The sequence below is a fragment of the Ptiloglossa arizonensis genome, chromosome 11, assembly GCF_051014685.1.
Source record: "Ptiloglossa arizonensis isolate GNS036 chromosome 11, iyPtiAriz1_principal, whole genome shotgun sequence".
Taxonomy (NCBI): domain Eukaryota; kingdom Metazoa; phylum Arthropoda; class Insecta; order Hymenoptera; family Colletidae; genus Ptiloglossa; species Ptiloglossa arizonensis.
This window is the reverse complement of record NC_135058.1, coordinates 6,468,631-7,481,577: the sequence shown is the minus strand read 5'-3', so window position 1 is coordinate 7,481,577 and position 1,012,947 is coordinate 6,468,631. Positions and strand designations below refer to the sequence as shown.

At 43.3% G+C, this 1,012,947-nt stretch overlaps 15 protein-coding genes and 1 non-coding gene across 37 annotated transcripts; 10 read left to right on the top strand and 6 right to left on the bottom strand.

Annotated features, from left to right (window-relative positions):
* Nucleotides 1–77,692: 77,692 nt before the first annotated feature.
* Nucleotides 77,693–81,404, top strand: LOC143152734 (trypsin-1-like). Its single transcript, XM_076323160.1, has 5 exons — nt 77,693–77,754; nt 78,198–78,369; nt 79,283–79,418; nt 79,886–79,993; nt 80,548–81,404. The coding sequence occupies exons 1-5, from the start codon at nt 77,700–77,702 to the stop codon at nt 80,845–80,847; spliced, it is 771 nt and encodes a 256-aa protein (XP_076179275.1). The 5' UTR covers nt 77,693–77,699; the 3' UTR covers nt 80,848–81,404.
* Nucleotides 81,405–82,956: 1,552 nt separating this feature from the next.
* LOC143152570 (trypsin-1-like) lies at nt 82,957–91,400 on the top strand. The gene is made up of 7 exons (XM_076322869.1): nt 82,957–83,002; nt 83,083–83,135; nt 84,857–84,945; nt 85,018–85,156; nt 85,804–85,920; nt 87,799–87,945; nt 91,245–91,400. The coding sequence occupies exons 1-7, from the start codon at nt 82,957–82,959 to the stop codon at nt 91,398–91,400; spliced, it is 747 nt and encodes a 248-aa protein (XP_076178984.1).
* Nucleotides 91,401–121,047: 29,647 nt separating this feature from the next.
* Nucleotides 121,048–124,003, top strand: LOC143152569 (trypsin 5G1). Its single transcript, XM_076322868.1, has 7 exons — nt 121,048–121,069; nt 121,172–121,278; nt 121,351–121,460; nt 121,559–121,697; nt 122,796–122,909; nt 122,979–123,162; nt 123,702–124,003. The coding sequence occupies exons 1-7, from the start codon at nt 121,048–121,050 to the stop codon at nt 123,803–123,805; spliced, it is 780 nt and encodes a 259-aa protein (XP_076178983.1). The 3' UTR covers nt 123,806–124,003.
* A 37,132-nt stretch (nt 124,004–161,135) lies between these two features.
* Nucleotides 161,136–276,632, bottom strand: LOC143152548 (beta-1,4-glucuronyltransferase 1). Of its 7 annotated transcripts, XM_076322828.1 has the most exons (5): nt 276,561–276,629; nt 275,926–276,124; nt 257,284–258,290; nt 256,399–256,579; nt 161,136–167,016 (listed from the first exon to the last, which is right to left on the bottom strand). In XM_076322828.1, the coding sequence occupies exons 2-5, from the start codon at nt 276,034–276,036 to the stop codon at nt 166,810–166,812; spliced, it is 1,506 nt and encodes a 501-aa protein (XP_076178943.1). In that variant the 5' UTR covers nt 276,037–276,124; nt 276,561–276,629; the 3' UTR covers nt 161,136–166,809. The 7 variants fall into 7 exon arrangements, with proteins under 7 accessions (XP_076178943.1, XP_076178945.1, XP_076178949.1 ...); XM_076322830.1 differs by lacking the exon at nt 275,926–276,124 and having other exon boundaries at nt 257,284–258,534; nt 276,561–276,632; XM_076322834.1 differs by lacking the exon at nt 275,926–276,124 and having other exon boundaries at nt 276,561–276,627.
* A 264-nt stretch (nt 276,633–276,896) lies between these two features.
* On the bottom strand, nt 276,897–295,671 carry LOC143152568 (uncharacterized). Its single transcript, XM_076322866.1, has 15 exons — nt 295,512–295,671; nt 294,974–295,043; nt 294,566–294,777; nt 294,247–294,419; nt 292,933–293,155; nt 289,948–290,336; nt 283,985–284,074; nt 280,385–280,450; nt 279,650–279,918; nt 278,387–278,837; nt 278,184–278,338; nt 278,018–278,086; nt 277,429–277,531; nt 277,064–277,079; nt 276,897–276,940 (listed from the first exon to the last, which is right to left on the bottom strand). The coding sequence occupies exons 1-15, from the start codon at nt 295,669–295,671 to the stop codon at nt 276,897–276,899; spliced, it is 2,490 nt and encodes an 829-aa protein (XP_076178981.1).
* Nucleotides 295,672–298,379: 2,708 nt separating this feature from the next.
* Nucleotides 298,380–300,522, top strand: LOC143152935 (uncharacterized). The gene is made up of 4 exons (XM_076323581.1): nt 298,380–298,538; nt 298,685–299,538; nt 299,618–299,854; nt 299,949–300,522. Exons 1-4 carry the CDS (start codon nt 298,476–298,478, stop codon nt 300,160–300,162), a joined length of 1,368 nt encoding a protein of 455 aa, XP_076179696.1. The 5' UTR covers nt 298,380–298,475; the 3' UTR covers nt 300,163–300,522.
* Nucleotides 300,260–304,995, bottom strand: Mus301 (mutagen-sensitive 301). Of its 2 annotated transcripts, none has more exons than XM_076323580.1 (16): nt 304,539–304,995; nt 304,091–304,382; nt 303,815–303,993; nt 303,535–303,711; nt 303,346–303,445; nt 303,074–303,270; nt 302,846–302,991; nt 302,530–302,764; nt 302,316–302,456; nt 301,819–302,236; nt 301,580–301,737; nt 301,409–301,504; nt 301,167–301,340; nt 300,990–301,103; nt 300,772–300,906; nt 300,260–300,690 (listed from the first exon to the last, which is right to left on the bottom strand). In XM_076323580.1, exons 1-16 carry the CDS (start codon nt 304,968–304,970, stop codon nt 300,592–300,594), a joined length of 3,093 nt encoding a protein of 1,030 aa, XP_076179695.1. In that variant the 5' UTR covers nt 304,971–304,995; the 3' UTR covers nt 300,260–300,591. The 2 variants fall into 2 exon arrangements, 1 of the variants encoding a protein (XP_076179695.1); XR_012993675.1 differs by having other exon boundaries at nt 300,549–300,690; nt 300,772–300,901.
* Nucleotides 304,996–305,318: 323 nt separating this feature from the next.
* Nucleotides 305,319–306,356, top strand: LOC143152940 (succinate dehydrogenase assembly factor 2, mitochondrial). Its single transcript, XM_076323592.1, has 3 exons — nt 305,319–305,566; nt 305,663–305,814; nt 305,876–306,356. The coding sequence occupies exons 1-3, from the start codon at nt 305,534–305,536 to the stop codon at nt 306,144–306,146; spliced, it is 456 nt and encodes a 151-aa protein (XP_076179707.1). The 5' UTR covers nt 305,319–305,533; the 3' UTR covers nt 306,147–306,356.
* A 57-nt stretch (nt 306,357–306,413) lies between these two features.
* On the bottom strand, nt 306,414–319,164 carry Blm (Bloom syndrome helicase). 8 transcript variants are annotated; one of them, XM_076323572.1, is made up of 18 exons: nt 317,649–317,756; nt 317,373–317,540; nt 316,816–317,278; nt 311,976–312,123; nt 311,658–311,778; nt 310,975–311,586; nt 310,039–310,888; nt 309,848–309,955; nt 309,591–309,754; nt 309,267–309,488; nt 308,830–309,191; nt 308,514–308,772; nt 308,049–308,432; nt 307,820–307,970; nt 307,554–307,741; nt 307,149–307,473; nt 306,859–307,033; nt 306,414–306,784 (listed from the first exon to the last, which is right to left on the bottom strand). In XM_076323572.1, the coding sequence occupies exons 4-18, from the start codon at nt 312,068–312,070 to the stop codon at nt 306,658–306,660; spliced, it is 4,143 nt and encodes a 1,380-aa protein (XP_076179687.1). In that variant the 5' UTR covers nt 312,071–312,123; nt 316,816–317,278; nt 317,373–317,540; nt 317,649–317,756; the 3' UTR covers nt 306,414–306,657. The 8 variants fall into 8 exon arrangements, with proteins under 8 accessions (XP_076179687.1, XP_076179688.1, XP_076179686.1 ...); XM_076323573.1 differs by having other exon boundaries at nt 317,373–317,745; XM_076323571.1 differs by lacking the exon at nt 317,373–317,540 and having other exon boundaries at nt 317,568–317,745.
* On the top strand, nt 313,310–316,753 carry Eas (ethanolamine kinase 1). 6 transcript variants are annotated; one of them, XM_076323587.1, is made up of 8 exons: nt 313,357–313,426; nt 313,936–314,059; nt 314,257–314,395; nt 315,059–315,196; nt 315,272–315,537; nt 315,610–315,836; nt 315,922–316,144; nt 316,321–316,750. In XM_076323587.1, the coding sequence occupies exons 3-8, from the start codon at nt 314,270–314,272 to the stop codon at nt 316,385–316,387; spliced, it is 1,047 nt and encodes a 348-aa protein (XP_076179702.1). In that variant the 5' UTR covers nt 313,357–313,426; nt 313,936–314,059; nt 314,257–314,269; the 3' UTR covers nt 316,388–316,750. The 6 variants fall into 6 exon arrangements, with proteins under 6 accessions (XP_076179705.1, XP_076179702.1, XP_076179703.1 ...); XM_076323588.1 differs by lacking the exon at nt 313,357–313,426 and adding an exon at nt 313,520–313,537; XM_076323589.1 differs by lacking the exon at nt 313,357–313,426 and adding an exon at nt 313,847–313,864.
* Nucleotides 317,220–321,167, top strand: Pras40 (Proline-rich Akt substrate 40 kDa). The gene is made up of 8 exons (XM_076323582.1): nt 317,220–318,112; nt 318,399–318,572; nt 318,846–318,969; nt 319,109–319,289; nt 319,373–319,583; nt 319,666–319,816; nt 319,894–320,033; nt 320,184–321,167. The coding sequence occupies exons 1-8, from the start codon at nt 317,990–317,992 to the stop codon at nt 320,304–320,306; spliced, it is 1,227 nt and encodes a 408-aa protein (XP_076179697.1). The 5' UTR covers nt 317,220–317,989; the 3' UTR covers nt 320,307–321,167.
* A 667-nt stretch (nt 321,168–321,834) lies between these two features.
* Nucleotides 321,835–324,277, bottom strand: Eif3m (eukaryotic translation initiation factor 3 subunit M). Of its 2 annotated transcripts, none has more exons than XM_076323583.1 (7): nt 324,123–324,277; nt 323,782–323,961; nt 323,601–323,695; nt 323,312–323,530; nt 322,970–323,253; nt 322,749–322,892; nt 321,835–322,476 (listed from the first exon to the last, which is right to left on the bottom strand). In XM_076323583.1, the coding sequence occupies exons 1-7, from the start codon at nt 324,165–324,167 to the stop codon at nt 322,253–322,255; spliced, it is 1,191 nt and encodes a 396-aa protein (XP_076179698.1). In that variant the 5' UTR covers nt 324,168–324,277; the 3' UTR covers nt 321,835–322,252. The 2 variants fall into 2 exon arrangements, with proteins under 2 accessions (XP_076179698.1, XP_076179699.1); XM_076323584.1 differs by having other exon boundaries at nt 322,970–323,238.
* A 435-nt stretch (nt 324,278–324,712) lies between these two features.
* Nucleotides 324,713–326,817, top strand: LOC143152700 (putative neutral sphingomyelinase). The gene is made up of 6 exons (XM_076323090.1): nt 324,713–325,002; nt 325,178–325,351; nt 325,466–325,649; nt 325,734–326,060; nt 326,157–326,262; nt 326,335–326,817. Exons 1-6 carry the CDS (start codon nt 324,938–324,940, stop codon nt 326,679–326,681), a joined length of 1,203 nt encoding a protein of 400 aa, XP_076179205.1. The 5' UTR covers nt 324,713–324,937; the 3' UTR covers nt 326,682–326,817.
* A 61,663-nt stretch (nt 326,818–388,480) lies between these two features.
* LOC143152738 (zwei Ig domain protein zig-8) lies at nt 388,481–948,960 on the bottom strand. Of its 2 annotated transcripts, none has more exons than XM_076323170.1 (7): nt 948,716–948,960; nt 941,358–941,484; nt 614,857–615,044; nt 525,155–525,377; nt 404,024–404,151; nt 391,347–391,515; nt 388,481–389,268 (listed from the first exon to the last, which is right to left on the bottom strand). In XM_076323170.1, the coding sequence occupies exons 2-7, from the start codon at nt 941,419–941,421 to the stop codon at nt 389,177–389,179; spliced, it is 864 nt and encodes a 287-aa protein (XP_076179285.1). In that variant the 5' UTR covers nt 941,422–941,484; nt 948,716–948,960; the 3' UTR covers nt 388,481–389,176. The 2 variants fall into 2 exon arrangements, with proteins under 2 accessions (XP_076179285.1, XP_076179287.1); XM_076323172.1 differs by having other exon boundaries at nt 388,481–389,265.
* Nucleotides 638,775–642,014, top strand: LOC143152785 (uncharacterized). Its single transcript, XM_076323274.1, has one exon. The coding sequence runs from the start codon at nt 638,876–638,878 to the stop codon at nt 640,124–640,126; it is 1,251 nt and encodes a 416-aa protein (XP_076179389.1). The 5' UTR covers nt 638,775–638,875; the 3' UTR covers nt 640,127–642,014.
* Nucleotides 681,878–681,948, top strand: Trnag-gcc (transfer RNA glycine (anticodon GCC)). Its single transcript has one exon. It is a non-coding gene; the product is annotated as a tRNA-Gly (tRNA).
* Nucleotides 948,961–1,012,947: the final 63,987 nt, after the last annotated feature.

The following is a 1,012,947-nucleotide window of genomic DNA, read 5'->3' as shown; positions in this document are numbered from 1 at the left end:
TTCGGAAACGGTGAAACGGCAAGGTGTAGGGGCACAGTAAGTGATAATTTCATTTTTGTACCGTATGGTCCAGATATTAAGCCGCCCGCCAGGTGCCGCGGGACAAATGTTTCCACTAAAAGTCCGTTTCGACCATAGATCGGAAAGTGTACAGGGAATCCCGGGAGTTTCCGAGCAAACGGTGCCAATGAGTTCCACGAAGTCGAAAAAAAAAAAACAATATTACTTACGTGTACGAATTGCCACAAACACGCTCTGCGGTGATCGTTGCTTTGTTAAAATAGCATTTCGGGACGAGACTCACCGTGGCTGGAGAACAGTTTGGGAAATACTCCGAGTTCGTTTTCGACGTAGAAATTAAAAATCGTCGAAACGTTTGAAACATTTCACTCGGAATATTTTACGCGAAAGGATATCTTTCGTTGGTCGAAATACACGGCGAAGTTTGCGGTGGGTAACAGCCCCGTCGTGTAATTATTCTTCGTTATTGCCTTCCTAAACGCGCATCGAGGATTACGGAGGGATCGAACGGTGAAGCGAATCGCGGCACTCGAATCGGCGAACGTAATGACGATACGAGCTCGTTATGACGACGATGATGCGATAACGAGCTCGTAGCGGTGGCACGGTAAAGCGTTACAATGCAGCTCGGAGGTTCTCCGTGCCGGCGCCGATACACTCGTTCGATTCCGTTCCTTGTTCGTCGTCGAGATTCGTCCACGGCGAGCGTTCGGGACGCGAGAGGCCACGCAACGAAAGGTAAAAGTGAAATTACGATTACGTTAAACGGGCGGACGGGATCGTTACCGCGGTCGAACCCCGTAAAAACGATACTCGTTTGCACCGCTTCGAGGAAAGAACGTGCGAACGCTCGAAGAAGAAAGGGCACGCGAAAACGAATCGATATCTCTTTCTCGATGCCGCACCGCTCGACAACCTGGAAAAATAAGCTCCGATCGATCATGGAATTTCAGCCTGTCGAATCGACGTCGCTTTATCATCGAAACGATTTGCCGAACCGAACATCACCGTCGATTCCAGCCGATATTGAACGCATCGACAGCCAATCTTTTAATCTTGCTTACGTACACACATCCCGTGTAACTAAATAACCGTGCAACTCCTGGTGCGAAAAATTGACAGAATTAATATAGCGATGCAACTTCCACCGCGCTTCGATCGAACGGACGATGGTAGCTGCTGACGCGGCGTGACGGGATTCTTCGAACCTCCATCGAATTCGCAGATGTTACAACTTTCGGCAAACGATCAACGCGCGGATTAACGAGGAAAAATGGTAGCGTTTCGATACGCGATCTTGCGCGTATCTCGATTCCTCGACAACCGGTTGTCCGTTGTCGCGAGGACGACAACGAGGATCTCGATCAGGGTCCTCGTATCGACTTCTTCGTTTCCTGGATATTCAACGACACGAGACCGCTGCATCTTTATCTTGTATCTTTATTGCGCCGATTATCATTTTTTTACTGCGTAATAAAGATACGAGATACCGAAACAAGTGACGAAACGATCGTACAGTTCGCGAGCGTATCAACGTATTTTGTCCGTCGCAACGGGCAGAATATTCCAAACGATTCTTGAAACAATACGTGCGACCGCGGTGTGCATAAATTTACCACGAGAACTTGTATTCTTGATCTCGATCGTGTACACGTATACCGAGGAACGTGGTCCACGACGGGGATCCGTTTATTCGCGCGAAAACGGAGCCTCGAAGAAAAATATTTTATTCTATTTCAACTCGTATACAATAGTTTCGATTATAATGGAGGACAGAAATATCGATGTCTCCGAGGTAAAGCGATTCTAGCGAGTGGAAATAGGGGTAGGGGAGAGGGCTGGGAGAGGATACCACCTTGGAGACACCGATAGATCCATTCCCTAGCATATTACACTTCCGATTTATTTTTGGAAGAGATCACCTCCTTTTGGTTCCTACTGAATTACCGAACCTTCTATACATTAACGAAATACCAAATCTTCGACGTATTTCTAACCTAAAATCAAACCTGTATATATATCTATAGAGAGAGAACTTTAGATTCGAGAGCAGTATTGCAGAGTCGCGTTATATTCGAAATACGCTTCGCCCTTCGGCGCAGATTTTCTCCGTACAATACCCGGCAATAATTGTAAAACTGTCCAAACACACGGTACATCGCGTGCACGTTACGTTAATAATTAATTGAACGAATACGTACGTGACAATCGCATTACGGCGATACCATTGCAACTTATTATCGCGAATAAAGTTGCACCTGCGAAACGATTGTCGCGATCGTTGAAATGTTTAAATCGCGAACCTTCGCGAAGGAATCAAAGCTTAGGAAGTAAATTTGGAATCACCAACGATCGATCACCTGATCGATGACGAAGTAACGTCCCCGACGTACCCGTAGGTTACTCCGACCTTCTCGAATTTCGATATTCGACGATGCGCGATGAACGAAGCTCGTCGTCGTTCGATGCGAAAACAAAACGATCGATATTTTCGTAGGTTGTCGGTGGGGTACGGGTATTCAATAATGTATCCAACGGGTATCGATGCACGCGTCCCGGCGGGGACGAAGGTCCTCCAACGACCGTGAAAAGGTGTCGGTGTCTAGTATCGCAAATGCAATTCCAGCGTGTCCCTCGGAAGCCAGACAGCGAGAAAAAGACTCGGTGGCAATTTCAGCAAGAATGCGGGCCGCGATAGGAGACAGGGGGCGACTCGGCTGTCTCGTTCGCAGACGGTTGCTCGCCTACGGAACCGCACTGCGGTTCAAACTTTTCGCTCGCGCGGAACGTCCGGGGTAGATCCGATTAGGAAGCAGATGGACAAGGAATTAGCATTACAAGTAGCCACCGTCATTTCGGAAGCCCGATTACCCAGACCACGTGAAAGGATTATTAATGGAAATCCAGATTTCCTGTTGCGTCCCGCTTTTTCCATCATTTCTACCACCGTTGCTCGTCGTTACGCACGCGTGTTATCGTTTCGCGTTATCGATCGATGTTAAATTAATCGTGACGTTAAAACAGCCCCGTACGAGTCCACCGAAGCGAATACTCACCCTCGTGGAACTCGTTTTCAGTCATCTACGTCGCACTTTTTTAGTTACGTAACGATACGACCGCTTCTGTGCTCGCTCATCACGGGACTGTTCGACTTGTGCCTTCCTCGCAAGGTTCTTTGGTTTCGGAACTGTGGATAAGGTTCTAGATCGACTAATGGGTCTGGGAAAAAAACGAAAGAAAAATATGAAGGTGAACGCAGGTCCGTGGATCGATCGTTCGAAGACGTTCGATCTTCTCGTTTTCTAACCTGTGTTTAATACCACTTTGTGGAGCGTGTTTAAACGATTTTACAGTTCCCGAAGGGTCGATGGAACGTCGAACATTCGTGACAAAGACCTTATCCTTTTTCGTCTCCCTTCGATCGTCTCTGTACTCTCTACCAAACTTTCATCCTCGATGTAGAATCGACGCGTTCGTAGAGACAACGATTCCCCGTATAGAATCACGTTTACCATAAAAATCACGGTATTTCGATCCGTTCGCTCCGAGTGACCAAGCGTCGAGCAACGATCACGGTTACAGAGTGTCCGACGAAACGGAGCGTAAAACGAGTCGTTGATCGATGCAACACGCGCAAGATCAAAGTATGATCCCGTTGATGAATACGGGCCGCGGGCACGGCCAACGAGCGGAGAGGTTTCATCAAAACATCGGACTCGAGGGCAGTCACGAGGTCTCCGGTGTCGGAGACAGCTTGGTCCGCCACAATGGGAACTTCATGGACAATCAAAGGCGGAGAACGTTCGCTCGGTTAGTGGGGAAGCGCCGTAGCGTGAGAGCGAGCGAGAAACAGGGAACGAGCAACGGAGAGAAAGAGGTAAAGGGAATGTATTTAATTAATGTAGTCGCGGAACCGGGCGCGCAGTGTACACAAACCCCCACCCAACGATCCCCCTCCCCACCGACCTATTCTTGCGTCCATTGTGTAAGTTGCACGGACACCCCCGCGTATGCATACAAGCTGTCGAATTCGCCGCAAAACTCATGCATTTCGTGCCGCAACTGGACGACCGAGCGACTCGGGAAAGGCAGTGTCCGCAATTTCCGGTAATGTCGCGCGAGAACGCTTTGACGATGTCCGACCGACACCGAAACTCGTGTCCGCGAGATCCGACGAAAATTCCCGTCAAACGTCCGTTCTCCGTACCCCCCCGAGACTTCTTGTTATCGCAACGGGCCCGCTTCACGCTCGGTTCCCTCGTCTCCTTGCCAGTCATTCCGGGGGCGGAGTCACGGGGCTTACCAGAGAAAGGCGTAGACCGAGCTGCAATTCGAATTTCAACGAGACCGATCGCTACGACGACGAATTCGAGGGACCTGGGGCCCTCGAAACGCGTACCCCGTCGAACAAACGTCCGCGGTCACCCCGTTGGCGAGTTCAGCTTGTTCCTAGGGATCATCGGAATCGTCGGTGATCCCAACGGTGTGTCTCGATTCTTACGGGCACACGGTTTCCGGAGATTTCTAATTTCTTTTACTCGATCGAAACGAGAGAACGTTTAACCCTACGGGGGCGGAGGACGATCGCTTGGCCCTCGAGAGAACGCGTTCGTACTCGTAACGCGAGAAGACTCGGGACAGTCACGATTTAGAGTCTTTTTTCTAGTTAGGAGTAAATATTCTGCTTTGTTTTTTATCAAAATTTGTGAAATGAGTTACCCAGAGATGAACGTATATAGAAGATAGAGTGCTCGGAAGTTTAACCCTTTCCATCCTCGATCGCTATTTAATTCGGTGTACTTTTTCCAATTGGGAAAACCATCGTGGTTTGGAATTGAAATTAAAATTCAATTAGTACTTTCTTGTAGGATGTAAATATATGTATATGAAATGTTGAAACGAAAATGTTCGGTTTTAAATGAATTACACGATTTCAAGGATTTCATCGAGGGGCTAATTTCTGATAGCAGAAAAGCTTCGAGTGCAAAGGGTTAAGGAGAACAATAACTGTATGTTTATTGTACAAGTATACGAATTTTCCACGTCTTTATTTCGTAGTGTATTCAAAAAGTGTCTAATCTATTACACGTGACACCAACGCGTAATTTCTGGTAAATTTCGTTTTGATCCGACCTAGAAGGAACTAGGTACGCATGTTCCAGATCATTGTTCTCGTATAAACAGTAAAACGTTTAGTATCCGATGTTACGTTCTCCGTATTCGCACCAAGTATCGTTCTTTGTATTCTGTGTCCGAGAGTCGAAGAAACGTATCGATTGCGCATCTTGTGGCAATTTTTTCCAATATACCGGGTATAGGAAAATAATTAAAGAATAAATCGACGGGAAGGCCAGACGCGACAATGAACTTTATACGAGCCACATGCAGGTACTCCATCTTCGACCGCATCGATCAACAACCCGCTCTCGATGAATTGGATTACACGCGAAAGGCGTAGACGTAAGTTTGATAGCGGAAAGTTTCACCGGGGGAGCAGGATTCACTAACACCAGGGAAAGACACGTCTCTGCGTCAGCAGTGATTACCGATAACAATCTTTCAACGTCAACGAAAGAAAGTACGTGTAAGCTACGGGAAATCGCGTTACCGCAAATTTCAGTTTTAATCGCTATTAACCTATCTTCCCCGGTCGACGATACACGGGCAACCGTGCAGCCATTTTACGCGAATTCGCTAATGAAAAACATTGAAATTAATTTTGAGAGTATCGTAATACAACGTAACAATACGGTACGAAACACGGTAGTAAATCTCCGTTAGTAATGCACACGATAACGCAGTTGGACACCGCTGTAAATATCCGAGTTAAATTGTTGGTAATTACCCTTTCGGAATACGCTTCCAACGTGATCACACCGCGACAAGTTCTCTGTTCCTTTAAAATCCACCGTACCGAACGAAACTCACCTGTCGATGAAACACGATGCTCCGAAAATTTCAAAGTGTCTTGTTACATGGACACTCCACAAGCGTTCTCTTTAGACATTGAACGCACGATGTTTGCTTCATCCCGGATACTTTTCCCAATTTCTCCCAAGAACACGGTCTCTCGATTATTTCAGACGTGCACAAGATACGGCTATTCAGAAACTTTTATCACTACCTTACATCCTGACGAAAGAATCTCTCATAAATTCGTAATCGATCGTCACGAGCCTACGTACGATCGATTCATCGTTCCGAATTCACGGTCGAACGAAACGAGTATCCCCGATCGAACGATTCGTTACAGAGCTTGTCCGTGTAATAGTCAGCGCCCTCACTTTCGCGAGTCCTCGTGTTCGAGGCGACGGAACATTTCCCGGCGCAATTATTCCCGAGAGGGAGATAATTCGACGAATTCGCGTAAGGCTATTCTTAATCCGGCTTATCCGGTGTATCTTTGTCCCCGTCCAGAAACTTCTCGGGGAACGGTTCCTTCCACTCCCGCCAATTTCCCCCTGCGCCTCGACGGCTGGGAAATCTTCTCAGGCGCTAAGCCGCTGATCAGAGATTGCAGCGGTCGCAGGGTAGAGCCCGTAACGGCAAGTCAATCACAAGAAACGCGGGAATTTATTACATCGAATTCGGGGTATCAATGTTTGGCCAGCTACCGAGAACTTGGAATCGCCTGCGTCAACTCGGCCGTCCCGTCGCGTTTAAGCCACTTCGCCGTGGACCCGTGCGCCACGGCAAAGCCTCGGAACGGCTTCGAACGAGATCCCCGAGTCGATTGTATCGGACGATTACGTCGCCGATATCGCGACGGTAGACGTAAATTCGGTGTTTAGATTAACCCGTGTCACCTTACTCCGCTACTTAATGTCACCGAGCGTGGATCAGTACACCCGAGGTCTTGGCGATCCTCCGCATCGTCTTCGAGCCGAGATATACACCGAGCCGACATTATACGCGCCTCGGAAGCCGCAAAATCCCGTCTTAGAAAAGACGCGGTAACGAGCGAGCGATCGGTACCACGATTCACCCGCAATAACTTTGTCTTTCGGTTCGATTCGAGAAACGATCGAAATCACAAAACGATTTTGTATATTAAAATATGACAGCAAAAGCGATCAAATTGGCGATTTTATCGGCGATGTATCCGTTTCTTGCAATGTTTTTCCAGAGTAGTTTCCATATCGCGAGTTTCTTTGCACGATCGAGGAATGATTCCAGGGTTCTCAAGAATCAACTTTAGATCGTTTGGAAATAAAGATGGACCGTACGAAGATCGCGAGTTACGCGACAAGTGCGCGAAAACCGCAATACTTGTTATTACGTACGATCATTGCGTAGAATTAATCGGGATTGTACTACGAAAGGTACAAGAATTTTTCTGTTACGGAGATAGTTAATATTCCGAGCCTACCTTTACGCAAATGCGTTTTAGTAGTCGTTCGTTGCGAACGCTCCGTTTCGATAGCTTCCATTCGCGATAGACTCGCGCGTGCGATCGTCTTGACCAGTAACGAAAATGCGTGTAATTCGAGGTGAAACGATCGATCCGATTCGCTGGCAAGCTACGATCTCTGCACGGTACAACCAGCCACGAATACCGCTTTGTATTATCCCGTAACGACATAATTTTCCACCTGCCAAGGCATTTGTATCCCCTCCTGAGTTCCACGTGCGCTCGAACGTATGTACGTTGCTCGACGAACGAAGTTGCACGGAAACGCGCGTCAAGAACACCCGCGGTGACGGGCCTAATTACACGGAAACCGTCTAGTCGACGATCAAAGTAGCTCGTAAAGAGTGGAACGACATTTTGCAACGAATCGTTCGTTTCCAATTCGAACGAACCATCGAACGACCAACAGGAAGCGTTTCGCGAACGATCGAACGGAATGGCGTCCGGTTCGCGAAAAATGTTTACGAGACGCACCGCAGGCGCGAATACTTACTGTTCGTCCGCGAGAAGAAGGTCAACGAGTGTTTACGTCTTCGCTTTAATTTAGAATCCATTAATTCCTCTGCTTTCATTTGTTTTGTCGCTATTGGCTGATCTCGAGCTTCGTCACCAAGAGCGACAGTGCGTGGGAGGATAGAGGAACAAGTGTAAACTAGAGCGGGGATGTAGACACTCGTTAGTCTTCTTCTTATGGATGAACAGTACTCCCTACTGATCGAGGATGATGACTAAAATCGGTAGCAACCAATGTGACAATATATGTATATATATGCTATGACACAATATATATATTGTCAGATATATATCCTAGGTTGTTCGACAAGTTTTGTCGTTTCTTCCATTGTAAAAAAATGCTACGACACTTCAACTTAAATAGAAAATAGAGGCACTAATGTAAACTAAAGCGGGGTCGTAAAACACTCGTTAGCCTTTTTCTCGCGGACGGACAGTACTTTGGCGACGATCGAAATATTCCCCGCGCTTTACATTATTTAAACGTCGCGCCCACCAGTGGCCATCCGTCTGCCCGTCTGCCCAGCTGCCCGTGCCCCGTCGGGAACATCGGTCGAACGACGTAGAATATTTTCGAGCGACGTTTCGAGCAACGCGTCGATAAATCAAGCAGGTTAAAATGCAAACGAAACGGGAAGACGCGAACGAAGCGATTCGACCGAAGCGAATCGCGTCGGTCCACTTCCGCTGTCTCCTTGTCCGACCGTTTTACCGCTGATTATTTACTGCTCGCAATTTGGGTCGAATACCGCCCGCCCCGTTGGCATCCGCGTTCATTCATCATGCGGGGAAATTATTCCTAATTTAATGGGACGCGGTCACACCGAAAACTCGTCCTCTCGAGCAAAACGACGCGATCCCGATTGCGAGGAGAGATCTTATCGATCCGTCTTCGAATAGATGGCACCCGGGGAACGTCGGTTCCAATTGTACCAAATTCGCACGAAAATCCCCGTTCGGATAATTGCTCGAGCATTTTGTTTAAAAATATTCGCTGACCCGATTTTCGTCGACCCAGTGCGCGCCACAAGATCGTAGATAATTCCTTAACGGGCACCGGTTAATTCTGTGATCTATTTATAGGATTTTAGCGAGCGAAAGGGGCGAACGAAGAACCGAGAGAGTAAACGAAGAAGGAGTCCTAGGTTTCATCTCGGGTCTACTTAAGTCGGATCAAAATCAACCGATCGCTCGAGGCTATCGAGAGATTCGATCCCCGGCATTTCGTTTGATCACCCCCTTCGTGCTGTTTCTCGTTCATTCGCGCAAACTTGCGGGTTCCGTGCTTCTGTCCCTGGGACACGAAGGGGAGCCAATACGATGCTAACGGTCGTGCGTGGCTCGGTTTACAGCCGAGGACGTGGCCTTGAGCGGTCAATTGATTTTGCGTCGACTATATTTGCGAAGCTGTCGGGAAATGTATCGACTGGAAGCGCGGAATTGTCACCTCTCGATCTGCTTAATCGCCATCCAAACCCACCGGTGAATACTTTAGACGATAACAACACTCTCGGAAGACTCAAGGGGAAACACCCGCATCGCCTGGCAATCCAATCGTTGATCTACCAGCGCGTCATCTACGCTGTACCTATCTTTCGTGCTACAGCAACTTTCACCTCTGTTCGGACAATTTCTAAGGATCACTTCGGTTCAATTTTAATATCAACTTTCGTTCTTCTACGTACGAACAATTTTCTTCCATATAAAAAAAGGAAATGTAATCGCAGGAATGAAAAGGTCCGCGATGACTCCACGAGAAAAGAATGAACAATAATCGCTTCTAGATCGTACAATTCTTCGCCATCAGAGATTTTCGTACGAATCGGTTCCAACTGTTCGAAAAGGTTCCGAAAACGAAACGGAAAACCCCTAGAAACGAGAATCACGCTTCCCGCGAGTTACAGAGTTCCAACGTCGCGCTTTCGTTTCAATAGCGTAAATCGAAGAAGCAAAGTAGCAAATAATAAGGCGGCCGGGCAATTATGCAAACGAGAGGTTGAAATTACCGTGGAAACGCGATCCGTGCAGTGACGCGTGAGCATGCGCGTTGTAAAAATTTAACCGGCCGTCCCATTCAACGTTGCACTCCGCGCGCTTTATCCGACAAAAACCAATGGTTGCCAGAATCCCGTATGCGGTGAATGCACGCGCATTCAAAATTCAGTTTCTCATCTCTAAAGGACACGCCAGGATGCGGATGGCACACCGGAGTCGCCGCGGTGCATTGTCTACGACCCGGAGCTTGCGCTACGTCCATAAGTGAGGAACCAAATCTTCCGCGCGATGATGAATATGCCGCGCACGCGAGATTATCCTGCACCTAGACGCGGGAATCGCGAAAGGTGGGTTAATTACGATTGCACGCTGCGCTACGTCGACACTCGGCCCTTCGAGGTGTTCCCTGGACCGTAAAATCCACTTTTGGTTAACCCACGTGTACACATAGACCAATGAGTTTTCTTTTCGAGGACGATGATCCTACCCTGAAAGAGAAGGAACAATTTCTGCGTTCAAAATCTATCGATAACGAATCTTTCTCGGTACATTTGTCTCGATCGATTCGTAATCAGTTTTTCATCGATTTCGATCGAATTTTTTGCTCGGTGTTTCACGTTTCTCTGAATAAAAAATGATCATTCGCGAATCGTAAAGCCTACCTTGAGGATAGTACTTTTTATTTAGAAAAATACTACTCGAGACGATTGGATCGCGATGTCCGATTAGAGTATTATCGACGACTTGCATCCGCGTATCCATGGCTATGAAAATAAAAAAGAACACACAGAATACCGTGAGTTGGTAGAATCCTTATTTTTCGTACCGGTCGATGAACGATTTCACCGCCTACGAAACAATCGAAAAATTGAAGTACCGTTTCCGCGATCACGAGAATTATATCGGCTCTGTATCAACTGTCGCTGACCCCCTGTACCGCGCGATACGCACGCGCGAACATAATGCTCGAAAAGCATTCCGCGCCGATAGAAATTTGATTCCCCGAAACAGAATTTTCAGTCTATTACCGTTCCGCTCGGCGAGGCTCCATAAAATTTTCAGCGCGACAAATGCCATCGATTTCGTATAAACAAATGCTCTTCAATTCGCTCGGCTCGGTCGCGCGGGAACGTTTTTATCGGTGTGTTCGGGCACGAATGAAAGTCGCGCAACGGGTAATAATATAACGTATATTTATCGCGTAAAATATTTCTTTGGAATATATTCGCCGTTCCATTTTCCGGGCTGGATACTCGTAGCAGTTCCGCGTCGACTTTACGCGATACGAATAAAAAAGTTAACTACGATGCGCCCGTAAAACCGGGATATATTTTCTCCGAGCTTCACTGTCGCGTCCAATCGGTAGTTAATACTTCAAGTAAATGCGTCTCCGTCTATATATGCCGAGTAGATTCGCGTATTTCGCGCGATATCCTGCCTCTAACGAGCAGCCGCCGACAAATCAACGATATCCAATGGGAGGGAAAACCGTCGATGCACCCGACTTCCACCGAAACTTTTCCAATTTTCCTTGGCTTCGTATTTATAACTCGCCTTCCCTCTTCGTTTATTCTTCTCTATCTTTCTCTATCTTTTCTCCCGTCTCCTGGCACTCGCGACACTGATACGCGATTTTTCGAACGACCAAGTTCCCGCGCTTCGATCGCGAATTACCGAGTTCTCGTTGCACGCGCTACAATTCGCCTTCGGCTTTTCTTTTTTTTTTTAATTTTACTCCCCGATGACCAACGACTTCGGTAATTTCGAGAATCGGTGCGTTTACTCGTTCGACGAAACGTTCGTTGCTCTTTCTCTCAATATCGCGGCGAGAACGCGCGAAACGGTTTCGAATGCACTTGCAAACGAAATGGCGAAGATGCATTCGCTGACGTTAGTCGAATAATCGAGGGACCCTCGATGGATAAAATGTATCTCCAACGAGAATTTTTTCACGATCGGTGCAATTATTGTCTTTCCACGTGGAAAGTACGTTGCATCGACTTTCGACCGAATTGCCCGATGTTCGACCCAGATAAGAAATATCGTTTGCGCGCAGAAATTGTCTTAGCGCTTTCCTATGTAAGATTTTTCTCGAGGAAAATTCGTTTCTCCGAGGTACCAATCGATAGGGTTCCTACCGTTACTCTCCTCGTAGGGTCTTCGAGTCGATATCTCCGTTACCATGGTTTCTATCGAATAATTGCATACCATGCAACAATTTCGAAATTTCAGTTTCAGCAACTTTTATTGCGTACGTTTCTGCGTTAAAAACAATACTATCAAACGCCAATTTCAACGCCACCGATTCTTTAACTCAGTGTCTCCGAACAAAGGCACGTCGTGGAAGTATTTTATACTTTTGGAGTCTTATTATACTTCTAAATAAACGAACCACTTTTTTTCAACTGTACTTGGCTCCGTTCGATACAATTATTCATTTCACACCTATTTAACCGATGAAGATCAAAGAAATGTTTCCATACCGTTCGATCGATTGATTTATTCGATAACTTCGACGTAAACGAGAGAAACGAAATACAAGGGCACACGTTCCGTAGAAGCAAAGCGAAAGGGCAGATTTCGACGACCGTGGTCATTCTGCGCTCGAATCCGTCTTCAGCTCGAACTTACGAACCACACTCGAACGTAAGAGGACACGATGCAGTTACAGGGACAGAGAGAGACGAAAAGGAGTTCTCGTCGAGAACGAAAGACGCGATTAGGTGTCGCGTACCTCGCGTGAAAAACGGTCGGGTACGCGGCAACGATGCAATTTCGTTTACGTCGAAGAAAAGAAAAAGTTCCCCGTCGCTCCGGGCGTCTAAATTTTCGGAATTTCGACGCGAATTTAAAGGCTCGCGCGAAGTTTCGGTCTCTGGGCCACGATCGACGCCCCATTCCGGGCAATCGAAGACCACGGTGAAATATTTTCGGCGAGTCGAGCGGAATTCGTGACGAAAGGTGAACGTAAGTGTGTTTACGTGTCGAAACATTCCGGCAGCATGCAGAAACTTCTTGAAAGCTTCTTGCCGCCGTCCAATTCTGTATTAAACTTATGTCGTACATATCCACTGGCCACGTCCCGACGTATCCTGGAACTTAACGCGAGTTCACGATCCGGTAGCCGGACTTTGGCTTTGCGGCACTTTCAGGACCGAGCGTGGCCAGCTTGTCCGAACTTCCATTACGAGGAAATACCGCTTAAGTTTCGATCCGTTCGAATCATAAGCGTTACCGATAAACGTTCCCGAGCTGCACGTAACGTAACGACAATAACACCGTCGTTATAATTCCACGACAAACTTGCCGCCGCTTGTTTCGATCGTTTATCGTTCTCCTTGGAACACCGTTTCACCGAATTCGCGACCGTGACACGGTCTGATCGATGTTTGACCTTTTTCGATCCGATTGGACGGAAACACGAATTTTTGGAGTCGATTCTGGTAGAATAATAAATCGTTCGATGAGAAATGGAGCTATTAGGTTCGTCGTTTTATTTTTTTAAAATTGTCGCACGTCTTCGCGCATCTTACGCTGAAGGCATTGGAGCGGGAGATTTAATCGTATTACAAATAACGAACTTCGATTAATTAAATTCGTATAAGCGGTAGAGCGTTTATCGATGACACTCCAATGCCTTCAGCGTAAAATGCGCGAAGAAATGTGACGGTCTGTGTCGTGCTACCCTCTTCCACTTCTCGCAGTGAACGATTTATAGAATCTGACCACCGTGCACGAAAGTGAAATAATTAACAACCTCGCGAGAAAAAAACAATACGCAAGTATTCACGACGAATTCGAGAAAAGAGGTCCAGGTAAACGGTGCCCGGATGAAATCCAAGAAACGCAACGGACAAAGTTGCACGACGAAGAGTACATTTCAAAGTTACGCGCGCAGTCTCCTCGAAGGAGCTACGTACTCCGAATTTTCGAACGTTACGACCAGGTGCACAAGATCTTTGCTCTTGGATCGAATACACGCGTGTGTGTACCGCGCTGCTGTGAAAGATTCGAACGAAATCGAATCAGTCGATTCTCTCAAGGAAACCGTCCTTAAACGCGGCAGTTCCTTCCGCGATCTGCATACTCTTCTCGAGTGGATTCGAACGCAACGATCGCAGTTCTTCGTCGCGGACTCGAATTGTGCATTCAAGGGACGCGAGTACCTTCCAGCACGGTAGAATATCCTTTCGTTGCCTCGTAAACCGTGATTTTTTAACAGGTTTGCGCCAGATTCGACGAAGAGTCAGTTTTCGCGCCGTTCGATGGTTTATCGTCGAAGACACCGGTACAATTCTCGCCTTCGAATCGGTAATTTTCCCCGTCGGTGAAAAATTTGCATCCCGCGAATTCACCAACGACGGTAGAACCATGACCGTAAAATCAATGAAACACGACCGTTAACTTGGCACTAAAGATTCGTCCTGGGTTCGAATTGAAACGTATTCACCGGAATATAAAATTTTATCGCTTCCTTATTATTATTCCTATCCGTGGCATTATCTGTTTGCGCGAAACGACGCGTCGTTGATTTCTCTAGATCACCGTGACAAACTCGATCTCCCTCCTTCGGTCTATTGTAAAACGAACTTGTTCCAACGTAAACGCGAAACAATATTCCCGACACGTAAAGAGGTACGTTCGCGCGTATCTGTTATTCATTCGCGTTGGCTGCGATCAATATCGACGACGCTTGCTCGATGTTGCGCGGCAAGATCTCGAACAACCTTGAACAAACAATCCGTTCGTCGTTCGAATCGGTCTCGTGGAACGAAACGGCAACGAACAAACAACGATTCGGTTCGCAAGAAACACGTATCGTGTGTTTAATAAAGAGAAGACGCGTTAATTGGACGCGATACGGAACTCTCGTCTGCTCGGTTTCGCCGGGAGACAATCGCTCCGTCGTTGAATCGCGCGATGCGAAGGAGTTTCCAAGGTACGGTAGCTTCCTTCGATCTCTGTCGCGCGTATCCACGGTGTCGCGTCGTTAATTCGATCGAGTCAACAGATTCGTGAATCGTCGCGACCGTGCGAGATTTACGAGCTCGCGAAATCCGAACGGAATTACGGTACGGGGATCCGGAGTTTCAACGATACGACTACGGTCCGTTGTCGGAAGCTACGAGGAAACTCTCGTGGCAAATTACGAGTGGGCGAGGTGTGGTCGTCAAGGTCGAAAAATTATTATCGCGAGAGCGGAGCGGTAAACGGTAACGATCGAACGAGTAAAAGTCCTGGTAACGAGCGAGCACGGTTGGTACGAGGTTGGAGCCGATCCAACGCGAACGAACGAACGAACTCTCGGATCATCGACAGGCGACCGGCATAGTAATACGATTGTCCCTCGTCAGAATCCGCGCAATTTAACGCGCGCGGCCAGGAATCCGTCCTTCGAGAGGGCAACTAGAAGGGTCGAGTTCACGGCGAATGGGCCGGAATTTAAGGTATAAAACTTTCGCAATTACCGAATGTTCGGTATCCTTGAAAAGTTCGCGAGGGCAAGTGCCGCGAATGGCGAACGTCTACCTCGACCGGGTTCCCCTCCTTCCAGCTCTTGATCCTTATCCTTCCACCTCTCCACGAACCCGTTGACCGTCCTTCGTCCTTTTTCCGTCTCTTTGTTTCACCTTAACCCCTCGCCGTACCCCTCGTCCCTTTGTTTCTCACCCTTTCGCAACGCGCGAGAGCCACGAAAATCGAACAGCGTCGGAATGCGCAATAATGCCGAAACCCGCGTACAATGGCGACTGAGACACAAAGGTTTTTCTATAAATCTCGCCCGTGACGTGACGAGCGTTCGCGATCCGATTATCCTGTTTCGCGAGCCGTCCGTTCCTTTGTCGCGGATACCGACACCGGATATTTGGAATTCCGATTGAACGTAGGTGTTTCGGTTTTAATGGACGCGGGCTCGCGAGCTCGTCAAAGTGACGCACGGATTTAATCGTTCGACATTTGCGCGTATTAGGGTTCCGGAAACCGGCAACAGGTACTCGATTCTGAACCCGCCGAGAACAGTTTCTTTCTAATGTACGCGAAAATCGTTCGTCGACGGAGTTACGACCGACGTGGTCGGACGAACGAGTCGAATCTCACGAGAAAGGAGTGAGGGGAAAGATAGCACGAGCGAAGTGCAAGAAGTAAGTGTTTGTATCGTATCGTGATTAGGTACTCCGTTACACCTTACGCTTAGTACACCAATAGAATAGGTACAAGTGTTACTCAGGGATGTTTGAGTTATAGTTAAATAACAAGTGTCCTTATTGTAGTGTAGTACCATTATACTTTACACTTGGTATACCAGGTACAATTGTAAAAATTGGTGTTAGGTACTGGTACACCGATGCGATACATTCTACCTTCTTTTCTATTTTATCTTTCCATCGATTTCTTAATCGATTCTGAAATAAATTCTGATATGAGTTACTCGTTGGGACGGAGCATTGGGTCGAACTAGACCCTAGCTCGGTCGACCGAGGATCAATTTGACGCAAAGAAACCAGAGCCGACTCGAAAAATCGTCCAATTTGAAACGAACGGACGGATGCGAAATTTGTTCGAAAAGGACGAAATCTTGTTAAAAACTGTTTGGATTTATTAATTTCTACGCAAACTGTTCTCCGGCGAACCTGACCTTGGTTTCGTCGATCCGGAGTTTCGAAATTTCGAAACAACGTACGACGTAACGGGTAAAGACGGGAGTTGAGAAGTTTACTCCGAATGGGCGGATCTTTTCCACGACGCCTTATTGGTCGAAGCTTTTGACACCGCCTCCGTAACGTCTGTGACCGAACGAAATTCGTAAACAGCGTCAGCTATTGGCCGCTGCACCGTCTTGCGTCTCACAGACACGCCCTTGCTTCGACTTCTTCCTGAAACGCAACTACCGAGCCAGGAATTTCAACGAAGTTATTTCCGTACAAATTTATACAGCGTAACGGTATAAACTAATGGAAATTTCGTTCCGCGATTCTCGTCGCGCCGGTTGTATCGCAACAATGATTTTTTAACGCAGCCAAGAGTAGTCGACTGGAAACAGATAAGAGGAGAAAAGAAAATATCGAGTCTTTGATATTATGCATTAGGAAAATTAAAAAATTTACATTCGGTCTTATTTGCACGGAATCCATTTGCATGGAAATATTGTGATAACTGTTAAACGAACCTAATTCCAGCGAAATTAATGCATTCAATTGTGAACATCTATGAAATTGCAAATCTTTTTTAATTATATTGAAAGCCATTCGCCGCGCTTCAACGAGGAAAATTAAAGGGACGAAAGATGAAACGCGTGAACAAAGGGTGAAAGAATCTCGTCGCGAATGTTTGCTGCACGCTGATGAAAATTGAAAATTCGTTTAAAGAATGTCATGGGCGTGGGATTACGAAAACACAGGAAATTACTCAGTCTATTAGGCGTACGAAGCATCCACTTTGAAATTAATTTGTTACTTTTCGAAACTTCGAACACTTTAAACCGAGATTCTTGATCGGTGAAACGTTACACGTGCCTGGACGTAATGTTCGCGGAATGTTTCAAGTTCTTACCTACTTTTGCACTTTGCGTTTCGTTTGTATATTTTCCTCGTTTATGCATCTGTTGCGTTACACTTGCGTAACGATGTCGTTGAATAAAAATTCGATCGAAAAAAGAGAAACCTTGCAGTTACGTACAGAATTCGTTACGATGTTTGTTCTTCGATCGTTTACAGTTGCATTCGACTTTCTCGGTAGAAAACTGCAAGAATGCCAACGTTAACGGAAAGAAAGCAGTCACGCTTTGCGATAAGAACTCGAAACAAACGATAGAAGTAAGACAAACAATAGAAGTCATCGAAGTGGACAGGTAAGGACACGATCGAACGTCAGGCACTGGCAAGTTTCGAAACATGCCAATGTGATCAACTTCGTTACAGTTCCCAGTTTACACCCTGTTCTTCGTCGCCTTGCACAAAACACACCTATTTCGTCTAGCCATGACGATATCAATTTATCATAAAACCAACGACGTGTAATAATAATTGTCTCTAAGATAGTTGCCTACGAACGTACAAGAACTACAAAAGTAATTGATGTAAAGCTACAAATGCACGTGTAATAACAGTTGAGTCGTTGGAACTTAACCGAAAGTAAAGTCGCGAGCAAAGGGAAGTGCTATAAGTAACAGGTAAGTTGGCGAGTCTAAAGAATTCTGTTACATTCATTTATACCGGGACAAACTTCGAATAATTACAATTTTCACAAAGTATAATTTTTATGTTTTCTTACACTACTTTAATCTCTGTTCTTTCATCGAAAACCAACGTACTAAAACCCTTTCTGCCCTTGTGACCTGCTCGTCAACTTATCAATTCCCCATAGTAGATGCGTCGGATCGGAGAATTTTATTAATGCGTGAATCTCGACTAAGATCGTTCGTTATGCAAATCCAACATTACGGAACTCTGGAAGCAGAGGAGTTCACGGTGGATCGAACATCGAAAGAAGTAAAATTCTGTATCAAGGAACGCTGTTACGTTCCCGTATCGTTCTACCCACGAGCAAGTTCTCGTTTTATCACGTTCGCCGGTAATTCGTGAATAATGCGCGGCGAACAGTGTATTTTGATTTAATGCGACGGGCCGTGCGTTGGTTCGTCGTCGACATTTGTCTCATTGATTCGTCGGGGCAACTGAATCGAGGGAACAACGTGTCTCCCGTTGGTCGACAATTAGTCTGGGTGCAAAATCGTTCGACGAGAGCTCTGTTACGAAATTTCTGCTAATTTCGCGGCCTCTCGAATATCGTCGGCCACCCTTCGGGCTTATTTCACGCGGTCATTGACCCGTAATTGTTTCCCTGATAGTTCTACCTCCGATCGAGCGCGAATATTTCACGATTATCATCGTACAAAGACATTGGCACCGATACTTCAGACATCCGTTACGTTGGTTGCTCTCGTCTCGCTTTTGTCTTCACTGACGGTACCGTGTCTCGAAGAACTCGTTTTTCTTGCTACGGTTAGGTACTCCGATGCAATTGTTCCGACTATGACGTTGGTCGGATGCAGAAGATCGAGTACACGTGCAAGGCACGAATCAAATAAGTATGAATTATTTTATTCGCGATACAAAACTAACCAATCGAACGACCGATCGGTATTGAAGGACAATGTTTCATCCCCTAAGAATTACATTTTCGTTTTCCCGAATTATTAATCGTTATTATTAAATGTCCAGAAAGAAATTTCCCTCTCTTTCATCGAGTATCATTCACGCTACAAATCACGTGTCGAATAGTAGCATTTCACCGACACTGATCCAAGTTACGATGAAAGAGAATTTGGAAACGGTACCAGGTTACTTTTCTCCACGTTCATCGACCAACTCTTTATTTCATCTTCTCGGATAGACAATACAATCTTAAAGTCACTCGTAATAACTTATCGTCGCTTCGATTCTACGATCAACCCGTTCACCGCCATAAACACCGTCTCTAACTATTCTCGACGCACTCGTTTCCAGTCGAGACAGCGTCGCGCCCATGGAAATTAATCATCTCTGTTCGACCACGATCCACTTCGTAAGAAAAAAGAAGCATCGCAAACGAAAAGATATCTGGTTCCGCATCAGCGTGACGGGAGTTAAATTCCGTAACTTAATTAAAAGATTAACAAGCCGTGGAATACCTACGACTCTCTCTCTCTCTCTGTATCTTTCTCTCTCAAGAGAGAGTGGCCTCGGGTAACCGTTCCCACTGAAGATTAAGACGGACTCGTGGCTCCGTGTTCGAGTGCATAGTTTTCGAAACGTCTTCGATAAATGCAATTACTTCCCGGAGGTGCTCGCTCGGATTCCGGAAATAATTAAATGGCCGAATCGGTTCCACGGGACGTCGAAACATCCGAGGACAACGCCCCCAGCCATCTACCACGTCCTCTATCCGAGGAGATAAACCGCGAATGGCTTCGTCCACGGAACGCAACGAAATTCCACGGAATTCCAGTGTCTCTCTTCGGACAGTTTCGCCGCGGGCCACCGCAACGCGTACGCACCCCGACGCTTCGGAGTCAAAGAGGTTTTCCACCGAGTAGACGGAACCAGAACAGGATGGAAGGATCGAGGGACGTCGGAGCACTTACCGCCGCCTCGACGTCCCCCGTTCTACTACCACCCCAACCCCCGAACCATCCCCCTCACCGCGGGCATTCTTTTTATTGAAATTTTAATGGGACACCGACGAGTGTTGCCGCACGAACGATCTCGACGCGACCACGCGGGAACGCGAAAGTATAGAATCGGCCGGGAGGAGGGGATGCAGAGAAGAAAGAGTGGGGAGAGGCGAGCAACATCGCAAAGTAGTACTTTTCTGTCGATGTCTCATCGACGTCGAGAACAGTAGCGAGAAGATAAGTCTCCTTCCCGCGTTGAAACGTGCGCCGTTTCGCGCGAATCATCCCGGTCCCGATCCCGCGCGATTTACGCGAAGAGAGCACGATAATGGGAAAATTTCGCGAGAATGCGCGGTAGGGGGAACTGTTCGAGATAATCAACAGTTCCGTCGCGAATATTTTTCTACTTTCTTTTTTTTTTACCATTCTGTTAATCTTCTACGAGCTGGATCGAGTTTACGACGTAGATCCACCCGTATCTCGACGATTCTTTTCGGAAACTCACGGTCGCGAATTGTCAAAAATTTGTCAACTTTGTCGCGAATTTACCGGGATTTTTTTATTCTGGTATGTAACGCCTTTTTATTAACTTTTTGCGCGAGTTCTGTAATCAAATTCACCTCGTCGAACGAAAATATCTTTGACCGTTTCCCTGGATACTTTCTCCCTTGCGAAGCGTCTTCCACGGAAGTGAACATTTTTTTTTATGCAAATCGTTTTTTCATTCGGCCTCGAACTTTGCAGGCGATGCACGTAAAATTGTATTCGTTCGCGGAAGTAAATTACGTCTTCCAATGCGAAGCGGCGAATCTGGAAAAAGAAACGGTGACTTCGTTACCAACAAGTATTTCGCATCAACGCCTCGCGGTGTCTTCTCAAAAGGAGGAAAAAAGTGTCCCGCTGAGGTAGGTATATGCAAAAACGCTGCAACTTGGTGCAGACCGCGCGTTCACGTCGTTCACTTAAGAAAGAGACACTTGTTAGAAATCACGGGCCCGTTTCAACGTAGTATAGAAACGAAGCAATCTTCTTGAGCGAGAATCTGCAGAAATGTGGCGCTCGGTACTCGGGCCGGAAGTTGCAGCAAGCTGCAACACTCGCAGTGAAAGTAAACGCGCCTTTCACACGACCGGTTGAAAATTTCGTTTCACCTTCGAGAATATATATACATTTCTTATAACATGTGTAACTTTAACGACAAAGTATTTACGATACGTTACGTCGAGAGTATCGTGCAAACTCCAAGGTGGTATCGAACAATGTTATCCATCGTCGCGTCGTGTACAATGTATGCTGGATCGTTCAATAAGTTTTGTCATTTTTTCTATTGTAAAAGAATACTATGACACTTGAACTTTGAACAACTGTAAATATACGAACGAGTCGACAGATCTACACGAAACTTCAAAATAGAACGATGAACTTATCTATTGTATTCACCGTCCAGTCAACGTTTCTCTCTAAAGAACGAATTGAATTACTTGCAAGAGCGATTCGTTTGGTTCAGATTCTCTTCTTTCGAAGCAGCTACGACTCGTTGCGTGTAAAATTTAATCTCCGGTAACGCTCTATCGTTCGGTGGGTAGTCGAGAGAAAGGAACAGGTAACGTTTCGAGCCCGAAAACGACAAACCTTGCGAACCGATGTCAATCGAGCAAAAAGCTAACAACGAGAAGCAGCGATAACTGATATCAACGCGACCGTACATCGCACTTAAGTCGCTACCGCACCCCCTTCCTTTATCAGATGACCCAGTTTACTAACTTGCTTCCTGGCACTGCTAGACGTATCTCCGTAATAGATTTACCCGGACTGAGCTTGTAGAGATAGCAGCCAGGGATCGCAATACCGGTTCGCCGGTAAACGACGAAAAATACCTTTTAAATTTTTATCGGTAACCCGCCGCGTTACCTATCATTTTCTTCCCAGCGAATGATACACTCTGCGAATACATTTCTCACGAGGAGCTCGCGATTCTGACCAAATTTGCACGTTGAGGCTCTGTGTCGACCAATCGCTCGTTGGATTATTTTCTTCGAATAATCAAATGGAAGAATGTATTCGAAAAAAGTATACCGTACAAAACTCGACTCTGATGCAACAAAGTACCAATTGTCGAACGTTCGAGAAGAAAAATTTAGAATAAAATATACCCAAGTAATAGCTGCGGGTTCTTTTGGCGACGAGGTGACCAAATGTAGAACCCGAGGATGAAAGTTACTCGACGTAATTGGAAATTTTAAATCGCGCGCGACACGTCCGATTCGAGTTAAATTCTTCCCTCGGTGCAGAGAGAGAGTAACGAGTAAACATTTGCCACGATAATCGTAATCCAACCCAGAAGGGCCATCTTGATAATCTTCGTAGAAGGTTAGGTACTCGAAACGCACAAAGAGTGTTTGGTCACCTCAGAGGCGTAGGCGTGGAACGTAATACGGATACCTCGAGAGCTCAGAAGACGAGACTTTGATTACGAGGGACGTTTTGCGGACGATGTTGACTCCTTGGGAGAAGATAGACTTTAGATCCGTTGGACGTCAACTAACAACTCTAGATCCGATATAGACAATACCGTTGGACAAAATCTAAACGACCTTGGATTCTCGAGACGTTGAAGCAAGTTCTCCGGTTCGCGAGATCGGTCGAGCGCAACCCAAAGGATCCCGGAGTCTCAGAATTCTCAGGGCCCTTATGATCTCCAGGATCTCTGCGATTCTTCAAACATCCGGTATCTCGGAGTTAGCGAGATTCTTGAGGCTTCCTAGGACCCTGGAGTCTCAGATTTCACGGAGTCCGTGCGATCCCTGGAGTCTCAAAGTTCGAGGGTCCTAAAAGCACCCCTTCGAGGATCGCTGAAGTAATTTTATTCCCCGTTCGGTGTATTCTCTCGGTGGGTGGTATCGGGACTCGAGTACGGAAACTTAATCCCGTCAACTAACGAAGTCCTGGCACCTTGCCTGACTTTTTCGTAAAAAATTACGAAAATGCGCGTGGAATCCCTGAAAGCAGCGAAACGGCTGCTAAGATGGTTTCTAGTTTCTCGTTTCCAAGTAAAATTCTCGATCTCCGTTGATTTCGTTACGTTCCGTTGAATAATTACCGACGAGACGAATTAACGGACACAAATTTTCATCGTTCGAAAGGTTCGAGTTCGGTGAAGTATTCAGTGCTCGATGCACGTTTATTTTTCAACGTGTACGAGATAACGCGTAATTGAATGTTCCAAAAGCGTGACGTTTCAACAGAGACGCGAGCACGATGGTTGTCACGGATCGGTTAAACGTCTAATAAGGATATCACCGTATCGTACGCCCGGTACTTATTCCATCCTCGACGTTTGATTCGTACCCTTTAATTATACAGAAAGGTGATCCGTTAATTACGGTGGCTGGCGCAAGATGGATCGCAAATTTCCTAACGGTGGTAATTCGTTCGTTCGTTTATCGCTTGTCGTGTCGTAGAATTAAATCGCGAAATCATGCGGAGTGTAGGTTCACGTGTACGTTGTCGGATTATCTCACGACAGGAACGGGCAACACCGATCGACCGGAACCGCGCGTTTTACACGCTACTTGCGTTTATAAGCGGAACGGCTGCGAGTGATAGGTAAGTCTACGGTACCCGGGCAACGCACAAAACGCGAGACGGTATTAAACTGTTTCCGGTGTCCATTAATTTCGTTCTGTCTCGTGCACGCGTTCGATTTCGTACGACGATGCGAGGTGCGAGCGTCGAACGCTTTCACGCGCCGAGATAATTCCCGTTCAATTACTACTTTCTGCTCGTCCGATTTAATCGTTTGAACACGCTCTGGGCGAAACACAACTGCAAAGAATTCAATCGAAGTTGCCGATAGAAACACGTGTAAAATTGGAAAAAGTTTCTTTTTTTTCTCATCGATTAACGGCCGCGCCACGAGTACGGTAAAATAAACTTTAACTGCGACGAATCCAGCGACGAAACGATCGTCTTGAGATCAAACAATCGTCACGTTGTCCTTTTCTTTTCCGTACGAAACCCGTCTATTCGGAGACTCGTGGTAAACACGAGCAACGATCCGTAGAGAGACCTCTTTGTTCATTTTATAATTTCTTTACACGTGCAAGACGTGTAACATAATTACTATTATTGCCTCCATATCGTCGTGTATCTCACGATTCGTAAGAACAGACGCGTTAAAAGTATGTTTCTCCCGTTCGTACTCTATCATTATCATTGTCCAGATAGTACGCGACAGTAACACGGATAACGACGATAATCGGGAATATTCGTTGATACTGTCCGGTTAACCGTTCCGCTCGGGTCCATCGAGCGTGTAAGGGCCATCGGGCGTTCGGTCGGGAATCAGTGATTTTCCGGGCACGAGCCATAAAACTCGGTGTACACCCCATAAAAATATCCGAAGCACGCGTATAAAGAGGCGCGGGAACGGTGGATCCGTGCACGCTCGCGTTTTATTTTCAACGATCGCGCGTCGCGCGGTTCGCGAGACATTATTCCGGATTAATTCCGTGTGTACGAAAACGCGGGCTGCATCGGCCACGCGCCCCTCGTAATTCATCGATCCACCCTCTTGTCCCCGTTTACGATACGAAAACACGCGCGAATGTCGGCGATGCGATTTTCGACAATCGCGAATCGTTCGTTGTTTCGTTATTGGGGTGTTTGGTCGGGGATTCGGGGTAGAAGAAAGTTCGTCGTTGTTACCATTCGATCGCCCTGTTGCGACCTCCCCAGCTAACTTTGAGAGGCTCTCGGGTTGTATCTGTGCCCGTGAGAAATTGTTGTTTGGAAAATGTGACTTCATAACGGTCGGCAGGTGTTACGGGAAAACTTGTGCGCTCGCCTCGGCACGAAATTCAACGGATTTGTCGCTCCGGAACAGGTGTTGTTAGACCCTTTGCGCGCCATCGACCCTTTGAGAACCGTTCGGGAATTTTTACGATCGAAATTACGTATCGGGGAAAGCGACAATCGTGGTACAGCTATGCCGCAAGCTCCATCAAAAGTCGTGGTTGAACACCGCGAGGATAATTGGGAGTTTTAACACAGATGTTGTGTTACAAAAATATATATATAATAAAGTAGTGTAACGATCTCAATCGTTTATTGAGAAATGTACACTACAGTACGATGTACTCGTTTTACGTTTCTATTCCCCCTATCGCAATTTTCTTCGATATCGAACGATTCCTATCGTTCTGGTACCGTCCTTCTTCTCTCTTTCTCGAAACCAAGGTTTCCTTCGAACCGAGATCTTTATCACAGTTCTTAACCACTACTCGATCCGGTCATTGTCCCAATTTGTAACCCTTCGTCTTTCGCGCGATTACGTCCTCCGTCTCCGTTTCATTACCTAGATTGTGAATCTATTTTCGCTCCCACCGGGCCAACTGTCGTTCGTTTCAACCTCTTCGAAGATACTGGCGCATCTACACGTGCACGTTCCATTTTTCGAGTTATTTCGAGCGTCGTAACGCGCGAACGAACCGCTGCAATTCCGAAGAAATCTTCGTAATTAAATTTCCCGTTCACGCAACGCGGCAACGTAATACGAGGTAACGGTCCGTGGAGCAAAAATGGCAAACATCGCGTACGGTTGTTGGTTGCGCGTGGATTACCGTGCTCGTGTTACGTATACGTCGTTCGACGCGATTGTATCGCATCGATCGAGAATCGTACGCGTTTTTCATCGTTATTATCAGCGATCGTTCCCGAGCTCGCGGTACGCGCGAAACAATTTCGCGGGCTCGCGCGATACGCGACGAATTTCATCTTACTGTAAAATTCATCGCGCGAACGCGATCACCGTAAGTGCCATTGAAATAAAAAAAAGTGTTCCGTAACGATACGAACGATAGGAACGCGGAGAGGAAAGCGAAGGTACGCTTCGCTTTTTACGGATAAACGAGTCGCGTCCCGCTGCGCAAATTCCTCTCTCTGTACACGTATGACTTATTAATCCCTTTGCGGCACCGCAAACAAGAGCTATCGCGATGCATTTTAATTAAACGCAATCTCCGTGCCGCGAAATCGACCGTGGCATGGATGAGCGATCGCGAAAGCTCCCGAACAAATGAAGCAAAAACATTTCCTCGGTGAAATAGTCACTCCGGAACCGTCATTGATGGCTCTTCGATTATTATATCGAGCGTTAACTCGAAAAACTTTCCCCGCGCGGGTCACCCGTTATTAAAACTCCGGAAATACGTGGACATTTATGTTGCCAAAAAATACCGGAAACGCGGGTGTAATATCGATTCGATCCTGTTTGAGACAAGTTTGCGGTACCATGTTCGCGCTACCATCGTGCAGAGACGTGCTGGTTGATACGCATAACGGCCTGCAGAGGGTAGCAGAGACGCGCAAGAGACTCCTCGAGAGAACATTATTCCGATTAACCCCCTCGATGACGAGGATAGAGTCCATTCGAACCCCTACACGGAGTATACAATCGGTGTGTAATTTATTAATAGTTCTTGAGCCCTGAACAGTTACAAATTAACGTCAAAAATTAAAAAAGCGTAGCTTTGTAAGTTCTCCTCGTTACTTTTGTACGTTTACGAAAACACTACCCCCCTTGATAGTGAGCAACTTACTATAGATTTCGAGCAGACCGAGAAAATATTCGTCGACTATGCGTAACCAACGCCAATGGGGTTCAATGGGGTAAATAATGTGTAAATAATGTTTGACTTTTTCTCAATACTTCAGAGTTCTGCCCTTTTCTCTCGTACAATTCTATGTATACCGATCGCCAAACTATGATGTACTCCCTGATCAATTTAAATCGACAAAAATTTCATCGACATTCTAAATTCGCAGCCAATTAGCACGGTACCACCGGCGACCTTCCGCTCGATCGTTCCACGAGCGCTAAAAGATTCCGGAAGCAGACTCGTTGTTACCGGGCGGAGCTTGCACGCAACAACGTGTCTACGTAGACACTTTCGAAACATAAATTTTCTAGCTCCGCTCGGTAAATCTCGTGCTCCTCGTTAACGTTGTTTCGCGCGGTGAACACCGTCCGAAAGATAACATTCCTTCGAAACACAGATCGGAAAAATCGACGATCGGAACATCGTGTATTCGATCAGTTAGGACGTTCCAGCGTGTTTCGAATACAAACATCCGACGTAGAAAACTAACCGTCTGGCAGAGTAAACGTAGATTGTGATTTTTTTAAAATTATTCCACTGAACGATCGTACGCGCAACTCGTCGTCCGATTTACCAGCTTCGTAACGAAGCGGCGCTCGGCGAGGATCGTATCGGTAACATCGTGTAGAAAGTTACAGGGACGTTTCGCGAGATGTCGATTAATACTCGTCGCGGGACGCGTTCAATTTGCGACTAGGTGATGCCGGCATAATTCACTTAAGAAGCTCACACGCAACGTTTCCGGCAAACGAACAAGCGGGGATAAGGGAAGCGGGAGAAGCTGGATGACGGGTGCTGGCGGCAGGTGGCGAGACTAATAGGACCTTTCTTAAGGTCGAGTTGAACCGGATTGGAATATGGAGCGGCAGCTATTTGAATGAGGAACTCGAGCTGCTAATGGAGGAGGCACTTACGGTTATTACATCGGTTCGAACGTTCCAGTTGCAGTAACTGCGATCCCGTCGGGCAATTAAGACGCAAGGTTTTTGCAAGTCGACGGTAAATCACAATACGAGTTACTCGTCCGGCAATAACACTTTTCGTCGGACCGAACTTCACGAACGATTGCATCCATTTCGCGTCGTAATTATCGTCCGTTTCGATATTACGTCTCACGGACGAGACATTTCCCTATGGTGGGAAAAATGTGATTCGACGCAACGGAATTTCGTTCAACGAGCTTTCCTCTCGAGCCTAACCGAATCGACCTTGCGCCTAAGAATTTCAACGAATTAACGGAATTAACAATACGGAGAAAGAAACTCGACCGAAATACTCTTCGTTGTACGTACGCGAGAAACTTCTTATCGTTGGATATATTTTTCGCCGTTCTATGTTCACTTTTACGAGCACGTACGCGGGAATAGATATCGCGATAACGTACGGTTGACGATACATTTCGAACCGGAGGAAAGAAAAATTGACAGCTATTCGCCCAACTCTGTGCTACCAGGTCCCACGATTTCTCGATCGATGGTCCAGTTTCGTCGAAACAACCAAACGACGAGTCACGAATAATTGCGACCGTCTTCCCGATCGCCAATGATTCTCACTGTTCATTTTTTCACGACCGTCCTCCCGCGTTCTCAATTTCGAATTCAATGTTTTCTTTCAACGCGGTTATCGTCGTCTCGAAATTCTCGTTTCCTTGTTCTTCTCGTCGCGTCAACGAGTAAGAAGAACAGACCGGACGTGAATGTGCTCGTCGCTTTATTGCACGCGTTTAAACGTAATTTCAGCCTCGATTCGCTTCGATTAAGGAACCGCCCATCGAGTCGAAATTTACACACCGTGCAGTTTAACCAGCCCGGCGTACAAAGCTTTTACACAGTACGGTTTTGAAGGGTGAAAGGAAGTTCGTGGAGTGGTGTCTCGTAAAAACGGTCCATAAAAGTGCTGCTATCGTTGCGGAGTGCGTCTGTAACTGACGTGGAGGTCCAGTCTGCTGCAAAAATATATTTTATCCACGCCAGCGCAACGTGCCTCCGCGATACATTATATCGCGTTACGTTTCCTCGGACATCAAAGTGACATTTTTATTTACATTTGTCCGATCCACGGATGAAAAACGAGGCACGAGGTGTAACGCGCTACTACTCTCGTTACGATATTAAAGGATACCTAAATCGCGTACCGCGCGTATATAATTCCCATCGGGGAATTCTTTCGTTAAAGGACCCATTTCTTTTTTTTCTTTTTTTCTTTTTTCAACGAGGTAACGACCAGTCGTAAACGCGAACGTTCGTTACGGTCTCGCGTTATTAAAATCACGCGATATCGCGTAGATGGTAAACGACGATGCAACGCGGAGTGCAGCGAGCGGGTAACCCGTTCCTGCAACTTTGATCGAACGTTGCAACGGTTGCCCCACCGAATCGCTCTACCGACCATGGTCCGTGAAAACATTCGCTTCGGTTTGTTCAACCGAATCGATAATCGACGGAAACGCTTGTTTCGGTTATAGAAGCGGGCGTACAGGTTACAGTGTTAACAAGAATCCTTCAGCTTACCGGTTCAAAGCTGATCAATGATACATATGTTAATTACCGCGACAAAAGCCGTTTTAGCTACGTTGGATCGGCCGGGAATCGCGACGGTCGTAGGTTTGCGAATCCACATTGAATACCAAAGTGACCAAAGATAATAACGAGCCAAGGTACCACCGTCGATCGTGAATTATACGCCCGAATCGAGTAACGGAATACCGAATAACCGGCGAGTAATTCGCTTACGTTTGCAGAGAAATATCGGTGACAAGCTCGCGTACGCGCTCCGTTCGTCGGGCAGGAATTTTAGAAACGCGACGATGACTATTTCGCGTCGACGAGATTAACGGGGGAGCGTGAAAAATGACAAAATAAACTCGTACGAACGTATTTGACAAATTATTCGACGTATCGTTAAAGTTCCCGTTATGGATCGGGTTTTCGATAAGACGCGACCCGTTCGATGATGCATGCTCCTCTGGCTCGTCGCTCGTCAATTTAGTCACGTTCCAGGAGGGGAACTTTGACTCCCAATTAGAACTCTTCTTGGGTCTCGGTTGCGATTGACGTATCGTAAACTCGCGGGAAGACAGAAATATCGGACGAACGGTCGATTTCTCCAATTAAGGCCGCGCTCAGCTTTCGTGCATTACGTATCCGCGTGTCACATGCAGCGAGCATCCGCAGACCGTGTTAAAGTTCGGAAAACTCTGCGAAAGAATCAAGGTCGGTGTACTTGGACTCGTGCGAACGTATTTCATCCCAGCCGGAAAGAAACGATTAGAAACGAGGTAATAAGAGAAAGATCCTCCGAATTTCGAACTGTTCCAATTTTTTGAGCCAAAAATCGATGACCGGGGTGCCAAAAAAAAAACAAAATAGTTAAAAATATTGACAGAGACGCGTGTGCCGAAGACACCCTCCAAATTTCGTCGTAAGCTACCAATTGGAACTCGAGATATCGTGGCAACCATTTAGAAAAATATAATTTCGAGAAAATCGTGTTCAAAACTTTCGGTACCGGTATCTCGATCTTCTCGTTTGCATTTCTCTTCTCCCGACGTTTCCGGACAGTGTTTCCACAATTCACCGACAACGAGATACGTTCGATTCGAACCACGAAATTTTCACGAAATGTACCTGCTGTCGCGGTCTCCTTTCTTAACACCGTTTTCCTTAAACGCTCGTAACCCTGTCATTTTTCCGAATCCGACAATTTCCATCGGCAGAGATATTCTCGAGGGCGCGTACTTTTATCGTGCTTTCGATAAATGCGATAAAAAAAGGAATCGAATCTTTCAAAATTCCGGAGTAGAACATCCCCTCGGGTCGTTCCGCGTAAATCGATCGCGGTAATTTAAACGGTCGCGCGCTCACGTGACGACCGTTTAATACGCGTAGGTGAAACGTATTCGTTTCCAATTTCGTCGAACGTATTCGAACGCGTGGTCGTCGAAACCGTCGTCGCCGGATACGCGCGTACACTCGGACTATAAATCGGAATCTACCCGATGCATCGATAACGCAAAAATCCTTTCACGGTACGCGAATCTTGCCCCGCCGATGCGACGAAACGATACGCGAATAATTCATGAAACGGGAAGACGAATCCCGGCGAATCGAACGCTATCTGTCGTATACAAAGGCGGGACGATATCAACGACGATTCGAGGGTGCGGTGGTTTTTCACGAAAACGAGAAAAACGTCGCGTGTTGTACCCGGCGTGAAAAAGAACGCGTCGCGGGAAATAGAGAAGGCGAATCTTCGTCCGAAAGTAGGATCGGGCGTGTGTACGAAGACGGGAGGAATTCTACCGGTATCGCCATCGGTTTCGTTCGCCACGGAGAAACTGCGAAATTTCCCTCGATGCTTTTAACGATAAACGCGACGCGCCCTATCCCCCCCCCCCCCCCCCTACCGTGAATGTTATCTCGCCACCTGTCAACCCTCGTACCCACCGCGAGCACCACCTTACATTCAGCCTTAACGTTGCACTTACCGGGGCTATCAGATGTTACACCCGAGACGTTAAGGCGCCGCACCGTCGCGCGCAGATAATTTGCGCGCAGAAACGCCAACTGAAATTCACGCCTCTTCGTCGTGTGCCCCACACACCTTCCCTCTGCGCGTACTATATACGGAGAATAATTTTTAACTGCGCCTCGATACCAACGATCGGTGTTACGAAGCATCGACTGTGCAATATGCGCGCGATATGGATTGAAAGGAACGAAAGAGGGAACGCGTAACCGTTATTATTGCGAGGAAGGTATCGAGAGGGAACAGACGCGAGTAGAGCGAGAGAATGTTAAAGCAGAGATTAAGAGCATCAGCTCGCGTTGTACCTTATTTTTCGACAAATTATTTACCAATCGATCCACGAAAGAACAGTATTCTCCAACGAAAGACAAATATTCCAATCGCGGTATTCGACCGAATAGTATCGTTGTAACACGCGTAACACGGTCAACGATTCAACGCAGCCATCGCGTTATCGAAGCTTACGCTTGTTCCTCTCGCGCGACGCGTCTTGCTGCGAGGATCGTTAACGACACTTCCGGTCCTCCGCGAAGAATTTTCGAATTCAGTGAACTCCCCCTGTGCGCGCGTCCAGCTAATAAAAGATCATCGTAAAATTATCCTCGTTAAAAATGAGATTTTACGAGAGGACGGTGTGGCCACGGCCGCCATAAATCACCCGGGTTACTCGGCGTCGAAAGAGTCTCGTAATGGGAATTCCTGAAAATCGTATCTCTCGGAAGCAGCGTAATCCGCGAGCGAAAAGAGCGGTTACACCTTTCGCGAGTCCGTTGGTTTTCTCGTGCGCGGCGCTGCGCGCGCTAGGTATCAACGCCCGGGTGAAAATAGCTTCGGTGAAATAACGGGCGCGCATTTTTTCGCCCGGACGCAATTAATTAATTCCACGTTCTTTTGATGTGCCCATATAAATTACGGGTCCACTCTGCGGGCCTTCGGGCGAGCGGAAAGGCCGACAGCTCTTTTAATGCGTCAAAATCTAATGCGCCACGAACCAGAAACATAATGACAGCGCGATGGATGGAGAGAAAGAGAGCGAGAGAGAGTGTGTAAGAGAGAGAGAGAGAGAGAAGGAAAAAGAACGAAGAAGGTTATTATTAACATTAACCCGAGTTCGTTACTCGCGAGCAATCTGAACCGCCCTACGGCCAACGGAACAAATTGTTTGCGTCGCGTAAAAGCGTCACGGTGGAACATTACGGCGAGAACGAGCACCGTGATTAACATTCCGCCTTTCGAACGTCGCCTGATGTACGTATCGAATAGAAAAAAAAGGCTCTTACGAGTTTTTCCTCCTCGTGACAGAGCCACCAGTTTCAGCCTCCAAAGCGACCAATTTCACGCGATAAGGCTCGCGTCTTCGTCCCTCGAAAGAATACTCGATTTCGCGCGATCACGGTTAATTGTACGCGGTCGAGACCCGGGCCTTCGAGCGGGACACTTTTTGAATGTAAATCGAGAGGAAATGGAAGCTACCCTCCATTTTGTGCCCGAATCCTTACTCTTTCGTCTTATCCGGCATTAATTTTCTCCACCATCGGCCAGAGAAAATAAGATCCACGAGCATCGCGAATTTACTTGACGCGAAACGTTCGAAGGATACCTTACGTATAACGCTGATAAGTCGGAATCTGAAAGGAATGCAAAGTTGGTCCACTCGGTAGTTATTTTTTCTGCTTTTGTACAAAATCTATATTTCAATTTTAAGGTATTCCTGTTTTTTTTAAATCTAAAGATTCTTTTCTTTTTAGTTCCAATCACAATTGTGCTCTTACTGAACAGAATGTTTCTCAATTTGTCCGTTTTATATACGCGGCAGGCATAGTTTTCGAAACACCTTGTACACGTGTTTCGGTTTCGCGATTGTTGGTATCTTCGATTGAACAAAATTGCGCGTACTGTTGAAACATGTATCAGAAGTGGTGATAGACAAGTTGATCGTGCTGTACTGAGTTTTAACTAAACAGCGTAACACAGTACGTACCAAGAAGCCAAGTCGCGCTTCGAATCCCTGGATTCGTATACAAGATCCACCGAAAGTCGTAGTACAACCGAACAGGAGATAATTTCATGTGTAATAACAAATAAAGCGTATGAAAATTGTCCGTTCGAGGCTCCGTCTTCTAAAAAAACCGACCAGAGAGAACAAAAGCTGTAATTAAGTGGCTCCCAAAGTGATCTCGAACTATCGTCGACGTCTTCATTTATTTTCCAAGACAAATTCATTTATAGATCGAGACACGTTACCCTACATTATTAATCACCGTTGTTCGGTAGACATGGTACCGAAGAACACGATCCTAATCTAAATAACTTTATACCGTACGTATTAAAATTAATGAACGCGACGTGGCAAAATGAGCGATGAACCGAGTACTCTAGTTTTTTTCTATCTTTTTTTTTTGGACGATAATAAATTGAACCCGAAACAAGGAATTTGTACAGAGTGGCTCGCGAAATTCGTGGAAGTAAACCGTTGGAGCATTCGCGCGTCGAACGCTCCTCACCGTTCGTAGTTTGTAATCGAACGGCGGTGTACTTTGCTATGTCTACCTGGGTTACGGATAACCTATTAATTTCGTCGAGTTTTCGTTTTTCCGTTCGATTTTATCGAAGCGCCGCGCCGGGGAACCGAATAAAGAACCCGAACGCGATACAACGAAAATTGAATGCAAATATCGTTGACCCAAAACGAAGGGGAGCAATCAGTATCTCGATGAAAGGGACAAATGGAATTATGAGTATCCACAAAAGGAATCTAGCGAAATGTAAACGGGTTATGGAAGACGGACACGAAAATCACTGGCTTCGTCCCAATAAAACTATTGCACAATCCGTCTAACGGCACGTATACTCGTGTTTGCGGTATCGTTCCCCAACGTCCGCGACAAAACTCTGATTACGATATTGTAAATCCGTTCGTCCGGTTTCCTCGTTCGGTATTTCCCATTTACGCGAGATATTCGTTGAAAATCTTTCGTTTCGTCGAACGTTGTTTACCAAACTTCTCGAAAAATTCCTCCGCAAATACGAGCCGCACGGTCGTATCGATGTTTACATCGATAATTCGACGCGTCATCGTTTGCGGTGCTGAAACCCTATCGAGAGATTTACGACGACAAAAACTCGAACGATGAAAGTTATCATTCGTCCCGATTGATATCTGTTATTACGCAAAATTATTTTCCTATTCGATTCTCGTTCTTTCTTTTATTTTCGCAACGAGTTTCGCTCGTCGAATCGCCCGATTACTATCGCGTTGATAGAATTCTCGTTAACGCGGATAATTCGTGCGAATTTTTCAACTTTTTCAAAATTTCTATCGTTCTACGATTCTACACGATTGTGGACTCGACTCCTAAATGAATTCCAGCGCGATACTTAAACCGAACGTTAGGTTATTAAATGTATCCCCGTCTTCGTTGTTCTCGATCTAAAGACGAATATAAGATCGCAGGGGAAGAAATCGCACGTCTGCGATCGTACTTCTTCGATTGGAACAAGTTAATTTTCCAATTGAAATCAACGTCCCTGTACCAAACCTTAAGGAATAAATGAACAATAATAAACACGATACGATTTTCAAACCATTTCCTAATAAGATTCTCTTAGAAGCTCGTGCAGTCGAAAAAAAATTTTAAATGAAGCAACGTTAGATTTATCGCGCGATAAAACTTACCACAGCGTCTCGATGAACAAGCTGAGCGACTTCCGATTCTCTCAAGCTCGCGATTATTACCATGGACAACGTAATACCGGCGTGCCAGGACGACGAATACTCGAGGGCAGGTACGGAAACGAATGCACACACCAGAGACGAGGGGGGTTGAACCCGCTGAACCGAGGGGTTAACAGGACCCCGTTCTCCCTCCATGCCAAGAATCCGGGACACGAAGGATGCTCCATGGGTTTCACCGACAATTTATTTGGATCGTGCGCCGAGAAGAGTAACCCGGATTACCCGGAACGATGGCATCTTAGCAAGAAACTACTAGCCATCCTGCCTCCGACCCTTTTTACCCGCGTCCCATCGTTCGGCCTCTGAACACTCGGGTACCGTACACCGCCTCTTAATGATTTTATAAGCCGGTGTATAATTCTTATTAACCGTGTCTCCCTTTCGTGGCGCGTGGAACCAGCTCGGATACGTGCGTACACGCTTCGGAGAAACAGACGCTGAAGAGGGAAGGGCACTGGGTTTCGCTAAATTTTAATCATCGCGGGACAAACGAGTCCCGCACCTCCGAGACCACCCTTCAAGGGGCTACGTACCCTTACGAAGGTACCACTCTTCTCTCGAGGGAACACGAAGCACGGAAAGGTACCAGCTGTCCCCCAGGAACGCAATAGTTAAACGTAAGTTCGCGTTCGGAGATCTTCGAACAATAAATTCGACGCGCGTGACTTGAAACGTGTTGGGAACTCACTTTCCGGGAAGACTGCGGGATCTCTCAATTTGCAATATCTTTGTACGTAACTCGGTGCACATACACCCGATAAGTTTATCGTTTCGTCCATTGAGTCACTTTTTCCGACTTTTTAATTCCTGGGGGATTCTATTTGACAACGAAGGAGCAAATTTTTTGGTAAAATATCACTTTCTAGTTTTGGTAAGAGATGACAAGTGTTGTAAAAGTTATCGAAACTCGTGTTCGAAGTGTTTGAAAAATATATAATAACGTTGACAAGATTGCAGCTCTCCTATGAAAAACCATTCTGCTGTATAAGGATACGGTTATAGTCACAGGTGGAGAAAGTAAAAAATCTTGAGATTTAAAGAAAAAAAGATCTGGCACAGGGTACGTGACAGATACGTGCGTACACGGTCGAGAAAGAGGCAAAGGTGAATCGAGAGGACCGGTTTCGGTAAATTTTAATCGTCGTGCTGCGAACAACGGGCTCGTAGGGCAACCTTTAAAGTAACTTCTGTCTTTGGATTTATAAGTATCCAGGGTGCCCCTCTACGACGAGAACCACCCACGACCGAATCTGGCTCATTCGCGCAGACGTTAATTATAGTTTAGGAGTTTCACCGCCTATTTACCGAGACCGCGCGGCAAAAACGAGAGGCGCGTAAATGCCTTTCGAAGTTTGATTACGTATGTCGACGCTTCCGAGGGGTAGCGAATTTTCGACCGGGCATTTGCCTGATCCACCATCACCGCGAACGACCACCGCGTCACTGTAGTTTTATGCAATCAACCGGCCCGAATTTTCCGCGTTTCCCCGCTGAAAGTGTAATTCGAACTTTGCGCTTTTCGCGCGGGAAAAACGGCGCGCCGTGTCCGCGTCTCGACGCGGAAAGAAACTAATTAAATTCGAAATTATCTTGCGAACTCGGTTGTACCGTTTCCGGTCGGGGGTAGGGGGGAGAATGCGGTTACAGGGCCCGGACGATGAAACGGAAATCGAGTTAATTGAGCGTTCCCATTGTTCCGCAGTACGTTAATTTATTAAAGTCCACGGTGGTTCGCGTTCGCTCGTCGACGAATTACCGGAAATTTACATCGAAAAGACGTTCGACGACCGGAGATAGTTCGGGGGTGAAATTTTGTTCTTGGTAAAGGGGAAATAAAGAAAAACCGATGAGAACGCTTTGTATTGCTTCAACCGCACGACGAACAACGGGGAAGAAACTTCCAAGTCGATTTCCTCGGAATCGGAGACCTACATAGAAAAATAATGTAGCAAATTCTTTTTCTCACTTTCAGAGTTCTTTTCACCCAAAGTCACCCCTTCCTTGGTCGTACGACAAATTTCGGTCCTGCGTATTGAAGATTCGAGCGACTTCGTCCTCGTACAGTGTTTGACCGCGAATTCTTCGATTCGATTTTTCGCGGTATCGAGGAACGCGAAGACGCTGCATCGCGACGAGGAAAAGTATGCGATGATACAGTGACAGAACCGCGGGCAAGAAAAACTACGGTAACTGGGTTACGGGCAACGTTCCGGGATCTGGCAGGACTTTTTCCGCCGAAGAATGCATTTCAAGCTCGACAACTCGCCTGACCGTAAAAACATTTGGCAGCGAGTCGTGCGGGTTCACCGTTCGCGAAACGACACCGCGGAAACTTCACCGACGAAGTAACGCGCCGACCTGTACGCTCGCCGCGCGAAAATTCCGCGTATACGGGACGCGGTAATCGAAACGCAAAACGAGCACGAGCGTAACGTCGACGTAACGCGACCGTGAATCTCAATTTGGTCGCGTCGACGCGACGGTGACCGGTGTTCCCGCGACTCTGATAATTCTCGAATAATTTACCTGTCACGGAGCGGAGTGGGGGACGTTTGTGGGCGGCGACCCGTGGAAAAGATACGGAGAGGGGGTGGAGCTCTCCGAAAAACCGTGGAGAATGTAAGTTGCGTAAATCTTATCCCCAACACCCCACCACCCACCCGTTTCTCTCACCGTCTGCTCGTTCGGCCCGGAAAAAGCTTTATCGCCCGATACCCTCGGGATTTAGAAAACGGTTTCCCCTGTTTTACGTCACGTTTGCTATCGATCGCCTCGATATACGCGCGACGCCGCCTCTAACGAGGTGTTATCAAACTCGCGACGAGTCACCGCGAGCACGCACCACCGAGACGCTTCGATTCGCGATACGTCGTATCCAGGAGCTCCTTTATTGTCTCTCAGAGTGGGCCTCGAATCACCACCGGGATCCGAATCCGTGAAAAATATTTTTCCGCACGATTCTCCAGCCGAACTTCGGAACAACGAATAAGAGTTGCTCCGATGTATCCGTGACGCAGGTGGTGACCGAGAAACGATACTTCCGTTTAATACGTGCCCATTATTTGTCTCTCGTTACCGTTCGATCGGTTATGAAATCGTTCTTCCTCGAGAAACGAGGGAAAGATACGAGTACGGTTTATAGAATCTTCGAGCATTCTCGACGAGGTTCTCCCACCTATTGTCGAATATTCTCTCGGGTTTCCAACACCTTCGATATTTTTCAACGAAACGGAATTATCGGTTTCGGATACGGAAATTTTCTCCGACGAATAAATTGAACGGAATCGGTAGCTCGTATTAGCGAGAAGCTCGAGGGATTCGGTAGTGGGACTTAATCGAGCGGTTAAGTCTTTCGATGGATGATTTCGAAACCAGGGAGGAGCAACGTGCTCTTAATCTACGCCGTGTAACAAAAGCAAAAGGAAATAATAAACAGCAGAAACGGTTCACTCGTGGAACTTTAACCGGCGTAATTCTTGTTCTTTCTTTTTTTGTCCGGTTCGGGGAAAAGGTAAAGGGAAGAGCGTAGAGCGTGTCAAAGAGTCCTTTCGTGTAGAACTCCCTCCCCGCGGCCTGCTCTCCATTCAAATAAAGCGCGTATTTTTCTAAGAGGTACGTCAGACGTAAGCGTAATACGAGTTTTTCACCGGTTTCCCTTCGACGATTCTTCCCGGGCGTCGACGATTCGACAGGATTTTCCTTTCATCTGCGCTTCTGTCGCGACTACGTGCGGTGTTTTCTTTGCAACTCGCTCTATTCCAGCATGGGCAAACAGACTTACGCGCGGCCTAAAAGGAAGCCCTGCTCATTTGTGCGAGAGCCGGTACGCGGAAAAATTTCCCTCGGTAGGGAAACACCTTTACGTTCTACATTTTGTATCGGTGTTTCCCCGGGACGTTGCCACGGGGAGTTCGTAGCGACGTTGTCTCGAGGGCGTAAAAATTTTACGCTTTCTAAGAGCACTCGAGTACGGCGGCGTAAATATAAAATTATCTATACGGGTAATCGGCGCGTATTCTCGCTACGACAGCTTCCCCTTTGTTCCTTTCCCGAGACGACCATCTCTTTCGATTTAAATCGCGTCAAGGGCGATCCGTTAATGGATTTCGACCTAGGTCGCAGTTGGATTTAACGCGGATATTTCGGCTCGCTCGTTCGCGAGCTTTCCTCTTTCTTTTTACCCTTCCCTTTTTTTTCCACGGCGTTCGGGATTAAGATAATCGCGCGCACGACAGGGGACAGCTCTTTTTTGTCGGCGGACAAATTGTAAAATGTTTCTTGCACCGCAATCGCGAGATAGGGATAAAAATATACCCAACCCGAGTTCCTCGGGACACCGGTCACGCGCACCGCGCTTTATTGGGCAAAAAAGAAACCACCGCGCGCGTGCGCGTGCTTGTCTCCTTTTTTCTTTTTTTTTTTTTCTTTTCCGCCAGCGCGGTGACTTATTGCGCCGCCCGAAGCTTTTAAAGTCCCCTCTAATCGCCGGTCCGATGTACGAGTTTCCTCGTTTCTCTTGCTTACCCTACATCCGATAGCCTTGTGCTCGATTTTTCGAAAAGTCGAAGATTCGATGCCGCTTTTCTCACCTCGGTTATCGACGCGTCTTCGCCGTATCGTCGCAACGTCTTCCCGATTAATTCGCCTTTCTTTTCGAAATTCGAACCATTCGCGCGGGGAATATCGTCACTGCGGTGTACACAGAGCCGATGCAGACGTGCCATTTTTTCCATCGCGATTCTACGTCCGTCTTCGATCGTTTCCAACCGGAAGAACAAGAAAAATCTTGAAAAATCGAAGCATCGATCCTTGATAAAGGCGAAAACGTGTCGCGAAAATATAATACAAATTACGTAGACCGTAGAAAGTGCGAGAATTCTATTTTCCATTGCCTTCCTGCAATATCTTTCGTTCTAAATTCGTCCTGTCGCGATCACAGTTAACAAGGGCGTTTCTAGAGGGTATAGAGTACCTTTCCGTAAGTCACTGACGAATTCCTCAGGTACCGATCTCGTTGTTTATCCCAGTATCTTTCACCGCCTTGTTTCCAAAGAAAGACCAACTTCGACGGGTTAGATCGCGCGTAAAGTCGTTCGCGGTCGAATCTTCCCGCACACGTTCGTATATCGTTAATTTGGAGCATTAGAGCCGAATACACACGTAAACGCCGCTCTCAAGATGAAAGTTGCCGTTCAGTTTTGGACCGGAGCCACGAACGCGTCGCGTGGACCCAGTCTACCCGTTAAACGATAAGATTTAGCGTCCCTGCGCGACGAACGAACGATAATTTCGGCATTGGCCGACCGCTAATCGACGGAAAGAAATAAGGGTAGTTTTTAAAGCGTACCTTAACCCACATCCGATCCGATCAAAGGCGGAGAAGCGAGCCTTAAGTCAATGGGGCCCCACTGAGAACCGAATGAGTAATTAATCTCTCCTGATCCTCTTATCTGCATAAGCCCAGATTACCGACTGCCTGGTAAACGAGACATCGATGAAGCTTAGTCGAACTAAGCTACTGGGTAGAAACAAGACTATACTTACCCACCTATCCGTGTTTTCCAAGTGCGTATATTAAGAGATTAAATTGCTCGTACACGGACGATTAAAACAACGAACGATCGGGACCGGTAGAGCGAAATAATTTATAAATCGAAGCGTTTACGAGCAACCGAAGCTCGAGCGATTAAAAGTTTCGTCCTTTCGTAAATGTTAAGATTCAACGTTTCCCGCGGATTCTTTGATTCGAAGCGACCCGTGTCGGTGTTCTTTTTTTTTCTTTTTTTTTTACAGACGGATCGAAGCACACGGTTTCGGTCTCGGGAACGAAATCTTCTCGACGTTGTTATTTTCGTAAACGTACACAGAAACGCGCAACTGTTGCCGATAGACGAGATATCGCTTCCTGATCCGAGAACTCGGGACAAGACCGCCGTTTCGAGTTTTCACCGTTTTTAACTTCGAGGCAACTTTTCAGCGGACCATCGTTAAACATCGCGCCAACAGTTTCCCCGGTGAGATCGCAGTTCGGATATAACGACGATGAAACCACGGGACCTAGGAGCCCTTGCGTTCGCGACTACCGGCTTTAAGTAGCAGTGATTACGATTATTGCAATCTTACGTCGAAAGTTCGGCGCGAAAAGAAAAAAGGGAGAAGAAAAAAAATAGACCGTATGCAAATGTAACGTTGCCCCGGAACTCGAAACTTTGCACATTCCGGTCCGCAATCTGGAATATTCCTGCCAGTTCTGGAAAATCTTGTACAAACAAATGCCAACGTTCTGAAATTTTCGCGGATTATGTGGCAAACACCTCCCGTACGAAAATTCTTGGGAATCGAGTGCACCCTCTTATCGTTAGCTATCAAATTTGCGTTAATATCGTTCCGTACTTTGTTCTCTCCAACACGATGAACACTTTGGAGTAAATTATTATCGTACCGCGATTCGTGGTTCGTTTAAACGACTCTTTAACCAGAGATAAATATAATTCGTACTATTACACGATACGCGAACCGAAAAGGATTCGATGTAACTAAAATATTGCAAAAAAATATTTTTTTACACCTTTGAACATAAAGAACTTTAGAAAGTACAGAAGAAGGTCTCCCAGTATCGTTTGATTATTCCATTAGTAGATTTTTAGTACACTTTTAAGCGTTACGACAATCACCCGTAGAATACAGGACAATGGAACGTTACTGTTAAACAATTTACAAAATTTGATCCAGTTCCATATTCAAAACACAATGTTTCGTTGAAATTGTACGAATTCGGATATAAATTTCGTCAAATTACTTGAAAATACAATTTGAACGTTATTAATTAACCGAGAACAAGCCCAACGATGGGTGACCGCAGTCACCGGTAAAACAATGACCGACAACGGTCATCCGTACACCGAGCGTGCGGTGTAACGAGCAATTATAGTCACCGTTAACCTGGAAAGGGTTAACGAGTCTTGTCGAGCCAAACTAAATTCGCGAATCGATTCCAAAAATCACGATCTCGACTCGTAAGATCGAGACGAGACATCGCAAGATCGAAAGCCAGAGAAGTGGCCGTGTGGTGGTGGTCGGGTAAAAAGTTGTCGAGCGTTCGCGCGGGAATAAAGGCCACGATGCGCGTCTATTTTCGCCGCGATGGAAAAACATCGAAGCATCGCGACGTAGAGAAACGCGTTTCGTTCGATTCAGGGAGAAACAGATCGGAATCGTTGCAACGTTTCACGCGTCCGACTGCTTTCATCCGTACACGCGCACACGCGACGCGATGTGGTACACGCGGTCTCGCGGGACAGGCGTACACTTTTTTCTATTTTTTTTCCCCCGTTTATTTTTCTTTTTTTTTATTTTTCTTTTCTTTTTTCGTTGTTTTTTGCACGCGCGGCGCTCATTGTTTCCCGTCCATAAATGTCACCGATGACAGGGGACGTTTCGTTCGCGTTCCGCGCCCGTCCCGCGGTCGCACGGTTTAAACTCTCATTTATTTTTCGCGCGTTTTCGAACAGCGCGAACGTCTCCCGTTTGCCAATAAATTGTCGCCCACGAATCGCACGCCATAAAGCACCGACACTCGCTGGTCCGTGTACCACGTGCCAAGTCCCCGGCGATCATCGCGGTAGATTCGTCGCGCGGAGATTAATAACGGGCAAGCGATACCGCGGACGTTCAACGAATCCTAATTCGATCTGGAACGAGGGACGTGTTTCCCTCTTAATATCACGGCCCGCGATAGAGACGAACGACACCACCGATCTCGTATCGAACGTCAACGTTACGCTCGTCATCGGCTCGGTGCAATATGGACGCGTCTCGTTTGCTGCCGAGCGTTTCGCACGAACGAGACGAGTTCACCGCACGGGATTGTTCCAAGTCATCGATACTCGCCTCGAAACACTTGGAGAACATCCTTCGGTTGGACGGTGCATTTTTCGAAAGAAGAAACTCACTACGCGGCGCGATGGATGCGTCCCTCCGGAGCGTTTCGGTTATACTTTCGAAAGGAAGATCGCGATAATCTGAAAGTGATAATCTTTTCGATCACGCGTTAGAATTCTCTCGATCGCCAATTAATCGAAAATCTGTAATTAAGTCCAATGTCCCTAACGTGCTCGAATGGAATTCTTACATATTAGTGATCCAGTTTGCGCGATAGATGAAAGACGAATGGTAAAATTATTGCCTTTACCACGTTAAATGCGCAAGCAATTACACTAGTAATGTCTATGCGTTATGAGGTAAAAGCAAAATCCAAATTTGTACTAAAATTGTTTTATTCGCAATTCGTCGTACATTGCTCCGTTATCGAGTAGAATAATCCACATGACAGCTATAGAGACACTGATAGTTATTCGAATATCTATCGGTCGCAATTGGAACGATTCAGTGTGTATCGTAACTTCGTTTCGCGCGATTAAGAAGGAAAAGGTTCTCGAAAATTCGAAAAAGTTCGAAACTTTGCGAAATGTAGATCACGCGCGAAGATCCCGGATCGAAGATACCCTCGCGAAGAAATTGCGAGTTCTCGTATCGTCGCGAACGCATCGAGGAAATATTTCTTTCCAGCGGGTTACGAGGAACTGTGAATCATCGTTTGGTAAGGGATGGAAGAGATTTGATTTCGGTCGCGCGATCTTTCCGCCCGTATCCTCGAAGATCGTCGTTTTCCGGAGTGGTCCGCGCGGAAAACAGGCGAGGTTCGATAACACAGGGAGACTATTAATTTGCCGGGAACGATTCCGTGGGCGTGCGTGCGTCGAACGTGGCCCGCCATGCGTGAAATTGCGACAGCCGCTGGCTATCGAGCAACAGACGCAACCTCGAAAATTTTAATTTGGCATTTCCACTTGGCGTGCCACCGGCGAAATTTAGTTGCGCGTAAAAACCCCGATCGTCGTTTGATCGTTTGAAGTCCGAGGATCGCAACCAAGACGGGAGAGGAATTTAATTTGTTCGAGAACCCGAACGATTCGCCCTGTGTTTCCTGTCCCCGGTTGAAATATCTTCGAACCACCGCCGCGATAAAACCATATCCACGATCACGGTTACGATTGATACACGCGAGTATTAGCGTACGTACGACAACGTTAATTATACATTACGGAAACCGTATTATTCGAAAAATGTATCGGCCGATACACACCCTTCGAGTAATCGACTTAACGGCGTTCCTCGAAACCGGGTCGAAGCGTAGCTCGCTAAAATTTTACTTTATCCGGAAAAGTTTGCCGCTTATCCGATTACAGAATTCGAAGAGAAACCTTACCGCTCGTGCAAATATACGACCTAGATACAAACACCGCCCTAAGGGCTCGGGATCGTTCAAGAAACGCGATAAACTACCCCGAGGATAAATAAACGTGTTTTGGAGTATAGAATACGTTCGGACGAGTAGTTAATTGTCGAACGTCGTTTCGGTTAAGGGGTTGCAAAATTGTTAAAAATTTTGTAATATACGTTTTTCGTGGGTTTTTCGTTCCATAGAAAAAATTTCTTTAGTCGATATATTTCCCCTTTGATCCTAGAAATCGAGATTACCGACGAAACACACAGAAAAATCGCAAGCCGCGTATTTCCAACGGTTATAGAGTGTCGTTGAAGAAACCTATATATCGAGGTTCTCTCGGTACGATAAGAGTTAATCGAGACTCGCGAGAAATTCTGATTTCGATACGGAATGCGCCCGTGGAAACGTGTTTACGCGGGAAAAAGGGAAAAGAATGTACGTATTCGCGACACGATTCCATCGAGCGTGCATCTCGTACGAAGACAAAAAAAAAAACAAAACCTTTTGCGAACGGTGCGGCCAGAAACGTTTGGAAAGATTCGATTGGAACTCCGTGGAAACGCGCGGGGGGCGCGCAGGACCACGCGAACGAGCAAACGAACGAGGGAAATCATTGAATATTCAGGTGGACAGATGAACCGAACAGATCTGTCCCTGAATATTCAAAGGTCTGCGGCGACGATAAAAGTTATTCCCGATTCCGTGGAAGCATCATACCTCGGAGATCTCCATCGCCAAGATCACCGATTCGGTGTGGCATTGATCGCGCGATGAATCCGAGAAAGCCGTGCTCCGGCCGCCACGGTTCACCGTCTCCTCGAACGAGAATGATTCATAAGCCCCCGGCGCACGAAACGTGAGACAAAAACGCTTCGTTTAACGCCTCGTCTCGCCCACAGCCTCGTTCCATATTCGAGTATCCGAGTTCGATTTTATTCCCATTGAAAATCATTCCCCATTGAAACCGGTGTTTGCCAAACCAGCCATCGAGCCGCGCACTCGCCTTTACGCTGTTACGCGATCACATCGGCCTTGCTGGCTACGTATCCACCGCTGCATACGTGCGCGTAACGACCATCCTCTGATCCGCGTTAACGAAGAACCTTGCAACGTTAACCGTATCGAGACCTCGTTCGGTGTTCTCGAAGCGCGAGCTCGATCCTTTTGCACCGAGATACACCGCACCGATTAAAATGGTAATCGAACGTCGCGACGTTACGTAGAAAAAGCCTGGAGAGTCGAGCGCGTCGGACGTTTACCTGGCGATTAATTTACCGACGTGGAACCGTGACAAGTATGCGCGTGTCGGGGCGCGAGTTACGCGCGTTTATCCGCGCGACGATTAATCGACTCCGTATCCCCGTACCGGTCGTTAATGCGTCCCGCCAAGTGGAAAGTAACGTTGCAATTTTCGAGAACGGAACACGGATCTCGCGACGAAACCCGAAAGAAAACTAACTCGAAAAAGCGGTCGTAGATTCGCCATCGGGAACGCTCGATTTCCCGCTCGATTCATTTGCGCGCAGAAATTTTCATCGTTCGACGAACGTAGGAACGAAGAATTGAAAAAACGTAAAGAATCGCGCGGTGGGCCGAAACCGATCGATCGGCGAGGGGTTCCGACCGAGCGATCGAACGAGAGGGAACGAACAAAGCCGAGAAGATTTTTTATGTTAACCGCGCGTGATCGATGGGGGAAGACTTACGAAGCCCCGAGCATGGCCCAAGTGGCACGGGAGGTTCGTGCAAACACCTTAAGGGCATTTCGCCTTTGGCAATGGTAGGATTAGGGCGTTCGAGCCGTAAGGGGGAACCGTACTCGTGGGTCGACGTAATCAACTGAATGAGCAAGTGACTCTAGAGAACCGCGTAAGCCCGTCGGTAGCTACGGTCTCGGTCCTCTCCCAGTGTGGTCATCTGAATAAACCATGAGTGCTGCCTTAATGACGGAATCGAAGCTACAAACGGTCGTACCGTGCTCGAATCACCGGACCTGGACGACATAGGTGGCAGAGATAAATTGCGGTACGTTCTACGACGTGTTACCCCGAGAAAGCTGAGCTTACATCGGCCTGACTCGATGCAACGCGTAAGCGTGACTGCTTCGATTCGCGTGACACGACGAGAATTATCGTCCGTACCGCCGCGGCGATCGCTCCCGACGGGGTCCCCGTCGCGAGACTTTCGCGATTTTCCTTGCGTATTTAAGTGCGTGTTAAATAACCGATCATTAGGGATCGTTAAAGTTAACCAACGACGGGCCACCTCGCCCTCCTATGAAACTTTTTCAAAGCCGGTGGCTATTTTACAGCTCGACCGAAAGAAAAACGATTGCGTGTTACTACGCGCTGACCGTAAGTTTCCGACCACCGGCTTTCGAACCTCGATTTTTTCACCGGGAGGAAAATTGCCGCTGTAATATCGGCGATAATATTATGCAAATAAACGGTCCGAGACTTTGGAGCAGAACGCGTTGAAAAAGTATCGGATCGATGCGATCTACGTAAAGATCAAAGGATTCCCCGGTTCCCGGTGACCGTTCGCCAACGATTCTTCCGAAACTCGAAACGTCTCGGTTTATCGAACATCGCGCGAGTAACGAAGCGTATTCGAGCGCGCGAAACAAAGCTCTTGGATCCACGCTCGCATCTTTGTCCCGTGGAAACACGAAAGCTTCTACGAGCGTAACTTGGACATTGACCGAACATTTCACCGTGTTGAACGACGAGCCGTATTTATTTTCGTTCGCGAGATTTTGTTCGTTCTCCGGGATTCGATATCGTACGGTACTCGACGAGGACGTAAAACGATATTTCCGCATCGTTGAACAATTGTGGGAAGATTAACGAATTATGCGCCCGTGTTTTATTCCGGACAGTACGAAATCGGGTGCGAAGTGTTTGGAACTGTGCAGAAAAGAGCGCGCAGGTATTTCTAAGGAGTACGCGTGGCCCTTTACAATCTACCAGGAGAGTGTCTGTGTGTGTACACGTGTGGAAGATTCGGAACGGACAGAGGCGAGTGAAAAATCGAAACCGAAACCGAAACCGAAACTCTAAAGCGTAGAATACGATGAAGAGCGTTAACGTAGTCGTTGTTCGTCTTTTTTGTTTCATCCGTTTGAAATTGATCGTCGACCGCGCGTTTCGATCTCGCGATATCTACTCATGTGTGATTATTCTGCGTGAAAGTTGAACGGAGATTGCGATCGGCGAATAAATTGAAATTTTCGTTCCGGATCGGTGTATCTTCGAAATGTGAGCAACACGGATAAATCTTAAATTACGGACCGGTACGGTGTACGTTCTTACGATCAATTTTGTACCGTAGGGAGGAAAACAATCAGCCGATCGGATTGTCGTCCGGAAATTGAACCCGGATCTTTCGTTCGTCGGACGACTGTTTCCTGCACCGAATCGAGCGTCCAGTCCATCGGCGAATTCTTTCTTTCTAAATTTAATATTCGACGACGCCCACGGTACGTACCGAGAATATTTTCGATACGAGCTGAATTCCAAGCGGACGATTAAAACGTTCGTTTCGCAATCCCTTTCGAACCGCCCACTCGAGTCGTCTCATTATCAATCCCTTCGATGAAGCGAAAGAACCATTTAGTTGGCCCGTTTCCGATCGGTTTTCCGAAGCTCGTAAGCACGAATCGCGCGACGAACAAAAGCAATCGTAAATCCCACGTCCGATGGATCGCATCCCCGTAACGGATAAACAGGTTTACGAGACAAAAGATACCGGTTTAAATAGATTTCTTTCGCGATGCACTCGCGATCCTGTTTACCCTGTTGCAATTTATCGCCCGTGCAGTTCCCATTAACTGCGAAAGTTCATATTGTTTAAATTACCGGCTTAATTGTCTTACACCGGTTCCGCTTTGAAACATCGACGCGGAGTTCACCAAAGCGCGGACTTGCGAGGAACTTCGAACCCGACTACGAAATAATTAAAATACTTCGATTAGCTCGGTCTTCCGGGCACGCCCCGTCGAAGTTTCTTTCCTTCGAATCCGTGCTCTTCCGCCGACGAAAAAGTTGCGTCGTATCGACTTTTCGTATCGAGAGCTCCCAGTCGATCGCGGTGGACCCTCTCCAAGTGTCCCTGGCGCGAGACCCGAACTGCGACGCTACGAGAGTCGACCGTGTGTGTACAACGCGCGAACCACGGAATTGGAGAATTTGCGAAGAAACGAGAAACAAATATCGAGTCATTTTTTAACCGTGCACTCTTTTACCGCGAACATAAATTTTACAACGAGCAACGAATACTAATTGCAATTGCCTCGCCAGAAATATTTTATAGGAAAATTGTCTTCCATTCGATGAACATCCCTTCGCCAGTTTCATCGGTTTCTCTTTGACGGAAGAAAGTGACGAAAGACGAAGAATCGTCGCTTTATTTTTTCCTAATGTTGAACAAGATTGTAGAGGAAACTTAAGGAACACTTAGATTTTGGAGGATAATCTTAATTCGATCAATTTTGTAGCACAAAAGTGTCTTACGCGACGCAACGAAAGCGCCGAATATTTCATCGCGATGCGACCACATTGTTCCGTAATAAGTAGCAGGAATATTTCGAGCGATAAAGTTAGGCGGGACAGCTTGTATGTTACTTAAGAGTTATAGGGAATTTAATGGAGTTTGGTAAGGCCAGTGACCATAACATTCAACATGTTCCGGTAACAAACTACCTTTAAACTCTACACATTCGTCTTCCCTCTGTTTCTTATCAACTATGTTGGAAACAACGGCAACCGCTAATTTGGAAACACCTTCCAAACGCACGAAACTTCGTTCGGTAGAAATGAATGAACTTCTCGTGTGTTGGAAGCGAACGACAAATACGCTCGACCACCCATTATCCGTACAGTGTACGCGTACTTTCTCCGAAAACCTCGTAATTCGTTTTCCATCGAAACACGCTCGCGTTTGGAATACTCACCGACGATATTTTACGTTTACGTTTACTCCAAGTATTTCGAGAAAGAATGTTCCGTTATGGAAACTAGGTACCAGGCCAAACATTTGAATAAATCATTAACCAACGTCTAAACAAAACTTACTCGAGTGCTGTGCACATTCTACTCAACCCAGGATCCCTGTTTCTTATTTTTAAGCACTTCGAAAGAATAGTTCGCACGATTTGAGGTGCAAAAGAAAATACATCGTTAAATGCAAAGTTAACCGCGTTACTCTTGAATCCACCAGCTTCGATTTCGTTTACTCGCATCCACGTGATAAAAAATTCAATTTTTTCGCTTTTCCAGGTGCTTCCACATTAGCACAGATTACCGAGATTCTCCGGTGCTTGTACCTGTTCGGTCGTGGATCTTTTTTCGACAAAAAACACGCGACAAGAGATTACTCGAGTCGCGAGTTACTCACGGTGACGTTTAACTATGTATCGACGAGGGATCCAGCGAAGATCGGATAAACGTGGCCACTCACCGAACCGCAAAAGGGAAGCATTTCGCTCGACGGTTAATACCCCGCTTAGCTTTTTCATTGGGTGTCATCCCGGTCCAGTGTTCCGAGCTAGGCAACTGTTCCCGTATCGTCGGTGTCCGAAAAAGGAGAACACCTGAAAACGGGGCAGAAATAATAGGTAATCTTCGCGAGAGGAGATTCAACGTTACCTTCGTCTCTTGGCAGGTGCACTGATTTCTGTCCCGAGGCTCTGCTTCCGCTACTCCCGTTCTTAGACCGTACTCGGTTGGCTCCGTTCAGAGAGTAAAAAGCAGATTCTGAACGACAACGACTCGAAGTTGAGAGTGCAAGAGATTTAAAGAGAAACGTTAAAAGTTCAGTACCTCTCGTACTCGCCAGAGGACTCTGCGACCCTCTTTCCTCGAGTTCTCGATTCGTCAAAGGCTCGTACGTACCGTTCGTCCGCGAGAAGAAGGCCGACGAACGTTTAAATCCCTACTCCGCTTTACACAGTCAACTCCTTCGTTGCTCGCTATTGGCCGAAAACAGTGACGAAGATCTATACGGTCAACAATATTACATTGTACACGTAATCGACAGTAACCAATAGCGAGCACTAATAGACTGCAAGTAGAGTGGGGATGCAGAGAGCGGGAAAGACTCGTCTGCCTTCTTCTCAGTCGCGAACAGTACACTTCGACCACCTCCGTCAACAAAACCAACAACGAAACTCCTTCGTCTTAGACCTTCCCTGAAAATAATTCAATCGACCTCGAAATACACCATTGTTATTAAACGAAACTTATTCCACCGAATCCCCGTAGGTGCTCGAGATTCCCACGTTTCGCGTAGAGTTATCCTCTCGCTGGACGTTCCGTAATGGCGGCGCGCGTTCCGCGATCGCTCGAGTGGGTCCGACACCGGTTTTTTGCAACCGAATTGCGGCGGAGTACACTTTTTTCCAAGCTCGGTACAATTAACCGGCGGCGAGGGGCGTGGGCGTCCATCGTTCGGCCTCGAGTGCGGCGTACCTCCAACTCTTGCGGCGCGAGCGTATATTACGGGCCAACTCAAACATAATATCCCAAAAAGCGCGCGTAACTCCATTTCGCAACAAGGCTCGCCACCGTGAGCTGCTCGTACCGACGCGAGCTCTATCCGCGACTCGACCTAAACTTCACCGACCCACCCCCGCTGCACCGTTCCCGGCGCATAGTTTGACAGGTGTTTAATATCACTTGAAAGTTTCGCGTTGCCTCCGTAACAACGGGCGATACTCGTCCGTGACGAATGTGCCCGGCCACGCGAACAGCTCGCCCCTAAACGAAGGAAAAGAGACCAACGACACCCCCGTCACCTCGCCCCTTCTGGCGTTGTTTGACCGCGAGACCGACAAACACCCTACCGGTGAATATTTTCAGGCCACGTGTCATCTCAGTTACCTGAGATTTTCGTACGATCGATTTCAGTATTGCTTCTCCTCCACGGTACCAGTCTCGTTATGGTTTTTGTACTCGAGATTCTTTCGGTAGATAATGGTATTCCATCGGTAAATACCGATAGGTTACTCGTGACATAATGGTGTTACAAATTAGCTCCGCGAACCCGCGAAAACTCTTTTTCTTGAAAACTTTACCCGTTGTAAACTCGACGGACCGAAGTAAATGACTAATTAGGAATCGGGAAACGTAAAACGCGTTCAAAGCACGGGACTGATACAAGTCCACGGTAACGTACGTTTATCGTACGTGGACAAATTTGTCGTATAGTTCTCGTGTTACAATACATCTCTATCGTCTCTACAATACGCGTAACCTATTCATCGTAACATCGCTTTTCACTTCAACCGATCCGCGCGATATTCAGTTACCGTCATAACGGCAATTCATCGCTAGGGAGCAATGACCGACATTCGTTCTTCGATTTGCCGAAAAACGTTTCAAAAATCGCTATACGTTCGTAAACCTTGTTACTTCCGGTGTCTACGAACAATACGGAGCCAAGGTATGGATCCTACGATACCTAAAACGCATATTTGCGTTAACGTTTCGTTCGTGAGAAGAGAGATAAGATTACAACACAATCGCGCAACATAAAGAGAAACTTTCTTTGCGTATTACGTTGGACGATTGCAATTTTGGTTCACGCAGAAACGCGTTTAAAGAGGATCAAATGCAAATGACCGAAACGTAGAGAAACAGACCAGTATAATTATTGCTTTACGAAAGAATGCTGTCTCAATATCGAAGAATCTACATTTTAACGTAGAAAGTAAGTTAACGAATTTGTAGTATCGTAATTTCAGCTTAACGTAAAAAACGTAGCTTTGAGACGACATTTGGTGAGTAACGAGCGAGAGTGATAAAAGAGAAAGTCGAGATCCGGAGCAGGCCCAACGAAAAAGCGAACGAGAGCTTTTCCTTTTTCAAAAGGAAAGGCAGTGTTGAACCGAGGAGCGTGGAGTGGAGAAGTGTCGAATGGACAAGTGTGGAGTCGAGAAGTGTCGAACCGAGCAGAGTTGAACAAAGAATCGTGAAGAGTTGTAAATAGTTGCGTTATAATCGCGCTGTTCATTCTTATCCGACTATCGTCAAAGAATTATTTATAACTCGATAAATTATACCGCGTATTGCCGCGAGAGGAATGAACATTCGAGGTCTTTCGCGATCGAGTTATTACCGGTGTAAAATATCGGGGTGATTATTTTCCGAAATTGATATTCGGAATATTAACGACAAGAGAGGCGGCAATTCGAAGTAACGCGATCGCTCACCGGGCAATCGTCTGCGAAGTTCGACTTACGTCGCCACCGTTGGATTTAATCTCCGTCGAAGCTAGCACCGATCCTCGACAAACGTAATTGGCAAACAACTGCGATACGACTCTGCGCGAACGAAGTTCGGCGACTTCGGGTCTCCGGTCCGCCTGCATAAATAACGCGTCGGGACTCGCAACTTTTCAAATCATGACGCCAAGGCACGGGGTGGGGAGTGGAAACCGGAACTAATGCGTAATTTATGAAAATGCATGGCGTCTTCGGGCTGATACGGAAATAAGAGACAGAGGAACGACCGACCGGGAAACTCGCCCCCGACTGGCAAACGTTGCACCTTTAAATGCCGGGAGGATTTATGCGCTCGCGAATTTACGACCTGTACACGCGTTCACTTTTCGCGATCTTGAATACGAAACACCGCCTTCGGAGTCATCGACGTGGAAACAACAAAAAAAAGAAGAAAAAAAACGAGCGACAGCGCGAAACGTCGACACCTTCGAACCGGAATTAATACGACGAAAAGATTCAACGTCCACGCTCGCGGGACATTTTTCCCGTTCGATATTTTTTAAAGGTAATCGAACACTTTCAGCGGACTTTGAACCGCGCGCGCGTTCACTCGTAGGTGTTTTAATATATTTCAAACTATTTTCGTTCGCGATCGAACGCGTAGCGAAATTCTCGTGAAAATTTCGAACGTTCTACGCGCGCGTAGACAACCGCCACTCGTGTATCCAAATTGAAAAATCGTGTTCTACGGTCTGCGTATGCTTTTCGGTAATAATTGGAGCGTTCGCGTCGCAGTACTCGCGCGTACGATTTTAACGAATCGCTTGGATTCGATGCGCGTGAACGTTCGCGAGTATTGCCGAGTGAGAAACTTCGGATCCGCGGAAGAAAGCCAAGAATGCCCGTATTGTTCGATCGAACGTAACGTCGCGAAACTTGTGTCGTTACGGGTCGATGGGAGTCTTGATTTTACCAAAATCAACGACGAAACGTTCCACGGGGCAATCTCCGATGTGCTTAACAACAAAAGGTAGTTCCAACCACGTTAAGCGTATTAATAATTACACGGTAAATTGATAAAGTTGTCCCGGGGTTTGCTTCGACCCCGGTGCCGCGTGCCTTTCAAAGTTTGCATTGTGTTACAGGTTACACGGGTCCAAGTTACTCGGTCACAAGTATGCATATACAATTTGTTTCGTTTACGACGCTACACCGTTCGGTAAATACGGTGGAATCGATGCCGAGAAAACGGGACCGAACATTCTTGCGTGTATCGAGACGCATGCAATTATCGGGGTAACCGATCGGAACAAACAACGAACGATGTATCCACGTTAATTTCACGAACGATGGTCGATCTTTTACCAACGAGCAGCTTTTATCTCGACTCGTCCGTTCCCCAGCTATCATTGTTTACGCGTATTAACGCGATCCATTGACACGGTAGCATCACCTGGACGAGAAGAAATCGAGATAACCTCAAAATAGATGTAATTTTCATTCCCTCGAATGTTGCGCGAACGATAGATAAAATCTTGTATAGTTATTTCGTAAGCCTCGAACGTTATTTCACGGGGTACTTACTTCGCGACGATCCGCGTTGTAGCAAAGGTATCGAAAGCTTTCGCTACTTTGCTCCAAAATCGACCGATGCAACGGTTACCGGCAATACCTACTACACCGCCTACGTTCTTTTTCGGATCAGCCTGCAAGGATAACAATATCGAGGCACCTGTCGCGATTGGACCGATCGAGATACAATATCAAAGGTATCTAAAGCCTTCGATATTTTGCTCCAAAACCGACGACTACAATGGTTACCAAGAACACCTTCTACAGCGTTCACGTTATCTTTCGAATCATTCTGTACGGATAACGATAACAAAGGTGTACAAAGCTTTCGTTACTTGGCTCTAGAACCGATAAACATTGTACGAAGGTTACCACGAACACTTTGCGCAGCATCTACATTTTTTTTGAATATCGAAACCGATCGAGACTCGATACCAAAAGTATCCGAAACTTTCTCTTACGGTATTTTACTCAGAGTTCGATAAATACGAAGATCGCGAAGAATCATTTTCACAGCAATGCCTTTCGCGAGATCTACGTTTCTTAATCGGCCTAAAGCTCCATGTCACGATCGAACTCATCGCGATGCAATACCAAAGGTATCTAAAAGTCAACACTGTTCAAAATTCAATAAACTACGAAAATCACGAGGAGTAACTTTCACAGCAATGCCTTTGCGCATCGATCTACGTTTTTCACTCGGCCTGTAGGGAAAACGATATCGATTCGTCCAATCGAACCGATCGAAAGACATTCGAACTCGGCGAGAAGCGTAGCTCGAGGAATACGCGATGTCGAGAACGCGTTACCTCTCGCTAACCCTACCCATGGGAGTAGGGTTAGCCCGAGTACTTCGGATTCATCAGCCGTGGTAACACCGAGGCTTACCCCTGCGCAGCCGACTTAACCCGAACCCGATGGAACTTTCGCGAAGTAGATTATCTTGGCCGCTATCCACCGAGGCGCGCGTACCGCCCCGTAGACAAGACGATCTTCAAAGCGGGGAAACAGGAATTCGGTATTAACGCGACGCGGTTGGTCTGCGAAGTTTTGCATTCCGCGAACGACGAAACGACGCGACGCGACGCGCCGGGTTTCGAATCCTCCCGACGAATAAATCCTCCGTTCCGACCGTTTAACGCGCGATTCGAATCACCAGGACATCGAAGTTTATTTTCATAGGCGTACGTCGTACGAAAAGAAAGAAATCTCGTCGGGTAAACATTCCCTGCGATTAATTCTGCGAAAACGCCATTCGATGCCTGGAAATTAAAGCAACGACAATATTGTCGCGGCGGAACGAAATCGAGCTGATCGCGGGTGCGTTCGTCGGTTCGAACGAAAGTGTGCGAATTTTTTACGCGGCACGAGAAGAATAATAAACGCGTCGTTGTACCGGTTTCGAGTCGACGGAGAGATCCGAATTTTAAGCTCTTGCATTCTTCTTCGTTTTCCAAGGTCCCCCGAAACCATGTTTCGAAGTTCGCGTGACTCCGGTAATTGGAAGAATTCGACTCGACCCTTTCCAGAATCGTAGCCCTACGAGAACTCTCGATCTCGTTTCGAACCACCGCGTTATCAACGGGATCGAGTTAAAGAGATTTCGAACGTCCACGGATCGATGAACTCGAACCGATCAACATAATTTTTCGCAACTTCGAACGAACGGAATCACGAACGTGGAAATCGTTCGAAGAAACTGTAACCACGAGGATGTGGATAACTTGCCAATATTATAATTAGAGATCCGTCGCGAGGGGTCGCGGACTGATTAATCTACATGCAAGAATTCCGTGGAAGACAAAGACCGAGGAAGAGGAGTCTCGTTCCCCCCGTCTAATATAACCTGTCTCGAAGATTCGGCAACTCGAAAATCAGGGATTCCTGTTTGATCTCGGGGCCCCCCCGACACTTGGAATCATTATGCATACCTCCGTCGATTCCGAGCACGGAGCGGTGAAACAACTTTCTCCGTGGAGAGAGAGAGAGAGAGAACGGTTCAACGATTGCCCGGAGGACGAGGACGCCGCGACGAGTAGACGAAGGGAACGACGAAGACTTCACCGTTGTTTCTCCTTCTCTCGGGGTCTTGCCACCCTGCATAATGCATCGCGCAACGCCGTTAAGGCAAAGACGAAACTTCCCTGACGTGGAACGCCAGAGGCACACACATCGCTCCGCCACTTGTCTCCTCTTGCCCTCCTCTTGAACCCTTTCTTGCTCTTTCCCGGCTGGATCCACCCTCTCGTCCCGCTTTTGTCGAATTATTTGTTTCTTTCCCCGCTTTGTTGGAGATGCGGTACAGCGCGATCGTAGCGAGCGACGTTTGTAATCGCTTCGAGTGGGAATACAAAGTTCCGGGATTTACGTCGAACCACCGAACGAAACCGTGCGTTCTTACGGTAACTAACTCGTGACCCAGTGCGCTCTTCTACGGTTACGAGTCGTCTCGCTTACGAATCGCAACCCTTGTCTCGAACATCGGGAGAACGATTAGTCAGAATTGCGCAGTAAGCGCGTAGTAGTTCGTGACTGTGAATTTTTTACGAGGAGTACACCGAAAAGTCTCCGACTCTGTAATTTTAATTCGAGTAGAAATATTTCGTTAAGTTAGAGAGGGAAGTAGTCCTCGAAAGAGGTCTCTCGATATTATCTGGTCGACGATTGGTAGTCTCTTGTAACGTTCGCTTTAAATTTGTTACCCGAATTCGGATACATCTGTTGTATAATATCTCCAAATTCGAATTAGAAAATTTCGAAATACGATTCTTAATAATTCCAACTGTGAAACTTCGAAATGTAATTTTACAGACTCGAGGAATTGTATTTTAAAATTAATTCCACGATCGACGAAGAAAGAAATGATTTCCCAGGCACACGTGATATTTTACGTTCGCTGGATTCTTCTAACGAATCGTAATACCGTAGAGTACACCTCGCGAGGATATCTCGATCTCGACGCGTCTCTATCGCGTTAATTCGTAACAGAGATAACACGTTCGTGTCGTCGCCGTTAATCGAAAACCGCGTTCGACAATTACGAAACAACGGGGAGGATTGGTGAAACGGCGGAGAAGTTTTCTTCGATAACGCGTACCGTGCCGTTAGGTAGAATGAGAAACATTCGCGCCATTAGGTAGAGCAATGTTCGCGCTCCAGTTATAGCACCGAGGACTAATTTCTCGGGGAAACATGCCTCGTCGAGGGTGTCCATGCACGATAAAGCGAGCTGCAGGGCCTTGTACTCGGACGTCCAATCAAAAATGCATACTGGCACACGTTGCTCGTCGCGCCGATCGCGTCGCACACAATGCAGCTGGCTGCATCGAATGCCTCCGAGCTGTGCAGTACGCGTGACACGCGTGACACGCGGCACGTGTCTCGATCGCCCGATCACTCGCACATCCCGAGTTTCTACACGTACGAGCGTATCCGCGTTATCGTGTCAAAGTTATTCCGCGGGAGCATCGAGCGCGTTCCAAGACGACATTACCGCAACGCTGATCCAGATTTCGATGATTCCGGGTGTTAACAGCGCGTTGTCAACGCGTCCAGCGATTAATATCTACCCTACGCCGTCTCGTACGATTTCTAGATTCGTGGACGTTGATACGTTCAACGCGGATCAACGGATTCCTCGAACGCTTACGAAGATACTCTTTCGAGCTTCGATCGACGAGGTCGACATCGATACGATATCATCGAGGCGGGATAGAGCGACACGATGAAAAATGGGAGCAAAGAATTACCAATGTGCGTTCAGGGACTGCGTACACCTAGGTGGTAGGAAAAGTTGGGTTTTCACTATTTTTTTTTTTTATGAAAAAAATATTTTACGAAGAGAGCTGTAAATACATCTTATAGTGTACAGTTTAGCGTATATTTCCTGTAAGTTTTATTTATAAATCTTCGATAATAAGTTACGTCGAAATTGTTTTGTAGAGGCTGCTCGGTGACGAAAACTTCTACGGTACCTATAATATTATATCTCTTGTAGTTTTCGTTCGAAACAAAGCACTACGATGCGTCCGATATAGCCGAGAGAGGGGATGAAATAAAAATTTCTTCAGAATTTACGATGCTCCAAGGGAATCGTTGATGTTGTTCCGTTGGAATTTTTTCAAAAGGAACCTTTTTCGTTCGCGGACACCGTGAAACTTTCGTTCCATATTAACAAAGAGTTTTCGATGAATTGTTAACTCGTTGTTTCGTCGTAGGGACGCCAAGTGGTCGCAGTATTCCGCAAAGAGAGAAGAATATAGTGAATTACGACGCAGACCTTGGTAAACTGTCGTCGTTGGAACGAACTCGAACATTAAAGTCGCATTACGCGGCTTTCGACGAATGATTAACAATTGTCAACGCTAATGCGGTATCTGCTTTCGATCGAGGGCCAGACCCTCGCACTCCGCGCGAACTAAATGTATTTCCAACAAATTGGATCGTCACGTTTGTTTATGAGGGAGCAAATGTTTTACCGTAACCGCGGTAAATTGTTTACTCGTCGAAACAGTCGATGGTGCGCGCTTTTAATTTACGGTGGTCCCATTGTCGTTCGAAACGAGCTTTCGCGAAAAGCACACGCACCGCGAGCACGAGGAAATTGGAACGATTACGCGCCACCTAAACGAAAGACGAAACTCGCGACGAACGGTGCATCGTGAAAACTATCTTCCTTCGTTGATATTTATTACTGGAATCGCGATTTCATCGTATACCGTAAAACACACCGAACGATAAAAGATGACCAATAAATAAACCGATGCGATTAATTACTTTATCGATTTCGAGATAAACGAACCTCACCTGTTGCAATTTTTACTTTAATTCGATGCACGAGCTGGAATAAATAAATTCACCGATAAAATATCGCAAATAAGAAAACGATCCACGTTCCTTTCGTGTATGTCCAAGTTGATACAAGATTCGGTGTGCATTGAGTCGCGTAACCACGTGACACGTTTTAACTCTTTTAAAATAAAATATTTCAATGGAAACGCGTGTTATTTAAAAGTCGGTTGTATCGTTGCCGCGATGTTTGCAGCGCGGAGAACCATCGCGGTGGTTGAGAGGAGAACGCAAAAAGGAGTCGGTAATAAAAAAAGAGGAAGTAAAGTTAATTTATAAACACGCGGAGCTTGCGAAAAACCACAGCGCTACGCGTTCGCGACACAACAGAGTTTTCATAAGCCTGTAAACAGTACCTGCAGATATTCCAAAGTTTCTCGCGGACCTTTTAATATTCTTAGCACACGCACGGTCAAAGAACTCCGGTTTGTTGGAAAGCGTTACTTTCCGTTTACGACTTCGGGGTGAATAGACTCGCGAGTTTATGTCGGATTATAAACGCTTTGGGAACCGTTTCGCCGAGCTGTTGGAAAAGTATCGACCAGCCACCCTTCGTATTAATAATAAGAATAATAACGGAACGTCTCCAGAGCACCGGAATTACATGCAATATGAAACGAGATATCGCGGAGGCATTTTAAATACAGAGAAACGAGATACAATTATACGTTGTTATCGGCCTAATCTCTAAATGTACGAAGAAGGGACTACGACCGTTCGATAAATTAATATCTGCGATCGATCGATTTATTGTTTCCGTTACATTTTCTACGCGCTTCGCTCAATGACTCCGTAAACGGTACTTGGCGAAGATCGATTCGAATACGATTTCAATGACTCGTATTACGTGTAATTAATATTAATCTGAATATTCACGGTCATGTAGCCATGAAAAATCGAGGAGTTCAGTTGTGAGGAGCGGCCTCGAGCGGCCAAAATATTTGGCGCGAACCTTCTTAATCTTCGTCCGATCCTAACAGCGAAAAGAATTTCTCGTTACGGTAGAATATCAATTGCGTAGACACACATTGGTCGAACGTTCTATTCTATAAACAATCTGCTACTATAAACAGTACATTTCCTATTACAATATTCTATGAAAGCGCACAAATTTTTTATTCCCTTCCGAAGGAATCTATCCACAATTATTCGGTGTAAAATATACATAGCACTTTGAATAACGTATCGTAATATCGTCAGTAGTTTAAACAACGGCCAAGAAACGAACAGTCGATACAAAACCAACGATATCAATAACGAAGTTGCACCAACTCTTTTCGAGGCATTTACAGCTTTGTAAAAAGGGCTCGAATGACCACGAAACTGGTTGCAACGTTTCGCGATTTAACCGCCAAAAAGTTTGCAATCCACGTACGTTCGCTTTCCTTAATTTCATTGAAACGAAGGAGAACGGAACAGTATCGTTTCTTCTTGATTTTTGATTCCACGCATCGAATTATCTACGAACAAATTGTATTCGTATTATTCCGTTCCGGCTCGAGTGCTAAATTAAACTCGAGCGTTAACCACTTGTTGTTCCATTGTATGAAAATTCTCTGGTGCGAACACTTTTGTCTCTCAATTAGTTCGTACGACGGAGATCCCACTGTGTTCACCTTTACCGCGGAACAATAATATTTACGCGTTTCTTTCTCGTTATCAACGGTCGTTTCAGCCTTTAAGCCGCGATACGCGTACTCGTAGCCCGCGTAACATCGTTTAAAAATAATCACGAGCAACGATCCGGCCGCGATTACTCCTAAGGAAAAGATTACCGAATACCGGGACATACGTAGAAAAAAATTGAACCGCGAGCGTTTGTTCGTCACGTAAGTCGTAGTTACCTACGTGCTGTCACGAACGAGCCGATGTACTTTTTAACGTGTGACCCACACGTGGTAAAAAAAGTGTACGCGTATACGGAGGAGAAAGGAAGAGGAGGGTTGCACACGAACCGACGATGGTGGTACATAAAACCGCCTACGAAATTGTTGCTCCCTTGACGGAAATAGTGTACGCCTCGCTTACGGAATTTCGGACGTTTTGCGACGTTCATTATTCAGTAGCAGTCGCACTTAAACGAGACCACGTAGTCGCTGTGATGTATACGCCGCAAAGGAAAAGCTCGTTCTTTTTCTTTTTCCTTTTTTTTTTTTTTTGTCTCGTTTGTTCCGCGCACAGCCGCGTGTAATATTTCTAATAACCCCGGGCCCGTAAAATCCATTTTTTACTCCTGATTGCCGAAACACCGAGGGAATTGAAGCCGATACGCGTAACATTTCCCCGCGGTTTCGATCGAAATTTCAACGTCGGTCGTTCAAAAAAAGAAAAAAAGAAAAAACAACCAGCCGGGTTGTGGGGGCAGGGATGACGAAGAAGAAACATTTGCATCCTTTTTGCATAACGAATACCCAACAAGAAAAGAGCGAACAAATTTTTTAAATTGTAGCGCTCGTAAACTGGACGAGAGACTCGCGGACGTTATAAAAGGAAAAAGGAGTAGAAAGAAAATGCGAAACGTTCGCGGAAACTCGCTCGCCTAATGAATAAGTCATTTTCTCTCGTGCGGTGGGATTTTTACGCAACGCGAGTCATTCGAGAAAGAAACGTCACGGTCTCGATGGGTTCGTTCGGTGCATCGTAAAATTCATCGAAAGTTTCACATTCGGGAAAAGTGATCTTTCAATCGACCTTTTAACGGCTCGCTTCGATGGCCTCTTAACGTTAATAAATACTGCGTGATTAATATCGCCGGTACGAAACGCTCCGTTTTCATTATTCGCAAATATCGACCTATACAGATTCGTGTGCTCCGTTCGCAGAGCATTCCTCCGATATCAACCGTGCAATGAAACTTTGAAAGTATTAACGTAAATACGTGTTTGTAATATGCCACCTACGGAGCGACGATATCGAAACCAAATGCAAATTTGAAATGGTTCCGCCTCGGATAAATTGTGTTCGCTATCGCGGTATTAATTTTACAGCGGGGGAGATCCGTGAAAAATACAAACGTTGGATTGATATTAAACCGTGTGCACGAAGTGGAACACCGGTTCGAGAACGAAATTCGGTGGAACGCGTACGATGATCTCTCAGAGAAACAAGTAAGGATACTTTTGCCAAATTTTCGTGGAAAACGTATCCCCGCCAAAGGTGCGCCCCGATATTTATTTATTCCGATCGAAATTAAATCGATTTAAATATTCATTTATTCTCGTCGGCGTTTCGCTTAAAATCGATACACAAAATTCTAAATAATTCAAGAAAGCTGGTACTGTACCCTCGTTTCGTTACTACTGATAAAGTGTACGGTGTTTAAGCACGGGACAGAATGGAGAGAATTTATACAGGAAATCTCGAAACGGAAACGCGAAATCCGACGCAATTTAGGAAGGGGACGGTAAAATAATTTAGGAAGCTTCCACCGCGGTGTTTGTCGCTGGCTTCCACTTTCAAATAGCATAAGCCACGATGTACAGATTTACACCGTTTGCAATGAAAACATGTGGGCCGAAAGTCACGCCGGAACTGGCACTCCGTTGGCGACGGATCACGGTAAAGTTCGCGGGAGTCGTTGTCAACGAGATAAAACCTAAGAGATTACCGTCTTCATGAAAACGAATGTCCAGGACACGAGGAAATTCGAAAGAAAGAACGATTTAAATCGGTCGTTGTTTCGAGGACCGAGCTACCGTATTACACACGCGCCGAACGTTCTTTATCGTTTCGGTAAACGTTTCGTCGCCGGAATACCCTCATCGAGGATAAACGTTTCGCCGTTTCGTTCGGAGAGGTTTCGAACGTTTTACGCGTACCGATAATTGCCTAGTGAAACGCGACAGGTGTATAAAAAGAATCCGTACAAATTTCAAGCTTAGAACTTGAGTTATAAGTTGAATCGAATTTCGTTCGAATGACTTTCACGCGTTTTGGTACGGGAAATTAAATAACGCGTATCTCGCGAGATTTTTTGCAAAGTTTCGATACATAAAATGCCTTAAAGCTTGTTTCGATGCAGTTTTAACGCAAACTGTAGCGACTTTTAATACTTAGAGAGCCATTTAACGTCTCGTCGGTTTCGTACAAGTGATACGTATGGTATGGAGTGTACTCCTAATGAGAGTCTGATTTCAGAAATGTATTTTACACCATAGAAAACGGAATAAAAGTATTTATAACAAACGCGTGTAATCTATGTGGTTCCATTTCCAAGTTACAATTATTTTCGGGAAAATTTAAATACTTCTTTGGCTCGTCGAACGAGATCGCCGGCGGTCGACAATACCTGGAATTCTTTAACGCTGTATGGAAAATCAAAAAAGATTCCCAAGTAGGCGTGAATTGCTCGAACAATTAGAAAGTAAATTACTCGTAATTTGTACCGTTTTATTTTTTCTTTCTTTGGTATCGAATCTGTTTCGGTGTACACCCGCGTGGTGTATAAATTAACAAATTCACTGAGCGTGTAATAGGATTGACAAATAAAAGCTAAGCGGCTGTCTCGCGCAGCATCCAGTTACACGTTCACCCTTTAAATAATTTCGTAAACTCACTGACCCGATTTGACTGGTACCGATAATGTACGAACTTTCAAGAGGTCAGAGCGTATTGTTTCACCGAATCTGTTAATTAAATAGCATTTCCGGGACCGAAGAGCTAACTTTCGGATAGAATACGCCGGTGAAACATTATCGAGATGGTCCCATTGAAGCAAAGTGCACCCTTCGTTCCGTACGACCTGGGAACCGAAATAAATTACCGCTTGAACGCCGAACGTGCTCGATTCGTTCTGCGGGACGAGATCCTCGCCGATTCCAATTAACCCTGACCTACCCTGACAAACCGAACGAAACGTCACGAGTGAGCAGCCCAATTCGAGTCCCTGTTCGCGGCACACCACTCCGTTCGAGACGGAAGTAATAAAATGTGAAAGAAAATAAGAAACATTTACGCAAGTATCTCTATTACTTCTCCTTGTTCTCGTACGAATCTTTCGTACAATCGAATTTACGCTTCGGTTGAATACCTCGTTCGAATAACAGCCGATTAAATTTCACGAAAGCGTAGATCGATTTTAAAAAAGAAATACTCGATCCACGTTACTCGATAACGATGGTAATCGTCCAATCTTCCTCGAAACTTTATCCTCCTGTTCCGTTTCGTTCGATGTACATCGAAATAATATAATGGCAAAAAGAAAAGAAACAAAAAAATAGCAAATAATATTTTAAACGATGAAAGACTCTCCGACGAGGAGGGACGATAGTTTACGTAGATTAGCGATACTTGTTCGAACAAAAATTGTACCTTTTCTCGAGCGATGTCGCTGGTTCTCGTGTTCAGAAGCAGAAATATGTTCCGATTACTGATGATTCCCAGCGCGATATTTTCGCGTATCGATCGTAACGAAACTCGCCGAACGAAAGAACAATCGTAGACAGTGGGGAAAAAATGTTCGAATCGTGCAGAAAGACACCAGAGGATACGCGAAATCGTGTAATTTCCAGCTTGAAAAACAGTTGTATTTTCAACGAACGATGTTTATTATTGGATCAGAGATGTAATCCTCTTAACACGCTCGAACGTTCGTGTAAGCAGCTTTTACGGGCACGAGCTAATGCATCGCCCTGAATATCTCTTCGCGTAGAAATGAAATTGGCTGGTTAATAGACGGATAAGGTAGCCCCGGCGTTTCCTACAAATCGAGCACCGCTCATCGCCGCCCCTTGCTTTCAATCCACACTCGCCAAGTTACACGCTGACGGCAGCGAATGTCTATGACAGCGGTCGAACGATCGGGAACCGACGTACGGAGCGCGAACGTTGAATATACCGGCGGTTTCTCCGTGAAGTTTCCCAATCACTTACGAAGCCGGATTACTCGTGTCTGCTACACGGCCGAAGAAACCTCGGTGATATTGTAGTAACGCGTACGCCCAGAGAACCGTGGTAAATACGATAGCGATCGAATTGATTCTCGTTCGCGGAGAAAACCGTAGACGGTGTTAAAACGGGCTTTCCACTCCGTCGAGTCGAACCGATCGAATTTTTTCCTCGTTCGTGGTTCGCGCGAGTATCGTAAAACGCACGGTTCGCGCGCCGATTTAAAAATTTGCGCCAAGCCTCGAAAATTACGTAGACGTGGTTCCCGGCCGGCCTTCGAGCCGTATCCGTTCGCGAGCTCGTCGCTGCGAATACTTTCAACGCGTCGCATCGTCGAGGACGCATCGGAAATTCGAATCATCGTGGAATCGCGATATCGGAATATTTATAAAAATATTTCCTATCGTTCTCGCGTTCCATTCTGCAATCGTTCCCTGCCATACGGGAACAATTCGTCTCGTATGGATCGGTTCGTATCGATCACCGCGTTAGGACGAGTACACCGATCGATAACGACGCATCGGTTCGATAATCGTCGTACAACGATCGCCGAGAACAACCTCTTGAAAATTACGTACGTAGTTTCTTATCGGCCCTGTTTCTACTCGTACATTAATTTCGTTCTCTCTGAATTGTATCGAATCTATCGAACGGATATAAAAACCGATAAAACACTCCACTTGAAACGGTAAATAGGTTTTTTTCTCGAAACGCGAGAACAAGAAATATGTACTCTTGTACTCGATCGTTGAAACTACGGGTGATCGATATCGCGAGCTAATCGCGCAGTTTTTTTTAATTAATCCCCCCGAGATTGCAAAGCCCCGGAATTGAACATCGCTAATTAAGTATCGGGGCAGAAAAAAAAAAAGAAAAATGAGCAAAAGAATAATCGAGGTACGTTCTTTAAATTTTTCCCACTTTAACCGCTCCGCAGTGTATTTAACGTTATCCGACGCGAACCTTTCCATTTTGTAACTCTTTGCGAGTCGACGGTTTCTATGGTAACAATTACCGCCAACGGAATCGCAAATGGGCATTCGTCCGTTACAAATGTGAATTTTACTCCGAAGTCTTTCGAGATAAATTATCGAGAAGACACTGTCGCGATAATACTTCCGTGCATAGTGATCCCGATGGATTCCTCTTCCCCGGTGTGACTCTTTAACTCGCAGAACAGCGGCCAAATTCTCGTACATCAACCGTAGTGTAAAACCCTGATTACTTATCAATCCAGAACCAATCTTTGCGGACCGTACGAGTATCGTCGTGTTTGTCCCGTGGAACGTTTTCTCTCTTTAGATTCTCCAACGACGAATTTCGTCGGCGATTTCGCGACGGTGGTATAAAATTTTTTTTATCGTTCCGTTTCCACCCCGGTATTTACGAGAAACGACAGTTTTAACCGATCGATTCGGCCCGACATTGACAGCCATGGGAAATAACCGTTCGCCGAGCAACGAGATCCGTGCAGAACAGTTTTCGATCCGCGTGCTCGGATTCGAACTCGATATCGATCTCGGTGGAGGGGGTAAGCGCGCGTGCGCAATGCTAGAGTGGGAATTAAACGCGGGCGGGAAAGTTTGGAAAAATATGAGACACGAGTGGCTTTAACGAGGCGAAATGCTAATCGTCGATGGCGCCACCGTGTCCAATTCTAGGTGTAATAAGTGTAGGCCGAAACGGGCGTCGCAGGGCGCTACATCAAATGTAATTTACCATCGTATATTATGTAGAAGCCGTGACGTTAATGGTCGTCGCAGCGGTAGAGTTAATTAAATTTTATTAGAAATAATATTACGCAATATTACGGGGATATACGACGGATATTTAGGGCAGGACGGGACCACCAGGAATTCCGTCCCGACCACCGTCGACGTGAAATATAAAATCGGCCGCGCGAAATCCTCTCGCGGTTCTATCCAGCAGACCGAACGACTATCTGGTGTAATTAATTCGCCGCTCAGCCGTTACAGTTTACGTGCCTTCGGTGCGCGCCATTGCGATTCGGACTGTGCGCGTACGGGGGAGCTAACGGGGATGACTTCGAGGGGGAATTATTTTCGAACAATCTTCTCAATATCGTATTTTCGATACCTTCGGTTCTACGCGAGATATCAGGTTGTATCGGGGCGAAGCGGACAACTCGTACCGAGCGTCGATGCAAGGACCACTAGCGGAAAGAACGCGGATACGATTGGTCGTGACACATCGGCTGTATCTGTACGCACGGATTGTATTATTGGCCGAAACGATACATAGAGGAACGCGTGAATAAATAAACGTGGAAAATTTTTAATCGGTACGTCCAATAGTTTTATTCGGAAAAAAAATCTCAAATACCTCCCAATTTTTGGAGCTTCGAACCGATCGGACCTGTTCAACAGTTGCGTGTAATTTCTTTGAAACACTTCAAACCGTTTTCCTCGTCGTTCGCGGCATTTTCCAATGCGTCACTTCGTTACGTCCGTTGCACCGATTTTCCTCGATCAACGTTCGATTTCCACGGGAAAACATTAACGACGACAAGATTCGTCGCGCGGAGCTCTCCACAGCTAGAACAAATTCAAGAAGCGGCGTCAGCGTGCTAGCAACGTGAAAATGAAACGCTTGTGTGTACGATTTAGGGAAAGCACGGGTGGCCATTCTTTCGGTAGAATAAGCCGGCAGATTCGTCCGACCGTTCATTCATAATGCACGGCCATTTGTAATGCACGCAGGAACGATGCATGTAGGTATAATTACAACTAGACCCTTGCTCCCTTCCCCGCCGGTCTCTCATTTAGAAGGTGCCGTGGTCCGTGTAGAGAGGTTATCTTCCATCCACCCACCCTTGTCGACGTTTCCACCGGTACCACCCTCCCCTCCCCCGCGTTCTCTTCAATTTTACGCCGACTCGGCGCAACCAACGCCCATTGCCACTCATCAGCGGACAATGCCTAAAATAAAATATTAACAAGGTTTAAGATACAATATTCATGCACCGGGGCGTTGCGCAGCGCTGCTCGACCGCTGTACGCGAAATTTGCTACGTCTACACGGTTTTAAGCATTTAGGATACCGAAATGCACGGCTGAGCTCTACCGAATTGTATTCACCGGAAAAGAATCATTTTCCTTCCGTGGGAGCGATGAAATTTTTCGTCCGTGTCCGGTAATCTCCGCGCGCGCGCGCGCGCGCACGATTCGTATCGCGGCGTTCTCTCGTCGAGATTTCGAAACAGTCCAAGCTGGAAACAGGCGAATCGAACGTTCCGGTAGCGCGCGAATATTGAATCTCCGCGATTCTCCGTTTCACCCGTCGTTCGAGGAAACGCGTTACTTACGAACCGGATAGGACGAATCGATTACTTTATTCGACGTCGAGTTCCAACGTATTTTATCCGTCGATCCGTAGAACGGGTTGCTTACGAATTAGTATCGTAAATTGATCGCTTTATTCCGTAACGAAGTCGAATTTCCGAGCATTGCGCATTTTCTACGTCGATCGAGAGAATCGAAGCGTCCCGTGAAATTGCCCGGTTATCGTCTGTTCGCGCGGCGCTTCATTATTCAATTTATCGGACAGTTTAATAAGGAAGGAAGTTCGGTCTGTACGATGCTTCAGAAGTATCGCGCCGCCTCGCAGAATCAAGGAGAATCCAGCGAGAGAGGAAAATCCAAATTGCGGCACAAAGCTCCGGCGCAATCAGGTCCACGGTAATCCTCGCACCTTCAAGGACTTCGGTACAATCCCGGAAGCCAATTATGTATCTCCGTTGTGTCTCGTGTTTCTCGTGGTGCAGCTGCGACGGTGTTTACGAAAGAACGGTGAACAGGTCAGGGGAATTTCTGAACCGTGTTGCGCGAGATGGTCTACGATCGCGTACGCGTACGATTCTTCGTGAAAGAAGTAAATAAAATATGTGGAGTAACGTTTCCTCTCACGAGGCTTCGTTCGCGTGAAAATCGATTTCGAAAGATTTGCTGGCCGCGCGTGCGATCGACGCGTCTGACCATTGCTGGGTTCTTTCTACTCGAGTCTGGCTTCGTAAATATCGATGTCGGTGTGTAACGATACTCTGGAAGATCACGGGATTTCCGTTACGATACAATTAAAATGTATTCAGGTGTCGAGCGCTGCAGTGTACAATGCACTTTAAAAATCTTTGTTTTTCAGAAAAATACGTGTTACTAACGCGTATCGTCGATACGGTTTCTCGAGGTAAATTTATCGCAAAGATAGATTTACTGTTCCAAAGATACGTTTAAAAAATTAAACGCCTCGGATGGTGGAATTACACTCGTATGTTTTTTATTAAGTAGAAGATTACCACTACGGATAAATAAAAAAAATTATGTACAGTATCGTCGTTGATATTTATATACGTCAACGCGTATAAAAGACACTTAAGACAGGGTACCGATGAATGTTACAAACTGATAGCGATAAAAATGGTCGTTATTTTCGACCGATCGGAATTACACGGATCTCCTCCGATCTCTCGATGATTTTCGAGCGAAAGGAACCTAAACCCTCGGGTTCGACGACTGCTCGTTGAATTCGGTTCGATCTCGCTTGGCGTGTACGCCGGGCGGTCGATCGACTTTCCGCGTGCAACTTCGGAAAGTTTCCCACCGCAAAATTACACGCTCGCGCGCCTCGGACGAATAAAAGAGGAGAAAAAAAAAATTGCAAAACGCGAGCTCCTTCGATGTTCCGTTAGCTCGACTCGCCCCCGGTGATTTTCGCGACGCGACTTCCATCCACTGATAAATTTCGTGTCGACGAAGGGGGTGGTTGGCGGGTAGAAATTGCATAGGACGTCTCGGCGCGTGTGTGTGTCCCGGCGTACGGTAATCACGGTCGAAATCTCGGACGATCGGCGGGCAGCGGAAGGGTTGCTCGATAAATGAAAATGGGTCGGAAGGAGCGGATCAAAGATAACGAAGGACGAAACGAGAGAAAGTACGACGAATCGCGATGGGCGAACCGAGAGCAACCAAGGAAACGAGATACGCGAGAGAGCAAGGGTCTCTGCCTAGAGAGGAGGGAAGGTGAGACGGAGAAACAGGAAACGAAGGACGCAGGGGACAGATACAAGGGGACGGAAAACGAAAGAGTGGAGAGGGGGTTCAGAGTCGGTGGAAGTAACGCCGGCTCGAAACCTCGGTCCAGGAATTCTCTCAGGATGGGACTCGTTAGTCGTTTCGGGACAGAGTTGCAGGCTCTACCACCTCGATCGCACATCATGTGCTCGAAAACGAAACGAACCGCCGACGAGAACGTTCCCTTCCTTCCGTTCGAATTGCACCGGCAATCCCTTTGTCGACCGTCTCCCGCTTACGAGGTATTGGAAAATACGAAGGACACCGCGACACCTACGCGAGACCTGCGACCGATCATGGGGGCCACCATCCACGCACACTGAGACGAAAGATAAAATTACAATATTTAAAAATTTCTCAATCTTCGAATACACTCGACTTTGTTCAAATTTGGCCAATCAGTTGACGAAATCAAAGAATTTTAAGATATAGACGTTTCGAAGAACAGACTTCTCTTTAACACTATAAAAACGACTAACTTTGGTAAAAGTATAATCCGTTACGAGTGTACGAACGTGTTATGAAACATCGACGCATTGTTCCTTGCATGTTTCGCTAGCTTGCCCAGCGAAAATTGTATTCGAAGAATTTTTTCTTTTCAAATTTTAATTTTCTACGTATTCGAAGAATTTTTCCTTTTCGATACTTTCCTCCAAGGTAGACGAATAGATTATTCTACAGCGAGAAGTCCCGCAAAAATCTAATCGTACTTCTGTTGAAATTGAACACGCGTTGCGCCTCCGTGACGCGGAAGAACGTCGAGACTGCGAAAACGTAAGAAACTGTGTAAATAGGTCGATCTTGACCGATACGGACGTGTCCACGATTGGCCAAAATTCTTCGAAAACGGTACGGTGAAATGTTTAATAGAATATTTTTGATTCGACGCGCGAATTTGTCGACGCTCGGCGAAACGCGAACGAAAACGCGGCCAGAGATTCCGTAAAAGGAATTTAAGCTGCTCAACGACGCGTGGTGAACGGCGGAGATAAATCGAACGTTTCGTTGGATGCAATTTTTGGGCATCCCGGTTACGAAATTTCATGTCTTTTCGGGTTTTACAACCACCGCGTCTCGCTGTTCTTTTCGGTATAAAAATTGTGCGGGATACGAAGAGTTGTAAACAGTTGTGCTGGTTGTCTCGTAACTCGGTGTACGAGCGAGGAAATCGACCGATCGATAAATCGAGAACGTGGAATAAAATTATTCGTACCGAGCCGGTGTATCGGAATAAATCGCTCGAAAAGTTCCGACGTTTACGAATAACCCGTGGCAAGAAGAGTTTTTTCGCCCCGCGTTTTCGGTTCTCGCTCCGACGAGAAAATGCCTCGTTCCTCGGCCGTATCAATTTTCATAGGTACGTTGTACACCGATATTCTTTACGTATGTACATATTTAAGGGATATTGTACCGACTCGATAAACATCCATCGTCGTACGCCCACGTTGGCTCAGCCACGAAAATACACATCGAATGTTCCTTCCCAACGACAATTGCTCGATAAAGTTACGACCGTTGGAAAATAATTCCCCCTACCGAACAACGAACAACGTTCGTGAGAAGATTTTTTTCAATGGCGTCTTCCGACGAGATGTTCCGTCGCGTCGAGACCGTACGAACGCCCCCGTATAAACGAAGAAGATATGCGTAATCGCGAAAATATGCTAATCGGGGCCCGTCTCTTCGTTCCTTCTCTCGTCCCTTCGCGATTGAACCGCTCCCTCGAGAATCCGATTAAACTGTACCATACTTTCGAACCCCTTGGGGAAGTCGCGCGGTCGAAACGCTCCTCGAAAAAAGTTCACCGGAAACGCGAATCGAAGGGATCGTTTTCGACGCGTGGGTACGAGAAGCGTTCAAAATTAGCTGTCACCTCGAGTCACGGGCGCAAGGGAGTGCACGAAGGGCGACATTGGATTCTTGCCCTTCGAGTTGCCCCGATCGAGCTCTCGAAGAATCAAATCGCTCAAAGACGACGACGACGACGGCCGCGGGAAACTAAATCGTACTTCGTGGCTCCGGTACTTTTACAAATCTACGATCTTCCTACCTCTGAGTGTATGTGTGTGTGTGTGTGTGTGTGGACGCGGTAAGTTGCACGGAACAACTCTGCGCGAACATCACCTCGGTTCCCGAGAACCCCAACGATTCCCTTCGCGTGACGCATTCAATCAGGATATCGAGGTCTCTCGAGTTCTCACCGTACGACTCGTAGCTTGTAACCGGACGTGCTTCGGGTTCTCAACGGGGAAATGGTAATGTTTCGTGGAGAACGGTCCCGTGAATGAGCGTAGCTCTAGATTTTATTCCCCAAATCGCCGAATGAAAGAAGCGGGAGAAGGTGGCTCGGTGGAGACTGTACCATCGCTTCCCGCAACGTGCGTTGAAAGCATTCGAATGGGAGAAGGTCGCGAATCCAGTGAAAATAGAAATAAGAAACAAGACAATTTTCTTTTTTTTTTTTAAACGTCAAATTTCCTTTGGAAGATTCCGATTTGTCGAACGTATGTCGATTGAATTTGAATTTTTTACTCCGAATCAAATTTTTTAACTCGTGAATTTATCAAATGCTCATAATATTTTTAAATTTTTGTCGATTACTCGCCGTAGTCGCGTTACGATGCGAATGGACGATTCCTCTTTCGTCTGTCGACTTTTTAACTGGTGGAACAGCGGTCAAGTTTTCGCGCGTGAATAATACACGTATCGAAACAGCGGAAAATGGGAATAAAGTAGTAGACGGTGGTTCGAACCGGGGTTCGTGCGGGGTTACGGGGAGAAGACAGTCCGCCTGCGGAGGAGATTTGATTTATATGTTAATCGGCAGCCGGCAGCCCGCGACCTACGCCCGGAAACGCGGTATCCACACACTTTCGTCTCGGTCGTAACGGTCCTCGAAATACGCCGTATAAGTAGACATCTCGTCCTGGGCTCGAGATTATTGACAGCCGAAACATCCGAACCGCGACCATTTTACGCAACCTCGAACCTTTAGGAACGATGCGGACGAGCGTGATTCTTGCCCCGTGAGATCGTACCGTTACACGTGAGACTCGATCGTTAATTGAAGATAAACGCAACGAAGATTCGAACAATCGAGAATTTCAAAATGCCCAAAGATATTACGCGTTTCGAATACGTGGAAACTTAAAGAACCGGTGAATTTCGATGAAAAATCAGCCGGAAAGTTGTCGATCTTCGAACACCTGTAACTCGGTTAAAAATGATCGCAGAATCGTGATTAGTGTTTTCAATCGAAGCTTCGAGTTTCTATTTTACCGTACATTTAATTCCGAATATCGTTTATATACAGTACCGTATATAAGTATAAGTATTTGAAACGGGAGGGAATGTTCGCGACAGCGAAAAATTGGGAAAGTCTGTGCCGTCGATGGAATAGCAACAATTTTTTTTCATAGATATCGTTTACACCTTAGTAAAGTTCAAACCTTCCCCTTTAATTGGAGAGAAGATTCAATACGCTGCGATTTTTTCTCGCAAAGTTACAGCATTTCAAAGTAACCCCATTTTTGCAATAATGGCAAGTTCGTGGGCGATCATCGTTGCCGTGGAGAACACTTCTTCGTGGTGTATCTTGGAACATTCCGCATATTTTTCGCTCAAAGTGTAACTCTGCGAAAAGAATCGCGATTTCTTATTCCTTCATCGTCCATGTTTACCATTTCGACGATTTCTTCGTCGCTCGTTTCGGTATCGATATCCGTGACTCGATCTCTCGCGTCGTTTTTCTCGTAAGTTTCTAACGTTTTCGAGAACCCCGAGCTTCGTGTTGTCCATTTCACTGTACGATATCGAACGAACGGATAATCGGGCTTCCGGCGCATCGGAGCGTCCTCGTATTGAAATCAAAGTGCGCGTCGGTCTCTACGGACGAACTTTCGACGCGGACGCTCAAAAGTACATTTTCAACGAGTCCGCTTCCTTTTGCAGCTGTTCCTGGAAGGCAGCAGCGAACGGAACGGTCGTTTGGCCTTTGATTCGTTTCTCGTTAAATAATTGCCGAAAGAATTTCTATTAGAGACGATCCCGTGAAAATAGAGGTTCGCGAACGTAGAAAAAAAGTGGAGCACCTCCGTTTGACGAGCCGGGGTTCCGTCGAAAACTAATTAATTAGCAACGAACCGGCGATGTCGATGGAATTTCCGCTACTAAAACTATGAAACTCGCACGACTTCTCTCGAACCGTCGTTTTCGGTTATCCTCCTCGGGCCGCGGCGGATTAAAAGTTTTACGCGGTGCGAAACGTCGACCGGTGGAAATTGGTCGACTCGCGAGACGGAATGTCGAACAGAGTACGGACACGGTGTTTCGAAGTGCCATCGATCGCTCGAAGACGAATTTACTTCTCGCGAACGACCATCGGGATGATAACGCGTCCGCTCGTTCGATGCCCAGATTAGAAAAGCCCTAAACATCCGACTTTCGTCTTATCGACGATAAGTTGAATCACGAGATAGAAAACTCTCTATCTATTCGCGATCGATGAAATCGCGCGATGTATCGGGTGATTCGGAAAGTCATTTCGTTGTTTCTTTTTTTTGGGGGAAAAAGAAACACGATTTTTTTAAAGTGTATAAACATTTTATTACATTATGTGTTCTTCAATTTGGAAAATGAAACGACTTTTGGAACAACCCGATAGTTGCGAATCGAAGGTAGCTGCCAACCGCGACGAAAGAAAATGGAGACGATCTTGGGACGAGATACATCATCGATGATCTATTCGACGAGTAATCGATTCGAGGGATTAATAGAGCAGGTTAATTTTGTCGATGACTTGGCGAACGCGATCTCCACGTACGTAAGCGAGATTAAAATCTCGAAAAGACGAACCACGCCGCCGATAAGTCTTCGATGCTCGATAGCGAACGCAATGAACGCAACGAAAGGAAAATCCGAACGAAGTTTACCGAGATACATCGATGATCAATCGATGAGTAATCGATTGGATTATTAATAAGACAGGTTGATCCGAGAACCGGTTTTCTCAAATTGTAACCAAAAGGGAAAAATGGCCGTGAATCTTCGCCAGCCGATAACGATCGTGATAAACGAAACGAAAAGAACCGATATCGACGAGATTTATCGATAATTAATTGCCAAGTAATTGGTTCAGGGGGATTAACAATCTTATAAGTTTTAACTTATTAATCGTACATAAGATAAGTAATTGACAAATACGCTCGAATCCGGCGATAGCGGATTGGGTGGAAGAACGATACACGTGTGCAACAAGTCACGTAATGAATCTTCGTTGCTCGATAGCGATCGCGATAAGCGAAACAAAGTGAAATCGACGAGATCGATCGATGATTAATCGTCGAGAAATCGGTCCGAGGATTAGAAATATACAATGCATCGTTCCCGTTGGGAACAGCTGCGATGAAATCGATATCTCTTCCGGGGCCATCGTAAACGAAGTTTACGACACCTGAGAGCACACTCTTCGAGAAAAAGGATACGGAATAACGCGTTTCGAGAAGTTGTTCGCTTTGCGCGCGACATTGGATACCGTTGGAGCAATTAAATCTCGTTGATTGGAACGAACAGATCCACCGTGGAAATGAAATGAACGATCTTGCACGGTGTCTCGACGAACGAAAAAATGAAAGAACATTGTAAAAGCAGATCTGGAAAAGTATGTAGAAATGAAACAAGAAGTCCAACCTACGGTAAAAGTAAGCTTTTCTATACACATATCCGGTTCAGTTTCGGAATTTTGTAAACAGCAATGTAAATAAGAGAAGAAAGTACGATGTCCACACGAGTGATTCACTTCCTGTTTGTACTTGTTTGCAGCGAACGACGAAGAAAGTCGCGCGAACAACAACAACGATAATAACGCTAATATATTTAAATGCTATTTATAAAACGATATCGGTCGATATTTTTCCCACGAAACGGAACTCAACGTTCGATTGCCAAGCGGATGAATCCGATTGATAAAAAGCGTGACTAATTCCCATCGGACGCAATCGGCAGGGATTCGTTGACAGTGAACAAAACCCGGTAGACGGATTACACAATTGACTTTCAGAACTGTCGCAAACTAATGCACGTAGCGAGCGTTACGCTTTATTTCATTGTATTCTACCGCGATACGGGACGATGGCCAGCAATCCATATATTTGCTGACAAAATGTGTAAATCAGCGCGGGCAATTAGCCCTCAAATTCTAACGACCGATTGTGAACGGGCAAGTGGTCCCTGGTCGCTAATAATGCGGCGTGCGAACAACGCGCGACCGGTTACAATGTAAACTGTAAATTCGGTTAAATCGGATCGTTATTCGTGAAAGAACGAAAAAGACGGTATTGAAATTACGCCAGAGATCGTACTCTTGCCGTGCGAATCGTTTCTCGAACGTAACCGAATTCATTCGGTAAAAAGAAATAGAAAAAGAAACACTGCACGAGCGCGCAACGAGACAAACGCTTCGAAGATAATTTCTCCCTTTCGAAGTTCAGATTTTCAACGATCATAGTTCACGATGCGCGTACACGGAACGCTATCGAAATTGGATCGCGAATTTACGACGAGAAATAAAACTGCACGATTAGTCTACACGGAACCAGTGATACAGAATTTCTGTGCTCGACTAAACGTAAATGCTCACGTGTACTGGCCTAACTGTTCCGAATTCGTTCAACGGAAGACCAGATGTTGGTCCACGTTTCTACACAACTTTCCTTCCCGTTTTTATCTCGGTTCCGGCCACGTCGATATCGGTACATAATTTCCAACCATCGTACTCGGAATTTTGCGATACATGCAAATTCGCAGTCATTTTCCTACGGAGCGCGATATTTGCGTATTAATTATTCCTTACGCTGTTGCATCGTACACGGAACGAAAATAATTGTAAAAGACAGTTACGTAAAAATAATAGCCGCTTGCTTGGTAACTCGAAACACTCTAATCTTCGAGAAGCACAAAAGTAGAAAATCCTCCAATTCGCTTACAGTCCACGTGTTGCCGGAGTTACCGTTTAATGTAATCGTTGTAAAATTTCCAATGAAGTTTCTTACGCGTCTGCGGAATATGTTCCAAAATTTATACAAGTGATACACGCGTACGTGTATAAATTTTCTTTGGAAGTCAAAGAAGAATGGAAGAAGCTCGCATCTACTTCTCGAACTGAGGAATCGAATCGACGAAACTTTAATTATAAATTTTCTTTGGAAGTTAAAGGATGGAAGAATCTCGGAGGATAAAACCGGCGAAAAATCGCATCTCCTTCCCGAACTGCGGAATCGAATTGACGAAACTTTAATTTTGAATAGCGTCCACGGAAGAAGATCCGTCGATAAACCGGTCGTGTCTCCTCTTTGTGCTTCGCGGGACAAGAATCCCGAATCTCGGTGGTAAGATCTGGTCGCCGGACCGGTCCCCTTTGTGATCGCAAAGTGCACCGAGACGAACAACGTCATTGAGAATCCCTTATCGTGCAGAAGTGCTCGCTTATTCAAAATCGCGTCGCCCCGGTGCGGTGGCTCGCCGCGCGATCCGATTTTTATCTCGCGATATCGTTGCAATCGCGGCTGCAGAAGAAAAAAAAAAGAAACGCGTCTATTCCGTTGCTACCCGAGACACCCCACCGCCGCTCGCCCCCCTCGCCCCTCCGCTTCCCCTAACTACAATATTACGAATGCCTGCACCACGTGCCACTCGTGTGGAGTGCGGTACATTGTCGTCTGATAAGAAATTTTTGCAGAATCGGAGGAAACGTATAAAAGGCGTTCTATGCCTGATCGCTAGATATGAGAATCAAAATGTTACAACCGGTGATCTTGTTGTTCATCGGGAGTACCTTGGGTGAGTGCGAGAAAACGGAACGCGGAAGCCTTCGTTCCTTAATTCGTTCGTGGATATCGGGTATATTGAAAATCGCGAATCGGTCGTTTGGTTTCCGATTTCTACGGATAAAGTGAAACGCGTTTACAGTGCACGGTATTACGCAAAAGAAGCAAATGGTGGACAATTTTGTGAACGTCCGTTACCGAATCGGATTTCCGGAAGTGTTCTTTTTTTTTCCATACGAATTTCTTATCGTTCAACCGCGTAGAATCTCGACGGTGGTTTTTCTTTTCTTTTTCTTTTCTTTTACGATACGAGAGAGTCGCAAGATGACTAACCCCCCAACGAGACCTCTCGATCTCGATACGAAACGTAAATCATCGTTGAACGCACATCGGGTCGAATCGCTCGATGATTCTCGCGCGAGGAAGCAATCTTAATGTAACGATTTAATATTGCAGCTTTCGATTTCGAGAGTAGTCAACCTTTCGCTCTGGACAGCCGAATTGTCGGTGGGAATGCGGTCGATATATTTCAACATCCCTATCAACTCTCACTCCAAACTAGCAGTCACATATGCGGTGGTGCGATCATCAGTAGCAAATGGGTCATCACAGCGGCCCATTGTGTCGGGTAATAACGCAAATGCGTAAAGTTAACAGTCCCGTGTGCGTTAAGCGGACATAAGTGTCACGGGACAATCCGATTCGTACGCGTAGAACGACTTTTACACCGAAACGTCGCGATTTCAATTCTATACGTCGAGAACGAATCGTCGTCGTATCGATTCTACCGATGCTTCCAGCTCTCGTTGTTACGCGACAATGGTGCGCGGAAAATTTATGAAAATTCCACGTGCGTAAATAAAACTATTTTAACATTTTTGAACTTTCAACGAAATTACACGCGAACGGTACTAAACGATCTTAAGTGACGAAAACTATTCGTTTCTTTAAAAATTGACACTTCGAGACGATCTAATCCAAACCTCGTCTTTCGACTCGATCGGGTGTTCGAGGTGAGATTCCTATATGTAGAAATACGTTTCAATGGTTATAGTTATTTTTTCGTCTTCGAGCTCGACGTTACGATAAATTTACCAAGCTTTAATATACATTGGCCAGTGTAGGTTAACGTCGATGGTCGAGTCGCTTGGATCCTCCCAAGCGTTTTCGCTCAACGGAACGTACAACGGCCGATCGCGATAATAATTGTGGAAGCCATCGCGATATTAAATCGGCTTTGCCGGTCGCGTTCCATCCTAATCGACTATCATTATGCGATAACAATAAGGCCGTTAAATACCTTGCGCCTATTTTCGGAAGCGATCGGTGGTCGTTTCGTGGAAACGGTTAGCACACGAACTTACTATAGAGGGTACGGTATAGACTTCGAATCGAGGTGACAAAGACACGGTTCTATAGTCGAGAAACGATGAACCACGTATGTACGCCCCCGTGCGTACTACCCTGTCTCTTAAAAATCGATAATATATTTCTATCTTCGAACGCGAATCGTTGACATTTTCGTGTTTCATCGATTACAGGATGTCCCCCAGCCGATACACTTTAAAAATCGGTAACAGCAACAAGGACAAAGGCACTAGTTACACCGTGAAGAAAGTAATCAGACATAACCAATACAGCACGAGCAACAATGACTACGATGTAGCGCTCCTCGAGGTACGTGGAACTCGGCAGTAGGTTACTCTTTGATCCTTTAACAAGGATCGAGTTAACGATTCACTTGTTTTGTATTTAACAAGATGGTAATTCGACGTCGAAATTTTTCAATCAACGATAAACGTGACGCAATTTCGCCGATGAAACGAACAACGGTTCTCGAATTATAAAGATTAAATTAAAGATTAAAAATTAAAACGTGTTTCAACGAAATTGCAAACGTTCGGGAAATGATCGTAGCGATCGCGTATCGACGAGTAGACGATCGAGATACTTTCGAAAGTTTCGTTACGAACGTACAAATCAAATGCGCGATAAAGTCGCGTAGCTGTTCGAGAAACGAGTGGAAATAGCTACTCGATGTTCTTGAAGGGTCGGTTGATTTCATTCTGACCGTATCAGAGCCGCGAGGATTAATGACCGACTACGGGATCACGGAGGATAATGCAATGGAAACTCTATTACAGATTAATGGCGAATTTAAATTCAGCAATACGGTGAAAGCAGTGCGTTTGGCATCCGCTGAACTTTCCACCGGTACCATGGTAAACGTCACCGGCTGGGGAGTACTCAAGGTAAATCGTTGAAATTTGTATGCTTTACGCGTGACAGAAGTAAAAATAGTTTCGGGCGCATGGAACGTCGAACTTCGATGACAGTTTCAGAGCGCCGAGTACGATTTTCCATCGATACGTTCGCGGTGAATATCGTTCGCGATAACAAATTTTTTTCTTCCCCTCTTCGATGAAGAATTCTCCGACACGGGTCGGTGTAAGTTATTTCCCGTTAACGTTTATCGTTACTCGGTCAGCGATCGGATCGTTCGCGAGCGTGAAATCGTATCCGGAAATAAATCAAATACCGAGAACATCGCGAAATAACGAAACGAAAGAAATTATTCGCGAAAGAATAATTACGTTGGCCGGTGTCCGAGACGTACCGGTCGGTGAAGCGTTAACGGATGTTACCGGTACCTTAATCGCGACGAAAAGACGTACGACCATTTGCAACCTTGCTCCGGGATCATATTTCAACGCCAAGTGCACCTAAACGACACCGAGATCGTCGTATAATCTGTTTTACATAAAGGATCCATTTCTCAAAACTTTCTCCTCTACCTACGTTCCAGGAAGGAGGTTGGTCGACTCCGTCGCAACTCATGAGAGTATCGGTACCCATAGTCGACAGACAGAAATGCCAACAAATTTACTCCAATTTCAACAGCGTCACCGATAGAATGATCTGCGCTGGATACACCGAAGGCGGAAAGGACTCTTGCCAAGGAGACTCGGGCGGTCCACTGACAGTGGACGGTACCCTCTACGGTGTAGTGTCATGGGGTAAAGGTTGCGCTCAGCCGATATATCCCGGCGTTTACGCCAACGTGGCCAATCTTCGAGCTTGGATCAAGAAGAACAGCGGAGTGTAAATTAAACGATCGGTCGACTAACAGTGCGATCGAAGATATCGACTTCAAACACCGAAAAGGAATTCTTCCGTTTGCTCACAATTGGCTGACAACTAACGAAAGTTAATCGACCAACTTCTTTAACTGGTAGTTCGTCAACACTACAAGTCGATTCTTCCTTCGCATATTTATTATATTTCTTTTTTTTTTTCTTTTGGGCATCGAAGATATCGACTTCAAACACCTTCAACAGATAATCTTGACAAAGGGAATTCTTCCCTTTGCTCTCGATTGGCTGACAACTAACGAAAGTTAATCGACCAACTTCTTTAACCGGTAGTTCGTCAACACTACAAGTCGATTCTTCGTTTGCATAATTATTATATTTCTTTTTTCTTTCTTTCTTTTGGGCATCAAATGCAAAAAAAATCCGAAAAATTCGATGAAAATGATAATTGTTCGCATTTTAGATATACGTATACGTTCTATGTGCACCAGATGTATCAGCTGATTAGTTTCGACACGATCGTTGACCGTTGTACGTTAAAATTATTTCTAGTAAAATATTTTCTAAACGATATCGAGGCTTAGTTTACAAAAATGGCGCAAACGTTCGATCGAACAACAGTTTCATACCGTTTCTTGCGACTGCGTCGAGATATTGTATTTTTACTTTGAAAATTTTTAAATATATTGGCTTGTTCGGAAAGTGATTTCGTTTTCCAAAATGGAGAATATATAATTTAATAAAATGTTTATACATTCTAAAAGAATCGTGTTCCATTCTCACCAAAAAAAAAAACGAAATCATTTTCCGAACAACCCAATAATAAAATAGCATCGACGCGTTACGTCCTTGACGGATAGTTCGAGAGATACAGGTCTGATCCAACTCTCTCTGAATTACCCTATCGGTGAAACAACGTTTAACGAGAGATTGACAGTTACAACAGCTTGTTTAACCGCCTTAACTTAAATGCTTTCTTCGTTCACGTTTCCCGATACCCAGAACAGCTCAAACTTTCTCCGATAGTTTACCCAGTTGGACAGTTCGATCAAGATCGTCGTTCCATCGAAACTTTCTCTCTTTTCGAATTGTCGTTCCGCCTTCACCGTTCAAAAACACACTTCGATCATCTTTTTTAAGAAACGATTAAATCGTGTACAATGTTTCGTTGATACTTCCGTCTCTTACAATGAAAACATTATATGGAAAGCATCGGTGCTCACGACATTGTTACCATCTTGTGTTTAAAAAGCGAACAGTGCTTTGTATCAAACGTTAATCTTTTCGCTCGACTTGTTTTTCTTTATTTTGCACCAATAGATCTCAAGAGGTGAAACAATAGCGAGCAAGGTCTACCGGCTAATAGATTAACAAAGCTTACCGCTTATCGGCGCAAATACGTATAGAAGTTAATAAAGTGCGATTCGATTGTCGAAAAATGTTCCAGGTATTAATTATACAAACTTTCCAAGAAACAATCCGTTCCGACGATCCGATACTTCCCTCCCGATTGGAACCGTTCAAGCGAATAAAGACGATAGCACCAATTACCGTTGCATTACCAGTATCGTTGTATTTTTTACAACGTGCGTCCTCCGGAGCCATCGTTCGATGCAACGTTTATCGATAAGATAGCGCATCGAATACTTTTACAAAAGCGATCGATCAATTGTCGCGCGTGACGCGAGTAACGCACACTTGGAAACGTGCACAACACCCCCCACCAATGTACACAAGGAATACGTTTCACCGAGTGGAACACATAGATTAATTTTAAATCGCCCCAATTCGAATACGCGGCTAATCTTGACACGATTCTTCCATTATCTTCTTCTCGATAGGATATCGGTAATCGCGATTTGTCTCGAACACCCTGACACGTCCACGGAAAAAGTGTTCACGGGAGGTCGAACTTTTTCGACGTTTGTATCGGGACACACGAAACGGATTAACGGTATCCTTTTGAAGTTCACGCGACAAGACACTTTCGACAACGGTTAATGATCGATAACGACGTTTATCGCCGAAAAATTTCACCCCCACGCGTATCGACATGTCCCGACCCAGTTCCAGTCCCAATAATTCGACAGGCCGATCGTTATTCCCTGTCAATTTACGTCGAAATGTCTAAGAAAATACTGTTCCTGTTCTGCATCCTCCTCGAGGACGGTAAGTTGGATAATGGTGCACCGTACGGGAATCCAATTTCGCGCGCAATTTCATGCAAATATTCTTCACTCTCTGCACAGTACTCGCATCGGAAAATACCAAGTACGCGAACATCACGGACTATCCGTACCACGTAAGTCGAAATATATTTTTCTGTTCAACAACAACGATCGTCCGGCTTACCTATAACGTTGAGTCACCGGAACGCAGAGCAACGTCTGCTTTTACGTTCAGTTAACTGAGCAGTTTTTTCTTTTATGCTTTTTTTCTTCTCTCATTCCAAGGTCGAAATTCTTTTTATCGCGGAAAGGAGTAAGTTACGATACTTCGGTGAAAGAATTAATTCCATGGGATACATCTTTCGATTGGTAATCAAATAACGATGGTGGCAAATCCGGATAACACACCTTCAAACAGTGAAACGAAAATAACTAGATACGATCACCGGAAGAGACATATTCGATCGAATTCAATGCTTCGTGCTTCCAACAATTAGCAAACTTCTCATATTTTTACAAAGACTTACCAACCGGTGAATAAAATACTAATAATATGTAATTTAAATCTTCTATCGTGCCTAACCGTAAGTGATGCTCAGTTACGTGTAATACGAAAGAATAAAATTATCGATCGAAACGAGTGTGTACGAAAGAAAAGTTTCGTTTCCATCGAAACCGTAGGTAGCTCCGAATTCTTTGAACGACGGTTCATTTGGAAACATGTACACGAATTTATGGACCGACCCGATAGTACCCACAAATTGTTTTTTTTTTTTTTTTCTTTCTTTCTCGAAGTGAACGTAACCGCTCCGAAAGCATCGACACGATCGAGAAACGTTTACAAGTGTCCGGACGTGCGACGCCGTGTAAACTCGGGCGAAACAACGAATTGAAATTAGACTCGTTATCGCGCGGGTCCAGGCGTTCAACTCGCCCGGTGTCTGTAACGCGGGATGGCTCGTATCCCTGATGGAATTGTGTCGAACTCCGAGAGCAAAAATGACCCGAGAGTAAACTTCTTTGCAACACGGACGAAGACTGGAATCCGTGGTTACCTCTGTACCTCGTACCCGATGATTCGATAAAAATGGGAGAGGTAACCGATGGTCGAATTATTCCGGTTCGATCCCCTTCGTTCGCGATGGAAACTAGCGAGTGGACGCCCGAGCATGATGCAGCAACGCCGATATGGACCGCAAGTCCGAGGAGCACAATGGTCCGACTCGTCGATCCAACGGGACGGAACCTCGTTTTTCTCGCTCGTGTATTTTACGATATTGGAAATAGATTACCGTAACCGGATGTCTATCCGTCTCGAAACACACGAGTGCTTTTGTTGTCCACAGATCCGGGTAATAATGTCTTGAACTTGGACCACTGTGACGATACACTTGGACAGTTTCTTTTTCTCTTAAACGAGATGAAAGCGTACATTTCGGGCGCGTGAGCTCCGATAAGCCTTAAAGTTCAGATACTCTAAAGTTAGTGTCCGAATATGACGTAAACCACTACGTATATTTATAGTTTAATAGAAGTATTCGAAACACTTTCTTTATATCTCGTATTCAAAAATCGCAAGGAGTGAACTTTTCGCGATCCTTTCTAAGTTACTTAATCGATAGAGATCTTAGAATCTGACCTAACACGGATCCAACTTACACCGAAAGCTTTCAAAACCGTGTATTATGTTCTCGAGAATCAAATTTCCGAAAAACGAAGTGTCCCACCTGACGAAGAAAAATCTTTGCTACTGGTCCCGGGTAAATCAAACCAAATGGCTCGAATCGAGCCGAATTTAACGCGAAACGTGTTACAAAACTAAATCAATAACATTGCGCGTTTGTTTGTAACGCAGGTGTCCATCGAGACGCAAGGAGAACACGTTTGCAGTGGTGCTTTGGTGCACGAATCGTGGATCATAACCGCGGCATCCTGCGTTTTCGGGCGAGTATTCGAAGTATTCGCGTAGAATTCGCGAACCAAGACAACAAATAACAAAATCGTAATTGTTTACAGCGTGAACCCTTCAACGGTTTCCGTGCGAGTCCGAACCGGCGTGCTCTCGAACGGCGGAGACGAACTGGAAGTGCGCAACGTCGTTGTACACGAGGATTTTGACAAATACGTTCTGCTGAACGACATCGCGTTAATAAAGGTGGGCTCGCTTTTAAAGGGCTAAAAGCACATTTATTCCGGAGCACTTTAATCCAGGCCCTAACCCCGAGAACGAACGTTTGTCACGCGAGTAACAACGCAACCTGGGAATTTTATTAGACTTTTTTTTCGGTTCGATACGCCGCCTCGTGTTACGATACACAATCGTTACGGACAGAAATTCCACCGATAAGCTCGTACGTCTTTCAAAGGGACGTACTAATGGGAAGTAGCATCGAAATATTAATAATTTTGTTATACAAAGGGAACGCGAGCGTTTCCACCGGCGAAAAGAATTTAATAAATGCCGGCCGGTGATGTATCGCCGTTGGATTAAACGTAACCGTGTATCGGTGCGCGACATTCATTTTCCGGATAATTGTAACGCGGGAAACGAACGCGAAACAGAACTTTTTGCGACGATTGTTTCTCGCGTAACAAGCAAAAGCCACCGATACGAAATCTAGTAAAATTCTCAAGACCGTGACGTTCCGGTAACGTGACACTTTTTGCGATCGTTTATTCGGTTTTACGACATTATCACCGATCGATGACGTTCGATTCGCTCGTTGAATTCGCGTTACATCGTGACAATGTTCACCGGAGGAATATAATCGTCTAACGTCGATGCAATTTCTTCGAGTTCAGTTGAAAATACCTGTCCAATTCGGAGAGAAGTTGCTACCTATTGGAATACCCGGAAACGAGGACTACAACCTCGACGATGGAACGATGTGTTTCGTGACAGGCTGGAAATACAACATGGTGAGTGTTGTTTCTAACGTCGTTGATACGGGAAACCCTCGGAGTCGATTTAAATATTCGTAACGATCGTCGACGTTGTTTCAAAAGCGTTCGAGGGACTGCGAACAAATTTTCGGCTCAATTTGTCGTCGCGTGTTCGTCGAATGTTTCCGTGTACATTGAAACGGTAGAATTATAAAGCACACGCGCGAACGCGCATCGTCGAAACGTTTCGCGTATCCGGTGTCGTATCTCGATAAAAAATTATTTCCGAACTGTCCGTTTTATACCGTGCGTTAATTATCTTTCTGTGTCATCGCGCGGTCATTAAAGCCGCAAGCTCGTTCGCTAAATATTCACTTTTATCGCGATATCTGATTCAATTTCGGTACACATACATAGATAATCCTCTATACGGGAAACCGAAAAATAAATTCCCTCGGCTTTTATTGGGGGCAATTTTCAATCGGCGAAAGAGTCGAACGTAAATTCCGCTCGCGTTGAAACCACCCTGCGGAACCGATACGAACGATCTTCGCCAATTTTTTGGTAAACGATCGAACGAAGCGTTAAACACTCGCGCCGATGGACGAACGGTTCGACGAGCGGGACGAAGTTAACGCGTGTTTCCACGAAAGATAAAAGGTTTCGCTTTTCGGAATATCGTTCCGAGTTACTCGAGAAGTCGACACGAAACGCTCGACTCGACTGGACGCGTATTCTATCGGCCGTTCAAGGTCGATTCCTCGATCGAGACCCTCCACCACCTGTCTCGGATCGAGAGACACGAACGACGTACGACTACGAGTGCAGAATGGGAACGATACGCGGAACGAACGATAATAAAACCGTAGAGTGCCGTGTGTTAAGGCGAACGCTTCTCGTTCTCCACCTGTAGACCGTGCAATAAAAAATTTGACCGATGGTCCGCCCGTTCCGGCCAGTTCTCGTAAACTCCTAACCGTACACGATACGGTGAGGTTAACTTCTCGATAACCTTGAGCGACCGACTAAATTTACGTTCAACGAAAGCACGTACGGGAACCAGGTGGCCGAGTACCTCGTTTCAAAATAATACCGTGGCGTCTGACGCGCGACAATCTTCCTTATCTTCGCCCGCTTAACCCTTTCGACGCTCCACGAAAGGTTATCGTCTGGGTGCAACGGGTACACCATTCACAAAACGCGACAACTGAATTTCCACTTACGACACGCGTTTACCGTGCCCTAATCGCTGTTTATTCTCAGTTTCTCATTACAAAAGAGACTCTACTCCGTTAGTTTTCTCCGCGTTTTTTTTTTCAAGTACAGTCGATTCTTTCGAATCTATGCGTCTTCAAATTGAAACTCCTCCAGGGAGAAAAGTCGCGTTCTTTGTTCTTTTACAGTCCTTGCCTACTTCTAGGCAAATACGCGTCTAAGAAGAGAGGCGATATGTCACCAGTCAAAGAGAAACGTACAATATTCCCTTTCGTTCTATCGGAAGCTCGGTGAGTGGAGACAGATGGTCGCATCGCGCCTCTTAGACTTTGACGAATTCGAAAAATCGACAGTAGAACCAAAGTTACGAAGAATTCACCGTAATTCTTTGCATAAGCGATCTCCATGGTGGTATACAGTCGAGTCAGTAAAACAGATATTGCAATTGTAAAGAATAGTGATAAAAAGTAAGTGGATGATCCGATGTATCGGATGATCGATATAGGTCTTTAGCGTGAATATTACATAAATCGGTAAATTCGTACGATGGAGAACGACAAATATACAAAAATACAAAAATACAAGAAACTCTGCAAAAATTGCCTTCGGTCGTTATTAATGCAAAAGTAACCGAATCGATCGAGACTGTAACACAATCTTCGTTGGAAGAATCTCACGTGTGAACGCGACGATTTTCAGGGTGGCTCGATCGAGTCTCAGCTCACGGTGACAGCCGTACCGATCGTGAATCAGGATATCTGCAGCTCGACGATGCCCTGCTACGAGCCGGTGCTCCGGAAAATGCTTTGTGCCGGTAACATGACCCTCGGGGTGGAGACGTGTCAGGTAAGACGAAGACAAGGGTAGGTTGTAAAGGGGGAGAGGGTCGTGGAACGAAGGCCGTGTGCCTTCGCGACCCGCGACAACCCTCCGCGACACCGAAGATCCTGAAGCGTCTGTTAAGGAGATCCCTCGACCTCGTCTCGCGCGTGACGCCACTCGGGGGCCGCACGTGTGTGCACTCCGTGAGGCTGACTCTCGAGCTCGCGTGACACCGTTGCCCGTGAGCTCCGGTGTCAGAAGCAACCGTTTCGAAAACAATGCGCGACTCGACACCCAAAAACGCCCCGCTAATGTATCCGACGTGCGGATAGAGACACGAGCCGCGCGAACGAGAACCCACCGACCCGATCTACCGACAGCTCGACGACCAAGAAGACAGATGGCTGCTCGATGGCTGTTTATCCCGTAACGCGGATACCAAACGATGAAAATTGATCGTTCGAGGGGTGATGTAGCAGCGTTTCACGCCGACTCGAACCGAATCGGAACTAATTGCTCGGTGCCAGGGATTGAATTTAAATCGAAAACCGTCGGTTTCGAGAGCAGCCGGTAGACGCTACGTTAAAGGGATCGAGTTCTACCGACCGGTTTTATCCCGAACCCGAACGGAAAACCAGAACCCTTGAGTTTCGAGAAATCTACTCGTGGACTCGTTGACCAACTTCCACGGATTTCTCGATCGCGTTCGACCCGTGACCCGTATCTTTGCCTCGCAGATGTTGAACTCTTCGTTCGTTTTGCATTCTTCTCTATAATACCGATTCAATGGATACATTCGGTGTTTCCCGAAGAGTTCAACCGTTCTTTCACGCGAGCACCGATACTCGTGCCATTGCTTCCTTTCGTAAATTTGGAGAAAATCGAGAAACGACTTCGCGCCTGTGAAAATTCGGATCAACTAGATTTTAAATCTCGTCGAGTTTCCCTCGTGTTCCGTTACTTTATTTTTCTTGTATTTATTAACGCGCGCTGGTTCGTCGTGGACAATTCGATGCGATTCTACTCGCGAGGAATCGTCTTTGTCTCTTCGCCCTTTGGTAACGCGTTCGCGGCGATAATGAAACGCGTTGAAATTTCGAGCACGGCGGACTCGGGGCGCGCGGGAAAAAGAAGAAAGAAAAAAATGAACGAAACGAATGAATCACTGGGCTCGTTAACTCGACGATACCGATTGTCTTTTGTGCGCATGCGCGAGCTCGCGTTCGCTGACCGTTCGTGGAATTCATCGTTAATTCGACGTCCCCGAAACGCGAGCGCTAATTTCGGTTGTCGATTGCGCTCAACGAGCGAACAATGCAACACGCTCGACTCGAGGATATCGGACCTGGCCTAACGTCGAACGATGTAAATTAACGGATCCCTTTCGGACGAATTTTATCGTCTACCGTCAATCCCCGTGTAACCCGTACTCGAAAACGCCACTCGGACGTACCGGGACAACGCGGCGCGGAAAATTTATACCGACGATAATTAACGCGCGAAACGAACGACAAAACGGTTCCCCGCGGTTTCGATCGAGGTACGGACACTCGTGATTTAAATCCTCCTAATTTCCCCGGAATTGAAACAGAGCCGATCACCGCCACCGTTCAACGCGCGAAAAGCGTTCCGAACGCATCGCGTGCATAGAAACGCAGTTTAAGACCCTACAGTGCGTCCAACGAGTGAAATTTTCGATTGAAAATTTGAGAAACGTATTTATTATTGTTTCGTGCTTCGCGTTCACCTCGTCGAATCGGCGCAAAAAATACATCGCGAAGAATATTAACGCGGACGAAACGGTCGAATTCGATAAAAGTGACTCTCTTTTCCGATAGTTTCTCACCCTAGGGAGACTGTATTTTTGGGAATTTTAACGAAGTCGCGTGGTCCGTCGCAGAGACAGCACGATGCACTCGTGATACCGATATATTCGTCTTCGCGTCGTTTCTGACTCGAACGTCGTGCAAACAGTTCGCCGAGAGACGGCACAAAAGATGCGGCGCGTTATAAGCAACATTTGAATACGGCCGACTGAATAGAAACTGAACATTATTCACCGAGTATAATAGAAAATTGTCACAAAGCGCGGAGATTTCAACACGTTCCATCGTTATAATAATAACAATAAATTCGCCGGGACGATACAAAAAGCGATATTTTTCGGTCGGTTGGTTCTCCGCTGGCAATAGATTTCAATGTTACTTTTCTTTCGTTCTTTTACAATTTCCACCCAGAGAGAATACAATCCCGCGAAAGTTACACGGCCCCGCTCGACTTTCGAGAGCTGATGAACGCGGAGCGGGACCCGGACACGGGCGACGGGTTCGTGCGTTCGATTTTCGAACGCGATCGGAAAATTAAAAGCGGAAAACTAATTGGAACTTTCGGTGGTGTTCTTCGACGATCGCGACACCGTTTCGAAAATAATTGTCAGTTTCCGAAGCGCGAGCGAACACGGGACCGGGTGTTTTTCGATTAAAAAACACGATTTTCGCTCCGTTCGCCGTATCGGTGGGAATGTTTCCTCTTCGAGAAATTAATTCTGAAAAAAAAGGACGATAAAGAGTATTTCCGTTTCAAGCGTCGTTCTTGGCCAACGACTCTTCCCTACCGATAAACGGATTTACGGATATCTGTTTAACTCGTTCTTCTATCACGCGCGAAGTATCGGTGGAAACCGCGCGAGGATCGGGAGTTCTTTTTTCATAGGGAGAGGACGAGAACAAGAAAAACGGTACGTTCGATTTGTTTCGACTTACAGGATTGCAAATTCCACGCGAAAGTGAAAACGCCGTAACTGCATCGTGCAGAGACCGTGTGGTCTTCTTCCACGTTTTCCATAAAACAACGTCGCGCGTTTCGCTCTCGTTAAAATATTCCGTGCCGCGTGGAACGTATACGCTTGAACTTTCCGTTCGAGTCGAGTATTATACAAAATTCACCATAATATGCTTTTCTGACTGGAAACAAATATGTAACCTTGCAAATTAAATTCATCGCGCCGTTGTCCAATGAATCTTCAACTCTACGCCTTTTTCTTACGAATTATATTTTCTTCATTCTTGTAAATATTGCAAGTCGTGCAACAGTTAGTCAGAAACGAAACTATTAATCGCAGGAGCGTAGACACTGTACTTTCCACGGGGCTCGAACGAGAAGTAACCGAACGTCTGTCCGTCGCGAAACGTTTTAATTAGTTCCCGCCTTTTTGGGAACGATCGGTGCATCCTGCACTCCGAGTGCAACGACGCATTAGCAAATCAGCGCGAGAGCGCCGCACGGAGTAATCACTGAAACTGTCAACCCTCGTCTACTTGCAGGGTGATCCAGGTGCTCCGCTGACGGAAGGCCAGACGCTGATTGGTGTTCTATCCTATGGATTAGGGTGTAAAACTATGATACATCCGGGCGTATACACTCGCGTCAGCAGTTACCTAGCGTGGATCTCGGCGAATTCCGGTATCCGCTGTACATGAGACGATATTCGCGGAACTACCTACAATGTCAACGTTAGCAACATTTGCCAGGAACGGGTCGCGCCAAACTAAATCACGCCGGTAGGAACCGAGCCGGGAAGTTTCCCGTGCAACGTTCCTTGTAACTTTATAAATTTCTCGAACGTATAACGGTTTTATGAAAATACACAACGAAGCCAGCAAAGAGAAGTCTCGCTCGCAAATCATTTCCAACGGCATATTGCGGCCCCTGTTTCGTTTTTTCCCGATGCAATTCGCCCTTTATCCTCGGTTCCTTTCCCGCGCGAGCTTGAATTTTCAAAGATTTCCAACCGTTTTCCTTCCTCGACCCATTCACTCTTCTGCGCGTTCCACGTTTCGAGCCGGTGAACCGACTCGCCGGTTTTTCGACCTTCCATTTCGATGTTTGCCAGACGAGATTAATATTACAATTAGAACTGTGATATTTTTCGTTCGATAGGTACAAATACAACGATCCAACATTGCCCGATGTTAAACTCTGAGCAATTCACCGCTGAGAGCGTTCGCGCTGATCTACATTCGTAATCGGTGCTGAATATCGTTGCACGATGGATTGCACATATGGTAATGGAAAGAAAAAAATGTCCAAGATCGATAACTACGTGTTTGACTCGCAGTTAGGACTAAATGGGTCAAGTCGAGTGTACAGAGTATATCCTTTAAGTTCTATCAGTATTTTTCGGGCAATTCCCGTGTTCTACCGGAGAAACGTCATCGGAAATGCACTTGGATATTGGAAATATCTGTCGGTTGTGCACTTGGATATTGAACATTGCCAAAAAATGTTTCTTTCGCGATAAAATGTCCTCGACTATCTTGACTCTTGCTAAAATTATCAACAGATTTCGAAGTATTAAGATATGTGTCGTATGTATCTAAAAGAAAAACTATCGACCAGGAATTTATAAAATTGATCACACGTGTAGAATAGAAAAGTCACAACGTCTTCGGCAAACGTGCTATGGTATTTAAAGTAAATTTCATTACGAAAACAGTTGAAACCAGTTATTTTTACTGGTGAATCGAGTATTCCACGTACAGCTGCGGTACCATCTCGAGAAGTTTCACGATTCTGCCGCGCAAAATGGTGTTAGTTGTCATCGATGTCATCAAACATTCGGTAAACATACTTACCCTGTTCTTGGTTAGATTTCGAATACCTAATTCGAAAAAATAATTTTCCTAATTAACGTTTCCATTGATCGAACTTAAATGTCAAAACTCAAGGTCATCTTAAGGTTATAGTATGTAAGATCGTCGAATAGGTCTCGACGTGGAGAATATTGAAAAAAGTCGAGACGATCTTGACTCTTAACGAATTACCAATACACTTTGAATGTCCGAGCGTGTAGTCGACCGAGAGACTACAAACTTTCGTTGAAAATATTTCTTTCGGGAATTTTAAGAGAGACAATGACCAAACTTAAAAAATACACCCCGTATAAATCGGTAACGATATCGCCAATGTACGGTAATCTCTCGTCAACCGTGGAGCTTACGTTCTTGTAAAGTACCACGGTTGGTGAAAGATTACCGTACCATTGCTGTTCGCTGTCCGAGGATTAAGAGAGGATCAAGTAAATATATTTTGTAATGTGTAATGCGGTCTCCGGAGCGTTACGAAGATAAACGAAAACGATTTCGAGAAACGGTGAAATTCAAAGGAAAGGTGTAGATCGTTCCGGGGAAACGAAGCACCGTTAAACGGAAGTCGATCGAGGCGAGAAATTTTTCGAACGTTTCGCTTTTGACGCCGCAGTGCCCATGGAATCGAGAAAGCGCGCTGAACGTACGACCGGTTTATTTTTTTCTTTTTTTTTACCACGATTCCCGCCAATTTTGCTTTCAGGGTAAAATAAAACCGTCATCGACGAGAAACGAAAGCCAAAAGCTCTTAGAACGAGGACTACGAAGTTAGGACTCGCAGTTTCTTTAATAACGAAGAAATAAATTTAAAGAATGTCGGAGGTATTCCAAGTAGCATTGATGTTACTTTAGTATTTCCGATTAGTTCTCTCGATGCTTTGCCATCTCTGTTGCTACAGTTTCTTCGAACAACAGTTCCCGTTGCACGACCTTTTAACTATTAATTTTTGCAACGACTTCTCGTAACCGAATTACTCGAGCAAAGAGTAATACACCTTGGTCCACACGATCGGTAAATGAAAACGTTCGATCGAGGAAACAATGCGTGGACTTCTTTCGCGGATCCTTCGAGATACCGGTTCATCGGTGAAGGAAGCACGTAGCGAATGTTGGCGATTGTCGGTAAAAATAAATAAGCACGTCAACGGAAACCATTTCGAGGATTACTGTCCCGGTTCGTTTATTCGAGCGATTCCATTAACCCAGAGTCGCGCACGACGCAGACTATCGTTGGACTATAGTGCCATAATGCACACCCAGACGTAGCTAACAATTTTAACCGAGAGAAAGACCGTGAACGACTCCGAGATCGTTTTATTTTTTACACCAATTTCGATGAAACAATGACGAATTACCTTCCAAGTGACATACTTTCGCGAAAACCTTTCCACGATCTCTGTCGAATTTAAAAGTTACGAATCGAAGCTCCACATCGATCATCGATCGGGTTAATTAACAATTCGGTTTCTCTCGCGGACGCAAACTCGTGCAACGTTGTAAATAATTTCCAGTCGGTTCCGCGGCCGATTTTTCGTCAGAAAACTAACACGTTGTATTTTTGCCAGCGAAACGCTCAGGCTAGGTATCCGTTACCTTCGATGAGAAACAACTTGCTCAATTATGGGGACCACTTGTTACGTTTGCACATCAAGACCCACGCCGCGAGCGACTCGTTTATCGATCTGCCTACTTTGCCGCGTTTAAATAAACGAGCAACGCTGAAAACCCAGCCCTGTCGCGCGCTGACATTTATTCCGCTCCAAAGCGTAACGATAATGTCGAGCCTTATTAACGATCGCGCCGGTTCTAAAACATTAAAACGGAATTCCCCGACGAAACAGAGGTAAACGCTTCCCGGAGCGGCGTACGCAACAATCGATCCAATTACGACGCGGTGGAAGTTACGAAAAAAAAAAGAAGGAAAAAAAAAACAACACGGAACGATATTTATCATCGCGCATTGACCATTCTCGCGGACGTTCGCGGTGTGTTCTCCGAGAGACCCGAGTGTTCGTTATCGAATTCCTCGGTGATCTCGAAAACTTGAGATTTCCCGTAGATGAAATTCAATTCGCAGAACTCGAAGGAATTCGTTAATTCCGTGTTAATTTCGACGAATTTCCCGATCAACTCGAAGACGCAGAAACTCGAGATTTCCCGCGGATGAAATTCAATTCGCAGAACTCGAAGGAATTCGTGAATTCCGCGTTAATTTCGACGAATTTCCCGACCAATTCGATAAAGCGAAAACTGAAGATTTTCCGCGGATAAAATTAAATTTGCAGGACTTGAAGAAATTCGCGGAAAATTCGTTCTTGGCGCGATACGTTCAAGGTGTTTAAGTGAGAAATGCCTCGAATGTGTAGAATTCGTTTAATTCGATACAACGGGAGAATCAGGTCTCGTCTATTGTAACAGCTTTAATCGTAGAAATACTGTATCACGTGAAGTCGAAAATGATCCAAGGAGCGCACCGAGGTTAAAAAATACAGTGTCCAAGTATACGTGGGGGGTTAACAGCGATAATAGGGTTGTGGCGCGAAAGAAACGATCGTACGAAATTCCTTCGAAGAAGATGGCCGCGAAGTGGAATGATCGTTCGAAAAAATGTCGGTGTTTCGTCCAGTAACGTTTCGTTCTCGTGTTCGAGGTGCACGCGAAACGCTCACAAACCGGTCTTCTCTGTAATCCAACTTCGAAAAGCCGTCACGCGCGAATAAACGCCTGGGAAAGACGGTTGAGCGCAACCGAAACCCCAGGACACTATTCCGATTAGCGTACTGTCCTGCACCAACGGTCCACCGCTGTCACCCTGCGGAGAAAAGATACAACTATGTCAGTTGCGTGTCGAAAACATTTTCATTAATTCGTAATCGCGAGAAATATTAAATAGATCCACGAATCTAGTCGTACGTTCGCGATCTTATTGAATCCGTAACCACGAATCAGTAGTTCTCGAAGGTACTCGAGAAGAAATTCTTTAATTGTTGCGTACGTAAATATTCAATGGTATAAAATCGAGTAAAATCGAGCACGGTGTTCTTTACAACGCGATCGAGTATTTCAGTTTACACGATTAAGTACAGTCTACGATCGTCATCGTTTATTCTCGTTCTACGACCCTAAAATCGAATCGCCTACCGCACTCGTTAAAAGTCTCCCAGCGGAGCCGATTTTGCGACCTTTATCGAGGAGTTCCGCGTAGTTTCTCGGAGACTTCGTGTCCGTGTTTTAAAATATAAAAGCGATACGTCGACCCTTGTGCTCCGACGGGTTAAAATATTGTATCGCCTTTTAATAATAAATATTCGGAAGGTAACGGTGAAACCGTGGAACACGATGATATCGAACGAAAAAAAGCGGGAGAAGTATCGTCGAATTACACCGAGCCGACGAATACGGTGGAGCAACAAATAATTGGACTGTAACGGGTTAACGACGCTCTTTCGCGACAAGATATTTGCCATATATCCAACGAAAATCGATACAGCTGGCCGCCGTTTATTATCCTTTTCTTCCGTTGTACGGGGAGAGGAGGGTATCGTTGCTGGTAACGCTCGGCAATTCTCACGTTGTTGCAAAAATCGAAGAACGAGTGTACGAAAGCGAGGACGGTGGACGAAGCTCTTTTCTGTTTAACGATCTCGAGACTCTGCAATGTCGATTTTCTAATATCCTACACCTGTAAAACAATGCTCGACCGCTACAGTTTGCGATAACTTTTACTCGTTTCTTTTCTCTGGTATATACACCGAAGATTCTAGAGTCAGAAGAGTATATCTTTCAACGCGATGCTCTGAAAAAGATACTAATACGGTCGGAAAAAATAAATCGCTCCGATTCGTGCATTCTGACTCTGTCGAGAGGCTACAAGAAACTCGTGAAAATTCAATAGAAGTATGAAAATCGAGAAGAAAAGCGTACACGGTCTTCGTTATTGACGAACCAAAGAATTCCCTTCTCGCATAAATACGTTTACATTCTCCCGACTCAAGTTTCGCCATTCCGAAGATCATATGAAGATCACGATTACCCGCAACACCTTACCAACGAAAACGTACAGTTCCATAATAAAAAGACCTAGACGATCTTGAAATGGCCGTGAAAATTCCATCCGGAGCCATTTCTCGCAATCGTCGACGAATGTTCGCGAACGATAAAAGAAAATATCACCGAACATTCTTGGGAAGATCCCGACAATCAAAATCGGGTAAACGCAATTACCGTACGATCCGATCTATACTCCTCTCCGAAAGAAAACGCGGAACAACGCGTTACACTGAGGAATGAAAAATTCACGATCGTTTACCCGTGACCTCGTTAAAAGTGCGCACAGGACGCGGAGAGCCCGTAAAACTCTACGATTAAAAAGATATTAGTTCCGTGGAAACCGATCCAGGTTTGGTTCGCGCGTGTCCGCGCGTGCTCGCCGCTTCTAAACGACAATTAATGGTAGCAATTACCTGACACGCATCCTTGCCGCCGACGTTTACGTAACCGGCGCAAATCATCCTCGGTGTGATGTCGCGACTCTCGTACAACTCGGAACAGTTCGCGTTCGATACGAGGGGCACCTCCACTTTGCGCAACCGATCGGTCGACGGGCCCCGGCTCCTCAAAACGCCCCAACCTGTGACCAACGCCTTCGTACCGGGGGCGTAACGATCGTCGATCGGTGCCAACGAGATCGGTCTCACACCGACACCGTACACGAGCGGCTTCTCCAACTGAAAATCGTAATTGGTTTGAACGTTGCCAAACGTACAGGCTGTAGATCGCGGAATTGATCGTGAAACGGTAATTGAATTCTTCGGCTTTATTCGAGAAGTGGGCGTGGACGCGAGCACCGGGGCCAGACGCGTGTCCCGTTAATAAATAAACTTCATCGATCGTGGCCAGTCGGTTTTACTACGGGACCAGGCGCGGTTTTTTCGTTACGACGCGATTTTTCGAGCGTTCCCCGATTCCCACCAGCCCCGCTTTATTTCTTTGTTATTTACTCGACTGACCGTGGCCGGAAATGCACCGCGCGCGATATTGTCGGCGCAATATCGGAGATCGTATATTTTCTTTGCGATTTTATAAATACACCGCGGTTGTCCACGGTCTCGGATAGAGTACCGGCGCATCGCGTAAAAGACGATTGGAACTTGGAAAGGGAGAATTTTTCAGCGCGAAATATATATATATATATATGTATATGTGTACGTATACGAAATCCGGTATAAAGTAAATCGAGAAAGCCAAACGCAGAATTTTTATTCGATTCGCGGCTCTGCTTTCGCGGCGAGTTTGAAAACACTCCCGGTATATCATTTTTTCTAAAGGTATACTTCACGCGCGCAAGCGCAAACGCAAACGTTTCCAATTTCTCCGTAATGCACAAGGGGTACGCGTCTTCGACGTTTTTCGTTAAATTGACGACGAGCACTGTCCGCGTATTTTTCAAACGTTTTCTCGCGAATATGGAGCCTCTAGGAGAGCAAAAATTCGATTTCCTAGTCGGTTTCGAAATCCAGGTATCCGAGCGTGCCTCACCGAAGCACTTCTTCCTCGCAAATGGCATTATGGTCGATCGATAATGTACACGAACTTCAATGCGAAACATGGAAAGCCACTCACCCGAATTAAAGCGATGTCGTAATCGGCATTCCTTGGATCGTACATCTCGTGGCTAATGATCTGCTTGGCGACCACGACGGTGCCTCGCTTCGTGAGATCGGAAGTGCCGGCCTTTATCGAAACGAAGCGAGCGAAGTCGCTGGAAGAAAAAAAGAGAAAAAAACAAAATGGAAGAACGTCAACGTGCGCGTCACAGTGGAGAACGAAAGGATGGACGTATGCGATGTCGAGCGGTTGGATTAGCGATTCTAATTTCGATTTTCGATATATTCCAAAAAGGAAGCTTCTTCACTTCGAAATTGCGATCGACGTTTTCAAACGTGTTTACTCGATTGTTCGTTGGTTCTTGTTTGAAAGAAAAAAATCGTTTCCATTCCGTTCGAGATTTGTATCGCATTACCGAGCGTAGACGTCCCGAGGAAATGCTCTTATAATGCCGAACAAACGTTTCAACGTGTTCCTAGAAATGGTAGCGAAGCGAAGTGAAATATTTGACCTCCGAACGACTACAATTCTGCTCTCTATTATAAACCCGCGATACGTATTGTCGGAAGCTCGAGAGATCCAGCCTGCAGGTTACCACGAGACGAGAGGAATGTTTCTCGAGTTTACACGCGGTTTGCTCTTCAATATACTTTGTCGGTTCTGCGTTAAAGAGCCTATATTCAACGCGCACCAAAATGTTGGCGCTCTTCGTAGGCATTGTACAGTGATTTGCTTCGTCAAGGTGGGCTGAACAATTCTGACCAACGAGACTCGTAATAGCTTTCGGTACGCGTCTCTCGAGCTTTCGAGAATACGTACGACTCGTGACTGAAATAATCGAGGACAAATTCCTCGAATACGCTACGTATCACCTTCCATACCAGTCGAGTATGTTTCTCACATCTTGCTGTGCTTCTCCCACCGAATGTACACTGTGTTTCTTAATACGAGAGACGTCTCGAGAATACGTATAGATCGTGGAAGAAGTACTCGAGGACAAATTCTACACACATTTCGAATGTATATACTGTGGAAGAAACATTCCAGATGAAATCTCGTACACTTCTTAACGTTAAGTGTATACTTGCTCGGTTGTTGTTCAAATTTTCCATTCGAGCTGGAACTGGTCGCTTTGAACACTGTTCCCTTAAAGGTTCAGCGAGAAGAACGTCGATAGAACGATAAAAGATTGTACGACACGGGAACAAGAGTACGTGGTCATTTTTGAACCCGTTTTGCAAGAGTAGCCATTGTGCATTACCAACCACCGAGACAAGAGACACGATAACTCGATAGTTTACCAAAGATCGATCGGTTAACGTTCTTACGGTTCGGTACTTTCGATGTATGAAATGAAAAAAGGAAAAAAATACTTTGCATCGAGCATCGAAATCCATAACGGTTATCGATGCAGATTTATCGAAAGAGTTTGCGTACCTCTGGACACAATGCGCGGCCGTGACGATCCATTCCTCGCTAATGATAGCGCCACCGCATACGTGACGATTGTTAAACCGGAGGGACACCTACAAATTTCAACGACGTATCAATTTTACGGGTATCAGGCCCGAGAACCGTGAAATTCGCAATATTTTATCGGAAAATCGCGGCAATCCCGCGTAACACCGGTCCGTATTTTTTCAGGTTGGTCGATAAAGTCATTTTCGAAAAGCAAACGGATTATCGTTACCCGAATCGCGACGAGAAATTATTTCCACGGGATAAACCGCGTAACTTGCTCGTTCTAATTACTTTCAGTATCAACGGAACGATTTGAATTTCTCTTGTCCTGTATCGCGTTGTACGCAAGAGTAATCGGTGACACTTTTTGTACCTTGAATAGAATAAATATTAGAATTGTAAATAAATCGATTCTAATTTCCTATTTCGTCGAACCTCGACGAATCGATCTTAACACACGTGAGCTTAATTTTTTACAATTGATTGCAAAGTACGGTTAAGAATATTCTTTTTACTTACATATGTATTTCTGTTTCGATCGAGAAACTACACGGAAACTTTTTCACGGGGAATTTATTCGTTTTAACGTCTAGGCATAAATTTATATAATAACTAAAACGTTTCCATCCGAATGATTCGCATCGATCGATCGTTGCCAGTAGTATCAGCGATCGTTTAGAATACTTACCTGGTAGGGATGTTCAACGATACTCGCTGGCTGGCCTCCAACAATACGACCCTCGTCAACTAGAAGAATCAATAGTTGAATTAACGTTTCCACTTGCACGATTATCGAAAAACTGCTAATTAAAGCGCAACGTTTCCCCGCAATTTAACGGTCCTCCTTAAATCGTTGAATAATTGAACAATCTAAAAATGAATGCTTTTACTCTCGAAATCGTGAAATGTTTAATTACCTGGGCTTAAAACGAAACAATAGGTTTCTCCCACCGGACGAAAGTTACGTAGAAATTAAGTCAACAAATCGAGTACAATGTGTACCCATGCAAGATATATATCATTTTATTCGAAACAACAAGAGAATAACAAGAGGAACGTAAAAGTTGGTACAACGATTGGGAATTGAACGAAAAGGTGGTACATGCTTACAGAAATCGATCGTCGAACGATTAGATTGGAATTTCACCGAGTGATAATTGTAAAAGATGAGAAATAAAAATTACACCTGTCTCGATTCGCGTTGAAAAGAAATTGAAGGGCAAGGGACGTAGTTTTCGACAGAAATACCACAGAAACGAGCATTCCGTGTATTTACGTCGATAGCGAACGAAGTTAATAAACTTGGAGTTGAAATGTCTTTCTTGAATTACAGTGGTCGATAAAGATCTGGTATACGTACGGTGTAGTAAAAAAATGTGCGACAAAGCGACCGGTAGCAGCTGCAACCACAGAAACGGTGCCCACGTATACATGGCGGGAACTGGACGACGAAACTACCTGTTCGCCACGAGGCTCGCCCTTCTTTTATTTCGATATTCGGGTTAATTGTCGTTCGTATCAATTTGCCTGGACACGAGAAAAATATCCGATCCACGAGACTCTCGTGCCGTCGACCTACATTCCGCGTCGATTACGTAAAAAGGAGCAAGACTGAAATAAAATTTCAGCGCCGCCAGCGCGCGATAACATCGGCCCTTCTGTACGAACCAATTGAGCGAATCTTTGGAAAAAACGCCGCTGCCACCATTTTCGGAAACAAAACTACCAACGAGTGAGATATCGAAGGAAGAGGTTTGAAATTGTACGAAATTATATTCAATTCGATTAATCTCGGTGCAAAAATACGGTAAACATTTGCAACGTATCGGAAGAAATATCGTAGACAATCGACGATCGTTTTCAAAAAATAAATTTTCTTCTCTGAACGTAGTTCTTTCACTAATCGCATCTAACGCGTTTCTGAATGTTTCGTACTCAAAATGGCACAAAAGAGCTGCTACGGCTGATCGTGAATCGATTTTCATCGAAAAGATTGTCTTTCATGACTTATTGTATTCTATACGTAGAATCAATTTCAAAAGTTCCTCCTTTTCTCAATCATCGATCTTCCTCGGACACACGCTACTCTTAACATATTTAAGATGTTCTTAAACAAGATTATATATATAATTATACTTCTTAAACTTAGAAAAGTTCGACGAACCGAGGTTATCGTCGTTCAAATCGCATCGGTATGCCGCGTCCATGATTCTTACGAACGCCGCGGGGGCAAAGCGATCTCGCAATCGGAATCGACGTTCAACGAAGACTACGATCGACGTCTGCGCGTACAATAGCGATGCTAGATTTTTCTTTTATTTTTTTCTTCTTTTTTCTTTTCGTTCACTCTTTACGAGTCAGCCACCTGTGCGATACCGTGGAGTCGTTCGTGGAAACGTTCTCGTACACGTCCAAGTCGGATATAAAAATAATAATTCGATGACGAGCGACCGCGTTCAGACGAGAGGAGGCGAGAACGATGGGAACATCGGTCGAGGAGCTCCCACTGTGCTGTGCACTCCGGTGTGCATGTGTACCAGCGTCAAGAGGACGCCTTTTCATTAGCGAGCTTCACGGCGAACAGGTAGTTCTTTCATCGAGCTCGCGCCGTGTATACGCCGGCTCTCTCCACTGTTCGTGCTGTTGCGTCGATCGCGATGTCGCCAACTTTTTCTTCTTTTCCTTCTTTTTTCTCGTTTCTTCAGACACGCGGTACACTCGGACTCCGCGAAGAACGACCGCTTCGACAGCCCCGTGTCCAATCGCGAAACTCTCCCACGCCACCGGACAATACGTAATTAATTCGGACTTTTCGACATCTTTGCTTCGACCAGATCCCGATCCACCGTACCTCGATTATCCGTGGCGAGGTTCGAATGTTTATTAACCGAAGAACTCATTATCCGAGTGTCGATTATCGTCCGAACGACCGATCGATCGAGTCAGAAAGAACCGAGTGATTAAATTACGTGCGCAACGTTACATTTTAAAAAATTGTGTAGTACTAATGATATTCGGAAACGGTTAAACGCGGATGAAAGTAATCCAAGAATGAAAACTACGAGTGTTATTTAATACATTATTTCTTAGAAAAAGGACGACAAAAATGAAGACACTTTGGAATGTATCTACCCGTGTGCTAATATCGACAAACCGCCAAGTGCATTGGATATTATCTAATTCGGAAAATAACGGAAATAAATGCATCCTCTACAGATGTTTGTTTCAACGAGTGTTCGAAATTTAACGTTATTTAGAAACGATTGACGATTTGTTTTGTGATACATTTATTAGGCGTGAATCTTGACAAAAATTTCTCACCTTTTTTATCGTTGCCGATCGATAGAGATTCTTCGAGAGATAACGTTAAGTATCCAATACTGTAAACACTTTTCGTCCTCGTTGTCGCGATACAGATTGTGTACGGTTGATTCTGAAACGGATTACTTAGATGCATCCTGTGTTCTTGGACTGTCATCAACAGACGTAGAAATTTCCAACAGCTCGCGTTTACGCCTCGAGGCACGAGCACTCGGATCTTGAACACGTCGTTGTAACGAAAGCTTGCACCACGGTATTGGTTACCTCGTAATTATATTTTCGGTAAATAAATACAACGGGATGGTACCGCGTGCGAGGATCATTAAATTCGGTCGTTCTTACCGTTCTCAAAAATCGAATCTCGTGGTTGTAAACGATTCCGTTGCAACGATAACGTTGAAGAACGATCGTCGATACAATGCTTGGACAGCATCGAACGTTGCTCAGCCTTTCCAGGTAAACGAACAATCCTCGGCCAGATGGAAAGTAGATTGCTCGATCGTGGTGTTTCGCGGTGCAAGAAATATTAATTGTTCCAGTACGCTTACGAAAGAGTTTCTCCGGCGACGAACCGACGGAGGGGAAAATAAAAATTCCCACTTTCGGACGAATCTCCATTTTACGCCCCGCGTAAAATTTTTCACCCGCGATAGTTGCACCGAATTATTCTCCGGTTAACAGCGATAGGGGTGGCCGTGAACGCCACGGTCGCAGGGTCTCGTGTTTAAAATTCGTTTACGTTTTAAAATACGCGCTAAATGACATTTGAATTTTGGCACTCGCGTTTTAAAATCCGGCTTGATTCGCGCCAGTGATTATATTTTTTTACACGAGGCTCCCGTTCGAACGAGAAGCGATCCTCTTAAATAATTGTTCGCGAACCTCGTGCAAATGTACCGCCGGAATAGAATTCGGATTTTAATGCTTCCTTTTAAACCAATTTTTTTGCTTTTTTTTTTCTTTGTTTTTCGAAAAATTATTTCACCCCTGCGATAAAATTGTCGACCACGCGGGACTTTTCCAACGTTGTCCCATTTATCTTCGAGCTCTCGCAACCGACGGTTTATAATACACCGGCTCTTCCGCGTTTCAAAATATCCGCACTTTTAGCCGGCAACGAGTAACCCAAGGTTATTCGAATTAACTTTCGATTCGTCATCTTCGACTTTATCTTTCTCATCTGTTTCCCGACCGTGATCAACCTCGAGCGTCGTTCGACGTCTTCGATAACGTCCAGGGAAATCTTTTTAATTTCCCCTTATCTACAACCTCCGATTCGATAATGCTTCCTTCCATTATACAATTAACTACGTTGCACCAACATCGTGCAACTGTTTATCTTCGATGTCCACTTCGCTCGTATTATCAATTTACTCGCAATTTTCAGAGACTCCAGCCCCGCGTAACTGCTACGGCACAATTTGACGATGTGATTCGCGTCCTGACTCGAGACTCCTAAAATTAATCGTTGCAAAATATAGGATACGAAAATTTAAAGATATGACTTCAATCGTTTCGTGATTTCCGATCAGAGTCGCGTGGAACGTATTTCGAGGTAAAATAGGTATCACAGTTTCATTTTCTTTTGAAAGTTTACTTTTGAACAACTTTCGTTTCACGGTTTCGGCAACTTTTGGGCTAGAACGTACCGTCTCGAATTAAATCGCGAGGAGTTAAAGGGTTAACACTACCATCTCGTATATATGCAATCGATTCTTGTATTCGAGCCCATCGGTACAGATGCGCGGTACGTGTTGTTTATCGATTTATGATATCGTATTGCGATAAATTTGAAAATGAACAGTATCGTTGAGCCAAAATGCAATAAAGATGTTCTTGATTCGAAGATAATTACGAGACGTAAAAACAAGACGTGTATATATAATATTTCAACGAAAAACATCTTGAACTATGGTGCAAGATTTTCTCCTCGGTCGCTTGTTAGCGAATTTGTTAAGAAACTTTTCGTTCCACGCGAGACTCTACGTCTATTTTCTCATACCTTCGAAAACAGAGTAAACCGATTACAATTCCCGTATAAACAAAACACCCTGCACGACTGGAGTAATCGATGCACGGAAAAATGAACCATTACGTAAACCAAATAATCTGTATACACAACATGGCCGATGTCCAGATAATTTACATGCCGCTGCTAACAAATTTGCACCCGTTTATCGCGTACGTTACACGCTGTGGTTGGCATAAATTTCGCTGACACGTTCCGTTTCGAAGAAAATTTATTTACGAAACGATTACACATACGCAAAGTCTGTTATTTTTTTGTTTGTTTTCTTTTTTTCATACAAAAGGAATATATTAATCTCTCCATCTCCGCAACTCTACACGTTCGCCCATTCCTTTATCCAAGGTCGTATGGTGGACACTCGCGTGTAGACTCCAGGGTATTTCGGTTTCGCGCAGTCGAAGCCCCATGACACGATACCAATTTGAACGCCATTGTACACCAGCGGACCACCGGAATCACCCTGTATCGTGTCAGAAAAAAATCTTTTCTTAATTCGAACGATCGTCGTCGTCGCGTGTCGCGAGAATCAATAACGCGGTATTAAAAGTACATCTGGGACCGAGGACGAAAAAGCGCCGCGGCTACGGTTGAATAATTTCGTTTCGCAAACAACGAAACGAGCCGAACGAGAAGAATTTGACCGGAACCGTGTCCCGTTCCATCGTATCGAAACGAAAGTACTCTGTTGGCTCGGTTGCTCAATTTCCACGTGCAAATCGAGCACAGAAACCGAGACTAATGGAAAAATTACCGAATCGATCTCGTTTCCGTTTTAACCGAGATATACAGAGGAACGATACGAGCGTTGAAAAAGTGACACGATTTCTCGCGATAAAAGGTTCCACGTAAACAATTAACGGGGGAGGGGGGAAAAAAAAATTATTTCTTTTCTTTTCGAATATCGAATCCGTTGACGATGCGTTACGTTCCACCGATCGATCACGATTCGACGCGTATACGTCGCGAGTGTACCGTGTTACGTGTAAATCTAAATCCGTGTATTATCTAATTGTATTTGATTGAACACACGTATTTAGATTTCGATTTAATCCGATACGTCCCGATGGCTGTATCGCGTTTGCGTTCCACCGCGCGGTACAATACCGTATCTGTACACACGTGAGCGTCAAATATTATCGTATATTTCCATGAAAACATCCGCACCTTAAATTCGATGCGTCGAAATTGTTGAACGATGCTCCGCGAACGGGAATAAGTACGAACGTTAAACGGTAAACGAGTTTCGCGACCGTGACGAAAAGACAAATATATTTGAAAAATGTTGTCCATTTTGTACTCGGTGTCCGATGAAACGGATATCGCATTTTTCCTTCTTAAGGTGGTTTCAAGACGGGATAGATTTTGCTTGAACAAAGTACTTTCACGCGAGTGAGATTTTAAATTAAAAAGTAAAACGGTATCGACGTTGCGCGATACGAGAGTGTTCAAGGTCGCGCAAAGTCGGTAATGAAATTTATAACGAGCTTCTATGTTTGTTGGAGGGATGAAAGACGACTACCAAGATCCCTGAACTTCTTTCGAAGCCCGCTTTCGAGATACCGGCTACGCGTCTTATCTCTGATCTCTCGCTTTAATTATTTTTACGTCGTACGCATCGTTGAACTTATCCCGCCTTTTTGCCGTAGAAATATTAATTAAAAGTACAGTATTCCAACGAAGAAAGTCACACTGGACTTAAAACAACCTTCTGAAACTGATACCTCGATCGATGAGTTTCGTCGTTCGATGAAACTTGGCACTACACTGTTCGATAAGTTTTATCGAGACGCAAAACTTATCGATCGACCTAGTACCGTACAATAAGTTTCATCGAACGACAAAACTTATGGACCGAGCTGTTAAATGTGCAATTTTCGATCCACCGTAATCTAAGCGAGAAACGAAATAAAACGTTGTTTCGTGAAACGAGCAATTATCGGGGAACCCTGTACCGCGTCTCGTACGTTACATGTTTACGACAGGAAACGTGCAGCAAGATACGATGCTCGTTATTATCGTAGATGCGAACCTGCGCAACACTTTCGGTATCAACGTTCGACTCTCGTGGCGAATCGATATTTATTCCGTATAATTTGATCATTCGCGACGAACGAAACATCGAGTCGAATCTGTAACGCGATCGTATCGATATTTATTCCGAAGAAATTGAAAATTTCGCGACGAACGAAACATCGAGTCGAATCTGTAACGCGATCGTATCGATACAATGTACTTGACCCACGAACATGACAAAGTTTCCCGAAGCTTTCGACGAAGAAACAATAAACGAATAACAGCCGCGATAAAACAGCGAAATTCATACCTGACAAGTATCCTTGCCACCGGTTAAGGTCCCAGCGCATAGCATCTCGTTGGTCACCGGGTTCCTGGAAGCGTAGATCCTCTTGCAAGTGTTCTGATCGACGATCGGCACCTCTAGGGCGCGCAACGTGTTCGACATAGATCCACCGGGCTGCAAGTGACCGCGTATTGTACAAGTGGCGTGGCGATTTCGAACAGCAACAACGATCACTGGCTCGCGCAACGATCGGGCAACGCACAGCAAACGCTCGCTGCGCGCCTACGTACGCGTCGCGACGAATGTTTGCCGTGACCACCGAACATTATCGACCGATCGACAAACAAACCTTAATGTTTGCGCGAGTTCGCAGTGGGTAATCAGTCTCGACGAACGTCACCGTTGACAGAGGCATCGAGCCACCGTCGAACACGGTTTACCTATGCAACAGCTGTCAAAACGATACCCACGGTCACCCGGCTAGAGAAAAAATACACACAAACACACGCAAACACGCGCAGACACGCGCTCTTACCGACGTCATGCCCCATCCTGTCACCAATGCGATTCTTCCGACCGCCACGTTGTTCGTTGGCTGCGCCAGGGCGATCGACCTCGCGAACCTGTTTTCCTTTATCGGTGTCGGCAACTGCGAAAAAGACATTGCTGTAACGAGAGTCGAATAACAATCGATCGGGAATCCGTACGATCGATGTGTACTCTAAATTCGGAAACTTGTTTATCAGAAATGAAAATTCGAACACGACTTCGCAAGAGTCCGGAGGAATTTAAAATGTAAACTCAGTTGCATTGTACGCTCGAGGAACGCGATTTCGAAAGAGAAAAGGAAACGAGTACACCGTGTACGGGATAGACTCTGTTTTACAAGCGTTTCGACACGGTGCCACCGATCTACGGACAGCTTTTTCTGTTTGTACGCTCGCGGTAGTGCACTTGAAAAGCAAAAACTGCTGGTAAGAGTTCACGCACTTTGACGGAGTTCGTTTTTCTACACACGCGCGCGACCTTGCAATTGACGAAGCGATCTCAACGCGATGAGAACACACGGATAATGTTTTTCGAGATTGAACACTCGAGGCGAAGCAAAGTGTCGACGAAGTCGATTGACGCTGACGCGAGAATTTGAATTCGATAATATTTATCTTATCCGCTTTTTCTAGCTGCGTTTACTAATTGAATTCCTGTTAAACAATAGCTTGAAATTGAACAATCGATGTTCAATTTTTTCGTACCGACGAGTATCTCGTTTCTTGAGATTACTCGCGAGGGACGAACCTTCGCGTTACATTCGATGTTGTTCCGGTTGGTTCGAAGTCGCGAAAGTAAGCGGAACTATTATTTTTCAATATCGATTGCGATCAGAATTGATTCGGGGTCGTATATTACGTTGTTCCTTGAAACGGAAACAATCGAACGAGCTTTCTGCGATTTATTATACGTGGAATTTAAAACGCGAGAGTGCAATTCGTCAATTTTCTCTCGTAAATAACAAATCACTCATCATCGACCTTCAATCCAAATAACGATCTAAATAGCGATATATAATTGTTATTCTTACGAAATAATAAATCACTCATGATCGACCTTTAATCCAAATAACGATCTAAATAGCGATATATAATTGTTATTCTTACGAAATAATAAATCACTCACCATCGACCTTTGATCCAAATAACGATCTAAATAGCGATATATAATTGTTATTGTTACGATAGTACAATAACAACGATAGTTCGTTGACACTCACTTGGATATGGTATACGTACCTTCATCAGAGCTGCGTCGTATTCGTAAATGCTGTCGTCGTAACTGTTGTGCCAAATCACCGTCTGGATACCGGTAATCAGTACACCGCCACGGTTGTTGTAAGTGCTCTGGATTCGAATTTGGAAAAGCTTTGGCGCCAGCCTGTAAGATAATCGCGATTAAACGTGCGCGCGTCATCGGTGCGCGGGATGGCTACGAACCACCGATTCCGCGTCTCGTTAATTAATAAATCATCTACTCGGTCCCGCGTCGTTTCGTAACTCAATCAACACGAACCCATAGACACAATGCGCCGCCGTTAACACCCAGTTTGCGCTGATTATGGAACCACCGCACACGAGCACCCCGTTGTAGTGGATAGACACCTATCGCAGAAACGTTTACTTCGCTCGTTGCTGCGTTATCGTCGGCTTACGTCGCGACAAGCGTTGCTCGCGATAAAATCGTCCGATCCGCGGTGTAATTTACCTGGTACGGATACTTCTCGATCACCGTGTCGTGTCCACCGATTATTTTCGGCTGGTAGCCGTTCGAGAAGGCAATCGCCATCAGGAAGATCACCGGCGTCAACATGATGCCACGTAGACGATCCACCGACCGACTGTTCACTTTTGCTTCAAATTTGCGACAAGATCGAACGCAGAACTGATAACCGAGCAACGATATCGATTTTACAATAGATTGTGCTCCGTTACGTCCGAAGATTCGTCACGTGACGGCCAATCACGGTCAGAAATAACCGTGATTCCGGTATCCGATCGAAACGTCGATTTTAACACGATTCCGTCTGTACGCGAATTTTTCTTTCCACGGATCCGCTTGGAAAATATTACAAACGTACGAGGTACAAGTACAAATTAGATCTATGCATTCCGTTTTCAAGCTACTTTTAAAAAACGCGAAAGATCGCCGATTTTTTCGGCACTTTCGAGGATTGTTTATCGAAGCTTTAGAAGTTTCATTTTTAAACTGTATATTTTGCACGATTGCTCGTTTCTGTTACGATTTCCTGGCGTCTAGTCTTCTTTAACGAGTTCTGGACTCGTCGATGCGGACCTTGCTCTTCGAGGAACCCCGAGGAGAGAAATCTGTATCGGTCGCCATTTTTTGGGTATCGAACGGGCCGAAAACGCGTCTCTTTCGGAACTTGAATGGTATCGCGTGCCGTACGAGACGCAACATCGATTCTATTGAAATCACGTGTTTCGTAAGACTCGAGTATTCCGATACGATAAGAAATTTCACGGTATTGCGATAACGTAACACCGGTAACCGTTAACGAGTTTCCATTATCGTCTTCGAAAAATGACACGAGCCAAGGACAACTCACGGTCGTCGACTGTGCATGGATCTCAACATCCTGGTAAACGTCCACTCGTTGACAAACAGGGAAACTATTAATTGTTTCGTTCGTAATATTTGTAAGAATGAATGTCAAACGCTACTATTCCACGCATAAATATCTCTCGTCAACATTTCCTAACATTACCAACCTAAACATCTACCAATCAAATAACCGGGCGATACTATTGGGCAATTTTTCGTCCACTACGAATCACATTCTCATTCTTGCAAATTCGTGATCTTTATTGTTAAATTTCCAAAAATCTTTCCTCCTTACATCGAGTATCGTTTACGCGCCAAATCGTTTTCTTTTTAAGTTACATTTCACTCTGAACCGAGTGATCGGTACTTCGGGTGACCATCCTCTATTCGTCTCGAAACGTCTCTAACATCGAACTGGTCAGTTTTTTTAGAATTTCGAAGCCACCATCGTCCCGCAAGAATTTCCAACCACCCTTTCGCTTTTCCGCTCGTGTCGCGAGTTCTTCGCTCGCGAATAGAAGTTCTCGAGCTCGTGGCCGCGACGTCTCCGCATTGATCGATGGGGGCGAAAGAAAATCTCTCGTTGAATCTCGATCGTGTTCCAGCGTCTCTTTCTCCCCTATCGTGGCGGCTGGAACACTCGAGTTCCACTTTGCGAACCGTGGAAACTCTTGCGAAACAAGGTAGGGAGTGGCGGTGCGAACCGACGCGAAGAATCGAGAGTTTGGAACGCGTATTACGGTGAAAAGGAAGCGGACAAACGCGCGAGAGTAAAAAAAAGAAAGGAGGAAAAAAAGGAAACCGGCGAAGAAAGAGGAGAATTAATGCTCCAACGGAAGTGGATATTGGTTTTCGCGGAAGTCTTAATCGCGCGATACGACGTCGGTAGATTACACGGCGGCGTCTTGCACGACGAACTGAGCTGCTATCCGAGCGAGGATCGATGCACTCGCAACGATGCGTCCAATTCGATGGTATGCGCCCTCTCGACGCCCGTTTCCGGCCAGGATGTGATAAATAATTCATAACGAATTAAACGCACCGACCGTCCAGGCGGAATGAATATTTTCCGCGTTCGATTAAGCGATATGCACACTTTCTTCCCTTTCAGTCGCCTTTTATTTACGTACCTATACGTAAATAAGAAAACGACCGAAAACGTCCTCGTAGTAAGTGCTTCGAAGATGGCTGCTCGACTTTCGATACTGTACACTCGACGATCGTTCGATCTCGTCCGTGTACATTTCTAAAGTAATCATTTTTCATCGGTAAATGATTAACGAAAATTCCAAAATTTTACCGCGATCTGTGGTCCCTTTAAGAATGTTCGATACACGGGACAGACAGCACGTGACAATTTTTCAGTCTTGTCGATCGATTTCGAAACATCGATATCGGTTCTTCCGAGCGTTTCTAACCGATCGAGACGCTCGACTTCCGAAAATATTTTCGTGAAATTTCTCGCGGTGTTCGTGCAATTAATATTCACACAATGCACCCGAAAATTATGGAACCGATCTAGGGGTAGATACAAAAACGGAACACCGGATCGAGAATCATGGACGCGTTGGTTCTCCTTCGTTTTCTGTATTAGATCCGTTCGCGGGCGTGGACTTGGTTCCGGATCGATGGGACGACGACGAAACAAAAAATAGAAAAAACAAATCGTAGAAGCAACAATACGCGCGCACGGGGCATTTATAACATTCAATGTTCGCGCGGCGACGTTCTGTATAATTTTTACCGGCCGACGACCGCAATTTCGATTACACAGCGATAAATTAGAGCCAGACCGGACGTAAAACAATCGAAACGGCGACTAACGGGTGTTTCGTTCGCGAGTCGTAAAGCGTGTTTTTTTTCTTTTTTTTTTTTTTTTTTCATCTCCCCCTACCAGTCGTCATCGTGCGCGCTTGCAAATCTTCGCGCCGCGCGATAAAGCCGGCGGAACAAAAAACACGAATGAAAATAAAAAAAAAATAAAAAAAAAAAGGAAGAAAAAAAAAACAAAAGCAAGTCGGTGACAATTTATTCGATGATCGTGCTTTACGGACGCGTGGTTTGTCGCGATACACCGCTATCGATCGGTCGTTCCACGCGCGAGCGAATTGCGCGTAGAAACGGGACACGTGTTTCGGAGCGCAGCGCGCGGGAATTAATGCTAGGCCAAACGACTACTCGTAAACGTAAAAGGCCACGTTGTACCGTTAAAATTATATGATAGCGTACCGCCGGATATACGAGGCGCATACCTATCTCAAGTGTATTATGAATATGATGCATACGGCTCGCAAAACAAGCAACGCGCATTATTTATGGTGTACTCGACCGAACGCAATGAAAATAAGGCGGGCATTAGAGGCGACCGGCTGAAAGCGAGCCACCGAGTAGCCCCATAATGTGTAATCCGCCGAAAATTACCATTTAAAAGCCCACCTATCCGGTGGGTACATTCCGCGCGGGCAACCTGGACCGGAGCACTCGATTAACCGCTTCGAAGTACTCGGATTCGAGAACAATTTCGCGCGTCCTTTTCCAAGCCTTCGTCGTGACAGAAATTTAAATACCGCGGTATCCGTCCTGGATTCAAATTATTATCGTGGATGGTTCTCGAGACGATTTCGTACGGGGTACGGTTACGGATTGGAAACTTGGTTCTGGTAAGAAGAAACTTTCGAAAATTGCGCTTCGTTCGAACCGGGAATCAAATTTGTCTTAAAAAGCGACGTATCGAGTTTCTATCGAGAATATCGGAAGGAACGTGTACACGTTACGAAATCGAACGAATTCCTACCCGAAATGATGTATAAAATGCATATACAAAATCGAACGAGAGATTAGGTATAAGTTTTTTTTCTTTTAGAATTATTATTCTTTTCTTGGTACACTTTCCTCGAGTACTGTATTTTCTTCCCGTAACGTCAACCGAGCTTTCAAGCTTCGAAAAGTCTATCGTCTGCAAACTTTCCACATTTCGTATTCAAAGACGCTCTTCGTTCTTCAAAATTTGGAAAAAAATCGTTGCCGAAGGTTTCTCGGAGAAAGAAATAGAGATCGAATAGAAAAAGTTCTGCTATATATATTTAACAATATATTTATAAATAAATATACGAAACTCGCGACACGGTTGGTAATTTAACTGAACTCGATCGACACCATACGCACGAACTATTTTCACGAAATAACTGTCTCGGATGTTTCTTCGCGAACACTACTGGCTGCAACCTTCTCGCGCGCGAACTTCCCCCGGGCTTAATTCGTTGTAATCTCTTCGAAATTTCCAACTCCTAATACTTAGTTTCTACCGAGACGCACTATACGAAGGGCTTAACACGTACACAGACACATACACGCGCGTGCACTCACGCCCGCCGTTCCCTGAATGTAAAAGAGTTTACAAAATTCGGGCTCGTTATAATACGTCGTGTTCGTCGGAAGTTGTTTTTGCACGCGTTTTTAGCGCGAACGTAAACGAACCGTGTATTGTTCGTACGAGAATACGATCCGAGAAATTTTAAACGAAATCAATGCGTCTTCCTTGCGCGCGCGGCCAATTAACAAAAATGTAGCCATTCGTGAACATTTGAGGGGTTAATTGAACGCAGAATTTCGTACACATCCCGAGTAGTTTAATCGTCGAGTTGTTCTCGTTGTTGCGTCGCTGCTCGTTGATTTCTTCTTCAATTTCGAGAAACTATCGTTACCGAACGCCATCGTTCGCTGAATTGGCAAAAATAGTTCGATCAGTTCGATACACGAGAAACTGATAAACTCAAGGATAAGGTAATCGAGGAAGCTTATATATTTTAGCAACTGTATTTCACCGAAATGATTCGATCAACGAAATTATCTTTCATACAAAACTACAATTTTGATTCGTCGAAGAACGAAGAACGAGCTTCCTCGGAACAATACTTCCGAAATGATTTCTCATTCTTCGAAATGTTTCCACAAATGGAAAGAATCAAACGATCGATCGAATCCAGACCTGATTGTTCTCACAATATTTGGATACTCGACAAGGATACTGTTATTTTGTTTTCACTTTTACCTCGTTTCTAATACTTTACTTTATTTTCGTCAGATTTCACGTTTTTCGTATTCACTTTTTACTTCGATTGTTCTCATTGTGTTTCATTTTATTTTCACGAATTATAATATCGTTTACACGAGTTTACAGGTAAGTCAGCTTACCCATTGATACGCGCGTGAAGCGCGTTTAAGCACCCGCGGAGAAGTTTAATTTTCGTATCAAGTGCACCGGTTCAATTATCGATCCGATGATCGATTCGGATTCGATTGTGTTCGGAAATAAAGTGTACGAGTTTAAAATCTGGGAAACGTCAACAATTTCAGATCGAAGCGATTAAATTGATCCCCGCGAGAAACGACGGACGTTCGATCGATTCGGTGACTATTTTTACGCAAAAATTGTTGAATATTTGTCTTCGTTTAGAAAGTATTAATCTCGAGTTACGTGGATCGTAATCGTGATCGATCAGTATCGTGACGTTATTCGACGATCGTGCGATCTAACAATATGCGTCGTATTACTTGCCAGTAATACGCGTAACGTGCGATTACGTGTACAGACGATGACTATGAATCCAGGACACGAATAAGAAAGGAACAAGGATTTTCAAATTCGATAACAAGCGAGCTGAGAGAATGGTTATTAAACGCACACACGATTTTTCTTCGCCTTTGACGTAAAACAAAGAAATGTTCAGTCAGATATCCATTACGAATACACGAAAATCGAGAATAAAATATCGATGCCATTAGGCGAGGCATACGTCCTGAGAATAATCCGATCTTGGATGCTATTGATCGTTTCGAGTAGTAATTCTACAAAATTACAAGTGAAATAACAAACCAACGCGTATCGAGTAGTAATTCTATAAAACTACAATTAAAATAACAAACATCTGCGTCGTGTATCCCAATTATGGTAACTCGTTTTGGAATAAATTTAACCTCGGATCAATAATCATTGTCGTTGCAACAGCGAGTATCTCGCCTGTCTCGAAGAAATTGACGAGTCAAAAGTGACTCCAGCACGGTACTCGAAGGCCTCGACAAGACTCGATCGTGTTCACTTTCATGGTTGCAGTTTCCCCCTCCCTGCTCCGATTAAAACCATGCCAGGAGCAATTCTCGCCGACGAAGCGGTCGTGAAAAACGCTTCCAATCGAGCGAATTAACGCAGAGACACACGTAGGATATCCATTGCGCAAACAAAAATAATAATAATAATAACAACAACGCGATTCTCCTTATCGTCGGAAGAGAGCGTTTAATCGTGACGCGATCGCTGATAAAAAGAGAGAAAAAAAAAAGAAGGAAAAAACCGCGTCAAGGCCGAGCGTCGTCGTATCGCCGCGTCGCTTAGAGCCGATACGATTATTGAAATTACGGGGGTGAATGGGGGACGACGTTCATCCAAATTTATCGCGGATTGTCGTCTACGCCGGATTACGAATGCACATTTTACGGGGCGAGGGGGGAATTCGAGCTCTCGCGAGCGTCCCGTGAAATATTCTCGCGATGGCCGGATGAATAGGGACCACCGAGCGGTGGAAACAACCGAATGAAATACGCCGGCGAGTTACGAAAATTGTTGCGATAATTTTTGCTCATCGAGGTACCGAGAGGTAGCGGGGGTAGGAGGAGGGCACCGTTGGCGATAAAGCGCGCGCAAAATTACTGTCCGCGCTGGTACGCGCGCACGCGCACGCGCTGCTTAGCGTTTCGTTCCGCGGGCCAACGCTATTACGCGGACCGTGTAATTGCAAATTACACCGCGTTCTCCTCGCCGATCTTTTTAACGAGGAAACGCGTTGTCGGTGTTTGCACGGGCGGAGAGAAAGAGAGAAAGAGAGAAAGAGAGAGAGAGAGAGAGAGAGAGAGAGAGAGTGTCTGTTTTTAATCCCCCGGGTGTTTGCTAGTGACTCATTATTACAGACGTTGTTGACACGGAGAGGAATTCCGTAGGGAAGTTATCTCCGCGATGACTGTTCGCGCGATTCGTCATCGGAGAGATTTCACCGTCTTGAAATTTCTTCGTTGCAATATCCCCCGTCCTATGTGCGAGAGGAATTTCCCGCGGGTTCCACGGTGGTCCGTTACGAGACCCCTCGCGACTCCTAAATTTCTGCAAACTTCCCTCTGACCGTGCAAGATGCGTCGCGCGATCGAAATCGGTCACTCGTTTCGTCGAAGATCAATAACCGAGGTACAGAGAGAACTATAAACTCGAAGAGATCGATCCTTCCGCGATTCGATCTTTCACCGTGTAAAGTGCGTCGCGCGATCGAAATCGGTCACCCGTTTCGTCGAAGATCAATAACCGAGGTACAGAGGGAACTATAAATTCGTTGAGACCGATCCTTTCGCGATCCGATTCTTTCTCCGTAAGCGAAGCGATGTGCCCGCAAGGTGTAATCGCACTTTGCGCAGTTATTCTCCGATGTATCGACGCTACGCGTCGTTCCGTGCGTAAAAGTATCGTGGAGAAGCGAGAGATATTTCAAATTTCTTTTTTATCGGAACGAACGCTGCTCTTCGGAACGATATCCCGCGCGAATCGATCAGCGTTCTCCGAAACGTTTCTCTACGCTCTCCATGTTCGTTTCTCGATCACCTCTGTCAATTTTGTACGCACAGTAACAAGAAGAATCGATTAAACCGGAATAAGGTACGGTGCTGGTTTTTTGATAATGATGAATAAACGAATAAAGCGAAATTTCTGTTCGATACGATGTACGATCGAGTGACCTTGAACGGTCAAAAGCTCCGGTCTCGACCGTAGTTGCAACGAATACAAGGTACAGCGCCCGTTTCGTGTCTCTTTATATAGAATCTGGCGCTTTAGTCGATTGCCACATATTTTCGATCACATGGAACTGTTCGCCTGTTTGTCGATAAACTTGCATCATAAAAGAAAGTAATCCAATTAAATGCGTGGATCTCTCCGAAGTATTGTGTAACTCGTAATATTTACCGCGCACGCGAAGATACCGCGAATAAGCTTCGATCTCGCGATAGCGTTTCGTGTTATTAGGTGTCGTACGAACTGTCGTTTCTTCGATCGTTCGTCAAGGATGCGTAACTTAAAATATTTAATAGGAACAGTTTCGTAACAATGTCACGTAGTTTCCTATCTTTCCAAACAATTCACTAGTTTCATTACTTCGGCTCGATAAAAGCCCGAAGATCTAGACTTTCTTCGTTTCTCCTCTCGATTCGATTTTGAATAATGTATCTCCAATTCGTGAACCAATATTGTACACTCATCGAACTTCGAATCGATCGTTTCCATCGTTTCTCAAATATCGTACGTTCCTGCTACAGGATGGAAGGTATTTTTATCGTTGTTTCTTATTTTCAGTTACAAGTATAGAAGGTACAAAGTATAACGATAATTGAGCAAAATATGCAAGGTACAACCGCGATGCAGTTTCCAACTAACCGATCGAACTACGTTGCGATGAATCGTGATGGAATTGTATCGATAGACACCGCCGAAAGCGTTAAATACCTCGTTCGCTCGAAAACTCGCGTCAACGATTCGGTAAATTTCCAAAGAGTAGATATTCGATGCGGAACGAGGAATAAGAACATTATCGGACTAGTCCGAAAATTATACGGGGCCGGTGCATTGAATAAAATGGAGAGGCGCGCGACACCGGGTCGGGATCCCGGTTATTGCGTCCATTTATTAATCGCGATAGAGTGCAGAAAACGAGTAATAAGAACATCCGGGGGAATATCGCGCGACCGATTTATATTTTAATGCCCCCCATCGGCCAAAAATCAGCGAGCAATATCCAACGGGGCGCCGATATATGTTAATTTAATAATAAATATCGCGTTACTTCGTCCCGCTGAAGCGACGCCGCGCCGCGCCGATGGCGTGTACGCGTACACGCGCGAGTACCGTCGCTAACAGACGGAATATTTATCACCGATTCTCGTTTCGTGACAGAGCGATCCTATGCGACGAGTAATTGAAATTATTTTTCAAGATAATACGTTCGCGCGCTTCCGGCTAATAAATTCGATACTTGGATAGAAATGAAGCTACGAGCGGGCACAACGAAATTGCGAGCATTTTACGCGGTGACCGGTACACGCGTTAAACCCGATATCCGTATAGGTCGATTAGTTTCGTAATAATCCACGGTATCGAGGAAAAACGATTTTCACCGCGAAATTGATATTTCCAACTATTTTTTTTTTTATCCCCGGACTATTGTGCGAGCAACTCGATCGTTCGTTCCGCGTATTCCCACCGTTGACTCGCGTCGCGAGTTTAGTTACAGTCACAGAGAGAGAAACGATGCATTTTGTAATGTTTCGTTGAACACGAGCCACGAGCTGGAAAATTTCGACGCGGGCTGCATCCCGAACCGACACTCGCGGAACACTCGAGACACTGGATCCGTTTTTTCGAAATTTCCCAATTCCGACGACCATCCCCCCACCTTCGACCATTCCTTACCCCCAACCATTTTCACTTGTTCGCGGAATTAAAAAATCAGTTGCGCTCCAGCCTTCGAACCGATACGACCATCCTCTCCACGGATACGCTCGGGTATACAGCTTAAACATTGTCAAATTCGTGTTCGTTATACAGTAGAAGCTTTCATTATACCAACCCTTCGTTCTGTAAAAGTTCCATTACACGAACAGTATGTTTCCTATTACAATATTCTACGAAAACAAAGTGTTCATTCTATTCTGTAGAAATCTATTCGCAATTACTCGATACGAAATTGACGCAGTGTTCGTTTTAATTTACTTCCTCCCGAGTGCTAACCGCTTGTTATTTTACTATGTGAAAATTCTCTTGCGCGAACACTTTTCCTCTCCCAATTAGTCCGTACAACGGAGAAGATTCTACCGTACTATTCCAGTAAACCGTAGTACCGCGGTATTGAGTATTCCTCTCAACGTAGCTCTATTGCGTTGATAGGTACGCGATGCACTGCGGTGCATCGAACAACCGACAGCGTTCGCTTTCTTCGTCACTCGCTCCAGTTTGGACTACTCCTTCGGTGAAGGTAGTACGCCAGTTATTACAAATGGCTACAAATAGTAAACCAATTTACTATTAAACTTCCATTCCGTGCACGATACGTAATTATTATCGTTCGACAGACACGGTGTCAAAGATGTCATCAAGGTTCGAAAGATGCAAAGTACAGTAACGTCTCGTTTTTAGATCGAGAAGTCTCCCTTTTCGTAAATATTCCTTTTATTCAAGGACACTCGATGGGAAACGAGACCCACTCGCTGTTGTTTATCTCGTTCGGCCTGGTTGTTGCGTCTCGTTTACCGACCATTTCGAGCGCCCCGAGTTCGATCGTTTCCGAGAACCGATTCTCGACCGACCCTCGGTTCGCGATAAGTCACGGTCCCGATTTGTTCCCAGGTAAAGAGACAACACAGTTTGTCGACAGGTAGCGCATCGCGCGAGATAATTCTACGAACGCAACGTTAACAAATCCTGTAGTTTACGACCCGTTGCGACACGAGCCACTGTTTTTCGGTGTTATCTTAACAAGCTGAATCATTTTCTAAACGCGCACGGAAAACAGGTCGCGCGACACGGGCGACGGTTTAGCCCTTAATGTCGACCGTATTAGTGGCATTAGCAGTTTCCAGATAAACGGACGAAAGAGACAGTAATCGCGGGGTTATGTTGTTTACGCGTAAATTACGTTCCCGCGACTTTATAAAGGATACACTTCCCCCGTGTGACCTCAAACGTAGTTAAAATGTACGCCTTACCGCTGATCGTGGTACTCGGTTGTTCGGTCCTCTGCACGGCTCACATACGGAATTCAAGTGAAGTATATTTCTAATTAACGCGTCAGAAATTTCCCGTTACGAGGTATTACAGTTTCTTCTCGACGGAACCGTTCGAATTTTATAATAATTGAAACGATACAGTAACTATATAGATACTTGTAAGGGTACAAGAAGTTACAATTCGGTTTGGTCCTTTAACTTTTCCAGCTAGAATTTCGCACCTCTCAGTAAATAAAGATTCACAGTAACGATACAAATGTATCGTCCGATCAAGATTTCCTCTGATTTTTCTTTACCACGGAAGATTTGTTCGCGAAACGTTAAACCGATCCCGTGCTTCCGGTGATATCGCAACCACCGAGAAATAAAGTATATTCTTCAACGTGCGGTACTTAACCGAAAACAAGGAAATTTGTACAATTTTTAAACAATCGTAGATTCGTGTTACAGTTAAAGTCTAAATCGTTCGTTCTGAATCGAACATTGAACTAAACGTAAACGTATTATCAGCGAATCAGATACAAGGTAACGCAGTGTCGCGCTTGCAAATTCGTCGAGACTTGCACGTAATTTCGCTACTCGTTGAGCTTATATTCACGAACGCGTGAATATAATAAAATTCGTCACCGAATTCGAATTCCACGGTGAATTCAACTCGAGAAACTTACACGTTCCTCGATTCTTCGCGAATACCGAGTCGATCGTGTTCGAATAATACGGAATAACGTTGATAATTAACGGATAATAACGGAAAATTCTGCCGCGGTTTCGCGTAAAATTTCCCAACCGTGAGACCGAGATGGGAAAACTGTTTCCCTTGTAATCGGCGGAAAATGCTCCCCAAACGATACCGAGGTTCGCGAACAAACGAGAAAGAAACGTAGCAATCACACGCGCCAGTGGCCTCGGCAGCGCGCGAACGCATTAAACATTCCGTCTGATTTGAATGTTGTACAGACGATTATCGGGAAAGAATCGGTTCGAAGTCAGCACGATCTCCGGGCACGCTGGAATCCCGGATTATCGGAGGAGAGAAAGCCACCATAGAGAAATATCCATTTGCGGTTAGTACAACGTGCGATCGATCGATCTTCACGGTCGATTTGGCATTTAGAAAATCGTTGCCTCTCCCGCAGGTCTCGTTGCAGAACAATGGTACGTTTTTCGGCCACCAAGTCGAGCATTTCTGCGGCGGTGGTATCGTCGGGGAAAAGTGGATAATAACGTCAGCGCAGTGTGCTCTCAGGCAAGATTAATATATCGCATTGTCAGCCGGGTGCCGGTTCGCGTGTACGATTGCACGCGGTTCGATACGTTTTTCTTCTCTGTCCCGCGCTTTTACAGGGTACGCGTCAAGAGCTTCCACGTGAGGGCCGGCACGACCTATTATTACAAGGGCGGTGAGATTTACGCGATTAAAAGCGTTGCGATCCATCCCGCCTTCAGGGAATCTAATTACGACTACGATATCGGTCTGATCGAGGTAAAACAGATTTGTTTTATTTTTTTTCTTTCGTTTTTTCAAGAATACATCGAATACTGGAAAAAGTTCGCGCGAATTTATAGTTGGACATTCGAATTTCAACTTGACTCGAACTTGTTTCGAATGTAAGTTCATCGAACTGTTTATCGAATCTTTCGAAAATATCGCTATTGTTATGTTATTTCTAAAAGGTATTAGATACTGGAAATTCGATTTATATCCGACGAAGAAACGAACTTTTTCCTCCACCTAATATTTAGCCTCTGTTAGAACTGTTCGCGAAACGATTTTGAAAAAAGAAACATCGATCGCGAGCGTATCACTTTTTCTTGCCGTTGTAATCATTTTTCCCGATACGAAACTCCAGGGGGGTGGATTTCGTTCGAGTGTTTCGAGATCTTTTCCTTTTAAGCGATTTTGAGCAAATTGAAAGTACACGGTATGAAATCTATACGAACGACTTTGAAACGTCACGCGAACGTAGACTACCGACTCCGAAACAGAGTTAACGGAGGATAATTTCGAATACCAAGAGCAGAGCTCTTTCCAAGTAGAGTTTTATCGAATGAACTAGATACTGAGAGCTACTGCTTCTTATTAATACCGCGAAAGAGGAACAATTCCTATATGAACAGTGTACGCGGTAAAGAAACGTTGCACGTGCATCGGTCGTTACACGTACTCCATAAAATTCTGCAGCTGTAAAGAAAATGTTACCACGGAAACAAAGCTTCGTAATATTCAATTATCCGTGGCACGGGTGAGTGAACGTCCAACAAAGTAACGAATGCTATTAGTTCGGATTTAGTATGTTCGTAAATTGTTATTTCGCGTACAATGGTGACTCGCGACCAAGAACGAGGAAGAAATTCAAACAATGGACGTCGGTGAAAAAATGTGATCAATTATCGAAACGATTTATATTTTACCAGAGGTCTTGACGAGACGTGTTTCTAGAAACTCTTTCATATAACGATTATTTTAATTTCATCGAGATTACAAATGTGTGCTTCAACGAGCCACAGGCTACGCGAAATTGCATCGGTAATTAACGATACGTATACATATATAAATATTTTTCGTTCTCACGACAACCAGCTTTACGAAAACATCGAATACGATAATGGCAAGCAACCGATCAAATTGCCGCGAATCCATTCGACGATCGGGGATGGTTCTGAGGTTCGAATCGTCGGTTGGGGTGCATCCGTGGTAAGAGCGATGTCGAAACCCTCGAGAACGTTGTACCAAGCGGTGAAATATTGCAACCGAGCTGTTTAGTTCTTAGGTCCCGTCTCGGAGGAACTTTTGTGCAGCACGATGCAGAAAATTAATAACGAGGACTGCCAGCAGGCCAGCGGGGGTGACTTATTAACGCAGAGAATGTTTTGCGCCTTATCGAACACCACTAGCGCCTGCGTCGGTGATTCGGGTTCGCCTCTCATTTTTAACGGCTCGTTGTTCGGTAAGTTTCAATTACCTTGTTCGAGGTTTTCCCAACTGGAGGATGTCCACGACATTCGTTCAAACTGTAACGTAAAAGGTAGAAATATTCAATAATTTCTTACTTCGTATCCAGCGCGTATCACTAATTTTTTACATCGCTTTATACTACTTGTTACGACAGTGGAATACGTACTCTGCTCGCTGTTGCCTGTTTCTTCGTTTCGAAGAAGAGAAAGCGTTGTTTCTCGAGATACTCTGAAAAACTGACTCTTCTAGCACTCTTAACGATTACCGGCCATTCTCAACGATTCTTCGCGTACGTGCACACACGCACGGCCGTCATATATTATTATTTCGACGCGCGCGTACATTTTAATTTGCATCTCGAAGGGTCTTGCAACCTCTCGTAAAATTATTCTACGAGGAAAATCGACAATCGTAACGCGTATCTAATTTCGCTCCACTTGGTCGTTTTAATCCCGCGAATCGTACACCGTCTCGGTACTTGTTACAATACTCGCTATTAGCGACTAATAACCGAATCGTACGATTCCATAGGCGTAGCATCGTGGAGTCGATCCTGCCAGTTGGAATATCCGACCGTTTACACGGCAATATCCGAAGTGAGCAACTGGATCACCACAGTCACCGGTATAGCTTGATCCATCGGTGCACCATGACGCAACACGTTCCAGAACACGTGGAATATTTTACGAATCATTTAACGCATTTGCCACGTCTCGACTCAACGTTCGCCAACACGACCCTCTTTGTTACGAGCATTCGGAACTTTCATCGAGCGGTAACCAGACGCCATCTGTATCGTCTCGAACCTCGAAACGACTCCTCGAAGAATAAAGAAATTTAACACACAGCTTGTCACGCGTTGAAATCATTGCACGAATCGTTCCACGACAAAGTCTACGTGAGTTTACGGACAGTCTCTCGCACCGCCTCGAAGCTGGCAAAGCGAAATAAATTCTTCAAAAGAATTACGGTGCAACAACAGAGAGAATACAACGCGTAGAGCCGTGTCGGGACACATTGATTTTATTTTTAAGGGATATTTTTATCCATCCACTGTATAGAAGAACCACAGGGAAGTAATTTCCAGAAACTTTCGGTAAGGAGCTGTTCGATGCTCCGTCGTAAAATTCGCTCCATTTTGACACGGCTATTTGATGAGAATCGCGACGAATATTAAACGTTTACAGACATCGTCGACGAACGACGGTTGTTGTATTTACAAAAGGGGAACGACGCGGAAGATAAAACGTCGCGACGTGGAAACTCTACTCGCAGGGCGGTGTAGGGAAGTGCGCGCAACGAAAAATATCGATGAACCCCGACGATACCTTCACGACGAGGGGAAACTGATAGAAAATCCGTACAAGCCATGGGGGAAATACTTGGGCGAGGCACGTTGGAAAGACGCGGAGAGAAAATGTTTAATTTCGAGGCTCCTCCAGACGTCGCGCGGTGAGCTGATAGCTTTCGACTCGGCCATTGCAATAATCCTATTAAACCACAGACGCGATCCAATAACTTTTCTGTCACTGGCCGCTCACGGCGTAGCTCCGTTCGACCGTTACTTTTATCCCGTTGCGTCGCGGTTTATATTCGTTCGAGAAACAGACACACGTATAACTGAAACGAATTAACGCGCGATTGTCGCGTTTCCTTCGTTTTTTCGCCACGACGAGAGCGACATTTCAATTAACGGTCCCCGTTAAAGGGACGAACGACAAACACGAGGAATTAAGTTAGGTCCGAGGCGGAAGGGGACGGGAGGGGGCTTTCCAGCGAAAACAATTTACGAAGATGTTAAAACGGTTGAGCGGTGGATTACGAGGGTGTCCGATAAAGCGTGAACATAATTTCCAGCCGTGAATTCAGCACGCGTTTACAAACGTTTATACCGTTCGATCTCGTTCACCGACAACGAACTAGTTCTTCTACTCGTATTCGCTGTTATCGTTACAACCGACTGAAATTATGGATCCAACGTTACGAAAACGTTTACGATCGGTCGTCGATAAATTACACAAATCGTACCGAGCAAAGTGCAAAGCATCGATTGTAAACGTTCAAGGGAACGAATTACATGGTGGTTCGTCTCGAGATCAGAATCATCGAGACACCGTCGCGCGAACGATTCGTAAATTCGAAACCAGATCGAATAACAAAAAAAAAACAAATATATTCCCCTTAATATTTTTACGAAACACCAATGTATCGTCGAGCGAAACCGTGCATCGGACTTCTCGCTACGTATATATTAATCGGATTTATTTGGACGAATAAACAGAATTATTCCCTTTTACACGAATTTACCGTTGAATGCTCCGTTTCGTTGGCGACGATTATTAAAAAAAATTCCAATTACGGAACGAAGACACGTTCGTTGAAGATTTTGTAAAATCGTTGGAGCACTTACGGTTTCTTTGACGACGTCGAAACGTTCGACGAGCTTTTAAAACTTCCTTTCGAAGTCGAATGGAGAACACACCGAACTCTTCGCTGTTTCGTTGACACGTAACCGGTAACGTAGACTTTGACGAATCGATTTGTTCGAGTTCTCGACAAATTAATAAAATTCGCAACATCGGATCTTCGTTTTCTCAAAATTGTCCTCAAATATTTGCAGTATCGTAATTCCAGCTTAGCGTAGATTTAGGAAAACGTAGTTTCAAGGGAGCATTTGGCGAGCAACGAGCAAGGGTAATCGAGGAGGAAGTAGGGGTCGGAGCAGACCCAACGAAAAAACGGGTAAGGATCTTTCTTTTTTCGGAAGGAAAAGTGTTGAACCGAGAAGTGTCAAACCGAGAAGTATCGAATCGAACAAAGTCGAACCGAGAAGTATTGAGCGAAGAGTCTGATAATTGTATCATAGTCACGTTACTTACTGTCATCCAGCTATTGTCAAAGTATGAATTACCAACTTAATAAATCATACCACATATTTTAACAATTATCCTACAGACCACGCCACACCTTTTAACAAAATAACCACCGTACCGATTAAAAGTTGAATCGGAAGAACAAGGCGATGAATCATTTTTCTACACGCGGAAAGTACTTCGATATCCTATTTACTTTTTTAATCGAGCCAATGCGTCGAGGGTTTCGAAGAAATGCAACTGTAGATTTGCAACACCGAGTTCCGGATACGAGCAAGTAAGAAGCGTAACGTTGAGGCAATGATTTAAGAATTGCTCGTCGCGACAATCTCGAATCCATCGAGATATGCCTCGAAACGAGTCTCGTCTTCCGTGGGGCCTTAAAGGCCCCAAAGATCGCGTCAGAGCATCTCGTTCGAATCTTCATCGACGCCACGACGCCGTTACGCGACGCTACCATTCGTCGGATCAATCGAAAAACCATGGTTCCTACTCGATAAACTCTCCGACACTGACACTCGTTTACAACCGTCGTTCGCGGACCTCGTTCCGCTGTTTCCGCCATTTCCACGGGAAAGTAACGGCACAAAGGAGACGGTCCAATATCTCCGCGAAGCGCAGAGGCGCAAAGATGTCAAAGATGAGTAACTCTCGATATCGAGTTAACCTTAATGCACCGGTAATGTCGTTCCGACTACTGCGACGCAGTCATTACGTTCTAATGTCGTAATACGTATTACGCAGACGTTAGCACGGGGAACGAATGCACCGAAACGCGTTGCCATCCGTGAGCTCGAAAAACGCATTAAGCTGGAAAACATTATCCGTTAAAGTGTGACAATTCGGTAATGCACGACGGTGTAGAAGTAGAAACGTTGAACAATACGTAAACGCGTTACGATTCGAAACATCGTTTAACGAATTCGACGACAGATAATCCAGCGGCATTGTCACTGTTCACGGCCATCGGCGTAAGTCGAAACAACGAGTAAACAATCAATGGAACGGTACGCATTGCGCGAATCGCGTTTCTTGACAAATTTTCAAAATCGATTATCCGGCGAAGAAAGTCCTTTGCGAAACAGTATCTCAGTTTTGCTTATGCGATCTTATTTTGTATCAGTGTACTTGGACACATCGACGAAGATCTTACGAAGATCTTACGAAGATCTTACAACCTTATCTTACGACCTTATCTCACGACCAACCTTCCGTACACATCAGAATTTGGCAAGATTCAATCTATACCGGAAGCTTTTCAACTCCATCGTTATATTTCAAGTTAACGCGTTTTTCGAACATATTAGAACAAAACGTTCGACTCTGTTCGTAAAATCAACATTTTCAATTCTTGTCATCGGCAACGATTCAACCACCCAACATCTACCGGACACTTTTCAAAATTACTACGCATTGTATTCTTGATAGCGAAATTATCGGGCGAACCAGAGCAAAATGCTCGAATCGTCCATTGAATCGATATTTTCGATAGGTTACATCGTGGACGCGTTTGAAAACACTTTAAATGTTACAATCAGCTTCGCGCCGTGACACGAGCATCGAGGATTCGAGAGTCTTTACGCAAGGGGACTCGATTCGACCACTCGCAAACATTGCTTTCCTTCCAGTACTTTATTTCTTTCTTCTCGATCTTCTCGTTCGCGTTTCCCTTCTTTGACCTCTCTTTGGACTCTGTATATGTTTCTGAACATCAATTCTCTACCAGAATTTAACCAAAAATCGAAATCGCTTTTATTTCTCGAACGGTTCGCCGTCTTTAACGATTTTTGTAATCAATTAGCTCGCTCGAAGTTCATCTGCTTTCGTTTCTCCATTTGCAAGTTTTATTCAGAGCGTGTCGCGTATAAGTTTTAATAAACCGACTTACTGTACATTGCGTGAAACTTCGTATCTGCTCGTTCATCGGTCACGCGAGACGAATTTGGCACACGACACGTGTCAATTTTTACATTGGACAAGAAACATTCGATCGAGCCGAATACGACCAAGATACATTTCAACGAATGGAAACTGTCGCGAAACGCGATACTTGTCATCGTTGATACGAGAAGATTAATAAATTATGTGCGCGTTTAAATTATTCCGGACGGTCGAAATCGGGTGTTAAGTGTTCAGAAACGTGCCAAAGATGGTGCATATTTATTTCAAAGTACGACGAGCGTGTGTCTGTGTGTGTGGACACGTGCAGGAATGTAGAACGAGCACGAATAAGGTTAAAATACTCGTTACTAATTCCTTTCGTTCGATCCGCTTGAAATACAAAAGATGATACATTCCGTACGTGTCCATATTTCAGGAAATGAATCTACTTGCCAATACGAGTGAAAAATAACCTATAAAACGTACGTCCGATATACCTTAGTTTTCGAATTTTGGACGATCAAAGAAAATATTCGGTGTCCACCTTGTCCTTCGACGCAAATAATTCCAAGTAACTCGAATCGACTCGAATTTAACGGAAAACACGATACTCGTCGATCGGTAGAGATCTTCCGACCCGATCGAACTCGAATCCGACTTAACCGAGGCGTTCTCGAGAGGGAAATTTCTCGAGTAAACGAAAACAAAATATCCGATCTAGGAAGTAAAGATTTTCACGACTCGTCGACTCGTACAAGTCCGAATGGATGACTCGAAACGAACCGAATTCGACAAGAAACACGATACTCGTTGATCGGTAGAGATCCTCGGACCTGGTCGAACTCGAATCCGACTTAACCGGGAGCTTTTAAAACCGCGAATTGCGTTCTCGAGAGGGAAATTTTCCTGTGCATATAAAAACGTAATGTCCGACGGAAGTGAACAAAGATTTCCACGAACTCGTCGTGTATAAATCTAAATAGATCCGGCGGTTACCGTGTCGCAAACAATAAAAGTTTGCACACCGTATAAAAGAGAGCCGCCACGGAAATACCGTGCGCGCCACGAACCACGGAAGAAAATACCATGGAAGCCGGCTTTATCGCGAGTCTACGACAGAGGGAAAGAAGTTTCTCGGGCGGGCAATGAAGCCAAAATTTCTTCTCGCGGCGGCTCGATTAACCCCCAGGGCGGAGGAGGGTTGATAATCACCCCGAGGAAACAGGTTGCGCGCCACCATCCCCGGTCGGCTAGAACATATCAGAATGCGGTGTCGCAAGAAGCCACCGACATTGGGATGCTTATTGCGACTATTTGGCAAGACCCTCGGCAATATTAGCGTTGCTCCGAGCTCACGGTTATCCCGGGGCCCGGGACACATTCCACCGACTCTTTTCAGTACGTTAGAAACTTAATAATATGAAACGAATGAACGAGCGTGGCACAACACGCGCGAGCGCGCACACACAGGGAGGAAACTGGTCCGCCACGATGGCGTTGTTTCAAACGAAGAAATAAAAGACTCCGGTGGACCTCCGATACAAGCTCGAAATTGCCCCGGTATTTTCTCGACCGTGTCCAAGACTCCTTCGGACTTCGTAATTACCGTTTGCCCGCGGATAGTGCGCAAAATGGATTCCGATAACTTTTAACCAGGCTTCAGAATAAACGAGAAACGGTGAAATTATTAACGATTTTAATGTACTTGCTACGTACACGTGTTCGTTGTTCCGAGTAGTCTTACGGACGAAAGATTCATTCTTACACATATACGATCATACTTCCGTGCACGATACGTAAATATTAAAGACAAGGATGTGCTTTATCGTTCTCGAGTCGAGTCAAATCTCTTTCCTCTTTGACGAGGCTCCAGTTCTCGTCTACAGATACAGAGTACCCAGAAATGGATCGATAAATGGGTAGAGATAAAACAGCGCGAACTTTGCAACCTGCCTTTTCGTCTTACTGGAAATAGTTCGAGAATATCAAATAAATTAATAGTTCGAGCTCTTTACCCTGCCATTAAATTCTTCGTTAAGGAACCTCGAGCGAGGAATGTTTAATTATTTCCCGTCCACGGGATGTATACAATTACGGTAAATATTACGTAACGTCTATTCGTTTAACTTTATCCAGGTCGAATAATATCCATTACGCAATTCCTCTTTTGATATTCTCAGCAGCAGTCGGCCAATATAAAAATATACATCAACTGTTCTCCGAAACACCGTTGGTTGATTGGTAAATTTTATACGTTGCAGAGAAATGGTATTTATTATTGCGTTACGGTTGCAGGTTGGGTAAATGTAAAGTTCGAGTTTTAAAATAGAATTTTAATTATTCGAATTATGAAAATTACGACGGTTCGAGGATCGAACACGTTTCAGATACTCGAAGCAATTATGTTCGATTACGCGTTTGGAAAGCGTAATCGTCGCGGCGGTACACGTGTCCGCGATGATCAACCGGAAGCACGATTCCCGCGGTCTATTCGAGATTTGCGAAGAACTCTGTCGGAATGACCAATATAAATGTACCGAGTTGCTGAATATAGCGTGAGATGTCTACTGTGTTCCCCCGTCGTGTGACCGTTTCTCTTACTTTACGTCGTTTAAGGGACGCGGGCGTCGCGCTAACGAAAATTTAAAAGCGTTATCAGACGAAATGCCCCGCGAGTTCCGAAAGCGGGTACACTCGTTTAAAAGAACGGCCCGCGCGGTGACAAATTCCTGATTTGCAACTCCATCCCGGCGGCCATTTGTCCGCGTTCCGGTGTGTAAAATTTAACAACTGACGAATGGGACGCATTACTTAAGATTACGTCTCCCTCGTTTCTTTCTAAGGACTCTAAGACCGTTCGCTGCTCGCGGTGGCTTCCAGAATCGTTTCGCTCGCTCGTACCCGCGACCCAACGACGATTAATGTGAACGGAGACGAGAACGATCCCGACAGCCGGAAGCGGAAGCAATCGAGTGACGAGACCGTCCGGTCGAGCGTGAATATTTATAGAAGTACGATTAAGTATTTAACTACGTAACTACTCCGAAGGAAGTTGGCTTCTGTAATACCGTAAGTGGATAGAATTATCCAGGGGTGTCTATTTCCTACCGCCGCGACGAGTTTCACTGTTGGAGCAAGCTTCTCCGTTTCGAACGCTCCCTAATAGTTTCGCATACTCGTCACGGGATTTATACAGTGCGTACAAAGTAACAATTTCTATGTGCCGACTCTTTCCCTGGTAATCGATTTCATCAATTTCAACCTGGTAACATTTTATCAAAAGTTTTTAGATATACTTCTCTCTCTCTCTTGTATTTTATTCCGTCGCCTTCTTCTTGCATTGTCCTCGAAGTTGAATCGATAACCATGAAGGTTCCTTCCTGTTGTCAACTTCTCTCTTTAAAGTTACCAAAATATTCTCATCGATTGTAAATACGTGTAATCGTGTCACGGAAGAATTTTCCTGTACATTCGTACGCGTATTATTTACAAACACACGATTCTGTATTTCGTACATTCGTTTCTATCCACTGTATTCTTCTCAGTTTTTCGTTACAAGTACAAAGCGACCTCGTTCTTCGCCTCGTCCGTGGGCAAAGAAGATCACGGATATTTAGCGAGCGTTTTCAAACGCTCGAGTGTATCGTTGTTTCTACGGGTGCTGGGTATTTTTAAAATCTGCCTGGGCCCGTTCGCGCGAGTCCTCGCCGTTGGAAATCGAGAAACGTTCCGTCCCTGGGAATCAGTGTCAACATTAATGCGACGGAGGGAGCCGATATGCAATATGTATTTTGATACATAAATCATAAGCACGGTATTAAAACCGAGTGGGAGGACGCGTGGCGGATACGTCGACGAATTTCCTCGTATCGGGTCGCGTTTCGAATCCATCGAGAAAAGGTTGAATCCTAATGTAGTATGAAAAGCAGGTAGGCAACAGCCAGACCGGGCGATATTTTCAATCCGGCGACCTTGCGAGTAATGTTTCAGCCATCGATTCTTAATATCCGTACCGGAGAGCGGAAAACACGATATCGGAGCCACGGATGGAAATTTTCGCGAAACGGTCACCTCCCCGCCGCCCCCGCTCCGACCAACCCCCCGTGAAGGAAGATCACCGAAACGTTTCCCTTTGTAAGTGCACACGACCGGAATAATTGGGTGAAATATCGTGGCTTCGCGTAAGGGAACACGCGCGAACCGTGCGAACGCGCGACAAAGCCGAGTTTCGACTACGTGTCCGCTTTCTCGACCGTGTAGCGTGATTTTGCAATCGGTTGTTTGCAAACGAACCACGAGTAGCGTGTTTCGGGCAAACGAGAAGACGAACAGTTACCGCGTACGACGAACCAGCGTTGATCGTTCCCTCTTCCTGGGAATTATTTTTTCTCGTAGGCGACCATCTGGAAATCTCGGACAAAGTCGATTCTTTCGTTCGTGATTTTCTCCGGAGCTACAATCCGGTAATTTCGAACGGACAAAGTCCATTTTCTTTCATTCGTATTCCAGCCGAGATTCGAGTCTCGAAAGAACCCTCGCTTTCGGGGACAGAGTACAAGACTATCCTCTCGACTAAACAATAAGCTACGTAGATACATCTTTTGTAGTCTGTATCGAGTTCGTTCGTACATTTTAAGTATCATTTTAACATCGTATCGGTTTGCTAAAATTTCGAGTTCCTTGCGAATATTTACTGGGACATCTTTTTGAGAGTGAGAACTCTATCGAACGTACAAGACGCAATTAAATTACGATTGCAATTTTCGTCGAATTAAAGAATGGGAGAAAGTATCTTTGAATATACATACTACGTTTTCTTTGGTGAAAATGAAACACGACTTTTTCAGAGTATATAAACGTTTTATTAAATTATATATTCTCCATTTTGGAGAACGAAATGACTTTCCAAACAACCCAGTACGTAACAATCTATCACGTTTATAGTCCACTCGATAACTTTCTCTGAGCGTTCGTAGCACCCGAAAGATTCGTTATTCTATCATATAGTAATTTCGTTAATTACTTCTAGCACCGTCCGATCACCGTTCTCGATTCTCTTCGCTCAGCCGTACGAACGAGAATAAAAGAACGTGGCGAACCAAACGCAGGGATTCGTCTCGTTCGATCGTGCCTCGATCGATATCCGTGTACCTACCAAACGGTGTACAAACAGTGGATATGCAACGACACTCTGTGCGACGTTAAGCAGTGATTCGACCCGTCCCCGAAATTTCGGATTCGGCGATTGATGTATACGATCGCGCGGAGGATCCCGGCAAAGCTCCTCGACGGCACGATGTGCAAATAATCCCAGCGGGGCCCGACGACGACGACTACGACTACGACGACGACGACGACGACGACGACGACGTTCCGTCTTCTGCTGTCTGCTTCCTCCTATTCCGCTTCGACGACCCTCGCAAAACCGAGCCGTTTGGCGGCTCCTGTCGCGCGTGACGAGACCACAGACGGGGGATTCCATTTCGTCCCGTCGTGCTATTCCTCCTGCTTAGCGGCCGGAAATATGACGCGGGACTCGTCCACCGGAATATAAAGTATCGGACGAGACCCGGGTCTATCCCCGAGCTAAAAGAGTTCCATTAGCGCGAGCACGAAACCTAAGTAGCTTGGCACGAATCGCGACTAAAATTGACCCGTTGTCCGCGGAACCACCGAATCGTTCCACGGCCAATGAGAGACCAGGAAATTACCTCGGAGGATCGGTCTTCCATCGATGATTGCTACGCGAGTGTGTGCGTATACCCCGTGTATTCTACGGGGAAAATTAAGAAGAAAAGTATACAATTTTTTCATCCGTGCATTTCTTTAGGAGAATATTGAATTTTAATTTTTCTTATATTCGTTTCGGTTCATTGCTTTACAAATACTGCTGGTAATGTCCGATTGCACCGTATCATCATTTCGTAGTTACCACTTGGAGCAGAAGCGTTACGTGCACGAGCTTTCGAAGATTAGAGTACGTTGACACAATTCGATAATTTGCGATAAACGAAACGAGGGCAGTTTTGGACACTCGTGTCTTGCGACAGAGCTCGCGTATGGTAATAAAAGAATGTACGATTGCGAAGAAGGAATGCTTCGCTTACTTCTACTTCGTCCATTTCCGGTAACGGTGTATAAATAAACCGGTGACGCACAACGGTGTATTAAAGACCCGGTGAAAACTATTTTCGAACACGGTCGATCTTCGAGCTGTCGCAACTTCGTTAAAATTCGTCCGACGAGAGAAAACCATTTCGAAGCTCGGAACTCCTACCCCCCGAACCTGCAACGCGCTGTAAAGCAAAAGTTAATATCGTTTCTTCGCAACGTACAAAAATTGTCAACCACAGAGGGACTCTTAACCATTTTACTCCGTGCTCTTTCATAAACTTCCGACGTAGCGAATGATTTCTCTGGATGCGCCCACGACGCGCCAAGTTACGAACTAAGGTAACGTACCACCTTTAAGAAATATCTAAACTTTCCACTGTGTTTCTTCCTCTTTGTTCTCTTTCCTTCGTTAACCGTGACGTCGCAAGAACGCGACTCGAATGCGATAAACACGCGGTACGACCTATCAAAGAGTCATTGGTTATTAGCGCGGGAGAAAACGAAACGCCCATAAATGTATCGTTTTCGGGCACGAGGGTGGAAACGGGTCGAGAAAGTTTCCGCGCTCGTTCAAGGTGAGGTATAAGAGTTACACGACGAAGCGATGAATCAAAGGAGGAGCGAGAGAGGGGTGTACGCGAACGAAATACGGGACACGAAAGGAGCTGGAAACGCGTTTTCCCCCCAAGGTGAAAAGAGTCGCGCCGAGAGAAATGGTAAGTCTACGGCCGCGGTGTTCGCAGAAGCGGACGAAAAGTTCCGGGAAAACAATGACGAAATAAAACGCCGTGACATATGTACCCCACGTTGCACGGGAGAGCCTTAGGCGGTCGTCTTTCCTTCTCGTACCTACGTGAACGTTTTCCAACGACTCGCTTTTATGCACTGCGCGAGCCCGGAATGTTGGTAGCGGCGGTGTACGAGGTATAGAAATTGTAAGTAAAATTCTACGACGGTGCACGGGTCCGGAATGACTGAAAAGATCCGAAGTCAACTTTCAAGGTAATTCGTAACTGAAAATACTCCCTTAAATTCAGTTTCCGTGACGGGAAAAACGTGCACACCGTAACCCGGTCCCTCTACCAAATTGTCAAGGGATGAGGAGCATTATCCTTGCTTCCACTGCTCCGAGCGAATCTATTTGAATTTGCGCAACTTTTCGCGTACGCTCGGAAGAATAACACGACGGACCGTGTAAGTTGTTTGTTTACACGGTACGGTGATGAAACTTCGCATCGAGCCGAGCTACTCTACCTCGTTCTGTAATTTGAAAGTTCACGGTGTTACCGGTCGTGGAACGTCCGAAACTTCGCCGGTTGTTTACAACGCGTTCCGCCGGTTGCGAATCAAACGTGCGGTTGCCACCTGTGGAGGTGAGTCCGCGATCGCGTGGGAAAAATTAATTCTTTACGCGTCGGGAACGATCGCGATACTTTCTCGATTCGAAAGAAAAGTAATCGTCGTTCTTGGATACCATTTACGCGATCCGAGTCGGTGGAAACTCGTTTAAAAAAAAATCGGTATCTCCTTCAACCTTTCTGAACATTCTACCGCAATTTTTTTCGAGACATCGAAGCAACCGATCGAACTTCTCGTTCATTGTGCACACTGTACTTTAACTCGACGTCCTCTTGTCGAATGAAACGCGCTAGAATGATAAAAAGAATTTAATCTCGACTTCGCGGATATCGCGAGAGACATTTTTAACGAATCTTCAAGTTCCCGTAAACTCTCTCGTTTATTTCGTTTACAGCTTGCAAAGTGCTCGGTGACCCAATAGCGCGATTCATCGCCGCGTAAACTTGCACGGACTTCCACGAGCGCGTTAACTCTTCAACGCGTTTAATCGCTAAGAATTAATTCTTCATTTTTTCCGCGAAAGGAACCGTGTAGAACGCGATACGCGACCTCGGTGTTCGCTGTGCGAGAAAACAGTAGCTTCATCGTTTCGACCTCGCGACATTTCAATGCGTCTGTTAGCTTGTTTACACCATAGATGATTAAAGCGACTACTAGACAATACAGCTGCTAGTACGGTGCACTAAAACAATACGTTATTGTAAGTACAACGGCCTTCGTTACATCGGTCCCTGGGGCAATCTCCTTTTGTCTTTCTGCCTCGCACATTCTGTGCGACGCGTACGCCGTACACTTCCGAGGCTGCGGAATTTTCTCAAATTCGCCTCACGGCGCAAAAACTCGCAACTTTATGCCAGTTCCAGAGCACGGGAATCCTCCGTACCGAGATCTTCGGAGCCACGAATTCGTAGAAAGAGTTCGAGAAACGTTCCACGGAAAGAAACCGCGAAGCATCGACGCGAATTATTCGCGAAGGAACGATTCTCGACGGGAGGATCTCGTAACGAAACTAAACGAAATTAATTCGATACGAATATTTCGCTGGTATCGTAGTTATCCCTTTCCTCTCGAAATATTCGAACAATCGTGTACAACGTATAAGAAGTGTTCGAATTCGTGTCGACCAGTGTACAATATAATACATTATTTCATACTTCGATAAAATGGATCTCTCACGAGATAATAGTACACGGTTAGAATCGTTCGAAGTACGAATATTTCCGGGACGTAAGTAACAGTCACCCTGTTGTACGAACAACGGTGTACGACGAACGTAAACTTTTCGTATTTTCGTTAACTAAGCGCGCAGAGCGATGCATCGTTTCGTTCGTTGTGCAAAGTAAGGAAATGTTTGGAAATGTATCGTAAAAGTAACGAAACGCGATCGAAGAATTGTTTTCGTTTAAAATCTGTGCTTTTGATTACGTCGGGGCAAAACGAAAATCGATCTCGCTGGATTCTCCTCTTTTGTATCGGTCCTCTTGAGTACCCTTTCATCTCGCGACTTGAAAACCTGCTTCGTGGACCGTATACAACGCCAATCAACGTGTTTCCCGCTACCCTCTTACGTGCTGCGATTGTCGAGACGATCGCGCGTGAAAGGACCGAATTGAAAAGACCGTTACGTTCGATACTTCGTACCAAAAGATAGAATTTGTTTAATTACGTCGCGTTAGTTTCTATCCGAATCAGTGTGGTCTCGTTTCGAAACCTTCGAACGCGTTACCATTGAGAAATTCATTTTATTACAGTATTTTTGTTTCAACATCGAGTCTATCGAAACCACCATGGTAACGCACCTATTTTACCATGGTTCTGACACTCGTCACTTATAACTCGCTCTCATCGCTGGACTCTAGTTACAACTATTCAATGTAGACTGTGCATTTTGCATTTTGCGCTACTGGTCTATTTCGAAACACTCTCGATTCATTACCGATACTACTCGTCTACCCAGAGAAGTAAAATGAACAGAACTGACATTCGATATAAGAAGATCGTACAGATTTTTCCGTAGATTTTTCATTTTACCGCCGAAAAATCATTTGCCTTTCAATTTCTTTATTTTTTACCCTCACGAATCGAGATTGGTAATAAAACGCGTAGAAAAATTTTAAGCCACGTATTTCCGTTATACAGGACCACCAGTGGAAAACTGAACGATATAAAACAAACGTAAAGTTCTACAAACGCAAATTTCTATTAATTTTGTATTATTTTATTCGGAAATATAATCAATAAATTTTCCAAAGGGACGTCCCTCAAGTCCCTGCCAAATGGAAGAAAACGAACAAGTTACTACTGCTTCAAACCCTCCTTTCGGTGACCATCCTGTACAATAATATCGAAAAGTATATATCAGGGTCTCTCCGGACCCCGGTTTCATCGAACGCTGCAAATTGCAAATCTGAGGGAGAAGAAGAATGTCACAGACGGTGCTTAAAGAAAATCGCGAATGTATCGCGATGTATCGTTATTAAAATCGAGAATCGACTCGGATCGCAAAGGGCAGTGTTCGTTGCACTCGAGACGAGTGCCACGACGGATCGTGACCACGTGGTGGTGTTCTTGTCGTAGGAAAGTCCAAAGGTCCAGTTTATATTACCGCGACAACGAGGCGGCATCGGTCCGCCGGCTATCGTACGTAACTACGGAATTCCTAGTAGCTCGGCCGCATAACGGAATTCCTGCTCCTTCCCGCAAAGCGGTCGTCGTAACGACGAGGTAAACTTTTAATACGGAATTCCTCACGCGACGACACCACCGCGCCCGATACGCGCGGAATTCTTGCCCGACGCAAATGGACACGGAATTAACTTAGTTCCGCGCAGTGAACCGGTCGGAATTAAAACGCCTACGTACGGTAAACACCGACTTAGGATCACTGCTCTGACTGCAAATAGAGAAATTCGAAAGGGTGAACGAAAGAGAACCAACGCCGATATTTAACCCTTACGCTGCACCAACCACGAGACGACATTTATACGCGACGAACGATTATGATCGTTCTCCACGCGACGCCATTTACGCACGGAACATCTACGCGACGATAGACCTTGTGCAAAATATTTCACGAAATCAGTTGTTACCAGTGTCGATTAGAGAGAAGTGAGATTTTGAAAATCTTGAACCTTTGAATTTTTTTACGAACGAAACGAAAGGAAGAGGACGACCGAATAATTTTGGAGCATCTCGAAAAGTATTTACAAGTGGAACGTCGGTTTGCAAAACGATAGAATATATGGGATTGTAATTTTCATATCTTGGGATTTGTACGTTACAAAGTTGACTCGGTTGATTCGTTAACTTACGAATTGTACGCGATTTTTTGTGTACGACATGAACGAATTTGTCCATTCCCACGACACAATGGATCGTTAGTCGCGTTTCACGATTTCTCTTCGTTTTGGACCTTGAGGAATTTTTTTGCTTCGATACACCCCGTATATAACCACGCGATGCGTACTCGATCGCCAACGAGAATTTTCTCACAGTGTATTTATCTCCCCCGTCGAGAACGTTAAATTTTTTTCACACACTGTCCACCAACACCTGCGAACGTCTATAAACTAGGTTGTAATTCCATTCTAGAAGGGCTGTAAAGGAATTCCTTTAATCAATTGTCGCCCAGTACGCACAGCTTGTTCCACTTCGTTTAACGAGCGAAATGAAAGTCAAACAAATGAAAGTCATTCGAAGCGAGTTCTGGCGAGCACGGTAAATTAGGGCAGTAATTCCCGGCTTAACTCGTTGATAACATCCATTCGAATTAAAAATACCTCCACGGGGTGTAACACTTTCGTTCGTTGTACGAGATGAAACTGGCTGCACCGGCTATGGATTTAAAAAGTTGCGTCTCCCCGTCCCACCGGGGACGAAATTACAAAAGCGATTTGTAAATGGGACACTTGTGCAAACGCGAGGCGGCTGCGTGCGCGGTTGAACGTAACGCTTCGAAACGAGGAATAAAACTTTGATAACGATATACTCGTTGCTCATCGAACACCGATGCACGCGTTACGAATCGACCGTTGATCGTGATTCTCGATTCCCTGGTGAACGTTTTTATTCCGCGCGACACGTCACCGCGCAACGTCGCGTTATCTTTCTTCACCGAGAAACAATAAACGAATCGTGCTCGACTCTTTTCGTTTTCCAACAACGACGCCAAGGTACGCTTAACGCGGAGCGAGACACCGAAAGACCGAACGGTCGATTGATTCCATCCAAAGTATTGTAATCGTTGCATCGATTCGGAGATATTATCGGTATTATATTGCAACTTGTTTCCCGTCGATAGATTTTTCTCCCGGATAAAGAACGCTGTAACGAACATCGACCAAGGCACAATACGCGGGAAATATCACCGAGGTGGATTTAAAATCTAAAAATTGCGACAAAAACTTGTGTATAAATATTGTACACGATACTCGTGGTAAAAAAGAAAGAAAAAAGAAACTACGCGTTTAACAGTAACCGAAGAATCGAAGATAAATACCCGATGTCCATGGGCCAAGTACAGAGAAATCCACGAACAATGTCCAGGTAACGTGAAATACTGCGACAAAAGCGAGACGTTCTAAATCAATATTAAACTCGATGAATAGGTCCGATACTGAACGGACGGAATTAATAAAACTTCGATACCGGAATCATCGCGGAGTACGAATCGAAGTTTGAATATCGGAAATCGGAGGGACAGTTTTCGAGACGGTATCGAGTAACTCTCTTTCGAGTATATAAAGAGTTAATGTCTCAAGTTAAGTAGTTAGTGCCGCGAGGCAGTCAACAGAGCGGTCGTTAACTAAATATATTCGCGGAGACCTGAATAATTTCCGCGTTTAAACTTTACCTACGTCGGAATTTAGACTTTTATGGGCAGTTTGGTATATGAGCTAACCATTTCTTGGCGTATTCCTCGAAACGCTGTTTAAGAACCGATTCGTACGAAAGTAAATATTATATTTATTGCCACGCTCTGTGTTCCACTGCACGGTGGAACCATGATTCGTTACGTTCGGTCTTACTCAAATTTCGTTTGAAAACGTTGCATCGAGAAGATGCTGCAATTGTGGTAGTCAATTGTGGTAGTCATTGTTTCATCGATCCTCGTCTAAATAGTCTGAATTACAATCTTCCAAAGGTTCTATCACGATTATCTACGTGACTTTGAAAACTACGTTAAAATACGATCGTTGAGATTTGTAAATCTCGATAGAAATACAACATATGTGAACGAAATTTAGGAACAACTCAATTGCGTGCACAGTCACTGATAAACCCTTTGATACTTTGCAAACTAAATATTTGTACCCACTCAACTTGATTGTAGCTATGCATATAGACGTATAGTAATGCAAACATTCGAGCCCGCAATCTGTGTCGATCAATTCGTTGGACCTACTCAAACATTCTCAGAAACGATATCAACATTACAAATCGAACACTATCTTCGCCCGAACGATCGAATATTATCATCGCTCCATCCTCTATCCGTGACGAGACATTATCTCGTATCGATTCAACAATAAGTGAACAAAACCATAGTCAACCCTTGATATCGAGAGATCTGCATTCATCGAAGAGTATCGTGCCGAATAATAATTCTACAGCCTGTCGCTCGTTTCTGGAACGATATTAATCTCTCATCGTTACAGTTCACTCGTCCCCTCGCTTGAAAGTATTTAAAACTTTGAACGCCCTTTAAAAGTGAAACAAATCGTGTAACTTTTTACAGGGAGAGTAATCAAAGTCTTTCGTGGGAAAGAAGCTTTCGTTAACCTTGTCGCAATTATTACACACGTGCGTCTTAAGAATCGTTAAGAAACTTACAATTGTACGAACCAGATCGATACCAAACCAAAACCATCGACGAAACCAAAACGCAACGTAAGACGAACTCGAGCTGTAAATCAAACCTTAATTCTACCTTAAGGGTAGCAAGAGGACTTTCGAACCATCGACGACTCGACGCCATCGTCTCCTTTAATTTTCAATTACACGATCACACGAGACGATGTAATAACACCAATTGTACGGTTTCGTTCGTACCGAGTGAAAAATTGAGTCGCGCGTTCACTTTGATTAAAATTGAAAGCACGTCGGAGCAACGATAATTCGTACGATCTAATTGCAAAGCTATTGTTAAAATGTAAGTGGTCTGTAAGGTGTTATCAATACCACACGGCAATTCCCGGAAGAGTTACAGCGCACGCTGTATATACCGCACTCTATTTCCGAGTACAAGGCCTTTGGGAGGCGACCAGCAGGTTGACCCTAACCTCACGGAACCGGATGGCTAGCCGCGAACCCGTTCTCGCATCCGGTCCACCGGTCTCCTCTCGATAAGCTCCGAGTTCTGAACTCGCGCCCCGGTTTTCTATTACCAGGTGCCAAATGAATTTCAACCGGCCGTGACCAACACTCTACACTTGTAATTACACCGTTCGCACACAAACCGATGATAAACGCGGAGCCCTGTTCCCTCCACACAACTTCGATGAACCTTGAAAGCTTTGTTACGTTATTCGGTTAACCAACCTTCACCCTCGATGGAAATATTACGTCGAATACTGTCTTCTTACCTTCGATAGTTGCTTCGATATCTCTCGTTTTTTCAATGCTTTATTCGCAACGATGAAAAGAGCGTTACCATTTTCGACGAGTGATTAGAGAATTCGTTACAAATTACGTCGAGGGTGCAATTGGTTCGGTAAGTTTTTTAACGTTGAATTTTTCGTCAAAGTAATTTACAAGCGAGAAATTATACGAAAAGAATCGAGTTACGTTATTCGATGTTATTGGATTCCGTTGTACTTTAAAGAAACGATTAATATTACAAGTGACGCTTTAAGTCGGTAGTTACCGTTAAGGAATCATAATATTCTAATCCTCGTTTGTTACCGACCGGTTAATTATCATATATCGTACAAAATCACCGTGTGCGTGAAATAAATCATTGTTCGGCTATTGAGCGATCGAGCGCGAGTAAGAGAGAAAATTGATGAAGAGGATGGAGCCGCGATGGACACGGAAACGAAATTATTACAATAAATCAAGGAAACTGATACGCGCATACCGATTCCCGATAGAAATGTCGGACAACGGTCGACGTGCTGACGAATTAAAACCAAGGTAGACGCGAAATATTTAAGCAAATCGTACGCCGCAAATCGTCGATGTTGCAATTTCTTTTGAACGTTGTTTCAAAATCTTCTCGTTCGCTTGCTACGATCTCGTTCGTCGTCGCTTTATTAAAATCGTTACCGCGCGAAGTATCATCCTGAACATTATTCCGTATGCCCGATAAAACTTCACCGTAATTACTCTGAAACTCTCAGCTAACGTCGTTCAATGTAAGCTGCGTTTTTTACGGAGAAATATACCAACGTTTCGCCAACATTGCTGGAATCTTCGTCAGATGCCTCGGTATCGGTGTGTCAAAGTGGTTGCAATATTGACGAATCGTCGAAACATTTCTCCAAAAGGACACGGTTTGTCCCCGAGAACCTCGAAGAGTATTAACTGTAAGAATAAAGCTGGAAAAACCTCAAGAATTTTATCCGCGGTTTCGTTGCGAGTTTTCCGATCTCGTTTCAATTACGAACTAAATACGAACTCTCGCGGCAGGAAGTTGGTCGATTCCGGTATCGGTTCTTAGTTAAGAATCTATTCTTATCAACTGCGTTAAGTGTATTCGAACTTAGGTAAATTTCGAACTAGGAGTATTTTCGCGTGGCTTTAAATACGACAATATTGGCATCGGTGTCACGATCGAACGACTGTCCAGCTGATATTACCCAGGATATAATTAAAGGTACGGTTATGACTCCGTTTATTTCAACGAAATATTATTCAATTCCGTTTCACCGAAGTAGTTCCTCCTACAGAAATATCCAACACCAACCGGTAGCGATACGGAAGATAAAAATTACTCGGGAACGATTCAAGAATAACTCGAGAACAGACCACGGGAATAACTCACTCTCGAGAAGAAACTCGCAGCGTTGGAACACACACGTTATTTCTCGACTAAACATTAAACACGGATTTACCGCCACCGTGCGCGCACGGAGCGAGCCGACGATTCACGAGTTTTTAAACTTTGCAGCAACGTTTTTCGAACTTTTTCCACCGCCCGGGATCATACGAAACCTATGGACGATATTTTAAAAATCGATACCTCGCTATCGACGGTCAGACCGATGTAATTTACAATAACAACGATGTACCGTTTCTTACAGAGATCGTATAAAATAACGCAAGAAGCGAAAACGTAAAATACAGTTCCGATATTTCGAGAGATAATAAAAACGTGAAATACGTTGTCGATGTTTCGAGACGATGAAAAAAAATATTTTACGTTTATCAAAACTTTCCACCGACCCGAAAGACGTTAAACCCCGAAGGGGGTTTCTCGATCCATAATTTAAGAAGCTTCGCTCTGCTCGACCCAATGGTACTCGCGTAGTTTCTTGACCCGAGTGAATTGCGTTCGGTCGCCATTATTGGAAAAGCTTCCAGTACCGAGAACGATTCGTCGGGAAAGAGGGAACGTAACGTTATTTTCGCGCAGAAGGGAGTGTCGCGCCGGCGGATACGTCGCACGCAATTATCTCCCTTCGGCACTCGGGTAATCAGAACCGCAGTAATTACCACGTTCTGTAATGCAGCGAGTTGCGGGCGTCGAGGACCGTAAAATGGGTTGCCTCGCGCGAAGACAGACAAGGAGGCTGCAAAAGGGCGAAGACACGGGCGAAACGGAGGAAACGCCGCAACGGCAAATAGTAAGAGAAAGAGCGGATTGAATGTGAGCTGCAGAATGAGAATTCGCGGATCGTTACGGGGTTTACGCGTTCCGGGAACGATACCCCGTGTCGTAAGTATTAACACTGCTATCACGCGCGTCGCGACAAACAACTATATCGTATCTAGAGTAGGCAGCAGTTCTCTAGATACTTCTCAATCGTAATCAGCTATATAATATTTAAAATAGAGAGCACTTCTTTAGATACTTCTCAATCGTAATCAACTATGCCTTATCTAGAGTAGAGAGCACTACTCTAGATACTTCTCAATCGTAATCAGCTATACAATATTTAGAGTAGAGAGCATTTCTCTAGATACTTCTCAATCGTAATCAGCTATACAATATTTAGAGTAGAGAGCATTTCTCTAGATACTTCTCAATCGTAATCAGCTATACAATATTTAGAGTAGAGAGCATTTCTCTAGATACTTCTCAATCGTAATAAGCTATATCGTATCTAGAGTAGAGAGCACTTCTCTAGATACTTCTCAATTGTGATCAGCTATATCGTATCTAGAGTGGAGAGCACTTCTCTAGATACTTCTCAATCGTGATCAGCTATACCGTATCTAGAGTAGAGAGCACTTCTCTAGATACTTCTCAATCGTGATCAGCTATATCGTATCTAGAGTGGAGAGCACTTCTCTAGATACTTCTCAATCGTGATCAGCTATACCGTATCTAGAGTAGAGAGCACTTCTCTAGATACTTCTCAATCGTAATCAACTATACCGTATCTAGAGTAGAGAGCACTACTTTAGATACCTCTCAATCGTAATCAGCTATACAATATTTAGAGTAGAGAGCACTTCTCTAGATATTTCTCAATCGTAATCAAATATATCATACCTAGAGTAGAGAGCACTTCTCTAGAAGTTGTCGAACCATTAATCCATTGACGACTTTCGCGATTATATATTTCGTGAGTGACGATTGACACCTTAACTGTATCGATACGTTCTCTCCTACCTGAGAAGCGAACGCGTAGTGTTTACAATCTCCGGAGCAAGTCAACGTGTAGCCATAACAATCGTGAATGGATCGAGGGTCTCCAAAACAAGAAAAAGAAATCGCTCAAATCTACGAAGGGCATCAGTGTCCCTTGTTGACAAGTCTTGCACGCGTTGAATATCCCCCGTGTCGCGTAATCGAGAAAGTTGTAGCAACTACGACGATTAAAGATTCGATCGATTCGTAAAGAATAAAATGTATACATACAGTACGTATATACGCGATACACAAAGTAAATAATTATGCTTGTAAATAACCCGTGGACGTTATTGTTTTCGAATCTACCGACCTACGAACGGGGATTACGAGCGATCCAACGTTTAAGTGACAATAATATGTTTATAGCCCCCGCGCTGTAAATTATACATTTACCGGCAGTAGCTATAACGGATCATTATTTCAGATACGTGTTGAATGCGCAACAATACGATGTTATATCCCGCCTTTGTAAGGCAATATCAACAAACGTATAATTTACAACGCGGGCCCATAAACGTATTACTGCCACTTAAACGTTGAATTGCTCATAATCCACTCCCCGCTTGTCCACCTCCCCTCTCGCGTCGATAGATCCAAAAATAATAACGGGCCCGCGTGCATATTTCGGCGCGAGAGAGTGCCTGAAAAAATACGAGCGTGTAAATTTCTCGTTTAATTGTTTCTCGAAAACGAGCCAACGTTTTTTCAGTACGGCTTGAAAACACCAAACGCCAGAAACGCCGCCGTTATCGGGCTCCGGTGAAAGGGTAATCCTAGCGATCGCGGCTGCATTTGGCACGACTTCCGCAAACATATTTACTCGTCGACTCGTAATTTGCATTTTAATTACTCATTGCTAGGACAAATATTGCGGGCTTCGTTATGTGGCGGGGTGTAGGTTTCCCTCGGACCGCGCGTCACCTCCGCTCGCGGCCGATCCACGGAAACGACTATTTAACCATGATTACGAGTAGGAACCGGTCGACGAGACAACAATTCTTCGACGAGACACTCGAAGCAATCAAGTATTTAGAAAGAGATATTTGCATCCAGCAACGACCCAACGTTGAATTCTCCTATTCGCGATCGACAACGTGTATTTTCTTACTCGGTTTCAGTAGATGGTAGAAATTTTCGAACGATTTAGAAACGTTTACAAAAACCGTTACCGATCGATTCGCGTCGATCGTTTGGCGAAAAATAATTTTCCATTCGTTCGAAGATTCCACGACGTTTTACTCGGGCGTTTACAACTCAAACTGGCTCCTCGATTACAATTTTTGTACATTTTTCGTAGTATCTTCGCGAGACCGTCAACGGATCTGCGAGCGCTACACTCGACGACAATGGATTCGAACGCGACCTCGTTCGAACGATTTTCAATAACTCGTTCCAATCGTGTCTGAAAATCTTCCAACCGAGTCTCTTCGATTCATTTTCGTCGGGAATATCTCGCCGAACGAAGAAAAAAACCATCGCGAGGACCACTCGATTCCGTAGATCCGAGCGATATCTTGTCCTACCGCGAGCTGTTCTCGCAGCGATCTCGTTATCGACGCGATGGTTCCGAGCGATAGGGATCGTTTTATTTACAAACAAGACGAAACGTTTGTTTCGTCGTCTACGGTGTCCGAAATCGCGATTCCAGTCTGTTGCGAGTTCGACGAACGTCACCGACGGAGAATAATCGACGAACGGAACGACGAGTAAACGTAAACAATGCCGGACAGTTTCAGTCCTCCGCGGCGGTTTCGAATCGTCGTTGGTTTTCGCAGCCCGCGCGGTGAAACGAACGCGCGATTTTATTCGCGCAATTTCGGAGCAGCTCGAGCAGAGAACGTCGTCCCGGCTCGAATTTTACGACCGATCGCTCAGCGGGACATCGTCGTAGTCGTCGTAGTCGTCGTCGTCTCGGTCGTCTTCCATCGCGGCCTCTCGCAAAAGGAAAAACGAAATTCCACTTACGTATTCTTTTCTACACCGGGACGGAGGCGAGATTTTACAGCGACTCCCACGCTCGTTGTAAAAACCTTTGTTTCGACGGAATTCCGTACACACGGAACGCTGCCCGACGGATAATCGAGTCAGCGGAATCGTGCCAAGGCAAACGACCCTTTTGCGGACCGCGATGAAAGACAAGTTTTTCGAAGGGGACCGGTGTTCGCCTCGACCGCAAACGTTTTGAAAATTTTTCTACCCCTCACTCTCTACCCCGTTTACGATGGACCGTCGCCCGGATCGAAACGATACACAGGGGAACGTTCGTAAAATATTTTTCCGCCACGTTTCCGCCAGTTTCGTATATTTTCGCCTTGTCTCGCGACTAACGACTCTCTTGCTCCGCGTTGTCGTATCGATACTTCACGTTGCCACGTAACGCGTTGTATCTGGAGATACAGTTTTTCGGATTTTTCACCAAAATTCATTTCAATGATAGATCGTTTGGTCAAATGTCTCGCCGATACTCGTTCCTTTCGACCGAAATCGATGTTTGCGAACATCCGTGTACTTAGAAGATACTAAAACCGACGTAAAACGGGTATTGTTGTGTAAATTCGACCTTACGCAAAGGATTCTCTTTTCCATCAACCCTCTGCGGTCCACGCGCGTATCTTTTCGAATCCACGGATCTCGGTGAGACTTCCGTATCGTTCGATTACACCATCGATGGAAGTTTCCGTGGGAACAGAAACAGGTTGGACGAAGTAATAAAATTTTTATTCGCGATACCCACGGGTTCGTTCGGACCCAGACACGGTGTCTCCCCTTAAACCGATACCGCGCGTATTAAATCCACACCGTTGCGCTTTAAAACAGTTTCATTTTTTCACTTCAGAATTCTACCGAACGTAACGTTCACACTGCTACATACCTGAAAGCTAAGAACGAGAAGAACGCGTCTCGAGACGAAACAAGAACGTCCAGGTATCTTCCGTTTCCGCGCGGCGCCATCGTTGCCCGTTTTCGAAACGTTCCCGGGTTGAATCGTTCTTGTTATGCAAATCAGGTGGAGCAAACGGTGCGGTTGCTCCTTAAACCGGAATCGACCCGAGGAGAGAGGCCGTTCCTGGAGAATTTCCGGCGTAATGCGCGAACGTATGCGTCATCCTGACAAATCGCAGGACACGGCCGATAAGGTCGAACGAGGCAGCCCGGCCGGCACGGACAGAGGTAACCTTACGACCGATATTAATCGATCGGTCTACTGTCGGGGCACTAAGGCTGGCTGCGCATAATTCAGGGAGGCTGCGGAGCACTTTAGAAATTAGCCGCATAATCCATCGAGTTACCCCCGGCATCGACGACGGGGCGATACGCGATTGTGTGGGTCCCGCTTCCGCTTGCACGTGCATTTTCCACGTACGTGGCAAGGCCTCCTACCCAATCCACCGCCGTCTCGACTAACACGGGAATCCGAGCGGCACGTGTAATTCCACGTGGTGCATTCGCAGCTATGCGCGAGCGTGTTTGCGAAGACCGGTGAGATACCGCAAACGACAGAGAAACCGAACAGGAACCGAACCGGAACGAAAGAGAGAGAGACGGACACGATCGACGAACGTCGAGAGCAAACGGACTACGAAGACGGAACGAAAGACGAACGAATCGAGATCACCGAGGAAAAACGAACAGGTAAGAGCAAACGGTAAAACGAACCAAGAGTCTAAAATAGAGGATCGTGGGGTAGTAAAGTAGTCGGAAACCGACAAAGGGAGGATGAAGCGGAATCGGTGAATACCGAACGGAAACCACGAGAGACGGTAAGTAGGAATTAACTCGAGGGGAATAAAGAAGGGAACGGAGGGGGCGACACGGGTGGTACCCCCGCAACGATTTCGCCTACGACGAATCGATACGACGACGCGACGCGTTCGACAAAAGAGAATCGTGCTGGAAAAAAAGAAACTGCTACCACCGTGGGAGATCTAGGGGAAAGGAAAACGGTGGAACGTAGGTACGTGGAACGCCAGAGAAAACGACCAACGAAACCAGAGATCGAAACCAACGAGGACTCTCGATTTCTCTCACTTCCGATCCCCAGTGCACGGTGACGACGACGACGACGACAGTGGTGGTGGTAGTCGACGATCGAAGGAACTCGAAACTTTGGTACGCGGGGAAGTTCGTGTAGTTCATGCTCGTGGCAGCACTAATGGAATGGTATTTACAAACGCGAACAAACACTCCTATCAATTACAAAACGATTCTCCCGCTCCGAGGATCGGGAGAGTCTTCCAGCCGGAGGCCGGGCGGGTGGGCCGATCCGCGCTCGCAACCGGCATTACTTCATCCCCTGTACATCCCACTTCGCGTCCCACCCCTTGTCGACCCCACGCTAGATGCCACCGACGCCCGTTCGCCGGCGTCTTTCCATTCTCCACTTCGACGACGAACTTTTGATCACCCGCATTCCCGTGTAATCTCGAGAACGATCGCGCCGAGCCCCGGGCTTTGCAAATATTTGACACTCGGGAACCGGGGGAAGAAAAGGACGCGGTCTTTCCGCGTCGGAACAGACCGAGCGGATGACGAACAGCCTCGTCGGCCCTAGACGGGGAATCGTGGGACAAAAAGACGACGCAGTCGTGAATACGACCGAAAAATATCGGGAACGGTTACGAAAGCGATCGAGGGAACGTGCGAGCCTGCGGAAGAGAGCAACCTACCGCGATACCGAACCGATTCTAATTTCGACAGGGAATCGCTCACGGGGGCAAATACTGACGCGGTTTAAATATCTGGAACCAGTCTTTGATTCACCAACCACGAACACGGGACCACCGGTGGTACCTACCGGTCGATGTAATTGCATCGACGATAGACGAATCAACGAGAAAGCGTCCAACGCGTCCGGGAGAGCCTCGGTGGAAGAAGTTTGGTAGCATGGATCTCTCGCGAGGAGTTGACGCAAGGTTCAACGCGGAAGGTTTGTCAAACTTGACTGGTTTGTCGGAGACTTTATCGCGGGATAGTCTACGAAAATAAATTGTAAAGAGCGATTGGTATCTCGAGACACCGATTCTCGATACACTTTCCTATATTATTCGACCGATAAACGCGTTGATGTCGATATTTGCCAGATTCGCTCTCAAAGTTCGTTTCTCTTCGTCAAGATTCGTTACAAATATGGTGTTCTTTATTCTAGAAAGAGCAATCGACCTCGATATTCGTTCTCATAGGTATCGGTAAAATTTGACTCGTGTTCGACGATCGTTGTTTCATCGATCGAATATTAAATCTACTCTCCTGTTGTTCACCGAGTTGCCGTAAACAATCAGAGAGCGAAGCCGGTTGCTCTTCAGCGGATCGTTAAATATCGCTCTTCCCGCGCTCTCGGGAAAGTTTCCGCGTAATGGATTCTCGTTTCCCGTTGGAACACGAGGAAATCCCGATCGCGCGACACGGCGCGGCACCGCGAAACTCGGATTAGAACCTTAATTCGAAGTTCGCGCTCGAGGGTGGAAGTAGGAAGTTCTTGGATCGCGCGACAGCTCGCGACGCAAAGTCCCGGTGATTCCTTGAGCAACGTTATCGCGACGACGAAACGAATCTTTCGCATGAAATTCACCCGCGATTCATCCGCGATCCCCGATGAACACCATAGAGGGTGTACGAAGCGGACCGCAATACGGAATACGAGCCTCGGGCCGAACGAAAAATGCCGAGTGTCGTAACCGGGTCTCCCGGTCTTTGCTGTTCTTCTTCTTTAACGAGTTCTCAGACCGAGGGGTTCGGCGGCCGAGATCCTGGAAAGATGGACGACGTTACGGAAGCATTTTTCGTAACGACCGTCTCTCCTAGGTGTTCGTACATCTCGACGAAAGACCTCCAAGACCGTATAAACGATGTTCGGTGTCGGTGACGCAAGATCCTATTCGAATGGGACGTTGTCTCGCGAGAAAACCCGAAAAATCTTGTTCTCCGAATTGAATTTGTTAACGGTAGACGAAAGGTTGGATTCCTCGACCACCCAGGACGGAAGTATCCTTCGAAGAGTCGAGTTGCTGGAAGAAACTTCCTCTCTGCTCGAATCTCGATATCTGCGAAAATTATACGAACTCTCGAACAGGGAAACCTGCCGATCGAATTTACGGAAATTAAAGAAAACATTATCGATGTTCGACACGCTGTAACTTCGTCAAAAAGGAAATCGTACAGCAGCGTACCTAGGACTCGTTTTAAAGAGAAACTGTGACATTTTCTCAACCGAGGACGGTTCTCTTCTCCGGAAAATTGTCCACGATTCGAACCACTCCGCGGAATTTAATACATTTTTTAGAATAGAATTCTTACAATAGAATAGAATTCTAACCAAAATAGGAGTACAAACGGCCTTCTTCTCGCGGACGAACAGTACACTGTAGCACATAATTCTCCCGATACAAAGAAGTTACAAAAAAAATGATAAAATTCCATTCTCGGTAAATAAACGCGCAACTTTCGCACCGTTGAAGAGTAAAATATTTACCGCGGAAAATAAACCGAAAATACTTTCGTATTTTCCAATCCTCTCCCATCTCTGTCGCCATTTCGGAAACAGAACGCGCGACTCTTGGCTGTCCGTTTTAATTGGATTATTTTTTCCTTCGCTTCGACGAACCGATACGAATTTGCATCGCGGCGAAATAAAATTCGTTGACAGGATTATTCGTGCACGCAGATCATGTTTTCCTTCCAGCGGGGCGACTTTTCGGAGAATTTCGAACGATCAAACGCGCGTTCCAGCGAGCCTCGCGGAAATTCCTACCCTACCCCGAATGGATTGAAACGTGGCGCGGTTCACAGAGGAGAACCAATCGCTTTTGTTTCGCGAACTGCGCCGCGTGCTCGAGTTGCATCCGTTTGCGTGATCCGGTCGCGCGGATAATTCCGCGGAAGAACGTTTTTAAGCTTCACCGTAACCGTGAGGGATGCCCAACGCCGCTCGTAAATTTTAACGGTAAACTTGGAACGTTCTCGGTAATGCGGCAACTTTCCGCTCAAACATGTGGCCACTCTGCACGCGCGTAACAATGCAGACGAACCGCCCAAAATTCCCGAACCCCCGAACGAAACATCCGAGAGTAATTTTAAAAGAACCGTGTTCGTTAGCAAACTCCGGTTCGTTAAAAAATCTTTAACCGTTTATCGATACACTTCGACTTTGGTCCACGCGCGATTAAACGAATACAGTATTGACAAACATAAAATCACCACGGGCGAAAATTACTTTTTTCTTTATCACGTATTCCGTGTCGTAGGACACGGAAAGTTCTATTAACGCGGTAAGTTCGAGAAAAGTTGAAAATTATAAATTTTGCTCGATAACCCCTTTGAAATTAGTCGAGAAGTTTGAACACACCGCGAAAGGATCGATGAACCGTACCGATTTGTAGCGTGTACTCGAACGTTTGTAAATTGAAAGGTAAAGAAACATCTAAGGACGTTTCGTATTTAGAATATTATATTGGGCGGAATATTATATTTTTCGATAAGTTCCGCGTGCCCGGTTCGTCGTCGCGACGGCTCAAAGACAACGTTCGGCGCGATTAAATCAATCGGTCTCGTTCGTCGACTGGAAACACTCGAGCTGGATAGACGAACGCCTCTGTCCGTCGCGCGTGCAATTCCCGTCGAGACGGAAGATCGACGTTCCGTTTGAAAGCGGGTCGTTCCCGGCGACGAATCGATCGAGAACGATTCCGGCGACCGAGCGTGCCGAGCGCTCTTTGAATCGAGGGGAAAAATTCTGGGAATCGGGACACGAATATTCTTACGAGCAACAGCACGGCTGAATACCGTACTACTCCGTACTCGTCGTTGATTCCGCCCTTACGAACAAAGCCTATTATTGTGCAGTTCAAAAGAGCACTCTCCAGATTGACGTTAAAGGTGTACTCGCGACGAGATCGAAGGCTGCGATTACACGGTCAATCGCTATATTTTTGGCAACGGTTACTCATCCGAGATGCTGCCTTATAAGCGCGATGGAACGCGTCTTCGAATCGAACTATCGAGAAATCGCCTCGATACCTATCGACGAAAACGCGCGATGTTTGTGCGGGTCACGTGCATCAGCGACCGATCGACGTGCACGGTGAACGCTCCACGAGCGTTTAACGCACGATGTGAAACGATCGTTCGAAGACACGATGAAATCGAAGTATACTTCGAAGGATTTGCAATAGAAAAAGAAAAGATTCGGTTTAACGGATTTAGAAGACGTTAGAGTCTTGAATTCGTAGAACTGAAATTCGTTCGAACGCGTAAGAAACTTATCTTTTAATTATTTTCCAAATAATTTGGAATAGGAAACGATGATACTGTGTAAAATTTACCGGATGCAAACGCCTCGGTTTCATTAACCTGTGGTGATTCTTTAAGCGCAACTCTGTCGCAATTCGAAACAGTACAGTTTCAAGAAGAAACAACGATGATTAGTTTGGCAAGCGTGGAAAGTGACTCTTTTCGCGAACTCGAAGTATCATTCAAGTTTTTGCACGATACTCCGTAACTTTGTTTCGTAAGCGATCTGCTTCGTAGTATATCTGCGCCAATGAATGCGCATATGCATGCAACCGGGAAATATCTAGGATCAACGTTTCGATGTAACGATTTTGTTCGTCCGGAAGCTTCGAGCTCGATGAAAAAAGTTCGACGATTTTATCGGGTAACGACGAAACACCATATGCATGTTAAACTCGTGATACGGGTGGCCGAGTGAACGAAAGACGAAGCGATATTCAATTATTGCCAAGTTCGCGCGTAATACGACACGCGAAACAATCGTACGATCGTTACGGTCCGTGGTATAATGGCGTATAATTTACTCGGCGATCGGTCCGGTATTTTCTGAGGTAAATATTTAAAGCGCATCGTCCGTCGAATGGTCGCGCGTCGATTTTCCTCAAACCGGCTGCTTAATATCGCCTTAACGACGTAATGTAATTACTCGTCGCTGCCATCGATGCCAGAAAGTCCTCTAGTTATCGTCCACAACTACCGTCGTTTATTGACGCTCGATTAAAGCACATTAGCGTCAATTTAACCCCATTAGCTCGTAACTGATCGGATCTCCGACGAACGAAAAAAAAAACAAAAAAAAACGCCGCGCTCGACAATGCGGCGAATTATTTAATGCGCTTGTAGGAGAGCCGTTAAGGACGTTAAAGTAAAATACGAAGACGCACGTTCGCAAAGGGTTCGGTGAACTGGTTTCCTTTAATTAGAAAACGTTGGATGCGATCCTGTTCGCGATAAACGACGCTCGAAGAAACGAGACTCGACGGGACGCGTGTTACGCGCCGGAAACGACTACGATGTCCTAATTACGAATTCATTGATCCGTACACGTGTCCTCGGACAACTGTCGAGCATCGACTATTCGCTCGAGCAACGAAACACGAAAAATTTACGACGAACGTACATTTGAACCCGCGTCGCCGGTCGAACGGTGTAGCGGCGCTACCCACGCTCGCCACCAGAGGGAAACTGACCACCGATCGTTTCCCGCAAGTTACCGTACCTGCTCCGATCGCTATATATACAATTTCTTAACGATCTTCCAATGTCCCGGCGTGTAAGGCAGGGCTTGCTAGGTTGTCTTATTGTGATGATAGTCTACTATGCCGGCATGGGATGAAACTCCTCTCCCTTCTCCTTTTCACTTTCGATACTTTAGGGCCGCTAAAGGTCATTAACGGGGAATTACTCCAGGGCAATTGTGGTGTTCCGCGTTATATGAGACGAAAAATGTGTTCTCTTTAAGTATTCTATTACCGTGGTATCGGATTTTTCGTGCTTGCTTGAGCCTACTTCGAGTGCAGGCTATAGAAGTAAATATACGTTGCGTGCGAATAATATAAATAGAGAAGACCTGCGTTAAGGTTAAACACTTTGGCTGGCACCGATCTGTCGCGCCATATTTCTTAAAAGGCACGGAGTGACCTCTTTACAGAGGGGGTTTGTGCAAGACCAACCGAGCAATGGGAATGCACGAGACGAAAGGAAAATGCGTTGTGGTCCGAAGAAAATGAGAGAGAAGAGTGTTTGGAAAAGAGAGACGAACGTAAACGAAGAGAGAGAGATGTCTGAAGTGAGAGAAGGAGAAAAGAGGGGTGTTTGAGGATAGAATAAGAATGAAGAAAGAGAATGAATGTGCGTGGATATATATATATATAGGGTACGAGAGGAGCGTTTTTGGGAACAGGGTAAGAAGTTATTAATTATTATAAGTTATAAGATGAAGTACGAGAAGGAACAATATGGTCCGTGTGTAATAAGAAGAGGAGAGAGAGAGAGCTGGAAAGATTTATATTATAAATAATACAAATACACCAACTATCTATCAAATATGCTTCTTTATCGCGTAAATTGCGAAACAGCCTCTCGACGATTAAAAAATTGCTCGAAAGTCGATATCCGTGCATCCCCCACTATATATACATACTTTCCAAAGCCCGATATTATCGATGTTCCGTTAGCTACGGATCGAGATTTCCGAATCACGTAGAATTTTCCTTCGTTCGTGTACCGAGACCGTATCGAAGTCCTGGGGAGAGGAACGTTTACCCTCGAGTCCTTGGTCAAATACGCCTCGAGCGACGATTCCGACCACGGAAGTTGATCGCGCGACGAGACGGAGGAGACGCTCGTGTTTTCGTACCGGCGACCGTTCATCGATGCATTAAAGTTTCACACGGTACGTAAAGACGGGGTTTCCTCTGCCGCGTAGGTGTTGGGGGGGCCGGCTTATCCGAGTGGCGTCGAACGGAAACAAAATCGATACCGAGAGAACTTCAACGACGAGGCTGGTACTAGAAGCAACGCGAACGCGCGGCCATTACTTTGTCGTTGGCTGATTCGCGCACGAGCGTACAATTCGTCGCGGACACGGTCCCCGCGGAAGTTGTAACGATCGGCGGCGATTTATCGCGCGAACGAGGGCCACCACCCGCGGATTATCCGCGCGATTCGTTTCGTCGGCAGATACGGGCCGCGAATTCGCCAAGTTGTCTACGGCGAGTTTCGGCGCGCGAGCCGAACGAAACCAGGAGGCGCCATCAGCGAAATGTTCCCACTAATTGAAAACGAACCTATTCTGGCTGCCGCGCGTCCCGGAAGCTGTCGTTAGATTGCACGAGATTAATCCAGATTATTCGAGATTAGACAGAATTAGTTCGCTCTCTCCTCTCCCCGGGCGTGTCGGGCGACGCCGAGAAACGCGACAGCCACTTCTGGTTGCTGCCTCGCGCCACCGCACCGGTGCTGGTGGTACCCTTCTCGCGTCGTTCCCCACCCACCCCCCGTCCTTCGATCCTCTCGTCGACGTCTGTTCCGTTGACGGTGAGGGTGGAACGGATTCGCGGAACGACGACTCGACTCGCGGCAACACGGAAACGCGGATGCGTTCGTTACGGCTGACGAAGTTCGTTCGGTGTAGCAAAGCAAGTCGAAATTGCACAAAGCATCGAAAATCCAGGAAACAACGGATCCGTGGGAGCGTGGCTCGGATGCAGTCCGCGCGATCTGATTTGTCCGATAGTCCGTGCCGAGGGGGCTGGGAGTTTGCTTGCGTTCGTTCGGTCCGCTCTCGCGTCATCGAAGCTCGAGAAGCGTCCAGTTGATTCGCGCGGACCGGTGTCGCGAATTGTTTCGAACGCGCGTAAATACGTGGCCACGGTGAAACGCGTGCCGAACGGATCGACTTCAATGGAACGCGCCGAACGATTAATTTCCCAAGTTTTAACCGTTCGAGCGAAAAACGAAACGTTCGCCCGTACCCGATACCCGTTCGCTCCGTGTTCGCGAAACACGCGTAGAACAACACGTTGCGCGTTTAAACTATTTCGGACGGACAGCGAATCGAGTTCCAATTGCACGAAATTGCTCGAAAGAGTTTTAAGGAGTACTTCGAGGTACCATTCCCGAAGTACCACGAGAACGTACGTGTGTACGCGCGTACAGGGGATTCAGGACGAATGTAGCGTGACACGGCGCGGCACGGAGCGCGATAAATAGCACGTGAATCTCTCTCTCTCTCTCTCTCTCTCTCTCTCTCTCTCTCTCTCTCTCTCTCTCTTTCTCTCTCGCGAGAAAACATTGAATAAAGATTCGTAACGTTCGCTGGTGCACCGGAAAGACAACGAACGCGTGACTTACCGGTTCGAATTAAACGAGAAAATCGTCGATGGTGGCGCTAATCCGCGCGTAACGTCTCTACACACAGAGAAATGCATTTAATACGGAGTCTAGTTACAGTAAACCGCCCTCGTTCGGCGCTCGCGTCGCTCAATATTGACAGAGAACGAAATCGGATTACCCGGCATTATGACAATTTCCACGGAAATGGCCCAATCCCGCAGCACGTGCCTCTTCGCTTCGTAACAGTGATCGAAGCTTTCTAAATTGTTTGCGGCCTTCGTCGCACACTCTGGCTGTCTCGCGCGCGTCAGACGATCGCTCCGCGTTAACTTTTCCAAAGTACGCTTCGTAGATGGAAGAATCTCGGCACCCAGATGAGAGAAAATCGACGAGTCGAGTCGACCGCGACGTGGTGAAAAAATCCAGGGAGGAACAGCCGCGTGGGTGAATCTGGTAATTTAGTCAGGTACCGAGGTAAGTAGATCGCGTGCGGCTAATACGCGCTGGGTTTTTCATAACGCGCGAGGCTTGCTTCGCGACGAGATTCAGAAGTTAAGTGGATGCCATTTGAATATCGGGACCGAGGGAGAAGAATACGTCGGCAATTTGAGCAATTCCATCGATTCGATCGGTGGAAAATTTTTAAAAAGGAAGATTTTCGAAGGAAGATTTTCGAAGGAAGATTTTCGAAGGAAGATTTTCGAAGGAACATTTCCGAAAAGGAAAATTTTTAAACGTAGGATCGCAAGAATCAGAACAATTATCGACCGATGATTGAACGATACCCGAATTGCTACCTCGATTCTGTGACAAATCGCTGAAATTTGTATTTGTAAATTTGTATTTGTGGCAGTAATTACACTAATCGATACTTTATGCAACTCGTTCTGCGGAATATCGACGTAACGCGTTCTTCGTCGGTCAACGGTGTCGTATTCGACGTTTTCGTGTCTTTGATCGAGGCTATCGGTATTTTTAATATCTATTTACGTGTGTGAAACTACGGACTGTAATTGTCAACGGAACAAAGACACGAGCGATTGGACGGATATTAGATGGCACCTGTACGCGATAATTGATATTAGAACGGTTAAAATTGATACCACGATAATCTCTGATCGATCGTGTCCGTATCGACAACTACTCACCTCGATTCGTTAGGCCGATTCGAATACCCTCTGTGTATCGAAGACGACCAAGAAACTGCATCAACGTTCCAGCGACGAGGTAATCGTTTCAACCGGTAAAAGAACAAACGAACGGAAATAAAAAGTAACTATTGCATTATGAAAAAAAATCTGTATACGTACCGATTACGTGCCCTCGTATACACGCACGGGCCATTTAACGTTTCCTCTTCGCTCCCACTTCCCCGTGTTCCACCACGACGATGTATTTTGCCTTTTTCCTCTTAAGCTTGCGCGCAAACCAACTGGAAACCGGCTAGATAGCCGAGGCCGTGTAACCGAGGAATTTAAACCGTTCCGAAACGAGTTGTCCGGTCGCGAGAAATAAACGTTCCCGCCGATACTCGCGAGGATCTGACCTCGTCGAACTCACGGGACTCTCGTAACGATATCGATTCTCGTTGGCACGCAACCGTGGACCTGTACTTTCCGACGAGTCACGTTACATTATCGAAACGTCGATCTCGAACCGAACCATCAAACGAAAAACGATCACGAACGAAACGTTACCAGTCACCTGGAAATCAAAATCAATCGAATCGACGAGTTCTTAAATAGGGACAAAGATCGTACTCGTGGCAAAAGTTACTTAGATAATAAAAACGTGTTTAATAATTCCCTTCATTCGATAATATTCCTTCTAGTTCCCATTGTCTAATAATTGGAGCATCGCCGACATGCGCTCGTTCTTTCCCTGTGCTCGAAGATACCGAAAGTAATCCGAACAGTTTTCATTGCATTCGTAATCACAGTAACTAGCTTCCCTCGCTCCTTGCACACGGTGTACCGAAACACCGACTTACGAGCTTTGTACAGTACATACCGCAACTTGGAAGACAATAACCGAAGCGTTGTATTCTTCGACTGTTCATTACTGTTCGAACGCGAAGATGTACGATGCCTCGGTTGTTATCCGCAGGCATTCCCGGCGTTTCGATGAGCGCGGCTCCTACCGCGACGTGCCGCGAAAAGGAAACACGCGAAAAAATGTAATAAAGCGGATTCTTTGGAAAGTTCATATAACAGCACCGCCGAAGACACTCGCCCCGGAAACCCTTGTACCGAGCGATTACAAAGTTTTCACTTGGAACTCGACGTTGCGTCGAAGTTCACCGGTTACCATCGAGATATAATACACGGTACGGTGTTTGAAAAGTTCCCGCGGTAACGACGAGGAACGAGTCCAAAATTTCATTTTTCAATATCGTTCTCGTCGAGCGTACCACTTCTCAGCAAAGAGAACGCTACGAGTCCCGTTCGAGTCGTTCCCATCGTCGTTTACTTTTCAACGATCGCTTCGAATTCGAGAACGAGAATCATCCTTACCAGATACAGAAATTACGGTTCCACTGTGCGTTTCGTAATCGAAATTTACATCTCGTATCGTCGAAATATTATCAATTACCTCTTGTATTTAATAGACGTTAAACGCGACATGACTCGCTGTTCACTATCGAAACGATGAAACGAGATGATTTTTGCATTCGAGTGCATAGTTTCTAACTCGATGGACTCTCGATGATTTTCTTTGGATAAAAAAATTAAAGAATGCGCTATTCTATACGAATACTCTGAACGACCATCGAACGTTGTAAATAGAAATTATCGCGAGTTTTCTCGGTAATCGACACGACCGATCGTCGTATTCGGTGAAACGCGAAGAGAGAGGACAATAGCCCGATCCGTGAATCGAGAAACGATGGATTCATCCGTCGCGTCGTTCAGGGCTTTCTCTAACGAGATACGCAGCTCGTAAACAGACTTTACTCAACCGTAACGATCGAGGGAAGCCATGAAAACGGTTTACCCAACGGTTTAAGTGCTCCGTCTCGTAACAAGATGCATCGTACGGACCGATGCACGACAATTCCCTTACCGCGAGATCCAAAAACCTATCGTACGGAATAAGAACAACGACTCACTCGTTGCTCCTTTTCGATCGTGAAATATCTACGGAATATAAAATATCCAGAACGATTCCAAGTATTCACGGTCCGCGAACAAGATTCTCTGGTACGCGAAAAGTTTGACGCAAGAAGGTTGTACGAACAACGAACAGGTCAACGATCGAAAACAGGTTACTGGATATCGTAAGTGTATCGAACGTTGTACCTGGATAATCGAACCCCGCGAACCCGTCGAACCACCTGAAATTCAATCGTCGAACATTTCCGGTGAAAAAGTTTTTCGCGTTAAATGCAAATACGAGATAGAATAAATTTCGTACTTTATCCTGGTACCGCGTATCGCAGCAACGAGCTGTCCGAAACGTGCATCGTACACTTGTCGGCTATCAAATTTTTATAATGTACTATTTACCATATTCACTTTTAGACGACTGTTCAACCTCGAACATTTCGCGTACACGCGAACGAAAACGTACCACGATAGCCTGTCACCATTAGTTTTACTTTGGCTTATCGTAAAAACTTGACAGAGAACAATGATAAAAATCGAACAATTTCCGATGCGCAGACTCGAATACCGAAATTGTGAAATTCACCGAACGATTTCGCGGATTTTTTTTTCAATTACGGTCAAAGAAATCGATTTTCAGAATCGACATTGTTCTCGATGAAAATTCTCACTTCGTAGAGCGTGGTCGGAGAAGATGAGAAACGTTCCTTGGTTACTGTGTATCGATTTATTGTGTTTTAACAGTAATCTTCCCGTCTTACAAGTAATTTTTGGCCGTTTACACGTATATCCGTAAAAACATTATAATATATGATTACTCTGTGCCTTAAAATGTTCCAATTACACGTACAACGGTTCCCAGTGACGAATCGTTGAGCAAGTGTTATTGCTGTTGCAACGAGACAGCGGGACGAGGGTGGGGAAACGTGTTCCGAAACACACGAAAGCAAACCGTTCCGTTTCTGTTTGTCTGTTTCTCACTTCACGGAATTGTACGTAAATTCGACGACATCGAATCGAAAAATAACGGTGACAGAGTCACTGGGGAGGGAACAAGTGCAGGATGTCCATAGGACAAGGATTTGGGTTGTACATCTTCGCTACGTACGTAACGAGCTACCGAACATGACCGTTGATTTGATTTCGATCGTATTTCGATCCTGTTTGTTTTCGATCGGAACGGTGACCATCGAACGAGATCCAAACAGATTCGATCGCTCGGTTGATACGTACATCTATGGAACTGTAATCGTGAGAAAATGAGAGAATACTCGAAGCCACTCCTCGACGATCATCCCCACCGTATCGTTCGACCGTCCTGTCTCCAGTAATTACGCGCAGCCTTCGACGTTCGATCGAGTTCGATCCGATTACAACTATTGTCCGAAGCTCGAGAGATCTCTTCCGAGTGGTACCACTTAAGTAAGGAGAACGTTTCTCGAGTCCGTCTATGGAGTTACTATAATTTTCTTGTGCCCAGCTCGGTAATTGCGTGCCAAGTAGGCGTTTAAATTCGACACAGGCCAACGAACGGGATTCTTTCTAGGCCTTGTTTCTTCGTGTGCGTTACAAAAGTGCGATGAAAAATTTGTGATCAACGGAACCAACGTTTCCATCAGGACAGATCTCTCGAATTCTTATACAGTACTTTGCGAAAATGTCCGTACACTCTTCCAAAGAAACGTGTACCGCTTACTTCGTTCGTTGTGTACAACAATTCGCGCGATACGCATCGACGTAAAACGCGGTACAATGTCTCCGTTAATAAAACCATAAACCGTTACATCGTGGAAATGCAACTTCCGCGTTCGATTCGTCGTCAACGATTTTCTAGATGAAATCGATCTCGACGATTCGTACGGTATCTTAAATCCACTGCTTCGAACGTGGATCGACAACTGTTCGCGATATTTACCAGAAACGACAATTATCGACGAGTGAATCGTTCGTTCCAATGATAAAGGAATAAACGAACGACAACTCGCGAGTAGTGTGTCGATATCGGACAAAATTCTTCGATCCGCCAATGAAGTCGCGCAAGGTGAAACGAACGAACATACTGTTCGAGAATTCGTCATTATCGCGTAACTAAACATTACAAATTTTCTAACACGTTGACCGTCATATTGTATATTTGTACGTTGGTCGTTTCGATCGCTAAATCGTCGTTCGCAACTATACTCGAATACGAGTTACGTGTAAAAATCCACCAAATACTCGAAAGGGTCCCCGTAGAACCTCTCAACGAAATTGATCGAACCAAAGGTATAGAAAGTACGAGCTACACCGTGGCCGAAACGCGAAACCGATCGCAACAGGTGCTGGACGCTTTAAAAGGTAAACGATTTCCAAAAATCGTTTGAGGAACAACGATACGCGTTGGAATCGCTGCACCGATGCAGAAGGAAACTAATATCTCGAAGGAGACGTAGGCCGAATTTAGGTTCGTCGAAAAACAATTTTTACAAACGCGATTCGGTTCCTTTTCGATCACATTTCGTACAAGTCGATCTCTTCCTTTCCACTTGCTCTATTCGACTCCGATCGGTCAGAGTTCCCTGTTCGTGGATCGTTTCCGACAAAACACGACGCAAGGCTCGTTGAAACGGCCGAATCGATCTTGAACTTAGACGCCGCCCTCTTAAATCACAGACAGCTAACGAGGTACGTTCGCTTAAGTTCCCGGCCTCGTTTTCCCGCTCGTGGAACGAGTACGTGCCGCGAACCACCTCACCGCCGGATATTTATTCCGCGATCCCGCATGGCAGTCTCTGATGACTTTGGGGATTCGTGAGTGGAAGCAGCAAACGGGGGGGTTAGAGTTTCGTTCGAGCGAATCGACGAACCGGAAGCCACGGGAACCGAGCAGCCGCCATCGACGCCGATCGCGGGATACTTACTTGATTGCTCGATCCCGCGCGCGCCAACTTCCTTTTCTTTCCTCTCAACGATTTTCCTCTCCTCCTTGCTCTCCTCTCGGCGCCGATTACTTTTAATCGACTTTCTACACGCAATATTACGCGAGACGCGTCTTTTCTTTTCTTCTAGAGTTTCGTACAACTCGAGCGGAATGGAACGGACGAACCGTGGAAAATTGGTGATTGGACGGAACGTGGGCCTACCTTAACCGTGCGGATTTTAGCGGAAGTTAACCGTGCATTATCGCACTGTACGGAGATCGTAACTTGTCAAAGGACAGGTAGACCCTCGTTCGGCCAAATCGTCAACAAGGATCCCCATTCGCAGGTGCTAAACGGTCGTACTTCGTAGAAGTAGAATCTCCGTGTTTACGGAATATGTAGAAGGTCGTTACCGACTTGGATATTTTTCAGTTGGTGTCCCGACGTGACGTGCGTCGTCATGCCCCACCGCACGACTGTATTATCTTCTACTGTTTAAATAAACGTTCTATTTACTTTTCTCTTGTATTCGACAATTCCATTATTCCACAGTATTAAATCGAGTACACTGAGATTTGATCGCGTGACAATATTCCTCGAGCATACTCATCGAATGGAACGTATCCTTCGTACAGATCTGAATTGAAAGTGCACACTTTAACCAAAGGTGTCGAAGAATTTGGGTAACCTCGATGCCTAGAATATTAACGAGGCATCGATTCCAAGGGTTTCAAGGGATTGTAGGTCCATGATAATTTACCGTAAACAGGATGGAAAGGTTACCAATCTTTTCGCGTCCGGCGTAGATTGTACCCAGCATCTGGTAAACAATTCACAGTGGCTAGGGTCGATCGCGTTCGGTATCTACAAAGTACCAATCGTAACTAGTACAGGTTGAGGAGCTCCGAAAATGCAAGACACTCTTTGCAAATTCAGTGTTCAGGGTTAAACACGATTCGTATCTAGTTCGAGGAAAGAGCACCTTCCATTTTACACACGATCCGTCCGTTCGGGACAGGTGGCACGGGTTCAGGATCGATACAGTACCGCTCGAAGTTCGATCGTGTGTCGACAACGTGTCCGACATCGATCTCGGTGTCCGAGGTCGCGCCAACGTTCCTTCTCCAAGGATAATAGAAAACAGAGCACACGGGTTTGCTCCCCGTGAACCGCTAAATGGCTATCTACGCGTGATATGTCGCGGGGGACGGAAATCGAGAGTGTAGCCAGCGAAATATACACCGGCCAGGAACGAAACAATTGCACGGACTGCGACTTCTTAGATACGCTCCGCACGGCACGGATCGAAAATTTCCGTCCAAGCGCGAGCAATACCGAGCAACCAATGTGTGGATCGGATTTTACCCAGACCGGATCAACCGTCTCGGGTTACTTTTCCTATCTGTGAGTAGCGACCGCTGCGAAAAATATCATCCCGAGAGGAGAGCTCGCGGATACCAGTCCCTACACGCGTCACGGACAAGATCACTCGGTTCACCGCGCGGAATACCGAACGAGGAACGTTGAAATCTCGTCCAAATCGAGTAAACGTCGAGCGAAACATCGAACAAGCGGGTGTTTCGATCGATGCAAACTTACTCGTCGAATCACCGCGATTCGTCAACGCGAAAGGTTCGAGAACGTAGATACGCGCGAACGTTGCTTCGAAGTTGTCGATACAACCGAGTCGCGAGAATACGTCGATGACTCGGTCGTAGACATCGTTAATGAAACGACGATCGTTTCGAGACCGATGCAACACGGCGTTCCCAAATTTTACGCAACCTTCTCATGGCCATCAAAAGCGACCACGCGTTCCAGATGACTAATTCGCATCGCGTACAGTACCGTAGCAAAGCTGCGAAAACTTCACGATTTAAGATCGTTACACGTTGGTGTGACAGATATGTATGTGTACTCGGAGATCGTCGAAACTTGTAGGTAACGTCTGTGTCTCTTCCTTCGTCGATTCTGCATTTTGTGGCTCTTCAGCGTGATTACGCCTCTTCGTTTCTCGAGCGGTCGAACGACACCTTCATGGAGAGAATCGCACCTCGAATGGTGCAATTCCAACGAGTCTGGTGGTACGTAAAACTCCTGGGAACAATACAGAGGACACGCTTCCTGTAATTTTCGATGCAAGTCGAGTTGCATCGTTTCGGAGACGATCGGTACCGAGAGGGACCAAGCTTCCATTTTTCTTCAGCGAAGAACCAAATTTCTCTTCGAGAACCAAATCCTTTCGAGAGTGGACGAGACCGGTTTATCAGGCTGTAAGAAATTTTACTCGCCGGAACAATCTCCGAATAATTGCATCGAGACCCTGACGAGCAGAGTTTCCGGTTGTTTCTTGTAAACGTTAAGACTAGGTAGCGATATATGTTCATTGATTATTCGAGATTCCCACGTGCAGTTCGCGATAGCCGTACGGAATACAAAATATATGTAGAAAACGACTCGATGTCGGATACTTCGATGAAAAATAGAACGATCGATTAGCACCTGTTAGACCTTGAACGAGCACGAAATTTTCGTTGGACTACTCGCTTCGGTTTCAACCGACCAGATATCGTGCTACTTGTATTCGAAAAAAGAAAAAAAACACACACACGACAGATGCAGACCGGACCATGGAATTAGGACTTTGAATACGATCGAGTTTACGATCTAGATATTTCTAATTTGTCACTCTCGAGCGTTAATTTTCAAAGACGATCGATCGACCGTTGTCTTTCGCGTAATCGAAGAATCAAAACTTCGATCTCGTGGTACTTTTCGATTTGGGAACCGAGCGTTTATTTTCAATAAATTCGACTTACCGATTCTCGATAACAGTTAATAAACCTAAAATCGAAAAACGACTATAGGAATCCTTCAACGGGCTTTTTCATCCCTCTCTCTCTTACCTTGGGCTTCCTCGTGGATTACATACCCGATCGACGATACAAAAAACACCCGAGTTCTCCAATCGCGATCGACTCGAGGAATCGGCGAACGGTAACGCGGGAACGATTCGCAAGACGATAACAATCATCACAGAGAAACAGCAATCGAACGATCGATTGGATTAGATTCGATCGATCTGTATTGTTTTCTAACGATCAATGGCTCTGCTTGAACATCGTCGACCGTGTTGTGCTTTCGTCGTTTCTTTCGTAGAGAACAATCCGCGTTAAACAATTCGCCACGGAACGACCATGCGTTCGACTATTGCTTTGCCGCCAAACTCCGCGCGCCTCGCGCGAAACTCGTTTCGTAATATTTCGTTAAAAAATTGCAGTGTTCGTGTTCGATGGATGCTCGTCCGTGTGAAACCTGGATATCACGGCACCGGTGTCGGGTGAAACGTAACAAACCGGCAACTTCCCCGAGAAAGAAGAAAGCGACGTTCGTGTCGACTCGGTCGATTCGTGCACCGTGAACGGACAAAAAGGACGGCGGATAGAATCTTGCGTTCGATTAACGAAATTTTCGACGAAATTTTCGTCACTTAATGTTCTTGATCATTTTCAGGGGGTCGCGCATGTACCGTGCGAATACTTCCTTCTTGAAAGTCTCGAAATGCTTCCTGTTGGCACTGTTCTGTCGCTCGCGCCATGCTGGTCTGGTCTTTCTGGTCTGCAGACCCCAGTGTCCGGTGAACACCGGCGAGAGAACCTTAAATTGATAACCAGCGACGAACATCTCGTACACCTGCGCAGAGAACGGATCGTTTCGTTACGATGGATCCACGGTGAGTAGAATTTTTTTTTAATTATTTTTTATCATTATTACGTCGCGGGTGTCCACCGATGGGTATTCGAGCTATTTGAACGGGGACTGCTCATAAATGGAACACGATTCGGAGACTTCGCCGATACACGTTATAAACATAATCGTCGGAATTCGAAGAACGCGCTATTGTGATAACCGACGATATTTTCCATATACGATTTGCGCATGAAAGCCCCGGGCTACCGATATAGCCGGGTCGCGAAGAATATCATTTTATTCGCAGTATTGTCATTCCGAAATATAGCTTTAAAACGGTATATACGAAAATAAAATGGAAACGGCGCGCGTCCTGTTTCTTACGACATTTTCAACGGTATAAATATTATTGAAATATATTCGGTAAAAGGCGCACACTTATTCCGCGTATACGGGCGAACGTATCGATATTCACCCAAACAATCGCGCGGTATTAAGGTGAGAGAAGAAACGAAAGCTTTTCTCCGGTGCGCAGGTCGCCGTACGATCGGCTCGCTCGGATCGAAACTCGAACCTAAATCTTCCTAAATAGGTATCCAAAATGTCGGTGTACGCCTTCGTTCCGGGGTTTAATGTTCCAATTTACCTGGAATGTCTCTTGTAACGTGTGCGTGATGCTTTGTCGCAACGAACACTCAATAATAGTAACGTAACAATAACGAAAGCTAATACTCTGAATAACTACACCCAACGTTGCGTTTCTGCTGTCGAGCTTGGACTCGAAAGCAAATAATCACTCTGTTGTAACAAGTATCTACGTTCTCTCATGATGCATACTTTATACTACTAATAATAAATCCACTTTTGCTGGAAAATAAAGTCTCGTTGGTATCCAACATAAGAAAAACTCCTCCTGTATCAAATATTTTAAACGATTACTCCAAATGTCGCGTCTCTGTTGCATTTAGGCTCCGGAGCAAATATAATTGCTACGTTACGATACGTACTCTTTCTCGTAACGCAGATTTTATACCAATGATAATAAAATCACCTATCCTCGTTGGAAAATAAATTTCACCGTTCAAGAGCAGTTTCTTTGTCGCGTTAGTATCCAAGATAGGAAACGTTCCTCGGCAGGTCGACGATTGGGAATGCAAATAATATAAGAAACAGACGACGAAGGAAACGGTTCGCCCTGGCAGATTCGCGAGTGGAACGGTCCGATAACACGAAAAGAATCCACGTTTCGGTTCGATCCGAGGTAACAGCAGCCGAGGCGAGACGAGGCTCTGAAAGTCGAACGACCCAGCCAGATTCTTTACGACTCCGCCCCGTAATTCGATGCTTCGCTGTTCGAATTCAAAATCCGCGGAGCAGAGATTCCCTCGGTTCGTCTCCCAGCCACGCAACACCGTAAACGCGCGCCGCTATTTACCAAGCAAATACGCGCGCGTGATTATGCGGGTACCGATAGGACGATTATATCGATCGTTACAAAGGAACGGGGCTCGAAATGGAGGGGGAGAACTGTGTACCTTCTTTGCCGAGAAGAATAAAAAAATTTGGAACAAAAAACGCCAGGGGAAATCGACCGAACCACGGGCGAAATAACAAAACGATTTTCCTTTCGTAAACCTAGCGGTTTTATTTTTCGAAAAATGGTACCAATGTTCGATGAACACGTGTAAAGTTTCGCGTAGATCCATCGATTCGTATATTTGCAGTTGTTCATAGTTGAAACGTTGTAAAATTTGTTTAAGGTGGAAAGCACGACACAATTTAGCGAACGAGCTACTGGGTTGTTCGGAAAGTCTTTTCGTTTCCCAAAATGGAGAATATATAATTTCGTGCAATGTTTATACGAAAAAATGAAATGACTCTTCGAACAACCTGATAGTGTAAAGTTATTGGTAAATCGTGAGGAAGGAAATAAATTTTGCGGAACAACGCGAACGGAAGTTACAAGGGGGAGCAGCGATCGTAAAACGACACCTTGAACAAGAAAAACGTAATTATCGTATTGAAGATCGTGGAACGGTACGTTATCGGTGACGATAGCCTTTCGTTGATCTTTTTAATATTCGGTAGACGATGTGTATATCAAATGTTTATTGGAAACGATAAAATTCGCGTTCAACGATAAATCAACCGACAGAAGTATATATAACTTGCTTATATCTTCATCGGGCAATACTCGCGGAGACGTTTCGTTAACAAAGAGTTAAAAATATTTTACAATCGATAATATCCAAACCGTTAGATTTTGAACCGCTGCTCGACCGAGATGCATCAAGGATCGCGTTACGATCTGGCAATTCCGTTATCTAATCCCGAACGATTCGAAGTAATCGCCGTATTTATCTATCAGTAGTATTATTTCTAATAAGCGTGTAACGTGCCGGTTGCGTAATTTATCCCGGCCCGTTAAACGTTAAATTGCGCGCTTTAAACGGTCGATCCGTTCCACGGTTGCGTAAATCGAAACTTTAACGCGCTTTGATAATTTACCGACGATAAAGATTCACTCTCTCTCGAGAAAGAGAGAGAGCTCGCGGTTTCTCTCGAGTTTCTCGCGGTGGAGAACGTCGGATGATGGATCTTTTAAAAAATTTCTAGGGAAAATATTTATTTTCCACGGTGTACGGGCCACGACACGGTCTCCCCGGGTTTCCTTCGTGGAATTGAAAAAGTGTTCCGTCCGCGTCCGAGCCGCGCGCAACCCGCACGCGAAAAAAAAACGTCGCGGAAAACTTGGCGAAATTATATCCCTGCCACGGTTTTCCCCTTTGTGCGTTCCGTTAAGTTCCTTGCTTTTTTCATTTTCTTCTATTACATTTTTCTTCTCCCTCTTCTTCTTTTTTCCGCGTACACGAGCGCCCCTCCCTCTCACCCTTCCTCGCGCAACGTGCAAACCACGCCGCTAAAGTTTCCGGTAGCGTCGCGTAGATATCCCGCGGATAGTGACATTTCCACGGGAAACACGGTGTTTCCGGCGTTACAGGGACTGGATGGTAAGGAGGATGAGAGTGTACGTCTGGCAATCTCGCTCCGCGGTCCGCCAACTGAGACAGGTCAGACATACCTAACAGACGGGATCCGGTCTCGGTGTTCCTACAGTCTGGATGCGTCTTCGTGAATAATCGTACGTAACAATGGCGAATCATACACGACAGCTGTACGCAAAGCTGGCAGACACGTTGTGATTACCGGGGGCCGGAGATAGCGGAACGATTGCGCTTCGACGATTGATCCATCATTGCGCCGTGTCTGACTCGGCGCTGCTGTTCCGTAAATTAAATGCACGCGATTGCATCGACAATTTCGAGGCGCTTTATTACTACGCGGTACGCGATCAACTGTTCCGATCGTCGAACTCGAATCTAACGATCGTTGAAAACATTGGCCGAAAGATTAGACGAAAGAAACATTTTCAAACCGCAGATTTGAAACCTACGTCCCGGTAGGATATTTCCTTCCCGATAAAGTTCACGAACAAGCCTTCGAACAGACACGACGCGCAACGTTATCGAGCACTCGAAAAGTTTGAAAATTTCTTCTCCCTTCCAATCCAAGGAGAGACGTTTCCTTTATCGACGAACCACCATTCATTTACACCGGCCCTTACGAAACGTCTATCCTCTCTAAAATCTCGAATTTTCCATTCCGGGAGCAAATTACCCGATAGCTTCCACGCAGCGTGTCGTAGAAAACATCGTTAAATGTAAATAACCCCACTCTAATGTGAAACTCGATGCACCGCGTACGAGGGGATTCTCGAAAGAAATAGATTTAGGAGAGAGAAGATAATGAGATTCATTAAGCCGCAGACAACACGAGGATGGTAGTAATTAATGCAGAGGAACACTGCATCTGCTTCGGTGGAAACGCGGCCGTGACGCCCTATGACAACATCAAAAGGAACTGATAGGCGGCATGTAATCTTCAGTTCTCTATCTCGGAGATGTACCAGTGAATAATTACACGTACGTAACAGCAGGACGACAGACTATGACAGCTTCTGTTACGTTCGGTCTGTCTCTCAGACGAGTATTGCGTTAATTATGCGTAAAGTCCCGACGCAACAATAATCGCCGGATTAACTAGATGCACTTCCGTTGATCATCGAATTCTCCCTTTCCTGCAGTATTCGTATTCCACGCGTCGATCGATTTCCGTTATAAACGGCAACGTTACGAGGGTTTCGCGCAAAAATTATTACAAATGGGGAAAGACATTTGCACAAATCGGAGTACAACATCCACGGAAAGTATTCGTAAAACGATCGCGAGGACAAACGCAAAATTCCTCTGATTTTTCATTCTTTCTAAAATGTCACCGTTTAAAATTGTACTCCCTTTGGGAGAACTATTTGCTCGTAACACACAAAACGTACACTCGAAACAAATTGCGTAACGTTTTCCAATCGAAGATGCGTATCGGTCCAAAGATCGGTTCGTACGTTTGGTTAATGCGAAATTTTCAACTTCGTTTCGCAAACAATAATCGTTTCGATCGAGACGATCGCGTTCAAAGTTCAAAAAGATTCAAGCACATTCACGTTACGATAGATCGTCCGAAATTTGATTTAATTAGTACTCGGTTCTCGCGTTCAAAGTTCAAAAGAATTCAAGCGTATTCGCGTTACGATAGATCGTTCGAAATTTGATTTAATTGGCACTTGGTTAAAAGTTTCTTCGATACTTCTCGTACAGGTTTATCTTGAAATCGATATGCATCTTCGAGCGAAAACATAGCACGATTAATTTCACGGGAACGTTTCGTTCGCGCGTTACGATCCAATGTGTGGTAACGTCGTATAGCTGTATTTTAACGAAGAATCCGAGTTAGGTGTTTCGCGGGAATCGACCACCTACGTAACTTTGCGTTCCTGAAACTACGGGTCGGCGGAGTACACGCGCGTTGAATTACAGCATCGTTGACCGAATCGAGTACACTCGAATTAAATCGCACGAAACGATAGCTCGCGTCGCGGATGGAAACACGACGCGAAACAAAGTGTAACGAAATCGCTACCGTGTGCTCTGCGAGCAGTTCGCCGTTAAAAAGAAACCGAACGAATCGTACGAATCGTTCCACGTGTCCATAAAATATGAAACACGAACGATGGTCGATGCGAGTCACGCTCGGACATCACTCCTTCGTGTTGGTACTTGACTCGTTGATTAGTAAAACTGAATTGTTCGCGTAATTCGTATTACCCGCCATTATTCGTCTTAATTAGTCAGTGGACGAGAATTAATTCCCTTTACAGTGTTTCCCGCGGGTCACATTCTTGCGGCAGTGGTGTAAAGCATTTCTGGCTCTTGCAACACGAGCCACTCGCGGGCCACCAGTTTGTCCCGAGTTTCGAGAGAACAGAGATTACATTAAACAACATAACGAGTTGACGTATCTTCCCAATTAGCGGGCCCGGACACTTCGCTTTTGTCGAAGAATTCTATTTCCGCGACGACGCGAACATCCGAAATAATTACACGCGTGGACAGATAATCTCGCGATCGCGGACAAAACTCGCGCGTAAATCATTATCGAGGTGTGAACAAACCCCTCCGAACGAGCGCGGATAAACGGGCTATGATTTTACAACAACATTTGTACCCGCGAATCGCCACTTACCTACACTACCGTTTATAAATATCGGAACACCCTGTACTTTTCGTAAAATAGGGACGAAAACCCTTTTACGATCCGCGGGAACTTTAAGAGGTATAACGGTAGAATATTTTCAAGTTGATAAATTTAAGTTTGTAATTATAGTAGTACAGAAATACTTTCGAAAGTCTCGCTAAACTTCATTTTGCGTAAATTCTTGGAAATGACGTCACTTCCAAGAATCCGCCGAATAGGAGTACCTCTTCGATTCTAATGTTCTCCTGATACCAAAGTTCAAAATCGGCGAAAAATTCTAGCAAAAGTTCAGGAATTTGTTCGAAAGTCCCGTAAAATTTCAATACCCAGCAATTCTTGGAATTTGACGTCATTCCGGAGAATCCGTGGAATAAGAATACCTCCTCGGCTATCGTGTTCTCTTGATACCAAAGTTCTCGTGTTAAAAGGTTTTGTCTTCTTAAAGAATGAGTATACAGTACTCGTTTTATCAAGCGACAAAACTTATCGAGCAACCCAGTGCTATATTCTGTTCAATAAGTGTTATCGAACGACGAAACTTATTGTACAACCTTTCGGGACGGAGGATCCTCGAGCGTATTGGTCCACATTTTGGGTAGGTTCACGATTTTTTACAAATGAAAATAATAAAAATCACCGGAACTGTGGAATCTTATCTGAAGAGTAGGAAGAGTTTTGGTGACGTAACCGAAAAACATCCACTTTTTCTCGATTTTTTCCCAAAGAAACCACTAGACCTTTCGGCACGGGAGTTCCTCGAGCGTATTGGTCCACAATTTGGGTAGGTTCACGATTTTTTACAAATGAAAATAATAAAAATCACCGGAGCTGTGGAATCTTATCTGAAGAGTGGGAAGAGTTTTGGTGACGTAACCGAAAAACATCCACTTCTTCTCGATTTTTTCCCAAAGAAACCACCGGACCTTTCGGCACGGGAGTTCCTCGAGCGTATTGGTCCACATTTTGGGTAGGTTCAGGATTTTTTACAAATGAAAATGATAAAAATCATCGGAAATGTGGAATCTTATCTGAAGAGTGGGAAGAGTTTTGGTGACGTAACCGAAAAACATCCACTTCTTCTAGATTTTTTTCCAAAGAAACCACCGGACCTTTCGGCACGAGGGTTCCTCGAGCGTATTGGTCCACACCTTGGGTAGGTTCACGATTTTTTACAAATGAAAATAATAAAAATCACCGGAGCTGTGGAATCTTATCTGAAGAGTGGGAAGAGTTTTGGTGACGTAACCGAAAAACATCCACTTCTTCTCGAATTTTTCACAAAGAAACCACTAGACCTTTCGGCACGGGAGTTCCTCGAGCGTATTGGTCCACATTTTGGGTGGGTTCACGATTTTTTACAAATGAAAATAATAAAAATCACCGGAACTGTGGAATCTTATCTGAAGAGTGGGAAGAGTTTTGGTGACGTAACCGAAAACCATCCACTTTTTCTCGAATTTATCACAAAGAAACCACTAGACCTTTCGGCACGGGAGTTCCTCGAGCGTATTGGTCCACATATTGGGTAGGTTCACGATTTTTTACAAATGAAAATAATAAAAATCAACGGAACTGTGGAATCTTATCTGAAGAGTGGGAAAAGTTTTGGTGACGTAACCGAAAAACATCCACTTCTTCTAGATTTTTTTCCAAAGAAACCACCGGACCTTTCGGCACGGGGGTTCCTCGAGAGTATTGGTCCACATTTTGGGTAGGTTCACGATTTTTTACAAATGAAAATAATAAAAATCACCGGAGCTGTGGAATCTTATCTGAAGAGTGGGAAGAGTTTTGGTGACGTAACCGAAAAACATCCACTTTTTCTAGATTTTTTTCCAAAGAAACCACCGGACCTTTCGGCACGAGGGTTCCTCGAGAGTATTGGTCCTCATTTTGGGTAGGTTCACGATTTTTTACAAATGAAAATAATAAAAATCACCGGAGATGTGGAATCTTATCTGAAGAGTGGGAAGAGTTTTGGTGACGTAACCGAAAAACATCCACTTTTTCTAGATTTTTTTCAAAAGAAACCACCGGACCTTTCGGCACGAGGGTTCCTCGAAAGTATTGGTCCTCATTTTGGGTACGTTCACGATTTTTTACAAATGAAAATAATAAAAATCACCGGAACTGTGGAATCTTATCTGAAGAGTGGGAAGAGTTTTGTTGACGTAACCGAAAAACATCCCCTTTTTCTCGATTTTTTCCCAAAGAAACCACTAGACCTTTCGGCACGGGAGTTCCTCGAGCGTATTGGTCCACATTTTGGGTAGGTTCACGATTTTTTACAAATGAAAATAATAAAAATCACCGGAGCTGTGGAATCTTATCTGAAGTGTGGGAAGAGTTTTGGTGACGTAACCGAAAAACATCCACTTTTTCTAGATTTTTTTCCAAAGAAACCACCGGACCTTTCGGCACGAGGGTTCCTCGAGAGTATTGGTCCACATTTTGGGTAGGTTCACGATTTTTTACAAATGAAAACAATAAAAATCACCGGAGACGTGGAATCTTATCTGAAGAGTGGGAAGAGTTTTGGTGACGTAACCGAAAAACATGCAGTTTTTCTCGATTTTTTCCCAAAGAAACCACCGGACCTTTCGGCACGGGAGTTCCTCGAGCGTATTGGTCCACATTTTGGGTAGGTTCACGATTTTTTACAAATGAAAATAATAAAAATCACCGGAGCTGTGGAATCTTATCTGAAGAGTGGGAAGAGTTTTGGTGACGTAACCGAAAAACATCCACTTCTTCTCGAATTTTTCACAAAGAAACCACTAGACCTTTCGGCACGGGAGTTCCTCGAGCGTATTGGTCCACATTTTGGGTGGGTTCACGATTTTTTACAAATGAAAATAATAAAAATCACCGGAACTGTGGAATCTTATCTGAAGAGTGGGAAGAGTTTTGGTGACGTAACCGAAAACCATCCACTTTTTCTCGAATTTATCACAAAGAAACCACTAGACCTTTCGGCACGGGAGTTCCTCGAGCGTATTGGTCCACATATTGGGTAGGTTCACGATTTTTTACAAATGAAAATAATAAAAATCAACGGAACTGTGGAATCTTATCTGAAGAGTGGGAAAAGTTTTGGTGACGTAACCGAAAAACATCCACTTCTTCTAGATTTTTTTCCAAAGAAACCACCGGACCTTTCGGCACGGGGGTTCCTCGAGAGTATTGGTCCACATTTTGGGTAGGTTCACGATTTTTTACAAATGAAAATAATAAAAATCACCGGAGCTGTGGAATCTTATCTGAAGAGTGGGAAGAGTTTTGGTGACGTAACCGAAAAACATCCACTTTTTCTAGATTTCTTTCCAAAGAAACCACCGGACCTTTCGGCACGAGGGTTCCTCGAGAGTATTGGTCCTCATTTTGGGTAGGTTCACGATTTTTTACAAATGAAAATAATAAAAATCACCGGAGATGTGGAATCTTATCTGAAGAGTGGGAAGAGTTTTGGTGACGTAACCGAAAAACATCCACTTTTTCTAGATTTTTTTCAAAAGAAACCACCGGACCTTTCGGCACGAGGGTTCCTCGAAAGTATTGGTCCTCATTTTGGGTACGTTCACGATTTTTTACAAATGAAAATAATAAAAATCACCGGAACTGTGGAATCTTATCTGAAGAGTGGGAAGAGTTTTGTTGACGTAACCGAAAAACATCCCCTTTTTCTCGATTTTTTCCCAAAGAAACCACTAGACCTTTCGGCACGGGAGTTCCTCGAGCGTATTGGTCCACATTTTGGGTAGGTTCACGATTTTTTACAAATGAAAATAATAAAAATCACCGGAGCTGTGGAATCTTATCTGAAGTGTGGGAAGAGTTTTGGTGACGTAACCGAAAAACATCCACTTTTTCTAGATTTTTTTCCAAAGAAACCACCGGACCTTTCGGCACGAGGGTTCCTCGAGAGTATTGGTCCACATTTTGGGTAGGTTCACGATTTTTTACAAATGAAAACAATAAAAATCACCGGAGACGTGGAATCTTATCTGAAGAGTGGGAAGAGTTTTGGTGACGTAACCGAAAAACATCCACTTTTTCTAGATTTTTTCCCAAAGAAACCACCGGACCTTTCGGCACGGGAGTTCCTCGAGCGTATTGGTCCACATTTTGGGTAGGTTCACGATTTTTTACAAATGAAAATAATAAAAATCAACGGAACTGTGGAATCTTATCTGAAGAGTGGGAAAAGTTTTGGTGACGTAACCGAAAAACATCCACTTTTTCTAGATTTTTTTCCAAAGAAACCACCGGACCTTTCGGCACGGGAGTTCCTCGAGAGTATTGGTCCACATTTTGGGTAGGTTCACGATTTTTTACAAATGAAAATAATAAAAATCACCGGAGATGTGGAAACTTATCTGAAGAGTGGGAAGAGTTTTGGTGACGTAACCGAAAAACATCCACTTTTTCTAGATTTTTTTCAAAAGAAACCACCGGACCTTTCGGCACGAAGGTTCCTCGAGAGTATTGGTCCTCATTTTGGGTACGTTCACGATTTTTTACAAATGAAAATAATAAAAATCACCGGAACTGTGGAATCTTATCTGAAGAGTGGGAAGAGTTTTGTTGACGTAACCGAAAAACATCCACTTTTTCTCGATTTTTTCCCAAAGAAACCACTAGACCTTTCGGCACGGGAGTTCCTCGAGCGTATTGGTCCACATTTTGGGTAGGTTCACGATTTTTTACAAATGAAAATAATAAAAATCACCGGAGCTGTGGAATCTTATCTGAAGTGTGGGAAGAGTTTTGGTGACGTAACCGAAAAACATCCACTTTTTCTAGATTTTTTTCCAAAGAAACCACCGGACCTGTCGGCACGAGGGTTCCTCGAGAGTATTGGTCCACATTTTGGGTAGGTTCACGATTTTTTACAAATGAAAACAATAAAAATCACCGGAGACGTGGAATCTTATCTGAAGAGTGGGAAGAGTTTTGGTGACGTAACCGAAAAACATGCAGTTTTTCTCGATTTTTTCCCAAAGAAACCACCGGACCTTTCGGCACGGGAGTTCCTCGAGCGTATTGGTCCACATATTGGGTAGGTTCACGATTTTTTACAAATGAAAATAATAAAAATCAACGGAACTGTGGAATCTTATCTGAAGAGTGGGAAAAGTTTTGGTGACGTAACCGAAAAACATCCACTTTTTCTAGATTTTTTTCCAAAGAAACCACCGGACCTTTCGGCACGGGGGTTCCTCGAGAGTATTGGTCCACATTTTGGGTAGGTTCACGATTTTTTACAAATGAAAATAATAAAAATCACCGGAGCAGTGGAATCTTATCTGAAGAGTGGGAAGAGTTTTGGTGACGTAACCGAAAAACATCCACTTCTTCTAGATTTTTTTCCAAAGAAACCACCGGACCTTTCGGCACGAGGGTTCCTCGAGAGTATTGGTCCACATTTTGGGTAGGTTCACGATTTTTTACAAATGAAAACAATAAAAATCACCGGAGATGTGGAATCTTATCTGAAGGGTGGGAAGAGTTTTGGTGACGTAACCGAAAAACATCCACTTTTTCTCGAATTTTTCCCAAAGAAACCACTAGACCTTTCGGCACGGGAGTTCCTCGAGCGTATTGGTCCACATTTTGGGTGGGTTCACGATTTTTTACAAATGAAAATAATAAAAATCACCGGAACTGTGGAATCTTATCTGAAGAGTGGGAAGAGTTTTGGTGACGTAACCGAAAACCATCCACTTTTTCTCGAATTTATCACAAAGAAACCACTAGACCTTTCGGCACGGGAGTTCCTCGAGCGTATTGGTCCACATATTGGGTAGGTTCACGATTTTTTACAAATGAAAATAATAAAAATCAACGGAACTGTGGAATCTTATCTGAAGAGTGGGAAAAGTTTTGGTGACGTAACCGAAAAACATCCACTTCTTCTAGATTTTTTTCCAAAGAAACCACCGGACCTTTCGGCACGGGGGTTCCTCGAGAGTATTGGTCCACATTTTGGGTAGGTTCACGATTTTTTACAAATGAAAATAATAAAAATCACCGGAGCTGTGGAATCTTATCTGAAGAGTGGGAAGAGTTTTGGTGACGTAACCGAAAAACATCCACTTTTTCTAGATTTTTTTCCAAAGAAACCACCGGACCTTTCGGCACGAGGGTTCCTCGAGAGTATTGGTCCTCATTTTGGGTAGGTTCACGATTTTTTACAAATGAAAATAATAAAAATCACCGGAGATGTGGAATCTTATCTGAAGAGTGGGAAGAGTTTTGGTGACGTAACCGAAAAACATCCACTTTTTCTAGATTTTTTTCAAAAGAAACCACCGGACCTTTCGGCACGAGGGTTCCTCGAAAGTATTGGTCCTCATTTTGGGTACGTTCACGATTTTTTACAAATGAAAATAATAAAAATCACCGGAACTGTGGAATCTTATCTGAAGAGTGGGAAGAGTTTTGTTGACGTAACCGAAAAACATCCCCTTTTTCTCGATTTTTTCCCAAAGAAACCACTAGACCTTTCGGCACGGGAGTTCCTCGAGCGTATTGGTCCACATTTTGGGTAGGTTCACGATTTTTTACAAATGAAAATAATAAAAATCACCGGAGCTGTGGAATCTTATCTGAAGTGTGGGAAGAGTTTTGGTGACGTAACCGAAAAACATCCACTTTTTCTAGATTTTTTTCCAAAGAAACCACCGGACCTTTCGGCACGAGGGTTCCTCGAGAGTATTGGTCCACATTTTGGGTAGGTTCACGATTTTTTACAAATGAAAACAATAAAAATCACCGGAGACGTGGAATCTTATCTGAAGAGTGGGAAGAGTTTTGGTGACGTAACCGAAAAACATGCAGTTTTTCTCGATTTTTTCCCAAAGAAACCACCGGACCTTTCGGCACGGGAGTTCCTCGAGCGTATTGGTCCACATTTTGGGTAGGTTCACGATTTTTTACAAATGAAAATAATAAAAATCACCGGAGCTGTGGAATCTTATCTGAAGAGTGGGAAGAGTTTTGGTGACGTAACCGAAAAACATCCACTTCTTCTCGAATTTTTCACAAAGAAACCACTAGACCTTTCGGCACGGGAGTTCCTCGAGCGTATTGGTCCACATTTTGGGTGGGTTCACGATTTTTTACAAATGAAAATAATAAAAATCACCGGAACTGTGGAATCTTATCTGAAGAGTGGGAAGAGTTTTGGTGACGTAACCGAAAACCATCCACTTTTTCTCGAATTTATCACAAAGAAACCACTAGACCTTTCGGCACGGGAGTTCCTCGAGCGTATTGGTCCACATATTGGGTAGGTTCACGATTTTTTACAAATGAAAATAATAAAAATCAACGGAACTGTGGAATCTTATCTGAAGAGTGGGAAAAGTTTTGGTGACGTAACCGAAAAACATCCACTTCTTCTAGATTTTTTTCCAAAGAAACCACCGGACCTTTCGGCACGGGGGTTCCTCGAGAGTATTGGTCCACATTTTGGGTAGGTTCACGATTTTTTACAAATGAAAATAATAAAAATCACCGGAGCTGTGGAATCTTATCTGAAGAGTGGGAAGAGTTTTGGTGACGTAACCGAAAAACATCCACTTTTTCTAGATTTCTTTCCAAAGAAACCACCGGACCTTTCGGCACGAGGGTTCCTCGAGAGTATTGGTCCTCATTTTGGGTAGGTTCACGATTTTTTACAAATGAAAATAATAAAAATCACCGGAGATGTGGAATCTTATCTGAAGAGTGGGAAGAGTTTTGGTGACGTAACCGAAAAACATCCACTTTTTCTAGATTTTTTTCAAAAGAAACCACCGGACCTTTCGGCACGAGGGTTCCTCGAAAGTATTGGTCCTCATTTTGGGTACGTTCACGATTTTTTACAAATGAAAATAATAAAAATCACCGGAACTGTGGAATCTTATCTGAAGAGTGGGAAGAGTTTTGTTGACGTAACCGAAAAACATCCCCTTTTTCTCGATTTTTTCCCAAAGAAACCACTAGACCTTTCGGCACGGGAGTTCCTCGAGCGTATTGGTCCACATTTTGGGTAGGTTCACGATTTTTTACAAATGAAAATAATAAAAATCACCGGAGCTGTGGAATCTTATCTGAAGTGTGGGAAGAGTTTTGGTGACGTAACCGAAAAACATCCACTTTTTCTAGATTTTTTTCCAAAGAAACCACCGGACCTTTCGGCACGAGGGTTCCTCGAGAGTATTGGTCCACATTTTGGGTAGGTTCACGATTTTTTACAAATGAAAACAATAAAAATCACCGGAGACGTGGAATCTTATCTGAAGAGTGGGAAGAGTTTTGGTGACGTAACCGAAAAACATCCACTTTTTCTAGATTTTTTCCCAAAGAAACCACCGGACCTTTCGGCACGGGAGTTCCTCGAGCGTATTGGTCCACATTTTGGGTAGGTTCACGATTTTTTACAAATGAAAATAATAAAAATCAACGGAACTGTGGAATCTTATCTGAAGAGTGGGAAAAGTTTTGGTGACGTAACCGAAAAACATCCACTTTTTCTAGATTTTTTTCCAAAGAAACCACCGGACCTTTCGGCACGGGAGTTCCTCGAGAGTATTGGTCCACATTTTGGGTAGGTTCACGATTTTTTACAAATGAAAATAATAAAAATCACCGGAGATGTGGAAACTTATCTGAAGAGTGGGAAGAGTTTTGGTGACGTAACCGAAAAACATCCACTTTTTCTAGATTTTTTTCAAAAGAAACCACCGGACCTTTCGGCACGAAGGTTCCTCGAGAGTATTGGTCCTCATTTTGGGTACGTTCACGATTTTTTACAAATGAAAATAATAAAAATCACCGGAACTGTGGAATCTTATCTGAAGAGTGGGAAGAGTTTTGTTGACGTAACCGAAAAACATCCACTTTTTCTCGATTTTTTCCCAAAGAAACCACTAGACCTTTCGGCACGGGAGTTCCTCGAGCGTATTGGTCCACATTTTGGGTAGGTTCACGATTTTTTACAAATGAAAATAATAAAAATCACCGGAGCTGTGGAATCTTATCTGAAGTGTGGGAAGAGTTTTGGTGACGTAACCGAAAAACATCCACTTTTTCTAGATTTTTTTCCAAAGAAACCACCGGACCTGTCGGCACGAGGGTTCCTCGAGAGTATTGGTCCACATTTTGGGTAGGTTCACGATTTTTTACAAATGAAAACAATAAAAATCACCGGAGACGTGGAATCTTATCTGAAGAGTGGGAAGAGTTTTGGTGACGTAACCGAAAAACATGCAGTTTTTCTCGATTTTTTCCCAAAGAAACCACCGGACCTTTCGGCACGGGAGTTCCTCGAGCGTATTGGTCCACATATTGGGTAGGTTCACGATTTTTTACAAATGAAAATAATAAAAATCAACGGAACTGTGGAATCTTATCTGAAGAGTGGGAAAAGTTTTGGTGACGTAACCGAAAAACATCCACTTTTTCTAGATTTTTTTCCAAAGAAACCACCGGACCTTTCGGCACGGGGGTTCCTCGAGAGTATTGGTCCACATTTTGGGTAGGTTCACGATTTTTTACAAATGAAAATAATAAAAATCACCGGAGCAGTGGAATCTTATCTGAAGAGTGGGAAGAGTTTTGGTGACGTAACCGAAAAACATCCACTTCTTCTAGATTTTTTTCCAAAGAAACCACCGGACCTTTCGGCACGAGGGTTCCTCGAGAGTATTGGTCCACATTTTGGGTAGGTTCACGATTTTTTACAAATGAAAACAATAAAAATCACCGGAGATGTGGAATCTTATCTGAAGGGTGGGAAGAGTTTTGGTGACGTAACCGAAAAACATCCACTTTTTCTCGAATTTTTCCCAAAGAAACCACTAGACCTTTCGGCACGGGAGTTCCTCGAGCGTATTGGTCCACATTTTGGGTAGGTTCACGATTTTTTACAAATGAAAATAATAAAAATCACCGGAGCTGTGGAATCTTATCTGAAGTGTGGGAAGAGTTTTGGTGACGTAACCGAAAAACATCCACTTTTTCTAAATTTTTTTCCAAAGAAACCACCGGACCTTTCGGCACGAGGGTTCCTCGAGAGTATTGGTCCACATTTTGGGTAGGTTCACGATTTTTTACAAATGAAAACAATAAAAATCACCGGAGATGTGGAATCTTATCTGAAGAGTGGGAAGAGTTTTGGTGACGTAACCGAAAAACATGCACTTTTTCTCGAATTTTTCCCAAATAAACCACTAGACCTTTCGGCACGGGAGTTCCTCGAGCGTATTGGTCCACATTTTGGGTAGGTTCACGATTTTTTACAAATGAAAACAATAAAAATCACCGGAGATGTGGAATCTTATCTGAAGAGTGGGAAGAGTTTTGGTGACGTAACCGAAAAACATCCACTTTTTCTAGATTTTTTTCCAAAGAAACCACCGGACCTTTCGGCACGGGAGTTCCTCGAGCGTATTGGTCCACATTTTGGGTAGGTTCACGATTTTTTACAAATGAAAATAATAAAAATCACCGGAACTGTGGAATGTTATCTGAAGAGTGGGAAGAGTTTTGGTGACGTAACCGAAAAACATCCACTTCTTCTAGATTTTTTTCCAAAGAAACCACCGGACCTTTCGGCACGAGGGTTCCTCGAGCGTATTGGTCCACATTTTGGGTGGGTTCACGATTTTTTACAAATGAAAATAATAAAAATCACCGGAACTGTGGAATCTTATCTGAAGAGTGGGAAGAGATTTGGTGACGTAACCGAAAAACATCCACTTCTTCTAGATTTTTTTCCAAAGAAACCACCGGACCTTTCGGCACGAGGGTTCCTCGAGAGTATTGGTCCATATTTTGGGTAGGTTCACGATTTTTTACAAATGAAAACAATAAAAATCACCGGAGATGTGGAATCTTATCTGAAGAGTGGGAAGAGTTTTGGTGACGTAACCGAAAAACATCCACTTATTCTAGATTTTTTTCCAAAGAAACCACCGGACCTTTCGGCACGGGGGTTCCTCGAGAGTATTGGTCCACATTTTGGGTAGGTTCACGATTTTTTACAAATGAAAATAATAAAAATCACCGGAGCTGTGGAATCTTATCTGAAGTGTGGGAAGAGTTTTGGTGACGTAACCGAAAAACATCCACTTTTTCTAGATTTTTTTCCAAAGAAACCACCGGTCCTTTCGGCACGAGGGTTCCTCGAGCGTATTGGTCCACACTTTGGGTAGGTTCACGATTTTTTACAAATGAAAATAATAAAAATCACCGGAGCTGTGGAATCTTATCTGAAGAGTGGGAAGAGTTTTGGTGACGTAACCGAAAAACATCCACTTTTTCTCGATTTTTTCCCAAAGAAACCACTAGACCTTTCGGCACGGGAGTTCCCCCAGCGTATTGGTCCACATTTTGGGTAGGTTCACGATTTTTTACAAATGAAAACAATAAAAATCACCGGAGATGTGGAATCTTATCTGAAGAGTGGGAAGAGTTTTGGTGACGTAACCGAAAAACATCCACTTTTTCTAGATTTTTTTCCAAAGAAACCACCGGACCTTTCGGCACGGGAGTTCCTCGAGCGTATTGGTCCACATTTTGGGTAGGTTCACGATTTTTTACAAATGAAAATAATAAAAATCACCGGAACTGTGGAATGTTATCTGAAGAGTGGGAAGAGTTTTGGTGACGTAACCGAAAAACATCCACTTCTTCTAGATTTTTTTCCAAAGAAACCACCGGACCTTTCGGCACGAGGGTTCCTCGAGCGTATTGGTCCACATTTTGGGTGGGTTCACGATTTTTTACAAATGAAAATAATAAAAATCACCGGAACTGTGGAATCTTATCTGAAGAGTGGGAAGAGATTTGGTGACGTAACCGAAAAACATCCACTTCTTCTAGATTTTTTTCCAAAGAAACCACCGGACCTTTCGGCACGAGGGTTCCTCGAGAGTATTGGTCCATATTTTGGGTAGGTTCACGATTTTTTACAAATGAAAACAATAAAAATCACCGGAGATGTGGAATCTTATCTGAAGAGTGGGAAGAGTTTTGGTGACGTAACCGAAAAACATCCACTTATTCTAGATTTTTTTCCAAAGAAACCACCGGACCTTTCGGCACGGGGGTTCCTCGAGAGTATTGGTCCACATTTTGGGTAGGTTCACGATTTTTTACAAATGAAAATAATAAAAATCACCGGAGCTGTGGAATCTTATCTGAAGTGTGGGAAGAGTTTTGGTGACGTAACCGAAAAACATCCACTTTTTCTAGATTTTTTTCCAAAGAAACCACCGGTCCTTTCGGCACGAGGGTTCCTCGAGCGTATTGGTCCACACTTTGGGTAGGTTCACGATTTTTTACAAATGAAAATAATAAAAATCACCGGAGCTGTGGAATCTTATCTGAAGAGTGGGAAGAGTTTTGGTGACGTAACCGAAAAACATCCACTTTTTCTCGATTTTTTCCCAAAGAAACCACTAGACCTTTCGGCACGGGAGTTCCTCGAGCGTATTGGTCCACATTTTGGGTAGGTTCACGATTTTTTACAAATGAAAATAATAAAAATCACCGGAACTGTGGAATCTTATCTGAAGAGTGGGAAGAGTTTTGGTGACGTAACCGAAAAACATCCACTTTTTCTAGATTTTTTTCCAAAGAAACCACCGGTCCTTTCGGCACGAGCGTTCCTCGAGCGTATTGGTCCACACTTTGGGTAGGTTCACGATTTTTTACAACTGAAAATAATAAAAATCACCGGAGCTGTGGAATCTTATCTGAAGAGTGGGAAGAGTTTTGGTGACGTAACCGAAAAACATCCACTTTTTCTAGATTTTTTTCCAAAGAAACCACCGGTCCTTTCGGCACGAGCGTTCCTCGAGCGTATTGGTCCACACTTTGGGTAGGTTCACGATTTTTTACAAATGAAAATAATAAAAATCACCGGAGCTGTGGAATCTTATCAGAAGAGTGGGAAGAGTTTTGGTGACGTAACCGAAAAACATCCACTTTTTCTAGATTTTTTCCCAAAGAAACCACTAAACCTTTCGGCACGGGAGTTCCTCGAGCGTATTGGTCCACATTTTGGGTAGGTTCACGATTTTTTACAAATGAAAATAATAAAAATCACCGGAGCTGTGGAATCTTATCTGAAGAGTGGGAAGAGTTTTGGTGACGTAACCGAAAAACATCCACTTTTTCTAGATTTTTTTCCAAAGAAACCACCGGACCTTTCGGCACGGGAGTTCCTCGAGCGTATTGGTCCACATTTTGGGTAGGTTCACGATTTTTTACAAATGAAAATAATAAAAATCACCGGAACTGTGGAATCTTATCTGAAGAGTAGGAAGAGTTTTGGTGACGTAACCGAAAAACATCCACTTTTTCTCGATTTTTTCCCAAAGAAACCACTAGACCTTTCGGCACGGGAGTTCCTCGAGCGTATTGGTCCACAATTTGGGTAGGTTCACGATTTTTTACAAATGAAAATAATAAAAATCACCGGAGCTGTGGAATCTTATCTGAAGAGTGGGAAGAGTTTTGGTGACGTAACCGAAAAACATCCACTTCTTCTCGATTTTTTCCCAAAGAAACCACCGGACCTTTCGGCACGGGAGTTCCTCGAGCGTATTGGTCCACATTTTGGGTAGGTTCAGGATTTTTTACAAATGAAAATGATAAAAATCATCGGAAATGTGGAATCTTATCTGAAGAGTGGGAAGAGTTTTGGTGACGTAACCGAAAAACATCCACTTCTTCTAGATTTTTTTCCAAAGAAACCACCGGACCTTTCGGCACGAGGGTTCCTCGAGCGTATTGGTCCACACCTTGGGTAGGTTCACGATTTTTTACAAATGAAAATAATAAAAATCACCGGAGCTGTGGAATCTTATCTGAAGAGTGGGAAGAGTTTTGGTGACGTAACCGAAAAACATCCACTTCTTCTCGAATTTTTCACAAAGAAACCACTAGACCTTTCGGCACGGGAGTTCCTCGAGCGTATTGGTCCACATTTTGGGTGGGTTCACGATTTTTTACAAATGAAAATAATAAAAATCACCGGAACTGTGGAATCTTATCTGAAGAGTGGGAAGAGTTTTGGTGACGTAACCGAAAACCATCCACTTTTTCTCGAATTTATCACAAAGAAACCACTAGACCTTTCGGCACGGGAGTTCCTCGAGCGTATTGGTCCACATATTGGGTAGGTTCACGATTTTTTACAAATGAAAATAATAAAAATCAACGGAACTGTGGAATCTTATCTGAAGAGTGGGAAAAGTTTTGGTGACGTAACCGAAAAACATCCACTTCTTCTAGATTTTTTTCCAAAGAAACCACCGGACCTTTCGGCACGGGGGTTCCTCGAGAGTATTGGTCCACATTTTGGGTAGGTTCACGATTTTTTACAAATGAAAATAATAAAAATCACCGGAGCTGTGGAATCTTATCTGAAGAGTGGGAAGAGTTTTGGTGACGTAACCGAAAAACATCCACTTTTTCTAGATTTTTTTCCAAAGAAACCACCGGACCTTTCGGCACGAGGGTTCCTCGAAAGTATTGGTCCTCATTTTGGGTAGGTTCACGATTTTTTACAAATGAAAATAATAAAAATCACCGGAGATGTGGAATCTTATCTGAAGAGTGGGAAGAGTTTTGGTGACGTAACCGAAAAACATCCACTTTTTCTAGATTTTTTTCAAAAGAAACCACCGGACCTTTCGGCACGAGGGTTCCTCGAAAGTATTGGTCCTCATTTTGGGTACGTTCACGATTTTTTACAAATGAAAATAATAAAAATCACCGGAACTGTGGAATCTTATCTGAAGAGTGGGAAGAGTTTTGTTGACGTAACCGAAAAACATCCCCTTTTTCTCGATTTTTTCCCAAAGAAACCACTAGACCTTTCGGCACGGGAGTTCCTCGAGCGTATTGGTCCACATTTTGGGTAGGTTCACGATTTTTTACAAATGAAAATAATAAAAATCACCGGAGCTGTGGAATCTTATCTGAAGTGTGGGAAGAGTTTTGGTGACGTAACCGAAAAACATCCACTTTTTCTAGATTTTTTTCCAAAGAAACCACCGGACCTTTCGGCACGAGGGTTCCTCGAGAGTATTGGTCCACATTTTGGGTAGGTTCACGATTTTTTACAAATGAAAACAATAAAAATCACCGGAGACGTGGAATCTTATCTGAAGAGTGGGAAGAGTTTTGGTGACGTAACCGAAAAACATGCAGTTTTTCTCGATTTTTTCCCAAAGAAACCACCGGACCTTTCGGCACGGGAGTTCCTCGAGCGTATTGGTCCACATTTTGGGTAGGTTCACGATTTTTTACAAATGAAAATAATAAAAATCACCGGAGCTGTGGAATCTTATCTGAAGAGTGGGAAGAGTTTTGGTGACGTAACCGAAAAACATCCACTTCTTCTCGAATTTTTCACAAAGAAACCACTAGACCTTTCGGCACGGGAGTTCCTCGAGCGTATTGGTCCACATTTTGGGTGGGTTCACGATATTTTACAAATGAAAATAATAAAAATCACCGGAACTGTGGAATCTTATCTGAAGAGTGGGAAGAGTTTTGGTGACGTAACCGAAAACCATCCACTTTTTCTCGAATTTATCACAAAGAAACCACTAGACCTTTCGGCACGGGAGTTCCTCGAGCGTATTGGTCCACATATTGGGTAGGTTCACGATTTTTTACAAATGAAAATAATAAAAATCAACGGAACTGTGGAATCTTATCTGAAGAGTGGGAAAAGTTTTGGTGACGTAACCGAAAAACATCCACTTCTTCTAGATTTTTTTCCAAAGAAACCACCGGACCTTTCGGCACGAGGGTTCCTCGAGAGTATTGGTCCATATTTTGGGTAGGTTCACGATTTTTTACAAATGAAAACAATAAAAATCACCGGAGATGTGGAATCTTATCTGAAGAGTGGGAAGAGTTTTGGTGACGTAACCGAAAAACATCCACTTATTCTAGATTTTTTTCCAAAGAAACCACCGGACCTTTCGGCACGGGGGTTCCTCGAGAGTATTGGTCCACATTTTGGGTAGGTTCACGATTTTTTACAAATGAAAATAATAAAAATCACCGGAGCTGTGGAATCTTATCTGAAGTGTGGGAAGAGTTTTGGTGACGTAACCGAAAAACATCCACTTTTTCTAGATTTTTTTCCAAAGAAACCACCGGTCCTTTCGGCACGAGGGTTCCTCGAGCGTATTGGTCCACACTTTGGGTAGGTTCACGATTTTTTACAAATGAAAATAATAAAAATCACCGGAGCTGTGGAATCTTATCTGAAGAGTGGGAAGAGTTTTGGTGACGTAACCGAAAAACATCCACTTTTTCTCGATTTTTTCCCAAAGAAACCACTAGACCTTTCGGCACGGGAGTTCCTCGAGCGTATTGGTCCACATTTTGGGTAGGTTCACGATTTTTTACAAATGAAAATAATAAAAATCACCGGAACTGTGGAATCTTATCTGAAGAGTGGGAAGAGTTTTGGTGACGTAACCGAAAAACATCCACTTTTTCTAGATTTTTTTCCAAAGAAACCACCGGTCCTTTCGGCACGAGCGTTCCTCGAGCGTATTGGTCCACACTTTGGGTAGGTTCACGATTTTTTACAACTGAAAATAATAAAAATCACCGGAGCTGTGGAATCTTATCTGAAGAGTGGGAAGAGTTTTGGTGACGTAACCGAAAAACATCCACTTTTTCTAGATTTTTTTCCAAAGAAACCACCGGTCCTTTCGGCACGAGCGTTCCTCGAGCGTATTGGTCCACACTTTGGGTAGGTTCACGATTTTTTACAAATGAAAATAATAAAAATCACCGGAGCTGTGGAATCTTATCAGAAGAGTGGGAAGAGTTTTGGTGACGTAACCGAAAAACATCCACTTTTTCTAGATTTTTTCCCAAAGAAACCACTAAACCTTTCGGCACGGGAGTTCCTCGAGCGTATTGGTCCACATTTTGGGTAGGTTCACGATTTTTTACAAATGAAAATAATAAAAATCACCGGAGCTGTGGAATCTTATCTGAAGAGTGGGAAGAGTTTTGGTGACGTAACCGAAAAACATCCACTTTTTCTAGATTTTTTTCCAAAGAAACCACCGGACCTTTCGGCACGGGAGTTCCTCGAGCGTATTGGTCCACATTTTGGGTAGGTTCACGATTTTTTACAAATGAAAATAATAAAAATCACCGGAACTGTGGAATCTTATCTGAAGAGTAGGAAGAGTTTTGGTGACGTAACCGAAAAACATCCACTTTTTCTCGATTTTTTCCCAAAGAAACCACTAGACCTTTCGGCACGGGAGTTCCTCGAGCGTATTGGTCCACAATTTGGGTAGGTTCACGATTTTTTACAAATGAAAATAATAAAAATCACCGGAGCTGTGGAATCTTATCTGAAGAGTGGGAAGAGTTTTGGTGACGTAACCGAAAAACATCCACTTCTTCTCGATTTTTTCCCAAAGAAACCACCGGACCTTTCGGCACGGGAGTTCCTCGAGCGTATTGGTCCACATTTTGGGTAGGTTCAGGATTTTTTACAAATGAAAATGATAAAAATCATCGGAAATGTGGAATCTTATCTGAAGAGTGGGAAGAGTTTTGGTGACGTAACCGAAAAACATCCACTTCTTCTAGATTTTTTTCCAAAGAAACCACCGGACCTTTCGGCACGAGGGTTCCTCGAGCGTATTGGTCCACACCTTGGGTAGGTTCACGATTTTTTACAAATGAAAATAATAAAAATCACCGGAGCTGTGGAATCTTATCTGAAGAGTGGGAAGAGTTTTGGTGACGTAACCGAAAAACATCCACTTCTTCTCGAATTTTTCACAAAGAAACCACTAGACCTTTCGGCACGGGAGTTCCTCGAGCGTATTGGTCCACATTTTGGGTGGGTTCACGATTTTTTACAAATGAAAATAATAAAAATCACCGGAACTGTGGAATCTTATCTGAAGAGTGGGAAGAGTTTTGGTGACGTAACCGAAAACCATCCACTTTTTCTCGAATTTATCACAAAGAAACCACTAGACCTTTCGGCACGGGAGTTCCTCGAGCGTATTGGTCCACATATTGGGTAGGTTCACGATTTTTTACAAATGAAAATAATAAAAATCAACGGAACTGTGGAATCTTATCTGAAGAGTGGGAAAAGTTTTGGTGACGTAACCGAAAAACATCCACTTCTTCTAGATTTTTTTCCAAAGAAACCACCGGACCTTTCGGCACGGGGGTTCCTCGAGAGTATTGGTCCACATTTTGGGTAGGTTCACGATTTTTTACAAATGAAAATAATAAAAATCACCGGAGCTGTGGAATCTTATCTGAAGAGTGGGAAGAGTTTTGGTGACGTAACCGAAAAACATCCACTTTTTCTAGATTTTTTTCCAAAGAAACCACCGGACCTTTCGGCACGAGGGTTCCTCGAGAGTATTGGTCCTCATTTTGGGTAGGTTCACGATTTTTTACAAATGAAAATAATAAAAATCACCGGAGATGTGGAATCTTATCTGAAGAGTGGGAAGAGTTTTGGTGACGTAACCGAAAAACATCCACTTTTTCTAGATTTTTTTCAAAAGAAACCACCGGACCTTTCGGCACGAGGGTTCCTCGAAAGTATTGGTCCTCATTTTGGGTACGTTCACGATTTTTTACAAATGAAAATAATAAAAATCACCGGAACTGTGGAATCTTATCTGAAGAGTGGGAAGAGTTTTGTTGACGTAACCGAAAAACATCCCCTTTTTCTCGATTTTTTCCCAAAGAAACCACTAGACCTTTCGGCACGGGAGTTCCTCGAGCGTATTGGTCCACATTTTGGGTAGGTTCACGATTTTTTACAAATGAAAATAATAAAAATCACCGGAGCTGTGGAATCTTATCTGAAGTGTGGGAAGAGTTTTGGTGACGTAACCGAAAAACATCCACTTTTTCTAGATTTTTTTCCAAAGAAACCACCGGACCTTTCGGCACGAGGGTTCCTCGAGAGTATTGGTCCACATTTTGGGTAGGTTCACGATTTTTTACAAATGAAAACAATAAAAATCACCGGAGACGTGGAATCTTATCTGAAGAGTGGGAAGAGTTTTGGTGACGTAACCGAAAAACATGCAGTTTTTCTCGATTTTTTCCCAAAGAAACCACCGGACCTTTCGGCACGGGAGTTCCTCGAGCGTATTGGTCCACATTTTGGGTAGGTTCACGATTTTTTACAAATGAAAATAATAAAAATCACCGGAGCTGTGGAATCTTATCTGAAGAGTGGGAAGAGTTTTGGTGACGTAACCGAAAAACATCCACTTCTTCTCGAATTTTTCACAAAGAAACCACTAGACCTTTCGGCACGGGAGTTCCTCGAGCGTATTGGTCCACATTTTGGGTGGGTTCACGATTTTTTACAAATGAAAATAATAAAAATCACCGGAACTGTGGAATCTTATCTGAAGAGTGGGAAGAGTTTTGGTGACGTAACCGAAAACCATCCACTTTTTCTCGAATTTATCACAAAGAAACCACTAGACCTTTCGGCACGGGAGTTCCTCGAGCGTATTGGTCCACATATTGGGTAGGTTCACGATTTTTTACAAATGAAAATAATAAAAATCAACGGAACTGTGGAATCTTATCTGAAGAGTGGGAAAAGTTTTGGTGACGTAACCGAAAAACATCCACTTCTTCTAGATTTTTTTCCAAAGAAACCACCGGACCTTTCGGCACGGGGGTTCCTCGAGAGTATTGGTCCACATTTTGGGTAGGTTCACGATTTTTTACAAATGAAAATAATAAAAATCACCGGAGCTGTGGAATCTTATCTGAAGAGTGGGAAGAGTTTTGGTGACGTAACCGAAAAACATCCACTTTTTCTAGATTTCTTTCCAAAGAAACCACCGGACCTTTCGGCACGAGGGTTCCTCGAGAGTATTGGTCCTCATTTTGGGTAGGTTCACGATTTTTTACAAATGAAAATAATAAAAATCACCGGAGATGTGGAATCTTATCTGAAGAGTGGGAAGAGTTTTGGTGACGTAACCGAAAAACATCCACTTTTTCTAGATTTTTTTCAAAAGAAACCACCGGACCTTTCGGCACGAGGGTTCCTCGAAAGTATTGGTCCTCATTTTGGGTACGTTCACGATTTTTTACAAATGAAAATAATAAAAATCACCGGAACTGTGGAATCTTATCTGAAGAGTGGGAAGAGTTTTGTTGACGTAACCGAAAAACATCCCCTTTTTCTCGATTTTTTCCCAAAGAAACCACTAGACCTTTCGGCACGGGAGTTCCTCGAGCGTATTGGTCCACATTTTGGGTAGGTTCACGATTTTTTACAAATGAAAATAATAAAAATCACCGGAGCTGTGGAATCTTATCTGAAGTGTGGGAAGAGTTTTGGTGACGTAACCGAAAAACATCCACTTTTTCTAGATTTTTTTCCAAAGAAACCACCGGACCTTTCGGCACGAGGGTTCCTCGAGAGTATTGGTCCACATTTTGGGTAGGTTCACGATTTTTTACAAATGAAAACAATAAAAATCACCGGAGACGTGGAATCTTATCTGAAGAGTGGGAAGAGTTTTGGTGACGTAACCGAAAAACATCCACTTTTTCTAGATTTTTTCCCAAAGAAACCACCGGACCTTTCGGCACGGGAGTTCCTCGAGCGTATTGGTCCACATTTTGGGTAGGTTCACGATTTTTTACAAATGAAAATAATAAAAATCAACGGAACTGTGGAATCTTATCTGAAGAGTGGGAAAAGTTTTGGTGACGTAACCGAAAAACATCCACTTTTTCTAGATTTTTTTCCAAAGAAACCACCGGACCTTTCGGCACGGGAGTTCCTCGAGAGTATTGGTCCACATTTTGGGTAGGTTCACGATTTTTTACAAATGAAAATAATAAAAATCACCGGAGATGTGGAAACTTATCTGAAGAGTGGGAAGAGTTTTGGTGACGTAACCGAAAAACATCCACTTTTTCTAGATTTTTTTCAAAAGAAACCACCGGACCTTTCGGCACGAAGGTTCCTCGAGAGTATTGGTCCTCATTTTGGGTACGTTCACGATTTTTTACAAATGAAAATAATAAAAATCACCGGAACTGTGGAATCTTATCTGAAGAGTGGGAAGAGTTTTGTTGACGTAACCGAAAAACATCCACTTTTTCTCGATTTTTTCCCAAAGAAACCACTAGACCTTTCGGCACGGGAGTTCCTCGAGCGTATTGGTCCACATTTTGGGTAGGTTCACGATTTTTTACAAATGAAAATAATAAAAATCACCGGAGCTGTGGAATCTTATCTGAAGTGTGGGAAGAGTTTTGGTGACGTAACCGAAAAACATCCACTTTTTCTAGATTTTTTTCCAAAGAAACCACCGGACCTGTCGGCACGAGGGTTCCTCGAGAGTATTGGTCCACATTTTGGGTAGGTTCACGATTTTTTACAAATGAAAACAATAAAAATCACCGGAGACGTGGAATCTTATCTGAAGAGTGGGAAGAGTTTTGGTGACGTAACCGAAAAACATGCAGTTTTTCTCGATTTTTTCCCAAAGAAACCACCGGACCTTTCGGCACGGGAGTTCCTCGAGCGTATTGGTCCACATATTGGGTAGGTTCACGATTTTTTACAAATGAAAATAATAAAAATCAACGGAACTGTGGAATCTTATCTGAAGAGTGGGAAAAGTTTTGGTGACGTAACCGAAAAACATCCACTTTTTCTAGATTTTTTTCCAAAGAAACCACCGGACCTTTCGGCACGGGGGTTCCTCGAGAGTATTGGTCCACATTTTGGGTAGGTTCACGATTTTTTACAAATGAAAATAATAAAAATCACCGGAGCAGTGGAATCTTATCTGAAGAGTGGGAAGAGTTTTGGTGACGTAACCGAAAAACATCCACTTCTTCTAGATTTTTTTCCAAAGAAACCACCGGACCTTTCGGCACGAGGGTTCCTCGAGAGTATTGGTCCACATTTTGGGTAGGTTCACGATTTTTTACAAATGAAAACAATAAAAATCACCGGAGATGTGGAATCTTATCTGAAGGGTGGGAAGAGTTTTGGTGACGTAACCGAAAAACATCCACTTTTTCTCGAATTTTTCCCAAAGAAACCACTAGACCTTTCGGCACGGGAGTTCCTCGAGCGTATTGGTCCACATTTTGGGTAGGTTCACGATTTTTTACAAATGAAAATAATAAAAATCACCGGAGCTGTGGAATCTTATCTGAAGTGTGGGAAGAGTTTTGGTGACGTAACCGAAAAACATCCACTTTTTCTAAATTTTTTTCCAAAGAAACCACCGGACCTTTCGGCACGAGGGTTCCTCGAGAGTATTGGTCCACATTTTGGGTAGGTTCACGATTTTTTACAAATGAAAACAATAAAAATCACCGGAGATGTGGAATCTTATCTGAAGAGTGGGAAGAGTTTTGGTGACGTAACCGAAAAACATGCACTTTTTCTCGAATTTTTCCCAAATAAACCACTAGACCTTTCGGCACGGGAGTTCCTCGAGCGTATTGGTCCACATTTTGGGTAGGTTCACGATTTTTTACAAATGAAAACAATAAAAATCACCGGAGATGTGGAATCTTATCTGAAGAGTGGGAAGAGTTTTGGTGACGTAACCGAAAAACATCCACTTTTTCTAGATTTTTTTCCAAAGAAACCACCGGACCTTTCGGCACGGGAGTTCCTCGAGCGTATTGGTCCACATTTTGGGTAGGTTCACGATTTTTTACAAATGAAAATAATAAAAATCACCGGAACTGTGGAATGTTATCTGAAGAGTGGGAAGAGTTTTGGTGACGTAACCGAAAAACATCCACTTCTTCTAGATTTTTTTCCAAAGAAACCACCGGACCTTTCGGCACGAGGGTTCCTCGAGCGTATTGGTCCACATTTTGGGTGGGTTCACGATTTTTTACAAATGAAAATAATAAAAATCACCGGAACTGTGGAATCTTATCTGAAGAGTGGGAAGAGATTTGGTGACGTAACCGAAAAACATCCACTTCTTCTAGATTTTTTTCCAAAGAAACCACCGGACCTTTCGGCACGAGGGTTCCTCGAGAGTATTGGTCCATATTTTGGGTAGGTTCACGATTTTTTACAAATGAAAACAATAAAAATCACCGGAGATGTGGAATCTTATCTGAAGAGTGGGAAGAGTTTTGGTGACGTAACCGAAAAACATCCACTTATTCTAGATTTTTTTCCAAAGAAACCACCGGACCTTTCGGCACGGGGGTTCCTCGAGAGTATTGGTCCACATTTTGGGTAGGTTCACGATTTTTTACAAATGAAAATAATAAAAATCACCGGAGCTGTGGAATCTTATCTGAAGTGTGGGAAGAGTTTTGGTGACGTAACCGAAAAACATCCACTTTTTCTAGATTTTTTTCCAAAGAAACCACCGGTCCTTTCGGCACGAGGGTTCCTCGAGCGTATTGGTCCACACTTTGGGTAGGTTCACGATTTTTTACAAATGAAAATAATAAAAATCACCGGAGCTGTGGAATCTTATCTGAAGAGTGGGAAGAGTTTTGGTGACGTAACCGAAAAACATCCACTTTTTCTCGATTTTTTCCCAAAGAAACCACTAGACCTTTCGGCACGGGAGTTCCTCGAGCGTATTGGTCCACATTTTGGGTAGGTTCACGATTTTTTACAAATGAAAACAATAAAAATCACCGGAGATGTGGAATCTTATCTGAAGAGTGGGAAGAGTTTTGGTGACGTAACCGAAAAACATCCACTTTTTCTAGATTTTTTTCCAAAGAAACCACCGGACCTTTCGGCACGGGAGTTCCTCGAGCGTATTGGTCCACATTTTGGGTAGGTTCACGATTTTTTACAAATGAAAATAATAAAAATCACCGGAACTGTGGAATGTTATCTGAAGAGTGGGAAGAGTTTTGGTGACGTAACCGAAAAACATCCACTTCTTCTAGATTTTTTTCCAAAGAAACCACCGGACCTTTCGGCACGAGGGTTCCTCGAGCGTATTGGTCCACATTTTGGGTGGGTTCACGATTTTTTACAAATGAAAATAATAAAAATCACCGGAACTGTGGAATCTTATCTGAAGAGTGGGAAGAGATTTGGTGACGTAACCGAAAAACATCCACTTCTTCTAGATTTTTTTCCAAAGAAACCACCGGACCTTTCGGCACGAGGGTTCCTCGAGAGTATTGGTCCATATTTTGGGTAGGTTCACGATTTTTTACAAATGAAAACAATAAAAATCACCGGAGATGTGGAATCTTATCTGAAGAGTGGGAAGAGTTTTGGTGACGTAACCGAAAAACATCCACTTATTCTAGATTTTTTTCCAAAGAAACCACCGGACCTTTCGGCACGGGGGTTCCTCGAGAGTATTGGTCCACATTTTGGGTAGGTTCACGATTTTTTACAAATGAAAATAATAAAAATCACCGGAGCTGTGGAATCTTATCTGAAGTGTGGGAAGAGTTTTGGTGACGTAACCGAAAAACATCCACTTTTTCTAGATTTTTTTCCAAAGAAACCACCGGTCCTTTCGGCACGAGGGTTCCTCGAGCGTATTGGTCCACACTTTGGGTAGGTTCACGATTTTTTACAAATGAAAATAATAAAAATCACCGGAGCTGTGGAATCTTATCTGAAGAGTGGGAAGAGTTTTGGTGACGTAACCGAAAAACATCCACTTTTTCTCGATTTTTTCCCAAAGAAACCACTAGACCTTTCGGCACGGGAGTTCCTCGAGCGTATTGGTCCACATTTTGGGTAGGTTCACGATTTTTTACAAATGAAAATAATAAAAATCACCGGAACTGTGGAATCTTATCTGAAGAGTGGGAAGAGTTTTGGTGACGTAACCGAAAAACATCCACTTTTTCTAGATTTTTTTCCAAAGAAACCACCGGTCCTTTCGGCACGAGCGTTCCTCGAGCGTATTGGTCCACACTTTGGGTAGGTTCACGATTTTTTACAACTGAAAATAATAAAAATCACCGGAGCTGTGGAATCTTATCTGAAGAGTGGGAAGAGTTTTGGTGACGTAACCGAAAAACATCCACTTTTTCTAGATTTTTTTCCAAAGAAACCACCGGTCCTTTCGGCACGAGCGTTCCTCGAGCGTATTGGTCCACACTTTGGGTAGGTTCACGATTTTTTACAAATGAAAATAATAAAAATCACCGGAGCTGTGGAATCTTATCAGAAGAGTGGGAAGAGTTTTGGTGACGTAACCGAAAAACATCCACTTTTTCTAGATTTTTTCCCAAAGAAACCACTAAACCTTTCGGCACGGGAGTTCCTCGAGCGTATTGGTCCACATTTTGGGTAGGTTCACGATTTTTTACAAATGAAAATAATAAAAATCACCGGAGCTGTGGAATCTTATCTGAAGAGTGGGAAGAGTTTTGGTGACGTAACCGAAAAACATCCACTTTTTCTAGATTTTTTTCCAAAGAAACCACCGGACCTTTCGGCACGGGAGTTCCTCGAGCGTATTGGTCCACATTTTGGGTAGGTTCACGATTTTTTACAAATGAAAATAATAAAAATCACCGGAACTGTGGAATCTTATCTGAAGAGTAGGAAGAGTTTTGGTGACGTAACCGAAAAACATCCACTTTTTCTCGATTTTTTCCCAAAGAAACCACTAGACCTTTCGGCACGGGAGTTCCTCGAGCGTATTGGTCCACAATTTGGGTAGGTTCACGATTTTTTACAAATGAAAATAATAAAAATCACCGGAGCTGTGGAATCTTATCTGAAGAGTGGGAAGAGTTTTGGTGACGTAACCGAAAAACATCCACTTCTTCTCGATTTTTTCCCAAAGAAACCACCGGACCTTTCGGCACGGGAGTTCCTCGAGCGTATTGGTCCACATTTTGGGTAGGTTCAGGATTTTTTACAAATGAAAATGATAAAAATCATCGGAAATGTGGAATCTTATCTGAAGAGTGGGAAGAGTTTTGGTGACGTAACCGAAAAACATCCACTTCTTCTAGATTTTTTTCCAAAGAAACCACCGGACCTTTCGGCACGAGGGTTCCTCGAGCGTATTGGTCCACACCTTGGGTAGGTTCACGATTTTTTACAAATGAAAATAATAAAAATCACCGGAGCTGTGGAATCTTATCTGAAGAGTGGGAAGAGTTTTGGTGACGTAACCGAAAAACATCCACTTCTTCTCGAATTTTTCACAAAGAAACCACTAGACCTTTCGGCACGGGAGTTCCTCGAGCGTATTGGTCCACATTTTGGGTGGGTTCACGATTTTTTACAAATGAAAATAATAAAAATCACCGGAACTGTGGAATCTTATCTGAAGAGTGGGAAGAGTTTTGGTGACGTAACCGAAAACCATCCACTTTTTCTCGAATTTATCACAAAGAAACCACTAGACCTTTCGGCACGGGAGTTCCTCGAGCGTATTGGTCCACATATTGGGTAGGTTCACGATTTTTTACAAATGAAAATAATAAAAATCAACGGAACTGTGGAATCTTATCTGAAGAGTGGGAAAAGTTTTGGTGACGTAACCGAAAAACATCCACTTCTTCTAGATTTTTTTCCAAAGAAACCACCGGACCTTTCGGCACGGGGGTTCCTCGAGAGTATTGGTCCACATTTTGGGTAGGTTCACGATTTTTTACAAATGAAAATAATAAAAATCACCGGAGCTGTGGAATCTTATCTGAAGAGTGGGAAGAGTTTTGGTGACGTAACCGAAAAACATCCACTTTTTCTAGATTTTTTTCCAAAGAAACCACCGGACCTTTCGGCACGAGGGTTCCTCGAAAGTATTGGTCCTCATTTTGGGTAGGTTCACGATTTTTTACAAATGAAAATAATAAAAATCACCGGAGATGTGGAATCTTATCTGAAGAGTGGGAAGAGTTTTGGTGACGTAACCGAAAAACATCCACTTTTTCTAGATTTTTTTCAAAAGAAACCACCGGACCTTTCGGCACGAGGGTTCCTCGAAAGTATTGGTCCTCATTTTGGGTACGTTCACGATTTTTTACAAATGAAAATAATAAAAATCACCGGAACTGTGGAATCTTATCTGAAGAGTGGGAAGAGTTTTGTTGACGTAACCGAAAAACATCCCCTTTTTCTCGATTTTTTCCCAAAGAAACCACTAGACCTTTCGGCACGGGAGTTCCTCGAGCGTATTGGTCCACATTTTGGGTAGGTTCACGATTTTTTACAAATGAAAATAATAAAAATCACCGGAGCTGTGGAATCTTATCTGAAGTGTGGGAAGAGTTTTGGTGACGTAACCGAAAAACATCCACTTTTTCTAGATTTTTTTCCAAAGAAACCACCGGACCTTTCGGCACGAGGGTTCCTCGAGAGTATTGGTCCACATTTTGGGTAGGTTCACGATTTTTTACAAATGAAAACAATAAAAATCACCGGAGACGTGGAATCTTATCTGAAGAGTGGGAAGAGTTTTGGTGACGTAACCGAAAAACATGCAGTTTTTCTCGATTTTTTCCCAAAGAAACCACCGGACCTTTCGGCACGGGAGTTCCTCGAGCGTATTGGTCCACATTTTGGGTAGGTTCACGATTTTTTACAAATGAAAATAATAAAAATCACCGGAGCTGTGGAATCTTATCTGAAGAGTGGGAAGAGTTTTGGTGACGTAACCGAAAAACATCCACTTCTTCTCGAATTTTTCACAAAGAAACCACTAGACCTTTCGGCACGGGAGTTCCTCGAGCGTATTGGTCCACATTTTGGGTGGGTTCACGATATTTTACAAATGAAAATAATAAAAATCACCGGAACTGTGGAATCTTATCTGAAGAGTGGGAAGAGTTTTGGTGACGTAACCGAAAACCATCCACTTTTTCTCGAATTTATCACAAAGAAACCACTAGACCTTTCGGCACGGGAGTTCCTCGAGCGTATTGGTCCACATATTGGGTAGGTTCACGATTTTTTACAAATGAAAATAATAAAAATCAACGGAACTGTGGAATCTTATCTGAAGAGTGGGAAAAGTTTTGGTGACGTAACCGAAAAACATCCACTTCTTCTAGATTTTTTTCCAAAGAAACCACCGGACCTTTCGGCACGAGGGTTCCTCGAGAGTATTGGTCCATATTTTGGGTAGGTTCACGATTTTTTACAAATGAAAACAATAAAAATCACCGGAGATGTGGAATCTTATCTGAAGAGTGGGAAGAGTTTTGGTGACGTAACCGAAAAACATCCACTTATTCTAGATTTTTTTCCAAAGAAACCACCGGACCTTTCGGCACGGGGGTTCCTCGAGAGTATTGGTCCACATTTTGGGTAGGTTCACGATTTTTTACAAATGAAAATAATAAAAATCACCGGAGCTGTGGAATCTTATCTGAAGTGTGGGAAGAGTTTTGGTGACGTAACCGAAAAACATCCACTTTTTCTAGATTTTTTTCCAAAGAAACCACCGGTCCTTTCGGCACGAGGGTTCCTCGAGCGTATTGGTCCACACTTTGGGTAGGTTCACGATTTTTTACAAATGAAAATAATAAAAATCACCGGAGCTGTGGAATCTTATCTGAAGAGTGGGAAGAGTTTTGGTGACGTAACCGAAAAACATCCACTTTTTCTCGATTTTTTCCCAAAGAAACCACTAGACCTTTCGGCACGGGAGTTCCTCGAGCGTATTGGTCCACATTTTGGGTAGGTTCACGATTTTTTACAAATGAAAATAATAAAAATCACCGGAACTGTGGAATCTTATCTGAAGAGTGGGAAGAGTTTTGGTGACGTAACCGAAAAACATCCACTTTTTCTAGATTTTTTTCCAAAGAAACCACCGGTCCTTTCGGCACGAGCGTTCCTCGAGCGTATTGGTCCACACTTTGGGTAGGTTCACGATTTTTTACAACTGAAAATAATAAAAATCACCGGAGCTGTGGAATCTTATCTGAAGAGTGGGAAGAGTTTTGGTGACGTAACCGAAAAACATCCACTTTTTCTAGATTTTTTTCCAAAGAAACCACCGGTCCTTTCGGCACGAGCGTTCCTCGAGCGTATTGGTCCACACTTTGGGTAGGTTCACGATTTTTTACAAATGAAAATAATAAAAATCACCGGAGCTGTGGAATCTTATCAGAAGAGTGGGAAGAGTTTTGGTGACGTAACCGAAAAACATCCACTTTTTCTAGATTTTTTCCCAAAGAAACCACTAAACCTTTCGGCACGGGAGTTCCTCGAGCGTATTGGTCCACATTTTGGGTAGGTTCACGATTTTTTACAAATGAAAATAATAAAAATCACCGGAGCTGTGGAATCTTATCTGAAGAGTGGGAAGAGTTTTGGTGACGTAACCGAAAAACATCCACTTTTTCTAGATTTTTTTCCAAAGAAACCACCGGACCTTTCGGCACGGGAGTTCCTCGAGCGTATTGGTCCACATTTTGGGTAGGTTCACGATTTTTTACAAATGAAAATAATAAAAATCACCGGAACTGTGGAATCTTATCTGAAGAGTAGGAAGAGTTTTGGTGACGTAACCGAAAAACATCCACTTTTTCTCGATTTTTTCCCAAAGAAACCACTAGACCTTTCGGCACGGGAGTTCCTCGAGCGTATTGGTCCACAATTTGGGTAGGTTCACGATTTTTTACAAATGAAAATAATAAAAATCACCGGAGCTGTGGAATCTTATCTGAAGAGTGGGAAGAGTTTTGGTGACGTAACCGAAAAACATCCACTTCTTCTCGATTTTTTCCCAAAGAAACCACCGGACCTTTCGGCACGGGAGTTCCTCGAGCGTATTGGTCCACATTTTGGGTAGGTTCAGGATTTTTTACAAATGAAAATGATAAAAATCATCGGAAATGTGGAATCTTATCTGAAGAGTGGGAAGAGTTTTGGTGACGTAACCGAAAAACATCCACTTCTTCTAGATTTTTTTCCAAAGAAACCACCGGACCTTTCGGCACGAGGGTTCCTCGAGCGTATTGGTCCACACCTTGGGTAGGTTCACGATTTTTTACAAATGAAAATAATAAAAATCACCGGAGCTGTGGAATCTTATCTGAAGAGTGGGAAGAGTTTTGGTGACGTAACCGAAAAACATCCACTTCTTCTCGAATTTTTCACAAAGAAACCACTAGACCTTTCGGCACGGGAGTTCCTCGAGCGTATTGGTCCACATTTTGGGTGGGTTCACGATTTTTTACAAATGAAAATAATAAAAATCACCGGAACTGTGGAATCTTATCTGAAGAGTGGGAAGAGTTTTGGTGACGTAACCGAAAACCATCCACTTTTTCTCGAATTTATCACAAAGAAACCACTAGACCTTTCGGCACGGGAGTTCCTCGAGCGTATTGGTCCACATATTGGGTAGGTTCACGATTTTTTACAAATGAAAATAATAAAAATCAACGGAACTGTGGAATCTTATCTGAAGAGTGGGAAAAGTTTTGGTGACGTAACCGAAAAACATCCACTTCTTCTAGATTTTTTTCCAAAGAAACCACCGGACCTTTCGGCACGGGGGTTCCTCGAGAGTATTGGTCCACATTTTGGGTAGGTTCACGATTTTTTACAAATGAAAATAATAAAAATCACCGGAGCTGTGGAATCTTATCTGAAGAGTGGGAAGAGTTTTGGTGACGTAACCGAAAAACATCCACTTTTTCTAGATTTTTTTCCAAAGAAACCACCGGACCTTTCGGCACGAGGGTTCCTCGAAAGTATTGGTCCTCATTTTGGGTAGGTTCACGATTTTTTACAAATGAAAATAATAAAAATCACCGGAGATGTGGAATCTTATCTGAAGAGTGGGAAGAGTTTTGGTGACGTAACCGAAAAACATCCACTTTTTCTAGATTTTTTTCAAAAGAAACCACCGGACCTTTCGGCACGAGGGTTCCTCGAAAGTATTGGTCCTCATTTTGGGTACGTTCACGATTTTTTACAAATGAAAATAATAAAAATCACCGGAACTGTGGAATCTTATCTGAAGAGTGGGAAGAGTTTTGTTGACGTAACCGAAAAACATCCCCTTTTTCTCGATTTTTTCCCAAAGAAACCACTAGACCTTTCGGCACGGGAGTTCCTCGAGCGTATTGGTCCACATTTTGGGTAGGTTCACGATTTTTTACAAATGAAAATAATAAAAATCACCGGAGCTGTGGAATCTTATCTGAAGTGTGGGAAGAGTTTTGGTGACGTAACCGAAAAACATCCACTTTTTCTAGATTTTTTTCCAAAGAAACCACCGGACCTTTCGGCACGAGGGTTCCTCGAGAGTATTGGTCCACATTTTGGGTAGGTTCACGATTTTTTACAAATGAAAACAATAAAAATCACCGGAGACGTGGAATCTTATCTGAAGAGTGGGAAGAGTTTTGGTGACGTAACCGAAAAACATGCAGTTTTTCTCGATTTTTTCCCAAAGAAACCACCGGACCTTTCGGCACGGGAGTTCCTCGAGCGTATTGGTCCACATTTTGGGTAGGTTCACGATTTTTTACAAATGAAAATAATAAAAATCACCGGAGCTGTGGAATCTTATCTGAAGAGTGGGAAGAGTTTTGGTGACGTAACCGAAAAACATCCACTTCTTCTCGAATTTTTCACAAAGAAACCACTAGACCTTTCGGCACGGGAGTTCCTCGAGCGTATTGGTCCACATTTTGGGTGGGTTCACGATTTTTTACAAATGAAAATAATAAAAATCACCGGAACTGTGGAATCTTATCTGAAGAGTGGGAAGAGTTTTGGTGACGTAACCGAAAACCATCCACTTTTTCTCGAATTTATCACAAAGAAACCACTAGACCTTTCGGCACGGGAGTTCCTCGAGCGTATTGGTCCACATATTGGGTAGGTTCACGATTTTTTACAAATGAAAATAATAAAAATCAACGGAACTGTGGAATCTTATCTGAAGAGTGGGAAAAGTTTTGGTGACGTAACCGAAAAACATCCACTTCTTCTAGATTTTTTTCCAAAGAAACCACCGGACCTTTCGGCACGGGGGTTCCTCGAGAGTATTGGTCCACATTTTGGGTAGGTTCACGATTTTTTACAAATGAAAATAATAAAAATCACCGGAGCTGTGGAATCTTATCTGAAGAGTGGGAAGAGTTTTGGTGACGTAACCGAAAAACATCCACTTTTTCTAGATTTCTTTCCAAAGAAACCACCGGACCTTTCGGCACGAGGGTTCCTCGAGAGTATTGGTCCTCATTTTGGGTAGGTTCACGATTTTTTACAAATGAAAATAATAAAAATCACCGGAGATGTGGAATCTTATCTGAAGAGTGGGAAGAGTTTTGGTGACGTAACCGAAAAACATCCACTTTTTCTAGATTTTTTTCAAAAGAAACCACCGGACCTTTCGGCACGAGGGTTCCTCGAAAGTATTGGTCCTCATTTTGGGTACGTTCACGATTTTTTACAAATGAAAATAATAAAAATCACCGGAACTGTGGAATCTTATCTGAAGAGTGGGAAGAGTTTTGTTGACGTAACCGAAAAACATCCCCTTTTTCTCGATTTTTTCCCAAAGAAACCACTAGACCTTTCGGCACGGGAGTTCCTCGAGCGTATTGGTCCACATTTTGGGTAGGTTCACGATTTTTTACAAATGAAAATAATAAAAATCACCGGAGCTGTGGAATCTTATCTGAAGTGTGGGAAGAGTTTTGGTGACGTAACCGAAAAACATCCACTTTTTCTAGATTTTTTTCCAAAGAAACCACCGGACCTTTCGGCACGAGGGTTCCTCGAGAGTATTGGTCCACATTTTGGGTAGGTTCACGATTTTTTACAAATGAAAACAATAAAAATCACCGGAGACGTGGAATCTTATCTGAAGAGTGGGAAGAGTTTTGGTGACGTAACCGAAAAACATCCACTTTTTCTAGATTTTTTCCCAAAGAAACCACCGGACCTTTCGGCACGGGAGTTCCTCGAGCGTATTGGTCCACATTTTGGGTAGGTTCACGATTTTTTACAAATGAAAATAATAAAAATCAACGGAACTGTGGAATCTTATCTGAAGAGTGGGAAAAGTTTTGGTGACGTAACCGAAAAACATCCACTTTTTCTAGATTTTTTTCCAAAGAAACCACCGGACCTTTCGGCACGGGAGTTCCTCGAGAGTATTGGTCCACATTTTGGGTAGGTTCACGATTTTTTACAAATGAAAATAATAAAAATCACCGGAGATGTGGAAACTTATCTGAAGAGTGGGAAGAGTTTTGGTGACGTAACCGAAAAACATCCACTTTTTCTAGATTTTTTTCAAAAGAAACCACCGGACCTTTCGGCACGAAGGTTCCTCGAGAGTATTGGTCCTCATTTTGGGTACGTTCACGATTTTTTACAAATGAAAATAATAAAAATCACCGGAACTGTGGAATCTTATCTGAAGAGTGGGAAGAGTTTTGTTGACGTAACCGAAAAACATCCACTTTTTCTCGATTTTTTCCCAAAGAAACCACTAGACCTTTCGGCACGGGAGTTCCTCGAGCGTATTGGTCCACATTTTGGGTAGGTTCACGATTTTTTACAAATGAAAATAATAAAAATCACCGGAGCTGTGGAATCTTATCTGAAGTGTGGGAAGAGTTTTGGTGACGTAACCGAAAAACATCCACTTTTTCTAGATTTTTTTCCAAAGAAACCACCGGACCTGTCGGCACGAGGGTTCCTCGAGAGTATTGGTCCACATTTTGGGTAGGTTCACGATTTTTTACAAATGAAAACAATAAAAATCACCGGAGACGTGGAATCTTATCTGAAGAGTGGGAAGAGTTTTGGTGACGTAACCGAAAAACATGCAGTTTTTCTCGATTTTTTCCCAAAGAAACCACCGGACCTTTCGGCACGGGAGTTCCTCGAGCGTATTGGTCCACATATTGGGTAGGTTCACGATTTTTTACAAATGAAAATAATAAAAATCAACGGAACTGTGGAATCTTATCTGAAGAGTGGGAAAAGTTTTGGTGACGTAACCGAAAAACATCCACTTTTTCTAGATTTTTTTCCAAAGAAACCACCGGACCTTTCGGCACGGGGGTTCCTCGAGAGTATTGGTCCACATTTTGGGTAGGTTCACGATTTTTTACAAATGAAAATAATAAAAATCACCGGAGCAGTGGAATCTTATCTGAAGAGTGGGAAGAGTTTTGGTGACGTAACCGAAAAACATCCACTTCTTCTAGATTTTTTTCCAAAGAAACCACCGGACCTTTCGGCACGAGGGTTCCTCGAGAGTATTGGTCCACATTTTGGGTAGGTTCACGATTTTTTACAAATGAAAACAATAAAAATCACCGGAGATGTGGAATCTTATCTGAAGGGTGGGAAGAGTTTTGGTGACGTAACCGAAAAACATCCACTTTTTCTCGAATTTTTCCCAAAGAAACCACTAGACCTTTCGGCACGGGAGTTCCTCGAGCGTATTGGTCCACATTTTGGGTAGGTTCACGATTTTTTACAAATGAAAATAATAAAAATCACCGGAGCTGTGGAATCTTATCTGAAGTGTGGGAAGAGTTTTGGTGACGTAACCGAAAAACATCCACTTTTTCTAAATTTTTTTCCAAAGAAACCACCGGACCTTTCGGCACGAGGGTTCCTCGAGAGTATTGGTCCACATTTTGGGTAGGTTCACGATTTTTTACAAATGAAAACAATAAAAATCACCGGAGATGTGGAATCTTATCTGAAGAGTGGGAAGAGTTTTGGTGACGTAACCGAAAAACATGCACTTTTTCTCGAATTTTTCCCAAATAAACCACTAGACCTTTCGGCACGGGAGTTCCTCGAGCGTATTGGTCCACATTTTGGGTAGGTTCACGATTTTTTACAAATGAAAACAATAAAAATCACCGGAGATGTGGAATCTTATCTGAAGAGTGGGAAGAGTTTTGGTGACGTAACCGAAAAACATCCACTTTTTCTAGATTTTTTTCCAAAGAAACCACCGGACCTTTCGGCACGGGAGTTCCTCGAGCGTATTGGTCCACATTTTGGGTAGGTTCACGATTTTTTACAAATGAAAATAATAAAAATCACCGGAACTGTGGAATGTTATCTGAAGAGTGGGAAGAGTTTTGGTGACGTAACCGAAAAACATCCACTTCTTCTAGATTTTTTTCCAAAGAAACCACCGGACCTTTCGGCACGAGGGTTCCTCGAGCGTATTGGTCCACATTTTGGGTAGGTTCACGATTTTTTACAAATGAAAATAATAAAAATCACCGGAACTGTGGAATCTTATCTGAAGAGTGGGAAGAGATTTGGTGACGTAACCGAAAAACATCCACTTCTTCTAGATTTTTTTCCAAAGAAACCACCGGACCTTTCGGCACGAGGGTTCCTCGAGAGTATTGGTCCATATTTTGGGTAGGTTCACGATTTTTTACAAATGAAAACAATAAAAATCACCGGAGATGTGGAATCTTATCTGAAGAGTGGGAAGAGTTTTGGTGACGTAACCGAAAAACATCCACTTATTCTAGATTTTTTTCCAAAGAAACCACCGGACCTTTCGGCACGGGGGTTCCTCGAGAGTATTGGTCCACATTTTGGGTAGGTTCACGATTTTTTACAAATGAAAATAATAAAAATCACCGGAGCTGTGGAATCTTATCTGAAGTGTGGGAAGAGTTTTGGTGACGTAACCGAAAAACATCCACTTTTTCTAGATTTTTTTCCAAAGAAACCACCGGTCCTTTCGGCACGAGGGTTCCTCGAGCGTATTGGTCCACACTTTGGGTAGGTTCACGATTTTTTACAAATGAAAATAATAAAAATCACCGGAGCTGTGGAATCTTATCTGAAGAGTGGGAAGAGTTTTGGTGACGTAACCGAAAAACATCCACTTTTTCTCGATTTTTTCCCAAAGAAACCACTAGACCTTTCGGCACGGGAGTTCCTCGAGCGTATTGGTCCACATTTTGGGTAGGTTCACGATTTTTTACAAATGAAAATAATAAAAATCACCGGAACTGTGGAATCTTATCTGAAGAGTGGGAAGAGTTTTGGTGACGTAACCGAAAAACATCCACTTTTTCTAGATTTTTTTCCAAAGAAACCACCGGTCCTTTCGGCACGAGCGTTCCTCGAGCGTATTGGTCCACACTTTGGGTAGGTTCACGATTTTTTACAACTGAAAATAATAAAAATCACCGGAGCTGTGGAATCTTATCTGAAGAGTGGGAAGAGTTTTGGTGACGTAACCGAAAAACATCCACTTTTTCTAGATTTTTTTCCAAAGAAACCACCGGTCCTTTCGGCACGAGCGTTCCTCGAGCGTATTGGTCCACACTTTGGGTAGGTTCACGATTTTTTACAAATGAAAATAATAAAAATCACCGGAGCTGTGGAATCTTATCAGAAGAGTGGGAAGAGTTTTGGTGACGTAACCGAAAAACATCCACTTTTTCTAGATTTTTTCCCAAAGAAACCACTAAACCTTTCGGCACGGGAGTTCCTCGAGCGTATTGGTCCACATTTTGGGTAGGTTCACGATTTTTTACAAATGAAAATAATAAAAATCACCGGAGCTGTGGAATCTTATCTGAAGAGTGGGAAGAGTTTTGGTGACGTAACCGAAAAACATCCACTTTTTCTAGATTTTTTTCCAAAGAAACCACCGGACCTTTCGGCAAGGGGGTTCCTCGAGGAGTATTGGTCCACATTTTGGGTAGGTTCACGATTTTTTACAAATGAAAATAATAAAAATCACCGGAGCTGTGGAATCTTATCTGAAGAGTGGGAAGAGTTTTGGTGACGTAACCGAAAAACATCCACTTTTTCTCGATTTTTTCCCAAAGAAACCACTAGACCTTTCGGCACGGGAGTTCCTCGAGCGTATTGGTCCACAATTTGGGTAGGTTCACGATTTTTTACAAATGAAAATAATAAAAATCACCGGAGCTGTGGAATCTTATCTGAAGAGTGGGAAGAGTTTTGGTGACGTAACCGAAAAACATCCACTTCTTCTCGATTTTTTCCCAAAGAAACCACCGGACCTTTCGGCACGGGAGTTCCTCGAGCGTATTGGTCCACATTTTGGGTAGGTTCACGATTTTTTACAAATGAAAATGATAAAAATCATCGGAAATGTGGAATCTTATCTGAAGAGTGGGAAGAGTTTTGGTGACGTAACCGAAAAACATCCACTTCTTCTAGATTTTTTTCCAAAGAAACCACCGGACCTTTCGGCACGAGGGTTCCTCGAGCGTATTGGTCCACACCTTGGGTAGGTTCACGATTTTTTACAAATGAAAATAATAAAAATCACCGGAGCTGTGGAATCTTATCTGAAGAGTGGGAAGAGTTTTGGTGACGTAACCGAAAAACATCCACTTTTTCTCGAATTTTTCCCAAAGAAACCACTAGACCTTTCGGCACGGGAGTTCCTCGAGCGTATTGGTCCACATTTTGGGTAGGTTCACGATTTTTTACAAATGAAAATAATAAAAATCACCGGAGCTGTGGAATCTTATCTGAAGTGTGGGAAGAGTTTTGGTGACGTAACCGAAAAACATCCACTTTTTCTAGATTTTTTTCCAAAGAAACCACCGGACCTTTCGGCACGAGGGTTCCTCGAGAGTATTGGTCCACATTTTGGGTAGGTTCACGATTTTTTACAAATGAAAACAATAAAAATCACCGGAGACGTGGAATCTTATCTGAAGAGTGGGAAGAGTTTTGGTGACGTAACCGAAAAACATGCAGTTTTTCTCGATTTTTTCCCAAAGAAACCACCGGACCTTTCGGCACGGGAGTTCCTCGAGCGCATTGGTCCACATATTGGGTAGGTTCACGATTTTTTACAAATGAAAATAATAAAAATCAACGGAACTGTGGAATCTTATCTGAAGAGTGGGAAAAGTTTTGGTGACGTAACCGAAAAACATCCACTTTTTCTAGATTTTTTTCCAAAGAAACCACCGGACCTTTCGGCACGGGGGTTCCTCGAGAGTATTGGTCCACATTTTGGGTAGGTTCACGATTTTTTACAAATGAAAATAATAAAAATCACCGGAGCAGTGGAATCTTATCTGAAGAGTGGGAAGAGTTTTGGTGACGTAACCGAAAAACATCCACTTCTTCTAGATTTTTTTCCAAAGAAACCACCGGACCTTTCGGCACGAGGGTTCCTCGAGAGTATTGGTCCACATTTTGGGTAGGTTCACGATTTTTTACAAATGAAAACAATAAAAATCACCGGAGATGTGGAATCTTATCTGAAGGGTGGGAAGAGTTTTGGTGACGTAACCGAAAAACATCCACTTTTTCTCGAATTTTTCCCAAAGAAACCACTAGACCTTTCGGCACGGGAGTTCCTCGAGCGTATTGGTCCACATTTTGGGTAGGTTCACGATTTTTTACAAATGAAAATAATAAAAATCAACGGAACTGTGGAATCTTATCTGAAGAGTGGGAAAAGTTTTGGTAACGTAACCGAAAAACATCCACTTTTTCTAGATTTTTTTCCAAAGAAACCACCGGACCTTTCGGCACGGGGGTTCCTCGAGAGTATTGGTCCACATTTTGGGTAGGTTCACGATTTTTTACAAATGAAAATAATAAAAATCACCGGAGCTGTGGAATCTTATCTGAAGAGTGGGAAGAGTTTTGGTGACGTAACCGAAAAACATCCACTTTTTCTCGAATTTTTCCCAAAGAAACCACTAGACCTTTCGGCACGGGAGTTCCTCGAGCGTATTGGTCCACATTTTGGGTAGGTTCACGATTTTTTACAAATGAAAATAATAAAAATCACCGGAGCTGTGGAATCTTATCTGAAGTGTGGGAAGAGTTTTGGTGACGTAACCGAAAAACATCCACTTTTTCTAGATTTTTTTCCAAAGAAACCACCGGACCTTTCGGCACGGGAGTTCCTCGAGAGTATTGGTCCACATTTTGGGTAGGTTCACGATTTTTTACAAATGAAAATAATAAAAATCACCGGAGCAGTGGAATCTTATCTGAAGAGTGGGAAGAGTTTTGGTGACGTAACCGAAAAACATCCACTTCTTCTAGATTTTTTTCCAAAGAAACCACCGGACCTTTCGGCACGGGGGTTCCTCGAGGAGTATTGGTCCACATTTTGGGTAGGTTCACGATTTTTTACAAATGAAAACAATAAAAATCACCGGAGATGTGGAATCTTATCTGAAGGGTGGGAAGAGTTTTGGTGACGTAACCGAAAAACATCCACTTTTTCTCGAATTTTTCCCAAAGAAACCACTAGACCTTTCGGCACGGGAGTTCCTCGAGCGTATTGGTCCACATTTTGGGTAGGTTCACGATTTTTTACAAATGAAAATAATAAAAATCAACGGAACTGTGGAATCTTATCTGAAGAGTGGGAAAAGTTTTGGTAACGTAACCGAAAAACATCCACTTTTTCTAGATTTTTTTCCAAAGAAACCACCGGACCTTTCGGCACGGGGGTTCCTCGAGAGTATTGGTCCACATTTTGGGTAGGTTCACGATTTTTTACAAATGAAAATAATAAAAATCACCGGAGCTGTGGAATCTTATCTGAAGAGTGGGAAGAGTTTTGGTGACGTAACCGAAAAACATCCACTTTTTCTCGAATTTTTCCCAAAGAAACCACTAGACCTTTCGGCACGGGAGTTCCTCGAGCGTATTGGTCCACATTTTGGGTAGGTTCACGATTTTTTACAAATGAAAATAATAAAAATCACCGGAGCTGTGGAATCTTATCTGAAGTGTGGGAAGAGTTTTGGTGACGTAACCGAAAAACATCCACTTTTTCTAGATTTTTTTCCAAAGAAACCACCGGACCTTTCGGCACGGGAGTTCCTCGAGAGTATTGGTCCACATTTTGGGTAGGTTCACGATTTTTTACAAATGAAAACAATAAAAATCACCGGAGATGTGGAATCTTATCTGAAGAGTGGGAAGAGTTTTGGTGACGTAACCGAAAAACATCCACTTTTTCTAGATTTTTTTCCAAAGAAACCACCGGACCTTTCGGCAAGGGGGTTCCTCGAGGAGTATTGGTCCACATTTTGGGTAGGTTCACGATTTTTTACAAATGAAAATAATAAAAATCACCGGAGCTGTGGAATCTTATCTGAAGAGTGGGAAGAGTTTTGGTGACGTGACCGAAAAACATCCACTTTTTCTCGATTTTTTCCCAAAGAAACCACTAGACCTTTCGGCACGGGAGTTCCTCGAGCGTATTGGTCCACAATTTGGGTAGGTTCACGATTTTTTACAAATGAAAATAATAAAAATCACCGGAGCTGTGGAATCTTATCTGAAGAGTGGGAAGAGTTTTGGTGACGTAACCGAAAAACATCCACTTCTTCTCGATTTTTTCCCAAAGAAACCACCGGACCTTTCGGCACGGGAGTTCCTCGAGCGTATTGGTCCACATTTTGGGTAGGTTCACGATTTTTTACAAATGAAAATGATAAAAATCATCGGAAATGTGGAATCTTATCTGAAGAGTGGGAAGAGTTTTGGTGACGTAACCGAAAACCATCCACTTTTTCTCGAATTTATCACAAAGAAACCACTAGACCTTTCGGCACGGGAGTTCCTCGAGCGTATTGGTCCACATTTTGGGTGGGTTCACGATTTTTTACAAATGAAAATAATAAAAATCATCGGAACTGTGGAATCTTATCTGAAGAGTGGGAAGAGTTTTGGTGACGTAACCGAAAAACATCCACTTTTTCTAGATTTTTTTCCAAAGAAACCACCGGACCTTTCGGCAAGAGGGTTCCTCGAGAGTATTGGTCCACATTTTGGGTAGGTTCACGATTTTTTACAAATGAAAATAATAAAAATCAACGGAGCTGTGGAATCTTATCTGAAGAGTGGGAAGAGTTTTGGTGACGTAACCGAAAAACATCCACTTTTTCTAGATTTTTTTCCAAAGAAACCACCGGAACTTTCGGCACGAGGGTTCCTCGAGAGTATTGGTCCTCATTTTGGGTACGTTCACGATTTTTTACAAATGAAAATAATAAAAATCACCGGAACTGTGGAATCTTATCTGCAGAGTGGGAGGAGTTTTGTTGACGTAACCGAAAAACATCCACTTCTTCTCGATTTTTTCCCAAAGAAACCACTAGACCTTTCGGCACGGGAGTTCCTCGAGCGTATTGGTCCACATTTTGGGTAGGTTCACGATTTTTTACAAATGAAAATACTAAAAATCACCGGAGCTGTGGAATCTTATCTGAAGAGTGGGAAGAGTTTTGGTGACGTAGCCGAAAAACATCCACTTTTTCTAGATTTTTTTCCAAAGAAACTACCGGACCTTTCGGCACGAGGGTTCCTCGAGCGTATTGGTCCACATTTTGGGTAGGTTCACGATTTTTTACAAATGAAAATAATAAAAATCACCGGAGCTGTGGAATCTTATCTGAAGAGTGGGAAGAGTTTTGGTGACGTAGCCGAAAAACATCCACTTCTTCTAGATTTTTTTCCAAAGAAACCACCGGACCTTTAGGCACGGGAGTTCCTCGAGCGTATTGGTCCACATTTTGGGTAGGTTCACGATTTTTTACAAATGAAAATAATAAAAATCACCGGAACTGTGGAATCTTATCTGAAGAGTGGGAAGAGTTTTGGTGACGTAACCGAAAACCATCCACTTTTTCTCGAATTTATCACAAAGAAACCACTAGACCTTTCGGCACGGGAGTTCCTCGAGCGTATTGGTCCACATTTTGGGTGGGTTCACGATTTTTTACAAATGAAAATAATAAAAATCATCGGAACTGTGGAATCTTATCTGAAGAGTGGGAAGAGTTTTGGTGACGTAACCGAAAAACATCCACTTTTTCTAGATTTTTTTCCAAAGAAACCACCGGACCTTTCGGCACGAGGGTTCCTCGAGCGTATTGGTCCACATTTTGGGTAGGTTCACGATTTTTTACAAATGAAAATAATAAAAATCACCGGAGATGTGGAATCTTATCTGAAGAGTGGCAAGAGTTTTGGTGACGTAACCGAAAAACATCCACTTTTTCTCGATTTTTTCCCAAAGAAACCACTAGACCTTTCGGCACGGGAGTTCCTCGAGCGTATTGGTCCACATTTTGGGTAGGTTCACGATTTTTTACAAATGAAAATAATAAAAATCACCGAAGCTGTGGAATCTTATCTGAAGAGTGGGAAGAGTTTTGGTGACGTAGCCGAAAAACATCCACTTTTTCTAGATTTTTTTCCAAAGAAACTACCGGACCTTTCGGCACGAGGGTTCCTCGAGCGTATTGGTCCACATTTTGGGTAGGTTCACGATTTTTTACAAATGAAAATAATAAAAATCACCGGAGCTGTGGAATCTTATCTGAAGAGTGGGAAGAGTTTTGGTGACGTAGCCGAAAAACATCCACTTTTTCTAGATTTTTTTCCAAAGAAACTACCGGACCTTTCGGCACGAGGGTTCCTCGAGCGTATTGGTCCACATTTTGGGTAGGTTCACGATTTTTTACAAATGAAAATAATAAAAATCACCGGAGCTGTGGAATCTTATCTGAAGAGTGGGAAGAGTTTTGGTGACGTAGCCGAAAAACATCCACTTCTTCTAGATTTTTTTCCAAAGAAACCACCGGACCTTTCGGCACGGGAGTTCCTCGAGCGTATTGGTCCACGTTTTGGGTAGGTTCACGATTTTTTACAAATGAAAATAATAAAAATCACCGGAGCTGTGGAATCTTATCTGAAGAGTGGGAAGAGTTTTGGTGACGTAGCCGAAAAACATCCACTTCTTCTAGATTTTTTTCCAAAGAAACCACCGGACCTTTCGGCACGGGAGTTCCTCGAGCGTATTGGTCCACGTTTTGGGTAGGTTCACGATTTTTTACAAATGAAAATAATAAAAATCACCGGAACTGTGGAATCTTACCTGAAGAGTGGGAAGAGTTTTGGTGACGTAACCGAAAAACATCCACTTCTTCTAGATTTTTTTCCAAAGAAACCACCGGTCCTTTCGGCACGAGGGTTCCTCGAGCGTATTGGTCCACACTTTGGGTAGGTTCACGATTTTTTACAAATGAAAATAATAAAAATCAACGCAGCTGTGGAATCTCATCTGAAGAGTGGGAAGAGATTTGGTGACGTAACCGAAAAACATGCAGTTTTTCTCGATTTTTTTCCAAAGAAACCACCGGACCTTTCGGCACGAGGGTTCCTCGAGAGTATTGGTCCACATTTTGGGTAGGTTCACGATTTTTTACAAATGAAAACAATAAAAATCACCGGAGATGTGGAATCTTATCTGAAGAGTGGGAAGAGTTTTGGTGACGTAACCGAAAAACATGCAGTTCTTCTCGATTTTTTCCCAAAGAAACCACCGGACCTTTCGGCACGGGAGTTCCTCGAGCGTATTGGTCCACATATTGGGTAGGTTCACGATTTTTTACAAATGAAAATAATAAAAATCAACGGAACTGTGGAATCTTATCTGAAGAGTGGGAAAAGTTTTGGTGACGTAACCGAAAAACATCCACTTCTTCTAGATTTTTTTCCAAAGAAACCACCGGACCTTTCGGCACGAGGGTTCCTCGAGCGTATTGGTCCACATATTGGGTAGGTTCACGATTTTTTACAAATGAAAATAATAAAAATCAACGGAACTGTGGAATCTTATCTGAAGAGTGGGAAGAGTTTTGTTGACGTAACCGAAAAACATCCACTTTTTCTCGATTTTTTCCCAAAGAAACCACTAGACCTTTCGGCACGGGAGTTCCTCGAGCGTATTGGTCCACATTTTGGGTAGGTTCACGATTTTTTACAAATGAAAATAATAAAAATCACCGGAACTGTGGAATGTTATCTGAAGAGTGGGAAGAGTTTTGGTGACGTAACCGAAAAACATCCACTTCTTCTAGATTTTTTTCCAAAGAAACCACCGGACCTTTCGGCACGAGGGTTCCTCGAGAGTATTGGTCCACATTTTGGGTAGGTTCACGATTTTTTACAAATGAAAACAATAAAAATCACCGGAGATGTGGAATCTTATCTGAAGAGTGGGAAGAGTTTTGGTGACGTAACCGAAAAACATGCACTTTTTCTCGAATTTTTCCCAAATAAACCACTAGACCTTTCGGCACGGGAGTTCCTCGAGCGTATTGGTCCACATTTTGGGTAGGTTCACGATTTTTTACAAATGAAAACAATAAAAATCACCGGAGATGTGGAATCTTATCTGAAGAGTGGGAAGAGTTTTGGTGACGTAACCGAAAAACATCCACTTTTTCTAGATTTTTTTCCAAAGAAACCACCGGACCTTTCGGCACGGGAGTTCCTCGAGCGTATTGGTCCACATTTTGGGTAGGTTCACGATTTTTTACAAATGAAAATAATAAAAATCACCGGAACTGTGGAATGTTATCTGAAGAGTGGGAAGAGTTTTGGTGACGTAACCGAAAAACATCCACTTCTTCTAGATTTTTTTCCAAAGAAACCACCGGACCTTTCGGCACGGGAGTTCCTCGAGAGTATTGGTCCACATTTTGGGTAGGTTCACGATTTTTTACAAATGAAAACAATAAAAATCACCGGAACTGTGGGGTCTTATCTGAAGAGTGGGCAGAGTTTTGGTGAGGTAACCGAAAAACATCCACTTTTTCTAGATTTTTTTCCAAAGAAACCACCGGACCTTTCGGCACGAGGGTTCCTCGAGCGTATTGGTCCACATTTTGGGTAGGTTCACGATTTTTTACAAATGAAAACAATAAAAATCACCGGAGATGTGGAATCTTATCTGAAGAGTGGGAAGAGTTTTGGTGACGTAACCGAAAAACATCCACTTTTTCTAGATTTTTTTCCAAAGAAACCACCGGACCTTTCGGCACGGGAGTTCCTCGAGCGTATTGGTCCACATTTTGGGTAGGTTCACGATTTTTTACAAATGAAAACAATAAAAATCACCGGAGATGTGGAATCTTATCTGAAGAGTGGGCAGAGTTTTGGTGAGGTAACCGAAAAACATCCACTTCTTCTAGATTTTTTTCCAAAGAAACCACCGGACCTTTCGGCACGAGGGTTCCTCGAGCGTATTGGTCCACATTTTGGGTAGGTTCAGGATTTTTTACAAATGAAAATAATTAAAATCACCGGAGATGTGGAATCTTATCTGAAGAGTGGGAAGAGTTTTGGTGACGTAACCGAAAAACATCCACTTTTTCTAGATTTTTTTCCATAGAAACCACCGGACCTTTCGGCACGAGGGTTCCTCGAGAGTATTGGTCCACATTTTGGGTAGGTTCACGATTTTTTACAAATGAAAACAATAAAAATCACCGGAGATGTGGAATCTTATCTGAAGAGTGGGACGAGTTTTGGTGACGTAACCGAAAAACATGCACTTCTTCTCGAATTTTTCCCAAAGAAACCACTAGACCTTTCGGCACGGGAGTTCCTCGAGCGTATTGGTCCACATTTTGGGTAGGTTCACGATTTTTTACAAATGAAAATAATAAAAATCACCGGAGCTGTGGAATCTTATCTGAAGTGTGGGAAGAGTTTTGGTGACGTAACCGAAAAACATCCACTTTTTCTAGATTTTTTTCCAAAGAAACCACCGGACCTTTCGGCACGAGGGTTCCTCGAGAGTATTGGTCCACATTTTGGGTAGGTTCACGATTTTTTACAAATGAAAACAATAAAAATCACCGGAGATGTGGAATCTTATCTGAAGAGTGGGAAGAGTTTTGGTGACGTAACCGAAAAACATCCACTTTTTCTAGATTTTTTTCCAAAGAAACCACCGGACCTTTCGGCACGGGAGTTCCTCGAGCGTATTGGTCCACATTTTGGGTAGGTTCACGATTTTTTACAAATGAAAACAATAAAAATCACCGGAGATGTGGAATCTTATCTGAAGAGTGGGCAGAGTTTTGGTGAGGTAACCGAAAAACATCCACTTCTTCTAGATTTTTTTCCAAAGAAACCACCGGACCTTTCGGCACGAGGGTTCCTCGAGCGTATTGGTCCACATTTTGGGTAGGTTCAGGATTTTTTACAAATGAAAATAATTAAAATCACCGGAGATGTGGAATCTTATCTGAAGAGTGGGAAGAGTTTTGGTGACGTAACCGAAAAACATCCACTTTTTCTAGATTTTTTTCCATAGAAACCACCGGACCTTTCGGCACGAGGGTTCCTCGAGAGTATTGGTCCCCATTTTGGGTAGGTTCACGATTTTTTACAAATGAAAATAATAAAAATCACCGGAGCTGTGGAATCTTATCTGAAGTGTGGGAAGAGTTTTGTTGACGTAACCGAAAAACATCCACTTTTTCTCGATTTTTTCCCAAAGAAACCACTAGACCTTTCGGCACGGGAGTTCCTCGAGCGTATTGGTCCACATTTTGGGTAGGTTCACGATTTTTTACAAATGAAAATAATAAAAATCACCGGAACTGTGGAATCTTATCTGAAGAGTGGGAAGAGTTTTGGTGACGTAACCGAAAAACATCCACTTTTTCTAGATTTTTTTCCAAAGAAACCACCGGACCTTTCGGCACGAGGGTTCCTCGAGAGTATTGGTCCACATTTTGGGTAGGTTCACGATTTTTTACAAATGAAAACAATAAAAATCACCGGAGATGTGGAATCTTATCTGAAGAGTGGGAAGAGTTTTGGTGACGTAACCGAAAAACATGCACTTCTTCTCGAATTTTTCCCAAAGAAACCACTAGACCTTTCGGCACGGGAGTTCCTCGAGCGTATTGGTCCACATTTTGGGTAGGTTCACGATTTTTTACAAATGAAAATAATAAAAATCACCGGAGCTGTGGAATCTTATCTGAAGTGTGGGAAGAGTTTTGGTGACGTAACCGAAAAACATCCACTTTTTCTAGATTTTTTTCCAAAGAAACCACCGGACCTTTCGGCACGAGGGTTCCTCGAGAGTATTGGTCCACATTTTGAGTAGGTTCACGATTTTTTACAAATGAAAACAATAAAAATCACCGGAGATGTGGAATCTTATCTGAAGAGTGGGAAGAGTTTTGGTGACGTAACCGAAAAACATCCACTTTTTCTAGATTTTTTTCCAAAGAAACCACCGGACCTTTCGGCACGGGAGTTCCTCGAGCGTATTGGTCCACATTTTGGGTAGGTTCACGATTTTTTACAAATGAAAACAATAAAAATCACCGGAGATGTGGAATCTTATCTGAAGAGTGGGCAGAGTTTTGGTGAGGTAACCGAAAAACATCCACTTCTTCTAGATTTTTTTCCAAAGAAACCACCGGACCTTTCGGCACGAGGGTTCCTCGAGCGTATTGGTCCACATTTTGGGTAGGTTCAGGATTTTTTACAAATGAAAATAATTAAAATCACCGGAGATGTGGAATCTTATCTGAAGAGTGGGAAGAGTTTTGGTGACGTAACCGAAAAACATCCACTTTTTCTAGATTTTTTTCCATAGAAACCACCGGACCTTTCGGCACGAGGGTTCCTCGAGAGTATTGGTCCTCATTTTGGGTAGGTTCACGATTTTTTACAAATGAAAATAATAAAAATCACCGGAGCTGTGGAATCTTATCTGCAGTGTGGGAAGAGTTTTGTTGACGTAACCGAAAAACATCCACTTTTTCTCGATTTTTTCCCAAAGAAACCACTAGACCTTTCGGCACGGGAGTTCCTCGAGCGTATTGGTCCACATTTTGGGTAGGTTCACGATTTTTTACAAATGAAAATAATAAAAATCACCGGAACTGTGGAATCTTATCTGAAGAGTGGGAAGAATTTTGGTGACGTAACCGAAAAACATCCACTTTTTCTAGATTTTTTTCCAAAGAAACCACCGGACCTTTCGGCACGAGGGTTCCTTGAGAGTATTGGTCCACATTTTGGGTAGGTTCACGATTTTTTACAAATGAAAATAATAAAAATCACCGGAGCTGTGGAATCTTATCTGAAGTGTGGGAAGAGTTTTGTTGACGTAACCGAAAAACATCCACTTTTTCTCGATTTTTTCCCAAAGAAACCACTAGACCTTTCGGCACGGGAGTTCCTCGAGCGTATTGGTCCACATTTTGGGTAGGTTCACGATTTTTTACAAATGAAAATAATAAAAATCACCGGAACTGTGGAATCTTATCTGAAGAGTGGGAAGAGTTTTGGTGACGTAACCGAAAAACATCCACTTTTTCTCGAATTTTTCCCAAAGAAACCACTAGACCTTTCGGCACGGGGGTTCCTCGAGCGTATTGGTCCACATTTTGGGTAGGTTCACGATTTTTTACAAATGAAAATAATAAAAATCACCGGAGATGTGGAATCTTATCTGAAGAGTGGGAAAAGTTTTGGTAACGTAACCGAAAAACATCCACTTTTTCTAGATTTTTTTCCAAAGAAACCACCGGACCTTTCGGCACGGGGGTTCCTCGAGAGTATTGGTCCACATTTTGGGTAGGTTCACGATTTTTTACAAATGAAAATAATAAAAATCACCGGAGCTGTGGAATCTTATCTGAAGAGTGGGAAGAGTTTTGGTGACGTAACCGAAAAACATCCACTTTTTCTCGAATTTTTCCCAAAGAAACCACTAGACCTTTCGGCACGGGAGTTCCTCGAGCGTATTGGTCCACATTTTGGGTAGGTTCACGATTTTTTACAAATGAAAATAATAAAAATCACCGGAGCTGTGGAATCTTATCTGAAGTGTGGGAAGAGTTTTGGTGACGTAACCGAAAAACATCCACTTTTTCTAGATTTTTTTCCAAAGAAACCACCGGACCTTTCGGCACGGGAGTTCCTCGAGAGTATTGGTCCACATTTTGGGTAGGTTCACGATTTTTTACAAATGAAAACAATAAAAATCACCGGAGATGTGGAATCTTATCTGAAGAGTGGGAAGAGTTTTGGTGACGTAACCGAAAAACATCCACTTTTTCTAGATTTTTTTCCAAAGAAACCACCGGACCTTTCGGCAAGGGGGTTCCTCGAGGAGTATTGGTCCACATTTTGGGTAGGTTCACGATTTTTTACAAATGAAAATAATAAAAATCACCGGAGCTGTGGAATCTTATCTGAAGAGTGGGAAGAGTTTTGGTGACGTGACCGAAAAACATCCACTTTTTCTCGATTTTTTCCCAAAGAAACCACTAGACCTTTCGGCACGGGAGTTCCTCGAGCGTATTGGTCCACAATTTGGGTAGGTTCACGATTTTTTACAAATGAAAATAATAAAAATCACCGGAGCTGTGGAATCTTATCTGAAGAGTGGGAAGAGTTTTGGTGACGTAACCGAAAAACATCCACTTCTTCTCGATTTTTTCCCAAAGAAACCACCGGACCTTTCGGCACGGGAGTTCCTCGAGCGTATTGGTCCACATTTTGGGTAGGTTCACGATTTTTTACAAATGAAAATGATAAAAATCATCGGAAATGTGGAATCTTATCTGAAGAGTGGGAAGAGTTTTGGTGACGTAACCGAAAACCATCCACTTTTTCTCGAATTTATCACAAAGAAACCACTAGACCTTTCGGCACGGGAGTTCCTCGAGCGTATTGGTCCACATTTTGGGTGGGTTCACGATTTTTTACAAATGAAAATAATAAAAATCATCGGAACTGTGGAATCTTATCTGAAGAGTGGGAAGAGTTTTGGTGACGTAACCGAAAAACATCCACTTTTTCTAGATTTTTTTCCAAAGAAACCACCGGACCTTTCGGCAAGAGGGTTCCTCGAGAGTATTGGTCCACATTTTGGGTAGGTTCACGATTTTTTACAAATGAAAATAATAAAAATCAACGGAGCTGTGGAATCTTATCTGAAGAGTGGGAAGAGTTTTGGTGACGTAACCGAAAAACATCCACTTTTTCTAGATTTTTTTCCAAAGAAACCACCGGAACTTTCGGCACGAGGGTTCCTCGAGAGTATTGGTCCTCATTTTGGGTACGTTCACGATTTTTTACAAATGAAAATAATAAAAATCACCGGAACTGTGGAATCTTATCTGCAGAGTGGGAGGAGTTTTGTTGACGTAACCGAAAAACATCCACTTCTTCTCGATTTTTTCCCAAAGAAACCACTAGACCTTTCGGCACGGGAGTTCCTCGAGCGTATTGGTCCACATTTTGGGTAGGTTCACGATTTTTTACAAATGAAAATACTAAAAATCACCGGAGCTGTGGAATCTTATCTGAAGAGTGGGAAGAGTTTTGGTGACGTAGCCGAAAAACATCCACTTTTTCTAGATTTTTTTCCAAAGAAACTACCGGACCTTTCGGCACGAGGGTTCCTCGAGCGTATTGGTCCACATTTTGGGTAGGTTCACGATTTTTTACAAATGAAAATAATAAAAATCACCGGAGCTGTGGAATCTTATCTGAAGAGTGGGAAGAGTTTTGGTGACGTAGCCGAAAAACATCCACTTCTTCTAGATTTTTTTCCAAAGAAACCACCGGACCTTTAGGCACGGGAGTTCCTCGAGCGTATTGGTCCACATTTTGGGTAGGTTCACGATTTTTTACAAATGAAAATAATAAAAATCACCGGAACTGTGGAATCTTATCTGAAGAGTGGGAAGAGTTTTGGTGACGTAACCGAAAACCATCCACTTTTTCTCGAATTTATCACAAAGAAACCACTAGACCTTTCGGCACGGGAGTCCCTCGAGCGTATTGGTCCACATTTTGGGTGGGTTCACGATTTTTTACAAATGAAAATAATAAAAATCATCGGAACTGTGGAATCTTATCTGAAGAGTGGGAAGAGTTTTGGTGACGTAACCGAAAAACATCCACTTTTTCTAGATTTTTTTCCAAAGAAACCACCGGACCTTTCGGCACGAGGGTTCCTCGAGCGTATTGGTCCACATTTTGGGTAGGTTCACGATTTTTTACAAATGAAAATAATAAAAATCACCGGAGATGTGGAATCTTATCTGAAGAGTGGCAAGAGTTTTGGTGACGTAACCGAAAAACATCCACTTTTTCTCGATTTTTTCCCAAAGAAACCACTAGACCTTTCGGCACGGGAGTTCCTCGAGCGTATTGGTCCACATTTTGGGTAGGTTCACGATTTTTTACAAATGAAAATAATAAAAATCACCGAAGCTGTGGAATCTTATCTGAAGAGTGGGAAGAGTTTTGCTGACGTAGCCGAAAAACATCCACTTTTTCTAGATTTTTTTCCAAAGAAACTACCGGACCTTTCGGCACGAGGGTTCCTCGAGCGTATTGGTCCACATTTTGGGTAGGTTCACGATTTTTTACAAATGAAAATAATAAAAATCACCGGAGCTGTGGAATCTTATCTGAAGAGTGGGAAGAGTTTTGGTGACGTAGCCGAAAAACATCCACTTTTTCTAGATTTTTTTCCAAAGAAACTACCGGACCTTTCGGCACGAGGGTTCCTCGAGCGTATTGGTCCACATTTTGGGTAGGTTCACGATTTTTTACAAATGAAAATAATAAAAATCACCGGAGCTGTGGAATCTTATCTGAAGAGTGGGAAGAGTTTTGGTGACGTAGCCGAAAAACATCCACTTCTTCTAGATTTTTTTCCAAAGAAACCACCGGACCTTTCGGCACGGGAGTTCCTCGAGCGTATTGGTCCACGTTTTGGGTAGGTTCACGATTTTTTACAAATGAAAATAATAAAAATCACCGGAGCTGTGGAATCTTATCTGAAGAGTGGGAAGAGTTTTGGTGACGTAGCCGAAAAACATCCACTTCTTCTAGATTTTTTTCCAAAGAAACCACCGGACCTTTCGGCACGGGAGTTCCTCGAGCGTATTGGTCCACGTTTTGGGTAGGTTCACGATTTTTTACAAATGAAAATAATAAAAATCACCGGAACTGTGGAATCTTACCTGAAGAGTGGGAAGAGTTTTGGTGACGTAACCGAAAAACATCCACTTCTTCTAGATTTTTTTCCAAAGAAACCACCGGTCCTTTCGGCACGAGGGTTCCTCGAGCGTATTGGTCCACACTTTGGGTAGGTTCACGATTTTTTACAAATGAAAATAATAAAAATCAACGCAGCTGTGGAATCTCATCTGAAGAGTGGGAAGAGATTTGGTGACGTAACCGAAAAACATGCAGTTTTTCTCGATTTTTTTCCAAAGAAACCACCGGACCTTTCGGCACGAGGGTTCCTCGAGAGTATTGGTCCACATTTTGGGTAGGTTCACGATTTTTTACAAATGAAAACAATAAAAATCACCGGAGATGTGGAATCTTATCTGAAGAGTGGGAAGAGTTTTGGTGACGTAACCGAAAAACATGCAGTTCTTCTCGATTTTTTCCCAAAGAAACCACCGGACCTTTCGGCACGGGAGTTCCTCGAGCGTATTGGTCCACATATTGGGTAGGTTCACGATTTTTTACAAATGAAAATAATAAAAATCAACGGAACTGTGGAATCTTATCTGAAGAGTGGGAAAAGTTTTGGTGACGTAACCGAAAAACATCCACTTCTTCTAGATTTTTTTCCAAAGAAACCACCGGACCTTTCGGCACGAGGGTTCCTCGAGCGTATTGGTCCACATATTGGGTAGGTTCACGATTTTTTACAAATGAAAATAATAAAAATCAACGGAACTGTGGAATCTTATCTGAAGAGTGGGAAGAGTTTTGTTGACGTAACCGAAAAACATCCACTTTTTCTCGATTTTTTCCCAAAGAAACCACTAGACCTTTCGGCACGGGAGTTCCTCGAGCGTATTGGTCCACATTTTGGGTAGGTTCACGATTTTTTACAAATGAAAATAATAAAAATCACCGGAACTGTGGAATGTTATCTGAAGAGTGGGAAGAGTTTTGGTGACGTAACCGAAAAACATCCACTTTTTCTAGATTTTTTTCCAAAGAAACCACCGGACCTTTCGGCACGAGGGTTCCTCGAGAGTATTGGTCCACATTTTGGGTAGGTTCACGATTTTTTACAAATGAAAACAATAAAAATCACCGGAGATGTGGAATCTTATCTGAAGAGTGGGAAGAGTTTTGGTGACGTAACCGAAAAACATGCACTTTTTCTCGAATTTTTCCCAAATAAACCACTAGACCTTTCGGCACGGGAGTTCCTCGAGCGTATTGGTCCACATTTTGGGTAGGTTCACGATTTTTTACAAATGAAAACAATAAAAATCACCGGAGATGTGGAATCTTATCTGAAGAGTGGGAAGAGTTTTGGTGACGTAACCGAAAAACATCCACTTTTTCTAGATTTTTTTCCAAAGAAACCACCGGACCTTTCGGCACGGGAGTTCCTCGAGCGTATTGGTCCACATTTTGGGTAGGTTCACGATTTTTTACAAATGAAAATAATAAAAATCACCGGAACTGTGGAATGTTATCTGAAGAGTGGGAAGAGTTTTGGTGACGTAACCGAAAAACATCCACTTCTTCTAGATTTTTTTCCAAAGAAACCACCGGACCTTTCGGCACGGGAGTTCCTCGAGAGTATTGGTCCACATTTTGGGTAGGTTCACGATTTTTTACAAATGAAAACAATAAAAATCACCGGAACTGTGGGGTCTTATCTGAAGAGTGGGCAGAGTTTTGGTGAGGTAACCGAAAAACATCCACTTTTTCTAGATTTTTTTCCAAAGAAACCACCGGACCTTTCGGCACGAGGGTTCCTCGAGCGTATTGGTCCACATTTTGGGTAGGTTCACGATTTTTTACAAATGAAAACAATAAAAATCACCGGAGATGTGGAATCTTATCTGAAGAGTGGGAAGAGTTTTGGTGACGTAACCGAAAAACATCCACTTTTTCTAGATTTTTTTCCAAAGAAACCACCGGACCTTTCGGCACGGGAGTTCCTCGAGCGTATTGGTCCACATTTTGGGTAGGTTCACGATTTTTTACAAATGAAAACAATAAAAATCACCGGAGATGTGGAATCTTATCTGAAGAGTGGGCAGAGTTTTGGTGAGGTAACCGAAAAACATCCACTTCTTCTAGATTTTTTTCCAAAGAAACCACCGGACCTTTCGGCACGAGGGTTCCTCGAGCGTATTGGTCCACATTTTGGGTAGGTTCAGGATTTTTTACAAATGAAAATAATTAAAATCACCGGAGATGTGGAATCTTATCTGAAGAGTGGGAAGAGTTTTGGTGACGTAACCGAAAAACATCCACTTTTTCTAGATTTTTTTCCATAGAAACCACCGGACCTTTCGGCACGAGGGTTCCTCGAGAGTATTGGTCCACATTTTGGGTAGGTTCACGATTTTTTACAAATGAAAACAATAAAAATCACCGGAGATGTGGAATCTTATCTGAAGAGTGGGACGAGTTTTGGTGACGTAACCGAAAAACATGCACTTCTTCTCGAATTTTTCCCAAAGAAACCACTAGACCTTTCGGCACGGGAGTTCCTCGAGCGTATTGGTCCACATTTTGGGTAGGTTCACGATTTTTTACAAATGAAAATAATAAAAATCACCGGAGCTGTGGAATCTTATCTGAAGTGTGGGAAGAGTTTTGGTGACGTAACCGAAAAACATCCACTTTTTCTAGATTTTTTTCCAAAGAAACCACCGGACCTTTCGGCACGAGGGTTCCTCGAGAGTATTGGTCCACATTTTGGGTAGGTTCACGATTTTTTACAAATGAAAACAATAAAAATCACCGGAGATGTGGAATCTTATCTGAAGAGTGGGAAGAGTTTTGGTGACGTAACCGAAAAACATCCACTTTTTCTAGATTTTTTTCCAAAGAAACCACCGGACCTTTCGGCACGGGAGTTCCTCGAGCGTATTGGTCCACATTTTGGGTAGGTTCACGATTTTTTACAAATGAAAACAATAAAAATCACCGGAGATGTGGAATCTTATCTGAAGAGTGGGCAGAGTTTTGGTGAGGTAACCGAAAAACATCCACTTCTTCTAGATTTTTTTCCAAAGAAACCACCGGACCTTTCGGCACGAGGGTTCCTCGAGCGTATTGGTCCACATTTTGGGTAGGTTCAGGATTTTTTACAAATGAAAATAATTAAAATCACCGGAGATGTGGAATCTTATCTGAAGAGTGGGAAGAGTTTTGGTGACGTAACCGAAAAACATCCACTTTTTCTAGATTTTTTTCCATAGAAACCACCGGACCTTTCGGCACGAGGGTTCCTCGAGAGTATTGGTCCCCATTTTGGGTAGGTTCACGATTTTTTACAAATGAAAATAATAAAAATCACCGGAGCTGTGGAATCTTATCTGAAGTGTGGGAAGAGTTTTGTTGACGTAACCGAAAAACATCCACTTTTTCTCGATTTTTTCCCAAAGAAACCACTAGACCTTTCGGCACGGGAGTTCCTCGAGCGTATTGGTCCACATTTTGGGTAGGTTCACGATTTTTTACAAATGAAAATAATAAAAATCACCGGAACTGTGGAATCTTATCTGAAGAGTGGGAAGAGTTTTGGTGACGTAACCGAAAAACATCCACTTTTTCTAGATTTTTTTCCAAAGAAACCACCGGACCTTTCGGCACGGGAGTTCCTCGAGCGTATTGGTCCACATTTTGGGTAGGTTCACGATTTTTTACAAATGAAAACAATAAAAATCACCGGAGATGTGGAATCTTATCTGAAGAGTGGGCAGAGTTTTGGTGAGGTAACCGAAAAACATCCACTTCTTCTAGATTTTTTTCCAAAGAAACCACCGGACCTTTCGGCACGAGGGTTCCTCGAGCGTATTGGTCCACATTTTGGGTAGGTTCAGGATTTTTTACAAATGAAAATAATTAAAATCACCGGAGATGTGGAATCTTATCTGAAGAGTGGGAAGAGTTTTGGTGACGTAACCGAAAAACATCCACTTTTTCTAGATTTTTTTCCATAGAAACCACCGGACCTTTCGGCACGAGGGTTCCTCGAGAGTATTGGTCCTCATTTTGGGTAGGTTCACGATTTTTTACAAATGAAAATAATAAAAATCACCGGAGCTGTGGAATCTTATCTGCAGTGTGGGAAGAGTTTTGTTGACGTAACCGAAAAACATCCACTTTTTCTCGATTTTTTCCCAAAGAAACCACTAGACCTTTCGGCACGGGAGTTCCTCGAGCGTATTGGTCCACATTTTGGGTAGGTTCACGATTTTTTACAAATGAAAATAATAAAAATCACCGGAACTGTGGAATCTTATCTGAAGAGTGGGAAGAATTTTGGTGACGTAACCGAAAAACATCCACTTTTTCTAGATTTTTTTCCAAAGAAACCACCGGACCTTTCGGCACGAGGGTTCCTTGAGAGTATTGGTCCACATTTTGGGTAGGTTCACGATTTTTTACAAATGAAAATAATAAAAATCACCGGAGCTGTGGAATCTTATCTGAAGTGTGGGAAGAGTTTTGTTGACGTAACCGAAAAACATCCACTTTTTCTCGATTTTTTCCCAAAGAAACCACTAGACCTTTCGGCACGGGAGTTCCTCGAGCGTATTGGTCCACATTTTGGGTAGGTTCACGATTTTTTACAAATGAAAATAATAAAAATCACCGGAACTGTGGAATCTTATCTGAAGAGTGGGAAGAGTTTTGGTGACGTAACCGAAAAACATCCACTTTTTCTCGAATTTTTCCCAAAGAAACCACTAGACCTTTCGGCACGGGGGTTCCTCGAGCGTATTGGTCCACATTTTGGGTAGGTTCACGATTTTTTACAAATGAAAATAATAAAAATCACCGGAGATGTGGAATCTTATCTGAAGAGTGGGAAAAGTTTTGGTAACGTAACCGAAAAACATCCACTTTTTCTAGATTTTTTTCCAAAGAAACCACCGGACCTTTCGGCACGGGGGTTCCTCGAGAGTATTGGTCCACATTTTGGGTAGGTTCACGATTTTTTACAAATGAAAATAATAAAAATCACCGGAGCTGTGGAATCTTATCTGAAGAGTGGGAAGAGTTTTGGTGACGTAACCGAAAAACATCCACTTCTTCTCGAATTTTTCCCAAAGAAACCACTAGACCTTTCGGCACGGGAGTTCCTCGAGCGTATTGGTCCACATTTTGGGTAGGTTCACGATTTTTTACAAATGAAAATAATAAAAATCACCGGAGCTGTGGAATCTTATCTGAAGTGTGGGAAGAGTTTTGGTGACGTAACCGAAAAACATCCACTTTTTCTAGATTTTTTTCCAAAGAAACCACCGGACCTTTCGGCACGGGAGTTCCTCGAGAGTATTGGTCCACATTTTGGGTAGGTTCACGATTTTTTACAAATGAAAACAATAAAAATCACCGGAGATGTGGAATCTTATCTGAAGAGTGGGAAGAGTTTTGGTGACGTAACCGAAAAACATCCACTTTTTCTAGATTTTTTTCCAAAGAAACCACCGGACCTTTCGGCAAGGGGGTTCCTCGAGGAGTATTGGTCCACATTTTGGGTAGGTTCACGATTTTTTACAAATGAAAATAATAAAAATCACCGGAGCTGTGGAATCTTATCTGAAGAGTGGGAAGAGTTTTGGTGACGTGACCGAAAAACATCCACTTTTTCTCGATTTTTTCCCAAAGAAACCACTAGACCTTTCGGCACGGGAGTTCCTCGAGCGTATTGGTCCACAATTTGGGTAGGTTCACGATTTTTTACAAATGAAAATAATAAAAATCACCGGAGCTGTGGAATCTTATCTGAAGAGTGGGAAGAGTTTTGGTGACGTAACCGAAAAACATCCACTTCTTCTCGATTTTTTCCCAAAGAAACCACCGGACCTTTCGGCACGGGAGTTCCTCGAGCGTATTGGTCCACATTTTGGGTAGGTTCACGATTTTTTACAAATGAAAATGATAAAAATCATCGGAAATGTGGAATCTTATCTGAAGAGTGGGAAGAGTTTTGGTGACGTAACCGAAAACCATCCACTTTTTCTCGAATTTATCACAAAGAAACCACTAGACCTTTCGGCACGGGAGTTCCTCGAGCGTATTGGTCCACATATTGGGTAGGTTCACGATTTTTTACAAATGAAAATAATAAAAATCAACGGAACTGTGGAATCTTATCTGAAGAGTGGGAAAAGTTTTGGTGACGTAACCGAAAAACATCCACTTCTTCTAGATTTTTTTCCAAAGAAACCACCGGACCTTTCGGCACGGGGGTTCCTCGAGAGTATTGGTCCACATTTTGGGTAGGTTCACGATTTTTTACAAATGAAAATAATAAAAATCACCGGAGCTGTGGAATCTTATCTGAAGAGTGGGAAGAGTTTTGGTGACGTAACCGAAAAACATCCACTTTTTCTAGATTTCTTTCCAAAGAAACCACCGGACCTTTCGGCACGAGGGTTCCTCGAGAGTATTGGTCCTCATTTTGGGTAGGTTCACGATTTTTTACAAATGAAAATAATAAAAATCACCGGAGATGTGGAATCTTATCTGAAGAGTGGGAAGAGTTTTGGTGACGTAACCGAAAAACATCCACTTTTTCTAGATTTTTTTCAAAAGAAACCACCGGACCTTTCGGCACGAGGGTTCCTCGAAAGTATTGGTCCTCATTTTGGGTACGTTCACGATTTTTTACAAATGAAAATAATAAAAATCACCGGAACTGTGGAATCTTATCTGAAGAGTGGGAAGAGTTTTGTTGACGTAACCGAAAAACATCCCCTTTTTCTCGATTTTTTCCCAAAGAAACCACTAGACCTTTCGGCACGGGAGTTCCTCGAGCGTATTGGTCCACATTTTGGGTAGGTTCACGATTTTTTACAAATGAAAATAATAAAAATCACCGGAGCTGTGGAATCTTATCTGAAGTGTGGGAAGAGTTTTGGTGACGTAACCGAAAAACATCCACTTTTTCTAGATTTTTTTCCAAAGAAACCACCGGACCTTTCGGCACGAGGGTTCCTCGAGAGTATTGGTCCACATTTTGGGTAGGTTCACGATTTTTTACAAATGAAAACAATAAAAATCACCGGAGACGTGGAATCTTATCTGAAGAGTGGGAAGAGTTTTGGTGACGTAACCGAAAAACATCCACTTTTTCTAGATTTTTTCCCAAAGAAACCACCGGACCTTTCGGCACGGGAGTTCCTCGAGCGTATTGGTCCACATTTTGGGTAGGTTCACGATTTTTTACAAATGAAAATAATAAAAATCAACGGAACTGTGGAATCTTATCTGAAGAGTGGGAAAAGTTTTGGTGACGTAACCGAAAAACATCCACTTTTTCTAGATTTTTTTCCAAAGAAACCACCGGACCTTTCGGCACGGGAGTTCCTCGAGAGTATTGGTCCACATTTTGGGTAGGTTCACGATTTTTTACAAATGAAAATAATAAAAATCACCGGAGATGTGGAAACTTATCTGAAGAGTGGGAAGAGTTTTGGTGACGTAACCGAAAAACATCCACTTTTTCTAGATTTTTTTCAAAAGAAACCACCGGACCTTTCGGCACGAAGGTTCCTCGAGAGTATTGGTCCTCATTTTGGGTACGTTCACGATTTTTTACAAATGAAAATAATAAAAATCACCGGAACTGTGGAATCTTATCTGAAGAGTGGGAAGAGTTTTGTTGACGTAACCGAAAAACATCCACTTTTTCTCGATTTTTTCCCAAAGAAACCACTAGACCTTTCGGCACGGGAGTTCCTCGAGCGTATTGGTCCACATTTTGGGTAGGTTCACGATTTTTTACAAATGAAAATAATAAAAATCACCGGAGCTGTGGAATCTTATCTGAAGTGTGGGAAGAGTTTTGGTGACGTAACCGAAAAACATCCACTTTTTCTAGATTTTTTTCCAAAGAAACCACCGGACCTGTCGGCACGAGGGTTCCTCGAGAGTATTGGTCCACATTTTGGGTAGGTTCACGATTTTTTACAAATGAAAACAATAAAAATCACCGGAGACGTGGAATCTTATCTGAAGAGTGGGAAGAGTTTTGGTGACGTAACCGAAAAACATGCAGTTTTTCTCGATTTTTTCCCAAAGAAACCACCGGACCTTTCGGCACGGGAGTTCCTCGAGCGTATTGGTCCACATATTGGGTAGGTTCACGATTTTTTACAAATGAAAATAATAAAAATCAACGGAACTGTGGAATCTTATCTGAAGAGTGGGAAGAGTTTTGTTGACGTAACCGAAAAACATCCACTTTTTCTCGATTTTTTCCCAAAGAAACCACTAGACCTTTCGGCACGGGAGTTCCTCGAGCGTATTGGTCCACATTTTGGGTAGGTTCACGATTTTTTACAAATGAAAATAATAAAAATCACCGGAACTGTGGAATGTTATCTGAAGAGTGGGAAGAGTTTTGGTGACGTAACCGAAAAACATCCACTTTTTCTAGATTTTTTTCCAAAGAAACCACCGGACCTTTCGGCACGAGGGTTCCTCGAGAGTATTGGTCCACATTTTGGGTAGGTTCACGATTTTTTACAAATGAAAACAATAAAAATCACCGGAGATGTGGAATCTTATCTGAAGAGTGGGAAGAGTTTTGGTGACGTAACCGAAAAACATGCACTTTTTCTCGAATTTTTCCCAAATAAACCACTAGACCTTTCGGCACGGGAGTTCCTCGAGCGTATTGGTCCACATTTTGGGTAGGTTCACGATTTTTTACAAATGAAAACAATAAAAATCACCGGAGATGTGGAATCTTATCTGAAGAGTGGGAAGAGTTTTGGTGACGTAACCGAAAAACATCCACTTTTTCTAGATTTTTTTCCAAAGAAACCACCGGACCTTTCGGCACGGGAGTTCCTCGAGCGTATTGGTCCACATTTTGGGTAGGTTCACGATTTTTTACAAATGAAAATAATAAAAATCACCGGAACTGTGGAATGTTATCTGAAGAGTGGGAAGAGTTTTGGTGACGTAACCGAAAAACATCCACTTCTTCTAGATTTTTTTCCAAAGAAACCACCGGACCTTTCGGCACGGGAGTTCCTCGAGAGTATTGGTCCACATTTTGGGTAGGTTCACGATTTTTTACAAATGAAAACAATAAAAATCACCGGAACTGTGGGGTCTTATCTGAAGAGTGGGCAGAGTTTTGGTGAGGTAACCGAAAAACATCCACTTTTTCTAGATTTTTTTCCAAAGAAACCACCGGACCTTTCGGCACGAGGGTTCCTCGAGCGTATTGGTCCACATTTTGGGTAGGTTCACGATTTTTTACAAATGAAAACAATAAAAATCACCGGAGATGTGGAATCTTATCTGAAGAGTGGGAAGAGTTTTGGTGACGTAACCGAAAAACATCCACTTTTTCTAGATTTTTTTCCAAAGAAACCACCGGACCTTTCGGCACGGGAGTTCCTCGAGCGTATTGGTCCACATTTTGGGTAGGTTCACGATTTTTTACAAATGAAAACAATAAAAATCACCGGAGATGTGGAATCTTATCTGAAGAGTGGGCAGAGTTTTGGTGAGGTAACCGAAAAACATCCACTTCTTCTAGATTTTTTTCCAAAGAAACCACCGGACCTTTCGGCACGAGGGTTCCTCGAGCGTATTGGTCCACATTTTGGGTAGGTTCAGGATTTTTTACAAATGAAAATAATTAAAATCACCGGAGATGTGGAATCTTATCTGAAGAGTGGGAAGAGTTTTGGTGACGTAACCGAAAAACATCCACTTTTTCTAGATTTTTTTCCATAGAAACCACCGGACCTTTCGGCACGAGGGTTCCTCGAGAGTATTGGTCCACATTTTGGGTAGGTTCACGATTTTTTACAAATGAAAACAATAAAAATCACCGGAGATGTGGAATCTTATCTGAAGAGTGGGACGAGTTTTGGTGACGTAACCGAAAAACATGCACTTCTTCTCGAATTTTTCCCAAAGAAACCACTAGACCTTTCGGCACGGGAGTTCCTCGAGCGTATTGGTCCACATTTTGGGTAGGTTCACGATTTTTTACAAATGAAAATAATAAAAATCACCGGAGCTGTGGAATCTTATCTGAAGTGTGGGAAGAGTTTTGGTGACGTAACCGAAAAACATCCACTTTTTCTAGATTTTTTTCCAAAGAAACCACCGGACCTTTCGGCACGAGGGTTCCTCGAGAGTATTGGTCCACATTTTGGGTAGGTTCACGATTTTTTACAAATGAAAACAATAAAAATCACCGGAGATGTGGAATCTTATCTGAAGAGTGGGAAGAGTTTTGGTGACGTAACCGAAAAACATCCACTTTTTCTAGATTTTTTTCCAAAGAAACCACCGGACCTTTCGGCACGGGAGTTCCTCGAGCGTATTGGTCCACATTTTGGGTAGGTTCACGATTTTTTACAAATGAAAACAATAAAAATCACCGGAGATGTGGAATCTTATCTGAAGAGTGGGCAGAGTTTTGGTGAGGTAACCGAAAAACATCCACTTCTTCTAGATTTTTTTCCAAAGAAACCACCGGACCTTTCGGCACGAGGGTTCCTCGAGCGTATTGGTCCACATTTTGGGTAGGTTCAGGATTTTTTACAAATGAAAATAATTAAAATCACCGGAGATGTGGAATCTTATCTGAAGAGTGGGAAGAGTTTTGGTGACGTAACCGAAAAACATCCACTTTTTCTAGATTTTTTTCCATAGAAACCACCGGACCTTTCGGCACGAGGGTTCCTCGAGAGTATTGGTCCCCATTTTGGGTAGGTTCACGATTTTTTACAAATGAAAATAATAAAAATCACCGGAGCTGTGGAATCTTATCTGAAGTGTGGGAAGAGTTTTGTTGACGTAACCGAAAAACATCCACTTTTTCTCGATTTTTTCCCAAAGAAACCACTAGACCTTTCGGCACGGGAGTTCCTCGAGCGTATTGGTCCACATTTTGGGTAGGTTCACGATTTTTTACAAATGAAAATAATAAAAATCACCGGAACTGTGGAATCTTATCTGAAGAGTGGGAAGAGTTTTGGTGACGTAACCGAAAAACATCCACTTTTTCTAGATTTTTTTCCAAAGAAACCACCGGACCTTTCGGCACGGGAGTTCCTCGAGCGTATTGGTCCACATTTTGGGTAGGTTCACGATTTTTTACAAATGAAAACAATAAAAATCACCGGAGATGTGGAATCTTATCTGAAGAGTGGGCAGAGTTTTGGTGAGGTAACCGAAAAACATCCACTTCTTCTAGATTTTTTTCCAAAGAAACCACCGGACCTTTCGGCACGAGGGTTCCTCGAGCGTATTGGTCCACATTTTGGGTAGGTTCAGGATTTTTTACAAATGAAAATAATTAAAATCACCGGAGATGTGGAATCTTATCTGAAGAGTGGGAAGAGTTTTGGTGACGTAACCGAAAAACATCCACTTTTTCTAGATTTTTTTCCATAGAAACCACCGGACCTTTCGGCACGAGGGTTCCTCGAGAGTATTGGTCCTCATTTTGGGTAGGTTCACGATTTTTTACAAATGAAAATAATAAAAATCACCGGAGCTGTGGAATCTTATCTGCAGTGTGGGAAGAGTTTTGTTGACGTAACCGAAAAACATCCACTTTTTCTCGATTTTTTCCCAAAGAAACCACTAGACCTTTCGGCACGGGAGTTCCTCGAGCGTATTGGTCCACATTTTGGGTAGGTTCACGATTTTTTACAAATGAAAATAATAAAAATCACCGGAACTGTGGAATCTTATCTGAAGAGTGGGAAGAATTTTGGTGACGTAACCGAAAAACATCCACTTTTTCTAGATTTTTTTCCAAAGAAACCACCGGACCTTTCGGCACGAGGGTTCCTTGAGAGTATTGGTCCACATTTTGGGTAGGTTCACGATTTTTTACAAATGAAAATAATAAAAATCACCGGAGCTGTGGAATCTTATCTGAAGTGTGGGAAGAGTTTTGTTGACGTAACCGAAAAACATCCACTTTTTCTCGATTTTTTCCCAAAGAAACCACTAGACCTTTCGGCACGGGAGTTCCTCGAGCGTATTGGTCCACATTTTGGGTAGGTTCACGATTTTTTACAAATGAAAATAATAAAAATCACCGGAACTGTGGAATCTTATCTGAAGAGTGGGAAGAGTTTTGGTGACGTAACCGAAAAACATCCACTTTTTCTCGAATTTTTCCCAAAGAAACCACTAGACCTTTCGGCACGGGGGTTCCTCGAGCGTATTGGTCCACATTTTGGGTAGGTTCACGATTTTTTACAAATGAAAATAATAAAAATCACCGGAGATGTGGAATCTTATCTGAAGAGTGGGAAAAGTTTTGGTAACGTAACCGAAAAACATCCACTTTTTCTAGATTTTTTTCCAAAGAAACCACCGGACCTTTCGGCACGGGGGTTCCTCGAGAGTATTGGTCCACATTTTGGGTAGGTTCACGATTTTTTACAAATGAAAATAATAAAAATCACCGGAGCTGTGGAATCTTATCTGAAGAGTGGGAAGAGTTTTGGTGACGTAACCGAAAAACATCCACTTTTTCTCGAATTTTTCCCAAAGAAACCACTAGACCTTTCGGCACGGGAGTTCCTCGAGCGTATTGGTCCACATTTTGGGTAGGTTCACGATTTTTTACAAATGAAAATAATAAAAATCACCGGAGCTGTGGAATCTTATCTGAAGTGTGGGAAGAGTTTTGGTGACGTAACCGAAAAACATCCACTTTTTCTAGATTTTTTTCCAAAGAAACCACCGGACCTTTCGGCACGGGAGTTCCTCGAGAGTATTGGTCCACATTTTGGGTAGGTTCACGATTTTTTACAAATGAAAACAATAAAAATCACCGGAGATGTGGAATCTTATCTGAAGAGTGGGAAGAGTTTTGGTGACGTAACCGAAAAACATCCACTTTTTCTAGATTTTTTTCCAAAGAAACCACCGGACCTTTCGGCAAGGGGGTTCCTCGAGGAGTATTGGTCCACATTTTGGGTAGGTTCACGATTTTTTACAAATGAAAATAATAAAAATCACCGGAGCTGTGGAATCTTATCTGAAGAGTGGGAAGAGTTTTGGTGACGTGACCGAAAAACATCCACTTTTTCTCGATTTTTTCCCAAAGAAACCACTAGACCTTTCGGCACGGGAGTTCCTCGAGCGTATTGGTCCACAACTTGGGTAGGTTCACGATTTTTTACAAATGAAAATAATAAAAATCACCGGAGCTGTGGAATCTTATCTGAAGAGTGGGAAGAGTTTTGGTGACGTAACCGAAAAACATCCACTTCTTCTCGATTTTTTCCCAAAGAAACCACCGGACCTTTCGGCACGGGAGTTCCTCGAGCGTATTGGTCCACATTTTGGGTAGGTTCACGATTTTTTACAAATGAAAATGATAAAAATCATCGGAAATGTGGAATCTTATCTGAAGAGTGGGAAGAGTTTTGGTGACGTAACCGAAAACCATCCACTTTTTCTCGAATTTATCACAAAGAAACCACTAGACCTTTCGGCACGGGAGTTCCTCGAGCGTATTGGTCCACATTTTGGGTGGGTTCACGATTTTTTACAAATGAAAATAATAAAAATCATCGGAACTGTGGAATCTTATCTGAAGAGTGGGAAGAGTTTTGGTGACGTAACCGAAAAACATCCACTTTTTCTAGATTTTTTTCCAAAGAAACCACCGGACCTTTCGGCAAGAGGGTTCCTCGAGAGTATTGGTCCACATTTTGGGTAGGTTCACGATTTTTTACAAATGAAAATAATAAAAATCAACGGAGCTGTGGAATCTTATCTGAAGAGTGGGAAGAGTTTTGGTGACGTAACCGAAAAACATCCACTTTTTCTAGATTTTTTTCCAAAGAAACCACCGGAACTTTCGGCACGAGGGTTCCTCGAGAGTATTGGTCCTCATTTTGGGTACGTTCACGATTTTTTACAAATGAAAATAATAAAAATCACCGGAACTGTGGAATCTTATCTGCAGAGTGGGAGGAGTTTTGTTGACGTAACCGAAAAACATCCACTTCTTCTCGATTTTTTCCCAAAGAAACCACTAGACCTTTCGGCACGGGAGTTCCTCGAGCGTATTGGTCCACATTTTGGGTAGGTTCACGATTTTTTACAAATGAAAATACTAAAAATCACCGGAGCTGTGGAATCTTATCTGAAGAGTGGGAAGAGTTTTGGTGACGTAGCCGAAAAACATCCACTTTTTCTAGATTTTTTTCCAAAGAAACTACCGGACCTTTCGGCACGAGGGTTCCTCGAGCGTATTGGTCCACATTTTGGGTAGGTTCACGATTTTTTACAAATGAAAATAATAAAAATCACCGGAGCTGTGGAATCTTATCTGAAGAGTGGGAAGAGTTTTGGTGACGTAGCCGAAAAACATCCACTTCTTCTAGATTTTTTTCCAAAGAAACCACCGGACCTTTAGGCACGGGAGTTCCTCGAGCGTATTGGTCCACATTTTGGGTAGGTTCACGATTTTTTACAAATGAAAATAATAAAAATCACCGGAACTGTGGAATCTTATCTGAAGAGTGGGAAGAGTTTTGGTGACGTAACCGAAAACCATCCACTTTTTCTCGAATTTATCACAAAGAAACCACTAGACCTTTCGGCACGGGAGTTCCTCGAGCGTATTGGTCCACATTTTGGGTGGGTTCACGATTTTTTACAAATGAAAATAATAAAAATCATCGGAACTGTGGAATCTTATCTGAAGAGTGGGAAGAGTTTTGGTGACGTAACCGAAAAACATCCACTTTTTCTAGATTTTTTTCCAAAGAAACCACCGGACCTTTCGGCACGAGGGTTCCTCGAGCGTATTGGTCCACATTTTGGGTAGGTTCACGATTTTTTACAAATGAAAATAATAAAAATCACCGGAGATGTGGAATCTTATCTGAAGAGTGGCAAGAGTTTTGGTGACGTAACCGAAAAACATCCACTTTTTCTCGATTTTTTCCCAAAGAAACCACTAGACCTTTCGGCACGGGAGTTCCTCGAGCGTATTGGTCCACATTTTGGGTAGGTTCACGATTTTTTACAAATGAAAATAATAAAAATCACCGAAGCTGTGGAATCTTATCTGAAGAGTGGGAAGAGTTTTGGTGACGTAGCCGAAAAACATCCACTTTTTCTAGATTTTTTTCCAAAGAAACTACCGGACCTTTCGGCACGAGGGTTCCTCGAGCGTATTGGTCCACATTTTGGGTAGGTTCACGATTTTTTACAAATGAAAATAATAAAAATCACCGGAGCTGTGGAATCTTATCTGAAGAGTGGGAAGAGTTTTGGTGACGTAGCCGAAAAACATCCACTTTTTCTAGATTTTTTTCCAAAGAAACTACCGGACCTTTCGGCACGAGGGTTCCTCGAGCGTATTGGTCCACATTTTGGGTAGGTTCACGATTTTTTACAAATGAAAATAATAAAAATCACCGGAGCTGTGGAATCTTATCTGAAGAGTGGGAAGAGTTTTGGTGACGTAGCCGAAAAACATCCACTTCTTCTAGATTTTTTTCCAAAGAAACCACCGGACCTTTCGGCACGGGAGTTCCTCGAGCGTATTGGTCCACGTTTTGGGTAGGTTCACGATTTTTTACAAATGAAAATAATAAAAATCACCGGAGCTGTGGAATCTTATCTGAAGAGTGGGAAGAGTTTTGGTGACGTAGCCGAAAAACATCCACTTCTTCTAGATTTTTTTCCAAAGAAACCACCGGACCTTTCGGCACGGGAGTTCCTCGAGCGTATTGGTCCACGTTTTGGGTAGGTTCACGATTTTTTACAAATGAAAATAATAAAAATCACCGGAACTGTGGAATCTTACCTGAAGAGTGGGAAGAGTTTTGGTGACGTAACCGAAAAACATCCACTTCTTCTAGATTTTTTTCCAAAGAAACCACCGGTCCTTTCGGCACGAGGGTTCCTCGAGCGTATTGGTCCACACTTTGGGTAGGTTCACGATTTTTTACAAATGAAAATAATAAAAATCAACGCAGCTGTGGAATCTCATCTGAAGAGTGGGAAGAGATTTGGTGACGTAACCGAAAAACATGCAGTTTTTCTCGATTTTTTTCCAAAGAAACCACCGGACCTTTCGGCACGAGGGTTCCTCGAGAGTATTGGTCCACATTTTGGGTAGGTTCACGATTTTTTACAAATGAAAACAATAAAAATCACCGGAGATGTGGAATCTTATCTGAAGAGTGGGAAGAGTTTTGGTGACGTAACCGAAAAACATGCAGTTCTTCTCGATTTTTTCCCAAAGAAACCACCGGACCTTTCGGCACGGGAGTTCCTCGAGCGTATTGGTCCACATATTGGGTAGGTTCACGATTTTTTACAAATGAAAATAATAAAAATCAACGGAACTGTGGAATCTTATCTGAAGAGTGGGAAAAGTTTTGGTGACGTAACCGAAAAACATCCACTTCTTCTAGATTTTTTTCCAAAGAAACCACCGGACCTTTCGGCACGAGGGTTCCTCGAGCGTATTGGTCCACATATTGGGTAGGTTCACGATTTTTTACAAATGAAAATAATAAAAATCAACGGAACTGTGGAATCTTATCTGAAGAGTGGGAAGAGTTTTGTTGACGTAACCGAAAAACATCCACTTTTTCTCGATTTTTTCCCAAAGAAACCACTAGACCTTTCGGCACGGGAGTTCCTCGAGCGTATTGGTCCACATTTTGGGTAGGTTCACGATTTTTTACAAATGAAAATAATAAAAATCACCGGAACTGTGGAATGTTATCTGAAGAGTGGGAAGAGTTTTGGTGACGTAACCGAAAAACATCCACTTTTTCTAGATTTTTTTCCAAAGAAACCACCGGACCTTTCGGCACGAGGGTTCCTCGAGAGTATTGGTCCACATTTTGGGTAGGTTCACGATTTTTTACAAATGAAAACAATAAAAATCACCGGAGATGTGGAATCTTATCTGAAGAGTGGGAAGAGTTTTGGTGACGTAACCGAAAAACATGCACTTTTTCTCGAATTTTTCCCAAATAAACCACTAGACCTTTCGGCACGGGAGTTCCTCGAGCGTATTGGTCCACATTTTGGGTAGGTTCACGATTTTTTACAAATGAAAACAATAAAAATCACCGGAGATGTGGAATCTTATCTGAAGAGTGGGAAGAGTTTTGGTGACGTAACCGAAAAACATCCACTTTTTCTAGATTTTTTTCCAAAGAAACCACCGGACCTTTCGGCACGGGAGTTCCTCGAGCGTATTGGTCCACATTTTGGGTAGGTTCACGATTTTTTACAAATGAAAATAATAAAAATCACCGGAACTGTGGAATGTTATCTGAAGAGTGGGAAGAGTTTTGGTGACGTAACCGAAAAACATCCACTTCTTCTAGATTTTTTTCCAAAGAAACCACCGGACCTTTCGGCACGGGAGTTCCTCGAGAGTATTGGTCCACATTTTGGGTAGGTTCACGATTTTTTACAAATGAAAACAATAAAAATCACCGGAACTGTGGGGTCTTATCTGAAGAGTGGGCAGAGTTTTGGTGAGGTAACCGAAAAACATCCACTTTTTCTAGATTTTTTTCCAAAGAAACCACCGGACCTTTCGGCACGAGGGTTCCTCGAGCGTATTGGTCCACATTTTGGGTAGGTTCACGATTTTTTACAAATGAAAACAATAAAAATCACCGGAGATGTGGAATCTTATCTGAAGAGTGGGAAGAGTTTTGGTGACGTAACCGAAAAACATCCACTTTTTCTAGATTTTTTTCCAAAGAAACCACCGGACCTTTCGGCACGGGAGTTCCTCGAGCGTATTGGTCCACATTTTGGGTAGGTTCACGATTTTTTACAAATGAAAACAATAAAAATCACCGGAGATGTGGAATCTTATCTGAAGAGTGGGCAGAGTTTTGGTGAGGTAACCGAAAAACATCCACTTCTTCTAGATTTTTTTCCAAAGAAACCACCGGACCTTTCGGCACGAGGGTTCCTCGAGCGTATTGGTCCACATTTTGGGTAGGTTCAGGATTTTTTACAAATGAAAATAATTAAAATCACCGGAGATGTGGAATCTTATCTGAAGAGTGGGAAGAGTTTTGGTGACGTAACCGAAAAACATCCACTTTTTCTAGATTTTTTTCCATAGAAACCACCGGACCTTTCGGCACGAGGGTTCCTCGAGAGTATTGGTCCACATTTTGGGTAGGTTCACGATTTTTTACAAATGAAAACAATAAAAATCACCGGAGATGTGGAATCTTATCTGAAGAGTGGGACGAGTTTTGGTGACGTAACCGAAAAACATGCACTTCTTCTCGAATTTTTCCCAAAGAAACCACTAGACCTTTCGGCACGGGAGTTCCTCGAGCGTATTGGTCCACATTTTGGGTAGGTTCACGATTTTTTACAAATGAAAATAATAAAAATCACCGGAGCTGTGGAATCTTATCTGAAGTGTGGGAAGAGTTTTGGTGACGTAACCGAAAAACATCCACTTTTTCTAGATTTTTTTCCAAAGAAACCACCGGACCTTTCGGCACGAGGGTTCCTCGAGAGTATTGGTCCACATTTTGGGTAGGTTCACGATTTTTTACAAATGAAAACAATAAAAATCACCGGAGATGTGGAATCTTATCTGAAGAGTGGGAAGAGTTTTGGTGACGTAACCGAAAAACATCCACTTTTTCTAGATTTTTTTCCAAAGAAACCACCGGACCTTTCGGCACGGGAGTTCCTCGAGCGTATTGGTCCACATTTTGGGTAGGTTCACGATTTTTTACAAATGAAAACAATAAAAATCACCGGAGATGTGGAATCTTATCTGAAGAGTGGGCAGAGTTTTGGTGAGGTAACCGAAAAACATCCACTTCTTCTAGATTTTTTTCCAAAGAAACCACCGGACCTTTCGGCACGAGGGTTCCTCGAGCGTATTGGTCCACATTTTGGGTAGGTTCAGGATTTTTTACAAATGAAAATAATTAAAATCACCGGAGATGTGGAATCTTATCTGAAGAGTGGGAAGAGTTTTGGTGACGTAACCGAAAAACATCCACTTTTTCTAGATTTTTTTCCATAGAAACCACCGGACCTTTCGGCACGAGGGTTCCTCGAGAGTATTGGTCCCCATTTTGGGTAGGTTCACGATTTTTTACAAATGAAAATAATAAAAATCACCGGAGCTGTGGAATCTTATCTGAAGTGTGGGAAGAGTTTTGTTGACGTAACCGAAAAACATCCACTTTTTCTCGATTTTTTCCCAAAGAAACCACTAGACCTTTCGGCACGGGAGTTCCTCGAGCGTATTGGTCCACATTTTGGGTAGGTTCACGATTTTTTACAAATGAAAATAATAAAAATCACCGGAACTGTGGAATCTTATCTGAAGAGTGGGAAGAGTTTTGGTGACGTAACCGAAAAACATCCACTTTTTCTAGATTTTTTTCCAAAGAAACCACCGGACCTTTCGGCACGAGGGTTCCTCGAGAGTATTGGTCCACATTTTGGGTAGGTTCACGATTTTTTACAAATGAAAACAATAAAAATCACCGGAGATGTGGAATCTTATCTGAAGAGTGGGAAGAGTTTTGGTGACGTAACCGAAAAACATGCACTTCTTCTCGAATTTTTCCCAAAGAAACCACTAGACCTTTCGGCACGGGAGTTCCTCGAGCGTATTGGTCCACATTTTGGGTAGGTTCACGATTTTTTACAAATGAAAATAATAAAAATCACCGGAGCTGTGGAATCTTATCTGAAGTGTGGGAAGAGTTTTGGTGACGTAACCGAAAAACATCCACTTTTTCTAGATTTTTTTCCAAAGAAACCACCGGACCTTTCGGCACGAGGGTTCCTCGAGAGTATTGGTCCACATTTTGAGTAGGTTCACGATTTTTTACAAATGAAAACAATAAAAATCACCGGAGATGTGGAATCTTATCTGAAGAGTGGGAAGAGTTTTGGTGACGTAACCGAAAAACATCCACTTTTTCTAGATTTTTTTCCAAAGAAACCACCGGACCTTTCGGCACGGGAGTTCCTCGAGCGTATTGGTCCACATTTTGGGTAGGTTCACGATTTTTTACAAATGAAAACAATAAAAATCACCGGAGATGTGGAATCTTATCTGAAGAGTGGGCAGAGTTTTGGTGAGGTAACCGAAAAACATCCACTTCTTCTAGATTTTTTTCCAAAGAAACCACCGGACCTTTCGGCACGAGGGTTCCTCGAGCGTATTGGTCCACATTTTGGGTAGGTTCAGGATTTTTTACAAATGAAAATAATTAAAATCACCGGAGATGTGGAATCTTATCTGAAGAGTGGGAAGAGTTTTGGTGACGTAACCGAAAAACATCCACTTTTTCTAGATTTTTTTCCATAGAAACCACCGGACCTTTCGGCACGAGGGTTCCTCGAGAGTATTGGTCCTCATTTTGGGTAGGTTCACGATTTTTTACAAATGAAAATAATAAAAATCACCGGAGCTGTGGAATCTTATCTGCAGTGTGGGAAGAGTTTTGTTGACGTAACCGAAAAACATCCACTTTTTCTCGATTTTTTCCCAAAGAAACCACTAGACCTTTCGGCACGGGAGTTCCTCGAGCGTATTGGTCCACATTTTGGGTAGGTTCACGATTTTTTACAAATGAAAATAATAAAAATCACCGGAACTGTGGAATCTTATCTGAAGAGTGGGAAGAATTTTGGTGACGTAACCGAAAAACATCCACTTTTTCTAGATTTTTTTCCAAAGAAACCACCGGACCTTTCGGCACGAGGGTTCCTTGAGAGTATTGGTCCACATTTTGGGTAGGTTCACGATTTTTTACAAATGAAAATAATAAAAATCACCGGAGCTGTGGAATCTTATCTGAAGTGTGGGAAGAGTTTTGTTGACGTAACCGAAAAACATCCACTTTTTCTCGATTTTTTCCCAAAGAAACCACTAGACCTTTCGGCACGGGAGTTCCTCGAGCGTATTGGTCCACATTTTGGGTAGGTTCACGATTTTTTACAAATGAAAATAATAAAAATCACCGGAACTGTGGAATCTTATCTGAAGAGTGGGAAGAGTTTTGGTGACGTAACCGAAAAACATCCACTTTTTCTCGAATTTTTCCCAAAGAAACCACTAGACCTTTCGGCACGGGGGTTCCTCGAGCGTATTGGTCCACATTTTGGGTAGGTTCACGATTTTTTACAAATGAAAATAATAAAAATCACCGGAGATGTGGAATCTTATCTGAAGTGTGGGAAGAGTTTTGGTGACGTAACCGAAAAACATCCACTTTTTCTCGAATTTTTCCCAAAGAAACCACTAGACCTTTCGGCACGGGGGTTCCTCGAGAGTATTGGTCCACATTTTGGGTAGGTTCACGATTTTTTACAAATGAAAATAATAAAAATCACCGGAGCTGTGGAATCTTATCTGAAGAGTGGGAAGAGTTTTGGTGACGTAACCGAAAAACATCCACTTTTTCTCGAATTTTTCCCAAAGAAACCACTAGACCTTTCGGCACGGGAGTTCCTCGAGCGTATTGATCCACATTTTGGGTAGGTTCACGATTTTTTACAAATGAAAATAATAAAAATCACCGGAACTGTGGAATGTTATCTGAAGAGTGGGAAGAGTTTTGGTGACGTCACCGAAAAACATCCACTTTTTCTAGATTTTTTTCCAAAGGAACCACCGGACCTTTCGGGACGGGAGTTCCTCGAGCGTATTGGTCCACATTTTGGGTATGTTCACGATTTTTTACAAATGAAAATAATAAAAATCACCGCAGCTGTGGAATCTCATCTGAAGAGTGGGAAGAGTTTTGGTGACGTAACCGAAAAACATCCACTTTTTCTAGATTTTTTTCCAAAGAAACCACCGGACCTTTCGGCACGGGGGTTCCTCGAGAGTATTGGTCCACATTTTGGGTAGGTTCACGATTTTTTACAAATGAAAATAATAAAAATCACCGGAGCTGTATACTGTTCAATAAGTTTTTTACCGAACGATAAAACTTATCGAACAACCTACTACTATACTGTTCAATAATTTTTTTACCGAACGATACAACTTATTGAACAACCTAGTACAAGGTAAAGCCTGTTAGTGGACTCATCGGTAAAACATCCTAGCAGGCCCAGAATGAAACGATCTCTCTTCCCTTTTTCCTTTACATCCTACCTGCACTAAATTTTGAGCGGGCCAAAAAGTTTCTCGTGTCCGCGAGTCCTCCAATCCCGAACACACGACTCAACGAAAGAATCTTGTTTCCATAGAACAAACAAGCAATTTATATCCGCGCGCGTGATGATGTAACACGACCAACAAAGCGGAGAGCATCCGAAATTGCAGCCAGCAACCGCTGGGGGAAACTTTTCAAAAGCAAACGGAATCATCCGGGGAATTTAACGCAACCACGGCCGCTCTTCCGTGGCGGTCTGCTCAAACGATATCTGCACGATGTATTAATGTAAATTTACGCAATTTCTGTAGACGCAGCCGGTAAACGTTCTTTCGCGCGGCCACACCGAGCACACTCCATTCGGTTTTGCTTGTTTCTCCGGGTTTCTACCGTACGAATAGGAAATTCAGAACGTTGAAGCCAACTCGGCCCCGTGGTCTGTGTTCCCACTAATCATTAACCTTCGTAGACTGGTGAGCGCGCACGGGAACACCGACTATTCTGTTTACTATTTATAGATAGTTGCGCGCGTGTGGGTACGTGTGCGCGCATAAACGCGCGGAAGGTTATCAAGCGGAACACTGTGAAATTATTTCTGCTCCGAAGGGAAAGGTGGATAACGTAACTGAAGGAATTTCGCGTTGCTAAGCTTCGCCCTCAAAAATTAGAAACTCGAGAGTACCTTTCGTTGCCTCGAATTTTCTTGGAAATTCATTTCGTAACAAACGAAGCCGTTAATTCCCCGCCAAGGGAAGAAAAGCATTCCGCGAAACAGTGCGCGCAACGGGTAAGTAATTCCCCGCTAATTTTCTTTGCAGTTTAATATCGCTACTGCGCTGCGTTACCAGCCGTTACGAAAGGTTCTTCTTCGAAAAATTCGATTACACCGGTTTCTTCCTGAACTCGCGACTGGTATTTTCGAATACCAACCGAAAAGCGAGACCCGGGAACTCGCCGACCTAATTAACCGACCAACACTGCGGATAGTAATAGACATTTCGAATATTAGACTCGGGGGAACTTTGTTTATTCATCGTGCAAAGCGTACGTACGCGTGAATACAAAACGCGTGCATTCTCGAAAAATCAGTTTCACGAAGGCTGACACTCCAACCGATTAAAATACAATTGTTAAATCGTTGCCAAAGGGATCGTAAACATTCATACGTACAAGGGGAAGCGATAAAAGACCGATCGATTAGGTTTCTTTTTACACTATTTTCAACGAAAGACACCCCGAACAATCGTTGTCCTCGGTGCAAGAAAACCAAGTTCCTACTTATCCGTTTCTCGGTCGATTTTTGACAAGATGTCGCGATTTTACCGAGCCGAGGTCCATGGCGGGCAAAGTACAAGGGAAATGGAACCGGACATCGCCAGAGAGAGAGTCGGTTTACGTCGCGTGTACCTTGGGGAAATGTGTTCGGGTTAATTTCACGGTTCGGTATCGACGGGAGGCCACCATCGCTACCGCGGACCATTACGATCGTGACACGCCACGCTGCCACCTAGTACATTTTATTCGATCTCGGTTCTCGTTCCTGGAGAATTTCGGTGATTAAATTTAACGAGGGGATGAAGACATTATCCTCCCATAGACTATTATGTGTTCGTCGGTAAACGAGGCTGTGGTGCAGCGCTTGAATGAAAATAAGCGGCGCCATATCGACGGACGGCATCGCCAGTTTTACGCTTAACATTGCGGTGGAAGGTTTCACCCTCCCTAAGGTCGTTCCCCGCACGGGATGTTCCAGAATTATAGGGTATATAATAACAATACGTATAAGCATAAATAGATAGCAGAGTTCGTAAACGGGCACGAAAGATCCTCGACGCTTTCGTTACGGTAGTTATTTTCAAGTTTCACGGTAAAGGTTACATTTCGTGCCGGGACTCTCGTGTCCGAAGTAGAATGTAACGATGGTCGGTAATTTCGATGAAAATGATGAAAACGTTACAGATATATATCACCTCGACGCGCAACGAAGGTTCGATGGAATACAGTGCGTATAATACAGTGAAATACGAAGCGTATGTACAGTACGCAACCGAGAAGAATGCTTTCGCGTCTTCACCGGTACGCTGTTCCTTCGATACGATCCATTACCTTAAACTTACGTTCAAAAGCAACCTTTACATAAATTTATGCGATTGTGTAGATCCTCTCGAGGTATTCGAGTTCCGCTAATTTCCATAATAAAGAGTTACGATCATTTTGACCGACCCAATGCTCCTCTTTGAACCGCTAAACGGTATTATTCCCTGTCTGCGACTTCTCGAAAAAGTTTATTATGTAAAACCGGTACGCGATAACGAACTTGGCTTTCTTCGACCGTACCGTTTCTAAACTTTTGTAGTTGCAATCGCATCGTTTTACGTTAGTATCGTTTCTTTTTTCTTTTTCATTTTTAGTATCACCATTGAGTACAATTTCCTTTGACACTGTACTCCTTGTCCTCTTTCTATCGTACAAATGGTACGTCCCGTTTAAACATACGAACGAAGGAACAATCATTTTAAAAGTTACTCCTCTGCGCGTAGTTTCTCCACACTACCACGCCGATCGTGATTCCGCTCGTAACGTTTCGCGTGGAAAAAGAACCGCGGCAACGGTTCCGCAATTTCGAGTCGATCCACTCGATTCTCGAGCACGCGCGCCGAACTGTCGTTTTTCCTTTTTTTTTCTTTTTTTTCTTTCAAAAATCGCGCGGCCCTCGCCCTTCGGAGTTCGTTGACGAAGATCGAAAGAAGATCCGCGCATTAGGGCCATACGTGACGACGCATCGGGGCCCGGTGAAGTTCGGTAAACAGGCGTCGCATAATTTTTCCGGATAGCGTTGGCAAGTAACGCGGAGCAGGTGGAACGAGAACCGCCGAGTGAATCTGATAATTGAGCTTATGCGATCGCACGTCGGTATAAATCCGCGCGAATAAGGCGTACCGCGTCTCCTCTTATCTTACATTTCGGTGCGGAGCAAAGGTGTGCCGATGGTTAAAACCGATGGCGACGCGACGATTGCGGTTAGGTGGATCGCGGAACCCCGCCACGGGTTCGAAACCTTCGGTGAACATCACCGTGAGATTTTAATGCCGGGATTTATGTAGGTAAACTCTTTTAAGGAGATATAAACCCGCGCCACCGGCAAGCCCGCTTAAATTACTATCCGTTAAACGATGGCGATAGTAAACCTTTCGCGACGGAGTTGGCCGAGAGTGTATTATTATTATCATCAGGGCCGTAAAGTTTATTAAAACAACCGGTATACCAACCGAACGAACATTATGGAGTTTCCCTTGAACCTATTGGATTTACGACCGGTAATACGCGAGTGTAACGCGTGAAAATTATTAAATATCGAACGGTGATCGTCCATTCGTAATAGCGTTGATTCGGAATGGTATACGTATCGAGTTCAAGATTATTGTTCGTAGAAATGATCGGTGTGCGATACAAGGTGACACGATACCGATGGACGTAACTCTGGAGACTCGTGAATTCGACTAATAAAAAATAATGTCTGATAAAGAAAAAGAAACTTATCTTAAATGGTAAAGTCTGTTGCTTTCGAGTTCTATTCTCGAAGAAATAACTAGAAGTGACCGACCAAAGTTCGAACTGCCATTGAAATTTCGCAATATTGCAACGTCCCTGTTAACACTTTCAAGAATTGACGCAGAGTAAAAACACGAGTGTATCATCACCCCGATATTGTTCCACGTTCGCTGAACATAAATTATTCAACCGAGTACCGACACGATCGAGACGAACGTTCCACGGAGCGCGAAGAACTCTCGATCGCGTCGAAAAATCACGCACTATTGTTCACGGTGTGCACCGATGGCGTAACTTCCTCGTTATCCAATTACTTTCTTCAACGTTCTCGCGCTTCCCGCTTACAATTAGATCGGTGCACGCTACCATCGAACGCTTGTCGCTCGAAAAGTTCGATAGAAACGATCGGTCCGTATCGGGATCGTGTTAATTTGCGACGTATCGATACCAGGGAACGCTTAATGAGCAATTCCGCTCGGCTAATAAGCGGTGGAAACGAAGCGAAAGAAAGAAATATCGATAATAATGAGAAACGCTTCGTCTCGGAGCTGGCGGTGAATCGCCGGCACGGGAACCAGCTCCGGTAAACTTTTAATGGAGCCCGTTAATCTTTTCGACGAAATTTAATTCGCATTCGTCGCCGGACGGCGCGGCGCGGCGCGGCGCGGAGCGGCGCACGATCCGTGGAAATAGCTTCGTGCTTCGTTCGCTTTCAATGAACTCCGGACTAATCGAATCGCGCCATTCAAACCGGCCGCCGGCCCTGATTGACGACCTCGCGCCGACGTAATCGCTCAATCGACGAAGACGAGCGACCCCAGGTGAATCGAGCGCTATCTTCTTTCCCTTTGATTCGAGGGATGCTCGCGTGTCCCGCCGCTCGCCAGAACGATTCGGGAGGGGTAGAGGTGTGCGGACGATGGTTCGGTCCCCCGGCGTGGAATCGATTTCGCGGCCGATCGAAAGTCAATCTTCGAAATGAACGTCGGAAGGTCAATATTGAAACGAGTCGCTCCGAAATTCATTGAGAAATCGGTTTTGCTTGTTGCGAGCGTAATATTTCCGAGAGCCACCCGTACGTAACTCGAGCCTTTCCTCGACACGTTCCTACGTTCTTATTGGCTACGATCTGTCGTCTTTCGATGCATTTCAGCAAGCGATACGAGAGAAACGTCACCGGGGACCGCAAGAAATCTTCGAGAGACGTAACGAGAGAAATGATGTGATTTTTTTCTTGCAGGAAAGGGTTGAAGAGGGAATGAACGACCACGAGTACAGGGGAGGTTAACGAATGTGAATATTACGAGATACACGATAGAAAGTTTAACCGTTTGAAAAACAGAGTAGGTTTTGGTGCAACAATTCCGAGTTTAGGGAGGTCTCTTACAGTACTTTTGCGAAAATAATTATCTTGCTTCCTTCGTGTCCAGTTTCTTGGATAATTATTGTTCAAGGGTTGGATAATACGATTTTGACAAAGTACATCGTGGAGGTGATAATCTATCACGCTGGGAAACAAATCTATCGATACATTACGACGAACAATTGGTGTGAAATTCTACGTTGTATTTATATTTATTCTGCTGTGTTTGTACAATTGTAAGCACGATAAATATATACCGCTGTCGGCACGATTCCAGAGCCACAAACACGGAACGAAACTTTCGATACGGTTTTTATACGCTCTAAGAGCTCGATCGATCGTCTCTTTCGAATCCAGGGGGATAAGACTTTTTCCACGGTCGATGGTCTTGAATCACCCGGGCCGATTGTTAAGGATCACGGTGTTACGATATCGTGGAACGACTAGGCTAAATGAAAATGATAGTCCGCGTTAAGAGAATCCTGACCAACCCCGTCAGGGAAGTACACTTCCAGGCAGAGGAGCTACAATCAATCCGATGCGCCATTCCGATTAGATATCAATCCAATTCGTTCGTGACGTTGATTGTCGAGGTCGATAAATACGACAATAATGAATCTCTCGAGGGCGCGTTTATCTGTGGAATTGAATCACGATAGCGAATCAATCACCTCGAACACGGTACGGTAGAGGATAACGCGTCGGAGAAGAGACTGGATATCGAAAACAATTTTCTCTTTAAATCGCTGGCCAATTAAAAAATACGGTCGGCGAAATCATTAAAAAGTCGTCAAAAGGAAACCGGGTCAAAATCATTTGGACGGTGCTGCGTTCGAGCTGCTCGGTGAATTATTTAATTGCGACTGTAGAGTCGAGTCCGATTGAAATTATCTTTTCGGTTTCTCCATTTTTTGTGAAAATTAAAGCCCGTGACTTTCTTTGCGTCGCGTGATCGTGAAAATTGAAATTATTAGGTTGTTCGGGAAGACGTTTCGTTTTCCAAAATGGGGAATATATAATTTACCAAAATGTTTGTACGCTCTGAAAAAAATCGTGTTTCATTTTCACCAAAAAAAAAAACGAAACGACTTTCCGAACGACCCAATAAAATAAACGAAAAGCAAATATTGATACGCGAGCGTGCGAGAACGCGAGTAACCCGTCGTTGTATTATATTTTTACGCTAATAATTACCGATTGTTGCGTTTACTCCGAAAATCGATTTGTTACAATGTGCGTGACCGAATTTTCCAACCGTTTGGAACGACCGTAGGTAGATGTTGGACGTTCGGTATCTACGAATCCAAGTATTAAGTAAGCGGTATTCAAGTATCGACGTAGCTCGAGTACTACCAGAAATTACAACCCCGACGAAAGGCGAACATCGTTGCGAGACAAAGTTTCGCGTAGCCCGTGCAACGTAGAAATTACTCGATACGTTCTTCGTTCGCAGCGTTCGAGAAAAATCAAAAAAAAAAAACATGAACCAAACCATACCGATCCACTCGAGAAAAGAACCGAGTTCTCCCACAGACTCGATTCGCGAACGACTAATCGCCGGAACGGAACGAACGCAAGAGCCGCGCAGAATCGTCGAGCACGGTACACGCGCCGTGAGTCGTTACGAATTTGTCTTCGTTGGTTTGTCAGGCTCCGAGAAGCGTGGTGTGCCGCGGGCGGCGGAACAACGCGCGTCGGAAGAAACGACGAGTAGAGTCGGGGGATGTGCCGGCGGAGGGTTGACCTCCGAGCGGTGCGAAGGAACAAAACCGTGGAAACGGAGAGGGCACGAACGAAGGTCGAGGGAAACCGGTCGACTGCGACGAAAGAATGGCGCGACGGAATTGCATCGGATCGTGGAGGCGAGAGGGAGGTTGCAGCGCGACGAATGCCGGGGGACGGGGTACGGGGTGAACCTCGAGTACACCGAGATACAAGAGGGTACGGAAAGCGAACGATATCCATTCTCATTCCTCCGTGGGGAGTGGATGTTGTGCGAACGAACCGCAGAGAAGACGCGAATACCAATGCACCGGTACGCGGCTCCGATGGTGGGGGTACGGCGAGTGGTGGTGGGGGGAACGACGAACAAGGAGTGGGGATAGCGTGTTACGCTCGCGACCGTACATCGGCTTACATTCGCGCCTGTGTACACGGTGACTGCACGCCTGTTTTGCACCGGTGTTACCGCGCTACGTGGCCACGTAGATTTACGCCCGTTTTATTGCCGTCGCTGCGGCATACTTCGTTTCACGTATACGGCAAGGGGTACGCCGCGCGCGGATTTTCGCCGCACGATGGAATTTCGTTATTTCCACCAGGAAGCCACGAACGGGGTCGTTCCGCGAGCGTCACCGTCATTGGAAAAGTCTGGATGCATTATCCGTGCAACGCACGATGCAACGCCTCTACCCCCTCCCGTCGTTCGTCACTCCGTTCCTATCCGCACGTCGCGGTTAAGCGCGGGCACACGCGACGCTGTTGATCGGCGAATGGAATGCGCTGTAACACCGCCGCGTGATTTAAACGCGTGGCGCGGACGGATAAGAGTTATAGTTCCCGACGATCAACCTCCGCGAGCAATTTTACCGTTCGTTTCGAATTATTATGGCCATCCCGGTACGCGAGCATTGAGTAAGGGACCGATAAAACTGCAACGGAACGTGAGAATTATCCGCGAGCGTACTACTCACGGGTCTAGCGTACACCTGTCCGTCCAACTGTCCAGGTAGAGATCAAACGTTCGCATCTCGAACTTACGCGTAGGATAAGGAAAATTTGTCGATCGGCGATAGAAACACGGTACGATGCGAATACTCGGCTTAAACGCGAGCGTATAAAGCGCTGAGAAGCGGTGTAGTGAACCTTCCAGCGCAATGTTTTCCCTGTTCGAAATTTTGTCACGACGAGGAAAGAATTTTATACGGAAAGTACACTGACCAACGCGGCGTGATATTGTTCGCCATAGAATGTACGGGTTGAGACGAGATGTTCGCTCTCTGTGGAAGTGGTACGACGCGCACAAGTTTACTCTACTGCTTAGGGAATGCAGACACACGGGAATTATTCGTTCGTACCTCGATATTTCTATTTCAATCGTTGATTCGGCGAATTGTGCAATCACTGCGAGAAATTATCGGCTCGCTGGACGACACGTAAATTAATAAAAGATTTTTTTCTTTTGTTCAATTTTTCTTTCTTAAGAGAAACTTTATCGCAAAACTGTACCGTAGCGAACCTCTTTTAAAGATATGTAGTTTCGTATTTAAGGAACTCGAGGGGAAATAAAGGGACCTGAAACCCCGAGAAGCACAATTGTGCGATCTTTCTAACGTTTCTTAATCGGTCTACTTCGAGATACGTGTTCGAAGCAATACCGTCGCAAAATTGGCCCCGTTCTCTCGAATATATAGTCGTAACCGCGCGACGAAATTTATCGTACAATTCGCGACAGTCGACTCGCTCGAATCGAATTCTCTTTACTTCGCTGCGAGTTTGGATCCGCTCGTGGTCCGGTTCGGGCGAAGCGAAAAATGTTTCTCGTCGTAATGATAAAATAACCAACGATGGTCGCAGCCGGTATTCGAAATTCGAACGGACGAATTTGACTTCGATTCGAATTTACCACGTTTCGGCGCGACTCACGGGCGAACGGAAAAGCTTCCGGGTTAGTTTCGCGTTTAGCCATGCGACGCGATGTTCGCCGTAAATTGTTAACGGGCACGGAAAGTACAGTTTGAAACACGAATTACCCTTTACACGAGTACTGGAACGGCGAAACGGGCTTCCTCGATATGCAAACGTTCGATTAGACGGCGCGAGATGTATCAAGTTTAAATTGAATAATGCTTGTTCTGTAAAACGAGCCTCCATCGTACGATAACGGCGGCAATGATGATATGTAATTCAATTAATGTACCCGGCTGACACGGGATTTCCCCGTTCGAGTTCGCTACTCCCAAAACTACCTCGTGTTCCTCCCGTGCTCCCATTCGGCACCTCCTGGTACACATCCCATTCCCACCTACGCGCACACCTGTAACCGCTCCCGATGTTTCCAACGTACCGTGCAAACATACATTTTTTCATTTCGCCGCGTTTTAATATCGCTCGACTGGATGCACGCGAACTCTCGTTCGTTCGAATGTTCCTAGCGGCGAAAAAGAAAAAAAAAGAAAAAAATAAATTAAAAAAAAAAAAAGAAGAAGAAGGTGTCGAGCGAGGAGCGAACACGGGCGAATAATTAAAATGAGCTGCTCGCCATATAAATCCGTTCTCCGAACTTTAATTCGATTCGCGCCACGCTTTCCGCCGACCGTAGCGAATAAACAACGATCGTTGCTACGAACGAGAGAATTAAGAAATCGTCCACGGACAACAATCCTCGAAACGAATTCTGTTCGGTTCCGTTAACAATTCAACGCATCGAACCGGAGGAGTCGATCACACGTTTAATTACATTGAAGTATTCATGGTACTCGGACGAGAGAGAAATCGTAGGATTCGTGTACCCGAAAGTTAGTTGCTTTCGAATGAAGTATTCATCGGGAGCTTTCGCCAACTTTCGAAACGCGATGAAGTATAAATGTAGCAAGGACCCCTTATTTGCAACTATTTATTTTCCACGAGAATCAACCGTGAGAATTATCGCGAGCGTTACACAGATACTCTGGTCTTGTCTCGCTACTTTTTGCGCATTGTTCGAACGTAAGGCAGAGCTTCGTTTGTAATTCTTGTAATTCTTTGTCTCTAACACGTTTTAGGAACTAATATCTCTAGATTTTTACCCGATTCTTCTCTCCTCGTCTCTTTATTTCTCTAAGACAACAAACGTCGAGTAAAAATATCACGAGCCGAGAGATACGTACTTGAGTGTTCCTGGTGTATCCGTATCCCATGAACCTCTCATCGTGAGGAGGAACAATATCTTTCGCGACGTAAAAAGGTTCGTAGAGGAATTCAAAATTCGTCACGTCGTGACTGATGTAGACCTTGCCACTCTTCACGTTCCCAAAATGTCTATGGTTCAGAGCGGTGTCCAGTATCCACCTGAGAAACGGGAACGAAAATACAACAATCGTTATTCGACTCCGTAATGAGTTCGCTGGTAATCAAAACGCTAGGTTTCATAAAGTATCGGACAAGTGTTTTGGTATTGAGAGCAAAAATAATTTATCAACTTCTTTATCTTAACTACAGACCCTCTTTGGAAGATTCAAACCAAAAATAATAGAATTAACCTGTTCTCTTCTTCTATGTCTACGGATATTATAGAGATTACAAATTATTTTTCAAAAATTACTCGATTATGCACCCAGAGTAATTTACCATCTACAAAACATATATATACAACACGCGTTATAGTATTTTAACAACGAGACAAAAGCAACAGAGAAACACAACGAGATATGTTGATAATTCGTCGATAAAAGACGAAAGTAAACAAAAGTATTCAAATTTCCCGTGAACTTCTATGCCTACAGATACATTACGAATTATTTTTCGAAAATTACTCAATTATGCGCAGTAATTTATCATCTACAAAACGTATACATATGTAGCACACGTTATAGTATTTTAACGAGACAAAAGCAACAAAGAAATATTAAAGAGACGTTGATACTCGATACTACCGAGATAGGTTAATAATTCGTCGATAAAAGACGAAAGTAAACAAAAGTATACAAATTTCCCGTGAACCCCGGCCGTAAACGTTTAAAAATATCACGAGAACAATCGCGAACGAAGCTCACCTGGTAAAGTTGGTGGCGAACTGATTATGGATGAAGACCTTCTGATGAAAGGGTCTGGCCAGCCCCTTTCTCGCCAGCCTGACCAGTTCCGTTTTATTCTGTGGAAATCTCACGCGCGAGTCCAGCTCGTACGTCGGTATCACGTAGGCGCACTTATCACAGTTTTCGGTCCTGAGGAATTCGTCGAGGGCGCCGGTCAAGTTGAAACTCGGCACGATGTCAACGTCCGTCAGGAACACGTAATCGGACTGGCAGTTCTTTCTGGCTAGATTCCTCATGTGGTTCTGCGGGTAGACGTTCCGTATGCGCCAGTTCGTCTGCTCGTTGGATATCCCGTTCATCATTTCGTTCAAGGTTGCTTCCGGTTTGGCACAATCCACCGCCTCGGGCAGCTCGTAGTCGCGCGGCTGCTTCTTCGGCGGTCTGACTCTTGGCACGGCCAACGAGAAGGCGATCCTCTCTCTTATCGGTTCGTAGCATTTCCTAAGGTAGACCAGGTACTTTTGAACAACTTCGAACTCCTCGTCGCCGGCCACGTACAACGCGACCGACATCGGCCCCGTCCAATGATGAGCGGCTTGAACCACCGAGTGCAATTTCTCCACCGAGCTCTGGGTGGCCAAGCAAACGCGATACACCTGCGACAAATCGGCGAAACTGCTCCCGACCAGAACGTGATCGAAGGTTCGAAACAATCTACGAGCGTCCCATCTGCCGAGATTTATGTTCAGCTTCAAGCTACTCGCGTCAACTGGCCGCGGTTGATAATCTTGCGTAACGCAGTCCGACTGTTGTTGCTGTTGCTGCTGCTGCTGCTGCTGCTGCTGTTGCTCTTTGATCAATGTACCGAGGTTCCACTCGGTCATCGCGTTTATAGCTTCCAGATCCCTGGGCACGTCGTCCGGTATACAGGTTTCCGACTGCAGCAACAGGAAAGTCAGCACCATGTTCGAGAGCGCCAGGATGACCACGCTGGTTAGACTGAGGTTCCATGGTCGGCATCCGAACTGCAAACGAAAATCGGACACGGTGCTCGATACGTTCTTTAAAATCATCTCGAAGTTCACTCGTCGCGACTTTCAGCCAACGTGGCCACGCGCGAACTGTGCCAACGCGAATAGAAATCCTGTCGCAATATCATCGCTCGTAACTCGATAACTGTGAACCGCTCTTTCGCGGTGAAATATTTCTCGAATTAAATTTTCATCCGCTCATTTCTAACGCTTACGCATCGTGGAAAGATTTAAAGAACTATCGTGCACGCGTGTAAATTGGTTTGAACGAGAGGAAGTCGAACTCGAAGCGAAGTGTTTGAAATTGCGGAGGAGCGCGTGTTTATTTTGGACAAGTGCGTGCGTCCTTTTCTAAAATTCGATAAGAGTGAACGTGTGTGTATGTGTGTATGAGAAGAGTCAGTAAACAAGCATTAGGGACAACGTAGTACAGAGTACCGTGAACAGCGTTAGAATACTCGTTGTTAATTCTTTTTGTTTTATCTATCGTCCTATAATACATTGTTATATATACATAACTGTCGAAACGGGATACTTGGGTCGTAGAGAGACTAACGCTTCAACGATGGTCCTTATACTAAGTAGAACAGATCACGATCCTCTTGCATGATAAATGATAGAAAATCGTCTCGAAACTTTGCTAAACCGAATCATCAAAGTATCGTCCACGCAAGTGTATTATTAGTTTATCGATCGCGATTTTTGGAACGTGTGAATTTCCTTCGTTCCTGATGCGCGAATACGCGAGTAGCGAAAACAGGTAATCGGTTAATAAAAGCAGCAACGGTTACGAGACCGTGGCGAAATAAAATTGAAAGCGTAACACAGAATTAAACGCCGAGGAAAATACACCTACGATTATAACTTTGCAACTTTGTATCGGAGTTCCACTGACAAAAATCGTACCGCGGCTATTTCGGTGTAAAACACCGCGTAAACAAGTTTCACGATAAGAAACCAAGTCCTCGGCAACGGCGTATTAGGTCTGTCTAAAACAGAGCGGGCTGCCTGTTTTATCGCCCTAATTACCACGTCGTCAGTTTCTTGCTGTCACGGGCAATGCAAAAATGAAGCACCGAACTTCGGTGAACCGTTAACGGATGTTAGAGTCTAACTCCGTGCACTCCGATGTTGCACCGCCTGTACAATTATCGAACTTTTCTTTGCTCGGCAATGCTCGTTGGCAACCCGCTAAAAGCGAACCCGAATGTAGATACACTCGAGAATAAATTTCTTTTCGGTAAATTTCTATTTCAATATCTAACGCAACGTGTATAGATAATATTTGTTAAACGGTACAAATGCGAGGGTACACCGGCAAGGAAAATGTTTATAAAGTAGAAATATACAATTCGCGAAGTAGAAACGTAGAACTCGTTTCTAGAGAACTGCACAATTAGGTATAAGCATACTATATAATTTGCTACTTCACGATGTATTAGTAATATTGTTTCTACGCCAAGATTACAAATATATTTCCTATTCTTCCGATAAGCAAACAATCTGTGGAATATATAAATATACAGAGTGGATTATATAATCTCTTTGAATTTTCAATGGCACGATAGTAGAATAGGGATTGTAAGATAAAAAAAGCGCAAAGCTATGGCCCGTTAAGGAGAAATCGCGGAAAATTGAACGATAGCTAAATTGTTAATGAAAAGTTCCAGCTATTTTATCGTAAATGGAAATAAGAAGATTGGACGCGAGTGAGATGCAATCCCACGAATGACATAAAATAATATTTACCCCCCTTTTCCCATGTACAATAACGTGGATTGAAATTAATTCGTTGTCAGCTCCAAAAGTGGTCGGTTAATATATTAACTAATTAAAACCGCGACACTGCGAAAATGTCAAGTCTGTGAAGACACTTTTCGATAGATTTACACAATGATTATTTAATACATTCTTTACGTTTAAATCTTGAGGTCAATTTGCAACAGAAAGGTTACCGAAAAAACTGCGGGCGAAAAAACGTCGTATATTTACAATAAACCCAGAAATAATTATCCATACAGCATAACCTGATTCTATTTCATAAATTTTACCTCTTACTCGTAAACCTTCGATTTCCCCAAGTGTACAGACGTCGAATACAGATAGATTTCAATTACGACCGATATTCCTTTATCAACCGTTCGGATACATAATTTTATTATTTATCATGAATTTCTATCGTTAAAATCAGCACGCTGTGACGTACTCGGAGACAGTTCACCGATCAGTGACGGCATCTCGTGTTCGATAAACCACTTATCACCGATTACGCGATCTGTCAAAATCAGAATCGCTTAACCTCGAAATCGTATACCAATTCTTCGATAATTATTTCGAGTTAAAGCATACTTACAGAAACCACCTCCCGATAATATATCAATGCAGCCTCCTCGGCCGAGTACTCCGACATTGTCCGAAGTCACTTGAACCGAACACGCTCGAGAGAAATTATACAAAATCAATCTCTTTCGCAATTATTCGTATCGATTAAACACATTGTTACGAGCCCTATCTGGGACGAAACGTTTATCTAGTTACGTTCGATTGGCCGACTTTAAAGTCACTATACTTGCGGACAACGATAAGCGATCTCCACCGAAGAGAGGACAGATTTACGAAACCGATAAAACCGTGAGCTCTTCCGTGACCGCTTTTGGTCCATAAATCAAAGTGCACCGTATCGTTGATCACCTTGTGGGTGAGAATCAACCGGATCTATTAAACAAATGTATTCGCGCGAGAGAATTTTCCTTGCAAACGTACGGAAATTATTCTGTCTAAGGTAGACGGAACCAAAGTGAAAGCTCGAAAGCGAATCGAATTAAGTTGGCGCTAAACCGTGTATAATTGTTTAATTAAATTACACGCGACGCGATGAGAATTTTCAAACAATATTAACATCCACGATCGTCGCCTGGCTGTTCGAAGCCCTTCGTGAACGTTAATAATCTTTGTACGTTCCCATCCAACACATTGTTCAACGATACTGGATACCGCGACGAAACTTAAAACTCGAATATGGAGATGCATCCGAAAGCCTTGACCGACTTACGGGAAAGAGCATCGAAGGCATTAAGGTCGTGCATACGGCACAGTTGATCGTATAATACTTCCGGTAACTCGACCCTCCCGATATCCGTTTCAACGAATTTGTCGACGCCGCGTTAAACAAATGTGTACACATGTACGTGCCACGGAACAATGCACTTACGTGTGCACGATGCATTACGCGCGTTTGCTTCGTCACCGATCATCTTGGTGGATCGATCCCGCGAATTGTAAGTAAAACTCGAGAACAACAACCAATACTGTGATATAAAATCGCTTTCGAAAGTAACAATGAAAAATCTTTCCTCTCTGATGTCGAACTTTGTCGATTATTAAATCTTTTGGGGAAAATTTTCTTTAGTTTTTTAGAGGTCCTCTAGTCGAAGGTAGGAAAGAAGATAGGAGGGAGTAGAGTAAAAGTGTTTTTTCATCCCGGGCCTGCTAGTGGACTCGTCAGTAAGGCATCCTAGCAGGCCCTGCCTTATACGCCGGGACATTAGGAGATCGGTAAGAGATCGTATATATAGCAATCGGAGCAGGTAGGGGAACTTGCGAGAAACAATCGGTGGTCAGTTTCCCTCTAGTGGCGAGCGTGGGTAGCACAGTTTTAATTCTGCGATCTTGCCCCACGCCTATTCGTCTCGAATTGATTTCTCGTTTGCTCGTCGTGCAAATATTGTAGAAAGTAGGCGAAAAAAAATTATTATTAATTTTGTACAATTTTACGTCGGATTTTTAATTTTATTTCGCATCGAATAAAGTGGCACGGCTAATTAAAGCGAGAAATATATTGAAATAAATATTGTGGATATCCCGAGGGTTAAATTATAAAGTGAATGAAATATGGTCCAGGTTTCCTGAGGTAAACGAAGTTGGTAATAAAAATATCGCGTCTCGGAAGATGATATACAACGAGGTGCGGGATGACTTCTATAAAATTGTATTTCAGAGAAAGGAAACAATAAAACAGAACGCATATAAACCCACAGGGGCCGACAGGTTTAATGAAGTTCTACTATGTAAATAGTGCCTTTTCCTTGCGCGATAAAACTTCATTAGACCTTCCGTCCCGGTGGATTCTTTTACCTTCACCGGTATGAAAAAAAGGTGGGGAGTAATTTAAACAATTATTTTGCCCGGACTATACGAAGACGTTTCCACGTTATTAACGAAACAATTAAAATGTAACTCGAAACGATCAACCGTTACCCAAATCGATGGAGCGTTCTTTTTATTCGAGTTGTGTACTTTGAATAAATTTACGAAGTAGATTTCTGCGCGCGAACGCTCGGGACTTTAATTAAACGAATCGTGGACTCTTGTATCGAGTAGAGAATTACTTGTTGCTGCACAAGTCGGTAAGAGATCTCGTGAAAAAAAAAAGAAAAAGAAAAATGGACTAATACTTCGAAACTATTATGATCCTCCGATCGAACCGTACACGTTCCCGGATGTTTTCGGTTCATTTTCTTGTAACTCTCTCGGTAAATGTTATCCTTACCGCGGACATGGTATTTTCGTTCCATTCCGTCGCTTTTTACTTCGTTTTCGCTATTCAAGGAACCGAAGTTATCCAGTCACTTCCGCGGAACGGAAACGCGACACTTTCCGCGCTGTAAAAAGCGAACCACCTGTTTATTTTAATTACACATCGCGTCTTCTTCGCACAACGCGATTCCGTGGTGTCTGACGGCTCCACGTTTCACGTTTTCGCGGTACATCGATCCACCGATTCGCAAAACTATTTTTTTTTCGTCCCGGGATCCCATCCATCGCAGCGGATACCGTTACGCCCGCGATGAGTTTCTGGGAACGAGTTCGCGACTGCATAAATGGTTGAAAAATAGGAGTCGTAGCTACGTACCGCGCGGCACTCGTAATAATAGCGCAATTACGGTGCTAAACGGAAGAAACTGATTGTAGGTATTGTGAAGCAGCCACCAAAGTGCACAGTAGAACTCCCGACGGAATCCAGTGAAATTTCGCTTGGAAACAGCGGCTAGAACGATAATGGATCGTACGACTTCCCAAGGCCCGTTAAAGTCGAGCTCGTGTATAAGCCACACCGCCTCGACGGGCCGGGTATTTAACGAACAAAATAGTTCACGCCTTTGGGAGGATAATCGCCGTTTCCAATAGCGCTACGTTAGGTCGAAACCGACAATATTACCTTCCACGGGCGTAAAAATTTCATCACGGCTGGTTGTACGCTACAGGTACAATTGGAATGCGAGAGCGGTGCGATTGCAGCTCGAAAAAACTGAACCGACAGACAAGTCATCGATCCCCGGTTGATGAAACCGGGGTCCGTACAACCAGCGAACCGCGTCCAGAGTAAATTAACTGTACGCGCAAATTATATTTACCTACTTCGTTTACCCTCGTACACCGAGCGTTCGCGACTGCTCTTGGACATTAAGTTTGCCGTACGTTTCTTATCGAGAATTTCATTGGAAAATTAACGGTTCGTATTCGCGTTACGTATTAACGTCCACCGAGGTGGAAGTATCGTACGAAAGATATCTGTTGCTGAATTTATTGGGTTGTTCGGAAAGATTTCGTTCTCCAAAATGGAGAATATATAATTGACCTTTGGTGTTTCATTTTCACCAAAAAAAAAATGAAGTAACTTTCCGAACAACCCGATAAATACAAATCGTCGACGGGTATCGTCGTTACGAGTCGAATGCAATTCCAAACGTCGTTTCCGAGCGAGAAACGCGAGTAATGGAAATTTGATATTTTAATTATCGGTGTATTTAAATTCTTAGTAGCGGGTGAACGGCAACGTAGACACGCGTGCGTGTACGGACTCTTCACAGGTGTGGAGCCCACTTCACCGTTATAAGTCGCAGTCTCGGTACGTACGCGGTCCTAAGGTAAAAAAGAAAAAGGAAGAAAAAAAAAAATGGAGTACTCGGTGCGTCCGTTGCAGCCGGGATTTTTACAAGCCAAAACTAACCTCCCGTACAACTGTGCACTGTACTGTAAAACGCGAGAAAATTCCTGCCGCCCCTCGTAGTACCTGAAGCTCGAGAGGCGTTTCCGTCGCGTTTACGCAGACGTATTAACTTATTCTGACGCGATGTGGAAAAAAAGGGGGGTAGAAGACTGGAAGACGGAAAAGAGACAGACGTCCCCGTATTTAGCTTACCGTATTTATTTGCATACTGTTCGTGGAATATTCATTTGCATACCATTAACCCTGACCAACCGCGAGCGTGTAAAGTGCGCGTACACGAGTCCGGTAATTTCTCGAGAAGTGTCGCGCCAACGAATAATTATTATTTCTAAACGCGCGCGATTGACGCGGGCATATTCTTACTGATATTTTATCGGTCAAACTTATGGAGAAACGTAGAGGAGAAGAAACGAGGAAACCATCGCTGAAGAAATCAATTATTTTTCTTCGATCGTTGAACTTTCTACGACCAATTGCCTCGTACTTTCATCGCGCGATACTATATTTATGCGTTATCTTCGTAAGAAGTCGCAAGGTAAAGTAAAAGTTGTAAAGTAAAAAAATCACTGTCCGTTAAAATATTCGTACGATAGAAACGTCGTACTTTCTAAAAGCGTAACAATGTTTCACAGTGTCGATTTCGAGAAGGATCTGAACGATCGCGAGTCAAAGATTCGACGACTCTCTCTATCGAAATCTGTTCGTCGTTCTCCATTTTGGAGAACGAAATGACTCTTCGAACAACTATTCCTCTATCGAAATCGTTTTTAATCGACGGATACGCGCCACAGATATCACCGCGAGGTTCACGAGAAAACCTCGAGATACGTTTTCTCTAGACGATACGAGAGATCACGTAGACCTTTACGTTCGAACAAATCCGGTAACGTCGAACATCAACTGCCTTTAACAAGGCAAACGAGCGGAACGAAGACGCGTATTCGACCGAGAGGATAATTCCATCCACCCCCGATCTTCTTCGGCTGGAAAACATGGCATCGTAACGATGCTGGAGGAGGAAGAAACAGGAGAAAGAGCATGATTGATTATGCAAACACGTTGTTATTACCGATTCAGTGTGTCCCGTGTGCCGCGTGTACTACGGCTGGGCAAACGTGTGCACGTTACACAGCTAACCCATTATCAAATTGTGTACTTGGGCTTTCGTTAGGTCACACACGAACCACAGCGGCAAGCTTTGCCGGCACCGAATGTACGATGCAGGACGGAGGCTTGAAAGCACGATTCGCCATACCTGTTCCTCCCGTACGTTTTCGAGCGGAACTCTATCCTTCCTGTAATCGCGATTCCAGCGTGTAACAAACGATGCATAGAATGCGTTTAACGACCTCAAAGCGCGATGTCGCGCATCGTCAAATTATTTTTAGGGCACGGTTCAACCGTGAAAGGAACCAGTAACGTTTGCTTAACATTCGATACGCGCTATCGTCTACGTACAAAAAAATTACACAGTAGTTCCGCTGTAGAAATCATTTCGAAACGAAACTATGATCCTACGATCCGCAATCGGTTCCACTCGCGCGCGAAACGATTCTCGCTCGCGAGTCGTTTCGTTTCCCGCGATCGAGAAGGTACTCTCGCATCGATCGACCGAAAACGGCGAAGAAGTACGGGAAAAAGGTACGGTAACCGCGAGTAATTAATAACTTGGCCAATTTTCGTCGCGATATCGAGCCGACGCGAAAATCAACAACACCGCCGTATTCGATGAACAGCCGAAGTTAAATTTGCTCGAAAATCGCAGCCCGGCGGCGTACCGGTCCGGACGAGGAATTCAATACGTTCCTCGATGATGGACGTTGGAAAAGGAGGAACGATGTTCCATTGGTAGCCATATTCACGTCGGTTCGGCTACACCCAGACCCCTTGCGAATCGTTCTCAAAGGTGCTGAATAGTTGATGTACACATCGCGGTTTTTTACTCTCGATTCTCGATTTTACTCGTTAAGACAAAAGCGTGGGGATGGGATAGAGGGACGCGGTACATAACAGAGGGACGGGTTAAAGAACCGTCGTAGGCTGGAAAGGGTGGAAACGGCTGGGAAGATCGGAGCCAGGGATAAAGGGTAAATTCCGCCTTTCAATTTTGCTACAGTCCCATTTTACTTCTAGTTCAGTGGCTGGATGCCGCTGCTGCCGGTGCAACGTCGGCGGCAACGTAACTTAACCCAGAATAAACTGAATACCATTCATTACGGCAACTCTCCCTTCGACCGCCACCATCATCCCCTACCCCATCCAGTCCTCCAACCTTTCCTGTTTCGCTACCCTCCTCCTATCTTCATCCTTCTGGTTCTCGCGCACAAACGAAGCGTCGAAGGCGGCGGCGGCGGCGGCAGTGGCGGCAGTGGCGGCGGCAACGGCGGCGGCAGTAGCGGCAGTAGCGGCAGTAGCGGCAGCGGCGGCGGCGGCAGCAGCGTTGAAAAGCTGAGAATTGGAAATTCTTTGAAACTCCCTCTTTCCTTTCTCCCACCCCCTTTCTCGGTCTTTTTCTTTCACCGCGGCTGAAACGACGTAGCCGCTTCTATGGCCTCTCCTCTACTCGAATACACCCGGTGAAAGGGGTATTGGAAAGAGATGCGGTTTGTGATAATAAACGAATTGCGCCCGGCCCGTCCCGCCCCTACCTCCACGAGGAGATAAGCGAACGTGCGTATTATCGAACTCGCGGGAAACACCTCAGGCTGCGGCGATACTTCGCCGAAGATTTCACGAAACGCGTCGTCGCGTCGGGACGTACGTTTTAATATACTGTGCAACGATTTCTCCGAGAACCATCCTGAACCGTTCGTTGATCGATTCGTCGTTCGCTATTCCGTAGCCGTTGGAGGATCGTCGATCGTCAAAAGTAAGTCCAACGACTTTGTTCAGTTCACCAGATACGTAGATATCAAATGAAAGAAATTTAAAACCACGTCCGATGAAACGATCGGTGGAATACTTGCCGATCTTAGAAAACGTATTTGCACGGTCGTATTTGGTGATCGTCCGGCTCCGAAACTTCGTGCACGTTATCTTCGATCAGCCGTTGAACTTTGGAGGTAACGTTGAAAAATTGCATCGTCGATTAACCGACGATCTTTGGATTACCAATCCGTCTTTCATTTTCAATTTGCGCTTTTTACTCGGATCAATCTATGTATCAACCGTTCCGAATACAATTACGTTCCCATCGAGCGGAGCACAATGTGCTCCGATATAGCATCGTGTATGTACGATACTGTACTGGATCGTTAAATAAGTTTTATCGAACGAGTGCAGGTTGTTCAATAATTTTTGTCGTTCGATAAGAAAAACACGATTTCGTGGTTTGAAATACATTTGGTATTCAATATACTCTCTCTGAACTTCGATACATTTGTTCCAGCGATGTTCTAATTTATGAATTCCGTCCCTGAAGCGAGAATTCGAAAGACTGTCGAAACACGCATCCACGGCTGCTATTGCCTTTTCGTTCGATGAAAATCGTCTCCCACTCGTAAATTTTTTGATATTTGAGAACAGCCAGAAGTCAGAGGGAGCTAAATCTGACGAATAGGATAGATAATAGCGCCGTTTCTTATCCAACGATAAAACTTATCGAACAGTACTCTAGTTAGATGCACGAATCTACCGAGCACGCTCTATTCGTCCGAATTCGTGCACTAATATTCGTAACTCGACTCGAACGAGCACAAAGGAATTACACACCTGGAAAGTATATTACGATATTTAAACAAAAGCGTACAAGAGACGGGCTACGCCCCTTATCGATATCTAATCTCGAATTGAACGCGTAACGAACGTTTTGCTCGGTGTTGTCCAACAAGACCGAAAGCACTCCGGGAAAAAAGTGACGTACGCACGGTGACCAATCGCAAACGAGCAACTTAAACGCGAAAAATTTATATCCGCGGTTAAAAGACTCCGTCCTCCCCCTGGACCGACGCGAAGCTAATTGCGAACGCTCGGTTCCGGATGTACATAGAAGAAAAAATAATTAGCCGGCCTCGATGGAATCTCAAAAAGGAATTTCTTTTCATGGCTGGAGGTCAGGCATAACTGTCGTAGTCCGGAAAGCACGAAAGCCACTTTTGTCGAGTGGTGAACCGCTGCAATTAAACGACCGACCCTCCCCTTTTACCCGCCGTTCCGCCACGTTTTTACCCCAGTTCTTCTTCGTCCCTCTTCTTCTTCCTCTTCTTCCTCCTCTTTCTCGTTCTCCTTCTTACGTCTTTACGCGATAATTAGCAGGTCTTCAATTTTCTCCCCCGGTGCACGTATTTGCTTTGCATAACTACCGAGATAATTAAACAAGCCGTGATTCTCAGATCTGCCACGAACAAACACGCCGGAACAGGAAGAAGCAAGAAAACGAAGAAGGCTGGCCGACCGTCGCGTCGCGGAAACACGCGACCGCGCGACAACCGCGTACTGTACTCTCTCTTTCACTCTCTCATTCTCTCTATTTTTCAAGCTTTCCTTCTCTCACTCTCTTTCTCTCTTTCCGTTTTCTAGAAGTGTAAATCGTGTCAAGAGACGTCGCGCGTGCTTCCTCGTCGAGTAATTAGCGGGCTTTGTCGTACACGGAAACTAAGTACCGGACAGCGGCCCGCGAAAGAATGCAGAAGTAACAGTTGCACGGCCACGCTTTACTTCTCGATGCTTATCGCGGCTCGAGAGACACGGTGCAAAGAACTGTATACATTTTTGAAAGATAACGCGTCTTTCGTGACAACTGTGACTGCGCGCGTGAAGATAACATCGAGATAACTGCGGTGTAACTTCGACGATGTTTTCTTTTACTCGGTAAATAATAGCGACACCAGTTTCGTCGCTTCTTGTTTTCGCGAGTCTCTGCTCGTTCTTTGGTCTCTCTTCCGCGCACAACTTTGACCCGACGCGTCACTACCCCCACTCCGGAAACGAGGAACGAGATGGCGCGACGATCGAACATCGAGGTGGGGGAATAGCCGTGACATTGAACGGACAACATTGTTTACACTGATCGGAACGCATTTGTTTGAACGACGAGCCAAACATTTTCGTACGAGTTTCGCGTCAAAAGATGCAAAGTATTTATCAACAGTTTCCGAATTTGCTCTCGAAACGACTCCCAATTAACGGCGAACCGTGCGAAACGATTCGAAGATTTCCGATTTCCGTGGGAAAAGAAACTACACACGCAAATACGGACGATTGCACAATTCAAAGATTCAACAATCGAGAAAGTGTATTCACGGTCGGTCGCGTGAAAAACAAACGAAACCGAGTAGTCCCGCCTCCGTCGGTCTAATGAAAGGCAAACATAATTACCCGCTCCCCGATGTATGCGGAATTAAGTAAAACGCGTCCAATTTAAGAACCCCGTGTTTCTTAAACCCTGTACGTGGAATTCCTGCGCTAATGTTGCTCGTTAATCCCCATCAGCGTTAACTTTAATTCGAGCACGAAGCACGTCGGATATTCCGTTGGGAAATTCAGTTCGAACAGCGGTCCGTATAAAGTTCAACATTTCGTTAACCCGTGACGAGTTAAACAAAAAAAAAAAGAAAAAACCAAATAAAAATGAAAAAAAAAAGAACCACGCGATCGAGCGAGCGAGCGAAGCGGTGTTCCTCGGCCGCCGCGTGCCGCGCGAATATCCATCGACGGTTTCGTTCGATTAAAAACATTGTGTCAAATTGGACGGAGAACGGAAGTCTCGCGGTGAAAATAAACGAATCGCGTGACGGAAGCGCGGAAAACGTCGGGAAAATAATTCAACGTGAGCGCGCGGGAACATCAGACGACGACCAAACACGACCGAGGGACAGGGGGGTGGTGGACGGTGAACGGGGACAGGTGGGGGTGGGGGGTGTAATTCGACGTTCTCGATTTGTATATCCGTCGCGTCGACCCCATTGAAAACGCTCGGAAACGATAAAACAATATACCCCCGATCGCGTTGCCGGCCGCCCGTCGAAAACACTTCGAAAATATATTGAAAACACTCGAAAATGATTGAAATCAAACAAGTTACCGGACGAACAAGAGAAATCTATCTATCCATCCATCGCGACCACCGCTCACCGTTCAACGGACTGACGTGCGCGCGCACGCGAGCGCTTATCGGATCGAACGAATCATTTCGGATACACGCACCTACCGAGAGATACTATCTACGAGGCGGATAAATTGCACGTATCGGACCTGATAGGGACTCGTCAAACGCTCCGTATTCTCGCCGCAAACTAACCAACAGTTTGTCGGTGGCCAGATCACCGTTCGTACGTCGTCGATGGTCGAATTTTCGACGATTATTTGCGTTTTTTCCCGACGAAGATAAACCCTCCCCCGCTATAGAATCCTTGGAGAGTAACTCGACGAAAAACACTTCGCGATCGAATAGGTAAACAATTTCCGTGTATTTTCCAATACGCGTTCTGGAATTTATCATTTTTTCACGGTTGCTTCGTTGAACGCTGCGCTGTTGAGAAAATAAAGAAAATACGAAGCCCATCGTTTTAATTCGTGGCCACACGTGTCGCCAAACGTATTCGAAAGAAACCGGCAAGCATGTCGGCAAATATTGCACAAAGTGTCTAGGAATTTTCTGGCCAAACATAGGCAGCATATTCTATGGTTGGAGATAAGAAGGAAATGTTACATGAATATGCTTCGAAAATTCCTTTGTTAAAAATTTATGACAAAAATATGAAACATAAAGGAAACTGGGTCGGGTCTCGTTCCTAACTTTACATTTTAGAATATTGTCCGCCTCTATAGATAGGTTCAAGTTTAATACCGGCGTAGTATTGAATTTACGAGAGGATGTGTTTCTTTGCGATTCCGTTGCAGACGTCCATACAAATGGCAAACAAAATTATCAATAATAAATACCGAGGAACGTGGAATTCTTTTATCGGGAATTGTTCGTCGATATTATCTAATCAGGTTATTGGAAAAATGTTCTTATTGTTTTGGTAATCGTTGTTGTACTATTTAGGACGTACCAAGTACACTGCACTACTGTCAATGAACTGCTGTAAACAAAATAATAGTTATCGGTCATACCGAATTGATTCAGATAAGATATACACCATCGATGTATACTTGTTCGACACTGTACTATTATACACATTCCTGTCAACTTTTAACGGAGAATTTTTCGAAAGATATTTATAGAACACTTTTTTCTTATCTTTATCCATGGAATCACTATCTTTTCGTATAAGTGAAGTTACGTATTTCTCTATACGTACTATCTTAACTTCAAGAAGGATAAGAATAAATACTTGGAGGAATTGATTATTTAAAAAGACCTTTGGTCAATACCTACATAATCCCACTCAAATAGTGACGATCTTGAACTATCTGACATGTCTTTATTTATAGTATTACGTTTAAAATGAAACTGCAATTCTTCTATATCGACCTGTTGTACGTGACACGCATTACTCGTTGATCTACGCATCGAGAATTCATGGTTACTAAACATGTATTATGCATAATGCTAAACGAGTTGTTCTAGTCGCTTATCTACTTTTATTATCGCTTAAATCACAGACCTTCGAATGTTATCGCTACCAATGACCGTCTCCCACCGTATTTCGTGAATCGGTGTTGATATTGAATTCAGAAAATTTATAATCTGCTTAATCGAAAAGCTACTTCGTTGCGTTTGATTACTTTCAAAAGCGATATTTTAACGCAGAAAGTGGAAATCGATGTTTTGACGAACCTCGCTGGCTTTCAGGGTGAAACGCAAATTGGTGATTTCGTCGAATGAGAGGAAGATCGTTATTTAATTCAAACCGTGCATACTAATTTCCTCGATACGCTGACCTGCGAAACAAATTGTACGACTTCTCGAATATGAAAAAATTCGGTAGAAAAGAACAGCTTAAAAGCAACGATTTAAAGAGGGAATTTCAAAGCTTTAAGAATGCATGGCAGGCGTATAGATTTATCTAAATGTAGCAGAAAATATGGACACGTTCCATAGAAGCTGTACAATACATATTGAGATACGATATTCTCTTTTCCATGATCACGTGTGACACATCCAATATATTGCATACTCGTGATTTATAGGTGGACGTATCAGACTGCATCGATACTTCCGACGAAGAGTTGTGTAAGCCATTGATAAGACCGAAACTACGTGTATATACGACGGAATATATGCGCTCGAAAATTTTCATCGCGCGGATTTATTTACAGGACCAATAAACGCACAATTGGTCACTCTACATTGGTACAAAAATTGTAAAGAAATTACACGAACATACGTGGATAAACATATACATAAACGTATACACGTAAACATAATTGGTAAATCGAATCGATAAGTAAAAACTTATAAGCAAGTTATTTACTCATTTTTATCGATTTCACTATTGGCAATATAAATAGGAGGAAATGTATCCAAGCGTCTCAATTGAAGAAGAAAAACGCTAAAGCTTTTTAAATCACTGGGTAACGTTCAGCGTTTAGGGAACTGTATTTATGCAGCCGCCAGCGATTACCACGCTGCCGACAATTATTTTGATAGCGAGTCATTAGGTAAGCTGCCATAACCATAATCTGATACGAAACTGCTACGAACAGCGTAAGTCACGCATGGAGTTACAAGCTGCCAGTCTTCCTTCTCGTGGAGCTTTAGTACGTGCACTTGTGTGCACATACTGTATCCAGGTAATGTGTGTAACAATTAAATTGAAACGTTAATGACGCGGAACGAATTAGCATTCTGATCGTATCTAGAAAAATAATAAAACACACGATTCTATTACAGCACAAAGAAGCTCGCGTGCGATATCGACCGTAAATAGCGTTCAACCCAAAATATAACGTTTCTAAGAGAACATTTTACAAAAATCGACCTTTGAATATACAAACGCTCGACAAATACAAAAATATATATCGAAAAATATCAAAGACGAACAGGAAAAATTTCGCATTGAACGACTATTACAGTGCGACGATTACACGTCTCCTGTTCGTAATTCCTTGAACACTCAATAATTAACTTAATCAAACGGTCATAATGTATTTCCAAGTGGAAGTTTCAATATTGAGCAAAAAAATTCCGTATAAATAGATCTCGAAACGAGAAAAAATTCAATCCCAGGGCCAATTCCGGAGTTCACCTCGATCGCGCAAACGTCGTATTTCACGCGAAAACAACACGAAGTTTTTATTCGGTTTAAAAGGGGTTGTATCTCTGAAAAGGATGATTTAGAGAGCCCGCGTTTACCAACAGGAGCCACCGTCTTTGCCTTTTTTTCCCCCGATGTTTCACCGGCAGGGGGGAAATATATTTTTTACGCGTTAGAACGCGACAAGGTCCGAGACGTGTGTGGCGGCGCTACCCAAGCTTGCCACCAGAGGGAAACTCACCACCAACCGTTTCCCGCAAGTTCCCGTACCTGCTCCGATCGGTATATATACGACCTCTTACCGATCTTTCAATGTCCCGGCGTATAAGGCAGGGCCTGCTAGGATGCCTTAATGACGAGTCCACTAGCAGGCCCGGGATGAAACGCTCTCCCCACTTCTATTCCTTCTTACATATACATTTTCAAATTATTAACAGTCGCCAAACGTGCCTTCGAGTCTCGTGTACAATTACACGCGTACGATTTCGCGAAAACCGGATAAAGTAAAGGTTCGTACAGCGTTGGAGTATCTCGACGCGTTTAAACGGGTTCCCGCGTTTCGTGAACGACGCGAGATCGGTACATAATCCGCGGGGAAATTTTCAACGCGGACGATTTTCGCTCTTTACGTACGGTCGGGCCCGATACGAGGAAACGCGAATTTACGCTTACACGGTGAAAACGATGCGCCCGTGGCGTTTGTGTTGGCGACCGTTGACAAACGCGTGCAAGAACACCGACCCCGGCAAGAAGACAATTTCCACGAAGGCACCCGCGCCGCACCGCGCCGCGTCCGTCCCGTTCCGCGCGAATTTCCATTCTCATTCCACGGACCGTGCGAGCAATTCTCAATCTACCCTCATTGTGCCGTGTTCGGGATGACATTTGCGCTTCGTTTCTGACCGTAATTATGCAGCTGTATCGACGATAGACGACCCATTCCGTTTCGCTCGCTGGCCACAATAATTGGCAGCGAGCACCGGGGACACACTTCGATACTCCTCGTCCGTCCATTCATTAAGATCGCTTTCATATATGGCAATCCCGCAATGATTGTTTCCTCGCCCGAAGCGGCTCAATTAACGGCGCCAGGCTGCGCCGACACGTACGCGCGCACGTATGAAAAGAGACGAATATGGAGACGGAAAGGGTGAAGGTGAAGAAGGAAGGGGTGCACGGTTCGAAGAGGAAGAGAGAGAGAGAGAGAAAGACAAGATAATTCTCATTGTTCAGCAGTGGACGCCCTCGAGGCGTCCGCCACTTCAAAGCCATTCGACTCTCCGTAGCTCTCATCGAACCAGAGTCCGGCAGTTAATGAACTGCCCTTCGGCGTTGCAACGTACGTAGGTACTGGTCGTCTAGGAACCCGGCCAAGTGCTGAGGAGAGACCCATTATCCATTTACATAAAGGGCCACAACGACCCGGCTAAGGGTTTACACTGTTCGCTTAACCCACGAGAATTTCCGAGACTCTCGCCGGATTAATGGTTCCTAGATTGGAGAACAACACCATTTTTGTCCGGGGTTAACCGCTCGGACTACGCATCGGGCATCGGTTTCGTTTCGAGCGACGATATTGTTCCCGGTGTTACGGGAAATGTGTCGCCGAAAAGTGGAAACTGTTAGGTCGTTCGGAAAGTCGTTTCGTTTTCCAAAATGGAGAATGTATGATTTAATAAAACGTTTGAACATGCTAAACGTGTTTCATTTTCGCCAAAAGAAACGAAACGACTTTCCGAACAACTCAATGGATTATCGGCGAAACAAATTTCTGTACAAAATGTTTTCACACGGATTCATTTCGCGTTTATACGGTAAACGCGCGAACCGTGGACAGCGACCGTTTGAAACGTTGAGATCACGTTTGGAAGTATCGAGATCGTTTCAAGGTCGTTTCAACGTAACTCGATATCCATCCACGGTTGTATCATATTAATTCGCATACATGTGTACTACGTATGGTATGCGCGTGCATCGCAGCTGCATCGGGACAATACCTCGATATAAGTTCAAGCATCGGAGTCATCGATTTCAAAAGTATTTCCAAACGATGTATCCTTGGTCGTTGCTCCGGAACAGTGCGCGTGAAACTCGTTAAAAGAAAAAATATATATATATAAGTTGGCGCAACATTTGTAACTTTCACCGCGAAACGGTGCAACAAAACGACCCGAAGAAAACAGACCTGAAAAGTGCAAGCGGGAACGCTTCGTAGCAACAAGGTCACGCACGGGAGTTACGGAAGGTACAAAGCCACGTGAGCGCAGTGGCATCGTCCACTTTGCGAGCCTCAAGTGGCGACATCTCGCACGCGATGGTCGTCTATCCGTACGAGCGATGCACGATGACCGTTCGACCCGAGATTGTCTACATCGTGAGATCGCGATGGATCAAGGATCGCGTTCCACGTACCGTGGACAACGAACAATCGGTGGACGGATCGTCGTTGGAGCAAGAAGCGGCGAATGTCACTCACCTGAACCATTGATGTGTGTTGGCACGCGAGACAGACCTCCCCTCTTGGCGGCAGTCTGATGGCGAAATCAGTCCGTGCCAACCTCTGTCGTTGGCCTCGCGCCCCGTACATTCAGCATCAGGCCGCGTACAACACCCCTGCACGCACGCACGTGAGCACTGTACACGTCACTGCCACGACCACGCCCACGCGACCTCTCCTTGCAACGGGGACGATGCCTCGTGAGAACAAAAAATGCGCGCGTTTGTTTACGCCTATGCCGAATCGGTGACAGCGACGCGAGTGCGCACAGTCGACGCGAGAGGCGCTGTAGGTCGCGCGTTGCCCCGCGCGCAGCCGCGACCGACAAAAATCGATTATTCCCGACACTCTTCTACGGTCAATCTTAATCCGCCCGCGATAAATCTACCCGAGGTACGTCGCTAATTTGTGTATAGCTGCTGGTGTATAGCCAGCGGCGTTTTGAGTACCTCGGGCCTCGCGCGGCACGTTGTTAACTGCCGTGTCGATTTACGTTCGCTCGGTGAGCTACCGTAGGGAACTAACCGATGCGTTTCGAAGCCCATCAGAATTTTACCGATTCGAAGGGGTCGAAAGAGGAACCATTTGAGAAAATACGTCTGTAATAATATTACCTTTGGGTAAGGATACGATCTACCGACAGTGTTTCCCTTTACGTAAAAGTATTGGTCAGAGCGTACCGAGTGGCATCGGTCACGGACGAATTACGATAAAGTGTCCGTTCAATTGTAACCTACTTATATATGTGCAAGTTGGAGAGTGAATTTAAATAATTAATATTTAAATATGTAAAGACACTTTCGTAGTCGTTCGTACCAATATTTATATTGAAGTATTTGAATGTTTGAGTAAAGGTGAAAGAAAATTTAATTCCAGGTTCACGCGTGATAATATCACGAATCGAAACCGGAAATTTCGATCGAATCGAGTCGACCGTTCGAGGCAATTTCTTAGACACAACTTTTACTTTTAAGGCCCGAGTTAGCTAGATTATCTGCAAAGAAGCGAGCGTGTGCTCACAGGTGAAACGGTGGGGCTGGCACGGTATTGTGGGGATAGTCCCTTGCCAGTGGCCTTGAACGGTTAGTTGGTTTTAATCCGATTATAGTACACTCACGCAAACGCGACAGCCCCTGATAAAGTGTTAAGAAGATAAAACTGAACCGAAACGGCGTGTCGGTTATTCGGGATGTTTTCCTTACGCCGAGGCCGGATTAAAATGAACAATTTCTGTACAAGTCATTGTATCGAGTTTTTCGGAAAGTCGTTTCGTTCTTTTCTTTTTTTTTTTTGATAAAAATGAAACACAATTTTTTTAGAGCGTACAAACACTTTATTCAATTATATATTCTCCATTTTGGAAAACGAAATCACTTTCCGAACAACCTAATATCTTCGTTAGAGTACTGCCAAGTTACTCAATTCGAACCATTTTCAACCGTACGAATTATTCTTTAACGACTCTCAATTAGTCGTACACACAGTCGTACATAAAAATCTCTCCAATCGTCGATTCCCTAGTGTCGGTAAAATGACGTGCATGAAAATATTATTTACCATTGGCGGATGAAATTTGATCCCCCGTCTGGAATCATCGTTCGCACAAGTTAACGGGTCCCTGGTGGCGAGGAGACATAAACAGGAACTGGGTTAATTTTGTATCAGTTATCCGTGGTATAATCGTTTCGATTATCCGAATATCGCCGCGGTTGTTTCGTTACAGAAACGAATATTCAACGAACAAACCCGAAAAATACTAAACGATTCGCTTCATCGGGGAACTATTCCATCTGTGCGTGTACTATTCCACCGGTTCGCTTTAATAACCATTGATGAAACATACATGACATTAACCGAGTCACGCACCGCTCCCCTCCCTCCTCATTCCGATGCATCGAATTAAACAAAACGCGCGGCCACGGAGAACGATGTTCGAAATTCGATCACGACGCGAACTGTGCTTCCCCGTCGTGAACTCTGTATCGATGTTCACCGTAGAATTCGCATTTTCTCGACATTGCGAACAAATTTTGAACCGAATCCACCGAAACGCGCATCCGGCCGGACGTACGTAGCATTTAAAGCGACGGTTAACAGTGGACAGGTGTTATCGTATTTGCACGGGCACCGTTCCGTTATCCTTAAGATAACGCGTTAAAACTAGAACTCGATAACAACGCGCGGCCGCCGCCGCCACGCGGAAATTAAATAGCCACATCAGAATCCAACTTTCTGACACTCGGTGCCCGTTGCAGCGGCGCGTGGTCGGCCAAAAATTTTCCACGAGATTATTGCGGAAGATAATTGCCCGAAGTTCAGTTCTAACGAGGGTCTGTTTCGGAGCGGAGTCCCGGTTGTCCCCGGATGAAATTGTTTTTATAATAACAAGGGACTACGTGAGGGTGTTTACCTATTCATGAGGGGCGTTCGCGATACATACCGCGTAGAATTGGAGAAACGAGTGGCAGGTCCACGGTTCTTGATCTCCCCCGGCCCTTGATATTCTTTCCTCGCGGAGGATAATCCGCCGGATGATCACGGATAAAAACGGTCTCCGACGGTTATGTCCGCCTCGTGGAGACGCGTGCGACTCGTAGCTACACCTGGCCAGAACGCTCGAGACGTCAAAAAGCGTTGAATAATTTCTGAATTCACCGAAACGGAGTGACTCCACGATCCGTGGACGTTCCCTGGTGTACCGTACGGTCGAGTTGTCCGTACAGACGGAAACGTGTGCGTAGTCGTGCGTGGCCGGTCGTGTTAACCGTCGACCGTTTGCCACGGTATCGCGGCCGACGGCCAAACGACTACGCTCCCGGAGAATCCCAAGATAACGTTTGAATGAATAAGTTACCTCGATGGAATTAAGTTTAAATGTTGCATCGGCCCGTCTAATCTCACGGGTGCCACCGTGTAATTTATTTAGAAAAGCCCTTCCGGCCCGACGAACGGAACTCCGCGAGCGACCGCGTGAGTTCCACGGCGATACGGTGGACGCCGGCGACCAAGAAAAACGATTGAAACTCGAGAACTCGGGCCGGGGAATCTTGGTAGGTACGGAGCTACCAGCTGGAAAAAGATGGTGACTGGCGGACGCGAGGATAAGTAGACAGAAGTCGATTTATGCAAATCGTTCGACAACCGATTTAAATACCGAGTTTTTCGCGGAAACGTTCGCCAAGCGGAGATGCAAATTTGCGGCCGATCGAAATAATTGATAGCGCAAGTTCTTTGGTAGTAACGGAGGGATTACGCGGCCCGGACCTTCGTGGACGAAATAAATATAAGGATATCGAGAAACGATGTAATTTCAACGGGGTATCTCGCCAACGAGCGATACAATCGAGAAACGAGCCTTCGTGCCGATTACGTTTACAGTTTGCGTTACGGAAGAATATTAGATTGAACCGTTGGTGAATGATCTTAATTTGAATTCGTTACGTTCGCGTCTTCCTATTGCGGGATATTCGTCCGAGGCAATTTTCGTTAAAATCAATATTTACGGAGTTACCTCTGCGGTTCCGGTAGGTTGCACGACTCTTCCACGTGAAATTGCCAGATTTTACCGTAATATGGTGTTACGTGTACTCGATCAATCCTCAAGGTTATTTAAGGACCAATTAGAGACGCATATCGTATTCATGGTTTCTTTGAACGAGTATTAAATTATGTATGACGTCGTTTGCAATATAGTCAAAGGCACAGCGCTCGGTTTATAATACGGTCGACCATCTCCTTCTCGTAAAGATGACGTCGCCTTAGGGACTCCAAATATGAATCTTCAATGGCGTCGCGCGAGTTCAACCGAGGACTGAAACTCGACGTTCCCTCGAATTTTTTACACTCGCTCGTCGAGGATGTTTTACCGACGTCGACGTTTCTCTTGGAGTACTTTTTACCATTCGTGTCGCTATTTTTCGGCGGAGTTTCTTGGTCTTCGAATTTAGTCGAACGGTTAGAATCATCCCGCGTCTGTAACGATATAAATTTCACTCGTAGAAATACTATCCTCGAGTATACGCGAAAAATCGGTATCGAAGGTGCAATTAAACGCGCAGTTTCGACGAAATTTCGGAGCGAACTGCGAACGTAGGAATGCGAAACGAAGGCGCGAACGAGAAAAAAGTACAAACGAGCAAAAAAAAAAGAGAAACGAAAAAAAAAACACACACGAAAACATCAAAATGTGTCCCGTACGGGATCGAGACGCGAAATTTTTGTCCTGTTTGACAATTTGGAACTGTTCCGCATCGAAGTTTAGCGATCATTAACGACCCAGCAACGTTTGAAACGGCACAAAGCGTCGAGAATGCCCACGGTAGTTGAAAGTATTTCAGAAAATACAGGAAAAATCCACTTGTCGGGCAATCGTACAAGGAGATATCAAGAAAAGGATGATCGTCGAGCGTTCGCGAGGGGGTAAGAACTCTTGATTTACCTTTGCATCGGCTTCCTGATCCTTCAAAGGAGGCAGAAAGCACTTCTCGGAGACGCCGTGATTCGACTGTGGACACAAAGACGTCGATCGATTTAAAAGACATTTTAGTTACGAATTCGAGTGAAACGCAAAAACCGACCTACCTGAACGCGAATTAATCGTCCATTGATACGGTTCGAGAAGAAGAAAAAAAAAAAACAACGCGCGCGTTCAAATTTCCACGGAATGTTGAAGCAGCTACGAAATTGATAAGCCTCGGTGGCGTCGTTCGGTGTTTCGAGGTCGAGTAACATTATCAGTTGCATCCTTGAAAGAACCACGTAACACGGGACTCGAGCGGGAGATTATTTCGAAATAGTTTACCCCTAAAATTTCAACGTCGCCGTCGGTTCCGCGAAAGCGACCCGTTCCCGAATTCCTTTGGAAATTGTTTTGCGGTGACTGGTATATTGACGCAACGCGACCGAACAAAGAAAGTTCCGTGCAAATATGCATAAAGGGCGTGACTCGTTGAAATTCAGGCCGCGATTATCGATACCGGGGGCTAGCAGACAGATGAGGATACAAGCAGGGGCCACTCTTGCAAGGACGAAAGTAAGCAAAATCTAATTCCGGTGGCGGTAGGCGAGTCACGGGACCCGCTCCCCTTTCCAGAGATGTAACGTAGGTTTATCCACGTGTAGAGAATTTCTCTGCCTTCTCTCACCCTCGTATCCTCGGTTCCTGCCTGTCCTTGTGGTAGTTGCGGCCTGCAGTCCTCGCTTTGTGCATATAATTGGATTTAGGTTCGGATACCGGTCTCTACTTCGCTCAACAGCACCCGCACCGACCTTCGTCCTTTTCCCGCGTTCCACGCCATTCGCGTCTTATGATTAGATCTAATCCCGCCTAACGGCTAAGGACTAATTTTGCATACCTCGCTACTACGGGGCGACCGCGTGATGAGAAGGACGCGGGGAGCTCGAGGGGTGGGAGTTATAATTAATAAACTGTGAAACGTGTTTGCACCTATCTCGGCTTTTCGAACGCTGCGGGAATTGTTATTGAGAAAATTGTATCTGGTTTGCGACCACCCAGGTATAGAGCGTATGAACATCATCGTAACGTACCTACGATTTTGGTATACAATATCGAAACAATATTTGAAGAGAGGTTGTCGGTAAATTGATGGAATTTTAGTTGAAACGTTATTTGGAAAGAACAATGTCGCAAAATGGGAAAGTAATGATCGAAAAGGAGTTTTAGTATTTTTATGAGAGTTATGGTATATCTGTACGCGTGTACGTGTAGCGTGTAGATATAGGTATATTATAGTAGTGTACACTGTCCCTCGCGAATCTGAGATCATCCCCCGCGATGGATAAAATTTCCTATTCGTTATTCGCTTGCTAAATTTTTTCTAATCGTTCGATACGCGTATTATTCTAGCAATCTTGCACAAACTGCCCTGGATGATAGTGATTTTGTAGCTTTCACGAAGGAGAATCTAATACACGATCGTAAAGGGACTTCATTAGCCATAAAATGTTATTGTCTGCTATCAAAAGTAATGATAATACTCGTACAGCCGATAAAATATTCTAATAGTCGCGTCGGTGTTAAAATCTACTTCGTTGGGAGTATACGATAGATAAATAATCGTGCGTTTTGTAACGGCAGTGTAATTACGACGTTGAAGACCGGTGTCGGTTAATTTTTTTTATCCGCGCAGAGACACGAAATACGATAAGGTAATTTCAATTAATCGTGTCGTAGACCTTTCGTGAATCCGTAGCGGCGGGGGAAATAAATTTAAAAGTTCAACGACGAGTTTCTACGACGTTTACAATTCTATAACGGAGGAAAGAGCAAAACACGCCACTGGGGGAAGACGAAACGAGGGGCGAATGGGAAAAAGATGATGGGCGGCATTGTTAACGCGAAAGTGGTACGTACGTAATTAATTTCATTTATAAATCTTCCAGCGGACCATTACGGAGGCTCGACTTTCACGTGGCAAACGAGTAAAACGAACCACTTTTCGTCGCGATGCATCTTTGCATCCTCTAATTGGCAATTAAATATCGACCGTAACGCGACCGAATGCCGAACGACGTTAATTCGTCATCCTGCCACGTCTCGGCTACCCCTTTTTTTCTCCTACGGTATAACATTATACTTTCCAACGACCGGTACTCGATTCCGATTCAAGAGCGATTATCCTATCCGCGTTTAAACGTACACGCGCTGCTGTTTCACGATCGAAGGGAATTTCAGTTGGCGATCCGAAGGTATCGCGTCGGGTCGTGCAAAGTTGTTACAAATGGAAATTGCATTCCGTACCTTTATCAAAATTTTCGAGCTTCGGCATTCTGGTAATGTTTTCGTGCACAATTTATAAAATCGGTCGAAAGTTTTCACGTGTTTGCAAAAGTTTTTAGTGCACCTGCGGTACATTCTCAATAGAAGGATTATCCGACGGCGGTTTCTATCGATCAGGCATCGAAATGTAAAAATATTATTCGCTGCTCGAAATAAATGGAATATCGATCGAATAATTTTATTTTTATTTTTCATTCGCGATCATCGAAGCACCGAATACGGTAAGAACACCGACACGCGATGTATACAGAATGTTTTTGGACAAATCTACCGTGACGGGAGTTTTTCGAACAAAAATAAGGGAAACGGTTTCGGTAAACAATGGTTGATAAATACACTGTTTGGTAGGTAGAGTCGTTGGAAATTACGAAAGCAACAAAAACGTTCTTAATTTATCGAGCTTATATTTGTTCCTATTTTTTTCTTTTTTTGTTTTCCTTTTCTCCATTTTTTGAATAACATTTTCATTATTTTGCTCGCCGATCCGGATATATTTGTGCAACGAATGTGCAGCAGGACACGCCACCGCATCTTTTCTGCACCGTATATCAAGGTTGCTGCGGTTAAAACAAAACCAACTGACCGTTCTAGGCCACCGAGGGGCTTCACCGCTATCACTCGCGATCCCTACCATCTCTCAACAAGGAAGTAACTTAACACGACGAGCCTGCCATGATTCACGGCTACGAGAGTGACCTTGAGCGGCCAGTTCATTTCATCTCGACCGTGACCATTTTGACCGGATGCTGCGACCCTAGGTTAACTCGTACTTAAACGGAAATTTAATTCCACGGAAGGTCCGAAAAAGAACCGAATAAAACGGTGCCTTTCCCTTAATTTTGACACCTATAACGCACCTCTGCACTACGTCAAATTCCTTTCAGAACATTCTATAGCATTTGGGCAATCGCTAGAAATTTGACAATATTAAATCTAATTAAATCCTGCGCTATGTCGTCCATTGCGCAGCTTCGAATCGAAAAAGAATAGTTCCCGCCCCGTAATGTTCAACGTTCGAGGAATTTTCATTTCATCTATCGGGAACTCTCCTTCCATTTCTCCCCTCTGTTACCTACCTGGAACAAAGCGCGTAAAACTGTTTTGTTTGTATACATCGGGCCGTTTATTAAAAACTTGGTATTGCTGTATTCCGCGCGGCTCTCTCTCGGTCAACGATGCACACTCCGCCCGGAGGTGTGCGGATCGAAAAATCGTGCGCGTGACACGTTACCCACGTACCTTGGGTTTCTGCGCTCGGAGCAGTATCCGTTGACGATTATGCGCGCTAACCGAGTTCCCGTATGACCTTCGCCGCATCAGCCACTCTCTCTGCAACAACAAACAATCCCTGAAGTTGCCATCGGTTCGATGAAACTTCCACAGACTAAACACGCCCCCGGGGTTCGCGCGAGTGCCGCGGGCTCTATTTACTTTTTACGAAAGCTCTGCGACTGCCTGGCCTCCCTCTGCAAGTTTCCGGTAACGCGAGCACGTATACACACACACACACACACACACACGCGTACACACTCGTGTACGCTCGCAAACATCCCCCTACAGAAGAGAGAGAGAGAGAGAACTGTCCGACAGAGGCACACACTTATACCCGTGCCCCTCATTTCTCTACCATCGGCGAGCATCCGGCGCTGGTTCGCCCGTTAAAACTGTAGTAAGATCGATCGATCGAGCTACACCGAAAATCGTGGAGTGCCGACTCTCCTCCCGGCCGAATCCGGCGCAAAGTAGATTATGCAAATGCTCTTCGAAAGAGGACGACGCAAAGGGGACGAGAGAAAAGGTTGAGTGGGTGGACGGGGGTTCGAGCAGGGGGTGGTAACCGAGAGACAGAAAGGAGGAACAAAAGGACGCGCGCGAGGAGGAGGGAAACCGGGAAAATCGTATCTGGCCGGAAGGGTCAGAGACTCGATGCATCGCGCGAGGCTATCCCTTAAAAGTTAAATGAGCCAACGAACGACGTCGGATGACCCGACTGTTTCATTTTTCTGCTCCGTCGTCCCTTTAACCGTTCCACCGTCCCCGCCACCACCAGTACCACCGCCACCCCCGTTCCTCTCGCGTGTTTTTTCGCCTTCCCTCTTCGCGCATTGTGTCGTTTCGCCCGCGAAACCGCAACGTTAATGCACGTCGGTATAGTTAACATCATGGCGAGTTAAACCGCGGGCAATATTAATACAACCTCTCAGGAGTCAGTATAATTATGGGCGTTATGGTGCACCCACCACTGTCCCCTCGTTTCGTCCCTCTCCCGTCCCACGGCCGGTGTTTCATTTAAACTGTCCTCGACGGCCGCGTCCGCCGGGAACAAAATTTATTCCCGTATATCGGTGCGCTTATCTCCGCTCGTACCCAGTTACTCGGTAATCCCGGATAATAGCGAGCGAATGTACGACAAATGCGCCCCCGTAAGAAACAGAGTTGAATAAAGTCCACGTTCCTTTTTTCTCCCTTCCCTTCTCGTTTTTTTCGTCACCCGTGCTGGAAGCAGCGAGGCGAAAACTTTTCTTTGCACCGCGAACGTTCGTTGGTAACGTGTACTTACGTTACGCAACGTGTTCGTGTATCCTCGAGAAACCTGACCCTTTTTGTAAGCTCGAAACGTTTATCGTAATTATTGGTCGCGTCGGATCTTGAATATTTCGACTCGACGCGTGCCGAGAGAAAAGTCTTTCCGTTGTTATTTTACGGTGCGAATTAGGTTCGTTCAGATTTTGTTACGAATTGAATAAACTGACACTTGCACGGGACAATGTGCACGGTGTTTTAAAATCGATAATTTTATAATGTGTATATTATAGAAAATACATAGCTATCCAAACGATGTAACGAATATTACTCTGATCGTAAATACCCTAAAGAATCTTACCCTAAACAATGTGTCGGGGAGACTCTATCGCTCGAAACGAAACGAAAGTGTTGGGTGACAAAATTACATCGGAGGGTTCGTTTTTCACAAAAAATGCATTCGAAGATCGATCTGGTACGCGTGTACTTGATGACTGATGTTACGGATTTCGCTATAGACGGCTACGGTGATCGTTTTTGTATAGAATTCAATGTCAGGTACTCTTTACCATCAGGACTATCGTTTATGTAACCGACAGTAACTGTCAGTTTTTATCGTGCAACGACACGATGCGATGCATCAACGAGGAGTATACAAATACGATTTTTGCACTGGAAGTATTACGTTTATTGAGTCCGTTTTCAAACCTTAACAACGATCGAGTAGAGGTAAATATCGATGGTAAACATTGTCTGACATTGTATCCTGTATTAAAACAATCACGGTATCCATTGTAGTAAAATTAGTAACGTTAGTCATCGTTTAGGTGAGAGAGTAAAGTAGAGCATTGTTCGAATAAAATTTTATTTCCCGCGTAAATTCTTCGAATAAAATTTTATCCGAACAATAATCCGATAAATTCTTCGTACGAAATCGTTATTCGTTGTTTGTGGATAAATTCGCAGAATTTATTCGGTACTCGAATAAAATATGCCCAACTTTCAAATGCATTTTCCCGAAAACGAAGCCTCCGATGCAATTTTCTTATTCGTCACGTTCGTCTTGTTCTCGAGCCAAAAGGAACTCATCGATCCCATTTGTACCACAAATTTCGACCCACGGTGTACACTTTCGTCGTCTGCACAATACGTTCCAGGCAGACAAGTTGAAACAATATTCGAATTTGTTCAAGTTGAAGAAAATTCGAATCTCACGGACGATCGTTTCTAAGGCAACCTTTTTCGACTACTTGCCCCGTTTCGGTGGAGCAGAGTAATCGAGCTAAGAACACTTCCAAACTCTATCCGTCTCCGATTAATCTCCGGGGAGACAACGTCGCGACGTTGGATATAATTTCTCATCGGTGGTCCGAGTCAGTCGTCTTCTCAAAATTTGAAGAGGTTGTCGCGCGTTCGGTGGAAGAACGCGATTAAACGCGAAGAAGAAACATCCGGGGTATCGTATCGGGTGTCTCGATCGAAGAGGGATGTTGTTCGGGCGGACGGAGCTGCCTCGATGAAGAGCCGAACTGCCGTATGAAATTTTAATTTCCAATCCTCTAAGATCGTTTCCGTGATAACGGTCCGCGATCAAGCCGATGGAATTCCGGTTCCCTTGGCGCAGCCAACGAGAACACGTATCCGTGTTCGTGGGATGTGTGCGCGCGCACCGCGGTCCACGAGGAACCGTTACCCCGGTTTCGAGTTCCGGCTCACGGTGCCGGGTACGAGCTCTGAAAAATTCACAGGCCACCCTGGTACGGAGTATTTAGCTCAAAGGCTTCTGGAATTCACTGTGTCTCCGAGTATGACGCCGACAACTATTTTCTCGTCTCGTACGCCCGGCGTCGCGCGACTACCGTAGCTGCAACGGCACGCCGCCTAGAATGTCGTCTCGGAAGAACGGCATTTCAGTCGACTTAACGAAAACAATTCACCGTTGTCGCGACGCCATCGAGGCTCCAACGGATGGATACTCGAATGGTGTACGTTCCGTCCGCCTCGAAGATATTCGCTCGAACCCGATTTTACGATACAATCTGGACGGCTTTGCTGTTCTTGAGAATATCGAGCTTCCGTACGCTCGAAAGGAATTGGGTAACTGCCGGTACGCCCGGAAGAAGGAAATTTTAATCGAAAATCGTCCAGTATTCGGTTTCCCCTACCATCTGAACGCCGTTCTACAGCGAGACGTTCCTTCGAGACCCGGGTGTGGAGCACGGAGTTGCGAGAAAAGGTTTCCCGGTTCCTTTCCATCGGAATATTCGCGTCGATTCGACTCGTTAGGATCCGAATTTTTAAAGAGAAGCGTCTCTAGCTCTCGAAAGAGTAATTCTCGAGCTCTCGAAGGAGTAATCTCGAGCTTGGGAATATTGTTAACGACCGAGTGGTAAATTTGTAAATCGTGAACGATTGTCGTACACTTCTTCGAAATTTCTACTTTTGGGTATATTTTTTTCATCTGAACTGCGAGACGTAGTTTTGTACGGAGTCGGTCGTTAGAATACGTCATTTATCCATTTTCCACGGCGAACAAATATTTCGTTTGCTTTCTGTCCCCCTGTATCTCTCGAGAAACTCGAACACCATCGACGGAATATACATGCCCAAACGTTTGCAGCGAAAGTTCGCTCGTAGAGGCAACCGTTCGATAGATCTTACTGCTTTCCCTTGTAGGCTATATTTCAATATTTACCGAATACTTGAGCACTTAGATTTGTGGGCTTCGTAGTCTTAGAAGCACTCGGGTAACTCGACGGTTTACTTATCATCGACCTCAAACGTCGCTACCAAAGTGGTCCTACTTTAGGAAGGTAAATCCAAATATCGAGCAGTGGTAACATTTTTAACATTTTTTGTGAGCGAATAGTCGAAATAATTGTCTTTTAAACGTCCGATAGCGATATCATTGTTGCACGAAAGGTTTTCTCATTTCGATCGTATTCAACGGATGATTTCACCGATCAAAGATTGTTTTATGTAAATCGATGGTGAAATTCTTATTCATTCACTTAAACGCAAAGGAGATACATCGTAGTCGAGGAATGAATTTTCTCCGCGTTTTTCTTACGTCGCGTAACGCTGTTCAAGAATTCTTTGGACGTTAATTTCAATCATTCCGGTGCAACAATTTTCCTCGATGCGTTCTATACTTTTTCCTCGACTTCTATATCAACTCTACTGTATCAACGACGCAGAGTTCAAACATCGGGTCATTTTGACCCGTGGCGAAAATTCAGATGTATTCGTACATTTTGAAGGAAGGTGTTGTAACAAATTTTGCTGCTATTACTTTCTCAGCATTGTTTCGTCGTCTCTTAACATTTTCCTCGACGACGATAAAAGAAAAACAAATGTACGTATATAATGTGCGCACAAGTTCGATCGATCGTACCAAAGTAAGTCGTTCCAACGATTGTCGCGTACTCGAACAATTCGAATCGCGTATCGACAATTTTCTACGCGTCGCCTGTCATACGAGTTCGGTAATACTTGCACGGAGAAAGTAGTATGCAGCGAATGATAAGGTAGCTGCGAGGAAACGGCCGCATGTTTATTAGATTGAAGTTACGAAGACGGGCGACAAGCTAACTCGCTTTAGGTCTTCCGTGAAATTGTAAACTGCGACGGGTCGACGGAACCAAAGTTTCTTCTACTTCGCTTTCTCAGCTCTGGCAGGTTAACTTCCGGTGGGACAAGGAAACAAGATTGCGAGATGTCTCTGTTCGAACTTCCCGTAACTCGACTTTGGCCCGAATAGTCGCGTTCGTCCGCGAGTCGTGAAAAATGCAATTCTCGTTTTATGAATACGAAAGCACGTGACGCGAACCTTCCCCAGAAGTCCGAAAGCCGCGAGCAATCATCGAAGAGGCACAAAAATTACAGGAATTATCGGACTATCGTTTCGCGATCCGATGATCGATAAATGATTGCGACCAAGAAACATCGAACGATTCGAACGAAAGTACACGAGTTCGAAACGCAAGAATTTCATCGTAATTTCTCACAATCGTGACTTCTACTCGTATCGACTGTACGCGTATTGTCGATATCGAGAAACAAAGTTTCTTCTTCGTTCGCCGATAATAAAATAAACGAAACTCTTTATTTTACCCGCGACTTCTTACTTCCAAATAAAAACCTTAATATCGTTTCCGTGTCCCTCTGATAACCTTCTGTCACAATTACGCGTACACATCCATTGAATTAGACCGAAGTAGTCCGAAACCTGGTAAAACGTTTGTTAAATGTATCCAACTGTAACGACTTTTGTGTAATTTCTTTCACGCGCGCGTGTTAAATCCTACAGCAACGGTACTCTCGATGAGTGTCTTTACCGTTTAGTCTTCGGCAAATTAGAACAAAATTCAACTAATTAATAGGTTCTTGAATAAGTTCTATCGAACGAAAGAAAACTTATCGAACAACCTATTACTTCATTGTTCAATAAGTTTTTTCGAACAACCTAGCATACTCGTCGCGTCGTACACTCCTCTATTTCTCTAAACAACCATTACTATCGCTCAACATTTTTCAATACGGAATGGAACAAACGCTACCGTACTACTTGGCAATTTTTTATTGGGAAACGACAAAGACCCGTGGCACTCAAACGGTTAAATACCGCGGTGTACCACGATCGAGCGATACCAAGGAAGAACGAAACGTTACAAACCTACCTTCGCCTGCGTCTCGACTTTATCGGGCCCAAGAGATCGATCGAGGTTGGGTATCGGCAAGGTCTTGTATTCCTCGATGGTGTACGGTCGATAGCCGAGGCTCTTCGATTTATCGTCGGTCGGGTTGCGCCTGACCCTGTTCAAGCAACGGGAGCGATTCGTGTCTTCTGACACGTGTTGATGCACGATTTCGTGGGTTTCTGGGACCGTGGCTGCCGGTACGGTGGTCGTTCCCTCGATTATACGACGGTAAAAACTGAGCTCGCTGCGATCGTCCCTCGGGGTCCCCGGTAAACACGTATCGTCGTCCGTGAGCTGCTCTTGTTGGCTGTCTCCGTAAACCGACAAGGTGGAACCCTCCGGGGACCGGACGTTGTACCGTGGCTCGCCTGCCGAGCAACGTGAAACAGAAGACGCGTCCACGTTCGTCCCGCGGCGTTTTTCGACGCGAACGGATCGCTTTGAAATTAGTTTCGTCGAACGCGGCGGTCACACGACCAAGGAACTTTCCTCCGTGTTAGACCGGTGCTCGTTCCACGTGGAACTGGCACGTACGCGAATGAAATCGAGTTAACGTTTCAAGAGCCTGGATTACGTTAAACGGGCGTCGCGCACCCGCCACCGATCGACCCTTCCCTGGCAAACGGGAACAAAACGAAGGAAACAAAAAAAGGACATTTAATATTTCACTGCCGCGAAATACGAAACTGACGCGTGTCCATCGACGAGTGGACCGATGAAACTAGGTTAGACCGCGATAACGAATTTCGAGAAACTAGACAGCGAAGCGCTAGAAGGTTCTTCGGGATGGGTGGGATACTAGCTGAAAATTGAGAATCTTGCGAAAAGATGTACGATACGGAAGATGGGAGAAAATAATCGTGGTGATTAAAATGAAAGAGGGACTGGTTTTGGATTTTCAATCGTTAGCAATCTCGCAAGTTTACGTTACTCGCAAATTACGAAATTAAGAAAGTTATCTTTTTACGAAGAACGTGGGTACCGATCACGCGCGACGCGTTTTTCGAATCGTGGACAATTAACGGGAAGAAGATGTCGTTTCGGGAAGATTAACCGTGTTGGAACTATTCTTGGACGTTGGGGAATCGGTGCGTGTTTCGAAAGCGTAGAGAAGAGAGCGGGCGTTTATTTCTAAGGAGCGCTGGTGTAATCCTTTTCGAAGTACGACGAGAGTGTGTACGCGTGCACGAGGGATTTAGAACGAATGCAACGTGCGAAGAGTCGGTCTGAAAGCGAGCGTGGGACACCATAGCTCCGTGCGCGGTGAATAGAATACTCGTTGTTAATCCTATTCGTTTTATCCGTTTGAAATATATCGTCGGCCCTACGTTCCGGACCGTATCTGTCTTTACGCTATCGGAGTACAGAACAGGTTCGATCGTACGAAGAATCGTAAATAGTCGGTTAAACAAATGTGGTGAAATATTCCATCGAAGATGTCGCGGAGAGTATATAATTTAATAAACTGTTTGTACACTCTAAAAAAATCGTGTTTCATTTCCACCAAAAGAAAACGAGACGACTTTCCGTACAACCTGATATTTAAATCGTCTCGGATACTAATTCAATCCACGTTGAAAATGGAGTCGTATACGTAGCCGACGGTATCCTAGTTCGTTGCAAACAATCGGGCCAATTGTACGTTTCCGTAATCTTCGAAGCTACGTTTCTCGTAAACACGTACACGGATTTATCGCCACAAAATTCGTCTTCACCGTAATACGCGGATAATTCACGAGCGAGTCGCGTACGCGGCACAGTTCAAAGCGTACGTTTCGAACATCGTCGACGTGGAAGTTTCTTGCGCGGCTACAGTCCGATAAATGTCAACTTGTCTCCGAAAACCACTCACCCGACGGCGAATCGCGTCAGAACCGATTCTTACTTTTACCTTTGTCCCTCTGTTCAATGGACAAAGAAACGCGTGCCTGCAGGTTTGCGCGGAGAGACGAGAAACAAAGGCCGAGCCACCCGGACGGTACACAATGGCCAAACGGTGGCTTTAAGCTGGACGATTTTGCAAACATTCAACCGTAAAGCAACAAATTTAACGAATTATTCGAGATCGACTCGTACAATGAGCTTTCGTACTCGATAGAATTCGATCGAAACTATGAAAAATACAAAGAGGTCGTTCGTAAATCGTTCGAAGATGTATCGCAACAAATTTCGATGCACAGTTCTCTCTCAGTCGAGACTTACGATGCAACGATAACGAAGAGGACCTACCGAACCGAATTATTTTACAACCCCTTCCAAAGAGATACAAACTTGGAACGAAAAAAAAAACAGGCAATTATTCACGACTGGAGCCAACGATGCGCATTTGGTAACCGTGATTTATACACGCGTGTTCGAAGTCGGTCGCGTTGAAAATTGTTGACGTCAGCGTGACGTATTCCTCGAGTTACCCGGGTCTTCCCCCGGTCGAAACCCCCGGAATCCCTACGGTATCGCGATCCTGCCGGTCCGGCAACCCGCGAGCAATCTTCGGTCCCTTGTACCGTGACGCGTGTAACGTTTTAAAAATTACCTTTCTTAAAGGGAAAGAAAAAAATCCTTCCACCGAACCAACCCACGTCCCGTTTCGAATCACGGGGTGACTCCACGCGTCCAAATAACAATAAAACGGTACGGCGTAGGCGTCGACAAACACGCGGCAAGAGAAACGAAACAAACGAGAAAGGACGCCTCGCGAAGGCCGGGTGCGCGTTCTAATCCCTCGTACAGGTATATATATATATATATCACCGGCGTGGAAACGACATCTAATCACGACCAAAGTAAACGTCCTTGGAGAAAATTGCATCGTCCCGGTGCCGTTTCGAGCGTCTCCGCGTAAACGCGCTCCCATCCGCCTCCACCGATTCCTCCCCAAACGCCCCCTCTCGCCGCCGACCACCCCCAACTTTCGCGTCGGTCACGAACCAAGAAGGAGGGAACGTCATCTCGTTTCGAACTAACTGAATCTACGACGATAAAGCTCCAAATAGGAGCGCGGCTTCCTCGCCGGTTGAATCCTCGGGGCGAGCACGTTGCCAAGCTTTTTGTCCGGCTTCGTAGGCATCGGGTTTTCTTTTGAACGGGAACTTCGTTTCACCGGGAACGTCCTCGTGGAACGTTTGGGACAGCTCGACGCCACCCCATTGTTGACGCGTCCCTCTTCCCGCTTTAAACTGTTTACATTCTGAAAGATAGAAATGGATTTTCCTCGACCGACCGACGAGTAACCGTCACGCGAGAAACAATCGCGAACTGGCCACTACGCGGTTTCGGAGCGCAGTGAATACATCCAGCGAGAGTGAGTTAGGTATTCTTTTTTATCGGCTTTCGATGATCGAAGTTCAAGGAATACGTCGAACGAGAGTAACGTGGCAGCTTGGTATTTTTTATCAGTTTTCGATGATCGAAGTTCGAGGAACTGAAAGTACTTGGAGGAATCTAGAATCGGTTCTCGGTGTATCCGAGAACGAGTGACCCACCGTTGGTGTCTCGTCGACGATCGAAATCATTTCTTGAAAAACTTGGAGAACAATAGGTAGGTTGTTCGATAAGTTTTGTCGGGTTTCTCTATTGTAAAAGGATAGCGTGACACTCGAACTTTGAACAACTGTAAATATACGAACGAGTCGATGGATCTACGCGAAACTTCCCACAAATTCATCGAACAGTCGTATCGTGTTTAGAAAAATAAAACGACGAACCTAATGGCTCCGTTTCTCATCGAACGACGAAACTTATCGAACGTGGTCAACGTGGATCGAGAAACGTTCGATTCTTTAACGATAGAAATAGAATCGCAATATCATAAAACGAATCGATAACAATCTACAATTGTACTTATCTCGTACCACAATCATCGTACCATAATTTAACAATTATCGACCAAAGAAATACATTCTCGATGCGGCGAGTAAAACACACACCTGTCGAGTGAACAAACGCAGGAATATTTGAGATAATTTGCAAACCCGTGACCAAATTTCAAACTCGTTTCTCGACCCGACGATGCCGATCTCTCAACGTATTTCGATCAATTGTGAGCACTTTTCGAACAACTTTGGCTAATACAACGTCAAAGTACGCGAACGTTCCCTTTAACATCGATCGAACGACTCTCAACGTATTCGATGTCTATCTACTGTAATCTGTACTTATATCGAGTTTCCTTAAATATTAATTTTAACACTTTGCATACGTCAGTTTGGAAGGTTAACGGACGTTTTCGAGACACCCAGTACCTTCGTCTGGCAACGGTTTCGGGACGCAGGGTCTTACGTTTCTCTTAAGGCGATCCGTGACGTCTCGTTTCCTGTTCCTCGAGGACGCCGGGCGCCGTCGTTTGGACGCGTCTGCGAATCCTCCGTTCGCAATTATCGCATTCCTGCTGCCTGCTGTCCCCGTGTCTTTGTCGGTAGCAGCGAGCGGCGCGGTTTCATTAGATCCGGCATCTGAAACGTTTCCAGAAAAGAAGAAACGAAACGAAAGTCAGTCTCCCCTTCGACCGGATCGATGACTCCCTGTCCCGTGTCGCCCGCGGCCATTCTTTTCTCGCGTATATTCAAAATAGAAAGGTACCATTCTGCGACCATTTAACCAGTTACACCGATAATCTGACCGAGAGAAACATCGACCATTTTCTGATTTTTTCCCGACGAAACCGTGAGACTTTTCGACGCGTAATTTCCGTCCGTGTATTTATCCGTGCTCGCGCTGGGTTCACGATTTTTTACGAGCGAGAAGAATAAAAATTGTAAGAGTTGCTTAACTTTAGGTGAAACGTGTTTCGAAAAAGTGGTAAGAAGGAACCTAAAGGAATTTTAATCAGTACGAGAGTGATTGTGTAAGAGAGGGAAAGCAAATCTTGTAAATTAGAAGAATAGAGGCTTTTGAATGTTTAACGTAGATTTTTTCTTGTTTTTTTCACCTTTCACGTGATAGAAAAAATAGAAAAATAACATCAAATTTTTAAATCTCGTAGTTCGCGCGACGAAGAAACATCTACCGAGGATCCAAATTTGAAGTAAATCTGTCGACTTGAGCCAAAAATATACCGTTGACCGATTTAAAAAATGCTAATTGAAGAAAAACGGGTTGAATAGTTCCCTTTAAACGCTTCCAACTTCGTTAATTTTACGAGCTCGTGGAAATCCTTCCGCACGGATATTTTCGAAGGCGTGTACTTTGAGGAAATGGTTAAACAATCGAGTTTTCAAAATTCTAGACCGAAATACCTCCGGTTAAATGGGAACTCGATTTTATGGATCGCCATTGACCGCAATAATTCGAGCGGAAAACATTCCCAAAGAGATTCGAAACCGTAATCGACGTATAAACTTATACCGTAAAACTGGAAGAGAATGCTTCTGCAATTCGGATTTGGAATTTTTGGAAAAATATTATTTTGCTATTGGTTCCGCGATCTATGGATAAACACACGGGTGTTTCTCGCAAAGCAAACAACCGTTCCCCGAATGGAGATAAATGATCGCTCCTTGCGGCTGAGTGCAAACAAATCGAAAAGTTTCGAATTTGATGCTTGCCTCGTCGGTCGACCGATTTCGAACAAAACTGCGATAAATCGCAGGTCGAAATTTTGATCGAGACTAGGTTAAGATCGTCGCCGCCTCCGTGTTCAGAATCCTGGCATCTCGATGTGATTTCGTTCGTCCCCTCCAACGAATCCATCGAATAAACAGACATCTTTGCGATTATTTCGTTCGATTTCGAAGAAACGTGGAGATCCACCGCGAACCAATTGCAGTTGGTTGTACCTCGCGTCAAGGTTTGCGGTAAACAGACATTTAAAATTGTTTACATCGAGCCCTACGTCACGGAGCCAACTTCAAATTCCACTATAATTTCGATTATTAGTATTTTCTTCGCGGAGCGATTGCAGAATTTAATTGGATAAAAACAGAGGAGCCACTTATCGATCAAAATAGGACGATTGATAAATTTTTTTTTTTAAATTTACAAGGATGTTTCTTTACTCCTCGTGGCTGAGAGAAGTGTTCCAAGAACGTGTTGGTTTTAGAATATTACCGAATCGAATCGCATAACGACAATGTACGGTTTTCCAATAAAATTGAACACGGAAAATTCATAGATGTGCGCGGATGAGTAACTAATCGATTACGATAGAAAGATTAAAGTCGAAAGTTTATTTTTCACAGTCCCCCTAACTCAGGGGTGGGTCGAGGTGTTTTTTGGTACGATAAATATCTTCTAGAATTGTTGACTGTGGGTATGTCGCAAGAATAGTAATTTGTATCGTGCTGGGAAAAAAGTAGAATATTTGTTGGTTTTGAAAATCGAGAAAAGTTTTTGCACATTTGAATTGATATTCGCGATTATACGAGCTGACTGTGATATAAGAATAAAGGTGATGATGTTGCACAGAAAAACTTTAGTAACGTAAGACCGTATGAGATATTTTATGTTTTAAAGAAATGTAAGAATACGTGGGTATGTAACTCTGATCCATTTCAATAAATTCATTTCGAGGTACATGAATAGCTTTCTTTCTTCCCCTGCTTTGCTTTCATCCCCTTTACATGTTCCTAAAATATAAGCCCAAGAAAGAGATATTAAAGTTTCAAAGGTTGTTTGATCATTTCTTCCTTAGAGGATAAGATACTACACCGTAGGGCCTGAGAATATACGAGATTTCGAACATTTTAATAAGCTGTTCGGTTTAATAGCTGTAATGCAATATTTAAATTATTGTCAGATTCGTGGTGTTAAAACGTTCCACGGTCCATCTATTGTCTCGTCGAACTGTGAAAGTGAATGCGACTTATCGTTACAATATTTTCTGGGATCGATAGCTTTGAATGGATTTAACGAATAAAGTTTTCTAAACGTATCGTTACGGTACGAATAATTGAACGAAATTGTATAGAATACACTGCTGTGTTTAAAAATACTAGAATGATAGTAAGAATGTAGATTGTTTCCAAAGGACAAATATTATTTAATCAATGACTTTTTCTATGGTCAATCAGATTTTTGGTATTTCAAGGACATCGACATTTTTTTACTCGCAATGGCATATTTTGCTTAACATATTGTAATTGACAAAAAGTAACGATCGATTATCATATAATATATATGTTTGCCTTCGAGTAATTTTAAATAAAATCTCTCGATGGTGTGAGAAAACGGACATTGTTTAAATTTATGCACATCGTTCTTCACTAAACTTAATATAATATTTTTCAAATATGGCAAATAAATAATTTTGATACATTTGTCATCGTTTTTAAAAAAATTGCATTGCTTATGCGTAAAAATCTGTATTACATATCTCCTGATGTCGTGGAAGCCTCATTTTGTAGAGTTAGAAACCCCTTTTTTTAAATTAAAATTCACATTTCTTTTATTTCTATATATTCTATTCGATAAAAAAATAAAAAATAAGAAGTTCGAAAGAAATGTTATGAAAAGATCACAATCACAGACAAGATATAGTATTTGGGAATACGAATGTTCTTTTACCATTTCGGTATTACATCCTACGTTATCGATTCGGAATAGAATGACACAAATTAGCACTATTAGCACTATTAACGGTAAGTGCGAAAGGAACAGCTTCAGAAAATATTCACAATTCTATTATAGACGAGGAGGTATAGGTATAGGATAAATCGAATATACGATAAAACTTTCTGTCGCATTAATTTCAGTGTCACACCCTACGTTATCGATTTAGAAAGGAATAAGATTATAGCGCTAAGTACGGTAAAAGTTACAACTAAGTATACCGACTACATATTTCTTATTTTGAATCAACAAGATAAATAACATAAACCAGTCATACAGTAAAAGTTAATATCAGGGAAGATTTATAATTGAACATGAAACTTGAACAGTATAGAAAATGATCAAATATTCAATAACATATATTCAATATATGAACAATATTATCGATATTTTCATCATTGTGTATCGATTGTAGTTATCGCAATCGGAAAATATCCAACTTCTCCTCTATATGATATGAATAATTCCCAAATAAGAACATTTCCGTATTTAATTCAAATTAGAAACATTACTATATCATTGTCTAATTGTTATTTTTAAACAACTATTTTTAAACACTATTTTTAAACAAAGATCAACATTTCCATTTCTCAAAATTTATACTGTATCGCATCTATGATACTGGTTACTAACAAAATATATTATATATAGTTTTAATCTCTATATTTAATAGTACTAGAATTGTATTCCAATTAGAATTGTTAATATTAGTTAATCTACATTTCATTTTTAACTCTAGATTCCGTAAGATGAAACATCTATTTTACATTTTGTCTGTGGTTCTATTTATACTCCGCTAGATGTCTACATTAAGCGTCATCTATCGATGAAATTTAAAACATTAGTATTAAACTCTTTGTAATGTTATTTATTTACGAATGTTAGTATAGAAGTGATGTAGACCACGTGAAATAAAGATTAAGGGAATTTTTTACCATAATTTATTACTGCTTACAAAAACAATGTGTAAAAAACTTGAAAAGTATGCTTCCAATGCAAAGAATACTGATAGAAATGTTTTCGAGGTAAAGTATACAACTATATAATATTGTTATATCTATCACTCATTCTTACGCATCTAGGTCCAAATTATAAAATGTCTAAAATTAAATATATAATTTCGCAAATTTTATATTCAACTTAAGTAACCTAAGTAATATAATTATTTCAGAAAAGAAAACGGAAAGAATATAAGGAAAATAAATATAAATCGATTATCGCTAAAGATACAAATTTAATTCTTAATAGTAAACTTAAGAGAAATACACAAAAGCTTAAAAAGAAATTGAGACAATTACGTAAAGATGGAAGAAGTGGTACATTTGCCAATTTTGTTGATTCTAACATTGTACAGGTAGTAGATATCAAAAATAAGGTTGAAATTAAGAAAACAAAATTTCAAAGTAAAAATAAGACGAACCAACACGAATATAATGACGACAAACAACATAAACAAAAGAAACATTGTGTAGATCCAATCCCTGATCAATTTAACAAAAGGATTAACATACATAAAAATTCCATGAAAGGAAAGAACAGCCCTCGATCGTTTAATCTAAGTAAAGTTCAAAATGGTAAAAACATAAAACATAAAAAGAAAAAAGAGCAAGAAGCGGAAAGTGAAGTGGCAAAATTGAATCCAGTGTTACAAAAAAAAATGAAACAAAAAAAGAAAAAACAGCTTTTGACTCTTTCTCAAGAAGAGAGCAATCCTAATATAGTTACAAAATATAATTTTGATATTAAACGGTTAGAAGAAATGCTTGTTGTAAAACAGAAAGAAGTGAAAAGAGAAAAGAATAATGCAAAACCACTATCATTGAGAGAAAGGATGATGGTTAAATTAAAAGCATCTAGATTTAGGTATTTAAACGAAACTTTGTACAATAGTGAAAGTTTTGAATCTAAACAGTACTTCAAAAATGACCCAGTTGCATTCAAGGCCTACCATGAGGGATATAGACAACAAGTTGCACAATGGCCCATCAATCCTCTCAACATTATAATATCATCGATTAAAAAAATGTTAATATAAAATTTACTATGATATCAATTCATTTTTGAACACTTGAACAAATTACTAACTATTTATTTCATATTATAGACCAAAAGAATACATTATTGCTGACTTTGGGTGTGGAGAAGCTAATCTTGCTGCTTCTGTTACCCATAAAGTGCATTCTTTTGACTTTGTTTCTTTGAACGAAAATGTAACTGTTTGTGATATTGCACACACTCCTTTATTAACAAATGGAGTACAAGTTGTTGTGTTTTGTTTATCTCTTATGGGAACTAATCTTAAAGATTACATTATAGAAGCAAATAGAGTTCTTAAGAAAGAGTAAGTATTCATAAATGCTAATATTAAGCTGAAGTGTTAATACAATTTTTCTATTATTATAATAAGATAATATATTTACAAACTTTGTTTTCAGTGGTATTTTAAAAATAGCTGAAGTCGAAAGTCGATTTGAGCAAGTAGAAGATTTTATAAAAGTATTAAGTGATTATGGTTTCAAAAATACTTGGAAAGATTTGTCCCATAATTTGTTTTACTTTTTAGATTTCAAAAAGGAAAAAGATATAAGTTGTAAGAAAAATAAATTAGCTCCTATTATCTTAAAACCATGTATGTATAAAAAAAGATAAAGATCACGAAATTTTTGAATATTTGATTAATACTATGAAAATGTCTGTTTTAATAAAATTATTATTTTTTTCATATATATTGTATTTTATAAAATAACTATAGTTATAATATAAATATAAATATTGTTCCATAATGTTTTGATATTGCATTTTCTTACAATGACATCAAATACACTTTGGAAACTTACTGTATGTGCTTGCTTAAACAATGTGCTATTCTTAAGACACATTGGTCTGTTTGGCACAAGTTGCAATAAATATGTAACAATAGAAAATAAATTTAATTTAATTAATAAACTAAATGAATTTTGTAATCATACTTAGAAAATAAAATGAGTCAATTTATTTGGATAAATTTGAAAGTATGTATACACAATTAGGAAATTTATAGTCAACATTTTCATATTATACAAATCTTTCCTTAAAAAATCAAAGGGTTTTAAGTCCTCTTAAAGTATGTATATCTATACCATTTAGGACATCTTCTGCTTCATCTTTTAGATTTTCTAATTTTTCCAATATTAGCAACTGTAAAATGTAACAAAAATTAAACTAAAAATAATAATATTAAGATTAAAAATACTATTATATAATTTAGAAAATAATTACGTTAGCAGCTTCAATAATTTGTATCGCGGCCTTTTCACTTAAATATGGTAAGTTCCCTTGTAAATCCATTGGTTTTAGTTTGGCTATACACGATACTGTTTTATAACCTGCATTGTACAATTGGCGCGCTCTGCCCTAATGCATGAAGCATAATTATAATTTAAATTTATTAAGCCTTTTTATTCTATGTAATAAACATGGTGAAAAAAATTTCTTACAATCTTCACTAGTGGCAACTCCATCAATGCTTCTAACTCTAAAGGACAACAGTAAGATAATCGTTTACTAAATGTACTTAACAAATCGCTGAATGCCCAGAATTCATCTAATTCCTATAATAATTATAAAATTTTACAAAATATTACGAGATAAAAATAATATATTTATTAACTAACCTGGCAAAATCGAACCACAGAAAATGCGAAAGATGATACAGCGGACAAAAGATTTTGTATAATACCTCTGTTTACTTGATACTTATCTGCTATTGTGTAAACTGCATGCTGTGTCCACAAATCATACAATATTAATGTTATGTAAAATCTATGAACTACTCTTGATTCTACATCCTGTTACATATAAAATAACACATTTAGAAATAAATTTAATACAAGTAAGCAAAAATTTATACACTTGCCTTAGGTACTAAACCATTGCGTATTTTTGTCACGGTTACTTCATTTATGCCAAGCAGTCTTGCTGTTTTCATTTGTGTTTCTGATAAGTTAGTTACCTAAATATATTTTGCAAATATTAAATAAGTGGTATTAAAAAATAAATTTAAATCAATGCTATAATATAAAGTTACCACATCATAATAGACTGATCCAATTGGTTTTACTTGAGCTATTATGTCATATGGAGTAACAATGTATAACAAATGCAAATAATCTACAAGAATTAAATGCTCCTGTGCTTTCTTTAAATCCTGATATAACATATATGCACATTGCATATTGATGTTACCTACAATGTAAAAACAAATTCATACTAATTATAACTAAAACTGTGTTTTGTTAAGTTGCACACTAAAGAAATTAATTCTACCCTTCATAGCTGCACGTCCTAGATTACAAAGTTCTAATTGAGTTTCACTTGTAAGTGCTATCCTCTTTTTCCCTTTTATTACTGTATCTTTATCAATGGAACATATATCTTGCGATGGAATACGAACACTCAAATTTGGTTTGAACACATCCAAACTATTTTCATTTTTCTTTACTTTCAATACACCACTTTTTAACAGTTCAATTATTGTTTCGTCCGTAATTTGTTTAACACTTACATTTAAACGTTTCTGTTGAATATTAAGTAATGTCCTTTTTGCTATTTTATGTAATTCAGATCTAGTTGTTGCTATAGAAAACAATGTAGCACTCAAAATTAAGTTATTTATGCCCCTGTCTTTGTTCACATGTAATGTACTTAAAGAATCGTCCATTTTAGATATTAAGAGATCTTTCACCTGTATAATAAATATTAATAAACAATAATTACATTTTTACTTATATGATATTATATTCTAGAATGATTCTTATTATTACTTTTGGTAATTCCTTATTTTTACAAATAAGTATACTTTCTCCAATATTTCCCATGCCAGCACGACCAGCTCTTCCTACCATTTGTTTGTATCTACTCAAATTCAAAAACTGTGTACCAATGTATGGACATCTCAATATGACCTGTTATATTTTTCATTATGAGAAGAAATAATTTATTAACCACACTACAAAGATTGCATAATAAGTACAGTACCCTTCTTGCTGGTAAGTTTACTCCAGCTGCTAATGTTGATGTAGAACATATTACACAAAGAGTTCCTGCTCTAAAAGCATCTTCCAATAATCGTCTTTCCTCTATTGTAAGACCAGAATGATGATAAGCTACTCCAAATTTTATAGTTTTGCATAAAATAGGACAATGGCCTTCTTCTGTTTGAAGTGCATTCAATAAATTTTGTTTTTCATTTTGTTTATATTTTTCCAATGATCTAAGAATATTATGCACATAAATAACCATCAAATATAGAATTATTCCAAAGCAGATAATTTTCAGAAAAAATATATCTCACTTGAATAAAACTTTAGTCAATAATAAAGCAACATTTTCACAATTTTGACGACTTGAACAGAATATAAGACATGAGTCTCTGGGGACAACATCCATTACTAAACCTCCGATTCTATCTGGATCTATGATTGCTGCATTACTTGAATACTAGTTGAACAATCAAGGAATTAAAAGGCAACTATCAAATACTTCATAATTATATAAAATTTAATCAAATACAGGAACTTACACGATAATTAATTTTCTTCAAATCTGTTAATAATTCTTCCGTTTTCAGATCAATCAACCAAATATTATCATCACATTTGACATACTCCTTAATTTCAACGGGCCGAAAATTTCCAGTATATAAATCCGCGTTTAAAAATTCTGATATTTCCTGTAAGTTGCCTATTGTTGCGCTCATGCCAACAATGTGAATATTTTCTAAAATAGCAGTTAATAATATGTATAAAAAGTTTATACCAACAAATTTATGCAATATTTTTAAGATTTTCTTACCATTAACATACAATGTTTTTGTCAAAAGAACTTCTAATGTAGCACCTCTTCCTCCACTTTCACCAAGTAGATGTAATTCATCTATCACTATAATACCAATCTAAAACAATTTGCAGTAACAGTATTATAGTGTAATCCATTTTAATTATTAGATTTAAATATTATTTCTCTCTATATTTTTTTACTTACTTCATTGAAACGATTTTCTTCTATTAAACTGTTTATTAAACCTAATGCCTTCTCTATAGTACACATGTATATACTTTTCTTTTTATGACGCTTTTTTGGTGGGTAAGTTCCTCTTGATCCTGCGTACTCCTCAATTAGAAAACCTAATTCTAATGCAAATGGTGCCATTGATTGAACCTGTGTATTATGAATAAAGATATATCTTTCAGAAACTAATTATTACAGGAATTTTATTTGTAGAATGTTTCATTTTATCACATTTAATGATATTAGTACCTACTTTTTCTTGTACTATAGAAACAAATGGCAGTATAAATATTGCGTTTCTTTTATTACATATAATTTCTCTCAACATTAATATTTCTGCAACTAACGTTTTACCTCCACTTGTTGGAAGAGCATAAATTAAATTCTTCCTATTTTTTACTGCATCTAGTTTTAAACACTCGTCCTGCCATTCTGAGTAAATTGAATAATTATTGAAAATACAAAAAAGAAATGAGACTTTTCAATATTAATAATGGATTATATTAATTTTGATAAATAAAATACGTACTATAGAGTTTGTCAATACCCCTAATTTGTAAAAAGAGGTTCTTTACCATATCTGGCAAACCATAAAATGTACAATGTTTTGTTGAAATTGGATAATGAGTGTTTACATTGCATTCATTTATTTTTTTGTCCTCTGAACAATATATTTTATTTGGAGTACCATTGTTGTAACCAATCATGTGTCTTTTTAATAAATTCATATTTTGTTCCTTTTTTGTTGGCAAATGCATTGAATTTATACTTTGTGTGAGGCCTATTTCTTCTGTGTACTTTTCAAATTTTTTAGTAAAAGCCTATTTTAAAAATACAAAAAATGAAAAGTAAAATGTAATTAAAAAAAACAAATCTTATTTTTTATAGCAGATATCTATTGTAATAATAAATATATAACAAATAGTAATTATTCCAAAGAAATATGTAAAAGGTACTATTGTTAAAAAATAAATAACCTGAGAGGGGCATTCCAAGCCAACATTTTTTTCATTAGAAGAATCTAATTGTGCAAATACTTCATTCATGAATGTTTCATCTTGCCATGAATTATTTTTCTCATTCTGTACATTGTAAGGTATAGATAGGGCATCATTTTCTGCAATTTTTATCTGTTGATCTCCTTCACTATTAACAGTAGGTGGTGATTTTTCAGAGTTTTTGTGTATTTCAAATATATCATGCACACTCCATTCATGCGTAAAACTATTTAGAGTCTTTTCATGAATATTTAGATCAACAGAAAATACTCTATCATTTTTGTTATCATTTTCAATACTGTTTAGTATTGTATCATCCATAGAAAGAATTGAATCAATAGCTGGTAAAGATATGGAAAAATTTGCATTTTCAGTTTCTGAATTATTACTTCTGTTTATTCCCTTATACATGATTATTATTTAAAACCAATTTGTATTCAGTATAAATAAAAAATGATCAATGTAATCAACAACCACAAAAATTTTGTCACCAATTACATAAATAAATATCGATATAAAAAAATACATAAACATATATTTCAAAGTAGTAATAAAATATACGTTAATTACATAAATAATAAAAATTTGTTTATCAAAGAAATATTATTTTGTTATTGTTTTCATTATGTACATTTATCTATTTTATTTATGAGTGATTGATTAAAGTAAATACGATTAGTAGAAGTAGCACTAAACAATTAAGGTTATGTTTGAACCAATTTTGAAGTAACAAGTCTATTATGATGACACTCAGTAAGTTATAATAGAACAAAATCATTTGTAATTTATGAACACAAACAAAATATCAACCTAAAATACGTAATAGAAGTTAGCAAATAAACGAATATTAACAAATATCTAATAACAATATAACTAATATAAATAGTTATATATAATCAGACTGGTTGATCCTAGTATTATAAAATTGTCTCCTCCAATTTTGCTTCTTAAACGTAAGAAATTAAGTAACGGGAATGAATATTTTGGTAAAATCTATTATATCAGTAGTAAGTGATAATATATATGTATAAAGCATATTAAATAATAATTATACTAATATTATTAAATTAACCGATTAATATCGTAACAATACATAATTTAAGGTTAAACCTGTACACTTGGTAAGAAGTGTTTCAACAAGTTGTGCAAGATGTAAAGATGAATTACAAGATATAATTCATCCGTTAAGTCATGAACCGAACATACCACCATATATTGAACGTAATGAAGAGAATATAGATATTAAAAGAGCTAGGTAATAACGAAAATACTGATTAACATAAAACTGTAATTACAAAATACTTTATTTCTTACAGGTTAGTGTATCAATCTCGAAAACGTGGCATGTTAGAAAATGGTCTTCTTTTAAGTACATTTGCTAAGAAGTATTTATCTGGTTTTAATGGTGAACAATTACAATTATATGATCGTCTCATAAATTTGCCATCAAATGATTGGGACATATTTTATTGGGCTACAGGTGCAAAGCCAACTCCACCTGAATTCGATAACGAAGTTATGGATTTATTAAAAAAACATATAAAGAATGAAGATCGTCAAGCAAGAATAATGCAACCAGAGTTATAAACTTTATAGTGTTTAATTGCAAAGTATTTAAGTGTTTTAATATGTAATATACTTTTTAATTTATTGCTTTACTGAAAGTAAAGTTACATTAATATACTCACATATTATTTATTTGTTGAAATATTGAATATTTATTTTAAGAATATGTACATAGATATGTAATATTTATTATAGTATAAATTGAATATAAATATTTTGATTGATAAAGAATGCAAATATTGTTTTCTAATATTTTTTCAAACATGTAATTGCACACTAGGATCCACACATTTGTTTTAAATCATTGTTAAAAATAAATCTTTTTATTACAAAACTTTATATATATATACAGATTTGGTGAACATTTCTTACAAAAATGATACATAATACTGTTGCATTGTTTTTAATTCTAAAATGGTAAAAATGTCAACTTTCTCTGAATATTGATACATTATATCCTGATTTATATAAAACAGTCACAATCTTTATGTCACACAACTATGAATAAAAATATATGATACAAAGCAGTGCATTAACTAAACTGCACATATCTGTGTGGATTTGACAAATATTCTTTATTTTGGCTAAAACTTACAAGTCCTGGACCTCTACTTGCAGTTCTACTTTTTGCTTTTGTAACAGTTTTTCCTTTTTGTGTACTGTAAATATAATAAAAATTAAAACAAAATATGATTTGCTTTAAGTATATTAAATATATTTACTTATATCTCACCTTGATGTAGTCGTTTTGAATTTTTTGGTACTATTTCGATAATTGCCATTACCTTTACGCTTCCTACCACGGGTTCTGTTAAATTTACCTGAATAAGTTGGAGCACTATTATTCCACGAATCATCACTAGCACAGTTGTCATCGTTATTCTCTAGTTTTTCTTCACTTAGTAATACTAAAGATGGAAATGATCATTAAAATTATTAGTAAAATTTATTAGGTATACATATGCAATATTAAAAAATACTACACATACACGTTTAATCAATTAAAATGTAATGATATTTTACCACATTTTTCTGCAGCATATTTTTGTGTAATATCCAATAAAGCTTTTCCATATTTTTCAAAATTTGCTTTGGTGACATGTGGTATTTGTAACATAGCTTCCATGCTGTCTGGAAGTTTCTGACTCATTGCTCTGATTGCAATCATATTCATAACAGATGATGCTGAAATATCAAGTGCTCCAGCAATTCCTTTTATTATTTCCATTAGTTCCTTGTAACAACGTTCTTGTAATTCCAAAATAACTTTATCAATTTTTTTTGTAACTGTAGACACTGTTGCCACAGCAGTATGACTATTATTAGATGACCTTGTAGGGATTAGAACCTGTTGTAAGTAAAATTCATAGTATTTCATTTATATTATATTTAAATAAAATCAATGGTTTATATGTATATGTTTTCTACCTTTACATCCTTTCCAGTCATGAGTTCACTAGCATTTGAACCAATTTTTAAGTAGGCACAAGCAATTTCATTATTGATATACATATGTTCTTGTAAATAGTCTTTAAGTACCATGTAATGTAGTAAACGTTCTATATCACCTCTATTCCACGATCTTCCATAACCATACAATGGGAGCTTAGTAAGACCTGTGAAAATATTTAATAATTATATCTTATAATACATAATATAAATAATATATTGTGTAAAAAAACTGTATTTTATACCTGATTCTCTAATTTTCTTGAGGTCACTTCCTTTAAATATATCTGTAAGAAATACTAATGTAAGATTACAATTTCTCATTTGGTTAATATCACGGACACCTTTCATAATTTGTTTCGCATGATCTGTTGCATCTAACATAGTGAAATCATCCTAAAAAATGGTACATAATTTTATAAAACACTTACATACAAATCAGCTACAAAATATACCATTTTAAATTACACTTACTTTACTTCTACAATTATCACATGATGTTGCTTTGTTAGCAATGCATTGTTTTCGATCAAACACTTCTCCAAAATAATTCAATTGCAATGATCTGCGACAATCCGTTTTATTTTCACAAAACGATACCATTTTAAACAAATTATCCATATGAGTTTTTATTACAGCAGGATTTGAGTTATCCATTTCCATCATTTTCCTTATTCTATGCATATCAGCATAATTATAAAATAAAATACAATCTGCATTTTCTCCATCACGACCAGCGCGTCCACTTTCTTGGTAATAACCTTCAATTGATTTTGGAAGAGCTGCATGTATTACAAAACGGACATTTGGTTTGTCAATGCCCATCCCAAATGCTATTGTTGCACAGACAACTTTAATCTAGAATTTGTTGCATTATATACTTATATTATACATATTCTAATAAATGTAAAAAATATTTAATTTGTAAAATTTACATACTTCTTCCGAAATCCATCGACCTTGAATATCACTTCTATTGTGGTCTGTAAGCCCAGCATGATAACTTAATGCTCTGATACCATTTTTCTTCATTTGCATTGCATAGTCGTCACAATCTTTACGAGATAAACAATAAACAATACCACAATCGGATTTATATTTCGTTTTTACCATAGCTATAACTTCATCTGAACAATTTTTTCCCTTCTTTGCAATTATGCTATACCTTAAATTGGGCCTATTGAAACTTGACATGAACCTGGAAAACAAATCTTTTATCACAACTGGTAAAATTAATATTGAATCAATCACATACCATTTTGGCTTAGTAAGGCCTAATTGATGCAATATGTCAGTTCTAACTCTTGGTGTAGCTGTTGCTGTTAGAGCAATTGTTGGTACTTTAGGATAATTTTCTCTGAGACATTTTAATTTTTTGTAATCAGGTCGAAAATCATGACCCCATTGACTTACACAATGTGCTTCATCAATAACAAATCTTACTAATAATCCTCTTTCGTACAATGTAGTGAAAAGACTACATAATTTTTGAGATGCAGATATTTTTTCTGGTGTTACATATAGTAACTTAAGAGCTGGTTCTTTTTTTGAAAGTTCTCTGTATATTCCTTCTGCTTGACCATCTGTTAATGCACCGGACATATGTGCAGCTGGAATCTATGTAAAATTTGCCCCCGAATTACGATTAAATTGCAATACATAAAAATATAAAATGTATTTAAAAAATCTTACATCAAGTGATGTGAGCTTTTGAACTTGATCAAGAATAAGACTTTTCAATGGAGAAATTACAACCGTTATGCCAGGTAATAAAAGTGCCGGTAGTTGATAACATAAAGATTTTCCTCCGCCAGTTGGCATTAACACAAAGCAGTCAAACCCCAAGAGAGCAGCATTAATTGCTTGTAATTGATTTGGTCTAAATGAATATAATCCAAATTTTTGTCTAAAAATCTAAAAATTCAGAGAATAGTATTGACTATAGAGATCAAAATATATTTGCTTTATATTTGGTAATTGACATATATAAGTTGAAAGAAAAATAAAATGTTTTACTTTTAACATTTCCCGTGAATGTGGGTATGTTAAACCATCAAATTCACCACTAATACCATCATTTTTGTAGTTTCCAGTAAAAACCCCTATTTCAGTATTTGTTTTAGTTGATTTTTTTTGTTCTTTATTCTCTTCGTTACTATTAGTATTCGTGTCTTGTGTAACTGTTGATTCACACATTACAAATTTCAATTAAAAACATACAATGACAAATATGCAAATAAAAATAATAAATTTATACTACAATTAAAATTTACCCAATAAATTAGAACTTGACTTTACGTTACAATCTTTATTTAATGCAGGAAAATGTTCAAGTTCTTGTGTTAAACTTTCAATTGTGTCTTTGGAATATGAGCTATTATCTATAATAAATCAATAATCACATAATAAAGTATATTATAACATCTAAATTATTAAATAAATTATACGTTATTAAATAGTTTACCATGTGTATCCAGGGAATAACTCCAATTATTTGAAGCATTATCATATTGTAATTTTTTATTAAATTGAAAACTTTCTTTTCTTTCCTGTACAGGATATGAATTTTCATTCATTTCAATTTTTTCTGATTTATGTAAACTATTAACCGTTGTATGTACATCAGAGTTAGAAATTATCTCATTAGCATTGATAGCTCTACATTTTTCTTCTTTTTCCCACAGCTTTCCTATCTGTTTAGAAACTTCTGTACCTAAAGTTGCTTTAATAGGTCTCTTCAATTGAAATGTACCTTTCTTACCCTGAACTACAGGATCATTTGATTTAATCTGAATAGGAGAATAATATAAATCTGTTTTGTGTTTCTGTTCCTTTGCTTGTAAATCATTCATTTCCTGCAAGGGTGGATGAAATTCTTTTATTGCTGGTGAAAGTGCACTACTCACTTCCATGATGTTAGCACAGTTTGTTTCTGCATCAGTGAAATTAACATTAGACATGTTAAAACTATCACTATCTGATATATTTATAACTGATTGCTGATTTAAAGTTCCTGCTATTTTCGGTAAAGTTGAATTTGTGTAATTATTTGTAGTTTCATGTAACTTTTCATCAACAGGTATTTGATTTTCATTAGCTTGTATATGCGTTAATTTTGTCTCAACCAAACGTACTTTTGCTTTAACATGGTGATATAAAATTTTTAGATCTTGAAATGTACGTGCATTAAAATTTGGAAACTTTTCTAAGACAGCAAATGGAATTTGATCTATAGCATTGTAACATTTCTCTAGAATTTCTATTTGAAAATCTTTTAAATGCTTGTATCTATCTGCTAATTCATCTTTTTTGATCTGTAAACAATTTTGTTATTTTGTATATAACTGGTGCAATAAAAACAATGCTAATAAAAGTCTTAATTAAATACATGACTACTTACAGGTACTGAAGACATTATAGATCTGCCTTTTGCAGATTGTATCCAAGGGTTCAACTCTTTTCCTAAGCCTAAAGGTTTTAAATTTAATTTGAAGTCTGGCCCAACCCATTCCTTTCTAGGAGTTCCTTTGGGACTACTTTTAAATTTTGGACTACTACTGTCAGAATCTGATATCACAATATTTCCTTTTTTTTTTGTTTTTATGTACTTTTTTGGAGTTCTTGGACCATCACTTTCTATTGCTGTATTCTCTTCTGTTTTTGCTTTAAAGACATCATTTTCAGGAGATGCTAGTGAAGATATATTATTGAATGCATGATTTTCTTTTTTGATAGATAGAGAACTTTGGTCTATGCTATTGTTAATAACTGTTTTTCTTCTGCTTAAATTCAAACATGGTCTTAATTCTACATCATCCTCACTATCCGATGATGAAATAAAATTAATTTCTGATTTTTGTATTCTTTTGAGTGCAGTAAACTTTGGATTATATTTATCATCTGATAGAATTTTTTCTTTCACCGAATCTTCAAAATTTACCTTACAATTATTATCATTTGTTTTTGTAGGAATTTTGTAAGCATCATGACATACTGAATCCTGAGAACTATCCTAAAACATGTTTATCGCATCATATTATATTCTCAAATACATTATTCATGAATAATATAAAATTTTCTTACAATAGTTATAATGGACATTTTAGGATTTATTTCCAAGTTTTCAATATTACAAGATTCATAGTTGTTAAATGTTTCCGTGTCTTCATTTAATTGTAAATATATGTCTGATGATTTTGGTGTACTGCAAAAATAAATTATATTTTTTTTTATTCTTAATAAAATATATATTTTGAACAATATCCAGTAAAAACTAAATAAAATAAGGAGATTATATCACGCAAACCATTCAATTTTTACTTACATTATATATAATAAACTAATGTAATATAATAACATCTATGTTATTAACAGGATATGTTTTAGACACATTTTTCATACCTGGAATTTGCATTAGATTTATTTTTAAATGTTTCAAGAAATCCTTTAAATGTAGGTTGTATTTCACTTTGACGGAGTGGAATTTTCTTCGACATTTTTTGGAAGTTTTAGCAATCATTAAAGTGATTAACAATCTTGAAAACACATTCTATATGAAAAATTGAGTATTTATTCGTCGTGTAATTCGCAAATGCGTATTAAATACAATGTACGATGATCACACAAGATGATTATAAATTTTCTGAAAATGCATATTTCTAGCAACTACACGTGTTTTTCAAAGCATACGATATAATATCATTGTTACTTTTACTAAAATATATTATATACATATTTTACATATATTTTCTTGCAAACACTGTCTTATCTTCTGCATAGGCGCCAAACAGTTGTAAACGTTACTTCAATCTGAAGTTAGCAAAAGTAAAATGGTTTAAAATTCTCTACCTACATTCGAAAATTAACGTTTTTTAATTTTGAAAAATAATTATTTACATGTAATATTAAATTTTATACAGTTACATTTCTAGTCTCGTTTTGAAGAGGAAAACCAATATAAATTAAAAATAACATGAGATTAAAAAAAAAAACAGGAATACAGTTAAGAAATATTTTTTTTTATAGGGTATTTATAACCCTAAATATATTATTCACGTGTATAAGTTTCCATGGAGTATTTATATAAAAATGTACAAAAATTTATATAAATTAAAAATACCTTTTGCAACAACAATGAGAGCACATCAAACTATTAATTCAACTAACCCGTTAATAAAATTACTTTGATTATTATTCTATTTTTAGCCTAATAAAGAAATAATTGATTTTTGTTTGAATTCATATATTCTTCGTAGTCAATACTATAACTTACTTTGCATATTTTCGAAAAACACGAAGTTAAGCGATTAAAATAATCAATCTAAATTATGTGGAACGATATTCAATACACAACATAATAGTCAAACTTGAATTAACTAGATTGTTTAATTCGATTTTGTATTATTATTTAATTAAAATACCCCAATCAGATAGTATTTTATGCGTATATGATAACAAATGATGCATGGTCTATTCTATACGGTTTATATATAAACCGTATACTATTATTTTTAACAATATTATATTTTTTCTACTTATCGTACAATAATTTTATAGTCTAAAATTATTCATTTTAAATTTCCCTCTTCGAAACAAGACTAAAAATGTAGTTTCCTGAAAATATATACACGTCACTGTATAAATAACACATTTTTATAGTTTAATAAAATAGTGCTATTGTACTAACGAATTTTATACCTATTGTATTCCATTAATATATTATATTTTATATTTGTTAATACTTTTCCATAATAAATTAAATTAAGCGCTATTCGATTTCGACGAAGCTACAACCTTTTAATAGTAACAGTCCCTATACCATTCTTAAATTGAAACGGATAAACAAAGCAGGGGTGTGTTTTTCAATCTACTCTACACAACACGTTGACATCTGTCAAATCTAATAATTTTCATGTTTTTGTAAGAAACTTGAAAAAAATTATACGTCAATAATTATTTTCAAAGTAATACATACTTATAAGTGATTTATAACACATGATGTATTCAATATCAAAGTGTAGATTTTTCTGTTTTCCACGAACGATTTTTAATAACAAAATTCTATTATTTTATGTCTTACAAATTTATATTACAGTTATTAGAAAATATTTAATGTATATGAAATTAAATATTTGTTGATTGGAAATATACTTGCGTGAGCGAAATTTGTAATTGTAACCCTATTACAATTAAAGTATCAGTAAAAATGATCAGAATGAATACAAATGCATTTTTCCATTTATTTCCCTATGTGTAAATATGCAAAACGCGAAATCCTCAATATTGAATCTGTAATAAATGATTTTCATTGAGAATGAAAATGTAATAGAATCATTAATTATTTCAAGGACTTTTTTATTAGCCTAGCTTCCTTTCGTTGCCCTGTCAATCATTATCGGTATAGTCTGTAGGAATGGGTATGACTTCCAGTTACAGTGAAACTGTTCCATAGTGCAGCTCACATTTATATGTGGCATACATATCTGGTACATTTCAATATTTTAGTGGATTATTATATATATTATTAATTTCAATGTATAATACCTTTTTCATTATAGCTCAAAAAATAATTCTAAAACTTAAGTATTTGTTATGTAAATGTTTAATGTTTAAAATATATTTCACACTTAAAGTGTAATTTATTAAATTACAATAATAATGGAAATTTTTTGTCTTTTTGTAGATAACATTTAATCATGGACCAAATATGCGAAGAACCACATCTTGATGTAACAATAAATGAAAATGAAATTGTCGATGGTGCCAAAGAAGTAATTAAAAGAATTAGACCAATGTGGCCTTTGGATAAGTTAAATTTTAAGGTAACAAATTTTATAAAAGATGACAGAAAGGTATACAATATTTATATACAGATATACATATTTTTTATAATGCTTTGATATGTATTCTATTTTTCAATCTATTATATAACTTGGAAAATATATTTTCTTTAATTTTGTATACATATTATAATGTTTAATTAACTGTTTATTGTAAGTATTAACATTTCTTAATAATAATTTTGTTAAAAATTTGTTTGGTACAACAATAAAATTAGTAAAGTAAAGATTATAATAATAAAATAACCAAACTAAAAAAATTAAGGTCAGTGTACAGCCTATCTGGTACATGACGTTATCTTTTGATAACAAGTTTGTTTTTCTTGAACTGTAATCACTTAACATGGAAAGCATAGTATTATATTATCAATTGCATTTATTCCTTGACTAATAGTAATTTTAAGAGGTAATTAAATTATTTATTGCCTATCTATGATATTATGTTAAATGTTCAAATAGAAATATTTAATTCTACATAAGTAATTTAAATTCATTATTTAGTACTATTAATTTAACAAAAATAATTTTGTACTTGTATTAAATGTATATCAATTTGTTTTAGTATTATAACATAAATATTTTACGAATCAAGAATATAAGTAATAAAAATTTAGAAACATGGTAATACATTTAATTTTTTTTCAGATATTTACTGATGGGATTACAAATAAACTTATAGGAGTGTGGTATTCTAAACATTACAATGATATGGTTTTGGTCAGGGTGTATGGACATAAAACAGATTTGCTTATTAATCGTAAGGATGAAACAAGAAATATTCGAGTGAGTATAAATATTATTCAAAAGAAAAATATAAATGAATAAGTGTAAAGAAAGATCTATCTATATTTTTAACAGATATTAAACAAAGCAGGTTTTACACATTCAATTTATGCCACATTTAATAATGGTTTAGCTTATCAGTTTATTGAAGGTACTACACTTACAACAGAAACGGTAAGAAATCCTATTGTGTATACTTTAATTGCTAAGAGAATGGCTCAGATGCATAAACTGAAACCTGATAGTGCTGAGATATCTAAAGAAGCATTTATTTGGGATAAAATAGAAAAATTTATGGATATTATGCCAAAAAAATTTTCTGATGATTTCAAACAGGCAAGGTAATATATTATAGTAAAAAATATTATGTTTTAATTTGTACTGCTTTCGTTGTTCAATGACCTTGCTTTCAGATTTGAGAAACTCATAAAACCAATTAATGTATTAAAACAAAATTATCAGCTTTTAAAGAAGACACTTCTAGATTTGCATAGTGAAGTAGTCTTTGCCCATAATGATTTGCTTTTAGGAAATGTACTTTACAATCAAAAGGAAAACATTGTTACATTTATTGATTTTGAATACACCGCATATAATTATCAAGCTTTTGATATAGCTAACCATTTTGCAGAGTTTGCAGGTAACTGTTTTTGATCTCTATATAATCTCTATATGTACTCAAAATATGTAAAATTACATTCAAAGTAAATGTAATTTCATTTTAGGTATTGATAATCCTGATTATTCTTTATATCCTGAAGATGAATTACAAAAAACATGGTTAAGTATATATCTTCAGGAATACAATAATGTAAACTATGTACCTGAAAATGAAATTAATTTACTGTATGTGCAAGTAAATAAATTTGTTCTTTTGTCACACTTTTTTTGGGGTTGTTGGGGACTTATACAAAGTGAACATTCAACAATTGACTTTGATTTTTTAGAGTAAGTATATTCCACCACTTGAAAAATATTGTAAATGACAAATGTGTATGTTTGAGAAAGTTATGTGCAATTCTCAATGAAAATTTTTGTAACAATGTCTTGCTATATTTTATAACTATTATTGTACAAGTATTTTTATACAATTATTTGCTATCATTCAGTATAATACTTTATAGGTATGCCGCTATACGGTTTAATGAATATTTCAAGTGGAAAGAAGAACATCTTTGCATGAAATTATGAAATTTTAAATAATTTACTGCTCTTGTGTCATATATATTTTATTATATTAACATTCCAACAAATCATTGTATCTTCATTGTTTATTATGTTTTATTATTTTAGCATTCCTACAGTTGCATTATAATAGTTTTACACTATGTTATGTACAAATGAATATTTGATAACAAAAGGTATATATACAATTCTCTCACAAACTAACATGAATGTAATGTTATATTTAGACAGTATTATGTAAATAATGTACAAACATCATTGTTAAATTATATATGTGTATGCATATGTTCGCGCGCGTGTGTGTATACAAACACACACGCGCGCGCACCCACACATATATATACCTCTGCTTGTGTTATCTTCGGAATATAACGTTGTTTAAAAAAGAAAACAAAATTCTTGCATTTATAAATAGAAATATATATTTATACAACCTGCAATATCCTTGATCACATCCTTAATGTTTAAAATCCTCTAAATTTATATCCTATTATGTTTTATTGCCTTTTGTACATTTAGTAGTAAGAATTGAAACAGAATATTTTGAAAATAGAATTCGGAACTACTTTGAGTCTTGGTCATATATTAAAATTACTTGTTGACTTTAGTCAAGTGATACATTGTTTAGGATTTGCGAAGTTAGTTATTAAATAAATTTTCGATTGTCGCATTCTACTTGATCTTATAAAATAGAATATGAATTACCGAATATGTAAAATGGTAATTATATGTTACACGTGAAATTTCAAGTAATCTTGTACCATACATGTGGATATGTGCACATGTATATACTATTCACACGCTGTTAAAAACCGATGTCATATGGTAAAGTCGGTCATTTGACTAGCAAGTATGTTTTTGTCTGGCTGGGGTGATCACGTACGCATCTGCACGCACCTATAAATCAGTGTTTATTTTTAGTAGAGGCTTCGAAGATTTTCAGAAATACTTGTAAATACGCGTGTCGTAGCCAAGAAATGTAGAAATTTACCATTTAATCCAATTGTGAAGAATCATTCAGAACAATTTATGCGAAATTTGTGAATATTGATATTCAAAACTACCTCCGTGTACGGCGAAAACAAACTCTCAAACGCAAATATATTCAACAGAGCCACGAGCTTCGGTAATTCGTTTACTTGGCTTCGAGTGTGCGTATCTGTCAACAGTGTGCAAATTAACTCACGAAACGAATTGGACAGTAGCTCAATTGAACATCAATAAATTTGTGGATTAAGCGTTTATTTTTCTTTTCAAAAGTAAATACCTTTCTGTCGAAGTGTTTTCTTTAATCGAACACAGTATATTATTTGAAATTTAACAATAGCGCGAGCGCACAGTGTTGCAACAACCTACTCCTTGAGTCAAACCATTGTTTTATACTTTCTATTGTTTCGTTCTAATTATTCATGAAAGCTTCTGTAGGTTCTAATCTCAAAAACTGAAAGTTATTAAAAAACAGAAGAAGATTTTGGGAATATATTCTGAATATCACGAAGAAAATCAAGTGAACTGTGCATATACCGTGTGCATGAGTCCCGGCATCGTGAGACAGTGTTCTGATTTTTGAAGTTTCTTTTAGAAAACGTTGTGCACTGATTGTGTAAGATGCATATTGTGTGCAAATGTTTAAATGTGTCCATTAAATCCAGGGGCACTGAACTGCAAAAGGTCAACATTGATGATATTGAATTAACACCTCAAGAACAAACCGACGATTTCTTTCGTCAGGTGAGATAAATAATTTTTTGTAACAATTATTATAAACATTTATAAAACCTTTCGATTTCACACGAATTTAGAATTTATATAGCAATAATCAATAAACATTTTTTGTGTGATATATTTTATGCAAGTCATAATAGTTTTCTTTAAAAAATTTCGGTATGTAAGGTATAGATGATGAAATTGTACTACAATTGTAGTTATGCAATATTCATTTAATGATACAAAATTATAATATTGTAAAAGAATGTAGTTTCTTTTATCGGAAATGTTTTTTATTTGTCCTAAGCAGAGTCTTGCAACAGTATCAGAACTTGAAGGTATCACTAAAGAACAACCAGGTTTAGTGGAGATAAGGAATGTGGGATCATGGGTTATTCATCGTTGTTACAATTGTTTAATGTACACACATGCTGTTAATAGAGACTATGGTGCTGCTTTAGTTCTTATTACTAGCAATATTGTTGTGAGTATAAATTTCTCTATAGTAGTAAAGTATAGAAAAATTGGTTTATTAGTTTCCTTATTTTATAAAATTTACTTGATATAATTTATTATATCTAAGTTTAGTATAAGTTATAGTTCTTAAAAAATTTAATATAATAGATGAATTTTAATTATTAATTTACAAATAATAGTATAGAAAATATGTCTATTTATAAAGTTAAATATAAATTTATGTTATTGATCTCAACTTTGTGTGTATTTTGTTTTTGTTACATCATGCTTTTTATTGTAGACTTTGCCTGAAGAAATAAACAAGTTAAAGTCCAATCCAGATTATAGTCCAATATTTAGAATAATAATTACTCATAATACTTTGGATGAACTCGATTACCTTCAACAACACACCAAATTTTCTGGTAAATCGATTAATAATTATATGTATTAACTGATCAGGTGTAATTTAAACAAAAGTTTTAAACGATAAAAAGTAAAGATGCATTTTAATCTCTGTTATGAATATAAGTATTCATTACATACTTTATTTTATCCATCCAGTATCGCAGTTACCCAACAATGTACAAGTGGCTTTGGGTGGTCTCCAAAAGCAGCTAGAAGAAGCTGTCCAACGGCAGTCTGCAGAAATAGAAGATAAAATTCGTGCTTTCACTGCGGAACAGTATCAGTTATTAGAGCAGTTCCGTGAAAGAGCCCATAACGAGCACAGAATATTAACAAGGTTTTATACACAAATCACTGATATAGAGTATTAAATTATTTAGAATTGTATTTTAAAATTTATATTTTGTACATATTGTGTAGGTTAATAACTAAGGGAGAAGAAATAAATAGATTAACAAATAATATAGAAACACCTCCTACAACCCCAGACAGTTTTACAACCAATTTAACTACCTCTACAACTAATGTGGTAAATCCAGCGTCACAAGTAATATCAAATGAAACAAAAATCATTACTGGCCCTAATGTTAAGCATGAAGCAGGTGCTAAATATTCTCCTAATTCTCTTGTTGTAAGTTTATTGCATATTTGAAAATATATTTACATAGATGTTTTAAATATATAATATAAAACATTTAATTAATGTTTTGTAGAATGGTAATATAGATAAGAAAGATCGATTATACATTTACCCTGAAGAACCAACTAGTTTTGACACAGAAGCTTTATTTCCATTGGAAGGAATGGAAGACTCTCATACCACTGATCATGTTCAATCTTCAGAAGAAGGATCCGATACAGATGGTGAGTTAAAATTTTAGTTTATATAAATCTTAATTTGAACATAATAACTTGGATAATGTTGTCGACATTGTATTCAGATTCAGGCCAAGATGAGGGTATTCATATGCCAAGAGGGCAAAGAGGTGGACATCCGATATTAGCCAAATCATTACCAGTTAGTGTCCCATCTTTTCCTTCATTTGTGCGTAGAACAGTTCAAGATCAGGATGACGATCAGGTACAGATATGCAGCTTACTTCTTTCTACAGTTTATACTATTATTATTAGTACTATTATTGTATCTAATATTAATAAATATATTTTTATATGTGAATGTACGCATTATAGAATAACAGTTTTTACTAAAATGAATAAAATGCTATTTCAGTTGTCAAAAGATCCACATGATCCACATAATATACGAGCTTCAATTAAAGCTTTAGCTAAGAGCGTTCATGGTGATACAGTATTTGGAGACTTGCCACGTCCTCGTTTCTCCACTCAAATCTGACTTTGCAACAATTTTAAAGAAAGAGAATGAGTTTACATTAAGAAAATAACATACATATAAAGTACCTATTATCCGTGATTTGTCTTTCAGTGAATGCTACAAGAGATTGATGTATGCAAAGACAGAATAAACATAGAAGTCTATAGAAGTATTGATATTTTGCATATTTTGAATACATTCTAAAGTCAAAATATATTTCAAATCATGGCTTTGTTAGTTTGTTCAGTTACTTTATACGATGGAAAGATTTTTATACCTGCGTGTACTTGAGGCTATATAATAGATGTGCTAGGCATTTATTACTAATCATGTAATGTATAATTTAACAAAATTTTTAGATTTCAAAAAGCAGCACAATGTGAGATTTATGATGCCATATCTGAAATAAAATTGATCTAGAAACAAATTGAGGAGCAACAAAGAAAGTTTCTTATGTATCAATTAGTAACTAAGCTATTGAAACGATAATTTTACTATGATAGTTATTATTTTTACAACGTACTATTATCATTAGGTATAGAAAAACTTCATCATAAGTTATGTCAATAACTTTAATAACAAATTACTGTTATAGACTGCACTCATGTTATAGATAACATTTCACTATATTACATCAGTTTTTCATATTTGTTTTGTTTCTCGAAAATATCAATTTTTTATCAAATAAGAGAATTACGCATTTCTCGTGTAGATTCTGTTATGCTTTTCTTATTATTTACACCAAGTTACGTTTAGTGTACCTATATAAAGTGTTTGTGTAATATCTATTTACGAAAAAGGTTACTATTTTTTAACATTATAATGTTACAGGTGACTATTTTTCATTGCTTCCGAATATAATATCTGGGAATGTTCATATGAAATATTCACTTTTTTTTATGTTTACTATGTGATTTAGTGTGTCTCTCAATATATGTATTTTGTCTCCAATACTTGATTAGCTGGTAATTCGTAGTTCAGTTATCAGTAAAATTAAAATTACATTACAGGAAGTTAATTTTATGTTCATAGGGAATATTTTTACTCATACATTGTTTTTGTAAACGTATATACGAGACAAACTTAAAACAGTATACAGGTATATAGAAATGTATGTAAAACATGTTAATAGATTAAAAAAATGATTTACGTACGTTTCTGTACGAACACGTTAAATGATGGTAAACGTTACAATAGATAGTTTTACTTTACTTCTATATTTTGAATTTGCTTCAAGCCACTTGCTGTGTTACTTTTTTATAGATTTATATCATTAGTTTCTTAAGGTTTATAATTTTTGTACGAATCAACAATCATGTGATAAGCAACAAGTTACAGATTAGAAACAAATAATGAAGCGAATTAGTACAAAAAAATATGTGGCTTTTCTAATCATGTAATGCACAATTATGAAATTGTATATCAATGTTCTATTGGTCAAATTGTAAAATGTAAGAAATGCTTCTACGATAAAGCTTTGTCATATATAAAATTGATTAATGAAAATAAAATGTTGCTATATGAAAAGAAAATAAAAAAAAATACATAATCAGATTATCATCAGTGCTTTTATTTTACGGTGATTTACACTGTAGAATGTAGTATGTTTCACCTTTTTCTTTACATACAAACCTGTACAAAAGATGGCCTATGTATGCCAAAAATCATCTAACACTTATGCAATGAATTACAAAATTAAGTATTTAATTGTAAACCATGACTGAAAAATGTATTATATAATCTTAGAATGTTATGTTACAGAATTACAAATTTTATAAACAATATCTCATCATCAGTTTCTTAATTATGTGATCAATTTAATTACATACATAATACTGTTGTTTTACGACATATTTATTTATTCAAGTAAAATTGTGTACCAATTAATTAAAAAAATGAATTAATTGCAGTTTCCAGATAATCGTTGTATATGCAAGTTATAAATTTCATATCCACAACTTCCGTTATCAATGGTTAATTACGACTTTATTCTTTGCAGCAAGTTCCATTTGTGCAGCAGCAACAGATTTCATACCTTCTTGCACAGCTGTTAAATTTGCTTTCCATGCTGCTAGTAAATCACGTAGTTGCATCCATTGTGGTCGACCAAATGTTCTATGCATAGTACTTGATATTAAAACTTTGCGACCAGCTTGATCCATACGTGCTCTAACGAGTTTTGTTTTTAGCACTGAAATATTAATACATATTTTTATCATGGCAACATGCTTTAAAAGAAATGTATAAATAAATTTAATTAATAATATGACTGTCGAATACTTCGATAACTTAATAAAAATAAGGTTTTATTAAGCCAGTACTGATTCTTTTATATACCCTGCATAAATTGTCTTCATTTTTGGAATTAAGTTTGAAGATTAGTTTTATTCACACAGGGTAATATGTATTCTGACTGTACTATTTTAGAACATAGTTAGAAATAGACATATTCTAATAACTTACCATCAATAATGAAGCTTTCTACTTCATCTTCAGTAATCTGTAATTCTTCCTGTATCGTGTCAAATGACATTTCAGGATTTGTTTCTGCCAGTTGCATAAATGTTAATAATCTCATCTTCTTCATATTCTGTTCATGATTTAATCCTAAAAAGTAAATATGTAATATAACATTTGTCTGTACATGTAATATTTTGAATGTTTAAATACTAATGTTTAAATACCAAGTTGATGTTCTACAAATTCCTTGTGATGTTGATAAAAATGCAGATATCCAGGTAATTTATCTTTCACAAATACTAGAAGTAAATCATGAATGAGTTCTCCTTCTAAGAATTTTACTGGTTTTAATGCTAGTAATGGATCAAGTAAGAATGTGTTTGGATCTGCCAATGCAGCTAAAATACAACGTTGTGCATCTTCTCTGGCTGCAGAAGCATTTTCTGCCGTATAAGTACCTAGGAGCTCTACCATAACTGCAGCAGCCTGTTCACTGTATAAGTTCTTTCTATTCAATATATATTACTACGTACTATTTTGTGATTCTAAAATAAAATTTAACTTACCCCTGTTTGCAACTTAAAAGTACTTCATGAAGCAAACGAAGTAATTTTTGCATTTGTTCATTTGATGGTGGGAAGGATGCAAACTGTTGTTTCAGTTGCTGTATTCCTCCATACACTGCTTTTACTTGTTCTACATTGCGAGCAATTTGAACTATATGATAATAAACATGATACCTCATTGGAGAATCATCGGAAAGAGATTGAAATAACAACCATAATCTAGAAATATATTGATGTACATTCTTATATTGTAACTGTAATAACATATATAATATTATTATCCACTTACGCTTTTAGACAAACTAAACCAAGTTTATAACCAGGTGCTTTTGTTAATTTTTCACAAAATGCTAATATCAAATTTTCTGCTCGTTCCGTAGGGATCTATAATAATGTATTTAAAGTAGTTTGTTCACTTTAAGCTATCAAAATGTATATAATCTTTATATTTGAAAACATATATTACTTACTACTATCATAATAGATACTATGTCATTTAATACAGTTTCTATTTCACTTTCATTTCCCTCTTTGAAACAGGCTTCGCAGACACCAATAATTTTGTGCAAATCATCTTCTATACCTTTAGGAGATTTTTCTTCACTAATTTCAGCACCCAAACTTTTGAAATAAACTCTCAGTTCCTGCGCCTAAAAATCAATGAGTAGTACGAATAAATTTTTCAACGACTTTATATAACCTATAATTTGCAGACGATTACGATAATAAATTAATTTACAATGTATTCCAACATTTTAGAAGTGGTATTATGATGGTTTAATTACTTATACATTATACACTTATTGCTCACCTGGTCTTCTAAGGGTAATTCCATAAATATCGCTGGAACCTGCATTTTGGTAAGCACTACCACGTTTCTATAGGTTAAAGTTTTTAAGTAGGGGCGTAAAGACTGAATGATCTGAGCAATGGGGATTATTATTTTCTACAAGGTAACCAACTATGTAGAGAGAAATTGCCACAAGTTCTCATTTGAAGCGCCGTTTTTTTATTGTTAAAATAAAAAATTAAAATAAATAAAGCTGCAAGACCGAAAATTTTCACCAAATTTGAAATATCATCATCATATTCATTTATGATTCAAGAAAGTACAGATAAAATATATTATCTTTATCTTACAGATTAAAAATATTTTTTGTTTGATGTTGTTATGCAATATTTTGAACTTTATCCGTGGAAATGAATGAAACTGATTGTTACAATATGTTTTGAGACTGATAAATTCGATACAATCTCATATGATATACAGGGACGTGTTTTCTGCATTACCTACTTTTACCGACTTTTGTAGTACTGTTAATTTTAGTTCATAAAATTACTTTTCCGTAATGAAGAGGTCACTCTAAAACTATTGATATTTTATGAGGACGGTATTTCAGAGCGTGTAACACCAACTCCCGTAGGTTAAAACGTCTATTTTATATCTTACCTGTGATTGTGTTATCATGATACTGGGACAGAGTGGAGGAAAGTCCCTAAGCTCCGAAGCTAAGGTGGGAAATACAGTGTGGACGGTATTGGTTAAGTCTAAACCTTTGTTTTAACCAATTTCCAAATGTTCGAACAGAATTATATTAACAAAACTGTACATATTGGATCTGTTCTATGATTAAGGATTTGTATAAGATGCCGGACAAAGTATCAATAAATGTTTTAACTTTGAACTGCTGGTGAATTATTATTTTATTAACATAATAAACGTTAATTTTATTAGTTCGTATGTGGATTTGATTAAAGTTTTTTTATATATTTTTTTAATTAATTATTATGTACAAACATTTTTCCTATTTGCTACATATAATTGTAACTAACACATTTGTCTATTTAATTCATTATGTATTACAGGGGTATACCATATGTTTCAAAAAATAGGAAAGATCGCATGGAAGCAATTACAATGAAATTTGCTACTGAAAATTATGACATTATTTGTTTGCAAGAAGTATGGTCTACTCAAGATTTCGAAATGATGAAATCCAAGATGCAAGAACAATTACCTTATTCACATTATTTCTATAGGTAACTATCTCATGTAGTTATGTCAGAAATATGTTATATTTCAATAATACAATATTAAATTATTTAAGATTTCATACTTATACTATATATCAAATTCCTTTGAATACATTTTAGTGGTGTTCTTGGGTCAGGAGTGTGTATCTTATCACGATATTTTATTCAAGATGTAATGTTTCACAAATGGTCTTTGAATGGATACGTACACAAAATACATCATGGAGATTGGTTTGGTGGAAAAGGTGTTGGACTTTGTAGACTTAAAATTTATGATATGAATGTACATATTTATATTACACATGTAAGTTTGCTCATAAAAACCTTTATACTCTATTTATATATCCTTTAAAGGGTTAACAAACATATAGTGTATTTAATACTTTAGTTACATGCAGAATACAGTAGACACAATGATGAGTATGCAGCACATAGAGTTTTACAAGCATTTGATACTGCCCAGTTTATTAAGATGACTTGTGGTGGTGCGGATTCTGTAATATTAGCAGGTGATCTTAATACAGAGCCACAAGATTTAGCTTATAAGCTCATATGTGGTGTTGCTGGTTTAGTAGATACTTGCTCAAGTAATTTGAACGACTTAGGAACCAATGAGTGTGCCAATAATAGTTATACTAGTTCAAAACTTGCAAGAACATTCCCTGAAGGAAAGCGTATAGATCACATATTGTACTTAGGTTCAAAGAATTATAAAGTATGTTAAATTATCTTGATGGATTTTAATATTGTGTTTTTTTCATAAAGATGTACTAGTTACTGTTTGAGTATATCAATAATGTACTATTTGTAGATGGAGGTAACAAATTTTCAACATCCTTTCCCAAAACGTGTACCTTATAAAGATTTTAGTTACTCCGATCATGAAGCTATTATGGCGAGTTTTAAATTCAGTCCTGGTAAGTTAAGAAATATAAATTTGTGTCAAATTGCATAAATTGTAAATACATCTTAAACGTTTATTTTTCTAGGTGAGTCTCAACAGGTAAATGTAGACGTTAGAGATTCATTGAAAGAAGCTATAAGCATATGTGAAACTTCGTTAAGGAATGTTGGCCGACAGCGATTTTGGTATTTACTAACAGGTTTTATATTAATTGTACCACTCGTTGGATCTATTGGATTAGATTGTTTCATTGTATCTACGAGTGCGACCATTGGACTCAATGTAGGACGCATATTTTTAACTGCAATATTATGCTATACTTTGTTTATGAGCACCATATGGAATAATGTAGAAAAGAATGCTTTAAGTGCAGGGTGTTTAGAAATGGAAATTTGTTTGAGAAATTTAAATAATGATTTAAGTAAAAATTGAAATTATATACATTAAACGAATTTATAGTTGACTCAAAAGTTTGACTTCACTTTGCAACTATTACTCAAATGTTCAGTCAAAAATGTCAAACGATATATACCATTTATAACAAATATATATTATCATATACAATGGATCCTAGTATTTTCGTACATTAGTATTTCCATCATCATACTACTATAGGACAATAATTAATCTACATTATTTAAACGATAACGTATATTAATGTTATATGCTTTTATATGTACATATAAATTTTTTTACAATTGATCATATACAATGTATACATTCTTCAACAAAGAGGCTCTTAATAAATAAAAGGTGTATATATGAATATATATATATATATATATAGTTGACTATATAAACTGTATTCGAAGGAATTTAAGTAGAAAAAAAAAACTGTAATTATGGAGTGTAAAAACATTTTAGGCATTTTTTGTTTTTTTCACATTCAAGATAATTATTTAATACTATTCTTTGGGACCAATTCTATCTTGCCATATTATACATTTATCATACCGCTTGTAATAATTTAATTTAGTTTAAACGATAATTCACCATCTCTTTCTGCCTTACAGGCATATAAAATGTGGACACTTCTAACAAAAAAAAAATATAATTAATTTTGATTAGCAAAATCGTAACAATAATCTAAAATGTTTTATATAGAAAATAAGTCACAATATGAACATCAAAAATATATATATTTAATTAATAAAATTTTATTTACCGACGCATAAAAAAGTTTAAATATTTGAAATGTAAAAATATAAATGTAACTTCAATGCATTTCAATAAATTCATTTTGTGTAATACGAATACTTTTCTTTCTTTTTCTGCTTTGGTTCTATTTCTCTTATTAGATCCTAAATTATGAGTCATAGAGAAAGATATAAAAGCTCCAAATGTTATTTAATTATTTCTTCTTTAGAATACGAGCTATTACAGGGTAAGGCTTGCGAAATTACTGATGTACACAGTAAAATTGTAAATATTAGTGTTACAAAATGCATATTATTTATCCATTTTAAATGATTGATTTGCCCATAGAAATTAATTTTTGATCGCAAATCGAGAAACGTATCAATGCCAATATTTTGCTTTCAATTTCGATCAAAATCAATTTCTATAAGTCACTTAATCATTTGTAATGCATAAATAAGATGCACATTGTTCGATTAATATTGGAAACATGCGAAAATGTTAATAACAATCGCAAAAATTAACAAACATTCACTAAACCGTTCGTGTTCGCAGATTTCGCAATATCTATATGTTTATTTATCATAATTATTAATAATCGATGTAGGACCATAGTTTAAACCAATATTAACAATGTCCTAGTATAAATAATGGCTGGAGAGCCATTACTTTCTTGAAATATTCGTTAGATCGAACAAAGACAATCGAAGTAATCGTGCGATGAAATAAATGAATATTTCTCTACATATCGAAATTATAGTTTGAATGTATGCAAATATATTCTGAACGCGCAATTACAGACTCCTGTAACGTGGTAATTACATGGGTTGCCATCTATTGTAGAACGGGTTGAACTACACTTAAGGGGTGAAAACACCTGGCGGAGAAACGCTCAAGTTTGTCGAAGAATTGTTCCGACTTTCATCCACAGATGGCTCCACAAACATTATATACCGACATTACAGATAAGTTTCTGCTTTCAATTGACATTCCCTGCCGTGCGATAAAATAAATAAATGTTTCTGAACAAACTATTGTATGAATCATCTTTCGAATAAATGTAAAATTAAACGGAATCAGCATAATGTTATTTCCCTGCATTCTAGCGTTCCTTCATACATTTAAAAAAATCTTTAATATCTCGAAATCAAGATTACACATATCGATTACCGACTCACAAGTAATATTTATCATGACAATTTTTCTATCCAGAGAACCGATTAATTGAATTTTAGCACTTTCGAGTAAAAAATACAACTTCTACGCGTATTGTGTAAATTGTTAGAATTGAACAAATGTTATATTAATGTACCAAATAGCCATGTGTATCGTTATCAAGGTTACACGTATCGATTATCGATTTAGAAATATTCTTCACGACGATTTTTCTATCTAGAAAAGTGATTTATTGAATTTCCACTCTTTTAAGTAAAAAGAACAACTTCTACGCGTATTGTATAAATTGTAATAATTCAACAAATATTAAATTAATGTATCTGATAGACAAGTAATACTTTCCATAATTTAAAGCTTTAAGAAACATGTTTTTACTTTAAGTTTTAAGTCATGGAAAGTAATAATTGGCTATTTGGTACATTAATTTAACATTTGTTCAATTCTTACAATTTACACAATACGCGTAGAAGTTGTATTCTTTACTCGAAAGTGCTAAAATTCAATTAATCGATTCTCTAGATAGAAAAATTGTCATGATAAATACTTGTGAGTCGGTAATCGATATGTGTAATCTTGATTTCGAGATATTAAAGATTTTTTTAAATGTATGAAGGAACGCTAGAATGCAGGGAAATAACATTATGCTGATTCCGTTTAATTTTACATTTATTCGAAAGATGATTCACACAATAGTTTGTTCAGAAACATTTATTTATTTTATCGCACGGCAGGGAATGTCAATTGAAAGCAGAAACTTATCTGTAATGTCGGTATATAATGTTTGTGGAGCCATCTGTGGATGAAAGTCGGAACAATTCTTCGACAAACTTGAGCGTTTCTCCGCCAGGTGTTTTCACCCCTTAAGTGTAATTTAACCCTTTCTCCAATAGATGGCAACCCATGTAAGTACCGCGTTACAAATGTATGGAATTGCGCGTTCAGAATATATCTCCATGCATACAAAGTATAATTTATCGAGACAAATATTCATTTAGTTTATCGCACTGTTACTTCTATTGTCTTTGTTCGATCTAACGAATATTTCACGAAATTGATGGCTTTTAAGCCATTATTTTTACTTGGACATTGATAATAATTGTTTCAACTATGGTCCTACGACGATTGTTAATAATTATGATAAATAAACATGAAGATATTGCGAAATCTGTGAAAGCGAATGATTTCGGTGAATGTTTTTTCATTTCCGCGATTGTTACTAACATTTATGTATGTTCCCAATATTCATCGAACAATGTGCATCTTATTTATGCATCATAAATGATTAAGAAACGTATAGAAATTGATTTTGATCGAGTTTCGAAGTAAAGAGATGTTTCGTAAAGTTTTAAAATATGGAAAGTAATAATTGTATATTAGATATATCAATGTAACATTTGATTAATACATGAAAAATCGGCATGCATACCTCCTTGGCGACAGTGTTCTCCTCATTCCAAAGGATGTAATTCAGACATAAATTGTAGAAAATGTTCGATGTTGGGACTCTTGGTGTCAGGAGTATATGATATTCGAGGAAGTGCCACGATTTCGCCGATTCTTAGAAATGACGTCAAATTCTAAGAATTTCTGCAAATTGAGATTCTGCGTGATTTTCAAATGAATTTCCGAAATTTTGCTAGATCTGTCGTCGATTTTGGGCTTTGCTAACAGGAGAACGTGATACTCGAGGAGGTATTCTTATTCGGGGGTTTTTGGAAATGACGTCAAGTTCCATAAGTTTTTGCGAATTGAGATTTTGCGTGATTTTCGAATGAATTTCTGAACTTTGGCCAAATTTTTCGACGATTTTGAACTTTGGTAATTTAGCAATGTGATAGGATCCGGTTAAGGAATTGGTGGCAAATAATGGCTAAGGAGAAGCTTTTGTTGTTACTAAAAATGACTTTATTGAAAGATATCAATACATCGGTGATACAATCTCATGTTTTCGTTTAATTAACATACTCAAGCATTCATACGCACTATAAAAATGTTGCTTTTCAAGGTATTCAACTTTTTCTTATCTTAAGTAACTATTCTAAATTCGCAGCCAATTAGCTCGGTATTACTCGCAGCGAGTAATACCGATTACCAGGTCTCACCACGTGGAGGTTGCTGCGAGCGGAGACCCGGAGAGAGATAGATGGAATCAAAGTTCCATCGATCTCCCTCGACACGCGATACAAACGAAGATACTAAACCAAAGAGATGGAAGGAATCAATGTTCCTTCGATCTCCTCGTTTAGTTCTGCCGAGCAATTACATTATGGAAAAATGAGGCAAAATTGGGAAAGACGCGACACGAACCGTGCAGTTGGTCTTACTAGGTCTATCCCGTTTCCCCTCCGTGGTTCCGATTCCAGAGAAAACGAACGACGCCTACCACTCCCCTAGAGGAGTGCCCCGTTTCTCCATCTTTACGACGAGAGGGTCTTATTTTGGAGACTTTCGCAGGGACCGGCAAAAATGCCTGCTCCTGTGCTCGCAACATGCCCCCTCTGGAAGCGGACACACCGGAAGAGACGGCGATAGACCGTTCGGACTACTTACACGGCCGGCCACTTGCTTGTACAAGAAGCAGTGGTGACCGGACCGAGGAACGAGGAAGCGAGCAAAATTAAGCTAAAGATTGGATAATTGCTTGGCAGATCACAGCCTTAAAACTAACTTATTCTAACTGCAGAGATAGAAGGAATCAATGTTCCTTCGATCTCCTCGTTTAATTCTGCCGAGCAATTACATTATGGAAAAATTAGGCAAAATTGGGAAAGACGCGACACGAACCGTGCAGTTGGTCCTACTAGGTCGGTCCCGTTTCCCCTCAGTGGGCCCGATTCTCAAGGAAATGCGCGACGCCGTCCACTCATATAGAGTGCCCCGTTTCTCCCAACTCCGCGTCAGGAGCCACGCAGAACGTGGACCCGACTTACGGAGGATGACGAAGAGAGGGTCTTGTGGCACTAGGGCTTCCGCAGGGACCGGTGCGAACACCTGCCCCTGTGTTCACAGCATGTTCTCTCTCAAAGCGGACGCACCAGAAGAGACGGCGAGCGACCGTTCGGACCACCTACACGGCCGGTCACTTGCTTATGCAACAAGCAGAGGTGGCCGGAGTGTGGGACGAGGAAGCGAGCAAAAATAAGCTAAAGATTGGATAGTTGCTCGGCAGAGCACAGATGTTCGTACATGGTGGCCTTAAAACTAACTTACTCTAAGTTTAACTAAAGATCCCACGGCGGTTGCGACGAAAGAGTCCTCTTCGTTCTTCGTTCTTCGTTCTCCGATGTGCCTACCTAAGAGAAACCTAAAGTCAAGGCATAATAGAAAATACAATAGAAATGAAGTTGGTTAGTGATCAAATACAGTCAAGCAGTAACAAAGTAAATAAACGAGGCAGTGACAAAAAAATAAACATGTAAAAACAAGTAGAAATTAAAATCAGAGAACAAATGAAATGAATTACACAAAGAAACAATTAAAAAAAAAAGAAAGGATTGAGAGAGTGGTCGCCAGTACTGGCCACCGCCTACCGGCGGCCAGTACCGGTTACCAAGGTGGGGGGTCCCCCTTCCATAAACCTAAAACGAAGAGATCCGTCCACCTCGGAGGCTCCAGGAACAATGAAATTTTAAACAACCGGGGGCTCCTTATATACCCACCGCAAGGTCACTTACCAATGACTTACCGTTACTTCCATTGTCTTTGTTCGATCTAATCGAATATTTCAGCAAATTGATGGCTTTTTAGCCATTATTTATACTAGAACATTGTTAATAATTGTTTAATCTACGGTCCTACGACGGTTTTTAATAAATATGATAAATAAACATCAAGATATTGCGAAATCTTCGAAGGCGAACGGTTTCGGTGAATGTTTGTTCATTTCCGCGATTGTTACTAACATTTATGCATGTTCCCAATATTGATCGAACAATGTGCATCTTATTTATGTATTGCGATTAATTAAGAAACTTATAGAAATTGATTTTGATCGAGACTCGATGTTAAAACGTGTTTCGTAAAGTTTTTAAGCATGGAATGTAACAATTGTTCATTAAATACATTAATTTAACATTTGTTTAATTCTTATAATTTACACAATACGCGTAGAAGTTGTGTTTTTTACATAAAAGCGCCGAAATTCTATTAATCGCTTTTCTAGATAGAAAAATAATCGCGATGAAGACTTGTGAATCGATAATCGATACATGTAGCCTTGAGAATGTCAGTTGGATCTCAAAGAAAAATTCCTTCGCGAACAAAGAATATTTCAACGAAATGATATTTTAAGCCATTATTTATACTAGGACATTGTTCATAATTGTTTAAAATATGTTGCGATGACATTTGTTAATAATTATGATAAACAAACGTCTAGATATTGCGAAATCTGCGAAGGCGAACGGTTTCGGTAAATTTTTGTTCTATTCCGCGATTGTTACTAACATTTATGCATGTTCGTATATTAATCGAACAATGTGCATCTTATTTATGCATTATAAATGATGAAGTAACTTATAGAAATTGATTTTGATCGAGACTCGATGTTAAAACGTGTTTCGTAAAGTTTTAAAGCATGGAAAGTAACAATTGTTTATTAGATACATTAATTTAATATTTGTTTCGTTCTTAAAATTTTCGGATTACGCGTAGAAGCTGTATTCTTTAAGAAAAGCGTCGAAATTCAATTAATCGCTTTTCTAAATAGAAAAATCATCGTGATGGACGTTTGTGAATCGATAAACATTTCCAGCCTTGATAATGTCGGTTTGATCTCAATAACAACAATTCCATCGCGAACAAAGAATATTTCAACGAAATGATATTTTAAGTCATAATTTATACTAGAACATTGTTAATAATTGTCTAAAGTATGGTCCTACGACGGTTGTTAATTAATATGATAAATAAACATCGAGATATTGCGAAATATGGGAAGATGAACGATTTCTGCGATTCTTTGTACATCCACGCGATTGTTATTAACATTTACGCATGTGCCGAATATTAATGTTACAATGTGCATCTCGTTTATGCATTATAAATTATTATTTAGCCTTCAGAAATTAATTTTGATCGATTTTCGAAGTAAAAACATGTTTCTTAAAGTTTCAAATTATGGAAAGTATTACTTGTCTATTAGATACCACAACTTAACATTTGTTTCATTATTATAATTTACACAATACGCGTACAAGTTGTTTTCTTTACTTAAAAGAGTGGAAATTAAATAAATCACTATTCTAGATAGAAAACTCGTCGTGAAGAATATTTCTAAATCGATAATCGATACGTGTAACCGTGATAATGTCAGTTGGATCTCGAAGAAAAATTCCTTGCCGAACAAAGAATATATCAACGAAATGATATTTTAAGCCATTATTTGTAGTAGAACATTGTTAATAATTGTTTAATCTACGGTCCCACGACAGTTGTTAATAATTATGATAAATAAACATCAAGATATTGCGAAATATGGGAAGACGAACGATTTCTGTGATTATTTGTTAATTTCGAAGATTGTTATTAACATTTATGCTTGTTCCCAATATTAATCGATCAATGTGCATCTCATTATGCATTACAAAAGATTAAGTAACTTATAGAAATTGACTTTGATCGAGATTCGATGTAGAAACGTATTTCGTAAAGTTTTAAAGCATGGAAAGTAATAATTATCCATTTGTTGCATTAATTTAACATTTTTTTAATTGTTATAATTTACATAATACTTGTAGAAGTTGTATTTTTTACTTAAAAACTCCAAAATTCAATCAATCGCTTTTCTACATAGAAAAATCATCGGGATGATCAGTTGTGAATCGATAATCGATACGTGTAGCCTTGACAATGTCGGTTGAACCTAAATGAAAACAATTCCATCGCGAACAAAGAATATTTCAACGAAATGATATTTTTAGCTATTATTTATACCAGGGCATTCTTAATAATTGTTTAAACCATGGTCCTACGACAGTTGTTAACAATTATGGTAAATAAACATCAAGATATTGCGAAATCAGCAAAGCCAAACGGTTTTAGTGAATGTTTATTCATTTCCGCGATTGTTATTAACATTTTCGCAGGTTTGGAACATTTATGTTACAGTATTTATTTTGTTTATGTATTGTAAATGATTGGTTTGCCTATAAAAATTAAATTTTATCGAAAAATTAAAGTAAAAGTTTGGCATGCATATATTTCTCGATTTTAGATCAAACTTAACATTTGTAAACTAATTACTGATCTACACAGTAAAATTGTAAATATTAGTGTTACAAAATGCATATTATTTATCCATTTTAAGTGATTGATTTGCCCATAGAAATTAATTTTTGATCGCAAATCGAGAAACGTATCAATGCCAATATTTTGCTTTCAATTTCGATCAAAATCAATTTCTGTAAGTCACTTAATCTGTGGATGAAAGTCGGAACAATTCTTCGACAAACTTGAGCGTTTCTCCGCCAGGTGTTTTCACCCCTTAAGTGTAGTTCAACCCGTTCTACAATAGATGGCAACCCCTGTAATTACCACGTTACAGGAGTCTGTAATTGCGCGTTCAGAATATATAATATTTGCATACATTCAAACTATAATTTCGATATGTAGAGAAATATTCATTTATTTCATCGCACGATTACTTCGATTGTCTTTGTTCGATCTAACGAATATTTCAAGAAAGTAATGGCTCTCCAGCCATTATTTATACTAGGACATTGTTTATATTGGTTTAAACTATGGTCCTACATCGATTATTAATAATTATGATAAATACACATATAGATATTGCGAAATCTGCGAACACGAACGGTTTTAGTGAATGTTTGTTCATTTTTGCGATTGTTATTAACATTTTCGCATGTTTCCAATATTAATCGAACAATGTGCATCTTATTTATGCATTACAAATGATTAAGTGACTTATAGAAATTGATTTTGATCGAAATTGAAAGCAAAATATTGGCATTGATACGTTTCTCGATTTGCGATCAAAAATTAATTTCTATGGGCAAATCAATCATTTAAAATGGATAAATAATATGCATTTTGTAACACTAATATTTACAATTTTACTGTGTAGATCAGTAATTAGTTTACAAATGTTAAGTTTGATCTAAAATCGAGAAATATATGAATGCCAAACTTTTACTTTAATTTTTCGATAAAATTTAATTTTTATAGGCAAACCAATCATTTACAATACATAAACAAAATAAATACTGTAACATAAATGTTCCAAACCTGCAAAAATGTTAATAACAATCGCGGAAATGAATAAACATGCACTAAAACCGTTTGGCTTTGCTGATTTCGCAATATCTTGATGTTTATTTACCATAATTGTTAACAACTGTCGTAGGACCATGGTTTAAACAATTATTAAGAATGCCCTGGTATAAATAATAGCTAAAAATATCATTTCGTTGAAATATTCTTTGTTCGCGATGGAATTGTTTTCATTTAGGTTCAACCGACATTGTCAAGGCTACACGTATCGATTATCGATTCACAACTGATCATCCCGATGATTTTTCTATGTAGAAAAGCGATTGATTGAATTTTGGAGTTTTTAAGTAAAAAATACAACTTCTACAAGTATTCTGTAAATTATAACAATTAAAAAAATGTTAAATTAATGCAACAAATGGATAATTATTACTTTCCATGCTTTAAAACTTTACGAAATACGTTTCTACATCGAATCTCGATCAAAGTCAATTTCTATAAGTTACTTAATCTTTTGTAATGCATAATGAGATGCACATTGATCGATTAATATTGGGAACAAGCATAAATGTTAATAACAATCTTCGAAATGAACAAATAATCACAGAAATCGTTCGTCTTCCCATATTTCGTAATATCTTGATGTTTATTTATCATAATTATTAACAACTGTCGTAGGACCGTAGATTAAACAATTATTAACAATGTTCTACTACAAATAATGGCTTAAAATATCATTTCGTTGATATATTCTTTGTTCGGGAAGGAATTTTTCTTCGAGATCCAACTGACATTATCAAGGTTACACGTATCGATTATCGATTTAGAAATATTCTTCACGACGAGTTTTCTATCTAGAAAAGTGATTTATTTAATTTCCACTCTTTTAAGTAAAGAAAACAACTTGTACGCGTATTGTGTAAATTATAATAATGAAACAAATGTTAAATTGTGGTATCTAATAGACAGGTAATACTTTCCATAATTTGAAACTTTAAGAAACATGTTTTTACTTCGAAAATCGATCAAAATTAATTTCTGAAGGCTAAATAATAATTTATAATGCATAAACGAGATGCACATTGTAACATTAATATTCGGCACATGCATAAATGTTAATAATAATCGCGTGGATGTACAAAGAATCGCAGAAATCGTTCATCTTCCCATATTTCCAATATCTTGATGTTTATTTATCATAATTGTTAACAACCGTCGTAGGACCATACTTTAGACAATTATTAACAATGTCCTAGTATAAATAATGGCTTAAAATATCATTTCGTTGAAATATTCTTTGTTCGCGAAGGAATTTTTTGCTGAGATCCAACTGACATTTTCAAGGCTACACGTATCGATTATCGATTCATAAGTATCTATCGGAATGATTTTTCTATCCAGAACCTGCGATTAATTGAATTTTGGCACTTTTATGTAAAAAATACCACTTCTACGCGTATTGTGTAAATTATAAGAATTAAACAAATGTTAAATTTATGTATCTAATGAACAATTGTTACTTTCCATGCTTTAAAACTTTACGAAACACGTTTTAACATCGAGTCTCGATCAAAATCAATTTCTATAAGTTTCTTAATTAATCGCAATACATAAATAAGATGCACATTGTTCGATCAATATTGGGAACATGCATAAATGTTAGTAACAATCGCGGAAATGAACAAACATTCACCGAAACCGTTCGCCTTCGAAGATTTCGCAATATCTTGATGTTTATTTATCATATTTATTAAAAACCGTCGTAGGACCGTAGATTAAACAATTATTAACAATGTTCTAGTATAAATAATGGCTAAAAAGCCATCAATTTGCTGAAATATTCGATTAGATCGAACAAAGACAATGGAAGTAACGGTAAGTCATTGGTAAGTGACCTTGCGGTGGGTATATAAGGAGCCCCCGGTTGTTTAAAATTTCATTGTTCCTGGAGCCTCCGAGGTGGACGGATCTCTTCGTTTTAGGTTTATGGAAGGGGGACCCCCCACCTTGGTAACCGGTACTGGCCGCCGGTAGGCGGTGGCCAGTACTGGCGACCACTCTCTCAATCCTTTCTTTTTTTTTTAATTGTTTCTTTGTGTAATTCATTTCATTTGTTCTCTGATTTTAATTTCTACTTGTTTTTACATGTTTATTTTTTTGTCACTGCCTCGTTTATTTACTTTGTTACTGCTTGACTGTATTTGATCACTAACCAACTTCATTTCTATTGTATTTTCTATTATGCCTTGACTTTAGGTTTCTCTTAGGTAGGCACATCGGAGAACGAAGAACGAAGAACGAAGAGGACTCTTTCGTCGCAACCGCCGTGGGATCTTTAGTTAAACTTAGAGTAAGTTAGTTTTAAGGCCACCATGTACGAACATCTGTGCTCTGCCGAGCAACTATCCAATCTTTAGCTTATTTTTGCTCGCTTCCTCGTCCCACACTCCGGCCACCTCTGCTTGTTGCATAAGCAAGTGACCGGCCGTGTAGGTGGTCCGAACGGTCGCTCGCCGTCTCTTCTGGTGCGTCCGCTTTGAGAGAGAACATGCTGTGAACACAGGGGCAGGTGTTCGCACCGGTCCCTGCGGAAGCCCTAGTGCCACAAGACCCTCTCTTCGTCATCCTCCGTAAGTCGGGTCCACGTTCTGCGTGGCTCCTGACGCGGAGTTGGGAGAAACGGGGCACTCTATATGAGTGGACGGCGTCGCGCATTTCCTTGAGAATCGGGCCCACTGAGGGGAAACGGGACCGACCTAGTAGGACCAACTGCACGGTTCGTGTCGCGTCTTTCCCAATTTTGCCTAATTTTTCCATAATGTAATTGCTCGGCAGAATTAAACGAGGAGATCGAAGGAACATTGATTCCTTCTATCTCTGCAGTTAGAATAAGTTAGTTTTAAGGCTGTGATCTGCCAAGCAATTATCCAATCTTTAGCTTAATTTTGCTCGCTTCCTCGTTCCTCGGTCCGGTCACCACTGCTTCTTGTACAAGCAAGTGGCCGGCCGTGTAAGTAGTCCGAACGGTCTATCGCCGTCTCTTCCGGTGTGTCCGCTTCCAGAGGGGGCATGTTGCGAGCACAGGAGCAGGCATTTTTGCCGGTCCCTGCGAAAGTCTCCAAAATAAGACCCTCTCGTCGTAAAGATGGAGAAACGGGGCACTCCTCTAGGGGAGTGGTAGGCGTCGTTCGTTTTCTCTGGAATCGGAACCACGGAGGGGAAACGGGATAGACCTAGTAAGACCAACTGCACGGTTCGTGTCGCGTCTTTCCCAATTTTGCCTCATTTTTCCATAATGTAATTGCTCGGCAGAACTAAACGAGGAGATCGAAGGAACATTGATTCCTTCCATCTCTTTGGTTTAGTATCTTCGTTTGTATCGCGTGTCGAGGGAGATCGATGGAACTTTGATTCCATCTATCTCTCTCCGGGTCTCCGCTCGCAGCAACCTCCACGTGGTGAGACCTGGTAATCGGTATTACTCGCTGCGAGTAATACCGAGCTAATTGGCTGCGAATTTAGAATAGTTACTTAAGATAAGAAAAAGTTGAATACCTTGAAAAGCAACATTTTTATAGTGCGTATGAATGCTTGAGTATGTTAATTAAACGAAAACATGAGATTGTATCACCGATGTATTGATATCTTTCAATAAAGTCATTTTTAGTAACAACAAAAGCTTCTCCTTAGCCATTATTTGCCACCAATTCCTTAACCGGATCCTATCACATTGCTAAATTACCAAAGTTCAAAATCGTCGAAAAATTTGGCCAAAGTTCAGAAATTCATTCGAAAATCACGCAAAATCTCAATTCGCAAAAACTTATGGAACTTGACGTCATTTCCAAAAACCCCCGAATAAGAATACCTCCTCGAGTATCACGTTCTCCTGTTAGCAAAGCCCAAAATCGACGACAGATCTAGCAAAATTTCGGAAATTCATTTGAAAATCACGCAGAATCTCAATTTGCAGAAATTCTTAGAATTTGACGTCATTTCTAAGAATCGGCGAAATCGTGGCACTTCCTCGAATATCATATACTCCTGACACCAAGAGTCCCAACATCGAACATTTTCTACAATTTATGTCTGAATTACATCCTTTGGAATGAGGAGAACACTGTCGCCAAGGAGGTATGCATGCCGATTTTTCATGTATTAATCAAATGTTACATTGATATATCTAATATACAATTATTACTTTCCATATTTTAAAACTTTACGAAACATCTCTTTACTTCGAAACTCGATCAAAATCAATTTCTATACGTTTCTTAATCATTTATGATGCATAAATAAGATGCACATTGTTCGATGAATATTGGGAACATACATAAATGTTAGTAACAATCGCGGAAATGAAAAAACATTCACCGAAATCATTCGCTTTCACAGATTTCGCAATATCTTCATGTTTATTTATCATAATTATTAACAATCGTCGTAGGACCATAGTTGAAACAATTATTATCAATGTCCAAGTAAAAATAATGGCTTAAAAGCCATCAATTTCGTGAAATATTCGTTAGATCGAACAAAGACAATAGAAGTAACAGTGCGATAAACTAAATGAATATTTGTCTCGATAAATTATACTTTGTATGCATGGAGATATATTCTGAACGCGCAATTCCATACATTTGTAACGCGGTACTTACATGGGTTGCCATCTATTGGAGAAAGGGTTAAATTACACTTAAGGGGTGAAAACACCTGGCGGAGAAACGCTCAAGTTTGTCGAAGAATTGTTCCGACTTTCATCCACAGATGGCTCCACAAACATTATATACCGACATTACAGATAAGTTTCTGCTTTCAATTGACATTCCCTGCCGTGCGATAAAATAAATAAATGTTTCTGAACAAACTATTGTGTGAATCATCTTTCGAATAAATGTAAAATTAAACGGAATCAGCATAATGTTATTTCCCTGCATTCTAGCGTTCCTTCATACATTTAAAAAAATCTTTAATATCTCGAAATCAAGATTACACATATCGATTACCGACTCACAAGTATTTATCATGACAATTTTTCTATCTAGAGAATCGATTAATTGAATTTTAGCACTTTCGAGTAAAGAATACAACTTCTACGCGTATTGTGTAAATTGTAAGAATTGAACAAATGTTAAATTAATGTACCAAATAGCCAATTATTACTTTCCATGACTTAAAACTTAAAGTAAAAACATGTTTCTTAAAGCTTTAAATTATGGAAAGTATTACTTGTCTATCAGATACATTAATTTAATATTTGTTGAATTATTACAATTTATACAATACGCGTAGAAGTTGTTCTTTTTACTTAAAAGAGTGGAAATTCAATAAATCACTTTTCTAGATAGAAAAATCGTCGTGAAGAATATTTCTAAATCGATAATCGATACGTGTAACCTTGATAACGATACACATGGCTATTTGGTACATTAATATAACATTTGTTCAATTCTAACAATTTACACAATACGCGTAGAAGTTGTATTTTTTACTCGAAAGTGCTAAAATTCAATTAATCGGTTCTCTGGATAGAAAAATTGTCATGATAAATATTACTTGTGAGTCGGTAATCGATATGTGTAATCTTGATTTCGAGATATTAAAGATTTTTTTAAATGTATGAAGGAACGCTAGAATGCAGGGAAATAACATTATGCTGATTCCGTTTAATTTTACATTTATTCGAAAGATGATTCATACAATAGTTTGTTCAGAAACATTTATTTATTTTATCGCACGGCAGGGAATGTCAATTGAAAGCAGAAACTTATCTGTAATGTCGGTATATAATGTTTGTGGAGCCATCTGTGGATGAAAGTCGGAACAATTCTTCGACAAACTTGAGCGTTTCTCCGCCAGGTGTTTTCACCCCTTAAGTGTAGTTCAACCAGTTCTACAATAGATGGCAGGTCACGTAACAACTGTTTGAATATTTGCATGCACATAAACTCTGTAATGTCGGTAGATAATGCTTGTGGAGCCATCTATTGATGAAGGTCAGAACAATTCTTCGACAAACTTGAGCGTTTCTCCGCCAGGTGTTTTCACCCCTTAAGTGTAGTTCAACCCGTTTTACAATAGATGGCAACCCATGTAATTACCACGTTACAGGAGTCTGTAATTGCGCGTTCAGAATATATTTGCATACATTCAAACTATAATTTCGATATGTAGAGAAATATTCATTTACTTTATCGCACGGTTTCTTCGATTGTCTTTGTTCGATCTAATCGAATATTTCTATAAAATGATATTTTAAGCCATTATTTGTACTAGAACATTGTTAATAATTGTTTAAACTATGGTCCTACGACGGTTTTTAATAGTTATGATAAATATACGTCAAGATATTGCGAAATCTTCGAAGCCGAACGGTTTCAGTAAATTTTTGTTTATCCACGCGATTGTTATTAACATTTATGCATGTTTCGAAGATTTATGTTACTGAATGCATCGTATTTCTACATCGTAAATAATTGATTTGCCTATAGAAATTAAATTTGAACGAAGATGAAAGTAAAACTTTGTATTTATATGTTTCTCGATTTTCGATCGAAATTAATATTTGTAAAGTTATTAATGATTTATAATGCACGAACAAGATGCAAATTCTAATATTAACATTTGGAATGTGCGTAAATGTTAAGAACAATCGCGTGAACAAACAAAAATCCACTGAAAGCGTTCACCTTTACAGATTTCAAAATATCTCGATATTTATTTATCATAACTTTTAACAACCGCCGTAGGACCATAGCTTAAACAATTATTAACAATGCCCTGTTATAAATAATGGCTTAAAATATCATTTCGTTGAAATATTCTTTGTTCGGAAAGGAATTTTTCTTTGAGATCCAACTGACATTATCAAGGTTACACGTATCGATTATCGATTTGGAAATATTCTTCACAACGATTTTTCTATCTAGAAAAGTGATTTATTGAATTTCCACTCTTTTAACTAAGAAGAACAACATCTACGCGTATTGTATAAATTATAATAATTAAACAAATGTTAAATTAATGTATCTAATAGACAAGTAACACTTTCCATAATTTAAAACTTTACGAACCACGTTTTTACTTCGAATCTCGACCAAAATAACTTTCTATAAGTTACATAATCATTTGTAATGCATGAATAAGTTGCACATTGTTCAATTAATATCGGGAACAAGCATAAATGTTAGTAACAATCGCGGAAATGAACAAACATTCACCGAAACCGTTCACCTTCGAAGATTTCGATTAGATCGAACAAAGACAATGAAAGTAACGGTAACTGACTTTACGGAGGAAAAATATTTGATATTTTACATATGTTGTTCAGATCGTGACATCAATTCCCGTAGGATGAAATGTCTAATTTATAGAGATGCCATAGACGAGGTATTCATCTGTGGTGAGATCTTATTTGGGATGAAGTTGCTAGAGTTATCGTTTTAAATCGCAAAATTCGTTACAAAACCACCGATTTCCCTTAATGTCGATAATTCAGGTCGTGTGATAACAACTCTTATGATATGAAACATCTGTTCTATACCCCGTCTGTGATATACGTAGAATACATAGACGTGATTTGTCTACGTAGAATGTACATTTCATTAAATACAAATTGGTATTGCAGATAAGCCATGGAATAGAGATTTCATTTATAAAAATATTGGTATCGTGCGATCTGAAATATCGACGTTATAAATACAATGCGTTTAGAGTGATCTTACGAAGAGGTCACTTTAAGAACGTTAAGCTTTGGACCCATATGTAACTGACCATTTGTACATTGTAGTTTTGTTAATCTCACAATCAAAAAATATTGTAACAATAGGTTGCAGCGATAACAGGCAAAAACTAATAAATATTTGCAATGTTGCAGTTACCTTAATAGCTTATTAAAATTGTTCAAGTTCTATCTATTCTCAAATTCTACAATGTAATATTTTATATTTCACGAGGAGAAGGAAAATTCTTTGATTTTTAATGTAAAAATGAAGTAAAGGTTGTGAAAGCTGCGATATTATTTTTACAATCGGGGTTACTAAATACAGGAGATAAAACGAATAAAAGTTTATTCGATCCTTTTGTTTAATTCTGTCGAGCAATTATCTTATCAAGCAAAACGAGACACAATTATGAAAGGCATTATATGTACCGTGTACTTAATTGACTCTAATCCTATTTTTCCTTAGCGTGAACATAATGGCGTCCGACAACCGAAAGGGTACCCGTGAATCGGCAAACTTTTGCAAAGGGATACGCATTGCCCGATGATTTTTTTTACTATGACGAAAATTTAAGTAAACGTTGATTCTTTATCTTACAAATAATATATTAACAAATTATCGGTGCTTCGGTTCGTACGACACTTCCATAAGATGCTGGGTGTAACCTGTAGTTCCTCATTGCCTATACGTTGTCGGTGGTTATAACATCTAATTCTCATGATAACCCCCTCGAGCGGAACGATTCATCCAAGTATACTGTACATTCGAAACAATGCAATGCTACGACTGTAGGTTGAGACATAATTCATCCCGTATCCGTAACAGATACAAAGGCTTCTCTGCATTACCATTGAGGTTTTGTTCTCGTCGGTAATTTATTTCTATTACAGAAACCCGTAAACTCTCTGCTAAATTCAGAGTTCCCTAGTCATCTTAATTTTACATTTTATAGTGTACATATTGGTCGTTGAAAAATATCACGTGAACACGACTTTGGTACTGTTCTTGGATCGTAAAATTATTTATCGCTGTACGTCATTTTTCATAGAACTATTTTACAATTATTTCGTGACTTTCAACAGAACGATTCGAGATCGAAGTATTCGAAAGTATGTTATATGTAAATATTCGATTATATTTGTAAATTTACGTTGCAAGAGTTGCTTGGATATTTTCGCGTGAACTTGATTAAATATCGATACATACGGTGTCCTTGATACGGTTGTCAAACGTAAAGTCAGTCGTAATGTAATAAAGGAAAGTGATAACACGTGCCGTTATTTAGGACTATAAACCTTCCTTCTGCAGAAAGTGGTTTCAGGCCAATGGGAGACATCGTTGGTGCTTCGTATCAACAGTGTATTGTATTCGTGTAAATATATATGATTTTGCGTATAATGTATCAGCATACTGACAAAATGATACAATCTATAAGCTTTGTTGTACAGTCACTCTCCAATATCCGTTTCCAACGTTGTAGAGTACAACGTTGAACTAGTGCGTTATACTACATTGTTCCATTAACGCTTAGATCATGGAGTGCTTGGTACGATGATTGAGTTACTATCTACTTATCTAATTTTTCCTCTTATATCTATATTACTATGATATATATTTATTTTAAGAAATCTAAACCACTGGAAGATACGAAACAAAAATAATCGCAACACGTGTTTCGATTTCAAACATATCGATGATCGTAAAAATTACTACCATATAATAAATATTGACGATTAAAATTCTCGTAAAAAATTATTTCCGTAGTCCTTTAAATGCTGCAACTTCGTCCCGAAGGGTTTCTTCGCAAAAGTATAAATAAAGATAGATATTTCATCGATCGCCTCGAGGATACGTGTTTCGTGTTGTAACTATTTAATACGAAGATTTCGATAAGTATCGATTTGATTAGTTGTACGATTTTCTGTAGTCGGGGGAGCTAAAAATACGTGCAAAACTTAAGCAATGCCGTATTATGCGCACGATTTTGTTACATCGGTCGACGACCGAAAATACGTCGCAGGGATAAACGTTCCGCAGGCTGTCGTGCGCATAATCGTCAAAACTGGACACATTAAAAGTTCAACGTGGATACGTGCATCGTTCGTTGAACACGGTGTGCCTATTAGGATTGAAAAGGGACAGAACGGAACGGTTCGGCGGGTAAGACGAGAATAGAAGAGGACAAAGAACGAAGCGAAGCAAGATGAATACACTAGTCCAGTGTTTTCTACATATTTACTTAAATGACACGACTAAGTAGTACTAATAGATGTGATTGCATTGGCCAATAGTACACCACAGCTGAAACTGTGTATCGATAGAGATGGAACTGAGCCACCGAGATCAATTGAACCAGTTTTCCTTAACCCCGCCTTCTTTTCAGTTCTGAATAGTATCTGAATATTGTCTGTCCCTTTGGAAATTCTAAGTTAAATTGTATTTTTGTTAAATTGCGATGAACCGTTGTTATTGTATATTGCGTTCAATTTTATACTTCTGGTAGATTAATGGAAGATTAATTTGGTGTATGACGCGTGACAAATACACTCAACTCTTTTACGTTACGGTTCGTAACGTATTTCGACAGTCCTTCTATAACACGATTTAATAAATTTAAACAGCTCTTGTATAACACAGAACGCATTCCTTCGATTTGTACTAGTTCTAAGTTTCGCTCGATACGGTTTCGATACAACATGGAATCAATTTATCGAGAGACAATCGTTCGTAGCGTCTAATTCGAGAACTGTTAGACACCAGGGGTTGAAGAAGGAAACACCTCGCGAAGATCGAAGGAAACGAACGAAAGAACACTCACGGGATGAGAAGGATGAAAAACAATAGCGTAACAGGAACGAGGAAAATGCAACACAGTTGGAGAGTGGTCGGGTGTTGCACACGAAAGCACGAAGGAGAGGACGGACGTTATTAACACTATGCATCATATACCCAGCTCAGACGGGGGTCGTAGCGAAGCTTTTTATTGCCCCGAAGATAAATCACGATGAAATTCTGGAACTTGACGACTCTCCACCACGCGCTTTATTCCGATTAAACTTCGGTGCACTTCAGCGGCGGAATGTTCCAGTTTTAACGTCTCCCGGAGTACCTGTTTTGTATACACGGTATTCGTGTCCGATTCTCCGAGTCATCGAGGACAAGAACGACCACGGTTACTATACGTAAAAAAAGCCCTCCTCTTTCGTATGAAAAGATATCGAATACAATCAATTGATATTTATCGAACTCACCGATTGTAGATTCGAAGCATTGAACAAGAATGTCTTTCAATCTTGAAAGCAGAACGAAGTTCGGTTATCCTGATCGGAAAATATTTTTGCCATGAATTGAACTCTCGAGAGAATATTGGTATATTCTTTTATACGGGTCGATCAATTGGGAAATAATTTCCGACGTATTTTGAACGATCGGAATCACTCTTTTTTATCAGATTCGAAGGGTTGTCGTATGAACGACAAAAAAGTGATCTTCTTCTCTCTTATTCATTCTACATAGGTTTATGTACAATTAGATAAGCGGATCGTCTTTCGGCAGTTGTTCTTCAAAAACAGCGCGTAATAGTCGTATTCTAAATTCAGGTTTGGATGGTTTTATCGTCGAGTTAGCGAGTAATTGTAATTCTTTCGATTTTAACCAAGGAAAGTAACGATGGAGAAAATGAAGCGTTAGGATATAGCTAGCTATTGTTAACGAGACGGTGAACAGAACCGTGTCCGTTTTTATACATACCGTAGCACGTCTACAGGTATCCCAACGACCGTAAACATAAATCGGTGCTTGTTGAATCGATTGCTTCGTCGTCGAACAATACATTTCTCCCGATTCAATGGCATAACGCGTTAGCGTCTGCTAGTCCCCATTTGTACGTCCACCAAATTTCATTTCCAATTCCAATGGCCGCCAATCTCCAAATTGATTGAGGTAAGGTGGACAGAACATCGAGAATCAGTGTTTGCCCCGGAGCCACGGAGTGGCTGTCGCGTATTTTAGAATTCGAAACCGAAATCCCAAATCTATAAAGACAGAATCTATCTAGATGATAAGTTTGTGTCGAGTTTAAATCTTTCGCATTTTTTTTGAATAATTTGTCGCGCGTTTTTGAATTATAAACGCCTTTGCATTCAATTGTAAGTTTAGAGAATATATTTAGGCTTTTTCGGAAAGTATTTGAGCAACCGAGATATCTCGTTTCTCGTAAAGTTCTCGGAGGGTTCCATAGATTCTCGAAGATGCAGCATTTAGGAACACGGATATGCAAGAGAGTGCGAGAAGACTTTAAGGCGAGAACGTTGCGACACACTTCCTAAAGTCACGTTTTCGCGTGTACGGTGTACCCGATGCGAACCGCGCGCGAAACACTTAACCTACTAACCGTGAAGGACGAGTTAATTCGTTGCTAGAACTTCGTCTTCCGATCATTTTTCAATTCTTTGTTTCAGGGATGGAAACAAGGCTCCTACTTCCTTATTTCGTTCAAACGTAGAACTTTTACCCATCGTGCAGAGCTTAGAATTAATTTTATTTACAAAACGTACATACGACAAACAATAAAAACAATACTTTTACAGTAACTCTACGAAAAATATGATTTAACAGTTGTCGAGGATCTCGCTAGATTCGATATCTTTGCTTACGAGCTAAACTCTTGTTGCGTTTATGCCGATACAATTCATTGTGTAATCTCTGCTCCACCAACATCGAATGTGTTCGAACAACTAGGGTTTGAGACGTGACAATTATTAGTACTGGTAATTAGAATTTTTTATCCAACCAGAACGATTAGATTCGTTGACGATTATTTAAAATCGTTCGCGAAGGTTACGATCAAACATAAGTGTTTGGAAAAATCATTTGGCACTGGATTCGTCCGAGTTCCCGTTGGCTGCAGCTGTGCACCGGTTGACAGGAATCGTCCGCGATATCGCGTTACGTTTGCTGGAACAGATAAGGACACTACCATCTTCCGGCTAGGTTCTCGACGAGGTAAATGTAAATTTTGGGCTAAGTCACTTTAGAAGTTGGTATACCGGGTGTACGCGGGGTACGACAGCTTACTCGACCGCAACGGTGCGACATAGAACGAAACGGCTTAGTCCTGATATCTAGCTCTCGACTTCGTTGCGCTATCCACCCCGGAAGTTGGCTAATTTTGCTTTAGACCGTGTCCCGTGTTTGCGTCTCTCCGATCGCGCTAAAAGTTGCTCAGTCCTTTAAGCAACGGAAGTAGCTCCACCGTATGCAGACTAGCAAATATGTCCAGTATCTGATTATAGCGTACACACTTATCGCTGATTGTTTCTGCTCCATTGTTCCGAGCTAATCGAAAAGCACGCCGTTGTCTGTTTCTCGAATGTTATTTCATTGAATCTTGATACTTCGCTCGGTGTAAGATTTAAATATTTCGTACAATTTTTATCGGTAAATTAATAATAATTGGCAATCGTAGCTTACAAGATATAACATCAAAGGTGAAAGTTTTGTACATTTAAAGCATTTTCTGTAAAAATAATTCGTACGACGTTAAAAATTGTCCGAAATATATATATTCGGACTTCTTGTTCGATATTTCTTTCGATGAAAATTTCCGAACGTGGCTCTTCCTCGCGTTTTAATTTTCGTTGCAGTTTCAAAACGAGCTCGTCGCGTTGCATTTCTCTTGGACATCCGATACTTTAAGTAAGAGCAGCCTCAAACCCGGAAGTACGGTTTTCAATAAATTCCGTAGACATCGCGCGAGGGGTAGACAGAAACACTCCTGGAGCAGTAGTACATTTTAATTTACTCCGTACTTTAGATAGTGAGCACGTCCCACCGTGGAACAAGTTATTTCGACCTTGGTACTTAGGACTTCCTTATCGCGCGTCGGTTACATTAGCGATAGTGGCAGTGTAAATTCGCGACGAGATAATACTCGAGTATTTTACCGGACGGTGTAGCGTTTCTTCATTATTTTCCATTAAAAATATTCGCGTTTTATTACAACGCTCGTAACCCCGTCAACCGTTTCTCAATTATCGATCGCTCGATCCTCTTTATTCCCAATATTTTTTCAGAGTCGAGTGTTTTTCATTTCGAGCTTTCAATCGTTTAACTTTCGATCTTGAAATTCTACGATCAGAGATATCTCGTACCTTTTTCATTTTGAAATTCCAATATTCGAACTTTTCGACGTTTCGTTTTCGTAGTCCCCCAAATTGCTCGTATTTTACAATTCGTAGACTCTCCGCTACTAATTTTCGTTGTAATTCTGCGGCACAATCGACCTACAATTATCGGAAATAAGACAATTTCATTAGTAGCCACCGTATCGCGTGCTGGCTCGTTTTGCGCGCTCAAAAGGGCTGGGTATTGTTATTGTTGCGAAAATACCGTGAACGAGCAAAACGGGTTAGCCTTCTCGACGTACACGTTCACTCCACGTTGCAACATCAGTATGCCGAATTCGCTAATTTCGCCTTAGGTGTTGCGGTATTTACAGCGTTCCGCGCGCGTTTCACGTTATTTCGTCTCTCGTGGATACATTACGAGCGACCTTATCGCTTCGTCGAGATACGGGATTAGTATGGTGAATTCGTGCAATGTCCGAGATACAGGGTCGTTAATGCACGACCGCGTCCTCAGTCTTTGTACGGCAAGTCTATGATTTCCATCGTTGCGTTCGTCCGGTTCGCAAATAAAATTGGCGCTGGAAAATCTGACATCGTTCTTCGTTATCGGTATCACGATACCTAGGATATCGGTGTCGATCGATCCTGCAATGTACTGGTTCCACAAGTTGCAGCGGTGACACAAAGAGGTATAAGAAGTATTCCTCGAACGAATAAAATGTTCGGGAAACGCAATACGTAAGTTGTGCCTGAAATAGACGGTCTCCTTAAAGGCGGTGATTCGTGCGGTGAAACGGAGCGCAAACAATCTTTTAAACATTGCAAACGTACGATTTATATTATCATATAAATGTTATCGAAGATATCGTAGAAGGTATCGATACCTAGCGTTGCTAACACGAATTAATAATAAATTTTCCAAGTGACCAACGTGTCTCCCGCAACGGTGTAATATCCATTGATATGGAAAATAGGTATGCAACCGGTGCAATAGTAAATATTCGTACAATAGTAAACCTCATTTCACGATGCAATAGTAAACATTCGTACCTCTAGACTTCCCAGATATCTCTCGCAATATCTTCGATAGCGTTTATCTCGTTAACACTAGGTTTACTGGACACGTCATTTTGACGCATTTCTATCGATGAGGAAAATTACGAATACCGTTTACATTTTTCTTCGGTCACTTGTACCGACTTTTATCCATTTAACGAGACAAATACGTATCGAAATTCATTTTCTTCGAAGCTTTCTAATTTTATAATTCTCTATACGGTATTTCTTCTCGATACGCGTCAATTTAACGCAAGAAATATCCGTAAACCTAGTATTAATCGCGCGTTTATCGAACGTTCACTTTCTTTACCCGGCTCCCATGCCCGAATCGTCGCCCGTAAGGAGCGACCATCTGGACACCCCGTGCGACAAAGATTCATATTTCAAGCACGGAATTTCAATGCGCCAAGCAGAAGTGGATGCAATCGCGGAACTGTCCACTGGGTTTGGCTCGATGATTCAAAGCATCGGGAAGACCCAGTTTCAAGTACGAAACATGGCGTCGGGCAGGCTCGTTTCCCCCGTTTAAAGGATCCAGGGAAACGTGTTAAGAGTTAAACTCGCCCGAAGAGCGAGAGAAATCCCAGATTTAACTACATCGGTGGCTTTAACACGGATTATCCATACGGCACGGTATCTGTTATACCGTGCTTGTCCCGCGACGATAAACGACGCTGATAATGGCGGAAGCTTGTCCCGCGTTGATATTTATAATGCCGGCGAACGCCGGCTACGTAGCAGCTGTCGTGGCAAATCCTAAGAAGCATTCGCATACGCGGGCGAACGTGAGCGTGCACGTAACACGTACACGTATATTTCGGCGGGGTTTTTCCTACGGACGATCGTCTGGGGAAACATGTTGTCAAATATTCCGGGAGCGCCCCTCGAGGCCTGTTCCTCTTCAGCCACGACTTTGGATTCATCTCTCGACCGCTCGTTTCCTTCCGTCCCCGAAGAACTTTCGCGTCGGGTTCGACGACGACGACGACACCGACGACGACGACGACGACGACGACGACGACAGGCCTTTCGATTCGAGGAGACGCTTCGCTCAGCTATCCACGGGATATTCGAAATTTCACATCCAAGACGTGAGCTGCGATTGCAATAATAAATTGCCGTCTCGACGCTACGCGACGCGACGAATAACATCGTGGGGCTGTTTTTACGAAAACGAGTACGATATCTTGTAAATGTGTACTCTCGGACGAAATTTCGGCTCTCTGATCGCAATCGTTCCTATCTGCGGGTTAAGGAATCTTTATTTTTGTTATACTTTGCGCAAATACATCGAGAGAGTTGTTTATTTATACGTAATGTCTTGTAAATACGTATTCTCGGACGAAATTTTGGTTCTCTGATTGCAATCGTTCTTATCTGTGGGTAAAGGAATCTTTATTTTTGTTCTACTTTGCGCAAATCTATCGAGAGAGTTTATTTATACGTAATATCTTCTAAATGCGTATTCTTGGACGAAATTTTGGCTCTTCATTGCAATCGTTCTTATCTGTGGGTAAAAGAATCTATATTTTTCTTCTACTTTGCGCAAATCTATCGAGAAAGTTTATTTATACGTAATATCTTCTAAATGCGTATTCTCGAACGAAATTTTGGCTCTTCATTGCAATCGTTCCTATCTGTGTGTAAAAGAATCTATATTTTTGTTCAACTTTGCGCAAATTTACCGAGAGAGTTTATTTATACGTTACTTTAACGATTTAGCGACACGGGGACAACGAGTACATTTTCAAGGGAATGTATATACAGGGGTGCGATATGTATAATAGTATCGGTGGTCAGGGTGCGTGATTTTTTGTGAAAATATGGAATAATATTCGGTTGTACGGAAAGTCATTTCGTTTTTTTGAAACACGATTTTTTTAGAGTGTGATGTTTATGTGAATATTTATACACCCTAAAAAAATTGTGTTTTATTTTCACCAAAAAAACGAAACGACTTTCCAAACAACCCAATATTTTTTTTGCAATGCTTCGATTTCGAGAAAATCGAATTTGAATGGTTATCGTGTGCGCGTGCGATCGAGTCTGACTCGGTAATTGCGTCTGATCATTATTCGCTGTTTCTACTTGTCTTGACGCTTACTGAACACGAACACGGTGTTATACCTGTTTCAACTGGTTCTAAGTTATCGGAAAATGGATAATACCATACTCTCATCGATGTTTACGAGCAAGTAGAATTAATTAGTAACGGATAAACGAGTTAGCTAAGTCGTACCGAGATTTCTCGAAAACGAAGATTCGCGTACAAATAATACGTGGCACTTTGTATACAGATTACTACAGACGATCACTTCTGTAGGGTACAGAGACTGGATCTTATAGTATTTCACGTAACTCGAGCGCTTTTCATTCAACACGGAAATTATAATTTATTCCGCGGGCAGGAATAAAGGCACGATCGAAAATATAATTATCCACGGGTAGCATTCGATACCTAGATCGAATTTTCCCATCGCGTCGAACGAAGTTTATTCGATCAATTCTACAAAATGATATTACCGGTAATCTCACGATCGGTTGCGTTACCACGGAGCAACGCTTCGAATACCAATCAACTGATTTCTCTCTTCTCGCGAGAATCGAGCTCGTTCTGTTACGCGCGTTAATTTGTGAAAAATTATTTAAAGTTTCGGACGATGGTTGTTCCAATTTGAATTATTATACAGGACCTTCTCCCCAACGATAGAATCGATGGATGTTGATAATATCCGATGAAAGAGTTGCGTGTCGAATATTACAATTCCTCGACATATTATTTCGGTATAAAATTACACGACGCGAAACAGAGTTCTTCCACCGCGTCGGTTTCCGCGATTGCGTGCGTTTCAAATGTATTTAAAATCATAAAAGTGGAAGTCCACGGTTTCGTCGTTCCCCCGAAGAAGTATTAAAAACGGTAAAAAAATATATTAAAGTCCGAGCGTACCCAAACGTATATTCGCGTGAGTTCTCTTGCGTTTGAGTGCAAGTGTGCACGGGTTTCGCGCGTTACCGATTTAAACAACAAGTTCTGGAAGCTAATTCTGCTTATCTCTGGAAAATAAAGCCTCGCGCTGAAAACGGTACGAAGGAGTTCTCGATCTCTCTTGGCATTAGTAATTCGCTCGTTTCAATTTGTCTCGTTGTTTCGTAACACCCAGTGTACACTGCACCCACTGCTCGATGCATTCATTTTTTTATGACAAGAGTTACGATAAAGGAACCACGTGCTCCCGATACCTACGTACGAAACTGAGAGTTTTGTGCACGACAAATATTGTCTAGTCACTCTCGAAACGATTAAAAGCACACGTTTCTGAATATTAATCCTCTCGATCGTTGTAGCAGATAACGGTTAGTTTTTCTTAAGGCTCGATCGTGCATTTTCATTCAACGTGACACGATACTTGGTCGTGCGCGACCAAGGGAAGACAAACCGAAAGTAAAAAGTTTAAAGCGACGAGTGTTTGGTCGTATCGTGTAGGTGTTAGTTTGTACGATAAAACGGATCGATTCCGTGAGTTAAGAGGCTCGATCGTTTCGACGACGATCAGCTTTGCATTTAGCGATTGCAGAGTTGATGTTGCGGTTCTCTGTCAATCGCAACGGCGTACTGTACACGGCGACATATCGAGCACGACCGCAAAGACGGTATCAGTCGTTCGGTCTAGACGGATCTCTGCTATTGGCTCTCGATACTGTTGAAATTTGTCGCTATCCTGTAGGGTTAAGTACATATAATGACACCCGAATCGATTTGAGGGATTCGTCTTACAGCGAATGTAAACCTCTGCAATTCCAATGGCGATATCGATCTTCCGCTCCGGGTGGTATTTTAATCCACGTATAGAGGGGCTTGTTAAAGGAGGACTCACAGTGATTTCACAAATTTGAAATGTAGGTACAATGTTTATTTGTAAATTAGAATAGAATTCTCTTTATATCGATGGAAAGATTCTTCTCGTGAAATAAGTAGAATAAATGAGGGAATAAGTACAACTTGGTAATAAATACGATGCGATGTCGAGGTATGTGCTAATTGGGAGGTTGATCGAAAAATGGAGTGGAATTATACAGGACGGTGGTGACTGGTATTCGTAAATTTGTCGTTTTGTAAATTGTTTGAAATTGCAAACGTTGCGGTGCGTATTATACTTTTCTTGTTAATTCTCGTATGAACTTTTTGCGGAGTAAAACATCGTTGGACAAGCATTAAATGTCGTAATTTTGCACGGCGTTTCAGCGTTGCAATAACTTCGAAAGAAAAGAGTTGTTTCTACGCAGCGCGCAACTTAATGTAGAACATTGCGGATAAAGTTCGTAAAAATATTTTCGCAAACGTTTCGTTTTCACCGACGTTTGTACTTTAAATTACACCTTGAAATAAATCGACGCGGGTATGCTCATTGCTACGCCTTGTTTCTCCAAGGTTGTCAATTTACCGTATCGATATTCTTTAATCCGTCGGTCGCTCGGTTACATCAATTCGACTTACATTTTTTATCGCGTTTCTCTGCCCTTCGTTGCTTCGTTTTATGCTCGTCGTACATCAGCTGGCGGATTACTAACACGAAAGTGCAATATGCGTATTGGATGGATCGTTACTATGTACAGGCAAGCGTCATTTCGTTTTAATCGAACTTTTAGTTACGACCAGAATAAATATTTCTGTGCCAGGGCAGCGGATACAGGGTGTAACAAAATGTGTGAACGCTACACGGAAAGAGCATTCAGGATACAAAAATAATAATTCGCAATTCGTACGATATAGCTATTATATTAAGTTTCAACAATATCTTTCCAAGAATTATCTTAACGAATAAGATTTTGTTCAATCGTGTATCGCTATTGAAATATTGTGAAATTCTGCGGATATTGGTTTCAATTCAAAGTAAAAAAATTATAATTCTCGGAAAGAAATGATACATTTTCATCTACCTCTTTGGTTCGTCCTGCTGTTATCTCAATAGATATAAATATTATATGAATGCTATTTTACAGGGTTTCTATTATGAATTGTAGATTACCGGAATTTAGAACTTGTTTAATTATCACGTTATCGAAACTAATGCCTAGTTTTTCCATCCTGTTTTATTTTACCTTGCACAATAGCTTTCAAATTCACAACAACCTTTGGTTTCACGTCACTTTTACCCAATTACGTAATTACTCTCCGTTACGACATATACCCTTTCTTCCAATTTGCGTAATGAGGATGCTACGATAATAATAATAATAATAATAATAATACGTAGTCGGTCGTCGAGTTAGCCTTGTTTAACTTTAATTATCTTTCCGAATTAAAATCGACAATTAATTCCTTACAATATGATGTGAGCGTATAAGTCATACGCTGTACAATAATAATGATATTATCATAGTTACGGTAGGTGAATTTATTATTACTATTATTTTGGAAAAATTATAAGAACCACGTATTTAAATCATTTTAGACGATAGGGAATCGCGTGCGGAACGAAATATTCGGAACTGTGCGGAAAAGACCGGGCGCGTGTTTATTTCTAAGAAGTGCGTGTAGACCTTTCCAAAGTACGATAAGAGTGTGTACGTGTGCACCGGGGATTTAGAACGAATGCAACGAGCAAAGAGGAAGTCGAAAAGCGAGCGTGGGATAACGTGGCACAGAGTGCGGTGAGTAGCGTCAGAGTACTCGTTATTAATCATTTTTGTTTTATCCGTTCGAAATATTACAACGTCGAGCCTACCTACCGATCTCGCGATATCTATCCGTTGCGTTATTACCGTTACCGTAATTACAGTGGACGAAATTTAATCGTTGTCGTCTCTTCGGTTCGTTCGCCTTTGCACGAGTGATCTGTCTCGTTTACGAGAAGAGCGCGTGAGATGCAATTGGCGTGACGCGAGCAGAGAAATTTGTCTACGTGAACAAAATTTGCTACGTGACAATTCAACGACGAGACACGAGACACAAAGAACAGGAACAATATACGTTAAATATGCGAAACGAATCGATGTAAAATAATTCGTAGAATAGAAAACGGTCTCGAATCGTTCGTTAACGAAGCCTGACTTCACGCTTTCGGAATACAAGGCACCGAAATCGTAAACTTTCCCGTGTGGCAACGATCGCAGTTAAAAGCGATCCGTATATAGATCAACGTCGTTACGTTGCGCTGCAACACATGTTTGACACGTATGGTGTAGAGATTCGTGGAGCGAACACCGCCACTCGTAGAAGGGAGAGAACAGGAAGCGCGCGAGTGGATTTCCTTGCATTGTATATTTTACGCGGTTAGTTTTAGCAGAGACTGGCTAAGCTGAACCCTGACCTATACCACCTAAGCTCCGGAGTTCGTTTCGTCGAGTATGCCGCTGGCTGAAATATTTACCATTTTCCCGGTTTCACCCACCGTTTCCCCCACCCTTTAGCTTTCCGCTCGTTTCTCGCGCTTTTCCCCTCCCTCGCGCGTACCCCTTTCTTCCCACGCCGTATGAACTTTCCTCGTACGCGGCGCACATACGTTTCGGCGAGGCCGATGCACGGAACCGTTCCGCGCTCACTCGATGCACCGATGCACCGTTGCACCGTTGCACCGATGTCGCGCGATTCTTCGAGCGCGTGATAAAAAAGAATCGGGGAACAGATAACGGGGCGAGTGTCGGACCGAGCAAATGAAAAAATGTTACGGTAAATTTCGGACCGCGATCGGTATTTCCGTTTGGCGCTTAATTTTTCTGCACGTAGCGACAATGTGTGCAATACGAGTCTAGGATCGAAAGCTACGGTACCGATTCGGCAGGTGTCACGCAGTTCTTGAAATATTCAATCGACAATCGTATTTGTAATTTTTTAGGTAGCCACGGAATCTGGTATCTCTGCATAGGTGGATGTCGCGGGTTAAATATTAAATTGTACAACATTCGCGATACGTGGTACAATACACGAATAAAGTAGCATACGGTGGTATTACCGTGTTTGCGAAACGTTGGGAGAACGGTAAGGGACACGAGGGTGGTAAAAATTGTACCTCGTGGCGTGGTATAATTTTTCTTCTCCACCGGTCCCAGGAACAATTTGTCATAAAGGATTTTAAGAAACCGTGGACAATTTGTCGACGAGATCGAGACTTTTTAATTTTTCTTTCAATTTTTCTCCTACGTGGATCCTGTTGGTGCACCGTTTCGTAACTTCTCGAACGAGACGGTTGCACGAAATCGAAAGTCGAGAATTTAACGCTCGTGTTGTGTAAAACAAAGACAGAATGGAAGAAATAGGAAAGTCGGTAAAGTTGAACCCGTGTGAACCGCCGGTGAAGTTTAAACGCTAGATTTTTTTACGTTTAAACGTTCGAATCGCACGAAGCTCATTACTGAATAATTTTGTAATAATGTATACCTTATCAGTTTTGGTAATTTCGGACTATCCGAGCGGTACGAGTCGCGATACATTAATGAATTGAAATTGGACAATCGATCGAAGTTTATTAACTGTTTGAAGCACCGACACGAAATGTGCCACTAGAATGCAAACCAATTTCCTATATTATTTTCCTTTGGAGCCTGTTACGTGGATTTTTTTATTTTTTATTTTGTATAGTTTATTCGTTCGCTATCGATAAACAGAATACGAATTCGAGAACACGCGATCGCCGATGCGGCAATATATTTTTTTTTTTTTTTCGAAAAGAGACGTCGGATATCTGCGTGATTCGGTTGAAGCGCGTTTGCCGATATAAATTGCTACCATATGCTCTTCGCTTACGCGAGCTCTCGTGCCATTTTTACCGTGGTAGCGAGATCATTGATACGAGCAAATTGCTGGTGAGGTTATTAAATGTCCGTGATTATAAATTAAATAATATACGTTCACTACTAATTGTAAATAATATTCGGCCTTTGCGATGAAAAAATTCACCGTTGGAAGGAGTTTCAACGTACATTATTTTCTGGATAATTTTACTAAACGTAATAAATCGTTATCGGACGTAATTAAGGCTGGAGGAATTACCTGGGAAAAATGAAATCTTAGAATTTCCCTCTTCCTTTTGTTCTCGATGTTAATTATTGTTTTAACCGGTTAAAAAACAGGGGCTTTGGAATAATAATGATGTCGCGTGGCGCGTTTCTGGTAATAATACGATCTACTTCGGTTTCTCGTCCCCAATTTTTCCACGGTACTTTCCACTTTCAGTTTATATCCAAATTACTGTGATTAATAAGTAAGGGAACGACGTTCCCCGAAACCAAGAGAATAGTTTTGGCACTAAAGAACTTGATAACTGCTGCGCTAAGGAAATCGACCCCGGAGGAATGTATTAAAGTTGGAAACCATTAAAGAAATTAAGCGAACCGTCGCGTCCGTCCGCTCAAGTATTTCTCAAAAGTTTGGATACTAGGTTTGATTAAAAGTAGATAAGAGGGTGTGCACCGGGCGTATAATAGATATTGAGCGTCGCGCGAATCCGTTTGTTCTCGAAGTTAGTTCGCGACCAACACCGAAATATTGTTTCGATTTCGAAGAATTTTATTACGAAGAGAACGATTAGAATCAGTGTCGATTTGTTAACGCTTTGACTAAATTTTAGGACGTGCGTTTATTAGACAATTTTCGTACTTTCGAGCTGCAGATTGGCCATTTTTCATCAAACAAAATTCGCATTTCTCTCCACTCCTTTTTTCCTTTTCTATCGAACGTTTAAAAGCTTCAAAAAAATTAAATAATAAATATTTCGCATCGAAATTTTTCACCCGTATTTACACAGATCGCCCGTAACGTCACGGTTTGCGGTCGTGGTAGAATTTCAAGTTGTTGCGACGAGCTTAACTCGTGAAATGATTCGTACGGGATTAATGCGGCGATATTTTTCCCATTGTGTCCGAACCAACCACGCGATATTTTCTTTTCTATCTTCGCACTGTTCGGTGTCACCGTTGTAGCAATTACAATCGTAAAAATGGCAACACATTCTTCTAACGGGCTTGTAATGCGTCCGAGTGGAACAAAAGTAATTCTTCGACGAACATAATATTCCGTTTTTCGAATATTCGATCGTACGAGCAACCTACGGGTTTGTTCGATCGTTGACGGGAATGTTCCGTTTCTGCTCGCGTTCAACGAGAAACGGTATCCACCGATAGAACGCGTCGCGAAAGTCACGCGCGTGTTCCACACGCGGGAGAACCACAGCGGAGGTGACAAGAGAGTTCGCCGCGAGTTCGTCGGGACGCTGTTTCGATGTTTCGCGATTCAACGACGAACGCAAAAATTCCCGGTGTCGCCCGAAGACCGTTTGCGTTACCTTTATCGAACACCGACACGCGCCCATCCTTTTCCACGACGTGGCTCCGGTGTCGAGCAGTCTCGGTTCGAGATTGACGCGTTTCCATTGTGCCCGTCGGGCGCGCGGTTATTTTTTACCCCGTCCTTCTCTTTCGTTTTTTTTTCTTCTCGCGAGCTCTTAATTTATCGGGGGCATTGACGCGAGAACCGGAGGAGTGTAAAATCACTCAGCGTGATGCGATGCTATTACCTGAGGGGCCCACGGCTCGTGGAGCGCCGGTCGCAAAAGTGGAGATGCAGACACGGCGTTATCTACGGTACCGGCGAGCCACGAGCGAGCAACTCCGTTGTTGTCGATTTCTTGGGCGATGTCGTGGAACAAGGGGTCTCCAAACACCGGCCCGAGTAATCTTAGACGACAGCGAAATGAATAATTAACGTCGAGTAGCGGTGAAAACAAATACCGTCGGATGGATAGTTCGATGCACCGCCATCGGCCGGGGAAATTCTATCGTTAAACGGAAACGCTCGCGTAAGTTTTTCGCGCGTAGTTTTCACAACGGGACGCTCGAAAACCGTGACCGGCTTGTCTGGTCATTGATAGGACCTTTCTGCTGTCGATCCTGTCAGTCCGTGATAGGGACGAAAAAAATATCGGACGAAGAATTCGAGAGAATTGTACCGTAGAATAAACCAATATACTATCTTTATCGATATAAATGTATTTCTGTAAAAGACGATCAAAGAGAACGGTTTTGTCGATCGATCGCGTTCGTCGTTAAGGTCAAATTTCTGATTGTACAAGCGAATTTCCACTTGTCTGACCATAGACGGATGTAATACCATGTACGGGGGTCCTACTACTTATTCGATCATATACAGTGGTATGGCACAAGTAGTATTCCCTCGTCCACGACCAGACAAGTAGTATTACCCCGTCCACGGTCAGGGCAAGTAGTATGACCACCGTCTATGACCAGACAAGTAGTATTACCCCGTCACGGCCAGAGCAAGTAGTATGACCACCGTCTATGACCAGACAAGCAGTATCACTCCGCCAACGGTCCGGACAAGTAGTATGACCACCGCCTATGGCCAGACAAGTAGTATTACCCGTTCATAGCCAGTCAAGTAGTATTATCAATCTATGGTCAGAGAAGTAGTATCGCCGTATATGGTTAGACAAATGATATTATCGCGTCTACGTTCAAACAAGTAGTATTACCGAGTCTATGGTCAGACGAGTATCCTGCGCTACTATAATGGTTATAACGAATCGATTTTTAAACGAAATTCTATATATATATCGAATAATGTTTTTGAATTTTGTTCCTCGTGGATACTAATGTGCAAACATGCACGGTAATTTTGTGGGTGAAGTGCTCGTGTAAATTTTCCTTAAATTTTGCTAAATTTTGCGACGAGAACTTCGCAGTGTGAAAAAGTTTGAACGAGGGGGAAAGATATAATCGACAATTCATTGCCTATTTATGTTTCTGTAAATGTTCAGTAAATATTATTCGCAGAGTTCCGAAGTATATTTATTGGTTTCTTGGGTACAATATATCTAATAATCGTAATTCCCGTTAAACGTGTCTTTAACAAGTATTCTAATTTTAATTCTTTGCCCAGCGAGTATTTCATCTTTCTTTGTTATCCTGTCTTCTTTTGTAGCGGTTCTTACCATTTGTACGGACAAAAAGCAAAGGACTCGTCTGCACGGAAGAAAATTCACAACGCACACCGTCTGTAATTAAACTCTCTTATGTTTCTAGCGTCTAAAACTTCGCTTAAAAGGCGAGTGTCTGAAAGTTCCATTTCATCTCCCGGGCGTTGTGTATTTTTCTTTTTTAATGAAACAGGCTCGCGTTGCGTTTTCGCAGCGTTCTTACTTCCTTCGAGTTTTCCGCCTTTTTTGGGTTGCGTTTCGACTCGGATCATTATAATTTACCGTAACTTTGAAGTGAAATACCATGTGCTCCTCATTTACTGTTAATTTTCCACTGTCCGTCGTATCGCTTCTACGTAATGAAAGCGATACGACTTTAACATTTTCCAGATTGCAATTTTAATGAGAATTTCATCATGGAGGTTCGGTCTGAGTGTCCGTGATCGATAAACACATGCAACCGTAATCGTGTTGGAAGAGTTGCGCGATCGTTATTTGCCGAGCAGAAAATTTAAAGATACTATTGCGCTGAAAATTCGGATACATTGGGGAAAAACGGTACGTTAACCAATTCGAATCATTTGATCCCCTCCCGCCACTGCGAGACCTTAAAATAGTATCGTGATCGCAATTCGCAATATCAGAGTGGTAAATTTGAAAATCCTATAAACATTTTTGACCACGACTATAGACCGGACCTGTGCGAAATAAACATCGAGTCTCTCGAATGTCGTAAAACGGTGGCGAATTTCTTTTCCTTTTTAAAATTATTGACGGTACTGTATTGATTAACATTTACCGTGTTTATGGGTTCTACCCGTTTATGGATATAAATAGAAAAATAAACGAACACACGTGGAAAATTTTTACCTAAAATATTTATTATCTAACCTTTTACGATTTTTAAACGTCCATACGCAGATTCTCATTTTAGGAGGTATTTAAATACGATCCAAATGGTTTGAAGTCGTCTGTAAAATATCGTCGAACACGATCTACGAATCGTGAACCTCAACACGGGCCATACCATGAGCGGCTACCCGAGGGATACTCGAAATCCCAGACGCGTTCGATTTCTGGAATTTTCCATTTCCAATTTCTCGACAACCGACCTTTCACCTCGACGATTTCTTATGCCGGACGATTTTCCCGTACACCGAGTCTAAATTTCGTTACGCTCTAGTCTTACGACCACGTTTTCGAAAATTACGTTCGAACCATCTCGTTGCACTTACCATGGAATCCTTGATCGCCACAATTTTACAATAAATCACAGGAACTCACTTCCTCCCGAATGTATCTTCATTTTCAACGCGTTCGTGTTACGTAAACATTTAACGGTGAACTCGCGCACTCGTCGTTCGATTGCGAAGTGTCGTTGCCGCGACTCTTTATCCGAAAGTATGCAACAACAAACACGACCGTCCATCGAAAAGCATACATTTTTTTGCGACGCACCACTCTTGTCCCGCTACTCGTAACTTCGACGATGCTTCGGGCGCAATGCAAGCATAATGTCTACTCGCGGCGACTATTGATTTCCTTTCGTACGTAAAAACACTTCGCCATTGGAATTTTAAATACCGGTTTCCTCCGGGCCGGTGGAAAAAATTCCGGTTACAGAGGTAGAACCGCCCTCTGGCTAACGTTAATATCGCGTCCCAGTGACACAGAATTAACTGCAACAACACCGATATTTCTTGCTACTCGGGCACAGGTATAATAAATCGCGCATTTCGCGTCGAGTGGTCTCTGAAGAGAGATACGCGCGATCCACTGGATTTGTTTGCGTTCTGAGTCGATAGGTTGCACGAGCGTGTGCAACGGTCCGGTCGCGTACGCGACGGTGCAGCTCGCGATAATATTTTCATCGATTGGACATTTTCGTGGCCCGCGAAACAGATATCCTCGCGAGAAGAGACAGCTCGAAACGACTCGGGGTCCGGCGAGGCAGGTCTCGCAGTTCGTTTTTACGAAAATGGGTCGACCAAGACGAGCCAAGATATAATGCAAAGAGTGCAAACACGACACCTGCAGTCGTGCATCAAAGGACGGGCGGACCTCAGTCGATGCCGGTGCATTGTCTCGACGATAAATTTTGTTGACATTTTCGACGTAACGAATGGGTCGTTGATCATACCCCCATTCGGTTTATGGTGACCCAGAATCGCGCGAGGGGTGCTCGCTTATTAAATACTTTCGACGCTCCGACTTAGAATTATGTCGCAGCTCTGCGATATATACGCCCGGTCTTTTTAAATTGAATTATTCGCGCGCTAGTGTTGGAAGTATATTAAACATATATTCCCTTGGACAAGTTCGATATTGTCCACGATGTATCTTCTCGAACTTTACTGTCTCTACCGTGTCGTAATTTTCTGTCAATATTGACGCGAGGACAATTCACGTTCCGAGATTTTGGAAATCGTCAAATTGGGTACAGACGAATTTGGACCCGCGGGAGTTTTACGAGTCGGTGCAGTTATCGACTCAAATCGTCGCTCGAATTCGAGAGTTGCGTGCAACACTGAGTGCATTTATATCGAATCTGGATGTCTATAATTATAAACCGTTTGGTATCATTTTTCAGAATTCCAAAATTGCGGCTACGAGAAGTCCTGCGTTCGATGTTGAATAACACTACAAAGAAGAATACAATGAAATACGAAATGTTAGATACACTGTGGTTCGTCTTTGTTCATTTTGAAGCTTTCGATCATCGTTGCACACTGGTATCGATCGATAACGATACGTAATTTTAATTGTTAGGTAATTTTATACGTAAAACGTACCTTGTTCGAAGCGAAACGAGCGCTCAATTTATTAGATTGTTCTGAAAGTCATTTCGTTTTTTTCTTGGTGAAAATGAAACACGATTCTTTTAGAGTGTACAAACATTTCATTAAATTGTATATTCTCCATTTGGGGAAACGAAATGGCTTTCCGAACAGCTCGATACGATGATTTCGTAAAAATGAATCGCTCAATGTTAAATACGCGTGTTTTCTTCTTGTCGAAAATGAACAAATACTCGCGAATTTTTCAACGCGTGCACGTAGCGCAACGCCGCATTAAGATCGACCCCCTTTCGAGGGTTTCGAGTGTCCTCGTTAACAAAATGTTGCGACTACGCGACCGCGTACCAATGGTTCCCGCGAAAACAGCTTGCAACACTTTATGTAACCTCTCTCCCCCTTCTCTGCACGGCAACATGGAAAAGTATGTTGCACGAGAGTGGCAAAAAGTGGTACGGTAATCTCGTTTATTTGTGCATACACACACCGGGTATTGTACGAAACGGGCACGGTTTTTTAGACGTCGTGTACGTCCACGCGCTATTGGTGGATTCCACGGGGTTAATTTTATTCATACGGCTTCGAATGTAATATTTAACGCGCGACGAATTAATCTTGCGCGACCAACGTGGAAACGTGTAACGGTTTATCGCGACTTAACGGGGATAAAATTGAAGTAAAAACTTGCGAAGAGATAAACACAATTGTGAACGTATATCGAGGATGTGACTAAATTTTGTACGAAGACTTACGAGCCAAGATTTCCAATCGGTATCCGCAAAGACAAAATTAAGAGTGGTCCGTAAAAGATAGAAAGTAAATGTAGAGAAAAAATGTAGAAACTTTTGGAAAGGATGCACGTAAGCAGTATGGCTCTGTTTTCTTTAAATTTCTATCCGCACTTGCGATTAGTTGCAAAATTGGAAAAAATTCGACAAAATCTCTGTCTCCGCCATCGAATTATCAACAAACTGCAAGCGAAGTAATGATCAAAGGTGACAGCATGAATTTTTGTATTTTTTAGGTGCATCGTTGCACTTACGAGAAACACAAAAACGTAACAAAGTAGACGCTATCGTTCAATAGTTCCTTTTACAATTTTTTCTATTTACCAAATACTCAGATACGATTCGTTCCAATTGCGTAACTCGGTCCGTAGAAAGAAAAGGTCTGGGAAAGGGAAACGCGAGTGAGAAGGTCGAGGAGAAGGGTAGAAAATATTGGAGGGAAAAATAGACAAGGTTTTAGGGTGGTCGAACGACTGCCCTCTGATTTATGACCTTCGATCGGTGTAAGGATCGTCGAATCAGCAGAGCCTGTATTTCGGCGCGGAGCTGATTTGGCAAGGTATACGCGTTAAATAATCGTTCCGCGTGCGCGCTACGAAGCGTGTATACGCGTTTATCAAATTGTGGAACAAGAGTGCCGTATATACGTTTACCGAATTGGTGAACACGACTGTCGTGGACACGTTTACCGAATTTGGTATAAAAGTATTCGACGTCGTGACACAGCCGTGAGAGTGTTCCGTGGGTTCGCGATGCACTCGTCGAAAGTTGCATGCAGCATCGAAAAGATTATTGGCGGTTTGAACGCGCGACGAATCATCGAGGTGGGACGCATTCGCGACGCGACACCACTCGTCGTTCGTGCCTCGTTCGATTCTTCTCTTTTCTTTTCTTTTTTTTCTGTTCCAGCGCACGTTCACGTTCGCGAAAACACGCATTATCTCGCGCGAACGAGTTCGAAACGCGCGTTCGGGGATGCTCAATGTATTATCAACGACGCGTAAACGGTGGCTCGTGTTTCCTTTTACGGTCAACTTAAACACCCGCCGAGGATACCCGCAATGCGAAAAATAGAACCCCGGGGGGTCACCGTAACCGTTCCCACGTCGGGATAAAACAACGTTATCGATTGTTTCGCGGCTCGTTCGGGTTTTTCTGCCCGCTTCGAGCGCCTCGTTTCGCTCGTGGTTGAATCGCGCATCGAACCCGAGCATTATGCCCCGCTCGAACGGACCGTATCGCACTTAAAACCGCGCGAATCGATTTCGCGACCGCTCCAAGTAATAATTGCCGCGGCGAGAGGACGTTATTTCACGTGAACGGGGGAAAAACGAGACACCGTACGCCCCGTAATCCACGGTGATCTATGAAAGAATCGCGCGGGAATATCCGCGACGCGGAACCACCGGCCGGCTTTAAATAGCGGAATTCGCGGACGTTCGTGGAGATTGCAACAACGGTTATTGATATCTCGGGGCTCTCGATACGTTGTTGTTGTCGTATCGATTATCTCGCTGTTTATAATACGCGACGCGAGGCAAAGCGCGGTTCCGCAATATTATATCTCGTTACCGTGTTACGTACACGCAGTTGCATTAAGCGAAACGTTCGCGGTGTGATAATTCGCCGATCCTTGGGTGCATGCGATACGCGTACAATCGGGTATGATATTAAAAATATCGACGTTCGAGTCGAATAGCTTCTTTGGAAAAATTTATTGTAACACTCGGCTGGGGCGATGGAAATTGGAACGTTGAGTTGGTTGGACGCGAATGTATTTGTTGTTTTTTTCTTTCGTATGAGTTTATTTTAAAGAAGAACTTGATTTGTAATTTCGAGCGATCTCACGTATGTTTCATTAGTTCCATTAAAGTTTACTCACGGTAATTACAATTCGCGTAATTAAAATCTAAAAAATAAAATACTATTGTATATATTCTCTCGTCGATGGTATCGAAAATATCAATGTATATTTTTTGTCTTATATCACGAACCGTGCAATATTCGTTCGAAGTGTTCTTTTCTATCGGGTTGGTTCGTTTTTCGGTTAGACGAAGTTTTCTCTTATCGATAGAACCGCGTTTGCTCGGACCCGTCTGACCAGCGGTGGGCTCACTCTACTTGAAACTAGAAACGCGTAAATGCCTATAACTATGCCGCTCGGTGGATGGAGGAGTGGAAAATTGATATATTCAGAGAACTTTCGCTAAACTCCGGAACATTAGTTCCGAACATTTCATCCTATCTCTCACAATGTACGAAACACGACGATGATTGCTTTCTGCCAACGATACCGCTGATCCTAAATACGTCCCAACGTAGACGGATCTTTTCTAAAGATAGTTGAAATAGTTCACGACTGTATAACAATTGTGTTGCACCGAATTGACGTATACATTCTATTATTAGCGTGTCGTGCTCGGACGGTTCAATTATGAACGAACGTTTCTGGAGTTATTTGGAATTCGTTTCTTTTCAATTATCCGAGTTCGTAACTTGTCGCGAATCACGGTACCGTGGCACGCGTTCTTAATATCGGTTTTAAACGACTTGTTGCACCCGATCAAAGATTCGATCCGTTGTGTTACAACAATCATAATAATAATAGTAATTCCTATTACGCGCGCAATCAAATTCTATCCGACGGGTATTACCAACGTATTATCGTGTTACAGAGCGAAATTACATTATATTGCCCGCGCGTAAATACGCGCATTATTAAAGTCGACTAATCTCCGTAAAAGGCGGGCAGCGATCGGGCGGCGTACACCACCGACACGGCCAACGTGTACGATTACACGTTGAAAAAGGAAACGGTGGGGTTTCCGTTGAATTTTCACGGTCGATCTCCAATTTTCTCGACATCGATCCATCAAACGGGGAAAAAATATCGCCGCCGGTGGTTTCGTTTGCTTTGGACGTACGTGGCAGCCCGATGTGACAGGTTACAGGTACCCGATCGATTCCAGAGGAAATCAGGTGATTCAGCGACGAAACGGGGACGAATCGATTGACTCGTCCCTGTCTGTCAACTTGACTAAGAGTTCCGAAAACGAGATCCTGCCGTTGAACCAAATAGATTGCCCCCACAACCCGTACCTCCCTCTCGCCTACGCGAGTTCCTCTCGAACCACGAAGATTTACAGAAAAAATACGACACGCTCGAAACGACGCGATCCATCCTTCTCACCGTTTCCAAGTTCCATCAGCTTTATCGTAGACAAGTACCCAGCGGCTCGTTCGTCGAGCATAAACGTACGACTTTCAATCGTCGTTGAAATTACGCGGCTAGAGATCCCGACAGTCTTGGTTTATCAATTCGTTTGCATATCATTCGACGCACAGAAACTGCACGATTGGAACTTTCAAATGTCACAGTGACGTACAGTGCGTGCAAACTGGATGCACTGTATCTACATGGTGCTCGTTTTATCTCGATGCGATGGAGTAATACCGTACCGAGGAATCGAAGGTATTAAAAATGTATTCTTAGAAAATATTGTAAAGAGGACATTGTGGACCGTAAATAATTTTTCATTCTCCTCCGTTGGTTGCTAGTGATAAAACGGATATATTTTATAAGTGGTTTGTTACGTATGTATATTTTTGAGTACGGTCTTCGCTCGTGCGTTAGAAATTTTTCCCCGCTTAAAAGCAACAGAGTCCACCGTTGTACATCAACGAAAATAAGCGATACCTTCTCCAGACAACGCACAAGCGCGGTATACACTGCGCGGGTATTAACGTACACGTTGCATAAACTAGTACAACCGACAACGATTTTCCCGGACACGGTCCAACATCTGTCCACGCTCTAATTCTAATTCTATTAGGTTTGAGAGAGTAGATGAGTCGTGGTCAAAAGTCGAGGCGTGTAGACTGAAGAGTTTCGTCTTTGAATATATTGCATTAGGTTGTTTGGAAAGTCATTTAATTTTTTCTTTTGGTGAAAATGAAACACGATTCTTTTAGAGTGTACAAACATTTTACTAAATTATATATTCTCCATTTCTTGGAGGACGAAATGACTTTCCGAACAACCCAATACTTGTTCGTTTCGGGAGAATTTACGCGATCGTCGATAAAGAATGAGTTTAGTAAGTTTAGTAATTGAGCTTTAGTAAAGGAAAAATCAGAACTTAACGCGCGCGGAGATCTGAAAAGTTTACGTTATAAAATTTCCGCGTAGACCACGTAACAATTCACGATTGGAGAGCAAATGTTTGAGAAACAAAATTCCGGGTGAAATTCACGAGTCGAGTATCGTCTCCCATCGGTCGCGGATGCGACGCGCGGGTCGAATGTGTGTCGCGTCGTCCCGCGGAAGATCGCTTCCCTCGAAAAATATGAAAAAAATACAGAAAAGAGAAGAAAAGAAGAAAAAAAAAAGACCAGGCCACGGATGCCCTTCTCCTTTTGTCCGCGAGTCGAGAGCCGCGCGCGCACTCTTCCCGATTGCGTGCTCGCGTCTACGCGCAATCACGGATACGTTAATGCGATTCTTCTTTTCCGTTCGCTCGATCCGCGTGCAGGTGAAACAGCGCTCGCGGGAGGGGCAAACGAAAAAAGGAAGACGCGCCGATAGGAGGGGGAGGGTAGTGGATGGTCCACGGATGAGGGGTGGGTGGAGAAATTCGCGGAAAGGAGAAAGAAGACGCGGTAAAAGGATCGGGGGGGAAAAAGAGCGTAGAAACGGCGATAGAGGGTAGAAGCGGGGCAGCGAGGAAAGAGGGACGCCTACCGTTCGTTGGTGGTGCGGGGGGGAGGAGATGGGAAAGGGTGGAAGGAGTAGACGCGGAAGCGGAGAGAGAGGGGCAGATTTGACCCTGCTTGTGCACCTGGATAGGAGGCTGTAATCAATACCACAGAAAGCGCGCGCTGCGCCAGGCTCACCCCTTATCCGCCTACCGATACCTGAATAACAAGGCGCGCAGGTTCTCCGCTCGCTCGGGCTCGAAATCTATTTTTTTCTTTCTTTTTCCCTTCTTCCTTTTGTCCCCTCGTCCTCCGATTCGCAACGACGCCTCCTCTTCCTTCGAGTACGTTCGCCCCGCTTTGTTGAATTCTTATGAAATTTCCCGGAAAGTACGCCACCCTCGTTAACTCGCGACCCGCGCGCGCGTCGTACCGCGTTCTATTTACACGCAGATCCGTTTCGGACGATTCGCGAGGATCTGTCGCGCGGACAGGTGAGAATCTTTGCTCGTTCGGGGCGTTGCTCCCTGGTTGCTGGCCCGGATATTTATACGTATCGCTTCTCGTTGCGTTCGACGTCCAACGTACACTTTTTCCCGCACTCGCGCTTCGATTCTTCCCACGAGTGGGAATTTTTGTGTGTTGCCGTTCTCGCGTTGCCAGGCGGATATATGTCGGGCGTCGCGATACTTTTGTTTTTTTTTTTTTGGAGAAATGCCGCTTTGGTATTATTCTTCGTACGGATGTTTCTCCAGGATGATTGTTACGCGTACGAAGTACGACTTGTTTCGTACAAGAGGCTCGAAACTCTCCTCGAAGACAATATTGACGAAAATGAACACAGAGTATATGATAAATACTTCTACTGAAAAAAGATGAAAGCAATCGAGCAAAAGTTGCTCGATTCTGTCCACATTCTTCTTGTACGCGATACTGCAGTCTTCTTAATTCAGGAGTCATCTTTCCAGTTTTCAGCTATACTGTGAAGGAAACTAAATTAATAACGGAGTAGTTACGACTTGTTCTCTGGCGTTGATAATTGTCGCGTAGTTTACGGAACCTGAAATTCTTGTATAAAAACATTATCGTTACTTTGTCGTTATCCAAGAATTCAACCCCTCTGTTTCCCCACACTGTTTCCCGAACGGATGAAATTGATCCCTTGCTTTTTTAGGAAGTTTTAGGAAATTTAGGAAGTTAGCGAGACAATTATAGTATTACGAGTGTTTTCAAGATATCTAGGACACGAATCCGGGAAAAAGGAGCTTCAAGTGTGCTGCCCTGTAAATTAAAGAACCCGAGAAACTATTTTAAAAAGAATCTGTCCGAAAACACAAGTTTTCGTGACTTTTTCATCGAATACGTAACAAGTGTTGAATTAGGCTTTCTCCCGAACAATTAAATAAAAAACGATATGTAACATTTGTTCGTACGAGGTTTGGTTTATGAGAAGATTGATTTCGAACAGGAAACGCCCGTGCGATTTACCAAAGTTCGATTTAACAGGGATCGCTATTATAGATGGCTATCGCGTTCGTATACGATACACGGAAGTAATGATTTACTGTTTTCAAAATCCACTGCCACGAAAGCGAAACAAAATTTTATTCCACGTTCCGGATATATTTTTTCGAGATAAATGGTTTCGTTCCGAGTTGTACCTCGTATCTCTTAACAAAGCAAGCGTGCGGCCCGCATGCACTCAAAGTTGATTACGCCGAAAACGAAGGCTCGAAGAGGAAAATTCTATTTTTCGATTTATTTTCTCGAGAGGAATTACCCCCTTTCGAGTCGCGGCGCGTGTTACGAGGTATTCTGTATACGTGGGTGAAAAAGTCGAGTTGCAGCCAGTGGCGTGACAGAGGACTCAAAGCGGAGTGACGGTGTCGCGAACGAGAAAAGGATTGTTTTCGCTACAAAAGTAATATTCATTTTTGGGTAACTTTTTTTTTTTCTCGATTCGTTGAAAAAAATTGTATCTCATTGCTACGATATTTGCCACGCGATTATCGATTTTTCGATCTTTCCGCGTTCCATGGACTTTCGATGTACGCGAACATTAACGTCGACCGCACACTGCAACAAAATACACCCATTTCACGCCTCGATGAGATCTTACGAATGACCAACAAATCACCACTCCAAGACAAATTGAAAGGTTTAGGAGAGCACTGTAGGGGGTAGAATAGATAATCGCGAAGATCAGCCGAGGTCAAACCGCAGGTGGTCTAATTGCAAGCAGGCTTGGCTTCGGTAATCGAGGGGTGGGAATGTCACATTACACGTGTAGATAATGCATCGTCCATGCAAATTCGTATGTCGCGTGTCTAACGTTTATCCTTCAACCGGCCCGATTCAGGAGGGTTTCAAGCGTTTGCCCACCTATCAAGCTTTGTAACTCTGTCAACTTTAATTGGACCGTGCCCATCGGTGGTGCCATTGTTTGCTATTTACGCGTACCGCGCGTAACAGAAAACGTTCGTTATTTTCCACCCCGTTCTCGACGTTACAATTACGGTTTTCATAATTACGTTCGTTTCGATAATTTTCGAACAGCGATACATCGGCTTCGAAAATAATTTAATTTCGATATTTTCGTTACGATCGAGTTTAAAGATTATTCAAGTTCGTTTCGAGGAGCGTTGAATAATTGCAAAAATTATCGTCACGCGTTATCGTTACGATAAACAACGTCTTCGTAATTCTAATCTTACTTACCGTGTATCGTTATAATTGCAACCCCGTTGTATACTCACCGTGATCGTCAATAACGCAGCGAAGACGCAACATTCTTGTCCGACAAACAATATCGTCGCTCACCTTTGTTCGGCGTTGTTCCCACGGATAACGGCGTTCCGTTCATTTAACGCTGGAACGCTGAAAATTTCAATATCGGTTCGGTACATCGTTGCGGTGAAATATCAGTTCACAGCCATCGAAAATGCTATCGAGGTTTACGGTCGATAATTTATTTCTGATTATAGATACAATATACATCGTAGGCTAGACGAAACACTTATTAAGTATATTTTAGCCTATCTATGAGTGGTACGGCGTGTCTGGAACGCAAAGGGTTAGATGTAAAACGGATGAAAGTTATTCTCGTGTTAGTCGCCGTGTCTAAGGGTTGGCAGTCGAATGGTGTAACTGAAAAGGATAGATGTACAAGTGAATTTTCTGTTTCATCTTTTCATTCTCTCTTTCTCTCTCTCTCTCTCTCTCTCTCTCTCTCTCTCTCTCTCTCTCTTTCTCTCTTTCTCTCATCTTATCACCGTGTTTCGTTACGTTTAAGTGAATACTCGAACGATCGAGTCTGGTATAATTGAAGTAATTTGACGGTATTTACACGCACATAGAGTTTCGCTCGGATTTTCACTCGCACTCGTTTCGGTCTCGTTCGCTCTCGATCGAATGCGGCTCACGTCGAATGAACTGGCAACCGGACGAAATTCATATAAACGCGCGGTGGCTCTTTATTCGATTTATTGGGGCTATTCAAGGGTATGTACAGTCGTGCAACGCCGACGCGAAATTGGAATGCGCGTTTTCAAAGGTGGGACACGGTTTTGATGTTTCTCGGTAACGAGCGCAGCTATAAATCCCTGTTCGTTGATCGAAATAACTTCCGAGCCGGGTTCGATGAACACGGCCTCGATACAAAGAACAAATATATGGATGTAACGAGCAAACGAAACGCGTAAAATACAAATACGCGAATACGTACCGTGGCGTCGCAATAAGCGCCGTACACCAACGACAAGAACGAGCTACAAAGTTGACCTGAAACACCGCTAACGAAGAAAACAAACGTTCGCCCGGCGCGCGGGCCATCGAAATCGCTTAAAACTCGATCGAGCGTGGACAGTTACAAAAGTGGACGACGATATCGCAGCCGATGGTAAACGAAGAATCGTCCTGTTGCCGGTCGCACTCGAATAAATCTTTCCATTTAGCAATCCCCGCGATTCTTCCTCGTCTCGGGCAAATCGGACCACTCGTACCGGCAAGATAATTCTTTCTTTCTTCTTTTTCGAGAAAGACGGCCTTGGAAAGAATCTCGGCGGTCGATGACGCGACCAGAGCCTGGAAAAGTCTTCGTGAAAGTTTCGCGCGAAGGAGATCGGTTCCGTTTCGGTGTCAGCGACCAGTTTCGCATCTCTCTCCGAAACTTCGCTTCCCTCGAATCTTTCGCGCTCCTCCCGCGTATTTCTCGCCAGTGAACCACTACTCGGCCCGTCCCCCGTTCTCCACCGTACCTTTTTATCTCGTCGAAAACGAAACAGCCGCGATCGAACGAATTAAGAGACTCCCGGCCGCTCCTCCTCGTTTCCTTACCGTCCACAATCCTCCCAATCAAGCTTCTTAATTCCCCCGAATAAACTTCACTCTCACGGCCGCGCTCTTCTCCGCTTACTTACGTATTCATAATTATAACTCGGTTCGAGCCGGGGAACCCATTGGCGGATTCGAGGGCCTCGCCTCGTCTCGCCTCGCCGCGCGGAAACTTTTACGCCCGCGGCTTAATTTCCTTTTCATCGCTTTCGCGATGATCCATTATTCCCTCAAGATCGCCGGAAACTTTTTCTCGAGTCCACTCGGATTCAATCCGTTTCGCGCCCGCGCACCGTTCTCCATCGGCCGTTCGTTCGTTGTCTTTTCGCTGTTTTATTCATCGCGACGCGCGAAACCGTCCTTCTTCACGTGCATTTGCACGCGCTTTCGCCTCGTCCCTTCGTTTCTCTTTTCTTCCGCGCACGAAACGCGAAGTGCTCGTCGGTTTACAGACAGCTACCGTGGGATTAACGTCGAGTGGCAGCTCAAGGTCGTCCCCCCTCCCCCCCATTGGTGTGAATCGCGACACTGCATTCACCGTAGCCCTGTCTTCGTTCGACAGACAGAGGGCTGCGCTCGCGGATTGGCGCGAATCGTCGAGAGTCGGGGAAATGGGCGTAGCCGAAAACAATGGGCGGGAATAACTTTCCAGTGACCTTGAGCGACCAATTCGTTTCGTTGCGACTGTAATGAATCGTTCGAACAGTCGCGTGGATCAACGCGAGCGGAGCAGGGGATCACGTGCGAGTATTTAATTTCGTTTTCGTAGTTGTTTCCAACGAATCGGGAGAAACTATTACTATCGGTGCAACGGTGAGACAGTCGAGGTTCGAATGGTTGGTAGAGCTCGTACAAAGGAACAAAAAATTTCGCGACGAACACGGTCTCGCGAGCTATGAGCTTCGAGGTACTCGGAATTTCAGTTTGAAAGCGAACGACTCTATATCACGTTTCAACGACACTTATTACGTTTACGTGCAATCGCGAATCGAAGAACGCGACGTCGAATCGAAGATTTTCTTTCTGGATTGTCGTACGAATTTCAAGGACGATGTATCTGGGGTTATTCAAAATTGTTTAATATCGATCGTTACTTCGGAGCAAATTTCATCGCATCGAAATTGTAAAAAAAAAAGAAGAAAACCATTCATGAAAACGTAAAGTTCGATATTCACGGTTCGTGTTTGTACAGCGCATACCGATGGGCTTTAATTTATTTTTCAACTTTCGTTATTCGATCAAAATTATTTCATATTTGGACGTACGAGAAAATGTAATGAAATATTTATATTTTCGGGGTATATTTTTAAAAGCCAATTTTCCTGCTTATACATATATTCAGGAACGACTGATATTTATTCATAATGTTTGCACCTCCATGCATAAATTATGATATGTATTCCGTGCATTTGGATAAGTATAAAGAATCGCTTTAACTTCGCGTACGGATAATATCCACTGGAAATTATTCCTACTTGGTTGCGAATATCGGTAGCGGCGAGTAAACGAAATTAATCCATAACACGACGTATCCGTTTTAAGGTTAACCATTAGTTGCGGACGCGTTAAACTGTGAAAATGTCGGTGTACAATACACGCGATCGTATAAACTATTAACCTAGCAAACTGATAAATTGAATATTTCGAAAACAATTTAGGCGCCTCGCGGATCCGTGTTAATTAGAACTTTAAACGGATAAAGAACGGTCTTGTTTGCAAGTTCCACGAACCGATTGCATTGTATCAGTGATTTCGAAGCATTCTACATAACGCGCGACTCTTCTTCGGATCTCTGTAACTAAGGGATTGATGATCCGACCGTGGAACGCATCCTTTTCTCTTCGCGTTGATACCTTCCTGTAATTGCAGGTAAGTTGTTTTTCTCCATTGCACAAAATGGAAAATAATTCACGCGAGAAACGAAGGCAACGCGAACTGGTTCGTAAGGGAGCCATCAAGATTTCTCTCTGCGGCCAGCGTGACAAATGAACCACCGCGAGAGAACGCTGCGTTTTTTTTTTTTTTTTACGCATACAATGTGTTTGCAACGAGACACGACTTTCGATATATTTTTGGCGCATACCTTTCCATTCGAGACATTTCGGTCCGTCTCTCTCATCGTATCGTACGGTTCTGCGAAAGATTTACGAAAGCCACGACCACGAAGCCCTTCCGTTGTCTTTCTCGAGGAATACCCGCGAGTGTACACACACACTCGTGCGCATATACACACTCACACGCACACGGAACACATACACGCGTGCACACGAGAAAACCAATTGATATACAGGTAATATTATATTCACAGTTCATTTCTGTCCATTTGTCGAGCGAACGTGAGACGCGATTCGGTTGTAATTAAGTTTCTCTCTTTGTATATATATTCTTTTTTTTTTCCGTTTCTTTTACACTGACTAGGCGATAACGTTACAACGACAGTAATGTTGCGTTACAGTAATTTTACGGTGTATCCTTTACGCATATCGATATAATGTTAGACGTAATCTTTTACACTCGATTTATCAAACTACTAGAGCTCTTATGTTACACGTGATCGTGATTATACTGTGAGACGACGTATCGTTTATGTTTTTTTTCTTTTTCTTTTTTTTTCCTCCCGACGTTAATAGTGGTTAGTTCCTCTCTTTGTGACTCCCCTCTCTTAACGTTCATAGTAAACTCTCGTAATTTATACCTTTTCTTTTTTCTTTTTTCTTTTTGTTCAACGATTACAAGTAATAATTGTCGTCCGTTGGTCAAAATATACATGTACAGCGTATCATACAAAACGAATCGTAGTGGTAACGGCCATGCAGTATGTCGTCGTCGTTAGATATTGTCCAAGCCAACTAAACAACTAAACGGTATTTTAATACATATTTACATCCGAGGAAAGTACACTGATCGTTAATCGTCGTTAGACTAGTTAAAATCTCCTCGATATAAACTGACCGAAGTGACCAGAGGTGAAATATTTCTTTTATTATTTTTTTTTCTTTTTTTTTTTGCAACCCTTTCGCGTATACGAGTAGTTCGTAAACTAATCCTAAAAACCTATTCTTCGAATGAAACGTTTCCCTTGGATTGATACTCGGACGGCGAAGGCTGGGTCGTTTTCAACTCGTACGGAAGTTTCCCTTTAACGTATTATTTCAAACTACGGTCCAATCGCACTCGAACGACCGCTCAAGGTCACCTCCCCCGCTCCGAATCGCGCTAGACACGCCCCTTGTTTTTGCGTTCGCGTTATCCGTAGGTGTATCCTATTTGTACCCCATTACGGGATGCGTATTGAGTTTATACGAGACGCGTACGCACAAGGTGACGTTATCGCAACGTTCCTTTATCATGGTAACGAATACGGAGCGAGGGGTCGCTCCCAAACCTCTGGAACTTATGTTGAACAGCATCGTGTTTCGTCGTGCCGGTTTATCTCTTTGTTCGAGAGTCAGAGAGCGTGTACGCGCAGGATTACGCGAAGAGATGAAAGACAAATGGGGATAACCTTTCAGCATCCTTCAACAGCCAATTGATTTTGAAAAGTAACTCCCTCGAAGACAGATGTTCGATTATGTTTCGTAAACTCCCCCTTTAAAGAAATGGAAAAAATATCACGATTGTTTCAAGAACATTTATTCGATTTCCTATCGATGTAAGATCACTCTTCAGGACCAAACGACCCAAAATCATTTCACGGAAAAACTCATAGAAATCGCGTTCGAGTTCAATTGGCCGCGTCAAGATCGCGTTTATGACCGGTCACGATTCCAATGTTTACGCTGTTTAAAAGGCAGCGCGTGTCCACAAGTTTCCATAGCGGTAAGAACGTTTCTTTGAGCGATCGATCGATCGATTTTCGTTCGTTCCAACTGTTCTGAACTCGAGTTCGAGGAGCCTCGGCCGTGCGAGGGTTAACGTTCAAACATTTCGATAATAAAAAATCGCGGCTGTGATCGTAATGAATTTATAAAAATTGTGTCGTTATGATTTCTCGTTTTGATTGATTATTCTCATCCCGTGGTGTACTGTTTCGCACGTGAAAGGGTTCATGGTGCATCGGTGTTGCGCCGACTATTCGCATCGCGGATCGTGTACGCGCTGCACGACCATATCTGAGATTAGGAAGAGAGGTTGTTAAACACGGCCCGCCGCGATCAATTTCAATTTTCGAACACATTCGACGACGGATCGCACCGAAATCGTATACAGGTCGATCGCATTGTCACGGCGGTGTAAAAAAAAAAAGAAAAAATGCATCCCTCCCGTCTTTCGTTTGTTCGTTCGCGCGTTTAATCGTGATCGCTCGACGAGTCGCGCGTATTCAAATAGAATACGTAGCTTCGGTAGAAAGTGTTGATAAAAATAACACGAACACTTGGAATACGGTTAAAATATGCACGAGCGTTAAATTGGACATAAGTTTTTTTCGATCGTGTAGGCGCAAATCCGATCGAATTTTCGCGGCGACGCGCCGCGTCGCGATAAAACCGGCTAATTGCTCCGACGCTGGTACACGGTACATCGACGGATGTTCCGGTCGGTTTCTCATTCGAAGCACGATAGGACAACTGTATAAAACGACATGTAGATTTCTCTTGCCCGTTCGCGTGATGCGGTGAATACTAATCCACGCTGCAACGACACATTTGGCGCACCGCTCTCTCTGATTTAGCTATTGAAGTCGCAAACCGAAATATAAACGAAGAATACGCGTTTCAAGCCAACCCATGTGCAACGGATGAAAGCTGTGCCTCTACGCTCAATGCAATTCGTTATTTTTTTCACGGGGTATACCCCCGTTCTTGGTTTTTCTAATTTTTCCTAGAAAAAGTTCGTCGACGCTGTGGGAAAATATTGCACAGTGCACCGTTATAAATATGTTTCAAGAGCGTATGAAATGGACGTGTTGAAAATTGCATACAAGACATTTCTCGCCTCTCGGGTGTCCTCGATATCGGGGTTACGAATTCTTTCCAATGGTAAATGATTCGCGAGTGACTAGTTACAGGCGTTCGACACGAGACATCTGAGACACAACGTCTCGATGCACCTAAGAGATATCCGATAAGCGACGTTACGGATTTTGCGAGGTTCCGCGCGAGGTACTTTCTCAAAGAAGACGTACTCCGAAATCGTATTGTTCTTCGAGTTCGAGTATCTCTGTATAATTTCGTACGTAGAAGAAATTATTTCAATCAGACCGAATAAAAGGCAATTTAATAAAGTTATATTAACAGTGAATCGATATAATTCGTTTTCAACCGATGTATTGGCTGTGTAAATCGCTGTCGCAAACCGTTCCGTATTTCATAAATTTCACTCGAACGTCTGATCGGCTTTCCCTTCGAAAAATGCGGAAAATGCACTACAAGTAAGATTTCGAACGCGTTCGCGATTCTTCGAATATCGAAAAAGTTCGCGATGCATGTTTTAATTTTGTGCGTTTAATTGTGGATAGGAGATATTTTATAATTTTTCTACGCTATTGAAACACTTTTTGCTCGATCGATGCTATTTTTACGTGTTCTTCGCAAATCTTTCCTCGTTACGGATAAAATATTGCATCGCGGGACGTATATCAAACGAAACCTGCAGCCGTAATTCGCCACAATATATTCCCTGTTCGGATTATCGATTCCGTGAAGTGAAATCCCACGTGTTTATAAATACGAAATACGAGGAAGAAATTTCAAATTAGCCCTCATTAAACAAAATATTCATACCGTCGTTACATTCTCGTCGATTCGTTACTTTCCGTGCCGTGTTGTTTCATTTATTTGTTAATTTATCGTACCCTTTATCGAAAATTTATATCCGTTCTCACGGTAAAATGTTACAAGATTATTCGCGTCGAAAGTTTCCCGATTTTCGTGCCAATGATTCTATAAAGGATTTTGTAAATGATAAATTTATCGATTCGACGAGAAATGTGTTCGAATCCGTATCGTTGAATCGTAAGCGCAATTAACGAACAAATTTAACCTGGATGAATTTACATTTTCGAAAATGTTTCTTACGATTATTTTATCGATTAAAAAATTTCTTTTCATTTCTCTCGATTTAATATTTTATCTTCAGCGAGAGTTGTACGAAACGTCTACGTATCGATGCCAAATACGATAAGTAACGGTACTCTACGTTTAAAAGGGTTAAGAGAGGCGATCGGGTGCTTGGAGGGTTTCGAATAATTCCTACGCAAAATGATCGAAGCTGGTTTCCTTGAATGGCGCGTTGAATCGATTTGTCAGGAAGGCACGAACACGAAGAAACGATCGTCGAGTCCGTCGACGTGTATTCGTTGCCCTTTGATTTTCCATCCATCGGAAGCATCGAGCCGCGGCTTCGCGGTCTATCGAGACTATTTATAATTACTTTCCAGGTCGCAACGAAAGACGAATATATTCCTTTGGCGCAACCGTTCGCTTTCAGTGAAATAAATGATGCGGTAAACGTGACTTCGGAACGGTCGTTAAGCGGTAGGAGTGTCATCTTTCTTTCTTTGGTCGGACATCTTCTCATTTACCTACGCTGCTCCCCTTTTCTACCCTTTAACTCGAGCTTCCTTTTCCGTTACCGGGACGATTCTGTATTTTCGAATCGTATTTTCTAGTCGGTTTTAATCTAGGTCGCTTCGAGTTCTGTCATAGAACGCTGGAGGAAAGTGAAGTACGCTTCAATATTGAATTGAATCGGGATAGGTTTCGCGTTTTCGCTGTCAAAATTCCGGCCACCCGTACCGCGGGACGATCGGTTATTTTTGGTTGGATTTTTCGGAGGGCCACTCATCGAGTCTCATGATCGCGCGTCATCCCTTCGTTTGACACAAAGGTTTCGGAATTGTTCACGAGAAATAAGCACCGCGCCGCTATCGCGTTAACGAGAACCGATCAATAAGGGTGGCTCCTCTCTTTCTCTTTCTCTCTCTCTCTCTCTTTCTCGTATTATCTTTGTTTGTCCAGGGAACTGTGCTTTCCACTTATTTTCTTTTTCCTTTTCGTCCTGTCGCGTCTCGTTCGGTCATGAGCTCTTTCCTCGTATTTATCGCCGACAGAAATAAATGTTATTTTTAGTATACCGTCGCGGCTCGAACGTGGGAATAACAATCTCGAGCTGCGAACCACTTTCAATATAATCTACTGAACGTTCGCGGTTCTAAAGTCTGGGAATTACACGGACGCGAAGAGTTTTTTACATGCATCCGCACGATACACGGGAGTTTATATAATCGTGGTCCGGTCGACGGCTGATTAAAACTACGGTGTTCGTAATTCGACGGGAATATCCGATGAATTTTTAACGGGGTACGAATGGAACCGACCGTCGAGGAACGCAGACTCGTGTCCATTTCGACGAACGTGTTTTCATATTCAGTTGTTCTTACTTTTCGTCCGTGGGGATCACTATGCGCGTACACGTATCCGGGTTCGTGCGAGGACGTATTTCTATTGTCCGACCGTGTCGAATAGTGCGAGTTCGTTATAGAGTTCAACCTCACGGAGCAAATATTTTCATTGCAGCATTAACGAAATAGATCTAGGTCCTCGATCGAAACGGACCCGGGGAAAATCCGTGCCGGATATTATTTTGTTTAATATTCATGGAACGGGTACGCGATGTTCCGAAAGAGGGACGGTGGATAAAAATATGGATACCGTCGAGATCATTCCGCTTCTAATTTTACTCTTTGAAAAGAAAATCGATCAGTCGACACGTAATATACGGGAGTTAATTAATTTATGCAAAGTCGAAGCGTATCTACACCCGATATACGATGAAACGACAATAATCGTGCCTTACGTTGACGTGACATTTCGCAATTCCGTCGAGCCTCGATATTACACTGTATTGTGCCCCGTTTCACCGCCTTTTTAACGATCGCGGTGAAAAAGAAAAAAAAAAGAAAGTAATTCGTATAGATGCGAATTCGTACAGAGGTTGAACTTTAATAACGGTATTTTAGTCGCGTTTACGCATTTACATGTTCGTCGAATTTATGAATTTCGTATACCCAAATATTGAACGATAAAGGCGTTGAACGAACGATACGAATAAAGCCGGTGGTATTCGTAATCGTAGATTATAATTAAGAGTTACACCGCGTTCTATTTTCCTCTCGGAAAAAGTTTGCCAAATCGATAAACGATATTTCGCAGACTCGGAGCAGAGATTCGAGGAAAGCGGTCCATGCGCGGTTTTACGTTGCGTTAGAAACATCAAATTCAATTTTACACTCGGAAAATAATCTTCCAAAATGTTTACACGGTATCGCGGAAAAACATACGGAGTTGTTTGTCTCGTTGTTCGAAGCTATCGCGAGGATATTAATTTCAAGATAAACGAAAGAACGTACCGAACACGCAGATATTGGAAGAGTTGCACAAAAACGAGAACGTGTCGAAGCTTGACAAATAAATACTAATTAAAAAGACGTACGTACATCAACGAACATACCCGGTGCAATCTACGTCCTCTTTGAACCAATCTTACCCTATAACATCAAAATTCACGTTTTTCCCTCTCGTCGACCTATCTATCCGAACTCTCGAGCAGCAGCGTGTGCATAACCGTGTTCTATTCCTCGTTTTCACGGACCACCGAATGTCGTTAAATCGTGTCAACAATTTTTCCTCGTACCTAGCCTGTATCGCTCCCCTTCCCTCGCGTTGCATCGCGGGCGTCTTTCAACGGCATGCAACCGAGAATTTAATTAAGATCCCATCAAGCTCCACAAGGGGGTAAAGTTTCATAATCGTAGATTATCTCGAGAAGTCTCACCCGTCCCCCTCCCCTGGGTTTTCAATTTTAATTTCACCCGGGGAAGGAGTGGTCGGTTCGAATCGATAAACGGGCAGCGGTTAATTAATTCATCCGGAGTCCAAGTTTACTCGTATCGGACGCTAGCAAACAGTGAACTGAGCAGAAGGAGGAGGAGGAGGAGGAGAAGGAGGGAGGAGGAGACGCGTCGCGGCTAACGCGACAGCGGACAAGCAATCTCGAAGGGACAACGCGACCATCTGACGAGCAATCCTAATCGGTCATCGGTTTGATCGCTCGTGATCGAAACGCATCCGTACGTGGCCGAGCCACGAGCGCGTGCACCCGTGCACGCGTCCGAATATCCATGGACGATGCACCGGAGTGCAGTGTGCAACGCAGGCGCTCACCGCACGACCGGTGGGAAGTGTAGAGTCGAAGGGTGGGGAGGAGAACCTCGGCGCGAACATTATGCGGTGCACCTCGCGTTTAGCTTGATAAATGGCGGTCGGGGAACGCTGGGCGTTGTTGCAGCCGCCACCACCACCGCCACCGCCACCGCCACCGTCTTTGCCCCTTGTTCTCTCGCGTTTCTTTTCCCGTTTGTTTCGCGCGCTTCTTTTTTCATAGCTCCATCCTCTCCTCGACCGTATCCTACCTACCTCGTGGAACTCCGAACCGGCCGATTTTCACGAGGGAAAAATCTACCGGGATCGCGTTCGTGAAATAGTGGCGAGGAGAGTGGTTGGGGGTACGGTGAAACCGAAAAGCAAGTACGGAAGAGACGATCATTATTTCTCCCGCGATTTTCGGTACGCGGCGAACCTTCACGGGGGGGGACGCGATTATTCACGCGGCGACTGTAGAGGAGGAGCAGGAGGCGGGGTAGGTGGCGGAGGAAGTGTGTTCTTACGTGTAATCGGGGGCATCGCGCGTTACCGGGCCCGCGGAGAAACTTTTTTAATCACGTTTGGCCCCCTCTACTAGATATTACTTCGACTTCCGGCCGCGGTCGTCCGCATCGAGTCCACGGATTAAACCGTTTCCCCGGGTTTTCCATTCATTATTCATATTTCCGCCTGTTTTATTTTTTTCCTCCCTCACTTCGTGTCCTCCTTCTCCTACTCGACCCCTCCCCTCCACCCCTCCTCCCACTCCTTCGACCTTACGGCGCCCGGAGGTTTTATTAATCGCGGAACCAGCGGCAGGGAGACGGTCAACGCGAAATGATATAACTCTACCGAAAGTTTCTCGATTGTTCTTTCGTTGGTTTATGGTTTCTTTGGTCGTTGAAATTTATATATATAGAGAGAGAGTATTATATCGAATCGAGGTTTGCTTTCGAACGGTCGTTGCGCAACAGAAATCGGACCGTCGTTGAGCGTTTAATTTCTTCAAAACGTACGATCGCGATCGAACGCTGGAGCTTTCGTTATCCGTAAGGAGATAACATAAAATTAGGGAATTTTCCGGTAAAAGAACAAGCATCTCTTTTTCAAATGTAATCGAAACGAAAAATTGATATATGCGAATTTTTTTTACTCTTTTCGTGCATTTAACCGCTTGTTTCTTTTTCTTTTCAATCTTGGAATACTCGAATAATTTCTTGCTTCAACGATACCAATGCTACGAAGATTTTTCACGAAGACGTTTTTACAGTTGATGACTCTAGCTTTTTCCATGCTGAGAATTCTTGTTAATTTTACGCTATTTTTCAATATTTTGAGTCTTGTTGCCGGTTCGGTTGCAAATTACGACGTTTGGAATTAATTTCGTCGGTTGCGGATGAACATTTCAATAGCAGGAGTTTTTTAAACGTCATTCTGTCGGGCCAGCGTTCAGATAACGGAAGTTTGGATATAAAAGGTATTGTCATCGTTAGGATAATTATACCAGGGGTTGTAAAGAAATTTATAATTTGTGCTTTAATCGCGCACGGCTGCCGCGCAAAGGGAGAAATCGATTACTTAGATTTTTCCTCTTGATATTAGCTTTCAACGTTTTATCCGAGCTCTATTCGCCCATTAAACAGCCATTAAATTTAATACATTCGCCGAAGAAGTTATTTGCATGGAATTTATTATTCTTCGTCTGTAACGCAAACGTCCGAGGGTTTTCCTTGAGAACCGCCATTTCCAATTTATTTTGCATTTCTTTGGAATCGCTCCATTGTTTGTTTTTACCTCCGATGAAAAAAAAAAGAGACCCGACCGAGAGGTCGGCATAAAATATATGGAATATAAAAAGTAAAGCGCGCAGCGTTCGAGATTTATTATTGGCTCGGATTTCATACGAACACAATTGTTGGATATTTGCAATTGACGACTGTCTTTAACTTACAATGGGAGTAACACCTGGACGAATATTTTTTGGATGAAACGAGATTCAAAGTATAGGTGTCGATCAATGTAAAGAAATTCTAGACGATAATCGTTACCGGTCAGCCATTTTTTATAAAAAAATGCATTTAAAATTAAAATGGTCAACGTCGTTGGATCGACTTTGATTTCCTTTGAAATTTGTACGTTCGGTAATTATTTCTCTGGATCGATGGTCGAATCGACAAATGGAGTGTTTTAAATACGATCTGTATCGAGTGTTTTAAAGCGGTAAATGGTTAAAAAGCTTCTATCCGTTGAATATTTGGAATATCGTTTCAGTTCGTGCGATTAATGTGGAAAAGGGGAACTCCAGTTGCGATCCCAACATCGAAACGCTTTACGTTTTCAGCGATAAAAGGGGTACGTTCCCTGTGTCGAAGAGATCGAATCTCTTCGAATTTAACGATCGGTGTACAAAGATGAAATCAAATTCACTCGTGTCGAGTTATCGGTCGAGTACGTCGTTCAGATAGTTCGTTTCAAACGAAACGTTCCGTGAGTAATTCGGATATTTGAAAATCGTACCACCGATGATTCTTGGACCAAATTCTGACAAGAACGGGACGATAAAGATTGTACTCGGTGCGAAGAAAATTATTTTATTTCGCGTTTCTTTCCAGTCGTCGACCATTTTTATTTCTCTTTTTTTTTCCCCCATCCTTTCCCGATGTTTTCGGTTTTCCTTCGAGAGTGAATTTTTCATTTCCCTAAGCGATGAGAAATTTTCGCGAAGCGATTATCGGCGACCTTTTTAAAGGTAGAACGAACAGGAATAACGAAAGCGCTTTTATTTCGAATATTATTCCAAGTGGTAGTATCGTCGTCGAGTTTCGGAATAAAGCGTCAGGAAATTGTCCGTCGATGCTGATTAGTCCAAAAATCGATATGGTAATGTTCGAGCTTTTCAACGTTCGTTTCGTGTTTGCGGAAAAATGTAACTCGCGCGTTCGTTAATGTATTCGATATCTTCCGTAATATCCCAATTTGATTTCGGTAAAATCAATACGATATAAATTGCAATTTGTGGATTAAATAACACGTATCAAAAATTAAAAGCGACAATTCGGTCTGTTTCACCATCAATGTTGTAACACAGGATTCTCTGTCGCGATGGAACGCAGCAACAATTGCTGTCGAAAATGATACGACCATTCATTAAAATACATTATTGATGAAAATTTTTAGTGAATTCGTATCGATGAATTCGAGCCGACACGTGGATCGAGTAACAAAAGGGACTTTGGAAATCGTGATTCGACCTGTTGTTTCTATAAATATCCTATTATTTGTTTCGTTCTCTCGAGATGTGTCCACTTTTTCTATCGGTTAGTGGGAATAGACACTACACGAAACGGTGAGGGTAACTAAACGGTGCGATGGGGACAGTTCCCCCGTGACCTTGAACGGCCAATTGATTTCACTTCTGCAAAGAGATGCGACCGTTAACGAAACATTGACGTTCGATCGTAACTTCACGAAGTATCAATGCCTTCTAATAGAAAATTGTACCATAGAGGAACTTAAGTTGTCGCGAGACACATGGAAAAACGTATGCGATTGGGTGAGCGTAAAGAAAACGAAAAAGAAAAAATTGAAAAAAGAGAGGCGTTCGATGAATTTCGCCTAACTTACGCAGTCTTTGTGTGAACGTTTCTCTACTATAGCGAGGATTCGACGCTCTTGTCGTCAACGCGCGTAAACTAAACGTTCCAGCTTCTGTAGTAACGGGTGTAATTATTGTACCGGATCCCCGTACGATCGGGTGATCCGAATCGATGATGGAACGAAATTGTAGTCGAGCGGACGTTTGAGAATCACCAAAAGAGTGAACCTCGGAAACGGAAGAAGGTGGTCGTCGCGCAGCGTGGAATACGGGGAAATCCTTCCGGTTTCGAAAGACGCTCGGTAGACGACGAGCGAGGATTTGCCGCGCGCGTTCGACTCCATCGCGTACAGCACCGTCCGTTACGGTGTGGAGCATTAATCGATACGGTAGACGCCAGTTCGCCATACGGCGCAGCATTATCCGCGCAACGTATCGCCGAAGTAAATAATCGTATCACGGGTTTCGATTCGAGATAGAAGGGAAATTAATCGCACGGTCGCCGTCGCGTTTTATCCTGACCCGGTTTTAAATTCGTTACGCTTAATCGTATACCGAAGTAATTTCGCGCGCGGGCGTTGCTCCTGAGTTATCGGCCGAAGGGAAAACGTGGCGCGCGCGCGAAGAGGCTCGAGGGTCGCGACGTTCTCGGTGAAACGGTTACGAAAATTAGGTGGACGCGTGTCTTTTCGAAGTATCCGTGATCCGCGCGGCGAGAGTCAACTCGAGCCTCGATAACGATGTCATCGTTCGGACCGCGAGAGATTTTACGCGAGCGAGTTTTCCACGCGCCGGAGACTCGACGCGCGAGAGATTTCAAGCGTAAAAGGTTTCACGCGTGAGAGATTCCACGCGCCGGAGACTCGACGCGCGAAAGATTTTACGCGCGGGTGATTTCGAGCGTAAAAGATTTCACGCGCGAGAGATACCACTCGTTCGAGTTTCCACGCGCGAGAGATTTCGAGCGTAAAAGAATTCACGCGCGAGGGGTTGTCCACTCGCGAGAGAGACTCTACGCGCGAGAGATCGCGAGGTAACCCCGTAGCGAGAGCGTCGCGCGCAAGTCCCGATATCACGGGTACCGGAAGTAGCGCGTACGCGCGGTCGTGTAGGGTTAGACGCTCGCGGATATATCGGTCTCCGTGGGCGAAGAGATTCCGGTATCGTTCGGCGTGGATCGACGCGATTCGAAAGTACGGTGACGCCCGCGTGTCAACGATTCCCCGTTTTCGAGTACGTACGACACGGCTTATGGAAAACGGATCCGGGCGTTGATCGGTGCTCTCTCTCCGCTTTCGCTCCGTATCGCCTCTCCTTCCTCTTCCGTACACATCCCGTGTGTCGCCACGGCTGAATAATTGCGGAGGAAAGGCGATCCTTTGTACTCCGATCCACGCCTTTGTCCCGGTGCTTGTTCCGTTCGCCGTCTCGCTCGGTTTCCGTACCGTTTCCCCCCACCACCTCCCACCCCCCTCTTTCCCTCGTCTTTCGCCATCTCAATTTCCGTTTGTCCCGCGACCGGGTCGGGTTTAATCGTTTCGCGACCCGCTACCGCTGCCGCTGCATTATTTCCGCGTTACGTTGGATGGCTGGCTCGCTCGCTCGTTCGGCTCGGCGTCGTTGCGTTCTCGTTCCTCGCGCGATCACGATCAGTCACTTTGTCGCACAGTCGAACGCTGCTCGCCCGCCACGGTCTGGTTCCTTTTCGCGAACGGTTCCGCTCGATGTTACCCGACGCCTCCTGAGGGGAGATGGGTATATTCGATCGCGTGTTTTCTACACGCTGTGCGCCCCGCACCCCCCCTCTCCCTCTCCCGCGTTCCTCGTCGATTCGGTTCGACAACGTTCAACCGTCAGACCGTAGAGGTACACAGAGTGTCTCTTTCTTTCTTTCGTTCTCTTTTTCGTTTATCTTCTTGCGTGTTCGTCCGCGCGAGCACTCGACGCACGCGTTCGGGTCCGCGTACCGTTCTCCGGTTTCTTTTTTCTTTCTCCTTTACTTTTTCTTTTCTTTTTTTTTTTTTTCGTTTCACCGCGTCACTGCACCCACCACTTTCTTCGACGGCGCGCGTCGCTCGTCCCGCGATCGGATAGATCTCTCTCACGGCGATACAGTCCCTCTGGTTCACCGTTGTCCACAGGGCGGAGGATAGGGAGGTCTTCCGTAGCTCGGGCGTGGGGGTTGAAACAGTTAGTAAAGCAGCAGGCACAGACAGAGTAGAAGGGAGTAGAGCCTCGGTTGCTTGGCTTGACCGCCGTGCTGCATTGCCGCGGGATACTCTCCTGAAACAAAGGACGACACTTAAATTTTCGGAAAAATTTTAAGAAAAGGACGCTACGCGAGGAGCTTCACGGTGCTGTGTATCGGGGTACGAAGAATTTTTCAACACGTTGGGAACGTATTTACTACGGAGAGGTGGAAAGATGTCGCTAGACAGGAATCGTTAATCGAGTCGGACGTTTCAATCGGTTTTCAACGACCTGTGTCGGAACAGAAATTGCTCGACGTTGTCCACGTTATCCTTAGATATGGAATTACATTCCCCTTAATTCAGCTGACATCTTTCCAGCTCTACATAGTATAGGTAGAACGATTCTGTCACCGTGACTGGGTGAAGTGGAGGAGGTGTTAACGCACTCTTCCCCTCACTGTGACGTGTTTACACAAGTCGCGGGAGGGAGAGAGGTATCCGATGTTACTTCGTCATCGACGATTCTTGGTGTCTCTGGATCGCGCAGAGGGTTCACCGTGGTGGTTTTAGTAGATAAAAATCGTACACTGTCGTTGGTTTTCCCCGAGAAATCTCTGGGAGAGATTGGTGGTTTCTTTCTAAGGTTTCCTTTGCGTTAAAAAAAAAGGGAGAGTAGTCTGTTAGGATCTTAGTATCTTCCAAAATAGAAGACGAAATCCCCGGTCTGGAGCGTGTTGTGTTACAGGAGGCACGAACGAAAGTTTCCGGAGTGGAAAAACGTGAATTAATGTTCAATTTCCGTTAAAATATACTCTAACGAATTTCCATATCATTTCCGCTCTACAAACCGTGTATCTTCTCGTCCGTTACGAATACTCGAATACTTTTAGTCGAATTTTACACCCTTCTATTCGCGGATTATGAATATTCATTTTCGATACCGACGTTACTATCTTTCTCTTTTGTTTTTGCAAATGTTATTCATCGTTACGCTTTCTATTTCAAACTCTACATTCGTCTGGTTCTTCTCGTCCCGTACCTACTAATAAAAGTGTACTCTCTCGAATACTTTACAGTACTTTACAGTAAATTACAATCGGCTTCGTTCAAAACTCGAAATTTCAAAATTCGATCGCTTAGTAACCCGATTCATGAATACTCAATGTTTATATCGCAAGGTCGGTAACCTCCGTTGAAAATCGTTGATAAAATATTGTATAAATCGTTACAGTACGAATATTCATAATCTGTGCTGTCGCGGTTGTAATCGGTGAAACGACGCGTTTCGAAAGAAAGAAAAAACAAAAAAAAAACGATTTTTCCCTCGAGATATCCACTCGTTCCAGGATTCGTGGAAATCGTTCGGCCATGGTTTTAAAGCGAGCCTCGTACCACCGTCGAAAAATGCTAGTTTATGCAATTTGCTGGCAATAAAGCAGCTCGTCGCTGGCGCCAGAATCCACGAGTGCCTCGAATGCTTAATTTGGGCCGCAACAAATACGGCACCCAAGTGTGCCAGCCTCTTGGGTCTCGCGACACAAAGACGCGCGGGCTAGAGCCGGCTGGCTCCTTGGACGTACTTTAATTTCATCCAGTCGAGCTAATTACGATGGCAAACTGGCACCGTTCTCGGTCCGGGGACTACTTTGTCAACTCGTTGACGTTCACGAGACAGCTTCGTACACGTGCACGATACGTTCGAACGTTTCGAACTGCGCGTTACGCTAGTTATGTACGTATATACGTCGAAGGATTGGCAAGTGTACAGGCGTTTTTAAATAATCGTCGACCGAACGCGTTAATAACACATCTCCCGGTAACTACGTTGATCGACGCAACGAGTACTCGTTAATTAAACTCGGAAGACGGTCTGGCCGGTTGCTCCGTTCTTTTCCTCGCGGGTCCTCTCTCCTTTGTTTGGCGTTCATCAATTTTAAATTAATATCCGGGAAAGGAACGTTCTCTTTTTCTCTTCGTTATTAATTCGTCTCGCGATAAAAAAATTCCGCGTACCGTTGAACGAGACGGGTTCCGCTCGCCAACAGGCTGCGCGAGTATATTAATTTGCTCTCTGAACGCGAACGGTGATGATCCTAAACGCGAGACCTCGGTTGATTCGATAACGAGGCGGGAAAGAAAGCATCGCGCGATTAAGTCGAGACCACTCACCGTTGAGTACGTGAACGGTGATCGATTTGGGTCGAGCATTACTGGGATTACAAGTGTACTGTCCGGAGTCGGACGGTTTCGCTTCCTGAACGAGCAGGAAACTCGTGGTGCTGTCGCCCTTCTCCGTGACCACGGATACGCCGCCTCTGGTGGAGTCGTAGCTGATTATCTGTAACAAAGATCGGAAAACGGTCGCTTTGAATCCGTGGAGCCGGTAACTCCGTGGCGAGATCCTCGCGTTCGCGGCACGATCACGGAAGACGGATGCGAAACGCGCGCAGAACGAACGCGGGACGAGTTTCGCGCGGGAACTTCCCTTTTATTCGGTGGCTGGAAGTTGGAACTGGAATCGAGAAACGGGGAATAGCGAGAGGGGGAGAGATAAGCTTTCGAGGCTGCACCTCGACGACATCCGTCGCCCATTGAACGGAGCGTCGATACGGGGACGATGGGTAGACGGAATTTCTCACCCCACCTGGTCGATGGTTTTTCCTTTTGTGCTACCCGGAGGTCGTTAATCGAAAAGAACTTGTAAAATTGCGCGGTGGAGGACACCGTTGCTTCGTCCGCCTTTCGGATGAATAGCTACGGGCTTGCGATCCGGAGTCTCGGACTTGTATCAGTTTTATTATCGGACACGTCCGAAGAAGCCCTTCCGATCGCGACGATTCACCACTCTTGGGATTCGGAGTGGAAGCGTCGCGAAACTTGCGAGAATTTCTCGTTCCTCTTCGAGGATACCTTACGCAGGCTTTTCGTTTACGATGTTGTAACACGGAACCGACAACGACGTTGTTTTACGTTTCTGGACGTCCACGGGTCGTTATCGGTTCGAAATTTCATATTCGAGTGAAATAATTCGCGGTAACGTTCAAATGGTTAAACGCGAACGAATTTAGCGGATATCGTACGGTGTGCGAGATTGTATCGCGATTTCTCAAAGCACCGAAACCCCGTTCCAGAAAGGAGCCAATACACCGACCGAATCCAATTTGGCCTCGCTGGGATACGGTTACCTCCGATTAGGAATTATCCGAAATTTAGTTTCTCCTCGTTGGAACTTATCTGAAATTTGACTTCATTGGATATCGAACCGTTCGTGCTTTATATTCGTAATCTCGAGAGATCGTTATCAATCGGGCGACGTTACCTTATTTTAAACGCAACATGGGAAATAGATATCAGTAATCCTCCCAAGCTCAGCTTCGTAAATGTCAAATTTCAAGTAACATTCCCTGTTTAGTTCCCGATTCGACGAAACAAGTTTCTCATAGATCTTCGATTTAACATATTCAATTCATTCAATTATAGATCGTTGTTCGAATTCTCATTGGTTTAATTTCGATCGTCGATTATTAGTACGAGCATTATTGTTGGTATCGGTATTCCAGCATTGGTATCTACATTATTATTTTCTCCTATTATTAATTTCTCCTACTGCCGTCTACAAGGGACACGGTCCCAGCTCGATAAATATCTGTCTATTTTATTAACCCGGTCTGCCGTTTACGTGGATATTTCAACAATATAGATTCAGCGAAGGTGACACAGAGCAACGTCCGAACGTGCAACGGTACACACTGTCAGTCCCTGCAAACGTTCTGTTTATCCTGTGCCTGTTCCACTTGACGTTCCTAGCGAGTGTCTCTTTAACAGGGGTCGTAAGGGTCGACGTACGCTCATGAGTCGGAGCGAGCTGGAACCGGAGCCACTGTCGTCGGACCTGGGACGGATTTCTAAATAAATGATCCGCAGCTCGAGCCTTCGGTGCGCTAGTCTTATGTACCATCTTAAAGCCGTCGCGAGGAAGTGCACCCTTTGCGAACTTTCTCGGAACCTGGCCCGTGGATCTCTTTTTCCTTTCGACGTCGTTGCAATCTTGACCTTTTTGGAAATTCCCATTAACGGTAAAAGTGTCTTCTGTTTCCGGTGCAAGTTGCACGCGCGTGGACTGCGACGTTGGCACTTTCGCGACGATTGGAAACTACGGTAAGATAAAGAACGGGGAGGGCTACCGTGGAACCATTTTTACTCGGATAATAGAATTTCGAGTACCGAGCGAATCCTCGGTTCACGGGACGGTGGTTCGTTCGTTCGTTTCGAAGTTTCCCGCGCGAGTCGAGTCGAATAAATACGTATCACACGGAGAAAGAGAAATCTTGTTCCTGGTTCGAGATGAACGCTGTACAACGAGTACAGGGAACGTGAACCAGTGTCGAATGGAGATTACCTTCAGGACCGATCTTTCTTTCTCTTTGGAGTACATTTGGAGTACGCAATCTTGGTTTCGATGGTCGATCCAAGTTAAGAGTATACTGCGTGTACCGTGTATTTAATATTCGAATATTAGATTGATGGAAAACTTCTGTCACTTTTGGTTAACTTTACCGTTCGGTTGAATCAAATAAACAGATGGAATGCGTCGTTTCGGGGACTTATTAATTTACCTACCTCTCGTACGATACAAACGGGCTACTTTTGATACTCTTAGTCGGTTACTCGCGAGATATATTTTCTTGAAATCTTTTCTCCATCGATTCGTTACGCACACGCGTACGAAATACACGCAAGCACCTAAGCAGTGCTGCAATCGAATACACGAAGGGGTTGTGGTAACGGTGCAACGGATACGTATTAAAAACGAGGGGCGAGACACGTTTCTATGGTGAAGGTTTCGGCGCGTAGTTCGCCCGAATGGTTCAAAGTATGATTAATCGGACGAGAAAGTTGTAACCCGGTGGCTCGATAAGCGACGCCTTGTTCCTTCCGTTCTGTTATCTGGTCCGTGATGTAACGCAGAATAATATGCGAAACTTTCATTCGAAAGTGCACGGTTAATCCGGGCTCCGTGCACGACGGGTAATAACCACGACGCACACGTTTCACATTTCTGTTCGTGTTCGCGGTACTGTGGCCACTAAGCGCGACTGAACTTTGCCAGTGAAAAAAGCACAATTTCGATATACGGTGTAAAGTCACGTCAAAGTTGGTCGCTAGAATTTACCGCGATTCTCGAGTTTTCATTAAATGTACCGCGATAGCGCGGCTTGAATACCGTAATTGCTTCTTAAACGACAGTTGAACGTATCGTAAATTTTCCGGCACACGGATAGTAGGAAAAATATACGGCGTTTAATTAGTTTCGATACCGTGCAATCGTTAATCGAGATAAGGTGTATTTTTTGGTGGTACAGATTGAAATGTTTGTTACGCGAAAAGTAGGTCGGTACGTTTAGATAATTGTTCTTTCTCAACCGTACCGATTTTACCAATCGTACAGCGCTTTGTGTACCGTGCGAAAGAATCAGAGGATTCGTAGAATCGATAATTGGACTCCGTAGAATGAACTTGACCCTTTGCAATCGAAGAAAATTCTTTAAGTCGTAAAATTAATCTGGAATGAAACATTTTTATATGTGGAACCGTTACTATATGGAACGTTTACACTCTAGAAGAACGTGATATTTAAATTCCAATTTGAATTCTAAACCACGAAGTTTTCCCGAATCGTGAATAGTACGCTGAATTTCACTTGGACTTCTCTCGAGTCCAAAGGGTTGATACGAGAAGTAAAAGAATCGCTATATATTTATGAACTCGATACGAGTGACAAAACTATTGTACAATCTTCGACCACGAACGACACCGGCGTATATTTAAACAAATCTTAATTTCTCCTACAATTAAGAATTGTACCTTCAGGGATGCATTCGTTGGAACTGTGACACGTTCGTTGGAGTTTTCACGTTCGTTCCACGTGCATTGAACCAGTCCCCTTAACATTTCCCGCGACGACGTTGCATTGACCGTTTCCAAGTCGAAGATGCGAGCGAGACGAGATTTCTTTAATTTGAAAAGTGAGACACGGAACAACGTAGCTTCTCGCAACGTCGCGACAACTTTCTCGACGCCTTGGAGAATTTCCTCGAGACTTGACCGCGAAGTCTGAATATAGTACTCGTAGCCGAGAGGAGAGCCCGTTCTGAATCCCCTTTCGTTAAAAAACGGAATGACGCGGAATCTAAAGGAACGATTCGACTCGTTTCTCGGACAGGGTGGTAGAAACGACGTTGAAAAGTTCGCGAGTACTCCCAGCACTCGGTGGTGCTGAAAGAAAAACCAGACGGAATCGGATAAGGCGTGGATACCTGGTGTTAGGAGCGAGATCGGAATTCTACTGTTTCGGGATCGCGGATCTCGGATTTTCGAGATCTTCGCGGCTTGTCGGGCGAACAGAGTGTGACAGTTCAGTGAACCGGATAATTTCGCTGCGTCGTGGAGTTCGTAATTCGTGCAAGTTTTAAACGCGTGCGGAGAGTTTACATCGTCTCGAAAGGGGGTTGGGGGGTTGGGTGGCGAAAGGGTGGGATAAAATGGAAATGGAGGGAAACGAGGAGAGTCTCGTCAGCCTCATTACGCGTTCATAGGAGAGATCGGCGTCCCACGGGATCCTGGACGGCTCGATGGAACATCTTGGACTCAATGGTCCATTGGAATGGTTTCTCCACCCAGCGCGTTGCTACTTTTGTCTTATCGGTCTTTTCCTCGCGCCCTCCCCGATAACGACTCCCTTGTCCCTCGTACTTCTACATTTTTCCCTCGACTTATATACCATTTCCCTCTCTCCGCTACTCGCGTCTCCATCGTGTTCCGATCTTAATAATTTATCCGTTTCGTTTAAGTCGATGGCCGTTCGGGTTTGATTGAATCCATCGGGGATCCTGGGAGTCGTTTTATCGCGCGAAATCGCTTTCGAACGACGAAAACTATCGGTACACGACGGTTCCGATTTATCGCGATGGATAGTCGCGCGAAATTAAACGCGCTCGTTGGAACGTTTCCGAGGATGGGTTTGTATCTTGGAATATCGCTCTTGTCGCGGTGCGTCGAAGAGGGAAGGGTTACGGGGTCGATCGACTCGGATTTTTCGTCGAATGAACAACCGACACCGCTTCAAATGTGTTTATTAAACATTAAAAATGTTCCAAAGCTGTGATTTCACCGATACGCGATAGAAATCGATGCGTCGTCGATCCCGTTTCAACGTGGCGCCCGCAATCGGTGTTCTCCACGAACGTGCGAACCGTGGGCTCGAGTTTCTACGCGATACGACGAGAAAAAAAAAGCCTCCGAACGAGGCAAGGTGGATAGATGTTACAACACGGAGAAACTGCTTATGGGCAAACATTGCGGCTCCCAATTCCCCAGTTATGTCACTGCCCATTCGGTGCAATTTGATGTTGAGGGTAGCATACTTTGGCACCACTCCAGGCAATTCTCACGTACAGGGCACAAACATATTGTCCTATGCAAACCCCGTAGAGTCTAAAACATGTCCCCGAAGCCAGTACTTAACTCGAAGAAACAGCCTCGGACGTATAGGTAGGCGCGAGCGAGATGCACTCAACATTATCTTGCGCGAAACACAAGTACATATTTGTCGACGTGTTTCGAACACTGAACTCGACGGTGTATTACATTCGTTTAATGTAATAGGAAAGATCGTGGTAAGAATTCTGTTACAATTTATACTTACAGAGGGCTAAGGGAAGTATTAATACGTCTAATTATTCCGTTTGTACAGTTTGATGGACATTTAACCCTTTACACTCGAAAAACGACCGAGACTCACCGACGGATGCACTCGGATTTTTCTGATATTTCTAAGCTTGAATTTTTCAAGAGGAAAACTTCCTACGTGGCTCGAGATAAATAAAGTATCTTGTATTACGAAATATCTCAATGAGATAACATCCAAGTTTAGTCTACGATTTATTTTCACATCCGATGTGAAAGATTTCTTTGAGGTTTCTTGCGCAGAAAAATGTTTCGATTTTTGTTTAATATTCTACGTAGTGACTACCTAGCGACAAACAATGTTCATCTTCTTCCAAATTGGCGAGCAACCGGGAAATGTCTCCGAATTATTTCACCAAAGTCCACGGCGATAGGAAAGAGATAAATTTCTTAACCCGTAGTTATTAATTAAAAGCTCGTAACGTGTCGTGTTACCCTTTGGTTGAATTCACCTTTAAAGAAATCGCGAAATCTTCGGGAAACAGGAAGGAACGATTGTGTAAATAATGAAAACTGGGTCGTTCTTTTCGCCTCGGCTTGTATTCTTCTCGCATTCGTTTCATTTTCTGCGAAACATATTTTCCAATTCGGGCTTAAGGGATGTTCTCGTTCCGTCGCGCAATTGTTTCCTCATTTGTCCGAGGCGAGCGGAGGTAGCTGGCCGTTGTTGCGCCGCGAAATTGGCATTTGTTTCGCGATTCCTCGGCAGCCCCTGGGAACGATGGTTCGAGAGCGGACGTCGAACGAAAAAATACAGTGCTCCTGAAAACCGACGCTACCGGTAATACTGTTATCGGTGTACGAAGTTGTTAGTACGGTCGACGTGGCGTTCGTATCCTGGCAATGTTTCCCGTTTGCGAACCAGAATATTGTGAAAGCAACGGGAAAACTCGAACGTTGTTGATACAAGTATATTCTCAAGATCCTCTCGTTTATTAGACACAACTTTCGTTTCGATCCAGACGAAACGAAGTTACGAGAAACTTTGTTCTTTTTTTTTTATTATTTATTTCCGTTGCTTCGTCCTCTCGTTTCGTTTCACGTAAATGTAAACAACGCGAGGTTTATTAAATTTTTCATTTCAACGAAGTTCGATAACTGCCGGATTAACGATTTCAGTGGGGTCTCAATATCGAGGAAATTGTATGCAAATTTATAATTCAACGGCAAGCAGATATATTCTACCCAAATTTTTCGCTAGAGGATATGCTAATATACATGCAAGTCAATGATCGCGGTCTACTTTAATAAGGAGTACCGGGGATACTGTTCGCATAATGCCGCGCTCCACGATGTTATGAAAGCAATGTTTACCGAGGTAGATATACAGAGTGTCTCGTTATTAGTGGGCGTAACTTCGGGGGGTGAATCGAGCACGCTAAAGTAGGGAAAGAAGTTCATATAAACGTGGATTCTGTCTGACCTTATTTGCGTATTACAGCCTTTCCTGTGCTCCCATTATTTCTTGTACAAGACCAGCCAACGCGACTGATTCGTACACGACCTTGCTGACTATTTGCAGAGACATATACGTCACGGTGGAACGTTATTTATTGGAACGTATCGAAAGGAAGATTATTCGGAAGGTAACAGTTCACGACTCCGGTCACTGTAAATTGATTTACCTTCGAGTCGACGTTTGCAAATTTCAATTGTTTCGTTTAAACAGATACTTTAAAACGTATCGAAAGAAAGATTATTCGAACGATAGAAGTTCACGACTCTGGTCTCTGTAAATTGAATTATCTTTAAATCAACGTTTGCAAATTTGGATCGTTTCGTTTAAATAGTAGAATTATTTCTGAATCTGTTGTTTAAATTGTTTGACGAGTTAAGTTCGCGTTTACACACGATTGTTCGTATCAATGAAACACCGTTTGATAATAGTTTGTATATTAAAAATAGAGATAGATTTCTGTAGAAATCTCTCTTATACGTAACGATTATACTTAACTAACAACCGACTGAACTATTTTAATCCATAACTAGAGTACAGTGAAGTATTAACTTTGGTAACTCGCTCGACTAGAGTGAAATGGTAACTAATAACCAACTATACCATACTAAAATAAAATGTTTCGATACCGTTACTCGTTGCACTTTACTCCGAATCAACAGATTCGATAAACGAATTGTACGAGCACACTGGCCAGTTCTCTCAAAACTTTCTTAGATAAAACTCTCTAAAAACCGACCATATCCGACTGTTTTCTCCTCTCGTGACTCACTGACCTATCTTTTGAGGACTGTCACTCTCTCTCTTTCTCTCTCTTTCAGACAAACACATACACAAACACACAATCGTCAGGCAGCCATTTCGCATTTCTACACGTTTCCAGAACTCTAATTTTAAATACGTAATTTTCGCACCGTGTTACATCGTACGTGTTGTAAGAGGATCAAGCGTATTAAAGAATTTTAATTACGTCGAGCGTTAAATAAATAATTGTTTCGTTCGATCGCGATTTTTGACGCGTTGTTTGAAGTTTCCTCGCATCGAGGATACCTATTTTCCTTAACGACGAAGGGAAACAATAGGTTTTCCAGGGAATTTTACGTCGTCGAGAGAAACGTGGTCGCTTTGGTAGGTTTGTTTTTTCTTTTTCAAGAAAAATTGTAGCCGCTTTTACATCATCGGCGCGAACAAAGTCGACAAAGCGTGTCCACCTTTATTTTTCGCGCGCGATGTCGGTAAACAGCACGCTTTCGCGCGAAGTCACACGCGAAGGTAACGCGAGCTTCGAGCTCCCCTCTCGGGGATCGAAGTCGAGCTTTTTTGCCGATACTCGAGCTTGAAATTGTACCCGACTGGTAAACAGTTGTAAATAAAGCGGACTATCGAGTGTCGTATGCGGTACACAATGACTCGTTTACTTGGGCTCGAGCAGTAGTTGGATCGCAAATACATTGGCACGGGACAAATACTCCATTTTTATGTAAATATTAGGACGGTGCCTACGCGTAACGAATTTAGATTGGCCACGAACGTATCAAGAACGAAAATAGAAGCGCTGAAATTCGAAAGGCGATGTACTTTACTATTTATAAAGAGAAAAAAGTGTACTGGAAAATATCCATACGATTGGAAATGCTTGTTCGAATCCGCAATCGAATAAATCGAACAAAGATGACGTTATTCGTCAAATTTGGATTGGTCTTGTAAAAAGACCAATGTTTTCGTGTTCTCGCACATTTCTAAATGTTTCGAACATAACGATCGAACTATTATTCTATACACGTGTAATTTCGAAACACGTATAGCAGAAGGTACGTTAATGACTCGAATCGAGCTTACATTAAGAGGATCAACAAGTTTCAGCGCCGATGCTTAGAATTCGTCGATAAAAGTTACATCGAATCGAAATCAAAGCGAGCCGGAGTTTCGTTGCGTTAATTTAAGTTCCGCGAGCTCGTCGCTGCCAAGCAACGAAACTTAAGCGATTAACAAAAATCGATTACAACAACCGGGAAGTTTGTATCACTCCATAGAGCAGGGTTAATACGTGCAATCGACGCGATCGTTTTGCATTCATTGGAACGTTATCGCTCGTAATTGCGTTTCTCGAACACGTTCTTACGTACAGTAACATTTGGCTTGTTAATTTTCACGATTGTTTGGAATTGTCCCAGAAATACGCGATTTATTAACCGGTTATCGAGTCCCCAAACGAAACGGTCTCGGCGAAGTCCCTGACCGGTGGAATAAAAATTTCGAACACAAAGGGTTAAACCCTATTGACCAGGATTGGTTCAATGTACCCGCTATTGTGAACAAATGAGAGTTACAAATCCGTGGAATGTGCTTTTATTTCTGTCGTCGTAATACCGTGGAAACCGATTTGGCAACGTCTTCGCCTTGTCCTTTTGGCAATCGTCCACGATCGTCACATAAATAAGACGCGATATTGTATCTCGTTTAACAATTTCTTAATAGGATTTCATTCAGGTAAACCCGATCGAATCGAATCAATCGGTGCGTCAATGGCAAACTAGGCCAGTGAAAATTCCCATAATAGAAACTCGAGATCTAGCCGTGGAATGTTTTTAAAAATCTTTCGTACCTTGCATTCAACGTCGTCTACCTTTCCATCGAATTTATTATCAGAAATTTCTATAATCGTTTATTCGTTCGGATAAAAAGGAACGAAAATTTACTAATCGTTAAACGAACCCAGCAATTATACATTCTAGGTGACGATTTCATTTGACTGTTTACGATGCACGAAATACAAACGCATCGAACACTTATATGCATCGCCAATGGTACGCAATATGCATATGGTATGCAACACGATGCACAGTGTGTGTCTTGCAGCGGTAAATGTGTTAAGAAATTCCCTCGATTGGACTGGAACCAAACAGAATGTTTTTTCAATTAACGGTGGTGTATCACGGTCCATAGAAATTCCGAGGGAACAACGCTGCTGTGAATGGTTCGCGTGTAGAAACAGTGAGAGAAGAGACAGAAAAATGGAGAAAAGAGACGTCAATCCGCGCCACGAAGGATACACGACACTTCTCGTCGTTGGAGTCGAGTGGAAAAGGTAACCGACAAATTGTTAAGTCAATTTAATCGCGACCGGCTCGGTTTTCTCTATTTACGTACCGGTTACGTATACAGAAAATTCACCTACGAACGTGACCGTGCACCTGCACTCGTGTGCATTCGAACGTACACTCGCAGGTACAATCCACGAGTTCGGTGGCGAACACACGTTCCAGACTTCCACGTTGGCGGAACAAAGAGGGCACCGTCTCGAAATTCAATCGAAATCAAAGGGACGAGGTTTATTCGAGCGTAAGGGGAAACCCCGCTAAACTCCGAGGGCTCCTTAAGGCTGGAAAATGTTTCGCGGATCGATCATCCGAGCTGCCTTATCATCCAAGGATTGCAATTTCGACTCGGCTCGTTCCCACGGGACAATTCCGGTTCGTCTTATCGGTTCACCCCTCGCGACGCGGTTAGAGACTTTCCACGCTGCGTTTCATCGAATTGCACCACTTTGACCCCCAACCTGTCCCACATCGCGCAACACAGCTGACCCGGAGTGTACGTTAGTACTCGAAAGAGGTTTACGACTTCGATGGTACCGGTCTTTTGTAGGATTAGGGCTACTAGTGGAATTTTTCTACGTTTCTCGGATACGTCGAACCTTTCAACGATTCGGTACCGGTGTACTACGTGTACTGCTCGAGTACTTCGCGCGATAATGTATTTGGTTATTTATAATACAGCGTAGATCGAGAAACTCTTTTTCGAGTTTTGAAAGGTCGACTTTCATTCTGGATAATTTTTCATTCGAATTTTCAAACAGTCGATGTTCATTCGTGGCGGGTATCTACCAAGTATTCGAATAGTCCCGGTCTTTGATCTTAAAACTGATTCGCTCTCGGTATTCTCATTCTATTGGGTAGTTCTGAAAGTCATTTCGTTTTTTTTGGTAAAACACGATTTTTTCACAGTGTATAAACATTTCACTAAATCATGTATTCTCCATTTTGGAAAACGAAATGACTTTCCAAACGACTCAATATATTTATCTAATTTTTATTTCTTCCTCGGTGTATCGTTTCGTTGAACGAACACCAATCTCATCTCCAATTAAATAAAATCTAGTTTCAGATTCAAATCACCTAGCGACTCGATAGTATTTTTCACGAAACATCTTTATCCACCTCTGATCGTCGATTGAACAATACTTTTTTAACTTTCAAGAAGATTTGCACTCCGTGTGGTTTTAACCTTTTCGAAAGGAACGAATCACGCTTCGTCACAAGAAGAACATTCTCATGACGAACTCTGTATCCGCGAATTATTTCTCCGACTTAAACGTAACATCTTTCGAAATTTACGATTAAAGTCAAGCGGTAAGGCTTCACGGAAGGGAAACGACGCACAGGGATAGATTCACGTATCAACCTATGGTGAGCACGTTACAGTCTCGAGTATAAATTTCTGTAAATGCGAAGGAGTATCGTTCGAACGAATGTTCAGTCACGCTATCGTTTTGCAAATTACTTTGGTCCCGGTTGTCTCGTTAACAGTTCCAGAGCTGTTTGGCCTCTACCCGTTAGTCACGTGCCGTGGAATTCATCTTGAGGCTCGCGCGGCCCTGTTCCGTTCGCGGTGGTGAATCCCAACGCTCTTGGTCAGACTTAATGCGCCTAATGGTGTCTCCCATGCGCCATTATCAGCTGCGCCACCGTTGACAATTTAGCAGTTCGTAGCGTCAACGTTATCAAAATTTATCGGTCCTTCGTTCGCGAACACTCGACGCCAACCCGGTGTTTTATGGGCTTCCTTTATGCCCACGCGTACTTGGATAGTTGGAGAACGGAGTTTTCCTTGGAAAGGGCTAAAAGCGCGCGAGCCGAGTGAAACATTAATTGTGATCGATGTTTATGGCTCTGCGATGTGATTCATGGTAATTGTTCTTACGGATACACCCAATATTTTACGTGCCCGAGTTTACACGTCGGTGAGGTAAGCTCGAGATTCGAGTAAGGGGTGTCCCTTTCAACGCGATCGCTTTAAATATTTTCATTGCTCTCGACGAGATACGATTATACGTGCGAGAACGAATTCGTATTCTTCGAGATTACGATTATATTAGAAAGTATACTATACTCTGTACACATTTCCAAGGATTAATAAAAGTTCGTGACGGGTTCTCGATCAAGGTGGAAGTCGTGGATAGGGAAAAAAGTGACGAAAAAATAAAATAATCCCGCGCGAGGAACGGACATTGGATTACGTTGAAAATTTCGAGGTAACTTCGTCAAAGCGGAAACTGAAAATATACGCGCGCGCGCACAGGGTGTACGTCTCGCGATATCGGACGACGAGAATCTCAAGAGCTACTATCATCATCAATTATCCTGGTACAAAGTCGACATCGGCGCAAGCTGGTCTCGGTGTACGTCGACTGTGTATATATAAGTCACGGTTATGAATTATACTCTCGCGGCATCTTCGTATTTGCACTCGTTTCCGCATTATGAACGCTCCGCGTTTCGTTGTACGCTTTTTCCCGTTCCCGTGGAAAAAGAACGTCCGGCGAGGAACATTTTTACCCGAACAAAGGTATATATATACTCACGACATTGTTGTGATTCCAAAATATGTAAGCTGGAGGCTCTGGACTCTCCAGTACCACGCACGTGAGGTTGATGGTGCTGCCTCGGTTGATGTACAGATCCGGCGCACCCAGGATCTCGGTTTTCGGTTCTGAAAAACGAAGAAAAATTTCGAACGTTTATCCGGACAACTCCAAGAATCGTTCAACCGGGAATATTAAACGTGACCACCAATTTGGACAATCGTATTCCATCGATTCTTATTTTCTCCGTTTATTTCCCAGATACGATTTGTTAGCTCCGCGTTCTATTATGTATGTATTCCTTTCATTTTAACATCACGCTCGATCCTTCTATTAACGGAGCTCGGCACCGTTACCGACTCAAAATTCACAAAATGGAACCTCGTCCCACGCGGTTTACCATAAAACAAAATAGAAACGTTCTCGACGTTGGGTTACGAACGTTAAATCGGCAAGATCGAGTAAAAGGGGATTTTTCCATCGAGAGAACGGCAGAGAGATGATCGAAGGAAGGGACGAGAGAAGGTTAGGGTCGATCCATCTCGAGGAAAGAATGCTTCTCGACGTGTACCGCGCGCAAATAATGCAACCCTGGATCGATGGTTCACGCATGAATTACCATACGGGGTGAATTTGGTGGCGTACCTGGGGGCGATTATAGTCGGCCCTATCGAGGAATGATCGTCGTACGGGAGTGTATTTATCGTGTTGAAAAATGCCGGCCACGTTGACGGGTACGGTATTTATAGTCGATTCGGTTCGACGATCGGTTTTGTGTCCTTTCGCGGAGCCGAGGAGCGATGCGGTTGACCTGGCCCTTGTGACGCGGCTCGAAAGAACACTTTGAGGTGCAAGCCACTCTATGAGTTGTATAGTATTCGCTATCGCGTGTGTCCCGTCAAAGTGAAAAAGAGAAAAAAGAACGACTACCGCGATAGGGACGGAGAACGCGGAAAGAGAAAACGAAAGAACGAGAGAAAGCTCGGCGGGGAGGGTTAGCGAGAAAGGACGCCGGAGTGGCGAGAAAGAGGGGGTTGGGGGTGTTTCGATGGGAAAAAGAGAGTTTTGGTCAGTGTGAACGAATCGGTACGGTTGTGTAACATCGGTGCGTGTACGTGTACGTGTACGTGTACGTGTACGTGTAGGTGTACGTGTACGTGGGCGTATGCCGCGCCACGATCGAGGGAAAGGTAGGAAGCGAGAGAGGTCACTACGGTATAGATCGATGTGAATATTTTCCGGACGGCCTCCTCTTCGAGGATTGACCGAAATAACCGGGCACCGTACTTTACGGCTTTGTGCAGCAGATGATACCGGGCAGAGACGACAGTTATCTGGCCGGCGGTAACCTTTCGGCCTCCTTTCTTTACTCGCTTCGTTGCTCGTATCGCGTATCGTGAATTCCGCTTTTCAACGGTTTTCGGCCATTTGATTTTATTTCCCTCCGTTTCGCGTACATTCAAACCCGGTCCAAACGCGAAACACGGTGGCTTCGTTCAACACGCCGAGCGTCCCACGACCCACCGTGTGGGTCAGGATGGTTTTTCGACCGCGTTCAAACGGCCGGAGCGTCGCTCGCGTCGATGATCCGATAGATTTTACTCTTCTTTCTTTCTTTCCTTCTTTCTATTTTTTTTCCACTGGGCCGAAACTAAAATACAAAGCATCGCGAGCTCAATGACGCGGCGGTACTTAGAATACAGAGCGGAGTGTTCGTTGCCACGAACAATCTCACCGTTTCCCCATTGAACGTTTCGAGTACCGGGGCGTTCGGCTTCCGAATAACGGACCAGCGACGAATACGTCGAAAGTGTTTTGTTTCTTTCTTTCATCGATGAAGATTTCGCAACAACGACTTCGCGAGGCCAACGGACAGTAGGGTCGTTCGCATCCCGGAAATTAGATCTATCGTTCGTAACTCTAGGATGACGTATCGTTCGTCGGCAATTTCGAATCCTTGCCCCGCGTTTCATCGATTTACTCGCGGCAGGGGTTTCGAAACCGCGGAATTCTCGTGCACGTCGTTCGAAGGATCGTTCCGTGTATTCAAGGAAGATCTTATCTTCAGTTCGATATTGCTTTCACCGAACGAAAATAACGGCAATCGTGTGCACCGAACGTGACAAAAAATATCCGGACCAGAATTTCTACGCGTTGACACCTTAGATCGGTTTTCAATCTGTGTCGCGAGACAAGGACATTTCGCGGAAATATTTTACATTCCTTTAATTTCATTATATTTTGATCATTTCTGTGAGATAAATAAATACATTTTATTAAAACTATACTCGAATCTTTGTATTCAATTTCTTTCCCGATGAACAGAAACATGAAAGTAGAGCAGGGCAGACCGGAGAAGGGCGGAGTAGAGTAGGCGGTAGTCGAGCGAAGTAGAGTGGAGTAGAACAGGGCAGACCGGAGCAGGCCGGAGTAGAACAGGACAGAGTGGAGCGAAGTAGAGTGCAGTAGAGTAGGGCAGAGCGGAGCAGGGCGGAGTAGAGCAGGGCGGAGTAGAGCAGGGCGGAGTAGAGCAGGGCGGTGTAAAGCAGGGCGGAGTAGAGCAGGGTGGAGTGGGACGAAGTAGAGTGGAATATAGCAGAACAGTGTGAGTGTATTGCGATCGTGGCCATTTTAAACATTTGTCGAATCTTATTCCATTCGAAGTGTGTAGTCTGTCGAAAAAGGTTGAAAAACATTGCGTTGGATAGTTATTACAACCTCGTGGTAAAGTTGAAAGTTTGAAGCGTTCTTGTTGCGACGTTGCACCGGTTGAATTAATTAGAGCATCGTTTGCTCGGGCCATCGTTTCGCGAGACCTAATTAGATCTTTCGTTTATTTCGTGAGCATCTCTCGACATCCCTAAATACCGCTAATTACAACTACTGTTTCGACGAGGAGTTCGGTACCCACATTCTGTCGGTTATGGTATCGGATTCGACCAGAATAAACCCTTATCTGCTTACGATACCTGAGACCCGAATCTACTCTGGTATTATTGCGACTTCGTATCGTTAATACGGTATGATTTATTACGAAAAATGTATAGGGTGGACAGCTTTAACCGCGCATCGACAATTCAATTTTCGGTATTTTACAAAATTTTTCAATTCGTAAAGTATTCGTCGTTACAGATCGATAACCCAGAACTCGACGAAACTGCACAAGTAAGAGGAAACAGAAACTACAATTGTTCAAATTGCTGTAACAACGTAGAAATTTCAAGCCTCATCATCTCACATTTCTCCCATTTTGATCACCGAATATAAAAGGGAGCGTGTCCGAAAGGAGGAGGGGGCGTTGCCAAAGGGAGGAGGGGCGTGGTCAAAGGGAGAAGGGGCGTGGACAAAGCAGAGAGGCGTGATTAAAAGGGGAGGGGGCATGTCTACAGGAATGGGTGTGTCTGAAGAAGTGAACGTGGCCGAAGAAGTGGGGGTGTTGGGAATTAAATTGAACGATGAAATGTTCGCGCTATCGGAAGTTATTTATTGAACACTTACGAGCAACGTAGATAGGAACATAAACTGATTTCTAAGCGCTAGGAATGGGAAAAGTAATGGGAAAGGTACAACACGGTATACCTAACTACAATACAACAGGTACATCCGTTACTTTGCCGGTGAGTGGATAAATTGTTGAAAATTGATAAGTAACGAATGAAGATAGCGACCGATTAAACGAATTAGAATAGTATGAGGCGCCATCTAGGAGCTAGAGTCTGTAGCGATGCTTGGTGGGAGAAGAGGTTTGGACCAAGCTTCTCCCACTATAGAAATCTTTTCCAAGTGGTCGATCTATACATTTCTATACTTGGAATACATTTTCTGATCGATCTTCCTATTAGACTGCTCGAGAATCCTATTAGACCTTCGTATTCAAAAATATTATTCCATCGTTCCGTTTCGATAATATTCTAGAATATGTTTACACTTGTCTAAACAGTTGTTTCGATTGTACACTCCCTTTAGTAATACCGGTTCTCTGTGTTCAATGCGCCGACCGTGTTTGTTTATGGTGAATATATTGTCCTTGTTGATCCGTGTTGTCTGTATTATCCGTGTTTGCTTTGGTACGTCTATCGTGTTCTCGGTGGTTCCCTGTGTTCAATCTCAATTATATTCGTTGCTATCTTTGTCGAAAAATATCAGAACCGGTAAACAAACAAGCGTTCACCGCGAAACTGGCGTGCAAATTATTGTTCCAATTATCCACGATCTGCGATACGTTTCTTCGCGTCGAAGCAGTCTCGTTGTAGCTTCCTCGGTACGATATTCCTTCGATGGATCGGGAATATGGAAAAAGAATTTCTTCAAATTTTTTTTCTCTCCCCCGTGCTGTCTATTTCCTCCGGATCGCTCATTTTCCTTGCTTCTCTCGTTCTTTTTTTTCTCTGCACTTCAGCTACAGATATTTTCCTCCTGTCAATTTTGCTCGGCTTTTTCTCGACGAGATCGCACATCGGGGTTATAGCAGAAGCTGTGCAACGCCGCCTATGTGTCGATCGATATCAGGAATATACGCGAAACGCTTTAACGTGGGTTAACCGCAGATGAAAGCCGAACTGGCTGGACGACGCCGACCATCCGGACTGAAATCACGTATTGGCTCTCCAATACGGTTTCAGCCTCGTACCGTCGGAAAGGTGTACCCATCCCCTTCAAATTCTAATTAGTGGCTCCGAGTGCTTTTAGCGAGGTGAACTGTACGTAGAAACGAGACGCCGGGTTCCTCTGATCTGTTCTTCAACTTGTTGTGAAGCGGAGTCGTCGAAGAACTTACCGATATAATGAATGTTCGATATTAAAGGATTTTTCGGGGAGGAAACTGTAGTACAATCGCTGGAGATAGAAAACTATCGAATATAAAATGTCACTATGTTATTATTGCAAAGTTAACAATTTTATTTCCCGAATAAAATACTCGAAACGATAACGAGTACTTCAAAAGAGAATTTGAATCGAAATTACTCGATCGTTTGAGTTATAGAAAATAAAAGTTTCCAATCGTTTTCACTATACGAATTGTATTCAAGATATTTAAATATTTTGTAATGTTCTCATAGCGTCACGATTTTGTATTTCGTAGATAAATCGAAATATTTATCATTGCGTAAACTTTCGACTGAAATACAATAATCTCTTTCGTTTCGTTTTGTCTCTGGAATTGAAATAATTTCGTTCGACGTGCCAATGTCTTTCGATCGAATACATTTCGCCAATGTTATACAGAGGTTCGTTACACTCGATTATTATCACAACGGTTTATGAATTTCTTTTTCAATTGTTCCTTCGTTATCGAAGGCCGCGATAAAGTTATTACGTCGCGGTTATAGAATAACGAAAGGTTTCGTTGCATGAATTTCGGCATGCAACGCAAATACCCTTTGTTTGTACTTTATTGATACGAATCTGGATGGGACATTAATCTCTCCGTGACATTGAATAATCTGCTATAATACAGCAACGTGGTAGCCAATATTGGCACGAGCGAAATATGGACCCGTTCCTTTCGAGATGGGCCACGATTACACGGGATTTCGGGAGTGGTTCTGACTTGCGGTATAAATTTTCAATGTATTCGAATGACGTTTCCATGGAATGTAACGCACGGAAACACGCGCCGATAAAACTTCTCGTTTCTATTAAATTATGCAAATTTTGCTACGTACACGATAAACGAAATAACGCCAAGCAACGCTGTATGCCTATTTGCAGGAAGAAATAAACGGATTAGTCCCACTTTTGAAACGGTACGATGTCGGTAATAAAAATGTAAGAGTAAACAAATTTTCAGCGTCGAAAGCATGGTCCATGGAATTAATATTAACGTGGCGACCGACCGACGGGAGATTTTTCTTTTTTTTCTCTTTTTTTGTTTTTCATTTACGTAGCTTTACGAGTGAAATCTAAACGCGGTGAGTGCTCTCAACGATTCGCGTTGTTATGTCGAGGATAACTGACTTCTCGAGATTTTATTTTTTATACGAAAGGTACGAATAAACTATAGGCACGAACTTTACGGGTTGACGGCATTTGTTCGCAAAAACGTGTTAATTAAACGGTACACGTGTCCCGGAGTTTATAAATTCACAAATATTCGATTGTTTCGTTTGTAAGTCGAATTTATGTAATTGCGTTCATCGAAGTGGCAGTCGGTGATTCATTTTCGTTTTGAATTTCTGTCTTTGTCCGCGAGGAACACGGGGGGCAGGTGGAACAGAATTAATTTAATTGTCATTTGTAAGTCAATAGTTCTTTGAACGAGTACGTATTTGTCGAGCGATGTAATTTTGGCTTCTCTCATCCGCGTCCGCGAGGTCAATCAAATGCGCCGGTGTATCCAAACGATCGTGTTTTTCCTTTTGTACACCGCACAAAACATGCACGAATGAAAGGCGGCGGGCTACCAGCGACACAATGATGAACGTTAATTTGAAAACGATAGAATTTATACGAACGCATTACGAAAAGTGGTGGAAAGTCGCGCAGAGAAAAGTCATTGTATAAAAAGAACAGTATTTCGACAAACATGGTTTCTCGTTAATAGCTGATGCTCTGCAATTTTTTTTATATTTCTACATTTACTAGACAGGTATTATATTTTCGCAATATATAATAGTCAATATCAGCGAAACTGGTCTCAATTTACCACGGTGCACTCTGTAACGAGACACACGATTTTTCACCCATTTACCACCATTTGGCTTAACAAAATTTTAAACAAACATTTCTCGGTACGTTAGCAAAAATATTGTGCAATATGCGTTTCGAATTCGTCTTGGCGTCCTCTACGATACAAGAAAAGAAAAATGTATGTTTCTATTTAAAAAACCCAAGATGAGTTTGATTTCCTTACGAAAACAATTTCCGAAATTTCTTATCGTCTGTTGTACGCTGGATAACGATAAATCTTCGTCGAAAACTTGTTCTGCTTCGCGTTACAAGATACATCATCAACAACGTTGTTAAATAAGTTGTATCGTATTTTTCCATTGTAAAAAAAGTACTATGAAACTTCAACTTTAAACAACTGTAAATATACAAACGAGTCGACAGATCTACACGAAACTTTACACATGTTCATCGAGCAGTAGTACCATTTTTAGAAAACTAAAACAACGAATCTGATAGCTCAATTTCTAATCAAACTACAAAACTGATCGAACAACCTATCATATATGAAGACTGTGTAAACATTCGTCAATCCTAACGATATTCGCCGCGTAACAATAGATAGTCGAATTGAAAGAAATATTTTAATCTGGAAGCAAGGATCGAGTGACACGTCAATCAGGGGGATGGAAGGATGAAGAGTGGGTGCGTATTCGCGCGGCTGATCGCTGGCAGATCGACCATTTCCAGATTAATTTCGTCGAACGAGCCAAAAGAAGGCAGAAGAAGAACCTCGACCGACTGTCGATCGCAGAATTCACACTGCTCGATCGATCTATCATCGGTCCTGTATCGCTGATTCTCCGTTTCGCGGGTCGTACGGTATAAGCGCTTTTGTACATACCGGTGCCATTTGTTGAGGAGTCCACAAAGCATACTTGCACGCTTCGTTGTTGACACTCGACCTAAATAAAGCACCGTTCACGATGACGCGTTACCTATACTCTTGTTACCTATACTCCCGGTTTTCTGACCGTCGCACCGAAAGGACTAATGGACACAGACCGACCAAGACGGGGATGAAAAAAAAAAAAGATTCGAACCGATTGACGATTGTTCCCGGTCTAGACGGTAAATTGCGTTAGACGATGCGATTCCGTGGGAAACGTACATACGTGTGCACATACCTGCCTCGTGTACGGCTATTCGGTGGAAATAGGGGGTGATTTCGAACGAAATAGAAACTGGAGTCATACGGCCGGAAAGAAAAGAACGTTGGAAAACACGAAGCTCGATGGCGAATATAGGGAACCAATCGTGGACAAAGTAGGTTTCGGCGTTCGTGGATGGGTATTTCGAAACACTTACGGGATACCGTGTACCGATTCCATCGAACGATAAATAGCGAATATTCGACGAAACGCCGCTCACCTACTGTAATTAAATTAATTGGAACGAGATGTTGTCCGTAACGTTCCGCGTTGTTGTATGCTCGATTAATGATACACTAATTATGCGGAAATTAAATAAATATCGCGTCCGCGGTGTTTGTCGTACGGTTTTCGGGCAGTGAATTATATTGCATTAATAACGTATAAATCCGGCACGCGTGATCCGGAGGTAATTAATTAAACCAATTAAGTGCGGGAACGTATCGCGTTGCACGCGTTTCTTTCGATGGCCGATATTTTGAAATTCGACGTTATCATTGTAGAGAATAAGATTACGCGCGTGTAATTGTTAGAAAATTTTTGTCGCGCACAGTTCGGTATATTTCGATCGTTGATTTACAATCCGTCGAATCTCGTCTCGATAAATATTATTAAAAGCAAAGGATATTCGATAATAGTATCACGGTCGCGCGAACAGGCACACACACGGTATTGATTTACAAAACGAATTGGCCCCCCCCCCCCCCCTTTTATACGGCACTTAATTTCACTCCCTTGGTTTCTGTGATTTGTTTTCCGTGACAAGGAACACTTAATTCTCACGCAAATTTTTTTCCCTCATGAATTAATGACTGCCCTTACGTGCGCGAATATATTTCCGCCGCGAAAGCATAATGGCTGCTGGAATGTTTCGGAGCGTAATCGCAAACCCTCCGAGTAAGGCTGACGGAAACGTCACGAGTCCCGTGTAATTACAGAACGGCCGATAAAAATTTATAACCACTTTTTGCGATCAATTCCTTGCGAAGAAACGGAATCGTTGAACAATCCTCTCGGTCGATTATCGTGAAACCTATTCGAGTTCCACGGATATTCGGTTTTGCAAATCGGTGTTAAAATAACGTATCGTCGTCTTTGTTCGCAATTTTTCGCTCCGGTTACTGTAAAATTCCACGAAATAGCCCTTCCACAATACCAACGCGAATCGTAGACGATCCACGTCGAACCACTCGTTAAGCTATAAACAATTGTCGGTACAAGTATATTCTGCTCAAGTATTTCTCCTAATCGCTTCATCGATGCATCGCGACGACCGTGGTGCATCCGATCGCGGACATTGCGCCCTCAAAGGGTAGAGTAGGGTTGGTAAACCAGCCGAACGTAATTTCTCAGAAGGATAAAGTTCTTCCTCGGATACGTCACGGTACGAAAACTTTCCGCGCCACAATGGATCGCATCCATCGGTTGAAATCACTTTAAAATATTCCGTCCGAGTATCGTGCCGCGGAAACGCAAAGGAAGAAACATTCGCGACTACCCGGTTTGAATAAAATTTATTAGTCGAAGTGTATCCCTGGCATGATGGAGGATCTTATCCCGGGAATATCTCGCGAGAACTCTATTCGGTTCGATAAAACTGGGTCACCAAGATTTCTTCCCCCCTGTCTCGATAGAGGGGGGACAAAGTGATTCGAGAGAGACGCCCGGGACAAAAACACCGAATGCAAATTGCTGTTCTTCTTCCCCTCTCACTCCGGAGTCTACTCGAGTGGCATCGCTAAACCGACAAATCAGTTCGCGCAGCGCGAAGTTTACTTTCGACGAATCGTAAACGTACCCTCGTTTCTGCGCGCGCTTGTAAACGGGGCGCAACGCGACGCGACGCGACGCGCAGCGTCCAAAAGGTACGACCTCTTGTCAGTCGGTTGGCCCCAGCGTGAACGGAATGCAAACCGGACGGTTTTCGTTTCTCTTCCCTCTTGTTTGCCTCCGTCGCGCGGTCGACAAAGCGGGCTACGAAGAACTTTCGCAACTTTTTCACGGCCCGCGCCAAACTTCCAGCGTGCTCCTTTTTTTTTTTTTTTCTTATTCAAGCCGCGCTGGCCGTGAGGTTACTTCGAAAAACCATCGACGGAGACCTCACGACGGTTAACTCGCGGCTAAATTTCGCCGACATGTTCGAAACGAATCATTTTTAACTTTCGAGCACTCGTCGTATCGATCTTGAACCCTTTTCAGAGTTTCTCAGGGCGTTTTTTTTTTTTTAATTGTAAATAACTCGGAGTATAGAATATTTTTTGTTTGTGATAACGTAGGGGGGAAAGTAAGTCGAGTAAAGACTTCTGGCGGAAGACTGTACTGAGTGGTTTTGTAAATAACAAAATGTCGCGCACTGTTTCGAGCGTACCGAGTCTTCGATCGTGTCTACCGTTGCATCTTTTACGTTCTCCTCGATAAATCGATTCCAACGAAGAATATTAAGAGTGATACGAATCCGGAATTAACCGAACTCGAATATTTTCCAGCGGTATATATTTACAATAAGTTTCTCTCGTTATCGCGATGTATTCTTAGTACGAGGTTGTCGCGAGCTGGCAGGGATTTAATATATTCGTATTCGGGGTCAGGAGGTCATTCTTGATTGATCGGTCACGTGGGAATAATATGGAAATGTATTATTTCGATTTTCTTCCGATTTGTTTCTTCGATAAACGATAAAAATAATAAAATGCTAAATTTAAGTAATCAATAATTCCGCTGCATAATTCACAGCGGCTCCAAATATCACAGATATTTGGGTAATCGTACAAGTAAAATATTACGTATGTATGTGGAATATTGGAGTCGGAGTTGTACAAAAAAAGGGTAAAAGGAAAAATGGAAAAGAGAAAATACGGAAAAGGGAAAATAGGGAAAAGGGAAAACAGGGAAAAAGGAAAATGGGGAAAAGGGAAAATAGAGAAAAGGGAAAATAGGGAAAAGAGAAAATAGGGAAAAGGGAAAATAGGGAAAAGAGGAAATAGGGAAAAGGGAAAATAGGGAAAAGAGGAAATAGGGAAAAGGAAAAATCCTTTATTTTAAAATTGGCCAACAGAAGCATTTTTTTACCGCACACCAGCTCTAACACACCAGCATTTCTTCGTTGCAACGTTCAATTTTCCAACCGCGATATTCATATCGACAGTGGACAGTCGAATATTTGCAACAATCGTCCTCGTACCCACATATACGCACACTCTATTCGCACTCCACATGTACGTACATAACTTGTCGAATATCGAAGCGTTAATTTATCGAACTTATTCAATGGTTTTCAATTATTTCTATTATCGACCAGAAAAACAAAATTCGAAACAACGCCTTTTTACACGCGACACTGATTTCAATTCAGACAAGACAGATCGACTTAAGGGATAGATTTTTCGGGATTAATTATTTATTCTTTGGTCTTTTTGTCCGCGTTTTCTGGGTGGTCGAGCCACCTTTGTCGAGGGTATCGACGCGCGCGACCATGGCGAGGATAATAGGGGTGCAGATATTAATATCGCCACCCTCGTAGAATCCCACGGTGCTATAAATGTCAATGGCCATTGTTTTGACGCTCGATGCAACGTCTATGCGCGAAAGTGCAATCCGGTAGGCAGATGATTCCATTTAAGTTCGAAGCACGCATTCGATTCGATGAATCCTCGTTGGTAGCCAGCGAGCCGAAAGAATATTATTCCCTTGTCGGGAGTGCGCGACATTTTTCAAGAAATCGTGTCAGCAATAACCGTTACACCTACTGTGCTCACCCACTTTATTAGCCTTCTCCTTAATGTACGTTCCCCCAATAACCGTCTCTGGTGCACGATATATTCCCTTTTCAGTGGTAATTCGACGTTCGCGTGTGAAAGACTGGTCTCGTGAATGCCATGTTTGATTAACAAACAGCGGAGAGTTCAGCTCCTATTGATTCCACCGATAGCCCGATGGATTATTAGGGATTGTTCCTTTTCCTGAATGTACACTCTGACACGTAAGTTTACATACACCCGTTCGATACAGTTCGAGAAGAATGCGGACTGTTATTGGACTGTTTATGTTTGCGAAGGATCAACGGAACGTTAATACCCGAATAATGTTTGCACGTTTCGATACAATTCGCGTTGCTTTATCGCGTACTTTTTCCGAGATTGTATTTTCCATTCATCGACGTTCGTTCAAGTTACGTACATTTCATTTCTTACGAACGATTTTCAACGAATACCGTTACTCATTTCAAATTATTTTCATTTCGATCTACGAACAATCCAACAGCCTCACACAGTAGCGAAGTTTACGTTGCAACGATTCGCACGATGCACTCTCGTGAAACTCGAATCGTAATTTTGTATTTCCGTTAAACGAAACGAAATTTCCCGCTGGCTGCAAGAATCTTCGTGGTTACCCCGATTTCCCGCGGTCCACTCGGTTTCACGCTTTCCGTTACCACCGATCTCACGGGTCTGTGATTTGACATCGCGTTGTTCCTGCAGTTTCAATCCGATACGAACGCCAGAAGGAAGCGATCCTTCGTCGGCTTTAATCTTTCGAAAACCGTACAATGGCCTCGCCATCGGATTCGCGCGCTCATATCAGTTTTATTTGGTCGGGTGCGGGGGTTGGGCGATTGCGATGCATTTCCCTCGTTCTCGACTGTTTCGACTTTTCGCGTATAGTTCGCTGTCGAACCTGTATACCGGTTTCACGAGCAAACTTGGAATTTCATTTGGCGAAAAGTATTTCGAAGTCAAAGATGTTTGACTCTGGTAAATATTATGATCGCGGACCGGACAAACTTTTCGACCCGTCTTCCGTGCTTTCAACCGGATAAGATCTCTTAAGCAAGGGAATACCCTCGTATAAAAGCTGGTTTTCGTTCGGCATTGGTCTTCGCGCGAACGGAACGGGATAAAGGGGAGGGGGCACCAGTTTCGTCGCTTTCTCGTTCGCGAGCTGCCAGTGACGATCGGGATGGCGGTCAAAAAACTTCCCGTGAGTTTTCTGCGGCCAACTTTTCCCGTTTGGGCATGTCATTTGCACTGGTTACTCTTCCGTCCCCCTTGGTCATCAAGAACAGCGGTGAACGCGCTACCGACACGAAAGAAAACGAATTTCTTCCTCGAGAGTGACTCGGCGCTGCGATACGGTTCAAGATCGAGTACTGGATGAAAAGTATCGATTTTCGAAAGAATTCTTAACCGATACTCGGTCGTGATGAATTTACGAATTAAACTCGAAACGTTTCCGAGCGTAAATTCCCTACGTTCGAATTATTTTTCGCAATCGCTTCGTGAAATTTGTTAAAAGACAATTGAAACGGGTAGCTTCGAGGATGAGAATGCTAATTGCGAGCGCGGTATTCGGTCCACGGGTACACGCTCGTTTTCTCTGAGAGAGATACACGTCGGTATGTCGTGTGAGTAGGAAATTGGCATGATTCACAATGAGAGAAGTGGTCCTGAGCGGCCAACTGCGCTCGATACCAACGAGCGTACGCGAGTGTTGGTTCTGCGTTGCCTCGACTTCGCAAACTCTTCCGTAAGGGAAAAAATATTGAGGAAATGTTGAAGCGTGCACGGTTACGGGCAAATCCTGAAGGTACAATCGCGGTGAACTTGTTATACGCGTGGGTCGTTGCGTTCGTTTGAAAAGTTACTCTCTCGTTGTAAATAAAGAAATACCCGCTCTTTGAAAAGTCAAAAATTACGTCTGTGTCTCTAACCCGGACCCGAACTCACGGGGGGAAAAACAGAAGGAAAAAAAAAACAAACGAACTCGTCGTAGAAACTGTTGCTTCGGAGTCGTGCAACTTTTATTAAAAAGAACTTTTCTCCGACTCTCGTAATAGCGGGATATATAGGTTACGATAGTCACCAAACTCGTGGCTAGGCTGTTTTGTCTCTAACCTCTATTGATTCGGAGATTGCGAATTAAAAATATCTCGATAGTTGCCTCTACCAGGAGGATTTCGCTCGGAATAACTAAATCTCTCGTGGTATTCGAATGATCGAGGACTAGTATGAAGGACTCTAAACTTTGATATTTCTCAGACTTCATCTACCTATGAAGTCTCTTTGGAAGAAAGTTCCGTGTACAGTGCTCACGAGTGCCTAGATCGAGTGTCTCTATCCTCGTTGATCGAAAGATCACGAACTGAAAACCTCTAGTCTCTAGTAGTTACCTTCATTAGGAAGGTTTGACTTGAAATAATAATAACTATACCTTTCATCTTATTGGAATCATCGAGACCGAGTACAAAGGAGTCCAAACTTTGGTGTTACTCTAACTTGCCTATGGACTTCCTATAAAAGAAATTTCTACCCTCACGAGTACCTAAATTAACAATCTTTGCTCCATCGATCTGAAAATCATGAATTAAAAGTACGTAGCCTATAATAGCAATCTCTATCAAGAGGATTTGATCCGAAGCATCCGGAAGACCCTAGACTCCAGTCTTCACCGGTTAAAAGGATGTGTTGGACCTTGGATTATTTTTGCTGGAGTTTAACACCTCTTCGCTAGGAATATAACCGAGGACCACCGTTTTTTTAATATCCATCGAAAGTGTCGACGCAATTATTAGTTTCGTTCGCTGCGTCCTCCTTGAAAGACTCCAGGGGTTCCGTTCGCGAGCAAAGTCGTTTCCAGCGAACTTGGGGAACCGTAACCGGTTTTTATCATCGCTCTGAGCAACGACCAGGCACTAAACTATGGAGCAACCAGACGAACGATACGTCCTCGTACCAATAGGACGGCAAATAGAGTCGTCCCGCGAGTTCTCCCAGTTTTTATCAGCGGGAACAACCGCGCCAGTTTATCCGCGTAGCTCGCTGGTGCGTTCATATCTCGTCCAACTTCTTATTACTTCTCGCGGGAAATTTATCACGTTCGCCGTACGCCTGACCATCGTCGAGTCTGTTTCCCGCTTCAATTTCGAAAACGTTCAAACAAATCCCGACTTCCGAGAACTTTGATCTCGATATGAAATTCATTCGTCACGGAGTTCCTCTTCCGTATCGTAAAAACGTTTCGCTTAGAAAACCACTCGCTCCGCTGTTTCTCGGTAAACAAAACCGAAACTTCGTTGGTAAAAAATTGGTGTTCCCCGTTCGACGTTTGTTTCTTACCCCTTGAAATTTAAGAAAAAGAATTTGATCTACGATGGATGCGCTCTTCGTTTTCAGCGGTGAGAAACGGACTGGAGGACGCGCTTTTTTTTTAAACGAGTTTTATCCAAAACTGTACCCGGACGAGATTTGGAAATATTTGTTTCAAAGAACGGGATAATTTACTTGTTTTCGAGATAAGTGGGATCGATGGTGCAAATTTTGTAGTTTCTATATCGACACCTTCGTACAGATTCCGACGAAAGTGGCGCGAGATTCTCGCGAGAACGTATTTTCGATACGTTCGTAAAATACACTCGTGTCTATTTTAGAATGGTGTTCTGCTGGAAAAATGAACGTCGTTCGTTAGTCTCCAGACAAGATCGATCCTTTCGGAATATTAGTCGGCGAGCCACGTGCAAATACACCACCGTATCCAGACCGAAGAATGCGAAACGCGGATACCGAACAAATATTTATAGCCGAAAATGCAATTTCTCTTTCGTAGGCGAACGATAGAGAGTTCAGTTACAGCTGAACCGAAGGAGCAATTGATCCGGTTAGGTCCGGGTTGGTGAAGGAAATTCCACGAAGAGAGTTCCACGAGAATACACAATTCGGTAGCATCGATCGAGCAGATAAAAATCGGTGATACCGAGTTAAATCATCGAGGTCCCGATTTATTAATACGGTAAATGGTGCGCGAGATTCGCGTAGATTTCGATTGGTAAGAATTTAATTACCATGTATCTGAAATCGTTCGAAGAACGTTTCTCGCGACACGGTTCGACCCTATCGATCGGTAATCTCGATTCTGTACGGTTCAAGTACCCCGAGTATATATTTATGAAATATCGAAAACAATCCGTTACTTTCGATTACCCCTTGCGCCGTGCGTTTTATTTCACGAGCAATCGCGATCTCGTTGAAAATATGAGCGTCGATAAATGTCTGATCACCCTCTATTCCATCAACGTATCACACACTCTATTTACCCGAAGTTATCGATTATCAGAAAATTCAGTTATCCGTGGAGACCGGATCTCCCCGCCGGTTTCCGATAATCGAACGTTTCACCCGTATTTCGACGTACTGTAATTCTCGACGGACAGTTCCCAAGGATCTGGGATCTCTTTCGATACCTCGCAAGGGTGACTGGAAACGCACGCGAGATCCTCGATGTTTCACGTTCGAGGAGACGATTTGCTTGTCGTCGTTGCTCGAGCATCGGAGCTTTCGAGGCGAACCTGCTACCCACGGCCGGAAATTTTTTCGCTCGGACGAACGGAAATTCCCAGCATGAAGCCTCTGGAGGAGCGTGAACGATCACGGCCGTTACGAAACGAAAATTGTACGCCCGTGACAATATTCTCGAGCGTGTATCAACCGAGCGAGACCCCATGGAAACAACGAGAACGGGCATGGATCGTGTCTGTGTTCGAAGTGCAACGATAGACGCGAATTTCGATTTAGATTAGTTTCAAGTTCAGTGTTTTTTTTAGGTCGAATCGAACAATTTCTGTCTCTGAAAATATTTTGTCGATATGTTTTTATCTACACCTTGAGTTATCGAGAAACGTCCGGATCGATTAAAAAATAAGTAATGTCGATGATTAAGGAAGAGGTGTCTTGATTTGTAATTCAATTACGGAATAAGAATAATTTATGTTCGATTTGTTTCTCGAACAGGAAGTATTATCGTGCTTACGTTACGATGTTATTATAATCTACCGTGAGAACGGACGATTGTTCGACAAGGAGTTTTCTTTTACCGATATTATAGCGAATATATACTTAATGCTAATCAAAACTCCAGGAAAACACGCTTTCGTAAACTTGTATCGATTTAAACTTTCCCTCGCTCTCGAGGCTCACCCTCTACTCTCTGATTCTGACTCTAGCGACCTCTTTGACTCTTCAACTGTGATGCGAAACTTCTAATTCTCCTCGCTGTTTCCACGAGGAATCGGTACTAAAAAAGAAAAAAAAAAGCTAAGTTCTAACTAACTGCACAGCACTCGCCGAAAGACGAGCTCGGAAATCTTATTAATTTATCGTGGAACTCGAGAATTTTCAGAGCAGTTATCGAAGAAAAGAGCAACGCCTGAACACCGATACCGGATCTCAGATTCTGCAATAAATAACAAATGTACGAATAAAACAATTGGTAATTTCATATTTGGATTGAATGGAACGATACCGTGGAACACTTTTCGGAAATATTAACGAACCTTTCGATGAATTTTCACCGAAATACTTCTGCTCGAGCTAAATCTTGTTATCTCCCATTTGGATCATCCTCCATCTTATAGATTAACTTTCGTTATTTGACCATGAAACTTCGAATACGTTTCTTCCTTCTGTTCTCGCGTTACCTCGTTACTCCGACCAAGCCTGAATTCCCTTGTGTTTTCTTCCTCTTCTTTTTTTGCATAGTCTTCTCTTCTTTGCCGTATCCTTCGGCTCTTTTGGCAACAACATTTCGAAGGGTGAGTCTTGTACAAGTTGCTCTCTAAAAGGCACTACGGCCGAAACTTCGCCGTAAGTTCTCCCTCGACTGGGTAACCCTCGTTCAGTTGTCCATCGAACAAGCTCTTGCGAAACATAGAACGAAGTGCCTTAACCTTCGACAAGCAATGTAGGTTCGCGACAAGTGTTCCCAAGAACGAGAACTGTACCGGTTCTGAGACGATATTTCGCCTTTAAAGGGGGATACTTTCGAAACAATTACAACAAAAGCTCACGATTCGAAAGAGTTGCACACTGCAAGTATAGTTGTCTGTTACGGATGTCGTTAGAGTGCTAGGTTTACAAATCTAGGTTCCAGAAGGGTTCTGAATTGTAACAGCGTAGAATTTTTCAAATTTCTCTTCGAATCAATTTATTCGTGCCTCGAACGACACATTTTCACCCGTGGCGAAAGTTCAGGAAGGATTTAGGTTGGTTAGGAAGGTTCTGTAAAATATTCTGTCGCTATTATGTTTTTTTTTTTTTAGCATTGCTTCACCACTTTTTAATATCTCACTCGACGATAATATATCATCGTAACGTATCTACCATCTTTACCCTGCTCCTCCGCACCGTGTACTCGTAATATTGTTCTCCGCTGTGTGGGTTTTACAAATTATTCCGTGACGTGCTTTGCATCTCGTACGCGGCGATTTATGTTAATATATCGTTCATGTTAGAGCGACAAAATGACAGTCGTCCGTATTGCGCAAACGGGTTACGAGTGGGGTTGAAAAGTTGAAAGAAGATATTACGAAAAATACAGGGGGAAGTAGCGAAAGAAATCGTTTCTAATTTATCCGTTATCTTTATTGGGTTGTTCTAATTGGGTACATCGGGTTGTTCGATAAGTTATCCTCGTTCGATAAAACTTATCGAACAGTATAGTACTAGATTGCTCGATAAGTTTCGTCGTTCGATAGAAACTTATTGTACTACATTGAACAGTACTTATTGAATAGTAAAACTTATTGAACAGTATAGTACTAGGTTGCTCGATAAGTTTCGTCGTTCGATAGAAACTTATTGTACTACATTGAACAGTACTACATCGAACAGTACCGATCAATAAGTTCCATCGAACGACAAAACTTATCGAACAACCTATCAGGTAGTACGTGGAAAATTTGTGGAGAATCGACGAATACGAATCGGTGTCCTCGCGTGACTTCGTACACTTGCAACATAATGTCGTCGTTGTAGAATTAAGTCGATGCAAATACGCATCATTGCGCACCCGTAGGGTTAATATACCGGCATCGTTTCGCCCGTAACTTTCCCGTTTCCAGCCCCCGTTGTTTCCACAATCTCGCTATATTTCCACCAGCGAGTACACGGGAGCACGATTCCGCAGCGGTCTCGAGTTTCGTGTTACACCCGTGCAACAAATAAACTCGAAACAAAACTTAAACGTTGCAGAAGCGATTTCACGTCGAACTGTTCATTTTTCGATTTCTATGTTTTCCGTTCTCGCGAGTACGTATTTTCATTCGATACGAACTCACCGTGTATCGTTCGTTTCCGATGGGAAACCCGATAGGGTACGGAGGGTATATCTATATCCGTGGGGCTTACATTTTTACCAAACCGTAAGTATCGCGGGGGCGTGCGGGATAGAAACGGAGGATCGCATTTTACACAGGCTTTCTTGAGTCAAAAGCTTTGCCGTCGCATATGGAAATACGACGGTCCCTATATACGAGGGGGGGAGCGAGGTTATATTTCAGGAAATTGAAATTTGCTCGTCCTGCTTTTATCGAATCGGGAGATTGAACGTAGTCCCAATTTCGAGCGTACCGCGATACGTAATCTTTGCTGAAAAATATCACGGTCGGCGCAAGAATTTCCATCGCGAAAATCGTTGTCTCGTACATCGCGTTGTATACGTACTGGCAAACTGTCTTTTATTTTGTAATATCGTTCCGTTGGAACTTCCCTGTTCTTCGATGCTGGAAAACCGTACGAGCCAGGTGTTTAACCATCCCTCTCTAACCGATCGATCGATCGATCGAAGTTTCTATCGTGTTGAAATCTCGGAAATTTCGAAGCGATCATTCGTACTCTCGATTTTCGTTCGACAACGAACGTCCAATTAAACATTCGGCAGATCGGACGTCTTTTATTAACCCGTCGTTCCAACTTTAAACAGGGAATGATTATTAACAAGCAGATACATTGTTTATTGAACAATTACCGGGAATAATGTTACGCGCGACAATGATTTATTACGTTCCACGAATGTTTCACCGAGTACGTCGCTAAATGGAGATTGGCAGTTGTTAGTTGTCGACGAAACGGATAAATTCCAATTTATTACGGTTTTACACGGGCACGGCGAAATGTTCTCCAGATTTTTTTCCCTTTTTTTTTTTTGTCGACCTCTGATACATTCGTTCGATTTTTGTCACAATCGATATTTGCGGAGTTAACGAAGCGATATTAGTTTTGCGCTTCGTCGTGCAGGTGAAAACGTTTCGAACGCTCGAAATACGGTTTTGTTTCCACCCGGTCGTGTAATATAAATACTTTCCATAAATGTTCGCGTTTCTCTCGAACCGGGAGCGTATCGGCGATCGACAATGCGGACGAAAAGATGTCTAACCAACCGTAGAAACGTCGTCTGGATTTTTTTGTAGAATACGAACCGGTTCGATCAAAAGCGAGAGAGAAAAAGGAAGAGTGATTCCTTGCTCTCTCGCAGCACGGTCTTTCCCCAGTTTAAAGCGAGGACTCTTTGAGCCCCGACGACACGTATAGAGATGCTCCTGTCGCAAAATCCCCGAAGGGCAGTTACGTGGGTGCATACCTAATCAGAGAGACGTCCTGCAGAATGCTTGAAAGCCTGGAATCTCGTGGTTCTTCCCATCTTGTGCCAAGACATTCGAGAACTTTTGTTAGACACGTTCCTAAAGGACAACGCAAACTGCTATTCTGCCGTAGTGTACGCTACAGGCCCCTTGCAATTCACCACGTGGATGCTCTCCCTTGCCCGGAAGTATTAATTTTCGAAATGGCGGCTCTGAGAATACCTATGCCACGGAAAGGATTCCTGCTCCCGATTTAAAAGCATCAATACACGCGTACACACTTTCAACGCAATTGACTGGAAGTTTCTTAAGACCTTCGAGACGATTAAATAGAAGGTTTCGAGTCATTTGAGATAACCGAATGGAAGTGTTTTTTTTTCACCCTTTACCGTGATTCGAGAGATCGTTGCTAGGACTGGATATCTTCGTTTTTCTATGAAAATAAATTAATTGCACGGGAAACGTAATAGTACTTTTCGGTGTGTGCAACGAATACGTGTATTTTTCGTCAATTATATCGGTCGTGGAACGAAGCGGGTGATTTTTATCGGTATCTTGTTACATCGGGAGATCTGAAGATACTCAATTGAAGAGGTCCAGTGTGAATAATTGAGTCCAGTGCGAATAATTGAGCATTGGACCTCTTCAATTGAATTACGATAAAGGTTAGAGTGTTCTATAATAATCGAACAGTAGTAACAGAGTATATCTACGATGATAGTGAACGAATGTAGAATTCGTTTTCGAGGCTTCGTTTACGAGAAAATCAATTTTGAGCGATTGAGAACCGAGCTCGGTCGACGTGTCTGTCGTTGTACATTGTTTCTACTTGTTACGATGTTCGTGAACGTTAACGGTGGTGTAGCGTTAACTGTTTTAGCTTGTTCGAACTAGTTGGAACATAGTTCAGATCGACGAAAAACAGACAATACCGTGGCATCGTCGATATTTCCAAACATCGAAGCAAGTAGAAATAACGAGCAACGCTCGGGCACGTTAGTCGCGTGCCGGATGAATGTTCAAATTCAATTCTCTCGAAAACGGAGCTTCCCTCGACAAAATTTCGTTCCACATATTTTATTTATCACCACTGGTACGTTCGCTCAATTCTCGGCAATGCCGCGAATTTTTAACCGTTCGGTGTTTATTTCGTCGTTTATATTTGATTCGTTCCTATGAATTATTTACAAACGCGATCCTGTAACTCTGTCGAGCAAACGGTTCGTATTGTTGATGATTACCAGCAACGGAAACGTTAACCGTTACGGATCGATCGGTAATAGATTCCTTCGTCGTACCGATCGTAGATCCGTGACTCGAGCGATGCCGAATGGAAAAGAAAAAAAGAAAAGTGGAACCGTCTTTTCCTCTTCAACACTCCCAACGATATTACACTTGCAGATACCAGGATTCTTCGCGAGTAGTTCGATGAATTTTTATTCGTTTACGTCGTGCGGGAAATCAACAAGTTTTATCGAACAGCGCGACGCAGTAACGAGGAGCTTCGAATACTCGAAAACAGCCATTTAAAGTCCGTTCGTTGGACTTGCGCTTCGTTCGCTTCGTTCACTTCGTTCACTTCGTTCGGAAGAAGTTGAAACTGTCGTTCGAAGAGGGAACGAGTTATGCAATCGCAGGCGAATAATTACTTAATCGTGACAATGGTTTCTCACGGAAGGGGATCGATAGACCCGCGTTCTCGTAGCGTTGAAACGTTGAAAATTACTTCGCGAGCAATCTCATTTCCATGATCGGTTCACGTGGCGGATAGACAAGCTAATGCTCGTAGGCGACCGAATTTCCTTTTCACGATCTTGCCGGTTCGGTAAAGTTTTTGTTCGCGTGCGCGACTGATGGCGCTCGAAATACCAGCTGCCTTTAAGCCACGATGACACGTGCAGAAATATTCCTGGGACGATAAGACCCTTGAACGACGGTGACGTGGATGCATACCTAATGGAGGAGATATCCGCGTCCCGGGAAGTTTAGACCGAGTGACGTCTTCCCTCGTCGTTCTCGGCGTCACCTAGATTCTTTCGCCAAACAAACGTTAGCTCGTCGAGTATCTCGTTCACGAAACGTTTCGATACTTTTTATTTCATAATTCTCTTACAATGTGCTTTTTCTCTCTTCAGATCACGACTCTGTTTAGAAGAAATGATAGGTTGTTCGATAAGTTTCGAAACTTCAAACCAGTAGCTACGTTCAGAAGAAACGTTCGATTAATATTCTTTGAAGATTTTGTTTTGTTCTTTCTTTCGTGTTCTTTTCATGAGATGCAGTTACGCTTGGAATCGAACGACAGTTATTATACAGGATGTCAGATTCAACGTTACAATATAATTTATGTGCCGAGGATTGAAACGAAATTTGTCACAATACCGTTCTCAAATTATTACACACATTCTACTTTAAAAATTCACTTCGTAAATACAAACAATCGAGAGAAATATTCCAGAGAGAAGAATAAAAGATAAGAATATAATTAACCAGTAGGTATTTTGTAAAATACTGCAGGCATTCAGAATTTTTTTCATCATCGGTTTCGTTCTCCAGAATTCTATCTAAACACGGTTCTATAATTTTTCCGATCATTTGTATTTGTTTAAATAACCACGAAGATTTTTGCATCGATTAATTTCTAATTTATTTTTTAGAGAGTACATCTTTGTTTAAATATTACACATGGTTTTATTATCAATATTCGCGATCCTCTAATTGGACACGATAGAACCCTAAAGTTGTTCACCTACGTACAGATGTTGGTCGAGAAAGTTGATGCTGGGATTGGTGTATAAGAGTACAATTTCGTTCTGCAAATATCCGTCGAAAGAAAGGAAATAGCCGGTGTAACGCAAGGACGTCTGGAACTCGCAAACAAGCTCGTAACAAACATATGTTTATATGAACTTTCGGACCAGTACCACGGTACTTCTACCATCTTTTATACTCGGTGACGCGTGGATGATATTGATTTTAGTTTGCGCAAAGTAGCTCGGAACTTCGAGGTAGTTCGATACGATAACTGGATACTTGGAAGCTTTACGACGACGTAGCGATCGTAATATTTTTTTTCTTTGCCTACCGTACGTTCTCTCGGCCGTGAAGTCGAACGTTTCGTTCGATGGTAAAATCATGTTTAATTGTCGCGTTCATTTTTCACTGGGCTACCACTCTCCGGAACGAAGAACGCAGAGTTCTTGTTTAATATTTTTTCTTTTCAGCTTGCTTTATACACGATTGAATGTCAATAACACTCGCCGTCAATCTCGTTGTTTAACCGCCAATGCGATACTAACGGATCGACGTAACGGAACGCAAACGTTCGATTGCCATTACGCATAATTGACAAGCGGATGGTTTTGGTTAAAGCTTGAACGCGAAGCAGGAATCGCGCGTTCTCGAAGAGAGAAATTGATTTCAGCCAATAATTCACGCCGCTTTCAAAACGTTTCGACGACGAGGTGAATGATAAATTAGGTTACTGGGCGCCGTTTACCTTGCCGCTGAAAAAGCAAGCGCGGAATATGGAACGCAGAAGCGAGCAGCGAACTGCCGGGAAATAAATGTGCCGACGAATACACATACCTTCCCGACGAATCAATAATACGATAACAAACGGGAATACAAATATTATCCAAAGTTGCTTTCGACTACCGCACGTTCGAGGGGAATTTATAGGTCAATTTTCTCAAGATCTGTGTCTCGAGCGATCGGCCGAGCGGACGAAAATAGAGTACACGCGATAAATGGAGCGTTAATTCAGCAACGTTGTCAATATATTCCGCATCTATTGTTTCTATCAAATTCGACAACGCTTTTCCCGCAACCCTGTAGTATTTTTACCATATCGTAGAATCAACGAAACGCGAATCCGTTTCTTCGTTTCCGTTGTACCATTTCCACGAGTAAAAATAAAAACGCAGCAAAGTACACGTTGATCATCGTAACTCCTGCTTCGAGATCGCTCGAAGATGCACAGTTTTCGTACACGGTACGTGTCTCGATGTGACGTCGTTACGAACAATATATTTAATAACGTTCCCGTGCGATCGCGGTATACGATTCGCGACTACTCTTTTCACCCGAACACCGTTAGTACCCTTTACCATTCCGGCACGGATTTCATTTCCGGCTGGAAACTTGACCGAAAAGTCAAAGTGCCTCGCGTTACCGCGAGCAAAGTAGTTCGTGACGCTGGTTCAGCCGGCACGATACGAATCTCGCGTCGCGAATTTCTTTCCGCGACCCGTTTAACCGCGAACACGGCAACTTGACAAGTCGCGCTCGCGCAAACGGGTATTCGGTATTTGTCGATGCGGTTAAGGAACTACGTTAATTAAGGAGAAAGCAGAGAAGCTCAGTCACGCGCAGGGAGAAGTTAGGGGAACACTTGTTACGGAATTTGTTTCCGTTTGAGGAGGGAGTAGACAAAGGCCGCGTTACTTCCGTAAGATGTACCGAAAACGAGCGAGGGGAGTGACAGAAATTGCAGCGAGAGAAACGGAGAACATTGTGTAGTATCGGATTTTCCGCGTCCGCTTAGGTTGCTTCGAGCATAGGCCTAAACGAGATAGCGCGTGAGGTCGAACTTGAGTTAAACTAAACATTTGGCGCCGATCGGTTCGCTAGCTTTCCTGGAAGGCACGAGTATCCTTTACAGGGTGTCTTGCTCTTGCGCGACGACCGAGCGTGAGAATGCACGGGGATGAAAGGGAATATATGTGGTTCGGAGAAAGTGAAGAGTGTTTGGGAAAGATTAGGATGGCCGAACGTGACCGAATGTCTCAAGTGAGAGAGACTGAGGATTGGAATGAAAGAGAATTAATGGGAATGACTATATAAAGCGCGAGAAGAACGTTAAGGGACAGTATGAGACAGTATGACAAAGTATGACGACGAGAGTATGTCCGAAGAGTGTCGCGGACCATATGACTGAAAAGACGATAAGACGAGACAATTAAAAGACGCACCAAGCGAACCACCGACACTACGTCTAACACTATTATCACTGTAATTTATAATAAATATATATATATCCATAAACCACGCACGAGTACAATAGTTATTTGGGGACTCGTAGGGGGATCAATCACTCAAAGATCTCTTCTCAAGTGATTTGAAAAGAGAAAAAACAACAATTGGTAAGTGGAAATCACAAATCCATTCTTCGTATCTTGGTAACGTACCTTTTCTCTGTCGCTTCGACTCGGTCCCAGTGTCTCTTAACCAGCTGTGTTTACAAAGCTTCGTCTTATCAGCGGACGCGCTCGTCTTTCGGTCGTTAGGTATTCTTCTCCGTTTGTAACAGCCCTTTCTCCCTTTCTCGCGATTCTACCAGCTCTTCGAGCTCGTTTCGAGTGGATTTCGGTGAGTGTTCGGGTACGGAGTACGCGCGAGTCTTTTGTTATTTGAGATAACGCGACCGGTGATTTTGAGTGAGAAACTCGCGTGTTCGTCAATCTCTGTGGACATTGTCCGCGAGACGTTTCGAAGGAATTCTTAAACGATTGTATTTTCCTTGGAGGCACGATCGAAGCTGGCTAAAAATCGCGACAAACGCAACAACGCGAATCGGATAATCTCGTCTCCATTCGACCGGTTGATTTCGTCTTTTCGAAATTTCATCGCTGTACGAGAACACGCTTAACACTCGTTGCTCGAAACAACGCTCGACGAGTTTCGAAGAGCGAATTTAACGACGAACAAAACTTCCTCGAAAGTTTCCTAACTCGTCTTCACCAGAGATTCAAAATACGTTTTGTGCGAAAATTTCCAGACGAAGCTAATGGTACTGTATATGCGTTGAAAAATTGTAGTTCTTTTTCGAAGAAATGTCCTATTCTACTCGCCTTCTACTCGCATTCTATCGGGTTGTTCGGGAAGTTTCGTTTTCCAAAATGGAGAATGTATAATTTAATAAAATGTTTGTACACTCTACAAAAATCGTGTCCCATGTTCACCAGAAAAAATGAAATGACTTTCCAAAGAACCCAATATTTTTGCAAACGTGTGGCCACGATACAGGTACCATTCTCCGATTAGATACTATTCTACTTAGGTTGACAACGTCGAGATACGAGCTACGTGGCATACTCGAGTATATTTTACCCTCTACTCGTCTGATTATGCACGGATATACATTCCCCTCTGTTTACAAACAAACATACTCTACCTTTGCGATTAGACACTAATCCGTTCTACCGGTCGAAGTAAATACGAACAGTTCTCGCGTAGAGTCTACGTCGCGTCAATGAACGAGCGATATACCCGTTCGTTTAATAGCAGAGACGGTCCCTCGCATAATTAGGAACGGTGTTTTTGCGCTGGAATATCCAACGAAGGATCCGTGAACGTCGAAAACATATCGTCGGCCATAAAGCAACGAGTTCTCGAACTTTGTCGCGACTTCCAAAGTGGCGGTTACCCCCTCTCTCTTTCTCCGGTGCTTGAATTTAATTCGAAATTTCCAGGATGGTAATTAAATCCGTGGTAAAGTTGTCCGGTCGTGAAACAAAAAAAGAGTCCGGGTGGATCGTCGCGAGGCTCCTCTTTTCTCGTCCAACGTTGGAGAGAAATATCATGGGGTGGAAAAAAAAAGAAAAAGAAAAACGAAAGGGACGGAAACGTGGCTGTGAAACATCTCTGTTTTTGCGCGATTAATCGAACTCTACCCCAAGGCGCGGCAGGAATCGCGCTTAGCTCCAATTAGAGCGGTGCGCAGTCTTTCCGGGTAGTTCCGGGGACAGAGCAATCATTGTCTTCGAAAGTTTCGCCCCTCGTCTTTGAGAATCGTCACACTGTGTCTCTCTTCCTTCTTACCTCTTCCCTCGATTTCTATCCCGGTTTTGACTCTCTCTCTCTCTCTCTCTCCGTTCGTTCTTTCTTCGCCACGGTAGGATTGCATCCGAACTTTCCCGAGCGGAGTCATATTTTATGCCGGCTCTCGTTCTCGCGGCTCCATGAACGAACAATAACGCGGAACCGTGGGGAGTAGCGCAAGAAGCGGACGAGGCGGCTGCAATTGAACTCGCAACCCGGCTGCACTCCGTCGCGCGATTAATATAAACCTGTCGTTGATCGTACCCGTTTTCAGCCTCGGCTATTGTCCCCCGGGAGCCTTGTTACGGCATCCCGAGAGAGGTCCAAGTACTCGGATCGGAATGATATTTCGTATTTCTTTTCCTCGCAGGGAGAACTACGCGCGTTGATTAACATTTAAATGACGTAGCTCGGTGTTAGGTTCGTTCGGGCCTCGACGTAAGCTGGTATCTTATTATTTGGACGAATTGTCACACGGATGATAACGATCGATGATAAAAATAAAAGAAACGATAGAGGTCGATTTGCTCTCTTTTCCTTGAATCGTTGGCGTTGAAGATCGCGATTTTTCGTAGTACGGCTGAATAATTTGTACGTGTTTTTTCACCGTGTACTTTTCCACGATTAATTTCCCAGCTGTCCAGAGGATGTGTGTCAAGTTTTGGGTCGATCGGTTCGACGTTTTAAAAATTGCGCGGAATTCAAATCGACCGGCGATGATCGGGACACTCTGTGTATCAGTGACTGTAGGAATTGCACTGATTTATATTGTAATATTGGAATTTTCTGTTCTCATTCGAGTTTGGTTAGAAAGCAGGCCTAGAATAAGGTGTCTTTTGTCTTGCGTGCGAACGGATCCGTGTTAGGATAAACATTTTGGCGCTAATAATTTTCTTGGACACGAGCGACCCTTTGTCGAGTTGCAGGAGGGCCAAGTGTGGCAATGCGTGGGAACGAAAGGAAATGCGCGTGGTCCGGAGAAAATGTGGAGTGTTTGGAAAGACTTGAGATGGCGCCAGACTAAGGAACTTTGAGTGAACGTGACTAGATGCACGGAGCGAGGAAAGGTTCAGGATTAGAAGAATATAGGGTGCGAAAGAAGCGTGTTTGAGAGCAGTTGTTGTTCACTCGTCTGAAAGACGCGTGCAGAGAGGTCGGTGCAGTTGTAAAGAGGACGCAGTTGTCGTAAAGACGCGTGCAAAGAAAACGTCTATATAATTAACCTCCTAATAAGTGAGTCTATTGTAGTACACAAAGGAGAACACATTCTAATACCACGTCCTACCGTATCAAACTATCCCACAATATGAATACAGTTTGTCGAACGTGTGAATATACTGTAAATATAATAGTATCCCGATATCGAAATTGTTATCTTGATCGGTGAACACGATTCGTTCGAAAAGAAGTTGGAAAGATCCAGAGTTGACGAAGTGTCGTCACTGTGAGACTACAAAGCGGGGTTTACAAGTTTCGTACAGCGATTATTAATTTCTCGAATCTTACAAACAAAATTTCCAGCATTTATTTCGAAAATCGTGTACTCGAGGCGCGAATAAAATGATCGATCCACTTGATCGTGGGACTACTTTCTTAATTGGTGAATGGTCGGTCGAAGTTGTCGCGGTAGCTAACGAGTCTCTCCGTCCGCGGAACGCGAGCGTTTCTTCCGCGCGTGAACGAACTTTGTTCGAAGTTGTCGTTCTCGACGAGTCGAATTGCCTCGGTATAATTGGTTACTTTCGATCGAACAAGGCCGAAGGTGCGATTCTCGACGAACACGCTTCGTACGGTACGAGCGGAGACTACCGTCCCGTGGAGAACGTACGGTACACGATAATTGCGCTCCACGGTGCTCGAAGGTATCCGCTCTATCTCTTATCAGCGATAACGGACAGTTCGCAACGGCACGGACTGGCTGGACTATCTCTGTTGCGATTAACTCGGACGACTGTGTAACTGTTTTACAAGGTTGCTTCGAGGGAAATTCTCGGTCACGTTCTGATTTGCCGTTCTTGCGGAAGGAATTTCAAAACTTCCTCGCTGAAACAGCTTCGTTACTATGTAATTTAGATACTTTTCCGATAGCGATGTTACATTCGATTTTTATGAATTTTAAAAACGGACAGACGGACGTTTATCGGCACGGTGGAATAATTTTAGAAAAAAATCACTTTTTACGGAAATATCAATTTTAATTGCACAATTTTTCCTCACATTTTACCGTAACTCTTTGAACTGTAATTTTCCTACAATTCTTCCGATCGAAACTGTAACACGTTTACGTGACATTATTTTTCTGCTTTGTGTATTCGTTCCGGTACTTCGAAAACAGTGGAACCGTGTCCGATCGAAATAACACGGCTGTTCAATTATAGAGCGAAAGAACGAAACTCTGGGCACCGAGACGAGACACGGAATCAATTTAACCGGAATTCGTGAATTTTCAACAGATTTGGAAAAAGTGAGCTCCGTGAGAAATGTCTCGATCGCGCGTAATCGTTCGTCGACGAGTCGAGGGAAATGAACACGCGTAATTTTCACCGGTCGATTTTCACGAGACGCACGCACTCTTTGCACGAGCGTAATTGTATCCAAGTTTGCCGCTAACCCGTCCTAACTTGAGCACGTTGTCGCGTGAACTTTGTTGGGCGCAAACTTTGATGGATCCGTCGTCGAGGTAGCGAATATTAGCGTAGTTTGCAAAGACACGGCGATGTACGGGCGCGTAAGTGGTGCATTAATGAGAGAAACAAACCGTATTGTTCGCGACACAATTAACGGTTAAATTGCTAATTGGCGGAGACGCGGAAACTTCGGTACCACCGTTAATTCGGGCGTGAATTGTTTTAGCGTTTCGTCGTCCGTCACCGTTATCGAGAATTTCATCGCGTTCGTTTCACGAGGAAACCGGTGAATCCTTCCCGGTGAAAATCGCCCGACGTTGGTAAAAATCGAGGATCGGCGGTGGTTCGTGCATCGTAGACAACATTCGCGATCCCCGGGAACGTTCTTCCACGTTTTAACGGGACTTGAACCCGGTGAAGATAGAACGCATCGAATGCCACTCGTCGATTTTTCGCCCGATTGGAAAGATCCGTGGAACAATGTTTGGAATAATATTTTTCACGGCTTTCCTTGAAGCCCGCGGCGACAGCGAACGAACATCGAATTTTCCCTTCGAATTTTATCGCGGGACGAACAACAGGATTTCTGATAATATTCAAATATCTCGCGTGGTGTAATATCGTTATTTTCTATCGCCCTTTGACGAGCATATTTCGTTACGTTCCGTCGTCGAGGTTTTTGCGCGTTTGCAGCGACAATGCAGTCGGGATACGTCGATCGGTCGATCAGTGTATATTGTGGAATAATATTATCAAATTCCGTTGATAATACCGGAAGCGTTGGTACGGCAACAACGGTCAAGAGTAAAAGTCGAAACGGTTGTTACGCTGTGTCCACAGCTTTCGCGCAAATTAATTTCTTTTATGAAGAGTCCGTGTACGGGGTTAAGGGTTCGGGGCGGGAGGGGAGATCCCGTGAAAATGAAAAAGCCGGGGGAATCGATAGCCGGGATATTAATTGAAATTCATCAGCCGCGGAGCGAAATATTCGTACAAATGTTCACTTCGCGGACAGACGCGTAACGTACGTAACGCGCGCGTTTATATTTCGAAAGGATAAAAAATTCCGTCGCGCGATTTCCACGCGGAAATCGTCGTTTCGTGGAAAAATACACGGCTATTCGAACGTTCGATGTCTGTGCGCGACTCGTCGGTCCACACGGTTCGACGTTATCCGCGTCGAAGCGAATTGTAATAAACAGGCTCGTTATTTCGCAAAATCCTGAAATGGAAGGCGGAGAGGGCGGTAGATTATTTCGTAGCATTTCACGCGGTGTAAATTTGATAACCGTCCACGGGTACGAACCGCTCTCGTCGTTTTAAAGTCGCTTTAACATACCCAGGAATTTAATTATAATTTTAGCGGTAGCTTCAACCGGTAACGAGCGACGCAACGGGGTTCCCTCGCGTTTCAAATTTTCACCGAATAACCGAAAGAAACCGCGCGAATTTCGAACAAATTAACCCTAACCGATTTACGAGTAGGGGACATTAGGAAGCATTGTAAACCTGGATCGGTGGAGTATCGTTCGAAAAACTTTGGAAATTTTCGTCCGTGACGCTCGTGAATCGAATTTCGTCGATCTCTCGGCATTCTACTCGAAAGTGGAATAAAAAGTTCGAAAGGAAGCTCCCGTCTCGGACGAACCGTTTTCCCGCAAAAGTTGTTAATACTTTGAGCCAATTAGATCGCGCGATGGAAACAAAGAGCTTCCCCCACTTTGACGCCCGTTACGGTAGATGGCGCGTTACGTGTTGCGCGCGCAACTCGAACGCGTAACGGTGCATAGAAACGAACGAAGCCGTTCAAGGAACAATCACCCGAGAGAAAGATGTTACCGCGGAGATTGTTCTCGTTGATACGCGTAACATTGTTCGTGTTGATACACGTAAATGTTTTCTATTTTCGTCTGATAAAAAAAAACAAAAAAAAGGTACAGCTAGTTCCAATTCCTAGGATCAACTACTGCGCAGGATGTTTCTATTATCGTTTCGCAACGTGGGCAATTAAAAGCGTTCGTCGTTCCAAAGTACAAGGCATCAGAGAAGTATTACGACCCTTCGATGTACAGTTTTCGGACAACTGCACGGTCGATCAATTCCCCACGGTGTACGAGCATGTTTGCAGGAATTTCAGTCGGGCAGGCTTGTCGTAAAGCTTCGACGTCACGTACAGGGACGTTTATGTCCTTTGTAGGGTTTGTTTCGCGTGGCGCGACCGTTCGTCGAGCGCGTTATACGATCGGGACAAAACTGTTAAAAAAAAGAGAAAAAGAAAAAGAAAACAAAGAGAACGGTGGAAGAGAAACAAAGCGAGGAGTAAAAAGTAAATCACGCGCGTGCTTCAAAATGTCCGTCGATGTTTCGTCGAGACGAAAATATATGTTTCGCGACACCGGTTCTAATTTCGGTGTAAATGTCACTCTTGGTTTTCTGGGTTAGGTAAAGCTCGAGTACACGCACTGCAGGTATTAGATGCATTTTAATGCATTTATAATTCAACGATTACAGTGGTTTCCGTGACTCGTAAATACGAAGGTAGATTCGTGGGGTACGGAAGACGCGAATGAAATATAAAATGTATCGGAGGTAATTTCTAATAAACCGCTACAACGAGCTAGAGTGGGAGAGTTGGTATGCGTGCGGTACGAGAGAGAGAGGATTGCGTGTGAATTAACCGATTCTGAAATCAGTGGCAACAACGTGTGCGACCGGTAAGAGTGGAAAGAAAACGGAATAAATATTATAGTTGCGGTTCAGTTAATAATCTTTCATTTAAATTTAAGACTGCTGCGTTCTACTTATAAACTCTGTTGATAGGTTTACAGTTCTCTTGTTGAAGTCTCGGGTCGGTCACTTTATCAAGAAATAACTTAATAAGTTTAGTTTAGGTAAGTTTAGTTAATAACTTTATTAAGAGATATTGTACCAATGTTCTCTATCTTGTAAGACTGGGTACAGACAACAGAGAATGCACAGAGATGGTGATCCCGCGACGACTCGTTTTAAAATCCACGAGATCCACTGTGAAAAATCACAGATCCGTGAGATCCATCTTTGAACGCGTGGAGAGTGTTCGGGTACCGACGATCTAGAGGTCACTGAACACGATCTCGTCCATCTAGGACCCCGACGATAGGATATCGGTAACCTGTATATCGTCCGATTTGATATCGCTCGCGATGAACTGATTAGACTCGATGCCCAACAACACCGTGGCTATGAAAGCCGATCGTCTATAATCCGGATTCGACAGAACCGATATCGACAATCTAGCAGTCATGCGACACCGTCTCGTCCACCTAGGACTCTATAAACCCGATACCGACGAATCACGAGTCATCGTGCTCGATCTCGATCGTATCGTACGATTTTGGTCAATACCGACGCGTTCAGAGTCATAAGACTCGATCTGTGCTAATGGAATCGGTAACCCACTAATGGTGAATCATAGAACTCGATACCAACGTAACTCGTAACTATGGGGTTGTCTATGAAGTGTCCGATGGATTCTGTGAATTTCGAGGACATTTGGGGACCTTTAGGGGTCTTTGGAGTTTCGATTATGGGTCATCTAGTTCCCAGATTTCTCGAGGCAAAGACTTCGAAAATCTCTGAAAATCTAACACGTTCCAAAATCGCTGATGCTCAGATCCTTCGGATGCGTGTACAAGTATCCGTACCAAGGTCCACGGTACTTCGTTCAATGAGTTTATCGAGTACCCAGACTCTTTGTCGAGTCCTGTACAGCTCTAGCTCTACCAAACTCCTAGATTGTGGATACCAGTCACATCGAGTCTGGATTACGTGGAATCAGTTTCGATGACACTATTGTTATAGCTGGTCGAAGATCTTGGACTAAAAGTGTTCTCAAGTTTGCAGGATGAGAAGGTAGAGAACTTGGATCCTGGATCCTGAGAACTACGAGACTCGTAGGACTCTCCAAACGATCTCACAGAGAACGATCGTCCACGTTTTGGATCCTTGAAAATCCTGTATCAGGTACTGTGACTCCCAGTGACGTTCTAACTGTGTCTCACGGGTCAGGTGTCGTTCTTATCGTGTTCCGTGATACCAAGATCGTCGTTGTTACGTTCCACGGGTTTCGCGGTGTCGAATTCGCGTAACACGAACCGTGGATCGTCCACGTCCAATTCCACGACTTCAGGTATGTCCGTTTTGAGTTTCGCGAGTCGTAACTCGTCGGTGTATCGGAACGTTATCCCGTTCGAGAGTCATGGGTCCGACATCGGTTATATCGGGTGCTACGAGAGCTTATCGAGAGCTGGACATGGAACGCGTTACGTAACACTCGATATAACCGATGTCGGACTCCCGACGAGGATGGCGTTGCAACGCGCAGGAGGTGTCTCGAGTACGTTCAATGTTCCGGTAAGTGCATAAATTTCGAAGCGTGCGAGTGCACGCGCCAAGAAGACGCGCAGGGTTACGGCGATAACATTGTTTCGACATCTACCGTTCCATGCTTTATAGTAAACCCAGAAACGGTACAAATACCGTCCCGTGACCCTTTACCGTGAAACGGAGCGACGAATATTATTACTACGGGCGTCTTTCATCGTTCCCGGTGTGGCGCAAGTTCAGAAAAGTGGAGCGACTCGTAGCGTCCGGATAAACCGTACGACCTACATATTTCAGTGGCACGTGTTTCTTTGCCCTCTCTGTAACGTCACCGAGTGCCGGATGACGTCCTATTTACGATCATAGATAGGAACGCGCCACGGAGATTCTCGCCCAACGGATATAATTTCCTCGCGAGCGAATAATTCCCTGCGATTCCCAGAGAATACCATAGCCCCAGATAACCGTTGACCCGTCCCGACCGAAAATGTTCTTTCCATCGATGTAACGTCGCGAGAACAATAACAACAATAACAACAACAACAAAACACCACGATTCTTTCGACTTTTCTGTTTAGAATTCACCGCCGTGATAAATACGAAAATAAAATTCCTTTACTTTTTGCGCGGTGTGTAATGTATGTCGGTAATATTTTCCAAGGTGGGTTGCGTGTCTCCGAGTGTTCCGACGGGAAAATTTTATTACACCGTAAATTTGATTCATGGAAATTCGCCGAAATTGTCTGCGCGCAAAAAGCGGTGGTCGCGGGACGCGAGCAATTTCGAGGTGGAAAAGAAAAGAAAAAAAAAAGAAAATTGGGAAAAAATCTCGCGAAACGCGGAGCAAATCTGTTCGAAAGTTTGTTACTGGATCGGTGATCGCGTGTCCGAGTTCGTAAATTTCCAACCGTCCTCTTCTAAAGAGAAACGTCTTTCGGCCGCGAATTCGTAGCGGCGAAAATTCCCACGAGCCGGTTAGATGGATGTATCGCGAGGCCGAGATTGCCTTTATCGTCTCGGTGGTTCGCCGGCGCGGCTTTGTACGCGTATTAATCAAAATCAAAATCAAAATTCCGGGCGCTCGCGAAACACGGGCGAAGTTTCCCAGACGCGTTTATATCGGTGATGGTAGCGAGCTCGCGCGAGGCGACGAATGCCGCGTTCTCGAGGAGGGCGATATAGAACGAACGGTGAAACGAGCGCGTCCTCGAAACGAGGATGGCAACGTGGCTAGAAGTGGGCACGAGCCGTGGAAGAGGAAGAGGACGACGAGGACGATGACGACGACGACGAGGCCGGAAGACGCCTCGCGTACGTGTACACCCGACTCCTCCGTCGGCGACGCGTTTTATCTTTTTGGCACGGAATATAGGTAATCGCGTCTCATATTACTCCGAGAAGCTCCCGTAAAGGCTGGTTTAAAGTGTTTTATCATCGTCGGACCGAGAGGGCGCTATTACTTTGCGACGAGAACCCCCTTAAACCTTGGCCCGTCTCGCTTCCTTCTTACCCAACGCGCGCACGCGCGCGCCACCCTCTACCCTTGTTGCTCGTTCCGCTTTCAGAGACCTTCGACGCTAAGAAGCTCACGATGAGAAATTGTCTGGCTAAGTCCCGTCTCCTTCCACTCGGTCAACCGTGTTTCACCTAGCGTCAGAGCCACGTCGTTACGCGTTGGATACACCAATCCCTGTAAACAGGGGACGTAGGCGAGAGGAACGTAGACGTAACGCGTGCAGGGCCGATGCCAACGAAGGGACGATCGTTTTCGAGACTGCCACCACCGAGATTATTTCGCGTCGACTACGATACGATGCTTAACCCTACGTTGGAACTGCTGATTTATCGCGATGATCGTTACCAGAATCCTGTCGAGGGATCTCGATACTCGTTCCCCTCGGTATTCCTTTTCTCGATACCGTGGTTTTCGTACTTCGGGAACGAATACCGGAATCGCGCTGGAAGAATGGTAAATAATTGGAGAAATTTATAAAAATTGTCTTCTGTTTTTAAACGTTACCGTTCGTCGAATTTATAGTGCGTTTAACTCTCGATGCTTCGAGAGACTGATCGTTTGGAGAGATAGAATCGTTTCGGGGAAAACTTGGTATAGTTTATTCAGTTAGAAATAATTAATACTTTGACAATGGCTGGATAACGGTAAGTAACGTAACTATGACACAATTGATCCTGCTCGGTTCAACATTCCACGGCTCAACACTTCCTTTTCTTTCGAAAAAGGAAAGGTACTTGCTCGGTTCTTCGTTGGGTCTGCTCCGACCCCTACTTTCTCTTTCATTACCCTCGCTCGTTGCTCGTTAAATGCTCTCTTAAAGCTACGTTTACCTAAACCTAACTTAAACTGAAATTACGATACCACATTTGTTCATGTACACTCGATAGATTTTTTGTTCATCTTCCAGTAGAGGGTTTTACGACGAATAAATACGATTCGACGTAATTGACGATTCGAGATCAAATTTTTTGTCTCGAAGAACAGACTGGACAGGTAATTAACCAACTTGCGCGCCAAATGCTAGTGTACGGTCGTTAGTATTGGCCCGCGTTCGTACGAGTTCGTTAATTTGCAAATTTAAGCGAACAATTTTTTCCTCGAGGAACGCTCGTAACGCGGAGAAAGAACAATCCGATATTTATATCGCGTAACGGTGAATTCGTACGATACTTGAACCCGAGAATCGGTAGTTTTTTTTTTTTTTTTTTTTTTAATACGAGAAAAAAGAATCGCGTTACAACGGTTGCGATCGAGCCGGAGCGAGATCCGATCGGCGTTGTATTTTTAAAACCGCGAAATCAAACTTTCATTCGTGCGCGGAGTTCAACTTTTGCCCGCGCGAATAATTCATCGTGCTTTGTTCGATACCGATGAATCGATACAGTTTTCCATGTTACCACTCGTTTTCGATTAAAGGTTATACAATCCAACCTCATCTATAATTACAGTTAATTAGCCCGGTGCACGCGATAAACGCTCGTAATACTGTCCGCGATCAAATATACAAGCGACCGTACAAAGCGAACGCAAATTATAGACGCCGCTCGAACGAGCGCAACGATCGGTAAAAATATTCCGAGGTATCGTTCGTTCGGGTGTACTTTCGTCGGATAGTGTCGGTCCCCATACCGTTTCTAGACCGCGGTAAAGTTTACGCTTGTTCTTCCGAGTATTTTCGTTTCTGCGAACCGTACGTAGAATACGTACGTATACGTTTCGGGACAAATAAAAAGCGGGACGTCTCGCGGTGGAATCGAAGAGTGGTTCATTCCATTTGCGAAAGTGGACGTTTATATTCGTCGTCGATAATATAGTGGATCGGAACACGCGGCGATACACACTTTTCATCGATCGTAACGGTCGACGAAAGCCTCTGGAAAAATACGCTGGAAATTCGAGCGTAATTCCCAAGAATGGAAATCGGACGTGCAACGGCGTAGAAAACGTTACGTTCGACCTCGAGAGCGGGGTTACATCCGGTCGTCGATTTACCCCGAACTTCCAACGGTTTATCCACGCTTCGTTAATCGCGTCTTTATGAACGTTCGATATTTCTTCCTCGGGAAACGTCGAAAGCGAATACATATTTCCCTCGGATTATTTACGTTGAACGGTGGCACGCGGGGCCGAAAGAAGATTTCCTGAAATGGGACGCTTATTTTACGGAACACCCTCGACACGGTCGAGGACCTTCTCGTAAGTAGACGGTAGTTGGTGTTATCGTCCCTCTTAAAGCGCTCGGTTTACTGTTTCGGCGGTCGGGAAAGAATTTTCCGAAATTCTCTCGTGGCTCTCCCGACGACCGCTATTTAATTACGCAGCTATACCCCGTGCCCACTTATAGAGCTTTACGGGATAACGCTCGGCGTATCGCGGACGTGTAAATTCCATCGCTTCGGACCTTGAACGGAATCCACGAATGGCAGTATTGCGGCATAGTTGGCCAACTGGACGACACAAGTACGGCATCGCTACGATATTGTTCGACGAAACGTTGAGTCCCCTTTTGTCGCGAGCTTCCAATTTCTACTCTTTGCGAGCCGCCCTTCACGCTCGGATACTTTCCCGTGCTCTCTTATTATTACGCTCTTTAAACGTTTAACGCTCTCGCGCCGCCTTTTCCGCGAATCCGCCATTGTAAAATCTAACTTCCAGTCGGCGATCCTTACCCCGCGATCCTCTCGCTTCCACTTTCCAATTCTTTTCAACGCTCCGATTCCCGTTTCAGGATCCTTTTCAACACTTCGATTCCCACTTTACGAACCCCTTTCCAAAGACCCCGACTGCGATCGCTCCTTTTTTACATCGATTCACCGGCTTCTTGTTATACAATTCCAGCGATAATGTACACGCATTCGTTTCGCTAAATTCCACTCCACGAACCACGATTACCGCTCTTTCTCTTCCGTTTGTCTCAACCAGCTTCGTTTGTTACACAGTTTTGCAAATACCGCGGACCGGAATTAATTGGCCGTTGAAGGTTACTGTTCCACGACTGGAAATTACACCGGCTTTTCCTTTCTATTCAGCGGTAGAAAGCCGTACCCGAGGGATTCCACGGAACGAGGAAAGATGGAACGACCGATCGGAGAAACGGAACGATGGGACGTAACGGTTCCGCGACTGCGAACGATCAATCGATGTCGCTTCGATTTAATCGTAACGAAGGTCGAGGGAAAATATTTCAATCGCTCCAGTTCGTCGAGTAAAGCCCCTGAACTATACCGTCCAGATACTTCGCCCGCCATATTTCTCGTCTCTTCGTTTGTTTGCTTCGAAGCCAATAAAAAGGAAACCGGAGCACCGGGTCAACGAAACGACGAATATTCGCGACGCGAGAACGAGAAAGTAAATTCAACGGGGAAAGTAAAAGCAAAATAGGCTTCTTCGTCGACCGTTCGAAAATAAACGAAGGTCGTTCGATCACGGGGTGTATCCTTTGAACGCGATCACTATATTTCGGGCACTTACGATACTCTGTCGAAAATATGTTTTTAACCAAAATCGGCTCTCGAATATTACATTTTTTCAGTTTCCAAAGATTGTTTCTTTCGATAAAAAGTCGAATTGACCTAGATTTCCCAATTCGAGGTCGTATCGAGGTTACAATATATATCAAGTCGTTGAATTCGTCTGAATGTCGGTTAGAATTTTAAAAAATTCGAAAATAGATTGTGTCGTTTAGAAAAGTCCAATATAGACACTGCTCATTATCTGTCGCTATTTAATTTTTGCACTAATACCCTAGTGAACATTTCGACTATCTTCTATAGACATATACACCATGGATGGATAGAATACCGTTAAATTTTACCCGATTGATTAACTTTTGCTAGAGAACGTACACAACAGTGACCTTGAACGGCCGAAACATTTGGCGCATACGCGGTCTCGGTATCCGTGACGGCGCTCCTCGAATTAATAGCGACGGAAACAATCCCCGAACGACGTTTCGCGATGCAATTTTATTCCCGATTCAGCTTTCTCGCGCCCTCGCCGTTATCTTCGTCGTTTCTTCGTGTTTCTACGCGTGTTCAACGTAGCGGAAACGAAAAAAAAAGAAAGATTCTCGTTATTAAACGCGCACCGAGTGATGCGGTGGTTCCGACTGCAGTTAGAATATTCCGCAAAGTTGGTCCGCGCGGGCCGCAGGAACGCTTCTCCGGGGCAAGCTGCAAACAGATTTTGCATATGCAAAAGCACGTAATTGCTGATTCTGCGAACGGTTTACTGCTCCTCTTCCCACCGCCACTCTCGCGTATAGACTGGATACTAAAGTATTTATTCCGCTCTTCTCCGGGTCGAGTTGATTACCGTTTTACAGCGTAGAGAGGTAAAGGGGAGGGAGAGAGGGTGAAGGTAAGGTGAGCTTTCTTGGCAGTTGCTCTCCGAAACCGTTTCAAGACATTCCGCGGGTAAATTCTTCAACGAAGCTTCTTATAATTCTTCCGTATTCCGAATGAGAAATGCTGGCCAATTTTTTTGTTACGATTAATTATTTACCGGTTAACGAAGAAAGCGCGGAGCTAATTACCGGAATGCACGGTTCTTTCGTTGAACGCCCGGCTGGGGCGGAATGAATTTCAGACATGGACGGAGAGCAGTTATTTTGCAATTACGTAATGGACGCCGCGGCTGACCTTTGCCCCCGTGCCAGCGAATATTACGAGTTTCCACGCCACCTCGGGCGATCGTCGTTAACAATTATGCGTTTGTTCGCGGTGAGCTCGCAATGAAAAAACAATTTATTTTAATTCACGAAAGGCACGCCCCCGTGTCCGCGGGCCTGAAAATAAACGCGTTCCGCCCGCCCGAATAATTAACCCGCTTTGTGCCGCAAACCGTATCGCCGGTTTGCACGTGTACGCGCGGGGGTGGGGGACGAGGATGGTGGCGGTTGTTTGGGGGTAGGAAAAATTCGCGTACACAAATCGAGCAACGGTTTCGAAGAAACGTATCGTTCGTTCGTTACAACTGAACAAAAACTCTGTACATAACGGCATTGAATTTGATTCGTCCATTATGCCGCGCACGTTGTTACGAGCTGCGTTCGTTGTCGCGAACAGTATGCCGGCAATTACTTTAAAAACTCGTCGCGTCGCGCTTTCGGATCGCGGAACGTCGGGTGGAACGTTCGCAAAATAATTGTTCCGCGCGAAATATTCAGAAAACGAGAATACGTACTGTTTGCAGCAAACGTTCGCCAGTGTTTGGAAACCGCGGTTCGTGTTTTCCTCGATCGAGTTTCGATCGAGTTACCCACGGACCGTTTACCTCGAAGAATCGGTGAAACGATTCGCAGAGGCGACTGGATCCGATCCGAGATTTAATTTTAAGGAAGCATGGTATGCTTGCAGGAAGCTGTTGTCAGGTTTCTTAAAAGGTACGAGAGTGAACCTTTACAGGGGGTCGTGCAAGATGACCGAGCGTGAGAATGCACGAGAAAATGAAAGGAGAAAATTTTCCGGAGAAAATGAAGAGTGTTTGGAAAACGACGAACGATCGGGATGGGCGAACGTGACCAGATGTCTAAGGTGAGAGGGATCGAGGATTGGAATGAAAGAGAATTAATGCGCGTAAGTATTTAGGGTGCGAGAGGAGCGTTTTGGAAACAGTACGAGTAAGTATGAGTACGAGTATTATAAAGACGTAAGAGAGGAGAGTTGAAAAGACTCTAAGACGAGAGACTTGTAAAAGACATAAGCGACGAAGACGGTGAAGACGCGTGTCGTGGGCATCGAGACGATTAGCCTAGTTTTCTACACAGTCGATCTATCTTTCGTGAAAAGAGAAACCTATTACCAATAACGCGTCTAATACCGATGATACTGCAACTGCAATAATAACGTATAATATACATAATACACTCGTACGGTGATGAACAGAAACGACTACGTTTACGTTGATTCACTTTTACCGCGAACGTCGACGATATCGCGGTTTAAAAATGATAATTCTCGACCGTTCGAATATCTCGTAAAACGGACGCGTAACATCGAAGACCAAACCAGTGCCCAGAAATAATAGAAAATGTCGTAAAACGTGACCGGTATTCCCCGTTTCGAAAGCAAAACGACCGTGGAATTTTTGCGATTACCATTGTCGCGTCTCTCGATGGCGAACCATCGAGTTTTTCCAAAGACGTGGATACACTCGAAGAATCGCGACTCTCTTTCCACGAGGAGGATATTATTTCGCTCGGTGGTATCCCCGATCGCGAACAATCGATCGTAATATCCTCTCCGGTGGATGCATCTGGAACCTCGAGCGTGGAACTATTTTAATTTCCTTCCACTTCGAGCACATGAATTTCTAACAGGATTCGTATTAGAACGACTCCCAGTTATCGGCCAAATGTCGTCGCGTTGCGAAATTTCAATCGCGATCAACGCTTCTGTACCGGTTCCGTAATCGGTTACGCGTTATCTTCGTTCGTGCCAATGTCTCGCTGAAACTTTCCAGCGAATTTCTCTCACGGTTGAATCCCACCGCGTTATACGCGAGGAAGCTACCACTTCGATCGCGTTTGCTTCGCGTCTTAACGTATACGTGGAGCTTGTTTATCCCGTCTTCGTCGAAGCAGTTGTTCCGATTCGGTGTCGCGTCATTGTAACAAGGTTCGCGGGATAAGTACTCTTCGAGCTTTGTGCCCGTGAAATACGCTATTAACGCGGTGTACATTTCCGCGAGAATTCAGCGCGGAATTTACGAATCTCGCGGACGTCCCGCGCCGAAAACGTAAGAAGCTACGTTCGTTTACTTTTGTTTTCCGCCTGTCTCGTCCCGTTCGTCGTTAATTTCGCAAAACACCGCGCTACCTCGAGCAATAATTAATCCCGGTTAGTTGAACGCGTCGCTTCGTCCGTTCTCGGATTCACTGGTCGGAGACGTTCTCGGGCGTGTGGGAGGAATGGTGGCTCGTAGACGTAACGAACGCATCGCGGCGAAACTTGCGTTATTAAATCCAACTACGCGCCGCGGAACGAAGCCGAGCGGAGACGAGGAGGATCGCTGCCACGACTAGCGTGCCCGACTCCTCCGCCAGGATGGCTGCCAGGCAGCCTGCCAGATATCGCCTAGACACCGTTCTCCTCGTAACTTTGCCGCGTCTTCTACGTGGCTTGTCCGCGCCAACCTTGCTCACCAGTCTACGCGCTCCTTCCCAACGGTGAAGAGATATTGCACTCGCGTTGGATAGAAGCTGCGCAAGGCCCAGACGATACTAATAAATACGAGACGTCTCGTTTGTATCAATGCGCTCCGCGAACATCGTTGATACTCGTCGTGTTCGTTGGAACGTGTTTCGTTCGCGACACCGAGGTGATTCTTCACGCGACACGGAGTGCACGGAACGTTCGTAGCGAGTCGATGCTTGGGTCGTTCCAGACCCGTCGAACGGTCGACTGTCCAAACCGTTTTCGTCCATGTTTCAACGCGAATTGAATAACGATCACATTGTTTGAACCGTTTTCGTCCACGTTTGAACGCGAATGGGAATAGAATTGTATTTATTTACAATTTTTTTTAATTTATTATAATTTTCAGCATCGATGTTTGGCGTCAAATCTAACTCGAAGAATTAAAGATTCTTGAACACGGATCCGGATGAATTGGATCGATCGTATCTCGTGGAATGTGATTATGAAAATGCGCGTAATACGAAAACGTTCGTATTGCGTAAACGAGTTAGTTAATTGTTAATCGATCCCAACAATTTATCACGGTACAATATTGCCCGATGAGAGAGAGTATTGTATGCGTCGAAGATGACTCGTAAAACACAATCGAAAAACATTTTACCGGATGAAACGGTACGATCAAATAGACATGGATCGGCGATTGTATCGTTTTCGAAATATTTAGTTTTGTAGCTCGAAAACGAATATATTCCGTAGAATTGCACGTGCCGTAGATTGGGTTCGAGAGCGTTAACTATCGTGGGACACGTGAACGAATAGGTTTGTTCTAGGCCGTGGAGCGGAATTCACGGTACAATCGAGCGGAAAGTGAGAAAATAAATTCTCGGTGTAAAAATAGATGGAAAATATGGAACGAAAGTTGTTCACACGGGGCTTTGTTTTCGAGCAAATTGATTTCGAACATTTGCGGGGCACGCTCGCGATCGAGTAAACCATTCGGTCAACGTGTCTTTGCGTCAATCGTGTACAACGCTCGTGCGTGCAAATGTTTTCGTCGATGGAATACGGATAATACCGCGGAGGAACGTTTCATTATTTATACTTTTACAATAAAAGTATAAAATATATTTAAAGACGAAACTTTTCACTCTACGCTCCACGCGTCTCGACTTCCGACCACGAAACAATACATTGGGTTGTTCGGTAAGTGATTTCGTCTTCCAAACTGGAGAATATATAATTTAATAAAATGTTTATGCACTCTGAAAAAATCGTGTTTCATTTTCATTAAAAAAAAAACGAAATGACTTTCCGAACAACCTAATACAATATATTTAAAGACTCTTCAGTCTACACGCCTCGACTTCCGAAACAATGTAGGATACATTTAAAGATGAAACTCTTCGGTCTACACGCCTCGACTTCCGAAACAATATTCGATACATTTAAAGACGAAACTCTTCACTCTACGCTCTACACGTCTCGACTTCTGACCACGACCCATCTACTCTCGACAAAGCCCTTTCTTCGACTGCCTCGTTCATCCGCTGCAACCTAAAACTCCAGACGCGTTCCCAGAATCCATTCGTACTCTCGCAACCGATATTACACTGTAAACTATAAACATCCGCTCGATATCGTTCGCTCCGTCCCAAACACTTTTCGTTCACACCCAATCGTACCTATATTTACCTCGTACCTACAATACCGTGTCACCGTTGTCGAAAGAAGTAGAAATAACCAACAATGGTCAGACACTCAGGTTAATACTCTCGTAGCCGGAGATCGAACTTGTTTCACCTCGAGGGTAGTAATTTTTTCATTTAAAGTTTACATATCGAAAAAGTATGCATTTTTAAAGATAAATGGTTCTCCACAAGGCTAACAAAAGGGTAAACGAACAGTAATCGAGGTTAATCATTCTCCAAAGGTACTCGACAGCGCTGGAAGATCGATCTACCAGAAAACTAAGTCCAGTGGTAGAAAATTTTATTCCACGCGTTCGATTCGAATTTTCCGTTCGAAGAAACGTTCCTTGCTACGAACAGATCGAGAACAAGTGACTTTGAGAAAAGAGAGCAACGAGAAACAGAGATTTAACCTCGATGTTGCGAAATATCGTACGCTCGACCTTCGGTTATCCCCCTTAAGTACTCTCGAGGTACCGTGGGTCGTCGTCGTGGAAGCAACGACGAAGGTTAACGTTTCCTACCATCGAGGATCGTGTACATACCTCCTGGGACGCGAATTCGAAGATAATATCCATCCATCGATCCGGTAACAAGGTTGTTCTAGATTTATTAACTCGAATCGCGGAAGACATCGCGCGGTGAATCCGTTCACCGTTGTTCGTACGACGACCCCGTTTCCTTTCGATAACGCTCACGGATTTCCAATATGTAAATAGTCCTCGAAGTCGCCGCAAATTGTCCCCGCGTAACCTTGCACGGATATACAGGTTCGCGTGACACGCGGTCTCGATGGTCCCGGCTCCGTTATAATTTAACTAGCCAACGTTGCATTCGAATCGATCGGGGACAATGGTCTCGGAAACTGGAACGAGGCCTCCTCGGACAAAGGTCGGCCGATTCGACCCTAAATTGCGGACCGCGTTGAAATGTTCAACGTGGTATTCGTCGCGGTGTTGCGTGCCGTAATTACATCGCGTCGAGCACCGGATGCGCGTCCAAATGAACGAGAAAAGGGGGTATCTAAAAAAGAAACGAAGGAAGAAAATCTTAGAAAGAAAAAAAAATAGAGAAAAAAGAAAATTCAGCACGGAAGAGAAACGAACATCTAACGTCGCGTATCGCAACGATGGAAACGTTTTATTTCGTTTGTTCCCACGGACAAAGAGGAAGAGAGTGGCTGGCGTATCGGTGGAACAAAGCGGCGCACGCTTCGCGATTTTTCGTGCTACCGACTGCGAACGCGAGCCTGGAAAGGAATAAAAATAATAACAAAAAAAAAGAAGAAGAAAAAAGAGAAAGAAAGAGAGAGAGAGAGAGAGAGAGAGAGAGAGAGAGAGAGAGAGAGAGAGAGAGAGAGAGAGAGAGAGAGAGAGAGAGAGAGAGAGAAAACCCAGTGCCAGCTCGTGCAAAGATCCGGCTCGCTTTCATTCGAATGGAGTGCTATTTAGTCCGACTGCCGTGCCCTATTACGGATCTCCCCTACTTCCCTTTCCCTCTCCCTAGTCGCGCCGTCTGCTTTATAATGCAACGATATTTCTGAATACCGGCCGACGAACTGAGCAGCAATTGTTACCCAGTGGCCCCCACGCGCGAGCAATTTCCTTTTTGAGCCCGATTAGCGGACATATATCGCGATCGCGGGAGTGGCGGGCTGTAAAACGATGCGGTTCGTGTCAGTAATGATTCGTGTTGGGAGTCACGCGATCGACGATACCCACCGGTGCACGCGCGGCCCTTAATTATTTTTTATCCGCCCTTTGTCGTGGTCAATCCTCGATCGCGGAACTTTTCCAGATAATTTCCACCGGCCCCCTTCCGGCCGAGGGATCAGTTCGCGGCTCGTGTTCAAACGTTCACCGTTGCGAGGGTTTCGTGTCTCGTTAAACGACCATCCATCCTGTCGTTAACAGATGGGAATGGGCTCGCCCTTCGCGAGGATTACTCCCGGATACTCCCGGGAAATTAGTTCCTTCGACCGTACCCGAATGTTTCGTAATTGCAGGTTATACAATTGCGAGCACGGTTCATCGGCAAAGTCCCGCGGAAGGGTTAGACGATGGTATTAATAAGTACACGGGGGTGTAACCCCGTTGTTGCGGAGACGGGAAGATTTTACGCGAAGAAACGAATCGAAATTACGAAACGATGTTCCTCGTACGGGGCCTCGTTTTCGAGCAACAGTTATTTATGTACGCTAAATGTAAAAGAATAATATTTGTTGCGGCCCGCGAAAGTCTGCGCTCTACAGTTTATGGCTGGATCAGGGCAGGTACCGAGCACGTGCTCGATACACGTGCAATTTACTTCAAGACAATAACCACAACCTGGGTTCTTGTCGATTGCAAAATTAATTTCCTCGAGAACGAAAATCTCGTACGAAGAAAATATTACTTTCATTTTTCAACCGAAGCACCCCGTGGAGCGGATTTAACAATTGGAACAGAAGGACACCGAGCAAACGGAAGAGCGTGTCTTATCCTATGTATCGCGGCTAGCTGCAACGAAGAACACGGTGGGTCGAGAAAGACCCAGACCCAACCTCGACCCAATTTCTGTTTCTTTCTTTTTTCTACCGCAGTGCAACCTCGACCGCATCGACGAATACGAGATCGTTCGTCCCGTTGGTCGATTCGAAAACCTTTCGCTCGTCGAGCGATAGGTAACGTGCACTCCGCTCGTATTTCTTTCCCGTTGGAAGTGACGGTATCGCGCGGATGCAAATTCGTCGCGCACGCCTCCATTGCGCTACTTAGACGGCCGTATAACCGTTGGCTAACTTCGTTCCATAAAAGGCCCGTAATTCCCCGGGACTCGTGGCACGTATGCTCGCCGGTGATCGCGCGACGTCTTGTTCCGCCGAGCGCGCGGTTCGATCGGTCAATGGCACGCGCGATAACGCGGGGAAAAAAATATCGTTGTAATTTTATTACGATCGCGTGAAAGGAAAGCACCGTCGTCGTAGATCCGCGGTTTCGATTCCGCGGCCTCACGAAAACCCCTTTAAACCGACCGGTTTCGGATCGTTGAAGCGATCGGACACGGAACGATGATAATTGTTTCCGTGCCGCGACTTCACGTTTCTATTAGCGATAAATCCACACGGCCGTGTCGTTACGGGATCGTATTGTTTCGACGACGAATAGGAACTACGCGCGCGTTCCGATATCCGAACGGGATCGACGAATGCAAATTCTTCGAGGTCAATCGACCTCAAATCCTTTCCTCGTCGAACGAGCGACATTCGTGAACGACTTTCGAGTTCTCGACCGATCACAGAATGGGAAAAATTAAAAATGGTGAACGGGGGCAGCGTGCGTTCGCGTTGCGTGACATCGTTTCATTTTTTTCGGGCACGCTTAAACGGGGAGAAACTCGCCGATTGGATTAACGCAAAAGTCACGATAACCGCGTTTCTAGTGTTTCGTTTAATTAAACCTCCGCGGCCGGATCGACGAAAACACGGGATTTATTGCGAACACGAAGAGCGACGTACCGTGTATGTGCACCGTGCCGATCAAATTTAATAAAACGGTCGCTGTTTCCATTTCCACGGGGTAAGAAACGAATTACAAGAGTAGGGATATTTTTGGAATCGTTCACGGGACCGTCAACGATACAATAGATCGTCTTGGTTCCACGTGTTGTAATTATATGCGACATTCGAAAGAATTTCCTCGCAGAAGGCACCGTTCGTAAACAACACTCGATGCTTGGAATTTAGATTTATTACGCCGTGAGAAATGCTATTTTTGGGAAACACAATGTGTCAAAAACTTTTCAAAGTTCTTCCGATACGAACGATCCTATACCAGAAAAAATTCTTATCTATTGTCGAAGTAAAATACGATAGTTTGTACCGTATGGATAGTAGTTTCTCTAGGATTACTGTTCGAGTAACTCTAACGATAAACAGTAATACTCGAACTGTAGAAAAGCAAATAATTCCTCATTGTAATTAGTTACAACTCTCCTTTCTGATCTTACTCTTTAATATTTCTATACATTCTTACCCAGTCTCGTACATATTTAAAAAGATCTCACTCTTGCGCACGTTTAAAATAACTCAAGTTTCGAACCGACGAACGAGAGGTTAAATCATATTCGTCGATTCGCTCGACGAGGAACGCAGCGCGTACTATTTTCGATAGTTCCCTGAAGTTTTCTTTACCGCGTGATCAGGAAATCGTAAACGATCGTAATAAATTTTCAGAGATCGGGGTAGGTGCGGAACGTCGCGAAGCCTCGACGACCCGTGCAACGGTCCGTGTACGAGTCCGAAACTGGTCGAGGAAAAAAAAAGTAGCACGCGACAGAAACTTCGAAAGCTTCGTCGTCGTCGTCGTCGTCGTCTGAAAGCTAGACGAAGTCGTTTGGACGTTTGCCCGATCGCTGGGATCGCTTGGAAACAGAACGTTTCGCGGACCGAAAACGAGAAAGTTAGCGAGGATTCCGGGTGCTCGGTACACCTGCGTTAACGATCGATTCTTTTTTTTTTTGTTTTTTTTTGTTTTTTTTTTTTTTTTTTGTTTTGAAATTTGAACGTAATCGGTTTACCCAGCTACGAGTGACACGCGGACCGAGAAAGAGCACGTTTCAAATTGGATTGAAACGATGAAACTTCGATTTGGACACTCGATGATATCACTTTCTTTCGGATAAAGTGAACGGTAACAAATGCGACCGTTCGAATTCTATTCGATCGGATTTGCCGAAACGGGATTGGAGCAGTGATATTTCATTTGCGCTCTAACTACTTTTTCCGTACGTTTTGGCATTTGAAACGGTCCCCGTCCGATACTGTGCTCTTTTCTTTTTCGAACGACTACGCAATCGTTTTAAATTACCACAGTATACAGAAAGCATCGCGATCGATCGGCTCCTTTTCGAGACGAATTCCGTGCGACGATTCGAAAACGCGATTAATCGAATTCGTTGCAACGCGGATGAACGTACGATGTGTTAGTTTTATCGAACCGAAGCTGTCGAATTACGTTCCGAAAGGAATTGGTACGAAGAAGGGTATTGTACGATATAAATAATCTTTCCATTATTTTCCCTAAACGGACAACGTACGCCAGAACCATTTTCGATTAGATCGGTCCCTCGTGTGATATCTCACCGTGTGGAAATAAAACAGACACTCCGTGGATCGTTCATTAGCCGTTGACGTAAAATATTATCGCCAACTTGACTCGAAGTCTCCATTAAATTTATCGGTAGTAATTAAATTTAGCAAACCGCTGTTGTACCGTACGCGCATTCGCAGTATTGAAATCGACGAGAGCACACAAATTTTGTGGTCACGGTGGTCGTGCTATTTCCTCTTTGAAGCGTACCAAGCACGCGGTATTTACCGTGTGTGCATAACATTCTAATAAAATACCGTTAACTGGTTGCGAGCTTCTACTCGAGCTCGCATTGTAAACAACGGCGATAAATACAGAAACGGTGAGTATTTCACGAAAAAATATTTCAACGTTGTCCAATCACCGACCAGTAAACAAACTGACAGAACTTCGTTGGCAGATCTAAGACGAATAGATCGCTCGAAACGTCGAGACATATTACATTCTTCAATCAATTTTATCGTTCGATAAAACTTATTGAACGGTACAGTACTAAGTCGCTCGAGAAATTTCGTCGTTCGATAAGAAACGTCACTATTAGGTTCGTCGTTTTATTTTTCTAAAAATGGTACTACCGTTCGATGAACACGCGTGAAGTTTCGCGTAGATCTGTCTACTCCTTTCTATATTTACAGTTCGAAGTTGAAGTGTCGTAGTATATTTTTACAATGGGCAAAAAAACGATAAAACTTATCGAGCAATCTACTGTTTGATGCATCGAGTTCATAGAGGTCCGCGGATACGCGATTCCCATGCAATCGTGTAAATCATACCGAAATCTGTTTCGTCGGTAGATTACCATCGAAATCGATCGATTATCCATACGCCGGCGTTGCTTGATTATAATCTAGTTCCTCAATGTCGGAATCCGAGATACTGGGGAGCATGGCCGGGGACCCGGTCATGTTCTAGATAGGGTTATGACAGCACGACGGGGATCACTCTAGTTGGATTGCTAATTGCTAATAGAACTATGACCGAACTACGAGACAAGGACATTGTCCCACATACGCTCGCGATACGACGCGACGTGCTCAAAGTGCTCCGTCGTCTCGACTCGCGTGTCCATTTTGCTAAATAGATTACGGCCAAATTTGCAAAGATCAACGACACTGTTCCATCGGTTGTCGTACACTCGTTAGACGCGCGAGATCCCGTGAATTTTCCTCCCACCGCGCTTCTCGATTTTCTTTTCACACGGAAGTTAACGTTTGCAAAATTCTATTAGTCCCACGATACGTTTCATCGACACCGTTTCATCGTTACCGTACACTCGTTAGACGCGTCGATTTTCCTCTTTCCACGTGTCCTGATTTAGTTTTCACTCAATTGTACGATAAGTTTTCAAAATTTTGTCAATAAGTTCTTATGTAAGTTAGTATCCTACGATAAGTTCAATTTTTTCGGCCCGGTACAATTTCAAATACAAAGTTATCTTTAAACGGTCCGCGTATTCGCGCCGACATCGGCGAAAAGCGTACACGTTTCTTAATTACGAATTATACGAGGCGACCCTCTACGCCGTGCGCAGACCGACGCCCCCCGCGCGTAATTCCCAAAGTTCGTAATTTTCTCTTTACGCATTCGCGCGTTGCGTGGTGTCGCGCGTTCGGAAGTTGCGCCTGTGTTAAACCAGCGAGATGCATGCCTCGTTACGCGAATAAATCGAGCAACCGGATGGCGGTGGGTCGGACCCTATGGGGGCGGGGAACGCGGTTAATTAGCCTCGAAGCGACGAAGAGACTACTTTCGGATGTCGCGTGGCCGCTGGCGTAACCCAATTTACCCTTACGAAAGATAGAAAAGAGAGCGCTTCGGGACGAGCTCGGTCGCGCGAGGACGAGAAAAGCTGGCGCGGAACGCCCGCTAGAGGGAAAAATGAAAAATAAATGCGCCTAGGGCAACACGCTGCAACCGCTGAGCTTGCAATGCTTTTAACTTTTCCCATAAATTTATTTGCCCTCCCTTTCTTTCTCTTCGCCTCGTTCTTAGGTCATACCCGGCCTCCTGCTTTCAGGATACCGCTGAACTTTCGTCAAGAAACACTGTTTCCTTCCCCTCGGCCCACCGTTCTGTTTATCTCTTGACCATCCGTTTCGTATACTCTTTCCTTTCGCCTCTGGTCGTTCTATTGACCTTCTTCCTGTTGCGAGAAACGTTCGAGAATCAACCAGCAATTCCTCGACGAAAACAAAAGCTACCGTCGTTTCGTTGACGGAATAACGTTCACGTTCTTCCTCAGCGAGGAGGGACGCGAACAATGGCGATTTGACACATGGAACATTGAATGATCACGACGAAGAACGATGTCGAGACCTGTGGAATATTTCGGTGTTGTTTCGGGGCAATGTTCTTGAATTTTACGCGAAACTTACGGATCGTGACGAAGAACAATATATCGAGGCCTGTCGAGTATTTTGGACCTCTTTTCAGGATACAGGAAACTTACATTTTCGTTCAAACTTACGCGAAACTTGCAGATCGATAATTTTGAGTCTTATAGAATAGTCTGGAGTACTTTGAACAATGTCTGGAAGTATCGTAAGATACTCGAGAGTACTCGAACGAGAAAGCTGAGTTTTACGGTCCAAACTGTCAAATGACAGTGAACAATTCTGATCGTTGCGCCACAGACGTGAGCCTAGATTTTGTTCGTTCAAGTCGACCGTTTCGTCGAACGTGTAGTTCAATTTTAAATAGAAAAAATATCCTGGAACTGTAACGTTCCTCGAAGCAACGATGGAAAAACGATCGAGTTCGTTCGGTGTAATTCTCGTTCTTTAGAAAACGCTCGGTCGAAAAATCTCAGCGCGAAATTGAAATTAATTTTCGCTCGGAACATCGACGAATCGATGCGAGGTTGGTGCTATAATCGTCACGTTTTCAATCATTCGTGATACACGGTTTCGCATTGTACCATTTACTCCGCTCCGATATTTATCCGTAAATATTAGCACGGCGGGTGATTGTTCGAGCGATGGCGTACCATTTTCTGTTTGCTTTTTCTAGTCGATGTAAACAGTTTTATTGAAAACGACATTCGATACCGTGCGTCCGAGCTGTACGTTCGCCGACGATAATTTCCAGCGACGCGTCTCGAAGAAAATGGGTTATCCCCGCCTACCCGTGATTGCTCCCGGATGATATTCTGCGGAGAATCACGAGGCAAGATGCAGTTGCAATGATTGGAAATCGGCCACGCTCGCCGTAGAAACGACGCGAACACCGTACGAAACGAGGAGCCGTTCTTCGAGGGGAATCGATGACCGTTCGATCGCGAAAAAATGAAATTAGATCCCGCCTCTATCCGTTCTGCGTCATCGTTATTAATCGGTTAGACGCAGAATCGAATTAGACGTTATCGGCCGTGCGAGAGAAATCCACGAAAATTGCTATCGAATTGTCGATCGTGGTCGCGAGAACCGTAACACTTGTGTATCTACCACGGAAACATACATAGAACAAAGGTTTAATTCCGTCAAGGCGGGACGCGACAACGAATACAGTTTCCTTGAGCTCTTTATTCATTTGCTTACTTATTTTTCGAACCACCGTTGTCTCTTCGCGTTGGAAAAGCATTCAACGCAGAGAAAAGACACGAGTATGCCCGTGAGAAAAATGAATTTTAAAACCGAAAATACTATACACGGATTGACAAAATGTGATTCTTGAAATTCGTCACGGCTCTGGAATAAATTTCTCCGTTCGATGTTAAAATTCCTCTGTTATAATTTCATCGAGTACCCGTGCTCTCTTCGAAGCTTCGTCGTTCCTCGGTAAACTTCTCGTCCATCGTCGCGAGCAAGCAGATTTTTCCGCGGCAAGTTTCTCAGTCCTCGTTTGTCGACCAAATAGGAGGCTACACTCGTCTATTTGAATTTTTCCGTGCAACAATACAGACTCCCGCGAAAGCTTTGTCGTTCCTTGGCAAACTCCGCTCATCGCGATGAACAAAGTTCACCGGTGGAAGACGCTCCGGTCCTCCCGAAAATAAACGCGAATACGTAGAGCGGAGTTTGCTCGTACGCGAGGATTTCGTTTCCACGCGAGGTTGTACAACGACGGAACCGTTTCCTTTCGTGGCCATTGTTCCGTACGCGGTTCGATAGAGGGGCTTGCAACGTTATCGAAAAGTTCAAGTTGTCCGTGTACCATCGTCCTGCCGTGGCGGCTTCCGCGTAATTTCTGGCGCGAATCTTTTCGCGGTGCTCTTTACACGACTTTTCACTTAGCCCGAAAACCCGTGGAGTTTAAAAGGCCAGTCTCTTCCCTTTTCCCGCTCGCTTCCGCCGCGCGCTACTTTTTTTCTCGCGTTTCCTCTCGAAGCGAACGAGCGTGCGCGAGGACAGAGGTAAACCCGGCGCTGGATTACTCAGGATCCCGTCCCGTTTCCGACTCTGCTCTCTCCGTGACCGGAGAGATCGTATCACCACCGAAGGAACCTTTACCAAAACCGGGTCACGTCCGTTTCTTCTGACGCCCGCGATACCGCGCTAACGCAATAACGCCTACGGTATATAGCTTCCGAGTACAATCGTTTTTTATCGAACCCTTCCGATCGATTAAGTCGCTCGTGCCCCCCTCGATCGTAATTCCCAGTCGGGGCACGCGTGTCGATCTTCCGTACACCGAACACGTGCACCTGTTGTGACGCCGGAGATTATATTCTCGGATTAAAATACGATCCGTCTACTCTCTTCTCTTCTCTTCTTCGTCCACGGGGGTTCCTCGAGCTTTCTCGATACACGTGGACCGAGTCGTAGATTACACAGGCCGAGTCGCGGGAAACAGGATATATGTTTTGAAATATCTTCTCTGTTTAGCGTTGTTTCGACAAGCTTCTCAAGAAGAACGTTCGTTATTTTAAGAGACGCGTACTATCGTAGGAAAGAAATTTTCGTATTTCGAAAAGCTTTTAAAGCACTACTTTAAGATCATCGATGTTTGTTTTTATTTTTCTTCAATGGAATTTTATATCTTTTATTATACTGTATTGTAGAAGACGTCGATACGAATTCATCGATCTAGTATTCTATAATCTTAAAGCGATCTTCGACCAAGAAGTTTAGATTTAATTAACGGAAGTATCCTATGCGAATTTTTGATAATTAAATATTCAAGTAATCGCCAGATCTTATATCATTCGATTTCTTCTTGCGGAGAAAGTTGAAACGCTATGTCTCCAGCTCTGGAGACTGTACTTTACAGATGTTTGAAGAGTAACTGTCGAGGAAGTGTCGGTTGAGGTTTGTCTTAACGTCGGTGGAAAAATTGTACGCAAATTTTTGAAAGTCTACTTTATTAGTCGCGTTGTAAAATGTCTTTGCGAGCGTGATTCGTGACGATGATCTTGGTCATTGGTTCGTTACTTCTTAAAACACAGACAACATCGAGAAATTCTGCTACAAAGTATTCATGGAGGTCTTTATGGGGGTGGTTTGGCGAAATACGTTCGCGAGGTTCCAACCAAATGCGAACATTTTCGATGTACGGTTATACCACTCGCCTCGAGCAACAATAATCGCATAGAACGTTACGTAGAGGAGTCAGCCTCGACGCGGTCGGTTCTAAGAATTAACGAAACCGTTCCACGAGCTTTGTCCCGAAGGAAATATCGGTCTACCGTTTCTAAGAAATTGAAAGGCAAATCGAGCTCGAAAATCCCCAAATATTATTCCCGACCACAGTCCATCGCCGATCGATGCGAAATGTAGACGTCGGTTCTCCAGAGAGCACTCGAGGCGCGCGAACCGGAACAAAAATTGTACGTATTTCGTTCCTCCGCCACTTTGCAAGAATATTTCGAAAGCGTTCTATTTCTGCGAGTCACTTTTCGTTTTAATTACTCGGCAAGAAACCAATTCTCTCGAATATTTCCAAACGAAATTTACACCCCACAAGTGTCTTCTTTGATGTTCACGGACACGAATTATTGTTACCATTGGCCACAATAAATGAGCAAAATATCAAAGAAATTAAAACCGTTACGATTCCCATTCACACCGAGACTTCAATTTGTTTAAATTGAATTCAAATTCTGACCTCTTCGAGATTCATTTCGATTCGCGTACAGTGAATAGGACGCATTAAACGTAATCTCTGTCCTTTCGCGAGGACAGTTTCGAACGATAAATTATGTTGCGTTGAAACGAGTTTCTTTATCGCGGCGATGGATTACCACGGGAACGATACACCGAAGAAATTAAAACGCGAAAGAGACTCGGTCCTCGAAACACGATTTTGATTTACGAGGTAGATTTCCACCTTTAACAATCGCGGCGCCGTTCTCGCGTTGCAAACGACGCGAGCGGATTATTTCGCGCGACAATTTCCCTTCGACGAGTGGATCGATCGATCCATCGACACGGTAGCGAGTGTTTGCTCGTTTAGTCGCGTGTATCGTTTTCGAGACTAAAGGCACTCCGACGTACGAAAATTGCACGTCTTTCGGCCGGTAGAATTTCGCGAGGGCGGCTGTCGATAACCAATATTAGTTTACGGGATGTATAACACGTACGACACGCGGCCCTGTGATCGTACATACTATAAATACACTTCGTTCAACAATTATGACGCTTCCCTAACGCGATTAGGTCGTCGACCTGGAACAACTTTGTCGCGTCTTCGAGCGTTGCTGTATCAACGAAAATTGTTCGCGTTCCACGACTCGTTTGTTTTCGAATCTCCCGTGCAACTTTTTCTCCCCGTTCGATGTTGCACCTGCCGAGTGCAACGCTTTTACCAACCCCCGAACCAGTGCTAATAATAGAACAAGCTCGTTATCGTTCCATTTGCATTTCATATTTTCGTTACGACTGTAACATTTACGAGCCACTATGTTTATATAATATTTTTCTTCTTATTTCTACGTGGAACACGATGGCACGATTTGGTTGAAAAATTCTGGCGTGTCTCGCAAACGAATTCTACTCGAATTTAAACACGCTCCAACTGGGACGATGACCGAGCTGGATTATCGCGGAAAAAGCTCTACATTTATTTACGATCTTCAATCAATCCTGGAACAACGTTACGCGGCTTGGTTGTACCTTCAATTGATGTTTTACGAAATTCGAAAAATATTTTCATCTCTGTCCCCGCGTTTCTGAACGCGATCCGTAAGAATCCGGTGGCGAGGAAAATTTCGAATCTTCGTAGAGGCGCGACTATCGCGGCTTTAAAGATTATTTCGTCCGTGTACGATTAAAAAAGTTCACTGCGCGAAACGGGCGGGGTAAGCTTAATATACGGGCAATTCGCGCCGAAGTTACCGATTATTTTAATATTCATGAGGACACGCCGGACAACAGCGAACAGTCGTAGCTCTGTCACGAAATTACCCAGCGCCCGGAAGTTGCGTTTCATCCGAACAACCCGCGGATAGAGTATTAAAAAATCATGTGGCTAATCCCGGCGCGCTTTCGTTACCGTGGGCGTAGTAAAAGCCTCGTTCGTTGCCAGCATCGCGAGTCGTAACGATCTTCGTACGATCATTTCCGCGAAAATCGTCGTTTCACTTTTCAAAGTTGTGCGAAACGATTCGCGGGAACGACACCGCGATTGTTTCACGTTGAACGTGTTATTGAACGGCCGTCGAATTGATCGTCGGCGATTAATTCACTACGCGGAGATCGTCGAATCTCCATAAACCCGAACGACAGAGAGAATTGAAACGATCCCCAGATTTGGCTGCTAGGCGATCGCATTGATCGGACAAGTAGTATTGCTCCGCCTATGGCCGGACAAGTACCACGGCCCCGTATATGGTCCGAAAAGTGGTATTACATCCGTTTATGATCGGACAAGTGGAAATGCGAGTGAAAGTCGGACAATTATGGATGTACGATCAGACGAGTAGGCATACGTGTGTGTATGGTCGGACGAGTTCAAATGCGGTTATACAGTCAGAAATTTGACCTTAGAAAAAGAGTCAGTGAATTATTGGTCAGGTTATCGGAAAACGCAGTCATTTGCCTTTGGAATGAGCGCGACAGCATTAAAATGCGATGATTTTTAACGGTGTTATAGCATTATAGTTGCGCGGACTACTCGTCTGATCATATACGGGGTAACACTACTTTTCTGGCACGTACAGTGTGATATTACTTGTCTGATCATGTACGGGTTATACTGCTTGGCTGATCATTAACAGTGTAATAGTACTTGTCTGACTATAGACGGGGTGACATTACTTTCCTGACCATACGCGGGGTTATACTACATGTCTGGCTACACGTGGGATTGTACTATTTGTCTGGACACATACGGGGTTATATTACTTATTTGACCATATACGGGATTATACTACTTCTCCAATAATAGATGGGGGTCATACTACTTTTCTGATCATAGATGGGATAATACTACTTGTCTGTATATGGACAGGAATCATACTACTTGTCTGACCATTGACGGGGTAATAGCACTTGCCTGTATATGGACGGGAGTCATACTACTTGTCTGACCACAGACGGGGTAATAGTACGTGTCTGTGTATGGACGGGAGTCATACTACTTGTCTGACCACAGACGGGGTAATAGTACTTGTCTGACAGTAGGCGGGGGCAATTCTACTTCACCTCGAGTATCGAAAGAAAGGCGAGGACTTAAAATACAAGGGCTTCGTTAAACGGTTTTAACATTATTAAAAATCACCTCACTTTATTGCTCTTAGGCTTGCTTGAAAAGCAAATGATTTCGCTATGCGATAATCCGATCAATAATTTACTAACTCCTTTTTTCTATGTCTAATTGTCTGACCATACCACCGGAATTTCAACACATCGAATTTGGGGTATGCCAATATCGATATATGGAGTTTCGTACCCCAATTTCGATATATAATATTAAATTTGGAGCATACCAATATCGATGTATCGAATTTGGGGTATGTCTATATGGATATATCGAAGTTCTTACCCGAACTTCGATACATCGAATTAAAAATTTGACGATGTCTATAGGAAGCTGATTCGAACGTATCTATCGAAAGAATAGTTGTATCGGTTTAAAGACTAGACTGGCCTTTTAATTTTGTGTATCAAAATAAAGAGAAATCCTTGGGAAAATTCCAATGGAATTCCATGGAATTGAAAAATTCCAAAAAAACTACACGCATCAATTAGCGTGCCTGGAATGTTCCATAGGGATGTCGGTTTACGAAATATTGACTTGACCTACGAGATATTGCGATATATTTCGATGCACCGTTGTTTTCGAACTGTATTTAAACTTGTTAGCAAATTTGTTAGCGAAGAGTCGCGACGTATTTCCAAAAGGGTATTGTTCACACTCGATCATCTCGGTGTTCGAATTCGATACTTCGCTTCGATACACTCGGAAATCAAGTGCTCGCCGAAATATCCTACACCATCTTCGCGTAGATCTCGGCTTGGCGTCTGATTCGAGGTGGTAGCGGTTTTGAGGAGAATAGGGACACCGTGTTGCTATTGTAGCGCGGTATGGCCAACAAGGCCGACATACCGCAGATGCCTCTGCAGCCAAAGGAATGCTACCCGTTGCCACGAATATTTACCAAAAATACTTCAATAACGATCGATGCGTTGCGATTCGTTTCTGAAGTATCGAGTTCGTCGTAGGTAACCGAGACAGTATCGAAACGAATACGCGTAAGTGTATAGTCACAAAATGTAATCTGTTCCAATAAACGGCTACAGTTGCTTCACAAATCTATCTTACAATATTAACCACGAAACTTTCGGTACGGTCAAAGATTAAAAAAATTACTTACGAGTGTAGTGCACTTTCGTAGAAATCGTTGACATACACCTGACGAAAGTATACAATACGAGAATCTCTAGAATTCAATATTATTAAGGAAGCAAACTCAAACGATTAGACTGTACGCATCAATCTTGACATAGCTCGCTTCGAAGATATTCACGTCTGTTACTTCGACCATGAAAGTACAAAACTTCTACCAAATATTCTTTCGTTCGTTACGAATAGTCCACACGCTGTTCTAATTTTTCCACTTGGTTTCGTATCGCGCAACGTTTACGTTAAAAACACTTCGTTCCAGAACCTTCGCGGTAACGAACACAAAGTTCGATACCGTAAAGCAGTACGAGCTTGGAACGTATCTCCAATTACGCGGATCCAGATCGATTCCCGTGCAACGGGACGCGGCTCGGCGCGTCCGCATAAAATCGTTTTCGCGTTACATTTTATTCCGTCATTATTCGACGGGCCGTGAAATATCAATTTTTCACTCGGCAGGGGTGATATCCTCTCGCCGTATAAGCCACGCGGCCGGCTAAGCCTCGAATCCGACGCCATTGTCGTAAATTTCGCTCCCGAAACGTTCTGGCCGATATCAATTACCATTTCTGACCTTCGATCGGCGTACATATGGGATCGACCTGGCCGAGCGAGATTTACGATCGCCATCGGATAGAACGATCACCTTCGAACCACGGAAGGCTTCAGGGGGGTGGACAGAAGGGGGTACGTGTTTACCATTTCCTCTTTAAACGTACACCTGCTGCGCCGCGTATTACGCTAAAAAGGACGCGGTCCTTTATCTTTGTTGTTCGACAGCGGAGGTCACAGTTATGGGCTCAGCTGGTGTCGATAGAGTGGTCGATACGGTCCAGGTACATATCTCATCCCCCTGTCGTTCGTTCGCTCGCTCGCGTTTCTCAAAATTGTATGCTCGGTCCGGGGTGTTTGCGAACGAACCACTTGCTGGCCTTCATATTTCCAACGGTGGTTGACACGTCTCCGCGTCGCGTTTGTTATTTATCACGGTTGGTATTTAGCCGTGTCTATTCCCAGAGTAAGTGCACAAAGTTCGAAATATTTTGGCGACATTTTTGCGAGAGGACACCGTGCATCGAACGTAGAAATATTGTTCAAGTATAAATTTGTACAGGTCGATCGGTGTTTCGAGCGATTGTAATTAGTTGTTACTTTCGACGAACGAGTTTCATGGATTTGTTTCGTTCTTTGGCGACGATAGATTTTTCAGAAATCGTTTCAACACGCGTTTCGAGAACACTTTGATTCTTTTAACGCATTGATTCTTTTTTCACCGCTGTTGCGCGTTTCCTCGATCGTTGATCTCCGACGTAAATGTTTACCGTAGGCTTGGACAATTTCTTGGATTTTGCAAAGGATATTAGACCTTACTATTAGACTACCCTGATTCTCATCCGTCTTCGGTTAGTCCTGTTTGCGAAAGAAGATCGAGAAAGAACGCGAAACGTTTCAAATATCGCTAATCGTCTGAGAAACGTACGAGAAGCTCCCTTTGGAATATCCGTTGTTGTTACGTAAAAAAAAAAAAACAATGAAAATCTGCGGGGGGCAGTCGGTAGCGTTTTGTTATTAACCGGTGAAATTCGCAGCGATAACAACGAGCCGGTTTCGCTACGGCCAATCCGCTCGGATAAGTTAATTAAACGGTATCATTTAACTGGAATTGAAATCATCGTTTCTTCGACGAACAACGACGAACAAGTGGGAGGTAGAAGGTAGTCGTACTAATGACGAACGTTATGCTTATTAAACGACGCTGAACGGTGCAGCGAGCCAATTATAACGGGTGTCCGGTCGTTTATTGGTTTATCGTGACCGTTGGAGAATCGAACGGTCGAGCATAATCACGGATTCGCGTGGTCGCGCGCGAGTAGATTGCGCGCGAGTAGATAACACGCTCGCGTAACAACGCGCCACGGAAAATTTGCATCTCGGTGAACAACGACGCGGATTGCGTGTCGCGGTTTCGAAGCGGTCCTCGCGAGGATCGAGACTTAGAGACGATCGAGCCACCTCGGTGGATAAGATTCGTTATTACGTCGCGTCTGAGAAACGGGTGAACATTTAATCGGGCGATATTAATTAATGGGGCATCGCGCTATAACGCGATCAAGCGACCCAATTTCCGGGGGTGAGGAAGGCACGGGGGCGGGGGCGAGAGGTGAGACGGTGAAAAATCAATAACGCCCGAGCGGAGACGACCAACGCGGAGGGTGTTCGACGTTGTCGCGAGGCTTACGCGGTGTCCGCGAGTTTTTTTTTTTAGTCGAAATAATCGTTTCTCGGTGGTCTCAAAGCGGTATCTTGACCCCCTGAGCGCTCGCTAACGAAGATTTAATTGCTTTCACGGGCCGGACGAGGGTGGAAGCAATTTTCCTGTTTTTTTTTCCTTCTTCTTTTTTTTTATTCCGACCGGCACCCCCCTTCTTCCTCTCCTCGAATTAAATTCCTCTGAAAATTTATTCCGACCGCTCTCTTTGACGCGCTCGCGTATCGCGGGCGTGCGTGCGTGCACGCGTGTAATTTTCGCGGAGCGAGTATTTCGTCGGCGCGATATTAGCGCCCGGTTGGGTTTCGCGCGCCAGTCATCGTCCGTTGTCTCTTAACTGCGTGTGTTCTTTGTTTATTTTTCCTTTTTTTCTTTTTTTTTTCTCTTTCCTTTTTTTTTCGACGCGAGACACCGGGCCAGGTATTCCGTTCCGCGAGCGAGCGCGCGTGCGATACAATTTTTTCCTCTTCTTTTTTTCGCGCGCTATAAAAAAAGTTCCTCTCTTTTTCGAGACCACTCCCCCCTCCATTGGTCTCACCGTCCGTCGGTAAATTTTCGGGCTTTTTGGCGATCTCCTGGTTAACGTAACGTTTCGCGAGGCAATAGCGTTTCGACGAAACTGGGCTCTATTTTTCACGGTTTTATCCTAATTGTCAGCGTGACGCGACGCATCGATCGTTTCGTGGCAAACGGTAAGGATTGTCCGGACCTTTTTATCGCAAAGGTAACCTATACAAGTGAATTAGTTATACAATTCACCGTATTATGTGTAGATCTTCGATTTACCTCTCAAGAGATCTAAAACCGAGATCGAAAGATTGGTCTGTACCTCGTTACGTCGACGATCTAATGAATAAAGTTGCGAACTTGTCCTGGAGAGTGTAAACAAAGTGTTTGTAATTCATATTGTACGTGATTCATATCTTACTGTTCGAACTTTGCTTCTATCTTTTATCTTTTATACTGAACCAAAAATTTGTTCTTAAATAAAAAATAAAAAAGAAACGAAAAAAGAAGGAATCTGTAAATAATCGATAAATACACGTTGTCTTTCGAGACCCCTGGAAGTTCCTTCGCGATCGACGCGTCGATTTCAAATACCATTTTCACAATTGTAAGATTTCCTTCCACGCGGTGATCCTGTGGCGGCACTACCCACGCTTGCCACCAGAGGGAAACTCACCACCAACCGTTTCCCGCAAGTTCCCGTACCTGCTCCGATCGCTATATATACGACCTCTTACCGATCTTCCAATGTCCCGGCGTATAAGGCAGGGCCTGCTAGGATGCCTTACTGACGAGTCCACTAGCAGGCCCGGGATGAAACGCTTATCCCCACTCCTTATATTTCCGTTCTTACCTCCTATCTTAAACATCTTATTACCGCCGCCAAAGTAGTGACCCCGTCTAAGAACCAACGCAACCTTCTGGACAACAGCGCAGCAGCAGTACAGGTGCAGCACAAGACGATGGAAGGAACGCAACGTAAAGGCCGATTTTCGTTAATCCCCCTCTCCGAGGGTTGACTCCTCAACCTGCCAGCGACGACACGGACGCTATACTCCCGGCTAACCATCAGGATCAACCCCAGGAGGACAGCAGGCAGCTTTGTCGACATTATTCACCGACCACACCGATGCGTTTCATAAATACTGGTACGCGCACGCATCAACGTCGGACAACAAGCGAAAACGCGGCTTGAGCAAACGATGCTCGCCACGCGTATTCTGCAATCGACAGCAGCTGGGCCTTACTACGAAAAAGAAGCATTCTTCTCTTCCACCGCTCTGGACAACCTCCTCCTGTGCCTGTTGTGCCAAACCGAACTACGGAACAAATACCTACGCCACTGGGACATCAGGACGGAACTTCAAAGTATCGTTTACTACTGGCAAGGGGGTTATGTGGCGGCACTACCCACGCTTGCCACCAGAGGGAAACTCACCACCAACCGTTTCCCGCAAGTTCCCGTACCTGCTCCGATCGCTATATATACGACCTCTTACCGATCTTCCAATGTCCCGGCGTATAAGGCAGGGCCTGCTAGGATGCCTTACTGACGAGTCCACTAGCAGGCCCGGGATGAAACGCTTATCCCCACTCCTTATATTTCCGTTCTTACCTCCTCTTAAACAATTATTACCGCCGCCAAAATCCTACGCGCATCTCGAACGGTGTAAGAGAGCGATGAAGCCGAAGCGGGTGAACAGTTAAGAGGAACGCGAGATAAAGACGTTCCCAAGGTGTATCCTAAGAGTTCGTGTGAGTAATGCCGCTCCGTGGGCCTGATTACAAAGTTCCTAGCGAGGAAAGTAGGCGGTTAAATAAATTACGTTTCGTTGCTCGGCTCGCGGGCTCTGTAACGCGAAACAAGATTGGAGTAGACAGTGGTATCGGCCACGGAATTAGTTTCGTTGGTCGGCTACAGGACGGAGATTTTACGTTCACGCGGAAGCGTGCCCGGCGAGGATAGCGTTACGTGACCGAAATTTCCGATGCGTTCGCTCATAAATTTCCCCGCGATTATTCAGCGGATCCCCTTTCCGAATTCGTTGTACCCGCCCCGCGGGAAAGGGTAAGATTGTTCTCGCTCGAACGCCGATAAAATAAATTCCTTCGAAGGGATAACCTTAGGTTACCAAAGGGTAGCGGTTTTCTTACGCGAGAGAGCGGAGTCGATTAGGTACGGTCGTCCATGCTGCGTATAGTACGCGGGACTTTCCGTCTCTTCGTTGTAAAAATAATACGACGACGTAAAACTTCCCACTCAAAATGTCCGTAAGTTCTAGATACGAGTCGTGGTTAAATTCACCGGTCGAGTTACCGATACGCGATTGTACATCGAAAAGTAAATTTATTCGGTGAAAGGAATGAAAAAAAATGTTACGCGATTACGAATCGAAGGTACCGTGTATCGCTAGCGAGGGAAGGTTAAATTAAACGATTAAATATCGAACTCGGACCTAATCCGGACCGTGTATCTACCTTATAGTGTTTTTTACGGAGATTTATCTCGCGACAGGAGAAATATTCGAGGCGTATATCCGGCTTCGTCGAAGACGCGAAAAAAGTGTAAACGGAACACTTGAATAATAAAACGAGGTTTATCTGTCCGTGTCCTCGTTCTTTGAGCGAGGTTCTTCGATAAACGGCGCATGCTCTATTGAAGAAGATGTACGAACTTACGATCGTCGGATGACAAGCGTTCTCCGAACCGTCGTTTTGCGTTTGAAACGTCTCGCGAATTATTCATTTTTCGGATACCTTCTTCGGATACTTTCGTGCGCGGAATGGCGACGAGTATCTGGATCAAAGTACACTCCGTGGAATATTTCCCATAGAAGGAAACACTGTTCGAAATCGATCTATTAATATCGGGAGGAAATTAAAAAGCATCTCTCGCGTACGATCGTTATATCGTTATTTAAATTACTTCGCCTCGTTACTAAGAAACGGTAATATCCTGTACGCGTGAACGATTATTTTCTTTGGAAACAAACTAGCACAATTTGTAACTCGCACCCCTGTAGTTACTCCGTTACCGAAAAATATCAATTTTCGAGTAAAGATAACGCAAAACTTATCGATACGCCAACGGATCGACGAATTCCATTTCGATACGTTCGATCTGAACCATTTTTCGAATCGTGCCCGAGTTTCTCGCGCACGAGACAAAGGCCGTGTTTTCGAACGAAGAAGTTGTTCCACGCTCGGAAAGGAACGGTGCACATCGCCGAGAGTTCACGTATCGTTGGAATTAGCGCGGTATTTGAATCTGTAGAAACGTGACAGCCGCTCGAAGCCGGCATCAGATATTATTTCGTTGCTCAAACGAAGTGGCTCGACGATCCAATAAAAATAACTTGGTCGCGCACGGGAAAGCTTTTAGCCCGAAGAGCTTTTTGCTTCCACACCGGGCGGATATAGATTTCTTTGTGCGGCGGTCAGCCGCTGTGATTCGTCTCGAGGCCGAGCGAGCGCACGAAGCTTTTCACTGTGGCACGTTCGAGCGCGGCGTGCCTTTGTACACCTTGTCGCGGGTTGACGGAAGGGAAGCTGGAAACCTCTCGCGTCTCTGGGAACAATTTTTCTAACGACGTACCATCTATTAATTCGTCATTATCGAGAACGAGAGCCGAATCGTAACGCGGGAGCGTTCAACGAGGAGGAAACCTGAACGAAACGGGACGTCCGCTCGTTTCGAGAGAAGTCGTCGCGGATAGGAATCTTTTATTCGAGCGGAACGTGCTCGTTCTTATCGAAATATCCCCGTGTCGGTTCTTTGTTCGTCGCTCTTCTTCAAAGAAAACCAAAATCTCCGCGTTACGAAGCGATCTTCCAGAGCAATTTTATCCAAAATTGTGACAAACGCGTACTTGGTGCGTTAACTTATCTGACTTGCTTTTGTGAAATGTCGATAACGCGAGAGTAAGGATTCGAAAGAGAATTTGAACACGTGTAATTTAAATTAATGTATATGTATATATTGGTCAGGGTGATTGTTAAAAATAATTAAGAAAAGGAGACAACACAGTAATGGTGTAACTATGTAAGTTTCATAAAGAGTGTTCTCTCGATGCGTGTTCGAAGAGGACTGATCCTCGAAACGCACTTCGATCCGAAACTTGAAGGAGAAACGATCATCGGCCTTGGTGAGAAGTTGAAGAGGTAAACCAAAGCTTATCTCATATTCTTCTTACACTTTTGATTCGTCACTTACCTCGAGACACGTACACGGTACCGAGTCTCAGAACAGTGACGATTGTGTGCGTACCTAGGTACGTACAAAGACGAATGTTCCAATCTCGACGCATTGGGTACTCCAAGGACTACGATCAATCGTACCCGCGTTCTTTCCGCTCGTCGACTTCCAAAAGAGAAGATTTTTGGGAATCGATTTTCCCCGAAGTGGTTCGAAGCGAATGTTACGGCTATAAACCATGTTCACCTTCTTTCGAGACTCTAATCCAGAGCGCGACAACGTCGTTACTGCGCGTGGCGTAATTTCTATGGCTACCTGCCATAATTCGCTCAGGAGGACATCTTCCCTCGTCGTGACTGTTTTAATTGCGCGTTTTTTCTTCTTTCTTTGCGCTAGCGTCAACGTTGGTTCCGGATCGATAGAAGAACATAGACAGAGGTTTTCGCGAGAAGAATGAAAACCTTTGTCAGGGGCACGTTGTTTCCGTTGTTACTGTGTTTCAATAACGAAGAAAGACACCAAGTTCGTTATATGGCAATTTAGAGTAATTTTTCACACCGAAGTAACGAATCACGTACACGTTGTGCACGTTTACGTAGGGGGAGTCGGTCTCGGTTAAAAATCGCTACCTATCCCGCTTTCGAGAGAATCGCTCACAGTTTTGTCACTCGAAAGCGGGAAATGTGAAAAATATACATTATCCGCATTGTTCTCCAAGCGTGCAACCGAGCCAAGAATTTAACGAATTGCACGCAAATTCTAAACACATTGTACCGCTCGACTATAGCGCGGTATGGGGAACTCTTGCTCGTGTCCGTTGGGCGATTACTGCGGTAGATGCAAATTGAAATGGTCGCTCAAGGCCATTTCTCCGACTCCGAACGATATCAGAAACTACTTCCTCTTTTACGGTATCGCTGCGCGCCTCCATATTTGGGAGACACGGAGCGTAATACCCGCAACTTTGTTACCCGGAGATAGGAGATAGAGAACGTCAGCGTAGCGAAATGGTATAGCGGGGTTTACCCCGTAATGGCGCTAAGCGGTCAGTTGAATCTGAATACACTGCAACGAGAGGATCACGTACACGCCGCGGTCGAATTCGTGGTACAATCTGGACAGGAAGGACCATTCTTTGCGCGAAAACGCATTCGAAATGCAAAATCGCGAGGTTCGTGTCGATTTCACCTCGCGAACCGACCGAACGAACGTCTCGTTGATATTGTTGCGATCAGGAAGGAATCCAGCACTATGGTTTCTTATCGTAACTCGTTTATTTAAATGTATCTTATGTGTACGTATATACAAGATATTATACATTTAACGCAGAAAACTATTCTCTTTTCCGTCTTTTTTTCGCGCATCGATTCTACGGCTCAGTCTTTAAAATTACACGCTTTCGACAGAGATCGAGGTAACTCTGTTACACATTTTTAACAACGACAGTAATATTCGCGTCGCGAAATACCACACGGTATAGTACAGAGTTGGACGGTGAACTTGGTAACCTCAACTTGGTAACGACGCTCGACGAAGTCAATTTCATCAGAGGTCTAATAACGCATCGATACGTTACCAAATGTATTACTTCTAAAGAGCACCTCGAGGTCTTGGAAACTTCGAACGGTATAAATTGTAAGAACTCGAGCCCGAGAACCTCTCGAATTCAAAGTATCGAGTTCGAAGGTATAAATAGTAGTGTATTCGCGTAATCGCGCTGCACGCTACTATTTTATAAATTAATGAAACCGTACCGAACGAATGATTTTTGGGAAGACAAAACGCTTCCTGGAGGATCGTTTTTAGATCGTCGAGCCGGGTCGATTTTAACCCAACGAAGAGAAATTGCGCACAGCCGAAAACATCATCGGACTTTCGCTATCTAATTTCGAAAAAACGGAAAAGGCCGGTCCGATTATCTCGTTCCCCGTTGCGTTGGATGCTTTATATCTTAACGCGCGAAATAACGTTTCGTCGAAACGCCTAAGGACGTTAATAACCTTCGACGGGTCTTCGGCTGATAACTTATCGGATTTGGTCGCGTCGTCGTCGTCGTCGTCGTCGGGTATATGGATTTACCCCGTTCGAATCAGTCTGGCACGTCAAAGTCGAGATAATTTCATCGGATCGGGGAAAACTGCGGAAGCACTCGAGAGAGAACTCGAAACCTGGTTATAGGAGGAGGTTTTCACTTAGTAAATTGAACTCTGGGAAAGTTCTCGTCTAAAGCCGCTATTCCGGGAGACCGGGAAGACTGTTTCGCGGAGCGCCAATAGGCGTCGTCGTATCCGGACACCGTCGTCGAAAGCTTGGATAGAGAAACGGTGTGCGTATGTGTGTGCATGTGTGTGTCTGTGTGTGTGTGCACGCGGCGGGAGAGGGTAACGCGTGGAGCTGGTTCACGAGAATGTCCAAATCATTTTATATCCACCGCAGCGACCGCTTGACGACGCGCCTTTGAATTCCGGATCAAAAGTATTTCGTTACGAGATGGGACTGCATAATTCATTGTCTGAATGTTTCATCAGCGGGATTACTCTTCCCGGGGCGCCACAATGCGTCCGTGTGTACACGATGCGCTTCGGCAAATCATTAATTATTCATTTAGGTCGAGGAATTTTTGATACCGCGGCGCGCTCCCGTGCCCGCTCGCCCCCCCCGCGCCCTCTATTATCATTTTTATACCCGCTTGCTTTTATCGCGATTCGAGTTCTCCACCCGAGAAGACGAATTCTCTTCGGCGGTTCACTGTTTTACGGCTTGCGTCCTCCACCGGTTGCGACCGGCAAGCATTTTTCCGGTTCGAGACGAGAACTGGAAATTCTCTCCGATCGAGTAGACCAGGAGAGCTGAAAGAGAAGGAGGAGTAGGAGGATTCCGTGGTAAATTTCGTAAGTTTCGTAACACGCCGATTGAAAACTTATTTCGGAAAGTTGTCGAGAGTGAAAATTCGCGGGCGGTATTATGTTCGCGGAGAAGACGAGCGGAGAGCGTCGTATAAACGCAGTCCCTATTATCAACCCTGTCCACGTAACTCGTGATTTTTTATTGCAACGCGGCGAGCGACTTACACGGAATATTACAACCATAAAATGCTCCAACCTCGTTTTTTTCCCACCGGAGAAACTTTGGCGCGTCTTCCTTTTTCTTTTCTTCTTTTCTTTTTTTCTTTCTCTCTCTCCCTCCTTTAGCCGACGAAGCTCAAGCTGAAGTAGCGAAATCGCCCTCGAAAGTTTTCCTTGCTCGATGCTACCTTGGGAACTATTAGAGGTGAAAAAAATCTTTTCAGGGGTTCCCGAGTTTTCGAAATCTCTTCCTGGCTCCTCTTTTCCTACGCGAGTGTCTGCGTCGGACGTGCGTTTGTACGTCGCGCGTACCACGGACGCGAAGACACCGCGATGTAAATTCTGTAATATACGGTGTGTCTCGCCCGATATTACCACCTCGAGTCACGCCGTTGTATATTAACCGTAACGTAACATGCACCGGAGAAGGGTTAAGTGGTTTCGAGAGAGGTATATTCCGGATGTTATTAATTTTTTTCGAACGCGTAAAGAATCTACTAAAGTAACTTTATTCTTTCGAACGTAATCCTGTATCTCACAAAGGATCGGCCGATGCGGCTCGACGTTTTCCCTAAGAAAGTATCGACCCGTGTACTCCTGAAACGTTAGTTCGGGAGATATTTTAATTTAAACGTCTCTAAGAGATCCAAATTTTCGATCGCGTACGATTTCGTTCAAAAACAAAAAACAAAATTAACCCTTGCAGTATCTTTGCATCTCCATCCACAAGAAATGAATATTATCCAGAAATAAATACAGCTTCCTAGACGCCACTCAGAATTTATTTAAACCATTCCTCGCTACGACAATAGCGACGTAAATCGCGATGCTAAATCGCGCGAGACATCGTTGTACGAGCCGTTCGTACGAAAATATAAAAATTGCGTTGACGTAGTTACCATTTGTAAAAGCACGGAGAACAGGCGTGTAAAAGATATCGCGTTTCCAATTAACCTTTTATTCGCGCATATTCGAGCGTCTGAAATAGAAAATGGCGTGTCACCAATGCTCGCGGCATTGTTTTTCTTCGTTTCAGGCAACGTGGGATGTATTCGTTCGTCGCCTCGAACGCCATTTTCGGCGCCGCGTGTACAACGCCGAGTTTCGTTACGTTTCCCGTAAATCGGATGCGTATCTATTATTAATCGATGGTATCTGGCGAACAGGGCGACGCGGCCCCGCTAAAATTAAACGTTATTTATAAGGGAACGGTGGTCTCACGGACGCGTCGTTCCGCGCGCGTTGCCCACGCAATTTGTTTTCCCAACGGCGGGGGAAAAAAAAAAAATACAGACGACAATTTGTATCGCCTCTCGCGGAACGATACGCCTCATTGATAGCGGCAGGTGTACCGTGAACGTTTCAAAAGAACGCCGAGCTGAATGGCGCTCGCTGGTGGCTTTTCCGGCAGGCTTTGTACCGTACCCTCCGCTGTCCTTCCGCCGTTGACGTTCTGGAAAATGAAATTTAAGCGAAGAAACGCTTATTTCGTTACACAGACATACGTGGAATCGTAACGCGTGTGTTTCGCCGCTGCCGCTGGCGGATGGCGGAACGTGTACCGCGGCAAACGAAATACCAGCTTATTTCCGCGAAGATACCACCCGCCCGAGTGAAAAGATATTTTTTCTTTTCTTTTTTTCTTTTTCTTCCATTTTTTAATTACTACTTCCATGTTTTAATTGCGACCACGGTAGTTCCCGTATTAGTCGAGGTACTCGTCGAATCGAGAACACACGAATCCGATATTCGGGACACGAATCGGGGATCCGATTCCACTTTGCGTCGTCCTAGGCGTATTTATTTCCATGGACTGTTCATATACGGAATAATAATAACCGTTGTGTTTTGTTGATACAGTGATTGTTACGTATCGGTGGAATACGATAGGCGGTGGTAATTATCCTAGATTGCACAATAATTGTGTGTGTATAAATTCAAGAACACGTGTATACAAATTAGTAGTGATTGTTCTCCAAAAAGTGGAACTTGCGAGTGGTGTTCCAATCGATAAATATTTTAAGATAATTCTTTAGTGAACGATCGGTTATGTTATTCGAGGTGTTTCGTGTGAAGAAACTTTGTTTTGTAAATATAGTACTTGTTACGTATCGGTGAAAATTATCCTAGATTGCACAAAGATTATGTGTGTATAAATTCAAGAACACGTGTATACAAATTACAAGTGATTGTTCTCCAAAAAGTGGAACTTGCGAGTGATGTTCCAATCGATAAATATTTTAAGATAATTCTCGAGTGAACGATCGGTTATGGTATTCTAGGTGTTTCGTGCGAAGAAAGGCTCGGTCATTGTATCAATAAGTAAACAAGAGATGTTGATAACGGAGCGACGGTGTCGATGAAACACGCACGGCAGGAAATGGAAAAACGTTAATTAAAAATGATTGCAACGGAGTATGTTGTTAGCGGGTAGAATACAATGGGGTTCGGACCTCGTCAGACAAGTAGAACAATGGCGTTCGCGGTCGGTTGAGTAGAATAAGGGTGTCTCTGGTCGGACACGTAGAATGAACCGGTGTCTAGCTAGACGAGTATCAGATCCATTGGACGGCACTGTCGACGTTACAACGTACAGAGATTTTTCCGTATAGAAAGTATCTTAATTATTAACGACTCTCGTTATATTTTCCAGCGTGCACGTACGACGGAAGATAGAAATTTTTAGCGCACGAAAAAGTTGGTCCATTAACGGTAACAGTGCGGCGGAGACGTCGGTCGATAAAGTGTATTTGCGATATTGCATATTGCACGAGTTTCAATAAGAAAGTAACGCGGTTACGGTTACGCACGGTCCGTGATGTGTTTTTGGTCCGAATGCAATATCGGAGGGAATATACTGGCGATGGTACGGTAAATGTTTGAGCGAGAAAGCTTTCCACAGAGGACGGAGAAGTCGTTGGGACAGTAAATGAATTCTTCGCCGTTGGGAGTAAACAATTGCGGAGAAACGAGATTGAAAAATTATCCGCGAGATGGAAAAGGTTGTAAACGATGATAGAAATTATATTGCACGGTTATGATTCTGGTAGAAATGGTTGCTGTGTTTTAAGGATCGATCGATGTTTTCATAACCGCACGGAGAATAGTGTACGCGTCGGATCATAGTCAAGGAAGATCGACTCTCGTCGGACGAGTAGATTAGGACAGTCGCTGTTCGGACCTCGGTATTAAAGCAGTTCCTGACGAATAGCACAGAACGGTTTCATTATCGGAGCGGTGGAGTGACACCGCCCCCGGTCAGACGAGCGGAATGGGACAGTTGCTAGCCATGCAAGTAGCAGAGATCTGTTCGTGGTCGGACTAGCATAATTGGACCATGCTTGGTTAATTCCCTCGCGATCGTTTGGATAACGTCGAGAATAAAACATCGGTACGAACGAATTTCCGCGTTTGTCGTTAAGGGTGAACAGCGTTCACACTTTGACCATTCGAGTTCCTTTAGGCCCGTTGAATCCAATCGATCGTGGTCTCCGAGGCGCGAAATGTCGCGTTCGAGCGAAACTATCGAGTTGTTGCCGTTTCGAAAAGCACAATTTATACTTTCGTTTGTTCGCGTTGTTTCGTACAGGGACAAAGCATCCGCGTAATTTAGTCGATCGAGGTTCTCGAGGCTCGAAATACGCGACGTTCGAACGAAATTGTCGAACCGTTTGTTCCAAAGAGCAATTTATACTTCCGTTATCCGTTTCAACGTTATTTCGTACAAGGACCGAGCGCACCTAAGGAACGTAACAGACACTCGCAGGAAACGCGGGTGTCATTAAAGCGGGCACTGGGCGCGATCGGTTCTTTTTTCCCTCGAATGCACCTCGTAATTCGCCGCCCAGTGGTCGGTCGTCGTTGGGAAATTTCTCCGGACCGATCGTAAAATCGGGAAAACGCGAAATCATTACCACAGGCTCCCGCAAAAAAGTTCCAACTCGGTATTTCCTGCCTCTCGATCCTCGGTCGCGCGTAAATTTATTTACCAATTAATTTTTGATTTCGACGGTTCCCTTTTTTTTTTTCTTCTTTTTTTTTTTATATTTCGGATCGCCAATGGTAGCGGCAACGACGACGCTTTCGACATACTCGACGAATTTTCCTTTGGAAGCGTTCCATGCGAAAATCCTTTCACGGTACCTTCCATATCGTATTTTACGTTTTTCTTTCGTTTTATTTTTTAACATTCGGGCGTGACTTATCCGATGCCCGGCGCGGAATACTTTTACAATTTTCGTCCGTTAATGGTCTCCTTCTTTGCCGCGCGGTGACAACCGCATTTGATGGATGAAGTGGATAATTTTCGATCAATGGAACGCGATTCGGAGAGCACTGTAAACGCGGTTCTTTGAGGATCTTACGGGACGATTGATCGCCACCGTTGGAAAGAAGGCCGCCCGCTTAGAATTTATTTCGAGCGAGTTTATCCTCCTTGGATTTTAATCACGGAATGAGTTTTACTTGGCTTTCGGTCGGAACTTCTGTTCCGCTGGCACCACTCGCGTAATTCAGACCCTCCTCCACCTCCTTCTCCTCCTCTTTTAATTAATACGATTCGGAGAAGGCGTTGTGCAAATTTTCGCGAAACCGTAATTGTTCAAACTGTCGGCAATTGGTCGAGGAATTGCGCCCTCGATATATTTTTAAATAATCTCCACGCAAATACGATAGAACGAACGCGTTTAAACGGATCGTAGAGATTATTTTTATCGTTCCTCCAGCGTTTCAAATTTACATCATTTTCACGAATCAATTTCGCTGGCAAGTTTTCACGAGACACCGATAACGAAACGTCGGAATACAAAGTATTCGATATTTTCGCGTAGAAAAATAAAAACGCTATTGCAATCTTTCGGAAGTGGGTCGGGTGTAAATATACAAAGCTCCGAATTTACCGAAAAAGTAGCGTTCCACTTTAACGAAACGTTCTCTCCATCGATCTTAAAATGTGCATTCATTGAAAACCCTACGTGTCGAAATTTTGTACGTTCGAAATCGTAAACGAACAATAGCGAATTGTTATTTGCGATCATGGAACGAGCAGTTGTCGCGCGTAGGGATTCGTAAACATATTCATAGAGGAGACTATCGACTGCCAATCACCGAGGCGCATCAATCGGTGCCGTCCAAAATAAGTCCCACAAATCATTTTAACGAGGCTTTGTTTCCCCATGCGGTTGCAATCAGCGATTCACCGACCTCGTTATTCACAGCTCGGGATCTCGTCTCTCTTGCACTCTGAATTCGATTTCGGCCGATTCTACGTATTATCGTGGTAAATGTAATTTCCCCGGATTCGGAATAATTCGCGAAAGCGGGTCGACGGTAGAAAAGGAACGCGTTATCGGTGTTCTTCCGCGATGTCGATCAAAATACGTTCGATCGCGATTCGCGAGGAACCGTGACCGGATCGATCACCTCGCTGGCTTTACGGTCGATAACGAACAGGCAACGGTAATATCTTGCACTTTGTCAGGATCAAGTAATTCCAGAGATAATAATTCTCCGAAGCATTGGCCCGTGAAGAGCGAAGGGGAGAGAGAGAGGGAGAGAGGGAGAGAGAGAGAGTGACCGCGATGCATTTATCTCAAAATTGGATTGATTATAAGTTCCTCGTCGAGCAGGCGTTCGGTTCAGCCGTTGTAGGAGTCCAATACGGCCGAAACTGGTTATTTCGAGGCTCATAGAGCACGGTAGGACGGGACGAGAGAGAATACGTTACGAGGCCAACTTTATCCTCGGCATACACCACTGTGCTCCAATGTTATCCCTCCGTCGAGGAATAGCTCATAAGCGATCCACCAATGTTTTTATAGACATCTGCTGCCTTCTGGCCCTTCTATATTTTCTTTTTGCACCACGGTTTTTCTATCCGACGTACCTTGAAATCCCCGCGTCGTTAATTAACGACCCGTCGATAAATAACACTTGCATAACACACGGTCATTTGGAATTGCAGTACCGATCAACGTCTCGGCGAAGGCGAACTCCGTAATCCAAATAACGATCGAGCGTTCCTCTTCTCGGCAGGGTGGACGTTATTACGAAACGCGTGCCGTTTAATACGATCGAATTCTCGCGAAATCTTCGCGCATCGAGTATCGAAGTGCGCCGGTACCACGAGTATCTTAAATACCGCGGAGCGTCGTGCCGAAATAAACGCTCGGACGTGAATTATTACGCGGTGGCAGAAAAACGAGAGGGTGTTGCGCATACGGGATAAAAAGCTCTCGAGAGCGTGCACCATAAAATATGCATTGGGTCGTATGAATTTCGTAAATAGACGTTACGTAAACTTGCTCGGTGAATCCCACGCTCCCGAACACCGTACTGTTCTTGGATGTATGAAATGCAAAGCTTAATGGAATAATACTCGCCGTGGTTGTATTTATTAATACTTCCATATGGAATATTATTCCACGGTTGCGTCTGCGTACACTCCCAACGCGGATTATTATTCCGCGGTTGTATTTATTAATAGTCGTTAACCTTTAGCGGATCTCCGACCACGGTGCACGGAGCGGGTGATTCGCGAAGCGGTGAACTCCGAGGCGTCTCGAAGCGTTAACGAGGCACCGTGTCGCACGACGCGCTGTCCTCGCGCCGCGTACTATTTATATTTACAGCCTCGCTCGCTAAAATCTCGCGAGCTCCTAAATGCTCCTTCCGTACAATCTTCCACGCGCGCGGAACTCGATTACGGTCGCGAACGCGCCACTTAACCGAACTATAATTGAGACACCGTGCGAGAATCAACGCGCGCGCGTACGGTCGCTTCCTTGAGTCGATTCCCGCGTCATCGTCGCAACGATCAGCGAAACCGAGGCGACTAATCGGGATCGTTCGGTGTCGCGTCGGACCGATAATTAAACGACGACCGGGACGGTTGCTTATGAAACGGGCGACGTGATGCATCGTTCGGCCAACGTCCAGCGAGATTATCGACGACAGACGAGAATCGATCGGGGCACGGGTGTTTTTCTCCGATCTCTTCGTGATAGATGAGCTCGACGCTGGACGAACGCGGGAACGTAGTTAAGAGATATCATGATGTATCGCGGAGACCCGCTCAGGGCTCGGCTGGTAAACTTGTAAACTCGTCGGTTTCCATTTCGCGGTGGAATTACGTTCTCGTGTGAACCAGGCGACGGGATTTTTACGCGTCACGTGGTTAAATAAATATTCGAAACAAGTATAATTTCAACCAACGATACGGTGGTACGATTCATCGAATTGTAAGTAGTTGATACTTTGACCATGGATAACAGTAAACAACCGTGACCACGGTACGACTCTCTGCAAGAGTTCTTCGCAACTCGCTTCACGAATCGATATTTCTCGGCTCAACATTGCTCGGTTCAACACTGCCTTTTCGTTGGGTCTACTTCAATTTCTACTTTCTCTTTTATTACACTCTTCCAGGCACGATCCTTAAAACTATGTTTTCTTAAAGCTACGTTTTCTCGAACCTGCGCTAAAATTAAAGTAGTACAGGATTATTAAAGAGACGAATCTTTTCAACTGAGAAAAGATTCCGTTGTCGGTTGTATCTACTCGACTTTAACACTTCGTAGCACCGACTGTAAAAGAAAGTTTAGCAAGAGTATTCGAGTATATTTTACACGAGTATTCGATTCGAAGGTTAGACTTAGATTCTCCGGTTCATTCGTACGTTGATCTGTATATACAGTCTTATTCACCTTGGACAGGTGAGGATTAGGGCAAAGCTCAACCGATGTCATCCAGGTACTGTCATTTTTGTTCTATGGGTTGTTTTTGGCGAGTCGCAAGGGCAAGGTTCGATCGATGTCGTTTGACGATGGTTGATCTTTGAACGATGAGTGGTTTAATGTTTCACACGAGCACGATTCGCGCGCTGCTTTTTCAAAGGCGAGCAACGAGCTGCGAACCTGTACACGTGTGTCTTTTAATCACCGGCGTGTGTTGCAGTTGAAAACACGGGAGGAAAGTTCGAAGAGCAAAGGAAGATTGATAATCTCCTCGAGACGTGTAATTCCAGAAAAGTAACGTAGACAAATTTTTGACAAATTTTCGGTCGATCGATCGAGAGGAACGGAAGATCGAGAATTCGCTCGCGATGTCTAACGAAATTTCAAAGTTTCGATCGTTCAGAAGGATTTCTGACAAATTCGATAACGATTCGAGGCACCGGTGACTAATTTCTGATTTCGATACAATCCGTCGGTTTTGTTTCGAGTCTTTGCACTTTCTCGATAAAATTTTCGTTCTTCGTTGAATACTGCACGTACTTTTTAATATTAAAGTTTCTCTCGTATTCGATATTAATTCGATACGCAATTGTCCGAATTGAAACGTATTACGCGAGTTAATCGCGGTCTTTACAAGCCCGAGAGGATTTGTAGAAAAATCCGCGCTGTTGGCTCGTGACAACACGTACACTTGGGATCTACAACCCCTACGTGCAATAAACTGGGATCCCGACTTAAGTCCTTGGCATCTCACAGGAGAATCGCGCGAAGTCACACACTGCCCGTTTCAATGAGCTTTCGTCGGTGTATAGTGGATTGAGAAATATCAAATTTCATCGATTGCATAGACACACGTCGGTGCACCGAGTACTTACAAACGAAGATTACGTTACGTCGACGCATCGAATATCTTTTATAGTATAATCCTTCCAAGTTAGGGTAAATGTAGATTTATTCCCCTAGGTGACAGATCTACACGAAACTTCGCACATGTTTAGAAAAATAAAACGACGAACCTAATAGCTCCACTTCTTATCGAACGACAAAATTCATTGAGCGACCTAGTACTGTTATCCATCTATTGTCAAAGTATTAATAATTCTGGTAATGCAAGAGAACGAAAATGATCGCGCGTTGTCCGGAGAGAATCCGAAGTGTTTGGAATAGAAGATCGACCGAAGAATGAAAGAAGAACGATCGAGATAGCGCCGTATTAGGAAATTTTCGGCGTACGTGACCAGACGCGTTGAATGAGACTAAGAATTAGAATGGAAGAGAGTGAATGCGTGTGAGGATAAAAGGTGCGAAAGAAGAGCATTTGGACGGTCATTGGCGGTTATTGGCAATGAAGAGCAGTCGTTGGAAAATCGTCCAGGTGCGTCGTGTCGCGAAAGAACAGCGTAGTCAGCGTAGTTATCAATTGCGTGTTTTATTAATATCCTATTCCTAAAACTATATCGTTCGATACACGTATACCCTAGAACTTTACTCACCGTTATTTCATAACCGTCGCTAACTTATCGAATAAAATTCCTACGTTATTAAATAAAATTCCTACTTAATGAATTAGAACGCAGAAGCGTTTTAAAATCTACGCTCCGTTCGATCGAAATAATTCAATATGGCGGTATCGTAAGCGGTAACGAGTAGTTGCACGGCCGAGTCGACGCAGCGCATTTAAACAAGAATAAACCGGATCGTCGGAAACGATCCGAGGAATTAGTTTCATCGACAGCGACGGCTAAACTGCCGTTAGATCGCGAGTGGCTACCGCTCTGACTGGACGTCGTTAATCGCGGCGGCGAACCGACGTTCCCCGTTAATCATCCCTTCGAACGACGAACGTCGCCGTTCCCAGTAACGCAGTAATGCTCTCTCGACCGAAGCCATTCGTCTCTTTATCCATTAGTCCGCGTCCCGGTGCCGAAGCTGGTGTTTGCCACGGCTTCGACCGCGGACGCCAATTTGCGGCGATATCCGTAACCGGAAGCCGCTATTTACCTTCGCGGGATTTTTTACGGAAATTGGTATCGGTATTCCGATTGCAACCGAGCTCACAAACGAAAATCCTTACTCCCTCTGCTTTCACAATTTGGGGATACGCGTACACGCGTCACGGAGAGCGATTGTTAGTTGAGCGCGAGAATAAAGAGAAACTTTATCGAGAAATTACACTTAAGTGTAACGCAAGTAATTACTTTTAGTAAACGTAAGTTTACTTTAATTTTATTATAATAATAAAAGGAGGTTCACTCGTTGAAAAATAAATTTGAATGTTATATTTTCGAGCGTCCTTCGAGCGTGATCGGTGTTTTCGAGGCCGATTCTTGTGATCGTCTACTCGGACAGTGGTCAATTACCTTGACCAGGTGCGCAAATAGTGTCAACGTCCACCACCACGATTTAAATTGCAATCGTGTGTGCCTGTCGCGTTAGACGTCGAATTTCTCACGCGTTCGAACTGTTCGATTTACGTTTGCTCGAGCAGCCGGCAATCGGTGCAAACCCGAGCTAAAACTTTCAAAAATTAATTCTTTTAACACATTCTCGACAAACGAGCTTGATTTACATCTTTGCGCTCGACCGCCCTTCGGCGGAGGTAGGATTTATAATACCCGCTACCGCCGCTGCTCTTTCCTCGACCCTTTTGCCAGGGATTTATTTACTTTCCGGGAGCCATTCTTCTTCGGCACCCTTCTAAGTCGGATTTAAATTTAAAAAATGTCGCGCGTTTCCGAGCGAACGTACATCATCCCGCGGTGAACGCGTCGAATATTGGGCAGTGATACAGAATACGATAGCTATTCCGTCACGAGTGTAACACGCTTGCAGATTTGCGAAGCGACGGAAATAAGGGGATACGTGTCTTCTTGTTTTTTTTTTTAAGTTACGGTAACTCGAGTTTAAGAGATGGAACTACCGTTTAAAGTTTCGGTCCTCTGATACTACCTTCGAAATCATCGGATGAAGAAGTATTTCAAACGAAACGAGCATCGTGCAAAAGGAAAAGTCAAGTCAACGAAACGAAGAACCGTTGAAATTAAATTAAAATTATGAACCTTGTGCGTATATATTTTTTGAAAGAAACGATTTAATTCTACTCTAGAGGGGGACTCTCGAAAGCTTTCCTTTATCGAGGTAGTCTATCGAAAGTTTAGCTTCATCGAGGCGGTGTGTCAAATGTTATCCTTTGTCAAGAGGGGTCGGTCAAAAGTTAACCTCCGTTAAGGGTGTCGGACGGTGTTGCATCTCTGGTAAAATTGTGTTGAACTTCAGGGGCAAAAATGACCCGAGAATAACTGATACAATTATCGGAAACTAGAGTTCGGGATACACCTCGATAATTGAAACGCGAGACATTCGTGTACACGTGGTCATATTTCTGTCAAACACCGTGTATCTCTTTTATTATTTCAAATCACACCCGTGGTATATGTGGCCGCTACCACGAGAATAGATATCCTTGCTCGCTATTCTCGGATCGACGGGATTAATGGTACTCGCTTGAAGCGTTCCCGAGCGTCGTGCGCGGAACTTTCTTTCAAAAGGGGAATCCATAGACGAGCGAAGTTCGAGAAACACAACCGCCTCTGTTAATAAGCGACCGTTCGCCGCGATTCTATTTGATCGGTAAATATAAACGCGTCTTTACTCGTCGCTTTATTAACCCAGTTCCTTTGCTCGTTGCGGAACTACGCGCTCCCTGGCAAAGAGAACCGGGAACGAATCGAGCTGCTGATAAACGAGCGCCGGGCGCGCGACCCGCCGCGGAATGAAATTTTAATCGGCGATCGCCGATTTTTATCGGAAATTAAACGATATCGGGACACGGGTTCCTGCTCGATCGAGCGCGCTCCCCGGCCTGGTAATTTTGTAATTACAAGAATGCAGTGAACGGAGGCGCCCTCTCCCTCTGCGCTAACGCTGATTATATCATATTGAAAATTACCGAGCGGCGTTCTGGGAACTGGGTCGTTCGAAAATTAAGCGAACGATTTTTGGTAAGATGGCAGGATCGTTTTCAACGTCGGGAAGATTGTTAATGCGCGCGAACGAATCACCGTGTTCGAGATTCGCCAAATTCGCACCTACTGGTCGAAGAAACGCGCTCGCGTATGCAAATCGATCTATTTTAGAGGATCCTCGAGAGGTTTTAAAAAATGAATTTATATTTCCTTTGCATTTTCGACGAGTTTCGGGGGCTCGAGGAAGCAGACACCACGGTACGAGCGGGATACAGCTCATCGATGCGAAAAAACCGGTTTACAAGATTTTTTCCTAGACAAGGAGGGAGCTTTTTACGGGACTGGAATAGCAGATTAAGAGCGGGGGCCATGAATATATAGTTATGTACGTCGAAAGGACGCGTAAACTTTAAACGCGTTTCTCGCCGAAGCCATGTTTTTAAATCGGCGACGAAACGAATCGATCGACTTGAAATTTTACGTACGTACAAACCAGACACGTGTCTATCGCGTTGGAATTAAGGGGAATCGATGTTTTGCCCTCGGTGGGTCGCCATTTTGGCGGATTATATTCTTTACGTAATGCTCTGGTACGGATTACAGCCAACCTCGCGTAGATTATGATTTGCGTTGATCGATAGGTGTGGAATGTACAGAACGAACCCCAATTGGGGCAATCGCGAGTATAAGCTTTCTTAATACACCGTAGGAAATAATTAACAACTTTACGAACACGCGAGAGTATTCTATGAAAAATTCTACTTTGCACAAATTTCAAAAATCTAGGTCTTGAGCGTTTTGTTAACATCGGATTGTAAATATTGTCGAAAAGATCGAACGAGAATACACGTTCAGGGGAGAAGTTTCGCAGCGATGTGGTTTTCTCGAATGTATTAACCATTTTAAACCGAGTGTCAAATTTAGTGTTTTATACGAGGTGGCACGTCCGGAGGGATTTGCACGCCGCGATGAAAATTCGTTTAAACTTACCAAACGATCGTTTATTTTAAGTTTTTTCAACGCATCGATTTAAATAAATATTTAAAGAGATATATTTAGTAGCAAAGGAGAGCGTGATTTGTGTCTGCTCTTTTATCGTTCGATGCAGCAACGTTTCGTTTGTATGTAACAGAGTCAATGACAGTCGATTGGGTACGAAACGTTCAGGTAGTTAAATATTTAAATATAAATTAATTCGAGTTGAATAAACAGTTCTATCGATCTGCTCCGCATCTCGTCGTTTCCATAGTTCAAACGACAATGCTTCGAAAAAATATTTCGTTACGGTTCGCAGTTTTGTTCGAATCGATCCACTGTTTTCTTCTTTCCTTTTTTTTTCTGTTTTTTTTTTTTTTGTAACGCGACTGGTGAATATTTTGTAGCCAGAGTTCGGTGTTCCGTAACGTTGTCGGAGAAACGCGGTCGACGTGATTGAAGCGAGTGATACGGGGTGTTCGATGAAACGGTTGTTGAAAGGACTTCCCTTCGTCAGTTTTTTATTTCGGAAGGGAACATTTTTCTTTGTTATTTTTTCAGGATTATTTTAAACTCGCTTTCTGATTCGTAAATGGAGTTCACCGGATCCTCCCGACAATGTTGCACGTTCAAACGAATTTCGTGTAAACGTTGTTTGTCTTACGCGATCGGTTTGCTTTCGAAAAAAGTGCTGCCAAAAATATTATGCACTCGCTCTTATCGAGAAAACGAACCGAAATGATCCGTAAAATACTGTGTACAAATAATCCGTAAAATTATAAACGAAATATGGAAAGTAATGTACGCTCGAAGATAATTTATTACACACGTTCGGTTTGAAGTTTGAATTGGCGTAATAAAAACGTTTTTAACTCAAAGGACATGAAAATTGCGCATCAACTTCTTTTATTATCATCGTGCAACGTGAATTTGCACTCGACGTTATGATTTCATTTTATTAGATACCCTATACGTATTAGTTTCGGTCCAATGAACGTACAAAAAGGGATGTATCGAATGAACCGATAAATATGATTTTAAAATAGTCAAATAATTGTCGAAGTTAATTAAACAAACACGAGATACAATGTTTGCGCATTTTCTGTAATAAACATTTCGATACTCGTTCGTTTAAACAGTGTCCGTTCCCTTTTGACCGAAGTTTGTTCACGGATCACTCAACAAAGGCTGACACAATATAGCGCGGTTTTCTTTACGAAATTAAATTAAATCTTTTTGTACGTTCGAAATTTCATTATTTCTCGCTGCTACCCTTCGCCTTCGAAGAAAAACTGTGTTCGTCGAAGGGTGGGTGTCTGGTTAAATTGCAACGCCCGGCTGGGAAAAATCAAAAAATTTGAATTTCAGAAGTTGACTGCGCTCCCCAGCTTTTGAGTTTCTCATGAATTCTAACGCGGTTAGATGCTGACGAGAGAGGAAACGACTCGTTTTCTTGGCGTTGCTACTCGCGAAAAATAACGTTCTCCGCGGACACGATTCGAAAAATTCCACGGTATTATTCCTCCGGCAGCGGTAAAGTGGCGAAAAGTAAACGAATTTCTATTGTTTGCTGTTATAATGAGCGTTCTTTTCAGTTTGTTCCAGCGTTCGCGGAAGCGGCGGTTACGCTTGGAAAGTTTCAGTGAAAAAGAACAGCAATAGTCCGACATCGGATATTCAACATCGAAGCCATAAATTTTTACAATCGATACCAACCGCAACTATGTTGTACCTCCCTTTCCATTTTTTTTCTTTTTTTTTTCAATATACATACACAACGTAACGAAACAATTTAAATTCGTTTTACCGCGGGAAACGAAGTTTTTTTCGCAACAAATTGCGAATTTACGCGTGAAACTTCCATTTCGCGGTTTCCCGTTTGACACTTGTTCCCGAACGGAACAAATTTCCACCACTTGCTGCCTTAATTAATGTTCTTTCCGGTTCATTTCCAATATTCTTCGGCCGCAGCGTTCCGTTCGGAAAGTTCCATCGAGAAACAACAACGGTCGAATATCCGACATTTAATATCGAAAACGATAAATTTACGCCGGTCAAATGTAACTGCAACGGTGTTTTCTTTTTTACAGCACGGTGAAATGGGATTTAAATACGCTCTATTTTACGATTCCAAATTTTTTGTACTAGTTTCGCGGATTTATACGCCGAACTATGATTTCGCTGTTCGGTGTTTGGTAGCAGCTGTCTAAAAGTTCGCGCGACTTCGCAAAGGTTTGCGTCACGCGTGAAATCGTTTCAGAGACGAACACGAAACGACTTCAGGTATAGTAATGGAGGCGGCGTTGATCCGGAAGTTCTATCGAAAAGTGCACGAAGGTGATTCAATGAGCTCCAATCTCGGACCACCGCGTAAACAGGATCATAGATTTCCTTTATCTCGACGAAAGGAATCTTGCTTTTCCGTCTTCTCGTATCGAACGACTTGCCATGTTCTGTGCACGCTTTTTTACTCTCCGTTGGAATGCAGTTCTTGAAGATTGCCACGAGGACGCGTCTTGAAGATATCCGAAGTATTCCACCCCGAACGTCGACCCATCCAGTCAAACGTCTAACTTGTAGCATGTTTGTTCAAGACTCACGATCGTGAAATCAAACGAATACGAATGTGCTTTATCTTTAACGAGACTTCGGTGCCGGTCCTTGATTAAATTTACGCGAAGGTTATCGTTTCTCTTTTTCACGGTTCTTTTGTATGCTTACAAAGAGTGTATACATGTATGCATGAAGTACATAGAAGTGCATGTAATTTATATACAAGAGTATATTATCAGTTTGTTCGTTATAGATTTGTAATGTACGTCGGTTTATAACCGTTTCGAGATTCAACAATTTACATCAGGTAATCTTCAAGTCGAAAGATGAATTTTTCGTTAGCCAAAGCTTGTGTATTTTATTAAATATCTGTTCAAAGAGCAGTGTTCGTTGAAATGGAACACTCACGTTGTTTCTTTTATTATTTTCACGCTTTCTATTTCGACGAATGGATACGTTATCTACAGAAAATGAAGCTCGAAAGAAATAATGTTTCTTTGTAAAAATTTTGTAACAGTTGGATTTTATTGCTTCGGAGTAAATTATCGCGACGAAGTGGCGATCTTCGTCCAAGGGTTTAGTTAAGTTATCGTTACGCGAGGCAGACGCCGGAATGTTTAAAAGTGTTCCTTTTTCTTGGCAAGTAAACGGAACACATTCGAGAACAAGTAGCAAATTATGAATGCATTGGGCAGCCTCGTCGTGCCTCGCAAAGTCTGAATTAAAAATTCTGAAAGTTTCGACTATCCTCGTCTCGTATTCAGTCGAGCGGAGAATGGTCGCGGGAGAAATCGTCGTCGTATCTGATAGAAGGCTTGTTACCCTAATTGTAGCCTTTCCCTGAGCTCCGTTCCTCTTCACGCAGATGAAGAGTGCCAGTAGAGAGTTTTAATTGTGATCCACCGGCTTAACGTGGATACTTTGTCTGGACGTGTTCGAGCGCCGCTGCAAACAGTTTTAGGAACGAGACTCGTCCCCGGAAAGTAAATTAACTAATGGAAATACAATCCCGCTCTCGCCGCCGTTTCTCTTTCTCCTTCTCGCGATATACCTCCGTGCGAAACTTCCCCGACTATCTTTCATTTCTGTGTCCACGAAGAAAATAATTAACCAGCCGTTGCGTCGAGCCCCGCGACCGACAATATTTAAAATTAATTACTCGACAGGATCAATATTGACGAGCTTTCATCGAAATAATTCAACAGGAGAACCAATCTCGAAAATTGTTTTCTTGCTTTAAGAAAAATCGTGTCTTCCGGTAGAAACACTTACGGCGAAGGAGATGTCATTTATTTCGGATGGTAGAATTATTAACGATCCGTGTTTATCAATAACGGTACCAACGATCGCGTTACTTAACAATAATGAACGTAAATTCGACGCTGTGCAACCACCAAATGCGTTTGCGATGAATCGGGGTCCACGTTCACGGATTCCGGTGCATCTTCGAAGTGGTGCACGAGCAAACTGGAAAACGTTTTGGTTGGTTCGTGTGTATTCTAACGGGAGGAAATGCAATTCTGACAGTTAGAAATGTGAACTTTATTGGATTTTCAATTTTCACGACCATTTTACGGGAGTTGAATCGATACTGATTGCTACGTCCTATTGGTCAAAGAGCGAATGTAGGTTAGAAAAATTGTAGCGACTCGAGAAGATCGAAATTGGTATCTAGAGCGGCCACTAGAGGCGCGAGAGTGTCGGTCGTTTATCGTCGGGGTTGGTCGTCGTGTCGCAATGTTTATTGTTGCAATCCATAATCGTTTTGCGAACTCGTGTCTTTATAACAGTGCGAATAAATTGTTTGTTTAAGCTACAGAATCCAGATCGATCCATTGCTGTATATTTTAATATTTAATGTATATTTTAATATACGTTAAATACGATCGAGTTTTATAACGCTATATCCATTAATTTTGGGAATTATCGAAGCTTCGCAGAGAGTGCAACATTAAGGAATTTAAGTCACTCTGGTGTTTCGGTGGTATTCGTTATTATTAAGTTACTTAACCGTATTTAATAAAGTGTCGATTAAAGTTCAAGGCTTGTCTATACAATGATACATCTTGTTTCGAGTAATTGTTTCGAAAGTCGATTTCGTGTCACTGGGTTATCAAATACCGAGTCAAAGTCCCAGTTTCTTGTGTGTTGAACGGACAAGTTCAAAAAAAGTGTACAACCCGGAGACAAGTCAGTACGTCGTCACACACTCTTGAATACTGCATAGGTTTAAGTCTTGTTAGCCTGCAAGAATTTTAGGTCAGTACGTTAGTAACTGTTGAAGTAAATGGCACTCTTCTTCTGGCAAGAATTCCTAATTTAATCCCGCGGACGAGTCTAGCCCGACACCTACTTTCACGAATTTCACGAATCTTTCGACGAGAAAGCACAACGATCCTTTGACATATGTTTCGTTCGGAGATAATCTACAAAAATAGAGTCTCCCTCCCAATATTAATTTCACGGGCAGATAAATTTTCACCATACCCGAGGCATTACCCGTATTCGGGTCACAGAAAAAAGAATTCAACGATCGAACGAATTGAAAACCGGTCGATTATTTACAAATCTTTTGTTCTCACCGATTTCGATGATTTCGAAATACACTGTAAATATTCCGAACAACCTTTTCCTATACCTTAGTTTCCAAGATAATCGCAAAAACTATTAACAAAATGCAATTTAACAGTACAGACATTTCTTTACGCGTATCTTATAAAATAAGACCGAGTAGCGGTTACGTGTATCTGGAAACGTTCAGATAAAATCTTGTTCCTTGTAAAATATTTAAAAATCGTCGAATCCGACAGAAGTCCTCTAAATAATTACCAAGAATTGTTAACGAACCCGCAACCTGAAAAGAATGGTAGATTCGGTGAACGTCCCGCAAGTAAGTGCGAGCATCCGCTCGAAAGTAATTGTTTGCTTCGGGATAATCTCGTAAAAGTGATTAAGAATGGTCCCGTATCGGAAATTGCATTAAACCGACGCGAGGAAATCGCGGCCGCCGTATTCTTGGCTCTCCGTGCTCGAGTGTTCTCCCACTTTTTCCCCCGAGAAAGTCGCTTTCATTCGTTGGGCGCTTTCGAGGGCGAGCGCGAGCGTTTCTGGTAACACGTTCGCGCGACGCGAACGGGAAACGCGAAATGCATTAAGGGGAAATATACGACTGATTATAACGATACCGGATTCAAAATGTCGCATCACAGCGTCGAGAAATCTAATTTCCCGGAAGGCAGTGGAAGCGAATTCATTGCCTCTAATTATTTCGCTCGCTTCTCGCGCAGCTCGCTGTTAATTGGAGGCTATTCACTAGAAAAAACACAGCCGCTGCAGCTCTGTAGTAGTCGGTTTTCGTTGACGTTGTCTCTCCAGCGCTCATTACTCGGCCAACATTCGTCCGAGTATGAAACAGTGAAAAACTTGTGCAGGTTGTAACCCTGGTTTCTTGTAAGTTCCACGATGCGTTCTCGAAATCCGTACGAATTAATTCTACGTAACGAGCCGAACAGTTGCGCGATGCTGGTAAAAATCATCGAGTACGCACGATCGAGCGATTTCATCGAAACGAAACGATTCAATTTGAGCAACGGCCCAATTCGAGCACGAATTAGGTTACGTACCGTAGCGACAAAAATTCGTTTCGGAAGGTTGTTTTCGGAGATATTGCTCGAAGAAATCGTTCGTTGATCGACAAGCGAGCGAGATGAAAATCTCCGCTAGGGAATTGTTCGTGGGTATCCAATGAGACTAGGTACGAATCGTTGACTGTAAATAACAACGTGGACTTATTCGTGTCAATTTATATTCTTTATACTCAACTCGTCTTTGTCCGATTTCAACAATTATTCCGAAAACACGCGTAAAATTGTACATAAAAATACACCGGTACACTCCATCACTTTTCAACCGGTTCGATATTAATTTAATTCAAGAGCAACGATATATCGCGACGTAGTATGGTTCATCGTTCGATCTCGACTTGGCGTTAAAAGGGCACAGAAAATATACACTTCCCCGTAGTCTCCTCCCTATAACACCGATCGACGACCACCCCATCGATCCACGGTGACCATTAACGCGAACGTAAAATATTATTACGCGTTTGTTTTGGAAATTATAACCTTCGTATCTCAAGTCGGTTATCCTTTCCAAGGGCTCCCTTATACCCTAGATCCTTCGTACATCACGGCTTTTATCTTTCCTGAGGGTCACTTTGCATCGGTTTCGGATAAAATTCTTCATCGATGGCGCGGGATGGTTACCGTGGTTCCTTACGCGTAACCTTTTATGCAAGATCGAACGGATCGAGGTGTTGCGAGTGTCACGGGACCGTATCGGAGCAACGAACAAAAATATAAACAGAAAAGTTCCTTTCACTCGCGCACTACAACGCACGGGTCGCAATAGAAACACTTAAGTAAGAATGGCTTAGCTTGTTCTTCGCTCCGTAGAGTAATTGAATAAGCACCGAAATTCACTGCTTAGGCGAATACCTCCGTAGAGAATATGTCGACTTAGCAAAAGTTGCTGTTTTAACGAAATACTTCCGTAGAGAGTACATCGGCGTAATAATCAAAAGATGCGCAGCGGGTGACGGACAGAGATTCACACTTGACTAGGTTGGAACAATCGATGAATTTTTATTCAGAGGGCTTGTATACACGAATTTCGTTTATCGGTGATCCCGGTGTTTAGGCTTCGTGCTGGTGTTATCGATACGCTTGGTGGTCCTCACACGAGCGTCGTTTCGTACGCGGACAGTGGAAATTAATCGTTTCGCGACGTTTCAGAACTGCCGATGAAAGTGTTTTCACGCGGATGATTTATGTACACCGATGGACATTCTTCCTCTTTGGAAAATTTTCAGCGGGCGTCGAGATCCGAAAACCGATTCGAATTCGAGAGGCGCTGAAGTGGTGGAAGCGAGGGTTTGTTATTTATCGGCGTTTGCGTGAGCCATTAGTTCGGAAAATATCTGGGACAATGGACCGTTCTCTCTCTCACTCTCTCTCTCTCTTTTTTTTTCTCAATGCAGCGTTCGTTATTGGTGCCGCGAAATCGAGAAAAAGCGTCAATGGCAATAAATGCGAGCTCATTGCCATATCGATCGACGCGTCCATCGTGAAATCGGTTCGACGTTGTTTCCGCGTCGCGACGCGGCCAGCTGCCGACGTAAATGCAATTTTAATCACCGGCCGTACCCTAAAATGGCCGATAGCGTTCGTTACGATACACAGTAAACGGAATGCACCGTTTCGCGAGAAAAGAACTAGGAGAAAAGGTGGTCGGAGCAAAACGACGCGGGAGAGTGTCGTTTTCTCGAATCGTCACCAACGTCGCGACGCGACGTCTCGTTGAAATATTGCACACGAACCGAGAATAATATTGTCAATTAATCATTGCTGACCCGTAAAACGCGACGTTCGATTATTACGCTCGATAAGCTTCCAAAGGCGTCTCGAGTGCGTGCTTTAGAGGGTTTCGAGCGATTTATGAATAATACTGTAAGGTGTTTCACTGCGGACTTTAAATTGTGGATGTAATTGAAAGTCCAAGATGAAAAAACTAAATGTGTGTTTAATACGGTGATGTTTTGTAACCAACGTTTGCGTAACACGGATATAATATATTTGAAATCGTTATATTATCGAACGAAAGTCATTCGAGCGGATGATTGTCAGTTTGGAGTATATTCCACGAGGTATATATGTAATATAATTTCTGAAAGTAAAACACACGAGCGGTTCTTCTTTACACGTATCGGTAGCAGTTTTCTTAATCGAATTTCTATAAAATGCTACAAAACTGGACTGGATCCAATATTCAAAGTGTCATCAATCGTTTCTCCCGATAAGAATCGAACGCGAATAAATAGTACTGTTTAATAAATCAATTCGATGGACTCCGCGTTCAATACTCGTTTTTATTCGACGAGGAGGAAGCTTTCACCGAGATGATATTTACAAACTCAAGTGAGATTAACAGTCGTTCGTTGTTCTGTTTGTGCTGGTCGTTTAAATAATCAAATTGGATGTTGACGTTACTATTTCGCGGAGGTAATACGCGCGATAAATAAATACGAGGAGAACGTTCGTCGTAATTATGTATGGAAATTATTCGCATTACCCACAAATATTAGTCGATGAAAACCGAAAGTGCGGTTACTCCGATCCGAAGTATTTTGGAAAATACGAATCGTTCGTGCGTTCGGTGTCGGTTGTTGAATCGTGAACAATTTTCTCACGAGAAACAACGAAAACAAAACTAACCAGATAAATTGTCCCGCTCGTTAATTAATTACCAACTAGGAATTTAATCGTCGATCATCGTACAGCCGCAGGTTCACGGTATACGACGATTGAGAATCCCCGTCGAGTAAGTTCGAGTATCCGTCAAAAGACGAATCGAGCAAAGAATTGTTACGTCGGATAAAAACCGTGGAATCGTACGTCCTCGTTCCTATTTTCCGGCCGAACTGTTTTTCCGTACAGCCTTTCATTACGCGGAAAGTTTACGTTGGCTGGCTGGCGATGGTAAAAAGTCACGGCTGTTTCGTTCTCCTTGGCGTGTGCACTTTTTATGCATTCGCGGCGCGCCGTCACGAATAGAAAGGACAACAATCTGGGAGTCGTTATTTTTCCAAGAGCCAACCGACAGAGAATAATCGAAGTTCGTTTGCCGAGTCCCGCGACGCGAATTCCTTTACCCGGTCGTATTCCGTCGAGCTACGAAGCGAAACTCCGTTTGAGGGATTCCACGGGCAAACCGCAACGTTTCTTTGCCGCGAGATTCTCCTGGATTTTTGCAGAACCACGGACGATGGGATTCGAGAAGTTGGTAGTTCCGTCCGGTTCTGAAATACTTCGTATCTCTTCGAGCTCATCCGTGGCAACGTTACGTATTATTCCGCTAATGCCCTCTCGCTCTTTCGCAATCGTCCGTGTAATCTACTCTCAATCATCGTCCAACCAAATTGCACGTTTCTTTCTCTCACGGATCTGTATGCTATAATTTCCTCCTTTCGAGGAAGTGTTCTTCCAAACTATTTCGCGTTTCGCTAGAATTTTATCCACCGTGTTCCATTTCCTCTAAATTGCTTCTTTCGTATTGTTTCTTCGGTAACTATCGGGACTGAATTATATTTGGAACAGCGATAGAACCATTTGGGGAGGTTAACGAAAGCTCGTTAATAAATTTAACGCGACCACGCGGTATCTAAAGTAACTTGAAAACAAAGCGCACAGGTACGTACCAATATCCCCGAGAGGGCCAAGAAACAGCTTTGTTTGTGTCCAATCGGACCGATTATTTGTACAAGGTGTACCGTCTATCGTAATTTGTTTCGTAACTAAAGAATTAAGAATTCGATTCGTGCATTCGTGTAAAAAATTGTCAGTTGAACGAGATCGTGAATATTTTTCGCACTTCCTGTAGACCCTTCGTAATCCACGATCGAACAAATTCGTCGATTACTTGTAAAAAAATTGACTCGGTCGATTTCGAAGGACCATTTTGTACACACGTCCCCCTTTGGCATTCTTTTGTACGCTTTATTGCGTCTAAAAGGGACGACGAAGACACAATGACACCAATTCCTAACGATCGATCGAGAAAACGTTGAACAACGGTCGGTATTAAAGCCTGGACCGACACGCGTCACGGAGACTTCAATGCCCGGCACAAAGGGCGATCACTGGTTTCGCTAAAAATTGCGACGAGGGATCCGCGAGTAGCGAAACATTACAAATCCGAAACGCCAAACGGGATGCTCACGGTTGACCGTATCGCGGATTCAGCCAGCTGGGAAAACAGGGTACGTTCGGAATACCTGTGTTGGCGGATTACTTTCCGGGCGGCGCGACAACAGACACGGTCGTTTCGATTCGCGACAGCGTCAGCAGTAAACCAATTTACCGAGCTTGATTCGATGAACGCGCGTAGGTGGACCGAATAAGGGGAAGCAACGAGATGTGAACGGGACGAGGCCGAAGGTGGCCGGGTCCGGGCGTTTTTCAACCGCGAATAATGCGACGGAAATTAATTGTATCGCGCAGCAGGAAGGTCGGTAGGGGCTTCGGGGGAACACGGTGCTGGTATATATCGGTGCCCGAACCATTTATCACCGAGCGTAATGGATACGCTCGGTTTATCATGGCGCGCATAACAAAAAACGATCTTGAAAGTGTCGCGCCTATATGGACTTTTCGTTCTCGCTTTTCACGTTACGGACAAACGTGTTCCCAGCGTTTAATCGTGATATATCGTGTCGCGTAACACCCAGATTCGCGACGCGTGGCGTACAAATTGCGTTAAAACGTATTAGGTTCGTTGCGGACGATTTCGCGCGGCTGCTTTGCGAAAAATTCCTCGCGAAATTCTAGCAACCGAGTTTCGGTGATTTTGACAAATTAGGTATTGGGAGGAAAATTTTATCGATGGACTTACAATTCGATGTCGTTGGATGAGACGAGAGTGCGGGAAGATTTCTCAAATTTCGGAGTTTAATTTCGAAAGTGTTCGGTTCGAGTCGACCGTGGAATTTCGAAAATTTCTCGCGCGCGATCCGGGTGAATATTCGATAAATTTGGTCGCTCGCCAGCGAACTAGTATTACTCGTACAGCGTAAAACTAACGATGAAACCGACGAGCAGAAGTGGATCTCGATACTGAGTAAACCTTGATCTCGCTGATCGAATACGTTCAAATCGCAGGATACGTTATAATCTCCGCATGGAAAATATCGAAAAATCGAATCGAAGGGAATCGAACGATAGAAACGAGACAAAGTCGAGTGTCGAAGACTGTACATTTGAACATGGCTCGTGTATTTTCAAACGACACGGTGTATTTCTCACCCTCGTTAACAAGGCTGCGATCTTCATTTAAAAATATAGAAACGAAAGAACGAAACCTACCCGAACCAACACATGCACCGCTTTCCAGTTTTCGTTCTAAAGATCCGGCTGTGTACTCGTTATCCATTTACCGTGCACCACTCGGTCCAATTATCTTGAAAACGAGTTCCAGACCGAACTCGAGGCTTACTGGACGAACGTTCGAAATCGCGTTCCCTCGAAGACACTCGTCTCGAAGAACTCCGCCCCCGAGCTTACATTTTCGACGAGGATTCCCACCTCTTTGCGTTTCACTCACCGATAACGAATCATCGTGCGCGACAACGTTTGTTTCGCGCGCGTAACCATCGGTCGTTCAAATTGTCGGGGACCGATACCGAAAATCCGTGGACGGTGATTAACCGAAACGCCAGACGAAAAAAGGGACACAAGAGAGGTCGGGGGGGAGGGAACGGGGATGATACACGGCTTCGAATTTCATCCATTGAAACTCGCGTCGAGCGTTCGTTACACCGGACAGGAACATTCCCACGTTCTAATAACTGCAGCCCGACTGTACATTCCGGTTACGTGGATCGAGTGGAAATTAAAGGAATATAAATAACGATAATCGGTAGTCGGCTAGTCGCGCGGAAATTGGACTGCGGGTAATCACTCTATAACAACGCCTGTCCAAATGTAATTTTCAGTCGCAGCATCGCCCGGAATTAACCCATTTTATCGTGCGGCCTTCGATGACAGAACGAACGGACAGATGAACTTGAGCGGAGAGAAAATAGGCTGCCGGGTGAACGGTCAACGGTTGGGGGGCAGAGGGGTCGGGGAACGACGAGGGGCGCGGATGACCGGCGGCCGTCTCTCGACCGCAAATAACGTGAAATATTCGAAATAATTGTCGACGGAAATTAATTAAAATACCGCGGGACCGGACTGCGACGACGAAATGCATTAATCGTTGCACGAAACAAAAGCACGCCCTGCCCCGTTGCCCCGTACCCCCGCCATTCCTCTGTGACAGTTTACATCTTCCGCTCGCGGAGTGAAATTAAAAAATGCGGTTGACAACAGAGGGGAGTTTATAAATCGTCGCGCTTGTCGCTCGCGGGCTGCAACGGAATACGTTATTACGGATACCGGGAAGAAAGACCACGCGAGACATCGTATCGCGGTACTGGAATAAACTTTATAAATTGCAACGGTGCAACGGTACTGGCATTTTTTTCTACCCGGACTCGCGGGAAGTTGTAGCAGTAGCGATGGTTTTCGTGGCAGCGATTCGTAGGCTTAAAAACGAAGAAGTTTTCGAAAGATGGAAATAATCGTTTACGATTTACAGGTAAGTTTTGATTTTGAAAAGTAGATGAATATTGAAACGATTGCGGTGTTTATAAATTGCGATCCACGAGTTTGAAAACGAAGAATTTTCTGAGAGAAGGAACCAATCGTTTACAATTTACAGGTAAATTTTAATTTTGAAAAATAGGTGAATATTGAAACGATTGTGATGTTTATAAATCGCGATCCACGGGTTCGAAAACGGAGAATTGTTTTAAAAGGAAGAATCAATCGTTCGCGATTTACATTTAAAATATAATTTTGAAAAATAGGTTATAAATATTGAAACGATCGCGATACACCATGGGTCGGTATCGAGTTGCGTTTGTAGCCGTAGAATATTCATAAATTCGTATTACGAATTTACAGTTTAGTACATGCCTTGGTGCAAAGTATTGTACGTACATTCATTGAAATTATTGTCGCGTATTTCGCGGGAATAACGATATTCGAGAGTTATCTCTGAAAGTTCTCCATCTATTAAGAGCTTAAAATATAATGTTTAAGTCGTGTAATATATTCGACGAATTTTTTCCTTTAATCTGTACATTTTTCTTCGCAGAAAATTCATCGAGTCGTTCTAAAGAGAGTTTTATCGTTCGCTTTCAATTTACAATACGAATCGACAACCGTTACTTAAAAATATCGAACACGAAAGAATCGTTTCGACAAGAAAAATCCAACAAACGTTACAAAACTTTGTGTCAAGACGACTCTTCGTGTTTCGTTTCATACTTATACAATTATTTCTAATTCGAACCAGGGAGTAATCATCGTTAATGCGATCTCTCGATAGAACACCGGTCCGTTCGATCGATCGAACTATCGACGTTGCTCGAGAACAGCTTCGCTGTAAAAACGACACCGCGAGCAAGAATTTTCATTTTCGGTTTAATCTCGAATTAATCGATTCGGTCGGATGTTAATCGACGACGAATGCTTTCAACGCACACCGATCGTTGGTTACGGAATAGTGAATCAACGGTGGTTAGGTGGGGGAGGTCTCTGTGTGGGTACCTGGATCGTAAACAATGCGATGGCAATTGATCGAAAGTACAGCGAGATTGAATACGAGCTTCGAATACGTCGAGCGTTCTCGTCCTGTAAAGATTTTACAGTCGATCGATCGTCGCGGTACGCGGGCGCGTGAGTTCATTGTGCGTTCATTACGAGTATTTATGTAAATTTCGGGACGTCTCTAATCGAGTTCCATCGATCGGTTAGCGACAAAGCCGCGCGGGCTCCGCTTCCGGTTCGATCGTTCGAAAACGTGTCCCGACCGACGCACAGACGAGGACAGAGAGTTCTTTGGGCTCTCGACGAACCCGATAATCGCTTCCAGTCCCGCTACAATCGCGTCGAAAGTTTCGCCTCGCATAAATAATTTTCAATTGGATTCCGCGGAGGAGGAGACGGTTATTGGCTCCCGCGTGTACAATTATCGGTCGGTCGATTCAATGGTGGATCGCGCGCCATCCGTTCGGTTTGTCAATAAGTTCGTCCCGGTGGAAGAAAAATTGTCACGTCCGTGGTTCGAACGAGAATTTCTTCGCGTCGCGGGGCAAACTCCCCCGGCGTTTCCATGATTTTCTAAAGCGGCGAACAAACAGTGCCGTTCGCCTGCCAAGAAATAATTTATCCGATTAAATTCTTCGCTTAACCGTTTCGACAAAGAGCCAATTCCATCGAGACCGTTCCAAACAATCGTCGGAAGTTCAACGATTTTTCGACCGAACGTTTTTCCTGCTTCGAAAGTAAAAGGTTACCCGTATGCGAGACCGCCTGTACAGGATTACCTTTATTCGTTTATTCCAAGACTTTGAGCATTCGTAACGAGACGGAGTAAGAAAAATCGAAATTTCTGGGATACGCATGGAAGAAGCAGAGAGAAAAAGAATATAAATATTGTTCGAGCGACGGTAAGAGGGCGAGGTTTAACAAATTTTTGTTTCGAGACACAGTCGTGGATTGTACGGAACGTAACGCAAAAACGTGTAAAATAATATATTCGATTTTATCTTTATTCGAAGTTACAAGTACTCTTGTGTTTCAGTTACTTCCATTTATTTCCTTTCATAGGCGATGCTCGAGTTTCGGTACAAGCTCGAAATAACGTTTAAGTTAACGAAATAGAGACACCTTGTTGGTGATGCGGTTCTTGCGAACGTTGTCGGTGGTGCAGTGTGTATGTAGGTATTTATATCGCGGTGTCTGCAGCCGACAATCGCCCACTGGAAACAAATCTTATACGCAAATGAATTTATACGGGTGTCTGAAGCAGACACGGAGCGTAAGTTTCGGTTACGTAAAAGTGGGCAAATCGAATCGTTACTTGTAAGATATTGATAGGTTCGTGGCTTTGGTGGTTAAAAATGGTAGACGAAGTCGGATCAAAATGTCTTTGATTTCCATTGAAGGACAAAGTATTTTCAAATCGGATTGTAGAGGAAATCCAAATTCGGCGAAGCAAAGATGGGAGAGTATATTCTTCCTTCGATTCAAAGATGGAACCAAGTATTGTCGGGAAACGCTACTGTTGGCTTACGAATTCGTGAATAAATCTGCGAAAGTTCTATCGTTGTACTTTAAATAAAGTATTAACTATCCTCCGATCTCTATCCGTTCAAACACTTGAACCTGAACCGACGATGAGTTACAAAATTAATTTCCACGACCGATCGACAAAAGTCAATCGAAAGAAACTACGAAGATCTGGTTCGGTCTGAACAAGTCCCGAATAATTTCTACTCATTAGTTATATAAAATGAAGTTAGCACGGGATTGCAAAATTACGTTACTCGACACTTAAACGGTTAAGCCCGATCCATTAGAGAGAGACGATGGACGATAATTGTAAGAGTAATTGTAATTAAAAAGTATACGAAACAAAACGAGAATAAAAATGACTCGTTGAAAATTCACGAAGCGATGCATCTAAGGAAAGTTAAGTTCCAATAAAGAGGGACAGTTCGTAACAGTAATATTATGTCTCTGTTACTTCGGATTAAAAGAAATATGACGTGTAGAGATAAATATACTTTTACAATTCAAAAGCAGAATGCAACTGTGCTCCGTAATTAACCTATCCTACTTGTAACCTATGCAACAAAGTGCATAACGTAGAAAATCTCGATGTACTCTTCTCCAAGGATGCGTCAGGCTTCGAAAATATTGTTCAAACTTTACAAAACATCTAAAGTACAGTTATAAAATAACAACGAACCGTACGAACATATTCGTGCAGCGATGTGATTTTTAAATTCTACTTGTAAAATTTCTCGAATTTCTAACGCGACTGTGTTCTTTTCGGTGCCGGTTCAGTTTCCATTTAAGACTCCATTTAAGATTTATTTTACGATTGGACGGAAATTAACACCTGGATTTGATTGGTGGCGATGAATTTGTCTATCGACAGGGGGTTAAAATATCATTGCGCGGGAAAGTCGTCTCTCGTCGCTTCGCTCTCGCCTTAAATTTCAGGCTTCCCTCGTCTGCGAAGCCAGTGTCTAGTAACGTTGCGGAATCCTTAGGGCTGCATTGCGGAACCGAGGAGTAACCTTTGCACTTTCGACGAACCCTTTGTACGGCTGCACCGAAGGCGCGCCCGTGGTATACTCTCGATGCAACGTAAGTCGCAAAACGGAATGATTTCAAATTGCTTTTGCGCAGCGCTATGAAAATTCGTGGACGAAGCGACGCAAATTTTGCTCCACTTTGTTGTTCGTGCGCACGTGTAACCCTGTCAAATTTCTCCTCGAGCGGCTTAAGGCGAGTATATATTCGAGTTCAAATTTCGAACAAAATTGCCCGTTTCCCGTGATACCGCAAAGTGTTTTTAAATCGTCGCGTAATGTTGCAAAGTGGAAAAATTCCAGAATATTTAATTTATTTCGAGATTTTTTATTATAAAATTCAACTTAAAATCCTTCACGAAAACTCAATACTTATTTTAACGTTCTTTGGCCGTAATTTCGTTCCTCTTCAATAAGCAGTATACTAATCTACAATAATCGACGTCATTTTATAATTCTTTACGAACAAGCGATAATCTTAACGATTATTTTTACTTTTAAATGCTGTTACTTTCATTGGAAAATATTTATATTGTATTGTGATATTCGCTCGAATTTTTCAAGTGTTCAAGTTTTTTTACAGACGGTAGCGTAGGTGTCGGTCATGACAGCTAAATGGTCAATAATTTCGTCGAATCGCTATCTCGAATGCCATGGATCGCTGTTTCAACGTCTTGGCGCGTACTCGGTTGAGTCGTCTTTACGTGTTGCTAATTGGAGGTACGATTATGGCATTCCGATTGCAACCTAAACAATGTCGAGAATTCTCGGGTATACGCTAACGAACTGTCGCACGAGTTAACAACGTATGTAACGTGTACGTGTTATATTTTTTTTTTGAACGCGAATTCGCGTATTTGATTCGCAAGCAGTGCCTGCGGTGTATTTACGGCGAATGGTAACCAATTCGGAAAAATAAATTCATATTTTCGCCTATTCGAAGAACCGTTGGATGCAGTTACTCCGCTCGGAATTTGAAAACAGTATACGTATTTTATTTCGCAGTGATCAAATTCAAACAACGTAGACACGATAAAACAATATGGGATTTTATTCGAAATAACCGACGATATCAGAAAATACGTTCTTTGTGACGGTAAGAAATATTCCTCGGCGGTAAAAATTCGAATTATCTATTATGCACTTCCCTTTTCGGTAAAATACCACGTGAAAAAAATATCTATCCCAAATAAATTATCCGCCAATTATAATATTTACATTTAACCATCGATCAAACGATATTTTTCTCGAACATACTTTTTTGGAGCGTTGAAAGCTCTGAAGCTTTTTGGGATGATAATTTCAGGTACCACATTCTACATACAATACTTCTACATCAAACGATCACAATACATTCTATTCCCAATAATAGTAAAACATGTCGTACAAATACAGCTCCATAAATACTAGTTCAAAGTGTAGACCCCAACAATTCCACATTAATATAAAAATTTCAGCATACGAACATTTAAAAATATAATTATTACTTACGAAGGACCATGGAAAGCAATCATTGATAATATCGAGTAGTGTCAAAAATGATACTATTGATAAATGGTATTATCCCTACATACATCGTCAATTCAGTGGTAGCTCTCATTTGACCCTTAGAAATGATCGTATTCACGGTGTATCGGTACCTCTCGATACCAACGAGAATATTTTTAACAATTAACGATCCACGAATAGAAACCCCGTGTTCTTCATAATACCTCCGAGCAACAATAATATCCCGAAACAAGCGAAACGACGAAAGCTTGGCCGGCACTTCCCTCGGCGTCGCGCAACCTCCTTAATGCATTCCTGTTTCAAAGTTTTCGCCCCGTTTTCCGGCCGCGCCACGGTCAACGCTTTCCAAACTTTTCCACTCCGTTCCCTTGCCTTCTTTCCGACTTACATCCGTTTCGGATGTTCGTTTTCTTCGCGGCCACTCCATTACGTTCCATTACCGGCGCTCGAGAGGGCCGGTCAACCGATCGTCCGCAACCCCGTCCTGGGATATGCTTCGTTAAACTATTTACGGAAGGTGGAGGCGGAGGGATGATTTTAATCTCATCGAGTCCCTCCCGAGTCTCCGTGTCGAGATGTTTCTTCGTACGCGTTCCGTGGAGCGAGTAATTGGAGATACCGCGGCGCACAATTCTCGAAGCTTTATCGAGGTGTTACGCGTACTCGAACCACGTCTACTTAAACTTGAACGAGTGTATTAACTCTTAGCATACTGAGGTTCTTGACATTCTTTACCAAAGGGAGGTCTTTAAAAGAACCCGTAGCTTTTATTTCGCGAGTGCATTAAGTCCTAGCGTATCAAGATGGTCGACTTTCTTTTACCAAGGAGAGTCCTTATGAGTCTCCATTTATTTTTTTATTATTATATTAATTATTATTATAGTATTTTGTTTCAACATCGATGCTACATACATCTATTTCATCGCGATTCAAATATTTGTCGTTTACAATGTAGAACGGCTCACATTTATCGCTCTATACTCTATTTACAACTATCGAAGGCAGACGCGATCACAGTATCGAATAAATATATAGTCAGTATTATATTGTGTACTTTGCGCTGCACCTAACTCAGACTTAACGATGACTTAAGAATTAGCTCGAATCGCCAAATGTGCGGCGATGTCGATTGCTTTACAGTTACATTTTACGATAACATACTTAAGATTATTTTACGATGATACACCATAGATTATTTTTCCAAGTTGCTGGTCTTCTTAATTATTTTTCCGCCTCGACGAGGGACGATGCGGTCCTAACCCAGACCTAACCCAAACTTGACGATGACTTAAGAATTGTCAAATGTGCGGCGATGTCGATTGCTTTACAATTACATTTTACGATAAACATACTTAAGATTATTTTACGATGATATACCATAGATTATTTTCTATAGTATTATTTTCCCAAGTTGCTGGTCTTCTTAATTACTTTGCCGCCTCGACGAGGAACGACGCGGTGATCGAGAGGGCGCGGAAGACGCAGGTCCCGGCAACGATCCATAAAGGTACCGTGATACGGGGTAATTATGGTCGGTGGTAAAACGTAGGGCGCGGCGTCGATAAACCTTTCGCTGACTGGCCAATCCTCTCGCTAAACGGGTCTACTAACTCCGTCACGGGTTATTATGCAGTCTCTTTCGAGTAAACTGGCGCCACCTTTTTCCTGCGTGGTGCGTTTCCCTCTCGCCGCCCCTTGGTCGTCCAACGAAACTCCGAGGAAACCGTTTGGTTATTCAATTCGTAGAGCCGAGTGGATGAAACTGTTTCACCGTATGGAAAGTATTTTGTCCGTGCGCGATAAAGCCGCCGCGATCGCGAGTAAAAAGGACGAGACGAACGAGTTATCGTTGCCCCGTCCTAGCTATTTCCTTTTCTACGCAAACACGGTGTATTCCTGCAGGTTTTGCGATAATATTTGTTAAACCGCTTTTACCGTAGACGCGTCGTGAAAACGGTGGAGGAGGAGACTCTCCTCGAGGAAACGTTCGTTCTCGATAAACGCGACAGAGGTGACTTAGTCTTTGTCATTGTCTGCTTGTGCGTCAGATTTTCAGCTCGTGGATTATTTACGCGGCCCGGGAAAGTACACTCGCGCGACGGAGTACGTTGGTAATGGTATTAATGCCCGTCGATGTAGTCAAATATTTATCACCGAAACAAATATCGCTCCGGCCGCAAGGAAAACTACACAGATGGAACAATGTCGGTTGTTTTGGTGTTGCGAGTTTATGTAGTTGTACGGTAGAGAGGTTACTCGACGCGAGAGAAGAAGAAGACACGTATCTACGGAGTCGTCGATAGTTTCGATTTTTGAGGGATGAAAGTCACTGATAAAAATAATGTACTGTTAAAATGTCGATTGTGCCCGCGAAAGGAGAGAAAGTATTGCAATTTTTCAATAATCCAGTTGCATACCTTTTTAAATATCCGAAGGAAAATTATTATAGATTACATTATAGATTGCAAATTTTCGATTGCTCCGAATAACGGGATAAAATATTTAAATTTCTATTTTTCTTTTCTGGTAATTTTTCATTTTATATATTTTTAAAACTAGTATACTTTTTAAAAAGATTCATATTCGTATAATATCAAAGGAAACATTTAATACAGATTTCATAAAGAAATAATCGGTAAAGATGTAAACAAGGGTTATTGTTATCACGGGAAATGGTATCGCGTCGAACGTTGAACGCACATGTCGGGTGATAAAAACGAATAATTCAGTATAGAAGTAAAACGGCCGTGATAAGCACGTTTGTCGCTTGTAAGCGATGTTATGGCATGCTTTCCAGAACCGTGAGGGTAAATTGATGTTCCACTAAATAGTATAATCGCGACGCGCCGCAGATAGCGGAATACGACTCTTACGCACGAACAATTGCTCGCGAAAGTTTCGCGACAATTGAATGGAATTTGCGATGTTAAGAACGCGCGTTGCGCGAGTTTCTCGTCGCTTTCGGAACACGTTCGGAAACAGCAACGAGTGTCTGAACGGGGAACTCCCTCGTGGAGCTTTCGCACGTAACTGTAACGTAAGATTCGTTTACGATTTACAACTGGTAAATCGTATCGCTCTCGAGTAACTCTCATTTCTGTTTTTGCATTCCGCGTACAAAGAAAAACCTGTTGATCGCGAAATTGAAAACATTTCGTTCGACTTTCGAACAGTCGAAAAGCGTATTTTTTGAAAAAATTTTTTTCAAACGAAAAGTTTACACAGCCTGTCAATGCAACCTGACGGCAGTGTATTTTTTTTTTTGCAAACGTCAAAGCAAAGGCAAAAAGAGTAGAATCAATAGCTTCGATTCTCCACAATTTTTGATCCACTGGAAACGATTCTTTCGTCTTTGCGAGTACAACGGTCTCCAAAGATCTCGATTACAAACAATCTAACCCTTTAGTTTTATTTCTCCCTTACCGTCAACGCTCGAATCGAAATATCTCCAACGATTTCATCTTACCGTATTGTGCGTCATCCAGATCTCTTAAATTTTACGTCAATATTTGCTTTTGTATTTCCGCGAAATAAATGGAAGTGAATAGTCTCTGGAAAAGTCACTCGAGAGGGAACCACTACAGATAGAATTGGAGAAAACGAGGAAAAGATGGAATCGTATGTATTTTTAAAAGAGAGGTACTTCGAGTCACGTTTGCTTTATTATTTTCCTCTTGGTACGTTTCGCTTTGTGCATAGTCCGCGCTTTATCGCCCTTTAATATTTTTTGTATTCCGCGACATTTTGTCGGTCACGGTGAAGATTTCGTTATTCGAATTCGAATACGTTCCACGGGAACTTGAGACGATAAAACCGGAATATCTGGCTCGATTTCCTTTCGCGAAACCGTACTGGTTTTACTTTCGGGTGTATCTGGTTGAAACTAACGGACCGTAGAATCACCGGTAACGACATTAGTGTACAATTATGACGACCAATCTATGAGTCATCGAGTTTCGAAGTGCAAGAGTGAATTAACCGCATGGGTTGGCTTCGCTGGCACGCTTCCGAACTTCCCGCTACACATTGCTCGACGAAACTTCGATAATTCACGATCAGCTCATTGACAATAATACACTACCGGTCTGCTCGATCTACGAACGGGTCTTCTCGTACGAACAATACTCTTTCTCTTCGGTAAATAAGATCTGGTGCTTCCGTGAAACTCGTTCTTCGTATTCCGTTAATGTTGAAAATAAATAGAGTTTCTCGGATACACGGTAGATTTTGTCGGTTTCTCGTTTACTCTCTCGATTATCGAAAGGAATCTTCGATCGTGCGATATTTGAGTCGTTGGTGAGATTTATTCCTCGAATTACGATGCTAATGGAATTTTAAACATTTCGTAGTTCTTTTTGGACACTGTATCTTGTATCTTGACTAAACAGTTGCTCGGAGTTTGATTAATTTTGTTGCGAATCGAACACCAAATTCTTCCGTAGATAAATTTTGAAAGCGTCGGGGTTTTTTTTTTATTATTTTTGCCGATTTGTCTCGTTTGGAATATTTTTTTTCTCGTAATTGTACGCGTAAAAGTCAAGGGTCTCTTTTCTTAAAAATCGAGTTTTAAATTTTCTACCAATCGGTTTCATGGATCTGTAGACCTTTATCGCGTTTTTACACAATATAGAATTAATAATTTATAACCAGAAATACTGTTTTCTGGCAATTAACTTTCCACGCTTTGCGTATAAACACGATAGGAACGTGTAGGGAGATCCGGGAACCCGATAGGAGACTTAACGTTTAAACGCAACGCTCGACCATATATTTTCGAAATCGATCCTCTCGCAAAAAGGAGCCAGGTAGAAACAATTTTTAATCTACGTGGAACCGCATTTTTCGCGTTTGTGCGGCTCGTTACTCGCACTCCACGATGCTAACACACTGACCGAGCAATTTCTCTCTATTTCGAATAAATTGGCGTTGAAACACGTTCAAAGAAAAATTTCTATTTCCGTTCCCATCGATGTCTACTAAATACAGAATACTATCGCTGTAAATATTTTCGATTCGTCGGTTAGAAGTATTACCCTTCGAGTAAACGTCAAAAGCATCGTCGTAAGAACATACACGTAATCACGTAAGAAAAATATAAAAAATGATTCAGGTTCCTTTTCTATCGTGTCGTGGATAAACAGTAAACGCCAATCGTTGGAAACATTTTCGTTTCGTTAATTACAAGTCAACCCGATCCAAAAAAATACCCAAAGTACTCCTCATTCCGACATCCTTTTCCGCGATATCGCTCGGTAAACACCGATCGTTAATCGCTAAGAAAAAAATAATATTCTCCCGGTTGAACAAAAATATTACAATTGGTTGAAAACGTCGAAAGCGGTCGGTCCACTTCGGACAATTCTGTCCCGAGCGTTGGCGACGAAGACGTAACAAGTACGCGCGACAATACCAACAACACACGTATTTGCGGTAACAATTCGCCGGGACACACGTCCAAACGAGTTAGAAACGTCCTTTTCATTTGAGAGTAGACTGCAGGCAACGTTATCTAGCCAGAAACAGGTCGTCCGTCCGCGAGAGGCAGAGGATCGAAACGGAGAGGCGGGTCGCTCGACAATGGTGCACGCTCCAACCGCTTCGTATCGCGTCCGCGTCGATACGAATCTTCCGGGGCTCCTTTTCACCGCGCGGGTTCCTTTCGACGCGTACAATAAACGCGGTCGATCGAGCGTCGATGTACTCGGGCGTCTCACGTGGAACGCGCAACAACGAACGACGCGTCGCGACGCGCCGCGACGCCGCGTTACGAGCGTCTCTGCACGTGCAGCGCGTTGGTACCGCGTGCGTGCATCAACCCGCCGGCATTATGTCACCCTGAATAGCGTTTTCGTCGCCGCAACGATCGCCCAGCGTGAAAAGCGGTGTCAACGACAGCCGTGGCGAAAGCGAGCTTTCGATCGAGCGGAAATAACGAGCAAAGAATCGCTGACCCTCCTCAACCTTCCCGTTCGTGATCCTTTCTTCCATTCCAGACCCTCCCTTCTTTCTTTTTTCCCCCTCGTTCTACGCCCTTCCTGTCCGAAGATTCTACGGTCACGAGCGCGATCCTGGAACGCGTTCCCTCGAAACGCTGAATCGACTCGACGGTGACCGATCCAGGACGGATGTCGGCTAGAATTTACTCACGGATTTAAATATACGATTCGACGGGCGGGTTTGGATATTTACAAGAGTAGACACTCGCGGAGGAGGAAATTATTATAATTTAAACGTGGACGATCTATCGGAGAAACGTGATCATTTTTGCAGGGTGTAAAAGTAGAAATTCGAGAATTGGTGTACTCGTTATTTCGCAGTACTGATAAAGATAATGTTATCGAAAAGTTTGCAGGTATTGAAAGTGCTTTTACGACGATCATCGGTGGTCATTCAACTCGTTAAAATTCACTGAAATTCGTCACCGAAGAGAACATAGTTCTCCGAGATGATTGCCGCGCGTTCTAAACGCTACGAAACCAGAGAATGGAAAATAAAAACTAAGAACGGGTTAACTCTTTGAACTCTTCGAAAGGTGACATTTGTTCGCCGTAAAATTCGGAGCAGCAACTCGCGTCGTACCGCGCTATGGGAAATTGCGAAACATCTCGTTCGTCTTGTAGAATGTAAAAACGTACGGAACCTCGAAGCGAAGGAAGGATTACGTGGTTAATTTTTCTTTGGAGAAACATCATCGAGCGACCACTTCCTTTGGAATCTTCGCGCGCGAACGGTCAAGGATCCGCGAGGAAACGTAAATCGTGGCACCGGATCGAGAAATATATATTTTGCAAGGAGAGGAGGAACGGGTGTAATCCACGGAGAGGCGATAAACCATCGGTAGATATACCGTGTTCCCTTTTTTCTATCCGCCGGTGGGTTTTCGCGATGGTTCGGGTTATTAGGTAAGATGGCTACGTGCGATTTCGAGCAGCGGGAGTCACGGTGTGTTGTGTTATGCAAATGGTGAGTTCGGTTCGTGCTTGTTTTCTTATTATCTGTGTATGGGTGAATCAGATCGCGACCTAACCCAGATCCGCGTTCAACCAACCGGTTATTCGTGACACCGTTACGTGCCTCTCGACCTTTAGTCGCGCGACACAAAATTGCGCAATAATTACTATTATTGTGATTCACGGGATCTATGTTCGATACAGCGTGTGTCCCAACTACGTCGTCGGCTTCCATCTATGCATCCGCGTAGAGAATCGCGTATTCGTCGCGCATTTTTCTACGAGGCGAGGAAAAATCACGAATACAAATCGCCGTATAAATCCGAGTAACGCGGTTAAGGATACCGTTTTTCAAAATGGATGCAAGTGGCACGAAGGCGTGATCGGATACTGTTAGGGGTAATTTAAAATTCAACGCGCGGCGATGATTATCCCGTTGCACACGGGAATCGAAACGAGAACTCGTACATATTTACGCGCGGACGTGTGGGTGTTACACGCGTACTCGATCGATGAGTTCGCTCGAGTAGTTAGCGATGTTCCGCTCGAAAGTCGATGGTGCTCTCCAACGCTAACTTTACTTTTGTCGTCGATATAGAAATCGAACGTGGAGAAGTTTCTAAACGATCGATGGATCTTACGGTGACGATTGTCCGTCGCTCTTCGAGCAATTTCGCACTCGCGAGAAGAGTAATAAATGCTTCATCGGTATACTTGGGAAGTTCCGTACGTAAGTTACGAAACTATCGCGCAGCGTGTTACGAGTATCGGTTTTCGGAATTGCACAGAGAACGTCCGTGAAATATTCACATTTCCTCGACCATTTTTGCGAATCATCTTTAACGTTTCGTTCAGGGGATTCAACGCTACCGAATTGTTTTAATTCGGTAATCCACGCTGCGATGTTTCTCGTTGAACTGTCCTCGATTTCGTCTACTCGTTGTAGGGTCGTTCACAAAGGAACTGGGAGATCAAACAAACCAGAGTCGATTAAAAATTCCACGAAACCTTGTCGACGATGTCCTCGCTCCGTACGAGTTACGCGAACCAACATCCTTTATTAGGAACTGAAATAGTCACGACGAGCACAGGATGGTCTTGTTCTCGTGTTACGCGGTAACTCGATTATCCTACGCGAAGTGAATTATTCGTCTTGGAATATTCTCGATGAGGTTAATCTCTCCGTTTTTCTTTCTTCGATCGGTGCGAGCAAAAGTTCTATTCCAAACGGGCGTGTCACTGTACTTTAGCTATATAGTTGTTCTAGGTCTACTATCCGTTTCCTCTGTAATTAGTTCTCCCGGGAGCGCTATTCCAGAACCACTAATAAGTCCTTGCCGGTCCGCCGGGTCCATATATACAGATACCGAAGTATTTCGTAACGAATGGAGCGCTCCGATTTGTCAAACAGGTGTTTCGAGGCGTGAAGCTCCCTCGCAGGTGTTACCAAATCATTCCGTTCAAACGCGAAATTTTCCATTATACGTATTCTAAATCGCAATGTTAATTATTCCTTCTGAAAATAGATACGGTCGATATTATCGAGAGAACGATGGGTAACCAAACTATAGGACTGTCTAGAAAAAATTGAAGAAAATTGATTGGATAAACGACAAGCAAAGAAACTATAGTGCGAAAGGAATCTAAAGCGATCTCGGACGCGATTAAAAAATAGCGAGCACAAAATTTTAAACTGACAACAAAAAATCCATTCACTCGCTGGGACCTTCGAACCACGTCACCCATGATAATAAAGTGTCAAACGGTTCGCGAACGATGAAAATCTAACGAAAGTTTCGAAAACACTCGAGGGAACCGAGTTCTTCTACGAAGATCGCTCAACGGATACTCCAAATTTCAAGAAACGTTCCAAAATTGAAAATATCATTTCAACTTTGCTTTTTACTCGGTTCGTCGTGCGGAGCGACAAAGTTCGAAGCTGGTAAGAAACAAGCGGACCCATAGTTCCTCTGGTAACGTTTAACCGGTTTATATTGCGGTAGCAATGGCTGCGCGCTGGAATGGGAATTTTAACGAAGATCCACGATGGGCCTCGGCTTACCCATCGTGTTCGCTCATTATCGCTTATTCGTGAACACTTTGAGCACGGCGCTGTTAACGAAATGCTTTTAAACGTTCGGCCGAGTACCGGATTAGAATTTATAGAGTCCGAGTGCGGCGACGTTCCGGATCGGGATGCGAACGTTAATGCGTCGCGGGAATTTCGCAGTTGCGACCGCGGTAAATCGCGAGACCGGGAAATCGGTAGGTTAAAATTTCAGTTCGTTAACCGCCGATGCGCGTTGCAGTGGCCATTGCGCGTGCAACGATCGAACAAAGGACCACGGAAACGTTGGAAAAGTCGAACGTTACGTATCCCGATAAGAGCACCGCTACTTTCGCGATAAATAAACATATTTTCGTTTCGGATGATTTTCACGCGGGAAGATTCACGAGTCCATTTTGAACAGCGCGATATAAGATATTGGAAAAATGTTGAAAACGAAACGAGAACTCCTCGTCGACGATTGTAAAATACTACGTTATTTTTAATAACGTTATTGTGGTGTTCTATGGACACGATGTACAGTATCGTGAGAAAAATGAGCTTCGCGAAAAGATGTACAATTTCTTAATTACGAAGGAAAATTATACTTCATCGGTGCACGTGTTTGCACAGTTGGCGGTGATCGACAAAGTGGGGATAGTTTTCGGTGATCTCGCGCGTTGAAATCTCTCAACAACGTTGGATATTTTATTACGGCTATTCCGAGGTAACGGAGAGCGCGAATTGGACATTTATAGGGCGCCGAACGGGTTACGAATTTCTTTTAGGATTTCTTTTTTACATCGCGAAACACCGATCTCGTAAAACCACCGGTCCGAGTATTTTTCAGCGGCGTTCTCCGCGCAACGTAGCGAGAATTACGACGATCCGGTAGTATTTCGTTGTTCTTCGTTTACTTTCTCGACGCGTATCCCGTCGACGCACTCGTGGCAACGTTTCGTTACGATTTCCGCGACGGGACAAACGGAATATAATTGTTTACACGGAACGGGAAATAATTAAGAACGGTAGCTTCCCGGCGGATCGAACAAACGAGGGAAACATTTAACGGGGCGGTCGGTAAACCGCGGAGGAAAACAACTTGGTTCGAGATGCATACCGGCGGCGTAGCACGGCATCAACGCGAGATGTATTTTCCACCTTGTCCCTCGGATGGGTACTTGACGTGTAATTTCGCTCGGTACTTACGGCGTGGCATCGATGTCAAATAATGCTCTTAAATATTCTGGCGGAGCGAGTGAATCTCGAGGGTCTTCGCGAAATTAAATTCCTCCGAATTACTTTCTTTTTTTTTTCTTTTTCTTTTTTATCGCGTCGCGATTTAAAAGGTTATAAAGTCCGGTTCTCGAGAATCCGGTTTCGCGGAAAGAATTTCGCGCGGTGCGCGCCTCCGTTACGGGGCAACGTTAAATTTCATCCGCGAATCCCGGCCGAAGCGTTAAATCTCGCCGAGTGGGAAACAATTTTAGGGATTTCCATTAGGTTGCGCGAGCGTGGCAACTAAACTGCACAATTTGGCCTAAAGCTGGAAGAAGCAACGGCAGGCACCTCCCTACCGGTTTTAAGGCTCGCTATCCATTATGATGCTCCGGCTACTAGCGGTATTACATCCGAGCTTTTAATATCATTGTCTCGCTGACCCAGCGATTCGAGTATTTCCTCGCTCTCCCCACCACCGACGTTGTTACCGGTCAAAATTAAAATCCGCTTTGTGCGGGCAATTTCGCGCGTACGGTGCTCAACCCGCGGCTCTTACAATCTTGACTACGGATATAATAGCTCCCGAAGAGATTCGTTCCGTTTCGTTTCGTAGACGTACTCGTCGTCTCGCAACAGCAGTCCGGGGTCTCTTTCATTTTCTTCGCCTTTTCTCTCATTATCGTCGAACAAAGCTTCGTTTAAGCGCTGGTCGCAACATCTGCGAGACGGTGTACGAACAGGAAGCTACTAGCTACCGGTGGAACGAGAAACTAACGCGGCAGCCATGAAGCTTCGACCCTCTCGCGCAGTACCACTAATTAAAACCCGTTCCCTTGATCACGCATCGTACAGTTGCCGCGATTGCAAGGCTTTCGCGGAGCTTTCGGGGGCGGCTAGGAGTTAACGGATACAATGCTCCCTTTTCCTCGCGATGCACCCGGCTCAGCTTTTAGAACAGATTAACGCGCACCGTGGAAAACTACGAGACGAGAACCACCTATCCTATCGCGTATACCGTTCGCGTCATCGTCCGAACAACTACTTCGTCCGGGCGGAGAAGATTTCGAGAACTACTCGGAAACGCGATGCAATTCGCGAAACCTGTCTCACGGAACTTCCACTTGCGAACGCCTCGTAATCTTCGGGGTTAAGAGCCGATCTTTTCCAACGAGAACTGATTTCGAATTTGTATTAAAAGAATACCACGTTCGTGTACAAACGAGCACTCCGAAAAGGCGCGATACCGATTTTAGAGACTCTGGAGGAGAACCGAGGAAAGATTACAGAAACGTTTACAAAATAATCTTTTTATCGTTTTATTTTGTACGCTCGGCAATTACCAAGTGTACGAGTTACCAATTACGAAATATGTATTTTTGAATAATTTGAATCGAGTCAGGTTGTTCTTTCAAGCAAGTCGTGTTCGATGGACCGTAGCTCACCCGAAATTTGCATACATTTAATTAATCTATCGACGAGTCTGGAACGATATACGAAAGTATCGAATCGTCGAAAGTAACTCGAGTTTTACCGACACTTTTTCTATTGTTCACTTTTTTTTTAATTGTTCGTTACGAAATCGGATGCTCGAAACGTTGAAACGTTTTCAGGTATAATCCTTTATCGATCAGTTAATTATCGTCCGAGCTCGTGCGAGGCGGCGTGCAATATTGCGGTGCGCTATTTGTCGGAAGCCAGGCGCGGTAAACGTCTCGGGCAAGTAAATCAACGGATTGTATCGTTCCATCGGAAAAAGCGATGTTTAATTTAGCAGTAAACGCGTTTCGTCACGAAAGTCCGCCGAGATAGACCGGCGCGATGGAGGACGCTTAATCTCCATCGGGAGCACCGAAGTCTTCGAGAACTGTTTTCATTCCAAACTTTCGGAGCTGAATGCCAGACACTTGCCAGATTTTACTTCCGAGCGGATTCCACGTTAATACGAGATATCTCGCGATTATCGCGAACGTGGAATAATACACTGGAATTGTGAAAAACCTTACGGTAAAAATTGATACGGAAGATATGAAAATTTGTAACGGTACAGAAGATTAATTATTTCCTCTCGAAATTGAAACATCACGCATCGGTCTCGTCCTTGTATAGACAACCGACCGTAGAATCGAACAGTTTTACGCAACGGTTAAAATTTTATCGTCGCATCGTTCAAACGACTCGTACTCGTACCAAGGTTTCGCAAATTCGTTAATTTCACCGTACCGACACTCCGGAAACGAATTATTTTCTCACAAAATTACAGAATCGTTGCACAGTCTACCGACCGTAAAATTCAACAATTTCACACATCGTTGAAGTTCGATCGTATCTTTCGACTCACTCGTGTCAACCAAGGTCCCGCGTATTCGTTAATTTCATCGTGGTAATTGAATTTGCCCATATTACGGTCGCATAATCGTAGACGGTAACGCAACGTATTACCGTGGCTGCGCCGCGACTGTCGTGCGGCCAGTTTGCCGTGCATTAAGGCACTTAATTAATCTCCAATGTTCTCGGAAATGCGCAACACGCGCGCTCTGTCCTCTGTGTGCTCGTATCGCGATTGCGAGGTGTCCCTTCGTGCAGATTGAAGGGGCCGCGTAAACAGAATCCAAAGGAGCCTTGAACGTTTCATGCTGCATGTTCCGTTGAATGCGTCGCCACGTACCTTACAATTCTCCCCATTAACTTCGAGGTAATAGGTGACATCGGTTGCTAATTAGCGTGTTCGGTGCGCGACGTAAGAACGACACTCGGCACCGGGACCTTGACGCAACGGTGGCGCGAGGATCGAGTTAGATTCGCGTCTTGTTAATTCGTTTATGTAAGGGATTTGCGAATCAACGTAACTCGACAACGTCGCGCGCGAGAGAAATTTAATAACGACCGCGAGACGTTCACGGAACGACACAGAACTGTTCGACGATATTCGGTTCGATGGTCGTCGTCATTGTTCGATTGTGAAATCTCTTCGAAATTCGAGTGGAAAATCGTGAAAAATCGTTTCTCGAAAATATTCACAGTACCGATTACATAACGATGTTTTTGTAATTCAAATGGTTCGATTAGAAATTTATCCATCTTTCTTCGCTTCGTACCGATTGCAGCAGTTGTTACCGAATCTTAAACTTTTAGATTACGACCGACAAAAGTGTTAATCGTCTGTTCGTTGAATTCGATTTGAAACGTTATTCGATTCGAACTTTACGAGCAATTGCTTCGGTAATAATTTTGATATTCGTTGCCCGACGCCGTTAATAAGTTTATATTCGATCAACGGAGCACGAAATACAACTTTTATCGTATTATCGCATATCGTACGACGAGATGGACGAATAAAAATATTCCGATTTTTCAAACGGGGAATTTAATCAATGCGCGGTACAATAATCTCGTAGGAATACATTTATTTCGCGTTTCACGATCGTTTAATTTCATTCGCGGATTTCATTCGTGCTCTATTCTTTCGTCGTTGTCGCGGAACGAACGAATCGAATAATTTCGTTTCTACTCCATTACTCGCTGCAAACGAAGACTTCTGGTTTGAATATTTTAAAGTCTCGAGTTCTCCTACCGTGTTTCACGGAAGTTTCAGCCTGCGATGCGAAAAGTTGATTTCGTACTCTTCGAATAACGAATAATCTGTCGCTCGGTGTTTGTTTTATTCGTTATTTAGAAACAACGTCGTCGATTCTTCGCCGAGCGAGATTTCCCTATCTGTTCCCCTAAACGGGCCATCGAATATGGAACGGTCGACGAAGCACAAAGTTTCACCGTGTGGCAAGTGGATCGAGTCAGCCAATGCGGCGACGATGTAGCCTCGCGAGTGGAACAAGTCATCCTAATGTTCGACCATGGAAGGAACCTTGTCTGTTCGCAGATGTTGCACTTTGTCACTGTCGCTTAGGTACCAGATATTTACAAGTTGTTAACGACCGACGATCCACCAAAATTCGGTCGTTCCCTCCGCTATGATCGAAGGCCTTAAACGACGTGGTCGTGCATCACAGTGGAACGCGGGTAAACAAAAGGGAGACGAAAACGAGGAGACCAAAGAAGTTCGACAAACAAAGAATGTAACGACAAAGCTTCCATGCCGAACGCTTTTACGTATTAAATAGAATTTTTCTTTCTTTTTTTTTTCCTCCCCTGCATACGACGACCGAAAGGAATTTAAGCCTTTGTTCGACTTCGAATGCTTTCAATGTTTTACGCTTACTCCAGTCAACCCATTTTTATGGAACGTTGCTTGGAAAATTCGGGTCAACTGCTAAAAAATAATTGGGAGAAAAAGCGTGTACAAGGCACGCTTTCCTGGATTACGCTCGATTACACGAGAGTACGATTTACGATCTTTTTTCTTACGACGCGTGTACTCATCCTGTTAACGCGTTGACCGATGAAGCCATTTCGCGTAACTCTCGCGGATGGTGCCCCTTCGGGGTTTTTTTTCCACAATTTGTATCTTTAATTCGACCAATTGGACCGAAAGTATCCGTACTGGTCGCGATCTCGAACGTGCGTTGAATTCGCGTTTAGGGTCAGTCGCGTTTAAACGAAACTGTTATCGTATCGATCGAACCATAACTGTCCAACGTATGGCGCAATGCTCGACAGTCGACCCGTCGAGCGGTATCGTTCACGGAACAATGACACAGACATAAATATTGTAAACCAACGATGATAGATACACCAAAGATACGGTAAAACAAAAATGATTAACAACGAGTGCTCCAACACCGTCACGCGTTCGCTTTTCGGCCGCCTTTTCGCTCGCTGCACTCGTTCTGAATCTTCAATGCACGTACACACACTCTCGTCGTACTTTGAAAAGGGCCACGGTTCTCTGCTCCACGATTCCAGATGCTTCGCTCCACACCCGATTTCCTATCACCCAGATCAATTTAAACACACATAATGTGTCAATCGTTTTATACGTACGCAATCATGGAGATACCTATCACAGTGATATACTTTTTCAGCGATTCCCTATTGTTCAGAATCGTTCAAACACGCACAATGTGTCAATCTCCCTATACGTATGCAATCGTAGACAAACCTGTCGTAGCCAAGTGGCGTATTATTTGCAGCCTAGAATAATTCCCTATCGCCTAGAATTTATTAATCTCTCCACATGTACGCAATCGTAGAAAGGCCAACTCTACTTTTTCAGTGATTCCCTCTTTATCGGAATAGTTTAAACGCGCACGCTTCCCTGACATCTTCTCGCAATTGTTTCCAGTTTACCCGCGTCGCGTGTGAAATCTATCCCCCGGCATTCGCAAATTAAAAAAAAAAAAACAAAAAACCGTCATTTGGTCGCGCCTGGAACGCAATATCGAAGAACAGTTCCATCCGGGACAACGTTACGACTCCCAGCGCGATCCCGGGAACGATCGTTCGCAACCGCGAGCCATCTGCCACGAAACGGCTATTAAATTTGTCAGCCAGAATTCCGTGCGTTGAATGTACGCGATGACGACGATTCTGTCGGCGATTATTCCCTATTAATTAACTGGTCGAATCGGTGGAACGGCGCGCAATATCCGCGCGGCGGTGAAAGTAGTTCACGGATGGGCGAGCTGGCACGGGGCGGTGAACGATGGAGAAGGGCATCGGGAGTTGGGGGTCAGGGTGCGTCGTTACAAGCTTTTACGCGGTCGTAAAGTCAGAAATGGAGTGACACGGGAGAAGTTGGTCAGGGAGGGAGGTGGTACGCTGCAACAGGAAGGCATGGATATTGCAAATTTGCGGGCCAAGCGAGAAGGGACCGGGGTCGAGGGAACAGGCTTTGCAGCCACGGTTCGGGGGTGGTGAGGGATGAAATACGAGCGGGAACCACCACCACCACTACCACCGGCACCATCGTCGCGCACGCGAACGTCTGTCGCGGTGGAATCGAGCTTAACGCGTTAATAAAGGTTAGAAATGCCTCATGGGTTCATAGGCCCGCGGCGGTACTCGCTCGTTTAATGATTGCTCGTCGTCCGAACCGAATTAAGATCTCTCGCGCCCTTTCTTCGGCTCATTTTATTTCCACCTAGGTGAGAAACAGAGTGAGTGAGAGAGACCTACCCACCGGTGTTCAATGTCTCGTAATTGCAGCTGCGGACGTTAACGCCCCCGACCGATCCATTTTGTTCATTAAAGGGAACCTCGTTACAAGAAAGTCGAAGCTTTTCCGGAGTATCGTTGGCCGATTACGGAAACAACGGAGGCCGAAAGGGAAATTAAACGACGAAAGAAACGATCGAACGAATCGCAACGACCGTCTTTTAACCCTCGCGGTTTGAACGACCACGGGAAAGATCATACTTGGGTCCAAACGGATCCGTAACTCGACATTGCTCTCACAAATATTTCGAAGAAAAGTACCCTTGTTTCGTCGTGCTTTTTCTTCTTTGGGTCTAGAAAGACCCAGGCGTGGCAGGACAAGGGTTAAAATCGAAGGGGGAGATACGACGATTTTTGTAACTTGATTTTCAACCGACCGGTTTTTACCGCAAATCGAAGCGCGTATACTATTTTTGGGGTAAAAATAAATCGAACCTGTTCAACGTGAGTCTATTCCCAACGTTCCCGAGCGTTTCGATGATCTTTTCTCTAACGGACGGTTGAATTCAATTAGCATTTCTATGGGTGAAAATAAACCGCGGAGAGAGAAAACGAACCAACGCGGAAACATCGTTTCGCACCGTAGTCCATCCGATTTTTCCCGTAACGAGTGCACAATTTTAAATCGCGAAGACATCGCAAAGAAGTTCAACGCTGCAATAATGGTGTGTAAACAGGAGCCGGGTTTCCTGTACAAGCAAGCACCGAACCGCCCGAGGAAGTGGAAATATTTGCGAACCGGTTCGGTACCGAAAGTTCGGAATCTATCTACCTGAAGGTAGTAACCGGCAATATTTACCTGCCTGCAATCAATTTACCGATTTCCCCGCGAATTACACCGGAGCTTCGCGGCCAAACATTTGCCAATGCACAATTTCTTCGTTGCAATTAATCGATGGTTTCGGTAATTTCGAGTGTACTTGGAAAATTCCTGCGCGGCGGTCTGCAAATGAATTCGAAGAATTCAAGGGGATCGTTAAAAATGTCGAGATAACGTAGCTACGGGGATTAACTTTGTCGACCCGTTAATTTACAATGTCCCGAGACGCACGGTAATTTCCCATTTCTGCCAATCTGTCTTCTACTTCTTATCTCGTATCCTATGTAAATGGTACCGACAAAGACGTATTTCCCGAACATTTTCCGTACCTATGTTCGTTTCTCGAACGTTTTTAAATTCCTCGACACTTTTATTTCTCGTTTTATCATTGTTAACATCTAGTTCGAGTTTATCGTATCGGTGAAATTAACACGTAGTGCTAAGTTCCCCAATGACTCGAATTTTCGATTTATTTCCTATTCGACTGTTTCTGTATCTATCGTTTGGAAGTATTATTTCGCGTAGTTGTCTTCGGATGAAAGTTTCGTAAAGTTTATTTATTATATGGCTCGAGTGTCTTTCCACTCTGTTTTTCTAACAATCTTCTGAGTGGTATCATACTTCTCGAATCACCTCACCACCCACTAATATTCAAACGTTTTTCCGTTCCTTAATAACGTCTCCTTAAGCCGCCACCAAGAGAGATTTTACACTGTGAACGTAATTCCGACTCAGCTTAGTCAAATAGGCCATAATGGAAAGAAAGTGGAAGGATTGAACTTTAATTTGATTATTGTGGCAATAGTCTGGGTTCGGTATTAACAAAGTGGTTGATATTTGAATTCTACGTTGCTACAGTGCTCGAGTAGTATGACCCGTCTATGGCCAGACACGTAGTATGACCACTGTATATGGTCGGACAAGTAGTAGGACCCCGTATATGACTCGACGAGTGGTATTGCATCCGTCTATGGTCAGACAAGTGGGAATGCGAGTGTACAGACAGACAATTATGGATCTATGGTCAGACAAGTAGACACGAGTGTGTATGGTCAGACAAGTTGAAATGCGGTTGTACGGTCAGAAATTTGACCTTAATACGGTCACGTAGATAAAACGAGAAGAGGGAAACTTTGCTTTTGCGATCCCTGCCTCCTCCTGTCGCTAATAAAGGTTAATGAAAATACTAACAAGGATCCTGGTGTTATTTTTCATCAACGTGACTTTCCACTGCGACTATTTCTTCGAGCTTCTTATCGTTGGCTCAAGCCTCTATCTCTCTTTCTTTTTATCTCTTTGTTTCTTATATCTCTTATGTACGCACGCTCTCGAGGAAATTTCTGATCCGCAAAGTGTAAACGTTGTTAACAAAGCGGGTGAATTGCGTCCTGTTTTCTACGCGACAACGGACCGATCCGCTTCGAGAAATAGAAATACAAACGCTGGCGCGGATCTTAGCGCAATTGTTTCGTTCTAACGCAGTTGGTAACGCTTCGCTGCGTTTCTCGCGACGCGGGCGTTTCGAGGGTCGACCGAGCGGAAATGCGCGCGGTAATTGAAATGTAAATTTTGCTGGAATAATTGTATCGACGGTGTGATAAGAGAGAGAAAGAGAGAGTGAGTGTTGGATTGGAGGTGTCGAGCGTGTTCTTTGTTAAACGTTGACTCGATCGAGAATAATGGTATGTTTTCGCTTAATAGATAAAGAGACGGACTTCGAAAATGCACTCTTGGTCCGATGAATAATGTAATTTTTCAGCAGTGGCCAGAGGGGAAGGGGCTGTCGGTCGCTTTCGTTCAAATTGAAAACGCGCGCGCTGCTACTAAAAGCTTTGCAATTTCCTCTGAAACGAGCGTCGCCGAATTCTTTCCCCGGAATTCCGCGATTGTTTTACATCGGCGCGAATCAGCATCGATACGGGCTTCCTTTCGAGCAGTGATCGAATTGTTCATTTGCCGTGTGCGGTTCGAGTGATTCAATTTGGAAAATGGGAATCACTCGAGAGTGGCGTTTCATAATGTACCCTATTCCAACTGCGAAATCGTTTGTAAACTGCGCGTTCGTTTCGATTCAAGGGCAAAGATTTCGGAAGGGACACTTCGTCGAAGACAAATATTTAAAAAAAAACGTCCATTCGACTCTCTCTTACCGCGAACAAGTCAGAGACTCTTGACAATCGTCGGAAATATCTACGACGATCGTATCCGATATTTATTTCTCTAACGTACGAACGAGCGCTCGCTTTGAACGGTCGAGTTTACGAAATAACGGTCCGTGGAAAAATTTGGTCCGTTTTCTTCCCAAGATATTTTCACTGGTAACCTAACTTTTAAAAATGGAACACAATATTTTTCTCCCGATATTTTCGTTGGTCGAAGAAAGCACAACTCCGATAAGGCGTTGCGACACGATCTTGAAACAACACCGAACCGGGTGATCGCGAATCGGTGTTTTCCAGAATTCTAATCTCTCGTTGTTCCGCGACGCTTTGTACAAGCGTGGTAAAACAATTAAGAACGAAAACAATGGAACGCTATTTGTTCTTACCGAAACTAGTTACGAATGATTCAGTTCCGTCGCGAGTTCTCGTCCGGGGAGAACCGAACGAGAAACTTTTATTAGCGAAAGAGTAGAACGAACTTTGTCACTATTTATCATCGTTAACGAAACTATCGGCGGCCCTTTATCGGCGCAGTTTCCGCCGGATTTGCTCTCCACGAATCGCCACGAGCAACTTACAAACTCGTTGCTCCGCCGATCGTGAGTAATTACGCGACAAAGGAGAGAATTACATAGTCGAGCGCGCGGAGTCGCCGCTTTTTCGGAATCGTTTGTTCGGTCGGTCGCTTCGAGGGTCAAGGGCCAGGGAATGATAAACGATCCCCGCGTTTTCGTAGAAGAACGTCCAGCGAGCTCGTCTTTGTACGGGAAATAAGAGAGAGAGGAAAAAAAGACGATTTTCCCTGGAAAGTTTTCCGGTTCCGTGCGTCTCGCCAAAGGGTTCCAGGTTGGCTCGACTTTTAAACGCGACGATTCGTTCGACGTATCGCGACAAGCGTCGAACAACGTTCCGCTCGTCGACGATTCAAATCCATACACCGAGCCGAAAATAAATTTCGTCCCAGCGTTTGAAATTCCACCGCGAACGGAGGAGTTTCCGAGCGGGAAATTCCCGAACCGTGGCGAACCGCGCGATAAAAATTATCGCGATGTGTTCGCGCACGCTGGTACCGCTTTCTCGAGAAATAAAGTCGGGAGCTCGGCCAGACGGAATTCAAGTCGGAGAAGTAATCTCGCGTAATCAAACCCTTGTTCGACTTTGCGGCTTAACTAGAAATCGGTATCAACCAATCCCAGGTGTTCAATTGGCAACGCGCCAGTATTTAAGCTTGGCTTAAATTTCGTGCAACGGTCCCGAAACTAGGCCAGATTCAGATTAGAATTAACTAATTGTTGCGTAGAGTGTTGTAATTAGCCGCGCGTTTCCCCGCGCGCGCTTAATTAAAATCGCACCGTAACGAATCGACCGTGACGGCTCGCTTTAAAGACACGGGAGTTCAAGTATCGATCTACTCGAGTCGGGTGTTTTACGGAATCGTGATGCTTTCTTGGAATTGAAATTGTACGTATCGGTGAGGGAAGAAGAGACAGGGTTTGGAAGGTCTTGCGAGTTCTATCGGGTCTGTAACAATGGCCATCGAACTCATCGAACGAGATATCAATGTTTTTGGAACTTGACGCGGACGACTTCGGACAGAGATGGTATCAAACTCGCGAGACCTGAAATTAATGTCTTCAAATATGTAAAACGCGATACAGGAGACTTTGGATCGATCAGAAGCGAGTCAGACACTAATGAGACCAGATACGAAGTCTCCGAACTCATAGGGTTCGATGAAGATGACCTTGGATTAGCAAAGTCCAACACTCTTCCAATACAGAAAGATACCCGACTATTCGATTCCCTTAAAACTTCCCACTCGTGGCAGTTTATATTAAAATAATTAAGCAACTTTCGGTATCACTAACCACCGCGTCTCACCGTACAGTAAATGTTTCCTTTCGATCGATCTTGCCGACTGTCGAAAACTGTATCGTTCCACGCTGTTCGTATCGTGCATGCAGACATCGATAAAAAAAACCAACTCACGCTCACCGATTACGTTCAGATGCACGATGTGGCTCATGTGCGGCGTCGTGGATACCTGGCACTCGTAGTAGCCGCTGTCCCGTAGCTGTGGATACCTGATCTGAAGCATCCAGTCGTCCGACTGTGCACTGTGGATCGCCTTGAATCGTTGATCGTTCGTGTACGTGTAACGACCGAGGGTGAGCAAGTGGATGTCCCTGTGCCGTACCCAGGACACTTGCAGCGTCATCTGCGGAGGACGAGAAAAATAACATCGTGTTCGATCGAACGATTTCTACGAATATTATACGTTGGCCCGGCGTTGCGGGGATAAAAAGAGAGGGGACACGATAACGCGGAAAGATTTAAACAGTTCTCGCGCACCGTGGAACTCGCGGGCCCGATTCTTTTGTCCCTCGTTAAGGGTTTCCCATTAAGCGGCACCGCGTAATTAGAAGTAGCTCGTTTGTGCGTTGTGCCGGCAATTAGCGAAAAGCCGGGAACGACATTTAGCGAGGGATTCGCGATCCCCCAGACCTTCGTTTCGAGTTTCGCGCCTTTCTCGGTCCCCTTTTACCTGATTTTTCTTTTTTTTCCGCCCGACCGAACATCCCCTGGTGCATTTTTTTACTTTTTTCTTTTTTTTAGCGGTTGGAAAGGGTCTGAGTCCTTCCGCGAAATTCACGCGCGAACGACGCCGCATCGGGTAACTCTGGGAAAGACCGGAAAATTTCATTCCTCGCGAGGTCCTTGGGGATTGATGCGCGACAACAACGCTGCGCACCGGGGCTGTTAATTACCAAAGTCGCGACGATTCCTGCGCAACCAGGGAACGCTCTTTGTTAACCCTTTCGCTACGGCGGATGGCTATAGACGCTCTTCGCGAGACGCCATTTGTACAGGCAAGGGCAACTGCGATCGGTACTCTTCATATTTACGACGAAATTGCGATTTTTGAATGTTAGATTCACCCTTCGCGCTCGAGAAACTTCTCGGTCACGAGAAATCGAAATCTCGACGAGACAGTTTACACCGAAAGTAAACAGAAATCGTGTATTTACTTTAGAACGTCGCTCTTTTATTTAGATGTTTCATTCATTACTTACGTAACATTTCTAAAATTAATTAAAAATCTAAAATTAATCTATAATAATTCTAAAAATTAGATTAAATTAGCCGACGATCGAGAGTCTTTCCTCGAGTCCAGTGGTTTGATATAAGTTTCTTAAGAATATTATAGGACACGCGATGTACCAGTTTTGCATAGAATGTATTCTAAATTCGAAGGAACGGTACTGTGGCGGCACTACCCACGCTTGCCACCAGAGGGAAACTCACCATCAACCGTTTCCCGCAAGTTCCCGTACCTGCTCCGATCGCTATATATACGACCTCTTACCGATCTTCCAATGTCCCGGCGTATAAGGCAGGGCCTGCTAGGATGCCTTACTGACGAGTCCACTAGCAGGCCCGGGATGAAACGCTTATCCCCACTTCCTTTTCCTATTTCCGTTCTCTCCTATCTTAAACATCTTCAAACCGCCGCCAAAGTGGTGACCCCGTCTAAGAACAACGCAACCTTCTGGACAACAGCACAGCAGCAGTACAGGTGCAGCACAAGACGATGGAAGGAACGCAACGTAAAGGCCGATTTTTCGTAAATCCCCCTCTCCGAGGGTTGACTCCTCGACCTGCCAGCGACGACACGAACGCTATACTCCCGGCTAACCATCAGGATCAACCCCAGGAGGACAGCAGGCAGCTTGTCGACATTATTCACCGACCACACCGATGCGTTTCATAAATACTGGTACCGCGCACGCATCAACGTCGGACAACAAGCGAAAACGCGGCTTGAGCAAACGATGCTCGCCACGCGTATTCCGCAATCGACAGCAGCTGGGCCTTACTACGAAAAAAAAAAGAAAAGCATTCTTCTCTTCCACCGCTCTGGACAACCTCCTCCTGTGCCTGTTGTGCCACCGAACAACGGAACAAATACCTACGCCACTGGGACATCAGGACGGAACTTCAAAGTATCGTTTACCACTGGCAAGGGGGTTATGTGGCGGCACTACCCACGCTTGCCACCAGAGGGAAACTCACCATCAACCGTTTCCCGCAAGTTCCCGTACCTGCTCCGATCGCTATATATACGACCTCTTACCGATCTTCCAATGTCCCGGCGTATAAGGCAGGGCCTGCTAGGATGCCTTACTGACGAGTCCACTAGCAGGCCCGGGATGAAACGCTTATCCCCACTTCCTTTTCCTATTTCCGTTCTCTCCTATCTTAAACATCTTCAAACCGCCGCCAAAGTACCAACTCTAGGAAACGTCACTGTACGCAAATCAGGTTTCAAATCTTGGTCGTAGATCGCTGTGCAATTTGTATTGTACAAATAATTGCCTTGAAGAAACTTAAAAAGACGTGTTCTCCACGTGTCGCAAGAACGACCTACGCGGCGATTCCGAACGATGATCCCGTTGGATGGTCGCGTTCCGCGTTATTCCTGAACGGGGCATCCTCGAGCACGGTGTAACACCTCGTAAAAAATCCTCAACGAAGATTAATAACGTTCCCTGTACGCGTTAACGTGTGATTTCGAGGCGAAACTCGGTCGGTTGGCCGGCGCGATTGTGATCCTCCATTAAAAATTAATTGAAACGCGTTCCATAATGCACGAGAGATTTGAATTTTCATTCGCAGGGGGGAGGGCGGGGGCTGGAAATTTCAAGGGTATACAGAAGTTCCTCGTTCCCCGTCGCGTCGTTCCCGGCGTAGTGGAAAATTAATAGAGCCGCTTTGCATATCGTCGGAAAGTTAGCGCGCGAGATAAAACGCCTGGGGACGCGATAATTGGACATCCCGAGCCGGCGACGTGTAAATATTTGCTCCCTTTGTAACGCCTGACACGCATATCCCGTGGAAAATACCTCGACGCTCCGCGTCGCGCCGCGCCGATGCTTAACACTTGCGGCGGACTGCCTGCCTGGCTCCCGGATCGTGGAGAACGCGCGAGGAAATTAGAAGGAAGAGGCAATCCTCTTTGCGTCTTCCTCTTCCCGTTCTGGATCCTCTCACCGCGCCAAGGAAAAGGAATATTTTCGACGCGGGGAAAGCGTAACGAGCGTGTTCAAAAATCCGCGAGATCAGTTCCAAGGAGGACCGTGTGGCGGGTAACGAGATTCGAGGCACGCGAGATGATTAGATTTCTCCTCTTTTAAAGGACGATTGATCGAAGGAAAAAAAAAAATTGAGAGGTTGACGACGATACGGAGCGGGTATTATCGACGCGTTAGGAGTTGGCCGTTGTCCTGCGAGCTAAAAGGTCAGGTGGGAAATGGGAATCGCTCACTCGTGTCGGTCGTGACCTTCTGTTGTCGCTATTCGATAGGTTTCTTTTTTTTATATGTCGTAGTATCGTAATTTTAGCATAGGGCAGGTTTAGGAGAACGTAGCTTTAAGAGAAGATAGTTTTGAGTATTGTGTATGGAAGAGGGAGATAGAAGAGTAAGTAGAAGTCGGCACGGGTCGAAGTAGACCCAACGAAAAGGTGATCGACTGCTCGCGTGTACGGTTAGCGAAATTTGAGGAGCAACGTGTGAGGGTAGAGAGTGTGGTGAGGGTGAGGAAAAACGGGTAAGGGCTTTTACTTTCTCGGAAGGAAAAGCACTGTTGAGCAAAGAATGTTGAACCGTGCAGTGTTGAATCGAAGAGTGTTGAATCGAAGAGTGTTGAACCGAGAGTCGTGAAGCGTTGTAGAGAGTAGTATCATAGTCATTTTCTTTACTGTTATCTGGCCATTGTCAAATTATTAATTATCTATAATTTCATAAATTATTCCACGATATGTAGAGCAATTTTTACAAATAAAGGTAAAAGATTAACAGAGTTTTGGAATATACGCATATTATATAAATGAATAGAAATAGCAGCGACACGTTCACCCAAAATTCCTCAATCTCGATCGCACTTCGCTCGCTCGTCTACCTCAAACGCTTCACATTATCTCCGGACCACACGCAAGACCACATTTTCCCACCCATTACCATATACATATTGTTTCTTCGTTTTTGAAACTAAACGCTTGAGTTGTTTAGCAAACGAGATGCGTGTCTATTGGTCGTGCGAGCAGATATCAACCCAAGTTGGATACGTGTAGAAGTTTATTAAGCGAACGAGACAAATCATAACAGAAATACGACGACAGAGTTCGCGAACGCAACTCGGATACGTTTTCGGTCTAATTTTCTCGTGTTTCGTTCCCGTTTCTCGCCAAACGATGAACTACTACGCGTGTCTACTACAACTTAACCAATGGTGACTACGTATTTGCGAAGGGGCGCAGCAGTCGTGTCACGATCGAAATGGACGAAGTGGACTTTTAGCTCTTAGGACACCGGCCAACTTCTAACGCGCCAACGATACTTGGAACCGGCTTGAGTAAAGGTCCGTTTATATTACCAACGAGCCGTTGCTAGTTTAAACAACCTCGTTCACTTTTGGCGATGGATGCAAATCTTTCGGAAAAATTTTCCTTCATTTCGAAAGGAGACACAAGCCAATGGTAATCTGAGTAGGTAGAGGTGTAAAGGAGATACGAAGGTAAATTTTGTTCTTCCAAGTGAAACGATCACGGTTGTGGAATGCAAATGGAAATATTCGACTCGAAATAAATGACAGAATTCTTTGTATCTGTAGCAAGAACAAATTTACCGAGATTATTTTCAACGATCGTCGAAATTGAGTTATTCGGTATGAAAGTCCTTGCGAAGAGATTCTCTTCCGGAGGGAAGACTTATACAAATCGTAACAAAAAAAGAAATCATACACATATAAAGAACCACGTACGTATATTATTTTTTCACAGTAGATTAAAGGACATCGAAACCAGGCAAAGAAACAAAATTGTTTAAATATCGTAAAAGCGATGTACGGTTGAATCGAGTAATTCCAGCGAGTAGCCTTCAATTATCCCTAATCGCGAACAACGCGTAACACGATCGTATTTCGAGTTTGCGTCCCGTTTACGTACGTGCCTCGATCCCTACGAGTAATTTTTATTTATCTGCGTGGAGGCCGCGTGGTGCGGCGTGCAGCGACTGGAAATAAATAACACGATCGACGATGAAGCGGACGATCAATTTATTGCGAGAGAATTACGGCGGAATGGAATTCAATATATATATTTTTTTTTTGCAAGGGCTTTTGGCATTGACGATCGTAAATCAAAACGGCCGGTACGCGAACCGAAAGAAAGAAGCGAGCGCACAATGCCGTTTCGTGAACGACGCGTGGAAATATGAAATTCCGTAAATTTCGTATATCCATTACGATTTTATTACCGCCGCGGGGCAATTGCAGACAGGAACGGACGTTAATGCAACACACGCGTCAGTGTGCAAAATCGTCCTTTACGATCGTTGCTGCTCCGTATTCGTTGGATACCCCCGTTTAATTGCATCACCCGTATAGCGGCACGCTTTCCCTCGCGAAAAACGAAGAAACACTTCGCTCGAATAAACGTATCTCTACCGGGACGAATGCGACGTAAACGTTTCTCTTCGATTTCCATCCACGACCGAGTGGATTTTTCACCGACTCGACCGCTCAGAGTCGCGTAAAACGTACAACGAAGAAGAAATACGGCTCGGGCTCTGCGTTTCCAGCGGAGGAAAATTTCAATAAAATTGAAGGGAACGGTACCGGTTGTCGATCGACCACGAAAAATTCTTTCGCGATCTAATACGCGGTCTAAGCTGTAATAACAATTTCTTAGCATCGTTTGAAGATCGAGAAAGTATACATACGATACATTCACTCGCTAGAAATTCTTCCTTAGACTTGTATGAAAAATACTCTGTTCCAGATTTAATATTATAATTAAGATCGACTTATCATCAAACGTTTGCCACGTTCTCTCTCGTTCCCCCTGGAAGTATCCAAAGACGCAATATTCGTCGCCATGTCTCGCAACTAATTAGCTCACCAAAAGACGCACTGTCCCAATTAACGCGAGAAGACGGTGCTTCGTGGTCCGTTTCGCGAGTGCGCTGCAGTGTGTTCTCACGCCTTTGAAAACCCATCGACGAGTGCGACTTGCTCGACGAACGATCTCACCGGTAATCGAACGCGATTTTCACCGTACACGGTTCGCGTTCCTCGGTAAACCGCTTCCTTTTTCCATGGAAAGTCTCCCGAATCGTCGAGGGTACGCGGTAACCGATTTTCGTCGGTCGAGAAATAACAGACTTTACTTTCCTCGGGAATTTCTCGATGTCGAGTTCGAACGTTTGCCCTCGACATCGTCAGAGATCACCGTGAGCGAGAGTTGGGGAGGGAGGGAGGGTGCGACGACTCGTTTACGCGTATCTCCTCGCCCCCTGCCGACGTGGCAGCGATCGTTTCGCCCGGATTCAAGATCGCTGCTCCGCGATCCTTATCGCGTACCTTCGGAAATTTTCGGCGGGGATCGTTTCGAGTCGGTGAGTCGTCGTCGACGAAATTCGGAGCCGAACTGTTCCGAGAAGATGTTCCCCGTTCGGCGAGCGGCCGCGCGATATCCGAAACGATAAGAGGGACCCTGGAAAGGGACGAGGGTAGGGGAACGGTCGAGAGATAAGGGAGCGGATGAGACGCGTCCCCTCAAAGGAAACTGCGAGTAGAAGTGCAGTCGGAACGATCGCGTGGATCTCGGTCCGTGACGGTCTTCCACGGTGGCGTATCGCTATACTTACGAGGGGAGTTTACGATCTGGACGAACGCTTTACGAACCGGGACCAAGCTCGAATTACAACAGGGTCGAACAGAAACAGAGTACGGAACGTTCGGTCGTATCTCGATCGATATTTTCGGGAAATATTTTATTAGGCGGTTTGAACCATTCGTAGGGGACGATTAAATCGACGAGTGTTCAGCTTCGAGTGTATCGGTATCGAGGATCTCGAAACGTGCTATTTCGATTTTTCTTTCAAATTGCGAAACGAAGGTGTGATTCGATAAAGGATACGCGTCGAACGGAATTGTTTATCGTGTAAATGAAATGAAACAATCTCGGGGATAATTGAAATTACCATTGGTAACGATGTTATTACGTTGTTTCGTCGTTTTCAGAGGGTATCGTACGATGAGTGGCACGTTTGAGTTTTTAATCGCGAATAAGAATATCGTATCGTGTTGTAATTTGTATACGTCGTTGGAAACGAACGCGTAAAGATAAAGAGCAGTTTGAGAAAGGAAAATTAAAAAAAAAAAAAGAAAGAAAGGAAGTGCAAACCCATTTCAGGTAATCTGTACGTAATCCGGGAAAGAGTGCGGGAGCGCGCAATATACGCTGGTACAAGTACATGAATTAAATTCCGCTAAACGTCAAAGAGGAGCGGGCGAAAAAACAATTTCATACCGTTCCGTTTCTTTTACGTCACGTATACGCATTTGCACATGTCCGAATGAATATATTATAGCATACCGCGTACATTATGACATACTAATAGTGTCCCAGAAGGGTGTCACACGTCACAGACAATTTTCTCTCTCGTCTTTGTGACCTATTCCCTTATTCCGCGCTATTCTTTCTCGTTTCTGCATTCTCCGTGTCTAATATCTCGCATCTCTTTCTTTTCACTCTCTGTCCCTCCACTTTTGTCTTCCTTTCTGCAGTATTCCCTCTGCACCTGTTTTCATTTTTCACTCCCTTTCCTCGCTCCATTTCTCTTCCTTTTTACATTATTTTCTTTCCCCTTTGTTTCTCTGATATCGTAGTCTCCGCCTCCCTTTCCGTCGCCTTCTGTCCCTGGCAAAGCGTATCAAGAAAAACGGTTTCGACGCAAAAGAAATCCACCCTCGACAACCACGGCAGTCCTTTCGGTATGGAACACATCGGAGGATTTCCATCGATGCGACGAAATCTCCGTTTGCCGCAGGTTCTAATCCTTCGATTATTGATCTCTTTCTTTCAATTATTTTCTCGACGCTAAATATTTCTATACGCAAGAATTACTTCATCACGTTTCCACAGCTACGATTACTGAAAAAATTCAGGAGAGGAAATATTGACTATTCGAGGTCACTTTCTCCCGTATCCAAAGTGAGTAAACTCTAGAAAGAAGGTATCGTTCGGTCGCTACGATTCTTAAACTGTAGACGGAAAGTATTGGCCGCTCAAGGTCACCGCCCCCATCACGCGTCAGATCACGCTCGATTTCCATTTTCACGAGAACAGATGCGTACCGTGGTCCGAGTAATCGTCTCGATGAAACGACGACCTTGAACGCCCAATATCTTCCAGCCGTTACAGATTTTCATCTCTTCACAAACGAATCCCCTGGCAAACTGCGAAGTCCATTCCTTCCTTTTTCGTTCTATTTCCTCCGTGGAACTGCACTCGACACCAGAGGGTCCCAATTATGGAACCTTTGTTCCCGGAAGTTTCAGAATAATAACCGATTCCATCCCAAAAGGTTGTTTGTTCGCGTAGCGGAACGTCTTTGTCTTTGAGCTTTCCGGGTAGCTTTACCGATAAGTCTTCTAAGTCGGATCAAAATCAACTGGCTACTCGAGGCCACTGAGTGGCTATTCCCACCGTACTGTTTGATTACCCCCACCCACCTCTAACGTTTTACTTCTCGTCTGTTTGTGGAAGTCTCCGCGAGCACATTCTCGGGCTTCCAAACACAGCGCGACGCTAAGATCGAAGAATCGTGTCCGAAACGATTCGCGGTTTAAGAAGCGACCTCGAGAGCAGTCTGGCTGACCTTTATCCGATCGAACGAGCGTTCAACGAACCCGACACTTTCTCGTTTCCTCTCCGATACAATCCTCCTTGCCATTTATTTCTCGGTCGTCACGCCTCTGGTCTCCTACCGACCGTCATTTTCCTTTCGCGTGTTCACGGTGCTCCCCACCATGAAATGCATACGTCCCAACGTCGACTCCTTTCACGCGTTCCAACGTGTGCACGCGTCACAGCGAGCGCACACAGCGTATATCATTTATGATACACGAGCTACTCCCATAGTTGACCCACCATAGGGTTCCACGTGTGTCCTCTACTGTCCCGGACCCGCTGGCAACGTCACAGACACCCTTCGACCGTGGTTTCCAACACACCTCGCAGATAACCTCCGCGTATCAATTGTCGCTCCGTGCGAACAATTTACGTCCCGACACTCGCGCGCATTGGCGTCGACTATTCGAACCTCGAAATGTGAACGAAACGTCTCGCGTTTTTCGTCCATTCGGTGCGTTTCGGGGCGGTCCTTTCGTTGCGAAACAGAGGCGAACTCTTCGCCAACGGCGCTTAAGAAATTCGTTCTGATCTTTGCACAGGAGGGAACGCGGAACTTGTTCAATTTATTCGTTCGAATGGCGCTCTCGCTGATTGCACGAGCGACCAAAGATTTCGCGAATCCACTCGGTAATACTTCGAAAGGGGAATTCAGTTTCGGAGGAAATTGAACGATCGATTGCTTTAGGAAATTTTTCGCGATTTGGAAATATCACGAAAAATGTACAGGGTGGGCAGTTTTAACCGCTCATCGACCATTCAATTTTCTGTAGTTTTACAAAGTTCTCAATTCGTAAAATATTCGTCGTTACGGATCGATTATACAGAACACGACGAAGTTACACAGGTAAGAGGACACAGAAACTACGATAGAAAAATTGTTAAAATTTTTACAACAACGTAGACATTTCAAGCCTTTTGAAGGCAATTTTATGATTCCGCGATTGAAGTTCATGTTCCTATTGGTAAGAAACATAGCCAGCGCATTTTCACAAGCCCCTCTTGAGGCCAGTTTTTTACCATCAAGAAAATTTTGCAAATGCTCGAGAAGGTGATAATCGCTTGGGGCCAAGTCTGGGCTATACAGCGGGTGCGATATAACCTCCCATTCAAGCTCTCGGAGCTTCTGACCCGTCGTTAAAGATATGTGCAGTCTGGCGTTGTTTTCATGGAACACAACACCCTTTCTATTGGCCAATTCTGGACGCTTTTCGTCGATCGTCTGCTTCAATCTGGTCAGTTGTTGACAGTGTATTACCAGAACGGAAGCGTTGGAACTACCGCTTTGCTGTTGCATTCGATACTGTATTGAGTCCATAAACAGTACAAATTTTGTTGGTCGCCTACTCCGTTTTTTTCCCTTGGTCGTAGTGGTACTGAAGAATGTATCATATTTTCTCCTTTTTTACCTCCATTTTGGAACGCTCTAACACAAAATTGTATTCACTAAACACAAAACTGTCACAGAACTTTTTTTCAAGCACTACGTCGCCTTTAAGTCGCACTATAGAATGACAAGATGCAACGTGTACATTGTGAGATATGGTTCCCCAAAGCCATCTAACGAAAAACGCTAAAAACTTTTTACTTCGCCCATTATTTGTCCGTCGTGGTACGGAATTTTATACCAGTTTGAAAAACTGTCCTGGATTATTTTCCATCGTGGACGAAACCGATTGATTCGTGAGTCGAGGCGAGCAACACCGTGGAAATATTTGCAAATCATGGAATGAGCAACGGTGCGATCTTGTTGGAATAATCTTACGGTATTGCTGCAGGGCTGGCTTATAGTGACATTGGTATGCATGAGTCAATGATTAGAATGTTTACTTGGTATTGACCGCCACTGCAAATTGTGTGGACAGACACCATCCACCCTACTTGCGGAAGCTTGTTCATTGATCAATCCTTGAGGCCATTTCACGTCCGATGCGTCACTAATTAAACTCGGTAGACGTTTTGACTATTACTTCGGATATTCCGAAATAATTACTTCCCGAAATCTGATACTGGGAAGTATTACCTTATTGGGAGGGCACATCGTATTGAGTTCCGATCGCTACGTGCTTTGCATAATGAACCACACGAATAGTGTAAACCCTATAATTATTACGCTCAATTACCATTATCGTACCGGAGTCAAACATTTAACGAGAGACACGCAATACTATCGATATAACACACATAACTATCGGTTTGTAAAAGTATTTAGTAGAATTAATGAGAATACTGAAAAAAATATCATTTTTATCGATTTTGACAATGTTCTATCGATAGCTCAAAATTAGCTACGAATTCGAGAATAGGAGTATTATTTTTTGTATACGTATCGCTGCATTTTAAGAATGAACGAAACGTGCAGAATTTTGTACATTTAATGTATCAGGCTATGCAAGATTTTATACGTATTCTGCACATTTTAATATATTTTTCACCTTTTATTCCGCATATTTTTACGTATTAAGTATTGCCAATGTATTCTGCGCATCCACTTCGTGTCGCTGCATTAATGCCATCTATCGTTTCAACCACCTGACGGCTACAAGGAGAACGAGTGGCAAGACTCGAACCTTAACAGTGGTGGGGATGATCCAGGTATCGTTATCGAGGGAAGAATTCGATCGGTTAACGAGGCAATACCGTGTACACACATTTTAAACGGATTATTTGGCAAGATTTTTTTCTGCTAGTGTTTAGTTACAATCAGAGACGTCGACGATCAGAATTTTTCTGCCACAATCAGGAGAACAAAATGGAGAAAGAAGTCTCTCGTAACCGAAAGTACGCAAACCTGGTTTTATTTATATCGGGTTACCGAACTAATTCTTTTAATGGAACTCGATATTAATTAATTACAAAACAACGAAATTGTTGTTAACGAGGTTATCGTCGTACCACGGATACCGTAATTCAACTATTGTGACCGAATTATCGTGATGGCAATTTTGCACGAGGTACCAACACCGGTTATTAAATTACCGAACAATTATTCGACGTAAACAAATCCCGTGTAAGAAGATTCCGACCCAATTTCACGCTGGACTCCAGGCGAGATCGTTGTGTGGAAACGAAGAACGAAAATTATTTCGTGAGAACCGTTCGGGAAACTCGAGACCACTGTCAAAGAAATATTGTGCGTACAGATACGTACATTATTGTCGCGCGAAACAGATTGAAATTGGAATTGATTATAACGACGTGCTTATAAATTTGTATCGAATAATCATCGCGTTCCGATTCTCGTAATTATTCGTTAACGATTTACTTGACTTTTAAACTCAGGAATTACAAATCGTTGCCGCAGCTCGATAATTGTCCAAACGTTCTTGTCAATTTTTTCAAATATCCAATAACGATGTACCCATTAAATAACGTGCAATCTTTTTCGACGTTCATCGAATTGAATAATCGTTGTTTACGCTGCTTCTTAAATTAGCGATTATAAATCAACGAATTCGTTGTCAGAGTTCAGTAATTGTAACTTGTCATCTTCGGCAAATAATCGCGTTAATGTTACACGAAGCATCGCAATTAGAGCCACTCTTCCATCGAAATCTCGATAACCCGAATAGAGGATCGAACTCGTGTAACGACGCGCGAAATAATTACCAACACGAAGATGAAACGTTGCAGTAAAGTTCTTTTCCCACGATACGATTGTGAATGTTAAATCGCGCGATTAAATCGACCGGATCGTTTTCGTTCTGATGCGTCTGCAATCTGTCGTTGGGAATTGAATTTTTGCGCGGCGAAAGAATCGAAAACGTTCGTGAAAATTAACACGCGCCTGCGCGAAACATAAAGTCCGGCTTAATTATTTTACGCTATTAAATGCGCCCATTGGCGCGTTCAATTAGAATTTCTCATTATACCGGCGCCCTCGTTACCGTGACATGCCGGTGGTATTTCGAAATTGCCTTCTATAAAATTCTATTAGAAGCGTAAACGGTGGAAAACGTTCGCAGACTGGAAAGAATAACAGGAAGCATTAATTTTTCTCGAGAAAAAAAAGTTTCGTATAGAAGAAAACCGTCGCGTTACGATCACCGAACAATGGGACGTTCAGCCATCCCAACCCGATCCTCCCCTGCGTCTCTCGCCATTGCTGTCGACAATGGCGCACGATGAGTTTTCCTACAAGATATCCATAGTTTCGCAATCGTTCGTCGATTTTCAGTCGATTTATCTTGGATTGTCGCAACTGTCACGAAGGTCAGCGAAAGAGTAACGTCTACTTATCCCACGGGATTGCACCCCTTACTCGTGCAATTCCGACCTGGCAATCTCCATCCAGCCCGAATCGTCCGGCAAAATAGTTTCTTTTTTTTTACTTTCTTTTTTGTTTTTCCTGTTGCAACGGTTTTCGTATCGTTCGAACATCCGTCCGTTCTTTCAATTGGACGTGTCGTTGCCTCGTGTCTGTCATCCGGCGAGGTCTGATGAATCTCGAGCTTCTTATCTCGCGTAAAACTGGGGCGAGTCACGATGTAAACAACTCCGTCACCGTCGATTGGCTTCGATAAATTGGGAATAATATTTGTCCGCCAAGAGACACTCTTCCGTTGACGCGCTCGTCGACGACCCGAAAAAGTTGACGCGTAAAAAGTGTGGGATCAAAGGGAGTGTCAGGTATCGATAAACATCGCTCTGTCTACGTAAAGAGAGAAGCGACAAAGGAGTCCTCTTCGTTGCTCGTCTTTATCAGTCTTCGCAGTGTTTCGATACTTTCGTATTTCGAGAAATCCGATACATCGATATGTCAATGACACATCAATGTACAAATACATCGCTACCTTGAATATATCGCTACTTTAATAATTGGATAACTCGCTAAATACAATACCACGTTCACACTCCCTGGTTCACGCTCGATATTCTTCGCTTCAACGTTTCACAATTCATACTTCGTACCTCGGTACTTGAACATTTAAATCAAATGACACAAAATAATCTAATATTTCCAATTCGTAAAATATTCTAATATTTCAAACAGCTTCAACTTCGAATGCTCCAATATTAAAAAATTTCCATCTATATATTGCCGCAAAATTTCAATGTACATCGACGTACATCGAGTACGCCCGATACAACGTATCGCGAATAATTGATCCGGTCCCCGTCTTCGCGAGTGAAAAAAAAAAATGGTTACATAACAAAATTTCCATTAACGAGTACAGTGGAACCTCCATTACCGTAACCTCGATTATTGCATGGGAACCTCGTTCGTTGCATTGCGTCGTCGAGTGGTGGGGATGGTCGCTTGGCAACGCGGGAAGTTGGAGGGGGTAGTAACCGGTAGTGGCGAACGCACCTAATGGAGCCACATCGCGCGAACGAAAATTCGTTGCTCCGATCGTCGCTCGAGCCTCGATAATTGCAGGAATTTTGCAGCACGGAAAAATATAGTTTCGGGGAACGAATAATTCGTTAATAATTCCGTTTCGCGTCGATCGCGATAGATTCACACGTGTAACGAGTACGAGAGTACCCGGTTACAAGCGCGCGTGGCGGTAACAATTGCGCGCGACGTGCCCCGAAACACGCTCCGCTACGAGCGCTTACGAGCGCTCGTGACACCGGTGACAACGAAATTAGCATTTTTTCGGCAGCGTTCCACTCCGCGGTTCACTGCAGCAGACGCGTTAAGTGCGTTTGTTTTATCCGCTCGTGGAACGTTGCTCGTTGCGTGGACAAGGGAGGCGGGGCTGGTACGCAAATGCGGTCGCATAGGCGCGTTGCTCCGACCGATAAGCTTCTCACGAGGATTACAATGTTCGTAAATATTTGCCGCGACACCTTCTCCGCTCCATCGCTTCCTGCGTTTTCTCTCTATTTTTTTTTTTCTCGCGCGGAATTTTCCATCGATGGACAGTGATTCCGGACCATGAACGCCGCAGACGTTTCGTCCCTTTCGTGGCTTTCGTCCCTTATTTCTTTTTTCGTTTTTCCTTTTGCGACAGAGATTCAACGACACGTTATTTAATACACACCGGGGCGCTGAGTACATTATCGCGCTTGTTATCTCGCGGCGCGTTAAAAATTTTCTCCATTCGTGAGCTTCCTTTTCACTCTCTGCGTCCCTCCTCCTGTTTGTCTGTCGTTTTTTTATTTTAGATTCACGGTGGCCGGTGCATTTTTCCACATGGTTTCTGACTCACCGAAGTTTTGAATCGGCCGCTCGTTGACTTTGTTCGCGAATCGAGATTTTATTTTTGATTCGCGTTGACGGGTTAACGTTGAATTAATCGAGATCGTTGGTTTCTGTACACTCCAAATCGGGGAACAGTTGTTGCTACATCGGACGTTCTCAGCCGAAAGACGATGCAAATGGTGGAAGCTCCCTTGAGTGGTCGATTAAGTCTAAATCGTAGGGGATCTGACGTGCAATGTACCTGACCGAATATTTAGTTTTCTAGATTTTGCTGATAACTATATTTTGGACACGTTTCCTTTGACAGAGAAGCTTATTCGGAAATATAGATAATAATAATTTGATCAGTATTCAGTATTCTTTCCTCTAGCTTTAATTAAACATTTTACACAGGCATAATTTTTGTCAGTCCTGAGCATGTGACTAGTATTTTTATCTTCGTTGTTCTAGAAGTAATTCGTACTGACGGAGTATATTAACATTCTTGTCGTGCGAAAACTTCGTTAGTTTTCACGTGTACTTGTAACATATATTTCTGGTCGCGATGCGATCGTATTGAAATCGATTTTCCTTTTTTTGCTACAGCATGTTAGGCGGGAATCTAGGCGAAACGCGTACGAACTATATTCGTGCAACAATTAGCGAAATATTCAACCAGGAACTTAAAATTTTCCCCAGCGATCGAATGCATTTGACTACGTCTCTAATTACTACCTTGATTATGCATACGGTTATACGGAGCTAGCAGTAACGTACTGGTCCAATACTCCGTTACCTGAATATTCCGACATCCTAAACCCAACAAATCCTTGTTCCCGTATTCAGAATCCAATATATCGATACCCAAACGTCTAAATATTCCTATGCACTGATATCTCCATTGACGAAAATCCAATAATTCAACGGATCGGTATCTCTGTACTCGGTACTCGATACTTACACATCCCCGATATATCAATACTTTGATATTCCAGCCATATTTCGATAAATCCAATACCTTACACGGCGCACTATTCCATATATAAGTGTTGCAGTATTTCCATATCTCGGTGGTCTAATATTTTGATACTTCCTACGACGTACTTGCAAATGAATTCTACTCCTCGTGTACCTTTAAATTTTATCCGTTTATAGCCTAAATTTAATTCTCATCGTCCAACGCGATATTCCAATGTCACCAAGGGTCCGGTCGTCGAATGGACTATGAATTATTTGATATGTCTAACGATCAAGTTTTCCCCAAAATTGTATACTTTCGGTTCTCGCGTACAAGGAAAATGTTCGTCGCGATTATCCCCAGGAATTTTCCTAGAAATACTCGCAACCGGTCACACGAGTGAAGTATCTATCTCGTACCGTTTGATAAACGGTCGATATATATCAAGAGACATTTGTCGTCGATCTGCCTCTATCTGCACCTAATAAACACGCATCGTGTGCAAACGCACGTGTATAATCACACGTACATATGTACGTACGACATAGGATTACGCTTCTACATATTGGCCGCGTTCACGGTAACCCCTGCATTTACAGTCGCCGAGTCTGCGTGTTTGTCACGGTATTACGTAGCTGGGCACGCGGCACCGGTGCGGGTTTCGAATATTTCTAAAGTCAGCGTGGATCTCCTCGCGGTGATGTACGTCCGGTTTCTTCCGGGACAGGTTGATATTTTCGAAAGAGGAGCTAAACGAAGTCAACCGTCGGGAACAACTCCTGACAACTACAAACCCCGGTGCCGGAGATGGCGAGGAGTAACCATGACTCGGGGAGTTCGCCCAAGATACACGATTGTCACTTTTGAACTCCGAGTTCGGGAACACGACGCTCGAGCAGCTAACCCGTTAAGCTAACCCAGTTAAGTAACAGGATTTTATAGTTCCGATCGAGAATGTTGCGCCGTTTCTTAAGTCTCGCGATAAAGTTTATTATCCCCTGTCGAGAGCTCTACCCACGATAATCTGTTATCGTTCGCGTCGGATTCTCTTTCCGTGAAACGGGATCGGAAACCGAAGCACATAGTCGCTCGGGTGTTGGTAATAATATCCGATGATACTGGATCAATTCTGTTCGTTTGTGTTCGGAGTATAGACTTCGGGCTATTCTGCGACAGGATTTTCCTGTTCTTATCTAATCGATGTTCATCGCGGAGAAAATGTTTCCACGATTTTTTTATACCAACGTCGAAGAGCACTTTCGTTTCTCGGTTGCAGGTTCTTTATTAATCTCGCTAATTTCGGGCGATCGAAGACGAATTATTCATTATGTAATAGCAACGAAGAGAGAAGAAGACACTTTGATGTAAGTTCCACAGTAAACATTTCTGAATACAGGTATAAATTAAAACGACAATCTTTGTACTTTCCTTCGTTGGCTTTCTGTATCACTATGCGTTCATACTCTTCTCCAGAGCTTCGATCGATCCATCGTTTTCTCGATCGTTCGATCGTGCACACCGTAGATCGTACCAACTCGCATTAACCAGTTTCTCACCTCTCGCGTACCAATCTGGAAATTACTTTCTCGCAAACGGTTGGACTATCGTTCGTTGTTTCGCAGTGCTGGTTGAGAGCGTCATTACGGTCGAGTCGTCGAGGGTAAGAAATTATTAGAATTGGAAGGTGTCGGAAGACGAAATTGGAAAATTTTGTTGTATCGGATATTTTGATTTATAAGATAGCCTGCCCGCGTTCGACGAGATGTTGCAAAATGTTTCGATGCATCGTTCTTTCCCAACTGCGGCCGAACTCGCGCCGCAACGATGCATCATTTCGCGATCGTAATTCTCAACATTGTGACATCGAATCGCGGTAGCGGTAAATCAGAGATTCGGTTTATCGTTGGAGAAAACGACGAGTTCCAAGAGTGCGTGACAAATCGTGGCGATCTTGTCGGCTCGCGTACTTCCAAAGGTCAATTGTTATCCATCGAAGTAAACGATGCGTACAGAGACGGTGACGGTCGTTGAATCGGGCTCGATCTCTCGATAGCTGTCTTCCGTTCGCGTGAAATTAACGAGGATTGCGTTAAATTGTCGCGGGGATCCTTTCAAGTCGAATTTACACGATTCGTTGCACAGTTTCGATAGAAGCTTAACCACCGATGAAACAATGTGGTATTTGTCCAATTGTAGAGAAGTAACAGCAATAGGGAATTCTTCGTAGCTTCGTCGTCTTCTTTCGTTTCACTATATCAATGTTTAAATACACGTATTCCTCGAGGATACGCGATCCACTAAATATATGCAATTCTCGAGGCATTAGCGAGACGTTACGCGTTTTTACACGCCTAATTGAATTTGTGCGAGCAAAGAACGAAAGAACTGACACGTACCGAGCACGGTTGAAAAGAAGTCCTGCGGAAGGAACGTGGGTGTAATTGGTCAGAGTACAAAGAGCACACCTCACGTCCATTTTTCAGTCGTAACGTATTATTGGCTAGAACAATCTACACCAAATGGTTCGAGTGACGAATAATAAGAATAATTAAAAATTAATCTACTTATTCTGGTAATTCAGCATCGAAAAATTAACTCTTTCTCGACGTTTTAAACATTTTCTTCGAGCACACACAACTCGAAAACCAAGACATACAAGACATTTTGTATTTATCTTGGTGCGTAGATTCATGCCCAGAAGTATAAACGTATATTTTTGAATCACTCTGTATACGAACATAGGATTATCGCTGGGGTGTTTAAGGCGACGTTACTTCTTTGAGTTCACTGGCGAGAGAATCACTCTGTAATTATTTACCGCATCGATAGTACACTTGATGGAAGTTTTACCCGCGATAAAAATCGCGGTTTACCCGTGAGATTGCACCGCAAATTGACTATCGGGAATGATTCGCTTCTTATCAGGTCCCAAAGGACTCCGAGCGATTCTCGAATCTCCTTTTGAACGCGCGAGATCGTTTCCCCCGCAATGTATAAAGGCTCGGTTATATCAACGTTTATGGATCGCGATCCGATTTTCAGATTTATCGCATCGACTGTTCGCCCACGAATATATATAGGGTACACATTCTTCGACGTTTCCACGGACGAACGTATTCCTTTGGTAATCCGAGCTCTACTTTTACGTTCGAAGTAATATCTCGTACCGTTCGAGAGCTGTGCGCCACCCTTCTTTTCATTCCTCTCGCGTCTTATCCTCTTCGTGTAGAATATTGTACAATATGGGGAAATACAAAGCAGCAGTGGCATCAGGGAATGCACTTACGAGTTGCTGTTTCAGCGACTAATAACCTCGCGTATACTCTCTCGTCTCGCTGACCGCGATTTCTTTGAATTATTTATTTCGATGTAATACACCGGGGAAAAAGAAATCGACACAGTTTCAAATCCAGGCTCTCCTCGTGGTTCGAACGATGGTAATTCTTCTTTAACCTTTCGATCAGAATTAGTGATTTCAATCGAACTTTTGAGATACCTCGGAAATTCAGATATCCATGAGATATCCGAGTATACGAAAATTACTTGGCTGTCTCGCAAATAATGACTTTACCTTCGTCTAGTTTCGAGTTCAGTACCGGAATCCTTTGTTTCTACATTTTTTATCAGAGAACTCGATAATCGGGACTCTCTCTGTATTATCGATAACAGGAACAATTATATCATCTCTCGTTCATAATACCAATTAGCATCAACGAGCAATCAATCTACTGTAGAGCGTTATATAGAGAGTATGTGAAATACAGTAAAGTCTATAATACAACGAAGGTTAAAATAAAGCGTGATTAAAGAAAACTTCTCAGCGTATTCTTGGTATCATTCCAGTATGTTTCATTCCGCATTTATGGTAGTATGATGGAAAGTAAATCGTTGTTTAATAATTCGCATATAATCGTCATCGATAAGGATAAAATTCGCATAAAATTGGTTATTTAGTAATTCGTTACTTAGTAATTCGTTATTTAGCGATTCGTCATTTAATAATTCGTTACTTAGTAATTCGTTATGTAGTGATTCGTTATTTAATAATTTTCACATATTATAGGGAGCTGGTAAATCGGCGGATCCAAGGAATACTGTCACATTCGTTTTCATGGGAATAAATCCTATACAATTACAATTTTCAGAAACTGTAATATTCACGTTCCCTTGCATTGCTCCGTTACCGTATTTGTACCTTCGTTGGAAACTGGAGCACTAAAATCCTTCTTGACTCTGTAACGTTTCGCTCGTCAACTTATCCGCATTCTATTACGCACAGTTTCGCCTCTATTCGCAGTTATCGTTCTCGAGACGAAGAGTTGGATCGAAACTAGCGACTCCGGCACAGCGTACGAAGGGTTAACGTCACGTTGTAAATCAACGTGTGTAAGAATTTATGCGTTGCGAACGGTGTATGCGACGTGCACGTCGCGCAGGGTCTACGCACTTGGGACAACTCGTAGGACAAAGTTGCGAATTGTTGAACTTCCAGGGAACGGAAAAAAAGAACGACGAGAAGCGAGAAGAAACGGAGACATCGATTGTTACTGGACATTGAAAGTAAACGTTGCGATAATTTTGTTACATTCCTTGTTTCTTTACCGATTCCACGTACAAATTCTCGATCGATCTTCGTTCCCCCCTCTAACGAACGAACAATTTCGACAACGCGCGTCCGTACGAGCAACGAACGGATCGCGGGAGAATCGAAAGAACGATTTTCTCGTTTCGCGGTCGAAATTTCGGATCCCGTTGTCGGTTAATTTACCAACGCGCGTCCAAATGTGGGACTCGAAGCGCCAAATTGTTGTAATTCTGGTTGTCGCGGACGCGCGGCCCCGCGCTATCCTTTGATATCGAAACAGCGGTAACGTGTTAACGCGATATTAAACTAGCCGACAATTTCCACGGAAATTCACGATAGTGTGTCGTACTCCCGCGGGAATGCGGAACTCGAGCGAGTGCCCGACCGTGTTGCAAAGAGAAACGAATTTTCCCTTTGCGTTCGCGTAGCCCGTTACACGCGTGCGAAATCTCGACGCAAACGCATTCTACGTCGGGGGTAAACGGGCCGATTAAGAGAACGAGGTTACGTTAATTCGATTGCGTTCACAGTCGAATAAACGGACAGAGGCGTTGTCAGCGGAATCGGCCCGCGCGCGTCCACCGAAAAATGCAATAAAGCCGCGCGCCGTTCTCGATCGCGAAAGGAGCGGGCGATTCGAAAATTTATTAAAAGTCGAACGATTCGTCTCTCGCGTCCCCGTTACCTTACACGTGTTGATTCGTTCCACCGTTCCGCGTTGAAATAATTTCGCGAATTGGACGAGAAGTGCTGGAGAAAAAGAATGAAAAAAGAAAAGAAAGGAAAAGGAACGGGTTCGCGACATCTGGTGATTTTTCCGGGCACATGTTGGGGGGATGGATTCTGAAATATAAACGCGAGAGCGCAAGGGATCGCGTTGGAATATTCGATGCTGCGCGCGCTCTGAAAAAAACCTGTCAACAGATACACCGAGTAGGGTGAACGAGGGGTGGCTAAGGGGTAGCGGCGCGATATTATCGCGCACGGCTACGTCGCGCAAAGTGCTATTAAAATATAATTAACGTCGCTATAAATTATATTTACTGCCACTCCTACGTATGCGTGACCCGTAATTCGACTGCGCGACTACTACCGGCGGCACTGTGCGCGGTGCGAAGTTTTATACGAGTTTTCGTATACGGATATTAATAAAGAGACGCTCGCGACGAAACCGCGCGAGACGCTTTAAACGCGTTCCGTTCGAAGCTACTGCGTGCGCAATGTCGATGAAAATTTTTACTCGCGAACGAGATCTTCTCGATTCGCGAGGAACGCGATTATTGACCCTTTGCACTCGAGGTTTCTTTGCTACCAGAGACCAACGCCTCGAGAAAATTCTTCGAGTTCTAAAATGAATCCGGAATGGAATATTTTTATATACTTCGCATACATGCGTTTACACTCTACAAGAACGTAACGTTTCAATTCCAATTTGAATTCCAAACAAGGAAGTTTTCCCGGCTCGAAAATGGTACACTGAATTAGATGGCGACCGAGGATCTCCTCTCGAGTCCAAAGGGTTAAGACCAAGAATATTTAACGATCGCGAGACCACGTTACGCGTTTACGATCGATCGAATGGGCACTCGAGTGTTGCCTCGCGTCTTCAACGGTGTTTCGAAATGTACGAGGAGTAATTTTTCTCGTTGTTGACTCTCTCTCTGGAAAAAGTCACCACCGAGAAAATAAAGAATTGTAATTCGTCGATCGCGCTACCGTCAAATCGAATCGAAACGGACGCGTCCGGAGCGATTTACGAAATCAATTTCCGCCCTGCAGTGGTAAATGAGGGTAACGAAGAATCGAATTTCAATTCGTTACGAAATTTGTTCACCCTCCGTCGGTTTAGTTACGAATTGCCAAGAGTTTAACTAACCAGCGATACGCTTAATTCTACGCGAGTGGTTCCGAACGCATCGCGAATCACCGGCGCTTTTGCGGCTACGAGAAACGCGGCACTGTTTTTCTAACGCGTTTTATTTCACTCGTTTCGGTTCCCGTTAATTCGCCCCGACCATTTTCGAAACACACAAAAACCTCCGCACGCGAGGCAGGCATATCCGAAAATGTTTTTCTATGTTCGCGCGACCCTCCGGGTGGCAACAGCAGGCCCGACCCTCGAATACTCGCCAACCTGTGCGAAATATTCCGTGTTTACCGAGTTATCCACACCGAGAACAAATACTTTCCGTAATTTCTCGTTCCATTGTACCGCGACCGTACCTTGCTTGCTCTTCAATTATGCACACCGTTTGTTTCGACTATATTTGCGCGAATTAATCACGAGTGCATCTCGAACACACCGTCGGTGAATTACAAAATTCATTTATCAATTTATTAGGAGGCATTCGCACGGTTTTCGTCGAGGTTCGTTTAAGATCACAGTGTCCGCGCACTGGTTTCGAAACACACCGGAATCATTTCTGGAAGAATAAAAAACTGGACGATTTTCCGTGAGAATACGAATCGAAAAGGTACAATGGAATTTTCATACACGAGGCTCCGTTTTCGAGAAAATGTATCTTGGAAATTCTTCGTCTCGGTTGTCGCGTCTGACCATTTCTCGTTACTTCTACTAGCACTCGTGTTTGTAAACGACGGTACTATCATTCGTTTTTACCGGTTTTAATTCGTTAGGAGATAAATAGAAAAATGCCAGAAATGTGTACAATACAAACAACGACACAAGTAGAACGACAAGTCAACGTCAAGAACACGAATTATCAAGATCGGTTTTCTCGTAAAGAAAGCATCGTACGGAAAAATTCTATTCCACATTTTCGATTCATTTTTACCCTCAGAAACACCTTCTTTTCGGTTACATCGCAAACAATCACCACCAAGAGTGCGCACGAACACCGAGTCAAGTAAAAATAACAAGCAACGTCGGACAAACGAATTAAGTCCTACTTGGATGCATCTCAGAAATTCTCAAGAAAATTCATTTCGAGACGAAGTTTCCACGAAAAGGAAACCTCGTATGAAAATGTTCTATTCTACATCCTCGATTTATCTTTATCCGCAAAATCACCCTCTTCTCGGTTCCATCGTAGATTCCACTCGATTTTGCACGATACGCGACAAAGACGTGTACGAGAGCCGATTTAACGAGAAAATTCGGAAAACTCGGTGAAATCGGTCTCGTTGAAACGTCGAGTCGCGAGGAGAACTGAACTTCGTCCAGTCGTCGATCTATGTCGATGAAATATGCCGTGTCACGGCAATGGGAGAAGTGAAACACCGCCGCGATCAACGACCACCGACGCGACGCGTTTTCTCCCGTTGCAACGCGTCGCGACGCTCGATCGGCGACGCTCAAGTGCCGTTGAGAAGCAGTTTAACGCTGGACGCTTCACCTGTTGATATCTTTTTACACGTCGGCTCGCGTAGGTGGAGACGATTCCTGGTCCGTCGTCGAAAGAATGAAATTCAACCGACGCCCGAAATTCAACGCCTATACGACGATTAGGTGACGCGTGCTCGGGTACGAAGCAATAACGCGATCGTGTTTCCTCCGAGGTAGAATTTACTTCCGAAACGTTTATTGCGTCGCTAGGCGAGAAGATTGGAGCCCAAGATAACGGGGAACGATCGGTATTATTCATCGATGAACTACGAATGTTCCGTGTTGATCCTTATTGTACCAAAATGGAGTCCCTCGGAGCCTTTAATAAACGTTGTTTTCGATACTGTTCCGTAATAGTTGGAAACACGTAGCTCGTAGTTTTTCTACGTGTTTTAATTCCAATCCCGACCGGTGAGACCAGAAGAGGAAGCAATCGACTAAAATGATTTTTGCAAGAAGGTTATCAAAATTTTCACGACCTTTGCGTATCGTGTTCTCGTGGTTTCTTTTCATTTATTTCTCTAAATGACCGAGCTGTATTCGTGATGAGTCGAGATTGTATCTATGGACTAATATCGTAAAGTGCATTCTATCTGCATTCGAACAAGGGAAAATGAGATTACGATAGCTGGGTAGTTGTAAGTAGAGTATAGAGTAATAAGAGTGAACCGTAAGAGTTTGGGTCATGGTGAAACAGGTACCCACAATAACCCCATTGTGGTGGTTTTAACAGGTTTGTCGTCGATGTTGAAACAGAAATACTGTAATAATAACTAATGTAACGGTGTAGGGAGTCTCTTAAAGACTTTACCTTTCACGAAGAACATCTTACTTTGGTACGATAACTCGAAGAGCGGTAATTAAAGAACGTTAACGATTTCCGAGATTAACAAGTTACAATAACCCACTTCGTCCATGTCTACGTTCATCAGAAATCGTTCTACTCCCTACCAACAACAGTTTCCCTTCTTCCCCGGTGATAAAAGCTTATTATTCAACGATAAGAGCGCCGCTAAATCGAATACGCGATTCGGTAACACGGAGAACAGAGAACGAGTACGTCGACGCAGATCCGAGGACCGATACCGTACATGGACGTTCAATCGTGCGAATCTACGGACGTACAATAACCCACGTTATTGTTCGTAGCCGTGTAACGCTAATTTCATCTTCGTCGATTCCCTCGTTTTTCGTTACGTCGTGTAAAATGTAAACCGTCGCGTCGAAAGTTCCTAATGGATCCTAAATGGATCCCGAACGTATGGAATCGTTGATTACGTTCGATAATCGAATGATTTGTAATCGTAGTGCATCAAGTCCCGAATTAACGTGGACATTTGAATTGTTAATGGACGCGCAATAATCAAATTGTCTTCTCGTTCGATACCAGAATCTACAGTGACGATAGATATTACGTCACTTCGAGCGTGGGACATATACAATGCGGTTTCGACGGATCGTTCGAGAATCGATCAATTTGTCGCGTTCGTTACTCGTGTTACATAGATACGTCCAGAAGAGAGAACGCCGGTTTCGCGCGATACGACGCCCGGATGTATTTTACGCGCGTTATTTTTGCCGCGGGTAAAATTTAAAAGAGAAAACGTAAAACGAGAAGCTCCGATTACCAAGATAAACTGTACGATGTATCGTCGCGTTTTCCGTATACTTCCGGTTAGGTGTCGAACGCAAATTTCCAAATCGAAAAACTATTAACGGCTACTTAATCGTCGACGCGCCACGCTCGTTTAATATTTTAACAGTTGGCCGGTTTGCAACGAAATCGGGCGTTAATTTCGTAATCGGGACTGTGACGTTCGAATCTCCTCGTTCTCCCCCTATTTTCAAAATTAATAACCATCGACGCGAGCCACTCATTTATCACTCTGCTCGCTTTTAACGAAATTAATAAAAAACCTCTCGACGTCGGCGTTCCAACTTCGCGGTCGGAAGTATACATTTTTTAAACGACGAAAAAAAGCAGCGAAATTTCGTCCGCGACTCTGTTACTCACTTTTCGATCATTTTAAATACCGATTTTGGAAACGATACTCGATCGACGCTATCGGAAAAAAATATTAAAAAAACACACTTATATCCTCCGATACAGCGGCGATGCGCATTTCCACGAAACAACGAGCGTTATTATCAATTATTCGATCGACGGTTCCGTTCGCGAGCAATTTATACCGATGTGTCTATTTCTGGTCGGGTCTCCGTTAATTTATTATCGTTCGCGTTAAAACCGTCCGTTACATTTTCACAGAGTCGAGAAGCGTATTGTATCCGTTTCGAAATCGATTCGGTTCACGGTCGATCTGTCTATCTCGAAATTTCCATGGAATTTCTGCACGCGAAAGTTGCGTTCGCGTCGTTTGTATTTGAAAAGAGGTTGAACGCGAAGCTCGGATAATTACGGTTCGTTTAAAATTAGAGTTACCCGAGAACGGCCGATTGGTTTAAAAACGGCGAACGCCAATCGATGAAAATAAACGGTACCGAACAATTCCGTCTTCGTGGCAATCGGCGTCCCACTCTCGAAGCCAAGTGGCGTCAGCGCTGTGCGGGAGCAATATCTAATTAACGCCGAGACTTAATTAAGTATTCACGCCGATCACGGCTGACGGAACGGTGCATCGTGTTTCCACGCGTTCTCGATTCTATACAATATCTCTCTGGCGCGGGCGCGGTTTCATTATCAGTAATCGTCGAACTGATAAGCTGTAAGCAGTTTCCAGTTGGCCGCTTCGGAATTCACCGAGCGTGATATCGATTACGTTTTACCAATCGTTCGCGCAACTGAGACTCGCTCCGGTCTCTTTGTTCCCGAACGTTTCTAGCTGACTTTTGTCATTTCCTACTGTCTTCGATTTTTTGCGCCATCCGTTTCCGTTTGCTCTCAAAGTCCCTCGCGTTTACGGGCTCTCCGATACTTTTCCTATCGGTGCGTTCACGGTGCTCGACGAGTACAAATGACGTTTCGCGATACGCGTTCTTTGACGTTGACGACAATGCAAATTGGTGTTTTTCTTTTTTTTTTTTTTTACATCGGCAATGAGTTTGGAAAAGTCTCCGAAGACGTTCTTCGGTTTCGGATCGAGTGGGAGATTATCTGGCGAACCGAATTAGTAGAAAACTTTCGCCGATTTGTTCGAGCGACGAACAAGAAAATAATTAGAGAGATTTAGGTACAATTTATTATTTCATTGGACCTTTAGATAATACTCCGTGATAGGATGTAATATATATCGTAATTCGACGTTACGATAATTTTCCGATTCGTCTATAGAGTTTTGTTACATATTTTTCAAACTGTATTTCATTTACCAAAGAAGGTGTACGTACCTTCTACAACTGTAAAAAATCCCGCGATTAAAATGATTTCGTCTTCCGTTCCTGTAATTATACCGAAGTAAATGGGAGATTTTCTCAAAGGGTGAAACAAAGACAAGAATCTTCTATTACGATCTTTCGCGATAAAATGGCGCGAAATTTAAGAAACACATCTGCGAAACTTTAATAAAATACTGTATTACCCGAACATCTTGAATCGTTAACGGATAAAAACCGATAAGAATGGAAGAACAAAGGCCAGACACAATCGGTAACTTTCGAGTCGTTGAAATTGACAACTACGACCCGGGGAATATATACTCGTGGCGTACTTCCGTAGCTACCTTTTGGAATCTTATTGCTCCGAAGGAAGCGACGGAAGAAAGAATTCTTTTCCTCGCTCTTAAGTATCGTCTCGACTCGATCGACGCGTCGTTTCGTCGAGAAGAAGAGCTTCGATTCTAGCGTTTTACCTTCTACCAGATTCGGTCGTTTTAATTTTTCGAAGCACGCGTCCGCGAACGTGGAATATTCGACGGTGTATCTGTTCGACGAAATCCGCAAGAGGTGAGTTGTTGCAGCTGCGTGTTCAGCTTCTTCGATCGGGGTCGAGGGAAAGGACTCGCGAGAACCTTCGGAGCGCACGAGGAAAGAAAAGCTTGGAAAGAGGGGCAGATTGCGTGTCGTGGTCTAGTTTGTCTAGGCGCGTACTATCGGTTAACCATTCGTCTTGGCTGGTACGGTCCACTATGGTGGTGGTGGTGGTCTTCCACGGTGTTTCCACCTCACGGGGAAGCTTTCCGTTCGTTCCCGGCGGGGAAGACCGGCAACATTCCTGCGCCGTTTTCACGCCATTCGCTCGACGAGCGAAGTAAAACCCTCTGCGGACCCAGCGAGAAATTCGATTCTTAAGAGGTGTCTCCGGTCTGGATGTACCCTTCACTCCGGCGAGGAAACTTCGCGGAGAGGATTCGCAGGACAATATCCGCGTGGCTCGTGTCTCGTGTTACCAAGCCGCGAATACGATCCCTGGAAAGCGACTTCGTGATTTCGGTGCTCGGGAACGGGTTCTACCTACGAGCGGTCTGCTCTCCAAGGAGTACCTATAATAGTAACAGGCGCCGTGTTGTGAGAATTAAACACGCGACGCGCACGAAACTCTCGCTAAAGACTCCGATTGCACGGAGTTAGCCTACTCTATGCGCTAATACGCTCGATATTCTTATTATTATTATTCTCTTTGCGTTATTAGATTTCATCGGTTCGTCGCGTGGATACTTTCATTTCAATCGAACTCAGACACGAGGATTTCAAACACGAGAATTGGAAAACCGTTGGAAATAATATTCGGTTCTTTGGAAAGTCATTTTGTTTTTGGTGAAAATGAAACACGATTTTTTTAGAATGTGTATATATTATATTAAATTGTGTATTCTCCATTTTGGAAAACGAAATCACTTTCCGAAGAACACGATAAATACTGGAAATTTTGCTCAATTTTAACGTAGAAAGAAAAAAACGAACTATGCGTTGCTTTAATGGATCAAGTATCGACAGTTTAGGTATCGATCGTACGAACGATTTAGCAGAGACGAGCGAAATTGATACTATTCGCGTTACGAGCAAAAGGGTAAACAACTTTTTGCGCGATACTCGTTCGATAAAAATTGTAATCTCGACTCTGGTGGAACGAAATTGTATCGCACGAATAAAAGTTCACCCGAATAACTCTTCGTTCGCGGAAACGAGTTCCACGGTATTTTTACTCGTCGTCTATTATTCGAATCGGACTCTCGTCTCTGCGATAGGATCTAACTCGCACGGAAGTGAACGGACTCGATATCGATAATCTGGGATCGGTTCGACGCGATATCGCTTATCACCAGCTGATTAAACCTCGATAGAGACGATTACGCGCGGGTCATGGAACTCGGAATTCCCGCGGTCTGGATCTCGCGAAGAGACCCGTTGAGAGACAAATCTCAGAAGTATCGAGAGATCGTAAATCTCGGAGACTTTGGAGCGCTCCGAGTGTTACGGAGCATTTAAGCGAGTATTAGATGGCCGATATCGGTCCCGTGACACGCTAAGTCCTCGACATACACGGTTAATTCGTTCCGGAGTTTCGCGAGTAAGTCGGCTCGTAAAAATGCCCGCTCGTATCGCGAGCGAGAGATCGAGGGATCGATTCCGGGCAAACCGGGGGAAGGAATTTTATTCGAACGACGAATACAAATTCTCCGCAATCATTGGACGTTTATTCGATCGACGATTGCTCGAATAAGTTTTTCAACGTGAAATATAAATCGTTAAGTTCATTACCAGGTGCATCGTTCGATCGACGATCTTCGATTTCGACGAAAGGCGACACACGGATCATCGAAGATCGTTTACCCAACTTCTGTTCTCGTACACGTATATATTGTGCACGTGTATCCGCGTTAGAATATCGCAACGATCTCGCGACCCGTTAACTCTCGACGTAAACCGGAAACGTTTAAAATCTCTCGAATCGACGATCGCTCGAATAAGTTTTTACTCCTTCAATGTAAAATATAAATCGATAAGTGTTGGAATGAATGCAACAACGATCTTAAGGGTGCCAGATGTCGATGTCAGTTTCAAGAACTGTCTCCGTATTGGCGCGGAAGGGTCGTCCGCTTTTCCTTTTGGTTTTTCTTTTCAGTCGAGTTCCAAGTCCAGAGTCAGAGAGACCATACAATACTGTCGTCGTTCACATCAAGACATATCACTGTATACGCATTTCTTCGAACTTTATATTCTTATATATACAATAACTATACTACTAGATACGCGAGATCCCTGCATATTGTAATAAACTAGACATTATAATCCGAACTTTGCAACAATAAGTTCCAGGCATATCGTTCGATCGACGATCTTCGATTCCGACGAAACGTGACACACAGACGGATCATCGAAGATCGTTTACCCAACTTCTGTTCTCGTACACGTATATATCGTGCACGCCTATCCGCGTTAGAATATCGCGACCGGTGAACGCTCGACGTGAACCTTAAACGTTTAAAATCTCGCGAGTCGCGCGTACACCGAGAATCAATTAGACCCGTCGGTCGACAAACGTTGAAGCGATAAGGTCTGAGCGAGCCGAGCGCTTTAGCGAACGCTTTTCCTTTATCGTCCCAACGTGTGTTTATCCTGACCGGAATTGTGGACACGGGGATCGTTACAACGAAATTAAATTTCTTTTTAATCGTTATTGCGGTCGTTATCGTAAATTACCGACAGTGTACACGCGCGGTTCGCCCGTCGCGGATCCGATCCCGGGAAATGAAAGGTACACCTTTCTCGGTCTTCTCCGTTGTCGGGCCGTTCCCTCGGTGCGCGATTTCTTCCCTCGATATTTAATGAATTTTCTCCGGGCAAACAGCGACGGAGAATTGAAAAATTACCGAAGCCCCCCTACGGGCAAAATGGGAAAACGGATACCGGGCGCGCGTTCACGGTGAAAATTCATCGAACCTCTCCCTTACCCCTGACCATCTAGCTACGCCGCGTTCGCGTTACTCGGGCAAATCTCTTATCCGATGCAATGTTTTCTTCCGATTTCCACCATGTTCGTCTCTCCCGCGTCCAAGATCTCTTCGGTCGCGAAAAAAGCTTTTTCGGATCTGCTCTTATCCATACACTCTCACTGCTCCAAGTACGTTCGAATTAACGCAAAGGTACGCACAGCCATCGAGGAAACATCTCCGAATGAAATTTCGCGTAATCGAAGAGTCAAGGAACACCCGCACCCGCTCGAGGATACACCTAGGTGTGTTTCACGAACGAGCAACACTATCTCGAGCTGGCCCTTCGAAGATACCAACCCGGTTTCGGTACAATACGGCGTATCGTGCTGTATTGCTTTAATTAGGCGCACATTTTTCCACGTAACGTAAAATATTCGGGCGCCCATCCGAGCCACGGATCTCCACCCCTTATTGCGCGGCCCGGCCAAGACGAAAGTGAAATAACGCCGCGCATAAATAAGTGAAACTCGAGTAACGGGAAGAAGAGGGCCCCTCCCGATGTTTTTAAGTATTCCGTTGTTTCCAGCCGGGCTCGGTCCTCTCTTTATTAAACGCGATATCGAAAACGAGTTTGAGGGCGTTTCGCGCATTTGTAACGAGGATAATGAAAAGTTTCGCGAGACGCGAGGATAGCGCTCGGTAACGTACGCTTGACGATCGAATTGCAGCTGCGCGTTTCGTAATCGAATTACACTTTGCGTACTTGGCTCCAACGAAGCTAACCACACCGAGCTAACTTCCATCCGATACGATAATTTACACCCGTTCTGCGTCAGCTATACATTAACATATCGTCACCATTTGTATCGTAGAATCTCTTTCTTCTGGGACACTCGATGAAGTTGAAATTCGTAAGAGAAATCTCGATTGCTGTTTCGCATCTTGTACCCTTCAAAATCTTCCCGATATAACTGATCAGTATATCTAGGTATCGTCAATAGACAAAACACACGTTTTGAAAATATTTACCGATTTCCAACGCGTACAAGCTTGCACCAGTATTTCCCACGAAAATTACTCGTTTCTGTCAGCTTCGACAATTTCCAACAATCTCTCCTCCTTCTTCAGTTTATTCCCCATCCCGATGTATTTATCGTGCCGATTTCATCCGTGAAATATTCATCGAGAACTCGTCGAGACGTTCGAACGGAATTCGTTTTCGTGGAAGAAATTTGAAGTCGCGGGGAAATTAATCGACCGGATGGAAAGTAATCGACAAAGTCCGAAAACGGTCGCGTACGACGAAATTTGAATCGGGTTTGCGGCGCAGAAGCTGTTTTCGGGGTACGGGTGGCCGCGAAAGGAATCCTTCGAGTGCTTTGCGGCACCGGCAGCGGCTATCGATCAATCCGCCCGTCGTTTCATTCCGGCTTAACGCAGAGGAACGAAGAGCTGAATACGAGGGACGAAAAGGCGCTGCACCGTGAATACCAAATAGGTTTTTGGTTACATTTCGCGGCCTGGTACACTGACCTCTCCCCTCTCCATCCCCGATAGCCCCGATTCGACGTCACGGAATCCCCGTCACGGTGTGGATCTTGTCTAACGAAAACCCGAGGTGCAAACACACGCCTCTGTCGTTTCATCGCGTTTGAATACGAAGTCCAGGATCAACTCTACGTACGTACGCGCGCTAACAATTGCTCGACTTACGATTTTAACTCAATTCGCTGAAACGTTGTTCATCCACTTACCTGTGCTGTAGTCGCGCGTAAAATTATCGAACGATTACAACCCGATATTTACACAAATCGCCACAGAGACTCGCGATCTACCGTTCCGCGAAAGTGGGTTAACAACGGGCCAGATCGAGTATCATTGTTGTACGATGGTAATTTTGTTTTGCAATTTCGCGAACATTATTTAACAGAAGAAAGGAGAATTTATTGCACGACAGTCGGTTTATCCCAGTTTCGAACGGGTTTTGTAACTTAAATTGCAAATTGAGTGGCTCTTTCCACAAAGTCAAGATTGTTCATAATTCTTCGTTCGTAGCGGGTAGTTTTGTCGTTGAAGCATTGTCTAATGAAATCCTAATGGTTCGAAGAGAAGAGAATAGACAAGAATGGCGAGCCCTTTCGTGGACAGTTAATGGAGACGAGAAACGATTTTAATCAACTTTGGTGAATTTGTAACGAAATTAAGGGAAATTGTTCCGACCATTTTTTTAGGAAAGAAACAATTCTCCGTTTATTTTGCAAAATGATTTTTTGCATTTAAAGTCAACGTTACGTACGCGATCTTTTGTATCGAACCGAACGCAAATATCACGTTAACGAAAATATGGACTCGCGATGGAACATTATCGATAAACACGAAACTCTGAAATAACAATCTCGACGAATGTAACGTTGTCGATAACGTTTGTCCTTTCGGTGGAAATAAACATATTTTTGTATTCCCAGAAACAACAATGGGACATCGAAGAGTCGTAGATGAACAAACACGTTCTGTGTACTCGAAAACTTCAAATTCGAAGTTTCGAGGGAAACGAAGTTTACAATTTATATCTCTTGTTAAGGCACCGGTGAGTCTATCACAGGTTTACGACTAGGACCAAAAAACGATGCTTCGATTCTTCGTGAAACAATTCCAACTTTTCGGTTCGCCACGGTACAATGGTTCGATTACATTTGATCGAGGTGCTCGAGAGCTGGTCGACGAGGACGATACTTGAGTCGACCTCGATTGTTCGAAATTATTTCCAAAATACAGTCTAGCGCATTTCCTCTTCAATCGGGCCCACTAGAAGAAAACGGGACCAATCTGGTAGGACCAAGGCTCGCGTCGCGATCTTCCCAACTTTGCTTCATTTTTTCTATAATTACTCGGCAGAACTAAGCGACGAGATCGAAGGAGAAGTCCTAGCAGAAATAATGGCTTAAAATGAAAACGAAATTCGTAGCCAATTAACTCGATACTACACGCGACGAAGAATTATTTGAACCCATAGTTTAAAGATCATAGTTCAAACACTTATTGACAATATCGTGGTAGAAATAATGGCTTAAAATTCAGAGCGTATTTTAAATCAAACGACGTAACTTCGCAACTTTTTGGGGCCAAAAATAATTAATAAATTATCTACCGCTGTATTCGAGAAACTCTTCTCTATTCTGGGGGACCAATTAAAACTATGTAAAGTTCTTACTTTTCGTGTAATACCTCATTATTGTCGAAAATTCTAGATTCTTGCAAAACTCGTGTTTTTCGAAAACTAAGGCCTTCGCCATCGATGCACTTTAACCACCCTCTACCTCTTTGCGCGATTCTAAAGCAGGTAACGTCACAGTCTATCCGATTCTACCCCAACACTGGTCACTGTATTACTAACAGTACAAAAGAATATAGAAAACGACCATCGAGCGTCTCTATATCTATGAAAACGAAAAAAACAAATCGTCTCAATTGTATTTGTAACAATCTCCACGTGCAATAACCCTGTAGTCTGTTGTGCCAGAGTGCGCGCTACTATTGCAATTTCGTCGCTCGAGTAATAAAATTCCAGACGGAACAATCTCCGTCGATACATCATCGTCGCGACGCCGAACACAATATAACGCGACGGGGCGGGGAGGGGAGGGTTACAGCAAAGCAACCGAACTCCGTGCGAGCTTGGTCTTCGATGTTCCAAAGGATTCCGCGAGCGTTTCTGGTCGTCAAAGCGAAGTGGCTGGCGCTGTACTTAGGTACACTGCACACTTTGCTGGAAATTGGATCTTAGGAGCGGCGTATAACCAAGAGGGATCCTCAAGGTAATCCTCGAGTTGGCTTTGGGCTGGCGTCTCCACGGCGCCGCTTTGGAATCAGATTCGACGGCGCCCCGCCGCGACTCCAGTTTTGCGAGAAGGCTACGCTCGGTGAAGGCCAGGGGACGTGCGTGCACGATACGAATAAACGAAACACGATTGGTCGAACGAGAGGAACACCGGCCGAGAAAGAGGGAACTCGTGGACGAAGTAACGTCGAGAAGAATGCGCGAATACGAAGGAACATGGATACGGAACGGAGCTGCCGAGGGTAAACTGCTCGAGGAACATTTTCCTCGGAGCAATTACGTAGCTCGTTGATCTCTGGCTTCCGGTCGGTTCGCGCGATAGTTTCACCATCCTTCGTACGACACCGGAGAAACTGGAGGAATCGAGCGAGGATGAATCCTTGGAGGGGATCGTAGGTGTCTCGGTGAATAAATCACCTGCACGATTATCGATGAAGTCGAGTACAAGTGACATCTTGAACGGTATCGAAGGTCGAATCGAGCTAGTGTATTCTACGAACAACGTGATCAATTATCGGAATGGGAAAAGCGTTGCGTGTACAGTGAATGGTATACAGGATGGACCACGAAACGTGATTTATGCTGTTTTTAATGTGTCTTTGTTTTGAATAAAAATATTTGTTACGATGCTCGTCTAATTCGTCTCACGAGGGGAGCTTCGAAGTGGGCAATGAAATTTGACAGTGTCATATTCCATATTTCCAATAAACGTAACTGTAACTTAGATAGATAGACACAGGCCAGTTCTTAAATTTCCTTTGTCGATATTCGCTAAAAGATGGCTGTAAAAGAATAGTAGATTGATCCGTAAAAACCGAAGGTATCCTTGAAAATTCTGAAAGAAAAAAGGTTCGAAAAAAATTCGTTATAATCGCCTTACGGTCGAAACGGTATTATTTTGGACGACAAAATCTCCAATCGGCTTACCAACAGTAAAATGATCCAAAGAGATCGCGTTACGCGGTTCATCCTGCTCGAACAGGTTGATTCTCCGCGTTCAAGGTTTTTAAAACACCGAGAAATCGAAAATCGAAGCGAACGTTGTTTCTCATCGAATACCCATGGACTAGTTTTCGTAGCGACTGTTTGCACGGTCGCCGTAAACTTTGCACGAGACCGTGTCCGACATATCTTACCGGTCCGGAAAAAGCGTCTTTCGTTTCTCCTAGGTCGAACGTCGCGCTCGCAACTTGTCGTTTACCTTCCTTTAAAGTCCTGCAAAGATCCCTTTCCAAGAATTTCGATTTCGTTCTTTCCTCGCGCGGAGTTTGTAAATTACCCATACAGCCGAGCGGGGCCGTGTGTCGCGGCCAAAGAGCGAAACGAAGGCGGAGTGAACGGCAATTTATTAGAAAATTCCACGAATAAATGATTCTTGGATATCGACGCGAGAAAAGGAGAAACTTCGTAGAGACAAATGGGGTGAGAAGGGACAAGGGAAAAAAGTGAAACAGGGGGCTTGGAGGGTGTTGGAACGTGACGTTTCGAAAGGTTTTCTCAACGGCAATTAAGCGCGTGTTCTGTCTTCGTCAGTCTCGATGGTTTCTTTTCGATATCTCGATTTTGTAGCATCGTCGGCTCGGTTCTCGACAGAACGCGCGATTGAACTGTCGGTGAACTCTCTCGGTAACTTCGATTCGTATTACGAATCGTTTTTAAGCTCGAAAACTGCTGAAATTTACCGAGTCGTTGCAACCGTTCGAAGAAAAACGACGGAACATTAGAAATAGTATTCGTTTCGTTCGTAAGAATTATCGAAGCAAGTATTGGGATATTTCACGCTCGAATCGGCGAACGCTTTGTATCCATTTTTGCGATGCTTCGAGCGTGTTCTTGGCCGAAAGCAATTTTTAAACGTACACCCAGGCAACGTAGCGGAGTTTAATCTTTTCGGTGAGCGTCCATGGACGTTCGAAGAGTTCATTTACTATGTTATTGGCGGCTATACGTGTTGCTTAATCGTTCTACGAAAAACATTCGGAAGATTGACTCGATTCTTCGTCTAACTCGTGTTGTATAAGTAACGATAATTGGCAAGCTTCAACTATTCTCGAGTAAAAAATCTTTGGAGTAGTGTCGAGAGACTGGAACAAGTAGAACAAGACAGTCCCTGACCGGACGAGCCTTATAAAAATTCCAATTTAGGTAAAGGATTCGCGTAACGAATAAAAGGTAAACAGGTTTTGATTTGTTATTCGTTCCATAACATTTAGAATCCTTATCGTAAAATAAAATTATATCGAACGTATAAAATACACGAACGACTGTGCAATCGAACAAACGTGTAGCATATAAATCGCTACGGTGTATTTCTATTGTCGTTTGTTGTTCGAATAAAATGTTGCCTATTTGCGACGCGATGTTCGATCGACGAAGATCGATCGGACGTTGCTTAAAATGCTAATTTTCTTACTCTTCTTATTCATGGGGAGAATGAACAAAACTCTACGTAGGAATCTAATCAGTGGAAACAGAGAAATAAGCCGAATCCCATATCTAAACGTGGGGAAAGACAGCACGAGCAAAGTGAGAGAATTACTTATTTTATCGGTACATCGGGTATAAGGTATAACTATAATAAATATACAATAAATATATAATATAATATATAATAAATACAATAAAAACACCCGTTACTTCTCTCACTCTTTAAACACGAAATTCGTTTTATTTCTATGGCTACGCAGATTCCAAAGAAATTTTGCAACAATCTTCGCATCGAACGAGTCCACTTCAACGTGAACCGTATTATGCCGGTCAAACCATCCTTTTAAAATTTTATTTAAAATTCCGCATTGATTATTAATTCCTTCGTTCGTTTAACTTTATATAAATTGGCATGTCGTTGATCTGGCAATTTCTTTCGTAAAGGTACAATTTTCATCTCATAACCGATCGAACGATCAACCATGGAAAGAATATACGTGCACAAAGCGGGGATACGGTTAACGTTAACTCGCGTCAACGGTGGCTCGTGAATACGAGCAATGTTGGCCGCCACTAAATAGCAAGAGGCAAGGGGCCGCACAACCGGGGCAGTATTTTCACGAGGGCCTCGTTAAAAGCTCAGGAAATGCACTAAAGCGTGCCATGGTCGTGGCGCGGCGCTTCGAGATGCCGTTTAAAGAGCTTCGAAAGAAAGGCGGAAAAAACGCGAAGCACTGCGCCGCGGCGGTGTGTGCAGTTCTTAATGGTTACGTCGGAGAATCGGCGCATCGAGTACAGAGGGGACGAGAACGAGAAAAAAGAAAAAACATCTCTTGGTGCTCGGGCACGGTGGAGGAGCGATTACCGAGGCGGGCCGAAGCGGAGCGCTGGCAATGAGCGTACGGAGCGACGCGAGTGGAAATCGGATATCTATGAACTTTCGTTAACCGGATTTCACATTTTTTTTCTCGAAGAAACTGTACTACGTATCGATTCCAAACGAAGCAGTCGGTGTAGTCGGTTACCCTTTGCCGAGTTGTTGCTATTTTTTTCAAGGATGATCGTCGATCGAATTTCGCGAAACGATCGTATATGGTGTATACGTAACGACATACGTCTTCGAGTATGGTGGGATAATTCTCGAACTGGTCGTTTTGAGAAAAGTATGATAGGTTGTTATTCTTATCGTTCGATGTAATTATAGTGTGAATAGAGAGGAATGAAGGAAACTCGTAGATTGCGAAAGTTGCAGCCCGTTGAAGAGGAAATTTGATTTCTCTACGCGTATCGAGTTTATTTTAGTCGAAACGGTGAAAAGGTACTTTGTACGTATGTCAAATTTCGAGTCAATTGGTCCATTGGTTCTCGAGATATCGTGCCAACTAGCTCGATAAAAACAGCTTTAAAGCTTGGCGTAGCGAAAGGGTGTACAGTTCGGTTTAAAGTACTATTGCCAATTTTCCGAATATCGCTAAAATCGTGAGAGCACGATCCTTGAGAAAATGTAGAAAAATTCGTGTATGGAAACTTAAAGATTAGGTAGACCCTTTGAAGTTCAATTGTATAATATCAGGGCGAATAGATTTTCCAAATTTCTTGAAACAATAGAACAGAAAATCTGTACGGAGCAATGGTGCACGAGTCGTTTGCAAGAGACGCTCTTTAAAAAAAATATCAACGCTTGTACGAAAATTTTGCAAATGTACATACTTTCTCATTGTATTATTTTCTCTGTTCATCTATGATTAAAATGGCAACGAGATTGATAACGATTCTATCTTTCTCACCGAAGGCGCGAAGTACTTCGGGCTCGAATCGTCAAGAAAATACCCCGAGAAAGAAATATCTATTTTAAAAAAAATATTGTTTCCGTCTCCGCATCGGATCGAGGCCTTAAAATCGGTAACTCTTCGCGCGCGGTTCCCCGGCCGGTCTTAACCGTGTTGCATTAGAGAAAATCTTTTAAGTCGTTTCATCCGTAGTGAACCCGATTTGCGACTACCGTTCCGAAATTAACCTTATCGGGCATGGAAGGGCGCGAGGCGATTATCGGCGAGAACGGAGAGCGACGGGGTAAGCTTCGAAACCCCTTTCGGTCGGGAGAACGAGCGGGTTCGAGGCGAAGTGAAAAGTAATCAGCTTTTCCGGATCGGTAGCGAAGTCCATCGCGGGCCGGATCGTTCGACGAAACGGAGCACGCGCGGAAAACGCGAGAGTTTCTTTTCCACGAACCATCACCACCACCACCACCGCCACCTCCACCGCCAGGAATTACCGGAAGTTCCGGCAACGGCGTCCCAAAAGTCCAACCTTCTCATCGCGCGTGTTTCTTTCCGCCGTTCGTTTTAACGAGCACTCGTTGCTCGCGTGCCTCGTCCGCGGGTAAGGAGAGGCTTCACGCGATCCAGAGATCATTAAACCTTTACAACACACTCCGCGAGTAATTAGTCCGACGAACGCTATCTACGAATGGGTAAACAGCCGGTATCGCGACTGTTGCCGACGCGGGCGGAGTTCGCGATCAACCGGATGTTGCGGTGGTAGTGATTTATTAGAAGGTACGTGGCCGCGCGTGCGCTCGCGTCACGGAGGAGAGCTCTAAATTGAATCGTACACGAGCGGACATCGGGATCGGGTTGTTTTCCCGTAAGGCACGAACCTTGGTAATTCATCGGATTTGCCTTTCGGGGAGGAGCACCACCGGATCGCTTCGAGGGAATGTTAACGTTTCTCGCGGAGAATTTTCTACAGGCTTGGTACCTTCTCAGAGGTAAACTATATTAAAACGGAAAATATTTACGTACACCGATTATCATTGACCCATCGATGGTCATTCGTGTGTCGGGTTCTCTGTACCGATCGTTTCGGTGACTTCGTACGAGGATTGTTACTGAGTATCGGGTTGTTCGGAATGTCATTTCGTTTTCCAAAATGGAGAAGATATAATTTAGTAAAATGTTTATATATTCTAAGATAATCGTGTTTCATTTTCACTAAAAGAAAAACGAAATGACTTTCCGAACAACACAATATTTTACAATATCCAACACTTTATATTTTACGTTTTCGAGTTTGAGGATGTCTCGAGATTTATTCAAACCGTAGCTTGAAAAGTAAAAATATCTGTCAGTTTGTAGATTCGTTGGAAATATTGTCAACGAGTTGAAGGATACGTAATTATCGTGTACAGCTGAATCATCGTACCATTGACCATCGATGACACGCTTTCCAATAATTATCTTTGTAATCTTACGGACGTTGTATAATAAATCGTGTCTCGTAAACATTATAACGAATGCAATAACGCGGACCATCGCTGATCGACGCAGCTCGTATGAAAGGTCGTATGAAATTGGCGCTGCACTCATCGTGTTAATGCATTACAGAATCAAGTTATCGCTAATGGCACACGAGCGAAAGAATTTCTGTAACCTTCGACTCCGCGAAGGTCGCGGTTTTAAAAATAAAAGGGTGGCCATGTATCTCGGAGGAACGTTAATTAAAAATTTGTGTCGCGGTACCAACTTTTGCGAGAGAAAACTACACGAGTACACGATGAATACAATGTATTATATAATTATTGAATAAAATATTTTTCCAAGGAAACGCAAATTTTCTTGGAGAACAAAAGCAAGGGCTGGATGCATCTCTAAAATTTCCATTGCAGTTACGATTTCGTCGACGAATAATGCAACGTGCACGTGCGATTCTTTTTCGTTAAAGTTCTATGATTTCTCGATAACAAAGATAAACGAATCGTTATCGATCTCGTTGCAATTTTAATCAACGACGAACAAAGAAAAAGAAAACAATACAACGAGAAAGTATATACATTCGCAAAATTTCCGTACAAGCGTTAATATTTTTTTTAAAGAGCGTCTTGCAAACGACTGGTGCACCATTGCTGCGTACAGATTTCCTGCTCTATTGTTTCACAACCCCCGAAAGATACCGCGCAAAGAATTGCCCTAATCCGATTCGCGTACGTACGCAATACTATTGATTTATTCTCCCGAGAAAGTGCAACTGCAAGCCTCTGACGCGCGGACACTCGCGCATGTGCCGCGAAACTTGTAACTTATGATAAAACATCTATATTTATGTATGGCGAGGGAGAATAAAAAAAAAAGAAAAAAGAAAAAAAAACAACAACGACATCAGCCAGCTGTCGCGAATCGAGTTTACGCGCATGAATCGCGTCGCGCCGGTGAAAAATTCGAAACTGCGCGCGCAGTGTTTATAGCGACTCCGTTGGAAATTACTTTTACCAGACTTATATCGAGGGTTGTTCCGAGGTTCTAAACAACCCTGTTCCGCGTGTTTCGGTACGAAAGGGACGAACAGGAGACCGATAAACTTTACGACGATCTAATAAACTTTACGACAGTTATTAAAGGATATCTCGCGACGCGCGGCGTATTTTTCACTTCGTTGATAGCGCCGAAAAGTGTCGGAACTTCTCGCCGTTTGGTGACTCGAGCGACCAAATTTTTAATCGTTCCGGACGTTGCAATTATTTCGTAACTAGGAAAATGACCGTAGTAGACGCGGGAGCACGGCGCGAATAATGTTTTTTACATTTTCGGTTCCCCCTGGACTCTGGCTTTGGTCCTCTTCGGTAAAAATTGTTGGTGTAAAATATAAAAGAGGGCGCAGCCCCGGAAGCGGTTGTTCGAAAGCATGAATTATGAACGCGGTGAATTATTCACCGTTGAGAAAGTTAAGAACCAAAAGTCCAACCAGACGAAGTTGTAAGATAACAATTTTCGAGCAATGAAGAGTGTCGATCTAGAATATCGGAAAAACAAAACGCTCGACGCGAGTAAGCTTCAGCGAAAGTTTTTCTGTAACCACTGGAAAAGTGTAACGTTTATGAATTTGTTGTACCCAAGAAAGAAAATTGTACACGCTTGCACGATTTATTGTAATTTTCCCTATTGACATTCGACACGACACGTGCCGTTATTCTATTATTCTTAAACGTCAATTGCAATCTGTACAGTTCAAATTAGCGATAAAGGAGGAACGAGCGTACGTGGCTCGTTGCACGCGTCTCGTAAACTTAGAATATCGCTCGCTGTATAATGTTGCGCTAAAATTGATAGCTTCGACCGCTGAAATTTCATCAAACTCTCGAGACGTTGTTGTCTGCTCGTTTTAGAAACAAATGACGTATCCGTGTATTTAAAATCTCTCCGTATTCCCGATTTAGACATCAGTGACTATTTCATCTTTCCTGAAACGAACAAGTAGCTCGAAAAAGATTTGCTCGAGATTCGAGAACAGACTAGGAGGAAGAAGACTATCCGGAAGACGTTTCAACAATATGGTTGACTCGCTCGAAACACTTCTGAGTGTTCGTTCGTTCCGTCAACTTGTACGGCTACTTCGTAGGATGATCGTTGAAAATTGACTAAACGCTCGAGATTCGTCGTTCTTCGTGGAGACAGTTTCGAAATTGTTTCGAATGTCGCGAGATTTCTCCTTATTCTCGAGAACAGAAAAACGGAATCTTTTCACCAAGAAGAATCGAATCTCCACGAGAGTACCACCAAGCACTTCGATAAGACCGACACATAACCGAAACACCAGGATCATCGACAACCGAAAACTATGTATATAAACTACCGTCCATTGAATAAAGATTCATTCATTGTGCCAGCTCACTCGAGTCTAAATCGTTGCCCCATCGCGTACTCTTACTGATAATTACGTCAATATATTCTCTACGGAGACATTTACTGAACTGAAACTCTCTAGGGAGACTTTCGCTAAAACGATAACTCTCTACAGACGTTCGCTAAACTTTTGCCAATCACCTCATACTTCCACCGATTGTGAAATAAGTCGAGCTACAGTCATTCTAATATTTCTCTACGCGAATCGCGAGTTGAAGTTCAACGACTTTAAACTGTATTATTTCGTTTCGTGATCCGATACGGTCCGGTGACAGTAGCTTGAAAAGTCCTTCCCACGTCCGTATGGCGTCTTTCGCGGTCAGGTTCCGATACTACTTGCGATAGGTTTGATCCCATCGCTACAGAGCGGGGACCGTCCGTGGATCGCGTTGGAGTTACCCGCCTTCGGAACGTAACCGGGCAAAAAGCGTCCGTAACTTTTTCGGAGCAACCCTTTAACGAGTTAACGACCACGCCGCCGGAATTATTAGTGGCACTCGACTTAATGCCGCTCGTGAAATCCGAGCCTCGACTCTCGTTAGTTTTGCCGCGCTTAATTGCTGGGTAGCGAGCCTTGGATATTTTCGCCTTGGCCACCGATGCTCGTAACGCGACGCTTCGGCGCGATGCGCGAAAATTGCGCGTTCGGCTCTCCCTCTTCCGTTCTTTATTTACTTTTTGCATATTCTTTTTATCTTCGTTTTTTCCCTCTCTTTTTTCTCCTTTTGTACCAGCGACGATACACACCGACGCGTTCTAATTTCTCGCATAATTCGACGGCTCTATCGGAACAAAGGATACCGGTTTCGCTCTTAACGAAGCGTTTCGCTATCGATACACAGAGCCGTGTAACTCGATCGACTCGATATTTTTCCGCGATCGATGGACGAAACAAAATTCTTTTTATCACGAACGATACCATTTCGAAGGACCTTCGTGTTTTTTGTAACTCTGTTTAGAAATTACACGGAATGTTCAATTAATAAGTATGGCCGCCGAACTGTCGATTATTTTCATCTCTAGCGTTACAATTTGAAACGCTGTATTTGTACGCAATTAAAGGTACGGAGCTGGGTTAAAAAGAGAATGAAAAGAATGACCACAAACGGGACACGATCCACGATTTTGTAGACTCGTTCGAGCGTACACAAAATTAATTGAAGGTACAGTAATTAATTGATATTTACAGTCGCGATATTTTTTCTTCGACGAGGAGGGAAACATTCCTTATCCTCGTTGAACGAAATTACCACGAACGTGGTCTTCTGGACTCGATCGTACGTACAAAATTAATCTAAAGTGCATCGAAATTGAACGTCATAAGATTCCTTCTTCGACAAGGACGGAAACATTCGCGATAGAACTCGCGCTGGCGCCTTCTTCTTGTAAACGAACTTACCGTAGACGTGATACGATACACGACTTTCTGGACGCGATCGTGCGAACAAAATTCATTGAAAATACATCCAAGTGTAGCGTCACGAAGTGAGAACAAAGTTAGTCGAAAATGCATCGAAATTTAGCGTCACGAGGTTCCTTCTTCAACGTTCCCGAACGAACGGTTTAAGCTCGAGTCGCAGCTTATCCTCGTTGTTGCAAATTCGTTGCACTATCGCGGATAGGGAATAACGCCCACGAGACGATCGTTCCCGGAGGCAAAAGGACACAGAGTTTGACGAACGAATCAATTACGGTCACCGTAGCAGCCCGTATGAACACTCCGACGCGAGCGCCGGTCTGATTGTATTCCATTGGGGAAACTTGCGCGTAGTCCGTCGTGTTTGGTGGTGCATCGCGACGCAGCCCACAGGATGGTGCAATTCAGGAAAACGTCGGGAGTAAATTACCACGGCACGGTTTTCAGCGATAAATCACGTCCGGCGCATTACAACCGGGCAACTGATTCCGCCTTAGCGGAATAATTTACGGTGACTGTCTTCGACTCGAATCGGAAGCGAGCTCGAAATTCACCGGAAGTTTCGCCCGAGGATCCAGAGGCAAGAGCCAAAATTTGTCGGTCCTTTTTCTTCGAAGTCAACGATTAAAATATTTCGAGGGGCATTACCACCGGTGACAGGACTGTACGTAGTCGATTCTATCGTGCTTCCGATCAATTATTTGGGATTCTTCTTGGGATCAGTATTGATTAGGAAGTATTTAAAAATGGATCAATTAGACTTTGCTCTAAACACGACTTGAGTTTCGCTAATTTTGGTTTTACAGAAGTTCTTTTCTGGATTCGAGAATATTTCTTGAATCGTTTTCTTAGTTTCGTTGATGCTTCGAAGCTGTCGTTTGTCTAGACACAAAACAGTTCGAAGAGAGGAAAATAATGATGGTATTTTGTTCGTTAGTTTTTAGAGAAGTTAAAAGTTTTATAGACTGTCCCAATTCGGATTAAACTGGATACCCGATCGGTTTACATCGTCGTGCAAACTTGTTCAGAGTCGTTGGCCAAGTTGAGAATTAGCATCGCTAGTTGAAATTGGAAGATTGCCTCACATTGTTGCAATTTCTCCTAGTTTTCTTCTCGAAAAAGACTCTTATTTGGAAGTCAATGATCCTGGCTGTTTCAAGTTTCGCGTACTTCGCGTTAAAAGGAAACGGTTGGCTCGCCAGTTCACTGCGGCAGTTCCCGCTTTCGAGTGACAATTTTTACCCCGGATTCGAGTACAATGTCTCGGTTATCGATCAAATACCTTAATCGAATTCGAGATTTCAGGCATCATGGTACCCTCTTCGAACTTCTCTACAAATGTTCCATACATTAATAAAATGTGCTGAATTTTCCAACATTATGCGAGACAACTATTTAAACTCCTTCGACGCAAGTTGGCGACAACGATGCAATCTTCTCGTCTGTAGTGTCTTCGTTGCGCTCGATCGTTTAATTTCAGCCGTTGAGGAATACATTTCTTACAATAATAATCGAACAATGTCGCTGTGGAGATCTCTTCGAAGAACGTCCCGCGTCGAGTCGCGTCTCTCGCAAGAATATTGCAAAGAAACCCGTAGACGCGGGTATGCGAAACCCAACCAACCAGTCGTTTCGTGCAACCCGCTCGTCGCGTGCACACACACACACATGCACATACAAAATTACATACATACATACATGCAAACACGTTCTCGATTCGTCGCTAAAACAAATTCCGTGACGCGTGCACGACGACCGCCGAAACAACTGTTCGTCTTCCCGGACACGTCCGACCGGACTCGTGGAACAGCTGGTAGCTAGAAAATTGGAAAGAATCTGCTCGAAGACACCTCCTTCGTCGTGCATCTGGTATCTCACTGGCCGACTACCGAATCGAGAGACGAATCCCTTTCGTCGGCGCGTTCCACATCGATATTCCCTCGAAGTTCGATCTTATCGTCTATTTTTTTCTCTTCTTTTCTTTTTTTCTTTTTTAGGGCTCCGGCAGGGAAGCGTCCCTTCGACGATCGCGCAGCGTGGAATCCCGTATGGCCATCATACCTGTATCACCATCCGACTGGGTCCCCGGGTTTAATACCGATGTTTTCGTGGATCTCGAGGACGAAGTTCGTATCATGCATTTAAATGCCGCTTGTCCTGGACCGAAAGTTGCGACACCGTTCCCCGCGGGGCGATAAACATAAAACAGAGCGCTGGATAGATTGAGCACCAGCTGGATAGAGACGGAACGGGCGGGACGAGAAACACGGGGAAATGTCAACGAGGCGGACGAGAATCCCGCGAGGAACCCAGGGAGAAGAAATCGCGTTTTATAAATATTTCATCGCGGAATTTTATGAATATTTAATTGCGGCGTATCGTTGTAGCATTGAACGGGGAACGAGTGAATATTTTATAATTCCTTTCGTTCGGAAACGAGCATCGCGAGCGCCTCTTTCGTTCGCCGACATTTAACCGTCTGTTTCACGATCGCGTTGTCTCTGTCGATGAAGGCGTAGAATCTTTTCCTCGCGTAAAAAGAAGACGAAAAGTCCTTTGCCATTTTGTAATCCGAAGCTTCGTTACCGAGATACGAGCGATTAAAGCGCACGCCTTTTGGCGCGCACTGTTCAAATCCCGGGCCAGCTGATCGCGCGGTCGCGCGCATGCGTAGTCATCGAGCGCAGCGAACAAACTTGTACTGCTTGTATCTCGATAACGAAACCTCGGATTGCAAAATGGAAAAGGATCTTTTCGATGTACATCGGCACGAGGAATTGATCCCGGAAATGATCTCTCATTTTTGTCAACGCTTTGTGTATAACCTGGGATAAATAACTCGGTGTACTGTAACACGTATCGGGCTCGAGATAATCCTTAATTTTGCGTCAATCCTTAAATGAGCAACTCTGGAGCACAAAGCGAGAAAAAAATGTTGCGCAATCGCTGAATCTTTGGACTGTATTTTCCGAATTACGATAAATAGAAGAAATCCGATACGTATTCGTTACATCGATGTATGTGTACGTGTACAGTAATACAGCCCAGTTGTCACTTTCAGCGGATGTAGTAAATGTAAATCGTTGCAAAATACCAGAGTTCAAAAATAGCTTAACTCGGGAACAAGGTCGAATAGGGCAAACGTTTATATCGGCTTTTTCGTTGTTTTCGTGTCTCCAATCTGCCCCTAGAGTGGGTCCCACGTGTTACAATACACCCTATATATTTTCTCCTTGCTTGGAACACTCTCTTGCTGTCCATTATCTCCTCGTAAGCTCGCTCTCTCGAAGCTCCACCATCAAAGCCCTCAATACACACCATTACGCCTTAAGAGCACCCACACCTTCGTGTACGCACACGTACACATAAATATATATATATACTCTTAGCCACCACTTGGTGCAGTCCAAGACATCCTTCCAATCTGTACCTCCTAAACATGTTCATTAAAACCGGTGCTCGCGAAACTCATTTACGCCTATTCGACAGAGGTAGCAGCGAGTATAAGATAACATTGTGTTATCGATATTTATCGAAACCTGGCTGTCGCGATGATCGAAGCAAAGAAATAATGGACAAAGGAGAAAAGAAGATGGAGGAATTAAAAATAAGAAGACGGATCGAAAATGAATACAGGGGCCCTGAAACGTCGAAGTAAAGGAAAACGAAACACAAAGGAGGATAGAAAGTGGACGAGAAGTGGTGTTATGAAAACAGAAAAGCGGAGAGGAAGAAAGCAGCTGCTTTAAAGAAAAATTCACCGGAGTTAAAAAAGATGAAGATGATAGAGTACGGGCGAAGATGTTTGCTCGAATACTTGCTGCGTGGAAATCAATAATGCAGTATTCAATATTGTAGAAATTTCGGCGCCGGTGATTTATCGTCGCGCCCGTCTAGAATCTTTACGAGAGTTTACTCGAAAATCGTTATCTAAAACGGCGAGTTCTGTGATCAAATTACGAGAAATCGTCCTTAACCAACGAACGAAAACGTGTAACGTATTTTAAACTGAGTAATTTATTCTAGATTCGGTACAAGAGTCCGTGGAAGATGTTTGTCTTCGGGAAGTTTAATTTCCCGTCTACTTTAAAATAAAAGGACGTACGATGAAGTACAATGTCTAATCAGTCTCGAGATAGAGCCACAAGAAATTTACATACTCGAGGTATGCCCTTGTTTGTTAATTACTAGTTGAGCGGCAGTCTTTAAAGGACGTTCAATTTCAAAATCTTCTCCCGCGTTATTTATTTAATTTAAATGCCGTTTTAAAAGCTAATTTCGTAAAAAATACTCAATCCTAAAAGCGGCACAAGCGGTACAAGCAACACCTTTCGAGGTGTTGAAATTTATCTTGTCAGGAGGTTGCGAAAATCTTCTTATCTATAAGAACAAAACTTTGCGCATCCTCTGATTCTGCAGAGTTCCATTCTGATGGAACAAAATTCACGGGAACTCTGGCGAAGGTTTGATATTCTATAGACCATGCGCGAATAATGGCTCTCCAAGCGGTGGTCGGTGTTCTCGAAAATAGCAATCCTGTCCGCGTCATAAACTTGCTTCCATTGAATGTTCTGGACACGGTGTAGCTCGTGAATGATGCGTGAGCTGCGTATGAAGAGAGTATGATAGATGCCTGGTTGCATTCAAACATCAGTTACCAACCAATGGAAACATACAGCTTAGAACGATGCGATTAGGGGATGCGCGAATGAAACGAATGTGAAGAAACGATTACGAAGAACGAAGTAAATATTAAAATCGATAAGATTCTTCTCTAAGTACTCGGCACAAACTTTGAACATTTAACGATCGATTCATTTGATTCCGATATACTTGGACTGCAATATAATTTTGACGTATTTAGACTCTTTGTACACTCCCTAACTCCAGCTTTCACGCGTTACTCCAAAGTTTAAACCCTCTGACGATAAATTTAACGATCGAGTAATTCTATGTAATTTTGATACACTTAGACTCATTGCGCACTCGCTGGCTCCGGCTGTTACGAGTTACTCTAGATTTTAGACATTAAGTCTTCCAACAGATCCACGCGGATCTCTCTCGCTAAGAGACTTTTTCGGTACACGGTGGCCATCTTTAAAAAGTCTTAACCTCGCACACGCACAAACGCACACCTTCCCAACTAGAACTGCGCCACTCTAGGAAGACTCGCTCCCTCTTTCATTAATTTTCCTAAAAGTCTTCCGCGTTTCCCGCGATTGCTAAAGTTACCTCTGCGGAAGGTGAACGGAAGATCAACGCTTTTCACGATATTAACGCAACGATCCTGAAACTCATCGAACGTATTCGATCGTTCGAACGAATATTTATGAATTTACAACCTGTCAGGAATACGCGCGAAGTGCAATGTTAAATTTAAATCCTCGATTGTCGCTAACACTACAGCGAGATATATCCTGTATAAAATGTTGCAGAGTTGCGCGACGTTTATGGCTTCTTCTTTTTCCTTTTATTTTACTTAGATAGCTCCGGACAGCACCACCCCTGTGTATAGAAAAACATCGTTCGAGAATCACCAATAAAACATTCGACCTGTTTGGTTTTCGATCTTATCGTTCTCAATCTTCCATCTGCGATACGTTTTCTCACCGAGACGTAATTATTTATTCGGTTTCTACCCTTATCTCTTTCGTGTTTGTACTCCTTTCTTCGTTTCTTCCTTCGACGATTGTCTTCTAAACTTTGAAAATTTCTTTCTTCACAATCGACCACGAATACGAAAGAAAGCTACAAAGGAAAGTATTTTAATGAATGTATTTTAATGAATGTATTTTAATATTGCACACGAGTATTGTGGAATATTGTAGACACATAGTTCGATTTCTCCATTTGGAAAATGTTTACAGCTTTCGTTCAATTGAAAAGTAAACACACGGTACAATATAACGTACAATAAAAATGTAGAATGGTCGGTGTACCGTGCAACGATGATTTATAATTCAAATTTCAGCGAATCGATACACCGCTCGGAAACACAAGGAGCATAGTTCCCAGTTGCTCGATGATTAATCGGCGAAAAGATTACGAGAGCGTATCAAGTTAGAAGAAATTAACATCGAAGCGAATAAATCAACATCGTCGTTAGCGTAAGTATAACGTTCGAACGTGGTACTACGAGTTGTAACAAACAACCGTGTCTGTTTCACTGCTACGGCACTTTGTCTAAAAATTTTACGAGATACGGATAAGAGTGACTCGATGACAATTTTGAAAAAGGACACGCAGTGATAATCGAATCGCGAAAAGTTAGTTCGGTAGAACCTTGAAGACAACACGGAGTTGAAGATCGAGTCGTATTTTTTTTTCATTTGTCTACCGTATAAAATTGACGAGAAAATTCATTGCGATGTGTTCTTATAACCTTTTACGAATCATCGAAGCTCGATCCTCTCGAACGACGACTTAGACGTTACCCTAGGTACGCGTTTCTGTTGTCAAGCAAGATCGATGCTATACGTTTATCATTTATCTAACAACGGTTGCGTTTAGATCCCTAGGAGTAGCGAGATTTACCTTCCTGCTAGAGCCAAGAAACTTCTGATCGCAATTCGGAACTCGAAATTTGCAGTAATGTGTCTGACGCTCTGTATTGCAGACAATGCAATTCGGTGAATGCCGCGTTAAATATAGCCGCGTGTTTATTGGTAAACCTCTCGCGCATTAATCATTGCGTGTAGAACGCAGGAAGCACGGAATCTGCACCGGAGCCGATTTATTGGACGGAAGCTGGCGTCTGAAACAACCGATCGTGGTCTGAGAGCATGGAAATGAATCAGCTGGAAAATTAGGGCGATTGTAATTACAGATTTTTTAATAACACTTTTTTTTCGCGCACATTTTCAAAGAGAGAATTTATTTCGCGAGTACTTTGGCAACCGCTCGTTCGTACGAATGAAATTAACGATTAATGTAACTGCAAGTGCCATATTTCAATTAAAATTATAAACTTTCTCGTGCCAAGTAACTCCAACCTTTCGGGTGCTGTGAACTTCGTGGTACAATGTATCCACATTTTTCCCTCTTTCTTTTCTCTTCTTTCCTCTTTTATTTTGTACCAAAGGGGTTTCCCCCGTTAGACTAATAAACAAGTAAATAAGCACTCGGTCGATCGATACATGCCGCACGGTGAACACTTATACGCGTCAGGCAAAGGTGTTGAACAGGTACGAGATATCTGCGCTCAACGCGTGTAGTGTAGATGAATCTTAAAATCAACGAACGATTTATTCCTAGCGTTTATTCGATCGGTCGGTTACATTTTTATTCCTCGATCGTGGAATATTCAATTCTATGCCTCGAAGTTCAATTTTTATTCGTCTAACAAAGAAACGATTGTTCATCTTTCACTTCTATCCAGACAAGTTTCTTCCAAAAGAAAATTCTGTTTCCGATTAAGACGAACAAGAACTGTAACCCCTCTCGAGGTTATATTTTGTCCATTAGAAGCGAAAGTGAGGCAAGGGAAAAGGGGGAACACGAGCAGGGAATGTTTAACTCTGGAAGTCCTTGAGAGGACGGATTTCCAAATAACGACAATAGAATTTACTCGAAATGCTTTTCACGGTTCTACGAACCTCCCCGTAGAATCACGCGCGAGCCATGATTTTGTCAAGATCGTCCGGTGTTTCGTATACACGTGACAGACGGTGAGAATAAATTTCGTAGCGAGTGAATCGCGTTTCACGATTCGTCGGTTTATACGTACCAGACAACAGACTGCCCTGTTCGTCGGCAAACAATTTAGCGGCAATAAGAAGATTATATCGCGCGCTTTCATCCATGGGACACGGTATCCGCTGTGTTTAATTCCGGTCAGTGGGCACCGCTCGACCAACGGCCAGTCGAAACGAATCGCGATTTTCGAAACTCGATCAACGATCCGCGATCGCGTTCCTTCTCTCTCTCTTTCTCTCTCTCTCTCTCGTCGATTTTCTCTCCGATGATACGTGTGAGAACACCGCGACCGGACGCCGTTGAATTAGCACGTTAATCAGGTGGAATGACACGGAAGGTTCTGTTACAGGCTACTCCCTTCGTGAATATAGAGAGGCAAGGGGTGTTGGTCGAGAGATGCAACTATCACCCAGTCGAGGTAAAAAATACAAATTCCAATACCGATCATTGAAGATTCTTCGAACGATACGAAATTGATGAAACGACAATGTTCGTAGCTTTGATCAAAATCATCTTTTTTTCGCGCGATCGCAATCTCGTTCACGCTCTCTACCCGAGGGAACGAAAATACGATACGCGTTGACGTCGCGGCAAAGTGCGAGCTTCTCCCAAGCAGCATAGTTAATTTTACGCGAAGTCACAGAGAATGCGCGAGATGGAAATTCGACGGGAAGAAAATTCGTGAAAAAAGAAACGAAAGTCGAGGATCGAGGAAACAACGAAGTCGAAAGAAACGGTTTGAGTTTGTCTTGCCACGTGTGGGTCTTTTCTGACCCTTGGTGACTTTCGTATCTCTCTGTTCGTAGAGTTTAATTATACCGTTGGTAGAGTTTCGCGTGGAAATGAAAAAAGGTACGATGAAATCATAGAATTTTTGTAGGAAATATTTGCGAGAGGAGAGTGAAATCATGGGTCCATTTGGACCCAAGTGTGGTCACTCGCGCGATCCGGTATTACGAGGGCTGAAGTTCGCTCCATTATACCACGGAGATCGTTTTTAATCAGGTGCGACGAGAGAAGATTCCGTTCGTAACCACTACGTGTAAGACGTCGAGAATCGAAGATTTTACTTTTGAGTTGCTCGGTTCGGGGAAGGGTGAGGGACTTTCCACGCTGCCGTGGAGATTCGATTCTCCTTGGTGAAAAGATTCCGCTTTTCTGTTCCCGGGGATAAGGGGAAATCTCGTAACGTTCGAAAAGTAGATTTTCAAAACTGGAGGGAGACTTCTCGGCGAAAAGTTTACTTTATCGCGTGAGGATCGGGCCCTGCGCGACCGTGATCTCGTTTCAACCGAGGAACTGATCCGTGAGAATAATTATTCCACTTATCGTCCATCGGTGTGTTCGAATTTGAGGGATCGTGGAAGTTGAGCTGTAAAGTAATTAGAATGTATGTGCATTACATAGTACGATTTATCAGGCGTGCTTGGTGTGTTGTAAAATTTCTATTGGTAGTTAGAGGAAAAGAAAAAACAGGAAATTTATCATTTTCCCAACCGTGATTTATGAAATGAAATGCGTTGTTTCTTGTTTACGAACGTACGCGAAACATTCTTTTGCTTTTTATTAATGAAATATTGTATCGTGGATATACCGATTTGTTTATTTGCCGATGAGATATGTATTAGTAAAATAATTCTTTAATAAATAATTTTAATTGTTCTCGTTCGCAAAGAAGATCGTTCAAAAATGACAAAATCCTCCCTAATGAATTTGCTTCAAATTTTACAAGATTTACATTCGTAAATCTATGTGACAGTAACAGTGACAGTGAAAATCGAAACAAATAAATAACCTTTGCGAAAGAATAGTAAAAAATGACTACTTTCGATATATAATTCTTCCAATTTATCCGCTCAGAGAAAATGCACATTAATCGTTACGGAAAAATAAACGCTCTTCAACCTTTAACGAAAAGCTACCCATGGACTCGAAAGAAAATTTGCATCGCGGATTTACGACCACATTTACAAACTTGCAAAACACGAAGCAAATCCCTCGAAGGGAGGTTTCGTCGTTTGCGAATAAGGCCCTTTGGTGCATTCGGAAGAGTTCCATAAATTTTGCACTCGGTTGCTTTCGTCGAATTCACTCATTCCAAAGATGCAACGCGAATCGTGGACGTTTCGAAGATAGAGCTACAATTTTCAAATATTGTAATGCGAGTTACTGCTAGAGGGGGGGATACAAAATCGAATATTCGCGGGTGGGGATGTTTCCAAAGGTTTGGTGCTTCTTAAAATATTCCGAAATTTCGATTAACCGGCGATTCGAACGGTTGCATACCCGTCGAATACTCTCCAGATATACGGCTCGGTAATTCCCCGATTCCCGTTGAACCGTAATCGATATTTACGACGCGAGGCAACGCGGAACGATATCCGGCGATGCACATTTTTCATTCGGCTCCGTCACGGTGGCTCGCGATATATTAAAACTCCGAAACGAAAGTGATGGCGGCGACGATAACGGCGCGAGACTCCGGAGCGCACAAAGCGGCCAAGATTTACGAAGGACGATAGGCGGTTACGGGAACGCGAGAGCTCCTTGCTTTCGCGGTTATATTTCTCGTGTCGTTACGCGGGGCCGTGATGCGTCACGTTGACGAGCGCGCGATATCTTCGCGATTTTTCGTCTCGAAACACGAACGTAGAGGATATGCTACGTCTAAAGTTATTTTCCATTTTTCGCTTCGATTTCGTACTAAATCCCTCAAGGGATATTTCAAATCGAAGCATCACAAGTTTGACTTTATTTCTTAATTATCGATGTACACGAGTTGGTATATTTCTTCTGCTTCTTATCGATCACTTCGCTGCGAGTATAGTCCCGCGTAAGAAGATTCTCCATTTTTCTGTTCGGTTTTGTATTCATTTTCTCGAAACCGAAGCACCTCAAGTTTTCACTTTATTCGTTAATTATCAATGTACACGAGTTAGTATATTTCTTCTATTTTTTATCGATCACTTCGCTGTGAGTATAGTTCCGCGCAAGAAGATTCTCCATTTTTCTGTTCGGTTTTGCATTCATTTTCTCGAGAGGCAATTCGTACCGAAATATCTCAACTTTTCATTTTATTTCTTAATTATCGACACACGTGAGGGTCTTTTTCTACTCTTTATCGATCCTTTTGTTACGATTACAGTTCCACGCAAGAAGAATCTTCATTTTTCGGTTCGGTTTCCTATTCATTTTCACGAGGAGCATTCCGAACCGAAACCCCTCAATTTCTCGTTTCATTTTTCAATTATTAATACCCGAGAGGTTCTGTTCTGTTTCTATCGACCTTTCCGTTACGACGAGTAACTGCAACCCTCCGTGCATGTATTCCGAACTTGCAATTCTTCGAAGATCAGTGGAAATAACTTTATTAAGAAATTATAATACATTAACAGCAATCACTTCCAAAGGTACGAACGAAAAGCATTTGTAAAAATCCCGCGCGAAACAACTTCCCGGAGAGACCTAATTCCGATCGATAAACTCATTTGCACCCCTAATAGAGCGCCGAGCACCCTGTGTTGAACCCTTTGGACCTTGTTCCTTCACCATCGACAGGATTTTCGAATATCAACCGCGTCACTGCGTTGTGTCATCGTATTCCCCCTTCTACACTTTACTTCGAAGAAGTATAACTGTCTATAATAAGGGTTCTGACTCTTCGAAAAGTATACAATAAGTATACTTACGTACTTGTACAATATACAAGGACACATTGTACACTCTCATCGTAATACACATCCCTTTAAATATAGTCGAAATATCGACGAGTCGTTTGGAACAATCGATCGGAAACTGACGATCGATTGCTGTTAATATATTGTAATTTTTTAATAAAATTACTTCCACTAATCTTCGAAGAATTGCAAGTTCGGAATACCACCCGTCGTAACGGAAAGTTCGATAGAAACAGAACAGAACCTCCCGGGTATTAATAATTGAAAAACGAAACGAGAAATCGAGGGGTTTCGTTTCGCATTGCTGTATATGTTGTAAATTGTATATATTGTAAACAGAGCGACGAAACAACGGCCATATTGCGCTAATTCGTGGTAGAGAGTGTCACCTGATGTCGTCGCAGCGGATTTACAAGCCGATCGATTCGAAAGAATCGCTGTGTTACCGTACAACGGAATTTACGAAGTAGCGGGTGGGCCGTTCGTTCGGCCAGGAACAAAAAGGGACAAGGAGTTCGGTAAAAGTTTAATTTACTTTCGCGGGAAACACGGAGACGGAAAGAGAATTATTCGACCGAGAGCGCCCGATTTAGGCGCAAAGCGAGAGAAGTTTAAGTCCGACGCAGCGATTCGTTTAAATATGTAATTCGAGCTACCGTACCGTGTTAAGATTCTAAATTTTGCGTAACTTCGTCGAGATTCTCCGGGTTTCTGTAACGAGTACAAGAGAGATGGTCCAATTAGACGCTCCGGAGCGAACAAATAAACGAATTCCACTCTTTCGTGTTGCGATATTTAAATGCTGGTATTCTCGATGGTCGGAGAAAACGAGCAATTTCTTCGATAGAAGCTGCTCGACTCTTCGTTCGATGGACGACAGGTGATCTAATCGCGTTCGTGGATCGATAAGACAAATGCAGGTAATGGGTTTTCGTGTTGTACGTTGGGTAACCGATTTGGCTATTTATTCGAATTTAAGTTTCTGTCTTTCCTTTTGATTTAAATTTCAGAAGGTTCTCGGAATTTTTTCCCAAGTTTTTGTAATCGTTCGAGAAACATGTGACTTTACGTTAAGAAAAGGTGCAAGTGTTACATTTTTTCAGGAAACTTCTCCAAAATTCTATTTACCGTTTCTAGAAGCAACGATAACACGATGAAAATGTATTCACGCTGGGAAGCACGGAAGAACGAGTAAATTGAAGTTGGGCTGCACTTCCACCGGAAATGATCGAAACAACAATCTGTTGCAGGTTTGAAAGAATCTATTACCGTTGAAGAGGAACATTTTCAACATTACCGAGACTAAATAAGGTAAATATTTCGTTCGTACCTAAAAAGTACATCAACGTGCAAAACGGTGGAAGCATTGACCTTAAAGAGAAAATTCTCCTTGCATCGTGTACGCTCTTTAAAATTATGCAAATTGTAATCTCCACATTTTTTCGCATCTTCCGTGTAAAAAAGTAACTAGATCTCCAAAAATCTGACAGTATTACCTCTGGAAAACAAAAAATCCCGTTTTTATCGCATTTACCCTCTAAAATTATACAGATTGCATCCTTGATATATTTTCGTAAGTATTCTTACATAAAAAAAGTAAGTTAATCTCCAAAACTTGGAAAATATATAGAAAATATACTTTTTGCATCGTATTCGGTCCTCAAAATTGTACAAACGACCACCGTAACGTTTCTTCGTATCTTTATAATTAAGAATCGAAAGGTCAGGTGTACCAGCTCTGTACAACCCCGAGAAACACAATTTCTGCGCTTACGTGATTTCAATGTTTATTTTTTGTTTCGTTTCGTTACGCTGCGAACTCACCGTCTCTTCTACGTATCGCGGTGAGACGTTTCCGATAATCGCGTCTGGCAAACGAAGTTTCGATATCCAGCGTTCAAGGGCGTTGGTGAGGGGATGGTCTAACGAAATTCATCGGATTCCGAGCGCGCAGCACTCGAAACTCTCGGTGCAAGCGCGCGATCCACGACGACAGAGCTTTTACCCTACGAGGCTGCACGGCGTCGCGATGCGTCGCAACGTCTCTATTTTTCCATACCACAGCTGCTTCTTTCGTTCCCCAGCTTCCTTTCCGCTCCCGTTAAATCCCAACGTTATCCTCCGTTCGCCTTTCCCGCTCCCTCGTTCGATATTAGCCGAGTCGATTTCCTCTAAGAGCGGCTCCCGGCGACATTTCGTCCTGCCAATTTTCGCGAGACGGTTCGACGAATTCTCAAATTGCTCGATATCGAATCAATCGGCCTTAATCGCGCCAACGGTCATACAAATCGACGATTTTATAACCAGCAACGGTTTTGAAGCAAGAGACACCACTTGTCGTGCTCCGATAAAGTAGACGATGTTTGGGAATTTTTTTCCAACGATACGGAACGTAGAATATAAAGTGCGTGTATATGTGTTAAAAGTACGCACCGTAAACAGTATTTCTGTCGAGTTTCGTGAAAAAATCTTAACGCGCATAGAAGATACAAGGATTCTCGTTCTCGTGGTGCGTAAGTTTCCTAGTCGCACCGTAAACCGAATTTCTTTGGTTCTGATAGTCGAAATTTAATTAAATTGAAACTTTCAGAAACTGAACGAATCCCGATATTTTCGCGAGCGTTTGATTTTTGAGAATATCGATTCAATCGAGAACAGCGATATTTCGAAGAAGATAATAAAAATTGTGCAAGATGATCCACGAGTAATGCGCGCAAAATTAATCTTCCGTTCGTATAAAAAATTTTCCTCCATTCTGTTACAAATATTAATAAACGTACCTTCTGTTCTCGAATGAAAAATCGCGAAACCTGCGGGTGAAAAATGCTGCGATTCTAGAATCGAAATATTTCCGACGATTCGGTTGGAACACCTTACTTTACGAGAGCCGGATTCTCGGGATTTTTAACGGTGAGCTACGCAGGATGTTCGTGACCAGATATTCCGAGAAATCGCGAAAGGAAAAATCTGCCTCGTTAGTCTCTCCGGGATCGCTCGTATGTCGCGGGTGGGCGGTGGGTCCAGACGATCGTTTTCATTCCAAGATCGAACGCTCGGACTGACATTTTCACAGCTGGGCTGGATTTATCGGGCACGAAGCTGCCACGGAATTTTCAATCTTCCGGCAATTATACGTCTTCTCGCCATCCCGCCGCTTTTTCGCGTTCCTCCCTTTGTACCGATCGGCATCGATACGACGATACGGCTGCCGTTCCTCCTCGACGAGTGCCAACGGATCCGCTAAGGATGATCCGTGGAATTCTCAGACGGCGAGGAAAGAAAAAACAACGCGAAATTCCACGGGACGATGGATCGTGGCCGAAGACCCACCGATTTATGAGATATCGTTAAAATTCTTCGAGGATATCGCGCGATGCGCACGCACAGCTATGTAACGCGAAAATTCGTTCGTATATTTTTTTGTGGAAATCAACCGAACGAGCTAGACGGAGGAAAGAAAATGATTCAACATTTTTGTTGGTCTACGGGTTTGAGAATTTGTTTATTCGGTTTCTTTTATTCCTTTAATTATTTTCCTTGTGCGCCCTTTTGGAATAATTTGTACTATTTTCTTATTTCAATTTCTTATTTATTTTCTTCTTTCAATTTCTTATGTATTTTCTTATTTATTTTCTTATTTCAATCAATTTTCTTATGTATTTTCTTATTTCAATTTCTTATGTATTTCCTTATTTATTTTCTTATTTCAGTTTCTTATGTACTTCCTTATTTATTTTTTTATTTTAATCAATTTTCCTATTTATTTTCTTATTCTAATTCCTTATGTATTTTCTTATTCTAATTCCTTATTTATTTCCTCATTTCGGTCCCTTTTGGAGTATTAGCGACCTCACTTATGTGGTTCATTTTACAATACAAAATGTCAAGTGCGTCGTAGATTGACCTGAATTTTCTTAACACGAGCGAATCGTTGTACCTGTGTTTCTTTCAGAAATCATTGTGTTTTGTTACACACGATTCTACGTCGTTAAGTTGCCATTGGGTAGTTCTTGGTCGATTATTGTTTTCTTGTTTCTTTGTACCTTTGGTATTTTATTGAAATATATTCGGTCGACAGAAGCGGATACTTTTTGGAACGATGAGTAGTAAATATTGCAAAATCCAAAGGGGGCCACGAAACAGGTGGAAACGTCGTTTCGTTGGACAATAAAAATATTGTTCGTAGTCCCAATCGAGCGATGCAAGAAGAGCAGATAAAGTTACCGTTTCAAATTCAATCCGAAGAGACAATGGTAATTATTTCTGTTGGTGGTCGATTGAATGAAAATCTCGAAGTTTGTAAGGAATATCGTAAACCGGGATTCCGTGATTGTGCGCGACTCGCGTTTAGATCACGAATCGTTGGTTCTTGCAAACGAGACGAATAGTATACTATATTCCTTCGAGATTAGAGAACACGGAGAAAGTTTGGAAGTAAAAAGCGGTCGATTCTGGTGACTCTTAACGGTCAAGGTTTACGATCATACGAAAGTCAGGAGGTAGATAATGGAGCTCGAAATTACCACGCGAACCCGAATTTGATCTCGAGTACCTACACGAACACGGAGCAGCTTGCGAGTCTTTCCAAATTTTATAAGGACTGGTTTATGGTTACGACTCTGGCAGTTCCGTTGGACGGAGAACCTGTAATCTTGGTTTACCTTCCACGTCAAAATATAGGTACGGTGCTGCGGTGAAAATGTGTGCACGTTCCCGCGACGACGATTTTTCTTTCGCGAAAACGATTACTTCGCGCGAATCGCGATACAAACGATTTCGAGTGGACATAATTGGGAATTAACTCGCTCCGAACAAACACGCCTCGTTACTTAACGTTCGTTGCGACGAGCACGCCTCGAAATCGTATTTTCCATATCGTGTGTTCTACGATAGTTTCTAAACAATAGCCGCTAACTACGCAATTGCAAATCCCCGGTCATCGTTCGACTCTCGACCGCGAAGATGCATGGGTGTCAAGGACCTATCAACTTTTAACCCGACCATGAACCTTCAGAAAGCGAGATAACGCCTTGAGATTACTTGCCTTACAACTCTGTAAAAAGTCGTTGACGATAACGTACGTATATACAATATTCTACGTATAACGATAATCATGGTGAAGCATATAGTAGTTCAGGGCTCTTACCTCTGTTTTCAAAGTAACGAGTTTCGATCGAAACAAAGTCGGTCAGAATTAAGTAGAATCTTGCGTTCCTTAAATTTTCGAACGCTGTCTCAATTTCGTATCTTACTTTCGGTTAACTAAAGAGATGCACGAGAGGATAATTAAAAAACGCTCGAAATACTCTGAATTTACATTGTTCGTTAACGCGAATATGCGTATCGAGAGCATCGATGGCAAATGCGGTATGTAAATATTTGCAAGAGACGAGTATCCGTGTTCTGCGTAAAATAAGTCTTCCCAAAGACTAAAAATACCCGGCAACGATATCGAACGTGTTCTCGTTCACATTCCCCGTAAAAACCACCAGCATTCTCTGCGTTCGCTCTCCGCGGAAGAAAACCACGAGAGAGATACCTTATTAATTTTATTTTTACACGCATCGTTAGAGACTGATGTATCCGAGGGAAAACGTCGATAACTCCCGTGGCTCTCGATATTTCGCTGTCTCTGTGGCGCGACGATAAATCATCATTATCTTCTTGGAAACACTGACCGTAGCTATGGAAGACCTGACGGAAAGTTCCACGGGGCTTGATAAATCGCGAGGAACGATAAATTTCGCGAGGGTGGAATTATTGAATCGAGATCCGTTGGCCGAAATTATTGGCAAAGGTGAATAGGCCGGTGTGTCCAGTTCGAAACCGGGACCGTTGCACAGTTTCTGGCCCTTCCCGCTGTGGCTGTGCTCGAATACGGCTCTCGAAGTTTCCGTCTGTATATATTCAACGTCGGACCGGCCAGTTGCATGCCCGGGAAATAAACAAGATTATCGAGAAAGCTCGCCGCGACTGCAACTTGCTGTACATCCACCTGTCGAATATATACGGTTTCTGCGGTGCGCAAGTACGAAAGCGTATACGCGTCGGTGTACGTGCATCGCGAACACGAGCCCCGACTGATGTAAACACGAGCTACCATGAGTACACATATTTGCACTTATGGTTAGCCGCTCGGGTACAACGACGCTCGCAAGTATTCGACCGCAAGGTTTCTACGCTGACGTCTTTCGGTGAAATGCGGGCGAGACGAGAAAAATTGTTGTTCCCGTTGTTCCTCGTCCGTGAATTCCCGGTTTGGGACTTCGAGCACAATCGTAATTTTAACGCGCGAACGCCTGGAGCTGTTCTCTGAAATTATTGCGAATCGGTTGGCCGGAAAGAAAACACGAGTCGAGGCTGTGGAATCGTTTAAAGAAAAGTTGCTGCGATTCTTGAGGACACGTGCGGGTGTATAAAATTGATTCGTGTCTATCTTTGTTACTGTAGAGTTGTAAATGGCAAGACTCGAAGGTAACGTTGTTTTCCGATGAAATGTGAAAATTGTTATACTCTTTGTTAGAGTAGATTTTATTGCGCGAACGTCTCGAGTATTGTACGAAAATATTTCTCGAATTTGATTGCTATATTGATGAAAAAACAGAAAATCATAGCGAGGCTTTGGCATCGTTCGAAGAAAATCTGCGAGTAGTAAATCGTGGCGCGAGATTTAAATTTGACGTTGACGTCTTTCGGTGAAAGACAAAAATTGTTATTTTCATTGGTCGTCGTCGGTAACATTCTTCTTTCGAAATTCGAGTATGACAGTAATTTTATTACACGAACGTTTGGATTATTTTTCGATACAATTTGTAAATTTTATTAGTACGAATGTAGACACGTATCCATCGTCCGTTTCTATCTTTGTAATATAGTTGTAAGGAATATTTTCTGGTCTCCGATTGCCTTGGAACAGTTTTGAGAATTAACACCTAAGCAGGAGACTATTTTCGGAGACAGAATTTCATCGAAGAGACCAGGAATCGTATCGAATGTGCACAAATTTAACTCGAGATCGTGCGATGCAACAGAACCTCGATTTTGTTTACCAAAGTTCACAACCGTTGGCAAAACAGCGTTCGAATTTCTATTACATTACCACGAGCAAGGTTTTCGGTGAATTAGAACTGTTTGGCCCTGCATCCAAATCGGTACTCCCGACGCCGGTTTGTACAATTGAAATTTTGATAAAGCCCGAAGCAGGTTCGTAGAGTTCGAGAGTTCGAGAAGTTACGAGTTCCACGGTTCCGAGCTAGAAGAGTGCAATTAGTTCTACGGCACGAAAGTTAAGAGTTAAGTTCGAGGTCCGAAAGATTCGTTTCGATAGAGTTCTATTATTGCCAGGTAGAAATTGAAATGCTTCTTGCTCCTCGAAGTTGACCCAATGTCATGCCCCGCTTCTAAATTATCTTTCGAATGTGTTCTTAGGAAAATGTAGACAGGGCCGGGAAAATCGATTAAACTTTTCAGAAAGAATCGCGAGAGTCCATAGAATTGTAAAAATCCAAGATAGACCGTCATACGAATTTCAAATCTCGAGAATTACGAACAGGTCGCATCCATAACGCGAATTGTCGTCGACGCGTTGAATATTTATTATCGCAGTTAGAATAACAAATAAAGCCAGAACAAAGAGGATTTTCGTAGGAGAGAGTAAGATAATTCCCAGGGGAAAGAAATTGTCCCGTTTATAAATTTTGTCACGACCGCTGGCTCTTTAATTAATATCTTATTTGGTCGAAGTCGAGAAAATAGTTGGGTTGAAAAATGGGTCGCGTAAAAGTACTTGCTAATTATATTCAGCACATACCGGTATTAGATGCGCAACGATTGGGTACTCGATATTTAATAATATTAGACGTTCAATATTTCATTCGCGATGGTACGGTATTGGTAATATTCCATTGAATACTTAATAAAATTAGACCAGTAATATTGCACGAAGCATTTAGCAATATTGCGCAAACCCGAATATTACGAGAGAAACAATAATCGAGAACGATAAGGAAAGTTTCCTTTGACCTCCGAATAAAATAAAACGATCACCGGATGAAGTTTAAAATGGGTCAAAGATGAGACGTTACATTGGAAATATTGAATTCGAAACTATTAAATACTTCTTATTAAATGAACACGGAAATGAAGTTTTAATTACATCCTTGGAAAGACTTCTGAAAACACGCTCGATTGTTTAATTAACGTTCACGTAGTTGTATCGTCGTCCTCGCACTTGTCTTTATAACTTCTTTCTCTTTGTCTTCCTTTACAATTTCTTTCTTCGAATTTTCCGTGAGTTTCTTTTACATTTCTAGTTTCTTCTTTTGCGAGGATTTGTTTCGAGTTCGATATTGTATGCGTTACGAGGATCGGAAGAACTCGACTTCGAAATTCGATCTTCTATTCGTCGCTTTCCTTCGGATATGTATTTCTTTGCATGGATTATTTTTTTATCTCTCCTTACTGTTAATCGATAAACGAAGAAGTATAGTGGATTATCGGATTATAAGGTTTCACTATGTATAGTTATATAACACAAATTTCTCATCGATAACAGATCGTAACTCGGGGGACTTTAACGCGAGTAGTTTCACGAGGTGGTGGGGACCGCGCGACAGTTACGCAGATTTCTCTTGAAGAGATCTCGCTGTAGCATCAACCGATCGAAAGTCATCGATCTCGATATCACCGAGCAGCAGAGCACAAGTATACAATAGTTGTTTCGTGAGTAGCAGAAATATACAATAGTTGTGTCCCGTGTGCACAGCACTGCGTGACAGTTACACGGACAGACGTTGCGACATTCTGACAAACATTACTGTAATTCGAACCGATCGAAGAGCCTCGATCTCGACATCAACCAATGACGCAGCACAAAAATAAAATGGATGGATTACGAGTAGTGGAGACCGTGCACAGTTACATGACAAACCCTTTGACATTTGGAAGGACATTGGTGTATCACCAACTGATCGAAAGACTTCGATATCTCGATACAATCGACGTGCAGAGCACAAGTATACAATAGTTGTCCCGTGAGTAGCACAAATATACAACAGTTGTCCCGTGTGCTCAGCACTGCGTGACAGTTACACGGACAGACTCTGCGACATTCTGGCAGACATTACTGTAACTCGAACCGATCGAAGAGCCTCGATCTCGACATCAACGAATAACGCAGCACAACAATAAAATGGACGGATTACGAGTCTGTGGTTACACGACAGACCCTTTGACACTTGGAGGGACATCGTTGTAGCGCCAACCGATCGAAAGATCGCGATATCTCGGTATCACCGAATAGCGGTGCACGAAAATACAGTGGACGTATCGCGAGTGGGGCGGTAATGTGTATTTACTATCCGGCGTCTGTAGTTCGAGGCGCGCTCGTTCGATGTACATATATAATAGAATCGCGTGTATCGGGCGCGGCAGCCGATTCGGCAGTGGCTGGAAAACCCAGCCGGTACAGTTTCGGAAGGATGTGCTCCCTGAATTAATGAAGCCACGGATGCATTCGCCCATGTGACTGGTAATCCTCTTTCGGTATTTCCTGAAGCGGCGCTTGGGATTGCACGTACGATAAATAGAGATAATCCAACGGATGTGTGTATGCGCCACGAAATATGTGCCTCGGAGTGAGCCACGTATGGTTATTCGGTAACCGTTACGGGATCTCGTAAACGCTAGGTCTGGCGAGCCGCTCGCTCCTCGCTTACGCGAAATACTTTTCGTTCGCGCGACTATTGCTGGATCGCTATGAACGTGTCGAGAGATGCGGGGCTCTCTGTGATTTTGTATTAAATTTAGCTCCGAACCTTGCGAAGGGCGCAAGAAATCTCCAAATCTAGAGATTCCGAGCGAATTTGAGCAATCGTATTCGACTTGTATTTTTTTTAGGCGATTTACTTGGGTGATTTACTTCGTCACCTATTATACAATAATTGTAGTATGCTTCTCGGAGTCTTTTTCCAGTTGGGTATAATTGTATCGTTTTTCTGTAATTAAAGATTTTAGAGAAGAGGAAATAAATGCAACTAGATGCACACTGTATACTTAGTCGTCTCGTTGTATGGCAACGTTGAAAATACCAGTTAGATTGGGAATAATTTTTACCCAAAGACGTGGAATGCATAGTCGAACACTAATTTCGTGGTTCATTTGTGGAACAATTATTTGCGTTTGAATAAAATATATTGCCTTTCATCGATTTGATCCTGCAACGGTTCGCTCGCCCGAACGACACGATCCTCGGGCAACTGATCGACTGGCGAACGGTCATCAAGTTGCTTTACGAGCGTCGTTTGGTACGCAATTCTCGCTCACGACCTTTTTCTTGACCGCGTCGCAGTCGCGTCGTTTAGGCGAGAGAAAAGCTTCATGCTTTTACTTCCATTTGGTAACTATGTGCAAAAGCGATACGGTTTCTCGAAGGAACTGAAAATCGATCGATAACGACGAACGGTACAATTCGAGAAACGAAGGAAATGAGACGGATAATTGTAATAAATATAGCGCTCGAGAATTTGTCGTACATCGATTAAAAGTCGTCGATAGAATCGAAGATATTTGTCTCGAAGTCTAAAAACGAGATTAGCGGAATAACCGAGTTCTTGGATAATATTTGACGCGAGGAAGAAAAATGCTCCGAAACCTCGAGAGAAATCAAAGTAAATCTAAGGAAATATATAAATCTGTGGAAATAAAAGAGTATCGTAAATATAAAACGGGATGTGCATCGATCGGAGGAAAAAGTGAAAAGCATTTGTGTACGGTCGAGTGGATGGCACCTGAAACAGACTTTTCTTGTTTTCCTCGATACGACCGTCAAAGAACATTCTACCGAACAGATGCTACCACAATTCACAGTATTCTAGAGGAAACCAGCGAAAGATTTAATTAATCGTATTTTACACAATACATTGAAACTCTTTCGACTTTGAAACGCGATCGTGTCGATCGAAAGCCAAGAATGCAACTCTTTGAGCGTTGCAAATGGCTCGAAGAACGTTCGAATAAATAATATTTCAAACTTGAAGATTGTTTCGTACGAGCAAAGTTCGAGACATTCTCTCCTCGCGTACAAATTATTATATTCGTATCTTTTACACATCTACCGATACTTCAGGGTCTAATTGTCCAATTGATCGTCTTCGTCGGATATAAAAACGTTTCCTCGACCCTAAGAAAATCCAATAACAAGTTCTTCGATACCCGACCGTCATCCGTCCGACTGAATTACAAAATTCCACCATCTCCTCTTTTTACGAGAAAAGTGGCGAACCAAATAATCGAAGTAAGTCACCTAAAATTCTACACCGTTCCCGGTTTGCTGCTTTATTACTGCGAAAGATTTCCACCGTTACCGGTTTCAGTTTTAACGTCGATTTCATCCTCCTCCTCGTCACCGTTCTCCTTTTTATTATTAAGCCGGTCACGTGACGAGAACGAGCTCTCTGTTTTCAGGCCCGCGGTTCCCGGATTTTTCATCGAAAAACGGCTCTCTCGTCGCGAGTAACCTACACGAAGGTTCGCCGCGCGTTGTTTTCACGCGAGGGCGCGGTCTTAATTGGAAAAACGTCGTCATCGTGGACATTGTTCTCGTTAGCGTCATCGTGGCCGCGCGAACGCGTATCGGGAACTCTCTCCGGTTACTTGCCACATTGTTCGAGCGTACGCTCGCTCGTTCGTTGTCCGCTCGAAAAAATTCGACTCGTAAATATTTTTCTCGCGAGAACGGGTAGCACTCGTCGACGACGGAGCGTGAAACGAGTCGCGCGACGAGTTCTCGCGGATATTTCTCGATTTTTCCTCGAATCCTCCCCGAAATTCCGTGGATCCAGCATCGTGGACGCGCTGGCCGCGAACCTATCGCCCGTTAATTTAATCTCGGACAACTAATTCGATTCCGGCAACGGTGATGTTTTGTAGCTGCCCGTGTTGTAACTTTCTAACGCGACGTGCATCGTCGGTCGAAAGTTCGGGAGTACTTTTGCTGAAAAGTTCGCGTCACCTTCCGGTAATTATGCTATAAAATGTAACAACAAAACTGTTCGACTCACCTTCCGGCGATAACGCTATAAAATGTAACAACAGAATCGTTGGGGTCACCTACGGGTAATTGTGCTACGAAGTACACTAATACGGTAATATTTCGGAGCACGATTATCCGAAGATTACTCCAACGGTTTCGTTATAGAGCAAATATAGTAATATTTCATAGCACGATTACGTAGACACAAAGTTATTTTACAGCGTTGATTCGTGTACCAATTGTATACATCTTTACCAAAGTAAAGTGAAATGTTCCAGATAAAAGAAAAAATAGTTTCCAATATTCTTCGGTGGACAATCGCATAAATCTGCGTAACACTCTACTCGCGCGGTAAATCCTAAACTTTGGGCTACCGGTGTGTGTTTGGAACATTGTAAATTTTTATACTTTATATTTTATTTTTATTGTTGCTTCTTTGGACGATATTTTACACAGATATGTATATCTTGACCGTAACCACAATCGTAAGAAGATAAAGAGAGACAACCGCGTCTCTGTAGCAGAATGGAAATTAGGAGATTTTTTAATCGACAGCAGCTTTAACGAGGTGCTCCCGAATTGAAATTAGCGAATGCTTAAGCACACTCGCGCCTGAAAGAAACGTGAATTTTGCGATAAAGTTACTTCGTCCGGAGTTAGTTTCGCTCAGCAATCCTCTTAGCTGGAACTCAGCCGGATCGGAATTACGCTCTGACCATCTACATGGAATGTTCCGCTTGGTCGATTTTTCCTCCCTTCGACCATCCCGCGAACGACGATGCGGTGGTCTTTTCATAATTTCGACTTTGAATATTACGCCTTTCGCGATGTAATTTCTTCTCTGTTCATTTAGAGCGATCAGAGTGTCGGAGACTGAAATCGTCACGGAGTATATTACTCTCGAGATATCTTATCGGATCGTTCGGAAAGTCGTTTCGTGTTTTTTGGTGAAAATGAAACAGGATTTTTTAGAGTGTGTATATATTATATTAAATTATATATTCTCCATTTTGGAAAATGAAATGACAACCCGATATTTCCTATAATATTAACAAGACCAGGAATAGGACCAAAATATCGAAGAAAAGTTACCAGAAATTTCGATCGAAGCCTCGGCAGACAAAATGATTGCGGAGAGTATTATCCTCGACGTATTCGTCTATCACTGATATCTACAAGATTAGGAAAAGGGTCGAAGTATGGAGGAAAAGTTACCAGAAATTTCTATCGAAGAGTCGTTCGATCGCTTGGTAACAAAGAAACGTTTCGCCTCCGTCCCATCGGAGAGTACAAAAATATAAAATTTATCTGAACGCGACAGCTACCGGTAAGACTCGGCTGCGCACGAAATTCGAAGATGATATCTGTCACGGTTCAGAAGCTAGAACGTCCACTGCCTCTTAACGCGAAGGACGTCTTCGAAGCGACGTAGCTGTCCGTGTACGACGTATTTCGATTCCTATTAAGTGTCAAATTGTACCGTCCACGTTTAACGAATACCGATAAATTGGCTACGTTATTACATCCAACGAAGAGCGAGTCTATCGCGTCGATCTCCAACCCTTCCTACCGCCCTACGCAATATCGATTCGGCGCGTGTAAGGGCTATAGGTCGCACACTCGAAATGAACATTCGTCGAATCACGTAGGTACTTGGGCTCTTTAACGAACGGTCCCGAAAATAACCAACCTCCCGTGGATGGTATTATTCCCGAAAGGAAATCCAGCTCACGAACCAGCGACAAGGGGGTAGTGGACTTTCGTTTAACGAGGCTGGTAAGTAGATTGTACCTGGTAAGTGATTTCCGGGAGTGAAAAATAGACGTGGATGGCAAAAGAAGGAAGAAAACGGCCGAGCATCGCGATGAAAGATAATCCATAAATTATTAAAAAGAGCGGTTCGCGCGAATTTTGAAAAGGGAGGAAGGGCCGGGGCCATTACGTCGATTTTTCTTTTACGCGGAGACCCTTTCTCGGGATACATTATGGGATTATTAGAGCGGCCGCGGCGAACTAATCTTTCCGGGCGAAATTGTTCGCCGTCCTCGGCGCTCGTTTTCGTGCCAAGCTCGTTTAATAAACTTTCGTTGGGGCGCGCGCACGCCTTTGCGGACGCCGCGACGCGACACGACGCGACGGGACGGGACGGGACGGGAGACGACGCGACGACGCGCTGCGTCGTGCCGCGGCAGTAATTTCTTTAAGGCGCTGGCCATTACGCGGCGAATTCTGGACGAAGGGACGAGTACGTTTTCGAGACCATAATTATTCCGTGTCTAACGACGGCGACGATACCAGAAGGTACACGGTGTGGTTGGAGATCAAAGCCGCGAGGGCGAACAAAATTGATGGCGACGACGTCCCTCAAAGAAAACGTGGCTCAACGGGCCAGAAACGCTCGGGCGTCGCTCGATAACGATGACCTAGGCCAGGAGCGATCTCTTCCAACGATTCATTGTGTTGAGATATTTCAAAGATCGGTTTTACGATACCGGTGTCGCTAACCCGTTATTTTTCAAGGATAGGAGAGAATATTCTCAACCGACGATCGATCGATTGCAACGAGAGATTGTAAACGTTCTCTCGAACGGGACGAAAATTTGTACGTCGAAGATTTAAGGGTCGAGAGAAAGATATCGATTTTTATACCAAGATTTTTTTTTTATGTTTAAGGTTTCGACGGAGTATTTTAAACGACGAGTCGGTATTTGAGGAATCGATCGAGATACAAGGGTAAACGAAACTTGAAACGCTAATGGGACAATTAATCGATCTATTTGAAATTTTGGTTGTACGTAAAGGGAACATTTGGTTTTCGTTCGAAATAATCAATTTGTTTGTTAAGAAATTTTTTTAACGGTGCACAAAGTGCGAACGTTCTAAGGAAAATCGTTATTTTTGAAGTACCATCATTTTGTATATTTTGGAGTAATTAAATCACGCAATGTCTTTGAACGTGTACTAATAAACGCAAAAAGTTTCGGTGTAACTAAACTCTTCTCTAAAGAGAAAAAGTTGTTCAATTTTCGACCCGAAACACGAAAACCCTCTTAAGTCTCTTTCTCGTCTAAACAATGAATCGTTGAACCATTCTCTCGCTCGACATGATTTACTCGATTTGACTCTTCGAATTTGTACGGTGACACAAGTTTTCGATAATTTGTAGAACAGCGCTTAATCGTTTATTACAATTGAAAATTTCCATCGTGCATATTTATCGCGTTATCTCGAATCGAGAGTACCAGTAGCCCGTCTACGATAATTTATCAATCGAATAAGAAGAATAAAAATCGAATCACGTCCCGTGCAATCCGATCGAACTCTGTACAGGAACTATTTACCGCTGTTAACTTTGTTTTCCAGTGTGCAATAACATCATCGTGCAACGTTTATTCGTAGCAATTTCTGAAATAATGAATCCAGGAATAATGAGTTACAATTACGTTAACAAACCGTGAAATAAAAGCGCGATTAACTTTCATTAAACGGGTACGCGTGATTTTTCGTTACAAGGGGAACGTTACAACAAATCGCTCGTGGAATTCAATTTGTTTGAAACGGTATTTAACGCGATGTTTCGTCTTGCGGAATAGAACGTAATCCGATTCGATTCGTTATCCATAGTTAAGCTCCCCATGGAAGTCTACAGAATCGTTTAAAATTAAGAAGTTTTTTTATACGGAAAAAAGTACACGAACTGCGTTGTGCAATCCTGCTTCGTTAAAGGTAGAACAAAACGGCGGAGGTGAAAATCAAAGGGCTTAACGAGGTTTGTTTTTACGAATAATCTTTTTTGCGGATAGATCGATTGCTATTATTAGTTCAAATACGAAAGTGTTGGTATCGGGGAATCGTGAAAGTGAATAGTTCGCGAGATCCGTCGATAAACGTTTCCGAACTACGAAAATTGCTTGTTGCGCGAAAAAGAAAAACAATTGGTCGATTAAAAAATTTGACAAATATCTCGTAAAGTATTTATACTTGGAACACAATACCTTGGTAATTTCGTACGAAAAATATCGAGAAGAATTAATTTATCTAAACAGAATGTACGATACCGTTTAAAAGAAAATGTAACTGCACTTTGCAGATGCACCGTTGCACTTACGAAAAAAGTGCGCGAACTCTTTAAACCGGTAAATTGTTTCTCCTACCACTTTTTTTCTACCCTCGATGAAACGATCCGTTATAAGTCGCGTAACACGTCCTGTATGTAAATTGGTAATTCACGGCCCAGAGTGTAAACATTTTAATTTACACCTGGCTCATCTGATCGGACTAATTAATCTGCTTTGTGTGCAGGAAAGAGACGATGGCGGACGATCGATAACCGCGATGTGGGAACGCTGAACAACCAGAGATAAATACACGCGAGATAGATTGCTCTTTACGATTGTTATAACAGTTATTAAGACAGCATCGATAAGACACAGCACGCGAGAGCTCGCACACGTTCGCGCGGGTCTGGAGAATTGCTAATTACGGGACACGATAAATCGAGCACACATCCATTTATCAGTAGAAGAGAGAGTATTATAAAATCGACTCGACTCGCTGGAAAACTTTACGCAATTGTTTTGCCGATTGAGGATCAAATTATACAATTCCCTGGCTCGCTGCATTAATCTTTCAGCGGTTGAGTATCCTCCTATTTTGCTCGTGTGGTTAAATATTTCGTTTCGAAGCGTTTGTTCGAGCAACAGATTTCGACGTCTCTTCCTATTCGAAGTTTCGCCGTTTCGTTAACAAAATGTCTTTTCGCAATCTTCGAATTAAAAAATATTATACACGTATGTCAACGAATTGATTCCGGATGAATATTGAACTTTATTCGCGAATTAATTACTATAATCCGGATCTAATGTATCATCGACAGAGATTTTCACGACGAAATGAAATTATCCAGTACCTTCCACATAGAATACAAAAACCCTAATAATTCCAAATATCTTTATTACGTTGACAGTTTACGAAACACCCCGTACAAATTCATGTATGGTTTAGTATATTTAGTTTCCCAAACGATATAGGTTTTCGAACTAAATTCTCCAACGATCGACGTCCGAGAACTTTTTAATTGCATTCGAAAGGAAACAGTACCGGGATCTCTAGCTTGCTCCGATAATTTCTAAATTTTCCCCGGTTGTACGTTCGCGAAACGATACGACGAGAGGCAACGTAACGAAGCCCCGTGTCACCGTGATACGCGAACGTCGCATGGAGGGAGAAACGAGAAACAGGTCGCGGATTCGTGTCTTATCGGGAATCGAAGATAAAAGAAAAGGGAACAACGAACGGTCGGAGAATCACGGAAAGTTACAACTTTCTACGTAATAGTAGCTCGGTTCGTGGTATACATCGCGGAGAGGGGGGAATTATTTCGTAAAACGATACGGTCTCGACGTTACCACCTTCGCGAACGAATCCCATCGGAATGTCTTTTCGACGTTCCGGAGCGAGTTAACTCGACCCAATTTGCCAAGATGCGATGAATTACCGGCCGTCCGAACGGGTGAAGTTGTCCCGCCCGTTAGCGAGAATAAAACAACGACGGAGCGACCAAGAGGGGGAATGGAAAATTTTCCAGACACGTCCCTTAACGAGCATCGTTAGCATTAATAAGTCATTAACATCGGAAGGAGACACGGAATTCGCGGGGTTCTTCATCAAATGCGAAGTTGTTAGCCGCGGTGAGAGTAACGCGACACCCATCGGTCTCTCCCCCTTTATTAACGTAATAATGGTGCGTTAAGCTCTTTAAAATTCAATAAGTCGAATTTTCGCTCGTCCCTCCCGCCCCACCGCTCACCAATCTCGTTGCGCAACGTCTCCGTTGCGCGCGCGATCATTAAAACTTTCCAACGTGAGTGTTATTAATATTTTCGTAACATCTTTAGTCGCTCGTTAATGGAAAAGATGGATAATTCGAAGAACGGTGCACGCGCGAAAGTAGAGGTGGGGCCAAAGTGTTATTAAACTCGACGTCGAATACGCGCGTGTCTCAAATTGGAAACACGTTCCGTGTCGAAAGAATCGTGGAAACGACGAGAGAGGCCGCGGGGTTGTGTTCATCGACGCGATGAACACACCGTTTCGAAACACTTTCAATATCGTCCGAAATTAAACAGCCCTGAGAGCCGTAACGCTCCACTCACGAGGAATTTTAATCGCGACGAATATTCATAATTTTAAGCGACGCTGATTTACCGGTGTATTATATCGTAGAGATCGGGAAGATACTCTAGCCAGAGATAATAGAGATAGTGGATGTTGGCGGTGATGTACGAGTATTTATCGTGCGGGTATTAGTATATTTGATGCATGTAAGTAGTAATCTATAGTATACGTAACTTTTAGTGTAAGAAATAGTTTTTTGTACGCGTGACTTTCAGTATATGTAGAGTTACGTAGAGTATACTTTCAATCGCATTATTAATGCGGATAATAAACTTCGAAGTTGATTTTATACCTAAACCGATCTTAAAGTTCTCTGAAAACTTTAGGAGCAGAAACATTGGTCTCCCTAACGGATAAATTGATCTTTGGACCCGTATAATTGTACATCGTTACAACTCCTATTGGAATATTGTATTTTTTCATCAAAAATTCTATTGCCTCGATTTCTATCCACACGGCCAATTTTCTCAGATTCGAACGATGCTCCGTACATCTCGAAACAACTCGGATTTGAAAAATACGCGTGTACCCGTACCAGTGTTGCTCCTTTAATACTTTTGTCTCGTGCATCGCGCGACAATGCTTTACGAGACAATGAAACGTAGAATCGCGCGATATAAAATACAGAACGTCGTGTCTACATTTCGCGATGAAATACCGGGACTACAATTTAGCGATAAATAGTAAATATTACATTACACGACGATACAATGAAATACAATATGGCGTATTGGTCGCGACTTCGGATGGAATATTTCGAGCGATATTTTCGTGTTTACAGTCGTATCTGCGTGAATTTGTATTTTTATCGCGATGAAAAAAATCAATAAATAAATAAATAAAAAAATGTATCGCTCGTCGACGGACGATTCTAACTTTAGACGTTAGAATTTAAAGAAAGAAAGAAAAAAAAAAGAAGAAAAGTATGGATGTCAGTGTGTTCGTCTGGAAGCTCGTAAATTCCGGTAAGAATGTCGTGCAATTTATGACCGTTACCGACAAGATAAGTCTGCGCCTTGTCTCGACGTTTGATCGAGGATTCGAAGCGTTTAAGAACTGATTACCGTATTGCACAATTCGCTCGAGTCTCGCGCACGGTAGATATTCACGATGGGAATGCACAACGATTATTTGGCGAACGGTAGATTCGGTTCGTTGTGGACGATACTCGTGTTCGAAGCGCGTTTAAAATGTACCTCGTAGAATCCGATAAAGGCGAGTCAATAACAGAATGGCGCGCATTTAGGGCGCGGACGCATTATCGGGGTAGAACAGTCGACAGCGTTCTATGAACAACGTTGTACTCGCGTACATTCTATCGTTATCAATTAATTTACCTTTAACGTCTGGTATTGGCCGCCCCACCCGACCGAGAATAAAATTCCAATCGTTGGTTTCACCGGACATCTATCTTCTTTCTTTTCGTACGAGATGGGAACGTATCGTAGGTATTTACTCTTTGTTCCGTGCGATGATTATTCTTTCTTTTCTCTCCGTTGGCAGACCGTTCTAATCTTTTCGATAATAATGTAAACAGGACTCCCCGTCGCTCGACGACAAAAGAAGAAAATCACGCGCGGTTACCAGCGACGGATCAAATTCGTAAACATTTTAAACTGTCAAAGGAACGACACGCCGATAAAACGATCAGCCAACGTAACAGAATTTTACGACGAACGTGTGCTGTAAAGCCATAAAACCAATACGCCGGGCGTGTGTACAGTGCGTGGTGATAAGATATGGGAGGGATGTTTAAAGTTTCAAAGTCCCGCGAAATTTTCACTGTAAAACCTGCTAATCCGAACCGAAACCGCTGATCGTTATCCTTGGAGGTAATCGTGGACAACGCACACTGGGAAAATTTTCAATTCGCGAATCTCGATAACGTATTGTAAATAATACGTTACAAATGTTTCGTGTTTCGAATCACGAACGACTCGATGATTCGGTGAAAATTGCGCATTCCAAATAAAAATGTTTCGTGTTTCGAACCTGGAACGACTCGATGATTCGGTAAAAATTGTCGCTCACGGTAACTCAACACTCGTATTTGCGTTATTGTTACCTTTATCTGCTTTTTTGTTTTTTATTACAATCACTTTCTGTTTTATCATTGGCAATTTACATCCACGCGTAGTATTGTTCGCGTGTTCGAAATTCGAGCGAAAATACCAACGGGCTCGTGTAATGAATAAATAAACGAGAATGCCTGAATACAAATGAACGAAAATAAATTCGTCCGTCACGTGATTATTATTTAACATTTTATCCTACGCGTGCACAGGGCCCGGTAATAACTATTCTCTCCTCGACACCGTGAAAATATTTACCATGGCCGATAATTCTTTATCGATGGGTAAACAATCGCCGAAAAATAGGATAGACGAAACGAGGAAGCGGGTCAAGTAGGTATAATGACGTAAATTGGTAAATATTAGGATGGCCGTATTGTAAGGGCCAAGATCGCCCGATAACCGACGGAATTTCATTTATTTAATGCAGAGCTTCTGTAGTAAGCGTCTCGCGACACGAAACAATTAGGTACAATATACTGTAATTTTGCACGGTTTTATGCGAACGTTACGTGGGAAGGGAAAATTTACTCGAAAATTGTACCGTTTAATTTTAATTGTAACGATATCGACCGTTGCTTTCGTACCTCGAAAGAAATTGTGTTACGTTCGTGACATTTGTAAGACATTCGAATGCTATTAAAGTTTTGCAAATTGCGAAACGTTCCAACACCACTTCGCCGACCAACCAAGTCGGAGTCGTTTCGACTTAAAATTTTGTAACTTCTTTACCGTGTAAAACAGTAAAGTGAAAATATCGAATCGAGGAAACTCGCCGCGTAGTTCGAGGACTTCTAGAACGAATTTACAACGTTCGCGATAAGAATCGAGTCGACGCTTTTCTAATTGTGCGTTTCGAAAGATTCGATGAGTAAAAATTGTCCCTAACGACGATTTAAGATATACTTATCGCAAGAACTCGATTTTCCGAATACGTGACTCGATTAACTCGGCGTCAGGACAAAGCATAGCCACGTGTTGAGCTCTCGACAGTACATTATTATAATTCATCGCCCAGCATCGTTTTACTTCGAGCCCGACGAATTGCAATTTGAACACGTAGATCGTTGTAAAGCCATTTGTCAAAAATATTTTATTCTTAAAACATATTCAACGCGACGGTGGCTCGTTTATTACTGCAATAAAAATCCAGTTGTACACGAGGGAATCCGAAAAAGTTACAGACGAATGGCAAAGGCATAAATCGTAGAGTGCATCCAAAAGGGAGAATACATAACCCACGATGTCTATAAAAGTACACACGCGACCCAAAGTGTCTCCATAAAGATGAATATAAAAGGCACAATGTATCCACAACGATGAATATACAACGCAATGTGTATTTACGAAGTTTAATATACGCGCGACACAGAATTTCTCCGCAAAAAGAAATGTACAGCACAAATTGACGAAGTTGAGTGTACGCGCGACACAGAGGGGATTGATCGAGTTGAATATACACACAAGACAACGCGCATGGACAAACTTAAATATACGTACACGGAATAAATTAATCGAGTTATTTGCATCTACGATGCAGAACGAATTAATCAATTCGAACATACACAAAACACAGAATGCATTGACCAAGTGAATACGCGTACAATTCAAATTCAATTGACAAAGTTGTATATGTATACAACTCGGAATAAGTTGACCAAGTTGAGCATACGTGCAACACAGAGAGGGTTGTCCAAGTAAAATATACACGCAAGACAGAGTGTATTTACAAATACACTGAATATACTCGTACAACACAGGATGTATTCGCTAGAGCGAATACACAACATAAAGTGCATCCACAAAGGAGAATGCACGCGTACGACACAGGGTATACTATATTTACAAAGATGGTCATACGAATCGGAGTGTATTCACGAAAATGAATGCATATAGCGAGGTTCGTCCACAACGATGAATATACTCAACGTGTTACGGTATAGTCAGTTTTTGGTTTTAATTTCGAGAAGAAAATCGAAAAAAAAAGAAAGAAAAAAAGAAATCCAACGGAAGTGCCGCGGTCAGGGGAACGTGTTTTCGCAGACACCGTAGTCACGCGGAACTCCACCGTAGTCACGGATCGGTCCGAGTTAATGACCGGGTGGAGAATCGAATTCTTCTAGGAAGGAAGCCCTCTGCATCCCCGCAAGGCTGGTGACGCTGAGAATGCAATAGAATCGGTCCTGGCCCACGCTTTTTCCTTTCATTTGATCCGAACGTCCGTGCCGCGAATCGGTTTTCACATCACGTTGATAGCGGAGTTGCGTGTGCCGCCTAACAATACCGAAAGCGTTCTTGGTGGTGCTCACCAGGGCCAGCCGCTCGTGTAGATAAATAGAAACGTTCGTCTGGCCGATGTACCCGGGGCCGGGATACAATAGAAAATTAATGACGAACGAGACGGCATACCGATGAATCCTTCGAGACTTTTTTTTATTCCACGATCCCGGCGCAATACAGCGGCCACTTTTGTTTTCGATGGCCGACGTCCGTTCCTCTCGCCCTCGGGACAAAGGATTCGGTGTATCGTTCGTGAAATTGATATCCAAAGTGTCCGAGTCAGGTCCGATTACACCCACTACGAACGAATGGTGTCTTAGGGGAAGCTTGTTGTCGGCAATTGTAGATTCTTGCCGCTTGTTTCGAGACTCGTTTCCATATTTTCGCACCGCCCCGTGTATTTATCTTGCGTTGAGTGAACACGAGACATATCGCGGTACATACGTTGGGTAAACCTCGCCCATTCGCTGTGCCATAACCGTTGGTTTATGCGTGTCTTGTGTTCATTTTTTTTTGTCGTCTCGTTTCCCTCCTCCAGGTCCCGTTTTGTTCCGACAAGGACGTTGAGTAAAAATAAAATACAAACGAAACGAACTGGTGGGTATTTTTCACTGTGCGTTTAGACGAGGCTGTTCTCATTGGTTTAGAGAACGAGAACGAGGCTAGTTTATTCCGAGCGAGTTCTTCGAGTACGGAAGAACACTTTAGGGTTACAGGGTGGGAAAGACATAGTCAACGACCCTTTCAAAATCGTTCGATGAGTGGAAATTTTAACACACTCGAGGATCGTTTAATATTGATACAAACTGTAACACTTCTATCGCCAGAAATTCTTCGATCGAAACAATTCCTCTGGTTTGCCAAACATTCGTACATATTTGTACGTGCGACAGCACGTGAGTTGTTACTAATTCTCCTTATCTGCGAACCGTTTATCTGCGATGTTTTCAAGCGTTCTCTGTAAAACGCAAATTCAGGATGACTCGACGAAATCGCATTTCTATTATACGTTCGTCTATCTCGCGGAGGAGAGAAATCGAGTCGAAGATAACGAGTACCGGTATTCAGAAGCGAGTCGAAAGGTACCGGAATATCTGGACTTTCGAGACCTCCGTGATATTCCGGTTAAGCCTATTTAAATCTTCGAAGACTTCCCGAGGATTTCGGGAGCTTTTGTTCGAAATCTTCGCCTACCTCGAAATTTTGGGAGAATTGTGGAATTTTCAACGTCGGAGATGCAACAGCCGACCGATGGTGAACAGATTTTGTCCCTGAAGCCATAACTTCGGGCATAATTAAAGCGCCGACAGCGTTACCCAGTCCCCTCCGGCATCGTGTGACGTTTCGCAATTAGAGATTACACGCAACGTTGTTCCTTTCCCGTGTTAACGATTCTAAATCAATAATGACGCGGGATTAAGTCCGCATGATTTCTTTCCCTCGAGCCACGGACCGTTTTTATCCCCCGTTTTACCCCTCGGTGTGCTTTACACGAGACGCGTGTAATTTTCACCTTTTCCGAGCGCCGGAGTACGCGCGGTACGGATCGATATCGATCGGCGAACGCTTCATTGGCGATACAAACGTCTCTATTTCTCGCGCGTGTGCGATCGCCACGAGTGAAATACACGCCACTGGAAATATTTATTGCATCGGCCACAAATCCATGTAATCGCCACATATCTCACGGCCGGAAGATCGGTAAATTTAGTCGATACCTCCACTTGTTCCAACGTACTAAACGTCAAACTGTACACTTTTATCACGAATAATTAAAATATTTAATTGCACTCTCTTTAAAATCACTCGTTTATCCTCTACTTGTAATCTATACTTCAATTTACAAATTCCTGTATAAACCGTTGTACAAAATTTACATTCGTTAAATTTTTGCACAAGTACTGTGTCGATTTTGAATTATCCCAGTCGTCGAATAAACCTACGTGTATGTATAATTTTGATTTCTACGACCCAAGAAAACAATGGAGAGATGTTTGTAAGTACGAGATAAATTTCAAACGCAAGAATTTTAAAATTAAGACTTCGAATTTTTAGATAGAAATATTTGTAAATTGAATATATCGAATAAGGAATTATACTTGGTTTCTTCGTACTTGTTTTTTTTAGTAGAAATTGCAATAAGCTTTGACGAAGAAACAAATACAACAAAATGTGTATATAATGTCTAGTGGAAAGTTTCGAGTAATATTTTCCAAGCGTGTTAATATTGAACGAGCCACGAGCGATAACGCGTTAAATATCCGACCGATGCGATAAATATTTCGAGTAATGCGTATGTTCGAGTAATGGGAAAGGTACCGGTGTATTTTATCGGCGAGAAGCCATACGCGTTGGCGAACGAACGACTTGGTGGCGAGGGAAACAAAGAAGGGTCCGCGGTGAAAACGTGAAAACGGAGAAGGGCTAATCGTTGCCTCGAAACTCGTTGTTTGCACGTGTGAGCGCTTCTACGTTCGTGTCTAACTGCGCGTTCCTACGATTTGCTGGAACGTCAAATGCGGCCGAGCCGAAAGAATTAGTTTCGGGAGTGATATTGGCGCGGGGATATTCTGCGCGTCGTTGGAAGAACCGAGAAAATGTTCGTCCTACGTGGTCGTAGAACGTTCCAACTTGTACGGACCATATATTGGTCTCCGTACACAGAGACTCGTTTATTAGTTGAAAAAATAGAGCACGAGTTGCCACGATCGACCGTTGCTCTTGGTACGATTACCAGTTGTCGTTGCTTGTACACAATATTAATTGTGAATAGTTATTTATTTTACAATACTCCTGTCGAATGAGTGAACTGGCGTTACTGAAACTGTAACTCTACCGAGGTTAACTTTTTCATCTATCTCTCGATTGAGAATGTTTTACTCATTGTAGTATTATTGTAATGTTGCGTTACAGAGTATTGTACGTTTTTTAAGTTTTTAATTTAGTTTTTCACTCTTATGTACAACGCGATAAAGAACGTCCGAACTTTGTTAACGGGGCACAACGAAACAAAATTCAATTTATCCTTGAGAAAAGAGGAGATTTGTAAGTTACAGAATCGATCTATCAATTTTTTACAAGTGTGACAAATTGTTAAAATCCGCGTCACCTAGAACTTTAAGACAATTTCGTTTTATTCGCAAAAAGCGGTGAAATACGCCATACGGAAAATTTAAATGCATCGATTGATCGTACAGTAGAGAGAAAGATTAGCCGTTTAAGGAATTCTGGATCGTATTGAGTCAGACGTTTCGGTCAGACATCGTACACACTGTCCTCATTCTACTTACGCGTGATATCGCGTTCCCCTTGACCCGGGACAGATTTTTCCTTCTCTCTACAATACGGAGCGTTTTAAATTCATTAATAATCGAAAGTTTAAACACGTTCGATACCGGTAAAAATAAGTCAAACAAGCGTTACCAAACGACGATCGCTTTTCGATAGTTTCGAAGCTACTCGTGTATTGAAAACGACTCGAACGCGATCAATGTTTTCGATCGTTAGCATTTCCGTTACTTATCGTTCGTAAAATTCGTTAAATCTATCGAAACGCGCGAGATCGTGGAATCTTTCGAGGAAACCGTGCACCATATATCGATACAAACTGAACGATACCATGCTCCCTAAAATTTTCAAACTTCTTGACCCAGATGTCCGTAATACACCATTGCTCAACTTCTCGAGTCATTTCCAGCGCATTGGAAGCGATGCTACGAGTGCGCTGGCATTTTTCTAACACGGTTCCCGACAGATATCAACGATTTATGTACTTTTAAAGTTTTACATTACATTTTCGCGGGGCCACGTTCGGAGTTCACGGGGCTAAGTACCAACAACAGTTGGAAAGGCCACAAAATCGATTCCAGATATACGTTGTCTATAAGTTGGAACATTCTACGGCCAGTTATGACCACGATTATGAGCCAACCCCGCGGTTACTTAACATAACCACATTGGGTACTATTAGGGTAACTTCTAATGCGTTGTATATATTCAGAATTATCCAAGTAACGATATACGGTCCAAAGGGGTTAGATTAAATTAAATTTTACGATTCGTTACCGTCTCTAGAAAGCAATAACATTTTCACGCTATTACACAGAGCAGAGAAACATTTATCGACAGGGGTGGTTTATCGTACGGTTCACTGCGTTTCGATTTTCTTTTTCCACGAGTAACGAGGAATCATCGCGAACTTTCCAACACCAATTTGGATAAATTCTTAAAATTTGTAGAATTTCTTCACGAGGGTGAAACTACTCTTGAAACTTTCGCCCCTCTGTTAACGATACCGAAACTGCTGAAAGTACCGGATAAATTTTTAATTAAATATTTTATGCCACGAGTGAATCAACGTCGATTAGAGAATTGAACGTAATCAGTGAGAAAATAATATTGCCCGGTTTGGTTTCCGGAATATTGAAATATTTATAACAAGGAAAATGTTGGCTAATAATTCACCGCTTGTCTATCCAATCATTACCTTAATCGGACAACTTCGAGCGTTACATTTAAATCGAGGAATGTAAATTACAAAAATCTCGAACGAAATATCGAGACTATATTTACAAAAACAAAATAAAAGAAGAACGTAGAAAATACTTGCCTACACGTCGGATTAGACATATTCGTTACGTACAAATTCGTCCCACTGTAACTCCTATTCCCTCCCAACACGAATAACAATTAATTTTAAAATATTATAAAAAAGAAAGAAATACATTTCGATCGCGAACGATCTGCCCCCTTTCGCGATAAGTCTGATAAGGAAGTTGACGCTGAGAAACCTCCGTTGACGAATCGATCTCGCGATTCATTTGGCAAGTAACTCCAGCCGCGAACGTACGCGAATAATTCAAGAAACAAGTAGAAAATCTCGCGGAATGGTTCCCAAGAAGGAACAAGTTTACACGGCCAATGTTTTCCCCGACTCGGTCACCTGAGCTAATATTGTTACTCGTGCCGGTGGAAAAGGGTCGAGTGTCAACTTCGACGAAAGTCTCGTATCAACGAACAGGGAGACCGGGCTAATCGTAAATTTAATGCTCGGATCCAGGAAGCCGCGGTTTCGCGCGACGCGTGCTCGTTGAACACCGACGCGTTACGTAAACGTTTGATCCTCCTGGGAGGCAAGATTCGGTTGTATCGTGAAACGTAGTCGAGCTTCCGGCATTTCGGAAATCAAAGGAACAAACGTTTGCTCGATTTTCAAACAGCCGTGAAACCTTCCCCTCCTCTCGCTCTTCCTCTCGGTTCACCTTAATGGTCTACCGATAATGCGCTCGCACTTCGAAAATCACGTTACTCGAGGAATTGCGGTGGATCAACAAAGGGTATCGAAGGCCGTTCGGTACGCCGAACGTAAATCGTAACCGATGAAATTTCACTCGCGTCCCTCGTGTGCTCATTACAGGCTTCCGCAGTACTACAAAGGATTCCATCCACCTTCTTCTTACGTAACGCTGTATCCTCACCGCTCGTCCCCTGGGATCGTCCGCGTCTACACCCCCTGACCCGCGATCCCCTGCCTGTCTTTGTCCTTGGAGAGGTGCTCGTTCCGTGGCCTCGTCGAACGCTTTGATCTTGAATTAATGTAAGTCGGATTACTGGCCCCGTGTCCCGCTAGCTGGCGCGGCTGGTAATCAACCTGGATACAAAGAATTGATTTTCGAGGCGAGGTCGGCCGACCGGTCGGCCGAGGAGTGCTTTTCGAGCGGAAGACGCGCTCGATTCGTGCTTTCGAATACCGCGGGTCACGTTCCTCGTTCAAATTACGCTCTCGATGCGATCGAGAGGAACTCGCTGCTCTTCGACGGTGCAGCTTGGGTGTATTTTCGTTACGCGACTTCTTTTCGGAAATTTCTTGAATGAAAAAAAGGGGGAGGACGAAAAATGAACGAATGCACGAGAAGGGAGGAACTCGCGGGACGTTTCCCTTGTATTTTCTCCGTGCAGGTTTTCAAATCGCACGAAGAGTCGAAAATATCCCGCGAACGGAGAAGTTGTCTCGAGACGACGACCGGAATAGGATCTAAATACAGGAAATATTATCTAGGAGGAATATTGCGCAGAATATAGTCGCGGGGAGTGCGATTAACGTTGACCTAGAATCACTCGTTGCTGACGAATGGATTCGTATATTTCTTATCCAGCTGGCGATCGGAATCGTTGAAATTCGTGCACGTTCGATTCGAGAAATGGTGAAATTATGAAATTTAACGAGAATTTAATATTTCTTCGATATTGTACGATTTCCTGTCCTTCGTGGAATCTTTGAGCAATGACGTTTCGTGTTGCGTCAATTTATCGCGCGTGTACGACCTTTGCTCCGTTTTGATTAATTTTATTTTCTATCGGATTTTGAATTATGTATTCGCAGTAATGGATTCTATCGTTAGTAGTAATTAATATTACTATAATTATTGATATTGGTAATTCTATTTTAATTAGTATTATCATTATTATTATTAGCTTAGCGTTTCAGTATTTTTAGTTTTTCACCAAGTATTGCGACGTGTCGGTCTTTTTAGGTTTTTACTAAATAATATTTGCACAACCTTTCGTAATCTCTCGGGAAGGTTACTTTTCGACTATTTTATTCAGCTTTTATTTCAGAAAATGAATAAATTACGAGCCTGTAGAACTTGTTGGTGTTTTCAAGAGATTATGGAGTAGAAATAAGAATTGAAGTCGGAACTTGGTTTAAAAAATAGTGTTTCGTAGAGAGAAATTGAGTTGGAACGAAAATGTTTAGCTAGAAGGGTCGGTATATTATACACGGACCTTGACTTTTAATAATTAAAGTAAATTATAATTGTAAATAAACATAAGGTGGACACTGATATTATTTCCTAATTAATCTATCGATACTGCGAATGTTACGAAGCACATGTATCCTGGGGAGAAGAAAATATTACAATATATTTCACTCGTAACGCAGAATTTTTATTACCGAACTTGCGATTGGTCCGTCCATCGAGGCTTCGGATCGGATTTCAACTCTTCGAAGTTTTAATGGGTGATCGTGTAAACATGATCTCAAAATCAAATACTCGAACTCGGTTGTAATTACTAGGGTATACTTTACGGAATAAACTTAGTTACGTCGTCGGTGAACATTGACGAGCCTCGCCAGAAATAACGGAAATTTTACACGGCAGAGTAGCTTCCGGCTAGTTTCCTCTTAAAGAAATTCATCTATTCGACATTGTCTAAACTAATTTAACGAAACTTTTCGCCTTTGTCACAATAACGTTTCCACGTAACGCTATAAATTCTATTTTCTGTTATTCCTTCCCTTTCTTATCGCAAATCGCCCGATTATCCACTCACTGGGCAACACATTGGAATAAATTGTACAAAAATGACACAAATAAATACTGAACGTCCATTTTCTCGTGCAAATTGTCAAAAAAATAAAAACAGGACACACTGCTTGAGATGCAAAGATTTTCGTAACTCTCGACCTTTGTATTTCGTTACAGGGGCACATTTCGTGAAATGTTTAAAAATTGAAATACAGAAAGGTAATTATTTTTATTTATAAATAGAGGCACAAAAAAAAATACCGTAAATCCGTTGAAAATATACCCTGTCACAACATTATAAAACGGAAATTACTTTTATTTATAAAAACAGGTAGGAATGTGTGTACCTTAAATCCGTTAAAAACATATTTTGCAACGGCAATACGGAACGGTAATTATTTTACCTTTGTAAACATAGGCACGAATATGTATATTTAAAATCGGTTAAAAATTTATATACCTCGACGACGCGATAGAGAGGTAATTATTTGATTTTTACAGACACCCGATACGAACGTGTATATTTGGAATTTTTGAGCACTCCATTGCCGGTGGAGTTCCGATCGCTTTAAAGTGTGCCCTCGTCGTCGCGTTGTATCGAGGTTCGGTTTATTTTCTCGTCGATTGGCCGTGCGACTGAAAGTTGTAAACGACGCCCGAACACACGCTCGAACTAACGTCGAGTTGCAACTGCAATTACTCGAGTCAATTTTCCGCGGTTTTCGCAGTTTCCCGACCAATCGTAAACGACATCATTAAAATTTTCCCGAGCAGTCCGCTGGGGTCAAAAATTGACCGTATCTCCGGCTCGAATTTCGTGGCAGCTCCTCTCCGACAGGATGCAATCGAAACTGGGTTACGTCATACATATGAATGAGCGAACACGGTTATATCGTCTTTTCACGGGAGAACACCGAATCGAAGATTTGTGGATTAACCGTGATAAGACAATTTCGTCGTTGGCTCGTCGATCGCTTATTCCTCCATTGGAGGGCGTAAATACGATTACAATCGGGTACCGCGTGTTTTACATTCGCGGAGACGTTTCAGCGTGAAAGAAATACCGGAGCGATAAGTATTGTTTCCACGGAACCAGCTTCGATCGCACTTTTCCAATAGTTTTTACCTATCGGTGTCGATTACTTGTTGCGAAGTGTATTTGTTTTTATGAACAGACGCGAGAGGGAAATTGAAATACCGAAGTCTTCTATTGTAATATCGATAGAAGTTGTCGAGATTATAATGTAACGAGGTGACGGGATAAAAAGTTTCAAAGAAATTGTAATCCGAGCCTCGAGATTCGTTAGTATATTAGAGAAGAATTTATTTAATCGAACGTTAAATTTACGCTACCTTCGAAGACACTACGGAGAGACGATTATTTATTCTTTTGATAACTTTTGGAACTTCTTTTCACGTACGATAAACTGGAACTTTAGTTTATATTTCGTTCATTTTAATAAATGCAGGATTTAAAAATATGTAAAATCGCGATGGCGTAACTTCCATCGAAATGAAAAATTACGTCAAAAAATGGATACGAAATTAAAACGTTGGAAAATAATTTCAGCAGAGGTATGCAATTATTGACATAGTATTTTTATTCGAGGATTCGTGAAATTATACGAAAAAATGCATCGAAATCTACGGGGCGAAAGAGTTCGTCGAACCGAGGAGCAGGAAAAAATTTTCAATTTGCAAAAGCTTGGAAAATCGCACAAATTGAACCAACCAAAAATTTTCACGTCTTGGTTACTACGAATTGTGTAAAAGAACGGACCGCGAACAATCCCGACAATCTAATCTTTTCCCACAAGGTGGCTGCAAAAAATTCTCATAAAACACAGGTTACATGAATTACGATCGAGGAATCTTCTCGCCGCTTTTCTATATACATATCTAATTTTCATGCATAAATTTGTTCCAAAAAGTAACTTACACGTATTACAATAAAAGAACCAGCACCCTGGAGATTTATCGTTACTTCTACGACTGCATTCCTCTCGTGAAAAAGTGCTTTAAAAATATCACCGAGACTTTTTGCTTCAATTTACAATCGTTATAGTAATTTTCATTGCACCGATTTATCATAACGATGCAGCAGTCTCCGTAATTTATTCGGGAACTATCTCGCTCGAGCCTAACAATGAACCCGGCACCGTGATAATTTGATAAATTATCAAGGAACATCGGTGCAGGAGCGATTTCAGCTTCTTTCAGCGTTTCTTCGGAGAATCGACAATCGCTCCAGCTTTTGTAATTAAGATAAATGGTCGTTGTAGTGACCACATCCCATTTATCCGCCGATTGTTTTTATTTTTTCGCAAAAGCGAGTAACCGTATTTAGCGAATTAATTTTAAATCGAAGTCAATAATATTTTATTCATTAACGGAGTATCAGGATCGTTAACAATTTTAACGAGTGCGATATTGCGATACCATTTGTTGATGGAAAATCGGATAAATTTAAATAAGGTAAAGTTAAAAAAATGTAATCGCAGAGAATACAAACTTTGCATCGAGACTTCCTGCAGCCACTTCGTATAATAAATACCTCGTACAATACAGTTGAACCGATAACGACCACTATTCGTGCAACAAGCAAAGTTCCCAACGATTCATAGTACTATCGATCTAGTCTCGAAATATCTAAAAGAAATCTCCGCGTATCTATCTAAATTACACATTATTTGCGTGCCGATCGAAATCAGCGACGTTCGCGACAAATGATGTTCTTCCGCGTACAATAATACGGTCGTTCACTCGAACCAAATAAGTATTCGTTTCCCGCGAAAACTATTCGAATGTTAATTTCGTACGAATCAATTCCAATAACTATCGACAGAGTCGTCAAACGTAATGAAATAACGTCACGAATCTCGCAAAATATTCCGAGTCAATTCGGTACAAATCGATTCCAATAACCGTCGCTTTAATTTTCAAATTAAAAACTCCAACGGTTCTCGATCGCCTATATTTCCCGCGAATGTTTTTTCCAGCGAAGAATATTTGTTTCGAAACGATGATACTTTTTCACGTCCGGTAATAAGAGGGGGATGTTTACCCAGCCGACAAAATAAGTTCCGGTTCCTCGCGAAATATACGAATCCACTTAAACTCGCTCGTGGATCGATTCCAATAACTATCGATTTAATTTTAAAACCAAAAAGTCTCGAGGTCCTCGATCACCTGTACGCCGTGGCAATTTTTTTCCCCGCCCGTCGATAAAGAATATTTGTTTCCGGACGATAATACGCTTCCACGTGCACCGGTAATGGGACCATTTATCACGACTAAATAAATTCTCATTTGTCAAAAAATATTTGAACGGAATCCGTTCTAGCGTGAATCGATTCTAATAATTGTCAGAGATTCGCGACGGATAAACATTACACACGTATACGTACACCGAGGGCCGGTGCACTTTGTTCAGTGTCATTGTGGAGAGCTCGACGGTACCCAAGTGCACTTCCGATGCATCCCCTGCAGTTTGCTACAGACAGGTGACGATCCATTGTGCCGGTAAAATATTGACACTCGATATTTTCCTGCACTCAGCACGGAGGGAAAAACGTTTACACGTAAGCCCATCTCCATGATGGAGGTCCGTGCTTTTCGCCCGGGTCTCCGCTGTTGCTTTCATCGATATTAATTTTCCCTGTTATCCCTTTAGGCGTGAATACTCCCGGTCGGCAATTATTTTAGTTTCCACACTCGGTACATCCTACTGTTTATCATCGACTGACGCTTTTAAGCTGTCTCCGTTCCAAAATTTATCGTCCCTCTGCCATCGTATTTTTCTTATTCGAACGGTATTCCTCGAGTATCGATGACGACGTCTCCGGCATCGTGAATTTCTACCGTTTGCCTCGCTAAGAAAGTATTGGTCGTCAAACGAGTCGATCGATTTAATCGGCGCGCTAGAACGATCACGGTAAACCGCCAACAACTTACACTTATCGTTACGTTTAATCTTACAGTGGCATGTATTTATTTAAATCGATAATAAATCTCCGTGCTCTTGTCTCTATTCCGTATATATCGATACTATAACGCGAACAAGGTTTCTATGAACTTACTGGTCATTTAGAACTATCGTTAACGTGTACATTCTTTTCAGGAGGATAATTCATTTACAATTCTGTTTCTTCATACATCCCACAACCATGTACGTATATACTAATTATCTATTTTTATATACTACTTAAAAATGATCAAATTTACTCATACCGGAAGAGGGTTCAGTACACGAACCCTGGTCAAGGTCAAAAAAGTCTTAAAAAAATAAAAACTTGTGGAAAATCGCAATTTTTTCGATCAGAGACGAATTAAATCTAGCTCGTCGATTACACGATTGATATTTTAATTCGTCGATCGTGGATCATAGGAACCGGTAGTTCTATCCGATGATAACCGATGAGAAAGTTTCCATTGTCGAAGGACCGGGAACATTTCGCGATATGGAGTTAAAATTTTCTTTATTCACTCACCGTCTTGTTTCCCAAGTTCTTAACGCGGCAATTCAAGAACGTGGTCTTGCCCAAGAGAGCGGTCACGTTCTTCGAGGCTGACACGTCGAAGTACGGGCCGGTCCGTGTACTGCTGTCGTCCAGGCTGTTCTGATGAACGTTCCCATTTTTTCCGTTGCTTCCGTGCAGCATGCTGTAACAGTGCGCACCTGGAAACGAAGAAAACAACAACGATGAAATTTCATCCCAAACGAGAGACGAGATCTGGGAGAAGATCCGTTGCGTTCGTTATCCATCGCGATTAATCCTCCGCGGACACGCTACGTTTGGTCTACCAAGAAAACAGTAATCACGAAAGTTCCAGAGCGATTGGACAAGATGCTAAATTAGAACATTTCGTGTAGATGGAATCGAGTTTATAGAATTTTTAACAATCGATCGAATACCACCCGCACTTTTTACAGTACGAGAATCGACTTGAAAAATAGGTCGACTATAAAGTACACAGTGTGTCTAGGTAGAGTGGGAATTTGGAACACTTCGTGTGGATAAAATTGAGTTTGTAGAATTTTTAAGAATTAATCGAACGGTCTGCGCATTTTTCGGAATACTAGGATCAACTTGAAAAATAGGTTGATTGCAAAGTACACAGCGTGTCCCGTTAGAGTGCCGAATTATAAAACTCGACGAAGACGAAGTCAAGATTACAAAGTCTCCAGAAGCAATTTTTTGGAGTTCTGGATCGACTTACAAATAGATTCTGAAGTATCTTAACGTGTGTAGGTGAGCTAGAAAATTGCGGTGAGCCGAATAAAAGGATCCACCGCAGTTCGTGTCCGTGAGAAACAAAGCTGCCGGTGGAACTCGAATCGCGAGTTTCACAGTTTCTAGCGTTGAACGCGATTTAATAAATACCGTTAAAAAGAAAATTCTACCATCCGAGGGATTCGATCGCGATACCGAACTCGTGGAAACCGAGACAGCTGGCAGTGGAAACTAGAGATCCAATGCGAGCGATATCGGACCCTTGGGATCCGATGTACACGTCTAGAGATAAGCAAGGACGAGCGCGGTGGAGTCTAACCTCGCGAGACACGATAAAGAAGAGTTAGGATCCACGGGACCCAACCTGGACGAACCAGAGGTCTATAGCGCTTCAGGGGAGTTTCGAGACGACATGGATTTCTCGATGGTTCTTCTAGCTCCGCGAAGTCGCGAGTGAATCTAAACGTTTCGAGATTCCATGGATTTTGAAGATTTCCGTTGGTGTCTTAAGGTATTTCAGACGTTCCAAGAGCACCGGAGCTTGTTCGAGGTTTCGAACACGTCCGATAGCTTTCAGGGACTCTTCGCTAAGGTTCCCTACCCACTGAAATCTCGAGATCCAATCGAGACACCTGGGACTCTCAGTCTGAAACATCCAACACCGATGAGACTCTTGGAACCTTCTGGAAACACCTGGTAGTTCCTTGAGTAATGGAACTCTCAGCGCTGTAGGACCCTCGAGGACTTTCGAACCTCGATGCATCTTGAATGTCCAGCACCAATGAGACTCTTGGAACCTTCTGAAACCCGTAACAGTTCCTCGAGCGATGAAACCCTCAGCCCCGTAGAATCCTCGAGGACTTTGAAACCTCGATGCACACCTCGAAGGTGCGAGTACATATTTTATTTCATTTTCGTCCGAACGAACACGTTATCGGCAATCGTAGTCGCTCTGGATAACATAGCGATATCCCTCGGTGCGCGTATTCGACTGAACTTCGTTCCAACGTTTTCTGACCTATAGTAATTCCGATGCAACGAAAACACCGATTCAGCTTCGGTGGACAAGTTCGTTGTAACGATTCGCGCGATACACAGTCCGGGGATTCCGATTCGTTTCGTTGGTCGCGTTACGTTCAACTTTACCGCGTTCGGTTCGCGAATAATAGAAGACGGAGGTGATTACGTTTGTACGCGTTGACCGACAAAGAGCAGTTACACGTGCTCAAGTAATGCACTTTTTCCAACGGCGTGGCTCGTTTATTCGATTAAAACGTCAGTCAAGCAGAGCGGCTCCGCGGTTCGGGTGATAAATGTTCGTGTTTTTATCTGTCTAGAGCGCGCCGCGGCCACCAAGTGAACTTCCATGGCGAATCTGTTCACCCGGCGCTGTATGCAGGGAACGGACAAAGCCCTTTGCTCGCAACAATCGCCCGGCATCGTCTATTGTTCTTGGGACGGAAACCGTCGCTACGTACACTCGATTCGACCGGCTCGTTTATCGAAAGTTCCCTGATGAATTTCTTAATGCCACGCCGATAGGAAGATAAATTGCATTGATAGCGCCCGGCGAGCGTCCCGCGTTTCAATCGCGAACGACAGCTCGCTGGCAAGTTTCGAAGCTCGATCGACGATACGCTCCTACCGGTTGCATTGTAATCGTTACATCGTTTTGTACTCGCGTCTGTCACCGTCCGAAACGAGCGTCGGCCTCGGTTTGCAAACTTATGAGAGTGTTCGAGACATTGAAGAATAGCTACGGAGCATTGTGGCCGGCGTCGGAGTCACTTTTCTTCGATTTCGTCCGCGGACGAACGAGTCTCGAGCGAGTTTCGAACATTTTTCAGGAGGGAATCGATTATTGCGGGAGAAACAACGGTCACCGTCGAGAGACCGGTACCGAAATATTTACAAGTTTCGAGAAATCATTTTTCCTTTCTACTCGACGTTCGAACACACCGAGCATCGTGTAAATTTCCATTCAGTTTCGTACGTCGAATTATTTCTTTCTTTGAATACCAGTAGGTACCAGTAGATGGCAATCGAGAAATTAATATTGAAATATTATGTATACTTTGCGTTAAACTTTAATCTTTCTGTCGAAGAGTGGGAGATTTTTTTTTTGGGAGGTTTCAATTATGATATCGTAGAATAAGATTGTGGAATTTCACGATGTATGAAACGTTATTACGAGCAAAGCGACCAGTTTGTCGTGTCGACGGTAAGGAGGTGGACAATCGGGAAAGTTCTGAGCGGAAAGAATGCATTTATGGAACGCGAATCGATTAAAAACTTAGAGAAGTTACAGCGCGAAGTAGAATGTGTATTTTCCTTGTTCCGCGCGCAATAAAAATAAGTTCGAAACCGCGAGCAGCGGGCCGACTAATAAAAGCAATCTCTCGCGCGATTTTTAATCTCGAAACGTCAAAATCCCCGTTAGAACCTTGTTCCGTAAGTGTTTCCGAGACCGCTTGGGATACCACTTCTAACTGTTCCCACTTTTGGCGAGTGGTAGAACAAACTTTCGTAATGAACTTTAATGCGGTATACCAAACTCCGATAGAAGAAGGAGAAACGTTGATTTTGCCGCTGTCCCGAACAATTATCCAACTCGTCTATTACTTTGACATACAGCCTCGAGTCTCTCTCTCTTTCACGATTCTCGACGAGTCTACGAGCCGTTTGAAAATTCTTACGAGTTACAAATTACGCACAAGTCGAGCCATGCTAGAACAGAACCCGAATGATAAAAATAATTTCGTACACGATCGTCGAACGACGCGATAAAAGTCATTGGCCCGTATCGGAGGTTCTTTTCGCGGAGATAACGCAAGCGGAATGACATTCGGAAGTTACGTCTCGCGATATTTTCGATTTATCTTCGTTGGGGAAATTATTGAAAATTATGCGGGGAAAAGCGGAAATCGCGAAGTCTCGAGACGAATGCTCGCCGTGCCAAGAAACGTAGCTCGACGATTGTTGTTTCTCGACGAGCGACGATATTAATTTTAATAAGTATACAATCGCTGCGAGATATATTCCAGCGGAAGACTCGGTAACGAAGTGCTCATTATAAATTACATTGTAGCGGACATTCGAGGAGGGTTATTATTATTATCGCTGTAAACGGGGCACGGTTAAGTATCGATATTAACAAGGTATCCGTTGGAATAAATTTTCTCGGTAGACTCGTTCAAGTATTCTACAATCGACGATGACACTCGATACTAATTTCGTCTAGATTTTCCTTATTTCGTTTCTACAGAGTTGGCCGGAGTTCGTGATGCGAGCGAAGAGGAAACGATTCCTTGTTTAAAAATGTATGGAAAATATAGAGTAACAGTTTTTTATACGCAGCTTCTTTTTGAAAAAAAAATAAATTCACGATGACGATTCGTGGGGCACGCGTGTGAATTGATACGTTCGACCGATGGGTCTGTCCATTGTTTACCGTTTCTACTTGTTTTGGTATTGCGTAAACACCGATGATAGTACGGTATTGCTTGTTTCGAGCGGTTCGAGGTGAACGGACGATAATAAGATCGATGGAAAATATCGTATCGTCGTCAATGTTTGTACACACCGGAAACAAGTAGAGACAGTGAGTAATGGTCAGACGCACAGGCCATGTCTTGATCACAGTCGTAGCTCGAAAATTTTCAAGATCGATTTCCTCGAAAGCAAAGCCTTCGTACGAAAAATTGTATCAAACATTTTTTTATTATTTATACACGAAAAATCATCCGCCTTTACCGTTGCGCCATAATTACTGTCGCAACTTGTATATAGTTTGCTTTTACATATTGTTGGTGCTTACGCGTTAATTTTGTTCTATTTCGTGTTTTTATTACATTTTCTTCCACGATCTTTTATCGCATCCAAAAATGACCGTAACGTTAGAATTTCGCACCAACTGCTACGAACGATCGTTTCAACGAGAAAATGACAAACGAAAATTATGTAAAATTCTCGCGAGAGAAACTATACATTATTTGCGTAATTCACCGGCGTTAAGAATTCAAATAACGAGAATTTTCAACTCCGACATCGTGCCTCGACTACGTATAGTGCGTCGAGTCGTCGAAAAGGCAAAATACAGGCATAATTGGCTTGTTATCGCTTTGGCAGACGTTCTAACCGCATGATTCGTTTTCTACGGGTTTCACCGCTAATTACAGCGCATTGCCGAGAACTGAGCGAGTACATAATCGAATTTCGCTGCTCTTAATTGCGACACGATTACGAGCGCTGGTTGCTCACGTAAATATTGAATTTCGTCACGTGTACGTTGCCTGATCCCCTGTCTCGATGTCGATCGAGTTCTCGACCGTAACTTCGTATCGACGATAAAAATAGAAAATGTCTTTTCCTCGCAGCTAGTCAATTATTTTCAGGTTGTTACATTCATTCTATCGAGTGAGACGAATCGAACGACGAAAGTGAAATGCGATTTGGAAACAGAGAACGATTTCGATGATCGAATTCGATGTAGCAATGCGTTTTAAAGTATTTTCGATAATAATATCGAATGTTCAAATTTTTGGGCTTACAATTTATACATGTATGTGTGTAATTGTTACAACTCCACTTTCCTTGTTCGAAAGGACTTTTCTTTGTTAAAAATAAATAAAAAGAAAAATAATTATTATTAAGCTTAAGTGTACGCAATAAGAAAGTCAGGTGAACCTAAAATATTGAGTGTAACTCAACTGGGAACCATTGGTACATCTTTGAACGTAACGACGAACCTTCGAACGAGATGAGAGAAATCTTGTACGATGGAAGAAAGGCGAAAATTCCACGACGAGGAATTTTCGTGCATTTAAAATTTCTAAACAGGCATTATCGCGAGACTCTTCGAACACGGTCCGAAGAATGACGACCTGACAAGAGGGGAGGAAGTTTTCGATTCCAAGGGCTCCTTTGTACAGGTGCTTCTCGCAAATAACGCTTGGAAGTTGAATTGCTTCGAGAGAAGCGTTCGACGTTCCCCGTGATTTCTTGCCGTTTTAATGACGCGTCTTCCTTGACAATTCTTCGCGTAGCGTTATACAAAACTTCGAACGTCGTCCCGAAAGCAATTTAATTTTCAGTTGTACCGGATAAGGTACAAAAGGGCAAAGTTACCGTCAGGACAAAAGTATTCGTGTACCGAGTACGTGCAAGCAAGAAGCTGAAAAAAGTATCAATAATTGATAAAATATAATTAAGATTCTTTTTCGAACATAAATTCTGTTACCGAACTATGTCAAGGCAAACCTCTTTAAAAATGTGTAATTTTGTATTCGTATAGATATTTATGTCGACAGAGTTCCAGCAGAGAATTATTGGTAGCTGTCAAATTTGAAGATGGAACCTCGAAGAACCAAAACCTTGTCACAAAATTTTACTGTTTTTCTTAAATACATACAACTGTATATTATACACAAAACTTGATCGAATCATCTTTCTAGTTAATAATACTTCAACGTTCGTATTAGGACGATATTTCCACGGGACAAAAATCTTCGATCGATATCAATTCGATGAATAAACATAATAGACGATTGGAGTACAATAAATTCGGTGAAATGTTACTCGGATTAATATACATTTGACTCGAGCTTGAAAAAAATATTGTAACACGTATAACTGCTTTTGGTTTCACGTTCTCCTCGTAAGAATCCTTCTGTTCTCCATTGCATATCAAATCTCACGTTATTCGGCGAGCAAAGAATTTCCGTTGGCGTGCAAACGAGCGGAGTGATACGAGTTAAAATGGTACAGCCGACTTAACGACTGTCTACAATGGACTCGGATTAATTTAATTATGGATCGAGCCTATTGAGCGCGTTCTATTGCTACGTAACCCTCATTCATTCTCGGAAGGCGTTCTCAGAACCATTTCCCGCGGAACACACGGGACTCCTTTGTTCCTCCTCGCGATGTTTCCTTTGACACACGTCGTCACGGAGAAACGAAATTATAATTCAACGATGGAGGACGAACAAAGGAAAGTAGTCGTCGGGAATAGGACTCCTACAAACGGAACGTCACCAGATTTCTGCAAAAATGACACCGAGGACTTGTTCGAGAATCTACGATAGTAAGATATTACGTGTACGGGGTATCGCGAAACCTGTTACATCTTAATTTTCATATTTTTCTTCGACAAACATCGTAGAGCCCTTGTTCAAATCCCTTCACATTTATCCCGACAATACAGAAGATAACACAAACATCAAGAACAGAGCGATTCTTTTAGAAGACCTACGAAATTCTTTCATCTTCTTTCGGGAAGAAATCTTCCAATCTTTGCTCCATCCTATCGCGCATACCCTCGTAATTTCAAAGTGCTATCACGATCGCGAGTCGACATTAATCCCCTGTATCCTCGCTAATTCGTTTCTACGACGTTGATCACCGTATCGTTACTAGTTCAATCGTATCTGGATCCCAATCTCGACGCAAAGGGGTAGATCAACCCTGTGTATCGAGTTATACGTTAACAAACCCGATAGTTCGTCCTCTCCTCGCAACCATTGCTATCCCTTTAAGCTGAACACACACAGAAGAAACCACTCGATCCACAAACACCGACTAAGCCCTATTTTGTATGCAAACCTAAACACCAACTACGATTAAAAATTCAATTTGCCTGTTTAGCCTAATTCCTTTTCGTTAACTATATTATTTTGCAAATTTCGTTAATAACGAATGCATATATCTTCCAAGTAACCTCACTCGTTTCCATTAAACGATGAATCTACATTCACGTCTTTTATTCATTCTCAAAAAAAGTTTCTTCAATTAAAATCCTTGAAAAAAATATTTCAAAACCATCGAACACTGCAAGTTGCAACCGCGATTTCGCGAAGAAACTGTCAAAATTAGGCGGAGTCATGGTATCTGGAATCCCAGAGACACCGAAACTGCGATCCGTGCAATCTTCAGCTGGTGTCGCGAACAACTGCACGAAACCCAAGAAATCGTTTCTCCTATTTCGCGTTTCCTCCGCTTCTCTTCGTCTTCCACGAAATTTGCTTCATCTTCCTCGAGATTCGCTTCGTCCTCCTCGAAGCTCGTGCTCGCGGGGACGTCGCGCACCGCTGCGCGAAAATTGATTCGCTCGGGTGGCCGAAGCCTTTTCGAAACTCATACACGGGAGCAACAAGGGCTTTAATCGCGATACTTGCGCCGCGTTTATCTCCCTCGACGGTCCATTAAACCCGACTAAGCGAGGATAATATCGTTTCGTAACAGATGGCCCGTGGAACCGTGCGTGTCAGCGATTTTCGGCGAATTTCGAATTTACCCTGTACGCCGATCTTTTCCTTCCTTCCTTCCTTCCTGCCTGCCTGCGTCGCTTCCTTCCGAGTCTCCGATATCGCGCCAGATTATGTCGTCGAATTTTGAACGGTTATCGTTCCTTCTCTCCCCGGTGACGTTCGGTGATTTTTCGTCCCGCGCGAGAAACGAAATTATTCGTAACATTCTTTCGTAATTTACTGAAACGCACGCGTAACCGTTACAGTGGTCTCGGTACGATGGTTTAGAAAATTATGCGACGACAACTGTCGCTTCTAAATTATTCGATCGGAAGCATCAAGAGCAATTAGACACAGTTTGTCGAGACAGCCCCCAGAAAGGAAAGTTACGATCGGGTAGAATCAATATCGGATCTACGGTTGCGGATATATTGAAAATTGTAACTGTTGTCGTTCGATTACGCTTCTTTCTTTTCAAGCGAATATAATTGTACGTTATCGTACAAATGTAATCGCGACCGTATCAAAGTGTACAAATGTAACTGGGATTTGATAAAATCGTACAATTGAAATCGTAATTACATCAAAGTGTACAAAGGTGATTATTATTTGGCATCGCTGTGCAACTGTAATTACACCAAATTGTGCAATAGAAATTATAATTAAACGCAAGATCGCCCGGCGGCAAATCGAGGAATGTACACACGCGATGAGTTCAAATTCCTGTTACAAAATTTGCAAACGTATATCACAGCTTAAAACTAACAAGACAGGTCTAACAAACATGGGACCGCAAATTTACTCGGAACCATAGTTCCGCGTACAGGGTGGATTACTCGCGAAGCTTCGATATTGACGCAGGAACCGGTTGTGCGTGCGATGGTACCTCGTCAATAACTTTTATAAAACGGTTATGGATACCCGTGGTAAGTTACGATAACGTAATAATTTTAATTTCAACCAGAATTCTTCGTTCGTTAAATTTCAAATTCGTTTTCTCTCTTAAAATCGACGAAATTCATATTTTTGTATTTAAAACTCGGATCGTTGCGAAGCTAAGGAAACATCTTAAGAATAACCCTTTAACGTAACTCGATAAAATGTTCTTACTCGTTTAGGTACAAGCAAGTATTACCCAAAAAGAAAAATTCGAATTTGTATTCATTTCCGTGGAATTGATTCTCGAAGATTTTATTTCGATACATTTTACTGATCTCTCTTACAAGTACCTATGAAAAATCTAATAGAGATCTCCGAGGAAAATTTCACGAAATGGATTTGTCAATCGATACAAAACTATCCAGATGGAGCACTCTCTGTTTCCAAACTCTATCAAATTTGAATCAAATTTTATTCTCAGCGATAGTGAATCCTAAATATAAAAAAAAAAAAATTAAATACCATTCGAAAATAGAACGAGTAGCTCGTATGGTGTCGTTCCGACGCACGGTGAAATTCTTCGAGAACTCGAGAGGTTTTTCACGCGACCCCCGTGAAACGGTGAAATTTCGTCGCGCGTGCTTGTTACTTCCGGTGGCAGAGGTGGTTGTAGGCGAGCGAGAAAGACTCTCCCTTAAATTTTCAGATTTTACGGCTCGCGGGTCGAAGCTGGCTCGTAAAACATTCGCGGCGCGGCGCGGCGCATCGCGGGAAAGAAAACCGACGGGGGTTTGTAGGGGCGGGATGGGGTGGGAACCGTGGGAGGATCTTTCAATCTAACCACGATGCGACGCGCTCGTCGAAGAAAGAACAGGAAGCCGGTCGCCGAGCAGCGGGCCCGGTTCTGCTTTAAAATTCAAATTCGCAACTTTTGCTTAAACGTCTCTTAGATAGCCGAGATAGGTGCGCCGGTGGTCCCTTCGGAACACCACCGTTGCACCTCCCCTTTACCGTGCTTCAACCCCTGAAACTATTCGTTTTCTCGCCCCGGGGCTGAATCTCAGAACGCGTATAAAAACGGTCCCCGAGTACCCCCCACCACTGCGGTTTCAAGTGTAAAAGAACGAAGGTGGGGCGCGCGACGAGTGGTGGGGGGTGTTCATCGTGTATGGAAGTTCGGATCGAGCCCCAATCTCCGATAAGTAAATTGGTCCAGGCATTAGGAGTCTCCGGTGCAATGCAATTCCGATGGCTGAGGTTACGTTACAAGATGCGCGCCGACCAAGTTTCCCCTAGTTATTGGCGAGTTCGGGATTACGGGGCACGCAAACAGGGCATCGATTACCCTACAAGAAATCGCGCTTCCGTTACCGAGATTGGTTAACGAATTCAAACACGTGACGCGAGATCATCCTTACCGCGAAAATTCCAGCCATCGATTCGCTGGGAATGAAATATCAACCGTATTGCATTTTCTACGATCTCGAGATCCTAGGTTCTTGTACACCTTGGTTCTCGTACCGAGAGACGAAAGGTTCGAGAAGGTCGTGACGTGTTCGTTTTTGAAACATTGACCGTAAAATGTTTTTTTTCGCTAATTTAATGGACATTGAGAAATTTACGGGATACGAAACGATTTAGTTACCGAGAGATTGGGTCGATTTCTCTCGATTTTTCGAGAGGGGAAACTTTGTTCGAAATTTGACGAAGAACGAGAAGAATAGTCTTTCGATGTTCGTTATGTATTTTTGAGCGGTGTTCGAAGATTATCGATGTAGAATCGCGATGAAGAAAGAAAGATACGAATTCGCTTAAAATTTTATAAACGTATTACGAGAAGTAGGGTCTTTGTAACTATTTAAGAGTGTGTTTTCCTTGTTTTCGTCGCAGATGATCCGGATATCGTTTCGATCGACATCTCTTACCTTTATCTCGAAGGCTACGATAGTTTAGACAACGAAAGGTATTTGTAGTTTAAACATTGATACGTCGTTGGATGAAATTTAACTTTCGCGCGATAATTTGTTTGCAAAGTACACGTACACCGAAAATCGTTTACTCTTTCATTGGACAAATTGGAACACCGCCTTGAGCGACCGAACTCGTCGCGAACTTTTCAAGGGTCAATAATGTCAAGGACACGTGGCGGAATTTAGGCTACCGAGGCAAGTGGAATCCAATTTCGACGTTGATCCAAACAACGACACTTTTCGTTTACTTAATCGATACGATTGCCAACGATTTGCTAAAAGCGATACGTCTTTCCGTTTTCATGTACTTTAAATTTATCGATACTCGCAAGACCGTAATCTCTATTTCGGACAGAGTTTTCGAAAAGTTAGTCTTGTTCCAATCTCACGAACAAACTTTGAAAAAACCAACTATATTACATCGTCGAATGCTCGTACGTTCCTGCAGCGATTAAGAATTTTCATGGAAAATAAACGGTTCGTTATCACGATACATTAGAGCACACAATACTACAAGAGAGTGGAATTTTCCGGTGATTTAAGCTGTCGATTAAAATAAACCAGACGGCCAAGGAGTTCGAAACTATACTCGCAACTTTATTTCTCGAAAAGTTCACAAAGGTTTGCAAGCAAGCGCAATTAGATCGCTCTCGCTTCTCGTGTCGTCGACCGTTACTTCCAGCTGTCTTTCCGGCTTCAAACGACGCTGAAAAGCCTTCCGCTTTTCTAATCGTAGGATAAACGAGAGGCAACAACGAACGCGCGATGAACTCCCGCGTTTCGTGGAAATGAATCGAATCGAGCCCGCGGAGAATCAATTCCACGATAAATCTTTCGACCGATCGTAAATAATCTGCGCCCGAACAGATAGTAACGACCCGACACCGCGACAAAGAAATACGATAACCATTGGCGGGCTTATTTATCGCAGAAACCGGGCCCGTACGAACCGGGCACGGATTCTTCGCTCGATCCACCGCCGCGAGAATTCATCGACTGGATCATTTTCCGTTTCTTCTCGCCCCTGACCATTCCGTCCAACCGTATCCAGCGTACCAAGAGGATTATAGGTACCGCGAGTTCCAATACGAAAGATAAAAATCGGTAACGGTTTTAAGTTACCGGTGTTTTTTTTTATTAGAAATCGAACAGAAATTGCGCGGATAAGGGACGTGTAATTGTGTCATTGCATTCGATGCAAATACAAGTTCTGAGAAGTGATCCACACGACGATGGTGCGTTCTTGAATCGCGAGAATATGTAAGTTTTTATCTACCGTGAAACTTGTGTCTTAATTCGTAGATTTTTCTTTCACGAACGTGGTGAACATCGTAGAATCCTTGACAGTTACTCGGGATACGTCAGTATAATTAACTTTTCTTAAGGGTATAGAGATTGCCATACAAAAGCGAGGTAAAGTGAAATCAATGAAAAACGTACCACGAAATACTTTCTCTTCGTTACTTTTTAAAAGAAACCTTCCTTGTCCCAGCCTATGAAATATATCTCCCCTCTAAAAAAAATCTAAAAGATTCTAAATTTGAAAATGTCACAAACTCGTTGCACATCCTCCAATCAACTATTACCACCGTGTTTTATTCTCTTCCCAGGAAATACACCTTCCTCTACAGACGAAACTCCAAAAATTCAGAATTCCGGAATGCTGGAAACCCATTGTATTTCCTCGATTCAATTAGCAACAGCGTGTTTGGTAGAAATACGCTAACCACCGGTGGAGGTTATCTATCGCGGAATCCGTGCTCGTACGAACGGGTTACGGTTTCTTCGCTCGATCCACCGTCGCGGGAATTCATCGACTGAGCCATTTTACATTCCCTCTCGTCCCGATCTGCCCCGATTCAGGTTCACCCAGCGCGCCAAGGGGACTCTCTCTCGTTTCGTCGGTACCGCGGGTTCGTAGTTCTTCCGGGTGTTCGACGGGTCCTGTCGTAAACTTTTTATTACAATTCGCGTACAATATGCCCGAAACGATCTCGGAGCAGAAGAGGATCGGATAGACGTCTTTCGGCGCGCCACCTTTCTCCAAACGTTCCCCTCTTTCCAATCCCCCCACCATCTTATCCAGAGTTCTCGTAAACGATGTCGAGAGCGACGAAACGAGCGTCTCTATCTCGGTTGAATCTAGAATTACGAGAACTCGACGATATCCCGCCAGTTCGGATATAGAAATAGTCGGTATTGATTCGGCGTCGGGGGGCGCCGAGGAGCGACGCCGCCCGAACGATGTTATTTATGATTCCGACTCCGGCGGCGTATTTATCACTTCACGGCGTGTCGTCGATCCTTTGATTTCCAGGACCCGCGCCGAGGACCTCGAGTCTATTTGCGCCCGGATTTCACCATCCGGCGCGCGGTGTGTTTTCCATTCGGATCGTTTACGGGGAAAGTCTTTTCCTTCGTGGATTCAACTATGGCTGGACCCCCGAGAAAATGGGCGAATCGGCCCCCTTCCTTGTAAATATTAACCATTCGTTCGATACGATTAGGCAACTTCGTGGATGCAGTATTCGTTAATCAGGAAATAATTGATTTTCGTAAGTTCTTGGACAGTGGAATAAATATTAAAGATTGGTTCGATACGATTAGGCAACTCCGTGGATGCAACATTCGTTAATTTATGAAAGAGTAAATAATCAGGAAATAATTGGTTTTAGTAAGTTCTTGAACAGTGGAATAAAATTTAAGAGAATCAACGATCGATCTCTGGTAGGATTATTAGTTGAAATCATTTTTTAGAAGAGTTAATATTTTTGATCGTCGAGAGAATGTTTGAACATTTCACGAGCTTTCGTGCGTGTTGTACGGCATTGTAATTAATATTCTAATTGAGGGCAAGTATAGTCGCTCCTCGGCCATTACCAAGGTTTTCTAGGCGACTAAAGACGCTTTTCGATGGCTACGAAGGGTTCACGAACGACGATTATAATCGCCCTCCGTAACGAAAGGGTTAAATAAAGAGGTTACGCAAGGGGTGTGAAGTAGCGCTGTTCACAGGTTGAGACCCCTACGCAACTTTATCCCTTGCTACACGCTGTATTATGTTTGCACGGGACGCGCAGACATAACGCGGCATCCTAAGCTTTAGAGGTTATGTTGGTACAGCATTGGCGTAGAGGGCATATATGTACGCGCGTGTAAGAAATCTGAAACTCGCGGAACTAATTATGAGAATAAAATAACCGTTAAGCCGGTAATTCGGGATTAAATACTCCGTTGGGTTACCGTTCCCGGATTATGGCGAAAAGAATACAAAAACAGTCTTTAAAAGAAGATTATACAATTTTTGTACGCGCGTGGAATGTAGTAGGTATTCGACGGAATAAAAAAATATTTTTCCATCACGTTAATTTTCGATATTAAGATGCCTCGAAATACGTATGCAAGACTCGATATCGATAACAGAAATTACAATTCGAGATACATCGTGAACACGGATCGATAATTGAACCGAGCGAGGGTACGTTTTATTCTTCCTCGATCACGATTCCCAGAATTCACGAGACACTTCTCTTCGCAAATTTCCTCGCACGGAGCATTGCATTAATTTGTAGTCAATCCCTGAATCAATTACGCGAGAGCAGCGCGCGTAAACAATGCACACCTCGAACCGAGTTCGCGAATGACGTAACAGGCGTAAGCAAATACATCGAAATCCCAATAATCGTATCCGTGTACGTCACGGAATCGTATCAAGAAGTATTTTAGGATGCTCGTTACCTTAATGAGTGTCGAGCTCCGGGCAAGTAACGCTAATCGGTGACGGGGCTGCTTCTCGTTATCGTTCGTTTTCCGGAAAACTAGACCGTTATGGCGGCCGACTAATTTAACACGCTCGCCCGGGTCACTCTCTTGCAAAGAGAAATTGGCAAGAACACGCCGATCTTTTTTGTTCCGTTTAAACACCCGCCGTTACCCCCGAACAAAGCGAAACAATTAAGCGGATAGATTTAACGCTCGCAGGCGCGTGAAATTGAACGACGCGAGCCGATGGAAAAATTTTCCAGCACCCTCGACGAACATCTTTGCCCACGGTTCCGTGTTCTTGCCAAGGAGATCGACGACTCCGTGCCCGCGGATAAATATTTAAACGGCGCGTTACATTTATACGGCCCCGGTCGCGCGAAAACAACAACTCGAAAAACAAGGGAATTTATCAATTGTTTGCGCGCCGAACTCGACTGTTATTGCTCTCGTACGGATTGTATTCCATTTCGTGGTGTTTCGACTTTAATCTCTCGACGTCGATATTGGAGGACAAAACGGGAACAATTAGCGCCGTTGATACCGTAGAAATTACGATAATGGGAAAACGATGTATCGAGAAGACGTTGCACGGTGCAGAAATCGTTTTACGATGGCATTGAATAAAAGTAAAATAAATGTATCGTTGATATTTTCATCCGGACGGAATCGTTCTATTTTGTTCGTCTTTTAAATGGAATTGTGTATTTCGAAAATTGTCTCTCGATAACGTCTGTTGGGTCGAATACGACTCAACGATTTTATTCGATTCGATTTCCTTCAACTGCGCAGATGATAGATGAATTTTAAGTTTTCTTGGAACACATCGCACGTAGGCATCGCGATGAATAATAATCGTTGCTCGAAGGTCACGTCGACGAGTTTGCACAAGGTAAACATATCGATGTACAGCGTTCTTCGCCCTAACTCTCCTTCAGCGGTTTGCAGATTGTATCGTTTGCTCTAGAAGCGTGTCACGGGTCATTCTAGTCGTTCGACTGTCTTTATCTGGAAAATACGTGGGTTAAAGTTCTACGACCGAACACGTTCGATATCTTCCAACGACAACACTGGAGATTCGATATTTCGTTGGAACAATTTGCTAAATTTGGTATGAAAATCGGAGTTGAACCGTGTGTCGTGCGTCACAATTTCGGGAGGCTTTCTTCAAGGAGCTCCGATAGAAACCGATAACGGAGTGGCTTATCCCTTTTCCTATAAGCCGCCTCGCTAATTCTCAAAGAGGCAAAGTTATCGAAAAAGATCTTCGGAACCACTGTCTCTTTCAGGGCTATTATCTCCTCTAAGGTTACTATCTTTTTTTCCGATAACGGTACGTCCACAGAGTCACTGTCTTCCCTTTTAGAAACATTGGAAATATCTCAACGTTATAAGCCGTTATCGGAGGATATATATGAAATCGTAGCATTCTATTCAAAGAAGCATCTCTGAAGCGATTTTACCCGCAAAGAAAAACGTTATTATCGTATATACACTTTTACTATGATTATTCAACGCGTTTATTGCGAATGAAACACAAAATGATAAAGTGTGCAGAGAGGCTGTTTCCAAACTCAACTTTCATCTATAGTGTCAACCTAATTATCGATACGTGGTCCTTTTTATATCGTATAATTTCTCTTCGACAAATTCGTTTATTATACTTTAAAATCTGGGGTCAATAATATCGATAGTACATTTTATTGTTCTTTTCTCAAATCACCGAGTATATTCAACAATTTCAATCGGAGAATCAAGAAATAGTAACGGTCGACTATAGTCGTTCGAGTATTTTTTTTCTCGCCATATAGAGAAATTAAAACAGAGACGATCAGCGTCTCCCACATTTCAATTACGTATGCACGCAGGAGTTAAAGCATTGCTGCGTTTTATTAGTCGTAAAATGGCAGGTTGTAAAGATCCGAGTACAAGTGACGCGTGAAGAGTCAGCGAGTTGCGTGCTCTCGATGAATCAGTTATCACACGATCATCTACCGTATAGATCGGTAAGAAGTTTTGACGCGTATTACTTTCCTCGTGGTAGCTATCGACGGGTTTCGTCGCCTGCTGCATAAATGAAAGGCAACCCGAGGGATGAGGTAAATCGTCACGTCGGTGAAGAGCCGTATCGAATGAAATTTGCAATGGAAATTTAATCTGCCTCGGTTTGTACCGAAGCACTTGACTGCTCCTTCTTAACGCCTCTCCCAACCGTGTCTCGGGGAATTTTCGTCAGGAAATACAAAGTTGGCAGACACCGTGACACACGAAAATTGTCTTCGGTCGGGACCTCCTAATCGCGGCTCCCGAAAGCATCGTGGGAACTTCCGATGAGAGCACTCGCTCGAGCGCTTTCTACGACCGAAGAAAAACAATCAATTTCCCTCGGAGTTATTAAACGATCGTCTTATAAAAAAAACTCGACTCGTAGACATACCGAAAAGAAAGTATTACGATCGAGAAGAATTTCGAACAAATCTTCTTTCCGCAGAAACGCGTCTCAAGATCTCGCGTTTTAATTATTAAAAAAAGAAAATGAATCTTCTCGTCTTGAGTCACCTTTTGCAATTCTTGAATCTTTCCGGTATATTTTAATTATTCGTTCGAATTTAAAGATTCTTTTAAAATAAATTTCAAAGAGATTTAAATTTTACGGGTAAAAGTTGAATGGACACCTTGTCCGGTAAGGAAAGAATTGAATCAAATTTTGTTCAATGTACACTTGAACCGTATATTTTCCGTGGTAAAACAAGGCCACTTAATAGTTGTTGTTCAGTTTTCATTGTCAATTATTAACCTCGACGAGAAATGACTCTTTGGATACACTTGGAGTACTCGTGGTGGCCGAACGTATGCAGTCATTTTTTTCAAATTCTCTCGAGTGAGTTAAGAACGAGTTAACGATCCCGAGAGAAAATCGACAAAATTGTCACGGGAATAGGATTGCGTTCGAGAGAGGAAAATAAGCGAATTTTCACAAAACGGGTAAACTCTGTCCCAACGTCCCGCAACAAACCACCACGGTCCCCGAAAGATTTTGAAAAATCAGCATCGCCCGAAGGAGCCCGCCGTTGGAACAAACACGGGCAGGGATAATTTATTTGAATATCAAATTCCGCCGCGGAACGTGGTCCCGCGATGTTTGATGTAAAATTCATAAGCTCGCGGCGAGTAGTCGGTCCCTCTCGGTTTCTCCAAAAATTGTATAAATTTCATTCAAGGGCCGGCGGAGTGTTTCGAGCTCGATACCGATCGAATTTGCATTTTCATCGTGTCAAGGTACAACGTAGTACGATCGTCGGGATGCACGTCGTGGCTCGAGAGAGAGAGAGAGAGAGAGAGAGAATGGAGGTGCTGGGCCATGTGCTCGTGCCGTAAAACCACTTAAAAAAGCATCGTCGACCACGATTATGCAAAACCTCCGCCCACGAACGAAGAAATCGCGAGAAATATTTTCATCGTCCCGGAAAGAGCAGCATCCACCAGTTTCTCCCGCTCCGTGAGAACCGAACGTCCCGCGACTTGAAACGCAAAGGAGAACAAGTACGGCCATGCAAACGGTACGACCTTTCGAAGAGAAATGACTCTTTGGATACACTTAGAGTACTCGTGGTGGCCGAACGTATGTAGTCGTTTTTTTTTTTTTCAAATTGAGACGTACGAAATTGGTCCTCGATACGCCAGGAAGAAATTAAACGATCACACCGGTGAGTTCATCGAACGACACTGCGAACTGAATTTTATACGGGATTGGTCACGAATAATGTGAGAAGAAAATGACCAATGTTTTACACATTAGCGGATATCGGTGCTGCAAACTAGTATTATTTATTTGTAACGGCTCTTTCGCGTTGAGACACTTTCGAGGAAGGGAAGGATCTTTTAGGAGAGTCGATCGATGAATTCATCGAGAAGCAAATCTTGTTGGGTATGTATAATTTTATTTCTGATGGTAATTCTTCGGAATATATCGTAAGATATCTTTAAGAATCTTGGAAGAGGATTGAATTTATATGGTAAAAAATATAATAGAAAAATTTTCTGGTAATTACACGAATGGACCAACTTGAAGAAATGAAACACAAGGGGAAACGAAAACATGAGTGTGCACACGTGCATACCTGGCTGATCGCGAGTCACCTCGACGAAGCACTGTCCCGTTCTATTGCTCTTATCGTTCGAAGAAACGATACTCGTCTAACAAGATATCGAACGAGGAACAATAACATTACCCAATCTTGGATAATGACGATAGAAACGTGTACTTGACCGTGTTACTAAATCCTTCCATAAATTCTATCTCTATAAATAATATCCTATCTGTGATTGCGAAGTTCTTTGCAATGTACGATTTTAAATCTCGAACGAGTATGTGGGTCAAATGTGTCGTATCAGTGCCGTATGGGTCATATCTTCGCAGTTGCATCGAATTTTTTCAATTCTCTTACGTATTATTGACGAAGGCTTGAACTATCGTTTCATAAGAAAACAAGAAATTTCAAAACCGCCACAGTGATGCAATAACTTGTTCTTAGATACGAACGCGGAAATACGATACATCAGAATTCGAAAACTATTATTTCACCGAATATAATTTTAAATACAAATGACTGACCATTGTTTCACAGGACTGTTTGAAGTTCCCGCAGATCGATTGCAATTCCATTCGAATATTTTTTAAAACTTTCCCACAACTGTACACTCTCGAGATCACATTCCACGCGTTTTAATGTTCCGTTCCACTAATGTTCCCTCAAGTGTATTATTAAATAGAAATGGCTATTGGTTATCTACGAGACGACTAACGATCTATTCGATGGCAGTCGTTTTCAAGATTTCAAAGACGCAGGTACGTTGTTCCGTTCTTCTAATTCGAATAGCGTTCTCGGTGCGCGAAAATTCCCTCGCGAGCCAATCGCGCGACGAAAACTCGCAAAGGCGGCGAGTGTCGTCTGGTCGCGCGGTTTTCTAGGCGGGCGTGTGTCCCTCGGGTGGGTGGTTCGGCGGGTCAGAAAGTATAACCGTGTTATTTGCATATATTGTCGGAAAGAAGTGGCGAAATTTATGCGGCAGCGAGCGGTTCTCGTTCGCGAACGCTCTTTAAGCGTCTCCACTCGAGGCCGTTTCTTCGTGGCATCCCCGCTTTCATTCTGCCTCGTACGTCACGAGGGTCCACTCGTGCGCAGCCAATTCAGTTAATTTCGTCTCGCGAGCCAAGAAGACGATTTCGCGCTGCTTGCCTTTCTGGATCGCGGGGCTTCCGCCTCCTCGAGTCGCCCCGTTGCTCTTCCACCGTTCCTCTCAGCCGGTTCCTTTTTCTTCTTTCACGGTTCCCTCGGTATTGTTCGGGCGAAATTCATCTCGAGGTCCCTTCTCGTCGAGATCATCGCGCCCCTGAAAGAGCGAATTCTCGAAAGAGAAACAACCCGAGTGCGAGGAATTGCGGACGAGAGAAAATTGCGGCCTAGACGGCCCGCCACGCGAACACGCTACAAACTCCCCGATCAAAGATGCACGCGTACGCGGTTACCGAGTTGTCCACCGAATCGGGTTTTAATTGTACTTTGGGAGAGAGAAGTAGACTTTGTAGCCGATCGGAAGGATTATAGGTGCGAGTGGAAAGTAGGTACAGTGCGCGGGAGGATCGAACGACGAGTGTTTTTGAAAAATGAACTTTCTTTGAGAGTAACCCTCGCTGCGATACGTTTGGGTCTTTTCAGATCCAGAGAGAGTTTTGCACGGTACAAGTGCACCGTTGGTACAATTTTGTATCAGAAGTTACGGGTCCGTTTGGACCCCGCGTCGTCGCTCCCGTATTAACGCAATCGACCGGTATCGAGAGATTTAAAATACTTTCTTAAAATAGACTGTTGGAAGTTTTTGGGGAGAAAGTGTTTCAAAGGCATTGAATTTCTACTTTGAACTTTACGATACAATGAAGTCTAGAAATTCTCCTAGAACCTAGAATACAGGAGTTAAAAGTACGCGTATTACGATATATTTAATTATGGAAAAAAATGGTACATCGGGATAGATTCGCGGAAAGCATCTCGGTTCGAGAGAAACACGGTTACCGAACTGACGAATGCACGTGCGAAAGAGCACGATTAAGATAGGAGTGATCGAAGAGCGCAATCAGAGTCAGGGACGAAGTGAATTACGCTCTTTCGCCGATGCAGACTTTCCTTCGATGCCTTGCCTTTTACAGTGGGTGGTCTTTTCTCCGAGCCGGTGGGTCCTGGCCATTTGCGATTTCTCTTGGACCGTGGAACTCTTGTCCTCCGCGAAATTATTCGATCGATTGAAAAGCATTTTTAACGCGGAAGGTTGGCAACGTTTTCGCCACGGATCTTTGAGAAAAGTGTGTTACATTTACGCGACGTCTGATCTGGTTCGATTTTAGAGCAATCGAGTCGTTTTTCTTTGCAGAGCATTCTAATTGTCTCAAGTATTAACATTTGTATCGTGAAAAGTTACTGCAAAGATACCTATCGAAATGTGGTATTCAGGAGTATCGAAACACGTCGATGGATATTCAGTAGGATTCGATAGATATTTTTAATAATTTCCGATTCAATTTTTAACGAGTAAGTCGAAACGAGAAAGAAATATTTTCCAAACGCGCAGAAACGCGTTTCCTATTTCACATTACGATCGAAATAGGTTATAGACATTGAATTCACAAATTTCGAGTCCATTAGTTTCATTGCGTTCGTCGAATGTATCGTAAGATTTTTCGAGACTCGAAACTGAAGATTTACTCGAAAGCGAAAAGTTATTATCGAATTCGATGACAACGTTAGAATAATATATCGACGACGCACGAACTCGTATCATCGGTTTCATATTATAATCACGGTTGTTTTGTACGAACGAGTTAAATATAGCAGATGTAGTCGTACTCGTCTTGTTGACGGCGATACACAATTCCATTCTTCGGCCATACATCCGGTAATCTAAAGTGAGAAGGAGTTCGCGAGCGTGAGATCGAGTTCTAGTTTCAGTACGCGACATTAATATCTACGCAAATGTAAAGTGTTAGAAATAAATATATCGCGAGTATCTCTATTTTACAACCAATTGTTCGGTGGAAATTTAACCAGACCTGCGCACATCCTGATAATTTTCAAAATAAACTTGCTTACGAAGTTTCGTGCAATGTAATTCCACACTTTTTAATTATTTTTCGACGAATCGTTTTTCAATTTCACCGTGAAATATGGGACACCTTGTATCGCGAGAAAGATAAGTCGTTTAATAATTTTCGAGGTAACTCGGAGAAGTGCTTGAAATATGTTACGATCTTCGTTATTGCATAACACGAATTTTGGAACGAACGGTAATATTAAAACGGTACGTTAAAATTTTTGACTTCTTTTCCAATAATTCGAAACAACGTACTGCTCAAGGCAAGGCCGCGAACGCTCGTCGAATGAGTCACGACAGTTTTTGTGAGCCCTGGGGCAGGTGTGAAAGTTACGAGACTTTTACACAATCGTATAAACTCGGAAAGAAAGTATGTATACAATTCGAACTGGACGAAGACGGCGACCACGAACAAAGCGAATCGGTCGTTGATCGAGTCGTTAGTAGGGACTTATGACGCAAGAAGGAAACAAATTACAGATGAATACGTAACGAGCAAGATCGCATCGATTTTATCTACATACCGACTCCTCGTCTTCTTCTTCGTACTTCAAACGAACAGGTACGTTCACGATTAATACTATTATTTCAACAATTAACGTTTTCCCATAAAATGAAACTTTGCGAAAGGTTACTTCGAAAGATTGCTCAATTACCGTCGCTAGAAAGAACGATATCCATCGAACGATTAAAACGCGAGGTACCGCGTCGAATAATAAAATCTTTTCAATTTCGATGAAATCGTTCCACGGACGTCGTAACGTCGTATAATTGTGCGAGGTTGTAATTTCATTTGCGATTCGACAGAATCGCGAATAAAGTTTCCGGTAAATATACACCGAATTCGACACGGAGCTCGACAACGGAACCGCGATATTTAAATTCGTTAATTATTCGCGCGAGGAATAATCCCGTCGGTAGCGTTAATAATATTACAACGGGATGTATCGTGCCGATACTCTTGGGAAATTTAAACAACCGGCGGCCGGGAAACGTTGAATATATTCCTTAGATTCTCATGAATTTCCCGTGTCGGAGACCGGGAACGGCGATAAGACAGATCGAGACTCGGGAAAACTCGTCGTTCGATTCGCGGTTCGGGTTCAACGACGAAATTTTTGGAGTAACTCGAAAATTGGGTGCACGAATACTCGCCACGAAGAAATACGCGCGACAGTGACGCGTCATTGGTCCTTGAGACAACGAAGGAACAAAGTTTCGATGCGATTCAACGATCGCGACCATGGAAGAAACTATTCCCGCTGGCTCGTGGTTACATCATGCGTCGCGTCTCGGTGGGGAATTAAATTGGAAGTGCGCATAATGACCCATCGTTTGATTAAGGTTCGTGTACACCGTGATCAGAGAACGTCCTTGACATTTGTTCGAAGTGTGGCGCAAAAAGCGCAGATGCACGACAGTTCGTCTATGCTCGTTGTTTTATCGCTAGCGACGCAAACGTTATCCAATAGTTTGCAAGTACTGAAGTTTGACTCTTGTAAACGTTCTAAGCGGGCAATCGGTTGCGTGGTCGGTAGAATAATCCCATGTGTCGGGTGTGGAGAAAGTAACGGGTGTACGTATTTTATCGGTATAGACAGTTGGTACGTGTGCATATATACCCTACACCAGGTACACGATATAACGGTATACCTGAGTGCAATACAATAGGTACATTCGTTACTTTTACTCCGCTTGTGCTACCTTCCTTTTTCTGGCTACGCATCGTGGGACCAGACGCCTCGAAGATTGCCAAAACAAAAAAAAAAAAAACAGTTTCTCCGTTTCGTATCTCTTTCGTGTTCTCCTAAATTTCAATTACGCGTTCTTGAAATATTCAGGTATCTCGATCGAACCCGTTTCTTCTCGACGATCGAGGACACCAGTATCCAGGAAACTGTTCTACCGAGTGTACGAGACAATGATAGCGATTTTGGCGCGCGAACGTTGCGCAATTCGGGATGACGAAGATGACTAAACGATTCGTGTCGGCAATTCGCGCGATTTCAGGTAAACGACCGTTACGTCACCGATTTCTTTTAAATCTTGCTCTCGGTATAGCGGCGCCGTTGTGCACGAGTCTTTAAGCCCGGTCGCGGCAACGATGCCACATCGTGGCCTAGAGTCTCCCACTACCGAGCACTTGGTGTCTCTCCTGAATGTTATCGTGTTGCAGCATAATACTCCGGTTCCAGTTAGACCGTTCACTGTCAGCAGCCGAGTCAGCTGGCGGTAGGTACTCGCTCGACCGGTTTCTCTCGATTCGCCATCATGGACCGATCGGTAGGTAACACCGCCATGAATGATTACATGAACGACATCAACCGTAAAACCAGGTCGCTGGACCGTTTGATCGCGAAAGTGGTCTCGAGCGTCGACAAGAATCTCACCGATGTTCGCTACGAGCTACTGTCACCGGACGATTCGTTCTTTATGTCGAGCATGTTCTTCGTGAAGATCACCGGCACCTCGAACACCGAGGGCAGCGCCAAAACAAAGACGATGAGCATCGTGGTGAAACAACCGCCGCGTTCACCGGCCGTCCGAGAGATGATGTTATCGGACGCTCAGTTCCACAACGAGATACTGTTCTACAAAAGGTACATTGGCGACAGCGAGGACCTGCCGCGTTTCATCTACGCGGAGGAGAATCCACCGATGGACACCGTACTCGTCCTCGAGAACATCTGCCAATGGGGTTTCGGTCTTTGCCAATGGAAATACAACGCCCCGTTGGAGTACACGCTGGCCGCGTTCCGCGAGATCGCTCGTTTCCACGCGAAAGGCTACACCATGAAGGAACGCCGCAGAGACGATTTCTTCAAATTCGTCGGCAATCTATGGGAGACCAGGTACGAGAAGAACACCGAGAACAACATGAAGGTGGTAATTGAATCGACGTCCGTGAGAGGGGTCGAGTACCTGCGCGATCAGGGCCACGACGAGAAATTCTGCGACAAACTCGAGGCGCACCTGAGCAAGGCGTACAACAGTGTCGTGTTGAAGAGCATCGAGGCCGAGGAACCACTCGCCACCCTCTGCCACGGTGATTTCACCCTGAACAACACATTCTTCAAGCGCGAGAGCGGCGAGTTGAGAGCGATGTTCATCGATTTCGCGCTGACGCGATACGGATCGCCCACCATCGATCTGTCCACGTATCTGTGCCTCCATTGCGCCGAGGATCTCGACAAAGAGTTGCTGGACGACGTTCTAAAAGTGTATCACGACTCGTTGGAGCAATGCATGCTGGAGAACGGTATCATGGACTGTGACAAGTACTCGTACGAGGCTCTGGTCGAGGACTTCAAGAAGAAGGGTCTATTGGGATTCATCGTCGCTTCGTTCTTCTTGCCGATGCTGATGGGCAAGTGCGACCAAACCCCGGAGGAGATGGCGGAAACGGACATGGAGGAATGGGCGAAAACGTTGCACGACCTGGGCGGTGACGAGATCTCGGCGATCCTGGGGAGGATGCTGTTGAAGCTGCACGAGTTCGGTTGTTTCGATCACGTGATGTAAGAGAACGTTGGCGTTGACGATCCCTACGGTGTTTCGAAAATCTGGATCATCGAGGCGAGACAAATCTCTACCATCGACGATAACGAATTTCTCGAGCTACGAAGGACTTCGAAATTTAAAAGTAACTTTGGTCTCGTTCTCGCCAAGAACAACTTTCGAACATTCGCGCCTAGAACGCTCAGAGGGTACGGTGATCCTTTAAACGTTCCTCGAACGATTGCATCCGCCGATCGTTCTTCGTTGCGCGAGATATTGGTAGATAACGCGTTCGATTACTTTATACGATCTATTCGGCTTTCTATCTCCATATTGGATCGTTTCGTAATTCTTTGCACACTCAATTGCGCAAACTTCTCAAGCGACGTTCTTCGTATTTTTCAAATTCGATAAAATGTCACACACTCCGAAGATAACTCTTTCCGCGAACCAGAATCTTTCGCGATCAATGTCCACGATAGTAGAAATCGACGATTGATTTAACCGGAACGGAGAGTCGCGCAAGATGACGACCAATGGCGCGAATCTATTTTTCTCGAAAAATATCCAAAGACTCGCGAAACGATCCAACGATGCGCGCGAAAACCGACGTTTCGAGCGTTAGCGTAAGAAGAAGAAGGGGAACGACCTTGAGGGGCACCGACAGATCAGCTCGCTACTGTATCGATCGGCCACCGAAACCGCGCGAAATCTCTCCCACGTGGACAGCAACGTAACGGAAAAATCAATTTTCATTGAATTTTGGACGAACGAATCGCTCATCGCTGGTCCGTAAATTCCGACGATCACGATGGAATCTTATCGCGTCAAGTATTTTAAAAACAGACCAAAGCTTACCAAATAGACTACGTTTCTTCGTGTTGTTCCCTTATCTGTAATTTATCGGATCGCGGGAACCGTACGTGTCCTCGAAGACGTCGCGTGGCTGTTCTTCCGTGTAAATATCCGCGTCGCGGCGCTCGCGACTCGGCAACGAAGAGCTATTCAGGAACGTCTGCGTCGGCGAGGACGCGGAACGGGGACGGTTCGTTCGCGAAAAGAAAGAAAAGGACACTCGAGCGTGCGATTCGAAACGCGCGCGACAAATGCGGTTAAAACGCAGCGACCTCGAACACGGCCGCGAAATAGAGCTCGTCGCGTCGCGTGGCGTCGGGACGATGCGTGAAATTATTCTTTCGTCTATGCAAGTACGGATCTGCCTTTCAAATCGAGGCGTACTCGCGTACTACGGCCTCTCGGTCGCTCGCTCGCCCGCGCGCGCGGGCGCGGAAAAACTTTGTCATTTCCATATATTTTCCCAGACCGGTGGCAACGTCTCCCGGGAAATTCACTTACGCTCTAACCTGAATTTTAAGCCCGTTAAATTTTGCTCGTCGTTGTTCCGCGCGCGCGAGTCCACGGGAACGAAGAAGAAGAAGAAGAAAACAAACGAACGAGCGAGCGAACGAACGACGCCGTAGCTGACTCGCTTGGAATTATTTTCGCGCTCGAAACGGGCCTCGTGCACGCGACTCGAGCGAAAATCGCGTTCGTCGTGCTACGATCGTGGAAAGAAATCCAGTTAACGATAGGGGAAACCGAACGAGGAACGCGAGAACGCAACTTTTTGCGCGATCGAACGCGCGTGTCCGCGTGTCCGCGCGCGCTACGTTCCGAGACGAGGCGCGCGAGTGTTTCCTCCTCTTCGCGCGTAAATCGCCTCGTTTATTACGCGTACAGTAGTTTCGCTCCACGAAATCGATTGTATATATTAATACCGAAACTGTCACGTACAATTTACATTTAGTGACTTAAAATTACGTCAGAACCGACGATCGCTCTTGCGATAAAAATAAATATAATTTATGTGTACAGGATTGGAATATTAATAAACATGGTCTCGTTAACCACACATCGAGAACGTTTCGTTTCAACCGGAACGAACCTCTGTTTTTTAATTCCGTGTCTTTCGATGTACTCCGATTTCTGGGTACCCGACATGTATAATATATGTTTGCATCGTGGAATTTTTAATTACGGAGTACTCGATACTCGCGAGTTCGGTCGTTGATTACGCGCGCGTACTCGATTGGAAACGTCTGCTGTTTCGTTGATGCACGGTGGAATCATTTTTACAGTCGTTCTTCTCCAAGTTATCAAGATCGTTGGCATACGTAACCACACCGATTTAATTATACCGGACGTTGTACGAGTTTATTGCGCGACGCTGTCTTCGTCTCGACGCGATATTTACGTTGCAACGCGAAAAGCGTGTTTCGAATTTATTTTCAAATTTTCCACCACAGAACCGACCGTCCTGTTCGTGACGTCAACCGGTCCAAGAATTTTCCGATACATTGTTAATTAGTTTCGTCGTCGTCTTGTTCGTTACGTACGAAGTAATTTCGCGCAGTACGAAGCACGGTTCGCGTAATAAAAGTTTCTCGTTATCTTTCTTAAAACGATATTTGCACGATCCAATGAAATTTACGTAGACGCACCACGAGCACGTATATAGTACAATACGTTGATTTACGTATCGAATGATCCACCGCGTGTTTGTATTTCCTATGATACGTGTTCTACGCCTTGGTGAACGTTTATCGCGCTCGCGGAACCCTAATTGTGCCGCGAACGCACGCGCGAAATTATCAATCGAGCTTTAACAAGAATTACATACTTTCGACCTCGTGATCGAACATACGGTGCTTTTAAATAACCTCGACGGAGATTTTAATTATAAAAATGGATATTCGACGGTTCCGCGCGTGTCTTATTTTCCTCGATAACGGAACGAATAATTTTTACGAATTTTCTCTCTATGCGGAAAACGATGGTATGTATTTCGGTCTTTTGGAAAATTGCGTTCCGTTGGAAGAGGCCCGATCTTTTTACGCGTTTCCTCGTTTCGGTTGGAATACAAGTCACGGTAGAATATAAATCGTACAATGCGATGGATGTTTAACAAAAGTTTATAATATACGGACCGTAAACTATGGAAGAAAATATTCGCTCGGAATATTTCAGAAAATCGTATCGCTTTCACCGACATCGCATATAACTTTTTACCACGATTTCGTTGACATACATCGTTTGCACAAACATTTTACATTTCGGAAAGTACTTATCTCGATGCTTTTATCTTCGATGAATACATGTTCGAAGAAACGATGTATCCCATACACGAATGAAATAATAATTGTTTGCGTACTATCCCGTTAAATTAATTCGAACAGGCTTACGAGTGCAAAGCCTCGCGAAATGATGCTAAAATTTTCCAAATTTTACTTAGCTATCCGATCAAATTTCCATTACATAATTTTCCATTACAAAATCTGTACACTTTATCTAAATGTACATTTCACATACATCTCTCCTACGTCCCACATTATTGTTAACTTTTCTTGTATTTTTATCCCAATTTTGTATTCTCGAAGAAAACTTCCAACAGAACAGCAAATGTCGTTAATTAGATCGGTCAGAGACTGATACGAATAATTTTCCACACTGTCATTCGAATTACACAACAATTCCTCTCGAACGTCGAAGTAATCTTTATACTTCGTCCAGAAATAAAGGAATTTAAAAAATAATGGGTCACGATTCTGCTAATTTGAATCTGAATCTTTACATTTAGATTCGCCATTTCTCGGTGCAGTGATTCAATCATCCTCTCGTTCCATTGCTGACGAGATAGAAAATATCTCGTTCAAACTGCCCTGTGAACTTAAAAAGCTTCGATACGATTAAAGGTACGAAACATTGGCCGGTGAGGGTCACCGTACGTTATTCTGTACGTTGTTTCCATGTCCCACGGTTGCATTTGAAACGCAGATAATTTCGATCAACGCGCAAAGGGGAACGACAAATTATCGTGACGTACTTTGCATTGGCATAGTGCGTCGCGCAAGTTTGCCCGTTAAGATCGAGAAACGTTCTGCGCTCTAGCTACGGTCGAACTTCTCGAACGCTCGAGATGAGTTTAACGATCGTCGTCGCGAAACGACGTAACGGGAGGTAGGTAAAGAAGCAAGCGAGAACGAATTCGGCCAAAACGAGCACAAAATCCGAAACGCGCGGGTACACTTTAATCGGAGTCCTCGTTTACGAGTTCGAGAGCCGGGATCCCATCCTCGCGGAGTTTTCTAATAGCCACGAATGTGGCGCGAAGGACACCTTCGAAGGTATAAAACGGTTCCCGTAAACGACCACGCGGTCGAACAATAATGATGATAATAGTAACGATACTTTACTATCTTACCGAGATTTCAAACATCGAAATGGAGAAATGATAATAATGATATACCAAGAAGAAGACTTCCCCTAGGAATGTTTGAATTTGTACGAAGTTAAGGATTTGATAACTGTAGCTCACAGTGACGATAATAATGATAATAATACGTCTTTATCGTACCGAGATTGTGAAATTTTAAAAGGAAGAAGACACTAATATCGAGAGAAGATTTCCCCTTGGGATATCCGAGTTTCGGATAAATTAAGAATTCGGTAACTGCATCGTATGATAGTAATAATACGCTCTTATCGCGTCGAGACCGTATCCGTTAATAAGGAAATGAAATTGATTATACTGTATCGAGCGTAGAAGATAAATTCCTCTCTGGGGGTATGTCCGAGTTTCGGTGAAATTACGAAATTAAGAATTCGGTGACTAGGTTCATAGATTGCTGATCGTTAAATGGTAGAAAATAAGATTCGGTATAACTCGATGAGGATCGGCGAGGGTATTTAACAACGAGGGGTAGGGATAGGAGAATTGAATTTAACCCAGCGATCTTGCGAGAGACCACCGAGGTCGATTTTATCGCCTCCTCTGTGCACTTGGAAGCTTTTAGCGTAATGTATCGATCCGAAATGAGCAAGGTCTACTTACTCCGAGCGGAGAAACGCTTTCAAATGTTTTCGATACTTTACTTCAGCGACTACGTCGCTAGCTCTATCCACGCACCGTGTAGAAATATAATACACGATTCGTGCAATGACTATACACGCGTTTGATCGTTGGACGGAAGCTGAACGATCCTACGTAGTATGATCGCACACCTAGTCTCTGTAGACGAATGACGCGAGCTTTTGTAATTTATGATAGCTCTTCTATCTTCTTCGACACCATGGCACGTATCGCAAAGGTAACGTAGACACTATCGTTAATAACTTTGCACTCTGTTTTTCCATCGAAGCGAGACACGTAGAATTGTTTGTGATTTTGCGAGTCATTGTTATACTACAACGATTTCTGTATCGTGTCGTCATCTGTTATCGATAACCGACCCCGAAAGTCTACGACCATGATCGACGATAAGAGAAAGACACATGTTGAGTACACAAGGAAGTATCGGTAAATATTCGGTTTCTTTTTTTATCGAACATACTAACAGTCGCGAATATAAACAAAAGAAAAGAAACGATCTCGAAAACAATTTTCATTCAGTTGTGCAACGATTCTATTTCCGGAAGAAAACAAAAAAATACGATACGCGATAAACTTGAAACGACTGAGTAAAACATACGTATATATGCCTTTAATTAGTTAAAATTCTTTCCTACCTAACATTGCGAATGTTTACTTTGATAAAATTTATATCGACGGTTTGGACCGTTACGTAACTCTTACTGCACTTGTACAAGCGTTAATTAACATTATTGTCCGTAATGATGGCCACTCACGATGAATCGCTTCTCGTTAATTTACCAGAACACGAATACGTTACGTAAGAGAAGTATCATTTTTACTCTCGGACTACGTTGATTCATTTACCGTCATACGTTCGATTAAATTTTATCCACTACTACTTCAACATTCGTTATTACAGTTTCTCGAACGCTCGACGACAGTGCCCGAATTGACTCTATACACGCCAGGTGATCGGAAAATAATCAAGATAAAAATAAAAAAATACAAAATCTAGAGACAGTTCTGGTAGAATTCTTAAATATTCAATTAAAGAGATCAATTAAGGGAGACTCGGTAGCGAGGTAAATTGCTCACCGTTTTCTTCCGCTGGTTCGAAACAGAAGGAACTTAGAACGTCGTCTCTCGTCGCAATTAAAATAAATACATAAATTCAACGAAGAGAATCGTTTCGATGATATTTTTCCCGCGCGAAGAAATTTCCAACGCGTTTCGAGGAATTCGGAGAGCTCCGAGTATCGCGAACGAATCGATGGAAATCGTTCGAGGGATTGGTTTCGTTTCATCCTCGGTGGACAAAAAGGAACGAATCGAAAGTAGCAAAAAAAAAGGGCGGGAAACAAGCGGCCGGTTCATCTTCGAGTATATTTAAAGCGAAAAGAAGGCGAGATACGTCACCGGAACCAGTTGGCCCGGTTTTCGGACGCGTGGTGTGCGCTCTGTGAATTTCTCGTATTTTCCCACCTTCGAGCTCGAATCTGCGGCCGTATCTTCGATTTCCAGCGGCTAAAATATTCACCGGCACGAGCAACCGACGACACGGTGACGGTGGCGAGCTTTCGTAACCGGGTCACAAAGGCCTCGCCGGCTACGGAGAGTCGATTCATTCCGATAATGAAAGGCGTAGCCTTCGATCGGCCAAATAAATCCATCGGGCGCGTATCCCGAAAAGGAGTGTCCCGCGGGAATACCGGCGTGGTTTACCAGCGACGCACATTTGTCTCCTGACAGAAACCGTATCTAGGTCCCCTGACGTTACTTCGCGTTGTTTGATTTACACGTAAAAGCTCGAGACTCGGGTTCACGGTGGTCTCCAAACTACACGTTTCGCGAGCTACCGATGCGTACGCTCGCAACGTTAAATTCCTTCGGTTCGATATGTTTCACCGATTCATTTTCCAAGGCATTCGTTTTGATTTTTTAAGAGGGATAGTAAGTGTTTTGAAACATTGGCAGATTTGTAGAGTAATGATAATTTGACGTGTACCAGTTTCTTCTTCGATGGAATATTCGTGTCGAAGGGGTGAAAAGAGCTGAAAGTTTCAAGGGGGAAATTGTTCCGATATTTTTTGGAACGATTGAAAAATTGTTAACTAATAAGTAAATTCGTATTTTAAAACGCGCAATTTTGGAATTTATGAATTCTTCTCTAAATTTGACTGTTCCCGAGACGTTGGATCGACAGTGTTTTTCACCCTTGAATTTGAGGGCTTCCACCCTTTGGACGAGAATAAAGGCAGATAAGAGAGATATATGTGGAATATTTTTGGCCGTTCTGCAAATTTGCTTTTGGGACGGTCCCTTGTTAGTTTTGAGATAAAATTTTTTTTCAGACGTCTGGAAGGTAAACCTCGATAAAATCGTAAAGTAGATCCGGCGCGATTCCGCCACAATTTGATGTAAAAAAATATCGAAATTTCGCGATTACCATCGACGCGGTGCGCGTGTTCACTCGCAAGTACGAAGGCGCATTGGCGCGGTGAATGAAACGTGGAAATTGAAAATGAATAAAGTGAACGCGCGAAACCACACCCGGGAGCTTTGCCGAACATTGGATAAAATCCCAAATGAAAGAAAACAAAATACCAGGAATCCAAACTTACCGCAAACAGCCGGTGAAAATAGTCGAGTGTGCGATCGAATCGGCGATTATTATTATTTTATTAAATTTCGTTCGATTCGGAATAGATATTTTATAACGGATCAACGAACGCTCGTAGCTGATGTTATCTGTAACGCGCGCGATCAAGGCTGCTATCCACGAACGATACAAAATGCAACGAAATACTCGCGAGGATGATAATTATTCATAAGAATGTTTCTATATACCGATTAATGCAGGATACGATGGACTTTTAATCTCCTGGGGAGAATGTATCTTTCGCGCGATGAAATTTAAAATTCGCGATCACGACTCACGGCCACGGATCGATCGTATATTTCGAAACGTTTATTTTCGTCCAAGTCTATTCCGACTATCGATAACTTAAACGTTACGTAATTAGTCGATCCTTCGTTACGTAATGGTCGATTCTCAACGACGGAGCAAAGAACGACGATAAAACGTAGGAAGGTGAGCTTCTGTAAAAGTTTAACGCTCACAGGACGTAAACAGATCCTCCGTGTGGGGATTTGTCGTCGTAATCTATGCGCTCGATCCAAGTAAAACCGAACCGCTGCCAAAATATGCTCGCGACTCGAGGGGATACGCGAATGGATTCCGCGTTTTCTATGAATCCCTAATAAACCCTCGTCCTCGTCGATTTCTCAAAATTGAAAACTCGCTGGCATCGATCGCGAACGACACCGCGATGAATAATGCCATTTGCCAGTGAATCGCGGAAAGCAACGTCCTGCGGGACTTCCGAAACGAGATTCACCTCCGGTAAATTTCGGAACTGGCTTCCGGTTCGTCGATGTTGTTGTTGTTGTCTTCCGACCAGTTAGGACCGTTCGTTGCGCAGACTCGAACCCGATGACCGATGAGAGGAAGAGCACGATTGGACCGCATTGTGTTCCTGGTGTTCGAATAACGGTGCCCTCGCCGATACTCGCTGTCGTTGGTCTTGCTCGTAAGTGGAAATTGAACGATACAGAGGGCCAACTCGATGAAAAGAATATTATTGAAAACGTGGAGAAAATTTCTATATCCGTGAAATATTTTACGGTTCAAATTATGAAATATTTTACAGTCGAGTATTCGTGGTAAATGGGTTCTTAAGCTTTGTATAAAGTAACAGACGATACGTTGATGTGAAATATTTTATAGTTCAAATTATGAAATATTTTACAGTCGAGTATTCGTGGTAAATGGATTCTTAAGTTTTGTGTAAAGTAATGGACGTTATGTCTATCGAAGAAAGGGAATAATTTTGCGTATTTATTGCACGTAGGAAATAAAACAATTTGTAACGTAACGTACAGTTTTCGTTCGGTGTTACGTGTGTTTCTTAATATTTTTATTTAGAACTTTTAATCGTTCGGTCGAAATATTGTTCTTTCTCTTACGTTCAGTTACGAATCCATGTACAAACACTTGCCTCTCGAAAAGTATTGCCACAGAGGACTGCTATAAAATCTCGCTACAAAGTGTGATTAAATTTCTCCGTAAACGAAAACCGTTCAAATGTTTAATCGTGTCTAAGATAGTTTCCACGAGATAAAATTCAGCGGAGTGTTGATACTTTTGCACGTGTAACTGGAAAGTTTACTCGTTACATACACGAGTACTATCTTTATGGCGAGCAAAGAAATTCGTTTCTATTTTAGACGTCGTACGTGATTGAAATATTGCTCTTATCAGTACCAAAAGTACTGCGTTTCGAGTCGAAGTTGCAAGATCGAGCGAACGATTCGATTCTAGAGTCCTAGGCGTCGATTTGCCATGGAAACCGAACCGGATCCTAACGACCGACAAATAAATTAATTTCCGGTATTTTTAAAATTTTTCGAAACAATCGCAAGATCGACCGAACGATTCGACGATCGATTCTCCGAAAAATCGGTTCCCCAACTCTTACGACGAGAGAATAAATGAATTCCCAGTGACTCTTCCAGCAACCACGTGCGTTACTTTCCAATAATTCTAAACCAGCGAATAAATAAATCTCCGATAGTATTAAACTCGCCGATAAATAAATTTCCAGTAACTCTGAACACACGAATAAAGGTATACCGTTTCCCTGAGTGGAGATAAGATCGACCGGATCTTACTCGACGATCCTCAACCCTTACGACGAACGAGAATAAATTAATTTCCGACGAGCGCGTGAATCGACTTCCAGTAACTCTAAACTCGCGAGTACGTTAATTTCCATTACCTCTGAACACAGTAATTAACAAAATACCGTTCCCCGGGAGTCAAGGTCGCAAGAACAACCCGACGATTCCAACGTGTCGGAGATGCGCTCGCTTAAGTTCGCGGTGTTTTCGCAAAGACCCCCCCTCCCTCCAGTAAAAGGTAACGAGAGGGTGTCGACCGAGGGGGAAGGGTTGAACGCGTCCCGCGTGGATATAGAATCTGAAAAGGAGCGAACACCGAGAGGATATGGAGGCCGAGGACGAGAGGTAACTATGCAAATGCAAGAGTACATTTATCTCGGCACCACGCCCATGTATTTCCTGGGAGCTTCCGGATGCATTGTCAGGGGCGAATCGAATTCCCACACCCCTGGTGGCAACCACCGTGCCCCCCTCTCGTTCTACCCTGTTTCTCTTTCACCTTGCTCGCACGGCGTCGTCTCTTTTCCCACACGTCCTCTAGCGCTCTCTCTTTTCTCTCTATCGCGCTTCGTCGTCCTCTCTCTCTTGCTCTCTCGTAGAGCGCGTGTATGCCACCACCCCGAGCCGATACCCCGGAGATTTATGGGCAAACTAGTCCGGTCCCCAGGGCTAATAGACCGGCAAGTTATGGGCCAATTCAATTTAATTTCGAAAATAAACAACCACCGACGACGACGTTGGTCAATTTATTCCGAAATCCCGCGAGCGGATCGCGATACCGAGCACCGTGGACGTCGTAGGTCAGTGAATCCCTGCGGTCGATCGTCGCGCAAGGAGACCCGCTAATTCGCGGGATTGACTCGGTAAATTGGCAACGTTAAATTAACCGTTTAACCGTATATTTGCGCGCGAATTGTCCGCGCTGGCGTTCGGCCAGCCGTATTTTTACGCGTACCATCGGCTCGAATCCCGGTCCAAATATTTGCCGCGGAGAATCTAGGTTCCCATTGTGTCTTCTTTCTCTTATTTTTCCTGGAGGACACTGCGGGACCCTGGCGTGGATTCGACGCGGCTTTGAACCATTCTCCGTTCAAGACGTTCAGAAATCGAAAATAGAATTTTCCTAGCGGCGTTGGATCACCAACGAGACTCGTCGGTTGAATTTTCTTTTAGGTTTGGTGGGGATCTCAGCCAGTAGGAGAATCTGGATTTGATTTTGTTCTAAAAACAGTGACTGGAATTGCGGCTGACGGTAGCGACGAAAGTATAACTCAACAGGTGAGAACAGAGATTCGTGGATTTATGCAACGAAGACGGTTTTTTTCTTCTCTGGCTCGAGTATTCGCGACACGTTTACTTCGTTTCGAGTACCCGTGAACGTCCGATGTATTTGTACAAGATCGATAGATATCGATTGTTACCTGAAAGAATCTGTAACAACAGATTCATTTGCTTTGCACTTCTCGATCGTAATCTCTTTAGATCCTCTCGAGTTTAGTACTGTCATGGTAAGTGGAACGATTGTACGAACGATACTTGTCGATGTGTAGATTGTATCGTAGGTGTACAAGATGGAAAGTTTGAGACTTTCGGAAAGGAATCTTTGATATTGCGGTAGGTAAATAAATTGTTATCTCTTTCCCGTTTTTAGATTATTTCAGTACCATCGTTCTGGAGTACACTGACTTTTCGGATTACCCGATGCTATAAAAATATAACGCGCTATTATTTCTTCTCAAGAAAAATGTTTACCAGTGTACTATTTTCCGGTAGAATTTCCTGAACAGTGGATAAATCATTGCTCCTCGTTTCGAGCACACAAACTTCCATCCGAAGTGAAATTAGGTTACCAAGCCAATGTTTACGTTCTACCCTTCCTCTTCTTGGATTTCATTTGTATTCTATTACGCAATAAACTTCTTCGATAAATAAACGTAGCTTGTATTCATCACTCAGAGGGTTTTAACTGCCCACTGTAAAGGCAGTCTGCGCATCGATATAGTCTTCGCGCAAGAATTACGCGAAAACTCGTTACGCGGACACGGAAGCGAACGCTTTGAATCGATTAATGTCGCGAGCCCTCGTAAAACGCGTTCCGGGGATGTGGTAAATTCGATTCGCGATGCACGAAACGCGTTTGTTCCTCCTTGAGAAGAACGAAAAGCGTTTCTCGACGAAAGGTAACGGGAGTTTACTTAATTTCACGGATAGCCGGATCCCACGGTGATGCAAAAGGTAACGTACTTCGGATACTTGGCGTATTTTATACGCTTGGTAGGTAACTCGAAGTTGTGCAGGGTCGAGATCGTTTCGCGCGGATAACGCGCACCGAGACACGCGCGTACAGTTACGAGACGTTTTCGAAAACCCGGTCGCGGCTGAGTGTTCTCTATTTCTAAATTCAACGTTGCGTGTGAAAACGCGCGATATCCGTTTGTCGCGCAGAAACGGAGAAGCGCGAGAACATTGCAACTGATACCTACCATCGCGTCTTTTGAGCGCGTTTCAAACTCGCTCGGCGTACACGCGCGTGTACTGTGGCCACGCGCGCGAGAAGTTGCCCGCTCTTGTACGAGTTAAACACAGTTCACAGGGGAAAGGGGAATCGTCCACTCGCGTCGGACCGTGACACGACCACGCGTCGCGACGTCGCGACGCGATGAATCTTTGTTTCTACTGAACAGAGTGATAGGCAACGATAGAGTTCAACAATGTACAGCGAGGGATGAAATTATTACGAACGCTTTGGAAGTACCAGTTGTTCGATGTTTGGTCAAGAATGGAATTGAAAATATTTTCGAAACGATACTTATCATTTCGTTTCGACATCCTCCAAAAGTGTTTCAAAGATCGCTTTGCATATATAAGATAATATATAATAAAATACATATATAATAATATACATATGCATACGTATATATGTGCATATATATGTATTTCCAAAATGGAGAATATATAATTTAATAGAACGTTTGTACATTCTAAAAAAATCGTGTTTCATTTTCACCAAAAAGAACGAAATGACTCTCCGAACAACCCAATTTATTTATAATATATTATAATAAATCGTTGCGTCGTAATTCCCGATCGAGAGCGTCGCGCGAATGCACTGACTCTTTCGAAGATGCGTTGGGAAATAAAACACGAATAGAACGTCCTCGATAACGCGTCTCCTCTTCGCGCGCTAAATACAACGATAACCGCGCCTTTCGCGTGACCGATATCGAGTAATTATTTAATTACCAGCTGTTGACACATTCTCTCTGAACGATTGCTCGTGAATTCAATCGTGTAGGAAGATAATGGCGCTTCAATCGCACTCTGCATACGGTTACGTAACACGAACATTCGATAATGAAGAAATTTCATTCGTAGAAAAGAGCGAAGCGATAAACAGTTCTCTTGGATGTTGCTCACGAAATTATCGTCAAAACATGGTACTCGAGACCTTTCAATACAGAACTCGGTAAAATCTGACTAAGTAATACCGGGAAATTTGACGTTCAACGCAAAAGAGAACCTTTTTAAAAATAAATAGTCCTGTCGGGAAATTTTCTTCGTGGAAAAGCTCGACGCGAAACGATAATCAATTCTGGGGATGTTATCTACGAAATTATCGCCAGAACAGTGCTCGAAACTTTCTAATAGTAACTTGAAAAAGTCCGACTAAATAATATCGACGAACTTGACGTTCAACGCAAAAGAGAACCTTTTTAAAAATAAATAGTCCCGTCGGGAAATTTTCTTCGTGGAAAAGCTCGACGCGAAACGATAATCAATTCTGGGGATGTTATCTAGGAAATTATCGTCAAAACATAGTACTCGAAACTTTCTAATAGTAACTCGGGAAAGTCTGACTAAATAATATCGACGAACTTGACGTTCAATGCAAAAGAGAACCTTTTTAAAAATAAATGGTCCCGTCGGGAAATTTTATTCGTGGAAAAGCTCGGCGCGAAGCGATAACCAGTTCTCTGGATGTTATTCACGAAATTATCGCTTAGCTTTCGCGCGTCCTCGATGTCTTATCAATAATCGGGTGCATCGAACGGTCGCGACGCGTCCGTTGGAATCTTTCCGTTTATCACTTTAATCGACCGCAAAGGCCAGCCTATTATTGGACGCCGATATTCATCCCGGTTAGCTGTCGATAGGCGGCTACCAGGATCTCGTTCGCTCGGCCGCTTCGTTCTCACCGTACCCCCCTAATCGTACTGTTATAGCGACGTGTTGATCATCGCACGTGTAATTGGGTCCGTGAACCCCGTGTATCCTCCGTGTAACCCCGTTCGATTTCTCGTTCCCTGTTCGTCCCCTCGACGCGCCGCGAATTTGCATTTCTATCAACCCGTCGACACTGGATGCTCCCCTTTCGGTCCACGCCGTGACATCCTTCGCCCTTTCACGCGAAACCGACATCCTCGTACATCGTCCTCGATTCGCTCACGATCCAGTCATTTCGTTCCCGTTTCTTCTCTCGTTCCTTCGATTCTTCTCCAACCGTTCCTCTCCGTCTCGCGGATCACACGAGATACATCGGTGGCTCGTAAATCGCGAAAGGCCCTCCCCCGCTCCGCTCACGGATTTCCGGATTTCGCGGTATAAATCAGCGAGGTTTTCTATTAATCAGCCGCGCTGATCCTAAGAGATGGCGGAGATTAAAGGAACGTCCGGCCAGTCGACCGACTAAATAATCTTTTAAGTCGGTGAAACGTACCCCGATTCGAACGACGAACGCGAATTTCGAACGATACCCGCCCGGTGGAAACGGTTTATCGATCGAGAATCCGATCGCGACGCAACGAAAGCGTTCGATACGTCGGCCGTAGCTTCAACGGAGTATTGCTCCCGAGTCTCGTGTTATTCGCGCAGACTCGAGAGGAACTGTAACGCGAGTTCCACCGCTGGCGGTAAATTTCCACAATCGAATAATGGATTTGTTCTTCCTTGTTTTTTCTTTTTTTTGCTTTCTTTCTTTCTTTTACGATTTCATTCGTCGTATGAAATAATTTCCTCGATCCTACGGTGTGGGTGTATTGCAACCGAGTCTCGTATTACTCGCGTAGATTCCAGGAGAATTGGAACGCGAGTTCTATTGACAAATTTCTAGAACCAGACAATGGGTTCGCTCTTTTTTGTTTTCTACGAATTTCTGTCCGTCGTATAAAATCATTTCTTTCGATTCCACGATGGGTGTATCATCGAAAGACACTCGAACGTACGAGCTGAAAATATTGCAACATCGAACTCCAGACTGCTCGTAACGTACTATTTTTTTATAATCGGAGATATTAAAGTAGATGGAATTGTCTTCTCCTTTGTTCCCTCCTCTCTTTGTATTATAAGATTAGAAACCGTTTCCACGCATTTGGAACATTTCTCAGCCCGACACTTTCATCGTATAAAACGGAAAAACGCTTTAAGGTTGAAACGTGCGATTTATTCGAAGAAAAATTTTCTGCGCGAACGCGAGCACGAACCGTCGTTATCACTCCTATCGAGTGTAAAATAATGTTTGTCCTCGGATTTGCCTCGAAATAAACGGTACATTCCCCTTTTATTCTTGAATTCCGTACTCACCTACCACCTGCTGTTTTAACCGTTCCGATATTACACGTTCAATTTCGGTTTTCCATTTTACCTTTTCTTCGTATATACGGTGCACTTTGAATAATCGCGAATCGCGTTCCCTACCTAGCCGGAGAGTTAAGTTTGATCGGTTGTACGAGAAGTACCGTTTGCTTCCATTCGTCTGGTGTTTCCTTAGTTCTGTATTTACATTTACTCAACTCGGTGTTTTTGCAACGTGGAAGATCACTCGTAGCAGTAACCCACTTGACCGTTAAATGTCATCGGAGCGTTAAAAAGGACGTAATTAATTCATCGATCGTGAAAACACGTAGTTGGATGTACGGTTCAAACACGTGGAAATTTCGTTTTTATTCCGTTTGTCGCGCGCACGGAAGCGCGACCGTGTCCGATCCACCTTTGTCACGTGTATTTTACGACAGCAATATTTACCAGCGGCATGTTCTCGCAAATATCCGGTCAGTCGATAGCAGTCGATACCATCGACCGAGGGATCCGTGAACCGGTAGAGCTTCGGTCGTTCGTTTCTCTCGTCACGAGACCCACACGCCACAAAGTGGCGTCGAACGATCGATACCCGACGACGTGTGACCACAAGTCTACAAGTTCCCGGCCTCTTTTGAGGTCTCTGCTTACACGTACGCGGTTGGATCACGGTTGCGGTGTTTGGGACAGGGAACAACGATGCTGCGCCGCTTCGACGAGCTCGCAGTCTGAGCGAAAAAATGTGAAAACAGAGGCGACGTTAACGGCTCGTTTCTACCGCTCGGGAGAAACGATTCGCGGCCAATGTAACGCCAAAGTGAACAAATTATAATTCCGTGAGCGTTCACTCGCGAACGTTGAAACGGACTCGTGGTCAAAGTAACGCCAAAGAGAACGAATTATAATTTCGTGATCGTTCTATCGTGCGTTAAATCCACTCGTCGGTGGTTTCTCCGATCGATCGCAAAATCGGGGTTCTTTCGATCCGTTTGTTCGGTGTTAAAAAAAAAAAAAAAACACACAGAGTCGTATTTAAAAGTTTCCACCGTGTATTTTACGCCCCTCTGAGTTCGTTCTTTATTGTTACAGTCGTTGAGCACCGTTCCACTCGTTTATCCGACGATTACGTGCTCGAGATCGCTCGCGCGCGATGATTAAGTGGTTAATTACGCCGGCAGCTACACGTTGCACCGATCGAGAGACCATCGTAGCGGAATGTAAAGATATTTTAAAATCGGTTACTCGCGCGAGTCACTGATCCCGATTTGTCGTTTTTGAAAATGTATCGCGGCTCGATTTCATCGAAATCTCCCGCGGTCGAGGAGGGAGAGATCGATTCGCGCGAGAGAATTTCACGCTAGATCTGCCCCGTTCGCGTTTCAACACGAAACAAAAATTTGACTCGAATAATGGACGACGAATAAAACAAACAAAGTAATTCATTCGTCAGGTACCCCGAGCTAACACTCGTAACTTTATTTCCTCCTTGTGAAATAATACTAATTTTCATTTTTATTCGTCGAATAACAGGAAGAAAACTCACTTCTTATCCACTATTCGGAACTTTTATCCGGATACAACTTTCTAAACCATCTTTGATGTCTTAAATCGGAAGCACCATCGTCGTGTTCATTTCCATCGTATATTTTCTATATTCTATTCCACAGTATACGTATACGAGGATATAATAATAAATTACAAATTTCTGCTATACTGTAACAATTTAGGGGAGCAATCTACTATTTGGAGTCGAAAATGGAGACTTCTGATCGAACGTATCGCGTTTCTCCTAAAATCGTAAGTCAATGTACAGTCGGGGGTTGAAAAGATGGCTCCCGAATTAAAGGGTGTGTAATACTACGTATAAAGGGAGTGTGGATTTCGTCGCACAATTTTGATTTAATCACGAGCCTTCGAAGGACGATTGAAACGTCCGATCTAAGATTTCTCGATTTCTTCCGCAGGTCAATTTCTCAGCTCGGCACAGTACGTGCTCCGCGAATATCGGTCTAGCGTAATCGTCGCTCGTACGTCGTGTCCCTTGAGCCCCCTATTGAGAATCAACCTCAAAGAGATTCTCTTTCAAATTTTCTTTCGGAACTTTTCCGTTTCCCCGCGATTGCTTCCTGGGGAAGATTGAATCAAGAGCGTCTGCCCAAGCAGAGACTACGATTTGTAAAATGTCCCGCTAGTCTGAACGCAATTGATTCGCTTTCACGTGGATTTCTAGACGTACGATCCGAACATGCATTTAAATCAAACTTTCCGATTCCCCCACCCTACGCCCGGTTATTAATTGCGTTTCGTCCGGATCCGGTGTAACTGTCGAACAAACGTGACACAGAGAGAACGACCCCTGGACTTTGACGAATGGCTTTTATCTCGTCACAGCGAGATATATACGTCGATGAGCTTCTTTGCTCCACGGCTGACGCTCTATTTTTTAACATCGTCGTCACATCCACTATAGAGGGAACGTACAATGTAGTAGGCTGTATAGCACGGTACAAGGTAAACGCACGTAATATGGAACACCGCAAGATCTTGACAGGTAAGTAACAAACTGCCTGCAAGGATGTAAATTACTTCCTTATAGGCAGACGCTAGCTATATTGACTTCGAAGGAGAAATATTTTTGTGTTCGTAGGTGCTCGAAACTTTCCGAAAGATGAATCGAATAGTTGAATTTTTCAACGAAGATAAACACGAAAGTATCACTTCTGTATTATTTATCTTTAAGTGTGTTCTTGAGTAAATTTCTTTTCTTTTCTCATCATAATTTCGAAACGTTTAAACATTTAGAGATGTATTTATTTACGCGCGAATATTTATAATTTTATTGCATTTTGATATTGATCTCTTAAAAAGAAGACACGTCTCTATGCTTTACTCTGTATATAGTATATACACAGCACGCTGTACAGAACCGTAGATATCGGAATTCCGCGAATTGTTTGTCACGAAATTTTTCGTAATAATAAATAAGGAGACCGGAAACTTTCTAATTACTCCGTAGTTCCTAGACACTCTGTCCCCCGCGCAGTTGCGAAACTTTCAAACGCGGATTTATTAATTACGATAGCCACACGCCTCCCGTTTTCGTTATTAAAAAATTGCCAGAGTCGTTACGAACTCTCCTCGCTCCACGAAACTTTTATCCCCGTTCAACGATCCATCCAAATTGATTCTCGAACGCGCAAGATCCGTATACCCTAAACAATGATTTCCCCAGTAATCTCAACGATCGTTAAACGATCGCTTTGCTGAGAATTCAAAACTAAAATGCACGTTTTCTCACCAATTATATACCTCTTCCTATCATTTAACTTTTCGAGAAACGACAACCAATCACTGGAAAATTTTCTACAATACAAAAATAAAAAAGACAAATGACAAGTTCGATGCTACACTCGAGAAAAATATCAAACGAGACATTAACGGACAAATTGCGGTAAATTTCCACGGTACGATCGTTGCACAAGTACAAGACGATAAAACGCAAAACCGATTCAATACCGGTAAATATTACGAAATCAGTCGCTCATGCGTTACGAGTCGTTCTACGAAGGATAATCGTCGAAGAGGTGTTCTCAACGCCGCGTTAAAGTTACGCGAAACAATAAACGCGGGAACGTTCATGGAAATTCGTCAAAATGAGCGTCATCGGATCGGGTCGATGTTGACTGCAATTACCATCGTTGTCGTTATCCTTCCGTTGACCGTACTCGGTGTTCTCGCCCGTTTAGACGCCATTGTTAGCACACGGCCAGGTTGCAGGCTTTCGTGCAACCAGACAACCAGAGCTTGTATTACGAGATTCTGTTGCGAGTGTACACACGCGTACACGACCTTGGAGAAACGAGAACACGCTGTCATTTCGACCTCTACTTTCGCGATAGAGATCGTTTCCTATCGTTGAAATGTTTCTCCTTTTCGTAACAAACGCAGGGAACCGTCTCCCACACCTCGACTCATATTTCTTCTTTTCATTTCGGGCTCCTTCTGTACGCAGATCGGTGGTTTTTCATCGTCCCGAAGTCGGATCAGTCTATCCGATGTCCCTCCTCGGCGTGAAAGCTTACATCGGTTGGCTTACATCATTATTCTGTCCGGTTAACTTCTTTAAACTGCAAGGGGAGACTCTCGTCGAAAAGCACGGCAGGTGAAGGGGCTGTGCAGCGGAGGAAACCTATGTGGAACGAGATTAGCCTATATCCGGTTACAGCCCTTTCGACGTACTACACGGAGACGACGCGGGTTCTATGTACGGCTTCATATTATTGTGCGTTATCGCTGTCAACCATCGAGAGAAACGCGTTGTCCGATTGCGGCCGACGTGAACGCGACAAAATGCTGACTCGGCTAAGACCATTGGAAAACTAGCCGTGAATACTTTATTGGGGATCCACCTCGCCGCGACAACCGACCAACAATCGAAGAAACATTGCTACGATCGAGTTACTTTCGAAATCTTTCATACGGGATTATTAGCGAGAAACACAGTGGGAATATTTTTACCGATTACATTCTCCGACAAATCGAAATTCTTTTCTCGTATACTTCTATGGATATCGATCACCGAACTAAGATACGTACTTCTTAATCAATTTTAATTGCCAGAAATTTCATTAATACAATATTCGAAATTCGTAGCTAAATAGCTCGGTACTACCCGCGACGTAGAATTATTTAAACCCATAGTTTAAACAATTGTTAACAATATCTTAGTACAAATAATGGCTTAATGTATCAGTTTGTTGAAGTATTCGGCTAGATCGAACAGAGGCAATCGAAGCAACGATAAGTCACCTTCGGGGGGATATACTAAATACATCTCCCGGCATCGAAACTTTCATTCTCTGGGGAGACTTCGAGGTGGACAAACCTCTCGAATTTGGGTACCTGAACCCTTCGCGGGCTACCGCGGAAACCGAGGGAGATATCGATTTTTTTGCGAATTATAACCGAAGGAGATATCGATTTCGTTTGCGCGCTACGCCAGATTTTTTGTCGAAAATATGGGAACTCGTGGTAAATGAAATTTCTCTTCGAACGAATTAATCAATTCAAGGAATAGTACATATCCCATAATTCTATATAATTGATTGGGAATTCGAAGAAATAAATGGAGATGTATCTAGTAGCTCTGTAGATTCAACCATCTATCCATTACTTTCGGTGTTGATTGATTTGTGAACGCGTAAATATTCGAGAAATAATTTTTCTCGTTCATAGAACCCTATAAGTGAAATTTATAACAGCCGTTCCTTAATCAAATACACTACGATAGTTACTCGATTTACGAAAAATTTAGGAAATGGATAGGATCACTTCCTCCTTTGTAGCTGATGAACATCTCGCGACTCTTCTGGAATTCTGACTGACAGTTTCCTTTGAAGGTACTTCTTGACGAAGATTAGCTGTATCTGACGTCCAAGAAAGGGTGCATTACGAATTTAATTGCGTTTGTCTTTGAAATATTTCTCTGCTTTCTCCGCTAATCCTGGTATTACACACTCCGGTCATTTTTACAAAAATTCTTCCTTTCCGCTTTACATTTCTGTAGACGTGTTTTACGATGCGTAATAAAAAAATTGAAACCAAGCACCAGAATTTTATTACATTTTTATACGCATCGTAAACGTGGCAAAGAAAGCCAACACAGACACGATCCCGTTCTACTAATTAAATTTTACCCGAGAGGGTGTCTACCGATCGATATTCTACGTTGGGCGAAAAGTTCTCCGGTAAGTACAATGAAGACGTTTCACGGTGGTCAAAGAGGCTTCGTTCCGGTCGTTTATCGCTTCGCGTGGACTCGAGAACCAGTCTCGCATTTTATATGCCTTTTCAGAGTCTGTAACCTTTGACCAGGATTTATCAAAGGTTTCGTCAAAATCTGGACGAAGATGGTGCACGGAACTCGTCGATTTTTGGAAAACCCGAGGGAGCAAAGATTAAAGGGCGAAGAGGCACGGGTAATTTTCCTCCTCGGGGTAATTTGCATCGCATTGACTTAATATTTCACCGGCGCTTAAATAGTTGAGTATGTTACGGGGGTTCTTTGAGCGGGCCTCGAAAACGTCGTTACGGACGATTGAATTAAGCCAAGAAAATCGTTACACCGAGAAGAAAATGTCACCCTTTTCCACGCGGCGGCTACAATATTCTGCAAGTTAAACGCGAGCCAGAACCGGTGTGTTTTTCTTTCCCGGAATTAACGTCGTTACGGTGGAACGGTTTTCCCGCTGGTCATTATTCGTTTCCACCGGCTCATTATTCGCTTCTCCTTCGCCGCGAAAGAACAAGGGAAAAAACCGGATCGGTCGAATATTTTTCATCGCGCCGAGAGTGTTCGTATTGTTTAGCCTGTTCACGCTGCCCCGTTTCGTCGCAGAACGATTTCGAAAGTGGAGAACGCTTAAAAATTGTGCGACGTACTAGAAACCGTTATACAAGGGAGTAATTAATTCGAACAAATGGGTAATCAGCGACGACACCTGTTACGGATAGTTTGGTAAAATTGCGCGTTGGACAGTCGCGCATCGATCAAAAATATATCAATTTCCAAAGGCACGTTCTATCCGTGGTGATTCGTGTAACGCGAATCGTAACGGAATGAAAAACGACGAATGTCTTTCTCCGGTTACAAAAAATCGAGCAGACGTAAAAATTACGCAAAATATCTTAACCGGTTTGAAAAGATGAACGCGAGAAAGATTATCTTTATCTATCTGGGTCAGTTTTTCCAGAGACGTTAACGACATTAATGTCTTTTTAATGAAACCACGTGCATTCGTTTCTTGCGTATCGCGGCTAACGTTGAAACGAGCGCCGCGAGATCGTGTGCCAAAATGTGATTCTAGAAACGACCTTGAATCTAGAAATTCCAAATCAAACAACGTACCAACAAACGTTTATAATTAGTTTTCGCGAATCTACGGGTGTTTTTCATGGGCTTTTCGTTATCGTTGCTACCAGTTTCGTGGAACTTTTTAATTAAATTGGAGTACACAGAAAGAGATGAAGGATTGCGGGCAGGAAATTGCTCTCTCCATAGCCAGGTTGCGTTTTCCGCACGTTGCAGACTTTCTCCATAAACGAAAATAATATCAATCCGAAAACACCGAATCTGAACCGGTTACCCGTAAACTAAAATTACACGCGTAGTCCACGTGTACCCTAGAACGCGTATACACTAATCCAGACCCGTTTCGACAAAATGGCGCAAGACTATCCGGGTCCCATTCGTTGACAAACTTTACGACAATTCCACGGAAAAATCAACAGATGTTTCGTTACCGAGGCGTTAACTGAAAACCGATATCTAAATTTAACATCGATGCCATTTCCTCGTTCGTGAAATTCACTATTTGTTGCGTCGCAAGTTTCGATAGTTACGTAGCTAGAAAAAACGGTGTATCCTTGTGAAAGTATCTCGGTCTCGATGTAGCTCTATTAGGTTACTTTCTAGTAGAGTTGGTATAGTCGTTGCACAGTACACTACGGAGTATCGAAAGGTTTTACAAACCATTGAACGAGACGACACTGAACAGTTCTTAAGCGACAAATTTTCTGTAGACGAAATTAAAAAATTAATTACCCTCTGCTTTTCCAACCGATACAATATTCTTCTAATAGAAATGTACGAACCATCTTCTTATAGACATCGCGAAGTTCTTGTTCGTTGTACATTTCCTCGCGAGCGTAACACGACTCACCGCGACTCCATTACGTTAATTGAAAACTTAACTTTACAACTCGTTGATCGAAACAACGCTCGTTACAACTTCGAATTGTCGCCGAAAACACATAACTCGAAACAACGGCTGATTATCGGAAACAAAAGAACTTATCGAATGTATTCGATATTATCGTAGAAAGAAAATGTTTTTCCGTGTTCTGTGTAACGAGAATCGGGACGGTATCGACGGAACGTATTCCTCCGCAAGAGCGGAAGTCATTAAGCCGATCTCGGGGTACGATATTCGGGGATTACGCGCAATATTCGAGGCCCGAGTAATGGATGGTCGTGGGAGCGATATTAGCAATCGATCAAGGAAACTTTACATTCGTATGGGTTTAGCGTGCGCAGCGGAAAAAAGAAAAAAAGAAAAAAAGAAAAACCTCCGTGTTGATACCGGCCGCGCATTATTCGAGCCACGTGATTGTGCAATTTTTCTCCCCGTTCCAATGAGCGAAATCCCGATACGGGGTAGCGATTCGGATTTACGCGCACGCGTCCACCGCGGGAACTGTTTGCTTTCGTCCCGTGTTCAACGTCGTTTTGAAAATCGTCGAACGTATCGTTCCACGATTCGCGTCTCTTACACTCGCGGCTTGGAAAACAAAAGAGCGATTCACGCGCTACGAGTTTCTCATACCTGTATCCATCGAAACCGAAACGAACCGTTATGAAACTAGCCGAGCAATTATTCGTCGAGAAAAGAGAGTATTAATTGTCGACGGAGCATAAAATTCTCGTAGTATAATTTTTATAAATTCTACGCAATAACAATTATCACCGGGAACAAATGTTACGAGCAAATGAAATTTTCTCGTTCGTCCACGCTACACACTCGATGTAGATATTTTTCTAATATTAGATTATCTGCAGTAGTTTTTGATCGATTATATTTTTCGCAGTGATTCGTTTCTACTTCTTCCGTACGTTTGCAAAAGTGTTAAACGAAGACTTACGGTATCGATTGTTCGTAAATGACAAAGGTTGGTTTTACGCCGATAAAATCGGTCGTGGGACGATTAGATATTTTTTGTTCAACCGAACGAGTGGTACAAGCCGTTGGAAATTTGTGTCATTTTACTTTTATCGTTCCATAGAAACGATTCGACGAGTAGGCAATTTTTGTTCGCGGTACGTTGGAAATTGAATAAATTTTCGCTTTCGCGACGAATCGAACTTTCCATAACCGGTCGCGCGATAATTTCATTAATTATCGCGACTCCGTTAAGCCACTTCACGTGCAACGAAACACTTTCCGTTCGATAGTGTACGTAATCGTTCATTATCGTAAATTCTCCGTGCGGGCAGTCAATCAATTATGCACGCGTGCTGCAACGACTATAGCGACCTATCTCGAATGTTTTATAAAATCGTCGACCGATTATAGAGGGTATGGTAATAATGTCTTGCAAACTCTCGTATGAACGCGCGCGCAAGTTTTCAGGTGGATTATTTTCGTAATTAATTTCCAAGAGCTATCCACCGACATTCAAATTCTACCGTGAATATCGTAATGCGTCGTGCATCGATCCGTGATGGCTACGCTTAAAATGCAGTCGGTTCGTGAAATTCCTGTATTTTAGTATATTCGTGTAACTCGCGTTGATCAAACAACTTAAACAACTCGCGTAACTCGTGGAACTCGTGTAACTGATGCACTCGTACAATTCGTGCAACTAATGCATTCCTATCCGAGTAACTTACGTCATTTGTGTAACTCGTATACCTTACGTAACCGATGTAAGTTCTGTAAATCGTCTAAATTGTGTATCTCGCGCAAATAATATAATTCGTGTAACTTTTATAACAAATTTAACTGGTGTAACTCGTGCAGCTTGTGTGCCTTACGTAACCAATGTGAATTGTGCAAATCGTCTAAATTGTATACCACGCGCAAATAATATAATTCGTGTAACTTTTATAACAAATTTAACTCGTGCAACTTGTGCAGGATTCGTGTAGATAAGACTTGTAACACGTACGATTTGCATACGTAACTCGTGTGACACATAAAATTCGTATGTAACTCGTTCAACGTATGCAACATCCACGACTCATCTAACAAACGTTACACAGATGTCGCGTAACACGCGTTATCAATGCAACTCGGATACCTCGCATAGTCGATAAATTTCCCACGAAACCATGCACGACTCCTAGAAATCTATAAACGATAGAATTTCTCGAAAGTTTGAAAACCGAAGTAACATCTACGAGATTTCGTACCTATGCACTTGGATGGATGTCGATTCTCTCATCGATCCATACCTCACGATCAGCATCTCGATCAAAGGAATAACGAAAAAATACGGTTGTTGCAACGAAATGAACGAAGTTCTCGTTAGACTTTCATCATCTCGCTCGTGGTACGAATGTCGGGAAACAGATTCGAGCGGGAACCAGCGGCCCGTAGAAAGTCAGACGTAGATTTTCATTATCGATATTCTCAAATACAATAGCTCGTGTGTAAAAAGTTAGTCCACGGTTTTCACTTATTTCTGATCGCGAGCAACGATTGGTATCCGAACGCTCGCTATAATAATACCGGTCGAAGCACGCTGCCCGGCTCGCTGAAATATTTTCTGCAGCGTACTGCATAACGAGAGCCTCGTATACGCTCGAAATACCTCGTGTTGTTTCCAAAGGAACTTTACATTTATCGCTGTAACCGGTGAAAAGACTGCGGCCGACAGGTCGCATAATTTAAAAGTTCCTTCCACTCACGCTATTTTGCATGCTGTCTCGTCGAACGGACGGGCACCGTGCCCCTCCGTAACGAAGATTACGCTCTTTTTTTTTTTTTCCTCCTGCCCTTTCGCGATTGCCATCGACAGTCTATTATTATGTTTCGATTAAAAGGGATCGTTACTCTTTGACCACCGTAAAGGTTGCCGAACAGCCGTGTTCGTTGAACCTCGCCCTTTGCATCCCCAGGCTACGATGTTCTTCTACTTTATTCTGCTTTCTTTCAACTCGGTGAACAAAGTCGTGGTATAAAAAAATTAATTCAACGAAAATTTAAGCGATCGTCAGAATCGTATCGATCAACGATCTCCGAGCGACGAATATTAATATTCACGAGTAAAACGAATAGCTCACTGTAGCACGAGTAGACGTATCTCGATCGCTGGAAAGTAAACCATAAGTGTTCCTCGAATTACGATACAATTTTCCACCGCGAAAGAAAGATTGTTACAGAAATCGTCGATCGTTCGTGTTTAATAGTTTCCCGTGTTGTTCGATTCGTGGCTACGATTCTTTCGGATAAATTAGAATTTCGAACGAACTTTTTCCCCATCGATCGTTGCAACCTTTTCACACGATCCCGATGCACGACGAAAAATACGTAATCTCAACTATTGTCGACCGCCGAGATGAATAGTTATTGATTGCCCGGGTGGCGAACAACGAACGATAGAATATCGCGTAGTTGGATTCGGAGTGGATGTCGCGGGAAAAATTATTTACAATATCGTGTAAATTGTCCCGAAGTACCGGGCCAAACGTATCGTGCCTTCGCAATTTGCGCGTCCCTTTGTAGCTACTCGCCTCGGGTGGTGCGCGTACTCGTATACATATATAATAATTTTAGAACTCGTCGAAACACCGTTGGGTACGCGTTGTTCCCGATCCACGCGTATTCTATGCGATAGAAACCTGCAAAGTTGTCCTGTAATATACTTTCGTTCTCATTGCGTTCGAAGGCGACTTTAACGGCTTCGTTTTTCCCGCTAATTTCTGCGATTCGAACAACTTGTCCGCGATACGATCCGATGCTGTTGCATTCTCGAGTTTACGTATTAAGATTCAGATAAAAGAGGAATATGCGTTCGAGTATTGCAAAGGGAAAGTGTATCTCGATAAACCAAACGATAATCGTACAATTGACGATACCAACGACTGAAATTGAAATAGTGAAAGGAACAATTCGGATTAAATATTCGAAAATAAAGTAGCGGAGTAAATGAGAAAAAAAATCGATGCTCACGTTTATAAATTCGAGGTTGCGTCGCGAAAGAGGGTATTATAACGGACGTAACCTATTTTCTGTTCGCGATAGATATACGAGTACTATAACCGGTTCGTTCGACCACAAGACGGACCCATTCGTGCTTAACGAGTCCCATTAGCGTTTAACTAACTTCTCTGAAGTAAACCACGATGAATCGTACCAGACGATGAGCTTCCGGTTCGATCTGTCGCATTGAAAAAAATATTTCACGATTTACAGATATTCGAATCGTTGAAATCGAGCTTTAAGCTCCGAGCGTTGATCTTATTATGCGAACAATGTTCGAAATTCATTATTATCGAGAATAGATACAATGGACCGATCTCGTTGCACGAAATGAACGTTAGCGACGGCTTCGTAATTGCTGCAATTGCTCATGTCGAATTTATGCACGGCCGTTTCAATAATTAAGCGGTCGTATCGAACAACCGGCCAAATTGACGATTAATTTTATATCGGCAAATAAAGTCGGGGAGTCAGGAATCGTAAAATTAGAATAATTGTTTTCAACGAAGTTCTCGTGCGGTGCCGTTGTAACAAGCAGGTATTTTGTTTAAACAGAATCGAGGGTCCCGAGGGTTGCAAAAATTAGGTAAACCTCAACAGTGGCGAACGTCGAGCGCGATCCGTGTTAACGAACACTTGTTCGCGACATTCCATTAACATTGTACAGTAAGCGAAATGTTATAATTTATAAAATGGCTACCAACCGGTGGTAATTTTATTCACCGTTTTTGCATGACAATTCCAGCCCCCCCTCCCCCTCTTTCCCCTTCACTTTTCGCTCCAGTGAAACAAACGTCGTTGAATATTAAACTATTTTGCAGCTGATGGATCGAGTCCAGTAAACCGAAAGCTGAAGCGAAATAACGCGAGCCTCGAATAATAGAAACCGCTCAACGGTATTATTATTGTTACAAAGGTAAACGCGGCATTAATGAGCGAAACACAGCTTGAATTGCACGTGCCCTTTATACGCTTTTAATTACTCTCCCCGTATTTGCGGAATTAATTGATATACTCGGAAGAAGGAATTCTTTCTTTAACTGGTCGAGAGAACGTTTCGAAAAAAGTCACCGTTTATTCTTAAGTGTAATTTTCTTTAATTTCGCAAATAATACGTTCATAGTTGCAAGGTGGTACAAGAATTTCCAAAAAAGTGACTACCAAACTTTAAAAACTGGCGTATCGTTCCCCACTTTTAATTGAAATATGAGAAACGCGCAAGCAAGAACATTATGAAAACTGAAAATTGTTATATCCTTCGTTATATTTTCACGAGAGTATTATCAACGAATTGTCGAGGTCTCCCCGATAAAAATGAGTCCAAACACGACCTCGTTAGGACAACTTTTAATTATAATGCGTTTGGCGCGCGCTTTCCAAATTTTAGGAGCAATTCGAATTACGCGTGATTAAAAATAGTCCAAACGAGGTCGTGTTTGGACTCATTTTCATCGGGAGAACTTTTCCAATCCAATGGGAACACTCTCGCGAAGTTATCGTGAAAAATATGAAAATTGTTATTTTTCATCGATCGACGAAACCGATTCTGCGCTCGTAAGTTTGAAGAATCTCGGCTATTCGAACGGTTCGCGAGTTTCTAGAGGTTGTAAAACTCGAGAACGTCCAGAGACCTTTGGAACCCACCGATTTAAACAAAAAAAATCCTCGAGATTCCCGGACTTAACTCAGAATATCGTAGATCTTCGGTATACCGGAGAGCTGGAGAGAATGTCTCTGGATGAAAGTCAAATGTCCGAATTTATTCGTTCTTCGCAGCTTGATCTTCGCGAACCTACCAAGAAAAATTGCATTAAAAAAATTGCAAAAAGAAAAACGTTAAAATATTCGAGACACAATTTCATCTTCTTAAAGAAATTTCCTCTGAACAAAACAATTTCTCTATATATTACGCTCCACGCGCGCACAAACTTTCAATAAAATCAATCTTACGAGTAAGAAGAATTTCCATCTAAGATAGTGTACGAATACTTTTTCGAATCATCGTACATCGGTTCCCTTCGACCTCGACCCTTTTCTGCGCCCAAGAGATTTCTCGCTCGGTACTCGCGTGCCCCGCAGAACGTCCGAAAAGGTTTTTAACTTTCGTCGCGTGCCGCGTGGCGTTGTTCGCGTACATAAAAGGCGAATTGCCGGTTGTGTCGGAAATATGCAGACGCACGAAACACCGTACACGCGACGTCAAACGAGGGTCGCCATGGGATCGAACGCCCCGTCGTCGACGCGCACACAACGTTCAAATTACATCCGAGCCGCGATCGATACGAATTCGCCGAATACCGGCGACGGGGGACGTTAGGGGGCAATCGAGCCGTGATCATGGTATTTCTTGTCCTCGTGCAACACGTCGTCCGAGTCGACGAATTACTTAGGAGGAAATTCTGCGATGAATTTCGCGAAAATGTCTCGAATAGACGACGAGGACGACGATCGAACCGTGGCGGAGTCGGCGAATCCAAGGGGTTGTCGAGAGTCTCGAATATTAGACGTTGGCCCGAACGAACAACGAAAAAAAACAACTGTCGTCTCGCTCGGACCACCGTCAATGAGAGTAACGTTTCTATTCGGAGCTGAGGGAACGCGAAACGGAGAAAACGCGAAAAGAGGGAAACGCAGAGCGGGGATACGAAGTTCACTGAAGAATCGAGCAGAGATTCGAGCATTCTCGAGTAACGGAGTGCACATATGAAAAAAAGAATACTTTTTCCGTACAGGGTGGATCGACCTAACTCGAGCCACTCAACTTCGTTCGCAGACGATTCGACGACGTTCTCTCTTTACCACAGGTGTTACTATTTCGAAGGATTTTCACGGCGAGGATATTAAATTTTTTTCCACGTCGTTTTTAAATTCAGGCTCCTCAAGTTTTCGAGGTCACCTTTAAATTTTACGAACACGACCCTCGTAATTTCAATCCTCGTTGGATTCGTCTCGATATCTACCATTCGAGGGGTAAAGAAAATTATATCGTGGATTGCGTATAAGAGAGTCGAAGGTGAAAATGTACGTGTCGAATAAATACAAGTAAATCAAATGTAACCTTGAAGGTTCTTCGTAATCGTATCTCGACGAAAGGGATTTTTATTCGACCAAAATAATTGAGTAGAGTTAAGTAACCTACTCTGTAGTTTTTTATTCTTTGTGTCGCATGTTTTAGAAACATCAGAAATTGTCAATTGACGATGTAGATCCCTGTTGAGAAGAGATTTGAAACGAACGACGACCAATTTTAAGTACACCTCGCTTAGAACGTTTCTTTTCGTCTCCCAACGATACTATCGATCGTTGTAAATGAAAATATGCGCTGCTTTTCGATAAACTGACCCACGTTGCGATAGTAATCGCGCTAAATAGATCACGACTCGACCCAGTACCGAACGGAAGAAAGCTAGGACGGTAAATACGTCTCTCTTTCTTCACGATCTCTCGGTGTACCCTTCGCGGGACCGAGTCAGCACTTTCTCCGAGTTCTCGTTCGTTTCACCGAAAAAGGACGAAGAAAGCTCGGACTTTAATCTGGAACTCCCCCAAACGGAGCAAAAAACAAAGACGCCGGGACTATGAACAGCCCCGAGTGAGCAGGGAATTTAAACGGGGGAACGATAACGATTGATCGGTCGATTCGTATCCGGTGATAAATCTTAACGGATCCCGAAGAATGGCAATTTCCTGCGTGGACCACGAGCAACGTGAACGACCAACCACGTAAACTACTCGTTAGTACGTTTCGTGGATGCTCGAAGTTGTACGACGAAGCTTGCACCATCATCTAGTGTGTCAACCTCTTCGTCTCGCGACGAGTACCGGACTATCATTCTAGTGACTAACGGGACTCTGGTCCTACAGAATATATCTCCAGATAGCGTGCAATTTAGCTGCGGCAATAAAGAATGTCCCAAGAGTAAACATCCTTACGATGCAGAAGAATGGAGAGGTCGTTCGTATCCGATCTCGATGAGTCAAACGCAAAGAGAGAACTGTAGTTCGTTCAACGAGACGAGAATACCGAATGCGATTACCACTGGTGACAAATACGCCACGAATCGGATCAAGACTTCGAAGCACTCAGATCCAATGATTGCGAAGAACATTATTTCCAAACTTCATTTTGACTTTCTTGTAATTTAAATTATTTCACTTACACGACTCGTGTTTCGACGCAACGTACTCGACGTTTGAGATTTGTGCTCTCCTCGGTACAAATGCAACAATATCGCAAAATCTACAAGAATAATTCGGAATGTTCGTTTCGTTCGCGTTCCTCGCCACGCGGTGGACTTCTACGCTTGTCCAATTTCCAGATTGGACGATTCCCCTTTTCCATTTGCCCTTTTAGCTCGTAGAACCCCGGCCAACTTCTTGCGCCCCAACGGTACACACGAACACTATGCGAGGAACGTAACCCGCACAGACGCGCGCACACACGCGAGCAGATTTCCGCTCGGTTCGCGATTATTCGCTCAGATTGCGCTCGCGACGCGAGTAGGCGTTTTCGCGAGGATAGTTTCCCGGAACGCGGAAGAGGAAGAAAGAAAAAACAAAAATGGAAAATAAAAAACGAAAATAGCGACGCGCGCATAATTTCCACGGAACACGGATATCGGCGTTCCCGTCGCGTCGCCGATAAACTTCGCGCGTTGTTTCTTGCGTGTAGGACGCGTGCAACCCTCTGGCACGCGGACGTTCGTGCTTTCGGTCGAGGCTAAACTTAACCCTTTGCTGTACTTTGACGAGTCTGACTCGTGATAACAATTCTGAACCAAACGCGAGTATCGAGAGTCAGACTCGTGGAATTAAATCCGGACCAAACGAGAACATCGAGAGTATGATTCGTAGAATAAAGATCGGCCCAAACGTGAACATCGAGAATCTGACTCGTAGAATAAAGATCGGGTCAAACGTGAACACCTGACACGAATCTGACTCGTGGAATCAGAAACGGACCAAGCGCGAATATCACGAGTTTAATTCGTGGAAGGAAGATTGTTCCATATATGCAAAATACAGCGTAGTATTTCGCATTTCGACTCGTATCGTAATTGTTCTCGTGCATCGCTCTGGCCCGTTTAGCGCGGGTCGTCTCCTATCGGTTGGACCTGGATTTCGTCGAGCTCAACGATACGACAAGGAGTTAATCAACTTAACGCGAGACTCGGGACAAAACGGGATAATATTTCAGTAGTAAGTAAACAGACTGAAGATATTGTCCGCGACAAGTACACACCGGATCGATGCGCGAGCGACTGCTCGTTCAATTACGAAAGTTTACGAGTCCGTGAAACGCTCGTTCACGTTCGTTCGATTTAATTTTATTCCTCGCTGACATCGCCGAGTTCCCGAGACTCGAGCCTCGACGAATCGGCGCTGCCTAAGCCCTCCTATCTCTCGATCTGCATGGCAAATTGATCTTGTTAGCACGGTTATTCCGTTACTCGTTAGCGATACCCACGGGAAAGGATACACGATCCGTCGATACGGTGTTACTTTCGGACGTCTCTGATCGTCCGAGTTGTCGATTTACCAAGTGGAAACGAATCGAGGGAAGATAGCCACGACGAGGAATGAAAACGGTGGAGACGGCTGCGTAACTCCAGGCGGAATATATCGGTTCGAGACTGCTGAGCAACAGATTTTCAATGGGTCTTGCGCAGCCATTGTTTAAAGTGTACATTACTCTTGGTGAAATAAGGTATCGATCGAAGAAGACTCGCTCTGCGGGCAGACCTTACGCTGAATTTATCGGTCAGGAATGCGAACCTGGGTCGTTCGTTTCGACCGTAGAGGTAAGTGAGAAACACCGAACAATTGACGACGAATAAAGACAGTTTATTAGGGATTTACCGAAATGAATCTTGGATCATTTTTCTAACATTCTAATCGGAATTAATTTAGATTTTTTATTAAGGAAGGTGACACGTCTTTAAAAGAACCGTGAAAAGCTACCTCCGAACAAGTTGCAATTAAATCCAGATCTAACTTTTACAACTTCAACAGTACACGACGATTCTTAGCTCATTTAACTTACCCTTTTGATCAAGTAACGCCTAAGTTGTAATTCAGAAACGAGAAATTTCATATGTAATCCGGATCTAACTTTCGAAACTTCAACATTCTAATTAATCTCGATATACAATGATTCCTAGCCCAGATCTAACTTTCCATTAAACACTTTCGATAAAAGAACCGCGATAAATTGCTTCTCGAATAAATTCTCCAACGTTCTGATCAATTCCAATTCACGACGATACCACGTGTCACCGTTGCTCGATTGTCGGTTTCTAAATTCCCAGAAAAATTCAACGACTCAGAACCTCGGTTCTACGCGCAGCGAGGAAATGACCATTCCTCGTTGCTCACAGTCAAGTCCAACGAATTCGAAACAAATGTCAACCTACGAAGAACAATTACATTCTCGAGTCAACCGACCCGCATACGGTTCTGCAAATAAACAGTATCCGTCTACGTATAGACGAAAGCTTCCAGCGATATTGTTTGCGTAACACGTACACGGGGGGGATTATGTATCGTTCGTGTGTGCAAGCGTGTTTGTCTAAGCTTGCAGCTTACCGTACGCGCTACGCAAACACCGACGAAGGAGCCCTGGTATGCTGTACACGTGACTGTGCATGCAAGGACGTAAAAATTATCAGATGGCCTGTACGAATGTAAACAAGCTTGTAAACTATAACCCCCACCGCGATGGGGAAATACGACCGATAAGAGAATTCGGCGTTAGCGAAGTCGTCGAGAACGGGGTCGCGAGCTTTAATTCCGTGTCTTCCCTATCGCGGCCTAAACAGTGATATAAACTTCAAACTTCACGATCGGAAGATTAAATCGAACCACAGCTTCGAACGGGCGAAAATCTCCGCGGCGGGATTTTCGTCGGGGAAGCTACACAGAATTAACCTTCTTTTTTATCAGTTTACGCTTGTTGAAACTTATCTGCCGGACATTACCACTCTTGAACGTTTTTGCATATCTCTCTCGTTTCTATCCTTGCTTCTTTTTCGTTCTGCGGTTCAAATTTATCCAACGACCAACAACACGGTTGAATTTATTATCGATCGATGAAATTCATAGATCGAGATTACGTTTAACGAGCATTGATCGACTAACGTACGATGAATTGAACTTTTGTTCCATCGTTCCTATTGGGTTTGCAATCGTGGAATATCCTTGAAATACTTCGTGCGTTGTGGACACTACTGACGCTCTCTGTGTCTCGCACACTTACGTTAATAATTAACGAACGATCCGTAAGAAGCTTGCGATAGCTCTTACGACGAAAGTAATCGTTAGTTCTAGTTTCTACTTTCGAATCCTCGGATCGTTCTCACTCGTGGATAACCGAATTGCAAATTCAAAGAGACTCGAAAACAAACCGTATCTCAGGAGGGAGGAAACGCAAGCGTCGGCGATAAATTCGTAAGAGAGCGTACCGAAAGTAGACGCCTCGAAGATTCGGTTTCCTTTGGAAGTGGTCGATTTGTCGGGACTCTGTTCCTTTGGTGTTGTCCTCTTCGAAATGGCGGACGAAAACGGTAAACGCGTTTTGGGATTTTTTCGGCAAAGTCTCGAAGCATGGCCTTCGATGCATACAAAGGATGGATACGAATCGCGTAAGCGAGCTTGTAAAACGATGAACGCGCGTAGAGGTACGCGCGAGCGTGTTCGTAACAGTGCATCAGCTCAGCGATAGCACAGAAGATAGATGATACGTGCACGTGAGATCTTGTCGCCGATATCGAGCAGCTTCCGGTTTACAGGTCTCATTATTTTCGCGTTAGACCCGCCGTCAGCCCGGTTCTGGGTCACTTCTCCGCCCTCCGTTACGAACTCGAGAGCCCTTTGAGCCGTAAAGTCCTATCTGTTCGATATCGCCCGGGAACTCGACTATTCTCGGCTCTCGAACGTATTCGCGCGGCCTTCGTCGCTCGGTTGGAATCATTTTATCCGATGACTCCGGTCATAGCCTTATCAGCTCGGAGAATTCGTAGCGCGCCGTATGGATCGTCGGAATGTTTCCCGCGTTAATGCCTCAGCCGTGGCGCGTACCCGAGAATTCGCTGATTCCGAGCCCAGCTGTTCTTGACCCGTTCGCTGGAACTGGAACGGTTTACACAGAATTTCGATACAGAGAAAGAAAGAAAGAAAAAAAAAAAAACATACACGGTGACGGTGCACTCGAGAGAGATTCAACGTTTCGAACGAACGGACGTGAAAATGAATCGTCCGTTTCTTCTTCGCTGTTTTTTTAATATTGTTGCCGGTACAATCGGTCTGTTCTTGACCCGTTCACCGGAATTGGGACAAAAAATTACACGTCGACGGTGCATTCGAGAGGGATTCGAAGTTTGAGACGAATAGACGCGAAATTGAATCGTCTATTTTCTCTTCGATGTTTTTCACCATTGTTGTGCCATAACATAAATCTGCCTCGGGGTACGGGCACTACGGTGGATTCGACTTGCGTCGACTCAAGGTCGAGACGATAAAGAGGTGAGGAAATAGTCCATTTTTTTTCTTCACCATCGTTATTCTTTGCCCATACACCGCCATATTTTCAACGAGGAGAACTTTCCTTAGGGAAGGAACGCTAGTCAGAGCGGTACGGAAGAATTTTTATCGTTTCGTGTCTCATCGTGGTTATTTTAACGTTTCTATTAATGGGCAAAGAAGGAACGATGTTTCTACTGTACGTTGAGAGAATACGACGAGAATACGGCAGTCGTGATTCCCGAGTTTGTGTTATTGCGACGTGATTATAATTCTTTCCACTTTACCGAAGAAACGTAACAATGAGAAACATGACACACTTCTCTCACGGAAAGAATGCCATTGGCTGGCTATTGTTGCGTCGTAAACCTGCGATGATTGCACACATTTGGAGCCACTTGAAGTATCTAGAAGAATCAGCTCCGTGCCAGGATACAGGCACTGTAGATTCAACAGCAGATACGAAATTGTCTGTTTTTCTTCCAATATTTTCCGTCGTTTTCCTCGATCTTCTCACTCGCGTTTCCATTTCTTCGAGATTTCTTTGCACGTATATACACTGCTCCCGTGATTTATTCTTACTAATCCTGAATTTCATAAACAACCGATCTTGCACTTTCAATTTTTTCTTTATCGTCTCCATCGATTGGAAGCGACCAGTCGAATCCTCGACAACCGTCCACTTTCAAATTCTTACTTAAATGGTATTTTTGTTAAGGTACGACAAACCATTGTCGTTGTACACTGCGTGAAATCGCGTGCTCCTTGTGCATCGGTCACGCAAGATCGATATTCGACATCGCGTGTCGAACGTAACGAACGAAACAACCATCGAGATAGTTCTGCTTTTAAAATTTATCCATCGATCTCCACGAGAATATTTTCGAGCATCGTGTGTCCAAATCTGACAAGTTTTTTAATCGAGGAGTGTATTAAAGAAACGTGAGCGAAACACGTGTCCCTCGTCCTCGCATTATTTTCGAACCTCCTCGGGTCGAATCTTGATATTATTCTTGTCATCGTCGATTTTCTCCCCTGTCGAAAATGTCTATACCAACAACGCGCAAGGGTATATTTGGAGTAGAATATATATTGGCCCGCTCAAGGTCACTTTCCCAACTGTGAATCACGCCAGGTCAGGGTTAGACACGATCTCCCCTTTAACGCTACGTTGCACAGAGGGCCAGAATTCGTTCGTGGCGTGTCAAACATGATTGACTGCTCTCGCTGTTAATAACCACACCTTGGAAAACGTTCGACGAGTAATTTCATTAATTTTTGCTCGACGTTGCGATCATTATTTTCATCCCTCGTATATACCAAGTGTTTCAATCGCAATTTTGGTTCCACCTTTTCAAATATATATCTTCGTTCCTAAAAAACGAAAATTTGAGATATTGCATCAAATGTGATATTCTTTATCACGTTGAAAAGTGAATACGATGAAAACAAATATTATTTTACATTATATTTAGCGGAGCAACGAACCGTGCTCCGTTAGTTTATTAAAGAAACTAGAAGACTTTTTCTATTTGCGGTGATTGTTTAAACTTTTGGTAACTTTTCGATACTCGATTTGCGGAGCATTTACAGCCAATCGAATGGTACTGCGGGGGTAGCCGTTTAGCGACCTTAAAGAGCCAATGTTTACTGCTTCGAGCATAGTTCTGCAAGTCAAATCGATTCCTCGACTCTATTTTCGTTGCTATTCTGCAGAAAGGCGAGCCGATGAAGCGTTACACCGAGTGTCCCAGAACTGGGTTGAACCGTAGCCCCTACATCTTCGAAATACGTTCCTTTGGTAAATTAATTCTTCACTTCTATAAAAGGGAACATTTCCATAAGATACTCCAATTCCAAGATTGCAAACTGGCAATCTTGTTTCTCGGTATGCATAAAGAAGTACCGGCACGCGTATCCGAAACATTTCGGCTCTGTTTTAAACCGTAGGGTACAATTGCACGTTGCAACTCCACGGATGCAAACACGAGCCCCGGAGAAGTTAATGTATTCAAATTTATTCAATCGTGCTTACGTATTTCGCTATACGTAGCAAACGTAGCAAAAATGTGAACCAGTTTTTCTTCGAGAGATCTCCGCGAGACGTTTTACGCTTACGTGCGTAATGAAAAAGGTCGCAGACATTTTTTCTTCAAAATTTCGTAATACACCACGACACGTTTCTCGTATAGTGTCCATAAAAGCACGTATGCTGCGTACGTTAGGACGGTGATATTGTCTCGGCAAGAGTGCGAGGTTGCGAATACAACGTTATCGTTTCCCATAGAAATACAACCGCACGCGTGTCTTTTACAGCGGCGATATATAACGACCGTTAAAACAACGCGCGGGGTCGCGCCATTAGACAAATCTGGTTTACCTTAACTGGTCCAAGTGGTGCTTCTCATGTTTTGCCACTTTCTCTGAAATTCTACTCTGCAACGAGAACATTATCGTTCGCCACGAAATTTCACTTCCACCTTCTCGTTCTCCCTCGCGCGATTCGACCAGCAGCGAGAAATACCAATTACACGGTATTATTCCAAGATCGTAATTTCTATTATCTGAAATCAAGGTTCCGTTGGTTGCCCGCAAAAATTCAACCGTTTTAAAACGGTCGCGCGTCGGAATCTCGCCGCGACGCCCGCTTATTAAAACACGGTCGTTCTTAAACACTGGAAAATTATTATTTCTTTCAAATTCGTGCTTATTTCCTTCAGATTGTATTCGCGAACGATCGAGGAGCAATTTCTTCGCGACACGAATTCTCGATGCGACTTTCTGCAAACACGTTTCTCCCGATGTGCAATTGTAAAAACTTGATCAAAGTTCGGGAATATTTCCGACTGAAACCATCGAGTGAACATTTCTTTCCGACCGCAGTATCCATTTTCTTCGCAAGGATCGCGAAGAACGTTCGAAAAATAATTACGACGCGCATTTTCCAAGGCTCTGCGCCACACTTTGAACATCGAACTGTAATTAAATAAATTTCGAGACCGGTGAAACAATCTCTTCCACGAATATTCCACGAACAGGACACGGGTAGCTCAAAGGGTTAACGCGATACTTTCCACCGCGAGAGTCAAAGAGAATCACGGTAGGTCCTCGAGGATAGTGGACGCTTAGGGTCCTCGCCGATGAGGACGAGAACTAGCAGACGGGATCGGACGAATGGAAATTAAATTAAAAGGTTCTGTCGAACATCGGGCCGCGCGATATCGAGCCGCTGAACCGGCAGAATCAACGAGCGTGAAGTTTTCGGGTCGATAGAGCGCGTAAGAGGGGGCCGAAGACATCGGTCAGAAAACCAAGATGTAAGAGGATAAAAGAGGAAATGGAAGAAAAGGGGGTTGGACGGGGCGGTGCGCCCTCGAGACGGCGATGAGGGGTCGGAGGGACAATCGAATCAGCGGAATCAAGCTCCTACGGTCGAAAGGAGCGGGCAATCACGACCCGCCGCGAATTTAAATGTTGCAAGTCCGAGGATTCCGTGAGTCGGCGGAAGTACCGCGTCGGAAATCACGGCCCGGAGACGGGAAATCTAATGGCTGATTCCCACCAGAGCCCAAACGACGCCCGCGTTTCAAGTGGAACAACTCTAACATTGTTTTAGACGCGAGTTACAGGAAACGACACTCTCGATTGACCGTCCGCCATTCTTCACGATAATCCCCGTGCAACTTCCAGAGCGCGTGCTACGTCGTACTCGGTCTTTATTTTTATCGAGTATTTATCTTTGGTACTTTTCTACCGTACGGATCGTAAATTATTAAGAAAATACTATACAATTTTCTCCTTGGCGTAATATTCGAAATACGTTCTTCTATGATTTTTTAGTTTGAATTTCAAATTTATTTCGTTATTCACGTCGAGTATTCTTCGGTGTTAGAGTGTGGACGATCAATGATAATATAATTTATAGTTTCTCCTTTGGTATCATTTTCCAAAGACACCGGTGGTCCGAGTTTTTCAATAAAAGTCTCAAATTTATCCAGACATCTTGCGAGATCATTGTTTTTATAAATTTTTAATTTCCATTGCGAACAATGACTCTAGGTTCGGATTTATTTTGTAAAAATTCCAATTTGAATCTCTTTGCACCGTATCGTACAAGTCCAATTTCGAATCCAAGACCAAGCTATAAAATTATACTTGTACAAGGTGGAAACGTTCGCGAAGTACCTACTTTACAAATTTAAACGAAAAAAAAAAAGAAATATGGGATAGAAAAATAGGCGAACACGGCTATCCTCTTACATACGGAACAGTTTATACGTCGAACGAAACGAATCAGGTTTCTCGTCGAAACGTCTCCTCGCGAAATGGCCGAGCGTTACCGGTGTACAATTTTTTTTTATACGCATCCTACGAGCGCGAGCTTACGCGACGCGATCGTGGCTCGGTGGTGGGAATCGAGCTTGATGTCGCGCGCGCCTTGCGAATATCAAAAGACGGCTGATGGGATCGTAGGAGCGCGAACCGGGTGGGTTCCAGCCAGCCATTTTCGAGCGAGGGAGGAAATGCGATGTGCTCGTGCTGTAGCAAAATCGAGCCACTAAACGAGAAATTTTAACCCTCCGTGTCGTTGGCTCCTTACGATCTCGTCGAAGCGATATCGATTTCGAGGGGTAGATCGGTCGCGGCATCGGGAAGCGTCTCGCGACACGACGATTAACCCTTCGCGAGCGAAGGGTGTCTAGGGTAAGTCGTAACGAGGTTGACCGTGTTTTCGTAACGGTGTGCGTACATCGTTGTTTCTGCTCGGAATTTGGTTACACGTTTCATGACGACGCTCCCGCGAAACGTTGTAGCATTAATGATTCGAGAGCGCCGGAGAATTTAGGGTAACATATTGTAACACGTGATATTAGATTTGTAGTGGTAGACCCTACACGCGTTCAACACCCTACGTTTTGACGCTTTACGGGCCTGATCGACGTGTACGTAAATTCAATTACCTTCCCAACTGAACTCGCGAGTTCAGCTTCCGGTTTACCTTGACCGTTGTCTGTCAAGGATACTCGGTTTCTCGGAAGTTCGTTATGTGAGATTTTTCCGTGAAATTTATGCCACGTGTATTCTATATTTGACGGTCTTTCCGAAATTGTGTACTCATCGAATATACCGGGTGTAATTTTTAAGTTTGATCGTTAATTTTCCGTTAATCTACCAGAGAAGTTACGAATTAAGGTTGGTTCTTAATTGGTTGAGCACTTGCCTGTTAAGAATGGTCGAAAAATGTTTCGAATGAAAAATCAAAGTCAACTTGAACGCCTTCTTATACTCAATTATGTATATTTGGTAAAATTGTAACGTTGAAAGATTAAAAAATCAGTAGAATCCTCGAAGAACAACAGTATCGAGTTTGAAAGTTTGAAAGCATATAGTCCCTGTTAATTGTGTCGAATTTCGGTTCGATCGTATTGTAATTAAATTATAGGTAGACTCGAGATCATTTATCGCGCAATAGAAAAATTAAAAGACGTCAAAGGGGCTTTGACAGCGAGAAATAAGTAGCTTCGAACGATCTGGTCGATCAATTTTTTTACACCGGTGCGATTTAAACGAACCGATCGGAGTGGAAATTCATCACTCGATCGCTCAATGAGCACTGTCGCGTCATAGTCGAACGCTCAGCGAAGCAAACGTGCCTTAGAATGGAATTATCGGGAGCGAACGTAACCGCGAACTTATCGAAACTACGATCTAACTACAGAATTATGGAAGACCCTGTCGATGCGTTAACTTTAACGGTCGAGAGTGCAAGTTGAACCGCGGTTGCAGGAACGTCGACCGGAAACGCAATCCACTTTGCCACGGTGAAAGGGTCGCGAGTGATATTTAAATTTCATGCACGAGAATACGACAGTTATAAGATTCTCGGAACGAAAACGTCGACGTACCAGCTTTGCGTCTTCGTAAGTCGAGAATCTTCGCGACCTTCTAAAGCTTGGATGGTTTCGAGTTGCGTGCACAGGGTGTTGATCGGTGGTCGTGGTCGCCGTAAGTATTTCACTCCATTGGCGTTCCAAGCTTTTATGGAACGTTTACTGGCCCGTATAAGCGAACGTGACACCGAACGTATTAAAATTTTAGATCCCACGGTTCGTCGCACCGCTATGACTTTAAAACAACGTCCCGGTAACAGTTTTTACTTCAACCTATGAAACTCTTTTTCGCTGTTTTCGTAAAAGAAAATTAAATATTTCATTCGAGACTGTTATTGGTACAGGATCATCCCGAAATAGAGAATCTCTACCATCACCAGCATCGGTGGTTCAGTGGTAGAATGCTCGCCTGCCACGCGGGCGGCCCGGGTTCGATTCCCGGCCGATGCAAGTATTCTTTTTTTCCTTTCTATCGCGAAAATGCAACTCGTTTGTCAATATTTAATCATACGCATATAAATAAATTATTTAACCGGTTTTTCTCGTATGATAATCAAATATTGCAACTATTCAGTATGTAACAAATTAATTAAGACAGATATTTTTTATAGAGTAACAGTGTTCGATTTAAAAATTCACATAGCACATGCAAAAACTGTAATATTTATCATTATTCCTATTCTCAACTATTGACCCGAAGGTACAGAAAAGTAAAATTCGAAAAAGTTGATTCGTAGCTGGTAAATTTAACAAAAATTACCTCAAATTTGCACCGATCGATCCATTAGATTTAAAAAAATACCACGCATTTAGTTCGTACTAATTTGGCCGACAACGGAAAGGTTAAATCTACTTCCAAGCCATTTTGGACCGAGCTTGTAATAACCAACGAGATCACCCTTGACGAATGCAGGTTTCTCCTATAAATACTCGAAGAGTTCCAAGAAACGAAATCGATAAATTAAAGTGTCCCCTTTCCGTATGTTGGTTACCACGGGTATTCTTCGAGCTTTCGATCGAATTTCACGAATTTTACTCGGCTTCCCGGTGTTTTTATCGCGCGTGTTTTCGCGACTGCTTCGGTCTGGCTGTTAACAAAATTTCACGTATTCCACGGCGCATCTCCGTTTTCATCGCATGCATGTCCGATCGCGCGATCGGAAATACCAAAAAATATGGTGAATATCGGGCGAGGTCTTCGATTCGATCGCGCACTAGCGGGCGAATATAGAATAGAAACGAGTTTCGGCGGACGTACGAGACGTTTATGCAATATTCAGACACGTTTAGGACTGCTTCGCTTCTCTGTTATGTATTCGATGCATAGACGTCTGACATGCATCCCGTTTGACATTAACGCGAAATATTCGACCAGCCCGGATCGATCGATCCGGTCATATTTCATTGGTGGTCGATCGTTGCCGCGTATCCATCGAATCGTCGAACAGACGCAACGTTGCGTCTCGTTCCTTCATTTAATCCGGATGTTCCAATTTTAATTAAGTTAGATAACAACGAGTGTGCGAAAACTATACGCGAGATTCTTTTCTCGTGGAAATTCAGCGCGCAGAACGGTTAAAATTACCTTCAAAATGAATAAATTATTTTTCACGGTAGATATCGACAACCATAGAAAGCACAGGAATATTTTTTAATAAAGTTTCGAAGGAATGGTATTGTCTTTCCACGTTGAATTTTTCCACCGAAATGGAACGCGCGGAAGTTTTCCATCGAAGTTTTATTAAATCACTTTTTGAATCCGGAGGCCTCCCTTGTTATCGAATTTCTTTCGTTCGCCAAATAACAACGTTCCGCAGTTTTTGTGTATTTGCTATCGGAAGAGGAGCGGGAAATCGAGTAACTGTTATTTCGAATTATCGATACTCGATATTAATGCACAACTCGCGCGATATTTCTCCGTCTCTAACGGTCGAACGTCTCTGTGCTTCGAAGATCGATCGATCATTTTCGATGCACCATATTTGTCAACGATTTCTAAAAGTGACGAATTCCTGATAAAGAATGGACCGATAGTTTCCAGAATTTCCAAAAGAAATTCATCGATTTCTAAAAATTCCGAATCATTCGGTCGTAGAAGTTTCTCGGCAGTCGCTCGATAATTTTCAACGATTCGTAACGCAAAAATATGTTCAACGGGGTGTCTCGTAAGGGTGTCTCGCTTGAATTTCCTAAGAGAATCTCGAGCAGGTCGTTCGAAAGATATAAAAACCGCGGGACGGGTTTACGTTTTCGAGAAAGTTCAGCGGTAGCACGAAGGGCCGTGGTTCCATTTACACGGGCATTAAGATTTAATAGAGAAACTTCGTGCCGAATGCAATTAGAATTAGCGCGAACGCGAGAATATCGCCGTTTTAAGCACCGTTTCCGGATATTGCCTCTAGTGCCAAATTACCATGTCGAACAACAACGGAGTACGCATACAGAATGAAGTGGATTCGAAGGGTCTGCACCCTGATTGGGCTACCTGCTGCGCTGGCTACACGTCGAGTGTGTCAGCAGTTTTCGCGATAAACGCGGTTAAACGCATCGAACCTTTGATATTAATTCTCCGATCGGTTGATCGAAAGCAGCTGCTAACAGGGAGCGGAATCGAAATAATTCCTATTCGATCCGAAAATCGTTCGAAGATTAATAAATAGTAGATATTTCGTTCACCGTTTTTGCTATTCTCGATCCTCTGCAAGCATTTTGTGCCATTTATTTTTTACAGCTTCTTAAGTTTCGTACGAATCGTGGGTTACTGTATCGAGCATTAGAAACGTGTATTTAGAGGTTAGGTTTGGTGGTAACAGCTCTACTGCACCTTGACTATTTAAAGCACTTTTGTTACCTTTAATAGTATACGTATATTTTATATATGTATATATACAGCAGGATTTGTGCAGTATGTTCACATTTATCGAATACATAAAATAAATGCCCAATGTAGAATAACTCTATGCGACTCTTTAAAAGTATTACAAGCGGTGATTGTAACCACTGGAATATCAGAAGCTTTGGTTGTTTCAATTTATTTAACTGTAAATTAATATTGTAGAAGGATCACTATGGATAATGCATAACCAAACCAACACTCTTTGCACGCAAATAAGAATATTTTAGACACGATTAATTAAGCGTTCCACTTACTAGATCTTGTCGGGATATCGACGATCGTTCGTTTACTGCTGAAGATATTTGCAAAATCGATTTCTAACTTTGCGATCCAGTCGACGTCACCACGGTCTCCTTAGTTTGGAATCGTGAATGTCCACTCGAACGGTTCAGATAGTTCCAAATTTAGAACTTTTAGACGGTTTCTGTTACGTTACGTATGTTTCGCGAGGACTGAATTCCTTGACCAGCTGTGTGTGCAGACCGGAGACGCACCAAAGGACCCTAATTAAAGGAAACTGGCCAACTAATTACGGTCATCTCTGGACGGGCTACTGTTGGTCTTGAAGACGAATTTATGACACACGAGTCGCCATTCGACAGGAGAGACGCGAAATTCTACGGAACCCCGATCAAAGTTTGCACTTTGAGTAAACTCTGGACCGTTAATTGTATAATTCGTAATTGATCGCGTAAATTTAATCAAAATTAGTCTCTTCGGTGAGCGGAAGATACTCACCGAATAATTAAAGTCACTTTTGCGCCAAAAATATCGATCGTAGGACCTATGTTAGATATTTTTAACAATTAACGAGTACTAGAAACTCTTGAAGTTTCGTACCCTTTTCTCGTACCATCAGTTATTGAAGTTAAAATAGCAATAGGTAGACAAATGGGTGTCGAATTTGCTCTCGACAAAATATCGATTCTCACGCCACCTGTTCGTGTACAGGGATAGTCGTACCGCGATGTGGAGGGGCGTTGGGACTTGGGCCCATAATTGAGCAGTTGGAGGGAGATTCTTTCGTATCGCGTCAGATGTAGGCCACTGTGAAAGTTTCACGAAGCAGTCTTCTCACCACCCGGTATAATTCGAGTTGCAGAGCGCCCCACGCGACTCTTGACCTCCCCCGAGAGGTCAGGAGGGTCTTTAGAAGATTTTCCCCGCGCAAAGAAAAAAAAAAGAGAGCTGAGCAGTCGACGAGGCAATTACCAACGAGCGACGTGGGTTTACGATACGTCGATCGCTATCGAGGGCGAGATAGTAAGACACTGAAAACGCGCGTGGTCGTCGAGGTGCAGACATTTTATGCGACAATTTTTAGGGCCTCGATCTCTCGCATAATTAGACCAGAGAAACGTCGATAACTCCAAACAGAACGTGCACCAGGTGATCGTGTGATAAAATTGTAATATCATTTGTGAATTCCTCGGATCTTTCTCGACTCATCGCGTCTACATGATATACTGTTCTTTTTATACTTACAAATATTGCAATAGATGCGACTGGATATTCCTATACTTTCTTAAACGAGGCACTGAAAAATCGTCCTTTCGTGTTTTACAACCCACAGTAAAATATGTACACATAGCGCGTAAATAGTCAGATTAGCCTTTAGTTTACGTCTCGCGTCAAAGAAAGTTTCTTTCTTTTCGAAGAACTTTCCTTCGAAGCAAGGTACTTATAACTTCTCGGTAAACTTACTTCGATTAAACATCGAAAAACGACGAATTCTGAGTAAATCTACAAAAGTGCTATAGTCGTCCATCGTGTGTAAACGACGTCTCGCGAAGAACGACTACAGTCGCTCGTTGTATGTAAACGATGTCTCGCGAAGAAAGATTACAGTCTTCCCTCGTAGCGAAAGGGTCAATGAGAAGCAGAAAAGAACCCCAGGTGGATCGATGACTGAGAAACAAAATGGAAAATTGCTGGTGCGAGCGAAAAAGTTAATCCTCTCGTAGGATGAAATTAAACACGCGAGTTTCCCGTGTTCGGGAGGTTCTCGAGTCGAGGTCTTTGAACGTGCAAACGAAAGAACGTTAAGGTTGGCAGTCGAGTGAAGCGGAGGTAGAAGTTTCGGCGAAAATAACTCCCTTTGAATCTCCAGTCCGTTGTTCTCCACTGTAAAGAAAGAAACGCGGTAAGAAGTTTCCGATGAAGCAGCGTTTGACCGATCGAGCGTAAAGAAGCAGGCGCGGACTATTCGTTCGCGGTAATGATCGTGGATACAAACACGGAGATCGTCGAACGTGACACTTAGTATCGGTGTCTCTTCCGATCTCTGGGAAGCCGGACTAGAATACTGGCGGAATGTCGGTTCGCAAACAATGGACGCGGCTTACTGCCGGAAGCCACGGTAAATTTAGGGGAAACTGTTCTCCGCAGACGAGCAAGTCGGTCTATCGTCTCGATGCGGACCGACGCGGAATTTTCTCTCGGGATCGGGTCGGATTTCGAAACAATGTAAAAATTGACACAGCCCCCGTCGTTCCACGAAACACCGAACAATCGAGAAAGGAGACATTCTACCTTCGACGACCAACGAGATCTTGGTTCCCTTTCTGCACAATCCGGTCGATGTTTTTGAAATATAGCAAATTTTTGTAATCTCGTATTGTTCGTACCTACGGGGAGTGTCCAGAAGGATTAATCGTCAAAGAAGGCGATAAATAACGGCGAACCGAACGTTCGAAGCGACCGTTTCGAGAGAAGAAAGTTATCGCATTGTCTCGGGTATCGATCGAATTCGTTGCTGGAATTCGCTGTGAAGGATCACCGAAAATTCTTCAATTATCAAATATTTTACGAGACACTGAGCTATCTATAAAAGTGAGCGAATCAGTTGGAGAACCACCGGAGGATATAAATTATTTCGAAATTTTACAAAATCATGCGTCGCGTTATTTCCTGGACCATCGTTCGACTGGTTTCTAAATTAATAAAAATGCTCTCGAGGGTGAAGAATTGTAAAGAAACTTCTCGGCGGATCTGTTCAATTCTAAGAGACATCCAGATTACGTGAAATAAATATCAAACGTTTTTTTGCTCTAGAATACACGTTACAAAATCGAGCTCCCGGGTAAAAAATTTAGACAAAGATTATATCCAGCCAAAGGAACCCAGATATGTCTCTACGTTAATTTCCATTTCGTTATTATCGTCATTTTGACGCGATTCGATTCGAATATCACCGTAACCGATTGAAATTCGATCGAAACCTCTGCGTCGAAAATCGTACAATTCCCAGCGAAGAAATCGTCGTATCGTTCGCGAGAGAATTCCGAATACGTTTTCTGTTCTCTCGTTCACGAGCAATTCGTTTCTTTCTTACGACTCGACGAATGGAACGCGAAAACCGGAAGACCTCTTGGTACACGGTGAACGAGAAAGACACTCGAGCGGACGCGTATCATCGTCTTGACGAGCCGCGAGCGCCGGTGACGTTTCGGGGGAAAAGAAGTCGGGAAGAATTTCTTAAGCGGCTTTAAAGCTCCCAGGGAATACGAGTTTTTCATTGTCGTGCGTCGGTATCTGTCCCGTGGACCTTAGGCTTGCCGCGATTTTCTTTTCATCGTTGCAAAAGACGTACCGCCCGAGTCCCGTTTCTGAAACGAGCGAATGGTATGTAGGTCGGCCACCACCACGGAAGATAACTCTACCGACTTTTCCTTTCGCGGACGAGCATTCCGCGGACCACAATATCTCGTCTCCGGGCGAACGCGAAAGAATGAATCGGTTTCGGTTTGCGTGGCCGTGGCGCGTCCAACGCGTTTCAACCGGGGATCAAAGGACGATGAAATACGGTTAAAACGCGTCCGGGAACTCTCTTTTCTTAATTCGCGACGGATATATGGCGAACGCGTCGACGATGAATGCGCGAGACGCGATGAAATCGCGACGACCAGCGAAATAAGAATCTCTTTCACAAACTCCGTTCTTCAGTCGCTGCTTTAGCCTCGAACCCGCTACCGGGCACACCAATTGGACGACCGTGGTTCTCGTCAAGTTTGAATACAATTGGAAAAAATTGCGCGTGCTCGATTTGTAAGATTTGCACAATCGCTTGGTGGAATGTATCGATTGGAGTGTTCGGTTCCAAGGGAGTATCTTTTCCCTCGATTGGATAGCGAAAAATGAACTTGGAGGGAACTCGTAACGAATTAAATTCGAAGAAGTCGAACAGAACTCGAAGAACTCGAAGAGAACTAGCGATGAATAAAGTTTGACAATTTAGAGAGAACTTTTAGAAAATGGATTTTATAGAACTTGGAGAGAACACTTGACAAAAGTAACTCGAAGAGAACTCTCAACGAGTAGAATGATCCGAACTCGATGAGAGCTTTCAGTGAATTGTAGACCTTGGCGAAGAACTCTTATATAAACCAGCGTATTGTTTTTTTGTACATACCGTAGACAATCATTTACCGGGAGAGGCTCATTTGCGAGAAGAATTATAGCTATTGTGTTCACTGTGACAATATAATTCTTGCGAAATATAGATACAATACAAACGACTCGAGTGGAGTAAGGAGATCCACGTTGCATCACTCGCGACACTTTTGTGTTGCAAATTGCGCGAACCGAAAATACCCTTACCGCATTTAATAGACGGTACGACGAATAAGAAAATTCTTCTTCGAGTGAATTTCAAGACTAATTTATTTGAAAACAAATGAGATAAAAATTGAGAGACTGGTGGCAGAAATTTACAAATTAAATTCGTTGAAACACTAGAATCGAAATTGGGGGGTTTGGGAAACTTTGACTGAATGTTTACACCTGTACGAACTACCTCAAGTTACATTACGAATCGTCGAAGAGAAATAACGCAATCGAGGGCTATGAAAATAAACAGTGGTTGTTCGAACGAATGTGAAACTTTAATCTTCGATATCGTCCGTGTTCCACAAAGACGTTCGCGTAATTAGAACCGAACTTACTTTCAGTGAACTTTCGACTTCTATATCGGGTCGAATCGGTCTATTCGCATCCACGTGAATTCTCGATAACGAAGTTTATTCATTCGGACGCTGTTAGAAGATTCGATAACCCTGGTAACGGTTCGTATTAAATTAAGTTACGAAGGATGCAGCTTTTAAAGAGACGATACCACGAAGAACCGACTCTCACGGAGAAACCGTTTAAAGAGCGAGTTCCGCCGATGCCGACGCCGACGCCGACGCCGCCACAAATTCAAGGAACCACGAATTCGTTGACGGAGCAATGCGCGCAATTTCCGGAAGTGGCTCGTCGGAATTCCTCTCTCAGTGTGTACTTTCAGGGACGATGGCTACGTACACCGGGCCACAACAGTGACATCTATATTTTGGTACCTCTTGTGTCGCTAAATCTCACCTTCGGTCGATCTCTTGCTCGAACGTCTCCTCTGGTAATTTATTTTTTCCGTCTTTCGGTTTTTTACTTATTTACTTCGTTTGTTATTAAACGGACAACGATTGGTTCTTCTATAGAAGTTGTACGGTCTCTAGAAATTGCAGTATGTGTAACTGTAGTTACAAAAATTGTGATTACATCGATATATTGATAAAAAGTACAAAAATTAATTTAGCAAAGAAATCGACGCAATTAGTATACAAATAGAATGTACGAAAAAGAAACGATCGAATACCTCCTAGTGGAAAATGTAACTAAAGTTAATACAATTACCAGAATCAAACTTATCATTGCAGACGATACTCAGGTCACGTATTAAATCTACAGGAGCAAGAGACATCTTGTTTAGTCTTTCGGTTCGTGATTCGAATCTTTCACGATTAGATCGAAGTTCCAGGGGATGTACAAATAATAATACAGACTTATAGTGTCTTCTATCATCAGCATACGATGAAAATAGTATCTTTGTTATCGGTTTGTAAGAATAGTTTCATCAAACACCGTTTTAATATTCCTTTTCGAGCAAAGCTTGAAAAGAATAGGTAATTTTCGTCGAATTAATTTTTATCTTAAAAAAGATTAACTTTTCGCGTTTGAAGGTTCTAAGGTTCGTTCGTAAAGAGATGCATCCAAACGTATACGTCCGGTTGGAAATCTTTCTCCAAAGTCGTGGAAACGTAAACGATAAGCAATTAGGTTCGTGATCGTAGATCTTCTATCGATAGATCGGTGTTGCGCGTCAGAATGAATACCACCGAGAGACAGAGCGAGATTACACGCTCGAGAATTTTGTATTAAACGCGAGACCGAGATTTTCCTATCCGCGTTACGTTCGGCTTTCTCCCCCTGTTATTCTCGTTCGCGTAAATACGCCCGTAAATAACCGTGTACTCGTTTTTTCATTCTTGACGCGACATTCGGCATGTCATTTGCTCCATTTACGTAAGAGCACCCTAACGTGTACCGTAATACGCGTTCTCGTTCGCTACAACGGGACGAAATCGGCGAATACTCGGGGGAAACATCCAATTCTACGCGCGCCCGCTTGCGAAATGGGATGGTTCGCAGACGTTTCCAGATTCTGTGTCCCTAATGGAACACGCGTAATTTACGAGTAACCGCGACGAACATTCATCGCGAGAAAGAAAAAAACGTCCGTTTTCCTAGCCACGCGATCCATGATTATCGCATTTCCCGACCGTGCGTACAGGTTGGCCCGTGCACAGCGTTGCGAGCTGTTCAAAGCATTGAAATATTGCAACTTTTGTACTCGTTCGAGTCAAAAGCGCGACCGGATTATTATGAATTGCTTTAAACGTAAAATCGTATACTCGTCGTTAGAGCGTTGCAAGCACCGCCAAAGCAGCTCAAGCTTTCGCAAAATAATTTACTCTTCGAATTTAATCTTCCTTTGCATCGCGTCCACTTACATCGCGTTAAAAAATTGGAAAACTTTAAAGCGACGTAACACGGCGACTACGAGCGCGCCACCTATGTATTTCAAAGTGCAGATTACTCGCGGATCTCCCGTGCGTATACATCAAAGGTAATGTCATCGGTTAGTAGCAAACTTTTGCAAAACGATCGACAAACGGATTCTTCGATATCGAAACCGATGCGATCTTTTTTCGTAAAGAAGGCGGAAGATCAATTGGAAAGACCGGTGACTTGGGCAAGTGGTTTATAATTGGTGCAAGCACATTGGTTTCACCTTCAAACCGGAAAAATTCCCAAATCGCCATTAGCTCATGTGTACTCCACGTAGACTTCCCTCACTGCTCTGCACATTCCTTAACCGCCAATCCCATGTTATTTTACCATTTTCACAACCATCATCTTCCACACCACCGATCGAAACTATAGAAACGTCGTCGTTCGACTGCGTCAAACAAATTCGAACATACATCCGGAACACATCCCCTAAAGTAGTCCAATCTCTTCTTCAATTACAAACGCGAGTACACTACGTCCATACGTCCACTACCAGTCCGTTCTCTCGATTACACTCGCCCAAATATTTACAAGACGCGCTACACCATCGATTCGAAGATCGCGAGTCGCAAGAGACGTTCTTTCGTGAAAAAGGACGCTCGTTCGTAACTCCTTCGTGGGAATACGCGTCCCGGTCCCGTAAAAATCGCCAACCGATCGAAACCCGCGATGTATAATCAAGGAACCTCGATTCGTTTCGCGCGTGGCGTAAATCGGGAGCAACCGGCGATTTCGAGAATTCGAGCTCGGGCTCGAGCTCGGTCTTGGCACCGAGCTGTTTCCAGCATTTCGGTCAGTTGCCGGTGGCGTGCAAACGGCCTGCAATTAGCCCGCTTTCTAATTTGGTTCTGGCGTTGCCTACCGTCGACGATCCGACGATCAAATCACGTGACCCCTAGCCGAAGTCGAAGTTGAAGCAAGTAAGTGCGCCCGTAACTCGATAGCTTCCTCCGTGGCCGTAATACTCCGTTGGAACGTTTTACGATTTGTTCCGGATTATATTCCGCCGCTCGTTACTGCTCCGCGGTTCCGCACTTTAATATATCGCATGGTTAATATATCGCGTTCGTTCCGTGGTTCGGGTAACATTTATCGTGTAACGGGATGTTTCAGTTGTCGCGCGATTATTCTTGCAGTTGACGGGGTGGCTGAACGATGAAAATAACGAGGAACTTGGAGAACAATGGCTACGTTCGATCAATTTACCAAAGTTTATTCCTTCGAGTTGAAATATTGTATTCGAATCGTAAGAATCGGCGAGGACGCGATACGATCAATTTACGAAAGTTTCTTCTTTCGTGTTGATACGCTACATTGAAATCGTAGGGATTAGTACGAACGATACTGATTGAAAATGGAGGATTCGAGGGAAAAGTTGAAGAGTCAAGGATCAATTTACGAAGGTTTGGTTTCTCGAATCGAAATATTCAATTGAAATCGTAGGGACTAGTACGAACGATACTGATTGAAAATGGAGGATTCGAGGGAAAAGTTGAAGAGTCGAGGATCAATTTACGAAGGTTTGTTTTCTCCAATCGAAATATTCAATTGAAATCGTAGGGATTAGTACGAACGATACTGATTGAAAATGGAGGATTCGAGGGAAAAGTTGAAGAGTCAAGGATCAATTTACGAAGGTTTATTTTTTCGAATCGAGATATTCAAATCCTAGAAATCAGCACGAACGATATTTACCGAAAACGAATGATCCGGACGAGAGTTTGTTAGGAATGGACCAATGGGACAGTTATACGGGTACTGACACGAGCGAATCCTGTAAGAGTGACACGATTTTTTTCTCACGCAACGAAAGCAACGTACACGTTTCTCTTCGTGTAATTTCGTGTCCTGAGCGATGAGAAAATTGTCGCAGTTGTTGCTCCGTATGTACTTCAATTTTTGCGAAATCAATTCGCACTGGTTTTTTTTTTTTTTGTTATCGCACAACCGCGAAACGGTGTTACAAAGTCACGATTTCAAGCGACGCGTTATTTTTGACGTACAGGGAAAAACGTGTCGCGTTGATTACTGGAACAGAAAACCACGAATTACTCCGACAGAGTGGAATGTAATATGAATTTTCGCACGCCACGTTCCTCTGCGCGATGTAATTAAAAATAATTAACATTAACCCTTGGAGTGGCAGGACAAAATACCCGTCGGATAAGAGACATTGCGGATTGAATTTCAAATTAATCCCTTGTTCGTAATTTATGCGACTGACGTTTACTTTAACGGTAGCTCGACCATGCGATAAAAATCAAAGCTGTAAAATCGGTGTATATCTGACCTACCCCTGTAATCGACAGTACACAGGATGCAACTAATTATCGAGAAACATTTCATTCGAAATACATCGCATCCTAGAATCCATCTAACGAAGGCCTCTTTATAATTGCACCTCTTTTAGAAATATCCAGGTAAGTTATTCAAATAACACTGTAAATTGTTCAAAGCCTAAATTCTCACTCTAAATTCGTCTTTGTATCGTCTACGATACACTGAAAAGAAATATGCAGTGTCGTTCAAAAAACTCAGAGACACTTTTCCGAAAATATAATACGTAAAGAATTAAGGTGCGTTCGGTGGGCCCTCCCGAATAATAATGCATTTTATACGTTTCACGTATCTTATCGACTCACTCTGTACATCGTGTGCATCCCAAACTTAATGGTTCGTAACTGGAACGTTCTAAGGTCGGTAGATCTTCGAGCGTCTCCGAGCTACGGACGATCCAATCGTTGTAAAAAATTTGACGAAATCCCTCGCACTTCGCAACGAGCCAATTTGAAATTCCTCGGCTCGAGGACCGGGGAATTCCTGGACAAAGTAGCGCTTTATATCGCGGGTAAAGAAGGGTAAACTCTATTCTCGGTTCGCGTTTGTTTCACGGGGACAGCGGAGCGGCTCGCGCTTCGATCGTGATTTCCTACGTGGACGTTGAAGTTTTACGGAGCGTGAACGAAATACGTAGGAGAAATCCGAATGGAAAGAGGTTTTCGTCGGGTAGCGATATTACGGATTCTCCTTGGATCGCGACGAACGTTGGACCGCCAGCGGTGAACGAAACTAAGAGGAACCGAAAGAGAATTTCCATCCACGAAGCAACGAACAACGAAGCCTGGGATCACGAATCGGGGATGAAGACCGAAGAAGGAAGCACCGGTGGGGAAATTCATAGTGGAAAGTGTCGTTTACAATCAACAGGAATACCTGGAAGGTGTCCACGGTATCGTCAATCGACCGGTTCCTCTCGAGTGGGAAGATAATTTTGAGATACGAAGATCCAGCGTTCTCCCGATGACGATGACCGAAGCAATTTTCGGAGTTTTCAATTAAACGTCGAAACGCGAAAGAGATACTAGAAGTTTGTTATAGCGAGAAAATCTGGAATGGATAACTGAGCGCGTGTCGTGGAAAAGATTGTTGTAAACGTTACTTGCGAGAAGAGGAACGCGGTGCGTACAGTGTAATTCTTAATAATTTCCTTTTGAAAGAATACGTGTTCAATTTGGACAGCTTTCGTCAACATTGTGTGTAATTTCGTGTATATTGTCTGAAAAAATGATTTTTCTATCGTTATAAAATTTTTAAGCGCGTAGTTTTCGTTATCTTAATCGTTCGTAGTAAAATTCGTTTCCGATTGTATCTCTCGCGCGATAAAAACGAACGATTGCTTTCACCGAACAAACGGCGTTGGATGCGCGTTTAAATATTCAAGGCACGTTTTATAAATTGATTTCAGCTAGCGTGTATTTCATAAAGAATGGTCAAGCTCTGTTATTTTTCACGCGTTTCGCATAGCACTCGGTCGCGAGAAACAAACAGGGCAGTAATAACGTAAACACCCTACACGACGAGTAGAACGTAAGAAACGACGCTGGTAATACCATAAAGGGAAAGATTCAAAAGGATCCCTATAAAAGTTTATCTTACCATTCGTACCGTACATGAATTCTAAAGAGTGCTCTGCTTCGCGACCTAAACACCGTTTTTCCTGTATAATACAATATATATTTCAATAATATTACACATCACGGTCGATAACAAGGATATTTTTCTCACATGAAATTTTACACTATAGATTTCTTATCGAAATTTTATATCGGAATTATAAACACGTAGATCATATTTTATTACAATAACGAATTAAAGGTGAAACGTACCTTGAAAAATCATGGCAAAGTTTGCGATTCTACTTAGAAAATTTCTAATCAATAACCTTTTCGTTGTATGTAAATTTATACAGCTTTCTCAAAGACGAATATCATCGACTAAAGTAATATATAGTTTTCTCGAGAGAGAAAAAATTACAACTGTTACCTACTTTTAGCCCCTTTAGGAAGAGAACGAATTTATCCCTCGCGCAGGAATATTTTGCAAAAAGTAAACGTCGGCTTACGACGCAAGGGGGTAGATCATTTTTCGATTATCCTCTCCCGAAAGAAACTTATCGACGAGACACATTTTCCATCGGGCTGGGCGCACAAACGTTCGCGTGCTGTTACACGAAACAGCGAAAGTTTTCGGGGGATCTCGTAATCTCGAAACGCGAGTCGAGAAGCGTGTTTCCAAAGCGCATGCGATCGAGATTCGTTTCCGACCGGATCGAAAATTCCTGAACGAACAATGCGCACCGTTACGACCGCTCGAACAATCCCCGTTGTTGCATTCAGAATTCCCAGGATCGATTACAGGATGCTCTTGGTAATCGCGCGTATCTTCCACGGGCTCGGAACTTTCTGATAATTACGCGTCCTCGCCTACGGGATCCACGTTGAAAATTTTCGATCTCGCTCGTTCGTAACGTACACGGTGGGAAAATTAACAAATAATGCACGCCTTCGCGTTATTCCGGACGATGGAGAATCGATCGCGAAAGCGTTCGGAACTTTACAAAAGAGAACGCGTGTGTCGATTCCCAAGGCATGCGCGTTGCACTTTCCAAAGTATGTGATATGTATATATGAATAGGGTTAGAATACTCGTTATTAATCCTTTTTTTATTATCTATTTGAAATATATTATCAAGCCTACGTTCCTTCGCAATATCTACCCCTGCGTACTCAATCGACAAACCGTTACTTTCGTTCAAGTAAGAAACGCACTTAACAGACCGAGTCGGTTAATCCGAGCGCGACGATTTTCCAGAATACTTTTCCACAAGGATACGAATCACACCCGTGTGAATATATTTTTCACGCTGTCCCGTTGTAACGCAGATCGATGCGACTTCCCGGTACTCGTTACTCGGGTCGCGTTTCTAATTACCGGCGCGATTCAGCAACTACGAGAGCTACAAAGAACTCGATAAAGTTGATACCGTTGTAACGCGAGGGAACGATATCGTTTACATTCACCGTTTTCCCACGCGCATTCGCGAGAATCGAATTAGAGCGCGAACTTTCTTATCGCGTACGCCCTTCGATACGAAACGCGGGGGCAGGCTTAGTATTTTCACTCCCGTCCCCCGTGAAACGTGGCTATGAAATATTTTTTTTTACGACGAGCCGCGAGCGTAATGATCCCCTGTCCCGCCGAGACTTTACAACCCGAACGAGCGGGAACCCGAGATCCATAAACTGGAACAATCGCGAACATTCTCGTGCGGCCGAGCAACCGACGCGTACAAATACCAGCGAGCGGGTAACTCGTGGCCACTTCTACGAGTGAAAATACTAAAAGGGAATTTATTCATGACCCGCGACTATCCATAAAATAACATCTTCCAGGGCGGCTGGAACGCGGCCGCGCACGCACGCATTTCGTAAAACGTTCCCGCTCGCGAGACAGAAAGGGAAAGAACCAGACGAGATTGACATCGAGCAACACAAAAATAGAGAGAGAGAGACCACGATCGATCGACGAGAATCCGTTCGTTCCGCGTACTTTCTTGAAAAAAACCTTCATGAATATTCACGGTAACGTGTTTCTCCAACGGTACGCGTCGCGATCGTTCTCGAACCGAGGGAAGAAAGCCATGGAACAAAGGAGGGCTCAAAATTCGAGGAACGATGCAACCGTGAGCCTCGAGTTCCATCGAAACCGCGATTATTCATAGGGAATTTAATCGCGAACGCGACTCGCGGTATTAAGTGTTTTCATTAGCATTTTTCTCGTCCCGGTGGCTCCCACTTACAGGCGTAAAACTTTGTAACGGGTAGGAAGCGTCGCGACTGTAATTAAAACTCGATCGCGAGGTCTTTCAAAAGGGACCGTGAAACGAGAGAAAAAAAAAAATCGACGCTTCGCGCCGTGTCCGTGAATTATCGAGCGACGTTTTTTCCCACCCATTTACCGCAATACGATTTCGATTGTTCGCGATAAGATCGTTACATTCGTACACTCGACCCGTATCTCTGGAGCGTTTTCTTCGTTTATCGGGATATTTAATTAATCGCAGAAGTATATACTGCGAGGTTGATCGACGAATATAGGAATACTTCGGGGTGTAAATATGTTACGTAGTTTGTGTACAGGGTGGTCCGTAATTCGTGGCACGAATAAGCTCAGAATGAGGTCTTGTATAAATTACAAAGTACGGTATACATCTCTCACGGTATTTTTCCTAACAAGGGGACGAAACTCGTTTCGTGGATAATACGGTTCTCGTTGTAGGTGGTACAGTTTTATCGATACGATTCTTTTCACGCGACCTTTCGCGTATTATTTTTAAGCATTCGAATTATCGAAAAGACATCAGCCCGAAGAATCGACGTGCACGTAAATTACTCCACGTTGGAAACATCCGTAAACACGAATATCGAGAAGAATAGTTCGACCGAGTGGATTCGTCTCGTCGCGCTCACGGAATCCAGAGTTACGCGAGTCGAATTCGAAGAACATCGAAATCGCGATTCTACGATGCACCGAAGTGTTCCGTTCGAGGGCTGGGTCACGACCGTTCTTGGATTTATCGGTTACGAAACGAGTAACTTCGGTACGGGCGTGTTAAAATTTGAATTCGAAGGTTTATCGGTGATAAACGACGAATCTAATTTACTCGGAGGAAAGGACGGACGTTGTCCTGGGACGATGGATCGTTGAAAAACCTGGCAAAAAAGATATTGAAAACCCGTAAAGGCGATTAACGGGTGTCCACTTGTCCCGGTTGTAAAGTTTAGGGTACCAGCATGGCGCGAGTTAATCCCTCGGGTATGCAGTGATTTCTGAATTCGCGTGGACGGTATACGGGCAATGAAATTCTCCGATGGAATAACGATTGCGAGTAAAATATAAAAATACAATTGCAATGTACGCGTATGTACATCACTGTTCAGAAGTTTCCGAATACACGACCGAAACGCTCTCAATTACGTTTGAACTGTTGTAATTTAGCAAAAAATAGTTGTACAATAATCTTCGCGAAGTCATTTTAAACGTTGAACCCTCTACTTTCGTACCCCTGAGTCGAATTACTTTGACAATCCTCTTGCACCAGGAAATGATCGAAAAACTGAAGACCATTTTCTCTCTCAAAAAAAATATTTAAACTTCAAACCGTAACGACAATGAAAAACAAATTGGCACGAACAAACGATAATAAAAAAAGTAAAGAATTTACAAGCCCGATAGTCGTTGAAGGCTTGGTGGATTATAGTAGCAATTAATCCCTCGTTCATCACCGCTCGAGCTTCTCCTCGACAGTAATTACCCATGAAATCAAAATTACTCGAATTTCCATTATTTTCGCGGCGTGTCCACCTACAACCCTCGGAGATGAAATATTATGACACCCCTTTCGTGTCTCCGAGCCTTGGTGACCGAATAAGCGCGCTATGGCTCCGTTTATCGATCGAATTGTCCCACGTTTAACCGGATAATCGACGTCCCTCCATACGAATTTCCTTCGATCGGCGAAACTTCCCTGCTAGGAGTCGCTTTCGATTTATCCGACCTTTCTGTGGAGAGGAAACAAAAAAGAGAAAAAAAAAGAAAGGAAAAGAGGGAAAGAAAAGAAAAGAAAAAAGAGGTAAATCGACGCCACCTGCGTCCGGAGAGCGGCTTCGATGTTTCCCGAGGAAAGTAAAGAACTCGACTCGAATCCTAGGTCAATCTCGTCGCGAGACGCCCAGCGTTTCCCTCCTTCGATTTCCAACACCCCTATACCTGAGAGATTTACGAGCCTCGTGGTAAACTGTACCATCCACGGTGCTACACGGGACCGAAAGGGACGAATTCGTGGGCTCGCGGTGCAACGGGTGGACGTTGCCCCAATTGCCGCCCCCGGGCTCAAGAAACCGATGTTTTCCCGCGGTTAGGCAAATAATTGTGGCAACGAACATCTGGGCGGCAGCTGCCGCGAACGACGCTCGAATATTAATCGGTTTCGTATCGCCAACGGTGGTCGTAAATCGTTTATGCAAATCTCGTCACGCACGCTGACCCGTGTAAACTTTTCCGCCCCCGTACAACCCCCATGAGGCGTGACACGCGTGAATCCACCGAGTCGGAAGGTCCGAGTACGCGACCGGACGATGTTCAAATCGTCGAAAAGACTCGACGGATCCGAAGAACCGTGATTTCTAATTAGTATACTAATTGAGAAACTTTTTTTAAAGATAACTTAGACGAATCTGTGAGGGTTCTTGCATTGGGTTATTTTTACGGTAAATTGTCTGGTATCGTTCGTTGTGTATCTAGGAATATTTCGTAAAAATTTCGTTTTAATATTCCATTGATAAAAGTTACTTTTATATTGCCATAGACTCGCCATCGTTGATTCAGTTTCCTAAATGGCACCATCGCGAGTTGTACAAGAGCGTGTGACAAGTACCGGTGTTAGGGAAAAGAAACGAATTTTTAAAAATTCTTTTTATCCGTTTCTGAACATAGTCTTCTTCTAACTCGATACACTCGGTCTAATTTAGTTTCGCGCGTTAAAATATCCTTATTCGAATCAACTGTACGAAAGTGGTGGCACTGCTAATCTTTCGAATCGAAGTATACGAAAGAATCGATAACTGAGCGAGAATTCGAGCGAATAGAAACGGATGAAAGTCACTCGGTGACGAGTTCAAATAGCACGGTCACAATTTCGTTGGATTTCTTTGGGGGAGAATCACGAACGAGCGATTTGAAGTATACTAATCAGACTTTTCGATACGCAGGAGCCTCGTAAATCGTGCCATTTTTGTCCCATAGTGTCTCGTGTAACGCGCCAGTAACTTTCGGAACGTAATGAGCAGTTAAAAAAATTCATTTTCCATTATTCCGTCCTATCGAAAACCACGGTTACAATTTCCTTGGATTTCTTTCGAGACAAATTCACGAACGAGCGATTTGAAGTATACCAATCAGACTTTTCGATACGCAAGAGCCTCGAAAATCGTGCAATCCTTGTCCCATAGTGTCTCGTGTAACGGTACGGTAACTTTCGTAACGTAATGAGCAGTTAACAAAATTCATACTCCATTATTTCGCCCTATCGAAAGCCGCGTAAACGACTGGGGAGAAAAAATATTTACCGCGTGACGTTCATAGTGTATCGAGCCGTTTCGAAACGATTTACGACCGCGGTAAATTATGACGCGGTAAATCGTGGTTTGTCAATATACATATGGAAACATAGATAGACCAGAGTTATCGTCGTTCTCGTGGTCGCGGTCGTGGTCGTCCAACGACGCGCCGGTGTAATTTTATTCGATATTTGCGTAGACAATTGACGCTGACGCGTGCTCGACGACCGTTAAATATTTTCCACCGTTCGTTTTTTTCCCCCACAGTTCGTATCGAATTTTAGTTTCGCACGCTGATACCAGAAACTTGGGCTACATTCTCTGCATTGGATTCGTCGCTGATGAATACAACGGTTCTCCGTTTGAGCAACATTGTTTTACATCCTAGGTTCAATTTGGAAACAAAAACGAAGTAAACCGACTAAACTATTTTGGTAGCTTTGGGTCACTTCTTGGACACTCGATCGTGCTTCGTGGACCATCGATTACGAGTCCTAAGAACGAAAAGAATTGCAAGAGTGTCTTGGACAGTTTCCTCGAACGGAAGGCTTCTTGAGCAACGTTTGTTCACAAGGATACGTCAATTGTCATCGATCTTAACGAGCTTTCTCCTTAAATACGTGTTTCATCGCGAAAAGTGGAGAGAAGCTCGCTGATCGAACCGACTGCGACGAGAAGAGAAGAAGAACCACCGACGCGTGAAAATATTCGTGGATTTCAAAACGTACGAACGCAACGAGGAAAGAATCGGTCGAAAAGCGAACAGTGAAACAACACGGCGCAGATTGCGGACGAGTAACGTTAAAGCCCTCTTTATTAATCCCTTTTGTTTGATCCGTTTGAAAAATATCGTCGACCTTTCGTACCGACCTGGCGGTATCCTCGTTGAGCTTTTTACCGTAAAAATATATAGTGTTTTCGATTCGAAACCAGGGAACAATTGCCGTGAAAACGTTCCGCCCGGAGCGGTGTGTGCCCGGAACGTTCGCGGATTTTTGTCAACGCGCGATAATCGATCCTTTCGCTCGTTAATCCATCGAATCGCGGATCGTCTATCTATCGATGGGCACGGTTCCGTGCGATCGGTGCACCAAGAGAAAATTAACCCGTGACAAAGGCGTAGGCCGAGCGCGGCCCGTTCGAAGGGGATTTACGCGCTCGGTTGAATTACAACGCTGTAAATCGTATTCGGCCGATTATAGATTGGGGATCGAGGGTCCCGATAACGGTGGCGCGGTTGCGGCTCCCGGAAAGTAATAGTTGCGGATAATTTTATCCTGTCGGCGCGGCCTCGTAACTCCGCGGAATCGCGAAATATCATTGCGGCCCAGGGACCGGGTAGCCCCCGTGTGTAACGTGTTGCCGTTTCGTGCAGCCCGGCTTAACTGCATCTGCTACCGCGAAACAAACTGAATACTAATAACCGTCCGCGCCGCGGTACCTACCGCGCCCAGCCATCGTATTACAACATTGAGTGCCAACTGTGCCTATTCCGTTAGGTTCGCGGGTATACGTGTACACGTGCGTATGTGCGTGAGCGCGAACGTATCTCGTTCCGGCGGATCCAATATCGAGAGCCAGGATTGCACAGCCGCGAGCGCGCAGCATCCGCCGACACCTCGATCCGAGCTGCCGAATTAATTTCATACGTAACCGCGCAACATTGTGCCCGCTTAGCGAATACGTGCCTCGTACCCGAACCGATCGACGATGAGCTACCGATTACGTACCGCTGGAAATACGACCAGCCGACCCGGATACCAACGATCGAACAGGTACGCGCGTCGTTCGGTGCTTACCTGAAGCGGTTCGGGTTCGGGGATCCCGACTCGGGATTCTACGCGCGACTTTTCGGGGCATCGAAGTTGCAAAAAAATAGCGCACGAGTTAATATCGCGCGATCGGTTGCGTAATTAAGATTACACGAGCGTTGAAATTAAGGACGTTTCTGAGCCTTTCTTTTTTATCGCTTTAGTTCACCGTGGCTACCGTTGACAATTTTCGATAATTATTTTCTCCGTTCTTAAAAATTGTAGCTTCGTTCGCGAACGCGACGCGGACACTCTCTCGACTTCTGTTCGTTTATTTCGAATTCCACGGGTAGAAGCTACCGTTAAACAATCACGAGACGTTACAAAGCGCGATTAAAAGAACGCTCCGCTCCGTAACGCTATTGAGCGTATCGTCGAAGCGAGGTAGCGGTAAATTCACCCGACACTGTCGAGAATTCTGAGCAGTGGCACACGAATACGCCGACATCGCTACGAATTAATATAACGTAGCCACGTCGAGACTCGGTTACGCTCACGAAGAAGAAACTTTGAACCGTCGGTCGGTTTGTTGTAGACCATTGCAGATTCGGAGCGCAGCGTACAAGCGGTTGTTCGACGGAGGTTGAACCGTAACGGTTGTTGGAGCGCAACTATTACAGGTGTATACCGTACGGGTGTTTAAACGTAACTGCTCGTGTTTTCCCGTTTCCCGCTAATGGATGGTCGGTTGGATGTACCTTGCGAAACAATTAATTCCGCGGAAAGTCTCGACCGAAGTTAATACACCGTTAAATATAGCGAGTAGCCCGCGAGCGAGTTGCAATCGTCGCGAGACGTATTTTTGTTGAAAAATTGCTTGGTTGTCGAAGCCCAATTTCGAATCCAGGTCGATTCCTTGGTAACATCGATCGCGAATAATTCGCGGGCACATCGTTCTCTTCTTCGCGAGCACACTCGGTTAGGTGACTATAATTCTGCGTAATTATACCGCGGCGACGAGGTTAATGTAACGTCGTTCGCATAAATTATCGTTTATGCGGTTAATTTCGTAATTACAGAGGCTCCGCGTGCCCGCGAATTAGAGACGAATCGTTCTTGGTTGATCGCATCGATGTAATGTACTTGCTCGATTTAATCGCGTTGCGGCGAAGTTTGTAACGCGATACCTGCTGTTTAAATTATATCCTCCGCGTTATTCGTCGACCGTGATTACGTTGCGGTTAGCCGTTATACGACGAGCGTTCAGTTCGAACGAGTAACGGTTCGAACGTCTTCGAACTGCTCGTTTTTACTCGTCGTTTCCTTTCTTTCGTCCATTTACAACCAACGCTTTCTCGATACTTTTTCGCCACCTTTTCGCCGGTATCGCTTACCGGTTCGCGACGTGAGAAAAAAATCCGCGCGTTTCTTGTTGACGGTTTGCCGTGGGAATCGCTTACCTGCAACAGAAAAAGGAGAACGCTCCGTTAACGTCTTTCCATCGTGTCTGCGCGTGTGCCTGAATTTACGATTGTACGTCGACGTTCCGCAATTTCAATTCACGGCCGATAGGTATCGAGGCTTCCGTAAATTTATGACCGTTTAATCGTAACGCAAACGCGATATCCACGGCGAGCAGATCGGTAACGTTTACAACGCGCGTTCCTCTACGCGTCGAAAGTACGAGCGATCGAAAACACGATCGAATCGAGCGAACCGAAACAAACGACAGGTTTGTTATTCAACGGGGAAGATCTATCCAAACGGACGATCGCGTAACGTAACAATTTATCGATGTGTTCTTATTTTTCGTCTTTTGTACCGTCCGTTGAAAAATAACACCTCTTTTCGAAGAGGGCCTCGAACAAAGGACGAAATAAATACTACGCTCTCGCGTCGAAACGCTCGACGAAAAGCGAGACGATACGCGCAAACGCGAGGGAACGAAACGAATTAAAATAAAAGGTACATTTCGTTGTTTGTAGAAATTCGCGCGATCGATCCGAACGGACGATGAAAACGAAACGATTCGTTTCGTTCGATGCGTTCTTATTTATTTTGCGTTTCTTGTACCATTGCTTAAACAATAACGCCTTCTTCCGAAGGTACTGTCCGAACACAGCTCGAAATAAATACTATGCTTCGTACGTCACCGTCAACTTGCACAGTCGTTGTTCCTCTTTCTTGGAATAATTACCGTGACTGATATAATTCATATTCATCGAAATAAATACCACGCTTCTCGCATCGAAACTCGAGTAATTGTACACCCTTCTTTGAATCATTGCGTCGACCGAAATAACTTGTACTCGTCACCGTTAATAAATACATCGATCGTCGATGGTTAACAGTGTTCCGTGCACATCGTCAAACGCGTTGTCCCGATTCATGCATCGACCCGATACGCAAACTCGAGATTCGCTCCGTATCATGCAAAGCACGTGTTTTAATCCGAAATTCGGCGATCTGGATCTCACTAGTCCGCGATCGTTTCGAGTCGATCGTTGGCTAGCGCGAGAAGCACGGACACTCCGTTTTCCACGTTCTTTCCACGAAGAAATTTCCGTTCGCGGGGAGTGAGAATCCATCCTATCACCGGGGCAGCCTCGGTCGAATTCGAAATTTATCGCCGTGGAAGTCGACGTGATCGATTCTTGACGGTTTTCGGCGCATCTCCTTCGACCACGCTATCGCATACGTGCCGGCACATAAATCCGTTCGCGGCAATTACGGTAAAAGGGCGGTTAATAATTGACCATGGAGGAACCGTTCAAATATTTAGAAGCTGCAAATATCGCCACGGGGCCTCGTTCGGCCAATTTCCGTGTTCCTTGCCGTCGTGGAAGGGGAACGGGGTTGGTGGTGGTGGTACGGAGGGTGGTTTTACTCCGTAAATATTATTCGAAGCCAGGGATCCCTGAGAGTCTTAAAGATCTTGAACGAGTTAACGGTCTTAATAAACCTGGAGGGTCTTGAAGTCTTTGAAAATGCCTCGAAACGTTGAAATGTTTCGGGTAACCGTGAAGGCTTTATCAACGTTTGCACCACGGGGAAACACCGTTATAACTATGATCCGTGATTTTTAAATTACGCGGGAAACGGTGTTATTGGGTTGTACGGAGTCATTTCCTTTTTTCGGTGAAAATGAAACACGATTTTCTCAGAGTGTATAAACATTTTATTAAACTACAAATTCTCCATTTTGGAAAACGAAATGACCGTTCTAGCGACGATCCGTGTTTCCGTTCGATTTCACGACCGGTAAGTTCATTTTGGAAAAGCTTCCGAGCTCTTAGAACTCTATGGAATCTTCCGATATCTTCGAGACGATGGACTTGAATTTTTAACCGCGATCGATACGTTCACGTGGCGCCTGCCGCGCTGTCCGATCAAGTATCGGTACAGTCTTCTCAAAAGTAAACTCGAGGACGCGTTCCGCGACCTCGAGCTCGTCGAACACGAAAAAGATAACACGGCAAGGATCGGTTGAGCGTTGTCCGGTACCAGCGAAACGACCTTGCAAATTTCTAGATCGTGAAACGATAGTGTCGTGGACGCGACACTCGAGACAGATAACGCTCCCAGGAACTGAGAAACACCACGCGAAACTCGTTGAACGCAAAACGTGCAGATCGATTTCGTTGCACTCGAGAAACACGAGGAAGACGACTACAGATATACATTGAACGCGAACAGTCACGGAGAACGCTACTCGAGGCTCGTAGTGTACTCTACTGCAGGCATTCCAAAAGCTCCGGAAGCCGTAGAATCCTCCTCGGATCTTTAGCATCGTCGAAAAATTCTCGTCCAAGTCTCGATATAAGCTCGATGTATCTCGTATGGTAGTCCGTGAGTCACGACCGCGTTCCTTGGAATCTCCGCTTCGATTCTCTCGAAACGTGTACTCAAAATCTCACCCGGATCGTGGAGTTCGTCGAACGCGGGATTCGAAAACGTCGTCTGCATAGCGAGTTTCGAGCATCGGTACAAAGTGCCGCGATTACGTGGACGTTATCGACTAAGAGTCGTTGGGACGATACCGCGAGGCAAGGAGGAAAAGCAGGATTTCGTCCCGAGTTTGTTAACGGACCGAGTGGTCTCGTGTACGTGTTGGCCGATGGTGTATCTGGCGGAGCACCGTTCGAGGAAGGTTCCAGACTTCGCGTAGGCGAACAAGGAGGATATTTGGATCGGCACGGCAGGCCGAGTCGCAATTACAGCGAACCACGATGGAGAGCCACTCGTGGCGCGGAGTGGCCGGGGTTAAATTGAGTGGCGCGACGCGCGCGCTTTGCAAGGACCGCATAATGCCGCGTGACCCGTTGGGACCTCGCGTGTAAAAGCCATAACTAACCTACAAATATCCCCGGGAAACTTCTACGCTGACCTCCGCCGGCGACCACGGAGCCTAGACGACCGCATTGCCATCAGGATCGCAAGAGGTGAACGGACACGTTCATCGATACGTTCGAATCTCGCTAAGAGAGATTTTTTAGCGACTCTGCGCGTGGAATAACGAAACGTCACCGTTCAAGATTCTAAAATGAGCTTTGGTACGAGCGCGAAAAGAACGAGTAATGGACAGAGTGGAAGTGAAGATATCGATAGTGCGGTATCGTAACTTTGGGATAACGTGGCTGTAGGGAAATGTAGATTTAAGGGAATATAATTCTAAGGATCGTGCCTGGACGAGGGTAATGTAACAGGAAGTGTTTTCTATTTTTAGTTGAACTTGATTTCTTCTAATTAGGTAGAACTAGTTGAAACGGATAGTATCGTATCATCGTTGATGTTTACAAAGATGAGTGTAAGTAGAAATGGACAGAGTAATGGACAGACACGTTAGACGAGTACTCGATCGCACGCGTACCTGTTGAATCTTGAACGTTGTTCTTTTTTTGCGAAAACCGTGACTCGAGCGAGTGGAATTTTATTCTATATTTTCCGTTAGCATTAGTTGTATGGGTCGAGTACGGTACAGGAACGACGTGTGAACTCAACTTAGGAAAGGAGAGTAACGAGCGCGAGCTAATGGGTAAAAACAAAACGATCGCGATGGAGATATCGAAGGAAAGAGCACGCGAGAGATGTAGATTTTATTTCTATTAGCTTCTGGTACCTTATTTTTCTTTTTTATATTATCGAGCGTAAATATATAAGTTACGTGTACTTAAGATCATCTGTATTGTTATTCATTTATCGTAAGAATGCAACATTTTCGAAACTCCTTCAACACGGAATTGTCGAGAGAGGTATTACCACTTACGGTAACGAATACTGCACACGCTTCAAATGAGAACAAGAATTGCTCGCGATAAATTTGTCGCATGCGAGCAATGGTGATCAAGGATTAGAAAAACAAAATTTGTCGCACGTGAGCTAAAAAATTCGTCGACGGAGAACGAATGTTTTGCGTTTTATTGATAGAAGAAAATTAGGTAGCCCATTGCTGAATGACTGCCGTGCAAGAGAGTTTAGGCAATCGTTAATTAATTGAAAAGAATGCACCAGTTTCGAGACTTCGAAGACTTCGAAGATTCCGGTTTATTAGAAAGATGATACCTATGTACATTTTTATTTTCTTAATCTACGCGAAGATGCAACTTCACAAGTATCGTACTGGTATTTTGTAGACTGGCTATCGGATAGCTTCCGAACAATCCCTACTCCTGCAAGTTCTCGACTGGCAATCAATTTCTTCGTAAAGATCCTCCATCTCAGCACCGAACATTCTTGGATGTAAAGTATGCATCTACTGGATAGTTCTACCGGTGAGTTCGGTAACCGATCCAAGATGAAACACATCTTTGCTCAACTTACTTTTTCCTTTCCTTACCGAGTATCGCTCGTCTCTCTTTCCGTAACGTGTTCAACATTTACCGTTCCAATCATCGTTCAACTTTTGTCTGACCATAGACGGGACAATACTACTTGTTTGACCATGAACGGAATAATACTACCTGTCTGTACATGGACGGGGCCATACTACTTGTCGAACCATGGACGGGGTTAATATTACTTGTCTGGCCGTGGAGGGGATTATACTACTTGTCCTACTACAGAGGGTTGATATTACTTGTCTGACCGTAGACGGGGTAATATTACTTGTCTAACTATAGACGAGATAATATTACTTGTCTGACCGTAGACGGGGTAATATTACTTGTCGAACCATAGACGAGATAATACTACTTGTCTGGCCGTAGACGAGGGTAATACTACTTGTCTGGCCGTAGATGAGGATAATATTACTCGTCTAACCACAGACGGGCCCATATTACTTGTCTGGCCGTAGGCGGGGTAATACTACTTGTCTAACCATAGACAAGATAATACTACTTGTCTGGCCGTAGATGAGGATAATATTACTCGTCTAACCACAGACGGTCCCATACTACTTGTCTGGTCGTAGGCGAGAGAATACTACTTATCTGATCATAGACAGGATAATACTACTTGTCTGGCCGTAGGCGGGGGCAATTCTATTATACCTCGAGTAACGAAGGAAAGGCGAGGACTGAAAAAGCAAGTGTCTCGTTAAATCTTTATAACATTATTCAAAATCACCTCACTTTATTGCTCTTGCGCTTGATTCAAAGGCAAATGACTGTTCGAATTCTAAGTTTGTACAGTGCTCGAACAGTATCACCCGTCTATGGTCAGACACGTAGTATGACCACCGTGTATGATCGGACAAGTAGTAGGGCCCTCGTGCATGGCCCGACAAGTGGTATCACATCCGTTTACGGTCAGACAAGTGGAAATGGCGAGTGTATAGCCAGACAATTATGGATGTACGGTCAGACAAGTTGAAATGCGGTTGTACGGTCAGAAAGTTGTTACCGCTTGATGAATTTCATGGTACGGATAAGCCGCATCATCGTTCGCTAAATAGACCAGTTCCAGGAATTCCGTGGGAGCTTGGACGTCGAACTCCACGCGGCCCGATTTAATCGGCCGAGCGACGATTTACTCGTCCCAGGGACGAATATCTGTACGTATCCGTACGACCGATCGAGGGCCCGTTCCGTAAATTAACGGGCTCGTGTTTTATTAACACGCTTTTATCGCGACGCGACTTGGCGCGGTGAATGGCGAGGGAACGCTGCGGCGTTGTCGCTGTATCGCGGCCGAGAGTTAATAAATGCCCGGTAGCTGTAAAGCTTTTCTCCCCCGTCGCTCGTTGTTCCCAGCATCGATAAAAATTGCGACGCTGTCGAGGCTTGTACGATGGACAGCGTCGCGTTTAACACGGCTACGCCATTGTCTCGTCGAGCGCGGTGAACTTTATGAAACCGAAGCGAAATTTGTAAGACGAGCTTCGGTCTCAGATTTCGCACATCTTTCACCGTGTTTCGTGTTATTATTCCAACGTTGTTGCTTTCGTTATCGTTTCGACGAAAATGCTTTTGATTTTTCGACACGATATCGTAGCTCTGGTTCGATATATTTTTCACCGTATTTTGTATTATTATTATTATTGGTGTTGTTATACGGTTTATTGTTTTCGACGTTAGTTCGAAAAGTGTACTTTGGATAGTTTGGAGTAATATCGGTGCTTGGATTCAATATATTTTTTATTATGCTATGTATTGTTATTATAATGTTATTATTCTCAAAATTAGACGCGTTATTCGTTGGAAAAGTACGCTCTTAATATCTTGGAGAAACACGTGAAATTGTAGGTACGAAACGATTTTCTTTTCTATATTAAAATATCTTTGCAACGTATTACATTTTTAACATTGTTTGCTAATCTATGAATTTAGGTACATTTACGGTACTTGCAACACGAATATACTATTCCTCGCAACGTACCTGTATACAAAATTAATACAGAACAGTAATAGTAACATTTCAACCGATAAGAAAGAAAGCAGACCGATAAGCAAAAAATATTGGAACCAATTCGAATAACGAGACAACTCGACTTCTCTTTTAGAAGATTCCGAAATTTCTCGTGCTCCGGTAACACGCGTTACACGTTACGGTAAGCTGTACAATTTTATAATTTTCTTTTTCTCTCCGCACGGTAAATTCCCGTAAAACGAGTCCCGATAAAGTAATACAAACTTACACGTAAGTTAGTATCGAACGGTCGTGTAACTTTCATTGGAATTCATTCAAAGTTTCGCGATTATCGTGAAGGTGGATTGCACTTCGTCATCGTGCTCGAACGCGAAACTTTCCCGGCCGCGTAATCCGACGAAGCGGAAGAAAATTGTCGGAAGTTGAACGAAGAAGAATCGAAATTTCCAAAAACACGAGATCTCGTCGAGGAGGGGTTCGCTCGAAATCGATCCTAAATTGTCTCACCGAACATTTTCGCTCGATGGTATTTAAAATGTCGAATAACAGACATTTTTAGCGCTCGATAATGTCGGTATTCCCGGCAAAGTATTCCAATAACCGTCCTAATAAAAATTCAAAACTCTCGTATAATTGGAAGTACAACGTAACGGGCCACGCGAAACGGTATGTGCCCATTTTAATTTCCATGCTTAGATAAAAGACCACGACAACGCGGAGAACATTTTTGCTAACAAAATTTTAGCGCACATTTTTCCGAACGGTTTGCGCAACGCTTGTCGTTTGACTTTTAAATTTCTATCTAAAGAATGGCGCGCCCCTTTCTCTACCCGGTGCATAATGAAAACAAAACCGTTCTTGAAACAATAACCACGGGTAACTTTCTTCCTCGCTATTGTGGATTTCTTATTCTTCTAGCCGCGACCATTCTTTAGCCCCGGGCTGCTTGTTTCGGATATACACACTTAAGTACCAATTACCCTCGGCGAGAGTAATACGGAGAAATACATGTAAAGAAATTGAAAGTCGTTAAATCGTGGACCGAGTTACGCCCGCGTTATAAATCAGGACCGTGTCGCCGCCCTTAAGGTTTCGCTTTACTCGTTGGAATTTTAAAAAAGGTATCCGACGCCAGAATTCCACCGTTTACGTCTATACGCGTTTGATATTGAGACTCGAACTCTGTGAATATTGTTTCAAAGAAACGAGAAATACGTGTTAACGACACTCTCGACATTTTTCACCCGTTTGAAAGGGAACCTTTTGTATTTCAAGAAATCGAATTTGAAAAAATCCGTACGCATGACAATAGAGACGTTCGTCCACTTGGTAAAAATTCAAATTTCGTTAAATTCTGATCACCAGGCTCGAAGAAATCTAGCTCACAGTGAGATTAGAAAATTTGAGTAAGGCGGGACAAGAATGCTCGTAGTTTCCGTAACAATTTATATTTTTTAACGAAAATTGACAGAATCACTGTTCGAAGTATGTACTTTCGATCCATGTATAAAACTTTTATATTGGACGTTTCGCGTCGTCGGAAAAAAATTCCCCAAAGATGTCAGCAGTTTCTTCGCCCCGAGAGGTAATTTTTATCGTTGAATCTTGATTTCGGTGCACATAGTGCACGTAGTACGCAATTTTTCCCGCGAAACGATCGAAAAGAAGTCGATCGCGAGCAGAAATATTTTGCTAGAAGAATCGTTCCCGTTTCCCGCGGTTTTCTTCGACGCTAGCAGACGCGCCGCATCCATCGGACCTCGTGACGGTGTATCGACGTATCGCCTCGTGGAGGCCCAGAAAATCATAAAATTCCACGAAACTCGGGCGTCTCTCGTCGATCGTAAGCAAAGGCGGGTCTCCTCGACAATATTTACCCAGGAAGTCGAGAGTCCGCTTTTACAAGTACAGCACGAGAGCCCGCTTTCGGTCCGAGTTCAAACAGATCTCGAACGTCGAGTACGCGTCGAGGTTAAAACTCGAGATCCAGCTTCCGTCGAGTCGCGAACAACTCGACGAAACCGGCAAGAAATTTTCGATTAATTCGATCGACACCGTAGTCATTTTTTAATACGGGCCGAAACGAGAATACAGCTACGAGAAGTGGGAAAGCGGTCGAGGAAGAATATCGGAGAATCGGGACACGAGGAATCGGTTCTTTGTCTCCATGTGGAAGGAAACAGGTGGTAATGTGTTGCTCGAGACGTGAAACTTTCATCGAGTCGGCCAGCTACAGACTGCAGAGATTTTGGAACGATGCACCGACAGAGAGAGAGAAAGAGAGAAAATCGGTGTCGGAAAGTTCGAATAGGTTTATCGTGTGAACGCTTGGAAGACGCTATAGCGGAACAGCTGAACGAGAGATTTATACATTAATCGATCGATTCGACCAGAGGGAAGGAATCTGTAGCCCTAAAGAGTAATGCTTCGAAGGAGGAGGTAAATATTTTTGAATGTTCGATGTACGAAAAGAGAGATCGAATATTTTTGCGAACGCGTGTCCCGTTTCTGAAGGCTACTGCAGAATTTTGCGCGTGTTTAATGTTTAAATCGTTGTATATATTGTAATCATCTGGTATTGAGAAACTTCGTAATTAAGTTTCACAATGATCGAACACGGCAATGTAGCAAGATCGATCGGTGTCGTGGATCGCTGTTAGTTTGATCTCTCCTCGAACAAAATAATTCGTCCCGGACGAGGTTAAACAATTGCGTTCTTTCGACTCAACGATCGAAGTTTGGAGAAAGACCCTTTATCTATCGGCAGAGGAAGGTTCTTGTACACAAAGCTGGGTGTATAGAAGGAATGGTTCGATAAGGCGGAAGTTGAGAGACGTGAAAGTTGACTGTTCTGCACAGAGTCTCGATCTCGACCTTATAGAACATTTAAGGGAAGAGTTGGAAAGACAATTTCGAGCCAGGTCGAAACGTCCAACATCGGTGGTCGATCGATCGAAGTTCTGCGGAGAAATTGCGATGAATTCCAGGGAGTACGTACCGAAATTTGATGGAAAATTCTCCCGGTGGAGTTGGAAAAAATGTCGACAGAGGAAAGACCGGTAAGATATTGAAGATTTAATCGTTTATTCGGGAATCTCTATCCACAGGGTCTGTAGATGTTTTTAACGACGTAATGTACCTTGAGAAACATCCAAAACGACAAAGAAAGTACGAGAAATGGAAAACTACTCGTGAAATTATTTAATTACAGTACACGTGCTATCTCGTGGTTTTAACATTCAGATTTAAAATTTTAGTAGTCTAGTGTCTTCAACGGATACCAGATATTTTAGATCTTTAATAGTTTAGATTATTTTCAATGCTTCGAAGGCATCCAGAAACTATCGAAAGTTTGCCTCGAAGAAAGAAATTGTCAACAAAGTCGTACAATGTCTACAAGATTGGGATCGAGTGTATAAAAACAAGAAACGTCGTTTCTTCAACTTTGATGTACCGTGGGTGAAATTTTTTAACAGAACTCTCTCGGAGAATATTTCTGTTAAAATCTCTAAATTTAAGTTCCGCACCTTGTTATTCCGGTTCAAGTACCGAAGTTTTCGCAAATTTATATTCGAGCTTAAAGCAGCGAAACTTTTATAACGGTAACCCCGAATTCCATTTTCGTCATATTTTCTTAATTAATTTTGTCTCTTTTGCGGTATTTTCGTCCCGTCGAGCGTTTATCTACACGGTGCACGGTTTAGTTAGCGCGAAACACACACACCTTCGATGCTTCGAACGTGTTGGGAAATTACGATCACAATGACATCTTCATCTTCGTGCATCGATCGTATCAATATTACAGCACCGGTGCTTCTTCGTTGCTAGCGTGACGGGAGTTACGTAACTTCCTTGGACAAATTTATTCAACGATATTTACACGAGCAATGTTGATGATATATCGCAACTAGCACCGTACAGGAATATGTCTTCGTTTCGTACAAATCGCGCGAGCTAGGACAATGTCCTCGCATTTTTCGCGTATGCTCCTTTATTCTTTACAACGACGATAAATCTTGTGTTATTTTTTCCCATTTCTTTTTTCGCGCACCGGGTGTCTGATAACTGGTTCTACGAGCGACAGTACGGTTTTTCTGCATGAGAAAATGAATTGAAAATAAAGGAAAAATTTGTTCGTTCAAGATCTGGTTCACGACAACGATCACGTTCAACAAGTACTTGTCTAACGAGTCTGACCATTAGTCGCTGCTTCTACTCGCGTCGGTGTTTACAAACATCGAGGATGGTACTACATTGTTCTTGACAATCGATTCTATTTAATCAGAAGTTGTACCACCAATTACCGGACGCTATATTTATACAGGCTAATTATATATATTTTTCTTTTATAATCACGTTATATTCTTTACTTCAGGACATCTTTTACCGTATCAAAGCACCAGCCCGAATACTAACAAAGAAAGAACGAAACGGCGATGGGGATCATTTGCATTTAAAGTAAGAATTACACAGCAACGCATTAAATTATTTAATTCCTATACCAGCGTAGAAACGAATTGAACTAATGTAACGTCGGAGATAACAGTTAATTACCGGAGACTCGGAATACCGAATCGTTCTCATTGAAATTATAATTATGTCACACGAATTATGAACAATTTCTCGTTTAGATTACTAACGGAATTTACACGGACCGTTCAAAAATACACGGTACGAATTTTGCGCGTAAGATAAACAAAGAAACAACATCGGTCCGATAGCTGGTTCCGAGTTGTCGGTGACACTGTTTCTATTTATCGTAAAAAATGTCCAATTTTTCTTTCAACGTCCACGTGAATTATTAATCGTGCAACGTTTCGCCCATAATTTTCAACACCTTCAATTTCCCCAGATTCGACGACAAAAATTTTATCCAGACCTACTCCGTCAATGTCCACTCGGTAGACTAACATTTTTCGTAGTTACACACTAGAGTTACTTCCTCGAATACAATTTATTCGTACAGAAAACCGGGAATAACGACAATTATGCGATAGAACGCACAATTAAAATAGAAATTCCCACTAATCACGTGCGCCATTAATCGCGCAACGTCCTGTTTCGAATTTCGTATAGGATCCCCTCAGATTCGACAACGAACCGTTTCGAGTCGTATACCATCGCGCGAACGTTCTCCATTAGAACGCGTATAAATTCGTCCCGTAATTACGAAGAAATCTTCCGGCTCTCTGTCGGGCACCGAGTTCCTAATGTTTCATGGAACTCCGACAGAAGCCAGGCACGTTCTCCTTGGCCGTGTAATTTATGACCGCGAGATTGCAGCTCGGTAATACGGTAACGGTAAAAGGGCAAAGGCCGCCGCGTCGGTTCGGTGGCATCGTTAACGTCGAGCACGATATTCGGGTAGTTTCGCTGTTTCGGCTTGCATCGGTTTCATCCGACCAGCCATTCGTACGATTCGACCGTAAACCGGAAGGAGACGGAGGAGAGCGAGCGTATCGTGGAACGCGTACCGAACGAAAGATATTTCGCAATTCGTGGCGAGTCCTCGTGGCAAAACGACCGAGAGCGAAATATCGAACGAAATATTTTGCCACGGTGCCTCGTACTTCGAGAAAAATTTATTCGAAAGTTTCCTTTTTTCAACCACCGAGATCGTTAACGACTGTAGGAATATTCGTAACGATTTTTCGTACGTTTTATACGTCGTTGAGAATCGTTCGATAATCGTGAGACAATGAAGCAACACTGTTATGAAATACACTCGGACGCGTTTGCGCACGATTCACGAAACTCAAGTACGAACGATACTAACGTTACGACCAGAACGTGACGAAGATATTAACGAAACGAAAGAAACGTGAGAGGTAAAAATTTGCGATAATAGCGTTAAAAATAAAAAAGAAACCAAGTAGAGAAACGTAATACATTCGAATCGATATTTGCTTCGGTTTGGTGCACACAAAACGGACCCACTCGAACACAAAATTTTTACGGAGTTGCACAATGCACCGAGATCCCTTATCGCGAAAACGTTGCGGAAGCTTGCGGCGGCGCGCTGAACCGGTTTCTTTTTCGTTTTTCTCGTGAATCGAATCACGGAGGGGAAAATTGCACGCCGCGTTTTCGATTTACCTAGTCGCGAAGAATCACTTTCCATTCGGTCTTATCGCGAATTACGATCATCGCGGATTATAAAGGAAGCGACAACGTTAGCCACCGGAAAAGACTACGATATATACGAACTCGTACACGTAGCTGTAGGAACTCCCGACGCGGGTAAGCCGATTTGGTCGACCCTCGGTCTGGGAACGTAATTAATTTTCAAAATCGATACTGCGACACGAAATTCTACCGATTATCGGCCTACGCTTTTCTTTCGTTTCCCGTTTTTTCTCTCTCCTTTTTTTCTTTTTTTTGTTTCGCTAGCTCGACGCGTCGCGATCGCGTTAGGGTTTCGATCGCTCGTAAAAAAACGACCCTCGAGACGGTTCTGACACGCAATATTATCGTCAAACGTGTTTACTGCGTCCAACGGTCGGAAATGGGTAAAATTTGTATCCAGATAAAAATTTCGAGCAACGAATAAAAGATAAACTATCCATTAGCAAGATAAACGCGTTACGTATAAAAATGCTCTTGCGAGACTGGCTCCTCGGGTAACTTTTCGAATTAAAAGCATTGAAATAAAACGAGTGCTCGGTTTAGCCGCAGTTGCGTTTAAAGTGTACCGTAAGTCTTCTATAATTTTTTAAACCGTCTGTGAAAATCAGCTCTGTAACAACGTTCTCTTCGGTGAATATAAAGACGAGTCTAGATGCACATTTAATAAAATACCATAAACTACAACGAATCGAGAATGTACATTGTCATAGAACTGAGTTGTGTTCGTGATCCAAAACCGATAAGATGATAATACAATACGAATCATTTTTGACCGATAAAATAATAATATATTAATACGAGTAAATTTTGCAAGCTTCGTGTGTCCGCGTGGCACGAGTATATTTAATGATCCGGTCACGATGGACTGCAGCTTTCGCAACGAGTTAATGATGTCGGTGTAAGTTTGTCCAGGGATATGGGAATGTTGCCGCGGTACGAATGAGGTTCCCTCGGAGTTGCTTCAGAAGCTATCACCGTGTTGTACTAATTCTACGTATTCGCGTTGGCCCGGGTGCTGTTCGAAACAGAGTATCGAAGTTGACTTTTCGAGAGTTTCGATGCGTTTCCTGTTTGCACGTATGTTCCACGTGTACTCGGCCATTTACGTGTACGAGTTCGTTTCGTCGTTATTTCGATGTTAACGTCGCGCGTTAACGTCGACACGGGCGATCGAATGCGAATGTATCGAGACTCCAGATGCAGGGAAAATCTCATCGGGTATTTCGAGAGTCTCGAGGCGACGGAGGTCGGTGGAAAATCGTGAAAAGGTAAGAGCGGGGAGGGAAATTAAGGGTGGATGAAAAGGTAGCGGAAGAGAATACCGACGCGGGAACTAACGAGGTCTAATATAGTCAGGGACGGTGGAACGTTAACGTTTTATAGCTGGCAGTTGGTTTTACACTGTTCATTACTCAGCTTGGCCCCAATTGTCGAACTTCTTAATCCGCTTTGCTTTTTAAGTAGTCACGAAACTGTTGTTGCTCGATTTTCGATGAAAGTTAATCGTTTCGGGAAAATTGGCAACCCTAATCTCGTCCTTACCGCGCGACGCTCTGTTATTCGTGTAGGAATTGTCGTGATAATTGCCCGTTATAATTCCTGCTCGTTAAAGTCTACTCGTAAACGAGTTGATCGTTCGTTGGAAATATTTGTAACTTCGAGCGACACGCTCCGTACGATTATCGAGACTCTTCTGTTTCGTGGAACGTTGCAAACTTATAGAATTGATTCGATTAATTCCAAATTGGCTTGTTTCCGTCGATTTCGATCGATCGAATTGTTTACACGTTGAAGAATGCATCGGGGCGTTCGCGCGAAGCCTCTGACCAATTTAAATGCTTGCAAACGCTCCGATAAATAAATTACCGCGTTGTATATCGAAAACAATGCGATACGGTCGCGAATGCGAATAACGTTCGCGTTTCATTTTCTTGTACGCGGAAACGGTGGCGTTACGTCGCATAAAGCGAGGTAACTCGTAAGCGAGGAGACAAAGTAATCTCTTGAAAGGAAACGGCGAAAAACGTGTAAACTTTTCTGTTATTTAAAACATCGTGACACGTAGCCCACCGCTGCGACTGGAAGTAAAAATATTCGTCGTTAAATTGTCCAACGCTGCAACATCGTTTCGAAAGTGATAAACGTCGTGGGTCAGTACTTCGGATCACCTCGTACAGAGAAAATTGTCCCTGAGGAGGTGTCACGAGAAAAATATCCTCGATTGTGAACCTCCGACGATCGATTTATCGGTAAGGACGCTCTGTGCGCTGTTAAAAATTTTCCTCCGCGTTCGATGCTTCGGAAAACACCGAAGTAGACCGTACTCGCGTATTGTCCGAGAACCCGGTCCGAGGTGACGCCAAACCCTAAACGCTGGTCCGCTTTTCCGGTAGGTTGGTTCGAAACGGTGGAACTGGTAGCGAACACTGACGATCAACGACTTCCTGTCAAAAGTTGAACGGTGACCGGCGGCGAATTCGCAAACGACGGACTCGAGCAAATTGCAACGTCGTTAGCGTAAAGGAAAACAAGCTCGGATCTCGGAATCGAGCCGAACAACGCTCCTGGAATCGAGCGAGTTAACCCGATTCCCATCAATGTCTTTCAGCACGTAGCCTAGATTCACCGGAGCGGTTCCGACCGCGCCGTTCGATCCGCCATTAAGATACCCGGCTAAGATAGCAGAAATCTCGATTTGTGTACAATCGATACTGCCCGAAATTAGCGAGATAATTTAGATCGGCAATCAAGATAGACGGGTCCCAGAGCGAGGAGGGAAACTTACGAGACGGTGGATAGATTTCGTACGGGCCAGGTGAACCGGCAACCGTGACACCCTGACCTCGTTTCACGATCGCGTGTTACCGGACGCTGACCGATCTTGATCGGTGGCGCAACTTTCTTCTTTCTCCCGCGAAATTCGAGTAATCTTCGCCGTGGCAGAAACGGGATACGGTGCGTTGAAACGTGGAACTAATTAGGGGTAATTGAAGCGTTTTATCTGAAAATTCATCGAAAATTCCGAAATATTTAAGTGGTCGTTTAGGAATCTGAGTATTTAGGCGTAGTGTGTCTAGATAGAAATATTTTGTTCTTCTGTGGCTGAGCTATCTCCACACGTTCCGTAATTACTTTGAATACCATCGATCGAAAGTGTAGAATGTTGTTCAATGGAACATGTGTATTTAAATTTCAAGAAACATACTTCCATCTGGATTGCCCCTAAAATTGTAATCTCTCTTGTGTGATCAGAAATGCAAGTACACTATATATCGGTTCATTTTTATTAATGTATTCGTACAAATTTAAGTAAGTGTGTAAGGACGTAAAATGCCAAGATATTGTTCCGCGTAATCAATTGTACACTTTTGATTTTTAATTTTATCTTTTCACAACTATTAACATTATACTTATTATCGTAGAACGATAATCGTGGGAACTGGTTGAATTACTGTACGCATTGGTACGGAATATTAGAGTGTACTATGTTTGAATTAGAATAAAATATTGCGAACGTTCGGCATAAGAACCTTTCTTCAGCTCATCTCGAGAGTGACTATAATTGCCATAATCGATCCCTCAAGGATATTCAGTAGTTATCGAAGCTATCGATATCGCTTCAAGGATTGTGTCGCAATAAGGTAAATTGGGGCACTTAAAACAGGTCGGTGATTTAGTTTTTGAAACGAATGAAATTGTTTCGAGTAGAATCGTTTACTCGCTCCGGGCTGATCGTAATGCCAATTGAACAGAGAGAAGCCAGGTAGCATCGTGTATTTCTCGATAGACACGGTTTCCTGATCGGTGGCGTGAATTGGTCTTATCGATGCACCCCTTCGAAGTACCCTCACTTCTCTATTCGATCACTTGTGTTTAAAAACTTGACCACGAACGAAAGAAGCAACAGTTTTCGATCGATAATTATACGCACTGTCGCTCTGTTATGTAGGTTGTAACGAAAGGTTGTCTCCCTGTTGAGTTAGTTCTGAAGAATAGTGAATCATTGTATCGATTCGATCGGTACGCAACAAGGATAGGAGGAGAGATTAATAGTAATAGTTTCTTATAGAACAAAATATTTGTATGTGGAAAAAAACTGAGAGGCCGTGTTTCTTATTTCTAATGTCTACGTATAGCCCTTCGACCGAATGCAGTATCACGAAACAATCGAATACTCGTTCCTAATTCCTTTTGTTTCGTCTCTTTGAAATATATGGTCGATCCTATATTCCGAGCTCGTAGTATCTATCTTTGTATTTCTTATACACAAAGTATCGACACCTTGATTCGTCTACGATCGACACGAGGTGAAATCATCGAGATAATTTAGATCGACGATCGAGATACAGGGATTCCAAGGTGAGAAGGGAAACTTACGAGACGGTGGGTAGATTTCGAACACAGTGGACTGTGAACCTGCAACCGTGACACCCTGACCTCGTTTCGCTCGTTCGACACGTTTTACTCGCGTGTTATCGACCACCGACCGATCCCGTGCGCTGTTTACGAAACGCTAATGCGTTGTGACGATTTTTCACCGGCCTCGATAGCACTCACGATGGAATTTCGCGCTTGCGATTTCTGGCTAAGACCGATTAAGTCGCCAGATAACCACCGCTCGAACTGGCACGAACTTTCTCCGTTTTATCGCGCCGACCGATTTCGAGCGACTGCGCCACCTTTGTGACGAAATAAAATCGAGAAATTTGTTTCCCACGGGAGCGATACTTCGAACCGATTTGAATTAAAATTGCGCGGGACGATTCAATCGTCGCGTTTCGAACCGTTACGGGTTCACGTCGGATAATTTAATACGTCCTTCTCTTCCTCTCTTGACAGAGAAAATCATTCGTATTTTTAAACTCTCCTTTTTTCGTTTCGACTTTCGATAAAAAGGATTCTCATTAAGTTAAATTTTTAATTGGAACAACGCGGTGTTGCATCATAGAGAAAGTAACTTAAAGTAAATGTAACGTTTGTCAATATTCCTTCTGTTCCATTTCAAACGAATAAGATCTGTGTACGTTCGTAAATTACAGGAGAGAATACTTACTGGACCATTTCGAGCGTTTCGTTACCATGCTTTGGAAATGTACTTCGTTACAACGCGTTCTCTAGTCTCTCGAAGAGGTTCCAAACACTGTGACGAAACCCAGAGTGTTCGTACGGTGAATAAATTGCTTCGAGTAGTTCAATCAAAAATTGTTCTCTATCCTCGCGTTTGAACGCTCACGAGAGAAAGGAGTTTGTTCTGCTTGTCGAAAAATTGGCAAATTGGAGTGAAATATTCCCGAGTTCGTCGACCGATCGCAAATGTGAGCTTACTTTTCGATCCCGGGGCTCTGTTCGTTCCGCTTAAAAATCTCGTGGGCGAGGAAAAGGCGCTAAATACTCGACTACGCGGTTAAGAACTTCGTGTCGAGAAGACGTTCCTCGACTCTGGCCAAGTTTCGAGTTTCAGGCAGCCCTGGGGAGCTCCTTGTCCGAGTAAATGCCACGGCGAGCTAAGGGGATAGTCCGCGATCTGCATCAACGTCGACTCGTGAAACGAGTTGTAAGTCGAGAAATCGGCGCTTCCTTCTGCGAAGAATGGCCTCCGTTTTTCGATGGATTCGTGAAATCTGTTCGTGAGCGGAAGAGATTTGAACGACGCTGGGGGGTTCTCTTTGTCAATACCATTTCGTATGGTAATTCGTTTTCGAAATGCCCGGGGAATCTCGTTCCTGTAGGGAACGGGTCCGAAGGATTTGTAAGAACGTTAGGCGGACAGATGGATTCAATGGTAGAGGGTCTACTTTAATTAAAAGTAACGGATGGAATTAACGATCGTGTACCTGGAATATTCTGAAATAGAATTGTAAATGTACTCGGTACTCCGAGCGTTCTAATAGGCACTCTATGCTCGTTAAACGCTTCGTAAACGGTGTTTAAAGGACCTTTGAAATAAATACCTACTCGTGTCAGTTGGTGCATACGTATGCGTAATTTTTGTCACAGGAATGTGTGTTAATAAGTTAGACGTCCGATGGAAATTGTAACGGGTAATTCTCGTTAGAATTGAAATTGTAAGAGATATACGAAACAATAAGGAACGCGAAGTGTTGAAATAAGACGCAAGAGAGTCGAAGATTATAAAAGGAATTTATAAAAGGAACGATTGAATATTTAAATATTTGAATAATCGAATGCACGAATATACTGTATTTCTGTACCATTTATTATATTTTTTCTGGAACCGATCGACGAATAAATTTCTAAAAAGCTTCCACTCCTTATCGAGACGCGAAGAATCGTTCTATTACGTTTCTCTAGCCACGGGTGGATTTGCTTGGAAAATGACCTCGCATGCTTCGAGTTTGGTCGTTAATCGGGCAGTTTAGGAGCAAACACGATCGGAATAGTACTTTCCAATTGGAGTTTCTATGTAACTTTTATCTAATTCAAATCAAGTTTAATCTACTCGACCATCTCGTTCCTGTAAGAAACGATACCGGTTGAACTTTGTTCCAAGTCGGGACCGGAACTTTTCGCTCGAAGGAGGAGACATAAATGCGGTCGAAGGAATGAAACAAAGGCAATTGTTTTCAGAGAAAAGAATTGTCTCCGTTTGTCGAATATACGTCGACCAAAGGCTCGGTTTCGAAATAGAAGACGCCACGCGGAACGGATAATCACGTTCAACGAGAAACGCAATTTCACGTCAATAACGAAATTGCGTGAAATTCGATATTGTTAAAAAATACACCCTACGAGGGACAGTTTTTTATCCGGTCGAGCAAACGTGTCGTCCGCGAGCACAAATCGCGAGACGCGAACAATTTTCGCGAAACAAAAATACCTCGAAGGGCGACCCGTTCGAAGAAAAACGTGGCGGGGCTTCCCGTCGACGAACTTAATTTTATTATTGCCATAAAAGCAGCGTATGCATAGTTGCGAAGCAACAGGCGCTATGGCCGCGTTCGCGAACTATCGAATTCCAGCTAACCGAAGTGAATTCTGCGGCACATTCGATGCGCAGTGGAAAAAGTGAAAGTCAATAATCCAAAAACCAGCGAAAAACGCTTGTTTCTCGACTACTGGAGTCGACTACTCCACGAAGGTAGACACTCATTATGCCAGCATAAAACCAACTCCGACGACACACTGCTACCACATGGCGCACCCTACAAACATTTGTCAGCGCTTCCTCTTGCTCGAGGCATTACGTCGAACGTTTAGCTTGCCTGTGTTTTCCAAGAGAGCAGAATTTATCGCACCTGTGGTTATTTTTCCACCGCGTTGGAAATATCCTAGCAACCACGATCGCGCGGATCCTTCGTCCAATCGATTCAAACTTCTTCCCTCTCTCATTCGTACTGGCAATTTTCCAACCGATTATAAATGGACTTATTAAACATTAAATGTCTTAATAACGAAAAGTTTGTGCAACTTTTACGATAGTAAAATATATGAAAAAAGTTCCATAACTCTCTATTCCATAAATCAATCGACAACTCGGTAGAAACGATTCCTCTAACCAAAGGGTTCTTCGTTCGACTATGGGCTGGAAGACTTTAAGTAAAAAAATGTTTTCAATGTAGGGAACTCGTCGTTAGAAATTGACAAATTTATAACACGATGAGAGAACTAAAGTCGTACGAAAGCACCTAATTGTATCTATGATAATAATTTCAATTTTTAAAAAAGCAATATATTACGAGGCGACAGGTCGAAGAGTTATTCGACAGTCTGGGAGATTCAATCGTCGACAATCGACTCCCGTTTCGTTATACCGTAAACACCAATGGAACGTTTTCCCTCCCGAAGGATGAAATAAAATTCCCGCAAAAAAAGGATCGGTTTCTTATCGTCGGTGGACGAAGGCCGCGTTCTCGAAATTACGTCGCCAACGAGGAGCGAGGAGTACATTGAACGCAAATCGGCTATAAAACGTGAGAAGCGCCGGTCTCGAGAACGTTAAACGATCGAGTATCTTGGTTTAATCGCGGCCCTTTCGGTTCGAGAAGTAAACCGCCACTCGACGAAAGAATGGAGACGGTAGGATCCGAAAAAGTCTCTTGAAAGCGGCAAAGAAATCTTGGTTCCTTTGTTCGAGCCGTGAATAGGTGTTTCTGGAACGCTAGGTCCTGTACATCGTTCGATGGGAGACTCTAAGTGCACGAACGGGTAACGAGACGGACAGTTGCTTATCGCGTTCGTTCGTCTCTCCCGTAAAATGATAATTAATTCTTAAATTAATCCACCGGCCGGTTCTTTCATCTCGGTTGGTTTTAATTCCTCTGGTTGCTGCCTCCGAAACCGTGTCTGCCGCGGATTAATAAACTTCCGTCTCCCGTTGCGCGCGTCCATTGTACGCCTTATCGTCGCGCGGCAATTCATTTATCGCGCGGAAATCTCGTTGTCATTCTCCCGTACGGGCGCGATGCAAATGAGAATCCCGCGGAAAACAGGGATCCCGACGCGATCAACGCTCCGCTGCCCACCGTTCGTATAATTCATTCGTATATTTGAGCGACATGTACACGCGTACACGGTATCGGTCGCGGGGCCATAATGGACGCAACCGAAAGGGTCATCGAATGGCTACAATTAATTAAGGGAACGACCGACCGTGCCAATTGGCTACGAATACGACCGTATTGGCCCTTAAACGGCAGTCTTTCGGAGAATTGGACGCGTTTTCACGAACGGACGAATTAGCGGCGCGCGAGTGTTTGAACGTGGCTGAAGTATTATCGTTAGCGCGAAACAGTTCGGTTCTCCGGTGTTAATTGCTTTTCTCCAAGATTAACCCTTTCGTGGGTGGAGGATCGGGCCAATCCGATTATAATATCACGAGGTATATTTATACTAGATTGTATATCCTATACGAGGTATATTTATACCGAATTGTATTGTATACAATTTCCATTGTAAAAAAAATAGTAGGATACTTCAACTTTCAACACCATTTCTTCTCGAACGACGAAACTTATCGAGCATCCTATCGTTTAAGAATCAATTTTTGTTATAGGAAACACAAAGGGGTAGTAAAGTGTACGATTGGACTCTTAAATGGTTAAATATTTGAATGTTTAAACGTTCGATTGATCGATCGTTCGGGTCTTTAAGTATTCGCCCTCTTTATCGCTAATTTATCAGAGAAGCTTCGTTGGAACGAGTTTCTCGGAGTGCGACGACTATGCTGAACGTTCCAGACACCGATAGCCGATAGCCCAGTTTGTTTACGAGTTTCCTATGGCGCAGAAGGGTCTTTGTATCGTGGGAACCAAGGTAGCTTTATTCTTTGGTCGGTCGAAGACAGAGAGCTGTGCAGAGCACGCGACACTATTGTCGCATTGCGCGAAGTTTCCACGTTAAGTTGTTCTTTCTTTGCTTCGTTACCGATTATACGTATTTCGAGTTCTTCGTTGTATCACGAATGCATTCTTTACGATAAACTTACATTTTAAATCGTATTTACAACTCCGTAATACCTCGACGTCGAAATATCCGAATACTTTGTCACCCTGTGCAATATTCCAATTAAACGACCCGATTCAACTCGACTGTGTTGTTCAAATTTCGAAGGAACACACGCCGAGATCTCAATTAACATCGTTGGCGAACAACGTTACGATCTTTTCGAAAAATTCACACGGAAAATACGTATCGTATCGTTTCGAGCGCGCTCGACATTTTAATTAAACAATTTTTGATAGTCATCCCCTAAAAGATGAAACTACTCCAACGCGATATCGAGCGAAACTCAACGAAGCGAATGATGCAAAATTATTGTACCAAATTCGAAGACCGCGGTACTTCAACACTCGAACACAGTTACAAACATATCGAAAACTCTTCCGTATCGAAAATACCGTGAACGGAAGATGAAGTGCTCGAACTCCTAAATTTCCATAGTTTCTCGTCGATTTATACCTCGCGGTAGAAATAAAACACGAAAAAAAAAAGAAAAAAAAAACCCTACCAGGTAGAAAATACATTCGAGCCTCGAAAGTTCCAGTTGAAAACCCCGCTCGAACTTGCAGCATTGTATCGCGACCTCGTTCCCCGTTTCGCATTCGGAAACACGAAACGAATGCGTATGTACGTATGGAGCAACGGCGCAACGGCTCGTCCGAATATGATCGAAAACAGGCGCACGCGCGCGCGCAAAAAAAAGAAAAAAAAGGAAGAAAAAAGAAAAAAATTGCTCGTCACGTTCGAAAACATGGTTCGCCCGGCACTTCGGCCCTATTTGCAGGTGACAGTTTACGAGTGTGTACGCGTGCGCGTAACCGTCGAACATGAGCTACACGAGGTGTCGCCTACGCCCATAAAATCTCGCGACGCTCGTACGTGTAGTATTTCACCGCCCTAACGGTTCGAGAGTACACGGTGATCGCAACACTTTATTCCGTAGCGGTGCACTGTACCGAACGGAGGGTTGCGAAAACAAAAAAAATGTCGCGCAGTCTGCAACTTCGTCGCGAAACGAACGATCCGTGCGATCGGATGATCGACAACGCTGCAACTTTTTCTTTTCGACGCTACAGCTCGCTGCTGAGCGGGAATTTCGTTTGTTTTCGAGCACTGGGAGTGCCGAAAGAGAACGTCGATTCGAGAACGCGACAACGCGGGCACTTGGTGAGTGCACGGTGCTGATTGTAATGCCGATCAAATAGAAAGAAGCCACGTAGGGTCGTGTATTTCTCGATCGACACGGTTTCCCGATCGGTGATGCGAAACGACCTTATCGAAGCACCTCGACGACCATTTGTGATTTTAAAACCAGACCACGAACGAACGAAGCAACAGCCTTCGATCGATAATTATCGCACTGGTGTTCGACCTCTGCTCGAAAGGTTCCTCTGTCTTTTTCTTGTGCTGGTTTTAAAGGTTGGGGAGACCATTGTCGTTTAGTGACAAGGATAGGAGAGGGAGAAGGGAAAGATAGAGAAGGGAAGGTAGGGAGAAAAATATATAAAGGAAGGGTGTAGAAGTAAAAGATAGAGAAAGAGAAGATAAAGAAAGGGATGATGGAGAAGGAAAGAAGGAAGATAGAGAAGGCGAAGAATATATAGTAAAGTATACCTTTGGGTAAGTATTCAATTTAGGGGAGGACAGCATTGATGCCAACCTTGACACGCGTCAAGGCCATCTTTCTGAGAAACGTATTATTTTTTAAAAATAAAGTACAAATGGAGATCCCTTTAATGATAAAATTAATATACGTCGTTTTCCTTGGATATTTAATAAATAATTTTTGTCCAAAATAATTACACGTGGACAGGTGCATCACCTTGCAACACGATGGTTCTTCGTTCCACGGTCTTTTTCTGGCTCTCTAGATATGAACCAAAGAAACGATAACACAGCCGGAAGAAACCCGAGCGAATTCTTCAATTTTCGCAAAAACTTCATTTTCGCGAAAGAACGGTCGAAAGATCGATAGAAACGCGAGTAAAACCGTCACGCACGGAAAAAAAGAGAAAATATTTGATCGATAATTGCTGACAAGTTTCGCTTAGCCCTTTTCGCAAAAAAAAAAAGAAAGAAATACTCTCTTTGCCCGCGGGACGGTACACCGACTAATTGTAAGTTAACACTCGGACTCCAAAGTATACGAGACACGATCGAGCGTGCCTCTTCTGTAACAGCCAGGATACGTGACGCGTCAGCGTTGATTGCTACAGCGATCAAACATCGAGTAAGTTACACATTGCACAGATCGCTCTTCGGTCAACATCCGTCTTCTGGCTATTATTACCGCGAACGCAGGAACGATCCTCGCGTCACCGTTCTTCCGGTTGAAGAACGACTCGCGATGAATTACCCTATCCCGATCGGAGTACCGTACTGCTCGGTTTCTCATTTTCGATCGTTGAACGGGTAACTACGATCGGCTGCTAATTACGCCGTGTCCGACACAACGGGAACAAATATTTTCACCCGCAAACGAGATCGTCGAGCCGGTTGCAATCCGGAGCGCATCTCGTCCGCGAGAGCTCGTCCAGATCCGCAACAATCTCCCGTGGAACGAACGGCTGCATACACGCGGCCAATCACGGTTCTTTTCTTGTTTGGCCGCGTCGAAAGCCCTATCGATTCACCGCTAATTCGATATTCGCGTTCATCGGTCGTCGAGCACAGCGCGAGCTACGCAAAAGAGCGCTTTGCCGGTTACCGATTGGAAAAATACCATTCGGAGTACGTTAGGTGGAATTTACGAAATAAGTTAATTTATGGCAGTTCGTCGCGCTTATTTGCTCGAATGTGAGACATTCAGCAGCGAGTGGAAAAGAAGAGGAATCTTTGAAGTTGCGGTTTAATCCGGATGTTCGTAGTTGCGGAGAGTACAATTGGATGATTAGGTAATAGAACTTGGTAGACAAGGGGTCCGATGATACTTGAGAGAGTGTTCATTGGTCCGATTTAGAAACTATGCTACTGTTCGATTTTAGAGGAGAAATAGTAATAGAGTCATTTACTTTATTTGCTACTGTGTCTACGAGTCATAAGTTACGAAAGGTATAGAAAAATGTTTCAGATAAACGTTGTAGCGATTTTGGAGCGATTCCTTTCAAGATGAATCCAAGTGACGAAGAATCGGGAGATCAAGTTTTGTATTATTTCAAATATCGTAACGTTGAAGTAACTGTACAATTTACGACCGAATATTTGAAATTGAATTTCCCAATGATACGACACGGTGATATAGTCGCCGAGATCTCTCGTCGCGCGCGATAAATATGTCTTTATTCGAAACGAGACGATTCGTCACCAAAGAGATTTCATTTTCTGAATGAAAATTGTTATCCTGAACTTCTTCTTTCCGCGTGCTCCGGTCTTTTAACATTCATGAATCTTCGTTCCCTTAAAAAATGTTCTCTCTAACGGGAGCCAAGAGACAACGTCGCGTAACGCCGGTGTTCTCGTACCGGCGAAAACGCTTTTTCATCCGGTTGCTCGTACTTCCATCTCAAATAGCGCTATTCTTCACACGCACGCACACAAATTCTGCGTGGATAACGGCAGGTTGCGTAATAATGTAAAGAGTCGTTCAACATTGGCAAGTGTACTATTTTTACGTGCTCTGCAATACACCGTGGCAATGCGGACAATTAAAAAGATCACTGTTAATTTCGTGCAGTAACGTGCACCGCGACCCGATGTCGGATATAATCGGCGATACAACGCGTCATCCCGACGGACGACGTCGTCTTTGTATCGGGCGCAATTGCGACGTGGAATCCGTGCTATACGTCACCGACGGATACGCACAATCGAACGTTGCAGGCGTCCGCCCTTATCTGATGCCCTTTCAAGCTACAGGGATGGATGCAACCGTCCGATAAAGTTGTTTATTACAGATTTGGCCGGGATCGAGCACGCTTTCGCGTACGAGCTAATCTCGGACTTCCGGCGAGCATAGGGTATCCGTTCGGTTCGCGACAATGGTAAAAAAATTCCTCCGAATTGTTCTCCCATCGATCGAAACGTTTTTAGATATCGAAATATCGATTAGGTGAATCGTTCTCTGTTATTCCGAGATTATCGGCCGTGCGGTCGCACGTACCGATGCAGAACGATATTATTCAGGAAAGAAAGGTAAAAGGTGAGGGAAAATTTTTAAAGATTGAAGTAACGAGCATCGATTTTTTAAGACAGGAGAATTTTTTTATCCGGAGAATAAAAACCCTGAAACTTGGGTTCAGTTTTGTAACGAATATTCCGTATGTTAATACGCGTACTTATATATGTTATTGTACATTTTTAAGTAGATTCTCTGTATTAAAGATACACGGATGAAGGATCGTTTCCCGATAAGCAAGCAAGAAGGCAAGTTCATTGTACGAATTTTAACGTAGAATCGAAAATTGGATGTAACGTACAATCGTGGTACAACGATTAACGACCTTGTACCCTTATCGCTGGTACCAATTAACCGTCCACTCCCCCTATTTTTCGTTCGCCGCTAAATTCACGAGGGATCGTAACGCGAAGAATTCGGGACGATATTTTTAACGTTCGAAATAAATTACGAAACTCGATTAAATGATTTTATGCTCGCCGTGTCCATGGTAACGGCGTTAAAACTTCCAGGTTACCGTTGGCGCGCGAAAATGGCACGGAAGAATCGTTATCGGGGGAATAGTTGGAAAGAAACCGCGACAGAAAGCGCAATCGCGTTCCATGCGAAACATCCGGCAAGCATTAACATACTTTGGTAGCGGGTAATCAGAAAAGTTACGAATTTCGCCCGGCACGTATCGCTCGGCACGAATTCAATAATCTCGTAGCTAATCTGGACCTTGTAACTGGGATGTATTAACGCAAACGAGAGCGACGTGCAACGATGGAAGTAACGACAGCGGCGTGCACGAAACGTCACAGCGATGTTTCTACGTCCGTCCTAGATATTTTATTAACTCGTAAATCCTGTTAAGGTTGCTCGAACTAAAGCGCGTCGAACGAGTTCATATTGCACGGACGTCCGCGGAATCGGACTTCGGAGTTTTAACGGGTTTAATCAGTGTACAAATGTAGCCGTGGCTTAATCGCGCCGTAAATCACCGAGTCCACGGAAGTCGAGGACCGTTCGTGAACTTGCGAGTCTCGAGACTCGGGGTGAGCGCGATTCTTTCGAGAACTTTGTATTGTAGAACACTGTATCGGGGATCTCCGATACGATCGTGGAACAAAGCGAAGAATGATCGAGAAAATCAATTTTGAAACCGCCAGAAAAGGATCAAGATCCGTGAATCGAATTCAACTGTTCGTAACGCGAATAATTTACACATTGGAAAGTAGGTGAAAGATCAGGGAAAGAATAATCGTTTTGCGTTACTTAAAATTTGATTCGACGCTTCGTGTAATGTACCGAAAGAGAATAAAAGAAACGTCCATTTGGATTATCATCGATACGAGAATTTTCCAATTTTATTAATACTTTTGGTATAATTCAACGACAGTATTCGGATTTCGTTCGACGTAACGACGCGTAAATTTGATCGTTCGGTTACGTTTGAGAGCAACCCCTGTGTAAAATATCACCTCAAATTTCCCTCAGTTTCGCAAAGGAAAAAAGAACTCGCAACGTTCCGCGCGAGACACCCTGTACGTAACCCGAGGTGTCGTAATTTCCCGCTCCAGGAGGTTCTTAGCCGGTGACCTCGATTTGAAAATTCCGATGAAAATTGCAAAGTTCGAATCAAGAGGGAAACTCAATTTCCAGAGATTAGAAGGATGTCCCGTGACCTTTGAGTCGCGATTCGAAGTTTTAACTTTTTTCTTTTCTTCTTTTTTTTTCTTTTTTTAAAATTCCGAGTCACGAAACGAAGAGAAACGTTCGTATCGTAAACCGGGTCCCGGTCGCAGGTCTCGCCCGTTTTCTAGATAAGCCGTCTTGATAAAGACGTCCAACTAGCGAACTTCGAACAAAGCGACCAACCCCTCCCTCCACTCCTTTCTTCTCCGTTCTGCTCCCAACACATTTCGGATCACACGAGTTAGGAAGAGGACATCGATCTCGACGTCTCCGCGGTGGACAAAAAAAAAAGAAGACGAACGAGAAGAAGTTTAATCCTTCTTACTTCGATTAAAAGAAGTTCACGTTTTCCAGATAGTTACGCAATTCAACGTAATGGATCCCCGTTGAGCCAAGTAGCAGATTGACGTTTCTTTCGTTCTCGCAACGAACTCGGGGACGCTCGTTAACGAAGTTCGCGAGGCGCGTTTCCACGTTCGAGGATATCTGAGCAACGCGTTGCTCAACGATACGTCGAGAAACGATTCCCGTTCGATCCTCGTTCACGGATAGGATGATCGGGCTCTTCGAAAAGTGGATCCCGCCACGGTTCACGGGAACGAAGACACGCGGTTGCCGCGTAACGAGACGAGGAGAGAGCGCCGTTCGATAATCTCGATTCGGTAACGGGACTTCGTGTTTCATAAAGTTCAACGAAGCAGTCCGCGAAACGACGAGGACGATCGACTCGCGCGTACAAATCGCCGCGAGGGCGATTATTTACCATCGATTTGCTTTTACGCGGCGAACTCGTAAAAGAAAACGCTTTTGTTTCAGAGGCGGTCCGAGAACGGCCTCCGTTCACTTCGATCGGGTCGACGAGCTTGGAAGACGCACCTGCGACGCTTGCACGTAAATATCATCCAGAAGGAACGGACGACCTCCTGAAACAGGAGTTCACAATCTGGAACTCGATACGAATTTCCAGGAGCAAGTATAATCGCGTTCGGATCTATCGAACGTTTAACGAGATTCGTGTAACAGCTCGTGAAAGGAAAATAGATCGTAGAGTACGTCGTCGTGAATGATTTCTCTGTCTTTGGAACTTTTCTTAACGAACGGTTCCAGACATTTTCGATACGCAGGACAAAATTGTTTACAAGCCACGAGTATGAGAAATTTATACTTATTTCAAGTACAATCTGCTCGTAAGGTGTTCGCGAGATTCGTATTGTATCACTTCCCGCGTAAATTCTATAAAAGAATTCTTTTTTCCCCGGTAACGAATACAGATTTACCCAATTGGAAATCAATTTATATATAACGTCGACAACGTGAAATTGACCGACAACGATCGTTGCCAAGAATCTCAACACGCAACTTTGCACTCCACGCATATATATATATATATATACACACCCTGCAACTCTATATTAACACAATGACTTTGCGTATCTCCCGGTATACGAACGATCACCCTGACCCAATTGTCTGTATCTCTCCTCTTGCAACGTTAGCGAACAGTGACGAGCGTACGAAATTTAATTCGTTCCAGGTGTCCCGTTCGAAAAGCAGTCGTCCAGGTTGCGAGGTTTCCTCGTTGAGAGATCGAAGGGTGTGTATCAAAGAGGAGTGTGGCAACGTCCGCGAAATTTTACGTTTCCGGTTCCGTCGATAATGGGCCGTAACGAAAGTAGAAGGGACGTAGGCGCGAGAGGGTCGCGGGGAGCGTTTAATTTGCTAAATGCAACCGGGCGACATTGACTGAATTCAATTAAATCAAGTGGGGTTAGACCGGCCCTGGCGGCGATTATACTCGTCCCTTTTCATCCTTTAACGCGATCCGTCCCTTTTCAGGCAGGATCGCCGCTAGCAGCAGCAACAGCAGCAGCAGTGCTATCCGGTGCTCGATGCCCTAAAGTTTTAATGCCCGAATCAGTGAGCGCAAGTTTAATAGACGGTCGAGCTACTCAGCCGGCCATTGCGCTTTATAGCGTAACCGAGGGCCTTTGAGAACGTTGCACGTGTTTATGTACGTTCACCGAGCGTCCCGTAAATGATTTATCGACCAGAAACAAAGAGTATCAACGTCGGGATACACCGCCCGGTGGCGTTGGGTTCCTATTAATTTTAAACGGCTCCCGGAGGACTTTGGATACGTACTCGACCCCCGGTTGTCGAGGAATCGCGCCACGAACAGGATCGATCACCGGTTTACAGAGAAACTGGGGCTTTTTCCATTTGGAGCGCAATCTGGGCCAATGAATTCGTCGCCCGAAAGCGATCCCCTGTAAAAAAAAAAAAAAAACCAGCGACACGACGCGGGTTAACGGCCGACATATTTGAGAAATAATCGAAGAATATTCCAACGGACGGTTTGTAGCGGGCTCGCGCGAAAATTAGAGAATTATTGGAGAATTAATGGGAGGAAGTTACCGCCGTGATAAATAACGGGACGCGGAGGATATATTCTCCAATTTTCGCCGGGAATCGTTTATTATGCGCCGTTTGGGAATAGCTCTTCTTAAGTTTCTTGTAAGCGGGGCCGTCACTGTTCATTCCGCGACGTCGGTTAATTCGCTCGTTGTAGCGACCGTGACGAACAACTCGCGCGAACCAATGGCCGAAAAAGTTTCACGATGAACGGCCGGCGTGTATTCGGTGCTGCAACGAACAGCGTTTGGAAACGACATCGAGCGTGAGATCAATCGGACGTGAGCTACGGGGACGTTGAGTCCTTACGGGGATGTTTTCGTTATTCGAACGCGAGATCGAAGAAAAGTTCTCCTACTCGAAGTATCGAAACACTGGTATTTTGACAATTTAAGAAGCGAGACGTGGACAACGACCATAAACCATTCTCACCTATTATTTTACGAGGTTCCACAACGAGCCTAGATTAATTGGACGTTAGTTACAGCGTTTTCTCGTTCCTCGAATTTCCTGTACATAGACGTACCGCAAAGAAAATTTTTATACTCTAAACGTTACAATGTGGCACTCTTATCAACGAGTACTAATTTGACTGTTTCGAAAACACGGCATGGACAACGCTCGCCGACGAACATAACCCGCGAGTTTACAGTACAGAGTACCAAACCCAAATTACCGGAGCTAAAATTAGCTAAATGTTACTTACAGGAGATAATTCCCCGAACATCGATTACTCGAGCGCGATGAAACCACTCGTACTCGAAATACAACTCCGGCATTCTTTTCATCATCGAGCGTCAATTCGTCCCTTTTCGAAAGCAACGCGTTGGAGAACTCGTTCCCGCCACCGAAGCAACGCAAACGAAAATTCCACGAGATTGTAGAACACGTTTGCACGTGAACTCGCGTTCCAATCAGTTCGGTTGGAATATTCGCTTAGCGTGGTGCCGCGGTATCTTAAAATTCCGAAGAACGGGATCTCGAGAAATCCGAGGATCGTAAATTTTCTCGGTTCTACGGTCGTTTTGCCCGTTAAAGCAACCGGGGGAGCCCCGGGTCGTAAAAAACGAGCAGCCAGAATCCGCGCGCTAATAAAAATAATCGGGCGTCGCGGTGTACGTTTCATTTCACGGAACAATTCCAACGGATAGGAAGAACGCGATCGCCGCTAATTCCGCTTCCCTTGGCGGACCGTACAGGAGCCTTTGGACCGTAAAAAAAAATCAGCCTTTTAAAATAACAACACCCCCGGCGAGGCGCGGGGCCGCTCGTTTCGCGGTTAACGATCGAAGGAAAGAAACGTCGAGATAATTCGAGCGGAGCCGGCACCGGTTATCCGTTCGAAATGATCTCGTTGATGATCAACCGGGACTGTGAAACCTCGTAATCGTGTTCCGTGGTACCGTCAACCGGTGAACAAGAGGTGCGGTGGGGTGTTACGAGGCTCGTAAAGGGCCACTGGGAACAATGACCGTGGCACGCGTTGCATCTTAATTACGAAGGACGGAACGCACGCGCGCGATGATTGGTGCGTTCGGTTTCCCGAGGATGGTGGCCACCTACGAGCGGATCGCCTCGCGACTAAATACGAACGCGCGCGAACGAACGAGAGTAATCCCTTTGTCGAGGACGTAACAAGCCTCCGTCGTCGGCGACGACGACGTACGAGAGCTGGTTCACGGTGTTAATTGCGACGATCGCCATTAACGGGCCGTTTAACGACACGGATACGAGGACGATCGATAAAAGTGTAATCCACGTGGCTCGTCGACGATAACGAATCAATTTATTCCGGTCGGTACGCAAGGTGATACGATTGTAATTCGTTTATTTATCGTCCAACGGTTTTCCCCCCGGTAGATTCGACAGCGGAATAATTCCGCATAAAATAAATGGAGTCTCCGAAAGCGATAAAAAAAAAAAAAGGTCGAAAACACGTAAACCGTGAGCGTTCGCGAAAAGCGAGGACCCCTCTACCCTGTCACGGTGACAATTTTTCGCGCCTGCGCGGTCTACCGTTCTGCGAAAGTAAACTCGAAAACGTTGAATAATTTCGTTTACGAGTGTTTCCTTCGTTCTTTTTTCTGTTCGTTGTTGTTGTTGCTGCGTGTACGCGTGTGTATGTGTCTTTTTACAGGTTTTTCCAAACCACTGCGTTCTAATTTGCGATTTCTTTTTGCAGCGCTCTCGCGGTCAGCCGGGCGGACTGGTTTCGTTTGGCCAACGACGTTTCCTGTCTGGTCTCTGACGTAGGTTTGGCTTCCAACCGGAAAGGGAATTTTATGTTTGTGTTGGGGAAACCGTATCCGCGGACGCGGAACGTTGTTTGCGCAAACTTGATAGTTTCCTATTTATTGACTCGCGGGCAAGTGTTCGAAGCGTTCCTACGTAATATAATAACGCGATATTATACCGAAGAACCGATTTATTCTCGATACGATTGGTTCGAGCTACGATGCGGTTGAACCCTCCTTTACCGTGGTTTTGTGAAACGAACGTCCGTGCTGAAAATACCGGTTCGAACTGCGGAAATCCAATTGCCCTTTGCGTTCTCGATTTAACGTATTTTTCCACCATACTGTGACAAACCGTTAAAACACTTTAACGGTCCTCTTTGGCGTGCAATTTTGTTCAATTCGAGTTGAAAAAGATCCAATTAGATATTAAAACGAGTCACCCTGTATGTTGCTCGGTTCGTTTAAACGTACCGCTCGGATTCATTAGACGATCTCGATCTTCTTTAGCCAGCATAGTCAAATTTCTGAACGGATAAATCGTCCAAATAGGTGATCCTACAATCACGGTACCGTTTCGAAATTCTTACCATCGGTACAAAAATAGTGCAAAGTGTCGAGGAATCGTGTCATCGAAATGGTAAGCACCGAGATCGAAGAGACGATCGTCGTTGAACTTCTCGTTCGAAGTTCGTACCACGCGTACCATGAATAATTCAATTACCGTACAGACGTATTTCGTCGATCGTGCTCTAACGTGTAGTCATTGGTGCGCAAGAGAGACAATTATAGTTGCTGTTCGGTTACATACATATTTGACACCGTCATTGGTTGATCCTTGCTCCGTGACGTTAATTGGGAACACTGTTTCGACACACACTCTGGTAACACGACGCTTTAACAGAGACCGTAGTCACGCTGCATCATTGATACACGAGGCCGTGCTTGTAATAAGCCGACGGTTATTACAAGACGCGTGTAAAATCGATAACTTAATAACCCAATACCCAGAGACGACGGTTCGGAGCAACCTTAAGCCACCAAGACTGCTGTGTTCCGCGCAATGAAGCGACTGTCGTACACCTGTTCTCTGTATCGTTTAATTTCCATGGTTCCCGTCAATATACCCGTATTCCACGGAATACAGAAGACAACGACAGCTAATACGAGGCTTTGCGATACGGCTTTGGTTGCGAGTCAACGGTGTCGTCGCCTTGGCGATTGCAATAGGCAATAAGGAGTACGGTTTCGCAGAGAATTGAGGGAATCTGTGTTCCGTCGCAATCCGTCGACGTTTGAACGTTTGAACGCACTTGGAACCCTTCCGTTCATACGGTCGTGTATACGCGTTTAATAATTGGTACGCGTGTGCGTGTACACGTTTATTTGATTCGGCACTACGAGCCCTGTACACTTGTTCGTACAAAGTAAACTGTGGAGTTAAGTATAAAGTAAAGTAAAGTAAAGTAAAGTATAAAGTAAAGTAAAGTATAAAGTAAAGTAAAGTATAAAGTAAAGTAAAGTAGAAAGTAAAGTAGAAAGTAAAGTAGAAAGTAAAGTAGAAAATAAAGTATAAAGTAAAGAATAAAGTAAAACATGAAATTAAGTATAAAGTAAAGAATAAAGTGAAACACGAAATTAAGTATAAAGTAAAACACGAAATTAGGCATAAAGTAAAGTATAAAGTAAAATATAAAGCAAAATATTCAGCGTTGAGACGCGCCACAATCTGTAGAGTATTTATACGCGATGTCGTCAAAAGTATATAACACCGAAAGGGTTAAATACCAGTCCCTCGATAACCACCTATTTTCACAGACCCTCGTTTCAACTTTCACAGATCTACACAGACCTGATTCTCTTGCTTCGTGAATGTCGTACAGTTTTGCTTAAATTGTATTCGTATCAAGTTTCAATAAACTATTTTCTATTGTACGTTGCGTGCAATTTCACACTCTCTCGTTCATTGATCACGCAAGATTAATTCGGCGCGCGATAAGTGTCGATTGATAGTGACACGAACTAGGTGCAGTTAATTCGATCGAGTTGAATCCAACCAAGAAACATTTCCACCAGTCGGATTTGACACGAAACAAGTACAGTTTCGAAGTGAATTAAGAAAATCGTGTTTGGGGAGGAGCCGGCCACACGGTAGAATCCCTCAATTGGACTGCTTAACGGACCACGCCTTAAACGCGGATAAAATCTACTGTACGTGTAGGAATCAACGCGTAGACCAAAATTTATGGAAATAGGAACCGGTGAAAAGCCCACGGGTGGTGAACGTCGGAGAATTCGCCACAAGGCAAAACACAGTTCAAGCTGTAGCTGTAGAGTTTAAGGATAAATTTCGCGAACATTACAGATCATCGAAATAAACACTGTACGACTTCTTTGTTGATTAAAATATTCAGATTATCGTCAGATTCCTTCTCTCCGAGTTTAATGTACGCAAATACTACTCGTTCGTAGTTTCGATGATTTTCCCCGCGAATTTAGTACTTACGTGTCTCGAAGGACTGGTAATTCATTATGCTGTTGGTCTCGCGAAAGAGGGATTTTTGGACAACCGTGTACCCGGTATGTATCAAAGATTTGTACACGTCTTTTGGACAGCTACTATCCGTCCTTTCTGGTAGAAAGAAGATGCCGATTGTGTGTTCCATTTTTTATCTCGGAATTTTTGCATACCTCTAACATTCTTGTGTATTATAACGTTGAATTCGTAATATTTGGTCCGATAAAATATTAGCAAAGAAGTAAAGCAATATCGCGAGTTACCCTTGAAATAACCTCGAAGAGGTATAAATAAAAATGTAATTTTTAGCTCAATGGATTCTATCCAGAAAATGGAAAATTGTCCCTGAGAATAAAATATTCTCCCCATTGTACGAGCAGCGTAACCTAACCATTCCTTGCATTGACAACGAAACGGGCGTAGGAGTGCAAACACCCTGTTAAAAAAATGGCGAATATATAAAAGTAAAATGTAATTCAAGATTACTTCTCGATGTTCTACAACACGGGGAAAATTTTCGTAGAAAATTAATGTTCGTCAAAATGTTGTAAGCAATACGAGAACTCGTAATTCCATCGAGGAGAAGTTTCCACTCGTGGAAGTTTCATCAAAGTTGCAAATGTTTCTTGAATTTTCAAGTTGTCAAACTTTCCTCGACAGCGTCGTATTTGTACGTACGGTGAGTCTTTGTGGACGAAGTAATCGCAATCGTTCGTGTCCTCGAGGTTGATATTTTCGTTCGACGTTGTCATTGAGCTTTGAAAAATGCAAAAAAAGAAAATATTCGCTTCGGGCATAAACGAACTCGTGCATTCTCCAACCGTCGAAACGTCCATTGGTTTTCGAAGGTGGCCACTGTCGACGTTTCTGTCGTATTGCCCGTCGCCGTGTATCGGATCGCAGTGAATAACGAACATTTTTCAATAAAATTATGCCAGTATGCGTTTCACGGGTCTCTGTACGTGCAGTTTTGCCGCGTCGCGGATCCACGTTATGAAACACCGCTGCACTCGGGTTGCGTTGTTATATTATGCACCCGTGACACGGGATTGCGGTGGTGCGCAACACGCCGTCGCGTTTGCCCCAAACACAAACACGCGCGCAGAGCCGCGTAATGAAATCTGACAAGTATAGAACACACTCGCTCCCGCGCACCGTTCCAGCGGTGTTTGTACACCTCCGACCCGCTCCTGAAACGGGGACATTGAAGAGCGAGTTCAACGCTGTAGCGTTCACGGTTACCTGGACCAGTTGATCGAAAAATCACCAACGAAAAGTAGCCCGACACACCTAGTAATCACCACTGCTACAAAGATTTGACTTTGTCGAAATGGACCACTCGGATACGAATCGTGGCGAGTATGGAAGAATCTTGACTCGAGTAATTCCATCAGGGATGCGACAAAATCTTGGAACAGGGACGTTGAAGAGAAATTTTCACGTTGTATCGCTCACGGATACCTAGACCTGTGTGCCTTCGACCCTATTAATTCGAAGATCGCAAACTAAAAATACCGACCCTCTGGTAGCCATAGTTATAAATGAAGCTTCGACTTGCAATTATAATAACTAGATCTCCCATCGTATTCGAATTGTCCAGGACGAGTACGCAAGACTCTAGACTATGATTCCAGCAGTCGCAAGAATGTTTACTTTGAGTCATTTTTGCTGCTGGAATTTAACACAATCTTGAAACAGTGACATGGCTCTCGATCCAATCGATCTTAAACTCGCGTACTAAGGATATCTACCCTCTAGTAGTCACCATTATCAAAAAGATTCGACTTAGAATAACTAGACCTTTCGTTACATTCGAATCGTCGATGTCAGAGATTCTAGATTCCGGACTCCGGTTTCAAGGATGTTTGGACTTGCAGTTGCGAGGATGTTTATTCTTTCGGATGATTTTTGCTGCTGGAGTTTAAGGCAATTCCATCAGGGATACGACCAGCTTCTAAAACAGGAATAAAACGATGCGGGACTTCGGTTTATTCTTGTACCTTCCCGTGGAACAGGAAACTGACGTTGCAGGTTGCAACCCTCTTCCCTGTTGAGCCGTCTCGCTTCCGGTCTATCGACTCGCGACTGGATCGTCATTGCTGCCACCCGGTTATCGATCAAAGGACCGGCTGCTCGAGGTCGCTGCACGCTCGCTCGTTCCACCAGGACGTTTCTCGCGGTCCGATAAGTATTTACCTGTACAGTTTGCACGGTATGTCGCGGTTGAGAACGACACGAGCGGTATCTGATGAGAAATGTGCGGCGGCACGCGTTCAACCCCCACGGTGACTGAACTTGATTAACCGGCGACGTTTCCGATGGTTATCTTGGACGTAAAGAACTTTAAACCGGGCGACTCGATCGTGGAAAGTAGATGTACACGTTCCAGCGAATTTCCTTGGACTTCGTCGAGTTTTTATCGAACAACCACGAACGATTGTGAGAATTGTACAAGAAACATTTGATTTTTTTTACTCGTCGACGTACGAAGGAAAATATTAACGCTGCTAACGATTCGGAACTTTACCTCGAAGTGTTTCTCTTATATTTTTCATTTTATATGTACGAGAGGACCGAGGAAGCGCACGGAACCACCAGTCGTTTCGATGGTAGATAAATTCTAATCGCGACGATTAGAATTCTAGACGCGATGGATCGAAGAAGACCGATGGAACGAGGCATCAGTTTTTCTTCTTGTGAAACTAATCGAAAATAGAAACGGACGCGTAAAAATAATGTTCGCTTAATTGTATAAGTAGTTGTGTTATATTCCAGTAACATCTTCCGCGATTTCTAAAATGTTTCTCGCGTGGCGATAAATATGTCTTCGACGATTTGTACACGTTAATTGCAGCGCAGTCGTGAAGGAAACGAGCCGTGAGTGATGGAAATTGCAGCGGCACACGTTACGTTGCCTTTGTACCGGTTGAACTCGATTAGTTTACGACACCTCTGATCCGTAATTTCGATAAGGAAGGTTCCGGGTCGGAACTGAACGTTTCCCAAACCCACGGTTGAAATTGGATCGCGTTTCGTTGGTTTTCGAGTTCCTTCGTGGACCGAATTCCATCGGAAGACGAATGTGAAGGTGAAATAGAACATTGTATCGGTTCACAGACACTGTCTAGTGTCGTTTCAACGATACTTTCGAAAGATTAAACATTTCGACTTACACTTTGCACCGGAGAAATATGAAATTTTCCCCGGGTATAAATTACGAGAAAGCGTAAGGCGCAGTCGACTACTTCGGAATACATTTATCCACCTTGGATTTTCTTGAAAGCACAGCAGACGTATACCGCATAAACTGAGCAAGATGGATCGCGCAGTCTACGCGAAACGGGGATTGTGTTCGAAACTGAAGTCTCGATTTTTAAATTCAATAAACCGTTTCTTAAATCGTGTGCGTATTTGTTGTATCGAAGTCCCGAACGGTACGTAAATTTAAACAACGATGCCGTTGAATTTCTACGAGTGCTGCGCTGATAAATTCTGGACCGAGATCGTAAGAAACGAGCAATAAGGGGGAATATTTACCAAGAATGTTTTCGAGCGATTATAATTGTGCGAACGAATGAATTTTTTGTGTATTATGGGCAAATTGGAGAATAGAATGCAGAGTAGAGATTGGAGTGAGTAGTACAAAATAGAATAGAGCAAAGAGTAGCACGAAGTAGAATAGAGAGTAAACGGTATGAAGTAAAGTAGATTAGAGTAGAGAGTAGACCCTACAGAATAGAATAGAGAGTAAAAGGTACAGAGTAGATATGGATAGTAGAGATTAGAGAGCAGACGATACAATATAGTGTAGAGTAGAGTAGAAAGTAGACGGTACAATATATACTAGAATAAAGAAGAATAATGAGTAGAAGTTGAAAACAGAGTAACGAAGAGTGAAGAGTGGAGAGTTCAAAATAAAGTATAAATAGTAAACGGTATAAAGTGGACAGTAGAGAATGTAATAAAAAATAGAGTAAAGAAGAGTAGCGAATAGGTAATCGAAAGTTGAGGGTGGAACGTCGAGAAGAAAGTATAAAAATTAGAATAGTTAAAGTCCACGTGAAGATGCACGACCTACGATTCGGTATACTCGAATTAACTTTAATCGAACCTACAACACAGGTGATAGAAACCCTTCATCTGAGATCTGTTTGCTTGGACAACATTTCCGCGTAATGGACGCTGAAGTATCGATGGAAAAATCAACGCGTACGAAACTTCTCGACAGATCTAACCCTCTTCTATGGTTCGCGCGTTAACCGCGAACGAAATGAACCGTGACTGATGAGAATTGCGAGGGCACACGTTGCGGCACATTTGCAGCGACCGAACTCGATTAGCCAGCGACACACCGATCCGTATCTTGAACACGGAAGCCGCCTCTGGGTTAGACCGAATCGTTTCCAAAAACGAGGGCGTAAATTGCAACGAGTTTCGTTTCACGTGGCGAGGCGTGTGCGCTTCGTTCCGGGGTTGCAGGTTCCCTCGGTCGTGCCGGCGGGAAGGCACGAGCTCGACTACGAGCTCATGGAAAAACGATTAGGACCCTTGGCGTGAGCTTTATCGCGCCGCGCGATTTACTACCGACCGTTGCCCAGATAGGGGATACGAGCACGACTCCTCCTCGGAGCGAACCTTCAACCAGCCCTTCTACCACGAGGATTGTGACGCGACTATGACGAGGACTATCTTCGACGATTTGAAGAAAGCAAACATTTTTAGTACCGTAAAGTGCAAGCTCAAGTAGGCTGCAACTGGAGTCTTTCATCGTCCACAGAACTCGAAGATCACCCTGTGAGAGGGATTAAGAAGAGTGATCACGCCTCGATCGTCATTTCTCAGGTACTGTGAATGTAGTCTCATTTGTACAGCACTGTACATACCAACACTGGCCTGACCACTCTTCCGTTTCTCGATGATGTTTAGGTGAAATTTTAATAACAATATTTCGGCAATTCCTATTACAGAGTAGATCTTAGCTATTGGGCCAACCACTATCGAGTACCCAATCGAGAGTTAAGTTCGATTTTTGACGCAACTGACGATCTTTCGTTAATTGTGACACTCGGTTAGACCGTGTCTATCGGAGTAAGTGTAACACCCGGTCTGAGAAGGAAAAATCAGTTCGTTAATACGAAATTGACCGAGCTTCTTGTTTGAAATTGTAGTCTGAATTTTCGTTGTATACGTTTTGGAAATTTTATCGCTTCCAAATACTCCTAGGCGCGCGAGGAAGATACTCGTTGAATAATCGACGAAACGACCGAAGCGTCAAAATTCTGTCGAGCAAGCTACATGTCCAGTTACGGTGCACGCTGATTTACCTGCAGGGTATCGAGTAACCTGCCTCTTTATACGACGTACCGATGTTACGGGCTTCCTGCGCTTCGGTCATCCAAACTATTAACACGCTATAATCTCTCGCGTGTAACTTGCCGCTAAACGCGGCAGTAAAACCCTTCACTCGGTTTTCCCATCACCTTCCATTATCCCCCGACTCGATGGTCTCACCTAGCGCTACGTACAACGAATACATTTATTTTCGAACAGCCCCCGAACTACCGAAACTTTATCGGCACTCTCGAACTTCCAAGCGGTTACATTGCTTGCTCTATGAATTTCACGACCGCTATTACGTAATTTTGGTAACGAATTTCTTTTTACACGACGGTGGGAACTTCCGCAGAGCTTGTAATTTAGTATACGTACGTACGGTAACGAGGACGGAGAAAAGAAAGGAAATTCTCCGCACCGGTAACGCGGATAAGAAAGCAGAATTTCGCGAGAATATGTAGAGAAACTGTTTTTGTTTTTTCATTAATCTTCACGGCCAGATTAAACGCATTATGTACCATCGTGTACGTAAAAATTCTTCTCCGTTTCGAATCCTAGAGATAAAGACGCTTTATTCGCCGTGTTTGCGTTACGATTCACGGAGATATTGTTAACTATGTATCGTACTCTACTCGTTACTCGTTGAATAAGTAACTACGAAAAAGGTCGTTAACTATTCAAGCTACGTTTATCGGGTTTGAATAACTCGCGACGTTGGAGTTATTAAAAATTTTATTACCGATCGATACCAGAAGGGTATCTCGTCTTTACATCTGTACATAAATAAAATCTAAGGGCGAGTAGACGGTAATTCGTCTATTGAATGTAAAAATGTTATCGACGGGAATTGCACGAAACGTGGACTACCATAAAAATTAAACGTAAAATCGAATCGATAGGTTGGAAGTGCCTCGAATATTGGCAAAATTGAGAAAACCTACAAATCGATATTTTTATCTACATTTTCACTTGACTTTTCATTATCCAATGACGTATTTGTACAGCGTGTAGAAGTTTTTTTTAAAAATAATCGCGTGAATCGGTGCTCTCGCGGTTTCAACGCTACGATTTATTCGCAAGAACGATACAATTGTTCGTATCGACGGAGAAAAAAGATATTTCGTCGATTTTTGCGAACTCTTCGGGTCAAAGATCAACGAACCGGGCGAAAGCAATACACGTATGCATTCTCGTCGCTTGATCAGAGATACTTTCGACGTATCGTTTCGCCCCATGAAATGCGAGAACGTTTGAAAAATGAACGAGATCCCGTTCCCCTACGCTTTCAATGCCGTTTCCATCGACCCTTCAGATTTTCCAAATTCCGCTACCCACGGATCTCGTCGTATTCCCTGAATATTCAAGACCCTCGCCTGACCGGCTGGAGAAAGCCTCGTGCATCCTCGTAATGTCAGTTCGCCGCACTTTTGCTCGGTCGGAATCGGAAGGGTTGCAGCCTCAATTCCTCCAAGCATATGTACACGTCATTTCACTCGGTACTTCTCGATAGCTCGAGGCAGCGTTACCGTTGCTTAAACCGACGTTGCATAATTCATTAACGAGTTCCCTGCGAACGAGTTACACCGTGATTGCTGTCAAACGGTCCGCCTCTCGAATCGCGGTATCAACTTCGTTAAATTATTTCACGAATACGATGTAACGTATAGCTGGTCATTACGGACGTGATTGTTGCACTCGTCGCTCGGATCGATAACGAGGAAGAAAAAGTTGAAATTAATTCGTAATTAGCGCGCGATTTTCAAAATTGTTCGAAAATGCGTGTTCGACTTTTACCGCGTTAGAGAAACCGTGAAAAGATCTGCAATATTTGCATTCTTTGAATCGACTTTCATTTTTTAAAGAAAAAGAATCTTTTCTACGTATCGCGTCTTTATACTATATTGTTCCTCTATAATTAAAGTCATTAGAGAATACGAGTTTCATATATTATCATTTCGTATCCAAAGGTTTCGAACGAACCGCTTTAAAGTTAAGAAACAAGTGTGCACAAGTGTTAATTTCGTTATTTCGTTGGCGAGAATCTAATAATTAACGCGAGGGTTTCTTTCGATTCGATCGAACTCGTAAAATCATTCGTTTAGAAATCCCCGAGGATATTTGTCGATGAATTTACGAGAGGAAAGCCACGTTGCTTCGTAAATTCGCAGCTATTTCCGTGGCCTGCTTCCCGTAACCATCCGAAGTCGCTCGAAATGCTAGATTCTCCGCCGAATGGTACCGTGCCATTTTCTTGCAGCAGCTGCATCGTGCATCTTCTCGGCGCAAGATGGCTGCATTTCCCAGGATTGCGAAGATTGCGCACCGTATCCTTAGAATCGTTGTTCGTGTTTACCCCTTAGAAATCTTTGCGCTTTGCGTCTTCCTTCTCGGTGATCGTGATTCATGCGATTCGAGAGTCACGACTAAAGTCCTCTCGTCCAAAGTTAACGGCCAGATCTCTGTTTCTCACCGAAACGCATCTGGTGGAATTTAGAATACGTTTAACGCGGCTTTAGCGCACGAATTATACTTTGAAAACGTTCGAATTACCAATAATACTCGTTTTATAAACGATTAAAGTCAGGGTGAATCCATCGCGACACTTACGAATGGACCACGCATTTTATGAATTTACAGCGCACGATAACATGGAAAACGTATGCAGAATATGTTTCGTAAATTAATATAATATCATCGATATTTCAGTTTGCGTACGCGTGTATCTTCTGAATACGTTTAGCATATGTTTTTCTCTTAACAAAGCTTCAGCTTCGGTAGCAACACATGGATGACATATTTCTTGATTTTTTAATTCAACTACCATTCGGAGTGGAAGAAAAATGTTTAATCGTCCGGAAAAAGACGCGGCTTATACGCAATTGTTCTCTATTCTACTGTTTTTACAGCTCGATATCGAGGAGAGGACAGGGGGATAAATGTATTTTTCTAATAACATTGACTCTCGGAGCCGGAGACTCTCTCGAATTAATTCAACCCCTTTAAATATCACAGACTGCGCGATGTCGAGCATAATCTCCCGCTTATAAACCGATCTTAACCGTAAACGTTATCGATCGTACGCATACAGGAACAATACCTGTGGTTATTAAACGATAATCGTAAATTAGATCGATCGAAAACGAAGTTGCGATTATTATTGCATATTTTCGTTATACTCGTCGTCACGAGATACATCTACTTCACAGTTTAATCACGTGTTATTATATTTCCGTATACGTTCACCGTATTCTCGTGTCTCGCGTGGATGGTTCGCGCACTTGGACGTGTTTCGAAACGCCATGAACATCCACGGTCTCCCTATAAATTTCGATTCACCGTGAAAGTTTCCACGAAACGATGTTACCCGGTCAAAGCTGTACAGTTTCGTCGAGCACGGGTCACCCGGTGCGGTTCCTCGACGTATCCGCGCGTCCCTAAAAAAAAAATGCACCCTCGGTTTTCCCGCGTAGCCATCGTAGTACTCGCGCTCGGTTTAAGTCGTTGTAACCTCGCGCAACGTGAAATCTTCCGGTTTCTCCCGGCCACTCGACCTTAAAAACCTCATTACCCGCCGCTTTTGTACAATCCTCCACCTTAATCTCCTTTTCCAAACGAACGAACCCGCGCCGCCGTGATTCCGCGCAGCGGGCGTATCAGAAAGTAACGTTCTTTTCTCCTCGCTCGAATTACGCAGCCGCGGCTGGATGAAGTTTCCCGGGATCACTCTCGTTCGTCGTCGGACTAGATCCTGGACGTGTGTACGCCGTGCTCGATTACACACGACCACCACCATCACCGCCACCATCCCACTCGATCCAGCCTGAAACGCGGCGAATGCACCGACACGCTGCCGGCTGATGCAAGAATATAACCGTATACAACCGTAAACGCGCCTCGTAACCCATGCTAGCTAGGCAATATGTAGGCGCCTCCTCTTCAGGCGCGATGACGAGGCTCCACCTCCTTCTCCACCACCACCACCACCACCACCACCACCATCTCGTCCTCCACCTATTCCGCGTACGCGAGACGTTTTCGTAGAATCCAATTTTCCAAGATTCTCAGCGCTTTAACCGTGGCCACCATTATCTCTTAAGCGTACTTGTTCGGTAATGGCTCCAGGTTAGGACACGGCCCCGTTTAGTAAACACGACCGTTTCGGGCTCGTAAATCGTCCGCGTGAACCAGGTGGGGGGGACATCTAGATCGGGCCGAAATATTGCGGATATTCTTCTTCGCGAGGTTTTCTACCCCCTTACCGAACGACGGCTTTACGTAACCTCGTGAAGCGTAAAGGCGGACAATTTTTCCCTTATCTCGTTCCGCGCGACGTTCCAACCGACCTCTCCCCGTTCCGCGAACGAGCAATTTGTAACTTCTCCAACGACTTTTGATTCGTCAGGGTTTCGAGGCCCCCCCGGGCCACGAACTTCTACTCCTGACCGGCCGCGTAAAATAATTTCGAAAGTAAAATCGTCAGCTTGGACCCTCGAGGATCGAACGGAACCTCTCGTTGAGGTTGGACAAAATTCATGTTCGAGATATTATTTTTCTTTTCGCGCGAAGGTATTAAATGTGCACTTTGAGCAAGGTTTAGGGAAATTCTTCTCGAGATGTGTGAACACATATGGAAGATACTGTAGTTTCTAATAGGGGTGTATCTCTTTGAAAACGATGGTACGAATTGCATGGAGTTGGAATTTTTAGCGAGGTTTTCCTAATATTCGTTTAGAAAGGACTAGTTTTTTCAGAGGAAAGTTTCACCGTGGTTGTCGTTATTAGAAGGTATTTTGTGGACAATTTGAAACATCGTCGACGTAAAACTCGTTAAATTGTCGAGCGAATATCACCGGTGCACATTTCCTCGATATTTTCGCGAATTGGCGTTTACGTTTTAAATTATATTTATCGCGTTAAATAGCTTGTAAATAAACGTTTCGGCGAAATTTGAAGATAAAATCTTGCAAACTCTATTCAATCGAGATTGAAAGAAGGCTGATGTATACGTCCCGGTGAAATAAAATTTCATCGAATACCTGTCGATATTATTTTTAATTAAATCGAGAAACGGATAAACGAAGATTTTCGATACACCGAGCTTGAAATATTATCGCAATGTTAATTAACGTTTATCCTGTCGAATGAGTGGAAAAAAATGTGAATTTTGCTTTATACGTAATAACCAATTTTAAAGGTTCCAAGTATTTCGAAACAAAGAAACTCCCAGAATCCAGATAAAAGGAAACAAAGCATCCAGTTTTAAACGAATTCGTGTGTGCCAATTAAAATTGCATGCCTGTGTATACCCTGTATATATTCCGGCTACCTATTTTTCACCATCCTATTATGAAATACCGATGAAATATTTTCCATTTTCCGGACGGAAGAATTTTACGCGCGATTGTATTACGCATCGCGTACTAATTAAAATTAACTGGACCGGAGCAACTGTCTCTCGTAATCGTCTCGTTGTCGATTGGCCGCGTTCAATCTCGACGAACGAGAATTTGACTTTCTCGGGTTTACGTCGGTCGCGAAACGAAATACAATTTTCCGTATCGTCGACGGAAGCCCGATGTCGCGTGGCTTTCACGGTCGAGTGCTCGATGCATATGCGCTCGCAGCATCCGGCTACAGGAAGCCGAAAGTTAGCGAACGTTTCGTTAAAAGATTCATCGAATCCGCTGGCCTCTCTGTTTGCCCTCCGCCCCTTTCGGTTCTCGGTCCTCTCGCGGTAGTCTTCGACCGCGAGTAATTCCGAATATTCGTGAAATCCGTACGAAAAGTTTCCTCAACGTTTTCCATCGTTGCGTCATCGTCGAATTCACGTCCCGAACCATGGCCGCGTGATCGACAAATTTCTTCTGTCGACGAATCGTGTACGTATGTATGCATTTCAACGTAACGCGCGCGAAAAGTTGAGCTACTCGGAAAATCGTCACTGACTTCGACGATTCGATCGCGTTCACCGAAATGAAACTCTGGGAGCCAATTGTAGAGGAGGTGTTTAGATTTGGACGAGCCTTTGTGATTTAAATTCAACCCTTTCGATAACAATGATGACTATGATCACCCGTTACTATACGATCGCTGTAACCTATGGATAACTATTATCACACATCGTTGTACATTTGGTGTATCCTAAAGGTGACTAGAGTCATCTATCGCTACACTTTCGAAACGTAAAATAATTATACCTCCAATACTTAACTTCTGATCTTACAGATATATTAATTTCTAGGCTTACAGATATATATATTTTTTTAAATAAAATTGAAAGAGAGAAAGAAAGTACCAGAAATCTATAAAAAAATAATAAAATGGTTGCACTTTTCATTCATCCTTTCGATATCGAAGTTCGACAATTAACAGACATCGTGTGCGAAAATCAGGTAGTCGCAGTATATTCGCTGAATGCCCTATAAACGTTCATCGCGCGGATCGTATCGATCGAGTGCTCGTAAACGTCTACAGGGTGAACTTTAATAACCTTATGGTGGATTGATAATCGAAAAAGTTAATTTTTGAATTTGTACGCGGACGAAACGCACGATGACAGTAGTCACGAAACTTTCCTCGTCCATGAGTTTTATAACGGTAGCAAGGAATCAGTTAGGAGAGTAACGCGACTCCTCGTCATCGTTGGAGGTACGTAAAAATTTCACGGAAGCGGAGTTAATTTCCAGAAAAGCTTCTGCGATTCGCTGGTCATAAAGAACGATTCTAATTACATTCGGACGTGCTCGTAAAACTTCATCCCGTGCTTCGGTTCGCGAAGCGGTTGGCGCGTCGGCTATTTTCGCTGTGCTTTCTCTCCGGCCCGATCGGAAAACTGGCCGAAGAAAAAACAGAATAAAACGTCGTGAAAACACTTACGTCCCGACGTAGTTGGCTCGAAAATGGAAAAACATCGCGAACCGCAAATTATGATACACCGTTTTCGTGTCCACGGACGATCGAGGCTAAAAAATAAACGCACGCGTGGAAAAATGTGCGCCAACTTTTGCGTTTTATTCGCAAATACCACTCCGTGTAAACACGATCGGTAAAAACGATAACAGAAATTCACAACCATCAAACGACGTAAAAAGTTTCGACGGCTACAATTTTTCTTTTCGTATTTATTTTGGGCAAATCGTATAAAATGGAATTTTCAAAAATCCGGATAAGCTACTGGAAGTGTAAAGTGGCAACGAAACTATTGTCGAAAAAAATATTGAAAGGATTGGCGAATGTTCGCGTTTGGTAATTCTTCCGCAATTTATCATCTTTCTTCGAATTTATTTATTTCTTCACGGTAATTACGTATCGTTACGCAATTCTTATACAAAACCACGAGTAAATACAGATCGCTGTTCCATTCGGTGTGAAAATTAATGGAATCGTTTAAGCGGTTCGAGAAGAAAAACATCCGATGGGTTTGCAAATCTGATCGATTATCGGATACATGTTTATTAAAAGTTCGTTGTTTTTTCCCGTGAGAATCTTGCGTGACGCACGAAACGATTGAAATTATTTGAAAAACAAGCGTGTAAGGGCAGCAACGATTCACTGGCTCGCGAAATTGCAAAATTTTTTAGCGATCGAAGTTCCATGGAACGCGATAGAGAAGAAATGTTCGTTGCACGGTTAATTCTGCACCTTAATGGCGTTGCGCAACTAATCTCCCCGTATTTTCTAATTCCATAATCGATACACAATAAAGCGTTCCTGTTTGCGCATAGTTGCAACAGTGATTACATACACCTGGCCAGTAACGCCTGTAAAGCCGCGGCGTAAAGCTCGGATTATTCCGCGGGACTGAATATTCCCCGTAAAAGTTGCATCGATTAAAAGATTACACGGGCAAGATGAAACACGAAGATCGGGTGTGCCGATTTTTTTATGGAAAAATAGGGACGTAAACCTTGAACGTTCGGAGTTAAGTTCGAACACCTAGCGAGGTCTTTCCAACGACCTATAAACGAAAAAGGTAGTAGAAAATCCGTGGTTCTTCAACATCTTGAACAAGGTAAACCAAAGGGATGAAAAAAGTTATATCTGTGTTTCAGTGTACACGAATTCCTGCAGAAATATTTCAATTTTAATTTCTGTACAATTTAAACTTCAAAATGTACTAATTTCGACGCGAAACGCTGTTTTACGGTCAAAGAGAAATTCGTACACGAGTATATGAACTTTAATTTTTAACAAATTGAAATTTCCAAATGTACTTTCGACGCGAAACGTTGCTCGGTGGACAAAGGGAAATAAATTTGGAAAAAGCTGCAGGTGAACGTCGGGGACCTTTTTCAAAGGAACAGATCCGGATTAGGTCTGGATTAGGAATCGGTTTGACGTAAAATCTTTTAAAGGGGTCGTAGAAGAAAATAATAAGGTAAGGTCTCGATGAGAAGGACGTCACGAGCATCGCCGATCGAAGGAGATTTAAGGATTTTATTATGGATTAACGATCTCGAGGGGTCCGGCATCCGGCCAACGACACTTCTCCCGGATCGATGTTACTTTCAGGACTCCAGTCGGCCAATTTGACGATATTAACGGGCATTGTTCTCGATATGGGCAGAATGGATACATTGGAATCGTCGTTGAACCACCGGAGGCCTATTTCGGTGGTCGCATGAACGTTAACTTTGCAGATTATGGCCATTTCCAAATCCGCGAACGGACGTCCGACGAATTTTAGAATCGTTACATCCTCTGGATCGCGCGTAACGCGTTCGAGAAAATTGATTGCGGTGAAACTATCGATCGTTTTGTTAAAAATTGGTCTTCGACATTATATCGTTCCTTCAAAACGTTTTCTCGAATCGTGGACCGATAATTAACTAGAAATTATACCAGACACGTGTATTTATTTAAATTGGCATTTATTGGTAGGGAACCAATAATTTAATTCAATTATAAATTTCCTTTTCTTAAATTCTCCGTCATTTTAACTTCGATTAAGAATTCAAAATTTCATGTAAAAGCTTCAAGGTGTTACCTATCGAGAATAGAATGAGAATGGATTTGACTCCTTGAATGGAGTTTCTTCGTTTATTAGAAATATAAATGAAACTGGATAATTGTGTACGGTTTGGATAGTTGTAACTATTGGAGATCGCGTATTTTTTTCTTCAACGAGAAATCAACGTTGTGGCAAAGACGCGTTTAAACATAGGGAATCCAAAAACCGAGAAAGAATCCCTTGTCTCTGTTGACCAAGTGTCGACGAGGATCGGTGTAATGTAACAGGGGTTTCGAAGTATCGACATTTTTCAAATATAACGAGACTCGCGACGCAAGGACCGGTGAACTCGTAATTCATGATTGATTTCTCGCTGCGTGGAATCGCGGCCCACTTTATTAAGCTAGGACATTGCGAAATTATGCTGCGTTGAAACGTACGACGAGACGGTAACGGGGCGATAAGATTTGCTTGTAAATGGCCGATGATGAAGTCCGCGCAGATTGCGTAATGCATTCTCTGTTGCGAGTAACGCAACGCCAGTTGAAAAATGTTCCAGCGGTGTTATCGTGGACGATTAGCCACGATGGAATTCAACGAGTTCCGGTACGCGCGTTTATTTCGACAAATGCGGTTCTTTCGTTGTTGACGATATTGCATTTCGTTAAGGTCAAATTTCTAACTGTACAACCGTATTTCAACTTGTCCGACCATACACACGCATGTCTACTTCTCTGACCATACATTCGTAATTGTCTGACTACGCACTCGCATTTACACTAGTCTGGCCATAGACGGACGTAATACCACTTGTCTGACCATAGACGGACGTAATACCACTTGTCTGACCATATATGGTGATCATACTACGTGTCTGACCATATGCTACTCATATTATTCGAGTACTGTAGCAACGTGGAATTCAAACAGTCATTTGCCTTTCGAACAAGCGCAAGAGCAATAAAGTTAAGCGATTTTTAACGCAGTTATAACCATTTAACGAAGCTCTTGTTTTTTCAGTCGAGGTCAAGTAGAATTGTCCCCGCCTGCAACTAGACAAGTAGTATTATTCGTCTATGGTCAGATAAGTAGCACGGCCCCTTATATGGTCAGATAAGTAGTATTGTTCCGTCCATAGCCAGACAAGTAGTAGAGATTCAAACGGTTAACAAACATTACGACGTTGACTAACGTACACTGGCTGCGTACCTCGCGATCGAATCCTACCATTAGAAAAATTCAATCGCAAACATTCTATTTGTAACTTACGTCATATATCCGAAAGGACGTTGCACAAACGACAATACCCGATATTCGATTTGAAAATCGGAGAGACGAAAATATTGTACTATTCTACCGATACGATTAAAAATGAATCGGAAACCAATAGGCTAAACGAAAATTGTGCTTCCGAGTCTATTTATTTAGTAACGAACGACGGTATCCATGAAAGAACCAAGAACGTTGGAAACTTCAAATAGGCCAACTATTATATATGGAGCGTTCGTGCGATGTAAATAACCTTTGACAAAAATTGATCGCTGAATTTGAATTCCATTCAGAAATGTTTTTCTCGACTCTTGGGTATACTTATGAATCTTCGAAACATCGGTTAGGCAAGGAATCGCGACTCGTGTTGGGTCAAACGTTATAGTTGGGCTCTTAGATCTGTGATTAATCGTAAGTAGAAATTACTCAATACTGTTCATAATTTTTTTAATCGTAGTACTATGAGTAGATCTTCGATTTCCTTAATTCAACAGCGATGTTTCCAATTTCTTGAAAGAGGAATCTTTCTCTGGGTGATTCACGATCGAATATACAACTAGGCGCAAAATATTGAACGCAACGAGTACAAACAAATGTTAGATAATTAATAACGTTCAATATAACCTCTCGAATAATCCTTAGAAACCGTCTACACTTTCATCGGCAGTCGACCCAGAAAACAATTACAATTCTCACCGATGTTTGGTTCCAAGTATCGCCATTACTCACCCTCTACAATTTAACTCCGGCCGTACCACGAATCATTTCCCTCGATCCGATAGGGATCTTTCCAACTCTCCGAAACAGAAGTCCTTCTCGGGGTGATTCACGGTCGAATATATAACCTGATGACTTCCAACAATAGGAGTCTCGAGAACAGTACCAGCTGCAAAATACGGAACGCTACGAACGCGAACAAATGTTACATAATTGACGATCATCGATCGATACGATTTCTCAAATAGTCCCTAGAAACCGACCACACTTTCATTGTCGATTGAAAACCATCCTGATCTGTCTCGAAAGCAATTACAATTTTCACCCACGTTTCCTTTCGTTCAACGTCATTATTCACCCTCCATAATTTAACCCCGATCACTGCACGAGTCATTTACCCCGATCCGACAGCGATCTTTCCAACTCTGAAACAGGGGTCAGGGTGATTCACGATCGAGGATACACCTATGCGATCGTCAAGTGTACGAGTAGAACAGTACCAGGTGCAAAATATAGCCGCGCTACGATTGCAAACAAATACTATATAATTGACGAGCTACGGTCAATATAATCTCTCGAACGGTCCCCTGGCAACCGAACGAGTCTCGTTCGGCTACACTTCCATCGGCCCGAGACCCTCGTAATCGGTCCAAAAAGCAATTAGAATTTTCACCGACAATTTTGTTTTTCGTTCAACGTCGTTATTCAACTATAATTTAACTCCGATCGCGGCACGAGTCATTTCCCCCGATCCGACAACCGTCTTTCCAACTCCGAAATAATACTCATTGTCAGTACAATTCACGGTCGATGATACGTCCAGGTGACACCTAGACGATACGTATCTCTGTAGCAGCAACGAGTGCAAACAAACGCTAGATAATTGACATTCAACGGTCAATATAATCTCTGAAACGTCCCCTGGCGAGGAACCGGTCGAGCCTCATCGGCCTACACTTTCATCGGCCCGAGACCGTCGTAATCGTTCCAAAAAGCAATTACAATTTTCAGCGATGTTTCGTTCCCAGCATCGCCATTATTCTCGTTCGTGGTATAATCCCCAGGGATCCCCTCCACCCTGTACAATTTAACTCGGCGCGGGATTCGCGTGTCTGAAACGTTTGCTTCGGGGTGAAAGAGGTTCCGAGGGGCGGACGACGAGACAAAGCCGCACGGTACACACACCGTGAAGTCAAGGGTTTAATCATTATCTATTTGCACGCTCTTCAATTAACCGCGTACGGTTGCGGCAGCCTCCTCCTCGGTCTATCGTCGTATCGACAGCCGCCGTTTCGTTTCCACGTGACCCGGTAGACGCGTTGCGCCGCGCCGCTAAATCCCGGCCAGCCGAAACTTTTGACAAGCGGGCAGATCGCGCGCGGTTTATTTCGAAACGCGTTCCCCGTGGAGGATGGACGTTAACTCGTTACACGGTTTTGCTCTAAAACGAACAACACGCCGTTGACCTAGAACGGCTGCGCATGACAACGCCGTCTCGCGTTCTTGCGGTTCCTCCTGGTGCGCGACGCGTGTGCCCCGCAATTACTTGCGAGTCACAACGACGGAACCGGCTACACCGGAAACAACGAATACCCAGGGGCTGGAGCATTGCTACCGGCCACCTCCTACGGCGACGCGTAAAAAACCAACGCAACGAACTCGCCGCGGATTTAATCTCGCGCTACTTCCGTTTTCACTGTTACCGGAGCGGTGGATTAACAACGCGTTGCCCGCACCGCGAGGAAGACGAGACCGCGCGCGAAATAAGAGAAGGTAATTACGTTTTCGTTCGAGCAACCACCGGTCGTAGAAGGCTTCGAGACTGTTACGTGGAAACGTTCCGCGGGTTGACCCGCCCCGAGGCGTTCGCGCGTATTAAATTATAGAAACATTGTTAGGCGGAGTTCCAACGACCTGCGCGTTTCAGAGACCAAACAGGTCGGTAAACATTTTTCGCGAGGTGAGATCTTCACGGAGTTCTGGGAAGTCGATTGTTCGACGAATGAAGCTCGGTTTGCGAACGAACGGTATTTGTTTAAGAGTAACGAGGGAAATGTGAAACGATTAGGCACGCGACAGGACCGATGCGATGATTCCTGCGGGTGATTAACGGTTGGAGGGTTCGTGGTATTGGAGATCTTACGGTGGTCGCGATGTATTTTTTGACGATGTTCGAGAGCGCTCGGAGTATTCTAATTGGTCGTGCTTAAACGTCCAGAGTATTCTATTGTGTCCAAGTTGAACGCTCGGGGTATTTTAATGCGCCATAGTTGAACAGAAATATTCTAATGTATCGTAGTCGAACACACGGAGTACTTCGGTGCCTCGCGGTTGAACGCGCAGAGTATTCCACCGTATCGAAGTTGAACGTTCGGGGTATTTTAATGTGCCATAGTTGAATGCTCAAGGAACTGTAATGTATCGTACTTGTCTCTTTAAGTACCCACGTGTGTCATTATTGAACGCTCAAAATATTGTAACGTATCGTAGTTGAACACGTGGAGTATTCTAATCTGTCGCGATTGAACGCGCAGAGTATTCTACCGTATCGAAGTTGAACGTTCGGGGTATTTTAATGTGCCATAGTTGAATGCTCGAAGGACTGTAATGTATCGTACTTGTCTCTTTATGTACCCACGTGTGTCATTGTTGAACGCTCAAAATATTCTCGAGCTAATTTCACGCATCGTGGTTGAACGCTCGAGTATTTCAATACACCGTAGTTGAACGTTCGAGGTTGAACGCGCAGGGTATTCCACTGTGTCGTAATTGATCTCGCAAGGTGTACTAATGCGCCGTGAGTGAACGGTCGGGGTATTGTAATATGGCGTGGCTAAACGCTCGGAGTATTCTAACACGGGTAGTCAAACGTTCGGGATATTCTAATGCGCCGCGGTTGAACGCGCAGAGTATTCTAATGTGTCGTAGTTGAACGCTCGGGGTATTCTAATGTGCCGTGGTTAAACGCTCGGAGTATTCTAACGCGCCCATAGTCGAGCGCTTGAGATATTCTAATGCGCCGTGGTTGAACGCTCAAGCTATTCTAATCTTCTTCCATCAAACTCGGTGCAACCTGACCAAGTTCAAGCTCCCTCCCACCATCCGTGGAGGAACATGCATTTAGGTGAGCGCACGTTAGGACCGATGAAAATTAGGGCGGTTATCTAATGCCTACAAGACCGAATGCAATCGTCCTGCGAAGGAACGTTATATAGGAGCCCCTTTGTTCGGGGAAACCGTTCTATGATATATAACCATAAGTCATTCCACTGCACGTGAGTCTACGATGCGTCAAGGACCGTTGAGGGCAGCACGGCTGGACCGTTCCCCGGAGAAAGTTAATTGATATTTTCCGGCCGTGCCCAAGCATTTGAAAGTATGGTGAAACGCAAGTATAGAAAAATTCAAATTCACAATGCTAGAACGACCATCTCGAAAACGACACGGTTCTCATCGACGCGTCGTGAACCCTGTCATCTGGCGCTTAACGAGATTTGAGAATTAGATAACGCAACCCTTGTCCGTGCAGATTGATAGAAAGGGCTTCCAGAGACTGATTTCTATATCTTTCGAATTGTAAAAGTTTGTTTTTCTTTCTTTTAATTTATCGAAGAACACAATCATTAAACTATGAAGATCGATGTTCTGATTTTTTCCCAACTTTAACCGTGTCGCGTTTGATGCCGAGTCATACACCATTGGCGCTAATGTTTCAGTTACTATGGTATAATTTTTTTAAAGACGCGATGTTTGAATAGGTGGTGCAGAGATTCAAAGTGTTCAGAAAAATGGTCTGCGCAATGCTGCCGCAATACTACTACTTTGGCAGCCATTTAGAATAATAAATAGAAATCGAGATTCGGTATAAACCGAGTTTATTAATTCATTGGAGCAAACGTCTGGCGAATAAATGGTCCAATTACGAATTTCGGCTCGATATACCGATTCTGCTTTTAGAAATTTACGATGAATATTTTTCCAGCATTTTGCCGATATAAATTATTGCATTTTCATCGCGCATTTCTACAAATTGCGCCAAAAACGAAAGAACGAGACTACATTGTATTTAAGGTTTGTGCAATCTGGGTCACATATTTCTTAATCCACTTGGCTCTTTTAAACCGGTGTAAATCCAATTTTGTACAAATATAACGATTGCTAATTTCGAATGAAAGCGATGTAACCTATTTATTGGTAAACAATGTAGAATCACGATGCAGAGGTCGTGTTTTAAGAATGAATTTGTAACCACGTCTTATTTCTCACGTATTTATCCACTTTAATTGTATTTTATTTGTATACGTATTTACCTAACATGTGCCTAATAATTGTGCAATAAAAACGTACTAGTATGTACGAACAACTTTGAACCGATCGAATAGTAAACCCTTAAATATCTCTGAACGAGAAAATGTAAATTTACATTGTTCCAACAAAAGAAAAACGACCCTCTCAGTTTACCGAATAAACCCGGTAATTTTCTTCGTATCCGACGAAAGAAAATTGTACAGTTTGCGTTACTTGGCGCACTTTCGTACTCCAAATTGACTAACCGTGTTTTCCGGGATAATTTTTCGAGAGTGGTAGTTTAAAATTTCACGTGGCCCGGCGATGGTTGTTTTTCGGTTAAATACGAAACTCGTTTAAAGAGATTCTATGAAATCCGAGAAAAGGATCGAATGAAACAGGTTTGCGAGCAATAACGCACACTTTGGAAAATTACCGCGAACGCGGACAATTTTGTGTACGAATAGCGTTCGGATATACACAGCTCGGAACGATAAGCTTCTAAATTCCGAATCGTCTCGTTCGAGTACCATAACGCGTAAATTGTGGTTTCGCGGGTAAATTCGGCAACAAACCTCCAGCGCTACAACATTGCGGCGGAACGGTCGAAAATCAATAGCGACCGGTTCTTTAACTTGCGAATCTGGCTAATTTTTTCGGATCCCCGACCGTAATTTCGACGATTCAACGCTTCGTAATGTTTGAATACAAACGACCGTGGTACACGTTTCTCGATAAAAACGTAAAGCGTATCGAAACTCCGATTACAACGCTTTATCGAATCGCCGATTCACCGACGAAACTCCATTTGCTCGCGGAGAGGGGAACGAAATTACCAGGAATTTACGCCCTTTGGAGAACATTATTCGTCGCGAAATGTTGGACGAATGCCCCGGAATCCGAACAGTTTATTATTTATCGAGCAACGGGAAGGAAACAATCGTTGGGAATACGTTGCTTGTAAAACTGACGAGCAAATCGTAATAACGAAACACGAGTTGAATACACAATGCCCGTGAATCAAATTACAGGGAACTTACGCGCCTTGAAAAAGATCGTTCGTCGTGAAATATCGAACGAATGCATCTACGATCGAACAATTTATCATTGCGTACACAACGGGAGGGAAACAGTCGTTGGAGACTCGTTGTTGAATTTATCGAATTTTGTTAAGTCTAATTCAATCTTGAAAGGTCGTTAGCAATCACAATTATTATTTACGTTTATATAAATTAGAAAATTATTAAATACGTTTATTTAGTGGATTAATACGCTTCGAAAAGTTTATTACACTCTAACGTGGCCCTTCGTCCGTTGTCGCGAAACTGACGAACAAATTTGATTAACAAATCGTAACGCGTATGCACTATCGTCGAGTCGTGATTGCAAGGAAGTTACGAACGTTGGGAAACATTCGTTGAAAAATATGGAACGAATGCACTCGAATTCGTAGGTTCGCTATTTATTGAACGACAAGAAGGAAAGTGATTGGTTTCGAAATTGAGGAAAAAAATTAGGATAACGATACACGAGTGAAATGCACAACGACGTTAACGTTCCAGCGTTTCTCTACGCAATGACGTATTCGAAGAATGCAATCACTTCGCGCGCATCGCGACAACCGTAACGTTCCGTCTTGCGCAATTTTGAATTACGCTGCCATTTACGTCCGCGTATCGTGTTTCCAAGCGCCATGATACGCTTTATGCGCCGCGTTTATGGTGTCACGTTAGACCGAAGAAAGATTACCTTGGATTTCGCTGGTTTGCTGGAATCTCGTACACAAGAGTTATATCACCGAATGACTTATCCTTATCGAGCCCTTAGCATCCTACGCGTCGATCTCCATTTATTATTGTCACGGTTATCGACAGGGGAAAAATTACCGGGAAACGTTGGGATCTTTTACTCAATTAAGGACGACACCGTTACCATTACAGTAAATTGAACCGAGTACGTTGCAGCCTGTGCAGTATTTCAATTTATCTATTAAGGAGAACTCAAATTTCCCGTCTACCAAAGAGAGGGAAATATTCCTTAATATTGGAACTCGACCAGGATTAAAATTCAACCGATAATTTGAACTTAAAAATTGATCGTTTCAATCGAACCGTTAGTGTTCGCTGCTTTATCATTGATTATTCCCAATTTTCGTTTCGTCTCGAGCGATTTAGTCTTAGATCTTCTTAGTCGTAAATTCTACCTTTTATTAATCTACTTGTGAGGAGACTACGATATTATTCTCGGCACGATATTAATACAAACGTTAGAACAAAACTAAGAAACGTATACTAGAATCCTAGAAGTTCCTTCCTTCTATTTTAAAGTTCGTTGCAATATCGTTGCACAAGAGAACCAGACTTCGTTTAATTAAATGATTACCACTTTGACAAGGCACGTTTCCCTACTGTCGCTCACGCGGCCGATAAAAATGTACCTTTGTTCGTCTCGTCGGTCGGCGGTGTTCGATCGAGCAGAATGTAAATCGTAATTTTGGTTATTCAACGTGGTTCAATTTAGGTTGCAATCGACCCGTGTTATTATCGGGCCCCCTTAAGCCTTGGGGCGTTGAAAGTGTAAGGTTACCAGCCACATCACGGCCGATGGATATGCACAAGGATCGATTCGGGAGATTAACTGTCCCAGGGGAGATAAGTGGGACAACGAGCAGTAAATCAGAATGGAAAAACAGATAGAAGATGGAAGCAGCTGGAGATCGGGCGTGTGGTTATTCGCGTCCCGTTTAGCGGTTCGCGATGAAAACCGCTCGTGAAAACAAAGACCGAGCGGATGAGTCGAAAGTGGAGCAGCTTTTTTTTTCTCTCTCCCCTTTATTTCCTAAAAGGCAACTTTAACACCTTTGGTTGGGTTTAAAGCGGATGCCAAGGCAAGATCGTTCCCAGTTTCCATTAGCAGTCCACGTTTCGTTGGATCGCGAACACTTTCGATCTCTCGTGCATTTCCATCGAGTTAGGGATTTCTTCTCGATCGCTGCTCCGACACACGCTGCTCCATTTGGAATTCTTTACGCTATCCGCTATCGTAACGTTGGGAATCCGATCCAGACACGATAGAAGAATCAACCAGAGCTACGCATCGCGATATCTTCCCTCCGAAACAGCGATTCTCAACCTCTTTCGACTCCTGGTTCTCGTTTCTAAGAGTGATCTGTCTCTGTAGTCTCGATTTTGATCAAAATCATGGTATACTAATTGTGTATTTATAATAGGTGATTTTATACGACGAAATACCGTACGAATATTTGACAATATGTTCGTCCAAGTGTAAAATAAAATCACGATGATTCTGACTACTGTACTCATCGTGACAAACGTACTGTTTGTCCGCGAGAAGAAGGCTGACGAGTGTGTACACCATCGTTCTAGTTTACAATGCAATGGTTCCCCCACCGAGCAGCTATGAAGTAAAATGTGATGTAAACACTACCTTCTTCCAATGGATGTACAGTAGCGAAGCATTTGTTTAAATCCAAACGTTTTTCGATCGATACGTCTCCTGCGGAAGAATTCTTTAATAAATTGAAAATAAATCCAATTTCAAAGCGACTAGTTGGGGCAGTAATCGTACGAATATTAATTCGAAATTAAGATCGCGCCTAGTATTGCACAATAAATTTCCAAACGTAATCATCCACCGATGTTCGTACTTTAGTAACTTTCGTTACAAGAGATTTCTCTGCTCCAACAACTCATCCGGTTTCCACGCAGGAAGAAATTCAGGTGCATAAATTCGCGGGTAATTTCACCGCGTTCTTAAGGTTCGCGCAGCTGTCTTCGCGTGTATCGTCGATGGATCCCCTCGAAACTCCGTTTCGCGGTTGGTGCGATATGGTTACCAGCAGGAACTTCTTGTTTCCTTAAAGTTTGCAACAACTCCGCTAACACGACTCTGTGTTATTGACTCATGGTCTGCCCGCAGTCTGTTAATTTCAGGAACGACCTCCTCTCTTTGACTCCGATTTCCAGCGCGGAAGAAGAAGAATTTCTCGTATTCGTTCTTCCACGCTCGGGGACGTTATGTGCCTCGAATAAACAAGAAAATATGCATTATACCCGCGATACCGCGTCGTCTCGTGGGACACGGTGGAAGGCTGCATTGCGGCTTGTCGTACGTAACTTCGTCGTCCGAAACATTTCCATTACAGAAGGCATAGTTGATTCTAGGGAGCCAGGTTTCGAGGTTTCGCGTGGTCGACGATGGTAAATCGCCCACGACCGTGTACGAACGACATCGAACCGTTCGAAGTCCTGTTGCACCGGAGTCGTTGCATCGATAAATTGACGCGCGTCGATCGACCCGATGCACGAAAATTATACCGACGAACGAACGTCGTGTCGCGCCGACACCGGGACGAATCTGCTTCCAAGTAATTAGCATACCGGGCATACACGAATTCAGAAACACCGGGATCGAGAGACTGCGTAGATTTTATAGATCGAGAGTAATCTCGCGAGGGACCGTGCACCGTTGGTCGAAAAATTGTCTTATAATTCGATACCGGATATTTCTCGGTTATTGCGCGTGGAGACGAAACGACGCAGAGAACTTTCATTTCTCGATCGCGTTACTCGTCCAAACTTACGCAACATTTTCGCCACATTCGACTATTGTCCAAGTTGTCTTCGTTTTCAAAATATCATTCGCTCCTTTCGTGTAAATACACGGGATGCAGTTGATTTTTAGCGATTTTGTGACAAGTGGTTCATAATACGATACGTTCGACGAGGAACAACCACGTTACTGGAATTTTTGGTTATTTGTTCTTTCATTCTCCACGGAGAGATTTTCTTTTCCACGCGATGAAACCTGAATTACAATGATTTTAAACATCGAATCGATCGTAAGGGACGTGTGACTTTTTACGAGATTGAGGGTTTCCTAAATAAATTGATAACTTTCGCGTTTATCAATACGTAGCGATTGATACTCTTCCCGATGTTTTATTTCTGCGAAGCGTTGAATATTGCGCTCACGAAGGAAAACTCGCGAGCCTCTTCAAAGAAAGTTACAGCCACCTATTTGGCAGAGCGTACTACTTTGGATCCCGGACAAGATTGCAGCACTCGTGCAACTACTTGGTCACCTCTAAGAGTGTTCGGACGATGGCGTCCCATCTCGGTGGCTTACTCGTCTTCGAGAAATAACCCACGGGTGATACAATGAAAATTAACTACAATTGTTTTCGAGCACTACTCTGTTCTATCGGACCTAACATCGGACAAAACCTAAAGCAGAATACCGTTTACTTCCGTCTTCAACGAGAGATTCGAACGCGACACGAAAATAAAATACAAAAGATTCTTTTGTACGATATAGTTTCAAGTAAAGTATTGCCGTTAATTTCTGATAAATGGACAAAGAAAATAATTTCCGACAAATATAGCAATGGACGAAGAAAGTAATATCCGATAAATACAGAAATGGTTAAAAAAGATAAATTCTACGATGTTCAATTTTCCATCCAACCTGATATTCTTTCTTCGCTCCGAACGATCGAAAAGGATGTAACAAATACGTAGAAGAGTACCGTGGACGAGTAACTCGAAACTTGGACAAAATGAAAACCACTTCTCGATCGTTTACAACCGTTTGCACAAATATTCCCACCGTGTTCGAATAATTTCCATCGAATAAAACATCGTACAACCGAGGTCGAACGTTTCGCGGCTCCTTTCATTTCGATTTCACAAACTCTTCGCAACGATCGCCGATTGTAATAATGCTTAAACAAACCAACTTTCGAAAACTTCCTACAGTAGTTTCTGTGACTTTCCAAGCAGAATTTAATAGAGCGCTTCGCCTCTTAGCGAAATTGCGCCGAACAACGAAACGAGGGTAACAGGGAATCCGAAGCGCGTGCAACAATACCTCGGTTATTGATAGAATCTATTGCTCGGATTCGCGATCGGGAGTCGTCGTCGTTTCTTCAACGCGACCGTCGTTTCGCGAATATAGACCAATGAAAACAAAACTCGTCTGGACGAACTCTGTGCCATTGTATCCTACTCAATGTCCTCTTCGAACGCCCTTTGTCGATAAAAAATTCTCTATCCAAACTTCGCGCACTTATAATTAACTGTCCCGATTGTTGAACACTACGCGAGGTATCGTTCTATTTACAATACACATACCGAGGATGTATATTAATTCCAAGCTTTACAGAACCGTACAAACGTTTTGGGACAAATTCTTATGTTGCGATACCTTGAATAATTATTTAACGCTCACTGAATGGGTAAAATAACACGAAGAGAAAAATTTAATAGCTTTACAAGAACGAGTATTTTCAACAATTAGCTGTCAATCGATGAAATTACGTACAGAGGAACGATACAAAAATCGTCTTACTCGATTTGTCAAATTTTAATAGAAATTTTCTACCGGTGTTTCGCGTATTGGTAATCGACCGTTCCGATTTTCGAACATTGCGCGAGATATTACTGTACTCGGAGATTCGAATCGAATAACCGTGACGTTGAAGATGCGATGGCGGGTGACAGTATGTCAAGAGGTCGCGTGAAACCACACAGCGAAACGGAGGCATCGCATTACGCAAAGAAAATTCTTCCATTGTTTCGTGGAACAACCTCGACGGGATCGATCTAGCAGCTTTTTGCGCGGCGTATCGCATGACTCGTTCTCGAAGGAACTGACCTCCCTTCTGGAGGAATTAACCCTTCGATCGATCCGGCTTTACATTCGCGCGCGACCGTTCGCTGCGACGATTTGTTCCGAGAGATCGTAACTGGCTGAGAATTTATTCCAAGCGTAAAGATCGCGGACGTCTCGATACGCGAGATCGTATTCGAATTTAAGTGGAAATTAACCCGTTAACGTACCATTTGTATTTTATCTTCTGAAAGAAAAAGAAAACTTATTTATTCGAGCGTCCACGAATCGACACTCTGTACCAAAAAACGGGAGAAACTCGTATCCGAACAAAAGTGACGAATAACGAATAGTTGAAATTGTGGAAGGAAATGTAACACAATGAACGAACGAAAGTTTGCTATTTAATGATTCTTTACGCGAATAAAATTTCCACCGCGCGAACGGTGAGCGAAGTACAGGAGAGACGAACGAAACAAGTTCTTGGGGTGTATCAGCGATACGAAACGGAGAGATATTTTGTATAAAAGTTGTATGTAAAATTTCTCAAGTGGTAAGAATTTCGAGTCTTTCGATCGATCGTAATATCGCGTTTCTCTCGAAGGGTCCCGGGCGCGAAGTCGAAACAACGAGGTACTAACGAACGTATTTCCCAAATCGCTCGAACAGCCCCAAAAAAAAACGTACCCCATCCTCGCGACGTCGTCGCTGTTCAACATCTTTATACATCACGGCGTAGGAAAATTTCCCCGAGTCCCGTCGAGCGATAAACCTTTTCGCCGCGGCGCGTACTTTTATCGACGCGCGACTTTCTGAAAAAGAATTCACGACCCATCAAATATCAATCATAATAAAACCCGAATAAAACCGAACTACCCAGACGTAATATCCTTTTCTCTTTTTTCTCTCTTTTCTTTCTTTTTTCTTTCATTTTTTTTTTTTCTTTTAGTTTTTAGTTTAACGCGGCACCTTCCAGCGTTCATAATCCGGATCATCGTTCCTTTCTCGGTTCTCCTTCGGTCGACCATCGTCTTCTTCTTGTTCTTTCGAAACCCGGTATTACACGGTTCGTAAAAGAGCGGAGAGTTCGCCGCGCGAGGCTTGGATTCGACGCGATCCGCGGAGAAGAGAAAACCGGGGCGCATATTCGAGAGGAGCGCGAGGATCCGGGCGTCGTTCTTCGCTGACAAATCGCAAAGATAGGTACCCCAGCTCGAACCACCGTGGGGACACGTAGAAGGGGGAAAGCTCTCGGAAGAATTACGAGAACCGAACGATGTCGTAGACAGAGACACGGCGTTCCGATATCTCTTGTAGCCGAGATAAGAACGTTCGTCTCCACGGTTCGAATGTACGCCGAGCGGAGGGAAAACGAGTCGAGCCACGAGGAATTCACCGAACAACTATTTTTAAGATCGTTCGGAAAGGAACCCGTGGAACGAAATTTCAGCTCGAGGTAGGAACGCGCGCGGAACGCTTTCATTCCCTCGGCGTTAACAGGAACAAGACCGGAAATGGGACAGGAGCTTTCTAATGGGACATACCTGAAATTGTGGGACTCGTAGCGTCGTCTCGCTGAAGAAATCTAATTTCGAACGTAAGCGAGAGTACTCGATTTCAAGATCGATTCTCCGGTGTCTTTGTATCGAGAAAATTGGCACGGACTCGCGAACGACGAAAGGTGTTAGAAATGCGATTCCTTTGTTTTCGGACGAGTCGGTCGAGCGGTGGGGGTAACTGCTGGGTGACCTTGAGCGGTCAATTTATTTCGACGCGACTCGGTAGACAGACTTACGCATCCGTGTACCATTTCGTGTCTGTTCTCGATCGACGTATGCGTTTCTCAAGATGCTAGACATCTTCCGAACGTGTAAACGGATAAATACTCTTTTACAATGCTTAATTTTTCTCTTCTTTTCGTAGTTAGAGCTACTTCTCCGTCCGTTTCGTGCCAAGCAAATTAACACCGATGTTCGTCTAAACTCATCCATCGACCAAGAGTCGATTATCGTGTACAGATTATCGAAAGTATATTAAAAAAAGAACGTCGTACCTTGAAATTACACTTCCACGTACACTTTCTTCGCCGTATTGTTCCAAGTCTCGTTCTTCTTACGTCATGGCATAGCTCGTCTCGATCGCGCGCACCACCGACGTAATCCATACCATCGCGTGCAACGATACGCTCGCTCGTCTCGAAAAATTCCTCCAAACGAGACGAACCATTATTATCCGGGGCTCCAGGTTCTCGAAATATCAGCTTTCTTTATTAGAAGCTGTTCGCAGACACGGTCGAATCGATGAACCAGCATCGCGAACGAACGCTCCAACGGTAGCGACCAACGCCGGAATCAATTCGAAGATAAATCGGTAGATATTTCCCGACTTAGCGGCAAGAGGATTACACGGAGCGCCGCGGAGAGAAGCGAGCGAACAAAATGTTTGCGTTTGTTCCTTCCTCGAGATTCGATTGAAATTCGATTACCGAGGGGCCGCGCCGACACAAAGAGTCGCGGGATCCTATTTAATCCGTACGAGCGAAAACACGCGGCACCGCGGAGGTACCATCGCGAAAGAGGAGTCCTTTTTACGCTTCCAAACGATCTTCGTACCCTCCGTTCGCTCGTACCCTCCTCCGGGCTAGACCGCGGGGAAGATTATTCTTACGCGTTCGTTCGTTCCTTCGACGGGGGAATCACCGCGGAGAATAAACCGTGTGGAATCATGGAATGGTTTGGCACAAGAGAAAATGTAAATGGAACGTTCATTTTTAGATAAATATAATACAGTGCAGCGGAGTATGGTTACGAACAACTGAGCAGATTGTAACGATCACGTCGGCACACCAACGGAAAAAATAGGAAAGCCCGTATCGAGCTCATCCACCATTAATTGACTTCTCGAGTACTGCATGGTTGACTACCATTTGGGTGGTATTTTTCATTGCGGAAAGAAAACCTGGCTCGAAGGTACCCTTCGAGAATTACGAGCGACGCGAAGAAGGGAAGGACCTCAACGACGGAAACGTCCGACCTTGGCCCGAATGAAAAACTTGTAGCACCTTCTCTCACGGCTAGAGACGTCAACTCGCTACCCTTGCGGAATTCTCCGTGAATTCCGTCGAGACGAGGGAAAGAGGAAACGGAGAAAGACGGGTAAGAAGAGTAATGCCCCGTTGGTAGATAGCTACGTTCTAGCTCCTCACGGCACCAATTCACGGAGATTGAATTGTCTAGCCGGCGAGTGACTCGTCGTTATGCAGCTTACGGTGACGCGGTCGGGCCCGCGCGACGAGGTGTCTCGGCAATAACGCGGGACAATAAATGATCGCCGGTGGGTCTATTTCCGTGCTGGATTTACATCGTCGCGATAGACCTCGGGGTAAATTGTTTCCAACGACACGGAGATTGTTCGTTTTTCGACCGCGAGGAACCTTTTGTTGCGACGTTCTGAGTTATCGTAGAGACGTTGGGTCAGTTTAGTCTGGATCAACGTCGAAAGCTATACAACGGGGGATCCCCAGGTCGGTGAGAAACGATGATAACCATCGACGAATCGATTTTTATCGATATCTTCCATTGTGGAATTGTTTAACGCGGATAAAGTTCTTCTGGTATTTTTACGAGCTATCGAGAAACAGATAGAGGTGTAGATAATAGATTCTTTTCGAGTTGAACTCGACGCGGAGTATTTTTCGTTGTTTTTTTCTAGTCGTCGCGTTCACCGTGCTATTTATCGTATCGGATGTCGTATCACGACACCGAAACTTTCGACGCGTCTATTCGAGGCGTGCAAAAAATTTGCGTCGAACTTTAGAACCGCGTTTTACGCGCCGAGTCGAAGAGAATCTAGGTGCAACGGAACTCACCTCGAACTGGTGAAATCCTGGCTAACGGCCGCAGCGATGGATGGAGGTTCGCGCGAGGAGTAAAAAGTTCTTAATAAATATAAAAATCATCCGTTTCGGAGACGCAAAGAGTTACGAAACAGTTGAGTTTCTATTTACGCAACGATTCAAAGAACACATCGATTGGATCCCGAGGTACGTGTTCTTTGCATCGGAACGATCTTCGAGTTCGCGTTACCAATCTTTAAAGTTTGTTACAAAGTTCCCAAATCTGTCTCCAATCTCCTCAAATCCAAGTATTATTTATCCACAGACAGAAATCGCTACGTACCTAGTTATTCACAGTGAAACTTCACATTCGTTCATTCGATACGCGTAAACGAGTTAATTCTGACTGAACTCCATGAAATAAAACCAAAAGTGAACGTTACAAAACGTTCCTCCTGCGCAGTTAAATTTAAGAAATTTGCAAACGTTTCCTCGATTTCTCTCCGAAACGTTTCCCTCTTCCGTGGAAACGATGTCCATTCCCGTTTCGTCGTATCGTGAGAACCGAGGGGAACGACTCTCTGTTTTTTTTTTCTCTCTCCACCCTCGATAACGATAAATCTCTTGGTCGTGTTTCCGCCACCTTGTCGCGCAAAATCCTATTAAAGCCCGCGGGCTCGTCAACAGCCAGTCCCCGAATATGAAGCCGCGTGTCGTGGCTCGAGACGCGGCGCGATAAGATCTTCGTTGCGAAAAATTCGGGTTTGGGTGGCGTACGAAAGGAGAGGATCCTTCGAACGCAAGAGAAATACAGAAACACAGAAACACACGGTAAGACGGGTGTATCGGGACGCGTATAAACGTCGGGCGATGGTACGGGGAACACTCGAGACGCTCAGACGCCAGTAGCGAAGCAATTTTTTGATAGGATCGGTGCTCGAACGGGTCGCCTCGTGTTTCCTCGGGTCGGTCGCGCACCGGGCAGATACGGGACGTCGCAAATGGACCGCAGTCTTTCCTTTCACCGGGGAAACTATCGGGCATTTTCCTGCAATGCAGCTAGGGGAAGATGGTTTAAACGCGCCCGCTCCTTTTATACGCGAATACGTGCTAGTATACCCCGCGCCCCTACACCGCCATTACGGCGCGTCGACCCGCGTCGAAGGGGTGAATGGTTTTTATCATCGAATAATGCCGTGCTCGATGGCCGCGCGATGCTGTTATTGTTGCCAGCGGCTACGAAGATGAATCGTGAACACGCGAGCTAACCGTACCACGCACGCCACGCTCGCATTTTACCCTTCCGCGAACCGTGTTTGCGTTTACACGCGGAATCTCGGGCGTACGGGACCGATTCGTCCAGCTACAACGTCTCGAATATACCGCTCGTGAAGGGCACGTCGCACGTGAACTACGATGGAGGATGTTAACCCCTCGAACGATCGTGGATTTTCTTCGGCGTGCCCAACTTTTACAACGATATTTCGAAGCGTGATCTTTTACAACTTTTACAACGATATTTCGAAGCGTGATCTTTTACAACTTTTACAACGATATTTCGAAACGTGATCTTTTACAACTTTTACGACGATATTTCGAAATTACGGTATGGTTAGTTTGTTACGTTAATTGTGCGCTCGGATGTCAACTAGATTGGAAACTGAGAGAGTTCTTCGGGGGTTTTAATTTTTCAACGGTACGCCAAGCAAGGTTATTCTATTTGGGAATAGTTGCTTTGTGAATCCATCGCACGGAAAGTAAAATAGTTTTCGTATTTTGGTAAATAAATTTGATGTGTGACTTTTCCGCGATGTACGGAACTTTCTCGACGATATTGGAAGCATTCGGTTATTATATTTGGGAATAGTTTCTTTACGAATCCATCGCATGGGAAGTAAAATAAACACGGATAAATTTGATACGAGTTGAAATATTCTCGCGGTGTGCGAATAACCAAGAAATTTCTATTTCAAAAGTTGAAATAAAATTTGCGAAATAGAATAGGTAAAGTTAATTTAAGTAACTTACGTCGATCGATCTTGGATCGAAGTGGTACATTTAACGTGTCTTACCTTCGATTTGTCGAATTTGATTTGTTCTTCATCGCGAGCTAATTGTGTCAATTTTACGAACTTTCTCGATGGTTATGTATTTGTTAAAAATACCTCGAAAGAAACCCCTGAAGCCCAGATTATCGACGAACGATAAATCGAATCGTATACTCGACTGGAAGATAGACCTGGACTATTCGCAGCTTCCAGCTGACCAGATCTTTTCTCCTTGCGCGCAACTCGTATGAAACGTTTCTCTACCTCGATCGACCAATTTTACGAATTAGGCTTAGGTTATTCACGCTCATGTCAATGGAACAATAGAGAACAGTCTCTGTAAACGAGAAATCTCTGTTAGTCGATATTGACCGTTTGTACATCCACTATGCACACCCCAATATACACTCAAATCGCATCTTACTCTATTGGTTCAGTTTCCCCAAGTTGGGCTGTCCCGCATACAACCCGGATGAGACGTACACACCGTAACCGTAGCCCCGGTATCGTGTCCGAGTCAACAAGCGAGAAGACGGAAAAGACGACAATCAACCGACCGGTGGTTGTATCCGTGAAACAAAAGCTTTCGTGGAACTATTTTCATCGGAATTCTTTTGTCAGCTCTAAGGCTGAGAATATGTCTGCAAGTTTTGTAACGCCACTCTCGAATTGCCTTATATACGTAGGAACCTCTGGAAGTGATCCAAATGTCGTTCAAAGTAGTCGTTGACATAGTAAAAAAAAAAAAATTTTATCCTCTCCATTTACCTGGACTGGAAGATAGAATATGCGTGAAGACGTTTTGCGAGTGTCTTTTTCGGTGAATAGTCAATCGACGAAAATATGTATGCAGAAAATATTAATCGTTAACGAAGTGGTTCTTTCCTCTCGCTAAATTAACTCGTCTACGATTCTTTCGTAAAAGTCGGTCGATTCATTTTTAAACATTTCTACGGTTTCGATGTATTGAAAAATTGTCGAGGCTCTAGGTTTGCGAAAGGTAACACCGCAAATTTCGCGTATTTATGACAATCCGCGCGTGCACGTACTCTTTCACCAAATTCGAAAAGCCGATTGCATCTGCAACGTATGCAGTTTCCTTCGGTAGATTTTTAACTGGAAACTACCAACCATCTTACGCGAACACGTTTCGACGAATCGCGGGAAACCAAACGTGAAGAATCGATGGAATCCTGTAGTTCGAGTTGGTAGGTGTGCGTTTATATATGCTCCCGTTACGGTAAAAATTCACCATTCCAAGTTTCTTGTTACGGACAGAAAGAAATCTCTATTTCTAAAATAACTAAATCACGCAATATTCTTCTCATTTCTATCTACAACGGTTACTAATTTACTTTGAAACAATTCAATATTTAAAAACATTTACTCGTTACCCTAAAGACTCGTCTACTGACCTGACTTATAACATAGATTTTTCATATTCGTAACGTCAAACTTTCTTTACCGCAATTTGGATATATTCACTTGAGAATATAATATCGTTGAACTCGTTAATGATTCATTATGCTTTACTAACGTTCCACCAAGAATATCAATAATTGGATTGTTCGGAAAATCACATCATTTTTTTTGGTGAAAATGAAACACGATTTTCTTAAAGTGCACAAACATTTTATTAAATTATATACTCTCCATTTTGGAAAACGAAACGACTTTCCAAACAACCCAATACCGTACACTATACACTGTTCGAAACTACGATTTAAAACGTTATTCGAACATTCCTGAAGTATCGCGATTCAAGAAGTTCCAATAAACATGTAAAAAAATTAAAAGAAAAAATACACCGTGGTTAACTTGTAAAATTACCCGATACCGAAAATACGTTTCTCGCGTAATAAGCCGAAGTCGACGACACGTCGAGTGACACTACAAAAGAAGGATCCCACTTAGGAATTATCGATCCGCGGCTCGACCGCGAGGCGTTCCAATTTCCCAAGGATATCCCGCTGGAATTCTTTCCTTTTGTCCGGTCTGTATCGGAGCGAGTAGCGATCTCGTCGAGAGTCGGGGATGGTCTTTCGATCGAAATGCGGTTTAGCCGGTAGTCGGTCGGCCGTTTCGGTGTAATTGAACCGAAATCCGGAATAGAAGTCTAATCGACGCAATCAATGTTCGATCGAACGATCGGACGGTTGATTAATAACGGGCAATTAGCGTTTCCATATGTAATTATTCACCGTGAGCGTCCATTAGCCCCGAGTCGACGGCTCGTACGGGCCAAGACGGAGCGGAACAAAGGCGCGGGGAAGACGCGTTAAATCCTCATCGGTGGCGGATGTCCCGCGCGGTCGGTTCACCCTCTCGTTCGCTCCATTAACAAGCTCGATGCCAAGATCGATGGCGTCCTCTTTCTTCGTTTTTGCTAACCAACACCCGACACTTTCTTCGTTCGTTCGGTACGGATCGTTAATTATCGCGGAACGACGGCTCGCGCGGAGTTTATAGATTTTGAAGTTGTTTCCACCGCGGATACTTTACACGTCGATCGTGGAGATACTTAACCTTCTCGAACTCGCGCTTCGGGAACGAAATTCCCTCGTTTCGCAGAAATAATTAACAGCTCCCCCGCGATTCGTAAACGGTTTTTAAGTTACGGTTACCAGCACGTTTGTAGACATTTTTCAGTTACGAGAACCGCGAACCGGGATACCTCGGAGTTTGAATATTATTAGTTTGCATTTTTGTCATTTGGTACCGTGTTACGTTTTTCGTTTAGAATTTATTTAGATTAGGAAGATCGGTTTAGTTTGTCCACGGAATGTAAGTTTCGGTTCAAATTATCGGAATGTTTTCGAGAGATTAGTGTATGTGTTTTCTAAAGTAGGTTTTGCATGTTTACGTTGTATCGTAATCCGGAATGAATATTAAATAGGAGATTTTATGGAAATGTACACGTGGCTGGAACGTTATATTTTCAACGCATAAAAATCGAGTCGTTGCGCAATGATAAATCACGCGAGTCATCGTGCAATGAAAAATCACGCGAGTTCAAGAAGGTTAACGCCCCACGCTTAACCGTCCCGGCTGTTTTATTTGAGTTTTACTCGAGCGAGACTCGGGTAAATTTAATTTTAAACGAAAATAGGACATAATTATTTGAAATAACATTTCCGTCTTTTATTTCGAAACGACGTTATTCGAAGTAACCGAAATAACGGGTATTTCGAATAAACATTGAAATAATAGGTATTTAAAATTGTAGCGTCGTTCGCGTAACGTACAAGTATTCGTTCGGCTTATCTAAAAATTGATTCGCGACGCGAGTATCGTCATTTTATCATTTCGAATACAAAATGATCGCGTTCAAAGTTATTTCACGAAATAAGGTAAGACGAGTGTATCTCAAAAATGAAATATCCGTGAAATGAGAAAACATGTTACTCGAAATATTATTTCGAGTAACGTTATTTCAAATGTGCCCGGGTCTACCCGAAGCTCGTGGTACTCTTAAGAAGTGGAAGTTAGACGACCTTGGAACGCTATTAAGGGTACTCTAACGCAATTCCGTGTTTGGCGATGGAGAATAGAGGGATTAATTTTTTAACTCGAGCAAGTTGAACTTTTTTTCAAAGTATGTATCTCGCACATTTCATTCCTACCAAGATCCACGCAAACGAAATCTCCAATTTCGTCTATTCGAAAATTCACATTGCACTGTTCCAGTATTCTGAAATTCGTAGTGTATCTTTCTAGAATTCTAGATTTTGATTTCGATACGCTGGCTCTTTTACAAAAATTTGCAATCGTTGCAGAAATGACTTCTCAGGGTCGGTGTACGTGCTCGCGAAACGAGCCAAACACGAAAGTATCACTACCCCTGGAAGTATACATTTAAAGTGTACCTAAATTCTCGATTCTTCGTTCGAAAGTTTCGCGAGAAATGATCCAAGGGTTCGACCACCTATAAAACGATTCCTCTGTTCGCCAAACTGAGCTATAGATCACCGTCTAGAAACCTAGCGCGTTACAGATACTTCGGAATCGAGATTCGCGCGAAACCGTAGATCCAAATCGCGCTGATCTCTGGCCAAATCGCAAGGATCGATAACCATGGAAACTGAAAGGCAACCCACGTAAACTGAAAGAAGGGACGAAAGAACGAGAACCGCTCCAAATGAACTATTCGAGACTTCGTTGATTTCCAAAACGATTTCGCAGATTCGCGGACGGCCGAAAGACCGAGAAAGGTACTTACCCTTAAAATGGACCGATCGTTGAGAACTCGTCCGTTCTCCATTGGCTGGTGATCCGCGTGCTACGTTCCTGCCAACAGGCCGCGTTATCAAACTGTTCACCACCGACGAAGGGTCGTAAATGGGGTCAATGGCGGGCGTTCAATTCGCGGCTCGTATCCAACCTAGACGTCACGAGATTTCTGCGGATGAAAGTCGAAGTGCTCTGCTATCCTCGACGACTTTTCTTCTACGCCGCGCGAAAGACAACCGTTGTAGATTACCTATAGTCGAATCGAAATCGATCGATCGTTCAAGGTCGTTCCGAAACCTCCTATCTCGAAGGAATACGTTCATAGAGGCACGAAAGCAATCAATTACGCAACTCGTCGCGCAAAACATAACCGATACAGGGTGTTTCTTTTTTCTATAATCGAAACAAGGTCAATTGCCCGCTGAAGGTCATCTGGAAATTATCTTCGTCGTATTAATAGGTTGGATTCATAGTATAATAGAATGTACAGTCAGTCGCGCAACTCTGTACAGATCTATCCAACTTTACACGAAAGGCAAACGTGAACTGAGAATAAACGTTGTTATAGGACGGTGTAGGTTTACAAAGGAGAATCGATAAAATATTAATATACTGCTCGCTATGGGAAACGGTGACCTGCGCAAACATTCTCAAGTCCGTGTTTCGATCTGTTACAAAATTTATTTTCGACTTATTTACACCGAGGAGTTTTGAAAATTCGGTGGAAAACGTTCTACGAAATGTATTGAATATTTCATACAACTCGGAAAGGGTTCAATATTTTATCTTCGAGAAAGTATTAATATTACGACTGAAAGAAATTTTGTACATTTCTAACGTCCTCTGATATTTTTATGCAAATTCTTGTGTAAAAGGAATTTAATTGATACTATTTCTCTACATATATATATAATACTATAACTTTCTCTTTATTTGATATCCGTCGCTCTTCTCAATCTACGTTGCACACAACTCTGGTGCAAACGATGCGTTTTGTTATACTTAAATAAGTTCGTCTTTAAAAAAAAAGTTAGTAAAGTATTGGTCAGATTGTCGGATAGCACAGTCACTTGTCTTTCAAACGAGCGAGAGAGCATTAAAATTCGATGATTTTCAACGATATTACAGCGATTATAGTAGCGCAGACTACTCGTCTGTCCATAGACAGGGTAATAATACTTGTCTAGCCATAGACGGAGGTTATACGACTTGTCTGGTCATCGATGGGGTTATACTACTTGTCTGACTACGCATGGAGATTGTGCTGCTTGTCTGATCATATACGGAGTAATATTACTTGTCTGCTCATGACAGGGTAGTGTTACTTGTCCGACCACAGACGGGGCAATACTTCTTGTCTGCTCGTAACAGTGCAGTGCTACTTGTCTGATCACAGACGGGGTAACACCACTTGTCTGACCATAGACGGAAGTTATACGACTTGTTTGGTCATCGACGGGGTTATACTACTTGTCTGACTATGCACGGAGATTGTGCTACTTGTCTGGTCATATACGGAGTAATATTACTTGTCTGCTCATGACGGGGTAGTGTTACTTGTCTGACCACAGACTGGGCAATACTTCTTGTCTGGTCATGACAGGGCAGTGCTACTTGTCTGATCACAGACGGGGTTCACGCTACTTGTCTGATCGTAGACGAAGGCCATTCTACTTGACCTGGAGCAACGAAGGAAAGACAATTACTGAAAAAGCAAGTATCTCGTTAAATGGTTATAACTGCGTTAAAACTCACCTCACTTTATTACTCTTGCGCTTGCTCGAAAGACAAATGACTGCGCCATGCGACAATCTGATCAATAATTTACCAGCTCTTTCTTTTTACGCCCAATTATGTGACCGTACCACCGCAATTTCGATGTATCTACTATACTAGACGAAAGTATCTCTATTTCTATACATCGAGCATTTAAAGTGTACCTAAATTCTCACTTATTCGCGCAGACTTTCGCGTAAACGCTCTCTGTTCGTTTCGTGGGAACAGTTAACGATTCGGAAGTAGACCTCTGTGCCTAACTTGATTCACAGTCGGAGAAGTGGCCTTGAGCGTCCAGTTGATTTTCTCCCGACTATAGACACCGATATCACAGCGATCGCGAACGCTGTCCCAAGTGCATACTCTTCCGAACCGGGGAATGATCAATAGGTCACGTAGACCTCTTAACCTTTTCACCGATACTTTATGGCGTACTTGCGCTCGCGAATTTATCCGTGCCACTCGGAATACGGGAAATCGAGCCTCGGGGCGAGTGGACCGACGTAAAACTGTACGAAACGCTATCTGAATAGCATTGTTCGCGTTCGTCGAACACACTTCCCGGTGAATTTGACTTTCTTGAGAGAAGATTACTCCATGGCTCGTTACGGGGAATTTTCGCGTCGAAGAGTGTACGGATCGGTTGATTTTAAAGCAGAACACAGAAAGCAAAAAAGAAAAAACAGAAAAAGATTTGTCTTATCGATGGAATATAAATCTGAACAGTTGGAACGGAGATACGCGTTCGAATATTGATCGCTAATGACGCGCTACTTTTATTTTCAAACGTAGCGAATCGCACCAGGTTCGCGTTCGATAATACGAGGTATATTGTGACAAATCGGGAAGATCGTGAATATTAAATGAGAATATTGACACGTAGAAAACCGAGAGGAGTATATTCTAAGAACGAACAGCCCCGGGGAATATTTAAAGCCGACGTTAGAGAGCTCGAATTGAGAATGTCTATCGGGTAAGAAAATTTCTCGATGCGGACACGGTTTAAATTTAAAATTTATAACGTATAAACATATTTCAGTGCGATGCGTCGAGAGCACGAGAGAGGGAAATATTTAAAACGGTCCGCTATTCTCGAACGTATATCCCATTATTCCCGTATTGCGAGAATTTTATTTCACGTTGCAAAGAATGAATCGCCTTCCACGTTTATTTATACCTCCATGAATGAATTACCACTCGAACTGAATAATAAACGCGATTCAATCCGCAGGACCATTAGACGCACAAATAAGAAAACGTCGTGCGCATTATACGGATTGTTTTTATCGGGTTCCCGACCAGCCACATTATGCAACAGAGAACCATTGTTCCGTTCGGTTATAGTTACGCGTACCGTTCCCGTTTTCTCGAAACTGACCCGACGAATATCTCTAACGTCGGATATTTACAAACCGTCGTGCAATTTCCCACCGAATCGATCGAAAATCTTGCACCGAAACGCGCGAGTATCTTTCAAACGACGAATGTAATTAAGCGTTTGCTTTCGAAATTTAACGTTTATTGCGCGTACCTTCCGGCGAATATTACCGGCCCTCGTCAGAATCAATACAAATATGTATATTAACTCCGAAGTGGGCCAGCAACTTCGATCGAAACGTTAATTTAATGAACGTTAAATTTCGAAAGCAAATAATTGTTCTCTTTGTAATTACGATCCTTGCGTATATTAAAACTGTAACGTCGAACTGTATTCACATCGTCGCCATAGCGCTATAAATTTTAACAATAATACGTTCCTTTGCGAAGTTTCCAACAATACGTATTCTAACGAACGTCTAGAGTATACCTGTACGTTGTCCGAAAACATTGTCGATCCGTTTTTCACGGAGCAGAAATCAGTTGCTGTCCCGTTGGAAGAATTACCTCGCATTCGGGACATTGAGAAATCGAATCATACTAAAGGCTGACGACGTCGTTAGCCAAATTTGAAGGTCGATAATGTCATCGAACGAGCTCTGAAATGCCGTCGGTTCTCTTACGTTATCATCGACGTTAACTTACCGATGGCCCGTCGAGGGTAACGATAGTGCACCGAATCGATAAACTGCGGTCGAAGTTTATAGGTGGTCGTATTTCGGCTCGCAAAAATATTTTTGCCGCGGCAACGGTTCCGACCCGATCGCCCCGTTGCGGAAATTTACGACGCCGTAAAAAAATCTGCATCGCCTGGCACCGATCTCGATCCACCGGATACAACTTATAAATCTCCACTCCCCGCGTCTACAGAAATTCGTTAATCCAACGGTGTAATTTGTCCGTTTCGCTTCGACGATCGCGCGAGATAATCCCGCGGTCGCAACGTATCGCTTCAACGTGTCGGTTAATTAAATCCCATCGACGGACAGTTAGACGGTTAATCCGTTAATGCTGGCAATTCCTCAACCGTAAGTACTCCGTTAATTCCGATGAAATTTCAGTTTCGACGTTGCGTTCAAATGGCACCGTTCGGACAAAAATCGTCCCCGAAATTATAACGTTCAATTATCGTTCGTGCGTCAAGCTTCCCGCTTTTTCTCGCGAAAATGCCGCGCAATTAACGAAAAATCACCGCCCGGTGAATTTCGCGACCAAACCTTTTTAATTAAACGTTTCTCCTCGATACTTTGTTCTTTAACGTCCGTAGAATTCAGAGTACCGGTGTTTCCACTTTTTCCTTAGGAAAATTGTTGCCGAGTTGATCTTTTTAATTCTGGCCAGTTTGCGACACATCGGTATCGTATCTTACGTTCGTTCATACTGAAGAGAAAAGAGAATTTTTACGCAGTGACGATTTCACGGGATAGTAATTCATCGGGTATGTATCGAATATAGATTTTTATAAAGATGCGTATCCGTTTCTTAAATAAAAGACACGCGTTTGGAACGTTTGTTCAAGCGCGGTAATTCAAGCCCAAGGGTTGAAACTAGCCCGGAAGTTTTACCCTCGGGACGAGGAAAATTTTGATAATTTCTAAAATAAAGTTAACCGAAACGATTCTTTAAATCTCTGGTTAAACTTTCCCCGCGACATTTACATCGTGATTACTCGCACAACAAACTATACAACGTTTGTTTATAAAGTTTCCTTTTATCTCCAATTGTTTCGGAGATAGCATCGGGCGGACAAAAGTTTCGAAAGTAGTTCCGCCTCTTAAACTTCAGCTTCTGTAGCTAAAAGAAGATACGTGTTCCACAATTTTCCCTGGACTACGAATACGCAAAGTTTCATTAGAACCGATGTCGGCCCTGTTACCTTCATTTCTCGAAATCGCAAAAATTCTGATTGAACATTTTTCCGGTGCAAAAGTCAAGTAAAGTACACGTTTGCAAACAATTCGTCTTTCCTGTAAACATCGCGTCACGAACGTCTCGCACTTTTAAGAAATTATCCAAACCTTACCTTGTTCTCTATTTAAAAAATAATTGCGTTACACCGTTCACACCGAATTTCTAAATTGACAATTTTAATTCCGAGTACTCATCTCGTAAATCAACTGCTAGCAATTGTAACTACTGTACGTGAATCAATATTCACGCTAGCCTGTATACTCGCACTTAAATAAGGATCGATCGTAATGTTCTTAACGGAAAAAAAAACAAAGAACTCCGATTGGCGATCCGTGTTCGAAAATCGCTACACCGCGTGCGGTGAACGCCTCCAGGCGTTCAAAGATCACCTTTAACGAATACTCTCGCGAGGTTTTCGCACACGACGCGCGGTAGGTTCGCCAAACTTCGTTATCGAACTCGTAGTTCGTTCGTCCGCGTTTCGTACGCAACAAAACCATCCGATACGTCTCCCAAGACATCGTCGAATATAATACCATTATTATCGCGATCGTGGTATCCTCGTTCGGTCGGTTTCCAAGTAAAACCGAGTTACGGACAACAGCGGGGTTACGTAATTGGTCGGTAATCAGATGCTCGATACGGTGCGCGCACGGAGAACAGGGGCGGGAATAAATTTTTCAACGCGCGCCAACTAATTTAATTGGAGCAAGGTCTTCGGGGCAGAGTTTCCGTGGGAAATCGCGGGAAACACGGCCGAACCGGTGTCCGGGCAAGGAGAAGCGTCTCTCCGTTTCTCGGTGCAGAACTTTCCCTTTAATTGGACGGACGCTCGGGGGGAGATAAAAAACCGCGAACAAAGGAGGTCGATCAGGTTTTCTACCCTACCTTCCAGAAACGGCGCTAGACGGGACGACGTACCTACAAAGAACACGGAGGGTGGGTGGGAGGGTGGAAAAAATGGGGGAATTGGCGCGCGAGGAAGACGTCGAAGCCGCCGGACCTCGAGGACGAACCTCGATGAAAGAAAGGGCTGGAAATGGAAAGGGTGACATCGTAAGCTGGACATTTTCCACTCGATCTGCCAGCCAATCGCTTCGTACCGGCCAACTCGGGACTTTGTACCAGCCGGTTCCTTTTACGCTAGGACGAAACAATCCTCGAAAGTAGCGTGTACGCGAAACAACGCGAGAGACGTGTTTGCGTATCTCGAAAGGATCGCTCCACGGTCTGTTGCCCCGCGGGGCCAATGGAACGAAATGATATGCACAGGCCCGGCAAGAATGCGCCAATGAAAAGAATAACGAGTCCGCAGCTGGCCCACGGTCGTCCGTGCCAAAACGGAACAATCGTCCTGGATCCATCCCCCGCGGACAATGCAGCGACGATTTATCGAACCCAACGGGATCCTCGGGCTTCCGATGTCAAAAACCCACCCCGTGGATCGATTTACGCGCACTTTATGCGCTCGGTGTACAACGAACCACCGTGCTCGATCGGGGTGTCGCGCGTCCCGAGTTTGTACACCGAGGTGGACGAAAAATGGCGAGAAACGTTTCGTAATATTTCCCGAGTACCTGGATTTCAAACCGGGTTGTGTCACGAACCGACGCTGGATGCGTTCAATTGCTAGAATTTTTCAATTCCGTGTCCCGGTAATCGATATTTCCAATCCCATTCGTTCCTTCCCTGTTCGGCGCGCATGGAAATTATTAGCTTGTTCGGAAAATCGTTTCGTTCTCCGACATGGAGGATATGTAATTTAATCAAACGTTTACGCACTCTGAAACAATCGTGTTTCGTTTTTATCGAAAGAAAACGAAACGATTTTCCGAACAACCTGACAAAAAGTTACTTTTTCGACTTAGAATCGATACTACGGAGACACTTGGACCAGATCGCTGTATCGCCTAATTCTTGCTCGCTAGATTCTATTCCGGTAAATTATTGCGCGATGGTATTAAGTACACGGACGTATCTTGGTACAAATGTGGCTATACTGCGTTATTTTGTAGCAGAGATGTGGTATTTGCTTTGTCAGACGATATCACGTATTCTTTCTTCAGTTTCTAGAGTTTCAAGTTTTCTTATTCGTCAGTCATTCTTATTAATCAAGCGTATGACACGTTTCACAGAAACAAACGTTTTTGGAAGAAGATCAGAAATCACATACACTTACTATTAGTTTGTTACTTATCGTTAGTTTGTCGTTGAAAATTTTACAGTTGACAGGAAAAAGATCGTAATACGGACGATCGAGAGGTTTCTTCGTTTCGAATAAATTTTCTCCGTACGTTATCGTTACTACGAACGGGACAACACTCGTTAATTAACGATGTCCGCATTTACAGTAGTCAAAGGTTTCGACATCGGAAGCAACACGAATAAAGTAAAGAAATAAGAAAGAACGAAAGCAAAACGAAAGATCATGGAAATTTTACTCGGACGAGAATAACAAAGTATACACGTCCGTACCCTGGGTAGAATACAAACTACGAACCGTTCAAGAGACCCGGAGTCTGTCGTCTTTCCGCTTCCAATTAATAAAATACCAACATCTTGAATTCGTACGACCTGCGCGGGCACGGTCCGTAACGTTCTCGAGAATATACCGCGCTGTATTTCGTTTGAGCGATATTTAGCGTACAATTAAAGGAAATTTATAACGAACTATCCGCCGAGTGGTTCTACTTACTGTTTGGCCGGTGAAAATGGTCCGTTCGGGACAACGTTTCGAGACGTTCTGTCTTCCGCAGTGTCTTAAACCGTTCTAAGTCGTAACTTTAATTAAAACTTCCAAGTCGAGCCAACCACCCTTCCCTCCCTCCCAACGATCTCTCTCTCTCTCTCCAGGATTCAATTGATTTATAATTAGTACTCCGGTTGGTCTCTAATAATCTACATTGCACACGTTCCACGAGGACCTGTTTCCTCTAACGGTCAAGTATGCGAAGCCGGCTCGTAACAAAGGATCCTAATTGGAGGAAACTAACCCGCTAATCCTGATACCCTTACGGTCGTTCTTGCACTTCCAACCGGTAGTCTCGAGGCTACTATCGTAATACATCGATGGCTAATAAACAGGTCGAGTCGAATTCTAGAAATTGCTAATTAACCCCGCACGGTGTAGGTATGCCTTTCGAACTCGCCGAGCTCGATGTACCCAAGAAACGAACAAGAGATCCGTGTAACTCGTGACTCCTCTTTGAAAGTAACCCAGCTGGATTCGAGTCACGAGTGTCTGCGAAGAAACTCGAGAAACTCCAAGTATACCGAAAACTAAATTATTGTACAATAATGAATTATTGTACAATATCGAGCAAAATTTCCTCCGCGAAGAGGCTACCTCTGTCGAGCACTCGTACTTACAACCTGGCTCGATCCAAGTCACAAGTGTCTACGAAGAAACTCCGAATACACGGAAAACAATTATTCTACGAAGAAAAAAGAAACATATATATACACATACACATATTGACCTCATTACATTACGCGTTAATTATACCTCGGCCCAACGTAAGAAAGCAAAGAAGAGAGCCACGAATTATTAAACAATATCGTGGAAAATTTTCCCCGGGAATTTTCCCTCGGATCACCGTTTCGTAAACGTTTCTAAATCGATATCACCTCGTTGCACGTTATCCACCGTTACTAATATATTTACAACCGTGTAAGGATTTGTACTTACATCGGGCGCGACCCCCGAGAGAATAACGAAAACAGTCTCGCCTCGTATCGTAAACTCGCTCCCATTGAACGTCCCGAACACCGACAAAGGACTTCGAGTCGCGATCAAAGAAAGAACGACAAAAGGCTCGAACTGCGAACGGAGAAACGGAAGTTCATATTTCTCGGCTAGTACGTGCTACAATCGCGATCGTTCCGAGGCATTCGCGCGTCGGTTAAAAATGTCCCGGTCGTCGTTGAGCGGAAACTCGTCGCTCGTAGGGATAAGCAAGTACGCTCGTCCGCCGTCTCCGCTTTTATCGTTTCTCGCAAATGACGTGGAACACCGTGAGGACAACGGCTGAAAAGTGGAGGGCTCTCTTTAATTGCTCGTGCTCGCACGCCACCGGGAGAACACCTGGGTTTATACGCCGCTATTATTTGGCATTCGGAAGATACGCCGCGGTCGTAATTTAAAACCCGCCGCGGACGCAACGCGCGACGACATTAACGTCGTATTAAAAGCACCGCGAGAAGAGTCTCGAAAAACCCTACCGCGTTCAGTAACACCTCGTCTAACGCGCGACGATCCGCTGGACGATGTTAAAAGCGGCCCGTGTTTCGTTCGTGATTCCCGTGACACTTTTCGCGAAAATCGCGACGATCGACCTTGCAACGAGCGGTGGTCGTATGTCGTTGGGAAAACTGGTCGTTTTACTTCTGTTCGTACGCACTGTAAACAAAAGAGTAGTCGATGTCGTGTGATCGAAAACGGTACAGAGTCCACTCGCGACACTTTTCGCGAAAATCGCGACGATCGACCTTACATTGCGCGATGATCGTATATCGTTGGGAAAACTGGTCGTTTTACTTCTGTTCGTACGCACTGTAAACAAAAGAGTAGTCGATGTCGTGTGATCGAAAACGGTACAGAGTCCACTCGCGACACTACTGCTGCGTTGTAGGTGTTTATCAACAAGAGACGAGGAAATTTGAAATATTCTAAGATTTTGGAGCTACGTGAGGGTTATATAGATACGTATCGAGCAATTTTTCGAGAAATTGACTCCCGAATATTCGGCGATTATTTTCTTGTAACTTGGAAACTTTTGGAAGTTTGACAATTTTTAATTCTATCCGTGGAATTCGCTACTTGAAAATTTAGCGCGATGAGAATTAAGATCGACGGGGGAAGAAAGTCAATCGATGCGACGAAAGGTATATAGTACTTATTCGAGCGAAAGGAATACAGAACTATAATGATTTTTCTATCGGTCAACTGTTTTCGTTCAAGGAAGATTGTAACCGGTTAAAGCAAGATCGCACAAACAGAAGTTTACTTTCGTTATTGGTCAAGAGGATCGCGTATCTTTCCTGATTTAATTCCGATAAATTCTACGCAATAACGATATCGTCGAGAACAATTATTTCTCCGTTGGGTAATGTGTGGGCCATTTAGACGAAACTTGCCGCGTAGATACGATTTTCACATCGCGAGATAAATGAAAATCTTCGCATTCCTTGCTCGGTGAATCGTACCTACCTCTTAGAGAACTCCAAAACCTAATGTGTACCAGAACGTCCGTATCGTTGACCCGTGCGACGAAAGTCCCGACTACGAGAGAAGTTAAATATTCAGCTACCGGTCTTGCACACGCTGCCGTCTCGCGAGTTGCGAAATTGCAAACTTCTCGTATCCGACATGGTCAGCGTTAATTGTTAATCGAGCAGAAGTATCGGTAAAGGAGGACGCTCACTTCGACGCTGGTCCACGACGGCCGAGAATCTTCGATCGCGTACCACTCGAGACACTCGGGTAGCTGCAATTTTGCAAATTTCGCCACAGAATTTGGTATAAAATTCTCGTCGAGAAAAGAGAACGACAGAGAAAGAGAGAGAGAGAACCGCTGCGAGATTTTACTTTCAAATGTTCCGAGAACCACCGGCTACATTACCAGTCGCGAAACTGTAATTTTCCCCCATTCGACACGGTTAATTGTTAATCGTGATCAAAGATTGCAGCTAAACACGAAAGAGCTCCGGGTGGTACTTGGACCGTTCGCGGCCGCGAGAATCTTTAATTACTTCCCTCGTTTACAGCGCGCTTGCGCACACGGTAGGTGTAATTTTGCGCGTTTCGTTGCCAGAGCAAGAGGAAATTTCTTTTAAAGGAGAAACCACGGAATTGGCGATTGTTGGCTGTAAACTTTTCCGAGAGATATTGCCGCGAATTCTGTCAGCGTTAAACGCCAATTATTCTCGGAGATTCGCGAGGGAAAGAGAATTCCACGGGAACGAGTCTCTTCTCTTGTTTCGCCACGGTTTCGAGCGAAGAAAACGAAAGGATAACACGTCCCCGTTTTATCGTACCTGGTAACGATGATTTCGCGAGAACGGACGAGTTTTCATGATTTTTGCACCATGGAAACGTTCGAGTATCCCGCGGCTCGTAAAGCCTCGCGAATTTTTGATTACCGATCGTTCGTTGACGGGATCAATCGAGCGAAAGTTGAGCATCGGTCCCGAACGTCCGCCGTGGGAGATGAAGGAGCTTTAATCGCACAAAGGAAACTCAACGTATTTCTTTCTGTCGTGTTCCGCAGCGCTAAGTTTAACGACGCGTACATTCGAAACAAAGGAACAAGAATCTCGGTGGCGACGAGGGCACCGACGCGTAATTGGCATAGGCCGAGTGTTTCTCTTCAATTTATCGCGCCGTCCCGACGGCTAATCGGCACGTTTAATCAAAGTGACTTTTCAGGCACGTAGTCACGTAGATAAACAAACCCTTATTTCTCTAGTGGTAATTTGATGAGAACGAAAAAGGGAATACCGGATGAGACGCGCTGGCCTGGAAGATACTCTTACTCGGGTTTCTCGGACGTTTCACCCCGGTATCCAATAACTGCAATTACCATTGTCGTGTCGCGACATTTTCCAAAGGAATTTTCAAAGAAACGCGGTTCACCGACCCACATGCTTTTTCTCCGATCGAATATTTCCTGCGTGACCAACACCGTGCTCCGAAATCATTCGAAACCTCGAAAATTATGGAGAACAGGTTCCATGTACCGATTCGTTTCCTGATCAGTCGCTATATTATATAACTGGTTCTAGATCCAATTTCAAGCTCAGTCTCGATCTCGATTCGAATATAAATCGATCGAACATCGATTCTAAATCTGTACAATTTAGTTCGAACTAATTGGTTGCACAGAGTGTGATGCATGGGAAAGAAACTGAAAACTTACCTGCGAGATGCAATTTTCCAATCATGGAAATTCTTAAGAAACGTTTAGTATTCCAATAACCATTTACATCGTAACAATTTTCGAAAGTCTAGAAATTGGTCGAGCAAGTGTTTCATAGTACTAAAGCAATTCCCTTAAAGTGGTAACCGTTTCTATGTAGGTAGAATTGCCTTCGAGACACTAAAGTCATTCCTGTTTTCTAAAACAGTATCGTTCGATGTTCCGATAGCGGCTGTTACAACGGACATAATTCCCTGTACTGTCGTTCGAAGTCGTTGCAGCTGATTACGATAAATAGTTCAGCTACTATAACGAACAAATAACACCGCTGGACGTATTGGTAGGCTCGTGTCGTAAAATAGACACGATAAGACTAACGTGTATTAATGATCTATAGCGTACCAACTGGTACTTTCGGAAACAATCGAGACGCCAATAATTACCTACGCGCCCTGTACTCGCATTTCCACTATTTTATTCCCAATAATATATTGTTGACGAATGTACACACGATTAGTAGACCTAATCGTGCGGGAGGAACTTCATCGCTCCCTTGATTTGTGTACTACATTCCGCAGTTGTAACGATCGTAATTGCTAGTCGTTACTCAACTCGAGGGTAACGTTGACTGTGGTGTTGGATCGAAGAATAATTGCGTCTGATTAAATCATCGAACGAACACCGGACAAACAAATTTCCTAATTTCAAGTGGACCGAACGCTAGAAACTGATGTCAACAGCCACCTAACCGAAATTGTGGATACAATACGTTTACCTGGGTACGCGGTGTAATACATTTGTTAAACACGATACGTACAGTCGAAAATTGTCAATACTGACCGTACGGTCGTTAATTACTAGATCTTTACGTCGTACTCTGTACAATGGACAAACGCAAAGTTCGATCCACCAAAGGTTACATGTACCTAAACTAAATACTATTTGTACCAAACTATCGAGAACATCCTTACGACAGTCAACGCGTTAATGGAGTTAATAAACTGTGTTTGTAAGGTACTGTGATTTTTTGAAAAATTACGACAAACAAGAATTCAGTGATGTGCAAGGTATTTCTATGAAAACGTCTTTGTACGAAAGTCATCGAGAGTAAAAAATCGTTGATGATGGAAGGTCGGTTGTCGGGAAATTGCAAATGGAAAATTCCTGGAACCGAACGTGACTGGCTATTCGTGTGTTTCGCGAGTTTATGGCACGGTCTGCGTCCAAGTCCAGGGATTTGACTATACTTTAACCCTAGCCGTATAATAACGTGTGAGACCAGTGGTACGGAATCCGGGCCAAACATGAAAATCACGAGTCAAACTCGTGGTACGGATTACGAGCCAAACACGAATAACACGAGTCGTACTCGTGATACGGATTACGGACGAAACATAAACACAAGTCGAATTGGTCGTCCGGTTGTTACCGATGTACTTACATCGATTAGATGAACATATTTTCGGCCTCTGTTAGAAACAGTGCGATACAGTTCGTGATTCCGTGTTTTCTTCGAGTAATCGAGTTGAATTTATTTAAAAATCCCTTGCGTTAAATGAGAAAACACGAATAAGAGAAAGGTCCTTTGAAAACGAATACAATGAAAAATTTATTGATACGTATGCGTGCATTTCGACAGTTAAACTCTCGATATAATCGTTATTTCTGATTTCAAAGGTACAGTGGAGAAGAATGATTAATTTTCCGAACCCCAAATATCGCGTGTCATCGTAATGCGAACATTTCTACGTAAAATTGAATAAAATTGCATCTGGATGCGCAAAACACCGAATAAAACTAATCCACTGAACGAAGTAACGCGTACTCGCGAAAAAGAGATCGGTCTACGAACGGCCCCGAAATGAAATCGTACCGTTTGTAATTATCGATAAATTTGACCGCGTCGTTTTTCCTCCCCGATGTATCCAAAAGCCGCAACGATCACCTTTGAAACCATCGTAACGGTACACGATTCTCGGGCTTAAATTTACCGTGAACGTTCCAGATCGTTTGATATTTTTCATTACACAGAAAATTCGGTCGAATCGCCTTTGCGAGCTCCGTGTAATCTTTTTCGAAAACAAACTCGGAGCGCTTTGATCGATGTGTCCGGCCCCCGAACGCGAGCGCCGCGGGTTGGAAAAAAAAGACGGGTTTATTTATTACAACGTATCGAAAATACACGGGATCTGTCTATAGACATCGCTCACGCCCGAGAAGATTTACACGGTACCCGGTGCTTCGATACAGCGAGAGAAAGAGAGGTACGTACACGCCTAAGCGCGATCCAAGCCAGCGGGTCGATCGTTGCGCTCGCCATTGCGAGAGCGTGTTAACACGTTCACCGAGTAATTCGCTAAACTTGTCGGTAGGGGGGCGAGGTATTAAATCGCTTCCAGGTAGTTTCGACGTTTTGAAATTGCTCGTCACCGGACCGAAGTTCCAGCGTGTCGAACGCCGATACGTTTACCGTGAACTCTCCGGAGCACGCGTTACGTTTGTTCGCGTTTTCGTTTCGGCCCGGTTACGCGAAAACAATCCAACCGGGGATTTCGATCCCGGTTGTTCAAGTAGAACACGAGCGCGAATTGTCGCCCCGCGTGCCTATCGACCGAGAAACGTTCGTCTTGATTCACGTAGAGATTTGTTAACTGCTTTTACCACTGACGAGGACATCGAAACCGACGAGTTCTTAGAACGGTCGAAAATATATATATATAAAATATTATGTTCGATACGTCGAACGAGAAAAATAGTCAAAGTTTGAAGCGAGGAATTGTGGAAATTGGGCAAAAGATTCAAATCGTCTAATGTGCCAATTCGACTATGAATATCATCGTCAATTTTTCGGGCTGCTCTGGATACTTCAACGTCAATATTTAATAAGAAAAATGTTACTTAGAAGTTGAGTTGAAAAATTTATCTCCTGGATGTTTGGGTTATCGAACGTGAATGTTACACAGGGAATATTGGTGAAGTGTTTAACGCGTTGACCGCCAGACTGTTATATTCAGTTCGCAAGAAAGTTCGTAATACCGTTAATCACTTTGTAAAGTCTGCACCATGATTCCGAGGGTACAATGATCGATTAAATAATACGATCGCTACTAGAGTCAATTCCTTTCAGAGTTGTGGACATTGGAAGTTGAAGAGGAAACGTTGTAAAAAGATACCTTACCAGATAGATATTCCACGTTAAAAGTACCTTCGGCTATGGACAGTTCTCTGTCATTTGTTCGTACGTTCGGTTAAATATTTCAGCTCCCCTCTTCGATACCACGATCACCGATACCTCCTTATTTTCGCAGTTTCTTTTCAGTAAAAGGTACACCGATCTGCGAGAGCCTCCAATGTATGCGAAAATTCTTCGGTACAAGTTTAATGGTTCCGATATAACTCGTCCAATGAAAATTGAAACGGATATATCGAGGAGGGAAAAATTCAAATTAATCCTCGAACGAAATACGAATTAGTCTTCCAATTCGATGCGTTCGGTTCTCGAATTAACCGGTTCGATAACGTCGACGAAACTCGAATCAATTGTGTACAAACATTCGTAATGAATCAGTATCTTCGAATTCGATTTCGCGCGGGAAGAATTTTTCCGTTGCTTCGAATTTCGATGTCGTTCAATAGAAATTGAAAATTAAGCGCACGCTCGACGGTTCGGAGACAGCGGTGAATCGAGAAAAAGAAACGCACGAGGCGAATTTTCAAGCCGATAAACTTTTGTGTCTCGGAGGATAACCGTCTTATTTAATTAAATCGACAATGCAGTTACTGCCGGCGCTTCACCTGTTCGTCGCGAGTCGCGAGACGATATTATGAATTAAATTCTCCGAGCCGGGTTATACGGTCTAACGAATTTCTGGCTCGTTTCATCAGCTAATTGAATAATATTTTTGGCTCCCTGCCTTTTTCCTCTTTTTTTCTCGTTTGGCTTCAACGAACCTGCATTGACGTACGAGTCGAACAAACGCCATATTTTAGTCAGATTTTACCTCCACGGTGATAACGCGGATACCGTTCGGTCGCGGATTATGCGGCAGCAATATGTCGAAGTTACGCCAAAATTGATAAAAAAAGGGACCACGTTCCCTTTAACCGAAAATATAATGACACGCGCCACAACTTTACGCGATAACGACACGGAGGGGAATTTTCTTTAGGAATTCTGATTCGCTCCAATAATTCGCTGGAATTATTTATCTTATTTTTTACAATCACATCGCATTTATACTCGCATTCTTCCCACTTTTCTTCATATTCATATACCCGAATTGGTAACTTTCCGATCGTTCTCCTCTCTATTTTGCCTATCGTGTTCGAAGCAATAATACAAAAACTCTTTCTACATTCTTAGATTCTCAATAAGCAAAAAATCGAGGTAGAAACAATTACGATCAGCGTAATAACGGTCATTGTCGTCGTTATTTTATCCGTACAAGAGAAATTGTCTCCGGACGTTTCGAAACTCTATCTTGTACAAAAATGATTCTACTCAAAGGCAAACAACGGTTAAGCTAAATCGGTCCAGCTGCGTGGTTCTCGCGATCGAGAGATATTCGAGAGCGTTCCCGTTAAAACTCTCGAAGAGCTGTGTACCGCGATGAATACCACACCGCCTCGGGTTTTGCTCGTTCAGTGAATTTGTTCTATCGACACCCTCAGGAACTTTCTTATCGCACGGGCCCGCGAGCAGCTCCAACAGAGCCGCGAGGGATAATACAATGCAGATTACACTGCACTTTCAGCCTACCAGCCGGGCCAAGAATCTTGGCGCGGATCCCATTGAAATTATTTTCCAGCGGCGTTAACGGGACACGACGCCGCTGGAATCTGATGCACGGCATCCCGTGTCCCACCAGTCCGATAATGAAACAATTTTCTGCTCGGCAGTAAAAACGGCACGTTGGACGAAATTCGCTCGGAGCAGCTGCAAACTGTGTCGCGTTAAATTCGAAGGGGCCCTTGTTCGAATTAACAGGCAAATTAAGTCGAGCCAGGATCGTTTCGAGCCTTTTTATCGCTCCAAGGGAGACTCCTCGGTGAATAAACTTCCACGAATCTTACGTAATTGCACCGACGCGAATTTTTGGTTCTCATTACCACGGCTATTCTGATTTCGAACGCTAAAAATTACGAGATTTTCGAGAACTTTTTTTTCTCCTTTTTCCTTTTTTTTTTTGCGGAGAACACGAACGAACGTGTAAATGGAAAATTGCACAGGTGCGTTCGTACACGATTCCAGCGGGCACGTGAATTTTTGCGCGTCCGTATGTATAATTTTGTAGCAGGTAAACGAAGCTGCTCGGGACGTGCCAGGAAATACTATCTTGTCGCGTTGGCACGACTCCATAGAACGCGGTTGTCGGAAATACAAGAGGGAAAGAAATTATGAAATTATAAGAGTTGCTCTGTTACCGGAAACCTCCGGCGAGAAAAATACGGGCGGCGTGTTTTTGGAGTAAAGTTTCACTTTTCGCCTACAAATTTCACTCGGCTCTTTCGATGTACGACGCACCGTAATAATCGTGGCGCGCGTTCTGCGCGCGCGAAACTTCAAATCGACCGGAATGGTGATTCTCGAGGTACAAAGTTGACTATAATTTACATTCTTTGCTTTCTCTGTAAAAAGTGTCTATTGTTTCGTTCACGGGAGCAAGATCGAAGTGCAACGCGTTCAATTTTTAACGGGCACCACTTTCGCGAAACGTCTGTATCGCGTGTATTTTTCGACGTTTCCGCAAACGGTTTCGGGATCGTATTTTCGAGGCAACCGACTTTTCGAAAATGCGATACAAAGAAAATCGATTTCTTCTCGAGCGTCGAAGCAAACCGCCCTTTAAGATGGTTCCGATATCGGAGCAGCTTGCACCGTTCACGTCGAATCGAAGTGGATGGAGGAACTTTATCGTCGAGCGAAATAATTTCGGAACGGTTGCGAGTAGATACGTGGATCCATCTCCGTGGATCGTATTTCGGTGATTAAGAACTGCTCGAATACGTAGGGTTTATGGACCTGGTGGTCGTAAAAGGGCCTGGGTAGCAAATTTAGCGCTTTCACGATCTTCCGTCTCGTTGACATACTTATGAACGCTCCCTGGAAAGGTGACCCAAAGAGTCGTCCAATCGAAAGTAACTTCACTCGCGCATAGATTACGCGAGCACGGTACCCGGAAGCAAAGTAGAGAGTTATTCTACAATTTACTCGAGTCAGCTCCAAATCGCCTCGGTTAATATCGAATCCCCTCGGCTTCCACCGATTGCGGCGAATAGTCGTTTCTATCGAGCGAGTTTTACGGGCGAACGTTGTTCCGATATTTTTCATCGATGTTAAATTTAGTTCAATTTTCTAAATGTACATTTCCCAAAGTATTCGATCGGGATAGTACGTTACACAATCCTCGAGGAACTCCAGAAACGTGGGGAATCATCCACGAGATGGTCGATTTATATTCTCGAACGTCCCGCACCGCGCCATCTTTTCTCTCTACCCTCTGTTCGATCCAACAACTTACGTATTTCGATCGACGATACGAACGTAAAGCCCGCAAACATTTTCATAATTATTTTCTCTTACGTGGCCTGTGTATTTACGATTTAATTCCTTCCTGGGTTCGCTTCGAATTCTCGTATACTCGAGAGTAAATTTTTCGAGGGTGATAACCTCTTCCATTAGATATTATTCAATTATACTCGTGTACACGTATCTAATTAAGTATTTACTTTTATACGACAACCATAGAATCGATCAAATTCGGAGTCAGCTAGATCGTAATTACAGGACCACAATCGCCAGAAATGGTGGACGATTCCGTTGTCTATAGACCGAGCGAGTCTTCGTCACGACGTAATCATCGAAACGAGATCAGAGCAGTATACAACTTCTAAACAGCACGATCGCACGAGAGATCGTACAACAGAGCCTTATTCAACTTTGTAACATCACGATCGCAAGATCTTGTACCATAGATGAAACACAGTTACGATTATCCATTCAAGCCGATCCATCTCCATTTACAATTACCGTTTCGAAACCTCTCGAACGCCAATTAATTTGTCGTTGAAGGTGAGGTTGAAGGTAATTTGAATTGAACCTGAGTCTCGAATAAAATTGAACTTGATCCACCCCTATCGGGATACACTTGGCCCTTCGCGGATGCTCGAAGATAAAAGAAAGATGGTCAGATCGGTGTCCCGTAACTATGTCGTATCGTTAAAAATTTCCAATCGACGATCCTCTGGCTCGAAGAAACTCCGCGGAAGTGACACCAGCTCGGTAATTTCGTCTATCGAAGTACGAAATTCGGTTCCTCGTTGCTTCTTCCGCGTTCCGTCGTTCCGTGGACCCATTGGAGAACCACGGAGAGGGCGGTGAAATTCACCCCTTGATCCCTACCGTGCCCTCGGGGCTTCGATCTACGTATAGAGCGTCTCTCTACCGCTCGGTCAATTCGTTCAAACCTCTCGTTTCTTTCCACCCCATGGTGAACCTTCGCCGCTTTAACGAGTGCTGGTTAACGCTTGGAGCGGTTTCCGTGTAGATATCGAAGTCACCGGGCGGAAGGATGGCCGTGTCCCTTAAGAGTCCACTTCTCGATAGCCGAGCCGTGGTGGAAGTTTTCAACGCGCGATGTCCGCTGGTCGAGGAGGGTGGATTCGTAAGGCCCTGCGGGAGGCTCCGAACGGGGACAGGAGGGACCGAACGAGAAGAAATCGTCGAGATAAGTTGCGGATACCGCGTGGAAAGTGGCGGTGACGATGGAGCTGCGGCGACCGATCGACCGGAAGTGCTCCCAGCGAGATTACCCGAGATAAGATCGTCCAAGGGTGGTAGAAGGGAGCGAGTTATCGAGGAGTTCAACTTCGACGCGGATCGTGTCGATCTTCGAGCGATCGGTAACACCGTTCGAAACGATCGATCGAAATCGAAACTGTGAATAACCGGCGCGTCGGTTCCACCCGCTCGCGACTTTCGTCGCGGGTTTTCAATTATTCCTCCAGTGGCCGTTCCAGTCGCTCGATTCAAGCAACCGGCCCCGGAGGAAAACCGCGATGTCATTTCGTTGCTGTATTATGAGCGCTAGGATGCCGATGGAAGTGGCTACTCGAGGAGAATCAATGCGAGTTGTTAACGAACGATGTTTCGAGCGCATCGATTCTCTCAACCTATTAATTTCTTTAAAATATCAGGGAGGAATGAAAAGGTTGATTCATTTTACAAAGGGTGTTCCGTGAGTTTCTCAAGACGAGAGTAACGTTATTTTTGTAATTTTAATGTTTTCGTTCGATACGTACCGGTACGAACTATCAGTTAATACGGAGCAGGAGTCTGATTCGCTGTAATGGGTTTTCGTCCGAGTCGTGTATCACGAATCCGACTCGCGATAGTTCGTTCTCGGTGCAGGTAGCCAACGTTGTATAAATTGCATACCGTGCTTACCGAGACGGTAGGCGGAAAAATAGACATCGCGTTGCGAGTGTAATTTTAAAATGGACGAAACGAGAGGAATTACACCCCGAGATGATAAAATATTGAGAGCACGAAACGGTAAACTCATAGCAGATCGAGTAGTATGTAAGACGAACCCAGCGGGTAGCTCATCCAACTGTAATAGCGGCGGTTTGTTAGCGGATAACCTACATCGATCAACCGGGATACTCGAGCAGAAAATCAGACAACGAAGCTGTTATCAATTAACCGTCGTTACTCGCTATTTGCTCGATTGTATCTAACTTTGCACAGGAATGGACAAATATTGCACAACGGTGCGTGCAATGTTACTAACCGGGGTGACTGGAAAGTTTTTCTCAGAGTCGAGCTTTCGAAATTAATTTACAAAAATTGACTCGTTCAAGATTCGTCGTTGCATTCTTCGAAAATGACGATTCGAAGAACTATGACTTTTAAACGCAGGAGTACTTTTAAACTAATATTCGCGAGAATACGGAGCACGTCGATTGGCCTCTAGCGGTAAAAACCGATATTACTTTTAATCACCGGTTTTCTTCTTCGTCGTTCGCCCTTGTGCTACGAAACCATTACGTTTTTCACGGAGCTACAAACCAATGCAACCACTTCGTTTCAACGGGAGAAGGGAAACTGGAAAGAGACGCGGAGAAAAATAGACTCGTTGAGAGAACCTTTTCCCGCACGACTCTATTAAATTAACAGCATTAATCCTTTGCACTCGAAATATCGATCCGACGTAGAGGTGTTCGGTCGCTCTGCTCGTGGCACCGACTCGAATTGCTACGGCATTGTTTGCGATCGCCTTATCTCGGAACGAATCGCGAACGTTTCGAGTCAAGTTCCATACTTGAAAAACTCGATCGAATAAACTGTACATTGTCCGGTACAATAATCGACGCTTCGAATTAATCTCGCGCGACCGATGAAAAAGGACGCGTACACGTTCGAATATACACGTTAAATGCGACGTAAAATAATCGATTGAATTACAAATAACAATTAGATAAACAACTCCTTGCCTCGACACTTTCTTCCCTACCGAGAAAAGGAAAAGCCCGTACCAGTTTTCTCTCGCTCCCACCGTACACTCTCTTGCACCCTCTTTCGTTCCTAAACTACACAGATTGAAACGTTAAATCAAAAATTCCCTCGAAGCGTTCGAGATGCAATTCGCAACGGTTGAAAGTTACGCGCAGATCGATTCGCGTGCAATTTCGAAAAAGCGCGACTCGCGCGTCAATTGCGCGAAAAAGTTGTCCATGTCCGCGTTCCACGAGGTCAGATCTTTATGGAATTATCGCGAGAACTTCCTAATTGTAGTCTCGCGTATTCTTCGAGGATAGCATCGGCGGTGTAGCGAGTTGCGTAGACGGTGAATTGAAGCTGACACGGCTCTGTTTGCCTTTGTGAAAAATATTGAAACGCTGGAAGCCAATGGTGGAAACTGTACAGGCTGGCAGTTCGCGGGTGAAATATTGATGTCGATCGGCCGTGATCCTCTTGCGCGAGCCGACGGGTCCTGTGCTTTCACGAAGACGTCGTTCGTCGAAGTTTGCTCGTCAAACAGTTTGGACAAATTGTATGATAAATGTAAAACGTCGGCTGCATCGATCAAGGCGTACACCGCGGTCCTTTTTGGTCGTGCAGCGGCTGGCTGCGCATTGGTTGATCCGATGAAGTTTCCGTTCCTGGAAGTTGTTCCGACAGAAGGAATGTCCGATTAGGCTGCGGAGACCCAGCGAGCACGGGTTATGAAAATATTACGAGACACGGGACACTGTTTGACAAAACTAAAGCGATGGCTAATGTTAGGAGTACCGTGTAGATCTCGTGGCTAATGTTGGCGGCACGATCTCTGACCCCGAGGGATCCCAGTCACCGGGGACTTATTCCAGGTCTTTCGAGACCTCTTAGATATTCCGCACTCCGTGGACCTGGTAACGTTGGAAGAGTTCCTCGAACTTTACGGGAGTACACAGTGCTCTATAATACCGCGGGAATGTTTCAAACTCTTCTGTACTCCGCGCTGGAGTACAGTATCGTTGGAAGTTCGGACTCTTTCGCGCTCTGTAGATCTCACGGTGTACGTGCTATTGGAAGTCTTCGAACTTCTCGATACCCTACACGCCTCGTACTACGAGTGCTCGTACTCGATAGAATTCTACGGATTTCGTAGTGTTCGCATCAAAAGTTCTCGAATTCTTCGCTACTCTACAGCGGTACTGTTTCACAGGCCTCTGTATACAAGTTTCGAAACTTTTCGCTTTCTCGTAAACCTCGGAGTACGTACGGGAGTTCTCGGGAACCCCAAAAACTCCATGGTACCGCGAACCTCGAGATTCCAGAAATTTTATAATTCCGTTGGAAGTCTTCCGATTCTTCGACACCCCACGAAAGGAAGAAGCAGACAATTCTCCGATTTTCCAGTACTCTCGAGAAAGTTTCAGGACTCTCCGCGGTATCCTCCGATGATGCCCTTGAAATCGAAGGAACCTCTCGGATTCCCGCTTCGCTCGAGTACCCTCTGGGCGCCTCGGTGCACCTAAACACTGCGAGACGTTTGAGACTCCCAGTGCACCGCAGACTTCCTAATACCTCTGCAGTCTGTCTATTTCCGGTTACGCGGTTCCAGTCGAGGCGGTTTTGGATTCTATTACCTCGGTTTCCAAAGTCCGGTAGAAGCTTCATTATGCGGGCTTTCGTTATTCGAATGTTCAACCGTCAGTCACGCAGAGAGTATATCCCTCCAGAATTTCTCTTTCACTGTTGGAAACGTTCTTCGGAAAGGGATGAAATTTCGTTGGTATTATTTTTCATTTCTGTTCTTACTTCTGTCGTTTCATCGTACTCGTAAAATTATCAATGTCGAGAAAGTAAGCAGTCCATCGTTCAAAAATTCGAACAACAAAGTTTTAAATTCTGTACCTCGCTGAGTACCCAGAAAAGACAAATTGAGCCTCGTGGCTCCGAATTGATTCTAACACGTACGATCTCTCGCAAAGGAGTCGGGTGGGTCTCGCAGGCCACGAGTGTGAACTCCGTGACCACTGTATCGTCCTTACCGAGTCCAATGGGTGGTTAATATCGAGTCGAAGGTTATCCAGGTTCTCGGTATTGGTTACATTGAGTCCTGGATGAGCGAGATACTGTCGGATGATGCATGGGTAGCCGGTATCGGATCTATTGTGTTCTAGATGGGCGAGATTGCGTTAAATATGTTTCTATCGCATCCATTGTGTTCTAGATGGACGAGATTGTATTAAACGATGCCTAGATTGTTTGTATCCTATCCAATAACTTCGTAGTATGAAACATCAGCTTCCACGATCCCAGTGTAGTCGGTATCGAGTTCGGTTCGGGCGATATCGTGTAGGATGATACCTAAGTTATCACTGTCGGGTCTATCGAGACTCGAACGAGCAGGATCGTGTTCCACGGCCCGAGACCCTGTGCTAATGACGAACAGACAACAACGAACGCTCTACTTTCGTTCGATGTTGAATTAGGCAACATTTGGGCGCGTTGTCTCAATTCTCCACAAACGTATTCTTCGGGTATCTTAGATCGACTACACGCGACTCTTCTATCGCCGTCAATGCGAACTTTAATTTCAACTCGGTGCAAAGACGACACGCATTTACCAACAGGTGGCGAAACGCCGGAAAACTCGCACCGCGCGTGACTCGACGCGAAGTAAAAAAATTACCTCTTTATTAAGGGAGATTATAAAATAAACGAACGACATTCCCGAAGTAACTAATGCGAAAGCGAGCGCGTGCCTTTTTTTCCCTTCCCCCTCCATCCGGAGACTTCGAGCCCGGGGTTCCGTCCCCCTTGCTACGCGGCAGTTAAATTTCATGCCTCGATTCTTCGTCGCTTCCGTCGAGCGATTAACTTTGACACCCCGTGTAAATACATACAAAGACCAAAGCCGAGTGCTCGCAGAGGTCGTCAAACGAACCGGCAAAAGTTCCGCGCCGAGTCCATCGTATTTGCTGAAAAAGCTCGCGAGTCCCGGGCTACCTTATGCAGATTCGGCTACATATGCATGCGGCCGGCCCGTGTCTGACGCTGCCCTAATCCCGGATGCATGCGAGCATAGAAATAGGAAATTTCGGTGTCGGAAGGCGTCAGAATTTTCACCGTGAGCGATCTTATCCGAAGCGCGTCGGGGAATGCAGTTACACGCGTCATTCGCGCTGCACTGTTCGCCGGTATTCGAGATTTAAGCAGAGATTGTAGGGTCTGGTGGCCTCCTTTCAACCCTTCGTCGAGCGTCGCTTCGCTCCCGCGTCGTATGTCGGGAGAATATAAATAGCGAATTTCGCGTTCTGAAACGTTTTCGCGGGAAACGCCGTTAGCATAATGCTTTCCGGCGACGCTACGTGGGAGACGACGCGAGGCGAACCGAACCCCGCCCGGGGAGGGCTTCGTGGAACAGAGGTTTACACAGCAGTGTTTTCGAACCGACTGAAATCTCGATCGTGCATCAACGGAACCCGAACGATGTTACGGATGGCTATTCGATTTTCCACGAACAGGAAAAGTCGCCCGTTGAAAATACTGGCTGGAGTAGACGACACCCGAATCTACCAGGGATTTCGCGTCTTCTGTTCCTCCGTTGGGAATAATTAGAGCCTCCCTCGGTTCGATGACTCCATCGATCGATGGAATACGTCCACCGAATTGGATCACCTTGGTGTTCGCGTTCCGAATATGAATGTCGATTTAGAAGTCCGAACAGGGACGCCTTCTCTTTCTACGCGAGAAATAATTAGGGATTACCTTGCTCCGACATTATTATTTATCGGTCGAATATTCGATACTCGGATCGAAATAACGCGGAATAATTACAGTTTCTCCCGATGGTGTTATTTATCGATGAAATTTTTAATTCTCGCACCGATTTAGAGACGTTCGAGTTTCGAGTGCGAACGTTGGTTTAAAAGTTTGAACAGGGACGTCTTCTCTTTCTAAGCGAGGAATAATTAGAGATCACCTTGCTCCGACATTATTATTTATCGGTCGAATATTTAATACTCGGATCGAAATAGCGCGGAATAATTAGAGTTTGTTTCGATGGTGTTATTTATCGATGGAATTTTTAATACTCGCACCGAATTAGAAATGTTCGAGTTTCGATTACGGATGTCGGTTTAGAAGTTTGAACGAAGACGTCTTCCATTTCTCCGCGCAGAATAATTAAAGGTTGAACGACGGTTTAAAAGTCTGAACAGGTAAAGTCGTTCGTTGAAAATACCAACCAGAGCGGAGAAGACACCGAATCTACGAGGAAGAATCGCGTCTTCTGTTTCTCTGCTGGGAATAATGAGAGGTTTTCCCGCTTTGACGGCTTTATCGATCGGTAGGATATCTAATTCGACTAAATTAGACGCCTGGTGTTCAAATTCCGGATATGAATGCTGATTTACAAAATCGAGAGTTGACTCGTCGAATACGAGATTCGCTGTTGGTACGAGACTGGAATTAAGGTTCGTCGAATGGGTTAAAAATTTGGACAAATTTTATCACGTTACACCCACCGTAATTCTTTCGCTCCAAATATATTCGATTATCGAACTATTCAGAAACTAGGGACGCGCGAGGATCCGAAACATCGAGTCTGATCGGGAACACGAAATTGTTTCGATAAATGAGAATTTCGAAATTCTCGAATTTATCGGGATTCTCGAAAAACTTCGCGAGAATTGACAGAAGAAATTGAAAGAATGTTTATTGAAAGTTCTTTTTTAAAGAGTGTCGCATAAATACACGTGTGACTACGTATTTACGTATTTTCTAGGTAGATATAACAGCACTGTAGAGTAGTTCCAGTAAACGATAGCCAGGTTCTCGATATTTTCGAGAATCTCGATTTTTCCGGGAAACCCGATTCCTTCGGGAATTTTGAAATTTTTTGGAACCCGACACGACCCGACTCGACCTCTTCTCGTCCCGACTATCGGGTTCCCGATATTTTCGGGTTCTCGCTCGCCCCTACCAGAAACCTAGCCACCTAATTCAATCCCGTTTGTCGTTGGAGACTTACACGGTAAGAGACTATTTGTAAAGTGACCGCTGCTAACCTACAAGACAAAAGAGCCAGCACATTTCCGCGGAAGTAATCGTATTAACTTCCGACGTATTTAAAATTAAACGAGGTTGAAAATGAATACCTGTACCGGTGGATCTCAATTACCAGAGACGAGTTTCTTTTAGGTACAAATTGTAATTACTCGCCGATAAATATCACAAATTTCCGTAAATCGATTTATCTTTACTTAGCTACGAAATCGAGATAATTGCACTTATAATTTGAGAAGCTTCTTTAGAAACGAAGAAATAGTGAAAGATTGATATTTTCTTTCGGAAATTTTTGATGCATTTATACCGTAAGGTTAATACAAATTTAAAAACCGAGATACGAAAGAGTAGATAATCCTGTGAAATAAACATGGAATGCACGAATACGGCGATCAAGATTTCATTCGAATGTTCAGTTTATTTTTATACTCACGAAAAGTTGCCGCTGCACAGTTTCAACGAAACGAGCACGTTTTTAATATCCAGGACTTACCTGAAAGCAGAACAAAAATACACGTTACAATGCGCGAATTATACACGAAACCTTCCATAAGAAAGTATTTATCATATTCACTCGTACGTGTTTTCTTTTATCTGTCGTCGACAAAGTGTAATGTAAAAATACACGATTCCACGACAAAACGATTTTTTCACCGTGAAACGAACAATGCACGAGAGCGTGAAAGTAATTAAAATTGAAAATTTTCGAGTTTAATATTTCGGAGAATTTTATACACATATTGTTATAGACGAGAAACGCAAGTCTTTCTTTCTCTATTAATTTCGCCAGAAAACTGAATAAAACACAATTTCATGCAAGAGGAATTACTTTGTAACGGAACAATATATCATATTTTTTTTCCAAAAAAATTTGAAAATTCCGCGGAATCGACCGTTCCGTGAAAAAAATTGGAAAAAAGAGTAGCACGAAGTTCGCAACAAATACAATTTTTAATTGAATCGACTAATAGAAAGATTCCTTTTTTTTTTCAATCCGACGATCGCAGTTTGCCCCAGTTCTTTGATTTAGTCCACGGAGACCGCAATTTCTCTCGACTCTTTACCGAAACGTATTCAATTCAATGCTATTTCGCCATTTATTGCTTTCAAACTTATTGTCAACAAAGTATCCGTCGACCTTATTACAGTAAAATATCGCGGTGTCCGGGCATCCGGCGAAGAATTAAACGAAAAAAAGTTTTCTCTATCTTTCGTTCGGCCATATCGATGTAAAGCCGAGTAATTAGAGTGTGGAGCTCGTTATTTCTTGCTTTCAGCTGCGAACTTCGTCCGCGACGCGAGCATTCCTTGGTTGCACGCCGAAAGTACGTTGACAGCAGCTTTTGTGCATTCTGCAGCTTGTGCATACAATGCACTCTGTCAACCTTTCGGTTGCAACGATATTCCGGCCGTTAAGGCTTCGTAATTCAAGTTTTTGATGCTTTTATAAGGAGCACGGATCTGACTTTTAAATAATTCGAACGTCGGCAAATTCTTCGATTCTCGAGCCACCTGGAAATAGTTAAAAGTTTCGATGCAAATGGACAGAACGATGTGGGTTAGTTACCGTTTCGACGCGGATCTTACGACCGAAATAAATTTTCGAGATTGCAAATTAACGATCGAGTCAATTTGGGAATTTAAACGACAATGTATCGTGGTTGCACGAAACGTGTTGCAAGATATTCTTTCAAATCCAAGATTGCACCAGTTCGATGCAAATTTCGAATCAACGATAAAGATACACACGTATCACTGACACATCTCGTTTCTCGGACAGTTTATCTTTCGAAGCCGAGAGAATTTGTCGTGGATTCGAATCCCGTGCTTATTCGCATAGTAGATGTATACGAATAAAATACACGTTTCTAATAAATTTTTCAAACGAAATTTATGCAACGAAATGGTGAAACAATTTCGGAAATCGAATAGCCGGAGCGTCGTCAGATAAGAGCGAATAAAATAAAAATACGAGCGGAAAAATGCATGGAAATTCTAAATTTCAAAAATAAGCAAAAAGATCCCACCGGTTTCATAAATCTAATCCTCCGTCGCTGTTTTTCACGCGCAGCCATCAAATTCTACAACAAAAAACCGTGAATTATTTTTCGACCGTGTCATTGCGTACTGTGCATTTTTTTTTCGAACAAAGTAAAAGGAAGCGGACCCTACTTTTACGTAATTGTTCATTTATCGAACTCTTTCCATCTAGTACATTAGGTTGTAATGTGTTATAATGTTTTCCGAAAAGGACCGAATGCGAAAGATAGAAACGAGGAAGAATTCGATAATGAACGTACGCTTTATGAGTTCCCGGCTCTCACGGTCGAAAAACTCGCAACGTTTGATATTTTTTTATAAATTGACATTACGACGATAATTGTAGACGTTACGGTGTCGTGACGCTGACGAACATAAAATATCGCGAATCCAGGTCGAATTACAGTAAATCGCGCAGTAGCGAACGGCGAGAAAAAAATTATACGCGAACAGGAAAGATGGAGTACTAAAACAGAGTAATGGTAGGTCCATGAAATATTGCACAAATGGTTTAATATATCATATCTGCCGCATCAGCGTCGTTTCACCGCGATTCGACGCTAACAATAATTTTTATTCTCATTATCTGTCGGGTCACGACCCTAAAATGCTTGCATCCCCTTTAATGCCGCCCGTTATGGTTCCATATTTTTAACATTACGATCGCGTTTCCCTTTCAATGATTTGTCGACGCGCGGTAATAGCTTTTCCATTTGGTTTCTTTTTTTTTCGAAAATGCATCCAGCATGGGTATTATCGAATAAATAAAGCGCCACAAATGCAAATACACTCGATATAAACTCTGGTCGAGATTCTCCGCGAATGTTTTTTCGCGACTACTGTTATTTAATCGATACAGCGGGTATACAGTTCGAGTGAAAAATATAATTCCCTTTCTTCGTTAGAAGTCGAAACGATACATTCGGAGCGTTTATTGTTGCACGAGATCGCCAGTTGGAATATTTTTCTCGATAGTGTGCGATTAATTCGTCGTAATAAAACATTTTTCGTTTCAATGACCTCGATGACCTTCGACTGTAAACGAGAATTGCAAATATTTTTTTTTAATCCCGAAACACAAATCTTCGTACCCTTTCTATATTTCTATCGCTCGTAACCGCGAAAATATACAATATTCTTCGTAACTCGTATTACACTTACCTCTAATTGACAAATTCATTCACTCGAAGTCTAATCAAATTAATGTCGAACCTTCGAAACTCGACGAAAAATATCCCGAACGAGTTTCAGCTATAAACAAGAATCGTACATTTTTGATTTTTAATACTGGAATACGAATCTTCGTACTCTTTCCATTATTCCACCACTCGAAACAACAGAAATATAAAATATTAGGTCGTTCGAAAAGTAATTTCGAAAATGAAACACAATTTTTGTAGAGTGTACAAACATTTTATTAAATTGTACATTCTCCATTTTAGGAAAACGAGATCGCTTTCCTAACGACCCAATATATTTCGCAACTGGTATTATTTTTCCCTCGATTGAATAAATTCGTTCGATCGAATTGATCTGGAACGTCCTCGAAAGTGAAACTCGTCGGAAAAAAGTGTCGTACGCGCCTAGAAGCAAAATTCGGAGCCGAGTGGTCGTAATTTCGTTGAACACGAAACAGGATCCCTCGAAGCAAAAGGAAACTCGTTCGCCAAGGAATCCGCAAGAACCGGAGTAATGATTTTCTCGAGATACACACGGGAGACACGAGCGTATCCGTTATCAATTCGCCGATAGTTTCTCGCACGAATGGCCGACAGTTCATCGTACTCTTTGACTGGAAATAAGGGCATCTCGGAGCACGCATATTGATGCTGGTAAGCACAATGTATCTCGCTCTCGTCCCTTGCGATATGAATAATGTATAGGCGTGACTCTTATAACGTCAAAGTGGTGCGAACGAAGTTCGAACGTCGGTGCTCGCTACCAAGTTTCCGTTTCAGATATTTCGTGCCAACAAGTGTACACGAGCGAGTTCGGGTGTGTTCGCGTCGTATTATCGAGCCGCGGTGTAATAACGAAATGCAACTGCGCTTTGTGCTTTGGCGAAAGTATCGCTCGCAGTGCAATGCTCTGAAAAAGATGACGCGCCTGGGACGAGACTTTTTCTTCGTTTCCTCGTTTCTTTTTTTTTTCTTCTTCGTCGAGAAACGTCGGAAACCCCGAAGCACCACGGAAGTATCAAACGAGAACTATTTCTCGGATAATCTTCGTAATGAAAAGCAATCCCGGTAATGGAACGGAATTTCAACAAATTCAAGTGTCCGTTAAATTCAATTATTCGTTCACCCGCTCTCCTGTCTTCGAGTACTTTCGTTTCTCGTTTCTGGTACCTTCGATCCGATCTATCGCCTCGAACGACCGAAACGATTTTTACCGAACGTCGATACTCCTCGTGGTAGTTCGTTTATCGCGCAACGTTCAATTAGACGCTTACCGAACAAACGCACGCGTCGATTTCACCGAATCGATGAAACGACGTCCAGAGGAGACAACGATGAATAAATTGACAAGTCTCGAGTCAATTTGAACGAGGACTTCAACTTTTTCGGGACAAACGAACGATACGTACCGTTGTCGAAACTTCGATTACGGTTTCCAACGATGAAACTTTCTCGACGCACGAGGGAGGTTAAAGGCTCGTGGAAGAACGTCGGGAATGTTTTGGTTTTCGAGAAAAATTCCTGTCACGGCACACCTGTTACGAGGGCCTCGATAAACCGTTGAAAAATAGAGAGAAATTAACCTGGCCCGCTGACGCGAGTTCAAATTTTTCGGGACACTTGCATCGTTGATTCGACTTTAATTTTCGTGTGTGGTAACTAGATATCGTCTTGATTATAGACAGCTGGTTCTACCGGTGCATGTATAGCGTAGACGTGCAACTATGTCAAAGACTAAGCTCGTAAGACGAAAACTCGGATCGTTTCATTTTTCATCCATCGATCGAAGAAAGATGATCGTAGGAAGCGGGCAAAATGATCGCACGCTGCACTTTTAACACGATCAACGTGCCACAAATCCACAATCTTTGACGGTCGAAACGTACAATCGCAGTTTGAAAAAATTGACGAATATTTTGTTGCACTCAACAATAGTCTCTTCACCCTGGTACACGAAATGTACATACACAGGGTCGCGCGATCGCAAAATGTAACAAGCCACCGGCGGGATAAATACGACGAATAAAGCCAAGATGAAAAACTAATAATATTAACCGCGCAATAAAGGAGACAAAGAGAACGGAACAGATGGATGGAAACGTTGCCGGAAAATTGCAAGTATCGAAGATTCGCGAACAAAGAAATATGAGAAAATTTAGTCGGTATAAGGGGGGGATGGTCCGGGATAATGGTTTCGATCGTTCCTTTAAAGGACGGAGGGGTGAGGAATGTAGAAATCCAATCGAGAGATTGGAACAGTGGGGTATTATGCGGAGAAAAAAAAAAGTACCACGGACCTTTGACGGAGCGGAAGATGTACGAATCGACCGAGAGAATTTAAATATTTGCTTCGAGATACGTCCGGTGATTCGATGAAAATAATCGAAAAGATACTACGCACGGTTGTGTTGCACCGAGAAGGTGAAATCGGTTCTGGGTGAAATTCGCGAGACGTATCGGCAACTTTTTTTCATCCTGTTTTCCCCGAAACGTTGACTCGGTAGGTTTGAAATCTTATCGAAAATCCTTAAAGATATTCAAGACGTCTCACGCTTCGCCAAAGTCTGAACGAATCCCTGAATTCGATCAAGGAATCGCTCGCCGGTTTCTTTCGATTCTGGGAAATTTAATGAAACTACGTTTCCCGGGACTCGAACCGGGACACAATATTGAAAAGCATAAAACGACGCGACGGTGAGAGAGGCGGGTGAAACGATCGAGGGAACCGCGAGACAAAATCTATGCGTGTCTGGCCGCTAAATCGTATCGAAGCACGTTATTCGAATGGTAAATAGTGGAAACGTATACTTCCAGTCCGCGCGGAGAAATTGCAAAACGAAGCAGCTGACTAAGATACAGGGGGGGACGGATTCAACGTGGCAATTTTCCCTTTTTGCTGGCGTATCCCTCGTTCGCGTTTAATAATACGATGGCTTACCCGTCCTATCCCCTCGACCTTCTCCTTCACCTCTTCGGACTATCTCGAAGATGGCGAGCCAGGTAACCCGACTTTGGAAAACTACTCCGGAATGAATTACCCCGAAATTGTACGGTCGCGAACGCTCTGTACACTGCGAGCCAAAAGTACGAGACCAAACTACTTTTCACGGACCAACGTTCAATCCGCGATCCCGAATGCATCGAATGCATCGAATGCATCGAATGCAACCATTCGGTAATCGATTCGCGATCGTTGCACCAAATACTCGATCGAAGCGCGACAATTCGATCGTAAATATCGTAATTGACGCAGCGACGGACTATTTTGAACAAGAACACCACCGTCCACAAGTATCGGGACGTTCTGTATTTTTTGAAAAAAAAATAGACGTAAACCGTTTCGAGAAAAATATGATTTTTACCGCGTGTGGTATATTTTCGTCTGTAATACGACTTTTTGCCGTATAATCTTTTTTGTATTATTTTCGAGGATTTGAACTATCCTCTTATAAATTTCAATATTTTTCCCATCGGGAAACTAAACCCGTGATATTTCGTTTTAAAAGTCTACGCGCAATGGTTACCCACATTTTTCCCCAAATGTTTTTTCGAGTCTTCCGAAAAGTTTACAATTCTCGATTAACTTGCTACAAGCGTGGTAACATTTCCAAACGTACAATTATAACCACGAACCAACCGTGTTTAAACCCGAGCTCGATTATATCCGTTAATTTATAAAACGTGACCCAGAGTGCGGTTCGCGCCGAATTCGTTACACCGGAATCCTCCGGAGTCTCCGGATCAACGTTCTCGTTTCGGATCCTGTGTCGTCGGTACCACGGAAATGCCTCGGTACTTTTTTCCATCGCTGTCAATTTCATTAAATCCACGATGGCCAGGGGGGGCGGCCGCGTTTACCGGTGGTTTGCGGCGTGTTTCCGTTCCTTCGAGCAGCCCGGCTCGAAAAATACGAGCTCGCCGTGGAAACACGCCGGTCCTGTAATTAACCAGTCGGAAAGATTAAAGAGGTTGGGGAAGCCCTTTTCCCTTGTTCCTTTGTGGCGTGGCTGCAGGACGTTGCCTCTTATTTAGGTTTCCCAGCCGCCGATGGCGGAGCGAACACGAGAGCTGGGCCCGATTCCGCTCGCGCTCGTTTACGCTCGTGTTCCCCCTCCGTTCGTCCCGCGATTCCCACCTTCTCCCGGAAATTGAGTGCGTCGCTCGAATCGACGCTGAAAAGCACCCGTGGGAGAACCAGAGACGTCGAAAACACCATCGAGCCTAGGTTACCGAGCTAAACGCCTAAACACCGACCGACTCGGCCACCTACCCTCCTCGAGGTGTTTCGAATCTCCCCTGCCATCCGCGCCTCTGTCTTTTGTCTCGCGAAAGCCCGCGGAGAGATTTCTCGAGACAAGGGCCACGAACTCGTTTCTTCTCGTTACGAAACAACGATCCAGGTTTTCGGCCACCGAGGCAAGTGTTACGCGGTACCGAGGACTTTCCTACGGACACTTTACCTTTAGAATCTCGCGCGCCCTTATCTCCGTTGGCCCCCTTCGAACCCGAAATTACGAAGATTTCGTGGTTTCTCGTATCGTTGGACAACAGAGGAGACTCCGGTTCGACGTTTCGCCGATTAAGACTCGAACCGAATTAGGGGTTGGGGAATTTCAAAGGAAAAGATCATTCGGTGGAATATTTTTCATTCGTCACCCGTGAGGAGAATTGTATTTTTGAAAAATTCGAGACCAAGAATCATTGATTGTGTATCGTTTGGAATCGCCTCGAGACTTCGTCCCAATGAAACAAAGAAACCTCGAAAGGGATTTATGAAAGTTTAACGAAGTCGAAAACCAAGAAGTGTCTCAGTCGCGCGAAAATCAACGTTAAACGGTAGATATTTGCGTGTCTTTAAATCGCGGTGAAATTTTATAAACGTTCCGCGAATTTATTCCACGCCACGGAACGGACGAGCTACAAAGGAAAATTTACAATTATTTAAAACAACTGGATACGCGCAAGAACAAAATGTACCGACGCGGCGGTTGTTTGGTTTAACGGGCGACTAAACGTGTTTCGTTTTTCAATTTCCATGGAACGTAACTATTAATTGACCGGAAAACTCAATTTCGGAGAACTCTTTTGTACGGTATCATATTCTAGTCTAAAAATACTATCAATTTCTGCAGACATTTTAGAAAATAAATGAAAACGTCGAAACCATTTTGCAGCGCGCCGGTTCGATCGATTTCTGCGTCGAGCTGGAATTTCGACGTTATTGTATACATATACATATATATATTTTTTTTTCAAAGTTCGCGAACAAGACGAAACAGGTGGCGCGTAAGAAAAACTAAGATAAAAATGATGGCCACGCCTACGAATGTTCGCGTCGCGCGTTCTTCATCAAAAAGTAGCATCCGCGGCGGGTATCGCGAAGCATTCGCTAAAGAGGCAAAAACAACCTCGCATCGTTGCCAATATTGTTTCACGGGAAATTCGCGGAAAGCACTTGCAAAGTTGTCAGACGCTTTTGCAATATTTGGCTAACGGAAGGAAACTGCTCTCTCGAGTTTGCCATCTGTTTCTCATTGCAAATTTCAGTAGGAACTACTAACAATGCTCCGTTTCCTTCGAGGGGAAGTCCCGCGTCTTGTTTTCTTGAATCGCGCTTCTATCGCAAAGTACTTCCAAATGTATTCATTCCGAGTTCTGTGTTCCAGATATACAGGGATTTTCAAATTTTACGGGCAAACTTCGGACGCGCGCCGAAGGAAACTTGGAAAATAACGGGAAAAGTGTGTACAAATACCGGGCTCGCTATCGCTTACGTTCCCAAAATATGATAATACGAATGCAAAAACGAAGATCCGAAAGTCTCCGAAGCGAAAGGTACAAGATTCTATCGCGCGGAAAGAAATTTTACTCGATCGTGTGACAATTTAGGTGTACACTGGACAACCTAAGAATCTGCGTACGAGTCTTCTTCGCACCGTGAAAATTTGAAACACCCTGTACACGGGGTGCGAAATAAATCATGGTATAAACGAAAATGGCACGATTCTTCGTAATAAATCGAACCGACAAAGCGGTACATCGTTTTATCTTTTATATACCATAAATGACTTTGAAGATGATTAGTACGATTGCAATTAACGGTACAGTTTCGGTAGTTCTCTGTACGAATCGCCGAATGTTTCGATCCAATCGATACTGTTACGGTTCGCAAACCTGGAGACAGGTCAACGAGAAATTATTGCGCAAACAAATAGGCCAGATACGGCGAGAACGCAACCAGCGTTTCAGATTCTTTTGGAATCTGAATATTTGATGACAGAGACATTTCGAACGATTCAACGATTAACGAACAGGACATTTCGCGTTACTCTTTTGCAGCGGTTCTTTCGAAAAACGATCGATCGATCGATTCGTCGAACGCGAATAAAGAAAAAGCGCGTATCCTAAATGTGCAAAAAAATTACACGACTCAAAAACGTCAATTTATATTATTATACCTCGAATAATAAACTTTCTATCGCGCGTACGCAACACAAGTCTGTTAACGAATCGTATAATTATCGAATGCTAGAAATACGCTCGCGGAAGAAGAAAAAATCCATCGAGAGCCGATTAACTCGCATGGACAACGTATCAGGAAAGTGTAATCAAATTTAGAATTATATGGTGGAAATATAGAAATTATTAATACCGTACAAAAAGTGTGTCGAACCACTATTAGTATTCGTGCAATTTCGAACGTAATCAAAGAGACAAAGAACTATTCTTTTCTTTTTTAATATTATCGAGCAATGTTGCGTTCCAATCTGAAACGATGTTTAGATTGTACAACTTCTGAAATAATTATACCAAGTTACGCGATAAGCTTAAAATGGCAATAATTGGGAAAAAAATGCGCACGAGTTACTAATTCGTGGTTGTTGTTTACCGTTTTTTGCACACTTAGTACTCGTTAAATCGCAATCGAAGGAATCACATCGGGCTAAGATCAAAGCGATGCACAGCGGAACGAATATTGTATTTATGGAACCAATTTCGCCCACTTTTGTGCAGCAAGAAATGGCCGAAGTCGCGTATCGAAAAATTAATGAAAACGTCAACTGCATTCCGGCGCAACAAAATATCGAAGCGCGCGCAAGGGGCCAACCGAGACGTCCTTGTCGAATGTCGCGTGTGGCCGACAAAATTTTCGAACTCGGTTTTCGAGACAAACAGTTCGCGTCGACGCGTGGAAAACATTCGTTTCTCTATAATTATTTACCGAGCTTCGCGACGCAATCGTCGAGCAATCGGTTCGCGATAGTCGCGACGAACGATCGTTCGAAACGACGAAAGGAGAGCAAAATGCTAAAAATTTTTCCAGGAAGATCGTTCGTTGATTTCATGGACGCAGTAACACACACACATAATTTTTCGCGTGGAAAACATAAATTTCTAGATAATTATTCATCGTGTTTCGCAATAATTATTCTCCGTGCTTCTCGATGCAGTCGACATAAAGATATCCGCGACGATCGTTAAAAAAGAATAGAAGGTACCAAAAATTTTTCGGTGCCAATTGTTCATCGTTCTCGAGTGCACGGTGCGTTTCTACACGTGGAAAACATTCGTTTCTCAATAATTATTCACCGTACCTCTCGATGCAGTCGACGTAACAATATCTACGACGATCATCGCTACAAACAAACGAAAAGTACCAAAAATATTACAGAACCGACCGTCCATCCTTCTCGCACCCACGGTGCGTTTCTACGCGTGGAAAACATTCGTTTCTCAGTAATTATTCTCCGTACTTCTCGATGCAGTCGACGCAACGATAGCCGCGAGAAACGCAAGAAACGAATGAAAACTTACTACAAATGTTCCAGGAACGATCGTTCGTTTTTCTCAAAGCGTTGGCGCGTTCCCGCGCGAACCTCCACGCGAGTAATTCGAATTCGGCGGGAAATGTTTGGAGAAACGTACGAGAGAAGCGAGGCGAGACAAAGAGAAGGAAAAACGAAGCGGGCGATTCGCTAAAGCGACCGAAATAAAGGCGTACGCTTTTTTTCCCGCTCACTCCCCTTCTCCGACCCCCTGTGCGCTCCCACGGTGAAAATATTCCGGGCGAGGTATCTTAACTAGCGAAACTCCGAGTACAGGATTAATTGCGGCTTTCATTATCGGCGTTCCACCGACAAAGCCAGACACGCGCGTCACGTTTGTGCCGCAGACAGCGGTATACGTTTTGCGGCAGTAAAATAAGCCACTGTTTCAAGTCAAAGGCTGCGGTTTGCGGTTCTCTGTAAAGGAAACCTTCCCGTTAAATGCTCGCCACTGGAACTCGCGAAAATTTCAGTAATTCGGTTTAACCATTATTTTATTTTTTTATTTTTTTCTCCCCCCGGCGCTGCTGCCTCGGCGTTCAGTTATTTGCGCTCGCGTGTTTTTCGTTCCCGTTTCCGGGCGTGCATTTCCGATATTCGCGTTTAAAAGAGTTCCGCGCTTCGAAAAATAGTCGAAACGCTCGAACGTTGCCCGCGTTCGCGCCGCCACCGAGGGAAATGGCGAAAAAAGTGTTAATATTCCGCGCGAATTCTTGTTTATAATTCCGTCCAGTTCGCACGCATCGGGACTACTCCGTGCTTATTCGTGCGACGATATCTCTCGCGGCTCGGTCGGTTATCGAATTCTTGCATCGCGTTAAAAATAAGAAATAAATCGAATCCGGGTACAGTCGGCTACGATTCGATTTAAATTCCGGTGCTCTATTTAGAGAATACTTGGGAAAACATTTTTTCGTCGGTAGAGGAATTTGTTCGGGTATAGTGTTGTTTTCGTGCCGCGAAATGGAGACCCGGGTAAAAGTTTTTATCGTTTAACGAAACGATTTACTCGATTTTTCTGGCCTCGCTTGCGAACAAAAGTCACGAGTGAAATTTTATTTCCAAATACGGTTTAGCAGAAATAATAATTTGATAAACAATGGGTTGACTGAACGCTGTTACGACTCGTAGCGGTAACTAGAATTTATTCGGAACGTTGGTAGATGTGACGAACGTATCTATTTCAAATTTAATCGATCCAAGAGCAAGATCGATAGATTTTCAAAGTAAAATTAAAAATTTAAACCTGCACCGATCGAAACTTGCGACACGATTGTATTTGCGGATGGTAAAAGCAGCTTCTGCATCCGTGTTGCGCAAACAAGATTCTACCCTCGATGGGAATTAGCATTCATCTCGAAGTTTGCGGTTCCCTGCAAATTTATTGCTAACTATTACAAATTTCTTCCGAAATTTGTCGCGGTGGAGAGAATGATGGACAAGCTGCATTAGCGATTATAATCTCCCTCGTAGCAACTGGGATGCGAGTTAATGGAGGCAATTTCCAAATAAGCCGCGCTACGGATTAAAATCTTGCTCGCAGTTAGGTGAACATTACGGGTAGGGTTGTAACGCAATTTTCCATTATCTTAGCGATTCCTTCCTTTCTCAAATGATAATTCCATAACACGAATCTTGCACAATACGAGTTGTAAAAATAATAATAGCACATTGGTATCGAATGACAATATTCTTGACAACTGTAAAATCGTGAACAGTAGTGTCTACGAACGATGCTCCAATTTCTTATAAATATATCTTCCTACTTACATCGCGTCTTTCTCTCTTTACAGACGAGAATTTATCGCAAATATCGTAATTCGAAATAAAATTAATCAACGATAAATAGTGTCTTCTATAACATTTGCATTGGTTCTCGAAACATTTTCTTAATTACATTTCTAGTATCTCTAGTGGTTACTTTCCGGAGAACATCGTGCCGAATTCGTTTGAAAGACCTCCTTAACAATTTTCAAGATAGCATCGAAAGTTCGAAACTTCGGACGGGATAGTTCCCCTGTAACTCGAGCTAAACAAAACGAGGAGAGAAAAGAACCACGTATCCGAAATTTTTCGGCGCCCTAGAAACCCAGAAAGTTTCATCGAAATCGGCAAGGGAGACGAGCAGCGGGGTCGCGGATTCGTTAGGGTATCGCGGGGCTCCACGGGATGGAAAATCGCGTAACGAGAAGCGATTCTTTTCCCCGGTGGAGGCGCGTTCATCGACCAGAAGGAAAAATCAAGGCGATCGGCTTAGCACGGCGAAGAACCCGCTTTGAACTTTAACGAGCACACTGACGCGAGCTCGTCCGCGAACGAGCGGAGACGATAGGGTCTTACCACCCTTGAAATTTCTCCAGAAGGAAGGGGTTGGATCGAACGTATCGAAGGTTCCCCCGAGAAGCGAGAAAACTCGTGAATTTAATTTCCAGAAAATTGTCTACCGCGTGTTTCATTTTTTTCTTCTTCTTCTTCTTCTTATTTTCGCGTCGCGATGAAGCGACCGCGGATGCGAGACACGCGGAGGTGCCATCCCTGAAATTTCTCCGGAAGAAGAGGTTTCGGATCGAACGTATCGACGGTTCCACTCGAGAAGCGAGAAAACTAGTAAATTTAATTTCCAGAAAATTGTCTACCGCGTGTTTCATTTTTCTTTCGTTCTTTTTTCTCTCTCTCTCTCCCTCTTCTTTTCGCGTTGCGATGAAGCGACCGCGGATGTGACACACATCCGCGAATGCGGTACACGCCCCACCTTCCATCTGGGAAGAAGAGGACGAGTCGAAGAAGGAAGGGGTTGGCAAAACGAGCAAGAAAACGAGAGGAGCACTCTTCGCGTACGCGCCTCTTCGCGCGGGTCTCGAAATCTCTTTCGCTCGCTTTTTTCAAACGCGATTTTCACACAGCGGCGAACCGCCGCGACGCGATAATATTTTCCACTCGACTTTACGGTGCGTGAATTGGAGCAGTGGCAAATTGCAGATCGAAGCGCGGCTTTAAGTTCCACACGAGGCGGCCTGTTTACCGCCCCCGACACGGAAGAAATTAACGCGCACGGTCGAGGATCGAGTTTCGCCAACTTTCACGACAATTTCTGCAAAACGGATACCGATAGTTACGTAAATTGCCAGGATGGTTCGATACACGAAGACGAAGTCCCGACGTTAACGCGTTTTGGATAGTTGGTCGCGAGCGGTGTCGCGAATTACCATTTTGTCGCGCAGGCGATCGATGTTATTATCGGTGAAGTGGTAAACTCGATGGTTTGGAATTAGAGAGTGGACGAACTGTTGCGTTGGACACCATTGGCGATCGAAAGTATTTCGAATCGCTTGAAATGGGATAGAGTAACTCCTATTACCGGGTAACGATGAAAAAAAATCGCGATATTATTGTACATCCTCTTTAATTCAGAAGTAATCTTTCCAGCTTCCAACTGTACCTAGTAATATCAGAATTAAGCCAAGCATTACTATTGCATTGAACACCATTGACAGTTGAAAGTATTTGGAACCGCTTGAAATAGGATAGAGTAATTCCTATTACCGGATAACGAAGAAAAAAAAAGCGCGATATTATTCTACATCCTCTTTAATTCAGAAGTGATCTTTCCAGCTTCCAACTGTACCTAGTAATATCAGTTTGCTTCTTCGCAAATTTTTATTCAATTTGTATTTTTTGTCAAGCTGTGTAAGCCTTGGCGTTTATGTCTTCTCGAGTTTTTACTTAATTTATATTTTCTCGAGGTTTGCAAGACTTACTCGTGGTATCACATTCCCCTTAATTCAAGACTTATCTTTCTTTCCATGTAGAATGCTATTCGAGGCAGCTATACGTTGAACGCATTCTGATATTTTTTATGCTACTGCTTTTACTCGAAATGAGATACATACCTATTGTTCTCCAAACACTTCAAAAAGAACACAGCTTAGCCACAAAAGTATCAAAAGGATCAAGCTCGAGAACTTGAACCGTGGAAGTCTGAAATGTCTCGTTCGATCGAAACTAAAATTAAATTATCCCGAATTAATTCACGAAATTATCGAGAAGATTAATATCCCGATGTCCAATAAATATCTCGATTCCCGTTAACGAGAACGAAGATTATCTCTCCAGAGGCTGTTAATCGATGATCCGGTTGCAGATTGTTTTGATCATCGATACGTCGAAGCTTTGAAACCTTTTCGATCGTTTCGATGGCCGATAATTTAATTCGACGAAACGAACGTTTCCTTTTTGCTCGATTTACGACTCGAGTCGGCCGTGAAATTCTACTTCACCTTCTCGGTGAAGTTTTGCGTCAACTCGCTCCCACGACGTTTCTACGAAAAATATTCCTTCGCGGGGAAACGTTTCGTCGCATCCGAGGAAGCGGTGATGACCCTTTGAACGTCGAGTTAAAAAAAAAAAAAGAAAAAAAAAGGAGCAGCTTTTCCTCATTTTAAGTGTTTTCGAGCAATTTATTGCGCGTACTGACAAAAATTATGCAAACGTTTCCGAGAACGTTCTCGAAAGCAACGCGGAGAAACGTACATTCGTTTCTATATCTATATAATAAATATCGTAGCGATTTTTCAAGAGTTTTTTTAGCGTCAAGGCCGGTGGAAGTATTCTCCGGCTCTCCTGGTAAAGCCTTACGCAACGTACGAAGAAATCTTTCGAGTACAGAGAGACGAGAATCGATCGATCGATCGAGTCGTTCGAAACGTTCGCGTCGCTTCGAAGACGGTGATTTCAATGCCTGTTTTCCCGGGTATAAATGTACGAAGCAACGCGTGACCGTTTTAAAGTTAGGCTTCGTACCATTTATAATATTATTAGATATTTATCGCGTCGCGATCGACACAATTTGTGTAATCACGCGAGCATCGAAACCGTGTTCTACGTGTCGTATTTTGATCCCTTCTTGCGAAAGTAAGAACGTAATTTTTCGACAACACCAAGGATCTCGTTTCAGGTCCACGAATCGAGTCGACTATTGACTTTTAATCGACAAGTATCGATATTTTCCGCTGTCTTCCGCATAATGGAAGAATTTCCCAGAATATCGAGTCCCTGTGACAGCTGTCGCTATGGATAACAATTTTCCAGTTCGATGGAAAGAAACGCGCGCGGTGTACAAGTTACCAAACCCCGGAAGTAACAATCAATCGTTGAATTGTTAATGTTGCTACGTTTGGAAATAGTATTACCGAGTGATCGTTTCGAGACACGGAATTCGTAACGCGAGTTATCCTCTATTGGAAGTACTTTTTGAGGAATCTTACTTAATCGAACGATTCGAGAAAGTCTACTCTTTGGAATATCGATGAAAATTCTTCGAGAATATTTCTCATTCGATCGACCATCACCCACGTCGGAATTTAAATTTGGGTACAATCTTGAACTCGTCGATTTTCAATCGCCAATTTATCATTTTCAAATCGATTCGAGCTACACGTAACAAACTTTATCGAAGCACGAAATTCGATGCATTGTTGCATAAATTCGGTGCACGTTAACGCGACAAATGTTGCATCGAAGGTGTTGTCGATCGTTCGTGAAACAATTCGAGGTGAAGTTATAGAAGAAACGATAACGAGACGAAAACTGGAGGAGAAAATAGGATGAATAGGGTAAACGAAGAAAGTTTCGTGGAAAACTTGCCATTCGTTCGATCGAGTGTCTAACAACCGATTGGTAGAGGCATCCGGTATTAGGAAAGCGATCCTCTCGAATAGACGATTAGGCGCAGAACTTGCGAGAAACAGGTGTGGCTAGGAATCCTCTATCGACGATCGACTGCACTTCAAACTCCAGCACTCGCTACCAAGAGGATTCTCATCATCATCGCGAAGCCCCTATTTCCCACAGGTTCCATACCTAGCCGTCTCTTACAGTAGTTTTGCCCGTCTAATATCGAATATTCCAGAATCCAAGGCATCGAGCCACTAGCTGCATCCTAACCGATCGGATCATCGACCAGTTCTATTTTTACAGCACACTCTTGCCTATAATCATTTTCACGTTACTATAGGACAGTTTCTGTACGTAGTTATCGTACTCGAATAGCGAGATCGAGTAGCAACGATCGTAATTCAATTGTTTGGGACAATAGAGACGAAAATTCAGAGTTGGAGAATTTTCTTTCGATTTCCACCGACTTTGAAAACAGAACACACTCTGTTTTTGAGTTACGTTGAAATATTTGCCAGTTCATACGGTCTCAAAAACAACCGTGGATTAAAAACTAGTTAAGACGTGGTGCAATCTGAAAGTTTGTTTTCAAACTGTCAATGATAATCTATTTTTCATTCCCTTCCACTCGTCTCCCGGACGTTTGTTTACTTGCTCCAACGTCTTTGCTTTTTCTCGTGGGATGTAAAACAAACAATAGGGCGAAGTTAGGGGACCTCGATCCAAAGAGGCGCAAAGATTGCTTTTAAATCCTTTTGGATAATTCAACGAATACACTGTCGTAATTCTATTTATTTGCGAAATACTACATCGTACGAATCAAACAATTCTCTCACTATTTACCTATCGCTCGTTTTCCGAAGTTTTTATCCAAATAAAAAGCTTGCGAGTCTCCGGTACGAGGAGAATCTTTTTACACGAGCGTACACGAGAAATATTTCATTCTGCAATTCAAATTGTAACATTTATCCAACGAGCCATGAATAAACAATCGTTTACTTTTCGTTCGTTGTTGGAAATTTGTATCTAAAATAAAAATCTTACGCGTCTCGAATACGAGAGGGATCGTTTCGGATGTACGTACACGTTGAGAAAAATATTTCGCTCTGCGATTCAAATTTGTAATTTTTATCCGACGAGCAACGCGTAAACAATCGTTTACCTACCATTGCTTCTTCGATATTTACATCTGAATAAAAATTTCGCGCGTCTCCGATACGACCGGAATGATCGTTCGTGGCGTACGTACCGAGAAATATTCCATTCTGCGATTCGAATTCTAATTTTCGTGCAACGAGCGATAAATAAACGATCGTTTAATTTTCGTTGCTCCTTCGAAATCGCTATCTAAATAAAAATCTTCTCGCGCCTTCTCCGATACCATCTGAATCGTTCGGAGGGTGCATACCGAGAAATATCCCATTCCGCGATTCGAATTCTAATTTTGATACAACGAGCAATAAATAAGGGATCGTTTAATTTTCGTTGCTCCTTGGAAATTTCTATCTAAATCAAAATCTCGCGCGTCTCCGATAGCACCGGAATCGTTACGGCCGAGTGTACAAGCGACGCGCGAGCTTTCAACCCGCGCGGCAATTTTCATCAGCGAGAACCGCACCGGAGGATTCATAGGGTCGATAAAGAACCGTCTCTCGTTATTCTTCGCCGTTCGAGTTATTCGCACGTTCACTGTTTCCGGCCGCGGAACGCGTGTCGCGGATGCTTCGTCGGTCGTGTTCGCGGTTTGTCCCCCGTACCGCCCTCCGTCGCGAAAAAAACGAAAAAAGAAAAAAAAGGGGAACGACGCTCGCGTTTTATAAAGTGCGCCGTTAGCATTCTTTCCGCCCCCGAGCCGCGATACCGCGGCGAATTTTTGCGGCCTGTGTCTCTCTGGAATCAGCGGTCCGCGCCGATAGAGAGAATAAACCAAAGCGTTGCCCGCATTCCGTGGATTCCCATTTAATGACGAGTCGATGCGGAAGACGAAATTGAATTTCGCGAGAAACCGAACCGCCACGTATGATGGATACGTACCGAGCGTCCCCCTTGCGGCTGGAAACACGCGCAGGAAATTCTCCGAGAGGATAAATATTTGTGAAATTTCCCGATACCCGCTCGACTTTAAACGCTCGGGAAAATCTGTTTCTCGGCTACCGCGCGCATTTTATCTACGTAGGCTCTTCGTCTTCGTTTCAACGTGACGTTACCGAGTTTTCGAGTACGAGGATGTATTAAAAATTTTTACCTGGAAAATCGACCAACGAGGGCAACCGTGAACGCGGTGTACAAGATGGATCGCTCGACTCGACAGAGTTCGATTTTTTTTCTCAGCCGATGGACGAAATCAAAATTTTTCAAAGGGTCTCCGATAACTCGATTTCCCGTACGTCGGTTTTCTGCGTAAGTTTTCAAGCTCCGACCTTTTTCGTACAGGAACGACATCGAACCGAGGGAAATGCAACTCTTTTACACGGAATCGAGTTTGTTCTTCATCTCGTTGGACTCTGTATCTCGCTAGCTGGTAGATAAAAAGATATAGCTGCGCGAGAAAGTCGAAAGTGGCTCTGAGAACACGCGTAAGAAAAAATTCCTTCGAAATCGTATCCTCCGTAATGAACCAAATTTTCGATTTCACGACCGATTAGGAAAAGAATCGACTCGGACGATTCACTCTGGTACCCACGCGTTGGACTTTCAGAGCGCCGCAAACAACACTCCCGACGCTCGTTCGTCGTCTCGTTCGCGAGAGCGTCACTGTATCAGTTCCCCTCTCGTTGGAAACTCTCGAATTCCGCAACTGGTATCGAGGTCCGCGTCGAAGACCGTTCGAGAAACCAGAGATTCCGTCCCCGGAACCGTTTCTCGTGATCTCGCGACCCGTCGCGATCGAATTTCGAAGATTTCGAGCGGAACGCGAACTATGCGCGATGATTCATCACGGGACACCGGAGATTCCAGCCACGCGCGAGGATTGATATTTCCCAGCACTTGGTGGGAATTTCGAGGCAACGCGTGTCCCTCGATCAACGAACGTTAACCGGTCGTTCTCGCAGCAAATCGTTCGATTCTGACCTGTGACAAACGGCGCGCCCGGACGTCCACCAGCAACATTGACCGATCGTTTTATTAACCCGATGTGCCGCGGAGTAATAGTCATTTTTCCACGGTGGAGAGCCATGGAGGCACGTAGAGCGGTCCACCGCCGCGACAGGATCCTGTCCGACGACCCCGATCCATTATCCTTCGGTCGACAGCGCAAACAGCCTCGTTGTCTCCGTGACGGCCAATGCATTTCAAATAGAGGCGTTTACGTTACGCGCGATCGCCACCGACCACGCGAGACCAAAGAAACCAGAAAAACCGGAAAGAACGAGCAAGGGGACGTTAAGGGCCTCGAGTTCACGGCGACGCGTAAACACTTCGACGAACACCATCGAGCTCGGGTATTCGTTACCGGGAACCACCCTACCAACACCAAGAAATAGTATTCTTTCGCCTTATTAGGGGGCTGCGTCGTCCATTCTGGAGAATTCGAGGAGCGCGGTTATGGTTAAGGATCGGTGCAAGTATTTAGAGTTTTCGCTGAAATATTTTTAGTTCGAGTTTGAATAATTGCACGAACCCTCGAAAATATTTAGAAAACAATTCCAAACGGGGAAAGTAACAGCGGAAAGCAACGTTGAACGATCGAAGTATATAGGATGAAACGATGATCGTTATCGTTGTCCGTTGCAATTAACAAAAGAACGGATCCCCTTTACGCAACCGACGTCATCGATTTCGATACGATAGCGTTCATTAGCGAACAACTCGAACACACAGACGCGGCCGATTAATTTCAATTACCGTTGTAACTCTTCCACCTGTGACCCAACGACGACGCGATTCCTTGACTCGATTGTCCCCGAGATTCTTGCTTGAAGAACATCGTTATTTACCTCCACTCCACGCCATACGCAAGTAAAACGTCCGTAACGCCGATCTCCGTTCAATCCCCGTTCCGTTCGTTTCGTCGCGGCAAATATTAAAGAATAATCCCGTATTTTTCCACGGATTAAACCGAAATCAATACCGATGGATAACCCGGCAAATGTACCGACGCGTGTCCAATGAATAAATTGTATAAAATGTGTTCGATGGCTCGAACATTTACCCCGTCGAAATTATTAACAGATCCGTATCGAACGAGCAATTTCGGTCGCGCGAATTTTATACGTTGCATAAACGTGTCCCGTTTCGTTCGTAGCGACGCGTTTATCTTCACAGCGATTTCTCGAGAAATGCAACTCTCGAGGTGCATTCGCGTTTTCTTTCGACGCACCGCGACGCCTATCACGAAGAGATCACGACGCGTGGAACACACGGGTGACGACGTCCGTTTCCTCGTCGAAGCATCGTGAAACTCGTGAAAAGGGAAATTCACGAGTTGGTTCGCTTTTCTCTCGAGCGACGGAGCAACGAAGTCACGGATTAGGTGGCGACGCCGATGCCGGTGCGGCGTCGCGAGTGACGGAGGGTCGTCGGAAGATTAACCCACCGTGGACCTTTATTTTCTCTCCTCCACGGTTAGTTTTAAGACCGTTTCTTAGAACGAAGCCTTCGGTGATCCGTCGAAACCTGGCCACGCGTGACCCGAATGCACCGCTCGAGTTCCTCCTCGTGAGCTGCTCCCGGCGAAAATTTTCTTCCTCGGGAAACCTCTTCTTCCGCGAAACCGAAACTTACGCTCTTTCAGGCAACCGAGAACCACCACTCGATCGATCCAACGGTACGTACATTTGCCTGGAAAATTCTTAAGAGTATCGACGCGAGACTCGATGCGAGGGGAGAGATACCAGTCGAATATTAAAACGAATTTTCGGTAATTTTTCTCGACGCGAAACCTCCATGAAACTTTTCGTTATTTTACATATATGTATTCTTTAACGTTCCAGGGTGTACGTATTTTTTTTTTTGTTACAATTTATCGGCTTTTTGCGAAGCAATAAACGTTATTCTCTGTGGACCTACCTATCGATCGTGTACCGTCTGGCATTTTGTTTATATTCATCGAGAGTAAAAAATCAAACGGAGTTCTCGTTCGTGATCGAACCACGCATCGTACGAACCTAAATCCTGTTCGAAACTTACGTAATTAATAATAATACACCGTTCCGGAGTCACTGTACTGCAGAGAATCGATACGAAACAATTACCGTGAATCACTTTTATGTTAACGTTTCGCTCTTTGGGATCGATTGCAGGAGTACAGTTACTCTACGCGAGTTAATATTACGAGTACACTTATCGAAGCGTATTTCAGATTTCTAGGAACGCGGTAATCCCGACGTATGCAAATAAGATAAATTACTTTGCGAAACTTTGAATGTTTCCAACGGTAATGGATTAAAAACACGCGGCAAGGTACCGACTTCACCCGTATCGAGTATTTCGTAGTCGACGCGGAGTAACAAAGTAACGGTAACAGAAGTGGGAAAATTATCGTACAATTTTCCTCGAGGTTTACGAATCCTCCTATCGTGATATCCGCGATATCACCTAATCGTAACACCGGCGACACACCGTGCGGAAAGGCTCGAAGAAGAATTTTGTTCTCGACTAACGACAATTATCGCGCGGAACGGGAAACCCGATAAAACGCAAGTGGTTCGTAAATGAGACGGAGAAATGTAAAATATCCAACACCCGGTGCGCGTTACACCGAAACGTCGATCGAAACGGCTTCGTTTCGCGCCCGAGACTGAGATATCGATCCGAAAGAACACATTTCGGAGATACTTGAACGTCGAAGTAAATTGTCCTCCTTGGCGCTTAAAATTTTGCCGCGAATTCGCTCGGTTCGAAATCGATTCGATTCGGACCAACCCTGGACGGTTTCGTATGGCCGATTAATCGAGCTCGAAACATTATTATTACGGAACGAGCGGCGCGAGAATTCGATTGTTCCCGTTAAACGACGAAGGTTGAATTACATTGGAACTGCATCGCGGTGCGGGAACACGAACCCGCGTCGTGCAGTGTTTCGAGTTGTTACTCGAAAGCGTTATTACTGCGCGTGTCCAGAAATTATATAACCCGTCGTACAATTCATACCCGAGTGCCCGTTTTACCATTTCCTTCCTATTATATCACTCATTAAATCTAGCTGCGCGGCTGAATCCCGTAATAACAGGACGATGGTGCCAATCACGATCGGCAAACAGTAATAGTACCAACAACGAGAGAAACAATATCGTCGAACAGCAATTAAATCGTATCGACGGTACGCGCAAATGGACGCTGGGTTAAAATTAAATATTTTCCGTTCACACTGACGGAAAAACTGCAAAATTTCATTGTTTCGAATTTGAACCGTGCTGCGAAACGCGCATCGAGTTCGCGCAAGAACGGATAACGCGCTCCGAAGCTTTCGTCTGTCTGCGATTGATCGTTTCGATTAGGCAATTAACATTTATCCGCCAAAGTGTTGTAACAAGACGATCCTTTGTCACGATGGATGAACGAAAACGGTGACAAAGTAAGTTCTTTTACTCTTGTAAACATCAACAGAGGAAATAGTAAGGTAATTCGTAATTGTCGAAATATGGTAGATGGTGGATGTAAACTTTCTTTTTGGTTCAACGCGGGTTGAAAACACACCTACGAGAGTATGTATATCCGCACGGTTTGACCATGAAGAAAATAAAGACACAAGGTCCGCTCGTGCTCGATTAGTGAGATAATTCGTAATTATTCAAATATGACGGGTGGAAGGGGAAAACTTCTTTTTGGTTCAATAATCTTTGGATGAAAAATATATAATTCGATCCGCACGATTCGACCACCGAAAGAATAAGACGATACGCTCGTGCTTCATTTAACTAATTGCATACCCTGTTCTACCGTGTCTGATGCACAATGGACGATTATACAAGAAATACGTCGCTTTAACGATAATGCACTCGTAATCCCCCGGAAGACTTCTCATTTGAACTAATATTTTCGATCGTACCAACTTTCGCAACGTCCCTCGACACAACGTCGTCCCTACTCGCGAACACTGTGTTATTCTTGCACTACGAAGCCGCGTCGCTCTAGCCTCCGTGTCCTCCGCCCGAAACTTCCTAAACTTTGCCCTATCCCGTCATCCTCTCTCCTACTTCCAAAATCCTCGGAACCTATGACATTCAAACTCTAAACGAGTACCAGTTCATATCCGAGTCAACGTTCAACCGCTGTATCCCTCCCAGGCCTTGTTCCTTGCCAGTTCCACTTACAAATTTTCGACCGACCGCTGTGCCTTCGCGTTAATCTTGTAATTCATTGGAATATACGTAAGTAGTTAGTGTAAGTTCCGACAAGTTTTGACGGAAGTCTGTCTCGAGTATTTAATTTTGCATAATCTCGTTCGTTACGAATACACTTATCACAAATGGTAATAGTTCCGCCAATTCTTTCGTTGGTCTTAACGCGATCTTCGATTATCTTCAAGTCTTTGAAAAATGTTCGAAATGCGTGGAACTTGTGTTTTTCACTTTATAGTGAAATTAGAGAATGGAGAAAATAGAGTAGAATCCAGTAAAGTATATTGGAATGACTTTAGTTATTGGAAAAGGATGTATTGTCGTGACACGATGGGTAGAAAGAGACCCGAGCATTGCACCAGGGTTGAAAACAATGTATAAACGTACGAAACTATGAATTGTTCTACAGGACGGACAATTTTTGAATCGTAGCTCGCTTCGATGAATTCCTATTTTCGTAGCCAAGAATTTTGATACACTTTCGTTTTGAGTATCTTTAATTTTTGTGTTCATCGTCAAAAAAATTCCAAATTCCTAATACGAGGAGCTTGGAAACATTGGAGTATTTTTTCTACCCTCGATAGAAATTCGTGTGTAGCAAAGTGTCGCCAGAATTCCAAATTTCGAAAACCAGATAAGGACTAGACGGAGAACCGGTTCTCCGAAATAAAGGATTTCTGTAACGTTTCTACACCGTATACGTGCATATGCAGCATTGTTCGGGTTCTGTACAAAATTCGGGAAACCGTTCTTAGAACAAATGTCCATTTCGTGTTGCCTGCTTGTGCAACCCCTTTGCAACGATTCGTAGGAAGGACGAAGTTTTAAAATCACGATTGCTCGAAATTGCTCGAACGTCTATTATTACTGTACGATACGAAAAATCTCGGAAATAAGAGGTTATTTCCGATAGAAATCTTCCGGTCGAAGTTTCGCGGTTCGTTCGACTCTCTTCGTGGTTAATAAATATAAAAGTTCTTAAAAGAAAGGGAATAGTTTTGTACGTTATTTTAATACGGTCGTCGAATTAGGCGCTGATAAACACAGATACACTTACTCGATTTACAAATTGAGTTCGTTGCCGGCCGAAACAACTTCGATGTTTATAACGAAGAGAATGTAACTTTGTCCAATTAAATTCGTTGAGAAACTTGCGCGATTTAAGTTTCGGAAATCTTCGACCGAGCGGTTTTCAATTTTATTGTCACGAGTGTTCCTTTTATAAAAATTTGCCAAATATACTGATAAAAAGCTACCCAACTCGTACCTTCCACCTATCACACGAGTGCGCAGCATCGTAAACGGTAAACAAAAAATAGAATACGCGTAAAACCGCGAAACGTTGTAATCGTTCGCGACAAATGGAGTACAATTTTGTCAAAATTCGTTCCCCGCGCCGCGTTGTCAATTTCTCGTTAAAAATCACAAGTCTCAATTGTAATAATCGTATTCCGTTGTATTTTAAATCACAATCGGTCGAGAGCGATCCAGTTCCTTATTACTTCATTTCGTTTGTATACCCGCTAGAATATACGTTACAATGTTTCGCGCGATTGATATTAAAACGTTGATATCGAGTAGAAGTCGGTAATTGAACGATATTAATCAACCGCGCCTGTGATTCGATTAACCCTTTGAACTCGAGAGGAGACCCTCGATCACCACTCGATTCAGTGTACTTCTTTCAATTCGGGAAAATTTCGTGACTCGAAATTCAAATTGAAAATTAGGTATTACACTCTTTTAAGATGTAAACATATGTACGCCGAGTATTGAAATAAAAATATTCCATTCCGCGTTAAAAAATTTGCGATTTAAAAAATTTCATCGAGGCGCCAGTTTCAGGTAGCAAGAACGCTTCGAGTGCAAAGGGTTAGTAGGATCCGATTGGATGAACCGAGATTTATACAAAGTGACGAAAAACAAACGTGTGAGTTTCAAACGTATTATTGCACCTTTTGAATAGGAGGAGACTTGGTACGGTACCTGTTCGCTAATGCGCGTAACTCCGCGATAACATCGTCGTTTCGATATTCCCGGAGCTTCGAATCGATCGATGTCTTTGACGTGTGCGAGGGAATCGGTCGATAAAGCCGATACTTCCAGGTGGAACACGGCCGAGAAGTGTAACTTCACTCCTCGACGCGGTGTCGCGACGTCGATGAAGTTCGTCGCGACGAAGGATCCTCGATATCGCTGGTTAAACGGTTGCCCATCCGAAAATGCCACGGATCGTCGGGCAATCCGCGGGAGCGTCGACGCGCGCGATTCCCCGGCGATATTAATTACCGTGAACGTCGTAATACAATCTTAACGTCTTGGCTCACTTACCGGCCCGATGTTTGACTTACAGCGGCAGCTCGCTCGGGCTCGGATAACGCGCCTAATCACGCCGCGACTAATGCCGTAAGTTTGATCAGCATTGCCCCTCCAACGCGTCGCGGCGTCGCCCAATACCCGTTAATCCATTTATCGAGCGTTAACGGATTCATTATACGGCTCCTAGTAATTTCGGTCCGCGCGTTAATTTTCATCGTCGAACGCACGAGTGCATCCTCGTCTTCAGTCGCGAGAACACGCGACGAGTATTCGTGGAAACGATGCGAGCGTTGCAGAATTTTGGTTTTCGTTCTTGGAATATTCGAAGCGTCGATACGCGGGAAAATTAAGTGACGCGTCTCTTTGGAAATTGTTGCAAGTAACGCCGATCGGTCGGTGTATTTGATACGTCGAGTATTTTTTTTTGGTGAAAAGCGACGTAGGTACCGAGCATATTGGATTCTCGGAACACTTTCTCGCGTGAAATGGAAAAATCGTATCAAAGAAATGTATTTTTCGTTTTCTTATTTTTTCTGCATTACGATGGTTTCGAGTAATTGAGAACCCATCTAAAGTCTACGTTGAACTTTCACGACATTTTTCGGCATAGATTCCAGGGTCAGACATTATTCGCGTTACTTTATTTACAGTTTTCTCGTATTTTGCAACGTCTCGGGTTCAATCTCGCCCAAGATTCATCGCTCTCTCCGATTTCTATCGGAGGCTCTACAATTTGGACGCAAACTTGGTCACTTTAACCGATTGTGCGCCGGTCCCTCCTTTGGGTATCTAACGTTCGTCTACGGATCAACGGATGAATGGTTATCCGATCGATGGACCGACCGAGAAGCGAAGGTCTTGGTCCGATATCGATGTTCCGAACAAAGGTCACGGTTTCGATTGAAACGTCGAACACCCGCAGTCTGATGGGATCTGACCCCAGTGGACAAACACTGATCTATAACCGGTTAGAGTGTAACGTTGCTGTGTCGGTTTTTGTCTACCTCACGACTGACTCGTTGCACAGGTGACAACGAGGTGTCACCGTACTATAAAACGATCTATCGTCTGTATGGAAGAGTAAAGAGATACCACTTACTGGATCTCGAACCGTATGATCTTTTTCATCGAGGTAAGTACACTTCAGAACCTATAGAAAGCGACTGTGACTAAGCCTGTTAAACTTACTTTACACAACTCTATGTATATATCGAAGTAGAACCTGATGTTCAGGCCTCTTTAGTCTCGCAATGGAAAAAAAGATTCGAATGGAATATTTTTCCAAAGAATTCATTCCAGATGGAACGTTATCTGTAAATATCAATTTGTCAAAATATATCAGAATCGAAGCAACGCTGTAACACAATTACCAAGGTAGAATTCGATGTTCGCGTCTCTTAAGGATCTTAAAACGAAGAAACGATACGAGAAGGATAATTTTCGAAAGAATACGTTCCAGATGGAGGATTCCGTACAGATATCAATTTGTCAAAATACATCAACGTCGAAGCATAGACGTTGTGTAGCATAGTCCCTGTTAGTGTAGGTAAAATTACTCGTTCGAAGTTGTATACGTGTTCGACCCTCGTCCAGGCTCTACCCCATGCTTTTGGAATCCGTCGATAAGGGACAGGACGGTATGGTACCTTCAACTTCGAACCTTTTACGTGCTTTTCGTGTTGTAACCGTCCCCCCTCCCGAATTACGGATTCTTTCGTTTCCACGATACACCGGTCCCTTCGAAATCGAGAAGGGTACGATGTCGAAAAGTTTGGATCTATAGCGTTGTTACAACTTCCCCCGGGACTTGGAATTCCGAAGGTAGCCTTCAACGACTTTTGCGTGACCGGTTAACGTGGAGTGGTCCGCTCCGGGCGCGTTTTAATCGTGGAAAACACCAAGATGCGCGCGGGAATAAAGTTTTCCACGTAAACCGCGTCTATTGGTATTCGACGCTCGCAACTACCTTTTCAAGAGGTTGTTGCACCTCGGGACGTGCAACCTTTTCGCAGAACGATGCAATCGGTCGTCATCTGCCGAGATAAAAATAATCGAACTCGACCAAAGGACGTTCTCCGATACGACAGATAATTTTCAAGAGTATACTTATTTACCAATGTCTGAGATAAATATACGAATAAAAATCAGACGCACTACTCTGTATACTCATCGTTCCTTTCAAGAGAAAAAGGAAAGTAGTCTTCGAAAGTGTTCTGAACTGTAATTTTGAAAAACACTGCCATTGTATACGTAGAATTATTTGCAAAGAAATATTGCAAATGAACTCGTGCCCTCTGTAAATCTCCACGAGCTTGAAACTTTCTTACGATAATCCAACGTGTCGTTTCAATAGCGAAGTAGCCGATTCGACGAGCGACGATCGAGTCTACGCAAAATACGAATCGTACGTCGAAAATAAAATCAATCGAGTTACAAATCCTCGTGTTGATCTCTCCCTCGCTTTCTTCCTCGCGATAAAATAATTCCAAGAAGGTGGAAAAGGGGTGGTGGGCCTTTAAAGTTGAGAATCCTGCCAGAAACAAGCACGCCCGTTGCTCGCGCGTCGTTTCGCGAAAAGTTGCTCGATTAACGTTACAAACTGGCGTGGTGTTCGTAATCGAAACGATACGGAGCACCGATTCGTTGCGAAATCGACGCAGTTGCGGGCCACGGGATTGAAAAACGTCGCCGAAGACCACCGAAACACCGATATTACCCGTAAGAGGGGAACGGGCGAGAAAAAGAACTCGGGGTGTAGATGGTTCGGGGGTAAGGGTGGCACAAACTCGGCCAAACTAAAATTGCTGTGCTTGTCGTTGGAGCATTTAGCGAATTGCCTGCGGTAAGCAGAGGCAGCTTATCCGCGGCGCATTAAAACTTTAAGACTTAAAACTGCAGGGAAGGCCGAGAAGGTGAGAGGGAAACGAATGAAATTCACGGTCTTCGTACGTGAGAATCGCGAGCGATAAAGTCAAATTTCCCCCGTTTCTTTTCCCCTTGATTAAAAGCTTGCAATCCCCCGAGCGGATTGGACCCTACGCGGAAGCCCTCGTGGAACGTTTTGCGCGCGCATCGATCCCTACCGATTCCGTAATTAACCTAGGGATTCTTACTTCCCTCGCTCCGACGAAGGGTTTGCATCGAAGGAACACGAGTCGGCCACTTTACCGTTAAGAGAAGATCAATATTGTCGTTTTTATAACGCGCGATGATTCTTGCCGATTCGCTAATTAATCGAGAAACTCTTGCGACCCGTTTTAAACAATTTTCTATAGGGTGAAGTCCGGCGAGTTCGAGGCACCGACCAATCGCGAAATGGACGCCCCGAGCATCGCGAGGAACGTCGAGACGCATCCACTCGTAAATATTGTTAAATTTAAAACCCGTAAATATTGTAAAATATTATGGAAACGCGTTTAAGACTCGTAAATATTGTAAGATATTATGGAAACGCGTTTAAGGCTCGTAAATATTACAAAGTATGGAAACGCGTTTAAGACTCGTAAATATTGTAAAATATTACGGACGTACGTTTACGGCTCGTAAATGTTGTAAAATGTTGTGGAAATATTTACCAGTATCGAGATCTCTAAGGACAGCAATTCCATAGATTGTACGTAGATTCTCTCTTAGAATAATGTTTACAGTGAAAGCGTACGTAATGAAAGTTGCTCGGAATTAAATTTGGAAACTAATTCGTTTTATAGAAATTTTCAGGGGCTTTCGAAGAAAGCGTCAGGGATGTTTCGAACAATGCTATCGAAGAGTATTTTCTAACCGGAACGTCGATTAATTCTCACGAAGAATCGCTGCGCGCGTAGATTCCAATGGAAATCATTTTGCAAAAAAAAAAAAACACTCTCGAAGAAACTCGAGAACGTAAAGTGATCGTGCAACGAAAACAAAGAGACCCTTGTTCGTCCGTGAATGTTTCGAATCGTTCGAGACACCTCGATCGAAATTTACTCCGTGCCGGTTTCGTCGATTCGGTTCGCTCGCGGAGCATTAATTAACGTCAAGCGTACCATTAACCGAGTCAACGTCAAATTATGTTCCACTTAACGGGAACAATAGCGGATTGGTAGGAGATTCCACGCGCGACGTGGACGGAAACATCGTAAACGGAATGAAAAACGATCGAGGCCCGTCTTTCGGGCGAGTCGACAGCTTCGATTATACCGCGGGCTCCGATTTATGACCGGATAACTATTTTCCTTCCTTATTCCCCGAAGGAAACGACCGAGGGAAAAAAAGCGCGCGTTGCACGGTGGAACGGCCATTATGGAAAATGGAGAGTGGTGCGATGCAGCGATAGTCTTTGCCGATGACGTGCGAAACAAGGGACCAGGAATAGAAGCGGGTCGTGTTTATAAAGGGATTGACGGGAGTGGTGCGAGGGGCTCACGACGGAAGGAGTGGAAGGACGAGAGGGTCCAATAATGATCGATCACACGTTACGTCCGTTACGGACATCGTACGGATCTCCGCGTGCCAGGACGAGCGAGGATCCGACAGTCATCCGCGTTCAGGACCCGAGCGATAACGAGCTACGAAAAACGTCTCGGAGGAAAGTAACGACGATCACCGTCGATGAGACGACACCGAAATCTTCTTCTCTACGCGTGTAACGTCTGCCCTACGTACCCTTTCTTTCCCCTCGTGTTTCACCATCGAGGACCCCGCGCCCTCTTCGAGGGCCTACTCGGTTCCCTCGAGCGATACACTCGCGTTTTTCTCGACACTTTTTACTCGTACGGATTTTGCCAACGATGTCACCGCGGGTAGATTCCTTCGAGACGAATGGACCTCGCGTAGGGGAATTTGGAATTTTTGCCTACGCATCCCTGTCCCCCTCTCGCTCGCCGTGTAATTACATTAGTGTCGAATGTACGCGCGAAATTGGATTATATTGTACAGTGGGTTTTTTCAACTCGTTCTGTTTTTTTTTGTTTCTTTTTCTATACCGTATAATATTGTATTACAACGGGAAATAATTATGAATTTAGCAGAAGTACAGTTTGATAAAGGATATTTCTTGAAAATTTGTACTATTTTATCGTTTAGAGGTTGCACACTGTATTTCTGTTTCACGGATGCACGTTTGTATTATTCTCTTAGAAATTGCGCCCATTTTACTCGAATCGTGTTTGTAATTTTCTTCTAAACTTGGAATTATTTTTACTATTCTGTACTTGGATTATTAATTTGTTTATTTTCTAAAGAGTCGAAACACAAATGAAAAGTTTTATTATTTACAACTTTGTAGTTTCTTGCGCGACAGCAGCTCGTTAAACGATTCTCTGTCGTTACTCGCACCGCTTTTGGATCCACGCGCTTTGCGAGTTTTCAGCTCGGGAGATATCTGTTGCGTGTCTGAGAGCGGTCACTTTACTTCGATGAAATCGAATACTTTTAACTAGTTAAATACGGTCGCCCACATCGAATCGAAAACCGTTAAAAGAATCGACCGCTTCGCGTATTTCACTCGACCGATATCAATTAGTTGCATTTCAATGTTCGAGTAGTTAGTAGCTTTTCAATCGTCAAACCGATCGCGGCTCGAACTTCTAACCGTTGAACTTCTAACTAATCGCGAGTTGCAGTTCAACTCGTGCACCGATCGCAAGTTACAATTTATACCGGGTTATATTTAACATTGACCGAACTATTATAAACCGTAGACTCTAGTCGCGCGCGTTACGTATATTTTAACTACACCTAGGTGAATTTGTCGATAATTGTTCCACGAGTTACACAATGTCTATCGATTGACGTATCGACTATTATCTCCTACTTGTATCGTGCGATACGAGTTGGTACTAGAAAGAAATGGTCTACATTGATACCTGAACGGATTACGAGAAAATATTAACTGAATGATTAGGAAATAATCACGATAATCCGGACCATACAAGCAACTCATTTAAACAAGCAAAGAGAAATATTATCCAGAAGAATGTTCGAGCGAAAAGAATTGATCAGAAAAGAAACGTTTAAAGAAGAGTATTATCCGGGTCAGGTTTAACCACAAATAAGAATATCGATTATCACGTGGGTAAGAAAATTCAGTGTTCGTTACATCGACGAAGTACCTTACGGCATACCTGACACGTTTTCCGAATACTCGAGCGTTACTCGATCTTTCCGAATCTATGCTTCTTTTTTTCTTCGACGAATTCGATCCCCCGAAATTCTTCGCTCGTTCTGCAGTCACGCCCACATCCTTAGTACTCGACTTCCCCCCAGGTTCCAAAAGCCAGTGTTCGTACCTTTCGACGACGCCGAGGAAAGGGTGTCCTTCCTTTCTCTCGATTTAACATCGATAATTAACAAAATCGGAGATTCGAGAGAGAAATTTAAGCGGAGGCAACCTTTGGTTCGCAATCTGCTAATCGAGATTCGATTAAGTTTTCCGGAAATATCGGATTAATAATCGTCGAGCGAGCGCATTAAACCACGGCCCTCGGGAGAGTACACATCCCTGTTGCCGAATACTTTTACCGAACTTCTCGTCGGTAATTGTTTATCGCGAAGCATGGTCGAGTCACTTTATGCACAGTCGATTACTATGTATATATACGTTGAATCGATAAGAACTAGGATCTAAAATATCTCGTCGACCGTCGATTCGAATAATAAGAAACATTTCGTGCGAAATACGTTGTAGAGGGCTCGGTAAACAAATGTCTTTTAAATTATTTACGTTCCACATTTTCCGATAAATCACGGGCTATTTGAAGGTTTTTAAACGTCGCTAGACACTTTCGCAAGTTTGCGTTATAGCTGATGGAAAAACGAAATCAACGATGGACAAGATGACAAGGTTAAAACACTCAAAGTGGTCTTGATATTTCTGATAACGTAAAACGTAAAAAAATGAAAAGAACGTTCGTTTGTCAGATCCTCTCGAATATAACGTATTTCGTGCGAAACGTTTCCGGTCGAATCGATGGATATATTTTAGACAGCGGCGATTATTGGCCCATCTGGTATAAAACGCTTAATCATTTACGGGGACGTCAACGTCAAAGAACACCGGGCGGTCGCGAAACGCTTCGAATTCTGCCTAAGGATCGGCTCGCTGAACTCGTCGATCTCCATAATTGAATTTACATTCGTATTGAAGCACGGAAAGCATCCGAAGCCAGCGATTCAATGGCACGTCCGGATAAGTTCGGTTTGTTCGAGGACCCGACCTTCTGCAATCGAAAAACGGTTCGCCCGTTATAATCCGTAGAAACCTTCGCCACTTGACATTATTTTCGATATTAAGTCCGCCACGCTCGACGCGGAGCAAATATTCCGCACGCGCCCGCGTATTATCGCTCGCTCGATTTAAACCACTGCGCGTAAGTATATCACGCGACTACTTGAACCGTGCAATTTGAATCGAAGAACGATTAAGCGTTCTTTACATTGTACGATAACTTTACTCACTTGCTATGCGAAGAGTGAAACCGAATACGGTCGCACGTACGCGTATTATTGCTCGGCCGATCTATAGAACTAGGAGTGCATCGTTAACCGAAACGACGCTCGATAACGTAATTAGGCTGAGCTTGAAACGATACTTTGGTTTCTTAAAGAATTGTTACATTCGAAACGTCTCAGGATCGATTCGAAGCTTTCGCGATACAAAAAATATACACAGCCCTTTGCGTCCATTTGCAATGAACATCGATCGATCGAGAAAGTTACGTCCATGAGGTATCACGACCCCAGAGATGTAAGTAAACTGTCGAAAAATATATCAGAAGCTCACAGAGACGTGTCCAGGTAATCGTAGATGAGAAAGATGGCGCAATTAAATACTTACATGTATATACACTCTTATTGGAAAAACTTTAAAATACTTCAAAATCTTCGATTCCATTCTCGACCAATTTCGAACGATTAGTAGTTTCAAAGTGTTCGTAATAATTCGATAACCGATTGTAATCCTCCACGGTTAATCGTACCTGCGATTCTATCACTTATCGTTTCTCCAGTAATGCAACCTATCGTTGCAATCGATAATTGTTCCTATGCGACTGACGACGAATTTTTCCATTTCCAAATTACTGGAAGAACTCACGAATTTGGTCGATGTTGCTTGCAAGAACTTCTTCGTATTCGCATGTTCGCTTGAAAACATACTACTAGGCGGTCGCATCGATCATAAGGTCTCGTATCGTTCATTGGTCGTCGCTGTTGGTTACTGTACTCGTACGAACGTTGTTCCGCGCGCGATGGACGTTGCGAAGCAAAGCGAACGTAAATTGGTATTGGAATTCCATTGTATCTACTGGGCACATCGATGCACGCAGAGGCGTTCTAATTCGATCAAAATGATCTTTAAACGGAGTTTACAGGGTCCTTAGTATTTCCATGAATACGGCAGACAGGAATGCCCGAGGAGAGAGTGGAAGTGCTTCGAGAGCCCTGAATTCCTGGTACAACCCCAGCGACCATATTCGCGGAAGTATGTGTCACAGCCAAGTGGTGTAATATCGATGTTGCTTTCCATGTTCGGAATGCGAACTTCTGAAACAACGTTCGGCCGTTACAGCCACCGTGAGATGTTAAAGGGCGGTGATGGTCTCGCGGAGGGCTGTTACACGCTGCGACCGGCTTAAAAGGATCGAGTTTACAATAATCGTGACTTTCGTAAATGGCTTACGAAACATCGATGTAAGTACGAACTGAAACACCCGGGAAACTACGCTCCCGTTTCGATAGTCCTGGACAGAGACTCTGCTCCCTAATCCGATCTAAACTGTACCGTTAGCGAACGGATATTTCTCTTCGTTTAGGGAACAGAAGTGAACGAACGAGCCTTGAAACTTGGAACTTCGTAGACCTTGGGTAGACGCGGGAAATTTTTCGCCAATAATCGCACGTTATACACTGTGGCGGTAATTATTCGGTTATCGTGCCGGTAACCAGGTTCGAGCGGAGGCTAAACGTATTTTTAATTTACGATGGACGAAAGAACGAAACGGACGTGTAGAAGGACGCGTAACTGAAAAGTAACGGACTGTAGGATTTCTGTTTAAGGATTGGGATATATCAGAAATATTTATTTAACCGACAGACGAATAATGATCAACAACAACGATATCTCGAGTAGACGAAACTTCTCGAGGTACTTTGAAATCGTAATCTATTATATCGTATCTAGAGTAGACAGTACTACACTGGATACTTTGCAATTGATCACACCTTACCATACGCTAGACTCAACAACATTCGTCGTATATTTGTTTGTATTTACTAACCGTAAAATCGAATTCTTCGACACCGCATGGCAAATAATCTATTCCACCACGTGCCAGCGCATAACCTCTTCAACCATTCCAAAAAAAAAAGATTCGCCGTACAACACGAGGTAATAGACAGGGTGAACCTCGGTAGAAGGATAGACGAACGTAGAACTCGAGAGACGACACCACAGCTGCCAGGATTACTCCCTCCCTCCCTCCCTCCCTCCCTCCCTCCGAAATAACTACGGTCTAATCAAACTTGGAGGAGCACCCTAGAACTCGTCCGGGTCCCGTCGGACCTGGAACTTCCTTGCATTCACCGGGGAACAATCGGACTTCCTAGAATTCTCAAGTTTCGTATCGCCGAATTCACGGGTGTCCCGAGATCCGAATATCCACCCTTTTTAGACCCCCAGCGGCTTCTAGACGCGACGAGGGAAAAGGAAAGAAGAGAGTTTCGTCCCGATCCTGCCGGTGAACTCGTCACTGATGCATCCTAGCAGGTCCTACCTCGTACGTCGAGACGATGGATAATCGATCAAGGATCTTATAAATATTGATCGGAGATGATGCGAGAACTTGCAGGGAACAATTTTTGTTCTTTAGTGGCAAGTATAGGTGGTATAGTGGTATGGTACCGACCTAACTCTGTAAGATTATCTCGTTCGGAATCTACTGGACCTGGATAGAACTTTTCAAAATTCGATTGATTTCTATCGGATGATTCGATAGAAATGGGCCGTGATAGGCCTCTTTGGTTGACAACTGATCGAACTAGCTGGAACTTGAAAGGAAACTAGAAGGATCGTAATTTATCTAGGTCTGCGCAGTAGAAGACTATCGTATGCACTGGAGTCACATCGGACTCGGCAAGACATCCTAAACCTCGTTCTAATCCCATCGCTGGAACTCGAAATGCTCTCTACTTTTACCAGATCCGGGTAGAATCCCAAAGTTGGTCGAATCGCGCAACGCCTAGTCGAGTCTTTCGTTCAGGAGTTTAGTTCAGATCTAGGTTCGATTCAGGAGCGAAATTAACGTTCGAGTTCTGCCAGGTTGGACGAAGAGCTCCGAGTTCTAAGACGGGGTTTCAAGATCGAGCGGAACTTGGTCGATTTCTAAGAGTACACTTGCCAATGTCTAAGTCCTGGACCTTCCAAGTTCAATGGAACTGATTTCTGTGGGCCCTCGACGGAACCACTGAAACTCGGGTAAGCTTCTGGCTGCTACACGGGATTCGATCGGACGCAGGTGAGTTCTACAAGATCCTATTGCGTACAGCGTACCGTAAAACTAACGTTCAAGATGACCAGTCGCTACTACCTAACCCCGTATATTCTTCCACGCAAGCGTACCTTTTCATCGAATTCAAACGAAATCCGATTCCTCGCATCAATTGCACGGTCCTGAATATTACATAGACCCGCTCGTAAATCCTTACGTTCGTTCAACCACCGCGCAAATCCTCGATCCGAAGGAACTCTACGCGATCGAGCACCGTGCGAACTCGATCGACGCGTCCTTCGTAGGATCGTCTCCGTTTAATTCAGAAAAGGTAAACACGTTCGGTGATCAACGTCTCGAACGCTCGTCCTCCCTCCTGGGGTCCAGTTATCGCAAATTTCACCACCTTTGCGGCGTCTCTTTTCGCTAATTACGTTCCTTCGTGCAATTCTACGACGCACAATGGTACGTTGAAAAAGTGGCCCGACGAAACCGTTTCGCCTAAAGTGCAGTCTCGCCCGGTGGAGTCTGAGAACAGCGAAGAAGAGACGAAGGAAGAGAAGGAGGATGAAAAGGAGGGGAAACAGCATCCGAAATCGTGGCCCGCGCGAAGTCCTCGCATTGTCATATCGCGAGAGAGGGGAGGGTAGAAGAAGGGTGGTGGGTGGTGGTGGGAGGACAGGGTGGAAAGCTAGGCGACCCGTAATTATGACGCCATTATCCTCGCGCCGAGGGCGCTTAATTATACAGCGTTAGCACCCCGGGCGTACGTTGCGAACTGAGTTACGTTAAGATGCTCGCGGGAATACTTACTCGGCTGCGGGACGCCGGCAAGGAGGCTGAAAGGGACGACACGGCCCCCGGAACGGGAAGCAACCTGGAGGACCCAACGTAACTTTAACCCAGCGGGTCTTGTTAATTAGAGAACGCGTCGAGTACGTGTACCACCTCCTGATCACCCGCGGACCGAACTCAGCCCTTAACCGCCAGCTCTGTGTACGTGCTTCTGCGTTAGAGCAAACATCCTGCGGAGCAATTCCTCGGATAGACGCTCGGGGCTGGAGGACTCGCAACCGATATCGTCGTTCCAGAAGTACCGGAACGTATGCATCCGGGATCCAAGGGACCGGCCTGCCCTCGAACACCACCCACGTTGATGCATTAATTATATCAACCGGAGTAACGTCGGAGATATTTTACGGTGAGCCACGACCGAGACGCCTGGCCGCGAAGCCAGTCGGGAAACAACCGAGTCGTTGGAAGATAATTAAATGCACCGACTATCGGGATTTTAACGTTCGGACTTTGATACGGTCGGGAAACGGCCCGATAAATTGGCGAATTACAACCAAGTACTTTTCCGTGTATCGTCGCGAGAGTTTATTTTTCGCTGGACGAATCTTCCCCGGTTTCACGGAGCAGCTCGCGCAATCGCGTTTACCACGGGAACGGAGTACCGGGCTCGGAAGTATTTAATCGCCCGTAAAGGAATACTTGATATTGTTTTTTTCTTTTTTTTAATTTTCCTAATTTCATCGTTTCGACGAGAGATATTCGTCGGGGGGACAACGTACCACGCTTAGACGAAGGTCCACGTGCTTTCGGCGAACGAAAATTAATTTTTCCCGCACCAATTACTCACGAGCGTGGAGTTCGTTCGCCGATTCTCCGTTAGATTGTCCGGTAATTTTCATTTAGAGAGATTTCACCGCCGTGGGCGTTGCAACTTTTCGATAAAGTTTTCGCAATCTCGCGTTCACGATCCACCGATATTACGCACGGGGAACAGTGACCGTAATTATTTCCCCGCGGGGGTGTAAAAATATCTTTCGAGTTCCGTTCACCGCGATCCGTATTCCGCGCCGCGAACACCGTAGCTTCGCAAAGTAGATCAAATTTTAAACCGAATTAGTACGAGAGATTTCGAACGGTATCGCCGAGACTCATTTGAATCGACGGAGAAGTTCGAAAGTTGCGCGGCTCTTAAGATTCATGTATTTCACGAGCCGGTTTTTCAATTGCAAATCCTATATATATTTTACGAACTTTGCCCGCTTATCGACTTCGCTCGAATGTTATCGTAGCCTTTCGAAGATCCCTGGACCGCGTACAATCGTAAATTCGCCACCGTTGCGGAATCTCACCGCGAACGGAAGAAACTCCTCGTGTACGAAATAAAATTACGCGCGTGAAACGAACGAAGAATAATTCCCAACGATATTTTGCAACTTGTCCGTAGAATTCGCTTCCCGGTCGTCGTCGACTGTATCTCGATTTTGTAATAAAATACAAAGCAGCTGTGCCATCGGGTTACCTGCGATACATAGGTACACGGTTTTTGAAATTTAAATTAAAATAGAATCTACGAACGGATTGCCGGTCCGGCTGGTAGAATTTTCCGAGCTCGGAGAGACACCGAATTTTCTCGTCGTTCAATCGAATCGAATCACGGATTCGGTCACCTCCTAACTGACAGAGGTTTCGAGCAAGATCGATTCGCGTCTCCGTCCATTCCGTGTCGAGCTGGCGAGCATCGATTAGGTTACCATCGATAGACCGTGTACGATTGACGTCTTAACTGTAACACGATCTAACGCGCGAGAACTCTAACCCCGATTCGTCTTGCCGGTTAGAATTCGGTGGTACGTTCGCGTTTCGCGGTCGCGCGAGCCCGGGGACCTACATTCTAATCATCGCTACGTCGTGTGTGACTTGGAACGACAAACACGCTGTCGCGGGAACTCAGAAGCGTAAATCAACAAAAGGATACGAGCAACACTTTGCGGAGGGTGAGCCGGTAAACACCGGCGCGGCACACTCTTAATACGCCATCCGATACGTAAACGTAAACACGAATCGGCTGGTAAATGTACCTTACTCGCGGTCAACTAATCCGCAAGTCCTTTCAGCGTACTCGGACGTGTATTTACGAAGCGTTGCTTCAACCCACGCGATCCATGGATCGCGCGCGTTCGATCGACGATTAAATACATCGGGCGTTTATTACTTCGCCGCGAGCGTACTAGTCCGCGCCCTTCGGAATTAGACGTATTCGTGTACTCGATCCTGTTACCGATCCAGTGTCGAATATAATAGGTTGCACGATCAATTTTGTCGCTCCTTACGAAACGGAGCTGTTCGCTTCGTCGTTATATTTTTCGAAAAATGGTACATATATTTACAGCGGTTCAAAGTCGAAGTCTCGTGGTATTGTTTTAGAATGGAGAAAACGACACTTGTCGAACGACCTAGTATTGTACGATTTTTCCTTTGCATTCTGCCGGATGGTTATCACGCGTTCTCGATACCAACGTTTGGTATTGTTTCTCCGGTTGTATCCAATTTGTACAAAGCGGACCGAGTCGAAGAGACGACAGGATCGAATTTCAATTAACCGAACCGTGACATTATACGAGACGGATCACGGTTTCAGATACAAGCTACGTACTTCTGCTATTCTAGATTACGCGCGTAATTTTTATTTTACTTCCAACTTGGGTTACCAAATGTACTATCAGATCGTCCCACGAGTTTCCGCTGTTTACTTTCCTACCGTGTAAACTAATATTTTAATCTCACCCGTGAAACTAACTTACCAGCTTCGTCCACTATTATTTTCGCTATTATTCTCTACTCTACTTTCAGTCGTTAAATTATAACACATTCCATAGACTTTAAATTCAAAAACGGTCGTTCGAGTTATACATAATAACAAACATTATCATTATTCCCATCGTCGCGAACGTTATCGTTCGTTTGTACAAACAAGCGCGCGTTTATTTCCCTTTTTGTCACGCTTCATTACGAACGACAGAACGGATTCCGGTTTAATCGGTTGATCGTCGTTTCGGTGAAAAAAAAAACGCGAACCGTGTACAGGAAAATCAACGAATGTACCTATCGGTGAAATAAAAAAAGTAAACCGTCGGTGGTGGAGAGCACGGATGCTAAATTACGCGTCGAACGCTACGTAGGAGTTTACTCGCCGCGTCGAGTCGTCGATGGATTTTATCGCGGCAATATCGCGAACTCCTCGCCAGGGGAAAATCGAATCGGGCTACCAAGGACATCGTACAGCCTCGGTAAGGGCATTGTTATTGTTACGCGGCCGATTTCCCGATACTGGTTTCGCCCCGAAAATAATAATACATCGAGAAGGGCGGGTGATGTAGAAGTTGAGGTGTGGACGGAGCAGCTCGGACAACGTAGTTAGCCCGCACACAAACGAGCCACCTTGGCGGGCTCTTTCGTTAACGATCGCACTCCAAATTACACCAAATCTAGGCCAGAGCCGCAATACGGCTTTTCGGGCCGGAATATAAGACAGGTTAAAGAGTCTTCGTTATAGAATATTTGCCTGCCGCAGGGACGCGAAATACCAGCCGGCCCCGACCTGAGGTTACGAGGATAATTAACTCTGAAAGGACCTTAACTCGTTCTGCTCGCCGCGCGAATAATGCACCGTGGAAAATTTCGACCGTTCCGCTTGATGTGCGGCCGGAATGAAACGAAAAATAAAGTTTCCCCCGCGTCCCGAAATTTTCGGGAGTCCTATTTTCGCTCTGACGCAACGCTGGATTTCAATTCTTTGCATAACTGTGCACGTGTGTGTGTGTGTGTGTGTGTGTGTGTATGGGTGTATGGGTGTATGGGTGTGCGTGAGTATGTTCCTTGGTTGGGAATAATTCCCAGGTATACACGAGGGTAGTTTCAGTCTCGAGGTAAACGTTCGTACGAACCAGGACGTTTTTCCTTGAGGGTGATACTTCGGGTGTAGAGATGGTCCAGGAAGAGTTTTCTTTCGGTGGAACTGACGGGTAACAGGACTCGAATGGTCAACACTGCGTGATTTTTTCCAGCGTATCGAGTTCTAATAATCATCGTGATTCGAAGTCCTTCGTTTGGGTTATCCGACGAAATGAAGATAATTGCGCACCACGTTGTGTGGGTAGTTGAGGAAGGTTTGTTTCGGTAGCAAAGCATGGATTCTAGTAATAGTGATTGAAAGCCTCTCGATTAAGTTATCCAACGAAATGAAGGTAGTCGAGTGAGGTTTGTTTCGCTGGAACATCGATATTTCCGCAAGAAAAGTTCTAATAATAGTGATTCAAAGCCTCTCGATTGTCATCCAACGAAATAAAAATAGTTGCGCATCGTTGGGAAGAATCTCCTCGATTTTCAAAGACCTCGAAGTATTTTAAAGGAAGAAGGTTCATCGTCTGGACCGGATTCGAGTTTAAAATAGTAACGACGATATAATTCCAACTTCGATATAAATTTTAACCAACTACCTATCATTTCCCTCTTATCTTCTAATGCTTCCAACTTCTAAACCATAGTCGAGCGATCCTTAATGGCGAAGTCGAGGATACTCGGTGACCTGCACCCCCTCCAACGTGTTCGTTCGAAGGTCGTTGAAATCGATCGGGTCGTTACCAACGCTTATAATTATCGAAATGACCGTAGACAAGCAAAGCGACTTAAAATTTCTGAGCGATAAGTCGACCGACCACGAATTTAATCTCGAAGTCCGCGTCGATTAATTACGGTAACGCGATCTCGTTCGAACTTTCGATTCAACGATTCGGAATCGGTACGAGTGAAATTATTCCGTAGTACGCTCGTACATTTGAACGAAAACTGTGCACGGAACGATAAGAATAGTTATTGTTCCGTTAAGGACACGTGGCCGAGTTTACAACGCGAACCGTAGGGACACTGCCGCTTTTAAGATCGCAAATCTCGCGTACACGGTTAGTATGTAGTACGTTTTCAAGAACTTGGATCCAGCTGGAAAATGTCATACGACGTTCCGAAGAAAGGGTTCACGCCTTATTGCTCTCAATAGCAATCGATGTCACTCGCAGACGGGGTTCGTAAACGTATGTAAAATCCAGAGACCCGTTGTAAAAATCCACCCTGGTTGTCTCGTGCGTCAAATATTTTCGAGAGAGGATTGAAAATAGCGAACAATTTTCGATCGACTCTGGGAAGAGAATTTTTCGAATCGTGAAACAATTGGCAGTGAGAGTTGTGATCTCAGCTTTGAAGGATTTGAACAATTTGACAATACGAAGGGTCGAGTCGTTTCGAATATTGGTCGAAATTGGAGATTCTCGAAAGTTTTCAATGTATCGATAAATATTGAAACTCTGGAAAGTATTGGAGTATCTTGAAGGTATTGGAAGATCTTGAAAGTTCTATAAGTATTGGAATATGATGAAAATCCTAAAAGTATTGGTGAATCTCGAAAGTAGGAAAAATCTTATATTGTAAATCTTGGACAGTGGACTTTCTACCGTAGTAAGATAATTAATATAAACGTTCGTAAGAAACACTATATAACACCGTGACAATAGATGATCTAAAGTCTAATCGCGATCTTCGATACTTCCGACGCATCGAAGAAATTTTGATATTCAATTTTACTCGAAACGTATCCAAACTCGCATACATGTACTCAAACTTCGAAATAACTCGAAGAGTAATTCTTTTTATACAAAATATAAAAACGCCACTAATTGTTTCAAATCTCCACGAATCCAAACACCGAGATTTCTCCAATTCCGAATACTCGTAATCGAGACACTCTTCTAATCTTTTGAACTCGTCGCTCGCGTTACATTTCTTCCCAGTATCTATCGTTGAATAAACGATTACTGTCGCGCGAAAGATTTTTTTTATCGCACGAACGATTTATCTACCGTACGATCCGTATTCGACCACAGAACCCATTTCGATTCCAACTCGTGGCAATTAATTTGTCAATGGGAGCGTTACGAGTACGCGAAAGAAAAAAAAAGGAAGGAAGAAAGAAAGAAAGAAAGAAAAAAAAAGAAAACTAACTATCAGAAGCGTGTGTACGTTGCCGCATCAATTAAAAGCACCGTCTGCTCGAAAACCACAATGCAACGGAAAACGAACACGGGGAGCTCTAGTAGGCCCGTTCACGCGCAATTATTCCCATTACGCCGTATTAAGTAGAAATATAAATCGTGTCGCGCGGTAAATTATCGTCGTGGCGCGTTTTCGTTTAATTGCCGGCGCGCCGCGCTAGAACGACGATAGAGACGTCGGGGTTGATAATTCTGGCATGTAATTCGCGAAATTTCGCGGTGGATTTCTCCGCGTTACAGTGGCGTGAATGCAACCAGCTAGCAATTTCTGTCGTTATAAAATCGAATTAAAGCGGCCACTGGGTCGTACGTTTCCGTGTTTGTACGAATTCGACTGCTCGCCGGTAACGATAAGCGGCTTAGATGTTAGAGCACAAGGGACCGCGAATAATGCTACATTTAATTAGAGCCTCGTCTCGAAACACCGAATTAGGTCGTTTCGGAAGTGCCTGTACTTTTCATACGGGAACTTTTGACGAGGTAACAAAATTTTGCGCGAATTTTTTTCTTTTTTTTTCGAAAGAGAAAGAGAGAGACGCATCGATAAATGAACCGAATCGAGGAACATGTTACAAAACGATTAGATTACAAAAGGATAGATACGTAAGCGGTTAATTCAACTGTGTGTGTAACGAGATACGTGTACGTAAACCGTATCTCGTGGAACTGGGTCAGTAGATGTAAAAATAATTAGCGATACGAAAAGAGTAGAATAATTTTCAGTGTTACGGTCTGTTATATTGTTATTACACGTTATACGTTATCTCTCGTTCGTTTCGGTTGAAAACGATAGATATTTTTCGACAAGAGCGTATCGATTTAAGAGAGTTCGTTGCAAATAATTAATACACTTCCCGTGTCGCTGTACGACGACCAGTTCAACCTCTGTCTGCGAACAGATTTTATTCCAAGTAAACGAGAATTCGAAGTGACTTTCACCGGTGACGTCGATAAATTTGCGACAAGGTTGCAGCGTTCCATTATTGACCGATTTAATAACGAACATTTAATTATAATTTTAACGAACACCGTCGCGTTACAGTATTTAACCCATTGTGTCGGTACTCTCTCGAACGGGGCATCTGTAATGAACTTAAGTACAATTTTACAAAAATTTGTTTACACTCGCAAGCGACGAACACATTCGCGTAACCAAGTGTCCGGGAATATTTCATCGACTCCAAAATTGAAATACTTCGCGTTCCGTCTGCGTCGTTCGGATATCTCTGCACAAAGTTTTCCAACGTTCGCGTTCGTACGTACGAATCGAAAATTGTTTAATTACCATAACGGAGCATCCAATCGTCGTATAAAACCGATACACGGGTAAAATCGTTGGTATACCGTATAAACGATCGGTGGAATCGGTTGCGAAAAACCGTGGTAGCGAAATGCAACCCTCCTCTGTTTACGAGCCGCCACCGCTTTACAGCGGGAAGAAGTAACCACTGAAATTGATAATTGCGTGCTCGGGTATATTATTTGCCCGATGGGTCGTAAAATTCGAGCACGGTTACAGGGACGGTGAAACAAGAGAGCTCGGGGGAACGTTCAAAAATCGTTCGTTCCGTCGATCGATTCGGCATTGTTAAGTAGAACGAGCGGAGTTATGGCACCTTGGCCACCTATATATTTCGCACGGGTCGATTTAAAGTTCGCGGAGAAACCTGACAGAGTTCAGATTCCCTCCGATCTGGATCGTGGAACGCTGAGGTTGCAGAATCCCGGGCAGCATCGTACTTTCAATGAACGTCGATAAAACTCCCCGATTGATAACAAAGTGAAGTACGTCGAGTGCGATTCACCGTTCGCAGCGCTCAAATTAGGTCAGGTGCTTGCCTCCAAACAGTCGACCCCGTGATTAATGGCTGAAAATGGGCTGGAAAGGCCGAGGAAAGAGAGGAAAAAAAACACACACACACACACGTACACACACTCGTGAGTGTGGATTGATTCCATTCGCGCGGCATTATTCGTAACACAACTTACTCCGCGTGGAATCGAACGTCGTTGACTGTGCCACCATTCTGTTTCCAGAGGACACACCATGGAAAGGGAAATTCGGGTATCAGATTGCGCGAAAAATGGATAAGTATAGGCTCGAGTTGTCTCGAACGTACAACTTGTATTTATACGTTGTTTCGATCACGGTCAGGTATCGTTGATTCGATTCGAGTTCGAACACGGAAAAGTGTGGGGATGTTTTACGATACACCTCGGACTCCTCTACACTCGTACAACCAACGGTATTTCAGATTTTTGCACGGGTCTCTATTGAATTTATAAGAGAATTACGCCGGATTAAATACAAGTGTACTTAATTGCAACGGGATAAAGTCCAATTTCCTTTTTACCCCTTCGAATTCGTTCTATTTTAACGAGCTTTCAAATATACCGTAACATTCGAACGCGATTTAAATTTCTCGTTATACGACCCTTTGAATCGTTTCTCCGTTTAATTAGACGAATCGCGAGCAATTCTTTTTGTACCGGGAACAATATTATCGTTACGTTTATGAATCGCGTGCGCGCGCGTTTCCCACGCGGTTCGAAAATTAATTTCATCGGGAACGAAGGTCCGCGAGAAAGACTCATTTTGTATTTTCGATACACACGTATGGTATTTCTCTAGAACGTTTTCTCGTGTTGGACATTTTGAAAAAGTAGTTACGAAACGTCGATCGAAGTCTTTCTTCGGTTCGTGAAGAGCGTAGAGTCGAACTCGCGGCTCAATTTTCGTTAATGTTCACTTTTTACGGCGTTCGATGAACTTTCTCGTCGATGCGCGTGTTCACCACCATTTCGATCACGGGTGTTGAAAAAATCGAGCGAACTCGTAACGCGGTGTAAAACTAATCGAGCTCGAACCGTTCCCGAAACTCGCGGCTTCAGCCGCTCGAGGAATTTCGCGATACCGCAATTTTACGCGAAACGATGCACCCTGCAACCTGAAATTTACGATCTTAATAAACGCCATCGCCTACTTTATTCGACCCTTAGGGGAACTCGACACCGATGCTCCGCGGCCTCCACTTTGAATCTACGGTTTCGTTTCGAACCACCTTTGAAACAACCTTCGTGGATTCGCTTCGGTGTTAACGTTGAGATCGTCGCGCGTAAGATATCGTCGGGAGGTCGATCGTCGAGACACGAAATTGGAAAATTCCAGCAAACCAAACCGCGAGTGTTCCACGTTTGTCGATTTATAGCGCGCGCCGAAATCCGCGAAATATCGCGAAATATTTCGAGGCGTCCTCTTTTTTTCTTTACGATTCGAATATACATTACGATCGGATTCGTAGAGCGAAACGATATTCGTTTTCGTTGACTCGACCAGTTCTTGAGAAACGAATCGCTTTATTACCGATACGGAACGCAATTTATCGAACGTATAACACACAATCAATGGAGAATTTTATTCCACGAGAATTTGAATCGCGACGAAACTTACAGATCGACCCGATAGAAGTCTTCCGATTTTACTTTTCCTCGTCGTTATTAAAAACACAATCATCGAGCTTCTTCGAGCTGCCAGACACTCGTTCGGAGTGTTTCGAAAGCAACGATCGATACCCTCGAGCGCTCGACTCGAAATATCGTTCCATCGAGTTGGATTTTGAACCGGACACGCGGACTAACGAATGATCCATGGAAACGAAAGGGTCGGATAACGAGCGTGCCGTAAAAATACCGTTCGAAGAAACAAGAGGACACCGTCCCGGATTCTGTTAATTCACAAGCAAGAGGATCCGTCCGTTACGAGAGCGAACTAACTCAAATACACTGGGTCGCCAAGTTCTTTAACCGTAACTTAGTGACCGTGTCCCGACTCGAGCGCGCCAGCAGGGGAATTTAAGTTCGAAAGCTTCGAAGTTCGCCTAATTACGGTTTGCACGGGTCGTGACGTCCGTACGTAGCTCCTCGTACGTACCAACTCGCCAGACTCGACGCTGGCCTAACATAATTGGACCCGCTATCCAACTGCTCGATAATTCGAACCGTCGATTCGAAACTCCCCGTAAAACTGGCCACGTTGTTGATAACTATCCCCGCGAACCAACGTTTGAGAACCGCTGTTCGAAATAACGACAAGTGTTGCCCGACAGCTGTCGCGACCTCCCCGTTCGCTCGTAGTTCGCGAAGCCGCTTATTCGACGAATGGAATTTCGCGAGCGAGCGAACGATATTTATTTAACGGTAACGAGAAAATGCGAAACGATCGGAAACGTCGCGAAGAAATCGTGGGTAAGTGTGCCCGATTAATCGATGCGCAAAGTGTTTGGGACTTGTGCGGAAACTGTGTGAATTTCTTATCGAAATTTGAGCGAAAGGTGGTACGTATGTAAAGTGTGTGTATGCGTGTGTTTTGAGTTTTGAAGACGAATGGTAGAAGTAGTAGTAGTTCGAGTATGGGTGTTGGAACAGATTTGAACGGATTTTAAATTCAGATTAGGATGTAAAGTTTATTATGATATGCAGGGATCTCGCGTATCCGATAGTATGGGTTGTAAATAGAAGAGTGTAAAGTCGAAGTATGGAAAGAAATGTACAGTGATGCAACTTGGTATGCTTGAGAATAGTATGGTGTGGTCTACGTAATTCTCGGCTTGGAATTGACAAATATAAAGGAGAATAGATCGTGTGACAGACGATACTTCAGCACTGACACACCCGAACATCATCGTTGCATTCGTTCCAACGAACAGTAACAGAGCGTGCGAAATAACACAGCACTTGAACACCATAACGAAACCATAACGTTCGTTGTATACTTTCCTATATTCTAGTACACTTAGTAAACAATTTAATAAATATAGGTTCACGTTTTCAAACTGCGTCCCAACCTTGCATCAATTATCCCTACATAACTTTTCAACAATAGAAGATTTCCATGGTCCACGGTGTTCGAAGTGTTACGTTATTCAAGAAATATATCTCGATCAATGTTTAACAGCTCAAAGACACTACGCGTTTCTGCGCGTAATTGCGTAATTGTCAACCGAGCCGATGAAAAATACTTTCGCGACGATCGTTCATAGCATAAGAGACAAGAATCGTCCGACGTCGACATTTATGAAACTGTGTAGGTCCGCGAAGCAATCGAAAGTAAGGGACACGCATTTTTTCTCTGCGAAAATTCCTACTCGAGGGATGAAACTACCCTCGAAAGTTTCGCTACTTCGTTGCTGCCCTAGTTAAAGATACAACAAAGTTTTATATACAGGGCGTCCCTCTCGAGTGTTACAGATTATTTTCTCCGGGAAATATCGGGGCTAGCAAAATGATCCCATTAAGATGTAGAGGGATCTTTACACGACGTACACAGCGTTGTTCCCGTGGGGATTGGGGGAGCTCACCCCTTCAATTTTTTCAATGGACGGGTATAAAAAGTTTTGCAATTTTGAGCGGCTCTTGCCGTTTCCAGTAGTATTTATCCGAAACGTTTGTTTTTATACTTCGTGATTAAGAAGTTACAACAGAAACCAGTTCCTCAATTTGCGAATAACGTTTACCGAAGTGTTCGCTAACAGATCCGAGACGAAATGCTGTCATTTTTGTTATTATAATAGAATAAAATACAGCTCGTACGATTAAATCTGCAACGACTTTTAAAAGCGGATAAACTGTTGGTAAATAGACGATTTAGGTAAAAGTTTTTCCCGTAAGGAAAAATAACATCGCTGTCGGTATCTCGTCTGACAAGTGGAATAAGAATGTAGCGCACAACAAGTAGAATAGGTTAGCATCTACGTGTCAAGTAAAGTAAGAACGTTTTTGATGAGTCAGTAGAATAGGGTCAGCATTGTCGGCACGAGTAATGTAGGTCGCGAGCCAGGGCGGACAAGTAGAATTTGCCTGACTCTTGAACGAGCAAGTAGAATAGGGCCCGCGTCAATTGGGCAGGTAGAACGATACTTGTCTTCGATCGCTAATCAAAATCGGTGCTCGTTTCTTCCTCCGATACGCGACTAACTCGGAGAATATAAAATATACCAAGTTGTTCAATAATTTCTATAGTTTTTTCCACTGTGAAAAAAATATTACGCAAATATACGAATTAGTCCATAGATCTACGCGAAACTTTACACACGTTTATCAAACAGTGGTACCGTCTTTCGAAAAATAAAACGACGAATCTGATAAATGGTGCTGTAAAAATGACACCGTAATACCGAATCAAAGATCGAACATACCGTTGTGTACGCAACATTCTCAAGAGTAAACAAGAAAATGGACGAAAGATAGTCGTGGATGCAATATTCTCAAGACGAGTAAACAAGAAAATGGACGAAAGATAGTCAGCTCGAGGGAAACTTTTCGAACGATCTTCGTGGAGAAAGTATTCGCGAAAACGTCGTACGGCGGAATGTCATCGCCAAGAACGAACTCTAATTTAAAAAGGAACCCGTACGACTGTTTAACGATACGGCTTTTTACCACTGAACTGGAAGCCTCAAGATTTCCGTAATCTGAAGCTGGATGACCCGAGGTATTTTCGACTCATTGATGCCAACACCAGCCGAGTTTTCATTCGATACGAATAATCGCTGGCACGCGCATCGGTTGCTCGAGAATTTGCGGTGGAACGAGTCGAATACCGCGAAGAACGGGAATAAAACGGGAAGAGGAGCAAACGGGTATTTCCTTGAAATACACAAGGAGATTAGAAGCGGAGACACAGCTAGCTGATAAGGGGATTAAACGAGGTCGAGTGGCTTCCTTCGAATCCGGCCAATCGATGGATCGAATATTGCGATATAATCGGTGATGTACCTTTTTTTTTCTTTTCTTTTTTTTTCGATGGTGATTCGTCCTTGTTCCGAGCGACGTTTAATCCCAACGTTGATCGGAGAATCAAACGTGTCCGTTGGTACGATAACGATCCACGATTCGTTCCGTTAGAATTATTTTATCGAGGAACAACGTTTCGAAAGACTTCGGTTCGTTGACCTTTTTCGAAGAAACGCTCGATTCTTCTCCCAACGAAGTTCGCGTATCGTTCCAACTCTCCGTTTACTTTTTAATCGTCACGGATAACTTTTCACGATTGGAAACTCTTTTGCGTGGAATTACGGAGGCGAGACGACGAAATCGCGATTCCACGTCCGCGTTGCGAGTCATTGGTTTTCCCGTAGACTCGCGCCCATAGGAATGCAACCGCACCGGCGATACCACTGGAGATTTCCGCGATAGAATGCACCAATATCTCATCGCGAACCCCGTTTCCCCATTTCCTGCCTATAAACCAGACCAACATTATCCGGCACGCAATCACGAAAACCTCTCGTCTTAATAAACCACCGACCGATCGCGAAATGATTCGTCGCGCGCCAAACAAGATCCGGTATTCGAGTCAATGACGATGCGAGCGGTCTCCGTTAACATCTCCGAGTATTTTCTTGCTTGGTTATTAAAAAACGAATCAACGAAACAGGGAACGAACGACGAATTCGATTTTCTGAATTTTTACTCGGTTCGTTTCCATAATTACCGCCACGTTTTATCACAGCTACGAACTCGTAAATTATCCGAAAGTTAAAATTGACACTCGTTCGAATTTGCTCGGATTCAATGACACCGTTCTTCGTACAAATTTACCGAAATTTAAAACGAACTTTCTTCGTCGAAACGTTCCGGAATGTGAAATCGACGTTGGTATAAATTATTCGATAAAATTAGCACTCCTCGCACTTCCAAGATCGGAGAGTAACATCGATGCGACTCTCGGTTGGAAAATGTTCCGTTCTATGGTTAGACGCTTGTATTTTACGAACGAGAAATATTTCATTTCTGGAACGAAGTCTGAACTCTTTTCGAAAAGCTCCGAGACAGTTCGGTGCGGCGGGAGTGGCCTCCGTGGGAAATTGTAATTTTACGCGAGGGGCGGTAAGATGCGGGCCAACTCGACGGAAAAATCTGGAAATAGGATTCACGGGATACCCATGCGTGTTCTGTTTGCTATCGAATAACAGCCGGCACAAATATTTCATGCATCGAACGCGAAACGAGCCATCGAAGCACGAAACGGAACCGAACGAGAGGTACGCCATGCTACGGACCGAAAGTGGATTGGAAAATACCTCAAAATTTTTCTTCGAAGCGTTACACCCGACACAGGTATGTAAGAAATTTCCTTGGTGAAAAAATGGTATCGTGAGAGATCGTCTTCCCTAACTATTGTACAATAAAGAACTAAGGAATCTCTGGTACCGAGAGTGCCATTTTGCGACCAAATGTGACTCACTCGCAACGCAAAATAAATATTCCATCGCTTCGCTCGATGTTTCACCGATCCGGTCCCAATCGCTTCGATCCTCTACTTTTCTTTCCTTGTATCACAAAAATCAAACAATAATAGAAATTCGGATATAAAATTTCGAGAATCTCCCCGATTCGTCGATATCGTATCGCGCGTTCAACGAAGAATTTTCAATCGCTAAATAATCAGCACTAATTTCGCAGGAGCGAACGCAACGTTTACGGATCTCCCCTATGCGCAAACATTTTCTTCCAATTTCTACTCGCAGAATACCTACGTACACGTTTCGGTCGGAACTCACCGGAACCCTCTGTACAATTCCAATAATTAAACCGACGACAAATATCTGAAATGCGATTGAAGAACGAACCGGTACGCTCGTGAGATTTCGATTAATTTCCATCGATTCCCTCCATCGATCGATCAACGACGAAACGTTACCACGTGGATCGATAAATTCGCAATTAACAAATCGAACGGCGGTCATCCCCTGTATACTCTTGCCGGAATTCGAGCGTAAACGCGAAACAGTAGCGGCGGACACGATTGCGTTACGCGCGTACGATCGAAATGGCGGGCCTGGTGGCGTATTTAATTTCGAAATATTCACCGATAACAGCAATAAGGTCTGCTCCGGAATCCGGTATAAATACGAGTCGGCATCTTCCCCTATATTGCTTTACTATTGGCTGAACCGCGAGCCGGAAAAATTCACGAGGATTCGTCTCGCTCGATATCCACCCCCTTTGAGCTATAACTCGATCGGGCCGAACCCCTTCCCCTTTGAATTTCGAGGTCTATCGGTCTTTATTTCGCTGGTCTGGTCGGTTCCAGGGACGCGACACGCGGAGGGTGACTCGTGGGGGACAACTCAAACATAATTATTCGCTCCATTAGTCTCGAGTTGAAACATCGGTTCGTTCTTTTTTCCGCGTCAACGTTCGCGTAACAACCCCTCCCTCCCCCCGCACCCCGACACTCGTTGAATAACCGCGCCCGTGTTTACCATTCACCGTGAAACCGACCTTCGAGTTCGTCGGTGGATCTCGCGCGGAATTTTTTCAATACGCTCGCCGTCTCTCGCGGACGATGACGCTTCGCCGATGGCGGCTTTCTTTCGACGGGTAAACATTTTCTTTCGAGAGTTCGACGAACACCCTTGGAATTCTTCCGCGTCGAAGGATACACAGGAATACGGGGCGAGGGGGACCGCGAAGGGACGGTTCAAGATCGTGTTGACTCTTCGGGCGAGAGTACGTCGAACTTGCGGAATAAATCTTTCCTTTCTTATCGCGCGATCCTTTGTTTGCCAGGAACGTTTATCGATGGCCTAATAACGAACGAAAGACAAACAACTTCTTACCGGGTTGCTCGTCGAAGAAAAATTTCGATCCGAATCACGGAACGTGTTCCGCGAAGGGCTGGTACACGCTCGATCGCCACACGGAAGGAAATTTTGACAAAGGGCGGTTCCATTTCCGCTCGGTGGACTCGGTGCTCGATTTTTCTACTCGAGAAACTCGAGTGGAAAGAAACGTTGCGAGAAAGCTCGAGTGGTTTGCTTTCTTTTTTTTTTTTTTACATCGATTTCACCGTAAGGTTTCTTTACGATCGTTCTATCGCGATTGAAATTATTAAAGGGATCGAGATCGAAGACGATCGCTCGCAAAATTTTCAAACGTTCTCATTCCCATTCCCGTACACCGATGAACGTTTGTAATTTCGTTTCATGGCCGATTATCGACGTTTACGGGGACTCAATCTCGCGCGAAAGAATTCAAGAACGAAATTGCTCGCGTTTACTGCTCGCGATCGTCGGTATTTCGGCGATAAACGAATTATAAATACAAATCGATGGGTTTCGAGACGAACTCTGTACGATCGATTTAACTTTTCCTATCTGGAATTATCTCGCACGATTGAACGTATTTAACATTTTCTCGAATAGAATCGCACACTTATCGTAGACTAGGAGAAAGTTCAATTAACGATCGGTGGTAATTAAAAGCGCGCAAAGTTGCGTATCTCCGGGCAAGTACAGAAGTGTACACGATCGAACAAATCTCGTTCCAATTGACAAACGATAAATAGCGATTATACGTTGCAATTCCATAAAAGATATATCGAGAACCGTGCACGCGCTACTCCAGGGGAACATTTATCCGAGAAACCACTTGCCCTTGAAATCGACAGTGGAATCGCCCCGTGCTACGACAGACCTGGAACAAAACACAACTCTCTCTTTCTTCCATCTCCTCGTAATTCAAGCATCGTGCGACAATCTCGAGCAATTGAATACTCGTGCATCCATCGATGCTTCAAACGCGATTAAAATCGTTGCATCGAAGATAAAATGTGATTCATTGAAACGGTATCGCAGCACGTTTTACACGCTCGGTTAAAATTAGTAAGTTAAGTTGAACCAGTACACAATGTACTTGCAAGAAGAGATCGAATCGATCGAACAGACACATGTATTATAGCTCGAAGGTGAATCTCTCTATCTGCTATTTTGTCTTCTTGCGCGTCGACTTCTTCCTGATCGTGACTATCGGCGTGGAAGTTCGTAGAAAAGGAAAAATAGCACGGAATTGGCAATTGTGGAGCAAACAGGGGCTTGCTTGACCACGAGAAAAGAGGAAGATTCCTGTCTACGTGCGTTGCAACCAGGTGTGTCACGCCCAGGTAAGGTCCGAAGACGACTTGGGAATTTTCCAGGATGCAGCCAACGTGCCAGAGCCGCTTACTCTAAGAGGTAATAAACCACTCTCTCTCGAATCGTTCTTCCTAATTAATTTCATTGACAGGAAATTTTCTCAACATCTCTCGTGAAATTGGAAGCTCGAATCGCGACGTTTGGAAGCTCGCGTACGTTCCATCGAGAACAAACGTTCGCGCGACCAACAATGGCAAACACGAGTCATCGAGGGTCGCCCGTTCCCCGAAACCAATTTCTGTTGACGCCAACTCGCGCGAAACTTTGACGCGCGGATACACGGAATTTCGGCGCGCCTATTATTTTTTTTTTCCTTTCTCTCTATTTTTTTATCTCCGTCGACTAATTGCAGAGGACGAACTTGTCCCTAGAACCGGTCGATTCACGGGGCCACGAGCGGGCAATCCGCGGGACTCTGAACAGCAATAATTGCCGCAAAAAGGCCGCGCTAAAACAAGCCAATTACCGGGCAGGGGACGGAACGGGCCGGGTAGATTTTATTTTCACCGCGAATTCGCCCGGCAAAAAGATGTCCGCTGGTCGGGGCATGTTTCAACCGTGGCCGAGTGTCTCCGTGTCCGGTGCAAATGACGAGCCCCGCCACCCAGGGGGTTGGGGGGTGGCCAGAAAAATTCGAGACCGATTCCACGGCACGCGGGCAGAGGGGTGATCCGGACGGGTAAAGGGGGGCAACGTTTGGCCGAGTAACGCGCCAGCTCGCCCGGACTAAACTAAACAGAGCGAAAATGCGGTATTCGTTACGAGTCCGAGCGAAACTTTTCTTTCGAACGGTAATTCGCTTCGGGCTGCGCCGAGCTGTTCCCATTGATTGCCACCGGACTCGGTCTACCTTTTATTTTTCTCTCTCTGTCTTTCTCGTTCTCTCGCTTCGCGTCCGACTCTCTCCGTTCAACCTCGGTTATCCTCGGTGTTCGTTAATTTCTCGCGCGAACACCGAACTGCATAACCGTCCCGATTCCGAACCCGTCTCATTATGCAGCTGCATCGATGCCATCGAAACGAAATGGACGCCGTGTATGTTTATGCCGATGAACGACCAACGCGTAACAACGCTACGAGAATTTAAACCGTTGGACGACGGGTAGAAGGAAAGAAGAAAATAAAAGAAATAAAAATTGGCGAACGCGGAGAACGCCAAACGACGATATCGAAAAACGAACGAGATCGCTTTTTCGCGGTTGGTGGATGAATTATCGTCGCGGTTCTATGCACTGACGCTCAAAAGTTTTTGAGCATTGTTCCGTGCCTTACCGTGAATCTATCTTTTGTTGTATTTTTTTCTTCGAACACGTAAACGTCTTACGGAGAATACATTTTGTATTTGTTGAGAAAGATTCTCTCGAGCGTACTCGACGAGTATTGTGATATAATTGTCGTTGGATTTAAAGGATTTAGACGAACGATAAGTTCAATTTATTTTGTTTCTTTCTTTGGTAGAATGATAGTGAAATTATGGAGAAGTTTGTCAAAAGTTACTCTTCAAATGCGAGCAAATTATAATACGATCCTTATAGTTAATTATAAAACGAGTAAAAAATAATACAAAGTGTATACATTGTATGAAATGCAATTGAAAAGGAATTGAGTAATTTATGTATCCAATAATATAAATCTAAAGAAACAGAAGATCGTTAGCGTAAATTGTTGTTTTGTAACGGGAGGATATTGTCGCTTGTTTGCGAAACAACTGGACAATTGATCACCAGAAGAGATTTCTAAAGAATATTTACGATACGCGATCTCTGTCTTTTATTATTCTCACGCGTATATTTCAATTTGGGGAAGCATAATTTTCAATGCAACACTTGCGTGCCGTATCAAAGAAAGCTATTTAAGCGTGTATCGAGCCTGTGATCGGTGCAACTCCCACCGGGCAACTTAATAATTTATTAACGCAACAAAGTGCCCGCTGTTGGTTCGAATCCACGGACACTGCGATTGAATTTACTAAGCTACTGCTAATTTATAAATTTAATGTAAATTCGATGAATTCGCGATCGTGTGCATCGAGGTGGATTTTAGTCGATATCGGTTTCAATATTCCCGAGTATTTTTCTGCCCGATAATTTCATGCGACTTGGTTTCGAATACGAAGAATCGTAAAGTAGAAAAAAAATAAACGTTCGGGCGTAGATTCGTGTTTCGATGAATTTCTAATGAAATTCCACGAAGCATGTAAGAAACAACGAAGGTGAGCAAACGGTTTCGTCGAAACTGTAAATTTTCACGTCTCGAAGGACAAAAGGGAAGGACAAGAGAGAGCAGGAATGTCTGTGCAAATAAAGAAGAGATCGAACGAAATTAGGTCAATTGCGGAACGAGTTACATTTCACGGGAATACAGTTACATGTTGGCGCATCCAGGACCGATGACCGAGCGTCCTAATTTCTCCGCGATATTTTATGTTGATTTTAGCCGACATTTTAGCTGCTACGAAACGATACGGAAAACGAAATCCATTTTCACGGAAACAAAGAGCAATAAATTATTCCGCTTCGCGGATTCAATTTGTTACTTACTTTTATAGTTCTCGTCAACCGGCCAACTAATTCTTCGCCACTGAAGTTCATTTTACGATCATTTCGATTCACCATCGTAAATCTCAGTTTCGTCGAATCACATTTCATTCGTCATTTTCCGTTCAAGTTCGTACCAACGGAAATCGAAATCGATACACTCTCCGTTTATATAGATAACGATTCTACGATACTCTTTTCAAAACTGTTAATTTTACGAAATTTGTACAGGAAAAGGTACGTAAGGTATTTTAATTACGTTCGCATTTTTAAAAAGCGACTCGTGATTCGTATTAAATCATTAACGCTTTTTTTTGTTCGTCGAATCCAGTTCCGTTGAATCGAATCGATACGATAAAAAAAGATGTGCCAATTTCGGAGGAAACCAATTTCACCGTCAGGGAACACGCAAAGCGGGCTGTGCGGCTCAAGATTAAAGCAAAGCGTTCAATCCTGGTTTAATCTTGGGTCGCACAGCCCACTTTCTATAATCAATATTACTCCATCACGATTTACATATTTTATACAACGATAACAATCGTTCGAGGAACGTCTCGATCGTGCCACTTTCTCGGTTCGATCTATCCAAGAGTCAGGCGACACTCTTCTCGATAACAAAAATATCGACGACATTGGTACCTGGAATTTGTTCCTAATCGGCTCGTTCGCGATTATCTTTCGATCAGTTCTTAAACGTAATTCCTATAGTCGCAGACTCGAGTCGAGAATATCATCGAGCCGCTCGCAACTGCAGCGAATAAATTTCAATTCTTTCGTTGTTTCGTTCCCCAAGGAATTGGAAACCAGATACGGCGCATGACCGGTATCAGGAATCGAAAAGTTCCCGAACTCCAGTGATCGAACATTCGGAATTACAGCAACTGAACTTCCGTATCGCGAACTTTGGGATTTATGACATCAGAAGCATTTCAACTGCTCGGACTTCCGAAACTCTGAACTTTGAAGCAATTGAACTCCGGTAATAGAAGTTCCAGAACTTCGGAACCAGTCGAACTCGCAATTTTTGAACCCCTACGAACCGTTTGAACCTTGCGAACCTTGCGAGCTCCACGAATTAAGTTTATCAAAAACGTATCCTCACGGTCCGTTTTATACGACTCGGGTTTCGTATTTTATTTCCCCATTCCACAATTTATAATTCGATTACCAACAGTTTCTCCAACTGTTGCAATCGTACTTCGAGTACACGCTTCATTTCGTGTATCTTATTACGCTGAAAAACACCCGGAAAGTGAAACGCATTGTACGGTAAATACTTTAATTGAATATTGCGATTTAATATTCCATTATTTGCGACGGATACTACAGTCGTGACGTACCAAAATTAAAGTTAACCCGTGAATAAACTTTCACGACTTCCGTGTGTTCTCTCGGAACGACACCGCGACTTTAAGAATCGTTCGGTAAATAAACCATGGGACATTCTCGAGCGGGCAAGTCGTGACGGGATGGGCGATCGTTTACTGATTTCGAGGAGTCATTTATCAACGGATACGCGAGGCGATCTAGAAATTAAATAACCGAATAGAGGAGAAAAACGTCGCGAACGTGCACAGGATTGCCAGCATCGGTCCCCGTAACTCGTTTAATCATCGCCAGGCACGTTTAATCTTCGAAAGAGCGACGTCCGACTTAATGGAACGCGTCCACTCGCGCGGCACCGGTTCGTTCGGCTCTTCGATGGATTAAAGAAACTTCTCCCCGGAGCGGTGCCCGCCTCGCGAGCAACTCGCCCATCGAGGAGCGACAGCTCGATGAATTCGCGCGAGGATCGATCCGTCGATGGCTACGCCCGCGACAATATGCTCCGTGGGATCGATATCGAACAATGACAAGGTGTACTCTATTTCCACAGGACGACACGGACACGGATGGTTTACGACGTCGTGTAAAATAATTGCCCGGGTTTAATTAACAGTAGTCAACACGGTCGCTCGTCAACGTGGCTCCGAGCTAATAAATAGCGCGTGTTGAACGGCAACTTGGCCCGGGGAGCCAGGGACACGTATTTCACCGAGATATATGCGTTCTGAACTCGCACTCGCAGCCTGCACGACAACGACTACGACCACGACCACGACGACGACTACGACGACGACGACGAAGCTTCACGCCCGATTGCAGCGACCGAGTTTGTTAATATTTGTACAACAAGTTTCTAGGTCAATTTTTTTTTTGGAAAAAATTGCGCGATCGATGGTCGAGGAACCACGTTTTCAGGGAAATTGTATGCTTTCGGATCTTAAGATAATGATACAGTTTGTTTCGGTATGTATAGAGTATCGCAATTTCTAGGTGAATTTTTTTCGGAAAGAATTGCGCGATCGATGTTCGAGGAACCACGTTTTCAGGGAAATTGTTTGCTCTAGGATCATAAGACAATGATACAGTTTGTTTCGGTATGTATAGAGTATTGTAATTTCTAAGTGAATTTTTTTTTAGAAAAAATTGCGCGATCAATGGTCGAGGAACCACGTTTTCAGGGAAATTGTTTGCTTTAGGATCATAAGATAATGACAAAGTTTGTTTCGGTATGTATGGAGTATCGCTGAGGACTCTTAGAAGGAAAAGAAGGCACACACTCCTAATTTTTTATTCAAATGTAACATACGTGTCCACTTGAACAATTCTTTTTATAGTTTGAAAGAAACAACGTCGTGTAACATAATTGCTCGGGTTTAATTAACAGCAGTCAACACGTTTGCTCTGGTTTGAAGAAATATTTTCCCATCTACCAAAAATGGAAACTATGTGTTTCTCTGAACCCTACTGGCAGTACCTTGTCAATGGTTCCTGAGGAAATAGGTTAAAAATGTATATACAGTTCGATTGTAAAGATCGTGATTGTTAATATTCGTACAACAATTTTTAGGTGAATTTTTTTGGAAAAAATTGCGCGATCGATGTTCGAGGAACCACGTTTTCAGGGAAAGTCACCAGCGGTGACGAACTGTTTGAAATTGTTTGCTCTAGGATCATGAGATAATGACAAACTTTGTTTCGGTAAGTATAGTGTATCGCTGAGGACTTTCAAAAGGAAAGGCACAAACTCCCATTTTTCAATGAAACGTAATGTACGTGTCTATTTGAATAATTCTTTCATATTTTGAAAAATATCATTGTTACGACCATTTTATATTTTGGATGGTTTACGACGTGTAAAATAATTGCCCGGGTTTAATTAACAGCAGTCAACACGTTTGTTCTGGTCTGAAAAAATATTTTCCAACCTGGCCCAAATGGAAACGATGTGTTTCTCTGAGCCCTATTGGCAGTACCTTATCAATAGTGCCCGAGGAAACAGGTTACAAATGTATATACAGTCCGATTGCAGTTACTGTGATTGTTAACGTTTGTGCTTCGAATTTATATGCGACCTTTTGTAAACATTTACACGCGGTGCATCGACGAATATTCACGGGACCACGTTACCAGGGAATATCACCAACGGTTCTATTCTCGAATGTATTGAAAACTCAACGCCTAATGTGATGCATAAATTTACGCAACGAGATAACAACTTTGAAGAACTCGAACTACGCTGGAGCTGCATATGTATAATAATACGAGCAATTACTCCAAATTCTGGTGAAACTGGTGCATAAATAGCTGCACAACTCGAAAATCGAAGTAAATGTTTATATAAATTTGGATCCCACCCTGTTAAAAGTGTGCTACGTAATTTATACCGCGCGATGCAGGTAAATTAAACCGAGTAGCTGTACTTAAAATTAATTACGAATATACTTTTAATATTTCGTTTCGCCTGCCACGTGATTAACTCTCGCAATATTCTCTATTAATGAAACGAAACGTACAATTCCAAATGAAAATTTCCTAAATTTTACAGTCCTTCTTACCTAGTTACCGCAATTGTTTACTGTTCAGATCGTATACTATTTCGAAATTATTTCTAGAACAACGAATATTCGATTCGTGCGTAAGAATATTATTACAATTATCTTTTTCTTCGTCTCGTACTTTGCGAAATTGCTCCGTGCATTTTTCCGAATATAAACCGATATCAAATAAAAAATACCGCTAAAAGTATCAATAATTCGTTACGTTTCGTTAACGTTCCACCGAGTGTGCAAAAGAATGAAGACTGCCAGCTGTTTAGGGTCGTTCTCGAGATTTCGAACAGACACGACGCTTTATTTCTTGTCCACTAATTTGTATATCCGATATCGTCGCGCCGTGGCCGACGTAACGCGCGTCGTGCGGTTACAATACACACAATGCCTGGATGACATTACACGGATAATCGAGCGTTTGGTTAATCCGAGTTTGGATAATCAAACATTGGGATAAACGGTGTTCGATTATTCGAGGCTCGATTGTACATCAAAGGGAAGATTGCCACATTGTGCAAGAGTTGACGAGCCACCTATTTCTGAAAATAAACGCTCTCGCGGCGTGTCATAAATCCGATAGACACCCCGAAGCTTCAGCAGTGATTTCTTACGCCGCGATTTAGAATTAATTAATGAACCGCGGCACCGACTGCTTTGTATCGGTCGCTGATTAATGGCGGTCACGGTTCCAAACCATTAACCACGATCGTCTTCTTCCGTCTCTAGTTTCCGTGAAATCACTGGCGATCATATTTTCGGAAACCACGCAAGATGTACGGATGCGTTAATTAACGGAAGGTTACGAGTGCACTGCAGTATTGTTCGTCGTTCGACAAGTGGATTCGATTATTGTTTAACGCGCGAATTCCGGCGGTAGTGGCAATTCAATTTTGCGAACGATCGAACGACCATACTCTACGTCCCATGATCACGATACGGTGAGTTTCGTCCACGAGGAATTTTCGAAATTGGAAAAAAATGTATTCGAATAGCTGGAATTGTTTGAAAAAAAATGAAATCCAAATTCCGAGATTTAATTTATTAGTTTACAAGAAGCGTTAGGTTTACTCCGTGTCATCTTTGTAACGTATCGAGATCTTTGTTCTTGTTTTCGAAAGACTCGATAACATTCCGCATTTTGAAAATTGTTTGAAAAAATTGATTTCGATGCTTTTGCTCTTGATTCGAAAAAGAACTTCGAATTATCGGACTCGGCAATGTTTCCATCGCGATCTCAACGAAGGTAGATACTTTTAATTAAGCACGTCAGTGTTCAAGATATAAATTAAACAAGAAACAGATAAAGCGCGATTAATTATCCGTCAGTCCTATTGTTTGCTCTTTTTTTTTTACCAACTTTTATATTTTCGCTTCGCTCGTTCGGCTCGTTCTAATCTTTCGCGTTTAAGGGACAGGTGAAATCTCTTACAATACGTTAAACGAACGTCTTCGCTGCATGGTGAAATTCACACGAGCAAAGTTTCCAATTCCGTGACACGAGGAATAACAATTGTTACGAAAAATCGTACACGGGATAATGGAAACGTCCGTGTTTCACCGATAAAAGCTGTACGACTTCCTTTTACCATTTTTTTTTCCATTGAAATCTAATTGAATATTTTACCCGGCAAAATTCTCTCGGATCGGTTCGCGTTTCGGAAATAATTGATGCGCTCCGATAACACATTTTAATTAGAAGCTACGCGTCGCCCGACGTACGTCGGTTGTTCAAACATTTCATTTAAATACAACCGAAAAGTGTAGAAATTAATATTCCTTCGTTGTTGCGCGCGATCGAACATCCCAACACATATTTATGAAAAAACTTATGCATATGGATGATAGAAACGCACCGAATCGCGGGACGACGGGGCTTAAAAAATGCAAACGACGACGACGACCACGACGAGGAAGGGGTCGACGAAGCGGGACACTGCACCGGCGAGAAAGAGTGCACTTGCACGCGCGCGCGCGCGCGCGCATTGTGCATTGTGCATATTTTAATTGATGGCCACACCGGCGGCGTTCAATCGGAAACGATGTGCTTTCGCGTCCACCTCCTCCGTTTCTATCGACGGTGGTATCGACCAACATTTATTTCCCCGTATAAATTTTCAAGGCTTAAGCAACCTTGGATCTGTCCTCTGCTGTTGCAACACCGGTAACTCTTGCAATATTGAACGCACCGTACCGTGGCGGATCGAAAGTACAATACGGATACCAATATCCTGCCACTTCTTAATATCCGCTTCGAAAACGTGCGCCAGCCCACGGAAAATTTCAGTCCGAATCCGCGGCGCAAAGTCGTTGCAAAATTTCTCGTTATCGGCGCGAGGATTGTTGCGCTCCAAAAATTCAAACATCGTTCCTCGAAATTAATACCAACCCATTGACGTCGACGACTGCCCGAGAGACGAGAGCGGAATTATATTCACTCGTCGACAGTCGCGATATCGTTGTTCCTTACTTCTTTTTTTTTTTCTTTTGACTCGTTAATAAACATGATTTATACACAGGACGTTTGGTAACTGGCGATGCAGCGAACGATACAGTTTTTGTTTTTGCGCGAAAAAAATGAATCGAAAATATAAAATAACGTTTTTTCATACGAGACTTTATTTGGAAAGAAAGAACATTTTAAATACCTGTCGGGCACACGTGTAATTGGTTGTCTCTTCTCGACAGCTTTCGCCGTATATTACGTTCAATTCTGTTTCTATTAATTTTATTTGGTAGTCGAGAACACGCCAGAAACGGGACGTTTCGCTTTTTATGGAGGTTCTTTTATCAGTTTACTTTTGATATCGATTGTTCGAAGTCGTCTATAGACAGAGGGCAAAGTCTTGAAAAAATTGTATTATATATTTTCTGTTCGCACTCATCGGGACGCCTAGTAGTATTTATCTTGAGTAAAGATAAGAAACAAAAATTAAGCCTCGTTACCGATTATTTTATTCCAAACTTTCATCGTATCTAGAATTCTTCGCGATTTCTGCATCTCTCTGATGTTCGAATAAAATAAGAAATGCCAGAATCGGTAGTACCAAATATTGTAAAATTATATATAACAGAATAGGATATTATTTGTTAACGGAAACCTAGGTACAAAACAAAAATAAGGACACAACTATACATGTAAAGTCTCTTGTTTTTACACACGGTCGTACCGTGCTATTCATTTTCCCAAATGTTTTCTTCCACGGTTCTCTTCGAACTGACCACAAATGTATGTTTTGGAAACACTGTTTTCCCAAGGCACTCTCTACCACGCATCCCGTATCCACTGTTGTGTACACGCACGCACGAGGCACGTTTTCCTAAAACTAAACGAGCAGAAAGGTTGCTAAACTAAACCTACACCATTAAGGTATTTTGTATTTGTTAGTTCAGGATGGTATTGAGACTCGTTTCGATACCGTCGATACAGTTACGCAGGTTAGACTGAACAGCCCGCGTGCGTGTATATTTTGTTTAATACAATGCGATAAAGATATTATTTCGATACCCGTATTCGTTCACGAACGATTTGGGATTTATCGCGCGACCGTCGCGTCGATATTTATTCATCGCGTCGAATTCAATTGACAACTCACCGCAAATAAAACAAACGATTGTAACTGCCGCATTGTGTCTATCGTTTCGATTGTCGACTCCGGCGCAATGTTCCGATCGAGGTGGTGTGGTGTTTACGCTGACTCAGAATTATACGTGAGCAAATTTAAAAAACGTCTCGGTTCGAATTTAGAGACGACACCAAGGAGCAGTGGTTATTTCGATAGCTCGATCTTCGTTGAGATTTATCGTTTACAAGTCGACGAAAATTAAATTTAAGGTAAGACGAACCGGCTCCAATGAAAAAGAACGCGATAAGTAGCGGATAATTATTGGAAAGTAAAATTTCTTCAAATATTTCCGAAGCGTAAATTGGTTCGGCGCAACTGGTACAGTGTTTACGACCCGTGTTTACAAGAGTCGCGCGATCGAGGTGCTCCTTTTGAATTTGCGTATAGAATTAAAAAATAGACAATAAATTCTCGAACGAAACAACGACACTCGAGACCAATCCATAATTTCTTTTCTTAGCCACGATTCTCTTCCACCTTTCGCTTTGTCGTACCTTGACGAGGTCTCGGTGACACCTGCCCTTTGAATCGTATCGATACGAGAAGAATCGTCGACAAATAGACGTCACCGATACCAACGACTATTTCTTTCTATACCCGTTCGACACCACAACACGATGCTTGGAAATTAATACCTATCGGTGTTGATAATTATTTTACTTCGATTTCCGGCGTTAATGAATATGTCGTTGAATCGGTCCCCTGGTGTATTCACCCGCTCCTTTTACGAGATTAACTAAATCTCTAAATACTAGAGAGGAAAGTCCACAAAAGTTTTCTATATACAGATCACTGACAGAGCTGATCCGTCGTTCGCGTCCCATTCAGGTTTTATTCGCGACGAACCAACGATACGTCTATAAATTGCACCGCCGTTTTCAACCCCTTTATGATGCCCGAAAAGCCAATGGCTATCCATCATTGTCCCCGAACCAATATTTCCCAAGTAAAACGAAATTCGTACAAAAATGTGATTATGGAAACGAATGGCGCATTCGAGGCACCTTCTCGTCGTATTACGTTCACCGACACTGGAGTGTGAACTAAAATTATCGGAAAAGAAATGTGACCTCTCGACGGAACGGAGAGAGGAGTCTCGGATTCTAGAAACTGAAATAATCTAGAAGAAACTCGAATCGAGATTTCCGCGATAATTATTTTTCTTCGATTTCCGACCGGTAGAACAACTACGATTAATATCGCTCGATAGGTTGAACAGAAGTTTCTTCGCACGTATATATCATTTGAAACAGTTTCGTTAAGATTGGAGTCATTTACCAGCACGATCTCGAGTTAACGTCTCTGTGCACAAACGAGAGAAACCGACAACGTCTTTCGAATCTCGAGAAACGAAGTAACGAAAGCTCGAACGATGATGAAATAACGCAAGTAAACGTTTCTACAATTGCCCAAAAAACCGACAAATCCTCGGAGTAACGCCCCGGTTGGAATCTGAGTCGCGACCACGTATTTCCATTAGCGGAGGCGAGTAAATTTTACGTACAATTCCTCGACAAATAACTGATGATTGGCCATGATCTACGCTGGAACGTACGGTGAAAATAGGAAGCGAAACGCGCTGAATAACACGGTAAACGTTGTATCACGAGCCGCGATACTCGAATAATATATCCCGGGTCGTCGGTACGTACGCGTGCATGCGGCATACATAATTCAACGGCACAGGTGACAAGTGAGGATGAGAAAACAGACATTTCCTTTTCCGTCGTGAAATGAAGATAAGTTACACGCGGAAAACAGACCAGATACCGTACATATCTACCGTGGGATGTACTCGCGTCGTGACTCCTCTCCTCGCGACCGCCTCGAGCTATTTGTCTCTTATCGATACGATGAATAATGGCGACGCGGAAGACACCCCTGAGCCGTGCATTTTTCGAATCGAGCCGCGAAAAATTTCATTCCCGGTGACGTCGAACGATCACTTTTATTATTCCCCGTTCGCGCGCCCCGAAATACTTCGGTCCGCTCCGAAGGAAAAAAAACTTCCTCGAGAAGTTTCTCGACGATACTCTCACTCGCAATTCCAGTAACGAACAGTTCGTTTACGTAAATACGATAACGTTCCCATTTTCCATCGACGACCGTCAAGTTCAACGCGTAACGCGGGCAAACGCGGCTCGAAAAAACCTATTGTCTCGTTTGAAATCGAAATAAGAAACTTCTCCAAAGTATCATCAATCCGTTTTAAGAGGTCGAACGTTCTCCTTTCCTTTCTCTTTGTGTTCCACCGTCCACGGAGTTGGGAAATTAAACTTCGATATTGGAAAAATTTCCCTTCTATAAATTCAAGTTTCGTTCCGAGTTGCCGATGGAAGAAGACCGATACATAGATTATCATCCGAAACGAGCCTCTGATGTGTGCTCCCGAGAAATTCTTAATTTTCTAGGGTAACTATTGCGTAGAATAACTTTCGAGATGATATTATAGTTACTTCGTGACAATGGATTCTTACCGGTTTCGTTGCAAAGTGTATTTGCAGATTATTGTCGTGTATTATTCGTCGGTTGAAATTTACATCTAGATAAGAATTTCGCGAATGTCCGGTTCACGAGGTAGATGAAAAACGTCGCAGAATTCGAAAATATTGTAGTCGCTCGTATCCAATTTCTCGCTGTAATGAATTACAAATCCATGTTGTTAAATTGTATAAAAACTTCCTCCGGTGGCATGTGGTCCATTCTGATCTCGACTGTACCCCGAAATTAAACGCGCTCAACACGACTACACGGTAATAGATTTAACCTTTCTTCTTAAGATCATTAAGGGACAGATTAGATGTTCACCCTCGTTAAGCCTCGTTAACTTTCACGCGCTACCTAGACACTTTCGAAGAAATCCAATTATCCACTGTCTCGCTTGTGAAAATATGGATCTCGTCGTTCAATTAATGGTATTGTTTTCTCTGCCAATATTAAGGCGAATAATTTAGATTCCTCCTTTGGTTCTGTACAATCTTTCGAGAGTAGATTATGCGGGGTATTCCGATATTAAGGTTACCGGGGTATATACACGTAATCTCGTATATACATCCTTCGCAGTATCCTATTAAATTCGTTAATATTGCCACAGGTTCTCAGAAGTTTGGATATTGGAAATGGAATCGTTCCGTGGCGAACAGATTGTTTTTTTATCCATCCGAAAACACGCTTCCTAACGTCCTAACCGATTATCGCGATCGATCGAGTCGAAACGGGACAATTGTATCGGTTGGCTCGCGTTCCATCGCGCGAATCGCGCAAAGCGAAGATTTGGTTAGCGGAAGAAAGGTCAAAGAGGAGCCAGGCAGGCTTTCGTCAGTCTGGACCTACATAAAACCCATTGCTGTACACGACAAGGGAAAAGGTTTACGACTAACGCCGGAGTGGCGGAAGAGGTTGCAACGAGGATCGGGCGGAAGTGGGTTTTCACCCTGACCCGGTTCACAAAGAAATTGAAATCTTCAACGTCAATGTTTCGCCATAATGGATTTTCGCGAGTAGAACCGGCAGCTCCCGGCATATCGTGAAAGCACGCGTGGCTTTTACATCGAGACGGTTGCTTTTGTACGAGTTTGCAAAATATCGTGTCAGTCTTTCCGTTCTTCCGTAGTCGAGGAGACATTAGAGAAACGTTTTAACCCGACATCGCGAAACGATCGTTTCGCGTCGAATTGTTTCGGCGTTGCGTTTAAAGGCCATCCGTTCGCCCATCCGTATATTTTTCTTTTTTTTTCGTTTCCTTTCCTCCGTACCGTTTCTAACAACGCGTAAAAATTTCAATGGCCACCGATGGACGCGTTCGGACCGATTTTGACAATTTCGAACCCGAAACGAATAAATCGTCGAAAACGTATCGCGAAATACGAACCCGTTATAACGAGGGTATCCATTAACGGTAGTCGTTAAACAATTAATTACGGTATACATATAATTACCGAATCCCGCGTTAGAGAACGAAATATCACGAATGAACGAAATATTTGCGTTTAATTGTGTTCCATACCGTGAGATTTTCACCGGCTAACTCGTTTGCATCGGTAATGTTCAAAGTATCGATCGTTGCGTTCGAGTCGCGATTATTTTCATCTGAGCGTTACAACGCGTATCAACGACGCGTTCTGCTTTATTTTTCTACGCGTTGTCTCAACTTATGCGCGTCTCGCGTCGATCCAGGTTGTAAATCAGCTCCGCTGATACGTTTATAACCAGCAACAACGAGCAATTAAATCGATCAATTCGCAGCATCTTCGCCGTCTACTCCCCGTGCACAATAACCGCGTTTCCCGAACATGGAAAACGATAATCGAAGATTAAATATCAGCCATCGCGACGCTCGTGCTCGGTACGTTGAACTTGGCAAAGCAAACTGCGAAACGGATCGGAGTATCGCGCGGACCGAGCAAACTTTGCCAGTAAACCGATCAAAATTGCTTCCGACTTGGAACTTTGACGCAGCTCCGCTCCAAAAACTCTTTGAATAAATTGGAAATATTTATTAAACGGTAATGCGTCAACCAGGGATTTCTTACCGGACGTGTTTCGAGCGTTTCCTTCGCAATACAATGAACGAGAGTACGAACAATACTAGTATACTAGTATCTCGAGATGAACGCGTTAGAATAATTGCCTCTGAAAGGAAATAATCGCGTGCAACGAAAAAGAAACGTGTAAAATTCTACACGCGTTGAACCGAGTAAAAATTGTTCCTTAAAACCCAACGAATGCACGGAAAGCAAGATTTACCTACGAATGGATGAAATTCGCATCACAGTAACCGTACGCGTCGATTTCGAGTATTCGTTCCCGCGAAAAGAATTTCTCGAACGGAAGTGTATAATTTGTTTCTCGGCGGTGCGCGTGGAAATCATCGAAAGAAATTCAACACGGGTAACACGTGTTGTCAGTTTTATCGACGGTTAACGGAGAACGACCACGATAAACGCGCAACAGTTTGATTTCGTAACGGTCGGATCGAACCAATAAGAGCGAAACGGTGAATCGAGGCTCGTACGATCCGCGCACGATGCACGCGGTAATAACTTTTAATGTATTGCAAACAAATCGCGGTCGAAGGCGTCCGGGATAAGTTCCCTGTTGCGAGATGGGTAATTCGATGAAGAACTTGTAGCGAACACGACGTGCACCACTCGAACGAGAAATGTTCGCAACGCGTTCGTTCTTCCAATTTCTTCGAGGGTTTACCGAAGCGCGTCGAAGCCAAAGCTGATCTCGCGGAGTCCAACCGTTTCGCCATTTTGTGCGCGGACGGCTTACATAAATTGCATCGACTGGCTGCTGCTCTCTGTTGCCCGCTTCCTTTGACGGACAGTCGATATTATGCTACGGCATACGCTCGGAATCGAAGAATACACGGCGAGCAGATATCGAGTTCACGGAGTATCGGCTCTACTACCCGCTGGAAGAACAAGAACCACGGTTTCCTTCGTTGCGTGTTTGCGTTGCGTTTACGTGGCAATTATATTCGAACGGAGCGAATTTCCGAACTCTTCGAGGGTCGATATTGTTCCCGATATAGAAACCATCGAATCTCTTCCCATCCTTCGAATCTTATATTTCTTCGTTATCCTCGATCGATGCTTCTGGGCAAAGACTCGAGTGTATCACGTTCGGGAGTTCATCGATAGAAAATGATTTCGTACGCTGTGCTCACTCGTGGACAAAAATACGCGACAAATGAGACAGGTTTCCAGGTCGATTACAATTAATATATTTATAGTTGTTTATCGTTGGCTCCGGTGGTCGTGTGCAAATTTTCAATGCGTTTGTATCGCGATAGGTGGTTGAAATACGGTCGGGACGTTAATTAGATGGAAAGATTTGTATTCGAACGAAAATTTTGGAATACGAGCGATCGCGCGAAACGAAACGACGGTGTTTGAACACAAATTTTTGGAAATAATTATCGAGAATCTTTCGACGAGACTGTCCGTTAGCCGAAAAGATGCAGTATTTACCGCTACACCGAATGGTGTTTGCACGGAACTGGTGGATATATATTTTCCTCTGCAACGTTAATGTTCCTATATTTTGGATTATCGATCGCGCGTCAGTGAGCCTCGAAACGAACGTCCTACAGGACACGTTATAAATAACAATCGCAAGGCGATGAATCATACGGTGCGAGGAAAAAGGACGCGGACCTCTGGAAGTTTGGAACAGGAAATGGAGCGTCCCGACGCACGCGCGATACTACACCGAAATAACAATCGTTCGTTCGTTTTGATCCGCGAAAATTACCCAACCGTTTTCCAAAGATTTTTCGAGCTATTTTAAATCACCGTCGACGAAGGAAAAAATATTTAAACGACGGGTAACATTAATTCGTGCTGCGTGTTCACGGTAAACCATACGGGAACAAACACACCGCCGATAAATTTAATCGCGAAACTGTTTAATGCGTTCGCAGTGCTAGCGTAAGTGTACATTTGGAGCGTTGCCAATGCGAAAAATTTGTGCGTGAATGCGCACCTGGAACATTCAATAATTTAAACGCAACGTTAATAGCGTTTTCATAGAGTTTAATTACAAGGAATTAGAGGCAGCAGTTTCACCGGGGGCGTTACCGATAGCGAACGATTTTATAACGTCCAATGTAAATAAAGAGTAAAATTAATAAGTGGGTAAAAACAGTCGATACGGACGATATGTAGAGAGGTGATCCTGTGACTCGTTCATTTTTGGTATATTTGTTATTAACGGGCCAAAGATAATTTTCTCTTTCTCGAGTTTTCACGATCGCGTTCGATTTTTTTACACAGGTGAAGACACATAGTTTTTATTTCACCTGTACCGAGAATTTGGACAGAAGCAACGAGCTACGACACAACCTCCGCATGACTTCAAACTGGCACTCTTGAGATCATTTAAAGCTCATATTATCGTAGTAACTTAAGTTTGTCTCAATCCCCCTGAATAGTAACCAAACGGAGCTATAAAGATGTACGCGACAAAATAGAAGGTGAGCTTGTAATTTCTAAAGAAAATAATATTACAAACTGAATGTTACCACCTTGAACCATCCGCGATAGAAAGAAGATTATTAGCAACTCGTCGATAAGAAAAATGGAACGTGAAACACAAGACATGTGTTTCTATTTTCTTCGTTATCAAAAACAATATTCAACGATCTCTACCGATCCTTCGCTACGATACCGTTGCATCCATTTCCAACAGAGAGTGAATCTATTTACTTGCTTCCTCCGAAACGATTTTCGTGCTTTCCAATCGCAAAAGAAAAGAAAAAAAAAGAAAAAAACATCCCTCCGATTGAAGCACAGCGAAACGCAGTGAGAAACGGTCGATGGACCGTTGTCGTAGACCCTCGCGGTAAACGACACGAACGCTTCGCAGCCTGAGAAACGTTTAAAGTTACCTAACTGAATTCAGCAGTCGCGAGAAGACGAGGGAAACACGATGGGAAAGTTTGTTGAACGCGATCGTTCGTAAGTCGACGGCCGATTGAATAATAAATAACCGCTACGTACCTGGCCATTAATAAGCAAGCGTCGCTAATGGACACCGAGGAGCGTTCGAAGGCGAGCGGTATCATCGGGGCCCGTTACGTAGAATAGGATCGAAGTGAGACACACGCGATACGATCCCGCCAAGAACGAGCAAATATCAGCGTGCGTTGAACCGGTGATACCTAAGCGAACACGGTTTGCCAATCGTAACGTGCTACGCGGGGTAACGCTCGGCCGCTCGATCTACGCAAAGTTGTCTCTGCGAAATGACGGTCCCGGAGATGGTGCATTATTAAGTCGTCGAGCTTGAAGTGCCTCGGGCCGGATAACTCTGAAACTGTTCTCGTTGAGAGCGAAACGGTGAGCAACGGAGAGAAAATAAACGAAAGGAACGTCCTGTCTCGAGCCTGACCGATCTTCGCGCCAGTTCTCTTCCCTACTCGAATCCCACGTTCTTCACGGCTTATCCTCCACTCGCCGAGTTTTACGTTTCGTACAGTTTTCGCTCGATTGTTTCTCGACCGACCGATCGACCGATGCGTTTCCTCCGCGACGTTTCTGAATACGATAGCAACGGAAACGCCGGGTCGAGCTCCATCGAACGTCTCTCTCGTCTCGAGACAGCAACAACGCGATATGTTTCATCGCGCTGAGGCTCTCGGGGTTCTACTCTTGGCGAAGACGCGTTAAATTCTGGCGAAAGAAACCGGAGAACGGTGCAAATATCGCGAGTTTTGAAAGTAGAGTTCGAGGTCCTCGATGATTAGTTTAAGACGAGAGGGAGAAATTCTCTTGGTAGCCATCGATTAGGAGAGATATTTCTTCGCGATATCTTTGGACGATTGGGGTTTAACTCTGTTTGGAATATCGGGCGAGATTCGTGATAAGGAAATCGGGCCAAACGTAAGAATTTTGGGCACATTCGTTTGTTGAAATTCATTTTCTTGGAAATATTGGAAAGAAACACTTATACTGGGTTGTTCGATAAATGTACCGAAAAAGAGATCTTTCCAAGTGTTGGAGAGTGGAGTTTGAAATTTTGCGTACACTCACTTGGATTAATCAAAGACGATGAGAAGTCTGGTTGACCTAAAGAAATCTAAATAGTTACTAGAGGTCACCAACTATATTTTTATTCGTCTTCTACAGCATCTACTTCGTGTAATATACTCGCACGATTGTTCATTCTTGAAAACCATTCAAAACAAGATATAAAACCAATCAAGATAAAATCTAATAGAAATTGGAATCCCCTACAGTAATTAATTTTCAAAGTATCGAATTATTGTTGTTCACGAATCATTATTTTGGTCGATACTATTACCATTGTATTATTACATTCGTTCCTTCTCTTTAAATTTAAAATATTCAGGCTATGAAAAATTCATCGAATTCTAAATAATCTTAAAAGTTTGTCTTTTGCCATGCAATCTGGATAATTCTAAAATCCTTAGACAACACTGTCTGGAATAGTTCGATACGAGATTATTACAATAATTTGAAACGTAAATTTATCGACGATACCAAAACGCATCTCAGTTCCATCGCTAACGATGCCTTTAATTGGTGCAACACCGTAACTCGCACTCCTATGTATATCTATTTATACGTTACGCCTTCACCGATATATCAATGGCGGTCGACGAGTATCGAAGACAGATGGGAAATGGAATAACGAGGTACGCTATTGTTCCCTGTCGCTGCTCGTAAATAATTCAACTCGCAAAAATTCCGGATACTGGTACACCTAACCATCGTTGACCAAGTTTACAGGAGCTTGATGCACCGAAGTTCACTTGGAGTTCCATATAGATTAATTCTAGAACTACCCACTAAATTTAAAAACATCTACCAATCTTGATACCTTAGAGTTTATATTTACGTACATTCGTCGCGATGCAACAATATCGTTAGATTCGTTTCATCATGCCAAAACTCACGTTCCATAAGATCACGAATCCGAGCGGACGAGGTTGAAGTATACTCTACGAAAAAAAAGTGTTCAGGTCTGGTAAACCTGTGTCTCTAAACTAGAACAATTTTCGGAGATATCACGAGTTACTCCGCCCAAAGACGGAGCAGTGAAAAATGTTCCTAAATCGGTGGCAAAGCGAGAAGAAGCTCAAGATTCTTTTCTCTAAAATTGTAAGTTACAAGGGCGACGAAGCTTTTGGGGCTTAATTGTCCGTTGTTTGACCATTCGAATACTGTGACAGTGTTGAATAAGGAGAAAAGCACTCCTCCACGTAACTGTAGCTCCCGCGAAAGGAATGTCTTTTCTTTGTGCTACCCTAGTATCTCCGACACTCCGAAAGGATAGTGCCTCTCTCTTTTCACGTCACGGTAATACTCCTGACATTATTTAGGAAGTCCTTGTTTCCGCGCCATTCTACGAGTCGGACAATATTCAGCCAAGATTTTAAAACTGCTCCTCTTAATCCTACACAGGATCTGCCGAGGCATCGTTCTCCGCTTAATACTTGCTTTACTTAATCCTACGGAAGAGACTTTCCAGCGTCTTTTCCTCGCTTAATGGCTGAAAAGCGGAACCTCATCGACGAAAAGCGCCTTGCATACTTCGCCGGAGTTAATCAACGCGTTGCAGAATGCGTATCGTGTTTCGTCTTTGCACGAAATCCTTTCCAAACGAGTGGAGAAGAATTAACGACTTTATATCCTCCGGCTCGTCGCTGCGTCGAATCGTACTTAACGCGTATCTTCTACCGTCGCGTAAATAATTAACGGGAAATTTTATAAGGGACGTCTCCGACTTAGCCTTCGAACGAAAACGAAAAGAGAGTACAAATTATCTTTTTCAATTCGAGCACGGAGCTCAAAAGTGCCACTTAACCTTCCTTTTACGCGGATGAAATTCATAAAAGAAATCGTCGACGATGTTATTCGTTTATTTATATCGAACGGATCATTAAATTAAAACGTGTTTATTTAGTAATTCTACCTTATCCCCGGAACCATACCGTGCAATAATTATTTGATTCTAACCGATACGTGGAAATAAAACAGCAAATGATTTCGTATTAATTTTACAAGATTGTTGGAAAGATTACAACACCTTCGAAACTTAAGAAATACAAATCGATGTAAATACAATATTTACACAGAAGCGATCTTTATTTCGGGATCAATTACGGTTAAATTGCAAACAAATCGTACTCTTCTTTGCAATGTTACTCGAGTGTTTCTCCTTGCAGATACAAAGAGAGAAAATACACACGGAAGTCCAAGAACAACGTTTCCCATCCGACCTTATACTCTTCCCCGGTATTACCATTATCGTAACGGAGTAATAAGAACGTACAACTTACGTACGTACGTACGTTGCGTTTACCATTGGAACATCGTGTACCCGTATATTGTCTCGTTGATGTCTCCATGGCCGTATTAACACGTCCACGCCCGTATACGAGTTAACTCGCATCCAACGCGCCGTAGAGCCTATCCGAATTTCCTCGGACGAGTAATCGCGCGAACTCGAAACACTCGAACTATGTTTCGCATCGATTTATATCGTCCCGTTACTCGAGAAACGTACGCGACGCGATCCAATATTCTCCGTAGAATTTCACCACATTCCGTCCGAAATTTTGGCTTCGATTTTACGCGAAAAGTCACCTCCCGGTGATTTAAAAAAAACCTTGGCACCAAAAAGAGCGGTCTGGCCAAAAGAGAACGGTCCACCGAAACATTCGCGGCAGACGCCACGTTAACCACGTGAGTGTTTCAATAGTCGTTTGGTAGGCAACTCCTTCCTTTAACGTTTCCAAACGAAGTTCGCGTTCCCTTCGTGACAATTTAATTCAAAAACTGGCATCTGAAAACCCGTACAACGTACAGCGACGTATTTTCGTCCACGGAGAACCACGGTAGAATTCACGGGGCTGGAAAACGTTTGCGAATGTAAAATTCGGCACGAAAGTGTTGAAAAGATCGCTTGAATTAAATTCAACCTGTACCCGTATCAACGATTAGATTCTTTCGCTCGAGAACGTTCAGTAAGCGCGAAACAAGAGTCCCGTTTTCTTTGGTTTCAATTTTCCACGCGATGATCTATTTCCCGTTACAACGTTCCGACCTGAGCCCATTTTAGATGTAACGAAAGAATACATCGTAAAACTCTTAGAAACGACAACGTACGAAAGTTCTCGTAGAACGAAAGTCGTTTTCTACAAAAATTACGCGTATCGCGTTCACGGATTCTATACGAAGAGAAACCTTCGTTACCTTACGTTTACCTTCGTTATTTTACTACGGTAAAATTTATTACGACGAACTCGTTAACGTTGCACGATCGTCGCGAGACAACCGGTACGTTCCGAATCGATGGTTCACCTATAACCCCGTCAAAGGGTAGTTTCGCAACGGAGACTAGTCGGAGAAGGTACATAAATATTGTTAGCTCGACGAATGGCGTTCCGTCGCGGTTAGAAACGAGACGGGAATTTTTACGGTGATACCGGTCGATCGAGTAGGCTACGAATCAATAGGGAGCAACGGCGAACCAATAAAAGAAAGTTATTCCCCGCGACAGCGTTTCCGTTTACGAAGAGGTAACTACCGTTTCCCGCGGAACGGAATCAGCCGTTTTATGGCGATGTATTACGAGCATATCGGTTATCGGGGCCAATCGACCGATTTGCTCCGCTACGATCACCTTGGACGGTACATAAAACCGAGGAGGGCGCGATTTTATCTCGGCGATAGACCCGCACCGACCGTATATTTCCACCGGGGTGATTTTAAATCGGACACGTAAATAGCATCGCTAATTCGCGCGCCAAGCCGCCGGCGCTGCGCAGCTGCTGCCAGCATTTACTTAACCGGGAGATATGGCGAAGTTTGCACTCGGCAAGATTTGCTCAGACCCGTGCTTTGTGCCTCGTACACACCTCAACCCTGCAGCAGGTGCGATATTGCGTCGTGGTACAAGCGCTCGGTAATACAATGCGCGGTGCTAACTGAGCCCCGATTGGCTTTCGTCGCAACCTACGAGAATTCGATCGGACTTCACCGGTGTACGCTACGATTTAACGTCCCGATCGGTGAACGTGATAAAAATATTTCACCGATCGGGTTTCGTGAATCCTCCCTAGGTTTGGAACCGGCTTTAGATTAAACCGAATCTTCGAACCAATCGAAGCGATTCGAAGATTCCGCGAACTCGATCCAAGATCTACGAGGACACTTCCAAGATGTACGATTTCGTCACGAGTGACTCAAACAAGATACAGTATTGTCTGATGATACTGCGTTTGAATTTTTAAGAGACCAGGAATTAGAAATCTATACGGAGATTTAAATTATATTGGGTACGTTTAGGTAATTAACTCGTGAATTTTATTATGAAGAATTCAATTTACTCAGATTCTCGCATCGGATTTTTTCTTTTTAAAAATGTCTGTAAATTTTTAAAGAATTAACCAGGTTCCTACAGACTCCACTCTACAGTGTACGTGATTAAACAACTACCGTTTCATTCAAGATTATTACAATTATTCATTTTTCAAAACATTCACAGTGGATAAAAATGTAACCGACGCGTGAATATTTTTTACGAGACCGTTGAATCCGAATCATGATAACACACTCTTCTTTGTACTCTAGTCCACGATCGACAATCTGGTAGTAATTTCCCACTAGATCGCTCGAAACGATATTCCGCGTTTTTGATTTATTTTACCGAGAAATTGTTCTTCGTTTTGTACCGAGTTCTCCCCGAACGGGACTCTGAGATTCACGGGACTCATTTTCGACAAATACGTCACGATACGCGAGCAAATCGGAGAGAAACACCCCGGCATCGAGAACGAAATAGACTCCTCTTGCTGCATCGTCCTTTTCCCCGAAACTCTCTCGACGGGGCCGTTGACCAGCCCTGGCTCGGAATATAACCAGCTGCCAGACGGAAAAACAGCAGCTGAACGTCGAGAACGTAAGTTTCCGCGTATGTGAGTGAAAGCTGGAACGAACACCGGAGACAACGGGAGAGATCTCGATGGAACGCCGTTAGGGGAATACCGTGGAAGATTGGAGGTAGTTACGAGAAACGATAAAGTCGACGGGTAACATGAAAAATACAATCATAGGAATCTGTTGGCGCGATAACACCTACGCGAATCGATCCTTCCTCTCGTCTTTACCCGGACCGTGCTTTTCTCCTCGTGCCATTCTAGTCCAACCGAGACACACGCCGATCGTGTTACACGCGCGTTACAAGCTTTGGTTTTCGATTTGAAATTTCTCAATTTTTTTTTTTTTAGAAACAGTACTCTTAAGTAGTACAGAATTCATTTAGAAACGTATAGTCGAGATACATTGCAATATTACGATAGATACAATAATTTTATACACGTGCGATCATTTCTCAATTCGATTTAGGAACACAAGGAAGAAAATATTCACTGAATTCGAAAGAAATATAAAAGAAAACGATACACGTTTTCTGTGTCGTTGTACGGGCTAATATTTTATCAGCTTCTAGAATTTTATTATTATAAAGTGTAATAAGTAATTCTTCTTTTAATTTCTCGACCAAACACCGTCCAACGACACCAAACGAACACTTTACGATATTTCTTAGCTTTGTGTATCGCGATTCGCGCAAAGTGACGGATTTAACGTCCCCGAAACTTGAAGAACACACGGGCAAAAGTTGTTCCCATAAAAGATATTCGGTTCGACGAGTAATGTCATACGATGGAAACAAATGGATTTTTTTAATAGGTCGCTCGACAAGTTTCGTCGTTCTATAAGAAACGGAGCTATCAAGTTCGTCGTTTTATTTTTCGTAAGATGATACCATTGTTCGATGAACGTGTGCGAAGTTTCGTGTAGATCTTTCGACTCGTTCGTGTATTTACAGTTGTTCACAGTTGAAGTGTCGTAATATTTTTTACAATAGAAAAAACGACAAAACTTATCGACCAACCTAGTATACGGATAATCAGGAGATTTTCACAACGTTCCCATGAATTTCGTCATCGATCGTTTTATGTAAATGAATCTGTACATAGGAACCGCGGCTGAATATTCAGAGCAACGAATCGGAAACTTTAACTCGACTCTGTCGCGTTAACGATCGAGCTGTACTACCGAAGATACGATACAATCGAAGTTCGTTTATTGTATCTGCGTTTAGGACGAGATTACAATTTCGAGCTGAATCCTTAAGAGCGTAAGAATTAACGCGAAACAACGAAGGGGAAGTTTATAACGATTCGCGAGAGGCTAGCCAACGATGACTGTGCTCGTTCACGCTTGTTTCGCTTTAACGAAGCTTAATTTCGTCGTCGTTCGATAGAACGGGACGACTGGAAGCACTCGGGGCGAACAGGGCGAATAAAAGTCGTATCAGTCTCGATTTCCTACGTCCCAGAAAACTTTTTTCCCCTCCGCGTACGATATCGTAAAGGAAGCTATACTTTCTTCGCATTAATATCTGTAAGGTGGGGTCTCGAGAGAAAGCCCTCCTCGTGTCCGCGGTAAGAAAAACACACGGATGACCAGGACCCTTTGTTTTTTTAACAATCGTAAATCCATCGAGATGAATTTGTCGCGAAAGGGGGAAACAGCTCTTATTGGACTTGCTGGAAACTTCAACGTATCCTTTTTAGGATCAATGTGCAAGACGGAGCACGTAACTGGAAACACTTCGATAACTCCGTAAATATTGATTTTAACAAAAATTGCTTCGGGAAAGTATTGCACGAGTCCGAGACGATTTCACGATACACCGCTGATAGTTTTTTCTCGTACCAACACTCGGTCTTCCGATCTTCGAGGTCACCGTTGAACGTTCAAATGGAAATTAATATTTTAACCACGACGAATGTGCCGAAGATATTAAAATGTGATCAATTGGGGCGCGTGTGTACCTCTATGAAAGTTTAACTCGTTTAACTTTTTCTTCTGTCGTCGTGTTCATTGATCAGATACGATTTACGAAACGAGAAAGAAAATAATTATCTTCTGATTGTTTGAATTACAGTTTCGAAAATGTATTAATCATTGAGGACTTGCTTTCAGTTACGAATTGACTTTCGTATTAAATGTATCCACTTGCAAGATGGAGGAAACGTTTAATTCGGCAAGGAGACTGGCAGAGAAGTAGTAATACTTTAATAAATATATTTCGTAAACTATTCCATCTATTCCAGATCTAAAACCGTTGCTTCCAGAGAGACTTTAGTAAATGAATTAGCTTTCGTAGAAAATGGATTATTTTCGGAAGAAATAAACCCGAATGGAATTCGAATACAGGAATATACACGAATAATAAACGCGAACGAAAAATTTCAAGCCCGATGAATAAAATCTGCCTGATCTCGCGATCTGAATTCTACAAATTTTCCGCAACCCCTAAAAACCAAGAATCTTTCGTATCAAAGTTCGTATTTAAATCAATGAGATTTGCTTCCGCAGAAGAAATAATCATCGTTTAAAATCGCGCGTACAATTTCGAAACATCCCGAATTTAGAAAGCAAACGTTACTTCGGTCGTTTGATATTTTTTCACGGTTATTAATTTTCATCGAAAACACGGGAGAACGCGATACTCTTCGCTCGGAGAACAGTGCCAGCCTCGGTTGGCACGGTTAACAAAAAGTTACGCGTTTCTATTTGAAAAACAGCGTTAGGTACGCTCGTGGACAAAAAACCGTAATGATTCTCCATGAAAAAGTGTAAAAAGCAATGGTTTGCGCCTGGTTCGCGAAAACGCGGAGGGATTTTTGAAAAATACGTAACGCGAAAAAGCTAACCGAGTCGGTTTTTCATTGGCCAACTAGCTCGATTCCATACATAATTTATGGCCACGATGCAAGACCGTTCCCGGCCCAAGAGTTTTACGCGACCGAGCGTAATTAATGAGCTGAATATTAAAGTCGTTATCTTTACTTTACCAATGTCCTTGATCTGAATGGAAACTCTTCCGTCTGTGCTTTCAATCTCCCTTCAATCTCCGTTCGAAGGCTAAACGACTTTATTACGCGACTCGTAAAATCTCTAAGGACCCTTTTATTCGTCTTTCGCGCTCGTAATATCCGAACGAAAAAATCAAAGAATCACAATTATCGGCTATTATGTTTGTAACGTTTCTACTTTCGATAATCAACTTTTCATTCGAGTCCCTCGCCGGCTGCATCTCTCCTCTCGTATTTACGCGAACGTTTCCATCGCTTCGTTTCAAATGATACGGCTGACCGACGAAGAAACGCTCAACATCGAATCACGAACGATTTGAAATACGTTCCATAAATCGATCAATTGTATCTCGACGATTTTCCAAATAGACTTAAGTTTTTAAAATATTGCACAATCTCGGAATGAAATTACACAATCTCAAGTACACTGCTCGGGAAGACTAATAACAAGACGAGTTTATTCGAGCAGGTTGCAACTGTAGTCACAAATCGCGATACGTTACGAACGTAGAAATAAACTCGTTGATTAAACCACGTTATTGTGCGTATTTGTGTATAAACATGTGCGAGATACGACCTACCAAACTGCAATCCGTTGCTACGTGCGTTCACTCTCCGTTTAACGGACCAAACAGTTCCTTTGTATCGTAAAGTGTTCCAACGAGCGTTATTCTTTGGTAAAAATTCCATGCTCGAATTATCAACGGAGCAACACTTTCCTCGCGCGTCGATGGTGTTTGGACACCGTAGACCTAGACGTACACCGATCGTGATATTCGTTCAATCGAAACTCCGTTCGCGCGCTCGATAAATCACCGGTCGTTTATTCGTTGAAAAAACGGAGCAAATTCCGTTCAACGTTTCCGACCTACTTTTCAATTTCTACGCAAAATTTTCGATCGCGCCACGAGTTCGTCGCGCAATCGTTCGTAACAAACGTGCGATCGACTACGCAGCGAAAATCGTGCACGCGTTCATCGCCGCTAATCGGCGGCATTATACGGCGTAATCGTCGCGAAAAGAGGAAACAGGGTGTGCGCGGAATTATATCGGGATCAAAATTCGATCGAGCCTGTTATGGCCGGGAATTATCCGAAAGACGCGTTACACCATTGAATACTCGCACGCGCTCGAAACCAGCGAGTTTCATCGATCACGAAACGCGTCAACTCGTTTACGATAACCCGAACTCTGTTTCGACGGACGTGAAATTTTCCATATTTTTTCATCCCACATTTCTCATTTGACGAGCACGCGGAGTTCTAATTGGCGGAAATTATCCTTTTCGCATCGATGCTACAATGCAACTGCATTTCCGTTTATTTACCGAGCCGAATGCGATCCGGGACCTTGAATTCGTTGTTCGGTAAGGGTAGAATTTTCGCTAAAAATTATTCCATACAAATGCAACGTTCTGTTGATATTCTGCGATCGATATTAATTCTTCTGGATTGGAATTAGGTGAAGGCTAGTCTCTTTTTCTTTTGGCAACATATGGATGAAACATAAGACAAGTGGAAATACAGTTGTATCGTACAATTAATAACTCGAGTTACAGTCGAGTTCCAACGCCTTTAACGCACGGTGCGTTGGTAGATCCTCATTTTATTATCTTCTCTCACTCTTTTCAGTCAACGATTTAGGGAATCGAATCCGACGGTGTTGGTCTCGATTCTTCGATCCTCGAACGTCGCGACGTTCTCAGCCGTTGCATCGCGACAATGCGATCCGTTGTAAGCGACGAGTCGCCTCGACGCCTCGTTCGGAAGCGAGGATCGTCGCACGCTCGCGTACACAAACACAAACGTATCGCTCACACGTTCGTGGAACGTGCTCTGCGTAAACGGGCAACATACGCGCGCGGGTCATTGTAGACGATTCCGTGAATTACGAACGCTGGAAGAAACGTTGGAAAAATCTCGAAAGCGATCGAGAATCGAGTCCGTTCGTAGGACGACGAGTGTTATCGATGTCCAGCGACACCGAAACTGTGTCAGGTGAGCTGACCCGAATTTCTCGTTCGTCGCGAGCAACGTTTGTTTCGTTTCGGGACGTTAATCGGCGATTCCGTCATCGATATCCCGCTTCGCAGTTCTCGTTCGACGGGGGCAGGAAGTCGACTTTCCGATCGGTGGGTCAAAACGAGCAATACGCTCGGAACTCGTAATGCGACATCGGCGTATACCGGTTAATACTTGCCTAACCCACATTTCCTGGTTACGAGTGGGGCGAGGAAAAAGAGGGTGAGTCGAGAGAACGGGAGGGGTTGAAAACTTCTAAATTCGTGCACGAGAATTTCACCTTTGATTTTATCTTGATAAATTTAGATCGAACGAATCGATACCGACGTGGAACTACAACGTGGAACGGCCCGTTAGCGAATCGGGAACGTACCGTTTTATGGAAATTCGATAGTTCGTATATTACGAACGGTAGTTCCTGACGAAGCACCACGGTTTCGTTCTTTTATCGCGGAAGAAAATCGTTGCGTTCGATACGGAAACGTCCCACGGATCGATGCGCGCGCGAACTTGTATCGCGTATTGATATTTAATTAACCCGTATCTACATCTCGTTTAAAGAGGCGGTCGGAGTTTAATAATAGAATGTTGATCGTGCTTCGTTTCGTACGCGTTGAGTAGTAATCGAATTGTTTATTCTTCGATACTTTCCCGATAATTCCATCTAGTTACGTTCATTGTTGTTCTTTGATACTTTACTCTGTTAACACCTTTCGATTCTGCGATCGATTCTCGTCACAATTAAGTATTTCGTGTTTCACCGTTCGAGTTCCAGGGGATATCGAAGAAACACTGTCGAGGAATCCCGAACAGCGCAATCGCGCTTCTCCTAAATCAGTAGAAGAAGACACAAGCGGCGCGATAGCGCTTCTTTTGTTTTACGTCGATAAATCCCAAGCGGCGCGATAGCGCTCGGTTTATTTTATAATCAATTATAAACAAGGAAAGAGTTAAAGTAAAGCAACGAATCGGCTAGATTTTATTTCGAATATTATTTTTGAAATTGAGTGTAAGTGGATTAAAATGAGCATTAATAATGCGACAATTTTTAACGATGTTATAGCCACTATATAGCGCAAACTACCCGTCTAACCGTATACGGGGCAATACTACCTGTCTGGCCATATACGAGGTCTGCGCTATTTGTCTGGCCATATACGGAGTTACACTACTTGTCTAACCGCATATGGGAGCAATACTACTTGTCTGACCATAGACGGGGGCTGCACCGTTTGTCTGGCCATATACGGAATTATATTACTCGTCTAACCACATACGGGAGCAATACTACTTGTCTGGCCATAGACGGGGGCTGCACTGTTTGTCTGCCCATACACGGAACTATACTACTTGTCTAACCACACACGGGACAATGCTACTTGTCTGATCATGGACGGGGCTGCACTGTTTGTCTGGTCATATACGAGGTTATACTACTTGTCTAACCACATACGGGCAATACTACTTGTCTGGTCACGGGCGGGGGTTATTCTACTTGTCCGATCATATAGGCGGTAATTCTGCTGGTCTGAACATATGCGGGGTAATGCTACTTGTCCGGTCATGTGCGGAGTTGTGCTACTTGTCTGACCATGGATAGGCGTTACACACTGTATATGGTCGGACAGTCTGTATAGTCAAACAATTATAGATGTATGGTCAGACAAGTAGGCATGAGTGTGTATGAACGGACAAGTTGAAACGCGGTTGTATGGTGAGAAATTTGACCTCGATTAATTTTGTATCGTGGATCCGTTTTCTTACATTTCCGTAATAGGAACGCCGAAGGAAACGAAACGAAACATAAATTTTCTTATCCTTCAACTTCGGCGAAGTACACGCACAAAGGATTTAATAGCGCGATAACACTTAGAGATACCTATAGCTGGATGTAGCTATCCATCCACGGTATTATGCAAGAAGGTAGGGATGCGATCTCAAACTCGTGGGCAACGATATACGGCCACGTGACAAGGGTATATAAACGAGGCTTCTTCGAGAGAAGCGAAGAAGATACGATAGTGCGCGAAGAATAGGGTTGAACGTGGAGTATTTTATCTTGGGACTACTAGAGTCGGGACGGAATCAATTGGCCATTCAAGGCCACCGTAGGTCTATCCCCACCAATCCACCGAAGCATTCCTAACCTATCGTCTCCTCCGTCTCTCCTAAGAAACAAATTCGTACAACGCGCGAAGTAAAAAATTCCAACCGTCGCGCACCATAAAAGATCTAACCTTCAGGGACCAACGCTTCCCACACCGACAGTACCAAAATCCTCGATAAAATCACCCGATAGTTTTTTTTTAACGATAATTTTAAAGTTCGGGAAGTCTCTTTCCGACGAGAAAGCCTTTGAAAAAGTTTCAAACTGCCGAGATATTTTCATCGAGAATCGAGTCGAAAGGAACGCGACTACTCTGGTAAAAGGTGGATATTACCGAAACCGGTTGTCGTTTATCAAAATGACTCCGGAACGATCGGTTCGCGGCTCGTTTCTCGTTCCGCGGCAAAAATGCACGGGAGTAGCGATGACTGGCTCGATTACCGTATTGCTTAATTGCTTATCAATATTGATCAGGAATTAATGACACCGGACTATTAATGTCGGGGCGGTGTCAGGTCCCGGGTTCGCGCGAACAAACGCGCTGCGCGGCGAGGCGCCGCGCGTATAAATTGCAGAAACGCGTCGCGTCACTCGCAGCGCGGCGGTACACTTTCCAATTAATCATCGAGCTCACCTGGAATCGGCCCGGTGACGGCCGACCACCGCCGATTGCAAGTCACCGCCGGCGAGAGAGAATCAGAAATCCCCGGGATGGAGAGTTCTGCAAACGAATACGGTGAAAACACTTCGAATTCCGATTGCGGGGAACGCCGGACAAAGCGGAGGGCTCGGAAGGAGGACGGCTGCCCGAGTAGGCCAACCGAACCAATTCAGAAATCAGCTGCCATTCCTGTTGCCAAGTCAGCTTCGACGGGGAAATTAAATAACTTCTACGCCCGTGCTCGTCCATCCCCCGACTCGACTAGCTACCTTCGAACCGCAGCCTCGTGAACGCGACGGTTCACTTAGTCGACACTTGATATTCCTCTGTCGTTCACCCGAAAATCCGCCATCCCGATTTCGTAATCCCCTTACCAAATAAGGAACTAGACCGAGTTTCGTCGAGAATCCACGCGAACGCTCGCGGAGTCGTTCCAGCCTCGTTTTCTCACACCTGGGTCTTTTCGGACCCGGAGATACTCGTTCGATTATACCGTTGACGAAACTTTTCGTAGAAATTTAAAAGAGTAGGACAAAATAATAGATATTTCAAAGAAATTGAATCGAGTTTCGTCAACGTCATCTTTCGCGGAGTCGTTCTATCTTTGTTTCGTCACATCTGGGTCTTTTCAGACCCGGAGATACTCGTTCGATTATACCGTTGGCAAAACTTTTCGTAGAAGTTAGAAAAAGTACTACTTTGCTCGAGTAGGATAAAAACGTTCGACCCGCCACGGAGCAGATTCTCCGAATCGAATTACCATTTAATTATCGAATTGAAATTATGATTCGACGGAGAAGACGAAAGAGGCGACTCGGATAATCCGTCAACGCGATTTACAGACGCGCGGAACCGCAACGAGGAAAGTGGCCCGAGGGCTCGAAATCGTGGCACACCTGGCAAGGGTCGATCGTAACACAGAACCGCTTCTACGAGGTACCACCTCGGGATATTGTGGATACATTCGACCAACGTACGAGGATCTCGGCGAAAATACTTTGTCGAACAACCTGGTACGAAAAATCGCTCCGAAAATCGTTCGAAACGACTCGTGTCGAATTACGAACACCGGCCCATCCGTTCTACGTACACTTGACGGTGACGCGTGCGTCGTGGCCGTTTCTTACGCTATCTCGCGTAAAGAAAAAAAAAAGAAAATATGTACTCGACCTCTGACTTCGTGGCTTCGAGTTACCCGAACGTTAAAAGGATACATTGAACGGGTTTCTGGGAAAAAATTCTGAAAGAACGACCTAGTTTCGACCCTGTCGGTGGTGCATGCCCTTTAACGCAAAAGCAAAGGAACAGCAAGATCCCTCGAGTTCTGGAAAAGTAGACGCGGAATCGTTCCGCGTAGAAGGGGTCCCACCGCAACCAAGGCTAACCGAGCAAAGATTTTCCCGGTCGATCCGGTGCCCGGTCGAGACGACGACGACAACGACGACGACGACGACGCCGTGCTCCTTGGAGGATCTCCGGTACCCCTGTACGAGCTATATACCCTATGGTATTAGAAGCTACGTATACGTATGCAGAGATATGTACATACGCAGGACGGTGGCTCGTGCTACCGACCCTATATCGGTCCGATTCAACTCGGTTCGACCGGTTGGACACTCGCCAAGACCTCTATTACATTCCGTCTAATGTCCGATGTGGGAGTCGGTTCTCCCATATCACGCGAACCGGACCGACCGAATTTACAGATGTTCGCTTACATGCATCTGCCGTTGTTTTATCGCCGTACGGGCAAGCGATTCGTCACCGCTGGCCAAGCAGTTTCGCGTGCCCTCGGCCCTTTCGGTGCAGCTCGCGCGGCTCTCTTTCGTCGATTGCTGGAGGACACGATCGTCCACGAGGCGTACCGTTTCAAAGGACGCTCGTAAAAGCGGATTCGAACGCGCCCCGAGGAGAGACCCTGGTCACCGGGAACGCTGATTCTTCGAAAACGCCTAAGCACCGGTTCGATTCGCCCCTTAACCCTTCGGAGCTCAATCTCCGTATACCGTATGGACCGGTAGTTTCTTCGCCGATCGTCGATATTTTTCCGCGTGCTCCGGACTCTTCGAAACACGGATCGTTGAACGCGTCTCTCCGTTCACGCGAAGAAACCGATAAGTCGTGTCTCCGTCGATGAAGGTTCAACGTTTCATACTATTCGATCGTCGTCGAGGTATCGAGAAGAGACCTACGTCGTTGACGAGAACACTGGTTCCCGAAGAACACGTAAGCATTGTTCGATTTGCCTCTTGGTGGCGTGAGTTCACGCGCGGCCACGTGAGGTCACCGGAGATCAAGGTAACCGGAGGTCACTGGAGGTCACCGGCGGTCACGTGAGGTCAGGAGAGGTCCCTGGAGATCACGTGAACTCATTGGAAATAAAAGGGGGCGTTGCCTAAAGGTGGAAGGGGCGTGGTCTAAAGGTGGAAGGAGCGTGGCCTAAAGGGGGACGGTCGTGGTCTAAAGGGGGTATTTTCGAATCTATAACTCCCTCGGTTACAGAATCGCGTAGAGGAACAAACAATCGATACCTAATTACAAATCATCTCACATTTCTCCCGTTTTGATCACTGAAAATGAAAGGGGGCGTAGCCTAAAGATGGTGGGGGACGTGGCTGTAGGGAGGCGTGTCCGAATCTATACCTCCCTGGGTTTCAACGCGCAAAAAAACTATACAAAAGGGGACGTGGCCAAAAACGAAGGGGGTGTGACCTAAAAGGGGCCTGTACCTCCCTCGGTCACTGGTGATTGTCACTGGTGATCGTCACTGATGATCAGTGCTTCGAACTTGAATCGTTCTCTTAAAACGTTCATAAAACCTAATATTTGTAAACTTTCGAGTAAAATTACCGTCGTTAGCGACGCTACAAAATACAAAGTACATCGACAAACTACCGAGTATTTCTACTTTTCGCGGTACAATTTGAACAAATGTCGAGTACATCCTTAAACATGGAAAACCGATGCGGCATTCGACGCGTTAACGTTCGATATCTTCCGATCGTCGTCCAGACGACCGAACGTTTACCTTTTAGGGTCCAACTCGCTCGATCTCTCGATGAAGGGCCAATGTCGAGCAAAGAACCGCGTAACCAACGTGGTTATCATTTTTGCGTATTTCTGTTTTATCGTTCCGTTTCTTTTTTAATATACAACACTTTTTTCATACACAACCATTTCTAGGATACTTTTCGATTCTCCGGGCCTCGAGAAGAGCACGACGTTGTCCTCGAGAACCCCGATTCAAAACGAACGCGCGTCGTTTCGATCTGCCTCTTTAACGTCCGATACTTTTCGGTCGTTGTAACTCCGCGACCGGATTTCCGATCAAACCGTCACCGCCGTGCTCGCGGAGATACCCGATTATACGGATCGATGAGCCAACGATCCAACGGTTTTTAGTATTTTCAGAACGACCGTTTTGTGCCATCCGCCCGTTTAATTCCGACGACGGGAAACTTGTCCCGCGATTATCCTCTTGTCTTTATTCGAATCTAAATTGCCGAACGGATTTAATGGCCGTCCGGAACGCAGGCACACGAACATTAGAAACTCGGGGCACGCGTACGTTTCACGGATTACGAGCTACGGTGTCCACGGTCCTTCCTACCGAGCGAAAGATGGATTTTTTATGAAAAAAATACCTCCAAGTAGAATTTTTTTCAACGAAGTTTCCTTTTTCTGAAAGATGTTGAAAGGGCCACGTTTCCCTGGACGTCGTTGTCTCTAGAATATTGTATTTACGCGCAACGTGTAGCAGCGACAGTTCGTGGTAAACGATTTATCTTGAAGGAATTAACGAAAACTATTCGTAATTGAGGAAAAAGTTGCTCGTACTTTCGAAAAGTAATTGCATGAATATTTTCTTCGCGATTGATTCATATTTTTAAAACTACACGCTTGGTTCCCGTAAAATGTACGATAACTATTTCTGTACTTTTAAATTAATCGTAACGTGTTTCACGGTAGGTCCAAATATTTGTTAAGTATTCGTGGAGAGACGAAAATCGAGAAATGAAATAAATACAAATGATATGGATCGCGCCCGATCCGCCGCGATTTCTTAAATAATAAAAACAAACTCCCCCCGCGAAAATGTATAAAATCGAAGTTCGGTCGAGTATCGAGAAACAATTCGCGTTTATTATCCCGTGTAAAGTAATCTTCTTCTCCGCGTTTGCGTAACTCTCTGTTACAGACCACCCTGTATATCGTTCCGGAAGAAGGGAAAAGAAAATCAAATAGTCCAAGTAACGCGATGAATACGATATTGCAGCTCGCGAGTAGCGTATCCGCCCTAAATTTGAATTGCAGACAACCTAGTTTTATCGATTGCACTTATCTTCGAGGGACTTTGATTCGACGATACTCGGACCCAGTTTTCTCTTCCCGAACAGTCGACCGTTCCGACTTCGATTCGAGAAAAAGTTGCGTTACTCGATAAACGTCCCACGAACTTTCTCGCTCGACGATTTTACTTCTCAAGAAAATGGTACCACCGATTTCTTATCGAGCCACGACTCGTTCACCCTGGAAACTCCACGGTGCTTATATTCGAGGTGACTTACCGCTACGTGGAACGCAACATACACGGAAGTATTCATTACCTTCCATCAACTTATGCAGATTTTTACGTGCAAACTCGCTGCGGAATACATACCCGTATTTCATGTATTGACGTCACTTAGCGCGCGTTACGTTCTCCTTGACGATTTCCGCGTTACGTATTTTCCACGATCAGATTCGGTGGTCTTGATCGATGAGTAACACTTTCCCTCGCACTTTCTTTACCTCGGTGATTGTACTGTTTCTTCGTGGAACGTTTAGCTAAATTTTTCGCGTAAAGATAATATTGTAGGAAAATGTGATTTTCTAGTTATCGGAGTTCCTCATGCGCATAGTTATACTCTCGATCGTATTTGAGGAAAATTGAACTACGAGCGTTCGAATTGCGAATAATTCTATTTATCGTTCAAGTATTACTCGTACTTTCGACCGTACGTAGAGAAAATTGAACTCTATTTAGGGACAAATGTTTAAATTGCAAATGATTCTATCTATGATCCGATCTTTTACTCTAGAAAAAATTGTATCTGAGAAAAATCGAAGCAAACTCTCGACACGGAATTTTTTACTCATTGGGATTCCCGCGACGAAGTTGTGCTTTCCGTACTGTCTAAACGAAACGAAAGATTGTTGACCAACGGATGATGAATCCGCGAATAATGTGAACGAAATTCACAGAAATGTACGATCCTTTGAAATAAAGTAGAGGTACATAGGGATCGTTATTTGCCTAGGAGATTCAGGTTGGCATACGATAGTAGGCTTAGCGAACTAACATAAATTTCGGGAGTACACAGCTTAAAGTATTACGAAGCGCATGCCAAACTCTCGTCCTTTTACGTCGTATTTACTGCTATCTCGTAGTTTGAGTTCTTACTGATACGCGAACAAACTGAACTTCACAGTAACGTAATTAATAGTACATTATCAAGTAGCTTTGCGGGGCTTAGAAAACGCGGGCAATTTTCAACGTAGCAACGAACGATCGGTAGAACGACGCGTAACTTGGGAATCCATTTCTTCGCGAGTGCAGCTCGAAACGCGTTGCATCGGGCCAGAGAATTAATAAAAAAAAAAGAAACAATTTTAATTCAATTGATCGCTGGAAATAATAGTATTGTCTTTCACGTTGGTGACTGTTGATACAGTAATGAATTTCTCGACGAAAAGATGATTAAACGGTGAAGAAAATTTTTGTTACTCGAGATCAATGGACAATTAATTTTGCCGCCATCCGAATTTTGAACCTATTAAAAAATTACTCCCAATTGTAACGCACAAACGAACCTTTTCTGAAACTTTCGCAACGATTAAAAAATATCAGATCGTAAATTAGAATCGAGAAGAAACGTCTCCAATTTTCGTTTACGATAACCGTTACGGAAGTGTTTCCACTCGCTAATTTATTACCGCGACGGTTTAAGCGAAAATTAAACGGAAAGAATCGCGTCTCGTATGAAAATATTAAAGGAATTACTTATCGAATTTTTTCCTACGTGTACTTCTCATCGAAATCGAGCCAATTATTTTTACCGCGCTACGAATGAATTCTGGCTCGGCATGTGCTCGCTTCGGACGAAATAAACTAACGACCCAAATCGGGCCGTAACTCGATAAAGCTTACGTAATTTGTAAAATCGAGCGATTCAACGATTATTCATAAATTACATCGACGACAATTCGATCGTTGTTTCACATCGATTGACATCGCTCGGTGCTGCGGCAATTTACGAAACGTTTAAAATTCACGATAATAGAATCGATGTATATCGAACAGTGGTATTTCAAACTGTTTGAAAGACGCGCCTCTAAGAAGCGAGAACCGCTGCGCTCGAAATTTACGCACGACTCGTTTTACCTATCTTCGTTTCGATCGATTCGAAGTTACTTTTATCCGTGAAGTAAATCTTTCACTCGTGCAATTTGTAAGTTATTCTAAAAAAAAACCCCCCTGATCAATTTAAACGCGTCCAAGAGTTTATTGTCCATATTGATGCATTGGTCGTCCAACGCGACCGTTAAATAAATGCCATTTACCAAACTGGTCAATGAAAATAATACGAGTGACGTGTACAATTTTCTCGAACTAAAGTCTAGAAACTATTCTATCGGATTGTTCGTTCAAGTAATTTCGTTTTCCAAAATGGAGAATATATAATTTAATAAAATTATTATACGCTCCAAAAAAATCCTGTTTCGTTTTCACCGAAAAAAACGAAATGACTTTCCGAACAATCCAATATCTACTGAATCAAATAAATAGAATACATACCCTCTTCGAGGGTACTCTATTCTAAGTATCGGACGCTACGAGTCAAAACAAACAATCTCAAGTAAAATTTCCCAATCGTATCATACCCCAACATCGTCACAAGACCGATGAACATCGTGGGTCAATATCGCCTGAAAATGTCAAATTTACCTCGAAGAAATCAGTCCTCGAATAGGTTAAAACGACGCGAGAAGAAACGAGTTGGGGTTTCTCTTCGTGAAAAATGTTCTCCCGCGTCTCCTCCCTCGAGATTTCGTAGTCGCCTCCTCCCCAGGTTGAAAAACATCGCTATAAAGTCACCTATTACCGTCAACGTAATCCTTGCTCCGAAACGACGCAACCACGGTTAAAGGAGCCCGGACGATATCGGGAACTTACCTGGAACGAAAAAACCAGAGAGGTGGATTAGAGAAAGAAAAGCGTTTTCCACGCGGTGATTGAAATACCGCTCGCTCGAGCGATCTCGTGGAAGGTACGACGCTTACGAACGGATCGGTCAACGCGAACAATTACAACGTTCGTACGGGTAAAGACGTCCGGTAAACAAGGAAAAGGAAGAAAGAGTGGTACGCTCGGGGAGGGAGTGGTTGGCCGTAGCTCTTCGGAGATCAAAGCGCGCCTCGAAAGATAACGCGCGCCAGTCCCAAGACGACTCTCGGCTCTGTAATCTCGGTCTCCTCTTTCCAATCTGGCGGAAAGTAGGGAAAGCCACGCCCGCCGGTGGCGTTATAAACGCTCTCGCTTTGAAATTCGACCGTTCGGGTTCCCGTTTCCCGCCATTGAAAATTAGTAGCACGAAGGATTTCATTTTACGCGCCCGCGCGGTTCGCTACGAATACGACCGCCGATACTTTCCACGATTTAAGTATACAAGCCGAATCTATTCAGCGTTCGAGACAAGTGGACACAATCCACCGTGTCGCGTTATTATTCATAGGTGTTCGACTTCGTTCTCAGCTGGACGTCTCGTCGTTTCTATCGATTTTCCCCAACAGGGGGCATATTTCTCTTCGGGCATATTTTCTTCGCCTTCGTTATTGAGCGCGCCATTGATTCGACAGTCGCGATTACAGATTTTTTTTGTTTTCGTTTCGTGGGATAGTTCTTCACGGTATTACAGTGGATTCTTCTTTGTGGATTGAAGATATACTTATTTATTCGTAGAAATTTACTTAGAGATTCATTTTGTAGACGAAGAATTCCCGTATGAAACTAAAGTGATCCTTTCAGTGCCTTCGGCACGTGTGTTTCTGTCTGCTCCATTTTCGATTGCACTTTCCACGTGTTCGTTAGACCCTCGGAAAACCTGGCGACAGATTGGCGCCAAAATGCTTATCCTAACGCAGGTTCGTTCTTACGCAGGACAAAAGGTGTGTGATTCTAGGCCTGCTTTTTAAGCAGGTTCGAGTTGTAACGGAAAATTTCCACACCACAGTTTTAACTTATTGAACAACTTAGTATATATACAGGTATAATTGAGCAGGAGAGTGTACGTATTATCAATCGAGTGCGTATTAGTGTTCTAGAAGTGCCTTTATATTATAAAAACTGTTTGGAAAAAGAATTAATCTTTACAAAGATAGTCCACGATCTCGCGATACATATTATGCATCTCACAGAATACTCGAATTAACTATCCATAGTCGAATTAACCACGATAGTCCACATTCTTACGATACATATTGTTGCGTCCCACAAAATACTCGAATTAACTATCCATACTCGAATTAACCACGATCGGAACGTTTAAGGCCGTTCAACGGATCGCGAATCGCGTTAAACTTTCGTAACCGGAATCGAACACGATCCAGAGTTCCTCGAAGAGTCGGGATCCGCAGATTCGTAAATTATATTCGTAACGGGATCGAAATTCTATTCGTGACACGTGGATCGAAACGAACACACGGAATGCATTATTCATAGTAGAGCGTAGAAATTTAAATACGAAATTTATCGAACGCGGCGACAAATTGGCAATCGCGAATCCGAACCGAAACTCATCGCGCGGGTTGTTTAGAAACGCAGAAGACTCGCGAGATCGAAGTGTTTGAGAACCGCTGCACTCGAACTCTCATCGGTCGAGTCGAACTTTCCCCGAGGAACCCACGCCGTTCGAATTTCCTTCGAATTTAATAAACACGTTTCAACTTCTTGAAAGTTTCGAGCGTTTCGCTAAACCGTGCCCGAATCTCGCGTATCTAAGTAAGCGCACGTGGTTGTTTCGACAGCGACACCGGAACCGACCAGTCGACGACGAAAAGTACAATTTCCGTTGTAATCTGCGAAACGGTGGGTAGGAAAAGAAAGAAGCGTCAGCAACGTCGGACGTGGGAGAAGATAAGGAATTATGTGGTAGTATCCTCCCGCCTCATTTAATTAGCAAGCTCGAAAGCTTCGTCTTGACCCGCTACGAGATTTGAGAATGCGCGCTATAAATAAAGAGTAACGAGCTACGGGGTGAAAAGGCGAACCGAAACGCCGCTACTTTCGCGTGTCCCTGTCTCGCTGATAAACTTATTAAACGAGATTTAGTTCCGGAACGTCGTAATAGCCGCGAACCCTGCCCGAGAGAGCTTTCTTTCCTCCTTGAAAGGAGCGACGAAACACGAAAGCTTTTTATCAACGGCAATGAGTTTAGCGGCGCCCCGAACTACTCTCGTTGCATTATTACAGGTGCTTAAACCGGGCGAGAAAGAAAATAAAAATATATATATATATATATATATATATATATATATATATATATATATAATTCCAATTTCTTACGGACGTCCCGGTAACTCGAGTCGTATTCCTTGAATCGAAAACACGCGAGGTCGAGCTTTCGTCGCTCGGGCGTTTTCTCGCGACGAGTACACGGCGAGTACTTTGAAAAAACTGCACGAGTATTTCCGTCGCATCCGCGTCTCGAGTTTCGCGAAAGTAACGAATCGTTCGGAAGAGAGAGGGGAAAAGATAATTTTTTCGAGGTCAATTGGAACCAAATATACATCTACGCATTAAATTTGTACCGTACGTTTTCTCAACGATCGAGATAAAACGTAACGTATCGTTACTTTTAAACGATACGTCCGAGAAGAACGAGTACTGCGTTCGAAAACAAATTGAACAGACGGGAAACTAATTTTTCCGATCTACGATAAACGATATCGCTCGAGTGATCGCCCACCGTACAGAAAATCAAATAAAACCCTACCGACTCCTAGATGAGCGATATCGTCTGGAACAAGTATCAAGTACCTCGTCCGTTGAATTTTAAACGAGCAATGGACCTCCCGAGTCCCGAGAGGACGATACACCATCGCGCGACTCCTAACTTGTCAGCGTCGCGCCTCGTTTCGTTAAATTAGTCACTCGGAGCGCTACATTGAATTATTAAACGTACCTCCGGATTCCACGTCAAAATTCCTACCCGTTCTTCGATCCAGTCCACGAAACAACAATACCGAACGGATCGGGATCGTATCTCGATTCGTCGAAATGATTATTTTTCAAAAGCGAAACCGGTGGTTCGCGCGACGACTTACGCGGCGGCACGCAAACCCAGACCGATGGCCGCCGATATAAAATATTTACCCGAAACGTTTTCCTGGAAACGATCGGCCCGTATCTAGAACCGTAACCGCGCGCGACTCGACGAAACGCCGCGGCGTACTCGATGGAACCCGTTAAAATCTACATAGAGGCGAGTCGATACGATAACACAGTTTTCGAAGAAACTATCGTATCTACGAGCGCGGTATTACGTTACCGTACGGCAAATAGGATATTATGGCCGCGATCAATCATGCCCGGTAGCCGTGGATCGATCCGGTTGTAATATATTGAAATCCACGGGCCCGGGCCGGCGGCGTCGCGAGCGCTCGACAATCGACGGCTGGTAAATTTCGTTAGAATACGTTTCGTCGAATTCGAAAGTTATGACGAGAATAAACCAACGGGAACGGATGGAGGTGAAATCGAGCCTTATAAAAGCGCCTTGAATTTTCATTCGTCATCCGTCCGGGCGGGCGAACGGGCGGACGGGAGCAGCCAGGCGGGAAAGCTGACACAGATTGCAAACGCTGGAATAAATAGACGAATTTAAAGCAAATAGGTTAAATAGCCCGAAGCGTATCGATTGTTCGGTTCGACGCTTGCATTGAACGGTGGCTGCCGCTTGCAATCTTTATAGGGAGACCACCACCACCGGCACGCTAACATTAGCGTCGTTTCACCGATATCGACAATTACTGCCCGCGTATCTGCCCTGCACGTTCCTCACCGTACGTACACCTAACCGGGGAAAACTATGGTCGTTTCTCCCACGCTTATAGACTTCAACGTGTCGTTTCACCGCCAAGTGTCTACCCGCGTTACACGATTCGCCTACACTTTACCGAGACAAAGATCGGTATTACGATCTAGTTACGAATCGGAAGCGATGTACACCACCGATGAAAGAACCATCGTCCTCTCCCACCGAACGGAGAGGAAACGGGGAGTTTGAAATTGCCGCGTTTACACGCTGGACTGGTACACGTTCTACGCTGCGCGGAGACATTGCACGAACTATCGACGATACTATTTTCGATCGTCACGATCCAAGGTTTGTTACGAGATCTATGTTTTATTTGCAACGATCGTGCATTGGTCGTTCCGAAACCGAGACTACGAGACGGAATATGGCAGAACGTATCGTACGATTCGTTTTCGTTTATAAATGAAACGTACGAACGCGATCAATGTTGCAAGTGTACATCGGTCGAATTAACGCGATCGTAACCTCGCGACAAGAATACGGAAATATATACGGAAGCGTTAACGAGTATCGAAGTTGTTCACAGAAATAAGATTGGTTTCCTCGAGTCGCAAACGCGGGAAGTTTCACCAGGTTCGTTTCTAACCGAGAAACTTCAACCGTCTCGTTATCGAATAATTTATCAGAAACAATCGATGAACGTTCTCCGATTGGAAGACGCGAGATGTTTATATCCGTTTGCATTCCATTTGAACGTTACGCGACGCGATACGCGAGAATTCTTAAAACGACTCGATAAGCGGTTCGAGCAACGATATTAAACACGGTTGAATATTTTTGTCGTAGATTTGATAATTCGCCAAACAGTTTTCAACGAACCAGGGCGCATTTAATTATACAAGAGCGAAACGCGACAGCGCAAACGAGTCCCTAAAACTCAACGTTCCGTTCCAAATATGATTTCCTCGAATAATTTCGGACAACTATATTTTTATATTCTTCCGTGCAGTCCCACTGAATAGAAACGGTACCATGAATACGTAATGTGTACACACTGCGATGTTTTTCACGGCAAATGTGGTTCGGTCCGCGAGAAGAAATATTTTGCAAAACGCGGAGCTTTTGTTTCACGAAGAATGAGTCGATGAATATTTGAAGAGGGTACGGACAATAACCGCGCGCAATTGCATTACGTAAACCGAACCGAACGAACATTATAATACCGAACCTTGTCGTTAAACGGTAATTCGAAGTTTCAACGGAAATTACCGCGCATTATCGACCAAATACAATGAGTAGCGAACAAAAGACGCGCGAAAACGTTCGTTCGTGCTGTTTTCTTAAAAAAAAAAAAAGAAAAAAGGTTCCAAGGTATTCGTCGAATGTTATTTTCATACGTACGGATAATATTCCTGCGGTTAAAACGTTTCGGTACGATTTGTCACGTTTGGTCGAAGAAACGTTCATCGTTGAAAATTGTACACCGTGATTTTGTAAATCTTACAGATGATTTTCTTACGAACAAATTGCTGCACTTTATTCGTAGGTAAAATTGAAAAGAGGAAGAAAAAACATATTTCTAGATTCCGCTGTAAAATATAGTTAAATCGAGACTCTGGGTTTCCAGTTATTTTTCTACTCTCGAGTAACAAACATACCGAAGTGGCAACTCGATCATGATGCGTAACAACATCCGATCCAATTATTTATCGTTTCGATAGAAATACCGAATGAACCAGAAATTGAAAAAAAATATTCGACAATTTTTCGGGCTACAATTTCCGTACAAATCTGAAAAATCGAGGCTCGGTCGAACAATGCTTGAAAAATACAATCGTGTAAACGGATTAAAAGCAAACGGTGCATAAATTTTTCACGATCCGTCGATATTTATAGTTGTCGATGTCCTGTTTATGGAATACGTGCGTAGTAACTTTACGAGAAAAATGGTTTTCGCGGGGAAAAAAATACTCCGGATCGATAAATTGTGTTCGAGTGCAACGCGTAGAGCGTAAACATCGACTTTGAAGAACGAATTGACGAATTTGATACTCGATGGGTCAACAAGAACACGTGTCGCGAAAGACACGTGGAACGATACGCGCGTAAGAAACGTTTGCGCTCAAAGTGCTTGAAAAGGAATTCGAAGTACGATCGATCTACGAATTCGTGCTCAAAACCGGATCGAGTTACTCGCGCGTGATTACTTTCGGAGACGACTGGTCGTTTAATTTTTCGTCGGAGAAATCGAAGCGTAGAACGAGAGCAGGAATCGTGGAAACTCGAATGAAAAAATGTCCAGTCGGATGCGAGGACTCGTTCGCGAGTACCCGAACCGACCAACGAAAAACTAACTCGGCTTAAGACGTCCCAAGAATTACGAGAGGACGCGATATGTGTGCGGGACGAAGTTTGAATGTAAAGTTGCGGAATAACAAGTGCACGGCGTCGCGTATTTCTTGAGAGACAGAATGCATCATCTCGTCTACTCGGAGCGGAAACACGGGACCGGGGGTAAGGTGGTACGGGAAACTTATCAAAAACTTTCCCCCGTCCTTTCGTTCTCGACACCGTCGAACCGTGCTTCGTGGGAACAACGACGTTCACCGTCTCTCCTTCGACCGAACGTCGTTACGACGATCGACCCTAGACGCGAGAAATCGGCTTGCCCCGGAGGGACCGCGATAATAACTTCCTCGCTCTAATTAACGAACGATCGAATAAAAATTATCGAAAGATCGGACGACTTCCAACGAAGAGGGAAACCTAGAACGAGGAAAAGGAAAAGAAGAAGGAGGAGAAGGAAGAGGATGGAGGGCGGGAGCGTGGCTCGTTCCATTGGAATGCAAATTCATTGAAACGAATTCCAACGCGGTGTAAGACCGTCGTAATGCCCCGGTGAGGTAAGACTGGCCGCGAAAAGAGAAAAGCTCCGCCACCACCGCCCACGCATCTTTCGTCTTTCCCTCGCTGCTGGGACGCTTCCCTCTCGTCTTCTTTCTCTACGTTTACCCGGGGCGGAGCAATTTTTCGAGTTAATTTTCTCACCGCTCCGAGTGATATTCACCGAGCGAATATTTACATTTTCTTCGGGCCTCGTTCCCAATCTCCACGGTTCTTTTCATCCGTACCTCGTACGGTCGTTCTCATTCGACAGTCGCGAAACCTCGATCCTCCTCGAGTTTCGGTGTTACCTAGACGCATCGGTGCGTTCACTTGCCCCGTAGATTGCGAACATTACGCATTGAACGACTTCGGAGACTGTGAACGCTACGCGGTGACTCACTCCGGAGACTATCACTGCACGTTGACCTGCTCCAGAGACTGTGAGTACACGCTGACTTGCTCCAGAGACTATGGATACACGCTTACTTGCTCCGAAGATTACAAATATTATACGTTTACTTGCTCCAGAGACTATGGCCACAAGCTGACTCGCTCAGGAGATTATAAACGTTATACATTTATTTGCTCCGAAGATTACAATTACACGTTGACTTGCTCCGAAGATTACAACCACTACACATTTACTTGCTCCAGAGACTATGGATACACGTTGACTTGCTACGAAGATTACAAACCTCATACGTTTACTTACTCCAGAGACTATGGCTACAATCTGACTCGCTCAGGAGATTATAAACGTTATACATTTATTTGCTCCGAAGGTTCTAGTTACACGTTGACTTGCTCCGTCGTTAAAAAGACATCGTCATCCGTCGCGAATATCTACGTTGATTTCTATCGCGGAGTAGGTTCGGTTCGAGCGTCCATTCGATTAAATCCGAGCATGCGAAACTGGCCGTAAAGGGGCCCTCTCGGTTCGCGTATGGGACAGAAGACATTAAATTAGCAACGTTTACGGTTTCGCATCTCCTGGCAGTGATTATACGTCCCTTCGTCAAAGCCCTGCAAGGACGGATAGCCACGATCCCGGTGACCGGCAGGCTAAGCCTTTATGGAAATTCTATATTGCGGTGTATAGACACGGTCCATCTGCCGGATGGGATTCGAGGCTCGACCAAGGGTCGGAAACGAGACTAGAAATCCTTTATTTAATAGCGGTGTCCCGGGATCTGGGCTTCCTGTGGGAGCGTTCCTCGTCAAATCGCATCGGGGCGGCGTTAAAACAATTTATATCCATCCCCCGCGGCGGTGGAGTTTTCTCGCGGGCAACGTCGGGGATGATACCGAGAGCTGGTCCTTAATTCATGGATTACATTTACCATCCCGCGGCCCTGTTTCTTCCCTGTATCGTTCCATCTGCACCGACCGTGCCACATCCCCGCGGCCCGGGCGTTTCGTCGCCCCTATTTCCTCGCGATTCGGTACGACCTGTATTTTAATTTCATTTGCTCGCCGAAATGAATAATTATTTAAATTCGCATTTGTCTTGTCGTTCGCATCTGTCGCCCGGCGGAACTCTCCCGCGCGCGCCTACGGAGCTTAAAATTCATCGTCACGGCCGACCACCGACGGAACGTACCGATTTTAAACAGATTATAATCGCGATTAGAATTTTAAATAGCGTACCGCCCGGGCTAACGTTCGCGGGCTCTCGGTGCGCGAGCTTATTATTCTCGAAACCGCAACGTACGTGCTGCGTGCGTCCCGGCCGCGAGTTTGCGCCCCGCGTTCGTCAAACGCGACGATGAACACGTATTATTTACAAATTTTGCAACAGCAACGCACGCGCGCGGCGTACGACCGAAATCGTGTTCCGTGCACGGTGAAAGATAATACGAATTCCTTGAATAAAAAAAGTAATAACGAACGATACGCGTCTTGGAAGTGTACAGAAACGATCTCGTCGACGTTCTCGTGTTAGAAGAAATGTATCGCTTTTAATAAACAGCGTATTCGAGCTGAATACGTTCGGTGCGAGAAACATTTTAATACAAGAAGCGTATAGAAAAATGGTTCAAGATTTGCCGGGTGTTTTTTAAATCGAGGGAAAAATATTACAGTCGACACTGTAATAAGTCCGAAGGACCGAGTGCATCGTAATTAGCACCAACTTCCAATTTCGTTAATGCGAGTTCGCTAATAGAGAACGAGTGGCAATTTCCGAACCGGAAGCCCGGTGACCTGGAATCCCGGAAAGGTACACAACTTCGAGCCAAGACCTTTCGAACAATAACCGACCAATGTACGTAGACGTCGCGGAATCGTTATTCTCTTAAAAATGTATGCGCGAGTATATAACAAAACGGTTACGTGTTACTTTTTGTTCGAGATTCTATTATCGTACGCGAGAGGAAGCGGTCGGGGATCTGCACCGAAAAATGGAACTTCCGTCGCGTTCGTGTGGAACCTGCGCCATTAGAGGAACCTTAATTACGTACCGAGTTAGGATAATCGTGCTTCTACTCGACGAATCGCGCGACGAAAGGCGAAACGAACGCAATTTCGTGCACAATGGATCAAAAGAGATGTTTCACGACGGGAAAAAGAAGCCACGGACGGTATATAAATTCTCTCTAACTGCGTTTTATTAATCACGGACACAAACGAAATTCACTCGGACGATTTCATAAAACAAAACTGCACCCCCTCCCCTCCCACGGTTCGTGAAAGCGAATAAAAATCCGAACGGAAATCAATATTGTGCTCGACTCGATGGGAGAGTACCAGAAACGAACGAAAAACAGGAAAAGAGAGGAATACGCCGATTCGGTGCGCGTAGCGCTATCGAACGATTGTTCAAAATCGAACGACGTCCATCGTTTTTCAAGCTGCGCGTGACATTCGACGTTTTATTGAATCTCACGAGCCTCTAAGAATAGATAGCTTCGCGACCGATGGTATTTTTTAAAAACGCGATCCACGTCTTCGAACGAACAGGAACCCTCTCCGATACGATACCGTACAGAGAACACGAGTGAGAAAGGATCGCGTTCGATACAACCGCGAAACTATCATGGCGAACTTGTAATCGTCGTCGCGACGTACGCGTTACGCGGTAACGATCTCTGCCGGCTCCCACGGAGTTTATACAACAGATTACTCAACAGATAAAATATACTATTTCCAAACACGATAAACTTTATCGCCGATAACAATGGCGCGACGATAACTTGAACGGGAGCACCGAGAAAGTCCCGCGTAAAATTCGCGAGTACGAGCCGGGAGTTTCAAGAACTCGTATATAGTTCCAAGTTTTTACGGTGTAAATACAAGTCTGAAACAGTTCACGACTCCGATACCTTCGATACTAAATATTTTCTTAACGGAAAAAATTGTGATCTTACCGTAGGTTTACGTATTGGGGACTGTATTGTCGTTTGCTCGGGAAAATATATTTTTTTTCTATCATTTTGTCGTTTAGCCCAAAAATTTCTTTTTCTTTTATCGTATTATTTGAACGAGAGTTTCGTATTCGATCGTTCCCGATACCGAAAGCCATCGCTAAATGCAAGGTCTATTTTTCTCTTCGAGGCCTTCTTGGCAGACTGTGAATGTAGATCAGTTGTAAGACGAGTGGTATAGATTTTTTTACGAGTATCGTAAATTGCGAATGCAACCTGCCAAAATTCTCTAGCACGTGGAATACACGTAATACGGGAACATCGTGTAAGATTATCACACGGTATCTCTCGATTATTGCGTAGAATGATACAATCGATTATACAATCGTATAAATGCGCAAAATGAAACGTGACATCGACACGAGGGTTTTAAGGAGGATCGATCGATATCGGAGGATTTGTTTTAACAATAATTTTCAACGACGATTTCCTTAAACAACCGTACGAGTTAATAGTAACTACTGTCTGAGCTAAGAACTCCCCAACGAACGGAGTTCGATTCCTCACTTAACTATTTGAAGCTTAAGTGCTTCTAAGACTGACTAAACTGACTGGGAAACCTAATTGCTGCTAAAGCTGACTACATATCTGCTGCAATCCTGATTGCTTCCGAGTTCCCCGATTAACTGATGAACGACAACTAACTTCTGAACGTCGACTCGCTACCAAGGGACAATGTATTTCTCGGAGCATTGTGTTCTTCTTTCTATTGTGCACTTTGCGCGCTTTTTTAGAAGAAACGGAAGTTCTTTCGGACACTGGATCCTTCGCTTGGCGCATCAGTCTTCGAGAGCCCTTAGAAAGTAATTATAGGTCTTTTGCGTCTTCTTTGAGACTTTTGAGTACACGACACGTTTCTGTCTACCAAAGCTAAAAAAACATTTTATGCTACGAGCGACGGATTCTTATTTCTACCGGTAAACTAAACCGTGCGTTAAAATTCTTCGACTCGAAAATAGCAAAACGTGAAACCACAATTGTGTCGCAAAACCTGAGAGTGGTTCGCGATAACTTCCTGCAACGAACTCTTTATCCTTTTGACGATCTTCGAGTGATCTTTCGACGAAATTTAAAACATTCCAGATAGTGGTCTTTCACATCGTAAATGATGAAAATTAAATTTTTATATTTTTTCGTATATTCGTGAGAGCATTGACGATGGATCGGAGAATTTTCCACGATGGAAACGAGTCCAAACACGATCTGGTTCGGACTAATTTCAATTATAAGTAGTTGGAAGTTTTTTAGAGTTGGTTCGTACAAGGTATAATTGAACATAGAACTAGGCCGTGTTCGAATTCGATTATAATAAACGTGACCGATTTATTGGTAATCTCTGATCGATGAAAGTCGACGTTCTCGCGAAGGTATAATGAAAAATATAAAAATGGTAATTTTCATTAGCGTATTCCTCTATGGCGTGAAAATACGGGGACAAGGTAAAGCCAACGTGTCACGGGTAATCCGAGGCTCGCTCGGTGTTACTCTATTTCACTCGGTTCCGATGTGACGATGTGTTGCATGACCCCTAAATGTCTAAAAACAAGTCGATTCTTGAAACACCGCCACACAATCCGGATATATGAAAACCAGAGTACCCGATACATTTTCTTATAAACGAGTAACACTGTGCACGCGATAATTTCTCACGAGGACATCCGATACTCCCATAAGATACTGGCCCTAGTACTGATCGATTGAAAATAATTTCTTCTCATAATTTTTGAAAAGTAACACAGAACACGCAAAAAAGTTAAACAAGCTTCGTTCAAATTTCTCAATCTTACCGGTTCACACTGGTTAAAATTATTAGATTCGGAAATTCATTTCGTTTTTTCTTTTTTTTTTTTTGGTGAACATGAAACACGATTTTTTAGAGTGTATAAACATTTTATTAAATTATACATTCTCCATTTTGGAGAAATGACTTTTCAAAGAACCCAATAAAATTCGTAATTCATCAAACAGGTGGTATCGAATACGATGATTATCCTGTACACTCGCGACGAAAACCCAGTCAAGTGTTCTTGACAATCTCGTAGAAAGAACGTTAGCAAAGTGAAATTACTCTAAAATTATAATCGACTGGAATATTGTTTATCCAACTTCGAAGAGGGGACGATGAGAGAATGTTCGATACTTTATTAAACGAATCGTAAAGCTTGGCCGAGCTTCGGACCCCTCGCGCGATTTATTTAATAACGATGAACACGAGCGGTGAATTTCTCGACTAAATAGCTACGACGGTCCCCGATTTCGTTATCTTCCGCGAGACCAGAGAAGTCTTTCAACTTTTTCCGGGTACGTAGTACGAAACAAGAAAGAGAAAAAAAAGAGTCCTCGAGCCGCGGGAAAACGCGAAGCCGACGTAACAGAGATCGCCAACGACGCTATGCATAATTTTCCGTTAAATATTCATCGCCTCGTTAATATTTTTTTCTTTTTTTTCTTTCTTTTTTTTTTTTTTTTTGTTCAATGCACGAGCTATTATCTCATCCTCTCGCTTCTCGTCGCTGTCCCACTGCCCCGGGGGAACAAGAAGAGAATCGTCCGTTGGGTTTAAAATTCGCCGGGAAATACGCGCTAAAAGATATTACGGTTCGCATTAAAACGTAAAATTCAGGCGTTTCCCGCCCGCTTACAGATTCAAATCCGCCTATTTTCGCGGCGAGCGTTAGCACGAAGAAAAAAAAACTCGCGCTACGTGGACAATCGTGGCGAAACTCGAGCATTCGAGACTCGATACGTAGCTACGCGATATTTTTGCGTCACGGGACGTTGAGGGATTGCGGAAAGTGGATTTACGATACGAACGACCGAATGGAATTTTGGAAAAATATCTCCAGCGAATATTTCAACGTTCGACCGACCGAATTAGTTACATTTCTTCGTAGCATTCGCGATGAACGTTCAATTCAATTCGGTGTAACGCGATGAACGCGTCTGATCATTGTTCGTTATTTCCACTTGGGAAACAATTCGAGTTTAGAAAAATTGAACAAGTGTACATTAATAATCGAAGAGTCGAATTAAATCCCTTTCTGCGTTTTGGAACGTAGTTTCACTCGTCGATTACGTACAATAATCTCGTGGTTACGTTTGCGATAAATTTGCGACACAGCCTTATTCCGTTATTTCTCGCCCCTCGGATAAGTGATCTAAGTATCCAATAGAAGAAATTCGTCCACATGTAGTTCCATAATACATACTATAACTTAACTCATCGACTACTCAGAGTGATCTCGTGGTTACGTTTGCGATAAATTAGCGACACAAAATTGGCCCGTTACTTCTCGCCCCTCGAATAAGTGATCCAAGTACCCAATAGAAGAAATTCGTCCACATATAGTTCCTTAATACACGCTACAATTGAACTCATGGACTGCGTACAACAATCTCGTGGTCACGTTTGCGATAAATTTGCGACACAGTATTGTTCCGTTAGTTCCCGTTCCTGAAAGGGTTGCAAGCACCCGACAGAAGAAATTCGACCACGGGTAGTTAACGCGGGATGAACCCGACGCCAGCCACCGAAGTGGGTTCATTGCCGGTGTACATACGCGAAAGAAAGGAGCAACATAATGGCGAGCGTGATAAGCTCGGTGGTTTCTATAGGCTTTATCTCGTTCCCGTGTTTTCACGGCGAAGAAAGGTTTTAGACGGGTCAATGGTTGTTCCACGGATGCGACTGCGGTCTAGAAGAGATCCTGTAAAATTAATGACGCAACTGACGCGTTGTAGACACGTTACGCGCGGACTAGATACGAAGTATTCACCGGCTATGATAGACGCGCATCTACCGAGGGTGGATACGCTGATGCTTAAAAGGCGGCTATATATATTTCGTGCGAGCTGGTGCATCGAGGGCAACGGCAGACTTTCCGGAGCAACGTAGGCATCAGGTGCGCTATTGGCTTATCGAGAATTCCCCGAGCGAGCGAATGAGTATTATCACTCGACGGCCATCGCTTATAATTCATGGCCCGTGAAAGCTGTATTCTTGAAGGCGGTGGTAATTTTCAGCTTCTTGCGTATAGAATACCAGCCGAAAGTAGTCTCGGCGTAGAATTTACACGGTGTGCTCCGTAGCCTCGAAAACGATTCGAAAGTTTCCGGTGCAAAACACGTGTCTCGATAATATTTGTCCGAGGAAGACGAAACCGTATTTATTTGAAAGAATTAATATAAAGAGTCGTGCACGAGTGAATTACTTTCTAGAAACATTTGTCTCCAAGGTTGGAACTATTTTGAAGAATTTTTCTTAGAGTTGCACACGAGTGAATATTTGGTAAGATTGTCTCGCGCGTCCGTAACGCGTCTGATTGCAACGTCGCTGATCGTGATCAACATTGCTCCGATATTGTCCCGAGAAAGAATCTTCCACGCTGTTCGAGTACCGAATCGTAGGACGGAATACGTGAGCAGCAACATCGCTCGAAATCGTGGTTGACGATCCATCGGTGTACTCCGATAAACGTTAATAGCGTAATATACGTTTCCCGAGATCGTACATCACCCGATAAACGGTCCATTTCGACAGCTACGATGAATAAATAAACCCTTTACGTTGAACCTGTATGGCGCACAAGGTGCGTGAACCTGACCGGTGGCCCGGTGGAACCCCTACGAGACACGTACACGAACACGTTATGGGGTATCGAACCGGGTCAACCTGTACATCAGAGGTCGCTAAGCTACTTAACAAAGGGCAGAGTAAATTCATAAATTCTGTTTTAGCCCCATCTGGATTAAACGTAATGTACAACCAGACGCGGTGAATCTCGTTGAACATCGCTGATAAATCATCCCCGATAACTCGAACGCGATAACCGAGATCAACGATCGTCGATAGTCGACTTAACATCTTGCCGGGTAACTCGGTGTTAAAAACGATCGCGTCGGGCGATGCGTTAACGGGTTTTCACCGATACCGATTTATCGATTACGAGATCGGCGGAAATCCTGGTTAAGAACTGACGCCACGGTGATAAAACGACCTCTTGGAAATATATAGGGGAGGATATCCGGTGAAGGAAGCCCATAGGTTGACCGGGCATGTCCTACATAGTACCCGGAGCTTCTTTCTACTTTCTGACCTATAAACCTTTTAATGGCCCCTGGTTACTCCGCAAAGAGCGCGCAGGGTACAGAGGCTCCTGATATTTCGATCGCGTGACAAGCATTTTTTTCGCAACTGGATTCACCCCCTCCAAATTGTTCGAAGCTCTCTGGTAACGCTCACCCTCGTAAAGCATCGAACCGCGGAATCGTGTTCAGAAATCGCGTACCAGTCGTTCGAAATTCCAGCGCGAAACCATCAAAGACTCGATGCGCTCCGATAATACGTTACCCGTTCGTTTGTCAATTTCTTGCTCGATACAGGGGACAGAGTGACGATTCAATTATCGACGTTTGGAAAATAAGAATGTTCGACTTGCGATTAAAATATCGTTCGAGTTACTTTTCGTTTCGAGTCGATCTCAAACGTAATTTAATGTCACCTGTAAAACCAATGCGCTCCTTTGGGAACTATTTTTGCAAATATATCTTGTCACGGACTCTACACGGTATAAAAGCTGTGCTCATTCGTCGATAAATTCGCCTTGAACGTTCGAAACATTCTGGTTTTCGAACAAAGTGACCACGGTGACTCTGTCAATTTTTAGAGAAACAATAATTTTCGAAGGAAAATTCTCTCCACGACGCGTTTCCCTTTGACGCGCCCCGAATTTTATCCGAAACATTTTTTCCAGATTCGGCCGAGAGCTCTGTCACTGATCGGCCACCGTACAGACACTGTATACACTTTAGTGCAATCAGAAAATACGGGCGTTGCAACAATATTTCCGCGGCGAAAAACTTCCCTATGGGAGCCTGACCATCTGCCCTTTCTTTCCGATACAATATGCCGCGAAAATTGTTACATCGTCGAGCAAGAGGAAATTTTTAGCCCGACCAATCCAGGTTCATCGGATTACTGTCTTGCAATATCGAGTTCGTTCATCGCGCCGCACCAATACTTCTTTCACACTCCTCTCCGTAATTGGATAAACCTGAAAATAACACGAAACGACGATAGTGCCCGACTGAGATCCAGTTCGGCGTTATCGGTCCACGGTAACGAGTAATGATGCCAGATTCGACTTTCGAAGGATCTCTGCCGAGTGCATCGTTATCAAACGTTTCCGATAAAAATAAATGGAGAACTCGACGTAATGGTCTTTTGTACGCGGGCCCCGTGCGCGGAAAACTCGTTGGTGAAAAATTCGCCTTACTCGTCCGTGATTCGATGCAATACGATTAACCCTGTCCGATCGTTACCGGTTACTTCCACTTGTGCTCGGATTCGTAAACATCGACGTTGACGGGACACTGTTCGTCGGTCTTACAGTTTCTTAATTATTTAAAACCAATTAAAAGACATAATACCGTATCGTCGTCCAGGTAGACGAAAATCAGCGCAAGTAGAACTCGGCGAGTAATGGCCTAGACGCCTAGTCGTACTCGACCGCGCGTGTATTGTAGAGAGAAAGAAAGCTCGGTTCTGGGTTAAGGGAAATGTACCGTGAGTAAATAGAATGTGAAAGCGTCGAATAATCTTTGTTCGTCGCAGACTTTACGGAGGCTCGCTAAAACGTCTGACCCGGCACGATCCGTAATTCCTTTCAAGACCGAATCTCTCTTTCTTTTTCTCTCTCGATACGAGATGAATTTTCCGAGTCGCGGTTCTCGAAGACGAACCGTCGCGCTAAAAAGAATCTATTCCACATTTTTTATTCACCTTCGCGCGTGGATCGTTCCCTAATCGATAATACAGCAACTGTCCCCGCGCACTCTGCAGCGTAGACTTGGAAAAAACTGAATCGCACTGGGTCAAATATTCTAATCGGTAAGGACTAACAAAAATTACACTTAATGTATAATATACTATACTTGGTACAATATACTAAACCGTGGTCCCTGAGCGAGACGAAACTCTACTCAAAATCGACCTCTGAACCAAAAAACACAACGCGACGAATAATCTTTTTTCGTTTGTTTTCAGATGTCTCGAAGATTCACGTTCGACGAAGGGATCCTTTGGCGACTCGGAGCGAGTAACAGCGGACCAACGATAACAAAAGCCCGGTCACCTAACGGGAGTATTCATCTTCGGGAGATAGAGAGAGAACGGAGAAAAAGACGCGAGACTTAATAATTCTGCAAGGTGCATTCCTTGAACCGTGTATCTTGTGCCCGGCGGCCAGCGCATTTGCAACGAAGTGCGAAACATCGGAGCACTCCCCTTTTCTCGAGCATGTGTACCCGATCCCTTTGTCCTGCACGCCTCGCCGAGATTCTCCGGGCAGAAGCGGATCATCTTCTTTCGCGCGGCATAAAAGGTAAAAGGCAAGCCGATGCCGTGAGATATGGACGGAAGACACGAAATAACGAACACCGTGAGACGGAAGACGCACGAGGGGTGAGGATCCTCTACCTGCGTGACTTCTTTACGCCGGTGCTCTCGTAAAATGTGTGCACTTTACGACCGTTTCTCATCTTTTATAACGTGGAACACGTTCCAGTACGCGACTATCCGGTGACTCGTCGCGCGATAGAACTTAATTTTCGCGAGACTCTCGAAACGTCGACCTACGATACAAAGGGTGTTTCGCACGAAAGCGAAGCCAAGGAACTCGACGTTCGAAAACCGAGACGATTGTAATAAACTTGCGTTCACGAGTCCTTGTTTTTTAACGTGCTGTTTTAACGTCTGTGTTCTCAACAGGGGAAGTCAATTAGTGAAATCGGGTTGGAAGTCTCGTGAAAATGTGCGTTAAAATATACGACGAAATCTCGTATCGAACTTCGTTTTCCAGAATTTGAATATATCAGAGTAACCTGTTCGATGTAATTGGAGAAATTACCTCGAGAACCGGTAATTTCCACCGAAATTTCCACGGATCGATCAACACTGCACGATTCGAATCAATCGAATCGAGATATCACCGGTATCGAAATATACGATTCCTGGATTTAACGATCGATTACCTCGTGACGGAAAGTCGATGCGTATTAAAATACGAAAGGAAGAATATCAATTTTAATGTCACTGCTCCGAGATTATTCATGGGTTGGACCATAAGATTAATATTTACCTTCCACGATCCAGGAGGTGTATTCCGTAATGGTTAACAACGTAATTTATCACTCTTGTCGGAGATCGTGGATCGTCTCGTGAATTTCTAAAAGATTCGAACACTCGACGAACCAAGTCTCACGGAAAGTGATTTCGTTAGGACAAACGTTACAATTGTGTCTTGAACGAGTCGCTCACAGATGGTATCAATGGTACAGAGAGACCAAATCGAGTAAAAATTATTTAAAAGATAAATTTCTTTTTCATTTTATCTTTATTTAACCACTATATGTATCGTAACGAAGGAGAGGGAAAAATACAAATTCGAGTGTATGGAAACGTGATATGGTAAACCAAACAGAGAAACCAAAGCTCAACGAATCGCTTTTGTACAATCTAACCTCGGACTTGTATAATTTAATTTAAGAAAAAAATAAAAAGAACGATAAAACGCCGCTAACGAGAAAAAGACCGATATTGTACGTCACAGTACCGAGAAAGAAGAATAACTTTCGTTAATTTTCGGACGGCTCGGTCGATGAACGCTTTTCGATTTCAACGGCCAAGGAGAAGATTGACTCAGCGGCTTTAATAATTATCTGGCTGGAATTCGGTGCAGAATGCCGGATTGTTTCATAGACGAAATATTTTTGGAACATTAACCCCGTTCCTTTCCGCGTCCCTCCGGAACTTCGCGCCGGGAACTTTCCCGGGTATTTCGTTATTCATAAACCGGTCCCGACTACGCTATGCACTCGCATTGTTTCCACGAGAACAAAGAAGTCGAACTGTCTCGAGTTTATCGCCCAACAACCAGCTGTTTCGGAAGAACTCGAATCGGTCTGGGAACGGAATGCAACACGGAGCGATTAAATTTTACTCGCGACTCGCAACGAACGGGACTGCGAGGAAATGTAATCGCAATTGAACGACAGATGTTCGCAGTTTACTACACCATCGATAATTTATCGGTCAATGCATATCGGGTAATATACATTGCACTCGTGTTTGCGTTCGGACGTTCCGTTGGGTTGTTCGGAAAGTCGTTTCGTTTTTCTTTTTTTTTTTTTGGTGAAAATGAAACAATTTTTTTAGAGTGTATAGACATTTTATTAAATTATACATTCTCCATTTTGGAGAACGAAATCACTTTCCGAATAACCTAATACAAGAGTCTCTCGAGGATTCAAAAATGGATGCGGACGTGTGTTTCTCTCCGCTTCGATCGTACTGTCTTTGTACGAAATAATAAAGAAAAACACGCGATAGTACGATGAGAAATCGCACATCTGCGCCCAGTATTGAACTCCTAGCGATGATGAAATCGTCGTAAAGGTTAAACCGTTTGTCGCCAATCTAAAATTTAATTATCAGGCGAACGTCGTCGAGTATCTCGCGCGAAAGAGCAACATCCAAAGACGGATCGACGAACGAGAACTCCCATCCGCTGGTGACCATTTATTCGTTTACCCTAGTTCCGAGACACGCACATCGTAGGAACGGTTCCTTGAGAAGAAGAAAAAAGAAGAAGTTCGACCCTCGGCGAATCCGCCATTCGTAGCTCCCGACGTCCGCGGTGAAAGCAAAGTGAAACAAATAGCTGAAAGTTTCGTCAACGAGACGGGAACAATTTTTTCCCCGAGAGCGTGCACGCGCCCGTGGAAAACTTTCGTTCGAACTATGTTTGACTTGCGGTTCTCGTCGAACCGACGTATCGAATCATATCCCTACGGTTAAATAAGTTCCTCCCCCCTGAGCAAGGATATGCACACGAGGAGCGGGACGAAGGACCGAAACCCCCACCGGAAGAACAAACAAGACAAAAGGAAGTTTTTAATAATCTTCTCCGTTCTTGGCCATCACGACCCAGAAAAATCGGAGCGTCGACTCGATAAGGAAGTTGGTCGAATGGTCGCGGTTCAATTACCAGGAGCCGATACTTTTATTAAATTATACTAATTCACCGAAGGAAGCTCTGTTTGCGCTTTCGAAACTTCCCGATATTGGAAAAACACGCCTAAGTGTTTTACTTAATAACGTTCTCGCGCTTCCCGCGATGAAAGCTACGGCGTAAACTTTCCGCGGGAAGCAACCTTGCGGGTTACTCTTTATCGATTCTGAATACGCGAGCTATTTTTAGGCTTGTACGATCTTTCGCGGTTTGGGATAATTTTAGGTAATTTTTTTCTTATTAAAGAAACTTCTCAGGGGGCGTTTTGTAAAGACAGGCGCGAGAGAATGTAAGTTCGATGCTGGTCGCATTTGAAATATATCTAGAAATCTATGGGTCTCTGTATCATTTGTTATATCATCTTGTAACCATATTAAAGTATTTGTAACATACTTTGCAGTTGATTGGCAAGATTTAAATACAAATTCTAAAGGAATACTAAATTCTTCTGTCAAATCGTAACAAGTTTCGTTTACTTAGGACACCTGTAAAATGTACCATCATTGGTCAGACTGACAGAAAGTGTCATAAAGTTTGTAGCTTAAAGAATGAATATTCGAAGCTTGAAATTATCGATCGAAATCCAATATAAATAAAAATGTTGCTCTGTATTTGAAACACTGTTAAGGTACGTAGTTTAGGGCTGTTTACCCTACCGGCTAACGATCAACCGAATTTGTAAATATTTGCAAACTGTGCGAGTATACCGTTGTTACCAATCGCGAAAGTAGAAGAGCCAAATACTAACGAGGTTCAGTTTCGCGAGCGAACGTCAAATCTCAACGAAGGAAAAAGTTCTGCTACGCAAGTTTCCATCTGCCGATAATTTCGTTGCTTTCTCGCGCGTGGAAGTTATAGACCGAGTTCATTAGCTCGTCGCAAATTTGCATATAAAACGACGTTCTCATCAGATACGGTTACGAGAGGCAAACTTCCATTTTATAACAGCAACTGTTCCTTGCACGGTGCATAATTTATGTATCTTGTTTAGGCTGTGTATTCTGCGCGATAGGATCTCCTTTTGATAAGAAGCAACGTTGATCAGCATAATATGCAAACAACCCCCGGAAGACGATGTTAATTCATAACGGATACAAAAGACACAACAAGGAATATTTAGAACCTTCGTCTCTCTCCTATTACGTATTAGCATCGTGGCTCGAGTCTTGTCGAGACATTTATGCTCTCTACTGAAATACGAACCGTCCGCAATGGACCGAAATAAACTTCGATACACGTATCGGTAACTGTGAGAGCACTTTTCATCGTAAACTTGGGAAAAGTGGATTTATGGCTCATTTGTGCTACGTGGATTTCAATTTTACGAAAGTGTGAAATTCGTTCAACCACAGTCAACCGAAAAAAAAAGAATTGTAGATAAACGATTGTGTGCAAATACCGTTTGTATACTTTAAAACAGTGTGGGATATATTTATTAGATTTTCCAGCGCGCACATTAGTCATGTAAATAGTGAATGGAGAATAATTGTTCGAATAAACTCAACGTTTCGTTCACATTTTAAAACATAACCGAGCAAATATCGTTTCGTCGATTCGAGGAAATACATCGATTGGTTAGAAGCGTGTCGTTTAATCGCAGGATGAAACGTATCGAATATTCGTTCAAATGATCGTGGTTGTCGACTTTTTGACCGCTCTTGAGTGGTTTCTTCGAGTCGATTGTGGTCAGAAAATTTCGTTTTCCCCGTTCGTGGCGGTCGATCAACGCAGTTGAAATCTAGGTGAGGGGATTCTAACAGCAATCAGTGGCTGGAACATGCATTCTGATTGTGCATTCACCCGACCCGGGATTTATGACACGCCGACAGCTACTGAAAATCGGAGAGTGAAACCCCGGAGGTAAATCGAAATATACAGGCGAAAAAAACGCTTTCTTCGGAGTAGCTGCTCTTCGAGTAATTACTTAAAAATGTTTACAGGCAAATAATACACTGGAAAATAAAGTCCCGGAAACTGCAAGTTCGGTACATATTCAAATTGTAAACCCAGCAGCACTCAGAGTTTCGAAGTTACTCTCTACTCTGTACCTCCGGATCGACTTTTTTAACGTAATTTTTTGTAACATCACTCGTAGACAGCTTGGATAAAGTTTGCACGATATTCGAAGCTTTGTATTTCGAGATAATTACGCACTTCGGATATTCCTATCGAATATTACCTATCGACGTTATTTATTACCTAATACGACACAGCTTCGTTGAATCGCAACTACGATTTACCCGCAATTAATACAAAAATACCGTAAACGAACCCACTGTAGTTTCTTCCATCGACCGGTAATTACAGTATCCCGAGAATATTGTTCCTGTCAATATTGTTCGAAAGTTGAACAAACAATTCCGACCGGTCTTCGTAATCGTATTAAATATATTCCAATGTAGAGTATGTACGCTTTTCGTAGATATTGCCAACACGCTAATATGCTCGTGATTGTACGTTTTGGCAAAGACACGAGGTTTCAGCGGGGCAGGGTTCGAATCTGTCGCCAGAATCGATCACGACACACGTTATCGATACCGTTTTCAATTTCTTCGGTCCGCGTCGCGCTATCCGTAACCGAGGATAAAGGAAGATCGAACAGGAGCATCGTGACACGCGTTCCATTTTCCAATCGCGATACCAGACAATCCGGCAATTATTTCGCGATGTATCACCGTTACGCGACCAAAAGACAGAGAAACGGGAACCGTCGTACGTACGGTCATTGTGTACCGTGGTTGCGCAAGTAAGAAGGAAGTCGAACAAAAGGGCGGGAACGAATCTTCGTTCGTTTCGGGCGCATCTCGCGAGTGGCTCGTGACGCAGCGCGCCGATAAGGAAACGGAAGGCACGAATTTCTACGTGCTCGACATACGAGCCACCGGCGACCTCGTATCACGGAACTGGATTTCGAATTCCACGATCCTATTGAACAATACCGCGAGCTTTGTCAACCGTCACTGGGTCATATGCAAAATCGTGCATTAGAACCCTCCGTGCAGTTACGTGCGATTTTAAAGGCGCTCCGTTCCCACGCGCGACCCTACGAAACCCAATAGGAGATTCTACGTGGGAAAACTTAATCGAGAGCGATCACTTTGGAGATTCTGGAACTCGGTAAGGAAAAACGGAACGATTATAGGGAGTGGAAGATGCGAGGTGATTCGTTCGAGAAGCTGCGAATAATCGTCGACTATGGTAGAAATGGTTACTATAGAAAAATGGAAAATTGAACGGTAAGAGTGAGGACGATTTGAGTAAATAGATAACCGATATAGAGTGGACGAATTGGAGTAGATTAGTATGGATGCGTTCGCGCAGATCTTGAATTGTTAGTGATCTTCGCCTTGAGATTTCGACGTTGGAAACTCAAGAACGAGTCCAAAGAGCACCTTCGACGAATAAAAAAGTTACACGGTGGCACAGGGTTTGCTCCGAAAGAAAAATTACTCATATTTTAGGGACGTTTCATCTCTTCCACGTTTTCGTGTATATTTTAACTTTCTAACATTCGGTCGAAGAAAAAACGTAGAAAGATACGGCCGACTGTGTTCCACGAGACGAAACATGTCGTAATTAATTTTTCCTCCCCCGGATACAAGTCTGCGAGCAGGATCAAAATGTAAATTTTTCCGAGGAGCACGTTATCCACCCACCGTATCTCTTTACAGAGGAGCGTAGAACGGACGACAGGATTTACATTTATCTCGAAGACTGCGCGATAGTAGAAAAGTTAATACCCATTAGTCGCATAAAAAAAAAAGAAGAAGAAGAAGAAGAAAGAAGCCGGTCTAATTGAAACGATTCGAATTTCCGCGAAACGAAAAAGTCCTAAGCTACAATTCAAACATTTTCGACGATCTCTAATTTTTCATCCGCTCCCATTTCCCTTCTAGAATCATAATCGGAGCTTCTACTCTGCGAAGTGGCTTCAACGGTCTGCTTTACTTTCGAAAACACACGTTACCGTAGCGCTTAAAATGTTGGCCGAACACTTACGTTCTCTATTTCTATGCCGGATGCGAGATACCGTTCGTTGTTCGTTTTCGTCCACTCGAAGGACGCGGGGGAACAAAATTTTTCATCGATCCTGGTACCCGAGTTCGCGTGATTTTTTTACCGTAGACTAATTCGCATTTACCAGCACCGGTAAAAATTACGACCACGGATCGAAGATGTAGTTTCTCGGATATTAAAAGCTCGTCGAAATGCTCTCTCGCGGGAATAACTCCTCGAAGAAGAAGTAGAAGAAGTAGAAGAAGAAGAAAAAGAAGAAGAAAGAGAAACGAAAAGAAATGAATTCAACCGGCGTGCGCGTAATTAAAAAAGCGTCTTACAGGTGTAATCATTAATCGAGTCCCCGCTGAATACACTCCACTTTGTCCGACTTTCGTCGTCGATTAATTAAAACACGGAGATCCGACAAGTAGCGCGACTCCTTTGCGTCTCTCGCACTTCATCGGTTTCAGACGTTAACAAAAAGCAGAACAGCAGCTTCGGAACGGCAGTTTACTTAATTAAGCCCGGAACAAGTCCGTCCCTTGGCTTTAATTTCACCCAAGACGGTGAGCAAAGTACCAACGAGGGGAAGGGGTGGTGGAGGAGGGGTAGGAAATTCTCCCCTTGGAAACGTTCCTTTCTTGGATGCGGTCAAGCGAATCGCTCTTAGCGAGTTCCAGCCGCAAATGTCATTGAGAGAACTATTCCGCTCAAACAGCGTGTGCATCGTTAACAAGGATACCGACGCAAGTTAGCTCGTGCAACGCCAGTTAACTGCCTGTTTCATTGAGTTCGTCTTGACTCGTCCGTTAAATGGACCTTACGGCCCCGGTTGAATGTCGTAGCTCGTGAAAATCACTTGGACGTTTAAAGTTAGGGTTACGCGACCCTGGTAATGCACAGTTAGGGACACTTATCTCTTCTGGCTGGGTCACCGGTCGATGCGCGCGAAAAACGATTTCAAAATCTAATAGAGCTTAAGAATGAACGTCGAAGGCTGGTGGAATCTTTCGGTGCAACGAGAACGAAAAATGGAAAATTTGTTCAAAAGTTAGAAATTTAGATAAACTCGCGCGTTGCAAAAATTCAATCTAAAGAAGTAGATAAATATTGAAATTTGAAGAGCTTTTATCATTCGTTGAATATACTTTCGAAAATGGAAATCAATCGAATGTTTTTCGCGCGACGATAAAATTTAATGTTTCTTTCTCGCGCGTGAACATCGAAAACGGTATCTTCCGTTTAAACGAAATTTGCAGAATTTACGAACAAACCACGCGTAGGTATTTTCTCGGTTAACCGGTTTCCACACTGCAACATTTTCGCGGGAATTTCGTGAAATCGACTGGTGATTTTTCGCTCGACGAATAAGCTCTTAATATCTACGAAAAGCTATCTCGATGTTGAGCGTTCTCTCGCGCCTACCGAAATTTACGCGAGTGAAATTCGTAAGAATGATTGTTCGGTAAGTTTCGTCGTTTTTTCCATTGCAAAATCTGCAATATCTGCAAGATCTGCGCGAAACTTCGCACGTGTTCATCGAACAGCGATACCATCTTTCGAAAAATAAAACAACGAACCTGATAGCTCCGTTTCTTATCGAACGACGAAACTTATCGAGCAACCTGTTACTTGTATTCGTAATTACAGAAGAGAGTGGTACACGTCCGCTAAAATAAGTCACTTCTGTAATTACAAATACAAGTGCGTACGCCGATGCATTCTTGTTAATTTCGCATAAACTCAAATAGACGAGGACCAGCAACGCCTCGATATCGATTCAAGAATTCGAGAATCGCGCAACGGTTCCATCGAAGCTATAACCGACACATACAAAAGTCTCTCGGGTCTAAGAGGACCCAGACGCGATACGACGAGGACCGAGGCAAAACGACGAATCGACCGGTCACGGTGATTATTCTCGAGGTGCTTTCGAGAAGGTTCGCGGAAAGCTTGTGGAAAATAATTCTCAGGATCTCCAGGAGCGGGGCCCGGACGGGTGAAAGAAATCGTCGCAGCGCGCAAAGTAATTCCGGCATTACGAGTGGACGATTTCACGAGCGCGAATGAGAAAAGTTTCGTCGCGGGTAGAGAATTTTTCGCCGACGTAAATACAAGGAACGCACGACAATATTAAGATTACGCGTCCCGCGCGGCGTATACCCGGTCTGGTGGTATTTACCACCGAGGGTGAATGCGCGCGCGCACTCGCGCACGCCTAAACGCGGCAAAGTAAGAGAAACGGCATTGTCCCGGTGAAGAAGAGGGCGGTGAGCCGGAACCGTGGAATACGATTCATTTGATTCGAGAACGAACGAGGAGGGTGGCGCGGTGAGAGGGTGGCCCGCAATTCCCGAACACGTGGCCAGGGTAGGAAGAAACCGGACACCAAAGGAACACGCTCGGAACAAAGAAAACAACCGCGGTGGAAAAGGTAAATGACAGAGGCGGGAGTGGAGGGTGTGGGGGAGAAAGGAAGAGGAAGGAAAAGACGCTCTCAGTGGCAGGATAGCGAGACTAGTGTAGCTAAGTGCAGCAGTTACAGATTAAGCGCAACTAAACATCCCTTAAACAACTCGGCCATAAATTCGCCCGGGAAGATTAAGACGCCCTCTGCAGCCCGGCCCCTGCTCCTAAATACTCGTCTCCTTTTCGTGTATGCCTTCGAGGTAACGGACGTTCACAGAGACGCAAACGGTCTGCGCGAGCTCGCGGCTTTTCATCTCTTTCCGTTTCCAGCGCAAGCTTGTTTCGCCTCCGTTACCTAGCCGTTGCACCGTCTCCTTTTATCGTTGACCCTTCCTCTCGAAACCACGAGCGATCAACCTCCTCCTACCCCGATCGTTCCGTCTCTGTTCGTCATTGTCGTTGACGATACAACTGGCCACGTCTCGCTCGCTCTGTCTCTCGTTAACTCGGACGAGCATAGCTCCCTCGTAACTAACGATGTCTGATTATTACGCTCGGAAGATAAATTCGCTTAATTTCACCCCCAGGCCTAGTTATGTCCCGCGTGGATAGTCCCTGTTCCAGGTTGGTACGGAACCACGGCAATCCGTGCGTTCTGAACGGAGCACTACCGGTCAGGAACGCTGTACTTCGACGTCTCGCGCAGTTTCCACTTAATGAAACAGCCGGCTGTATCTTTGCTTAAATTTATCGCGGTGGAAACAATGCGCGAAACACGAGCAGCTATTCGCTTGCCAACGGAAGAAAAACGTTCCAGTAAATCGAAGGCGTCCGCCAGGATATTCCTTTCACCCGGATACTTCCAGCGCACCTGATGGATTATTATGAAATTGTGTTCCAGCTAACTCCGGACGTCGTTCGTTTAAAGAATCTTTTATCTACGCCGCGTCTTTGTACGGGATACTCTCCCTCGTTTGGCGCACGATCTCGACTTTAAATACGTATCTCTCTCCGGTGACTGTAACCTCCGTAATTGGAGCTACATTTTCTTCGTTTTAGGTAAAATTTCATCCACCGAATAGTACGCGCATCGTTCCCGCGGAAGCGTCATCGATGAAGATAGAAGAAAATTTCTCCGAGGAACGTTCTTCTCGTACTTTGGATACAAAAAAAAGAACACGTCGCATCGGGAGGGTTGATAGAGTACGTTTCGAACACGAAACACCGGGATATTTTCCCCAAGATCTCTATCGACAACTTTTCCCGATTTCACTGTAAACTAACCAGCTGATTGCAAATCGCCTATTCCTTCGACCGAGTTTCGACGATACTTCGCCTCGAACACACCCCTCCGATTATATTAGTTTTGTATACACGTTCCCAGCCGGTAACGGGACACCGATACGCCCGACTCGATTCTCAATTATTTCGTTTCTTCCGAATTGTTTCGGTGCAGATAGAGTGGGCTCTTGAATTCAATAAGGAAACTGACGATACAAAAGACGGGGAAGAAAGGGGGGACGGTGTGGGGGATCGCTGGTCTCTTTTCATCCGTCCAGCGTGCATCGATTTTCCTTCGAAGCGCATTAAAGGTATACGAATATACTTTCCACGCCGACGAGTAGCCACCCGAGGTGATGGGCTATTGAAAGCAGCTCTCGACAAAGTCTGGTAAAGTGCTCCGTCGGATCAATGGAAGTAAACTCCGCGCGACGTTTAATTAAAGCCCTTCGTGAAATTTGACGAACGAAATTATTATCTCCGGTTCGTTCTTTTTTTCTTTTCTCGACCGCTAACCGACACCGATCCGGTTTCGTTGGTCGTTGGCCGATTCGCGACGTTTCGAGCGACACGGTAGAAGAATCTTCGAGTAAACACGGGACAAAGGACGGATCGTATCGGATGAAAATTTAAACAATAAGGTAACGAATTCTCTCCCGGAGAACCGACGATGATCGATGTTCGATGTCCGGGCCGCGAGTCGCTCGTCGAAATCCCGTGTCGAGGATCGAAGCGAACGTTTACGAGTCGTCGGTATAACTGCAACGTAGATTGAAAAATAATTCGGTCCCGTTGGGTCGTTAACGGTTCCCATCGGGCTCCTCGTGAATTGCGTTAGAGGACGACGGTACGATTGGCTGGAGGAAGAACCGGGCGATAATCAAAAATCGATTCGCGAAGGGAATTCGAGAAAGACGTCCGACAGCCGTGCGAGACTTCGAGTGCCAATCACCTGTCATCGTAGCGAGCGTCTTCGTTTCCTGTTTTTGACACAGTTCCATTTCAACGGGCGCGTACCGTGCATCGTTTAACACAACGCGCGTCCGAGTACATAGAACACGATCGTAAAGACGAGATGTCTCGCGGTGGATGTCGCGATAGGATACAATTCCGAGCGATTGAATATCGAAAAAATACGTGGAACGAAATTTCCTCGCGCGATGCCTCGTTCTCGGGAAAATCGAATTTGAAAATTGGGGGACTCGAAGATACATCGGATACGCGTGCTTCCGATGGTTTCGTTTGTTGTTGCGTTTCATCTCTAGTGGATTTTTTATTCGTTGTAACACAAGGAATGGAACAATTATCGTTGAAAATAATAGTAACCAGAGAATTGCTCGTCGATATGAAAATAAAGAAACGACGTTGGTCCTGGACGAGCTTTTCGTTATTGTACGTTTCTTCGAATTCTATTATGTACGTTTCTTATATGTTTATTTTCTATTTAGAGGTTTACTATTTTCGTGTTTAAATTGAAGGTGACTCGATATTGACCAGACGAAACGTCTGTAAATAAATAACTCGACTAAGACCGATATCGAGTGATTTTTTAATTATCGCGAAGATCATAGCTCTGCTACGTGCTCTAACAATATACATGATAAGAAAGAATTGAAATATAATGGAAATGTCTAAAACTAACGTTTCAACGATTACTGACAGATGAGGTATGCGACGCAGTTTCTTTAACAAGTGGAAATGCTCGTTTTTCAAACTTAATACACGATTTGAAATTCCTCTCACCGACGAATTTAATACTCCTACGAATCGTAAACTATAAATTAATTATAAACGGCATAAGTAATGCGCTATGTATTATTCATGAAGAACATTTAATGTCTCTTTATCGGTTTTCAATATGAACCACCGCTTTTGTTCATTTTATATTTATGAACGCAAAATACAGGTTTGCCACGCGACACGTGTGTTTGCAATAATTTACATTCGAGAACCGTCGAAAATGACACAAAAATGTACCGCGATTGAAATAGATTCAAGCGTGCAACAATTATTCGAACCCCTGCACGATTTTATTCCGTTAACCGCGGAAGATTCTCAATGAAATTTTTTTCAACCGTAAATAAAAAGTGAAAATCGAATCACGAATTTGTCAATTCTCATAACCACGAACGCAAACAAATCGAGATTCGCGCTGATTGTGAAATCCATTTAATCGAAATAAAATTTAGAAACGTATCCCGCCCGCCTCTAAGCAAGATTTTTTTTTCAATACCGATATTTCGTACGAAATTTTTTAGCCCGCGTGATCAAATTATCCAGTATTCGGTTATGCTCGCTCGTGTTAGGCAGACATTTTTTGCCAAAGCGAAGCCGCAGGGTATAATACCATTGAAATTGTTCAAATGAAAAAAAAAAAAAACAAAACCCCCCGTAGAATTCAATTAGTTGCAAACATTGTTTCTTCGTTTGCGTTGGAAACTTTTCAAATTATCGAAAAATTTATGGACAGCTACAATGACGATAAATAGACGAACCGGGTCAAGAATGCTATAGCCGTACCGACCTCATCGAAACGTAAAACATCAACGCGGTTGAATCACGCTGCACACCGTCAATAGGGTGTATTCAAGAATGGTGAGAGACCACTGCGATAGCTATCACCCTAAGTGCGGTCACATCCGTCGTAGAGGTATTACCCAGTGATTTGTCGTGCTCGCTTTGAGTCGCGTCCTTTTTTCTACCCTTATCCTCACCCCCTGCGCATCACTTTCTCCATCTCTTTTTTCTCGTTTTGCAGACATACGCCGCACAGGTTCCGATTCATACGATAAATCTCCTCCATTCTACTGAATATGTAGGTATTTAGGATATTGTCCATTGAAGTGACACTTTACGTCTTTGTAGTTATCGTAAAATTCCGAACGAGTACTCGCGGTGATTGAAAACGTGATAATATTATTCGTAAAAATTTAATACCACGCGTAAGATTATAATAGATGTCTATTATTTTTTATTTAAGACATGTCCTAAATCGACTTTTTTCTTACTTTGGAGAAAAAACGAGATTCTTTGCGCGAGAAACGGAGTAACGTTCTGACTCTCTTAAAACATCGAACAACTTTTTTCATTCGTTGGAACGTAGCAACGTAGATTTTTATATTTCAGGATTTTAAAAAATGCTACTTGTTTCAAAGATTTTTTCGTATTTTACATAATTGAACCACCGGTAGCGTAACTTCAAAGAGATCTGACGGAACTTTTACCGTAACATCGAATTTTTCCGTGACATCGGAAAATGTGCAAAATATTTCACGCGAATGTAAATCATTCGTAAAGGAATCGTCTGAAAAAAATGTAAAAGCTTTGTTTAATTGAACAAATAAGACGAGTCGCTGCGGATGATCCAGAAACGTTGTTTACGTTTAAAGTTTGAAACATCGAAACCGAATTTCGTTATTATCCCTACGATTCCGTGAAAATAGCTAGCTCGCCACACTTTACGCAAACCACTCCGTACACAACGTGCAATTTTATTATTCCGTTCTCGATAAAAACTCAGAACCGTGTTGTTTTAACTCCGCGTACCGAAACCCCAATTGAAAGTGCAAAAGCTTTCCAGACCACGCCGAGCGAGAAGGTTAAATAAACGCAAGTGCTACGTGGTAAAAGTATTACACTTCGGTACTGTAAAATATCGCGCGATGTTGCGATCTACTACGGCGATCGCCGACCATTATCTCGAATTCATCGAACTTCTCCAAGTTTGTTCTTAAACTTCCTCGTACTTCGATTCAATGTAAAAACTTTCCGGATGTAAAAACCATGGATCGATTTTTCACACTCGCGTTAAGTGTTACCTTCCCTTCGTCCGCGGTGTTCTCTTTTTTCTTCGTCTCGTTTTCCGTTCACGTGTACACCATTAAGGGTGTATACGTCGTCCATTATTCCGGGGCGGAAAATCCGCAAAACCGATTTTCGAATTATCGCGTTTTCTTCGGGTACGGTCTCTTGAATATAAGTTTCCAAAGATTCCTACGAAATTAAACTCGACAAAATTATAGGTGCTCGAAAGTTTAGTAGCTGTAAAGTTTATCAAAATCTATTCCTAACATTCGTTCTGTTTCTTCGATAGTCGGAATACCTGTTTACAAAAAGTATAGAAAAGGTGATCGTTTCAAAGTGTCCATGGATTGACTGTAACGGATGAAGGTTAGGCGTGCTATGCATCGGTTATATCCGTCTTGTGACTACGTAAGAAACATCGAACGCTTTTTTCTGGAAGCGATATTTTTCAAATCAGCGACATACACAGATATCTCAGAAAGTACCGAACAGATTGACTTGCGATTCTTCACCGGCATAAAGTAGAAATGTCGTTGTTGCAAATTTGATATCAAAAATCGAATACCACGTTTCTATCGAATCGTACGATCGATTCAAATTTCTTTCTACGTTCGAAATACATTCTTCGTACTTTTTAATTCGCAAAAGTCATCTAGAAAATGTCTCGTAAGAGAGCGGTGTTCGCGTAAAAATCAACCATAGTGGAGAGCTGGGAAGATGAGCCCTCGAAGAAATTGCGGATCGTACTGGGTCGGACGTTGTAAGCAGCCTTCGTAAGGGCTGCCACTAACAAAAATGACGTAGACTACTCGCATACTCCTTGCACATGGACCATACTCCCCTTAACCCGAAACTCATCTCATTCGTGTTCTCTGCTGATAACTTTTCGAATAAAAATTCCAAAATACGTACTTTTGGGTTCCTTTCAACGTTGAATTTAATAATACCACTCAAATTTTGTCTATCTTTTCTTTCTAAAATTTGAGAAAAAATAATCGGATGGAAAGATTCATAGTCTAATTTATTTTATATCCCACAAGCAGCTTACGAGAGAATTACGTTTCGCTATAAACGACACCGTGAAACGTATCCTACAAAATATTTCTTCTTTAAACAACTTCGACAAAATTAATATTTTTTCAACGAAACATTTCGTTTACACAGTGTTTGCGAAAGATCCGATAAACAAAAGTGTGAATTCGATCGAACTGGTTTCTCGCGAAATATATTTCCAAAATGTTTTCAATTTCAGTTTGCGGTAATCGAATTCGAGGTTGAAAATTACGTGGAAATAAATACGTAGGGAACCGTTCCGATAGTCGATCCTCTCGCGGTATTTCGACGGTTTCCACAGCCACGTGGAAGGTTTTCCAAGCCATTTTTACGCTTTCACGGGCTCGGATTAGCCTAAAGAAAATATCGCGTGTACACCGCGACGAGCGGAGCAATTTCATTCTCACCGAATCGAACAAAGTAGGTTCCCTTTCGGTTAAAGGGAACGTTCCCTCCTGTTACTTTTATCACGGAAAATCGGTGCCGGTATTACTCGTTGATTTGTCGCGCTCCTTTGCCTTCCGTTCTTCCCCCATTTTTTTTCTTTCTTTTTTTTTTTTTTTGTTCCCCTCCGCTCCTTTCGCATTTGCGCTTTTTCGCTCCGCCTTACTTTCCTTCGAAGCGCTGCTCCTTTGTTCGCTTATGCCGCGAGATGTTCTCGGTGCATGCGCTGATCCAAGGATTTCAGAGTGCGGCTCAACGTAGCATAATGCGTCGCGTTTCCGTATTGCGCTTCTAAATTCTCGATAAATATTTCGCGAAGTGCGCGAACGTTGTTCGCGTCGAGCCACTCGTTCGCAAAGGAAAAACAAAAAATAGGACAAATAACGAACGTTATTTTCCGGTCGACGCAGTATTTCTTTCTTTTTTCGTACAGAGTTATACGAAAAAGAAAAACGAGTAGCGGGATTTAGGGCGTGGACTGTTCACCTCGTAAAACAAAATTCAATTAACATAGTTGCTCGATACTTGCGAACCTATTTTAACCGAATATTCCTCGAGAATTTTTTTGTATTTTTTATCACGCTGTACGCGTTCAGATCTCAGAGTTCTCGGTTTTTTTTTTTGGTCACTGGAAGATGCGGAGAGAATTAAAAAGACACGAATGGGAGTCTACTATACTCGAGATAAATAATTTTCGCCAAGATCGTAAACCGGTCACCCAGCTCCGTTCATTATCGTCGCTCCACCCCTCGTCTTCTCGCTCCGCCTACCGTTGCATTTAAAACTTAAAATTCGTACATTTTATTACCTAATATCACACCGTCTTTGTTTCATACGTCGCCCATTTTGTGTACGACTTAATTGTCTAAACGTGAAAATGATACTTCAGATTAAACTTTATAGCACAGATATAGGCAGTGTGACCATCGCGTTTAATTATGGATAAGAAACTCCATTATCGAGTAATAAAGAATCAAGTTGAAACGCAACCTGCACTTCCGTGGAAAGTTTAATTTAATTTCCCGAGTTTACTTCTCTCGAAAAAGTTTAATTTCGAATCGTATTACTTTCCTTTCGAGACATCTATATAATCTATATCTCGCGATGCGATAAAACTAGCGGAGCCGCGATACAGTTTCCTGGACGTGGTACGTTGACAGGTGGTGCTCGTACATTTATTTACACGAAAGTATTTACAACGATATCCTTCGACGTTGTACACTAAAAACGGACGATAAGTTTCATTCCTGGACAAAGATGTCTCAAAATTCCTGCACGCTCTCTTATCGTTTCCGTTCCTGCATTGGGTAACGAAATTAAATACCTAAATTCCACGGGGTCAACGACTATATACGAAATAAATATATGTACGCGTTGCTCCGTCCAACGAAGTATTACATTTATTCGGAGACTCCGAAGTACGCAAGAAAATGGACGTAAACACATAGAACGTGCGAGAATGCCCTGCATTCCCCTTGTCCGCTTCGTGCGCATACCTACTTTGCCGGGCACGCCTTTAGCAAATAACAATGAAATTCTAGTAGACATTCGATAACAAAGTTCCGAATTAACTCAAGCACTCTCACGGCCCTATTCTTCCCCCGTGCAGTTAGCCCGGACAAATATTTCGAAAGTTCTACGGTATCTTTCGCGAGCGAATCGCTAAGTCTCGGCTCTCGAGTCCATTACCATGAGTTTTTAAATTAAACACAGCGCACAGAACCGAGGGAGTTTTTATCGTACCCGAGACGAAGAAATCTCGCGACGAGGTTAGCAACGTTGGTCTGGATCGTTTCCCCGCGAAATAAATCTCTTTTACAGCGTCAGACACGGGGCACCGAAATCTCCCTTTACTCCAAGTGGTCCAAAAACCAACGACACGTGAAACACTTCCTTTCATCCCCGTAGGGGTTTCTCGGTCAAAATTTTGTGTACAATCGAACGAATATCTCTCTAGAGCTAACGTTTCTGTATTCTTTCGATTCCTAAGGATCACCTGAGAAACCCCTTTTGAGGGAAGTCGCGCGTAGATCAACTATCTCAGGGAGAAATTTCTCGATATTGACAACGTTCAAAATAAATTTCTTTCGGGCACGGAACAGCGAGTTAAACGTCGATATTTTGTTTGCAATCGACTAATTGAAATTTGATCAAATATCTCTACGATTTTTCCACTTTTTCGATCGGCGTTCGAACGGTATTCGCGCGAAGATCGAGTTACTTTAGGAAAATGGAAAGAAACCTCTCGATGTTACGAACGTCGGTTCGAGCTCGTTTCCCCGCGAAATAAATCTCTTTTACAACGTCGGACAGGATGTACCGAGAGTTCTCTCCCGAAGTAGCCGAAAAGCGCAGAGAGGTGAAACACAACACAACCTCGCGACATTGTTAAGTAAACGTCGGACTTGGAAGAAAGTTCGTAGACACGGGTGGATTTGTGGCGTCACCGAGCTACCTCGCGCAAGGCTAGCTTCCCGAGTTGTATCGATATTCTTTTTTTCTCTCTCTCTCTCTCTCTCTCTCTCTCTCTCTCTCTCTGTCCCGCGGTAACAATAACCGCCTAGTTAGCCACCTATCCAACGAAGAACAATACCCGAGGCGGCAGTTTATGCACCGACGACACTTTTATTCTCTGGCCGACCCGAACGCGCCGAGGGTTCGTATCCGCGCGGCTGGCTAGAACGATGTACACGGTTCGTTGTATCTCGAGCAAAACCGTTCCACGACCTTAAGAAAAGGCGCGCAAGACGACGATCTAGATACAACGATGTGAGCCTCGACGCTCCGGGACCCAACCGCGTGCTCGACGTAATCTTAAATTGCGTATCCAGCGTTCTCGATCGGGAAACCGCGAGTACACCGCGAACGATTCCTTTGAAGAATCTGACGATAGGATTTCGCATTCTCGACGAATACGGGCGCTAATTAAGCGTAAGGTTGGTACTTGATAGCTGCGACGGAGAAGTAATAGGTTGTTTAACAAGTTTCGTCGTTCGATGAGAAATGAAGGTATCAAGTTCGTTTTATTTTTCCAAAGATGGTACTACCGTTCGATGAACGTGTGCGAAGTTTTGTGTAGATCTGTCGACTCGTTCGTAGGTATTTACAGTTGTTCAAAGTTGAAGTGTATTTTTTTTTACAATGGAAAAAACGACAAAAGTAACGCGAAAGGAGAAATCAAGAGCAGTGGGGGTACGCTACTAGTGGGGGACAATACGCTGGTGACCTTGAGCGATCGGTATTTCCTGCCTCTAGGAATAATTGCAAACGAGTCTCGAACTTATGGAACTGTACTTCTCAACGTAAAATCGTGACGGGTTAATTGCTTCGGAAGCAACAGTTGTATAACGTACCCCGACTCTCATCGAGCGATCTATGTTCCATGCTATAAAACCTCGTGTCCCTCGTAAAAGTTAACCAAATAACGCGACAAATACCGGTACACTTTTATTATTTTTCATAGACGACAATCACTTGCGAATGATCACCGAGTCTGATATTTTTTAATGAAGTGCGATCAATTTTAGTTATCCAACAACTCGGGTGACTCGGTTGGTACCTAGATCGAACATCTCGGTTTAAAAATCCGGTCGGTCAATTTTCTTCCAGCCGAGGTTTACATAATCAACGAAATTGGAAAGCGGAACTATACGTCTAAATCCCCCGGTTGTTGGTATTTCATAGGGTACACACGGTTACATATCGAACGAAAAGAACCAGTGCGGTAGCAAAATCAACCGTGATACCGAAACAAAATACCGGTTTGAATTGGAGCAAACTCGTTGTCCGATACAACGGGAACAGACGGAAACAAGACCGACCGAAACGAAGTACCGGTTGATCGGATGATCCTAACGAATCTTGGTAAAAACGTCGAACGAGGCCGTGCAACAGCGAGCTCGTTACAAACTGGCTAAGGATTGACAATTAGGGTCGATCTGTTTTTGCAGATAGCGGTCCGCTGGCGCTTCGTGAACCAAGTTCCGCAAACCAGAGAAGCGTCAAGAGAGACGGAGATAGAGACAGAGATGGAGATGGAGATGGAGATGGAGAGAGAGAGAGAGATAGATAGAAAGATAGAGAAATGGAGAGATGGAGACTGAGAGAGAGGGAGAGAGAAAGCTTTGGGTCGGGTTGATTTAAGCCCTGCAGGAGGTGGTAGAAATCTTTGATAAGGCACGGCTAGCGCGAACGCTGATTGGTCGCCCCAGGCCTCGCGTCACCGTTCAAACAATGCGCTCCGTGCTAACAATGCAATCCCGACCGAGATAAAGATATATAGAACCCAGCAACCTATATCTGCGGGCCCGGCTACATCGTCGCTGCGATCTTCTTACATCTCAGATACGCGGCTGGCTCTCTGTCCTCAAAGGCTCGTGGATCCGTGTCGCGAAACAGGGGCAACGCGAGACGCTTTGCTCAAACTACGTTATCTCTCTGAATCCTTGCGAACTGTTGCGGACTTTTTGGCTTTCTTTGCACACAATTCCGTTGAAACAAACTCCGACCGTTCGTTCGGGTAAATCGAGACACGGATTCCACGTACACCGCCGATCAAAAGTTCCCGGCACGCCTACCTCGCCGATATTTTATACATAAATCGTTCGGTGTAAACCAATACTCGAATGCTCTTTTCTATCGATCTCGTGAACTCGATCGCGTTGCTCTTCCGTTTCGACGCTGGGTTGACTACGCGATAGAGATTCTTCGTTTAGGATACATCGTTTAGAAGATTTATTTGTTTAATTCACTCTCCGATTTCAATTTTGTTAGGTCGTTCAAAAAGTCATTTCGTTCTCCAAAATGAAGAGTATATAATTTAATAAAATGTTTGTACATTCTGAAAAAATCGTTGTTCATTTTCACGATTTTTGGCTACCATTGGTGCTACTGTTGTTCGGAAAGTCGTTTCGTTTTTTTTCTTTTGGTGAAATGAAACACGATTTTTTTAGAGTGTATGAACGTTTTATTAAATTATATATTCTTCACTTTGGAAAACGAAACGACTTCTCGAACAACCTAATACCAAAAATCTTCCAATCGCGAGCTTCTGTCTCGATCTTTATCGTCGAATAAATAAAATGAAAGAAATACATCCGACCCAAATCGTCGAATAAATAAAATGAAAAAAAAAGAAGCGAAGAGAGGAGGAAAAATTTTGGAAATTGATTCGGAGATCGATCTACCGATACGTATTTAGTACTGCGATACTTAACGATAGTTCCCCAAGTTATCGATGATTTTTAATAACCAACCGAAGTACGGAATAACTTTCCTAGCATCCTGTACGGGGAGACTGGAACACGTTGTTGAAAGTCGGAACAATATTTGTGGGAGTTGTTGCGGGCTAGATGGAAGAATATACCATTGGACGAGTGGAACACATCATATTGGAAAAGTTACATGAAAATGAGAATGTCGAAGCTATGGAAAATAGTAATCAAAAAGAAAGGCGGACACTGATGGAAAGGATGTTTCGTAATAACTTCCGCGTGACGTATGTTCTCCCGTCCGTGTTAATTCTAACCAGCGATAACAAAATTTATGAATATCGTTGAAAATAGGGTACGTGCTCGCTCAAACTCTCGAACCATAATATTGTAAAATATCAACATTCACTTCGGTCTGTTTGCCGAGCAAATATTGCACAAAACTTTCTCATGCTTTCAAATGCTAACCCATCTGTATCGTAACCCTTCGTCACGGTGGCTCGTCGAACTTGAATCGTTCGTCGAAGTGCAGCCCTTCGAACCTTTTCTACCGTGTCATCCTCAGACCTACTCCGAAACTCTTAAAAACCCGAGAATACTCGCAAATTCGGTATTCGAGTTTCAATTGCTATCCAGAGTTTCGATTCGTATCAAATATAAGCCTCGAATGTTCGGTAGGTAAAACAATTTAATTAAAAAGCGAAAGTACAACGCATTTTTATGGAAACTAATTTTTCAGGCGCGAATCGTGATTCGTAGAAAGCTGACCTGTCGTTAAAAATCCTTCTGAAGTACTCTTGCCTCAATTATTAACCTCACGAGCTAAAATTATTTTTTCTTATCGGTTCGCGGTACATGTGTACAATGTTTTATTCTCGATGGTTATTTGGATCGATTGAACTAAACCTATTTATCGAGACAGACTCGAAGAAAGTGTCAGAACGTTTAACTGACAGTGAATATAATGAACCAGAGTAAAATATTCATTCATATTACGATACACTTGTATACTACGACTTGTAGAGTACAGTTCGATGTACGATCCGATAGGCACCGATTTAATCGCATTTACGGATGCACGTACAAATATTTCTGATCCAAAGAACGTATCGCGTCGATCAAAGAATCGCCCGTGTGTAATCTCTTTCCCTATTCCAACATCGTATAGAAATTTCTAAAGTCAATATTTCAAAGCGCGCGCACGTTACCGTATAATTTCGCGTGCGTGTCATCGTGCAATGAACCGAACGATTGAAGTTGACCACTCGACTTGCTCGAACCCAACATGCCACATTTTTCGAGGAAATTGAGGCATAACGACCCGACCATCGAAGCGAAAACGCAAAACCGAAATTCATTTGATCAAACACAATCGAGAAAAAATATTACCTCACAATCGCTAGTTAACCCTGGGGTAACTCGACGATGATGTTCCATTTAAAAACGTCCAGTTAAACTGATCACACATATAACATATATGTAACATGTATCGACCAATTGGTGATTCATCGCGTATAGTGTAATTTATTTCAAAAGGTCCTGTAAGGTTCGTCGAGGAAAACAATGTTTATTTCCCCTTTCACGATCTATCAAAGAGTTAAGGCTGGTAGGAGCTATTGAAAGCCAATTAAAGAATTATTCTACAGTGGAAGATGGTCCTCCAGCTCTGTTAATTTTACTCCAGTGCGTTTGTTCCGATACACGTGATAAATCCTGAAAATTTAAATACGACACCTTCGGTTCGCGGAGGTTTGCTACGAACACGTCTTTGTTATCGAGATTAAGGAATTTCGGCTCGAAGGTAAACTTTTCCTCGAAGAATAAAACTCTGCGAAGTGTTCTCCAATTTGGCTCTAAAAAACACGCGCAACGTCCGTGTGACGAACTCTGTCAAGTTCTGGAGAAAGTTGCTGTTGCCACGCAAGTTTAGACATAGATAGAAAAAAAAAGAACGGTGCATCGAAATATTTTGCAACATTTCGTCAAACTCGACCCACCAGTCCTGAATTTCGACGCAGCCACGTCATAAACCGACATCCCCGAAACACTCGAAACACCAGATGCGTTCAGTTTCTGAAATCTCTCAATTCCATGCTCCGACAACCGACCTTTCATCCCCGACTTCCCCTTATTCCGTACAACGCAAAATTAAAAAGTTAGTTACCGTCAGATACGTGCGAACCAGTTGCCTATAGACATTGTCAAATTCGTGTGCACTCTTCCAATAAATTATAGTACCACAGTGTAGAGTACTCCGTTTCAATATGGCTCCGTTAACTTGATCATCGACAGTGATAGACGCTACAATGTGTCAGACTTACAAAAAATTAATTATACTCTAGTCTTCGAACCGATGCAACCATCCTTTACGTTCTAACCAGCTTACCACGAATATCGCTAAATTCTTGTTCACTGTACTCTTCCAATAAACGATAGACGCTAGAAAGTGTCAGGATTATAAAAAATTAATTATACTCTAGTCTTCGAACCGATGCAACCATCCTTTACCTTCTTCCAATAAATCACAGTACCGCATTATCGAGTATTCTTTGTCTCGACGTAGCTCCGTTGCATTAATTTGTAGCAAAGATAATGCCAAACAGTACCGCGCACTGTAAAACTCACCGTCGACCGACGCTCGACAATGATAAACATTCCGTCCAGGAATAAAATACTGCGGCCAGTTCCCCTTCCAATTTAGCTCTCAAAAATAACCCCGGAGACACCGGTGTCGCGGACCTCGTACTTGGAAAGTTCCGTCGAAAGTTGCGATAATTCGGTCGCGATCGAACACGAGCGTCGTAAACTTTTCACGTCGCTCCTGTACGCGAAACTCGCCAATTCCAATTCCAGGGTATCGCACGAAATCGGCGTGGACGATCGTCGATCCATTAATGCGAAAATAATACAAACCCGTGCGCTCGGCACGGCTTGTATTATTACCAAATAGCCGCGAGCAGGTCGTAATCCGCGCTTAACTCTCGCCGTCTCGTCTTTAACGTCACGTCCAACGGTCGCTTCGTCAACGAACGTTCGGCAAATTGGTGATGTAATTACGAGTCCTTGCTTGGTCAACAGGCTTACCTGCTCGCTGGAATTGCTCGTAATGACCGATCGGACGTATCCCCAACCCCCCGGCCACATCTATCGCGAACTCTCCGGTACTCGATATGCACGTACGCGGTCGCGAGTACACGTATCCCTATCTAGGCGCGCGCATACACGCTGCTCCGTTCACCGAGGGGTGGGAACAGAAACGTCGACCGTGTACGTATTTCGGTGCATACGTCCCGATGACGATTCGGAGCGCGCGGACTACACTTGCACAGAAGTAATGCACCGAGTGCGGTGATGGTGGTGGTTGTGGTGGTAGTGGGGAGGAAACGAACCAGTGGCGCAGAGGGAACGGAGGGCGGACCTACGCGAAGAGGGAACAGAAGGATGGAGATGAGTTTGAATTTGGCCCGCGCCTCGTTAATTTTTCGCCCCGTGTCACTGCATTGTTTGCCCGGGAAAAAGAGTGTTTATTGCCCGCAGCTCGAGACGAAAGCCAACGAGTTGCCTCTACGTGTTTCCTCTCGGCGCGCGTGTGCACGCGACCGTGCCAGCCACCTACACAATCGCGGCCACCTCGAGCATTCTCGTTTTAATGATTTCGATCTAACAAGGCCGTCTAAGTCGCGAGCTCGGAGAGGGGGAACACGAGGGGTCCTCTCCCACACCCGGCCCCCTCTGTTCGAAAATGCCCGCGCCACTGTCCGTGTTCGACGAGCGCGAGATACGCTCGATGAAAAAGAGGGAGAAGAGGAGACACCGGGGCGAAACGGTGGGGTAACGTCGAATGGAAGTCGCAGACACCGATGTACAATTTCAACGTGCTCGCGGTCCCATTAAAACGATAAGAACCGACCACCGACGAGCTCACGGACACTCGAGCAAGAAATTGATACCCGTTTCCATCGATTAGCGGGCGCCGGTTTATCTATCCCGATCGAATTGCGTATTCGAGCACGGGATAAAATTTAACGAGATGTTTACACGACGACCACCACGGATACGGGGATCGAATCACGTCGCGTTCTTAGTTCCGTCTTCTTGGTTTTATTTCTCGAGTAACGGTGCTCGATCTTTCGTTTTTCGAGCACAGCCTTCCGCAACCGATGAATAAATAAAATTCATTGGGTGTCCCTCGCATCGAACATCGATGTGTTCGGAGATGAACGAAATCTTTCTTCGTATCGCCCTGTACGCGCAGTTTTTGCTAAAGAAACGTGTAAGTTTTCGTAGATGAGTAGTGTGTATTTAATGAATTTTACGTTTCAAATGAAATGTCGCCACTTAACTCGCCATTATACCGAAGTGGTTAAAACGAGTTCAACCAGTTCTCGTACAAGGTAACCGAAGATCACGAGCACGCGATGTAATTATCGTGTAAGTACATCTTGCCGACGATTTCAAGGAGGGAAGTTTGAGCAACCACCGTCAAGTACGACACTGTCCGTTTCGAACGATGTTTCTAAATAAAAATTCCGCGCCCTGTATACCGGAAAGTATACCAGGACGAATGTGCAACGAATCTTTTTCTTGAATGCAATTTTTGAGAAAACACACATCGCTTCTAATGGAGAATTACACAGGTTAAAAGTAAGTTAAAAGACTATCTGAAAATTTGTACAACCGTGATTTATACAGAATAGACGAAAAGAGTAATACCACCGGGTATATGAAGTTTCAAAAATTTGAAAATTAGTCAGATACGCGTGTAATTGAGCACGACTCGGTTACCATGTCCGAGCATAACTCTTTATTTCTACTTAAGCCTTGTAAACATTCACGGTAGTACGGTGTTGCCTGCTTCGACTTGTTCCAACTAGATACAAAATAGTAAGAACGATGAAAAACATACGATACCGTATCACCGCCATGTTTATCAATGAAATAATTAGTAATAGACAAACACGTTAGTCGAGTCTCCCTTCTCCGTTGATTCTGTACAAACGCACACTGCTGTCGTACAGTGAAATGCAAAATTGAATGTTGATAATTAACCAAACGAACGATTAATTACGAAGAGTTTCAACGAGGTAGGTTAATTATGCGATTTTGCGGCGCGCTAAACAAATTTCAAAGATATTCCGTTAACCCTGCTTCGTCGTATTTACATTGTCACCCTCGTGGGGGGATGAAACGATCGCACTCGAAACGCGTGCAGACGCCTATCGTCGAACAAACGAGCGCACTTCGGTTCGGAGATCATTGTGCGTTGCACTCCCTTCGTGCTCGAGCCCCGACGAACACCGAATTTCGTATGCGGGGACACGAAATTCCTGTACAAAACGTTTCGATGATTCGCCAGGGAGATCGGAGTATCGCGTAGATATACACGTTCGTCGAGAAAATTATTCAGCTTGGCCTGGAATCGCGAAACGGACCAACCGGCCTCGATCGCAAAGAAAAAAAAAAAAGGCCTTCGTTTGTTCTGGGTCAAGCACGAAGATTTGAATTGTAGATTTAACTTCTTCGTGGCTCTTCGACAAGAACAAAGATAATAAGGACGATGGAGGAGAGCACATAATTTCTCGCTATAATCTCGACTTAATATCTATCCGGTACCGAGGAGAATTAAATTCGATATCCATCGAGCGACGACAGCGTTCCTCCACGTTGGAGTGCGGAATGTTTAATTATGGCTGTTCCGACGTTCGTGAAAACCTTAAAACTCGAGTTGTCGTCGTCGTCGTCGTCGTCGTCGTCGTCGTCGTCGTCGTCGCGTCGCCAAAACATCGACGCGTTCGCTACTTTTCGCGTTAGCCGTGGTACACGAGCCGGGAAACTCCAACGGCTGAAAATCACTTCGCAACTGTAACAGTGTTAACGCTAATTGCTGCCTTGCATTCGAAATGTCAGCGTTCTTCCGCTCGGTTTTACCGAAACGAACGGAAGAAAGGGAAAAGAACTTGAAAGTTCGTTAACGACTTGAAAGAGCCATTCTTGAATTCTAAGCTGAATGTGAACGACTTTAAAACGAAAGGAAACTTTCGACACTACGAGAAGCCAACGGACACGCCGTGCAAGTCCCTTTTGACGTTATTTTAATTATGCCTGAAACCGAAATGCCCTTAACCTTTTAGCTATTCCGTAACGAGGGTGGCGCGTTAAGCGGACCCGGAAACGAATTAATGAAATAAACATCGCGATCAAAGAAATCCATTACACAATCTCCCGCATTATACAACTTTTATCGGACTTTGATAAAACAACCGTTACCGTTTGCCTCCGCTCCGAGAGACGAGCTCGTTTTGCCTAATTGTGATTTTAAATATCGCGGTGAAACGTATCGCTTGCATGTCCGCTTTCAATTAAAATCCGCAAACAACCTTCCCGGACAAGTGGCGAAGGAAATGGAAATATAATAACCGAACAAACAAGCAATGCTGTAAAGCAAACGAAATGAAAAATCGCCAAACAACTTTACGTTTTATCGTGGAAGCAATTTACTACCGAAACTATATTACACCGTTTTTTAAACGTAACGCGAATGCAAAAATTCATTACTGCTTCGACGATCGATGCACGCGCGACGGTAAGCGAGATAATTTTCAATAATTGATTCTTCAATTGTCACGATTAAAAATAATTTGTCGTCATAATTCGCCATTCAGCGATGAACTTTTCGCGCAAAGAATAGAATGCTTTAAAAACGAGTAAATCAGTATCTAATAAGCACGTGGGAATTATTCAACGGTTAGTTCGTTTAACGATGTAAACGTGAGGATCCTCGATGATTAAGTTTCGTTAATCGAATTCTTCGTAATGTAGAATCTTGGTCGAAAGTGAGTTTAAAAATAGCAAAGTATGTACGAAATGTCGAGTGTTTTAAATTTAATCAACTCGTGGAGAATCCGTGCGTCGAATTCAAGGCGATCAAGATTTGAAACTTTTTCTTCCACGAGTCTCGTGAAATCGTTTCAAGGGAAACTTGAAACATTCTTGCTCGTTAAAAATTTAACTACGCGAAGAAACGCGTGTATTGCGTACGAATCTCTCGATTGAACGCAGAGTCGAGCGAGTATTTATAAATTCGATAAGTAAGTGTTTCGTGATACGACTCACCGTTGTTAATCGCGGCGAAAGCGACGGCGCTGAGCAGCCATGCAGCTACGCTGATGGCGGACATCTTCGTTTCCCTCGTTGCAAGTTTCACCTCACATAATACGTGCCTCTCGATCGTTGGTACTAGCTGGAAAGAGAAGAAGACACATTGCACTAACCATCTACGTGCCTTTCTAAGATATCCTAGGTTTACGTTGTACAATTTTAACACAGATCTGCGTTTTACTTATAGTTATTTCATTGATCTTATAATTACCGAACGGAGAATCGATTCGAAAAGCGAGACGAGAGTTTAGAAGGTTACTCGTAAAATTGAGCAAGTTTTAAATAGATGTAAATCGTCGTATCGCACGAATAAATCTTAAACGTAAATAGTTTAACGATCGATAATCGCTCGATGCAAACGTTTCCTTTAAGTATGCAACGTACAAACGTGTACCCTAATTAATCTCGTCTCCGAGTCGTAACTATTTTTGTACTTCGATGTTCTTTCCAGCAACCTGCGCTTGTGAGAGTAATTTGTTTCACGTTATCCTGTATTCGAACAACGTTTTCATCCGTTTAAAATTTACATTCGAACATCCATATTTAAATACGTACAAGCTCGCGCCGAAATAGAAGACGTTAGTTTCTAAACGCTACGTTCGTTTCTCGCAATTGAATAAAATTTCTTCGCGCGATCGCAACAATTGCACAATCGTACTACGAGAAATAGTCCGGATAGAGTAGAGAAACGTTTGACCGCTAAACGCGTGAAAGGTCGCCGAAAACGTGAACGATGGTTCGTAGGAAAATATCTATTATTCATTCGCGATTGTCCCGAATGAAGCGGGCAAGAAGATAATCGCCTTAATTCGCAACTTGGCTCGAGGGAAAAAATCCTAGCCGAAAGAAAGGTTCGCGGGAACACGAGTCCTCGTAAATTTGATCCGGGAATTTTCACGGGACGGGCGAATGATTTCCGACGCCGCGCACCACCGACGTCGCTCTCCGGTTCCCACGGATACGGAACGATCTCGAGAAGCTGCTCATTCGTCACGTCGAGATAGCGTCGCACCCCGGGATGGATCCGCAGGAGGCGTGATGTCCTGGCCGCTTCTTATACCGCTAACCGTCAGCGAAATGGTCCATCGTGGCCGGGGGTCTGACGCCATCGTGGCTCTTCGGAGTCCTTCGTCCTCCCGCCCCACCCACCGGCTACCATTCGGCTCGGGACGCGGTCCATTTATTCAAATCACACGCGACGCTCCTCCGACGCGGACGCGGACGCGGAGATCCCTTTGACGAGACTAACCGAAAAGGTGGAAGGGAAAGGACCGTGGAGACAAAGAGTTAGAAATAGCATAAGGGAGCACAACGCGGAAAGGAGAGTAAAGAGGGAAAACGTTAGGGAGGGAAAAGAAAAAAGAAGGAAAAAAATAGAAACGGAGAATTAGAAAAAGAGAAACACCGAGCGGGCGGGGAGGTCAGGGGAGAGGGAAGCTATCACTCTATCCGTCCCGACTACTTTCGCAAACCTGCGCGCACAACCGTACCCAACCCTTCAGACGCACGTTTCACGCTAGTTCTCCCGGCTCCTTTCATCGGGCTTCGCTTTTACTTTATGCACACCGGCGGCGTGCACGGAGTTCGTGTATCGCGCGCGCACCCGAATCCCGAAATTCCGCTTTGGCCATCGGTTTAGCGAGACGTCGCGAGCCGGCGCGGCGCGGCGCGGCGCGGCGTACCGTTTCGCGGAATCCCTTTGGCGATGTTTCGAGGAACCCTCGCCTCGCGGCGGTCAACAAACTCCCCTTGCGACTCGAGACGGACATTTTTTCAGCCCACGAAAGATTACTCCGCGGCGACGATTTATTTCTACGAGCGGTGGTTAATTCTAAAAAGTGGATCTGTATATTTCTTTTCTCCGAGCCGTGATAAGATAATTCGCGGAGACAAATGTTCCATAGTTTAGCGAAACTTATCTTCGCCCGACCGGATTCACTGGTAAATCCTAACCGCCGGAATCTTTAATCGAACGTTTACCAAGTGTAACGCGAACGAAGGAGAACCTAGATGATCGATGTATTACTATCGCTTATGAAATCTTTGTATCTGGATCGATACAACCGAAACATCGGTATTAAACCGAGGATACCGAGAAACAAATAATCGCTCGAAACGTTCGTGCTATACTCACAACTCGTAACCATAGACCGTTCTTGTTTCTTGGAAATTAGACGTACGTCACTGTAACGTATTCCTTGAAGTTACATTTCGAAACACACTCTCGTTTTATTTCCAGCGGTGCGTGCAATATTAAGTACACAGCGACCGAGAAGTGTGTCATCGGACTTTTAACAAGGATATGCATAATATAATACCAGCGAAACGTGGGAATGAATTCCGAAAATGCGCGTCTTGTGCGGTAAATTTTGAATCGCATCGAGCGGATGCGCGAAGAACGGTGTCGGGGTCCGGTTTTCAATATTTCGACCAAAAAGTAAACGTACCGAAAGTACACGAATAAAACATTTTTCAGCGGGGCGAAACGATACGGTGCCGCGCGCAGTTTGCGCAAACGTGACGTGCGATGTTTACTCGTTCCGCGAGTGCGCACGCGCGCTGGTACTCGCCGCAGAGCAACGTTAAATTGCACACCGTGGGAGCCCGAGCTAAACAGTTTCATATTTTACTCGCTCGCGGAGGCAACGATAGCGATCTCCCGACTTTCCGACGGATCCATTGCTCTCGCACGAGAAGCAAAAGGAGCCGGTACGAAGCGAAAAGATGAAACGGGAAGCGAACACGAGCTCTTTGCCAAAAGCGGAAATAAAGTGGAAGGACTATCTATCTCATTGTCTTAGATAAACTCCATACGCGAACCGAACGATTTCCTGCTTTCGCAATAAATCGAGAAAATTCTATTTAAACACGAGGAGATACGGAGGTGAAATTGATCGCCGTACGATAGGTACGGCGAATGGAAATATATTACGTTACCTTTTTGTCTCCTATGACTCCCCGTGTATTCCTACATTCCGAAATAATTGAATAGCCTCGTGTACCCGCGTAACAAAAATTCGATGCACCGCGTTAGGCGCAATTTCGTATCACCGAGCGATTTTGTTCCACGGTGATGAAAATAGACGAGATCCTAACTGCACGAACTAAAATACAAACTTCCACGGTACAAATTTGCGATCCGTTCTAAAAGCATATATACAAGACTTTTTCGGTAGCCGTTCCGCGCGAACTTTGATTTCACCGTGAATTAATATTTCTCCGACCGATTTTAATTACTCCGTCGAGAAATTAAAGTCCACGTACACTCGCGGACCACCGAAAGACAAATTCTACCGGATGCCCCGTTTAAACGCGCGGAGTAACAGAAACCTATAAAAATTCGACTCATCGTCAAAGGAAAGGACCTTATCCCGAGTCGGAACGATCCAACCTTAGAAACTGCTTTCAAAATATTGCGACAGGATATTACGCGAGATAAAAGTTACGTTGGTTGATGTTTTTTCAAACATGAACGCGGAGACGGTTACGTCCCTACGGTCCAATTTAAATGTAGAAAAGCCGAGAGACGTTGCCATTCCCTGTGTAATGCGAGAAATACGTATATCGAAAAAAGAAGCGAATAACGAAGAACGTTAATGCGAAAAGATATCCGCTGCTTAGCTCGGTTTCAAGGCAGAAAAGGGCCGCGGCGTACTTGGGTAAAGAGTGCAGGCTGCGTCCGTACTTTTCGCGATAATGATATCAACCATAATTTAACCAGCGTGCACGCCGGGCAACGTGAAAATAACGTTACTAAAAATAATGCGGCGGTTCCATCGCGGGATATGAAACCTTTTTCCTACATAATTTTACTTTCTCCGGCTCGCGAAACATTCTGTATCACCTAACTTCTCGTTTTGTTCGAACTTTCGCGAACTTTCTCCATTTCTATGTGAAAAAATTCATCAACGCGAATTTCCTAAAAAGCTGGTCGAAATTTTTTCAATTTCATTCGTTGATTGAAACGGCCGTTGAAAAATGAATCTCGCGGCCTATTAAATTAACTCTCGACCACTGGAACGGGCCGAAACCGTCCACAGAGTTCGTTCGGTGGTTACGCGAGTATTTAGTCGCAGCAGTTTCTCGGAAACTTTGCGCAGTACGTTCTCAGACTGTCGTTAAACTTCACGCGACGTGCAAAAACCGGCGGTGAAATTTGTTCGGCTGACAATTCGTGAAACGTTCCATCGACGAGGGAAAATCACTTCCTGCTTGACGACAATTTTTTGATCGAAACCGGGCTTGAAATACAGAGGTGGATGTATAGAAAAAAATCGTGGAATGCAAGAACGCGAATAGCTATCCGCTTTAAAAATCGATACTCTTTCGCTACGGTGGTTAACATTTTTATATTCAAAGTATGAACCGTTTCGCGGGGTATTTACTTTTCGCGGTCCGTAATTTAATATTTTTCTACCGAGGATGATAAAAAGACCACGTCCGTATAAAGGCTCCGTTGAAAAAGCACGATTGCATCTTGCAGGTGCATCGTGCTGCACTCGGGGGAAAAAGTTGGGTCACAGGAAGTTAAACCTTCTTAAACCATTCAACTGTTTCCTCTACCATTTCTTTCTACTCGCAACCAAAAAAAGAAGGAAATACGACTCGTTCCAGTTTCTGAAATCACTCTGCGTGCCCTATAGTGCGCATTCCTATTAAAGAGTCACTATTGACTTTCTCTACTGTGGAAGAAGCAAACCTTGGCAAAATGTGAATACGTGTCGTCGCAGAGAAATGCACGGTTAAAAATTTCATATACGGTTGTACCCTCTTCCGCTGTACGAAAATGCTGCACACCGTCCACGTCGATAATAGTTAATCCGACTTCACGAGAGATAAGACTGCGTTTTTCGTAACGTTCGAAATTACACACTATAATCCTTTAATTGTTCTTAGATCGTAATCCTCGATCTCTTTTCTCGCACGCGTGTGCACAATAGCACTCTTCTACTTTCTTTTTCCGTTATTATTATTATTATTATCAACGAAAAGAATTCTTTGCTACGATAATCATGAAAATATAATAAGAACAGAATGAAAAATTCTTTAAACGAAAAGCCTCAATTTTTCCATCAAGGGTCAAAGGTCGATCACCTGGCAATAGAAGGTCATGTCAGATATTGAAAACACGAGAAAAATGATACCTGATCTTTTAACATAATATTCGAAATCTACCTATCTTTCGCTGTGTGAAATTTTTGCTGTATATACAAGCTTTTGCTAAGCAGAGCTTACGAACGATAAATGTTGAATAAACTTTCTATTTAGAACTTCGGCGTGCACAATCCGTGGTGGTGTGCGTCGAGCATTCGAAGTTCGGCAAAAGAGAAATTAAAATTTCCTTTTTCCAACGACCCCGAAGTACGCGAAATGAAAATACGGTTTCGAATACGGTTGGTGCGACGTTACGCTGCTATATACCCGTTTTCAACTTTTTCACCGTAGAACATAACTTAGGACGAAGTGTTAAATTACCTCAGTGGAGCGAGCTAACAGCCAGTATAATCTAGCGTCCGCCACCGTTTCTAACCAGAGAATTGCCGCGATATTCGTAACCGGTGCGCGGTAATTTCGTGTTTTTCGCGCAAGTCGGTAAAATTAACCGGCGAATTTCGGTTTTCGGTTCGCGGCGGTCGCAACGCGAGGCCGCTTCGAACGATACACACTAATGCGCTCCGATGGTCGCGCAAATCGACAGTTCGCAAATTAATCTTCCAAACGAACGTTTCTACGCACAATGCGCTCATTCGGCAACTATACGCGCAAAGATAGCGCGGCGCGCGCCAAAACAGACGTTCCAATGTTATTTGACGAGGAATACCGCAAATTTTGCCGCGAAATCGCGCAGAAACGAATCCGGGCGGGGCGTTTCATTCCGCATTTATTGTTAATCCACACGAATCGTCGATTCATCATTTCTCGCGTTACCGGCACAGAAACATTCTCACTCGGCGTAAATCAGCCGCGTAGATTATTTAATTTCGTTCGTATCGACCGAGCTAATTTATTATCAATCGCGTGAAATGTAGTTAAGGTCGAAATTATATTCATTTACGAACGGTCGATCGTCACCCCTAAACGCAAAGAAAACGAAACGTATTTCGCGTTACTTCGATCTATCGAGGAGAAGCGTGATTCGCTGTACCAGTCGTTTATCCATTTTCACGAATATATGAAAAAAAAAAAAACAAAAGACGAGAACCGATGATCCATTTATACGAGCCGTCGCTAAGCGACAAATCGATCATTCGTAATAGTCTCTACGTAACATTAAAACGCAGATACTTATCACGCGGCAAATAGAGAGACGGTAATGTTTACCGCGAACGGGAGTAAAGTTTAGAAGCGAAACGTTTCAACGAGGAACGTCATTTGTATGATTGAACGCACTGCGCGTCATCGTGTTGGCCATTAATCGGACACAGTCACAGAAACACCGCAACACGAAGAGACGATCGAAACAGTTTCGCGATAAAAACCACAGCGTAAAAATTATTAGCTCGATGCACGTCAAGTGTCGTTTTTTATCGTACTTCAAATTCATGCAACAATTTTAAAGCTACCGATGTTCGCGGTATTCTCTACCGTACCGCATCGCGTCAATTATCGTTACGAAACTCTTTCAAAATTTTATCGTTTGCGAATCACACCTAAAACTTTACTTTGGCTCCGTTTCGAAGCGACATCGCGATCGTTGACTCTTGAAATACAATTCGCTCGGAGATTATTTCGTCGAAAACTGAACTTAAGTTTAGTCCGATCCTATTCCGAATTTAACCAACATCTAGCACGATCGATTTTTGGAAAAACAAAAAAGACAAAGTACAAGCCTTGCACGATTTGTATTATTTTGATCCGCGAGCAAGAAACGTAATTGTCTTGTCGCTGTTCCGCCATGTTGGTAGAAACAGAACGAAACGATCATCAATTGATACAACTCGTTGCTACGATATTAATCGATCGTTCGTAATAATCTGGCTAACGCGACGCTCGGATACCTAACTCGACGTTAACTCGGGGACGATTTGTGTAGCAATATCCGCGAGCAAAAGTATTCAGATCCGGTAAATAGATGCCTCGACGCTTAACCTTTCGTTGCAGTAGACGTCTGTAACTTATGTCGTCTGAGAACGGAACATTTCTTTCATTTCGAAATTGGAGCATCGGCCGCGAGAGGGAGGACGTCGAGTAGCGCGATCGAGTTTGATGTACCGTTGCAATCGAAGTGAAAAAGAAATTGGCAATGAATGTCCCCCCATCGATCGTCTGGCATCGAGCCACGTCGAAAAGAAAGACGCGATAGTTCGTCTTACCTATTGCCGTTGCTACGCCGCTTTCATCGCTACGACGTGACGGCCGTGGATGCTAGGACGACTGAAAAGCTGCAAACTTTTTTCAGCGCCCACTTTTTCTCTCGCTTATCCTTCCCTCCAACTCACGTGTCGGTTCTGCACGCAACGACACAATTTGTCACTCGCGAACGACCGTTTAACGGAAAAATCTGCTCGAGCTCTTTCGTTGAGCTGCCGCACACGCGAATTCAACGACACGAGGCACACCGGCTGCGATGCTCTTCTTCTTTCTCTCTCTCCCCCCTCTCTCTCTCTCTCTCTCTCTCTTTCTCTGTCTCCTCCCGATTTCGTAACGTTAACGTTTTTGCAACGATCGGTGTACCGAGTCGTTCGTACGCGAAACAACACTCCCGTCGGTTGTATCGTCACGTCGACATCCAGCGACGTAACTTCCTCGGTTCACCTCTCGCACCTCTGCTCGCGTTCACAATCTTCGTTGCTCACCTGCCGCGGTCGCTGTCTCTGCCGTCGCTAATTAATTTCGAACACAAGCGCGATAATGGGAGTCCTCGGGGGTGTTTTAATTAAAACTGAAAACTGGATGTCGCTCGCACGGCGCACTTGACCTTCCTCGCGGGAGATTTAATTGAAACCCCCTTGATAGCGAGCCGCGACGGTTACGCGTACGTGCGTCGATTAACTCTGCACACGTATCTCGCATATTCGACGTCCTTGCACGGGCATTCCAAATCGCGAGCCTGTCCACTTCGATAACGCGAGTTGTCGCGGAAAGTATCGAAGCGCAACTTCGATTCTCGATCGCACGATCGATGGAACGGCCAACGCAGCAGCGCACAATGCCCTCGGTGTCGAGTTACACGATGTTGTCAAACATTCGAGGCAAAAAAAAACAGCCCGGCCTTGTTTTCCCGGAAAGCGTCCTTCCGAGAACTATCTCGTACACTATTTCTCACAGAATACGTCAACAAGTGTTGATCAATGAATCACCGATGAACACCCTTTCTTCCCGGTTAGAATAACAAACCGTTTCTTCGTATTCTGTCCGTTTCAATAACGTTTCAGTAACCAAACATCTGTGTCGCTTCGATGGCACATCAATCGCACGTAGACCACAAGCTTACCCCCGATCTCGATGTTGATCGAACGGTCGACGGTAAAAATCCGCGTAACGCGACACGTAATTCGCGGAAGTAATTTAACCGATCCGTGGTATCCACGAACGGTAAACCGTACCGTTCGGAGAATCGTCTACCGATTTCTTGTCACTCGTTCGCGAACGCTACCCCCACGGTTAGTGTCATCCCAAACGGACCCGCGTAACAACGACGACGTTCTATCGCGAATAAATAATCGTTTCGATACCGAGAAAAAGTATCCCGTGGCGAGATGGTGCGCGCGTGTATACGCGTACGTGTGTGTACGTAACGGTTACGAAGTGAGATCCGACCGTGTCGCGGCGCGATAGCGAACTGACGTCCTGACGGGTTGCAGCGCCCCAACGACGGTCGTTCGGCGAACCATCCGCCACCGCTTCACCGCAGGGGACCCACCACCACCCCCTCGCCTAGCCGCCCCAGTCCTATGCCCCACTACACCTGAAGCTTCTAATCGCAGCCAGGCTGTTGTACCATGCACGCGAAACTTTCGTGGCTCTTTTTGGGTTCGCGTCTTTCATGAGGTCGACATGACGAACGTGCGGAGCTGGAGTTTCGTGGAACGCCATACGGTATGAAACTTCAGTTATTACCTGTATCGAGAAACAGTACGTTCAAGATCGAGGTGCATAACCTTTTCGGTGGAAAGATTATACGCATTGATACGTTCGCGCTTCGAGGGAAAGTGACCCCGACTCCGCCAACCAAAATTCGTCTTTCTTCTCGAAAGGCGATCCCAATTGGTGCGCATCTGGTGACTTTCCCTTTCGGCGGTAACGAATCAATGCAATCGGATTTACATCGACTTCGAAGAACCTGATCTATACTACCACAAATGTGTGGGCGAGCTTCGACTTTCGATTGGTCGTGTAAGCTGATTGGCAATGTCTCCCGCGCATTTGTGGTAGTTGGCCAAACTGTTTTGAAACCAGTGCAAATACATCGCGGATCGAAATGTCGCAGTCATATTTCCTAATCATACTCGCTAAACGGTTATACGGGTTTACACCGCGCATCGCTTGTTCGAACGATTAAAAACGCTCACCGCGCACAGAGGGTTAAATTATTTGTATTTAGATATTGTTTTCGTGCTGACAAACTCGCGTTCTCTACACGGCTCGAAAGTGGCGTCGCGAATGTGACAAATATATTCTATATCGGACAAGTGAAGGAAAAGTATCAAGTGAAACTCGTGAAACTTTTGATTTCGAGATACCGCTGTTCCATGATACACAGCGCGTAATATGCTAGCAATTTTCGAGTATACGTACTATGCCTACCACTCGGTAGAAACTCTTCAGGAATTACAGGAACGCATAGACGATCCGTGCAATACAATTAGAAATCCGTTGGGGGTGTACGAACGTGTGCGACTGTCAATGATACGTTGCATCGAGCGCGCGCGTTTACCAATGGAGGCCATTTTGAACGCAACTGTCAAATTACGCAGTAAATTAACACTGCTGCGTGTCAGAAATAAAAGGTTCGATATTTTTTGTTTAATTTTTAGCCACAAACTATGCGTAAATTGTATAATATCGTTTGTAAAAAAATCCCCGGGATATATAAATCTACTCTAGACTTTTAATACGCCCAATTTCGAAAATGTTTGAAAATCACTGTTTTAGAGGAGCTTTGGTGCTGATATCCGAATTGCGTGTGCTCACTTCGAAAGAGGCGGCAATGATCGTTAAGATGCGGCATACTGTGCTCCACATGCAAAGGTAAGAATTATTTTTAAACGAATAAATTATATTTTCAAAATTGAACTAGTATACTATTCTGTGCTGGTCGATAACCAGGGCGTATAATATGAATAGTCTGCAGGTTCGATCACTTATAGATTGACCCGAAGAAACATTTATACACATACGAATCAAATTTATACCGATCCATAAGTGGTTGTATAAACGCTACCTATATCTATTATTAGCTACCTTTTACATTGTTAGACTCTAAGTTTTCAAAATACACGATCCGATTTCTAAAACCAAAAAATTACAGAGCAGCAGCTCTGTCATTTTTTTAAGTCTTTCTGCATGGTCGAACGGTAACATTTGTTATTAATAATATATCTTTATTATAACGATTACTATTACGAACGTATATCTTTAAAAATGATTTTATATCGATCGATACATGAAACTCCTTGTTTGGGGTAACTTTCCGACCCTACTGTGGCAATTTCATACATTCCGAATTCAACGTTTCGGTATACCAGTTTTGGGTTATTCGGGTTGGCTATTATAAATTTGTTATTTAAAGCAGGACTCGTGCCGATTAAACCCAGAAAAAGCTGATTTAAAGTAGAGAAGACGATTTATATAATCGCTTAATCAATGCACTTTAAATCACTTTTTTGACAGAATAAGGCTCACCTGCAGATTTTCGAGCACTTACGTGCATGCAGTGGGGTCAGGTTACTCGAGAACAAACCTTGGCTGCAAATTATAGCTGCCGTCTAACCGGAGATCAACAGAGCTCGATCATTTTTTTTTTTTTTTTTTACTTCGTAAGAGACGCGTCACAGAGTTTTCGATATCTCGCGAAAGTTTATCATCGCGTTAAATATTAATAAGCGAATATTTCTTTCACAATCTCGCGTTCCAAGTACGATTATTAATTGCACGAATTACTACCGGTGTCGTACATAGTATAACCTTTACTTGCGGAAAATAAGGTTGAACACCTGTGTCATGGTCTAATTTCCAATTAAGGCGTTATTAATACCGGAGCCCGAGGAAAACGGCCATTATATCTCATGGATTATATTACAATTTACGTTTGAATCTATTCGCATGTAGAAACTCCACCCGGAAGCGGCCAAATTTCTGATATCTCTATTCCGCGTGCGTTTCCGCGTTGAATTAAACGATGCCCCGGAATATTCAAGCAAGCGTGCATTCCAAATAGTAGAAAAGAATGGGTAAACATATAATAGCGCGGTAGCGATGAATATCGTAATAATTTCGCTTCTTCATCCACGAGCACGTTTCTGAAAGAACACATTGCGCTGACCTCGGTGAATTTGTGTTGTTACACCTACTCAAAATCGCATCGAAAATATACGTGCGAAAATAGGATACGTAATTAGTGTTGGGAACTAAACAAAAATTATATTTACAAATGGAAAACAAATTTTCGATACGAACACAAAATAAGTAAATGAAAATACGTTTCAATTTTCCTACGATATTGGTACTAGTATTGTAATTCCATTAATAGGGAATGCAAATTATCAATTTGTAATTGTGACAATAAGATGGTGGTATGGTGTTACGGTGCCACGAGTCGGTAACCCGTACGAACCAGCTAACCCTTAGAAGGTGTTCGTTTCCGATTTCGATAAAACTTTTCAGAGGGGGAGAAAAAGTTGTCGGAGCATGTTTACTTAACAAGCGCGAAATTCATGGACACGAACGGTTTACCCTCTTACCCTTGGGAGGGCCGAAAGGTAGGAGGAACAGAGGGTAGGTCGTTTCACACAGCACCGCCTCACTTAATTACTAGTTACTAGTAACAGGAGTTAGGAACGTTTAGCTCACAGTTCACGCCATCCAACAAAAGCTTATATCGTTACGCCGAACTATTCCTATTGCTAGCTCAGATTCAGCAATGAGGCTTCAACGTACCGAGATTCCTATTACTTCGAAATCATATCACCTGACGAAACCACCTTGGAGTTAGTAGTTTCCGAACTGTAGCTAGCTTAGTTTGCAACATAATTATCCCTGGCACTAACTTTCACGTATGAATTAACAAAATTTATCGACGTTGGTGTATTATTATGCGGAACGCACAGTCCGCGAATAATAATAAGAAAACACCGGATACTCGTTCGAAACAGCAACGATCCATTTAACAAGGGCGAAGAAGAAACTACTCCACTTGGACGAACGTTTCGAAAAAATGTCGCTTTCAGCGGAGAGCGAGAGAGAGAACATTGGAGGAATTTTTCAAACGTCTTTGATCGCGATCGTCACGAATATTAAATTTTACTAGCTCGAAACGCCTTTACCCTCGACACTGTGCGTGTCAAGATGATAGGAAAAAGAGATTGTTACGCGAGCTGGAATAAAAAGGGAATCTTTCTTCTCTGAAGATGTGACCTCGATTTGCCAAACGCTGCAACGTTCGATTCGCTTCGTGCTTTATTACGTAGCAACGAGTGCGGACCTGTACACGTTACACGTGAAATATCGATCACTTTCGTGGCTCTCCCTGTTATTAGTAAATCCAACGAACAGAGCGAATCGCGTTATCAATATCGCGTAAGTAGAAAACTATCTTACGAGAGCAGCCAACGATCAAACGGAGTTAACCAATATCTGTACACGCAGATGTTATTTTTATAATTTCGAAACTACTTTTTGGTATTTACTTAAAATCTCGCTGTACGTTTCGAGAGGTAAATGCAACGTTTAAACGTTGTTCGAGTGTAAAAGAAACGTAACGATGACTGTGGACAACATTCTTCGATATTACGTCCGACTGGTACGTCAATCTTATGAATATTTGAACCTAGAAAGCTATGGAATAATAGGTCGACGTGTGTAGAGCTCGACAGATTAGAAAAGAACTCTGGGGAAGTGGTCTGAATACGATGGGGCTGAGTGGTAGAGATGAAATAGGACGATGAGACGTAGAATTGCGTGGCTATCGAGTTTCGTTCGAAATATTTTTTAAAGGAGTAAAAGATTATGGAAAAATAATAAGAACCGGGCGTCGTATTACTGAGTATCTCGAAAATTATTTTAGTCATCGAGCTGATACTTCACACAAGAGGGCATAAATTGAAAGGAAATTACACGCTAACTCTCAAAAATATTTGAAATTTATATATATATTTTTATTAAAAATATTCACCCACGTAGAAAAAAGTAAAATGATTTGTATCGTCAACTTATGATACATATACACATCGATCGATCGGATACTTTTGAGCGCTCGTGTGGATACGATATTGTGGGATTCAAATTGGAATAGCATGTAAATGCCACCGTCAAGGAATGAAAAGGAAACTAAGCCCTTAGGGACACCTTGTAGGAGAAGAGGCTGGGCCGTCGTTTTCCCAACGCGGGAATCTTTTCTAACTTACAAAGTTATACACGACACCGCGTACAACATTTCGTCCGATGGAAATCACGATCCTACGTCGATAGTTCAATCCTCGAAAGATTACGAATAAACAAAAACTCATTTTTTCGATATTCGCAATTGTAACGCTTACCTTGACGTTACGATACACGAGCCTACGCAATAAATTAACATACCCACGTGTATCGGTATCCCTGAAGAAAAATACATTCTCCAAAGTTGAACGATCTACACCTCGAAAACGAACAGTCGTCGAGATTCGTTGGACCTTCGTCGTTAGTTTTGCAGCGTAGAATCGAAAAATATTGCGCGGGAGCTCAGCCCGAACGTCGAACGTAAACCTCTTAAATCTGTCACCGGCTCGATCGAAAACCTATCGACGATGATATCGCGAAAGATGGAACGAAACACGGGGAGTTGGGTTCGGTCACCGCGGAAACGAAGCGTCCAGGTATCAACGCGGGGGCTAAGTAAAAATGAGATATTCCGTAAGCAACAGCAGCAATTTAGCCAGAGAACATCCCTTGTCGCCTTTGGCGAGGCTTCCGGGCACCGTCCTCTGCCACTGGACACAGCGTTCTCGGTCGGCTGTATCCACACGCGTATAGTTACACTGGGCTTTGCGCCGCCTACGCGTGCATGTAGATCGCGGGGAACGACGATGCTACCTACACTAAAGCGGTCAGACCAGGCTGGCATCCGTTAGCCGTGGACCATACACGCGCAGATTGGATCGGACATTGCACGCCGTCAGCTCAGTTTCTGAACAAGGAAACTGCGCCCGCCGCCACCGTGCTGTCCAATAGGATACGGACTAACACGAGCCGCCCGTACATTCGGGCTATCGAGTTGTAATGTACAGTACGAAAGGCAATCTAGATTTCTCACTGACAAGATCGCGTTGGAATTTCTGTCAATTCCGACGCCTAGGACCGACCGACCGAGTCACGGGCCGATTAAAGGGCCGATTAAAGGGCCGATATCGACGCAACGCGAAACTTTCGGTTTCGTTTCGAAGGGGAAACTCCGGTTCGAAATTGTCGGTAAAAATTGTTTGCAATTAGCGCGGTTCTCACCCGACAGTAACATCAAGAAGAAGTCATTTCGTTTTCAAGTGAAATATATATACGTAGAACGAATCGAAGCAATTTTACCCAACGATTCTTGCCTCGACTGTTTACAAGATTCGGAATTGTAAGATTATCAATTTTTGAAGTATCTGTTAATTTCTTATCGGTGAAACTTGTATTAGAAATATTTTCTGGACAGAGTGGACGAAACTAACGTCGCGATTGATTGTTACAGGAAGTGAATACTTGGAGAATATTTATGTATTTTAATCGGTGTTACTGATATTTGCTGGAAAGTTTTCGTCCCTGCGTGAATGCTTTACGAGCTTTGAAGCGAGCATCGTTTATAAAGCAACAATTTGTAACTTCGTAAACGGTCTGTGCAATATACAATTCGTTTAAGTGACTGTTGAAAGTAAAAGCCGTTACAAGTACCTCGCTTTGTAGATTCTCTGCTACAACGCCTAAACTAGATCGCAACAATTATGAATCGTTCTTATTACGGTAAATTAATGGCTCGTTTGTACGCTGATATCGCTTCGTTCGAATATTTATTGCGACGATTCTTGCCCCTTTCGGGCGAGCTATTGGAACAACTTAGATTAAATCCAAACGAATGAATTTATCTATGTAGAAACTCGCGACAGAGAAGGGTTCAGAAGCAGTTGGTGGAATTTTTCCTTTTTTCTATTACGAATTTCTACCGGCGTGTATTCTTTCGTTTAGATTTAATTTACATTGTTCCAACAGCGTTGCAGTGGAGTACGGGAGCTGGTCGAAACCCGGCAGCGAACATTTAAAAAAAGAACCATCGCCATAGCACCGAGCCATTAATTTACCTTAATATCGTTGTGCTCACGGCTTGAATTTTACCCGAACGTTCGGAATTTATACGACGCGATACGAACGAGGTTCAAAGGGCGCGCAAACCTGATCAAGTTTTCAGCCGATCAAAGTCCAAAGACTCGGCCTTCGCGTATCAACTCGACCCATCTCCCACCGCCCGAATCGATTTCTTCGCGCTGTCGTTATCCGTTAATGGTTCGTGTAATTTAATTGCGGTCGAACACGAATCTACGGACCAAGTGCTGCCGCGGCTTTCCGCTTGTTAATCCGGTACGCGTTGTACGCACAACGGTTAACTCCAGAGGCGACGAACAACGTAGATTTCCTATTCTCGTCGCACACGATCTATGCACGTACGATGAAAGATTAGATACTCGTAGAATGGAGCGTACACGAGCAACAGGCTCACTTTTGCGTTTGCAGATCCGTCAACGAAGAATATTAAAATGAATAGAAAGAGAAACGAGCTCCAAGTTGTTTCCAATAACTACGTCTTCAAGTACGTGTAACATAATCGATTCCAAAAACGATCGCAAGAAATAGAACGCTGTCGAGTAAACTATTTTCAAGAATTTTTTTCTTGGTATCAGCTACGCGAATGAAGCGACGTTTATACTTTCCTCCTCGACCGAACGACTCGTTAGGTGACTTCTACACGAGGCTCTCTTATAGACACACCCCTGAAGTAGACAGACCGAGTCTCGGAGCATTTTCTTTACGGGTGCTCAAAAATGCAACCGTGGACAGCTCTCGGATGTAAAAATTGTGAAATATTTCGCAAAATTGCACGATCCCCCCTCCCCGTATTCGCGAGTTACCGTGAATGATCTCCAGTGAAACGTCATCCGAGCGAGCGAACGACTCCGGTGGAAATTCATCGTACAATTCGTCCCCCGTGCGTCGTATTATCCTTTTACGTAGCGTACGGACGAGCTTCGTTTTTGAATAACGAGGGAAGCGGCGTCTCGTTAGTTTCGCGCTGATTTCTAAAAGGAACGCGATCCGAAAAAAACGTTTTAAATTGCTCGGCAATTTCTCCCCGCGCTGCAATCCCGACGTTGGATTCTAATGAAAGCGCCGACCGACCGACCGACCGACCGACCGACCGAGAATAAACGGTTTCGCGTTCTTTTCACGCCGGGCGCTACGTCTAATACCGAACTGGATTCACGGGGGTCGTTTAATCGAAAGAAGAGGCGTTGGAATTACGTGGAAAAGGCGCGGGTAATGCGGATCGACGCCTCGAGTTCCCAGCCTCGTGGATTTCAATTTCTCGCGAGAAGAAACGCGGAAGCCTCGACGTTAAACGGAACCGGGACGAACGAATGGATTCAAGGACGACCAGTTGCTTCCGTGTCCGATTATCTTTCACCTTTGATTCCCGTGAAACTACCCAAACCGTGCGAGTCCGATACGGTCGTGGTTGTTCCACAGCGATGGAAGAATCGATGGTTCGAAGCGTCTTTATCGTATCATCGTTACGGGACCATCCGGTACAAAATTTCGACGAATCGTACGAAAAGGAGGATCGCGACTCGCGTAACAAAAACGTCGACCAGGAAGAGAGAGAGAATCGTACGAATCTTCAGCGTTTCCCTTGCGCGTCGTTGCTCGCGGACGATGACGTTGTCGCGGTTGATTTTCTGTTTTCCCCGAGAACTTCCACTCAGCTTTCCGAACTTTACGACACGATCGTAGAATCTACTAGATTTCGAGGAAATCGCGATATTTTTGGTCTCTCACTGCGTGCAAACGATTGAGTTCCCCCATGTAAATACACGGCCTAATCGTAAATCCCCGAGCTTCCTTGGTCTTTGTTCGGCAAATAACTCCCTCCCGATTTATGATATCGGATATGTAATTTTTGTATTATCTTCGGAGGAACGCGATTTCTCGAACGTACGAGTTTGAAAATTGCGATTCTTGGCGATACAAGGTGCAGAGGTGATTGCATTTACAGACGAGGTTTGAAGTAACGTCAACCCTTGGCGAGATTTATCGCGTCGCGGACCTTTCGTTCATTTTGAAAATTCGTTCGATATTCGATTAATAACGCGGAGAGTATCCTGGCGGGAAGAAATTAAGGTTTATTGCTTCCTGGACGCGCGATACCTTCGACGTCGGTGAGTGTGGTATAGTCCCAGATGTTTCTGAAAGGCGGGATAAAAATTAGCTTATCAGTGTTGCCTCCCTCACCGTGCATAAACAAGTAACGCTGCGTTTCTAACCCCTTTAAAGAAAAGCGCTCGATGAAAAATTGTCTCTGAAAAAACTGCATCGATATTCCTGGAGCATTAGTAATGGTCGATTGTCGAGAAATCGTGAAACGGTCGAAGTTACCGATGAAACCTAACCGAGTAAATTCTCAAGTGTTCGAGCACTCGAGAAAGAGATGTAGAGAATAAGAATAAATACGCAAGATGTGTATACTGAAATATTGAAATAACAGTTATCGTTGAGAATCGTTCGCAACGAATACGGTGGCTGCACACTCGAAGACGTTAACGGAGCACGGATTTTAATAAGCGCGAGATCATTCTCGCGCCGCTCTTAACTAACACTCTATAATCCAATTAGCGAACGCGCCACCAATTGCTCAAACCTTTCGGTTACCGGGTACTTACGGTTTCTAGGTACGACTAGGTACGAGTTTCGCTACAGTCGCGACGACCAATTACGCACAATTATTATTATTACCGATATTAAATTTCTTTTCATTCACAAACGCAAACGTATCGTAGGAACAACGAACCGTGTTTAAGAGTACAATTATTTAAAATCTAGTTTGCGTCAACATCGACGAGTTGTACTTTACACCCGATTGCCCGAACGCTGCATCTCCGCTGCACCTCTGCTGCATCTCCGCTGCACTTCCCCGTACAGTGAAATCGCAAGCACTTACGGTTAAGCGCAACGAAAAACCTATTAAACTCGCGTGCGAATGGAATCGCGTCGACGATCAACGTTATCATCGCGGCGTTCTAATCGAACGGTCGACGGGACTCGTCGATCAATATCGCGGGATAAAGAACAATGGGTGTCGTTCTCCCGTTCGAAACCGAGCGGATCTGGATCACCGGTGGACGTTAATACGCGAATCAGATGCAAAATTAGCAACCGGGCAAATGCGCTGTCGGTGACGGATGACGCCATAAATTTCCTGACGCGTAGATCGCGCATTCATATATATGAGAGCGGTAGGGGGTGTAAGGGGCGAGTAGAGGGCAGGGGAGGCGATGGTTGAGGTGTAACTCGGATTTCGTCGACGGTACCGCGATGACTGCTTGTCACCTGCCGCCACGGCAATTGTCAGCTTACGCGGTACGAGCAGGTATTCTCATATACGAGGGCCGCAACACGGTTAACTCTAATAAACACGTCGTAAACCGACATATTATACACGTACCGCCGGCACGCCAACGACACGCCATAACGTGGGAAATTAACAAGTGCAGCACCCCCATAACCCCACCCTCTATACCACCGTACCTCGGCGCGTACCCGATGCGCGCATTTCCACGGTCCCTCGACTCGATCGGCCTTTCGACGAGCGAAATTCCTTATCGTTAATTTCACCGACGGGGAATTCGGTGCGTTTCCTCTCGCCACGCGATGCATTGTCGCGCATAATGAAATTCAACGTTTCCTTCGCGCTCGATAAAGTCCGCTAGCCCTGAATCAATGCCGAACGATTTCTACCACGAGCGAATCTACTTAGGCGGAACGAACCTTTCGCAATTCGATTTCCGGCCCATCGGCGACGTTTCGGGGGGACTCGGTGCCTTTTTAACGAGGCACGTGTCATTTGTGAACCAACGATTTCGGCCCGTTCGAGTTTCGTAACGAACGATTGCCCCTTTCGATCGCTCCCACGGAATCGATACAGAAGTTTCCTCGTTAGGCGGTTTACACCCAGACCGACGAAGAGACGAAAATTCTCGTTATCCGTCCGGCTCGGGGTGGATTCGATCTTCAGGTGGTCGCGATTACATCTTCGCGACCTCTGGGAGTCGAGTTCTTTTCGTCGAGGATTTTGCATAATTTATGACAGAGCCCGCAACTAGCGAATTTAAATCAGCGCTTGGTAACGCTCGAAGGAGAAATTGCCAAGTTGGATTACCATCGTCGCAATTTTCCATCGCGAAACGGAAAGAAAAATGTGAGCGTGTTCTCCCGTTACGCGGAAACACGTTTCTATTAATCATACCAAAGTCCCCGGATTGCGATTAAATTTAAGACTATCCGGAGAACTCGGTGCTCGATCGTGGACGACAAATTCCATTCAACGCGACGCTCGATCAAATTTTACCGAGACTCGGTTTTTCTGTATCGGTAGCTGTGTACGGCCATTTACTTGTACGTGCCGAAGAATACATCGAGTGGATTCCTTCGAATCATCCCTCGCGATACTCCGACGCAATAAGACGCTCGATGACCGTAAAAAATTTACGTATCGCGAATACGAGCATTCGTTCGTCCGAACTACGAAGCCGCATCGCGCGAATATTTAGGTCGGAAATTTTACATTTGTTTACTCGTTTACCGAACGAGTCTCCTCGACGTCGAATCAACACGAATGCGCCAGAAAGAAGAGCGACAGAGATACGATCTTCGGATTATGAAATTTGGCAAACGCACTTGGGGTCCATTCCGTAGATTAAGAGGATATAAACATCTCGATAAGTACGCAATGATTAAATTTTCGAGCAACAGCATTGAAACTATCGAAGAGTGTTTTTAAATCCGTATACGCTGGAAATATATAAGAAAACGAAGATTGCAATTTCTTGAGATTTCTAAATGTATACATATACCCCCTTAGGGGTGTTGTTTCTTCTAAAAACACGGTCTGTTCGTCCGTAAATAAACGAATAAGGTTTCAACGAACCCTTTATTACGCTCTCGACAATGGTGCATTTTCTGAACGGTGCAACTGACAAAGGGAACGTCTCGAATCCACCTCAACGCTGATAAACCGCAAGCGCGTTAATGCACGCAATTTTTAAGCGTCGCCATTGTCGGGCTGGCTCATTTTCTTATTGTCTCGACAATGGGACGCACGGGAACGAGGCAGCCTCGCGCCGATCCATTATTTCTGACAAAATACTCCGGCGCGGGAGTCTATCAAGTGTCTCCCGGTGAATAAAACATCGTTATTACGAGCAGCTCGTCGAAAGCCAGGCTTACGAGGAAGCGGTAAAAATTACGCGTATTACGAGTCCTTACGGATAACGATCCGTTTACGTTACTTTATAATACATTGTACGTACGTGTGTCGATCTATCGAATCATTTTCAGCGATGATAAATGGAATCGCGTGTAAATGCCACCGTCGAGTGACAAAACGGGAACTGGATCCGTAGAGACGTCTCGTAGAAGAAGAGGCTAGACTGTTGTTATCCCGATTTGTAAAGTCGTACGTGACAAACGTATCTCCGTTTCGCGCAGAAGATTCTAAACGAAGAGAAATTCGAACCGATATCGATCCATAATGTCTATGGTGTCGCTGTGTCGATTGAGAAATTTAACTATAAATATTCTATTCTACAATTTGAACCGTTACTTTGATATTGCAGTACGTAAAGTAACCGGTAAGAGGTTACCGAGAGGTTACTAACTTATAAATATACGACAACACCTACAGTATTTCGTCAGATGGAAATCAGAATACTGAGTCAACGGTGCTGTAGAGTTAAATGTTAGAAGGTCAATTGTTAACAATACATTCCAAACGGATAGAAAAATATTAATTAGGAGTATTCTAACGCTATTCACCCCAGTCTGCATTATTCTGCACTCTCAGTCTGTACTGTTCGCGATTTCGATCGCCTCTTCGCTGCATTCCTTCCAAATCCCCCTCACACACACGTACACCTTTCCATCGCATTTCGAAAGGGTCCACGCGCATTCCTCATAAACAGACACCCTTTTCTGCAAAGTTCCAAACACCTCGGCCCCGAATCCCCATCATCGTTCGGTACAATTTAAACACGCACCTCCATGGGTGGTGGTGGTTCGTTAATCTTTTCGCGATGCACGAGAGGGTGGCATCCTCCCGCCGATTCATTATTCCTGACGAAATACCCGAGCGCGAGAGTCTATCGAGTGTCTCTCGGTGAATAAAACATCGTTATTGCGGGTGGCTCGTGTTATCCAGACACTCGCAATCTAGCTGGCGGGCAATAATCATTAGCCATTAGCCCGAGGATAGCAGAAGCGCAGGTAGTCGTCCGGAGAGCCGGGATCGGGGTACGGGACGTCGAACCGGAGAACGAGAGAAAGGCAGGGGAACCGGGACTGGCAGAGATACGAGAGTTTAAATAACTCGGTGCCGGGGTAGATAAGGAAGCCCGTGCCAAACCAAGCCGACGAAGTTGCGCGCCGCGAAGTTGGCGTGCTCGTAAGCACTATTGTTTCGCTTATTGCGTCGATTGCTTTGGATTTCGGCATAAGCGCGCGCGCACACACTCTGTACAACATTCTCTGCTCGAAGGTCCCTCGTCCTTTCTATCCTAGCAACCTTCCCACCCTTCCTTCCGTTGCTCTTTCTCTCGAGGTTTTCCCCGAATGGAAGGAGATCAGAGTGGAAACTGCATTTAACGCGGCGCCCCCTTCTGTTGTGGTTGCACTCACTGATTTAGAGGAAAACTTGTGGTTTCGGCGTGGCGCGAAATATCTCGATGCTCGAAATGGTCCGCCGCTTTCGCCATCCGACCGGATCGAAACGAATAAATCAACTGTGTTTTAGGTCTACACGGTTATTGCCGCGTGTATACACGCTGTCGATGAACACATTTTCGTGGGAAAAGTACAGCGAAGATCTTCGTGCACGGGACGAGCACGAATCTCGAGAACTTGTCGTTGCATCGCGAACGCGGACCGATTGACCGCGCGAACGATACAAACGCGACGCGATACGCGTCGTCGTCCTCTTGGAGTTCAATCGGGAATAACGCAAACAGCCAACCGAGCTCGAGGGTGAAACTCCGGGGGTCAGTCGCGACCGATTCCTGAAATTTACCTCGGACGACTTCAGGAGTTAGCAGCAACTCACCACCGCCATTCAAACTCCCTCTTTCGGGCTGAGCAGAGACCTTTGGCAAGTCGTCCTTTGAATTTCGCAAATATATCCCCCGTGAGGTAGCCAATCGCATATTAAATTCTGTACAACCGGTGCTACGCGGGGAGAACCGTTACCGGATGCAAACAGTCGCGTTCACGTGCGTCCAGAGTATATTCCACGGAAGAAATATTTATTTTTTTTTGTAAAGTTCAAATTACAATGTGTAGTTTATATTATAATATGCGTGGATCTCGCGTATTCAGTGGTATAGTTTTTGTACATATGAGAATACAAAGAAACAAGTATACAGTAACATGCCTTGACGCGAACGACGACAGTGTCGTGTGGTCTTCGTGACTCTCGACTTGGAATTGAATAGAAAAAAACTCGAAAGAAAAATAGTCAAACCGTTGACCGCGTAACGAACGACCCTTCCGCGCCAATATGGAAACAGTCCTTAAAACTGACATCGACCATTCGCTATCGACATCTGCCACTCTTAGGATCATTGTTTCATTCATTCCAACATTTCTGTTTTATTCTAGTTCAATCGATGTATTACGCAAGTGTGATTGTTGCGTAACGAGCAGATAAGTACTTAGTATTGATAAAACGATTGTAGTGAGATAAAATATGGACGAAACATCTGGAGAAACTATCGTGAATAATTCGTATCGGTGAAGTACTCCCACACGTTGACAAGGGAGCCTACCGGGAGCTCTCAAGCGATACGAAAAGCGACATCCTTAAGGGTATGAAGCTTCGAATGTGTTTCTCGTCACGCAGAGCCCCACTGACCCGTAACAGACGACACCTTTACGTGCCTATACCTTTAATGTACCACATATGTGGTCCGAAAGGTACATAGAATTCAACCCTGGGATAAACGTCAAAGATTCAAGCCCACTACCGTCTTCAGTTTTTACGCTCTTCGCGGGTTCGTTGTATTTAAACGGTTTTAATCAACGTTGTGCGTAAATGTTCAACGACAATCTCGTCGATTTTCCATACTCCTGTCCCTATTAAACCAATTCACCGTGATTCGTCTCTCGTCGCAATGTAACCCGTCTCAAAGCGGTTCGTGTTCCACCAACTTGCAACGTAGATAGCTTAGTTACGAATCGCAGATACGCAATTACAGACCATCGCTCGAAGCAACAGCTCCAACAGCAACGCTCGGCAGGATTTATTAATTATTCGTTGGTGAGAAATGTTACTTTCATCGACGACAAAACTTCAATGCGGCCTCCGTGTAACTTTGTTTTTATGCCCGACACGTGTTTCGTAAGTTCAACGCGTAAAGTTTGAAAAGATGGCTAGGGTGGTAGAACACTGGGCTGGCCAATTGTCCTACCAGGCGTCCCCATAGACCCTATTTACACTTCACTTCCTTAAAAGTAGAAATTTTACAAACTGACGTCAACTACCGATGTTAATATACTTCTACGAAATATTAACTGTTACCTTTTCGATTTGAACAAATTTTTTCTGGCACTTTCAACTTTTTTTTAAAGTCAATCGTCGATTCGAACTGAAACTTGAATACAACATTCGTAATAATATTCTCTATCGTTGCAACATTTAATTTTCTCTTAAAGAGAAAACATTAACATTCTTCGTCAACATTCTTTTACGATAACTGACAGAAATATTCAAAGTACTTTTCATTTATATACGAAACCTTTATATCGAACATTTCGTGTCGTCGGAAAAAATCCCAAACATCCTTTAATGTTTCATCATTTCGAAGTCGATCGATCATTTTCATGGCAGTGTACCAATCGTACGTTCGTCGTGTCCAGTTTCCAAGAAATGTTGATCCGACCACGTAAAGTTCTTCAATCGTAGGATTTAAAGTACTTCGGAAGGGATTACGCTAAAAATCGTCGGTTTGTTCCGGGATACTTCCACTTCACGGAGAATAATATTTGCGTCGTTAGTTGGAGGACAGTCGCGAAGTATGAAACTTCGTCGAGACGCAGCAAGGTTACAATTCGTAACATCAGTTTGCCGCAGAGTCGTGTATCTCGCAATGCTGGTAGAAGCACGCGTGTGCCTCGCGATGAAACTTCTACGGGTTTGCGCAAACGTTGGAAACCATCTCGACAATTACACAGTTCTTTTGTATCGTGCTACAGAGAATGGATATACCTGCGATCAGACGCGCGGAGTTCGCGAGTGATTAGAGGATTAATATCCCTCGGGTGATTTGCAACAACTTTTTCTTCTTCGAAGAAAAGAATTCAACGAACGAGAAGAAGAAATACAAGTTTCGGACGTTCGCAACGAATGATCGTTCGTCCCAATGTTACTGGAACATTGTACAGAAGAAGTTTATTAGCTCTCCGACGAAAACGTTATTAATCGAGGGAGTGAATTTTCTTGATATTCGAGTCACGATTGGGCAACGATTAGTGTCTGATTTTATTAGTTTTTTTTTTTAATGGATATCTAAACGTCGAATTATCCTCGAAATTTTGTCTTGAAGTGGATTCTTTAACGTTGATAGATCATCGAGTGGGTTTTAATTCTAGAGAGTATTCTCGTTATAAACGACAGGGAGGGAAGTATGAATTTTGATCTTAATCTCTAACGTTTAATTATAACATCGATGTATCGTACTAAATTAAATATGTACGCATTACCTTAAAAATTCAACAGTTCGCTCAATCGGGTTAAGTGTACAGCTTGATTCCCGCTTTATTCGGGAATAATTTGAAGAAATACATATCCGGATATTAAATTAACGTGGTTCGACTGGAGTTGACCCGCAGCACAGTTTCTATGTATAAAATTTCTATTAATATTCGAACGAACACGATTATCGAAATTTGAAATAGCTAATAAGCGCGATCGAATATAGCACTAAACCCCGATCGGAATATTTCGAGTTTATATTATATTTAAAAATAGCCCTCGTAATTAGGTAATCACTCTGCTATGACATAATAATAATAACGCGAGATAATATTTAAATAGATATTAAACCAAAATTAATTTCAGCCGCAACAGATGACAAAAGCTACAATTCAATTTTAGATATAATTTTGTTTCTAATAAGCATGTGCATTTCTAAACTACTAAAACTACATAAACATAGAAACTAATAAGAAATATCCCTTTTATAAATTTCTTCAACTAGATTTATAAACTTTGCCATTTAGCAAAAGATACCCCGCTCGATATTTATTTATTTAAAATTTATATATAGCATCAATAAATGCATTAAATACTCCGTTCTAAATCTATTTCGACAAATGATAAGAGACGCGTGAGCCAATTTGCACGGTCACGCGTCATGCAATCTGTAATAACAATGACTCTCCTGGCAATTTCAAAACTGCAAACTCTCGTTCACATTTTCGAGGATGGCATTCGTTCGCGTACAACCAGGTGACGTGACAATAACGTGCTACCTTTATTCTCTCCCATTTCTCAAAATTTTTCCTTTTACCTCGCCCACTTCCATTTAACATCATTTTGTCGCTTCTGACTTTAAGTTAAATTTACAAGTATAAAATTGCGTTGTATAACATCGGTTAAACTCTATTCACCTCGACGCGAGTAATGTTTATATCTTATTTCCCTCGTACGTTACATTTACACAGCATTCCATTCACGGTATAACGATCTCGTCGAACAAAAATAAAAACAACAGCTCCTCGAATCATTTCTGTTCCATTCCTCGTAATACATTACTTCTCCGCAATTAAATCTATTGCGATAAATTCACCTATAATAGATTTAACGTCGAATGCATCTATATTTTCTCAAATTTAAAGATACAAATACCACACATTCGGTACATTTTTTTCCCCCAAAACTTCAAACGCACAGTCACCGATCGAAAGCAACGAGTTGCAACGAGTTCAGTATGGCGCGGTTTCGCGAGAACGAGCAAACTTCTCCAACAGGAGGTTTCCTTTTCTAAGAAAAATTCATCGCTGAACGAATCGACGAACGATTCGCAGAGAACCGGACGTAGACGACGTTTAATTAGCGGCGGACACTTTACAGCGCCACAGCGGCTGCGAATCTATCGAACGTTAACGGTCGGATATCCGATACATCGTGGGATGCACCGCAAAGCTGCATTGCGCGGGACCGCAGTGACGTTGCAGCCTCCGCCGCCTCGTATATATTCTCGATTTCCCTAGAACACAAATCTGCGATTTCTCTGTTCGAATCGCCGCGTGCCTACGCGTGTCGTTGCTCGTAGCTCGTCAGAGGGCATTACACGACGGAAAGAGCTTCGTTCTGCATTCGAATAGCATTCCCGCCTATCGTTCGTCGTTTGTACTGTTCTGGGATTGATCGGATTAACGATACACACCTATGGCAAAATTCCTCGTCTTGGAAGAAATTTGACAAGAACTGTTAAATCGGAGAGTGGTTAAAAATTGTAACAAACTCGGTTCGTTCGAGCCTGCCCGAAAGTAACTTGGTATTTAGTGCAGGACCCAAAAATACATTGCACATGGAAGAATTTGAAATTGAACATTTATTTTATCTGACTATTACGCACACTTATCGGTCTTTTTACACTTTATTTTACGGTAAAACGTGTTATCGGTCTACTAACGTCTGTGTACTTCAGGACAGTATTTTCGAAGTAAAGTTAAGGGAAAACGTAACGGTAAGATGGTGTCCCCTTTTAAGAAATACGTCGTATAAGAAACCTGCGAATAACGATCCGAAGAATGGCTTTGTTATCGCACGGGACATATATCATACGAGAAACCTGCTAATAACGATCTCAAGACGTGCCGACTTGTGTTGTAAAACGTAACAACCCTCTTTTCAAAGGGCGTAAGAAGTTCTCGTTAAGAACTCTTTGCTCTTAATCCTCGCGAGTACTCAGTTTCGAGGTTTCGTCGGGCGTCATTGCGACGACGCCTTTGTAAAATAGCTGCCGAGGTGATTTGCGCGATCCAAGTCTTTTAATACCTTTAAATTAAAATGTCGTAGCCGAAGAGACGGGTACCGTGCTACGTTATACCCGATCCGCTACTTAACACCGACGAAAGGAACGCTTTGTACGCGCGACGCGAAATGATGGACGGTTTCGTATCGGTGATTACCAAGTCGTACTACGGGCGCGTAATAACGGAGCAGAAAATCGCCGAATAATTGTACACTACCGTGTATCCCTGAATTTCCATAGAACCGGTGCACTTAATCACGAATGAAAGATGAGCATCCGCAGCACGAAGAAAAATGAACGCGTGAAGTGGTGTGTTCGTTTTCAGGTACGAATAACGTGTATTCGTGGAAAGTTTTCAGTAGTAGGTTCGATAACTTGGCGGCATTGCTCTGGACGAATTCCGAGCAAGTGTAACGAATATTAAAGCGTTATCAACGATACGAGAAACTCGAATCTTCGATCAACGATACCGTCGTGGATCGAGAACGATTCGAATGGAAATATTCTCAACGAACAACAGCGATTCGTGGAAAAATATTAACCGGCGGAAAGTTTACGAGGTTAACGTTGAAGATTAAACGTACACGGAGTGAAAATGTTTCGCCGTGGTTTCGGAACACTTCGATAACACGGAGAAGTTTCAAAGAACACTCGTATCTCCTCGTGAAATAATTTCTGTTTCGTACGGTGGTTTTAAATTATTTTGGTGCGAGCACGTCCAGAGAGGTATCACCGCGTACAAACGGTTCAAGGGATGAACAATACTTGCAATCAAAATCAATTTCACCGGCACGATGGGTACTTTGTGTTCCCAGCAACAAAAGTATAAAAGAAAACTCGCTGCTACGGACAGTTGAAAGTGATGCCGAAAGTTGGACCAACAGGGTCAGAAAACAGTCGTTAAAGCAAAGAAGCTGTTCTTACACCAGCACCGGAAGAACCGAGTGGGGAAAGGGGTTAAAGAAAAGAACGAGAGTCGTCAACTTCACCCTTTCGTTTCCCTCTCCAACGGTTGCCTTGCCTCCTTTTCCACGGTGAAATGACAAATTACAGTTATTTCGGGAGCGTTAAAATTTTCCTTCTTTCAAAACCAAAATCTATAATCACTTCAGGAAGAAACGGAGTACTCGCGGGAAAAGTCACTTTTCCCTAGACTCGTGGACAATTGTTTAAGAATCGTATCATAGCGTCACGAATCGAAATATGTTCTCGATAAAATCATAAATACAACTATGCACGATCACCAGGAGAAAGAACGAATAGTTTAGAATCGAAAATAAACATATTCTCTTGTCGTCGATAATATGAAACACGATTGCCGAGATACGTTACAGACACTCGTAAATATCGAATAAAATCAAAAGAGGAAAAGAATACGTAACGAGATTACATTGTATATTTTAAAACGAATTGATAACCAACGTGAAGCGTATGCAACTTATTGGCAGACAATCGCTCGTTTCTATTTTATCGTTCTATACCGACGTACGGTGTGTTCATTAATTTCAACAATGTTTGGTCAGCCAACTGTCGGGTGGAAATTTCGTAATCGTATCGTGAACATTCGTGATCGTTCGGATGGGAAACGGCACGTAACTGATTTTACGTTAAATAAAATCGCAGCTGGTACGTCGGGTTACGAGACCATTGCACGAGCATCAGTCACGGCTATCCACCCTACGTAAAACTACCACCGCAACATCGGTAAAAGCAACGAAACGACGATACGACCCTGCAACTGGGAAAAAAGAGTGCGCCGCGAGAGAGCAAAGGGCTACCTTGCGGTTGTTATGGTGCCTTAGTCGCGTTTAATTAAGATAAAAGCAGTTCCGAGAGAAAAATCCTCGACGTTTTTCCCTCAAATAAGAAATATCGCGTTTTGCACATTTTTCTGGTAAAAAAAATAATTCCTTGCGGTACAACTATCCTTCAGAAGTATTCGATCGGTCGTTACGCGTATGTTTTATGAAACGCATTATTATTTTCAAGAAATTCGTAACATATGTGTATCATTTCTCCGTTTTCACGAGAATAGAAATTTGTAATAAAGATGTACGTAAGTTCGAAGACGCGATTACGATTTTTAATAATAGAAACGACCAAATGCTTTCGATCTACATTGTACACGTAAGTTCGTCGAAACATTACGCGTACACTTCTAATAACGATCTTTCGATCGTTACACCTATTGTTTTTCGATCGATGCGCTTCATTCTCGCGTATAAGCGAATGCGCGTCGTTAATTTTCAAGAATAAATTCCTCGATTACGTAATTTTTAAACAAACCGGTTTCGCGCGTAGATTAATCAACGATTGACAAAACTGACACCGAGACGTTTCACCGGAACGACGTAATACACGGGAAATTTATTAAGCAATTTATCAAACGGATCGGTGAAGCATACGATCGTTTAATAACATCGCGTTCATAAAGCGTTCTATTTCTCGTTTCATAAAACCCGGCGGCCGGGTTTACGATAACCCGGCGCTAACATTCTTTTACACCGGGAAGCTCGTTTCCCTCCTAAAAGAGCTCGTTTTCAATAAACAAACGCAATAAGAGGATCTATTCCCCGGGGGAGTAATAATAGACGCGGCGCGTCGTGTACAACGGGCGCGTGGAGATTTCTTGTTTTTCTCGAAGCACAAAGAGAACGGTTGTCGAAAATAAAGAGGAAAAAAAGGAAACAATGAGAAAAAAAAGAAAGACAAAAGAGAAAGAAAAAAAGAAAAAAAAAGAAGAACGAGACCGCCCCCGAAAAGCCAGGGTTTCGGGGAGGCGTCGACAGTCGGCGGTGTCATTAATTTCCCGCTACGATCCAGGCCGATCTATTGGATCACAATCAGAGGCTTATCGCGCTATCCATTTCCGGTATCCTCTGTCGCTGCTGACCCTCTCTCGGCCCAGCCCGGTGCTATTCTATCGGTAACGTCGGTGCTTTTGTGTTCCCAGCGGGTACCGCTAGCTGGAATTCCGCGTGTAAATCCGGCTAGCACGCAGCTTCCAATCGTTGCAACCATCCACCCCCCTACCTACCACCCCCCAACGCTCTACCACGTCCCACAGACCGATACAATGGACAATTTGTCAACGAGCCTAACCGATGCCAGAGAATGGCTCTGCACCGGTCTTCGCCGCCACTGCCGCTAACGATTTAAGCACACCCACTCCTGCGACTCGTAAATTAATTAATGTCATGCAAACGAGTGATATTTCATGCCGTGTCCACGGCAAATCGACGCGGATATTCCATTGATTATGACCGATCGATTGATTACTTCGCTACCGGGATTCCCTCTTCTGCGTCCGTTTCTACGCGCGGTTTTCACGCTGTCCAAGAGTTCGAAAGTATCTTTTCCTCTAGTTTCTTCGCTCGGAGGTGTGTGACGATCGACAACGATTACTCGACGGAAGAAAAATTATTACGATTTGATCGGCACCAAACGAGAAAAGATCGTTTCGAAACACGTTCGAACGGACGTTGAAGGTTACGTATTTGAGGCAGGCGTTGTTTAATTCCCGCGAACTTATTAATTCGAATCGGTTCGAACCGATTCCTTTTTTTCGCGAACGCCACGACGAACCGGTGCGCATGCACGTGTATCGAGGCGCAACGTTGAACGACACGGTGGCAGGCGCGTGTACATATATCGAGGCGCAACGTTGAACGACACGGTGGCACGCGCCCCTTCGAAAGAAAGACAAATACGCGACCGGCGTGTTTACCGCGTCGTAACAATTACACACGCGTGCGCTTCGTTAAAAATGTACTCTCACCGTGAAAAAAAACACGCCCGGAGACCGGCCGGGGTTTCTTTCTCCGTGGTGAAAAATTAAACGAAGCGAAACCCAATGAAAATCACGAGCAGGTTCGCGCGAGCGATGGTACGTGCGCGTTTCTCGTGGAACTGGTCGTTCGCGGTACCGCCTCCACCAGGGAAGAAGAACTCGAATTCCTACGTACGGACGTTGTTTAATTACCGGTGGACGGTGTGCAACGGATCGGTTGAAAAGAATATCGCGCGAGGTATTAATCAGAACGTATCAACATCGCGGCAATTACGAAGGGACGAGGAACGCGAGATTCGTGTAACGAGTTTACGACGACAGACACGCGTCATGTGGCCGGAACGATGATGCATAGGCGCCGAAGGCCCGGCGAAAGATAAATCGGGGAACGAGCGCCTCGTCTTGCGCCCGAAGTTCCGATGCTCACCGACAGATGGCTTTCCATCGATTCTAATTTCTCGCAAGCGGCGGTTCGAGTATCGTGTCGAACCTACTCGATGTTAGAGTTCACGGATTTCCTAGTTTCGAGTATAAAGATTGCCTCGCTCTTGATCGAACGATATCCACGATGATGAACAATAGTTGGCGGTAACGACGCAGATGAGGTAATAATTTATTCGGCGGTGAAATATCCGACGACTTTCGTACGATTCGCGGGGAAAGAATAATATATCCGTGATGCGAAATTAAAAGTAAAACTTAAATTAAAGTAAAACATATACGTGTACAGCGTGTACGTGTATACGAGATCGATGTAACGCGAAACGGTTACCAATACCTCGGGATTAGAGTGAGAGTAAACTAAAAGAGAACAAAGTGAAATTTTAAAGGAGTTGATCTCGTAAAATCGAAAATAAGGTAACTAACTTTCTTTGTAAGTTACCAATATTTCGTCTGCACAAAGACAAGCGAGTGAGTCCTTTGATTCAACACTTCTGTGAAATCATTGATAAAACGTAGTCTCCGTTGTACGGATTGAATTCAAGTTTTAAGTAAAAACGTTCAAAGAAGTGTGGTATGGTAATATTTAGGATAGGTTTAGGAAAACGTAGCTTCGAGACAGCATTTGGCGGGCAACGAGCGAGAATAATAAAAGAGAAAGGGGTCGCGACGAAAAATCGACTAAGGGGCTTTGTCTTTTTCAGAAGGAAAGGTAGTGTTGATCCGGAGAGTGTTGAATCGAGGAGTGTCCGTTAGGGTTGAACCGAAGAAGCGTTGAGCGGGGAGTCGTGAAGCGTTGTAAAGAGTTGTGTCATGGTCACTTTTTACTGCTATCGTCAAAGTATTAATTATTTATACCTTAATAGTATATACCTTAAGGTAACTTATACCTTAATAATATATAACTAATAACTAATACCTGATAATTGTACCTAATAACTTGTACCACAAAAGCAGTACGAGAAGATCGTACAAGAGAAAAGAAGAATCGTTGCTGACTTTAAAATTTCCCAAGAAATGTAAAGAATCGTGTCATAGTCTCTTTTTACTGCTATCCACCTATCGTCAAACTATTAATTATTTATACCCTAATAGTATATACCTAATATACTTATACCTAATAACTTATACCGCAGAAGCAGTACGAGCAGATCGTACAAGAGAAAAGAAGTATGGTTGGAGATTTTAAAATTTCCGGAAGAAATGTACCGCGATGGGGTGAATCTAACAGTGGCCACGATCGAATTGATTTCGATCCGACCATAGTACCGCTAACGAGTCCGGTAACAAACTGCGGGTTAAACGAATCCCCCGTGCACGTCGTCTTCTATTTTCTTTCCTCGTGGCGCGTTCACCTCAACTGCATACTAACCGACCAAAGTACTCGATGATTTACGAGCCGTGCAGTGACATCCGCGCATCCGTCGTAAATCTTGGCATTGCTCGCGAGCGAAACGGGTGTTAACGAACCGTCGCCTGGCGGCGCAAAAATATCGATTCCGCGCGACACGGGCACCGAGCCTCGCGCGGTTTTCGCGGAGGACTCGTTTAACAGAAGCACGATATCGGCGGCGTATCGGTGCTGCTATCTAAATAACGTAATCGACAGGCACGGAAACTATTTCGATACGACGACAGGTACATATCTGGGCTCGTATCGGCATTTCATGATGTATATCGTAGCGTTAGCGGCGCGACGCGACGCAACGCGACGCGGCATCCGCGAGAGCGCAGTTACCCCAAAATGCTTCCACGCAATCGAAACAATGGCCCAATTGCGATTGCTGCCCTCGAAGCCTACAATTTCCATTTAACGCAGTTGTCTGTAAGCCCGAATGTAATTCGGCGGCCGCGCGTGATTAGGTTTCAGCTGTACCAGCGTTTCCAACCGGATTTCGTCGTCTGTGCGAACGCGCGCGTTCGTTAATACCTGTCTCTCCACGGTGCGTAATTATGCTCGTGAAACCGGCCGTAGCGCTCGCAACGAAAAATGAATTCGGTCGTGCGCGAGATATCCAGACGCACGCTGGATATCCAGCCGTAAGATCTTCGCGAACGAAACGCGAAATCTGGTCCGTGAACGAGAGATCTTTCGAAAATATATCGATCGGAAATATACACTCGAACGTTTCTATTCGAGAAGTTATAACTTCGAGCGTGATAACTTCGAGCATCGAATCGCTTGGAAGAATTCGATCCGCGGCTTACCGAATAAAATTACGCTCCGAATGATCAAACGGTGTTACGTTTCACGTGGAAGAGAGGAAAACGCGCGAACGACCGTACGAACGAATAAACGTCGCGAACGAATCGCACGGGGTGTCTTTATTCGTTCGTTATTGGGATTAAATTTTGCACGCGGTGCTCCGGGTGTATGTTAATAAATTTCCAACGATGATCGATACGTTTCGAATTCGAATTTCAAATCAACGACACGTATAATTTGTATACCCGACGCAACGGAATTGTCGGTAAAGAAAAAAGAAGAAAGAACGCGACGTATTTGTTTTCGGCGTATCGATATAATTATTCCCCCGGTTAATTATCAACATTGACCCGTTAATGTCGATTTAAGTATTGTTCGTAAAGTTCGCGCACGGAAATTCATTATTTCCGTCCGCGTGAGGTATCGTTACACTTAACGAACGCCCGACGACCTCGATAAAGCTAAACGAATCAATTCGGGCGAAGGAAAATTAAACATCGCTTAATAATATTCGTAACGTATTCGCGGAACGGAACGAATGGAACGGTGTACAGATACGGTCCATTCTTTGCGCACAAAAGTTCCAAAACATTATTCCAAGAGAGGTGAATCACCGACGCGGTGATACGAGTACTCTGCGTAGAAAATTCGATTATTGAGAGGCGCGCTGCATCGGATTCTCTATTCAATCGTTGGATCTGCTACAATACATTACACGCCGACTATGCGAAAATTCAGCTTAAATTGTCACCGAGGTTGACTACGAAGCGAATCGGTCCGCCCATTGAAAGGGAGATGCACCAATCGCGAATTTTCGCTTCAGTTTCTGCCATAAAATCGTCGCTGGCGAAAGATCGAGTCGAATTTCCTCGTAAATAACGCGGAAAGTAACGAGAAAAATGTCTTTAAACGCGTTCGAGGGGAATTCACGTTTTCATGCGAATATGCACCGTTCTTTGCGCGCCGACAGTCCACCGAGAATAACTTTCGCGCCGAGCACAATGTATTTCAAGAACATAGAATACGAGTTTATTAATAACACTCTCTCACTCGAAACTCTTCCCTTCGAGCTAGTTCCGCGCGCACGTGTTACGATGGACGTTAACACGTTGACCGTCCCACGGATATTTATCAATATAGTCCTCCGGCGCCTCTATTTTCTGCTCGAACGTCTCGAAACGAAACAAGTACCAAACAAACGTACATTTGTGTTTCGAGGCGTTATTTCCGATCGATATCTAGTCACGCTGCAAACGATAATTAGAGAACGAATACGCGCAATCTCGATAGAAAATAATAATAATAATTGCGTGAAAAGTGAGAAATACTTAAACTCGAACTAAACGGAGAGGACAATTCGAAAATCGTCTTCGTACACTTATTGTAGAAAAATATTTGTTAGGGAAAGTCATTTCGTTTTTTCTTTGGTGAAAATGAAACACGATCTTCTTAAAGTAGTACAAACGTTTCACTAAATCATATATTCTCAATTTTGGAAAACGAAACGACTCTACGAACGACCTAATGCATCTACGATACGATTCGTTCCTTTTCTCGATACGATCCCGAAACAGAAGACCGAACGACAAATACGTGTACACGTTACTTGGAAGCTGCCCGCGTCTCGTTTGTATTCGATTCGATTTTATTCAATTCGTGCGATTCGATCGAAATATTCGACCGGATTAATAGACTTCGAAGTGCGCCGTGTAAATTCAATGCAGTGTTCTCGATTCGTATACAAATGGTGGTAAATGGAGAAACGTACGTACGTGCCGGTCGAATAGGTACACGGTGCGCTCCGGTTCCACACAGGTACGTATCCGATTGGATACACGTGACGGTGTACGCGTTCAACGCGAAAACGTGAAAACGCATAAAGAGTCGGGAGCCGAGTATCCGACGCGTCGTGCGTGTTTTGATTAACCGACCACTGTGTTTTTCCGAAAAAAACTCGTTTCGAATGAAAGACACGGGGTGCGCTCGCGGTGGCCGCATTTAGTGCCCGAACAACGAATTGGAAAACGAACTTCGAAACGAAACGCGAGTCCTCGGCTATTTTCCCTCCGCGGCTCTACCATTCGTTACATTATCCACCGTGTTCGAGATGCGGAACGACGAGCTGGTAAAACTTTCGGGACAGAGTCGCTAATTAATACGTTTAGATATTCATGCCAGAAGATATCGGCGAAGTTCGTCGAACTTTCGGGGTTACAACGAGACGTTACTCGGTAGCGGAGGGGAGGAGATTCCCGCGTTAAAGCGAGGGAGAGAGGCTAACGCGACGAAAGAACGATTGGCTCGTTGCCCGAAAATTTCCAAGATCAAGCGAACGGTGAATTACGTTACGTTATCGCCGGATCGTATTTTTTATCCGTTCATCGGCGCGAAAATCGAGATTGGGACACTCAAAGATCTCTGACACCTATGGAAAATTCGACACCGAGAATCGATCGCGCCTTGTAGCAGACGATACGTAAATGCGTTGCATTTCGACGCAGAATCGAAATCGGATGAAAATTACGCAGATTCGACGAGCGACTCGAGAACAATATCGAATGATTCGGTTGCGCGTTACACCGGGATAAATGTAGAAAAAAAAAAGAAGTCGATACAGGTCCGAGAGGCAAGTTCGATTAAGATACGGCGAGGTAAAGGCAGATGGTTGTTTCGTTTGGTTCCGTTGCGAAAAGATGTTCGACGAGTCTACCTTTGGTTTCGTTTCGCGGAAATCTCGATTTTCCCAACAGAGAATCGTAATCGTATAAGAACGTAGTCGGTACAGAATTGGTTGTCGCGAATAAAATAAATTGTACGTATCTCGAAAGTGGATTTGCCGACCTATCTTAACCGGTTGTTTTTTGTCCGCATTTGCGATCACGATACAACCTTAAATTCTTCGTCCTTCTTTTTTTCCAGCACCGTGTATAAACTTACGACGCTACGTCGCGATGCCACGGTACAACTGTACGAACACGTTTCTCTTTGCAAAAACGGTACTCTTTAGTTTTTCTTCGGCGATGTTTGAAGGTTTCGATCGTTCAAAAAAATTTTGAACAAACGTCTGGCTCCTCTTTTGCATTTCTACGATCTCAAACACGCGAGAATTTATCGTACGACCATTACGTATTTCGTTAACTACTTTCAAAATAGACGCGCAATTCGATTTAAACGAACGAAACTTTCGGTAATTAAATCGCAAGAATATCGAACGTTTTTCGCTGTAAACCGTAAACTACTTTCGAGTGAAACTTTTCCAAAGTACTCGCTCGCGTCCCGGAACGATGAAAAAAAAAAAAAAAGGAAACAGCGAAACCGTACGCTGTTATCAACGCGAGCTGGGTCGAAAAAAGTAGACGAAAAACGGTACGATGGCGAGATCGATACTGTCGCACATTCGTCCGTCGCGATGTCGAAAAGGTCCCCGGGTAATTTTCGATGAAAATTCATGGCGAAACAAAATGCTCGTTTAATGTAAACGGTACATTATATGCGCGTGTCGTGCGCACGAGCGCGGACCGGGAATCCGCCATAGAACGAGCTTCGCGGAAATCCCGTTACACGCGAAACCGCGTCGCGTTATTAAACGAGTTCTCTGCTCGCAAATTAGCACGTTTTTCAGCCTGGAATTCTCCTCTTATTATTTTTTTTTTTCCAACGCGGAGAGAAAAGATGCCTCGGTTCGATTCGTCGCGCGTTTCTTTCTTTTTTTCTTTCCTTTCGAAAAGCCAGACACGACGCTTCGAACGTCTCGTTCGTCAGACGACGCGGTGAAATCTCTCGGCATTGAAAACGACGTCGAGGTGTTTTTACTTCGTCGTGGTAGCGACCGCGGAGCGATACAATTTACGTTTCATCGGGAGCGGTGCAAATTGGTGCCGTTTGTTTAAATCGTCAAAAAATAGCCGCGATTTGAATGCGATAACCGTAGGGGTTAGGGAAGAATCGAAGGGGGTAGCCGAGGCGGCGAGGGTCGGATCCATCCGTTTGAGTATGCCATTGAGCTTCCAGGGCTTTTCCAGCGGGGTTAGCAGAGGTGGCGCGGGGCTCGGGGTGTGGGGTCGAAAAGAGTTTGAAATGGAGCGACCCGTGACTGAAGCAGAGCTCAGCTGTCGCGCGCAGCCCGTCCGTGGAGAATCCTACGGCGTACAGTCCTCGTTAAAAGTTTCAACGTGCACCCCGTTTCACCGAGCGCTAATTACGCCCGTGAAACTTTCATTATAGCCACTGTCCGAGGCGACGCCGGGTCTCGCGTTTGCAACTGCCCGGGAATAGAGGATACCGTCGCCTCCCATTGAATAGCGATACGCCTGATAATCCAACGTGACTCGAAACCGACCAGACTTCGCGGGGAAACTTCCCTACCCGGCCGGAAAGTATTCCATTCGATGGAACTCGGGACGGAAGTATCGCGAGGAAGATCACCTACCTCGCGAGAAGGGTAAACGAATTATCGATGGAAATTTTTCGGTTTTTCGTACGGTATTGTTCGATCGATATAAGTGTTGTCTCTTGGACAGAATTAGGGAAACTTGAACCGGGAATGTAACGATTGCTCTTCGACATTGTCGAATTCTAGAGATATGGGTTTTAGAATGGTTCGAGGAACTCTCGATTGTTCATTAGGAATTAAGCAACAGAATATTGTACTATCGTAATTTTAGCTCGACGTGGGTACAGGAGAAGGTGGCTTCGAGACAGCATTTGGCGAGCGATGAGCGAGAGTAATACGTAAAAGAGAAAGTAGGGGTCGGAGCGGGCCCAACGAAAAAGCGGACGAGGGCTTGTCCCTTTTCCCGAAGGTAGGTGTCGGACCGAGCAGTGTCGAGTCGAGAAGTGTCGAACCGAGAAGGGTTGAAGAGTCGTGAAGTGTTGCAGGGAGTTGTATCACAGTAATACAGAGAAGTATTAATTACTTGTAACTTGGTAAATTATACCAAAATATCGGTGTTGTTGATTTTCTTACGAGTACGTTTGTCGAGTCTCTTCTTTTACTTGCCACGAGTTGAACTTTTAAGAATTGAACCTTTCCGTACGAATTTTTTTAACGTCCACTCCTTTTTTTACTTCTTCGAGTGTTTCATTATTCGTGATTGTTACTTTTGATTTCGAGTGTCCGTCGATCCTACGTTTGCAGGATCTTTAGAGGAACCCTCGTCTACGTACGTATATACGCGTCACATATCCGTGTCGCTGACACGTATGAATGTATAGTACGTCTCTCGTGTTTCGTCCTAGCTTTCTCCAGTGTTTCGCATAACGGCTCGAGACTGTTGCTCGGAGAGTTTCGTGGAATGAAAACGGCGTACAGGTTTCAGTTACGAAAGCGTCGTTACACGTCCACGATGAATGCACGGAACGAATCCTGTAACCCTCCCTTTTCCTGTTTGTACACGAATCCATGCTAATGCTTCGAACGTCAACGATTCGGGGAATCGAATATTCCGACCACCTTCGAGCTGTGTTCGAAGCGTGTGCTTTCGTAATTGTTAACGGTAGTTGGTAATTGTTAACGACGGTCGATCGGTGGTTTCGTGTCCGTGTAATTGTTGCTTCGTTGATATTTTTGGATTCGACGTGACGCGAGACGAAGGCACTCGAGTATCGTACGGTTCGAGTTTTAAAAATAACCGATTACCGTGTGCTTTCGTGCGTCGATAAGGGACCGAACCGTGTAGTCCACTTGTATTTATTTTCATCGGACAACATAGTAATTTGGCAGAAATTCGAGCAGGCCGATGGTGTCCACGAGAAACGGGATCGATGAAATTTTCCATTAGAAATTATTTTTTGGTAAATTTTCATTGACGAAAGATCGAACGTCCCGTCGTGGAAATGTTTCGAGTTCGAGAAAGGAAAGAAACAAAAATACGAAACCGCGAGAGCGACGATTTTGTAGCAAGGTTCAATACCTTGTATAAATTTTTTATCTCCGTAGCGTTTTTTTCGCGAGGGGGACTGAAAATTGGGAACCGAAATTAATAAACACGGAAACTTCGTATCGATTTTAAATTTTAATTAAAAAATAACTTTTGTCGACGTTTAATAACGCGCGAAAGAAGAAAAGAGAAAAATGCTTCGCAAATAACACGTAAACGGTCTACGTAAAATGTCAATATCCTGTATCCGGATGGAATATTGCAAAATAATTTTATCGATGATTTTGGCTTTTATTATTCATCCAACGACACGAATACTCGTCGTGAAACGTGTCGATGAAAAGAAACGTAAAAATTTCTTTCATCGTAGCCTCGTGTCACTGTTCGTCCTCGACAAAAATTACAACACACTGTTTCATTGCGTGAACAACGAGTAGAGTATTAATTCGGTACGAGTACACTTGCGTTGTATCTTTTCTCTACTCTTTTTCTTGTTTCTTCTACCCTGCACTTTACATCGTTCTGCTTCCTTCCTCTTTTATCGAGACAATTGCGTACATTTCTTATTCTCGACTCTTCCTTTATTTTCTTCCCATGGTAGGTAGGTAAATTTCTTGATGATCGTGTCACGTAATAATTAAGAATTCGATACAAAAAATGTTGATCTCCAACGGAGATCGAACTCTTTATTATTTTCTTTTGTATTACACTTTAATTGCGGTACCGTCGGTCACAGATTCGTGCGGATCTAATCACGGGTCAAGACTGATCTGTCTCCTATGTGTCCTGAGTGTCCTGCGTTACGTAGGGAGTGCGTCATTACGGGAACGGAAAGAGTCTCATGAGTTGTTATGGGAACGTATGCAAAAAGAATTTCGATTATCAGCGGTCTGTCGTATGGAGTATCATGGGTTGTTATGGGAGCGAAAAGAGTCTCGTGCGTTGTTATGGGAACGTGTGCGAAAAGGAATGTTATCGGTTTTCGGTATGGTTAGAATCGCAACATCGACAATCCTTGCATACAATTATCAATAGGTAGGTTAAATTTCTACTCGCTTGGTTTCCAGCACGGTTCCAGTGCGTTCCTGGATCTTTTCCTCTCCATTCGATTTCCCAATCTGTCCATGGAGGTAATTCCTTGCACGCAAAGTGCTCCTCTCGTTCCAGTGCCGGGTTTTCATTTCGCGGCCGGTGCACGCATGCTCCGCACACATTGTTTTCCCGCTCGCTGCGCGCAGCTCTTTTGTGTTTCTCTGACTCTTGCCCGTTCCCTTTCTCCGTTTGCATTCATCCCCTGGCGCGCACGCATCTCCTCAACCTACAACCCCAACGACTCTGTACACCGTAATCAGTCCTTCATCAACGCCGTCGTAACCAGGCCGGCCGATCAAAGACCATCTCCGCCGACAATAGGAACACCTTACAAAAATGCACACACTGGACGGACAGGCGTCTTCGACGCGGCGCTAGAGACCCTTTACCCCTTTGCGAACGATTCAAGTCTCCGGGATTCATTTTTTTCCGTGTACTTCTCGATGCGACTTTCGTTGCAATTTTACCGCTCCCCTTTCGCATCGATTCCTCCGAGACGCAAGAAATGCGAGGGCAGCAGAAAAACGTCGAAAATACACGTACCGACGAATTAACGACGAAACAATCGACAGGATGTAAAATATTCACCGGCAGTTCGAAATAACGATCCATCGGGTGCGAGAGAAATTGAGGAACTTTGCCAAATTTTTTTCTTGCTCTAAGAGACGAATTTTCTGTTTTTTTTTATTAGATCGTTGAGGGGAAAAGTATTCGTGCCCTGTTGAAAGAAGGCCACGTTTCAACAAATTTTCCAAATTTTTTTCTTGCTCTCAGAGACGAATTTTCTCTTCTTTCTTTTATTAGATCGTTGAGGGAAAAAGTATTCGCACCCTGTTGAAACAAGGCAACGTTTCAACAAATTTTCCAAATTTTTTCCTTGCTCTATGAGACGAATTTTCTGTTTTTTTTTTTTATTAGATCGTTGAGGGAAAAAGTATTCGTACCCTGTTGAAAGAAGGCCACGTTTCTTTAAGATTAAACAGAGTTTGTTAGAAACGCTGTAGACGTTCCTCTTGAAACAAGCAACCGAAGATATTTTCGTCCGATCTTATCCCCGAAAGTTCTCGCTCCGTTACCGTCATCGGATATCCCAAAAATTTTCCGCTGCTTCGAACGACACGAGAAAATATCCAAAGGAAAAAATGACAGTGTCTTCCAAGAAATGAAAATAAAAATTCCACGTGCGCGTTGCTTCGAGTGTGTTCCGATGTACGTACGGACGATGTAACGTGGTATTAGTTCCAGTCCCTGTTGCCGAAAGAAAAAGAATAATCCGAACAAACGGGGAAGGAAATGGTATAGGTTTCTGAAAGTAACATCCCCGGTCATTCTGAGACAGTTGCTGCTTTCGAAACAGACTGCAGGTGCTACAAAGCACAAAAAGGAAGGAACTTCGGTGAAGTAGATACGTTAAGAGAAATATACGAACTGGCAGTTTCGAACCACTCGAAAAATATGTAGAACGGAGAATAAAACGTAACCTTACATTATCGTCCGTTGAATGGTGCACACAATTTCTAAAACATCATCAATTTCCTTTTTGAGTCACCTGAGACAAAAATTACAAGATACTATTTCATTACGCAAACAACGAGTAGAATATTAATTCGGTATAAGTGTATTTGCGTTATTTTTACTTTACTTAGTTCGCGTAAAATTGTGTATTAAATGTTCCTTTCATATACCTTCCAGGTGTAGGTTTTCCATGCCAATCTCAAATTACTAATTCTGTCAAAGGAAATTTTCTAATTTAAAAATTTTCGAATGCCATATCGTCATAGGTCGTTGAACGGTGTTCAATTTCCTTCTTGGATCACCCGCGACAAAAATTACAAGAGACTATTTCATTACCTAAACAACGAATAGAATATTAATTCGGTACAAGTACACTTGCGTTATATCTTTCCTCTACTCATTTTCTTTTTTCTTCTACCCCTGCACTTTACATCGTCCTGTTTCCTTCCATTTTAATCGAGACAATTGCGTACATTTCTTATTCTCTACACTTCCTTTATTTTCCTCCCCTGTAAGTCGACAATATCGTAACTCGCTATTGTACTTTGAAACGTACTTCCGCTTCCGTACATTATTCTTCACATTCGTCGCTATCGTTCGCGAGTTTATTCCTTTTAAATTATAAATATCTCGTAAAATACAAACACTCTCTCACGAACGAGCTTCTCGTCGTCGAAATATATTCCTCGATACTATTCGCGTATTAAACGAATTAATTTCCAGAACCGTCCGCGTACGCGGGACCATACGCAGTCGCAAATTGAATCGTAAAACGAGGGATTATATCCGCGAGTGAATCGACGGACCGTCCCCCAAAAGAACGCACCGCGTAGCGTCAAACAGCGTTCGCGAAACGTCGTTTCGTCGGGCGAAAAAAGGATGGGAAAAAAAAGAAATAAAAAACAAAAACAAAAAAAGAAGCAGCAAGGGAAAAAGCGGAAAACCCGTTATCGTTTTATCATCTTTACCGACGATACCGTAAAGTTACTGGATGCGCGCGGTCGCGGGCACAAAAGCACCGCGCCGATAAAAGATGCAAGACTGATAAACGTTGAAAAACGACTTAACGTTCGCGCTGGTTATTAATCGCGTTGCCGTTTGAGAGGGCCACGGTTGCGCGGGCAGCAACGAGCGGGAAAAATTAAATGCCGGCAGTCGCTCGCGCCTTTCACTCGGTTCGTTCGTTGGTTCGTTGGTTGGTTTTATTCGCGGAGGGGGCCGGTTACCCGCGATAGGAAATCATCGCGAACGATACTCGTAACGAGTCGCGTCGGATGTTTTACGATCGCGACGAGAACGATCCGGTTTTGTAGACAGGTACGCGCGGTGGAAAGTTTTCGTTGCCGTTTCCCCGCGAGGAAGCGTGGCAAAAATAAAAACCCGGTCTCGAGTCTCGATAACGCGGCCGTTTAACGTCGGTGGTATTCTTTCGTCACCGACGACGACTAATTAGTCGCCTGGTTTTTCGTCACGGGGTTCTCTCGGTCCCTCTTCCCTCCCCGACGCCACCGAACAAAGAACGTCGAGAAACGATACAACGGGGGCAGGGGAACATTCATAAATTACTGAAACGTGTTTCGCGCCGCGAAACGACACCGTCGAGTTGTCGTCCTGTTTACAGCAATGATACGCGTTTAATTGCGACGTCAACGTCACAGACAACCGTACGTTTCAACCGCTGGAATAATAATTACGGAAACCAGCCCGCAGTTTCGCTATTCGCGCGCTCGCGACGTAACCAGCGTTAACGCGAACCAAAAGAAAAAACGATGAGAGAACGGACGACGACTCGTTTGCTCGACCCTCGTTGGAATTATTTTCGAAACTTCGCGCCGTTTCGCGGGCACGAGCTCTCGGTAAAGCTGCGCGCCGATTGGTCGGTGACTCGCGACGCGGCTATTCAAACGTAGTTTTGAATTGACGCGCGATTTGAAAAGATACGACGAATTCCAGACGCGTTCAGATTTACACGGTTGCACCGTGTACGCGATACTGGTTACGTTTTCAACGAAGAATGATTTTTACTCTCGGTTCGTTCCATTCGACGAGCTTTGGTCGCTAAATGAAATTAAAGTTCTCGAAGAGGTAAGAATATTATAGAGCAGATAGAGGAAGTTGTTGCGCGAGATGCGTACCGAGTTTAGACTTTTGGTCGTTGAGACGATAAAATTGAAACTCTCGAAAATACGAGAACATCGTGGAGCAAATTGTTACACAGGATACGTAACGACCCTAAACTTTTGCCCGCTGGAACGATAAAATTGACATCCTCAAACACTCAGAGAATATTGCACAACGAGTAGAAGCAATTGTTACGCGAGATACGTAACAACGATTCTATTCGTAATTACGAATGAAGATCCTAATGATTCTAGAATCATGGGATTCTGATGCACGCGATGAAAATTGGAGAACGCATCGTTTCGCGCAATAGAAATTAAAGAATACGTCGAAGTATCGGATTGGTAAACATCGAACGCGAAACCGATAGGAAATATTTTGTATTTCACGTTCAGGATGAACGTAAATATCGTATCTCGGGTTGATAACGATTCGTCGTGGAAAGAATTGCGTGTTTGGCGTTTTTCGGTGCACACCATTGGGAAATTTACTTTCTGTGATTAACTGCGGCGCTCTGTTTCAAAACCGCAGAGGCGAAGAAACCGTATTTGCTTGGAACGAAGTACGAAAAAGGACCAGGAGAAACCGCTGAGCCAGAGAATTCGGTGAAACCGAGGGACGGACTTGTAAACAGGGTTCTTTTGAGAATTGGATCGATCACGGAGAGACTCCTTTCATACCGTCCGACTTGAGTTTCCCATTGATTGCAGCCGGTAACGCTGCGGATACGTTTACGGACACTTTTTTCTCCCCCTTCGCGACGGACACAACAAGTACTGCAAGATTAAGTGCATTTTCTTCGTCAAAGAGAGAACCAGCAACGAGTACCGCGAAGAGGAATTAAATCGAATTCGGCGTCGAGCGTGTGCAAATTGAAAGATTCACGAGCGACGTGGATTTAGAAATTGCCAGATATCGAACCGTTGCGAGAGACAAGATGCACTGTTCGATTCATTTTTATTCGAGTCGTGTTCCGTTTATAAATCTCCCGCGGGCGCGTTCTTATCAATACCGAACTCGAGGTTCCACATTTTCATCCACTTTGAAAGAAAACGCGCGACAGTATTGGATTGTTCGGAAAGACGTTTCGTTTTTTTTTTGTGGAAACGAAACACGATTTTTTTAGAGCGTATAAACGTTTCGTTAAATTATATATTCTCCATTTTGGAGAAATGAAATTACTTTACGAATGATACAATGGGGTTAAACATTTTCTTTGGTAATTCGATTTGATCGGAACCCTGCGTTTATCCGTATTATTGTACGATCTGAAATTCATCCGAGAAGTTAAGCGAAAGGAACTTCGGAGCAACAGTTACGAAGTATTGCTATGAATATCGAAAACAGAAAAACAGAAGGTAAAGCGTCGTAAGTTGAAGCAACTTCTCCTAGATGGGAAATGGTCGCTGGCTTACGAGAGGAGAAAGAAAAACGTAACAACTTTGCGTTCGATCGTTTTATCTTTCGAATTATAATTTATAATTTTAATTATGGATCCGAGGTCGGTGTATCGAAAAACGTATCCCCTTCGGCGGATAAACAGAGTCTAAGAAACAATGGAACCTTTCCACCATTTTCGTCGAAAATTACAAAGTCAACGTTTCGTCGATACAATCCAAACATTTATACACGTTAATTTATAAATCTGAACCGCTGAAAATACACGACCCCTTACAATTTGCAACACGATTATTCAACCGAGAAAACGGTTCCCTGAATTGCATCTACGATTGCATTAGGTTGTTCGTAAAGTAATTTCGTTTTCCAAAACGGAGAATATATAATTGAACGTTTGTACGCTCTAAAAAAATCCTGTTTCGTTTTCACCACAAAAAAAAAAAACGAAACCACTTTCCGAACGACCCAATACAAATACAAAGAAGATTTTCGTAGCTTCGACACGTGCATCTCTAGCACCTCCGTACGCGCGCGTTCGATAATACAAAGATACGATCGAGGCTGACGTAAAAACGCGGCAAGATAAAAAGTGCATTTAAGTATACTCCCGGGAAGCGAAGAGAATAAAAAGAGAGCTCCCAGCTCGCAGGTATCGCCCAACAGGTGCTTCGGCGATAAATCATTTTTTCCTCGAGAGAGAAAAAAAAAAAAAAAGAAAAGAACGTACGAAAGGAGGTCGAAGCAGGAGCCGAGAGAAGGGTTGTCGAAGGATTGTTCATCGAGGAAGGGAAGAAAAAAAAGAAGGAGAGCACTCCCTGCGAAAGTTGGTTCGTGTTCGAAGATCGAGCACGGCCTGTTGATCGAGCAAAAAGGAGCCGCGGCGCGTCGTGCCGGGCACGATGGAGCGCGAAGCGGAGGATTAAAGTCTCGATATCGCTCGAAAGTATGTTTTAAGGCGAGACGAAGTGAAACACGGCGACACCGGCGACACCGGAAGTGGAAAAGTTCAAGGAGGTGGCGACCGGGATTACCCGCGAGCGACGAAATCGAACGATACAACAGCTCCCCGAAGACGTACTCGTGGCGAGCTCGATTACGCGATTACACGCGCCACGAGGAAACGGAACTGTTGTAAACTTCAGATTATATAATATCTGGTTTATTATAATACGCAGGGATCTCGCGTATCTAGTAATTTTATATATAAGAATGTAGGGACGAGTTTTGCGCGAGCGAATCGCGTGAAGTTTCGATCGAGTGAGCGACTGTTTCGGTAAATCGATAGCTCATCGAAGCCCACTGCGAAAGACAAAAGACGAGTTGTAATGACAACATACGAGTTACAATTACAACTTAACGAGTTGTAATTGTCACGACCGATACGGACGTGAGTCGACCGGAATCGAGAAAATGTTAAAAGAGAGTTTTCGAGAAAATGTGTGTGCGTGTTCCGCGGTGCGAGCGGGTTTGACTTTTCCTTTGTACGCGTCGTGACCTTGCGCAGAACCTATATTTCCATCTGTAATCCAGAGGGAATATATTATTATAACAGAGGAATAGGCATATTTTCCTATACATATATATATTACTCTACAAAAATATAAAGTTCGAAGAAATGCCTATATAGTGATATGTCTTGATGAGAACGACGACAGTGTCGTGTGATCTTTCTGACTCTGGACTTGGAACTCGACTAAAAAGAAAAACCAAAAGGAAAAGGGCCAATATGGTAACAATTCTTAAAACTGACACCGACATCTGTCATCCTTAAGATCGTTGTTGCATTCATTCCAACATCAATTATTGTATTTAACGTTTAAATCTGTAGCTTCGAAACGAGCGAGGGTGCAAGAGAGTGTACGGTGGGAGCGAGGGAAAACGGCTAAGGGTTTTTCCTTTTCTCAAAAGGGAAGGAACTGTCGAGCCAAGGAGTTGAACCAAAGTTGAGTCACGCGTTATTTATCCAATTGTTATTTGTAATTCAATCGATTATTTTACATTGTATTTAACGTGCATATTCGAACAATATTTCCTTGTTATACGACGCGTTGATAAACTCTGTCGCGATTAACGCTACCTTCGCGGTTCTAACACCCCGATTCTTTCGTTCGGACGATATTCGGAGCAATTTACGAAGATAAGAAAACATTTTTTCTCGAGCCTTTCCCGACGAGTCATCCACTCCACGGCGGTAAAGCACTCCGATTTGTTTCAGCACCTTTCTTAAGACTCGAATCCTCTTTATTTATCATCGGTTGCCTCGTTTTTTATTCCAGCTCTCCTCTCGCGCGCTTTCTACCCTCGTCGTGTTCTATCTCCGATGTTTTGAGTGTTCAAGATCGAAAAACGTGAAAGAAACCGAACAACGAGTCGCGATTTCAGCGAGTAAGAGTTACAGAAACAGAAACGAAAATTTAAACGTTCGTGAACGAAGCACGGTATCGAAAACGACGTTGATTTTTCTTTTTATATTAAAATTTGATCATTCGCAGTGAAGTAGACAGATCTTGGAGCGCGAAATCACCGCGCGAGTCGAGTTAACCGAAAAGATGAGAGAGAATCGCTGGCAAGCTGGAAGATTTAATTATCATCCGTGCAACGATCTATGCTAAATATTCGAATGCATTTTTCTCGAATTAGATATCTTCGAAACGATAGGCAACAATTTTCAGGAATTATTCTATCGCTCGACTTTGAACTCCGCGGTTCGGAGCAGCGTTCCCCCGATAACAAAATCGAAAGTTCTCTTCGAAGGAAAATCGTTATGAATCGATATTTCGCAAAGTTCGTCCGCGCGACGATAATTATATTTACCCAGCTTCCGTAAATTCTCGTGTCGTTAAGATCGAGGGAACCCATTCGACGAGGCAGAGCCTCGTAAAATTGTCGCGAATAAGTTTATCAGACGTCCCGTATCGCACGGGAGAGCTTCGAAGCGTTGATCTCTCGTTGGTCGATCTTCCCCTTTAATCGCGTCGAAAGGTCGCACGCGTTAATTAAATTCGTCCGCCAACGCGTTCGATTCCGCGCGACGAAGCGGTTAAGCGTTTCCGGTGCGCGTCACGGAAAGATTTGTCGTCGACGACAATCGGATCGACGAGCGTCGAGAAATGAATCGCTTCGATTGGTGGATCGCGATAATTGAACAAGTTCGACGATCGTTTCTCGAGACTTGGCCGATTATCGCCGATACAATTCGCACGGAATCGTACCAATTAAAACCAACGTGAACGAAGAAAAAAAAACCACGGCTGATTCCAACGTAAGTGGAGTAATTAAAGCTACGAACGATGATACCGCGACCGATGAAAAACGAGGAACGCGGAAGGAGAAAGAGGCGAGGTGAGATGGAGGCTGGAAAGTTCGTTACATGATTTAATTACGGTGCACGCGCGACGTTTAAGGTACTTTCGAGATTCAATTTTCTGTGCGGCCGCGCAGAGTCACACCCTCCGCGCCCCGTACACACGCATCAATTTCGGAATGCTCGTTACACGCGCGACAGCCACCCGCGAAGCTACCTTAATTAAAACCAAGGAAAGACCGGGAGAAAGCCACCGAGGGCTCGCGTCTCGCACCTCTGGAAACCTCGACACCTGCCGATGAAATATCCCCGAGCCGCTAATGACTCGTAATTGCGGACCACCGAGTGGAAAAATGATCGCGACTGTGAGCTCGTTCGATGTCATCGATCGTCCAAGAAGCGTTTCCATACTCGAAGTGCACCCCTTCGAACTGTACCATCTATAGTATTCACCCTTGCTGGTTTCGCGACGAAACCGTGACCGTCTGTCAGTTATTTTCACGAGGAGGAACTTTCGTTTCCAAAAACTTTCGACCGGCCTGTTCTCCCCGTTTCGATGATTAAACCCTCGCGAATCTCGCGTGCCCTCGTTGCTCGATGCGAGAACGAACGAACAGATGTAGAGAGCTATATCTATCTCTTTCTCGCTTCGTTTCCACCGATTCTTCGTCGTTAATTGCTCGATCGCGTTGTTACAGTTCGGTTTCAATGCGTTCGAGTGTCTAACAGCGATATTACGTAGCGGTTATAATTTCTAAAACATCGAGGAGCTTTTGTTTACCGTTCCGTGATCGTGGAACTGCTCGATCCGTTAAAGATCGGCCATTCTGTTCTCGGATCTTTGTACCTTACGAGTTCGTAATTCCCTAGAATGTGGAAACACGCGAAACTTATACAATATCTGGCCGCGATGTTGTACAATGGTGATTATCGTCCTCTTCGAATCGAAAACTATTTTTCTCCGTTCCGGTGTCGCGTACACTTTTGACGAGAGTATTGCAAATACGCGATACACTTTATACTTTGCGCAAACACGTCCCCGGTACTCGTAACGCTCGACTCGGTAAACGTGTAAACGCTATTTTATCTCCACATCTTTCAAAGATACCCTAATTTCCTTCTGCTACTTTTACCCCGAGAGATGAATCTTCTCGACAAACACCATTGGACCAACTTTACACCGTCATTGGTCGATTCAACTTGCAATTATCAAAATAGCCACTTCTCGTTCGTGTACATCTACAATCCAGAAATCCAAGAGAATTCAAAGTTTAAATTATCGTTGTTTATTCAATCACACGAATAATTACCCGATCGCCAATTATCGTCACCGATCGATCATCGGGCAAGAATTATTTCTCTGCAGAATCGTTTACCACCTCCTGGTTGCTACGAATGTTTTTCATCATTTGGTAGAAAATTTCGCGCGGAAGCAATTTCCCGTTCGTTCGATCATTTCAAATACGTTCGTCTCCACTCGTTCGTTCCGTGCTCCCGCGGAGTCCTCCTCCGATTGGACGGACCCGGTTCGCGTTCTCGAGTAACTCGAAATGTCATCGTTGGGTTACGGATTAACGAACATCGTTGCGACAACTGTGCACCGTCCCGGTCTCTCTTTTTCGCGGATTTTTCCGCTCCATTGGTTCACCGATAGAGCGCGGTGCCGCGTCGCTCCCGAAACCGAGGTGTCTCGAAACTCGTCGCGCAAACATACGTACGTTGGCGAAACACGGCCAACGGTCCGCGAGCGTTTTTACGAGGAACGGCGTCGAATGGAAAACTAATTACGAGTTTCCCTCGCGTGTACGGGGGATTAAGTGGCCGCGCGGGCGTACACACACCGTCGAGCGTGCAACCGTCGAGTGCGCCGCGTTAAAAGTTATCTGTGTCACGTGCGCGAAGATGGAAAACCGGGAGCAACCCGTAAACCGTGCACGACCCGCGGTACACGCCTAAGCGTTGCTTCATTTTTCAAATCCGTTACGCGACCTCGCGAACATCGTTGCGCATCGAACGTGATTACGAACGCTGTCTTGCGAACCTTTTGCGATGAAAAATCGACCGAAGAACGTCTCCGTTTCGAAATAATTGTCGACGAACGTTGTCGTCTCGGAAAAAAGCGAAAGTATCTTTCTCCGCTCGATACTTCATTTAGAATCCGGTAATCTTAAGAAAAATTTCCCGAAGAATCCATTAATTTCTCCAAAATTCCAATTAATTCGAGAGAAAAAGAAACAAATTCCTCGTCTTCCTATCGCGGAATATCGAAAATTGTAAAACTTCGAACGGAACTCTTTTTTCGACATCAATCGTTTTGCAGATACTCGCGATAATACGGAACCTCGCAATTTCTTCGAAGGGAGTTTTTTTTTCCACCCTCCCAGGACCGTTTCAATGCTGGAGACGAAAAATAGTTTCATTTTCAGCGTCCCTTGAACCACGTTTCTGCAGAGTTTCAAATTTTTTCGAATTCTTCCCGGTTGCCGAGCTCCTGCGACGCCGATAGCATTCATCGATCGTGCGTTGCAATTTTTCGCAAAAGTTTCATCCGTGCTTCGCCGAACGAATACGAACTGTCGATAATACGGATCGAGATCGCGAAACGAAAAAAAAAAAGGTATCCTACGAGGGACGACCGATCTCGTTATCGATTATTTCTCGCGCGCGTAAGGGACGGGATTTTCCGGGGCGAATTTTCTCAAGAACAAAGCCTCGCGTGTCGCAAACGCGATCCACGGTTCAGACTTATCTTCGAACGTGAAACCACCACCACCACTTCCATCACCATCGTCACTATCGCACTATCACCACCCTGACTGCTCCTACTCGTACTTTATTCGCGCGACGAATTACAGGGGTCGTCCGTTCGATTTTCTTCTCGTTAATGAACATCCCCGGGTATGTTGTCGGGGCCGGGTGTCGGTCGGGCGTTCCTATTATTCGTCGAAATAAAGCGAGCAGCCGAATCGCGTTGAAATCGTCGGTACGCGGGCGCGCCGCACCGTTCCGTTTAAATCGCGTTAAACGTACGGCGAGCACACGTGTCCAGGACTCTTTGCAGATCGTGTGGATAGGAACTGCTATCGGCCCCGTGCCGGCATTATTCTCCGCGTCGGTCGTGACGATTTCTGCTCACCTTTTATTGGATCGTTACTCGGACGGAATGACAATGCGCCGCAGACAAGCACTCGCCGATGCCCGTAGGCGCGACGGATGTCACCATTTGTTCGGGCCGTCATTTTTCAGAACGTACCGTTCCTGGAATTTATTCTTCATCGGTGACGAGCCACGCCGGGCCATCGGTCTCTTCCTCCGCTCCTCGTTTCCGCGAGCTTTCCACCCAACGCGACTCGAATGACCAGATTCACCCGGCCCTTTTCTACCCGGTTCAACGAACCGAATTCAGACCGAGGTTCGACTCTCGCGTTCATTCGTGTACACCGATGTCGTTCGACGGGGACCGCTTTGTACCCGGCCCTTCCAGAACGATCTCGTTTCGAGTTTCGACCATTTTTCGATCCGGAAGTCGATTCGTCGATGCTCGTCGTTCGCGGATCGGAGTGTTTTTTTTTTTTTTTCGAAGAATTTACACGTGTTTCTAACCGATCGTTAACCGTTCGCCGTTCGAGAGATTGTTCCCTGGCACCCGTGGAGTAAACCGAGTCGCGAGTTCTGGGTGAGCCTTCAACGGTGACCGAGAACTCTCTACGGAGTTAGGTTGCTTCGTTGCGGTGATCGAAACGCAGTGCGTTCGTCGACGCACGGAATCTGAAGGAAAAGCGTCACGTCGAGTATTCGTAGCTTTTATGGAAGATTCTTACAACGCAACACGAGCGATGTTGCGTTGTAAACCGTCGGGTTGTTCCATCGCAACGACCGAAACTTACCGCGTGTATCGATGGATAGAATCTAAACGCAGAATCGTCGCGTCGAACGTTGCGCGCGCGATCCAAAATCGAGCGCAAAGAATATTCGAAGGAATACGAGGAGCTTCCAAAGAGCTACTTACGCGCCAAAAGGAAGGAAAGATTCTATCCGGACGACGTAGCAGAATTTTTGATTTCGCGATACTTTAAACCCGGTCGTTTCGTCTTCGGTGCAAAGTGCATAGAAAAATACGAACACTCCGCTTTAACTCGCAGTCGCGTAGCAGAAACGTGCAACAGTCGTCGGCAATTTCAATGCTGCACCGACATCAAAGATTCGAATTTTCAACTTCTCGGATCGTAAAACGGCGCGCCATTGTAGCTTGTTAAAATTCTATTTAACGCTTCAAACGGCCGCGACAAAGAGTGCATTATTTCCCATTAACCTTTTCCGGTCGGAATTATTCCCGATTCGAGTGCATTTGATCGGTCTCTCGTTGTTATCGGACGATTTATCTGTATTTTAATACCGTGGTGTTCCACGACGGATTGTCGACGATAGATTTATATTCCGTGCACCGTTAATATTTCGACCTCGTTTGTACGACGAGTCGCAGTTTTACAGGGAAACGTGGCCGGTGTCGTTCGAAACGCGTGACGATCGTCGTGAACTCCAACGACGAGTTAAATTCGGCGCAGTAACGGCTGAAACGAAATGCAATTTCGAATCGAACCGGATTCAGTATCGTAAAAGATTGAAAACAACGGATCGCCGACCACCGGCTCTCTGTATTTCGCGAAAGCGATCCTTGTTCCATCATATTTGTCCCTCCGTGCATAATTTAGTCCCTGACGAGATTCCCATATTTTCGAGCTCGACGGAGATATTCGAGCGCTGCTTTTACAGGTATTTCGGCAACCGTGGTGTTTCTTTCCAATATTTCGCCATCGATTGTCGATTCTCTTCTCCGTCCGCTCGAAACTCCTCTGAACAGGATGCAGTCATTCCAACAGGACGCGTTTAATTCCAGGATCGACTCGGTTAAGCGTTGATTAAGTATCCGCGAGAACTCGAAATATCGAGTCGAACGAGGAACGCGATTTTTTTTTGGGACAGGTACCCGAGAATTTCGAGATTCTCGAAAAAAAAGAAATGGGGACTCGGAAAAATCGAAATTCGCGATAGAGTGCCCATTTTTCAGAAGAGTTCCGATAACCACTCAATAGCGTGCGCAATGTTCAAGTACCGAGCACGCGATCACGCGTTTCGTTACATCGGGTCACACTCTTAGAAGAGATTTACGTTCTTAGAATCCGTGTTTCCTATTACATCGCGAATACTGGCAAAAGAAAATGAAAGAACGTTGTCTATCGCGAATTCTTTTCAAGAGTTTCGTATAAACAAATCCGTAAACTTGGATATTCTCTAAACTGTTATACAGTATTGCGAAATGGTTCCAGGAACGGTAGGGTTTTCGAGATCTTCGAGAATCTTGATTTTTTCGGGAAACCCGAATACTTTGGGAATCTTGAAATTTTCAAGAATCTCGATTCCTTTGGAAATCTTCAAATCTTCAAGAATCTCGATTTTTTCGGAAAACTCGATTCCTTTGGGAATCTCGAAATTTTGAAGAATCTCGATTCCTTTGGGAATCTTCAAATCTTCAAGAATCTCGATTTTTTCAAGAAACCCGATTCCTTTGGAAATCTCGAAATCTTCAAGAATCTCGATTTTTTCAAGAAACCCGATTCCTTTTGGAACCTCGAAACTTTGAAGAATCCGAGCCGATTCGACTCGACCTATTCTCGACTATCGAGTTCCCGATATTTTCGTGTTCCCGCGCACCTTTAATGTCGATCTGTTATAACGACTCACCGCCGCGAGGACAGAGACTTCGGCTCGAACGAATCGGAAAATCCTCCACCGATCGTTGGATCGAAGTGGTCCGAGTTTCGAAAAGAGGGTGCTCGACGATTTGACACGGCCGGTAGACGACAGATCCGCGGAGATATTTCGTCCGTTGGTGCAGCAAAAACTATTCGCGTTCCGAATCGGAGGATAATTTGGGTCACGAGTACAATAGCCGATCGTAGATACCTAAACGCGAAACTCGATCGAATAGGTAAATTCGTAGAGTGCAACGGACCTTGGACGATACCGCGACACCCTGTGTGCCTTTTCCCTGAAGAAACAGAATGCATTCGATTAAGATGCTCGCACTCGAAAGTGCTCTCGATCTTAGAGCGTGGTTTAGTTATCTTAATCAGCGGTTTAAGTTATTAAGATAACTAAACGTGGTTTAGTTATCTTAAATCGAGATTCTCGAACCGAGAACGCGTCCGATCCTCGCGAACCGTTTCCACGTACGCGACTCAACGATGAAAATTACCCAAAGAATCTCCCAAAATTATTATTCATCGGCTCCAATGGTCGCGAAAGCGGGTTAAATCGTCGAGATCGAATTTCTCGTTGTTTCTCGGTCGCGCTCTCGTCGTAACGAAACCTAATTAAACAAAGGGAGAAATTTCTTTCCGGTTCCCCAGGTAGGGAGAAAAAGGATGTACTTTACCGGAAAATGAAAAAATTAACAACTTCCCGGTAAATCCCACGCGCGATTAATTGTCCACGGCCGCGAAACGGGCAACGCTGGAATAAACCGGCCGGTATCCGATTAATCTTTAATCGCGTATACATAAATAACGATCGCTATAATATGCACATGTAAATAAGTCACGTTCACGAATGACCCACTTGAAAACCGATATGAGGCGAGAGCGTGTTCGTTCGCTGTCAGAACGATCGATAGGAATGCGAGTATACGCGATACGTACGAAGCTTAAATCGTGTGCAGAACGACCGCGGAAGATATGAAAAGTACTTGGTGCCGATTCGCGTGACCACGCATGATAATTGATGTCGCCCCGTGAAATTGCACCGGTACACGAACCTCCACCGTAGTCGAGCTCCAGTTTCCAACCAGGTGTCCTGCGACGAACTTGTCCTCGTTTAACCTCTAATTACGCGACCTGTCCGCGTTACGAAATATAATTCCCGCCTTGATTTGCGTTTCACGCGTATTTTCGCCCGAGCACACGGATTTTTCACTACCGTCCGCTTTTCACGTAAATCGCGTTAACTTTACAAGGTTGATAAAAGCGAGAATTATTCGAGAGACACCGGCTTGAGAAACGATACGTCGCTGATCGACCCTCGAAACTTTCCAGCTTCGTTGCTTCGAACGTTTCAACACGGTTTTGAACATTTTTCGATCTTTTACGATTGAAATTTACACCTCGGGTTCGAACGACCCAAGATCCTGGCAGGTGTTTCGAAATACGATTAAGAGAGAATAGCATCGAAATTTTTGTCACAAGAATACATTTTTTATTCAAGTGCAATATACTTTTCTTCGAGACACTGTATTCCTATAACCATTGAACCGAGACACGTTCAACGGTTCGAATAACAGTCGTTCGATAAGAAACGGAGCTATCAGGTTCGTCGTTTTATTTTTCGAAAGAAAATTTCGAAAAATTGTCCACACTACTGCTCGACGATCTCGTGCGAAGTTTCGCGTAGATCTATCGACTCGTTCGTATATTTGCAGTTGTTCGAAGTCCAAGTGTAGTATTTTTTCACGAATGGAAAGAATCGACGAAACTTATCGAACAACGTTGGTACCGTGACGACAGATACGACGAGCACCCTGTACATCGAAGGAAATACGCTCGTGTCGGAATAACTCAAGTGGTCTGGGTTAGGTAGACGGAAACTCCAGTCCCTTTAGTGTTACAACAGACGTTTAAGTTTCATGTACGCGCAGTACATCTCACTGTCCACGACGCGCGAGAGCTTCCCCCATTGCTTAGTTTTACCACCCCTTTCATCGCCAAGCCTATTCCCATTCTTCGAACGCGGTAAAGGAAGTATCGCTTCAATTTATGGGATCGCCTTGAAGAATTGCCGAGATTTTATTCCTATCCACGCTCGTATTCTTTTTATCGCTAAAATTAACCCCGTGCGCTACTATTATCTTTCGTCTGTTTCTTTTTTTGCGAAACAGTCAGTATTTCCGTTTAGTAAGTATCGATATTAACGCTAGGTTTACGGACATTTCTTGCGTCAAATTAACGCGTATCGAGAAGAAATAGGTATACCGTATGGAGAATTATAAAATTAAAAAGCTTCGAAGAAAATGAATTTCGATACGTATTTGTCTCGTTAAATGGATAAAGGTCGGTACAAGTGACCGAAGAAAAATGTAAACGGTATTCGTAATTTTCCTCGTCGATAGAAAAAATTAATGAAATAAAAATTACAAGAAACAGCGAAATTACCGCGTAATTTTCAAATTTCTCTCATCGAAACTATTAGTCATCCACTAATCTCTACCTCCCAATCACACGGTTCACGAGTATACTCGTACATACTCTCGAACGTGTCCCTGAATCTTAAAATTCTCTTTTACGTTAGTTCCCGCGAGCCTGTAACTCCTGCTCGGTAATTCGCGCTGCAATCCTCGCCACGATTCAATAAAATATCACAAACGAGGTACACGAAACGTTACCCCGTGAACGTACCAAGCTCGAAACGTTGACCATCGAATCGACATCGAAATAATCCTTCAAAATCGCGTCAAGAATTCCCGAAAACTTGTTCCCAAAGTACAACTCTCGATTTATTTCCCGTACGTAACACTCGTGATCCCGTTTACCGATATCTGGTGTCGCGAAACCTAAATACCGATCCCCGTAAGAAAAGTTACGTGACTGCGCGCGGCACTTGAACCGTTCGATGCGGCAGAGTGCACAACAGACGCGTAAAACGCATAATTATGCAGCTGGCTGACTAAACTGTACGTATGCGGGCACGCGTATATATTTCTCATAGAATAACGCTCATATTAATGCGGCGGGGTATAAATTAGTTGGGAATCCGGCTAGGCGAGACGGCAAGGTATCCACCTACGCTGAACACGTACCCGGCGTTCTCTTCGATGTGTACGCACACCACCGCAACCGAACATATGCGTATTTATAAACGTGACAAGTAGGACAATGAAACTCGCGCGTTCTACCTGTTTCCTGGCAACCTCTGCTCTTGATTTATCCGACGCTGTTGCAGCACCCCGGTAGTCGCGCTAACGCGCACGGAAAACGCTTTATTCGCGCTTCATTTCATAAGGGCGAACGGTTAGGGGAAAGTAATTTTAGAGAATATCGTGAACACTGGTTTCGAGACTTCTTTTTATTTATTTCGAGGTGAAGAATTTCGCGCAGGTCTCGCCGAACGAAAATCACGAATTTTGTTGACGAAAGTAACAGCCAAAAGGCAATAGTCGAATTTTTGACGGTGAAAATAATTTCTCGATCGAAAGAACGAATAACTTCGCAACAAGATAGTAGAAATTGATGAGAAATTAAAGATAATGTCCACGAAACGGTCTACCGTATTTTTTATTAACGTCAACCTCGTAGGGGTTATTTTTCGATACCAATCTACGGTAATCATCGATCACGCGACGACGTTAACTGTCCTATCGTCGCAGAATTTATTTACGAATGTTTGTTCACAATTTTCGTCCGGGCTGGTGAACGATAAAAAATGATGACGGATCGAAAAATCGAAGTAACGGTAACAAAGAACGATAAACGTGTACAGTTTCTTCGACAGTGGGACGGAGTAATCTTTCGATGAACCAGTTTGTCGCAGAATTGAGGGAACGTACGTTTTTCATTATTTTGTACGCTCGAAACAATAAAACGGTACTATACGGAGGAAATTTAATGCAATAGTGTTTTCGATGCGCGTTTTCGACCTTCTTCAACGTAATTCGATATAATTAAGATTGTACGAAACAAAGGGAGAAGATATAGGGGAACGTTGTTAAGAAAAAAACGAATCGAAGGGAAAATTAACTTACAACGAAAACAGATGGGCGAAAAAACAAGTTCGTTGTTTATCGTTCGCGAGGAAATTAAACCGAGTACGAACAAATCATCAAAGATTGAAAATAAACGAGGAAAAAGTTACGCAATCTAAAGCGAAGAGAAAAACACCGAGACGAATCGAGTAGACACAAAAAATGATAACTCCAACGAAGAAAAATATTTTATTCTAAACTATAAAGTGCGTTTAAAACTACACGGTTTGCTATTTCGAAGTACAATCTCCGAGTAGCAATTACCTTTCGTCGTATCTTCTTCCGAAAGACGCGAGACGAAGTGCACAAGTCAACGACAAAGTTTACCGTGAAATTTCGCGGGAACAGGAACCGTGACAAAACGGACCGATCGTTAAACATATTTTTATAGCGGCCACGGTAGAAGAAGCGGGAAATTGTACCGAAAAATTGCTCCGCGTTCCACGTTTTCGTTCGTCGGTTCTTATCCGAAGAGCGTGGCGCTAGTAAACTCGTGGAACGACGATCCTCGTCTCGTACGGCTCGCATTTTAATCAGCGGGAAATCGGGCCTATGGTTCGTTCTTTCGTCCTCGTGAAACAGGCCGCGAGAACGGGTATCCAACGTTATCCGTTGCGGACGAGAAACAAAAAAATGTATTCCTGACGGGTACAAAGCGCGGGTAAATCTTGAGAAAGCGGCGCGGAAAAGGGCGGACGTGTAACCGGCGAGATAGTATTACAGACAGCGCACCGTCGTTGAATGACAATCGTTTCCCTGCTTTGCATGCCGCGAGGCTGCTGGAAGCTCGCGAAGCCAGTCATTTCTATTGGTTATCTACGATCCGGGAACGCCGACCCCATCGGGCTGAATCATTGCCTGAGCAAACAGAAAACGAGTTACACCTTGCGGCGGGATCAGGTTCAATATGTACCTACTCGCGACTATCGATTCCGTACTTGTAGACGATATTTAGCCGATCGGTTTCCTCGAATCACCTTTGACGTCTTAGCGTCGAACGCAACGTGACCGAATACGGGTCCCCGACCTCCATTTACGCTGGACGAATCTGTGTATGTATATTAGTCGTGGGGATCGTCGAGTAACGAACAATTGTATTGGGTTGTTAGGAAAGTAATTTCGTTTTCCAAAATGGAGAATATGTAATTTAATTAAAGGTTTGTATACTCTAAAAAAATCGTGTTTCATTTTCACTGAAAAAAAGGAAATGGCTTTCCCAACAACCTAATAACTCCAAGTCGTACGTAGCCTTGTCTTCAGTTACCAGAGTTAGTCGTGTAGATCGTCGAGTAACGAACAATTATATTGGATTGTTCGGAAAGTCGTTTCGTTTTCCAAAGTAGAAAATATGTAATTTAAACAAATGTTTATATACTCTAAAACAATCGTGTTTCAGCAGCTAGTAATTCGGTAAAATTAAAGTTCCATTTATTCGTAGCCTTGTCTTCAATCACCAAAGTTACTTTTATCGAGGGACACATTTTTCTCGAATAAACGAAACAAACCTATAACGATTTACTCGCGACGTTTATCCGATCGGATAGTTACGATCCCGTAAGAGCGATATCTTCGAAAGTCGGTACCTAACGAAGGGAAGATTATGATAATCGAAACGCGTACGAAATTCTCTCCAATTGACTCGTGTCAACCGAGAGACGAGAGTTTTCCGTGACGAGTAGACGAGTGTTGGGAATGGAAATAGAGAAAGGTGAAACGTTTCGTTCTACAATTCAAATACCAATTCTTATTCAACGAGTAACAAATAGAAAATTTATCATTCGTTCGTTACTCGAAACTTTTATCTATGTACAAATTTTCCCGTCTCTGTTCCCGTGTTCGTGTAGATTGTAATCTTCGAGTGGAACTAGCGTTCGCTCGTGCTGAAATTTTTATTCAACGAGTAACGGACAGAATGTTGTTTCTCTTTTACTCGTTACTCGAAACTCTTATCTGGATACAAATTTTGCCCGCCTCTGCTTCCATATTCGTACATAGATCGCAATCTTCGAACGGAACTATCGTTCGATCGTAGCGAAATTTTTCAAAAATCGTTTCAAATCTACGCTTATTTTTATCCACATTTATCGTAGCAATCGATTGATGGTTTCGACCATTTGACGCACCGTTGGGTTTCGTACAGGAGATACATTTTCTCGTCACACATTTTAAGCATCGTTAAAAGTACTGAAAATTAACGTTTCTTCCGCGACGAGACCTCACGCGGAAGATACACATCCGTGATGTCAAATATAACGTTCGAAACGGAATACAAACTGGGATAGATATATACGAACATTTATCGAGACATTGGTATCGCGGATCTCGTTAATGATCCAAATTAGTAAACAGTCGTCTCAATAGGTACACTCCATTATGTGACGGCTTGATGAACGTTAATAATGTTATTTAACTAATCGGGTATAATAACGTGCAACGCTCACGCTCGCGTTTATGGTTCCACGCTGACAATTTAATACCAAAACGTGAAATGAATATTCCACGAGTCCGTCGCACGATGGGAAATAGGTTATACGTCGTTACTCGATTAATTCTGTTACGCAGACGGCAGCCATTGTCGAATATTAGACTTTGGAAGCAAGAGTTGGTCCACAACTTGGACAGTTTAATCGGTGGAACAGTCGTTCGGCAAACGAAACACTACGCCGCGAATTTTGCTCGCACAAAGGGATCGATTGTTTCGAATTTCGAATTTTCCGCGTAATCGAATACGACGACGTTCATCGGCTTACCAAGACTCTGAACAACACTTTGGAATATTAGGCACGGAGAATTGGTTCGAGAGTGGACAACATTATTGGTGTACAGTACAGTTCGAATAGCGGAGTAGTTGAAATTTTGTTCCAGAAAACAGTGTAATTATTTTTATTTACAGTGCAATTAATAAGTTTCAATTTCAATTTCGAGAACTGTTGATTTTCGTGCATCGATCGCTCGTTGGAGCAATCTTTCGAAAATACGATTTTTTTCCTGGTGTACAGTATAATTCGAATAGCGGAGTAGTTGAAATTTTGTTCCAGAAAACAGTGTAATTATTTTCATCAACGGTGCAATTATTTTTATTTACAGTGCAATTATCAAGTTTCGATTTCAATTTCGAGAACTGTTGTTGGTTTTCGTGCATCGATCGGTCGTTGGAGCAATCTTTCCCTTTCGCTTTTACACTTGATCTTCGTATTCCGAAAAACGTGGTTTCAGAAGGCGTAACTATTTTCGAATTTCAAGCTCGCGTGGGGGAAAAAATCCACGATTCGAATATCATTGGTAATGCAGCCGCCTGGGAAATTAAAAATTGGAATTCGAATTGCGGTCACCCGATCGATCCGATCGGTCTCGATTCTTTTCCACCGTACGGTTAAATCCTCGAGTCTGCGATGTAAATTTATTTCCATCGGGTTACGAATTCGCATAGTTGCCGTTTCACTCCGACGCAACGAACGTTAAGAACGAAAGAAGGTAAAAATAAAGAGGTGCAACGGTGAAAGCAGCGAAATTGGTGGGTAGAAAGTTTGAGATAACGGTCTGAGCAAATGAACTCCTCGCCGTCGATCGATTACCTGCGGTGGAAATTCACGTACACGCCGGCTAGAACGAAATAATTAAAATTAACGAGTCAATTTTTGTCCCGGTTATACCGTGGCCGTGTTGAGCGCAGTTTGATTAAAACAGAACGATTAGACGAGCCAGCGGGTCACATTTCCTTGACCTTATCACTTACCACAAATTGGCCCGTTCGCTTCTAATTAAGCTGTTGGCAACTTTTACGATGAAGCTCCTCTAGCCGATGGAATTCATTACTTCGTCTTTTATAACGCGACTATACTTTCAATGGGAGCGAAAGGAATAACGGCGATTAAAAAAAAATTGTTCGAAACGATGAAACTATTTAAATGGTTCACGAGTAAGTAAACGCAACGATGCGAAGTTTATTTGCCGTGATTGCACGAAACAACGAGATGATCCAGTACGTGTATCGAACGACTCGATATTTTTCCCGAACTTTTGATTTGTACGGTATATACGCATAGCTTTCCAAGTAACGATTATCACGTTCGATAATCCTTTATTTGTTTTCGGTAAAATATATTTTCAATTTTCCAAATACAGTGTACCGAAGTTAAGATTAATTCGCGCGAACGTATCGTTTATTAAAATTGTACGCGGAATGGAAAATAATATTTGAAAAGCGAAACCTTAATTTCTCTACTAATTACCGGGTTTCCGGAAAATATCCGCGCGATATCGGAAGCGATACTGAATCCGTAAACAATAGGATAGATCACCGTAATAGGTATATTCGAGTATCGATATACGCGCGACCGCAAAGTGAACTGTACTTCCATCGTTGTTGAACGTATATTTATCATAATTATTCAATTAGCGTTGTTATTGTCGATCCGTTCGCCGGTGTTCGTTCAACGCGCTGAAAAATCTGTTAAACGACGACAACGAATTACATCCGAACGGCTAATTAAATAACGGATTCTAAACGCGCAAATGAATTAACGTGTTTGTTCAACGGTGTACGATAGATGCGGGTTACAGTACGAGAGCCGTGTATATTAACAACAACAGATGCAAGCCGCGATACCGACCGCAGCTGTGAATAAAATTTCATCGTTCGAATCAATACGCGCTACGTACAAATGCAAATACGACTAGAGCTTCGCGCGTTTACAGTCTCCTCGTATTACAAGTGTAACGGGGAACGTACGCGAAACACTCGATGACAACAATGTGAAATTATGCACGTACACGGAGCGATCAAAAATTATAACGACGAACTTGTATCGATGAACGCGTGGTTATTTACCAGCCCAAGAAACAAATTCTATTTAAATAAGACGCTCGGCGACGTCTTAGCGTAATATTATAAATTATAAGACGCAATTAAAGATAATCTCTTCACGAACGACCGATAAGTCGCTTTAAGAGTACTTACTCCGAGTGCGAAACGTAACAACGTGACAAGTGGCGAAAATTTAGACACGGTTACGACCAATGAGGCATCCGGAACGGATAACGACGACTGCCAAGTTTCGAACCTGACAACCAAAAGACCTACGACTCGTGAAACTCGATAATGACCATCTTGGAGTCATTCGAGGCCAATTTCGAGGACATCTAAGTCGCGAAACTTGGCGATAACGATCCACGAATCGTTTGTCGACGAGAGACAAAAGAGATTAGAGTCAATGGGCGAAGTACCGAGAATTCTACGGTCGGTGGCAACCGATACGGATAATTTAGATCCGTGAAACGTTACAGTGACCAATGTGGCTAGATTTTACCTCCTAACTCGTTAACTGGGAGAAGATAGTACGGTGAGGATCCACTTCTTTGCGCATCGTGAGTCCAAGGTATGGTGGTACCTCTCACACTCGCCACTAGAGGGAAAGCTCGACCGCTGTTCGTTTCTCGCAAGTTCTCGTATCGACTCCTATCGGTATATATACGATCCTTGATCGACTGTCCAATGTCCGGGTATATAAGTAGGGCCTGCTAGGAGGCGGAATGATTCTACCTTCCTTTTTCCATCATCGTACTCGCTCCCTTTTCCTTCGTCACACCTACTAGAAGCATTAGAATTGGAAGAAGGTCGCGATTGTCTGATACCTTCGACCTTTCGATGCATAAAAAGAGGGAAAACGGGAGTCCCTCTCTATCGGTACACTCTCTACCTTCTTCTTCAGTCCCTAAATCGAGTCAGGGAATTAGGAATATAAAAGTGGGCCAGTGATTTAGAGAATAGAGAATCCAGGCCCACGTTGTCAATGACATTTCTGGGGTCCAAAATAAGTGGATTACTAACATGGAGAAACAAGAGAAGAGTCTCCCGGTGGCTAAATGACACACCTAGAGTTTCACGAGATTTTTTAGAGGTACCCACGATCTTGGATCGACGTGTCTTAATATAGAAGACCAAATCTCCTGAGAAAAGTTGGTCTATGTCAGACGCGATACGGATACATAGAACTCGATATGTATCTTCTTTAGTCCCTAAATCGAGTCAAGGAATTAGGAATATAAAGTGGCCAAGTGATTTAGGGAATATAATCTGGCCCACGTTGTCAATGACAATTCTGGGGCCCAAAGTAAGCGGAATACTGACATGGAGAGAAACAGAAGAGTCGGTGGCTAAATGGACACCTAGATTTTATAGGGTACCCACGAGATTTAGGTACTCCACGAGATTTTAGGTACCCACGATCTTGGATCGACGTGTCTCGATATAGAATACCAAATCTCCTGGGAAAAGTTGGTCTATGTCAAACGGGATACGGATGACGGGTCCATAGGACACGATGCGGACGAGCACGAACAGGTATGATGAGATACGAACGTAACGTATCGTATGCAGCCAAGATGGTAATACGGATCGTTCTCTATAGCCATGGAACGTGTCACAATCAACATTGAATCCGTCGAATACGATATACAGGTAACTCTCCGGGTCCGTGGATCGAGATGCGGATAACCTGGACCAGAGTAAATCGCCTAGATCCAACAATGGGGGTTTGGATACTCGAGCTCGTAAACTTTCTCACGCGTGTCGAGAACGTGGAGTTTCTTCGAGTCACTTTTAGAGGGCTATCTTCGAATCGAAGTAAAAACTTGAAAAATTTGAATATTTCGAAAAGCTTGGAACATTCGAAACGTCACTTCGGGAGTTCGGAAAATCTTCAGAGGCTTTGGATACTTTCTGAAAATATTCAAAGTCTTCTCTCTCGATACTTTTAGTATTTAAATTTTCATTTAAGCCTGAATATCATTATTCGAGGATTTTATCGATTCGATCTTGTTTGTTACATTCTTCTCGTAAATATTCTTCATTTTTGTTCGTTGTCTCTCCTTGGTGACTCCTTGTGCAACATTTTTGCACAATCTCTCGAGATTTCTCGTCCAGAAACGATTCGAATCCCGTCGCTAGACAGGATACGCACATCCTCGAGCTTGGCGAGGTTCTAGAGGTTTCGAGACCTCGAGAGTTCCCGAAATACCATTCTTACCGTACTCAAATATTCGCTATAGCCGATTCCAAGTTTCTGTTTCGCGCTAACATCGAATTTCGTCCTTGTGGCGAAAATATTTCTAAAATACAAGCGTAGATTGCTAAGCGTTCGCGGAAGGAAAATCAAACAATGGAAGACTTCTATCCACCTTCTCGTATTTCCTGTCTTCGCGATCAAGCTCGCTCGATGTTGCTTGTAACACTAACTTAAAAAACGCAGCTTTCGATGAATACTTGCTTTGTGAACACTGCGTGAACACTTACTTTGTCCACGTGTTCGTTGCACGTCCCTTCGTGTAAGATTTCAGCGATACTTGTAGCTTTCGAGCGGTTCTGAATTAATAAACGCGTCTGGCTCGAGGGAAGAAATAAAAAAAAATAAAACGTCCGGTAGGAAGAACGACGACCCGGTACGAGAACGGATGTGAATTATTGCTTAACCGTAAAAATCCGAGACTCCCAAAAGCGTCTCGGCGCAAGAGAGAAATCGAGAAGAACTCGATGGGTGGTAAAAGTTACGGTGAACCGTCTCCGTAAGCAACGTGAAACCGGTAGCGATGACAGGGGGTCTGTTCGACGTTCGTTCGAGCTGTAAAAAGAAAATTTCATCGCTTCTTTCTCTTACGTGAGAAACAACGTTGAAACGAAATATCGTCTACTCTACGCCCGTACGTAGAAGAGGCGTTCGAGGGTAATAGGAGAAAGTGACGAGAAGAGAGAAACCGATTAATTAACGTTTCCTCCGATAAAAAAAGGATCGAGTAAAAATTGCCAACCCCTCGAAAGGGACGACGAAGGGGTGGAACAGAAACTGAAGCGGAAATAAGACAAACTCCGATCGATCATCCGGAGAAAAGTCGACTGAACAGGGAAGAGGGAGGTCTGGTAATTGAATTACGGCCGGTCAATTGTCTATTCTGATAATGAGATACAGTAATCGTTCGAATCGAGAAAGAAAGCTACGAGAACAGGGAACGGTCGTTGTTGTTTCCTGTATATCGAAGTGGGTAAAAAATGGAACGCGATCGTATCTCGCGACGTTCCCCTTTCTCGATCGAACCGTTGATAAGGATACGTCGATCGAAGGCGATAAAGGTTCGTTACGGTTCAATCGACCGGGCTGAACGTATACAACGAGTATCGATCAATTCGTTAGGGACGCGCGAGACAAATTGAACATTTTCGTTCAGCCGCCAGGAATTCCCACTCGCGATATCTTACCGTTAATTGATTTTCGTATCTCTATTAAACGTAAGCCACGTATAGCGTTTTAATTACACCGTCACGGATGGCTCGATCAGACGGCGTCGTTCAACAGCATCCGGTATTCTACGGGCCATCGTTATCGCGAAAAACGAAGAAATTCCTGAACGTGCAATACTCCCGGACGAGCTATGTAATAAAGACATTCCGGTCGGATGACTGGAACGCAGATGTGGATGTCATTTCTACCTTCGAATTAGTCTTGTTCCCTGCGTCGACGTTAAGCTAAAGAGAGAAACATCCGAATGTATACACGTGCGTGTAGATGGAACCTAACGGAGGAACTGTCCCCGTAGCAGCGACAAAATTCGCGACTCTTTAATTCCTACTTGCTCGATGAGAATTTGCAAGAAAGCCGGGATATTTTCACCGTAAGTTGTTTACGCTAATCTTGATCATCGCTCGATACGTTTAATGTTTCCGAGTACCGTGAACGGAAGAAACACGCAGGGAAGGAACGATTCGCTTCGAAAGGAATTGGAACGAAAAAAAGAAAATCACCACACTCTCGGAGAGACAGAAGTTGAAAATTTCTGTATTCATCGTCCACTTTACAAGAATCGTTTAACTCTTCCCGAACTCCACCCGAAAGTGGTACATCTGATCCGTAGTTGAAAACTTTTATACGAAAAATCCCGTAACATCCCTTTCGCTGCTAAACGATCTCCAACTTCTCCCACGGGTTCTCGAATTGTATCGCGTGTAATCAATTTTTCGAATCTCGCGCGTTTCGGGGTTTCGCCGAGTTTCGCGATCGGTGGTCGACTAATTATTAAACACGGACATGTCTGATCGATGCGAACGATTTTTCGAGCGAGGTACGACCGATCTCGATCGTTATAAAGGATAAAATTTACGCGCGCGTGTAATTGATTAAAGAAACGCGGGGGAGGGTACCGCTATCGCGTCCGTTGTTTAATTTTTGCCTTCGTTGATCGACGAGCTAATTGCGCGCGAAGCAGTTTAATGTTGGATCGGTCGTTGGTCAAAATCACGAACGTGTATCGGGGGGCGGGGGTTGTTCGTGTAAATACGAGGACAGGTACCAGCATTTATTCGACAACGCGTCTGTCTGCGATACACACGATAAAGGGTGCGCGAATGTCGTAGCGAGGGTGCACACGGACGCAGAGGTCAAAGACAGCTGATACTATCAATTATTTTAATTAACGTCCCGCATCCGGAACCGGCAGAAGAGGGTCGACGCGAATCAAAATGCAATTTCATCGTTGCGTGACTGCCGATGAATGTTTGCAAAGAGGAGTACAGGGGTGCTGGGATAAAAATGGAGAAAAAGTATGTATAGAAGAAGGAAGGGGGATCGATCGCCGCTGTGACACCTGCCAAGAATAATTGACTGTTAACGCATCGATTGTCAGCGGAGTGACGGGCAGCCGTCTGTTTTTTCGGGGATCCCGCGAAACCGGTGGTCAATGCTGATCAAAATTCGTTGCGTGCGGAGAACTGGAAAATATGCCCGTGTAATGCGACCATTGTACACACATCGAGACAAGGAAATATCGAACGCAAGATCGGTGCGATTGAACCGATTTGCAACGAGATCCTCGCTCCTCGTCGTCCTCGTTTAATTCCGCTGATGTATCGTGGTCGTGGAGTGTACACGTGTAACGCAAGTAGTGTAAATAATTGTCGTCCGATCCAAAATCTTATATACAATGTCACGAAGAATGACGATTTATTTATCCAACGATTTACTATATACACTCTCATTTTAATCGTACGAAAAGAAATCTGCGAATGAATTTCTTTGAACACGTCGAGCCTGATGTATTTTAAATTCGTACTCTATAATTACGTATACTCCGAGGAAGGCATGATCAAATTTAATATGTCTTTTTTCTTTTCGTTGGTTATTTAGAACTACGTCAAGGGAAGGAAGGAAAGAAAAATATCTTCTATACGTTTCGTTAGAAATGAATTTATTGAAATACAAATAGATTCACATTACGTTTATAAGTTTTACATTCTGTTAAAATATTTGTACTCTTTATAAAAGTTTTCTGCGTTACGATATTATATTTATTTGTATATCTTAAGAAACAATTATACACGAGCAGCCAATTAGCTCGGCATTACTCGCGAGGAACAATCTTCCATCACGAGTAATACCGATTACCAGGTCTCACCACGTGGAGGTTGCTGCGAGCGGAGACCCGGAGAGAGATAGATGGAATCAAAGTTCCATCGATCTCCCTCGACACGCGATACAAACGAAGATACCAAACCAAAGAGATGGAAGGAATCAATGTTCCTTCGATCTCCTCGTTTAGTTCTGCCGAGCAATTACATTATGGAAAAATGAGGCAAAATTGGGAAAGACGCGACACGAACCGTGCAGTTGGTCCTACTAGGTCTATCCCGTTTCCCCTCCGTGGTTCCGATTACAGAGAAAACGAACGACGCCTACCACTCCCCTAGAGGAGTGCCCCGTTTCTCCATCTTTACGACGAGAGGGTCTTATTTTGGAGACTTTCGCAGGGACCGGCAAAAATGCCTGCTCCTGTGCTCGCAACATGCCCCCTCTGGAAGCGGACACACCGGAAGAGACGGCGATAGACCGTTCGGACTACTTACACGGCCGGCCACTTGCTTGTACAAGAAGCAGTGGTGACCGGACCGAGGAACGAGGAAGCGAGCAAAATTAAGCTAAAGATTGGATAATTGCTTGGCAGATCACACCCTTAAAACTAACTTATTCTAACTGCAGAGATAGAAGGAATCAATGTTCCTTCGATCTCCTCGTTTAATTCTGCCGAGCAATTACATTATGGAAAAATTAGGCAAAATTGGGAAAGACGCGACACGAACCGTGGAGTTGCTCCTACTAGGTCGGTCCCGTTTCCCCTCAGTGGGCCCGATTCTCAAGGATATGCGCGACGCCGTCCACTCATATAGAGTGCCCCGTTTCTCCCAACTCCGCGTCAGGAGCCACGCAGAGCGTGGACCTGACTCACGGAGGATGACGAAGAGAGGGTCTTGTGGCACAAGGGCTTCCACAGGGACCGGTGCGAACACCTGCCCCTGTGTTCACAGCATATTCTCTCTCAAAGCGGACGCACCAGAAGAGACGGCGATCGAGCGTTCGGTCCACCTCCACGGCCGGTCACTTGCTTATGCAACAAGCAGAGGTGGCCGGACTGAGATACGAGCAAGCGAGCAAAAAGAAGCTAAAAATTGGATAGTTGCTCGGCAGAGCACAGATGTTCGTACATGGTGGCCTTAAAACTAACTTACTCTAAGCTTAATTAAAGATCCCACGGCGGTTGCGACGAAAGAGTCCTCTTCGTTCTTCGTTCTTCGTTCTTCGTTCTTCGTTCTCCGATGTGCCTACCTAAGAGAAACCTAAAGTCAAGGCATAATAGAAAATACAATAGAAATGAAGTTGGTTAGTGATCAAATACAGTCAAGCAGTAACAAAGAAAATAAACGAGGCAGTGACAAAGAAATAAACATGGAAAAACAAGTACAAATTAAAATCAGAGAACAAGTAAAATAAATTAAACAAAGGAAAGAATTAAAAAAAAAAGAATGGATTAAGAGAGTGGTCGCCAGTCCTAACCCCCACCTATCGCCGGTCATTAGTGGTTACCAAGAGGGGGGCCCCCCTTCCGTATACCTAAAATGAAGAGATCCGTCCACCTCGGAGGCTCCTGAAACAAAGAAGTTTTAAACAACCGGGGGCTCCTTATATACCCACCACAAGGTCACCTACCGTTACTTCAACTGTCTTTGTTCGATCTAATCGAATATTTCAACAAATTGATGGCTTTTTAGCCATTATTTGTACTAGAACATTGTTAATAATTGTTTAATCTACGTACCTACGACGGTTGTTAATAAATACGATAAATAAACATCAAGATATTGCGAAATCTTCGAAGGCGAACGGTTTCGGTGAATGTTTGTTCATTTCCGCGATTGTTACTAACATTTACGCATGTTTCCAATATTGATCGAACAATGTGCATTTTATTTATGTATTGCAATTAATTAAGAAACTTATACAAATTGATTTTGATCGAGACTCGATGTTAAAACGTGTTTCGCAATGTTTTAAAGCATGGAAAGTAACAATTGTTCATTAAATATATTAATTTAACATTTGTTTAACTCTTATAATTTACACAATACGCGTAGAAGTTGTATTTTTTACATAAAAGTGCCGAAATTCAATTAATCGCTTTTTTAGATAGAAAAATCATCGCGATGAACACTTGTGAATCGATAA

What these genes read in the sequence shown, in the direction of transcription:
- LOC143152734 (XM_076323160.1), top strand. Translation starts at nt 77,700, where the DNA reads ATGAGAATCAAAATGTTACAACCGGTGATCTTGTTGTTCATCGGGAGT. An exon ending in ACAGCGGCCCATTGTGTCGG is followed by an intron (nt 78,370 to 79,282) that starts GTAATAACGCAA and finishes CATCGATTACAG; the next exon opens with GATGTCCCCCAGCCGATACA. An exon ending in ACGATGTAGCGCTCCTCGAG is followed by an intron (nt 79,419 to 79,885) that starts GTACGTGGAACT and finishes ACTCTATTACAG; the next exon opens with ATTAATGGCGAATTTAAATT.
- LOC143152570 (XM_076322869.1), top strand. Translation starts at nt 82,957, where the DNA reads ATGTCTAAGAAAATACTGTTCCTGTTCTGCATCCTCCTCGAGGACG. An exon ending in GCGGCATCCTGCGTTTTCGG is followed by an intron (nt 84,946 to 85,017) that starts GCGAGTATTCGA and finishes AATTGTTTACAG; the next exon opens with CGTGAACCCTTCAACGGTTT. An exon ending in CAGGCTGGAAATACAACATG is followed by an intron (nt 85,921 to 87,798) that starts GTGAGTGTTGTT and finishes GACGATTTTCAG; the next exon opens with GGTGGCTCGATCGAGTCTCA.
- LOC143152569 (XM_076322868.1), top strand. Translation starts at nt 121,048, where the DNA reads ATGCTCCCCAAACGATACCGAG. An exon ending in GCTCCCCAAACGATACCGAG is followed by an intron (nt 121,070 to 121,171) that starts GTTCGCGAACAA and finishes AATGTTGTACAG; the next exon opens with ACGATTATCGGGAAAGAATC. An exon ending in TCAGCGCAGTGTGCTCTCAG is followed by an intron (nt 121,461 to 121,558) that starts GCAAGATTAATA and finishes GCGCTTTTACAG; the next exon opens with GGTACGCGTCAAGAGCTTCC.
- LOC143152548 (XM_076322828.1), bottom strand. Translation starts at nt 276,036, where the DNA reads ATGTACGGGGCGCGAGGCCAACGACAGAGGTTGGCACGGACTGATTTC. An exon ending in TTCGCCACCAACTTTACCAG is followed by an intron (nt 256,580 to 257,283) that starts GTGAGCTTCGTT and finishes CCCGTTTCTCAG; the next exon opens with GTGGATACTGGACACCGCTC. An exon ending in GATACACCAGGAACACTCAA is followed by an intron (nt 167,017 to 256,398) that starts GTACGTATCTCT and finishes TTCTCTGCGCAG; the next exon opens with GTGTACGAGATGTTCGTCGC.
- LOC143152568 (XM_076322866.1), bottom strand. Translation starts at nt 295,671, where the DNA reads ATGTCTGTTTATTCGATGGATTCGTTGGAGGGGACGAACGAAATCACA. An exon ending in GAAATCGGTCGACCGACGAG is followed by an intron (nt 295,044 to 295,511) that starts GCAAGCATCAAA and finishes TTCTTCAATTAG; the next exon opens with CATTTTTTAAATCGGTCAAC. An exon ending in ACCGTCGCTTTAAATGCTAC is followed by an intron (nt 277,532 to 278,017) that starts GTACGTCCGGCC and finishes CGATGATTCCAG; the next exon opens with ACGGGGGATCAAATTTCATC.
- LOC143152935 (XM_076323581.1), top strand. Translation starts at nt 298,476, where the DNA reads ATGTGTAAAAAACTTGAAAAGTATGCTTCCAATGCAAAGAATACTGAT. An exon ending in CTGATAGAAATGTTTTCGAG is followed by an intron (nt 298,539 to 298,684) that starts GTAAAGTATACA and finishes TAATTATTTCAG; the next exon opens with AAAAGAAAACGGAAAGAATA. An exon ending in ATATCATCGATTAAAAAAAT is followed by an intron (nt 299,539 to 299,617) that starts GTTAATATAAAA and finishes TTCATATTATAG; the next exon opens with ACCAAAAGAATACATTATTG.
- Mus301 (XM_076323580.1), bottom strand. Translation starts at nt 304,970, where the DNA reads ATGTATAAGGGAATAAACAGAAGTAATAATTCAGAAACTGAAAATGCA. An exon ending in AAGAAAATCGTTTCAATGAA is followed by an intron (nt 303,446 to 303,534) that starts GTAAGTAAAAAA and finishes AAATTGTTTTAG; the next exon opens with ATTGGTATTATAGTGATAGA. An exon ending in AAAAACATTGTATGTTAATG is followed by an intron (nt 303,271 to 303,345) that starts GTAAGAAAATCT and finishes CTGCTATTTTAG; the next exon opens with AAAATATTCACATTGTTGGC.
- LOC143152940 (XM_076323592.1), top strand. Translation starts at nt 305,534, where the DNA reads ATGAATATTTTGGTAAAATCTATTATATCAGTA. An exon ending in TAAAATCTATTATATCAGTA is followed by an intron (nt 305,567 to 305,662) that starts GTAAGTGATAAT and finishes ACATAATTTAAG; the next exon opens with GTTAAACCTGTACACTTGGT. An exon ending in ATAGATATTAAAAGAGCTAG is followed by an intron (nt 305,815 to 305,875) that starts GTAATAACGAAA and finishes TATTTCTTACAG; the next exon opens with GTTAGTGTATCAATCTCGAA.
- Blm (XM_076323575.1), bottom strand. Translation starts at nt 312,070, where the DNA reads ATGTCGAAGAAAATTCCACTCCGTCAAAGTGAAATACAACCTACATTT. An exon ending in GGCCTTACTAAGCCAAAATG is followed by an intron (nt 308,773 to 308,829) that starts GTATGTGATTGA and finishes TTTGTTTTCCAG; the next exon opens with GTTCATGTCAAGTTTCAATA. An exon ending in GTCGATGGATTTCGGAAGAA is followed by an intron (nt 308,433 to 308,513) that starts GTATGTAAATTT and finishes AACAAATTCTAG; the next exon opens with ATTAAAGTTGTCTGTGCAAC.
- Eas (XM_076323590.1), top strand. Translation starts at nt 314,270, where the DNA reads ATGGACCAAATATGCGAAGAACCACATCTTGATGTAACAATAAATGAA. An exon ending in TGGATAAGTTAAATTTTAAG is followed by an intron (nt 314,396 to 315,058) that starts GTAACAAATTTT and finishes ATTTTTTTTCAG; the next exon opens with ATATTTACTGATGGGATTAC. An exon ending in GATGATTTCAAACAGGCAAG is followed by an intron (nt 315,538 to 315,609) that starts GTAATATATTAT and finishes CCTTGCTTTCAG; the next exon opens with ATTTGAGAAACTCATAAAAC.
- Pras40 (XM_076323582.1), top strand. Translation starts at nt 317,990, where the DNA reads ATGCATATTGTGTGCAAATGTTTAAATGTGTCCATTAAATCCAGGGGC. An exon ending in TTATTACTAGCAATATTGTT is followed by an intron (nt 318,573 to 318,845) that starts GTGAGTATAAAT and finishes TTTTTATTGTAG; the next exon opens with ACTTTGCCTGAAGAAATAAA. An exon ending in GAGCACAGAATATTAACAAG is followed by an intron (nt 319,290 to 319,372) that starts GTTTTATACACA and finishes CATATTGTGTAG; the next exon opens with GTTAATAACTAAGGGAGAAG.
- Eif3m (XM_076323583.1), bottom strand. Translation starts at nt 324,167, where the DNA reads ATGCAGGTTCCAGCGATATTTATGGAATTACCCTTAGAAGACCAG. An exon ending in AATTACCCTTAGAAGACCAG is followed by an intron (nt 323,962 to 324,122) that starts GTGAGCAATAAG and finishes ATTGATTTTTAG; the next exon opens with GCGCAGGAACTGAGAGTTTA. An exon ending in GGTTTAGTTTGTCTAAAAGC is followed by an intron (nt 323,531 to 323,600) that starts GTAAGTGGATAA and finishes ATATATTTCTAG; the next exon opens with ATTATGGTTGTTATTTCAAT.
- LOC143152700 (XM_076323090.1), top strand. Translation starts at nt 324,938, where the DNA reads ATGATTAAGGATTTGTATAAGATGCCGGACAAAGTATCAATAAATGTT. An exon ending in TATTCACATTATTTCTATAG is followed by an intron (nt 325,352 to 325,465) that starts GTAACTATCTCA and finishes AATACATTTTAG; the next exon opens with TGGTGTTCTTGGGTCAGGAG. An exon ending in GAGTTTTAAATTCAGTCCTG is followed by an intron (nt 326,263 to 326,334) that starts GTAAGTTAAGAA and finishes TTATTTTTCTAG; the next exon opens with GTGAGTCTCAACAGGTAAAT.
- LOC143152785 (XM_076323274.1), top strand. Translation starts at nt 638,876, where the DNA reads ATGGACCGATCGGTAGGTAACACCGCCATGAATGATTACATGAACGAC.
- LOC143152738 (XM_076323170.1), bottom strand. Translation starts at nt 941,421, where the DNA reads ATGTCCGCCATCAGCGTAGCTGCATGGCTGCTCAGCGCCGTCGCTTTC. An exon ending in TTTCGCCGCGATTAACAACG is followed by an intron (nt 615,045 to 941,357) that starts GTGAGTCGTATC and finishes CTTCGTTTCCAG; the next exon opens with GTGCGCACTGTTACAGCATG. An exon ending in AGAACTTGGGAAACAAGACG is followed by an intron (nt 525,378 to 614,856) that starts GTGAGTGAATAA and finishes CGTCCTCCGCAG; the next exon opens with ATGACGCTGCAAGTGTCCTG.